The sequence below is a fragment of the Lissotriton helveticus genome, chromosome 4_1, assembly GCF_964261635.1.
Source record: "Lissotriton helveticus chromosome 4_1, aLisHel1.1, whole genome shotgun sequence".
Lineage (NCBI taxonomy): Eukaryota > Metazoa > Chordata > Amphibia > Caudata > Salamandridae > Lissotriton > Lissotriton helveticus.
In genome coordinates this window covers 983,568,873-984,722,305 of record NC_136063.1, presented here as the reverse complement: position 1 = coordinate 984,722,305, position 1,153,433 = coordinate 983,568,873, and the positions used below count along the sequence as shown (strand labels likewise).

Here is a 1,153,433-nt window from a genome sequence, read left to right as displayed (position 1 = left end):
CTTTAAATTTTAACTTAAAATAATGGCTGTATTTTTCACTTATAACTATGGCACTGTTTTGAGAAAATTAAACTGAAGAGTTAACTTTGCTTAAATGAATTCCATAAATCGTATCATTTACATTTTCTCCCATTTCCAATTGTCACATTTATAACACTAAGAATCTTGCTCCCAGTGGCCTGTAGACATGTGCAATATTTACAACGGAAAAATAAATTTGTTTAATTGGGAGGAATTTAAAGTCATAAAACATTGAGGGCCTAATTAGGACGTTGGTTAGAAAGCCTCTGGCTGCAGGTCGGAGGCATTCTGACCGATATCTTTGGTTTCAATTCCGACGGTCGTATTAGGATTACGGTGTTTGGAATTTAAAGTGGCCGGTCATTCCGCCTGGCATCTGACGGGCTTATGGAGCCCGTCGGCCAGTTGGAAACCACACATAATCCCGTGCGGATGACATTTCCGCTGTTGGGATTATGATGTCGGTTTCCGACAGGCTTTCCATGTCAAGCTTTCCAACATGGAAAGCCTGTTGGAAAGCAATTTTGGGGGCCCCTAAAAGGGCCCCTCTTTCTCCTCGGCCCTTGGTTAGGGAAGAGGGGGCATCTATGGTGCCCTCCCTGTAAATCCCTGCACTATGTGGCAGGCACCATGAGGTGCCTATCACACGGTGCATGAATTTGCAGTGATTCCCATTTCTCTATGGGAGCTTATGCTGCGGCTGTTTTCCGACCGCCTCACAAGCTCCCATAGGGAAATGTGCTGTGTGCAGTCACATTGTAATTGCAGATTTGGACCACCGGCCCAAGGTCAGTCAGTCTCAAAACCGCTGGGATGTCGGTCGAAGGAAACTCCAACGGACATCCTAATTAGACCCTAAGACATAATTGGTTTCATTAAAAGTGGAGGAAGACATTAATACTTAATGTTTTACTTAATGTTTCATTGAAAAGGTTTTCTTGAATTTAAATTTCTCCCATTTGAAAAATCTATTTTTGTGTTATAACTATGGTACAGTGTCTACTAGCCACTGGGAGCAAAAGGCCTGTTGCTTGAAATGGGAGAAACTTAAAATGAAGAGTTAATCATTTAAGTAAATTTTCATTTTCATTTTCTCCCATTTAAAAGCATTCAGAAACATAATTTTGTTCTTAAGCTCCAATATTTAGCCAGCAAGGACTTTTTTTAAGAGTTGAGGCGTGGCTTGGTGCGCGGCAAGATGGTCGCACTGTAGTGCAGCTCTGCCGGCCGCTGAAAATACCCTGAAGTTATCCTGCTCCTGTAGGTGCTATCTGCGCCTTATTCTACATAGTAGCAAGTTGCTGTGCACAGTGCGACTGAGGAGCTCCTGCTGCGTACGTGGGGCGGCCTCCGCCGTGTGGGCCTGGAGGCGACATGGCGGCTGTGTGAGCCTGGCACCTGCGTTTGGGGCTTTTCGAGTGTCCTGTGCTGATCCAGTGCCCCAGCTGCTCAACACGTCATTGCCTGTGACTGGAGGTACCGGGATTTATGGGGGCATTCTGATACCCTTGTTGCCGAGAGATGCTCCGGTCTGCTGTGATCGCTGAGGGACCCTGCGGTGGACGGGGGCGCGCGGCGCTGGGTTCGGCTTACCCATCTGTCGGCTTTGAGGCCCGGACTGTGTGTGGCCCCTGTCTGCGTGGCGCTGCTGGTGCCAGACCTCGGAAGGACATCGCTGCTGGTCAGAAGTGGGTCAGGGGTGCACTGCAAGGCCGGGGCCTGCTGTTCTCTCCCTGACTGCTGCTGTCGGTTCTGTGGGTCTGCCCTTCTGCCATGGATGGGCTGCGCTGGAGCCGCATATGCGGGGGACTACATAAAGTGCCTAGCTAACGTGACGCTGGCGCGGACAGCGGTGAGTACCTGGGGTGTGCTTACCTATGCGGACTAAAACTGGCCTTGAACCACAAGATAGTTGCTGAACCTGGAGGCCTAGCTACTGATCTTGATAGCCTCTGCTTGCTTCTGGTTCCCCCGCCTGACTTGATTGTCTGGGGTCTCTTGTGCGGAGCATAAATCGCTGGCGTACATTGTGTGCTGGGGCCTTACCGGGTCTACAGCCACTACTTGGCCAGCTCTGGCGTTGCCGACGTGGAGTGTGTGGGCAGGCTTTCGAGGAGTTGTGGTGCTCAGCTGCAAGCCTTGGGAGGTGGGAATCCGGATGCGCCTGCCATCTACACACTTTCCTCTCCTGGGCACAGGAAAGGTAATGCACAGACTGCATTATATAATGTGCTGTGGTACTAATTGATAAGGTACAGTGCTCCTTTTGGGTTGGCAAGGTGAGGAGAAATTTTATAATGTGAGCATCTTCCTAGTGGACACTCCTGATACTCAGTGCGAGGGGGGCCTGCAGCTGACCGGACAAGTGTTTTTGGGACAGGAGATCGAAGGGTCAATACATGAAAGCTGGACACTGGTGCTATCATAATTCTGCTAACATGGGCTAACCAGATTAAAATCAACTGCGCCTCAATTTTGATGTACGCAAGTCAGGTAAATCTTCGCATACTGCCGGTTCTGACTCCAAGCTGGACTCCGCCTCTCCGCCCGAGTGCTTTGGAACAGACCCTGACCGCCATCCAGTCCAGCTTGCAGTCCATAGATGGTAAGATGGAGGCCCTCAATTGTTGCATGGACCACATATCCGCTAAGCTGGATAAACACACGGTGAGACTTGGAGAGGCGGAACAACGCATTTCGAATACTAAGGATGGGTTGCAACAAATCACCACAAAGACCACCAACATTGAGAACATTCTTGCAGTTATTCAGGCCAAGAACGGGGACCTTGAGGCATGCTCATGGCGTAATAACGTGCACATTTTGGGCCGGCCAGAACCCCCCAAATGTAGGCCGGCTGGAAGCATATGTGGAAACGTGCTTCGTGACATATGTGGTGCCAAAAACCTGTCTGCTCTGCTTACTGTTGAACGGGCTCATCGCTCTCTGGCGACCCGCCATCCTCCGGGCGCCCCTCCTAGGCCCATTATTGCAAGGTTACTCAACTTTAGGGATCGAGATGCAGTCCTTTGCATCACTCGGCAGAAAGGCACCATCACCTACCAAGGGAATACTTTATCCTTTTACCCTGATTTCACGTCCAATGTTCAATGCGCACAGAAGGAATTTCAGACTGTGAAAAAATGCTGCTTCACGAAAATATCCCTTACGTCATGCTGTATCCAGCACACCTACGGATTAGTACAGACAACAAGGCTAAGATTTTTACCAGCCCTAAGCTAGCGATGGACTGCCGTAAAAAATAGCCTCCACCTGATACATCAGATAATGAAGATTGATACACTGGATCCATGCCCCAAACTTATCACTGCTTTATTATTGATAGAGACCTGATGTTACTAGGGACACTGTTGTAATATTATAGATTCACTGAGACTCAGTCGCTGAATGTCATGATGGGCACAGGTGGTGGGCTGTAAATGTGATTTTGTAGAATAGTTTGCCCGCTGACATGGGGCTCCTTTATATATAGTGCACCCTTAGATGTATGGGAATCAGGACATAACTGTTTCTCCTTTGCAGGGGGGGCTGGCTCTGAGGAGCACCAAGTAATTGATTGCAGTTGCACTGGTTGTGTGCCATATCTGATGTATGCTTAGATACATGCCACTATAAGTTGTCCTTTTACTAAGATGGATGTGGACTTGCAGGAGTCTGAATTTGCCTTTGGCGGCCACCTCCTGGTCTCATCTGGAAGTTAGACATGCCGCTGCGGCCCCCAATGGGTATACCCCATATTGAGTTACACAGTTTTCTAACATGTTGGGGAAAGCTGGGTGTTTGAGAGATGGCTTTGGCACGTTGCGAATGCTAAAGTAGGTGAGGGATGGGAGGCTCTATGTTTTACATGGGAGATTGTTCAATGTGATTGTACCATTATGCTGGTTAACATGTCATTATATCACTGCACCTGAGTACACCTTGCCGTGCACCTTGTTTGCTCTTAGATTCCTCATACCTAACCATGGGTGATAGATACACCTGCCTAACCTGGAATATCCGCGGGTTAAACACACCCAAAATGATTCCCCATGTGATTGCCTACTTAGACAGGCACAGGGTTCAACTGGCTCTCCTGCAGGAGACACACTTGACTAAAACGACTAAAATAGCGCTTAAATGGGCAGGATATAAACTGACCTCATCATACTCCTTTTATGCTAGGGGGGTACTCATGTTACTAAAAAGAGGTATACCATTCACAACAATCATAACCCATACTGACAACGAGGGGCGTTGGGCTATGGTGCATGGTAAGCTGGGGGCATCAATGGTTACAGTAGTCAATATGTAAGCGGCTGTAGTAGATGAGCCACAAGTATTTATACATTATTGCGCGCCGGGCCGGAGGCAGCCATCTTGTGGGGCAGTAATCTAAACGCACAATTGGACCCTAATATAGACAAATTTAACTCGATGAGCGCACGCACTGTTAAAGTTGCCCAATGCAAAAGAGACGCCATGGCGGAATTGGGGCTTGTAGATACATGATGTTTACAAAATGCCACTATCAAGGGGGGCACACATGCCACGCCAGCACATAACAGCTGGTCCCGCCTGGATTACTGGTTACTAAGTGAGGGGGCGAATGAGTGGGTCACAGACATCTCACATCTCCCGCGCACTCTGTCTGATCATAACATGCGACTAGACCTCAATATTCCCACGATAACGCACCGCCCCTTCAACTGGCATTTCCGTGCTGAAGCCTTACTAGATCCCATATACAAGGACACTGTTAGGAAGGCAATAACAGATTACTTCGAAATAAACATGGGTACGGTCGATAGTGCCGCCACATAATGGGAAGCTGTTAAGGCCACTGTGAGGGGGGTCTGTATTAGCACCACAGCAGGCACATTGCGTGACATCAGGCGTCAGCTTTCGAAGACGGAGGCAGCTTTGGGGGAGTTGGAACAGCAATACACGGCCACATCGGAAGCCTCCATTCTATCCCACATACATGAGCTGTTACTGGAACAAAACACGTTAGCTGAATCTGAAACATGCTATATTTCACGTCGGCATGTCGCCAAAGCATATGGCGAGGGGGGGGGGTTGGGGGGGGGTCAGACAGACAGTTAGCAATGAGATTGAAATTCTGGGCCGAACACCACCATATCACCATGATACTGGATGGCAATGGAGTGGAACATTTCACACCTCAAGCAATCATAGATCAGTTTAAGGAGTGTTATGCAGATATGTACACCTCACGAGGAGGTATGGATGATGATGATTTGAACGATTACCTATCTGATATCGCCTGTGCATTGTTATCGGACGGGCATCGCGAGTATCTCAGCTAACCCATTGATGATGCTGATATTAAAGCAGCGATACTCTCCCTCCCCAATAACAAAGCACCGGAGCCAGACGGCCTCACAGCCGAATTTTATGAAGCATATGTTCACCTAATAGCGCCCTATTTATTGGAGATGTATGCGGAGGCACACGTGTCGGGCATAATACCGCCTTCCCTTCAACAGGCCCTAATATTCACGCTTTTAAAAAAAGATAAGCCTCTGTCCCAGTGTGAATCATATCGTCATCTATCATTAATCAACCTGGACGTGAAAATCCTCGCTAAAATTCTAGCCAACAAACTTCAACCACTGATGTCCTGTTTGATGCTACCGGACCAATCCTGGTTTATAACGGGACGCTCCAGCTCCCATAATTAGAGGACTATTTTCACCATGTTCCTTGTCTTAGACCCTGTGCTACCCACCGCAGCTGTCATGTTGGATGCTGCTAAAGCATTTGACTCCATTGAATAGAGATACATGTTGCTTATCTTGAGCAGAATAGGGCTACCTGGCGTCTTTTTAGGATGGATACGATTGCTACATGCGGATTCATCCGTGCGTGTTCGAGTGGGGGGCTCACGTCCACACCATTCCGAATAGAACGAGGCACCCCGTCAGGGATGCCCCTTATCACCACTTCTATTTGCTCTCATGCTCGAGCCACTGGCATGCGTGATCCGGCAACGGTAGCACTAAATTTCATGCATCGCCCTATCGGAATATTTATCCGTGAACCGCAGAAGTATTTGTCCCCAGTCCTACAGGAATATATTCGTTTTGGTTTATTCTCCGGCCTTACCATCAACTGGGACAAATCTGTAATAATCCCATTGACTACAAACACGGCACCTCCTCAGATGGAATACCCACTGGTCTGGTCAACCGAGCTTGTGAAATATCTGGGACTATGGGTGCATTGCAACCCAGAGATTGTGGTGCGTAAGAATTATGGTCAGGCCTACGCCGCCCTGGAGTCTCAGGGGGATAGATGATCACCTCTCCCACTATCACTAGCTGACCGCATTGCTGTCATTTAAATGGTTATATTGCCTCGCTTTGTAACAGTGAGAACACAGTTACGTAGACATATAGGGGGGGGGCAAACATGCTAGAGTAGGGTGGAATATTTTAACACTGGACTATGCGAAGGGAGGCTTTTGTGCACCAGTCTTCTACACATCCTATCTCTGTGCACAAGCACAATATGCTTATTATTGGTATTGTCTGCATGCATATACTCCTCATTTTTAAAAAAAATCTGTTTTATTGAGTTTTAAGTTATGGTACAGCATTAGGTATACAGGATCAAACACTGATTGGGGGGACATCTAGCATATATGGTTCAGTGCATACATACATTAGAGTAACAGTTTATGTATAGAGCAGTAGGGAAAAACGCATGCATATACACCTCATGTTGCAGTGGAAGATGAGGATGTACACCCTATGCCCCTTGCTGGTATAATAATGCTCACTCGCAGAGGCACACCGAAATCGGAGATAAATACCTTACATATCACAATTGCAGCTTGGCAGAACATAGGCAAACTCACTGATAAACGTCCTCTATATGCTCTGGCCATGCCGTTGGCCTTTCATGCGGCACTATCAGTGACACAGGAGATTGGGCCAATGCGTTCTCTCAAAGAGGCTGGTTTAGACCGCATGCCGGATCTTTATCTTTATTACATCGGAAGAACTTACATACATCACAACCCAAACCCCGCTCTTTCAATTCCCATTCCACCGTCTGAAACTCGCAGTGAAAACACACTACTCGACTTTTCCCGTTGAGCCGCCTCCTCTACACTCCCCGCAGTTCTTATTAGTGGCTCCCACTAGACGTCAGCTGATTGCTAAACTGTATAAAGCAGTGAGGGGCGAGTCAGTTAGAAGTGCGGATAGAAGTGTAGCTCGTTGGATTGCTAAATTGCCAACCCCACTAACGATGTCTGAATGGGAACACATCTGTACGCTGCCTGGACGGCTCACGCCTAATGGTAATCTGAGGATCATTCATTTTACATACATTCATCAAATATATCACACCCCTCTTAAACTCTATAAAATTGGTCTCTGGGAAATGAGTAATTGTAAACGCTGTGGTAGACCGGACGCTGACTTCTGGCACCTGGCGTGGAGTTGTTGAATGGTATTAGAATACTGGGAAGAGGTGGTAAAATGTATGCATGCCATGACTAGCGTTTCTTTGCCGTGTACGCCACTGATATGTTTGCTTTACTATGTACCTTAGATAAAGGGTACGGTTGGGAAATTTGTGAGAATCGCTCTCTTATTAGCGAAAAAGCGGATATCGCTCACAAGGGAGAGTACTTTGGCGCCTCACACCAACAATTGGATTAGAGAAATGGTGTATTGCAGGGAAAACCTTGAACTTTATGCGGAAGAGCTACCCTCCTCTTCAAAGCCCAAAGACATCTGGGAGCCGTTGCGGCAATACCTATTGTCGCAGGCCTCTACTGACGCCATGCAGGATTGTTGAGATACATTCATAGGCAAGGAAAGTTCTCTCCACAGCATAAAAGGGGATGTGTAATGTCAGGATACATGTGCAGATGTGATATGAACTGGTCAATCACACTTGTGTTTTGTTACTTCTGGATTATAAACTCTTTTTATTGTATTGCTTTGCAGGACAGTAATGATGATTGTTAATTTCGAAAACCCAATAAAAAGAAATAGAAAAAACAATTTAAAAAGAGTTAGGTACTTTAGTGCTTCAGTTCTTCACCTCTGTGCCCCAGCCTGGCCCATTTCTCTGACGTAACACTGTTCATTATCAGGCTCTGCTATCTGGAGCTTGATGGTAATAATGTAAGATAAATACAGCCTTCCCTTAACTTAAAAGAACAATTTCATCCTGTGCTTATCTAAAAATGAACTCAAGGCTTCAAGCTACTCTGAAGGTGTCTGGGAGCTAATGGTAGCGCATGATCGACTGGTTGGAGGCACCTAGTCCAGACAGTGAATTATTGAGAGTGGACTGGAGGTGACTGGCCCTTTAGGAGTAAAGCGGAATTCACAGGATTGGGTCTTCAGGAAAACATAGTGAAGGCTTCAGGAATTTGTAAACATTTAGGCCCAAATGCATTAATGCGTTGTGCTATCTCTCAAGTCACACAAAGTGATGCAAACAGCACTTTTAATCAACTTCCTGTGCTACAGGTTATTAGCGCTAAGAGTTGCCCCTAGCAAAACCTCAAACTCAATATGCATTGTGCCAATAACTTATGCAATGAGGCAGGTCAGGAGAGGACACCAGTGGAAGCATACCTTTTATTTGACACAAAGCCAGATGAACTAATATAGCCTGACCGGATTGGGTCAAATTCTTATGCCAGGTAAAGCCAGGTGTAAATTAGGGGGCAAGCATTATGTGGCATGATTTACTAATGGGCAATGTGTGATTTATGTCAAATCACATATACTTATGTGGGTGTCCATGCATGGAGATTTCTGGAGACTGTACCTCAAGCGCAAATCCCACAATAAACACCCCAGGTTATTTATCTGCTGCTGCACCCTTTTCTATCGTTTGCACTAAGCAGCCAGGGCCGGCTTTAGGGCAGTGCAACTGGTGCAGCCACACCAGGCGCTGACCTCAGGAGGCGCTGTGTGTAGAAAGAAGGTGGGCTTTTAACAGCACCTCCTGAAGAGTTCCTTGTGTGTTGAGCAGTTTTCAGGCAACAGCAAAAATGTCAAGATGACTCTAGTGAATAATGTTGCTGCAGGATAGAGTTCGGAGTTTTGTCTGGCGGCAGTTTTGACTTATCATAAAGTAGAGCAGAGGGTTAATATGCCTTCTGCAAAGAACATGAACCATTCAGATCACAGAACTGTCTTTTATGTGTATTGCATGGTGGGTTACTGAATTTGTCACAGACATTCTTTTGTTACTCGCAGTTCTTAAGTTAGAATCCCTATATAGCACAGTGACCTATGAACTGTCATTAAAAAAAATCATGCAAACTGCATGGTATAGGTTAGAACGTTATGGTTTTTTCCTCTTTCTTTCATTATCCTAATGTTGATAAAAAAAGGTTGTTCTGGGTATAAATACACTCTTATTAGTAAAGCCAACCCTAAACAATGTAGTACATTTTAAATCCTGAGATTGCTCTTCTCAAGACCAAACACTTAAAAAAAAATACTGCCTATTATAATTAATGTCATTTCTGCACCTTGTAATCCTTAATGTCTTATATAACATTTTCTTTAGACTGATTTATCCATGTATGAATCTTTGTGTCTGTATAATGTGTGCGTGATGTAGAGTGCTCAGACACCCTACACTGGTATGTGTAGCCCTATAAAACAAATGAAATGCATGTGAAAGAGGGGCTATGGAGCAATGCGTAATTTGAGCCAGTGCTTTCCGGTGCTCGGCACCAGCACTTAATTGTCAGCACTGGCCCTTGTGGCAGCCTGCCCCAAGGTGGCACTGTCTGACTAATTTAGCGATGACCACTACAACAGTTAATTATTAATTCTATATATATTAAAAGTGACTATTACCTACTGCCCAAGCCATTCTTACAGCTTTGTGAGCCTGAAATAGGCTGAATTGTCACACTTGTAGATGTGTGGAGGTTAGTAGTTGGTTTGTTACTATCGTTGGCAGCATGGCATGGGCAATGGGTGGTACAAGCTGCAGTGGCCTCCTGACGGGAGCCCTGGCACTTATCTTTTTTACAAATTAAGCACTGATATGGAGAGATGAGGAGGACTATTGGAGGGTGAAAGTGGGGGGATCTGTGGAGAGGGAGGTAATTGGAGTGTGCCAAAAAGATTCTTGCACCGGGCATCACCAGAGCTAACACCTCCCCTAAATTCTTTACACAGCACTCAATTGCATGAAGGCTAGGTAAATCTATGTCTTACTTTCATGCCAATCAAATCACTATAAAACATGTAATCAAGCAATATTCATGCAAAGGCACTTATATCACTACACTCACATATGAGGGTGACATAATCCAAAATGGCAGAGAAGTACCTTGACCTATGTGACCTGTACAAGGTGGTAGGAATGTTAGCTGGGTCACATAGGTTGCACATAGCTCGAGTCGCGCTCCAGGACTCACTGCAGACATGCGCAGCAGAACTCCTCGTGGAATGTTGCGAGTCTTGCTCTAGACTGAGGCTCACGCTGGGGTCGCGTGCAAGATCAACGGCCACACACAAATCCAGAAGAAATCGGCAATACAACAAACCATACCTCGTCCCATGCCACAAGAGATGCAATAAGTGTTACTGCTTGCCTGGAGGACACCATTTCTCCCAGATAAACGCAGTAATCCGCCGTTGGAGGCAAGGATACATGCAAGCTATTATCATGACTGTGCAGGCATGTGATCCTAATGTTACTAGCTGTTCAGCAAGGTCTTCGTCACCAAAAGCGAGTAGTAACCATACTACACCTAAGTAGGGTAACTTCTTTAATTGTTACAGACTTAACCAGAACAGTCTCCTCACTGTTCTCTTTTATCGCTCTTTATCTGCTCTCACTAACCGTCTATCCCCAGATCCCACGTTCCATGCCCCACTATGTACTTTCTACTTACCCAATACATGTGGCTCATGTTACTCAGATGCCTCAAAATACACTATAACTTCAAGTACACGTTAGCGTAAATAAAAAAGCTTGTCTTTGAATTAAAATGGTCAACCAATATCTAGTTTAATTCCTCTTACCTGAGAATTATTTACGTCACTATAGTTAAAAGACAGAGGCCAGAAATTTTTCATAAACAAACATTTCATTTCATATTAATCTGTTTCCTCCTAAAATCTTTTCGAAAGCAAACTCTCCAAAAAATAACAGTCTAAAATTTGCAAGATAACAAATGGAAAATCAAAACATTCTCTATAAAAGTAAATACAAAAATTGCATCGGCAAAGCCAATAGGATTGGTGTGGCTGCCAGCTTTTTGGCTTTGTCAATGCTGGTTTTTTCATGGTTTTGGTAAAAAGTTGGGGGAGTTGCCAGGCTTTGGTTAATATAAAAAAATGGCTAAAATCAAAACAACTTTTTAGTCTGAAAAGGCACAGATTGTTAATAGTAGTCCACGGTACTGATGTGTGCAAATGTACTCTATGTGAAAGGGAAAGAAATGCCATCACTCACAGAATAGTTAGTCAGTGGCTGTGGAAACCCAAACCATTGCCCCAAGCTGTATGATGTGGGTGAAAGAAAAATGTGAGTGACAGAACAACAGATCAATGGATGAAGAGGGACGGCTTAAAACGCCTCTATATTTTATGTATTATCATGTTCATAAAATCAGAAAGTCTTGGCTATCACCAGACCTAATGAAGTGCTGTTAAACAGGCACATTGTTAAAGCAACGTGAATACTTAGTGATAATAATGGCTTTATCAGGGAGAGTGGTGTCGTACTAATGAGAGCCCCTATCGGCAAGTCAGGCCCTTATCCATAGGAAGCAAACCAGTAATGTCCAGTTAGAGGAGTCAAGTTTCAGGGGTCACCGTGGCCAACAATATGTGGGCAACTTCTTCAGTATCCCACATTGTAAGACCACTCTTTCCATCACAAGGGAATGTTTCAAGAATAATGCCACAAAGTGCTGGATTCGTAAGCCTGCATTCATGGTACATGATTGTGTAGGTCATCCTCTTAAATCAAACTCTTCTGTATTACGTAAAACTATGCCGGTCCACCAGCATGCCTTGCTGGTTTAAGGAAGAGGTAAATGTCAATAATTATGTCAGCTTAGGCTCTCTTGCTTTTTTGAGGTTTATGTGCATGAATTTCACATAGCTCACAACATGGGAATCCCTTGAGTAGTTGTCCAATCCCAACTACTTGTTTCTACGTGTACACTTGTCAGACCACTTGTTTGGAAATGTCCAGATGTCTGCATTTTTTTACATTGAAATGTATTTTCACACAATCCTTCATGTAGAAATGTGTGTCACAGACCTTTTAAAAATGAGTAGGAGTTTTTTTTTACTGTTTTTAGTCTACCTACTAGAGACATAACAATTATTGTTAGTAATTAATCCAACTCTTCAGACATTTTTCTTCCATTTATACCCATCACATTAACCCGAGGGGAGGAAAGCTTTGTATGATTTTTCTTAGTTTGCAGAATGCCTTGTCCTCATGAGTTATCCTTTAAAGTGTTAATCACTAATCCTAATTCTTGGAATTTACAGATATTACATCCCACGTTCCCTTGTGCAGTCACACTTCTTTACATATAATATATATATATATATATATATATAACCCAGTGTCGGATGCCATTGGATACTTATAGTTAGGTCAGCTATTCCATGGGAAAATAGTTTTTTTGTGTTGCTAATACCTTTGCCACTGTTTGATGAATATCCACAACACTTTCCAAAAGGTGCTACTTTTGACTAGTTTGTGCATGGACAGTTTCAGGGTGATTTGTCAAGCAGAGGCCAAGAAATAAGGGGTTCCCAAAATACAAAATCCCCATGCTTTGTCCATAGACTTTATAAGAAGAGCTACAGCAGAAACTGCTGAACAGAACAACACCAAATTTGGCAGGGAGCTAGCTCTTGATCCACAGATTGTGCTTTTTGTGATTTGGTGTAAATTCGTTCAATAGGTTTTTTTTTTAGAAAATTAAGGGTAAAAAAATATTTGTATATCTGGACAGTTAGGTCTGCAAGAAATGGAGTGTTGTGATTGGCCCGGGGAGCTACTTTTCCTGTGGGCCGATTTGCTCTTGTGGAAGTCAGACTCCAGCAGGAAGAAGCATTCTGATTGGCTGGCAAGAATATCAGAAAAATGTTGTGGCAGCCATTACAGGACCAAATTACTTATTCCCCTGTCCTGAAGTACTAAATAAAAAAAATATAAGGAGGCAGGGTTAGGATACCCTGATCTCCCAGACCCCATGATGGGGACTCAAAGGGACCTCACCTCTCCAGAACCGGGATTTATAAGTAGATAAATATGCCTATCAAGTGTAAGTCAATTTTACCATGTTTTAAGGAGTGAGCTCAACACTGTATCACTGGTTAGCAGTGGCAAAGTGCACAAAGTCCCAAGGCCAACAAAAAACAAAGTCAGCCAAACAGGATACGGTTAGGCAAAATGTTTAAGGCCACCCTAAGGGCTGACAGGTCTAACAATCGACAAAGCACACTGCAAATTACTGTGCTGGTGGACAATAAAACTCACACTCCACTTACAGATGGGTGAAATATGGTAGTTTCCTATCTACTTGACGCAACAGTTCTGAAGGATTATACAACTTCATAGAGGGACAACAAGGATTACAGTTACAATTGTGCAAAGTTTGCTGAACCCTGTAGATACCATATGTGGAAAAGTACGCACCTGCAGTTAAATATTGGTTAATCGGACATGCCTGAATTAAATGGGTTAAATAAGGCCTGGTAAACATCTCAAATGTAGAGTGAAAAGCATTAACAGCTGCACTGTAAATTCCCTTTTAGTGGCAAACTCATGATTGGTGCTATTTATGTAAATTCTGAAACCCTGGACTGTGGAAATTTACCAGGAGCAATACATATCACACCATGTTTGCAATCAAATTGACATTATGAGTTCAAATACAAATCCCCTCAGGTTGGGAATTTTCCCCACACACATTTCTCTAGGTATAACCTGGAAGGATATGCTTGGAAAAAACATGTCAAACATTTGGGAAGCCTCCTGTTTTACCATTCTGTCAATCAGAAACCATAAATCAGACTCAATATGACATGTGGAATAGACCATTGAAACATCCCTGTGGCTAAACTACCATATGTGGTCATAATATTTGTCCCAGGTGGTTTTGCCAAGTTCAGTACCTGGCTCACTCAGAAGGAGGGGCTATTTCAACTGGGGTAGTTGCTCTTTCTGACTCACCATTTTTGGCATCCAGTGTAATATCAATCAGGGATGCTGCTAGGATTTTTGGGGCCCTGCGCAGAAAGGGAATGTGTGAGGCCCCACTAATTTGCATGTAGCATGGCAATCAGAGCTTTTTGCATCTCATTAGATTACCTGGCTCCTGAATCCTGGGTTGAATTGGGATAAAAAAGAAGCCCAGGTACCTTAAAAAAAGTGCTCACATTTGCGGAGTGCACCTTTTCGCAAAACAGTGCTTCGGTGTTTTAAGTATAATTAAAAGAAGGACTGTGGGGGTGTTCTCTAAAAGAGGCATGTTTTCTTAATTTCACTGAGATAAAAAAGGCAAATGTTGCCAGGACTAATTGTGCACGGATTACTTCTCAATGGTGACCACACCTGTAAGGCCACTTCTGCTCAGGCCCCCTGCCCTTCTCAATATGCATACATTAATGGGCAGGTCCAGTGCGAGTGTGGGAATGACACCTAAAGCCCATTGGTAAAAGAGAGGTAATAAAAGTCCATCTGCCTCCAGAAAGGCCAATCAGGCCCCCATTTGGCCGCTGGTGGCATCTGAGCAACACAGACACAGCCCAAATCGGCCACACTGGCCAAATAAGCAGCCCACAGCTGCAACTCAGATACCGGCCCATTGCCCCAGTGCCCGACTTTCCAATCTGACCCTGGGGAGACCCCTCCTGTGCTACAGCCCCTCCCTCTCGGACACCCACAAGAACCTATTTAACAGCTCATAAAAAGGCAGAAGGTGCGAGAGTTGCTTACCATCAGAGAGGGTTAACATTGATGGGGAACTAAACCGTGGACTATTCGGTGTCCTAGTGCCTCTGTATGGGCAGCAGGTCAGGAGGCCTGATTGCATGACAAGCCTGCAGAATGTGTCTTCTTGCAACTGGGCTCATAGGAGGCACGCCCCACCCCACTCCCCTACATCCCGTTGCGTTACACCATAGCTCTAGGGCCCAGGTGAGGGGTATTCCTCCCATGGCACAATTGCAACACAACACAGTTTTCTCAATTGGATGGGTATGGGTCACAAAACATCCGGTGTGCCTTGACCTGGCTGTGTCGCACTGGTGTGGTCCCCATGTTGGTGGGCAGAGTGTGGGGCCCTGGGCAGCTGCCCACACTGCCCATGCCTAGCGCATGTCCTAATACCGACAATGAACAATTATGTCATCGTTTGCCTGTGGTTAAGGCTTAAATGTTTTGTTCCTCCCTCTAAAATGGTTCTTTCAAAGACTGATTACGTTGATAGTGTTCTGAACTCTATGTGCCCAAGGCTGACAAAATAGTTTCTATTCCTAAGCCTGGTGGGTGAGAGGGAGGAACTCTTCTGGCGTGTGTAGGAAGCACAGTACTTGCGTAAACATAGTCGTTGGCATTGCGCAGGCCTGGTCATGGCTAACAAGCACGAAACACATGTATCTAATCCCCATTTAATAAGCGCATTCCAAGGCCTCAGATTTTTTGTTATTGTGTTTTCCTGCGCATTAATGAAAGCCAGCCTCCATCAACTCTTGCTAAATTGAATTAAAAGCCCTCTTTTTTCAAATCCTCATTGTCCCAGTAAGAGCAACCCCTACAGCCCTGGCAAGCAGAGGGATTGCTTTCTGTTCATTTATTTCCAATTTGTACAGACGTGTTCAGCATGAATAGCAAAACACATCAGGTGCCCTATTAAAAGCCAGAGGTGAGCGCCCGCCTCCGGCCGTCCCTTCCGCGGTCGCGGAGCGGGAACGTCGGCCATGCTGCTAAACTGATTAGCACATCATTCAGGTACTAAGAGGGGTTATTGATTCTATCACAGCACGCGGGGACACGCATTGTGTGTCGGTGCTACCACTAGAAGTAGCCCAATCCCCAGAAGCATAATGCCCTGATATGGCCATTATATTTAGAAAGAGTCTTCAATTACCGCAAATGGTGTATCATTCAGCATTACTCCCAAAAGGCAACAACTCTCCATATTTAGTTTTCATGCAAATGGACCTCATACACCATGCGGGGAAATAGTAATTTAGGAGGGAATTGTAATCACCTCCTCAGTCAGCCAAATACATTTATTCAGAAAATAAATGTTTCTATCAAGCATATGACACTCGATATATCAAAATCATCAGCTAGCTGATCAATGCAATTCAGCGAAACCTGAGTAAAATTCCAACACACTCCTGTGATTTTCAGATTGCCACACCTTTAATCCTCTATTGCAATGCATGTTCCTTCCACATTCTTCATCAACCAATCCCTGATTGCCCAATCACCAACCTTTGCAGTGTGTACTCGTATAAATGTATGTCAGGTAAACGCGTATAAAATAATCATTATCATATTTTATATTATTAACTGGTCTTTCTGAGCTCTTTTCCTGTTAATGCTTCTAATATGTAAATTACTCTGTCCTCTCTCTCTGGGAACGAAATCCTTGTATCTTTCAGGGCCCCCCAACACTGCCTCAATTATGTAAGAGCTGAATAGATACATACCTCTCTAAAGCACACATATCAGTACCAGTAACATATTTGCTCTCAGAACTCAACATCCACACCCCCCGGCTGGGTTTATTCTAACAAACACCAGATACATCCATACATTAAGCCAGAGCATTGTTACTGTTTCTAATTCCCTAATCTGACTTAGTCAATGGTATCCTTTTTTCAGCAATCAACTCTTAGAAAGCATGAAAAGTGGAGGCACATTGAATCTTCAAATTGGGATAGAGACCGTTCAGGTAGATCGATATACCTGCTTCCTATTCAACAGCAGTCCGACAGAGCGGCATGGTTGTCGGGCAAAGTCTTAGTTAGAGAGATCTCATGCATGGTGATTCTACTAGAGTCGCATACATGTCTCAGAAGACTTGGTTGTGAATCACAAGAACGCTGACCCCAACTAACTATCAAGGGTAGAGTCAGACTACACAGTTCTTGTCTTTTCCCAGTATCTGTTTTTAATCAGTCCTAGTAAAGCCTTATAGCTTGAAGACTAATGTAGGATCTGTTCACATAAAGGTTTGTATTGCAGAAGGAAACTCGATTGAGACTTGTAGCATATCTTAGACGAAGTTGATAAACTACAACTGCCTCGTTAGACCAAACCCAAGGTCACGTGTGTAGGCTTGATGGCTCTGCCAACTGCTATCTATTTTGTGCCCAACTCAATCCTTGAATTTTAATGAAGTAACTCACTTTATAGACACGCTCTGACGAAATATGGTTCGTAACAGACGTATCAAGTCAACACTATGGTATGAGATCAATATATTGCCCCAAAGAGCACCTGGAAAATTACCTCAAAAACGGACCAGGAGGCTATCACAAGGTGCAAATGAACAAATGTAACATTTGGTCAATTTCCAAGGGCTGTCTAAGAAGCTACAATGTGGATATCCTCAACTCACCTCAAGCAGTCTTTTAACTCAGTTTCTAAATCTTCTACTCACACGCATCACTCACATGCAGCCCTAGCTGAGATAGTTTGACACGTTCTCATTAGTATTCTTCATCCAACCATTCATGTAGGAGCCCTTTTGTAATATTACTCATTGCTAATAATACTTCCACAACATTTTCCCTTTTACTCAAATGATATCCCACCCCTCTGCAACAACGGTAGGCAATCTTGCCTAATTGCATTCTACAATTTCAGTTGTAGCCTCTATCCTAGGTGTGAAACTCCATTCTGCCTATTAAAATCTGTTGTATCTTTCGCTTATCTACATCTCTGTTCCAGTATTCAGACTTCTCCCTACACAAGATGCTCTACCAGTGCCTTTGCATCAGCCGCTCTTGCTCTGTCTTACATTTACTTCTTAAATCTTATCTCTACAGAAATCCATTTAAGGTATAAAAGTACAGCATGTACAGGTATAAAAGTACAACAACGTACTGCTGCTTGGGACATTTGTGGAAAGAAACCTAGCTATGAGGGCCAGAGAAATTCATGCATTCTCTACAATTTAATGAGTTGTGTTGCACAACTAAAGAAATTGTAGTACTACCTGGAATTGGTAGGGTTGGCAGGAGTGGTGCTAGAACAATTCGGTGACAGTGACGCTGGCGAGGGTGTCCTATCAGCTCACTAAAATGAAAGAGGTTTTAAAACATCCTAGTGTTACCGAACGAGCACGTTCAGCAAATGAGTGGGGATCATGTGTTTGGGGTTGGATGTGATGTTAGTCCCAAGATATGGCAACGTGGGCCAATAGTGCATTCCTCATGCAATATTCTCAAATTTGTGGAAAAAATATCACAATTTGTATTTTAAAAAAGGAGTTGAGTAGAAAAGATCTAATTGATCAAAGTGATTTAACCATGCACGCACACCCAGTAAAATAAGTGTATTTGTTTGTTTTCTCACCTTACCTTGAAACTTGAAGCCTTCGCATTCCACCAGTAAAAGGCCCAAATGAGACTCATTTTTAGGTTTTGCTGAGACAGGACATGCACTATCTGTGCAAACCTTTTGTTTACATACAGTGGGCTTACAGCCCGCCCATAACTAACCATTTATTAGCTTCAGCATCGCTTACATTTGCTTCGCTCCTGTTTGTCACAGAATGCAGTCGTCATGTCTTCTTCTTGTGTTTGGCCCTCCTCTGGAGCATGGACCAAGTGCTTGTGTCCATCCATTGATCCCATTTTAGGAGCAACATTTTGTTTTATGCCCAAGCACTCCATATGAGTGCTTGTATTTTCAGCCCATCTCCCACATCCCTGTCCATGTAGCTTCTATTCCCTCCCACCAGCCCCCTTTCAATGGTGCTTCTTTTCCCTCCTACCCCCGCCCTGCACTCTGCGCCAATGCACTCTATGCCACAGCACTCTACTCTATGCCACTGCAGTCTATGCTATTGCACTCTACACTACTGTACTGTACTCTCCACTACTCTATTCTATCCCACTGCATTCTACTGTGCATTCAACTCTACTCTACACCACTGTGCTTTACACCACTCCACTCTACTCTGCACCACTATACTCTTTGCCACTGCTGTCTATGCCACTCTACTCTGCACCACTCTACTCTACGCCACTGCACTCTACACCACTGTACTCTACATCACTGCACGCTATTCTGCTCTACTCTACTCTATCCCATTGCACTCTAAGCCACTGCACTCTACAGCACACTATTCTGCACCACTCTACTCCACCCCGCTGCCTTATATATACTATAGTAAGTAAGTAAGTATTATGCTTGTAGAGCGCACGAATGCCGAGGCGTCTTGCGCTGAGGGAGGACACCGGTTTAGCACAGGAGAGATACCATTACTTCTGCCTAGTAAATAGACATGTCTTCAGCAGCTTCCTGAATTGTGGTCTGGACGGTTGGAGTCTGATATTGTCAGGTAACTTATTCCATAGTTTGACGCATGGTATGTCAGGCACCTACCACCCCATCTAGCTCTATATATTCTGGGAATCTGGACTAGGCCTTTGTTTGCTGATCTAAGATTGCGCTGATGAGTGTACTGCTGAAATAGTTTCTGTAAATCCGCAGCTCCTCCCAAAACTGAGTTTTATGTACCAAGCACAAAGCCTTAAACTCAATTTGCTGTTGCACCTGCAGCTGGTGAAGAATTTGAATGTTCCCAGTTATACGGTGCAACTTAGGAATAGTCAACTGCATTCTAGCGGCAGCATTTTGAATAGACTGCAGTTTGGACAGTTGGCGCTTGTTGAAGCCCATAAAAAGGGCATTACAATAGTCAATCCTTGAAAGGATCAAAGCAACATCAACTGATATCCGTAATACCGGGGGGATAAAAGGTAAAAAAAACTCGTAGGACTTTCAACTGGTAGAAGCAAGCTGATGTAAGCTGGTTAATTTGGCCTAGGAAACTCAGTTGATCGTCTGACAAGATTCCCAAGTTCCTGACCTTTCCTGCGGGTACAGGGCAGTTTCCTGCCTCTGCCTGCCACCCTTCTTGGTTCCAGAGCGGTGCATCAGACCCAAACTCCATCACTTCAGTCTTTCCCGTATTTAGCTTGAGATAGTTCTGGTGCATAACGTCCATGATATGTTTTAGACAGCCATGGAATTTCCCCGCAATGGTGTCTGCGTTTGAAGAGATGGAAATAACCAGTTGGGTGTCATCAGCGTATGACACTAGCGAGAAGCCATGTCCTCTGGTTAGCTCAGCCAGAGGTGTCATATAAATGTTGAAGAGGGTTGGGGACAGTGCTGGCCCCTGGGCAGCTCCACAGGGGAGGAAGAACCTCTCTGATTGATGATTGCCCCAACATACCCTTTTTTCCCTTTCCACAAGGAATGAGGCCAGAAGACTAAGAGCCATCTCATTAACACCTATTGCCTTCAACCTTTGAATCAATACCTGATGGTTGACAGTATCGAAAGCGGATGAGAGGTCTAGGAGGTTTAGGATGGCCTTACCTCCACTGTCCAGTTGCCTACGTATCTCCTCCGTGGCCATAATCAGGGCTGATTGGGTGGAATGGTGTTGTCTAAAGCTGTGTTGAGAATGGTCTAAGGCTTACCCCAAAACTATCAATGATGTCTTCGAAGATTGGTAAGTTCAAGTATTCTGTGGAGCAGAGCATTCCAGGCTTTGTAGTCCACAAGTAAATAGTAGACCCACATTAGAACCAGTGCTTCGGGAAAAACCCAAATTGGGGAAAAAACAGATAACTAATATCAATATAAAATGCCAGGGAACCCTTCCATGGATAAACAAAAAACTACACCACCAAAAGAAAGAAAGGAGCGGAAAAACCTCCCCTTGGACACTTGTTGCGTATCCAAAAAATCAGCTCTTGAGTAAAGAAAAAGTACTACCTCTGAGTACTCGACTAGCGATTTCTCGAGCTTAGTAGCTACTGCCAAATACCCCCTTTTTGGGGTCCAGTACTGAATCCAGACAGATGTTTAGAGAAACTAATTCCAGTCTCATAAGAATGCAAACAATGCACTCGAAACTCCAACACATCCCACAGCGAGGATCAGCACTTCCCAACGAAGCTGTCAGCCAAGTACTTCCAGGGTCCAAGGACCGGAAACGAAACTAAGCACCGAAGTGCAGGCGAGCTCAGATTAAATGCAGAGCGAGCCGCCGCACGTCTGTAAATGACCCTCCCACCGCCACAGAGAAGCGGCTGAAACTTCAGCATAGAAAGAGGACAGGAGGAAAAACTAAGCATCTCCTAGGCTACTGCTGCGTCAACGTAACACCCGCACCTAATATTTATGGCTTTACGGTCTGGATTATACCAGGGGGCAGAGGCCCCTTTTCGCCATTGTTTATTTGATCTAAGCAGAGCTAATTGATCAATTGCTGCTTGGTTCCATCCATCCGTATTATGAGCTGCCTCATTAACATTCGTCCCTGGAGACGGTGGACTAGTGTCCAACAACTCAATTAGCTCTTTTTTCCTGGTTTTATGCCAAGGCCTGGATTTAACCTGGGGCAAGATCTTAGGCTGGAAAACGTTGCTCTCCTTGTAGGAAGGTTTGAAGGTGATGACATTGTGATCCAATCAAGTTAGTGAAAATATTTTTTCAACTGAGATATTAGGGTTATTGGTGAAGATACCATCAAGAGAGTGTTTGGCCCTATGTGTAGGTTCTGAGACTAGTTGTGTAAGCCCAAAACCTTCTAAGTTATCAACCAGTATGGCTGTATCTATGTGTTTGTCTGCTTCCAGGTGGAGATTAAAATCCCCCAGTATAGTAAATGTTGGGAAGTCCAGACATGATTTCATGAAAGTCTGTAAACCCTGTAGGAAGAGCATTTTTTGGCCAGGGGGCTGGTGTAGGAGCAAGCCAGGAAAGGAGACAGTATTGGAGAATTTGATATTAAAATCCATGGCTTCTGCTCCTGGTAACTGGCAAGACGCAAACGTGGCCTTGAAAGTGCATCAATAGATAATTGCAATGCCACTCCATTTTTTTCCGGATCTTTCAACACTGACCAGGGAGTAACTTGCTGGTGTAACAATAGCCCAGACAGGCTCCTAGCTATCTGTAGCCCAGGTTTCAGTAAGGAAAACCAAGTCCGGGTCTAGGGTCTGCAGTAAGAGTTCTAGTTCATATTTATGCTTAATAGCCAATCTTGTGTTCAGCAATATAGCATTTAGACCTCTCACCTCTAATTCGCGATTAGTATTGTTGTTTTTTGCTAACTTGTGTGGGGAGTGCTGACCTAAGGTGGTTTTAGTAGTAGTATCCTTCCCAGGGTTTGGTAAGTTCTTGTCTTTTATCAACCAGCAGGGTTTTGGGGTGGAAGTATGCACAATGGGGTCCTGAAATGAAAAATATTATTCCACTCTATGTCTCTCTACTCTACTCTACACTACTCTAGGCCATTGCACTTTATGCCACTCTACTCTGCACCAGTGCACTCTACACCACTGCACTCTATGCCACTAAGCTCTGCAGCACATTAATCTACATCACTGCACTCTATGGAACTACACTCTAATTCTGGGCCACCCTACTCAGTGCAACTGCACTCTACACTGCTCTACTCTACTCTGCACCACTCTACTATACACCACTGCACTCTACAGCAATACACTCTACTCTACAAAACTCAATGCCACTGCACTCTACGCCACTCTACTCTGTACCTTTTCACTCTACATCACTGCACTTTGTGTCACTCTAATCTACTCTGCAACACTGTTCTCTATGCCACTGCACTCTATTCCACTCTACTCTACTCTGCACCACTCTGCTTTACATCATTGCACTCTACACCACTATACTCTATACCACTTTAATCTGCACCACTGCACTCTACTCTGCATCAACCTACTCAGAGCCGCTGCACTCTATGTCGATACACTCTACTTTAGAGCACTCAGTGCCACTGCACTCTATGCCACTCTACTCTACACCTTTGCACGCTACACCACTGCACTCTACACCACTCTAATCTACTCTGCACCACTCTACTCTACATCACTGCACATTATGCTACTGCACTCTATGCCATTCTACTCTACTCTGAATCTCTCAATTCTGTGCCACAGCACTCTACACCACTACAGTCTATGCCACTGCACTCTACTCTGAACCACTCTACCTAATGCCACTGCACTCTACACCACTCTAGTCTGTGCCACTGCACTCTACTCTACTCTTCTTTGCACCACACTCCTCTGCCCCCAAAAATGTTTTAAGACATGGGCAAAACCATGGAACATTCATAAAAAAGCTTGCTTTAGATTAAAACAGGACCTCACATGTGAGAAATAGGAAGGTGATAACTGAGAATATTTGCAATAATATTAGTAGGCTGCTACTGTATTATAATATGGAAAAAAGTCACTATCCTGTCACTATCCCTGAATATTAGATGTAAACAGATTTAAAATTTGGACCAGTCTGCCTGTGCGCTGTCATTGACCTGGCCAAAAAGGACATGGAAGCCCTGATACTGGATCATGAATTCAAAGCTGTTCTAAACAAGGGCCCCCAAAATACATTTGGCCAGAGCCCCGATAATCCTTAAAATGTCCCTGTATGCCCCACTCAGCTCTATGCCACTACACTCTACACCACTGCACTTTACAACACTGTATTATGCCTTACTCTAGTCTACGGTCTACACTCAGAGATTGTGAGCCAGACGCCGGGTTGCAGCGTGACCAAGGGAAAAGATTGGAAGTATTGAGGACTTGAAAAGTGGTGCCCGTAGTGTTGAAGAGCGCTTGCCGCCACATACATAGGATACACGAACAGCCCAAACAAAGAGCTACACATAGCAGGCTGTACGTTAGACACCGGGATGAAAATGAATCTTAACTAACGAAAACGAAGGATCACAGAAAAGATCCAGTCAGATTGAAAATTGAAACTCAGTCAGGACCAATATTCCACCCCCGAACCGGTGATGGCTGGTAGAACAGATACATCGTAAAAAGGAAGAGCCCTGATGAGAATCCATTGAGTTGACATACCGGATTCGAAACGCGTTGGCGTAAAAAAGATTAAACATTAATTTGTTGAATAGACTGAATGAATTAATTTGGAGTCTATTTTTTCTATTCTTTTTTTAGCTAACTACATCAAGTTGTAGTTCATTGTGATTAATTGTTTATTTTCACGGAACTGTTAATGACTCTTGTCTTTACATAATTAGTAACAATTCAGTGTGTATATATCAGAGCAAATGATCTTGTATATATGTTTAAGTGATGTGTATGTTTTTGTGTTGTAAATAATTAAGAATTGTACATAAGTGTTTGTTGACCAAAATATAAATACGATAAGGTGTCTTTTTTATACATCAAACAAAAAAGAGAAAAAATAAATAATAAAAAGGGTTGAGTGATAAACCCAGATCGACCAGGGAGTGTTGACTTGGTCTTTTCCCTCAAAAATAGAGGACTCAAGTAATTGTGTGGTTAGCATTTTGTATTTTTGGAAATTTACTCTACTCTACGGCACTCTACTCAGCTGCACTCTGCTCTGCACCACTCTACTCTATGCCACTGCAGTCTGCAACATCATTGCACTCTACTCTGCACTCTTAGACTCTACACCACTCTATTCTCCTCTGCACCACTGCACTCTAATCTGCTCCACTCTACTCTATACCACAGCACTCTATTCCACACTACTCTACACCAATGCACTCTACACCACTGTATTCTACTCTGTACCACTGTACCCTACTGCACTCTATGCCACTGTACTCTACCCTGCACCACTCTACTCTATGCCACTGCACTGTACGCCACTGCACTCTACTCTGCATCACTCAACACTATGCTACTGTACTCTCCAATGCACTCTGTACCACTGCACTCTATCCCACTGCACTCTATTCTGTCCCACTATAATCTACACTATGGCATTCTATGCCGCTTCCTTCCTGCATATAAACAATCAATAATGGTGATTAGCTCCTTCTATGTCTGCTGCAGAATACAGTATACATAGAAAGAGCAAAAAACTAGGAGAATCTCATATCACTATTCTAAGACCAAGTATTACCTGCCCTTAGTTTTTGGTACCGCCTCAGCCTTGTAAATCTAGAGCAGCATCAAAAAACAATGGGTTTTGCGGTGGAACGCCCACCACAACACCCATATCCCACTCCTTTGCCACAGTACATTGCAGTGGAAGGAGGCATATTTACAAGGTGGTGTTAAGCCACTTTAAATGGTTTAGCACCACCTTGTAAATATGGGAATTACGCATTGCCACCGGAGGGTCAGAAAAAGTGACGCTCCGGTGGCATTAGGGACTTGTAAATATGCCCCTTTGTGTTCTTATTACTCTTTGAAATCTGACACCTTTTACATTCTAATCATGTTCAAGATTCTGATCTCAATGGAAAGGTGGGAAAAAGACCTGTCATTTCAGGTGCTCACTATGACCTGCACTGCTTAATTAGAATTTTCAGATTCCGTTTCTCGCTCATGGAATTTTATACTGAAGCACCTTTTCCACCACCTTAATTGCCTTTCGAGCTATCAGCGTCATTGAACGTCCATGCTCTTTTGACTCAGGAATGTGAACTACTCAGTTGTAGTCCAGTAATGAGACACTCTTTTCTTCTGAATCTCTTTTTTTACAAAGAGACCTTCAGGATTGTGCCTGTGTGAATCTCTTCATCTTTGCTGCAAATCCATTTATATTTAAAGTATAGATGTCTCTCTCTTGAAAAAATAACTGGAATAGAAATGCAACTGCATGGAGGAAAAGCAGCAAAAACTGATTATTGCGTTCTTACTGTTCACCAAGGATCTTGGCCAGGGTTGGATTTGGATAAAAAATCGGCCTGGGCACACCCAAAAAAAGTGGCCCATATTTGCATAATGCCTTTCTGCAAAACAATGCTTCAGCGAAGTTTTATGAAAAGAAGGGGGGGCATGTCGTATTAACTTCACTTAGATAAAAAGAAAATGCAGAGATTAGTTCACACTGCTGAGCCACACATGAATGCAAGTGAGACCACGTCTGCTCAGGCCCCCTGCCCTCGCTCAATCAGCATACATTAATGGGCCGGTGAGAGAAAGGGAGTGATACCTCCGCCCATCTGCCTCTAGAAAGGCCACTCAGGCACCCACTGGGCTGCTAGGGGCATCCTAACAGCACAGACAGGTCCCCAGGCTGACCAAAAAAGCAGCCCACAACTCGAACTCGGCTACCGGCCCTTCGGCCATTTCCCGAGTGCCCGCGTTACCAATCTGACTCTGATCATGAAATCCCCTTAGTATGTTGGCCAGATTTTTTATATTTTGTTTTTTTTGGAGTTTTGTATAGCGAGAACAAGACACAAATGGGTGTCAGAGCACCTTACTTAATAACAGTTAATTCTGCAAAGAAGTGGGTACATAACCAGAGTTTCATAAATTTTATTGCATTTAACAGTTTTAACAAAAACATTTTTTCATCACAAGTCTTACAAAACAATTGATTCATACAGGTTAATAAATACATTTCATAAGGTTAGCTCTAGAAAGTAAGTTCACAAAGCTAGAAGACCATCCAAAAGACTATTTCTTTGTGTGTCTAGATCGGTGATTACTTCTATGCGGAAAATGTGTTCCTCATCAAAGATGGCCACCAAAGCACTTACTAGGATATGCGTGGAATCCAGCAGACTAGTCAAGAAGATTTCTGATATAAAACATAGAAAAAGGAGTACGCTTGAGATTAAGACAACAAAATGTGATCCTCCTTTATGAGTAAACACTATAGCCGAAAAAGTGCTACAGCCAGCCCACTTTTCACTACTAACTGGATCATAGTTTTCCAATGAAGCTATTTATGTAAGTGTGCGTGGTAAACAATGCAAATGGACTAAGGTGCCCATAAAGTAAGATGTGCTGCAAACCCCTTGCCTCTCACTGCATTCATTTCCTGTGAAACTAAGAGTGGTGCAACAAAGTTGTGAATACTGAAATCATATGCTAATGCAGCACCATCAGGAAAGTGTCTGAGAAGGAGACTGATGGGAACTGGAATAAATGCGCATTCCTTGGGTTCATCCATGTTTTGTGCTTTTTAATGTTATGTGGTGTGCACATGTGTATGTCAATGTGTGTGTGTGTGTGTGTGTGTGTGTGTGTGTGGCAGGTGGCATATGTGTGGGCATGTAAATGCTTGTGTGTCTGTATTTATGTGTGTGTGTGTTCACATATTTCCTTGAGGCCTAGGGAATTCTGACTAGCTGAGAAAGAAACTGTAGTTTGGCTCTCCTTGCGCCATCTTATGAAAGTGCAGAGTGCCACAGAGCATAGTTGATAAAGATTTTAGCAGAAGACTAAAGCGCCTAATGCCAATTAATTAACTATGCTCCCAAACTTCTCAGCCACAGGTGGTCCAGAGATATTCTCCATGAGTCTTACACTTCCAAATCTCCAACTGAATAAAGCAACAAGGATTGGCAAAACCAATAGGTGTGGCATTGGCTGCTAACCTTTTGCCTTTTCCAACAGTTATTTAGTTTGTGGCTAGTTTTTGTATGTGGGTCCCGGGCTCGATGTGCCACTGGACTGAAGCTAGCCTGGCAGATGTGGGGTGATACAGTGAAACCGGTCCCAGGATACTTGTTTCTGTTCCAGGAAAGACCTGGCCTGGCAGTTCGGACTGGACTGTTCCCATGAGGAGCAGGGTCTAGACTGATTTGCATATGGCTAGTTTTAAACTGTGGTGGCATGCTGAGCACAAGAATGATGGATTTAACCCAGATCTCTTAACTGGGGGTGAATGTTTGATTTCTTCTGCATTCCGTCCATCATTTGTGTGTCTTTTGCTAATTTTTGCATGAAGGCGTGCATTGCATGAGAACAAGCATTATCTAAAAGCCAAAATGTACATTTATTTTTATGTAAGAGCTCACATTGCACTGGTAGGCTTGGCACTGAAAGGGACACTTATTGTGCAGAATGCTGTCTCCCACAGATAGGTAAGACAGTGGCTGAGGAGGTCTGACTCTGAGCCCACCCTGTATGTTGTGATGAACAGAATCAAAATGTGTATGACAATGGTGGATGATGAGGGCAGACTGAAAGCCTCTGTAAGTAAATATGTATTCTATAATCATGCATATTGTTTTATATAAACAAAAGGTCTTGACTACCACTACACCTAAAAACTGGGTTATATTTTAGGGGCTGGGAGTATCTAATCTTTTGTAGCAAATGCATGTCGTTCATGAGGAGTCTAAGACTATAGTTTATCACAAAATGCAAGTATTATCTATACATAACCGATAAGCTAAGGTCCATTCATTTATAATTCAAATGCATCCTCACCATGTCAAAAATAGAAAAAAGACTCAACCTTTCTAGTTCACGGATTTCTATGGTAAAAGACTTCCACCACTGGCATGCAGATTTGACATTCTGGTATGAGGTGGAAACAATATTAAACACGTCTAAAGAAAACTGTATCTCACTGTAATAGCAGCATCTTTGCCTCACTTTGAAGCATAAATGCTACCCCTGAAAGGGTACCATTTAAACGAACATCCATCCATTTGTGCATAGCATGGTACAAGAATGCCCGATTCATAGTCCAATCGATTCAGGCGCCTTTCACTTTCTTTAACTCATTCAGTGTATCCAGCTGTTATTCATACCCTTTGAAAAAGGACATAAACAGTTAAGCACAAGACCATTTTTCCCAGGTTGACGATGGAGGTCGGACACCACAGTGGTAGAGCAAAAGAGGTGATGATTGGTGGATGGATGAATTAATGAAGGTATGAATGCATGGCCCGTGGCTAGATAAATGTTCATATTTGCTGCCCACGGCCGACATTGTTTTCAGAAAATAGCAAACTACAAATACTCACCCAACAATATGACTGCTGGGGAGAAATTAGATAAATGTTAGGCACGGAAATTGCCATTTCTTTTCTGTCAGGTAGGGAATTACCAGCCTAGAAATCTCATTATCGTGTCACATTAAAGAACTTAAAATGCCCACAGAAACTCAGTAATATTCAACAGACACAAAATATCCACCACAAAAAGCATTTTCTTCATTAGATAGTCTGAACTGAATAAAATGTATCAAAATATATCAGTGCACACACAGCATCGTGGCCAATTTAATTTAGTTTTTGTGCAAATTTACAAATTACCCTAACTTTGTGACTTGGGAAGTCACTCATACTTTTTATGGCTCATGACATATTGTGATGTACCTTATCTCCAGTAAAGAAAAGCACACCTGGTGATGTCACTACTTTAATTTGTATCATGCGTTACCAATCCAGATTCATCAGGATGACATATAAACCACAGCTAATATAAATATAGACAGAAAGCGTATTTTCATGTTCAGCAATATAACATGATTTATCACTACTTTTTGCAGTTGTATATAGCTCTAACTCGGACCAAAGGGCACATTCATTTTTAGGTCTGGTGTTAGGCAAGACCTTTTGAGTTTACTAAAATTATATTTGTAATGTACTTAAAGGGGGTATCAGCCACACCTCTTCATCCATTGGTCTGTTGCTCTGTCATTCACATTTTACTTCCGCCCACTATAGCATATAGCATGAGCCAATGGGTTGCCTTCTTCAATCACTGGTTAACTTCACTTTAAGTGACTGCATTGTGCTCTCTAACAATGAGCACATCCAAACACAAAGTCAATTCCTTATGTGTCAATGTTTTTGTTTTACTTTATAATTACTTTAATGTTGTCTTTGTGTGTAGTGTCTGAGGTGAAGCAGGATGTTTTATACCAGATGTGAGCACAGGCCAATTCCACACTTTATCAGTTCCTGTCTTCTACCAATGCTGTTATAAATTCCTATGCGAGTGTCTGACTGCTGCTATTTCACAGCATGAAATAGTGTGCCGCTTTGAAACTGTTCTGTATTAAGATGTCCTCTTTTCACTCAGTATATAAACTGAAACCTTCAATATTTTTCATGTGAAATTATAAGCAGACATTTTTTCAGAGCATATTCATTTTGGTGTCACTTTCATCAATGGTTCTTTAATAAGCTTTGCCATCTTTGTTTCTTTCCTTCTTTCTTTCTATCTTTCTTTCTTGCCTTCTTTTTTCTTTCATTCTTTTTCCCTTCCACCTCTCATTCCTTCGTTTCTTCTTTCTTGCATTCCTTCTTTCTATCATACTTTCTTTCCTTCCCTCTGTCTTTTTACTTTCTTAACTTTCTTTTATATTTCCTTCTGTCTTTCATTCCTTTTTTAGGTCTCGCCTGTCGATGCGCATGCGCATCGAGCTTGCGAGACTATTGGGGCTTAACCACTCTTTAACTAACTTGCAAGGAATCGTGGCGATTCCTTGCAGTGCCCGTGACTTTTAAGCTCAATGCGCATGTGCATTGAGCTTAAAAGCGCGTGCACATCAGTTCCCTCAGCCACACTCCAGGCCCCTGCTGTTTTCACACCCTCTCCCCGCTCCGCCCCCTCCCCTGCCCGCCGTGTCGCATTTCTCCTCCCCCCTCCCCTTATCTGCCTTTCCCTCCGTCTTACAGCGCTTTCACTTTTACAGCTGCTTACAGTTTGGCAAATTGCGGGGTTTCATTTTGCGTGTGTGCTACTACATCTTACAACGCTTTTGCTTTTCCAACACCGCACATTATATCAGTGTGTTACGGCGCTTCCGCTTTTCCAACACCAGGCATTGTATCAGTGTGTTATGGCGCTTTTTCTTTTCCCCACACCAGACCTCATGTTGCTTGTATTTTTTACCATGTCGCCTACGGCTCTTTCGCTTTCTCCACCCCCTCCCCTGCCCGCCGTGTCGCATTTCTCCTCCCCCCTCCCCTTATCTGCCTTTCCCTCCGTCTTACAGCGCTTTCGCTTTTACAGCTGCTTACAGTTTGGCAAATTGCGGGGTTTCATTTTGCGTGTGTGCTACTACATCTTACAACGCTTTTGCTTTTCCACACCGCACATTATATCAGTGTGTTACGGCGCTTCCGCTTTTCCAACACCAGGCATTGTATCAGTGTGTTATGGCGCTTTTTCTTTTCCCCACACCAGACCTCATGTTGCTTGTATTTTTTACCATGTCGCCTACGGCTCTTTCGCTTTTTCAACACCAGACCTCGTGTTGCTTTTTTCCTCCGCCTACACTGCGTTGCGTATGCATGCGGTCACAGCAGCGGGTGGTTTTGCCATGCAGCGGGGGGGCTCCTTCAATAAAGCTAACATGCTCCATGCTGACCGAGTGATATGCCACCAGCGGGGGTTTTACCCTGCCGCAGGGGGCCTCCCTCAATAAAGCCATCATGCTCCGTGCTGACCGAATGATTTGCCCACACTCCCAGGTTGTTGAGCCTATGCCGGGTCTCAAACCTTCATGCCTGCAGCCTCACTTTGTTTTGTTTTTTATCTCCCACCTAACCCTCATTGCGCTGTTTGTTCACTTCACAGGCTTACAAGCACTTCACATAAGTGCCTCGGCTTCATCTTTCAGCCTTGCATCCATTTTGGGCTGAATTATTACCACGTTACAAAAATCCAAACATTTATTTGCCACCCTTTTATTTCACTTAACTTACCTGATCCTACTTTAGTTTGCAAGTGCTTGTTTTTTCAGCTGATCCTCGTTAGTTGCTTTGCAAACTAAACGTGGATCGGCTGAAAACACAAGTGATTGCAGCTTGTGTTTTCAGCTTATCCTTACCCCTCCCCCCCAGCCGTCCCCTAACATTTTTGTTTTTCAGAAAGCACACATGCTTACAGCCGATCCTCGCCTCCTCCGACCCCTTTCTCCTGATGATAGGCATCCCTGTAAACACATGTGCTAAGAAACACTTACTTCAGAGCCGAGGACACTGCCAACCGTCTGCTCCCCCTCCCCTTATCTGCCTTTCCCTCCGTCTTGTTTTTTTTTTACCCGCTCCGCCCCCTCCCCTGCCCGCCGTGTCGCATTTCTTTTCTCCTCTTTGCTCCTCCAGCAGTTCTCTGTCACCTTTCCTTCTCTCCTCCCTTGTCCACCTTTTCATTGTTTTTGCCCACCTCTCCTCCAGTTGAACTCTGTCACTAGCTCCTTTCAGCCCCTTCTCATTCCAGTGTTTTCGGGTCCCATCTCATGCTTGTTATAAAGGGGCTGCCAAAATGCGGACACTCCTCAAGCCTCTGCTTCACATGAGACTCTGCGGCTCTCCTGGGACAATAAACCACTCCAGAACAAACATGGAGTTGTCATACGCGGCCATCTATCTCAATTAAAGGCCACATAGCTTCTCTAACCTCTAGGAAAATCTAGCCCTGCTATTTAATTTTGGTACGGCATTACTGTGTAAAGAAGATTTGCATAACGTCTCATCTGACTAACTAGTGCTTTAGTTTAGCATTGTATGTGTTTTCATAGGCTTGTGTGTATGTCCTTTAATGCATGTGCATGCTTGTCTTTTTCTGTTCAGTTCCCGTGTCATTGTGTGCTTACCTGGTTTTCCGTTTGTCTAATTTATGTGGCCTTTGTCAACGAGGCAATCCGCTACTCTGTCCAACGTTTATGAAGACGAGACACTCAACCACGCAATGCCACTCACACACACAATGCCACTCACACACACAACGCCACTCACACACGCAACGCCACTCACACACGCAACGCCACTCACCCACGCAACGCCACTCACCCACGCAACGCCACTCACCCACGCAACGCCACTCAACCACGCAACGCCACTCAACGCCACTCACACAAACAACGCCACTCACACAAACAACGCCACTCATCCATGCAACGCCACTCATCCACGCAACGCCACTCATCCACGCAACGCCACTCATCCATTTGCAAAACGAAAAATGTTAAACTCTTCTATTGCGAGACCTATTGCATTTTCAATGCTTGTACTTTATTTCCTTCTGTCTTAAAATCCTTTTTACTTTTTTTCTTTCTTTCTTTCTGAAAGGCAAGAGACTGGCAGCAGTGGGAGAACGGTTGGCTTTTTTTATGTCCGTATTAGCCAGCACCTTTTCATTCTACTAAAATGATCTTAATGGCATAGTCACTTATAGGGGTCATCAACTACACTTCATCCATTTGTCTGTGGTTGTGTTGTTCACATTTTTCTACAACCCATTCGGGCATTCATCAAGGGGCAATGTGTCATCCCACTTCATCCATTGGCTGACTTCACTATAAGTTACAGCATGCTTCCCTTTTACAAGGAGCACATCCACACTCCCAGTAGTTCCTTTCAGTGCCAGGGAGAACTATGGTAAAGTGATCTTTTTTGAGACCAAAAACATTTGTGCCTATCGTCAAGTTTGACAATATCCTGGCAGCTTCCCAAACAATAAGGTTTTGCAAAAACCATGACAAAACAAAACAAGAATTGCCATAAGACTGTTGGACCACGTCAAACTTACTGGCTTTGCCAATGCTTGTTTATATTTTTAGGCATGATGAGATTAAGTGATTTTCCCAGGATCACAGGATGTTGAGCCAATGCAAGACTCAAACCTCGTTCCCCAATTCCAAAGTCAGCAGCTCTGGCCATAGTGCCACATCCTCTTCCCACTTACTAATGTAAACACAAAATTATATGACGGTTCTGATGTGATACCAACAGCACACACTTTCTGTGAGGTTTTACAGAGACTGACAAAAACCTGTGCATCAATGATGTAGCACAATGTAACACAGTCATTTCTTGTTAGACTATATTTGCCATTCAGTTAAAGACTGTTAAATTATGCAGAATGAAAAAAACAGAATTAGATGTGATTAATAACCTCCACTCCTAAAGCCCTTTGGTATAAACACAAGGGGAAAACAGCACCTTTTTTATTGCAGTGTTAAATAGTTATGTTAAATGGGATTGTAGTGAGAAATATTAAAGTGGATGAAACACATTTAGCAAACTGCGAGCTTGATTCCAGAGAGAGAGGCTGTTTGCAATGTAAAGTTGATTAATCCGGGCTGCTTATGATGCATGCAATTAACAGCTAAGAGGATGAAAAATAAATTATCTTTATGTTTTCTGTTAGTATAAATGAAGACAACGACTCTTAGAACTAACTTGCAATCTAAAAGAATTACACTGCCCTCTAATTTTGCATTTCTTTGTGAGACATGTATGGTGTTTAGCTGACTAGATTTAGGTGATGGGATTTTATGGGGAAAGAAAGAGAGAGGGAGTAATACAGAGAGAGAGAGAGCGCGCAAGAAGCTAAAAAGAGCAAAAGAGTGACAAAGAAGAGGAGCAGGAGACAGCGGCGGGAAGAGCAGGAGCGGGGGAGGGAGAAAGCGTAAAAGAGAAAGAGTAAGAGGGAGGAAGCACAAGGAATATCTTGCACACGAGCAAGGGGAAAAGTGCCTGTCTTTTGGGGTACCTTTTGGGGTACCTGAAGAGTTTGCCCTTGTGATTAATAGGCTAACGCCAAGACTATTCAATGACTACAAAGAATCATAAAACATGTTTAGGACGGCAGAGACAAGCCAATTGGAAGAAAGTTACCTGGTACTGCCATCTCCCAGCATGCCTGTAGAAGCAGCTCACACCATGATAATGGTCCAGTCTATGTAGACAGGGTTTTACCAATTCTGCCATGTCACCAGAGTCACATCAGAGCCCCAGAAGCTCATGTCCAGTCAAAACAAGTAAAATATTCTTTAAAAGTATTTCTTCAAATGTGCCCCCAGATCTGGACGTTTCTAGCTGGACGCGGCTCAGACCAGTTCTGTTTTCAAGAATTTCTCTTAAAGGTAGTTTTCTTCGGCTCAAAGCAGCATTCCACAGTGTCAGGTTTGGACTCATAAGGATCTTCCATAGGCTTGGAAAGTAGGGGTGCTGGGATGCTGTAGCACCCCCAAAATCATGCTGGAGTTCCAAAGAGAATGAGCATTAACAATACCTATACATTTTGTTTCCCATTGTCGCATAATTGCTGTGTGTTCAAAGACAGAGGTCAAATGTCAGGCTGTCTTCTGACAAATGGTTGCTTTTCCTTTTTTCGTTGAGATGGGTGTTCATTTTTATCTCTCTGATTGCAAAGTTAGAGGATTTCATAAAGTTAACTATGTGGCATTCGTGCTGGTGTGAAAGGGAAGGTTGCAGTTTGTCATTTGTTTATATCACAAAAATATTTAAATACTTTAAAAAGTACTGTACAAATATTTAAAAATACATCAGCAGTTAGGAAAGCATACATGAAGCTGTTTTAAAAAAAATAATTCTAAAGGGTGATGAAACAAAGATTTTAATACACCAAAGCAAATCAAGACACTTTACTTGGTGATCCACAAATGTCATATTATCGCTTCAGCCATTGTTCGTGCGCTATATGGTTGTATAAGTAAAGCTGTGTTAAGTTGATGGCCATTTCAATGAAAAGCATGCTGCCTTTAAAAGACAATGTGCTACCACACCATACTATAGTAATACATTTGCAACAGTGTGCTAAAAAATTCACCACCAGCCACATACTACACCCTTACCACTCTGTTGCTGAATGGGTTTGGCGCATTCACTACACTGGTTCTTTGTGCAATGCTTGGATTTTTCACAATCCCTGTGAGTTCAGTGATGTAACATTGATGGCAGCACCCCCACTCTGAACATTGTTCCAGCACCACGGGGATCTTCTGCTGTGTTTAAGGGGCGTTGTTGAATCAAAGGGAGGAAGATGACCACAACTTTTTGATTGTACAAAATGCTGAGCCAGGTTTTGTAAATAGGTACATCCTTGTCCAAGAATGTTTGATGAATAATGCAGACTGTTGTACATTTTCTTCTGGTTTCCATTGGGACCACTGGAGTATTTTCTGGGTTGGTTTGATGTGGTTGTGTCTATGTAAATTTAGTCTCATTCTAGCTGTCTGGTTATGCACTATTTGAGGTCTAGTAATTTTGTGGTGTAGGTCAGTAAGGCTACATTGGAATGAGCCACGTGCACCAACGCCAAGGCTCAAGATAGCTCCACCTCGTGGTGATTCTGCAGAAGTATTGTCTGCAGGAGAGACAGCTGAAAAGCCACTCACTCGATGACTGCATTTACCTGAGTGATGAAGTTAAGGTCAGAATAAAAAATGACTGCCAGATTATTTAGGTGCCAGGGCAGGAGTGCCACACGAATTGAGGTAACTCAATGCCAAAGCTGCATCATTCAGGCTGAGGAAACGCTCCCCCTTCCACGAATTAATATGATTTTGGCATCTCCAATCTGCACTAGCTGCTCTGTATTATAATAACATAAGGCACCAGTTGAATTTAATTTGGAACAAAAATATTTTATTCACAATTAGAAATCGCTATGCACTTCTGTTCTGAAAAGTTGCATTGGGATGACCATAACCTGTTACAACTCACACTAGTTTGTACAATTGTGTGAGTTTTATGATTCCTGGCTCCTGCATATTTTCACAACTAATCAAGTAATCCAAATACCAATTAATATATGGTTACTCAGGATGGAAACCTTCGACAGCTCCTATTGTGTCTTCATCTCCGAAGCATCATTTAGCTGAAATATAAATAATTAAATGATCACAAATATTTCCCTTGGTAGCGACAGTTTTAGTTTACTGAAGAAATTACCCTTGTCTGACTCCATTAAAATCTATTCACTTCTTTTTTTTTATGTGTCTTTTTATTTAAAATATAAACAAGCAAGGCAAAAAACATGTTATACAAAGTACCAGTTCAAACAAGGAAGGAAAAGACATTACAACAAAATCAGCAATCGATATAAGGAAAGGGAGGGGGGACAGGGGCCGACTCAATAAACATACAATGTAGTAGTCAGAATGTGGGGTCATGGGGAGAGTGGGACATCAGTGTTATCTACTGCAGGCGGTGTACATATATCCCCTGGGCCAAATACATTGGTTTTTCCCTGAACATACACCAGTCCATGTTTTCCTTCATACTTCGACTGTAGGAGGCCTCTGGGACCCCCACAACTGAGCAATATCTCGCTTGGCAATCATGGCCCCCAGGGTCGCCCACTGAGTCTGGGCTACATTATAATCCATGGGTTCCCAGACATTTAACAAGCAGCGCCTGGCCTCCTGCAAGAGAGCAACACCCGTCACTTCCTTCATTACCTCATGCACCCCGCTCCAGAAAGCAGCAACTTCATGACATTCCCAAATATTATGTAGAAATGTCCCTACCTGCCCACACCCCCGCTTGCACAGACCCTCCTCAGAAAAGCCCATTCGAACCAAACGGGGTCACTAGAGTCAAGCGGTCTTTCCATCCCGTCGAACTAGTTGCGTCCTGCCACATACGTACTGCCGTCTTCGTAGGCCCCGACAAAGCCTTAACCACTGACTTTGAGTACAGCGCCCTATAGTAATTACCCCCAGGCAACAGCCATCTATCCATAGCAAAAGCGGGGTTCAATTCAGGACCATACATAACGTGATTAATGGCCCCCAATTGAGACGCCCAATAATAACGTTTGATGTCAGGGAGAGCAATACCCCCGTCATACCACGGGAGCGTCAGTTTGGCAAGTGCAATACGAGGTCTACCGTCCCATATCAACTTCCTTTGAAGACCTTCAACTGCAAGGAAATAGCTAGCAGGAACTATATCAAGAGTATTCTGGAGAGCATAAAGAAAACGAGGCAGAGACATAATTTTAAAGAGGGCCGCACGACCAAGTGGCGAAAGCGGAAGCTTACGCCAACCCGCGACGTCCTGCTTCAATCTAGTTAAGGGTGGGAGAAGATTCTGTTCATACCGAGTTGCAGGGTCCAATGAAACATAGATACCGAGGTATTTAAACCCCGTCTGTGTCAACTGAATGGGACAGTTACGTGGAAGAAGAGGGACGTCACCAGAAAGTACGTATAGGTAGGATTTCGTCCAATTAATAATCAGGCCCGAGTTCCTACCAAAAGAGGTCAAAACATCGCACAAAACTATCAATGACTTCCGGGGCGAGGTCAGATACAGTAAGATGTCATCTGCATAAAGCGAGATGCGATCTTCAAACTCAGAGGACCACTAAATACCCTTCATCGAGGGCTCCCACCGGATCCATGCAGCGAGGGGCTCGAGGGCTAGGGCAAACAGGAGCGGCGACAAGGGACAACCCTGACGAGTACCTCTCCCAAGACCAAACAGAATAGAGACACGACCATTCGAGGGTCGAGGGATGATGCATCGCGAACGCTTTGCTGCATTGACCGGAGTCCTTGGGGGCGGCACCGCCGGTGTGTGGGTGGTGTGCGACCCCACCCCCATTTGTAACTTTGAAGCTCCCTTGAGCAGCGGGCTGACGGGCCTGGGATCCCGCGCCTGCGTGCCTGGGTGGTGCTGTGCCTGGCAGATGTTGGCGGCCATCGGCGGCCCCGGTGCGCAGCCTGTCCCTGCTGATGAGGGGTGGTGCCCCGAGGCGCGTGTCCGGGGATGGCGAGGACGGCGGGGATGGCGGGGGATCGAGGGATGATGCATCGCGGACACTTTGCTGCATTGGCCGGAGTCCTTGGGGGCGACGCCGCCGGTGTGTGGGTGGTGTGAGACCCCACCCCCATTTGGTCGCATTTGATACCTAGACTTTAGTGGAGGGGAGGCAATCAGTGAGGGTGTTGAATCACTCGGTAAAGAGGGTCAACAACGAGATCGAGAATCTGTTTCAAACACCTCAACTGCAGAGTATCCCACATGGGTGCATCTGGGGGGATCAGTTCTACTTACGGGATGGCGTCCACTTGACTGGGTCAGGTAATGGCCTATTAGTAAGGAAGATACTGGCATGGTTGGAAGGTTTTGCGGGGTAGGTATGACCTTTCGGCGTAGGCAGTTTGGGGGGGCCAGATAGTCAGTCAACTATGCTGGCCTGTGGCAGTACGGTCATAATCGGTGTGGAAGGGTATGCTCAGACATGAGTCCCTTGCTCACTGCTCCATCAGGATTCAAGCAAGCCGGGCCGACGACGCCTGAAATGGCAGAAACCGGTCCCCGGAAGCTTGTCTCCTTTCTGGTGAAGAATTGGCTTGGTAGTTTGGTCTGCCCTGTTCCCATGATGCACTGGGCCAGGGACAGACTAATTTGCATATAGCCAGGTTCTGAGCTGGGATGGGGCAGTGAGCTAAATAACGGTGATGGATCAAGCCCTGATCCTTGGACTGGGTAAGAGTGGTCTGCTTAATTCAGACACTCTGTTCATCACCACCCCCTTTTCTGAATCATTTTGTCCACCATAAGCGTGGAAGGGTATACTCAGACATGAGTCCCTTGCTCACTGCTCCATCAGGATTCAAGCAAGCCGGGCCGACGACGCCTGAAATGGCAGAAATCGGTCCCCGGAAGCTTGTCTCCTTTCTGGTGAAGAATTGGCTTGGTAGTTTGGTCTGCCCTGTTCCCATGATGCACTGGGCCAGGGACAGACTAATTTGCATATAGCCAGGTTCTGAGCTGGGATGGGGCAGTGAGCTAAATAACGGTGATGGATCAAGCCCTGATCCTTGGACTGGGTAAGAGTGGTCTGCTTAATTCAGACACTCTGTTCATCACCACCCCCTTTTCTGAATCATTTTGTCCACCATAAGCGTGGAAGGGTATACTCAGACATGAGTCCCTTGCTCACTGCTCCATCAGGATTCAAGCAAGCTGGGCCGACGACGCCTGAAATGGCAGAAACCGGTCCCCGGAAGCTTGTCTCCTTTCTGGTGAAGAATTGGCTTGGTAGTTTGGTCTGCCCTGTTCCCATGATGCACTGGGCCAGGGACAGACTAATTTGCATATAGCCAGGTTCTGAGCTGGGATGGGGCAGTGAGCTAAATAACGGTGATGGATCAAGCCCTGATCCTTGGACTGGGTAAGAGTGGTCTGCTTAATTCAGACACTCTGTTCATCACCACCCCCTTTTCTGAATCATTTTGTCCACCATAAGCGTGGAAGGGTATACTCAGACATGAGTCCCTTGCTCACTGCTCCATCAGGATTCAAGCAAGCCGGGCCGACGACGCCTGAAATGGCAGAAACCGGTCCCCGGAAGCTTGTCTCCTTTCTGGTGAAGAATTGGCTTGGTAGTTTGGTCTGCCCTGTTCCCATGATGCACTGGGCCAGGGACAGACTAATTTGCATATAGCCAGGTTCTGAGCTGGGATGGGGCAGTGAGCTAAATAACGGTGATGGATCAAGCCCTGATCCTTGGACTGGGTAAGAGTGGTCTGCCTAATTCAGACACTCTGTTCATCACCACCCCCTTTTCTGAATCATTTTGTCCACCATAAGCGTGGAAGGGTATACTCAGACATGAGTCCCTTGCTCACTGCTCCATCAGGATTCAAGCAAGCCGGGCCGACGACGCCTGAAATGGCAGAAACCGGTCCCCGGAAGCTTGTCTCCTTTCTGGTGAAGAATTGGCTTGGTAGTTTGGTCTGCCCTGTTCCCATGATGCACTGGGCCAGGGACAGACTAATTTGCATATAGCCAGGTTCTGAGCTGGGATGGGGCAGTGAGCTAAATAACGGTGATGGATCAAGCCCTGATCCTTGGACTGGGTAAGAGTGGTCTGCTTAATTCAGACACTCTGTTCATCACCACCCCCTTTTCTGAATCATTTTGTCCACCATAAGCGTGGAAGGGTATACTCAGACATGAGTCCCTTGCTCACTGCTCCATCAGGATTCAAGCAAGCCGGGCCGACGACGCCTGAAATGGCAGAAACCGGTCCCCGGAAGCTTGTCTCCTTTCTGGTGAAGAATTGGCTTGGTAGTTTGGTCTGCCCTGTTCCCATGATGCACTGGGCCAGGGACAGACTAATTTGCATATAGCCAGGTTCTGAGCTGGGATGGGGCAGTGAGCTAAATAACGGTGATGGATCAAGCCCTGATCCTTGGACTGGGTAAGAGTGGTCTGCTTAATTCAGACACTCTGTTCATCACCACCCCCTTTTCTGAATCATTTTGTCCACCATAAGCGTGGAAGGGTATACTCAGACATGAGTCCCTTGCTCACTGCTCCATCAGGATTCAAGCAAGCCGGGCCGACGACGCCTGAAATGGCAGAAACCGGTCCCCGGAAGCTTGTCTCCTTTCTGGTGAAGAATTGGCTTGGTAGTTTGGTCTGCCCTGTTCCCATGATGCACTGGGCCAGGGACAGACTAATTTGCATATAGCCAGGTTCTGAGCTGGGATGGGGCAGTGAGCTAAATAACGGTGATGGATCAAGCCCTGATCCTTGGACTGGGTAAGAGTGATCTGCTTAATTCAGACACTCTGTTCATCACCACCCCCTTTTCTGAATCATTTTGTTCACCATAAGCGTGGAAGGGTATACTCAGACATGAGTCCCTTGCTCACTGCTCCATCAGGATTCAAGCAAGCCGGGCCGACGACGCCTGAAATGGCAGAAACCGGTCCCCGGAAGCTTGTCTCCTTTCTGGTGAAGAATTGGCTTGGTAGTTTGGTCTGCCCTGTTCCCATGATGCACTGGGCCAGGGACAGACTAATTTGCATATAGCCAGGTTCTGAGCTGGGATGGGGCAGTGAGCTAAATAACGGTGATGGATCAAGCCCTGATCCTTGGACTGGGTAAGAGTGGTCTGCTTAATTCAGACACTCTGTTCATCACCACCCCCTTTTCTGAATCATTTTGTCCACCATAAGCGTGGAAGGGTATACTCAGACATGAGTCCCTTGCTCACTGCTCCATCAGGATTCAAGCAAGCCGGGCCGACGACGCCTGAAATGGCAGAAACCGGTCCCCGGAAGCTTGTCTCCTTTCTGGTGAAGAATTGGCTTGGTAGTTTGGTCTGCCCTGTTCCCATGATGCACTGGGCCAGGGACAGACTAATTTGCATATAGCCAGGTTCTGAGCTGGGATGGGGCAGTGAGCTAAATAACGGTGATGGATCAAGCCCTGATCCTTGGACTGGGTAAGAGTGGTCTGCTTAATTCAGACACTCTGTTCATCACCACCCCCTTTTCTGAATCATTTTGTCCACCATAAGCGTGGCAGGGTATACTCAGACATGAGTCCCTTGCTCACTGCTCCATCAGGATTCAAGCAAGCCGGGCCGACGACGCCTGAAATGGCAGAAACCGGTCCCCGGAAGCTTGTCTCCTTTCTGGTGAAGAATTGGCTTGGTAGTTTGGTCTGCCCTGTTCCCATGATGCACTGGGCCAGGGACAGACTAATTTGCATATAGCCAGGTTCTGAGCTGGGATGGGGCAGTGAGCTAAATAACGGTGATGGATCAAGCCCTGATCCTTGGACTGGGTAAGAGTGATCTGCTTAATTCAGACACTCTGTTCATCACCACCCCCTTTTCTGAATCATTTTGTTCACCATAAGCGTGGCAGGGTATACTCAGACATGAGTCCCTTGCTCACTGCTCCATCAGGATTCAAGCAAGCCGGGCCGACGACGCCTGAAATGGCAGAAACCGGTCCCCGGAAGCTTGTCTCCTTTCTGGTGAAGAATTGGCTTGGTAGTTTGGTCTGCCCTGTTCCCATGATGCACTGGGCCAGGGACAGACTAATTTGCATATAGCCAGGTTCTGAGCTGGGATGGGGCAGTGAGCTAAATAACGGTGATGGATCAAGCCCTGATCCTTGGACTGGGTAAGAGTGATCTGCTTAATTCAGACACTCTGTTCATCACCACCCCCTTTTCTGAATCATTTTGTTCACCATAAGCGTGGAAGGGTATACTCAGACATGAGTCCCTTGCTCACTGCTCCATCAGGATTCAAGCAAGCCGGGCCGACGACGCCTGAAATGGCAGAAACCGGTCCCCGGAAGCTTGTCTCCTTTCTGGTGAAGAATTGGCTTGGTAGTTTGGTCTGCCCTGTTCCCATGATGCACTGGGCCAGGGACAGACTAATTTGCATATAGCCAGGTTCTGAGCTGGGATGGGGCAGTGAGCTAAATAACGGTGATGGATCAAGCCCTGATCCTTGGACTGGGTAAGAGTGGTCTGCTTAATTCAGACACTCTGTTCATCACCACCCCCTTTTCTGAATCATTTTGTCCACCATAAGCGTGGAAGGGTATACTCAGACATGAGTCCCTTGCTCACTGCTCCATCAGGATTCAAGCAAGCCGGGCCGACGACGCCTGAAATGGCAGAAACCGGTCCCCGGAAGCTTGTCTCCTTTCTGGTGAAGAATTGGCTTGGTAGTTTGGTCTGCCCTGTTCCCATGATGCACTGGGCCAGGGACAGACTAATTTGCATATAGCCAGGTTCTGAGCTGGGATGGGGCAGTGAGCTAAATAACGGTGATGGATCAAGCCCTGATCCTTGGACTGGGTAAGAGTGGTCTGCTTAATTCAGACACTCTGTTCATCACCACCCCCTTTTCTGAATCATTTTGTCCACCATAAGCGTGGCAGGGTATACTCAGACATGAGTCCCTTGCTCACTGCTCCATCAGGATTCAAGCAAGCCGGGCCGACGACGCCTGAAATGGCAGAAACCGGTCCCCGGAAGCTTGTCTCCTTTCTGGTGAAGAATTGGCTTGGTAGTTTGGTCTGCCCTGTTCCCATGATGCACTGGGCCAGGGACAGACTAATTTGCATATAGCCAGGTTCTGAGCTGGGATGGGGCAGTGAGCTAAATAACGGTGATGGATCAAGCCCTGATCCTTGGACTGGGTAAGAGTGGTCTGCTTAATTCAGACACTCTGTTCATCACCACCCCCTTTTCTGAATCATTTTGTCCACCATAAGCGTGGAAGGGTATACTCAGACATGAGTCCCTTGCTCACTGCTCCATCAGGATTCAAGCAAGCCGGGCCGACGACGCCTGAAATGGCAGAAACCGGTCCCCGGAAGCTTGTCTCCTTTCTGGTGAAGAATTGGCTTGGTAGTTTGGTCTGCCCTGTTCCCATGATGCACTGGGCCAGGGACAGACTAATTTGCATATAGCCAGGTTCTGAGCTGGGATGGGGCAGTGAGCTAAATAACGGTGATGGATCAAGCCCTGATCCTTGGACTGGGTAAGAGTGGTCTGCTTAATTCAGACACTCTGTTCATCACCACCCCCTTTTCTGAATCATTTTGTCCACCATAAGCATGGAAGGGTATACTCAGACATGAGTCCCTTGCTCACTGCTCCATCAGGATTCAAGCAAGCCGGGCCGACGACGCCTGAAATGGCAGAAACCGGTCCCCGGAAGCTTGTCTCCTTTCTGGTGAAGAATTGGCTTGGTAGTTTGGTCTGCCCTGTTCCCATGATGCACTGGGCCAGGGACAGACTAATTTGCATATAGCCAGGTTCTGAGCTGGGATGGGGCAGTGAGCTAAATAACGGTGATGGATCAAGCCCTGATCCTTGGACTGGGTAAGAGTGGTCTGCTTAATTCAGACACTCTGTTCATCACCACCCCCTTTTCTGAATCATTTTGTCCACCATAAGCGTGGAAGGGTATACTCAGACATGAGTCCCTTGCTCACTGCTCCATCAGGATTCAAGCAAGCCGGGCCGACGACGCCTGAAATGGCAGAAACCGGTCCCCGGAAGCTTGTCTCCTTTCTGGTGAAGAATTGGCTTGGTAGTTTGGTCTGCCCTGTTCCCATGATGCACTGGGCCAGGGACAGACTAATTTGCATATAGCCAGGTTCTGAGCTGGGATGGGGCAGTGAGCTAAATAACGGTGATGGATCAAGCCCTGATCCTTGGACTGGGTAAGAGTGGTCTGCTTAATTCAGACACTCTGTTCATCACCACCCCCTTTTCTGAATCATTTTGTCCACCATAAGCGTGGAAGGGTATACTCAGACATGAGTCCCTTGCTCACTGCTCCATCAGGATTCAAGCAAGCCGGGCCGACGACGCCTGAAATGGCAGAAACCGGTCCCCGGAAGCTTGTCTCCTTTCTGGTGAAGAATTGGCTTGGTAGTTTGGTCTGCCCTGTTCCCATGATGCACTGGGCCAGGGACAGACTAATTTGCATATAGCCAGGTTCTGAGCTGGGATGGGGCAGTGAGCTAAATAACGGTGATGGATCAAGCCCTGATCCTTGGACTGGGTAAGAGTGGTCTGCTTAATTCAGACACTCTGTTCATCACCACCCCCTTTTCTGAATCATTTTGTCCACCATAAGCGTGGAAGGGTATACTCAGACATGAGTCCCTTGCTCACTGCTCCATCAGGATTCAAGCAAGCCGGGCCGACGACGCCTGAAATGGCAGAAACCGGTCCCCGGAAGCTTGTCTCCTTTCTGGTGAAGAATTGGCTTGGTAGTTTGGTCTGCCCTGTTCCCATGATGCACTGGGCCAGGGACAGACTAATTTGCATATAGCCAGGTTCTGAGCTGGGATGGGGCAGTGAGCTAAATAACGGTGATGGATCTAGCCCTGATCCTTGGACTGGGTAAGAGTGGTCTGCTTAATTCAGACACTCTGTTCATCACCACCCCCTTTTCTGAATCGGTCATAATCGGTGAGCAGCAATTTAAGGTCCTTAGGGGGCGGCACCATTCATCGAATGGGGTCGCCCAGGGGGAGGGGCCATTGGTCTCTCCCAGAACTTCAGGGGCAGGATATCCACTTGCTTAGAAGGGTGCGGGGGAGGGAGTCACGCTTTCCTCAGGCTGGTAGCCAGCCCGCACATACACTATGACCTCATCAAATGGCGCGAGTGCAAGGGCCCTCCTGTTATGGTTAAATGGAGTTCACGGTGCGTACGAGGGTAACCAGGAGAGGTACGTACTCTCCTGGTAACCGGGCCCTTGTTGCGCATGCGCACTCGTACATGAGTGCGCAGCTGGAAAATGATCTGACACCGGTTAGTGACCTTGCCGTAGGCCTCCAAGGCGCTCGACTTCGGACCTGGGGATCTGGGTTCGAGTCTCGGTAACGACGCCAAAACCTCCTGTGATTCTGGGCAAATCACTTAATCTCCCCGTGCCTAAAAAAACATGAAAGTGTGTGTCCTCATGTAAAAAACGTAACTTGTGCAATGTAAAGCGCTCTGATAACTGATTCGGTTCGGTTCTAGTTCGCCCTATATAAAACTCAAAAAAAAAAAAAAAATCACAACAATTTGCGCAAGGGGGTCCTCATAGAGAAGCCGCACCCAGCCAATAAAACCGGGTCCAAACCCAAACTTAGCCAACGCGGCCCATAAATATGGCCATTCCACGGTATCAAAAGCCATCGTGGCATCTATTCACTTCTGAGGCATTCTTTTTTTTTTCTTTTTTTTTCTTTCTGTAATTTTTTATTGAGTAAAAAAAATATATATATATATTTACATGGAGCATGGGATATACATGAGTGGAAGACCAGAGAGAGAAGAGAGAAGGAAAAAAAGGAAGAAAAGAAAGAAAAGAGTTCGATTGTCCATGTTCTGTTGGTCGTTGTCTTATGCCTCCTCCTTTGCGACACTGCGTTGTTCGTTGGTATCTCTTTCCCCAGCCCCGGGCAAAAGTGAGAAAGGGGGAGGCATTCCATCAGGGCTGCCGCTTCTGAGTTTTAGCTGTTCGATTCCCTTAAAATCCAAATCCTACTTCCTCTTGGAAATGTGTATGGGCAGAGTCTAGAGAGGATACTTATTCATGCATTGCTTTTGATGTATTTCTTTTCAAGATCCTCCAATGGCAGCCAAACTGTCCCAATTCACATCTCTAAATTCACTAAGTCTCATAGCTAGAAACATTACTAGTTGTATATGTATCCTCGTTGTCATGACATTCACATAGTCATAAACTGGTACAAAAACCTCAGAGTTAAAAAGTATCCTTGTCCATCAAGTGTAAGCAGTGTTGGACTCTCACCTCGTAATTTGCACATCCTTGCAAGCATAATATTTACCCTTGGAAATGTAATATTAGCATTTGATGTCATGACATAGAGACCTGCATAGCACGCATTCTGCCCTTAATTTGGTCTGACTGTGTATTTGGTGTTCGGGTTCCTTCCGTCCCTCATCTCAAAGATTCTGTCATAGACTGGAGTCTGATCTGATTTTTGGTTGTTTGAGTTGGATCATTAGTAGTGTGGGTGTGGTTATTCGTTTGCTTTCATACAACATCCCACTCAACATCAGAACTACCGCACTGTTCTGCAGTTCTGAAAGAAAGTGACAATCCACCTCTTCAGAGAACCCTGAAGTTGTAGATGGAAAGAAAAGAAAGACGTTTGTTAATAAAAGTAATGTAGGACTCTGATTTGGCAATTCGAGAGCAAGGTCCAGTGGACCAAAACCCTTCAAGTGCATTTAGTGAGCTGACCCTGCTTGCCAAATAAAGAGAAATGTAAAAACCACTTGGGAGTGCGGCCTCAATTCTGTCAGTGAATGAGAGAGCTGTGTGGGCATTTACAGCGGCTAGCCTTGCTACAGAGGCTTGCACGACAGCAATAAAATTAAGTGCGCTTTACACGCCTGACAAGAGGACAATATATATATCCACTGCTGGAAAAAACAAAGGTTAGAGTGACATTATAGTTAGGTGTTGAAATGAAGTACAAAATAGCATTTGACGGCCAAAAAAACACTGAAATTTGCCAGTTATATCTTAATGAACTAACTATAACTTGTACACCACCATGCACTGCTTATGACTTCACATATTGCATCAATCATGGCACGTTAATCACGTCATTGATTATGTCACTGATGACATCTCAAATACATGCAGATACACAGAGTGTAATATGCTATGTATTACCATTGTTGAGTGTGGGGTGGAGCCATGACTCGCAAGAGGTAACGCCTCAAGAGGGTCAGGATGCAGAGGCTCCTGATTATTAGGAGACTTGTTTCCCTCTGTAAAGATATTGTCACATGCAAACTGTGTGACAGTAATTGATGTTTTTACTAATGTCAATTTTGCTGTACGGTCATAATAAACTCGAATTTGATGTTTGCAGTGCAGTGTGAATGTGTTCCCACCATATATAACCAGGGTCACACTGCACAATGAACGAAACAGGCAAACTCTTCATTCTTTATCATAGACTGAAATCCAAAAACATTTTTCAATGGATTGTACCATTTTGATTTAAATATTTATTATGACACAATATTTCTTTAACAAAACTCCTTTTGTTTTAAGAATACTCATTACAGTCTGCAAATTATTGTTTGGTGTTTAATGCGTACACCCTACAACCCTATGTTTAATATGCTGCATTCATCTGTGAATGAGTGAGTGAATGAGTCAGTCAGTCAATGAAAGAGAGAAAGGGAAATGAGTGAATGCAGAGATGTCTTTAGGAACACGAGTTATTATATTATTCTTAAATCTAAGAAACAGTAGGGGTGATTATTGTAAGGGTAACTATTTTTTTAAAGTATACTGGATAGAGGTTTTTGGCATACTTATAAAATGGGTGACATTATCCTGTTTATTGTTTATTTGCCACACAGGAAAGAGGAATAAAGAAGGGGAGAGGGGATGAATGGCAAGGTGGAGGGCAGGAAGCAAGGGAATGAGAGAACACAAGGCCTAAGGAAAGATGGAATGGGAAGGGAAGGGAAGGGAAGGGAATGTGAACAAAACGTAAAAGGTGAGGAATAACTGAACGGTATAAGCAGAAAAGGCAGAGGGAGATGTAGCCGGAGAGAAGGCAAGAGGTAAAAAAGAGGAGGGTGTCAGACAAGGAGTAAAGGTGCTTGAAACGCAGGTAGAATACCGAAAGCCTGTTGGGGATGGAGCAGGACCAGGTAACAGAGGTTGCCTCCTTATAAACACAAGTGAGGGGAGAGTAAAATTAAAAGAGCATGGAGGTTGTAGAGGTAATTCATATATCCTTTAAGAAGTCAAGGGATTTGGCCTCAAGTTGCAACCCAACATTTATTCTGTTTGCATTCGTCATGTTGGATACACCACAACGTTTATTCATAGAGATGCCATGCACCAGCATTAGACAGAAGCATTCTTGCATTACAACCCTTCCGACCTTCTCTTCTGAGCCAACGGTTTCTTCTCCCCTTTCAGTTCTCTCAGTTCTGTCTTTTCTGTCCTCCAAGCTTGAGTTCTGTTTGACCCTGTTCTGCCAGCAACAGCCTTGTAAGCATCAGATATGCCAGAATCCCTACCCAATTCTGCTATCCTTCTTCTGCTCTCTCCTAATAACCGTTTCAACATCTGCTCTGAAGTCTGAGTTTTGTTGACCTTTTCCTGCCATCAGGACCATAGTCAAAGAAGTGTTCTCTGGCTTCTCTTGTTTTCCATCTTATGTTCCTTGGTACTGCATTCCAGAGAACATTATTTTGTAACCCAGGCTACTATAGAGATGTAAACCGTATCTCCTGGAAGCCACAGGAGAACTCAGGGCCTCCAAAATTGATAGATAGAAAGGGTCTACTCCTTCACTTAGGCTTTTTCAACTGCTTTCTGATGGAAAACAAACCTCATTAGGCTTACATATTGAAAAACACTGTTCTCCTTTAAGGGCTACCTATCATATTATGTATCTAATATTTTTGATTATGAATCTTGTTTATCCACGCAGGCGTTATGTCTATGCAAAAACACATGTAGAATTAACCACTAGACCAACTAATGTCAGCATAAAGACTATTACAAAATAGACAAAATAAAACAGAAGATCGACTCTTATTGGAGAAATAATCCATAGAGTCTAGAACTTTAGTTATGGATTCAAATGTCTTGATTGTCAGATTTGAAACAAGAAGTGGGACCACTGTGGACGTTTCGGTCTCTGGTATACTGAATACTTAAGACCATCTTCAGGACTAAATTGTGTAGGAATTAATCAATAGACCCATAGTTTTTTCAGGCTCCTTTATAGGAAGCATGGAACAGACAATAGGGTGTGTTAGAGGTCATGCGCAAAAGTATTTGATCACTGACTGGTGGCTTTAAGGTTTAAATCAATTGTTCTAATTAAGGGGCCGATTAGGATGGCGGACGGACTTGCGTCCGTCCGCCATCCCAGAGGTGGAGGGACCGTCCGCATGGGCTGCGGCGGTCCCTCCGTGCAAATTAGGATGTGACCGCCACCTTGGCGGTCACATCCTGGATATTTAACATTGCGGCGGGTGCTGCTTCAAGCAGCACCCGCCGCAATGTTAAAAGTGCATGTTTAACATTTACATGCACAAAGCGGCAGGCACCGTGCAGTGCCTGCCGCTTTGTGCATGTAAATGCTGGGGGGTACCATAGGTACCCCCAATGTGCACCCCCCACCCGCCTACACTCTGAGGGCCGCAACGGGCCCCCAAAATCAAAAGTACACATGCTTTTCCACGGCGGAAAAACCGCAGCGGAAAAGCATGTTTACAAATGTTTCCTAATTTGGCTGGCGGTGTCTGATAGACACTGCCAGCCAAAAGAGAGCTTTTCCGCCGCGGTTGTAATCCGACCGCGGCGGAAAAGCAGCGGACAGAAACCAAGACCCACCAGCCATCGTAATGCGGCGGTGGCTCTTTAGTGACTCCGCAGAGGATTTTCCGCCTCCTCCGGGCCGGAGGTGGCTTCCGCCGGCCCGGAGGAGGCGGAAAATCCTCCATCCTAAGCGGCCCCTATATGTGCATTTTGTGGCCTTACATCCGAGCTCTCCTGCTGCGGCATTCTTTTTACTGATTCATTCAGTTTAAGGAACTAAATCAAAACACCAACAAATGTTTTTTTCATGCAGCAACGTGGATTATCATACAATTATCAAAGGCAACTCTGTATTTCTGTATATGCTTTCCTTCTATATACGATAAATGTATGCTTTTTGCTAGTCATTGTACCCCATGTTGATTTAATGAAATTTTGGTTTCAAACTAAGAGCTTAATGATTTAATTTCTTCATATTTTTATGGATTCTGTTTTATTCTATTTTATTTTTTATATTCTTTTTGTTGGCATTTGTGACTCTGGTGATTAATTCTATTTGTATTTTTGTATAGACATATGAATAACCTGCAAATAATCTTTAAACAAACTTGTAAATGATCACCCAGTAAGCCATTTACTTCAGTAAATACAGACAGCCAGACTCACAGGGTGTTATTGGGTTGCCCTTCCTCTCTTTATTCCACCTATAAAGATACTACAAATGTGTGAAAATAAAAACAAAATTTAAAGGCATCTTTATTGTTCATTCATCTTCTGAACTTCATCATGGTTATTTTGGGGGTACTGCAGCCCCCCCCCCACACTTCTACCTTCAGTGCCTATGAGACATGGATGAGCACCTTCACAACAAAATAATACATTTTATTTAGTTAGCCCTAGGGGCATATTTACTAGGGGATATTGTCACCAGAACGTTACTTTTAGTCACGTTCTGGTGGCAATATTCCCTTCTCCTTATTACCGAGGCAGTGTTAAGCCACGTGAAGTGCCTTAATGCCGCCTTGTAAATAAGGCCCCTTTTCATGCTTCACTTAGCGTGAAAGGGGCTTGCAATGGGTGTTGCAGCGGGTGTTCCGCCGCAACACCCATTGCTTTTATATGCTGCCCCATTGTTACAAGGATGGGGCACCGGCAAAAACTAAGGCTAGGGAATACCTGGTCTTAGACTGGCGATAGAAGGAGCAATTATTAATTTCTCCTCGTATTTTGCTCTTTCTATGTGTGCTTCATTCTGCAGCACACATAGAAACAGAAAATCGCCTTTAAAGATTGTTTATGTGCAGGAAGATGTCCCTCCTGCTCATGAACAATTACCTCTGCTGTGTATGGCACCCTAGTAACAAGGCGCAAGGGAGCCTGCGGTGGCACTAGGCAGCTTTTTCAGTAATTTTTGTAAATATGGTGCATCATTGCATTTAAAAAATGTTAGAGCAGTTTTGGAGTAACACCGTACTGTGACATCTCATTGTAAAATATCCCCCCCATATGCCTCCAGCTAATTTTACGGTGCTTGGCGATTTTAATATTCATTTAGACGATCCTTCTAACCACGTAGCCAGTGAACTATTATCGAGTCTTTTGGCGATCCAACTCAAACAAAAAGGATTTGCCTCTATACATTTCAAGGGCCATCTTCATGACCATGTGCTTAGCAACCTACACAATGTTGTCGTAGACACTCCTACGCCACTACCCTGGATGGATCCCTCTAAGTTGGGAGACTTTCGTGCCTTCTCAACCCCCCCCCCCGCCCCCCCACCCCCCGAGAACAGCACCGATACTAGAAAGAAAATGGTCTAGGCTCTCCCCCAATCGTTGGACCATAGCTCTTGAAGACACAAGGCCACTCAGCGATCCTAATCCCAATCTGGCCAGCAGCAAATTTAATTTGTGGATCCAAAGCTCAATTAACCTAGTTCTGCCCAAGGAACCCACTTATAAAAAAAACAGACAGAAAAAAGCTCTGTGGTTTTCTCCCAAGTTGAGGGATTTAAAGCTATCTTGTCGAAGACTATAAAGAAGTTGGAGAGAGAATTTCTCAGAGACTAGGAAGGTGGAATATAGGACAGCAATAAGGCTGTATAAATCAGAAATTAAAATTGCCCAAACCACATTCTATGAAGAGAAAATAAGCACTGCCGCATACTCTCCCAAGGAGATTTTCCGTATTGCAAAATCACTTATCACCTCACCCCAAAAACTCTCCATAACAGAAGGACCAATTACACGATGTAATAATTTGGCCACTTTTTTCCATCAAAAAATCCAAAATATTTATACGTCCTTCCCTACCACAACACTCGAGCCGGTGCTGACTGGAATAAGAAGCTCTAATTCTATCCCCAAATACTCATTAGAGCAATTTCCCCTCTTCGATGGTGATTCACTGGACCTGATCATCTCCAGAGTAACTCAGGTTGTCCGTCGGACCCTGCTCCCCCTCAGCACCTCACCTTAGTCACTAATTCAATTCGCCCAGTTATCCTTAATATTCTGAATTCTTCCATCACTTCTGGTATGGTACCCACCGCATGGAAATGTGCAATGGTTAGGGCCCTTTTGAAGAAACCCAATCTGGACCAATCCAATCTGGCCAACTATCGCCCAATTTCCCTCCTCCCTTGGCTGAGTAAGCTGATCGAGAAACACATCAACATCATACTGGTTGACTATGTGGAATCCAACAACTTGTTGCATGATTGTCAAACAGGCTTTCATCCCCAGCATGGGACGGAAACGGCCCTATTAGCGGTAATGGAGGAGGCAAGGAGGTTACTGGACCAGGGAGGATCAGCGGCACTCATCCTCCTGGACCTCAGTGCCGCATTTGACACTGTTAATCATAACATCTTGGCCCATCGACTTAAAAGCATGGGAGTGTCAGGCACGGCTCTAACCTGGTTTCAGTCTTTCCTCAGTAACCGCTTCTTCCAAGTCTTTGAAGGAGATGTGGTGTCCTCCCGGTTGCCTCTTAACTGTGGGGTTCCACAGGGCTCTGCCCTGAGCCCCACGCTTTATAATATCTACATGAGTCCCCTGGTGGAGATTGTCCATCCATTTGGCATTAAAATCATCACCTACGCAGACGACACTCAGTTAATGGTAGCATTAAATTACTCTGAGGGGTGGTCTAGCAACCTAGGTCCTTGCCTAGAGGCGGTGGCCGAGTGGATGGAACTCTCCTGCCTCAAGCTCAACAGGGACAAAACTGAGATTATGTTCCTGGGCAACCCCCCATCTTCCACCCCCGCTCGCCTGTGGCCGGTATGCCTTGGCCCTGGTCCACCTCCAAAGGCACAGATAAAGAACCTTGGCATGTGGCTTGACAGCTTCCTCAATTTTAACCACCAGGCCACCAAACTCTCAGCCACCTGTTACGGACTAATGAGAATGCTGCTTAAAATCATCCCCCTCCTCCCCTTCCAGGCAAGAAGAATTATGGTACAGGCCCTTATACTCTTCCCGCCTGGATTGGATGGGAATGCCCTATATCTTGGAGTTCTTCATTTCACCATCCACAAATTGCAACTAATTCAGAATTGTGCAGCTCGCCAGCTTCTCCAGATTCTGCTGTGGCAATCTGCAAAACCAGCACTGGGGAGTCTTCATTGGCACCCTATTCCAGCCAGGATACAGTTTAAAGCCATGTGCCTGGCTCCCAGACGCATCTGGAAGACTGGTCCGGCTCTTACCCATGCCCTGGTCACCCCCTATCTCCCCCTTAGAACTCTTTGCTCCAGCTCTTTGTGCCTGGCCACCCCTCAGAAAATACGAAGATATAGATGGGGTGGACGCTCTTTCTCGTTTAATGCTGCAAAGATCTGGAACACTCTTCCCCCTACTTTACGGAAGGAAAACAACCTCTTGGCCTTCCGGAAGCTCCTAAAAACTCACCTCTTTAAGTCATCGCTTTAACATCTCAGTTTTTCTGCTGCTTCTGCTTTTCTATCACACAGCACTGGGAGGACTCAGGGTAGCCATGCACTATATAAGTACAATTTCATTCAATTTCATTCATTAATGTGAAACCAAAGGATTAGATCACAGAACCAGCCAATTATTGAATTAATTTAAGTTCTCAAATTGTAAATAATCTCCAAATAAATTAATTTTGTTTACCATTTTCCAAAACATAGTCATTGTTAGTGCACTAAGAAACTGATCGTATTTTTTTCTATTCTTCGATTCGGTGGGTCATCTTGTTTTCTCTAAATTTAGTAACATCAACCACACTGGAATTAATACTTTTCATTGGGCTACAAAACATACATTTGGCTATTAACATGTAGTCCCTAAGAGTATGAAGCCCAGAAGACTTATTCGAGAGACAATGTCACACCACAGTGAGTACGTACAGTATTCCGTGAATGCTCAATGAATGTCCCGTTTCAGTACCTAGGAAAGTATTAAATTGCATTTTTATAAATGGGGGAAAGTAATGACTTGTGGGATTAAACCAAACTGTATTCGACGAGCTCAATTAATCTTTTTTAATTTATATTTTTACTTTAAAACACCTTTTAGTATTTAATAGGACACATTTGTGATCGAAGGTCATGTTTGGACTGGTTATTGTACAGTAAACATTTTTCAAGTAAATCTTTACAGTGTTTGGCCTTATTATGATTGGTCCGAAAATTCTGTTGGCTCTGGAAACAGAGTTACCAGACCCACTGGGGATCATAAATTGTGGTGTTTCACAATATCTCCTGAAGCAGCATGGGAAAACATGTAGGAATCCTGCACAATATTCGCCACAAACGAGTAATACCTGTTATTTCTCCACCCCTGAATATACGGGAGCCCTGGTAGTGAGGGAATGACCTGGATTGCTCCGGGCAAGTCAAAATGAGGGTCTTGGATGTTGGTCACCATATGTTATAGGAAACTATTATTTTTCATAATTTCATCACATAGGCTGACATTGCCTAACATGCTAAATTGAACCATTTAGAAATTTTGAATAGATAACCTTTTTAATGTTAAAGTGTATCATAATTTTACTTGCCATCTGCTGGGTAATTTATATGCCAGATATTACTGTAGTACGGTGGATGGGCACATGCTTACACGCATTGACTCATGGGGTCAAGCCAGATCCTGACTTGACTTCTATGACTTTGCTTGCTTACCCACTTCTAGTTTGTGACACTGTGGGCCATTTCACACAAAGGGCCTGATTATGATGTCTGCCACTATTGCCCCCGACAGACCATCAGTGGTGGTCCATTCGATATCTGAGGCTGCGGTCCAACCACCGCATAATGATGCGGTCGACTCTTCTGACACGCTCAAGGAGCCCGGCAAGTCAGAGCGCAATCCATACGATGGGGGCGGTGCCTCCTGAGGCACCGCTGTGGGGATTACAATGACCCTTTTCCCTCTGCCTTTACATGGTGGTCCGACTGCCATGTAAAGGGAGACGGAATGGAACTTTTGGGGCTCCCAGCAGAGTCCCACACATGGGCCTCCGCTATGTGCCCCCCAAGCATCCATACACTCGGTGCATGGCTGTTTGACAACTGCCTTTTTCCACTACACCTGCCTTTTTCCACTACAGCTTGTGCTTCTGCCCTTTTCTAGGGCCGCAACGCAAGCTGCAATGAAAAAGGGCAGTTTTCCGACAACCTGCACAGCGGTCCCATTGTAATTGGTCAAGTGGTACCACCAATATATAATCAGTCGAACACCTACCCGAGGCATTGGCAGTCAGGCGCTCATCTGACCGCCATTGTAATGAGGCCCAAAGTGAGCACTTAGGCCCAGATTCTCAAAGGTTTAGCATCAGACTAGCGTTACTTTTTCAACGCAAACCTGACGCTAAACCTGTTATGGTATTTACAATCAAGTCTAATTGGTATTAGCATTGGTTTGTATGTAACAGTAACGCAAAGCAGCGCAAAATTCTGCTTTGCTTTACTTTGCGTCAAGGGGGTGTTATATGGGTGGTACATGGCATGGGTGATCCCATGCAACTACCCATGCTTTTTTATGCTAACCCCCATTCACTAACATTAGTAGAAACAGTTTAGTGGCAAAAATTAACGCAGCTGAAAAGCAGGCATTAAACGGAGAAATGTTTTCACTTCTCAATGCTTTTCCAACTTTGCAGGCGTGCTGCACAGTACAGCACACATACATAGGAAGAACAGCTTTTAAACTTGTCTAGGCATAGTATTTTGTACACGACGGTTACCCTTCCTGTACAAAACCTATGCTAGACTCAGGCACGCACCCTCGCGCTATGTCGCTAAGGTGTGTACCTGGAGCATGGCAGCTGTTATCAACGCTGGCACTAGGGAGAGGGGAAGAGAGTACCATATCTCTATGAATATGGCACTCTCCTGCTCGCTCCTTGTCACACAACGCTGCACAGCATCTGCTTGAAACCTTTCATAATCTCAATTTTAATGTGCTTTTTTAAGAATGGTCTCAAGATGTTTGCACCAAGCAATGCCTTACTTACCACATAGGGCATGCTTTAGCACCAGTCAATCTTGCACATGGTCCCATCACAAAATGGGAGCCCAGTGACAGACGCGTGCACCCTTCTGTCACACCTGGTATATCAGATGCATTGCAGCAGGAGTGGCACGAGCAGCATATGCTTGATTCTGGAGGAAGGCTCTCACAGGGGAAAGAATTTCAATTAATGTCTCTTAGCACTGCCTTCAATTAGTGGCGCAACAGCTGCTCTGTGGCACTGCAAGGGATTGCATAGTAAGAAATAATAATTGTTCATGAGGACAGAGAGCAGTGTGTTGGCATCTCATCTGCAGCAGCTGGAAAGCCGGTGATTCTGGTTTATAAATGCCATTTCCCCATTCTGGCCCTCATGACAAGTTGGGTAAAATAGAGTGGGTTATTTAACACATGTGGCAAATACTATTACTTCAGGGTGAAATGTTTACCTTGTAAGGAAAATCTCTCCTTGTCTGAGTTTTTAGCTTGGAAATTAGCATAACACACAGAATCTCTTTTTAATGCACCACATTCTGCATGTTTTGCCTTTTTTACTGTCCTTTTCGCCTTATAACGTTCAGCAAGTTTGACCTGCCATAATCTATCTCAGAAAACTGTGGGGGGCTGAAAATTATCATACAACTCATAATTCCAATCCCCGTTAAAAAAACTTCTGTTTACAGAGGGATCAGAATGTAGCCTTATAAGGAAAGGTCCATGCATCTAGGTCAAAAACAGATCCAAGTGTGATTCAAGCAATGATTATTACACACTAAACCTGCTGCCCCTGCTATTTCAAAAACCTGATAAAACTATGTCAATGTGTTTTTCGAGAGAAAGAAGCACATACAGAGGAATATCAAATTTCATGAGCAGAGTGTACAGAATAGGAGTATATTTATTTTTTTAATCACATTCGCTGTGGTCCAACACAGCGGGCTCTATTCAAAAAGATTTTGCCATATCTTGTTTTTGTAGCAGTCATGGTTAAATCTTTGTGTTGCAGGACTAAATGTTCCAGGCTTACATATAGAATTCAGGAGTAATTCACAAGTACTACACAGACGTATGTTTATGAATCCGGTCAAACATTAGGTCCTCCTTAGGAGAGCTGAGGGAGTTTCCATCCAAATCAGGATTACAGGAAATGCAGTACTTCTGCACCCTTTTTGATTTCTGCTGAGAATATTACCAGAAGTAGGACTCCAGTGACATATGTAGTGAGAGGGTTCTTTGCCTTCGCAAAGGCTGTGATTTGGGTTTCATTATTCCTCTTGCATCATCAGTATTATTGAGACAGGAGGTTTTGTGGCCTCCTACAAATATAGATTTTTGAATGCAACCGATTAGTGCATTAGTTGCAATGTAAAATACAGTGCAAGTTGCAACCAGTTGAAGTGCAAAAACACCCACTAACTTGCAACAGACACAATCGTACATCAGGATTAAATTTTCTCACCGTTTTTCAGTTTGAAGACAGTACATGTATTTAACAATATCAGTTGTTAAGATATACACATCTAAAAACGTAACATGGACCTTGAAAATTGTAATTTCTATAACACCTCCACTGTGGGTTATTATGTAATAGAGACATTTTTGATTTCACATGTGCCAGTCACAGCTCATGTTGAAGTTACGCCACTTCACTACGATGCTGTTCGGACCAACAACACACTTGGCAAGCCTTCTCTTCTTCAGGGAATACTGTACCCTACATCAGGGTGTTTTACTGTCGCACATCAAAGTTTGCCACTGATTCTTATGAATTTCACTTCTCCGCTGCATTCGAAAGTGTTGAAAAAACAAAACACCGCTAACCAGTTTCTACCCCACAAAATGTAACTAGGTGCACACTTACAAATGTACTTACAAAATGACAGGCTATCTCTAAACATTGAAACATTTTTCTTAACCTTAAACATCAAAAATGGACACTTAATGAATCCGCGTTTATATTGCATGGAATGACATAGCCCACCAAGTTCTTTTTTATGAGTATTATCTCACTTCAACAGTAATTAATTTGTGACCCAGAGCTGGGCCAACCTCATACCATTGGTTATCTGATGGGTCTTTTCTTTGTCTACTGAGAGGTGAAGGGAGTTAGCATTTGTAAAACACATCTAATTAACAGTGTAACCCATTTGGCTACACAATAAGAACTAGGAATCTGAGAATAAAGCTAAAAGGGTTAATTACAAGTTAAAAGTCAAGTTAATGTGAATGAATCTCAAAACCATGCTGGGAAGATTCAGAATAACAATGAGATAGCCAAACCTCCTAAAGAAGTTCAGGCGCATCAGTATGAGACAAACAAGAAGTTCAATCACAGCAATACAAAAAATTAACAGTAGAATCTGGTGCTCAGAGAAGAGTCTCCGATCCTCTCTTATAAACATGAGTAATATCTAAAGTCATTTAATTTAGAGTCTAAACCATTAAAGGTGATTAAATCTAAATAGTCTAAAAAGTTGGAGAAAAAAAAACATTTGAGAAGGTGTCAGCATTTCAAAAGCTAAGTCAAGAGTCTTCTAGTGAAAGGAAAATAAGTGTCAGCCTAAGCCACACTCAGCAAAGAATCAAAGGGGAAAGTATAGAGGTCTGTACCTCTCAAAGGTCAAAGGTAAAGTGGTATACATCAACATGTGAGAACACCAGTTAATACCACACAAATCGTCTGGGTAACACCCTTTGTGCACACCATCAGGAGCTTCATTGTCCTTTCAAATCCACGTTGTGAGCTTTAACATTAGCGGATTCTCCCAGACCAGTCCTGTGAACGAAATCGACTAAGGTTACCTGCATTTGCTTAATACATTACTGAATAGAGACTGTCAATTAATGCTCTGGTTCCTCATGTTCTTTGTCAAGGTCCTCTTCTCAGGCTCTCTATCACTAGTACAGCGTTACATCTATTCTCAAACTAACAAACCATGCAAACACATCTGAAAGGAAAAGACACACAAGCAGAATCAAAATAAATGCATAATTCAATGGTGCACATTAATACGTGTCATTTGTGCACCTATAACTACAAATACATGAAATATGTCAGTACACAAATTCAGAACTAGATTCATGTCACAATTTTAAGTAAATATAATTTCATTTTGAATAAATGTGACTAAGAACTACTTTATAAATTTTAATATGAAAACAGCGCACACGTTTACATAAATCGTTGTCATTTCTGAAGTAAATACATTTCAATAGTGTGAGGATGGGTTTATCCAATAACAAAAAACTTCATTTCTTTTAATAAGGTTAAGCATGTGTATTTTTTTTATTTCTACAGTGAAAACATTAATGACGTTAGGTTACACAAAGTATGTAGTGCTAAATGCATGGATATATTGCATATTTGCGATGTGTAAAGTTGGAGCCAAAATTACACTTCTCCATTTGTGACATTGTTGACGGTGGCCACTACCAGCCCTTATTTCTGCCCACCAGAACTGTTCAAGATGACTGACTGGTGGAGATCTGGTGAGAAAATAGAGAAAAGCTTGAGCTCCATTGACCCCGACATTCCTGTGCCTTTTCGGCCCGCTAATAAAGAGAATTCATATAACTGGGGGTAGGAGTGTCTGGCCCCTTCATGGATGTTCAGCGGTGCCCCGGGCTGATGCACTGATGTTCTGATGAGCTGATTGACGGGCATACTAGGGCTGCACACTCAATAAAACTGTATTTGATTTTGATAAAAATCATACAAGTATAAATGTCATAGAATAGCAGCAATTAGACAGGATAAACATACATCAGCTGTTAATTTAAATGAAAAAGAAAAAGCAGGCAGGAAAAAATGGAACAGGCAGTTACCAGCTTAGGCAGTAAATTTGCGTATCATCATGATCCTCATGAGAATGAAACCTGGAGAACACCAGACAAAACATGAGAAACAGCACAGTTTGGGAGTAGCTAAAAGCTGAAGATAAAGGTATGCAGGTCTAAACGGCATAAATTGTTAGGAATCAAAAGTGGCCTTAGGAATTTGTGGTGAAGAGTAGGAAACTTCGGGCAAATGAGTACCATATGCATAGTATCACAAGTTGAGGTGTTATCGCAGTTGCAAAAAGACAGGCTAGATGATTTAATCCAGACCCCTCTCTGGAACATGAGCTGATGAAATATATCCAACCTCAGATATGTCAAGAGGTGACGGCACCGATTAGGCATGTCCAGGAGGAGGTAAGGCTCAATCCTACTGACCAATTTAACCATGACATATCTGTACATAGACTGATTTGGTAAAGCAGAATTCTCTCGTGTGGCTCCACGTTCTGGGAGAAAGCCTGCTTGATCCAAGAAAGATAATTTTTCACTATGCTCCTAGGAATGGCAAATAAACGTGGATGCCCTAATTCAATAAACAATTTCTTAATCTATGGCAACCACAAGATCTGAGCTGCATGGTCTAAGGACAGACAGTCCTGAAGCATGAGCCTATTTAAATAAAGGTCCTCCTTTTACCATACAGAGCACTAAAGGAAAAGCGGGCAAATATGAATAAAATCAGAAATTAAAGACATGGTCAATTATTCATGGATAATTTCAGCAGGAATTCCACGCCCCACAGCCAATACATTTCTCAGTAACTTATTTTCAGTCACTTGAATATGATCAGTAGTTGCATACCACCAGGTTTCAAGACAAAAGTGGTCGTTGGGATACGTTTGGCCTTGTATATATCTAACAAAGGTTTTGGAGGCGTGTGCCCAATACGGCTGCCAAAATCATGTAGCCCAGAGACGGCCCTTTGTAAAATCCCCTCATATTTCTTGATTAAAGGTTTCCAACTAAGAAATGAATTTAGTAGCAATCCCAAATAAGTGAACTTTTCTACTGTCTTAAAAACTCTCCCTGTTCTGAGAGACTACAGGATTCTGTGCTCTTAGGTTCTGCTACCATAAAAAATAATTTTAAACAAAATTGTCAATAAATCCAAACTATTCATAAAATCAATAAATTAATCTGAGAGTTGTTGAAGGTTCCTAGCTGCACGGGCAATTAGAACCGCATCATCGCATATAGGAGCACTGGAATCGCTCTCCCACCAAAACTAGGGACATCAGGGGTGATGTTTTATAGCACCCCCTCTAACCAATTTATGTACATAATAATCTTTTTTTTAAAGGGCAAGGAGGCAGCCCTGGCGGACACCTCTTTTAAGATTAAAAGACTAAGTACATTCACCATTAGGTCGGTATCTGATCACCCCAGTCAGGCCATTATGGAAGTTTCTCGTAAGATAAACAAATGCCTGATCCACCCCCATGGACACCAGATCAGCCCAGAGTTGATCTCTGTTGACTTTATCAAAGGCTGATGTAAGATCCATAAAGGGCAGATGGTAGAACCCCCTCTTGCCTGAGTGTATGTAGACACAAAGAGACGTACATGTAGGTTCTGATCGACCATGCCCCTACCGGGCCTCAACCTATATTGTACATCAGAAAGAATTTAGGGCCATATTACCAAGGTGAAGTATCGCCGCTTTTTCGGCGAATTGTGCCGAGAAAGCGGCGATACTTCTAGCGCCCTATTAACAAGGGCGTGCTAACGCCTGCCTCAAGCCCACTTTGCATGTCAGCGAGAAACATCGCTAATGACTTGCAAAGTGGACGTTCCCATGTCCAACCACATGTAAAATGTGTTTGGATGTGGTAACACCCTATTACCAAGGCAGGCGTTGGGAGAAGGAGACCTGCGATAAACTTGTTTATCGCAGGTCTCCCAACGCCTGCTCTGATCAGGTGTTAGGCATTGATAACATGGGGGTGTGGATCATAAAGCTGAATCCACCCCCCCATATTATCAAAGCACACATTAGCGCGTGACAACAACGCTTGTTTTCACGCGCTAATGTTCCCTATCGCCGGCTATCGCCGAATTTAATGTCGCCTACGTCATTGATAATGACGCACTAACGCGGCGATAAAATCCGGCGATAGGGAAATGTGCGATGTGCGTTTTTTAACACACATCTTGGTAATATGGCCCTATCTTCTCCTTTTCCCAGGTAGTTAATCTCTCCAGAATCACACTCCCAATAATCTTTACTCTGACATCAAGTACAGAGAGTGCCCTGTAACAGGCGGGTTCTGCTCTGTCTCCTTTTTTGTATGTAGGCAGTATTACTGATTGTCTCCAGACCACTGGAAGCAGGCCTCTAATGGTCACATTTATGTGGATAGTTAAGACAGGAGCCCAGAGTTCCACTAATGACTTTAACAAGTTTCTGTATTTCTCTTAATTCATTTCACCATTGCAATACCGGTGTTTAGCAGCCCATCTGCCGTGCCTTTAATAGATGGAGCCGACGGACACTTTTAAGGTGGTCCCAGGGCAGTGGGTGTGCTCGGTTTCATCAGAGGCATAATTCTGGAAGAGCAGAGCCAGGATTGGTCTGAACAGCCTGCTCTGCTGCTCAGACACTGCCTGTGGGCCTGCTGCATTTCCCCAACCCAGCTGTGAACACAGCTGGGTTGGAGAAATAGAAGTACGCATGTATGTTTGGCTGGGCTAGGTGGCTGGCCAAACATGCATGCGCACTTCTAAGTGCCACCATCTGCCTTTCATGGCCAGGCCAGACCACACCCTGCCTGCAAGTCAGAATCAATCAAAAAAAATTCTATTGTTTCATTGTCATTTTATTTTTCTCTGACGAGTGGGGCAATGCTCCTCCCCATTACTGGGGAGCCGCCCTGCAGGCCTCACCGTCATAAACCCTTTACAATCACACAAGTATGAATCCTCAAATTCCTTTCCCTATGTACACATCAAGTCCACTTGTACACGTTCCAATGCCATCCACAAATGGTGTGGCAGATGGAGGAGCACTGCATTACACAGGGTCAGAAAATAAGGGTCGCTCCACTTGTGGGTCATGGTTGGCACTGCATAGAGAGAGGGCATCATTGGTAAATTTTTCTACATTTATTTTAGAAACCGTGCTGCCAATGTACAATTTTACCTCATTTTTTTATGTTTCTCAGGGAGTGGTGGAGGCCCAAGTGCATGTTGGTACAGACGTGCCATTGGTTCAGGAATTGTTCTTAACCCCTGCCACTTTCAAAGTTCACCAGTCGCCAGTGTGCCACTGTTTGATCTTCAGTTTCCACTTCAAAACCTGAGGGGAATATTGGGCCCTGTGTTCCATCCCACTCTAAAGTCTGTGAAGGCGAGGGTGGGTAAATCCCCACCTGTCCACCACATTTTCCACCCCATGGGTCCCTTTCTAGAGCCGATGAATCCGTGTTTGCCAGTACTTGGGCTAGTGCACTCATCCGAGACCAGGTACAACAGGGTTTCATGCATCTTCTCCTCTGCTCATTGTTGCTAAACGCCTGCCACTGCTAGAGGTTTCAGTTCTGAGCTAAGGTGGAGCATCTGTTGACCAGGTACCTATCCCAGACTTGCAGAAGATGCAAGCTGACAAAGCATGCCTCATTGGCCCGAGACTAGAACATCTTGCTCCGAGGCTGCCACCCCACCTTTTATACTCCAGCGATGCGTGGAACATGGTGATCCATGAAGGAAAGGGAAGGAGCTAAGAGCAGCTACAGCGCATCTGCCATTAAATGCAGACTTTATTTATGCATTTATTTTTCGTTCTTTACGTCGTTATTTATTTTGGGTGTTTTTTAGTGCCACATGCTTCTTTAAGGTATGACAGAACAATGTCTGGTGCCTGTTTAAAACCTGTTTGCGATGGAAAGGCACTGGTTACAGGTGTGTTGTTGTCTGTTAGTCCACAGATGACCATCGTCTACTCGTGGAGCAACCACTTCGACATTGGACAGTGTTCGACTGTCCTTTTGGGCTGCCTGACACCTCCAGATGAACCAGCTTGAAAGGGGCAGCATGGGCCGTTTTTGGTTTCATCACAGCCCACGGGACCAGAAAATGGACCCCACACTGGCGCTTTCAAGCTGTTCCATCTGGCAGTACCAGACTGCCCTTAAGGCCAGTCAAACACTGGAGTGGCAATCGCTGATGCCGCCCAGTCTCAGGACAGCGGCCACGTAAGGGACGGCACAGAGTTTGAGCTGCACGAATGAGGAGGGATTCCCTGGCAAACCTGATGATCTCTGGTCCTGGGTCTGGTGGCTCAGTGGACTAAAGCAGCCACTGCAGGGGCCTGTGTTTGATCTCATGGTCACAGGTTCAAATCCTGGTGGGTTCACTCAGCCTTTCATCCATTTGAGGTTGATGAAATGAGTACCATTGAGTTGGGTAACAATAAACATCTGTTATTCAGCGCCAAGTCACCTTCGGGTAATCATGCGCTTTACAAATACAATTGTTATGTTATGCAGACACCTAAACACACAGCTACCAAGAGTCCCTGTGTCAAAACATATGTGACACTTTAAGCGAACTCTTGGCCTTTTAACCAATAGCCTTGTGCTTGCTGAGATTTTTGAGTCCATGTTGTTAAAATCACAAATACATGCCTTAGAAACAATGCAACGTGATGTTGGATAAAAAGTCAGGGCTGGCTGTCAGTGTCACACATGGAACCAAAACGCGTTGCTCACACCTTTAATAATGATAAGAGATCTGCGTGAAGTCACCAAATTCCCAAAAATGTGTTAGCAGATCTTATTATCCAGTTCAATGGAGCCTGCTTTATCAACTCAGAATTGTGAACAGCTAAGTCTTGTCCAGTGGCGTGGCTAACCTTATGGCCACCCGTGGCAGTCCGTGCTTATGCCACCCCACGGAAGCGCCACTGAAGAGCGTGGAGGGGGGGTGCTCAGCAGCAATTGCGGGGGGGAGATTGCCCCCCTCCTTGCTACGCCACCGGTCTTGTCATGTGGGATACAAGCAGTGGCCTAACATAAGTCCCCGCAGCCACCCCTGGTGCACCTATCTCCAGGGGGGCCCTTCAGCAAAAGTGGTAAGTGGTGAGCTGGGGAAAGGGAGGCCCCTCCATGTATTTTGCAGGGGATGGGGGGACTCAAGTTTTGTAATATCACTGAATACAAGCCTGGGGTCGAAAGACTGCACACACTGCAGCAGGTGATGGAAATGAATGCACTGCTTTTTGGGGTTGTGAGCCAGTGAGTAGATCTGTGCAGTGCAAACTAAAAGTAATTAATAACCATGAGTCTGAAGCTGAACAGACTCCTCTGGCATGTTTTTATATACCTGTTGATGCTTTTTATTGTTCCGAGTGCCTCCACTTGTGGCTGCAGATTGTTTAGAACCGGATCAAAGGTTGTTTAGTCATTTGGGAATGTTGGATTTTAGAGGCCATGTCTATACCCTATCACCTTCAGTCGACCATTAAAAATGTTAAAGGGTAGGCTTTAAGAGCAGTTGCCTTGGCACGTATAATGATGTGTGATGCGAGTTTAATTCATCAAATATTTATATTACGCCACAGGTTTGACTCTCCTGGGGTGTCTTTTATACCCAGCCTGTTACACAGTTTTGATTGAGGGAAAACAGGCTGATGTCATCTTAATTTTATGAGCCATATGTCTCATATATTTTCTTTGTCTATTTTCTAGGGAACAAAATGGTGGCCCTTGCTAGGCTTATAGTACGCTATATTACTCCTCCTTGGTTTGCAAACAAATCAGTATTCAAAGATAAACCATCATTATGACATAACTCAATACGTCTTGAGTCTCGCTGTCGTGATCATTGTAAACTTCTCTTTGTCTTGTGCTATGAGTACTTGATTTCCAAACTACCAACATACCATCCTCCCCCCACCCCAACTCCCCAATCTGAGCCATGAAAGTGCTGGAGTATTTCATGAGTGCTCTTCTCCAAGTGCCCTTTGAAAGCTTTAAGCTTTTATCAAAAATTAAAAAGAAAATGTGTTGTAGAGTTCCTCATTTTACTTAATTATTTGGAAAATGTTCTCAGTGGATTTATAGTGGAAGACCCCCATATGCTCCCTCGATCCCCCATGCCTTCCAAAGGATCTGCTTCGGTGTCTTCCCATTCTTGCTACCCTCTGACTTTGGCTGTGTCCTTGCAAGCATGGGGGAGTGTCAGTGATAGGAGTGAGCAGCAGCAGACTTCGAAGTGGAACATGCTAATGACAGAATTGGGTAATGACGTTTTAAGACAAAAAGTGGGTACCTCACCTGTATTCTTTTTTACAAACTAAGTACCGCAACTCAAGGTTTCGTTTCTGTTACGGACCTCGAGTTTCAGAACAGTTGCTTTATACAAGTCACTTAGGCTTGACATGGCACCTAACTCCTTCTAACTTAAAACATCCTCGCAATCTACAATTTTGGGAACGTGATTGCCTATTTAGTGAGGCACCTAATTTTACTATTTGGCTAGCAATTAATTTCCCCTTCCATCTGAAGTAAAATGATCTTGCCCGTGCGATGCGGTAGTGTTACATATTCTCACCACCAGGTGTCACTGCTACAACACTAACCGACTTATCCTTTGCCGATGGAAACTTCTCATCAATTTTTAAAATAAAACTATTGTGGAGATTCTGGGGCCTGTATAAAAAGTACATAATTAGACCGGCAGCCTATTGAATTTAGTTATGCTTAGGTTTCTGGAAATGTCTTTCTTGACATACAACAGTGAGCCATTCCTCCTCTAACAGATTTAGCAACGACATTGACTTAAAATAAAATGAACCAGTTACTTAGGGGAACTTTTTGTAAAACTGAGTAAAACTCTTCCTCCTCATACACTTTATTAATCTAGTGAGGATAACCCACCGTTGGAGACAAGCACCTGTTGGTTTTTATAAAATGAGCTTTGCCTAGTCGGCTCCTTATGGAAAACGTGCAGGTAGACAACAAGTAAAGGCGATGTCCCAATTTGTGGGCCCTCCAGGGTGGGTGGAAAGCAGGACTGTAATAAGAAAGAGTAGCAATCAGTGTACTAAGGACTACCTGTAAGTAATTAGGTAATTACTGTCTCTTCATGGCTGTATTTTCTGATAACCAACCGTGATAAACTTTTGTTACGTAACAAACTAAGTTAACCTTCGTAATGCGTATATATTTATTCAGCACTTAAGTTGAAAATAATCACGCAGGAAAGGCCAGCCTTCCCATACCGCTCACATTTAGTTAACAGTGTTAGATACATGTGTTGAGTGAGGCTCTTTGGCCAGCCTGTGAATTTTCAGATATGTCAAGCTGCAGGCAGTGGTAATGCCATTCGAGGTCATGAAAGTGTTGCGTCTAGACATAAACGCCCTTTACTACATCATGAGACTGTAAGTCTCAGTCCAACAGTTACTTGCATCCCACAAAGGCTGGACGAAGGTGAAATCATTCAGTGTGGTCTTTCAAAGGATCAGTATAGCATTTTTGTGGCTGCCAAAGACTAACCAATTCTTATTTGTCCCACAGTATAACGTAGACATGCCTTTGAGAGTTTGCTATAGGTTGGAGAGTTTGCTCTTCCTCCTTAAGACGACGAATGCATTACTATTATTTTATTTCCACCCTGTGCAAATGGACTTCAAATCATCAAAATGCCAGGGATAGCGGAAGTCACATTACACACCCTTTGACCTTCATTTTCCGTCGTACACACACAGTGGCGGCTCCTCCGCTAAGGGGGAGGAGCGTCGTCCCAGGGCCGGCGCTAGCATGGGCAGTGTGGGCAGCTGCCCAGGGCCTCGCACTCAGACCACCAGCATGGGGCTCAGCACTGGTGATGTGTCCTGTTGTTTCCCTGGCGAAGGTGTCGCCTTGCATTTAGGGTTCACGGGAGGGGCCCTCTCCCTGGGCCTCTCAGGGATGGTGTCTGGAGGCCTAGGGGAGGGAGACGCTTTCTCTTGTCCCAATTGCAAGGAGATCATTCAGAGACACTGCGGGAGGCACATTGTCCAGCATTTTAGGGCCCCCACAGTTATAGCTTTTAGTCAATAATCAATTCTCACACCTATCGGACTGAAGGTGTGAGAATTGCTTGTGGGCTAAAAAGTAAAACTGTGGGGACGCAAAAATGCTGGACAATGGGTGTCCTGCAGTGTCTGTCTCCTTGCAAGGGGCCCCTTATCTAAATTAGAGAGACCTCACGCATTCCCTTTTAGCCCAGGGCCTTGCAAATCCTAGAACCGGCCCTGCGTCAACCCACTGCTATTTGAGCAGTGTGAAAAATAAAATTAAAATGATAATAGCAAGCTGTTTCTTATTTTTCTGCGAGGGATGGAAGCCAGGTCGGGGTGGGGATGAGCACAGTGAGGAGTGGTTTTTGCACTCCCAAAGTGCGCATGATTGTTTGGCCGGCCCTCTTTGCACTAAAACTGGCACTGGGAAATGGAGGCTCCAGTACTGTGACAAGGAGACACTGAATCTGTGCTGGGGTGGAAGTGATGGTGAGGCTAGAAGGCACTGATGCTGGTTCTGGAGACAAGTGACGCCTAGCAGAAAGACAGCAATGCTACTAGAGTGAGACACTGAGGCTGTGGCAAGGACCTTGACACGTAGAGGAAACCCACTGTGACAGGGAAAACACAGACTACGAGGCAGAGATCATACTGACCCGGGAAAAGTGCTAATCTCAGAAATGTACTTTGGAGAAGTGAGATATTGGGCCACAGCGAGATAGGCACTGAGAAGAAAATCTAGTAGCATGGCTGGCATGGCAGAAGATTTAGTGTAGCAGGGGTGAGAAAATTCATGCAAGATCCCACATAACATGAACACCTGTTTCTAAGTATGGAAAAATATCCTCCACGGAAAGCATAAAAACGGCAGCTCCAGTATTTGGCATCGTCTAGTCATATAGCCGAGTTACTTAACTGCATCATCATTAATAATTTTACAGCGCAAATGCCAGAACCTGAAAAAGTGCAAGGCAAGGCGTGTGGAATAATGCCCCTCCTGCCCCCTTCTGAGGCCTCTGGCAGTGCTGGCACTGTTAAATGGACTACACAAACGCCATGAGTCATCTGAAGGGGAACATGCTGGCTGAGATAGGAAGACATGCACCGACATTGGTGCAGGGAGGCAGTGCTGCATCTTGGGACAGGCAGAAACCAGCACATAGAATGAATGGTACAAGGAGTGTGAAAACTCCCAGTGCGCGACGCAGATGCCTAATGAGAAACGATGCACAGCTATTGTATAGGGAGACCCCCCCAGACACTCATTGGGACAGTCTGTCAGGGGCATGCACAACGAGAGTGACTGGCAGCGCCTTAAAAACACAAGAGTACCGGTGTGCAGTCAGTGGAATGAGCCCAGCTCTGGGGTAACGCAGCTGTCTCAATCAGAGGCTTCTAGTAAAATGCCCGTGGGGTCACACGCTGATACATTTAGGGCATGACTCAGCTCTGTGAAACGGTTTCACTTCGAAATGTTGGTTTTCTTTTGTTGCCGTCTCGAGACGATCTTTTGTTTTGATTCGCTCGCGCCCGGCGGCGGCGCGTGCTGCTGGCCTTTCACTGCAGTTCCGGTCTCGAGACGACGCAGCTTCCTCTCAGCTGCATTTCATCAAGGCTGCGTGCCAGGCGTCTTCAAATGAACGGGTAACTGTTGGATAGCATTTGTTTCTTGTAACTTGGGCTGCCTGAAATAAATGTCAGGGGATGAACGCGTGCGTGTCTTTTTAGGTCTGGCTTGATAGCGCTTTATCTTTTGCGCTCAACAGAAAAAGAGCTTTAAGACGCAGGGTTGGATTGAGATCAAATTGGCCAGCGCACCCTAAAAAAAAAGAAGCCCACATTTGCGAATTGCGTATTTTTTCAAAACACTGCTTCAAGTGTTTTAAGTTTTATAAAAAGAAGGAGGTAGGTCTCTGTCTATAAAAGAGGCATGTTTTCTAAACTACACTAAGATAACAAAAACAAGCATTTACAATGCAATAAGTCTCACATTTACGCGCGTTTAAGCTGTTGGCATTGTAAATGAGAATGCCTTTTATTTGTGTTTCAAAAACGAAAAAAATAAAAGGCGCTGTCATTTACAATGTCAGTAGCTCAAAGTCTCGTAAATCCGCGTCCTATTGCATTGCAAATGCTTGTTTAAGTAAAAGTGCCTGCCTTTCACCACAACAGAACCAAGCCTCGCGCAAGAATTCACTGTCCACACCTCTTTTAGGAGCAAGAAAGGCCACTTTATTTTAAGACAGGTGCATCATAAATTTCGTAAACACATTCATTATTTATTTATTTACCATAATTCAACTCTACAGTGAGCCTACGAAACCTAAATCCCAAAACCCCGAACTAACTCTTGCCTACTACCCCTAGTACTACCCAAAGAGCTACCCTTCAGGATGGCCAACCCGCTCCAGGCTGCCCACCCCACTAGCAAAAACCCGCCTCTTAAAAGAACAAAGACACCTGCCCTAACAGTGGCAAACCTACAAAACAAAGCAGCACCCAAAGCGCCGCAAAAATAAAAACCCAGAAAATAAAATAAAAAAGATAAAACAATAAAAAAGAGGGAGGGTGGGTGGGGCAAAACAAAACCTCCCTTCTAGCTTCCCGCCACGCAATTCCCAACCGCCAGCCTGCCTCCCTTATATCTCCTCCCCTAATCAGTCCCCACCTGTTGTCCTGCCTCTCGCGCGAACATACCCAGGAAGAGACCGGCTCGCGCCTAGCTCTCCCTGGGTCCCCCCTCGCGCAAGAATTCACTGTCCACACCTCTTTTAGGAGCAAGAAAGGCCACTTTATTTTAAGACAGGTGCATCATAAATTTCGTAAACACATTCATTATTTATTTATTTACCATAATTCAACTCTACAGTGAGCCTACGAAACCTAAATCCCAAAACCCCGAACTAACTCTTGCCTACTACCCCTAGTACTACCCAAAGAGCTACCCTTCAGGATGGCCAACCCGCTCCAGGCTGCCCACCCCACTAGCAAAAACCCGCCACCCAGGAAAACCTTTAGCGTTTTCCTGCCCCACCTAAAATTGGAAAGGAAGGAGCACACCACAACTGCACCTGAAGAACTTTGCTAATCAACTCCCTGAGCTCCAAAAGGTAAAAAGAAATGCCCAATGAAGACAGATGTACACCATCCTCACAGAATAAATGCTGTTCAGAGACTTTTAAATGGTAATGATCCAAACTGTAGATACCCAAATAGTGACAAAAAAGTCGCATTGTTCTATTAACTTTCCGTCGAGCCTTTTCCAGGGCGGAATGGTTCCTCGCCCCACGCCATTGCAAACGAGGCACAAACTCAGTCCATATCAGCATGGTGCTCACCCATGTGGTCTTGATGATTTCCAGGTCTTGCTTCATTAATTTCAACAAAGTCAAGCCCGAGAGTGAAACTAAGTCATTTTCGCCCAAATGCAGCACCAGGAGATCCGGAGGGCCCCCCAAACACTGTGAAACCAAAGCAGCCAAGGCGGGAAAAAGCCCACCCCAGCGCATACCCCCCGTTCCATGCCAGGAAACTTCGTGCGTCATGCTGTTTAAACCAAGTGATCTCCCACAAAGCTGACTGGCAGCGGCTAAAGCTGCCCGTTTAACAAAAGAGTGCCCCAATATCCACACCCGTCTCTTGGATCCGGCGACTGAGGGCCAAGGACCTAGGAGAAAAAGAAATGTTAGGCAAGCAAAAATGTACTATTTTCTCACATATTTTTCACAGCACTTGGAACGCCACCGTCCAATACGACGAATTTGTGACCAATCCCACCCCAACCTAGCGGCCTCCGTCGCCGCACCGATTCTAAATGAATGGGTACCAAATTGAACAGGATCCCTCCCCAGGCGCAACAAAACCTTGCGTAATACAGCCAACAATTGAGATGCAACTATGGGACTACCATCAGCATGACAGAAAATGGGCCCCTGGAAAAAATGCTGGGAGGACACAAAAACTACCCATTCTCCTACCGGGCAACATGCAGAGACACCACTCCTGCCCAGGAACACCCACTTACCCCTCCCCATCTGGTCGGTTTTGGACGCCCGCAGCCACAGCCGCACTCTGTCACTTTCCAACACCACCTCACTGCTGGTCATACCCACCCTACCCCGCAGCCCCAACAACTCTGATGCCCGAAATGCCCCAAAGAACAACCAAACAAAACATAAACGAAATTTGGCACACTCAAAAGCATCATGGCAACACACCTCCAATTCCGTCAACATCAACTGGAGCAAATCAAAAGTCACCGGCTGCCGGAGCTGTTGACCACCAGCCCGAAGCCTAGACAAACCTTTCAACACTTTACGAACCAACACCCCCCCAACAGGATCCCTCCCCCACCAAAGCTGCCCATAAAAAGAAACCCCAGCCAACTTGCCAGAAATGGTTGTGGGCGATAGGCCCTTGTCCGCCAAATGTAAAACAAACTGTAAGATGCATTGTTCATCTGATAACCCGGCCCTGATTGGCCCCGTCAAATCCTTACCAAACTGCAGAAACTCATGCCAGGCCTTCACATAACCCCGCCTTGTGGAGTCAGCCACTGAATGTTCGACCAATTGGTGTACCCTCAATCCCCCAGGTCCCATACGTACTGTGGGATCGCCGTTGGTTCCAGGTCCGCCCCAGGAGCCAATTTGCGGAATTCGGACCACTGAAAGCGAGACAAAGAGTCAGCGATGCAATTAGAAGTGCCAGGAACATGCCGTGCTTTAAAGACAATATTCAATTGCAGACACCGCAGCATGAATGCGCGCAGGAGCCGCAAAACACGCAAGTCACGAGCCTTCTGGTGATTGACAAGGTGGACTACTGCCATATTGTCCACATGAAACAAGACGGAGCGATTCTGAAACTCCTCCCCCCAGAGATACAAAGCAACCAGCAGCGGGAAAAGCTCCAGAAACGCTATGCTGCGACCTTGTTCCTTCCAATGCACCGGCCAGCCGGCCGCGCACCATCGACCTTCCCAAAATACACCGAATCCGTGAGCTCCCGACGCATCCGTGAACAACTGGACTTGCCACACCATGTCCTCATCCGCAAAAAACAAGGACACGCCATTGAAATCCTGCAGGAAACGAAGCCATACAGTCAAATCGGCACGCACAGCGGTGGTAATGCGCACCCGATGATGGGGAAGGCTTGCGCCGGACATTGAAAGACCCAGACGTCTACAGAATGTCCTGCCCGCCCGAACAACCCGGCAAGCAAAATTGAGGTACCCCAAAAGCTTCTGGACGGTCCTCAAAACAACTTTCCGCTCCCCCAACACCAAATGTATGAAGGCAGACATTTCCCGCACTTTAGCCGCAGGCAATCTCGCCACCATAGACAAGGTATCAATTTCAATCCCTAAGAAAGTCCGGGATGTACAGGGACCTTCTGTCTTATCCGGCGCCAATGGAACGCCCAATTCCTCCGCCAGAGCCTGAAAGATGGTCAAAGCCGACTGACACTGCCCAGAGTGACCCTCACCAATGAAAAGAAAATCATCAAGGTAATGACAGACCAGGACGTGGCCACTGACAAAAGTGAAGCGCCACTGCAGAAATGTACTGAATGTCTCGAAAAGGGAGCATGACACTGAACAGCCCATGGGCAACACCCTATCAACGTAGAAACTACCATCAAAATGCATGCCCAGAAGACTGAAATCCCAAGGATGGATGGGCAATAGCCGGAAAGCCGACTGAATGTCGCTCTTTGCCAGCAAAGCCCCAACACCAGCCGTGCGCACGAGCCGTAAGGCATCGTCCACTGAAGCATAATTGACAGTTGAGTCAGCCGGATCAATAAAATCGTTAATGGATGCACCCTCGGGCCATGACAGGTGATGGATAAGGCGAAACTCCCCCTCCGCCTTCTTGGGGACCACACCCAGAGGCGAGACGATCAAGTCAGGAAGAGGACAAGTCAAAAAAGGACCAGCAATCCGACCCGCTGCAAGCTCGGCATCCAGCTTTTTCCGTACAACATGGGGACTCTCTTTCGCAGACTTCAAATTGTCAGACCACCTACCCACCCTGGGTCCCTGATACCCAATCCGAAACCCAATTCTGAAACCCCAAGACAAAATCTTAGCCGCCTCAAAATCAGGATACTCCACCAACCAGAGATCCAGAACATCTTGCTTAATAGGAGTAGGAGCCCTTGTAAACAGCGTGCTGAGGCTGTCCCCTACCCCCTGAACCCCGTCCTTGATCACCAAAGCGCTGGCCGGGAAAACACTGGGTGAGCGCATGCTTTCCCCCACACTGTGAACACTCATGCTTATACCTGCAAGCTGGTCGGTTACAGGAACCCCTGTTAAAATGCCAGCATGTGCCAGAGGAGGATGATTGACCTCTGCCCCAAACCCCCGCCCCAGACTGAGCGGGGCGAGCTGGAAAGGGCCGATAATACACTGGCTGCCCGCTAGCCGTGTGGGTCGTAGCAGGCGGGTGAGCCGATGCCATCCACTGTAGCCACAATTCGGAATCAACCTCACCCCACGAACGCTCAGGAAAAGCACTCATGCGCGCCCTGAATTCGTCATCATAGGACAACCAGGCAAAGCCTCCAAAATAACTGTGAGCTTTGCGAATGACATCGGCATATTTAAACATGTCTATCGCCTTGCCCGGATGACGTTGGCAATAAACGCTGGCATAGATAAGGAAGGCCGAAGTCCAATTCTCTATCGACTTCGGAACACGAGGCCTCCGAGCCAATTCTAATTCCTCCTCCTTTGACCCTTCTTTAGCTTGGACATCTCTATGTAGAAGCCGAAAAACATCCACAAATGCACCAGACCATATGAGATTCTTTGTTTTTTCGGACAAATGAGACCCCAAAGGCATCCCCACCCCAGAATAAGGCAGTTTCTTAGGTAGGATACTATCCTCCGTAACATGAGTGGCAGCCGCCCCCCCAGTCCCTGCTGTAGAAACATCCCTTGCAATTTGCACATTAGAAACATTCGAAATCACCGGCCGCTCAAGCCTCGGTGCCAGAGCGACTCGCTCAACAACAACCCCATCACCCGTACCAACAGATCTTGTACTCTTAACAGGGAGACTCTCCCTGGGTTGCCACACAGACCACCACCCATCCTTACCTCTTGGCAACTGCTCCGACTGTGAGTGAACAGCCACACGATCCCCTTGATAAGGTCCAGACCTCACCGCCCCTCTTACTGTTGCACGGTCCGCACGAGACGCCTGCAAAACACGAGAAACAGTGGGTTGCCCCAACCCACCCCCCAGGGCCCGTGCTGCCAAAAGCCCAACATCATTGTCCCTCAATTCCCCTTCTTCCCAATCATCACCATGAAAATTCCCACCGAAAGCTTCGTCAGAAAATGCAACTTGCGCACTGCCACTGGGCATAGCCCCATCACCAATACCCCCATCATAAAACTGCCAGTCAATATTCTGAAAGCTGTGTGCACTGAAAGCTGTAGAAGAGAAATCCGCTCCAGATAACTCCCCTGTAAGCCCACCACTGGAAACAGCCGTGTGGACAGTTCCCGGGCCCGCAGAAACAGCCAACAGCCGCCCAGCCGGAGGCGCAGATTGAAAACTGCGGCCGCTCAAGCCAGACAAGGAAGAGGTCGCAAAACCATCCTCCCTCGGAGCGGACTCGCCATCTCCCCCGATGGATGACACACCGACGCCAGACCATTGGCACCACCCGACCCAGTCGCAGGACCTCCCTGAAGGCCACCTGGCCGACCCCTAGGGACCGGGAACAGAGCTTGCCCAGGAACCTGAGGCGCCCCCCTGGGTACCAAACCCATCCCACCAGGGGCCAAGGGCGGGGGGGGGGCAGAATGGGGGCCAGGCGCACCGGGGGCCAAAGACGTGGTGGCCGGGGGGGGCAGTGTGCGAGGTGCAGCACCCGCTGGGACTAAAACAGAAGCATGGGTAGGAGCCTCAGTGGGGGAGTATGTAGGCAGCGCGGCAGTATGGGGCCCAAAATCCGCACCGCCCAGTGGTGGGGGGCCAACAGTGTGGGGGGGGGCAGGACCAGGCACCGGCGTGGCGGGGGAGAGCAGGAAACATTGCCCATTCAGCCATAAGTACGGGGAAACCCCCTCCGGCAGGGGGGGCACTGGAGTGAGAGAGTCTACATGCTCTGCAGCAGAGAGAGGGGGCAGCGTGTGCCCGTGCAAATCCAGGCTCCGCCCCCGCTTAGGTTTGGGACCCGCCTGTGACTTCCCAGGCTTCCCCGGGGCGAGGCCGCCTGAGCGCGGAGCCAGCCGGCCCACAGAACGCCCCCGCCTCCCCCCGGGCGCCCCACGTGGACCAGCACTGAATAACGGTAAAGCACATACCTGCTGGAGGGCGCCCGGGGCACACGGCGGGGGCTCCACAGCTGCGGGGGGCAGGACAGGCATAGGCCCTTCCGCCGGCATGGCCGCCTCGCCGTCTTCCTCCTCCGCCGGGCCTGGGGACAGACACGCCATCACCGCCCTGGACACACCCTCCGCAGCCCTGCGAGGGGGGCGGGCCATTCCGACCCACGCCTCCGCCGGGACACCCGGCCGCAGCAGGTCCTCACGCCCTGCCTCGCAGAGTATCTGCACGGCCCGCCGAACCTCCGCTGCTTCCTCCATGGAGCCAGGGAAAAGGAAACACACGCGCGCCGCAAAACAAAACCTCCCTTCTAGCTTCCCGCCACGCAATTCCCAACCGCCAGCCTGCCTCCCTTATATCTCCTCCCCTAATCAGTCCCCACCTGTTGTCCTGCCTCTCGCGCGAACATACCCAGGAAGAGACCGGCTCGCGCCTAGCTCTCCCTGGGTCCCCCCTTGCGTGAGATACTTCTCTCCAGCCCCTCCTGTGCCCCTCATCTGAACTTTCTGATGCTGGGGGGGGGGTGTTTGGGTTGTGGAAGCTGCCGAGGCGGAGCTTGTGCAGTGTTGCTGTTTGGGACCCCAAGTGCCAAGTGAACTTAATTCGGGGGCAAATGAAGGCTCAAGCGCATAGTTGGGGAACTGCAAATTAGTTACATTTCAAATCATTTCAAAAAGACTTTATTTCGGTCAACATGACCTCAAAAGTACAATCACAAAATATAACAAATGCATTTAAAATTTACAACAATGACGATAATAAACACGTTTGATAAAAAAGTTTCTATACAACACATCTTAGAAAGAGAAAAACACATCAAATTAATTTATCATGGGAGAGTGCAAAAAGCAGAAGTTAGTTCATGGCAGTCTATAATGCTCCATACTCGGGAAGTGCAAATTGCTTAACCCCTTCGATGCTTGTGACGGAACCATTCCGTCATGCCTCACGGTTGAGCTGTGCGGATGACGGAATGGTTCCGTCACGACCACACCCAGTTATGGAATGTCCAGCACCGGGGGGAAATCGGCGCCGCACGCAAGGTGTTAATAAGTAAATAAATACATTACCTAAAAACATTTACCTAACGGGTATACTAAAAAGGATGACCTATGCTTTATCATTCTACATGCATGTAACCTGGGATTCAAAATTCTCTATACTAGAGGCTAAGGCCAACGACATACTTAGATTATTCTAATAGAAAGCAAGGCCTGGTTTTAAAACTGGCATGCTTGGGTACTATAGTTGTTGTCCAGCTACTAATTAATTAATGTAATGGAGTAATTCATATCCGGCAAGGAAAAGACCCTATGGCTCCTAACTTAACGCTTTCACGTATGTCCGGCGCATGCACCACATAGAAAATAGGAACCCAGCGACTGAGTACACTATTGGGATACTAGTATCATACTTCAGTATCCTGAAAGCCTCAGAACAACATGTAGTTCCTAGGTTCTGTGGAAAAGTAAATTTTGCCTTGCCATATGTGCCTACGTGTTCCCCATCCTATGCTATATGTGCATGATCGATATGCATGTATCCCCCTATGATCGATTAAAGACGCAATTATAGTTGTGTCCAACTCTAGTATGCCAGTTTCCAGTTCTCGTGAAAACAACGAGTATTAGACCTATGTTGCCACGTTTACAGTGTGCACGTTAATTCACCGCATTGTCCCCGTTTCTAGGCCTCAAAAGGGGCCCGGACACCAGATTCAAGCTCCAGTCTCCTGAACCCACTCCGAGGAGCGATACAGCCCCCACCTGCATCCCTGACCCTTCACTCACTTCCTTTCGCGCAGCGCGGTGCCCAGCCTGGCTCTGCCTGCCTGTCTGCCAAGAGTATGTTATGCTTCTAGTTATCAGTCCAGCCCTCCTTCTTTGCATTCCTAAGCTACTGAACCGCATCAACAGTTCCAGCTATGGTCTAGTCTTTCTGTCTCCATGTAAGAGAAATACTGTATTAATATTCATAGAATATTCCTAGTTCACGCAATACATGTAGAATAATGCATGCACCAGTCTTAGTGTCAAGTAGCCTTTGCCCCGATAACTTTTGGATTCTATCAACATGTACTCCAAACACCAGATACCAGATATGCCATAGGTACATGTCGTCCTGACACCGCAGACTTTAGTCTCCTCTTCTAGCGCAGAAGTCATAGCCCCCAGTTTTCCCTGGTAACACGTCATTGCCCGTTTTGCGCGCACCACTAGGTTAAAGGTCCCAGCTGCTCAGGTAGCCCCCTCCATGTTTCCGCCCCATTCATGACACTTCTGTGACGTTCATACCACATGTCTCAATGCACGCCCTGTACACGCCTTCTTTTTCCACCCATGCCTTCTTGTCTTACGTTTGTCATAAGTTACGCCTACTGTATGTAATGTAATGTAATGTTTTACTATATATATGCTGCACTGTCGATGAAATGGTGCAGCTGCCTTCCTTCCTTTTTCATTTTATTTCAGGCTGTCCCGTTCCAGTCCCTTCCCTTTTGCCTGAATAAATCCTTCTGACTCGGACACATCGGATCCTGCCTCTTATTTATTGAGCTATCTGTTATTGTTAATATAGTCAAAAATAGTCCCGGTATTATTTATTTATATACCACATAATGGCGCCCGAATAGGGACGAGCCCCTTCCTCACGCGCTGGCGATGCCACGCAGGCCCCCTGACCCTCTGCAGCCGTGACGGAACTCTACTGCGCACCGGCAGATATTTCTGCTTCAAGTCTCCCTCAGGCCCACGGAGGAGACGGAAACTGCGGTCCGACATCCAGACGAAGCGGTGTGGAATGCGGTTCGTCCCGACCAGAGCCCGAGCCGAGAGAGCAAGGTCCGAAGTATCCGGAGGCCCACCTGTAACCGAAGTTTCCGAAGTTCGTAGTCCGACATCGTAGCAGTCCAGTCCAGTCCGAGGCCTTCCAGTTTCTGCTTCCCGGTGAGTACCGTCGCGGGGGAAGTATCTAGACAGGATCATTAGTTGATCCTGGTCCGATGGGTTTGGGTACGCAGATCCAGTCCGAAGTATTCATCTAGGTGGATACGGGTCCGACGTGTCTCTTTATGGGACCGGTATGTTCTGTACTGTTTTAGCAGTGCATCCAGTAATTCTAGTAAGTTTCGTTCTCGAGAAATTCATGTGTTCTGTTTTCAGTGTATCAGGTAGTATTCTGTTCGAACTGTTATTTATGTATTTTTATGTCGTGGTATGAGTGCTTTGTTCGCTGTTTTTTACTGTGATTATCGTGTATTGTGTTTCAAGTGTATTCCGGAAATGCCTCTATTCTCGAAATTACGTCAGTTAAAGACCAGAAAAGGGTTACTCGAAGAAGCAGTTCCTGTCCCTCCTAGGGACAGTCCAGGACATTTTATGTATCACAAGCATGGCTTAGATGCCATAATATATCTAGACTTATGGGCGGACTATACTAAGGAACTAGAAGAGAAATATAGATGACCCGTATCAGGTACATGGGATGCCGAGTGCATCATGCGAGTAGAAGAAGCATTATGGAAAAAGAAAGCCAGACAGTCCCAGAAAGATGCCATCGAGTTATGGCGCAAAGAATCTCATAAAAGAACCGAAAAAGAATTCAGAAAAACAGAATTAAGTAGGGAATCCGCAGAAAAAGCCCAAGAAAGGGAATTAATCGAAGAAGGTGAACGAGTTAGAGTAGAACAGTCAGACAGACAGAGAAATGCCCTTATTAAAGGTATGTATCCTCTTCTTGCCGAGGGGTTGCCAAAAGCAACCCCGGAAGCACCCTGTAATTTCCCGCCGCCATTGATCCCGACTAAGCTACGTCATAAACCGACCGCAGCTGATATTTTTCTTTCGTCCTATTTGGACGACACAGTCCCAGAATATGCAAATCCTATTCCGCCTGCTCCCGTTAATAATGTAATTCCTGCTCCTCCAGCCGCTGGTCCCGTGGGTCCAGTTAATGTTACAGCACCTGTTACAGCACCCCCGGCCCAGCCCACAGTACATGTACCCGCTTTGCCAGTCACACTACCAGCACGTACAATATTCACCGACGATTCTAGTTTAGGAGCCGCGGGGGGAGGTTCTCCTCGTACCCCGCCTCAACCCAGACGGCTGACGCTACATGAACTAGCGTTACAGCGTACGCCAAAAGTGACTACATACGGAGATATCAAGCTAGCACTTACTGAATGTCGTTATGATCCAGTTCCAGGCGATGATCACATGGTCATATATTCATTACGTTTAAGACGGGTTGCCGGCTATTTGGACACCCTGCCCGATATGGGAGAACATCTAGACAGAATATATCGTTTTATCCGTACAGGAGTGAATCCAGAAAGTATTCACGAAGCCATGGTTCAAAGAAAAGTCGAGACTCAGCTCATGATTTTAAAGTTTTTGATTAACTGTTTAATAAGAGAGCAGGATTATCCAGAAAAAGATCAAGAAGAAATGAAAGTCCTGACTAGGTGGAGTGACAATATAGCCGAGGGAAAACACAAGACACAAAATTGTATAGAGAGTATGTACAAGAAAATTCGGAGGGAAATCATAACTATACACGAGAAACGAGAAGCAAAACAAGTAACCGAGAAAGAGTATGACTCTTCTACTGAAGAGGTAGACAACGAGAATCCCGACAGAATAGCGTATGTAGGTAGAACTAGACTTTCTGACCGACATCCACGCCTAGATTACAAGAAAACTTTTCCTCTTCCAGTACCAGAACAGTGTTCTCTTGAGCAAGTATTCCAAGCTACCGATCACATTCTGAAATCACGAATAGGGTATAGTGAGCTTAGTACCATGCATGAACAAGAACTAGCCCGATCAGCAGTCCGGTGGACTACTGATTCTACCACTTTTCCAGACGAAATAGTGGCCCAAACGTTTCTGAAACTGCCCCCAGCCGAACAGCGACTGGTGGGTATGTATATGATCCAGCACCTCATTACACTGTATGAGGAACAACATTCTGATCCAGGTCCTCTACATGATGTATTAAACGAGTTACTCCAGTACAGATGGAAAGGTCTAGGTACCGATTTAATTAGTGTCATTCTAGAACAGCGCCACAAATACCGAACGTTTCTGAATCCACATTTTGTTCACGTCTCACCCCCAGAAAGTAAATCGTTCTACATAGACAGACAGAACCCGTTACGAGAAGTGCATCCAGTCAAGAAAGAGGGTGGTGGTCTAGAACGAGTATTTGTTTACACCCCTATCACAAAAATAGAACTTTTAGAGATGAAAAAGTTAATTCCCTGTCATGATAAAGATCCAGCAGGGTTTCACCGTGAATTAAAGGACATGCTCCGTATGGGAGAATACACGTATCCTGATATCATTAAAATGTTAAAGGTCCTGTTGCCTGCGGGCATATATGAAAAACTCAAGGAAAAAGAATGGGAGGTGGGAGAGAAAAAGATAGATTGGACAGCATTAGAAGCTGAAGATAATTCACGAGTACCAGGTACCGGTCTTGGGGATAAAGCTAAAGAATTGCCCGAGTTATTAATACAAGTTTTGCCAAGATTACTAGCCACGAAAAAGGAAGATTGGGATGCCATCTCAGCCTGTAAACAGAAACAAGACGAAGATACTAGTGATTTTTATTCTAGATTTGAAAAATGTTTTATTATTAATAGTGGTCTGAAAACAAGTAGTGAATCGTACCCTCATCTTTTTGTTACCAAACTAGTCGAGAATTCCAGTCCACAAGTTAAAAATCGAGTCCTGAAAGTCGAAAGTACCTGGCAAGCTAATACCCCGTCACAGATGCTCCAGATGCTCCAGTACCACCAGAACAGAATCAGGGAAGAGCAGGAACACGAAAGGAGACGTATGAAAGACACGAAAATGAAAGTACTAGTTGCGCAATCTGTTCCGCAAGACAGTCAGAAGAGGGGTCCGAATCAAGCCAGTCATCCTGCAGCTCCCGTTAAAGGGACATGCAATTACTGTAAACAGCCAGGTCATTTTATAAACGAATGTGCAGTTCTGAAACACAACATAGCTACTGGTAAAACTAAAGAGAGACCACGTCCGCCTAGACAAGAACAAGTTTCACAGACTTCCCAGCCACCACAGAATGCACAACAGACAGTTACAGCACCGCAGCCTATAGCTGCAACACAGCATGTTACACAGCAAATGTACCAGTATGCACAGTCAGAGTACCCAGATTATCAGCCGTATTCATGAAACAGCCTAGAGAGGGAGGTAGGCTTGCCTCTCATCGAGATACCTGTAGATCAAGAGGGTCCCTATGTACATAGTCAAGTATTAGGGAAAGACAGAAAGTTTCTGATTGATACAGGGGCAAGTAGGACTACCATCAGTCATGACGAGGTTCCAGGGGCTCCGCTCTCAGGCTCTAGAAATGTTTCCCTTGGATTTTCAGGAAAGCCTATTGTTAATCAAATATCGAAACCAGTTACTCTAGAAGTTGGTCCATTGTCCCGAACTACAGATCTGTTACTCACGAAATCTTGCCCAGAAAATGTGTTAGGCATTAAGACTTTAAAAGAATTAGGAGCAGTCATATGCTGCTCCCCAGAAGGGGTCCGTCTGTTTTTGCGTGATTTTAAAGGTCATTATGTATTACGTGATTTTGATCCAAGATTATTGAATGTACCACAGCATTTATGGGCGCAAGGTCCAACTGATGTAGGTTGTATGCATATCACACCCCATCGTGTGACTCTGAAGCAAGGTGTTGTTCTACCACGAATCAGACAGTACAAATTGCCACCTGAGGCTGGAGCAGCCTTATCCAAAATTATTGACGAACTTATTGTTCAAGGAGTGGTTGTAGAAACTGACTCCAATGTATGTAATTCTCCTATCATTCCAATCCTGAAACGTACTGATCCAAATGCACCTCCAGTTTATCGATTAGTGATTGACCTTCGAGAACTTAATAAATGTATTTCACCACAGTACCCAGTAGTCCCAGATATTTCCTCACTATTGACAGCCATTGATTCTGAAGCCACGTTCTTTACAGTTATCGATCTCAAGAACGCATTTTTCAGTGTCCCCATTCATCCAGACAGCCAGTTCCTTTTCGGTTTCTGTTTAAATGGAAGAAGCTATAAATTCACACGAGCACCTCAAGGTTTCACAGAAAGTCCTAGCATTTACAGTCAAGCACTTAGGAGACAACTAGACAATATTCACATGCCAACTGACACTGCCCTGCTCCAGTATGTCGATGATCTACTGATCACAGCCCGTTCTGAACGTGACTGCGAGCGTGCGTCACTTACAGTTCTGTATTTTCTGGCCGAGATGGGGCACAAGGTGTCCCCTTCCAAATTGCAATTCTGTGTCTAGCAAGTGGTCTACTTAGGACACTTACTGTCCAAGAGGGGTAGGCAGTTGACACCTGACCGTATCCAGTTAATAGCACGTCTTCCACAGCCCAAGACACAGAAGGAGGTACGAGCTTTTATCGGCCTCACTTCTTACTGCAGACAATGGATTCCTCAGTATGCATTTCTAGCCAAGCCACTGATACAGTTAACGACACAGGAGGCAGCCGTATCGTCTGTCCTCCCTTGGACCCAGGAACATACACTTGTTTTTAATGAGTTAAAGAAAGCTTTATGTAATGCACCTGTTCTAGCAACACCGAACTACAGTAAGCCTTTTACACTTTTTGTTACAGAACGTGACGGTACTGCATTATCTGTTCTCACACAAGATCAAGCAGGACAATACAAGCCCTGTGCTTATTTTTCTAGCACATTAGATCCAGTGGCCCAGGCGCTGCCTGCGTGCCTCAAGTCAGTTGCAGCCACAGCTCTAGCTATCAGACAAAGTGATTCCATAGTGTTAGGACACTCCCTGACAGTACAAGTTCCACACTCCGTGGAAGTTCTTTTAAACCGAACACAGACTCAGCACTTGACAATTGCACGTTTAACAGGTTATGAACTGACATTGTTCCAGCCACACATAGAAATCAGACGCTGCAACATTTTAAATCCAGCTACACTGTTACCGTCAGTTACTTCAAATCCTGCCACACATGACTGTGTGGAGGTTGTTAACACCATGACAAAGCCAAGACAAGACTTGACAGACATTGCATTACCTGATCCCGACCTGACACTTTATGTGGATGGTTCATGTATGAGAACAAGTACAGGAGAACTAGTAGCCGCGTATGCAGTGACTACTGAAACCGAAGTTATAGAAACACATCGTATTGACACCCTGTCTGCTCAAGCAGCAGAGCTTGTCGCTCTGACCCAAGCCTGCATACGTGCCAAGAACCTGAAAGTTAACATAGACACAGATTCACGTTATGCATTCGGAGTCGTACACGACTTTAGAGTGCTCTGGCAGGAGAGAGGTTTCATGACTTCTCATGGAACCAAGATTCAGCACGGTCTCCTCATTCAAGCTCTGTTAGATGCAATACATTTGCCGACAGCTATCGCCATCATGAAGTGCAAGGCACATACGAAAGTCACTGATATCATTTCCAAGGGTAACGATCTGGCAGATCGAACAGCCAAGCTTACAGCTCAGACTCCAGACATTCCAGTTAACACGACACATACACACACTCCAGATCAGACTACTTGTATGACAGTTAAGGACCCAACACAAGATATCATAGGTATACAGTTACATGCTACTCCCGATGAAATCAAGAAATGGTCCGAACAAGGAGGGGTCCAGACAGATCAAGGATGGTTGACGAAGGGAAAAGCCACATGGTTTCTCCCCGACTCTATGGTTCAAGTCATTATTAACACCGCACATAGTCCAGCACATCTAGGAGAAAAAGCCATGTTAGACAGTATCCAGAACCTTTGGTTCAACAAGCATTTACGAGCAGCCGCCAAACAGAAAGTATGTACCTGTATGATATGTTGTCAGTTCAATCCAGGTAAAAGTGTCCCGGTGGAACAAGGTGGATTCCATCCTCCTGACCACCCTTTTGAAGTCCTCCAGATGGATTATATTCAGATGGAGCGATGTCGAGGTTTCAAGTATGTCCTCGTAGTTGTATCCGCTTTGTCCAGGTGGACAGAAGCATATCCAGTTCCAGATTACACAGCTGCGACCACTGCCAGGCAGTTGGTTCGTGAGTATTTTCCCCGCTATGGATTACCTAGGGTCGTGTATTCAGATAACGGCCAGCCATTCTCATCCGAGCTCATGAAACAAGTTTCCCTTCTGTTAGAGTACCAGTGGAAGTTCCATTGTGTACGCCATCCTGAAGCAGCCGGTCTCGTAGAGAGACATAACCAGACCCTGAAAATCCGCATCGCCAAAGTATGTGCAGAGAAAGGTGTAGATTGGATAATAGCACTGCCAGTTGCCCTTTTCTATATGAGAATGGTCGCTCACTCCCGCTCAGGTCTATCTCCCTACGAGATAGTGTTTGGACGTCCCCCTAACATGTGGGGTACACCTAGACCCCGTACCATTATCGATATTGACAGTAATATGTTGACAGATTACCTTGCCTCCTTGATGTCTGCACTACAATCTTGTCGTTCACAGGTTGCTGCTGCATTTCCAGACAACACCGAGGTGAAACCGCATGACGTCGTTCCGGGTGATATGGTCCTTATAAGGAACTTTGATCGTTCAAGTCCGCTGGAGCCCCGCTGGAAGCAGCCCCGTCTCGTCCTCCTCACCACCCGGACAGCAGTGAAGATTGAAAACCGAAAAGGCTGGCTACACGCGAGCCACGTCAAGAAATTTCACGGACTGAAACCTAAAACTTTTCTCAAGGACTGCCCCGCTCTCAAGGACTGCCCAGAAACGGAATCTAAAATTCCCCTGTTAGAGAAAACTCCGCAGCAGGAGTATAAATCAAAGTTGCGGTCTAGTAAGTCAGCCAGTTTAATTGTCTAAGTCCCTCTCGGGTGAAACGGTTAGACAGGTTCCTGACATGTATGAGATAGACCCACACAGTGAGAGAGTTAGTCAAAACTCTAAGAGATGTATTATCGTTCTATTCTTTTTATTGTTCCTGAGCCTTATGGTTACATGCATAAGTTATGCTTTACATTTATGTTTTCCTATTTCACATGTACATATGTTTTCTAATATTACAGTAGAGCACACATTTAGTGATCTGCCTCCTCACGAGTTATCCTATCGTCTTGCTATGCGAAATAATACTTTTATCCGAATGTTGCATTATTCACACCAGACCAGCAATGCCACTAATTGTTGGGTGTGTGGTCGACTACCCCCTTTCCAGACACCGAAGGGAGTTCTGCCACTCTTTCCCTATCCGTTTTCACATAATGGTTCGTGTGGAGCATGGTCCACGTTAACGTCATCCTCAACTGATATGTCCCTTCTGAACCGAACATGTTTCCCGGACAAGCAAGGTCTTTCCCATAGAACAGGGTTAGATCTAGAAAATGAAGTATATGATTTAGGTAATTATTCCTCGAATTTCATGGTTTTGAATGTTCAGTCCGATACTACTCCAGATTTGCCTGCCATTTCAGTACTACCAGTCAAAGGCGAATTATGTGTCAGAAAGAATGGTTCCGCACATGTAGGACATAGTGATTGTACTACTGTATTCGAGTATAGTTACAGTGGGAAATCTATTTTCAAAGCCTCACGTCATTCTTATTTTGTTTGTGGTCAGACCGCATATGTTCGTCTGCCCCTCGAGTGGGATGGAACATGTTACATTGCCTTCCTACTGCCACCAGTTTTTCTAGCCCCGTCTGATTATCACAGAAACACACATCTAGTACACGTTAGACATAGAAGGGAGACTGAGTCCCCAATTGTCGATCAAACTGAAACTGCTCTAGAACAGTATCAGGACTTCAATAAAGGTTTCTTTTTCTTTATAGGACCTGTCCAGAATAGTAAGTTAATACGTAGGCTAACCAGAACCCTTGAAGCAGTAGTGAATGAGACTACTTCCGCTCTAGGTAACTTAACTGAAGAACAATCTGCTATGCGTTTTGTTGTGCTCCAAAATCGTCTAGTTCTTGACGTCATACTGGCCGATAGAGGAGGAGCATGTAGAGTCATCGGATCTAGTTGCTGCATTTTCATTCCTAATAACGCGCCGTCTGTTTATTCAGCTATAACCAGACTTCATAAAATTGCCCATCAGTTACACCAGAATCCAGGCACCTGGACATGGTCCGGTTGGCTCTGGAGTATTATATCTGCCTGGGGATGGAAAGTATTGTCATTCCTAGGTATAGCAGTAATGATCATATTCAGTTGCTGCCTCTGTTTACAATGTGGCCCTGCGATTTGCGGCATGTGTGCTACCTCTTGTATTCCTAGTCCTAAATCCCGTTCCAAGACAATTCGAGACGAGCAAATGATGCTATATGAACAGATAGATGGTATCATGAATATTGATGTTTCCTGATGGAAACGTAGGGCACAAGGAGGGAATGTGGAAAAGTAAATTTTGCCTTGCCATATGTGCCTACGTGTTCCCCATCCTATGCTATATGTGCATGATCGATATGCATGTATCCCCCTATGATCGATTAAAGACGCAATTATAGTTGTGTCCAACTCTAGTATGCCAGTTTCCAGTTCTCGTGAAAACAACGAGTATTAGACTTATGTTGCCACGTTTACAGTGTGCACGTAAATTCACCGCATTGTCCCCGTTTCTAGGCCTCAAAAGGGGCCCGGACACCAGATTCAAGCTCCAGTCTCCTGAACCCACTCCGAGGAGCGATACAGCCCTCACCTGCATCCCTGACCCTTCACTCACTTCCTTTCGCGCAGCGCGGTGCCCAGCCTGGCTCTGCCTGCCTGTCTGCCAAGAGTATGTTATGCTTCTAGTTATCAGTCCAGCCCTCCTTCTTTGCATTCCTAAGCTACTGAACCGCATCAACAGTTCCAGCTATGGTCTAGTCTTTCTGTCTCCATGTAAGAGAAATACTGTATTAATATTCATAGAATATTCCTAGTTCACGCAATACATGTAGAATAATGCATGCACCAGTCTTAGTGTCAAGTAGCCTTTGCCCCGATAACTTTTGGATTCTATCAACATGTACTCCAAACACCAGATACCAGATGTGCCATAGGTACATGTCGTCCTGACACCGCAGACTTTAGTCTCCTCTTCTAGCGCAGAAGTCATAGCCCCCAGTTTTCCCTGGTAACACGTCATTGCCCGTTTTGCGCGCACCACTAGGTTAAAGGTCCCAGCTGCTCAGGTAGCCCCCTCCATGTTTCCGCCCCATTCATGACACTTCTGTGACGTTCATACCACATGTCTCAATGCACGCCCTGTACACGCCTTCTTTTTCCACCCATGCCTTCTTATCTTACGTTTGTCATAAGTTACGCCTACTGTATGTAATGTAATGTAATGTTTTACTATATATATGCTGCACTGTCGATGAAATGGTGCAGCTGCCTTCCTTCCTTTTTCATTTTATTTCAGGCTGTCCCGTTCCAGTCCCTTCCCTTTTGCCTGAATAAATCCTTCTGACTCGGACACATCGGATCCTGCCTCTTATTTATTGAGCTATCTGTTATTGTTAATATAGTCAAAAATAGTCCCGGTATTATTTATTTATATACCACAGTTCCTGCAAATCTGGACCAGCCATCGTTTCCTTGCCTATTGGTAGCCAGGGCAGATAAACAAAGCATGCAGTATTGTCTCTTCAGCACAATCACACGCCGGGCAGTTTGCACTTTGCGTATCCCCCCATTTGTGGGTAAAACATCGAAGAGGGAGGGTCTCATACCTAAACTGGAGATATAGTTTTTTAGCCGCTTCCGGATTGATTTCGTCTAGAACCGGCTCAAAGCTAAACCTATCTTTAATTTCTAGAAAAGCTATAGTTAATCTACCTGTTCGGAGGCAGTTATGAAGTTTAGATAGTTTGTACTCCTCATAGTAATCCTTCAATAATTTCCTGGGCTGGATGGCACAAGCGGTCTCTGGATGGTCCCAAAGCTCGTCCATCCCTAGACGAACTAACCAATGTTTAATATGGGCAAACCACAGGAGTTTGGCAGCCCCTCGCAGATTCAATATTTCCGTTAATTCCTCCCTGTATGGTAAAAGTTCAGGGGTAACCCAGAGGCGACACCAGTAGAGCAAAGGTTTCAAATTTGTTACATCCGCAATTGCCATAAGGCCCAAATCTAATCTATTTATTTATTTATTTTAAAAATTTGTAAAGCGCCACTTCTACCCGTGGGTGTCTTGGCGCTATGGCTCAACTTATTGTCTCAGTGGGAACAATATCGAAATCCAAAAGTGATAAAGTAGAGAGGAAAATCATTGGTCAAACAACCAGGTCATCAACAGTTTTCTGAATTGAAACAGTGAAGGGGTAGATCTAATCGCCAGCGGAAGAGTATTCCAAAGTCTGGCTGCAGTGTTCGTAAAACATCTGTCTCCCCAGGTAACAGTCCTAGTCCGTGGCACCATTAATTGGTGCGAATATACGGATCTAAGTAGTCTAGTAGGGCGATAGAGAATGAGCTTCTGTTTGAGAAACTCCGGCCCAAGACGATGTAGCGCTTTAAAGGTCAGGCATAATGTTTTAAATCTGATCCGATTTTTGACCGTTAGCCAGTGATAGTTCCTGATTACTTGCTTAATCGGTTTGAATTTGGGAGTGCCCGACAGCAGTCTTGCCGCTGCATTTTGAATTAGTTGTAATTTGGCAACCACCCGAGATTGAGCATTTGCGAATAAGCCATTGCAGTAATCCAGGGATGAAAGTACCAGAGAGCTCACCACCGTTTTCCCAGCATTCTCTGGAAGAAATGGTATGATTTTCCTTAAAAGTCTGAGTTTATGGAATGCTGAGGATGCTATCTGATTAGCATGATTAACAAAGTTCAGTTTTTCATCAAAGATTATCCCTAGATTCCTGACCTTCTGAACGGGGGTTGGTAAGGCTCCAAGTGATGGAGGCCACCAAACTGAAGACCAGAGAGGAGATAACTTTCCAAAAATAATCACCTCGGTCTTCTCTGAATTGAGCCTTAAGCAATTCCTGTTATTCAGACAACAATGGTCCCATCTCTAAGAAATGCATTAAGAATAAATATAGACACAATCGTAACTATATTGAATTGTGGACTTGTCCAGCCGGACAGTGGTCCAATATTTTACTTCTGAGGAATAGAGAGAATTATTACACAACAGTACACAATATAGGGCACAAGCCTGTACCAAATTTGCAATTGTGCAACTGACACACACTAATGACGAAGGAACAAAAGGGCTTGTAGGCACAAGTGTGAGGTTCGAGGTACTAGAATTTACACAATGTCATAGTACATCACAACATAGTTTACACCTTTACATCAATTTGGAACAGACGCCACGATTGAGACGCTGTAATCGCCCTGTATTTGGCTATCACGCTGACGGGCGGTCCGCCTAGTGCCATTACGCACTAATGATTGACTCTGAGCCACAATTCATCGGTTCTCGGCATCAGAGGCTTCTGATTATTAGGCATAAGAATTATGTCCTGATGATGATCTGTGTATCTAGTTAACAGATCGAAACGCCGTCGACCTAAATGACACCTTATACAAAACTGCACTGCTATAAAATTGATGTAAAGGTGTAAACTATGTTGTGATGTACTATGACATTGTGTAAATTCTAGTACCTCGAACTTCACGCTTGTGCCTACAAGCCCTTTTGTTCCTTCGTCATTACTGTGTGTTAGTTGCACAATTGCAAATTTGGTACAGGCTTGTGCCCTATATTGTGTACTGTTGTGTAATAATTCTCTCTATTCCTCAGAAGTAAAATATTGGACCACTGTCCAGCTGGACAAGTCCACAATTCAATATAGTTACGATTGTGTCTATATTTATTCTTCACGCATTTCTTAGAGCTGGGACCATTGTTGTCTGAATAACGTTACCCCAAAGGTCCCCTCTGATCCATTTGGGCCCCTTGTTGTTTCTAAATATAATTAAGCAATTCCTGGCCATCCACTCCTTAATTGCCAACATGCCTTCTTGAAACCGAGCCGCCACCTCTTCTCCATCATTATTGATGGCAAGCACCAACTGGGTATCGTCGGCATATGTGGTAAGGCTCATCCGATAGTTTTTAATAACCCTAATCATGAAGGAATAAGCGGAGTGCTCCGTGGGAGATTTACTAGCTGTCTGAGGAAACTATTCTCTACTTGGATAAGATTCTCTTGGCTTACATGCCCCAGAGTTCTTGCTGTTGCTATTCGGGAGGGGGGGGGGGCGTTTTAACAATTCAACTTCACGGGTTCGGCTCTGTTGCTCCTTTCCACGTCTCGCCTGCTTCGTCAGTTTCCAAAAAAAAAAAAAATATTAAACACAATAGTGATCAATGCCAAGATAAGGTAGACCGTGTAATATGAAGAGTAAAAGGTCCAGTCCTTATGGGCGGTAACAAATGGAGACAAGCCGGTATGAAGGAGGGGCTAACAAGCCTATTTACCAACCAGAAGCCAGCATTTAAGAAGGACAATGACACAAAGCCAATGACAAATATGGGCGGAGAGTGGGTGGGGCTTCTAGTGAATACCCTAATACAGCATGCCTCGCAGAGCGAGCAGCGCATGCGCCTGCCGCTAGGCTCGACCTAAAAATGCAATGGTGAACCACACCTGAATATAAGTGAAGTCATTTCTACTCATTCACCCCTCCCCCTGGCTCAATCTGCATACATTAATTGGCCAGCCCAGTGCAAGTCTAGGAATGATACCTCTACCCAGTTAGTAAAAGGGTGGTAATAGAGGCCCATCTGCCTCTGGAAAGGGCGATCAGGCCCCCACTGGGCTGCTGGCGGCATCTGAACAGCACAGACACCCAAATCGGCCACCATGCTGGCCAAAAAAGCAAGCCACAGCTGGAACTCAGATACCGGCCCATTGCCTGAGTGCCCACCTTCCCAATCTGACCCTGTTTAAGAGTGTTCATAATCTTGAGTACCAATTTTTATTGAGCGCGGGTAGTGTACCTGGAGTATAAAAGAGTGCTTGTGGTACACTTTTTACCTTGTGGGAAAGCTTATGATCAACACAGCAGTAATGAGTTTGTTTTGCTGACAAGTCAGGGATCAAGGTTATAGGCCTAACATTTTATGATGAACAGTTACAACAAAGGCACTTGGCCTGCCTTATTTGTTGCGAAAAGCATAGGTAAAAGTCAATGTGTTACTAAGGATGGATTGTCATTGCATCCAATTAAAGCTTATAGACAGGTATTTTTTTAGAGGGAAAAATGCAGATTACTAATGTATGTAAAGAGTTTGGTGTTGTCTACCCCATGACAAACTCTCATGGTACAAGATTTGCAGCTTGAGATTCCTTGCTGTGCCACTTTAGAAAGGGTTGCATATTGTTCTGTTAACTGTAATTTGGTACATATTTCTAATTTTCTGACTACCGAGACCGGAGACCTTGGCTCAGTCCAAATGATGATTCCTTTGAGTACAGATTTTGACCAGACTGAAGTTGTGTATTTCTGCATGAGACAGAATGCGTGTATTACAGTTTTTTGTGTAAAAGCTTGTTCTCAGTACAGTAGAACTAAGCTAGTGTTGGTGATAAGCCATTGATCAAGACTATGGGCCTGATCTGCTCATTATGATCATTTAAAACAAAGGCTGCATATCTGACTTGTTTATGTGAAACCCATGTGAGTCAACAGGCTTTTAAGGACGGATTGTCGGTACACTGTGTTAACATTTTTAAATAGTTTTGATAGAGTGGAAAACATAGCTCACCATAGTGGGCAGGCGTCTTGGTGTTGGTTACAAGTAGGATAATTACTTGAGCCATTCAAATAATGCGCCTATAAAATATATGTTGAGGGCACTTTGATAAGTTCCTGTACGTGATCCTTGGCATGTCCATTATTAGCTACAAGTATCAACTGATACACACATGAATGGGGAAGATTGAAAGAGAGAAATAGTGAGTGGGATAGAATGAGACAGAGAAGAGATAGGCAGGCTGACAAAAGATGGATGGATGGATGGATGGATGGATGGATGGATGGATGGAAGGATGAATGGATGGATCTTTTTGTAACATTTGTTGAGGGCAAACTTAGCCACAAGGCAATTGAGGTCAGCACAAGGTCGAAGGTAAAGATACAGTCATTCAGTGATTGGAGAAGTAGCTGTGTTCTGACAGCACACATAGATTTATACTTTATTGTGATGTAAAGAGGCGAGTCTTCAGCTCTTTCCTAAACTGGAACATGCTTGTCAACTTCCTGATAGATTTAAGGATGCCTATCCAAATTCTGAGTGCAAAAATGTATAAAGAATATTGCATTGTTTTTTCTTGTTTGCACTGCTTCATCTCCAGTCTATTGGTGTGATGGCTGTGCATGTGCTGCGAGCCTTTGCAGGTGGTGAGCTTGTGAGCCAGAGAGGCTTCCAGTTGTGATGACTTTGTAAATGATTCAACTGTCTTTAAAGATTGTATGGGCTGGCAAGGCAGTCCTGTCAAGGTCCATCATGGTCGGGGTGATGTTGCCATATTTCCTCAGGCCCTTAATGAGGTGTACTGAGGCATGTTGGATGCCCTTAACATGGTGAAAGGTGGAGTTGGAATCTGTCCAAGTCCATGTTGTCAAGCCAGGTTTGGGCTAGTTGCTGTTTATGTTCTATGTGAATATTAGGAACTTCGTCTCAGTGGGGTTGAGTTTCATGTAGATGCCAGACATCAGGTCCGGGTGAGGTGCATGTATGCATTGAGCATAGTTTGAGGTGTTGAATGTCTGGAGCAAGGGAGATAAGTAAGTAGATTACTCAGGGGCTCCATGTGCATATTGAAGATGACAGGGACAAGATGGAGTCCTGAAAGACTCTACACGTAGCAGGGATCTTTCAGGGACTTGGGCGTGCACATGTGAATGAAATGGTGATCGATATATAGATCGCTAGATAGATAGATAGATAGCTAGATAGATAGATAGATAGATAGATAGATAGATAGATAGATAGATAGATAGATAGATAGATAGATAGATAATGTTGAAAGAGCATGCAGGAGACAGAGAAACAGGAAGGAGGAGAAAAAGAGAGGAGAGAGGGAAAGGGGTGAGCAAGAATGAAGAAGACAGCCAGAGAGTAGGAGATAGAGATAGATAGAAAAACAGAAAGGGAGACTTTTTCTGCAAGAGGCCCCAGGTGAACTCAAGGTTAAAACTTGAATCTCTTAAGAGCAATCCCTGGTATACGGCAAATTGTAGGAAAAAAAGAAAAGCCATTACTCTAGCGATAAAAAGTAAGGACTCTGCAGCAGTCCGAATGGTTAGAAAGGAGTACTGCAGCAGCATAACATTAGCTAAGAAAGATTGGGAGGAGGAGCACTGGCAGCAGCTTAAGGCCGCAGCCCGTGGGAAAAACTCTATTATTTTTTGGAAATTGATTAATGCTCTTGATAGAAGGGGGGTAGAGCCAATTTTAAATCATATAACCGAACAGCAATGGTATTCCCATTTTTTAAATTTATATTGTGAGGACAGTCTTAAAGGCTTAACAATATCCCCAGTCATTGAACCTCAAAGCAAGCTTTGTATGAAGTTAGGCTCCAAGGGAGACCCATTTTCCCAGCGAGAAGTACAGGATGCCATCTCAAAAATATTACCAGGGAAGGCGGCTGGCCCAGATGGCCTCCCGGGGGATTTGTTACTGCATGATCCTAAACTATGGGCAGATTTTATAGCATGTTTAATGAATTTAATCCAGCATGGTCACCCTGTCCCAGAATCCTGGAAGGGTGCAGAGGTCATCACCATATACAAGAAAGGCGATAGAGAGGACCCTGCCAACTACAGACCAATTTGCCTAATAGATACCATCCAAAAGGTAGTTGGCAGGGTCATCATAAATCGAACAGAATCTTGGCTAATGGATAAGGACATTCTGTCCCACTTCCAGGCTGGATTTAGGCATAATGTCGGTGCAATGGACCAGGTCTTTCGATTCTGTGCAGTCTATTGGAAGTCAGTAACAATCGCCAAGGGTAGTTTATACCTGGCTTTCATAGACTTGAAAACAGCATTCGATGTTATTCCACGCGCCAAACTCTGGACAGTCCTATTTGACATGGGTTTCCCCGGCTATCTGCTGCAGCTTATCATTAAACTTCACGAAGGAAATTATGCAAGGATTTGCTGGGGAAGTCAGGGCCAATTGACAGAGAGGGTACCGGCCAACAGAGGAGTGAGGCAGGGATGTGTGATGGCTCCGACCCTGTTCTCCCTCTTTATAAATGGGTTGGTGGACCATTTAAGGGAGGACCCTGCGGATGCCCCCGTCCTTGCCGGCGAGAAAACACCTACACTCCTCTTCGCAGACGATACCCTCCTGATGTCCAAAACCCCAATGGGTTTGCAAAAACTGCTCGATCGTTTTAGTATTTTCTGTAAAGATCGTGGGTTAACGGTAAATACCACAAAAACAAAGTTGATGGTATTATCCGCTAATAAAAAGCACAGGAAGGCTAATCTCTTCCTGAGTGGCACCCCTCTTGAGGTAGTGGATGAATTCGATTACCTCGGAGTGAGGCTTTGCAATAATATGAGATGGAATTCCCATGTATCTAAAATGGTTTTAAATCTTAAAAGGGCTTCTGGAGCGATATTAAAGAACCTGCGCCTCTCTATTAGTAAACCTATAGCCCCTGCCTTGGCAGTCTATGAGGGGAAAGCCCTAGCATCTGCAGTATATGGCTCTGAACTTTGGGGCGCGGAGAATACTAAAGCATTGGCAGTGGCTAAAAACAAGTTTATAAGAGACATAGTCTCGCTGCCCTCTTCGACCCCCTTGAAACCATTATTCTTTGGCATGGGCAAAAGAAGGATCTCTGACTCAGTCCAAATTCGCCCCTTGTTATTTTGGGTGCGCCTTAGAAGGACCCCCGAACTAGTTAATTATGCTTTAGTGTTGGATGAGCTAATTAGTCTGAATGTAGCCAATAAAATAAAATGGCTTAACGATTTAAAGAAGTTGGTGGTATCTATAGGTCTGGGTGAATCTTGGACCTCCCAAACCCCCCTTCGAAACAAATCGTTAAAAAACTTTATTGGGATTGGGTTGAGGCAAAGGAACTAAAGAACCCAAATTGGGGTCCCCTGACGAATAACTTCCTTGAACATAAGCCCTTTAGGAAGCTAGAGTCATTTTTGGACTTTATTCAGACTCCCCGTGATAGAACCTTGTTTCTGAAATTAAGATACGGCACCCTCCCCCTCAATTCATTTAAGGAAGGGTGGAAGGACAGGAGGGAAACTGGCCTAAAATGCCCAGGTTGTTCATGTCCGAAAGAATCTCTTGGCCATTTTTTGTTTGCATGTACTGCATATAAACAGGCTAGAGCAAAATGGTTGAAACCTGTTTGTAGGGAGCTAGGAGTTAGGGACCACAGATCAGCCTTGCGAATTATTTTAACCAACACTTCTTCTATGTATATTGTTTGTGGGGTCGCCAAATATTTGGCAAGCGCTTGGTATACCAAGTCCAAACTGCTACCCAATGCTTGATCAGTATCATTAGGAAAAGATCCTTTTACTAATGTTCCCCTTTTTTATTTTCTTATTTTGCTTTTAGTAAATGACATCATAAATGTAATGGAATTGTAATACTTGTAATATTGTTTCATGTATCTTTGTATGTTTGAATGTTTGTACTTTTATGGAATACTTTTTCGAATAAAGTATTACAACACAACAACACAGAAAGTGAACAGAAAAAGTAGAGTGAAAAAGAGGGTGAGGTGAAGACTAAAAAAGAGAGGGAGACCAGAAAATAGTAAGAGAGGGCAAAGGGAGAAAAAAAAAAGGTTGGCGAGATGGACAGTGAGATAAGAGAGACAAAGGAAGAGAGAGAGACAGAGGGGGTGGGAAAAGGAACAAGAGAGGGAAAGTGTTTCCTGACAGCCAAAATGCCGAATGTACCAGTAAGTGTTTGCCAGTGCTGTCTTGAATAATCAGAGTGTATTCTTGAAAAATGAAAAGTACATGTTCTTCACACACGGGGATTTCCCCCCTGCAACATGGGAGTAATAGACCAATTTTCCTGCCCACCATCTTTCATGGCGGTCTCAGCCAGAAAAACTACAGATGGTCACCCCACCATCGGTAAAACTGCAGTTCTTTCAACTCTAATTGTGGTGGGGATATCAAAAGTTTGGTTTGGGCATTTCTTATTTACAGTGGTGCCCCGTTTAACAACAGCACTGCAGATTTTGATCTCTACATCAAAAGTAGGCGTAGCAAATCCTCTTTTTAGGAAACTGATACCGTTTTTCCAGTTTTTAAATTGCATTACTCTTTCAGATGTTAAAAAGTAAAGAATCTACTTGGGCAATCAATGAGCAGTCCCACACACACATAGTATCCTGCCATCAAACCGCAGATAGATTCTTACACCAAAAAGGACAGCTGAGTGTTAAACAGAGGGACAAGGAATAAACTGATGTGAGCCCGTCACTCAATGATGGAGCGTGGATCATACAGAGACAGCTGGAACTGTACAACCTCAGAAGTACAAATAGAAACTATTTGAAAGGCAAATGCAATCTGAAACCATTCAGAAACCTAGAAATAGAGCCTTTTGAGGTACAAAGTACCAAGATGAGGTACGTGATGCTTGCATAGTCATACCACACTTTGAAATTACATTCGGTAGAAAATTCAAACTAAAAATTACCATAGATATTCAAAATTGAATAGTAGCTGGCTTCTGCAGGTAGTCACAATTGGTTTCCCATGCTTCCTGCATTTCATCTTTTTTACAGGAGTCAGCAAACGAAAAATAATGGAGGAAAATATGAAATTTTATAGAAATAGTGCTTTCCTTTGCGCTGTCCTAATCCTGCTGGAAGCAATGTTTTGTGTTATGTTATGTTAGGTCATGTCATGTCATGCCATGTTATGTTCAGGGACACCTTTAAACATTTAGGGGCCATACACCAAATATATTTTGGGGGCCCCCGTTTGGAACAGCTTTGAACTTTAGATCCATTTTCAGCTCTTTCATGCTCTTTTTGGCCAGGTCACTGACGTTGTACATTCCTCTAAATGCTTAATGTAATTACATCTAATTTTCTTGGATAGCGACCTGTGTTTTCAATATTGTGACACAGAAGCAGCTCACTAATATTACTGCAAATAATCTCTGTGATGTATGAAAAAGTGAGGTCCTGTTTTGATCTTAAAGAAACTTTTTTATGGATGCTGCATGAAACACAAACACAACATTTCTCTGATAAATGTCTGTAGTGGACTCACACATCACCCACAAACTTTATTTAAAACATTATTTTTAGGCACTATTCAAGGTCATCTGGGCTAGACTCTCTGCAGAGCAGAGCTGGCTCTATCAGCCCCCCTGAAAGGCAGTGGCCCTGGGCCAGAGTCCACTGTGCCCTTGTCTTTAAACATCTTTGGCTATGTTATATTATGTTATGTTAAAATGATTTGTAAAGTACTCGAATACTCTGAGGTGTCATTGCGCTGCTTCAACAAAACTGATATCTTTTTTTTATAACCAATTTTATTTATTTTCCAAAGAGAGCATACAACACAAACAAGTATACACAGTCGGTTCAATAAGCGGTGCACCTGAGAACTTTGTACTCCATAACACTGCGCATCAATATCTAGTGAGTAAAGGGGTTGAGCCTGGCACCCACCGCAATCCACAATGGCCAAACAGAGTGTTAGTCATCTATCACCCCTACCCATTTACCCCACACCTTGCGGTGTTTCTTACGACAACCCCTGGCCTCATATACAGAGCGCTCCTGCGTGGCGCACTAGTCCACTACTCTGCGCCATCGTGACAGGGCATGGGGCCGCCCGGTTCAGCCAGCATTGTGCAATGTCTTTCTTTGCCACCACTAGAGCCGTGCTTAGGAAGAGCTTATCTGCGCAAGAGCCGTCCAGTCCCTCTGTAATGCCTAGGAGTATGCGGTTGGTATTAAAAGGCACCTCCCAACCCAGGCCCTCATTGAGTTCCCCCAGCACTGATTCCCAAAAATGTGTGATGGGTGAGCATGACCATACCATGTGGAAGAAATCCTTTTGAGGATGTGAACAACGCGGGCATGATGCCTCTGAACAAAGACCTGCTCGGTGGAGGCGCAGCATCGTGAGATAGGCTGCATGTAAATAGTAGAGCTGTACCAATCGGAGACTTGCTGAGACGGTGATTAACTTAGGGGTCATTAGGACGTTGCACCAGTCGGAGTCGTCTAAGGATTCGACCCAGCCCTCCCACCGAACTCTGAGCTGTGAGAGTGTGTTGGGGGTATGGTTGGTGAGAGAGCGAAAGATACGGGAGATCCCCCCTTTCCCCAAGTTGCCAGTCAGAACCTGGGCCTCCGGTGGGCTGTAGTCAGGCAAGGCCGTGCCCTCTGGGACATGTGATTGGATGGCGCGTCGCAGCTGTAAATAGCGATAGTATTGTGAGGGATGTAAAGAGAAAGTATGTTGTAGGTCCTCAAAGGTGCAGATGTGTCCCCCCTTCCAGACATCCCCCAACTGTGGGATTCCAATTAAATCCCATGCCCTGAAGCCAGATAATCCCACCCTGCCAGAGCGGAGTGCATTGGATCAATTTCCCGGACCAATGAGTGTGGCTTAGGGAGGCCAGCCAGGCTAGGAGGACCCCGCGCGTGATCTCTGGCAGCGCTCCGGGGATGGTGTTACCCTATAGCATCCCCTGAATAGTGGGGTGACCCAGAGTATGAAGCTCCAGCCGGTAGGCCGGATCCGACCATCCCCCGTTGAACCAGTCATGCACTACGAGAAGGCGGGTCACCAGATGATAAAGATAAAGTTCGTCTTCCCCAGGCCGCCATCATAAGGTGGGATCAGACACTGTGTGAGGGCCAGACGAGGTCGTCAAACCCCCCCAGAGAAATTTGACAGCTACGCTATCCATTTCTCTGAACCATGCACGGAAGAAGAAAAGGGGTGTAATCTGGATCATATGGAGAAACCTGGGCAATATCATCATCTTAAATAAAGCTATTTTATCCATAGGGTTCAGGGGCAACGATTGCCACCGGAGATCGGCCTGTGCCTTATTCACTGGTATAGAGTCAAAATATCGAGTTTTTATTATCGACTAGACATAATATTGAGTGAAAAATATAGAATAGACATAATATCGAATCAAACATATAGAATGGACATAATATCGACTAGACAGAATATAGACAACAAAAATATCGAATTTAACCTCTTCCATGCTCATGACAAGGTCAGCTCGTCATGCAGTACACTGGAGCTGTGCTTATGACGAGCTGACCTTGTCATGAACAATGGGACTTCAAGATGTTCAGCACCCAGCGGGAATTGCCTTAGCATTGAAGGTGTTAAGGTAAGTTAATATTAATTTTGAATTTTTGTGTAATAAAATTCTGTAGCGGGTTGTGGGTTTATAGGGGAATAGGGTGGGAAGTAATTTAATAATAATTTATTAAATATGTTATTTTATGTATTGTATATTTTTAAAATTAATTGTCAATTAATTATTAATTGGTAATTAATTAAAATATAATTGGTAATTAATTTTAACGGATTAATTGATAAATATGTTAATTTTAGTAATTTATTTTCCGTAGCGGGTTGTGGGTTTATAGGGGAATAGGGTGGGAAGTAATTTAATTATAAATAATTAAATATGTTATTTTATTTATTGTTTTTTTGAATTAATTGTCGATTAATTATTAATTGGTAATTAATTAAAATATAATTGGTAATTAATTTTAATTGATTAATTGTTAAATATGTTAATTTTAGTAATTTATTTTCTGTAGCGGGTTGTGGGTTTATAGGGGAATAGGGTGGGAAGTAATTTAATTATAATTAATTAAATATGTTATTTTATTTATTGGTATATTTTTGGAAATAATTGTGAAATAATTATTACTTTGTAAATAATTAAAATATAATTTGTAATTTAATGTAATTGATTAATTGATAAATATGTTACTTTTATTACTTTATTTTCTGTAGTGGGTTGTGTGTTTTTAGGGGAATAGCTTGGGAAGTAATTTAATTGTAAGTCATTACATTTTTTAAATATTTTTATTTGGAGTAGGAATAGTAATTATTACCCCTACACTATCCAACGCTTTCCCTACTGTTGCACTCACTGGAGTGGGAATAGTAATTTTTACCCCTACGCTATCCAACGCTTTTCCTACTGTTGCACTCTATGGAGTTGGAATAGTAAGTTGTATCCCTACGCTATCCAACGCTTTCCCTACTGTTGTGCTCTCTGGAGTTGGAATAGTAATTTTTACCCCTACGCTATCCAACGCTTTCCCTACTGTTGCACTCACTGGAGTGGGAATAGTAATTTTTATCCCTACGTTATCCAACGCTTTCCCTACTGTTGCACTCTCTGGAGTAGGAATAGTAATTTTTATCCTTACGCTATCCAATGCTTTCCCTACTGTTGCACTCACTGGAGTGGGAATAGTAATTTTTACCCCTACGCTATCCAACTCTTTCTTTACTGTTGCACTCTCTGGAGTGGGAATAGTTATTTTTACCCCTACACTATCCAATGCTTTCCCTACTGTTGTGCTCTCTGGAGTGGGAATAGTAATTTTTACCCCTACGCTATCCAACGCTTTCCCTACTGTTGCTCTCTCTGGAGTGGTACTAGTAATGTTTACCCTCCCACTATCCAACGCTTGCCCTACTGTTGCACTCTCTGGAGTTGGAATAGTAATTTTAACCCTACGCTATCCAACGCTTTCCCTACTGTTGCACTCACTGGAGTGGGAATAGTAATTTTTACCCCTACGCTATCCAACGCTTTCCCTACTGTTGCCCTCTCTGGAGTGGGAATAGTAAATTTAACCCTCTCGCTATCCAACGGAAAAAATATTGTATATGTTTTGTTAATAATATGTATATATATATATATATATATATATATATATATATATATATATATATATATATATATATATGTGTGTGTTTTAAATTTTTTATTTTTTATTTTTTTTAAGTTACATTAATTATTTATTAATTTTAAGTTTATTTAAGTATTTTAAGTATGTTTAAATTAATTATATTTATTATTATATTAGTTTTAAATTACTTTCAAGATATTTAAAAAATTCGATATTTTGACTGTCTATATTGTTTCCTATCGATATTTTGGAGTCGATATTTTTGTACTTACCTGTTTGTAGATAGGAAGTCGATATTCTGGCATTCAATACTTTTACCTCGATATTTTTGCAAGTCGATATTTTGCCTGTCGATATTCTGTCAGTGATCCTTATTCACCACTGGGGTGACATTCAGCGCCCAGGTTAGGTCAGGGAGGAGGGCTACCCAGATCCTGAGATACTTAAATGACTGCCGCTGGAGGGGTATTGTGGACTGCCAGTCAAAGCACTGTAAAGATGAAGGGGGACCAGGACGGATTTCGCAGAGTTCACCCGGAGGCCAGAGATTTGCTCAAAAAGAGTCAGCACTCGGAGGCATCAGGGTCCCGACCGCGCGGGTTCAGCCAGGTACAGAAGGACATCATCAGCATAGAGGGCAATTTTGTCCTTGCCGAGTCCAGGCCATCTTCACCCCTGGATGAGCTCATCTGAGCGCACCAGGCACGCCAGGGGTTCCATTGCGAAGGCGAAGAGGTGGTGCGACAGGGGGCACCCCTGCCTGGTACCCCTGTGGATAGGGAGGGGCTGGGACAGGGCACCATTGACCAGCACTCGGGCCCTCGGCCGGTAGTGTAGCGGTTTCACAAGCTCGCGGAAGTGCTCTCCAAAGCCCATTTCTGCCAAGACCGCCTCCAAATATCACCAGTCCACCGAATCAAATGCTTTTTCAAAGTCTATAAGAAGGAGGGAGAGGTGATGATTCGCTAGGGCGAGGTGAAGGGGCCGGAGGCAGTGACGGGTACTCCGCGCCCGCATAAAGCTACACTGGTCATGGTGAACCAACTTGGCCGCATCCAGTTGGCTAGAACAGTAGCAAAGATCTTGAGCTCCGTATTAATAAAAGAGATGGGCAGGTAATCGGCACAGTGCTTCGAGGGCAGCTGAGACTTAGGGATCACCATGATGGTGGCCATGTCAGTCTCAGAGCGAAATGAGCCCTTATCAACCACCTCATCATACAGCTCCAGCAGATTGGGCCCCAGCAAGTCGCGGTAGCTCCCGTAGAACTCTTGAGGAAAGCCATCCGGACCCGGTGTCTTACCAGACGCCATGTGGGAGATCGCTTTATTGATCTCCTCTGGAGCAATCGGGAGGTCCAGCACCTAGGCCTCAGTCTCACTAAGGCATGAAAGGGAAAGTCGCTCATGGCGGAGCAAGTCAGGGAGCGAACGCCGTGGAGGCTGCGCAGCATAGAGGGCGGCATAGTAGGTGGCGAAACACTGAGCTACCGCCGTTGGAGATCGTTGGGTCCTGCCCCTCGAGTCCTGCACCTCTGTGATAATACGATAAAACTGAAATCTTACAATTAACTGATAGGTCCTTTTTATTGGTTAAAAAGCCATGTTTTCAGAGCCTTCCTGGAAAGGCCAAAGGTCTAAAATCGGTTTAATGTTAGTAGGGAGGACATTCCACAATGTGGATGCATTCTGAATAAAGCTTCTTCAGGCCCAAGAAGCACATCTAAAATACTTTAATTTTGCTTTTAATTTCAAGACTGTTTGATATCATGTCCGTTATGGTTTTATATCAGAATATTATACTTGGATATATTGTATTGCATAAATATTGTGTCCAAAATATTGTGCAATATTCTATCACTACCTCCAATTGAATTATTAAATAACCCTCGAATTAGTAATGAATGTAATTACTAAAATGGAGATGTCCTTTGATCCTCTTTTTTCTTCTGTTTTTTTTTTCTCTCCTTATCCTTTGGTTTTGCGTAGCCTTATTTAATATTATCTCATTTGTGACAATACCAAGATGTTGCTTTTGCAAGTATAGAATGTTGCCTGTATCGGGGGGGCCCTTAGGGGTGGGGAGGGTGGGTCAATATAACCTCTGTAAAAACTCAATAAAGAATTGTTTAAAAAAAAAAAGGAATTATATTTTGTAAACAACCTCTATGTCAAAAAATATTCGGACAACTATATTAGGTTTCAATTTCTTCACATCAGGACCTTTGTAAGATCCACAGTTTCTAGTTCAGTAAACTCTCAACACCATAGGGCACAATTCAAAATATGTTCTTGTGGCTTACTCACATAGTACTCCTTGTTTACTCCTGAATTTCAGGATTAAACCAGGAGTAAACCGAGAGTACTTTTGACTTATTGAGGGAATTCAGTAGTAAGCTGACCCACTGACTCACACCAAATATTTGTGAATCTGATTCATAGTTTACAAAATGAAAGATGTATATGTGCGCCGGTCAACTCGGTTTGGACAGCCAAAGGCACAGAGGGGCTACTGAGCCCCAACTGTGGTGGTTGAGGTTGTTTCCCTCTGGCTTCCTGAATTCCAGCCAACTATTGCTCTGCAAATTGGCCTAAGAACACCCTTTCCTCGCTCAGGGTAACAGGGACAACAGGGGAAAGCAGTCAAAGTCTTCTATGTGCATGGCCAGGCACCCCCCTCCCTTTCTCATCAAGCAGGCAGGCATCTTCACTCTAAGCAGACCCCCAGCTCATCCAGTAGAAAGTGCTGACTTGCAGTGTTTTCCTCCTCAATTCTGGGAGACTTGTTGTTCTGCAGTCACTGGCCCTGGTCTCAGAGCAGGCCTTCCAGCACTCCAAAAGAGCACCCCCTTCCTCGGTCATAAAGAGGTTGGAACTAGAACAACGTGGGGTGGTTTGGTACTGTGGAAAGTCTGGAAGATAAGCCTGATGGATTAGCAATGTTCGCCATGGATGTTGATGGATGATGCTGAGTTTTCTAGAGAACCACATGTTGATTCTTCCTCCTTTGCAGAGGTAAATGGGTTTGCTGAACATGGTATGGATGCAAGGGAGGGAGATGGGTCCTGTGATGTATCACGTGTATTGAGGGGAGCTGGTGAAAGAAGACTTCCAGCGTATTTGAGTGATTATGTTTCTTGAAGTCATTATGTATTTTACTTTATGAGACATTCCAGGCAGCATCTTAAAAAAATATAACAAGTACCCACTATAATGCATATTTTCGAGTCAGGGGATGTAGCTCAGGAACAGTTTGGGTTGGTTTTCTTTCAAATGTCATTTTCTGGCTGCTCCTCAGATTCAGCCTGGGTGCAAGGTTATGATGATCACAGCAGGTAGTAATGGTGCTTGCTGCAAGCAGGGGTGTCCCCAACTAGGGCACAATGAAGTGTGAGAGCACTGCAGCTGGCTGTCTTCACCCTTCCTGAAGCAGTAATCAGTAACAGACAAAAGGATAGGTCTTTCCTAGAAACTTCGAACAACAGGAACTGGAGTCACAACCCTCACCCCTGCAGCTATCAAAGGGCAGTGCTCAGAAAAAACTGGGGCAACTTTATCCACCCTCTATCATGTGTCATGCAAAGCCAGGGGCCATCCAAAATAGATCCCACTAGTCCTGCTACCTAGACTCTCACCAAACACTGAGTCCTACTCAGCCTCTACTCTTCCGTTAAGGTGCTGGGGCACAGACCCACCGCTTTCTCAATAGTGAAAAACAGACAAATAAAATCAAGGTAATTGTGGTTGACACTGTGGGAGGAGGAGTGATGAGCACTGCTACAATTGCACATGTTGGTTTGGTCGGCCATCTTAGGACTGCCAAACAGACATGGTAACTTAGGTTTCTCCAACCCAGCTGTGTGTTCACAGCCGGGTGGAGAAACTACTAGGGGTGGGCGTAATTCGCGTAATTGCGTTACGCAAATCTCCGCAAAACGGTAAAAAATCTCCGTGAACATGCAGAAATTCTGCAAACACGCGGAATTGCATGTTTGCGATGCTTTTTTACTGTTCTCAACTGCTTTTTCCGTGCTCGGGGGGAAATGTCTCGCGAAAACATGCATTTGAGAACGCAAACAAGCAAAAAATTTCACAAAGTGGCGGAACGCACAATTTTGGGCAATTTCGCGTTCTCCGCAGGACGCAAAATTACCCATATTCCGCAAACGGAACGGAATTTACCGCCCAGGCCTAGAAACTACACAGAATCCCTGTGCCTGAGTGAGAATCAAATCAGCCCGCTCAAGCCAATTCCAGTGCTGCTCTAATGCTTGGTAATACCAAGAGAAAAAGCAACTGGATTGGATGGGGAGTATGGGAACCTGTGTATGGAGTCATGAGGAGCAGATGAACATCAAGGTGGCGGCCGTATGTAAGCGCTATTTTTCATTATTATTTTTCTCCCCCGCGCTGCCCTCTGCGCTGCTCCCCCCCACTTCTCTTGCCCAGCAGCCACCACTGGCCCTACTACCATAGATGTTCTAACACACTAAGTGCACACATACACCATAGATGTTTTAACACACTAACTGCACACATACACACTCAACATGCATGTGGAATGTCTCCGCAAGGATCTGGGATTTACCTAGCAGATAACATTAAACTGAGAGGTGTCAATACAGAATACTCCTCATGACTCAGAGAAAAAGGCCTTGTCACTCTAATGACCCGCAAAAAGGTGGTGCACTATCAATACCACTTTATGTGATTAACTCAAGATATGGACAGTAGTACTAAAATCTGTATCAGGGTATACTTGGCGGGTCCCTCCAGGTCACAAAACAGGTTCTGAATCTTGTAGTACCAGAGACTGACCTAGGTCTCTGCGCACATGCCCTCTCGCCTTGCAGGGGACATTCCTGTCCCAATAATACGCAAAAACGTTTTCCTAAATCGATAAAACACAACATGTACCAACAATAGTGTCTCAAATTTTCTGACATGTGCATAGTAACCAGGGAGGCCAGAACTACTGTTTCACAAGATGCATGTTTTCAACTACTGTCATCACAAAAAATGTGTCAATTACTCCTGACTTAGCAGAAAGGGCCACACCGCATATTGCTTTGTAGTCGGCAACGTTACGCCACAATGACTATGACATGGTTATCAATCAGAGTAATTCTTCAAGGGATTTAATGCTGGTTTTCACATCTGTTTACCACAGATGCATCTTGATGGTTTTATATATATATTGTGATAAACTCTAGTTTCCCCAGGTGAATTTCAGCAGATCAGACACGGAGTTTACTAGAAGAGAAACATGAGACGTAATCCAATAAAGACAGCATTTTGTGCCGATTGCACCAATTTTGCATGTAATTTATTACTTTCCAAAGGAAAACTCAGAGTAGGAGAAGTTTACTGCACCTAATCAACACAGCACCCGTCAGTAGTGGTACTTAGCGAGTGCAGCATATATTTCTCCCTTTTTGAGCAATTGTATTCAGGGTCATAAAAACGAATATTGCTCATTTTGATTGTTGCAAAGCAGAATTTTCTGCCTCGTTATTGCTGCTGTATATTCCTCGAAATATTACGAATACATTACATCCTGGCACAGTGCTACAAGATAAAGCCTTATAAATCAATTCCAGCATGCCTAAGTTAGCAATATGTTCAATAGTCTCTATGATGCAGACACGGAATTCTCCTGGCTTCGTTTTTTAAGAGAGAAAGTTTTTTTTTTTTAAATTGTAGCGTCTGGATAACCAACGTAGGCTCTAGAGGGCAAGATCCATACTACATTTTCGCTATACCCGCTGAAGAGGCAGATTAGTGGCATTTAGATCCATTGGTTGTAATTTTTTTTAATTGATGTTTTAAAAATCTGTCATAGATCTGGCCTTCCAGGAGTAATACTGAACACATCGATCCTGAGGGGTATATTTACAATGAAATGGCCCAGCGCCTCAAGCAAATCAGCTGCGCCGAGCTGTGTAGTTTCAAAAATGTAGGGACGCGCCATATTAACAAGAATGCAGTGCACCCCTGTGCTCACCTCGGTGCCAGTGCTAAAACAAGATGCCTTAGTGCCAATGCAGGCACCCTTTTGCCATGGTGCAAGGGTGCCTGCATTGCAGGGGTGATTGTTTATGTTCAGGAAGAGACACCTTCCTGCACATAAACAATCATTAATGGCAGTTTGGTCCTTCTATGTGTGCATCAGAATGCATGACACATAGAAAGAGCAAAAAACGAGGAGAAAAAGAAGTATTTATCCTCATTGCGCCACTCTGACGCATCCTTTTGAATGGCGTTAGTTCTTTAGCGCCGGCTCGGATTTACACATCCTTGTAAATCTGTGGCAGTGTCAAAAAGCAATGGATGTTTCATTGGTACGCCCACAGCAACACCCATTGCCTGCCCCTTTGATGCGGAAAACGGTGTCAAAGGGTACGATAGTTACAATACGGCATTAAGCCACGCAAAATGGCTTAGCGCCACATTCTAAATATGGAGCAGGGCATTGCGCAACCAGAGCAACATAAAAAGTGAGTCTCCAGTGGCGCAATGCCCTTGTAAATATGACCCTCTGTCTCATGAATTTCTCTTGTGTCAAAACATATTTCCTTTAAGCCGCAGGGTGGGCACATCTATAAGGGGAGGCAACCCAATAACCATAGATAGCCACCTAGTGGTGTCACTAAATTACTGAAGAATACCCCTTTTCAGTTTGCCAGCAGCATTACAATATTCAAAAGGCTATTTTGCATAGGGTGCTCTAAATGTTCCCACCATTTCTGATAAGGTGGCAATGGGTATGGCCCATATTTCCTTTGTTTAAGATGTAAGCAATGGAAGACACGTAGGGTCTAATATTTAAGATGCATTCTACTGATATCTGTGCAGTTCTGACAAGTGCAGAAAGTAAGAGAAATACGAACTTGGCTTAAGCATCAAATGACTGCATGTATGTGAGGAGGTGAATGTAAGCCCCCGAGAACCAAGATCCGGAGGAGAAGTGTCTGAGACATGGACCTCTGTGGTTGGGATGGGGACCATATGGAGAGGTTAGGAGGTCACCATTAACAAGAGAACACACTAAGCTGTACCACGCCAAAACAGAATAGCTATGTTTATTTTTCACCAGACTGCCTGTTCCCGAATGGGAGAGCAAACTCAATTACCTGGGACGGGAGAATGGGCAGGTTTACAGGGAGCAGGAATAATACCCACAGTAGGGAAATATCAGAATGCTAAAAAAGCCATGGAGTGTTAGTGAGAAATGCTGTAGGGGTCAGAGTCACATGGGAGGAGGACCAATAGTGGAAGAAAAAAGAGGGGCACAAATGTTCCAGAATATTCCTCACCCAATGAGAATCTAAGTGGAGAGACAGAGAAAGTAAGAAGTATAAAAGCCAGTTTTCTATAAGAAAAGAGGGATGCTGGCTAGAGCCTTCCACGAATCAGTAGAAATTCCAGGAGTGAGAAGCTAGGAGAGAGAGTCCAATTCCTGTGGATTAAGGGAGGATGGGTTGCAATGTAAGCACAGGATAAAAGTTAACCCCAAAAAAGCCCAAGCTCAGCGAATGAGAGCTATGACCTGGGACTCATATACAAGGCTACAGTGACAACCCCAATTCTGGAGATTAACACCGCCAGACTCATGACCAGGGAAAAGGGCATGAAGAGGGATAAATCTGTATATGAGCATTAATAACCCTGTTTGTCATGACACACAGCCTGTCTCTGGATTTGTCTTTGGCCAGTCAACAGTATGCATATTAGTGATCCACGCAGTATAGGCAATTTCCTTTTAAATAATTCATGTTATGTTATGTTATGTTATTTATATTTTTATAGCGCACAGCTGCCCCAGCAAAGGGGCGTCCTGGCGCTTTGACAGACGCTGTAACATAACACACAATAAAAGAAAAGAAATTAGCTAGACACTGGAAACAGGAAAGTTTTAATCGCTTGCCTGAATGCGAGCAAATCCTCAAGAGCTCGGATGTGTACCGGGAGCGAATTCCATAGGCCTGCCGCTAACACCCTAAAGGAACGGCCACCCATTCTGCTCAACTTAAAGCGTGGACAGACAGCCAAATGAAGCCCCTCAGATCTCAAGGATCTCAAAGGTACATAGGGCGTGAGTAGATTGGCGAGTGCCGGCGGCGAAGAAGATTTCAAAATTTTGAAGGCCAGACACAGCGCCTTGAACTTAATTCGCTGTCTGACCGGGAGCCAATGCAAGGCCGTGATGGTACCAGACACTGAGCAGTGTCTGGGAAGGCCCACAATGGCTCGTGCCGCGGCATTTTGTACTCTTTGGAGCCTAGAGGCCTCCGTTTGATTCACCCCTAACAACAGTGAACTGCCGTAGTCCAGCCGAGATAGTATCGAGGCCTGGACTACCAGCTGTCTGGTAGGGGGATCAAAGTACCTTAAGACCGGCCTAATACCACGCAATATTCCATAACACGTGGCCGCCACCTTCTTGGTGTGGTCCCTGAAGGTGAGCGCAGAGTCCACCCAGACTCCTAGATTTCTCACTCCAGCAGCTGGAATAGGAGTGACACCAAGCTCTGATGGCCACCACTGGTTACCCCATAGCTCAGCGTGCTTCCCTAGAACCAACACCTCCGTTTTGGTGGCATTCAACTGGAGGCAGTTGGTGCGAAGCCAGCTAGCTACTGCCAAGAGACCCGCACGGAATCTGGGGGCCGCAACCTCAGGGTCTCCACTAAGTGTCACCGCTAGCTGTGTGTCGTCCGCATATGAGGCCATCGTAAGACCCCACTGTTTGACGACACCAGCCAACGGTTTCACATAGAGGTTGAACATTGTAGGGCTCAACGAGGATCCCTGTGGTACCCCCAGCTCCAGGGGATGAGTGGCGGATTGGCCAGGTGGTATGGCCACTTTAAAAGAACGGTCTGCCAGAAAGGACCGAAACCACTGGAGAGCGACATCCGTCACTCCCACCTCCTGTAAACGTTGGATAAGTATTTGGTGGGACACAGTATCGAAGGCAGCGCTAAGATCTAATAGTATAAGCGCTGCAGTATGACCTGAGTCAAGTACCTGGCGAAGATGTTCCATGATGTAGAGTAATGCCGTCTCGGTACTGTGTCCTGACCGGAAGCCGTTCTGACTGGGGTCCAGAATCTGGTTACGAACCAGATGCTCAGACAGAACAGAGTTGACGTGGGCTTCTGTTACTTTAGCGATCCAGGGCAACAGGGAAATGGGTCGGTAGTTTTCTGGCAGTCGGGGGTCAGAGTTGGCTTTTTTTAATATAGGAGTGACCACTGCCTGTTTCCAAGCCGCGGGTACCGTTCCACAAGACAGAGACATATTGATGAGATCCAATATGGGGTTACGGCACAGCGGGGAAAGTGTGTTAATGAAGGCTGGTTTTAACGGGTCCGCAGGAGAGCCTGACTTGACCCTAAGGCTGAACCTGTCGAAGGCCTCAACCGACAGTTCAGGTAAAATAGCCAGGGGCTCATGATCTGACGTATCAGAGACAGTAGCTTCTCGATCCCGGTGGAGTGTGTCGAACCCATGATATATTTTTTCCACTTTCTCCACAAAAAAGGAGGCCAATTTATCACAGTGAGAATCTGTGCAAATCACCTCTGATGAGGATCTGTTTTTCATAAGGTCCTTCAGTACCTTGAAAACCAGTTTTGAAGGGTTGGGGCTGGTAGCAAATTCATGAGCATAAAATGCAGCTCTAGCTCTGCAGATAGCTCTATGGTAGAGTTTCAGCTCAGTGAAATACCGGGTTTTCAGCTCAGGGTCATATGATCGTCTCCATTCCCTCTCTGTTTTTCGGCAAGATTTTTTCAATTCTGCGAGAGACTCATTATACCAGGGACTAGGTGTTTTTGTCCGGCCTTTCGCCCATCGTAGAGGTATAAGAGAATCCAGGGCGTCGGTGATCCAAGCGCAGAACTGTTGGTAACCTTGTTCCACATTCGTGAAGTTACTCAAAGGTTTCCGCTCTAATGTACCGTAGAACTCTTCCAGCGTAAGCTTGTGCCACGGCCTTTTAAGGATTGGCCTGTCCATGGATATAAAAGGCTTATCGTGGACCGGACAGAAAGCTTCTACTAGCAGATGATCAGTCCACCCTATCAACCTCGGATCTGACAACCTTAACCCGTCAAGTGTGGAAAAGAAGGGGTCAAGGATATGGCCTCCAGCATGGGTTGGAAGGGTGACGAGCTGAGTAAGTTGGAGAGCTTCCAAATCCGCCAACAGGGAGCTCACGGTAGTGGATGACCCATTATCGAAATGGATGTTGAGGTCACCCAGGATGTTAAAATTGGCGCAGCCAAGCGCTATAGGACTGACCATGTCGGCCAGTGCGGATCTAAAGACAGAATCGTTGCCGGGGGGGCGGTAGACCAGCAGCCCACTGAAGGTGAACTGATGGGAAAAGGCGACTTTAAAGATAGCACTTTCACATGCGGGTAGTCCTGACGGTTTCCATTCAGCCGGAAAGCAGGATTTGACTGCCATAGCGATGCCACCACCTCTTGTGGTCCTATTAGAGGTGAAGATGGTATAATTCTGGGGGAATGCAAGGTTCAATATGGCAGAGTCAGAGTCCTGAAACCAGGTTTCTGTCATTAAGAAAACATCGGGATCCTCTTTGTCTATCAGATCATAAATGGACAGGTGATGCTTTACAAGAGATCTCACATTAAGGCACCAGATACGAAGATCTCGCGATACAGCACATGGCCGTGTGACAGGAGCGGCATTTTCAAAGGAGCGTATTTTGGTAGGGCTCTTAAGAGACCAGCCTTTGCAGGCGCAGCTATATGGGCCAATTAAAGGGTCCACAGGCTTACACGCACAACCTTTGGACAAATGACCTATGGCCAGCAGCTCTGGCCGTGTGTAAGACAACATACCTGGCAGGAGCAGCAATACAATGCTGAGGAAAGATTAAAATAGACTCTCTATATGGAAATTTTGAAATGTTATTATGCTGAATTACATTATTATTTCATTTTTAAAACAGATGATAACTTCTGTAGCAGTATGACAACGTTCTGAAAATATACTAGTCTTAAATATTCTACTCAGGAGTCCCCAGATCTCAGACAAGATCCATTAATTTTCCAAGCTGAAAATGCCTATCCTCATTTACCTTGCAAAAATCCAAGTTATCTGTAATGCAATGACCATTAGCGTAAATGGTTTTAGAATTATATGTCAATGGAAAAAAAATTCCACAAGGTAGTCCACAATGTTTTTAGCCTGTATCATCAGAATTTATGTGAAGAATGGTTTCAAGGAGCTTTTGGCATCTCTTAATTTACATTTGAATCTAGCTCGTCTTCCTCATTCATTTGTTTCTTTTACCATATTGATTAGCAAGTCCTTCAAATTCTGATCTCATTCCACGTTTAATGAGAATCGCAAGAAATGCATATTCTTTGGTGGGAATGTTTTTAACTGTGATGCACTCCGATCAACTTTGTCATTGAGTATTAACCCCTCCCATGCGCCCGCGATTTTGCGGAAGTGCGGCACTTCCGCAAAACGGGCGGGGCCGCGTCGGCCATTGGCCGACGGCAGCACCAGCGAGGTAGCGTTGCCGTCGGCCAATGGCCCACGGCAGCATGGAAGGGGTTAATCTACACTTGGTGTGAATGTAAAGAAAATATAGTGGTAATGAGGTAGTGGTTAATTAAATCTTACACAAGCCTCATTGGTGTAATGGCGGATCACTGGTATGCGAATGCAGTGGTAGTAAATGTAGTAACAGACACAGAAGCTATGGAGTTCTTGATTGATAATCCTTCCACCACTAAAGAAAAAAATGTGCGCTGGTACTGATGTCGAAGATTTTTCTGGACCGGCAGACTGGGAACGTGTGTTTTTTTCATGCAGAAACAATGGGACATAAATATTATAGATCAATAACATTGTTTTTCAAAAACATTCTAAGACGCAATCTACTGATAAAGGTAAATGGTAACCAAAGTGCACAGACATGTCAGGAGATGTCTTTGTTTGTGAAAGTTATTTGAAGAGCCTTATCGAGGGATATGGTTCATGACCCTCCTTCTATGTGTGATTTTCAATTTGGAATTAATAATTTCTGGCAACCTCTTGTGCTATACACCAGACTGGCATCACTGATAGAAAGCAACCCAGCCTAGACAGATATATAGATGAGAACCAAAGTGTATGTGGCCAATGCCAGAGTATCAGTGCACAGTGAATGCAGAATGCAGCACACATAGAAAAAGCAAAAACAAGGAGAAATCAAAGTATTTCTCCTTGTTTAGCCAATCTAATGCCTACTTGTGCAAGGCATTAGTTTTTAGCGCTGCCCCAGATTTACAGATCCTTGCAAATCTGGGGCAGTGTCAAAAAGTAATGGGTGTTGCAGTGGAAAGCCCAAGGCAACACCCATTGCACCCCCATTTCACACAGAAAACTGTGTGCAAGGCTACCACATATACAAAGCGGTCTTAAGCCATGCAAAGTGGCTTAACAACACTTTGTAAATATGGTGCAGGGCATTACGCCACCGGAACGTCACAGAAAGTGATGTTCCAGTGGCGCAATTGACATGTAAATATACCACTTATAGTTTGACAAGATTGGAGAATCGCCAATATACAATGGTCCGCCCACTGCATGAAACTCCAAACCAGGCCCTTTTTGCCTCGTTCATAAAGATCAAAAGTTTGTATGAAAGCAGCTTATGGAATACACTAGAAACAGTAGGGTAGCAAGGATCCCATGGGCCTTGGTGCAAGCAAAGAAAATACAGAAATTATCAGGGCTCAACGGACCTCTCTGGGGTCTGGACCCCAGGGCCACTGCACCTGCTGCACCAAAGGCAGCTACGTCCGACTTTAAATACTGACAGATTTCAACAGTTGAATGATTAACTTTCATCTCCTGATTTCTCTCAGAAAGCGATAGTAAATGTATTATACTTTTTTGTCTTGACGGTTTGGAGGATGTGTATTTGTTGTTTCCAGTAGGAAAAATTCTTAGATATTGAAATTTCAAACTCAAACTGAGGAAACGATCCTCCATTAATATACCGATGTTTTAGTTTAGTGTTGTTATACATTATAACCTTAGAGCCCGCCATAGCGGGCTGTACCATTCATTAGAGTCCTGCTCCAGCATTAAAGGTGAGGGCCTTTAACCAGGGAGAGGACCTTAAATGGCCGGTAGAGCCCGCTACAGAGGGCTCTAAGGATATTAGAACATTCCGCCCCTAGAGGGCAGAAGGTTTTAATTTGTAAAACAAAGGCCTCGTGGAGCCAAAGGAGGTTGAAATCCCCTCTGACTCCATGAGGCCTTTGTTAAACATTGGAATTTTGATCCTACAGACTTCTACCAGCCATTGTTGTCAATGGAGCGCTCAACATTCCAATGTTCTAATCGTGCTTTCATTGCTACGTTGTTAAAATAATACTTATCGTAACAGTCAGTGCTTAATTAAATTAAAACATTTTGCATTTCTTTGAAGCGCACAGGGCTTCTCACCATCCTGCCACAAATGTTATAGGCATAGTCTCGAAAGATTATCCCTCCAGCATGGTCTTCTTCACATCAAAGCCAGCAGGGTAGCTGGCAGGACCTCCTATAAATTAGAAGTCCTAATGTATTGAAAAGTGCCCTTCTCATGACCAGGCATTAATGCAAAGCCAGAGGTGATGGTACAAAGGGATACAGTGTCCAGCGCCAAGCCCAGCACCCGGTGCGCTCAAAAAACACCAGTCACCTTCCTTGGTGTACTATAAAGTATACAAATTCAATGTTTTGGAGACAACAATATCCACACATAAAAGTATGAAATAGTCCATATATTATATTGATCAGGCAATTTTTTTTTTATTAGAGTTCATCACATATACAGTTAATGTTTCATTCAGCGCTGTATGACACGTTACATTCAAAACAGCTAATGTGTGCTTTGGGGCACAAGGCCGATTTTTAAAGACATGAAAATAAAGAGAAAATATTTGAAGTAAAACTTGTTATGAAACTAGGAGATGTAGATAGGCAGAGTAAAACAGAAATATGAGTTATAACTGGATGTGGCTCAATTTGGGTAACAATATTATAATCAGAAGAAATGAAAGTATGATGATTTTCACTGGGAGCCCAGGATATGGTTCCTTTTGAGTATGTGGTAAAACAGACCAGCAGAGTGCCCTCCACCAATGACCAATCAAAGTAGGCCTCAGATGGAGTATACATCCGATATTTACCTCTGCCTTCAGCTGTACTAATCTAAGCTCTGTATGCACATGCAGGGCCGGCTTCAGGCAGCAATATAAATGTCATGATAACTCTTACCATTAATGTTACTGCTAGAGAGAGAGATCAATGTTTTGTCTAGTGTCGGTTTTGACTCACCGTGAAGTAGCTCAGGGGGTTAAAATGCCTGCTGCAAAGAACGTATATGTGCAGATCAGAGATCTGTATTTTCTGTGGATAGCTGAGTGGATTACTGCTTTAGCCATCGAGATCCTTTTGTTACTGCAGTTCCTAAAATACAACCCTAATATAGAACAGTGACTGTTACAATCTATGTTACAAGGAGCTGCCTTTAAACTGCATAATATATAAAAGGACGTTCTGTTTTTTTCCCCAGTCTTTCATTATCTATTCCTAATGTTGCTGAAAAGAGTATGTTTGGTTAAATATACCTTCTTATTAGTAAAGTCAGCCTATACCAGTGCTTTAAAACAAATGAAAGGTATGCAGGAGAAGGGCTATGGAGAGATGAGGGGCACTTTTGCGCGGTGGTCGTGAGGGAATCCGAGGAGGTGGTCATGGAGGGGGGGAGGGGGATGCCAAAAATGTATGTTGCGCCGGGCTCCAACAGCTCTAAAGCCGGCCCTCCTTGCCACTGGAGTCAAGCTATCCTGGCTGATGAGGGGTGAAACCCTGGAACTGGTCCTAGGATGCTTGTTTCCAGTCCAGGGAGGACCTGGCCTGGAAGTTCAGGCTGAACTGTTCCCATTGGGCACAAGGTCAAGACTGATTTGCATATGGCTGGGTTCAAACTATAATGGCATGGTGAGCAAAAAAAATGATGGATTTAGGCCCAGATCTCTGTACTGGGGTAAATGTATCACATTGTTCTGGATTCTGTCCCTCAATAGTTGTTTTTGCATTTTTCACTCCGAGTGGGACGGGTATGCCCAGACATGGGTCCCGTGCTCTCCATGCCACTGGACTCAAGCTATCCTGGCTGTTGAGGGGTGAACCCCTCAACAGGACCTGGCCTGGCGATTCGGCCTGGACTGTTCCCATTGGGCACTTGGTCAAGACTGATTTGCATATGGCTGGGTTCAAACTGGAATGGCATGGTGAGCAAAAAAACTATGGATTGATGCCCAGATCTCTGTACTGGGGTGAATGTATGACATTCTTCTGCATTCTGTCCATAAATAGTTGTTTTTGCACTGTGCACATGCCAGCATCCCTAACATCCGTATGAATGTGGGCCTTTCTCCCTCATTCTCCCCAGAAAGTTAGATAGAGAGGGTCCTCCTCCATGTCCCTCTCCACTAAATGAATGCAAATATCCACGTGAACTGGTAAGACAATTCACTCTACCATTTTCTGTCTGCCCTGACAGAGAGTGGTTATTTTATTTGTTAACCCTCCGTCTGTGTATTAACCTACCACCTGCATTTTTGCCCCCTGTCTATCACAGGTAATAAATGTAACATAATGAATTCTAAAACGCTCTAGGGTGAAGCAGAATAAATATTGTATGTCTGTATTGTTTCACAGAGCTATTTCTTGTCGGAAGTGCTTGCTCTCAGAAGCCCCATGTTGTGAACACAGAGTAAACCCCACAGTGGTCTGCAGTAGATAGGTTTTTAAACATACCTCACACGCAAAGAATAAAATAGACACACCATTAATTTCAAGTCACGTGCACCTCTTTGGTCTGGCCAAAAGACAGCTTTAGCTCTCTCGCCAGCCCCTGTAAGCCAAAACAATCATAATAAAAATGCATACATATTTATACATAGTGGGGCGTTCAGTTGGCCCTCTTCATCCGTAGGTCTTTTCAAATTACTTTTGCATTTTGTTTCATCCCACCACAGACTACCAGCACGTTTCAATTGGTCAACCCATTTCAACCACTGTGGGTGACTGCATTTTGCTCATGCACTTATGCCCCTATGCCTAAAAAGTAGTTCACTTCCGTTCCGGGGCCAATCTTTGCTTTCACTTCCGCTTTTGTTGCATGTTTTTTATTTGTGATGGGTAATGTTTTCGCATACTTTATTGCAAGCTTTTACATTTCATATGTAGAAAGCAGAGTTTCCACTTTTTATTAATTTTTCAACTTTCAAATGTCTATTGGGTTTGCAGGGAAAAAAACAAAAAGTAAATGGACAGATCCATTGGCTTTACATATGCTTGTTTAAAAAGTAGTGTTGTCTGCTGTGTGCAACACTGTCTAGATTTTACTCAAACCGCATAACGCTGAGAGACAGAGAGGACAGTATCAATCGAACAGTGCTCATATCACTTCACAGTACGAAAAATCATTACATTTTCGTTAATAACATTACAAACAGCTTCTGCCAGTTATACATGTTTTCTTAAGACAACTTTATTTCCTAAAACACCTTTTGTGGGTGTTAGAGTGTCGAGAGGGGACAAGGTAGGACATGGGCATGCAGTAGGAACAGATGTGGAGAAGAGGCAGAGGAGTGTCGCCCCACTGCTTTTTTAGTAGTGTAAGGAAAAATAAAATGATAACTCTGTTATTATCATTTTATTTTTTTTGCTATTTTTTGCTGACAGGGCAGGGGAGGAGTGGTTTTCACTTTCTATGTGCACATGAATGTTTGGCCGGCCTTCTCAGGCCACCCAAACGTTCATGCGAGCTTAGCATGTTCTCCACCCAGGCTGCATTACAGCCTAGGTGGAGAACATGCCCAGGCCCCCAGTTCCTGCCTGAGCGCTGAACCAGGGCTCTCAGACCAATCACATTGCTGCATTGCAGCGTTGTGGTTGGCTCAGGGGAGCCTGGGTGCTTCCTGTTCTGGGTGGAGGGACAAGGAGGAGAGAAGCGACAAGGAGGACGTAGTGAGTAGGATGCAACGAGGAGGTAAGTTTAATTTAATTATTTATTTACCCATCCCAGCCCTACCACCCTCAATCTGTGCTAGCCACCTCTGTTCCACAGTGCAATTAACTTTGTAAAAGGCAAGAGACAGACCAAAATGTTTGTCTCTAGGAGTAGTGCGAAGGGAAAAGAGTAAAAAATCTGAATAGCAGAATACTTTCACCCTTCTATGTGTACCCCATAGTATAAAAAACTAAATATTTTAGAGGCAACAATATCCATACATAAGGATTATCACAGTAGTCCCTCTTATCATGTAATTTATTTACTTATTTGAGTTCATTTCATAAATAGTTAATGTTTCATTGTGTGCTAGCTAACATATTACATTCAGTACAGCCAAACGTTTTTGGAGCACAGGTATGTTATGAAACTAATAGATGGAGCTAGGCAGACTCAAATAGCAATATCATGAGCTATGACTTGAAAATATGTAAATTTAGGAAACAATATTTATAATCAGACGAAGATAAAGTAGGACAGTTTTCAACGGAAACCCATGATACGATTCCTTTTAACTTGCACCATTATTAATTGCCCTGTTGTACTGGTGCACAGCCTAATTTGATTTATCCATCAATAACTGGACACTGGCAATCCCTAGGAGGGGTACCTGTGTCCTCAATCTTGCCCTAGCATAACTGATATCATGCTCATTTTTTCAGAAATAATATTTATTTTGCCATTTAGCATTAACGATATCCCAAGAGACTATACACCATCGTGTGGGTAAGTAAGTTACCTTCAGGAAACATGTAGGAGCTTATTTACAAGCACCTTGCGCCGCCAGTGCGCCACTTTTTCCCATATTAAAAGTGACACACAGGCAGCACAAGGGGCTTGTTGATAAGCCCCTTAATATGCACCTCCACCGTAAGTACTTTATGTACTGCGCAATTAAAAATAAAAGAGTCAACCATATCAAAGGGAAGTTCTAAACATTCTTGACTTGAGCTTAAAGATGTCTGGGTATCCAGTGCTTAATTTGGGCCAGTGGTTGTTCATGGTCGCCACTGGCATTTATTGTTTGAAAGCGGGAATCTTTGATGCACATATCCATTTGGGTGGGTTAACTAATGATCACACCTATCACCGATTAATTTAATCTACCAGAAGAAACTAGAGCAAATCCATGGAATGGTACCTTTTTGCACAATATTAACCCAATAACCAACAATACGGAATAACTAATAAAAAACAATAATCATTTGATTAACTACTTAATCTTGTGTTCCGGAGTACCATGACACTCATTGAAAATTGTTTTAATGCCTTATCAGGGGCAGTAAGCTCTATTTAATTGCAATTACAATACAATTACGGTGACACACATGTAAGGTGCTGTGTGCCCCCACTTCAGGAGAGGAAATGTGCTTCTTCTAGCACCAGCCTGTCCGCATGTTCTCACCATCTCCCATGCTTAGATTTGAGGGGGGCTGGCTCAGCCGGGGGGGGGGGGGTATGGACCCCAGTCTTGTATGTGTCACTTTTTCGCTCTCTCCATTTGGCAGCTCGCAATTGCCATGGTCACCACCTGTCTGAGCCTGTTTGACTGTGCCAATGTATTGCAGCAGAGTGGGAAATATCACAGCACGATAAACCTTACAACGAATCCTTCACTCCGCATGCAATTACAATGCAGTCATTAAAACGACCGGGTTGTAACAATGCATACCATTCCCCGCAAGTTGTAACAACGACTTGCGGAGTGGGGAGAATGGGTTGGATTTAAAATCCAAATAATCAAGAGAGAAACACTCTAAAGGAAAGAGGAGGAAGGGAAAGAAATTGTATTGCCACAAAAAGGAGAAACTACTTGTCTATCAGTGCAACATCATATGAACAAGAAAGTGTCTGTGGTAAATTCTTTTCTTTTTCATAAAACCCTCACCCACCTGGGTTTCCCCTTGGTGGCATGCTTCATCATAGGGTCCATCCCTGCCCTCTACGGACAGGGGCATGCTACGACCTACGAATACATGGAATAACTAACTTGTAAAATACAGGGGTGTCCTTATACACCTAACTGCTTATGGTGAATCAGAAGGGAGTGTTTTGTTTTGCAAAAGTAGAAAAAGAAGTTAAAAATACCAGTTTAGTGGGTCCAAGAAACGATTTTACCATAAAGGTATGCTAAAATCTGGGGACCAGTGGAAAATTCTAGGCATAATGAACTAATGTTTCCCTTAGTGGCCAACTAGTTTCATGCCTATGCCCAAGGCATTTCATCAGGACCTAGAAATGAGAAAATGATGTTCCCACTCCAAATGTTATTTTAAACACAGTAATAATAAAAATACAAAATAAACATACAGCACCTAATTGGTCTGTGTTAAATCAAAAAGACTTAAAATGCGACCATCATTGGGCCTCATGAGTCCATAGAGGAGTTAAAAGGAGGGACGCCTGTAGTCAAACCTCCATCAAGGCTACTCCCTCACCGTAGGCCTGTCCGCACTTTCCCAAGGCGTTGATTTAAAATCCAACACCTTCCCTACTGTTGCACAGACTGGAGTTGGAATAGTAAATTATACTATTCCAACATCCAGCACCCCCCTCCGCAAGTCATGGATACGACTTGCGGGGTAATGGTATGCTTTGTTACAATGCAGTCGTAATGACCGCATTGTAATTGCATGCGGAGTGAAGGCATGCATAATAAGGAGGCATATTCCACAGCACATAACATAACAAAACTGAGGTGAATTATTTGCACTGCTTTAGCAAACCTTACCTTCTATCAAGGTGTCTGAGATCTTCAGGGTCCTTGTTGGCAAAGATTCCCACCTTCAAGAAAGTCTGACTTGGGGAAGTTCCTTTAGTTTCCTTTCTTCCAAGATATATAACTACCTCCCGTTGGATCTCTGACAGGCCAAGCCAGAGCTCTTCTTTCGGAAAAATCTTAAAACCTGTTTTTTTAGGTAGTTTCTTCTCCTAGTCTCTGCTTAGCTTGGTAGCTAGACCTGATTAGCTTCTTAAACTTTATTCGACAATTAAGTCATAAAAGTATACATAAAATACACAATTTTAGATTAAAAATCCATTAAAACTTATACATAAATATTAAAAGGTATTAAACTACGTTAGACTATTGCCGAATATCTTCTTACATTATTTCATAAATCCTAAACACAACTCATCAATATACATTTGGTCCAGGGGAGTATTGCACAAAAAGCTCATAAAAACAACCCCCAAAAATGTACAAGTATAAAACAGCTTATTATTCACATGCCTGCCGCTATTTGTTTTATACGAATTACCCAGGCCCATTTAAAAAATGTAGCCACAGCAACAGCAATTAGTGGCGTCGGATCAGTACATAGGATTCTTAAAGCCTCTTGATGTCTATGGATACCAAACAATTTACATATAGGCTTAATCCACATCGATCTAGGGGCCGAATACAAAGGACAGAAGAAGAGTAAGTGACTTAGTGACTCTTGTTCCTCCCCACACTTAGGACATCTGTCATTACCATTTTCTCCTGCCCATTTAGCTGTAAAAGACCTTACTGGAAGGGAACCTACTCTCAGTTGGAAATAGAGCTTACGGTCCTGCTGTTTCCCGATAGTGTCCCAATATAAATCCACCTTCGGTCGGGCTTTAATTTCCATGAATCGGCCTGTTAAGTGCGAGGAGAGTCCTTTTGTCCTCGCTTCTGTAATCACCATCTCCCAATACTTTTCTTTTACAATTTTTTGGGAGGGGAATATGGCGTTTTCCGGGTCATCCCAGAGTGCCCTCATTCCCATTTTGAAAAGTAAAGACCGAATGGCCTTCAGACAATGAATTTTCTGGGATGAATCCATAATCATTATCTCCCTCAGCCCTTGGGCATAATGTCGTAATTCTTCAGTGGACCATAAACAGCGCCAGTACAATAATGGCCGTAAAAAGGCAAGATCTTGCACCGTCTTTTTTCCAAGATCCCACATTAGTGGTATTAACGGGGTACTTATGGGAACGCTTGTAGCTTTGCGCAGAAATTCATTTTCTGCCAGCGTCAGCTTTCTTAAATCCTAGAATCCCCAAAGTTCAGCACCATAAAGTGCCGAACTTAACACCTTCTTCCCGTATACTTCCAAAAGTGGGCTGATGGGCTTTGTTATCGAAGAGGTAATTTTTTTTAAAAGAATGCCTGCCTGCTGGCGGTGTTTTAGCACTACAATATCTAATTGGCTAGACCACCCCAGATCTCTCTGGAGGGTAACCCCCAGATATGTGAAGGCATCTACCCTCTCCAGTGGGGAACCATTCATATATAATGACCCTCTAAAAGGTCTGGCAGACCCATGAGTTTTACGGCCAGTAAGAACCATAAACTTGGTTTTTGCCGTGTTTATTTCTAAACCCCTATCTAGGCAAAAGTCTTCGAATCGTTTCAGTGCAAGCTGGAGTCCACTTGGTGTTTTTGAAATGATGAGTGTGTCGTCCGCAAACATGAGGATCGGGACCCGCTCTCCAGACATCGCAGGGGCATCGGTAGGGACCAGGGAGAGGAAGGCCGCAACCCCATTCACAAAGAGCGAGAACAAGGTCGGCGCCATGAAACAACCTTGCCTCACTCCCTGCTCCACCGGGAACGGCTCCGTAACCTCTTCCTGGCAACCCCACCGAACCCGAGCGAACGTACCCTCATGCAAGCGGACGATCAAACTCAGCAGTTCAGGTGCCATCCCCAACCCGGCAAGGACTTTCCATAATATATTGCGTGGGACCAAGTCAAAAGCCGCCCTTAAGTCGACAAAGACAGCATACAGGGTACCTTTTTCCAGGACTACGGTGCGCCAATATAACATAATAAACCGGAAAACCTGGTGTTTGGTACTTGTTTTTGGGTGAAATCCAGCCTGGAGGTGACTCAAGATATTATCATCATCCATCCAGGTCTGGATTCTACCTAGAACCAGCCGCCCCATGATCTTTTGTATACAGTCGATCAGACTTATTGGCCTAAAATTTCCCGCTAATGCCTTGTCCCCTTTTTTGTACACTGGCAACATTTCTGCCCCTTTCCATGATTTAGGGACTTCCATCCCTTGGGCTATGGCGTTTGCCACATATAAAATATAAAACCGCCATCGCCCTCTATTGTTTAAGAATAGATCTGCGGGAACACAATCCATGCCGGTAGCACGTCCCTCAGTGACTAGGTCCAATGCCCTGTCCCACACTGATGCCAATCGCCCTGTTGGCAAATTGGGGCTTAAAATAATCAACCCATAAATTTCGGTCGACGTTGTTTTGGGGGCTCTCGCGGTGCCCTCCCCTGTCCCATTTAAAAATATCCCAGAAAAGTTTAGGATTCTTTGCATTACACGCCACTTTAAGATCCTGCCACATGCCCTCTTCCCAATCCCTTTTAGCTATATGTTGCTTAAGCCTATAATTCGTACGGGCCAACCTTATTGTGCCCATTTCTTTAGTCTTTAAGGCTTGGCCCAATTCTCTCCTAGCTTGGCGGCAGGAGCCGTCATACCAGGTCTCCACTTTTTTAATTTGAACTCTTCTGTTTCCTGAACTCGGTTTACAAAAGTATGTTTTTAATTTAGTGAAGAGCTTATTATGTGCCTCTAACAAAAGATTGAGGGGAGACCCATTCAAGGTGCCTTCCTCTATAGCCTCGAATGCCCCTTCCAAATCTCCTTCAATGTTACCAATAATTTCCTGATGGTCTACCACTTGACGCCACTTAAGGTGGCGCTCGTCATTTGCCAAAGCTAAATCTGGAAGAATTGATCCCCCAAAGTCCTCATCCCCTTTATGTAGACCCAGGTTGAACATTGCAGTCAGGGGATTATGGTCACTCTCAATACGAGTCACCACCTCCATGTCCAGAAGGGTGGACCACATCCGAAGGGGGACAAGTAAATAGTCAATGTTACTTGCCCTGGCACCATTGTCGAAAGTTTCCTTTCCCATTTTATCAGACAATGTGCGCCCGTTGGCAGCCCTCAACTGGTTTCCCATGCAGAGGCCCTTTAACTGGATTGCAGCCTCGGTCCATTTTCTTATGGGTTTAGTACTGAGTTGAGGAACTCCCCACCTAACATCCTCATCCTCTGTTAAATGTGTATCATCCAAGCCAAGGGGTTCAAAGGTGGTGTTAAAGTACCCTGCGATCAATGGCAATGTGTTAGGAGGGGTAGCCTGCAGTAGTATATCCAACTCTGCTACAACATCAGATTTCTTGCCACCTTGGAGCCCCCTAGCGTATACATTGTAAATATCCATTTCTAAATTAGCAGGGAAACTAAACCTAACCCATAGAATATCATTGCTTACAACAGGGAGGAGCTTGGTGTAACATTTTAACCCCTTCGACGCTCATGACGAGCTCAGCTCGTCATGGAGTTTCCATTGACTTCAATGGAAATTACATGGAAGAACATCAGGGAGCTTAGCATCCAAGTGGTTAAGCACTGCCTAACCCATATCACTAATCCCCCCATAGGTCGCCCCTGACATTTTTTAACAGCAGGAACAAAAAAATTCAAATAGCCTACTCTAAACATTTGTTCAACCGACCAAACCTCTTGAAACAGGCAAATGTCAAAGCGATCAATAAATTGTACCCAAGCCTGCGAGTTAAACTTTGACCCCAGCCCCGCCACGTTCCATGAGATAAGAGATGTCTGACTTAATGGTCCATCAGGTACTGCGGCCGGTTCGTCCCATAGGGAGAGATCCCCTGGGCCTTGTTGTACATGAATCTGCCTTCCCAGTGGCCGATCTAGCTTAGAGACCTCGATATTGCCATCGCACATGACACTTGGGCCTCCCTCATCCTTCCCTTCTTTCCCACTATTCTGGGGGGTCACTTGCCCTCTCCAAGTCTCTACCCCTTCCCTTGTGCCCCCAGTTCTACTACCCGAGATAGGCCTTTGGGGTTCAAATTGTCAGTCGCAATCCCCCAGCCCCGACAAGGGCTGGAATCTATTGAACAACCTTATGTTCCCCAATGGGCAGAAATTTGGTACAACCCCATGTGAGAACATATCCCTCTCAGAGGAAACCGGAGTTGGGGGTCCATAGAAATAGGGTAGAGCTTGTATCCCATTAGACTGATCATTAAGAGGCCAGTTGCAAATGTAATTAACACATGCCTGGTCTCTAAAATAAATGATGATACAGTCCCCTGCCACGTCTTACAACCCCCTACCTATCCAGTTGACTCTCCTAGTACCCAGGATATTAGCTTGCATATTTGCTGGCAATGGACGGTGTTTATTAAGCCAGAAAATACACTTATGCTTGAGGTCTAGGAATGATTCTCGTTTCCCCTGAGCTACTGGTGGAACCCCTGCTAAAACTACCACAAAAGGGGCTGATTGGGGAGGGAGGTCAATGTAGGGTAAGGGAGCCTCACTGTGAGCCCTGGGTAAAACGGTGTGATTTTGCTTTCTGGCATCCGTCTTAGTGCCGTCTCCCTGATTACTCCCTTTGCTCAATAGTGGCACTCCAACCCCTGCTTGATTATGAGACGGGGGTGCAACTGTCGAGGCCAAAGTAATTTGGGGCACCCCATTTGGCTGTGCTGTATTTCCCACCCCTGTCTGTGCTGGCGAATGGGGATTAGCAATGTGCACCTTATCAGCAGCTAAGATAGATCTACCACCCTGCCCTATCCCGGCACCACTACTAGGGCAAGTGGAACCCTGGGCTACGGGGGTTTTAGCCCGACCAATATGGGCACTGTGCCTTGATCCTGCATGTTTCTGAGATGTTGCCAGCGAAAGTTCAAGGCACACCAATCTATTTTCAATAGAGTCCAATCGCTCATGTAATGGTTGACTTATCTTCTTAAGAGTGCCTTCCAATCTTTTCCAAAAAGAAGGGCCCAAGTCCAGGTGTGGTTCCTCCCCCATATTATCCGGGTGGCGTCCCTGCCCGTTTTTATCCAACAATCCGAGTTGTGTGGGGCAAGATGCTGGCGTCACTACTGGATCATAAGCAGGAGCAATATTTTTACCGGACTGTGCTTTTTTCCCCCCAGCAAGTGTTTGAGGCCCAGGGTGCTTCCTTTTTACTTGCACCCCCCCTTCTGCTGGACCAGACCTGCTTTTACTTGGCCAGCTGAACGAGTTTTAATGTTAGGGAATGGGGCTCTACCTATATCACTGGCAGGAACTCCAACTGTTGAAGAGGTATCACTTATATTTAAGATGGTTACTAGCTGAGGCGACAAAGTAGTTGCCTCCACTCCAGACGGAGGAAGCGTACCCTGTAAGTCAGTTGATATGTATATCGGTGATCTGGCTCCTGCCAGGGGGCCCAGGGAAGATCTTTTATCAAAGGGTATGTCCAAGGATAGTCTTTTCTCAGTAAGTTCTATATCATTAGCAAGTACAGTTGATACCCTAATAAGGAAATTGTCTAGAGTTCCCAATAATGAACCTCCCATTGATTTCCTGCTACTTTGGCCAGGATCCGTAGAGGTAGACATCCTCACTATATTCTAGATGTTTAATCACGTATTGTGGTGAATATTAAATCACATCCAATTTCTTAATAGGCACAACTGACCTTTTTGTCCAAGTGTAGATGTTAGATGGGTGGCCCGTCCCGTCCTTGGCTGGTCTTGAACGGGCTTAAACGGGCCCGCCCTTGGCCCGGGCTTCGCCCGGCTCGTCCCGCGAGACGGGACTAGCAGACCGATTAAAAACACTTGGGCAGGGCGTGTTGCGGGAGGGCGTCTCTCTGCCCCGCTGGATTATGGGTGGCGTAGTTCTCACCCTAATCGTGGCCCCCACAGCTGCTGGTCACAGGCACTTCTACGAGCGTTTCCCGCAAAGCGGGAAACGCGAGAAGTAATGTCAAAAGTCCAGGGATGAGGAGCGTGGTTCTCCTCCCTCATAGCCCCCACTGCTGCTGCTGCTGAAAGTCACCAAAAAAGAAAGAAAGTGCTCCAAGTGTCCAAGTGCTGATTAGCACTTTGACACTTCTGTGTAAGTAGCCATGCGCTTACTAAATTGCTTTATTGTTATTATTATTGACAGCAGCTCTAGCCCTGCTCCCCCCCAGCTTGTGCCCAGGACAGCACGCATCGTCATGGGTTGGTTCACATACTTTATCCCTCGTTAGTTACAGAGAGAACTTTCTGACTCCAACCTAGCACCAGGGCACCCTATTTGGGCATTTGCAGTGCTTCAATAAAACCTCATGCATTCATTCATTCATCAGCCATAGGTCTGCCGGGGCAGAGGGACTTATCTGCAACAAAGGGGGAGATGGTGCATTCACATATCTGAAGATTAATTTTAATGTAGAAAATGTAAAAATGCGATGAACTCTCTCATCAAGCATTGGCTGCTCATAAGGAGCATTTAAAGAAACAGTATAGCTTGTCACATCTGCAACAATAGTTTTCTACACAGTGCAAGCCAGAAGATGGCTTCTGTGCACAGGGGCTCTATTCTAATACAAAATCAAATTGAATACATTTTTTTGTCATACAAAAAAGAAAAAGATTGAAGTGCCGGGAGAAACAGTGAGCCAATTATACAGAGAGAGCCAGGTGAGGCTTGGAATGCAGAGATTTAGGAACCAGAGAAATACAGAGAAGGTGAGGATGGTGGGGATACAGGCAGTGGAAGAATATTTGGAGAGAGAATGTCAGGAAGGCAGTAAAGAAAGAGAGGTTGTGATAAGAGCGTGATGACGCATACTGGGCGGCCCAAGGGCTGACAGTTGTAGTGGGCTGAGCTCTCTATGAAAATTTGTGGACACAAATTAAGCACTGCGTCTTCGACTCTTCAATGTGGTTAATGGAGAGGTAAGGATGAGGGGTCCAAATCCAATCTCCATTTCAGTCTGCACAAGACTCAATCAAACAATCAATCAGGGTTTGTAAAGCGCAATTACTCAAGATCTCAAGGCGCTGGTGGATGTGGCAGCTCAGGGGACATGCTTGTATCATCCCACCCTGATGTGTTGTAGGGCTCAAATCGCTTTATAGAGGACATTGCCTTCCTTTTTGTATGTATGTTTATACTTTATGGCACCATGCTCTCATAAAACAGCCTCATTGTACAAGTGACAGTGATTATACGTTTATACTGTTTTTTGTGACTGTAGTTTGCTACCAATCTTTAGCAATACAACAGACTAGATCACAGATTTACATCGATAGATCAGTACCAAAGACCTAGTCCTGGAAGCTATCGCAATCCTGGAATTACGTATCACTCTGACAGATTCCTAGCAGTTCGATTAAACCCCAGATTTGCAAATGGTCACGGATGCTATTGCAGTCCTGGAATTTGTCTTGGTCTCACTGATAGATTCTAGTCAATTTGACTGAACCTCCGATTAGCAAATGGTCTTGGATACTATAGAGATTCTGCAATATGTTATGCTGTGACTTATTTTGACCAGTTCAATTAGACTTCAGATTAGCGAATGGCTCCAGGTGCTACAGCAATCCTGGAATATGTCTCATTATGAAGGATTCTGACCAATCAGATTTAACCTCAGCTTAACGAATGGCCTTTGGCTGAGGATGTACTCATCAGTAAGGTCAGAACTGATGACAAGCTAGAGGATGGCTTGTAGGAATTAAAGGAAGTAGTAGAGAGTCTAGTCTGGACCAACACAGCGAGGAGAATAGTTACAATGTTCCCCTGAGAATACTTAATATCATGATGTTGATCGGAGGCCTGATATAGTGGCAAATTTGTGAATGCACCACGGGCCATATTTATGACCCTGTTTGCGTCGCTTTTGCACCAAGCAACGTGGTGCAAGAGTGAAGCAAACCTTAAGGCATATTTTTGAAATCACGCAAAGCCAGTCTGCGTGGCTCTGGGTGGCTTAAAAAATCTGGAGTAAGGCAATGCAGCGCATTGCGTTACTCTGCCCTGGGAAGGCATTCCATGGGCATTTCCTGCGTGTTCCCACACAGCTCCAATGGGTTTTGACGCACTCCGAGATTTTACAAAACATTTAAAAGATACGCCTCCCCAGGAGAGGTGTAACGAGGAGAAATACCTTTAGTTCTCCTTGTTACTTCCTGTGTGCTGCATTCTAGCACACATAGAAAGAGTAATATGTCTCCCAGGATTGTTCTTTTGTAGGAAGGCGAGCCTTCCTGAATGAAAACAGTCCTACATGCAACACAGGCAGCCTTGCACCATGGTACAAGAGTGTCTGTGTTGAGGCTAGGCAGCCCATTGTGTGCCAGTGCAGGGGGAAGAGTCAGGAATGTGCTGTATGCCTTAAATATGTTTATGCTGTATGCCTTAAATACGGCACATTCCTGCCCTTTTCCACTAGCAAAGCACGGCAAAGTGACTTGCTGAGCTGCACTGCAGCAAATATGCCCCAAGTTCGGTGGAGCTTGAATGGTGATTTCCATATTTATTGTATTCTAATTTGCTTTTTTGTCATTTTTTGACAGTTTGTTCGATATGCCTTCTCCTATTCTGAATGCTGCTCTTCCTAACTTTTTAGTGCAAAAAATTGATTTTTTTTGTAAGTGTAATTTTTTTAAAGTAATAATAACCATTTAAAAAAAATCTCAGTTTAGGCTAACTCCTGTAAGAATTGAGTACCAGGAATTTTAACAGGAAAATTGCATCAAAGGGCCCTTTCATATTCAGCTAAACAAAAAATGGGAGCCTTTATTGGGCAACAAAAATACCTAATTATTGAGAAATTCTACAGATTTCTTAGGGGGCCCTTCAAAGTATGGCAGGCAGCCCAATTAAAGAACACCTACCCTATCATATAAGACACTGTGGGTGAGTATCATTTGACTGAAAGTGCTTCTGCCAAACGCAGCAGCAACACTTTCACTTTAATTGAAATGACCCCAATGCTAGATCTTGGTATCTGGCCAGCATTATTTGTTTTCTGGTGCAGGGAAGTTGTGGTCTAACAGCCTGAGCTGCTGACGTTGGAATTGAGGAACCAGGCTCAAGTGCTAGTATTAGCTCAACATCCTGTGATACTGAGCAAATCACTTAATCTCCTTGTGCATGTGCATACAGAAATGATTCCAACCTCGTTTAATGTCATTGTGTGCTCATGAAAATCATGCTACAACCCCTGGGCTACTTTTACACTATGTAAAACTACAAAAAAGAGGAAAACCCCTAAGTGGGGCTTTATTCCTGCAAAAACAAAAAATATATTGACACAGACGCACAAGCACATTGTGCAGCACTTTAATTGGGTCGGGTCCCTCCCGGTAGTATTTAAAAAGCGATATTGACATGTCCTTAACTTAAATGGCAAAAACACTGATACATTTCTAAACAATTAATGTAAAAAACGTTAAGGGTATTCATGCCAGGAATTTTGGGCCATAATATCAAGCAGGGGCGATACATTATCGCCGCTTTTATCGTGAATTACCATAGAAGCTCAGGTTCTGGTGTTAACCTGGGCTTCTATGGGTATTCACAAGGGCATATTATCAAGCCTATTATCCCCACTTTAGCGGCAGTTTCCTGCCGATAAAAGCGGCGATAATGTATCGCCCTTGCTTGATAATATAGCCCTTAGTTCCTGTTTATATTTCACACGTTTTACTTAATTTTGCTTACCCTAAGAGTATTTACTGTTTCCAGGATGTTGTGCTTCTGTATTTTTTGTGTAGCATATTACTCTTGTATTGTGCATAAATTGAACTGAGTAGAAGAAAATGATTGTATACAGGCGAGTGGGTGTGTTGTGTGTTTGGAAGATGGTGAAATAAAGGAGATGCGAGGAAGTGCATTTAGGAGAGAGTTAAACGAGGGTGCTGAGGAAGAAACAGATGAGGTGCAAGGTATGCTGTTGGACAAGATGTGGAGAGAAAAAGGGCGTATATGTCTAAGATGGAGTGAACGTAATGGGAGTGATTGACACACTCTGAAACCCACTTCTCTTGCAACATTCTTTAGAAATATTTCATTTACAGTCGAATAATTTCAGAATCTAAACATATTCAATATTCACTAATTACAACAAATTCATTCTTGCTACTTATTTAGCTTAAACAGTGAACAACCATTGACAAAGTAGAGGAGTTGGCCTAACAGCTAGGGCGGTCAACCTCGGATCTGGGGAACCGCATTCGAGTCTCACAATGATGTGGAACATCCTGTGATTCTGGGCAAATTGCTTAATTTCCCTGTGCCTAACAAAAATGAATGTGTCCGCACGTAACGCAACTGGTGTTATGTAAAGCGCTCTGATACCTGATACATTCGGGTCAAGTTTGTGCTATATAAAACTCTGTCAAAAAAATGTCAATAGTCCTGGGTGGTTTTAGGTGCATGTTAGTTGTTCTGTTATATATCTGGCAGCAATAACGGAAAGCTTAGAGTTGAACTAAAACCTTATTACCTATTGGATTTTTAAGGTTTTTGACCAAAAGGGTTTGCAGGAAGAGTGTGACTTTATTGGATGGAGGTAACAAAGCCAATGAGACTGGCTGAGAGTGACAGTGCTCCAATGTGTGAAACTCGCCCCCAGTGAGAGGCTCCGAGCACGAGCAGATTTTCACACCTGGGCAGGTCAGGTTGACCACCTCTCACTGCCTTCGGTAGCATGCCGCCTGAAATGCAGAATTCACGCAGTGTAAACGTAGAATATTTAAAAAAAGCTTCTCGTCAGCTCACTGGATTTCACCATCTGTATGAAAACTGACGATACAGACCAATGATTCAAGTCTTTGTCTGATTAAGCACATTTGGGAGCCCTTGCCTAAATCAAATTCCCCCTTTACTGTGTATCTCCACTCTGAACAGCTCTAAAATATATTATTTTCAGAATATTTACAGCTAAACCGAATGAACTCCTCCCAAGGACTGTGGCAGCTATTTTCCTCGCGATCACTTTACAAGCAGCCAGTGCTTACAATAGGCCTGTACTGTAAAAGGACAGTTTGGTCTGACTGGAGCATCGCCAGGGCAAGCGATTGGAATTATGACCAGCACATCTTGTATGTCCATGTTATAGTCCCCTAGGGCACAGACGGATTGATTTGTTTGCATTAGCCTATGGTTAATTAAATATTCTCTATGTCGGACTGATGTCACGCCAGTCCACCTCAGCCCTCCTCCAAGCAGAAAATGCTGTTCTGAATCAGCAGTCTGGCTTGGCCTCAGAAGCGTTTATCGTCAGAGGGAGAAAACGCAGCCCTGGGAACACGAGCTCGCTGCGCGGAGCTTGTAATCTCTGATTTTTAATCAGTCCTCCGTTCCCCCCCTTGCTTTCATTGTTGCGGTTCCAAATCAAACCCGAAAACCCCCTTAGCACCGTCTAAATTATATAATTGTGCTCCGCTCAGTCACGTGACCGGCTGACTAATTCCCGGCTGCAGGAGATAAACTGTACATTTGAAAAAACGTAACCAATGGGATCTCGGTGAAGAATCAGCAAATATAACATAAAAAATGACGACTTCTTAGGCACTCGTCGCCAGAACATCTGTCTTGAGGTTTTAGATTTTAGTGTTTGTTAAAAGGGGAGGAGGGCGGTTTTTAGGTTTCGACCTGGCGATCTGCGCAAGCAGTTCGCGCAGGTGAAATCTTTTGTTTACCATATTGGCTATCGGAACGTCCCCCACCTCCCATTAGCTAGCTCCATAAATGGAGGCTAGCCATTGGGAGCCGGATCTGTCCGTCAAGGCCGGACCAGATTCGGGGGCGTTCCCGCGATTTTTTCCCTCTCCGCCTCTGCGATGTCGTCATCGCGGCGGTGGGCGGAGTTTCGTTTTTTTTCCTTCTGTGTTTGTTTTGGTCATTCCATGCGAGGAAGCCCAGGTGAGTGCTTGTTTTTTAGTGGTGGAGCACGTGAATTCAGTGTACGTTGGTTAAAAATACATGATGAAGACACAGGCCACGATCTGGCTGTTCATCAAGTGCATGGGCGCTAAAAGTAGTTTTTGCCCCTTTATTTGTAGTGAGGACTCCGCAGTGGTTTGTCTGATGTGAAATTGCTCGGCTGATCCCCTTTGTTGCAGCATGCATAACTTTTCATTCTTTCAGTTCGACTTTACAGTCCGTTTTAATAATGTCCTTAAAACTGCGGGTGTCCAGTACCCAAACGGCCTAAATAGACTCGTATGGGCTAAGCATCTCGTGCCCCTCGTGAGACACTTGTAAAACTGCTCATAAGATTTGCAACAGGGAGTTTTTTCATAGTTTGGCATTTTTCGTAATGCATTACAGTTGAATTTATATAGCGCTTCATATCCTAACCGCACTGCAAAGCGCTGAAGAGCATCAGAGGCCATAAAGTACGTGCTGCAAAGGTGATTAACAGCAAATGGGTAGGGAGTGCAGAGTGTATAGGGAGTGCAGAGTGTATAGGGAGTGCAGAGTGTATAGGGAGTGCAGAGTGTATAGGGAGTGCAGAGTGGATAGGGAGTGCAGGGTGGATAGGGAGTGCAGGGTGGATAGGGAGTGCAGGGTGGGTAGGGAGTGCAGAGTGGATAGGGAGTGGAGTGGAGAGTGCATAGGGAGTGGAGAGTGGAGAGTGCATAGGGAGTGGAGAGTGGAGAGTGCATAGGGAGTGGAGAGTGCATAGGGAGTGGAGAGTGCATAGGGAGTGGAGAGTGCATAGGGAGTGGAGAGTGCATAGGGAGTGGAGAGTGCATAGGGAGTGCAGAGTGCATGGAGAGTGCCTAGAGAGTGCAGAGTGGAGAGTGCATAGGGAGTGGAGAGTGCATAGGGAGTGGAGAGTGCAGAGTGCATAGGGAGTGGAGAGTGCATAGGGAGTGGAGAGTGCAGAGTGCATAGGGAGTGCATAGGGAGTGGAGAGTGCATAGGGAGTGGAGAGTGCATAGGGAGTGGAGAGTGAAGAGTGCATAGGGAGTGGAGAGTGCATAGGGAGTGGAGAGTGAAGAGTGCATAGGGAGTGCAGAGTGCATAGGGAGTGGAGTGGAGAGTGCATAGGGAGTGGAGAGTGCATAGGGAGTGGAGAGTGCATAGGGAGTGGAGAGTGCATAGGGAGTGGAGAGTGCATAGGGAGTGGAGAGTGGAGAGTGCAGAGTGCATAGGGAGTGGAGAGTGCAGAGTGCATAGGGAGTGGAGAGTGCAGAGTGCATAGGGAGTGGAGAGTGCAGAGTGCATAGGGAGTGGAGAGTGCAGAGTGCATAGGGAGTGGAGAGTGCATAGGGAGTGGAGAGTGCATAGGGAGTGGAGAGTGCATAGGGAGTGGAGAGTGCATAGGGAGTGGAGAGTGCATAGGGAGTGGAGTGCATAGGGAGTGCAGAGTGGGGAGTGGAGAGTGCATAGGGAGTGGAGAGTGCATAGGGAGTGCAGAGTGGAGAGTGCATAGGGAGTGGAGAGTGCATAGGGAGTGCAGAGTGGAGAGTGCATAGGGAGTGGAGAGTGGAGAGTGCATAGGGAGTGGAGAGTGCATAGGGAGTGGAGAGTGCATAGGGAGTGGAGAGTGCATAGGGAGTGGAGAGTGGAGAGTGCATAGGGAGTGGAGAGTGGAGAGTGCATAGGGAGTGGAGAGTGGAGAGTGCATAGGGAGTGGAGAGTGCATAGGGAGTGGAGAGTGGAGAGTGCATAGGGAGTGGAGAGTGCATAGGGAGTGGAGAGTGCATAGGGAGTGGAGAGTGCGTGCATAGGGAGTGGAGAGTGCATAGGGAGTGGAGAGTGCATAGGGAGTGGAGAGTGCATAGGGAGTGGAGAGTGCATAGGGAGTGGAGAGTGCATAGGGAGTGGAGAGTGCATAGGGAGTGGAGAGTGCATAGGGAGTGCAGAGTGCATGGAGAGTGCCTAGAGAGTGCAGAGTGGAGAGTGCATAGGGAGTGGAGAGTGGAGAGTGCATAGGGAGTGGAGAGTGGAGAGTGCATAGGGAGTGGAGAGTGGAGAGTGCATAGGGAGTGGAGAGTGCATAGGGAGTGGAGAGTGGAGAGTGCATAGGGAGTGGAGAGTGGAGAGTGCATAGGGAGTGGAGAGTGCATAGGGAGTGGAGAGTGGAGAGTGCATAGGGAGTGGAGAGTGCATAGGGAGTGGAGAGTGCATAGGGAGTGGAGAGTGCATGCATAGGGAGTGGAGAGTGCATAGGGAGTGGAGAGTGCATAGGGAGTGGAGAGTGCATAGGGAGTGGAGAGTGCATAGGGAGTGGAGAGTGCATAGGGAGTGGAGAGTGCATAGGGAGTGCAGAGTGCATGGAGAGTGCCTAGAGAGTGCAGAGTGGAGAGTGCATAGGGAGTGGAGAGTGGAGAGTGCATAGGGAGTGGAGAGTGCAGAGTGCATAGGGAGTGGAGAGTGCATAGGGAGTGGAGAGTGCAGAGTGCATAGGGAGTGCATAGGGAGTGGAGAGTGCATAGGGAGTGGAGAGTGCATAGGGAGTGGAGAGTGAAGAGTGCATAGGGAGTGGAGAGTGCATAGGGAGTGGAGAGTGAAGAGTGCATAGGGAGTGCAGAGTGCATAGGGAGTGGAGTGGAGAGTGCATAGGGAGTGGAGAGTGCATAGGGAGTGGAGAGTGCATAGGGAGTGGAGAGTGCATAGGGAGTGGAGAGTGCATAGGGAGTGGAGAGTGGAGAGTGCAGAGTGCATAGGGAGTGGAGAGTGCAGAGTGCATAGGGAGTGGAGAGTGCAGAGTGCATAGGGAGTGGAGAGTGCAGAGTGCATAGGGAGTGGAGAGTGCATAGGGAGTGGAGAGTGCATAGGGAGTGGAGAGTGCATAGGGAGTGGAGAGTGCACAGGGAGTGGAGTGCATAGGGAGTGCAGAGTGGGGAGTGGAGAGTGCATAGGGAGTGGAGAGTGCATAGGGAGTGCAGAGTGGAGAGTGCATAGGGAGTGGAGAGTGCATAGGGAGTGCAGAGTGGAGAGTGCATAGGGAGTGGAGAGTGGAGAGTGCATAGGGAGTGGAGAGTGCATAGGGAGTGGAGAGTGCATAGGGAGTGGAGAGTGCATAGGGAGTGGAGAGTGCATAGGGAGTGGAGAGTGCATAGGGAGTGGAGAGTGGAGAGTGCATAGGGAGTGGAGAGTGGAGAGTGCATAGGGAGTGGAGAGTGGAGAGTGCATAGGGAGTGGAGAGTGCATAGGGAGTGGAGAGTGGAGAGTGCATAGGGAGTGGAGAGTGCATAGGGAGTGGAGAGTGCATAGGGAGTGGAGAGTGCGTGCATAGGGAGTGGAGAGTGCATAGGGAGTGGAGAGTGCATAGGGAGTGGAGAGTGCATAGGGAGTGGAGAGTGCATAGGGAGTGCAGAGTGCATATGGAGTGCAGAGTGCATAGGGAGTGGAGAGTGCAAAGGGAGTGGAGTGCATAGGGAGTGCAGAGTGGGGAGTGGAGAGTGCATAGGGAGTGGAGAGTGCATAGGGAGTGCAGAGTGGAGAGTGCATAGGGAGTGGAGAGTGCATAGGGAGTGCAGAGTGGAGAATGCATAGGGAGTGGAGAGTGGAGAGTGCATAGGGAGTGGAGAGTGCATAGGGAGTGGAGAGTGCATAGGGAGTGGAGAGTGCATAGGGAGTGGAGAGTGGAGAGTGCATAGGGAGTGGAGAGTGCATAGGGAGTGGAGAGTGCATAGGGAGTGGAGAGGGCATAGGGAGTGGAGAGTGCATAGGGAGTGCAGAGTGGAGAGTGCATAGGGAGTGGAGAGTGGAGAGTGCATAGGGAGTGGAGAGTGCATAGGGAGTGGAGAGTGGAGAGTGCATAGGGAGTGGAGAGTGGAGAGTGCATAGGGAGTGGAGAGTGGAGAGTGCATAGGGAGTGGAGAGTGCATAGGGAGTGGAGAGTGGAGAGTGCATAGGGAGTGGAGAGTGGAGAGTGCATAGGGAGTGGAGAGTGCATAGGGAGTGGAGAGTGCATAGGGAGTGGAGAGTGCATAGGGAGTGGAGAGTGCATAGGGAGTGCAGAGTGCATGGAGAGTGCCTAGAGAGTGCAGAGTGGAGAGTGCATAGGGAGTGGAGAGTGGAGAGTGCATAGGGAGTGGAGAGTGCAGAGTGCATAGGGAGTGGAGAGTGCATAGGGAGTGGAGAGTGCAGAGTGCATAGGGAGTGCATAGGGAGTGGAGAGTGCATAGGGAGTGGAGAGTGCATAGGGAGTGGAGAGTGCATAGGGAGTGGAGAGTGAAGAGTGCATAGGGAGTGCAGAGTGCATAGGGAGTGGAGTGGAGAGTGCATAGGGAGTGGAGAGTGCATAGGGAGTGGAGAGTGCATAGGGAGTGGAGAGTGGAGAGTGCAGAGTGCATAGGGAGTGGAGAGTGCAGAGTGCATAGGGAGTGGAGAGTGCAGAGTGCATAGGGAGTGGAGAGTGCAGAGTGCATAGGGAGTGGAGAGTGCAGAGTGCATAGGGAGTGGAGAGTGCATAGGGAGTGGAGAGTGCATAGGGAGTGGAGAGTGCATAGGGAGTGGAGAGTGCATAGGGAGTGGAGTGCATAGGGAGTGCAGAGTGGGGAGTGGAGAGTGCATAGGGAGTGGAGAGTGCATAGGGAGTGCAGAGTGGAGAGTGCATAGGGAGTGGAGAGTGCATAGGGAGTGCAGAGTGGAGAGTGCATAGGGAGTGGAGAGTGGAGATTGCATAGGGAGTGGAGAGTGCATAGGGAGTGGAGAGTGCATAGGGAGTGGAGAGTGCATAGGGAGTGGAGAGTGCATAGGGAGTGGAGAGTGGAGAGTGCATAGGGAGTGGAGAGTGGAGAGTGCATAGGGAGTGGAGAGTGGAGAGTGCATAGGGAGTGGAGAGTGCATAGGGAGTGGAGAGTGGAGAGTGCATAGGGAGTGGAGAGTGGAGAGTGCATAGGGAGTGGAGAGTGCATAGGGAGTGGAGAGTGGAGAGTGCATAGGGAGTGGAGAGTGCATAGGGAGTGGAGAGTGCATAGGGAGTGGAGAGTGCGTGCATAGGGAGTGGAGAGTGCATAGGGAGTGGAGAGTGCATAGGGAGTGGAGAGTGCATAGGGAGTGGAGAGTGCATAGGGAGTGGAGAGTGCATAGGGAGTGCAGAGTGCATAGGGAGTGCAGAGTGCATAGGGAGTGGAGAGTGCAAAGGGAGTGGAGTGCATAGGGAGTGCAGAGTGGGGAGTGGAGAGTGCATAGGGAGTGGAGAGTGCATAGGGAGTGCAGAGTGGAGAGTGCATAGGGAGTGGAGAGTGCATAGGGAGTGCAGAGTGGAGAGTGCATAGGGAGTGGAGAGTGGAGAGTGCATAGGGAGTGGAGAGTGCATAGGGAATGGAGAGTGCATAGGGAGTGGAGAGTGGAGAGTGCATAGGGAGTGGAGAGTGGAGAGTGCATAGGGAGTGGAGAGTGCATAGGGAGTGGAGAGTGCATAGGGAGTGGAGAGTGCATAGGGAGTGGAGAGTGCATAGGGAGTGCAGAGTGGAGAGTGCATAGGGAGTGGAGAGTGGAGAGTGCATAGGGAGTGGAGAGTGCATAGGGAGTGGAGAGTGGAGAGTGCATAGGGAGTGGAGAGTGGAGAGTGCATAGGGAGTGGAGAGTGGAGAGTGCATAGGGAGTGGAGAGTGCATAGGGAGTGGAGAGTGGAGAGTGCATAGGGAGTGGAGAGTGGAGAGTGCATAGGGAGTGGAGAGTGCATAGGGAGTGGAGAGTGCATAGGGAGTGGAGAGTGCATAGGGAGTGGAGAGTGCATAGGGAGTGGAGAGTGCATAGTGCATAGGGAGTGGAGAGTGCATAGGGAGTGGAGAGTGCATAGGGAGTGGAGAGTGCATAGAGAGTGGAGAGTGCATAGAGAGTGGAGAGTGCATAGAGAGTGGAGAGTGCATAGGGAGTGGAGAGTGCATAGGGAGTGGAGAGTGCATAGGGAGTGGAGAGTGCATAGGGAGTGGAGAGTGCATAGGGAGTGGAGAGTGGAGAGTGCATAGGGAGTGGAGAGTGCATAGGGAGTGCAGAGTGGAGAGTGCATAGGGAGTGGAGAGTGCATAGGGAGTGGAGAGTGCATAGGGAGTGGAGAGTGCATAGGGAGTGGAGAGTGGAGAGTGCATAGGGAGTGGAGAGTGCATAGGGAGTGGAGAGTGCATAGGGAGTGGAGAGTGGAGAGTGCATAGGGAGTGGAGAGTGCATAGGGAGTGGAGAGTGCATAGGGAGTGGAGAGTGCATAGGGAGTGGAGAGTGCATAGGGAGTGGAGAGTGCATAGGGAGTGGAGAGTGCATAGGGAGTGGAGAGTGCATAGGGAGTGCAGCTCGAGGGAGTGGAGAGTGCATAGGGAGTGGAGAGTGGAGAGTGCATAGGGAGTGGAGAGTGCATAGGGAGTGGAGAGTGGAGAGTGCATAGGGAGTGGAGAGTGCATAGGGAGTGCAGAGTGGAGAGTGCATAGGGAGTGGAGAGTGCATAGGGAGTGGAGAGTGCATAGGGAGTGGAGAGTGGAGAGTGCATAGGGAGTGGAGAGTGCATAGGGAGTGGAGAGTGCATAGGGAGTGGAGAGTGCATAGGGAGTGGAGAGTGCATAGGGAGTGGAGAGTGGAGAGTGCATAGGGAGTGGAGAGTGGAGAGTGCATAGGGAGTGGAGAGTGCATAGGGAGTGGAGAGTGGAGAGTGCATAGGGAGTGGAGAGTGCATAGGGAGTGCAGAGTGGAGAGTGCATAGGGAGTGGAGAGTGCATAGGGAGTGGAGAGTGCATAGGGAGTGGAGAGTGCATAGGGAGTGGAGAGTGGAGAGTGCATAGGGAGTGGAGAGTGCATAGGGAGTGGAGAGTGCATAGGGAGTGGAGAGTGCATAGGGAGTGGAGAGTGCATAGGGAGTGGAGAGTGCATAGGGAGTGGAGAGTGCATAGAGAGTGGAGAGTGCATAGGGAGTGGAGAGTGGAGAGTGCATAGGGAGTGGAGAGTGGAGAGTGCATAGGGAGTGGAGAGTGCATAGGGAGTGGAGAGTGGAGAGTGCATAGGGAGTGGAGAGTGCATAGGGAGTGGAGAGTGGAGAGTGCATAGTGCATAGGGAGTGGAGAGTGCATAGGGAGTGGAGAGTGCATAGGGAGTGGAGAGTGCATAGGGAGTGGAGAGTGCATAGGGAGTGGAGAGTGCATAGAGAGTGGAGAGTGCATAGAGAGTGGAGAGTGCATAGAGAGTGGAGAGTGCATAGGGAGTGGAGAGTGCATAGGGAGTGGAGAGTGCATAGGGAGTGGAGAGTGCATAGGGAGTGCAGCTCGAGGGAGTGGAGAGTGCATAGGGAGTGGAGAGTGCATAGGGAGTGGAGAGTGCATAGGGAGTGGAGAGTGGAGAGTGCATAGGGAGTGGAGAGTGCATAGGGAGTGCAGAGTGGGGAGTGGAGAGTGCATAGGGAGTGGAGAGTGCATAGGGAGTGGAGAGTGCATAGGGAGTGGAGAGTGCATAGGGAGTGCAGAGTGCATAGGGAGTGCAGAGTGCATAGAGAGTGGAGAGTGCATAGAGAGTGGAGAGTGCATAGGGAGTGGAGAGTGCATAGGGAGTGCAGAGTGCGTGGAGAGTGCATAGGGAGTGCATAGGGAGTGCATAGGGAGTGGAGAGTGCAGAGTGCATAGGGAGTGGAGAGTGCAGAGTGCATAGGGAGTGGAGAGTGCATAGGGAGTGGAGAGTGCATAGGGAGTGGAGAGTGCATAGGGAGTGGAGAGTGCATAGGGAGTGGAGAGTGGAGAGTACATAGGGAGTGCAGAGTGCATAGAGAGTGCAGAGTGGAGAGTGCATAGGGAGTGCAGAGTGCATGGAGAGTGGAGAGTGCATAGGGAGTGGAGAGTGGAGAGTGCATAGGGAGTGCAGAGTGCATAGAGAGTGCAGAGTGCATAGAGAGTGCAGAGTGGAGAGTGCATAGGGAGTGCAGAGTGCATGGAGAGTGGAGAGTGCATAGGGAGTGGAGAGTGCATAGGGAGTGGAGAGTGCATAGGGAGTGGAGAGTGGAGAGTGCATAGGGAGTGCAGAGTGCATAGGGAGTGCAGAGTGCATAGGGAGTGGAGAGTGCAGAGTGCATAGGGAGTGGAGAGTGCAGAGTGCATAGGGAGTGGAGAGTGCAGAGTGCATAGGGAGTGGAGAGTGCATAGGGAGTGGAGAGTGCATAGGGAGTGCAGAGTGCATAGGGAGTGCAGAGTGGAGAGTGCATAGTGCATAGGGAGTGGAGAGTGCATAGAGAGTGGAGAGTGTATAGGGAGTGGAGAGTGCATAGGGAGTGGAGAGTGGAGAGTGCATAGGGAGTGGAGAGTGCATAGGGAGTGCAGAGTGGAGAGTGCATAGTGCATAGGGAGTGGAGAGTGCATAGGGAGTGGAGAGTGCATAGTGCATAGGGAGTGGAGAGTGCATAGGGAGTGGAGAGTGCATAGGGAGTGGAGAGTGCATAGAGAGTGGAGAGTGCATAGAGAGTGGAGAGTGCATAGAGAGTGGAGAGTGCATAGGGAGTGGAGAGTGCATAGGGAGTGGAGAGTGCATAGGGAGTGGAGAGTGCATAGGGAGTGGAGAGTGCATAGGGAGTGCAGCTCGAGGGAGTGGAGAGTGCATAGGGAGTGGAGAGTGCATAGGGAGTGGAGAGTGCATAGGGAGTGGAGAGTGGAGAGTGCATAGGGAGTGGAGAGTGCATAGGGAGTGCAGAGTGGGGAGTGGAGAGTGCATAGGGAGTGGAGAGTGCATAGGGAGTGGAGAGTGCATAGGGAGTGGAGAGTGCAGAGTGCATAGGGAGTGGAGAGTGCAGAGTGCATAGGGAGTGGAGAGTGCAGAGTGCATAGGGAGTGGAGAGTGCAGAGTGCATAGGGAGTGGAGAGTGCAGAGTGCATAGGGAGTGGAGAGTGCATAGGGAGTGGAGAGTGCATATGGAGTGGAGAGTGCAGAGTGCATAGGGAGTGGAGAGTGCAGAGTGCATAGGGAGTGGAGAGTGCAGAGTGCATAGGGAGTGCAGAGTGCATAGGGAGTGCAGAGTGCATAGGGAGTGCAGAGTGCATAGGGAGTGGAGAGTGCATAGGGAGTGGAGAGTGCATAGGGAGTGGAGAGTGCAGAGTGCATAGGGAGTGGAGAGTGCAGAGTGCATAGGGAGTGGAGAGTGCACAGTGCATAGGGAGTGGAGAGTGCACAGTGCATAGGGAGTGGAGAGTGCAGAGTGCATAGGGAGTGGAGAGTGCAGAGTGCATAGGGAGTGCAGAGTGCATGGAGAGTGGAGAGTGCAGAGTGCATAGGGAGTGGAGAGTGCAGAGTGCATAGGGAGTGGAGAGTGCAGAGTGCATAGGGAGTGGAGAGTGCAGAGTGCATAGGGAGTGCAGAGTGCATAGGGAGTGGAGAGTGCAGAGTGCATAGGGAGTGGAGAGTGCAGAGTGCATAGGGAGTGGAGAGTGCAGAGTGCATAGGGAGTGGAGAGTGCAGAGTGCATAGGGAGTGGAGAGTGCAGAGTGCATAGGGAGTGGAGAGTGCAGAGTGCATAGGGAGTGGAGAGTGCATAGGGAGTGGAGAGTGCAGAGTGCATAGGGAGTGGAGAGTGCAGAGTGCATAGGGAGTGGAGAGTGCAGAGTGCATAGGGAGTGGAGAGTGCAGAGTGCATAGGGAGTGGAGAGTGCAGAGTGCATAGGGAGTGGAGAGTGCAGAGTGCATAGGGAGTGGAGAGTGCAGAGTGCATAGGGAGTGGAGAGTGCATAGGGAGTGCATAGGGAGTGGAGAGTGCATAGGGAGTGGAGAGTGCATAGGGAGTGCATAGGGAGTGGAGAGTGCATAGGGAGTGGAGAGTGCATAGGGAGTGGAGAGTGCATAGGGAGTGGAGAGTGCATAGGGAGTGGAGAGTGGAGAGTGCATAGGGAGTGGAGAGTGGAGAGTGGAGAGTGCATAGGGAGTGGAGAGTGGAGAGTGGAGAGTGCATAGGGAGTGGAGAGTGTAGAGTGCATAGGGAGTGGAGAGGAGAGTGCATAGGGAGTGGAGAGTGCATAGGGAGTGGAGAGTGCATAGGGAGTGGAGAGTGCAGAGTGCATAGGGAGTGGAGAGTGCAGAGTGCATAGGGAGTGGAGAGTGCAGAGTGCATAGGGAGTGGAGAGTGCAGAGTGCATAGGGAGTGGAGAGTGCAGAGTGCATAGGGAGTGGAGAGTGGAGAGTGCATAGGGAGTGGAGAGTGCATAGGGAGTGGAGAGTGGAGAGTGCATAGGGAGTGAAGAGTGGAGAGTGCATAGGGAGTGGAGAGTGGAGAGTGCATAGGGAGTGGAGAGTGGAGAGTGCATAGGGAGTGGAGAGTGGAGAGTGCATAGGGAGTGGAGAGTGGAGAGTGCATAGGGAGTGGAGAGTGGAGAGTGCATAGGGAGTGGAGAGTGCATAGGGAGTGGAGAGTGCATAGGGAGTGCAGAGTGGAGAGTGCATAGGGAGTGGAGAGTGCATAGGGAGTGCAGAGTGGAGAGTGCATAGGGAGTGGAGAGTGCATAGGGAGTGGAGAGTGGAGAGTGCATAGGGAGTGGAGAGTGGAGAGTGCATAGGGAGTGGAGAGTGCATAGGGAGTGGAGAGTGGAGAGTGCATAGGGAGTGGAGAGTGGAGAGTGCATAGGGAGTGGAGAGTGGAGAGTGCATAGGGAGTGGAGAGTGGAGAGTGCATAGAGAGTGGAGAGTGGAGAGTGCATAGGGAGTGGAGAGTGGAGAGTGCATAGGGAGTGGAGAGTGGAGAGTGCATAGGGAGTGGAGAGTGCATAGGGAGTGGAGAGTGCATAGGGAGTGGAGAGTGCATACGGAGTGGAGAGTGGAGAGTGCATAGGGAGTGGAGAGTGGAGAGTGCATAGGGAGTGGAGAGTGCATAGGGAGTGGAGAGTGGAGAGTGCATAGAGAGTGGAGAGTGCATAGGGAGTGGAGAGTGCATAGGGAGTGGAGAGTGCATAGGGAGTGGAGAGTGCATAGGGAGTGGAGAGTGCATAGGGAGTGGAGAGTGGAGAGTGCATAGGGAGTGGAGAGTGGAGAGTGCATAGGGAGTGGAGAGTGCATAGGGAGTGCAGAGTGTAGAGTGCATAGGGAGTGCAGAGTGTAGAGTGCATAGGGAGTGCAGAGTGGATAGAGAGTGGAGAGTGCGTAGGGAGTGGAGAGTGGAGAGTGCATAGGGAGTGGATAGTGCATAGGGAGTGGATAGTGCATACGGAGTGGAGAGTGGAGAGTGCATAGGGAGTGGAGAGTGCATAGGGAATGGAGAGTGCATCCCCTCTACTTCTCTTCTATGGACACTTGTACTTCTTCTACTTCTCCACCAGCACAGTGTGTGTTTCCACTCGCCCGTGGCACTGGAGACTGAAGCACATCCTTCTTAGGGTCTTGCTGGTCATTATGGACACTCTTTCCAGTTCTGTACTTTTATGTGATCACACTATGCATTATGGGGGGTGTAGTGTTGCTTTGATTCCATTAGAACACAGCTGAAAACAATGATTTGTAGATAAAAACTCTAGTCCCACTAAATCTTGGAAGTGCTTATTCACACACACACATGCATGCACGCACATATGCAAACACACTCTCTCTCCCTCAACAGGTGCACTACCTCCTCACAAGCACGGACACATGTTTGTAAAACAGGTTCTTTAACCCACCATGCCATCCCATAATGCAGTTCGGTTGGCTAGCACATCGTGGCTGACTGAAGATGCGCACTAGGATGGCGCCGGCACTTGACAGCCAGGCACAGAGAGGCGCGTGATTGACAATGGGCGACAAGACGAGCGTGACTGAGAGCAGACGCCAACTGAAATGTCCAACCCTTAAAAAGGAAAGATTTAATGATGGTATTTTTTGTGGAACTGGTGGCGAGCTTCCTGTTTCAAGATGAGTGAGTGGACCATGTCCAAAAAGACTGACACTCCAGTAGGGTAGTGTAGTGCTTTCAGCAAGTGTTGCCTTAATGTGCCACCCCAGCACGATTTAACCCCCTCAGCTGTCAATTGGGCATCTGTCACGTGACACCTGCAGACCAGACTCTGAATTTCTTCAGTGAAATCCAGTAGGGTACAATAGGTCTTACATTTGCAAGAGATTAAGCTGTTGGCAATGTAAATGACAATGCCATTTACTTATCTGTTTTCAAAACCAACACATAAATAAAAATATTGTCATTTACAATGCCAATAGCTCTAACTTTGGCAAAGGCGAAACCGTTGCATTGTAAATGCTTGTTCTGTCTTGTACTCGCTGGCTCTTTGTGCTCTCCCTTCCTTCACCTCTAATGCTGACCGTCTGCTTTCTGAGGTCTACTCCTATACAGAACCGACTGGAGCCCCACACCAGCATTTTGGATAAATGTTTTTTTTTTTTTAAAGCCGTCTTTTTTCCCTTTCTTTTTCTGTCTCTATGTCTTTCCCACTCACCCTCTCTCCCTTTAGTGTTGGACAGGCCACATGAAGGGCTCGCTCCCTCCCCGCAGGACAGGGCCCGGGCCACCGTCAGCACCATTGCCCGGCCCAGCCGCCATCTTGGACACGGCACCACGCGGCCGTGCGGCCTCAGCCCGACCCCAACCCTGGGCCTGGCCAGGCCCCGACATCCCGGCACCACCCTCCACCCAGGAGGTGAACGGCCCACTTGGCAGGTCAATGGGAGTACGAAGTGTCGATGGCTCTCCCCCGCCAGGTGCAGAGCACCCCCAGCCTCCTCGGGCGCTGGCTCCACCCCCCTGCTGGGTGTCTGGACTCCCTCATCCCAGACCTCCCGACCTCCAAGAGCGAGGGTCCGGACATCAAAGGGCGCCAGACCTATAACTGAGGCAGCCCCAGGACAGGAAGGCAGTTGTATCCTGGAGTCGAGAGACACCGCGACGAACTCATCCTTGACGGACTGCTGGCGCTGCCACAGCCCTGCCTTGTGAACTATTGTCCTGCCTGCTGGCGCTGCCGCGGCCCTCTGCAACCTTCATCCTCGTTGGGACCTGCTGGCGCTGCCGCGGCCCTCTGCAACCTTCATCCTCGTTGGGACCTGCTGGCGCTGCCGCGGCCCTCTGTAACCTTCATCCTCGTGGGACCTGCTGGCGCTGCCGCGGCCCGTTGCAACCTGCATTCTCGTGGGACCTGCTGGCGCTGCCGCGGCCCGTTGTAACCTTCATCCTCGTTGGGACCTGCTGGCGCTGCCGCGGCCCGTTGCAACCTGCATTCTCGTGGGACCTGCTGGCGCTGCCGCGGCCCGTTGTAACCTTCATCCTCGTTGGGACCTGCTGGCGCTGCCGCGGCCCGTTGCCACCTACGACCTCTCCGGGACCTGCCGGCGCTGCCGCGGTCTGACCCCTCCGAACACCGAGCTCGAGGATTGTGAGCCATCACCGTTACACCCCCGTACCCGTGGGTACCCAGACTGTCCCGCTACCCCCTTCCCCTACTAGAGACTAGAATTGAGAGGATCATCGTGTCCTGATTGCCTTGTATCGTACCACTCTACTCCCAGAAGCGCCTATAAAAGGTGTTACCCTGAACTTTGTGTGGTGTCCATCTGTGGGGGGGAAGTTACCTGTCTGTGCGATCACTGTGCTCGGCCGACCCTCCAGGTCCCCGTCTAACATTGGTGGCTAGCGGGGCGATCCGAACCAACGCGTACCGTACAGACAGTAACTCACCCTACGACTAAAACCACAATGACGACCAAAGAGAGCGGATCGGCGGAGAAGTTCCAGATGGAAAAGCTGGAAGAATACAACCACCGAGAGCTCAAACAATTTTGCATGGACTTAGGCATTGCTACCACCGGGCTAAGCACAAAAGAAGACTTCAAAAACGCCCTAGAGGCCTGGACAGAGACAAATACCGCAACCCCCCGGGACCCCGCAGCCCCGGAAGTCAACACCACCCGGACGGAGGAACGGAGAACAGGCCCCTCCCATGAAGAGATCCAAGAGCGGGAAAAAAATAGATTACACGAGTTAGACTTGGCACGACTCAGATTAGACGGAGAATTGAAACTGGCGGAACAAAAAATAAACTTAGAACACTTACGGCTCAGAGAAGAGCGAGAGGAAAAGCAGAGACAGAGAGACCTCGTAGAAAAAAGACTGGCATACGAGCACGAGTGCAAACTAGCGGAGATAGAAATGCGCAAACTGAACAAAAACCTAGGGGTGCCCGAGCAACCGCACTCCCCGGGTCCTACCGAGCAGAAGGTCCACATCCCCAAGGATGTGGTCCGAGAATATCACCGGAACGACGACATACAGCAGTGGTTCAAGGCCTATGAGATTGCCATGACCGCCCACCGGGTCGCTCGAAGTGACTGGGGAGCCGGTCTATGGGGGAGATTCGTCAACGAGGGTCGTGATGCCCTGCTGCAGCTTCCGGACCATCAAATGACGTCCTATGACCACATGAAGGCCGCCCTCCTCAGTCGATATGGACTTACACCCGAAATGTACCGCCAGAGGTTCCGCAACTGCACCAGGATCCCAGGTACGACGTGGTTGGAATACGTGAACTATTTCAGCCGAGCCTTCGAGGGGTGGATCAAGGGTAACAACGTAACCACTTACGAACAACTCTTCAATCTCATTGTGTGGGAGCACCTCTCCAACAACTGCTTTGTCGAGCTCAGGCAGCACCTCCTCGACAGTAAATTGACTGAACCCCGGCAGCTCGCCACCGAGGCTGACCGGTGGGAGAGCACCCGAGTGGCCCGGAGTGGGCCGAATGAGCAGAACAGAACCAACCAAGGTCACCATCGTCCCCGAGGAGGAGGAGGAGGCCCGGGCCGGGGCAGAGACGCCGCCCCGGCCGCACCCACTAACGCCACCCCGGCCCCAGCAGGCCGGGGAAACCCCCCGATGCGCCCGGGGTTCCGAGCTAACGTGACGTGTCATCGATGCCAGCGAGTCGGCCACTATGCCAGTGACCCGACCTGCCCGAAGAACCAGGCCCCCGGGCCCCGCCAGATGGCGGCCGCCGCCCTGGGAGAAGAACAAGTCTCCGAAGACACGGAGACCTATGAGTCGGAGCAGTTCGAGTGGGAACCCGCCGCCATGACCCTGGCATGCCTAGGAGGAAGAGACATGGTCCCGCGGACTCCCCTGCCCGCCAACACTCGGAAGTACAGCCAATGGGTGAGCATCAATGGGCGCAAGGCCGAGGCCCTGCGTGACACCGGGGCCAGTGTGACGGCTGTCCGCTGTCACCTGGTGACCCCAGAACAAATCCTACCAAACGTACTCTGCCCCGTCCGATCGGCAGATAACTCGGAGAGCCTGTGTCGGATGGCCTGCGTCCCCTTCGAATGGGGAGGAGTGTCCGGCATGCTGAAAGTAACTGTCCGTGACGATGCCCCCGTAGACTGCCTCCTGGGGAACGATCTCGAGAGCTCCCCGTGGGCCGCTGTGGAAAGAAGAGAGCATCTGGGGATGTTGGGTCTCCCGGACTGGGCGTGCGTAACCACCCGGTCCATGGCCACCCGCACCATCCCTAGACCAGAAGAACCAGAATGGGCAGCACCTCCGCCCTCGATCACTCCAGAAGAAGACTTCCTCCAGACCAACCACCCGGACCCCACCCCAGAGGGGTCCACACAGCCCCCCAAGCTTCCCGACCTGGCTCAGTGGCGTCAAGAAGGGGGGCCCACCCAGGAACAATTCCGGCAGGAGCAAAAGACCTGCCCCTCCCTCGAGGGATTGCGACAGCAAGCGCTCGCCCAGAGCCAAGGAGACACCACCGGGGCCCACTGGGTTTATTGGGACAATGATCTATTGTACAGCGAACAGAAAATCGCAGAACTGGGGGCCGGGCGAGTGCTGGTGGTGCCCCTCCACTTCAGAGACTTCCTGTTGAACCTAGCCCATGATGCCCCCCTGGCCGGGCACCTGGGCCAAGACAAGACCTACCACCGCCTGGTGACTCACTTTTTTTGGCCCAAAATGAGAAATGACGTATCCAACCATTGCCGGTCCTGCCCGACCTGCCAGGCCAGTGGGAAGAGCGGCCGCAAACTCAAGGCACCCCTACAACCATTCCCCGTGGTGACCACCCCGTTCGAAAGGGTGGGAATAGACATTGTGGGGCCCCTGGACCCCCGAACAGCACAGGGACATCGCTTCATCCTGGTCCTGGTGGATCACGCTACCCGCTATCCTGAGGCGGTCCCCCTTCGTACGATAACAGCCCCAGTAGTGGGTCGAGCCTTGATGGGGATCTTCTCTCGAGTGGGCTTCCCCCGGGAGGTCGTCAGCGACAGGGGTACGAACTTTATCTCAAAATACATGAAGTCCCTCTGGCAACAGTGTGGGGTCACCTACCGATTCACGACCCCCTATCACCCTCAAGGGAACGGACTGGTTGAGCGGTTCAACCGCACGCTCAAAGGGATGATTGGGGGGTTGGAAGAGCCCCTCCGTCGCCAGTGGGATGTGCTACTACCGTGCCTTCTCTTTGCCTACCGAGAAGTCCCCCAGAAGTCCCTCGGCTTCAGCCCTTTTGAACTCTTGTATGGACACCCGGTGCGAGGCCCGCTCAGCCTAGTCAAAGAAGGCTGGGAAATGCCCCCTCTAAAGAACCCTCCAGATGTTTTCAAGTACCTCCTAACCCTCCGCAACCAGACCAGAAGGTTCAGAGAGATGGCAAAAACAAACCTGGAGGCCAGTCAGGAGGACATGAAAAGGTGGTACGATCAAAATGCATCCTCCATCGAATTTGAACCCGGCCAACAAGTGTGGGTAATGTCTCCCACCGAACCATGCGCCCTGCAAGACAAATGGACGGGGCCCTTCAAAGTAATCGAGCGCAAGAGCCCTGTCACCTATCTCATCGATATGGAATCTTCCCGAAACCCTCTCCGGGTCCTCCACGCTAATAGACTGAAACCCCACTTTGTACGCTCCGAACTCAGTCTCCTGATGGCAACCGACAATGGAACCGAGGAGGACTCCGAACCCCTTCCTGACCTCCTACGGTCACGGGAGAAGGACGGCTCCGTGGACGGGGTCTGACTCTCGGAGGCCCTCACCCTGGAACAGCGCCAAGACTGCCGAGTCCTCCTGCTCCAGTTCTCCACCCTGTTCTCCCTCACCCCAGGGGTCACCCCCTGGTGCTTACACGACGTGGACACTGGAGACAGTCCCCCTATTCGCCATCGGGCCTACCGCATACCAGATCGGGTACGGGCCTGCATCCAAGAGGAGGTGGCCAAGATGCTCACACTCGGGATCATCGAGCCCTCAGACAGCCCCTGGGCCAGCCCGGTGGTACTGGTCCCCAAAGCGGCCGCCCCCGGCGCCACGCCGGAGCTCCGGTTCTGCGTCGACTACCGGGGCTTGAATGCGGTCACCAGAACAGACGCACACCCCATCCCCCGAGCAGATGAACTAATCGACCGCATGGGAGCTGCCCGCTACCTCAGCATCTTCGACCTGACAGCGGGCTACTGGCAGATCGGTCTCACACCCCGGGCCCAAGAACGATCGGCATTCTCTACCCCTGATGGCCACTATCACTTCAAGGTCATGCCATTCGGCATGAAGAATGCGCCAGCAACATTTCAGCGGCTAGTAAACCAGGTCCTGGCAGGACTCGAAGGATTCAGCGCCGCCTACCTGGACGATATCGCTGTGTACAGCCACCACTGGTCCGACCACCGCCACCACCTCCGAGAGGTGCTACAGGCCCTCCAACGAGCTGGCCTCACAATCAAGGCCAGCAAATGCCAAATTGGCCAGGGGTCCGTGACCTATCTCGGGCACCAGGTGGGAAGCGGTCTGGTGGCCCCTCTGCAACTCAAGATCGCTGCCATCCAGTCGTGGCAGTCCCCCATCACCCAGACCGAGGTCCGCGCCTTCTTGGGACTCACAGGCTACTACCGACGGTTCGTGAGGGACTATGGCAGCATCGTAGGGCCCCTCACGGAACTTACCTCCAAAAACCAACCAAAGAAGGTCAACTGGACCCCAGACTGTCAAGCGGCCTTCGAGAAGCTGAAGGCCGCCATGTGCTCCGCCCCGGTGCTCCAGGCCCCCGACTACAGCCGGGAATTTATCGTCCAAACAGATGCCTCCGACCATGGCGTTGGGGCAGTCCTTTCCCAGCTGAACCCCGAAGGGCTTGACCAGCCAGTGGCTTTCATCAGCAGACGGCTCCTGGCCCGAGAACGACGCTGGAGCACCATCAAGAGGGAGGCCTTCGCCGTGGTGTGGGCCCTCAAAAAGCTCCGGCCTTATCTCTTCGGCACCCACTTCCGGGTCCAGACCGATCATCGACCCCTGCAATGGCTCATGCAGATGCGGGGGGAAAACCCGAAACTACTACGTTGGTCCATCTCCCTGCAGGGGATGGACTTCACTGTGGAACATCGACCCGGCCAAGACCACGCCAACGCGGATGGCCTGTCCCGCTTTTTCCGCCTCGACGAGGAAAGTCCCCAAGAAGATGGGTGACTCTCCCCGCCTTCAGCTGGGGGGGACGCATGTTGGACAGGCCACATGAAGGGCTCGCTCCCTCCCCGCAGGACAGGGCCCGGGCCACCGTCAGCACCATTGCCCGGCCCAGCCGCCATCTTGGACACGGCACCACGCGGCCGTGCGGCCTCAGCCCGACCCCAACCCTGGGCCTGGCCAGGCCCCGACATCCCGGCACCACCCTCCACCCAGGAGGTGAACGGCCCACTTGGCAGGTCAATGGGAGTACGAAGTGTCGATGGCTCTCCCCCGCCAGGTGCCGAGCACCCCCAGCCTCCTCGGGCGCTGGCTCCACCCCCCTGCTGGGTGTCTGGACTCCCTCATCCCAGACCTCCCGACCTCCAAGAGCGAGGGTCCGGACATCAAAGGGCGCCAGACCTATAACTGAGGCAGCCCCAGGACAGGAAGGCAGTTGTATCCTGGAGTCGAGAGACACCGCGACGAACTCATCCTTGACGGACTGCTGGCGCTGCCACAGCCCTGCCTTGTGAACTATTGTCCTGCCTGCTGGCGCTGCCGCGGCCCTCTGCAACCTTCATCCTCGTTGGGACCTGCTGGCGCTGCCGCGGCCCTCTGCAACCTTCATCCTCGTTGGGACCTGCTGGCGCTGCCGCGGCCCTCTGTAACCTTCATCCTCGTGGGACCTGCTGGCGCTGCCGCGGCCCGTTGCAACCTGCATTCTCGTGGGACCTGCTGGCGCTGCCGCGGCCCGTTGTAACCTTCATCCTCGTTGGGACCTGCTGGCGCTGCCGCGGCCCGTTGCAACCTGCATTCTCGTGGGACCTGCTGGCGCTGCCGCGGCCCGTTGTAACCTTCATCCTCGTTGGGACCTGCTGGCGCTGCCGCGGCCCGTTGCCACCTACGACCTCTCCGGGACCTGCCGGCGCTGCCGCGGTCTGACCCCTCCGAACACCGAGCTCGAGGATTGTGAGCCATCACCGTTACACCCCCGTACCCGTGGGTACCCAGACTGTCCCGCTACCCCCTTCCCCTACTAGAGACTAGAATTGAGAGGATCATCGTGTCCTGATTGCCTTGTATCGTACCACTCTACTCCCAGAAGCGCCTATAAAAGGTGTTACCCTGAACTTTGTGTGGTGTCCATCTGTGGGGGGGAAGTTACCTGTCTGTGCGATCACTGTGCTCGGCCGACCCTCCAGGTCCCCGTCTAACATTTAGGATGACCACATTTTGAGAAGCAAAAACCGCATACATATAGAGGCACACACAGTGTGTGTGTCAGTAACTTTGAAATACTGAAAGCCTGAAAACCGTTCTAACATTCTTGTACTTTTAAGCTGATTAACAGGTCTACATATATACAGGGCCACTGGAAATATGTGATTCTGCGGCCACTCCTTTTTTTCACATAATTATGTGTTTGCCAAACTATGTCCATGGCCAAACTAAGGGAGGTTATGGATATTTGTAAAATCGAAATCAGTTATTGTCTAAAAAACGATATTGATCCAGATTTTTTGTTGACACAATTTATCAGGCTTAATACCATTATTAGTGCTATTTTTACTAGGAAACTTCCAGCTAAAAGAGTTGAAAAATTAGGTTGGTTTGACAAATCCTGTACAGTAGCTTTACGGGAATTGAAGAAAACCCTAGGTATTAAACCCCGAGACAACAACAGAATAAAACAACTAAGGGCTAATTATAAGTTGGCAATCTCTAACAGAAAAAAGGGTTTACAAAGTGAAGCATGGGACAAGCTGAGGGAAACAGCAGAGACTAAAAACTGCAAGCTTTACTGGGAAATAATCAACAGTCCATTTCTGAATACTGAAGGAATCCCGGAAATAACTTCTTATGTTGCCTGTGAGGAGTGGATTATCCACTTTACTAACATTTTTAACCCTGAAGGGATACCCCTAACATCACCAGCTAATGAGCCCTCCCCCTGGATACCCCTACCCCTGGAAATATCTCTGGAAGAGGGATATGAAGGGCTCCTTAACAGTAAGGGAGGGAAGGCCCCGGGCCCTGACGGGGTCCCTATTGATCTACTAAAAGCCGAACCAAATTTGTGGGTTCCTATACTGGTGAGGACTTTTAACTGTGCAGTAGAAGGTAATATTCCTTCCTCCTGGGGCCAATCAGTTATTATCCCCCTATTTAAAAAAGGGAGCAAATCTGAGGCTTCAAACTACCGTCCGATTTCTTTGTTGGACGCCTCAGTAAAAGTCATGAGCAGAATTATGCTCAAAAGATTAGAAACCTGGACTACAGATATGGATATTTTAACAAAAGTGCAATATGGTTTCAGGAAAGGTATGGGCACCCTGGAGCAATGTGTAAATTTGGACCTTATTATAAAGAAATATACTGTAGCAAAGGACGGCAACCTCTTTTTATGTTTCGCTGATTTGAGCAGCGCGTTCGATCTAGTTGATCATGCCATTCTTTGGAAGGTTTTACTTGAGTTAGGGGCACCAAAGGAAATAGTACATTTTTTGGCCAGGTTCTACGAAAGACTTTCTTGTAAAATTCGTTATGGCACCCTAGGCGAATGTACGCCATTTCTTAAAGTTTCACGAGGCATTCGCCAGGGATGCGTGTTGGCCCCCCTTTTATTTTCTCTTTTTATTAATCATATTGATTGTACCTTGGTTAATACCCCAGCAGATGCCCCCCTGATTGGAGGAAAACCCGTTCCAATATTATTATATGCGGATGGCGCTGTCCTTTTATCCCGTACCCCAATTGGTTTACAGCGATTAATTGATAGATTTATGCTGTTTATCCAAAATAGAAGGCTTCGCGTGAATAAATCCAAGACGTATGTAATGCAGTGTGGGCAGTCTACTAATAAACTGAAGTCCAGTTTTTTCTTAGATAGTGACAAGATGATACAGGTAAAAACATTTTGTTATCTGGGAATCACCTACGCTAATGATAGGTCATGGATACCCGAGTTTGATAATATCCGGATGAAAATGCTGCGAACCACTAGCAGCATTTTTCGCTTTGCATCCAAGCTCGGATCTAGAAGTATTTTAGATATGATTAATATATACAACATACGTTGTGTTTCCTCCGCATTGTACGGGGCGGGTGTGTGGGGCCACACCGAGGGCCTATCGCTCCAAAAGGACGAAAATAAGTTTTTAAAAAGATTGTTATGCCTTCCCCCCTCCGCCTCTGTCCAACTAACTCATGATGAGGTGGGAATCGAGTTTATTTCTGACTTAGCAGCCGTTCGGCCACTTTTATTGTGGCGTTCTATTTGGGCCAAGTCAGAAACTCGTTTCACTCAAGAAATTATTCTTGATTGTATAGGCTTGGACTATTCACCTCGCATTGCGTGGCTGAAATACATTCAATTTTGGTATAAAACCCTTTTCGAAATTGATGTTCTTCTGGACCCCAAACTGGCGGTTGCAATTCCCAAAAGAGAAATTAAACAAACATTTCTAAACTTTAAAAAGAAAGGGCGAGATAAGGTGTACGGCAAGTTAGCCACCGTGAAGTTTTATAAAGAACTAAATTTAACTCCGGGGTTTCAAGCCTACCTTTTGAATGTTTCTCGACCATCCCATCAGTTTGTACTAACTCGTGTTAGGTTGGGCATTGCACATCATCTTGTCGCCTTCCCAGTACAGAAATTAAGGTCTGAGACTCTCTGCCCTTGTGACAACTTTTCACGCCAAAGCTGCTGTCATTTTTTACTCTTTTGTAAATTTTATCACTTTTTAAGAATAAGGTATCTCAAACCCATTTTTATCAAATACAATATTCGATCTTATAAGAGTGCTCTAGAGTTATTATCTTCCCTAGAGAATGTGGATATTTGTTTTTTCGTTGCCACTTTTATACTGAAGTGTACAGCTGCCAGGAAATGTATAGTGTTGCCATAATTATATACACTCCTGTCTGTACACATTTTCTTTCCTTTTTTAACAGTATGTCGTATTCAATTTTATATTATGCCCATTGCTTGAAAATGTATGGTCCAACTACCTCTCCTTTTGTATTGTACTTTGTTTTACCTCGTGTTAAATACTATAACGTACAGCTGCCAGGAATAGTTTTTGGCGTGTTAATTATTACCATTCCTGTCTGTACTTATTATTTCTGAGTTTGTTTGAGGTTCTTGTTTTTAGATCATTTTTTAGATTATTTAGATTATTTGTGTATGTAATGAACTATTTTATGTCTATGCTTGTGTGATTTGTATTTTCAAATCGAATAAAAGCTTATGACTTGACTTGACTTGTGTTTGCCACATATTCAATCATCTGTTGCGTTATCGGATCTTGAGTTACTACAAACGTGGCTCCATGTATATGCACGCTTTGGAAGTCTATTCACAAAAGTGAACTGTTCATCCTTTAGTTGCTTATTTCTGTATTTGGTTCTTCAGCTGGTACTAATGAGGTGAAATATTTGCCCAGACAGTATTACTATGGGTAAAAGTTACAAAATAATGAAGTACTACTATAAAATAATTTGCTGCATTATGCCGCATAATTTGGCTTTTCTTGCTGCATAATTTAGTCAACCCTGATGCATAATTTGGTGCTCCCCTACTGCATAATTCCAGTGGCCCTGCAGATATATCGCATTAGCTAAAGCAGGACCTTCACCCTTTGCTCGTTTGTCCCCTTGTCCCCTTTCCCTCATCCCTACCCCACTCTGTCTCCCCCTCTACTGAGAGCATGCAGCTGACCCACTCCTGTGCTAAGTCAAGGAAAAATATAAATTGCCTAAGTTGTTTCAGACTTTAGAGACACATTTGGAAACGAGAGCATACATTACAATTCTGCTTTTTAGGATAACTTGACCATTTTCCAATAAACTGGGACATGTTTTTAAAATTGAGAAAAGTGTTGGGGACACAGGGACAGTCCTCTAAAAACTGGGACTGTCTAAGGATATACAGGATGTCTGGTCCCCATATAACCAAAGCGATCCCTGTGGCTGTTGCAAAAAGCTATGTGGAGATGGAGAGGCTTTTTGTAAGGCCACCAGCAGCCTCAGGCCTTCAAAAACAGGGCTTGAATGGCTCCAGCCCAACCGCATAGGGAAACACCTTATATCATAATCTGCATTTGTAAAGTGCACATTCACCCAAATGTATGTTGGTGCTGAATAACAGATGCCTATTGTTACCCAACTCAATGTGTCACCTATAGCTCAGAGCGCAGACAGACCTGAGCCACCTATAACTCAGAATGCAGACTGAACGGAGTCACCTATAACTCAGGACCAGACAGAATTGAGTCACCTATGACTCAGGACACAGACAGACCAGTGCCTCCTATAACTCAGGACGCAGACAGAACGGAGTCACCTATAATTCTGTTAGGATCCGGCCCCCTTGGACCCCGATCCCACGGAAGAGGCTCAACCTCAGTGGGCCCCACCCTTTTCTCCCTTTCAGCCTCCCGGGTCTTTGGATGTACAATGCATTGGAGAAGATCCTGAGATGCAGTACTATAGGCCCTTTAAGGGTCAGGAATACGAAGAGATGGCACACACCACCTGGAGGTGGGGTTAAAGCGCGTCAGAAAGAGAAAAGAGACCAGAAGGCGAGGATAGCGCTGGGGGAGTACACGGAGGAGGAAGTTTGCGGAGCCACATGGGAAGAGACCCTGAGGCGAGTACGAAAGCAGAGCGGGACCGGAGAGGAACCTGAAACGCCGAGAGGTGGTGACCAGCCCTGCAGAGGAGAGCCAGGAGGCCACCGATACCATGAAGCGCCCTGCCACGTTCCTGGAGGAACGTGGCTCACACAGGTATGTGCAAGGTTCGTGGGAGCCGGGCGGCGGGCGGGAATAACGTCCCTGGGAGGGAAGGAAGGAAACAAGTAGATCTCCCCGCTCTTGGAGAATCTACGAGTGTTGTTTTCTTTTCTGCCTCACTTCTTCCAAACCCACAGTGGCGGTCTTCAGACAAAATACATCCTGTAGCCTGTTCTGATTGGGTGTTACTTCCCTCGCTCCCTCTCCCATGTTGCTGATATTCAGTGCACTGCACTGATGTGTTCTCTTTTCCTTATTTTTTGGTACTGCCCGGTGTTGACAAGCCGCAAGGAAGCTATGGCCATGGACTATGAGAAAAAACGTTAAGGAGAAGACGTTAATTCCTCTGAAGAGAACGCATTGACTCTTGTTGTCATTTGTTTACCAAATCACTTGTTAATAAACCCACTTTACTCAGCCCTCCGTGTCAGTGGATATCTGCGCCTCATGACATATGGTGGAGAATGCAGGCAGCGTGACCTCCATTGGTAAACCAAAATGGAAGCACTATCCAACATATTGTAGAAGGACGGAAAAGGCTGAAATGGGCAATCGAACACCAAATGACTTCCGCACAGGCAGACCGGGATACCTTTATGGACATAGGGAAATCCCAGATGGACCCCCTACAGAGAGTAGTGGAAGACCAACCGCAGACGGCAGGGGGACAAAGAATCCCTTGTGGAAATACCTCTACACCCCCAAACATGTCCCTGCAAAAGTACATACCCGGGAAGACCCAGACGCCTTCCTGCTTAATTTTGAGAGGGCGCCCGAGCCTCAGGCTGGCCAGTTGGGAAGTGGCTGTTTTTCCTTGCTCCTCTTCTGTCCGGGGAGGCCCAGATGGCGTACCAGGTTGCCAATGTAGGGGGCGTTACCCCTTATGAGGAGTTGAAAGCCATTATACTGGATCATCTCGGGATGGATTCTGAGTCATATATGCTCCGATTCAGGAAGGAAAAAGGGGCCCCCGGGGACAACCCAAAGATTCTCTTTTTCAAGTTGAAACTTGCGGCTGATAAATAGCTAAAACCCACAGAGCGTCCCAAGGAGGAAATCATGAACCTCATATATTTGGAATAACATCTTGATGCCTTACTATTTTCCACGTAACCATGGCTCCGGCAACATTCCAACCTTACCGTAGAGCAGGCAGTGGAAATGGCATCAACTTTTTCACGAGCGCAGCCAGCCACGCATTCCCTCATGGGAAACGGAAAAAGCCTCACGAGGAATGCCTATTCCCAAGAAAACCCTTAGACCTATTAGGGAGCCAGAAAAACCCTGATACACCAAGCTGGAGGTTCCTGTGCACCGCGGCCCACAGTGCTTCGACTGCTGGGAGTTGGGCCATATAGCCAGGACCTGTCCCCACAAAAAAGGACAGAGGAATCCATGGACGTCACCTACCCACCAAGGAGCCTCGTGTATACAGAGGAAATGAGCACCTGCTTTTACGTGAGTCTGACTGTCAATCAAATGCCAGTTACAGCTCTCCTAGATTTAGGATGTCGTTAGTCCGTGGTGAGGAGGGAATTGGTTAGGACTAGCCAGATGCTCCCAGGAAGACAGGTACAAATTTGCTGTGTCCATGGAGATATCCGGTCTTACCCAATAGCCCGAGTACCCCTATAATATCCGGGCGAACCCCAGGCCATGGTGACGGTATTGTCCTTTCATCTTTACCTGAGGAGTTGATACTAGGGACCGAAAATCCGAACTTTCTCTCACTGTTCCTGGGCAAATTACACAGAAAAGGGGACCCTGTTACTGGTCCTAAAACCAGGGTTTCTCAAGCTGTTCTCTCCCAAGCACCCTGCAGTCGGACAAGAACTTTCATTTGGCCTAAAGCAATGACGCAACCTTGTACCATGCCTGGCAAGAGGCACGCGTATCCCAAAGCAGGGCTACCCCAACCTACCCCTGTTTCCAGGTGACCAATGGGCATCTTTATGGGGTGGGTGGACGTAATGAATCCCCATAGTTGTTGGTACCCGGAGACTTCTGTGAGCAAATATTATTCTTTGCCCACTCCCACTTGTTGGCAGGTCACTCAGGGGATTTAAAGACCGCACAAAACCTCCTACGATACTTTTACTGGCCTGGCATTTATGCCAACATCAAAAAGTATTGCCAGGAATGCCTGGTCTGTCAGAGAAAAAAAAAACATAGACCTCCTCCCGTACCACTCCAGCCTCTGCCTATTGTAGGTAAACTGCTTGAGCGGGTAGGCATGGACTTGATCAGCCCTCTGCCCAAGTCTATAAAAGGGTTTCAATTGGTCCTTGCATTAGTAGATTACACCACTCGGTTTCCCGAGGCCTTTCCTCTCCGAGTCTCTAACACCTCCAACATTGCAGACAAGCTAATAGAGTACTTTGCCCGGGTGGGCTTTCCACACCAATTCTTAACTGACCAGGGTACACCCTTTGTGCCCAAGCTCGTGTCCCAGGTCTGTAGAATGCTGGACGTGAAACACCTCAAGACCCCTGTCTATCATCCCCAGACCGACGGGCTGGTCGAAAGATACAAGACCCTTCAGTTAACCCTAAAGAAGATGCTTATGGGTGAAGGGAAGAACTGGGACCGGCTTTTCCCCCTCACTCTCTGTCATATGGGGACAGATCCAGAGCAGTCTCGGTTCCTCGTCATTTGAGCTGTTATAGAGCCGCCAACCAAGGACCCTATTGGAGCTGATGAGGGAAGCGTGGGAGAAGGGGAACAAAAAATACCAGTGACCTCCTTGAGTACGCCTGACATCTCCAGTCTCGGATTGGCAAGTTGCGTGATTTGGCCCATACAAACCTAGAGAAAAGCAAAAAAGCCTCAGAAGACCTTCTAAGACAAAGAAAAGAAATGGAGGACCCTACAGATGAATGACTGGGTACTCGTTCTTCAACCCACCTCCCCTGCTAAAGTCAAGGCAGGATGGAGGGGCCCATTCAAAGTGGTGGCTACGCGCGGTAAAACCTCATATAGGATATAACTCACCCCAAAGAAACAACGAACGTATCACGTTAATATGCTAAAGAAGTTGTTAGGTCCCACACCCCAGATTAACCAGCTGGCCCTAACCCCTATGGTTGGTTCTTGTACCTTGGAACCCCTGGTGGTTAATGAGTCACTAACAAATGAACAACGGACTGGTCTGTTAGACCTTCTAGATGTGGAACAGGTGTGGTGTAGCGGCCAGGGTGCCTGACTCCGGACTACGGGGTTCATGGTTTAATCCCTGTTGCCGGCGGCAGGTTAGCCCAGCACCATGTGACTTTGGGCAATAGCTCGCCTATTCTTCCTGATGGCCCCCAGCACCAGGACACCACTTCGGAGGTAGCTGTGCGCTTTACAAATACTGGTATTTCATTTAATTTCTCTTCTCTCTTTTCTGACCTACCTGGAAGGACTTCCTTGGTAGAACACCACATTGAAACAACTCTGGGGAGGGTACTCAAGCTACGGCCCTACCGAATACCAGCTGCCCTTAGGGAGGCCGTGTCATAGGTGGTTAAAAAAATGTTACAAATGGTCACAGTGGCGGTCTCCCGACTCAATACACTGATAAAGATCAATTCAAAATGGTCAGGCGATTTCAGTAGATGTTTCCTAAGTTAAATTTGCCCGGCGTAAAACGCCTCTAATACCATACGAAGTTATTCAATAAAGAGGCAGGCGCTGGAGACAGGAAGACAGGAAACAAGTTTATTCCGTCGGAGTAGAACACATCAGATCAGACAACAAGGTATCGTCTCGAGGTGCTCTCTCAACCTCTCTGAGACCTGGTCTTTTTATACACTGGTCTAAGACATGTGAACGTTCTTTATTACAGCAAGGACATTGTGAAGTATGAGAACGACATCCCCGGCTCCCCCCAGTTCCGGCCCATTCCAACACATGACAACAGTAGAGGCCCTTTCCCCTCATATGATTGGGAGGGGCCATCACGCAGCTGAGTGTTCTGCCGATTCCTTTGGAATGTGTGCGCCTGATCGAATCTCAGGGGGTGGGGACGTCATGATCAATAGTGGTCTCTTTCAGGAGAGGCGAGTGCATGCAGTAGTGGGCAATAAACTGTATCCTCGGGCTAAGGGATGACCAGCGGTTCGTACAGGCAGTCGGGCTCAGAGGAAGGGGTCATCAAAGGAGGGGTATTCATGGGCGGAAAGGAGGTGTTGGTCAGGCGCGGGGTGTGATTCCCTGAGACAGAGTCATGGGGGGGTTTCATGGCTTGTGCATGTGAGCGCGGGGGCAGCCAGGAGGCGCGGGGAAGGCTTGCAAGGTTCAGGGAAGTGTGCTGATGGGCGATCGTGAACAGGGAGACCATGGTACCTAAAATGGCTGTCGTGTATGTTCATACGTGAATCGGCAAGATGGTGTAGATGATGTTTAGTACATGAACTAAAATTCCACAGTCCTCCCTTTAACATGTCTCGCCAGCTTGTCAGTTCGGATCGATCCCCATGAGACCACGCACCTCTATCTCGTATAGGGGACTCATGTGCTCAGGTTTAAAGTTCAAAGTCTTTGGGCACATACAGTTGGAAATGAGTGCACATAAAGGTGGTAAACATTGAATACCTAGGCAACACCCACACAGTATCATGATTGGTATCAATAAAAACGTGAACAATCTCCATCCCCAGTTCTTCAAAGTGTCCCAGAACCAGCCTCCAAGCGACCATCCTTCCTGCTCCTGGTGAACCTCTGAGGACAGTCTGTGGAGGTGTTCGATTGCTTTGTAGACTGAAGGTGAGTTATCTGGCACGTAGTTGCAACAGCTGGAGCCGATGATGCGGCATGCTCCTCCGCGGTCGGCCAGAACCACATCTAGAACAAGACGGTTTTGAAGAGCCACCAGGCGGACGGCCTGAAGCTCAGCCGTGTTGTTGGCGAGGATGCCAGCGGTGATGTTAATGGTTGTTTCTAATGCCTGAGTCAGGTGTCGGATAGCGCGGCTATTTGCCATTGGTCCCCACAGAGGAACAAGTCCCTTTGCTGCATCCAGGAACTGTGCTCCGGTGGAGTCGGCTTGTTCAACATCTCCGGCGCGCTTTTGCCGGTGGTGGTTGGCTGAAGCCACATACGTGGGAGGAAGAATGAAGGCGATGTAGCACGTACCCCTCCAGCCTCTTGGGAGCCAAGTGTAAGCTTTGGTGCCACAAACAAAGTACATATTCGGGGAAGCAACAAAGGTGGGGGGGTCAGCTGAGACCAATGTTTTGGTGATGCGACAAGAACTGTGACCCACCAGCTGCGTTCCTTGTCCTTCGAGGCATACGAGTCCTGTGACATTGATGACAGACAGGGCCACGGTCAGGGTGGCAGCCGTTTGTTTCCGCAGGTGGGAGAAGGTGGGTCTGGCTGGATTGTGGAGCACTTGCATTTCGACCCTTTCTTTGGCAGGGATGTTCGTAAGGAAGGTTGAACCTGAAATTTCAGGACAAAAGGGCTTTCCTGTCTTGTTCAGCCAGAACCCATAGTAGAAGTGTGACACGGTTTGACCAGAAGTGGCGTTGTCCTTGTGGCTTTCCTGCATGAGGATCAACCAAGCGAGGCAGGAGCCGTGAACTGAGAAAGGAGAAGGGATGAAGGGGATGGAGTGTCCGGTAGCATGTGGGAGCAACCCACAGATCCAGCAGTTCGTGGCATTTGCAGCAAGGTTGTGCTGGTGCAACAGTTGTACGAAGGAATTGTTCCAGAACTCCCTACGCCTTTCTCGGAGCTGAGGTGAAAGGGTGATCAGGTGGTGCTCTTTCATGGTGGTTGGCTGGACAGTGGTTGGCAACATCTGGTGAGCGGGTGTGCTTTCCTCCAAGATCCAGAAGGAAGTCATGAGGAGGAGGCAAAAGAGGAAGACAATGAAGAGAGCGATTGTCTTTGATTTGTGCAAATTGTCAGTCTTTGGGTTCCTGTAGTGGGTATTTCCTGTTGCTTCCGACGTCTTCTTATCTGGCGCTTCCATCATCTTCTTATCTGGCGCTTCCATCATCTTCATCTTCAAGGTGCTCGGTAGTGGGCAGAACCACAGACTTTGTTTAGCTTCTCTCCGGGTAACCCTTGGTTGCTTTGGGTCACCGTTCTGAGATTTTTAACTTAGTCAGTGGCCTACTTAGCCGAAGCTCCCTCCTTTCGACGCAGGAAATACCCTTCTCGGGATGGCACAGTGGGATCAGAGTGTTTTGCAAGTTCAAGTGCCTCGGTATCAGGATAGCAGTTCAGTGATGGTCGGTCTTTGTTCAGGAGCACTTCTTGGGTGCTGACGTTGTCTGTCGTGGCCAGGGTCGAGGAAACCTTTTTGCAGTGGTGGGCGTGCAGCCAGTGCTTCTTCCCCTCCACTCGAAGAGCCGTCCGAGTGGTGATCAGTACTTGCCAGGGGCCCGTCCACCGGGGTTCCAGACTCTTCGCTCGTTGAAAGTTCCGGATTAGGATGTAGTCACCCGGTTGGATATCGTGACCGGGACCCCTGGAAGCATCGGGGATGGCCTGCTGCACCTGTTGATGAATGACAGACAATGTTTTAGTTAACTTGTATAAATAATCTGACAGCAGGACGTCGGGGACGTCGTGAATGGAGGTCGGTTTGGGGGCAGTCCAGAGGTTCATAGGTCGCCCAAACACAACTTCGTAGGGGGTCAAGTGGTGCTTAGTGGGAGTGGAGCGCATCGATAGTAATGCCAGTGGAAGGGCATCTGGCCACTTAAGTCCTGTGGTGGCCACTATTTTTGACAGTTTCAGTTTCAGTGTAGCGTTGTGTCGTTCAACCAGGCCAGCGGATTGGGGGTGGAAGACCGCATGGAACCTTTGTTTTACCCCCAACCCCTTCAGGATTAGTTGGATAACTTCGGCTATGAAGTGGGGGCCATTGTCGCTCCATAAAATTCGACAAAGGCCGTAGCGGGGGAAAAACTCTTTCAGTAGTACTTTGGCAGTAGTCATGGCAGTGTTATCACGGGTCGGATAGGCTTCCACCCATTTGCTGAAGGCACATACAATGACTAAAACGTACTTCAGGCCTTGGCACCTCTCTAGCTGGATGTAATCCGTCTGAAGGACCTCAAAGGGGCGGTCGGGGATCCCAAATCCTCCCCGGGGTACCACAGTTCCTTTCCCGGGGTTGTGTTGTAAGCAGATAAGGCACTGCTGAACTAGGCGTTTGGCCGAGTCGGGGATCTTGTTGTTGTGCCAAACTTTGGAAATGAGTTCAATCATGGGAGCAGAGCCTATGTGTGCAGGGGAGTGTGCCATTGTCAGTATGGGGATCAAATATGCATCAGGCAGCAACCATTTGTTCGTGTCTTTTGTCCGCCAGCAGCCTTCATCGTCCCTTAGACCCACCCGCGCCCACTCAGTCAGTTCGTGTGGTGTGCTGGCCGATTGGATGTCCCTGATTGTTTCCCTAGCGTCGGTCCATTTTTCTGCTTGTGACCTGGTCACATACATGCGTGTCGTTGTCCTATTCTCAGCTGTGGTTCGGGCAGTGGTGTCGGCTAGTGCGTTTCCCTGTCCAACTAAATCTGTCACCTTCTTGTGTGCCTGGCATTTGATCACTGCTAATTGTCTGGGGAGAAGAACTGCTTTAATCAGGGCGGAGACTAAATCTCCGTGAAGGATGGGTGTACCGTGGGACGTCAGGAATCCCCTTTCCCTCCACAGGAGCCCAAAATGATGAACCACCCCGAAGGCGTACTGGCTGTCCGTGTAAATGTTTGCCGTGGTTCCTGCTGCTATGATACATGCTCGTGTGAGGGCAATTAGTTCTGCTGCCTGTGCGGATCGTTGTGTGATGCGAGCGGTTTCAACTACTGTTCGAGCTGTCGTCACCGCATAGGCAGCAGAAGTGGTGCCGTCTGGGAGTTTGATACAAGAGCCATCTACCCATAGTTCTCCATCAGGATCTGTGAAAGCAATGTCTCGGAGGTCAATTCTACTCCTGGTCTGTTCGTCCGTGAGGGTCACACAGTCGTGTATAGGGGGCACATCTGGGTCATTTTCGGGCAAGGGTAACAGTGTAGCAGGGTTCAATGTCGTGCATCTCTTCAGGGTGATGTGGGGTGCAAGTAGAGTCAATTCGTACCCTGTTAGTCATGCGCTAGTCAGGTGTTGAGTCTTAGTCTGGTTCAAAAGGGTGTCAACTGCATGGGGCACTAATACCGTGAGGGACTTTGAAAGCACAATTCCCTCACTCTGGCGGATAGAGACAGCAGCAGCGGCTACTGCTCGAAGGCAGGCAGGTAGAGCTCTGGCGGCTGGATCAAGAGTGGCAGAGAAGTAGGCACAAGGGCGTTGTTTGGCGCCAATGGGCTGAGTTAGAACAGACAATGCGCATCCCTCCCTTTCGTGAGTGAAGAGGGAGAAGGGCTTGGAGTAATCTGGTGTGCCTAGAACGGGTGCCGAGCAAAGGGCATCCCGCAACTCCTTAAAGGATGCTTGGCATTCGGGAGTCCACGGGAGTGGGAACGGAACATCTTTGGCCAACAGGGAGAGTAGGGGTTTTATAATGAGACTGAAATTTGGTAACCATTGTCGGCAGAAAGAAGTAAGGCCCACTAATGAACGGACTTGCTTCTGTGTTTTTGGAATGGGGGTGTCTAGGATGGTTTGGATTCGGTCGGGTGTAAGTTTCCTCCCTTCTTTGGACAGGAGATGGCCTAGGTATGTTACTTGGGACTGGCAGAACTGCAGTTTCTTTTTGGAGACTTTGTGGCCATTCTCCGCAAGAAAGTGCAAGAGTTGGATAGTGGCTGTGATTGCAAGTGGAGTGGTGTCGGCCGCCAGAAGGATATCATCAACATATTGGATCAACACCACTCCATCTGGTAGCTGGACGGCGTCCAGCTGTCTTTTGAGGGCCTGGCTGTAGATGCTGGGACTTTCAGTGTAGCCCTGGGGAGCTCTACAAAATCGGTACGAACGTTTTTTTTAAAGTGAAGCCGAAGAGATAACGGCTGTCTGGATGGATGGGGATAGAGAAGAATGCATTTTTAAGATCAATAACGGTGAAGGTGGTGGCAGTGGACGGGATGAGAGTCAGAATGGTGGCGATGTCTGAGACTACGGGGTACTGTGGTACCACCACTTTGTTGACTTCTCGCAGGTCGATGATGAAGCGGTACGCTTTCTCATCTCCCTCACCTTGCTTCTTAACAATGGGTAGGATAGGGCTATTGCAGACATTACTAACCACTTCCTCTACCACTCCTGCATCTACCAAGGACTGAATAATTGCTACCAATGCCTTCTCGCCTTCGGGCGATATCCGGTACTGTGGGAGTTTCGGGAGTATTGCATCTGGTCGAACAGTTATGTGTACAGGATCGATCATCATTCGTCCTACATCCGAGTCGTTTCTGGCCCATAGGTACAGGGGTAGGGTATCGAGCAAGGATAGGTCAGCATCTGTTATGGCGTACATATGTCGTGCGGGGTGGGGTCTGGACATGCTCGGGTTGTCGTACAGGATGACTCGGACTCCATCCGGGGAACACCTAATAGTAGCTCGGAAATGTTTCAGTAAATCAATACCCATAATGGCGTCAGGGGAGTTGGAGGAGAGCAGAAATGTTGTGTCAGTGGGATTGTTTCCTAGGTCAAAGGAGATAGGTACAGACAGGGGATTAGTGGAGGGCGTTCCATCGAAACCTATCGAGGTAATGTGTGAGCCAGACAAGGGTGCCCTTGGAATCAGTCGTTTTGATAATACACTACGTGTCGCTCCAGTGTCTACCAAAAATGGAGACTTTGTACCCAGGACCTTAGCAGTGACGTAAGGACCTTGCTGGTCAACACAGAGCTCGACTGGATCCCTCCCTTGCCCCTGGCAGTCCTATGCAAAGTCGTGAGCATTGTTGCAGTCGGACTGTTGGCACTGATTCTGTCGGGGGCGGTCAAATGTGTTTGGTCTGTCAGATCGGTCATTGGTGGTGTCGCGGGTCTGCCCTCGTCCTTGCCCTCCAGTTTTGGAGCCATTTGTCATGTCCCTTGTTTCTTTACTTTTAATCATTTCCCGAAGGGCCAGGCATTGAGACTTCCAATGCCCAAATTCTTTGCAAAATGCACACTGGTTCTCATCGAGGTCGGTACGTGGAGCGCCAGGTGTGGGGTTGCGATCTCTAGGGGCCGAATTCCTAGGGGCATTCGACTGGTAGTTTCCCCTATACCGTTCCCTTCCTGTAGTCACTCCCTGCAATTGAGCAATCATTACTCGTTCCTTTAAGTCCTTTTTCTTTTTCTCAGTTGCCCTTTCGTTCTCGTTCTTTTGGTGTTCGTAGTACTGAGCCATCTGAAGGATAGCTGCAGGTTTAGAGGCTCCCCAACTACTCTCGCTAGTCTGTAACTTTTGGGAGACCTCTTGCGATAGCCCCTTTACGTAGTTTTGCACGAATAGGTGTTGTCCGGTTGCGGTGGTCATATCTTGGCCACTGTAGTCGGAGAACACTGTTTCAAATCGTGAGAAGTATTCTGATACATCTTCCTGAGGTTTCTGGCGACAAGCCGTGACTACCGACCAGTCTACCTTCTTTTCTGGGATCAACATCTTTAGCTTCTGCACTATTTTGTCGGGGAGTTCCAGTATGTCTTTTACAGGTTTCTTTCCGGGCTCTCGCTGCCTATCTAGGTCATCGAGTTGTTTCCAGGTGTGTCCGAACAGGTCTGTGTGGTCGGCTTTCCGGATTTGCTTCTATACATCAGCCGGCAGACACAACCCGAAAAACAAATCAATGTCCGCTAGAGTCATTATGGTTGAGCCCAAGGCTGTGCCTAGTTCTGTATAAAATGCTGTAGGGTTTTTTCGTAAATCGGGCAGGGTTTGCCTAAAAGTTAAAATATCTTGCCGATCCCATGGTTGGTAAACCCAGTTGTACACAACCCTCCCTTTTGCATCTGCGTGGTTGATATCATCGTTTGTTCCCTGACCTCTTGGGGGAACCAAATAGGGGGCGGCTTCTAATGAGGGCTCAATCGTCTCAGGGACTGTGATCTTGACCTCTGGTTTCTGTTCCGCGAGGTGGCGGAAGACCTCAAGCGTTTGCATGAAGAGGTCCGTCACATCGCTCTCAGTTCCATCTCCAACATCGACCCTTCTATATAGAGCCGTCAATTTAGCAGGACCTTTATTCTGGTACCTATCCTCATACGCGTTCAGGGTGTGGTAGCTGAACCGTAAGATGAAATGCTGTCTGTGACTACCATGAACAAGAAACAATTGCCTATGCCTCCGGGCTAATTACAGTACACACTGATTTATGTACAAGTAAACCACAATTTATTAGTTTACCCAAAAACAATTTATGTTTTCAATTTTTTGCTCAATTTACAAAAAAGGGGATATTCGAAAAGACAGAAATAAGGCCACTATCAACCTCATGTCTTAGCCATGTACAATTTCAGACAAACAGTTTATGCATATGTACAGTGAAAAAAAACATATATTGGACATTATAACAACAAGAAAACTTTTACCAACATGTATTGGACATTATGACGAAAAAAAGATACTTTTACCATAAGAGAAAATCACTATAAATACATTTACAGAGCATGGACCATAAGACCTTACACATTTGAAAATGATTTAACCAACCATTATTAATGGGAAGGAAAAGCGTATTTTCAATGAAAAACGTGTTTTCAAAAACTAATTCAACTACCATAACCTGAACAAGAAACAATCAATTAAATGTCAGGAGCAGTGCCCATTTCAGCATTACTAACAACGTGACAATAAAGGGGGAGGTTGCCGACGCGTTTCGAATCCTGATTTACGACTTTCAGGATTCTCGTCAGGGCAGTGTGAATCTAGTCCATGGGAACTGTTTGAAAAGAAAAAAACAGGAAGTTTACTAAAAAGTGGGTCCTCAAGCCACTACTCTCTGACCAATGCAAGTTACGGAATAATGTGTACCTTGTGTAAATCCTGCCCACAGTTACTCCTGTATTACATAGGAATGTCGTCTAGGTTGTGAGGTTTACGCTGCAACAGAGTAAAGAATAAGTCAAATCCAGCACGGTGGAAGGGGAGACCCTATTAATGCGTCGTGATTGGACTGGTATTGGTTACCTGCGTTCTTCGTGGAATCGTTGCCAACCTGTGCGGTGTATTAAAACACTCGAAATTCTGTTCATTTAGTTTCTGAAAATGAGTGGACAAAGGGTGATTTAGTGAATTGATCAAATGGTGACACACTTGTGCCCTGTTGCTGGTCATCCCAAGAAGTGATTAACTTACTTGGACACCGATCCGCGGTGGCCGCAAAGGGGGGGTCTGACTCCTAACCCAAGTGTTGCCGCCTATGCGGTATCTGTGGACGCTTGATATTCAGCTCATTAGATTTCCTGAAACAAATAGACAGAGCGCAATGGCATAAGCTTCTAATTTGGTTATACTTTAGTGCGCCGCTAGTGGTGAAACCCACAAAAACTTCACTTACTTGGACGCTAGTCCGCGGTGGCCACAAAAGGGGGTTCTGTCTCAGGGGCCAAGTTTTCCGCACAGTAAGGCGTTGAGTTAATCTATGGAAAAGCGGAACAATAGCGCGTTAATGCGCTGTCATGAAAACTTTCAGTTTGCACTGGTTGTAGTTCCAAATGCAGGCGGATTCCAATCTTACCGCAAGTTTGTCAAAAATCCTCCACACAATCTGCTTACTCCAGACAGACAGCCACAGTGATGTGAATGACCCTGGCAGTCGCCGGTTTGGGTCATGTGATTCTAAACGGCCAATCAGAATTGCAAACAGGTTATACTGCTTTCTGGGACCTGTATTTCCGAAAACGAGGTGTTTGTTTTTGAGAAAAATCATGATGCATTCTGGGGCATGGAGTTTTAGAAAAAAACAGGGAGAATATTTAAGCCCTGTTTATTTCACTCAGACTATTTAGGCCCTTGTTGACGCTATCAAACTTAAGGATTAAATATGCCTCCTTGCGCAACAGCATTGCGTCTACATCTTGATAGTGCTTGGGGTCAATCCATGCCAATGTGGTCCATTTAAAGTCATTCTCTGAGTGGCCATTACTGATAAAATGTTCCACCATGGGGGCGGTCAAGACTTTTTTCTTGAGACGGGATCGGTGCTGGGTGATCCGAACATTGATAGGCTGGTTTGTTTTGCCTATATATACTCTGTTGCAGGGGCAAACCACCGCATAGACGACATTACGAGTTTTGCAATTCGTAAAGCATTCATGCTTCCATCTGATGCCATTATTTGTAAATGTGTCGCCTTCTAGCGTACTTGAACACGACACACAGTTGCCACATTTGTGGTGCCCGCATATTGGTTTCAGCTTCCACTGTGCAACAAGGTCACTCTTGGGTACTGGGATATGACTGTCCGCTTTGATCAGTTGTTGCCCTATGCTTCTGTTCTTGCGCATAGCGAAGATGGGTTTAGAGAGAGGGTGCTCCAAAGTCTCAAGTAAATGCCAATTCTTCCGAATTATATTCTTGAATTGGTTCGTATGTTGGCCAAATGTTGTGACACAAACCAATTGTTCCAAATCTTTCTTTTCTTTCTTTTTGAATAATGTCTCTCTTGGAGTGAATTTGGCCCTGTTTCTCGAGTGTTTCAACAGTTTCTTTGGGTAGCCTCTCTCTGCCATCTCACTGCAGAATCTTGCGGCGTGGCAGTCAAAATCGCATAAATTAGTGCAATTTCTCCTGATCCTCAATAGTTGCCCATAGGGCAAGTTATTTTTTAATGATTGGGGATGCGAACTAGTGTAGTGCAGAATTGTATTCCGGTCAGTTTCTTTCTTATGCAAGGAGGTTGTCAACCTAGCTTCACTGGTGCCTACAGTGACGTCAAGGAAAGTCATTTCTTTTGGACTGTGGTTCAGCGTGAATTGGATGTCTAGGTGCCTAGAGTTCAACCATAAATGGAACTGCTCGAGTTCCGCCTGGCTCCCCTGCCACAGGAGCCAGACGTCATCGATATATCTCAGCCACTGAATGATATGGCCTGAGAAGGGGTTGCCATTCAAGACAAATCTCTCCTCGTATTGTGCCATTTAGAGCACTGCCAGCTCCGGCGCATAGGGACAACCCATGGCTGTCCCTTTGATTTGAATAAAGAAATTGTTCTCAAATTTAAAATAGTTGCTACGAAGAGTAATATCGGCCAATGCCACAATGAAGTTTGTTGGCACCCGATGGGGCCTCTCCCTTTGTTCCAGATAGAGTTCAATGACCTCTAAGGCTTCATCCTGTGGTATTTGAGTATAGAGCGAGGCGACATCCAATGTCACCTCGCTCTATACTATTTTAAATTTGAGAACAATTTCTTTATTCAAATCAAAGGGACAGCCATGGGTTGTCCCTATGCGCCGGAGCTGGCAGTGCTCTATATGGCACAATACGAGGAGAGATTTGTCTTGAATGGCAACCCCTTCTCAGGCCATATCATTCAGTGGCTGAGATATATCGATGACGTCTGGCTCCTGTGGCAGGGGAGCCAGGCGGAACTCGAGCAGTTCCATTTATGGTTGAACTCTAGGCACCTAGACATCCAATTCACGCTGAACCACAGTCCAAAAGAAATGACTTTCCTTGACGTCACTGTAGGCACCAGTGAAGCTAGGTTGACAACCTCCTTGCATAAGAAAGAAACTGACCGGAATACAATTCTGCACTACACTAGTTCGCATCCCCAATCATTAAAAAATAACTTGCCCTATGGGCAACTATTGAGGATCAGGAGAAATTGCACTAATTTATGCGATTTTGACTGCCACGCCGCAAGATTCTGCAGTGAGATGGCAGAGAGAGGCTACCCAAAGAAACTGTTGAAACACTCGAGAAACAGGGCCAAATTCACTCCAAGAGAGACATTATTCAAAAAGAAAGAAAAGAAAGATTTGGAACAATTGGTTTGTGTCACAACATTTGGCCAACATACGAACCAATTCAAGAATATAATTCGGAAGAATTGGCATTTACTTGAGACTTTGGAGCGCCCTCTCTCTAAACCCATCTTCGCTATGCGCAAGAACAGAAGCATAGGGCAACAACTGATCAAAGCGGACAGTCATATCCCAGTACCCAAGAGTGACCTTGTTGCACAGTGGAAGCTGAAACCAATATGCGGGCACCACAAATGTGGCAACTGTGTGTCGTGTTCAAGTACGCTAGAAGGCGACACATTTACAAATAATGGCATCAGATGGAAGCATGAATGCTTTACGAATTGCAAAACTCGTAATGTCGTCTATGCGGTGGTTTGCCCCTGCAACAGAGTATATATAGGCAAAACAAACCAGCCTATCAATGTTCGGATCACCCAGCACCGATCCCGTCTCAAGAAAAAAGTCTTGACCGCCCCCATGGTGGAACATTTTATCAGTACTGGCCACTCAGAGAATGACTTTAAATGGACCACATTGGCATGGATTGACCCCAAGCACTATCAAGATGTAGACGCAATGCTGTTGCGCAAGGAGGCATATTTAATCCTTAAGTTTGATAGCGTCAACAAGGGCCTAAATAGTCTGAGTGAAATAAACAGGGCTTAAATATTCTCCCTGTTTTTTTCTAAAACTCCATGCCCCAGAATGCATCATGATTTTTCTCAAAAACAAACCCCTCGTTTTCGGAAATACAGGTCCCAGAAAGCAGTATAACCTGTTTGCAATTCTGATTGGCCGTTTAGAATCACATGACCCAAACCGGCGACTGCCAGGGTCATTCACATCACTGTGGCTGTCTGTCTGGAGTAAGCAGATTGTGTGGAGGATTTTTGACAAACTTGCGGTAAGATTGGAATCCGCCTGCATTTGGAACTACAACCAGTGCAAACTGAAAGTTTTCATGACAGCGCATTAACGCGCTATTGTTCCGCTTTTCCATAGATTAACTCAACGCCTTACTGTGCGGAAAACTTGGCCCCTGAGACAGAACCCCCTTTTGTGGCCACCGCGGACTAGCGTCCAAGTAAGTGAAGTTTTTGTGGGTTTCACCACTAGCGGCGCACTAAAGTATAACCAAATTAGAAGCTTATGCCATTGCGCTCTGTCTATTTGTTTCAGGAAATCTAATGAGCTGAATATCAAGCGTCCACAGATACCGCATAGGCGGCAACACTTGGGTTAGGAGTCAGACCCCCCCTTTGCGGCCACCGCGGATCGGTGTCCAAGTAAGTTAATCACTTCTTGGGATGACCAGCAACAGGGCACAAGTGTGTCACCATTTGATCAATTCACTAAATCACCCTTTGTCCACTCATTTTCAGAAACTAAATGAACAGAATTTCGAGTGTTTTAATACACCGCACAGGTTGGCAACGATTCCACGAAGAACGCAGGTAACCAATACCAGTCCAATCACGACGCATTAATAGGGTCTCCCCTTCCACCGTGCTGGATTTGACTTATTCTTTACTCTGTTGCAGCGTAAACCTCACAACCTAGACGACATTCCTATGTAATACAGGAGTAACTGTGGGCAGGATTTACACAAGGTACACATTATTTCGTAACTTGCATTGGTCAGAGAGTAGTGGCTTGAGGACCCACTTTTTAGTAAACTTCCTGTTTTTTTCTTTTCAAACAGTTCCCATGGACTAGATTCACACTGCCCTGACGAGAATCCTGAAAGTCGTAAATCAGGATTCAAAACGCGTCGGCAACCCCCCCCCCTTTATTGTCACGTTGTTAGTAATGCTGAAATGGGCACTGCTCCTGACATTTAATTGATTGTTTCTTGTTCAGGTTATGGTAGTTGAATTAGTTTTTGAAAACACGTTTTTCATTGAAAATACGCTTTTCCTTCCCATTAATAATGGTTGGTTAAATCATTTTCAAATGTGTAAGGTCTTATGGTCCATGCTCTGTAAATGTATTTATAGTGATTTTCTCTTATGGTAAAAGTATCTTTTTTTCGTCATAATGTCCAATACATGTTGGTAAAAGTTTTCTTGTTGTTATAAAGTCCAATATATGTTTTTTTTCACTGTACATATGCATAAACTGTTTGTCTGAAATTGTACATGGCTAAGACATGAGGTTGATAGTGGCCTTATTTCTGTCTTTTCGAATATCCCCTTTTTTGTAAATTGAGCAAAAAATTGAAAACATAAATTGTTTTTGGGTAAACTAATAAATTGTGGTTTACTTGTACATAAATCAGTGTGTACTGTAATTAGCCCGGAGGCATAGGCAATTGTTTCTTTTTCATATTGGTGTGGCCCTGCCTACCCTCCTTCCCGTTTGGGCCCAGCCACCCTTGTCTTTTTTGTCTGTGACTACCGGCATGTGAATTATGCATATTCATCGTATATTCTTCGCTCTCCTTCCGTTCTACCAATGTTTTTGCTATCTTGTCGATTCCTTCCCGCTCATCTTTGCTCAACCTATGTGGTCTGGCTGTTAGGTGCCTGCTAGTCTCATGTTCATCTGCTGTTGTTACCAATGCGGCTGGTGCGAAGGCCGTAAGAGCCGGGGCACTAGCGCTAGAGTCACCCACGCCTGCACTTTGAACTGGTGAGTGTTGTGCTAGAGGCTGGCTGGGAGCATAAGGAGGAGGCATGTAGATAATTGGAGGACCGAGTAGTAGCTCGTCATTTGCCCGCTGTTTGGAGGGCATCTCCGGGTAGAGCGCAGAGGTGGTCCTGACAGGGCATTGGCCTGCCAGTCCTGATTCTTGCGTTTGTTTAACTTCCTCTCTTCTTCTTATTTCTTCATCTAGTTCTTTTGCGGCCAGATGGGCGGTTTTTCGTAACTCTTTCACTATTTTCGCTTCCTCTCTTTTCCTGCGGTGTTCTGCTTCTTTGCGCCACATGCCAATACTATCAAGCATAGTGGGCGTTGCTTTGTTTATTTTTACAGCTGCTTCTAGTGTTTTTATTTTATTTTTATCAAAAGAACCTATCAGTGGCCACTGATTTTTAGGATCCTTTTTTGTATATTTATGCCATAACTTACTATAAGCTATAGCGACTAGTCCTTGCTTAGTAAACATGTCCTTATTAGGGGTGCCTTCCAGTGGAGCTGGATGGTTCATCTCTAATAAGCGGTCCGGGTTGACCCAACTATGAACCAATGGGGAGAAGATAGGCATGACGGATTACAATGGGGGGCAAAAGCCTGCACTACCTATCTTTTCACTACTTGCAAAGACTGGACAGAATATTCTATTCTACGCTATTTGCAAATAGAGAATACCTCCAAAAAGAACCAATTCCCAAAACAGTCAATGTTCGGGCAAACAATCAATCAATGAGGAACGGAATAGGCACGACGTGTTAAAGGTTTGCGTTACCTACCCTTCACTATCGGCAAAGGGAGAGAGAATATTCCTATTCTTCCCCGTTTGCAGGCAGAGAAGATCCTTAAGAGAACCAACTTCGAACAATTCAATGCTCGATTCAATCAATCAATAAACGAGGAGAAAAAAATAGGCACGACGTGTTAAAGGCTTGCGTTGCCTACCCTTCACTATCTGCAAAGACTAAACAGAGTATGGCGATTCTGTGCTTGTTTGCAAATAGAGAATTCCTCAGAAACAGTCAATAAGTAATACTAGTATTTTCAAACAATCAATCAATCAATTTCGCAATTTGTCGTGTGTCACAACCTTACCCGGACCGCATGGACAGTTTCTCGTCTTCCGCTTCCAGCGCCCGATCGTCCTCTACTCTCTGTTGCTATCGCGGCACTCCTGGTGGTTCCCAGTCAGGACCGTAGATCACTCGGGAGAGGTCAGCTCGGAATCAGTGAAGTTCAGATGATCGGCTGTCAGACGAGGGTCTATCGGACAGGAGCTCTTTCTGATCGTTGCAGTTGTTCACTCTGTCGTCGGGACCTCTCCCACTGGATCCACGTGTCGCTGATGGGCCCCGCGTTTGGGACGCCAATTGATAAAGATCAATTCAAAATGGTCAGGCGATTTCAGTAGATGTTTCCTAAGTTAAATTTGCCCGGCGTAAAACGCCTCTAATACCATGCAAAGTTATTCAATAAAGAGGCAGGTGCTGGAGACAGGAAGACAGGAAACAAGTTTATTCCATCGGAGTAGAACACATCAGATCAGACAACAAGGTATCGTCTCGAGGTGCTCTCTCAACCTCTCTGAGACCTGGTCTTTTTATACACTGGTCTAAGACATGTGAACGTTCTTTATTACAGCAAGGACATTGTGAAGTATGAGAACGACATCCCCGGCTCCCCCCAGTTCCGGCCCATTCCAACACATGACAACAGTAGAGGCCCTTTCCCCTCATATGATTGGGAGGAGCCATCACGCAGCTGAGTGTTCTGCCGATTCCTTTGGAATGTGTGCGCCTGATCGAATCTCAGGGGGTGGGGACGTCATGATCAATAGTGGTCTCTTTCAGGAGAGGCGAGTGCATGCAGTAGTGGGCAATAAACTGTATCCTCGGGCTAAGGGAAGACCAGCGGTTCGTACAGGCAGTCGGGCTCAGAGGAAGGGGTCATCAAAGGAGGGGTATTCATGGGCGGAAAGGAGGTGTTGGTCAGGCGCGGGGTGTGATTCCATGAGACAGAGTCATGGGGGGGTTTCATGGCTTGTGCATGTGAGCGCGGGGGCAGCCAGGAGGCGCGGGGAAGGCTTGCAAGGTTCAGGGAAGTGTGCTGATGGGCGATCGTGAACAGGGAGACCATGGTACCTAAAATGGCTGTCGTGTATGTTCATACGTGAATCGGCAAGATGGCGTAGATGATGTTTAGTACATGAACTAAAATTCCACAACACCCTGTAGCCTGTTCTGATTGGGTGTTACCTCCCTCACTCCCGTTCTACCATGTTGCTTATATTCAGTGTTCTGCACCGGCATATTCCTTTTTCCTTATTTTTTGGTACTGCCCCGTGTTGACAAGCCACAAGGAAGTGATGGCCGTGGACTACGAGAGAAGACATTAAGGAGAAGACGTTAATTCCCCTGAAGAGAACGCATAGAATCTTGTTGTCATTTGTTTACCGAATCACTTGTTAATAAACCCACTTTACTCAGCCCTACGTGTCACGTGGATACCTGTACCTCATGACAAACTCAGGACGCAGACAGACCTGAATCACCTATCGTTCAGAGCGCAGACAGACCTGAGTCACCTATAGCTCGGAGCACAGACAGACCTGAGTCACCTATTCCTCAGGACACAGACAAAAGTATTCACAGGAAAATCTTTGTAAATTGGGCCCTATGTTCATTCCAGTGAATACATGCACAATATGGTATGCAAAGGCTTGCTCTCGAAATATATTTGACTGATTAAGGTCTAACTATTGATGCCTTGCAGAGGCAGGCAACAACTAAAGGCTCTCATCCTCCTTAAATGATGCAAGAATGTTAAAAAATGCAGACAAATAGCATGTTTGTGCTAGTATCTTCTTCCTTCGTGGTAACAAGGCAGTATTTACTGCCTCTCTCTTGGGATTTTACACCGCTTGGTGGTAGCACCCTTGGCTGGTGCCTTACATCACCTTATGAATGTGCCCGGTAGTCACTTTCTGAGATCAAACCACAAGTCGTAGAAAACAATATGACACATGCATTTACGGACAAGAGGATATTGTTTCAGATAATTGGGAAAGAGTGAGTGTGTGGACACTGTAGCTGCCTACCAGTCCTGGGTACAAACTAGAGATATTGTTTTATGACACATATGGCTCTGTGCAGAAAAGGCAATATGAAATTGATAGCTGATAATCAGTATTTGCCACTAAAGTGGCCACTCTTACATCCTGGTTTAAAATATGGATAATTACTGCCCTAAGTCAAAAGGCAAGGGGCTGTGCAGTACCAACTTTGGGAGTAAAAATAACAATTAGTCAACGAGTCCAAGGCTGAGATAGGCCCTTGAGAATTTTCGTGGGCTCAATGTATGAACCTCTGACAGTTGCAAACCACAGGGGAATTGATGTGACCACCACTGGAAGAGAAGGGCGACCACATAGTGTTGAAAGGTGAGTTTAGCACTGAGGTTAGCATCAGTTCATTTACAAAACTGTGCTTGTCGCCTGAACTTGCAAACAACTTCCAAATCTGTGATGAAGCTAAGCTTTCTGCAGCCTCCGGAACAAACAGTCCTATGGAACCTACTTTTTTATATTCTTGCAATCAATTTCTAAAAAGGGAACATTGCAGCCTCTGCATTAGAACCTTTGTGTAATTGCCTTTGGCTATCTAATTCTTATTCCACTACTCACCTGTAACAAGAAAATAACTTCACTGCTCTACTGCAATAGTTGGTGACAGTTGAGTAGTGTTGGCACCAAACTATTTGCTAGAATACAGTGTGAATAGGAGCTCTAAGTTAGGGCATTAAGTATAACTTTAGCAAGTGAGGAGACGGCTACGGCTTCAACTCATCGTTTCACGAAATTACTCTCCTGAGTATCAATAGGAAGTGACTGATAGTTTTTTTTAGTCAAGCTATTTATTTGTTTCGCTGCGGGAGCTCAGTACATTAGAGCTGGAGTTTGCCGGCACACTGCCACGTTATATAGCACTAAACTGGGGGGAAAAGTTACGAGAAAATGCTGGAGCGTGGTGTTACGCCAAATTTGCCAAAAATACTGCGCACTCCTGTGTTTCCGCTAGTGCTGGCCCTAAAAAAGCTGCCTTGCGCCAGCGCAGGCACCCTGCCACCATGTGGCAGGGGTGCCTGCGGTGCAGGGGCAAATGTTTATGTGCAGTAAGGGACACCTTCCTGCACATAAAAATCAATAACGGCGATTTGCTCTTTCTATGCAACACACATAGGAAGACATTAATAGCTTCTTCTCGTATCACCATCCTAAGACCAGGTATTACCTGGCCTTAGTTTTGGTACAGCCCCAGCCTTGTAAATCTGGGGCAGCGTCAAAAAGCAATGGGTGTTGTAGTGGAACACCCATTGCATGCCCCTTTGCTGCAGCAGACTGAGGCGGAAAGGGGCATATTTACAAGTTGGGTCGTTAAGTGGCTAAGCGCCACCTTGTAAATATAGGGAATGGTGCAACGCCACTGGAGTGTCGAAAATGTGATGCACTAGGGGCGTTAAGGGCTTGTAAATATTCCCCCTGGTTTCCTAGCGCATAAAATTAATCATAGTTTGAAGGAAATTGCAACCTATTCCCAAGCATGTTTTTTCACAGTACAGAATTGATATATGTTCTACATTGACAGCCACCAGAAGATCTCTTTCAACGAAAGGAGCAAGAGGCACAGGATGAAAAAAATGTTTTTGGTGATCAACATGGCCAGACTGGAAACCAAGCACAAACGCTGCCAAATTTTGTCAGACCAGTCTTCATACTGCACAAAGGGGGTGAAGGAAGCAAGCCTGGGCACCGTAACAGGACTGGGGGGAGTATTCCCCTCAAGAAAGTTTAAAAAACATATACAAATAAGGTGTATTTTACAACGCGATTTTCCTAATAGAACCTTGTCCGATCATTGAATGGATGAATGGAGACTGGAGACATGGCTTCCTGGCTCAATGATAGAACGATAGCTGGATGGGCGAAAAGTGGATGCATTAATTCATTCCAATTAATGGATGACTATGAATAAAAACATTTAGCCGCATGGAACACACAGTCTCAATGCACTCACCAAGGGTGTGCGCTCTGATTTCCATTTTCTCTGCTGAATGACAACATCACCCTCTCGAAATACGACCACCACCGACCCTTGTGAAACAGGCATGGCTTGGGTGTGCTTAACATATTGCATTGAGTTATCGCTAGAAAGAAATAAGCATAAAGCTTTATGCTTTGGTCTAAAATAGAAGACAGAAAGATATAACCATGTAATGATTCAATTGTACATGGATCCATGAAACTGTGTCTTAATACCGGCTTCCATTTGACCATGTTGTGTGATCCTACACAATTTATTTTTTTACAGTGCCTTCTTTTCCTTCATCATCACATGAGAGTACCATAAAATACATCAGTTTACCCCCTAGTGCACTGCGCAAAAGAAGATACAAATATGAATCCATCTACAGTAACTCACTAGGCCTCATTCTTGTATAAGCGCATTTTCAGGTTAGTGAGGGGCCGTTCCTCTCATCCAGGCATCAGCTGTATTGTGGTGTCACGCAGGGCTTGTCTTTGAGCCCTACGCTTTTTAATATTTATGTCCGGACTTTATCAGATATATTCTGTTCCTTCGGTTTCAAAATGATATCCTATGTGGACAATACCCAGCTGTTCGTTGTGCTGTCACCAAATATGGACTCTGTCTCCATGAGACTCAAGAGCTGCCCAGTAAAGGTGTCGGAGTGAATTACAGCTAGTTCTGAGAAATTGAATGGTGGAAAAAACTAGGATCTGGTTTTGGGAAACAATCCATCTCTCTGGGATGAGATCATTTGACCATACCCCCAGGCGAACGCCATGCTCTAAGCCAGAAGTAAAGAGCCTAGGGATGTCACTGGACAACCAATTAACCATGGCCTCCCAAGCAAGAAAGGTGGCCAGCAGCTGTTTCAGCCTTTTGAGAGCCCTGAGAAAGGTCCTTAAATGGCTCCCAGTAGAATTACGGAGAACCGTGATTTAAGGTCTAATTTGATCTCGCCCTGATTAAACAAGTCACTGGATCTACGCAGTCCAACATTTGTAATTAAAAAAAACTCCACATTATTCAAAATGCCACCGCCCGGATACTTTTAGGCATTCAAAAACCCAGTCAGCTGGTACTGCGCTTAAGCATCTTCATTGGCTGCCTCTAAGCTCCAGAATACAATGTAAGGCACTATGCATTTTACATCGGGCAAGGCACAACACAGGCCCTTTTGTCCTACAGCAACTGACTACCACCTATCATGCCAATAGGGACCTGAGATCAAACAATCTTGAATTGCTTTTTGTCCCCATAATCAAGAAAGCTAGAGGTGGGGTAGGTCTTTTACATATCTAGCACCAAAGCTTTGGAACTCCCTGCCTATGAGCATTAGAATTGTGTTTTTTGCAATTTTCACCCCGAGTGGGCTGGGTATGCTCAGACGTGAGTCCCAGGCTCTCCACACCACTGAAGTCAAGCCATCCAGGCTGATGAAGGCTGATAGCCAGAAACCGGTCCTTGGATGCTTGATTCCGATCTGGGAAAGACATGGCTTGGTAGTTCGGACTGGACTGTTCCCATGAGGCACAGGGTCAGAGCTGATTTGCATATAGCCAGTGTCTAACCGAGGGTGGTGTGGAGTGCAAAAAAATGATGGATTTAGGCCCAGATCTTTGTACTGGGGTGAATGTATAACATTGTTCTACATTCTGTCCATCAACTGTGTTTTTTGCAATTTTCACCCCGAGTGGGCTGGGTATGCTCAGACGTGAGTCCCAGGCTCTCCACACCACTGGAGTCAAGCTAGCCAAGCTGATGAAGGCAGATAGCCAGAAACCGGTCCTTGGATGCTTGATTCCGGTCTGGGAAAGGCATGGCTTGGTAGTTCGGACTGGACTGTTCCCATGAGGCACAGGGTCAGAGCTGATTTGCATATAGCCAGTGTCTAACCCAGGGTGGTGTGGAGTGCAAAAAAATGATGGATTTAGGCCCAGATCTTTGTACTGGGGTGAATGTATGACATTGTTCTACATTCTGTCCATCAACTGTGTTTTTTGCAACTGTCTTATATCTTGCTGCATCAAATGCCTCCAAACCAAATGCATGTCATGGTAAATGTTTTATGGTAAGGCATGTTTTGATTGCACAATCCTAGGACCACTTAGGAATTTTCCTCTTGTATCTGCACAGCCTGGAACTGGAACTGTCCGCCTTTGGAGTTAATAGCAGCTCCATTTTTATTGCAGTTCAGGAAAGATTTAAAAACCTGGCTTTTCAAGCACAATTCGTGTTTTCTATTTCCCCCCTATCATTCTACTCATTCTGAGTAGTGCCTCGAAACCCCCTGGTATTTGTTTCCGCTCTTTATATAATAAATCAAATCAAATCTGGCATAAAATAAATGACAAGTTTTCAGGTGATTATGATCGAACCACCATTCTTCTAGGCTTAGTGGATTGACACTGGCTTTCTCAATTGTACTGTGGCAGAACAGGTTCACTGCCAAGCCCCCCCATGGCTCTTTGTTCATATGGGGAGCAGAATACCTTCAAAGCTTACCCTTCTCTTAGAGAAATATCCTGGGTTATCTATCACAGTTCTTTAGACTTCTGTTCATTTAGGCATTCTGATGTAACCTTTGTTCTTCCCATTTTAGATTATAGTCTAGTCTCTTGACATTGAACAACCACACAAAAGATGTTGCACTATTTGGGGAGTTGAATATGAAAGTTCTGTGAATCTAGTCTTCCAAATTACAATTTAAATATCAGACAGCACTTCAGAGAACTGCTAATACCTACAAACCTAACCTGTGTGTTCTAGTCTCTGAGAGGAAGTAAAAGTCTAGGGGGGCTGTTTACACGCTTTACACCTTGCTGTATGTATAATGCAATTTTTCACCCCTGCAGTGCTGAAGGATACTGTGGAGCATGAACTAGATGAGAGAACAATGGGCTGACATTTTGGCTCTGGGATCTGATTCAGATGTCAAAGCCTCTTCCTGGTTTCCACATCATGTGGAAAGTGATATGCAACTCTATAGGAGTGAATACCTGTTGTCTGTTTGCAATTGCTAAAGCAACTGTGATGCAGATGTGATGTCTTCTTCCGCGCACTGTCGGATCCTATCAGTGCTAGGAGTGTTCTTTGAGTGAAACCTAGCTGTTTCGAGGCTATGAGCACCACACCTCAGCTGCATCTAAGTTTTCATTGCCTATCTAAACCAGGATTCAACTCATAACTAAAAAAGTGCACCCCACTATCTTAAATGTACTACACGGGGGGCATTCACTCAAATAACAATGAAGTAAACGTATTACTAGAGGCAGTCCTAGTCTTTGAAAAACCATGGAAAAGTCCATGTAAATGTTCAGAAATTTCGATGAGGAAAATAGTCATATCAGTGGGAAAAATCTAAGAAAACCAAGAAAAGGAGAATGAAAATGCACACCAATGTGTACGTAATGAAAAAAAATAACGAAAGAAATTACTTTAAACAGCTCTCATATTTATGTTTATTTTCCACACCTGATTGTTTCGATAGCAACTTAATAGAAATGTGGCCTTTTGACAACCAGCACTGCACTCCTCTTTCTATGTTCTATCATCTACTTTTTCATGACACAAGTCCCCTATTATGGAACAGGTGCACTGTACCTATTTCTCTGACGCACACCTTTAAACAGGTGTGTGGGTGCAAACAGGAATAGTGCGTCTTATTACAAATAGAAAAGGACAGGCAGATTAGGCGAGAGGCAAGATGGCCGCCGTGGCTCTGTAGAGAGAAGTCGCATCTTATACTCTCTCCTACCCTAGGATGATGGAGTATTGGTGATCCCAGGGATGTGGGTTCTGACCGACCGGATTTCCCTTGTCACAGTGGATATATTCAGCCCAGACTGGCTGAGGGGTTCCCCAGCAGAAAAAGTGAAAAAGAAGCTGATAGACTGGCTGAACTGTTGGAGAAATCTGCTCAACGTGAAAGTGCCTCCGAAGATGTCCCAGAAGCGTAAGGCGGATAAAATCAAAGTAACAGCGGCAGGGTCGGCTAAGCCCTCAGGAGCTGCTGTGAGAGGGGGGGCTATCCCAAAAACAGCCTCTCTGAGAAAAGCGCCAGAAACCTCGGGTCAAAGCTCGAAGGGCGCAGCAGCAAAGAAGCAAGGGAAGAAACTGGAAGCAGGGCTGGAGACCCGCTCAGCAACGCCTAAAGCAACGAGGGATATTCCGCCAGACGGGAAGCCCCAGCAAGCGCATGCAGCCCAATCAATCGGTAAGGATCAAAAGAGACAAGCGACCTTACCGGAGTCGTTTTCCACAAGGGCTCCTCTGATGATTCCTCGTATAGAGATCCTGGCAGACGCTCAGCAGCAAAAGGAGCAGCATTCGATGGCTACCGGCACCCAGGGGATCAGCGGAGAGACAAACGCGGAAGCAGCCTCAACGGACCGCGAGGACGCAAGCAGCGGAGACTTGGTTGCTAGGCAACAGAGATGCAACGCAGGAGCTGGCATGGTGAATGCAGAGCGGCGAGCAGAAGCTCCAGAAGCCGCGGGAGGAGAGGAGGCAGAGGTGGCGGTCGGTAAGGTGTCTGGCTGTGACCCTGTCAATGTTAATGCCCCTAAGCAGCCAGGAAATACAAATAATGCGCAGATGTTAGACGCTCTCCTGTCAGTAGAGGCAGAACTGTTTAATAAGCACTCGAAGGTTACTGAGGCAAGCTGGGGCAGCACGCAGAGTCTAACAGACCGGCATGGGCTACAACTGGATCAGGACTTGGGGAGAAATAATAAAAGCTTAGACAGAAGTGCGAGGGGAGGCTCGCCGGAGTTTTTTTCGGTTAATGAGGGCACGGATTCAACAGAATTAAGCGAGTTGGAATCTGAGGAAGAGGAAAGTGGGACTGAACGTACTCCTGACTCAGACATTAGTAATGGCTCCAGCGAGTTAGGCACAAAAAAGAAAAAGGCTGCTGTGGGAGCAAAAACAAGAAGCGGAAGAGGATCAAGAAGCAGTATGACTAAGAAATTATCATGGGACTATTCCGCTACCTCAGAGACCTACAAAGAAAGTGAGCAAGAAGGAGGGGGAAAGGAGGGGACGCAAAATGTAACCCTCGAAATGCTGTTTGGGACCCTGAAACAGATGCAAAAGGAGGCAAGAACTGAGAGCAGAAGGGCGAAAAGAGATACAAAAAAATTGCAATTATCATTAAGAAAAGTAAGTAGAAAACAGGAAGAGGTTGAGGAAAGAGTTTTACAAGTAGAGGAAAGGACAAGCAGGGTGGAAGACGAAGTGACAGACTGGCAGACTTTTAAGACGGATCAAGAGAAGGTGGTTGAAGACCTTCAGTGGAAGCTTGAAAGCTTTGAAAATCGCCAAAGAAGGAATAATGTGAGACTTTTGGGTTTGGAGGAGGGAAAAGAGGGACAGGATCCCAGAGGGTATGTGGTCAGGATCCTGGAAGAGGCCTTTCCTGATTCAAAATGGCAATGGGATGTGGAAGTGCAAAGAGCACATAGGTACCCACTGTTCAAAAAGAAAAACCGGGGAGGGCAGGAGAAGGAGCTACCAAGAGCAATGTTGGTCTTCTTGGGTAATTTCCTAGCAAGACAGGAGATAATTGATAAAGCAAGACCTGACTCAAGAATCACAGTTGATGGGAACACTTTCTTCTCAAGGCCAGATTTCTGCCACGTCACCGTGGAAAGAAGGTGGAAACTAAGGCAGATGATTGGGTCTTTTCAGAAGCAAGGGGCAGAAGCATATCTCTTGTTTCCGTCTAGGTTGAAAGTTATCAGGAAAGGTTATGTCAAAATGTTTACATCCGAGATAAAAGCAGCAGAATATCTAGCAGAAATCTCAGAAACCAATAAAGGGAAGGAGAGGGGAGCAAAAACCAGAACCCCGCCACAGTCTCCCCGGAGAATTCCACCAAAAACTCCGTAAGTCGGTTAGATGGTAATGCCAAATAGATCATTTGGCAATATCGGACAGAGGAGCAAAAAGGATGGGAGAGAGTAGCGACGCTGCAGAGTACGGTCGGCTACACATAGGCCAGGATTGGCCTATTTGCCTGTAGAGAGGGGGGGGGGGCTCCCAACGAGCGGGGGGCAAGGGGGGGGAGGGGGGAGGGGGGGGGAGGTACACATGTTGGATATGGGCACAATTATGGTGTGGTAGAAAGAGGTAAAAAAGACTTAAAAAAAAAAGTTGTATGGATCGAGGTACACAAACAAACTAGAAGGGGGGAAAAATTGTGCTGGAGGGATCAAAGCCTACAGGTATCTATCAATTCTTGTTGGTTAAATTGGGAAAATGGAAACGCTAAGAAATTTAAATGACCTGTAGAATTGTGTCGATTAATATTTGTGGACTTAATGAGATAAATAAGAGGTTAAAAGCGGCTTCACTGTTAAAATCTTTTAAACCTGATTTAGTGTGCCTTCAGGAAACACACATTGAGGGTACTAAGGCCTATTTACTTGATCAACTAGGGTTTAACGTTCTGGCGAAAACCAATCAGAACACGAAGACAAGAGGAGTGGCGATATTGGGCAGGAAACAGGATATAATAGTTAAAAGAAAGGGGGAGGACAATTGGGGGAGATGGGCTATAGTTGAATTATTGTTTAGGGGGGAGACCTTCACGCTTGTCTCAGTCTATGGCTCTACTGGGGACGACCCAGATGTTCTACAATTCCTAGATGCAGAACTCGCTCAATGGCCTGAGCCTATTATACTATGCGGCGATCTGAATATTCACGATCTAGATAGTAGCTTTTTAGACCCTAAAAGGAAGTATGCGGGGAGGAAAAAAAAAACCTATAGGGCCCTAGTAGACTTAGTAAAGAATAACTCTCTAGAGGATCCTTGGGTATATTGTCATCCGAATCTCGACGGGAGCACTTTCTTTTCAGCGCCCCACCAGATTTTAGTCAGGCTGGATTATTTTTTAATAACAAGAGGGCTGATAGAAGGTGCAAGGATAGTAAAAGAACCAAGGATCATATCAGATCATAGTCCGCTAGTTTTAGATGTAAATATTGGGCAAAGGAGAAATAAGGAGCCATCGCAGTGGACATTCGACAGAGCACTCCTTCAGGATAGTGAATACAGGGAAAGGATGGCGGAATGGATTAAGGAATTTTGGGCAATCAATAGAGGTACCTCATCACCTGGGATTGTGTGGGACGCTTTTAAAGCTGGTATAAGAGGAGAAACCCTAAGCTATGTTATCAGAACGCAAAGAAGAGAAAGGGAGGAACTAGAAAGAAATAATGATTTAATCAGGGAGGCAGAGGAGGAACTCATGCTGGCTATACAAGCGCACACCCCAGTGGAGCAGATCTTGTTAAAACTAATTGCTCTTAAAGCAAAGGTCATGGAAGGGATGGCAAAAAAGACGGTGGAGAAATATTTAGCCAATAAAGAAAAGGCATATGAACTCAGTGAAAGAGTGGGGCATATTTTAGCGGTGCGAGCTAGACAGAGAGATGGGATGGCCGATATTAAGGAGATGAAAAATAGTCATGGAACTAAAGTTAAGGGTACAGAGCAGATTAGAGAGGTCTTTAGGCAGTTTTATATGGAACTATATCAGGCAGATGGGCACGGAAGTGAGGAGGATATGAGGGCTTATCTGAGGGATATCGAGCCATCATACCTGGAGGAGTCAGACAGAATAGAGCTGGAAGAGAAGTTTAAGGTGGAGGAACTTGTAGAAGCGTTGAGGGAACTCCCATCTGGGAAGGCTGCTGGCCCGGACCAGATTCCAGTTGAATTTTATAAGGTTTTCCAGACCCCTCTGTTAGCGGATATGTTTAAAATAATGGAGTTAGCACAATTGGGTGAAACTGTTCCATGTTCCTGGGGGGGTGCAGACATCATTGTTATCCCTAAAAAAGGTAAACCCCCCGATGACCCAGGTTCCTACCGCCCCATCACCTTGATGAACGCCGATGTCAAGGTGTTTTCAAAAATATTGGCAAAAAGATTATCTAAGATAATCGAATTCTTGGTTATACCCTCTCAGCATGGATTTATACCAGGGAAAGGGACAACCCATCACACCAGGCAGGTAATTACGGCATTTGATGCTGCAGACATCCGGGAAGATCCAATGGCAGCGGTGTTTCTCGACGCTGAAAAAGCTTTTGATAGGGTCTCATGGGGTTACTTATGGGAAGCGTTAAGGTGGCACGGTATAGGACCAGGATTTATAAAGGCTCTGCAATCATTATATATAGCCCCGACGGCCAAGATAAGAGTCAGTAGAGGTTACTCAGCCGCAGTTAATATCCAGAGAGGTACAAGGCAGGGTTGTCCCTCTTCCCCCTTACTGTTTGCTCTGTATCTTGACCCTTTTATTCGCAAATTGGAAATGAATCAGCAAATATTACCATTAGTACTAAACGGTTGCAGACTTAAATCACTAGCCTACGCGGACGACGTAGCCATCTTGACTCCAGATCCTGTAGCCGCCATTAGGGCAATTGAATCGGAAGCAGAGAGGTTTGGCCAGTTCTCTGGGTATAGCTTGAACACAACTAAGACGCAGATAGTTAAAAACCAGTGGGTAAGGTGTAATGATGGAAGAGTGACAAATATGGCAACTTATCTAGGGGTGCAAATGACGGCAGAAATAAGTAAAATTGTGGAAAACAATATGGATCCCTTGATAACTCAAATGAAAAAAGATTTAGACAGAATGAATAATTTGCACCTGTCGTTAGTTGGCTGTACAAATATCATCAAAATGATGATTTTACCAAAATTTTTGTATGTATTTAGGGCTGTACCATTGTTGATTGAGGCCAGTTGGTTTAATTGCATAGAGGCTATATGTAATAGGTTCATTTGGGCCCAAGGTAAAACCCGGAGAGCGTATAGGTACATGACACTCCCTAGAGAAAATGGGGGGTGGGGGGCACCAGATTTTCGTTTATATTATATGGCCTCTGTGCTGCAATATATCCAAGGTCTCATTGGTGGAAGCCCTGACGATGATAGAATGCAGAAAATGTCTACAGATGTATATGCTGTCACCCTAGGGGTAAATGCAGAGAACTGTTTTTTAAAGTGTGTTGACTACAGCTATTTCAAGAGGACTAAGTTTAAAACTGTTAAAGCAGCTGTCACGACATGGAATGCATTTTTGAAGAGGGTAAAACTTGGGAGATATAACAGATATGTCTTATTAAACAACAATAGGTCACTCCCCAAGGAAATTTTTTGGAGACTATACTATGGCAGAATGGGCACTAAAGGGGGTTATACAAATTGGAGACCTTTATGCACAAGATGGCTTTATGCAATTTTCAGAGCTGAGAGGAAAATACGGTTTAGATAATAGGGGATTCTTCAAATATTTGCAGGTCAGAAGCTTTCTCAATAATAAAGTTGGGGGTCCGGCAGGCTTTAACAAAGTCGATATAATGGAGAAAATAAAGCTGTCGGGAGATTGCACTATTAAATCCCTTTATGCAGCACTGGTGAAAGACAAGCAGGATGATTTAGTTAAATTTAGTAAAAAATGGGAAGATAAACTGGGTATTGATCCTAGACTTTTCTATGATTCTTTGAAATTCGGATCTACGTTATTATGCGCTGCCCCGCTGCAATCGCAGCACTATAAAACTTTGTATTTTTTGTATTTTACTCCGGCAAAGATTGCACAATGGGGTGGGAATCAAGGAATCAATTGTCCCAGATGTAATGAACTGGAAGCAGACAGTGTACACATTTTTGCTTCATGCCCACAGCTAAGAACTTTGATTAGGGAAATTGAGGGGTTTTTGTCGAACTCATTGGATATTGCGATAACTCTCACACCAGCTTTGATTATGTTAGGGGTGAGTGAAGACGAGCAGACACAATATGCTGAATTTCTTTTTGTAGTAATGGCTGTCTATAGATTAACAATAGCTAGGGCATGGCTAGAAAAAAGCCCTCCGAAAATGCAATGCTGGCTGGCAAACACCCTATATGCATATAATATAGAGGAAAAAATCTTTGCGCGGAAGGGGAGGAGTGGAAGACGGTTGGGGAGAAGAATCTGGGAGCCATTATGTAAATGGAAAGAGAGCCAAAGAAGGAATTCCTAGGGGCAAGCTTGGCTTTTTTTTTCTTTTTTTTTTCCCGTTGATCTCAGACTCTGTTCTTAACTTTAGCCGATTTATATAATTGTGTACTCCGTGTTTGGCCAAAAAGTTATTGTATGATTTATTTGTCAGTATTTAAGGCTTGTGTTATAGGTAATGCTCATAATCAATTGTTGTAATGAAGAAAAATTTAAAATAAATAAAAAAGGAAAAAAAAAAAAAAAACAAATAGAAAAGGACAGGCAGGTTATTTGAAGCAGCCGGCCCATCTATCTCTGGGCAGGCGGCATCAGACTGCAAAGAGGAAGAGGTGTGGCGTCGCGGCCAGGGCGACTGACTCTGGAATCTGGGGATCACGGTTCGATCCCCGGCACCGGCGGCAGGTTAGCCCAGCACCATGTGACTCTGGGCAATAGCTTGCTTAATCTTCCCGACGGCCCCCAGCGCCTAGAGACCCTAACGGGTGATTGTGCGCTTTACAAATGTGGATATTATTATTATTATTACTTTAAATGAGGGACCGACATCCCCCTACAGGCACGTGCAGTGCATGACTGCATCTGCCTGGGGGGGAGGTTGAGTGCCACGGGACCCACTTTCCACATGCCAGACGGCTGCCCACCAGTAGCGGTCGGCAGTAGGTTTTTCTGTAGGACGGTGACGTGGGCAGGGGGAGGGGCAGGGTGGGGGGTAGTAATGTGTGGATTACAGAGCTTTACAGGTAAGTAAACATTCAAAAAAAAAAAACGAATTTCGTTGCGCGCACTGCATCACATTTGATGATGCAGTGCACGCAACGAAATTCGCTTTATTTATTTAAATGTTTACTTACCTGTAAAACTCCGAAAATCCATACATTACTACCCCCCCACACCGCCCTCCCCCTGCCCACGTCACCGCCCTACAGAAACACCTACTGCCAACCGCTACTGCTGCCCTCATGGGGCCGCTGACAGTGTGCCACCTTTTTGCGCCGCACAATCAGTGTGCCTCCTGATGACCTCTTTGCCTCTGCACCTCTATACATAGATCTGTGGAAACAGATGCAGAGTGTTTCCTTCATTTGTGTGGGGCCAAGCCCCTATGCAAATGAGGGAAGGTGCTTCAAGGCTTGTAGGAGTAATGGATCCTGATTTTAACCCAACCTGCTTATTGAGAATAATTATTTTGACGGTTTATTACAAATACATCCACTTGTCCTGGCACATTTTTGCACATACTAAATTAATGAGGAAAGGCCCTCGCAATATACAGCAGGCACTACAGTTGCTCTAGCGCTAAACATTTATTACAGAGGAGACAAGTGTCTGCAATCCCTTCTGTAAAACTACCCTGGGGGTTCGAAAATGGGCGCACATGCCTGCTGCGCCCCCTGGGCCACGGTATGTAATATGGTGCCATCATTTCTCTCTTCCTTCATACAACTTGTCTCAGTTTACCGTTGTGTGCTTGTGCCCTCTAATGAGCACAAACATTGTTTCCATATTCTGTCATAGGTCATGTTTCGAGCAGTTCAAAAAAGAGTTAGGTATTTACCATATTCGATCAATATAATTATCCCTCTGTGAGATATTGCCTGGATGCAGAAAATACTCCCTGTTTCAGTGTTTTTACTTAAGTTGGATATGAGACATAACATGCAGAATTGGTATTCGCCGTAAAAAATTATGAGCCAGAAAGACTACGTTATTGCATCAAGGATGCATTCTATTTACGATGCAGTCTCAATGCACAATCCTTTTTGGCATTTACTAAGCCATGCAAAACCATTTTGGCATGCTGCAGCACACATAGAAAAAAGGAAATTGCTTCTAATGATTGTTTTTGTGCGTGAAGATACCCTTGCTGCGTAAAAGTAATCCTGCTGTTGCACAGAGATCCTTGCACCATGGTGCAAGGGTGCCTGCATTGACGCTAGACAGCACACAGTGTGCCAGCTCAAGGAGAGAACAGAAATGCTCCATATCTTTGTAAACATGGAGCTTTTCTGCTCTCTTTCTGTCATGCCATGCTATGCATCAAGTTCCCTTGCTGCTCTGCAGTGTGTGAAATAATAGTGAATGTGCCCCTATGATTCTTTTGTCTTTTTCCAGGTAATCATCACTCCAATAAATAGCAACACCTTTGACTTGCCAAGCTTTCTCAGGGAAAACAGTGGAGATGATATTCACTTCTGTAGAATTCAGAATGCCAATCCTTGTGAATTTAAGAGTACAAAACGTCACTAGTGAATCGAGTTTGCTATCTCCCTTACAATTCTTGATTCACCTTGGCTCACTACTGTGCTTGGCCTAAACTGAGCTAATTAGCCACTGCAATAAATGAATACCTCAGTCAGTGCCAGCAGTATCATTAGCCTGTGATGATACCGCTGTCTTCAGTCCTGCTTCTTGGCCCCCTACATTCCTCCTTACAGTCTGATGGTTGTGTACACTTTCCTCATTGCCTGAAAATAAAGGCAAGGATAAGAATTTCGCAAGAAGTTTCCAAAATATCCAAAATCTTTAAAAATGTTCTAGAATGTCCCAGTTCTGCAAGGGAATGATAAATCAGACACATGTTTGGTGGGGGATTCGGATGCACCTACTCATCTATCGTACTTACCTCCACATGGAGGCATTGAGTTGCTACATGCGGTATGCTGAATCCTATAATGTGGGAGAGGTGTGGCGCCGCGGCCAGGGCGACTGACGCTGGAATCTGGGGATCAGGGTTTGATCCCCGGCTCCGGCGGCAGGTTAGCCCAGCACCATGCGACTCTGGGCAATAGCTTGCTTAATCTTCCCGACGGCCCCCAGCGCCTAGAGACCCTTACGGGTGATTGTGCGCTTTACAAATGTGGATTATTATTATTTATTATTATTATAATGGATCTGTAGCTCAGCAGCATACAGAATCCTCAGTACTCACACAAGATGGTGTTGTAGGACAAAGAATGCTTGTCTCCTCACTCAAAAGACAACAACTGTTTAATTCCAAGATAGCCTCATTTCCTACTTGGGATCAATGCAGGAATGCACACATAGCTATAGTGTGCACATGTATCCTAGCAAACGCATCCCAGCCTTGCCACCCAGGAAGTGCCATGGTTTAACAAGTATTGGCAAAGCTAATAAGTCTAGGTTTAATGTGCTAACAAATGCATACAGAAGGGAGCCAGCAGAAGCCGACATGAAGGGGATTTGTTGTAAAGGAATCCCTCTGGCAGTTTAATGCAAGCACTCGAGTGGAGGCGAAAGGATAACTGAAACAGCCAATAGCCATTGGGTGAGAAATAACTACTTCTGTGGACTGAGTCAGAAGTAACTGGCAAAGGGTCTGATTTAGATCTTGGCGGACGGGCTACTACGTCACAACGCTGACAGATTTCCCATTGCGATGGAGTAACATGTCCGCAAATATCTAAATCAGGCCCAAAGTCTTGGGTCAACAGTGGAAAGAGGCTGGTTGAAGAAATCCTGTGGTTGAAAGGGACAGAAGCAAAGCATACTCTATGTACATTGAACGCAATGGGTCACTTTGACAGGTGTGTTTTCTACCAAACCTAAAAAGAGAAATGTCCTGACGAAGTCACAATATTTAGACTTCCCAGACACACCTGGGGCCCTATTACAGATAGGGCGCACTTTTCCGGTTTGCGCCATGGCACACCTTTAAGCAGGTGCGGCGGGTGCAAAGAGGAAAAGTGCGCCCTGTTATGTAGAATTCGCTGCCCTCAGGGAAGCCGCAAACTCATACTGCCCCCAGGGCACCGCATTAAAGAAAAATAGGGAGCAGCTGTTTAAAAATTGCTCCATGTTTCTCTGTGCAGGCAGCAACCCGCCCGTACATTTAAGAGGGATTAGAGATCTCCTTACAGGCAGGTGCAGTGAGCGACTGCACCCTCCTGCAAGGGTATGTCGGGGGGTTTCATGGGACCCCCCTTTCATACCTCTAGAGAGCTGCCTTTAGGAGTGCACCTTCTAACTGCACGTTTGCCTCTGCGCCCTTGTCAGTAATATGGGGAGGGCACAGAGGCAAAGAAATTCCCTCAATTGCATGGGGCCATGTCCCTATGAAAATAAGGGAATGCCCTCTAATGATAGCACTGGCCTTACATTTGTACCAGCTGCACAAGGGTTTGCTGCCCCTTCTGTAATATCAATGTGCCCCAAGGGCACACAAAGCGGGCGCACACGCCCATTGTGGTGGCGCAGTAATGCACTGCACATATACACAGATGAAAAAGGTAGTCATTAAGAATGGGCACAGACCACCACAGAGACCCCTAGGAAGACATGAACCCCCAGAACCAACTAGTCTGGCAGAAATCTCCACACCAAGGCACACTCGTTGGAAAATCACACCCAGAAGCCTTGTGTCTGGCCCTATGCTCTTGAATCACATCAGCTGCACCTGTCATGATTTCCACGTTTTTTCATTGATGCGCGTCGGGTCCAGATCAAATGAGGGCTCGTTAATATTTTTACCTTATGAGTCTCATCTGCTGTCAGCATCTGTGACCCCCCAATTATCGCTAATGTCCAGAGAAGCTCTCGTAGTTAGCTCCTCATTATTCAAACCCAAAAGCCCATCTCGCAGAGATGACATTTTCAGATTATTAGAAGTGCTCATTACCTTAAAGAGTGGAGCGGATTGTTGTATAGCTTCATTTATAATGCCAATCTGGTATTTCAGAGTGTCTGAATCATAGACAGTCTGCCAATGTTAGGAGCTAAAGGCATCTCATTAAACTGTTTGCCAACAACACTTTTCAGAAGGTTGAATGCAAAATACATTAAAAAAACATCTGTGATTTAAGTACTGTTTTCTAGGTAATAACTTATGGTACAATTCAGTGATGCTATTGCAGAATGATATAAAGATTACTAATGTTCTGCACATTCATCTTTTTGATGCCTGACCGGTATTTTGCTGTGTTTTCTTTCATGCTTGGTTTTCCACCAACAGAAATTGAGTAGTTTGTCTTTCTCTCTTTACAGAGTGTTCTCTTCTCTAATTGATTCACAAATTGGCTTTATGCTCTTTAGCATTAGGTCTAACATTCTACAGTCTATTCTGAGGGTTTATTTTCACGTATGGTCTTCTCTTTTGCATGGTGAGAAAGACATGTATTATAAGAGAAGTATCTGCATTACAGATTAGCACAGTGCGTCAGAAGGAATTTGAGGCTGTTAGGGTGGCAATGTTCATTATATGGTATATGGGCCTGTACCCCTGAACTGAGCACAAGACAGCATGTGAAACTGGTATCCAGACTTTTTTCTGGCCCAGAGTCATGCTAATTTAGTGTAAATGCAGAAACCTCGGCCTGTCTTTGGCCTTGTGAGGTCCAGTGTCTGGCCTGAGGTTGGGAGGGGTACACAAAGCATGCCCTCAAAGTAGACAGTGAGCTACTGTCCCTATCTTGGCTACCTCACATAATGCAGTGGTGATTTGTAGTGTGACTAGATCTCATTTTCTGCGACAATACGTATGGTGTACTGACGCCTCTCATAGAAAGTTCCTCAGTTATGTGAAACACAGAAACTAACACTGACATATTGTGCGCATGTCGAGTGTGTGCTGGTACAGTGAGTGCATGATACGCGTATAAACGAGGGACTCCATGTGTGTTTGAGTCTGAGTGTTGAACATAGCAGTGGCCATTTTGTATGCCCCTGATTGTAGCATGGCACAATAGGGTGGGTGGAGGATAGCTTCCTTAGACAGTGAAAGTGTATTGCCTACATTCCTCTATCTCAAGGATGGAGAACTAGATACCGATGGGAAAAGGATGGAGAAGGGAGCGCTGTGAGAAGTTAGGGTATTAGTTGAGGGAGGTGGGAACCCATCTCAAATTATAACCACAATCCTTGTCAGGGTGAACCACAAAAGTGAATAAATAAACCTATGGTCACCCCTCTGGTAGCTTAGCATAAAGCTATCACGCTTAATTTAGAGGCAATTTGTATAGTATTTATGCAGTACTCAAACAGTAATAAAGTGAAAACACAACATAAGAAAAATCCCAAACCTATTTCGAAAAACAGAGTACATTTTATTAAGTAAAAGGATACCAACATGACAAAAATCCAATTAGAAAATCTAAAGATATGAATTCTTAAATTGTGAATTTCAAATGTGCCAGAAAGCACAAAGCACCTATCATGGTTATCTGGTCACACTAGACCAGTTCAAAGTCAAAAGTTAAGAGCCCCAACGATAGAGTGCGGGTCAGATACAGGGACCAGGTTCATCCCTTGGAAAGTTTAGATTCTGATTTGGAAGTTTTTCTGGAGAAAAAGTGTTCATTGATGGGTCATCAGCAGGGCAAGCTCCAAGCTACATCTAAAATCGGCTTGATGCTGGTGGGCTGCTGAAGAGTGGAGTCCTGGTGCAGTTGTTGCCAAAGTGTATGCCAAGTAAGACCTCGACATTCGCAGGTTCCTGCTCACAGTCAGTCCTGATGAGTCTTTCTACTTTCGGACTTAGAAACTTTTCTGAAAGTCAGATCTCCTTCATCAAGTCAAACCAGCAAGTTGAATCATACATCATACAGACATTTTGTCGTCTGCTGCTTCAGTTCCCGGAGGTCCCGGTCTCCTACCAGTACTCCTCCTACCAGTACTCTGGCCAAAAACATAGCAAAACATTTTAACTCCCAGCTTTTGAAGTTTGGTCAGGAGAAGTACACTCTAACACCAACCAAGGGTCCAGGACCTAAGGTGCCCCACTTGAGATTTAGGACTCAGGCCAACAGAAGCCAGCAGCAGGGTCAATGACAGGACTTGTTAGAGCTGGTTAACTAGCAGTTGCAGTAAGAGAGGCCTCTGGAAGCTTGTTGCGTCCCTGTAGCTCAGCCTTCTGACCCTTGGAATCACTTCTAGGCCCTGAATTCAAGGCAAGCAGATCCACTTTTTCTTCAGGTTCAGTAGGGCAGTATTTCTTCTGATCTGATTCTTGACAGGTCCAGGAGTGTTCTGATGAGGGTAATGGGGTTGCCACATTTATACCCAGTGCCAGCCTGTGGGTGGCGGAATAGCCTGGCCACACCTTACCTTTGGAGTACGAGTTCCCAGGGGTGAACCTACCCATTGTTGAAGCACTTCCTGTGTGTTTTATTGTAAGCTAACCCACAGTACTCATCTTTTTGAAAAACCACAGTTATGGAACTTGGGCAAACCCTCCCTTGTGGTCACTTCAAACCAGCTCTGGGGCAGCTCCTCCTCTCACTGGGTTTTGAAGTCAATCTGACTAGGAAGACAAAGGAGGGCAAGCCTAAGTGTGAGTTCCATCTGCCAGTGACAGGATAGGCAGCATTGAAGCTTAAGAAAGGGCTGGGCACAGCCCCACAGCCCGTCCTGCTCAAAGAGAAAAAACACCACTCCCCACCCAAGCCTTTTGTCCACTGTCTGAGAGCAATCCACATCTCACCACAAAACCTGGTGAAAGGTTTATTTTTCCAGGTCGGAATGGCAGTTTAAAACTGTATACACAGGCTGCATGGGCATGTCCAGAGACACGTTTTATAGTGATACTTTAGTGGGTGGCACAATGAGGGCTGTCGTCCACTAGTTGCATTTTACTTTCAGGCCTTGGATACATGTAGTACCATGTACTAGGGACTTGTAAGCAAATTAAACGTGCCAATTTAGAATATTTAAATTCACCACTGGTTAGCAGGAGTAAAGTGCTCCGAGTTCTATTGCCAACATAAACGTCAAATGTCAAAATATAACTGAATTCAACAAAAGATGAAGAGAAGAATAGGAAGAAAACATAGAAGCAAGAAAATGATCCAAATGTGTATATAACACTTCTAAATTTTTATCATAAAATCTCAGAATGAGTGGCTTAAATCATAATAGATTTCGATGAAATTGAATCTCGACGCGTGTATCAGCAACCCACGTGCCTTCATCAGGAAAAGCCACCAATGTATTAGGTTGATACTTTAAGAAAAAGGTTAAACACTGTGTGGAAGTGACATCATCAAATGTTCTAGGCAGAATACAAAAATCTCTTCTTTGATTGAAGATGATTAACACCAAAGATTTGCTGTTAAAGCTTGTGGGGAAATGTATTGAATGCAGGGATAGCATTCGAGGATTGCCTTCAAGATAAGGAGCGAATTGAGGTTCCCCAAGCTGTGTTGCCCACCAAAGTAGATTTGCAAGAGAAATAGTCCCAATTACTACACACAATGTAGCTGCATAGTTCAGCCAGGGAGTGTTATACTGATGACAAAAGGATAGAATATGTTCCAGGTATGCGTTGCTTGAAATGATGAACAGCAAACGCACACCCGGAATATGGTCTATACTTTTGGCATTGATGAATGATGACAATTCCCCACGAGCTTTACCAGTAAATCTTTGGTTTGGATAATTTTCTTGTTTCTATTTCTCCCTCCTATTCTTCTCTTTATCTTTTCTTGAATTCAGTTATATTTTGACATTTACATGATGAAACAGATTTATATATATTCCGTTAGAGATTACACATAGGATAGGTTCCCCTTTTTACATTTATTGTATTTATTAATTTAATTTTTGGGATTAAACTGCGATTTTTCTTATCAATCTCATGTGTAGCTTGGCCGTTATGTTTAGATATTTTTAACATTTATTGAGATATAATATTTAGATCGCCAATTGCTGTTTTCTACATAGTCTAGACAGTGCCGTCCCTTTTGTCTATCGCAGTCCCTGACCTCTTGGGTCCCCCATAGGAGGGTGCAGTTGGTTAACAGGTATCTTTGAAATCTTCCCTTCTGGGAAGAGCAGGCTGGTGTCATCGGCGGCTCCTCCACTATGCGAGAGGAGGTTTTAAACCCATTTTCATTATTGTTTTATTTTTCTTTAAGTGTACCAACTCGAATCTTGGGGGCGGGGCCAGGGGATGACAGGCACTAGGGGGAGTGGTAGGTGCACTGCCTTCAGTACACATATGGGTTTTTGCTCAGGACTGATGGCCAAACTAGCATGAGCACTTAAGCTGTCTTCAACCCAAGCTGCATTGCTGGGTTGGAGAGAGCAGACATATACTCCCAGTGTCTCTGGGAGTGCAAATCAAGGGCACAAAGGCCGATCTGATGCTGCTCTCATGCTGTGAAACCAGCGTCAGGATTGGCGCAGGGGATTTTGGGAGCCTTTCTGCAGAGGAGCAGAAGAGCGCTATGTAGATGAAAGGTAAGTGCTGGTGAGTGCAGTGTTTAACTTCACCTGTGGGGAATACCTTAAGAGGTCCAAGGGACGCCCATACCAACTTTTAAAAGGCATCTTCAGCAGGGGCTCAAACAGTACCCCATTTCTTTGGGGGTGCAAAACGATTCTGCTTTCCGGCAGTCAGTTTACCCCTGCACCTAACTGATATACAGCAATAGTGCAAGTCCAAATGCATTCAAGTAGTTGAATCATTAAAATTAATCATGATCTATGTTTTAATTTATTCATTTAGTGTTTATTTGTTGATTCATTTATTATCATCGCCAGGGCTGGACTGGGAATCCAAACCGGCCCTGGCAAAGTGTTCGGCTGGCTCCCCGGAGGGTTCGGGGTGCGGCTGAGCTGATTGCGAGGGCCGGTTTCTGCCTATTTTATTACAGAGGCCGATATTGCAGCTATGCTGCAAAAACGGCCCTGTAACGAAAACGGCCCCCACCCTGGTGGCCCACCGGGGAAATGCCCGGTGCCTGCTATGCCCAGTCCAGCCCTGATCACCGCGAATCACAATGAATATTGTTATTACTATGATTAGAAGTAATTGTCGGGCCCCACTGCTTTCAGAGCAGGAAAAATTCATTAGAATAACGTTGTTATCATCATTTTATTTTTCGTAGTTTGGGCTAGGTTAGGGTGGGGTGAGGCGGTAGGCACAGGGGGAGGAGTGGTTTGCATACTCACTCCAAGTGCACATGATGGTTTGGCCGGCCGCGTTGGGCACAGCCTGGTGAGGAACATGCCAGGTTCCCACTGCCTGTCTGAGCGTCGAACCATGGAGGAGAGACACGGCGAGGAGGTAAGTGGTTTTTATTTTTGTTTTGTATTTTGTACCCCCCTCCCCTGCCATTCAACCTGCCCCATCACCCTTGTTTCCTGGTAGGCGCTACTGGTAATAGTATCATTATTATTGTAAATATTCTAGGCATATAAGTACTATTAGTGACAGAAGAGGCAGTAGTATTGTTATTGTAACTATAGCTAATGTTGTTATTAACAGTAAAAATGGTAGTAGACACAGTAGTTGAAGTTAATGTAATAATGGTAGCAAATGTTATTAGCAGTAGTTGTCACAGAGGTCGAAGTACTTTTATTAGTATCACTTTTATAGCTAATATTTCAAGCATTAGTAGTGATAGGCACAGCTTAGATGTATTGATTTTATTATTATAATTATAGCTAATGTTATTAGCAGTAGTAGTGGTAGTAGCAGACACAGCAATAGAATTACCTTATTATTATTATAATAGCTAATGTTGTTAGCTGTAATATTGGTATTAGAGGGCACCTCAGTAGAAGTATTTCTGTTGTTATTGTAGCTAGCGTTATTAGCAGTATTAGTGGATGTAGTCGACACAGCAGCAGAAGTATTGCTATTGTAGGTAGGTAAATAAAAATATAGAAAAGATAAAAGAAACGTGCCTGCTCGTCGCACAGGTCGCCAGCCGCTGCCTTTCCTCCAAACAGGAACTAGAAAGCAAGCACCCAGGCTCCCAGCCAATCACAACAATGCAATGAGGAAGGTGAGCTGCGAGTTTGGACTACCAAGTGAACCATCAGTGTATGGTAGTTCACCCTCACCACCATATTCTAAGTAAACCCTACGTGATATGCCCAGCATAACCAGCTTTAGCATGAGCATGATGCTTCTGCCTTTGTGCACTATGGCACATATGACAATTGCTGCTTGAGGAATACGGATGGTAGCACAAACCACTGACACCGAGTTTGTGTGAAAAAGGTTGCATATTGAAACAGGTGCACATCACCCTGGGCCTTTCGCCTTGCAAAACAAAATCTCATGATACAACTGATTTACCTATATTAAACTACCCTCCACCCCTAAACAGTCCCCTTCTCCCGCACAAACTTAAACCTGCAAAGTTCTACCTCCACCTGGGCTTAACTTACTCACTTGAGGTATTCAGCCTGCTGATCAGTTTTAATGTATTTATTAACCTCTAACTAAGTTAACTTGTTAATAAACCTTAAACTTTTCTGCCTCATCAGGCATGTGCTTGTCTGGATGTATGACATTACAACGCATGCTTTTACATCGCATGCCTTTACAACGCGGTTTTCACAACGCAAACCTTTACAACGCATAGCGCTTCGGGGTGCTGGATAGTGAATGGTTTAATTTACTATTCCAACTCCAGTCCCCGTGGACACTAGGGAAGGTGTTGGATAGTAAATTAAACTTATTCCCTATCCTAGAGCGCCCCACAGCGCAATGCGTTGTAATGGTTTGCGTTGTAAAAGTTGCGTCGTAAAGGCACTGCGTGGTAAAAGTTGCGTTGTAAAGGATGTTTCCCGCTTGTCTACCCGTTCCCTATCAACCTAGATTGCAGCTGTCAACAACAATATATATAAACCAATTCGAATATTTGTGCAAACAAATGGCAAAACAGATTGGCCTAGGAAATATCAAGGTCTACGCGTTTTGAATCTCCCTCACTGCGGAGATTCTCCTCAGGACCAAAGATTTTTCTGTCTAATCTGGAAAAGAATTTTCCAAGTCAAAAAATTTGATTCAGGTTAAGCGGTGGTCACACTTCAAAAATGGTGCTGTGTAAATTTTCTTTTCATACTTGTCTTTTTGTTTTATTGTTTTATCTTGTTCAAATCTTGTGGTCTTTTTATTGTCTGTCTTCGAAAACAAATTCGAATAGACTGGCAACAATCCGGACCTTGTTTGTCACACAGGGCTCCCAAACTAGGCAACACGGGTGAAACACGGGTGAAAAATCGACGTTTGCTTACTCAATAAGCGATTGTGTGCCGCGGTTCAACGGCGAAGTTATTTAGACGTCACCTCTCAGAGGTTTATATTGTTAGATGGCCTTGCTGTTGTAAATCCCTTTGCTCTATATATCCAAACTGTAGTGCTGCACCATAAATAGGGTCTAATAAAATATTCCCAGGGCGTGCATTTTTGTGTATGTATGATGTGAGAATGTATGGACAGATGGGTGAAATAGGACAATAGGTGTATGATTCTGACAGGGTGTATATGTTGTACATATAGTGGTTTTTAGAGTATGATTGTGAATTCTAATTCTAAAAGGGGCTCCATAATAAAAAATAATAAAGAATTGAGTCGATCACATATATTTGTTTGAGATTTTGTAAATTGTAAAAAAGGTTAAAAAAGGCTTAAAAAGAGAAAAAAATTGTTTGATAAACACAAATAAAATTCATCTTGATTTATTCCAAACTGAAAGATTGGTTTCTGAAAGGACAATTGTTTTATTCATTGTTTCTTCTAATAATGATCAAATAACAGTGCAGTACTGGCATTTTGTTCTGTTTACTTTGTCTTTATAGTCCAGCAGACAAAAGGAGCATAAATGCAGCCCACAGAACCCAAAAACTCGCCAAATGGCCGGGCTGCACCATCTCCCAAATATACCCGGGGGTCAGACCTCCCAGTTGTCGGCTGCTCCCCAAGACCCCCTTTTACATTAAAGTGAAAGCTTGCCACTCTTTTCCATAGCTTGCCTTTACAAATGGAGCGCCTTCACTTCCATTGTTATAATATTATACGACTCCGAAGGACATCTCCATAATGCACCCATGTTACTCTGCACCCTGTCGGAAGATATATATTTTATGAATTAATCTCCCTGATGGATGTTATATGTGTGGCAGCCGCACAGTGTGGCGCACAGATACATGCAAATGAATTTAAAAAATCCTATATTTCCGGAAGCCAAGATCAACATACAGCTGCCGTCGAACTGATTATCCACTGTTTCATAACATGTTTTTTGTTTTATATCATATGATGCGTCAGACGCGCTCACAATCTGACAGTAGGCTGCCATATTATCGCAGGGCTCATCTGTCGCCAGTATTTATTGTAGTGCATGCAGGCACGCAGCACTTGGGAGGCACTGTCATGAAATGCAAATGTTATCTCACTTAATTTGCGAGCCTCCGCGCCAAGAAGGCAGTATTGTTGTCATGGGCCTTGTCAGAGACTGGAATCTGTGTTACCCTCAGATAAGAACTGCCAGAGTCGGATGTTGTTAGGATGTCTCTGCCGCAGCCGGATTAAGTCGTCCTCACTTTAAAGAATCGTAATATTATTTTGGGTGTTTTCATATGCTCATGGAAATAATGCAATGATTTAAAAAAAAATAAAAAAAGGCTAAAGAAATGTACTTCGTGTACCTGGTTTACTACAGTATATATTAATTACACATTAAAATGCCTACTCTTGTTAGACGATGTTCCCTTCTATCCCAAAGATTAAGTGCAGATTTGATTCTGTGGAGATGCAATTGTGGTTTAATCATGCATTGCTTTATTATTAATTATCATTACATTTACTTATGCTGCGTTTCATAAGCTGGAGTGAATTCTTGAGTGCTTCGATCAGCAGCCTGTGCGATAAGTGCTCATTAATATCCGCCTCAGCAACAGGAAGCCTTGGCTACAGTCTCCTGGACTCTGACCTTATGGTACTTTAATATATTTTGCCTGCTAAAGCAGTTTCCTTCCATTGCTCTATGTATGTTCTATTTTAGTTGAAGGTGTTAGCTGTTTTTTTTCTCACAATTTAAGCTATAACTTCCGGTTTCTGTTCGCAGTCCCTATATTTTTGTCCCACTTACATCTTAATGTATAGATTTCACAGTGGATGGCCGGTCGTTAGACAGCATTATGCCGTCAGTTACCACCAGATCCAGCAACAGGAGGAGGATTTTCACTGACCATGCAAACTGCTGTTTTGCCTCTGAATCACCCAAAAACAGGAAAAATGTTTTGGGGGCCTTTTGATGTTATTTCACGTCATGTCACCTGCCTTGCCTTGCTTTGCGCTATGGAAGTGCCTGCCTTAACAATCTCCCAATGGTCAACTTGAGCAACGACCCCCAGAAGCTCAGTAAGAATAAGTCAACTTTATTTCACGTCCAATTAGAGCCAGGATTTACTTCTTCTATTTAACTGAGAACTCAAAAGGCAGATTCAATCAATGTTGGGTGTGCAGAAAATGTTGGTCTGTATTTTGGTTCTGTGCTAATGTACGAGGAAAAACCCAATGACAGTTTAGGGAGTGCAATAGCTTTTAAATTCTCAATCAGCATTTTGTGGGGGAAATGCCGACTAACATGTGGTAACTTTATTAATTGTCCCATCATTTAGTTTTTCCCATGCAGTATCACCATCATTTTGCTGGTGATTATGTTCCAGAAATGTGTTGATGTGAGGGGAGTAAGGCTGAGTTTTCCGTTCAGTTAATTAAAACCATTACAATAAGGGGCAACATCAACACAATATCAACGAAGAAGCATGCCGAATCTGGCCCTGAAAACCAAAGCAAAAAAATGTTCATCACAGATTTGGAGTGATTAAGTTTAAGACACTTAGGGAGTAGACGTGATATCCTGACTTAAATGTGTCTCTACATCTAATAAAATTACCAACTAGCTGTGGATGGAATCGCCACTATTTAAGTATCTCAGAACTGCCCTTCAGCCTGTGTCAACCAGGGCTTAATTTGAGACAGTGGCTTCCACTGCTCGGCATCCGCACTTAATTGTCAACACTGACAATTATGACAGTCTGCCACATGGGGGTGCTGTTTGTCTAGAGATAAACACAACAACAGTTGTTTATTAATTCAATATACATTAGAAATGACTAATATCAGACACCCAAGCCATTCTTATAGGTTCGGGGGCCTGGAATAGCCTGAATTATTACACTTGAAAGTGTGTGATGGTTAGTAGTTTTGCTGACACTGTCATTGGTGGCACCGGTAAGGGCAATGACTGGTGCAAGCTGCACTGGTTCTTCATTTTTATTTTACACACTAAGCACTGGCACTTTAAATAATGTACAACAGTCTTAACAAGGCTTTCCATTCTTTGGAGAAAGCTGGGCAGCAACATAAAATATTCATCGGAGCTGGGCTTTACGTGGATTCTCAAATCAGGCAGTGATTAAAACCAATTTTAAAACGCATCTATCAGGTTCTATATTCCTTAACTTTACTGGCATAAACACTCACCAAATGCTCAACAATGACTCTGCAAACCTTTAAGGTATTCTTTGCCAGAGATGCAATCCCTGTTAACGAATAAGCACATTTGCTTTTTAGTTCTGGCGTCAAGCCAAGACCTTTTGATTTTACTAAAATGATATGTATAATATGTTTACAGGGCTTTCTGCAAATCCATTCACTGGTCTATTATTGTTAGTCGCATTTTCCTCCACTCCCTACAGCATAAGGCATGGGGCAAAGGGTCAGCCCCCACCAGTCAATGCATTAAAACGTAGTGAGAGTCGTATAACTTCAGTATAGTCTTTATTTTACACCCACCAGACGGCGCAGAACTTCACAGGCGGACATCCCAACTGACACTGCTTGATACGAACCCTCCGTTCTATAGCTAACATCATAACATTCTTGACAGAAGAACATTGAAATAAAAGGGCAAGTTACAACACATCTTCCCTTTATAATACAAAAGAAAGAAGAAAAAGGAATGAAAAGGATAGGATAGGGAAACAGGAGAAAACAGAAAACAAAGTGAAAAGGGGAAGAACAAATACCAAATCAAAGAATACTACTTAAGTTCATAATCCAAAACATTTTCTTCGTGGAAAAAGTGTCTAAAATATATCGCTCTTTTCCTAGTACTAGTCTGACAATGGAGGATCAGAGCTTCAGTCCTAGTGCTAACCTGGCCCTATCCACACTCCCTGATCTATCGGAGGAGGAGTTTGACAAGCTGGTCGTCAAAGTTAAATCTGGGTCACCTGCTGATCCTCTTAGACCAGCACAATTTAAAGAACTAGCCTCACTATGCCTACCTCCTATACCCCAACTCATAAACCTATCTTTTTCTTCGGGCATAATTCCTCCCAAATGGAAACAAGCGTATGTCACTCCCATCCTGAAAAAAACTGCACTGGACCCTCTCAAACTGGAGAACTATCGACCCATCTCCTTTCTCCCTTGGATTGCGAAGGTAGCAGAAGCCCATGTTAATGGCATTCTGTCTAACCATCTTCAGTCTGCTAACATCTTGGACCCTTCGCAGAATGGTTTTCGTGCTGGTCACAGTACCGAGACCGCATTTCTCTCCATAACAGAACACCTGCTTTCTGTGTTGGACTCGTGTCAAACGGCGGCACTGGTATTACTCGACCTCAGTGCCGCGTTCGACACTGTATCGCACGCAATACTTCTGCAGCGTCTGGGAGAAGCAGGTGTCAATGGGGTGGCACTTGATTGGTTCCGGTCGTTTCTTACTGACCGCACCTTTAGGGTCACTACTCCACAATTCGAGTCGAAACCCTATTCCATCGAGCAGGGAGTCCCGCAGGGGTCGGCACTTAGCCCCACGCTGTTTAATCTTTATGTGCAGCCGCTGGCTGCTGTCGCCAAGCGTTGGGACCTGACTTTGGTCTCCTACGCTGACGACACGCAGCTGGCGGTCGCACTTAGTGGGGATTCAGATCTTGAAGCCACCAGATTTCGTGAGGGTCTTAGTGCAGTGGCCGGATGGATGACGGCCAATTGCCTACAGCTCAACGCTAAAAAGACCAAGGTCTTGATTGTGGGCAAGCAGAGCAATCTTTGGGGTGACAAATGGTGGCCGTCAGAACTGGGCCCTATCCCCACCCCGGCAGTTGAGGTGGAAAATCTGGGGGTTTGGTTTGATTCCTCCCTCAGCTTCTCCATCCACACAAAAAAAGTAGCGGCCTCCTGCTTTGGGATCTTACGCGGTTTACGGCCGATTCTGAAATTCTTCGACGCCCCTACCCGACAGCTAATAATTCAGGCTGCCATATTATCCAGACTCGACTATGCGAGCTCACTTTTGCTCGGAGCTAACCTGATTGAAATTACTAGATTGCAGCACCAGAGGCTGCCAAAATTGACAACGACGAGAGTGAGTGGGCTGCTGAAGGCTCAAGCACCTATGAATATAATAACCAGCCTGGCCAGCCAAAACCCCCGGTATCTCACAATACGGCTAATAATGTCCGGCCTGACCAACCCACTAATCTGAAATCAGTCAAAAAGCCCATCCATATTAATCTTCCCCCTGAATCTCACCCCTTCACCATAGTAATGATAGGCGTCCCGAAACTTGGTGAAGGGAAAATGGAAACTTACGGGGAACTAAAAAACAAAGTAAGTCATTGGCTTACTAGCCACAGACCGATCCCCTCACACCTTAATGGTCAAATATCCCACGTCAGAAGGGTAGATTGGGTGGGATATAGATTTAAGTCTACAGAGGGAGAGTGCATCATCATAAACTTTAAAGACAATCGTGTGGCAAGTTACATCAGCAATTGGAGGGATGGTCCCACAAACAGTTTGATTCGTACCGTGGGCCTCAGTTATTTTTATCCCCCAAACGACTCAGGGCTTAGCAATATGTACCAACACCACCCGTTGGAACAGTGAACATTGAATGCCCATGTTAATCAGCATCCATCCTGGGACAATTCAGGGGATTACAGGCACTATATCCCTAATGACTCACAGTATCTAACTTGGGCCATACCTAGGGACTATAGAATTATAAATCCCTTTGTCACACAACTAGAGAGGAGGGAAAACCCATACCAAACATACCAACATGAGTATCCTCACTCTAACTATCTAAACAACCAGTATAGGGTTCCCATTTCCAATAGGTTTAATGCCTTCCTTGGACAGGGTGGCTTGGAGGGGGTAGACTGACTACATGAATTACCAACTGCCCACAATACTACTGACCATACTAATCTGGATAGAGGCCCAACAAACGAGGTTAATACCAATGCATCGCATGATACAATAGCTGTAGAAAACACTAAGCTAAGTTTCTTTACAACACAAGAAATGAGATCTCCATTGGAGGCCCTGCCACCTCAAGCCTGGCTAAGCTCAGGCAGTGTTTCACTAAACGATCACAGCCTTGTCACCCTCCATATAGACCAAACTTGTAACACCACGGGAGAACAGGTTATCACCTATATAGAGGCACTCGGCTCAAATCCAGCTGACAGGGAGTACACAAACATAGCTACTAAAACCTCATGTTCTTCGACACCTTGTAGCTCAAGCTTAATCTCCTGGAACATTGCAGGGTTAGCAGATAAAGTCTGCGATCCCACCTGGCTGACTTTTATAAAACAACATGCTGTGATATGCCTCCAAGAAACCTGGCTGGTAGAAAAAAACGTGTTCATCGAGGGGTATCAAAGTTTCTTTACACCAGCTGAACCATCGCGTAGCGGAAGAGCAAAGGGGGGCTTGGCAATTTATGTCAACCAGGCACTCCCATGTCAAATAACCAAGCACCTTCCTGGTAACAGTAACATCCAAGTCTTAGTGTTGAAGAAGGGTAAAAACTTTTTAACTCTGATTAACTTTTACAACACAGTAAACCAGAATGGAGAATGTAGTTTAGTGTCCCTGAATGACTTTTTGAGAGATAATGTGGGTATTTTGCCACGTCAAATACTCATTGCAGGTGACTTCAACACACACCCCTGTGGGAATCCAGGAGTGACTTCTATGGGTCAAATGGGGTGCAACAGCCTGAGAGGTTTTCATTTCGATCATTCTCGGCGAGGAATCCAACTGAACAACCTGATGAACGAAAATAATTTAACTGCTGCTATGTCCACGGTGGCTGATCACACCCTTCACCCCAATCCCACGTATAAAGGACACACAGTTGGCTCATATATAGATCATATATTATTATCTGGTGAACTTGCCAATTTCGTGTTGGATTTTTCTATCCAAGTAAACATACATAGCGACCATAATCCTCTTTGTATTAAATTGGGTGGAGGAATCTTTGATCTGCACAAGCCACGTGAAGCCCATGGGACCTTGAAGAGTACTGACGGAAAACGTCGTCTAAAATGGACAATGGTGAACTCAAACGATTTGTACACTTCAAACAATAACTTGTGTAACTCTGAACTTTCGCTTTGTGTGTCGCCAGCATCGTCACCACAACTAACCTTGTCTGCATTTGAGGGCGTTGTATTAACAGTAGGGACATTGTTAACCGTGCCATCCACAGGGCATGCAGGTAGTGGCCCAAAATGGTTTGACCACTCTTGTTCTAAGGCCAGCCGAGATCTTAAGATGGCCTTAAAGACAAAACCTAGAGACCCGGTCCGTATAAAGGCTCTGCGCACTAACTATAACAAATCTCTTGCTAAGCGAAAGAAAGAGGTGAAGGCAAGTGTTTGGGAGACGCTCTTAGACCCCAAAATCTTGGGAAACAGTGCTAAGTTCTGGGAAATTATAAATAAGCCTCTGTTTGATCAACTCAGTAATTCTGTCCATGGCACAAACATCCCAGATGAGGAGTGGGTTTCCCATTTTAGTTCCATTTTTAAAAGTATCATGCCACAAGCAGAATACAGATTTGATGCCCCGGAGGAGAACTATTTTCTCTTCTCAATTAATGAGGTCGAAAAAGGAATCCTTGGACTGACAAGTAACAAGGCCCCGGGGCCAGATGGCCTTCCCCCGGACCTCTTTAAATCATGTACATCCTTATGGGCGCCTGTCCTCACCGCCGTACTTAATGCAGCGGTGGTCTCCGGCTGCCCAAGGTCATGGGGGTCTCTACTATAGTACCCGTGTTCAAGAAAGGAGACCGAAATAGCCCCCTTTGCTACAGACCCATATCTTTAATTAACTCAGTGGTCAAAGTAGTGGGGGGAGTAGTTCTAAACAGACTAGTAACATGGGCAGACGAAAACAAAATATTGTCCCCAATCCAATACGGCTTTAGGCCTGGTCACTCTACAGTTAGCCAGTGTCTTAACCTGTATATGGTTCTAGGGAAATACACCATGGCCCGGGAAGGCACAATTCACATGGCATTCATGGACCTATCGTCGGCATTCGATTGCGTAAACCGTGGTAGGCTCTGGGATGCCATGGCCCAAATGGGTGTGGAGCAGAATCTGATCAACCTGCTAGCAGATATGCACTCGGATACGAGAGCCAATGTCCGGTACACACAAGATCTAAAAGTAACGAGGGAATTTGGAGTCCACCGGGGTGTCCGGCAGGGATGTATCTTAGCCCCGTTCCTCTTCAATCTATACATAAATGATCTGAAGGAGTACCTCCTAAAAACGGGAGCAGATTATCCCTACGTCGGACGGAAAGGTCTGCCGGTTCTACTCTATGCGGACGACGCAGTCCTGCTGGCCAGGACTGCGATCGGCCTCCAAACGCTGTTAAATTCTTTCTTTGCTTTTATGAAGTCCCGAGACCTGAGCATTAACAACTCCAAATCCTTCGTAATGAAGGTAGGCCTAGGAAGCAAAAAGCCCAACTCTCTTAATGTTAACGGGGAAAAAATCCCAGTAACTAAGACCTTCTCCTACCTCGGTGTCCTCTTCGACCACCAACTGAATTGGGGACCCGCGGTACAGAAGAAAAAGGGGGAGGTAACCCGGGCAAATGCAGCAATACTTGATTTCTCAAGAAAAATGGGCAACAGCCCTGTGGCCGCGTTGCTTCAACTCTACCAGGCGAAGAGCGTTGCCATTGGCTGTTACGGAAGCGAGCTCTGGGGGTATACTTCACTGGGCGATTTGGAGGTAACGGAAAATAATTTTCTGAAGCAGGTACTGAGGGTCCCAAGGGGAACAGCAAACTTCACCGTGCACGAAGAGTTGGGTATGTCATATTTATGTGACAAGATAGCCTTAAATCCCTTACTTTGCTGGCTAAACTGCTGGCTAAATAGTGATCTATCCCTCACACAGCAAATTTTGAGGGAAGCCCTAACATGGGATAACAGGCTTAAAGTCCCCTGGATTAAGTATTTAAAAGATTGTTTCACTGAATTAGGGCGCCCTGATCTCCTTTTAACGCCAGAATCCATCAGTAAATCGGATGTTATTTATGTGAAGAAAACCTTTATCACATCCAGGTATCTGGCCCGGGAGGAGGGCGAACTAAAGAAAGGCAGCGTACGGAAACATGTGCTATTAAAAACTTCACCACATATGGAACCATATTTGTCCTGGCCCATGCAAGGTTATGATCGATTCCTGTTGACGAGGTTTCGCCTGGACCTATTTCATTTATTACTGGACGTACCTAAGGGGTCTCATCGTGGTCAAGTGTTGCCGGCTTGCGGCTGCGACGAAAAGTCTCCGCAAGACCTGGCACCCTTTTTATTTATCTGCCTTTACTATGCTATACCCCGGAGGCTCTATTTAAAACCATGTCTTAAAAAACTGAACTTTACACAAATTATACCTGCACTTTTTTACCTTCAGCTGCTAAGTTATGATTGCACTTTATATGTAAGCAGTTTTTAAAATTAGCACTAATATTTAGGAACAGTATGGAGGGGCAATAGTGCTATAGATATTGTTTTTAATGTTGACAATTTTTATACTTTTTACTGAATATTCTGCTTGTGACCTCCCTGTTCTATACTGTCTTTTTAACTTTGTTTTCATATGTTACTGTTTGTTTAATGAACTGTGCTTTTATGGTTGTTTACATGAATAACCGAATAAAGTTGTTTGACTTGACTTGACTACTAGATTGCAGCGCGTTCAGAACGCGGCCGCCAGGGCTCTGGTCGGCCTTCCTAGATTTTGCTCGGCCAAAGAAACTATCCGTAAGCTCCACTGGCTACCCCTGATTCAGAGGATTGAATTCAAGACTTTATGTCTATCTTTTAAAATTCTGAAACAATCTTCGCCTCAGATATTGGAGCATCTTATTACTCCTTATGTTCCTCTTCGGCAGCTGAGGTCACTTGGGCAAAATCTAGCCGTCGTTCCACATTTCAAGAGAAGCAGAGCAGGTGGCCGCTCTTTTAGAGTGTTGGCACCCAAGCTGTGGAATTCTCTTCCTGCCCATATTCGCGCAGTGGATGAGTTATTGGCATTCAGGAGAGCTGTTAAGACTTTTATCTTTCCCAGTGGTTCTTAGGGTTCCTCCGTTTAGTTTCTTTTCTCGCTCTGACTGAGTTATGTTCCTTTTACAGATACAGCGCCGGGACGCCCCTTTGCTGGGGCAGATGTGCGCTATAAAAATGGAAATAACATAACATAACATGTGATGGTGGCCTTCTGAATCTAACAGGGCGAGTCACACATTCAGAAGGAACAGTTTGGGTCTCACCACCATGAGGAACAATTTGAGTCTCGCCACCATGCTTTCCCCAAGACCCATCCCCATTTCTACATTTAGAAAGTCAAGACATATTCCAAATGTCTCCACCCTCCAGCTTGACAACATTTTTCATAACTTTGATGATGCGTTTGGGACCGAAAAACTTGGTCTCACCTTTGGGAGACCAAACAGCCTTTTTTACAAACACAAGATCACCCACCTTCCACTCACACTTACACACACACATTTGGGTAACAAACCTCTTTTTGTAACTTCTTGAATTTCCTAATTCTGCAATCATCAACAAAAGTATTCCTGTCTCTAACACTCAACCACACAGGATTGAGCTTGGAACCAGCTGCCCTGCCCCTAAGCTTCCTAAAAGGGGAACAATCAGTAACACTATTGTGTCACAGTGCGATGGGAGTAATGGAGAGATCTTTCAAGAAATCAGACATCATTTGAGAGGTAAATTGTACCCCATTATCAGAAACCAAAACTTCTGGTATCCCTTCAGAAACAAAAGCATCCTTCCTAAATTCAATAATGTTTTTGGTAACAGCAGAACTCATACAACATGCAGAAATCCATTTGGAGGTGTAATCAACCAGGACCACAACAAATCTTTCTGTGGGAACTAACACATCAAAAGGTCCCACAATGTCGATGGCTAATTTTGACCAAGGTCGTTCAGGAAGAGGAACAGGGGAAAGTGGTGCTGCACAAACTTTCCTTGATTTATCATTGGCAGCACAAATGGAGCAGTCCCTGACAGTCTCTTCAACACTCTTGTCAACCTCTGGCCACCAGTAGGACTCCCTGACTCTTGCCTTGGTCAAACTGCAACCCAAATGACCTTCATGTGCTAAATTAACAATCTTTTCTCTGAGGGAAAGAGGAGGAATTAATCTATTACCCCTAAAAAAACTCACCATCAAAAATGTTTAGTTCATCACGAACATTCCAAAAAGGTTTAGCAAGAGTGGGAAGATAAGAAAGAGCAGGCCATCCATTAACAACAAATTCCATTAGAAGTCTCCTAGAGTCATCGCTCACAGCATCAGCATCCCATTCCTGCTTATTGAGAGCACACTCTCTCACCCAAAAAACAGCATGGTCTGAGGGAATGGGTAAATTTTTCTCAATTGGCATCCTAGAGAGAAAATCTGCAGGGATGTTTCTGAGGCCAGGAAAGTACTCAATTGTAAAGTTATACTCCCAGAGTCCTTCTATCCATCTTTAGTTCCTGGGAGTTGTACTTTCACAATTCGTGCATGCAAACATATGTACAAGGGGTTTATGGTCAGTGCGGACCAAAAATGGCAATCTCCACAGGTAGAATCTGAAACCACCCTTTGGAAATACCAAACACCCAGGGGTGTTGTTCTAGAATGCATCTCTATAGCACTCACAAAAACCTTTTTTGAGTACAACACAACACTTTACCTCCAAAGCCACGGGACCAGTATGGGCAGCACATTTGCTCCGAGCCTGGCCGGCCTGTATGTCCATCACCTGGAAACAAATAAAATCCTACATGCAGGCAACCCTTTCAGAAGCAACATCCTTGTCTGGAAAAGGTATATAGATAAAATTTTTGTCATCTGGCAGGGAGACTTACAATCAGTGACGGAATTTATGACATGGCTCAACATCCAAAACGCCTTCTTGAAATTCACCAGCTCGGTCTCAAAAGAGCCCTTAGTGTTTCTAGACTTGAATATCTATCCTGAAGGCGGAACATTAAAAACCACCACTCACTTCAAGCCCGCTGCCAGAAACTGCCTCTTGAGATTCGACAGTTTCCATCTGCGGCACCTTCGGGAGAATCTCCCGTATGGCCAATTCCTGAGCCTACGGAGGAATTGTACAGATGTGGGCAAATACAAAGCCTAGGCGACAGACCTAACAATCAAATTGCAACAGAGACAATACCCAGACCGAGTAATCAACACAGCAATGAAGCGAGCCAGGAACAACAATAGAGAGGCCCTTCTGGAAGACAAGGTTCACAAAGAAACTGACCAGAAGAGAGCAATCTGTGTGACAACATACAGTACTCACTCGAACGAGGTTTCTAAAATCATCAACAAGCACTGGCACATATTGGTCTGTGGAGAACTGGATTTTGAGAAACCTCTTTTTGCACACGGGCGAGGGAAGAACCTGAAGGACATTTTAGTCCATACCCGTCCCCAAAGCAAACAACCAGAACAACCAACATTACATGGCATACAAGGGCATTACCCCTGTGGTAATTGCAGTAGCTGTCACCTGACCATGAAAAGCAAGCAGCTAACCTTCAGAAATGGGACGACATGGGACCAAAGGAAATTTACAAACTGTAACAGCAAAAACGTGGTCTATTTGATCACTTGTCCCTGCGGCCTTGAGTACGTCGGGATGACCACAAAAGCAGTTAAAATCAGAATTAATGAGCATAAAAGCAATGTGAGGTGCAAAAAAGTACTACCAAAATGGCCACCCACTTTTTGAATGAACAACATTGTGTAAACGATTTAAACTGGACTGTAATAGAACAGCTACAGTCAGATAATGGTCTGTTTGAAAAGGAACGGCAGTGGGTGTTCCGTCTGGGTACCCACATCAGTGGCCCCAATGATGATATCCCTTGAGGGCAACTGAACTAACAACAAGTGGGAACCCACCCATATGAATTTATTTACACAAGAAATAGTATGGGGGCTTCTTCACAATCAACTCCTTTCTCTCACACCCATAGTGAACTTACTAGGAATCCAGGGAGACCTACTGATTCCTTGGACACTTAGCATCAGCACCAGCACCCAATTAGTCACCACATGCCACTCTGGCCCCCCTAAATCTACAGTACTCACAATGGGGGCAGCACCATCAACCTTGGGATATTAATGATCGGCCCCTTATCCCGAGGGCATTAGCATTCGACTGATGTTTGGTTAAATTTATGATCCCTTTAAAATGTAAAATATATTTGCCCCACATAATTGAGGAGCATGCCCTCCAGGGCATTTAATCTCCCCCATTGAGCATAAGCCTTTAACTGACTCGCAAATATCCGGGACATTTATTTATTTAATTATCATGGCTCAGTAAACCATAGAGCCAAACACAGACGTGGCCATCCGACCGATGCGCATGTGCAGGAGGAGAGACACGTGGCCCTCGCTTCAGTACAAGCGCGTTGACGAAAGACGCTACATGATGGGTTTTGCGCATGCGCAATGACAACGCGCTCCCTAAACACTACCGGAAGTGAGCTGGGAACGGCGCCTTCAAAGATCAGGTGGGCCGGAATAACCATACATGGGCATGATATCCCTTCCAGTTTTTGCAGACAATTAAAGCTTAATTGGCCTGTAAATCGGATATAAAAAGCGCGTAACTCAGCAAAGCCCGCATACACAGCGGAGCCGCGTTGGGGCAGCAAGGCGAAATTTTCCCTGGCAATCGTGAATACTATTACGGGCAACAAGCAGCATATACTCCAACTCTGTAAGTAAGCAAATCTGAGTTGTCTCTTACCTTACAGGATGCAGATTGGCATGATAGTCCCCCAACGTTAGGAGGCTCATGAGGCACACCATATTGTGACAACAAGTATGCCTTTAAATAATTTTATTATCTTCCTCACAGTATTAGGCCCCAGAGCCACAGAGGTTAAAATAAATAGAGCGTGTGTTTTATGTTTTGTATGTCTTGTCTTCGTTCCTTTTTTTACAGGGCGCACCTTCACTATTAGGATGACAATATTTTTCTAGTATTTGCTGCCCACACACTTTTTTCTTAGGTTACTGAACCTGGAGTAGTACAAGTAGTGAATGGCTAAAAAAAATGAAATATTACTGTTTCTTTCCTGTTTTCCCTAGGTTCACTATTCGCAGAAACCTTCGTGACAATTGCTTTAGGTACATATTAGCCGTTATTTAAATTTTCACTTTTCTGTAAATTACAGACTTTGTGTAGAAAAACGTGAGCAAAGTGGGGATTTGTACACCCAGACCTGAAGAAGGAGTTCCACTCCAAAACATGTTGACGCACACATTAGGTGATGTACATTGCATTACATAAGAACCTCTATACTCACCCTTTTTAATAGTACCAGCCCGGGGTCCCATTAACATTTTTTCTGACTCCACCTCACGAGCCAGGTACTTTTTAACCATCACTAAAGTCACTTTGCATATCAGTGGGTTGTAAAGGTGTGCAGACTAAATGCACATACAGTCCTTTGCTGTCTGTAGAGCACGTTTATGCCAGTTGTGAATGTGGGAAAGCGTGACATATGAAGATGGAGGATTTCAGAAAGATATGGGGGAAAGAAAGGGTCTAAGTGTATAAGAGAGTGAGAGACTGAAGAAGAAAGTGATTTCCATGGGAGAATGGGAGTGTCTCTCCAAAGACCACTGCCTGTTCCACAGAGCTCAGTGATATTAAGCCACAGTCCCCTATAGTCAGGATTAAAACATTTTTAGTTGTGAGAAAGTGGATTTTTAGTTGCGGTGGATGGTAGTCCACCACAAATAATAATGGCACTATTCTTGTCCAGTAAAGGTTTCAGTAACTTAAACTTGAGCTCATCTCCTGGCAGCTATAGCACAGAGCAGACATACTTAACTTAAGAAAATGTTAAAGCATTTTAGAAGTGCCAAAAACAGTTAAAAAGCCAAACACACTAAAAATCCCACTCCAATTTGTAACAGTAGCGATATGTTAATGAACAAAAAGGATCAAAAACGTCAAAATTCTTATAAGGGGAAACACAGATATGAATTTTCAAAGTTGGAATACATTTTACCACCACAAATTACAAAGAGCCAACAATGGGCAACTAATCGCACTATCGCAGGACAAGGGTAAGGTTTAAGGCCGCCCCGCGGTGATGCAAGGCCCAGGTAGGTCCCAGTGACAGAGTTACCTTCGGACATAGAATTGTTTCTGGAGGAAAGGTGGCCGTTGATGAGTTGTTAGTGGGGCAAGCTGCAAATTAAATCGAATCAGAGTTTGACAATGGCAGGTTGTTGAAGAGTGAGGTCCTGGTGCTGTCACCGACAAAGGCAGGAAAACTTCAAGCAGGTGTTATTCAAAGTGCGTGTCCAGGAAATTCTTGACTTTGATCAGTTTCGGCTCCGCGTCGCTCTCAGTGAAGCCTTTTTATTTTACTTAGAAACTTTTTGGAAAGTCAGATCTCTAGCTGGACAGACTAGCAAGTTGAATCCAACCAACGATTCGGCAGCTAGTGAATCGGCTCAGCAGTGGTCCCAGTCTCCTGCCAGTTCCTCAGAGGAAAAGTTGGCAAAAGGTTTCTGAGTCCCAGCTTTTACAGTTTGGACAGGAGGAATACAATCCCCAGGACCTTAGCAACACCACTTAGGGGTACGGGCTCACTCCAGTAGACTCGCCATCAGGGTCCAAGTCAGGTCCAGTTGGAACTGTTAGCTTGACTGCTCAGGAAAGTTGGCATTTTGCAGCTATTGTGTCCCTGTAAGTTACCAGCAGGCCAGCCATTTGACCCTTGGAGTACACTTCTTGGCCTTGGGTATAAGTGGTAGCAGGGTCACATTTTAGTTTTCTCCGCGAAGGTCACAACAGCAAGTGCTCTCCTTCTTCTGTCTTCCTGAGGTCTAGAGGTGTTCTAAAGAGAAAACTGGTAGTCCCACATTTATGTCCTATGCCACCTTGCGGGTCGGGATACTCCTGGTCACTCCCTAACCAATGAAGTAAAAGTTCCCAAGGGTGACCCTACCCATGTTTGCTGCTCTTCCTGTGTTTTTACTGAACACTGTCCCACAGTAACCCTCTCTACCTAAACCCAACATGCCAGAAACCTTTTAGCCCTTTGAAAAGCTCCCTGTGCCCGCCCAGAAGTATGGCTATCACAATAGGCAAACACTCCTATGTGGTCACTTAAAATCAGTTCTGGGGTCATCTCCTGTCCCAGTGTGAGTGGTGCCTGGCTGGCTAGCACGACAATAGAGGGGGGCAGGCCCAAGCGTGAGCCATCTGTCAGTGACAGAGCATGCATCAAGTGAAGTTAATATCCCGGGTACAGCATAGATTAACATCCTGTCAGGTGATTCCAGGGCCCTATGGGCATTTAGGGCCTACCTTAATATTTATATATATATATATTTATTTATTTGCAGAGCTTTATATAGCGCTTGCTAGACCCGGAGGTATCAGAGCGCTTTACTTGAGGATCAGCGATTTATAGGTTACAAAAAGACATCAGTTACAGGAGCCAAGTATAAACATAGCAGAAAAACAGTGATTACACAATAACATGAGTTATTAGCGCATAGCATAGCCATGACACACGTCTAATGGGGAATGGAAGGTAGAGGGGGAAAGGTAAAAAGGGGGTAAGGAATGTAGATAGTGTCAGGCAGACCGGTAAGGGGGAAAGTACTTAAATGGGACGCCCCTGGGACAAAGAAATCAAAGTGAAGGACAGACAAACCAGCTGGGGACCAACGATCCAAAAGATCCTGTGTATCGGTGGAAGTATACAATGGGAGGGGTGTTGGAGACCTAAGGGGGGGTAGACTAGAGGAAAAGGTCAATTAGGCGAATAAGGAGCAGTCCAGCAGCAATGAGGATCGGACGAAACCGCAAGGTGGAGGACCCACGGGAGCCGATAGCATTATCCCAAAATGGCAGGATATACAAAAATCAATCCAAAAACCTTAAAGGTAGCTGAATCCCCTGCTCCATGCAGGGCTGAAAAGGGGATGCAGCCACAGGATCACGGAGGAAGGAGGCGGAGGAGGGAAGGAAACATAACGGGAAACGAGGAAAAACTATGTCCAATGTCCGACTGGGTAGATGACGGCCGAGGGGGTGAACCAGAACCAAACTGCTCTATAGCTTCCTCAACAGCTCCACTGGGCATCGGTCAGGTTGTTTGGGCTCAGTGGTAAGTACAACATTCATGGTTTCAGCCCGGGGGGGGGGGACATCGTCATAGTTCCATCGGTAGCACCAGTACCGGTGTTACTGGGAGGCGCCGTCCGCCTCACCCTCCAGCTCGCCCTCACCTCATTTCGTCCCTGTGCCGGTGCATCAGCCCATTTCCTCATGACCGTGACCTTTGTTAGGTGGTATTGCAGCAGGGCACTCCTGAGTGCGTAATGTAGGCATTCAGTAGAGGAACTCTGACATCATGCAGTCCAGCCCGCCAGCGCTGACACTGCGAGTCAATGGGGGCCGCATACCTACACAAGCGGTACAGGCAGGGACTGGCCGTGCACTGGTGAACAAAGCCCTCAGTCCGCAGCTTCAAGGCATTACAGGCTCCAGACCCCCGGCAGCTGCAGTAGCCCGCCAGGCAGTTCGAATGGACGTCGGGCCTGGCCGCTCACTCACTGCTCCCGGCCGGGGCTCAAGGCTCAGCTACATGTCCGCAAGTCCTGTCGGCCACCACGTGCCGCTCCTGGCTCTGCCGTCAAGGCGCCCCCCACTCTCACCTCGTCTTTGGGGGAGGACACACCACCGCAGATCGCGAGAGCAGCGAAGCGGCAGGCAAGGCTCTTGCTTCAGCGGTAACACTCCAAGCTGCGGTAGAATTTCTTAGGCTGCCCATCTTGCACCATATTAGGGGTCTCCGCAGAGCATCCACCCTACTTCCCTTCTGCAAATCTCTCGCACCTCAACACAAGGCTAGTTCGAGTGCCGGCTGTCTCTTGCGCCAATATCTTCGCCCATTATGTGTTTGTAAAGCCTTGTATTCAGTGGTCGAAGTGGTGGAAAAAAAGTAGGGGAACTGTGGGTGGGGAATCGGGGGGCGGGTATACCCAAAGATTGGATCAGTGGGCGGAGTCAGGGGCGTGGTTGGAAATAGCAAAACATACATATTTTTAGTATGTTTAGCATTTCACTGACCAGTTACAGCTTATAACATTATTTAATTCAAACAATGGATCAACATGTTTATTTGAGGTTTAATTCAGAAAAAAGCAAACACTCATAGGGAATACAGCGTGCAAAATATAAGCAGGAACAACATGTTACCTTAATGCTTTTACTCTCATTGTTCAGAAATCCATGAGTATTTTTTATCTCAAACATTGAGGACTTGAATACAGGGCTCCTTCTGTACACATGTGTTAAGCAGGGCGTAGAAGAGAAAAGGACACTTCGGGAGAATCTAGACTCACGGGAACCCACAAAGGCTCCTTCATATTTATGTCAGCCAACTAGCTGCTCAATCATAATATAGCAAAAATAATAACTGGTGGACAGAATGCAGAACAATGTCATACATTCACCCCAGTACAGAGATCTGGGCCTAAATCAATCGTGTTTTTGCTCACCATGTCATTCCAGTTTGTACCCAGCCATATGCAAATCAGTCTTGATCCTGCGCCCAATGGGAACAGTCCAGCCCGAACTGCCAAGCCAGGTCCTCCCTGGACTGGAAACAAGCATCCTAGGACAGGTTATGGGGCTTCACCCTTCATCAGCCAGGATAGCTTGATTTCAGTGGCATGGAGAGCACGGGACCCACGTCTGGGCATACCCGTCCCACTCGGGGTGACAAAAGCAAAAAGAAATACTGATGGACAGAATGCAAAACAATGTCATACATTCACCCCAGTACAGAGATCTGGCCCTAAATCCATCGTTTTTTGTTCACCGCTCCTGTCCGTTTACCGCTCCTTTCCGTTCACGGCTCCTGTCGGTCTACCGCTCTTGCCCGGTCAATGCTCCTGCCTAATCACTGCTTCTGCCCTGTCACCTCTCCTGCCCGTCACTTCTCCTGCCCCGTGACTTCTCCTGCCCCGTGACTTCTCCTGCCTGGTCACTTCTCCTGCCCGGTCACCACTCCTGCCCGGTCACCACTCCTGCCCAGTCACCTCTCCTGCCCAGTCACCTCTCCTGCCCAGTCACCTCTCCTTTCCTGTTGCCTCTCCTGCCTCGTCACTGCTCCTGCCCCGCCCCATCACTTTTCCTGCCCCGTCTCTTTTCCTGCCCCATCACATCTCCTGCCTGTTATTTCTCTTGCCCAGTCACCTCTCCAGCCCCATCACCTCTCCTTTCCTGTGGACTCTTCTGCCCCGTCACTGCTCCTGTCCCGTCATTGCTCCTGCCTGTCACTTCTCCTGCCCGGTCACTTCTCCTGCCCCATCACTTCTCCTTTCCTGTCCTGTCGCCTCTTCTGTCCCGTCACCTCTCCTGCCCTATCACTTCTCCTGCCCCATCACTTCTCCAGCCTGTTACTTCTCCTGCCCGTTCACCTTTCCTGCCCCATCACCTCTCCTTTCCTGTCGCCTCTTTTGTCCCCTCACTGCTCCTGCCCTGTTCACTCTGTGTACAACATTGACAAATTACACAAGCGAGCAAGGTCCCCACAGTACTCTGGTTAGGGCAGAGGTACTCACAAACTTTCTCTCGGGCCAAATTGCAGCGGACGCCTTCGTCCACTGAGCCACCAGACACACGTCTATCTCTCTCTCTCTCTCTCTCTCTATCTCTATCTCTCTCTCGGTCTCCCTCTCGCTCTCTAGCTATCTCTCTCCCCCTCCCTCCCTCCCTGTCTCACTCACTCTGACTGTCTCACTCCCTCTCTCTCCCACTCTCTCCCTCTCTGTCTCCCTTTGTCTCACTCACACTGACTGTCTCACTCCCTCTCCCTCTCTCTGTCTCCCTCTCTCCCTCCCTCCGTCTACCTCCCTCTGACTCCCTCCCTCTGTCTCCGTCCCTCTCCCTCTCTCTCCCCCCTCCCTTCCTCTGTCACCCCCTGACTCCTTCTGTCTCCCTCTCTCTGTCTCCCTCTCTCTGTCCCCCCTCCCTTCCTCTGTCCCCCCTCCCTTCCTCTGTTTCCCCCTCCCTTCATCTGTCTCCCCCTGTCTCCCTCTCTCCCGCTGTCTCCCTCCTCCCTCTGTCTATCTCCCTTCTCCCTCTCTCTGTCTCCCTCCCTCCGCCTCCCTCCATCTATCTCCAGCTGTCTGTCTCCCCCTGTCTGTCACCCTCTGTCTGTCACCCTCTGTCTGTCACTCTCTGTCTCCCTCTGTCTGTCACCCTCTGCCCACTCGTCTAACATTACGTGTTTTTATTATTTGCACTTTTGCATTCGAGAAATGTGAGGGCCACAGAGGGACCATGCACCTGTCAACTCACCCGCTTTTTAATTATGTTCATCCACTTGGCAAGCAAAGGGGCCTCTGTAAACATTAATGCAATCCCCAACTTTTCAAACCCATATCACCCTCCACAAAAGTGTTGAATTCCCTGTGAAACTTAATCGGATCACCTCTTAAACCTCATTTTGAGCCAAGCGGCTGGCAGGTACAGAGATATTTTTTAAGTAATATAGTGAACAAGAGTTTTTTGTGCTGTGTGAAGTAGTATTGTTAATGCAGGAAGAGGCAGCAATTCAACTTGTTGAAAAGGCTTATAAAGTTGTTCATCTGCCCACGCTGCAGACTGTCGAGCCAGGAGACTTGGACTCGAAGCCCTTGTCCCCAAATTCAGATCCTGGAAACTCACTCCTTTTCACCTGCCGCTACTCCTTTATTTAAACCGGGGGCACACAGAGGCGTTTGTTTTCCCAATGTTTTATTGGGGGAAAACAAAAAAAATAGTTTTTTACTAAAACTAGATTTGTTGCAGAGTGAAGCAATATACTACATACAAAGTTACAAGCAAGGCTGTCTCCTCAGCTACCAGTAGTAAAAGTTTTGAAGATCCTCACCTCCTCCCAAAAAATCGAATATAGGAAAAGCTTCTCGGAAATCACTATGATCTCACTTGCACATGATATGCTAAAGGCAGGGCGGGCGCATTGTCATTCAAAAGGGGGTAATCAGCCTCAATCGGAATGACAATGGGCCAGCCCACAGCCTGTGCGAGCTCAGGGAGGGGCTGCTGCAGCCTCTGGAATTCAAGAGAAGTGCGAGCCGCAGCAGAAAGCTAAATGAAAAAGTTATTGTTTTAAAGTAGAACTATTCTTGCCATCCCGGGATGCTTTTTTGAAAGACAGAAGTAGGGGAACGGACTGGAATATTTTTTTTAAGTAGGGGCACGCCGTGCCCTTCCGATCCCCCCCCCCCCCCTTCTACCACTGCTTGTATTGCAGGATTGTGCCAGATGTTACTCCCAGGCTAATGGAGCCTCCCTAGGGACCTATAAGTATTAAAAATGAAGGTTTAGGCATGGTAACAGGTTTATTTTGCAAGGCTGGATTGGCAGTTTTGAAACTGCATACCAAGGCTACAGGGGCAAGCCTGTAGACATGCTTTGCAGTTTCAATTTAGTGGCGGCACAATTTGCCAACAGCAGCAATCCAGAAAAAATGGGGGTGAGAATACAAAAAGAGTCATTTTCCTATAAAATTATTCACTACAAATTCTATAATCATTTTCTTATGCATATCTGGCACAGCTAACTTGCTTTGGCAACCCAATAGTTCTTACTTGTATTAGGTATATGTGATGGCTCTTGTGTGTCTAGATGCAGTAACAGAAAACTCACAGAGGCAACCTAATGCTGGGATTAGCTTTCATTTGAACACTCATAATTGATGACAACCAAGGGCCAGTGAGTTTCTTCACAAGGTTGAAGAAGTGCACGGGTGACTAAAAACATTCGTTTTCATGGCGGGGAGATTGTGATGGTGCCCTCCCGTGACATGATACCAAAATCACAAATACTTGTCGGGGGCACACTCTCCAACCATTGCCCCCTCGGTGACTGTGTTTTTTTAACTTACATGAAAATGTAATTATTTTTTGGGTGTTTTCAGTGTACTTTTCTTGTTTGTTAAGTCTCCAATAAGTCGCAAGTGTCTGGAGCCATCTTTAGAGGCCTACAAATAATGTGCTAATTTTATACTATCGTCGGCATGCTTAACTTTTGGAGTCCCTCTGTCCCCCAACTTGCCAAATGCAAATATCTGCCTCATGCAGATTGAGCAACAGGTGTTTTTACAGTCAACGCACACAGGGCCGTTTGCCTGCTGAACTTTAAATAAGAAAAAGCACAAAACAAATGATCGGTGGAATGCTAGATTTAATCTCAGTCGCTGGTGATTACTCTTGGCTGCATTCCAGTTCATCATTTATTGCTCACTCTGCTGCTACAGATAAGGACCAATATTATACAAATCAGACTTAGTCCTGATGCGATAGGAACAGTCCAGTGTGAACTCTCATCAACAGGAACACATGCAACCACTTTATAATAACTAATATAGTTCCATGTCCCCTGACCTTTTAACACCAACGTAGTCACCTGGCTATCACTTCCTGTACGTGTGGTGTCACTTCCTCATACCATCATTAACGTACTGCATTATTTTGCTAATTTCTCTTTCTCAGCATAAACTTCAGTTTGCTTTTTGTTTTCATGACCTACCTACATCGGAGTGTGTTCTCTGAAGATGTCCAACCCAAAACTCTCTTCAAAAACATGTTTAAACTATGAAAACCCTGACCAGTCTTCAGCAATCTTCACAGGCTGAAGCACATGTTCTTTGGAGGAGTCTGTTCACGGAATGTGAGGATCTTAAGTACATGATGAATAACTGCTCAAATCTTTAAATCTGGATAAACCTCCATAGATTCCAATTTTGGAACTAGGGAACCAAGCTAGGATATATATATATACCATGTGACCAAGAGCTGGATAGCTTAACACGCGTCTTCTCAAAGGCGAATGACTGTTCTTAATGGGACTAAAAGCACCATGATTCACTAGAATGAATGCACTCAGCAGTATAATTAAAATGTGCTTGCAGAACTTCCGGTGTCCGAAATGTCCGAAATGTGAATTCCGGCACTCGTGAGCAAGGGAGCAAGTCCCGAAACGCGTTGAGTGTTGCAGGTTTGCCATTTAAACCTGTAAAGCATTAAATTTGGCTTCTTGAATAGTCCTTCGTTGTGTCCGCGGCTGCTGTGTTTTGTGAAGAAACGTTAACAGCATTTTGGATTGATATATATATATATATATATATTCACCAAGGTTTCCCAGTTAGATGTTCTCGAGGACAACAGATGACTCGCACTCCAGGGTCCGTGTTTAACAACGTATGTTTATTGGCGACGCGTTTCGACCGGACAGTCTTTTTCACTATATATATATATATATATATATATATATATATACATATATAATCCCCATTAACAAATGATGTTTCATATAGCAGGGTGATGTTCTAATTACTAAGTTCACCATCTGGTTGAAATGCGTAATTCACGGGCAATGTTATGTTAACTAAATAAAAAAAATAGTTCTTAGGTATGACATGAATCCATAATGACAGCAAAGCCCTTGATACTTATACGAAATCTAAACATATATTCCAAATGGCAACCCCTCATGCACACGGAGATTACTCCGGCAGCCAAATAACAAATCGAGACCCTACTCTGGTCTCTTTTCTTCCAACCACATTAGCCAGGCAATATTGTTCTGTAGCTCACCCACTTTTTTGAACAAACCTCTTCATTTAAATACTTATTCTTCCCATTTTGATGACTACTTCTCCTTTTTGTGATGACCACTCTCTACTCACTCTCCCTTGGAAATATTCCCCAGTATGATGATCTAATTCCCGTTAACGACCCTTCACAGTCCACACAGGTCCCCACTCCCCATCTCACTTGTGTTCACCGGTGTAAGTCAGTAATAACATACCTTCACTTTCTGTTGTTTTCCAGTGTATAGTATTTAAAGACATCCAGGCACCTACTCTTTCCATGGCCAGTGCAAGGGCCACTGCCCCCTTACCTGAAATTACCTTTTATGTTGCCCTCTCCCCAGCTAATCTGATCAAATGTGCTGCTGTTTTAGTCTGACTCCACCAGCTGGAGGGACCAAGGTGGCCCTCCAGTTTTCCTTGCCTCAGAAAATGTTATGCTTTTCTACTTGTCTTCTGCCTCCAAATGTATCGTCTTGTCACTTGGGCACTCCAAATGTTTTTTTTCAAGTGTTTTTAAAAGGGCATACTATTACTGTTTATCAAGACTACTAGCCATCCATCTGATGGCAATGTGGATCACCGTAATCTCTGGCAGGTGTCAATGGAATAGATTGAAGCTGTGGGTGCAGCATCAGCATGGTATTGTCTGCACAAAGCCCTGCTGTGATTATTGCAATGGACTCAGTGGCAAAAGACAGACGACTTCCTATGTGCCTGTTACCCTCAGGGAGAGGGTGGGGGTGTTTGGCACTCTGGTGGCCATCTTAGTTTTGGAAGCTCGGAGGGAAGAACGCATGCACAAGGACCATGTCACATGACAGCAATATAAAAGCTCCTGAGAAATGCAGCTTTTCAATGGTTCTAATATGCCAACACTAGTTGTCTAATAGCTCTGCCTTAAATTACTCAAACATGACCAGTTCCTCACTTGCATTCATGTGGGATTGGAGCTATATTCCAAGGTACCACATTTTTAGACTACTTTCTGACTTGTATCAGCCTCTTCCTCCAAGTTCAATCTATTAGCAGTAGTCACTGAGCCATTGGCGGAGGGGCATGAGATCAAGATATCACCTAGATCTAATTTTTTTAATTATTGGGGGGGTACCACTATGTTCTTCGCCTGCGCAAGACTTTCATCTTATCTTCAAGGAAAGAACTTAAGGGCCCCCTTTTCTCCACCCACACACCCTTCTTCTAAAATCCTTCTCTCGTATCAACTGACCCTGACTCTATGGACTAATAGCTTTCCTGACTATGGATTGACCACCATGGCGGTGTGATTGCATGCTTCCAATGTTGATAATCCAACCATGGTTAAGAAGGGAAAGTAGGGCAAAAACGGAAATGTATGGAGAAGATAGTATCCTTTGCAATTAAGTAAAGTGCTGTAGCTAAAGATGAAAAACTGTACTGATTTGTCTCTTGCTACTCGATGCATCTCCATATGGAAACTGAATGCAGGCTTCTGTGCAACTGGAACTACAGCAGCAGTTACCTATTTGTGGGAAGCATCATTTACCCTGCATGCGAAGGAACGTGGTCATTACAACGACCACGTTGTTACATCACATGCCGTTACAACACAAGCTGTTACAAAATTTGCTGTAGGGGGCATAAGGTGTTGGAATTTAAATCCAACACCTTCCCTACTGTTGCACAGACTGGAGTTGGAATAGTAAATTATACTATTCCAACATCCAGTGCCCACAAAAACAAGTCGTTGTAATGACTTGCGGTGTAATGCTAAGCGATGTAACAACGCAGTTGTTGTAATGACCGTGTTGTAATGACATGCGTTCTAAACCCTTGTGCTATAACGTGGCCTATTACTATTTGCTGACGGGAAAGTGAATAGTAATTACATTTAACCCAGGTAAGTCTGGCGGAGTATCCACTCCATTCCCCGCCCTACACAGACTTTCCCAATACGACGTAGTGTATCTAGAAGTTTTTGGGGGGAGGAGCACACAATTGGCAACAAATATAACTGAGTAGGTCATCTACAACCCAACAACAGGCAACCATGAACAGTGTTCTCATGCATGTGTAAATATTTGTGTGCACATACATACAAAGTAATAGTAATACCAGAAACAAAGCACTATCAAATATAGGCTCTTGTGTTTCCTCTAACAATCACTGATCCGCAGTGGAAGATACTTGGATATTATGTGCAGTAAATATGTCAAAGCAGATATTTAAAATCTTTAGCGTCACCTTTCCCCCTAATGCAAGGTAAACAAAGCTGATTCACCTTGCAAACTTTGCAAACAGCAGTAAGTTGGAAGTTTACCCGTCTCACTCAGCATATAGTGAAGTTTGAAAAGATAATTAGTGTCTATTGAGCTAAGCAGGTTTCATCGACTATTCCACAGAACAATCTGAACTCTCAAATCACCGAGGAGTGAGAGTTTAAAACTGTCAGAAAAGCCAGTCTGTGAGTTGTAATGAACAATTAAACTTCTTTAGACTTTACCGTTTCTAGACCACAGCATACCAGACAGTGTAGCTGTCTGGTTTGCTAAAGACATTTTTGGGGACTTTCAGAAAGTTGACCTAGGAATGCATTCCATCCATTGCTGATCATTGCCTTTGTAGTTTGTAACCTACATTTTCTGGCTTTCTATTTGCTGGCTTTATTTGTTTTAGGCTGTCCAGTTTGAGTTTGTCCCTCCCATTGCTAAAACCATGTTTACTGTATTCTTCCACAAACTCACCCTTTTTAAACAGACCTATAAATCTTGTTTTTATCTTATCACATTTGCTGTACATTCAAAGACTGAGGTCAAATGTCAGGGACTCTCCCATCTTTCTGAGTGCTCCCTTTCTGGAACTGGAAACAGGCCTGTAAATCTTGTTCTTATCTTGTCACTTTCCTGTACATTAAAAGACTTAGATCAATTGTCAGGCGTTGTCTTCCTGAGGGCGTTTGTTTACTTTTCTTTTTCTGACTGCAAAGTGAGAGGATTTATGTGAAAATCTTGCTGAATATTGGGGATAGGTTTTCTAGCAAACAACATTTCAATGAACTGTGTAGGTATTTCATAATATATCAGTATTAGGATCACAAATGAAGCACATTTTTTTATATTTCTGAAGTGTGTTGGAAACAAATACTCTAATATGAGAAAAACCCATCATTACACCGAGGTGATGCAATTTCCACAGATTTTCATCTGTGCACTGTATAGTTTTATTAGTAAAACCATATGTATGTGCAAATGTAATGGTCATTTCAATTGAAAATGTGGTATCTGTAATGGCAGTGTGATTTTTTTTAATTTATTTATTGCATTTATATGGCGCAACAGCTACCCTGAGGGTTTCCCAGCGCCTTGGATCTGCTTTACCCATTTACCACATCATCCATGCTCCACTCTGCACCACTCCACTTTACACTACACCAGTACAATCTGCACCACTGCACTCCACACCACTGCATCTCAATGCCACTGCACTCTATACCACTGCACTCTATGCCACTTCACACTACACCTTTCTACTCTATCCTGTACCACTCTACTCTGTGCCAATGCACTCTTTGCCAATCTACTCTGCACAACTCCACTCTACGCCACTGTACTCTACGCCACTCTGCAATTCTGCACTCTACGCCCCAGCACTCTGTCAGTACACTCTACGCACCTGCACTCTACCCTGCACCACTCCACTCTATGCCACTTCACTCTACTCCGAAACATTCCACTCTAGACCACTGCACTCTACGCCACTCTCCTCCTCACTGTCCCACTCCATGCCACTGCACTCCTTGCCACTCTACTCTTAACCACTGTATTTTGCGCCACTGCACTCTACCCAACTGCACTCTATGTCACTGCATTCTACGCCAATACAATCTACTCTGCATCACTGTACTCTCCTCCACTGCTCTCTACGCCACTCTCCTCCACTCTACACCACTGCACTCTGGCATTCAATTCTGCAACACTGCACTCTCCTCCACTGAACTCTACTCCACGCTACGCTACTCTACACTATGCCATTGCACTCTATGACACTACACCCTACTCTGCAGCACTCTGTGCTACTCTACTCTGCACCATTCTATTCCACTGCACTCTATGCCAGTCGACTCTACTCTGCACCACTGCCCTCTGCATCACTCCTCTCTAAGTCCTCTGCACCACTCTAAGCCACTGCACTCTGCAACACTCTACTCTGCACTACTCTTCTCTGCGCCACTATACCCTCTGTACCAGGCCACTCTGTACCACTCTACTCTATGCCACTCTACTCTGTACCACTCCACTCTGCACCACTCCAATCTGTGCCACCGCACTCTACTATGCACCACTCTAATTTTCATCACTGCATTCTATGATGCTGCATTCTATGATGCAGTATTGTACGCCACTGAATTCAATGCCACTGCACTCAATGCTACTTAATTCCAAGCACCATGCTCTCTAACACTCTATGCCAATGCACTGTACACCAGTCCACTCTAAGCCACGCCACTGTACATCACTCTTCGCGACTCCACCCTATGTCACTCCAATGTACATAACTTTCTGCCACTCCACTCTACAACACTTTACTCCACTCTTCACCATTCAACTCTACCACACTCCACTCTCCTCTATGTCACTAACTTTTAGCCATACTGAACAGCAGCCATGCTAGTGTACAACAAGGCTAAAACACATTGACAAAGCCAATAGCTCTCGCATAGGTGAAACCTATTGGCTTTGTCAATGCTTGCTTACCAACTCGCAAAGGGGGGGCTTTTCTTTTGGGAATTGTATCACTTGTCTCCAGAAGACACTGTTTCAATGGAGCAGTGCCTGCTAAACCCAAAGTGTTCCCAGAAGAGAAACAATAGTACCTGTCTTTTTAGTGGACATGGACTGCATTTAAAAACAAGCATTTGCAATGCAATAGGCCTCACATTTACGAGAGTTTGAGCTGTTGGCATTGTAAATGACAATGCCTTTTATTTATGAGCTGTTTTTAAAACAGATAAATAAAAGGCATTGTCATTTACAATGCCAAAAGCTTAAATTCTCGCAAATGTGAGACCTTTTGCATTGCAAATGCGTTTGTGCTATACATTTCTTTTTAAAAGCGTTAGGAGAGGGCGTGTCCTGCAGGAGGCAGGACAAAGCTATTTGAGAAAATAGTGCTCGGAGGCTGTAATTAAAGCCTACCGAGTAACAACACACGTAACAAGGGGTGTTGCCATGGGAGGTTACAAAATGTGACAAGGCGGTACTAAGGAGGGACTTCTAAGCCTGTTGACCAATGAACAGTCACAGTTTACAGTGGACATTGACACAAGCCAATGAAAAATATGGGCGGAGAGTGGACGGAGCTTCAAGTCCCTAACCGGATACAGTATGCCTCGCGGAGCAGAACATTCGCTGCCCAGGCTTGACCTAAAAAATATTTCCCATTTTGGAATGCAAATGCTGGGCTGGCTATGTCGCTTGCAGACCTCCCTTCCTGCATTTGCAGCCAGTCACAGTGGGTCACAAATTTTGACCTGCTAAATTTAAGCTTATAAGGCCACTTGTTTTGTGAACCCCCTAGCCTCTCATTAATAAACAGCATTGGTGTAAAGGACACATCACAAATTACGTTCCCACTTGCAAACCCAATGCTGTGCAAATTGTATATCACTGGTTTGCTAACAGGCAAAGGGGATTGGGCTCTTGGTTATCACAATCTGGTTTGAACAGAAGCACACTTGATCCAGTTTAATGTACAGCACCTTGAAACTTTTCTGCTGCAAACATATTTTTCTCTGTAAAGCTCTATACTACTCCATAAATCTAGAGCTGTGCTATGTCTGTCACCTAAAAACAGAGTTGGAAAATATATATTGTTCTTGTCTTTGTAGTAGTAAGACTGCAGAACCTTTCTAAACAAGCTTTGCAGACACTCTGGCATATTTACAATGGGGTGTCACCTCGAGAATGTCACTTTTAAGTGACTTTCTGGTGGCGATATCTCCTTCACATTATTTACAAGGCGACATTAAGCCACTTATCGTGCCTTAACGCCGCCTTGTAAATAAGGCCCCTTTTCACACTTCACAGTGTGAAAGAGGCGTGCAATGGGTGTTGAAGTGGGTGTTACACCACAACACCCATCGCTTTTTGACGGTGCTCCATATTCACAAGGATGGGGCAGCGCCAACAACTAAAGCCAAGTAAAACCTGCTCTTAGGATGGAAATACGAAGAGAAGTTAATAATTTCTCCTCATATTTTGCTCTTTCTATGTGTGCTGTATTCTGCAGCACACATAGAAACAGCAAATAGGCTTTAAAGATTGTTTGTGTGCAGGAAGGTGTCTCTTCCTGCACATAAACAATCACCCCTGCAGCTCAGGCACCCTTGAAACATGGCACAAGGGTGCCTGTGCTGGTGCCACGTAAAATTGACAGGAGGGGACCCATAAACCAGGTTGGGATGGGTGTATAATGTACGTAGAAACAGTTCCCAACAGGTGTTATTTAGAAGACAATTTACAAAGTGTATGCAATTAGCATTACGAGAAATAACCAACAAGGAGTCACTTGAGTTCTTCGAAAAAGGTATTATTCACCATTGGTAGGGTTTTTTTTTCAAGGTAATACAGTTTGAACAGCACTGTACAGAAGGAATCATGTGACAACCCAGTGGCACTTGATAATTGGTGATATATACAGTAAGTGACTGTGAAGGTGCAAGTGCTAAAGTGAGCAGCGTGATCGGCGCATAGTGACAAATAATAAGGTAAAACAATGATGGCTCCAAATTAGAATCAAGTTGTAGTCACTTAAAACATGATTTAAAACAGTTTGACAGGAGCACCAAGCTTAATATGCGTCTTATGATTATGCTGTAAGGTCGACGGCGTTTCGATCCCTGTCAGTTGGGATCATCTTCAGGACGGGGGTTGTCGGTGTGAACAGTGCTGTGGGGGGAGAGAGAAAGGGGGGGGAACAGTTGAGGAGGGCACCGGCTAGGCAGGGAGAAGGAGGGTGCTGGAGGGTTAAACGCTGCCAGTATCGACGTGGTGCTACTATGGGTTAAATCAAAGCAACAAGCCAACTCAGGAGAGACGGGCGTATGGTGTTGCTAGGTGTGCCGGTGTTCAGTCATGCAGCAGGCGAATAGAGACTAGGGTTGGTCATTAAAAGGGGGTGACAAGGGACTTAACCAGGATTCGATTACAGTGTCGCGTGGCTAGGTGGCGATTGCTAAACAAACATGGTGGTGCAATTTGGAGGGGGGGTTTTGGTGATAGTGAGAGAGCGCGGGGTTGTGGAAACTTACAGCGTCAGCCTGGTGGAGATCCTGTGGGCTGGGCGTCCTGGCCGTGGCTAAGGGGAGGATGGCTGCAAGGAGATACCAGGGGGCAAGGTTACAATGGAAACATAGGTGTGGCGGGATGATTCCCCACCACCAGGGTGCAGATCGAATGGAGTGCCTACCTGATCGTGCAGGGGATAGAGTCAGATCAGCAAGGGAGCGTTGGGGCGCCTGTAGGGAGAGAAGCGAAAATGACACAACGGTACTGGCGGGAAGGAAGCACAGAAAGGATCGGGTTGAGCTCGCACGGGTGATGGCGGAGCTCCGGCGTACCTGTATGAATCAGGACGTCTCAGGGCGATGAGGGCTCTGCAAAGTTGCTTGAAGCGGGCAGAAAATGCCGTAGCTGTGTGGGGCTCGGCGTCCTCCGTAGGAGATATGAGCACCAATGGCACGAGGGGCGGGGCTTAGAGCGGGGAGGGGGCGGGGAAAAGGCGTGCCGGGCCGGTTGCGCGGCAACAGGGACAAACAGGAAGTTGCCTGAGAGAAGTGTTCGGTGGTGAGGCCGGAGGGACAGAGAGACCATCCAGAGCGAGTGGGGGACTGTAAGGCCACAACACATTGTACGTGGATGCATATGAATACAGTATGACACACAATAAGGATTTCTCAAGTTACAGGAGGTTAGAACCCAGTCATTCAATATTGAGGACGATTATGGACGGACAATTCACTATTAATATCAGCATTATAATTCATGCAGAATGGCAAACATTAGGTTTTGGCTGATTGACTAGCTATACAGACGAATGCATGGGATAAACGCCCAGCTAGGGGTGTGGTATAAAACCGGTGAGTTAAATAACATCAAATTACGGGGATGGGATAACTCCTATGCAGTAATGAAGGTAACATCAGGTACAGTCAGGTGAACCCCAACTGGGCATCTAGTCTGAAGTCTGAAGCTGGTGCCAGGCAGCTTTATCAGTGCCAGTGCTAGGGGAAACACATGGGTGCGCTGTATTTTTGCAAATACGGTGCATCCTTGCTTTAAAAAATGTCGGAGTGCGTAGTTACCAATTTTGGAGTAACACTGCACTCTGACATTTTATTGTACATATCCCCCACTGTTTTGTGCAATCTGTTTTCATGTAACTGCTGTGGGCTGCTGGGACACTGATGGTCAGCCGGAACAGTGTGACGTTTTTCATCAACTAAGCCAAAATGAAACGTATTTTATTAGCATTTTATGATTTGGTGCCTCCCCACCACCCACCTCATAAAAGTCTCTTTTTTTGCAATTCCCCATTGCACTCTGACTCTCCTGCTGGTGGTGCCTTGAGGTTGCGCCTAACCTCCCCAAGGGACAGAGAAGCAATGCTAATGAAACTTGGGCTGTTACCCAAGGGTTTCTACGCAATGTGCAGTAGACCAAATGAGAACAGCAGAGCAATGGCTGATCTGAGGCCTGCGGAGGAGTTTCATGCGAGAAGTTCCTGTCGCTGGTGCTCACTTGCAGAACTATGTATATTCTTGACACTCATAATTGTATTTTTTACTGAAAATCTGAAACAGAAATGATGCATATTACATAGCAACCTAGCAGTGGATGGGAACAAACTCTTTGGAGGAGAGAGCTGTGTGTGAAGCAAAGAAGCAGGATTACAGTGATTAGGTCGAAAGCCATACATTAGTCCCCAAGCCATGGTCATGATGCTATTAAAAAATCTTAGCGTCTGTTGTCCTACTAAATGGGAAACGGTTATATTGTTTCAGCCGAAAATGAACTGAACCTTGCTGTAAAGCTCCAGGTAACCATGCTCTGAAAGAACCCAATTTAATGGGTTTGGCTAGGTTTTCCATATTGTTATAAGACAGGCCATTTGTTAGTGCTACAATCAACATCATAAGAGAAACATTTAGTTTTACACTTCTCTCTTTTCTAACATCGAATAGTGGGAAACATGTAGTCATCTATGATATGTTGTCATGTGCAAGAATAGAATGCTTTGATGCATTGAGGGTCTTTTATACTGAAGTGGACACTCCAGGTTTTCTTCAGGAATCGACATGTTTTGAAAACCTTCACTAATCCTTTTCTAAACAAAAACACTCCTGCATAGCTGGCTGTTGGCCATTGATGAAAAAAGGAGGCGACCCTTATACAAAATAAATCTGCTGTCGCTGTGGACACGTTTATGTACGTCAAGTACAGGGATTAAGAAAGGGTACCAAGAGCCTGTTGTTGAAAAGACAGAAGTAAGCTACTAGGTAAAGGTCACCTGTGTAGAACCGTTATGCCATGTGGATGGGACAAAATGTATGTAACTGGTATGTACATGATGGGACTATCCTAAAGGACATGACAGTATAGAGGGCACAGGCACATGTACACTCACTTTGCTCCTGCTCACTCCTATTCCATACAAACATGTTTAGATGGCCTATAGGGCAATCAGACTGGATTCCTATGGGCTGGTTTGACAGATCAGTCTGTTGGCTGTTTTTTTAGCAGTTGTGGTCCGGCTTTGTGGCCAGGTGGTTTTTACTGTTGCTTTCCTTGAAATTAACACTTTTTTAGCTATCTGCTCTGCTAATTGTGACCACTTTTTTTGGTGACCTGGACTATCCCAGTATATGTGAACCATCAGCAACAAGAGGCACAAACAACTCACCCTCAAAATGTCTATGGTCTGCTAGGGGACAATTGGTGAGCCATATATTTGAACAAGAATTCAAACTTTTTAGCCTGATATTTTTTAATATTATTCAGGGCATCCAGAGTAATTAGTTGTAGGGAAACATGCTTTTGTAAATGCTTAAATCTGTGCATCGAATTGTGCTATTCACTCAATTTTTTTATTTTTATTTATTGAATTTCTGTATAGCGCTAGCTGGACCCGAGGGTATCAGAGCGCTTCACATCATGTACAGTTATGAACAAGAAATTTTGGGCAGGAAACAAGAAAACAAGAACAAAAAGAGAAATAATAGTCTGCAGATCACCAACTTAAGAGCAATTTGGAACAAAGTTCGAGAGCGCCTCTTCAGGCTATGGGGTTTCGAGAAGGGGAAATAGCTGTCCTTCCCCAGTCACAAGTGGAATTCTCGTTACGGATGAGAGCGTTCTAGGAAGAGGGCTTTAAGTAGTGTCTTGAATTTCGGGAAGGAGGTGGTCATTCTGATATGCGGGGGGGGTGGAGTTCCAAATCTTGGGAGCATTTCCCGCAAAGGATTTATTTGAGGTTTTGTGTTTCCGTGATTTCAGTGGGATAAGAAGAAGCGTTTTGGAACTTCTGAGGTTCCTGGACTGACCGGCCCTTTTGAGTTTGGCGGCCAGATATTCTGGTTTGCCTGTGTGCAGGGCTTTGTGCGTGAGGCAAGCTGTACAGAAGCTGGCTCGTTGGTTGATAGGGAGCCACTTCAGTTCCTTGAGTGCCGGAAAAATGTGCTCGTATTTCTTCGTTCCTGTGACCATTCTTGCTGCGGCGTTGAGGGTAGTGGTAAGAGGACCTAGGTGAGATGTTGCTGTCCCGGTCAGTGCTGCGATACCATAGTCAATTCTGGAGAGCACCAATGCCTGAGTGGCCTGTTTAAGATCTTTCGGGGGGAGGAAGGGTTTTATTTTGTAGAGCAGATTTAGGAACGCACTTTTGGCGGTTTTTGAGATGTGTTTTTTCATGTCCAATTTGGGGTCGAGGGTAATCCCTAGGGATTTCACCGAGTCCGTTGGCGTGAGGGCACCATTGAGGGTATCTATATCTTTGAGCCATTCTACGATTTGGGGGTTTTCGTCTCTATTAGAGATGAGGAGCACTTCAATTTTCTCTTGGTTGAGTTTGACGTGGTTGGTTGAGAGCCAATGTTGGACCTCAATGAGCGTGATATTAAGTCTGTGAATGTCTGCGATCGAGGTGGATTCCAGATAAAGTTGTGTGTCGTCCGCATAGAGGTGGAAGGGGATGTTGGAGTTCCTTAGAAGTGTGGTGAGGGGTTCCATGTAGATGTTGAAAAGTTGTGGGGAGAGTACTGATCCTTGTGGCACTCCTCTGCTAACGGGAAGAAGGTCCGACTCAAAGTTATTGATTTTTATCTTTTGTGTGCGGTTGTGGAAAAGGGAGGAGAACCATTTTAGAACCGTCTTTTCAATACCCGCTCTCTCCTGGAGGACTTTGAGGAGCCGGGTGTGGTCAATGTAGCCTTCTCATCTAGAAGGATGAGAAGGCTACATTGGTCAGAGTCAAGTGACATGTGAAGATCGTCTAAGACATTTAAGATTGCGGTTTCGGTGCTGCAGCCCTTTCTGAATCCTGATTGGTGTGAGTCTAGTAGTTTGATGTTCTCTAGGTGTTGGGTTAACAATGGCATGCCTCTCTTTTCTCAATGTCATGACATTGGGATGGAAATGCTTGTAAACAATATTTAGAACACAATATTTCTGTCAGACGATATTTTTGATAGTGATATTCTGGCATACAGCCATAATATATGATTTATTTTCCATATGCTTCTTTTTTCTGTTTTTATCATACAATAGTACACAAAAGTCCCAAATAGTTTTTTTTTTCGTTAGTTTTTCTATCCCAATCGTGTCAGTATTATCCCTTATTATTTGTTGTCTTACCGCCTTCAGAGTGTTTGCTCGTGCAGCCTTCCGTCGTCCCAGCAAGTACGCTTTGACTTACTGGGACACGATTGGGAGAGAAAAACTAATGAAGACAAGTAACTATTTGGGGAAACCAGGAAAGAATTACAACAATTTAAAAGGGAACACTAACCATACCAATGAAACAGCCCTGAGTAAGTTGCAGCCACCTGCCATGGGCGACGGAACACGTGTTGGCTAAAAAGAGGCTAAAAAAGAACATATGAAAATAAACCTAACAAATACAAAGAAAGACAAGAATTGTTAATATCTGTTATTTATGTGATACATGTTGACATTAGCGTGTGCTGGGGAAAAAAGAAATTGTAGGGTCGAAGGAGGGTTTTTTCACCAAAGGAAGGACTGAAGCTCTTTTCCAAATAAATGGGTATTGCCCAGAACTAAGAATTTCATTTAGTAAATCCATGAATGGTCCAGCCACCATGCTGGCAGCCACATTAATGACCAGAGGAGGACAAGGGTCTGAAGGAGCCCCAAATTTAATGGAGCTCATGAGATAAATTGTTTTTTCCCGGGTAAGAGGTGAGAACCTTTTGAATCTGGGTGTTTCCAAAGGCCCATAGGCTAGTCCGAAGGTCAAAACCTCAGCCTGATCTGAAACTGCATCTTCCTTTTGTATATTCGAGGAGAAAGAGAAGGCCTAAAATATAGAATTGACTTTAAGCTGGAAAAAATCAACCAACTGATTGCAAAAGAATTCATCAGGAATAAAGATGTTGCTGTTATTCCATTTGGACAGAGATTTTACTGTTTTGAAAAGTTCCCTGGTAGAGTTTGTCGCTAATCTAATTTTACCAAAGAAATGTTTGGTCTTCTCTGCTTTAATTAACTCATTATACTCAGAGAGTAGTTTTTTATACTTTATTTTTTCTTCAAGATAATATTCTTTCCTCCATTTGCGCTCCTAAAATCTGGACTTCAGTTGTGCAGCTTTTAATTCTTGTGAGAACCATGGGGCTGATGGATTTTTCCTATACCTGCTAAATATTTTTGCCGGTATCACTCTTAGGCATGCCGCATCTAACCAGTGTGTATTAGTGATTGCTGCGTTATTGACATTGTTGTCTGGAGTGGGAACTGATTTGGAGAGTGTGCCTTGCAGTGCCTCCACATTAAGGTTTTTCCATGGCCTGTATTTAACAGTTCTAACTGTATTGTTCAGTGATACTCTTTTAAAGGGAGTTGTTATTGAGAAGAAAACTGCCTTGTGATGTGACCAATAAAGTGGCTGAATTTGATCTATTTTCAGTTCTTGAATATTTGTGAAAACTCCATCCAGCATGTGATTGGCCAGGTGGGTGGGTGCTTCAATTAACTGATGCAGGTTGAAGCATTTAAGAGTATCAATGAAGTGATCCGTATCCGCATTTGAAAAATGCGGAAGATAGAAATGAAAGTCCCCTACTATAGTAAAACTCGAATAATCTATACAGGATTCCATAAAGGACTGAATTTTATAAATAAAACTGGCCCTTGGGCCAAGTGTTTGATAGACTAATAGTCCATGAAACGTGTATGCCTTGTTCATTTTTATACTACAGCTAAGTCTAGATGGGGAATTGGTTGAAAGCTTGCCTCAATTGAGCTTCAATACACAATCGCTATCCCCTCACCTCTCTTGTCTGTTCTATCCAGCCTTTCAATGTTAAAGCAATCAGGGATGGTGATCTTAATATCCGGATCAGAGGAACTGTCAGCCCAAGTCTCAGTGAGAAAGGTGATGTCTGGATCATGTTGTAGAGGTGGGCCTCAGCCAGGCCTACCAGCGCTAGGGGTTCGCCCTTCTCTGTGCACACAAATCCTCAGACCAGTAAATAAAAGTTGGCACGGAAACTGAAATGTCAAAAGAGATATTTATTAAACCTCATGAGGTGGAATTACATTCAGACAACACCCTTCGGTGGAGTATAAAGTAGCACAAGCAGTAGAAGAACCATGGGTCTTTTATACCCACACAGGGGCTCAAATGAAGGCGGTACTAGCACACATAGGAGAGTTACATACATAAATGGTCATACAGAAATGCACAGTCAACAAAGAAGGAGGGGCCAACAGTTACTGACTTTAGTAGAAACATTCTGTTAGTAAGAAACCTAAACAGGTGCATGGGCAGCTACAGACTTCTCTGCCCATGTGCAGAGTAGCAGAGGCTAAGTATAGCCAGTTCTTTGAGCAAGGCACAAGGACAAATGATAGAGAAGAAGGAAAGAGCACATGGCGAGACACATGGCAGACAAAATGGCTGCCGGGAACAAGATGGCTTCAGCTAAAGGCTAACATCGATCTCTGCCAAATTTCCACAATGTTGGGACATAAAGTCTGCAAATTTGCATTTATTTTTAATAAGAGACCTTGAATTAATCAGCTTACAAATATACATAACCAGCACCACTTGCCTGTCTGTCGCTTTATGGTGAAAGTTGTACAGGCGACAGGTCTCTCCTTTTCATTGTTATCTATCTTAAAGGTGGAATTACACATCTGACATTCTCATCTGTCAGTACTGCAGCCCCAATCCTGAGGGTGGCTGTAACTGTTTTTTTACACTATGATGTAGGTCCACAAGCTTTCTCCTTGAATACCTGGGTACGGGAGCAGGGGTTCTGGTGCCTGGTGCCGTCCAGGTGCGGATGGGCGTAGACGGACTTGCCTTTGGCGTGCCCGTGGCGAACTGGCTGCACATCCGCTGCGTGTGTCTGCTGCACGGCCGGTCCTTCTTTGCCATTTGATGGCTGGGAGTACGAAAAATGGGACGCTAAGCCCCGAAAATGGCGGCCGGCCCGGAAGTGAGTCGGCACTGGTATAGGGAACTGCCCCTTGGCTCTCTCCAACCAAACTGAAGAATTCTGGAGGTGGACCAGAAAGTCAAGGAAGCCCCCGCAAGGTAGGGGGCACTTGCTGATTTTAAAAAACAGACGGTAGCAAAAAATGGGGGAAAATAAATGGCTAGTAGTTAAAAGGATGTAAGATTTAAAAAGCCAAAGCGTTAAAAGCCAATGTTGGAGTAGCTTACCGACGCTTAAGAATATCTGCCCTCTCCTGTGTTTTTCTTAATGAGGAGTGATTCGAAATTGTGTTCAATTGTAGATGAGAGGCAGCTTTCCTGTTACACTTTGTTATTTAGGATTTCCAAAGGTAAACGTCCTACCTTGCAATTAAACATACCTTCAAATTGTCCCTCCCCTGTTTCCAATAAAACAATTTTGATAATTCTGAAATGCAAAGACAATGTTTAAGGTTTCACTTAATGTGCATCAGTTTCTCTTTTTAGGTCTCGCCTAGTGACAGCTTTAGCTGTCTTGCCAGCCCTCTGTGTTCCAAAAATATCATAAGATAAATAAATACTTTTTGGGGACTTTCAGATAGGCCTCTTCATCAATTGGTCTGTTCAAGCCCCATTCACAGTTCTTTCTGCCCACTACCGCATACAACATGGGGCAATGGTAAGTACACTTAATTCATTGACTTACTTACACTCTGAGTGACAGAATTTTACCAGACCACATCTGCACAGTTGTCTGAACTTTAAGGCAAGCCAAATCCGGTGCAGGTGCTGGGCACGAAAGGCTATGCAGATGTGTACCAACATAGATATTTAACGAGGTTGCAACTTGGGCAGGCTGCATTTGTGTTCTGTGGGCTGGCTGGTGAGTTTGACAGGGGGAAGAGCATTAGCAAGGCAGGGAAGCAAAGCTTCAGCAGGAGCTTCTCTTGGTCCTAGTAAGGAGGAAATGGACACCAGGCAGGCTCCTAGCAATAGATGAAATTCTGTCACAAGTGGTCCATTCAGTTCAAACTTCAAAAAGCTCCCCATCTCACCCTAAAACACACTTGCCACCCAGTACTCTTATCCACCCCTAAACTTAAAATCACCCATACCACCCTATAACCTTACCCACCTCTAAACCCTTGGAATGCCCTTACCCTAATTCCTAATATATATATATATGTATTGTGTAATTGTATTTATATAGCACTTACTACCTATGACCAGGCATCAAATTACTTTCCGACGAGTAGCCGCTACTCCAGAACACAAAAGGATTAGTGGTGTGTTAGTATAGGGAAATATGAGTTAATGTGTGCGGTGGACATGTACGTTGGAATGAATAGGACAATGAAGGGATAGAAGAGGGAAGAGTCTAGAGAGTATTATTTGGGAGATCATAGTAGTAAGATGAGGTTTGGAATGAGTAAAAAAGAGATGTAGGAGGAAAGAGTCTCTAAAAGGTATTAAAGAGATCATAGTAATAAAATTAGGTTTGTGGTGAGCTGAGGAAGGAAGAGTCTAGAAGGGTTATTTTGGAAATAATAGTAGTAGAGTGAGGTTTGGGATGAGTCAGAGTGGAGGATGAGGATAATATATATAGGTGGTTGTCCCCGGGCCAAAACTGGCCCAAGAGAAGGGTCCGTGATACCTCCCCTCCCCTGTGATAGTTTGGCCTTGCACTGGGGAGGGATGGTCCCCGAATCCAAAATCAGTCATGGGAGGAGTGCCGCATGCCCCCCTCCTCAAAATTAATAATCAAATTTGCCCGCTGGATCTGGCCAATCTGAGGGTTCATCTATAAACAAGCTTGGAAGACTGCACATGTTTTTAGAAAAATATTCCCAAGATCCATGGATCCTGTGCACTTTTCATAGGAAAAATAAAAAGGAAATGTTTTTTGTTCCTGGCAGCATCCATGGTGGACCACTCCATCAGGCATATGTGGTTGTGGTATTCCTACACTACCACATTTGCTTTTTTTAAAAACTTTTTGGGGGGGCCTTGGCTGTGTCTGAGTCCCAAAATAGCTGACACCACTTTCACACAGTGTGACTTCTCCTTAGGACTTATCAGGGTCCCGGTCGTCGTTCTCATGATATTGCTTCAAGTTCACCACAAATACTATTAAGGAGGATATAGATAAACTTTACATTTCTTCAATCACGATTGCGCAAATCTCACCGTATTCAAAACCGGTGGTGAAAATAATATAAAATTTGCGGTGAATGCTATGGCAGTGATATGCAAATATCGGACTGCCTTAAAGGACGTACTTTTTGTTTATGAATCAGTCCACCATTTGCCTTGACAAAGTCTAAGGGAAGACGAAATGCGTGTTGACTGTTGTTGCTTTTGGATGTATCATCAAAGAAAAATAAAGGAATTACGTATTTGAAGAATCCCAATGATGTGGACTCTGTCTTCGGAGTAGAATATGGGAATTTGGACAGCTCTTTTTTTTTGTCCTATAATTAACAAATGATCATTGTCTTGATTAAGATATGACTATAACTTTGACAGAAACATAGTCTCTAATTGTTTTAATGAAATATAAGGGTGTGCTGAGCATTTCTTTCCAATTTTTCAAATATATATATTACACAGCCTATTGATTATTCAAATCAAATCAAATATAACTTTATTCGATTCCACAAAGAAATCATAAAAGTATACATCAATATATAAAAAAATACAAGCTGCAATAAAAACCATGGTACATATTTACATGATACTGATTTCCAAAAACATTTACTACCGGTTTCTCATAACTAGAGCTGATCTAATAGGGGTAGGAGAGTTGGTAATTGATAGAATCCCTTCCTAACAGATAATTGCGTGGAGCTGTTGATCTTGGTGAGGAGATGGGTGGGGTACTCGGATAAAAATCATAAAGATCCCAAACGGAAATGGAGCCATCTTTTTCATGGGGCTTGCAGGATCGTAAATAGGGGACTGTGTGCCTGTCCAAAAGTATACATCAATATAAAAATACAAGCTGCAATAAAAACCACGGTACATATTTACATGATACTGATTTCCAAAAACATTTACTACCGGTTTCTCATAACTAGAGCTGATCTAATAGGGGTAGGAGAGTTGGTAATTGATAGAATCCCTTCCTAACAGATAATTGCGTGGAGCTGTTGATCTTGGTGAGGAGATGGGTGGGGTACTCGGATAAAAATCATAAAGATCCCAAACGGAAATGGAGCCATCTTTTTCATGGGGCTTGCAGGATCGTAAATAGGGGACTGTGTGCCTGTCCCTAAATTTAACTAGAATTAGGTCCCCGGGAATTTCTTTAGCTGATGACCCCAGCCAGCCCACCCTTCTGACGCTCAGGATGCCACCGTTTTTATTAGGTGGGAGGAGTCTATTTTTTGATAGCCAAAAACGGACTTTATGATATAGGTCCTGATGGCTTTCAGGTTTCCCGTGGGTAGGTGGAGGTACTCCTGCAAGAACAAGCACAAAGGGTGCTGCTTCTGGAGGCAAATTTATACAAGCTGCTCTGTTAAGTTCTGCTCTAGTAGCAGAAGAATTAGATAACACTGGTTTACGAGGAATTTTGGTGGCAATTGGAGATTTTCTCTTAGGAGGTCGTACAGATGTATGGGCGGTTTTAGTACTTACAGTTGGGACAGTTTTTATAATGAGAGGCACTTTGGGGACAGTAGGAGAAGTGGAACAGTTAGGTATAGCAGGTGGGAAAGAATTGGCTTTAATAATAGCCTCTAGGCTTGTCAACCTATCCCCTAAGATGTTGATTTGATCAAGCAGGGGTGATAGTACAGATCTTAACATCAATTCGAAGTGGGGCAATAGTTGTAGGTGGGAGGATGCTGCTTCATCCTCCAACGTTCCAGTGTGCGCCTTGGATGGGATAGGATTAGTGGTAAGCGATGAGGAATCAGTACAGTCTGTTTCGTCGTGCTTCCTTATTGCACAATGGCCCTGTGTAAGTCCAATAATTTGGCTGCTATCCTCCTTGGGTGATGGGGGTGACTCACAATGTTTATCAGCGCGAGGGTCGATAGTAGAGCCTTTTACGGGGGAACGGGCTATAACTGGAGTAAAATTTGTCCCACACAAAGCATTTAATTCCTCCCAATAAGAATTTTTTTCTGTCCTGACAGAGGATTGTGGGAGGGTTTGAATTGGATCTAAAAGTTGACGGCAGTCATCAGAATCTGTATCACTAATAGTGATGAGGGTCAGATGGGTCTGAGTGAACGTTTCCAATTCCTAGCCCGGGCGACCTTTTTGGAGAAAGATTGGATAGGCCCCCTTGGAAGTCATACTTTATGTAGTGTGACTAAGTTGATAAAACAGGATGTCCTTGAATCTTCTGCAAACGAAAATGGGCACTGTACCTTCTTTAGCAGGAATGCCAAGGGGTCTGGCCCGTCCCCGTCCTTCTCGTGCCGCTGAGGGCCGTAGAGGGCCCGCCCTTTGCCCGGGCTTAGCCCCGGGCGCCGACCCGCGCGCGATCCCGCGACGCGGGGGCTCGCGCTGGCCTTAAGCGCACCTCCGGGGCGGGACAGGAAGCGCGCCTTCCTGGGCGCAAGCGCTGCTGGGAACGTAGTTCCCGATCTCCTGCCTCGCCGCGATGGTCGTGAAGCGGCAGGCAGAAGGAAGGCAGAGAGTCCTGGTGGCGGCAGGAAAGCAGCGCTCGTGCTGCGGCAGTCCCAGGGCCCAGGTGGTGACCTCCCCAGGTCAGTGGCAATGGTGAGTCCCCCTATTGATTATTAAAAAGTCGACTGAGAGGAAGAAGACAGAAAATTAAAATATGACAAGACAATATAACTTGGTCCAATGGATTATAAAAATGTATGCAATTCAGAGTCAGTGTTGAGACCCCATGGGATCGCGGTCCAGATTGTTATAATCCATTTGGATTCTGCCTTTCTTAACATCAATTCATGATCTCCTCCTCTAATTTTCAAGAGAATATGTTGGATGCTGTAGAGTGAGAAGTTGCTCAGATCCCCACCATGTTCCTTCCAAATGTGTTTTGACGTGGCATACATAAAATCACTGTTAGTAATTGCTCTTATATGTTGTAGAATGCGCAATTTTAGCTTGTTGACAGTGCTGCCAATATATTGTTTCCCATAGCTGCATTCTGGCACGTACACCGCATGTTTTTATCTCCCAGAGTATCCTTTCTCTAATTCTTTTTTCCCCATTGAGTGTGACAATGCCCTTTAGATATTGTCCATACTGGCATGCTTTACATTTTTGACACTTAATGCAACCTTTCATTCTGAGTTAATCCGTTCTCTTTCCTCCTTGACTTACCTTATCGAAATAGCTCTGTGTCAATAGATCGCCCAAAGATGGTGCCTTTCTGTATGTTATACTCAGATGTCCTGTGGTGCTTTCCCTGAGATCTTCATCTTTCCTGAGTACATTCCAGTTGTTTTGTAAGGCATCCTTGATGGCCCCACTTGATGTATTGTAGTGGGTTATATATCTGAGGTCAACCTGGTCTCTATTCATTGTCTAATCTAAATTCTTAGGATGTACAGATGTTCCCTCTTCTGTTTCACAGCTCTTGACTTGGCATTGTCTAATACGGCCACTGGGTGTCCTCGTCTCAAAAACCTTACATACATTTGGTCAAGTTGTGTTAATAATTCCATGTCCTCTGAGCAATTTTTGCAAAGACTTATTACCGCCTTTGACGACTACTCCCAACAGAATGGCCTTGAATTGAACGTCAAAAAACCTAAAGTGATGAAAGTTGGTGTAGCAAAACAGAAATGTAATTCCTGGAAGGCAAGAGCCGGTATAATTGATACTGTTAAGACATACAGATACCTAGGGATGGTGTTTGACAATCGTGTGACTTTTAAATGTCATCTTAAGAATCTAAGGGCTAAGGTGGTGACGCTGATCCACGCTTTTAAATGTCTGAAAAAGTCATTAAACTGCCAATCATATGATTTTATTCTTAAAGTAATTAAAGCCAAATTACAACCAACTCTCTTATATGGTTCTCCTATTATTAGAGGCAAAGATTTGAAAATGCTTGACCTATTGGTTGTTAAGGTTTTCAAAGCAACCTTTGGGATTGCTAAATCAGTGTGTCAAGCAGGAATAAGAATGGAGTTTGGTCTCCAGAGACAGAGCCTGGTATCAAAAGGAGCATTTTTAAAATGCATGGCCGCATTGTCTACATCAGACCCATCCTCCTTAGGGAACATTTGTTGGTAAGAAATAGACAAGTCTGTCTATGTGGCTCAATGGAGATCTTATATTTTAACTTCCCTAAGAGACATCGGCCTATAAATTGCACTACAAGATCTGAAAATGCTCAATTATAAGTTAATTTTAAAAAAGCTTATTAAAACTGAATCACTTAAATTAGACAAAATTGAATTAGCAAAGAAAAATTATGCATGGTATGTGATTAACTCATACCAATCACTACGTTTTCAGCCGTATTTGAATGTTTTTTTCTCAGCGAAGTTCAAAAATACGTTTTTAAAGCTACGTATGGAATTAAAACCAACTAATGAGGGCACGCAATTGTGGAATAAGCAGTGGCCAGACTCTAATTGTAGACTTTGTGGTTGGCCACAGGAAACTCTAGTCCATATAGTGGGTGTGTACCCCAAGTTGATTAAGCTTCGACGTACAGTTTTGAGACCTCATTTCTTGGAGAGCGGGGTTAGATCTGCTCATCAGTCATTAATCATGTCTTTATCTGGTGAATCGATTCCGTTATTGTGTCATTTGGTAAAATGTTTATTGGCAGTGGAAAACATGTTTGATACAATAAGGTAGATCTCCTGTATTATCTGGCATATAAGTTTTAACACTTAATAATAATGTTATAAGGGTGATAACGTGACATCTTAAAAACAGGCGTGCCATTACTATTGTAAATTGACGCACTTTATAATTGACTTAATGTGATGGTTAGTGCAATAATTGCATATTAGCACTTTATAGTAAAATGACACACTTTATTATTGCTTTGATATGATGGTTGCGGCAGTGAATGCACATTAGTACTTTGAAATGTAACTTGTGCATGAAATATACATTAGAATTTTTTTGGCTTCAGGTATGTTTACATTTGTATAAGGAAATAGTATTCTGTGCACGACATCACCTTTAAAATATAAAATGTGCAATAATATTCTGTAATTATTGATGTTATGGGAATGGATTCTATTATTTTGATAAGTTTTTAAAATTGTATATATCGGATAATATTTATATAATGTGCTGGGAAGATGTTTTTGTAAATGAACTTTTAATGATTAATCTAGTTATTATGATTGTGATGTGAAGTTGTTGTGATTGCAGTGATTTTAAGTAATTAAGCAATAAAGATTTATACACCTGAATTTCTGCAAGCCATCAGAAATTCGCCATAAGGCACACTCCATTTGAAGGACTTCGGATGAGCACTGTTCGCAGCAAGGATACTTTTACACACTGTTGGTTTGCGGAACAGGGTAGTACAGATTTTTTTCTTTTCTAAATACACATGTATGTCTGAGTGATCTATTTCTCGTTTGCTCATGGTGTAGGTGAATTTTTAATGGGGAGAACATTATGGTTAAGAGATTTCAAATATTCATTCACTTCTTCCAGCGCACCTTCCCAGATTATAAATAGGTCATTGATGAAACGCACCCAGATCACCACTTTATCCATTGTTTCTTTATTTTCTTCTGTCCACACGTGTTCAGCCTCCCAAAAGCCCATGGTGAGATTGCCATATGTCGGTGCAAAGTAAGTTTCCATGGCAGTTTGCTCATACAACTTTTTATCAAAAATAAACACATTGTTTGTCAAGCAAAATGTCATCATATCCAACATCATTTTCGTATGATTCAGCAAACTCAGGGATCGTGTTGTCAAGAAGAACTCACTTGCTTTTATGACGTGTTTGTGTTTAATGGAAGTATAAAGTGATACCACATCTATAGTGGCCATCACATACTCCTCCTTCCACGGTATACCTCCAATTCAATTTTAAAAATCCATTGAATCACAAATATAGGAAGGTAGATTCTCAATTCGTGTAAACAAAAAGATGTCCCTGAACAGGTTTGTCCGGAAGATACCCTTCAAGATGAAGACCCTGCAGCGTGTGATCCTGGTGATTCAGGGTGGCTGGGTAATGTCTACCTTGGATCTTCAAGATGCATATCTTCATGTGCAGGTGGCTTTGGGGTCCGAGAGGTTTCTGAGGTTTTGCCTGAGGGGTCATCATTGGCAGTTTTGTGTGCTCCCATTTGGCCTGCAATCCTCTGCCAGGGTCTTTACCAAAGTGGTGGCTCCCCTTGTGGCTCACTTTCGCCTCCTGTGGGGTGTCTGTGTTTCCCTACTTGGACAACTGGCTTATGCAAGCCCCCTCTGCACTGGTAATGTTTCATCTTCTAGATTGGACCATTTGCACACTAGAGAGCCACGTACTCTGCTGAATTTTCTGAAATGCCATCTTCATCCTGCCACCAGGCAGTCTTTTATAGGGGTTGATTTTGACACTGTTCTGGGCCAAGTGTTCCTCCCTACTTCCAAGATCCTGCTTCTGTAGTCGTTTTTGCGGGCGGTATTGCCTCAGACTTCGGCCTTCCTTCTTCATTGGATGGAGGTACAGGGGCACATGGCTGCCTCTGTGTTCATGCTCCGTGGGTATGTGGTTGCATCCTTCTCCGCCAGTATTTCTGCATTCCTGTTGAAAGCTGAGAGGGTGGGGGCTCAGGTGGTGGCTGTGTGCCCAACTGGCCCCGGAGGTCCTGGTTCCCGAGGTGAGAGGCTTGATCGCTCCTCTGATCGACTTGGAATCTGGCGGTGGATCCGCCTATGATCTTGTTGAGATGCCCATCTCCTCTGAGGTCTTCCAATTTTCTTCTGCTGGTACCTCTCACCTTAGCGGTCTGGAGGTTGAACGGCAGTCAATAGGTGGCCGGGATTTGCCTGACCACATTATTTCTGTGATGCAGGCCTCACGTAGGAGGTCCACTTTGTATTCTTATACTAAACATTAGTCTTCTTTCAACACCTGGTGTTCTGGTCATAGTTTGTCCTCTACTTCTTGTTCTGTCTCAGAGATTCTGCAGTTCTTTTTGGACAGGTTCCATAAGGGGTTTGCTCTGTCTACCCTGAAGGGCCAGTGGGCGGCTGTCTGGGTTTTCTGGCATGTGGCTTCTTTGTCATCTTGGCATGGACTGTTGGTGTCCCAGTTGTTCCCAAGCTTTTATCTCTCCTCTCCTATTGTCCGCTCTTCGGTGCCTGCCTGGGATCTTTTTCTATTCCTGCATGCCCTGCTTTCCTCTCCTTTTGAGCCTTTGTTGTCTGTTGATGTCAAGTTCTTGCCTTTTAAGGTGGCTCTCCTGGTAGTTGGGGGAGATTTCTGCTTTGCGCTGTTCTCCACCTTTTTTGAGGTGTGTGGAGGATGCTGTAATGTTGTGTTTAGATCCTGGTTTTCTGCCTAAAATACGTTCTATGTTTCATGCATCTCAGAAGTTAGTGTTGCCTTCTTTCTACCCTTCCCCTTCTTCTCCTGATGATCACTTGTTGCACACTCTTGATGTGAAGCGTGTTTTGACCGTGTATGTGGACAAGTCAGCTGCTTTTCACTTATCTGACAGTTTGATTGTCACTTTTGACCTGGCTGGCCATAGGAAGGCTGCCTCTTGCCTTACCCTGGGTCATTGGATCAAGTCAGCTATTTCCTTGGCTTAGCAGGGCTCTGGTTTGCCGTGTCCTTCAGGTGTGCAGGCTCGGTCCATGAGGTGTGTCTCAGCTTCCTGGGCTGCCTTCCTTGGGGTGTCTTTGGATGAGATCTGTCATGCAGGGACTTGGGCTTCCGAGTCTGCCTTTATTAAGCATTACAGGTTGAATTGCGCTCTGAATGACCGTTTGAATTTTGAGTAGTATTTTGCATGCCGGGGAGCCTGATGCTCCTCGTTTATTCTTTCATGCCATTGAAGATTTCATTGTGGTGCGCTTCTCTCCTGTGTGCTGTCTGGTTTGTTTCTGCCAGTGCTCCAATGGCCTTCGCTTTGTGGTGGTTGCTTTGGTGTGCCTCATGTGTAATGACTGGGTTGAAGACGAGGGACGTAGAGTTAATATCCAGATCTTACCTGTAATCATAATTACTCTTGATCCTACTCGTCCTCTACCCAGTCATATTTCCCACCCACCCTCTCTGTGTCAGGCCTTTGTTGTGCTTGGTAAGTCAGTAAGTGCTTTGTGCTGGCTATGGTATAGCCCCTGACAGGAGGGTGGGTGGAGCCATCAAGCGTTATCTGTTTTGTTTCCTGTCAGTGGAATATACCTCATGTGTAATGACTGGTTCGAGGATGAGTAGGACTAAGAGTAATGAGGATTACTGATAAGTAATCTGGACATTATCCCATCGGGAAGTACTAAAAACCAGGGTGTATATACTTCTGACTCCGGAAATATTGAAGCAAAAGTTGTGGGAAAGCCTGAAAGAGGGCCTTAAGGAAAGGTTAGAGCCAAGAAGGTGGACACAAGCAGGTTTCAAATATTTTCAGAGTAGCGGGATTGGCCACCCACAAGCATGCATTATACTTTTGACCACCTTTACTTTATACTTACTCAAATGAGCAAAATGTAATATTATCAAATTAAACTAACATTTCTAAATGCCGGTGTAGCACATGTGCTAGCACGGTAAAGAATTCTCATTGCTTTTCACGATCCCTGTAAATGCCTCTTCTAATAATCCCATCTATCAGTAGGAGTCACTGTGTGTGTCAGAATTCTGCATTGCTGTAAAACAGTAGTCTATTTCTTCAATTCCCTGACATAAGGCAGGCGAACGGCAAAGTACCTGACATTTTAATGCAGCACTGCAGGAAGATAAGATTTTTCATTAGCATGCCACCATCACACAGTAACCGGGGTTTTGCTCTGAGGCAGGATCCCTGAGCCTGCCTTCTGGCATGCTCACAAGTTTTAATCTTGCATTACTCTTTGGGCGGAGGAGGGTGATGGCATGCGGGATTACCAGCTCAGTTTACCATACTCACCTGGGCCCATAAACGTTAACACCTAGAACTGGTAATCCAGCTTAACTACTTGCCTATCAGAATTTTAATTCTCTTTACAAGGACATACCACACAGATTGTATTTACCTAGAATGGTGTGAGGACCAACCCTGGCCAAGGGCTGAGACAAGAAAAAGGGCTCCCGAATACTCAGGTGCCTACGGGACAGGACAGGTGCAGGTCAGGACAGGTATCCTCAGCTAAGTGCAACACCAGCATCACACCCCTCTCTGCGGCTAACACTCGGACCCCGACTGGGTCATCGAATCTTTTCCCTTAGCAAACTCCTGATTCTTCTGACGGAGTGCTCCACTAGCACTCTGCTCTCGATTCTCCTTCAGCATATGTTGGGTCAGTGACAGGTCTGTGACAAGTAGGACAATCTAACGGACTAGGCCTACCTTAGTTATACCATTTTCCAGAGCAATGTACCACCCCCAGTGTTGCAAATTTGTGTATTCCCTTCATGTGACTGGTCAGAAAGGCGAGGAGAGGTCATCACACTATACCAGTATGAAATCATTCTTGTTCAATAACGTTTGATCAATGTTCCCGGCCATCATTTATTTTCCCATGATTTTTATTCCACCCAGCAATATTGGTTTCAAATCATATACAATGTAGTTTGATATAGTTAATTTTTCTTCCTCTCTTGAGGTCAAACGGTCAGGTTCCCAGGAACATCATGTATAACATGGGTCTTGGCTGCTGTTCAATGACAATGACTTCAGAGATTTCTGGGATCATCTGAGCAGACGCAGCCTTTTCAAAATGGAGTTGTGGTACCGTCCAGGCCCACATACGAGCTATTTAATAAAGTCAAAGAGAGACACGTTAGAATGCGAAAATAAATGAATGCACTGTATACCACTTATTTCTGCTCTAACCCCATTACTTTATTTTAACTATAGCATTAATAGTTAAGCAGGACACACAAGTTTTAGTTCAAGCAGGAGCATGTGCATCAGTATGTTAAAGCATGAAGTGGCCATTTTGGCACTAGTGTGCAGCTGCAAAGATTTCCCACCAAGCGAAAGATACGTCACACCACGTAGATGTGACAGACGCATGCGCAGAAGAGTTCCCGCGTCTTCGGTGGCCATTTTAATGCACTCGGGATATTGTTAGTAAAAGCACATAAGCAAGCTTCCCCTAGATACTAGAAATGTCATGAAATGCAAGTTTTAGTAAAGACAGACATGTTGGTAAATACGTTACAGGTTATTTCGAGAGGGCTGAATATAAGCAAGTTTCTTTACGTATGAAACCTTGCTCCATCAAGGGGTGTGCACGTACATGTGTGGCAGGCATGTCTGTTTGTGTGCAGACGTGTGTGTGGCATGAGTGCAGGCAGGGCTGGACTTTAGCATGGGCAAGCTGGGCCCAGGCCAAGGCCGTCAATTTTCTGAGGTGCACTTGGAGCTGTTTGCATTAAGGTTATGCCAACAGCAGCGCCCTTCTCATCTTGCTCCAGCCTTGACTTTGTCCCTGCCTGTTCGTTACTGTCTGATTTGGCAGTTTAGAGTGGTTTTAGTCCTTCATTATCATATGGCAGGTGAAGTATTTAACACCTCTTTGGCCCCTTTCCTTGCCCTCTCTTCATCCAGTGAACCCTGCTGCCACACAACAACAAAACCATCATCAGTTAAGCTAGAGGTGATTTAGATGACCTGTGCCAGTCCCTTTTCTTCCAGGGGCTGACCAGTGAACACTAAAGGGACACCCATGCAGGTACGGAGAGTCCTGTTACTTAACACCACACAAAAGAAGCGCTGAAACTCTACTTAGGAATCAATGACTTTTAATAGGCATCAGAAGGGGTGGTAACATCTGATGCGTTTTGGCTCCCCTGAGCCTTAGTCATAGATATGCAAATACGAAGATGCAAATGGTCATTTTGTATTCGCATAGTATTCGTATTCCCAAGTAGAGTTTCAGCCCTTCTTTTGTGTGGTGTTAAGTAACAGGACTCTCCGTACCTGCTAGCTGAAACCTCCCTGCAAGGTCTGGGGCTCACATAAGTCGGAGGATCGTGTGTTGTTTGAATTTGTGAGCCTGACCCGCTCGTGCCTACTTCACTGAGCAAAGGATTATCTTGAGTTCAACTGAAGAATAGATGGTGACGAGAAAGGGAGGTGAGAGGAGTGATCTCTCCTCTGATCGACTTGGGGCCTGGGCGTTTGAAGTGATGTTAAAAAATGTGGTAGTTACCGGCAATTGAAAGTGAAGTGCCTGAAAATGTGGATGCTGTCATCTTTGGCTGCACTGCTGGACATATTGAACGGTAAATATCTATATGCATTGCAGTCCATTTTTTTGGGGGAATATATTTTATTGGTTTATTTGTTCATAGAATCAATACACAGATATGCAATGTCAATGAGAAAATAACACACATAGGTTGCATGGTAACAGTGCAGCAATACATTGCAATGATATCGCAAAGCAATACAACCATTTTGCATACCAGGTCGTGCATTAGAAATGTTAGGACAGTATATACAGTTGGTAGGGCTGCGGCGGGTGTGACGACACCATGTATCCAGAGCGATGCAGCCTTAGAGTGTTGTGAGGTGAGAGTCAGTGGGAGGTGGCTCGTCCCAGGGGCTCCGTGTATTTCCCAACAGGAAGTGCATGATGTAGCACCAGAGGTGGTGTGTAAACAGGAGTGTCGAACGTCAGATGTATGCCATCCACCAATACAATATACCCAGTGTTTCAACAAGTGTGTCGGTGGAGACAGCAACCGTAACATCTTAACAAAACCGTTGGGGTCAAACAGCTAAACGGGACAAAACAGGAAAAAGGGATAGGGTCTCTAACACCATGGGGTGATGTCTGAGGATAATGGAAAGAAAATGGGGAAATGTGTGAGGGGAAAAAAAAAGGAAAAATTAAAAAAGGGAAATAGGTCGTGTCAATAGGACTGTAGTGTCATGAGGTGAGTCAGTGTGCAGCCGCAATGGCAAGCGCCCGGGCCCGAGGTAAGATGATGGGTGTCAGGTGCACTACAGGATGGAAGCCCTGCTCAACGGGATGGGGGGAGGTCTATCGGTATCCAGCAGGCGCCTAGGTGTTAACGCAGGGGGCATGCAAGTGTCAGGGATATAGCATAACATAGCTGCGCAGCAGTGTCTCATGGTTGAGGCATACGCCGCTTCTGGTACGCTACCTCCAGTGAGGCAGCGACGGGGTGGGAACGGGTCACTCCGCTGCGTCCGCCAGCCAGGGCCAGCCTAGAGACGGCCGCATCTAAGTGATTCCCTGATCCAAACTTGCCTGTTGGAAAGATCTCAGGGTATTGTGCCAAAGTTGCGCAATTGGGAACTTCCTCAAACCTGCTGTCTCCTCTCGGTGTAGCGTAATGCTTTCCGCTCTCGCCCAGTTAGTGAAGGAAGTGCACCAGTACTTAGCGAGTGGGGGTTCACTCTTTTTCCAGCGTTTGGTGAGCATGCGTTTAGCAGTGATAAGTCCTAGGTCCCAGAATCTGGCCGTCACTTTGTTCAATTTAGTTCTCTTATACAACCCTAGGATGCAGGCTTCCCACGTGTGCGGTAGACCATCGCCAGCGCTTTGTGTTAGTATGGTCATTACCGTATTCCAGTATGTTAGGAGGGTGGGGCAGTATGCATTGCAGTCCATATCACAGCACAATACTCTTTATTTCTGCATTCTGGGCATTGTAGGGCTCAAAGACAACGAAACTACAAGAGTCAATCAGGAATGGCTGCAGTCACTTCGTATTCGCATACCTATGACTAAGGCTTATGGGAGCCGAAATGCATCAGATGTTACCCCCTTCTGGTGCCTATCAAAATGCCTTGATTCCCAAGCAGCCCTTCTTTTGTGTGGTGTTAAATAAGAGGACTCTCCGTACCTGCTAGCTGAAACCGCCCTGTAGGGTCTGGGGCTCACATAAGTTGGAGAATTGTGTGTTGTTTGAATTTGTGAGCCTGACCCGCTTGTGCCTACTTCACTGAGAAAAGGATTATCCTGAGTTCAACTGATGAATGGATGACAACGAGAACGGGGGGTGAGAGGAGTGATCTCTCCTCTGATCGACTTGGGGCCTGGGCATTTGAAGTGCTGCAGTGTTGGACATATTGAATGGTAAATATATGCACTGCAGTCCATATCACGCCACAATACAAGTTATTGGTCCTTTCCGAGCATTGTAGGACTCAAAGACAACGAAACTACAAGAGTCCATCAGGAACAGCTGTGGTGACTTCGTATTTGCATATATATGACTTAGGCTCATGAGAGCAAAAACGCATCAGATGTTACCGCCCCTTCTGATGCTTATTAAAACCTCATGATTCCTAAGTAGGGTTTCAACCCTTCTTTTGTGTGGTGTGAAGTACCAGGACTCTCCGTACCTGCTAGCTGAAACTACCCTGTAGGGTCTGCGGCTCACATAAGTCGGAGGGTCGTGTGTTGTTTGAATTTGTGAGCCTGACACGCTTGCGCCTACTTCACTGAGCAAAGGATTATCCTGAGTTCAATTGATGAATGGATGGTGACGAGAAAGGGGGGTGAGAGGAGTGATCTCTCCTCTGATCGACTTGGGGCTTGGGCGTTTTAAGTGATATTCAGAAATGTGGTAGTTACATGCAATTGAAAGTGAAGGACCTGGAAATGTGGAGGCTGTCATCTTTGGCTGCAGTGCTGGACATATTGCACAGTAAATATCTATATGCACTACAGTCCATATCACACCACAATACTCTTTATTGGTGCATTCTGGGCATTAGTGGACTGAAAGACAAGGAAATTAGAAGATTCCATCAGGAACAGTTGTGGTCACTTCGTATTTGCATATCTATGACTAAGGCTCATGGGAGTCGAAACGCATCTGGTGTTACTGCCCCTTCTAATACCTATTAAAACGGCTTGATTCCCAAGTAGAGTTTCATCACTTCTTTTGTGTGATATATATATATATCGGAAAAGGCACACCTGAAGCCTATAATCACTGCAATGCAAATAACTGTGGCAAATCCAAGAACTGCGGTGCTTTGAAATAACTGCCTCTGATGAAAGAGCACGTCTGCTCTGAAACGCGTAAGGCGGATGGATAGGAGTAACTGGAGTTGTAACTTTGTTCTGTACAAATAAAGCGTTGTTACTCACCGGCTGCAGGAGTGTGCCTCTAAATGCATGGACAAAATCTGGGAGATGTGTAAGCGACATGTCCAAGCCGCTGGTGATCGCACCACCCCTGAGGAAAAAGTGAAAGGGGGATCGTGGTTCCGAAAATTCGGGAATAGACGGCGCAGCTGGTTTTTCATTTCGGAACAAAGTTCCAATTCTGGGGCCCAGTGGAGGGAGAGAATTGGTCCATGCAAAAGGTTTTAAAGCACACAACCACCGAAGGTAATAAGCAGGATAGCAAACCACAAGTCCCAGCATGCACACAATGTAATTACCGGACTGACCGGAAAAGGCACACCTGAAGTCTATAAATCAGTGCAATGCAAATAACTGTGGCAAATCCAAGACCTGCGGTGCTTTGAAATAACTGCCTCTGATGAAAGAGCACGTCTGCTCTGAAACGCGTAAGGCAGGTGGATAAGAGTAACTGAAGTTGTAACTCTGTTCTGTACAAATAAAGCGTTGTTACTCACTGGCTGGGGGAGTGCACCTCTAAATGCATGGGCAAAATCTGGGAGATATATCCATATGTGTATCAATAAGAATGAATACTTATTTTTGAAAAATGACCACCCCATAACCCCCATATTATATCTACTCCCTAAAGTTCATAAGGGAGTTCCCCTATACCGGGGCGTCCCATTATGTCAGCCTAAAATGGTCTACTTGAACCAATTTCTAAATATGTTGATTTTTTCCTTCACGGTCATATGGAATCTCTGCCATCATATATTAGAGATACAGGCCATTTTTTAACTAAATTGAAGGAGGTTATTTGGAATCCAGATTACCACTTCATTGTAATGGACATCTGTTCTCTGTATACTTCTATTAATCATGAAGGTGGGTTACATGCTATTCAAAATTTTTTATCAAGTAGGGTCATCAAATTCTATGAACACAGTAAGATGCTAGTAAAGATGATTGAGCTCTGCTTTCATAACAATTTTTTCCTTTTTAATAATGAAGTTTACCAGCAGGTGCGGGGCGTGGCCATGGGTGCATGCTTCTCCCCCAGCTATGTATGTTTACACTTAGGCTGGTGGGAGGACCATGTCCTCGGTCACACCTCGGACTGCGTAGGAGACAAAGGAACTGGAATCATCCACCTATGGCGTTTCATAGATGATGTGTTTTTAATCTGGCAAGGGACAAGAAAAAGTGCTGAACAATTTGTGCTCAGTATTAATAACAATATGCTCAATTTAGAATTTACAGCTACCATCAGCAATGAGAGAGTTGAATTTTTAGATGTTGAAGTATATGTTTTAAACAACACCATTCAGACTAGGCTTCACAGGAAGAGCACAGCCGGATATTCAACTCTCCATGCTTCTAGTGCCCATCCCTGCCATTTGATTAAGAGCATCCCCTGTGGGGAGTTTTTGAGAATTCATCGCATTTGCAGCAATGAAAGTGATTTGGAAGCATGTCTTAATGAATCATTTCAAAGATTTCCGATTCGTGGTTACAATGAGATTGATTTAAATAATGCGCTGAAAAAAATTATTTTAAATACTAAAGCACCTACTCAGGTGACCGATACTGACAATGTTCATCCTACTGTTGAAGTGATACCTGAAAAAGAAGAAATGAAGGTTAGATTAATTACTACACCACACTATGTTGCTAATGGCGTTGTACTTTTAATTCTTTTGAATTGGAACCGTAAGTTGTAGCTATACACTCTGGTAAAGATCTTGTGAAGAACTAGCCTCAAAATTATACTTCAAATTATAAATATAATTTCTAATGTGGACTGCTACCCCAACAAAAAAAGACGTATGTACTTTTTTAATTAACTTTGATTAAAACAATAAATAACTGGAAGTATAACTAAATGATAACAATACAATAAATAACTAGAACCATAACTTTAACAAACAATATAACAAAGAACATATAATATGGACTCCAATAGAAGTAGTGTAGTTAATCTGCAAAACAAAAAATGGAATTAGTGTTTAAAATTAGATCTATGTGACTAAATGAGGTCACACATTACAAGTCAAAGTAACACTTGACGATATTTTCTATTTTTTTTAATGTGTGCAGTGTACCTGATAGATTTCACTTATCTTCTAGGCTTGAATTCAAACGCTGTCTGTATAAAAGTGCCTAGTACGTCATATTTATATTACAAATGAACAGGTCTTTAAAATGATTCACAGATGAGACAGAATTAGGTGAGAGATGAAGTCATTATGCAGGACAATATTTTTTAGGGCTTATTTACAAAACTCTTGTGCCACTTTTGTGTTACTTTTCTCATGTTGAAAGTGACGCAAAAGTGGCGCAAGGAGTTTGTAAATAAGCTCCTTTATTTCTAATGCATTTAATTGGAAGTATTGAATATCTAGGCCGCTCTGCTTACCTTGTGTAAACACTGTGGCCAACAGAGTTCACAACTTGAACTCCGCTTTGGTTTGTTAGTTGCCGGATATGCAAGACTGCTTTCAAGAGGAGACCCCAATAAAGAGTACTGGTGTGGAACTGCAAGTATGCGGAAGGACTTGCAGACTAAGAATCCGGTCAACTTTGGAAGGGAAGAGTTAAGGATATTGAGAGAGGCTCATTCTGCTTCATGAGAAGGCCCAAGTACCGGTGGAGCAACACCGGCAACCTCTACTGCACAGCCTAATATTTGTCCCCAATTTGGAACCTTTTAAGAGAAAAAGTAAGAAGGGTGGGAGTTTTTTATGCCATCCTAATACCTAATCATCCATTAGTTATACAGAGATCCACCCTATCTCAGACTCATCCATACAAGTGTGAATTGGACATTATCTGATACCAAAAACCCTTCAAGTACTTATATCTGTTACTTTTTAACTTCGTCAACTACTCATATTGAGAGTATTTACCTTAACGTTATCCGTTAAAAATGTGTGAATCTCCATGGTTCATATAACTACTAAATGCCATATTTGAGACAGCGGTGTAATCAGCTGGAAGAGGAGGATATACTTTTTTTCAACCTCAGCAATTTACGGCTGATTTATATAACATTCTGCAAACTGAAAAAAGAGTTAAAAATGTATATTTTGTACATATTTCCAAGATTAATTTTAATGTACATAAAAACATTTGTTCTCAATAGGATTGGGGTTGAAAAGCAATCATCAGAGGTTATATTTGGCAAGCAAAATAGGAAATAGCATTGCATTATACAAATGTTAGGCGAGGTTGGTCACTCACTTCATCTACAAACTCTTGGCCTTGATCTGATAGCATATGGAGAGCAGTCAGTGGATCTGGTATGTTGAGTGGTTGACCACCATCTGGTATAGTGTATGGGCAGGAATAAACAGCTTGTGGTGACCAGTACGTCTCATGGTTGAGATATCTGTATAATGAGATAGAACAGGGGACAAATCAAGTTTAAGGTTATTAAAAAACTTGGAGAGCGTTGTAAAATACAACATTGGTCAATCGATTACATGTGAACTGCATGGGGAGGAAGTAGCACGTGGTGCACTACTCACAAAATTAAAGGCGGCAGGATTAAGTGATTTGCCTAGAAACATCGCCTACCAAGGTAAGTTATTGGAGGTACAAGAGCTGGAAACCGTGCTAAAATACACTATTGCCGAAAACATTACTTTTGCAATACACGGGGCACGTGACGCACTACTTACACGAGAAACAATACATCGCATTAAGTTGAAGAGCTCTTGGCGCACTGCCGCGGGAACGGCCACGTGGCGCTTGGCAAATTAAAGAAACGTGGCAGGATTAAGTGATTTGCCCAAAACTAAGGATAGCAAATCAAGTTTAACGTTATTAAAAAACATGAAGAGCGTGCTAAAATTCAACATTGGTCAATTGATTACATGTGCATTGCATAAGGAGGAAGCAGCACGTGGCGCACTACTTACAAAATTAAAGCGGCAAGATTAAGTGATTTGCCTAGAATGTACCGAGGTAGGATATTTGAGGTATAACAGCTGGAAATCGTGCTAAAATACACTATTGCCGAAAACATTACTTTTGCAATGCATGGGGCACGTAACGCACTACTTACACGAGAAAAACTACATCGCATTAACTTGAACAGTATGTAGCACACTGATGCGGGAAAGGCCACGTGGCACTTAGCAGATTAAAGAAATGTGGCAGGATCAACTCATTTGCACAGAACAAAGGATAAGAAATCAAGTTTAACGTTATTAAAAAACATGGATAGCGTGCTAAAATGCAACATTGGCCAATCGATTACATGTGCACTGCATGGGGAAGAAGCAGCACGTGGCGCACTACTTACAAAATTGAAGGCGGCAGGATTAAGTGATTTGCTCAGAAACAAAAGTTACGAAGTCAACTTTAACGATATAAAAAAGTAGGAAAGCGTGCTTAAAAACAACATTGTCAAATCAAACAAAAATTTGCATTTACGCGGTATTTAAAGATCATTCAGATTAATTAATTTAATTATTCTTTTTTAAAAAGTGCTCTCCTACGAAGAAGTGGATACGAACACTATCAATGGCTGTGACTGCGGAATAGGAAAAGTTTGAAAAGGTTGGGAGGTTATAAATGCTTTGCAGAAGGATGATTGGTTGAGCATGATGTCAATGGGTGTCAGAGCTGTGATTGGGCTCGTTGTAATTGAGTATGCGCAAATAAAATTAAATACGTTAGGGGTACATAGCCAGAGGGTGGGACGTATTGTGCGCATATGTCATATTAACACGGCTGCGCTACCACAAACATGCATGCCCAAAGTGAAGGCAACTCCTAGGTGGTACATACACAGATGGACTTCGGATGTCGATAGAACACCGGCTCCCGCAGGAGGCGGGGAGCCGGTGGGACAGTGGGGGAATTGAAGACCCTCGCACGGTCCCCAACGGTGACGGCCACAATACATTTTTTTTAAAAGGCCGTCCCCGGGGAATGGGGTCCCCGGGGCCTTGAAGTGGCTTCAGTAGGGGGGCTATGCAACCCTCCTCCATAAAATTATATATATATATATATATATATATATATATATATTCACTGAAAAAACCATAGGTTTCAGGAGTTATATAGTTAGGAATTAGCTTTTAAAAAACCTTTGAAATTCACTCAAAAAACTATAAGTTTTAGTGGTGTTATAGTTAGCTGGACATTTTACTCATACAAAACCATTGAAATTGCTCCTATATAGTTAGTTGTACTAACTATATTTCGCGCACCCGCAATCCACTGCTGATGATGTCACATATTAGATCATTCATGACATGGTCAGTGACATCACTGATGACATCTCAAATGACATCACTGATGACATCATCCAGTGAATGTGGTTTGCTTCGTTATTTAAATATGCATTATATATATAGCAATTTGCATTGAAGAATAAGTGGATATATATAAATAAATATTTGGATGGAGGATTTAGTAGCAGTGTAATTGACTGTTTACTTGACCAATTTATAATGTCTCACTAAATATAGTGGATAGTGACTAAACTGTGTGAATATCTGTATCACTTTGTCAGTTGTTGTGTAAACTGATTCTACAGTTGGTTACTAGCTATGTGAAAGTCTATATTAGTTATTGATTAGTTAACTGAGTATTTGTATGGGAGTGTGAAAGTGTGTGTGGTTCGGTGGGGGGTGTGTGACTGTCCAAAGATGTGTGAATAGTTGATTCAGTAGATATATGAAGTTAAAACTACATGTTCTAACAGTTGTTTGGGTGAGTGAATATCTTTATGGGTGTGGTGATGAGCAAATATATTTCTCAATGGTACAGGTCCAACAAACTAGAAAAATAAAAGGCAGTGTATGTGTCAGTTGTTGTATATAAATAAGTATACATAAGACACAATGATTGTGTGAGTGACTGTATGGATAACTGTATACTTGTAATAATGATTTTATAATTCACTAAGTATGACTTACTATCTAAATGAATAGAAGTGGTGTTTGTATAAGTGTTTTGCTAAGTAAATATGTAAGTATGATCCATTGTTTGCATAAGTGAGTAGGATGACTTCATATGTGAATAGGATGCGTGCTGTTGTTTAATGTCGATATAGATGTATAAGTATTTTTGATAGTGTTCTATTGTTCATTGACAGCATGTATGAGTGAATCCATAGGTAAGTGATTAGATGTGTGTATACATCTATGAATCACTGAGTGGATTTTTAGATACTTGTATTGCTGTGACAATGGATTTAAATATGATACTCTGTATTTTACAAAGAGTGATGAAAAATTGTAATAGTGTATGAAAAGGTAAAGTAAAGTAAAGTAAAGTCCACATTTGTAAAGCGCACAATCACCCGTAAGGGTCTCTAGGCGCTGGGGGGCCGTCGGGAAGATTAAGCGAGCTATTGCCCAGAGTCACATGGTGCTGGGCTAACCTGCCGCCGGAGCCGGGGATCGAACTGTGGTCCCCAGATTCCAGCGTCAGTCGCCCTGGCCGCGGCGCCACACCTCTCCCTTGGTGTATGTGATTGTCACGTGGATGATGTCATCAGTGATGTCATCAGTGATGTCATTTGAGATGTCATCAGTGATGTCACTGACCATGTCATGAATGATTTAATATGTGACATCATCAGCAGTGGATTGCGGGTGCGCGAAATATAGTTAGTACAACTAACTATAAAGGAGCAATTTCAATAGTTTTGTATGAGTAAAATGTCCAGCTAACTATAACACCACTAAAACTTATAGTTTTTGAGTGAATTTCAAAGGTTTTTTAAAAGCGAATTCCTAACTATATAACTCCTGAAACCTATGGTTTTTTTCAGTGAATTTCAAAGGTTTTTTAAATGCTAATTCCTAACTATATAAGGCCTGAAACCTATGGTTTTGTCAGTGAATTTGCAAGGATTTTTAAATGCTAATTCCTAACTATATAAGGCCTGAAACCTATGTTTTTTTCAGTGAATTTCAAAGTTTTTTTAAATGCTAATTCCTAACTATATAAGGCCTGAAACCTATGGTTTTTTCAGTGAATTTCAAAGGTTTTTTTAAATGCTAATTCCTAACTATATAAGGCCTGAAACCTATGGTTTTTTCAGTGAATTTCAAAGGTTTTTTAAATGCTAATTCCTAACTATATAAGGCCTGAAACCTATGGTTTTTTCAGTGAATTCGCAAGGTTTTTTAAATGCTAATTCCTAACTATATAAGGCCTGAAACCTCTGGTTTTTTCATTGAATTCGCAAGGTTTTTTAAATGCTAATTCTATTAGCGGATAACGTTTTTTAAATCTCAAATGCCTGCTTTGCTAACAGAGTTTTTAAGCACAGGCTCTTTTGTCTCTGGTGGCCATCTTGGGAGACTGCCTATCAGAATTTTTTTAATGAAATATAAGAGGATTTGAGAAGTCACTCAAAATGTGCCCTAATTTTTCTTTCTTCAGCACTAATCATAATTTCTATGGCAAAATGAACCCCCTCATTTTGTTCCTTTGCAAATTAAATGTTTTAAGTGTTAACACTTTATTCCAATCAAGATGACTTCAGGTGTGCCATACTTTTGTCATAAGTAAGACTGTTAGCGCTCTAGTTGTTCTTTAGAACACTCTGGGACATTCTGTCATTGGGCTATAGTTGGGCTACATCTGGCTGATATTTGGGCTACATTTGTTTTTTTTTGTCTCTGGTGGCCATCTTTGGGCTACATTGGGCTACATTGGGCTACATTTGGGCTCTAACATATATATAGCCCAATGTAGCCAAATATATATTTTTTCAAAGTTAATTTTCGTAAAAACCACTGGAGCACATATCTTGAGACATAGCAAAGGCACATCGGGCTACCAGTCCCTACAATTTTGCCAAGTTTGGTGAAAACCATTCAGCCGTTCGGGCTAAAAGTGAGTCCAACCGCCCTATGGAAATTAACATGGGGAAAACACGTTTTGGGACTCCCCTTTTATCTCGGCACCCGCTTGACGAATCCCCCCCAAACTTTCAGGGAAGGACCGGAGCACCGCGAGGCAAAGTTAAGGAAAATTGCAGGAAGATTCCTCAACCGGCGCCAAAGTTATTCCCAATAGAATGTTGCGATTTCCCTATGGAAAACAATCCTAACTATATATACCTACTGGCCTAATTTTTCTTTCTTCAGCACTAATCATAATTTCTATGGCAAAATGAACCCCCTCATTTTGTTCCTTTGCAAATTAAATGTTTTAAGTGTTAACACTTTATTCCAATCAAGATGACTTCAGGTGTGCCATACTTTTGTCATAAGTAAGACTGTTAGCGCTCTAGTTGTTCTTTAGTGCACTCTGGGACATTCTGTCATTGGGCTATAGTTGGGCTACATCTGGCTGATATTTGGGCTACATTTGTTTTTTTTTTGTCTCTGGTGGCCATCTTTGGGCTACATTGGGCTACATTTGGGCTCTAACTATATATAGCCCAATGTAGCCCAATATATATTTTTTCAAAGTTAATTTTCGTAAAAACCACTGGAGCACATATCTTGAGACATAGCAAAGGCACATCGGGCTACCAGTCCCTACAATTTCGCCAAGTTTGGTGGAAAACCATTCAGCCGTTCGGGCTAAAAGTGAGTCCAACCGCCCTATGGAAATTAACATGGGTAAAACACGTTTTGGGACCCCCCTTTTATCTCGGCCCCCGCTTGACGAATCCCCCCCCCAAACTTTCAGGGAAGGACCGGAGCGCCGCGAGGCAAAGTTAAGGAAAATTTCAGGAAGATTCCTCAACCGGCGCCAAAGTTATTCCCAATAGAATGTTGCGATTTCCCTATGGAAAACAATCCTAACTATATATACCTACTGGCTATCGCCAGTAGGTGATATATATATATATATATATATATCCACCGCTTGGCTCCCTTCCTCCTCGCTAGGCGCTGCTTTCCCTTGGTCGCGTTACTCCTGCGGTTGAGCCTACCGCTAACAATTCACAACAGGTTTCCCCGGTCCCGGGAATAGGTGGAGTCGCAGACAAAAACGGCAATCAATCGCTTGTTTCAGTTGAGTTTCTGTGTTTATTTCACAAATCCATTGGGGGGTCAAACAAAAAACAACCAACGCGTTTCGACAGCGTCCGCTGTCTTGGTCACGGTCCATATATATATATATATTACCTACTGGCGGTCACCAGTAGGTAGTTATAGTTAGGATCGTTTTCCATAGGAAATCCGCAACATTCTATTGGGAATAACTTTGGCGCAGATTGAGGATCTGCCTGTAATTTCCCTTACATTTGCCTCGCTGCGCTCCGCTCCTTCCCTGAAAGTTTCGGGGGGATTCGTCAAGCGGGGGCCGAGATAAAAGGGGGGTCCCAAAACGTATTTTCCCCATAGGGCGGTTGGACTCACTTTTAGCCCGAACGGCTGAATGGATTTCCACCAAACTTGGCAAAATTGTAGGGACTGGTAGCCCGATGTGCCTTTGCTATGTCTCAAGATATGTGCTCCAGTGGATTTTGAGTAATTTAGGTTAAAAAAATATATATATATCTCTAAGCGCGCCCCGGTACGCGCACCGGGGCGCGCAACGCGAGTTCGCGAGCGGAAAGCTGATTGGCTCTCGGGTGTCTGTCAACATTCCAAACAGTCCGGAGCGGCCGCCATCTTGTGTCTCGGTAGGATCGAGACACAAGAGGTGGCAAAAACAAAGGGGGAAATGACCAAAAGGGGGCAGGGTAGACCCCCCTGACACCCTAGGTTTGATGTGGGGGCCATAAAAAAGGGCCCCACAGGGCAAAACTATTTTTTTTTTTCAATTTTCGCGGGGGGGAGCGCCCGGTACGCGCACCGGGGAGCGTACCCTGGAAAAAAAAGAATGACGGAGTTTTTTAAAAATGTAGCATTTTTTTATAAATTGGAGGTAGTTCTAAAAAGAACTTTTTTTATTCTTTTTGTTGTTTTATATTTGTTTATTGTTTTTTTGAACATTTTTTACTTTTTTTGGCTTTTATGAACAATTTTATACTTTTTTAGTAATTTTTATGGGGACAAACAAAAAACAGGGAATTGTAAACGGCTCAACTGGAGCAAAAAAAAATTGGAAAAAATTAAGGTTTCTTTTTGCAGTTGTGGTTGTCTCCAGCACGGTTGATCAATTTGATACTTTTCTCTCCATAGGAAATTGTAGTCCTGCAAAATATACAAACTATTTTAAAATCTCCAAACTGGGGTTGGATATTTGGGACCATCTCCCTTGTCTCTGGACCCGATGGAGTGGGTTGTTTGCTTTTGGAGGTGCTGGGAGAAGATTGGGGAGGGTTTCTTGTCAGTTCCCTGACCTCTGCCGCAGCATAGTTGTTTGGGTGCCTGCGTTGCATATGGCGAATCATGGTATTGATGCCAAATGAATATTTTTTTGCAGGGTTCCCCCTGGAAAGTACAGTGCCACAGATCAGACATGTCACTTTTGGCGCATTTACTTTTTTTAGTCCCCTTGGGATTTTAAAAAACTCCCACACAATGTGCTCCTTCGGTTTATAGGGGGTGTTATCTTGAGGCAGGAACTGCCTCTCCTCCTCCTCCTCGTCCTCCTCCTCCTCCTTCTCCTCTTCTTCTTCACCACCACTGTGGTGTTGTGGTGGTCCTTGTGGTGGTGGTGGTGGTGGTGGTGGTTGAGATGCTCCTGCTGCTGCTGCTACTGTAGCCATTTCTCACTTACTAGAAACAGGTCTTCCTCAGTCAAAGTACAAAGTGAGAATGAGGAAAAAAGGTGGGGGCTTTCATCATTTGGAAAAAAAACTGTTCTGAACCAATGAAAAGTGTTATTTTCAGGTCACATGACCCGACGCTTACGTTGCACGATCGTATGCGCTCGGGCGCTTCCGGGTGCGCTTACGCCGTGCGTCATAAGACGCATCACGCGGCTACGCGATACGTCACGATGATGTTTTCGTTCGCGCCAATAGCGCTAACGGGACGCTCACCGGTATGCGCACTGGGGCGCGCCGCAACACTGCGCTCACCGGTACGCGCACCGGGAGGGCTCCAAGGCAAAAAAATTAAATAAAAAGGAAAAATATACATAAAAAAATAGTATTACATAAATATACAATATAAAATTCATTATAAAAAATATTATATTTCATAGCTATAGAGATTTGCTATTAAAAAACCTTTGAAATTCACTGAAAAAAACATACGTTTGAGGCCCTATATATAGTTAGGAATTAGCATTTACAAAACCTATGAAATTCACTGAAAAAACCATAGGTTTCACACCAGTTATAGTTAGGAATTAGCATTTAAAAACCTATTAAGTTCACTGAAAAAACCATAGGTTTGACACCAGTTATAGTTAGCTGGAAATTTTACTGACATAAAACCATTGAAATTCCCACGTTATAGTTAGTTGGACTCACTATAACTTGCGGGCCTGCAATGCACTGCTGATGACGTCACATATTACATCACTCATGACATGGTCAGTGACATCACTCATGACATCACTGATGACACCATCCTTGTGACAGAGTGACAGACCTCCTTTCAGTGTAATGTAACCCTTGAAACACATATTCAAAAATAGAAACTAAAATTTTCAAAAAAATGGAGATACCCATACCAGGTACAACAACCAATTCAGTAATTCCACCATCTATATACACATCCACTCATTCACCAACAGTTCTATATAGTCACTCATACATATACTCACTCATCATATGTAGTGATACACCTATACATCCTGTTACACACCGACAGTCATCCAAAAGTTACTCACACACATACTCACACGTGCAAATAAACTATTGAACATCCATTTATTTGCATATACAGCTATACACACACTACCACCTTACTTCTAAGGAAACTTACACATACTTACTCTCTTAAACAATCACTTATAGAACACATAATTATTTAAACAGGAACTCTTACAATCTCTCACTCTCACATATACTCACTTATATACATCAATACTCATATATACTAGATTAAAACATATGTAGTTACTGATAAAGACACTAGTGAGACAGTCATTCACTCACTAACACACACATATACGCACTCATCCACCCATACAGTCCTGCACATATGCTGTCTTCAAAACACATACAAACAGTGAGTCAGTCATTGATGCATCTATGTGTTAAGTAATACCCCCACCAAACCATACAGACCTTTACATATACATATATAAAACATATTTATTTTTCAGAAAGACACACATTCACTGGATGGTGTCATTAGTGATGTCATGAGTGATGTCACTGACCATGTCATGAGTGATGTAATATGTGACGTCATCAGCAGTGCATTGCAGGCGTGCAAGTTATAGTGAGTCCAACTAACTATAACGTGGGAATTTCAATGGTTTTATGTCAGTAAAATTTCCAGCTAACTATACCTGGTGTCAAACCTATGTTTTTTTCAGTGAATACATATATATATATATATATATATATATATATATATATATATATATATATATATATATATATATATATATATATATATATATATATATATATATATATATATATATATATGTATATATATATATATGTATGTATGTATATATATATTTATATATATATATATATATATATATATATATATATATATATATATATATATATAAACTTTATTCGGTTATTACAACCATCTAAGTTTCAACCAACAGCCCAAACATTAAAATAACAATAAGACAATAAAAATACACAGATATATATACAATAGTAGCAGCAATACGTCCATGTTTAAAATGCAGAATGCTTCAGAATCAGATACAATAATAGCAGCAATGTATAATATCTACTCTCATCAGTGAAAAGACCCTGATGTAAAGTGCTGAGTGCTTTAAAACTGTATAAAAAACTAGGCTGCAAACAATAACATGAAATCACACCAAATAGAACAGTACAAGAAGAAAAAACAGTTCATTGATATAGGTAAACGGTAAAGTGCAACCCTTTACACTGGTCTAATTTTTTAGAATTACATTCTGCTTGTACCAAACTGCCGCTACAAATGTACTAACAGCTACAACAGTTCTAGTGGAGAGGTCAGTTTTTAGAATCCTTAGTGCTATTTGATATTGTAATGTAAATGTAAATGTGGGATACTTGTAAAGAGCACTGTTACTCTACCCGAGTGTCCTGGCGCTGTAGACCGCTGGGGAACCCGTCCTGGTTTTCCCTGTGAGATGGTCCCTTTCTGGGTATCTCCAGGGTGAAACCAGGCATCCCCGGCGTCTGTGGGGGGCCGTTGTAGAGATGAGGCAAGCTTAATGCCCAGAGTTACCGAGTGTGTTCCCTGGTTAGAGTAGGCACTGAGGCGAGAATTATCAAGTCCGTTGACCCTGGTCCAAGACCCTGCCGCGTCGGGAATTGAACCCTGGTCCCGGGCTGTTCTCTGCTTACAGGTCTGCCGCCTCTAACCAGTGAGCCACACCACTCCACAGTGCAATCCCCAGTTCACGACAAATCGGAATAATCCACCTCCTACGAGGGGAGGAATACTCCAGACAGAAAAATAGCAAATGTGATTAATTTTCGGCACACTGATTACACATCGGGCAGGTCAGTACTGGCTGTGCTTGATTCCATTTGTGGGTAAATGATCTTATAGGTAATATCCCCAAATGAAACCGTATGAAGAGGCTTTTAGGGAAAGCAAAAGGTATAAAATCCATGTAATCCTCTAGTAATGGAGTGATTTAAAATCAAGAAATGTAGTGGTCAAAGATGCTACAGAACTTTTTCTTAGTATACATTCATTAATAAAGTTCCAATAGGTAGTTTTGAGAAGGTGTATATCAATGTTCTTTAATTTAGTAGGATCAGCCCAAAATCTGTAAAGACCTAACTTTCCCAACCATGTGGACACATGTTTAATCCATGGAGTGATATAGCACCTGGTTTATTTAGAACTTCACACAGGGAATCCCTATAATCAGCAAGCTTCCATGTACACCAGAGACAAACCCAATAAGTCAATACTTTCAGGGCCACTAGATCTGTTACTCTTTTTTATCCCAGTTCTAAATACAATGGAATAAGGGGTGTACTACGGGGGAGGCATAACATTTTCCGAACAAAACTATTTTCTACCAGTTCCAGGGGCTGTACATCAACATGAACCCAGATAATTATATATAATTAGCCATGCCCCGGGGGTGGGGAACTCAGTGCCCGGAATTGACCACGGAGGGGGGCCACGTGGCCCCATTCCCATAAAAAAAGTTGAATACAGATACTCTGCTTATTGCCATCATACCATAAGCGCAGCCTTCCAATCATGCGCTGAATGCTAATTGGCTGTCAAGTGCTTGTCAACATTCAAAACTTGAAACTGCTGGCAGCCATTTTATACCTTGGTAGAAGGGAGGCTGAAGAAGCGTGTGAAATGTGAGTTTAAAACGTGAAAAGGGGGAGGGTAGACACACCCTGACCCTCTAGGTCTGCTCAGGTGGTTCCACAAGGACCCCCTTGGCCCCTTTTTTTGGGGGGGGGGAAATGGCAGGGTGTGCGTATGATCCACGCATTCTAGCGATATTTTAAAAAAAAGACGTGGGCTTCCGCGCGTCTTTGGTAATTTGCATTCTTTCAACTGTTTAGAGGTGATGCAGCAGTGCTGGATTCAGGATCCACTCCTGAGTAAAAAAAAGTAATAATAACACTATTTACCTGCTAAGTGAATTTCCTTTCATAGGCTGACATTGACTGGTTTCAGTTGCAAATTCTTCTAAGTGTGCAGTTTTTGAACTTTAAAATATTCACCTTAAGTCATCCGAAGAACGAATTCCGATTTATTCATTTGTTATCAGGAGAGAAACCAGTGCTGCATCTTTTAACCCAGCACTGACCCTGAAAAGTAGTTCCAAGCATACTTACAAGTAACTTGTATTTCCTTCCATAGGAATCCCATTCTTATAAAAAAAATGAATACATTTAGATTTGCGGGTCAGGCTCTAGGGGATGGGGTCCAGGGCCCAAAAAAAATAAAAAGAAGGGGGGCCACACAATGTAATCTAATTTAAAAAATAAAATATCTAAAAATAAATAGTTTACAAAAAAATAGTAAATCAGTATCAATAAAATAAATATAAGAATAAATATATTTTAAAATTGTCATTTACAAAACCTTTAAAATTCACTGAAAAAAACATAGGTTTCAGACATGTTATAGTTAGGAATTAGCATTTAAAAATCCTTTGAAATTCACTGAAAAAACATAGGTTTCAGGGGTGTTATAGTTAGTTGGACATTTCACTCTTACAAAACCATTGAAATTCCCCCGTTATAGTTAGTTGTACTAACTATAACTCACACGCACGCAATCCACTGCTGATGATGTCACATATTACATAATTCATGACATGGTCAGTGACATCACTGATGACATCTCAAATACATCACTGATGACATCACTGTTGACATCATCCATGTGACAAACTGATACATCTCATCATACAGTCGGATAACCTTTCAACACTCATTATAAAATAAGAAGTACCATATTTGAAACCATTGACACACCAGTACAAGTTTCTAAAAACCCACTCAGTGATTCCTAGATCTACACACACATCTTAATACTTACCTATAGATTCACTCATACATGTTAACAAAGATCAATAGAACACTATTAAATATACTTATACACCTACATCAACATTACACACCAGCACATATCCTATTCACTTATGCAGACATCCTACTCACTTATGCAAATAATTGATCATACTTATAGTTACTAAACTACTCACTTACACAAACACCACTTTATTTATTCATATAGATAGTAACTCATACTTAGTGTGTTATAAAATCACTATTACAACTATACAGTTATCCATATCTCACACATACAATCACTGAGTCTTATGCATACTTATTTATATACAACAATTGTCAACATACACTGCCTTTTATATGTTTAGTTTGTTGGACATATATCATTGAGAAATATATTTACTCATCACCACACCCATAAAGAGATTCACTCACCCAAACGACTGTTTCCACATACAGTCTTAACCTCATATACCTACTAAATCAACTATTTACACATCTTTCGACAGTCACACACGTCCCACCCAACCACACACACATTCATTCACTATCCCATACAAATACTCACTTAACTAATTAATAACTAATGTAGCCTTTCACATACCTAGTAACCAACTTATGTAGTAGTTTACACAACAAGAGATAGATTGATACAGGTATTCACAAAGTTTAATCACTATCCCATATATTTAGTGAGACACTTTAAATTTGTCAATTAAACACTCGATCACTTTGCTACTAAATCCTCCATTCAGACACTTATACATCCACTCAGTGTTCAAGGCAGATTCCTATATATTTATAATACTTATTTAAATATCGAAGCAAATCACATTCACTGGATGATGTGATCTGTGATGTCATCAGTGATGTAATTTGAGATGTCATCAGTGAAGTCATCAGTGATGTCACTGACCATGTCATGAATGATGTAATATGTGACATCATCAACAGTGGATTGCGTGCGCGTGAGTTATAGTTAGTACAACTAACTATAACGGGGGAATTTCAATGATTTTGTAAGAGTGAAATGTCCAACTAACTATAACACCCCTGAAACCTGTGTTTTTTTCAGTGAATATATGTATATATATATATGTGTATATATATATATATATATTACCTACTGGCGGTCGCCAGTAGGTAGTTATAGTTAGGACCTATTATCCATAGGAAATCCGCAACATTCTATTCCCAATAACTTTGGCACCGATTGATGAATCTTTGCGAACTTTTCGAAACTTTTGGCCAGCTCTGGTCCGCTCCTATCCTGAAAGTTTCACAGTGATTTGTCAAGTGGGGGCCGAGAAAAAAGGGGGGTCCCAAAACGTGTTTTCCTCATGCAATTTCCCATAGGACCTTTAGCCACAGCTACAGCCCGAACGGCTGAACGGAATTATGCCAAATTTGGCAAAGAGGTAGTCCTCAGTTCAGACTTTACATTTTGCTTAAATGGTGTCAATCTGTTCAGTAGTTCCTGAGAAAATCACAGTTAAAATTATTTATATATGTATGGGCGCAGTGGATCCGCGGAGTCTGCGCGCATTGTCATCGCACCATAAGCGCACCCTTCCAATCACGCGCTGAATGCTAATTGGCTGTCAAGTGATTGTCAACATTCTAAATCAGGAACTGTTGGCAGCCATTTTGTGCCTCGGTAGAAGCGAGGCTCAGGAAGTCAGTGGAATATGTGTGCAAAACGTAGAAAGGGGGCGGGGTAGAAATAATGTTACCCTCTAGACCTGCTTAGGTGGTCCCAGAAGGACCCCCAGGGCCCACAATTCTTTTTTTTTTTAAAGACCTGGCAGATGCGTGTAGGGTGCGCAGACTCTGCCATAAATAAATAAAATAAAACGGAGCTTTTTTTATAATTAGCCCCCGAGGGCGCTAAATACTGGGGCAAAATTATAAAATGTTATGGGGGGCACAGTTGGGCCCACTAGCCCCGGGTATTGTCACCCCCCGGGCAAAAAATGGTGGGGGAGGAGTCCAAGGTCCCCAAAGCCGCACGGGACCACCACCCCCCGGGGCTTTATGTATTGTGTGAGGGGGACTGCGTGGCCCTCCCTTGTGGAGTACTTGAGGGCCCGTTACCCTCCGGGGCTATATAAAATGGTTGGGGCGGCTGCAAGGCCTCCAAAGCCTCTGGCACCACCACTCCCCAGGGCTTTATGTATTGTGGGAGGGCCGGCTCCTGCAGTGTCCCAGGGTGTCCATCCCAACCATCCATAGCAAGGAAATCTGTTCTCTCTTTCAAAATCTAAATCAGATTGCTTTTCCACATGGAGAGCTGCAAGTTAGTAGTTGCCCATGTGGAAAAGCAATGCCGGCTGCCAAACGTGTAGACGTTGTACACCAAATGCACTGGAGTTGCGCACCCTACAGATTATGAGTCGTGCATCCAGCGCGTGCACACCAGGGGGCCACACTGAGCTCTGCGCTGGGTGCGCGACTTCTAATTTTACCGTAAAAAAATAGCCCCTATCAGTAATTTCTAATATCCCCGGGGACCCTATCCCCCGGGTCTTATAAAAAATGTTGGGGACCGTGGGGGGAGCCACAATGCCCCCACGGTTCCGCCGGCTACCCGCGTCCTTGGGAGCCGGCATTTCTTTTCCACATGGGGAGATGCTAACTTGCATGTGGAAAAGCAATCTGATTTGGATTTTGAAAGTGAGAACAGATTTCACTGCTCTGTGTTTCAAAATGCAAACCAAGTCTGCTATGGGAGGGCGGGAGCCGCGAGACTCCCGCCCTCTCATAGCAAACAGCAGTGTCCTGGGGGTAGGCACCCCGGGACACTGGATGAGCCGGCCCTGGGGGGTGGAGGTCCCCAGGGCCCTCGAGGGCCCCAGGCCCACTCGAACCATTTATTTTATAGCTCTGGGGGGTGGCTCTCACTGTTGCATAGCAAACAGCAATGTTGAGAAAATCTTCCGGTAAGATAACAAAGGATTTTGAAGTCCAATTTTGCCGTTTTTATTGTAGGTTGCAGACGTTAAAGCGGTTACAATTTTAACTCCGTCTTTGTAAATATGCCACTAAGTTTTGTAATGTCGACAATCTCGTCTTCCATTTAAATAGGCAAGATGTATTTATTGAAGTTCATTGTGAATCGTGAAGCAACACTATCTAATTGTGATCGATAACGAATTGAAAGAGTTGTGTACTTCTTTTGCTCGTAATGTGCATAGGGGCAGATTTACAAGTTCATTGCGTTACTGTTGCATCATTTCTAAGATGGGAAAAGTGACGCGAAAGTGGCTCAAGGGGCTTGTAAATCTGTTACACAGTGTTGTGTCTTACTTTGCTTTCCTTTCTGTCATGTAGAGGATCTTGGGTAAATATAACGGTTTCTGTACCGCCAGTACCTTTCAACCCTACCCCCAAAATGCTTACTGCCTGTTACCATAGTAACAGTCCATGGAACACTTAAGTGAGCACAGAGGTTAGAAGTTCACCACACTATGGTGCTAATCAAAACAGTTACTGTGCTGGAGTTTTAAAAGTTTTTCATAGGAACTGTTAGTAGTAGAAGAAGTCAGTGGAAAATATAATAAAAATAATAGAGGGGTTTCGCTGGGGCCCCCACAGTCCCAGGGCTTCACTCATGTTGGGAGGGGGGTGCAGTAGGCTGTGTAAATTATATATGGAAAACAACAATGCAGCTTATTGCGGCTTTTCTTTAATATAATGTGGAATAATGTTTATTTATTAGGCAGTGTTTACTTTTGTTACGGATAGAGTCACTTTGTTACAGGAAATGTATTAATATGTAGGACGACGTGTACTGTATGTGTGTGTGCCTAGTTTAGGACACCCCCGCGCCGCACGGCCACCAGCTGTTGCGAGTGCCTCCCCGCCTGCCTGCCTCTCTGCTCGGGCTGCCGCCGCGTGACCACGCCCCCTGCCTTCGATCGGCGTGGTCTGGGCTCGCTTTCCTGCCTTTGCCACTGTTTGTTTGTTTTTGGTGTGCATTACAACTGTTGTCATTTTTATTTTTAACTTTGTCCCCCTCTTTTGACTGTTTGCCTGGTTGCCCCCGTCTCATCCCTCCCCGCTCCCCGCTTCCCGCCACCGCCGCTAACCCCGCCCCTTTTTTTCATTCTGTACCCTCCCCGCTCCCGCCTCCCAGCTGCTCCGCCCTCCCTCGCACTTGGCCATATATGGCGACCGTGCGACGCAGGTGAGTGTGACCTAGTTTAGGACACCCCCGCGCCGCACGGCCACCAGCTGTTGCGAGTGCCTCCCCGCCTGCCTGCCTCTCTGCTCGGGCTGCCGCCGCGTGCCCACGCCCCCTGCCTTCGAGCGGCGTGGTCTGGGCTCGCTTTCCTGCCTTTGCCACTGTTTGTTTGTTTTTGGTGTGCATTACAACTGTTGTCATTTTTATTTTTAACTTTGTCCCCCTCTTTTGCCTGTTTGCCTGGTTGCCCCCGTCTCATCCCTCCCCGCTTCCCGCCACCGCCGCTAACCCCGCCCCTTTTTTTCATTCTGTACCCTCCCCGCTCCCGCCTCCCAGCTGCTCCGCCCTCCCTCGCACTTGGCCATATATGGCGACCGTGCGACGCAGGTGAGTGTGACCTAGTTTAGGACACCCCCGCGCCGCACGGCCACCAGCTGTTGCGAGTGCCTCCCCGCCTGCCTGCCTCTCTGCTCGGGCTGCCGCCGCGTGCCCACGCCCCCTGCCTTCGAGCGGCGTGGTCTGGGCTCGCTTTCCTGCCTTTGCCACTGTTTGTTTGTTTTTGGTGTGCATTACAACTGTTGTCATTTTTATTTTTAACTTTGTCCCCCTCTTTTGCCTGTTTGCCTGGTTGCCCCCGTCTCATCCCTCCCCGCTTCCCGCCACCGCCGCTAACCCCGCCCCTTTTTTTCATTCTGTACCCTCCCCGCTCCCGCCTCCCAGCTGCTCCGCCCTCCCTCGCACTTGGCCATATATGGCGACCGTGCGACGCAGGTGAGTGTGACCTAGTTTAGGACACCCCCGCGCCGCACGGCCACCAGCTGTTGCGAGTGCCTCCCCGCCTGCCTGCCTCTCTGCTCGGGCTGCCGCCGCGTGACCACGCCCCCTGCCTTCGAGCGGCGTGGTCTGGGCTCGCTTTCCTGCCTTTGCCACTGTTTGTTTGTTTTTGGTGTGCATTACAACTGTTGTCATTTTTATTTTTAACTTTGTCCCCCTCTTTTGCCTGTTTGCCTGGTTGCCCCCGTCTCATCCCTCCCCGCTCCCCGCTTCCCGCCACCGCCGCTAACCCCGCCCCTTTTTTTCATTCTGTACCCTCCCCGCTCCCGCCTCCCAGCTGCTCCGCCCTCCCTCGCACTTGGCCATATATGGCGACCGTGCGACGCAGGTGAGTGTGACCTAGTTTAGGACACCCCCGCGCCGCACGGCCACCAGCTGTTGCGAGTGCCTCCCCGCCTGCCTGCCTCTCTGCTCGGGCTGCCGCCGCGTGACCACGCCCCCTGCCTTCGAGCGGCGTGGTCTGGGCTCGCTTTCCTGCCTTTGCCACTGTTTGTTTGTTTTTGGTGTGCATTACAACTGTTGTCATTTTTATTTTTAACTTTGTCCCCCTCTTTTGCCTGTTTGCCTGGTTGCCCCCGTCTCATCCCTCCCCGCTCCCCGCTTCCCGCCACCGCCGCTAACCCCGCCCCTTTTTTTCATTCTGTACCCTCCCCGCTCCCGCCTCCCAGCTGCTCCGCCCTCCCTCGCACTTGGCCATATATGGCGACCGTGCGACGCAGGTGAGTGTGACCTAGTTTAGGACACCCCCGCGCCGCACGGCCACCAGCTGTTGCGAGTGCCTCCCCGCCTGCCTGCCTCTCAGCTCGGGCTGCCGCCGCGTGACCACGCCCCCTGCCTTCGAGCGGCGTGGTCTGGGCTCGCTTTCCTGCCTTTGCCACTGTTTGTTTGTTTTTGGTGTGCATTACAACTGTTGTCATTTTTATTTTTAACTTTGTCCCCCTCTTTTGCCTGTTTGCCTGGTTGCCCCCGTCTCATCCCTCCCCGCTCCCCGCTTCCCGCCACTGCCGCTAACCCCGCCCCTTTTTTTCATTCTGTACCCTCCCCGCTCCCGCCTCCCAGCTGCTCCGCCCTCCCTCGCACTTCGCCATATATGGCGGCCGTGCGAACGCGCAGCGGTGACGCGCAGCGGGCGCGCCGATTGTGCGCCGAAGGCGCGCCAAAGGTAAGCCCGTCTGCGCCCGTCCGTGCCTGGACCGCGTCCAGTGCCGGAACCCCTGGCCCCCGCAGACCCCAGCCCTCCCGCCGGACGTACGACGCCGCCACCCTCAACGCACTCAACGCCGGCCGAACCCCTGGATGCTACCAAGCCACCCCGAGACGCACCCACGGACCCTTCAGCTGCCGCTCCTGCAAGTTCACCTGCATCCGGACCTGCACCACACCCTCACCCACCAAGACCAAGACGAGCAACAACAGCAGCCACCTGAAGTGCATCCTGCTCAACACCCGCTCCGTCCACAGACACGCCGTCGAGCTCTGGAACCTGCTCGACACCACAGACCCAGACGTCGCCTTCCTCACGGAAACCTGGATGAACGCCTCCTCAGCGCCCGACATCGCCATCGCCGTCCCGGACGGCTACAAGATCATCCGGAGAGACCGCGTCAACCAGACAGGAGGAGGCATCGCCATCATTCACAGGAACACCATCCGCATCACGACCAACACCGACGACACCATCGCACCCGCCGAACACCTGCACTTCCAGATCCACGTCAACCCCAAGACCACCCTCAGAGGCACCCTCATCTACAGACCCCCGGGACCACGCACACAATTCAGCGAGGACATCGCCGACTTCATCAGCCCGCTCGCCCTCCCCTCAGCCGACTACATCCTCCTCGGGGACCTCAACTTCCACCTGGAGAACAACGACGACCGCAACACCACCACCCTGCTGGAAAACCTCGCAAACCTGGGACTCAAGTAGCTGGTGACCACCCCCACCCACCTCGCCGGACACACACTCGACGCCGTCTTCTCATCCAGCAAAGACATCGCCTTCAGCCACGCCACAGGACTCCACTGGACGGACCACAGCTGCGTCCACTTCACCTTCAGAAGAACGACGATCCACCACCACCAGCAACAGGTTGCCCGAAGAAGCTGGAACAAGATCACAGCTGACCAGCTCGCCGCTTCCCTGAGTCAGCACCCTCCCGCCAGCTCAGCGAACCCCAGCCAAGCCGCCGACAACCTCACGAAGTGGATCAGCAACTGCGCGGACGAACTCGCCCCTTTGAGGACCCCGCCCAGCAGACCCGGCAGCAAGAAAGCCCCATGGTTCACCGACGAACTCAAGAGCTCCAAGAAGGACTGCCGAGCCCTCGAGAAAGTCTGGAGAAGGGAACCAACACCGGACAACATGACCACCCTCAAGCTCGCCACCCGGAAGCACCACCAACTGATCCGCGCCACCAAGAGAACTGCATTCCAGGACCGGCTGGACAACAACGCACACAACTGCAAGGAACTCTTCAACATCGTGAAAGAGCTCTCCAACCCCAGCGCCGGAAACAACGACATCACCCCATCGCAAGACCTCTGCAACTCCCTCGCCTCCTACTTCCTCAACAAGATCACGGACATTCACAACAGCTTCAGCATTCAACCATCGCACACAACGACCGCAGCAACGCCGCCCACCACCACCCTCCGCGCCTGGACTCCGATCAGCACCGATGACACCGTCCGCATGATGAACTCCATCCACTCCGGATCTCCGACCGACCCCTGCCCTCACCACGTCTTCAACAAGGCCGACGCTGTCATCGCACCCCACCTGCGGGACATCATCAACACCTCCTTCGACACCGCCACCTTCCCGGAGGGCTGGAAGCACGCCGAGCTCAGCGCTCTACTAGAGAAACCCACTGCGGACCCCACCGAACTCAAGAATTACCGCCCTATCTCGCTCCTCCCGTTCCCAGCCAAAGTCATCGAGAAGACCGTCAACAAACAGCTGGCCGCCCTCCTCGAGATGAATGGATCCCTCGACCCCTCACAGTCTGGCTTCCGTGCCAACCACAGCACCGAGACCGCCCTCATCGCTGCCACCGATGACATCCGAGCCCTGATGGACAACGGAGAAACAGCGGCCCTCATCCTCCTAGACCTCTCCGCGGCTTTCGACACTGTCTGCCACCGCACCCTAGTGCAGCGCCTCAGCAACATCGTAATTCAGGAGAAGGCACTGGAATGGATCGTCTCCTTCCTCGACGGAAGAACACAGAGAGTCCGTCTACCACCGTACAAGTCAGAGGCCACCGGAGTCATCTGCGGCGTCCCTCAAGGATCCTCCCTGAGCCCCACCCTCTTCAATGTCTACATGAGCCCCCTCGCGACCATCGCACGCCAACACAACCTGAACATCATCTCCTACGCCGATGACACCCAGCTGATCCTCTCCCTGACCAACGACCCCGCCGCTGCCAGAGCCAACCTTCACGAAGGGATGAAAGATGTAGCCGAGTGGATGACGACCAGCCGCCTGAAACTGAACTCAGACAAGACGGAAGTCCTCATCCTGGGTTCCTCGCCCTCCGCCTGGGACGACTCCTGGTGGCCCCCCGCCCTGGGCACCGCACCCACACCGACAGACCACGCACGCAACCTGGGCTTCATCCTGGACTCCTCCCTCTCCATGACCAGACAAGTCAACGCCGTCTCCTCGTCGTGCTTCAACATCCTGCGCATGCTACGGAAGATCTTCCGGTGGATCCCCACCGAAACCAGGAAGACGGTCACCCAGGCCCTCGTCACCAGCCGACTGGACTACGGCAACGCCCTCTACGCCGGAACCACCGCCAAGCTCCAGAAGAGACTCCAGCGGATCCAGAACGCCTCAGCCAGACTCATCCTCGACATCCCCCGACGCAGCCACATCTCCGGACATCTGAGAGACCTGCACTGGCTCCCCGTCAACAAGAGAATCACCTTCCGTCTCCTCACCCACACACACAAAGCCCTGCACGATCAAGGCCCGAGCTACCTCAACAACCGCATCAACTTCTACGCTCCCAAGCGCCACCTCCGATCAGTCAGTCACGCCCTCGCCGCCGTCCCCCGCATCCGAAGAACGACAACAGGAGGAAGGTCCTTCTCCTACCTGGCCGCCAAGACCTGGAACTCCCTCCCGACCGACCTGCTCCTGACCCAAGACCACCTCTCCTTCAGGAAGAAGCTCAAGACCTGGCTGTTCGAGCAGTAGCAGCACCCCCCCCTCCCAAGCGCCTTGAGACCCTCCGGGTGAGTAGTGCGCTCTACAAATGTCCTTGATTGATTGATTGATTGATTGTGGAACAAATTTAACGTTTAATTGGCTAAGGTGTTCCAACAACAAGCTCAATGTTCATTGGGTGCGAACTATTAAAAATAGAAGTGTTTTCTGCAATTTACTTCTGCCCCGGAGAGTAGCAAGGACATCTAATTGGCTTACATGTTGTAAGGAGGACTTTCCTGAGCTTTATGTTGGTTTGCTGTGAACTATTGAAGGTAGAAGTGTTGCCAGCCATTCACTTCCGCTCTGCGGAGTAGGAGGGACATCTGATTTGCTGACGTGCTCCAAGGAGGACTTTCCCAAGCTTAATGTTGATTGGCTATAAACTGTTGAAAGTAGAAGTGTTGTCAGCAATTTCTTCCCTCTTCGCTGAGTATTAGGGACATTTCATTGGGTAACGTGTTCCAAGCGGGACCTTACAAAGCTTAATGTTCAATGGCTATGAAGCATTAAAAGTAGAAGTTTTGGCAGTCATTCCTTCCTACTCTGCGGAACAACATGGACATTTTATTGGCTAAAGTGTTTTAAGCACAAGTTTGCTCCTTATTGGGTGGGAACGGTTCACTGTTGTCAGTGATTTTGTGACGCACTTCCAGAGGAGTAGGGGAAAAGAAAGTAGTAGAGGGGAGGACAGGAACACTATTAACTCTGTACAGAGGTGGACAGGGATTATGAAGGTAAAAATTGTTTTTATATGTTTAAGGGCCATTTATATAATTGCCGTGTGGTGTACAAATCATGGCAAAAAAATGACAGTGTCTGCGGTGTTTTTTTTATCAAGTTTGCGGGTGGGATACTTCCCAGGAGCACTATTCACTTATAATGTGGTGTTTACTTTTCTGATAGGGAGGTGTAGTTACGCAGCAAAAATTTAAGTCTAGGTTTGAAACAGTTTTTATTTAGCAAATACAAATAAACTTTCTTCAGAAACTGACGCTGTATATATGAAAGGGGTGACAATTAAAAATGCAATTTCAGAAAATATCAGTTAAGCGTGGTCATACTCTCCATTTTTCTGCTATAGTTTGTAAAAGTGTTGCCCCATATTCTTGATATTCTTGGTAATGTTCAGTTACTTTTAGATAAAGTAGAATAGAAGTGCTACAACAAACACTCTCGCACCACATTATCTGAGGTCAGGAGAGCAAGTAAAAAACAGTTAAATTCAAGTGACTTCATATTACATAGAAATGTATGCATTATTATGTTTCACATTTGTATTCTGTAGAATTCAGGAACGTTCTGCCGTAGTGCTTAGAGGTCGCACACTGTTCCGCTAACAAATCACATACTCACTTAAGAATATATAGGCTGGTACTATTATAATATACAGAACTGGTTCTATATATTCTTTAGGGGGAAGGTGAATAGGAACCGCAAATGAGATGAATAGAAATTAGAAGATAACATTCAGAAATGTAGGGTTTATCAAATATTTAAAGTAACAAAGTATGTATGAAAGCTATCATTTTTATTCTGCAATTTCGTAAAATATGGTCCTTGAAAAAAATATCAGATCAACTACGTTCTAATGTTTCCTAATCTGTATTACAGATGGAGCAGAAAAATCTCCTATTCCTCTTCTGTAACAATAGGACAATATATTACAATATAACGATTGATATAATTGTTACAGTAAAAAGAAAAGGAAAATAAAGTTATCTATTTAACAGAACATCCATAACGAAATACTTTCGAGTGGTAATTATTTTCTGAGCTTCTTTTCTCCAGGAGGTCAAAAAGTTTGATCTTTGTGGCGACGGGTCATAAACTCCTCTGAGATCATGACTGTGAAAATTATAATATATATGTTCACAGTATATGATCAAAAGGGGGGAACAGACTAAAAACTAGAAGCTGGTGACGTTGCTTATATATCTTTACTCTGTGTGAAGACGGGTCATGAACTCCACTGAGATTAGCATAACTGTTAATATTTTAATATACATATTAACAGTATATAATCCCTAGGGGAAAACACACTAACAACTGGAAGGTGGTGACGTTGATTGTAAATGTTTCGGGTCTGCGCCGACGGGTCACAAACACCTCTGAAGCGAAGTACAGTGTCAATATTATAATATGGAAAGTCACAATATATAGGCTGAAAGGAGCCATTAAAGGTGATGTCATTTGAGATGTCATCAGTGATGTCATCAATGATGTCACTGACCATGTCATGAATGATGTAATATGTGACATCATCAGCAGTGGATTGCCAGCGCACAAGTTATAATTAGTACAACTAACTATAATGGAGGAATTTCAATAGCTTTGTACGAGTGAAATGTCCAGCTAACTTTAACACCCCTAAAACCTATGTTTTTTTCAGTGAATTTCTAAGGTTTTTTAAATGCTAATTTCTAACTATGACATGTCTAAAACCTTTGTTTTTTTTAGTGAAAATATGTATGTATGGCGACGAAGCTGCTGAAAATAAAATAATTTGCACTTTAATTTATTTGGTCTGTGTCCGTACTTGTGGAGAAAAGGAGGCGAGATACAAGCCACGGCTCACCTGCGGAATAACTAAAAATATATATGGTTTCCCCTACTGTGGCCTCCGCTTTCTTTTTTGTGAAGAAGGTAACTTTGGACATTTATCACGTCGGCCAGAGACGTGTTACAGAGGCCCCTGCTCCACTAAGCAGCCCGGACTTTACTGGCATATTTATATATATTACCTACTGGCGATAGCCAGTAGGTATATATAGTTAGGATTTTTTTCCTATGGGATTTTTGAAAATTCTATGTCGAATAACTTTGGCGTTTGAGGACAGAATTGGCTGAAATTGTCAGGAAAATGGAACATTTTGTTTCTGAGCAGCCCCTGAAAATTTGGGGGGGTTTCGTCAAGGTGGGGCCGAGAAAAAAGGGGGGTCCCAAAACGTGTTTTTCCCATGCAATTTTCCATAGGGCGGTTGGCCTCACTTTTAGCCTGGACGGCTGAATGGATTTACACCAAACTTGGCAAAATTGTAGGGACTGGTAGCCCGATGTGCCTTTGCTATGTCTCAAGATATAGGCTCCAGTGGTTTTTACGAAAATTAACTTTGAAAAATATATATTGGGCTACATTGGGCTATATATATGTTGGAGCCCAAATGTAGCCCAATGTAGCCCAATGTAGCCCAATGTAGCCCAAAGATGGCCACCAGAGACAAAAAAAACTAATGTAGCCCAAATATCAGCCAGATGTAGCCCAACTATAGCCCAATGACAGAATGTCCCAGAGTGTTCTAAAGAACAACTAGAGTGCTAACAGTCCTACTTATTACAAAGGTATGGCACACCTGAAGCCATCTTGATTGGAATAAAGTGGTAACTCTTAAAACATTTAATTTAAAAAGGAACAAAATGAGGGGGTTCATTTTGCCATAGAAAGCATGATTAGCGAATATATGACGAAATCCCGCATACCATCAGTCCGCAAAAAAAATCCCGCATGTACTATTAGGCCTCAAATTAAAATAACGAAAACTTTTAGAACGAATATGCCTTTAGCATACACTAAACAACTAAACTACCCTAAACCCTAATACACTACCCCCAGCATGACCCTACACTACACAAACAGTACAACACTACCCTAAACCCTAAAACACTACCCCCAGCATGACCCTACACTACACAAACACTACAACACTACCCTAAACCCTAAAACACTACCCCCAGCATGACCCTACACTACGCAAACACTACAACACCACCCAAAACCCTAAAACACTACACCCCAGCATGACCCTACACTACGCAAACACTACAACACTACCCTAAACCCTAAAACACTACCCCCAGCATGACCCTACACTACACAAACACTACAACACAACCCTAAACCCTAAAACACTACCCCCAGCATGACCCTACACTACGCAAACACTACAACACAACCCTAAACCCTAAAACACTACCTCCAGCATGACCCTACACTACGCAAACACTACAACACTACCCTAAACCCTAAAACACTACCCCCAGCATGACCCTACACTACGCAAACACTACAACACTACCCAAAACCCTAAAACACTACACCCCAGCATGACCCTACACTACGCAAACACTACAACACTACCCTAAACCCTAAAACACTACCCCCAGCATGACCCTACACTACGCAAACACTACAACACTACCCAAAACCCTAAAACACTACACCCCAGCATGACCCTACACTACGCAAACACTACAACACTACCCTAAACCCTAAAACACTACCCCCAGCATGACCCTACACTACGCAAACACTACAACACTACCCTAAACCCTAAAACACTACCCCCAGCATGACCCTACACTACACAAACACTACAACACTACCCTAAACCCTAAAACACTACCCCAGCATGACCCTACACTACGCAAACACTACAACACTACCCTAAACCCTAAAACACTACCCCCAGCATGACCCTACACTACGCAAACACTACAACACTACCCTAAACCCTAAAACACTACCCCCAGCATGACCCTACACTACGCAAACACTACAACACTACCCAAAACCCTAAAACACTACCCCCAGCATGACCCTACACTACGCAAACACTACAACACTACCCAAAACCCTAAAACACTACCCCCAGCATGACCCTACACTACGCAAACACTACAACACTACCCAAAACCCTAAAACACTACCCCCAGCATGACCCTACACTACGCAAACACTACAACACTACCCAAAACCCTAAAACACTACCCCCAGCATGACCCTACACTACGCAAACACTACAACACTACCCAAAACCCTTAAACACTACACCCCAGCATGACCCTACACTACGCAAACACTACAACACTACCCAAAACCCTAAAACACTACACCCCAGCATGACCCTACAATACGCAAACACTACAACACTACCCAAAACCCTAAAACACTACCCCCAGCATGACCCTACACTACGCAAACACTACAACACTACCCAAAACCCTAAAACACTACCCCCAGCATGACCCTACACTACGCAAACACTACAACACTACCCTAAACCCTAAAATACTACACCCCAGCATGACCCTGTAGTGTTTGCGTAGTGTAGGGTCATGCTGGGGCTAGTGTTTTAGGGTTTAGGGTAGTGTTGTAGTGTTTGCGTAGTGTAGGGTCATGCTGGGCGTAGTGTTTTAGGGTTTAGGATAGTGTTGTAGTGTTTGCGTAGTGTAGGGTCATGCTGGGGGTAGTGTTTTAGGGTTTTGGGTAGTGTTGTAGTGTTTGCGTAGTGTAGGGTCATGCTCCGGCACGCTTACGTTACGGGTTTTGTTTGCGCTGCAGAGCCGATACGTCACGGTTATGCGACGCGTCATGAGGCGTCTCACGTGGCTACGTGATACGTCACGTAATAAAGAATATATTTTACAGCTATAGATATTAGCTTTTAAAAAACCAATGAAATTCACTGAAAAAACCATAGGTTATAGACCATATATAGTTAGGCATTTGCATTTACAAAACCTTGAAAATTCACTGAAAAAACCATAGGTTAGAGACCATATATAGTTAGCTGGACATTTTATTGACATAAAACCAATGAAATTCCATATATAGTTAGTTGCACTAACTATATATCGCGCACCCGCAATCCACTGCTGATGATGTCACATATTACATCATTCATGACATGGTCAGTGACATCACTGATGACATCACTGATGACATCTCAAATGACATCACTGATGACATCACTGATGACATCTCAAATGACATCACTGATGACATCATGACACACCAATACCAGTTACTACATACGCACTCACTGATTCCTACGTCTACACACACATTCACTCATTCACCCATACAATCACTCATACATACAGTCACTCATTATTACAACACTATCATATGCACTCATACACCTATGCAGACACTCACACACTGCCACTCATCCATGGAGTTACTCACACACCTAGTCAGTCCTGTAAAGAATCAATCATACTTCCATTTCCTCATCTATACAGTTAAACACAGAACACCATACTTCAGTGACATCACTGATGACATCACTGATGACATCTCAAATGACATCACTGATGACATCTCAAATGACATCACTGATGACATCATGACACACCAATACCAGTTACTACATACGCACTCACTGATTCCTACGTCTACACACACATTCACTCATTCACCCATACAATCACTCATACATACATTCACTCATTATTACAACACTATCATATGCACTCATACACCTAGTCAGTCCTGTGAAGAATCAATCAAACTTCGATTTCCTCATCTATACAGTTAAACACAGAACACCATACTTTTCACACATATACTAACACATACTTACTCTCTTATACAATCACTGATACAAGTACACATTGATATGCACAGAGTCACACACCTCCCAGCCAGCCACACACACACTCAGTCTTCCATACATCCACTCATTCTTCAATATGTAAAACATATTTAAACTTTACAAAAACACACAGACACTAGATGATGTCATCAGTGATGTCATTTGAGATGTCATCAGTGATGTCATCAGTGATGTCATTTGAGATGTCATCAGTGATGTCATCAGTGATGTCACTGACCATGTCATGAATGAAGTAATATGTGACATCATCAGCAGTGGATTGCGGGTGCGCGATATATAGTTAGTGCAACTAACTATATATGGAATTTCATTGGTTTTATGTCAATAAAATGTCCAGCTAACTATATATGGTCTCTAACCTATGGTTTTTTCAGTGAATTTTCAAGGTTTTGTAAATGCAAATGCCTAACTATATATGGTCTATAACCTATGGTTTTTTCAGTGAATATATATATATATATATATATATGAAGTGGCTTGAGCACGCCGAACCCAGTGTGTCTTATATATATACATATATATATATATATATGCAACGCTCTGTTTCCCTGCCGTTTGAAAGACGGGTCACTCGCGAGTGGGTGCAGTCTGCGGCGGCGGGGCCCCGCACTAGTATCACGCTCAATTTCCTCAAAGATTGTTCGAAAATCAGCACTCGTAGACAGAAGGGTCAGTGATGTCAACGCGCGCCTGGCAGCCAAGGCGCGCGTTGACAACACTGACGAAGGCTTGTAGCTGAAACGCGTCTGTTGACACTGTAAAATAAACCCATGGAAAGGCATTACCCTTCTGTCTACGAGTGCTGATTTTCGAACAATCTTTGAGGAAATTGAGCGTGATATATATATATATATATATAAATATATATATATATATATATATATATATATATATATATATATATATATATATACGAAAACCTCCCAACAGCAAGAAGAGAGCAGAGCCCCAAGGGGGAGTTCAGGAAACATCTTTATTCGAAGCAATTTCTCTTTGGATGGCGGATGCATTTCGGCATGGGTTTTGCCTTCTTCAGCGCCTGGAGAAATGTGTGGGGATGGGGGTGGGAGCCGTAGTAATGAAGTGCCCAGCCGCACACCGATAGGGTGACATCCGACTCCGCCCCCGCAGCTCACCTGACGACTGGAGGCCTGCCATGTGGACTACAGGAGCCAGCATGCCGTGTAGTGGCGCGGTGAGTGCTGCGGGAACAGATGGATGTTGGTGCGGCCTCGTGAATTTTAAGCTATATGTATATATATAAGACACACTGGGTTTGGCGTGCTCAAGCCACTTCACGCAGCAGGCTCCCGGTGGGATCGCCACCCCCTCCAAATACCACACTCCTGGTTCACAAAATCTGTGCTGTAGAAAAAACCAGAGCCGGGGCCCAAATAATGTTCAGTGCAGTATTTAATAGGCACACGGAAAAACAACCCTACGCGTTTCGAAGCCTAAACTTCTTGCTCACGGGTGAAATTGTTTTGGCGGCCATTCTATTTAAAGTGATAAGTTCAAAACAGACTTCCGTACACGAGATCAAAGTGACATAGACAAGTTACTACAATTGCACAACAAGTCCATTTTTACAAAGTAACAGATGAAGATGTAAAGCATTTTTAGCAGACACTTGAATCAACAATGAAACTATCTAAAATATACTGATCGAAACTTGTCCCAAATATTTTATGCCGCCCAAGTGGGCAAATTTCATGTTGCTGATACAGTCTCAGAAACAATATTTAAATTTGATGGTGTGTAGCCCAAGTGGGCACAAGCGATCCAGCTGCTCAATACATCTTCAATATGATCTGTAAATTATAGGGACAAAATATGCACAGTATTTACTATTTAAGGTCCATGGATCACAGTGTTATTAAAAAACTTTAATATATATATGAGAATTCTAGAGTGTAAAAGTTTCAGTGAGGTTGCACGCCACAGTTTAGATTTCAAAAATGATTTATTGGCAACGCATTTCACCCTCACTCGAGCTTCGTCACTGGCATGTATAGAGTGCCAATCTATCATTTCTGTTGTTTATTAAAAAAAGAAGAAAATTGTTTATGTCCCCAGGTCCCAAAAATTGTCCCATATAATTTGCTTATTTAAACCTATGCTATCGACTTTCTCCTTGGTTGATCAAAGTGATAATACATGATTCCCTATTAGATTATAGCTAATGTTTCTTATATTCTGACCTAAACAGTTTAATTGGAAAAAGTAATCATTTTATTTTTTAACTGTAAAAAATAGTGATAAAATTCTCTTTGAAAAGCTAGAAAAGTAAAATTCTCTCTCAAATCTATGGACCACCCCTAGATAATTTCCTCACTTTTTTCAAAAGTACAGTATATAACAGTTGTAATTTCTCTTCAATACTATGTTTCTCATTCAGTATGGACACTCAGTTCTTCATCCTCGTTTGGATATGAGGGAAACTCACTTTCCCTAAAATAATAAGTTTAGGTTCCAGTTTCTGTAATTTGAGCTGACATTCACTGCCTCTGTTTTAGGTTTTACTGTGGCTATACTGTTGTACTGTAAATGTGTGGAAGGTTGAAATAACTTGCACAGTTTTCCCAAAAATATGGATATGTCATGTCTTTGAAAGTGCAAGTCTGTGTTCTAAGATCTTCCTTTTCTTTTTTTAAAATTTTTATTAACAAATTGATGAGGAGAACATACCGTACAATACAAAAAGCCAAGATTTTACAAAATGAGAGTCAATAAATTCCATAACACATTTTTTTCCCTATTCCACTTAGTACACAGGTAAAGAAAAAGATTAATCAGATTTGATACAAAGTTGAAGTAAAACAAACCAACGGAAATGTTGCGAGTATTGTTATTAATTGATAACCCATTACAGAGAAAGAATTCATAAAATAAAGTTACCCCAAATGTTTCTAAATTTTCTTATTGACCGAACCCCTCTAAGTTTAGCCAAAGCAAACTCCAAGGAATGAATTTCGTTTACTAACGACCACCAGTCTCCGATGTTGGGGGGCATGGGAGAAATCCAGGCTCTAGCTAGAGTTAGTTTTGCACAGGAAAAGAGAATTGTAACTAGTGGTGCCCGGGACACAAGATCAGGATGTATATCCAGTAGTACTGTTAAAGCAGTAATAGGTGGTAAAGAAATTGCCTTAATTTCAAAAACTTTCTGTAATCCAACCCAAAATTGCATTAGAGCTGGGCAAGAAAACAACATGTGAGACAAATCTGCTGCAAAAAGTTGACACTTAGGGCATTTAGTACGTTCACCAAAAATGTTGTTGAGGGACCATTTGGAAATTCTTTCCGGTGTATAGTACAGCATACAAGTAGTTCTAAACTGTTGCAGCCTTAAGCTTGAAGATCGCACAGCATTATTAACTTTAGTGAAAGAATTAGCTATCTGACTAGATGTTATATTTAAACCCAATGTATTACTCCATTTTTCTGCTAATTTAGAGCAGTCGTCCATTTTAAAAGTGCAAAGACATCTATAAGCTCCGCTTATAATGGACTTGCTATTAGATGCATATAAACAATTCCAAATATCACAATCAGAAATAATAAGGATTTTTTTTTTCCGTATCAGAAAATCATATACTTGTAGGTATTTCAATCACATTGTTTCTGGTAAGTCATACAATACTTTTAATGTGTGGAAGTCCAAGAACCCTACTGCGCCGTAAAGATCCCCCAGCACATTGATGCCCTGAGCAGACCATCTGGAGGCCATGCCGTCATTAAAAATTCCGGGTAGACCCGGATTTCCCAAAAGTTGTAATTTTGGGTGGTAAAAAGTAGTCTTGCAAAAGGCTAATATATTAAAACCTATTTTGATTGTGTCTCTGGCAGTCTTGAATTTCACCTGCTTAAAATAATTGGGGTCACTAGCTCGTAGAATAAACATGTTTGATTCAAATTTTAACATAAATAGATGGAAAAAAATGGGTCATTGCTATTAAGTAAAGACCGAAGTCGCTTAATAAACGAGGCCCAGAAATATAATTTAACGTCTGGGAAGTTAAGGCCGCCCTTGTCCAAGTTATTTTTTAATAGTGCCAAAGATCTACGAGCTTTTCGAAATCCCCATATAAAACTGCTGAAGATTTCGTCTAATTGTTTGAAAAAAGAATTATTCAGTGCTAAAGGGATTGAGCGAAAAAGATAGAGAAATTTGGGCATAACCTTCATTTTAATTAAGTTGATTCTGCCGATTAAATTCAAGGGGAGTTTATGCCATTTTTTTAGTAACAAGGAAGTGGATTTGATTAATTCGTTATAGTTGATATGGTTAATTTCTCGTATTTTAGAGGTAATTTTTACCCCAAGATAAGTGGCAGTTTTGCAAATCTCTGAAACCGCCGTCGAAGGTACCTAATTAGCTACAATTTGCGTTGATTTATATTGAGCTTGTAGCCAGAAATTTTTCCGAATTTACAAGCCTCCTGAGTAATCCCTTGTAGTGCTTCTATAACATCGGGGGAATAAATGGCAATATCATCGGCATACGCCGTAATTTTTAGTGCATATGAACCAGATATAAAAGGTGCGATTCGGAGTTGTGCCTGAAGAGCCTGTAAAAATGGTTCCAAAGAAAGGGCAAATAATAAAGGCGATAGGGGGCAACCTTGACGGGTTCCACACCAGATATTAAAATCTGAGGAAGTTAACCCCCCATAGCCAATACAAGCTGAAGGGTTATCGTAAAGTGCACGTATCCCCTTTACAAATTGACCCCGAAGTCCCATCTTTGTCATGACGCACCAAAGATAGTCCCACCCCACTCGGTCAAAAGCCTTTTCGGCATCAAGCAAAATCATACCGAGTGGGGTGGATTCCGTCTCAGTTACGTCAAACGCCGTTATGGCCATGTTAACGTGAATGGTAGTGTCCCTCCCAATCACGAACCCGTGCTGTTGCGGGTTAACTATTTTAGGCATGAGGGGGGCCAATCTGGTTGCTAAAATTTTCGCAAATATTTTTGTGTAGGTGTTAATCAAAGAGATGGGTCGATATGACCCCCTTTCCTCTCTTGGTTTGCCCTTTTTAAGGAAAAAATATATTTTGGCCCTGTTCCAAGAATTGGGAGCTTTTCCAGTTGCCCCAATTGATTGCATAACTTGTAATAATAAAGGTGATAATTCCTCTAAGCAAGTTTTATAGATCTCAACAGGGATAGTGTCTTCCCCTGCAGCCTTCCCAGCAGGTAAAGAAGCAATGGCTTGGCTAAGCTAAGATCTTCCTTTTCATGTGAAAGCTAGTGATTCTTATATATTTAAGGTTACATTGGCACTCAATAATATATCTGATATAATCCATAGTGCTTACACCACATAACTGGTTCCATTATTAAACCTTGCTTTGTTGCAAATTCCAAAATCAGTCCAAATGTGTCCATGCTGGTCTTTATTTTCTTTCTCGTCCATAAAGTGAATTTGTAGCAACATATCTTTGAAAGTTCTCGCTCTGGCATTAATTATTAATTATCTTTGTTTCTTTTGCTGCTTATGTATCTTCATTTCTTAATAAAAAGTCCAATGTTTTTGTAAGATTGTTCTTACATTCCATCTGTCTGTATTAAATCTTGGTATGAATCTGAACTTTTCTTTTTTTTAAATATTTTTTATCTTGGTTAGATGTCACTATTTCATATCCATTACTGTATGTGTTCCTTGCCTTGCTTTATTTAATATATGGAATTGATATTCCCGTTATGTGAATCTTTCTATGCTTCCATCTATTTTGGTTTAGTCTGAACAGTTTTCCATATGGCATGTTCCACTTTTAGGAAAGATGGTGGAAACATTTCGCATGGAGAACATTGTTTGTGTTACTGCACCAATTATTTTTTTTAATGGTTTGCTCTGCAGTAATATCGGTCAAATTGTGCATCGTGTCGATTGACATTTATTCAAAATGATAATTTCTAAATCAAAATTCAGAAAATTTCCTAAAGACTTATGGACTTTGAAAAAGTACACACTTTCAGTACCTAAATTGGTAGTAAGGTCAAGATAAATATGTGCAGAGACCCAATGATTACTTTTCAAAGCAAAGGCCTGCTGAGTGGATGCCACGGACAGGGGCACTTTCGGACGAGGAGCTTTAGGCCATTCTTAGTAGGCTGTTAGAACTGGGGGACTGGGTGCAGGGCATGGCAGAAGGCCATACTTTCTGCTCAGAGGGCACTAAGCACTGCCTTGGGCCACGCCCAGTAGCAGTGTCAGACTGACGTATGGTAAAATACACACAAATTATGTCGGACTGGACTATAGGGTATTAGGCAATGCCCAATGGGCTGGTCAGACAGGTCGGGGTGTGGGACGGTTTTCTGGCTGTTTATCGGCCGGTTTTATTGTCTGGTGGTCCATTTTTCTGATGACATCCCTGATATTAAAATAAACAGTGTCTGCAGCCTACTATACAGTGTATCTGTACAAGTTACAAAGGGGGCAACTTTTCAGTTATTCGATTAAAAAATGGTGGCCACTTTTATTTTGATGCCCGGGCCTATTTTCTCTCCCAGACAGACCCTGCCCAGTAGATAATTTGGGCAAGGATCAAAGTATACATGATAAAAGCACAAAAGGTCCCTAAAAAATGTTTGTTAAAGGGAAGTTTTGGCTTTTTTTTCCGAAAACAATAATGTTTTGCAAAACACATTAATTCCCATGAGACTTCAGTTGAGTGTAGTTTATTGAAACACTCTGAAACACGCACCTCTCCTAAAAGTTTACATTTTTGGATAACCATACATGCATAACTCTCTCTCCCCAGAACTGAAGGCCAGTCTCTATGACTCGAGGCCGTAGAGTATTGCCAAAGCCCGTGTGCACTAATTTCTGAACAACTTGAAATGTATGGGTGTAATATAGTAGGGTCACACCCCGTGCCCAGGATGAAACATGCAGGGGTAAATGGCTTGTACTGTCGAATTTAGTGGCATACGGCTTTTTGAATGGGATCTCATTCTATACATTGAATTTAGAAAGCTATGATGCAGATAGGGGTAAGTATGTCTCTTGTTCGGATGTGTGTGTGTACATATGTCGGGGGGGGGGGTTGCCACGAGCAGCAGTGAGGTCGATCATGCGAACCTGCCTTAGAAAGGCCCGAGGCTGACAGGCTTGGCTGGACGAAACACCTGCCTGTGGAACATCTGCTCAGATGCGGTAGGAGCCAGAAAAATACGCAATTTTAATGTGGAAAGCCTAGTGGTGGGAGAGGGATTTTGTGAAGTATTTCATTTTCTCACTTGCTTGTGAAGAAGCTGTTTGGAATCAACATGATATAGCCCAGCACACGTCAGAGGGTATCATTTCCCTTGACCAACCTGAAAACTCTGCTTGCTTCCTGTCGGTTCTGTGCTTGCCCGTGGGGTTATCTCTGCAGCAATAAAACGAGGGTCTGTCTCTCGTGCAGCCACGGGGAGGGTCGCGGCTGTCACAGGTGTAGCGTAGCATCGGTGCCATTCATTTGCTGGCAGCATCGCTTTGCTCAGATTGGTTCTCGCCGCAGGTTCGTGGAGGTCACTGAGACTTGGGGTGGGCTCCTCCCCCGCCCCCCCCCCTGTATGTGTGTGTGTGTGTGTTTTTCTCCTAATCCCGTGTATGTGTGAGCGCGTGGATGCGTGCGCGCGCGCCGGTGTGTCAGATCGGCGCTGAGGCTGCAGGAGTGCACGGATGGCGGATCTCACACAAGCCAGGCAGCCCGGGATGTTTTCCTTCTCCTCCGCCACCACCGCCGCCGCCGCCTCCCCCTCGCCGCCGGGCGGCAGGGAGGGCTGCGCCCCAGACACGGGCGGCCAGGGGAAGGCGCGGAAGAAAGCCTTCTATCTGGTGAGGATGAAACCGCTGAAGGAGCCCAGCACCAACAACAACAACGTGTCCTTTGTCATCCACTGTCACATCGGCAAGGAGATCAAGCACATTTGCAGCAACTGCAGCCGCGGAGAGGAGGCCCGGGACGGTGAGCGCTGCGGGCGGGTTGATGATGCTCCGTGCAGGGGTTGTGTTTATCTGCCTGGCGCGTGTGTGTGCGTGTGTTTGTGTGAATCCATACGTACAATGAATATAAACAACCCTCATTACAGTGCGAAGCGACGGGTCTGTGAATGTGTTTCTGATCTGTGGGTATGAAAGCCAGTGCTTGCCTGTGTAGTTTACGAGTATTTTTACTTTGTGTGCGTGGAGTGTATATATGTGTAAATGGACCTCGCGTATGTGTGCCCGTGTACATGTTTGTGGGTAAATGTGTGTGCTTGTGGTCAGTACGTGCTTTTGCAGTATATGTGTGTGCTCGTGCATGTGTGTTGTGTGCAGGGTCAGTTATGTCTGGAGTCAACGGGTGTCGTTATATAGGTGCGTGTTTCTGTGCATGTGTGTTGTGTACAGGGTCAGTTATGTCTGGAGTCTTCGGGTGCAGTTTATATGTGCGTGTTTCTATATGTTTTAGGTCAGTGTGCGTTAATATGTGCAGCCCGCTTATCAGTGTGTGTTGTGTGGAGGGACGTGTCTGAGTGCGTGTGTCTATATGGAGCCAGCTTGCCAACGTGTGTCATGTGGGTGGATAGGGCTCGTGCGTGTTTTTGTGTGGAGTTTAAATATTGAATGGATGTGTGTTTTGAGCCTGCGCTTGTCAATTGTGGTGCGGTTGGGGTGGGGGGAGGAGGGGGGAGTCGTGTTTGTTTTTTACAGAGTGCGTGTGTTGAGTTGCTCTGTCTGTATTAAGCTTGTGCGTGCCTGTGTTGTGTGGAAGGGGAGGAGTTGTCCGTGTTTTTTGTGTAGAGTTTTCTGTTGTGTGGCTGAGTAGCTGTCTGTGTGAACCTGTACTTGGCCGAGCGCGCTGCCTGGAGGGGGTACAATCGTGTGTGTCTGTCCGGCGGGTCTGTGTCTGTCAGTCTCTGACAGAGGGTGTATTTACATCCTTCTAGTTCAATGCATAATGCATGCGCCCGTCAGTCGCTGGGGTCTTGCGGGTTCTTTCACCGGTCAGTTCTTAATGAGCGAGGACTGGGGACGTGAAGATGACCACGGGGTGCAGGTGTTGTGCACGGACGGCTCTGGTCAGCCGGAAGCCCGTCTCTGACATTCACTTTAATTGGAAAACGGCCCCTGCAGCTTTTCTCTTCATTATTTGCCAACCTATTTTGGCTGTTTTTCCAATCTCTGTGTTGTTGATGCATTAACTTTTTTTTTCCTGCACCTACTGCGGTACAATGTTCCCGGCCTCGGAGTATTGATGTTTGGGACAGCGGTTTTACACTGGGGTGAATCCTGAGGGGACGCTGCCGTGCAGTCAGCACAACACTGGGCCGCGGTGGTATCGATCCGCGGTTTTTATTGGATCGTGGCGTGAGCTTTTCGATCAGCTCTCTCTGTATCACGTGGCAAACATGCTTATTCTCTTTTTTAGAAGAGATTTTAAAGACCAGGCTTTTTTACCCACAAGGCCACGGCAGTTCTGGGAACGTGAAATGGGGGAAACCGGTTGTGCGAAAGAAAATAGCACTGCTTCTAAATCGCTGCTGTCAGCATTTGCAGAAAGCAGAAATGGAGAGCGAGGCCTTGGACGCGCTCGTGCAGAGTACCAGGCCAGACGTCATTGCTACGTTCCTGGCTATATTGTTTTATATTGTGTACACTATCTTAGTTGTTATGGGTATTTTGCTACATATTCGTGCCCCCCCAGTGCTTGGTGTCCTGGTCTGAGGGGCCGCCTCATTTCTTGAAGGTCAGCAAGATGGCCCCCTTGGGAAATGCTATTGTTTACTGACGGACCTTTCAGCTGTTGTGGGTGGATATGTGTTTGCCCTCTCCAGCTCTTTCGTTTTTGAGTTGACTTGGTGCTTTTAACAACCGCCCCTTGGCCCGCGTCGCTGGCAGGGCCAGCCAGAGGCCCTGGTTGAAACTCCAGCTTTCCCAGCTGCACGGAGGCCGACGAGGAACCTCCAAATTCTGGAAACCTGCAACTATCTGTGAATTTGTTGTCTACAGCGAGCTCGCCTCGCCTCTGTCTCTCGACATACACCCGGGTCCTGTCCAGTTAAGCGAAGGAGCATAGCTGTAATAGTGAAGCAGGTGCAGTGCACCGGGGCCTGGAGAAGTGGTTGACCCAATCCACCCCAATCAGTATCTGGTTTTTTAACCACCAAACTGGTGGATTGAGGACCAATTTTCTCGCTTGCATTGGGCCCACTGCTCTTTTGTCACAGCACATTTAATAAAAGGGGGGGCTCCCTGATGGCTTTTGCACTGTGCTGTCCTGCTAATGTGGTTTTACTGGAGCTGCGGTTTATTAATCTGTGGAGGAGTTGTTTTAAGATAATTCCAGTAAAAATGGGAGTGCTTGGCGGAAATGCTTGGAATGCATGACAATTAATGGCATTGTGTGTTTTTCGTAATCTCTTGTTAATGTGGTGAGCTAATGATAAGCACAGCTGGGCTGCCTAATCTGCTGACACTGACCTTGCTAATATTCTTCAGAGATAGTGTTTTTTTGGATCAGGGACACCATGTTAAATGGAGTAACAGGCTCCACATAGGACAAACTACATGATTGGTAATTTTGATCAGGAAACACTGGGTAACCTCAGAATGTCATCTCGCGCAGACTGATAAGGCTCAGTCTCCAGCCGCCCTGACATTTATATCCTCAGTCCTACTGTGAGTCTCATGTTGCTCCCTGCTCCGCTACCATCATTCTACTCTAAGTAGCAAATTACAAGACACAGCGGTTTGGCCATAAAAAGGCTACGTTTTTCGTACCTAACACATTAGCTTATGTACAAACAAACTAGACTAACTGTAGTATGTTGGAGTTCCAAGTCAAGGCCGTGTTCCGTTGATGTCAACGTAATAAACCACAACCAAAAATCAGTGTTGAATATTGAACAGTTGTCCAATATGGCCTTGTTCAAGATGGCGGACTAACTTACAGTGTGCTGTGGAATACCCGTCCCAGTAGGAGTTACTAGTGAGCAAAGGTGGGATAGGCGTACATTATTCCGTCATCTTCTCCCAAGAGCCCTTGCGGGCCACCACCCATGTAGTCCTCTACATTGTCACCCACTGTACAGTGTTATATGGCACTTAAAAAAAGGGTTCAGTAAGATTCACACATTGACCCAGTGGTTCCAAAACTGTGTGCCGTGGCACCCTGGTGCGCCATCAAAACTAGCCAGGGGTGCCATGCACAGAGTTTGGGAACCACCAGTAGCCAATTAGGGTGCCAACTGTTAGGCTCGTTTTGCTCTGGCCTACTACAGCTGTTACCAGCGTTAGATGATACATCTGAGGATATAGGGAACCAGCTAAGCCTTTTACCCAGGCTGGAAAACTATGAAACCACCACATGAGACTACCACATCGTGGCTTTTTACAGTGTTTAAAGAGTGTTGCTACTAATACTGGGAAGAGTTTCATGACTGACAATTTCTAAGAAGCCTTTAATTCTACACAAACAATATCACTATTCTTGAAAGCAGAAGAGAAAATTGAGCATTTTGTTCCGTGCCGTTTGTTTCCCAAAGCAAAAGATAAAGTTGCATTGGGGAATCCGATATCTTTTGCTGTTCGCTATATTTGCACATTGCTCCAGTTGTCCAGTTCCTGTGTCTAACTTCTGCAGTGAAGTTTTTTAAAGGCAGCAAATGAAGTATATGCAAGGCTCCATTAATTGTCACAGATCAGCTGGGCTTCTCCCAGATCGGTGGGGCCATCCTGCTGTGAGTGCAAGCAGCTGAAAACGGTGTACAGCAGACATGATTATTGAATCAGCTGCTGGATCTAAAATACCTTTTTCTAGAAATCTGTTTCTTGTAGTGGGGACAAAGGCTACCTGCTCTATTTACTGGAACAACAGACAACAACCACTAAGGAAGACAGAAACAATGGAAATGGTTTTAACATTCAAAATAAATATTAAAAGAAAATAAACCTACAATATGTGTGTTAATCTGCCTCGGGGCCTTTAAAAAATGATTGACACACAAGTTCCCAATTTCAGTCATACATGTAATAGGAATTCAATGATAATAGTAATTCTAAAAACACTTGCCTTTATTTGGATTGAACAGAAAGCTCCAAAAGGCAAACGGTATGTATCCTGAACATATCATTGGCTTTCTTGGAAGTCATATCTTCTTTATATTTGATACTTGCCATTCCTAAAACTGATGTGATCGAAGATGGAGAAATTATTCCCAGGGCTACGTTGATGAGCATCACAATGTGACCAGCATGATATGGACGATAGGCCAGATGTTGAATGAATGCATATATTTATTCAGGGCTTTGGCAGACTAAAGAGAAAATGACCATGGCTACTTTGGTTGCAGTAAAATCTGTGCATGTTAAACTGCATGCACCTACCTCCTTCCAGCAATTCTAGATGTACAGGTTCTCCCACAGAAATACTTCTGGCATGCTTGGTCATAGAAATGCAGGCAACACAAACAAATCTAGAACACTCCATGACTTTGAGAAGACGGCACGTTTAAGAGGAGGTGTGTCTATGTGGATGGCTATCCGAAAAGCCATGGAATGGGGCACTGTTGGCTTCTATTTCTTTGGCATGAGGGCTAGACCTGCAAAAAACTGGACGCTAGTTCCCTGTGGGCGTGGTCTTCAGTTTGTGAGCGTAATTCTGGGGATGGGCGTGTTTCCATGCTTTCAGGCCATATATGATTATAATTCCTTTATCTGCTTCATCCCAATTATTTTCAGGGAGAAAAATGGAAGTACCCCCGAGGCCGATCTTCCTACCCAACAAAATAAAGTAACAGCCAGCAACCAGTAGGTCAAGGGAGCCATGGGTTGAAACAGTTTGGCAACCCCTGCATTGACCCATTAGTTACCGTCGGCGTGCCATGAGCAGAACGAGAGGCTTCCAGGGGCTAAAGGTATTGAAGTGATTTAGCTCTTATTGAAGAGCAGTTTGTGGGAGGGGATTAGCAGTCAAACTCCTGCACCTATTAACTCGACAGTCAGTCGGAGCACCCTACTGTCGGCCCTTCCCCCATTGTATTACTTTTTGTACTGCACATTGTTGTGCATTCTCTTCCTGTATCGACAGCAGGCCTGTGCCCGAGGTAGCAGAGTAGGCACCCGCTTTCCTTTATTTACCAAGCATATTTACCAACAGTTCTAGGAGGAGGGCGACTCAGCAGCTCTCAAACTTGTGGATGATTTGAGTTTGCCCAAATGAATTCCATAACATAACAGTGGAATTCCCTTAATTTTTTTGAATTTAATGCTTGATGGAAATTGTTTCTCCACATCACTGCTCCACTTATGCTGAATGAGTTGCAGCAAAACTACTTTCTAGCTGTTGGTGCATAAAGGCGATTGTACTATGAAAAGTTTTCTGCCTCAGGCATTTGTTTGGCAGAGTGTCCGGCACTGATAGGTATAAAAAACATCCATTTTGATTTATTGAGCAAATGGAGGATTAACTTGGTGGTTCCTTTTGGATTCTTTCAAACTCTGTTATTGCTGCCTGGTATGTTATTCTGTTGTTTATTTGTTGAGTTATTTAGTTCTTCTAGTATCTGCCATTATGGGGGCGGGGGGAGGAGGAATGTACTTCACTTGTCATTCAGGCTGACTCCATGACTGATGTGTGTATTTTCCACGTGAGTGGACATCCCATTTTAGTTTCTGAACCGAATAACATGGTAACTGACAGTATTTGAAATCGTGAACACATTTAATAAAATGCATACCTACATCTGCTGTTGGAACAGCCTGTGAGCACAGTTGCCCCTGATGGAGCGAGATAGAAAACAAAATTTTGTTTAATCTCGTGAAGTCATATTTCCATAACATGAATAATAATATTAATGATTTGTGATATGTCGTGCTAATACAACTTAGATTAAACTTTACACATGGGGGGACTAACATGTGTGCTCATAAACGTGCATAAATGTTGCATCTTTTTGTTCGTGCAAAATAATAAAATAATTTATTGTTTTCGTTTTTGTCATTACTAACTGCTGCAAACTTAAAAGAAGCATGTGCTTGTTTTGCTTTTCCTTGTCTGTGTGATGTCATTTCTACTATTCTAGGTGCATATGAGTCTCATGGAATAACGGAGACTGGTAGATATAAACGCTGCTTTATTTGTTTGCATTGGCTAGGTAACATTTTGATTAATCGGGTGGGTTAATTAATTAGTGAACCATGGGGTGGATACAGAATCTACATTATTTCTTACATTAATACTTTTCTTGTGTTTGTTTTATACTAGAAAGCTTAAGTTGCCTGCCTTTGGGCCTAGTCACTTGAGTCGCAGAAAAGAGCTGACTTGTAATTCTGCAAAAGCACGAGACGCCCATTCTGAAATAAATTAATCGTCAAAAGCTGCGTTCACAAAGCAAAAACTAATGTGCTGTCATCATTCTGTCGGACATGGCCAAGGTCGAAAAAGAACATTTTGTCAGTCCTTAACTTGGCATCCGCGGAAGTCAATTGAAAGTCAATGGACGCTGCGAGAATGACTTTATACATTTGTTGCAAACTCAGGAAGCTTCTGGTTTCACGTGGAAGAGACAATGGTCTCTAAGAAATGTGATTTAATGGAACTTTTTGAAAAGTGGGTGACATGTCACTTGTCACTCTCAGCCAATGGGACGTCGAAGATTTCTGAAAACTTTCCTTTGCGTAGTTTAGTTAGCATAGAAAGGTATAAAAAGTCATGCCCTTAGGGATGGGCTGGCTGCTGCTTTCTGACTTTCCGATGAGGGTGAAGTGCTGACGGACTTTGCGTGGAGCACGTAAGAATCCTCAAAGAACTTTTCTTTAATTTCTATCTATTTAGCTCAGTTAGGGAATTAGGTTTTAGAAATGCTAAACTTTAAATATTCACTTTGATTTTGATTTACTTGCTTAAATCGTATTTTCTCTTATTTCTTTACAATCATGCTTGTCTTATTGCTAATAAAATTCATTTATAAAACTATCAACTTATATACCATAATTTAGTAAATAAAATCTTACTTTTGACAAACAAGCTGGTCTTGGTTATTCAGGAGTGTAGGTTACTATTAGCTAGATCACGTCGCCAATGGTGGTCGTTTAAATGGTCAAGTTTTATTCTAATGATAATATTCTTTCCGCAGATGTATAAATATGTATATAGTTTGTAGATAATGTGTATATAGATTTAATCTGACCACCTGATTCAGTAGGCCCAAAAATATGTCAGGTTTATAAATGGGTCCATATTTAGTATAGAATTTTGTTTATAGGTTATGAAGTTGGGTAGCGTTGTTTATGATATATTTTCTATAGGCCGCTGGATCAATTCTCTGGTAGCAGAAATTGATGGTTGCTAAGGGTAACCAAGGTAATATGTCGGTTGCTAAGGGTTACTAAAGTGTTATGGTATGGAAATAGGATCGATGTTTTAACACATGTTAAGTTCGTTTTTCGTGCTATCTGTAAGCTATACCGGTATAGATTGTGTGGCGAGAAATTAGTCACGCAAGCCATCTGTTCTGTTTGTAGTGATATCGCCGAGTATCACAAGAGGTATCGCCGTGTACCATAGTGTTGTCGCCGAGCAGCACAGTTTTAGGGCTAGGTCTGAATCTTGTAAAGTGAGGGTTTGCTAAGAAATTAAAGCAGCATGAGAATAGGGACAAAGCGCCTTCCATAAAACTCACTGTGATAAGAATATTAGTTATATCCGAGCTTGAGTGAAGGGTAAATTAGCGTCGGTGCATGATTATCTATAAACAGGTTAGAGTCCTGTACGGGTACATGTTTCATATCTATAAACAGGTGAGAGCCCTGTACGGATAACGTCGTTATTTTGCTAACGGTGCATGATCTCTATAAACAGGTGAGAGTCCTGTACGGATTTCATGTGTGTTTGAAATTAGGGAAATTTCAGTGTGAAAGTGCGAGTTTGATTTGTATTTTATGTTCAAGTGGAACTCTTAGAACTTTCACTTCGCGGTGGGTTCAGAGCAAAGCGAGTTCATAATTATACGTGTTAGAAGGGTGGGGTAAGGTTACTCTACTGACAATTGAATATTATCCTTAGTGTGAATAGCGCCGTCTATTCCGAAGTGTGGATACTTGAATGTATGTAAACTATCCTAAATAGTGAAACGAACAGATGTTGTCCTTATAGTCATCGTTAAGAATTAATTTACACTGAAAAGTGTTCTTAAAATGGCGCTGTGAAAAGATTTTGTGAAGGAGGGGTAAGCACCAGGAGTGAGAAACGAGAAACCGCAGCTGCTGTGTACGTCACAGAGCCGCGCTGGGATTGGGTGACCTACGTCACAAACTATATTCTGATTGGCTCTTGAGTCTCTGACGGCCTGTGAGCTGATTGGTCCTTCAGAAAAACTCCAATCTTATTGGTTGAGCAGAAAAGTGACGTAGCTCAACTGTCATTGGCTTGTTGGTGTGTTTCGCGCACGGATTGGTTGTTGTACGGAACATCCCGGAAATATTTTACGAACGATTTTGTGAATTAGATTTAACTCTTAAAAATGAGTTATCATTTTAAACATGTTGAGAAAAAGCCAACATTATTTCAGAAGTTTAAGAATTTATTTTCACCTGACAAGAAAATCGAAACGCGAGGTGGTAAACTACTTCATAAGTATAAAACACCTGCAGCGTATATGGAAGGTGAATATGGATATCATACTGTCTTATGGTTCGATAGTTGGAAACGCTATACTAAAAACGACGGTGTTTTAACTTGGCCTGATGATGGTTCATTTAATGTAAAAGTCTTAAGAAATTTACGAGAGAAAATGAATGCTCTTGTCCCAAAACCGAGACCAACTCAATTTGAAGCTTTAGTTGAGTGGGAAGACGAGATGTATCAGTTACAAAGAGAAGCTAGTGGAATTAAAAGACCTTCTAAAAATCCATCTTGGAAAAGAGAAACTCATGAAGATAGATTGCGAATGTGGAGACAGGGAAACATGAGTGATGGATTGTATTTGATTCATGAAATGGTAATGGGTACTCCTACAGGGAAATCTATGGAAAGTGAATCTGAGGATGCAGTTATGGAAGAAATATATACAACTGCTAGAAAGAATCAGCCTTTGAGACCTCCTAGATCATGGTCTACTCCGGTGGTTTCTACTGAAACTTCACCGAGTGCACCTCCAATTAATGAAGCTCCTAAACTTTATCCAAATAATTGCGAAATCATTGAAACTCCTAGAAGACCAGAATTCGAGAATGCTCGAAATGAAGGTAGACATTTTACAATGGCTCCAAGAGCAAGAGAACCTCCAAAAGAATATATAAGAGAGGCAAGAAATGTTGAAGATGTTGATTATAATGAATATTTAAGATCAAAAGAAGAATTAATAAAAAGAATGACAAAAGGCATGGAAGCTGTGACAGTTCCAGTAACAATTGGTCCTGTTCAGCCCGTATTTGACCAAAAGGAAACAAACAAAACTGGATTAACTATTCCTTTAAATACAGAAATTCAAAAGGCTGCTGAAAAATTTTATTCAGATTTATCTGAAATAAACACTTCTAAATCGAGAATGCCTGATTTAACCTTTAATGAGGATTTATCTCCAAAAACACCAATGGGTGCTATATCAGATATAGGGAGTCCTGAAGTCAGGGTAACCACACCAAAACTTGATGTGGCCAAATTAAAAGCGAATATCGAAGAATTAATAATTGGAACAATTGGTCCAGATAGTTTAAATTACTATCGAGATGATGAACTACTGTTCATTTGCAAAAGCATTCAGTGGAAAACGAAAAACAAATATGATCAACTAGAGGATCTAGCAGCTGAACTTGAAATCGATGTGAGTAAACAAAAGAATTTTGCTAAGCATTACAGATTAGACTTTTCAGAAAGTGACATTGAGAGTTTAAACTCAATGGGAAGAATAGTTCATATTAAAGATTTGATTGTCTATATCAAAAAGCTAGGAGAACTGAACAAATGGAGAGTAAAATGGACGAAAAAGAAGGAAGATGAAAGATTGGAAAAATTGTCAAAACAATTTCCAATGAGAGAAATTGCAGGTGGAGGATATGTTCATGTCCCTTGGTCGAGACAGGACATTCTGTTATTCACAAATGACTTTCCAAAATTAAGGGAAAAACCAGTTGAGTGGTACAGGCAAGTCGATAGATTCATCAAAGTGTCAAAAGTTCTGTGGATTGATTTAGATGGATTTTTTGATATTGTTGTTCCATCAGATCTTTGGACAGAATGTAAAATATCGATTAGTTGGCCAAAAACAGAACCTGAGAGAATCAAAGAAACAGGTGCTCCAAATCCACTTGTAATGGATTTCTATGAAAAAGTAATTGTTTGGATGAAAAACAAAATTCCACCCAAAGAAGTCGATTGGGTTAAAATAGAAAGGACAGAACAGGAAACAAAAGAATCAGTTCATTCTTTTTATGAAAGACTACTGTTAATCTTTAAACAATACAGTGGTTATGAAAAATTAGATGAAAAAGACATGAGCCATTTTGTCTATAGATTTGTTTATGGACTAAAACCTGAAATTGGAGAAATGATCAGAAATAGTATTGTCGGATGGCAATCACTATCTGTAGATGATATTCTAAGAAAAGCAAAGTATTGTAGCGATGAAATAGAAGTAAAACAGAAGAAGCTGAAGGAGAAAGCCATGTGGGCTCAGGTAAAGGTGGCTGAGCAACAGATTGCCAGCATGGGTAATAAGAACACTAATTTCGTTCAAACTGGAAATACAAACCAGATACAAGGAAAGTTTAAAAATAATAATTTCCCAAAGAAATTTAGCCCAAAGATTGAGGAGTTGAAGCAAAGATTACCTTGTTTTAATTGTGGCGAAATTGGACATTGGAGAGACGAGTGTCCTCATCCTCCTAAAAACTTAAAGAATCCCTTATTGAATCCACAGATGCAGAATGGTGTTGACCTGCAGCGACAGCTACAGATACAACAGGGGTTAAACGAATTTAATATTCAGCGACAGTTACAGCAACAGCAACAACAACAGGTGAATAATCGTCAAGACCAATTGCCACAACCACCTTTTCCGAATTGTGGGGGAGTTCAAAAATATAATCCAAACGTGGGATTTCAGGGAAGTGAACAGGTAATAAAACCACAAAAACAGCAAAAGCAGCAAAGGGTTCAAATGCAAAATGCTTCACAACAATTTTTATTAACAGAAAGTCAAGACAGCGATTCTGATGATTATTGTTGACGGTGCCCGAGAGAGGAGGAAGAGTGTGTTGTTGGAGCCACTCTTGAGGTTGACCAGTCTGGTCCTTTTGTAAACGGGAAAGTTAATGATGTAGACATCACTTTTCTAGTGGACACTGGTGCTACCCGTTCTACTGTTAGATCAGTGGAAATTGAAAACCTACCTCTCTCTGGGGATACCATCCAAGTTGTCGGAGTAAGTAATCAACAAATTAAAACTGACTTAACTGATCCAGTACCAGTTGAAATTGGAAATTACAGAGACAAACACAGATTTGTGGTTTGTAATAGTAGTCCAGTAAATCTATTAGGCAGAGACATCCTATGTAAAATGAATTGTAGAATATATTGTTCTCCTGATGGAGTTGAGTTACAAACAATGGAGGAAGATGGTCTATACAGAATGACAATGATGATGATGGAAGCAGAAGAAACAAAATTGTTTCCTGCCTTTGAAGAAAAAGATTTACCTGAAGAACTCAAAGAAACAGTGAAATCTGAAATATGGGATTTTACTGGAAATGAGATGGGTCTAATGAAAAACGTAGATCCAGTAAAAATTACATTGAAACAGGGAATAGAATTTCCAAACACTCCACAATATAAAATGAAAACAGAAACAATTGAGGGTATTACACCTATAATTGAAAAATTAATCAAGCAAGGTGTATTAAAAGAAATGGAAAGTAGCTCTTGTAATTCACCAATTATGGGAGTTAAAAAGTCTAATGGAACCTTTAGAATCGTACAAGATTTGAGAAAGGTTAATCAAATTGTCGTTCCATGTTGTCCTGTGGTTCCAAATCCAGCAGTAATTCTATTTCAGATTCCACATGATGCTGAATGGTATACAGTCATTGACCTTTGTAATGCATTCTTTACTGTTCCCTTACATCCAGACAGTTATGAAATTTTTGCTTTCAGATTCCAAGGTAAGACCCTTGGATGGTCAAGAATCCCTCAGGGCTATACAGAAAGTCCTTCAATCTTTAACGAATTGTTAAAAAGATCATTAGAAGACCTAGATTTACCTGGCAGGTCTACGCTAGTGCAGTATATTGATGATTTGTTAATAGCTGCAAAGACAAGAGAAAATTGTGTAACAGACACAATAATTCTGTTAAATCGCCTTGCAGAAGAAGGACATAAAGTGTCCCCAGCAAAACTACAGTTTTGCAAACAAGAAGTAAAATATCTTGGTCACAGAATTGCAAAGGGAAAAAGACAAGTAACAATAGAGAGAATAAAAATGATTCAAGCAATGTTACCACCAAGAACACAAAGACAGGTCAGAATGTTCTTGGGAATGGTTGGTTACTGTCGACAATGGATAAGTGGATTTTCAGTAATTGCAAAACCACTACAAAGACTGACAAAGTCAGATGTAAAGGATCCAATTATTCTCAATGATGCTGAGATGGACTCTTTTGAGAACCTGAAAAAGAGCTTATGCCAAGCTCCTGCTTTAGGTATGCCAAATTATGAGAAAGATTTTGAACTGTATTGCAGTGAGAGAGAAGGATGTGCATTATCTGTGTTAATTCAGAGACACGGAAATTTAAAGAAACCTATTGCATACTTCTCTGCAGTTCTTGATCCAATTGCTAAAGCATTACCAGGTTGTTTGAAAGCAGTTGCAGCTACAAGTATCAGCCTCGAACAAAGTGAGGGGATCATTATGGGATTTCCTGTGAAAGTTTTTGTGCCTCATTCAGTTGAAATATTACTGACAAGAGGTAAGACTCAACATTTAACAAGTAGCAGATTGACAAAGTATGAGAAAATCATATTAGGAGCAGATAATGTTTCGATTTCAAGATGTTTAAATCTGAATCCTTCTACATTACTGCCTGATTCTGAAATTGTTGATGACATTGAAACAGAACATGAATGTTTAGATGTCATGGAATTCTGCACAAAACCAAGAAAAGACATCAAAGACAGACCTTTGTCTGAATCGGATTTTGTCTACTTTGTAGATGGGTCATGCTTAAGATCCGAAGGAGGTGTCTTAAAAGCTTCATATTCAGTTTGTACAGTCGTAGATATTGAAGAAGCATCATGTCTTGAAGGAGTTCGTTCAGCACAAGTGGCTGAATTGATTGCTTTAATTCGTGCATGTGAAATATCAAAGGATATAAGAGTTACCATCATTACTGATAGTCAGTATGGGTACGGAGTTGTGCATGATTATGGACAACTCTGGTCACAGAGAGGATACATGACATCAGCAGGATCACCAATTAAAAATGCAGTTTTCATTAGGAGATTAATTGAAGCAATACAATTGCCAAAAGAAATCGCCATTGTTAAATGTGCAGCGCACACTAGAGGAACTGATTATATTTCCAAGGGAAATGCCTTCGCAGATGAAACAGCTAAATACTGCGCAAGGAAAAATTATTCATACAATCGGGAGAGGAGTAAAGAAACTGATTCAAATTCATTAATGCTAACAACTGTTGTAGAAACATGGCATGAGATTAGAGATTTACAAAATGAAGCAGAAGATGAAGAAAAAGACCTATGGTTAAGATCAGATTGTAGACCACGTGAAGAAGATGGAGTGTGGGTTTACAAAGATGGCAGAGTAGTCTTACCAAATTGTTTGATTGCTGACATGGCCAGATTATATCATGGTCCAGCACATCTCGGAAGAGATTCTATGGTTAGACTTTTCAGAGAAACATGGTTCAATACCAAGTTTAGAACTATTGCTGAATCTTTTTGTCAAAGGTGTTTGTCATGCCAACAAATGAATCCAAACAGAAAATCAGTGGTGGGGACAGGAATAATTGGTCGAGAAGGTGGTCCCTTTACCAGATTACAAATGGATTTCATTGAAATGCCCTTACACAATTGTTTGAAATATGTGCTTGTAATTGTATGCTTATTTTCAAGATGGGTAGAGGCTTTCCCTACACGACATTGTGATTCAATTACAGTGGCAAAACTAATGCTCAGAGAAATCATCCCAAGGTACGGTTTTCCAGTCACTATTGAGAGTGATGGAGGAAGCCATTTTGATAACAAACTGATGAAGTTAATTTGCGAAGCTTTAAGCATTGAGCAGAAAATACACTGTGCATACAGACCAGAGGCATCAGGAGTAGTTGAACAAATAAATGGAACAATTAAAAACAGAATTGGAAAAATGTGTCTTGAAACAGGTATAAAATGGACTGATGCTCTTCCACTTGTTTTGATGTCATTAAGAAGTACACCAGATAAAAAGACAGGTTTGAGTCCTCATGAAATTTTAATGGGAAGAGTTATGAGGCAAGCTTTTGTACCTATAGGTAAACTGTTGAGCATAAATGACAGTGCAATTTTGGATTACTGTAAAAGGTTATCTGATATGGTAACTTCTGTGTCTAATCAGGTGGGAACTGAAGCTCAATCAAATGAAAAGGTTTTGACACATGATCTGAGACCTGGCGATTGGGTCAGAACGAAAGTACATCGGAGAAGGAATTGTCTAGCTCCTAGATGGCAGAAACCTAGGCAGATAATTTTGATCACTACTAATGCTGTAAAGTGCAGAGGATTGAAACGTTGGATACATCCTAGTCATACTATTCCAGTACCAACTCCTGAGAGTTCTGATGTTGAAAGTGATACTACAGACGATTCTGATTCTGAAGCAGAAGGCAAAACAGAAGGTGAAATAATTCCAGATTCTGAAGATCGACAAGAAAGTCGACATCTGGAAACTGTGCCAGTGAATGGAAATTTGACAAGAAAAGACTTGGAAATAATTGAAATAGATTCTGAAGGTGAAGAGAATCTGTTAAAAGGAAAGATAACTGAAGATTCGGTTGTCTCCATTGAAGACAAAGAAGCAGAACAAAAAGAAGTTTCAGACCAGGAGAGTATCGAAAGGCAGAGAACAAACTCTGAAGTAAGGAACCAAAATCCGAAATCTGGGAAGTTGGAGGTAATTGAGGAAGAAGAGGAAAACGAATTACCAAGTACCAGTGATGGAAGACAAAGTGAAGTTCCTGAAGGAGTGAAATTGCCGAATAGAGAAGTTCCTGAGTCAATTGAGATTTCAGACTACGAAACTGAAGAAAGTGACGTGGAAGGTGAAAGTGAAAACAGAAAGAAAAGGACTTGGAAGTCAGAATCAAATAATTCTGAACCAAAGAAGAAGTACGTGAGAAAAGCAGACTACTGGCCAGGTGGAAGATTGAGAGTCAGATTGATCAAAAAGCCAAAAGAACAAGTTGAAGAAATCAGTAGTCAAAAGAGTCCTGGAAAAGAAGTTGGAGTTGGAAGAAAAATTGAAGTGATATCGAGAAAAGGGAAGAGAATAATAAGACCAAATCAAAAATACAAGTCTCCTGAGTGGACTTACTTAGTAATTCCACCTGTTATTGACATATATGATAGTAGTGAAGAAGAAAACGAAATCCAAGAAATTAGTGACAATGATTGAAGTACAGAAATATTAAATTGGCAAAAGGCTGAAGAAAATTTGTTAGTTGACACAAGGTCGAAGAAAAACTGTTTAGTTGAAGAAAACTTATGTATGACATAAGGTCGAAGAAATCTTGTTTAGGGTTTTAAAAAAAAAAATAATAATTTTTAAAAGGGGGGTGTATATAAATTTAGAATTTTAAAATTTATTTTTAATTTTTTGAGGCTAAAATTAACCAAGAATGCCTTATGTTAAGGAGAGCACTTCAAAGTGTTCTGTTTTTAAAAGATGCTGTAAGATGACTCTGGTGTGTCTGCTCATTTTAGTTCTGCTCTGGTTGGTTCTAGCTGTGATTATCCCTTTAGAAATGAATAGAGAATTACACAAAGTTAACATAACAAGCAAAGCTCTGGTTAGCCAAACTAAACATAGTGCGTCTGCAAAAGTTATTGATCATCAGCCTAACATTCATCAAGATAAATCAATTGGTGATTTTTCAAGTAATACATTCACAAAGCTATTGAGTGAATATGTTAAGGTAATGGATGCAAAAGACTGCTATGTCTGCGTTAAGTTACCTGCTTCTGTTTCTGAGGGAGTAACATATAATATGCTTCCTCTCACTTATGCTGTAACATGTAGTGTATTAACTAGTTTATTTTATCAAACTGGACGTTTAGAATATTACTATTCAAATTATGATGAAATTTTTGCAAATATTAAGATTGATAATGCTTTAAATAAGCATAAGAAAGCAAAACAAATGAGAGAATTTTTCCTTGTTACTAATGAACTCACTTACGAGTATGCTTACAAGAATAATCTAACATGTAAATTAAGTGCTGAAGGAAAGAAATTTTTGAATATGGTTGAGGAGAGAAGAGCAATTTATAAGAGGAATGAATTAGTCAAGCAGACTAAGTCAGCTTTCTGGCAAAAAGAGGATGAGAAATTAAATGGCAAAATGCTTGAAAATATTGCAATTCACATAGACAAACCAGTTAGTGGAAAACTTTGCATTAGAAGAGATAATACACTTTTTGATAATTATTTTGTAGGTGCAAGTAACTGTGAAGATACTTATCAGATTTTGGGAGGTTGGGGATTTAAAGGTGGAAAAGATCCTATCTTTCCTGGGATTTATTTTGTTTGTGGTGACAAAGCCTACTACAACCTTCCAGACCACTGGTATGGAACTTGTTATGTGGGAATTGTTTTTCCTAAAGTGTTTCATGTTGACAGAGATTCAGAAGGATTGTTTAAAATTCATAATTATGTAAATAGAGCTAAAAGAGAAACTTTTACTGAAGTTCTGGGAGATATTTTTCAAGCTGTAATACCTTTTGTTGGTATAACCCTAAATGCAGGGAGAATCAGAAAATTGTCCACTATAGTTGATAGATTGTCAACTGACACAGCTGATGGATTTCAATTAGTAAATGTTGAAGTTATTGCAATTAGATCTATGGTAATACAAGACCGCCTTGCTTTAGACATACTCCTAGCAAAAGAGGGAGGAGTCTGTGGCATTTTACATGTGCAACATTGTTGTACATATATACCTGATGAAAGTAAGAATATTGAAATGTATATTAAGAATATTACACAAATGCATTCAGAGATAATTCCTTTAGAAGAAGATGATTTTACAGGGAAACTTTCAAAAAGATTTCAAGCAATTAAAAACTGGTTTCATAATATCGGAAGTTCAATTCTTGGCAAGATTCTGGCACCTTTGATTATAATAGTATTCATTTTTATTTTGACCAAAATAGGTTGTTTGTTACATAAAAGAAAGAAACAGTTGAAAGAAAAGAAAAGAATATATAAACTCAGAAAAGAAGAAGAAAGAGAAATCGAATTACAGGAGTTACATAGAGAGCGTTATGCTAATTCCAAAGATTATGCAGAAACAGACTTTTAGGTTTACTGATACAAATGAATTTGAATCGATTTCTTAGAAATTTAAATTATCAAAATTTTGAGTGCTGGTGTGGTGATTTGTTAATCACCAGATGAGGGAGTTGATGGAGCGAGATAGAAAACAAAATTTTGTTTAATCTCGTGAAGTCATATTTCCATAACATGAATAATAATATTAATGATTTGTGATATGTCGTGCTAATACAACTTAGATTAAACTTTACACATGGGGGGACTAACATGTGTGCTCATAAACGTGCATAAATGTTGCATCTTTTTGTTCGTGCAAAATAATAAAATAATTTATTGTTTTCGTTTTTGTCATTACTAACTGCTGCAAACTTAAAAGAAGCATGTGCTTGTTTTGCTTTTCCTTGTCTGTGTGATGTCATTTCTACTATTCTAGGTGCATATGAGTCTCATGGAATAACGGAGACTGGTAGATATAAACGCTGCTTTATTTGTTTGCATTGGCTAGGTAACATTTTGATTAATCGGGTGGGTTAATTAATTAGTGAACCATGGGGTGGATACAGAATCTACATTATTTCTTACATTAATACTTTTCTTGTGTTTGTTTTATACTAGAAAGCTTAAGTTGCCTGCCTTTGGGCCTAGTCACTTGAGTCGCAGAAAAGAGCTGACTTGTAATTCTGCAAAAGCACGAGACGCCCATTCTGAAATAAATTAATCGTCAAAAGCTGCGTTCACAAAGCAAAAACTAATGTGCTGTCATCATTCTGTCGGACATGGCCAAGGTCGAAAAAGAACATTTTGTCAGTCCTTAACTTGGCATCCGCGGAAGTCAATTGAAAGTCAATGGACGCTGCGAGAATGACTTTATACATTTGTTGCAAACTCAGGAAGCTTCTGGTTTCACGTGGAAGAGACAATGGTCTCTAAGAAATGTGATTTAATGGAACTTTTTGAAAAGTGGGTGACATGTCACTTGTCACTCTCAGCCAATGGGACGTCGAAGATTTCTGAAAACTTTCCTTTGCGTAGTTTAGTTAGCATAGAAAGGTATAAAAAGTCATGCCCTTAGGGATGGGCTGGCTGCTGCTTTCTGACTTTCCGATGAGGGTGAAGTGCTGACGGACTTTGCGTGGAGCACGTAAGAATCCTCAAAGAACTTTTCTTTAATTTCTATCTATTTAGCTCAGTTAGGGAATTAGGTTTTAGAAATGCTAAACTTTAAATATTCACTTTGATTTTGATTTACTTGCTTAAATCGTATTTTCTCTTATTTCTTTACAATCATGCTTGTCTTATTGCTAATAAAATTCATTTATAAAACTATCAACTTATATACCATAATTTAGTAAATAAAATCTTACTTTTGACAAACAAGCTGGTCTTGGTTATTCAGGAGTGTAGGTTACTATTAGCTAGATCACGTCGCCAATGGTGGTCGTTTAAATGGTCAAGTTTTATTCTAATGATAATATTCTTTCCGCAGATGTATAAATATGTATATAGTTTGTAGATAATGTGTATATAGATTTAATCTGACCACCTGATTCAGTAGGCCCAAAAATATGTCAGGTTTATAAATGGGTCCATATTTAGTATAGAATTTTGTTTATAGGTTATGAAGTTGGGTAGCGTTGTTTATGATATATTTTCTATAGGCCGCTGGATCACCCCTCTACTGTTTCAGTCAGAATGAAAAAGTGTTGGACTGTGGGCATGACTTTTTAACAACTTCTATATCTCACCGGTTTAAAACTCATATGATGCCTACCCTTCATGCAGGTTCCTTTATGCTCCATTTCTTCTAACTGAATATCTCCATTTGCCAGTCTTTTCTGAAGAAGTTTCCACATTTTCCTTCTACCTCAACTCCTTCATTTGAGCAACTTACGTTTCTCATGTACTCAAAGCTTCCCTCAAACTCATTCTCTTCCCTCTGCCAGCTTTCACTTACCTGGGTACTTCTATCTCCCTCTGCCTATTCCTACAACCAAACAACTCCAGTCTTCAAGGGCGATATGTATCAAGCCTTTTGTGATTCGCAAAGGCCTTTTTGCATGTTTTGGGATGTATGAAACATTCCCAAAATAAGGAATTGCAAACTTGTGCGATTCCTTATTTTGCCATAGCATTTAGGGAATCGCAATTTTACGATTCCTTAAATGCTATGTATGTAGCATTTTTGGCTAGCGAATTTAGGTTACGAATTCGCAAATTACCACCAACTTGTAGTTGATGGTAACTTGCGAATTCTTCCAAAAATGCACAATTTGGCATTTTTAAAGGCGGCATGTGATGCACACACATGCCCATAGGGCATGTATGTGCGCCATATGCACACACATGTAGATTTCAGGGGTGCAGCAGAGTGTCTTTGAGACACCCCTGAACCTTGAAATAATTCTCAAATTGCGATTAGCAAATTGCGAAATCGCAATTGGAGAATTATTTTGCAATCATTCTTATGGGCCTCCTGGCCCATAGGAATGCATTGGAAAATATTCCTTAATTGCGAATTCGCAAATAAGGAAGAGTAAGGAATCACTAAAAAAAAGCGATTTTTTTCATACATACCATTTTGCAATTCCTAAATAGTGATTCCTTAAAAATCGCTATTTGGGAATCGCAAAATACTTTCTTGATACATATCGCCCCAAGTCTCTTAAGTTCCAATAATTGTTCTGTGTTTCAATTTCTTCCCACGTGTCCTCTAATCACTGCCACCACTCTAACCTGCCCATCATCTCCCTGCCAAGTTCAGTTGTATTTTCACCCACTTTTCCATGCTTTCCTTTTCCCTATAACTTACGTAACCCACTATTTACAATCCCTGTTGACCACTCAATTACTACCTCCATTTTGACTCTCTCATGTAGGCTGTTACCTGTGGAAGGCTACCTTCAGTCCATACAAGCTCTCTCAAAACAACCTCCTCCAATCCACGTACACTAGTACCTGACCCTCATCCAAAGGCATAGCATTTGCTGCCTTTCCCCCTCCTTTACTGCCCCTGTTCACCTCTCACTCAGTTCATACGGATTAGCTTCCTTAGACTCTCACCCCAAATCCCCTTAGCTTTTTGTCCTCCGCGCTAGTCCAATTCTTTATACATATAGTAAGGAAAGGGTATCTACAGCTTCAACAGTGATGGCTTTGGATGACTTTCGATCTAGCAATGACATTGGGTTCCCAAATGTTAGTCACATATTTCTTCCGAAGGCGCGCATAAGGCAAGCTCGTCTGCGCTCGTCCGCGCCGAGTCTGGGCCAGGGGCCACCTCTCCTACATCTTATGCCAAACATCCCATAGCCTACAGTGCGGACGTACTCCATGGCATGAGGTCCTCGGATCCGGTCTGTGAGCTGCATCGCTATGAGGTAACGTCCCTTCCAGCCATTTGTCCACATTTCAACGTCCTTCTTAACCGGTGGCAGACCAAAACACCAAAGCAGGAATACCGTATGTTTCACTGAACTGCAGATCTCTGCCAAAACATAAGGTGGAAATTTTGTTTCTACTAGAAGAGCGTTCGCCGGACGCAGTATTCCTATCTGAAACATGGCTGACACCCGATTCTGACCCGGCTGTTGTAACCTCCCTCCCCTCAGGCTATCAAATCATCCGACAAGATCGTTCGGAGGGTAGAGGTGGAGGGCTAGCAATCATATTCAAAGAACAATACCACTGCAGACTCATCCCTGAAACCATTCCAGACTGTGAGAGCCTTGCTTTCTCGCTGGAGTTTTCCCCTAACCATTGCTTCTCGGGCACATTGATATACCGCCCACCCGGCCCCCCTAAACAATTTCACAATCTCTTACCAGCAATTATGGCGCCACTCGTTAGCGCCTCCGCCAACTATACCGTGTTAGGCGACCTCAATTTTCATTTTGATTCACCGCTGGATTCTACGGCTATCACGTTAGCCGAGGACCTGGCTGCGTTGCAACTTGGCCAACGAGTAAAAGCATCGACCCATGTGAAGGGTCACCTGTTAGATCCAGTGTTCAGTAACTGCTAGGACCTTGTGGTTGGGTTTCCGCTCCCCCTCCCATGGACTGACCACTCTCTGGTGCCCTTTACTTGGTCTACTCAGAAATCCGGTCCGGTAAAACCATCGATAAGACTTGCCAGATCTTGGGCACGGATACCTACAGAGGAATGGAAAAACTTACTTACGAAAGAACTTCCCCCTAACAACGAGGATCCATGTCTGGCTAACCAGGCCTATGAAAACTGGATCCTGCACTCTCTCGAATCCATCCTCCCCCTCAAGAAATCAACGGTAAAACGCCTCCATAAAACAGCACCGTGGTTTTCAGAGGCACTTAGGAACAAAAAGCGCCAATGCCGGAAAATGGAAAGAAAATGGCGCATAGACTACTCCATGGAGGAAAAGATTCGATATCGAGAGGAGATAAAAGCCTATAAAAAGGAACTAAAAGCCACCCAAGCAGGGTACTTCTCTGACAAGATTTTAGCTGCAAAATCCAGACCCAGAGAAATTTTCCAAACCTTTCAAAAACTCACAAAACTCCCGTCTCCAATTGTTTTGAGGGAAAAGTCTGTTTCCCAGTGCAATGACTTGGCTGAATTTTTTTCAGCGAAAGTAAATAAAATATATGCCTCCTTCCCCTGCACTCTCACTCCCACCCCTCCGTTAATTCAGGATAAAACCAAGACCGTAGACTCCGCTCCAGCCCCTCCACCTCTGCTCAGTCACTTTCCTTGCATGGATCTCGAAGTATTGGAGTCCATGGCTCGGAAAGTAAAATCTGGATCTCCATCTGATCCGGCACCCCCTGAAGCTATGATGCTGGTCTCTCAGACTGTCCTACCAATCATTAGGAACCTGCTAAATGCCTCCATTGCCTCGGGGCATTGTCCCTTCTGCTTGGAAACGGGCGATGGTCCGAGCGCTGATAAAGAAGCCCAATCTGGAACCATCGGACTTTGGAAACTATCGTCCGATTTCCCTGCTTCCCTGGGTGAGTAAGATCGTGGAGAGGTATGTCAATCTCCAGCTGGTCAGCTTCCTTGAAGATAACCAGCTGCTAGACACCACCCAGACAGGGTTCAGGCCTAAGCATGGAACAGAATCCGCCCTCCTAATGGTCATCGAGGAGTCCAGGAAAATCCTTGATCAGGGAGGATCAGTGGCAGTGATCCTCCTTGATCTCAGTGCGGCGTTCAACATGGTCAGTCATGCCACCCTACTGAACCGTCTTGCGAAGGTCGGCATTGTGGACAAGGCTTGGCTCTGGTTAAAATCTTTTCTGAGCAACAGGTCATTCCAAGTGTTTGATGGACAGACAGTGTCTTCTAGCATTCCCCTGAAGTGCGGAGTCCCGCAGGGCTCCTCTTTAAGCCCCGCGCTGTTCAACGTCTATATGAGGCCACTGGCTGAGGTAGTTCGTCCGTATGGAGTCAAGATCATATCCTATGCGGACGATACCCAGCTGGTGGTCTCATTAGCGCAGGAGGCTCTCCAACCACGATCAGGGGGACTAACTGAATGTCTGGAGGAGGTGAAGTCCTGGATGACTCGGTCATCATTAAAACTTAATGGTGACAAAACGGAGCTCATGCTCCTGGGCCCTGCCCACCCCACATTCTTCAACTCACTGTGGCCCCCCTGTCTAGGTCCCCCTCCGACCCGAAGGATAACATCAAAAGCCTAGGGGTATGGCTGGACAGGAGTCTCTCACTCAACACTCAGGTCACAAAGCTCTCAGCCACATGCTTTGGAATACTCAGGACACTGAAGAAAGTTCTTCCTTTGCTCCCAATGGAGGCAAAGCAGATAGCCATACAGGGCCTGATACAATCACGGCTGGACTCCAACAACGTCCTATATCTGGGTGCACCAGAGTACACCTTAAAGAGATTACAGCTGGTACAAAACTGTGCCGCGCGTACTCTGCTGCAGATTCCTCGTAGATTGTCAGTAAAGGCGGCTCTGACTAATCTTCACTGGCTCCCAGTGCGTAAGAGAGTCATTTTTAAAGCAATGTGTATTGCTCACCAGGCTTTCTGGGATTCGGGTCCCCTAATCACCCGTAATCTAGTAAGCCAGTATCACCCAGGTAGAAATCTGCGCTCTAGTCAGGCCTTCTTGGCAGCAGTCCCCAGAGTTAAAAGGACTAGATCTGGCGGAAGGACGTTTGCCTTCAATGCCGCCAAGATCTGGAACTCCCTCCCGCTTCACTTGAGATCCAATCCTGATCTCGTTTCCTTTTGTAAACAGTTAAAAACACACCTATTCAATTCCGTTTAATTTAACTCAGTTTTTCCCTCCTTTTCTGGTTCTTAACCTCTTTTACCCTTCACCTGGTTCCTTTTTTTAGCGCTTGGACGCCTCAGGGCAGCAATCGCGCTGTTATAAATTCACTTTCATTCATTCATTCATTCTTCTCTCAATACCTGTCATAGCGATTTCCCTTCTCCAGAACACCCGTTTGCACTTTAGCATATTTTCTAGTGTATGTAAACAGCTGCTAAAACAATATTCTGTTACTGAACAAAATGAACATTAAACAGGTCTGGATCTTTACACTTGTTCAGTGGTTGCTAGCTTTTTAGAAGTTGCTGTTAACTTGAGATCCTCTTTTAAGTTTTTAGCACATTTTTTAATGTGTAATTTTCTTGACCAAACTGTTTTATCATTGATATTTTCCATGCTGTTGTGAATTTGACCTCTCAGCTTTCTTTTTTTTGATACATTCTTTTTGTTGACGTTTAGCACAATAAGACACGAGAGGGTACATACAAGGTAAAGCGCAGAGCGGATGTACAAAGTACCATAGGGCGAATACCAGATAGGAGACATGGTCATAAAGTACAGTGAGGTCTGAGGCTCATTCCAATTGAACCAGCCACTTCCCCCATATGCAATCATGCCTTGAGGGACATCCTCGGCCTCATACTCTGGTCTCTCTTGTTGCACACACCAGTCCACTCCCCGCCACCACTGCATTAACACAGGGATAGCAGGGTTTTTCAATCTGGGTGATTGGTCTCGCTTAGACACCATGGTAGCCATTCCCAGGCACGTCTTGTCTGCTCTCGTACCACCGGAGCCCCCCAGGACCCCAAACAGGAGCATCAAAGGTGAGGGTTGCAACTCCCAGCACATCTGCCAGTTCTCTTACCACAGCAGTCCAGTTTCCTTGAATCACCAGACACAGCCATACCATGTGGTAGAAGGAAGTGGGGGTGTACCAACAGCAAGGATAGTTAGGATCAGAAAGAAGGCCTGCTTGGTGTAACCTGGCTGGAGTGAGGTAGATAGCAGAGACAGTAGGTATCAACCAGGCGCAGCCTGGAGGAAATCGTTATGACTTGAGGTGCCATCATAGCGTCCCGCCAGTCATCATTGTCAAGAGGACCCAACCATCCCTCTCAACGTGTCCTAAGATGGTACAGTGTGCCGGGGCATTGATGATTAGGGTATGGTAAATCTGAGAAATGCCTCCCCTGCCCAACGTGCCCATGAGGAATTTGGCCTCCAGAGGGTAATTCAGTGAGATAGGTTTCACCTGGTATGTGGTTGTGAAGTGTGTGTTTTAGTTGCTGATCTTTGTAAAGTTACAAAGAGGTGTGTGCGTGGGGTCTTGGAGCTCCTGAAAGGAACGCATATGTTCCCGGACCACACGTCACCTAGCTGTGCTATTTGGATGAGGTCCCATCTCCCAAACTCCTGCAGCGCTGCCTCCTCATTAAGCCATGAGCCGTACCATAAGGGGGTTTGGAGTGTGAGTTTGGTGACCCATTTAGTATGTCGGAGCGCAGCCCTCTAGGCCAGGAAAACCACCCGGGTCACTACAGGGATATTGGCAGGGACTGTGGATCCATATACCATGGCATAATCCAAGGGAACCCCAGGGAAGCCAGCTCAAACTGGTAGGCGGCGTGGGACCAATCTCTGCTTTTTCATGTTCAATATTATGATTTCATCTTTTATGGTTTTATGCTACAAAAACCAAATAAAGATTCAATGAATGGCTATACATCCTACTCCTCTCTGATCCCTCGGTTATCATGGGATCATAAAAGGTTTTTGAATTGTAGGAGTTGCCCCAGATCTGTGACAAGCACATCTGGCCCTGCTATTCCAAAACTGTAGGCAAGGTACTCCAGATATAAGAAGTGTCTTGTGCTACAATATTTCATGTTATAGTTAAAGTAGCTATAGGAAGAAATGCTGACACATGACTTTTCTCAGTATTTTGTTAGTTCGATATTAAAACCATAATGTTGTGGTCTAACACTACGAGCAGTTCAGTGGTATGATGGATCGAATCATTGTGGATCGAGATAGATCCTACTTGGCGTTTGGCTTCACAAAGTCCCCAATTAATCGATCTGTTTTCCAGCAATCTACTAGGTGCACTAATGATCACTAATGATTCTGGATGATTTTCGTCCGATGCGCGTATTGGGTATTTCCTTCACCCTCATCTTCTGCTCTCCGTAGTATCAAGAGGGAGCATCGACTCAGAAATCTAGGCTGTGATGGACTACAAAAGTGTAAGCAAGACGTGGCTGCCTGAAGTGGTATTGCCTGTGTGTGATGAATTTAGGATCACATTTACTATTGTACCAAGGTTATAAACGAGTACATCTAATATTGCAATTTATTGTTGTACTGACTTTTGATTTTTCTTTGAATAACTGGAGAAAAGGCCTTGCTGAAGAAAGCCATTGTGATAATTGCCTGCCAAACACAACTTTACATTCCTCGCTCCCTCTCTTTTTTCACTTTCTCCTCCTTTGATTTTTGTTCACTCCATAGTCTCTCATTGTTTCGCATGAAGGTCTCTCAATGCTCTTGAAGCAGAGGAAAAAAATTAATTGTGGCACAATACAGTACACTGTTAAAGAATAAAATATGCATCTTTACTTCTGGTCTTCAATCCTTGCTGTTTTTTCCAATGCCTTTTCTTCCATCCCTACCCCAGTTTGCCCCTTTACTCTTCGTATATTTTATGTCCTTTCTCCATCATCCTCCTGCTCTTCCAGCCTTTGTGTTTATTTTTGTACCAGTGCTCTGCCCTCCTTTGCTCCCCTTCTTTCTTTACTTTCTCTATATAACCCTCTCCCAGCTTTCCTGTGCTGCTTTACTTGCATTTCTCTCAGGAGCCCATTCCCATCTCTCCCCAAATTTACTTCCATTCTTCCCTGTGTCTCTGTTGACACCGTCTTTCATTTTCACCGCCATTCCTGCCACCCGGGGCCCCTTCTGTTCTCTTCATTTTTATTCCCGTTCAACCCCTGCTGCCAGTCTCCAAGTCTCTCTAGGTTTGCATCCATTCTTTCCTTATTTCCTCATCGTTTCTCTGTCTTCTTGCAGTCACTCCATCTTAACTTTCACTCGACTTTCTGTGCTTCCACACAACTTCCTATTTTCCCTTCGATTCTTCCTCCTCTGTTCCCTGTCCAGCTCTCGGCATCTTTACACCTATTCCTTTCCTTTTAACTCTCTGCTGTCCTGTTCTCCCAAGCTTTACGATGGTTCCTGCATTTTACATCTTCTGCCACTCTCCTGATTTCTACTTCCCTTACTCAAGCGCTCCATCTTCAGCTCTTCCCTTCTTTACTTTCATCTCTTTAGTACCCCCATTTGTCTTATCTCTTAAGTTCTTTTTCATTCCTGCGTTTTCCATTTGTCACCCTTTCTCTTCCTCCTTCTTTCTCCCTTTCTCTCTCTTGCTTCTTAAAATAAGAACTGAGTGTTGTTGCCTACACCTCTATACACCGTCACAAATTAAGTACCGGGCCTTATTCCAATATCCTACAGCCCCTCCTAGCTGCCAGTCTTTTCTTTCTTTCTTTTCTTCCCTCGTCTGTTCCACTCTTGGCTGCCATCTCTTATTCACTTCCGCTCTCTCCAGGTCTCAAAGCACAATGAACATCAGAAATAGATCAGTATAACCGTAGTGTAATATGCATTCAGGGTCGAGGTAGATACCATTATAAGACAGAAACCATATGGAGCATAAAGACGTGTCTGGCTATGATTAACACGGAGACATCTGTTAACAGCATCAGATCTGTGGGAGCATCTTATAATTTATTTTTCATTTTTATGACTCAGTGGTATGTTTTGTTTTGCCAAAAATGTTTAGTTTTTTTAGGGGGATACATTACTCATTGGTTTCTGTTAATGTTAATTGTTTTCTTCATTAGTGGGATGTATTTATGAGGCCGCAGCAGTTTAATCATATTTCATCAGTAAATATTGCTATAGTGTCATAATAGTAATTGGAGAATGCATAGTTATTGACTTAGTGCCAATGGCAAGTACTTAATCTGTGTGTGCAGTTTAGAGCGGACCAGAGCCATGAAGAAAGAACAGTAAAAGGAACAACCGAAAGTTACACCTGCAAAGTTCTGGTGGTATACACCTATACAAAATATATCGTTCTAAATGTAAACTTTTTTCGGTCAAAGTTTACAAGTTTAGGAAAGGATAAATAAGCAAGGGACATACATTATTTTTAAATCAGTCAGTTATTCGGGTAAGAACATTTAAGGCAATAAGGCCCTAAAACCACTGAGCACTTAATGTAAAGAAAGGTGTATACCCACAGTTCCGTGGCTTAAGTCTTGTATAGGCTATTGGAACATTGGAATGGCGAGTGCTCCATTGAAGACAATGGAGTGCTCCGAGCTTCTCTTGCCTTGTAGAAGCCCTGAGCATCAACATTCTAAACAAAGGCCTTACAGAGCCCGAGGGGATTTCAAACCCCTCGGGCTCAGTAAGGCCTTTATTTTACATAATAGAACGTCTGCCCTCCAGAGGCGTAATGTTCTAATAGCCTTACAACCCTCAGTAGTGAGCTCTCCCGGCCATTAAACGCCCACTCCTATGTTAAAGGCCCTCGCCTTCGACTTTGTGCTTTAATGCTGCAGCTGGCCTTTAATGGCCAGGGGTGCCTGATACGTCAGGCTCTAAGGCTATATCATAATGACCATCTCACTTATACAAAAGTTTTTTACCTAAAAATCCCTCACTTAATCCTCCTTCAAACCAAACATTCCCAAAAATCCAAACACATATTGTCAATTTCTTAAATCTTTAAGACCTCATGATATCTTTTCCCTTTTCCCTGACCGTCCCAACATGTCACCTATCCCATCTTTAAACTACTTACCCATCGGTCTGTAGCTCTCTGCACTATCCCTGCACAACCGAATCTTCCGTATCGTCGTACTCAATCCTATGGTTTCCATAGTGCCTACCAGGAAAACCCTGGAAAATGCATTTTCCTGCCACTTCCGACAACTCAATACCAACTTACCCTTTACTACTATCAGAGCTCCATTTTAAATATCAACCTCATAATATTTCTCCCAGTGCTTCGGCTATTCTGTTTCTCAATTTTAACGATTTATACTTTTTCAAGGGTGTGGAGATTAAACAAAAATCTACTCGTTAAGGGGACTAGATGCTTCAGGAATCCACTTGTTCGGTACAAAAAATATCAACTTCGCATTTTGGTGCCTTCCAGTGAAGTGTTAAATGATGGCACCTTTCTCATTATGTCAGATATTTTATATCAGGCTCGCTGATTATGCCACAGCTCATATGATATAAAGCTTTGGATTCTACCAAGGCTCTAATTTTGGTACAAAGAGGGAAGTAGGAGAGAAACGGTAGTGTAAGGGTTGGAATGACCCTTGAGAGAATGCACGCCCACACACTTTCCTGCATAAAGGTATTCACTAATACCATGATACCAATTGACATGCTTGGGCTTTGACAGCGTCCACAGCGTCCTTCGCTTGTTATGTAGCCACTACTGCCATAGCTCTTCCTTATTGTTGTATGTATTGTGCCATGCAAGAGTTTGACATGGTGTTGTATTCTTTTGTGGAAACTCAATAAAACACAGGGCAGGGTCCTTGATCACAGAGGGCAACTGCCATATTGCACACGACAAATTACTGATATTGACATTTAGTTTACGTTTTACGAAGAACAAATTATATAACACATAATAACACATACGTTTTGAACCCAAGTTATTTGCACTGCTCCACCTCTTCTGACCCAACGTCGCTCTCCGCAACATTTGAATCCCAAACAAACCATGTATTCCCTCCCCCACCCGGCGAACCCCGTTGATTTTACACATTTAATCTTTTTTAGGTTTTGCATTTGCTAAGACCTAGGAACGTAATAAAATTATATATATATCTATATATATATTTATATAATACACTTACCTAGATGGGGTTAGTCTGTTATTGTGCCATCCTGATTTTTCTTCCTCCCTCTACATCACGCAACATAGGGCAGTCAGTCAGCCTACTCCAGCCATTGGCTAACTTATCAATGAGTGAAGGCATTCTGCTGTTTTACAGGAACATATCTGCCCACAAAGAAGTTCCCTTCAGTGCTATGGACTACTATGGCAATTTGTGCTTTTTGAGACCAAAAATTACTTTTACTTTTATTCTGTGTGTTTTTTTTATATATATTGGCAATGGCCTAGCAGCTCACCCTACAATTAAATTTTGCAAAATCATGTCAATCAAAACAAGGATTGATGGAGCCAAAATGCTGGCAGCCAGTTCCAGACTTATTGGCTTTACCAATGATTGTTGTAAATATTGTCATGCACCAAACACGTTTTACTAAACAGTGCCTCAAAGAAATGATTCGTACATCTAAAGTTGCACACTAGTTTATCGAAATGTTTCTCAAGTTGCAATTGTTTGTGTGTACATTTTATATTAAAAGCAGTCCTGGATCTTTATTTCGGGCTTCTGTATTTTCTATTCTATTAAATCAGGGAACATTATAAGTAGTCTTAAATTGTAATATTTTGCAAACCTTTATATAGTGGAATCAATATCAGTAACACAAACTGAGTGCATAACTCACTGCATTTTCTTTAGAGAGCTGGCCTTCATAATAAAGACTTTGCATCAAAAAAATATGCGTACAAGCTCGAACAATTTATACATATGGATACAAATCTTGGTTTGATTGCAGAGACTCTTCTTTCACAGATCCATTCTGTGGTACCGTAAACTGTTGGCCAAACTGTTTGTGGTGCAGGTGGTTCAGTCTACTTGTCTGTGGACAAAATAAACATGAAAACGTGTTATCCTTTGCCCCAAACGATGTGGCCAGTTCACACACAAACTGCATTTTGTAGTACATAAAGTATACTTCAGTAGCACTACTTACCTCCTTTTTAATACAATCCCCAAACCTAGGACGAGAGACCTCTCTCTGCTTCTCCTATATTATCTTTGCGACAATATCTGCCATGGTGATGGACATGTTGGCACACATAGGTAAACAATTAAGTACTAAATGTGGGAGGGTCCAGAGGAAGTGGTGGGAAAATAGGTAATAATTACTAAAAGGGATGAGTTTAGGGAAATTTAAGAACGAGTTTGGAAGGGTTATGTTAATACAAAAAACACACTCCTAAACTAGTAAAACAATCGCGATTATGTGAATACACTTCTTTAATTTACTACAGCCCTAAAGTCAGGGCCTCTCCAATTATGCAGCAGGTGAGGGCCAAATTATGCAGCAAGGTTGACTAAATTGCAAAAAAAAGCAAATTATGCAACAATATGCACCACATTTTGTGCTACTATTACTTCATTATTTTGTCATTTTTGCACTTCTTAACATTGTCTGGGCATTGATTAGAACCAGCTTACCACTTCCAAATATAGCTAAATTCAATAGAAGGGTGACATGTGAACCGTTGCAAAGGGCCTCCCACTGAGCAAAAAATACGCTGCTGTGTTTTTAATGACTTTTGAAATCTTTAAGCTAGAAACGCATTTTTTAAAACTCTACAGATTATGCATCAGTGACAGATTATGTGCAAAATGTGTCAAATCTATAATTATGGGCAAAACTCTGCAATTGCACACTCGCTAAATCCAGTGGCCGGCCTAAAGGTGTTAAAGCAGCTGTAAATAGACTCTTGCAAAGCTTTGGAGGAGGTCAATCACCACACATGGCCAACCACTGGTATTGCAACGCTCTTCCATAGAAATCATTGGCGACAGGGAATTCATATAATAATTTATATATATAAATATATATATTTATTCACTGAAAAAACAAAGGTTGAAGGGACATTATAGTTTGGATTTGTAATAATATCTTACTTTACAATAAAAAAATCTTTAGAAAATCACGGAAAAAAGGTCAAGGGGACGTTATACTAAGGTGAAAATGTCAGTTAAAAATACCATCTTAAATGAACAATACCATTGAAATTCACCATTTATAGTTATCTGAAGTAACTCTAACTCCTGCCCAGTAATAGAAGTGCATTAAAAAAGAATGAGAACTGTGATGCTGCCTGCAATAGCAGTGTGGTTTAGTAGTGTGGGGGAGGGTCAGCAGTTTGGCTAAAAAACGATATATATAGTGTGCTTTTTTTGGTCTTTCATCTATTGGCAACTACATATAAAACAATGCACAGATTAAATAAAAAATAAATGCAAGTTAAGGTAATCAGTGGGAAATGCACTATAGTACATTATAAAACCTCTTTAATTAATGCACTGCAGAAATCTCGTGTGTATAACCAGAGAGTCACAGAATTGATTCTTGGTTGGTGCAGTGGTGAATAGTGACTTCGGTACTTTTAGCGCTACGAGGTCTCAGCCTGTGACAGAACGCATTGTGAATATGTAAGTCCTTATTTTAAACTTGCATTACACTCAGTGTAAGATAGGCTACTACAAAATAAGCAAAAAGGTTTAAGATAAAATGGTGTTCCAAAATAGACATTTTAGTAGTACCCAGACAGTACCTAGTGTAATTTAAAAAAAAATCTAACCGTCCCTTAAAAGCATTCATTTTGCAGCTCAACTGGTAGCTTCCTTGCACTATCACTCAAAAAGAATAAATATGTGTCATCAGGAAGCTTCAAGTGAGTCCATCAATTATAGTCAAAACCAGCTACCAAGCACCCTTTACATTTGCAGATTAACCAGTTGTGCACATTTACATTTCTTTCAGGCAAGAAGGCCTATTTCATGTTTAGCTGTCTGCCCCTTCCACGATATCACACAACAGAAGACTCCTGCCTTACACTTTAACTGAAGCATGTAAACTGTTGTAATTAACCACCCGGTACGGGTTTTTATTCAAAAAAAGTAGGGTAACTGTTTTTCATAAATGAAAGAATGTAAGGGCACGTCGTGCCCCTCCGATCTCACCCTCTTCGACCTCTGCTTGTGCTCTTAAGTAACTTTAACTCGCGCAGCCACCATGCAGTGTTGTCATCAATGATGTAATTTCAAATTTTGCAATGATGTTATCAATGATGTCATAGAATCGGTCATAAGTGATGTAGAATGGGAGGCAATGCTATTACAGTTCATCTTGTTTTGTAGTGTGTCTCAATCATTGCACTTTGTTGTTCTTCTAAATCTATCTGCCTTTTGTCGTCTCCTGGTTTCTCTGCTTCCAGCCACAGTAAATCTTTAATTTGGAATAATTAGGTTTCGATTTATCTTGCTCTCAAATGAGCACTTACATGTTTTTTAACTGTAGAAGAAGCTGCAGAAATCCACGGTCGAGAGAATCCTTCCCTACCTGCCCTATATCTGGAGAAATGAAACTCGTCTTCCCACCTTAATTTAACGATTTGCGCTGCCAGCTTGCCAGAGCTTTAATGGCAGGGGCACTGATATGTCAGAACACACTTTACGATAAAACGCACTACAGTTAATGGGATGCCCCAATTATAAGATAATATCAAGAAAACAACGGTTCTTATGAGAAATGCAATTGGATACATGATGCAAGGATAAACTAAATTTTAAGATACAATGGACTTTTCAAGGATGTAATAGGGAAACTAAAAGAAGTAGTCAGACATTGATTGTTGTAAGATTTATCTGTATTTTTCTTAATTGCAAATGTGTGATTTGCAACTGTATGAACCACGTGTAAATTCGATCTTAGCACTGTGGGGAGTTATTAGGTAAAATATGAACTTAATATGGCAGGCTGTTACCTGGTGTTCACAAGGAGTAACATTGGTTCAGTATATTCAGATCATTTCTTACTCCTTGACTTAGATTGGTTCAATTAACACACTAGATCTGGTACACTCAGTCTTTTTTTGTTTTGTTCACACCCAAAAAACCAAAGTGAACTGTAATTGTAATGATTAAAGTATCTAAGCAGGTGATTTTAAAAGCACAGGTGGTTGAGAACAAATGAATATTCCAACAGGTGTCAGTGAGTAATACCATCTCTTGCACTTTTTATTTATTTTTTGGTATAGTTCGAATACAACTCGAAAACAACTATCATTTTCATACCATGGAATAGTAATATAATTTCACTAGGAATTTAAAGTGTCCTATGTATTGCATTTTGCTGATATAAATTGTAGGAAAATGTGGTTAATGTGGTTTTTACCATTCTAATATGGCTGCCCAGATAACTTTTGTCAGTGGCTCCAAACTGCAGTCCTATGTTGATTTTGTTGTCACTATGGTATGGTATATGTTCACTAAAGATTGGCTCACCCTATGACATGTGAGAAAGGCTTTGGCTGAAACTCATCGAGGGTTACAGATAAAGTAAATAAGTCTCTGTTGCTGCAAAATCCTGGTGTACATGTTTATTTACTGTGAAGAGTGGGAAGAGAGTGTGGAGATTATTGACCGGCGTTCCTCACCTGACCGCATATTGTAGTCACTTTGGACTGAAAGGAACTAAAGGAAGCAACTTGTTAAATATATTCACATATACATATACACATATATATATATATATATATATATATATATATTATTATATATTTTTTTTTTCCCAATGAAAAACCTTACAAATTCACTGAAAAAAAACAAAGGTTAAAGTAACGTTATAGTTATGTAAATTTGTCAGTGACAACATTCATGTTTTGAACAAAAAAACACAGATATTCCCAGTTATAGGTAGCAGCACTAGCTATAACTTGTCCCCCGCCATGTATTGCTTATGACCTTACATATGACATCACTCATGACATGCTCTAGGACAAAACCCATGACATCTCAATTGACATCATTGATTAAATAACTGGTGACACATCCAGACTTCTTTTATACACATTGCTCTGTAAATGGATATACCATTGAACCTATGAAAGTAAATGCAAAATAGCTAAGAATAATATTTATTTATTTATTTATTTCGCATACTTTTCTAGCGCAGACCTGTCACCCAGAGGGCATCCTGGCGCTTTGATCAGAGAACCCATCGCACAAGACTAGAGCAGACGCGCAGCCATTATTTAGGAAAGAGATGAGTTTTTAAGGCTTTCCTGAATGGAAGATAGTCCTTGCAGCTCCTGAGAGTGAGTGGGAGAGAATTCCACAATTTGGCTGCCGCCACTCTAAATGAGCGGCCGCCCATCCTCACTCTTTGAAACCTGGGCACCACCAGAAGGTGAGCCGATGACGACCGCAGAAGCCGTGGGGCAGAATACCATGCAAACATGTTTTGTAGTGGAAGGGGGCCTAAGAGGTGAACCGCTCTAAATACCAGACAGGCCGCTTTGAATTGGACCCGTAGTTCTACCGGGAGCCAGTGCAAGTCACGAAGCGCCAGAGTAGAGGAGCTGGATCTGGGACGTGAAAGGGCCAGTTTAGCAGCCATATTCTGCACCCTCTGCAGTTTCCCAATCAGATTTTCTGGGGCCCCCAAAAGGAGGCCGTTACAGTAATCCAGCCGACTTAAAATAGTCCCACAGACTACCTCCGGCCTGGATCGAGCAGGAAGCAGAGGCAAGACTCTGCGAAGCATACGGAGCAGCATCATACATGTTCCCGTGGTTTTGTTAACATGTAGGTCAAGTTGTAAATTAGGGCCGAACATGACCCCTAAATTACGGGCTGACTCCGATGCCGACACCGGTTCGGAAAAAGTGCTGGGCCAAAAGTCGGTGGGTAAAGCCCGCGGGATCCGATCAGTGGAACAGTGGAGCACCTCCGTCTTCGAGCTATTAAATTGCAAAGAATTTGCTTGAAGCCAATCCGCTGTAGCTGCCATGCAGCGATGGAAGGTGTTCAGCGAGATTGCATTGCTTCCTTCCAAGGAAAACACCAGCTGAGTGTCGTCGGCATAATTAAATGCCGAGACCCCAAAAGATTTTATTAGCTGGACAAGTGGACGGAGGTACAGGTTAAACAATAGCGGGCTGATGGCCGAGCCCTGTGGCACCCCCTGTCCGATTTTCCTTGGCTCCGAGCTGAAAGGTGGAAGTGACACCAGCTGTTGCCTGCCCTCGAGATATGACATCAGCCAGTCTCTGGCCCCCTCGCAAATCCCGCACTCTTCCAGCCTCTGAGCCAAGGTCCGATGGCAGACCGTGTCGAACGCGGCCGACATGTCGAGCAGCACCAAAAAGGCTGCCCGACCACTGTCGACACGCGAACGCAGGTTATCCAACACGGTCACAAGTGCGGTCTCCGTCCCGTGACCAGGTCGGAAGCCAAACTGGGCCTCATCGAACCACCCAATATGTTCCAGGTAGCCGGAGAGAGAGCGAGTTACCCATTTCTCCAAGATCTTGATTGGAAAGGGAAGCAAGGAAATCGGCCTGTAGTTGGAAAGGACAGCTGGATCCAGGGTTGGCTTTTTTAGCAGAGGCGACACCACTGCTAGTTTCCAGCAGCCCGGGACAGAAGCCGATTCCAGAGATTGGCGACAGATTGAAAACAGAGGCGGGAACAGTTCTTCCTGAAAAGTTTTCCAAAATTTGGGGGGCAGTGGATCGAGCGGAGATCCAGATGACACCGAACAAGCCGTTTTACAAAATTCTTCAAAGGACGGGAGAGGGAAGGAATCCAACCGCGGTGGTGAGATGATCAGATCGCCCGCCCCAGAGGCCGCCGCGGCCGGCTGGGGTCGACTGGGGGAGCAGCCCGGAGCTCCCACGCCGGCTGGCTGGGGTCGACTGGGCTGCCCCACCGGAGCTCCCACACCGACTGGCTGGGGTCGACTGGATAAGCATCATTACTGCTACCATACATACAACCCCCCAGAAGTACAGCAAACCTGTGTTATTTGTAATATTGACCGTATATCTACACTTCATTGGTAGCCAAGTTAATGTTGACTATGAACCACAGATGAAAGGTTAACCTACTAAGCACAGTGTACACTCTAATAAAAACTTGTCCACACAGAGATTACTCACTTAAAATAACCAAGGTCTGAAGGTTCTGAAGATTATTCTACCTGCAGCCTAAAAGTTACAGATAGCCCATCTTCTGAAGCAAAATAAGCCCATGTACATAGTTTAGTACCTGGTGCATATGGTCTTCTATGTTTAGTAGAAATTGTCACACTGTGACGATTCTGTCTAATACCTCAAAGCTGCTTATAATACTTAGTGTGTAATATGTAGAATGTAGAATCTTTGCCCTATTGGAAACTTTTCTGCACTGCCAAAAAACCTTATGTGGAACATGCTGTCACCTGCAGAGAGTTACTCTTCAATACAAAGATTTATAACATGTTCAATAAATCTACACACCTATAATGCATTAGGAGAACCTTGTTTTGTAAACACACTCTTAACTGGACCCTTTCTGTGCAAAATTAGGTAGACCATTAATACGCTATTTACCCACCACTATGTAAACTATAAAATAAACTAGCACACTCATTGGATAATGTAATCAGCGATGTCATTTCAGATGTCATCAGTGATGTAATTTGAGAAGTCATAAGTGATGTCATAGAGCATGGCATGAGTGATGTCACATGTGAGGTCATAAGCAGTGCATGGCAGGGACCCAAGTTATAGCTGGTGAAGTTCTGTTTTTTTGTTTAAAACGTTAATGTTGTTGTCACTGACAAATTCACCTATCATGTTACATTCACCTTACTGTTTTTCAGTGAATTTTTATAAAAAAAATTCAAACATATCTTTTTATCACACCTAGCTATAATGTTGCTTTAGCCTTTTATTTTTTTCAGTGAATTTCAGTTTTTTTTTAACATAAAGTAATATATATATATATTAAAATATGTTTATTAAGTTTTCCAGAAGCATGGTATATTACATGGAAATACAATTGAAGTGGCAATAACTGAAAAAAACAAACCAGACCCCCCAACCCCACACCACGGCAAATCTAATGACATTACATAGTTCAGTTGGTGGATCCTAAGCATCACAGACACATTTGTGTAGTACATAATGAACAATAGCAAGGGATAAAGTCCCAATGTCAGGTTATCCACGTCCAAGCACAGAACAGCATATAATCAACCACATTGTTACAGGTCAGGATGGCTTAATAAATATACAGTGAGCGGGGCTCAAAAATCTTTAGTCCCTGCAATACAGTAAATCACAAAACCATTTATTGACAGTGGGAGTGGTTTTTGCCCCCCAGTTCTGCGCCACCGCCCTTTTGGCCAACAGGGTCGATACTGCAACAATGCGCCAGCTCCAGGGCTTTAAACTCTTAACGCTGCCTAGGAGACAAACTTCCGGGACACAGTGCACAGGTTCCAGCACAATACCAGTAAGCACCTTCACCCCCCTGGACTAAAATTTAAATATACCGGCACACATCCATACCAGATGCAGAAAATTGGCATCTGCCTGCCCACACCTCAGACAATTAGCATTTTCCCGCAGACCAAATCTACGAAGTTGCAGTGGGGTATAATATAATTGGTGCAAAAACTTAAAGTGGATCATGCGCAAGGTTACAATAGGATGTGAGGCACCCAGTTAGTGCACAACAGGCCCGCCTCTGTTCAATCGTTAATGTGGACCCCAGCGCTGCACTCCATCAAAGATAAGAGGGGTGCTCACCTGGCTCATTTTCCCTCTGCAAGGCATTATAGAGTCAGGTGATTAGGCCCTTTCTCTGTGTTCCTGCCAGCACCGCGTGCAACACCAGCAAAGTTCTAGGTTCAAGTAATTTCATAACGAGAATAAAGAGTTTGGACATGTTCATGAATAAGTAGCGTATTTTCAATTGGTCACCAGTTCGACGGGCTTATAATGGGGAATGTGGAAAGCCAAACCTGTCGAGAGAAGTAGAAGCCTATTGGCTCTTGTAGTAAATAGGGAACAGTGATAGGCCAGGTAAAAATGACTTTTGATTGGCCCGATGTAATGTCGTACCAGAAAGGAAACAGTAGCTTTGGAAGACGGAATATTAAGAGAAAGCTTCTCATTGATCAACATATATATCTAACAACTAATCTAATTGGAGAATTGTCGTTCATAAGGCCAGGGATAAGTTGAAGCCCATTCGCTCTTGTAGTAAATAGGGAACAGTGCTAGGCCAGGTAAAAATGACTTTTGATTGGCCCGATGTAATGTTGGACCAGAAAGGAAACAGTAGCTTTGGAAGACGGAATAGTAAGAGAAAGCTTATCATTGGTTAATACATACATCTAACAACTAATCTAGTTGGAGAATTGTCGTTCATAAGGCCAGGGAGAAGTCGAAGCCTATTGGCTCTTGTAGTAAATAGGGAACAGTGATAGGCCAGGCAAAAATGACTTTTTATTGGCCCAATGAAATGGTGGACCAGAAAGGAAACAGTAGACCGAATATTAAGAGAAAGCTTATCATTGGTTAACACATACATATAACAACTAATTTGATTGGAGAATTACCGTTCATAAGACCAGGGAGCAAGAATACCTTCACCACAGCAGGATTTATCGGGCCAGGCCGGAGGAGAAGAAAGCACTATAATAATAATACAGTGAGTGTAGGATAGACTTAGGCTTACAGGGTAAAGGAGTCTCTTTAAATAGGATGAAAGGGGATATCCGGAATTGCACATTTATTAGGATATTTATTTGCCCACTTCTCCCATAGAATAAGAATGGAGATAAAAAGCGACCTCAGAAGTGAAAAGTAAAACATGGACTGGGACTAAGCTTAATAAATATTAGGTGAGTTAGAGTTGCTTAAAGTAATTTTCAGAGTATGGATGTTTAAAAATGGGACTTTTGCAGATGTTTTTGCTAATATATTTCAAATGAGGAAATAAGGGTAACTACTTCATTAAGATAGGTGCTCCATATAAGGATTATAAGGAAGGGAAAACTAATCTTTATTGACACGCCTTCCTTCATTATTCTTTCTTGCACAATCTTGTCACATAGAGATTATTATCATGAGGTATTCGGCTCTACAATTTTTTTTTCGAAAGTAGTGAACATAAAAATGAAGGTGAGCTTCATTTTGTTTTAATGTTGATCAGAAGGCTACATTGGTCAGACAACTTTGGCAATTATATGATTGATGTTTTATTGTTTTAGGTCTACCGATGTCTGTACACCAAACTTAGAATTAACCTATTGGCATCATAGGAATACTGAAAGTAATGTTACAGTGGATTAAGAACACAGTATTAGATATCAAATACTGGAGGTATGTGAACACGGATATTGAAAGGGATAAAAAATGTTTATGCTTTTGTCCTCTATCTTCATGATAAAGGGTTGGTTCATCTCTTTCTAGAAGGGATATAGGCAGGTAAAATTAGAATGTGGGAATTTGCAAGATAATATTGAACCTTTAAAGGGGGATCTTAAATGTTCAATGAATACATTGTTGTGGATCGGTTTTCTTTGAACTTTGTCAATCTGGCAAAAAGACGGCAATTGGTTGATATAGTTTGTCTTATTATTTATTTAAGCCCTCATGATGTCCGCATAGGACGAAACGCGTCGAACGGATTTGAATTTGTGAATGTGCTGGTCTAAAATATATGTGGAAATAAACTGTGACCTTTAAAGTAAAAGAAGAAAAGGACTTGTTGAACAAGAACTTGTTGAAAAGAAGTGTGATTTTGTTGAATTAAAGAAGAACATTTATTTTGGAATAACAATTTTCTGCCTATGGACTGGTTATTGAAAAGATTCCAAATATTGGCAACATTTGTTTTCAGAGATTGTTGGGCGTTCCTCTTGAGTGTAATTGTTTATTTCATTGCAAGGTGGCCCGAGGGTGGTGGACCACCAGGGCTGTAGCGTCTGTTCTCCAGTTGAAAGTTTACAAAGTGTTTAGAATAATTAACTGGATTGTATATAAAAACTCCTAGTTTAATGTATATTTAGTTTAGAAAAAAACTATGGTGGTGGAAAGGCAGGATAGGAAAATATCAAGATTCCTTGATTGCACAAACACAAAAGATTACACTGGAAGAGAATCCTGAGGCCTCTGAAAAGTGCCAACTAATGAGTTTTGCTTTTGTTTGTTTCCAAAAAGTGGCAAAAGTGAGGGTCTGTGGGCATTCGGAGAGAAAGAAGTTCCAAACGTCATAGGCACAGCCAGGGAATCTAGGCCATGTTAGGTACAGATAATGCAAACTTTAATATCTGCTCTAAGAAATTGCAAAAATAGAAACACTAGAGTTTGAACCCTTGAAGTATGGGCTTCCAAGCTCATTAGAGCACTGATTAATTGCCTACGGCTACAACCTGTGAAAATTTAGATTTTCAAATAAGCATATGCCAGAGGTCAGACGAAGTGGCTGATAAATACTGGATGGCCAGACTCTTGACTGTTCGCAGCCATCTGTTTACAACGATAAGCATGATTAGCCAAGGGCATAATGGAGGCCGCCGCAGACCCCGCAATGTTGGCCGCCTCCCACACCGTTCATCTCAAAGGGGGCCCCCTTAGGCTGGCCAGCAGCAAACAAATATAACACTCTGAAGCAGCCAGCAAGGAAGTTAGGGAATGGGTGATGGGGTCCTCCCTGAGGTTTTTTACGCCACTGCCATTAGCCCCAGTTGTTCCCCAATACAAAGAAATGCTCCCCTGAAAATGTCCAAGACTAGTATGTGTGGATTCACTAGCAGCACCGGGAGCTAGAGATTTTACCTTAGCATCATAAAGACCACATGATACTGTGGATCCCACTGTAGATGTCAACACTTGAGTGAACAATTGTATAATGCATTGTTCTGAAGAGCCGCAAAATAGCCCCCGAGGCCCTGCAGAAAACACCTCCAGCAAAAAAACACAAACTGTGAACATCAACACAAAGATTATGTTGGAATGCATTTTCTCCAACAGAAATAACGAAAATATATGGCATAGTCTTTCTCTTTTCTGATCAGAATGCATAAACCTTTTACCACAGTCAATGATTGCATTGATGTAGATGACAGCTAATTTCATCAAATTCAACTGTTTATTTGGTATACATTTTTCCTGCTGGCTGTCCCAGTATCCGAGAGTTTGCCACAGTATTCATGAGTCATTCACTTTTTTTTTGCTCTTTCTTGTCAAAACATTTGATAATGTTTTCCCGGAACTCATGTCACTGTTTTTGTTTCGCAATGATAGTAATCTTTAGTGCTTTCAGAGACAACATAGTTTCAACTCCTGGATATTGTTTTTGGGCCATTCACAGCCTAGAGCTCAATAATTAAGAGGCAGGCTATTCTTAGAACACAGTCAGAAAACAATCTGAAGATATCCTGCTCAATTCTCAAAGGTTATCCCAGAAAGTGGCATTCGCCTCATGAAAAGAGGAAATCCCCCTGGCTTATCATAGCGCCCGCTCTTAAATTACAGGTTACAACATCTATTCCATGCTGCCTTCATTTCCTTCTTCCTTGAGGTCTGCCCTGGTGCTCTACAGCCATGGCCAGTACCGTAATCTAGCTGCACTGGTGGAGGATGACACTTGCCTGATGGCACATTATTATATACAACTTGCATCATAGCGTAACGGTGGTTGTTGTCTGGAACACTGTGTGGGGAGTATTGTTGTATCTTAATATCATTACCAAAATATCATGGACAAAAATGTTGAAAGGTAAGTGCATATGGGGGCGTATAGATTTGTTATTCTTAACTCCACAAATACCACCTTGAAGATTTATGCCCAGCCCCCACACCACTAATTCTGTGATGGACTGTGTTTTCTGGGTTAAAAATACACTATTTCCCCAATGCCCATAAAGTGCAGATAAGGTGCAGATTCTCAAACGTCCAATCTTATAAATGGAAGGTCTTCAGGGGTGAGGTCGATGCTGGACTCTGACATTTATCTTTCTTTCTGCTTAATCTCTTCGGCGGTACTTGGGAGTGTCCATGGACCTATTTTGAAGCAGCAGCCTGGAAGCAACTGGCTATCCGGCTCCTAGGATGCTTCTGAAAGGGGAAGGGCTTGATATCTCTTTTTTTCTTTTCTTTGGAGTCTGTGCGCTCATGTATGCACACTGCAGACAGAAGCTGTGTGGTGGGCTGCTTCATGCATGTGCACATTTTTTTCTTGTACCACCATGCAGCACATCTTTTAGTAGAGGTATTGTGCAGTTAAGTATTTTGCCAACGCCGAGTGAATGCATGGATATACTCCTTTAAGCACTTTTGGGAAGCACTCTTGAAGATAATGACAAGTGGAATCAGCAGATTCTTCCTTTACTCTGTGGCCTCTCCGATGTCACCTGGAAAATTTGGGTGACGCTTCAAGTTCAGAGGCCAAGATACTCTAATTCCATCCCAATTGAGATAAAAACGCTACCCTCAATTGACCTGTTCAAAAAGGAACTTAAAACCTGGTTCTTCAGGAGGGCCTACCTATGATAGAATGCTACAATGGACTAGAATGGACACTCGGAACGCCGAAGTACTTGCCGTGAGGGAAACGGCCATCTCGCTACCTCTTGCTTCAGCCCACAGCCCGAAACCCGGATAAATCGCGCCGTGAGGGAAACGGCCAGAAGCGCAGCGCCCAGACCGCCATCCTCCGCTATCCACCCGGTGCAGCAGCAGCTGGGGAACTACATCACCCAGCTGCCCCGGGGGTGGACGCGGCGGGGGTGACGACGCCTACGCGCCAGGAGGCGCCTTATCAGCAGGGAGCGCCGAAGCGCTCCTGGGACACTCGGAACGCCGAAGTACTTGCCGTGAGGGAAACGGCCATCTCGCTACCTCTTGCTTCAGCCCACAGCCCGAAACCCGGATAAATCGCGCCGTGAGGGAAACGGCCAGAAGCGCAGCGCCCAGACCGCCATCCTCCGCTATCCACCCGGTGCAGCAGCAGCTGGGGAACTACATCACCCAGCTGCCCCGGGGGTGGACGCGGCGGGGGTGACGACGCCTACGCGCCAGGAGGCGCCTTATCAGCAGGGAGCGCCGAAGCGCTCCTGGGACACTCGGAACGCCGAAGTACTTGCCGTGAGGGAAACGGCCATCTCGCTACCTCTTGCTTCAGCCCACAGCCCGAAACCCGGATAAATCGCGCCGTGAGGGAAACGGCCAGAAGCGCAGCGCCCAGACCGCCATCCTCCGCTATCCACCCGGTGCAGCAGCAGCTGGGGAACTACATCACCCAGCTGCCCCGGGGGTGGACGCGGCGGGGGTGACGACGCCTACGCGCCAGGAAGCGCCTTATCAGCAGGGAGCGCCGAAGCGCTCCTGGGACACTCGGAACGCCGAAGTACTTGCCGTGAGGGAAACGGCCATCTCGCTACCTCTTGCTTCAGCCCACAGCCCGAAACCCGGATAAATCGCGCCGTGAGGGAAACGGCCAGAAGCGCAGCGCCCAGACCGCCATCCTCCGCTATCCACCCGGTGCAGCAGCAGCTGGGGAACTACATCACCCAGCTGCCCCGGGGGTGGACGCGGCGGGGGTGACGACGCCTACGCGCCAGGAGGCGCCTTATCAGCAGGGAACGCCTCTCGCACACGCGAGTCGCGCGCGGGAGAAGCCCGGGACAAGGGCGGGACAGTCTTAGACAGTCCTAGACTGGCCGGGACTGGACTGGGCAACCCCTCTAACGTCTGCAACCCAAGCAAGTAAGCAAATCTTTTTCTTTACTGACTTTCCTACATAGTGTCATCACGTAAGGCTTTATTCAAGTACCCGGTGTGTATTGGTAAAGCTTATATAATCCCTGGTCAATTGACTACATATTCTTAATATGTCTAAAAAGAATTCTAAAAAACAGCCTCCTGCTAGCTCTAAGCCTACAGTCAACTCTAAGCCCATTGAAAACTACATGCTTCAAGTCATAACCAAAATAAATAAAGACAGAAGAGAATCATTGGGACTAAGTCAGTCGCCTGACTTACAGTTACTAAGCCCAATTCAAAGTCCTCAACATTCAGGTTCTCTAGTACTGGATGATACCCCAAACCTAATAGACATCACGGTTCATCCTACTCCAAACTTGGATGATCAGATTAGTCTTAATCTGGATGATGCCGCTAATGCCTTACAACTAGACCAAGGAGTAAACACTGATCATGACCATGAGATTCTGGTGCACAATGCTGATGATTTACCTTCTCCTGAACAGGAAACTCGACCTACGAGGAAAAACAGGAGAACTTACCAAAAACGGATGGGGTTACGTTCCAGTAATAGGAGGAAAAATGTTTCTCCAACAGGTCAAAACAAGTCAAAAACTTTAGATGATGGTGATATTAATGTCCTTGATAAAAGCAATCATGAAAAAAGCTATAACGAAGATGATTTGCTCCAGAAAATAGCAGACATTATTGATTCCAAAATCCAAACTATCATAAAGCCTTTGATCGCTAAGATCGATAAATTGAATGCGGAGGTAAAAAAGATGACTACTCTTCAAGTCAAAGCTGTGGAAGGGGCTGAGACGGTCAATACTTTAGTGACACAAATGGTAAAATCAATTGAATCCAAGGCAAAGAGCTCTATAGAAAAGGAGATAAGTCCTATGCTCCCAGAAAGTACAGTCGGGAATGAAACTCATCCTATCACTCGACCTCCAAACATTGCCGGGGTAACAGGACCGAAAAACTTGCCATTAAACTGTCAGGAAACAGATCCCCTCCAATTTATTGAGGAAGCGTCTCCTGTGGTCCTGGTTCTGGCAAATGTTCCCTCGCCAGCAGATGCACAACCCGAAACATCGGAATCTTTGTCCAGCAAAGCCCTCCATTGGTTAACAAACAATATGCAAATGGCACCAGGAGGTAAACATCAACTTGCGTCTGAGATTAAATCCACTAAGAGGGTGGCGTGGATTGGAAATCGACCGAAAGTATTCAAGGGAGATTGTGTTTTAGTGACTTTTTTCCATCCAGGTGTTCTGCCTAATCTTCTAAAACATATCAATCCCCCCCAAAGAAGAGCAGGATCTGTTGTTCCCCTTACGTTAAAATTCTTTTACGGAGAGCAAGAGAATGTGACTTTTCCTAGGACCCCCGGACCTATGTGGAACACTGTGAGAAACAACAGAGGCCAAGGTGTTCCCCAAAAAGACTGGGGTATGGTTCTAGGTAATAGATATGATGCCTTATCAGGGCTAAATGACTGTGATTGACTGGGTAATAGTCTTGAAAATTTTCTAATTCCTGCTGTCACTTATGAGGCTAGGGAAATGGGCATCCGTTTAAACACTGGATTAGCTGATGTTCTGAGTAATGAAAGTAGCACTCAGGTCGAATCTGGCAATGTGATTAATGTTGAACAGTGTACTGAATGTCCCAAACTCACTACAAATAATGATATACTTGAGTCATATGAGATTCTCTCCCCTGAACTGGGTACTATAGAAGGTAATGCATGTGAATATATTTTTACTCAGCGACATGGTAAAGGTTTAACCAATAGTACAAAACCTATCAGTGACAATGTTGATACACAAAGTACCTTGTTGTCCTGGAATGTGGCAGGGTTAAAAAACAAGATTTTATCACAGGATCTGCTAAATTTCCTGGATTCTAAGGATATAATCCTTTTGCAGGAGACTTGGCAGATAGAACCGGATCCAATTCAGGGATATCTACATTATTTTACTCCAGCCACCCCGAGTTCAAGGGGAAGGGCAAAAGGTGGCTTGGTTACATGGATTAAGCAGAGGAATGACTACACAGTGTTACAAATAGATACCAATAGTCCTGATATATTACTGGTCAAACTACAGCGACCGCCAAGTAGGGACATCTTTATTTTTAATATCTACTCAAGGGGCCTACCGGGTGGCAAATCCACCAAGGCGGTTGAGATATTGGATATACTATTAAATCAACACTGTTTGAATGCTGATATTATTATTGGTGGTGATTTTAATTGTTGTTTTGAACCACTTGACAACCAGGATGTTGACCTCACTACCGAAGAGGACTTCATTTGGGAAATCCCACAGCTTTCCCTGATACCCATCAAAAGATGGACTGAGGCTGCATTACAGTTAAAAGTATTATGTGTCGAGTCTGGGTTGAGGGCCACTAATGGAAGAACGCCATCGGACAAGCAGGGCGCCCCTACTTTCTCTAATGGAACTACGCAAAGCCGTATTGATTACATATTAACTAATAAAGAGAATTGGGGGAAAGTTTTTGATATGAGGGTCGAGACTAGGGTGGAAAGCGACCATGACCCACTGATTCTAACCTTTAAATTGTTCGATCTGATGGCAAATGAAGAGGAGAGGGAAACTGTCCAGATAAACCTCTCTAACGATCAAAGACACATTAGATGGGCAACTTGTGCAGCTAATGAGGAAAGCATGGTAGCCATAAGGGATTTAACAATTTTGGCCATTCAAGAAGTCCAGGATACACTTGAAAATAATACCCCGATAGCTGAAATTAGCAGGATCCACGATAAATTTTTTAACAATTTAAAATCATTTTTTGTAAAGAAAGCTAAGAAAAAGCCACGTAGACCAATTAGAAAGGAGGATCAGTGGTATGACAAGTCCTGCAGGACTGCCTATAGACTATTGTCAGATGCGGTAAAATCTCGAGACAAAACTAAAATAAGGGAGGCCCGAGTTATGTACAAAAAAGTGCAACTTAGTGCAAAAAGGGATTGGGAGGAAGGCTACTGGAGGGACCTACTTGATGCCAGTAGGGAAAGATCCATGACACCCTTCTGGAATATCGTCAAATGGGGAAGGGGCTCTAGTAGAGGAGAACCCATTAACCATGTGCTACCAGAAGCCTGGGTATCCCATTTTTCTACCCACTTTTCTGCTGAGGATGAAGTCGAAGAGGAATGTCTAGCTTCTGAAGATATCCTCGAGAGCCCTTTAGTCTTTTCAAAAGATGATATCTTAAAGACTCTGAGCTGTATACCTAAAGCCAGAGCTCCGGGCCTAGATTTTATCCCTGCAGATTTGTTTATGCATGACAAGGATCTATGGGCCACCTACATTCAGCTGTTAGCCAATGCTATTGCAAAGGGCTCGCCTATCCCTGAGACCTGGAAGGGAGCCGAGATTATCCCCATCTTTAAAAAGGGGGCATGCTCGGATCCAGGCAATTACAGGCCTATTAGCCTGATTGCATGTATGCAAAAAGTTGTGGCAAGACTATTATTACAGCGAATTCATGGGTGGATAGATGACAATGATATATTATCTCCCCTGCAGGCTGGTTTTCGTAGTCATACCAGCACTATTGATCAAATTTTTAGATTTGTTTTATTATATTGGCGCACAGTTTTATTAGAAGGCGGGATGCTTTTTGCAGCTTTTGTTGATTTAAAATCAGCTTTTGATTTAGTTCCCCGCCACAAACTGTGGAATATCCTACACGATCAGGGCATTCCAATAGAAATCCTGTCTTTATTGATTAGGATGCATGAAAATAGTTTTGCACAAGTCCGGTGGAATCAGCGGGGTAGTATTACTGAGAAGTTCCCTATAGCGAGGGGGGTACGTCAAGGGTGCGTGTTGGCACCAACTCTCTTCTCGCTATACATCAACAGGGTGATCGGCTATTTTGAACAAAAGCCCACGGATGCCCCTAGGTTGGCAGGAAGGCCGATCCCCCTGTTGATGTTTGCGGACGACACCTTGCTGATATCAAAGACGCAGCAGGGGCTACAAAAGGCCATTAGGGTGTTTGAAGGTTTCTGCAAGGATCATGGCCTTGTAATTAACACCAGCAAAACCAAGTTTATGGTTATGCACAAACGAAAACACATTAGAGGCAGAGTTATTATGGATGGGGTTCAGCTTGAGCAGACCCAGGTCTTTAAGTATCTTGGCATCAATCTGACTTACAATCTAGATTGGAAACACCATACTAACGAACTAGACACAAAGCATGCTCAACTTGCAGGAGCTCTCACAAAGGAGCTTTTTTCATCTCACACTAAACCAATTAGACCTGTCTTAAAAATCTACAATGCTAAGGTGGGAGCAGCTGTTCTTTATGGAGCAGAATTATGGGGGTCCAGTAATCTGAATAAGTTGACGGTTGCACAGAATAAATTTCTCCGCAACATTACTGGGCTACCAATGTCAACCCCATTGATACCTTTAAAGTATGATCTGGGAATCTATAGCTTTAGTGACATAGCCAAGTATAGAATTGTGGCCTACTGGAGAAGGTTATGGACAACTCCGGAGCTCTCTCAGTATGCCCAAGGCTTCATGGAGGTGAGATCCCTAGATACTGCTAATAAGATAGTCTGGTTGAAAGAGGCTAAGCTTCTATATAGGGCATTGGGTCTATCCCAAATGTGGGATGATCCACTAAATAGTGTTTTTCCACCAAAAAAGATACTTCGTGAACTCTACTGGAGTATGGTGGAGATTAAGTGCTTTAGGAATCATATTGACCGTTCTTTTACATATGATTATTTGGAGCTCAAGCACTCACCGGCCCTAGAATTATACTGGGACTGGATTACGGTCCCAGGGGACCGGAAGAGGTACCACCAGATGAGGGTGGGGACACTCCCACTGAATGCCCTAACAGTGAAATGGTATAAAGCACAAACTCCAAGGTGCCCTTTCTGTCCGGACCATAATGAAAACATTGGTCATGTGTTATTTGCCTGCCCTGAATATAGAATACCGAGACAATCATGGCTCAAACCAATTTGCATCCAGCTAGGTATAAAGACGTCAAATGAGGCTGTCAGGATTTTAAGAACAGATTCCTCCCAGCCTGTTGTTATAGCTATGGCAAAGTTCCTTCACTGGATGTGGATAATTCGGGCACGCAAAATCTGTTTGGAATAAGTTAGGATTTCTACTCAATGCCGCACAGTTTGCATTTATTTAAGTTTCTTTTAAGTCACATTTTACGTGATAAAATATGTAATTTCCAACATATAGTTGTTGTTTTCTATCCTTGTTTGATTGGATTCTAATGAACTTAGCTGGATATTTTAAGATTAGGTAAAAATGTAAATAGGATGTTGTAAGATTGTGTAAAGATGAAAGTAGTATATATAGTAGTAGTGTAAATAGTATGAGATAGGAAGATTTTTATTATTTTGCTTTTTTCTGCTTATTTATTGTATTAACTGATGTGGATTCTGTATTTCTGTGGGGTGGGGGGATGGGGTGGGATAAAAAACAACGTATTTTATTTTTATTTTGGAAAATGTCTTTTATGATTGAAATATATCGAATAAAGACTAATTAAAGTGAAAGTGATAGAATGCTACACGTAGTGACGAGCTGTTATTTTATATAGGCGCCTTGACGCCCATTGGGCAAAGTCTGCGCACAACAAGAATCCTTTCATTCATTCATTCATTCACTCTGGCTAGCTGCTGAAAGGCAGGCCTCTTTTTTCTCAGAAGGAATGCCTTCTTAAAATGTTGATCCATCCAGCCACTGACACAATGGGTGATTCAAGTGAAGACAACTTGTTGGAAGTCCCTTCACAATATCAGGGCAAATATGTAGGCAAGGAGTTGCTTCCTTCTTTGCTTTTCAGGGTTAAGACACAATATTCGTTTTCCTACTCATTTCCTGCTGCTTTGTAGCACATCTTTCTATTCTATGTTAAGACAGTTCCAACACAGACCGCAACTAGGACTTTCCATTGACTTCTGTACTAAGCATATTGTAATGCTTAAATGATGCGTCATGGCTGAGATTTAACTTCCTCGTTTCATGGCTCATCATTATCCTGTAATTGAAGGAGATGTGATTTTATGTTGTCTGATCCGGTACCAGTGGGCTCCCCGTGACAAGCTTGATGGGAAGATCCTCCATGGCTGATGCATTTCTTAAAGGTCTGACATTCAGGAATTTAGACTCTGTCTACAGTAGGTGTGTTCTGGGAGCAACTTGCCATTCAGAGCAGCTGCATATGAAGCTTATACTTCACGATTACTCTTCAGATTTAAATAAGATATTTGGGACTGTACAAGAAAGATCCAAACTCTCCTCGAAGGGATAGAAAGACAAGTGGAATTTCTTTCAGATACAATAGTATATGATGGAATCATGTCAGACACTTTGACTGGAGGCGCATGGATTGACGCTTGTCACAATTGCCTTGTTTGAGATTGGTACATATATGTCATTTAAAAACCTACAGCCCTTATTAAGTGTTTATTTATTTGGTTCTTACTTAGAAAAACAGATTTTTACAATTTTAAACAGAGGGAACATACTTCATCCTCCAGGAAGCAATATTCAAAATCATTTGTCTCCGGCACTGGTCATCACCAGTCTTTCTGACAACGGTGTCACATGAGATTCTTCTCGGTCGTCTGAGGGCGGTGGGCATAGGAGGTGCAGCTCTGTCCTGGTTGGAGAGCTTTCTCTCAGGCCGCTCGCAAGGAGTCAGATTGGGCTCCCTCCATTCCATCTCAAGGGAGCTCACCAAGGGAGTGCCACAAGGCTCATGTCTAAGCCCTACACTTTTTAACGTATATGTGGCCCCCTTGGCTGACATTGTGAGAACATATGGGTTCACCCCGGTGTCGTACGCTGACGACACCCAGCTTTTGTTCCCTTTTCAGTCCCTCACACCTGCAATAAAAAAATCTTTTGCAGATGGTATGAGGGCAGTATCAGATTGGATGGCCTCAAATTGCCTCCAATGCAATGTAGGCAAAACAGAGGTTATGCTGTTCGGGGAGGCCCCTCTCCTATGGTCTCCAGAATGGTGGCCTCTGGACTTAGGGCCAGTACCAAGCCCTAAACAGACTGTAAAGAATCTTGGTGTGCGATTAGATCAGGCACTATTGCTTAAAGAACATGTTAGTCAGGTTACTGGATCCTGTTTTCATGTCATTGGACTTTTAAGGCGTGTGTTTCCATTCCTGCCCGACAGCCACAGAAAGACACTTGTCCAGACTCTTGTAGTCAGCAGGCTGGACTATTGTAATGGCCTTCTCATCTCGGCCAATGAGGAACAACTCAATAGACTACAAGTGGCCGAGAACACCGCGGCTAGACTGGTTATCAACGCTTTGCCTAGGACTCCCTCACGTCCCCTTTTGAACAAACTCCACTGGCTGCCTGTCCGGCAACGTGTTAAGTTTAAAATCTGTTGCACAATACATAAAAGTCTCTTTGGCTCTGGCCCTAAATATTTGACTGAAAAACTCAACCTCTATTGTCCTGGACGTTCCCTGCGTTCTAGCAATCAATTACTACTTCAGGTCCCCAGGATTAAGAGGATTAGGCAGGGAGGTTGAGCTTTTTCCCATAAAGGCCCCACTCTTTGGAACTCACTCCCTTTTACTTTGAAACAAAATACTAATTTCCAGTCTTTTAGAAAGTCTCTCAAAACATATTTATTTTCGACTTCCTAATTACTTTACAGATTACAAAACCTGATTGGGCATATCTAGCAATAGCGTAAGCGCGGATATACCCCTTCGGGGGTCGAATCCTGCGCTATATAAGAATATAAATAAATAAATAAATAAATAAAACCATCACAACGTTAACAGCCATCTCAGAATTCAAGGGCTGTGATAATGAATCAATAACCTGCTTCCACATGAGTGTTGCCGAGATTCTAATCCACAAAATCATCATTTCTGACTGTCACATCTGGCTTCCAGTAACTTGTGTGAGGCAGGATTTGCACATTTTGACAATACGGGGATGCATCTATTTCAGATGTTTGGGCAATCACGCTAAACTAGTCAGGTTATAGCATCATGCTTTCTGCTCCCCAGGACCCTACTGAGTGAATACAATACCTTTGACTCACAATCCGCAAAAGAGACTGGCCATAAATCACCATTTACAGGGCTCTGTGGACAAGAATGCCCGTATGCAATTTCCCTACCCTTAAAGGAGTGAGGGAATTTATTCAAACGTGTTTCTTGATCCCAAGATGAACCAAAGAGGGTGAATTAGTGGGTTGCTATCATCCATTCAAAATAGAGACATTACAGTATATCCCTCCCATGTTAGCTCTGGCAGGCTTTGTGATGTCATTCGACTCAATGTATGCCTACCTGCACATTCCATGGGCTTCTCGGATTGACAACTTGTTTGCTGTACAGGATCTTCTCTTTCAGTTAATTGGGGTTCCCTGCGAACTCAGTCCTGCTGCAAATATTTGCAAAAGGCTTAGCTCCCTTGGTGGCCCTACATCATCTGGATTATTGGACTCTTTCCTTCTGTGGGAATCTGTTTATTCTGAGGTCCACCATTAGACTCTGTGAAGGGAAATCTAGGGATATAGATGATTACTCAATCTTTCCAAATCTTACCCCATTCCATTCCAAGACAGCACATTAATTGGAGCTCATTGAGGAAAGACATGTGGTTGGTTTTTCTGCCAATAAACAGAGCAGATACATTTACATCATTACTCACACAACTTCTGTTTAAGATTCAGCTCTAGTCGCGATTTGGCTGAGGGTACAAGGGTAGATGGAAGTAACTGTCCTCATGGTTCCCTAGCATGTCTTCATATGCCTCCTGTCCTATTAGATCTGCTCTTACTTTGGGACTCCGTATTTGAAGCATATAGCTTTCAGAGGCTTATTATCAGAACAGGCTTTGAAGTTAGCCCACCAAATCAATTATTTGAAATTTTTCAAAGCCCCAAAAAATTGCAAACGCATCTTCTTCGATAACGGTGTAATTGATTTCTGAACGCTGCAAACACCTGGAGGCGCTTGTTCTAAAACACTCTACCCCTCCCTTTTTTGCAATAATACCACATCAAGTCCTTTAGAACAGGTGCTTGTGGCAATCATAGTCTCATCACCAGGAACATATGCCTGTAAACATGGTGATTTCCTCAACCCAATTTTCAAAGCCTCAAATTCTCCCTATCATGCTTGATGCCACTTAAATTCTACTCGTGGGTGAAGATCCTACTAATATATCCATGTGATGCAAGTGTTGCACCAATTCACCTGGGTCCAGACCCCTTTGCACTTTGATATATATTGAGACCAGTTAATTAATACAGTTAACCATAATTGCCTGGATTCAAGGTGCCGCATTAGAGCTGCTGATGTCTTTTCTGACAGGCCCTATGCAATCAGTTGCCTTTAAGGGCTTTACATCTGATTCTTACTCACTACCTTGTGGGTACCTCATGGCTCATCTTCGAGCCCAACTCTTTTCAATCTTTATGTAAACCCTTTGGCTGCCCTAATCAAGTCCTTTGGGTGATCGCTGGTGTCATACGCCGACAATGCCCAAATTGTGGTATCATTATCAGAAAAAGGCCCGGATATGAGTAGGATTTTAAAAAACTGTATGGTGGCAGTTGGTCGTTGCATGGACCATAACTGTTTAAAATAGAATTCAATAAAGGCAGAGGTAATTTTGTTTGGAAATTGTCTCTCCTTCTGGTCACCTAGATAGTGGCTCGAAGAAATGGGTTCTCTCCCGAAGTCAGTGCAGAAGGTTACAAATCTGGGGGTTTAGATTGATGACCAGCTTTGTTATAGGGAGTGAGTAAGCAAAGTTGTTTCAACTGCTTTTTTCTCTCTGTGCATTATTAGGAAAATTGCCCAATTTTTACCATCTGACATGCTCAAGACAGTGGTCATAACATTACTTCTTTCAATAATAGACTACTGCAATGGACTCTATTCTGATCTATCTAAGAAATACTTGAAAAGGTAGCAGATTTTTCAAAATGCAGCAGCTCGACTCGTCACAAAGATTCCTAGATTTGGATCAGTCTCTCAAGCCATCAGCGGTCGTCATTGGCTGCCAGTGAGGAAACGTATCATTTTTAAGGGATTCTGCACAGCCTATAACCTTGCAAGGCAAAGGTCTGATGTACCTTAGAGTCAGGATTAGATGGTATTTACCAAATTGGACTCTCCGTTCAAGCTCGTCTCGAGATCTCTGTGTTCCTCTATCCAGACAAACTACCTGGGGTGGCAGGAGCCGTATACGGTGTACGGCTTTGCCCTGGAATCACCTCCCTTGGGAACTGAAAAATGCTACTTCTCTGCTTAGGTTCAGGAAGGAACTAAAGACCTGGCTGTTCTTCCAGGATCTTTGACTGTTGTGTCCTTTCTGGGAAATTTGATGGTCTGGGATTTGGGTCCTATCTGCCATGGGTAGCGCCAAGACGCCTCTGGACAATTGCTTGCGCTTTATAAACATTACATTAAATGAAATCAAATTTGACCTCTTAAAATGTTTGGAGTTCATCAGTTGTGAGGATTTCCCTCTTTTGTGTACTGATTGCCACTTCGATGTACCCTTTTTTCCTAATAGGGATCTCAAATGTAGTGATGTGTCTGCATAACTCTTAATACACTTCCCATATTTTACAACCATGCCAAAGAGTGAAATCACCTCTTTGTTTGAATAGTGCTCCTTCAGAAGCTAGAAGATCTCGAGAAGAATGGACCTGAATTTTGGCGGTGTTAGCTCATTATTTGTCTGTGTCTGGTTTCCGATATTGCTTCAAATGTATGGGGTGTAGCATAATCAGTCTTTCACATAATTAGTTAAGATAGGCAGATAGCTTGGTTGTTGCTTGGTAATCCTAAAATATTTATGACACTGCAATAACCAAGAACAGGGGATAATGCCTGATTATTTACTTGTAATCCTTATCACTCCTAGCCCTACTCTTCTTTGCCCCAGTCGTTCAACCCTTCTACGTTCCCTAAGTATCTAGCTAGCACTTGGCTTGGTTTACAGGAAGAATCTGCATATGACAGCTATCTTAAGTACTCAGGAGGTGACAGTTAAATGTTCAAATTGGCAATATAACAATGGTTTGGGATTGGAATTAAGGAGTCAATTCACTTGTTTCGTTCTGCATGTCTGCATTGGTTTCCAGCTGGCTGGTGCTTTTCTATAGCACCTGTACAGATATTTCAACACCGTAACCTGTGCAAATGTTATTTCCAGCTAGGGTTCAACCGCCATCATATTCAGCTCAATGTCATCCTCCTTTTTGTGGAGCATGTCCAGGGACTCCATCAATTCCTGCTCCCTTTTGAAGAGTGCAGATGAATCACAGCATTCAACGCTTCCATGCGCTATTATGCAAACAGTAGGTTGAAGTTCAAGGTCAAAGAAGCTCTCCATTGGCATTGATGTTTTTAAGTTTTGGTTCCTGGAGATTTGGTGGCATTTTTTCGATGAGCTCCTTTTGCGTTTCCCTATGATCTACACTGTAGGCTGTGAAGAGTGTATTTGTGTTACTATCACCATTTTCCCAGATTAATGTGCAATATGCCTGTGTGATTTAGACACAAGCCCCATCCGCACTAAATTAAGCCTAACAGGCTTATTATTCCTAATGTCAGTTTAGGATTTAGTGGAAGCATCCCTGGACATGGTTGACACAGCTCACCATTATGCACCCTTAGACACTATTACTGTACTCACTAGATCCAGTGCAGACATAGGGTTGTTGGGATGAGTCCACCCTTTCACCTTGCTAGGGCTCCTCGTCCATCTACTGAAAGATGTCTGATGTCATCTTGGATTCTTACAGGGTAAGGTAGGGGGTAGTCACCTCACCAGTGGCTTTCCTCCTGGCTGAACAGAACCACAGGATGTCTGCCCCTCTCACTCCGAACAGCACTAATTGAGTGGACAAGAATCTGTGCAAGGACTGAAAAGACTCTACAAGGACAATGTATCCACAAGAGGCCTGTATCAAATGAGGTTCACATCATGTTTTGCTATTTATTTCATGCTCATCAAATTCTATTTTGTAAGACATGCTGTAATGTCCCTTTCCAGAGTTGCTGCAGTGTAGTCAACTACAACTTTTGTCATCGACATGTGTACTGTGATGAATAATACATGTTTATATGTTTATTCAGTGAAGAGTAACGGCATTCCCCCATTTACCCAGACAGTGAATAGAACATTAATGAGAAACGTACTACATCATTGAAAAGTTTTGTTTTATTATGTAAAAAAAATAATCATTTAAAAAGGTCTCAAAAACATTTAGGGTTAGTGTTAGAAATATGGTTAAAGATCAGGTTAAAGGTCTGGGTTATGGTACAGTTACAATTAGGGTAATGTTAACAATAAGAGCTAGTTGTAGGGGTAGGGATAGGATTGGGGTTGTGACTGGGAGTTGGAATTCGGGTTGAGCCTAGGGTTAATGATAAGCTTAGTCGCCGGAGAGTAGCTGAAATATTTTCTTATGGGAAAGTAATTTGTTATATAAGGTATAATACTGGGGACCGCCTAATGATAATTGTATTTTTGTTACATTTGGCTACTTAAGTCTAAATCCGTTTATTAGCAGAAGAAAACACAGAATTGACTGAGACAAATCAACAATTGCAACCACAAATACAAGCAAAATAAAACAAGCATTTGCAATGCAATAGGTCTCGCATTAGGAAAGTTTGAGCTATTGGTATTGTAAATGACACATTTTTTATTTATGTTTTGTTTTTGAAAATAGCTAAATTAATAGCTTTGTCATTTACAATGCCAATAGTTATAATTTTCGCAAATGTGACACCTATAGCATTTTTAATGCCATATGTGTTGTATTTACGTGACTTACATGTATTGATATTACAAATAACAATGGATTTTAATTTTTTTCCAATAATTAATACTTAAATAAAAGTTTTTGTAATTTATAATGGCAATAGCATTAACTTTTGTAAATAACGTTTGTGAATATTATGTTCCGTGTATTTTATTGTGACGAAAATCCAAGAACAGAAGTGAAATATTAACATCTTCTTGTTACATTTGTAATAAAGCTTGAAACATTGAGAAAACATATTTGAACCAGTTGTTGTTGAATGGTTGCACAGATTGATGCTGTGGTGGCGCTGAGAGATGTTTTGGTGGCGAACGAGTGATGCTGTGGCGTCCAGTGATGCTGTGGTAGCGCATAGTGATGTTGTGGTGCTCCTGAGTGATGTTGTGGTGGTGCTGACTGATGCTGTATGCCATGCTAGGTTTTGTTTTGCAATCCTATGTTTTGTTTTGCTATGCTATGTTTTGCTATCCTATGCTTTAATTTGTTATGCTATGTTGTGTTTTGTTATGCTATGCTATGTTTTGCTATGCTTTGTTATGCTATGCTATGTTTTGTTATGCTATGCTATGTTTTGTTGTGTTTTATTATGCTATGCTTTGTTTTGCTATGCTATGTTTTGTTATGCTATGCTATGTTTTGTTGTGTTTGGTATGCTGTGCTATGTTTTGCTATGCTATTACATGTTTTGTTTTGCTATGCTATGTTGTGTTGTATTTTGTTAAGCTATGTTATGTTTTGGTGTGTTTTGCTATGTTTTGTTATGCTATGTGTTGTTTTTTGTTATGCTATGTTTTGTTATGTTATGCTATGTTTTGTTATGCTATGCTATGTTTTGTTATGCTATGCTATGTTTTGCTGTCCTATGCTTTGTTTTGTTATGTTATGCTATGCTATGTTTTGTTGTGTTTTGTTATGCTATGTTTTGTTTTGCTATCCTATGCTTTGTTTTGGTATGCTATGCTATGCTTTGTTGTTTTGTTATGCTATGCTATGTTTTGTTGTGTTATGCTATGCTATGTTTTGTTGTGTTTTGCTATGCTATGTTATGCTATGCTATGTTTTGTTATGCTATGCTTTGTTATGCTATGCTATGTTGTTATGCTATGCTATGCTATGTTTTGTTATGCTATGCTATGTTTTGTTGTGTTTTATTATGCTATGCTATGTTTTGGTGTGTTTTATTTTATTATGCTATGCTTTGTTGTGCTTTGCTATGTTTTGGTGTGTTTTATTATGCTATGCTTTGTTTTGCTATGCTATGTTTTGTTATGCTATGTTTTGTTATGCTATGCTATGTTTTGTTATGCTTTGCTATGCTAAGCTTTGTTTTGTTATGCTATACTATGTTGTGTTTTGTTATGCTATGCTGTGTTTTGTTATGCTATGCTATGTTTTATGCTATGCTGGTGAGGGTGTGTGAGGGTGAGGGGTGTGAGGGGGTGTGAGGGTGAGGGGGTGTGTGTGGGTGAGGGTGTGTGTGTGGGTGAGGGTGTGTGTGAGGGTGAGGGGGTGTGAGAGGGTGGTGAGGGGGTGTGAGGGTGAGGGAGGGTGTGTGAGGAGGTGTGAGGGGGTGTGAGGGTGAGGGTTAGGGGGTGTAAAGATGAGGGGGTGAGGGGGTGTGAGGGTGAGGGGGTGTGAGGGTGAGGGGGTGAGGGTGAGAGGACCTTATAAGTGTGTAGCGTTGCAGCTTTCCAATGATGGTGCTAAATACAAGATGTGACTGACGTGCGACAGGAGGTTCGTCAACAGCAGAGAGGGAGCAGTGGCAAGATAAAACACTCTTTTTTGGGGAGATACTGTTTTGGTATCACTCATTGGTATTGTATGGGCTAGCTAGCACTAGGAAACTTGCTTTAAGATGGCCATAGGCGCTTTAGACATCTTTAATAAAATAAAATGCAATCTTAATAAGCGGAGGAATATTAACAAAATGGATGGATAAGAAGGATTGGCCCGTTTTAAAACGGTGGGGGCTTGGAAGGGTAAGAAATTACATTGAGCCGTTCTCAGGTCATTTTACAGCTGGAATTGCTTTTCATTTAATTCCAGCAGCAAGCGATAGCTCGTAAAACACTTTGGATGAAATGAAAGAGAAATCTTCGTGTGTTAGGAGAGGCACTTATATCTGCTTTGTTTTCTGCTCGTATGTTATTTATTTTAAGGCGCCACTTCTTGAAGGAAGAAAGCATGCTAGGCAGATTTTAGCGAGAATCAGTAAAAAACTCACCACCGCAGCCCGGCTTGTACAGGAAGCCAGGCAACCTGTGTTGGGACGGGGGCGGGGCCGCAAAAAGACAGGGAGCAGACGGGAGCCTACCCCGCGCTCCTGTGCCCGTCAGCCGGAAGATTGCCGGAAGATTTGCGTGTCAGCTAGCGGGGCTCCCATGCTCGTGGAGAGCCCCGCCTGCTGCTGAGGATGACCCGCTGCCTGCCGAAGGAGAGAGGGACACACGAAAAGAACTCGGTGAGTGGGGTGTGAGGGGGGGGAGGGGACATGTGCGCGCGCGCGCGAGTGCGGGGGCGGGCGCGGGCGGGCTGTGTATGTGTGTGCGTGTGTCTTGGAGTGCATGTGTGTGACTGTGGGGAGGGGGGTGTGTGTGAGCGAGTGTCTGTGCCGTGTGCCTGTATGTTTGCCGTGTGCCTGTATGTGTGTGCCTGCGTGTGCATGCGCTCGCCTGTGTGTGCGTGCGTGCATGCAGAGGGGTGGGGGCTGCCTATATGTAAAGCGCTCTGATACCTGATTCGGTTCGGGTCTACTTCGCGCTATATGAAAGTCTAAAAAAAAAATAAAAAAAAAAGAAATGGCTGTGAGTTACTTTGCGCATGCGCGGGGCAGACGCGCGCTCCCGCGGTGAAAACTGCGAGGGAAACGCTCGTGTCAGATGGTGTCCACATTCCTAAAAAGCGGCAACAATAGTTGTCGAGCAGACACTCTCAATGCTCACGCATTGAGAGTACGTCTGCTCGACCTAAAAAACAGCCATGATAGACATCAATTATGGTCAGAAGTACTAAACCAAATCATTACATCTGCTATGAATTTCAGTTATGTACTTCCCTAATAGGGATAAGAGTGCAATACAAGCATGGCAATATTTCAGTAACTGCAGACTAAGATTTCCCCCCCCCCCCCCAGAATCATGCTCATAGCCAATATTGCATCAAGTGGTGAACAAACATTTATTTTGACCCCCAGAAATGCTTATGTACGCCTCCATTCCACCTTCTCAAACAGTCAATCTGAATCACAACTAAGATTCTCCAGAAAAAGCAATCTCCAAATTGACCGTACCTATATGCTCTGGTAGCCCACAGACACCAGACATCATCAGAGCCCTCTTCCTGGCTAAAGCATTGTGGTTTAAATGCGGGAAAAGTAGGCACACCTTCCCGTCACCATATTGTTCTTCTGCACAACAGCATGTAAAATTGGGCCCCTGATCTCTGTGGAGTGAAACACCATGATCACTGTGCCATTGAGTCTATCTTCAGGTTTTGATACTTTTGGGAAAGCCTCAATGCTCTTGTTACTGCAACACATTCTAGGCCCTGGTGCAGGCTAGAAGCTTAAGCAGTACCTCTGTAATGCACTCACTGAGAGCATTTGGTGATATATTTGCTGGGAGACCCAACACCCTGCGGTCGTTGTTCCATCATAAATTGTCAACTGTCTCAAATCTGTCCTTTAATGTCCACAGAGTTGATTTTGAAGAGCTCCAACTCCATCATTCCAACAGGAGCATCCACCACTTGCCACCCTAAACCCTTGATATTGTTCACAGTCTTCTCTTTCTCCACAGCCAACAGCCTTCTTGCGATGCTCTTGAGTTTGTGTCTGATGCCACCTATAACAACCTAAAATGTCCCTTTCTCTCATCTAGATCTGGAAGGAGGGTGATTAAAGACTTCATCAATGTTTTCTCACCCTGGGATAGCTCTTCTTCATCTGAAAGCTCTGCCATAAAGCTCTTCTGGAGGCCTTTGAACACTTCTCCCATCCCTGTGGTAAAAAAGAAAATCATACTTTCCTTTCTTCCTCCCTATCCAAGTGATTTACAGTGAGCACTGATAGAGGAACAATCCCCCAATTAGACTCTTCTTTTCAACAAGAAGAGCAGCTCACCCAAAGGGCAGTGAGACCTGTGATGCTCTCCCGACACCTTGGAATTCATGCTAGAGTGTGCTGAACAAATCAAATTTATGATGTACAGAAAACCACAAAGTTAACAGTTGCATCTGTAAGGCCACTCTTTCATGCCCAGACTGGCCTTTCTGCCACTCTGGCATTTCCCCGGTAGGCTACAGGCTTAGGGGCTGCTTTCAAAGCAGGTTGTGCTGCCAAGACCCAACCACTACCCTGTGGCCTCTTTCTAGTCATGGCCTCCCTCAGTGTAGAGCTGGTTTCAAAATGTTTGCCAGGGCTGATTTTGGTTTCTGGTCTAGTCCTGCTCTCTTTCACTGCCCCATGTAACACTCCAGGCTTAACCCGCTGTAAATCGACTGAGGTGTTTCAGATATTGTTCAGCAGCACAAACGGTTTAGGGACATCTTGGAGCTCAGTCAGACCTGCTCCACCCCGGTACTTCATTGTTTGTTCATAATGGCCTTTCTTCATATCATTGGGCTTTACTACAACAGAAAACTCCTTGAACATTAATGAAAATAAGCCTACTCTTCTTTGGTGCCCTTTGGTGGTACTCGTCAGCTGAGCCCACTTTGACCACTGGCATTTGAATAAGATCCATGCAGAATGCTTCTCTTCTAAAACATCCACTTATCCTTATGACATCGGGGCTCCACCATTACTAATAACAACTTCTTCTATTGTTTGGAATGACACTGAATATTCACCTGAAATGTTTGGTTTGTTGTGGGGCACTAAAATATGGTGTTTTGTATGTTTGTTTTATGTCTTTGCATGCATTCACATTTGTGGCAGAGTAGGTAATTAACATACGGGGAGAAATGGTACATTTTAGGTTGCTGTGGGTAGCATCCCACACGTTATTGGTGTACCTAGGAATTTCTGCTTTTCTGGTTCAGCAGTCATTCACATAGCAACAAGAGACCATTAACTTGTGCTCCAGTGGTATGTGCCTTCCTACTGTGTGAGTCTCTGAAGGCATCTAGTGTAAATGCTAGTTTATTGAAAATAAGCAGCATTCTAATTCCCTGCTATTTGAACAAAATTGGGGAAATTAGATGTGCTTTGGCGTTGTTTGTGAAACAATAGAAAAGCAAAAACTAAGCAACCACATTGGAGGATACCAAAGCATGGACAGCCAATTTTAAGCTAAGATCATTTAAGGAAATGGAACTAAACCAAAAATTTAAGAAAACATTTTAAAGGAAAAATAATTTTAAGGAAAAATTCAAAATTACATTCATGTTGTAGTTTAAGGTTAGTGAGGGGTTTTAGGTTCAAGGATGGACGAGGTTTAGAGGTGATGAGGATTTTGTATGGATCAGGAATGGGTTGAGTTGAAGGCATAGAAACAAGTTTTATGTTTCAGGGATGGGTGGAGTTTAGATGTAGTGAGGGTGTTTTAGGGATCTGAAGTGGGCGGAGCTAAGGGGTGATGGTAGATTGTTATGGTTTATGGATTAATGGAATATAGTAGTGGTGAAGGGTTTAGGGTTCAGTGATGGATGGAGTGCAGGGGTGTTGAGGGGGGGTTAGGGCTCATGGATTGACAGAATTAGGGCTGGTGAGGGGTTTTTAGGTTCAGTGATGGTTAGAGTTTAGAAATGTTAAAGTTCAGGAATGGGTGTAGTTTAGGGTGGTGGGGTGTTTCGGGGTCAGAATTGGATGGAGTTTAGAGGCACAAAGAGTTTTAGGGTTCATGAATGGGTGGAGTTTAGGTGTAGAAAGGTCTTTGGAGTTGAGGGATGGGTGGTCTGTAGGGGTAGCAAGGGTTTTTGGGGTTTAAGAATGGGTGGAATTTAGGGGTCAGGGATGGGAGGAGTTCAGGTGGGGCGAGGTACTTTTAGGGGAAGAGATGGATGGTGTTGAGGAGTTGTGAGTGGTCAGGGATGGACAGTGTTTGAGGGTGGTGGGGAGTCACTGAATTAAAAGCATTCATAACAATTATTTGACAATGTAAAAGAAATACATGTTGAAAAATGTCCCCAGAAGAAAAGCACTAAAACAAATACCTCCAACAAAAATGTTTCTGAAAGTATGATCTGCAACCATTGTATTTAAACTTAAAAAATAAGCATGGAACAGTCAATTGTTTTTTTGAAAAAGAAATTCTATGAATTGGTTGCTAAAAACTAAACTTTTAGGTGTAATAGTTTCTCAGTAATGGTATTCCAATAAATCGTTTTTCTATTAAATCACGTGCATTTTTGTCTTGGTTTCCAGTTTGCTAGTCAAAGTAAAGTCACTCTACTAACTGAGATTAGGAGAATGTGAGAAATATGATGTGACTACCGCACACAAATGTTTGAGGATTTCATAAGATATTGACTGTGTTTGAAGTTTTGTGGTCTTGCCATGTCATGGATACATCTTTTTACTAATCCAGTGTTGGTCATTTCCACTGACAGTAAGCTTAGATTGAGCACAGTTTCTATAGCCCAAATACTTTCTTTTCACTTAAAAAGCATTTGGCACTTTATTTGGCATACGTAGACAAGGTTAGAAAACTGGGCCTGTGAAGTACTCATCAAGTCTTCTCATATACTTTAAGGATCCGTAGGTTTCACTAGTTTGAAACCTTTAACTGATTTGTTACCTACCGTGGTGATGATGGGGATCTGGTGAGCTTTTACTGTTTTAATACTGTGATCTACCTGCCTCAGTCGTGAATTGGGAAGTTAGTTTGTCCCAGAGAATCCTGGAGCTACATTTGTGGCAATCAACTCTTCCCTTACTAAGGGTTAGAGTGGCCTCAGCTCTTTAAGGAAGGAGTGGTAGTCTCCATTTAAAGAGAGTAGAACTAGACCACATTGCCCAGAAAATTACCACCTTGCCTGGGACTATCCGCAGCAGACAAAATAATTGAACTACTCCCGACAAAGCAATTCTGTTTCATTCTGGAAATTAACTCATTACTTGAAAATATCCTAGCCAGTTACTGCCCTGGTCACAGCAAAGATGTCATATTTGTTACTGCCGTAAACACACTTCTTTCTCCAAACAACAATCAGGGGTGTGGAATTTAATAAAATATCTACTTGTCCTGCAGGTTGTTTCATAAATCTACTTGTCCTGTAACAAAATCCACTTGTCCCTTTGGTGCCATGTAGTGCGGCGACAAATTATGGCAGCAATCTAATTTAAAAAATATATTTTTTTATTTGCATTTTCGTTATTTGCAGTTGTTACAGTGTTTCTACAACTTTCCCACGATATATGGCTTAAGAAAATACAATGGGATCAAACATGTTGTCACAATACATTCGATACGTTGAATATAAACAAATTACAGTTAGAAAGAGAATATTACAATTGTTACTACCGGTATGACCTGTAGAGAAAATTTGTGATTAACTTAAGTCAGGCAAATGCCATGTTCCGATATATATCTGATCCGACCTCCCCAATGTAGTAGAATGTGGTCTGTGTAATATGTAATATATCTCTTAATACCATGTATATCAACTTGAAAAATATACTTAATAAAACAAACTAACTCATAAATTATGGCAGCAATCTCATTATATAAGAGCTCTGATATAGCCTCTCTGATTTTGCCTGGGCTTCTACCATAGTAGTGTTTGAATACTTGCAATCCCCTTTATGTTGCCACGTTTCCGCAGAACTACATACTGGGGCTGAAGATAGTGGTAAGCAATAGTTCCAGGGTTAGAACGCCCTTTTGAGTAAGTGCAAACATACTAACTTGCATGTTTTAAAGGGTTTTCAACAACTCTTCTCTGATCTTTTCTCATACTGAGAAATGTTGGAAATTTACTCCTGACAATGGCAGACGTAAACCTTCTTCCAGAGTTGGAAAAAGAGTGGTTGGAGGGAAAGTGAACTTGCAAACCCTCAGATTTTTGCATGAGTAAATCTACACAGGCATATTTGCTCATGCTAAAATGCAGTTCAAAAATATTTGCTAGGAGTACTATTTCTTGTCCTACTTCTGTAAATTCTTGGGAATTCATGAAAGCTGTATAGCTGCACTTAATGCAAGGACATATACTACGGGTGCACTTTTGAGACTTTCATTAATAATTAGGCCTCTAATTTGGTCTGGCGTTGACCATAACCTTTTGCGTTTATTAAAATTCTGTCTCTCTCTCTCTCTCTCTCTCTCTGTATCGGCTGGCTTCACTGTTAGTGACAGCATTCTGCTGTTTCACAAGGAGCATATCGGCACGCAAAGTTGTTTTGTTCAGTGCCAGTAACTACTTTGGCAGTGTGTGCTTTTTGAGACCCAAAACAACTTTTGCTTTTGCCAATAATAGTTATAATGGTGAACATCCAGCAACTCCCATACTAATAAGGTTTTACAAAAACCATGCCAAAACAAGTAACACATTGACAAAACTAAAAAGCTGACCACCAATTTTAGACCTATTGGCTTTGCCAATGCTTGTTTATTATTGTTTCCCATAATCTTATTGAAACTGGTTACACTGATTTTCCATTATGAATATTTTTTGGGAAATACTAGCATGCATCAACACGTGTTACTAAATGGTGCTGCAAAGAAATGTTACCTGAAATGTTACTGTTGTTTAGCTAAATGTTTTTCTTCCTGCTTTAATTTTTTAATGAACATTTTATTTTGAAAGCAAAGAATCATCAATCTTGCTTTCAAGCTTCTGCAAATATTTGCTTCAAATCATTGAGCATTCTGGGAGCATTATACAAAGCTTCCTATTGCTAAACTTTGAAAACGTGTGTACACATTTTTATGCTGGAACCACTGTCAGTGGTGAAGTCAGAATTAGTCTGATACAATTAATTTCCTTAGGTCACCTTTGGATTAAATCACTATGGTCAATACAAAACAATGCATGAAAGATACACTAGCCCAAACATTTATCAATTGATACAAGAGAAACACACCTGAAACCAATAAGTCTGTCCGTGAGACTTTCTTATTTAATATACAATTTAACAATCACAATTTATAAAATACAATTATATACAAAAAGGTTTCAATATCAATATCGTGCACAGAAAAGAGTGAGAATAAGTGCTCATGTGATTGATCAAAGGGATCAATGAAGAAGAGTGAAAAATGATTTATATACAGAATTTTGAGCCTGCCCTAACTCAGAAGCTTGCAAAAAATGTAACTCTTTCTCGCTCACACATAAATGGAACGTCCTTCCGTATTTCTTAATTTGCACCAATTGGCAAGGGAAAAAGGGAAGGGGGGAGGGGAAATTGCAGGTGCAGGCTCCAAGGGAAAGATGTCGACGTTTCGACCCAGAACAAAATTGATGGGTAATTGGATTCCTCAAATAAGGGTCTTCATCAGGACGGGGCGGGGAGTGGGGGCTGAGGGTTTTTCAATGTGCACGACAACAATTAAACCCCTAGGTCGGTGGGCACCCTTGTATGGTGTGCCACCCGTGCGTCGTTAGTCCGCACCCAATGGATATCTCACTGTGCTGGCTCTATCACCATGAGTCGTCCCACGTTAAACTTCAATGGTTTTATTTTGTTTGCTTAAGTCGATAAAAAGACTCCGGAGGAACAATTCTTATCTCCTTCCCATGCAGTCGATTTCACCGTACTGCCTCGATGAGCATTGCATTGCTCATGAGCATTGCATTGCTCATCGAGGCAGTACGGTGATATCGACTGCACGGGAAGGAGATAAGAATTGTTCCTCCGGAGTCTTTTTATCGACTTAAGCAAACAAAATAAATCCATTGAAGTTTAACGTGGGACGACTCATGGTGATAGAGCCAGCACAGTGAGATATCAATTGGGTGCGGACTAACGACGCACCGGTGGCACACCATACAAGGGTGCCCACCGACCTTGGGGTTTAATTGTTGTCGTGCACATTGAAAAACCCTCAGCCCCCACTCCCCGCCCCGTTCTGATGAAGACCCTTATTTGAGGAATCCAATTACCCATCAATTTTGTTCTGGGTCGAAACGTCGACATCTTTCCCTTGGAGCCTGCACCTGCAATTTCCCCTCCCCCCTTCCCTTTTTCCCTTGCCAATTGGTGCAAATTAAGAAATACGGAAGGACGTTCCATTTATGTGCTAGCGAGAAAGAGTTACATTTTTTGCAAGCTTCTGAGTTAGGGCAGGCTCAAAATTCTGTATATAAATCATTTTTCACCCTTCTTCATTGATCCCTTTGATCAATCACATGAGCACTTATTCTCACTCTTTTCTGTGCACGATATTGATATTGAAACCTTTTTGTATATAATTGTAATTAATAAATTGTGATTGTTAAATTGTATTTTAAATAAGAAAGTCTCACGGACAGACTTATTGGTTTCAGGTGTGTTTCTCTTGTATCAATTGATAAATGTTGGGGCTAGTATATCTTTCATGCATTGTTTTGTATTGACCATAGTGATTTAATCCAAAGGTGACCTAAGGAAATTAATTGTATCAGACTAATTTCGAATTTATATGTAGGGTCAATTATTGTCTAGGACCAACTGTTGACTATAACATTTGATACCTAGGTCCTTTGACTGCAATTGGGTTTACCCCTGTTTTATAACAGTGGTGAAGTCAGAGCATACAACATTTACTTAAAGGGCTCCCCCTAATAATAAAGGCTTTCAATGAATGAACCATAAATACAAGTTTGAACAGCATTAACATATGAACAAAAATATTACCTTAACTGCAGACAGTGCCCTTCCCTGATCCATAATGTGGTACTGCACACTGGCAGCCAAAGGGTTTGTGCTGCAGGTGTTTGGGCCTACTTGGCCCAACAAATGTCCTGGACGTCAGGCTATAGGAATTCAACATCTCTGAACAATGACAGTGTCATTACCCTGATTTAGATGGATCTGCTAGGCTATTTGACACTCTCACCCACAGCCTCCTGCTGAACTGACTTGAAAAAATCCATCTGGGCTGAGTTGGTTTTCATCTGTCTTATCAAACGCACGTGGAAATTTGACTTGACACCTATCAGGTCCTTCACCTCCAACAATGGGTGTTGGGTTTCAAAGGGATCAGTACTCTTGTCTTATTTATTCAAGATCTATGTCACCCTTTTCTTGGGCTATATCAGCTGCAGGAGATTTTTTTTTACGGAACTAAGCTGCTTTTCCGGTTAGGTGGCTGTGACATAGAGGACCACCAGCTCCGCCAATGAAATTTGAGCACTGGGGTGTGAATGAAAAGGCATTAGTTAGAACCAAATTCAGAATTAAAAATAAGTTTTGTGGCAACACGCACTTTGGCCACTGGCACTTGGATCTTCGTCCTTCTCCTTCCTGCCCTTTCAAACGTGTGGGTCTGAAAATTGAAACAGCAGTGCAAATGTCTGCCCAGGGCACTGCAGTGTTTTTGTCTTAATGCTGTTTAACTAGAAAAATGCTCTCCTTTGGCTCACAATTAGATTATTTAAATGCACTCTATTTTAGTATTACAAAGTCCCATGTGCATCAACTTCATATCCTTCAGAGCCACGTGTAAAGAATTGGTAATTCAAGCACCCAGGTCCAGCAGAGAAACTCATATTCTTACCTTTCTTCGTCGGTCGACCTCGAATCTGGGGAACCGGGTTCGAGTCTCGTCAATGACACTGAACATCCTGTGATTCCAGGCAAATCACTTAATCTCCCCGTGCCTATCAACATTGATTGCGTCCTCATGTAACGCAACTGGTGCTATGTAAAGCAGTTTGATATCCGATACCTTTGGGTCAAGTTTGCGGTATATAAAACTCCGTAAAATAAAAAAAACATTTTAAAAAAATAAGGCATGACGTAACAGTGAATTCAACCTGCTTCAAATTAATTTATGGGTTTTATAGAGACTTTACCTTGTGCTGTACCTACGAAAGTCCCCCGGTCACATCTCATTGGGTAAACTCCCACCAGACCTTTGTAGTATGTGCAATGGTCACCCTCAACGTTCCATGATTCAGGAAGACTACACTAGGATGTAACCCCTTTTCGGTACTGTTCCCTGGGCACTAAAACACTCTTCCATTGGAGATAGGAAAAGCATAATCTTTATTTCCAGTGGGAAAAGACTTAACGCCTTTCTTTTCAACTATCTGGCCTACGTTTAGTAGCTCCATTCACTGTACTTTTAGCAACAACAGTACAGATAGGTGAAAGAATGCTTTATGCACCGCCAATAATAAAAAAGATCCTAGAATCTTTTTCATAAAACATGCAGTGGGGCCTGACACAAACAAAAAGTGGGTGGAAGGGGTGCAGGAGGAAGGCCGGGGCGTGGGAGTAATAATAAATAAATAAAACGTACCTGATACTGCCGGCAGCCTCGCACCTCAGTGCTCCTCTGCTACTTGCTCCCAGCAATACCCTAGATAGCAGCAGAGACTCCTCATCAAATCTCTATGCTGTTCTCATGCTATTACCAAGCGTGAGAGCAGCGCAGGGATTGACCTGAGAGGCTAGTTTAATACACTCTCGGGCACAGGTACGCTGTGCTCTTTCTGGAACCTGGCTGTCCAATACAGCTGAATTGGAGAAACCTAGCAGCGCATGTCTGTTTGACCGGCCTGAAACGGCCGGCCGAATTGACACGCGCACTTAGCAATGCACATCACTCTGCCCCATCTGCCGTGGCCCAGCCTGCCCCTCGACACACGCAGCTGAAAAAGAAAATGATAATAATATAATTTTATTTTTTAGCTGTTGGCTCTGAGCAAGTGGGGTGACGCTGATCCGCCATTGCAGAGGAGTTTCTCTGAAAACATGCACACTTCAGTAAAACTAACTCTGTGGCATGTATCTTTGCACATAAACAAACAGAGACTCTAATACAAAGATGTCAGTACAACTAATATCTTTGTGCCGCAACCAAAAAAAACATTTACCAATTGACACAAACAGCTTTTTACATAATATATGAGGAAAGCTTTGTTGGTTTATAGCTAGTTCTAAGCACAAATACTTTACCAACACACAAAAGTTGGCTATATCTAATGAGATTGTGTTCAACTTCTACAAAGGGGTGGCTCCTCATTTAGAGGCCTAAAATTCTAGTGAAACGAACAATGGCGGTACACAGTCAAATGTTACTCATATCAGAGTGCACATTTGAAACTTCATGCCGTTTGGGTGTGCTAATAATGTGTTGTAGGCACAGTCATCAGAGTATAATGTGTAATACACTTGCTTATATTGGCTTTCAGACAGATCTCTTTATCCATTGATTTGTTATTGTGACATTCACATTTTTCTTTCGCCCACCACAACATAGCATTTGTCAATGGATCAGCCCAATTCAGCTATTGGCTAACTCCTCTGTGAGTGGTGAAATATTGCCCTTTCACAAGATTCATATCAACACTCAAAGTAGTGCCCTTCAGTGCTAAGAACTACGGTACAATGTGCGCTTTTTAGAGACCTAACAGTATTTTTGCTTTTAGCTAATGTGGTTTTTTATTTTAGAATAATGAGGGCCCATCAGCCTCCACAACAATAAAGTTTTGCAAAAAACATGAAAAAACAAAACAAGCATTGACAAACCCAGAAGGCTACTAGTTAGTGCCAGACCCTTTGGCTTTGGCAGTGTTTGTTTGCCTTGGAGCCAGTCAATATTACTGTTATGTAATGTTATCAGCATTTTCATACCCACTTCCACTACTAGCCTTGATAGAAGCCCTTTCCTAATATTGATGGCATTTCCCTACAGTTCTGGCAATTTCATTGAGCCATTGTTTTTAGGTCGAGCCTAGCGGCAGCGCGCATGCACTACTCACTCTGCGAGGCATGCTGTAGTAGAGTATGCTGTGGGAGCCTCGTCCACTCTCCGCCCATATTTGTCATTGGCTTTGGGTCATTGTCCTTCTTAAATGCTGGCTTCTGATTGGTAAATAGTCTTTTTAGTCCCTCCTTGGTACCTCCTTGTCTCCATTTGTTACCGCCCATAATGACTGAACCTTTTACTGGTCATGCTACATGGTTTGCTTTTTCATATTTCATTTTTTTTATTTGCAGCGCAGTCCTCTTTTACTTTAGTGGCCGAGCTTATTTATTTAATTAATTTGCAGCACGGACGGCTTTCACTTTTACAGCCACACTTGTTTATTTAATTAATTTGCAGCGCAGTCTGCTCACTTTAGCGGCCACACTTGGTTATTTAATTAATTTGCTGTTTTCTTCTGCATGAGGGGCACAGGTGGGGCTAGAGCCAGGCACAGCATGCAAGGCTGAGTTCTGTTGTGGTGAAAGAAAGGCACCTTTACCTAAACAAGCATTTGCAATGCAATATGTCTCATGTTTACACGAGTTTGAGCTATTGTCATTGAAAATGACAATGGCTTTTATTTTTATGTTTTCATTTTTAAAACATAAATAAAAACCAGTGTCCATTACAATGCCAATAGCTTAAACTTGCGTAAATGTGAGACACATTGCATTGTAAATGCTTTTTTTCTATGCTTTCAAGGGCGAGGCAGAGCGAACCATTGGGGTGTGTATATCAACTTCTATTTTTATAACGACCAGCGTGGAGTTCCAAATAGATGTGTTAATGTAAAGTATTTTATTGTTTGTCACGATGTAATGAAGTCACGTCGTTATACTGACTAAGCTGTGTGCCATTTTTGTGTGTAAGTGTGATGCTGCGCGAAAGAGAAGTCTCACTGATAGATTTTATCATTCAGTACATACTGTGACGCTCTGTATGGTGTTGTGTTAAAGCAGAGTGCGGACGACCTTCTTCTGTGCAATGACGACTCAGGGTCCTGCCTTCGGAGAGCTGCAGCCCTCAGACTCGAAGAGTGGAGAGAAGATAATTTAACCTATCACTGCGCACAATGCTGCCCCTTCTCGACCCCTGAGGAGTCGGACTGACCTTTAACTCCATCTGGCTAATGCAGGTCAGAGCCGGTTACCTTCTGGTTTAGAGATGCCCCTGCCACTTTAGGGCCACTTCGCTGCGGCGTTCCCTTAACTTCTGTTTAGCATTTCTATCAATACACGGGCGTGAAGCTGCGTTGCTCGTGGCACCTTCCGTGCTACATGTCCATCTCAACTTGGTCTTCTAAGCAGATGCTAACCATTCACACGCACTTCAGCTAAGCTCATCTTCACCGTGTACAGGGCTGCAGAATGAACGTCCTGCCCAGGCTGATCCTGCCTTCTCAGCCCCCCCAGGTGCCAACTCAGCACCACGGGAATTCTCGGGTTTTGAAGGCAGGATGATGAAAGATCAAGGTCACTCGTGGTCGAACAGCGCGTCGCGTGAAAGCCCACGAGCTGACTGTGGATGTGAAATCTCAAAACGACTGTGGCGCCAGACTGTGACCAGATGCTTTCACCACGAGTAAAGCATTCATCCCACGAGCTGCTGTTTTCAGACCTGCGTAGATACCACTCCTGGCTCTGCCCAGCCGTACGCTGCTAACAGCTGACTGTGTCACTGAGTGCAGTTCACACTCACCTGTAAAGAGCCACCGGATTGGTGACAGTGGTGTTAGCATGCTCCACAGCGGTTCACGCAAACGAGTCTTGTTGATCATGTAGCGCTTCTTGCTACTCTGATGTAGTCTAAGCGCTGCACAATTTAGAAGGTACGGGACCTGGCTCTGAGAAACGAAGTTATCCAAGACCACACAATGTATCCAAATGAGGAGCCCAAGATTAGAACCATGGTGGAACGGACAGATAGTAAGCAGTTTGGACAGTAGACCATTTGGAGTGACCTTGTACATTCGGCTGTGGGAGGTGTACCCCCACATCTTGTGGCATTGTCTCTGCGCCCATGGGAGTCACATGGAAACAGCCACCGCAACGCCCATGGAACTCCTACCCAGGGCAGAGTAGTGCAATGCAGTGATTTGCACTGCGTTGCGCTACTCCAGATCTATGAGGCTGTTCGGAGTGACGCAAAGTGGCTGTGCCTGGCTTCATAAATCTGACTTAGAGCTTTGCGTCACACATGTACCACAGTGCGTGGTGCAAATGCAACGTAAGCCTCCCATAAATATGCTCCTCAGTGTTTAAGTCATCAAGAAATGTGCAACTAGATATATTGACTTTCTCAGCAGCCAATAAAGATAAACTTAATCAAGCTCAATATTTCTTCATCATTGACACACTAAAAGTTAAGAAAGCCCATCAATGATTCATGCCTGTGTTCTACAGATTCCGCAAACACTTCTGCCACACACCCACTGAACTATGTCACCAGCTCTTAATTTCTAGGCAGCATCATACTATACCAGAGGTTCTTAACCTTTTCAATTCTGTTTACCCCTTTGAATCACTACTGGAAGCTGGAGACCTCGCCTGAAGAATTTCTATTATTTTAACTCAATGCAGAAAGAAGGATATAAGAAGCAGATACACAAAATATAAAATGTTTGGTTTAATTAACAAACAAAAATCAAAACGTTAATTTTATTGGGAAGGTAGGAGCATTTCACAATTATTTATAACACCTAGAATAATATTGTTAGGTTCTAGCATGTTACTTTGTCTTTTTTTGCTCCTAATACATGCTTTCTTTTTGTCAGCTATACCACTGCTCCATAGAGGCCACTAATCATTCAGATTAGATTCTGTTTGCTGTACTTGCCCTACTGGCACAAATCAACGTCATTTTAGCATCCAATTTTAAGACCCTTTACATTTACAGAATGTTTTATTTTTTGAAAATGTTGATTTTTTTTCATCTATGTATACTTTATTAATCTGCTAATATTATTTAAGGGTCTTAACAATCGTGGACCCCCGGAGTGAGTCCCATGGATCTCGAGGAGTCCTCAGACCCAAGGTTAAGAACCGCTACACTAAATAATATACTTGTACGTCTTTGTGTGCTTGATACTTATTTCTCTCGAGGGACTATATTTTAAGATACTAGGAATATTTCGGCCCCTCTCTCCTTCCCAACCTCCGAAGGGTTGGCAGGAAAGGATACAGTTGCGTAAAGACGTATTTGAAAAATAACGGCCTATCAGCATCAGATGGAATGAGGCTCAGCACGAGACGGGATTATTTTACTATCGCCTTCCGCGCAGAAACATATGCCGCCTCGTGCGTGTTTCCCTTCACCGCGGTTCACAGGGCTTTGAGCCGCGAAAGCTTAATCACTCTTTCTTGCTACTTTAAATTGCAGTTGGCAGCCACCGGGGAATAAAGCTATTTATGATTCCACCTACTCGAAACAACAGCAGCAATCTGAGTTAAATTTGTTTTGGAAAAAAAAAATGTCCGTTCTGTTGGGATAGGCGCACCTGCATAGGTTGTTTATATTTTGTAATGGGAGTCTCAACAGCAATGTTCCAGCGCTGGTTGGAAAAAAAACTGCTTTGGTGTCAGGAGTGTTAGTTCTTAGCGCAGCCACCATTTTGCTTTGATCTCCACTCCACTGGATGTTTTCCTAGCAGAGAGTCTTTAGTTCACTGAAGGACCGAAACTCAGTTGTTTTGAAGGTTCGGAATCATGAATAGTTCCTCTGTTTGAATGGCTGAATGGCTAATTGCAGGGGCGGCTGGTGACATTTTACAGTGGTGGGGCGCAAACTGATTTGCGAGTGCGGGCCCCAGGCCACTCAGGCCGGCGGCGACTCCCCACCCTCCCGACCCACATACACAACACTCAAAGAAATGTATTCACACACGCATACACACAAACACATCCATTCACAACACTCTCCACCAAACATTCATGCATACACGCACGCTCGCACCAAACACTTTAAAATAAAACAAAAACACACACTCTTACCTTGCTGCCGGTCCCAGTCCGCGCCACCTCTGGGCTCTGCTCCCCACACGTCACAGGCTCACAGCGCCCCTGGCCATTCCTGGCGCCAGGGGCACAGGTACCTTCTCGCCCGCAGCACGCCCGTTAGGGCTCCTAATGGGCATGCGCAACGCCGCAAAAACACAAGTGCGCATGCGTGGGCACGGGTAAACATTCACCCTCCGTCACCACGCATGCGCACTTGCGTTGCCGCCTGTACAATCATGTCAATCAATCAACATGACGCCCGCCCGGCGGTCTGACGTCATGTTGATTCATTGACATGATTGTCACAGTCTTAACTCAAAAACGCCGAGGGAGCTGCGGGTGGCTTCGGGCAGGGGGGCTACGCCCCAATGGACGAACCGCGCCTGGCTAATTGAGTTTACCTCTCTCTGCTGAGACATGTGGTAATGTGCTGGTCATGAGTTGGAATTGGCAAAACTATTCATCCTTCTGTTGCTGTCAGACTGAGCATTGTTGATTTTCATAATAATAGCACTTTTTTATTTACAGCGCCAGAAAACTCAGGAACCAGTGTTATATAAAAAAGTTATTTACAGCACAGGGGTTGTCCTGGTGTGATCACTGGTTCAGCAAAAGGGATGTGTTCTTATTTCCTTTGACTGTATTTAAATGATGTGGTATTTCGCCTGGTTCAAGTTTTATGACGACTCTCTTTTCAGTGACGTTGGTGTGGTTGCCAGCGGGGTTGCTTTGGTTGCCAGTTGGGTTCCTTTGGGTTCTACCAAGGTTGGGTTGCTTCGATAGACAGTTTGGCCTCACGTATCTGCAGTGGGATACACGTGTTCACAGTTGTCCATTAAGCCTGGTATCCAACGTCGCATGTCAGAGTTTGCTCCTGCAGAAAGGGAGATCTTGCAGTTTAATTGTTTTCTGTGCTTGGTTTGTTTTTCGGACTATCCCGAGATTGATTGTCCTTCGTTTGCATCCCTGTCCTTATTCCAGTTTTGAAGGCACCCATGTGTGCTTCTTGGAAAGCAAGCTGATTGAATCTTAAGAGGAGACCATGGACCCTGTTAGATCATACAGGGCAGGATTTGAAATTAAAGCGATGGGACGCTGTGGTGACCTCAGGAAACATTGTCAATTGACCCATTTTAAGGTCCAGGGTGCAGGCCACCATTCATCGATGTGCGATATGATAGCAAAAGTGAAATTACTGGGATTTTGCCTCCTTGGAGCTTGAGGGCACCAGGATGTAGTTTGCAATGTGGGAAGGGTCCTCAGCTTTGTGCCCAGAATGAACTGGGGTGGGTTGGCGAGCAAAATAACGATGGATTAAACCCAGATCTGTGACTGGGGGTGAATGTTTTGCCATTGTGCAACATTCAGTCCATCATCTTGCGTGTTTTGCAGAATGAATCACCAGCACTGCAGGTGAGGCTTTTGGTATGCCTACAGTCATAGGCGCGAAGTATGGGTGTGGAGCAGGGGGCTACAGCAGCCCCAAAACAACCATGTTCAAAAGGTGAAAAAGCAAGAAAGATGTCTTTAAATTTTGTTTTTATTTTGACACATTTGCTTTAAAGATGGAGGTCTAATGTCAGACTATGTCTTCTGATAAAGTGTTGCTTATTGTTGTAACATGGAGATTGGTGTTTACTTTTCTTTCTCTGACTGCAGTGTTGGAGGACTTTGTAAAGTGAACTATCTGACAATCTTGCTTGGGTTCAGGGAGTGTGAAAGGAAAGGCTGTGGGATGTGAAGGTTTTTCTAATGCACAACAACAGTATAAATATTTCAAAATATATTAGCAGTTAGGAAAGCACAGATAAAGCACATTGTAATTCTGAAATGGGATATAAACCAATATTTTACCAGGATCATAACGAATCAAGACACTGTATTTGGTGGTGTGAAAATGGTAAATATTTGCTGAAAACCAATTTCCACACATTATTATATTTGCTGTACATAGTTTTGTCAGTAAAGCTGCATGTCAGTATAAATACTGTTGAAATTCCAATGGGAAATGTGCTGTCTTTAATGACTGTGTGGTACCACACCATGTTTTAGTAACATATTTGTGACAGTGTGTTGAAAAAATGCACTACTGGTTACATACCACTTTACCACTCTCCTGCTGAATGGGTGTGGCCCATTTGCTATATTTGATCTTTGTGTGATGCTTGGATTGTTCACAACCACTATGACTTCAGTGATATAACATTGATGTCAGCACCCCAACTCTGAAAATTGTTCCAGCACCACTGCCTTGTCTCAGAGTGTAAGTTAAGGCTGTCTTTGCAAGTGGTGGGCAATGGCACTAATTTTTGAGGCTCTAGGCATAAGTTTTACCTTCAGACTTTGCCCCAGGCAGAAGCACGACAAGCAGAAAAGTGAGAAATAAGAAGGAAGGGAAAGATAAGAAAATAGTGCCACAGAGAGAAAGCTGAAATAAACAAAATAAGACTGAGCAAAAAAAAACAGGAAGTGTAAAGTGTGGAAGAAAGAGGCATGAGGTGGATCAATACTTTGTCTTGCTATTCAACAACCTTGACATTCAGCGCCAGATGCAACACACACACACCCAATGTGTTTGGGATGCTACTTATTGTCACTACTAGACACCCCTAGGACAGACTCTGTCAATAGAGAGGAGGTGTAGAGAGGGACTCCAGAGGCAGACCTGGGATAGCCCTTGGAGGAGTAGCTGACAAGCCTACGAAAATCAAGGTCTAGCAGCCCATCTGTTCTGGTCTTTTAACCCATAAACACCCCCCTGGACGCAGCAGTCTGCTACGGCCCACTAATTGCTTGACCCTGTACCTTCCAATCTGACATAAACAGGCTGCACCATGGGACAGAGTGCAAGATAGCGTCTAGCTGAGTTCCGGAGCCTAGCCCATGTTGGGCAACTCAAAACAATGGGAAGGAGAAAAACAGGCACCAGAGCAGAATTATGACACCATGATCTGTATGGAAAGTAGAGGAGCCAAGAAGCAAGTAGATATGTGGGCTATCATTCTGTGTACATGAGTGTGTGTGTCAAGCAAGTGCGCATGTGTATGTATGCCGGTGAGGGAGAGAGATAATGTCTCCCTAGGCAAATGAAATTATTATGCCTACTATTGGGTATAACATGACAATCTCTGGTGGTGGGCATATGGCGGTGATTCATGGCATACAACAGTCATCAATGCCACTAGTTGACAAACCATTGGCATTTGAATACCATCTGTGGTAAATGGTGGCCACTCTGGCATTTGATGGACATTCCAAAATTATGGTGTACCTCCCTTGTTTTTTCCTGTAATTCATGGTCTAAAATGCACTCCATGCCTGTGACCATCCTTTGGGCACTCCATGCCTGTGGCTATCATGCACGGCATATGGTAGTCATCCCTGGCATCTGGTGGCTATCCCTAGCAAATGATGAATGCCCCTTGCGTCCCATGCATCCTGTTACCTCAACACTTTGAGGAGGGAGCCTGTTCAGTAAGAGGTATCCTTGCTGGGCGATACCATATCAATTGGGACTGACTTCCTAGTTTCTGATGGCCCTAGGTATGTTGAACAGATTTGGCCAACAGCCGCTTCCCTTGATGGAAGAATCCATGACAGAGCAATGTGTTGCCGAAATGCCCTTAAAGGCAATAAGATCAGCAGGACCGGCTGGTTCCTTGAACTTTTCTTAAATTGTATAGAAAGTGACTTTCAAAAAGAGTAGACTGTGACACACATCACATTTCTGATGGGGATACTCCTTCAAAGCCAGACACCCATGTCTTTGCTTTATTCAAGTGGGTAACAACTTCAAATTTCAGGAATTACTGAAATGAAAATATAGACCTTTTATCCGCATGGTTCCTCACAGAGGCGAAAAGTATATAAAAAGTGTCTCACAAATCTAGAAAGTTAGGTCCATAAGAACATGCTCCATGACGAAAGGGGGCTCTCCTGCAGTTGGACTGCATGTGTAACAAACTCTTTTTTTATTGCATATGTTTTCACAAAGAGGTATGTGCTGATCAAACATGCACCGACACCAGTCTTAGTAACATAACTTAATATTTGCTATGAACACAGTGGCAGATAGCATGTGGACTGTTCTGAGGAATACTGGAAAAAAAGCCTTTTAAGCAACATAACTATAGGGGTCTTCATCTTACTCATTCAGTCTTTTGACCTTTGAGCAGTTGTCTGATTATTCATTTATGAAGGTTTTTCGCCTGTACCCTTATGAGGTTGCACCAATTTCCCCTTTCCTTTTGGTTTCCTGTTTGTTCTCTTTTAAAGAACCATAGACAATTGTGGTCAACGGAGATAGACTGGTGTTTATGATTATGGTTCACAATGTAGAACAGGGAGTTTCATGACTTAATACTGAACTATTTCATATCTTCTCCATATATTTGTCTTTTCTTAACTTGTACATGTAGTTATGTAGTTTCTTTTAATCTAATCAAGCCCCTTGAGGCGCCATCACACTGCGCATCAACATGTGGTGGGTGGAGCAGATCATGTAACTAAACATGGTCTAGTTATCTCCTGTATAGGAGGACACTTTATTGGCTGATACTTGAGGCTTTTTTTCAGTATTAAGTAATACTACAACCTGTATGAGTCAACTTTAACATTTGTGCCGGCAAGCAAAGGACTGCATGGCATATGGACAGGCTGGTTATTTAGGTCCCTGGCATCAAACCTCTTCTAGGTCCCTTTAGAAACATTCCACTCTCCCAAAGATGTGGGCTTTGAAAAAGAAATGCAGTATGTTACATACTGTTTTTCTGTTTTTCTTCCTCACATGTCAGCACTGACCCCAAAGTAGCCTTTCTACTTGCAACAACGTATGAAATACGTATTTCGGGAAATTTACAATGTCCTGTGTTTATTTTGTATAAATTGTACTTACTCTAAAATATATAACGACTGCAATGCATGGTTTACAATTTACACAGTAATTTGAATATAGCTGGCGCATAGTATCAGCCATTAGCGCCGTCCTCCTTGTCACTGTTAATAAAATTGGGGCTGTGTATGTTTTGAATGCCCTTAACTCGATTTGGAGGATAAAACATCTTGTGGCTTTACAAAATGTTAATTTTCAGAGTTAGTTACCTACAGTGCCTAGAAAGCAACAAAGGCCTTTGTACCCCTGCAGTCTCATTAATCCATCCATCATCTATTTTTATAATGGGCTTAAATTGGCATCCACGCGCTCACGAGTCACTTTTTTTTTGCTGTAAGTGCTCGCTGTTGAAATGTCCTCCCCTCTGTTGAGGATCAGACCTAGCAAGCAGGCTTAAGTACAACACCTTTTTCTCTGATTGATAAAGCCTTGTACATTGCTAAAGGATCCTTATATCGTGATACAGTTATAAATCGTGTGCTTTTTACACGCCTCCCCACTACCCAACATCCGTGGTAGTCATTCTGCTTTGATGCATGCAATATTTTCAGTTCTAATCAAATAGCATACAAGTATACATTTTTGCACAAGAAGAAATTACTTTTCTCAGGGGGCAAAATTTGCACCACCGGCTAATAGATCATTTGAATCCCAGGTCCATATTTTGTGTAGGTTTGCTTCTTGGTGGAAGCAGCAGCTTAGCATCTGCGAGGCATCGGCATAAAGTAGTACCTTTTTTCCACCCACAGACGTTTGGTGCCTGGTGGCTATAGGGGATTATCCAGAGGATTTGTTTGGATATTTTTCCATCGCCTTCTTACTGTTCGCCACAACTTGTAGTTATTTCAGGACTTATCTTTTATCAAATCCTGTGTGTGGATTAGTTGACCTTTGATTAAGATCCATAGTTAATCAGCTTTTGTTAAGGTTAGTTTTTGTGTGGATCTGGGGTAAAAGGAAATTGTTTCCGTCAGCTCTTCATGAAGCTCACAGGGTCGTACTGGCCTATAGGACAGTTAGTCAGTGCTAGAAGAGCTGGTCTGACTGGTCAGTGTGGGCTGTTTTTTGATTTTTCTACACCTGTTTTATGATCTGATGGGCTTGGTTTTAGGTCGGAGCCTACCAGACAGCATAGCTGTCGGATTTACTAATGACAGCTTGGAGACATTTGGAAAGCTTTCCTGGGAAAGCATTCTGCCCTTTGCTTACAATTGGCTTTGTAGTTTGCGACTCACAGTGCGAGCTGCGGAACACGCACTGTGGGCACTGTGGGAACTCGCACTAGCCATACCTTGAATTACATTTCATAGCGCACATTAGATTCTTTAGGCTTGAATGATTACTATTCTTGCTGCTTGCAATCTATTGTGATGTTTGGCTGCTGCTTTTCAATTGAGGAACTGCTTTTAAAATTTCACTCATCTTTCTTAGGGCACATTAGATTCTTTAGGCATGAATGATTACGATTCTTGCTGCACTCCATCTATTGTGATTTTTGGCTGCTGCTTTTTTAATCAAAGAACTGCTTTTAAAATTTTACTCACCTTCCACTGTGGGCGCCGTTTTTCTACCCGTTCCACCACAGCTTGTGCTGATTGAGTGGAGGGAGGCTCCAAACGCGACCTGCTCACTAGAAACCCTCACTTCTGGTGGGACACTAGGAGAAGCCACCTTGGACACGGAGACGGTCTAGTCTCCGGACAGGCTTGCTGACACTCCACTATTTAGCAGAGGATGGTGCTGAAGCGCAGCGGGCGTGCCGGCGGCGCGCCGTAGGCACACCAAAGGCAAGCCCTTCCGCGCCTGGACCGGGCCTAGGTCCAGAAACACTGCCCCTCCGCCTCTAATTCCGCAACTTACTAGGGATTTTATACTATCCGTAAATAGTGAGTCCCCGACCTGCCACCAGTTTTTAGACGCTGCCAATCGGGAGGGACCTATTTGCTGTAATAACTGCAAAAAAACCTTTAATCCGACAATGACACCTACAGTTAAAGAGAAGGCCAAAAATAGAGACCTACACTGTGGCCTTATAAATGCAAGGTCAATGTGCAAACATGCCCTGCATATCTATGATTTAATAATCAATGAGAATCTCGATTGCCTTTTTGTGACCGAAACCTGGCTAAAGGCTTGGTGAAATCCGGACATTGCAAATGCCCCCCCCCCCCCGGATATCCCATTCAGAGATATCCCCTTTTGTATCGCTATGTTCGCCCTAAGTGTGGCAGGGTATGCCCAGACGTGAGTCCCTTGCTCACTTGGCCACTGGATTCAAGATAGCCTGGCTGATGAGGATTATGAATCCGAAACCGGTCCCAGGATGCTTGTTTCCGGTCCAGGGAAGACATGGCTTGGCAGTTCGGGCTGGACTGTTCCCATGAGGCACAGGGTCAGACTGATTTGCATATAGCCATGTCTGAACTGGGGTGGCAGAGTGGGCTAAAGAATGGTAATGGATTAAACCCAGATCAGATGACTGGGGGTGAGTGTTTGATTGGTTCTGATGCTCCGTCCATCACCACCCCCTTTTGTACCACTTTTGGCCGCCATAAGTGTGTCAGGGTATGCTCAGACGTGAGTCCCTTGCTCACTTTGCCACTGGATTCAAGCAAGCCGGGCTGAAGACGGCTGGAATGCCAGAAACCGGTCCTCGGAAGCTTGTTTCCGGTCCAGGGAAGGCATGGCTTGGCAGTTCGGGCTGGACTGTTCCCATGAGGCACAGGGTCAGACTGATTTGCATATAGCCATGTCTGAACTGGGGTGGCAGAGTGGGCTAAAGAACGGTGATGGATCAAACCCAGATCTTTTGACTGGGTGTGAGTGTTTGATTGGTTCTGATGCTCCGTCCATCACCACCCCCTTTTGTTCCACATCATAAAAAGCCTTAAGAAATTCTTTGATCTAATTCCCATCTCGGCAAGGCAAATGGTCGCCTTTTCCCTTGTCAACTCCAGGTTAGATTACTGCAATAGTCTATATGCAGGAACTAATAGAGCAGTACTGCACAAGCTGCAGATGGTTCAGCATGCAGCTGCACGGCTGGTACTGAAATGGCCCAGGAGATCATCCGCAACAGCGGCACTTGATTTCCTACACTGGTTACCAATCCACAAACGCATTTTGTTTAAAGTCCTTATCATTACTTTCAGGGCTTTCCATTCTCGGGCCCCCAATACCTCCAACTGGGTTTCAAGCGCTATGTCCCCTCCCGTAGCTTGAGATCAACAAACGCAAATCTGCAAAAATTCCTTCCTTCAGATTGGTATCAAAGGGAGGAAAATCGCTGATGGTTTTAGGCTCAAAGGCCTGGAACAAACTCCCCCCAAAATGACGCCAAATTACATCAGAGTCCCTGTTTAGGAAGGCACTAAAAACTTGGATCTACAGTACTCCCGACACTCTATGCAAAACGCTGATTTGATCCCCTGCCATACCATCTTGCAGTAACCACCTCCCTTCCAGCGGGAGCCCATTCCTAAGCGCCAAGATGCTCTTCGGAGTGATAGCCGCGCCATATAAAAACACCATCACATTACATTTACTAGGTTTCTATTTGCTGCCTCTATTTGTTTTAGGCTGTCCAGCTTGAGCTTGTCCCTTCCATGGCCCATGCATTATTTACAGTATTCTTCCATGACTCACTTTCTGTGAACAGCCCAATAAATCATGTTGTTCTCTTCTCACATTTGCTGTGCATTCAAGGACAGAGGTCAAATGTCAGGCTTTGTCTTCAGAGAGGGCCCAGGGTTTACTTTTGTTTCTCTGACTTCAAAGTGAGCAGATTTATGTGACAATGATATTGGCTACTGTGGGTGTACTGGAGGAATGCTGTACAATGTTATTTTTTTCTAGCATACAATAAAACGTAAATGTCTGTAAATGAACTGTCCAGAAATTTTAGAATGTACCAGAATTAGAAAAGCACAAAGAGGCACATTTTTGGGTCTTTCCGAAGAGTGGTGGAAACAAATATTTAAAAATGATCAGAACAAATCACTACAGTAGGTGATAAAATTTCCACACCATATGTTTTGTGAGCTGTATACTTTTATCACTAAAACAATGTCTGTGAAAATGTAATGGGCATTCCAATTGAAGATGTGTTGTCTGTATTGGTAGTGCACTACCACACCATGCATGGTCCACTTTCCCCAGCTTCACTTGACTCTGCACCACTCCACGCCACTGCAATCTACTCTGCACCTCTCCACTATAAGCCACTCCACACTGTGTCTTCTCGACACCACTCAACTCTACGCCACTTCACTCTATGCCACTTCACTCAACTGTTCTCGACTCTACTCTGCACCATTCAACTGTATGTCCATGCACTCTACCCCACTCTACTCTACTAGGCACCACTGCACTCTCCGCCTCTGCACTCTACACTACTCCAGTCTAGGCCACTCAACTGTACTACCCACCACTCTACTCTATGCCACTCTAATCTGCAACATTGCACTCTATGCCAATTTACTCTACTCTGTGCCACTCCACTCTATGCCAGTGTACTCTATGCCAGTCTACTCTACGCTACTTTAATCTACTCTGCACCACTCTATTGCACTCTATGCCAATGCACTGTACACCACTACACTCTATGCCAGTCCACTCTAAGCACTGTACTCTACTCTGCACCATTGCACTCTTTGACACTGCACTCTATGAAACTCTACTGTGCAACTGAACTCTACGCCCCTTCACTGTGCTTTGAAGCAATCAAATCTATGCCACTGTGATGTACCACACTTTATTTCACTCTGCGCCATTCCACTCTACACCACCCCACCTTACCCTATGACACTTCATTCTACTCTGCACCATCCTACTCTATGCCACTGCACTCTAAGCCTCTACTATACAACACTCTACTCTATTCTACACAACACGCTCAACACTTTCCACAACACTCTATGCCACTCCACAACACTCTGCTCCACTCAGAGAGTCTACTTCACTTTATGACACTCAACTCTGCTCCACTCTACAACACTCTACTCCCTTCCCACCAATCCACATCACTCTATGCCACTCTACATCATTGCATAACACTTCAGTTCACTCCACTCCATGCCAAACAACACTGCTCTACACCATTCTACACTCCACACTACTCTCCATTACCTCACTAACCTTTAGCCATTATGGTACAGCAGGCACACTGGAGTACAACATGGCTAAAACATATTGGCAAAGCCAATAGCCCTTACCTAGGTGAGACCTATTGGCATGACCAATGCTTGTTACTGATGATATCCTTGATAACAAAAACAAGCATTCCCTGCAACAAGGCCAATCCATGCAGTCTTCCATACCTTGCAGAAACACTTTACAAGTTCAAAACTGCCCCGTTTTGCAAACATCAACCACGTTTTCAGCTATCAAATTCACTAATGGGGGGACACTTTTATTTTGGTGCCTGGACCTGTTTTCTGTCCCACTCTGACCCTGTAACTATCATTAATGCATAGAATGAATTCCAACTGTGTCCTGTTGAACTCACCCTTTGGTGGCGCCCAAACTGTGTCATGGTTCTTGATGATGCTCAGACACATTTTGGTGCCTTGTTATTGCAAAGACTCACTTAGCAAACACAATAATGATATGACAGCTTTAGCCCTTGACTGTATCCAGGCTTCAGCAGCCCCTGTTAATGCTGAGATCCACCAGGCATCTTGCCCAGAACTACTTTCATTAATTTCCTTCAAGTTGCACAGATTCTCTTGGCGTTATCCAGCCTTGATGCGCCTTAATGAGTGCATGAAGTGGCATGTGCCAGCGGAATAGAATTAAAGTCTGTTTTTAATTTGCTGCATATGACTCCACTAAGTGGAACTGCCAACACACAAAAGTAGTTAAACTAAAAAGTACTAAAACAAAGATTGTTGAAGGCATTTCACACAAATCCAACTATCAGCTCTGCACGGTTTCTCCAACACTGAGCACACATTAGCTCGTTTCTCGCTAATTAACCAGTAAGCATTCCCATCAAATAAGTTTGGTGTAATTTTCCCCGCAATGTGTCGATTGTAAAGGGCCCACAAAGGTAAATCATGAATTGTGTACAGGGGCTTTATCAAGTTATCCGAGCAAATGTTTTCATTGCGAATTCTCACAAATATCCTCACAGTTAACTCCCGGAGATCACCATAAATACATTCAAATCGCTCACAATGAATTACTGACAAAAGTGCTCACATTCAAGTCCCCAAAAAGTGCCCAGGAAGAATTAATTTCCAGTGAGTATTCTCTGTTTAAATTTGCGTTGCATGAATCAGCCGTACGTAGCATGTCGTTCCCACAAATGTGGGAAGCGCAAATGATCCACAAATGTATTTAGCACAAGTTGCTACCTGTCGCATCAGCATGAATTCTCCTTAGGTATGTTCACATTGAATTACTGCATACATAAATGTACTGCCTTTAAATGTATTTCCCGCAAATCAGTTGCATTGAATACAAATATGTACCACCTGATATCCCTTTAAATTGAATCAACAATATTTAAAAAAAATACCGGCTTAAAAATAAACAAAGATCATTAACCTTCATTTATGCAAATAGATTGTCTGTGAAATCTACAACTTGTTTCTTGGTGGTGTACTACCAACGGAGTTCCTCTTCATCTTATCTGAACTGGGCACAAAAGTTATACTTCGGTGTGTTTCTTAGTTGGTCAACCACCTCAGTCTATGTCATCAAGGACATTGTGTCCAGTCCAGAGCTTTAAAAAACCCACAAATCATTTGTATTATGTGCGTTAGTCTAATTTACTTAATGGAGACACACTTACACTACAAGATCCGGAATGCATTTTGCTACTATAATAAAACCCTGGACTGTAAATGGTGTCCGTGATGACATAGCGTGAGGTGGCCATCCTATTGTTCAGTCAAAATGCCACTTCTGATCCAGTTGGAAGTTGCAAATGACCAGAAATATGTAGCTGCACATGGTCTTAATTTCTTTTGAATGGGTAGCTACAAATACCACTTTTAATTTACAACAGGTGTAGTTATAATAGAGGCTTTGGGTCAACTACTGTTAAGGTTCGATAAGCATTATTGCAACAATGAGGATGGCTGCCATCGGCAAAAACAGACAGGAGGCATAGGCATACAGGATCTATCATGGATACTGAATACTTGTTGGTCAGAGAACAAGAAAAGTAACGAGATGATGGGTGGAATGCATGCAGAAGTCTAAGATACTGACAGTCGCTTGGACTGCATTCTAGTCTATTGTTTTTTGCCACTACAGGCAGCGAGCAACCGTATGCAAATCAGACGTCGTCCAGCTGTAATAGAAATAGTCCAGAATGAACAGCTGGCCACATCCCCACAGAACAGGAACACAAGCAACTCCAGACCAGTTTCAGCCTTTTGGAACACATCATTGAGAGTTCACAGAAGAAATAAATACACTAACTTTGGAATGTAGTTTTTTTTACGAGTACTCTGCCTCTAAAAGTGCTGGAACCGTTTAACAATGGTTCTTTCTTATATGTGTTCCAGAACAAAGCAAGGCGGAAAGTTGTTGGGACAAATAGGTAGATTACATTTAAAACATCAATGATAAAAATAATTATCACTGGATGATCGTAATATTTCAGACACTCAATTATTTATATAAGTATATAATACAGTGCCTTTATTCCTGCAACCATCAAACATTCAAGTACTGAAAATTCTGACCTAATGAAGAGAATTGAAAACTAAACATAATAGATTCGTTGAATGTTCCATCAGTTCCTTGTTGCTTGTTCTGTTTTTTGTGCATAGTGATTGTTCAAATTGTTCCAGTGTCCAATTCACCTGAAAGTAGTCTTGTACCAAAGGAGATGCAGGCCCAAATGCCGATGAAACCTTCTATTGCTAATCGAATCTATCAACTTCCTGCTTTGTGGGACTCCTTCGATAAAAGTCAATGCGTTTCGGCCTACATACTTAAAGGCCTCCTCACGACCAAGGAAGGCAAGGAAACATAATGTCTCTGTCCACCCAAATGGATTTCCTCAGCATAAGTAAAAAAACTTTGGGCCGATGGTAGAGACAAAAAGCATGAGAAACACCAGGATACTGGGCGTTATCACCACCGAAGCCTCTCGAAGTTATGCTTGCAGGGTCAAACACAGTGTTAGCCTTACTGCTCCAAAACAAGTGTCCTGTGTTAAAGGTAAAATCTCTAAGTTGCTGACACACGGGTGTCTGCATCAGGGAATCCGCCCAGTGTATGCCTAGCGTCCTCCTGGTCACGAGAGTGTGCTAGCCACAGGCCACAAATTCTGGAGTTTGCTAGCATGTTACAATGTTAAAGAGCATGGCAAAAAGCCATAACACGTGATACAGCACAGGCTATGTTCACTTTGCAAAGACAAAACATTTTTGCTTCAGAGTTAGGTGTAGGCCAGTTACATATAGGGTTCGTATAACAATATTTCATAGTTCTCAGGGGATTAGTTGAAGCAGGTTTTAGTGGTAAACTGAAGATGGGAGGGTTTTTAGAGGAAAGATGAGTGATTGGCATGTTTCAGATGGCAGAGGTATCTGCCATTGGGGTTGTAGTCTGTGACTCAGCTAAGTACACAAGCATCGGCATAGCCAATAGGTCTCGCTTTTGGGACCTTGTAAGCGTTTAGCCATACAGTTTATACATACATGGAGTGGCCAATCAAATAGCAACACGCACTTCTGTAGGCCAACACTAAGGAATGTAGAATTGGGTAGAAAAGGCACCAAGAGTGACTGCTGTGTTTAAATAGATAAGTCGTCAGTGGGAGCATTGTACAACTCATGCAGCACTTAGGCTGGCACTAGTCAGGCTGCCTCCGTCTCTGTAAACTCACCAGTCATACAGTAGTGAATAAAAAAACCTATCTAGCAATAAAAATCGAGAAAGCATTACAGAAGTACAACAGCAGGGGCAAACACAGACATAACATCCATGCCATGGCTTATAAACACACACATGCAAGGATGTTAGCGCTGAATTGGTTTTCTGTAAATAGTAAAAAAAGTTATATATTTTTTAAGTGATTTTATGCACACTTTATAAAAGGCCGTCAACTTCAAGCAAACAGTAGTCGTGCACAGAACAGGATTCAGACCTATGACCTACTCCTTACACACAGTAGGAAACATGCTGAACACCAGAGGTATTTTCGTACTGTATTAAGCACATGCTTTCTGAATAAACACATCTCAGTTGTAGGTACTTTGCACTGAGCTTTCTTATCAGCTGATACACTTGGCTAGCAAATATGGTCTTTCATTCTCAAGGTTCATTTCCTACTGCAAAAATCTGTAAGCTTACAGGTCAAACGTTAAAAGCTCATTGTGGTTAACAGCCTTTTTAAAACGTTCAGACTTTGGTATGACATGCATCACTGAGATGGTGCTAATACCTACTATTTACAGTGCTGAGTAACAACAAGACTGGAGTGGAATGATAGGTGCCATGGAAGAATAATCACAAACGTGCCGCAAATACCTTTACATTTGTATGTGTGTATTATAGGAGTGCGCAAATTAGTGCTGAGGGAATTAAATTTTTCACATTAAGTGCACATGCTCAAGGTGTAAACCAAAGAGTAAATGTTCTTAAATTCACTGCACTGCTTGCACGTACCATGTTATAGGTATTGTTGCAAATGGCCCAGGATTACGGCTCTTTATACACTGTCATAGTGTTACTACTGATGTGTTACTCTTGTTGAGGAAGACTGTATTTATGAGTTTTTCAAGCACGGGTTTCTGTTCCAGGAGTATTAAAAACAGGAAAAACGATGGAGTAAAATGCTATGTGTACGTATTATTTACAGCATGTAACAAGAATAAAGGAGGTATAAAATAACTATATCCAAAAAGGTATTTTTATGGCTGTGTCACAGGAGAGGTCTGCTTTTCTCGAAGCATAAATACAATGAACGCATAGAGCATGGCATTCGTGGAAAAATGTGAACTGAATGAGGGGGCTGTCGGTAGTCGCACAGGAACAGACGATGTGGTCAGTCATTTTACCAAAGCTGAAGGAAGACAAGAGAAGCAATTCCACTGGTGAAAATAAGACAGTAGAGACTGTAGAGGCTCGAACAAGATGGCAACAGTTCGGTAGGTGCAGTCAGTGGTTCTCAAGATGCAAGTATGATGTCAAAGGATTCAAAGGTTCAATTGTCAAATGTTATACAAGCGCAGCACTGTCCCATGAGGTTTATGGGTGTTGCAGCCAAACCCCTGCTTACATGAGACCCTGATTCTCCCCCGGCTCATGGCCACTTCCCCCGGATGGGCGATCATACAGAGCAGCACCAGGCAGAGCAGCAAATATCCCCGTGATGGACACATGTCCCAGCTCATGGCAGTGGAGGGGATTAGGCCTTCGGTGCAGGGCAAGAGCAGCACATCCTACCAGTGCGTCTGTGCCGCTGCTCAGCAGACTCTACACCAACCGCTCCACTGAGTCTGCTCCAGTGTAGTCCACAAAGAGCGCATGTGCAAGGCCCAGCCCGAGGGGGTGGGAGGTTGATTTAGTTGGCAGACAGAAATGACTAGTATAGCCTGATTCACGGTTGCAGCAATCTTGTACTATTCAAATGTATGTATATAATCTATAAGCATAAGCATCACTAAACACAGTCAACAATTTTTTATAAAACAAAAATATCAATGTTGACAAGCATGCATTATGTTTTCAACAAAGATACAGATATATTTTACCCTATTAATTGCAGACCTGATGCAATATGTAAAACAAGCCACGCTTGTGAAACTGCAATATTGATTAATACGTAAAAATAATATTTATTAATTAAATATTTATTTTTGCCTAAGCTCCAACTATTTCAATTTAGGTTAACCAACGGAAAACCAGTTCCCTTCCACCGTGAACTAAGTGGCCATGTTTGCAGCAGTGACTGTGAGACCACGGACAAGTGATTCATTAGACACTATGTAGGAGAACAACACAAATGATCTCCATTGTCTACAATTCTCACTGAGAAGGGAACTAATGTATTCCTGCTGCACAACGAGCATGTGTACACACCAGTAAGGAGGGCAGGGGCTACCAAGAGGGTGCGAGAGAGAGGAAGGGCTCGAACACAATCATGGGGCAAAGAGCTGAGGAAAAACGAGGGGAGTGGAAAGAATAGTGGGATAGTGGGTGGAATGGGGAGAAGGGGGTAGGAGACTTGACAGAATGCAAATATACAGACTGGAAAAGGAAGAAGTAGAGGCAGGGGGGAATCAGTAGTGTTACGCTGGCTGCAGGGGACAAAAGAGCCTGACAAGGAGGGAGGAGGAGAAGGCAGCCACAGCCCGAAGAGAGGGAGTGAGCATTACGCTGAATTACGACGCGCACTCTTGTGGAGGTGGGGTGGAGGGGATGAGCATGAGAACCAGACACACACCATTTCCCTTGCATGAGCGAGCAGCGGCACCATATGTTTTGAAGATAATTACTAACAGATGGCGCCGCTGCTCGCTCCCGCAAGGGAAACGCCAAACCTGCACACGTTGCAATACAAAGCAATGCAAAACGTGCACGCTTTTAGGCAAAGTACTGATTAATTGCAAAAGGTCCCCTCCTATAGCAGCGCATGCGCGCTGCGTAGGCGAGATCTAAATAGGCACCATTATTATGCCAGGTTGTTTGACAGTTAGCTTTACTACTTGGGAAGAGCCAAAGGAGTGTCAAGGGTTAGATGGGGAGGTAAAAGAATCCTAGGCTAAACTTTTCCATTGACCCCAGTATTGCACTCAGTGTAGCAAAGAAGTTGGTCTGTTTCAGGGAGCAGTTTACGCATTCCTCCCCAAGAGATTTTTATTTGTGTAATCAAAATTTACAGCACATCTTCAGTGATATTTTCTACTCATGACAGAAACAAATAATGCAATAATCCCCTCATACGGAGAGTGGCTCACTACCATGAGCATTTTACTTGTGCAGCAGAAAATAATGTATGTCCCCAAAGAAAACACTGGCTCCTCTCTCGTTGCTTTCACAGCTAGATGTGTTGTGCATCCCTCAGTCTGTTCACACTTATACCCAGCCCTCTCTTTCTTAAGCCTCGTGGCCAGTAGTTCATTTGAGCCAGTTGTTTCACGTGGGGCCCACTGGCACTCATTTTTGGGGACCAGGACTTTTTTTTCCTCCCCAGACTTTGAAGCAGAGCAGGAGAGAGAAAAACTCAAGTGGAAAGAAGGAGGAAGAAAAGGAGGAACCCCAGGAGAAAGTGGGTAAGAAAAAGAACTTGCAAGAGTGAGATAACGGTGTGAGGAGTGTCTGGTAGTCAAGCTTGGATTGGGAAGGCAGGTAATCGGGCATTGGTCAATGGACCGGTGCCACAGAGTCAACTGTGGGCTGTTTTTTTGGGGCCTCTTTAAACTGGCCCAAGAGACTGACCTTCTTTCCAGTCTCCGCCAGGCTCCTTTAATGTGGCGCCGGTATCTTGGTCATTCCCCCTGCTGTCCTGTAAATTGAGGCTGGGGTCCAGGTGTTGCTTTAGCCCTTGGGACATTCTTACCATGACACCCTGCCTCCGGGGCCCTTCCAGGAGCAGTGTTATCCCTCGCTGGGCCAGCACTTTTAGGCCATGGCGGGAGCAGGAAGGGTTGGTTGTGTGCAGGGGCCTTACAGCGGGGCAGGATTAATTGGGCCATTCTCACCTGCTCCCTCCCACCCCCCTTGAGCAGCAGCACTGTGCTTTTTGACACCTCCCTTGCCAGGTAAATGCCCTGAGGCTATAATGGGATGGGGAGGGTGAGTAAGAGAAGTGGCCTGCAGAGCAACCATGTGCTGTGACCTCATCCCCAGCGTCTTTTAGGACTTGTGGGGGAGAGGAGAGGCCTGCATAAAATTGCGCTATTTTCAGAGTTGCAGACATTGAAACTCCTGTGATTCTGGGCAAATCGCTTAATCTCTATACCGAAAATTAATTTAATCTTGTGTAGTGTAACTGGTGTCATTGTACATTGCCCCAATGACTTTAGGCCAAGTTCACGCTATACAAAACTATAACAAAAACTAACTTGGCAGATTCCAGTGCGACTACACAGATGGTGATCTATGAAAGGGATGCTCAAGGAATGTCTAATTGTTATCCCAATCTGACCCTGACATTCAATAGCGCTGGCCATGAGCTTCTGAGCAAAACTTTGGGCCCAGCACTTATTCAATTACTAATTAAACACAACACCGGCGTCGGGTGTCTTGTATGGCCTGTGTACCCCTTGACTTCCAAGAAAGCCTCGCTCCCCCCACTCGCCCAGTCTCCGGGCAGGACAGGGGGCGTGAACACAGACACGGCCCCTACATTACCGTCTCCTAATTACAAGTGATAATTTGCTCGGCTGACTTGCTGGGTCTATTTTCAGCACAAAGGGCATATTTGTTAATTACTTTCCCAGGCCGGCAAAGATTAGGTTACACACAAAAGAAGGCATGCAGAAACCACCGAGCAGCTGCTGCAGACACACAGCAGGGGCCAATCATTCCAGCAGAGAAGCTCAAACGCATGGGAGGACTCGAACTCACATGATCCCCACGCGCGGAGGCAACGTAAGTAAAGATCCCTTCCTTTGTTTTCCGCACCTGCCCCGGAAGCACTAAGAATTGCGTGTGTACCTCGTGTACCGCGCCCGTGGCATTTGTGCTTCAGTTGCCACTTCATACATTGTGTGTGACACATTGTTTCCTTCGTCGGCGCACGCAGCCTCATCGAAGACAGGTTTAGTGTCTGCGTGGGGCCATTCTGTCTATCTGCCTGCCATTTCCTTGGCAGCCCTGCATTTTATCAGAAAAGTGTTACCACTGGTTACTTCTCAGTTCCCCTGACAGTGGCAACAATGCAACGGCGTAGAGAAACTATTCATGCGAGGCGGAAGTGATGGAGTTGACATTCGGTCAAACTTCTTCGTTCAGATTCCAACAACTAATCCGCTTCCGGTCATACCCGCCAGTGGCAAGGGTTACCATGCTACATTCTCCTTCCAAATCTTGCATACACATTTTAATTGCAGTTTTATATAGCGCGAGTTTGGTCCAAGGGCTTCGGAGCACTTTACACGAGCACCAGATTACATTCTTTTTTAACCCTCTTTTGAAGTGACGCAGGAGCTGCACTTCGGTCCCTGTTGCGTAGCTTGGGTGGGGAGTGGGGGTTTGGTGGAGTTCCCAGGGGTTTTCGCAGCCGACCCTTTGCCGACTTGAACTGCTCCTCAGTCCTCACCCATAGGTTGCCACCTGTCTACCCTCTCTGATGTCACCTACAACAGAGTGCATGTACGGCGTCTCCTCAGACACTCTTTATTGCTGTGTTTTCTGTATATTTGCTTCTCCTAACTCCTTCCTAACTGCTGTTTTCTTCCTTTGTTCTTGTGGAGTCTTTGCTGACCTCATTAGTCGTACTAAGAGCTTTTTCTTGGAAGAAAAGCATTTTGTTCCAAGAACTGCTTCCAGTATGTGGATTGCTACAAAGCATAATTTTGTCCTCACAAAGCGAACAGTCCCAGGCATAGAACTACCACAGTTTTGGTTCCCCTGCCAAACAGAGCTTTCACCTAGGGCACTGGGGGTGGGAAAGAATTACAATACCGTAATAATAGATGGAAAGGAGTGGATTTGGTTACTATTACTATAAGATCTTGTTTTCCCAGAAGGTTTACATCATGAAGTTGGCCTCTTGACACAATGGGATTGTCCAAACCACCCACATTCCAGTCAGCATGCTCATACTGGAGAGGGTAGAGGGGGTGGCCTTTTGGTTGTCTTTCTGTGTCCAACCATAGCGATGCAAGCAAGGAAAATGGCCCATTTCACAATTGTTGGGTTCGTAAGATACAGAAGTTATCAAGGCTCAATGGACCACTCAGGGCTCTAGGCCCGGTTCACTGCACCTGTAGCAGCCACCGTAGCAATGCCTGTGCATCCTCTGTCACTCAGAGACTCTAAAACGTTGTGTTATGTGTATTTGTATTGCACACATGTGACCCGGGAGGGTATCCTGGCACCTTGAGAAGGGGGAGGAGGTGCTGGTCTATAAGAATGATTACGTTTTTAGGAGATTGCGGAATTCTAGGACTGAGCTTATGGCTCCGATGTACAGGGGTAGGTCCTTTCAGGCTTTAGAAGAAGTTACAAGAAGCACTGACCCTTCAGATTGGTGGAACGTCAGAGAGCAGGAGGCTGACATACAGTTGGTGTGATGGTTAACATGTACTCAGTGTAGATAATGCAGTACGAGACGGGTGAGGGGAAATGTAAAAAAAACACAAAAAACCATACTTACCTTGAGACGTGACATCCTCCTCCAACGGTTGTCTCTAATCCACGGGACCCAGCCAACTCCCCTAAACAATCCTGGCACTGCTCTCACCAGCATGGCCGGCCCCTATTGAAGTGCACAGCTCCCAGTAGCTGCTCTGCAGCGCTGGCCCACCCTGTCTAGTCACTCAGTTCAGGTCGGGTCGGTTGCTGAAAAATAAAATGATAATAAATAAACTTTATCACCATTTTATTTCTCAGCTCTGGCATGGGGCTTTTCCATGTGGGGCGACGCTCAAACAGATAAGCGGTCACTGAACAGATGGTATCAAATGGGCAATATGGTTGATCTGCATTATTTGATAGATGCTAAAGGTGATGAAAATCGATAAAAAGTCAAGCAGAAGTTGTCGGAAGAAACACTGAGATATACATTGTATGTAGATTTGTACCCGTTGCAGCTCAGAATCTGGTGGGGCTGCAACCACCCCCCCTGGGAGTACTACCTCACCCAACATGTGATCAGGGCACAGATGCCTCCCCACTCCATTTGTCTCCTGCACAACCCTGAGCATGGGATAGATTAGTAATCAAGCAGCAAGAGACGTTCAGTTGTTTCACGCCGTTTGGGGATGAAAAAAGCAGATGTGAAAGTAAGTTTAATATACAGAATAGTAAAATATTTAAAGTGTTTGTATGATGTTGCTCTGTTGTTGTTTTCAGCTATACTTTTAGGTTGAGCCTGGGCAGCGCATGCGCTGCTTTGCGAGGCATGCTGTATTGAGGTAAGGACTTGAAACCCCACTCAATCTCCGGCCACATTTTTGATTGGCTTCTATCGTTGTCCACTATCAACTGTGGCTGTTCATTGGTCAAAAGGCTTAGTAGTCCCTCCTTAGAACCGCCTTGTCTCATTTTGTAACCTCCCATGCGACACCCCCTGTGTTGTTTCCCAGTAGGCTTTAATTGTATCCTCTGAGCACTATTTTCTCAAATAGCGTTGTCCTTCCTGCTGTTGCAGGCAGGAAATGCTCTCTCCTAATATTTATTTATTTATTTTTATAGCACACATTTGCAATGCAATAGGTCTCGTATTTGCGAGAGTTTAAGCTATGGGCATTGTAAATGACAATGCCTTTTATTTATCTGTTTTAAAAACAACACATAAATAAAAGGCTTTGTCATTTACAAAGCCAATAGCTCAAACTCTCATAAATCTGAAACCTATTGCATCTCAAAAGCTTGTTCCTGATTTGCATCATTGAAAGTCAATTTCCTGGTTCAGGAATGAGCAAAAGGCATTGCCCTCGGTCAAAGAAAACTGTCTCACATTTTGGATCATTCTGAAAAAATGTATCCTAAAAGTTAATACCCAAAGAGATCCCCCATACATCCGCGAAGGAGCACGGCACATCAGTAGAAGGCAGCGCTAACATATTAGTCCTACTGCACAATTGGTTTTAGTATCCATCACATAACTAAACTCTCACCCAGAGAACAAGCACACTGAGGTTATGAGAATTTTTAGACACTCTTCACGAGTTACAAAAATGTCAACAGTTTTGGCTGAGTTTTCAATCTTTTGGGTCTCGCGCACCAGGACGAAGCACCTCTGAGGCGAAACACAGGCACATTTGATGAGCTAATTTAGCATGATGAAGAAAAATATGGCACCGGCAGGTTACAGTTAAGTTATGACAGGCACATCTATTTAAATTCTTCTACACACATGTACAAGTGGCATCATCAACTAAGGTCTGTTCCCCAGTATCACTCCTCCTGGCCCATCTTGTGGCCCATCACCACGGCTGCTAGGCAAAGCAAAGACAACTTAAAGAGAAAGCAGGACTCAAGCTTTTTAGCTGCAAGAGTAAGCAGGGAAATATGGGCTCCCTACAATGTTCTGTATCGTTGAACAGGGTACGTTATTTCCCCCACCCCCTAAAGGGATGGGAGTGAAGTCCACTAGAAGTCCATACAAGGAGTGTGAATTTCAGGGCTCTGTGTCAACAGCAGTGTATTGCACTTTCATTGCTGCTTTCATTCACATGTCCCTGCATGGCCTAGGCCTGAAGACTGGAGAGTGGAAAAAGCCAGTGGGTGAAAGGAGGTTTCTGTGTAGGCTGTGTACCCCAGACTGCAAGCACAGCAAGACAGCAATGCCTTAGTGACTACTCAAAACAACATCTTCCCTGATCTAACCAAGAGAGGTTTTACATGCCATTTATTTAAAGAACCTACATTTGTCAACTTAGTATTTCCAATTAGCAGTCAATATATAGATTTCTGGGGCAGGTTATCATTATGAATGCTTGACCTCTTCTTAAACATAATGGACTTAGTCCAAAGGTGTGCTGACTTCTCAAATAATACAGCAAAACCAAAGGGAATGATGGATGGAGTGTTGAACATTGCAAGCACTCACCCCCGGTCAACTGATCTGGGTTTAATCCATCATCATTCTTTAGCTCACTCAGCCACCCCAGTTCAGACATGGCCATATGCAAATCAGTCTGACCCTGTGCCTCATGGGTACAGTCCAGCCCGAACTGCCACGCCATGTCTTCTCTGGACCGGAAACAAGCATCCTGGGACCGGTTTCTGGCTAATCAGCCGCCATCAGCCAGGCTAGCTTGAATCCAGTGGCAAAGTGAGCAAGGGACCCACGTCTGGGCATACCCTGCCAACCTAGGACGAACGAAGCAAAACTTTGCCACAAGGCTAAGTAAATCATGGGCCTATGTTTTTATTATCATAAAAGAAATCTAAATAGGTATAATTGTATTAATGATAGATAAGTAATTTTATTTATAGACTACAGAAAACAAAGTTGTCTTAAATACCTGATCAAACATTAAGAAAGGAAACTTTAAATAAATAAAGAATATGCAAGGTATAACATTTGTCTCAGTAGGCTATGCATGGTGGGCACAACACTTAAGGGTGCAGCACAGTTGCAAGATGATTGGTGACATCAGTAACGTTTAGTTCATTTTTGCCAATTGACATTACAGAGATTATGCAATGCTGCTGGTTTAAGTTGCTCAGTGGGTGGATTTAGAGGGTTTGGGTACTTCATTGGTTGGGAAGCTGAGAGAAAGCCAGGGCCTGTTCTCTCGAAGGAAGGTGGGTTTATCTTTTTGCTGTATCACTAGCAGTTGAATGATTGTTTGGCGTTCTCCTTTCATGCTTTTTTTCTTTTGAGCATCCTGATATTGACAGAGTAGCAATGTCTAAAGCGTTAGTTCATTGTGTTTCTGGGCCCCACCTCAGAAAGACTTGTGTATTGTGCGAAACTCATAAATAATGTTTCTTTTCTGGGAACAACTGTTGTGATCTTAAGACTGGGCTAATGTCTTTACACTTCCACTTTTAAATAGTGTTTTGAAATTTCTTTGAATGAGACCTAGAGAATTTGACCTTTAATGTAGAGTTTGCCGGACAGGTCCTCTGTGACAAAGGTTACAGATATCCCTTTCACAGTAATACAACCTTGTGCTGAGAACGTGCACAGCAGGGGGTTGAGTGGTAGTGGAGGGTTATGGGAGGGTCCTGGCCCAAAATTTCCCACACACAGTACAGTGGGGGGTTGAATACTAGCAGGAGGTAAGGCAAAGAGCCCAATTGCAGGCCAGACTCTGTGCTCAGTCCCACGCGATGCACGGTCAGAGGCTGTGCACCGTGGGGGTTTGTGCACCTGTGGGGAGTTGGATGCAGAGCCTGGTCTGCAGGCCCAACCCTACTTTTGAGCTTGTGCAACAGGGTTGGATGCCAGCTGGGTGTTGTGCATGGGGCCTGGCCGGCAGCCAACCCCACGTTGTCCAAGGCGCAGTGGGGTTTGAGCACCAGCAGGGGCTTCAGAAGCAGAGTCTGCGCTGCAGGTCAGGCTCTGTGCCTGACACCACCCCATGTTCACCCATGTGCAGCGGGTGGTTGGGCGCCAGTCTAACCCCTGGCAATCGTTCGGGAAGCATTCCAAACCATCATTCTTTTGCCCACATGTAAGATCAGTCTTGGCCCAGCCCCAATGGGAACAGTTATACAAGCAATCCTACACTGGTTTTGCCCTGATTTAGGGCTCTTCAGTCAAGTGTAGCTTGGTTCCAGCTGCACAGTGAGCAAGGGAACCCTATCTGGGCATACCTTTGACCACGTAGGGCATAAAATCATACCCACAAAAGGTGATGAAGGATGCTTGCAATAAGTGTAACCAATGGGAATCGCTCATGGTAGTATTCCAACCCATTGTTCTTTTACCCACCATGGAACCTCTGATTACACCCAGCCATATGCAAATCAGTCTTGACTTTGCCAGTGGTTAGGCTTATTGCAAGCATCCTCCCATCACATTTTCTGTGCCTTATACAATATCTTTTCTTTGCTTGATTGTCTGATATATTACTGTCCTGGCTCATTAACATCACCTCTATTACCAGTCTTTGTCATCCAATGATGAGTATGTTCCATACGCTCTTAAATGTTCTTCTGCTTCCCCAATCCAGTTCCATTTTCGGAAATATGGGTGCTTCATCTGCATATACAAAGAACTCTAGATAATGTGGTTAAAGGGAGAACCAGAGTGTATGTTAAAACACTGAACAAAAATCCGGGCAGGTAAGATACTCATGTAACGTCCCAGATGTTGCTTGAGGTCTCAAAGATTGCTAGCCTGATGGATACTGGTGTGCTTCAGTGCACAAGATAGGATCTGACCCATTCCATGACTGTTCCAGATATACCTAACTAGTCAGAGCAGTAGGACTTATTCTACATTATGGTCTCTGTAGGATAATGGCTTTTGATTCTGCCATAAATATTAAGAGGTGGGTGGGCGTGTACGTAACCCGACACAGACAGATTTTATCCACATATCAGCGGCACTCAAGAGTTTGTCTAGACTAGACTACATATTGCTGCCGGCAGCTATGGCGGCCACTATCCAGGAGGTAGGGTACCTAGGTAGAGGTATATCCGATCACACTCCACTATGGTTATGTCTTGCGTTTGGGCAGACTGCGGTGGGCAAGGTGGCCCCTATTAGTGCATGGCAACTAAAAGATCCGACTACCAAAAAGGTGGTTATCCAGATGTCAGTTCGCAATTTTGGGAAAGTTAGGGTACTGTTGTATCGGCTCAGACCCTTTGGGAAGCATACAAAGTAGTGGCAAGGGAGAGGTCTTATTCTTGGTAGCGGGGAAGAAGAGGAAACGTCAGGCTGAGGTGGCTAGGATGGAAGCTGAAGTTCTGAGATTAGAGAAGAGGGTAGCTAGAACGTCGGCACCAGAAGATATCCATCATATGAAGTTACGTCAGGACGAATACAGAAGCCTAGCCAGAGATAGAGCTATTGCTCAAAATGAAGCAATACAGAGCAGAATATATGAGCATGGAGATAAAGCCGGTAAATTGATTGCGTGGCTTGAGCATGAGGAGCGGGCATCAAGGTTAGTACCCGAGATAGAGGGAACCGATTCAGAAATAGTGATGGGCCCACAAGCGGTTGCCTACACCTTCTTAGAGTATTATAGGGTTAGATATACAGCCGGCACTGGATTTACAGAGGCTGATAACAGTGAAATGATCAAAGATATTGTCATGCCAGGGTTATCAGCAGATAAGGACTATTTAGACTCCCCCCTCAGAGACGATGAAGTGGCACAGGCAATCAGGGGGATAAAATCCGGTAAAGCGACTGGTCCTAACGGGATACCGATAGAGTTGTATAAGTTAAATGCTCAGAAACTTGCCCCATACGTCCGTGCTATGTTCTTGGAGAGTAAAGAGAAGGGCCAGCTCCCTTACGACCTTAGCGGGTAGCAAATATAGTAGTTATTTATAAAACGGGTAGGCCCAGGAAGCAGTGCTCTTCTTATATGCCCATCTCACTCCTTAATGCAGAGCCAAACATTTTGGCAAAACTGTTGGCTACTAGACTGGTCAAAGTGGTCACAACCCTCATACACCCAGATCAATCCGGCTTTATGCTGCGCCGAAACACGGCACTGAACCTGCGGAGGTTGCATGGAATTCTTGGGGGTGCTTCGAAAATACTGGAGCCGGCGGTCCTGGTGTCTTTAGATGCCACTATGGCGTTTGACTGGGTTGAATGGGACTATCTTTTTGCGGTTCTGGCGAAGCTGGGTTTTGGAGAAGAGTTCATTGGGTGGGTGCGGCTGCTATACTCTAATCCCCTGGCCAGAGTGGTAGTTAATAATTGCAGATCAAGTGATTTTTCACTTGAGAGGGGCACGAGACAGGGATGCCCACTGTCCCGGCTACTTTTTGCCCTGGCATTGGAGCTGCTGGCGGCATGGGTCAGATGGGATCGAACGATACGAGGCTTGAGGTGGACGCCAGGCTGGGAAGATAAAAGTTCGCTATATGCCGATGATATCTTGTTATACCTTACCAACCCCGGAGCGTCTTTGTTTTGTTTCCTGGATGTACTTGCCATTTTTGGCAGATACTCTGGGTTTGCTATCAACTGGTCGAAGTCGGTGCTTTTTGTCCTTGCGGTCAAGCCCCCGGTGATTCCGCAGTCATGCCCAATTCAGATAGAGTCGATAGGGTTTAAATATCTAGGTATCTATATAACGCTTGACCCGAAGCTTAGATATACCAATAATTTGGTCTCCCCCTTGGGTAGGATTAGGAAAGATGTGGAGCGCTGGAGAGCCCTTCCGCTTTCATTACTTGGAAGGGCGACGTTGTTCAAGATGATGGCCTTGCCTAGATTTTTATACGCATTACAGAACTCAATGAACCCTGTGCCAGTCTCCTATTTCAAGGAGATTGAAACGCTCCAGAGACAACTTCTCTGGGACGGCAGACCCCGAATAGCGTTTGTGAAATTAACTCTCTTGTGGTATGACGGGGGAATTGGACTCCCGGATTTACGGAAGTATTATTGGGCGTCGCAATTAGCAGCGGTGAACCATGAGGTCTGTGGTCCCCCTGGAGACCCGGGATCCGCGATGGATCGTGGGCTGGTGCCGGGTGGATATATTAACAGAGCGTTGTACGCCAAGCCAGGGCGATTTGATTTGACAGGCCCAACGGCACATGCAGTACAGGTGTGGCACGCCGCTAATAGGTGTTTCGGTTGGGAGGGTAAACTGACCTTGGCAACCCCTCTGTTTAGTTCGGAGAAACTTGGGAGCCTGTGGAAAACCAAGGTGTTTGACAAGTGGGAACTTATAGTGATTGCCCAGATAATGGATATTTGGGTAGGAGGGGAGATACATACGTTTGACTTTCTTAAGCAACAGTACAGTATGCATGATAATGAACATTATCGATACCGACAGGTGAGACATGCTCTCCTGGCCCATGTACCTAGGGGTGCCACGATTCCGGAGACTTCCCCTCTTGAAGATCGGATACTTGACGGACACCTTCCCAAGAAGACTATCTCCTTAATATATAAGAAGCTAGTCAATAATATGGAGGACCCGTTGGGACGTATTAGAGAGCAGAGGAATGCATATGGGCTGGAATTGGATGATGAGGATTGGGTGGCTGCAGTCTCCTCCCCAAATGTAGTGGTGATTCAGATGAGGCTTGGCTTGGTGCAGCTAAAGATCTTGCACAGATCATATATCACAGGACCCCGGTTGGTGCGTATGGGGCGAGTGGAGAGTGGAGATTGTAGGAGGGAATGCGGAGAGCCTGGCACCTTCATACATATTCTTTGGCATTGTGGGGTGATTCAGGCATAATAGATGAAAGTTCATGACGAGATGAAAAAGGTGCTGGGTGTGGCCATGCGTCCGGAGGCTCGGAGGTGTCTGCTGAACGTGTGGGAACCTACGGTTCTGAATGTAAGCCAGAGGCAATGGGCTACACTCACATACATGGTGGCGAAACGAAATATAGCTCAGCTGTGGGGTGCGGGTCAACCTCCTCGGGTTTCCAGATGGCCGAAGACTTGGACTGGTGTATGTTCAGGGAAAAGTCTGTGTATGTGGCCAGGGGGTGCCCGGGGAAATGGGGAAAGGTCTGGGGGGCATGGAATAACCACGTGGAGATATCTGTGAACCACCAGCGCCACAAGCGGTTTCGGAGGCGCAAGAATCCCCATGATCCCATATTATGTAAATAATTGTAAGTAATTCTGTACTTGTGATACACGGACTAACACGATAGGAAAATGTGGCTCACCTGATGCTTGTTTTAAGTTCTTTTGTATTATGTTTTTTTTCATTTTGTCGATGAAAAGAATAAAAAAAAATAAGAGGTGGGTACCAGATTATAACAAATTGCCTCAGTAAAGGATTTGTTGATAGGTAGAAGGGAGAACCTAAACATCAAAATACCATGTTGCCCGGGCTACAAAATGTCGTACACCAGAGCTGAATAGAGGGTTTCCCTGAGGATTCAGGGTTCACTGTTTCTTAGCTGCCTGATAGATTGATTCTAGCTAGTATTCAATTGTGGTCTTCATCCAAGGCAGTCGGCAGTTCTGTGACCCAAACCAGCTTTTAACTCTTGATATAAATTTATTAAATCACTGCATTCTCCCATAATATTAGGACAGATCTGGGCGAGAATATCTGTGAAAGACATGCTCATTAGATTCCCTCTCCTCATACACCATCCTTTCTGTTCCCTTTTCCTGGAGTTCCCAGAGAGGAAAGACTTATCTAGGGAGGTCATGTGATCATCCACCTGGGCAGCTCCACACATTCTTGGGTGAATTGGTCATGCAGCCCAGTGGGTTTTGAATTGTCATGTCCTGAAGACTAACCTCAGCATGTTGGAGGTGCCGTGAGGGCAGTGGAAAAGGGCCACTCTAAAGGATCTTCTAAGACTTGTTCTTCTGACTGGAGGCCTTAGGTAGACTCCTGCATAGGAATCCTCATTGAGCAAAAACAAAACCAGTGGCTTCTGCTTTATAGATAAGAGAGAAAGGGAAGTAAGGGTGGGCTCTGAAAGTGCAACATGGGTTAAGTGAAAACAGAAAGTTCCAAAATGGGAACTATGTACACAGTGTCAAGTATTTAAAAGGTTTCAGTTTGATATTTTATGAGATGCTGCCAATAGAATACCGAACACTGGAGTGAACCTAGTGGCATTAGCAAAAAGTGGCATAGGCAACACCAATAAGATTAAACTATGCATAAGCTATTGGCTTTGTCAATGTATTTTAGCCTAGTTGTACAGCAGACTGGAGTGGAGTAGAGTGGAGTGGAGTAGCATCACATAGAGTGGTGTAGAATTTAGTGGAGTAGAGTGGCATTGAGTGGCGTAGAGTGAAGTGGCGAAAAGTAAAGTGGCATAGAGTGAAGTGGCATGGTGGGAAGAGTAGACTGACATTGTGTGGAACGGAGATGGGTAGAGTGGGATAAAGTGGGACTGTGTGGAGGCGCGCAGAGTAGTGGAGAGTGGCATATCATGAAGTGGCATAGTGGAGTGAGATAGACTGGAGTGGATTGGATTGGCGTGTAGTGGAGTGGCATGGCACACAGTGGTGTGGAGTAGAGTGGCAAAGAGTGGAGTGAAGTGGCGTAGAGTGGAGTGGAGTTGTTCAGAGTGGCATAGAGTACAGTGGCGTAGAGTGAAGAGGCAAGAATAGACTGGCATTGAGTAGAATGGAGAGGGGTAGAATGGTGTAAAGTGGCACTATGTGGAGGGGCGTAGATTAGAGTGGCAATTAGTGAAGTGGCATACAGTGTGGTGGACTGGAGTAGAGTACAGTAGATTGGCATAGAGTGCAGTAGTATAGTGTAGAGTGGCATAGAGTGCAGTGGGGCAAAGTGCAGTGGTGCAGGGAATAGTGGGGTAGAGTGCAGTGGCATGGAGTAGAGTGGGGCAGAGTAGAGTGATGCAGAGTGGAGTGCCATAGAGAAGAGTGATGCAGGTTAGATTGGCATAGAGTGCATTGGCATGAACTAGAGTGATGTAAAGTAGAGTGCAATGGTGTGGAGTGCTGCAGAATAGAGTGGCATAGAGTAGTGGTGCAGAGTAGAGTAGAGTGGCGTAGAGTGCAGTGGCATTGAGGGGATTTGGTGTAAATTGGTGTAGAATGCAGTGGTTTAGAGTAGAGTGCCAAAGAGTGCAGTAGTGTAGAGAAGGGTGGCATAGAGTGCAGTAGTGTAGAGTAGAGTGGCATACGGTTCAGTGGTGTAAAGTAGAGTGGTGTGGAGTAGAGTAGAGTGTTGTAAAGTGCAGTAGCATAGTTTAGAGTGGTGCAAAGAAGAATAGAGAGGCGTAGGATGCAGTGGTGCAGAGTAGAGTACAGTGGCACATAGTGTAGCGGAGTAGGGTGGTGTAGAGTGCAGTGGTGTGGAGTGTAGTGGCATTGAGTACAAACAGGAAGAAAGGAAATGAAATTGACGCTAAAGCTAAAAAGTGGTAAGCTATGGGTGGGCCACTGCACTCTAGGCTAATCTACTCCTCACCACTGTACCTTATGCCACTTCAGTCTAGGCCTCTCTATGACACTCCACTAATAAATGAGAGTGACGCTAAAGCTAACAAATGGTAAATAATGGGCAGGGTGTAAGTCCACTGTATGTAAACAAAATGTTTGCAGAAACAGTGCGAGTATAGCTGTCTAGGTGAAACCTGAGAACACCAGGGGCACAGATCATGGTGAGAGGATACATCCATTCTCATTCTTCACAGAGACATTTACATAACCACATCGTTACATTACATTCAATATACATAACATAAATATATATATAATAAAAAAATACTTATCACTAACCTTGAAAACTATGCAACCTAAACATTGAAATATCGTTACTCCCCCTCAATACTACCCTTCCCTAAACAGAAAAACCCTTTACTACCCCTCAGTACTACCTAGCCCTGATCCCCAAAACTCCCTACTACCCCTTTTCACCATCCTCCCTGTGTCCTAAAAATGCCTTACTTCCCCTATGCATCACCCATTCCGAAGCCCTAAAAACTCCCCACAACCCCTATGCTCCACCCATAGCTGCACCTTAAAAACGCCTTGCTATCACTATCCACCACTCATCCGTGATCCCCCATTAACTCTTATGGACCTTAACAAATCCATACTATCCTTATGCACCACCTATCCCTAACAACTCATTACTACCCTAATACACTACCAGTCACTAAAATCAAATATTACCCTGAACAGTACTCATACAGTACACTTACTGCCCCTAGTGCTTATATAATAAGTGATGGGCCCAAACCTTTGCCCACAAGCTGCCGCCGGTGCTGATGAAGTTCATAGTCCTGAATACCAAGGCTGCATAGTCTTAATTCCACCTCATGCATCTTTAATCCCTCTCCAAACTTTCCCTAACCCCCATCTAACTCCTACACTTCCTTTCTTATTCCATTATCTGTTTGTCACTGTTTTCCATCTTTCTCTCCCTTCTTTGTTTCCCCCTTTTTTGTGTTTTGCCCTCTCTTGATGACATTCTGATAAGGAAAGATACGTGCTGGTGCCGAAAAAAAGTTCTGGTTGGTCCCACCTGCAACCACCGGCTCAAATTAAGCACTAACTGCCCCTACAACCTATTCATCAGCGAACCCTACACTAACCATCCCTAAACTTCCCTCCCCAAATAATTTGTTGCAATTGTAAGAAGTTTTAATTGACCAAGTTAAATCTTAATTAGCTGTGATGTTTAAAACTCTTTGGTAACAGAAATATAAAGTTGACTCTAGAGAAGAGGAAATTGTAGTTCTTACGATTTAGGATTTTTGTTGATTTTTGCAGTGTTGCTAGCTGGTAACAAGCTTCCCCATGGAAATAATTAAAGGATTGGTCCTCCGAGAAATGATACTTGGAAAGAGCAGGCTGAATTTGCTAGCACCAGCACAAGTTCAGCAGCTCTGTGATAGGTTTTTGGGATCCTGACCCCACTTGTTTATTCACGGGCTATAGAGCTCCAGAGATGAGTCTGATACTGTGCTTTGCAAACATCGAAGCTGCCTGCTGCAGGAGAGTCCACTTTACCCAGTGAACCCTCCCGATGACTGTTCTCATCATGCCTGCTTCACTGGCAAATTGACTTTTGACAGTGCTGCTTATTCCTTTAAATATTGAGGTTTTTTTCAATTGTAATATGTTTATAAAAATAGTGAAACTGAGGTACAAAGATACAAGTTGATAAGTTGACCTTTGTAGGTCTGAATGAATGAATGAATGACTACGCACTTATATAGCGCATGGCTACCCGTAGGCATCCCAGCGCTTTAGGCAACCAAGTCATTTCCCAGCGGCTCAGGAAAACAGTAAGGGCTTTAGAAGTTTCCTGAACCTGAGGTGGTTGGCTTCCAATCGGATGGTATCGGGAAGCTGGTTCCAGAACTTTGCTGCTTGCAAAGAGAAGCGTCTACCGCCCAACTAGCAGAACTGAACTGCAGGTCGCTCCCCATGCACGCCCTGCTTATCAATCACCTGCTTGTGGACCACGAGCTAGACATCCTGTTCCTCACGGAAACGTGGCTCACTACACACTCGGACTCGGATGTGGTCTTAGCCCTGCCCCCGGGTTTTCTCATCCAGTCCCAATTACGTCCCTCTGGCAGAGGAGGCGGACTAGCCATCCTGCACAGAGATCACTTCTCCTGCAGAATCAGCGATGCACACATCATGGACTCAGAGAGCTGCCACTTTACCATCCAGCTGGCCCCGACATCCTCACTGACAGGCCTCTTGGTGTATCGCCCCCTCCCCCCGGGCACTCTGGCCCCTTTGCTAGCGCCCTACTAGAATCTATAGCAGCACTGGCCCATTCCACACCCAACTTCACTGTGCTAGGGGACCTTAATATCCACTTTGATGATCCCCTAGACACAGGGGCTGCCAACCTGATTCTAGACCTGGCTGCCTATGGTCTCCAACTGGCCAATTCTGGAGCCACCCACATCAAGGGCCACCTGCTAGACCCAGTTTTTACTAATGTTTACACCCTCCAGGCCAAAGCTTCTTGCCCCCTCCCCTGGACGGACCACTTTTGGGTCCCTCTTTTTTGGCCAGGAGAATTTAGGAAGCCCCACAAGCCGGTCACGTATACCCGAGACAGGGCATGGTCCAGACTCTCAACAGAGGACTGGGCCAGAGCCCTGGAATCAACGACCCCCGCTCCCTCAGAGGATCCCGTCATAGCAGACAGCAACTTCAGGAAGTGGATCTCCAACTCTCTCGATTCCATCCTCCCTATAAAAACCCGCGAAGATAAAAGCGGAAAGACAGGGTCAGCCCCCTGGTTCAGCCCAGAACTCAGAACCCTCCGCAAGGAATGTAAAAAAGCGGAGCGACTGTGGAGGAAGGACTGGCTCCATTCTAGTAAGGAAGCCTACTGAGGGTCGGTGAGAGCATATAAATCTGCTCTGAAACTTACTAAAGCCTCTTACTACGATGAGAGGATAAAAAATGCCACCAACTCGGCGAGGGAATCCTATCTCATTGCCAAAGAGCTCCTAAAAATACCACAACCCCCCTCATCTAACAGGACCCTTCCGGACAGGAGCAATGAACTTGCAAACTACTTTACGTCCAAAATCTCCCACATCCTAGCCTCACTCCCGCAGCCTAGCCAGCTAACCTACAGGGACAACGCTGCGCCTGCCACCCGTCCAGGAGACACCTCTCACCCACAGCTGACCGCTTTTAGGGCGGTTTCGCTGGACGAGGTTGGAAAGACTCTGGCCAAGGTGAAAAGCGGCTCCCCGTGTGACCCTGCTCCCATGAGAATCCTGCAAGCAGTTGCCCCTGCGATCGTGTCCCCTATCATGGAGCTGATCAACACCTCGCTGTCCCAAGGCTTCGTCCCTCCTAGCTGTAAGGGGGCGGTAGTTAAAGCTCTTCTAAAAAAAAAAAACAATTGGACCCCACCGTTCTGGCCAACTACAGACCGATCTCGCTCCTCCCGGGCATCAGCAAAATGGCCGAGAAACTGGTCAACGCCCAGCTGTCCCAGTTCCTGGAACTCAATAACCTGTTGCGTCGGTCCCAAACTGGGTTTCGTCCTGGCCAAGGCACGGACACCGCCCTCCTGGCAGTCATCGAGGAGGCAAGGTGCATTCTAGACTCAGGGGGGTCAGTGGCAGTGATCCTCCTGGACCTGAGTGCAGCCTTTGACACGGTGAACCACCGTGTCTTGCTCCACCGGCTGGCCAGGGCGGGACTCGGGGGCACCGCGTTGGCCTGGATAGAGTCATTTCTGTCGGGCCGTTCGTTCCTGGTCTGGGATGGCAACTCCCGCTCTGATTCCCTGCCTCTGACTAGTGGGGTGCCCCAGGGGTCCTCACTCAGTCCCACCCTGTTTAACGCCTATATGGCCCCTTTAGAGGACATAGTTGCCCCCTTCGGCATCAAGATTGTGAGTTATGCGGACGACACGCAACTGGTCGTCTCGCTCTCACACCTTGACCACTGCCCAGGCAATCTCTCGCATTGCCTCCAGGAAATCCACCTCTGGATGTGCGAGTCCTCACTCAAACTCAACGAGTCTAAAACTGAAGTCATGCTGATGGGCAAGAAATGGTCAGCAATTCCATCATCTGTTTGGCCCGATGCTATGGGTGAGGTGCCCGCCCCGAAGAAGGAAATCAAGAGTCTGGGGGTCTGGCTCGAACCAGACCTGTCTATGAAAACCCAGGCAACCAAAACAGCGGGAACCTGCTTCGGACTCATGCGATCAGTCCGTAAGATCCTTCCGATGCTTCCTCCCCCATCTAGGAAACTCCTGGTTCAAGGACTGATCCTTGCACGATTGGACTACAGCAATGCCGTCTATTTAGGAGCCCCTGAAACTACTCTGGCCAAGCTACAACGTACCCAAAATGCGGCTGCCCGTCTGCTGATGAGTCTTCCCTCTAGAGCCTCTGCCAGACCAGCGCTTAAGGCTCTCCACTGGCTGCCAGTGCGAGAGAGGATCGAGTTTAAGGCAATGTGCATCGCCCACAAACTCCTCAATGGTCAAGGCCCTTCCATTCTTAGAGACATGGTCACCCCGTACAAAGCCTCGAGACCTCTGCGCTCGGACATTGAGCACCTGGCTAATGTCCCTAAATTCAGGAGGGTACGCACTGGCGGTCGGCGTTTCTCAGTAAAAGCTTCCTCCCGCTGGAACTCGCTCCCCCGCTGTCTGCGGTTGGAACCCTGCTACTTACGCTTCCGCAAACAGCTTAAAACCCTTCTCTTTCCCTAATAAGCCCACTTCCTCCTTTGGCCAACTCAAGTTCTCACAGCGCGGGGATGCCTCCGGGTCACCAGGCGCTCTACAAATCGTTAAATAAATAAATAAATAAATAAATAAAATACGTGTTCTCTTGATCCTAGGGATCATCAGTAATTTCTTATTGCTGGACCTTAAGGTCCGCGGGGTCTGGTGGAGTTGAAACATAGGTTGGATCAGGGCTGGTCCGATATCGGACATTGCTGATATCGGACAGGTCTGGCAATAGCCAATACATTTTGGTATTTATCTCTCACCTAATGCTATTTGCTGCTTGAGTGTATCATTATGCTTCCACATCAGAAATATAAAGTGCTGACAGTCGAGCCTCAGATCTTCACCTTACAGCTCTTAAAACACTTAACTGACTGCGCCATTTTATAATTCAAAGGGGCTCCAAGCACACTAAACTAAACAAGCATTGTCAAAGCCAAGAGGTAGGGAGGTTTAATTTGTTGATGCATGCAGCGTTATTACGTTATAGGGAAACATATTGGAGAAATTCAGAAGAAGCGGATAGAGAGGAATACAGTTGTAATGTAGTCCCTCATGCATTTCAGTGCAGGCACTGGAGTGGAACTGGAAGGATATATATCCAAAGAGCCAATAATATTAACACTATTTCCCAGAGTGTTTTTCTTTTAGTATGTCTCAGTGTTCTATTAACACATTTATTTACTGTACATCAGTTATTAAATGAATATACATGGAATCTGTATGTACTGTGCTTTTAAATATACCTTGGTTATACACGTTAAACAGTTTTAAGAGAATTAGAATTCGCTCCATTTCTTTGTCTTACAAATGGTTTTTGATCTGCTCCATTTCGGTAACAATTTCAAGAAGAATATACTTTTTATTTTAAAAAAAAATCAGTAAGCCTGGACGGAGTTTGTAGAGTTCTGCGAAGTGACTGAAAATCTCTGCCACGCTACGCAGATTTACACAAGCGTAGGAGTGCATTCGGTCACGCTGTTCGTTCTGATTTTTATTGCCAGGTGCTTGTCCTGTGATGCAAAATCAGCACCAATGGGACCATGAACAGCGCACTTCTTTCTGCCGCTCGAGTAGACATTCTACTCAAGCGGCAGCTTCCTCAATGCGAAAGGAAGGTTTCTCAACGCGAGCAAATGTGCCTGTCTGCTTTGAGAAATCTCACTGTGAAGTGGTCTAGCATTGGATTTTCCTTGATCGCGCTCACCAACTTAATGTTGGCGAGTAAGAAAAAACTCTGCACCACAAAAACTCTGTCTGCTCCTCAGAGTGCAGAAAACTGCGTGAATGGAGCGAAGTTCACTGCTAAGGCCTAAAAATCACATCAATGCTTGCAGCCCCACCACAGAGCATCCAGTTTAAGAAACATTTGCATTGTGCTCAGGCATGTTTGAATATATTTTTGCTTATGGAGAGCTATCCGTCATTTAATATACTGAATATAAGTAGTGTACAGGGATTGGTTATTTTATCTTGCCCCAATTCTATGCCAAGACATTTAGCAGACAAATGAACACAAAACTTCCACCATACTGCAAATAGGCAAAATATAGGTGAATTTGTCAAATGGGCAGTGACAGGTTGGGGCAGACTAACATTTGTCAGGGCGCATACTTTTCCATTTATGAAAACAAACAGCCATGACAATGGGAGAGGTTGTCTTTCTGTACTTTTTTTTCATTACTGATTCTTTCGTATTTTCTCTTTTTTCCCCCTTTCTTCTGGAAATTGTAGCTGAGGAAGTGGAAAGGCTGGCCTCAATGCGCTCTGATTCCCTAGTGCCGGGAACCCACACGCCTCCAATCAGAAGAAGAAGCAAGTTTGCTACGCTAGGGAGGATTTTCAAGCCGTGGAAATGGAGGAAGAAGAAAAGCGAAAAGTTCAAACAGACATCTGCAGGTAAGGACCATCTTTGAGTGAAGTATGGAGTATTATAATCGGCTGTAACACTGGCAGATGTGTTTGTCATCAAGCTGTAAAAGACTGCTCCCTAGTGGTCAGAGGATTGTCCAGCAAACAGGAAATGAAAATATTGTGTCAGAGTCCAGTTATACTGAAATCAAATCAAATAACAGTACCCAAAATGCTGTAAGTTTCTGAAAAATTGTGACTCAACAGTGAGTACGTTTTTTGTAGATTCTTGGCTACCATGGAATTTTTATGACATGCTATATCGCTGTCCAATGTACATGATTGCGATCATCAGAAAGATTTTTAAAAAGTCTGTAAAAATGTCCATAGTCCGTCATCTTGCTGGTTCTTGCATAGGTTTGATTCATCATTTTAAGCATAGAGTTATTTCAGATGGCAAAAACAGGGGATGGCCTGTGACTCCCTCACTTGTAGACATCGGTGGAAACAAATAAAACTCTGTCATTGTATCTTTCACTATATAAATAATGGTTTGGAAGGTATCATCGCTGTGTTGAATTAGAGATGATAATGGTTTTTGGAAATTTATTATGAATGATATTATGAATTGCTGACCCCAATTTATTTACATCTACTGAATGGTAGACGAATCACTGTTATTGAACTGTTCTCTATATCAATGATTATGATAAAAGTTCTAGAGCCATTTTGAATCAATGATCGTAATCACATAGGTACATTTCTGCCGAAGACTAGAAACAGGCAATGGCCTGTGCTGCTCCCTACTTCTGTACACCTACTCATTGCAATTAAAGATCTAATATTGATGTGCTAGGAATATATAGGAATGTGATAATTGTGTTGCCTCCAATTTGAAAGGTTTACATTGAACACTTAATGTGGCTTAAAAATATCACTATGATCTCTGTATTGTTGCATTTTACTACCGTTTTTGAAAAGCAGCATTTATTTGGCTAAAAAAGGCTTTATAGATTGTGGGTTGGTACATCATCACAGTACCCTTAAGGTACTCTGAAAACCTCTAGTCAGGGTTTTCAGGATAGTAGTTGGGTGACGTGGTCAGAGTGTTTATGGTATCAAATTTAGTAAGCACCAGCGATTTGCTAGTAACCTTATACACACCGTTTTAATTCCTGCACCCTCACCCACTGTATGTGACCTCACAAATGAGTGACATGATCAATAGAATTAGTGATGTTGACACTAATTTCTAAGTAAAAATAATGTCTTACCCTCTGTTAGCACTCAACACAGCCATTTTCCATAAACTGACTTTTATAGGGAAATTTGGTGGAATAAGAACATTCAGCATAAAACTGAATCTCTGTCAGTGCCAGGTATGGATAATATAGACAGCCTGCTAAATTAAGATAGGAGTATACATCTTCAGCATATCAAGTAGGATATGCCTCACATACTCAATTACACGTGGTTTAACTTACTAACAAAACCTACATTGACATCAATTTCTCAGTTAATGTTCACTTAATCTTTGACTCATTGAACCTTTTCGCTCAATTATTCAGTGTGTCATGCACTCCACCAACAAGTAATCTTTCACACTATATGGCAGAGGTGGGAATTAAGTATCCATCGGCACCTTATCGAATTTCACGTGTTTTTAGGTTTTGTGTCAGATACCATGCCGACCAAAATAAATCATCACCCCGCTCCTACTAACAACGTTAACTAAGGTTTTCTCTGAGGATTTCTGAACATATCTATCTATCTATCTATCTATCTATCTATCTATCTATCTATCTATCTATCTATCTATCTATCTACAAACACACAAATAATCTCAGTGACCTCTGCAAGAGAGAGAGGGAGTGTGTTTTAATATGAAAGTCTGAGTTGAAGATTATTCAGCAGTGGGTAGTGGAAGACGCAGGTTGGGCATTTCTTTAACTAACATTGTGTATTGTTTGCCAATTGCAAGAAATCCTACATCAACAGCAAAACCATCATACACTTGTTTATTTGTGCCTGAGCTCCAACTACATAGTTATGTTAGGGGTTAGGCTGTTTTCACAGATAGTTAGAAGGACATCCACTCCACTTACAGATGAATATAGGCACCTATGTTACATAAAGGTTGGATCACTGCGAAAAAAGAAGCACATGATTTTGTACCATTTTTGCTGTTTTGCTTAAATGTTTTCGAACTAAGGCAAAAAGGAGCAATGAGGTTCTGCGTCATATTTGCTACTTACGTAATAAGGATTCGTGAATTGAGTTCACCTTAAAATGATCAATAGATCAAATTTTGGAAACGTTAAACAACATTGATTGACTCCATTCCTTATGTAACCAGCAAACATATTATAAAGATATTTGGCTCAAGGGATACTGCTGCACCATTTTATTTAATGTGGGCTTAGTTTCAAGCAAACCTTATTTGCTCTGCTGCCGATCACCTACACCGCAGGAAAAAGTGTTACGCCCCATTGCACCATTGTTGCCAAATACAAAATAATTATATACTGACTGATGCTGTACAACTTGTTGCTTCTGTGCCCTTTAAAACATATTCTTTCTCTCTCACTTTTCCTGGCTTTAAATCGACCTACTCACAGCTGGGAGGGGGTGGAGGTGTGAGAGCTGTCATTTCCCTGACAGTATTTACCGCAGTCATCTAGGATTGTAAACTGCCCTGAGTCAAGCATCCGCGAAACAGATTTAATCTGAGTATTTAACATTTTTTGCAAACTTACATTTCTTTTAAAAATAAGTGGGTAGTGCTTGGCAAAAGTTGGCTTTGGGGGTCACTTTACCATGAAGAGAATCATGAAAATGAAGGAAAAGCTTATGAAGCAGGCTTTTAATAAGAACAGAGACAACAGGAGAGAGCAGCAGTGGGTGTGCCATGGTTGAATGTAAACAAACGTGAGGATAAGGAGAAGAAAAGGTGGTTCTTATCATAAAGGTCAACAAGAAAGATGTCAATCTTCCGTAGAATAGAGTGGAGGTGGATACATAAGACAAAAGTGAGACAGTAAGTGAATGGTATGAGTTTAAATTGATATGGGATCACAGAGCCCAAAAGCACAACCCTCAGTAGGCGTGTTACTGAATATAAAACTGATTTTCCTCAGGGCACCACCTAGCGAGTCACCAGCGGGGTTACCAAATTTATCCTACACGTAGCTATTTATACCCATTGTCATGGCAAGCAGCACATATTTTGGTTAGGACATGTAGATTCCAGGTGCATGTACACCTCTACTTGTTGCCTCCTTGCCTTCGGTATGAAAAATCACTGTTCAGAAACTTAAGGGACATGAACAGTTTTATATTTAGACAAAATAATGATCACCTGAGTCGGGTGTAACCAACATGTCCCAGAAAGGTTGTAGTACACTCTGGAGAACCTACCATAGCATTTACCATTAACATACCAATTTGATAAAAACAAAACTTTCAAAGTGTATCCAAGTCTTCATTTTTCATGTTTCTTTTGACATATGACAGCATAAAGCTAATAAAGTCATAAACTCCATTGGAGCTGGCCCTTGACTGCTTTTTCAAAGCATTAGAGGGAACTGTTTTTCAGCCTGTCACAGATAATCAACAGAAGATATTAAACTTTCCTCTAATTTGGCAAACTTTGATCTTGTGGGGTCTTTTAATATTTTAAACACAAATATGTGTCTTTACATGATATTTATAAACAGCAAATGCTATGAACTTCTATGGATTATTGACTACCTTACCTGACACTTTCCTCTCAGGATTTTGTGTGTTTTTTGGGTATAAGCCATTAGTCTCATTAAAGTTTCTAGTGGCATGAAAAGCTACATATATTTGTGTGCAGTGGTGACTTGTTTAATCTCTAGGGCATATTTCTCAATTATCGATAACTTCTAATAGGGTTTCAAATCAGTGTTAAACACAAAGGTATAATCTTTATCTATACACCTGAATAGTGATGAGAGGAACTGAATTCTTATTTAAGGTTTTTGGCAAAGTAAGTTTAAAAATGTGTTACTGACATCTGCTGTGACCTGTCAAGGTCAACTCAACTTTCCATGATTCTCAGATAGGTATATTGAATCACTCACATGTGTAAGCACGAAGTGTTTTCAGCACTGGTAACCTCTGTGATATAAAAGACTATCTAAAGAATAACTCATTATTATTACCTTACCTCAAGCCATAACGGAGCCCTCAACAGACACAACATGTTATTGCAACAGGAGCATTCCAGAGAGAGAATTTTACATTAATAAATGTCACCCAAAAATGACACATATTGCAACATATATGGATCAATTATAAAAACAAAAATTTGTTTTAAAAAAGGTTTGCGAAATTGTTAATTCAGGTCTTGAAATATGTATTCACCCTTGAAAAAAAACTAGTTTTGACAAAAAAAATAATTTGTAAGCAAAACTCAATTTCAGCTTTAGTGTCAATTTTTCTTGGATTTATTCTGTTAATAACAATCCTAGAGATAAAGTCTTCTTACATTGTTGTAAACTAGCAACATTTTTGCCCAATTTAAAATGTAGCTGAAGACACTGTCCTAAGTTATTTTGTATTGGTAAGAAAAGGGGTTATTTGTTAGGAAGGATGTCAGTCCTTCCCAAGTAATAAGTTCAAGTCTTGTCAGGTCCACAAAGGTGAAAAAAATAAACTAGCGCTCATCCCCATGTAGCTATGGCACATAGCTATGCAAAGACTTTAGTAGTACCAGAACATTCAAAAAGTCAAAGCACAACACAATAAAAATCCTGCAATCAATATACAACAATAGAAGAAAATAGCAAGCCAAATTACATCCAAGGCACTAAAATCCAAAAGGGGAACAAAAATATGAATTTAAAAAATGTGAAAGCAAAAAGCAAGAAAATGTAATCACCAATGAGAAGTTACTGGGACCTAGGTTTGATTTCAGGCCAACTGTGATGAGGGAAGATTGAATACCCCAAGTGGGTCATCTAAATAAAATAATTCTTCTTCTTACTTAATGTCAGAAATGGAAGTCAAAATCATCCAGTGTGGCAAAGTTGCATGCTTTTTCCAGTGAGGTTGTTTCAAAGTTGGATAGCCACTGGATGACCCCACTAATGGTTTTGGCCAAAAAAGCTCCAAGTGCAAAATACAAATGTCATGCCTGTCGAAGTCCTCATGTCACTCTGATACTTTTTGCACATTGACCAAGTCAAGATTTTTACTTTTCAATTGAACTCCTATCCTTATCCAATATTTAACCAAGAATTAGCATTACTCACCCTGGTCCCTTTCAAGTTATTGAAATTCCTGAACCTTCCCAGTTACCCCTACCGAGCTGCAAGGGGTCACATATCTCACACCCAGGTCATTCTGCCAAAAGGCCTAAACCATTGTTTTTACTCTTAGAGCAGTTGCCATACCTCCAAGTAGAATGGCTAACAGGAGCCAGCTGATGGCAGGTTAATGCTAATTAGCCTACTGGAGGTTCAGGTAGACAAAGTTTAACATTTTTCAAAGCTGCTTTTCCTAATTATTTATTAAAAATCTAACTTAACCAATGAATCAGATTTTTATTAAATGTTATAAATAGTGCCTAAACTGTCTCTGTAGCTTAGCCCATCCTAAAGATAACAGAATTATTATTGTTTTAGTACACACCGATTTTGGATGTGGAATAACATACCGTGCAAGCCCCAACTTTTGAATGTGATATAACATACTTTGAAAACTATTGATATCAAATGATGATTAAAATACTTGTGAGTAGGTATGGGCCAAGCACATGGATATGCACTATTTGAAGCTGTGTGCCTAAAGAGACAGTAGACATTCTAGAAAGGAGTCTACATTTTACACCCCACTTTCCATGTGTACTCTTTAGAGGGTTCAAAGAAAGTTTTTGAGTACCACAAGCGAGGCAGTTACACACACAAAATAAAACATATCAAAAAATTATTCATAATTATAATACCTGCATATGTGAAGAAACTGTGAGCATTCTTACATTTAGAAGTTGTACACAAAAATAACGATTATCTTTAATGGACTGAATAAACAGGGTGTTGGAAGGAAAACGTTGGTGATCCATAGAACATAGCGTTATGTAGGGGAATGGTAGGGCTGAAGAGAGCAGTCCAAATATTATTTAAAAAAGTGTATAAGATCTTGCATGACACAACACAATGCAAAATATAGTGACTACTTACCTACCTGTGAAAAGGCCCGCATGTGCAGCGCTAAATTGTTCTGCGTGGCACAAGCTCCCTTGCAATCTAGTAAATGTGGCTATGATATGTTTAGAATGTATATCATTTGCAGTTTGCAAGAATAGGCAATTCATTGTGAGAATAGAACATCCCACTACATGGCCATATATACTGAGAACATGTATCTTTTCAACGTGGAATCGAGGTGCAGGATGTTGGAAAATTAATTCAATGTATAAACAGTGACTACTTAGCAAATTATCTGTAATTAAGTAATTAAGCTGATGATTTTACATCTGCTCAACTTGAATGTGCTTTAATGCAATCAGGTTCCAATAACGTGATGTTAATGAACTAATGATAATTTACAAGCATAAATGAATTCAGCAACATACAACCCTTACAAATTCTTTTGCACTGAGGTAACGTGTTCACTTGTACTGTGTAACTGCTTGTATTCTGGTATATTTTGATTTGACATTTGTAATCTGAGAATTGTAACTGTACGGGTTTTGGAAATTCCATCTCTTGCCTGAAAGCTTGGCTTTGCATCGTTGCTCTTTTGCGGCTTTCCTGGCCCGGAATCCTGCTGATGCTAGGTCTGAGGTTTTAAGCACCACCTGAAAGCAATATTGAATTTGTATGTATTTAAATGTTTAGCACTGAAGATTTAATAAAGTTCTCAATGGCCTATCAGGTGATCAGCCATGCTTTATAAATCCTGATTGATTCAATGCCACTTGCAGCAGAGTAACAGAAACACAGACACTGCATGCTCCCTGCAAACAAGGACAGTACTTTAATTCTGAGTGGATAAGGTACGATGCGGCTCCTACTGTACATTAGACTGCACATACAATGCACCTTGGTATAATATGCTCCGCCTTAGGGTCATGGCACTTGGACAAAAAGACCTGTTAGAGGATGTGGATGTGTGTACAAATCAACTCATCAGAGATTGAGGGGTTTTCAGGAGGCCTACAATGTATACATATGAGGACAATTGACCCATTATGTAGAATGGTCTTATAAAACAGCTTGGATTTATTTGTATTTTATTTTTACTGAATATTTTAATACCGTTTTTTAATTATTTTGCTCTGAATACATAGCTTTTTCGTCATATGCACTGTTTTGCTTTCTATTTTTTTTAAATACCTAGCTCATTGCCTTTTTCTATGTGATAATTTTAACAGACACTGTTATCCTTTGTATAGATCTGTTTAGGCTTATGCTGTTAACAAAAAAGTAAATAAATGCAAACTATTCAAAATATGTTCCATAAAAAACAAAATTTTAAAACACAAACATATGTAATGTCACCTCTTGAGTTTACTAGTTCCAACCCATGCAACCCAGATATAAGTGGCCCTAGCTTGTTAGATATATTCTTTGTCAGTGCTAAGGCATAGGAAGAGAGCACCCTCATAGTTTGCAACATTATACAAGTTAATTGCAGAGCAGAACATTTTCCTTCGGAGTATTAGCATTAAAGGGGAGGAAACATAAAATGTATAATAAATAGACTCAGTATCCCCAGTATTGCAGTAAGAATACTCATTGTTAGCTTCCTTTCCCCCCATTTTATAGTATAATCTTTACTAGTCAAAATTTATATTGAACTTACTACCCCTATGTGTGGTGCTCAAGGGCTTACCTACATCAGTATCTCACTACACCTTGTAGGGTGTGTGGCTGGAGTGATGGCTTTGTTTTGATCTTGTGTGACAAGTGTTTCCATGTTGTGTGTGATGACCACCGAGGTGCAGTTATTGTGCTATGGGACTCAGAGCGTAGCAGTGTATTGGATGTGGATGAGATACAGAAGCTCAATTTTATGGTTTTCAATATACTGGTGGGCAACTTTGTCGGTCCCATTATGGTGTTTCATATGATATAGTCTGCTTAGCTGGTCACTGTACTACGTTGTCCAATCTGAGAATTTGTATATAGTTGTAGTCTTGGGCTGGCATGGTTGGAGAAAGAGAGAGAAATGGAGATATCTCGGGATGGATATTTTTACAATCATCCCATATCTGAGTGTCTTTGTGAGATGCAAAGAAGTGGTCAGATTGTATAGATTTTGGGACCTGCAGTGGTGACCTATATTCCACCCATGTTCAGCAATGTGTGACAGATCGCTTCATGTATTCCATGACTGCTCATTTGGGGATGTAGCACGCTCAATCTGACTCAATACCACTGTCACTTTCAGCATGCAACGTACATCAGGATACATCTCACTGAAGTATCATTCAAAACCAGCATGAGTTTTATTCAAGACAATGGTAAATACCAGAGAGATCTTCTTTGAGTATAATAAGTTTCTTGTGTGTGTCTTTTATTCTCCTGGGCGTATATGAATTAATTCTAGAGGGATTCTCCCATACATCATTAAGTTCGAGCAGGTTCAGTGTGCCAACATCCCACGCCCTGTTACCACCAAATTAATATTTTATTTAAGTAACAGGATTTATTTTTATCCCCACATAACTGGGTGTATTTTTCACCTTTTGAAAGATGGTGTGTGAGATAACTTGGAGACATTTATCCTGTAACTGCTAAATAGTTCTTAAAAGCAGTTATTAAACATCAATGAGAAATTACATTTGCGAGTATATATGAGTCTATCGTTTACACTGACGTAATTTGTAACTCCTTCCAATCTCTCACAAAGACACAGCCACTGTTTCCAAAACAAACACTAACAACCATTCTATTTACTCCAAGCTCATAAATCAACATCTCATGAGGACTGCTACCATAAATGAAATGTCATTCTGAGGTTGAAGCCTGTCCCTCTTCTCATGTTCCCCCCTCTTTAATTCGTGCATGGGGCGGAACACATAGAGTCACCAAACAGTAACATCCTGCTAAGTTTAAGAATGACTACAGAAAATTGAAAGCAGGTGCCAGTGGTTGAAAATAATACCACCAGAATATTATTTGCATTTCAAAACACAGTTTAATCACACTGCAATCCTTGTTGCGTATTGCACGTGTTTTCTATTAGAAGGAATATAAAAAAAATCATCATGTTTCCATTCTCACTTATATGTCAGCTACTTTGAACAAGCATATGCAATGCAATAGGTCTCACATTTATTGTAAATGACAATGCCTTTTATTTATGTTTTGGTTTTTAAAACATAAATAAAAGGTGTTGTCATTTACAATGCTAATAGCTTACACTCGCAAATGCTAGACCTATTGCATTGCAAATGCTTGTTAAATTACTCTGGCTGCTTCTAGAAAAGACCTCCTTTTTTTCTCCCCGTTTTGTTTCCAAGCAAAGCAGCACCATTGCAGGAAAGCCTATCGTGCCTGCAGAAGGAGAAACTCATTGAAGAAAATAGTGCTCACAGACTAAAAAAGACCTACTGTGTAACAACCGAAGTAATCGGTCTAGTCGTTATGGGAGGTAACACATGCAGGCAAGGCGGTACCAAGGAGGGGCTAACAAGCCAAATAATTACTTGGAAGCCAGAGTTTACGAAGGATAATGACACAAGCCAATTAAAAATATGGGCGGAGTGTGGGCGGGGCTTCAAAGTCATACTCCAGTACTGCATGCCTCGCAGCAGCGCATGCATTCCCCAGGCGCGACCTAAAACGGTCTAAACACCAGTATAAAGTGCTGTGTATCATTTAAAAAATCAAATATAGGATCCCTGTTTGAACTATGGAGTATGTTTTTACAGCAGCTTTAAACAGGTATTTACAAAGCAGATCTGTCTGTTGTTCGCTGCCATCCATCAGGCTTTGCAAGTGCTTATTTTGCTTTGCAATGCTTTTTGCCAGATTTAAAAACAAAATGCAAAAAGCCCCAATATTTTTAGGTCTAAAAAAGCACACATTACCAAATTAGTCCCTGGCACTGAAGGTACGTACTTTGTGTGCAAATGTATTCCTTGTGGAAGTTTAGAATGCAGTCACACACAGTCAAGTTAACCACTAGCTGATGTGGGTTGGCTCACTGCCCCTTGCTGTTGTGCGTGGAAGAAAAAATTTGAGTGAAGCAAGACCAGACCAGTTGGTGAAGATGGCTGACTGAAAGCCTTTCTAAGTAAGTGTATTATATATATATATAATTATACTACCCTCAAAAAATCTTTGCTTACACCAGACCGAAAAAGTTTGATCTGTAGTTTTGCCATAGAACCCTTCCTATTGTTGTGGTTCTCTGATATCTATGAACACTCTAGCAATTCACATTTTTCATAATGGTGCAGACAGGGCCGGACTGGGAACCACAACCGGCCCTGGCAAAGTGCTCGGCCGGCCCTCCCCTCCCCACTCGGGGGTGTTGGAGGTGTCGCCGAGCTCTTTGCCAGGGCTGGTTTTCGGCCGATTTTGCTACAGGGCTGATTTTGCAGCTATGATGCAAAAATGGACCTGTAACAAAAACGGCCCCCAGGGGCCCAAAACCAACCCCCACCCGTGCGGTGCACCAGGGGATTACCCGGTGCCCGCTATGGTAAGTCCGGCCCTGGGTGCAGAATTTCAGGAGACTAATAAGAATGTATATAGGGTGCCACATTCTTCTGACTAAAAGGGCATGAGCAAATATATTTCTCAATGGTACATGTCCAATAAACTAGAAAAATAAAAGGCAGTGTATGTGTCAGTTGTATATAAATAAGTATACATAAGACTCAATGATTGTGTGAGTGACTGTATGGATAACTTTATACTTGTAATAATGGTTTTATAATTCACTAAGTATGACTTACTTTCTAAATGAATAGATGAAGTTGTGTTTGTATAAGTGTGTAGCTAAGTAAATATGTAAGTATGATCCATTGTTTGCATAAGTAAGTAGGATGACTTCATATGTGAATAGGATGTGTGCTGGTGTGTAATGTCGATTTAGGTGTATAAGTATTTTTGATAGTGTTCTATTGTTCATTGACAGCATGTATGAGTGAATCTACAGGTACGTGATTAGATGTGTGTATACATCTATGAATCACTGAGTGGGTTTTTAGATACTTGTATTGCTGTAACAATGGATTCAAATATGATACTCTGTATTTTACAAAGAGTGATGAAAGATTTTACTAGTGTATGAAAAGGTGAATGTGATTGTCACATGGATGATGTCATCAGTGATGCCATCAGTGATGTCATTTGAGATGTCATCAGTGATGTCACTGACCATGTCATGAATGATGTAATATGTGACATCATCAGCAGTGGATTGCGGGTGCGCGAAATATAGTTAGTACAACTAACTATATAGGAGCAATTTCAATGGTTTTGTATGAGTGAAATGTCCAGCTAACTATTACACCCCTAAACCTTATAGTTTTTTGAGTGAATTTTAAAGATTTTTTAAATGCTAATTCCTAACTATATAAGGCCTGAAACGTATGGTTTTTTCAGTGAATTTCAAAGGTTTTTTAAATGCTAATTCCTTACTATATAAGGCCTGAAACCTATGGTTTTTTCAGTGAATTTGCAAGGTTTTTTTAATGCTAATTCCTAACTATATAAGACCTGAAAGCCCACCAGGAATCTCCAGTATGCGCCAGGGGACTGCATTGCAGAGAGGTGTAATGAAGCCACACCCCTTTTTATACCTCTCTGCAACGCAGCCCCCGTGCATGTTTGAAGAGGGGGAACTAATCCCCTTGCATCCTGGGGGCCCCTGGGGGCCAACTAGCCCACCTGGAACCTCCAGTATGCGCCAGGGGGCTGCATTGCAGAGGTGTAATGAGGCTATGCCCCTTGTTACACCTCTCTGCAACGCAGCCCCCTGCCGCATTTGCAGAGGGGGAACTAATTCCCCTTGCATACTGGGGGTCCCTGGGGGGCAACTAGCCCACCAGGAGCCTCCAGTATGCGCCAGGGGGCTGCATTGCAGTGAGGTGTAATGAGGCCACACCCTTTTTTACACCTCTCTGCAACGCAGCCCCCGTGCATGTTTGAAGAGGGGGAACTAATTCCCCTTGTATACTAGGGGTCCCTGGGGGCCAACTAGCCCACCTGGAACCTCCAGTATGCGCCAGGGGGCTGCATTGCACAGAGGTGTAATGAGGCTATGTCCCTTTTTACACCTCTCTGCAACGCAGGCCACTGGCGCGTTTGCAGAGGGGGGACTAATTCCCCTTGCATACTGGGGGTCCCTGGGTCACATCTGCCCAAACGCCGATATTCCGAACGATTGAAAATGACTTTTCTTGAGAAACATTTGGGTTTGGATTATCACGTCCTATTCTTTGGAAGTTTTGAAAGACTGACTTTGAGGATGCTATAAATTACTCAAGTCTGCCCGAATTGTGTGGGTAAAATTGATACCTAGTCACTTTGAATAAGAATGTACTTACGTCTCGTCTAACATTTGGAAGAAATATCTAGTTATATGACAACAGGATACTGACATAACTTGAAGGAAATAAAAACCCCCTGAAGAAGTTCTGTTGTATAGAACGAAACGTGTCGGCTGGCTGTGGTACATAAACTTAAGGAAAATAAAAGCATTTGAATATACACCAAGATTCAGCGCTTCAATAAGGACTCTAAGTAATATGATTTGATTGGACTTATTGTGCAAGTGGTGCTGTGCCAAACTTTGGAATATTCTCCATTAATCTCTACTACTTACTCTCTCCTACTCCACTACTCTCTAATACTCACTCTCTACTACTCATTCTCTACTACTCTACTACTCTCTACTACTCTCTCTCTCTACTACTCACTCCCTACTACTCACTATCTACTACTCTCTACTACTCACTCTCTACTACTCTCTACTCTCTACTACTCACTCTCTACTACTCTCTCTCTACTACTCACTCTTTACTACTCACTCTCTACTACTCTCTACTACTCACTCTCTACTTCTCACTCTCTACTACTCTCTACTACTCACTCTCTACTACTCTCTACTACTCCCTCTCTACTACTCACTCTACTACTCACTCTCTAGTACTCTCTACTACTCACTCTCTACTACTCTCTCTCTACCAGTCTCTACTACTCACTCTACTACTCACTCTCTACTATTCTCTCTCTCTGCTACTCACTCTCTACTACTCTCTACTACTCACTCTCTACTACTCACTCTTTACTACTCTCTACTACTCACTCTCTACTCTCTATTACTCACTCTACTACTTACTCTCTACTACTCTCTACTACTCACTTTCTACTACTCTCAACTACTGACTCTACTATTCACTCTACTACTCTCTACTACTTGCTCTCTGCTACTCTCTCTACTGCTCTCTACTACTCTCTACTACTCACTCTCTACTCTCTATTATTCACTCTCTACTCTCTACCTCTCTACCTCTCTCTACTTCTCTCTCTACTAGTCTCTATCTCTCTACCTCTACCTCTCTACCTCTTCACCTCTACCTCTCTACCTCTCTCTACACGCACACATATACACATATATATGCATATGCATTTATATATATGTATATGTATATAAACATATATAATCTGTATATCTATATATATATACAAATATAAATGCATGCATACATATACATATATGCATACATATGCATGTTATTTACATGAAAGTTTAAAAAACACTAATAAAAGCAAAGCTAAAAAGCCACCTCATTACAAACAGAATGGCTTTAACTTAACCACTTGGGAGCTAGTAAACAAACCTCCCCAGTGCTGCGCTGTCCATTATCCGGTGCTGAACTGGACGTCCAGCGGTCGCACGCAGCACTGGGGAGGTAGTGCCCGTGACGACCGTTGGCCGACGGCAGCACTTAAGGGGTTAAACGAGGGCGAGATCTATTGCATTTTCAATGTTTGTTTACTTTGGTTCCATCAAGAAGGCATTCAGATGTGTCACACATTTGCCATAAATTCTGAATGTTAGCACTCTAGTTTCTCATTAGAACACTGTAGTAAAGCTACTGCTCACCAGGGAAGTCTGCTGCTGGTATTCAAAGTGCATGTTTCAGTCTGCATGTCAGAATTTTTTTAATGAAATTGAAGAGGATTTGAGAAGTCACTCAAAATGCGCCCTAATTTTTCTTTCTGAAGCACTAATCATACTTTCTATTGCAAAATGAACCCCCTCATTTTGTTCCTTTTTAAATTAAATGTTTTCAGACTTACCACTTTATTCCAATCAAGATGGCTTCTGGTGTGCAATACTTTAATCATAAGTAAGACTGTTAGCGCTCTAGTTGTTCTTTAGAACACTCTGGGACATTCTGTCATTGGGCTATACTTGGGCTACATCTGGTGATATTTGGGCTACATTTGGGCTCTTTTGTCTCTGGTGGCCATCTCGGGAGACTGCATGTCAGAATGTTTTAATGAAATTGAAGAGGATTTGAGAAGTCACTCAAAATGTGCCCTAATTTTTCTTTCTGAAGCACTAATCATACTTTCTATTGCAAAATGAACCCCCTCATTTTGTTCCTTTTTAAATTAAATGTTTTCAGACTTACCACTTTATTCCAATCAAGATGGCTTCTGGTGTGCAATACTTTTGTCATAAGTAAGACTGTTAGCGCTCTAGTTGTTCTTTAGAACACTCTGGGACATTCTGTCATTGGGCTATACTTGGGCTACATCTGGTGATATTTGGGCTACATTTGGGCTCTTTTGTCTCTGGTGGCCATCTTGGGAGACTGCATGTCAGAATTTTTTAATGAAATTGAAGAGGATTTGAGAAGTCACTCAAAATGTGCCCTAATTTTTCTTTCTGCAGCACTAATCATACTTTGTATGGCAAAATATACCCCCTCATTTTGCTCCTTTTTAAATTAAATGTTTTAAGAGTTACCACTTTATTCCAATCAAGATGGCTTTAGGTGTGCCATACCTTTGTAATAAGTAGGACTGTTAGCGCTCTAGTTGTTCTTTAGAACACTCTGGGACATTCTGTCACTGGGCTATACTTGGCCTACATCTGGTGATATTTGGGCTACATTTGGGCTCTTTTGTCTCTGGTGGCCATCTTGGGAGACTGCATGTCAGATTTTTTTAATGAAATTGAAGAGGATTTGAGAAGTCACTCAAAATGTGCCCTAATTTTTCTTTCTGCAGCACTAATCATACTTTCTATGGCAAAATATACCCCCTCATTTTGCTCCTTTTTAAATTAAATGTTTTAAGAGTTACCACTTTATTCCAATCAAGATTGCTTCAGGTGTGCCATACCTTTGTAATAAGTAGGACTGTTAGCGCTCTAGTTGTTCTTTAGAACACTCTAGTAGGCTGCAGTAGAACACAAAGGAATCAACTGACAGTCTCTATCCTTGTTGGATGTACATGTTTTACTGAGAATGTCAGACTTCATTCTCACATGACTGAGAAAGATAATGTGAATTTACAGAAAATGTGCTTTCAGTTTAGCTTATAGATCCCCTTCCAAACCACTGTGGGAAAAGCATGAGATAATAGTTTTCTTTCAAACATGATTCATGATATCCCAGCAGAAGGCTTTTTCACATGGTAAAATCACCTTAGAACACACCACAATTCCTAAAATGAGTATGGTACCATCAACAAATGATTTATAATGTAACTAAAGTCCTAAAACCCTCTATTAACTACAATGCTTTTTAATGAGGTGCTATCATGTATATTGGTCCCAAGATGGCTGCCAACACTTCTTGGAGGAAGTGCTGACAGCCAATCAGATCAGATGTGTGGTTAGGCTCCGCCCAGATATATATGTGTTTTTGAAGTTAATTTTCATAAAAACCACTGGAGCAATTTTCACCAAATATAGCAAAGGCAATTCTGCGTACCAGTCCCTACAATTTTGCCAAGTTTGGTGTAATTCCGTTCAGCGGTTCGGGCTGTAGACTTGTCAGAACGTCCTATGGAAATTACCATGGGGAAAACACGTTTTGGGACCCCCCTTTTTTCTCAGCCCCCACTTCACGAATCCCCCCGAAACTTTCAGGGAAGGAGCGCAGCGGAGCTGGCCAAAATGTTTGAAAATTACACGCAAATTCCTCAACCGGCGCCAAAGTTATTCCCAATAGAATGTTGCGGATTTCCTATGGTAGCCAATCCTAACTATATATACCTACTGGCTATCGCCAGTAGGTAATATATATATATTTTTTTTTTTTTACAATCTTTTTATTTAAAAAAGAAGAAAAGAACAATAAATTAAAAACAAAGAAATAGCTGCAGAACATCATAGAACATTTCTGTATGCCATTTTAAGAGGTGGGTGCATCCAAGTAACACAAGCTGAACATTATTATTTAATATTCCTATATAGAGAGCTGTTTCGCCAGTGGGTTTCATCCATTGAGCTGTTAAATTGTAACTCTAACTTTGCTTCTGCCCACCACAGTGTAGAGCACAGGGCAAGGCAAAGCTGTGGGTACTCTGTAGAGCACACCTTTCCTAGTCAGAGAGAACTTTGAACTGGAACAAAAAGTGGGTCACCAGCTCCCACTTGTATACAGGCACACAAGACTGGGTTGGGTCGGTTCTCCTTTCACATTCTTTCTCAGGCCAACTTCCAGATGCAGGCTTTATGTAGAGTGTTGCTCTTCACAACAGGGTTGTCTCCAGCTGGAGAATCCAGAAGAGAGCCACAAAGAAGTGTGATTATTCTGCACCTACCTATCAACAACCAAACAAACAGTGGTCAGGAGGAGAGACAAAAGGTGGGGCTCCTCTAAAGGGCCATTCACATTCTGAACAACAGAGCCTGTAGTCCCTCCCTTAACCCCACCATCTACCAAATGACTGTGCTCAGGAATACTAATCAGCAGCCCTCTGTTGCAAAAGGACCTAGTCAAATTTCCAAGGGCAAAGCTGTTTTTACTTCTCCCATTTCAGTGTCTAGATCCCCCTTCCTCCAGTATCCGTAATGGCAGCCATACACATCCACTGTCTGGGAACATTATCTAACCTCCATCTTGTGCACATGAATAGGCCGGGTTTTTAAATGAAATCCATCTTCCTCTTTCACTCTGGCTCACTCTGACACACACTATGCATGTATCACACTGACAACAAACATACATACAGCCACACACATGTTGGGATGTTAGTGCAAGGTTCCAAGTTAGCTTGTAACAGTGGAACTATACACCAGTGGGCCAGCAGGCCACCACACTTGTGGCACAGATCAAGAGGTCTGGTCACTATTAAAACATGGTATGCTGCCCGCATCACATTACAGGTTAGAACCTGTGCAGGGATGGTGGCCTATTGCCACTAAGGAGGGGATGCTTGGTGCATCCCTTTAGCCCCAGGGCTGGTCTAGGACCACACTCAAATCAAAGTTCAGGCTTACGCCTTCGCAAACAGACTAGATTAGCATGAGGCTAGGGACCACAAATCCAAAAACCAGGATACCAGATACTAGCAGTTAGGCGCTCAGGGCAGCGAACAATGACTGTACAAGAATAAGGGGACATTCCCATCCCAAGAATTGGTCAGTGGAGGAACCCGCATCTCACTACAAATGCCTTTTTTAGCTGAAGACTGGGGAAGGAACTTGGGGGGTAAGCAAGCAAACTGCTTTTATAATTGAGACTGTGTGCATGTGTAAAAATATATGTGTGTGTCTGCATATATGTACATATATATTGTTGTGGTTGGAGAAAATGTGTATATGACGGCAGGTATTATCATCACATGACCAGGTACTTGTAAATTATTGGGAATACGATAGCAAATCATGCCATGTGGTTGCATGGCAGTGTGTGCTTAAACAAAGCAATGTGATACTGTAATGACAATTTTGGAAATTGCTTTGTGATTTTTCAGGAGCTTGTACGGCAATTCAGTAACTGCATGGCATTCATATTGAAAACCAGCCATGTCCGACTTGAACCACTTTCATAACTGAACGGAGGCTCTCAAGGAGACGGCTGCACCTTTCTTAAACATGGATGTTTGGGCTGTATAGAATGTCATAGTCTGAAATATCATCTGACATAAATATTGTGCCCTAAATATCATTTACAGAAATATCATCTCATTGGGTGTAGGTTTTCTCCCATTAACTCCAATCGGATGATAGTTTTATAAAAAAAATATTCAGAGGACAATATTTATGTTAGATAATAGTCTGACTATGATATTCTGCTATGTACCAGATATTCAAATGAAGTGAGAAAAAGCCTACTATATTTGTGACAGTTCAAGATCATAACATATAGCCCAATGCAGCTAGTGATGAATGCCAACAATACATTGATAACATCTAGATCTTCTAGTATAACTGTGTCTAAGGGTATGCCTCATTCTCAAAAAAATACCTATTACCAACACTGACCTACTCATGATTGCTGGCTCTTCTGGAACCAAAAGAATCGCTATAGTTCTGTAGATTGCAGTTTCAGTGGCTCTGCATTTGTAGTCAGGGAGTGATTCAGTTGTAATATTTGGTAGCTCCGTTGTATATAGTGTTATAGTAGTCGTCCAGTGTTTGTAGCTGTGCAGTTCTGCAGCTTTAGCTGAAGTGTTGTAGTTGCACAGTTCTAGGATTCCAGTATTGGTTTGTTGCATTTGTGCACGTGGTACAGTTGTTGAGGTATTCGTCTGTAGTTATAGGTATTGATTGTAATATCACAGTATTGTTGTGGTTACTAGTTGCCGCATTTTCGAGTCGCTACCATTGCGTCGCGGTTGCACAGAGCTAACACAAAGCAAGGATCTCCACAGGTCTAGAACATTAGATGGCCTATGCAGGCCCCATGTAGACAACACTACAGCAGCCTGGACCTGACTGACGCAAAAGCTACAGTAAGTTCAAACTAGAAATGTACAATTATCAAGCGAGTGGCGTGTTTGTTCCAGGTTCATTGAGCAGCAGCTGTAAATGGACATGCACACTGCAGGCAAAAAACAAGAGTAGCCACACACAGAAGATGCCCAACAAATCAGTCTTCGAGTCTGTAGCCATTCTCTCCTTTTGAAAGTTGAACATAATTATCTTACTTGGAAAATGCCTCCAGCCTTTCTCTTTTAATCAGTTTTTTTTCTAGTTTCAATATATTCAGTTCCTTTATCCATAATATTTAATCTATTAATGCCAGGTCCCATGTACGCCTACTTGAAGGAAGTATGATAATATTCATCTATGTGGTTATTTAGTGAATTGTTTGAAGTCTGGTTATCTTAATTCATGAATGTAACTTTTTAATTGAAATGCCACTCATTTTAAAAAAGAAGCCTCCACTTGCAAAGATGCCCCACTTTCCTTCCATCCATATGTCCAAGCCAGTCTTAAGATAAGGTGCAACCAGGTACATCTTCTGCACCGATCCCCTTCTGCGCGCTCCAAGTGTTAAGGGCTCCCCCTCTTTCATAGATAGCTCATTCTGCCAGGCCACCACCGCATGTGCTAACCTTGCATGAGGTTGGCTACATGTGACAGTCACCATGAGACTTTGGCGAGATGATAGCACTATACAACTACTATAATTAGCAAGGTGTTTTGGAGAGGCAAGATCAGTCTTTCAAATTAGAGTGCATGTCCAGGGAATCTGCACTGATATTTAGGATAGATTTACACTTTCATATTTCTCTTTAAAAGGTACCATGCCCTGCAAATTTGGTAGTTACGCTTTGGGTAGAAGTGATAAACAAGCATTGGCAATGTCAATAGGTCTGGCTTAAAAAGCATGTGGTATGGTACTGTGAAGCATTGCAAGTAAAAAGCATGGGCATGAATATGTTCTCCCTCTGCTCTGAGGTCCTTACTTCGCGTAAGGCCGGACTACCCCTAGCTAAGCTAGAGAGACCTTGTTCCCGAATCCTTAAAACCTCTCCATTACCGAACATCTTAGGTAAGGATTTTAAACTCGGCAACACAGCCGAAGAGAGCTATACCCTCTTCTGCCAGTCCATCTCGAGCTCGCTGGATCAGTTGGCACCCCTTCGGAAGTCACGAGGAAGGGTGAACCGAGCCAGTCCTTGGTACACGAGTGAACTACGCCAGCTTAAACTTGACTGTAAACGTGCAGAAAGGGTCTGGAGGAAACAGTATTTGGACTCTGAGAAGATGGTGTTTAGGTCTGCTATGCAAAAATACAAGGCTCAAATCAAGATGGCTAAGGCGACCTTTCTTGAGTCCACCTTGAATCAGGCCCCAAATAAGGCCCAGGCCCTCTTTAAAATCGTTAGAGACCTTGCCCACCCTATGTGTGTGGCTAGTGCAGTCCCGGCATCGCAAACTCTCTGTGACTCACTTGCGGATGCCTTTGAGGAGAAAATCTGTAAAATCTTAGCGGGTCTGCAGGATCCAGTTAATCCCACCACTGAGGCGGGAGCTCCGGAGGAGATGGCCAGTCGACCCCCGCAGAGGGTTGCTCACCTCTGTGTGGAAGCTCCGGCCACGCCCTCCAGTCGACCCCGTCCAGCGGATCAGCCCTCCAGCTTGGGAGCATTGGCGTTGGAAGCCAGTCGACCCCAGCGGAGTAGCTCTCCTTCCCCTCTTCCGGATTCGGCCCTCAGCTTGGGAGCTCTGGCAACGGAGGCCAGTCGACCCCAGCTGAGTGGCTCTCCCCCCCAGCTTTGGAGTTAGCCCTCAGTCTGGGTGCTCCGGCCAGCGAGGCCAGTCGACCCCAGCTGAGTAGCTTTCCCTCTCCCTCTTTGGATTCGGCTCTCTGCTTGGGAGCTCCGGCGATTGTGGCCAGTCGACCCCAGCTGAGTAGCTTCTCTCCTTCCTCTCTGGAGCTGGCTATCAACTTGGGAGCTCCGGCGTCTGTGGCCAGTCGACCCCAGCCGAGTAGCCTCTCTCGTCCCTCTCTGGATCCGGCTATCAGCTTGGGAGCTCCGGCGACTGTGGCCAGTCGACCCCAGCTGAGTAGTTTTCCCCTCCCTTCTCTGGAGGAGTTTGGCAGTTTAGCCCTCACGATCTCATCTGTCTCGCCTCTGGATCCTCTTCCTCCAAAACTATGGAAGGTGTTCCAAGAGGATCTCTTCCAGCCCTTGCATGCCATCTGTTGCCAGTCATTTGAAACAGGGATTGTACCAGGCTGTTGGAAGAAGGCAGTGGTTTCTCCGCTCTTAAAAAAACCTACGCTCGACCCCGGGTGCCTCTCTAACTACCGGCCAATTTCCCTGCTCCCTTTTCCGGTTAAAATCATGGAAAAGTTGGTTACCCGCACTCTGTCCGGCTTCTTAGAAGGGAACACCTGGTTGGATGAGACACAATTCGGTTTTCGCCCTGCTCACGGGACGGAATCCGCGTTGGTGACCGTATTAGACAATCTGCGGGCGCGTGTCGACAGTGGTCGGGCAGCATTTCTGGTGTTGCTCGATATGTCGGCCGCGTTCGACACGGTAAGTCATCCTACCTTGATTTCGAGGTTGGAAGAATGCGGGGTCAAAGACAAGGCCAGGGACTGGTTAGTCTCCTATCTAGACAGCCGTCAGCAACGGGTTTCGCTACCTCCCTTCAGCTCAGAGGAGCGGAGAGTGGGACAAGGAGTACCTCAGGGCTCAGCCATCAGCCCTATACTCTTTAATATCTACCTCCACCCTCTAGTCCAGCTCATTAAATCATTTGGTATCTCCGCATTTAATTATGCGGATGATACCCAGTTGGTCTTTTCCCTGGAGGGACAGGATGCAGTCCCACTGGAGACTTTTCACCGGTGCATGCAGGCTACAGCGGAATGGCTCCGTTTGAATTCGTTACAGTTCAACGGAACCAAGACAGAGGTCTTGTACTGCTCCACTGACCGAGTTCCCCGAGATCTCCCTGCTGATTTTTGGCCCCCGTCCTTTTTAGAGACGGTGTCAGCCGCACAATCGGCGCGCAATCTGGGCGTCATTTTTGGGCCCAACCTGCAGCTGGATCTGCACGTGAATAAGACCACCTCAACGTGTATGATGCTGATCCGCATGCTGCGTAAGGTTTTACCCCTTCTCCCTGAGCAAGCCAGACCAGAAGTAGTGCGAAGTACCATCTTAAGTCGACTTGACTATTGCAACGCACTGCTTCTGGAAGCCCCGCTAACACTTATGGGCAAGCTTCAAAGGGTGCAAAATATGGCTGCCAAACTCGCCCTTTCTCGCCCCTACCACAGCTCTTCCACGGCAGCACTGCAGGAACTCCATTGGCTGCCGGTCCATTTACGCGTACGCTATAAAGCAGCGTGTATTGTGTTCAGGGCTATCCATGGCCTGGGCCCAATTCCTCTGCGGCGAATGTTTGCCTGGTATCTCCCATCTCGAGCTCTACGTTCCTCGTCGTCCAGGCTACTTGTTGTTCCGCGCTTCCAGAGAGTGAGGATGGGTGGTCGTTCGTTCAGAGTAGCGGCGGCCAAACTTTGGAACTCCCTGCCTCTATCCCTGAGAGGTCTTGAGGATTTTTCAGCCTTTAGAAAGGATTTGAAAACTTACCTTTTCCCTAGGGCGGGTTGAGCTATTGCTTCTGCTTGGATCATGGGTCAAAAGCGCCAGGATGCCCTTGGTGGTGACAGGTTGCGCTATATAAGTATACCACAATACAATACAATACAATGAATATGCATTTGCGTGGAAGCAAAGAGCGGTAGAATAATATTGCTGTGGTTAAAAGGTCAGGTGACAGTTCTAGCACTATCAAGCAAGACCTAACATCCACATATGTTAATGACTGCCCTCCTCCCTTGTGTGCTCCTGCCAGAGAAACACAACATGAATTATCTAGTTATCTGAAACACTTCAATAGCATTACAATGTCATATCTGTGCCCCTGAAAATTCAAGCTCAGACAGCTGGATAAGTAACATGACCACAGCTGTGTGGAGAGAATGCCCTTTTTTATGGAAGCACACAGCTTCTGCTCAATTATGACGTACCTCTGGCTCCCAAAATGTGCGGGGGGAGCCAAAGACCCTCTCTAGTAATGCTCACATAATTGTCTGATGACAACTGCGCTATCAAGCCAGACCATAGCAATGATTCACCCCTACCAAGTTCACCACACTATGTTATAAAGAAACACTGAAATCCAAGAAGGATATCAGGGGAAATATTGTATGATGGTTTACATCATATTTAACAGGTCACTCCCACCTAGCCTTCCAAATTATACACCCTCTCATTGCATTCCATATCCCTTTTGGCATTCCATAAGGATTTATACCAGCACCCATCCTATTGAAACCTGTACCTTAAACCATTAGTGGTCCTCATAGAGTTAATGGTAATTGCATATCTTCAATATATGGGTAATACTTCGATCTACCTATGTATTGATTCTAAGAGTTCTGCCACATATCTTAAAACAAACAGCATGATAGCACCCTGTGTGGTTCATAGGAAACTCATACAGAAGTCTCAGAAAACAAAATTCCCTACACCTCACAACAAATGCCTTGTCCAATTAATGGCTTAGACACCCTGCGGGGAGAAGGAATTAACCCTACAATCATAAATATAACATCTTTTGCCATCACACAGGAAAATGTGCTGCTCTTGAACTTTCCACACAATGACTTAGGTGCCTATTTACAAATGAGAATTCTCAAGTCGATAACAACGTTCTCAATTGTAAATAACACATCCCAAGGAAATGAATCTTCTAATTTGAATTATATGGCATAATTGCAACATGATGCTGAAAAAGACTAAGTGGTCACTTGAAGAACAAAGTAAAAAAGACTTTTATTAGTACAAATTATCTGAGCACATATGATGCATCCAGCCTGTAATTTCACTTGGCAAAAGTTAAAAAGACAAGGAAAGAAACAATCTTGTCTCTCTTAATTGATATTTGTTAAGCATGTAAACATTTAGATTTCTATGGTTTTCGCTGTGATTACTGTTTACTTTCAATTTAATTCATTCTGTATCATTATTTCCATATTTATCTCATTTCCGAAATAATACATATGAAATTATTGTTTAATTACTATTGTTTGTTGAGAGAGATATTGACAATGACGTATATGTCCTGTTTCTTTCCTTGTGTTTTTAACTTTTGCCAGCTTCTCCCCAATGCATCGTCATTGTCTATACAACATTGCCAGTGCTTTTGGTGGCAAAATGTATCACGAGGAGCACTGGAAAACCTCTGGTACTTCACAGTGGTACCTACCTTATGTCCTCTTATTATCTACCTAGACACTGTACACGTGTGTTTTGGGCAGGTCAGAATGGGACACCTACTACGTGCCATTTCTTAATTCTGTCCAAGGAATATGTGGTAGAATCCTCAACTTTTTGTGAAGCAATCAGTCAACATAAAGCTAAAATATTCGGTGGTGGCATGTCCTGCCCATCTAAGTGCACCAGTCACCACGTGAACATGAAATTGGTCAGATGGGATTTCTAGTATGGGAAGTGAGATCATTAATAGCAGATCAATGCACGAAGAAATTGTAAACAAAGATAGAGAAACAAAAAGTTAATTCTGAAATGTCAGCAGTGTCTCTTCTGCTGCAGTGTTCACAGCCTGAAAGGGGCATGATTGTAATTTTTATAAACTAGTTATTCTGGAGAGGACAGTGTCTTGAGAAGGAGAGCACTGATGAATGTGGTGTTCTGAAATAAGGTCAGAATGACAAGTGACTAAAATGTAATGAGAATCATCTTGAAAGCGGGCAAAGCTGAACTAGCTGATACAGTTTCAGAGCGCAGTCCTCACAGGATTGGTGTCGTATATTTCACCTTTTGAAATGGCAGGGAAGGCATATAACACCTTTTTAGTCAGGGAAGAAGATTGGTTTGTGACATAGAAAGGGAGGGGGAGAAGAACAGAGAAGCATAAATAAAAGGCAAACACAACAAAATTATAAACTTGGAGCTCAAGAGGACGTGGAAAAAGCTTTATAAACTAAATAAGACAAGCCAGTAAACCTGCCCAAAGTACAAGTTCAGCCAAAACTTGGCAAACATTTTACACTGGTTATCATCAGATGTCAGTTTGTATGCATAATGGGGCGTAGCCAGTGGCATAACACAGGCCCCCGCAGACCCCGCGGAGCAGGGGGGGAGGTCCTCAGCACAGTACTCTGGTCGGGAACTCCTGATTGAGTCCAGAGGGGGCCCCTCCACGTACCTTGCAGGGGGGCCAGTCAAGTTTTGTTACGCCAGTGGACATAGCTCAAAGGCATATAGTTCGATCTAAATCCTAGGGAATGAAAGCAATATCACATATCTTTGGGTACCTGATGACATCACAGGAAACAGCAACCTTTGACCCTTTAACCCTGAGGAAATCACAATGAATTAAAACCCCACAATTAAAAAAAATGCTTGAAATCTTACAGAAGCAGATATAATGCAGGCACAGGTGTTAGAATAGAGGTTGCCGGTTGGGTCCTGCGAGGCAAATTTGTGTATTTTCACTCTTGGTGTTAAAATACTGACAAAGTAATTCATCTTACAGTTTAAGATGCCAAGAGCATAGCTGGAGAATCATTGGAACTGCAGATATGACACCTTGGACATCAATATGTTAAATCCATATTGCATTCTATGTGAAATATTGGGTCTGATATACTAATATGGGTTTGCATTCCTGATGCAACTTTTGTGCAGCATCTTAAATGTGAGTTAAGATTATTTTACACTATGACGTTATGTCCTGCATTTGTTGCCTGGGCTTGGGTTGAATTATAGAGTGGAATGTTATTCTGTGATAAGGAGTGGGGGTTTGAGGGAGTTGGCTGAAGCAAGGATGAGTGTTTAGACCAAATGCTCTCTCTGTCATAGTTGTCCTTACCGGAGTATCTTCTAATTGAACTCTGTATTAACACACTTACCTGGCTGTGAAACTTACCCACATCAAACAATCCTATGCTGTGTACTTTCTGGCTGGAGATTGTGGTTGAGTGTTTGGTAGCTAGAGTCAGGTTTGTTCGTGGTTGGAGTGATGGTGAAGAGAAATGGAGAAACGTGTTTGAAGTAGATGTTGTTTTGATGAAGTTGATGGAGTACACGAGTCGGTGGGATTGTCACAACATTTCCCCCTGTGAGTTACAGTCATACAGTAAAGTTCAGGTTGAACTGTCTGTTGAAGATGGATTTTACTTTAGACAGGAGAAATAGTTTAGACAGGAGAAATTGGTTCCACCTTGTGCTGTCAGGACAAATTTGGTTGAATTAAGTCATGAAGATCATTTGTAATTGACTGCTAGGAAGAAAAGATTGAGGGAACTCTACTGGTGGCCCGCCATGGACAATGACATAGAGTGACACAGAGTTATGGATTTGTAAGTGTGCCACATACATCCAGAACAACAAAGTACTTAGATGTATGACTGCTCCCATGGCTTTGATTAATATTCCAGAGAAAGTTTGTGAGAGGTTAGTACCAAATTGTTGAGGATCATGGAATGTACGCTAGTTGCCTGCAGTTTCATCATTGTCTTAGTTCATTATATCTCCAAATGGGTTGAGGTGAAATGTTTGTGAGAGCCAGAAATGAAAAATATGTTCACTTTTCTTATGGACATTTTTGCCAGAGAGTGCTACTCCTTAGAACTTTATTTCAGACAATGGAGTTCAATTTACTTCTGTTTCAATAGGAGAATTTTTAAAGGTAGCTGGAATTAAATATAAGAAGTACATTTTCTATTACCCCCAGAGTAACGGCTTACCTGAGAGGATGAATCGCATGATTGGTGACTTTGTTAGAGGTGCTGTTGCCAGTGATGTGGGAGATGCACTCCATGCAATGTTATGGGATTACAGTAATACTCCTCAGACTGTTATGGGTGTCACTCCATTTAGTATACTCAAAGTAAAAGTTGCAGTCACTTTGGTGTGTCCAGGATGACTGGTCAGTTTGAAAAAGGGAGCAGGAGACTTGGAGAAGGGATGAACGGAATAATCAGTGAAATGGGTATGTGCCAGAAAGTCATGTCAAGAGTAAATATACTTTTGACCATCTTGGTTTTGTATGTCAATTTTGGTGTGAGAGATTTGGTGCCTGTGAAACCAACCTCCTAGGGCAAAAGTCAAGAAAGAGAGTTTGAGGTATGACCCTGTTCGGAAGATTGTTGCTGTCAATGGAAGTGGTAGTGCAGTCAAGCTGACTACTGTGGAGTAGTGGAACTGTAATATGATAGTTAAAGTTGGTAAATCAGAGGTTTGTCATCCACCCTTTTACCAGTTGAGTGGTATTGCGTCTGGTGTGGTGGCATTTTTTGGTGATAAGAGATACAGGAAATTCCCAGCCAAGTTCCGAGATTATATTTTAAAATAATGGTTTAGTATTATTACCTTCTTTTTGCTACAAAACGTATGTATTTTTAGGTCTCGCCTAGCGTCGCAGTGCATGCACTGCTCTCTCTGAGAGATCTATTGTCGTCGGGTTGCTTTCCGAAGTGGGGTGGAAGCTCTGCCTCTGCTTTTCACTGGCGTGCGTCACACTTTATGCTAAACGCGCGCTTTTGATTTGCAGTGAGGCTGTTTGGTTCCCTCACTGTCTCCTTTCCGGATCGTCCACCCGGACTGGATATTTTTCTCACGCATGGCTTCTCTTCTACTCACGCACGGCTTCTGTTCTGCCTTTTTTTTACGAGTGGTGCTTTTCTATTCCGCGCAGCGTATGTCCTTTCGGGTACTTCAGGCAGCTAGATGCAATACAAATACGAAAGATGGACCCTTAAAAGTGGTCAACTCCATTTTTTCACCAAATAAACATTATCAAACGTGGAAAAATTGTTAATTTTAGGCATCTATAGTCAGTATTTTGACTTGCACGCACCTGTCGTGGCACTAGCATGACACACATGTCCCGAGGGTTTGGTGTTTCTCAAAGTGTTACATTGTTTCTCACGCAGCCCTGAATAAGTCGTAATAATGACAGGAGTGTGTTATTTATTACACAGCGTCACTGTCCTCGCATAGAGTGGAAGCCCCGGCAGCACCCGCCTTAAGCGAAACAGTTTTGTTTTTTGTCTGTAGTGTTACATTTGTGACTTTCGCGACTTTCTGAATTACCGCAAAGAACAACATATGAGTTGTTTTGTGGTTGAATAACGGCCAGGGTAAGGGCATTGGTGAGTTGTATAAACAATGAACCTAGGTGGAGAGCAACACAGCGCTTTACGTTCAACATGCTCTATGCATATTTGAGTTACATTTTTTTTTGTCATATCTGCATTTGTAGGCAATGGCTGGTTAAGTGATTGCCCAAGAATCGCATGATTTCCAGTCAAATGCGAAAATTGGTTAACAAAAATCACGTCAGCAACAATGCCCTTAGAACACATTTCAGGCCAATCCACGCAACATATGTATGGGTACACAGAATCACTTGAGGTACCATAGTTCGCTAGGTTGGCAGTACACCACGTGTCCACCACCAGCTTTTATAGTACAATCCGATATAAGCTGTAATGTAGTCCAGTTATAGCAAACAAGGACGAATTATCCCAGAATGCACAGCATCTTAAATGAATGCCACATGACTGTAGCAGGTTGGAACATAAACTTGTGAAGGTATTCTTGCTATTAGTCAAAGACGCCTCATCTCCTTTACAATATAGGAGGGCGAACAAGCGTGAGAGTCATTTCATGACCATGGTTCACCTGTGACTAGTTATTCAGCCCCATTTTTTTTCTTAGAATTCTGTGACACGCAGCCTTACTGTTTTATACTAGGCTAAATAAGACTACAAGTTCCAGAATTCAAAGAAAAAACAGGACCGGCTCAACTAGTCACGCTTGAAACTTGGCATCAGTAGAAAGTGCGACTTGCTTTAGCGGTATGCGGAATTTACTTTGGATAGTATTCTGTGTGTGAAGGGGGAGGGGTGGAGGGGGGGTATTTTGGCCTTTATTAGCCGGTCTCTAGACAGTGCACCCTACTGCTACCTACTCCTCTCGCCACCACCAGTAATTCTTACATACCAGTTGTAAATCCACATACTTAGTCCACTACAAAGTGCTGCAGCTATGTCTCTTTACATAAATTCACTACAGTATAAATAAAAACATATTAAGAAGATATTGTAATTACAATGCCAATAGCTCTAACTCTAACAAATGCGAGACCTGTTGCATTGCAAATGCTTGTTTCTACTTGTTTCTGTATATTTTTTAGATTTTGGGGGTGTGGAGTGTTGAGAACATTTAATGTTGTGGGAGGGGGATGTTGTGTTTTCTCCTGCATTTGTTGTGTTGATTTATAGAATATTATTCTGTGATGAAGAGTGGGGATTTGATTGGAATTGGAGAAAGGAGGGAAGAGCACTTGAGAGCAGATGTTCTCCCTATCATGTGTGTCCAACCTGTCTAGCTTCTGTAGAAACTCTGAATTCACATACTTACCTGCTCTCCCTCTCCTTCTGTGATTCACTAGATGTATGAAATGATCAGTCATAACACAAATATATCATTATGTTTTACTGTTTTTACATTTTTTTATGTCAATTGTATTTATGTGAACTTTTATGGTAGCATTTGCCGAATAAAGAATAAAGATATTTTGTAGGGTTTTCTGATTCCCTACTATAGTAACATTAATGAGTCTGGGAGACCTTTTGCGAATCTCATCGAATGCCTTAGTATGCAAGGATGGAGGCATGCAAGAGACCTGAGACCTCTATTGCTGCCTAGACATTCACAGAATGACAATTTGGCAGCCACTAAAGGGCTACACACCACGCTCCGTGTTCTCTTCTGTGCTTATTGAAATCCTGTTCGGTACATCTGTCATCTAATCTTGTCTATATCATTGTACTTTGCCTTATTTGCTTCAGGTTACAAGCTTTTCTCTTCATGTTGAAAAGCTTCTTAATATAACATTTGTTGGATGTTTGGATCCTTTATTCTTGTTAAGGGGAGCCAATTTCTTCGCGTCTTGGAAATAAGGGAACAGAACCTTGCTAAGTTGTTCAAATGTTTTATTTACACCTTTTGGGCACTTTTTCACATGGTGGTATGTAGCCTGGAAATCCGATTCATTAACTTAAATAAGTTATCTAAAGCAGATTTGAGGATGTTGACAATTTACTGTGGATGTTTGAGCATGTGACCTTGATTGATTAGTGGAAATTAATTTAGGGTGCTAATTCCTGTGTTGCCAACTTCAGGTTTATGTGTGAGAATTCGGTCTAAGATACACCTACGTGTATGTGGGTGGCTGGACGATGCAGATTGCATGTTCTTTACATGGTCAGTGGATTGTTTATTTATGACAGTCAACCCCACCAATCACTGTTTCTCTGTTCTTCTGGATTACGTTTTGCCCTGCAAGAGCAATTTATCCTCAATGTCTATTGATTTGTCCCTGAATCAGTTTGCTGCCATGATTACAGAATTAATTTTGAATTCTAAATTCAGGAGTGCCCAGTAAATGGTTCTTTGCTGAGAGGTATTCTATCTGGCTGATGTTAATATGCAGAGTTAGTTTGGATATGGAGAATGGCAGTTGTGATTTTTGTCATTGTCCACTTTAGATGCCCTAACCTGATGGTCTGGTAGTAGGGGTTCATCTCTTGATTGTTCCGTTGAGATTTCAGCCCCTCTGTGGCCCCGCTTTAGGTCTGGTTAATGTGGCTTTTCTGTCCCTCTTCTTACTACTGGATTTTAAATTGGGTCCCAATTACTACAGGATTTCCCCTTTTTTATTGGGCCCATCAGTGTCTGTGGTTGTATGTGTGTCCCTAAGGTTGGGACTGATAAAAGGCTCTCTTTTGGGGAGCAGATTTTGTGTTAGACACACTTTTTGGGTTTTTGCTGTTACACATTCTCACCTTGAACAGACCAGGGCCATAATTCCAGTTAGTACATTTTATGTGTCTCCCAAGAGCTTTTTTCGCCCATGGGCCAACATCTGTCATATGGCTACAGCACTTTAGCAAAGGCTGTTGCTTATTCACATGGGACATTTACCTCCAGAAATGAGGAAATGCCCCTTCTCATTGAACAGGCCAAATATGTTTGTGCGCAGTGTGCCCTAAAGCTCAACCTGACAAGAATGAATTCCTCCAAAAAACAGCAATTCAAGGCTGGCTCTCTCACATGAAATTTGACTGATTTACTCGCTAGATGCTAAATTAAGCAGTATCACCCTTTTTCACCCTTGAAACAGACCTTACATTCATAGAACACTTCACCAGGAAACTCTCCGAAATGAGGCGGATCCCTTTCTTTATAAAAGTTGATTTTAGAGCAGCAGTGTAAGCCCTCTTCCTCTCCCACCTTGGGTGGAGGTAATGCTTTGCTTAACAGCTTAACAGACAACCATTTAAGCATCAGCACACTGCGGCATGTCTCCTAAAGAAGAACAGCCACATCATATTGCTCCTGTAGGAGCGTCATTGGTTCTCGCTATTAGCCCCTGCCACCAACAAATCCAGCTACCACATCTAAAATCCATCAACAACAATACTCAAAAATGCCTGGTCAGGAAACAACCTTAGTCAAACATCGCCATACCAAGAGCTATAACCATGGTAGACTGGAGACAAAGAAGCGCCCGAAGGCAAAGGTCAGAAGGCAGGTCTTGTACTTATGTGCACCTATGATCAGCAACAACATATCTATCAACATTGGAACTGCTCCAACCCTCCCACAATTCTGAAAGAAACTGGACACTAGGCACATCTGTTCAATGGAAATATAACAAAAGGGGGGAGAGAGAGAAAAGTGGATCCAGTCTCCCTAGGTATCATGAATAAACAAAGTAGAATCCACTTGGAGGGTGGCAGTGGTCCCTAACGTGATGGGGAGCACACAGTGTTGTTTAAATGCCCCTCACACACCAACAGGCCCCTTGGTGTCATGCTTCATCATCGGGGCCTTCGCACCCCTCTACGGGATGCGGCGTGCTACGACAAACGACTACATAGGAGCACTTGGTAGTGAACTATGTGAGGGTGTGTGTATATTAAAGGGTGTGAGTGAAGTGAGGTGAAAAAAGGTGAGTAAAAAATACCTGGCACACAGGAAACAATTATTTATTCTGTCCTTGGCTGGTATTAATAAAAGGTGCAGAATCTGGTTGAAAAAATACGTACTAGGGTATATCAACCATTAACAGTGTCAACATGTTTCGGAGCACAAGGCTCCTTCTTCAGGACGAGGATATGCACTTTATCCTCACCTTACTCACATGAAATGTGAAAGTGTTTGAAAAAGATTTTATAAAAATTAAATGTGTAATATACCTATCAATGTTTAATATGAAAAGGTATGTTCGTTGCGCCCAATTGGCGTTTGAAAAAAACCTGTGAAAGAAAGACATAATAAATATACTAGTCGGACGTCCAGGAACATAATATACATGCTAGTCGGATGTCCAGGAACTGAGGAAAAAGTATTTCTTTCCTAATCAAATAAGGGTAAGTTACAGAACACAAATGGGGCTCTGGTACCCTGTGAAAAGAAGACACTTAAAGAGGGACATATAAAACATACATAAACACACATACATGTAATCTCCCTGATATGAATGGAGGGAAAATTCTTTTTTTTGCAATGGTGAAGGCTTACTTATGTTCAAAAACTCGGATGGCCTCATGAGCCTATGCGTGGTATTGGGGGTACCTCTCTTCGTTGCCCATTAAACAACCTAAAAGATAGTAAAAACTGCATTGTAGGTAGTGAAGCAGAGATCAATAAAAAGATGATAAGGCTACTGATGCGTGAGTCGCTATTTCGTTCTCTGGTCTCCCTACTCATGGTAACTGCATGGATCAATCGCCTGCCTTCCCCTCAACGCTGCTCCGGTGAAGTGAGCCGTTGGTGGAGAGGCTCGCTATTTATACTCTATGGTTTGGTAATTAGTTGAGGCAGATTGGATAATGAATAACGGAAGGATGCCCAAATAAGGCCAAGAAACCCTTATCGTATCCGGTATTCACGAGGTCCCCGAGTGATTGTACTGGACATGATTGCGCTGGCTCGGGGATTGTGCATCGTGAGATGCGCATGCGTCAAGCCAGATCAGTGCGTGGTGCGATGCGCATGCGTCAAACAGAATCGGCCAGCGCATGCGCGAAAGAGTAGTGCTGTGCTAGCGAGCAATTGCCGAGTCTGCTGATCGTTCTTTCTCAGCCGGTAGTTTTATATCACAATGTTCAAATTAGGAAAAACTAAGCAATGGTAGATTGAATCAGAAAAAAACAATGGTAGATTGAATCAGAATAGAATTTTTCTGGGGGAGTATAGCGTTTGGAGTGGCCCAACAGAGATTGTAAGGTGGCAACAAAATTTATCAATTAATTAGGGGAGATATCCATAATGAAAAATTACGACAATAATCCTTAAGTGTATTAAATGTACAAACATACTCATCGGACAAAATGATCATGTGAGTAATCTGGTAGATCGAGGCAGGTTGCCGAGATCAGCAGACTCGGCAATTGCTCGCTAGCACAGCACTACTCTTTCGCGCATGCGCTGGCCGATTCTGTTTGACGCATGCGCATCGCACCACGCACTGATCTGGCTTGACGCATGCGCATCTCACGATGCACAATCCCCGAGCCAGCGCAATCATGTCCAGCACAATCACTCGGGGACCTCGTGAATACCGGATACGATAAGGGTTTCTTGGCCTTATTTGGGCATCCTTCCGTTATTCATTATCCAATCTGCCTCAACTAATTACCAAACCATAGAGTATAAATAGCGAGCCTCTCCACCAACGGCTCACTTCACCGGAGCAGCGTTGAGGGGAAGGCAGGCGATTGATCCATGCAGTTACCGTGAGTAGGGAGACCAGAGAACGAAATAGCAACTCACGCATCAGTAGCCTTATCATCTTTTTATTGATCTCTGCTTCACTACCTACAATGCAGTTTTTACTATCTTTTAGGTTGTTTAATGGGCAACGAAGAGAGGTACCCCCAATACCACGCATAGGCTCATGAGGCCATCCGAGTTTTTGAACATAAGTAAGCCTTCACCATTGCAAAAAAATATTTTTCCCTCCATTCATATCAGGGAGATTACATGTATGTGTGTTTATGTATGTTTTATATGTCCCTCTTTAAGTGTCTTCTTTTCACAGGGTACCAGAGCCCCATTTGTGTTCTGTAACTTACCCTTATTTGATTAGGAAAGAAATACTTTTTCCTCAGTTCCTGGACATCCGACTAGCATGTATATTATGTTCCTGGACGTCCGACTAGTATATTTATTATGTCTTTCTTTCACAGGTTTTTTTCAAACGCTAATTGGGCGCAACGAACATACCTTTTCATATTAAACATTGATAGGTATATTACACATTTAATTTTTATAAAATCTTTTTCAAACACTTTTACATTTCATGTGAGTAAGGTGAGGATAAAGTGCATATCCTCGTCCTGAAGAAGGAGCCTTGTGCTCCGAAACATGTTGACACTGTTAATGGTTGATATACCCTAGTACGTATTTTTTCAACCAGATTCTGCACCTTTTATTAATACCAGCCAAGGACAGAATAAATAATTGTTTCCTGTGTGCCAGGTATTTTTTACTCACCTTTTTTCACCTCACCTCACTCACACCCTTTAATATACACACACCCTCACATAGTTCACTACCAAGTGCTCCTACGTAGTCGTTTGTCGTAGCACGCCGCATCCCGTAGAGGGGTGCGAAGGCCCCGATGATGAAGCATGACACCAAGGGGCCTGTTGGTGTGTGAGGGGCATTTAAACAACACTGTGTGCTCCCCATCACGTTAGGGACCACTGCCACCCTCCAAGTGGATTCTACTTTGTTTATTCACATCTGTTCAATGAACATGCCCTTATACAGCTAATTGTACATGTGATCTACCTCACTGTCAACAATCTGATTTACATCAATGGACGTTGGTCCATTGTACAGCATTTCATTGCTTCTCTGCTGGGTTCGCTCTGTACAAGTACTGATGAATACACACTTTTATACTTATCAGTGTGGCATAGATTTAGAGTAGGCTTCTTTCCAAATCTCATACCCTTCAAAGCACAGAAAGAACAGATGTTACTTCAAAAGGGAAGCTTCATGAATCTTTCATCCTAAGGTAAATTGGATCGGCAATCACTAACACACGTTTCAGCTCCTTCCTTTTTATCCAGCTTCTGTATCTTGTATTCTTGAATGCCCACCATGCGTAATCCAGCTTCTGCTAAATGGAAACTTGACAATACTGCTCGGGCAACTTAGAGTTAATTAGAAGAATTTAGCCAGAGATATTGTTGTTAATATTCTTTTGTGAACTTGTAAAGAATTGAACCACTTCTTTCTGGAATCCTGTTGTGTGCTTTACCCTGCGGACTTTCTCCTATTGAGACCAACTCATGCTATCCTAAGGTGATGTATTATTCTAAAGAATAACTTATGCAAGTGAAGCTATCTTTTACTCTCGAAAACAGGAGTTTCTCCCTTGGTAAACGAGGTGTACATTCCTAGAGGGGTTTGAAACTAGCCGAATTAAGCCATTGTCTACTATTTCTACAGGTCTTCTAAGAGAACCTGGCAGGGGTCTCCAACCTTTTCTGTAATAAGAGCTACGTATTAATGAAAATTCTCCTGAGCTAATAATATTATTTGAGATGTAATAGTTACCACATCAGACTATATTACATTAGGGGCCACCATATGCAAATATTGCCAACAGTAATTACTTCCGTGCATCAGGACCGGTTGCTAGCAATAACGTAAAAATACTTTATCAATATGGAATGCCTCTACATGGGTAATACATAACAACCACAGGTGTAATGCCCGTGCCACCACGTTAATAATATTAGTTAAAAAAATCCCAACACTGTTTGATTTTTCACACTCAAATATCAGCTTTAAATATATTTTGAAAATTCAACCATTTTTCTCCACGCATCAGCTTATGAGTTCTGAAAATGCACACATTTTCATTTCAAATACATGCTTTTCAATTTTGGTAAACATATATGAATTCAACCAAGCACAAGCTTCTAATTTAGTTGACTGGGCTATACACTGGAGATCTACTTGCAGGTAGCTGGCGAGCTACCAGTAGCTCACAAGCTACTCGTTGGAGAACTCTGTGAGTTTATTCGGAACATATCACTCAGGTACTGCATACTCTTTTTTTAGGTTTTAAATGTATCCCTGTTGGATGATGTTAATTCACTGATAATTAGTTCCTCTGTCTCATGTTGCAGGTACCATAAGAATGATTTTACTCAATCCATCTGTAATCTTTTCCAAAGTCACTTACCTTTGTGTTGTCATTGGTTAGCTGCAGTGTTATCCTTAGAGGAAACTCATTGATGGATTGCAGGGTCCATGCTATATCGAAGAGAACTGGCTCTCTTTCAAGACTCCTCCTGCATTAACCTTCCACTATGCATCTATGTCAGCCTCTTTAACAACTTTGCCCCAGAATCTCTCCTAAATTGGTTTCTTGACATAATTTTGGCCAAGTTAAAGGTCCTTTTGACATAATGTTTCTGGAGCCTATTACTTCAGTGCTACAAAAACACACTAATCTGCACTCTTTTTCTTTTCTGTAATTCCAATGATACATTTTCTGTATATCTAATTTTTTCTGGTTCTACGTGTTTAGTGACCACTCATTCGTGGTTATTATGACAAGATTGTTGATTACAATTTTTTGTAGCTCATGCTGCTGACACACCTAACTAATCTAGCTAATTATTAAAATTTAAACTTTTATAGTGAGTTTTAGATTCTCTACTGAGATTAAATATTATGTTATACATCAATCAATGGACAGCATTTTCACTGTCAATGTTTCACTGTTTTAAGCGTTTCTATCCATACAGGGCGTGAGTCACACATGCCAGGGCAGAGAATATTATATAACAATAAAAGATAAAAGAGAATGTTCTAGTGTGTAAACTGTCTTCCAGAGAAAAGAGAAATTAATTTAGCTCAGCTTAATAACTCATATCAATATCAACAAACTGAGTGTGATGTTTCTCTTGAGCTGTCTGATCAAGCATTTAACCATTAATGTTTAAAATAGATTTCCATATGTAGTAACCTCCTCAAGGATCAAAATAAAGGTCGATTAGAGAATCACTGGTACTGCGAAACGTTAGCACTAAGTTTTGATTGCAAACCATGTCATGATACCTGTTCTCCTAAAATCACTTCTCTATGGGTAATCTAGCAAGATTGTCATTTTAATAGGCAATCTGAAAAAAGATTCCAGATCATGGGCGTCTAATAAAGTGAAGACGAGGGAGTCGACCAAAGAGAAATATCAGACATCTTTATTGTCCTTTCCCTAGTGTATTGCCAAGAGAGAGATGCATTTAACAGTTAACCACAATAGAGACCTTCCTCTTCCTACCCTGTAAAATGATGCCATCAGCAGTGAGCTGACTCACTCTCATCCATGCAGGTTATTACTGTCCCTAGGGACAGATGTGACAAAGACAGGTCTCACCTCTGTATTACAAAAGATGGCTCCCAGAGCGGGATGCCTGAGAAAGGCAGAGGAAAGAATCCCCAAATGTGCAGTCACTGAAGGATTCCAGTAATTTCCTTCTATCCGTGGTACAGAGAGGAATTTTGGGGCTATCTATGAAGCCACAATAATGTCAATAGCTACTCCTACAGTCAGACATCGGTACACTCTGTCCAAAATAAAAACCATGTGGTTTTGTGTCCAACTGGCCTCCGAATAAGATAGTTCTCATCTTTCCTCAGAGTTCTACAACTGTTCTTTCTGTAGCTTTGACAAGTGACCTTTCACAAGCTAGAAGACTCTATGTGCTATAAAGAACTGTTTAATCCATCCCTTCATTCTCATTCTGCTCATGCATTGGAGAATGCTGATGTCAGCTATGTTCTTGAATCCCAAAATATGGGGGTGGGTCATTGTATTGCATGTAATATAGTGCATGGCAATAGTGTTGCATCCTGTAGATGGACAAACCACTACATTGCAAGGTTAGTATGTTTACATTCCAAGGTAAGCATGGGCGGAGTTAACAGTAGTAAATATATACTTTTATGCTTACAAGTATTGGCTGTTTGCTGTTGCGGATGCCATATTATTGTAAATTGATATTAACAACCTTGGTTTAGTGTTCGGCACCCTAAAATATAACCGTTGTCGAATGAATCTCTTACAAACTTAGGGAAAAGATTGAAGGGAATACAAACAATCGACTGTATGTTCAGACACAAAATTGGACATGTCATTTGGCATCCTTTTTTCATCACATTTGTACAACTCCTCTAAAATACCAATCCAATGCATCATGTGTGGGATTGAACATTCAAACACTTCAAGCATAAATTACTGCATAATCCCAGAGATGTCAATATGTTATAATGTCTGTTTATGTCTATGATGGGAACTAAAACATCGTGGACCATCCACCTATGTCTTTCTGTGAACCCAAATCTGTTGGGACAGAGAGTGTCTGGGGATCTGGGACTTCGAAACAAATTGTGGGAAGTCCAGATTAGAAGAAACTTGTATGCTCATGTTTACATATGGTGCATGTGACTACGGCCTCGAGTGTTCCTCTTCGGGAGCATTACAAGCCCTATCCTTATAGCAGGCATCAGCCCAAACTCACCGCACAAGTTCTCAGCGAATTCAGATTTCACTTAAGGAGCTGAATCACAATAACAAGCATTTACAATGCAACGGTTTCGCCTTTGGAGAAGTTAGAGCTATTGGCATTGTAAATGACAAAATTTATATTTATGTGCTGGTTTTGAAAACAGATAAATAAATGGCATTGTCATTTACATTGCCAATAGCTCAATATCTCGCAAATGTGAGAACTATTGTACCCTACGGACGGAGCGGAGAGCAAGCACAACCAGGGGGGGCAGGAAAGCAAGCACAACCAGGGGGGCAGGAAAGCAAGCACAACCAGGGGGGGCAGGAAAGCAAGCACAACGAGGGGGGCAGGAAGGCAAGCACAACGAGGGGGAGTATCAAACACTACAAACAGTTTCAGTGTAAGAGCCCAGGCAAATTTACATTTTGCTGTTTGGGTGCTGCGTGTCCATCAGCGAGAGGTACATTTTTAAGACCATTTACAGCACTCTATGGATATTTGCGGAGAGACCATAAGGCAGCCGTCTCCAATTGCTTAAAAGTAGCACCAGCCTTGAGTACAAATGAATAAGTAGTCAATACTTAAAGACAAAAATTACACAGTACAAAATAAACACCATAACCTTCCAAACATCCTCAAACCTAAAAATGGACGACCAACTGATCTCACCTGTTTGGCATTTAAGGGAAATGCTAATTGTCTCTCAGGAAACGCACTAAAATGTTGATTAGCCCTACCATTACACACATTGGAAGAACTAATAAATCAACATACAAACACGAATCACCAACGTCATGCTGAATAATATGGACTTTTTATATAGCGCTTCAAACTACACCTCTGCCTTCTCTTAGCACGGTAAATAACAGATGCTGTTAACAGCTCATTTAACAGTACTCCGTTTATCGACCTCAGAAGAAAGGAACAGCGAGCTGCCTTTTATTGAGACCTCTACATTACAGCGATGAGGTCATGGTACAAACCATCTTGCCAGAGTGACAACCACTTTAATGGCAGAAAGGATGAAAACCTGTTGGTGCTCTCTCTCTCCTTGTGCCATGTATATACTTGTAAGGTTCACCAGCAGCAATGTGTTCAGTTTTCTAGCAGACACCCTTCTTCTCCTTTATATTCTACTCCCAGGGTCCAGGTACATGATTTTTCCTCGTCATTTGTCTAGTGGGCATATAGTGCTTAGAAGCGATGGGGAGCTGCTCGAGCAGTGTTTAGGGGGAGCCTGACCCGGCGGTCTTGGAAGCTTGGTCTCAGGGCAGGCTTCTGGGGGCCAGGGTGACGGGATCTCGGGGTCAGTTATCCCTCCCCCTACAGATGCCACTCAACCCCTCCACCCCCCAGCCAGAGGCTCCACCCCATCTCACCTAAAGCTTGTCCCCTCCTGGTTTTCCACTGTGCCGCTGGCTGCAGTCCCAGCAGGCAGGGGGGCTCCGGTTCTCCCCGGTCCTGGGGTCTCAGCTCCCGGTTTCTCCCCCCGTCGTGAGGCCGCTGTAGGTCTGGGTCCTCCCCGCACTGGTTAAGACCCTGCCCCTTCTCTCCCGGCCCCCTTCACGCTTGTTATTCCTGGCGCACCCTAGATTCGAGTCAGCACCCCGATACCGCCGGACCCACAGATCATATGGCCACTGTGTCTGCCCCCTCCCCTGGCTTCTGAGACGGGGGAGAAAAGTGCAAGGCGTAAGCGCATAGGACGAAGCAAAGGGTCAGGGGGGGAAAAACGAGGCAGTACAAACAAACATACCTCAAGGAAAAGGAAAGGTGCAGGAAAGAGAAAAAAGAAACACCGAAAGAGAGAACAGAGAAACAGAAAATAACAAGCACCTACGAGGACACAGGGGGTGGGAGAGGACACGGACGGCGGGAGGGGGCGGGAGAGGACACGAACGGCGGGAGGGGGCGGGAGAGGACACGGACGGCGGGAGGGGGCGGGAGAGGACACGGACGGCGGGAGGGGGCGGGAGAGGACACGGACGGCGGGAAACGTGCACAGGACAGCGAGGGGGGGGCGGAAAGGCACACGGAGGGGGCGGGAATGGACAGACTTTCAGTGAAAGGGGAGGGAACGGGAAAAAACGTAACTCCGCCCTGGGAAAAAATCTCGGGAACGCCCCCGAATCTGGTCCGGCCTTGACGGACAGATCCGGCACTCAATGGCTAGCCTCCATTTATGGAGCTAGCCAATGAGAGCCTGGGGACGTTCCCGAAGTCCTTATGGTCAACATAGGATTTCACCTGCGCCGAAAAGCTGCGCAGAGCGCAGCCTTCGGCAGGCGAAACCCAAAAACTTGCCCTTACCTCCATCTCTTTTCCAAGAACAGGCCTTTTCCTCAGTTCTCCTCAACTAATCTTTTAGTCTCAGAGATAATTTTCCTCTTCTTCTTCAGCACATGTCTCTTCTTCCTTTGTTCTCTTCAAACCTTGAAATTAGTGGCGGTCGCCCTATTCTCTTTATCTGCCAGTTAACTCTGCTTAAGTGTGAGGGTTTCTTTTCTTCTTTCTCTCCTTCTCTCTCTTGTATTTTCCCTCACCTCTGCAGTGTCAACAAACTTTCACTTCAAATCTTCTACATCCATATCAGCTATTGCATTTGTCTTTGTCTTCTCTTTTAGTGCTAAGGGAGGAGCTGCCACTACCTGCAGTGGTGGAGGCATGTGTGCTGAACGGGTAGTGCATCATGCATTTCCGTCACTGTTCTATTCCAGATCCCGTTTGCATTGTAGGTGCTACAATTAAGATGGCCCTGACCTCTAGAGGGCTGCTAAAAAGCTAAAGAAAAGAGCAGGTCTGTGACGCCAAATCTGAGACAGGAGGCAACTTTTGGATTGTGCCAATAGGAAGACTCTTAAAGAAATGTCATTATGAAGATATCACTTTAACATTACGAAAAAAACAAGTGGTTATAACAAATGTTATTTTAGGCTACTATAAAGAAAATAAATGCAGAAATGAAACTCTATGTTTTTATTTCCAGAGAAAAAAAGCAAGCATTGGCATAGCCAATAAGTCTCGCCTTTGGGACCTTATAAGTGTTTAGCCACAGCTAGTGGCTTTGTCAATGTCTTTAAGCTCTCTTGTAGAGGAACTGTTTGGGAACTTATAAGTGTTTAGCCAGAGATATTAACTTTGCGTATGTTTTTAAGCTATGCTGTACAGAAGTCTGCAGCATGCTTAAAAGTTATAATAAAGAAGTGTGAGAAGCATTTTTGTTACTTTAGATATGACTAAGAAAGTATTATGTACAACTGAACGACCATATTAAAAGCCATGAGTGACGGGATGAGATAGCCGGTGTGCGCAATGATGCACCAGCTGTGGGTAATCACAACCATGTTAGAGAACCATCAGACTAGCCCAACAGTCAATAAGGTAAAGGGTCCAGTTGCTCGAGTGATAGAAAGAAACCCATCCAAGGATAGTCAATTACTTAAAAAGGGACTTTGGTAGGATTTGAAGGGTAAGTAGGCCCATGATGGCAGTGAAAGCACTCATCAGCTGGGCCTATCTAGTTTAACCATAGTGATATGAAAAAATGATCCACCCTCTGGTTCAAATCTAAAATTGAAAATGAGAAAGGTAGGTCTGGCCCAAAATCGTATATAATTTGAAAAAGACACAAGGGAGGAAGGTGTCCTTCTTACCTTGCGTAACAGGAATGGTATTCATGATTCAATGCCCTTGTCGGGGGAGTCTTAAGAGGAGAAATAAAGATGCATCATCTGGTTGTGATCTTGTGAGGAACAGAACTACCATCAGATTGATTCTGCATAAAAAAGTTGAAGGTCCAGTTGAAATAAAATGCTATGCCTCTAGTTAAAGCTGATATTCTATAGTCTCAACATAAGGAATCAGGCTCCATGGCGCACAAGCAGCCTCTCACCTCAATAGGAGAGATGAAGATCCACTATCCAGTTGTGATCTTGTTAGGAACAGAATTCCCATCAGTTACGTTCAGTAATGGGAGGGGGGGATCAGTCTAAATGAGATCACTGTTAAAGTTGTGTGGAGAAAACGAGCGCAGCAGCGTGAGGTTGCCTCTCACCTTAACTTTGGCCTTGGAAGTCCTGTCAGTTACGGGCACGGTGTAAAAATGTCGCTCTGATAAAGGAACTGAAGTGGGAATAATGCTGACTCACCAGGCGCCTACATGCACGCTGGTGTGCAGCCGCTACGTGCTGTCGGGGCTGGCGTGCCGGTACAGCGCAACTGACAGATCATATGGGAAAGTGTGGGACGATGATTTCAACAGAACTGATGTGGATGCTACAACATTCGGACATGAATGAAGATCAAAAAGAGCTGAATTAGTTCGTAATAATGGTAGCGCTAAACATGATATACAGGGTGACATTGGGTGTCTGCTCAATTTAAATCATTAAGGAATTTTCATGATTTAGACCATCAAAACGTTTGGATACGAATGACGAGCGCACAAGGCTCAAATGTGGAGGAGAGGTCTATGAAGCATGAAAGCAACTGCTCCTAAACAAAGAGATCGGCTGAGGGGAAAGAGGAATGGAGGAGGGGTGCTATGTCTGGCTTCTATCAGAGTGGCGGCGAAAGTAACCTGATACTGGAATGCAGCCTGCCTTGCAGCTGGCACACTGCACGCCGCTAATTACTGCGCTCGCTCCCAAGACACATAGGCTATGGGAGGGCACATTTACAGATAAGGCGGGACATACCCGAGCCTTTGGCCATTTGCGTGCTTTCTTTTGTGGAAGCATTACGCAATGGCCAATCAAATGCGTGGCTGTAAAAGAAAACAAACACAATCAAAGCTCTGGGAGTTGGAAGTCCTATTGGAAGACCTTACAATAAGCTTCGCAGAACAGCGCATGCGCGCTGGCTCAGACGAGACTTAAACAGGGGGTAAGGGTAAAAAAGGTTACACAAAGGGTCAGTGGTTAGCAAAAGGACGGGGTTTAAGGTATGGTTCAGAATTAGTGTTAGAAATGGGATACTGTAATGGTCCATTCGTGTGGTAATTCGGAAAACTCCTTTTCCAACTCCAAAACGCCAGACAATAGAGTTAAAGACCAACTTATTTATTAAAGGAACAACTCCAGTACTTCCTGGGGCAGGGAAAGGTATATGGCCATGGCAAGAAGATAAGGAACAAAAGCTGGAGACGTTAAGTCCTTGTGCTTGGGTTTTTTTTTATTTTGGCTATTCACTCTTCGGTAGGAGGTCTGATGAAATGGCAGCTTCTTCCCGTCTCTTGTTTCTCTACCGTCCAGGCCGTCTCCTCTGGAAGGGAACTGGGAAAACAAAAACAATATACAGGGTCAGGATATGGCCCTAAGGTGTCTTAACCAAAAAAAGGAGGGGGTTATGTGCACCCTTCACCAGGTGTGGGGTAAAACAGTGCAATTGTGATTTTGCAGTATGCAAAAACCCGTCCACCAGCCCTTAAGGGAAAAAATAGATGAGCGGGTCACTTGCCTGAGCCCACGATCCTCCAGGGCTGTGGGTGTTAGAGTCACAGGCTCCGCTTCCCTCGGGGAAGTACTGGACTCGAGCGTTTTGCTCCCTGAGCGGATCTCGTCAGTGCTGGCTTCTACGTCTTTGCGGCAGTTGTTTCCGCCGTCCCTTCGCTCCGTGGCTCCTTCCTGTTGGCGCTCTTCCTCCCTGTCTTCTCCGGTGTAGAGTCACATTGCCGTCACCCCCTCTGTTTCATCCGTGTCCGACGACCTTTGTTCCGTCACTCCATCTTTTGAATCTGTGATTGTCAGAGGCAAGATTCCGGTCCAGTTCCATGGAACGTGAATCTCGCTTCCTGGTTGGGACAGCCTGGCGGCCATGTTGGAATTGGCGGGATAGTTACCTATACCGTTCCTGGATCTATCACACTGCCTCCCCTCTAGGAATGGATGTGATGGTCATTCAGTAGCAGGGTAACGAGAAAGGAAGTCGGCATTAGCTTGCAGTTTGTCTGGAACATGCAGAGTTTGGAAGGTGAAGGGCTTCATATTTAGGGGAGAAGCACATGCATTTTAGCACTGGTTAACCATGATAAAGTGCTCAGAGTCCTAAGCCCAACAAAAAGAATCAGCTGGAGGCTAAAGGCAAAACGTCTAGGGAAAGACCACCCAAAGGATGCTATGTCTAACAATTAGCTTTAGTATTAGATTTAGGGTTATATTTGGGGTTAAGATTGGGATTAGTGCAAAACTAAAGACTAAAATTGGGCTTAAAGTTAGAGAAATGTTTATAGTCAAACTAAGAATTATCTTTAGGATGGTGGAAGAGTGTAGGGATTAGGGTTAGTCTGAGTGACAGTGGCTGTTTCACATTATCTTCATAAAATAATTAAATGTAGAAGAGGTTTCTACATAAGTGTAGAAACACATGGAAGATGGCAGTCCTTAGTGTTCATTATGTTATTTCCCGTTTGGAACAAAAAATAACATTTTCTATTAAAAAACATACCTTTTTACCATAACACATGGTTCCCACGCTTGTTGAAGTCCCATGGCACATATACTTCTAACGTTGTGCATAAAGGTTTGCCAATGTGCTCTTTGCCTCTATTTGTTCAAGCGTGGTTACCATGGGGTATGCAAGACCTATCTGATGCCATCACTGGAGAAGTGCCTTCGCCAGAGATTAATCAATTCTTTCATTTATTATTTTACACACACACTAGTAGAATTGGTCTGAAAAGCACGACATGCAAGACCCTTCTGATGCCATCGCTAGAGAGGTTCCTTTGCGAGAGATCAATCGTTTGGTGCATTATTTCACACATATACTTTAGAGTTTGTCTATATGAGGAACGAAAAGGTACAGGATCCGAGGTGAATAAGTGAATTGCTGGCCTGGGTGTTGTCTTATGTATGAAAAGTAAAAAATCTCATTCTGTGATGTTCTTACTCTGTAAAATACTAATTAAGGATGTGCCATTATTATGAAATATAGAGATGATTTTAGCATTTTCTCTTGGCGAAATGCATGTCATGTTAATGATTTTGCAGGGACATGACAACACAAATTGTCTGTGGGGTCAGTCTTGTCCTCTCTCTTGTCGGGTATCTTGAAAATGAAGCTAAGGGATGCATTTCAGAGTCAAACGGAACAGTATCCCCTACCAGGGTGACTGTTAGAATGCAGCCAGTAAAACTCCACGTACCTAGAATCAGGACCCACATGTGGTATGGAACCCTATAATTTCAGATGTAGCATGTTATTCCTGTTCCACAAAACAAAAACACAGAATGGCAGATAATGGAGTGTTGGTTTCTGTCATAATTGGTAAATTGGTATCTTCAGCCATAATGTTTCCACCATCAGTTTCCATTTCACTCAGTATGGGGGCCTAAGTCGCTTTCCTAACAGCATCCTCACAAACGTCCTCTATATATATGTGTTTGTGGTTTATAAATCATGTCTCCTCCTGTGAAATATTAATGTTAATTATCTATTTATTATTCATTAGTTTGTTCCCCTCTCATACATTTTTACTTAATGTAAGCTGATGGCTACCACGGTGCAGAGCAAATAACTACATGCTCTTGTACAAAATAAGGAAGAATTTATCATAAGAATGTACTACCAGTCTGAAATAATCACTGTGGACCACACACTGAATTTAAGGAAATCATGCACTATAAATATGGAAGCACTAAAGTAAACTATACAGCGTCTGCAGTTGAACAAATCTAATTTCTCATTTAAGAATTCCCTTGTAGCATTAGACTGGAAGGGCTCTACCAATGATCATTAAGCCCAAGGCTCTACGGTCATAAGGGCCAGAATTGAAGGTCAGATATTTAAGTCTCACCACTGGACACATTTAGCTGTATTTTGTCGAAGACCTATTGTAAGCGATACAATACATAGAGTAGGACTTAGGTTAGCTCCCTACTAATGGCGGGATGGCTAATGGAAAGAGAATAATGCATGCAGGACTTATGACTTTATACATTATTAGTCATCTGCTTTTAAAGACGGTTTTGAGAATCAGACCCATAGTAGTAAAAAGCAGTAGAAGGAAAGAAATGTTTTGTTAAACGGATTGCAATGATCAGGTAATAATCTATTTAATTTTTATAAATCTTCCACAATGAAAGAGAAAAAAAAGGATCATTTTATCTTTAACTATCAGTAGACCAGCATACTCCATATGTACTTGTACAAGTCTTGAGCAACTTTTTCTTGATCATGTGATGATTAATCCGATCGCCAGTAGGTAGTTATAGGTAGGATCATGTTTACATAGGAGAAGCGTTTTTTGACTTGCCTATATCTTTGGCTCTGTTAGATAAATCTTCACGAAATTTACAAAACAATTGTCCTCCTGATTCTAGCTGTGTATGGAAAGTTTCGGGGGGGGGGGGGTCCATCAAGTGGTTGCTGAGAAAAAGGGGGAGTAAAAAAAATGGTATTTCCTGTGTTAATTCCCATAGGGATTTTGAACACGGTTATTGACCGAGCTGGTGGATGGAATTACACCAGATTTGTAAGAAAGCTAGCTCTGTGACACTAGCTGATTGAGGGGGTATCCCTGTGTGTTTCTTTTTAAATTGAGTGCAAAGTTTGTGATTTTAGCTATCTTTTTTTTTAATTTACCGAGCTCTGACATTTTTTGGGGAACGTTGGCTCCCTGAGAGGGTGTTCTCAGTCCTCTAAAGCCTGCGGACACCTCACTAGATTCTACTTAGGCTTATTCTAACTCGACATTTCCAATGCCAATATTTTTTCTCTTATTTATACTGCTGAGAAATGTTTTTTTATTATTTACTTATTTTATCTTTTTATATTGATATATTGTTTTTAATTTGATGTTTCATTATGCACCTTTAGGGCTCTCTGAGCTGAAATAAAGTTAGTTGACTGATTTGCCTTTATCTTTGGCATTGTTGGAAAAATCTTCATGAAATTTCACCAAAAAAATGTCCACCTGATTCTAGTTGTGCATGGAATGTTTCAGGGTGGTCCGCCAAGCAGGAGCAGAGAAAAAGGGAGGGTAAAAAAAATGTGTTTCACATGTTACTTACTATTCTCATTGGGATTTTCAACACGACTCCTGGACGAACCGCTGGATGCAATTCCACTAAATTTGGCAGAAAGCTAGCTCGTGGTCCAGAAAGAGTGCTTTTGTTATTTGGTGTAAATCTGTTCAGTAGTTTCAGCAGTGGCGTAGCTAAGCCTTCTGCTGCACGTGGCGGCCTGTACCTTTGCCAAATATAAGAGTGGGAGGTGGTGCTGGGGGATTCCTGCAGCCACCCCGCGTAATGGTGAGGGCGGGAGGCCGCCGCCCCAAAACTCGTGCGGCCGGGGTGGACCCCCTCCCCTTACTACGCCACTGACTTTTAGACTTATAAAAAGAAATTCAAGCTTGGATATTTAGGGATGTGGATCCTCTGAGGATCCAACAGTCTCAATGCTGATATCTGATTGGCTGCCAACACTTCAAATGAGTCCCAAAAATTATTTAAAAAAAGAAAAGACCTGTGGAAGGGGACGTCTTCTCTGACGATAGGTGGGTGGAGAAAGGGCATGGATCGATGTATGGGTGCAGAGATTGTGGAGTTCCAGGCCTGAGGTTACTGCCAGAAACACAGGAAAATATTATCCCCCTGGGTGACATATTGGGGCATAGTCTTACCTCCCATTCAGTCTCAAGACCGATGATAAGAATTACCCCCGTACATCAATGATTATTGTACAACCCACACTAGAACATGCCATTGTTTGGGCCAGCATTCAGGCACATTCTTGGTACTTCTGGGATCTGCAAGTTTGGCAGGAGTTGCAAATATATGCATATTATGGTACTTTTGATTTATCTCATCTCCAAAATGTAACATTTGGGCCACGGCCTGGATTGTACCAGGAAAACCCAATAAAATATGTTATTAAAAAAAAAGGGGGGCAGGGTAGGAATACCCTGAGCCCCATAATCTGGTCCTGGTCCTAACCCTGGTACATCTTTAACTCCTCTAGGGCAAAAAAGCATTTTTTAGCAACAAAAATGTGACGGAGTCGCCAATCACAGGCAAAAAAAGCAAACATGTGCAGTCTTCTGCGCTTGTTTACACTATAGCCCCCAAGGGGGCCAGGTCCTGGGGCATGTGGCCATTAAAAAAGAAAAGAAGGCAGGCGCATGGGACTAGCCTCCAAGGGCTGCTTTTAGCCCCAGGGACCACCACCTTACCGGGGCTCTTTTTAAATAATGGAGGGGGCAGTGCAGGTCCCTCTTCATTGGACTCATGGAAGCCCCAGGGGTCACCACCTCCCGAGGGCTTTTTTTAAAATAAAAAACGAAGGTCCCACACCACCACCACCTCCCAGGGACAAATGCAATAAAGAAATTAGATGGGCCATGCAGCCATATACAGCCCCAGAGACCACCATCTCCCCGGGGCCATGCAGCCCTGCTCCCGGAGCTGAAAATGGCTTTGGGAACCACTACCCCCCAGCTCCAGCTATCTTCTGAGGTGCCCATCCTCGGGACACAGCAGCTTTCTTTTGCTTGGTGGTGACAGCCCCAGCCAAGTGAAAGCAAACACAAACTACACTCTCAACAAGCGGGAACTGTCCGCAGAGTTTTCGTCTGTTTCCCTGCTCACTGTCACGCGGGCAGGGACACAGACACAAGAATTGCTCCTGCATTCAAGAAGCTGCATATTTAGCAGCTTCCCATGTGTGGGACCAATGCCAGCTCCTGCAGGGGCATTTAGGCTCCCGTGCTGTCCCCAACGGTGCAGACTGGGTGCCCTGGTTAGGCTCCAGGATACCCAAAATGACAAGGCCTGGCCCTGATGCTCATTTCACAGAAATTAAACCTCAGCATGAAGCACTTACAAATATAAACAAGACAGTCTGAAATGTTTTGTGGACGTGAATGCATCGTTGATATATTGGAGTGCAATTTGTAGTGACTGTGAGGAATGGGTCCTTTCTTGTCTTTACCTGGTAAGAGCAGAGTCCATGGTGCTCCCCTTAAATTGATACGAGTATTCAAATATACAAATCACTTGGAAAGCTTCGTCGTTTAGCCCCGCTCACCTTAGTAGTATGCAAATGTCATCCTGCCTTTTGCAAGGATGATGGGCAACTTAACAAACATCCATCAGCGCTTTTCCCAACGATTTTGGTGATCCATTCTTGATGCTGAGGAATATTGGGACATCTTCACCAAATGAAGAAGCACTTACTCCATATAGTTAAAAAGAAGGACCCTAGTTTGGTGGAGATTTACCTCTTTGTAGGCTTGTTGTCTTCTCTATAGGAGGATTCATGTTATCACATATTTCTGGATAAAGTTGCTTCAGGAACAATCACTTTGCCAAAACTCACACAAGGTGACTGCTGACATTTCCTCATGCGCCATTGCACAGCTGTAGTGTGGAATACCTACTGGAACCATACCCTCGGAGGTAGGACTTAGTACTTAACCAGTAGTAGGTACTCTCCTTGGTTAGATATTTTGTGCAAAACTGTAGACTCTTAGATAAAAGGGCAGGAGTGGTTCCTTTATGGTTGAGTCACTCACACAGCTATTAACACACCCACACACACACTTAGACACCCTCTCCCAGACCCATTCAGACACTGATATACCCACTCACAGATCCACTCAGACACACACACCCTCTCCCAGACACACTCATGCATCCACTCCCACAGCCACTCACAGACCCATTCAGATAGTCATGCACCCACTTACAGACCCACTCAGACACGTAAACCCAGTCACAGACCCACTATGACACTCATGCACCCACTTACAGAACCACTCATACTCTCTCACATCCACTCAAAGACCTACTCAGAAGCTCATGGACTGACTCACAGACCCACTCAGAGACTCGCACATCCACTCACAGACCCACTGAGAGACTCGCGCACCCACTCAGAGACTCACCCACCCACTCACAGACTCATTCAGACACTCATGCACTGACTCATACACTGACTCACACACTCATGGAGGCACTCACAAACCCACTCAGACACTCTTACACCCACTCCCAGACCCATACAGTCTTTCACACACCCACTCACAGACCCATACAGCTACTCACACCCACAAAACCCCTCATACACCCAGTCACAGACCCATAGAGCCACTCACCAACTTATGCAGCCACTCACACACACACTGTCAAAGGTTACAGGGTACAGTTAAGAAATACAATTAAAAAAACCTTTACAATTCGCTCAAAAAACAAAGGTTACAGGGATGTTATAGTTAGGAATTAACATTACAAACCTTAGAAATTCACTGAGAATGACAAAGGTTACAGGAACGATATAGTTAGGAAATAATAAAAAGACCTTAGAAATTCAATTTAAAAAAACAAAGGTTACAAGGACGTTAAAATTAGGCTCAGATTTCACTCATACAAAACCAGTGAAATTTAGCAGTTATAGTTAGGTGATCCAACTATAGCTTACACCTCTGCAATGCACTGCTTATGACCTCACATATTGCGTCACTCATGACTTGGTCAGTGACCTCACTGATTACATGACTGTTGACATCATCCCCCATAATAACTCAAACCCCACACAACCTCTCATACACCCACTGACCCACCAATACAACCAATCACACACACACACACTTACTCATACACAGAGCCTCTCACACAGCCACTCACTCACCCATGCAGACACTCACACACCCAGTTACTCACCAATGTTGCTACTCACATACCCAGTTAATCATCCGTACAGCCTCTCAACAGAGCCATTCACCTAACCACAAAACCACTTACATACCCATTCACACATCCATACAAGCACTCATAAGTCTACTCACTCAACTATACAGCCACTTGTACAGTCACTCCAATACAGCCACTCCCACTCAGTTAACCGAACATCCACTCACTCACTCACCCAGCCATACAGCCACTCACTCACCCATACAGCTTCTCACACACCAACGTATTTACCCATACAGCTACTCACATAACCACTTATTAACCCATACAAACACTCACAAAACAATTCACACACCTAGTTACTCACACACCCACTCACACACTGATACATGCAGTCACACAGCCACTCACATAATATGTTAGAAATAGTATCACTCATTAGTTTTACACAAAGTATACACATGTAACTTTTGCAGTACCTTAGTATATATGTTTAACACTCATAAACTTTTAGAAAACACTCACAATTACTGGATGATGTCATCAGTGATGTCATTTAAGATGTAATCAGTGACGTCACTGACCCTGTCATGAGTGATGTAATATGTGAGGTCATAAGCATTGCATTGCGGGGGCGTAATGTATATTAGCTCAGCTAAATATAACTGCTGAATTTCACTGTTTGTGTACGAGTAAAATCAGAGCCTAACTATAACGTCCCTCTAACCTTTATATTTTTTAGTGAACTCCTAAGGTTTTTTTTATACTACTTCCTTACTAGAATGTCAAAATATTATGGGAGAAGGAGCTGGCATTAGTGATCTATTTTGAGGTCAAGCCTGAAAAAGCGCATGCACTGCATGCACTCCCGCTTGTCAGATGTATTGTTTTTACAAAGGGGATTGGAGCCCTCCCATTGCTTACCATCCATTGGCTTAATTTTCACTGTTCTTTGCTGACTGATAATTGGCCAACACATTCCAAGCATCACTTCCTTTCCTTTCTGTGGAGCATAGACCAGGCACAGATTGATTCAACTTAATTTGTGCCCGTCCCTTCACGCTGTGATTAGCCACTATTTATTTTTCCCCCTAATACTCCCCCTTGTGCATGGTTCTTCTTTGCTCCCCCACCCACCCCTTCTCCGTGCTGCTGCGCCCCCTCTGGTGTTCCCTCCATCCTCCTCTGCACCTCTCTCCTTTTGCTTTCCCATACCCTCTCCTCCTATTGTCTGTTACTGCTGCTCCATCCCTCTCCCCTGCATCTCACTCATGTTGCTTTACCCCTGATGTTGCTGCTTCCAACTTCCTCCCTCTGGGCTCCCTTGTGTTGCTTTCACCCTCCAGCTGATCGTTGTTGCTGCTCCCTCTCTTCTCTCCAGCATCTTCCTCTTGTGGCACACCTACTTGCTCTCTTTTTTTAAACATATTGCACAGCAGCATGGCTGCTGTGCAACATGGCCTTAAAAAATGGTATGACGCAGCAACGTTGGCGGTATCATAACGCTTTTTTTCCTTCACTTTGCCATGTTGCACAGCAGCCGCCCTACTATGTAACATGTCTAAAAAACATTGACAAAGCCAATAGATCTCAAATAGGGGAGACCGATTGGCCTTTGCCAAGGCTTGTTGGATATGGCATTATCCGATATCTCATGATTGTACTAAACCTGTTTCTCTTCCCCTGACTACAGCAAACAGCATGGAGCAATGGGTTAACTGTTGGCTAACTTCACTCTAATTGATGGCGTTCTGATCTTTCATCCCCACACATTTTAGGTCCCTTCAATGCCAAGTACTGTTAAAGCAATATGAGTTTTTTAAGATCACGAAAACATTGTTACTTTTAGCCAGTATTTTGTTTTTGAGATTGACATGAGCCCCAACAATGAAGGTTTTCCTATAATGAGGTTTTGCAAAAACCATGACTAAAGAAAATGTACCATTAACATGGCAAAAATGCTAGCAGCAAGTGCCACAATTGTCTTTGCTAATGCATGTTTTATATGTGTGTGGGTTACATTATTTCATTCATTTAAATTAAACAAAAGAATCGAGAATGTGTACATGGACTAAATCCAGTTAAACAAATGCAAACATTTGAATTCCACTTAGGAAAGATTGATCCTTGGTCAAGTGGTCTATTTCCAATCCATTTATTAGAAAAGGCGCATTGCCACACACTCCGTGCGCAGCTGTATCGGAGGGATTTCACTCCAGAAACATGGCCTTGGCAGACGCTGGGCATGCGCTCTCTCACATATGTAGTAAGCATCAAGGATAACAAGCACGAGCTCAGATCATGGCAGTTATCTAACTAACTTCAAAATTCAGGAAACATCTACTCATTAGCCCTACCTGGCCCTCATCAGTGTGGTGCAATTGCCTTCAATCAACAGCAATGAACTTATGGGATGACTGCTACCTTGAGTCCCAGCATGGTGGACTTAAACAGCCCTTTATCCTGGACCTCAGACTCAAGAGTGGGTCCTAGTTGGTCTTTGCTATGATTTAAAGCTGAAAATGCTGGGAGAGGACTCATAAGTTGGAAGTGGCCATGGTTTCACTGCATCTTTGATTAGACCTGGCTACTCTTTCAAGGTATATACACCTCTCTGGTTGTTACCTTTCCACGACTTTATTATTCATGAATTTCATTCATGCGCTTGGGTCTTCCAAGGTATTCATATTACCGATTCAGACAGAAAACAGAGTTCTATCAGAATAGTGTATTCCATATAACGTGGTAATTTTCATGCTTTAATACAGCATGAGGCATTACCACAAGTATTTTCGGGAATACGTGTCAGTTGAAACCTGGCACGTTTGGATTTCATGCTAATTGCATTTCCATCTGTTGCACGGATTATTGGAAGCGACCCAAGACCACGATTCTGCAGTAGGGTCTCGGGCTCTGCCAGAGGTTTTACACAGCAGGGTTGACTGTCGCTATGCAACTCGCAAAACGAAATACGTATTTTTTGGAACAGTAAAATGTCACCGGTCACGCGTCGTCGTCTCCTTTGTCAAATTGACGGAGGGAAAGAAATCACAAATTAAACTGAGTTTCCATGTAGGCAAGTCAAGGAGGTTTGAAACCCACTCGAGTCTTCTGACATGTTTTCCAAGTGCTTCTGGTTGAAGAGTCGCGCTGACAGCTTGAAACAATACATTTGACCATCCTATTTTCCCCCATACACTGTCACGTGTGTATGGCATTGTGGAACATTTGTGACCCGCAAGTAGCTAATTTCCCGCCTGGCTCACATATGTTTTGTTGCTTCTGGTATTTGTCCTTGGAAAAAGGCCCAGAATTTGACTAGTATCTGCAGGAATCATTAAGGACCCGATTCTCAAATGCAACTTACACTTTTGAGTAAGTTACACTTTTGAATAAGTTTCATACTTTTTGGCTATGCACAAAATCCAAGTTTACATATACTCCAAAAGTGTAACTTGCATGTCTCCACCAAATTGAAGGGCCTGACGGTTGTTCAGAAACTGCAATTTACACATGTAATGCACTCAAATGTTGTGAATAGTCAAAAGTAGTAAAGTCACTCAGAAGTATGAGTAAATTATGTGTATATTACTCAAAAGTGTAAGTCCGGCCCATATATGCATCCATACCAGAGGGGACTGATTGGTAGTATATTGGTAAATTAGCAAATCCTATGATATTGGTAATTTCGGGTGCAAAATGAACACTTTGGATTAACCAATGTACTTGAAATGAGAGCGACTCTGCTCTTGACTTGCTTATAAATTGGAGGCAAACTGCCCCTTGCTTCTGCTTACATACAAAGACTTAACCAAGCACAGAACAGCAAGCACACTGCCTGCTTTTATTCACGATTTCAATGCAAGACCCAGAATTATTTTGATTTATTATGCCCTCCGTGCACTCTTCATGTCAACCACAAAACACATCTCCAGCTGGTACAGCCAGACTGGAAATAAAGGAAAAGGCTTTGAATGAGCAAAATGAGCCCCCTTGCTGGCAATGCATTTTCAAAAATAGTTCATTTGTGAATAAAGGTCTGCAACTGTTTCCAGGCATTCGGGGAAGAAGTAATGGTTAATGAGGCAGCTTGGTTTTCATGCTAATTGCATTTCCATCTGTTGCACGGATTGTCGGAAGCAACCCAAGACCGCGATTCTGCAGTAGGCTCACGGGCTCTGCTAGAGGCTTCACACAGCAGGGCTCTGACTGCTGCCATGGAACTCGCTAACCCAAATGCGCATTTTTTGGAAATATAAACATGGTCAGCGACTAGCTGCCGCCTCCCCCCCAATCCGGCACCCAACACCCAGGAACGTGGACACGAGACGTGTTTTACTTTTTGGAAGGCGGGCGCTAGTCGCCCGGCCGTATTTATTAAAGTATGAAATTAAAAAAGGTTTTAATTGCATAATCAACAATGAATACAAAAATCAGCAGGACATTCAGTTATACAATTGTTATCAACAAGTTTGAGAGCCTGACCTTAACAAAACTCTAATACATGTTGTTCCTAGCTTAAACTAAACATCCTACACTTGATTTTTGTACATTTCTGGCCATATGGCAGGGTCACTACCGGTGTCAGGTCCTACAAGCTGCGCCTCCCCCCTAGAAGTGCGCATGCGCAGTGTTACCCCGGGAGTTGCCCGGTCTACGCCCTAAACTCCATTTACCCACTAAAGGAGGGCCCTTACTCTGCGCCGGTGGCGTCATGAGTCCACGCGCGCGGGGTGGCTACCAGCCTAAGGAAAGCGTGAACTACTCCTACCCGCGCTCCTTTGCATATTACCTTGCCCCTGGAGTACTGGGAGTGGCCCGCAGGCCCTCCCCCCGGGCGGGAACCTCCATAGGATGATGCCCGCCCCCTCAGACCTCAAATATGTGCTCACCGATAATGACCTTACCGCATGCCCCATACCTAATAAATACGACGACCTATGGAAAAAATTCTAAAGGACAACTACACTGGCTAATAAATAACAGTATCCACGCATAGCTAAAAGGGAAAAAAGGCCTAACGACACATGGCATAAAATTACAATTCGGTTCACTCATGTTACTCAAAATCACAATATCAACGTATAGCTATAAAGGGAAAAAAGGCCTAAAGACACATATCTTCAAATACAGTTCACTTCACACATCACTTTTCTACAAAGGGGAAAAAATTCCTAAACTACAGATCACAAAATACACCAACAGCCTACTCTCTCCCGTGGTCCATACCTTTGAAACTTATCATTAAACCGGACATAGCGCTGCTTAAACTTTGTACCAAGGGATGGTGGGTGGGAAACAAAGAAGCCCCGAACGCGGGGCACAACGTTCAGCGAGGGAGCGTCCAGGGACAAGGGGGTCTCCTGGGCGCTCCCTACCTCTTATTCCCGAGGGGCCGGGTGGCCCCTCCTATCGCCCGCCCCCCCCGACCCGGAACCACTCCATTGCATCCGGGTCAGGAGGGGCGCCGGCCAATCGGCGGTGGGCCGTGCCCCCAGGGCACGCCCCCACCGTCGAATGACACGAGGGGAAAGGGGGGGAGACGGTCGCCGCGCCGCCATGCGTGCGGGGGGGCCGAGGGCCCCCCCTTTTCAATGTCACCTGTCACGCGTCGTTGTCTCCTTTGTCAAATTGGCGCGGGTGGGAAGAGGGGGGAGGGGTCAGGTCACACATTAAACTGAGTGTCCATGTATACAAGCAAGTCAAAGAGGTTATAATGCCACTTGAGTCTTGTCAGCAGGGCTCGAGTCGGGGTACCACGCGGGTGGACGGCGTCCCCCCACTTATTTTACCAGGAGTTCGATAACTGGAGCAAATGGAGCCACACATTCACTCTTAGGCCTCTCTGGGGCGAGATCGGAGTCCATTTAGAGCGCTGCTCACGCGCTGGCTCCTCTGATGCAATCGCATCTAAGGGGTGAGCGAGGGGAGGCAATGAGTATGATGGTTAAAGCCACCTTTCGTGACTGCACTTCCTGCCGTGACGTCAGCGTCCCCCCCCTTCTTTTTTTAGGACTTGTGCCCTGCTTGTAAGATAATTTTCCACGTACTTCCGGTTGAAGGATCACGCTTGAGAGACATTGAATTTGGCCTTCCTAACTTCCCCCATACATTGGCAAGTGTGTATGGCTTTGTGAATCATGTGTGACATAGAAGGAGATGTTTGCCACCTGGCTTTACACATGTTTTGCTGCTTGTGGAATTCCTATAAAGAGTACCTGTGCACTGGTGCAGCTCGCAGAACGTGTGTCCTGTTTTAGGCAAATTTGTGCCGGTGGTTTCAAGGTGAGCACTGGAATTCATTTTTCGGGACCAGGACCTCATTTTCAGCATCAGACTCTGTGAGAAGGGCCGAAAGGGGAGAAAGTCAGAGGAAGAAACCAGTGATTATAAGAGAAAGCATAGATGGAAAACTGAGTGGTGGAAGGAGATATGACCGAAAATCAGGGTGCAAAGCAGGCTTAGTTTTCTACAGCCCGTCTTTGGCAGCACCAGTCTTAGGCTCCTAAGAAAAACTTCGAGCCAGAGTCCAAAGTTTTTATTTATTTACAAATTAAGCACTGCTAGAAGTTTAGAAGTGTGGCTCACTGGTTAGAGGAGGCAGACCTGGAAGCAGAGGTCAGCCCGGGACCAGGGTTCAATTCCCGGCTCGGCGGGGTCTTGAGTCCTAAAATGTCCATGGACTCGACAATTCTCGCTCCGGTGCCTACTCGATTCACGGGTTCACACTCTGCGACTCTGGGCAATAGCTTGCTTAATCTCCACAACGGCCCCTCGCGGCGGGATGCCTGGCTTTCACCTTGCGGATACCCTGCCGGGGTTATCTCACAGGGGAATACCAGGACGGGTTCCCTAAGCAAGCGCTTAGAAACCGCTCGGTGATTTGCGCTATATAAATTCCTGTACATTTACATTTACATTTATCTGTTATTTGAATATCCTGTGCATTTTCATAACTTAATTTGACCTTTACGTCATTCCTCAAGCATTCTCACAAATATAGACAATGTTTAACAAGAAGCTGTTCACAGTCTGGCTAACATGAAATGACCTCTTATGTCATATTACTAGTATTTGTATAGTTATGTTATGTTATGTTATGTTAGGCAGACTTTTAAAGAGCATAGCTGCCCCAGCAACGGGGCGTCCCAGCGCTAATGGACAAGAGGCCATAAGGAAGGAATAACTAGAGGTTAGAAAAGAGCCAGGTTTTAATCAGTTTCCTAAATGCCCAGTGATCTTGTGGTCCCGGGCAGGAAGGGGGACAGAGTTCCATAGGGCGGGGGCCAACGCCCTAAAGGAGCGCCCCTCTGCTCTTTGCCTACGCACTCAGGGGGTACAGGTTAGGTACATATCGGCGGAGCGCAGGGCTCGAGTCGGAACATATGGTGAACAGAGCCCTTGAAGAATTTGGGGGCCTTGGCCATATACGTTTTTGTGCGTATTGCAGAGACTCTTTAACTGGACTCTCTGTTCAATCGGCAGCCAGTGGAGACGGCGAAGAAGATTAGAGGCATGGTAATGCTTGGGAAGGGCAAAGAGGATACGTTCTGTCGCATTTTGTGCCCTTTGGAGTCTTTTGGTTACGGACTTGTTCACGCCGAGTAAGAGCTGTTGCGATAATCTAATCGAGACTGCACTGCAGATTGGACGATCATTTGGCGGATGGGTGCATTGAAGAGTCCCAAAATGGGTTTCAGGCCACGTAAGCAACCAAAGCAGGTGCCTGCCATCTTTTTTTGTGTGACTCTCAAATGAGAGGGCGTTGTACAACAGAACTCCTAAGTTCTTAACTACAGTTTTCGGTTGGGGAGGGGTACCCAAGGCCAAAGGCCACCATTGGTTGTCCCATTGACAAGTATCACAGCCCACCAAGAAGCACCTCAGGCTTGGTAGAGTTAAGTTGTAGGTCATTATCTGCCACCCAGTCCGAGCTAGCCAGAAGATCCTCTTGGAATTTCATTGGTCCTGTTTAAGGTTATTGGTGAAGATAAATACCAATTGGGTATCATCAGAATATGATACCATATTGATGTTCCGTGCTTTAGCCAGGAGATCCAGTAGGCAGACACATACTTTAAACAACGTGGGGCTCAAGGCTGAGCCCTAGGGTACACCACAGCTGAGAAGGTAGATCCTGGACCAGAAAGGAGGGGCAGAGACCTGAAAGGAGTGATCAGTCAGGAAAGACGCAAACCAGGCTAGGACCTTGTCCTTGACCCCGATCTCATTCTAACCTCCTCTAGTGTACATAGCCCGCTGTTGTGGCTTTCTAGTTTTTTGTGTTATGCTGTGCATTGTCTTACGTTCTGGGTTATATTGGGTGTGTGTGAGTGTCTGACTGTGGCAACCTGAATCTGAAATGCTCAGGAGCCGGAAGTGGTGAGGCATACTAGGTCTGGCTCAATTTTTGTTACACAGACATAATCTCACATAATTCCTGAATTTCACATCGGGCAATATGTGCAAATTACATTTTCCTGTGGGTGACCGGTTCAAATAGAAAATGTCTCCTTGAACCAGTGTCCTGCCGCTTTTTCTCATTACTTTTCAGTGCATGGTATACCCTCACCAACAAAACGTACTGAAAATATTGAGTGTGTTTTGTGAAATAATTTGTTTGCAAATTTTAAACGTGTTTTAAGGATAAGTGGTTTGCATGGGTGCCGTTAGGCATGCAAGTCATGCCATTGCACGAGTCGTTCACTTCCTGACATGCTAAATTTAGTAGGGAGGAGAAGGCAGGCGTAGGGTAGTGAGGATGGAAGAGGTAGATATTTGGTAGAGTGCACAGAGCAGCACAGCTAATTACAGCTCAATCTTATTTTACACACCGCTTGCAGCATAGCTACTAGCAATGAAGTCTTAAATTTTCACTATCAGAAGTGTCTATTCCTATTTGTAATCCGCAAACATATCACCCCTTAAGGGTTTCAAGGCGCTGGGGACCGTCAGGGAGATTAAGTGAGCTACAGCCGCGGTCGGTAGGGGAGTTCCTGCCGGGGCGGTGACGTGGGGAGGGTGAGGGGCAGGGTGGGGGTTAGTAATGTATGGATAATGGAGGTTTGCAGGTAAGTAAACATTTAAATAAATCAAATGCATTTCGTTGGGCGCACTGCATCCCCAAATGCGATGCAGTGCGTGCAACGAAATTCGTTTGATGTATTTAAATGTTTACTTACCTGCAAACCTCCATTATCCATACATTACTAACCCCCACCCTGCCCCTCCCCCTCCCCGCATCACCGTCCCGGCAGGAACTCCCCTACCGACCACGGCTGGTTAGCTATTGACCAGAGTCACATGATGCTGAGCTGAGCTGCCACCGAGCATCAAACTGTGAACCCCGCGCACCGGAGTCAGCCACTCTGGCCGCTGTGCGACACCTCTCCCTCCCATACTGTATGAGCAAAAGGAATGCACATAATATATATTTTCTTAGAAAAGGTACATCATGAGCCGAAGCAGTGCACGCTTCACTCAAACATGTTCAGCACGAGTAACAACAGTGCAAGCTTTCTTCACACTCCCAGAATTGGCATAGCATAGGCAAGAACAGCGCTTGTTTCCTTTCAGACTCAGAACTTGTACAGAGCAGGTAGCTATGCAAAAATCTGCCACACTGAGAGTCCAAGCTTCCTTCCCACCCACAAATCGTTTATAAAACAGACTGCAGCAGGGTAGGCATCCCTTACAATGACCAAATAAGTAAAACTGAGGCAATTTAAGATGTGTCCCTAAGCACTCTTGCTCTTGAGCTGGTTCAGCAGGAGAACCCACCAAGACTTATCAATTCATGTCCATCACATATTAATAGAGACCACATCCATCCAGAGTCTTCTAGTGTAAACATGTTGTTGCTGTACGTTCTCTTTTGTACTATTGTACAAGTAATTTTCTTGGGTTTTTGACTGCTAAAAAGTTTATGGACCAGATGTACAATTATAATGGTTGATTAAACTCTTCGCAATTTACAACCAGTATTTTTGCGACCAGTGTACCATTTTGCGAACAGACCAGTGCACTAACAGGCCAGTTCCTAAAATTCTGAATAAAGGTGGATCCCAATCCGACTTACCTCGATAACATTCATGAGATAGGCCGCAAATAAGACTCATTCTGATTGGCCAAAGTCACAGGGATGCCGCTTGCAGCAGTCAGCAGGCCATCATTTTTTTGTGACTGTGTTTCAGCAAAGTATTTTTCAAAGCAGCTTATGTCCCTTAGTGGAAAAAAGCTGCTTTTAAAAATTAAAAATACTTTAAGAAAAAGTTTCACTGAAACCAAGTAATGGCACCCAAGACCACTCCCTACTTCCTGTAAACTTTTTTTTCACAAAGGGGAGGGGTCTAAGAGGTACCTTGTCACCCTTTGCTAATGGATATAAACTAGAGCTTGGGTTTCTGTCACTTTTGAAAGATTTACAAACGCAATTGCAATTACAAACCATTGCTCAACCCATTCAGTATTTTGAATGGACACCCACATTGTGCCTCTTTCAAACAATTAATTGGTACCCATTTGCAGACTCATTTTAGGAATCTGTAAAATATTACTGTCTCCTAAAATAGGATATGTACTAAGAAAAAATATATTTTGCAGTCACAAATTTCCTATTTTGCAAATTGGAGCCATCGCTATTGCAAAATAGGTTAGGACATGTAGTCCTACGTTCTTTAAAAACGGTACCTGGCTACCTACTCCAATTCTGATCAGTCCCGTGTTGCTTAGAGGACCCTTGAAATCCTATTTTCATTGTAGGATCATAATTAGGGCTACCAGTTTTCCGTTTTTACAGATTTTTACAGATAAATACAGACAGAAAACTGTTTCTTTTCCTGTCTGTATTTATTTTTAAATACAGAAAATAGGTTTTCATCGGATGATTTTTTTCCACTTCACATCATGAGGGCCAGGACAGTAGGTGTACAGATTGAGAGGTAGGGAAGATGAAAAAAGACAATACATTTCCTAATTAACCTAAATGAAGTGCAGATCTACAGTTATTTTGGCTATTCTACAGTGCAAATGTGTTCAGATAACTCTATTGTTCTGTATGGCACTGAAAACCTTTTGGACATTCAAATGTGAGTATAAATTTGTCAGTCAAATAAATGTGGAAAAATACGCCTTACACCTTCATTTATACAGAAAACACAAAATAAAAATGGATAAATACAGAAAAAATGAGCAAAAAATAAATACAGATGAATACAGACGGTAATGTCAAAAAAATAAATACCATAAAACCGGGAGCCCTAATCATAATTATATCACTTGGACGGTTAGCATATATAGTCTGGCAGTGGAAAAATGCTTCTATGGTGTGTAAATTTGTCTAACTTCACATTTTGTTTCGTCTGTATCTTCTCTACCTTTGGCTGCATTGCCAGTATTGTATTCTAAGCCTTCTATTCTGACAGACAGGCATTTGTTTGTCCAGTTCCCATCCTCTATGGCTTGCTAGGGAAAACATGCATCCTCTAAGAAGGCGTTTAGCTTCTCTTAGAGTTGCCAGATTTGTGTGTGATTTTTCATGTTTACAAAACTTTTCTTCGTAGGCTAATGTGTGCTTTGTGGGCGTTTCATACAGATGAGGTCGGGCCCAGTAAATACAAAACATCAGTCCCCAGCAAACCAGCCTACTGTAGCGTTATAGCACGCTACTCAGAGCTATATCTGTTGTTAAAGGCCCGAGCTATCAGCCTATCACCAAACTTGAGGGTCTACAGTGAGGGAGAGGGCAATAAGGCTGTTAGAGCATTCCGCCCAGTGAGGTTGCATGTTCTAAATTTATAGAGGGGAGACAGAAAGAAAAACATTGTAATGTTGTTGCAGAGGGCCTTCACCAACAATTATTGGCCCTGAGCCACTTCATTGTCTTGAATGGAGCTGTCACCGTTCCAGTGAAAACGTCACAACTGTATGTTTTTCTGCTCAACGAGAAACAGCCTTGGAATGCATCATTTACTTGCGACACAGCATGGTGAGTTTGTAGCACACTCTAGGTTCATGTCTGTCCAACTGTCACCTGGGCAACTAGGGGAGAACAGGAATAAGCATCGTATTCTTCCTGAGGTTAGCCTTACACATTTACATTGTGCTTCATGCTGCAAAAATGGTGAATTCCAATACAGATCTGTGCTTAAATGAAGCACTGCATCGAGAAAATTTGCAATATGTTTCAAATAGAGTGATTACAAACAGTAAGATCTTGTCATTTTAAGACAGCGATGATGCATTAGTGTCTGTGTTATTATGCAGTATTTTGTTCTAATAGTCTGAACGTTCTCCATATTGGGGCAGTGGTAGTAAGTGTATTGAAAACCGGGATGTGCTGTAACAGATGTGCTTGAAACTTCATCAAAGCATAAAACTAAGCACCCCTGCACCATTTGCTGTTGATTAGCATGCAGCTGTGCAAGTGCTCAACTCCGCACATGTTCTTAGAATAGTAACCACTATCAGCACCACAGCAGATGTAGGATGCTGTAGAAATAAAAAGCAAAATGTGCTTTAGCCCACTTTTTTCTAGAATGCTAAGGCCTGATTCACAAATGGCTTCCAGGCTCGTGGCAGATGCAGAGAAGTTGCGGGGGCAGGGGGGTCTTCGTTCTGCGGTTAACCATTGCGGGTCCCTGTGACTACTGTGGGGCATCTGCCATGAGTGCGGAAGCCCTTTGTAAATCGGCCCCTTAGTAATTCTAGGGTTACGTTTTAGGTGTGCTCAGGGCCGGACTGGCTGTACCGGCATCAGGCGTTTCCCCAGGAGGCTGTAGGGGTGAGGGCCGGTTTTGGTACCGGGAGCCAGTTTAGCAACATTGCTGCAATATTGACCCCAGTAACAAAAGCAGCAAGTAAGCGTTTCCAGCATCCCGAGGCCAGGCGGTGCTTCCCCAGGGGCTGGTCTGAGAAAATTGCCTGGACTGCTTTGGGTTCCAGTCCAGCCCTGAATGTGCTAGAGTTCCATTTTATATCTTCCACTCCATGTGTGCCTATTTTTTCCTTTGACGTAACCATGCACTAAAAGTTTTTTTTGACTGCATTTGTTTATTTCTTTTTTTAACGAATGTTGCTTTGAGCCGTCATAGAGAACCCTGACAGAAGCATTGTCAAAGCACCCTGCTTGAGCAAGTACATTACTTAATTTAAAATAGTGTTATGTTTATTAACTTTTTCATCTATGAATATATTAAGTATATCTATAAGCACATTTCATTTCTCAGCAAGATTTTCTTATGGTTAAATATTTTTTGTAGATTTCCACTGGAAAAGCCTGATTTAGGTTAGATTGGAGCACGTTTTAGGAACATAAAAGGAGTTTTTGAGATAGAAAGATAAAAAGAAATATGTACGTTTGGTGAAAAAGTCGTAATTTCAAATGGCGCATTTCTCTTCAAGCAACCTCCTGCTTTTTGGGGGGAAAAACTAGCGATCCCTTATTTAATAGAAGGTGACATTTTTATGCTTTGGCACTATTAGGGTAGGACTATTGGAGCTGGGTGTTTCATAGCTGCCAAGGTTTCAGATTGCATTTGTGTGACATTTTCATAATTTCACTGTAATTATGAGTGACATTCAAGAACTATGAGTGACACTTTCTCGCGAAAAAAAAATCAAGTAGTGAAGACAAGTGTAACATGTATTACAGAAATTACACCCATTTGAGGAACGACAGAACCCTAATACGATCTTAAAACTACTTTAAACCATCAAAAACCGAGGCTCCAAGCGCTTTCTCCTGCACCACTACATTTACAAATATGTTTGCGGCAGTTGCTTCTCCACAACTGTGGAGAAACATGAAAATGGAAAGCTAGCAGCAACAGAGAAGAGGATAGACAGGGCACGAGTCGGGGTACCACGCGGGTGGACGGCATCCCCCCACTTATTTTCGAGGGTTTTCCAGGGTGGACGCCGTCCACCCTGCTCAATCAAAACGCCGTCCACCATTTACAATCAAAACCGCGTCCACCCTTACAAAATAGGAGCGCGCGGGTGGATGGCTGAAATCGGAAGTTTCTCGGACTGCCGCAGGACACCATGCCGGTCACCACGCCCCTTCACCTACCAGGTTCGCCGTTGCCAGGGTACCCAATAGACGCCGAGATCTTCAACCAATGGATGGACGCCATCCCCCCTGCGCAAAAGCGCTACACCAACTATTAAACACATACCTATTTTAACAGGTCGTTTCCTTTTCGTGACGTCACTTCCGGTCGTGCCGTCACTTCACGTATATGAGCGTCCCCCCACTTCTAGGTTTTTGCCTTTCATGATGTCACTTCCGGTCGTGACGTCACTTCCTGTCTGTGAGCGTCCCCCCACTTCTTTATTTAGGACTTGTGCCCTGAGGATAGAAGTACACCTCAAGAATCCAAGATGAGTTGTAGCTCACAAACTCGCCTGGAAACATGTTTACATATTTATAGTTTTTGTAAGATCATTGTGGGCACATTATGCAAATGGGGAAATGATTATTCTCCCCTGCATTGCATATACATTCTGGGATACTGAGGGGGCTGAGTGTATCGGGCAGGTCGATGTCAGGAGAGAGGAGGGGCTAATGGCTCGGTCAGTGTACTGAGGGCTGGGGATAGGAGCAGTGACAGAAGAGGGGTTTAGCGAGGGACAGCAGGCCGAGTCAGGGTCACCGCTCATCCATGAGCTACCGAGCCTTTCTAGTGCAGTTCTCCTGACGGACAAGATAGCCACGGGGCCATGTGGCAGTGCACACAGCACACTAAGTTCTTCCGGAGCAAGGCAGCCCGAAAGGGACTGGGGCAGCCTGTGCCAGTGTGGGCGGAGGAGTCCCTTGCAGGGCATGAATAAAAGGCCTCTTATTTCACAACCAGGTCTGTCTGTCACTATATTTGCGGTCTTCCGTACAGGACAGAATGCTACGCAGAAGTATTTCCCTGGGACATACGTGGTTCCAGTCATAATTCATGAAAATCATTCAGAAAAGGAAAGGCATGTTTAGGAACTACTGTTCACCATCACCAATCTTTTTAAAACGAAATTGGCAGTACATTTGCAAAGTAGTTCAGATTATGCTCAAAGTGCACTGAAGAGAGTGCGATCAGTAAACAATGTGGCGGCCATCGTCACATTAACAAATTAACATACACATGCGAACTGGCTGTAGCACTTACTGTCCAACTTGCGAGGCCGGAGCCACGGCAATGAGTTTACCGTGGTGGTGGGCCGGCCGCTTCCTCGGTCGTCCTGGCACTCCCTCGACAATTCATGGTGGGGTGATGGTCTTGATTTAAAATGTACAGCAACCATCAGGTGCAAGTTAGCGCTGCCTTAGGCAGCTTCCCAGTCTCACAAACCATACTGCAGCATCGGCGGCAGCACCAGCAAAAGGTGACGTCCTCGTTGCGCGCCTAAAGACCCCTGACCCGGCAACCGACTGCACTAATTTGTCACTGCCGGCTCCGAAATTGCAACTGCTGCTGCGGCCTTGATTATGATGGCCTACAGCAGAGTGTGGCTCCGGCCGGGCCATCACGTGCAATATAATCAACGGCGCTGCCCCATAATAATTGCGGGCGACTTGCAGAAGAATAAACTCCCCGCTCTCGGAGTCAGCAGGATGTGACTGCGGAGCGCTAGCTGGGAACGGTAAGGCAGGCTGACGCAATGCTGCGCGGCAGCGCGGCCGGGGAGATACACTGTAGCAAAGAGGCAGAGCCTGGGACTGGCAGGCGCTTAGCTGGGATTACTGCTTCAAGAAGACCACGGAAGCAGCGCACCGGCGCAGGCAGACCACAGACAGTCCCTGTAGCCAGCTACACCTGAGACTGCCACTATGCATTATGCGTGACAATGCATTTCAGTGCGGTGATGCGGAGCACCGCACTGAAATGCGTTAGTGTCACGAGTGATGCGTGATGCTTGACAGGACTGGTGTTTCTTGGCATGGATTGCATAACAGGAAGGAGCTGGGTCAAATACATAGCCTAACATGACAAAGCAGTACTGCATTGCTCAGCATTTGGGGTCAGGATGGCACAGTCATTATATTTATAAAAGGATGGTTCTCCATGGTGACCTATATTAAGTATGAGCCAATAAGGCTGCGATCGCAAAGTTTTAAATCTAGTTGATCAGGCATTGAAAGAACATTTTTCAATGCATACACAAATGACTATTCACAATTCAATGAGAAAAAGATGCTAAGAGACTGGGCTTGTCTATGACATTGGACATGAATTTGCTGTCACAATAAAGGGTAAATGCCGCTGTTCATATGCAATTGTTTAACTTAAGGCTAAAGCAAAAAAAGACACCTTAGGAGAGCTCCACCTCGATGACAATGCAGGCTGGTTTTGATCTATCACAAAACGCCCAACAATACCTTGGCTGCATTGGCGAGGGGTGGCTGCCTTCTACTAAACGCCACTAAGAATAGAAAAAACCCCATGGATTCTGACAAATGCCTGTGTGGCGAGAGGGAGGACCTGAAATGCTTTATACTGTCCTGAAAAATGTACAATGTGGTCAGATTCACTTCAATAGCAAAGATTCTATGCATAGAGCAGCTCGAAAATCCTGTGGATCAAATATTTTTCCCGGTAAGTGACCTTGTAGGCTACATGACAAAAGTAACTGGTTTCTATTTGAGGAAAAGCTGGGAAATCCACACAAAACTCAAGGCCGCTTTGCAGCCTTCTAGGCTATAGGACAAATTTTTAAATATATTTTAGGAGTAAAAATGTATGGGGATGCAAGCACTTTAATAATAAATCATAAATCTCCATGGTGGATCTGTAGCTTCTCTAAAGGTTAAAACGTGCAATGCATGGTCAGCCACCATGCTCTGTTCTACAGAAGTATGCGATTAGCTAAAGAAGAAAAAGAAGACTTCTGCCATATTGGTTAGCGACAGGCCTGATGCACTTTCTGGTGTTGGCCTTTTTTAGCCATTTATCACTGGAGACGAGCTGAAAAACGTAATTGTGGGTGTGTTTTGCGCAGTCTCGCTGGCGAGATCTAATGATTTAGAGGGCTTTCAGTATCGGGCTTTAAGCCCCGCCCCTCTTTCCCATTGGCCTGCGTCACCGTTTATGCTAAACGGTGGCCAGCCATTGGGAAAGAGCTTTTCCTGAAGTAGACTTTTCTCTCTTTCAGACGGCCCACTTGGACGGGCTCGTCTGATTTCCGTTCGTCGCAAAAGCTTTCTTATCTTTATGGGGCGATGTGTTTAAACACATGGCCCATAAAGAAAAGAAACCTTTTACTTCAGAAGGAAAGCAGGCAAGCCCACCCAAGTGGGCCGTCTGTAAAAGAGAAAAGTATACGTCATAATCAAAGCAAATATGACAGTAGGTTATTTGTGAGCCCCTGTGTACTTGGTGCACAAACGAGCACCTGATGACTTACGGAGCAGGTTCCAGCTGTGAAGAGAGAGTGTGAGCTCTGCACCATTCCTTGTGCGTGGGGCCCGACCGAACTCCCCGCCGGCTGCACCTCTTCAAACCAGCCAGTCGCCACACACAGAACCGCTCAGGGGTAAGTCCTGCTCGCGATGCCCCGTGAGCAGCGTGTGTCTAAGTTGCAGTAAGGGAAGGCTGGAGGCAGGTCGCACTGCTAAACCACGCATAGCTACTACCGCTCGCAGCGAGCGTATCAGGAGGAGGTGGGGTGGGCTGGGACCTGTGGGCGGGAAGGATGCTGACAGGAGCCTCACAGCAGCGCAGAAGCCCGAGCGGCGCGGCTTGGATAGGGAGTCAAGCCCCCTCCAGTTGTGGAACTTCATCAAAACTCCTCCCAGACAGAATAGCAATCTCTGCCCAAATGCCGTCCCATTAAAGTTGCCCCATTAGACGATGGATACGTTTGTGTCCGCTTCAAAGTATTGTTTTCGCCGTTTTTCTTAAAAGCCAATTTAAATTACCAAAAAATTTCAAAATGCAGACAAACCTGCCTCTTTCTGAGCCGCTCTGCCCCTCTTTCCACACTTCGAGCGCAGACGCAACCCCTCCTCCTGAGGCTAGGCACTCACTTTTTTGTCTGTTGCTTTCCCCCTGATTTTTTCCATCTTAAAAATCCCCGGTGTCTCACTGCATTCATTTAAGAAGAAAGTTGATGGGTCGACACTGCCAACAGGGAGCAGCGTAAATCAAGATGTGTTGCTCTTAAAGCGCAGGAGTGTATGGACAGGAATCATCTGTTTCTCCTATTACTACCAAATTAATGCCACCCAATGCAGGGAAAATGTACCTGCTTATTCTAAGTGCCTTCATAGAAGGTTGCCACGCCGCTGCTTGAGCAAGGTCACCGTAGACCAACTGACTACCACCCTCGCCCTGAGACCACCCTCCGACCCCACCGACCCTGACACCGCCGCCCTAAACCTCAAACAGTGGATCAACGACTGCGCCGACACCCTCGCCCCACTCAGAACCCCGGCCGCCAACCACTCCAGCAAGAAAGCTACATGGTTCACTGAAGACCTCCAGGTCTCCAAGCGCACCTGTCGGAAACTGGAGAAGAACTGGCTCCGCAAACAAACACCAGACAGCTACACAGCCCACAAGAACGCCACCCGCAGACACCACCAACTCATCAGGACTGCCAAGAGGACCGCTTTCAAGGACTGCCTGGACAACAACGCACACAACAGCAAAGAGCTCTTCAGCATCGTGAAAGAACTCTCCAACCCCAGCTCCAACACTAACGACATCCCCCTTCTCAAGACCTGTGCGACTCGCTGGTCACCTTCTTCCACCGTAAGATCGCCAACATCCACAACAGCTTCAATGCCACGACCCCCACGTCCACCGCCAAGCCCACCACCCCTGCATTTACCATCCACACCAGCCGCCTGACCGCCTGGTCCAACGTCAGCGACGAAGACACCATCAAGAACATGAACTGCATCCACTCCGGATCCCCGTCCGACCCTTGCCCACACCACATCTTCAACAAAGCCAGCACAGCCATCGCCCCCATCTCCGGAAAGCAATCAACATCTCCCTCGAGACAACAACCTTCCCGGAGAGCTGGAAGCACGCCGAGATCAACGCCTTCCTGAAGAAACCCAAGGCAGACCCCAAGGACCTCAAGAATTTCCGGCCCATCTCCCTGCTCCCGTTCCCGGCAAAAGTCATAGAGAAAATCGTCAACAGACAACTGACCCGATACCTCGAAGACAACAACATCCGGGACCCATCCCAGACCGGGTTCTGCAGCAACTATAGCACCGAAACCGCCCTCATCGCCGCCACCGACGACATCAGGACCCTAATGGACAAAGGAGAAACAGGTGCCCTCGTCCTTCTGGACCTTTCAGCCGCCTCTACACGGTCTGCCACCGCACCCAAAAAGCCCACCTCCACGACGCTGGAATCCAAGAGGACGCTCTGGCCTGGACCACTTCTTTCCTCTCCCGCAGAACCCAGAGCATCCGCCTCCCACCCTTCCGCTCCAAGACCACCGAGATCATCTGCAGCGTACCACAAGGATCCTCTCTCAGCCTGACACTGTTCAATATCTACATGGCTCCACTCGCCCACGTCGCCCAACAGCACAACCTCAACATCATCTCCTATGCCGACGACACCCAGCTGATCATCTCCCTCACCGAAAACCCTCTCACCGCCAAAGCCAACCTCCACAGGGGAATGAAGGCCATCGCCGAATGGATGAAGGAGAGCAGGCTGAAGCTGAATTCTGATAAGACGGAGGTCCTCATCCTCGGCTCCACCCCCTCAGCCTGGGATGACTCCTGGTGGCCTACTTCTCTGGGAACAGCCCCAGCCCCCACAGACCACGCTCGCAACCGGGGGGGTCATCCTCGAATCCACCCTCTCCATGACCAGTCAGGTCAACGCCGTCTCCGCATCCTGCTTCAACACCCTCCGAATGCTCCGCAGGATCTTCAAGTGGATCCCCTCCGAAACGAGAAAAACCGTCACCCAGGCCCTCGTCACCAGCAAGCTGGACTACGGAAACGCCCTCTATGCAGGAACAACAACCAAACTCCTAAGACGGCTGCAACGCATCCAGAACGCCGCGTCATGACTGGTCCTGGACATCCCCCGACACAGCCACATCTCCACCCACCTGAGAGACCTACACTGGCTCCCCGTCAACAAGAGGATAACCTTCAAACTACTCATCCACCCACACAAAGCCCTACACAACTCGGACCAGCATACCTCAACGGACGACTCAGCTTCTACACCCCCACCCGCAGTCTCCGCTCAGCGAGCCTCGCCCTCGCACGGTCCCACGCATCCGGAAAACGACCGCCGGTGGCAGATCCTTCTCCCACCTCGCCGTCAAGGCCTGGATCACCCTCCCCACCAACCTACGACAGACCCAAGACCTGCTGGCCTTCAGAAGACTACTCAAGACCTGGCTTTTCGATCAGTAGCAGCTCCCCCCTCCTCCCCCAGCAACCCCCCCCTCCCAGCGCCTTGAGACCCTCACGGGTATGTAATGCGCTTTACAAATTCCTTGATTGATTGATTAATTGAAGATTACCGTCCATGACCAGTCAAGTGGCAGGCTAAGGCTAACATACAATGTCTTTATTCTCTGTTCCTTCAGCCCCCTTCATAGAACCAGACGCACTTTCTGCTTGACGATAATTTCGTAATGAGACTTGAGCACCGAAGCTAAATACTCAAGGAAGTAAAAAAGTCATAAGATTTCTGGAATAGGCCCTGGTGTAAGCATACCAACCCAACAAGGGTCAATTTGCTGGAGTTTAACAATTAGACTTTGGAGTTAACAATTGTTAGAGGAGTTCACCCCCTGTGTTTTCACAGGGGCAAAGTTCTTCTTGCGAAGAGTTTATTCAGAGTTTCCAATATTTCGGGTTTCTTATATAATCCTTAAATCATAAAAGCTTAATTTAATTTATATACCTAGCGCTTCTAACGTTTATAGTGACATTAGGGAATTTATAGATTGCAAGACATATAGCAATACTTTAGTCCAACTGGTAAACTAGCGTTACCACAATGTAAGTCGGGCCAGCCAACATTTTTGTTTTCTTACCCCCACTTAATTTTACAGGCATGGTAGGGTGATATTTTAATTGAATTGCGCTGTACCTGTTAATGCTTCATTTATGCCGAAACAAGCTCATCTTGAAAACCTAAAGTGAAAGAAATGTTCTGCATGATATCATAAAAGCGAATTTAATTTATATACGTAGCGCTTCTAAAGACATTAGGGAATTTATAGATCGCAAGACATATGGCAATACTTTAGTCCAACTCAACTGGTAAGCTAGCATTACCACAATGTAATTTTACTTCGTTTTTCCCATTCAACATGTTTGCCAGGGTGGGTGGGGGGGGGGTTGTCCGATAGTCGGGCCAGCCAATATTTTTTTTCTCACACCTACCTAATTGTACAGGCATGGCAGGGTGATATTTTAATTGAATTGCGATGCTTCATTTATGTCGAAACAAGCTCATCTTGAAACCTAAAGTGAAAGAAATGTTCTGCATTTTTAAATAAACATTTAAAGGGGGTCAACCCATGTTCTCTCCCTTGGGCTAAAATCACCATATTTGTATAATCCCCGATATTTTATCAAAATATTAGGTATTTAAATGTAAGCATTGCAAAATAAGTTGAAGTTGAAAAATATGCAACAATTTAACGTTTGGGATCTAAGGGCCTGGACGTGTAGTTAAAAGTAAATGTTAGGTTAGTAGCTCCTCCAGTCAATCGAGCATGGTGTGTGTCTGATTTTCCCTTTGGGGACGTTCTGCATCTTGAAACTGTCATCAACAGTTAAGTTTACTGACCATTTTCCTGGCACAATGGCTAAACAAGCATTGAAAATGCTATAGGTTTCGCCTTTGGTAAAGTTAAAGCCATTTGTTTTTCTAATGGTATTGTATAGCAAAGCAAATGGCGTTAACTTAATGAAAGGCGAGACCTATTGCATTTTTAATGCTTGTTTTGGTTTTTAAGGCCTGCGTTAATTCATGCTTCTCTGTTGTGTTCCTTCACAGCCCCAAAACAACCACTCCTTCACGCTCTGGTTGCTTGAGAGTCCACCTTCGCTGCATTCGTAACACATTGGTTAGTCTCCTTCCTGAAGGAAAGAAAAGGGGTAACCTCCTTGGGCCTATGACTTTTAGTTTTGGCTATGAGCTTGGTGGTGAGTGAGTTCCCCTAGTTATGTGAAGAAACCCTAATCCCAACTGTATATAATTGTTATACAAAGGAAAGGGGAAATTTGACTCAAGAAAGGGTGTGTGTTTCCAATTTTCTCAAATTATCTAGTTATAAACAATTTCAGAGTTTCTACAGTGACAATTTATTGCATTGTTACATGGTTCAATTTAAAGTCGCTAAACCAAAAAACTATAAATAGATAAGTTATAAGGGAACCAGCCAACACGTATTTCTCCCCTTTTTTGGTGCTCAGGACTATGGGGGTTTCAAGGCTGTGCATATTTAGAAGAAATTAATGGTATTAAAATAAATATTAAATGAATTAATTATAATAAATTACATACAAACAACATAGAAATAAAAATAAAGACCTAGGGAAGAAATATGGGTGCAACGGAAAACAAAAAAAACGTTGTTAGTTAATAATATATCCGATGCAATGCAGTGTTCCTAAGAATACTATAATGGTGAATCCAGATGTACACTGCAATGTGTGCAGAGCACCCTTCATGCATAAATCCTGCTGTGAGAACAAGGTCAGGCAAATTGCGTCTCCCGATGGTGGAGAAGTGTTCGTGATTGTGCTCATACTATGACAGAAAATAAGGTAAGGAGGTATTTTCTATACAAGGTAAGTACAAGCCTGATTCAGATTGGATGGCTTGGAGTCATGAATGATAGAGGCCCCGTATGATCGGGTCCTAATGTATGTCGGAATGGGGTCAAGGTTTGTGAGTGACATTACAATAAAAGAGTACATGGGAGAGAGCAGACTTGTAGACTTGGAGGTAGTCAGAGTTCAGATCTGAGGCCTACCTAAAGTGTCTAATTGGTATTCTCAATTATATCTGTGGCAGCTAACCATATGAGAGCAGAGCGTGGTGGACAGGAGGCCCAGGAAAAATGAGCATCCTTACTGTCACTGGGACAAGTGCAGGGCCGGACTGGGAACAGAAACCGGCCCTGGCAAACCGCTCAGCCGGGCACCCCTGGGGTGAGGGGGAGTGCAGCCGAGCAGTTTGCAAGGGCCGGTTTATGCTGATTTTGTTACAGGGGCCGATATTGCCGACCTCCAGTAACAAAACCGGCTCCCACCCTAGCGGCCCACCGGGGAAACGCCCGGTGCCCGCTATGGCCAGCACGGCCCTGGACAAGTGATATTGTATTAGAATAGTATCTCTTTGGTGTGAATTATCTATAAAAGGTGTGAGCTGCAAAGGTAAGTTTATCTGGTTGAAATCAGGTGCGCATGTCTCCCTATTGAGGTTGCTCATCTTTAGAAGGGAGACCTTCCAGAGCTAAATTGGTACTGTGTGCAAAACATTTGTGGGAGTAGAAACAAGTCTAAAAGTATATACCCGTTTAGAGTGAGTTGGGGCAAAACAGCATCAACATATCTCAAGAGCTATCAGATTGTAGGGTGGGTACAATTTCAGTCTGCTACATGAGTGTAATATATGGGAAAAACCCATGGTCAAGATTTCACTGAAAAAAAGTCCAATCAAGGATCATGCAGGTTAGCATCAAGCAATGCTTACGTCCGTGCGTAGACACTGCGGCAGTCTCTGCAGTCTAAAAAGTATGGGTCCGTCAGGAGCGAGTCAGTCATTAATTATAGTCTCAACACTCTAGAGTGGTGTGTTTTAACCCCTTGGCTGTGCCGCCGATTTTGCGGAAGTGCGGCACTTCCGCAAAACGGGCGGGCCGCGTCGGCCATTGGCCGACGGCAGCACCAGCAACGTAGTGCAGCCGTCAGCCAATGGCCGACGGCAGCATGGAAGGGGTTACAGCTGGAAGGTGGTGTTCCTGAATCCATCCGAAAGCCAAAGGTAAATATTATGAAGCAGGTATCTAGTGTTCTATGAGCGCACCACCTTAAAAAAGTGTCATATTTTGATTATCAGTCACCCAAGAGGGCAGGACCGAGGTGAAATGGTATCTGAGTGAAATGGCGTCTGACTGAGAAGTAGATATTGGTTTGGAGGGATGGAAGCCCACATAGTAAATGGGGAAAGTTAATGGATATTTACAGATTGTGGAAAAAAAAACAAGGAGAATGTGTTTAAGGATGGTCATCTTCGATCTGTATACATAAACTTATATTGGTATTACAGTGTGAATATAAGACAGAATTTCTCCATGCATCTAATGTCTTGTTGAAATTTGATTTATTATCAGTGCAATTATAATTCCTTGTTGTAGTTGAAGTCCTGTCTTCTTTGTTTGGAGAATGCGTCTACACCCTTTTAATGTCATTGATGTTGGTGACACAATCGAAAAGAAAGGTAAGAAAATGGAAAACTGATATTTCGATCCATCATTGTACTTGTTGAATACATATTGAAACATACATTGTGTTATAGTCATTGATAGCACCACTGTACGCTATATTCCCATAGCTTTTTATATGTTAGTGTAAGGTTCTTAGTGCAGTAATCCTGGTTGTGGAGGGTGCTGTGAGGAAGGGAATATTTGGTTCTTATTGTGAAATTCTTGGTATAAGACGAGTTAAAGGGCTCTTCCTGGACCAAGAGCTGGCTTTCTGCCAAATGTGGTGTAATTCTGTCAAGCAGTCCATCAGTTTGCCTAATAGAAGTGTACAAGCTCATCACATCACTAGTCACTAGAATATAGTCTCCTCCCACGTGATGTTATCTAATTTGTTCAGAATGTCGTTGGTGTCCTGGTTGTGGGATGGAAGGTCCTTCATGAAGAGCTACAAGTATTAGTCAGTGTACTGTCCTAGGCGTGAACATATTGATGTCGGAAATGATAGGCTGTCCAGGTGGTGGAAATACCTACTTATGTATTTTGAGAAGTAGGTAAACTGTTGCTATTGTAGGGTGGTTGATATGTAGGTGGTTATTTTCTTTATGTGTTTTGAGAGTATCATTCTTCAAGTTTTAATTTAAGATTAAACTGAATGTCCTTGGTGGGTTTGGTGTCCAGTTTCTTATAGCATCTGGCATCTGATAGTTTTGTGGCTTCTCTGGTGTAGTTTTCTATGTGTAGGAGATCCGCATTCCCACCTTTGTGAGCCTCCTTGATTGTTAGTTCAGTATTGTTTTTGAGGCTCTTAATTGCTGCTTTCTCCTTTTGATTCATGTTTTTAGGAAGAAACGTTATTCTTTTTTTAATATTTTTTGAATTTGTTATCCAAGTCCTGCGAGACCGCTGAGTGAAATGTCAATACTGTTACCAGAAGGTAATTGGGGGCAAGAAAACTTGATTTGGTTTTAATGGCGTCAGATGAGGTGTAAATGGTATCAGTTCCTAATTCATTGGCCAGCATGAGGGGGGAGAAGGTTGTTACTGCAGTTGTTTCAGACAAAGTGAAGATCAGATTCGTATTATATATATCTCGTCCATGAGTGTGCTGGAAATTATTTGTTGATCCGTATATTGTTTAGGTTTGCCACTGAAAAATTAGATACGTTTGAGTTTTTGGTGAACTTGAAGCTGTCAATTTGTTTTCTGAATCGGTTCTAGTAAGTCATCGAGCAGAAGTATATAATAATGATGTAAGTCTTGTGTTCTTTGAGGTCCGTGTTTGAGAGACTAAATATTCAATGGCTGCCATTGTGTTTCTTTTTCTTGTTCCTTCCTTCTGGCTCTTGTCGTGATGCCTGAGGTGGTTGGTTGATTTGTTTTGTTCGGGGGAATTTCAGGTCCGATTTTTACATTTGAGGTGTTTGAATTCCTTATTTATATCAGACTTGTATGTAATTTGACCTTGTCTAAGTAATTCACACTCAGGCCCGACACCCACAGAAGTCCGGCTGCAGTCCAACCACCCACTTAGAATGGCCTTTTCTTTTTTACTTATCAATTTCATTTGGTTTATCAACTATAAATTGAATAATGTAATAACAATATAAGAAATTGTTACTGGACAAATTCTGAACCTGTTTATACAGAAATAATTTGAGAAACTCAGAGAAACGCCCTTTCTTGAACCTGATTTCCCAAAGTCTCTCTCCTGAGCTGCCTGTTCTTGTCTGTGGCTTGCCAATGCCATGTATCCTTCCTTTGCTGCACCTATTATTGTACTTTCTTTGCTGTTCTTATCACCTTCCATGCTTGATCTCCTCCATTTGCATTATACTGTGGACCACCCTCTCACATCTGGCTGTGTAGTAAAAGAGAAGGTGGAACTCGTAGGAAGGAAGTGTCTTCAACTGGGAGTCGTAGCTATGAACGAATGGAAGTGGGGCTAGTCACCTATATCCCCCCTTCCTTCCACACATGCGGCATACATTGCTGGGGCCTCTTTCTCCTTCATTATTGGTGTGTTCTAGTTTTTACCCTCTTTGGGCCCCATTTCCGCCATGCCTATGCTGTTCTTCCACTTCTTTCATCTTAGTCAGTGTCCCCAGCATTGCATATTGCCAGCATGCACTCTCCTTGCTCACTCTCAACCGAGTTTGGCTACCAAGACCTCTCCAACCAGTGGGAGAATTGATCTTGGTTTTGTATTTTCACTGCCACCTTTTTAACCCTGTCCCTGATGGGCCTGGTCGACATTCCCCTGCTCCAATCCCTTTAGTCATGCCAATGTGGATGCTCCCTTGGCCAACTGCATGAGGTACTCTAAAAGGCCTGTATGTTTGAAGTACATCAGTGTGGGTGATTTTTCCCCCCAACCATATCACTCTTTAATAGGTACCTGATGTTGTATATTGCCCAAATCTGCCGGTGGCTATAAGTGACAGATTCCTACATGTTCTTGGAGGGAGGAAAACCTGTTTTGCTGCTGCAGTGCTGTACCTAGGCTGTATTGCGTGCTGGAGAAGTTTGAAAAACACTTCCCTCTATACAGAAGTTGACATTGTGAATGCTTGATTGTTTTGAAAAACTGCTTCAAATAAAAAATGAAAATCTAGAAACCATGAAGCAGCAGAAAAGATGGACAGTCGGGACAAAGCTGTAGAAAAGGAATTTTGAACATGAGAGATTTCACCCATCAATAATATTTATAGTTTTAAAGTTGTGGGACACCAAAAGTAGCTTAAAACACATCCTCCTCCGCATTTTCAAATATGCATAAACCAAACAAAATGTTCCAAGAAACATTGTTTCTTCAAATCTTGTAGTCTGCTCCCTATGACATATATTGAGTCCTACTGCTTCTGAACTAGCAACATTGCATCAATGGCTGCCTGCCTACCTCACCTTTTTCTATCATCTAAATTACCTCTGTGCCGGGCAATGGTTGTGTGTAACTATTCTTTAGCGCCGACAATTATGCAATGGTATTTGTACCGACAATCAATACAAAAATTATAATTGCACCAATTGGTCAGTGCACAAAACATTTTATACCAGTCAGTTGGCACAAACGGCTTTATAGATCTGGTGCAAAGTTGCCTGGCACCAGTGCCAAAATGCCCATCATCCGTTCTTTCTTTAATTTATTTTGACTTTGTATTATAAAACAATCATACAACTGTGAGACAGACAGACTAGGTGGAGAAGCGTGGCACAGTGGTTAGAGGCGGCAGACGCGGAAGCTGAGATTGGCCGTGGACCAGGGTTCGATTTCCCGCCTCGGCGGGTCTCGGGCTCAAAAATTCCACGGACTCGACAATTCTCGCTCCGGTGCCTACTCGACACACGGGGGCACACTCTGCGACTCTGGGCAATAGCTTGCTTAATCTCCACTACGGCCCCTTGCGGCGGGATGCCTGGCTTTCACCTTGTGGATACCCTGCCGGGGTATCTCACAGGGGAATACCAGGACGGGTTCCCTAAGCAAGCGCTTAGATACTGTGTGAAATCAGTGATTTGCGCTATATAAATACATGTACATTTACATTTATATAAATACATGTACATTTACAAAACATTACTCTTAGATAGATATCTCAGCTTTGACATCTTACCTCAATATGTCAGGGAAATGTCCGTATTATAAGAATCAAAAGCAGTGGGTACACAACTAAGTGCCAGCCCAATTTAATCGTTTTAAATAGCATACAGTCCTAGTTCAATCAGGTCTAGAGAACAATTTACACATCAGAGTCCAATTCTTGTCGCAACAGATTTTGCCCAAGCATCAAGGTGAGCAGTAGCACTGTATTTATTCATTCATTCATCAAAATACAATAAATATTTAAGTCTCATTTCACAAGAAGGGGGCTTAGAGCTAATTCAAAACATTTTAGGTATGCCTTCTATATGTCCCTGAAGAGCAACAACAGGCGATGGGACAATAACACTCTAGGTCATCACTCCCAATTAATCGAATATGTTATACCAAAACTCGAGCACAGAAGAGCATAGGCACGCAATTTAAAAGAAAGCCACATTAGTAGATCTATTTCTTTTTACACTAAGCTATCTACCCCTGGGGAAAATGTTGCTATACCCTCTGGAGTGAAACATAGGTGATGAACAAACTTAAACTGTATAAATGTATGTCTTTAATGGAAAAGAACATCTTTAACCTAAACACAACAGCACTTCCAACAGGTATCTGACAGCGCGTATCCCAGTTCATTTTCCATTGCCCTTCTCGCTACGTACTCGTGGATCCTCTCACACCCTACCATTTCAGTATACACAAAGGAAATGGTCCTATCCAAGTCCCTTCTCTTCATCATCTTGGTAAGTATGGTCAATTCTATGGACAGCTGTGGGAAACCGGAACACACCGGTTTCTTGGCCAACCTCAGCCTGTACTTTAGCATAATTGCCAATGGCAACTCGCCACCCTTCGATTTGTACTCTTGCAATTCCATAAAAACACTATTTAGAAAGAGATCACTTAAAATATTTCCAGAAACTTGTCAAGTGTGGGTAGAAACAGAGGGATACATACTATGGTAATCAGAGGAGAGTGAGTTACTTCAGCGCCAGCCATTTTGGCTAGATTTCACCAGGCCCATCTGGTCAATCCTACCATATCTACAGCATTCCTCTAAAAAATAGACGTCTTACATATGCCCATCACCAGTTCATTAGGGCACCTTACGAGAGCTGGCCCAACATGTTAGCTCCTTATGTCTAGTTGTCTGCAGGCCCACAATTCCTCTGCTTGTGCTCTAATATCATTATGGTTTTACTGGCGATTTCCAGGAACCAACAAAGGAAAATTCTAGTGCGTTGCAGGGGAAGCTGGGGTTCAAGGGTTATAAGTAAAGTCAGCGGGCGTTCATTGCAAAGGCAGATTTGCTAAATGTCAGCAGACGTGTCCCATTTTGAAAGGCTTGTAACCACAGGATTTACAAATGATAACACCCAAGACCCAATTGAAAACAAAACTAGAATTCCTCAAATGTTACGGTTTTTCTGTTTTTAGAAAGAGTCTAATACACAAGAATCGGTTACTGTGTCTGTTTCAAAGATTTGGGAATGTAAATGTGACCTTCACACATAATTAAATTATACGTTTGGATTACTTTTCAGAATAGTTATTATTTAATGTGGTGAAATGATTAGAAAGGGAAGTAATCCTATTGCAAATATCGAACGGTTATAAGTAATTACTTTAACGGAGCTATGTGCAAACACAAGCAAACATACACCTGAGAACAGTATGATTTGAACTGTTATGACATGTAATTTAACTGAAAAGAGGAAAGGGCACAGCATAAAGGTACAGGCATTTTGAAGGAAAATAAACTGTCAGCCTGTCTTTAGAAATGTGTCACAAGGTTATGAAACATTTCTTTTGTATAGCCCTGACGTATTGTGTTGTGAGTAGTGGGAGCTGTGCAAAGTATGTCTCACTGTTTTGATTACTTATTGAAACTCCACAGGTGGCACTGTCCACTAATCTCATGTTTGTATTTAAGAAATAGAAATACCTCGTTGCTATTGTCACTATTCCAGCTTTTATTCTCAACCTTTAGTTATTCATCTTTTTTTTCAAATATGATTGCATTTCATATAAAATTAATGTATTTTCCTATTTGTGGATTTTGCACAATTTTATTACTCTGATCATATCCTAGTCCTTCTTCAGTGTCTTATTGAAGGCATTTGGGCATATGACCGACACATTCCAGCACTGTTTCTCAGCAGGGAAGTTCCTATCAGCCTTGTGGAGCATTTTGTTTTTCCCAAGAGTGGATATAGCGAATATGTTTTAAAAAAAAGACAATATAACAACTCAATATTCAATACATTTACTGGGCAAGATTTCGCTCCATGGTTTCTGAAGGGTGGTGTAAGTTAAAGGAGGAGAGTAGATACCCACAAGTGTGAATAAAATAACAATGAAGATCTGCTAAAAATAAATCCTAAATAAACAGAGGTTCTGCAGACAAACCCATTGAACTGGTTCCTTTGTCTCTGGCAAATTTAGGTAAACTGGATTAAAGTTAAAAAATAATTATGGTTTGGTAAGAACCTTGTCTTTTTGGCCACACATTTGAGAAATAACACATCTTCAATGCATCTATCACTTTCATTTAGAAAATTGTGTTATGGAAACGCTATAATGATGACATTTTCATCATTTGTTGAGGAAAAAGCTGGAGCCTTTTCCGGTCTGATAAACAAAAGGGATCAGTACTTCAAGTTTACTAAGAGCCAAAGTTGAACTGAAATTTGCTCTTTGGATTTAAAACTAGAACCCACACAAAACCCCCTTAAGTGTGAAATGCTCTATAAGCCTATGGACCGTAACAACCTCTTACGATATGATAGTTTTCATCCACAATCTCTACACGATAACCTATCAGTAGGACAGTTTCTGAGGGAACCACAAAATTGTACAGAGAAACACGATTATGCTCATCACACAACTCTATTAACTAAGAAGCTACAGGCAAAAGAGTACCCTACCACGTTAATAAAAAAAAGGCATCTAAAAAGGCCAAGGTAATTGCTGCTGCAAATGTTTCATAAGCCAACTACAGACCACTCATCTGTGAGACAATTTATGGTATCCATTCCAGTGTAATGCTGAAAATTGTCAACAAATACTGGAGAAACCTAACGTCAGGCACATTGACCTTTACAAAACCTGTGTTCTCTTTCAGACAAGAAAAATGCCTTAAAGATGATTGGTCCATTCACGACTAAGAAAACCTGTTAGCAACAACAGGTTAATCACAATATGGACTTTACCATCAGTTGTAGGACAGTTTCCCCGTGGTCACTGTAATGCTTGTAGATATTCTTGGAAAACCAAGCAAATTGATCTTGTGATGCATACACATTGGATCCTCAAACATTTCACCAACTGTGATTCAGCTAACATTAGCTACATGATTACATGTTCTTGTGGCCTCAGATGACAACACACAAAGTAAAGATTAGAAACAACGAACACAGAAGCACAATATGGGGTAAGAAGACAGTTACCAAGCTGATGAGACACCTTTTGGAAATAGACCATTCTGAAAATGATCTTGAATGGACTGTCATTGAGCAGCTAGGACCTTATACAGCAAACATTGAAAAAAGATCCTTTATATCGAACAAAGATGGATCTATCACTTGGGTACATCAAATACAGACCTCAATGATGAAGTGCCGTGGACACAACTCTGATGTGTTTTTTCCTGATTGTTCCCCTTTTCTGTTGGCTAAGCGATAGTGTCATTCTGAATCTCTATTTTCTCCTATTGTCAGTGTAGGTATCAGGGCTGGCTCTAGGGCGGTGCGATCGGTGTGACCGCACCGGGCGTTGACTTGGGGGTGGGGGTGCCATTTTTCAAAATGTGTATTAACATTTTTAAAGCACCTGCTGCCTCGTTCTTGGCCTCCAGCAACTTTCAGACATGAGTTAAAATGTCAAGTGAAGTCCGGTGATTAATCGTCTTCCTAGAAAGAGACCGAAGGTTTGTCTAGTGGAAATTTTGACTCATCCTAAGGTAGAGCAGAGTGTTGAAATGCCTGCTGCTGAGCAAGTGTACCATGCAGATAAAGAAGTGCATATAATGTAAATAGGTCAGTGGGTTAATGCTTCGTAAGAGAGCTCCTTTTGTTACTTGTCGTTTATAACTTAAAGTCCTAATATAGAACATTGAGCTATTAACTGTTACCCTAGAGCTGCTGCAAACTGCAAGGTATATGTGAGAGCTATATGTTCTTTTGCCCAGTTTTTCATTATCCTAATTTTATGATAAGGGTTCAGTTGGGTAGAAAGCAATTCTTATTATGAAAGAGAACCCCTAACAATGATGTTACATTTTAAATTCTGAATTAGTGACTTTCCAGAATAAGAACTTTCATAATACTGCCTACCAGTATCAATGACATGTCACTCCTACACTACACCTTGTAGTACTGTCTGATGTAACATTTCCTATACACTGATTTACACATATATGGTTGTCTCTGTGCAGTGTGTGTGTGGTGTAAAGTGCTCTGACACCTTACACTGGTATGAGTGGTGCTATAAAACTAAATGAATCTGAGATACAGTGGTTATGGAACCTTGAGAGGCACTGTTAAAGGGTGCTAGTGAGGGAATCCGTGGCAGAGGTGGTCATTGGGGCGTGGCCAACAGACATTGTCGCACTGGTAGGTATCACCCTTTAGGTAGATGCAAAAGCGAGTTATGACACTGCTCGCCCTTCTGATTTGCGCCATTGCCAATTATTATTTTTTCTTTCATTAAGATGGAACTTCTTCTCCCAGGGGCAAGCTATTTTATGGGTATGTGCAGCCTCTATAGTTGCTCAACTTAAGGTTAGGATGTTCCGCTTCCCGATGTATCTCTTTCCCCATTAGAAAATACTTTGCACACGTCACAACATGTACATTCCTTATAACTTTCATGGCCGCATGGCTACTGCGTCCATTATAAGGCAGTGGGGAGATATGTAGTAACTACCACATCTAAGTTTTGGCAAAGTAAGTGTTTTTTGACAAAATTACACTGTAAGAATTAGGGGGCTTCGGATTACCCTTTTGGCTACACCTCAAAAAATCTGTGAGGGGTCCACTGGTCCCCCAGTTGCCATGACAGAATTATCAACTGTTTAAGTTTGTGGTGTACGCTTATATGTTTGCCACTCTGTTTTTCTTCAGTGGTTTCACACAAACCATAGTCTTGATATCACTATAGGAGTATATGTGTCATATAAAGCTGTTGTTTGGGTACTACACAGGTAGTTTAGTAAAAATAGCTTATTCCTTCAAAGTCGACTACTTCCTTGTACATAGAATATTTCAGTCTAATGCACTCTTAACTTTTATTCCGTCAGCCATTTTCAGACAAGGTGTTAATATTACTGTTGGCTTATATTCAGGACTATTCGAAGATTTTCTTATTACCAGTTTTAATCCTGGGTATCTGATTTTTTTTCTCATACCATCTTAAGTCCAGGGGGTCTATTATAAACTTCCTGGTTGTTTTTTATGTTATCTAAGAAATTTCTGTGTGATCGCTAGTCGGTGTTCTAGAATATTGACTTATTAGTCAATATTTTCCCACCTTATGTGAACCAGCTATCGGAAATGATCATTGGGTCTTGATGCAAGAACTGAAACTAGGGGATGGTACATACTTTACAGTTAGCTGGAGGAATTGTATCAATTAATTGAAATATCAGTTGAAATACATCCCTATAGGAAAATGTAAACTTTTCTTGAGAATAGGAAAAGCTGATGAGAGGGGCATGTTGTCTACAATTACGAGAATTATGAGCTATTGCTCAATGCACAGATTATCACTTCCATTTGTTTGATAGCAAACTTTGATGTGCTCAAGCAGTGGTGTTGATTTAGAAGTCATACTTTTCAGGAGTAATATAAGATGTATTTAATGTCTTAATAGACCACTTGCCAAGGCCAATGAAATTCCTTTGTCAGCCTCCTCTAAAAATTATGTGGAAGTGTTCTCTCTTGGGCAGGAGTTAACTCTAGGTCTGTCTAATATTTCCAGCTTCAGCCAGTTTTTAAATAAAGTTGCATTTTTATTAACATTTATAACTCAGAGCTGAATTGTTGACACCTGGAAAGCCAGATATGAAACTTTTAACAATTTTGCTTCTGAATATACCTATTCTCTTGAAGGAAAATAAGAAACTTGGGGTTGTATGCTGTTTGGTTTATTAACCCCCCCTTTCTATTAATACAATCATAGTAAATCAATTTGGAAACTTCCATTACCATCTGCAGTTAAAAGATAATTCATGTAATCAGAGTCTTCTTTTAGGCATAAATATACTCTTATTCTACTGTATTTGTTTGAAAAGGATGCCTTGTTTTTTCTATATTCACGAACAATCCATGGTTATGTGGGTTTTGTACCTGATCAGCGATGGGTGACTGTGGCATCAATGTCTTCTTGACTGTGTAATTAACAGTGAAGGGGACAGGCAAGAACTCTATCAGTTACTCTTTCACATTCCCCACACTTCACCCACTCTGAAAATCATCCTCTAAGACTATCAATTAAGCATGCCACTTAACTTTTCATTTAGACTGAGTCTACCACAAATGGCATCATTCAGAATCTGGAGCGATATGAAAATCATTCAGTTTCTGAAGTAAAGACTAAACATGGAGTGAAATTCTGCAGCTGATGTTCCTCGTTCACAGGGATTGTATTGTGGAGGATATTCAGCTGATGGCTGTGTTTTGAGCTTTTTTCATAAGCGAAGATTTTCCCTTCCCTCCAAACTCTAAATAAGCCCATCAGTTTTAGGTCGAGCCTAGGCTGCGCACATGTGCTATCTTCGAGACATGCTGTATTCACTGTATGAAATTCAACCCCGCCCCTTGCTTTTCATTGGTAAGTGTCAGTGTCCTTAAAAATTCCTTCCTTATAAGTTGTGAATCTTGTCTCTTTGTCCCACCTTCTAGTCAATTGTTTACTCCCACGGAACTGGCCTCCCGGACCTCCACTCTTCTATTTGTCCTATTTTATTTCCAGGCTAAGGGACTATGTTTTTAAATTTTCAATGAGTGCCTGTTTTGTTTCTCTTCCTATGCATGGTGCCCGCTTCACAGCCGCCAGCTTCCTCTGCTCTCTGTGCATGTTTCCTTGCTCTTGCTAGTCACCAGGGCGCCTGTTTACTTTTCATAACTTCAAAGTGAGAGGATTTCATTAAAAATCTATTAGCCGCATTCCATTTGTGCTTCCTATCAACTTCCCCCTCTCTGTTAATTAACACACTCCCTTTGTTTACAACCCCCCTGCCGTTGTTCGTTCTTTTTTATTTGGGGTGTTTGACATAGGCGAACTCCACTCCAAGGATTTGGGGCACTCTACACGAACACATGTTTTATTGTAAAGGGACACATAGAGATTAAGTGAATTACCCCAAAACATAGCATTTCGAGCCTCTCGCCGAGGCTTGAACCCTGTTCACCTACTTTAAGGGTGGCTGATCTGACCCTTTCTCCGCATCTACTTCCCTCGAGAGAAGCTTAGAAGATGGTTGGCACTCCTTTGAGATGCACAATTATAATAAATTCCCATTATGCGTTCCAAAGCAGCGCCGGCCATCTTGTTATCTACGGCTGCAGCCAAATTCAATAGTCTGTGTGTGTGTTTGTTTGAATAACCCGTAATATCTTTGCACATGTACCGGGGGCTTGCTGAGCATTCTGTAAATAATCTGGGGTGACCCGTGCCTATTCAGATAAATCTTCACAGTCAATGGCAAGTTTTTCTTTTCTACGCAAGTCATGACGGCAACGGAGCAACACTTTAAAAACTTCTTATGAGATATAGAGTGCGGGATTAGGATGACTGCTACTTTAGTGAGTGTTATTAAGGATCGAATGTGTATTACTCTGAAGCGGTCCTAGACTTAGTGTTTTTTTCCATCTTTGTCACTTCTTGCCCTCGCATACCTATTTTTCTTTTCCCTCAAAACTGCCCTCTAGTCCCTGTTTCCCAACCCCATCCCACTGTTTCAAATTTTCACCCATTGTAGGGGGGCATGACTCGTCATGCTGTTGATGCATGCACTGTACTACTTGGGTGGAAAGTGTCCTACCTGACAGCAGTTATCTTTGGTCCTTGACGTTGCTCACTATATGATACAGATAATATACTGTTCAATAAGAGTCCAAACCCCATCAATGCTACTGTGGTGATGTGCCAAAATACATTCTTGTTTGTGTTTTCTAGCCGCCCTGCCCCCCTTGTGGAGAAGTGTGGCTTAATGGTTAGAGCGGCAGACCCTGATTCAGAGGTCTGGCCCGTGACCAGGGTTCAAATCCCGCCTCGGAAGGACTTGGGCTCAATTTCCTTGGACCTGACAATTTGCGCTTCAGTGCCTATTCTAATCATGGGTCCCACTCTGCAACTCTGGGCAATAGCTTGCTTAATCGCCCCAACAGCGCTGGGATGCCTGGCTTCACCTTGGGGGTGCCCAGGAGTGGACATTTCACAGGGAAAAGCCAGGAAGGGTTCCACAGCGGTATGAGTGCAGCACCGGGATGCCCCGTTGCTGAGGCAGCCGTGCGCTTTACAAGTACAACATTTACATTTACACGTCGACTAGCTGCACTACAGTGGCTTCCTTTATTCAAGAGCTGTGCGTGAGCGGTCACCTTTTACTTTATGCTAGAAGTTTGAAAAGAAACAATGTATGCCCTCGCATTTAAATTTGCTTTTGCATTGCATCAGGCTTGCAGAGCAAAGTGACTTCATTTCCCGTGGGCATGGGTCAGATGCCTTATTAATGTCTTGCTGTTTTTTTTCTCTGGTTTATGGCTAGTTCCGTTTCTCTACCTGGAGCATATCCCCCAATCTTCCTCCTCTCGGGAGCCCATCACCTCCGACTGGCAGCGAGCTTACTGCCGTGAAGCCTCTTCCTGCAGCCCTGTGCCCTGTCAGCCCGTTTTTCTTTCGCCCTATGAAATGATTCGTACTTGTAAAGCGCACTTATACTCATGAGTGTCTTGGCGCTATACGCATACCGCTGTGGAACCCTTCCTGGCTTTTCCCTGTGAAATGCCCACTCCTGGGCACCCCCAAGGTGAAGCCAGGCATCCCAGCGCTGTTGGGGCCGTTGTGGAGATTAAGCAAGCTATTGCCCGGAGTCGCAGCGTGGGACCCATGGTTAGAATAGGCACCGAGACGAGAATGATCAGGTCCGAGGAAATTGAGCCCGAGACCCGCCGAGGCGGGAATTGAACCCTGGTCCCGGGCCAGACCTCTGCATCAGGGTCTGCCACTCTAACCATTGAGCCACACTTCTCCACATGTTTGCATTGCAAGCCCTCACCAACCCTTTCAGGACCACTGCTGCTCTTGCTATTTCTGACATCAGATGGGACCCTGTCTTTGTGAAGGCCGGTCAGGATTGTGAATCCCTCACCTCAGTGTGTGTTTTGGCGACTCCTACTTACAGCTTGCTCTGGCTGCCAGTACTTTGATCACCTCTCTCCTCTCGACCTGCTGCTGCTGGGTATCCGAGCCACTCTCCTCAGTCCTCATGCCCTTTTACCCCAAAAAAGCAACTGTAATCTCCACAATTTGCAGATACTGCAGTACTGTGAAAAGAATTTAATTGATTTTGAAATTAGCAACCAAAATCATCCAAGTCAGCCTGCTTCTCTATAAAATATCCTGAATCCTAGCCCAGAGCTGCTGTCAATGGTTCAGCGCTCCAGCGCGTTCTACAAACACATACGAATGCATATATGCATGCACACATACAAGATGGTGGATACCTGAGAGCCACCGCGGAGCACTCCTGTGCTCATACACTCACATCCAGATCTCACATTAGTGAATGTAACACACAAGGTTGTGTTGAGGTTACGTTGGCTTTAAGTCACCAGTGTTGACCTTGAATTTATAATGTCATCATTTTCAAATGTCAAAATAAGAACAAATATATGCTGGCATAGCCCGATGCCAGTTTATACTGTGCCTGAGCAGAGTAGATAAGAGTAAACAATGCAGACTATTGACATCTCACTCTGATTCAAATGTTCAGTCAATACCCTGATGTCAAAACCATGGCATACCCACTACTCTCTTGCCTTTTATTTTTTTTATTGCCCTTGGCGCACGGGTTTGGTACTAAGATTTATAACTGTTTTGACAATCACATTTTACTGCCTTCCTCTCGCATTAAGGCAACATTTCATACGTTTAGGGGCAATCACGATAGAGAATGGTGTGTGTCCTAAGCGGCTGACTGGTGCCGCATTTCCCTAGTACCTGAGCTCACGGACATGCCAAGTTGTCTAGGGACAGAGGCTGGGTGTGTCAGTATCTCGCTTAGAAGCTTGGGGCTCTCACATGGGGCTCTGAATGACGCCTACAACCTTTCATCATTTACAGTATCCGGGTTTGAAACATGACACACATACTATGTTCTTGCTTTTCTAGATTTTACACAGGGGCGGCTCTAGGCTCATGGTGGCCCTGGGCAGGGAGCGTAGGTAGGGGGCTCCGGAAGAGGGGGTCCGGACGGGGCAGAGCACGGAGGCCAGTGAAGAGGGGGGGATCAGGGTGTTTGGAAGTGGAACAGAGCCGGAGGTCGCCAAATCCCTGCCAGGGGCCGCCACGCAAATATGTATCTATCCTCAGAGGATTATTATATTAAGGAAATATATTGGCGTGGTGGCCCCTGGGGTTTGGTGGCCCTGTGCAGGTGCACAGCTTGCACATGCCTAAGGCCGCTCCTGTTTTACATTTCAAACCGCACACTCTTCCAGCCTCTCTCATGTGACTTCAGGTCTTCGAGCACAGTTTCTTTCCTCTGCCTTTTTAAGGATTCCGTCCCTCAATCCAACGCTCTTCTCTTCTTGGGGTGTTTTCTGCATACACACTCTGTATGCATCTGTCGCCGACTCTTCCATTCCATATCTCTTTCTCACACTCTGTTTCTGCTCATCTGTCTTGAGTTAATTCACCACTTAGTACACAAACTACCTATCTCTGTGTTCCTTTCCATCTATTCTGTGCAGGTCTCACCTCTCTATCCACCATGCCACATAATTCTACTACACATATCCCACTTCGCACCACACAATTCCACCACATACAATTCCACAAGAAACAATTCCAATCCAGCCCACATAAAATTCCACTCCACACCGCATACATCCACTCCAAACCAAAACACATGGGTGGAGAGAAATTGTCATTTACATTGCCACTAGATCTAACTCTCGCGATTGCAAGCGCTATTGGCATTGCCAATGCTTGTTTAGGTATGGCATTAGCCAATACATTATGATTTTACTAAACTTATGTGTTTAATATACTTATAGGAGCCTTCAGCAAGATCTTTTAATCCATTGGTTAGTTATTCTGTCATTTACAGTTTTCATTCACCTGCGACAGCATGCTGCAGGGTCAGCCCGCCTCAGCCATTGGCTAGTTTCACTGTAAGTGTTGACATTCTGCCATTTCACAAGTAGCACATCTACACAAAAGTAGCTCCCATCAGTGCCACTGACAGCTAGAAGAATATGTTTTTGAGCAAAAGATTGCCTTTTGCGAATGTTCTTTTTTGATTTAGATTTACAAGAGCCCGACAGCTTCCCCAGCAATAATGTTTTCCCAAAAACATGATAAAACAAAACAAGCATTGACAAAGCCAAAAGACTGGCAACCAACACTAGACTTAGGAGCTTTGGCAGAGCTTGTTTTGAATTCCAGACGGACCGTCACACAAACACACAGCCAAGGTCAATTAGGCTTCATTTAGACTTTCATATATTTTCATTTTCAGGGCAACAACAATATATTTTCTTAATTCACATGCTACAGTTTCTCAGAACCAAAATGTATTCACTAAACAGCAGCAAAGGGTAACTTTTTTTAGCCTGGCCGTTCTATCAATTACAATCTTGTGAGTTACCAGACAGTTGCATGTGTTGTCGGCCGATCTAAGCCCAGTATGTTGTTTTTGGCGTGATTTCCGACACCTTGAAGCTGATTTAAAGTTGAACATTGAGCAATACATAAACCCCCCTTTACACCGCGTAATATTTGGAAGACACGAAGCCAATCAAAGCTTTTTTAGAGTGCTCCATTTGGCGGGCTATATTAAGAGCTGGTGGGCAGCATTGATCTATAAATGTAACTGGCACATTATCAGCAGAATACTCGGAAACGGACTATCGGGCAGTGCTCCGTGACCACAGGGAGTGAGTGTGTTTTGAAGCTCGCAGCAGAATAAGCTTTATTTACTGCACAGCACTGATTAGGGGAGAGAGCTCCGAGATCGCTGGCACAGCATCTGCTTTTGTGAAACTGAACAATAAATGAAAATGACGGGTAAAGTTCTCCACCGCTCACTGTGCAGCTAAGCCTTGCAGTCGTTTCCAAGAGGACCAGCAGAATTTCCTTTTTATGCGCGGGCAAAAAGCGAAATAATGCAATCTCCCAAAACCCTGCATTTGAGTATTATGGGCCCTCTTTGTACTTTTACATATTCAAAGGTATATGAGATTGGAGCGCCAGATGTAGTGTTAGTTGTTAGAAATAAAATGTGGCTGGTTGCCTTGATCAGGCTAAGATTTTTTATGCCATTGTTTTTATGATCACGTGTTTCTCGAGAACAATGAAGCAACTGACAGGTTGTGAGCCACAAAATCAGGTGGCAAAGTTTCGTTCTTAAAAAAATCAAGTGCGCAATATATATATATATACTTCCAAGGAACGTACACGTGTAGTTAAGCCCAGTAAACCTAAACTCACCTCTATAAACATGCCTTGATGGTGTTGCTGTAGTTATTCTGGAGCTGATCATTTTGTAGGGTGATTTCCTGCAGTCGATATTGTAGCAAAAAAATAATTGAAAACAATGTTTACCCTGCTCATCTTTATAAATGCCTCTACAATGTGAATTGCAATGGCTCTTAATAGAGGGACCAGCAATCCGTTTCAATTTTTCTGATGATAAAATGATGTTAAGGTAGTAGTTCTGCATTAAAACATGAATCGTGCCCCGGCCTCTTCGAACTGGAAGTCCGAGGACATACGGCAGCCATGTTGCATTTAGACTATGAATACTCTTGCATGCCTTGTGGCAACCTGTAACATTGAAACATCACATTTTTAAAATGGATCGAACATGCGCATGAAAATAGCGTTCTGTATTGCTTCATCTCTCAAAACCACAGCATTTGGCACAGGGAGCTGAGCTTCTACTTCTAGGGTGATGTGGTTGATGAGAGTTTTATGTGGTAAATACTGCCTTGAACATGTATGGAACTGTGAGGAGAGGTAAGACACACGAGGACAGCAGGAAATTAATAATAGTTCCAGTGATGGTCGCATGACAATGAGCGTGTGAACAGAAAGGGAAGGAGGCTGGGTATAGGAATTCTTGGAGAGAAAAACAACGGGATAGAATAACAGGGCAATAAAATGTATCACAGACACAAACCGTGAGGATAATGGAATAAAAGCGAAGTTCAATGAGATATCCAGCAAAGACTAGTTAGCATTGACATAGTAGAGAGAAATGTCCAAAGGCCAGATAGAGTCTTTAGTGTAAGGCAACTTGGTAATATGATACGTTCCGTTAGACACACATCGGAGGTCGATCTCAAGAGTAGGCCATGACACCCGGTAGGTGAAAATGTGTGGATACGAACGGAATGTGTCCTACCAAAGAGCAGGGTCCAGGAGATTAGTTAAACGAAAGACTGGGCTCCCTGAGAAGATTTCAGTTTAGACACAGGAAGAAGTTCATGAATAAATGTGTATACAAAATGTCGATTGAAAGAGATGTCAGAACTTCAGGGATTCTCAGAAGAGAGAAGACACGTGCAGCCAATCTGTAGATTCAGATAAGGAATGACTCAACAGCCTTTTATTTGACACTGCCCTCAGAGAGAATGGAACTCCAGTAAAAGACTAACATTGCTGTGCGTACCTGAGGGAAATAGTCCATTGACCACCAACTTACACATAACTCACCACAAATATGCATTGATGGGTACGTGCTTATCCACATATGGTTTCTCAAGCAGAGGCTAGACTGAAACTCAGGGAGATAAAAACAAAGCACGCCCAGTTGACAGTGAGTCTTCTATAGAGCTTATATGATGCTGTATGTGCCACAAGAAGAGGCACACTGCTGCGTTCAAGGTCTTGGAGGAATTAAGAGAAGAAAACACTGAAGATGAATAGTCAAAAGCTAACATGAATCGATGAATAAAGGATGCAGTGACAATTGAACTCTATTTCCAGGAGACAGTAAAACCCCAACAAAATGGGTTGAAAGCCAAATATAATGGCCCATAATACCATAGTTTAGACTGCTTCATACATACAGCGGAGGGGACGGAGTTAAATACACAAGAATAACCGCGAAAGCTGCACATTTGAAAACCAAAATACTGAGTACTTCAATAAGAATCACGAGATACGAATAAGGTCCCCAAACAGAACCCCTTGAGGGTTGGAATTATCACCTCAACTACTAAACAACAATATAAGGAAGAATAGCCTTGAGAAAGTCGTGGGTTACATTCCCCTAACGACGAAACACGTGTTGGCGGTGACGTCTCCTGAAATTAAACAACACCAAAGAATACCTTGACTAATAAGGATCTAATTATTTAATAATGCATTTTTGTTGTATGGTGAAACACATGTATATCATTTGAATTATCAAACGTGTGCTAAGGAGTTTACAACTTTGTGTGGCCCTAGCCTAATCTAGAAGAGGGAGTGTGGTTCTCTTCTCCTTATAGCACCGTCCTAAGAATTATCCATTGAGAATAACATAGGTGGATTTTCCTTTGTGGCACCAGTACCTAGAACCAATACCACCAATTGCGACCAAACAAATAGTTTAGATACCAGTTGCAGAACCAAGAGGATCTCCCCATTAACATTCAAGATCTGTGCACCTGGGCAATATTACTGATACATTATTCATTGACTGATCCTGCCGCAGTATGGTGCATGCTATATTGGGTCTCTTTCCTGGCATACCTTTTGTATGACAGCCACATTTATTTAACATCTGAGCTATCCATCCATGAGGAGTATGATCTTGGGAAAAATGGGATGAATAAGAAGCTGTGCAAAGAAGCATACTGCAATTGTAGTGTCAAGAATAACAACTTGCATACTGATTGCAGGTCCCCATATAAGACATAGAAATATAGAGAAAAATTGGCAGAGGACATTTTGGGAGCTAGTTTTGAAGCTTTATGTGGATTATTAAGCTATCAGGACCCACTTTATTGTCTCTTCCGTTGGTGTTTCTCAATCTGTGATCTCCTGGCTCTATTGATAATGGAGCAAAGTATTTTCACTTCTTGATTTCTTTCCTTTACTCATGTTGACTCACTCACTTTGATATTTTCTATTGTTTTAGGACCCCAATCTTGGATGCCAGGGTACTCCCATTCCATTAACCGTCCTTTGCCATTGAATATAATTTCTCCTTACAACCTACTCTATCCGTTTCCTTTTTGCCTCTCACCCACCTTACATAGACGTCCATCACTCTAATTCTTCATTCACATTGTTGTCCTTTGCTCACTCTTGTTGTTTCAATCTGTCACTGTCCACTATTTTATTTTTCCTAAATTCAACAAAATTTCAGATCACTCTCCTATTTCCTTACAGGGATTGCCAGTTTATCCATCGTTTTTGTTTCCAACAAAGCTGCTGTTCATTTTTAGGTTCAATCTATTTTTCTTTTCTCACACTCCCTTTTTTAAATATCCACTGATTTTCCATTTCCAAATCATTTTCAGATTTCTCTCTGTTATGTTTATATTTATCCTGGTTCTTGATTTTTCAGAATCCCTCTTCTCTAGAAATGTGCACACTCCTCTTTCAAAGCATGAACTGTCCTCCAGGGGCCAAATTGGTGACTACAGAACCACTAGAATGGAGTGCCAAAGCCACCCTCTTCTCCAAATGATTAGATCTTTGGCAATCACTCACCTCCTGGTGCCTCTGTTCACGTCTTCTTCCCCTGTTCACTTCATGGTGAAAATATAGAAGTTCTTAGAAGGAGCTTTAAAGTCTGTTTAGAGAGCTGGACATGATTATAGATATATCCAGTTCTCGTCTTTCTTTCATTCGCCCTCCTTGTGCTTTCTATTGGTATATCCTTAACCCATTTGCACCCTTTCTCGTAAATGTGCATCCAATGGTTACTTCTCCTAACCCTATCCTCTGTCTTCCCACGCAAAACTTTCACCATTTATTTATTTATTTAAACAGTTTTATATAGCGCTGGCTAGACCCGAAGGTATCAGAGCGCTTTACATGAGAATCAACAATGTACACATTACATCAAAAAAAAAATAGGCAATACATTAGGAGAGGAGAGAAAGGAGAAAGAAAAGTAGTGGAGGGGGCAGGTGAAGTGAGAAAGGGTGGATAAGGGAAGAGACAACTAGGAGAGACGAAAGGAAGTCTGTCTAAAGATCGACTGGGTAGGTGACGACCAAGGAGGGAATCCACGGCCCATCTCCCCTATAGCTAAACCAGGTAACTCCATCGGGCATCAGACAAAATAGTTCAGTCTCAAGTGGCGAGGGAAGAAGTTTCCAAAAAAACAAACAAGGTGGGGACAAAGGGCAAGGGCAGGTAAGGGCAAAGGACAGAAGTTGGAAGGAGTAGGAGTGAAAGGGGACAAGACCGGGGGAAGCAGGAATGAGAGACGGGGAGGGGGGGGAGACAGCCCAGAAACCGAGTAGGTAGGCGACAGCACAATCTACCTTAAATTCAAAATGTGCACCTATTTTTAGGAAACATTTCCACATTTACATGTAGTCCCGTTGTTTATTTTTGTAAGTTTGTATTAATTTTTGAGGTTTTGCTGAGGCCTGTACAAGTAGTGGCACACCATGTAGATTTATGGGATTAGGTCACAGGTCTTGCCTATTGATCCCACTTGGGTAAGGCAACTTCCCATGCATATTAATAGTTAATCCCATGGTTAGTATTTTATGGCATTTCCAACATATTAGGTCTGAACAGCACGGTAGGACTGTGACAAACATAAAGGCCTGTCAACCAAAATAAAGGTAGGTGGCCCCCATTAGTGAGGCAGATGGCTAAAAAAAGGGATAAGATCAGTGAAATAAACAGTAAAAAAAAGGCCACACTGCCATACAAGCGGCCCACAATTGCTAAAAAAAACAGGCCCACACACTGATCTGTCAGACCAAACGATTGGGCACTGCCTGATTGCCCTACAGGCCAGTCAGGCCCGGGTCAAACTAATGTTATGACAGTACTGGCAGGGATGCCTCATTATTGGTGTAGGTCAGTGTAAGGAGCGAGAACAGCTAAACAGGAGTAATTGGGGATCAGTTGAAAGGAAAAGTATCAGTGCCAGTAAGTAGGCGTCACAGAAATAGGTTAGGGTAGTATGATGGCCCTGGGAAGGAGTGAATTAGGGAAATGTTTCTGGTCCAGCATTGGCTCAGAAGAAGGTGGTGGATGTGGCATGGCTCAGGGAGTGTTATGAGACAAAGATCAGGGTAATGTGAGGTGTCAGAGTATAGCTCATGGGAAGTAGATGTTGTAGAGTCGGGCGCTAGGCCCGCATGCTGGAGAAATAACACGGACACAGTGAGGTTCTGGGTGCAACTGGCCTAGAGCACGTGCGCTTGGCCACTTTTATTTAGGCAGCGTCACCTGACTGGTGACGTCTGTAGTGTGTGGGTGTGCAGTGTAAGATCACACTTAGAAACACTGGTGTGCTGACTGCACATCATTACATCCCTCCCAAACTTGGTGAAAAATCAAAACCCCGGAAAAAGTCCGAAAACCTGTGGGAGGAAAATGAAACACAAAATACAATCACTGAAACTTCCGCTAAGTCCCTTCGGCTGCTTGCAGAATAGCCATGCTGGCAAACAGCAGCTTGGACTACCAGTTTACGTTGGCGCAGTTCAGGAGAGCTTGGCAGGTCCGGCTTCCACTTGGCTCTGTAACTGAACGTTGCTCTACAATCATGCTCCGCCTCGCTTTGTGGTGACAACCATCAGCTGGAGAGATGGTGGATGGCTGGGTGTTGCTCTTCTGCCGGTCAGTCCTGGTTCTTGCGGTGTCTCCGGGCAGGCTTCAAACAGGCCCGGACTGGCCGTTGCGGACACCGGGCAATCCGTCGGTGCGCCGCTAGGGTGGGGGCCGGTTTTGGGCCCTGGGGGCCGTTTTTGCTACAGGGCCGTTTTTGCAGCATAGGTGCAAAATCGGCCCTGTAACAAAATCGGCCGAAAACCGGCCCCGGGAAAGCCTCGGTCGCACCCCCAGGGGGCCGGCTGAGCACTTTGCCAGGGCCGTTTTGGTTCTCAGTCCGGCCCTGGCTTCAAAGTGTCTCTTTGCAAATGAAAAGAGTAGGTCCAAACATCCCTCTCACTAGGATGCCCCTCTCGCCAGTGTTTCTCTCTCACAGGGTTTTCCGGGATGCCCTCTTTACCAGGCTTCCACGGGACTGGTGCTTTCTGTCGTGTTGCTCCTCCATAGCCTTCGGGCTGGGCTCCGCGTTGGTCACTTCACAATGGGGCACTTTGATGCGGCCGATGCGGGTGGGCTCTGCTCGGCCTCTTCACGGTGAGGGTCACTCTCTCGCGACCGACGCGGGTGGGCTCCGGTCGGTCCGCTCTTCACCCAGGGCACTCCCACGCAGGGATCAGCTCACGCTGTGCTCGTGAGGTGGGGGGTAGGCTCCCGGACACTTCCTCATTTGCATGCAGGCCCGGGGCTCAACACACGCCCCGTGGGCCTCTCAGCGCGTCGTACCCTCTCACAGGGGTGCCCTCTCGGCGGGCAACTTACTTCCCCCTTTCTCCACGATGTTTTTAGCAGCTGTGGCACGCATGGCACAGCTTCTGCCTCGTCGCCAGTGTAGAGTCAGGCGCTAGGCCCGCATGCTGGAGAAATAACCCTGACACGGACACAGTGAGGTTCTGGGTGCAACTGGCCTAGAGCACGTGCGCTCGGCCACTTTCATTTAGGCAGCGTCACCTGACTGGTGACGTCTGTAGTGGGTGGGTGAGCAGTGTAAGCTCACACTTAGAAACACTGGTGTGCTGACTGCACATCATTACAGATGTCTAAGGGAAAGTGTTTAGGTCATGAGATAGGTCAAGCAAAGGGAAGACCATATTTTAGAGCAAGGGGTATGACAGGGAATAGCTAAGGGGAATGGAGTGGGTAAGAGGCATGTTTTGGGAAGTACATGGCTCATGGGGAGCATGCAGATTGGAAGATGATTCTGAGGAAGTAAACAGATTGAAGAATGAATTTTGAACAGTGGTATGTGGCTCAAGGAATGTGTTGGGGTTGTAACTGATTAAGGGAAGTGTGCAGAAAAAGTATGGGACTATACAAGAGTTTGTAATTTAAATAATAGCAGTGATTATTTAAAGAATTTCATATTTTGAAGACCCTCATAAATGCTTATGTTCGACGGTATGAGCATTGGTGTGGCTTACGTTTATTAATGATATGTTTCCATCCATGTGTATGTCCTTGCCGTTTTTCTCAATTGTTGGAAATTCATGGGAGATGATACGAAGGGACCAGATACTCTATTTTAAGAGATATGTTTTGTCTTTACCAGCTCATGCACCCATTTTGTTATTCAGGATGCTGCATATCTGAATATGTGCTAGACGTCTATGTTTCCTGGAGGGTCCCTAGTATATATTCTCTAAGAATATGTAACATATCTGCGCCACTCATGAAACTCCCATGGCATGATTGATGTTCTGCTTTGGGTGTCATTATTCATATCTAGTCTTGATTGAGGTTGTCCCTTGGAGTGTTCCATTCTGGTCATATTGGTGTTGTAGTTTTAGTTAGTTTCAAATATAACAATTGGGTTTTGTTTTTCACATTCACTCTCTGTTATAATTCAGGGATTTCTTTTATTTCTAGTAGAGCATTAATTTATTTTTGCCCTGAGTCAAGGTCTTCGGAGGGCCCTCTTATTTGAAATAGGGGTTGGAAGGGTTTGTTTTCCCTTGGTCATTATTTTGTTATCTTTTCTTATGGCTCGTATGTGTAATATTCTGCTGTGTGAGCCTCATTGTTCTTTATTTACCCCTTCTGTCATAGCTTTTGGTAGATACTCTTTTGCTCTTCTTCTCCTTGGCATTCGTATTGGCTCAATTTTTGGCATCATGTTCACTATTTGGATCATGCTTTCATCCTTTTTTGATCTACCAACATAGGGTGCAATTGCAGTTGGTTTTGTTAAAGCAAACATTTGTAACTTTATGGACACCTGCTGTTCGCTTTTGTGCTATTGTCATCTTTTTTATTCCTTGGTAGGTTGGGATTTTCGTCCAACTTGTCCGATGACCTCACATCGGAGGTCACTGTCGAGATTCTGTAGTTTTCATTCCTTCGAAGTTTTTTCACGTATATGGAATTTGGCTTGATTTGCCACTACCAATATTTAGATCGCTTTCAGTGACAGATGATGGAGAGTCATCTTTTGTTGTTGAAATAAAGTATTGTGATTAATTTGCATCTTCTACCTACCCCCCTTACTTAGTCCTTTGTTTAATCAATGCCAGGCTTTGTTTTTGAGACATTGATAACCTTGAATTCGATGTACATTTTGAGTGTTAGTGTTCATCTTTGGTCACTCAATATTCTTCAGTCTTCTGAGACCACTCTACGAAGTGGCAATCAGGGTAAGGATTAAGGATCTTGCAGCTACCCTTTCTGATTCGTGCATCAGGGGATGCAACCAGAGTGGCACCTTTTTTTCACAACCTGTGGTTATGTCCGTAAATGAAGTCCTTTTGGAGAGGGGAGGGAGATAGCCTGCGGCGAGTGACAGGAGAAAAGGTACCCCATGCTGGAGCAACAATCCTGATTACTATGTGGGATGATGGTTACCGGCCGAAATATGGTAAGCTAGTTTTGTTTTGGGGATTTATGGTGGTAAAGAGAAATATTGCTGGAAAGTGTGATGTTCCCTCCCCCCCCAGATGTGTGCAGCTGGAAGAAAGACATGGGCTGTTGCATGTTTGCAGAGAAACAGGTATATTAGAGTAGAGGGTGCCCAAAGATTTGGGCTAAAATATGGCAAGCATTGTAGTCATATTGAGTGATGTTGTCCTGCATGTAAGAACTGGAGAAGTGAAAGACACCTAGACATAGAGACTGGAAGCCATGGACATAAAACACATCAAGGTAAAAAGATGGCATCGCATTAATATAGGAAAACTGAGATTCTTCAATGTGGTGGAGCGCGCTTGGATCTTCACCCTGTCATTCTGTCTTGTGTCAACACTAAGCCTAAAAGATATCTAGGGGTATAGTTTTCTGAAAATGTCAGGGACCTACATCACCTGAATTTTGTACCGCTCCTTCGAAGAACTCAGGACTTGTTTTCACGCTGGAACTCTCTCCTTTTATCCATCTTGGGACGGGTGGCCTTGATTAAAATGTCTGTTCTTCCTCTGTTTAACTTTTTGTTTTCGACCATCCCTTGTAGTTTATCAGGGTCCTTTTTTCACCCAAATAGAGTCTATGTTTACAAACTTTCTTTGGGCAAAAAAAATCAGCACGTATTGCACTTAGCACTTTATTTGAAGAATTAGAACAGGGAGGCTTAGCTCTTCCGAATCTCAGGGACTACTATTATGCTTATTTTACAAAAATGTTATCCAGATTCAAGTTTCATTCACAATCACATCTCTTTATTAATAGTTTTATAAACTTAATGTGTAGGGAAAGTCAGACCCACTCCCCTTTGACAATCTTTAAATCTTAAATTAAAATTGGTCCGCTATGAGTGCCTTCAATGTTTTTTTAAAAAACAACAGGCCTTTTATAAAAGATATTCCATCCCTGTAATTAACTCAGCCACTTTATTATCTGGCATTTTACCATTGTTCACTCCTCAGAACGTATTGCAAAGTGGGCCTCGGTTGGTTTTTGTAAGGTCTCCGATTTCTGAGGAATGGAAGGTGGTTGACTATGATCGAAATGTCGCTATTGATTGTTAATGATTTTATTCCTTTGGGGTCATATAACGTTTTTCATAAATTCCTTGCTGAACTAGATGTATCGCAAATTGCCGAACACCACCAGCTAGTCCATGATCTGTTTGAGGATGCGCCAGGCAGAAAACCCGGGGCTTGGAAAAAGAATGTAGCCTTAGTTAGGGCCCCAGATCTTGGACAGAAGGCAATTAAAAAGTGGTCGGATTATGAAGACTTAGAAATCTCTGCCAATATGTGGTCAGTTATTAATAAACTTAATTTTAATACATTAAGGGGTGCTAATTGACGTAGGATGTTGTTTTTTAGTACATGGCAACTTTACCGAACCCCTCTTTCCCTCTCGAAAATGTATGCCAATCAACCAGAACACTGTTTTCGCTGTATTAACCACTCTACAGCTAATTGGTCACACATTATGTTGCAATGTCCCAAGATTCAAAGGTTTTGGGAGGATATTTTTTGTTATCTAGAAACAGAATGTAGTATTCGATTAGTGGTGAATGATAAGTTAATCATTATTGGTTTTGATCCAGACCTTTTCCTTCCTGATCAATTGGTTACATTTCTGTACACTGCAATGGCCATAGACCAGATCACTTCTGTTGCAAAGGTGGTGCACCGATCTGATTCCCTCCGTACTAGATTGGATTCATAAGATGAAAGTGGTTAGGAGAAGTGAACATATTTATGCACTATGTGTTGGGGGCTTAAGAAGTTCGAAAAAATCTGGACTACATATTTGGATTAAATTTATGGGGGGTCACTGCCTTACGCATGAGTAAAATCTTTTAGTACTGTCTGTTTTTTGTATTTGTCTCTGATTTTTTACTGCTTTGTATAGTACTTAGTCAATCTTGCAATTCCAATTTTATGCCTAAAGATAATCTTTTTTTATGGATGTATGATGCTAATTATGGATCACTGAAAATATATCGACCACATAAATATCGAGATACAAAAATATCGATGATAAAATATCGACGGACAAAATATCGACTGGCTATCTTCAAACAGGTAAGTACTAAAATATCGACTCAAAAATATCGAGTAACAAAAATATAGACTGTCAAAATATCGTTTTTTTTAAATGTCTTTAAATTAAGTTAAAACTAATATAATATTAAATATATTTATTATAAACTTACTTAAAATTATTAAATACATGTAATAAAAATAAATAATTAATGTAAATTAAAATAAAATATAACAAAATTAATACATATATATATATAAACATATTATTAAATAAACATATATAATATTTTTACCGTAGCATAGCAAAATGGTTAAAAATTATTGTAACAACTCTAGTGAGTTCAACAGTAGCAAAAGCGTTGGATAGCGTAGGGGTAAAATTTACTATTCCCTCCCAAGTGGGTGCAACAGTAGGGAAAGCGTTGGATAGTGTAGGGGTAAAAATTACTATTCCCACTCCAGTGGGTGCAACAGTAGGGAAAGCGCTGGATAGCGTAGGGGTTAAAATTACTATTCCCACTCCAGTGGGTGCAACAGTAGGGAAAGTGCTGGATAGCGTAGGGGTTACAATTACTATTCCCACTCCAGTGGGTGCAACAGTAGGGAAAGCGCTGGATAGCGTAGGGGTTAAAATTACTATTCCCACTCCAGTGGGTGCAACAGTAGGGAAAGCGCTGGATAGCGTAGGGGTTAAAATTACTATTCCCACTCCAGTAGGTGCAACAGTAGGGAAAGCGCTGGATAGCGTAGGGGTAAAAATTACTATTGCCACTCCAGTGAGTGCAACAGTAGGGAAAGCGTTGGATAGCGTAGGGGTTTAAATTACTATTCCCACTCCAGTGGGTGCAATAGTAGGGAAAGCGTTGGATAGCGTAGGGGCAAAAATTACTATTCCCACTCCAAAGAGTGCAACAGTAGGGAAAGCGCTGGGTAGCGTAGGGGTTAAGATTACTATTCCCACCCCAGTGGGTGCAACAGTAGGGAAAGGGCTGGATAGCGTAGGGGTTAAAATTACTATTCCCACTCCAGTGGGTGCAACAGTAGGGAAAGTGCTGGATAGCGTAGGGGTTAAAATTACTATAGCCACTCCAGTGGGTGCAACAGTAGGGAAAGCGCTGGATAGCGTAGGGGTTAAAATTACTATTCCCACTCCAGTGGGTGCAACAGTAGAGAAAGCGTTGGATAGCGTAGGGGTTAAAATTACTATTCCCACTCCAGTGGGCGCAACAGTAGGGAAAGCGTTGCATAGCGTAGGGGTAAAAATTACTATTCCCACTCCAAAGAGTGCAACAGTAGGGAAAGTGCTGGATAGCGTAGGGGTTAAAATTACTATTCCCACTCCAGTGGGTGCCACAGTAGGGAAAGCACTGGATAGCGTAGTAGTTAAAATTACTATTCCCACTCCAGTGGGTGCAACAGTAGGGAAAGCGCTGGATAGCGTAGGGGTTAAAATTACTATTCCCACTCCAGTGGGTGCAACAGTAGGGAACGCGCTGGATAGCGTAGGGGTAAAGATTACTATTCCCACTCCAGTGGGTGCAACAGTAGGGAAAGCGTTGGATAGCGTAGGGGTTAAAATTACTATTCCCACTCCAGTGGGTGCAACAGTAGGGAAAGCGTTGGATAGCGTAGAGGTAAAAATTACTATTCCCACTCCAGTGAGTGCAACAGTAGAAAAAGTAAAAACTTCATAAATAAATCTAATTAATATAAATATTATTACCAAGTACATTTAATTTCCTATACCAATTACCTTTATTTACCAATTAAAATTTAATTAATGGACAATTATTAATTATTTAACAATTATTATTAAGTTACATCATTAATTAATTATAATTAAATTACTTCCCACCCTATTCCCCTAGAAACCCACAACCCACTACAAAAAATTAATTATTCATCAATTAATCAATTATTATTAATTACCAATTATATTTTAATTAATTACCAATTCATTATTATTAAAAAAGTATTATTAATTTACATAATTAATTAATTATAATTAAATAACTTCCCACCCTATTCCCCTATAAACCCACAACCCGCTACAGAAAATAATTTACAAAAAATTAATTATTTATCAATTAATCAATTATTATTAATTACCAATTATATTTTAATTAATTACCAATTAATAATTAATTAACAGTGCTTATTAATTTACATAATTAATTAATTTTATTTAAATTACTTCCCACCCTATTCCCCTATAAACCCGCAACCCGCTACAGAAAATAATTTACAAAAAATGTATTATCTATCAATTAATCAATTATTATTAATTACCAATTATATTTTAATTATTTACCAATAAAAAATTAATCAACCATTATTATTAATTTACATAATTAATTAATTATATTTAAATTACTTCCCACCCTATTCCCCTATAAACCCACAACCTGCTACAGATTTATATTACACAATTATTACAAATTATTAAAAACTTACCTTATTTTCGATTTTTTTTTGGTCTATATTCTATCTAGTCGATATTATGTCTAGTCTATATTTTTGATTCGATATTTTGGCTATTAATATTGATATAACTCGATATTTTTGTAGTCTATATTATTTCTGGTCGATATTTTGTCTAGTCTATATTTTTTACTCGATATTATGTCCAGTCGATATTTTGGAGTCGATATTATCTCTGTGCACCGCTAATTATATTGTATTTTTTGGACTTCAATAAAAAAACAATAGATAAAAAGAGGGCGATCCAACTCTGTTCTTCTTTCCAATAGTCGAAGATATATGATCCAATCAGTGTATGTGTAATATGACTAGGAAAATTCAACTTGTTAATGAAAAATGCGAATAGAATGTTTTAAAATATTTTTTAGCCTTTTTCTGATAGCAAGGTTAGATATGTTTTCTTTACCCACAGTTAGTTAGTGTTTTCTGCTTCTTCCTCTACCTTTCCATTTACTTCTGCATATTTGGAAGTTAGGGTTGTTGATTCCATCCCTTTTACATCTTTGCCTCATCTCCCCCTTCCATAGTATGACTTCAGGGTCCTTTTAGCATATTTGATAGATTCCCTGGATATCAGGTCATGTGTCCCTTTAGTGGTCTCTCCATTTCGGACTACATTCCTAGAGCCCTTTTTACATCCTTTTTCTGCACTGTTTTCTCCTATTTGTTACTTTTTGATAGGTGAGAGAGGACGGCCTTTGGTTCAAGCAGCTTTCTGTGCATGTTGCATACCATTTCTTTCATTAGCTTGATTAAGGACTACTGATTTCTGTTGGGTTATGCTTTTTTGTTTTTTCTGTTGTAGCTATTATTGTGTTGCCTGTTTCTGGTTGTTGCCTCTTGTCGTGTGTGAGGGAGGTGATGTCTATTACTGTGTCCTTTTGCTAAATGTTGCCTTAATAATCTTCTCATCAGTTTGGTGTGTGGTAGGGTATTCCTTTTGGTGTTCTTTTCCCGTAGGAGGTTGCCTGCTCCATCTATTTCCAGGCATTCAAGCTTTGCACTGTTTTCCGGATTGACTTCTCCTAATTACTTTGGGTGCTAACCCTAATGGTAGGTGGAGTGGCAATGTTACTTTTTCCAACATAGTCCACCATCTTCCTCTGCTCAGCCACTTCACTGAAGTGGCCTTGATTGTCTTGGTTGCTTTTTTCTTTATCTCTCATTGTCTCTTTCCTTTTGTATTGCTCTAGTCTCCTTAGTATTTGGGACAACCCTTCTGCATCCCTGGTATTGGTAATGGATGCGATGACAGTAGGGAATGGTGTTAAATGATATAGGCCTAGTACTGTGCTGTATTAGACACGATTTAGTGTTGTAGAAATCTGAGAAATTACATGTTGTATAATGTGGTACATGGTCCACACTTCTCAAAATAGACAATATGTGGGGCTGAAGGGCACCTGTTCCTGGTGACTGCCATTTTAGGTTAGTGTCTCTAATGGTCTTGTCATTCGCCAAGGGGCACAGGCAGTCGTGAGGCACAGGCTGTAAATTGCTTTAAGAGGCACTTTAAGAGTCCTTGGAAAGCCTCTTTTTGCCTCTGAAGACCATACAAATAGGAGGTGGCTTACTTTGAACTCATTTTTATACTGCTGAGCAAGAGTTGATATAGGACATTACACTTGTGGTTGTTTGAACTAAATGTGATATCCCCAACACGTGGGGAACGTCCCCAGTCTGCCCTCTGGTGTGATTCAAATATTCAAAAAAGTAATCAGTTTAATTCCAAAGAATGTCTTCTTTATTTTCTTTTAATTTCAGTTTGAAATATCCAACATCTGCTGTTTTAAAATGTAACAATGTTTCATAACACAAATATGCCCAATGCATTTCGGGCTGTGCCCTTCATCAGAGGCTAGGTCCTCTTCGGTATTAGAGTATACCAAATAAACCTCCTTGCTGTGTAGATATCACGGTGTGTTAAAAACTGCAAGAAAGAAAGAGCAAGACACACATTTATCTAAAGCTAGCTACATCTATCTATCTATCTATCTATCTATCTATCTATCTATCTATCTATCTATCTATTGATCTCTATATGTAGAGATAGATATATAGATAGATATATAGATAGATAGGTAGATAGATAGATAGACAGATAGATAGATAGATAGATAGATAGATAGATAGATAGATAGATAAATAGATAGATAGATAGATAGATAGATAGATAGATAGATAGATAGATAGATAGATAGATAGATAGATAGATAGATAGATAGATAGATAGATAGATAGATAGATAGATAGATAGATAGATAGATAGATAGATAGAGGTACCTAGCTATAGCTAAGTGTGTCTTTCTCTTTCTTTCTTGCTCTCTCTCTTTTTCTGGCGATATAGCTGAACAGACTGTGCATTAACTCATCACAGTGGGAAGAGAGTGATGGTAATCGAGGGCAGGCCTGGCCCAATCAATATTCTTCAGCCTAGATACAGCACTGGGAAAAGTAAATTGTATCACATAATGCAATATTGTTAAAAGATGTTTACTTTTATTTTTATCTAGGAAGCACTGTTTGTAGTATTAGTAAAACAAGTGTCTGTCTCTCTGGAACGTCTTCTAACTTTAATTACATTATTGTTTTTTATAATTAGATTCGTTCTGTACGGTTTCATATTAGACACTCTATTGTCTGCTCTCTCCACGTTGAACCAAAAGCATATGGTGGAAAACAAAATTGTCAAGTATAAAAACCTACCAGAAAACATGTTTTGTTTATTTGAGTGTGAAAATGCTATGTATTTCAATTTCAATGTCTTTTTAGAGGTTTCTTTAGCGAATACATTGTTGTTGCAGGCTGTTGTGCTTTGTGCAGCACAGTGAGGTATATTCCACTGGTAGGCTGGAATACAGAGACTAACATAGTGTTCCAGTCAGTTAACAAAGGGAACACACACAGTACATAAAGAATTAAAAAAAATACATAGTTGGATAGAGGACCATTGTTGGATGTTAGTGGGAGTTCGGAGAGGGGGAGGGTCTATTGTAATTGTGGTAAATCTAGTGCTTAGTTTGTAAAAGAATAAATACAGGTGCCCAAGGTTTTCTCAGAAGCCCTACCCGCCCCCACACACCGTGCCGCAAAAATGTCAGGAAACACACCTGTTTACCACCGATTCCACCTCATGCCTCCTTCACCCTCTACCATCATAAACTCCCGGAACCTTTACCTCACTCTGGCGGGTTCTTTTTCATCCCTGTTTTCTCCTTTTTTTATCACTGTTTTTCCCATATTTTTATTCTTCTTTCTTTCCCTCCTCTGCTTGCTTTCTTGCTCTTCTTCTGGGTGAAAGACTAATGATTAGAAAGTCTAGGTCCCAAAAAAGAGCGCTGTTGACCCCACCTCCAACCAACCACCCGCTCAAATAAAGCACTGGATAAATCAGAAAAGTAATAATACCCCACTATTGAAGCAGCGAGTGTCACCTCAAGTGTTATATCGACTGGGTTAGGTTAGTGTGGTAATTAAGTGGGAGTCGTTTTATGGGTCTAGGTAAGGACTGACAGTAGCACACATAATATTATATTTTCTCATACCCATGTGTGGTAATCAGGGAGATGTAGGATATTCCCATGGCTTGGAGATGATTCATATTTTTATTTATTTTATTTTCAAGAGTTTTATATAGCGCTGGCTAGACCCGGAGGTATCAGAGCGCTTTACATGTGCATCAGATCATAGTTACAGAACTAGGTGGCTGTTAGCACTGGATACATGTGGAGACTTTTTTGATAACTTCTGGAATCACTGACTACTTTGGAAATTCTCCAACACTATAATCCAGTTTCGCCAACAGCAAGTGTTTTGGCACCACATCCATGAAGAGCCTCGTGCTTCTTCTCCCTGCCTATTGAGACAGTTCAAGCAAAGTGTTTAACTTCAACACCTGGCTCCCTGAGACATCACTCCAGGTTTCTGTCACAGATACTGGCCTTTTCAAATGTTCTTTCTCACACTTGCCTCTGCTATTCCCACTGGGAAAGCATAAAAAAACAACACAACTAAAATACAGATCACAACTCACACAGTCTATTCAATCATTCTGAAGGCTGCCCTGTCATGGCACTCTCATTAAGGTCCTTATACCAGTGGCTCTAGCAGTAGCTAATATAAGCCTGTACATGTTATTGTTCATGTTGGTACAGTGCCCAGGCATGTGGAGGAGTGTGGCTCAATGGTTAGAGCAGCAGACCCTGATGCAGAGTTCTGACCAGGGTTCGATTCCCGCCTCGGCGGGTCTCGGGCTCAATTTCCTCAGACCTGTTAATTCTCGCCTCGGTGCCTATTCTAATCACAGGCCCCACGCTGCAGCTCTGGGCAATAGCTTGCTTAGCCTCCACACCGGCCCCTACAGCGCTGGGAGGCCTGGCTTCACCCTGGGGGTGCGCAGGAGTGGACACTTCACAGGGAAAGCCAGGAGGGGTTCCACAGCGGTATGAGTATCAGTGCCAGGAAGCCGAATAGGCGACACCGCAAGGTGACCGTCTGGTGACAGTGCGCTCTATAAGTACCATGACATTTACATTTACATTTACTCCTCCACCAGCACAGAGCACCAGCGTGCCTGAGCTTTTTACTCCTTCAAATATGAATGGAGAATGACCTTCCTCCCCACCATTCCTTGCAGTCATATGGATGTATGACGTTACAACGCAGGCTATTACAACGCCTGCCTTTACAACGCGGTTTTTACATCGCATACCATTACAACGCATAGCGCTTTTGGGTGTTGGATAGTGAATAGTTTAATTTACTATTCCAACTCCAGTCCCCGTGGACACTAGAGAAGGTTATTGGATAGTAAATTAACCTATTCCCTATCCTAGAGCGCCCCCCAGCGCAATGCGTTGTAATAGTTTGCGTTGTAATGACCGCGTTGTAATGGTAGTGTGTTGTAAAAGTTTCGTTGTAAGTGATGTTTCCCAGTCATATCCTTCAGCCTTCCATTCCAGAGAGAGATGGTACTTTATTCCTTCTTTACCAAGTAAGATAATTTCTGATAGGAAAGATCTATTGTAGTCTAACGTATCACATGAATAAATAAATAAATACATACATTCTAGATCAGGCTTCTCCAACAAGTAGCTCGTGAGCTACTGATAGCTCTCCAGCTATCTACAAGTAGCTCTCCTGATTTCAGCCCACTCTACTAAATTGGACGTTATAGCTTTACTGAATTAGTTATATGTATGCCAGAATTGAAAGGCTTATTTCTGAGACATGAAGTGCATATTTTCAGGAGTCATAAGCTGATATTTGGAGAATTATGATTGGATTTCCAAAATATATTGAAAGCTTAATGTTTGAGTGCTATATTATGCGGTGTTGGAGAGACATATTGCTAATATTACCTTGGTGCCAGGGGGTTTGCAACTATGGCGGTCATGTATTTTTCACATTGATAAAGTTTTTTTGTTATATTACTGCTGACAACCCTGCCTGATGCACAGAGGTGATCACTGCTAGTAATTTTGCATGGGGTGGCCAATAATATAATCTTGTCTCATACGCTCACTATTCCAACACCAATAATATTAGTAGCTCAAAAGGATTTTCATTGAACTAAGTAGCTCTTATCACTGAAAAAGTTGGACTCTTGTTCTAGACACTACCAAATATAGGTATGGATATGATTGATAAAGTTGAAAACGTTTACGCAGATTCTACTACACAATAATATTGAAACACTTTAAATAATATGCATAATAATTTCAATGTCAGAAAATGTGCCTTTACTTTAACGTGCAAATGTTTATATTCTGCGTAAAGCTTTTATTTCTATTGTTCTCTGCTTGCTAGTCTGAACTGCTATTTAACACTGTCATTTAAGAAAAATAATGGTTTTATTAAAATAGTGATTTAACGTTAGAATCAAACTCTAGGGCTTGACTTTTTTGTGAAATGTGCTGTGTCTCGAGAAAATGTATTATTTCTTTCCTCATACCGTATGAATTCACTGTACTTAGATTGTTTTCTTTGCCACATATGTATAATGAACAAGTATTTATTAAAGAAAATGCTTGCTGTAGCTTATATTTTATGATCTAACCAGGACATACTTGAATTTGAATGTTTCAGTTTATAGAACAGCTCATTGTTAAACGACGGGAAACAAGACAGCTACCACCGTAGGCTTGTAAAAGGTTCTCATGAGAACCTTCATAAATGTAACTTCTTGTAATATGTTGCAGCCATTTCTAACTGACTTCATGCTGGCATGAAAGTTTGCCATGGGAGTTGAGGGTGAAAAAGATGGACCACTGGAACACATTTTACCATTGGACGGTGATGATGAAATGCACATGTTTTTGCAACATGTTTAGCTGCTTTTTTTATAGTACGTGTTCCTAGCGGTAAACATCGTTTACCACGATGTTTTCACAACGCAGTACCTTTAGCACGCATCCCTTACAACGCAAGTCGTTACCACGACTTGCGCTGGAGGGCGCTAAAGGATTAAAAATAGTTAATTTACTATCCCAGCACCTTCCCTAGGGTCCACGGGGACTGGTGTTAGAATAGTAAATTAAACTATTCGAAATCCGCACCCCCAACGCAAGTCGTGGTAACGACTTGCGTTGTAAGGGATGCGTGGTAAAGGGATGCGTTGTGACGGTACGCGTTGTACCGTCATACATCCGTTCCTAGCTAGAGAGCTCGGAGACTCATTCCATGCATCCCTACCATGCCCCTGGGCACTTTGCTAGCCCGACTTGCCATGAGCCACTGCTTACTGTGATTCCTTTTGTTTTTCCTTACAAATTGTGAGGAGAATTTCTGTTTTATGCTGATCATGACTACTGCGGTGATCCCTTCCTACTCTCTCTCTGTATAGATGGTTGCTACTTCACTTGTGAGGAGAACTCGGCTAAGTCCCCAGAACAACCCTTTATGGGGAGTTCGTTATTCCATTTGGCTATTTGAATCTGGTCCAAAGTCTACTTGTTATTTTCCAGAGCGAAGTCTTTATGGGTTCTTGTTAGAGTAGAATAGGTCTTTTAGTTAAGTATAGGGACATTACTCTGAATGGAACATGCTGTTTTATTTTATTTTTCTATGCTTGTTCTTATCAATCTTATCTCCTGCTATTTCTGTAATCGACTTGCAACTAATTTGAATAAAAGAACAACAACATCGACTAAGCTACTAGATGGGAGAATAAAACTTTTAAAACTTGACCACCTCTTTCTTTATTGACTGAACATCCAATGTAAATATTGATGTCTTTTGATGTGTAGTTCTCCATTCAAAACGGTGGCAAAGAGCCATTGTCTGAGAAAGGAGCGGAACTTCCAGGTTCTCTAAGTTAGTTTAAGGTAACATTATTTGTGGAAATTTATGTGAGATTTCTGCAGTGGCATGATCAGCAAATTTCGGAGCAAATTCTCCTTAAACTGCTACAAAAATGCCATCTTCCTGTCTAGAGGGTCAGAGCCATGCCAGATTTAGGGGTTGTTCCATGAATTAACTTTCCGTAAAATAATATAAATGATAACCATGTACATAGTGATACTCTTAAAATGTGGCCGGCACCTGGTCCTCATTTACTCATATTGGACAACTCTTAAAGTGGGGAAGGCACAGAGATCAAAAGACTGCTTGAGCAAGAGGAGCCATGCCCCAGCTACACATTTTGCGAGATTTTCAGGCAAACGTCCACCTTAGCAACTTTGCACTCTCCAGCTGCAGAGCTAATAAGAATGAGATGCACCAACTTATCCGCTGCACAGTAAGCATAAAAAACAAGCATTTACAATGCAACGGTTTTGCCTTTGGAAAAGTTAGAGCTATTGGCATTGTAAATGACAATTTTTTTTATTTATGTTTTCTTTTTGAAAACGATAAATAAATTGCATTGTCATTTACAATGCCAATAGCTTAATCTCTCGCAAATGCCACACACACCCACACCCACAGAGCCCCCCACACACACACCCACACAGAGCCCCCCCACACACCCACACAGAGCCCTCACACACACTGCGAGCCTCCCCACACACCCAGACAGAGCCCTCCACACACCCACACAGAGCCCCCCCCCACACAGAGCCCCCCCACACAGAGTCCCCCCACACACCCACACAGAGCCCTCCAAACACCCACACAGAGCCCTCCACACACCCACACAGAGCCCTCCACACACCCACACAGAGCCCCCCACACACCCACACAGAGCCCCCCACACACCCACACAGAGCCCTCCACACACCCACACAGAGCCACCCACACAGAGCCCCCCACACACCCACACAGAGCCCTCCACACACTACGAGCCCCCTGTGCAAGTTATACACTGTTGTTAGAGATGAACCGACCGCATAGGTAACCAACAGGTGTAAAAAGGACTTCAAAGGTGACCGACTGGGGAGAGAGATGATGATGTAGGAGTGAGAGAGAGAGGGATTGTGCAGATAAAAGAGGAGTGTGAAAAGGGTTGTACACAGCAAGAAGTCTGAGAGGGAGTGTGTAGATAATGGGTAGGTTTGGGTTTGCAAGAGATTAAGCTATTGGCAATGTAAATGACAATGCCATTTATTTATCTGTTTTCAAAACCAACACATAAATAAAAATTTTGTCATTTACAATGCCAATAGCTCTAACTTTTGCAAAGGCGAAACCGTTGCATTGTAAATGCTTGTTAAAGTAGGTTGCATCTGTGTCACAAGTTTTGGCAGTCAAAAATCGTACCTGCCAACAGACCCGAGTCAAAGTCACATGACTTTGATTTAATAGTTTCCCAGCGGTGAACTTCTGAGGCTCACTCCTGAGACCGTGATGTTAAACCCTCTGGATCTTTGCACAGGATTATTTTAGACCACTTAAGCATGTGACATAGATCCATACCCCCGAGTTTGGTATGGAAACGTGAGGTCACATCACATGAAAAATGTAATCCAGCACTCTGTATTGTTGCTGCTTTGTATAGTTCATTTCTGCGCGCAACATTCACTCCAGAGATGTGTTAGTTTTGTTTATCCGAAAACAAATGATTTGCGTAGGAACAATTGCAGCCTTGCGAATGAACATGCACATTTTTTTTAAACAAAAGAATTGCAAGAGCAGATAATGGTATAGACATGCTTCGCATGTACCTCGTTTGGAACGCCCTCTCCTGCAAGGTTGCTTTTGACAAGTAAAAGATGAGTCGTGCATTTGTTGTAGGAAGGCAGCGCGCCTCCCCGGGCTCCTGCGTAGCGTGCGTTTGACTGTCCCTTCTGAGTGACGCTCTCGCGCACCTATTTTTGTTCGCTGCTCTCCACTTAGCCACATCTCACGCGCCTGCATGTTGTACATGCTGAACCAGGTCTCTGTAAATTGGCACTTTGTGTCCTTTCTCACACACGTCTGCATAGCGAACAGGCATACTTTGCAGATGACTCACACGGCCGCCTGCCTTCAAACCGCAAGTGCGGCGTTTGGACTGAAAAGCAGCGGGCGTCGCATTCACTAGAGGGCGCGTCTGACATCCAATCACCCCCTCGACAGCTGAGTCGCGTGAATCCCGCCCCTTGCTTCACTACATCCATGTGACACGTTCTGCGTTCTGCCCACAGCCAGTGCTCGAAGGAGGCAAAATAAGTACATGCATTGCACGAGTTAGAATTATTCCCACGTTAGCTTTAATCGGAGACGATGTGGTCTGACTGCCGACTCTGGAGCTGGGAAACCAAGGTTCGAGCCTCGGGGTCGCGTCCTCATCCTGTGATTCTGGGCAAATCACTTAATCTTCACATGACTACAAAAACAAGCAGCAACGCATGGATATCTCAGACCACTACACAGAGGCTTCCCAAGCAGGCAGGAATACACGGAGGCATCCCAGCCGCGGAAGCAAAACCAAAAGTGCACGCGGGAGCGGTTCAAAAGCGCAAAATAGGGACAGCTTCCAAGACACGCGGACGGCAACCTGCACTGGAGTCTTCTCTGACCCTCAACGGGAACAGGGAAGTGTGCAGCCCCCGAATGTACACAAGCCCCCTCTCCACCGGGGTAGCTCCCTTCGTTTGAACATTTCAGCGCGGGGGAGGCTCAGCCGCTCGCCTGCTGTACCTTTAAACGGGCATGGGTCTCCCGCACACCTCGGCTCCCAGCACTCTCCCTCCCGCACTGCTCCTGGGTGCAGCGGGCGCGCGGGCCCCGGGCTCTCACCTCCGTCCCTCCGCTGCTGCAGTAACAGGTGTCGCCGGGGACAGCGGAATGGCGGCCGGGAGGACCGAGCTGTGCGTGCGCTCTCCCAGACTCACTGGCCCCGCACTCCGCCTCTTCCAACGGCAGCAGGCAGGGGAGGGGCGCTCTGCGCAGACTGCGCTCAATTTGGGGGGAGGGGAAACGGGAGCCAAAGTGCCTGCGCTGGAGACCTGCGAAGTCGCCCCCTTGTGTGTTTTTTCACCAAACAGGACACCAGGTGTAAACGGGCGATCACGTGCGGGCTGCTAAAAACACGGGTAGTGCTCAGGCGTTACTGCAGTGCCTGCCCGCTAACCCGGATTACTCCTAGGTGCCACTTCCTTGAAAAATATGTTTCTAGGGAGAAGCGAAGATTCACATCGGATTCCCACATTTGGCAACATGACTTTTATGGATTAGGCGAGTGGAGTCTACAAATCAGGAACAACAAGTCAGGTCCCGGGCCGGCCAGCCAATCACAGCGCGGCCCGGGAATGACGTCACGGGGGTGTCCCGGGCCGGCAGCCAATCGCAGCGCGGCCCGGGACAAAGGGGCGGGGCTTAAAAAAAGCACCAGAAACGCCCCCGAATCGCGTTTTCGAGAGAAAGCGCGATTGACAGCCTCTGCCTCCCAATGGCTAGCCTCCATTTATGGAGCTAGCCAATGATAGGCAGAGGCGGGTCATCACCCCAGATAGAAATCAAGAGGTTTTGCTAGCGCATGCGTACTTCGTACGCATCGCTAAGGCAAAACCTAAAAAATGTTGGACAAGAGAACGGAATGTGCTTGGAGTACAAGTGCAAACAGGTGAACAATAAGGCAATTTTCTGAGAGATAGTTGACAGACAAAGGTTCAAATCAAAACAGAAAACCCAGCATTCTTTGTGCAGATTTTGATTGAAAGCTTATATGGCTTTTCTAAGACGGCCTCCCCTCTTCAGGGGTAAAAGCACTTCTTTTTGCCATGCTTGTATAGGGGATTTCGATGTTCCCTAAACTTCAAATGTAATGGGAAGCTTTTATTTGTGAGTATAACAACGTTGTAATAGTTTTGTGAAAGCCCCTCAAAATGTTTTCTTCTTCGTGACTTTCCCTGACATTTAATTCATTTTGTGCCAAGGCTATTTTCAGATTAGTACTTGTGGTTGACATCTGTTTTTCTGTTTCATAATTCGTTTTTTCTAATTTTCTTGTCTCTCTACAAGAAGTGATCTGGAGTCTTTTACACAAGTGCTTCTGTTAGCGACGGTCTGCACACTTAGGGCTTTCATTGAGCATAGGAATTGCTTACGAGGACTTGTAGATAATAAGTAGTTAATGCATATTACAAAAGAATAGGTTATCTATCCTTCACAGATTATGCATTGCATCAAAAAGACTACGTTTTAAAACAAGGTCTTCATCAACTGAGAATTATCTCTGGAACATGCCTTCTGCAGTGCAATTTATATCCTCAATAAGGGTCAGTGGCGGCTGGTGATCTTTGAAACTGGTGGAATGTAACCCTTGCCCTGAATTTCAACAAGAGAGTGAGGAAAGCATGCTTAACTTCTTCTGTGAGGATTAGGGGCATTGGGGATCACCAATGAGAACATTTTGAAAACAATGGGGATAAATAGTGCATTTTGCAGGCAGCACAATTGCCCTCAACATGCCAATGGCAAAGTTTTGCTTTTGATACCGTCTGTAGCCCAGAGGTAAAGCTTATTTTAAAAGTTGCTTCAGATTTGTCAGGGTTAGCATTTTGCCACGGTTGCTCCCACCCCCTCATGTCATGGTTGTCTTCCCTTATGCTACAAATTATCTCTTGTATGCCAGCACCAGTATTTTACGAGGCTGCCCGTTATGCCAAGAATTACCTCCTGTATTCCATTGACCAGCTTTTTGCCATGGGTGCCTTTATAAGCCAAGAATTACCACTAATATGCCAGGGCCAATGGGTGACTTGCAAACTTTAACACACAGAGATACAGATTCTTTCTCACTCATGTTCACTTACATTCGCTCACTCACACTTTTTAATTCACTCACTCAGTCTCATTCACACTCTTCAAAAGTGCTCATTCTTACTTGTTTCACTCATTTATTTCTCTCACAGTCGTTTTACTGTCAGTCACACATTCACACTCAGACTATTACTCATTTTCACTTGTTCATTCACTCACTTTCACTTTTACTGTCACTCATTCTTTCTCATTTACTAGTAGCCCCTCTTATTATTCCTTCCTTGTTATCACTCAGCCACACTTATTTTCACTCATACATACACACATTCTTAAACTTACTCTCACACTCCCTCACCCTCACTCGCTCACACTCTCACACTCTTATCAGTCTCCAATAACCTTGTGTGCAGGATTCAACTCAGGAAATCCTCTTTTCATTCTCTCAACACCTCCCTCCCTCCTCAATGACAGAAAAAAGATGGATTGTGGTGTAAGTGATAAAAAGGAGATGAGACAAATAGATAAAACAGAGACTCGGTATTCGACCACTGTTGCCTCATCGCTTGGCTGCTCATTAAGGTCTGCAAAATATAGTGGAACCCCTACTAGGCTACAAATATCTTAAGTGTCTTGGTGTTCAAATTACTAAGCATAACTGCAATTGTGAATGGATGTACCTGTGTATCAAACTCTCTGTACTTCGATATGCGATGGGTAATTTCTGAAAACTAAATAGCCAAAAGTAAGTATCTCAAGTAGACGTGAATTAGTACTTGTCCTTGCATTTAATACAACTAACTCAAGCTTCCTCACTACACACTCTTTTAGTTGAACAATGAGTTATAGTTTCTACTTGAGTTCTTTAGAATGGCAAGTTAACCATTGCTATTATTAACCCTTTGTGCCCTAATCTTGGCAATAGTATAAACCTAATGAAATTCTTTTTTTGATTTCAAAAGATTTATTATGTTTAAGGAGCACATAAGGAAATAAGGTACAAACAATAGTGATACCAGTGAAATCAGAGAACTACGATCAACATAGGAGGATCAAAAAACAATAAATTCGAACCAAATATCAATATACTAAGTCCACTAAAATCAGATAAAAAGTCAAGTAAAGGATAGAAATTAAAAATTCAGCAGACCTACTTAACGATGGTAACACTATCAGATTATATTCGTGGGGAAACCTAATGAAATTCTAACAGCATATACAGGCACATTGTTAGTACATATGCAATAATCCACTTCAAGAGTCCTCCCTGTTTCATTACAGGGAAACATAGTAAATAACTCCAGTCTTATTAGTTCAAATAAGGATTCAAAAGCTCTCATTTTAGGTCTGGCTTTATGGTACAGCTGTCTGAACATTTATTGTTACTGGTTCATTAACACACACATAGAGTGTGCTTTAACTACAACTAGCGAAGTATTTTCTCTCTCACCACATATAACTATTTTTTGGTGTACCATTTAGCCTCCTATGGAGTACTTGTATTGCAATACATGTGGGATTATTTTACATCTTAAAAGTACTCAGAATCATCTTACATTAAACTCTTTATCTCATTAATGCATTTTATACAGAAAGCACTAATGGTTTGTTTTAGTTTATTCACACCAGCAGTCTTTTTTGAGTTTCAAGCATGATTCCAAATGCAAGCCAGGCCTGTTGGCTTTGTAAATGCTTGTTTATTTTGCCAAGCTAGGGGACATCATCCCTTTGAAGGACTCGAGAAAACAGGGCATCCCATGTTGACCATGCGCATCATTCTACGTGGCTGACCTCTAACATGCATGGTGGCGGCAAAAAGAGGCCTTGATAAGAAGTGTTGAGGTTGTCCTGGATTAAACATTAGAATTGAGGAGTTGATTATCCTGTGTCATTGGTAACGCTGCCCACATATCTTGAGCCAGATCACCAAATACTTGTATTCAAAATACTCCTTTGCAGAATTGGGATCTGAATCCGGCGCTGCTACCTGTTCCAGGCTCTCCCACCCACGCCTCGCGGTACCCGCTACGCGGGTCCCGCTTCGTAACTGACCTGCCTGACTCTCCGGTGTTCCCTGCACCCAGCTGCTCTTGTGGGGTCCTGTGAGGCGGTGAGGCGGCAGGGCTGCGAGCGCGACCCGGGACTCGCTTTCCCAGGAGTCCCGGTGTCTCTAGGCCGAGTCACCTGGCCCCGCTCTCCCTGACCGCCCCGCCCCAGCTGCTCCAGGTGAAAAGTAGGGAAGGAACTCTTTGCTGTGGGACACTCCTTTGCAGAATTGGGATCTGAATCCGGCGCTGCTACCTGTTCCAGGCTCTCCCACCCACGCCTCGCGGTACCCGCTACGCGGGTCCCGCTTCGTAACTGACCTGCCTGACTCTCCGGTGTTCCCTGCACCCAGCTGCTCTTGTGGAGTCCTGTGAGGCGGTGAGGCGGCAGGGCTGCGAGCGCGACCCGGGACTCGCTTTCCCAGGAGTCCCGGTGTCTCTAGGCCGAGTCACCTGGCCCCGCTCTCCCTGACCGCCCCGCCCCACCCCGCCCTATTGGGTCAGGACTATATATTTGTAAGCTCCTCGCTGCGCGGGAGCGCCCGGGGCTAAGCCCGGGCAAAGGGCGGGCCCTCTGTGGCCCTCCGTGGCCTGTAGTGTCTGGTCTGGGCGCACCTTTATTTCTCCCCTGTAGTATAGCATCGTATTTAATGTATAATTACCTTTCTGATTGAAGCTTTCGGGGTTACTTTTTCTTTGGGTTGCCTACCTGTTTGCTCTGTGTTCACTGTTATCTGTGGGTCATTTGTTGTGCTATTTCATTATCCCTTGTTTTTTGTTTTTTTCTAACCCTGTCAGAGATGTCCACTCGTAAAACTAGGAGCCAGAGAGCTGGAAACGATAAAACTAAAAAAGTTATTGGTACCCTAGATAATTTTATTTCTCGAACAAACTCTCTGATAGACCAGGGTATTTCTTTAATGGAAAGGAGGGTCTCATTGGACCTTGCTCACGCAAAAAGGTCTTCATTGGGCAACATTGCTATGATACATTCTCCGCCGCAAAGTTTGACTAATCTTGTTGTTACTTCTGTTGGGGTGCCCATTAATGACCCCACTCCTCCTAGTTACCAATCACTAACTCCCATCAATGCCCCCGTTACGAGCATATCACCCTCTAATATCCCCCAAGCACCCGTGATAATTAATCATGATGTTATAGTTCCTTCCAAGACGGGTGGGTCAGACACTGTTATGTCAACTTTAAATGTCTTGAACCCAATAAATTTTCCAAGAGACAATCCCGCTATAATTTTACAAGGGTCCATGGGTTCTAACTCCGGGGGGGATAATACAGGTGTGGCGATAGTAAATGATGGGACTCTTCAGGCCCCCATTGATCATACTGAGTCTGACCCTTTAGATTCCACTCCCCATTTATTATCTTTAGGGGTTCCAGACGATATAACTCATGATAGCAGCCTGGCCAGCATTTTGGACATTAGCGGATGCAATGACTCACTAACAAATTCAGGGGACGGGCTTGACTCTTTAATGGAGTCTATGTCTACTTTGTTAAAATCCTTGCTTTCGCCTCTGGAGAATAGGCTTTGCAACATAGAACATCAACTAGCTACTATTCTTGCGCTTCAAGACCCTAGGCTGACTACCCCTGGCCCCTCTATTTTGGTTGTTCCACCACCTGTTGCTAACACTGGGATTATTAACATAAATCCACCCACGGGGAGTATTCCGGTTCCCACAATTACCCCTTCTATTTCTCCTCTACCGGCATCTAGCATAGTGAATAATATTAAACCCTCCACTTCTACATGTCCGAGTGCAGCGAATAGAAATGCCCCTAGTGCAGTGAGTAGAAAGACTCCTAACAACTCAGCTCTTAATATTCCCCAGTCACAGCCCAGAAAAACCACATCGCGACGTAACATCAATTTACCACCTGATGCATGTCCGTATGTGGTCGTTCTGACGGGGATTCCTGAGCTGCCAATGTCCACCTCTGAGCCCTTATGGGCGATTAAAAACAAAATATGCCACTGGCTTGACAAAAATTACCCTCCACCACCTAGCCTAAATAAGAATATACTTATGGTAGAACGGGCACCTTGGGTAGGTGGGAAGAAGAAAAGCATAAAGGGCGATTGTGTCGTTATCACGTTTGAGGACCCACGACTTGTAGAATTTATCTGTTCCTCTCCTCCCTGTGATAGCAAGTCAGTGGTATCAGCTAAACCTCTGTCTTTTTTTTATGTGCAAGAGGGCCATGAGGATGTTAGATGGAGTTGGATGAGGCCGGCTATGAAAGGCTTAGGTAGAGGCGGCACATACCAGAATCAGCAACAGTGGGGAATGCCTGTAGAGGAAGGATGGAATCTAGTTCATAGGAGGAGGGGGAATCAGTGGAAGGGAGTTACACAGTCTAATGGAGAAGGTTGGGGCCCACAGCTCAACTATCCTTTATTCCCTTGTTATAATCGTTTTAGCGGGCTGGAAGAAGTGGACTGACCACCACCCCAGAGTATTGAAGATGCCAAGGGCAGTGGGGTACCTACTCCCGTAGATAGTGGTTTTATTGTTACTACTAGGGAGGAACTACCCAATCAGGATAGCACTATTCCAGACCCCTTGTCAGTGGATGTTGTTACTCAGGCCGCCCTGGATATACCTATGCTGTCCCCTTCCATTGTCAAAATTTTGTCCTGGAACATAGCGGGCTTAAAGAAAAACGTGCCCGATCCGGAATGGAACACTTTCTTAGAAGATTTCCATATCTGTATGTTCCAGGAAACCTGGTGTGTAGAGCCAGAACATAAGCAGGGTTATTCTACATTCTTTGTCCCTGCAACACAGCTTGGGAGGGGGCGCCCATCGGGTGGTCTACTCATTTGGATTAGGATAGATTTGAATTGTGAGGTTACTGTTAATTACGTCCCCTGTAATGACATTCTCCATTTAACTGTTAAAAGGCTGTCTGCCAGGAATGTTTCTGAACTTTTCTGTATCTATGCCAGGGGGCTCCCAGGGGGCCAATCATCTCCAATACTGGAGTTGTTAGATAACAGGCTTTCAGCCCTCCCTGCTAAATCCTCAGTATTAGTGGGAGGTGATTTTAATTGTACATTTGAGCCTCTCGATGAGGATGAATTCTTGGGCTCTTTTAAGAAACCAGAAAACCAGTTAATTCCATCCCTATCTCTGGCCCCAATTAAGAAGTGGTCGGCTCGAGCTATTCAGTTAAATGCCCTGGTGTCTGCCTATGACCTATGGGCCTTAAACGGCCGTACCACATCCGATCGTATGGGCGCTATGACCTTCAATCGAATAGGCTGCCCGTCACGGATTGACTACATCCTTCTGGATGTATGGTCATGGGCCAATCTTGTTGATATGGAGGTCAGCCAGAGGATTGATAGTGACCATAATCCCCTCTGCATGGGTATGTTTTGGGGAGATAATATTGGTGAGGAGGTTCAAAATGAGCTGACTACTAAAGAACTAGTCCCCTCTAACTGTAATCGCAGGATTAAATGGAATGTGGTTAGGTGTAATGAAGGGACACTTGAGAATATTAGGGTTCTAGTTTCGGCTGCTTCATCTGCCCTGGTACCAGTGAATCAAATCTCACTCCAGCTTCAGGGGCCGGTGTTGGCAACCAAGTATAAAGACCTGATAGGGGAGATCAGTATGTTTTTTTCTAAAAAAAACAAGGGTGGCCAACTGACTAAATGCACGCAAAAAAAGGGGAACCCTTGGTATACTACCTCCTGTAGAGGAAAAAGAAAAGCAATTTCATTAGCTATTAAAAATAAGGATCCCTTAGCTGCTAGATTAGCTAGAAATGAGTATCGCATTAGTATTGCGAAAGCCAAAAAAGATTGGGAAGAGGAACATTGGCAGGCTCTAAAGGAAGCGGCTCATGGGAAAAATGCTACTGCATTTTGGAAATTGATTAACGTCATTGATAGACGAGGCGCTGAGCCTATTCCAAATCATATAACTGAGTCCCAGTGGCATTCCCACTTCTCGAAATTATATGGCGTAGGCTCCTTGGAAGTTGAACTAGCATCTACTATAATAGGTACCGACTGTTCGGTCCATCGAAATGATGGCTTTACAGATGTATTCTTTACGCCCCGTGAGGTACAGGAGGCCATTCTTAAAATAAAACTGGGTAAGGCACCTGGCCCGGACGGAATCCCGGGTGATTTATTGTTGTTTAACCCACTGGTTTGGGCTGATTTTATTGTAAATGTTTTAAACCTCATTCAGTTGGGCCAGCAAGTACCGGACTCATGGAAGGGTGCTGCAGTTGTTACCGTTTTTAAAAAGGGTGAGAGAGAGGACCCTGCCAACTACAGACCAATTAGTTTAATTGATGTTATTCAAAAAGTAGTTGGTAGGGTAATTGTAAATAGGATTGAGGGCTGGCTTATGGAAGAAAATATTTTGTCCCATTTTCAGGCTGGATTCAGAAGTAATGTAGGGGCCATTGACCAAGTTTTCAGATTTTGCGCAGTTTTTTGGAAAACAGTGTCAATAGCCAGAGGGAGCCTTTATCTGGCTTTTATTGATCTTAAAACTGCTTTTGACGTAATACCCCGTGTTAAACTTTGGAATGTCCTATTGGATATGGGTTTCCCACCCTATCTGCTAAATCTTATTATCAAACTCCATGAGGGTACTTATGCGAAGATACGCTGGGGGACGCAGGGGCAACTCACCAAGAGTATACCTGTTAACAGAGGGGTGCGGCAGGGGTGCGTGATGGCCCCTACTTTATTCTCCCTCTTTATAAATGGGGTGGTGAAACATCTGCAAGAGATACCAGCCGACGCCCCAGTTGTGGCTGGGGAGAAAACGCCATCGCTCCTCTTTGCCGACGACACCCTCCTTTTATCAAAAACCCCCACAGGTCTTCAAACCCTTCTTGATCAGTTTAGTATTTTTTGTCAGGAACGGGGTCTCACAATAAACACAACTAAAACTAAACTAATGGTTATGACCGCCAAGAGGAAATATAGGAATATCCACTTGACCTTGAATGGATCTCCTTTGGAGGTGGTCGAAGAGTTTGATTACCTTGGTGTTAGGATTAATAATCATTTGAAATGGGAACCCCATATATATAAAATGCTTTTAAATCTTAAAAGGGTTTCCGGCACTATTTTAAAAAACCAACGTCTCTCTGTGAGTAGGCCAGTTGCCCCTGCCTTATCTGTTTATGAGGGTAAAGCAATTGCCTCAGCTGTATATGGCTCGGAACTGTGGGGCAATGAAAATACCAACGACCACGTTCGATCAGAGAACAAGTTTATGAGGGACTTGGTATCACTTCCATCCTCTACACCACTCAAACCGCTATTCTTAGACCTGGGTAGAAAGTCTATTCGGGATATCCTCCAGCTCCGTCCCCTCTTATATTGGGTCCGTTTGAGGAGGACCCCAGAGTTAGCTAACTATGCCTTAGTGTTAGATGAAATGCTAAAATTAAATACTTCAGGCAAAATTAAGTGGCTAAATGCTTTAAAACATCTTGTAGCAAGTGTGGGTTTAAAAGACGCTTGGGTATCCCAATCACCTCCACCAAAACAAGTGGTGAAAAAATTATATTGGGATTGGATAGAGGCCAAGGCACTACAAAACCCAAACTGGGGTCATTTGACCGAGACTTTTTTGACCCATAAATGCACCTTAAAATTGGAATTGTTTCTGGACTTTATTCAGATTCCTCGGGAAAGGACTTTATATCTTAAATTTAGATATGGAACATTGCCCCTCAAAATTTTTACATCTAGATGGAATAATAGGAGGGAAGAGGATATAAAGTGTCCAGGTTGTATAAATCCCGAAGAATCATTGGGCCACTTTTTCTTTGCCTGTAAGGCATACATCTTACCTAGGAAGAAATGGTTAAAACCAGTACTAAAGAATCTTGGTGTTAGAGATTATAAATCAGCTTTGCGTATTTTTATTTCCAACACCTCTCCCATGGTTATTATTTGTGGGGTTGCAAAGTTTTTATCTTGTGCATGGATTATTAGGAGTAAGATTTTAAAAAATGTTCATCAAGTCAATTCTTCCACATAACTCTTATATGTATTTTTGTAAATAATGAACTGTTTTTTTATAATTGTGTGTACTAAATGTTTGTACTTTTTATGATACATGTGTCGAATAAAAGTATAATGACTTGACTTGTATTCAAAATAGTTTTTCGCTTCTTTATCTTGCTGGTCTTAGAACGTTTTTGGTTTCTAGGAACTGTAAATGGCTTGAAGGGGAGAGAAATAAGTCTCAAAATCCTACAGGTTTGACTCTGCCAACTGTTATTTAATAAATATGTAGACTTGCCTGTGATTATGTTGAATATTTGCCTGACACAAGATACCAAAATGAAGGGTGTATTTTTAAACAATAGGACATCTGTCTTTTGTGTGTTTTGATTTCATTCGACTTTATTCCATTTTAGTACTCAAAAGACAGCAGGGGATATTGTTACACCCAGAGGAAATCTGTCTGCAATTATTTTGCTTTGTTCATCTCTCTGGTTTCCAAATCTAATCACATATTTCAATATCTGCCATCATGAACTACGGCGTTTGCTGTTTTGAGGCAATTAGGAGCCCATTCAACATTTTTGTGCTTATTAAGAAAATATGCTGGGGGATGGGAATGAATACTCTCTGTTTCAGAATTAGTGTCTCTTTTCGATTAAACATTTTCTCCAGACTTCATTTACCAAAGATCTCTGATTCATTATTTTCTTTCTTTCTTTGGGGGGGATTTTTATATAACGCCAGTCGCAGCTGGCATGACTGACAGGCGGGGTTGCGGGGGTCGCACGGGGAGGGGGGTTAGTTTCATTAAAAAAGAAAGTAACTTACCTTTGCCTCTAGTCCCGCGTCGCGTCTCGTCTCTCTGCTCCTCACAGGAAGCAGGCAGCCTGCCCCTCCTCCCCTAAGGCAATCGCAACGTGTGATTGGCTGGGACGCAGACCACACAGGCGTCTATCGGGAGGCCGTTTTCTCCATGCAGCCTACATGGAGAAAACGGCAGAGTGCCTATGACTGGTTTGGTCAGCCCAGGGGCCGACCAAACAGTCAGCGCCCACAACAGTGGGCAAGCCAATCCTCCCCTGCCTGGAGCAGGACCGCCCACCCCCAACCAAACCCTTCTGCTTTCTTGCAGTGCGAGAAGCAGAAACATTAAATGGCACTCATTATACCATTTATGTTTCTGTTTCTTGCACTGCGAGAAAGCAGTGGGGCGACGCTCCTCCACCCACGTTGAGGAGCCACCCCTGTATAGCACAAACTCAAATCGAAGGTATCAGAGCGCTTTACATGAGCATCAGTTACGTTACAGGTGGATACATTCATTTTGTTAGGCATAGGGTGATTTCGTGATTTGCCCAGAATCACGGCCATGAGAGGACAGTCAAGCCAATTGCATTTGTGGAACCCACAAAAAACTGATGTATTCAGATAATCTTATGTGATATCTGAACCTCCTATCAATAGTGCTTTAACTACAATAATATGATGGCAACCACAACGTCAAGCTACTACATTTTCCACCTAATTCTTTTAATATGTTTATTGACTAGAAATACTAGTTTCCTCTGATGATCTTGATCCCTCTCAGATAGACCTGATGTCCTGACAAACTTTGATGAATGTTTAATCAGCTGCTGTTCGTGGCTGGATGGATGTGAAAGTTATATTGATTGAGTCAGCATAGGAGAGTGAGCTGGGGTAGATTGACTGGGAATGAAAGTAGAGCCCACGGTGAGAATAGGAGAAAGGAAACTCTCTTACTGTCCGTTCTGTCTTTCAACAGAAGACTGGGCAATCGGGGTGTAGGGTTCATGGGATTGTGGGCATCTGACAAAACATCAAATTAAGGCCCCCATTAGGATGGCGGGCGGATCGCCCCTTCAGGCCGGCTGTAGCCACCGCCGGCCTGGCGGGGGCATTCCGCCGCCATCCGTGCCGGAATGACCCCCCGCCATATTACTATGGCTGGGGGGTCCGAGGCGGATGGAAAGACCGTCCGCCGCTTTTTTGCCCTGGTCGCCTTGCGCCCGGGCGGAAAAGGGTTCTCTATGGTGGCGGTGTCTATCAGAGACCGCCAGCCATATTAGTATGGGCATTTTCCAATGCCTTTCCGTGGCGGCATTGCCGCCACATAAAGGCATGCAGTCTGCTTTGGGGGCCCGTTGCGGGCCCCCAGGGACTCCAGGGGATGGGTGGGGGTGCACATGGGGGGTACCTATGGTTCCCCCCAGCATTTCAAAGAACAACGTGGCAGGCACCGCGCGGTACCTGTCACGTTGTGCTTTGAAATGCACTCCATGTATTTTTACCATTGCGGCGGGCGGTGCTTTCCGCCACAATGTTAAAAATACAGGATGCGCCCACCACTGTGGCGGGCGCATCCTAATTTCCCCCACGGGACCTCCGGCCACATGGTGGGTGGTCCCTTTCCACGATGGGATGGCGGGCGGGCAAAGTCCGCCCGCCATCCTAATGGAGGCCTAAATTTGGAACAGGATTTGTAAATGATTAAAGAAGGGGATTGGATGGGAATGGTTCGAGTGAGAGCTCATGTTTTTTGTTGTCTGGAGATGGACTCGTCCATCTGGCTGTCACCATGAGAGGCCCAGGCCCTTTACAGCTTTCAGCTACCAGCATCAAGCCAAATCAGAGTATCCACAACAATTCTATTGCAGCTCAGGTCGTTATCCTGCTCTGCCTCTAACTCACAATAGTTCTACTTTCTTATTTCCACGATACAAGGTTTTTGTACCCAGGGGATCAGAAATAGCTCTGTATTATTTCCCTACTTGGCTTTTATCTCGGGTGTGATTTTGTAATCCAGGCTGCTCCTCTCCTATTTTCCCATCAACCCCTCGACCTTGCCTTTTGACTACATTTTTGTGACTACATTTTAGCTTTAATTGCGTTTTGCAATTGGTGCTCTATTGCCAAGCTTTTTATTTTAACCCTTCTCCACATCCTACATCCCAGCTCCTTTCGACCCCTTCTCCTATTGTAATTCAGTTGGTGTTTTGCTAGATGTTTTTTTGGATTATAATCCAGAATGATGTGGTTTTGTGGCTGTGACGCTTTCTGCATAATTATTTGCCATATTTACCACATTATCTATCATCTGCTGCATAACCGGCAGATTTTAACAAAAAAGCTCAAACAGTTCAAAATTTAGCTTTTCTTGCCACATAATTTAGTTAACATTGCCGTATAACGACAGTGGCCCTGTTCATAATGTTTATTGAGAAGTGGAAGGTAACAGAATTAGAATGATGCATATGTGGAAAATGTAATCAATTGGTACTACCATCTCTCCAGTTAAAAATATTTTTGAATAAAGCACTCCATGCACAACCAAATACTTTTAGAATCAATAAATTGTTTGAAGCTACAGCAATAGTAAATATGGGATAAGAAATCAACATGGCTGGCTAGATACAGAGATCAACTTGGCAGGGGCGTTGTCAAACACTTACAAAAATGCAAGGTAATTTGGCACAGTTGCCTTAGTTGCCCTGTAATCCATGGGTTTATTGTGCCGTGGAAGTCATAGAACAACTACCATATGGCAAACAGAAGTGTTTGATACTACAATATTTCTATTGCAATTGAAATGAATTACAATCAGTGAATTAAAATGACTTTCCTATATGGGAAAGAAAGCGCAGGATCACGCCAAAGTACATAGCTGCCTTTCAAACCATCCCACATATCAAAAATACCTCATTGGGAAGAGGAGGCAATCAAATCAGTTACAAAAATAACACAAATCTGTGGACTACAAAGCTGTATGTTTTTAGTTCAAATGTTAGGAAGGGAAACATTACAACCGGTGTTCAGTGTTTCAGTTTCATTGTTATGTGTATCAGATAAAGCCATTGCCTGACCTCTTGGGTTCAATGAACACAGAGAGAGGTTTTGGGTCAGCCCCCTTCAAAACACTGACCTAGTACTGTGACTGCATCCCCCCTCCGACCCCACTTAATGGAACTCCTTTGTACTCTCTACCATTCCTATGTGTCTCTTAGAGTATATCCATTCGTATCCCTTCCCTATGTATATAGAGATAACTCTAATCATTAGTATATGCAGTAGACCTTTGTACTCTCTACCATTCCTATGTGACTCTTAGAGTATATCCATTCGTGTCCCTTCCCTATGTATATAGAGATAACTCTAATCACTAGTATATGCAGTGGACCTTTGTATTCTCTACCATTCATGTCTGACTCTTAGAGTATATCCATTCATATCCCTTCCCTATGTATATAGAGATAACTCTAATCACTAGTATATCCAGTAGACCTTTGTACTCTCTACCATTCCTATGTGACTCTTAGAGTATATCCATTCGTGTCCCTTCCCTATGTATATAGAGATAACTCTAATCACTAGTATATGCAGTAGACCTTTGTACTCGCTACCATTCCTATGTGACTCTTAGAGTATATCCATTCGTATCCCTTCCCTATGTATATAGAGATAACTCTAATCACTAGTATATGCAGTAGACCTTTGTACTCGCTACCATTCCTATGTGACTCTTAGAGTATATCCATTTGTATCCCTTCTCTATGTATATAGAGATAACTCTAATCACTAGTATATGCAGTAGACCAGTGGTTCCCAAACTTTTGACTCCTGAGGACCCCCACTGAATCACCACTGGAAGCCGGGGACCCCCAAGCAATTTGTACAATTTAAATTTCAAAAATGTAAAGTTATTCGCAAAAAATACACATGCTAACGCTAATCAGATGATGTCATTTGCACCACCTCGGGAATAAGACTCAATACCCAGCTGCCACTCTTGATGAAAAGTAATCAAGAGGGGAAGGAAGGAACAAGAGTTTCACGATTGCTTGTAGCAAATCCACAGCAAGCACAGCAACGTGTTTGAATCCTTTCAATTGAGCAGAAAGGACAAGCAGGTTTGCACACAGAAATAAAAAAAAGGAAAAGCCTTTGTTTTTACTGTGCATTTCTTTAAAAGTGTCCTGCTCAATTGAAATGTAAAGAAAGGAAGTGTCACATTTTCTTTGAAATCTTGCTGTGGCTCGGGCAGACTCTAAACACAAAGACAAAACATGCCTCCTTTCTCAGGTGCTTCTATGCCTCCTCCTATGCTTTTCTTATTTATACCAACCCTTCCGTCTGATTTTTGGACATTGGTATATCTGTGTCGGAGTGCTCTGTGTTGTGCTGCTGGGGGAGAGGGGCTTGAGCTGCAGCCTGGTGCTCAAAAGGCACACAGGGACACGTTATAAAGGCACAGGCTCTCAGAAGGCATTTGAGCTCTCCCTGCAGAGTCCACTTGACTGTGTGCACTGGAGAAGGCATGGCCCGAGGCTGGAACCCAGCGCCAGGAACACCCACTGTTGCAGATTAAAGTAGGTAAGTGCTTATGATAGTCTATTAATGCTTGATTTTTGCTCACAAATAAATGACACTCATAGTATTTGAATGTCACTCAAAATTACACTGAAATTCGGCCGCGCTTGTTTGTCATTATCTTCTTCTGTTCACCCCCTGTCCCTTTCTGCCCTCGTTTCCTTTCTCCCCAGACACTATTCGGCCACCTTTCCGTCTCTTGACAAAGTCGACCTTTTTTCATAATACCTACTTACCTCTCAGGTTTCTCCCCCCCCCCTTTTTCTTGCAGTCCTTCATTCCTTCTAGGTCTCGCGTTTGCAAAGATTTTGGCATAGATTTTGGTTTTAGTAATACTTTGTTGGACGGTTACGCCATTCACAAGTCAGTGTGCCAGCCCACTTTAGCTAATCTCACACTGTAATTTGCACATAATACCTATTTCCAGGGACTGTAATAAATGTGTATTTTCTTGCCACATAAGCTTCCAACCAGACATTTCTTTTAATATCGAATTGTCTCCCGGTAGCCTCCTAACAAAATTTTACAGAGAACAAAATAAGTATTGACAAAGTCAAGACTCGCAGAAAGGGCCGGGCCTACTGACTATAATGCTTGAATCTTCTAGCTTCCTCTTCACTATATCTGGGGGGAAACACCGTTTACAACGCAACTTTTACCACGCAGTGCCTTTACGACGCAACTTTTAAAATGCAAACCATTACAACGCCTTGCGCTGGGGGGCGCTCTAGGATAGGGAATACGTTTAATTTACTGTCCAACACCTTCCCTAGTGTCCACGGGGACTGGAGTTGGAATAGTAAATTAAACTATTCACTATCCAGCACCCCAAAGCACTATGCGTTGTAAAGGTATGCGATGTAAAAACTGCGTTGTAAAGGCATGCGATGTAAAAGTATGCGTTGTAATGTCGTACATCCCATCTGGGGGCCCACTTTAAATGTTTTATGTCCCTTTTCTTTGAAGTCCGTGTCTATTAGGCGGTCCTGATAAGGGCCTCAAAACGGCTTCAGCTTGTCTCCTTGACACTCCCCCACCCACCCACCCACTCTTGTGTGTGTCAGCCTGGGCAGAGACAGCTTCCTGGGCTGGCGACTGTCTTATTGCAGCCGCACCCGAGTACTTCACAAGGTCTTTAAAAGACCATTTACTTGTTAATGAGGCTTTTTGTGTTTTCACCCCTTCTTGTAGCCCCTGCATCTCCACTCTGTCTATTGCTTGAAGAATTAGATGGCCAATCACTATCTTACAGACTTTGTTTTATCCCGAAATGTTGGCAGGAATGGCAGCCATGGAAAATTAATGAAACAATATTGGATGATGTGCTAAAATCTCGACGAGGGACAAGCGGCAATGACTACTCAGTGTTCAGGGTTCAGTCAGAGAGCAGAGTGTGAGAATCCATGGACATTTATGTAAGTGTGCTGACAGCAGGATGTCAGAGCAAAGAGTTTATCAGAGTCCCGGCGCCATAAACGAGAAATAAAATAAAAATCCAATGAACAGAACTTTCAAGTGGTTGCAGTGAATGCTGTTATCCCATTAAATAGGAGAAGGAAGGGTTTTAAACCCTTGGGAAATATTTACTTTTACTAAAGGCAGCGGCGTCATTACCTGAGGTCTGCCCACCGCGCCCACCTCTCCTGCCCCCTGTGTATTCCGTGGCGCGCGCATTCAGATCACTATCAGGTCATTCAAATGAGCTGCTGATTAGGGCAGGGGACTCAACAAAGCAATCTCTCTGAATTTACATCAAACACCAGTAACAGTCAAGACCTGCGGACCCCCTGGGAATGTGTCACGGACCCCTGGGGCTCCGCAGACCACAGTTTGGGAAACGCCGCAGTGGACCTTTGATGCCCCTAATTTCCAGACCGCCCTCAAGGAGGTGGCAAGTTGGATGACGGAGAACTGTCTCCAACTTAATGCGGCGAAGACAGAGGTCTTAGTTTTGGGCAAGCAGGCTCATCTCTGGGGAGACCGCTGGTGGCCACCGGAGCTAGGTCAAGCCCCTATCCCTGTGACAGAAGTAAAGAACCTCGGGGTTTGGCTCGATTCCAACCTGACCTTCATCCCCCACACAAAAAAAGTGGCCGGCACCTGTTTTGGTGTCCTTCAGAGCCTTAGGCCCATTTTTAAATTTTTTGATGCTCCTACAAGGCAACTCATTGTCCAAGCTATAGTGCTCTCTAGATTGGACTACGCCAGCTCGCTTCTTCTGGGCGTTAACCAAGCTGAACTGACACGCCTCCAGCGCGTGCAAAACGCGGCTGCCAGAATGTTGGTAGGCTTGCCTAAATTCTGTTCTGCCAGACGTACCATCTATGACCTACATTGGCTGCCCGTCGGACAGAGGATTAAGTTCAAAGCCCTGTGCCTGGTTTTTAAGATCTTAAAGGCTTCTCCCCCCCAATTCTCGCACAGGCAATCTCCTGCTATACTCCTTCTAGAGTTCTACGTTCAACGGGTCAATTCCTGGCCTGTGTCCCCCGCTTCAGGAAAACCAGAATTGGTGGACGCTCCTTTGGCGTCCTGGCAGCGAGTCTCTGGAACACTCTGCCCGTTGACATTTGTGCCTTACCGGATCTATTGTCTTTTAGAAGAGCTATTAGGACCTTTTTGTTCCCATCACTTTAATTCTGTCCCCTCGCTCATCTGGTCTTTCTATCTGGTTGTGTTATTTTCCTACATAGCGCCGGGACGCCACTTCGCTGTGGCAGCTGAGCGCTCTACAAAATTTATAACATAACATAACCTTTGTATTCTCTACCATTCCTGTGTGACTCTTAGAGTATATCCATTCATATCCCTTCCCTATGTATATAGAGATAACTCTAATCACTAGTATATGCAGTAGACCTTTGTACTCTACCATTCCTATGTGACTCTTAGAGTATCAAGCTCCAAGATTGCCCCACGCAATAAGCTTCACTCCACACAGGCAAAAAGGTATGCAAACCTTTATTTCGGGTGTGAGCAGTTTTGTGGCTGTTGTAAAGTAAACAGGCATTTCCAGAGTGCTTGCCTGACGCGTTTCGAAAGTTGCCTTTCTTCTTCAGAGGCTGCGGCAGGAAATGCAACGAGCATTACCCGGGGTTGATTTACCTCAAATATGGCATAGTTCCACGCCCCCAAATGGGCCGGTCAGATGACTGCTGTGGAGCCTTCTGGGAAACAGAGTCCCGGTAATTAAACCTCCAATGGTTGCTCTAATTGATGCTGCTCCCAGCCCAGATGGGCCTCAATAGTCACAAACCGCTCTCGTTCCCATGTCTTGACTGTGTTCCACAGGTGTATCTGGGTGCATCCCAAGACACGTGGCCCCCGTGCTTCCCAGGGTATTGCAAGCTCGGCGGCTGGGCTGCCGCCATAACATCAAGCTCCAAGATTGCCCCACGCAATAAGCTTCACTCCACACAGGCAAAAAGGTATGCAAACCTTTATTTCGGGTATGAGCAGTTTTGTGGCTGTTGTAAAGTAAAGTAAACAGGCGTTTCCAGAGTGCTTGCCTGACGCGTTTCGAAAGTTGCCTTTCTTCTTCAGAGACCTTTGTATTCTCTACCATTCCTATGTGACTCTTAGAGTATATCCACTAGTATATGCAGTAGACCTTTGTACTCTCTACCTTTCCTATGTGACGCTTGAGTATATCCACTCGTATCTCTTCCTTGAGTGACTTTACTATTTGTACATTTGCAATTTTTCTTTCTGTCTGTATCTCTTCCTTGTGTGACTTTACATCTTGTACATTTGCAATTGTTTTCTGTTTGTATCTTATATGTAACACATGTTATCCTTAGTCCTTATGTTCTGCAACTGGTTCTTATGTAAAGCGCTCTGACACCTTCGGGTAAAGTTAGCGCTATATAAAATCGCATTAAATAAAATGAATAAATAAATTAGCTAGAGTCACTGGTAATCTCGTGATGTTTAATTATTTTTGTGTCACTGTCAAGGTATTTGGTGTTTAAGAGTATCCGTCCTCGTCCAGTGCTTCCATTTGAATGCATTAGGGACTATTTTACATCACAAAAGTACACTTAATCATCTCACTTTTTGTTTCTTTCAATCCTTTTTCTCGTATATGTGTATTTTATATATAAAGCAATACTATTTTTCTTTTGAGTTCTTACCTACAGACAGCTTTTAGCTATATGCTGTCAAAGAATTCATGTTACGCTAATATGTAAACATAGTGTGGGTTATCGTTGATTGTTTTTCTGTCACTCATTTGCTTGGTTCTTATTTGATGACTTTCCTTTCTCTTCTTGTGGATGTCTCATTACTATAGGATAGTTTCTTTACCATCCTTTTGAATGGATTTCCTTCCACTGCTCACAATTAGGGAACTCTTTTTTTCTTTCAGCACACCATGGGAGTGTGTGTGTTTTCTTGCTCTCTCCCAGGTACTGCTTCCCCCTTAAATTAACAGGTGATCTGTGTTGTTCTTTTGTCACCGCTCACCTGTTATTTTTCTTACCAGTAACTGCCTGTCTTTCTTTTTTTTTTTTTACCATCCTCCTTGCTTCGAACTTGTCTGTTGGGCCGCCGGCCTCCCTTCCCTACTTCTCATGAATCCCTCCCCTCTTATCGACTTTCCCCTCTCCACCCACACCTCAATTGCTGTCCCACCACTGTTTGGAGGACCTGTCAGTGTGAGCAACATTTTGCTGCTAGGGTGCTCCTTTTCTAAAATGCTCTTTCGCACAAGTTTTATTAATTTCTTTCTGTTTACTGGTCAAAGACATGCATCCGTCATCCTGTAACGATAAATAAAAAACACTAAATTTGGGCTGCATCATGCCATCTACATGTAAGCACGGTGAGGCTATGGCACTGGACTGCCATAGCATCATGGTAGATATGTGCACTTGTCTGCAGAAACTTGTGAACAAGTCATTGCGGTTTCTTTTCCTTTCGTTTCATAAACAGCGCCATGAAACCCCTGGGTGTACGTGCGCTTTATAGGCAACTTGTAACATAACATAACATAACATAAACGATTGTGGACTGTATGTGACAGTGAAAAACACCAAACCATGTCTGCATGCAATGCTGAAACTCTAATATGAAAAAATACCAGAAAGAGGAAGGCAGCTGTATTGAAAAATGATTTTGAATTGTGGAACCAATCAGTGATTTTCTTTGTTCCCCAAAGTTGTGAAACCTGATTTTGTTATTTGTAAAGCATTCACAGGCCATATTACGAATACAGCACACTTTCCTTGTTTGTGCATTGGCGTACTCTTCAAACGGTGTGGCAGGTGCAAAAAAGGAAAGTGTGCCTTATTTGAATGAATATGCTGACCCTAGGGCAGCCGTGAACTTGCACTGCCCCCAGGGCAGCGCTTTCAAGGGAAATGCAGGGCTGCTGCTTAAAAGCTGCTCCATGTTTCATTGTGCGGGCAGAAATGTGTCTGCACTTTTAAGGGAGATTAGAGATCCCCTTGCAGCCCGGTGCAGTGAGTGACTGCACCCGCCTGCAAATGAATGTCTGGGGGTTCATGGGACCTCCTTTCTTCACCCCGATTGATGCCTTTTTGTGGTGCACTTACAGTGTGCCTCTTAAAGGCACGTTTGCCTCTGTGCCCACATCAATAATATGGTGCAGAGGCAAAGCGATTCTCTCATTTGCATGGGGCCTCGCTCCCACGAAAAGGAGGGAACACCCTCTCATGTGCGCCATCGCTATCTGTACTACAGAAGGGGATGAACAAGTGTCTGCAGTCCCTTCTGTAATGCCATTGTGCCCCGGGGGTGCTCAAAGCGGGTGAACACACCCGTTGCGCCACCGGGCACAATGTATTAATACAGGCCCAGGAGGGTAATAGAATTAGGCCAGCTGAATTTTATGATCTACAATTTCTATGTTGTCCCAGCAAATTAATAAAGCCATCTTAGTCCACACCACATATGCCCACTTTAAACATACACCGGTCGCTGCAGGAGAGCAAGTGAATTGTTGTGTCTGGCCTTGCATATTGTCGCTCCAGCTGTGCACGCCTAAATGGGGCTTCAAGTGTCACTGTTCGCTGCGTTGTGTCAACAGCTCTGACCAAGTGAGTGGTTGGCAGAGTCATAAGCATGGCGTGTTGACACCTGCCTGCGGCTTGGATGTTATTTTCACTTCTGTGTGCTCATGAACTCCAGTGCCCTTTGTGTCATTCTCCCTCACACCCTCCTTTGGATGACTAGATGCCACCATTGCCCAGATGTTCCTTCCCATCACGTTTTGTGCTCCCACGCGCTTCCCTTTCCCTCTGCAGACATGCATGTGGAACTTCATACACTGCGTCAGTCGTCTGAACTTTCTAGCATTAGAGCATCCTGTCACAGGCGCTGAAAGTAGGGATGCGACGATGCTGCGCCCCAAAATAAGAATGCTGGAGTTCTGAAGTTGAATGAGAAATAAAGATGAGTTTACATTTTGTTTTTATCTTGCCCATTTGCTGTGATTCAAAGACAGAGGGCAAATGCGAGTCTATGTCTTCTGACAAATTGCGGCTTACTTTTTTAACCTGAAGATTGGTGTTTACTTTTCTTTCTCTGACTGCAGAGTAAGAGGACTTTGTAAAGTGATCTATCTGGCAGTCTTGCTGGGGTACAGGGAATAGGAATGGCTAAGGGCTGTAGGATGTGATCCTTTTCTAACACACAACTTAATTTAAAATTCTGTGAATGTACTGCAGAAAGATTTCAAATTATATCAGAAGTTAGGAAAGCACAGATGAAACACCTATTTTTTATAATTCTGAAATGTGATAGAAGCAAAGATTTTAATAGGATCAAAGCAAATTAAGACGCTTTACTTGGTGATGTGCAAATTATAAATATTTGCTGAAACCCGAATCTCACACATTAATTATGCACTATTTATTTATTTATTTGAATTAGCCATGTCAGTATGAATTTTGTGGCCAATTTAATAGAAAATGTGATATCTGTAATTTACAGTTTTCTACCTCACCATGCTTCAGTAATATATTTGCAATAGTGTGCTCTAAAATTCTCCTGCGGTTACATACCACACCAATACCACTCTCCTGATGAATGGGCGTGACTGATCTGCTATGCTTGTTTTATGTGTGAAGCTTGAATTTTTCACAATCCCTACTCTTCAGTGGTGTATTATTGATGGCAGGTGGTTCCGGCACCACTGTCTTGCACACTGTGTGCGTACCTGAAAAGAACAATGCATCCCAGCAATACTGTAGGAGGCCTGCCGCTGCTTCCACAGAGAAGTTTACACAACCCCATGGCATTCATCACTGACCCTATTCTGCTGCTAGTGTTATACCCTGGCTCTTCCAAACATTTACCTGGGGTGGCAGGGGCTCAGGGGTGGTCAAATCCAGTGCCTAATTTGAGCCAGTGGTTTCCAGTGATCGGCACCAGCACTTAATTGCCAACACTGGGTCTTATGACAGTCTGCCACATGGTGGCGCTGTTTTGCTTTTTAGATATGAGCACAACAACGATTGTTTATTGATTCAATATACATTTAAATGACTAATACCGACCACCCAAGCCATTGTTTTAGCTTTGGGGGCCTTGAATAGTCTGAAGTGCCACACTTAAAGGAGGGTGATGTTCATAGGTGTGTTTGTACTGTCACCGGCAGCGCTATCCAGGGCAATGGGTGGTGCAAGCTGCAGAGGACTCTAGACGACAACCCTGGTGCCTATTGTTTTTACAAATTAAGCACTGGCCAAAACCTTCCATCAAAGAAACGATTTAAACTGAACTTTATCAAAGAACACACAAAGCAATCTGCACGCTATAACACATATATGTAGCTTAATAGCATTCTTCAGGTAATGCCTCCAGTTGAATATTTCCCTTTTCAAATGACTGTAGCCCCCGCCCCCCACCCCGCCTCCCCCGGGAGACCCTTAAAGAGGGACCTTGGACCCTGTAGCTCCAGCTAGAAGTCAGCTGCTCGGCGCTCAGGGTATGCTTTGCCCGGCACACAGTTCCTCCAAGCATTCTTGTAATTAAGAGAGTTTTATCAGATCTTTTGCAGGCCTCATTTATTCATTTATTTATGTTATGGTGCATTGTGGAATTAGTATTTGAACAGCGCATATCTGCGGTCCCAGGTATTGGCTGGAATTGGTCCCTCCTTATCTTCAGTCTTCAGTCGCCCTTGCTTCAGCGTTATTTCACTTTGTAAATATAATGCACTGCTTTTGTTTTATGTAGAGGGCTAATTGTATTGTATTTTAAATATGCTAACCAAGCTAACTTTCCATTTCACTTTTGAGTGAGTTTTACGTTTAAATATTCCTTCAAGGACATCATTCTACCCACTGTCTTTAATTTTGATTCTGGTGCAAGCTCTTCTTTGCACCTGGGCAGTATTATGCAGGTGTAAATTTCCCACCCACATGCAGTTGTTTTCTGGCAAGATTTTCACCATGTAAAAGCTAGCACAACCATTGCAGGGGGTTTTGCACACCTCAGAAAGGGGGGGGGCGGTGGGGGGGGGGGCATGCAGTTTGCATATTATTCACCAGTTCGAGGTTTGAAACTCAAAGAGTGGGTTGGTTGTGCATAAGGTAATTACCACATCCAGCACTATTAAAAACTGTAGGTGGACAGCTGCACCACAAAATGTGCCCAGTGTTAACATACGAGGTTGAAAGAGGACACAAGTGTAAAAGAGATCGATTCATGATTATCAGTAACTGAGAATGGCATTGGACTTGCAAGTGTGTGCATGAGGGTTAGTGTAGATGCCAGGCAGGGGTATAGCCTGATAGGTAAGATGGGGGGGGGGGGGGTGGGGGGGGAGGGGTACGAGCTGCCGATTTCTTGACAATCACATTGGCATATAATGTTAAAATACATAATACGGACAAGCAGGGTGCATGGGAGGGGATTCGCAGGCAGTGAAAAGGGAGAGAAATGCAGATTGGTAGGAGTACTAGGCGAGGGAAACACAATATTTTGTAAAATCAACATTAAAAGCATCTGGACCCAACTATTTACCTGAAAATACATTTGATGCCAGGAAGGAGAGGAGTGAAGAGGCAAAAAAACTACAGGGCCAGACATGTTTACAGGCTTACATTCATGCCAAAATGTCACACCCATAGCACAAATCTGTCCAATGTCTGTGACTTCTGTTCCCCCGATTCGTCAGATTTCCACTGGTTGTGAGTGTCGCCTCTACAGTCATACATACTCTCAATAGAAGAGGTCCAAGCTGCCCACTTTTGAACCTGTAACAGCATTAATAATAAGGGTGACCTTAACTGCTCAGTTATGAAGGGACCACCCTCAGTGAGTTGTATTGTGCCGCTTTGTGTTCATACACCTGGAAACCAACTCCGTTGGTTTAACATGTGTAACAAGGAAAACGTGGACCTCACCAATGACTGTGCTACCACCTTTCACACACATTATTTTGCTACGTTTTGACCTGCTTACCATGACTGATGGCAATGTCTTGCTAATATTATTTGTGTATGGCGTGGACGCTTTTACTAGTGATGGTTGTGGCTGTTCCACTCCAAGGCTGACCTGGTGTGTATGTTTCGCGTGAAATCTGATGCCATTTGTTGTCTGGAGGTGCACGTTGCAGCATCTCTATGTGATTGTCACCATATTTGTGCCTGTGATCTCTTTCTTCCTGCAGGGGTGCAATTTAGTAGCTGTAGTGTGATCTTCTGCCCACCGTTGTAGAGAGGAAGAAGAGGAAAGGGGTATGAAAGAGATGTAGAAAAGGGGTCCAGTCCTGCGTCGAGATGGTTGTTTGTGGTTCAGTGGGGGCTAATGCTTGGCGATACCCAATAAGGCATAACAAATGGCCTTATTTAGAGTTTGTCGGACAGGGTTACCATGTCACAAACGTGGCCAATGCCCCATCCATCATATTATAAGTGCCTTATTGTCGATGGACTTGTAATACAGCAAATGGGATTTCTGCCACATTTTAACAGAATATTCCCTCCACCAGACTCTAAATAAGACTCTATGTTTTGGATGCTTTGGCTTGGGTAATGAAGAGCTGGTGCAATCACTGTTGATTTTAGTGTTGGTTTTTCCTTTTAGGTTGTAGGCTGCAAACATCTAACGACAGTAAGCACTTTGCTATTATTGGCAATAATGGTTTCTCCACGCAACTAAAACACAAGAGTGCCGGCATCCAATATATTGTGGTCTTTCGTACCATGGTTTGAATTCTGTTTTTTTGTGTGTTTCTACATATCCTTGTCTGTTAGGTCTTGTGTCTCTGCTAGATGTTATTTAAATACATGCAGTTGCTGTCCTTATCTGCATAGGGGATGACGTGTTTTCATCATGCTGTTGGCGAATAAATAAAGTATGTAAGACATTGGTGTTAACTGAAATGTGTTCTTCCACAGAGGCTACCAAGTGTGAGCAGTCAGGTAGGCTTGGGTGAAGCGGAGGGATACTTAGTTCAACGAGAAATGTATATGTAATACTGATTGTGATACGTTGTCAGTGGTTGATTGTTTGCGCTATGATGGTTGTGGTTGATGCTAGGAGTTAGGGAATGCAGGTTTAAGGACCGGGGTTCCTAAGAATTTGAATGCACGTGGTTCATCTGGTAAAGAGAATGTTTATGGAAACTGCCTTTACAACAGGGGCTTAGTCACGCGTGCTATTTCCCTGCAAGCGGAACCACACTTGCCTTAACTGCGCATATGGGTTGTTAAAGCAGTGCGCTGTATAGGTGCGCGGATGGGTTGGCACAGGAAAAAGAAGGATGGGGAGAGTACTGGTTTGGTGTGGTTTAGCCTTGTGTGCTTCTGTCATACAATCAAATGTTTATGTTGAGCATTGTTTTGGAAACATCTAATTGCTAGTGATCCTTTCTGCTAGGCCACTCAGGTCACACTCTGTGAGAGACAAGTGAGACGGTCTATAGGGAAGGAAATTGCGGACAGAAAAGTGTTCAGAAAAGTGAACAGGGGAGCTGGGCTTTATGGCCACTTCAAGATGTCCACTAAGGGTCCAATACCATGAATAGGCTGCTGCCAAGCACTGTAAGAGGCAGCATGGGGGTAGGGTGCAGAATGCATAATAGTGCGGGTCAACAAAACGGAAAGCCACACCTGCGAGTCAGTGTAAGGAGGGTACACAAATTATGGAAGAAAGAACAGTGTTCAAGCCTTCTAGGAGGAGTGAAGAGTCTGAGGTACAGATCCAGGATGGAGACATGGGAGCAATGTGTGACCTTCAGCTAGAGAGTGCAGGCCCATATATAGTTCATCTCTCACCGTATGTTGTCTCGTGCTGCCCATGTTCATGCTCTTTTGGATCTGTGCTACGATTTCCATTGACTTGACTGCATACATGATCTTTCTGAAGTTTTTATAATGTTGTGAGATTTTAGATGTATTTTTAATGTATTTGTGAAAATGTTTGAGGATCTTTGGTCCAAATAAACATGAATAAAACTTGATTACTTGACTGGTGGAAGGAGCTACTGTGCCCGCAGATCAAACTGAGTGTGATTGCTCCTTTATATTTCTCTGGACACACCTTAGCTATATGGCGTTACTCGTCAGTCCCCCTCGCCCCCCCCCCCAAAAAAAAGTTTACCTGCACCTTAGAGACCTTGCGGGTTGCATTTTCGACATGGAAGTTGGCTTCTTGATAACTGTCAACCGGATTTTGTTCCTGCCTCCTAATCGCCTGAGCTCTGCCCTCCGCTGCCATGCCACTGAGATGTCTGCCAGCTGTATGCCTAAGGCAGCCATTTTACCTCAAAAACAGAAGCCCTTCATACCCTGCCCGCCCCCAAACAAAATTGTTGCTATAGCAACCATGAATTTGCTGTTTCCCCGCAAAATTCACCGATGCAATGGAGGACTTCCCAACACAAATTAGCTGGTTGAGGTATGTTTCCGTGTTTTTGTACACACCCTGCTGTAAATAATGCCCACCCGATTTTTTTTTCTTAATTGTCTTTAAAAGCACTTTCACTACACAAATAAGGAGGATTGTCAGTCAAACAGGTAAAGTATAAGGCCGCCGCATTGACTTTCACCTGTTTATTGAAGGGGAAAAATATTGATAGTTTTGAATTTCTAAAACGCCTCACAAAAATACTTGCATACTAGAAGAGAACTAAAACAAATGAATTGGACAATAATATGTTTGTATTTCACATTTGGCAAGAATTCTGGTGTTCTTGACTTCGTCAGAATGAAAGTTCTACTCTCCTCGTAAGTCTATAGTCCGGGGCTCCCTCCTGTCTGTACTGATCAGTTGCTAACTGGGCCATTACAGAAAGCCAGTCATTATGCGTCATCGTGAGTTGTAGAGTATTTTAAGGTCTAGCTTGATAGGGCAGTTTTCACCACACAATTATAGGAGTAACACCATGAAAGGGGCTTTGGCTTCTCCAACATGTTTGTAGTCAGGAGTACATGTTTTGATTGGGCAGGAGTTGTGTGCTTCCACAAAAAAGTGCTTGCCCTTCACACAGTTGTGAACATTGTGTTTATTTGTTTATCCAGCTCCCTGAACTTGTTACATTGTACCTACTGCAGGTGCCTGTGGTATTTATCACGAGTCTTCTCAGGAGAGATAAGAAATTTAGGCCTAGATTAACAAACATTATGCACTGAGTTTGCATCACAAAACTGACGCAAACCTGCGCAAAATGTTTGGGCTGGGAAGTTGACTGAAAGTAGCTCAAACCGCTGCTTTCCTTGACTCTGCATCATGGGGACGTTACTTGGGTGGTACATGGGAGTTTCCATGCAACTACCCATGTTTTTTTGTTGCAAAAACCTATCTACTAACAATAGTAGACAGGGTGTTGTGCCAAAAGATAACACCACTTTTAAGCAGGTGTTAGAAAGGAGAAATGCTTGTATTTCTCCTAACATTTCCCATTTTGCATGTGTGCTGCACTTTACAGCACACATCGTTTTCAACTTTGTCTAGGCATAGCATTTTGTACTGGAAGGGCACCCTTTCAATACAAACCCTATGTTAGACTCACACAGACACCGTTGTACTATGGCACAAAGGTGCATGCGAGCCGTGTCACTGCAGACGCAGAAGAAATCTAAAGGGAGCTCGTCTTGTAGTCACTGCTCCCGCTCCAGAGAGAGGTTGTGCAGTCCGCACTTCTAAGGCCAGCCCTGCTCAAGTGGCACCAGCTCCTGACTCCACACTTGTTTCGATGTCAGGTCCGGCACTGATTTTGGTGCATTCTCAGCCTATATATCAGGATGGGATTACGAAGACCCAGCCAATTGCATTTCAAGAAACCCCACTGATTTCATCGTCACAGGGTTGATATTACAAGAGGTTGGAGGCCATTTTCGGCTTTGATTCAGACACCGGCCAGGGCCTTGAACAGATCCCCCCCAAAGACCAGGACAATGATGACGAGGTGGATCATCTTCTCGCTTAGTTTACAGGTGAAGCCTTCCTTGGTTCCGATGACGCACTAATTGCCTTAGTGTGGATCCGTCCACGTCTTGTTCTGGGTCTCCATTGAGCTGCCCAATTACTCACTCGCACTTTTTTCATCCTGCACTTCCACAGGCGCCTCTGGTGGTTCATGGTTCAGGATAGAGCATTAAAAATGCACTGCTCTGCCGATTGGCCTATCCTAGGTCCACCGTGTGTTCACAAAGGTGATGTGAGTGGTCGCAGCTTATCGTTACAGGTCAGGTGTACATGTATTACTGTACCATGACTACTGGCTTCTGAAGGCATGGTGTCTGCAGCTAGCCTTGCACCACCTACAGGCAGCAGTTTTGCTGCTGTCCACTCTGGGCTTTTCCATCAACTAACCAAAATCCCACATCCAGCCTGTCCAGGGGTCAACCTGGAGATCGTGGTTTAGAGGGCCGTTCCACTCCCTTCACGTCCAGGACATTTGGATCATTATCTCAATGTTTCAAGCCCTTGTCCTTGTTATGATCCGGATGGTTCTGCTGCTTAATGGTCTTCTGAGCTTGTGCAGCATTTAGGCGCATCATGTTCAATGGTACATGTGGGCTTGCAGTGGGACCTTTGGCTGCAGTGGGCCAATCCTGGAGGTGCTTGACGGACGTTGATAAAATTTCTGCTAATCCGAGTATTGGGCATTGCCTCCACTTTGCAGTTACAGGCAGGATAGTAAACGGGCCTGATCCTTGTACCGCTTCATTGACAAATGAATGCCAGATACTGGCATATTTTACCTCTCCTGAGCATTTTGCAGCGCCCCCATATATTGTTCTGAGAACAGCGCCTCTTATAGACTCTCCTGCAACAATACATTTATACTCTCTGAATCGCTTGGTTGCTCCAGGGGCTAGTTCCACTCTTTACCAAACCACTAACATAATCAAGCATCGACAAAGTCAGTATCCCTGGCCTTTCCAACTTGTGGTCTACATTTTAATAGCAAACAAAGTAAAAACGCCACGGGGGGGCGGTCTAGGACCTCTAAAAAAAATATTGACAAAGCTAAAAAAGAAATGAAAGGACAGTTTCAGCCACCAGCCCTGATGCTGAAGTGCACTACATTTTAGGTGGATGTGCACGTGTAATTAGTACAACTGTGATCGAAGTGCAAGGGACCCATAATCTGACATGGTCTGGTCACTGCTGCATTCTGTCCTCTGGTGGAAGGAAGCAAAATGACAGTTTAAAAGACCAATGGATGAAGAGGGCAGACTCAAAGTCCATTGATGTAGTCCTCGATGTATTAATTAATATTTTCATTATTCATTAGTTTGAAAAGAAAAAAAATACATGAGGCTGGTGAAACAGCTAAAGCTGTGTCTAGCTGAGAACTAAAAAAGCAGTTACTTATGATGATGTAAGTGCTCCATATCCTTTAGTTTGATTAATGCACACTGTGCACCAATGCCCCGTTGGAACTGTGTTGCATTTGTCAATACTCTGAAATAAATACATAAATAAGTCAGTCCTGCCAAGCGTCACGCAACACGCGTGACGCCCACGCATTTCAGTGCGGTGATCCTCATCACCGCACTGAAATGAAATGTCACGCATTTGGCACCTGCCAGGCGAGCCAACGGCGCCTGTCACTGTGCCCGTCACTCACTGTGGCTCTCTGCTCGAGGTGCCGCCTGTGTCCCAAACAGTAAGTAGCATCCTGCGCAGCTCTCTGAGAGTCGGCGGCGGGCGCTACAAATGTATCGAGTTGCACTTGTCTGCCAGGAGAGCTGCCCGTTGCCCTGGAAACAGCTCAAACAGAATGCGGGCACATGATGACACCGCAGGGGTCGGGCTGCCTGCATAGTGCAGCCAATCATGATCACCGACGTGTCACCAGGGGGCCGGGTCCTAAATCCGGATGTGCGGTACTCCCGCGTCACGTCGTCCGGCCGCCAACAGGAAGTTAGTACAGTCGGCGGGGGAATCTGAGAGTGAGCGTGCGGGCTTCCTCAGTTGCTCACTCACAGCCTCGCTGCTTGAGCCTGCGCATACAAAATGTAATATTATTATTTACCGCCCGGCCGCCTCAGATGTTGGGTGGGACGAGACCCTAACGGAAACATCATCATCCATTGAGTAACCTACAGTGATTCACTGTCACTACAGTCTCAGCAAATGGGCCCGCACATCAAGCATCGTAATCCTCCTGATGATTGCGGGAGAGTCTGGAGACCTGGGCCGTGCGGCACCGCCGGCAGTGTGACTGAGAAAGAGAGATAAAACAAGTAGGTAATAAATGCCACTGTAAGTTGTAGTCATGTGTTGTGAAGTTCAAGTTGTAGTCTTACTTCTGTGAAGAGCTGGCAGGGTCAGAGGCAGCCTGATGCTGTCGGCCAGACATCAGAGAGAGGGGAGCAGGCCGGCGTCGCGTGAAATCATTAAATGCAGCTGTTCTCGAGCTGTCCTCCCCCGAATTAATTTCAAGTAAGAGTTTGCCTAGCCCTGGAGTCAGTGAGGGGCATAAAAGAAGAGTTATTGTGGTAATAAACAACTTGCAAAGCTGTGCTCGGCTTCCCTTCCGACCTCCTACAAGTTCCACGCACACAAGAGTCACACCCACACTTGCAGCCACACACAGACTTGCACATAGCGTGGCCAGTCAGTGACACGCAGACACACACAACATTTACGGCACAGCAGTTTTCTCAGACCGGTGGGCTGATGTAACATGATTTCGCTATGCTGGCTAAATGTTCACTTGACAGTTTTACTAATGCCACTATACATGATGATCTATCATTAACCTTCTGCACAGCGCCACCGTTGAATAGTTTTCTCTTGAAACTGGCAAACGCGTGTATTCTTAAAATAAACTTTCAGATTTCGTTTTCCATATTAATCATTACCATTTTAAAATACGTATGTTGTAACCTGGTACAGTTTATCCGTGGTGATGGACCAGTTGTTGCTTTCATGAATGTGGCACAGGGATTGCGAGTTTTTTTGGTGGCTGCTCTCTGAGATTACCACGCATTGTCATTGATTAACTGTTATGGCTTAAACCATTTGTTTTAACTGAAATGTATACTAGACATAACATTCAACTTTATTAAACTATAGTCATGCTCCCAAACATGTATTTTATTGTTTATTATGATGCCAAGTATATCTGCCTCATTACCCTTTTGGAAAAGAAAGCAGGTTGGTGATCTTGTGTAGGCACTTTAGGTACATTAGGCAGTTTTGAGGCAGTTTTCATACCATAACATGGGCTAATTTGTGGAAACTATCTTATTGCATAGGCAGAACTGTTGATTCAGTTTTTGGTTCATTAACATGCATCACTAAAACTGCTACACCTAAGACATTTATATGTTACACATCAGAAGACTGAATATATGGCTATGTCACACATATGCAGTCTCAAAATTTGACAGCTATGTATTAGGTTAGGGCAATTAATCCAGATAGTTTACACACCCGAGGCATGTTACTCTTCCAAAATGCCAGGGGTTAACTTGTTTCACAGTTAGAATGAATATTATGTATGTGTGTGAATGATGTGTGGTGATTTCTGTCTGCGCCAGAGTCCAAAAGCCAAGCTGTCAATATACAATAAAATATGATATGGCGCTGCTCAATTTTAATGCAATCGCTGCAAATGTTTTGTGCCTAACCAGATAGAAACATACTACAGTACTGGTTGGCACAGTGGCAACTGTGTTATAGTGCTATAGGGTCCCAGTCTGCTACAGAAAGCACTGTGAATATGCTATGCTATAAACTTTGCTTTTTAGGCTATTGCACAGTCATGAATGATCAGATCTATAAGATCCTCTTCTGAGCAGCTACTGTGCCTGCCTGCCCCCGTTACTGAGAACTGCAGTCACGCAGTCTATTTCTGGTTATTGTGCTTCCATTTCTGGTGCTTTGGAGCGGTTTTAAGATCTTCTTTGAGTTTCTCATTGCTCAAATGGCTGTCATTTCTGATATTTAGGAGTTGTCCTCGTCTTCATTGCTTGATTTTGCTCGCGAGAAAGTGTCACTCATAGTCATTGAAATGTCACTCATAATTACACTGAAATTGTGAAAGTGTCACTCATAGCAATCTGAAACCTTGGCAGCTATGAATAAGTGCACAGGAGAAAATAAGTCAGCGTGTTATCGAAATTGTGTCCTGTTTTGTGATCTGAATGGTCCCTAACTACACTGTCACCAATGTGCGACATGTAGAAAGATGTAGGATTTGCCTAATGCTCTTTTGCCACTTTTATGGCAAGGGGTGACTGAATTTGCTAGATTTGCGTTCACAATAGTTTCCTGTTCGCAAACCTTCTGTTTCGGCGTTCAGCTAGAGAAGAAACGCCTGCCATGTCTAATAGTTTGATCTGAAAGCAGAAAAGACCACGGTGTAAACAAATGTCCACGTCACGATGGCGTCGCATCTGGTTTGCTGTAACATTTCCGACGTAAACAAGTATACCACAAGGGCTTCATCAGAGTAATTAGATGTGTACAGCCAAGGAGCATACAGCATGCATGCATTAATTATGACCTTTATTAATTTGCCAGTTATTTATAAAGGCTAACAATGCATCGCATGGCACACAGACATTCTCTGTGAAAGGTACCACTCTGCTTGTAATTCGTACTTTCAGCATGCACACATTTGGGTTCGTAGTACGGCTGCTAGCTGTTTTGGTCTCACTTGATTATTTCTGGTCTTAGCTGATCTGTTTGGGAATACCTAGTGTCAGTGCTTAATTGGTAACTGGGGCTCTCATCAGGAGGCCACTACATCCTAGGGGGAACATCCTTTACAACGCAACTGTTACAACGAAGTACCTTTACGACGCAACCATTACAACACAACTTTTACAATGAATTGCGCTGAGGAGCGCTCTAGGATAGGGAATAGTTTCGAACACCTTCCCTACTATCCACGGGGACTGGAGTTGGAATAGTAAATTAAACTATTCACTATCCAGCGCCCCCCAACGCAAGTCGTTGTAACCACTTGCGTTGTAAAACTTGCGTCATAAAGGCATGCGTTGTAATAGCATGCGTTGTAACGTCATACATCCCATCCTACACTCCCCATTGTGCCTGCTAGTGCAGCCAATGACAATACTAAACCAGCTACTAACCATCATACTCCTACAAGTGTGACAGTTCAGACTATTCCAGGCCCCCAAACCTATATGATTAGCAAGGGCGGCAAGTATTAGTCATTTTTATCGTATATTGAATTAGTAAACAACTGTTGTTGTGCTTACTCTAAATCAGGCAAGCAGCCCACCATGTAACAGACTGTCATAATTGCCTGTGCTGCCAATTAAGTGCCAGTGCTGAGCACTGGAAACCACCGGCTCAAATTAAGCACTGACTAGTGTGCATTTATATTAATAATAAATTACCATGTTTATTATAGCACTGCCAGGCTTCATGGGCGTTTGATCCAAGTAGATAGTTTTGCTATGCTAAACTTTGATAAGGTAAGTAATATGTAGTGTGATGCTTCATAAACCAAGAGCATTGGGGAAAAATGCAGTGATTCTGCAGCGTGTAAGGAGACTGAAAATTCCCCAAAAACATTCTGGATTTTTGAATCACAAAAGTCACTAACTTAACCCATACTTATTCATCAGGTAGATTGGCTCAAGAGCAGTCAAGCTTAACATACAGGCACTATGTTTAGCATTCATGCAGCACACAAACAGTAATAAATTAAAAACACAACTAATAAAAACACAAAACCTGTGTAACCAAATAGTTTAACATTTAGTAAATAAAATGAGACCACAAGGTGTGAGCTAGATCTAGGGACCTGGTTATCCCCTCTGAAATCGTTATCTTCTCAAAGTCTGTTGTGCAGAGTTGGAAACTTCAGGATTTCACAGGAAGAGCTCAACTGATGCATGCCAAGGGCACAGGACCTGGGGAGGCAACTCCTAGGGCTCAGAACTCACTCCAGAAGAGGTCAGCAGCGCTCAACCAGGACCAGTTGCAGGTCCAGACAGGGCCGGTTGCAGCAGGTCAGCTGGGCAGTTGCAGGGAGGCCTCTGCATCTTTTCGTGTCCCCTTAGCTCAGGAGATCTGCCAGCTGATCCTTGGAGTCACTTGGCTTAGCCTGGAATGAAGAGAGCAGGTCAAGTCTTCCTTCTCAAAGAGCAGAGCAGGCCTCAAAAAGCAGGGCAGCCCTCTGAAGAACAAAGCAGGCGTCAAGCTGCAGGGCAGTCCTCTGGGGAACAAGGCAGTCCTTCTGTAATGTCCACAGGTCCAGGAGCTTACTAATGAATGGCTGAGAAGGTCCAGAGTTTATGACTGGTGCTAACCTTTGAAATGCAGGAGACTTTTCCAACCCCATATCTGGTTCTGTTCCTTCCTTCCCTTGCCCAGGCTCCAAAAGGTCTAGGGTGACAAAAGGCTGGTGTCAAGTTAGTCTGTGAGTGTGCTGGAGGCAATCCTTAAAAATGTAAACGTGGCAAGGAACAGCTCTGCCCCTCCTATACTGGCAGGATGGCCCTCTCCCAGCTACACCCATGTCATGTTATTCACTGTATGGGCCCAATATGCATTGTTGATGGGGAGCAATTCAAAAGTCCTAGAAGGCCCCAGGAAGTTTAGGGCAGGAAAGTGTCATATTTCTAAAAGTCAAAAAGTAGAAGGGTGCGCACCCTGTAGATAAGGCTCAACTTGTGAGGTTGTTGCGTGCTCCTGGGGTATCACCCCCTGACTGGGGTGTCCAAAGGGAACTGTCAAAATAATCCAAAGTCTAATGATAGCGGGTTAATACGTGCAAAGAGTCAAACACCTAATCATGGTAAAAGAGGCCAATAGTGTAGAGAGTATATCGCTTATTAGACTTTGGATTGTGTGAGTCCACCCTCAGGCATCATTCGTATTTTATTATTTTCAGATTGTTCCCCTGATGAAGGGCCCCCAGCCCAAAATGCATTGGGATTTTGAATGATTGACATCATCATGATGGGCTATTAACATCGTAATCTATTGGAACAATTTATTTTACACCAGAATTAATTGAACGAACATCACCAATAAAGAACATGAAAGTTTATTGATTGATGTTTTTTCAGACAATATTGGTCACGCATTTTTTTGAATCGTGATTTAATACACACACGATGCGTACACTGCTGTGCCTAGGGGCAGACACGTAATCAAGTGTTGCTGCTCTTTTGATCTTTCTAAAAGTGGCATTTTCAAAATTGTAATCCAAAATCTAACTTTAGTATTAAAGATGATTTTAAATTTAAATTAATTTGAGTCTAGACATGACATTTGTACCTACTTGGAATAAAAAGTTAGCAATTATTAAAATGTAATAAGGTAATCCAATGTTGTCCTAATTTAGGAGTTTTTCACAACCAGGACATGTAAAACATAAAAAACAGATCTCCTATTTTTTAAATACAATGCAACCTACCCTGTGAACTGTGTAGGGCTACCTTAAGGCAGTGGTTTATATGTATTTTAAAGGAAGGTCTAGGCCTGGCAAAAGGTTTATTTTGCCATGTCGAATTGGGAGTTTAAAACTGCAATACAGGCTGCAATGGCAGGCTAGAGACATGTTTAAAAGGCTACTTTTATTGGGAGGCACAATGAGTTTTGTTGCTCACTAGTAGCATTTAATTTATAGGCCCTGTGTACCCTTGGTACCTCATACAAGGGACTTACAAGTACATTAAATGTGCCAATCAGGAATAAGTCAATTGTACCATGTTTTAGAGGGACAGCACAAGCCATTCAGTACTGGTTAGCAACAGTGGAGCGCAGAGAGGTCTCAAAGCCAACATAAACTGGTTCAGAATACAGAAGGGGTGAAGGGAAAAAGTTAGGGGAGACCCTACAGAGAGGGTCAAGTCCAACAGAGTAAGTGTAATATAATTTATTGTAGTGTATTGTAGCATTTGTAGACACTTATGTCAGGTGCTGAGGGGCATTCCCACATGGGTAGCAGGTTTCACAATGTAGGATGTGTTGTGGAAGGATATTGTTTTTGTTTTGAGTCTATAAGGGAAGTGTTTTCATGTCATGTATGAAGACCACCAAGGTGCAGTTATCATGTTATAGGACACATTGCCTAGCAATGTGATGGGTGAAGGTATGTAAGAGCCAGATGTGCTAATTATAAATATAATAATACTAAAACATATAGGCAGCTACACAGTACAGGATCAGTATTCTGTTCAGACTTTGTCTTGAAAGACTGACTTACAAAATAAGGCTTTGCATTTTAGCTGCAAGAACCTACTTTCCTAAAAAAGTGTGGAAAGAATTTCCATAGTTTAAGAACAACTCACACTGTTTCCTAGCTTTCACTATTTCCAGATGTAACCCGCTCTTGTTTCTGAAAAGTGAGGGCTCCTCCTGAAAAGCAACGGTGACACCCTTGATCTGCGGAAGACATTTTCTGTAGTCAGTTCTGTAAATGACTATGGTTTGCTTCAATTGTTTAAGTCTTGCTTAGGGAGGAAAGGGCACCTTTTATAGTAGTCTTATTTGATACTGGGCCCAATCGTTTATACAAATTAAGATAGAGCCTGGTTTCCAGGATGAGGCCAAAATATTTCACATTTTTATCTAGAGAAGCTTATAATACATGTGAAGGTAGGAACGTAAGCCAGGTTTGAGTTCGGTAGTTGTCTTCAGCTGGAGCTGTCATGAGAAATTAAGGATTGGCAAGGATATAGGCTCAGTTTCTGTAAGTAACATTAGGCTTTTGGTATGTTCTAGACAATTTGCAAGAACTATTACATCCTTAGTTGAGTTTATTCTAAGATATAGCTACGTGTCATTAGCTTATTGGTGGTGATCAATGACTCAAGCATTGATGAGATCACATATGGGTTTCAGGTAGAGATTGCACAGCAGAGGAACAAGAAAGTACCCTTGGAGTACTTTGTGTGACATGCAGCAAGGAGAACAACTGTGGCTGTCTATATGTATATCAATTTGTCTCTTGTTAAGATGTAATGAGAATCGATTCAACACAGAATCTTCAATACCACCTCTTATTTGCAAGAAATCAAGGAAAATAGTGTGGTTCTTTGTGTTATAGGCCCCAGAAAAATCTAGTAGGACAAAAAGAGGTGACTCTCCATGCTCTATCCAGTTCAAGGCATCATCGCTTAGCAAGACGTTGGCAGTTGCAGTGCTGTGGTATAGAGTTTAGCAGTTTCAGTGCTGTGACCTGGTCTAGGCTCTAATTGTAGATTTCCCAACAGTTTATTTGCTGGTAAAGTATTTTTCAATTGGCTTGCCAAATAGTTTTCAATTAATTTGACTAGCAGTGGAGACCAGTGATGGGTCTGTTGATGTAAGGATCCACTGGTTTGCAATCAGGTTTTTTCAAGTAAAGGTTTATGTGAGGAATGTCATTTGTGATGCCCTGTGTAAGAGAAGCATTTGTAATTCTGAACCAGGTGGCAGAAGACCTGTGGTATACATTTAAGAGCTAGGAATCCAGGGACTGACTTGGTCATAAATGTAGGATGAAGGTTTAGTATTTACAGTTGCCTAGAAACAGAAAGGCTGTCAATGGGTTTAAAATGAGACCAGCAAACTTTACGCTTTATTTCAGCAGATGATGCTGCGGCAAGTTTTTATTTAGTTCCCAATATAAGAAGCCTTTTTAGTTTACAATTCCATCATTTTGGTGCAGCTGTCAGTCGATTCTATGAAGCTTTCTGAGAGATGGAAAATTTCCTTTTGTGATGGTTGAAAACTTTGTAGATCTCTTTTTTGTTTGATTGATTTGGATACAGGTGAAAGTGGTTCTCGCCTTATAGATGTTATTTTGGTATGATCTGTTTGAGAGAAGGGAGATTAATTGCTGAGGGACATATTTTCCACTTCCTTTCTAGCAATCTTAATTCTATTCCCTGGTCATTTAACTCCTCAGAATAATGGACTACTTTGCATTGTGCTCTTTCCTCTTGAGGGAACAATAGAGTCAGCAGCCAAGGTTAAAATCATGGGATATTGAGACACTAATGCTGAATCATCTAACATGATTGAAGGAGTTGTGTTGAAGACGATCCAAGAGCCGCGCTTCTCCTGGACACTGATTGTGATCCGTGGGGCAAAGGAATTTCCTCATGTATAGGTTGACTGCAGCTCTAGTGTAATTCATTGAGTTTTAGGAATCAAACCAGTTTTTGACCCGATCAATACATTTCAAGTGGCTTTCAGACACTATCCAATCTTTTATCTGCGATGATTGGGTCCAGGGTCCACTTTACTCGTGCCACAGACGTAGGTACCATAGACGTAGGTACGTGTTTTCACCCCTGGTTGAAGATGGCTCAACCTAGGTATACCACATATACCACAATAATTGACCAGTGAGGTTCACCCTGCAGTGGAGATAGATGTTGGTAGTAGGTTATAAACACCTACCCAAGTTAGTGAAACTCACTGTACCCACCTTCAAGGGATAAAAGGGCAACTTGCCCCCAACAGGATTTGGATAGTTGCCCTTCAGAATGTACACATAGGGCATGTTTTAACCTTGTGAGACCGTTTTTCTAAGCTGTAGTAATGTGGACATTGATTTCAACCAGTTGTTAAATTTTATATATATATATATATATATATATATATATATATACTATATATATATATATATATATATACATATATATATATAGTATATAGTATATATATATATATATATATATATATATATATATATATATATATATCTTTTTTTATGTATGTGTTAATTTATTTATCTATGTATTTATTTATATTAAACAATTTATATGCTAACTTATCTTATATTTTAGGGTAGGAGGTGCGACTTAGTGGCTAGAGCTGCCGCCCATGGAACCTAGGAACCTAAGTTCAAATCCTGGCCTTGGGACTTAACATTGTGGGATTCTGAGCAAATTCTTTATCCTCACAGTGCCTAAAATATTTGAAATGTAAAATGAGTAAAATGTATTTGTGTAATCCCCACTTGATGTGTACGATCTTGTATATTGCCTCCTATACCGTCATGTAATGAACAATGCTTCTTGGCTAGTTTGCGCTATATAGATACCAGTACATACATATATTCCAATTTACTCACTGGAAAAATATGATATTTAAGTGGCACAGAGGACATACTAAACTTATCACACCCCATTGTTTCAAGGCAGAACTGAATGATTTCATTGTGTGCAGGCAACATTAAAGGAAATGTTGTAGCTGTCATAACAGGACATCAGGGCTCACTCAAAATAAAAATGGTAGGAGACAGAGAAGGGATAATCTGATCACTTACCCCTTTTTTTGACCCCCTGGGGCTAAAATATATTCATTTTTTTCACCAATCCTATGGTACTCTCACAAGAGAATTTGCTTGCTGCAGCATGAGTGCTGTATGACCCAGTGCGGCCCCCCTGTTTGGACCCATGGGCATCCCGGTGAAGCTAGCACGACCTGTATGCTTCTATGGAAATCCCGCAGGACTGAAAAACAAAAATGTAAAAAAATAAAAAGATTATAGAGTGGGAGTCTATGGGTCCGCATCAAGGATGCGTTGCACAGCTGAAGCAATGCTTCTGTTTTCGAGATACATCAATGCTATGTGGCGAGGTCCTGCATCATTATCTAGAATCCCGTCTACATGGCTTGCGATGTAAAGGCCAGTGTCGAGGATGTGGCACGCAGTCAGGGCAATGCATCGCTTCCAAAGAGATGTGAGGCTGCGATGCAGTGTCCGGCGGCTCCCATTGTGTGTGGATGTCTAGGAGGAATACACCAAGCCCACCTTCCAGCTACATCTAGTCATGTGACCAGAGATAGGCTGCAGGCACCATTTGACTGAGGCAAGAAAATGACAACTTCCTGAAAGTGTCATTTTCAGAATTCTAATTTAAAATCCAATTTTACCATAAGTTAGGATTTTAAATTTAAATTCCAGGGACACCAACCATGAATCAGGTATCCCTTCCAATTTGGAAATAACACTTATAAAATGTAATAGGGCAACTACAATGTTATCCTACGGGAGAGATAGGCACTTTAGTAGTGAAAAACGAATGTAAGAGTTTTTCCACCACCAGGACATGCAAACCTTAAAATTAAATGTCCTACTTTGTAAATACATTGCACCCTACCCTCTGGGCTGTCCAGGGCCTACCATAGAGGTGGCTTAGATGTATTAAAAAGGAAGATTTGCGCCTTGTAAAAGTTTTTTTTGCCAGGTCAACATGGCAGGTTAAAATTGCACAAACAAACTCTGCAATGGTAGGCCTGAGGCATGTTTCAAGGGCTACTTAAGGGGGTGGCACAATCAGTGCTGCAGGCCCACTTTAATTCACAGGCCCTAGGTACATGTAGTGCACTTTACGAGGGACTTATAGATAAATTAAATATTCCAATGGAGTATAAGACAGCATTACCATGTTTTATAGCAGAGAGCACAAGCACTCTAGCACTGGTTAGCAGTGGTAAAGTGTGCAGAATTCTTAGACCAACAAAAAAGAGGACGTCAAAAACAGGAGTTCAAAAGGCAAAAAGTTAGGGGGAACCACACCAAGGGTGCCAGATCTAACACCCACATACTATCTATGAGCTAGATATTTCAATCGAGCATTATAGACTGCTTTATGTACGATGACTGCAAAAGCCAAGCAAAGCTTCCTCAGGGTGCTCTCTGACCCTCTGAGGTAGGGTGGTACCAGGAGTAACAGTTTTAACCACATGGGCTTCTGCCACCAATCAGTTGCGTTTATGATGGCATCAGACTGATAATATGTGGCTTCCTGAATAAAGAAAAACAACGTTAAAGTAGGGTCCTAGGGCTAGATTAACGACCCAACAGACACATGCCCTGTTAACACTTATACAAACGAAAGAAGTATCTGGGGGTCAGAGAGAAACTACAAACCTACTGTCAAAACATCAAATGGAGTGCTATGAGATGAACAATTTAATGTGACTATGTGTCATGCTGCACTCAAATTCTCATATTTGAAAAAAGTGCCCATCAGCTCCCGCCCGGTACCGCCCTACATCATTTGGGCTCTCCTTGCCCAGGAGAAGGTGCAGTATGTCTATCAGTGTAGTATTGATAGAAAAACAACTTCAGAAAAATCCAAAGTTGTAGACCGGAGAAGTATTTGTTGTGGGTAGCTGATTTACAGTGCCAAAAATAAATTCGTGAAAAAGGTGCAATGTTAAAATTAGGTAATTATTGAGTGGAAAAAAAGTTTTTTTATTGGGTTCCCTCAATACTTCTAATATTAAAATCCGAGAAAACAAGCAGATTTAACATAATATCTGCCAGTCAGTAGGGTCAACATGTTTCAGCAATTGTGACTCTAAATATGTCACTGCTTTCTTCAGGACCTGGGTGTTAATGGCTACTGTACAAAAAAAGAGGAAAAATATCACCTGTATATTTTTCTCAAGTTTGTTCAATTTTCTCCCCTGTGATTAGTGAAAGGGAAATAAACACACACAAATACAAATGAGAACACAGTAGAATCGTAGAAAGGCATACACACTTTGTTTAGCCATGCATTTTAGACACTCAGTTATGTCGAGATGGTCAAGATATCACCATTTTCTCAAAACTAAATTTCTAGCCACCTTACCTAATTAGTAGGAGGAATAGCATCACCCCACCTGGCTGCTGCTCAGGTATGAGGAGCACCGCTCTAGTAAAAACACAAAACAAGACACTTAAACTCACACCAGCAGGCCACGCATCTTTCACACATTCAGTTCAGTTTCGATATTTTGTTCACTTTAGATGTATTTCAGTGAAAAAAGAAAGATCAATCGGCTCCTAATTAGCCTCTTAAGTTGTTGGTTCATTTTTAGAAATATGTCATGGCGACGCTTTTAGTATGGTACAAATTGGCATCAACTCTTTGAACCAATCGATGAAGTATAATCACCAAACACATATTTCTCGCACAATGAAGCATAATTTTGTGTATATTCATATCCGGGTTCAGCTCCGTAAAATTAAGATGCACGGGACATTGAAAATCATTCTAGCGCATATATACGAATACCAAGCCGGAGCTCGACTTTAGTAAAATACGCGCCCGAATTTGATTTTGTTTAGCAAACAAACATTTCGCCTTCGAAGTTTCTAATTGCACATTCATTCTGGTTCCCAGTCGGACAACCAAAATTTGTTGTTGCATTGCGCACCACTTGGTCAACAACCATCACCCGGCTCCTACCTTCCCGTCGGTACACCGAGCGTCCCTCTGGGCAATCTGGGGTGACGCCGGTGTACTGCCAGAGCACCATTTTGAACTTCGCAAAGTCACATGACGTTACGAACACGTGACTTGGGAGACCACAAACCGAACCCAGCATCATGGGAATTGTAGTTTTACAAGTAACAAAGGTAGATCTTGTAAAAATCATGTGACCATGCGGTCACATGGCCTCAAGAACTACAACTCGAACTTAAAGATATGGGAATTGTAGTTTTGTCTAAGTTTAAGTCACGCTCCATTTTAGAACGGTAGTTTCTTTTAAGATGTAAACTTAGTAGTGATTCTTCGTTCTATTTTACCGATATGCGTATTTGATGAAATTCAAACGCATTATTGGTACCCAGTATTATTATCCTAATAAGATTCAATACATCATGCAAAACATCTTTTATTACAACCAATTCGTCTAACACAAAGATTAAATCTCCCGGATAAATAATTTATGGAGAGAATCAATCTTGGTTAAGAGCTGAAATTACCAAGTCTATAGGCCAAGTTCTGTTTAACTACCTTGTGTTGGGCGTGTCACCTAGAGGTTCATAGTGACATCCATGGAATGTCTTCATTTAGACCCATTTTGTCACCGTTCAAAAGATAGACCCACTTTTGTTCCCGTCTAAAGAGGTAATTTGATACATCAACAACATGTTCTGGTATCATTGGTTGTTCTAAAACAGTCCATTGGAAATCATTAGGACCATGGCCTTTTTCTAAAAAATGTGCCGTTAGTCTTGTTGCTTGTCTCCGGCAACATATGGTGCTTTTATGCTCTGATATTCTTACTTTAATACGCCTGGTCGTCATGCCGACGTAGCATAGTTGGCACGGGCAGGTAATCAGGTATATAAGGTTTTCGCTATTACAATTGGTAAACCTGCGTTGCTCCCATGCTCTGCTAGTACCAATATCAATAGAAGTAGATTTACAGGTCGGGGGACGAGCAGCACAGGTGGCGCAGGGATGATTACCTACTACTGCAGGTAGATCCCAAAGTGCCCCTATCTGACGAGGTGTTTTGCTTTTAGATCTTGTATGGACTAGTTTATCTTTGAGATTCGGTCCTCTTTTAATAGCAAAGAGAGGTCGTGCTACTTGATCTCCTCCCGTGTTGAGAATGGACCAATGCTTATATACAATTTTTTGAAGTTCATTGGATCTTATATTGAAGGTATTAACTAAAGTTAATCGGTCCATTTTCTCTTTTTCTTGTTGTTGTTCCAACAAAGCCTCACGGTTGTTGTTAGAAGACCGTTTTTTTGATTGACGAATCACCTTTTTGGGATAGCCCCTATCCAGTAGTTGTTCTTCTAGATTGGCGGCATGTTTTTCAAAACTAGTTTTATCAGAGCAATTTCGTTGGACTCTTAAAAATTGCTAACAAAAGCGACTAGGCCGTTCCTAAGGAAACAGGAAGAAGGGCAAGAGAGCGGTCACGAGGGGGGTAGGAATAGTGCTCAGTGGAGGACTATCCTGGGTGTCCAATTTGTTGGATATAATGGCCTCACACACCCTTGCGAGTGTCATGCTTCATCATCGGCAGTGCTCCTCGTTGGACAGGCAGTGCAATGTCCAACGGGCTCACCTCAAAGAGGGGCTCTTTGGCGGAGATCTTTTATCCAACTGCCTATGGGTGAAGTGTGGGTGAGGGGCCAGGAGAAGGAGGATAGTGTGAGTGAGGTTAAAATGTGGCACAAGGTACCGGAGATCAATTTATTCTGGTGGTCCCTTGCCACAAGTAAAATTAAGAGATAGCCTGTAATCGCAGGAAATTTAGGATTCCACGTCGCGGTACAGGACTAAAGTGCATTCAGTGTGGTCAACATGTTTCTCGCCTAAGCACATTGGCTGCGATTCTTCAGGACCTATGGTACTCCTCTCGCCTAATGGTCAAGGTGCGTAGGTGTATCCATCCGGACCCGGTGGATATGGGTAGGCACAACGGGCGCTGACAGAGGCAGACTGAACCTTAAACCCCTATGGTTCCCCCTTGATGTCAGATCTACCGGGTACTGTTGACACCTACGCACCTTGACCATTAGGCGAGAGAAGTACCATACAGGTAGTACAACTGATGATATAACAAAACTGATACTTTATTAGGTCATGTTTTTTGTGATAGTAGTTAAAGAATAGGTCCTGAAGAATCGCAGCCAATGTGCTTAGGCGAGAAAAATGTTGACCACACTGAATGCACTTTAGTCCTGTACCGCGACGTGGAATCCTAAATTTCCTGCGATTACAGGCTATCTCTTGATTTTACTTGTGGCAAGGGACCACCAGAATAAATTGATCTCCGGTACCTTGTGCCACATTTTAACCTCACTCACACTATCCTCCTTCTCCTAGCCCCTCACCCACACTTCACCCATAGGCAGTTGGATAAAAGATCTCCGCCAAAGAGCCCCTCTTTGAGGTGAGCCCGTTGGACATTGCACCGCCTGTCCAACGAGGAGCACTGCCGATGATGAAGCATGACACTCGCAAGGGTGTGTGAGGCCATTATATCCAACAAATTGGACACCCAGGATAGTCCTCCACTGAGCACTATTCCTACCCCCCTCGTGACCGCTCTCTTGCCCTTCTTCCTGTTTCCTTTAGGAACGGCCTAGTCCCTTTTGTTAGTTATTGCCTTTGGGGCTTTGACTGTGGCTGGACCTTCCATTCTCACTTTTCCGTGAATGGTAATCTGAGCCCCAGGTTCAGATCTTGATCCTTTACCTCCCCTCCTTTTGGATATATTCTCTTAAAAATTGCCCAAATGGCAAATTATTCCTCAGTGATCTTGGATGACAGCTGTCATAGGTGAGAAGGGAATTACGAGCCATCGGTTTTTTGTACAACTCTGAGTGGAGCCCATCTGGTTTCACAGTGATCAGGAGATCCAGAAAAGGCAATTCAAATTTATTGTGTTCAACTGTGAATCTCAAATACGGATTCTGAACATTGGGCCACTGGTGAAAAAGCAAGAGACCATCCAATGTTCCATGCCAGATTACTAGAATACCATCAATATATCGCTTCCATGTGCGAAGCGACTGATGAAATGGATTGTTAGATGTTAAGACAATACTCTGTTCGAAGCTGTGAACATATAAATTCGCCATGCTTGGCGCGAAAACGCTGCCCATGCTGGTTCCAGCAATTTGGAGGTACAATAAATCTTCGAATTTGAAATAGTTCTCTTTCATGGCTATCTCTGCCAAAGACATAATGAAGGAAACGGGAGTGATAGTTGGTGGTTCACTTTCTTCAAGTCATTTTCTCACCACTTCCAAAGTTTCTGTTTGTGGGATCGAAGTGTATAGTGATTCCACATCAAAGGAAACTAAGATGTCTGTGGATGGGTCAAATTCAATTTCTGGTAAGAGTTTCAATACATCTTTCGTATTTTTCAGGTACGTTGGCATCTTCCTGACCATATGATTGAGAAAATGGTCTACGAAAGTTGATAAAGGTTCAAGGAGTGAACCAATCCCTTAACCCCTTCGACGCTCATGACGAGCCCAGCTCGTCATGGAGTTTCCATTGGTTTCAATGGAAATTACATGGGAATCAACAAATAGGCTTAGCATCCAAGTGGTTAAATTATTGGTCGTCCCGGTGGTGGACGTTGTGGCTTGTGTACCTTTGGTAAGGTATAAAAATAAGGTACCGTAGGATTGCTGTTTCTCAAATATGCAGCCTCATTCGGAGTGATCCAGCCTTCGCTGACACCTTCCTCTACTAGGTTACTTATGATGTTTTTTAGCCGTTCTGTAGGATCAATAGATAATAGAGCGTAAGAACTGGTGTCTGGTAGTTAGCACAGACACTCATCGCTGTATGTGGTGCTATCTTGTAAAACGATAGCACCACCCTTATCGGCTGATTTTATCGTGATCTTATCATTCGATGTCAGTGAGCGTAATGCATCTTGTTCTTTCTTTGGTAGGTTCACAAAGGAATTTTTCTTAGATTGGAAGAGTAAGCTTAAATCATTTTCAATAGCTTTCTCAAAGGCAATGACTTTAGCCGGTATACCAGCGAGTGGAGGGATGAACGTGGACGGTTTCTTTACACCAGTGTTAGTATTGGTTGGGTCTAGAGATTCCTCACTCTTCTTAGCGAAAAAGAAATGTAGCCTAATTTTTCTGAAAAATTTGGCCATTTCCATTCTGGCCAAGAAAGGATCACCTTGTTGTGTTGTGACAAAACCTAATCCTCTATTTAAGAGAGATTCTTCAGTTTCTGATAAATTGTAAGAGCTTAGATTTATCACGAGGCTGTCTCGTTGCTTGTCCCTGCCGCTTCCTGCGGGATTTTCTTGCCATTCCTCAGATTCATTGTGGTTGGTTGAGGAGGATTCGCCCATTGAACCCGTCGATTGAATCCGGGTATTTTGCGACCTGTCGCTCCTCTTTGGCCACGCCCTAAAAAAGGCTGCATATTGGGATCATATTGAAATTGTGGAGGGCCAAACTGTCCCATAGGTGGTTGAAAGGGAGGGGCTCCAAACATCCAAGGGTTCGGCTGAAACCACGCAGGGATTTGACTTTGATAATTATTCCCCCAAAATCTTCTGTTTCCTCCTCCTCTGCTTCTATTGGGCTGCGTCCCTGCAGGTGAACTGTCTGATCCTCTGAGCTGGAAGTCGCATAGGTTGATCCACCTTTCCGTCCATTTCTATTGAATGGAGTCGGTACATAAGAATCGCTGGTATAAGGATAGACCTTCTCAGTTGAAAACCTAGCGAGATCTTTCTTACATTTCTCCAATTTGGCAAAAAGGGTTGATTCCTTGAACTCTTTATTTTGTTTATTGCTATCATCTAGATTGGTCTTGAAACTGGTACCTTTGAGAGTAGTTCTGATCTGACCTTCCAGGACTTGAATCTCGATAAGTATCTTGTCGGCTACCCTTTTGGCAGCTTTTATAATTAGGACTAGCCAGTCCCGTGTACACTTCCAGGCTACCATGGACCAATCTTTTAAAAATTCTTTGTCCTCTAAGAAGAGCCTGGGGGCGTTGGTAACTATTAAGCCAGTTGGTGCGCAATTGCCACGGAGGTACTCAGCCATAGTTATTCCGTGGACTATGGTTCTTGAATGACTTTTTTTAAGCATTAAGACCTTAGCCCAACCGTCTATATTGGTGCTGACTGCTACCGGTAGGTGTTCAAGGAGGCTAGGATTCTCATTGAGAATGGACTGAATTTCCTCCTCCTCAAAAGCAAGACCTAAGTTTGTGGCCATAATTGAAATGAACTGAGAAAGTGATTGACGACGTGACACACAACAGGGGTGAACTCAAAGCCAAGTTCGTGATAAACAATCTAGGCGTAGTGTAAGTAGTAAACCTTACTTACATTTAGTTCATCCGGACCCGCAGCCGCAGCTGCACACCACTAAGAAAAACAACGTTAAAGTAGGGTCCTAGGGCTAGATTAACGACCCAACAGACACATGCCCTGTTAACACTTATACAAACGAAAGAAGTATCTGGGGGTCAGAGAGAAACTACAAACCTACTGTGAAAACATCAAATGGAGTGCTATGAGATGAACAATTTAATGTGACTATGTGTCATGCTGCACTCAAATTCTCATATTTGAAAAAAGTGCCCATCAGCTCCCGCCCGGTACCGCCCTACATCATTTGGGCTCTCCTTGCCCAGGAGAAGGTGCAGTATGTCTATCAGTGTAGTATTGATAGAAAAACAACTTCAGAAAAATCCAAAATTGTAGACCGGAGAATTATTTGTTGTGGGTAGCTGATTTACAGTGCCAAAAATAAATTCGTGAAAAAGGTGCAACGTTAAAATTAGGTAATTATTGAGTGGAAAAAAAGTTTTTTTATTGGGTTCCCTCAATACTCCTAATATTAAAATGTGAGAAAACAAGCAGATTTAACATAATATCTGCCAGTCAGTAGGGTCAACATGTTTCAGCAATTGTGACTCTAAATATGTCACTGCTTTCTTCAGGACCCGGGTGTTAATGGCTACTGTACAAAAAAAGAGGAAAAATATCACCTGTATATTTTTCTCAAGTTTGTTCAATCTTCTCCCCTGTGATTAGTGAAAGGGAAATAAACACACACAAATACAAATGAGAACACAGTAGAATCGTAGAAAGGCATACACACTTTGTTTAGCCATGCATTTTAGACACTCAGTTATGTCGAGATGGTCAAGATATCACCATTTTCTCAAAACTAAATTTCTAGCCACCTTACCTAATTAGTAGGAGGAATAGCATCACCCCACCTGGCTGCTGCTCAGGTATGAGGAGCACCGCTCTAGTAAAAACACAAAACAAGACACTTAAACTCACACCAGCAGGCCACGCATCTTTCACACATTCAGTTCAGTTTCGATATTTTGTTCACTTAGATGTATTTCAGTGAAAAAAGAAAGATCAATCGGCTCATAATTAGCCTCTTAAGTTGTTGGTTAATTTTTAGAAATATGTCATGGCGACGTTTTTAGTATGGTACAAATTGGCATCAACTCTTTGAACCAATCGATGAAGTATAATCACCAAACACATATTTCTCACACAATGAAGCATAATTTCGTGTATATTCATATCCGCGTTCAGCTCCGTAAAATTAAGATGCACGGGACATTGAAAATCATTCTAGCGCATATATACGAATACCAAGCCGGAGCTCGACTTTAGTAAAATACGCGCCCGAATTTGATTTTGTTTAGCAAACAAACATTTCACCTTCGAAGATTCTAATTGCACATTCATTCTGGTTCCCAGCCGGACAACCAAAATTTGTTGTTGCATTGCGCACCACTTGGTCAACAACCATCACCCGGCTCCTACCTTCCCGTCGGTACACCGAGCGTCCCTCTGGGCAATCTGGGGGGGCGCCGGTGTACTGCCAGAGCACCATTTTGAACTTCGCAAAGTCACATGACGTTACGAACACGTGACTTGGGAGACCACAAACCGAACCCAGCATCATGGGAATTGTAGGTTTACAAGTAACAAAAGTAGATCTTGTAAAAATCATGTAACCATGCGGTCACATGGCCTCAAGAACTACAACTCGAACTTAAAGATATGGGAATTGTAGTTTTGTCTAAGTTTAAGTCACGCTCCATTTTAGAACGGTAGTTTCTTTTAAGATGTAAACTTAGAAGTGATTCTTCGTTCTAGTTTACCGATATGCGTGTTTGATGAAATTCAAACGCATTATTGGTACCCAGTATTATTATCCTAATAAGATTCAATACATCAAGCAAAACATCTTTTATTACAACCAATTCATCCAACACAAAGATTAAATCTCCCGGATAAATAATGTTATGAAGAGAATCAATCTTGGTTAAGAGCTGAAATGACCAAGTCTATATGCCAAGTTCTGTTTAACTACCTTGTGTTGGGCGTGTCACCTAGAGGTTCATAGTGACATCCATGGAATGTCTTCATTTAGACCCATTTTGTCACAGTTCAAACGATAGACCCACTTTTGTTCCCGTCTAAAGAGGTAATTTGATACATCAACAACATGTTCTGGTATCATTGGCTGTTCTAAAACAGTCCATTGGAAATCATTAGGACCATGGCCTTTTTCTAAAAAATTTGCCGTTAGTCTTGTTGCTTGTCTCCGGCAACGTATGGTGCTTTTATGCTCTGATATTCTTACTTTAAGCCGAGCCGCCCTCTGAAAGCGCCGGGACACTCTTGTTGAGTAGCCGTGCGCTATATAAATAAAATCATAACATAACATAACATAACATAACTTTAATACGCCTGGTCGTCATGCCGACGTAGCGTAGTTGGCACGGGCAGGTAATGATGTATATAAGGTTTTCGCTATTACAATTGGTAAACCTGCGTTGCTCCCATGCTCTGCTAGTACCAATATCAATAGAAGTAGATTTACAGGTCTGGGGACAAGCAGCACAGGTCCTGCAGGGATGATTACCTACTACTGCAGGTAGATCCCAAAATGTCCCTATCTGACGAGGTGTTTTGCTTTTAGGTCTTGTATGGACTAGTTTATCATTGAGATTCGGTCCTCTTTTAAAAGCAAAGAGAGGTCATGCTACTTGATCTCCTCCCGTATTGAGAATGGACCAATGCTTATATACAATTTTTTGAAGTTCATTGGATCTTATATTGAAGGTATTAACAAAAGTTAATCAGTCCATTTTCTCTTTTTCTTGTTGTTGTTCCAACAAAGCCTCACGGTTGTTGTTAGAAGCCCGTTTTTTTGATTGACGAATCACCTTTTTGGGATAGCCCCTATCCAGTAGTTGGTCTTCTAGATTGGCGGCATGTTTTTCAAAACTAGTTTTATCAGAGCAATTTCGTTGGACTTTTAAAAATTGCCTAAATGGCAAATTATTCCTCAGTGATCTTGGATGACAGCTGTCATAGCTGAGAAGGGAATTACGAGCCATCGGTTTTTTGTACAACTCTGAGTGGAGCCCATCTGGTTTCACAGTGATCAGGAGATCCAGAAAAGGCAATTCAAATTTATTGTGTTCAACTGTGAATCTCAAATACGGATTCTGAACATTGAGCCACTGGTGAAAAAGCAAGAGACCATCCAATGTTCCATGCCAGATTACTAGAATATCATCAATATATCGCTTCCATGTGCGAAGCGACTGATGAAATGGATTGTTAGATGTTAAGACAATACTCTGTTCGAAGCTGTGAACATATAAATTCGCCAGGCTTGGCGCGAAAACGCTGCCCATGCTGGTTCCAGCAATTTGGAGGTACAATAAATCTTCGAATTTGAAATAGTTCTCTTTCATGGCTATCTCTGCCAGAGTCATAATGAAGGAAACGGGAGTGATAGTTGGTGGTTCACTTTCTTCAAGTAATTTTCTCACCACTTCCAAAGTTTCTGTTTGTGGGATCGAAGTGTATAGTGATTCCACATCAAAGGAAACTAAGATGTCTGTGGATGGGTCAAATTCAATTTCTGGTAAGAGTTTCAATATATCTTTCGTTTCTTTCAGGTACGTTGGCATCTTCCTGACCATAGGATTGAGAAAATGGTCTACGAAAGTTGATAAAGGTTCAAGGAGTGAACCAATCCCTGAAATTATTGGTCGTCCTGGTGGTGGACGTTGTGGCTTGTGTACCTTTGGTAAGGTATAAAAATAAGGTACCGTAGTATTGCTGTTTCTCAAATATGCAGCCTCATTCGGAGTGATCCAGCCTTCGCTGACACCTTCCTCTACTAGGTTACTTATGATGTTTTTTAGCCGTTCTGTAGGATCAATAGATAATAGAGCGTAAGACCTGGTGTCTTGTAGTTGGCGCAGACACTCATCTCTGTATGTGGTGCTATCTTGTAAAACGATAGCACCACCCTTATCGGCTGATTTTATCGTGATCTTATCATTCCATGTCAGTGAGCGTAATGCATCTTGTTCTTTCTTTGGTAGGTTCACAAAGGAATTTTTCTTAGATTGGAAGAGTAAGCTTAAATCATTTTCAATAGCTTTCTCAAAGGCAATGACTTTAGCCGGTATACCAGCGAGTGGAGGGATGAACGTGGACGGTTTCTTTAAACCAGTGTTAGTATTGGTTGGGTCTAGAGATTCCTCACTCTTCTTAGCGAAAAAGAAATGTAGCCTAATTTTTCTGAAAAATTTGGCCATTTCCATTCTGGCCAAGAAAGGATCACCTTGTTGTGTTGTGACAAAACCTAATCCTCTATTTAAGAGAGCTTCTTCAGTTTCTGATAAATTGTAAGAGCTTAGATTTATCACGTGGCTGTCTCGTTGCTTGTCCCTGCCGCTTCCTGCGGGATTTTCTTGCTATTCCTCAGATCCATTGTGGTTGATTGAGGAGGATTCGCCCATTGAACCCGTCGATTGAATCCGGGTCTTTTGCGACCTGTCGCTCCTCTTTGGCCACGCACTAAAAAAGGCTGCATATTGGGATCATAATGAAATTGTGGAGGGCCAAACTGTCCCATAGGTGGTTGAAAGGGAGGGGCTACAAACATCCAAGGGTTCGGCTGAAACCACGGAGGGATTTGATTTTGATAATTATTCCCCCAAAATCTTCTGTTTCCTCTTCCTCTGCTTCTATTGGGCTGCGTCCCTGCAGGTGAACTGTCTGAGTCACTAGACAGATCCTCTGAGCTGGAAGTCGCATAGGTTGATCCACCTTTCCGTCCATTTCTATTGAATGGAGTCGGTATATAAGAATCGCTGGTATAAGGATAGACCTTTTCAGTTGAAAACCTAGCGAGATCTTTCTTACATTTCTCCAATTTGGCAAAAAGGATTGATTCCTTGAACTCTTTATTTTGTTTATTGCTATCATCTAGATTGGTCGTGAAACTGGTACCTTTGAGAGTCGTTCTGATCTGACCTTCTAGGACTTGAATCTCGATAAGTATCTTGTCGGCTACCCTTTTGGCAGTTTTTATAATTAGGACTAGCCAGTCCCGTGTACACTTCCAGTCTACCATTGACCAATCTTTTAAAAATTCTTTGTCCTCTAAGAAGAGCCTGGGGCGTTGGTAACTATTAAGCCAGTTGGTGCACAATTGCCACGGAGGTACTCAGCCATAGTTATTCCGTGGACTATGGTTCTTGAATGACTTTTTTTAAGCATTAAGACCTTAGCCCAACCTTCTATATTGGTGCTGACTGCTACCGGTAGGTGTTCAAGGAGGCTAGGATTCTCATTGAGAATGGACTGAATTTCCTCCTCCTCAAAAGCTAGACCTAAGTTTGTGGCCATAATTGAAATGAACTGAGCAGCAGCCAGGTGGGGTGATGCTATTCCTCCTACTAATTAGGTAAGGTGGCTAGAAATTTAGTTTTGAGAAAATGGTGATATCTTGACCATCTCGACATAACTGAGTGTCTAAAATGCATGGCTAAACAAAGTGTGTATGCCTTTCTACGATTCTACTGTGTTCTCATTTGTATTTGTGTGTGTTTATTTCCCTTTCACTAATCACAGGGGAGAAGATTGAACAAACTTGAGAAAAATATACAGGTGATATTTTTCCTCTTTTTTTGTACAGTAGCCATTAACACCCGGGTCCTGAAGAAAGCAGTGACATATTTAGAGTCACAATTGCTGAAACATGTTGACCCTACTGACTGGCAGATATTATGTTAAATCTGCTTGTTTTCTCACATTTTAATATTAGGAGTATTGAGGGAACCCAATAAAAAAACTTTTTTTCCACTCAATAATTACCTAATTTTAACGTTGCACCTTTTTCACGAATTTATTTTTGGCACTGTAAATCAGCTACCCACAACAAATAATTCTCCGGTCTACAATTTTGGATTTTTCTGAAGTTGTTTTTCTATCAATACTACACTGATAGACATACTGCACCTTCTCCTGGGCAAGGAGAGCCCAAATGATGTAGGGCGGTACCGGGCGGGAGCTGATGGGCACTTTTTTCAAATATGAGAATTTGAGTGCAGCATGACACATAGTCATATTAAATTGTTCATCTCATAGCACTCCATTTGATGTTTTCACAGTAGGTTTGTAGTTTTTCTCTGACCCCCAGATACTTCTTTCGTTTGTATAAGCTTCCTGAATAAAACCTAAAACTAGTGCTTATTTTGAAGGAAAATAAGTGAAAGGCCCAAAAGCTTGCCTGCTGGGGATGCTGCAAACTGCCAGGTCTTCTGACTTTCATGGTTGTTTAGTTTGGACTCCACCTCATTCATCTTTCTTCCATTGCCCTACGCTTCCCTCCTCCCTATATCACTCATGCAACTTTTATTCAGTTCTGCTCTCTTCCTTTGTGACTGTCTTTCTACCTTTCACGTCTTCCTTCTTTCTCCTTTTTCTGCCTTTTTAGGTTTTGCCTATGACAGCGCATGCTTGTTTCGCAAAACCTTTTCTTAAAAACATGCTTAAAACAGGCTTAGAGCCCCCATTACTTACAATTACTTGCCATTGGTTGGCTTTGACACAACTCTGGTGTCCTTGCTTTGTCATTGTTCACTGCCTCCTACTTCTTCCTTGGGCTTCAGTGTGTGTCGTGGACCATAGACCAGGTATAGAGTGCATGTGTCTCCAGTCCCTCTCACCTCCCATTATCTGTGTACCTGACCCACGTCCCCCTCCTTCTACTCTCAGTGGCCTAACAAACCTTGAGGGGGCCCCCCTGCAGGGTAAGTGAAGGGGCCCCCTCCGGACTCAATCTAGAGCTCCCCAGCAGAAGTGCGTTGCTGACGGGGCCCCCTAGGGGGTGAGGGCCCCCCGCACCGCAGGGGCTGCAGGGGCCTGTGTTACGCCCCTGTCTACTCTCCATGTATTGGTGCTCCCTCCCTCCTCTTCAACACCTTCTTTGTGTTGCTTGCCCCCGCATTCCCCTTGCCCTCCATTGTGTTGCTGCTCCTACCCTCCTCCCGGATGTATGTCGTTACTACGCATGCATTTACAACGCATGCCTTTACCACGCAGGTTTTACAACGCAAGTCGTTACAACGACTTACGTTGGGAGGCGCTGGATAGTGAATAGTTTAATTTACTATTCCAACTCCAGTCCCCGTGGATAGTAGGGAAGGTTTTCGATAGTAAATTAAACTATTCCCTATCCTACAGCGCCCCCCAGCGCAAGTCGTTGTAACGACTTGCATTGTAAAAGTTGCATGGTAAAGGTACTGCGTGGTAAAAGTTGCGTTGTAAACGCTGTTCACCCTCCTCCCGCACACCTCCCTTGTGTTGCTTTTCCCGCACCCTCTTCCCGATGTCTGTTGTGTTACTGCCCCTCCCACAGTCCCCTTGTCCCATCCCTCTTGTCATTAAACAAAGCTAAATAGCTTGTGCATATGTGAGTGCTATCTGGCTTTGTTTAACACATTTTCAACATGTTGCACAGCAGCACGGGCTGGTGTGCAACATGGCATGAATAAAATAAAAAGCCTATGGCGTGTTCAATGCTGGCCACATCATGACATATGTTTTTCTTTACTTTAAACCATGCATAGTTATTGATGTGGTGGACATACTTAATTTCAGACTGTGCTTAATTTGTGCCGGTGGTTGCAAGTGGTTGTCATCGGGGCTCAGTTTTAGGTTCTGGGAGTTACTTTTACCCATCAGAATTTGACTCAGAGCAAGAGAGAACAAGCATTGGCAAATCCAATAGGTTTCACCAATGCTTGTTCTCTCATGCTCTTGAGTCCTTACGCATTACATGAATAAAAACTAATAATGTTGCAGCACACTCTTTTCACCAGACACCACGTCCCCCGTGTTACCCTCATAGTCCTCTGCAGATTAAATAAAAAGTGAGATGCCGGCAGGATACCCAGACTTCTTCAGTGAAACTCCTGAGCCTGCTAAGAAGCGGCCATTAACAGCGAATGTCCTCAAATTGCCCACAGAGACCCAAGAAGATTGATCTCCAACAAGCGAGCTAATCACAGAACTTTCAAGAAGGCTAAATCAGAGCCACTGATTAGAGAAATGACTGGGCCCAAATTATGGAGTATGCACTTAATTTCAGATTCATGGCTGTGACCAGCCCTGCAATCACTCATGAATGTAAAGCCATGTAGCCATCTTATTTTCTGGTTGCTGATTTTGCATGTTTCAAAGTTTTATGCTGTTAGTTGACTTAGCATTAATTCAGAGGTGGCTCCTTGAAGGCGTTATGGAAGTTGCGGCCTTTGGTTAACTTGTGCATTTTTAAACAGAGAAGAAGGAAAGTAGGAGGGGTGCTTGAAAATAGTTTTATTGTCCTCTCACGGCTTCTTCTTGACAGGTAATTAGCTGCAGTGCAGCAAAGCACACCAATCAGTCACTGCGCTTTTGAGTGTGGGGTTCCTGAGTATTTGCCCACAACTCTCACATCTGTGTGCTAGCGTGCACGAGTGTGTGTGCGCGCACGCACGCACTTAAAGGGGTGTGGCAACACCTGCAAAGCACCTGCAAAACTGACCAGTTTTACAGTACATGGGTTCGTGATGTTGCCAGCTACAAAGACTGGTTGTGAGGTTGGCACTGAACTCAAATATGATCCAGCAATGCAAAAAACATGAGGGGGGCAGCAGAAAGTGGGCAATCAGTCACTGTCAATCTATGGTCTCTCAGCACATGTGCATTTTTTTTCAAACTCTGCCCCTATAGAAGCTAACAGCAAGGAATAATACCATAGTAGAGGCTTTCTGGTTTACGTTATTGATTCCAAACAAGCTGCATTTTAAGATAGTTTATGGTGCTGAGTCTGAGAGTTTAAATACAAGTAAATTAACTCAGATATTTAATGCACTTGTTGCAGAAATCTGTGTGTCTCCTGCTTACATGTTTGAATTGCAGTGGACGCTCCTCGTGAGAGTGCTGTGGGGCGGCGGGGTGGGGGAGGGGCAGGGTGGTGGGGTAGTAAACTCCGGCTACCGGCCGAACTGAGTTAAGTAAATAAAAATGAACAAATAAAACGAATTACATTGCGCGTGCTGCAACTCCAATCGGCGATGCAGCGCGCAATGTAATTCGTTTTATTTATTTACTAAACTCCGTTCGGCTGTAAGCTGGATTTTATTACCCCACACCCTGACCATCCCCCGCCCGCCCCGACTCACCGCCCCGCTGCACTTCCGCGAGGCGCTGCCACTGTTGAATTGTCCTAAAATAGAATATGGTGTCAATGTGCCTAATACAGAGTAGGACGTTTAACATCCAGGTCACAGATTTGTATGTTAGTAGGACAGAACAACAGGTTAAAGCATTTGTTGCAGACATAATTATGTACACTAGAAATCACAAATTCCATCTTTGCAGCTTTAAACTTTTGGTTCTCCAGTCTCAAAGGGCCGGACTCAAGAACCTAAATCAGCCCTGGCAGAAAATGCTCAAACCAGCACCACTTCCTTCGGCTCCTTGTACTAGCTCATTCCATCCATTGATTCTCTCTCTCCTTCTCTCTTCTCCCTCTCTGAACACTTTCTCTCTACCCCCCTCTCTTTCCCTCTCGAAGCCTCGCCTGCTTGCTGCATTAACTTCGAGAGCTAGGGGTAAGTGACAGAGGCACCATGACCGTCCCCTGCTTTCAAACCCGACCTCCGAGGGCTCCAGCCCACTGGAGAAATACCCATTGGAATAAAAGACCTGTCCGGCCCTGCCCTGCTGGGATGTGTACTTGCTGTGAATAAGCGGCACATTTTTATACTGTTGATAAAATGGGTACAATTGACTTGGTAAATAATTAATGCCTATCATTAAGCAACAAAAAGCAATTCCTTTTTTATGTGCTATTTCGAGTGTTATTGTGAATGCAATTAAGCGCTCAGACCAACACACTTTTATAGAACTTGTGAAGGTATCAATTAATCCCTTACATGCTTCTGAAATGACAAGGGCGGTGCAAATTTGTGTCCCCTGATGGGAATGTCTCGTCACATAGCTGCCATGGTTTCAGATTGCTATTTGTGACATTTTCATAATTCCAGTGTAATAATGAGTGACATTTCAATGACTAACAATACAAAAAAAATATTTTTATTGTTGAATTAATAAAAATCCTTACAATAAGAAAGGTAAGATTAACCAGTGTTTACAACGCAGGTTACATTATAAAAAACAAGAAGATAACAATTTAAAAATGAGTTAAAACTAGAGCTCTACTCGAAACCCGCCCCCTCTTACAAGATAAGGATTTATAGAGTGGGCTGGGGGTCACTAGCAAAGAGGGTAGGGGCAAGGCAATATGTAAAATGATCATTGGGAGGCCTGTAGCTGCTTTCAAATTTCCATCATAAATTTGAGACCCCGACAGATCAGGATTGGAGAGGAACCTCCCAGACAGAAAATAACGGCCTGGCGACATGTTCTTATTTTCAGGATGTTCAATATGTCCCGTATAAAGCGTCTTCTAGATACCATAAGGGATGGACATACACAAAACAAATGAACTAGAGATTCAGTATGATATCCACAGAGTCGACATTTCAATGACTATGAGTGACACTTTCTCACAAGCAAAATCAAGCAATGAAGACCAGAAAACATATAACTATAAGCAATGACACCCATTTGAGCAACAAGGCACTCTACGAAGATGTTAAAACTGCTGGAATCACCAGAAACTGAAGCACCTAGAGCCCTTCTAAGCTGATCAGACTGTAAAACAAAAAGAGGACTTAGATCTGCATCACTCTCATTGACAGTGCGCTTCACACCACTGCAAACAAAAGAACGTTTCTGTAAATTTCAGCAAAGTCAGTTATTGTAAAAGGGTCAGATCATCTTATCATCTTTTGCAAAACCGTCACAGTGTGCCTGCCACTTGCTCACCTCAAGTACAGAGATTAGAGAATAACAAAAGGACTGCTATAAGCGGGGGGAGAGAAGGAGGTGATGAGGACTGTTTTCCAGATTGGGTGTCCTCACTTTAAAGCATACATCATCGTTCGCTGGGGTACTGAGTGTAGCCAAGGCGCAGACTCCACTACCGAAATTTTGAGCTGGTGTTCCTCTTTAATTTCTTCTGCTCAGACAAAGGTAAAATGAAAAGCTTTACCTAATTGCTTTCATGACCGCTTGGACGCTATTAATCTGGCCAATCAAATGAGCAAAGTGACATAAATTTTATTAAGAGCACATATAGTTTTATGAGTTCAGAGGTTATAAGTAATGTTTAATCTTGCACTTACTTCTATTCGAGGCAGACGCAGGGGCAATAGGCCTCCCCCCGCGGCCTGGTACATGCTGTCACAGCTGCATAGAGCAGTCCTTAGTCCACGGGATCATGATTATACCACTTTGCACAGTGTATAGATCACACAGCGGGCCGAAAGTGGCGAGCAGCAGCTATCTCTGCTACAGGGCGGCAGCAGGCTCACAACGGCAGGTCAGCAATGGCTAATGCTGGTGGGGCTGGGCGAGCTTCAGAGAGGCCAAGGCAAGCTTGCTGTGGCCTGCTCATCATCTCAGCTGCCCCAGACCTTTTATAATAATAATCTGTTCCTGTCTCTGTCATGATGGTGTGCATAGTTGAGGGGCACCAAATTAATTATTGCGGCATGGCAGGCAGGGGCAAACTAAAGAAATAAAACTTCTGCTCGCCCTGCCGTGCACTCAACAAGAGTTATGATACAGTATTTGTTGCAATCACGTGACCTCACCATTGCATGTTAATTCCGTAGCCCCGGCCGACCGCTTCCGCTGGGCTAATAATGAATGGTCATTACCACCAGGTCGGCATGACGCTCATGACCTGCCATTCGCGAATTGACTTTGCACACTACTATAATCACACACTCTGCCAGAGCAGCATGCTGTCCGCACTGCTTGCTCATCAGAAGTGTTTGGCCAGGGTATCAACTTCCTATGCACTAGCGGTGGTGTCAAGGAAGGAATACAAATGCGTAACTTTGCATCGTGCGGTGATGCAGACCGCCGCACAAAAAAGCGTTAGTATTACGCCTGATGCTTGGTACTTGGCAGGACTGCAATCAGGTGTGGAAGTAAGCAAACACGGCAGTGTGAAACCTTGCCCACTTTTGACCTCGACACCTACTTCTGGTTAGAAAATCACTTGGAGAGAAGGCAAACTAAGCTTGCAGAGAGCCATTCTGGAACAGTATGCGAAAAGAGCACCCAAACTTTCCCCTTCCTAGGTCTCCTGCAGGCTGCCGCTCAACGAAGTGCACATTGAATTTGCTGGGTTGTCAGCTGCCGCTGCTAGCACACTGCCAAGGAACCTGCCTCAAGCAGAAAACAAGCTGCCCTACCGAAACCTGGTTTCTCCTGTTTCAGTGTCAGCGCGGTTTGTTTGCAGTTCACATCATGCGTCCCCTTGCAGGGGCGGCCTTAGGCATTTGCAAGCTATGCACCTGCACAGGGCGGCCAAACCCCAGGGGCCGTCATGCCAATATATTTCCTTAATATAACAATCCTCTGAGGATGGATACATATTTGCGTGGCGGCCCCTGGGAGGGATTTGGCGGCCTCCGGCTCCATTCCACTTCCAAACACCCTGACCCCCCCCCCCCCCCCCCCTCTTCACTGGCCTCCGCGCCTGCGTTCCTCCTGGTTCCTGATTGGCTTCTTTTTTTCTCTACCCACTACTGGCCCGCTGGTACAGGTGTATATAAGCCATGGCCACTGCCATTCTTTCATTCCCTGTTACTGTGGGTCCGGGGCCCCTGTCATGGCCTTGGCACTGCAGCCATCTGTGCCAGTCCCTCACGTCGTGTGTCACAATACCCTCCTCCTCCTAAATGTTATCGTTCTGAGACGAATTCGGAAGGGTAGGAGCAGCCGCAGGTATTGGTCATCTAACTCCTTTTCTGGAGGTTTTATTAAAACACCTTCCTGAGCTCTGGGGGCTCCGCCCCACCTGGACCCCCTCTTCCGGGGCCCCCTACTTATGCTCCCTGCCCAGCGCCGCCATGAGCCTAGAGCCGCCCCTGCCCCTTGCCAATATAGGCAATCAGTTAAAAGTCTACCTGTTTGACCAATAATTTCCCTTGAAGTAGTCAATCTTTCTTACTCTGTTGTAGTACCCTATATATCATGGCCTCCTCACATTGGCCGGGAAAGAAATGCAAAGCTAACGTTTGTAGTTTGTCTTTTGGCAGCTAAGTACGTTCTAATAACTGCCAATTGTTCATATGTTATTTGTGATATTTTCAGCCAATCGAGCGTTAAAGCTTGCAATTTAAGGGGGGCGGAGCTTGTCGGCAGCAATGGCGGAAGCCTGAAGTGAGAGCTCCGCGCCGTCACTCCCAAAAATCCTGAATTAATCCTGATCCAGCCGAGCACCGGAGGCAGCGACGTTGTTGTCTAGCCCCTGGGACCGCCTGACTGTTGGAGCGGAGCCGCAGCACAATTCCGGGCCGCCGAAGTGGAGAACGAACGCAGGCAGAGACTCCGGTGAACTGGGCCGCCAAGCCGGGCCCTCGCCTAGTATCCACCCCGGAGTGCGTCGCCCAACATGGGGCCTGCTGGACGGCCTGTGCCGCGGAGGGTCCGGACCTTTAGCTAGGACCAAGTGAGAGAAGCGGAACATAGTAGGTGCTGCTAACCCTACACCCCCCCCACGAGTGAGGTGGGGGCTGCCGACGCCTGCGTGCCCCCGTTGCGTTGCACCAGATCGCGGGGAGAAGCGACTGACTGCGGCGCGGCGCCATTTCATCCTTCACTTGGAAGATATTACACTGAGGATACCGGATGATCGGAGGGGCGCGGCGGCAGCCTCAGCGGGCATACGGAAGGCTGACGCCTAAGCCCATCTGAGCATTTCTCGGACTTCAGAGCGTGGGAGAGCGCTGCGTAGCGCCGGAATATCGGACAAGGCCTGGAGCGCTGGGGTGATCTGGTGACATACACGCACGTGGTAAAGGGTACAGCAGCGTGTCCTACACACCGGTGGCCTGAACCCGACGGTAGGTGAGGCTGAGCCACAACTGAGAACAAGCTTTGAGCTCATCTGCGGGACATACCTGGCGAGATAGGGTGAGCCCGGGGACCACTGGGGAGCGTCACTGTGCAGGTTGTCCGCCGGTGCGGGGGTCATTGCAGCCTGGAGAGATAGCTCCGGTACCCTGGATCGGGAGCCCTAGGTTGCAGGAGACTGTGGTCACTGGCCAAGGACCCGTGGGACGAGTGAGTGACTTGGATGGTTGGGCAGTGAAGGAGCACAGTGGGTGAAGGAGCAGTGTGCGAACGGGAGTTCTGCTGCGCAAAACCTGGGCTGGCCAAAGCAACTAAAAAGCCTGCGGCGAAAACCCGTATTGTAGCTACATAAAAAGACAACATGGGCAAAGGAGATAAGACGCAGTCCAAACTTGCGTTCGAGCAGCGCAGAGCGAGGCCCCCGGAAACACAGGATGCCTCGCCCACACAGCAGGGCAAAGGCCCAGAGAGCTCGTTTTATGCGGACATCAAGGGGCTACTAGTCACCATGGAGAAGGGCCTTCAGGACAGTATGGCGGCGATAGGAACGAAAATTGACGCCCTTACTTACCGCATGGACCGGATGTCTGAGAGAGTGGACAAACATGCGGAGAGACTAGACATGTCCGAGAGGCGCCTGACTGAAGTGGAAGAGGCCCAAATGGACCTAGATAAAGATCGTAAACAGATTGGGAAGCTCCTCCAGGTTATACAAGATAAATCAGAAGATTTGGAGGCCCGCTCTCGGCGCTCTAATATACGTATTACGGGTGTATCGGAAACGACGCAAGTTGGAAAAATGGAGCTGTTCGTAGGGAAACTACTCATCACGCTACTAGGAGATGATGTTTTTTCGCCCATGTGTATAGTGGAAAGGGCACACCGCTCGCTGGGCCCCCCCGAGACCAATCATTGCAAAGCTCCTGAATTACAGGGACAGGGACACTGCTCTACGACTGGCCAGAGAAAAGGGGACATTGCAGTATGAGGGATCATCAATCTCATTATACCCGGACTTCACGGCGAAGGTACAGGAGGAACGTCGTCATTTTGCCCCATACAAACAGCAAATCCGAGACCTAGGGTTGGACTACGCTATGCTGTATCCGGCAAAGCTACGCATCAACCGACAGGGGCATTCTCATTTTTTCACCGATCCAAAGGTACTGTAGAAGGCTCTGAAAACATGGTCTAAGGAATGGAGGAACAGTCCTAGAAGCCAGGATGGAGAACAAGAACCAACCAGCGGTTTGGAAGATCAGGAATAGAGCCTTTGAAACGCTGCTATAGCCAAGCTGACTCCTGAAATCAGCCGAGAGCGGGCTCCCGAGGGAGAACAGTACAGTGTCGGATATGGCCCCCGGCTTGTTGGAATCCAGATGGAGCCTGCTCCCTGCACGACTATGAGAGCTGCGATCCCGCCGGGTCCTGGTGAGATCATTCCAAGTTATTTTTCTGTCCTAATGCAAATACACTCTGAAATGTTTGGACAATGTGACTACTTGCGGCCTCTGGTTGTGAGCGGCAAAAACGTATTGACCCTGGGGCAGGGGGGGGCGCATTGATGTTGTTGGGGATTTCCCGGGCGGTGGGCGATGGCTTGTGATCCGGGGCTCGAGCACAAAGACACTGAAGGGGTGACGGTGCTAAGAGGCTCTCAGTGCTGAGATGGAGTATGCAATTGCTACCTGTACTGATTTTGGCAACCTCTGCCCTCGCGCTGTTCGCACAAATATATCCCGCATGGGATTATTTGGGTCATGGGGGAGAAAGGAGGGGGGACATTTTTCTCATGCTAGGCCGTGTTGGGGCTGGTCTGCTGTGGGTGGGGGGAGGGGGATCCAAGGGTAACGGGGAATGTTATTGTTTGAATGTTGATTCACGGTGTACTTTTCCTCAGAGGTCTCAAAGTGCTCGCTATAAACTACCGCATGCCCAGGCTGCACCCAACTTGCGGATGTGCCACGCTGACACAGCTAGCCTTTGTAAACCTGGCCACACTCCCACACTGCACGACACGCCCTCATGGCTGACGTAACTAGACACAGTCTGGTTACCACAGCCTACCTCGCTCAGCGCCCTTACATGGAACCTCAGAGGGTTGAACGACTACAGAAAGCTTAGGAAGGTGTTAGGCTACCTCAAACGTCACAGTATAGATATAGCACTCTTGCAGGAAACGCACTTACCACTCACAAGTAGAATGCTACACAATAGAGGACTAGAAGGACATATAGCAGTAGCTGGGTTCACCACTCATGCAAGGGGAGTTATTACATGGGTAAACCCAAAAACGAACATTCAAATACAGACGCTTAGTGCGGACACAGAAGGCAGGTATGTTATAGCGACCTGTAGGGGTTTGGGTATGGACTTGCTAGTTGTCAATACATATGGCCCTAATTATGACTCCCCTGAATTCTATGACACACTGGCTAGTGAGATCGGTAGACATGGTAACCCTCACATACTATGGGGAGGGGACTTCAATTTAACGCTTAACCCGGACAAGGATAGGTCCTCGGGCCCCCCTCGAAGGCCCTCGGCGGCCGCACAGTCGCTCACAGCAAAGCTAATAGTGTTGGATATGGATGATGTGTGGAGGAGTGGGAATGCTGGACGGGACGGTTTTACACACTACTCTGCCTATCACGAGATACACACCAGAATTGACTACTGCTTTGCCACTGCGGGGATCAATCGAACTATTAAGAAATGCAAAATACTTCCACGCACCCTGTCGGACCATTCCCCCATACTAATAGTCATAGAGACCCCGGCGAGAAGGATCACTCCTTTTACATGGCGCTTCCCACCATACTCGTTCCTAGACCCGATCTTCTGCGGGGAATTAGCGGAGTCGATCGACGTATTCTTTGAAAAGAATGTAGGCTCGGTGGAGGACTTCCAGACTGTATGGGAGGCATTCAAAGTCTACATATGAGGCATTGCGATGTCTAAGCACTCCAGTGTCCTGAAGGCGACAAGGAGTAAACTAGCTGAGCTGGAAAATCAGCTACAAGCTCTTGAGGAGCAGAGACACACTAGGCCAGACGGTGCCACTGAGGAGGAGATCAAGCGCCTCTTGGTGGAGTTCCATGAAGAAGCAGACAGAGAGGTTCAGCACCTGGGCAAAAATGCCACGGCCCGAACATACGTCGAGGGGTAGAGACCTGGCTCGGCATTGGCTAACATCCTCAAGGGCCGACGGGGGAAGCTGCTGGTCTCAGAGCTGAGAAATGCAGACGGTGACAGAGTCACAGACGAGGGAGATATTGCCTCTGTCTTTAGAGACTACTATTCGGAGCTTTACTCTTCCAAAAGTGGAGACATGACAGCTGAAATACTAGACTACCTGGAACACATAAAGCTTCCGTTCCTTCCAAACTCTCAAAGGGAATTCCTCATGTGCCCTATACAGCTGGACAAAATCAGAGATGCCCTAGCCTCAATGCGATCGGGCAGTGCGCCTGGTATAGACGGACTGACAGTTGACTTCTACAAAACCTTTCAAGAACAGCTACTGCCGCACATACACACACTTTTGAAGGACATCTGCGTCCAAGGCAGCATGCCTAGCTCTATGAGAGAAGCTATGATTGTTACCATTCTAAAGCCGGGTAAAACACACGACGACTGCGGATCATACCGACCACTGTCGCTGCTAAACGTTGACACTAAGTTATATGCTAAAGTCCTGGCAACTAGACTGGCACTGCTGGCCCCTGACTTAGTGGCCCCAGAACAAGCGGGGTTCATACCAACCAGAAATCTGACATAAAATATCAGAACGGTGTTAGGAACCATCCAGCATGTCAAGCAGGATGTACCGGCTGTGGTGCTTTTCCTGGATATGGAGAAGGTGTTCGACTCTGTGGAGTGGCCGTTCCTCCTGCAGGTGCTGCGACGTATGGGACTTGGTGAGCCCTTCCTACAAATGGTGGGTGCTCTATACGAGGGGCCTTCGGCTAGAGTGCGAGTGGGCAATGCAATCTCGAATCCCCTTTACATAGGCAGGGGTACCCGCCAGGGATGCCCATTATCCCCCCTGCTATATGCACTGGCTGCGGAGCCCCTGGCCTGTGCGCTGAGAGAATATCACAGCCACGAGGGTATACGCTTCCCGACGTACAAAATAGTGGTATCAATGTATGCGGATGATACGCTGTTGTATGCGCATGACCCTGCTACAACGCTTCCCCCACTTCTGAGAGAGGTGGTGCGATTTGGCGTGCTATCCGGGCTCAAAGTTAACTGGTCAAAATCGGTGGTGCTGCCCCTGACCCGGTGACCAAACAGATAGAGACTGAGTTCCCTCTACAGTGGACCGAAGACCCGATCAGGTACTTGGGGATACAAATCCACGTGAACCCGGACCTGCTCATCAGCCAGAACTACGGCAGAGCGGGCAGCAAGCTGGAAGACGACATAGAGATCTGGAGTAAACTGCCTCTTACACTCATGGGCCGCATAGCCGTTATGAAGATGGTAGTACTACCGAGGTTCTTGTTCCTTTTCAACGCTCTACCTATAGTGCTCACTAGGGCCTTCTTTCAACGACTGACGAGCCTCATGATACACCTGGCGTGGGCGGGAAAACAGCCGAGAGTCAAATGGACGACGCTCACTCTGCCTTATAGTATGGGGGGATTGGCGGCTCCGGACCTTTAACTGTACTACAGGGCGGCTCAGGCATCGCACATCCACACCTGGACACATGGTGACAGACTGACACCACATGTCCGCATGGAGTGACTATTTGCACATCCACAAGATCGTCAAACAGGAATTTTGGACTCTGTCACCTCTACCAACCACGCTTGGCACTCCCTCCTGCTCCGGCAGGGAGGGGCGTTACTGTATTCGCCGGAGATGCCGCTGGAATGGATGCTTTGGCTCCCACCCATGGCTGAAAGGGCGGTCACAAGTGAACTTGCGAGGATTGGGCTAAGCAAAGCGGGCGACCTATTTCAGGATGGAGTAGTCAAGACCTGGGAACAGGTGCGAGGGGATAGTAGTCAACCCCCACTTCTTCAACGCTTTCACTTTCATAGGGTCCGGGGTGCTCTTATGGAGATACTGGCCCGGACATGGCAGAGCCCCCGCACGTCCCTGAATTGACATATGTTATTAAACGTAAGGAGCCCCAGAAGCTCCTCACAAACCTCTACAGAGTGGCCAGGTCACACGGTGAGCACCAACTCATGAAAGCTAGATTAGCTTGGCAGAGAGACCTAAACGCTACGTTAGATGACGCGACATGGCGGTATTGCTGTGAGAACACGAAGCGAATCTCCCTCAATGGAAAACATCGGCTAATCCACTACAAGTTCCTGCAAAGGGTGTACTACACCCCGGAGAGGCTTCATAGATACGGTCTGCACCCAACGGCGAATTGTGAACGCTGCCACGCGGCTGATGCTGACTTCCTGCACTTAGCTTGGGATTGCCCGGGCATACAGGCATTCTGGAGCAAAGTCTTTGCGGAAATGAGCAGAATTCTGGAGGTGGACATATCCCCGGACTCGGCGTAGCACTCATTGGCAACTCCAGGGGGCTCCCAGTCGCGCTTTGCAGGCTCACGGACATGGGGATGCTAATGGCCAGGAGAGTAGTAGCCCAATGTTGGATGAGAGGTCCGTTACCAACTAAAACTAGATGGGCGCGAGACATGCTGTATTGTAGTACACAGGCGGAAACGTACAGCGAATTGTTACCCCCTAAAAGCCGCCCAAAGAATTTCTGGGCTCTATACCAATCTTACTTACTGGGGCAGCAGCGCGAGAACCCTAGCGACTCAGACAATGAATCTCAGGGACAGGGGGCAGATGGAAAATCGACTCTACACCATACTGACACGATGAAATGACTGTGCGAATGCAGGAGTGAGGGTGTCGCTATTGAAGAGGGAGGTAAAGGGGAGCGAACTGAGTGAGGAGCAGAACAGTGGGATTACACCATCGGGAACATAGTACACGCACAGCTAGGTTGAGACACTACCTTGGGCACAGAGATGTAGGTGGGCTGAACACAGGAGGGATACGTACCCTAATGAGGGGCTCACGAGTAGCTGAAGCGGCAATGAGATAGGCCAGGTTAACACAACTTCGGACTCAACGGCGTAGCACAGGATGACCAACTGAGGGAAGGGGATGGGGGAGGGGGGGGTTGGGATATTGACTGCACTAAGGGTTGATGTACGTTTGCTTACACATGAGCTTTCAGGCCTAGCGGTTTGACTGATACGATATGGAGTAGGGAAATGGTGAGAAGTACAAAGGGCGAAATATTAGAAAATGCACAGGAAAAATGCATCCGACATTACTGGGGAATACTTCTGGATGTGGATTAACTGCCACTTTGAAAACGGCGCCGGACCCCCGGTTTGTCGGCCGACGGGCTGTGTAACGCAATGTCTCAGACTTGTATGGTAAGCATAAGACGCGGCCGGCCCGTGAGGTTGTGGCCTGAAGCTGTGTGATTTGAGTTTGTGCAATAAAAAAATAAAAATAAAAAAAAAGCTTGCAATTTAATTGTTAGGTCTGACCATAACGGCTTTAGCTGCCAGGAAGAGCCTCTGTCATCAATTCTTCCAAAAAGTAAAATAGTCCGAGAGACAGAGAGGGAGGGCATGTGGTCAGCCCCCGTCAGACATTTGTTTTATATCGTTTTCACTGTTTTCCTTTGCTTAGATAGGCAGTCTGTCACGGTCATGACTTTTCATGAATGGTCCATTTGCTTCTAGTGAGGGGGTCAAGTAGTCATCTGTAAGACAATAGCCAGTGTGTGCCCTTTTATATATTTACTTGGCTGGCGCATTATATTTTCAGTTTTATCTTTTTTTGTTTCTTTATGGAGAGCCCCAGCTTGAGTGTCTGGTGTAAAGAGACAATGACATTCACTAATCGTCCTTTTGCATATGCTTTCGTTTTCTACCACAATAAAATGTTCCATTCACCGCAAGCATGGAATATGACTCGTTATTTCGCATGCAATTAGTTCGCATGCCCTTACTACGCTGTTTTGTCTTAGCATTAACCGTTACTACGCAAGTTTTTAGTTCGCATCCCATTACAGTGAAAGTGTTAATGTATGCGAACTAAAAACTTGCCCAGTAAAAAAAACAACACTACATACAAATACACTACACTACACATTCAAAAGTTAAAAACACTACCCAAACCCTCAAAAAGTACACTACCCTACACTACTAAAACACCACCACTACACTACCCTAAACCCTAAATAACTACCCCCTGCACGACATTTCCCCCAGCCCCAGTCCTGTCCCTACTCCCAAACACCACCCAGCAAGACCCCCCAACACTACTCTAATCCCTAAAACACTACCCTACACTACACAGACTCTACAACACTACCCTAAACCCTACAACACTAGCCCCAGTCCTGTCCCTACTCCCAAACACTACCCTGCAGGACCGCCTGACACAACCATAAACCTTAAAACACTACCTTACACTACACTAACACCACAACACTACCCTAAACCCTAAAACACTACTCCCAGCACGACCCTGCCTCTAGCCCCAGTCCTTTCCCTACTCCCAAACACTACCCTGCATGACCCCCGACACTACCCTAAACCCTAAAACACTACCCTACACTACACAGACTCCACAACACTACCCTAAACCCTAAAACATTACCCCGAGCACGACCCTGGCCCTAGCCCTAGTCCTGTCCCTACTCCGAAACACTACCCTGCATGACACCTCAACACTACCCTAAACCCTAAAACACTACCCTATACTACACTAACACGAGAACACTACCCTAAATCCTAAAAGACTACCCCCAGCACGCCACACTGCCACTAGCCCCAGTCCTGTCCCTACTCCCAAACACTACCCTGGACAACACCCCGACACTACCCTAAACCCTAAAACAGTAACCTACACTACACTAAAATCAGAACACTACCCTAAACCCTAAAAGACTACCCCCAGCACAACAATGCCCCTATGTCAGTCCTGTCCCTACTCCCAAGCACTACCCTGCACGACCCCAACACTACTGTACACTACACAAACACAAGTACACTACCCTGCACGACCCCAAGACTACTCTGCACTAAACAAACACAAGTACACAAACCTGCACGACCCTACACAGCCCCTACACAACCCTACACAGCCCCTCTTACCTCTCTCTCCTCATGGTTCCTCTCTTCACCTCCACGCTTGGTTCCAATCTTCTCCCCCCTTCCTGCTTCCTTCAGCTTCCCTATGTCGTGAACAGGCAGAATAATGAGTCCCGAGGGCAGGCGCGCACCCCCCCCCGACTTGCGCACGCAGCTGACCCTCTTCCTGAAAATCGAAACCCCCTCACCGACTACGCATGCGTTGTAACAATGCATGCGATGTAACAACTTGCATACTAAAGGCTACGCGTTGTTACATCGCTTGCGTTGTAATGGTACGCGGACTAATGTCCATGTACTAATGGGTGCTAACGACAGGCATGCACACATAGGCTTTTCTTATAGGTACAACTAAACAAAAGGGTTTGCCCTTTGTTAAATGAATCTACTGTGCAATATTTTGCTACGTATGTCTTTTAAGTTGACCACCTACAACGTAGAATTCATCTTCTGCCTCCTTTTCACTGGACTCTTCTCAGAGGGTAACTTAGTTCCACTATGGTGGTCTGTTCTCGAAAGAGGCACAAGTCCACGTCTCCATATTATTCAACCTAAAATGCTGTTTCAATATGGGATTTTCCTTCCTTAAACAGCTCGGGCTACCAACACAACTTCGACCCATTATTTTCACACACCAATATGAACCTCCCTCCAATAAGTACTTAAGGATGGGATAAAAGTATTTGTTTATTTTATATAGGTAGAGATACGCTCTATGTACTATGTAGGTTTGTATGAGCCTAAATCTGGAGTTCCGAGGGATACATGTAGGGGTGGCCAAAATCCTGGCCCATTCCCGGTCCTCCCGTGGACTGCCTCTATCTGCTTCCCACTTGGTGTGGAGGGGCGTTAGGAGCTGCATGGTGTGCATAAGGAGTGCCTCTGCCAACCAGTGAATGATTTGAGACCCGTGACCCAGGACATGCAAATATTGCAATAGGAGATGTGTTTCGGTTTGGTGGTACTATCGCCCCATGCTGCTGTAAGCGAGCGCTTTATAGAGTTATGGAATAAGAACTGACCCGTGGGCAAAGCACAATCCTCTGCTAGTTCCTCGAAAGGTATTAGAGCGCCCTCAGAGTTGAGGTCACGCAGAGCATGCAGGTTCGCATCATACCAGCTCTCCAGTGCTTTATTAGTAATGCTCTCTCTGCCTCTGGGCATTCCCAACAGTGGCAGCGACGGAGCATAAGGGGTCGTATTCCTGGTAAGGTATAGGCTTCTCCTGTTACAACGGTGGGCCAGAGCAAGATAGGTCTGCGAAGGGCGTGAGGGCCGAGCAATGGGATGGAACAGTGGTATATCTGACGTTGGCACCATGGACGTTGTGTGGTGGCCGTTTCATCCAGTCCGAAGCCCGCTAATCCACTTAGTCACCCATTGCAGCTCTGCTGCCAAGTAATAAAGCTCCAAATTCGAGACTGCTTAGCCACCCCTACTGGTAGGGGCATGAAGCTTCCAAAGTGCCATTCCAGTTCTGCCCGTAGTCCAAATGAGGTCACGGATCAAGCGATCCAATTCACGGAAAATGGTGGCTCGGCATAGACAGGAGGTTAGTAAAGTAGTATAATAGTGTCAGTAAAATAACCATCTTAGATAAAGCAATTCTACCCATCACGTTCAGCGGGAGCGTCTTCCAAAACTGAGCCTGTGCCCTGATAGCTGATATTGCTCTGGTCAGGTTACCCTCCAAGATGTCATTGGGGTCCCGATACATAAAAATGCCCAGGTAGTGAAAAGTGTGGGGGTACCAGCGTAGAAGGGAGGCACGCATGTGAACGTTAGGATTAGGGATGCCCTCCCGAAAGGGGTATAGACCCGACTTCGTCCAGTTTACCCTGAGGCCCGAGATCTCTGCAAACTGTTGGACAGTGTCCACAATGGTGGCAAGGATATCATGCAAGTCCCTCAAGTATAGCAGCAAGTCATCAGCATACAGGGAGACCGTGTGTAAAATGTCCCCTAACTGGATGCCCCAGTCTACCCCTTCCCCACGCAGGCCTCCATGGCGAGGGAAAAAAGGAGTGGCGATAAAGGGCATTCCTGCCGAGTGCCTCTATTTATCTGGATACTGTCCGAAATCAGAGGGCCAGTCCGAACCCTAACAGAAGGCTGCATGTATAGTAGCTGGACCATGTGTAAAAAAAGAGTCACCTAGTCCATATCTCAGTAACACCTCAAAAAGATACGGCCATTCAAGGGAGTGAAAGGCTTTTTCTAAGTCTAAGACCAGGCAGCCGGGTCAGGGCCACACTTCCGCTGCGTAGTGTTGTACCCGTAAGAGTCGCCGAATGTTGAGAGCTGTGCTTCTAGTGGGAACAAACCCATTCTGATCGACATGTACTAAGGTTAGACCCAAAGGGGCCAGTCGTATCGCTATAATGGGCACTAGGATTTTATAGTTCGTATTAAGCTAGGCTAGCGGCCTATAAAAGCCCAACATTTCGGGGTCTCTGCCGGGCTTAGGAAGAGAGATCAACAACGCCTCATTTTGTGAATCCGAAAGGTTAGAATCCGTGATTGCGGCATCATATATCTTTTGTAATTGGGGTGCTAGACTGTCCGCATAAGCTTCATAAAATTCTGCCGGTAGTCCGTCCGGGCCCGGGGACTTACCCAACGCCATTGAGCGCATGCCTGCCAAGATCTCCTCCAACACAGTAGGACCATTTAATTCAGTTCTTTGCTCGTGCATGATCTGTGGTAGCTTAGCAGCCACCAGATATCTGTGGATATCTTCTGTGGTAGGCAAGATATGTGACTTATATAAAGTAGTGTGTGGGCCGTAAACTCTCGGTGTTTGGCCCGCTGGGAATACAACATGACACCATGTGCAGAGCGAAGCAAAGTAATAGGAGAAGCTTTGTCTTCTTGGCGGATTAGCCAAGCTAAAAGCCTGCCCGCCTTATCGCCCGAGTGGTGTGTGTGTGCCGAGTGTGCCGCATAATTCAAACAGTTAAGTCTTTCCAACAAAATTGTCTATGTGAGTCCGCAGTCGCCCTCCTCTCGTATGATGCCAACTTTCTCTCCAGGGCGGTGAGGTCCATCTCCAACTCTTTCCGCATACCGGCCTGCATACCTAAACAATGTCCCCGGGTCACTGTCTTGAAAGCGTCCCAATCTACCATTTGCGACGAGGCCCTACCTGTATTATCTTCAAAATATTGTGCTATGGCCTCACCCAGCGCATTCCGGAACTCCCCGTCCAGCAGAGTGTCTGGTGGCAGGCGTCACCTTGGTATCAGGGGCGTGCCGCAGTTGTAACATATGACACTATGATGCTTACACAAACACTCTGCTTGTAAATACTGTTGGCAAGCATGGTGCTTACAATTCAGCAAAGTGTCTTTCACCCACTGCCTGGTACAACACAGAAAATAGGAGCTGTTTCTTCCTTTTAAGCTCTGAGAGACTCATCCTGTAGTCTACACAGCTTAAGAAACAATGAAGACTCACACAGTGGTTCTCATGTTTGTTTCTTAAAACCTGGAACTCAGACCTGCACTTCAGAGAGGAACCTCCCATCCTGTTATATAAATATATATATAAAGCACTATAATGGGCATATATTATTTTCTTGCTCTCTATTGCTTTGCATAATCTTGTCACCCAACACATTTGTTGTAATTGAGAGACAAAACCTGTGCACACACAATAAATATTAACAGTTGATATCTTTTTAGTGTTCTCAGAGACAATGAGGAAGGGCAGTCGATATATATTGCACTTGTGTTTTTTGCGCCAGCCGACACGTGTTTCATTGGAGTGGAGTACACTCCAAATATTCAGGGCTAGATCCTAATGGAAAAGGTGGATAATCCCCCACGACTGGTGATAATTCTGACCCAGTCAGGGTGTCGGTGGATATTTCTATGAAACGGCCAGGGAATTCCAGACACGCTGTGGAAAAAGTCCAAGGCGACTAAGTGCCCTTGTCATGGTAGAAAGACATTTGTTGTAATGTAAACATTGGTTTATTGTCAGTGATAGTAATCCAGAATATGTATAAAGTATGTGAAAGTGAAGAGACACATAATGTTGGGATGGAGTTGTTGCCTGCATGGCTCCAGAGAGTGTGTTCTCCTCCTCTGTGCTAGACTGTTGGTAAAGTCTCTTGATATCCTGCAGCTATTCAGATTTTTGCCTCAGTGAACATGATAATCACATGTTTTCGGAGGCCTTCCAAATAAATAGACTGAGACTGTGGCTGTGTGGTCAGAAGGGGGCTCAAAATACACCCATCCTACGAAGATCAACGAGCGCGAGCAATACCTCTGATCTCTGGTCTTAGATCTGCTCTTCCACAGCAGGTCCGCTGCGCTGTGCCTCGCCACTGTACCGAACACCTCCACCTGGTAGGTGATCGAGGCCGTGCTCTGTGCCATTCGTAGTGTGCTCCCCATTGTTGCCTGGTTTTGGTTTAGTTCTGTCTGTCTTTTTGCCGTTTTTTTGACTGTCGCTCGTGATTCTTGTTTTTTTCTGCTGTCTGCCTGTTTTCGCCTCTGGTTCAGTGCCTGTTCACCGTGCCCGCCGCTGCTGCCTCTGCGGCCCCTCCCCCCTCCCAGCTGCACGCCACTCCCTATTTATTGGAGCCCCCTGCGCAGTCACGCAGCGGTCGTGCGGAGCGGGCGTATGGCTGGGGTGCCAAAGGCAAGCCTATCCGCGACCAGTTCCATGGACCCTGGATCTCCTACCATCCATCGCTATGACTCAGCCGCCCTCCTCGCTCTCTACCCTAGAAGAGATAACAACTGTCAGCAAGCCACACCAAACTCATCCCACAGCTAATTCTCCTGCTGCCACTGCCACCAGACACTCATGACAACTCCTTCCACCAACCCCACCAACACCCTTAGATGTATCATTCTCAGCGTGCGCTCCTAGCACAGACATGCCATGGAGAACTGGAACCTCCTGGACACCCTCTCACCCAACGTCACCTTCTTTACAGAAACTTGGACCAACGACTCCTCCGCCCCGGACATCGTCATCGCCATCCCTGACTGATACAAGATCCAGATACAAGATCCAGGGGAAGGCCCACCCCAACCACCCGGGAGGAGGCCTCACCATCGCTCACAAGAACTCCCTCGGCCTCTCCACCTCCAGTGACACCTTCCCCGCCTCCGAACACCTGCACTTCCAGGTCCAGACGAGCCCACCCTCCACCCTCGCCTACAGACCCCCCCACCCCCGGGCCCTCTTCATCAACTCCATCACCGACCTCATCGCACCCCACGCCATCGCCTCCATGGACTACTTACTCATTGGTGACCTAAACTCTCACCTCTACAAACCCAGTGACCACAACTCCATCACCCTACAAGACAACCTCTACAACATCAGACTGAAACAACTCGTCACCACACCGGCTCACAAAACAGGACACACCCTCGACCCCATCTTCGCAGGAGGAAACAGCGTCCACTTCAGCCGCACCACACAGCCCCCATGGACCAACCACCACTGCGTACACTTCAGCATCAACAAACCCAAGCCACCCAAACCCGCTCCACACGCCCCGCAAAGGAACTGGAGCAGAGTCACTGAGGAACAGCTCAACTCAACCCTCAACCACAACAACCCCACCCCTGCAACTGACACCAACCGTACAGCCAAGGAATTCCACACATGGATCACCAATGACGCAGACAGACTCGCCCCTCTACGCAACGATGACAGACAACGCCCCAGGAAAATCGCCTGGTTCACCACAGACCTACAAGAAGACAGGCGCACATGCAGATGCCTGGAGAAGAACTGGAGAAACATCAAGACACCCAAAAACTACACCACCTACAAGAACGCCATGATGGAATACCACCAACATATCAGAACCACCAAAAGGACCTTCATCCACAACAAAATCCTTGCCAATGCCAGCAGCTCTAAAGAACTATTCAGCGTCATCCAGGATTTCCCCAAACCCCCCAGTGAAGCAACAGACATCACTCCTTCCCAGGACCTCTGCAACAAGCTTGGATCCTACTTCCACCTAAAAGATCAAAAACCTCTATGACAACTTCAACAACCACACACCTGACTCCACAACCAGCCCGCCATCCGGCAACACCAGCCAGCCCACCATCGCCTCCTGGTCACTAGTCACTACAGAAGACACCACCTCGACCATGAAAGGCATCCACTTGGAAGCCCCTACAGACCCCTGCCCACACATTTACCACAGAGCCGCCACCACCGTAGCACCAGAACTACAAGACATCATCAACACCACCTTTTAAACCGGCATCTTCCCCGATGACAGGAAATGCAGAGAAGTCAGTGCCCTGCTCAAGAAGCCTTCAGAAGATCCGACAGACCTCAAGAACTACCACCCCATCTCGCTCCTCCCATTCTCTGCGAAAGTCGCAGAGAAAACCGTCAACGTAGAACTGACAAAGTTCATCAAGGATAACGCCATCCTCGACCCTTTGCAATCCGGATTTCGCAGCAACCACAGCACCGAGGCCGCCCTACTTGCCGCCACAGACGACATCCGCACCCTCCTTGATCAAGGTCACACGGCAGCCCTGATCCTATTCGACCTATCAGCAGCTTTCAACACCGTCTCCCACTGCACACTAACCGCCAGACTTCACGACGCCAGCATTCAAGGAGCTGCCCTTGACTGGATCCGATCGTTCCTCAACTGCAAAAGCCAAAGGATCAGACTGCCACCCTTCCTCTCCAAACCCACGGAAATCAACTGCGGAGTGCCCCCGGGATCATCGCTCAGCTCAACCCTCTTCAACATCTACAGAGCCCCCCTCACTCCCATCGTTCGACAGCACGGCCTCAGCATAGTATCCTATGCCGACGACACCCAGCTCATCCTCTCCCTCATCAAGGACCCCACCACCACCAGACTCAACTTCCAGGAAGGAATGTAGAACATCGCAGCCTGGATGAGCAAAAGCTGCCTGCAGCTCAACTCAGAGAAGACAGAAGTCCTCATCCTCTGGACCACCCCATCAGCATGGAACAACCCCTGGTGACCCACCACCCTCGGCAGCCCCCCAGTCCCCACGGACCATGCCAGGAATCTCGGCATCATTCTCGACTCCTCATCTCCATGAACTGACAGGTCAACAACTTCGCCTCAAGCTGCTTCAACACCTTCTGCATCCTCCGTAACTCCTTCAAATGGATCCCCACCGAGTCAAGGAAGACAGTTACCCATGCACTCATTACCTTCAGACTGGACTTCGGAAATGCCTTCTACGCCGACGTGAACAAGTCTCTAACCTGCAAGCTCCAGACAAAACAGAACACCGCTGCCAGACTCGTCCTGGGGATCCCTTGACACGAGCACATCAGCAAACACCTACGGAATCTTCGCTGGCTCTCCGTCGAGAAGAGAATCTCTTTCAAGGTACTCACCCACGCCTACAAATGCCTACACAACACAGGACCCCAATACCTCAATGACAGAATCAACTTCCACGTACCCAAAAAGAACCTCCGATCCGCCAACCTCGTCCTCACTGAAGTCCGACACATCCACAGAGTCAAATCAGGGGGAAGAGCCTTCTCCCACATCGTGGCCAAGACCTGGAACGAGCCCAATCGACATCAGACGCGCCCCCTCCCTGAACACCTTTAGGAAGACACTCAAGACCTGGGTTTTCGGCTAAACAGAACTGCTAACCCATCCCCCTCCCCCCTCCACCTTGGGACTCTCACGGGTGAGTAGCGCGCTTAACAATACCCTGATTGATTGATTGAACTACTCTCCTCCTATCTTTGTTTTAGTAGGGACTAGCAGCGGTGAAGGCTTTGATTTCTTTTGGACGAAGGGTCCTTTCATCTGTACTTTTGAGTCTCACCTATAAACATTTCAGCCTTACTCTGCTGTGTCCTACACCCCATCCGTGTGGGACATTGATATGTATGCGTGTGTGTGCCCACTTTCCATGTGTGAGGTAGGGTGTGTTTGGAGTGTGTGTGTGTTTGTGTGTGCGGGTGCACACTTGACTGTCTGGACATGGGGCCTTGTCCTGGATTCCCTCTTTTTGTAGCTGACAACTGAAGCTAAGGTTTAACCTGAGAACAGGTCCTGGAAATTTCTAGATCGTCCTCCAAAGATGCCACTGTAGCTGCACTCCAGGGTCCATACGGTGGAGCGTGGCATATCCTCTCCATTGTTATTTAGTGCCAGCATTTACCATTCAGTGTATAAGATGTGAGGGAAAACCACATGTGTTAATGTCTTTAACAGAATTTCTTTATCCCTGCCAAGTGTTTTGGCCATCTGTGGGTTTGGGTCACACTAAACAAAACCACTAAATACATTGAAACACATGTAAATACATCAGTTTGTCACCATCGGCAATCGAGTATGATTTTGTGTTAATATTCTTCTCTAAATTGTATATCTCCCCACCCTCCTATTACAGTGTTCTTACAATATGTCACTCCCAGTATCTAAGGATTCTCAATGTATTTGTGTTTCTTGGTTGCTCTGTGGATATTATAATAGATGAGGGAAACATTAAAAAGGACAGCATAGACAGATATTAAGTAAAGTCATTCAAAATGAGCGTAGTTCACTCTTCAATTTCTAAAAGCCAGATATTCATTGACCGCCTCCTGCTTCCCAAGATTTTTTTATTGATAAATGTGTGATCACAATGATCACGATAAATTGTGTTACCAACCTAAAGACGGGCAAAATCTGGATAAAGTGCCCTACCTTGTTGTGTCTGTTGACCTTTCAGCATATTCATGCATTAAGAGGAAAATTGTTGCTGACTGTTTTTGTGGCTCCTCCACAGCCGAGGCCTTCGAAAGACATCAGCGAGCACTGCTGACCTAGTTCTGCCTTTTGTTGATCGATGCTCAGTCCTGAATGACAAGGAACATTGCATCTTAATATGACGTCTGCCAGCAGGGAAGAGAAAAATATCAAGACGCATGACCTAGACAGTTGCTTTGAAAAAAATAGACACTCTTCTTCTGCTACAGATGGGCTCTGTGGTTGGTTAATCGTCGTTTTGAATGATGCGGATAATAATGCATTTGTCGTTATCCTGGACTTATGTACTTCCGCACACACATACACAAGTATAAATTATGTCTCTGAAAAGGCTCCATATAAATGAATGCTTAAGACATTGACTGCTGCCATTGAAAGAGAGGTTCAGAAAAATGATGCTTGCATTACTTTATAAAGGCGACAGTAGGGCTCGGAAATCTCTTTCATAAATTGGTGATTCTGATGGATAGAATGAAGTATTCACAATATGCTGTTCTGTAAATCTAATCCCTTGTTTCTTGACAATCATTTTAGTATGGCATTCCCCTCATGTTGATTTCTTCCTCTTAAGCTGTTCTTTGGTGCTATCGCTTGGCATCTCTGCCTCTTTTGAAGACTATGGCCCTCATTTAGCAGAGGGTGCAGTCAAGACACCCACCAAGAGAATGGGACTGTCCCTCCAGCCCTCCTCTTAATTTCCCCACTTCATTTAGATGGTGAAGATAGGCGCTGCTGCTCACAGCAGATTTTCCAGCTGCTCTGCCCTAAGGAACACACTACCTGGGTGTTTACAGAGTTGACTTCGGCTGAGCCATCTGATGCAATTTCCACTGGTGTCCTGTCTTGGCAAGACCAGAATGGAAGCCATGGTATAATTCTAAAGAATACTGCAAAATTCCTGATGCAGTGTGAAAAATGACTAGCTGTATCCAAGAAACTTTGGTTTGGGGCCTGGAAATGTAACCTGACTTATGAGGTAACCAATGCTTAATTTGAGCTACTGGTTTCCGGTGCTTGGCACACGCACTTGGCACCCGCACTTATTCGTCAACATCGGCGCTTATAGCACAAACCCGGCCAAAGGTATTGGACCGCTTTTCATGAGCACGAATTAAGGACATATTCATTTTTTGTAGGCACTGAGAGATTAAGTGTTTAACCCAGAATCACAGGATGTTGAACCTAGGCTGAGACTTGAACCTGGTTCCCCAGCTCCAAATTCGGCAGATATGGCTGTTATGCCACAGCCGTACCGCCCCCCCAATTATAGGGTTTCATGGTTAGTATTAATTTTGTTATTGTCGGTGCTAATAGGAACAATGAGCTGGTGCAAGCTGCTTCCTGACGAGAGCCCCGGCACTCATTTTTCACAAATTAACAACTGGAGGTAACCTGAGGTATGTTTCAAGGACCCACACAGTCTTTGGTGCTGTCCAATTTGGAAAATCGAGGGGGTAAAGTAGCGAAATCTAGTGGGGGTGTGGTGGGAAAGTGGCAGCAGTTGGATGAGAAGGAAAAATATACCAAATACGAGACACAGCTCCTGCTGTAGAGGAGAGAAATACTTCAGGTGAAAAATACCTGCAATGCAGCAGCAAGCCATAGATATGGCAATCAGCCACCTCCAGACTGGGAGCAGAGGTTTCTCCACAACACAGGTGGTTTGGTGACTCGTCTGATAAACACTAAATCATACAATGTGCAAAAGGTTTTTTGACATAAATTCAATCCAATAGCCTTTTAGCTACTTTCTTAGCTTTCTGTGAATTATCTCTAATTGCCTTTTCTTGCGTTGTTCAGTCCAATACTTAACACAATGTCCTAAATATGGTCTTATGAATCCATTACCAGTAGGAATAGTCCCTTCCTCTTCCTCTCTGCTATACCTATTTTCCTGCAATCAAGCATGCACTTGCCTTTTTCCCAATGAAACAAACTGGCAATTTCTGTATCTGTTGCTGTCCTCTAATACCCCAATTTCCTGTCATAGATATTACAATCCAGTCCAGCCGCGGTCAATCCATTAGGACTGCAGGGCCAACCTACCACCCCCCCCCCCACGCTCGGTGCATTGGGGCTGAGGGGCCACACACCCTCATGTTTTCCCCTCACGAACAGTGTATGTAAGGCTACACAAAGGGCACTTTAGGTCAAGCGGCCAGGAGCCAGACATGCGCTACATGTGCAGGATCCTGCCTGCCTGAGCTGAAATTTGCTGGGTTGAGGAAGTCACAGCTTTTGTGGTCCTGACCTCAGCTCAGCAAAGGTCCCTGAGGCCCTCCCCTCAGTGACGAGGGGTAGCGTCACTGATTGCCTTGCACCTGGGTGCTTCAGTTTTAAGCCCTGAAGCGCCCAGAGCCACTGCAACTCATCCCTTTCGGCATTCCAGTTTCATGCTTCTGTGAAAAAATATAGCCTACACAAGGGAGTGGACAGGAAAATAAAATGGCCCAAAATTAAACCATATTTAAAGATGGCAGTGGGTGAGCACGTGAGGCAAGTGAGCCAACTAGTCATTTAGGGGGTTGCTCACCCCCAGGAAATTTGGAAATCAAGGTGGCCTCATGGTGAATTGTACACCTCAATTCTCAAAGAATTTTGACTAAAAGGGAAGAGACGTGCAAGGGCTGCCTACTGTGTTTTTGAAGGGGTCATTTCTAATTAATAACATTTTGAAACAATTGGGCAACATGGTGCATTTTCAGAACACTTTTCCTATAAATCGTCTGAAATATCTCTAGGTTTTACAGACAATTGGAAGGTTCACTCTTGCCTAAGACAAGACTTAGGGTCTGATTTAGATTTCGACAGACAGGTTATGGGATAACCCTTCTGCTGCAATATAAATCCCATAATATCCTATCTGCCGAAATCTAAATCATGCTCTTAGCTTTCCCCATCTATGTTCCCTATGTTTTCTCAACCTTCTTTCACCACATGTTGTACCTTCTTCCTATTTTATTTACTTCTTTTCTTTCTTGTTTGATAGTCATTCTATGTGTTTGTTTCCACCGTTCTTTACATCTTCTTTTCCTTCTTTCATGTTGCATCTTTCTTCTCGTTTTTTCCTTTTTTCTTTGTTTTCTGTAACTCCCTTTCTATCTTTCAATACTTCTTTGAATCATAAATTCTCTTTACTTTTTATTCTTCTTTACTCATTACTTCTTTCATTTCTTTTTCCTTTCTATTTTCTTACCACTGTTCTTTCTTTCATTCTTACTTTCTTTTCTCCTTTAATTTATTTCCCTCTGTTTACACCTTTTCTCCATTCTTTACTCCACTTCTTTATTTCTTTGTCTCCTTCCACCCTTCTTGTTTTCCACTCAACTTTTTTCTACTCTTTTTTCATTCTTCTTTCCTCCTTTCTTTCATTTCTTCTTTCCATTTTTCTTTCATCCATTTTCATTTTTCTTTTCTTCTCTCTATTCTTCTTCCTAAAATTTTCCATTTGTCTTTAATTCCTTCCGTGCACCCCTCGTTCTGTCCTTTTTTCGATGCAGCCATCCTTTCAGCTATGCTAGTGGAAGAGGTGTGGCGCTCTGGAACCCGGGGAGCTCACAGTTCGAACACCGGCAACAGATCAGTCCAGCACCATCACTCTGGGCAAAAGCTTGCTTAATCTTCCCGACAACCCCCAGCTCCTTCACGCCCTCGGATAATTATTTGCGTTTTACAAATACTTGACATTTACTGGACATGCAGTCAATGTCCCCATCCATAATCCTTCTTTCTTTCTTTTAACCATACATCCATACTTCTTCTCATCATTATTTTTGCCTTTTCCTTTCTTCCTTTCTTCTCCATCTATTCATCCATTCTTTCTTCTCTGCATTAGGTCACCCCACTCTCTCTCCATTAGTCAATTCTTCCTTCACTTTTACTCTACATCTGTGTATCCACCTTTGCTTTCCTTCCTTCTCCCCAACTATTCATCATCCACTCACTGATCTCTCCATCCATCCTCATCTCCATCCAGCTATTCATCTCACACGTTAACAAGTCAACACAACATGGAAAGCATCATTTTTTCTTCCTCAAGACCCTACTGAATATAAACCTTACATATGTTTTTCAGGATTAAGATCTTCACATATTACCCAGCATAGTGACAGAAATAGAAGAATCCAGTGGACTGTGTGTAGACCTTGCTATGTTACTCAAGTGCAAAGCTCAGCGTGTACAAAAGGCAGCAGTAAGGCTTCTTCAACATCTTACAGCCACAGACCATAGTAACGCTGTATGTCACACCTCCAATGGCCCCCAGTTTCTCAGAGGATTTCCTTCGAAGGGCTTGGCATAGTCCACGAAATCACCTACTGAGCTTACATGACACGTGAATGTCCCTGACCAAAACCTAGGGTCAGTCTCTAGACACCTCCCCTTTCCACAAGAGGGGAAATGACTGAACATCCTTCTCACTCCAAGCAGCTAATACATGAGACATTTTTCCTAGATTCATTTACAACATTTTAGAATACCTATCATTTAACGATCTAAAATAAGGCACTTTCCCACATCTACTTCACATTACGCAAATATTAGTGCAATGCCATCTCACCATTTATGGCTGTTTACTACGTTCCCACTCCTGTCCACCTAGGGACTTTAGATTCCATCAACCAGCCTACAATCACCTAGTACCCCTATGCATCATATATCAAAGTTCAACAACAAATCATGATTGAATCACCATATCCCTCTATCTTCTTTTACTTATTTTGCTATCTTTTATTTCTTTCCCTCTTCCCTATATTGTGTTATGAGGCTGAGCTCGTGCTTTTGCTTATTTTATGCTCCTATCGAACCCGTATATCATTACCGGTTCCAAAGTATGTTGCTTACTTACTTATTTCCCATGCAATTGGCTACTCCAGCATCTTGAAGTTTCCTCTTTTTGGTCCTATTTTGATTAGAAAAAAATCTCAATAAAAATCCTGGAATAAAAAATAGCCTTTGCTGAGCAATAGACTGCCATTAGTGAATGGAATAAACACCTCTGATTCCACCCACATTCTGCTCACTGCACAATGTACACCAGTGGATTAACCATCATAGACTACAAACAACTCTCACTTGCCTCCTATAGAGACTTTTTTAATCCTTACACAGCTCACATCACACACAACCTCAACTACATACATCTTCTTTTTCAACAAAGACCAGACAGGTCTTTTCCTGAATAACGCAGACACACCCACTACTTCACATGGCTTTCAGACCTATTGGTCTGTCTCAAAACCAAAACCGTCAATGACTGCAAGTACACACTGGTAAAAAAACACGAATAAGACCACAGTTTGACTCACACGTTACACACCAACTCCAACTTTCTTTTACAAACGTCCTAGAACTACCCAAGTTTGATATCTGAAGGGCAAAAGCCAGGTTCAAGTAATCTCTTGTAAGTGACATGCTTACCGTGTTATATCCAGGCAGAAATACATCTGTGATCTTTTGAAACTTGTTTTTGCTACTTCATGAAATCAACTTTTAAACAAAGAATTCGAAATACTCTACCAAAATGACCGTTAGTGAGAGTAACATTGACAAAAATCACATCTGACAAAATATTGTGTCCTAAGACCGTCCTATTGGGTGTAGATTTATGGGGCGACATTTCTGTAAATATTATCTAAGAAATTCTATTTCTGTCAGATGCTATTTCGGTTATGATATTCTCATGATATACCTCCGAGGTTGTGCCAACCTCACACACTACCAATCTACCACTGATATGGAAAGTTCAGCGGTTGCCTGAATCTGTTTATTTAGGCCTACTGGTAACACAACACTGTATTAGTCTGGTTCCAAAACTTGGGTGTGGGTGGCGCACTTCAGGGTCACTAAGTAAATATAAAGCTTGCTTTAGAGAAGCAAAAGCATATGCTGGGAGCAATCTATGTCTGGAAGCCAAGCAAAGAGGGCTCATTCAGAAACACTGCCAAAGTAGGCTGAATGATAGCAGTAAAAAACGGCCATAAGCAACAAGAGGCACATGCTGAGTACCAGAAGCAGTTTTTGGATGTGAAGGAAATATTGCCTCCAGCACAGGAAAATATCTGTCAACAAAGTTAAACCCCAACTAATAAAACTGAAAAAAATCTAAAATACATATAGCTGACTCCATAGGTCCGAGACGTGACTGAGCAAATCTACCCAAATGTGTTATGAAGGGCAGGCACAACCAGTTGCGGCCCGTGCAGGTAAGAGCGGTGGGGCCAGATGAGGTTGATTTCGACGGACGATAACGAGAGGAAATTAAATAAATAATTAATTTTCCCTCGTCGTCGTCTGTCGTAATCCCCCCCCACCTCCCCCAGCCCCATCGATCCACCGCTATTACCTGCACGTGCCGCGGCTGTGCCCAACTAATGTGTGCAAAGCTTACAATTGCAGCAGCTAAGCACTCTGTGTCTGTTATCCACCCACACACACACAGATGTAATCCATTGCCCTCACTATTAGCAGAAAACCAACATCCATGAACCATTTGACCACAGTTTATCGTCGACAGTCAGGACTTGTGTAATCTGCTTGCAGCAGGGGTTTGTTTTCTGTCCTGTCAAAGCAAATGGAAGCAGCAAGACACCAGGATATTTCCTCATGCAGTTCTCTAAAATGTCAACCTCAGATCAGAAATTGGAGTATGATGTGTGATCTTCCTAGCAATTTGCCTTACACCGCTGGCAGCATAATGGCTTGGATAACACCTAGTTATTTATTTCTGGAGGCGAAATCAAAAGACAAATCAAAGTGCCTGTGTCTTTTCAATGTGGCCTGCAAAGTAGCTTAGATATCTGTGGTGTGTGCTGTATACATGTATGTGAACAATAGTGTGTCTTCTTGTCTAGGTTTGGCCTTATCTAGGGCTTGTAGATATAGGTATAGAACAACGTGTTCTGAATATTGTGTTACAAGAATATTGTGACCAAAATAGCATCGACAAAAATATCGACATGTAAGTATATGTAGGCATAGATTTTAATACATTTAATGTGACAATTAATATATATCTTTAAGGTTTGTAGATGGGAATAAAAAAAAATCTATACTTAACTTTATTCTCTTACATCGTTTATATCTGGATCACGATATTCAGTGCACAGTATTCCAGACTCCTGCCAGGTTCACTATTGCAATGTATTATAAATATCTGCGTGAATTGCCATGAGGGTACTAAATCTTCTTTATTTGTTCCTAAAAAAAGTATTTGTTTATCAGTGTTCTGTGAACCTTTATTTAGTGGCCTGTTGCATATTTCAGACAGCAGAATCTGTATATATTACATTATTATTCTTTTTTTTTGCATGAAATCCCATTTAGGTAAATCTTCAATGAAGCATTTTTCATCATCAACTGGGAGCTCCTAGTAATCTACTTCTTGCACGTGTTGGCTCACGTGCAAGAAGTAGATGCCATAGATGTATGCGACACATGCCTCTGAGAGCAGGTTGGCAGCCCCTAGTCTCAATACGCGCAGCTAATCCAAAAGGAGACGGCGTATCAGTGTAGGTGGGAGCACCTTTCGACAAAAGGATTGACAGATTACTCATACGAAAACCAGTGTCCCCCATCATTTTGGAAGCAAGAATATATTTACGACTCGGTCAGATCTACCATTAAATAGCAGAGAGCAATAAAGTGATAAGCATTCCTATTTGCACGGTACTCATCATATTACAGCATAAACATTGAACATATGTCAAGCCAGCTTGGCCTCTGGAGATTGAAAAATACACCTACTTGGCGGGTATCAAGCCTAGTAGGACCCCCACAGAATATCAAGAATTCCCTTTGATCCTCTCCTTCATCCAGCCCGCAGTTTATTCGTTGAAGCTATAGGTCCTGAAGAAGGTGGCAAAGAAATAGAATCAAGCCACCGAAACGCGCGTTGACCAGTTTGTGTGTCACACCCCATTTCTCATCACAGCATCGGAGGGTCGAGTTCCTCACCCCTATGGTTTCATCTGTGTATGTAGTGTGGTATTGGGTTGTGTAGTATGTTTGTAGTGAGTGCAAGTGATGCGATTGTAGAAGATTAAGAGGTATGTATGCATGAAGGTGTTTGTGGGCCTGGATGTGTTTATATAATTGTTTTCTGGAAATAATGTACAAATTGTGTTGGTCTATGAGATTAGTATATATTGTACCTTGTTTACTTTTTCCCGGTCTTTGGGTAAAACATGTATCATGAAATTGTGGATTGATTTATCAATGTGTAAAAATATAAACAAAAATATTTTTCTATGAAAATACAAATTTGGAAAATAAAATATGTACAAATGAAACCTTTGTTCTATGTGTAGCAGAGCATCTTTTGGTGTGCCCCGTATGTGAGCTAAATTAGCCACTTGCAAAAGAAATGTAGTTCTAGAGGGTTACTATCTCAGGATAGTTCTTATTGCGGTGGACTTGTTGCTGCAGACCTATACACACTAGAGTTTCTGAGCGGCATTAGATGTGTAGAAGCATATGTCTCTCACGTCCCTCTGTAGAAGCTTATAAAATGTGGGTAGAAAAAACATCAAAGGGGATTGATCTATAAGGAACAGATAGAATAAAGTCCAATATTTATTAGGGTCTGGTGGGGAAACAGTGGGCAGGAAAATCTGAGGCCTGGTGGCCTCTATTTGCCATCACTTTCTAAAAATGTTAACTTGCTCACTTCCCCACTTCGGGGCAGGAGGCACACTGCTTGCTGTGACATTTTGTGAAGTCTTCTGAATTCTTCCATTCCTTTTTAGGTCGGAGCCTACCGACAGTATACCTGTATGGTTTGCTAAAGACATCTTGGGGACATTCAGAAAGTTGAGCTAGGAATTCATTCCGCTCTATAATTACCATTGGCTTTGTGGGTTGTAACTCACACCTTCTCGCTTTCTATTTGCTGACTTTATTTGCTTTTGGCTCTCCAAGTTCGCCCCTCGATTGCCTAACCCGTGTTTACTGTATTTTTCCACAAACTTGCTTTATGTAAACAGCCTTTTAAATATTGTTCTTATCTTGTCGAATTTGTTGTGCATTCAAAGGCAAAGGACAAATGTCAGGCTGTCTCTTCCAGGGAGCTTGGTGTTTATTTTTCTTTCTCTTACTTCAAAGTGAGAGAATTTATGTAAGAATCCTGTTGAGTACCAATGTAAGATGAGAAAGGATGCTCCTTTTTTTGTAGCACGCAACAAAAGAAACACTGTGCTGATGTTCCAGAATATATCAGAATTAGTACAAATGAAGCACATTTTCTTTGCAATTCTGAAGTCTGGTGGAAACAAATATTTCAATAAGATTAAAACACATCAATACATTATACACTGGGTGATGACATTTGCACACATTATCATTTATGTGCAATAAAACCATATTTCGGTGCAAATGTAATTGTCATTTCGATTGAAATGTGTTTCTGTAATGATGGTGCGCTACCACACCATGCATACACCACACTATGCCACTCTGCTCAATCAAACCCAATCAACCACTCCCCACTCCACCCATATCTACTGCACTCCACTCAAATCTACCCTACTCTGCGCCTACCTACCCCACTTCACTCCAATCTAGAAGTCTACCACACTCCATTCTACCCCAATCAACCCAATCTAATGTACCTCAGTCCAACCCACTCCATTCCCATCTATCTGAATCCACTCCAATTTACCCCACTCCAATCTACTCCAATCCACTCGATCCCACTCTAATTTACTCCACTCATTCCAATTCACCCCATTCCGAAGTCCACTTCAATCTGTCCAACTCCTCTCCACTCTAATCGACCCCACTCCCCCACAATCTACCCCACTCCAATCTGTCACACTCCAATCTACCACAATCTACCCCACTTCAATCAACCCCAGTCCACTCTGCCACACTCCACTCCACTGTACCCAAATCTACCCCACTCCACTCGATTCTGCCCCACTCCAGTCTACCACAATCCTTTCAAATCTACCCCACTCCAATCTAATCTACTCCACCCCAAGCCACCCCACTCCAATCATCCCTCTTCAGCCTACCCCACTGCAGCCTACAGATCTCCATTCCAATTTGCCCTACTCTAATCCACCCAATCTACCCCACTGTACTCATACTAATGTACCCCACTCCAGTCCACCCCATGTCACTCCACTCTTCCCCAATTTACCCAGCTCCACTCCGCCCCCCTCTACCCCAATCAAACACATTCTACTCTACGCAGTCTAACTCTCTCACTCCACCCCAATCTACCCCAATTCAATCTACCCCTCCCCAATCTACCCCACTCCAGTCTACCCAATCTACTCCAATCTATCCCACTCTACCCCTCTTTACCACACTCCATTCTACCCCTTACTACTCCAATCTACCCCACCCCCTACTTAGTCTATACCATTCCACTCTACTAAACTACACTCTACTCACATCTAACCCACTCCACTTCACTCCAATCTACCACACTCCAAGCTACCACACTGTACTCAAATTACCCCACTCCACTTCAATCTAACCCACTCTACCCCATCCCATCACACTCCACTCCAATCTACTCTACTCCAATCTGCCCCACCACAATCTACCCCATCCCAATCTATTCTACCCCATTCTACCCCACTTCACCCCCACCCCACCAGACCCGTCTGCAATCTACCCCACTCCAATCTACCCCACTCCCATCATCCCTTTGCAATCCACCCAACTCCATTCCATTCTAACCTACACTAATACACCTAGTCTAGCCTTCTCCAACCTCATCTACCCCACTACACTACACTCTTCCCCAGTCTATCTCACTCCACTCCAGTTTATCCAACTTCACTGCACTCCACCCCAATCTACCCCACTCCAGTCCAATCGAACCTGCTTCACCCAAATCCACCCCACTCAAGTCTACCCTACTCCACTGCTCCTCAAACTACCTTACTCCAGTCTACCACCATCCAATCCGCCCCACTCCAATCTACCCCAATCAACTCCACTCTACTTCACTCCACTCCACTCTACTTCACCCCACTCCAATCTACCCAACTCTAACCCAATCTACCCCACCACATTCAAATCTACCCCTCACCACTCTATCCAACTCCACTCCAACCTACCCCACTCCATTCCAATCCATGCTATTCCAATCTACAGCAATCTACCCCACTCCTATCTATCTCAACCCAATCTACCACACTTCAACATAATCTAGCCTAATCCACTCCAATCTACCCCACTGCACTCCAGTACACCCACTGTAGTCTACCCCACTCCACTCTAATGTACCCCTACCCACTCTAATCTACCCCACTCTAAATTACCCCACTGCAATCTACCCTAATCCACCGTTCACCACTTTTTCCCAATCTACCCCACTTCACTCCCAAATAGTCCAATATATTCCAGTCCGATTCACGCCTGTCCACTTCAGTCTACCCCACTCCACCCCAATCTACACCACTCCACCCCAATTCAATCTACCCACTCCACTGTACCACGGTAATCTACCCACCTATAGTACTCCATTCTACCCCAATCCATCCTACTCCATTCTACCCCACTCCACACCCACTCCAGTCTACACCAACCTACCCCACTCCACTCTACCCACAATCTACTGTATTTCACTCTACCCCAGTCTACTCACATCCACCCCACCCCATCAACTTTTTGCCATGCTGAACAGGAGCCACACTGGGGTACATGTCTGAAATACAATCACATAGGCCAGACCTATATGCTTTGCCAATGTTTGTTCATTTCTTCAAGTGACACTTTCTTAGAAAAGGTGAAAATGGCCAAACACAACATGATGGCACTGTTCAAATTACCCAAGACCACCTATCCACATTATTAAGGTCATGTGGACTTTCTCTGTTTGCAAGGCATTGCCATTGTGTTGGGGTCATATTTGACAACACACATTTTACGACACGCTTCTTCTCAGCTCTACTGATTTTTCTGTATCTAACACTGCAAGTTGACTCAGTTAAGATAAGATAAGATAGTATTTGTAGAGTGCACTGAAACCGTAGGTGTCAAGGCGCTAAGCAGACACAGTAGAGAAGAGGAACGCAGCAGCAGATTAAGAAGGGAATAACCAGGTTTTAAGGAGTTTCCTGAAAACAGGAAGGGAGCTAGCATTGGCGACGGTAGGGAGGAGAGAATTCCAAAGCTTGGCAGCAGCCACCGAGAAGGCGCGGCCACCCCATCTGGATTTACAAAGTCTGGGCACAACAAGTGTAGATTGTGTGGGTGACCTCAGGTCCTCCCTGGGATATATCGATGGAACAAAGATTTGAGTTGGGACGGACCCTTGCAATACACTGCCTTATATCTTAGGGCCTTGAATAAGATGATTTCCTTAATAGGGAGCCAGTGTAACAACCGGATTCCTTCACTGGCAGATTGATGTTTAGGAATATTAAAAATCAGTCTTGCTGCTGCGTTCTGAACCATGTGAAGTCTGTTCAGAGATGCAGCGGTGATATTGAGGTAAAGGGCGTTGCAATAATCCAGCTGAGAGGTAAACAAAGCGATGATAGAGGGTCGGTGCAGTTCTGATTCAATGAGTGGAAGGGCCATTCTGCGGGTCTTTAAGATATAAAAGCATGTGCTGATTTAAAATGACCCCCAGATGTTTGGCTGTTTTTACCGGGGCAGGAATAGGTCTGCATTCTGTTGGCCACCAGGCCTTAGACCAGATGGACTTCTGTGGCCCAAAAATCTGTACCTCGGTCTTGTCTGTGTTAATCTTTAAAGAATTGCCCTTCACCCAGCCCATGATGTTTCACATGCAAGCGTTAAACTTTTCTGCAACTAGTTGCAGGTTGTTGGAGACAGAGACAATGATTGGACTGTCATCCGCGTAGGAGAGCACCTGAAATCCATAGGGTCTCACCAGTTCGGCCAGAGGAATCACATAAGGATTAAGAAGGGTAGGACTGAGTGAGGAGCCCTCAGGTACCCCAAATGGGAGAGCGAAAGCTTTAGATTTAAAGCCTCCACAACTAACTGTGTACCCTTTGTCAGTAAGAAAGGACTGGAGGATTTGCAGAGCTTTTCCTGTGACCCCCACTTCCAAGCAGGCGTTGGATCATTCGCACTGGAGAGACGGTGTGGAATGCTGCTGATAAATTGAGCAAAATCAACACCGCGGAGCCCCCTTGATCTTCCTGCATCCGAGTATGGTCAGAGGCTGTCATGAGGGCAGATTCCGTACTGTGACCGGCGTGGAATCCATTCTGGGAGCAATCTAAGATTTCCTGTGCATCTAAATACTTCATCAGCTCAGTATTAACCGCATGCGCGCTAGCGGTTTTCCCGCTGCGCGCTGCGATTTCAAAAATCCCGCGTTACGTGACAAGGTCAGCTCGTCATCCGCGTAGCGCAGGTTACGCCCATGACGAGCTGACCTTGTCATGAGCGCCGAAGGGGTTAATGGATTTTTCCAGGATTTTTGCAGGAGGGAGGGAGATAGGGTGGAAGTTGTTTAGTTCCAGGGGGTCGGCATTGGGTTTCTTAAGGAGCGGAAGGACAATTGCTTCCTTCCAGATAGCTGGATAGCAGCCGGACGTGAGTATTCCATTGTATACCTTGCATAGAAAATTGGCTGCTAAATCTGGTGCCTTTTTGAGAATAATGGGCATACAGGGATCAGAGAGCGCTCCGGATTTAAGGTGGAGCAAGAGATCTTTAATTAGTTGACTTGAGATGGGGGAGAAGGAAGACAAAACATTCTTCCTGGTGGTCTGAGAGTGCTCCACCGTACTCATTTTGGACCTGGCATCCGTGACTTCCTCAATGGCGGGTACCTTGTCAACGGAAGGAGCAAACTCCTGGTAAATCTGCAGAACTTTCTCTTGAAAATAGGTTGCTATCTTATCACAGAAATCTTTGAAGGGGTTCATGGGCAGTTGCTAGGGAGGTTCAGAGATTTCCTTGATTACTTTAAACAGCATACTGGATGAGTTATCAGCTTTCATAATCTTTCCAGTGAGAAAACGGTATTTAGCCTGGAAGATAGCCTCCTTGTAATTCCGCAGAGAGCGCTGCTTGTTTTTCTTCTGAGGGCAAGGATTAATGCGCTATTTGCGCTCTTGTCTGCGGCATTCACGCCTCCATTATATATACGCCTGTCCCGACACACGAAAGATGATTGGAGGAATGCTTGGAAATAGTGTAAACCTCTGGCAATCGCTTTGGGTAGCATTCCAACCCATCTTTCTGAAGGTGTTGCAAGGTGGTTAGAAACGCTTTGCAAAAACCCCAAATTAAAATTAAAAAAATGAAAGATGTGAAGACACCCTCTTCAATTACAGTATCAAGTGTCACTTCCCTAATAGTTACTAGAGGTCTACGAAATTTGCATAAGTTGCTTTTGCGTAATTATGTAAAATTTCGAGAAAATAATATGAAATTATGCATAATAATGCAAAAAGAAAATCTGTAGTTTAGTTCTATTTTTTAGCACAAAATTTACCCTCACATCAGTTATTGATGCATGGATGAATTTTGCGCTAAAAAAATAACGAGAAACACACAGGTGCCGCAAACAACAGCCACACGTGTTGTTCCCGATAGCTTGGGGTAAAAATTAACTGTGAACGGTGTGTAATTAACGCAGCGTGGCATAATGGTGTAATTTTGGGAGTTTATTGCAAAATGCATAATGCAAAATTCCCTAAATTGCACCAGTTACACTACCTTAATTTCAATTTCTCCATGGGTTAATTGCTAAAATATGGAAAAGTGTCTTCCTGTCTGTCACATCTGAACAGTTTTTAGATGCCTTTATACGATTGCTGCTTGTGCAACATGCACCTGCATTGTGGAGAGGACAACACACACATTAACCCAAGCTTGCGACGGCAAGAAGGCAGGACATTAACAAAAACATGCTAGGTTGTATTCATCCATCACATTAACAGGAGGCCGCGGAGCGAGGGGTAGGAAGTTGATAAAGCACTCTGCTGTGCTTTTTCCATCCATCTCCCCATTGCTTTCTCACTGCATTAATATCACATAAATCAACGTCACTGAAGATGGGGGGCGAGGAGCAGGTGATGGCTGAGAGGCAGCACATAGGTGGGCGGCGAAGCCCCACAGGATCCCCCAGTGCTTAATTTGCGCTGGTGGCTGCAGGTGGTGGGCAGCGGCACCCGTTCTTCAAAAGCAGGGCTTATTTTTCATTGTCAGATATTGACACAGAGTAAGAGAGAAAAGGAGGGAAAGAAGGACAAAGGGAAAGATAAGAAAAAACACAAACAGAGTAAGTAGGGAAGGAAAGAAAACGCTTTTGGAAGAATGGGATAAAGAGACAGTAAGTGGAAGTTCATGGTAGAAAGAGGCATGAGTCAGAAATAAGATGGTGGGCCTTGGTATATGGCAGTCCCATAATGCTGCAGGGTCCTTTGAAAACTGCCTGTGGGATGGGATGTTTTTTTCAGTAGCGGCTGCTACTGCTTTCAGTGGTGAGGCAGGTCTGCGGGAGTGGTTTAAAAAAAAAAACTGAGAAAATAAAAAATGATATACTTATCTTGCTGGCGACCACCTCTCCTCCATTCTTCTTCCAGGAAGGCAGGAAGAGGAGGCAGATAGCAGTGTTGTGATTGGTCTGAGTGCCGTGGATCGGCACTCAGATTTGGACTAAGGGCCTGGGCATGTTCCTCACCAGGCTATGCTTTGCAGCCCAAGACAGCCGTGAGGAATGCCTACCACTCCTCCCCTGCTCTTTGTACAACACGGCGCAACCCCGCCCGCACCTAGTAATCCACTAGGGAAAAATAAAATGATAATAACCTGGCGTTAGTATCATTTTGTTTTTCTTATGGGGCTACGCTCCTCCGCCTTAGCGGAGAAGCCGCTACCATTTTTTTCAAATTAAATAAGCTGTTAGGGTGCTAACTGCTGGGTCTCCTTTAATCTTTTTTTCTCATCTTTATAAAATAAATGTGTGCGCACTACAGGATCTTAAGGTCTCTATTACACTGATGTATGATAGGAATGAGAGAGATGTAGTACGGTGCCCATGACTCTAAACGACCTTGGTTCGAAACCTTAGGATGATGCTTGCTACCCCCTCGCCAGTTCTGGCAACGGGGGTAGCATTCAACCCTTTTAGAGGGAGAAGACATGTTGTTCCTAATAATCCCGGTTAAAGTTAACCAGAGCCTCAGCATCACAAAATGGATGCTGCTGCCACAGACACAAGTCTGACCTCCTGCTGCTGGGAGTCCTTCCTGCGAGGGAGGCTTGGACAATAGGTTTCCTGTCTTGGGAGGTACGAGCACCACCCCAGACAGGCCATAGTGTATTGGGGCAGGGAAGGCTGAATGAAATGAGACACTGCCTGGGGCACACAAGGTGTCCCATGCATAGTCCAGTTCAAACCGGTGCTGGGGCACTCCAGCCCCAGCTCTGGCGCGAAACTGGACAAAGGGAAAGGGGTGTAACCACCCCCTTCCTGGGTCCCACCCATAGGAGGGACCTAGCAGGTAATCCAGCCCCTAAATTTGGTATATAGGTAGGAGCCGAGTCCCAAGACTTTAGATTGTATCCTGACTGAAACTTGAAACGAAACTCTGGACCACCCTGCACAAGCAGGCATCATCAAGCGATCAACAGTTTGCTTTGTCGACGCTCCTGCCGGAGCCCGAGCACAGAGCCTGACAAGACCTGGACTTCCAGACTTCCAACAGCCCGATCCACAGTCACAGCAAAGTTGAGACCCGTGGAGGTGACGAGAGACGTGGGACTGGCCATCTTGAAAAGCCAGCGAATTGCTTTCCGTGCAACTTTAGAGGCACCCTCGAAGTGGTGCATTGGGGATTGAGAAGCCCCAGCCCCGAGCACCAACTGCACCGAAGATCAGCCCTCCACACTCCACGAGTTCTGCATGGGGCCCTTCTGCATTTTCCTGCTTGACGCGTCTGTCCGGTCACTTGCCCGTTGGCTAGTGGCCTCTGTGTCGATGAAACCTTGAATCTACACTGCTGGTCTGGTTGCTCCAGACTGGCCCTTGCTTCCCTGAAAAAGAGAAGCCCATCAGACCTTGCTGGTCTGATCAAGAAGCCATATTCGATTCCTGCGTGGGTTACCTTTGCCAAGGCTTGTTGACTCCAATCCGGAAGCCGACACCGACGACAGCGAGAGCCTTTGTGGGACATCCGTATCCAGTGCCTGGTCATCGTCGACACCTCCTGGTCCACGTGGCTGCAGAGACAAGCTTCACGACATCACCTGATTGCTTCGCGACGTCGCCTGGTTCCTTCCTGGTTGCATCCTGGTTACTGGCTAGTGACCCAGACTCTGTCCCCTCTGCTTTCAGGTACTCTTCATCCTCGATCCGCCCTTGGATCCAACCGGACACTTCTCTCATGGTCGCCTGCAGCATCTTTCTCCAAGGCTCCATAGGAATCAGCGACGAAACCTGACACACTTTGACACCTATGCACCCGCTTCCTGTGGGTGAGGTAACGCGAGTATTTCGGTACTCTTGTGGGTATTGACTATCCTAGTGTCCTAGTTTCAAGTAGCTTTTCCCTAGTCCATCCGGAAGTGTCCTAAAATAACTAGTTTCCATTTCTTTCGTTCCCATTATAACTCCATGGTAACTCGTGTGCGTGTAAAGACACTGCACGCGCATCCCGTGGGCCTCCTGCTCCCTATCCTTTAGCAGTACAGTGTAGCCCCAGCGATTCTCCAGGCCCTAGGCCTATCCTTTGTTCGTGACGTGGTCCTTATACCACTATTTTAGTATATGGTTCAAAGTGCCCCTAGGGCATTACTGTATTTTGTGCAACTTATTGTATGTTGATTAAGTATCTTGTTATGTGATTGTGCCTCTGATCTCATAAAGAGTTCAGAGGATTAATTTAGTAATAAATACATATATATTTTATATATATCCTGTGTGATGTCCTTTCATTTGGTATTAAAGGGATTGCATATGGTAAAACAGCTGGCTTCACATGCCCTCTTGAGTTTAGCCTGACTGCTTGGTCCATGCTACGACTAGGATAGCTGGTCTATAAGGTTGACTTTACAACCATCACCATAAGGGTTGTTTGGACTGGTGCAAGGTGCTCACTAGAATAGTGAACATCATATACCAGGCCAACTTCTCACTGTACATACTCCAATAAAAAAATATAAAAATCACCATTGCACCATCTTACCAAAGCCAGACCTATTGGCTTTGATAATTATTGGTAGGATTAGGCATGAGCATGGAAATCTATAATTTGTGGTCATTTCTGTGTGCAGGTTTGGGATTTTGTGGCAACATTACTGAGAATACATTATTTTTATTGGTTAAGAGGAGGGGTGAGTACAAGACAGACTTAGATTCAAGGTGGTTCCTTCATGCACCTATAAATGTACCTATACTTTTAATAAATTGGGTCCACAAGCTATATGACTATTTGTGCTTGTAAACTGGACATGCGGTTCATATCCCCCAACCCTTTCAGTACATTTGGGCCCATTAATGAGAACTCAGTGGGGTGAACGTGAACTTTGATTCCCTGCCCCAGTTGTATAAAAACATGGGGGCTGATTTACAAGTCCCTTGCGCGTCTCTTTTTTGACGCACGGGCGGTGCAGTGTGTTGGCCGTTAGTAACAAGTTCATGCAAAGCCACCCTGTGTGACTTTTCATGGTCTTGTAAATACAGCCCCTTTTCATGCATGAATGAGGTGTGCCATGGGTGTTGCTATGGGTATTCCCGCGCACCTTCCATGAAACCTGACACATTCCCAGATTTACAACGCTTTGTAAACCTGGGAGTGGATCAGAATCCTATGCCTCCCCAGGGGAGGCATACAGAGGTGTAATGAGGAGAAATACTTTTATTTCTCCTTTTTTTTCCTCTTTCTTTGCGCATAGAAAGAGGAAAACGCCATCAATGATTGTTTTTGTGCAGGAAGGGTGTCTCTTCCTGCACAACAATCATCCCCACAACGCAGCCACACTACTGTGGTGCAAGGGTGACTGTGTCAGTGCATGGCAGGCAAATTGTGGGCCAGTGCAGTGGAAAGAATAGGGATGTGTCGCATTCTTGTAAATACGAGTCATCCTTGCTCTTTTAAAATGATGCAGCTCGCGCAGCAAAATGGTTTGCAGCACTGCTTTGCGTCATTTTGTTGTAAATGAGGCCCCTGGTGCTGCACAGTGGCATGGCCAGGGTGCCATGGGTCCTGGTGCAAGTATGGAAAATTAACCCTGACTGCTGTTTGCCTACTAAAGTAGAGCAATAATGAGGGTTCGGCGCCCCCCAGGCCTCTGGGCCCCAATGCTACTGCACCTGCTGAGGCAATTACAGCTCCGACCATGTTGATGCGGGCACCTCGCCCCAGTGACGTTCTCAGAAAATCATTGTGTTGGCAGAGGGGTGAATTAGTTGCCGTCAGCAGGTCACAGTCGCCCTGCCCCACCCCGGAGTATGTTGGAGGACTTTTAGTACTCACTGGCGATAAATAAACCAACGCATAGCAAAACAAACCGGCTCGTGCAATGGCACGCGGAGGCCGTGGAGCGAGGACTTTAAAGCCGCCTTTTCTATGACTCATTAATTATAACGATTCTAAACAGTTGCTCAAAATTATTCTTAATTAGGACTGCGCAGTCTCTCCACAAAACCATCCATAACGCGAGCTATCGAAGACATTCAGCCTCCCTCCCTCCAATCCAACTGCCCATCCCGGGTAATTAAACACTCAGCGCGCGGCAGTCTCGCGCTCCGACGGATGGCGGGCTGCCACCGCAAGGTCGCGAGAAACAACAAGCATTGCAAATGCAATAGGTCTCGCATTAGAAAAGTTGGAGTTATTGGTCTTGTAAATGACATATTTTATTTATTTGTTGGTTTTTAAAATTGCTAAATTGATGGCTTTGTCATTTACAATGCCAATAGTTATAACTTTCGCGAATGTGACACCTATAGCATTTGGAATGCAACATGTTTTGTATTTACGTGACTTAGATGGCAGCTCTGGTCGTTAGGCCACATCTCTAGAGAGCAGGAGAGTGCAGCAGGGGAGAGAAGCACAGCAATGCAATAGGTCTCGCATTAGGAAAGTTTGAGCTATTGGTATTGTAAAGGACACATTTTTTATTTATGTGCTTGTTTTGAAAATAGCGAAATTAATAGCTTTGTTATTTACAATGCCAATAGTTTTATCTTTCGCAAATGTGACACCTATTGTAACACAATATGTGTTGTGAGGGTGAGTGAGGGTGAGGGGTTGAGGGTGAGTGAGGGTGAGGGGTTGAGGGTGAGTGAGGGTGAGTGAGGGTGAGGGTGAGTGAGGGTGACGGGTTGAGGGTGAGGGGTTGAGGGTGAGTGAGGGTGAGGGTGAGTGAGGGTGAGGGGTTGAGGGTGAGGGGTTGAGGGTGAGTGAGGGTGAGGGTGAGTGAGGGTGAGGGGTTGAGGGTGAGTGAGGGTGAGGGGTTGAGGGTGAGGGGTTGAGGGTGAGTGAGGGTGAGGGTGAGTGAGGGTGAGGGGTTGAGGGTGAGTGAGGGTGAGGGGTTGAGGGTGAGTGAGGGTGAGGGTGAGTGAGGGTGAGGGGTTGAGGGTGAGTGAGGGTGAGGGTGAGGGGTTGAGGGTGAGTGAGGGTGAGGGTAAGTGAGGGTGAGGGTGAGGGGTTGAGGGTGAGTGAGAGTGAGGGTGAGTGAGGGGTTGAGGGTGAGGGGTTGAGGGTGAGTGAGGGTGAGGGGTTGAGGGTGAGTGAGGGTGAGTGAGGGTGAGGGTGAGTGAGGGTGAGGGGTTGAGGGTGAGGGTGGGTGAGGGTGAGTGAGGGTGAGTGAGGGTGAGTGAGGGTGAGTGAGGGTGAGTGAGGGTGAGGGTGAGTGAGGGTGAGGGAGGGTGAGTGAGGGTGAGGGTGAGGAGTTGAGGGTGAGTGAGGGTGAGTGAGAGTGAGGGTGAGTGAGGGGTTGAGGGTGAGGGGTTGAGGGTGAGGGTGAGAGTGGAGGGTGAGTGAGTGAGGGTGAGGGGTTGAGGGTGAGTGATGGTGAGGGTGGGTGAGGGTGAGTGAGGGTGAGGGGTTGAGGGTGAGAGAGGGTGAGTGAGGGTGAGGGGTTGAGGGTGAGTGAGGGTGAGGGTGAGGGTGAGTGAGGGTGAGAGGGTGAGTGAGGGTGAGAGGGTGAGTGAGGGTGAGTGAGGGTGAGGGTGAGTGAGGGTGAGTGATGGTGAGTGAGGGTGAGTGAGGGTGAGGGTGAGTGAGGGTGAGGGTGAGTGAGGGTGAGGGGTTGAGGGTGAGTGAGGGTGAGGGGTAGGGTGAGTGAGGGTGAGGGTGAGGGGTTGAGGGTGAGTGAGGGTGAGTGAGGGTGAGTGAGGGTGAGGGGTTGAGGGTGAGTGAGGGTGAGTGAGGGTGAGGGTGAGTGAGGGTGAGGGTGGGTGAGGGTGAGTGAGGGTGAGGGTGAGTGAGGGTGAGGGGTTGAGGGTGAGTGAGGGTGAGTGAGAGTGAGGGTGAGTGAGGGGTTGAGGGTGAGGGGTTAAGGGTGAGTGAGGGTGAGGGTGGATGTGGTGGTGGATGTGGTGGTGGATGCGGTGGTGGTGGATGTGGAGGTGGTGGTGGATGTGGTGGTGGATGTGGGGTGATTGCGGCTTGCAAGCTTATTCCGCTCACGTTATGCAGTTTCAAACATGATTGCCACTATTACTCTCAAATTCACTTGGCAGCAAACTGGTGAACTAATTAAAAGAAAGTCGTATTCAGCGTTATGGCCGGTACTTTATTCCAGCAAAGTGGCAAGCCAGTTCACACCAATGAGCTAGTAAAGCTAAAAACACACCACATGGCACAATTGCTGGCTGAGCGAGCAGAAGTAAGCCAAACAGCTTTCCCGTAGCTAAGGAGAGCTGAGCTCTTTTTGTAGCAGCACGCATAAGAAAAGTCTCGTATTTTCACCAAAACACTCTCTGATAATGATCAGCCGAATTCAGAAGGCTTCCTGCCCTCATATATTCCCAAGAGAGCAGTAATCTTATAAGGAAATGCTGTCATCACACCTAAAGCTACGGATGAGGAGAGCTTGCTGGAAGACATTCAATTAATGAAAAAAAAAAAAAGAAAAGGAGACACGGCCGGCCGGCCGTGAACTGAAAGCACGGCCGGCCGGCCGTCAAAAAGCCTTTGATGCCGCAGGGGGTAATTAGGGGAGGAGAATGGCTGGGCTGAGGCACAGCGCCAAGCCTTTGATGCAGCAGGGCGCGGAGCGGGAAGAGCTGCTGGCGGCACTAAGCTGACGATTTGATGCTGTGCACGCGCATTTTAACTAATTGCGCTTGCGCATTGAGTTAAAAGTGCACATGCACTTCATCAAATCGCCAGTGAATCGCCAGTGTAGGTAAGCTTTGTTTAAGCCCCCATAGTCTCGCTCTGCTCAATGCGCATGCGCATTGACAGGCGAGACCTAAAAATAGAACTAGAAATGGAGCGAGGTCATTTTGAAATAAATTTTGCAAAGGTCTCATAGAATTTGTATGCTTATTTATTTATTCATCACAGTGTTTTTTATATGAAATGTCAAATCATTTTAGCATTCTGGCGCGTTGGGATAATTGTTCAGCTTCCTCGACGTTCCATTCCTTCCTTTTTATGCCATCACATTTCATCCGAATATTCTTTAAAACAACATATATGCTACGTGTGTCCGCAGTGTAGGTAGACATAACGGGTGCAATTATGAAGGGTTGTTTTCCCGAATGTCTCTTAGCACACGCGTGATGGCTGTGATGTAAACAGTGGCACTCTTTTTATCTGCATCAGAATGATGACTGAGTAGGGATATCAAGATTCGGCGCTCTGTGGAGTGGGGGGCCTGTAGTGAAGGCATTAGTTCACTTCGGCACCAGACCCACTGAACTAAATATAGTCTGGTCTTTAATGTTTAATCAAATCGTTCCTAAAAAAAACAACAAAAAAACTGTTCTCGTGGCTCTATGGTTCCACTCCCAGCCTTCATGTTATTTATTTATGATATTTTCTATAGCGTGGACTTGGCGCAAAGTAATTAGAGCGTTTGCAAGAGAGCGCATAGTAAGTTCTGGTTAGCTAGCCATCATAGGGAAGCAGCAGTAAGCAGGGCCTTAAGTGGAGTGCAAAATGGGGGGGGGTCTCTCTTAAAGGGGCGTGGCCGATGCAATTAAGGGCGTGGCTTAAAAAACACTTAAGCTAAAAACCTGTGCTTAGCATAGTGTGCTGACTGGTATTTTGCTGCAATTCAATTCAATTTTTTATTTGTTCCGTAACAAATTGAATTGCTGCTTCTGTCATTGCATCCAGATATATAATACAACAAGTAACATTACACCTACTACAAGCCAGGGTATTGGCTTTGTCAATGGCTGTTAGTTGCATAAGATAAAAAAGCAACAACTATGGCTTCGTTGTATATAATATTGAAAATGCTTCACTTCTGAAATGATTAAACTGTGAAAGAACTCTACGGAATCTCTTTGAAGTTACATCAGATGCAGTAAAGGGTGGTGCTGCTGCAGAGTTAAGATTTATCTTTCATGAGAGTGAGGGCAGAAATGGAGAGCCTGATAGGGACCCGTTTCAACACCTGCTGTTTAGAACTGCTGGTGCTGAACACCGGCAGGACCTGGCCCACTTAAAGCCCTGGCAGTAAGTATCCACAAGAGCAGAGAGAACAAGTATTTCGTAACAGGAGAGACAGGTCAAGACAACATTGGAAATGTTCAGGAATCCCCATTTTAACTAACGTATTTCTCAAACAGGAGCAGACAAGAAGTTGTGTGAAGGGCTGGTGAGAGGGAAGTTCAAAGCCTTGTTGCACTACCAGACAATTTCTGTCTTATGCAGTATTCTTGCCTAAAAGTCGGAGGTTTGACCAGTATGGACCCAGTTTCTTGATTTTCTTTGAGCTCCAGAGACTTCCAGTTTTCCAATATTAAATCATCACCTTCTTTGCAGGGAGGCAGTTTCTATGAGAATAGATGAGGCCGGGGCTAGACTCAGCAGAAGAACAACTATGTGAAGACTATTAAACAGCTCACACCGCTCTCCAGCATCAGCATAACTGAAAACACATAGAAAGGCAGCAACCAGCCTGTTCGCTATTGGGTCCAGCGAGATTCTAAGCAGCGACCTGAATTTCCCAAAATTACGTTGGTTAGGCCGTAGGTCACAAGATCTGCACTCCCGCTGTGCCTCATCCTGCCGAGACAATCCAACGAGACACCAGCTGAACACATATTTGGACAGTAGGTCAAAAGACTCGCTCCTTTTACAGACCCCTTCCGTGTGAAAACCCAGTGTTTGTTGCACCCCACTCTTACTCATGGATGTATGGGTTGGGGCCCAAGTCCCCCATGCAGTTAGAAGATTCTCGCAGACACAGTGGCATACATTCTGGAACTTGCCCAGAACATGTGCACCCGGCCCCTTTCATTAGCAGGGCCACCTGACCAGTGACACCTGTGATGGATCACTAAGCCACTAGAGTCAAGCTATCCTGGCTGAAAACGACTGATAGCCAGAAACCGGTCCTAGGATGCTTGATTCCGGTCCAGGGAAGACATGGCTTGGCAGTTCGGGCTGGACTGTTCCCATGAGGCACGGGGTCAAGACTGATTTGCACATGGCCATGTCTGAACTGGGGTGGCTTGGTGAGCAAAATAACGATGGATTAAACCCAGATCTGTGACTGGGGGTGAATGTTTTGCCATTGTGCAACATTCCGTCCATCATCTTGTGTGTGTTGGGGTGAGTGTGGAAGCCAGCCCTCTAGGAGTGGCTGGTGGAAACACGTTACATAGAAACACTAGAACGTGACCAGCCAGTCACTACAATGGGGCCATGGCCTGTCCATGAACATTACTCAATGCAGCCCTGCCATCAGTAAACTCACAACTGCAGTCAAGAACGGCATCAAATTGCAAAGATTCATGGCAGAGGGGTTGATCTATTTCATTATGATTTGTAATTGTCTCTGGTTTTTATTGTTTATTGTTTCCCCAGCACACATAAACAAGTCACACAGACACCTTCACCTATAAATCGTGACACTTGATGCGGTGTTGTGGCTAGTAAAATCGGACTATTTAAATATCTTCTTCAGGGCCTACCTGCGTAGCTGTCCTCTGCATACAAGTCCACTTCAGCTTGTATCTGACTTTATGTGTAAGGAAGCTTATAAAGCATGAATGTAGCTGAAAAACAACAGAGTAGAGTACAGAATGTTAAATGCAATGAGATACTTTAAGAGTAATGAGACTCCTTATAAGCCTCCTGAAACCTGACTGTGTTTGCTTCAAATAAACTACATTCAAGGCGTGTTGGAGAACGTTATTCTGTCCCCGATTCATTTTTCTGTGTAAGAAGCACAGCGACTGGTGAGGGGCCTGCAAAAAACAACCCTGCTGGGGGCGGTTACAAGAGTGAGCACCAGCTGAGCCCGGGAAACACAGGCAGCCGATTGGTCAGCTAGGTTAGGAGCAACCAATCGTCAGGGAGCGCTACCCCCAAGAGTCATGTGCCTTCACTGTTGGCCCACCCATCCACACCGGTAACAGGGGCATCGCAGCTGCGGACTGTGGATGGGCTCGGGCATGGTGGGCACATCCAGGTCTCGAGTCGGGGTACCACGCGGGTGGACGGCATCCCCCCACTTATTTTACCGGACGCTCGATAACTGGAGCAAATGGAGCCACAATTCACTCTTTGACCTCTCCGGGGCGAGATCGGAGCTCATTCAGAACGCTGCTCACGCGCTGGCTTCTCTGACGCAATCGCATCTAAGGGGTGAGCGAGGGGAGGCAATGAGTCTGATGGTGGAAGCCACTTTTCGTGACGTCACTTCCTGTCGTTATGTCAGCATCCCCCCACTTCTTTTTTTAGGACTTATACCTTGGGCACATCACAGAGGGACAGCATACGGAACGCATTAGCCAAAGGTGGAGCTGCTCAGGCACATGCCCTTGGGATGCCTTAAGGCAGAGGCACAGGGAGCAGGCTATGGGTCAGCATGGGTGGACACGACACCTGTAGATCGTGTCAGGCAAGAGGGCTGCACACATTTGGTAGCAAGGTGTAGCCTAGAAGCCATAGGAGAGGTGCTAGACCCTGGCTGGGAGAGGGCATCCGCTAAGGGTGCTGTCACAAGGATCTGTTCCGGATTAAGTACTACTGGACATGAGCTACAGACAATTTGGGGCAATGATGACGTTATGCATGTTTAATGTTGAACTGTGTCTTTTTTTAAGTCAATATGTGAATAAAGAGAAGCTGCGGCTGCTTTGCCCCATCAGAAGCTTGATTCATGTTACAACAAGGAATGGTGGGGTGCCTGTATCAGCCGGGGAACTCGAGGGCATCTCCCGTCTGTAAAGGGTAATGAATTTGTTGCATTAAAACATTATCCAGTACCTGCCACTTGATTTCAGATTTTAACAAAAAAAATGTTTCTGTCTCATTAAAATAAAAACAATTTGCTCAGATTGTGTAAACACCCCCAGTGGAAGGACTCTGGAAAAAGCTTGTGTCTTCAGTAGGACCGTAAATACGTACAAGTTATTCAAACATGACAGAAAGAATAATTCCTCCTTTTGATATTTTTTATCTCCATTGACCGAAGTGCATGTGCACATCACAGGCACTGTTTCAGAGCAGTCATTATTTCAAAAGGCCTGCAAGTTTAGAAGAATACCAGACTTGTTCTGTATGAATGAATGAATGAATGAATGAATACAATTTATTTGTGGTTACTCAAAACCATACAAATAGTACAACAAAATAGAGAGGAACATTCCGTTATTTTCAAAACTTAAATAACTAAAAAAACGTAAGGATTGTTAAAATGTAAAGTTCATTAGTTCATTTGTGTTCACTTGTGTATGTTTTTAAGGTCAGATGTACTGCGACGTGAGGACAAGGCATAGTGGTGCACCCGGGTCTTCCACAATCCCAAATATATTCATGTTCCTGCTGATGGTGTGTTGTGGTGAAGACTCATACCTAGGAGAATGCAATGCTTGAATGTTCCACAGGAATCTAGTGTAATGTATGTAATTTGAACATGACACTGGCCACACAGTGAAATGCTCATTATAAACCCCTGGCAGAATAAAGTGTCTACAATGGTTATCTATTTTTCTTTCATGTTAAAAAAAACCTCAATAAAAAGGGTGGGATGACTTATTTTCTAAAGATTCACCTGGTAAAACACATATGCCATCAAGTATCATACTATTCTGCAGGACGTTTGTATTATGATCACAAGACAAGCCTTAAAAGGACAACACGTTTTAGAACATAACTAAGATGCAGCAAATGGATGAATCACCCCTTTTATTACAAAAAGCTTGCATGCTTCTGACTGCAACATCTTTTATAATTTATAAAGTCTATTTTACGCTGGTAAATACAACAGACATTGTTAGTACTACTGTGTGGTGCATCCATGTAACACATTACTTTTGTCGTTGGTGAAAAATATTTTCAATAGAATCGGCTGAAACTGTTCACTTTTCTTTTGTAAGAAACCTGTGTGTTTTAGGATTGATTCCTTTTGAATGAAAGTGTGTTAAAATGTCAAAACCAAGAAATAATTCCACAGAATATTCCACACAGTTTGTCTTTATTCACATACTATGGCAAATGGCTGCATAATTTTATTTTTCTTGTTCTTGTTACACAGTTAAGTTAGCCTTGCTGTTTACTTTGGTCCTCTATTGCCACCTGATTGTGACGGTACTGGTTGAAAATTGGGTGAATGGCTTGATCTAGCATAGGGGTCTCCAACCAGTAGCTCGTGAGCTACTGTAGCACTTGAGCTAACTCTGAGTAGCTCACCTGGGTGCATCCCAGCATATTAAATTAGAAAGATTTTGCTTGCTTGAATTAATATACATATAAAGAAATTAAAATTATACTGCACTAATAATCTAGCGCCTTGAGACCCTCACGGGTTAGTAGTGCGCTCTATAAACCCCCTGATTGATAGCTAGAGGGGTCTGGACGTGTGCACGTACTGCCATTCTATGTGTTTCTGCTGCACGGATGGGACAGTGATTGCAAACTTTACCTAAAAGTAGAACTTAAAAACATGTGACCAACTACGGTCCTCAAAAGCCCAATCCCACCGGTTTTGAATGCTGTTTACGTTCATATGCTTAATATTGCGGTACGCGCCCCATGGATGGAATGTAAGATATAATGTATGCGGACACTTCAGTATTCGCACTCTTAATGTGATTTGCTATCTGGTTTAGTTTGTTTGATACTGGTTTTATTCCATATTGGACCATGTACTCCTGTCATAGACTGATGTTCACTGCATCGCCCGTATTGAACTAGGGTATTTCTTTAATTGTATTTCATGATGTGCATATTGTGGCCAAAAAATCAATACAAATTGGTTAAAGTAAAAGTCCAATCCCATCTGGAGGTTTGGTTAATCCCCTGCTATGTATATAATTCCCATTTAAATTCTGTGAAACATCCAGAAGGCCTGGCATGCATTTGCTCTGCAAGGGCCAGAAGTACACAACTTCACACACACTGTGATCCTTTAATTTACTAATCTCATGCATTTCTTCCGCTTAATTGGTGTGTTTGTTAAAATCACAGTTGGCTGTTAGATAAAAGGTCAGAATATGTTGCTTATGAAATAACATTGGTCAGTTTACTCGCTTTTATATTTAACAATATTATTGTGATGTGTTTTTCGCGTATACCTTTTGTTGGAGTGTTTCAACTTTGCAGGCTGGAAATAGGCAGACCTAGTACCTAGCTCAGTGGTGCTTGGTATATCAACCTCTGACAGATAACACGGTAATGCAACCCGTCCAGAATCCCAACCTGATACCTATAGATTCCACACAGATTTCTGGAGTGGGTACATCAGCCTCCTAAGCTATCTCTACAAGAACTACATTTCATCTGAGGCATATAAATACAAGTTTACACGCCAATCATCCTTCATTGTAATTGTTGGCAGGAAAACAGTAGTCAATGCCTTAATTACGTCCCGCCTTGACTACGGAAATGTCCTCTATGTGGGATCAAATAAAGCAAATCTCCACCAATTACAGATGGCCCAAAACGCGGCTATTAGACTATTATGTAAGGTACCAAAAAGAGAATCGGTTTCTGCATTCCGACGCAAACTACATTGGCTAAACGTAGAAAATCGAGTGAAATTTAAAACACTCACATACATGCACAAAATAAAAACTAACACAGCCCCCAAGTACCTCTGCACTTTGGCCAAAACATACAATCCATCTAGAAATCAAAGATCTGCTTCTCATGGTCGTTTCATGGTCCCTAAATTCAAGCTAGCCCGTATTGGAGGCAAATCCTTTGCCTACCTAGGCCCCCTATACTGGAACTCTCTCCCTATCTCACTGAGAAATGAAACAAACTACCCCAGTTTCCGCAAGTTGCTAAAAACCTGGCTGTTTGATAAATAAGATACATGCATTCCACCCCTCAATTGGCTACTCTGCGCCGGGAAACCCTTTTTGGGTAGCTGTCGCGCAATACAAATGCAAAAAATAAATAAATAAATAAAATAGACAGTGATGCTGTTAAAGTGTCTCACATCGGTCGGTAGCGAAGGGTTGGTCTTAGTTTGAGCCAAGGAGTCTGAGCCACCATCACAGAAAATATATTGGAGGAGGGAGAGTCTCTTCCTGCCCAAGAGATTCGCTTCGCTCCTATTGCATGGTTCCTTTGTTGTAAGGTGACTCCCCATTTGGACATACCCATGGAAAGGGTTCTAGATGAGGTTTGGGGTTATTGTAGCGAATAAGAGCCCTGTTATCCATCTGGAGCTCGCCTCGGCGCCGGCCTTCAAGACCCCGTGCGCAGCACCAAATTACAACTGGCCCAGTTCCCTTATGTAGTGGTCGTAGTGGGTAAGTTCGCAGGAAAGACTGAACATCAAAGATGATGAGCCAACATATGACACCCGTGGGTTTAAAATTCCCTTAAAATCTTCTGTGATGTGGGTTTGGGGCTGGCTGGAGTTGAAGTTTGGCCCACTGACAGCCTCTATGTTCTGTTTCTACCCACGGGGTGGCTAACATCCTGGTGCCTTTGTTTGCGGGGAGGATCCTGATCAGGCTCGACCACGGGTAGAACTCGTGATATTTGAACAGAGCGTGTGAAATCCTGGCTATGCCACAGAATAAAGAATTGCTAACATACTGTACATAATTAGTTCCCATTCCTCGTGCCATGTGCCCCTCTGTCAAGCTGTATGTACCCACGCTTGTCATGGTCGACTCATTGATGTGCGAAAGAATTTCCTGATTTTCCTCAGGTTCAGTTTTGTGCAATAAACTGAGCTAAGGCCATTTTATAACCCAAATGTCGGTCTTGTCTTCATCCTTGCGACGTTAATCACCTGTGTGCGACTATGTAACATGTACAGAACATTGGGGCATATTACCAAGCTATAGCCATAATTATCGCTAAGCTTGGTTAGCGGGCATTTAAATATCGCCGCGCTCCGACGATTTTTATCGCTTAGGAGCCTTGATATTATCAAGGTTTATCTCCTAAGCGATAAAAATCGGCCGAAATGCATGAATATCGCTGAAAAGTCAGCGATATTCATGCATTAGCGAGCAAATGCTCTTAGCCATGTTATCCACCTACCATTGGAGAACATGGCTAAGAACTGCTCTGGGCAGGCGTTAGCTTTTGGAGATAATCGCGCTTAGCGCGATTATTTCCAAAAGTTGGTAATAGGGTATAGCGATGTTAGCGACTGTTTCCAGTCGCTAACATCATGGCACGCCCACTCTGCATGTCATTAGCGATAATCATCGCTGACATTCAGAGTGGGCCCCTAAATGCCCGCTATCGCCTATTAGCTGTCGCTAACTGGTGTTAGCAACAGCTAGGGAATAGGGCGATAAAATTATCACCGCTTTAGCGGGAATTTTTCCCACTAAAGCGGCGATATTGCCCTTGGTAATATGCCCTATTGTGTTTTCTATGGTTGCAGTTTGGAATATCGAGTAGTGAATATATATCGTCATTCCTGAATATTGTTGCCAAACTATCGAAGACCAACATATCGAAAGGTAAGTGCTCATAGGGAAGTGTAGGTTTACTATTCTTAACTCCACCTTTACATACTTTGAAGATGTGCATTTAATCAAGCTACACATATGTGGAGTTAGGTATGGAAAATTTAAACATATCTGTCAATATTTTGGCTACAATATTAAGGTATAACTGTATTCCCTACTCGATAACAAAGGCCCACCCCGTGCCCTAGCACTCAGATTCTTAGGCCATCATTTACTCAAGTTCGCGTAGGTGCAATGCAATTTAGTGCTGCGCGTGGGCCATAAAGTGGTAAGCAAATCGATTTTTTTTTTGCATGACACTGCGTCACCCGAGCACCCACTCAACACTTTAGTAAATATGGGCACTAGTGCGCTTTATTAGCGCTTTGAAAATGGGGACTACTTTTAAAAAAAAACTGCATTGTTTGGCAACTGTTGCACGAGTGTCTTCTCTGCAATGGAAATTCGTCGAGGCCTGCCCCGAAATCAGCATCTAGGCATTCCTGAGTCACAAGCTCCGTGTAACAGGCTTTTGATGGTAAAAAAATAAAAATAAATATCCGGCTCCGTAAAATGGCATGTCTCCCAAGACCCAAGGGGTTAACTTCAGATCAAAGACTTTCATTTCCTTAATTTCGAACTGCTCCTCTACCCAAAGATCGGAGATGTTTTTGTTCTTTGTTTTCTAATGCAAAAAAATCATATTTGATGAATAGGCCACTCTTCTCCCGCGTGCCCCAGAGTTCCAAAGCCCTGTATTGTGCCAGTGTCTACTTAATAGTGTTACACAGTGCATTTCACAGAGCTACAGATGTCAATTCCCACCCACCCCACTGCCAGTACATCGCACACATCAGCGGGCTTCTTTAAAGATAACAGCTTTGGTTCTAGCTCTTATACTGAGGACTGCTCTGTGGCTTCTGCTTGCCAGCAGTTGGCCCTGTCACGCATCCCGTCTTTAAATTTAAGATGACATTTTTAGTTGTTGTTCTTTTGGTTTTCCCTGTGCCCCACTATGACCTTGTTGTTGTTAAGGTATCTCATTTGTTCCATTTTGTTGTTGTACTCATTCTCTTTCCTCTCCTTTCTACAGCGCTCTGATACCCGTATAGGTCATGCTCACGCTTTATAAAACTTATCAAATAAATAAATAAAATCTGCAAGTTTCTATAGTGAAGCTTGCATATAAAATAAACCGAGTACGCAAGGGACTGATTAATTACTTCTGCAGCTGACGGACGTTACTGTAATGGACAGTGAGTGGTAGGCTTTGAATACAACAGGAGCGGCCTCTGTGGATGACCCAGATACCTCTAGGATCCCGGGGACGTGTCTCGCTGTGATGCCCGTCAGTCTGCACTGCCTAACATACCCTTTGCATAAGTATCTATTCACTTATTCAGAAAAGAGCTTTGTAAAACACTGTTTGTGGCATTTTTATTACTTCAGAATGTTTGACAGGAGGAAAAGACATCTTGCTGAAAAGGGACGAGAGGGTAGAATCTGGTTAGATCAGGTAAGTAAATAAGTCTAAGTTTCTTTGCTCGCATGTGTAGTTGGGCTCAAATCCCACGAGCCATCCAAGCGCATCCTGTGTCTAAGTCCTTGCACTTTCTCCACGTTTCAAACTTTAAAATAATTGTTGTTGGATAATCAGGCTCCCATGATATGTTATCTATGCTATCTATCTATCTATCTATCTATCTATCTATCTATCTATCTATCTATCTATCTATCCATCTTCCAATATATATATATATATATATATATATATATATATATATATATATATATATATATATATATATATATATATATATATATATATATATATATATATATATATATGTATATATATGTATATATATGTATATATATGTATATATATATATATATATATATATATATATATATATATATATATATATATATATATATATATATATATATATATATATATATATACACATTAATTTCGAGCAGGAGTGGAATAAGTTCAAGTACATTTCCAATAGGGACAGTAGCACTTTTGAGTTTTTAAGTTTGCACATTAAGAAGTACAGCAGGGAAGCTATACTTCGAACACATTTTGCACTTTAGTATTTTTCCACTGGGGTATTATATGGGTTCCATATTATCACTTCCAATTGTTTACATTAGCATGGATGAGAACAACCAGGGGCATCAAAGATTAACTATGCTTTTGAGCCAGAAATTGTCAAAATGAATTGGTATATAGACAATAGATATACACATTGTGTGGAAATTACAACGGCACAAAGTATCATTTTAAGATTTTTCCTTTTAAAAAATTGTATTTATACTTAATATTTGAACTTTGTGGTGTTGACAGAAAAAAACATTTGAGCCCTTACTACATTTCTAGTATGTTTTCCATGTCTATGAATGCACTGTCACTTTAAAAATGGAGGTGGTACACATCAATGTTGTCATGTGATCATGGCAGGGATCTGCCGAATCGCGTTGTGATGGCGACTGGAGGTGTTTCAGAATAAATCAAATTAGCACCAAATCTGGGTCTACTCTTGTCTTTTCGTGGTTCTCAAGCAACTGTGCGAGGTTTGTGGCATATCTATATATATATATATATATATATATATATATATATATATATATATATATCACTCGTACAAAGCCAGTGAGATTCAGCAGTTATAGTTATCTGTGCTAACTATAACTTATGTCCCCGTAATGCAATGCTCATGACCTGTTATGTTATGTTATGTTATGTTATCAGAGCTTATATAGCGCACAGCTGCCCCAGCAAAGGGGCGTCCCGGTGCTTATATTCCTCACATATTATATCACACCTCACATATTATATATCACATATTATATCACAAATGAGATGGTCAGTAACAACTGATGTCATCAATGATGACATCTCAAATGACATCACTGATGACATCATCAAGTGAATGTGTTTTTAAGAGTTTATGGGTGGTAAACATATATACTGACCTACTACAAAGTTAGATTAGTATACTAGTTGTGCTACTACAGAGTGATACTACTTTAAACATATATTATGTGAGTGGCTGTGTGACTGTATCCATGTGTGTATGGGTGTGTAAGTGGCTGTATGAGTGTTTAAGTGTATAAGCTGGGGGTGAGTATGCTGTGTGAGTGGCCATATTGGTGAGTGACAGGGTGTGTCAGTGGCTGTATGGATGATTGAGAGGTGTTTGAGTGACTATGGGTGAGAAAATGGGTGTGTACTGACTGTATGGGTGAGTGAGTGTCTGAATGGCTGTATGAGGAAGTGACTTGGTGTGTAAGTGGTTGTATGGGTGAGTGAGAGGCTGTTTGAGTGGGTGTTTGGTTAAATGAGTTGGTTTGTGAGTGACTGTATTGGAGAATAGTTGTCTGTGTGGATGGCTGTTTGGGTGAGTGAGCTTATGTGTGAGTGCTTACATGGATGTGTGAAAGGGTATGTAAGTGGTTGTGTGGGTGTGGGTGAGTGTGTTAGTTCTTGTATGGGTGAGTGAGTGGCTGTGTTGAGAGGCTGTGTGAGTGAGTGGGTACTTGTGTGACTGTGTTGGTAAATAAGTGAGTGTGTGAGTAGCTGTATGGGTGAGTGTATGGCTATGTGAGTGGCTGTATGGCTGAGCGACTGGTTGTAGTAGTGTCTATATGGGTGAGTGGACGGTTTTGGCTCTGTGAGTGAGTACTGGTACTGGTATGGGCCTGTGAATGGGTATGTGAGTGGTTGTGTGGATGTGTGAGTGGGTGTACGAGAGGTTGTTTGGGGTGTGAGTGGTTCTGTGGATGATGTCATCAGTGATGTCCCTGAACATGTAATGAGTGATGTAATATGTGAGGTCATAAGCAGTGCATTTCTGGGGCATCAGTAATAGTTAGCTCAGGTAACTATAACTGCTGAATTTCACTGGTTTTATACGAGTGAAATCTTTGCCGAACTAAAACGTCCCTGTAACCTTTGATTCTTCTAGTGAATTTATGAGTTTTTTTAGGTCGAGCCTAGATCCAGTGTGCATGCGCTGTTCTGTCAGGCGTGATGTAATTCCTATGTGGACTTTGAACACGCTCACTCATTTTCTGTTGGTTGCTTGGTCCATTGTTTTCATTGTTGTATACTGAACTTTGGTCCCATCTAGAGGCTGTTTACTTTCAGTCCTGGTGACTGACCCTGCCACTTGAATCATTACACTATTGTGCCAGTTGTTTTGTTTCGTGCACTCCTTTTTCTTTCTGCCCTCTCCTTGCTGGTGCACGGCGCTCCTTTGCTCTCATAGTATAACTTTTCAGAGGGCAACTCTGTGCGTGTTGGATGCTCATTTCCCTGGCAAGGGCGTTGCTGTCCTCTGTGTGTTGAAATGCTTTGCTGTGCAGAGCAACATCAAGCTTTACAGCCAGGCCATGAAAGGGCACTGACGTGAAACTGATCCAAAGCCTCCACCCCTCCCCTCCTGGGGCAGGATGAGCAAGGGAACTTCACATAAAGCTGCTGAAGTGAGTCACCGATACACGATGCATACAACTGAATACCTGTAAAGAGTGTGCTTTCACTCCCAGCTTCACGTTGCTGTCCCTCATTTGCTTTTCTCCCCCTGCCCTCCATGTTGCTCTCTCTATTATTTACTTCTTCATTTCCTCTGTGTGCTACCACCCATGCCATCTGTACCCCGTCCCCACACCCATGCAGCGACGTCTGTGTTCCTTCTGCTACCTCCTGTCCCCCCCGCTTTTTTAGGTCGAGCCAGGGCAGCACATGGCTCTGCGAGGCATGTTGTATTAGAGTATGGACTTGTAGCTCTGCCCACATTTTTAATTGACATGTGTCATTGTCCTTTGTAAATGCTGGCTGCTGATTTTTTTGTTAATATGCTTGTTAGTCCCTCCTTAGTACCACTTTGTCTTCATTTGTAACCTCATATGAGGACTGGCCCTTTTACTTCTGTTGTTATACGGTATGTCTTATTTATTCTGTAAGCACTATATTCTTTAATGAGTTTCTCCTACTGCAGGCACAACAAGCTTTCCTGCAACAATCAGCACACCATGCGCGTTTTCACTTTACAAGCAGCCCAGGACAATGGAGGCCTCTTCTTTGAAGTGAAATAGGTCTTGCATTTACATGAGTTTGAGCTATTGACATTGTAAATGACAATGCCTTTTATTTATATGTTAATTATCAAAACAGATAAATAAAAGGCATTGTTATTTACAAAGCTAATAGCTTAAACTCTCACAAATGTGAGACCTATTGCATTGCAATTGCTTGTTTCTTTTTATTTCAGGTTCCAAATGTTTCTTTTTGCTTAAGCTCTTCTTCAGGCTGCTTTGGTTTTCCAAGGCTTTCCGCTTGTGTGGTTGTTCCACCCCTTACCAATTCCCAACCCCAGCACTGCCTGTTCCAGTCTCGTCAGTGTTGCAGACTCCCTCTCATGTGCTTCTCCCCACCAAACTCCCTCCTGTGCTGTGTTGCTTCCTCGCTTGTTTGCTTCTCTTTCACCCAGCTTCTTGCTCTCCCTCTTGTACTGCTTTCTTCTGACTCTAACCACCCCCGACCAACTCCCCCATTGACCAAACCAACTTCACTGTATGAGTGCACATGTATAATGACACATGTGCCCCCGTACAAAAAGACGTAGCTGTGTAATTGTTCTCCCGCTCCCTTTTAGCTATGCTGCACAGCGTCTTGTGGGTGTTGTACAGCATCACCAAAATGCATCGCCATAAGCCATTGGCAAAGCTAAGAGATCCAAATGCGGGCCCTATTTGCTTCGAAAATGCTTGTATAAATTCTATTTCCTCACTATAATGACCCTGTAACCTTTGTTTTTGTAAGTGAATTTCTAAGGTTTGTCAGATTCTATTTCCTAAGTATAACGTCCCTGCAACCTTTGAATTTTTATTCAATTGCTATGTTTTTTTAACTAGTAGATGCGTTTGCAGAGTAGTGGAGAAAGGGGGTGTGGTCTTTGATCAGCTCTTAGAAATCTCTCCGTATGGAACTTACTGAAGGTAAAAGGACGGATTCTTGGCCCCCAAAGTCCCTCAGCTTCCAAGAGAACTCCATCCCCTAACCGCTAATGTGCCAGGAGGCGTGTTTGCAAAGTGATGGTGAAAAGAAACAGGGGTGTGGTATCTGAAGACTCATCAACAATCCTGCTGGGTGGAACTTACTGGAAATAACAGGAGGAGGAGTTGGCCCCAAGGACCCTCAGAAGCCTAGGCGCCTTCATCCCCAACCAGTTGTGCGCTAAGAGGCTCATTTGCAGAGTGCTGGAGAAAGGGAGCGTGGCTTCCGCTAATCTCTCAGAAATCCAGCTGTGTGGGACTTAGTAGAGGTTACAGGACTGGTAGTTGTCCCCAAGGGCTATCGAGAGCCAAGGAGATTTAATTCCACAACTAGTGGTGTACCAGGAGGTGCATTTGCTGAGTGATGGAGAAAGGGGGCGTGGCCGCCAACAACTTCACAGCAATCCCCCTGTGTGGGATTTACTGAAAGTAACAGGATGGATTGTTGGCCTCCAAGGAGCCTCTGCAGCTAAGTTGCGCTCCAGGTGGGGCGTTTGCAGAGTGGTGCATATTTTAAATGTAATTTTTCATTTATTAAGAGAGGGGCCCACACTGCCCTCTTCCCTGGGCTAATTTCGTTCCCGGGAACCCTATCCCCCGGGCCGGCCTTTTTTGAATGGGTAGGGGGCCCATGAAGTACCCCTTCCCGTGCCAATTTCGGCCCCAGGGATTCCATCCCCAGGGGCCACACTGTTTAAAGAAAAAAAATGAAAGTGAGGGGGCAGGGCGGCACATCTCCCCGTCCAATTTCAGCCCTGGGGATCCCATCTCCCAGGGCCTGGCCTCTATTGTGGTGTCCTGGACCCACCCATATGTTGGTGACCGGGGGGAAGCCTGAAGGCCCCCACTGTCCCTACAGGCTCGCCGTCTCCTGCGGGAGCCAGCATTGCTTTTACCGAGAGGAGCTGCTGAACATGCAGCTCCCTCTCTGTGAAAGCAATTTTGCTCCGCTTCTAGGAAGCGACAGCATTTTTTATGCTCTCACTTGCTGAAGCGGAGCATTTGCTATGGCTTGGAAGGAGCATAAAGCTCCAAGCAAACATCTATGTCATGGTGGTGGACGCCCTGGGACATAACAGGAGCTGGTCCTGGGGGGTGAGGGTGGTGCCCAGGCTATCTATGTCTCCAGGAGGGGGGCCGCATGGACCCCTCCATTATTTAAAATTAAAGCTATGGGGAGGTGGTGGCCCCCGGGGTTGTGGGAGAGGGGTCTGCGTGCCACCTGCATTTTTTCAGTTAAAGCCCCAGGGAGGTGGCGGTTCCCGGGGTAGCAAGTGAGCCTTACGTTCCTCCCCCGCATTCATTCATTAAGAAGCCCTGGGGAGGTGGTGGTCCCCATGACAATATTAAGCCCCAGGAGGGGGGCCTGTTTGCCCTCCCGGACCTGGTCTACCCGGGGGCCGATAATTAATGAAGCGTGGGAGTTCACACTTTTTTTTTTTTCATCGGGATCGGCGGATTTCACCAAAATTAAGAAAAATTATGTATCCCGGGGGGGTGGGGTGGGGGGGGGGGGGTCAGGGTATTTCTCCACTGTCCCCTTTTCTTTTTTAAACTATTTTTCTGGGACTCTGCTCAAGCCGAGTTCCAAGATCGCTGCCAACATTTCCTGGTTTGAAGTGATGGCAGCCAATCCGATCTCTAACACAAAACAAGAGCATTGGTATTCAAGCAGAAACAATGTTTACAAGGAACTCATTTAAACTTAACTGATAAACTTTTGTGCAAATGTTAGATTTTTTGAATGATTTAAGCAAAGACAGCATATATTAAAATATCACACCATATATCACTTTGGTAGTATCACTTTAAAGACACTCCACAGAAAACACTATTTTTGCTGTACCCACTTCAGCCGAAGTGAGTGGTATTTATTTTGCATAAACAGTATCATAGAAGTAAAAAAGACATATAAATACATTCTGATGTGTATTTACACTATATACATTTTCCTATTTGGACTTGGCTTTGTGACCCCAGGGAAGTGACCATAACCAAAACAGTGGAATATTTGTTGTGCCACTAAATAAGGAAACAATTGGTTATTGGAATTTTAAAGGGGGGCCCTTTAGATATCTGATACAATCATTTGTTCCTAGAAAACATTTCTAGTTTGCTGGGGCTCTCCCTTTGTAGTCACTGACGAAGTTTCGACCATCTCGTGGAATGGGATCCACTACAAATATTGCACTGTATGATTAGCACTGTGCCATACACGCCAAGCTGAAAAATGACAAAGGCCTTTTACCATTCCAGGCTCTGAATTTTGGGGTTGTATGATGGTACAATGCATGCCTGAACAACACATGAAAGTACCACACGGTCTCTACTACGACCTCGTTTTTACCACACATGCCTTACAAAGCATGCCTGCACCATGCAATTTCGTGGTAAAGACATGATGGGTAAAGGGAAATGTATCCTAAATATCATACTGCTACTCTCTACCCTGTAAACTGTCCTTTTTCCGCCTGCCTTGAGCCCTAAAAATTAACCCTACTACCCAAAAACTATTCGACCCCAGCCCCCCCCCGCCCCCTAAAAATGTCACCTACATCCCTAAAGTACCCCGACCCCGCCCGCCCGCCCTGAGGCCTAAAATTGCCTCTGGCCTGTAAACTGTCCCTTCCCCCGCCCCACCCTTAGGCCTAAAAACTTCCCCTGCCATAAGCTTACCCCAACTCCAGCCCCCCAACTCTAAGCCCTAAAAAATTTCCCCTACACCTCCTAAGTACCGTGACCCAGCCCCCCTTACCCTGAGCCCTAAAACTGCTTCTTGACCTACAAACAGCCCCCAATTCCCTCCTGAGTCCTAAAACCTACCCCCCCCACCCCCAAGACCCGGTCCCAACATCACTTACCACGCCGTTCCTTCTATCAAATCCCAATTGTCCTTACTCTTCCTGTCTTCCTCTCCCGCCCATTCACTCGGCATCTAGACCACACATTGCCTTAACCATGCATATGCGTCCTTAGGGCATATGCGTGGTTAAGGCAAGTGTGGGTTGGCGTGCAGGGAAATGGCACACAAGGCTAAGCCCGCGTTGTTAAGGCCGTTTCCCCAATTTTGGATTGGTAAAATACCATCCAAGCCAACCTGGAATAAATAGAAGCAATGTTTGCATATATATGTAGATATAATTTACATTTAAGGAGCACTTAGAAACAAGATTAGATGCTGAAAAAATTATATGTAAATGATCTCTTTGATTATTTCCTGGCCTATATGGCAAATATCTGTATTGTTCTGTGTTACCTCTTCTGTCCTTTGATATCTATTAAAATAGCTGAGCCTCAATGCCAAACAATGTTCTTGGTCACACACGTCCAATGGAGGCCAAATCCAAGGCTGAGTTTCAAGCTATCCACATTTAATGCGAGTTCAATTTCACCCCGTGTGTAGAGGGGTTACTTTAGAAATATCACATCAAATAGTTGCCCCTGATTTACACCGGACATCTCCTTTCTAGTCCATGCATTGGCGGTGCCTCCTTTCTATGCACTTCCAGCCTCTCTGGCTGTGATTGACAATAGAAGGTGCGATGCTTGACACTTCCCGCTATCCAAAGATTTTCTCTGCAGTGCTTGGTTTTAGCATGCTGCTTCACTGCCGTTATCGGCTTTCCGGTTGATCCTGCCAAGTGGTCGCAATCGTGATGGGAGATTTTCAATTATCTTTCAGTCCGCTGCTCGGTGAGATGGCCTGTGCTGTGAAAAACAGTATGCTCGCTTATGCAAGCCACGCTGTAGTACACGAATTCCTTGTGCACCTCCTTTTCATCTTCACTTACTAGTTTACCTGTGAAATACCAGCAGTCTGTAAAAGCTTTCATGTACTGCCGGCCTAGAGTTCTAATGGTTGAAACTCCCCGTCTTTCCTTGCTTCCCAGAATTCATTGTATTTCTATGATTCCCTCAAAACGGCAGGAGTGGCATTGAAATTCCCCATAATATTCTAACTCCAGTCCCTGAATACTTGAGAAAAGTGTGAACTTTGCCATAATCTCAGCAAGCATAAAGAGCTAAAAATGTAATGTAAGTGCACAGGTGTGGTAAGCCTCAGCATGCGCCCCAGTGACTGTGGGGTATTGAGAAGCTTTACAAGAAGGCACACTAGCATATAATGTCGTAGCCCTTTAAGAAAAGCCACACTGACATTCATACACATGTAGAGGAACCTGTGACATAAGGCTGGAGACTTTAGCCTTGATTGCAGTACTCTTGTGTATCTGTCTGCAAGCATCCTCTACAAACAGATTCTGAGGAGCACCACCATGCTACCACAGAACACAAAGCAAGAAGAAGCACCCACTGAACAAAACCAGGCAGCATTACCGCACGAGGAAGAAAAATACAGAGAAAGACACAATTGGCAAGAATAAGATCCTGTCTAATGTACTTACTCAAAAGGACCTCTGGAGGAAAAGGACACATGGCCCTCCCAATGCATGGCGGCATGCTGCATCATGGATGAACCTAAAAATTAAACCCCATCTACCATCTTGCCACCAATTTGGTGGAAAATCCCTTGCTGGATGCAATATCTATTCTGTAATGAGAGGAAAAAAATCAGAAATAGGGTGCAGCCATAAGTTGCAATAAAACCTTCCAAGTGACTACCACTTACGTTAGTGACAATCACCATAAAGGGAATCTCTCGTGATAATTATATAAAATATATAAAATAGTAGAAAGTATCACTTTGCCAAACACTAATCATGTCTATGAAGCCAACAGAAGACTTTGTGCAAACCTGGCGATTAAACTAGTAAACAAAATCAACTGGAAGTACTTAGTGGACCATCGCATGCACTGTTCAATGTGTTGTGCAATGTTTATGGAAATTCGCCATTACAATGCCTAATATACTCTGAAATCTCGTTTCCTGTCCTACTGTTGCAGGGATTCTGCTGGCAAGCAGAACTGTGCCTTTGGATGTCAGGACGGCTGGTTGTAGGGACTGTGTCTCTCAACCACGTCAGTACCTCACAGCCCAAATCCGAGCTAGCTCAAAGTGCCTCACCTGAGCTGCTAACCTTCCCAGAGTAGTAGGTGATTTTGGCAAACCTAGAACATGAATCTGTCATCTGTTAGGGAACATTGGAAGCAGATGACCACCTTTCGTATCTCACTCATGCATGCTCTTAGTAAACAAAAGAAAGACACAATAAAAGTTTAAAATACATTTATTGAAACTATCTTAGTCTACTATGATGCAGGTGTGCTGCAATTAGTAGACAAATACAACTAAGCAAAATTATCAACATTACTAGAAGACTGTATACATTGAAAAACCCAACCATGGTAAATTATCTATCTGTCTAGTCCTATTATTAATATGCAAGCAAAGGGATATATTAGTCATCTCTGGTTTTAGCAACGGACCCCATACCTGGCATGCATTCGTTCCAGGACAGGTCTCTCTGCCAGAATTCTCCTCCCTGCCCACAAAGGGACAAAACACAGTTTATATGATTAAACTATTGTGTTGGAAAGCCGCAGCTGTGCTACTGTGTTATGTCTAGAACATTTGAGCTGTTGCTAACTGAGCAGAAAACAGTACAACATGATGTTATGTGTTCTAAACATCCTTGTACGAAATGTGCAGAAAATCTAAAGAAAAGTCACTAAATAACAAAACAACATGTGCAGCGTATTTCTGAAATAATGTGCAGCTGTGCAAGCAGATGCAGCCTAAAATATCTAATACGCTAAACTTAGGGAAAACCAAAGTTGGCCCAAAATGGACATCACTTCACTACTTGTACATGAGCCTCTGTGAGTTGGGAGCAACATGCCTCCTTAAAAAGCCCACCTGGACTCTCTGAGATAATGGTATCAACTATTTTAGTAACCAGGGCCTAAGTCCTACTGAAAGATGATACTCCGCCGGGTCAAAGAGAATCTTCTCATGCGCCAATCAAAGTGTGAAAGGGTTTATTGACAAAAGAAAAGTTTGTAGTCTGAGTTACAGAGTCAACCAGCAAAGGGTTCTCCCTATGAAGAGCAGTGGAGACCAGCTTCATAGAGAGAAGAGAACACTCAAATGTATACCTCATGCAGACAGTTTTATAGTAATAGTCACATGATTCAGTCTTACAACAAACCGAAGCAGATGCCCAGCTGAGCTTATAAGAATGAGAACCAGTGGCCTTTAGATTGTAACAAAATGTAAAGTTTTAGCTGTGTAAGCTCATCTTCATTTTTTTGCCTTGGAAGCCAAAATACATAGAGGGTGCATGTCAGAGCCAGCTTAAATCAATGGAGTAATGTATGGCCACTATATTGGACATTGGTATGTCAGAATAAATGCCAATAGACGAATACAGATTGAAGTGTGTGAAATACATGAGTCAATATTTTGTTCAAGTTGCTAAAAAGATGGGAATTGCTAAATTTGTACCCCCTATTTATAAGAGTGGCTGGAGCCACACTTAACAAAAACCATAGCGCAGCAGAGCTAGAGCTGTGGCTTGTTGGCTCCTAGTCACATAACCAAACAGTGCTTGCCCGGGAAATTGACAGGAGAGTGCTGTGTATGGTGTGGGTGCAATCTTGGGTGTCAGTATGTCAGTTTTCACAATTATAGGACGTTACTGGAATGTTGTATATGTATCAAGAGGTGCATGTAGTACATGTATGTAGTCTGTGAACCCAATTAGTCAAGTGTGTCAATCACATTGTTAAGATTGGCAGAAGTTGGAGAACAATAAGCTATCCAGATTAGAGACTTTAGGAATTTCTACCGAGTGTGGATTTTAGAAGTTGTGCTGGACATCAGGAAGGAGTATTGAGAAAAATATGAAGAAAGCTATTGCAAGGTGGGGTCAGTCAAGCTAAATAATAAGGAAATAATGATGACCAAAAAATCATGAAATTCAAAAAAGACCACAGAAAGCCATCTCGGGGGAGTGGAAAACACAAAAGCCATGCTCAATAGAGGTCAGTAAATTGTGTGAGGAAAGGTACTGCATTAGCCACTTGTAGACCAATCATTCTAGAGTTTCTTAAAGACATAACTTAATCAGAAAAGGAGTCTGCAGTTGGTTTTTCTAGAACTGGTGATACTGCAACTTACTTTACCTTATAGGTTCCCATAATTTCGATGGATCTGTGACCAATAGTTTCTGGCCCTATCAGAATCAAAAAACCCACTGTAAAGCTGGGAGCCTTGTGCATTACGGCCAGAGTTTGTGGCTGCTGAAGACAACTACACTTTCTGTTTGGTATCTGTGAGAAGTTTAGAATAACTTGGGAAATCTGAACTGTAATTACCAGTTTTCAAAGTAATTTCTTATTACTAAGGTGACCCCCAAAGTTCTACTTGTAATCCCTGATAACTCCATCCCCACACCACGCCGCCACTGGAGCTAAACGTATCCTCAGTATGAGTAAATCAGGGTTTGGACCAAAATAGAATGATACATGGGCACTCATTATTTATCCCATAGAGGTATATATTGTGTGTTTATGAAGATATTAAGCAGTTTGGAGAGAAATATGTGAACATTAGTGAAAGGAGCTTACATAATAACTGGATCGCTGAAAGATCGGAAAAGCCACAAGGTTTAGAACATTATAGGATGGGAAAAGTTTTACTCAAGGCTTTGAGGTGAATTTATCTTGTTGTACCGATGGAGAGGGTGAAAAAAGGTGGAGAAGGGGATATGTAGAGAACAGCGAGAGTATCAGTTATGTTGTTTATCATCACCTGCATGAAGTTTGTAAAGTTGTTGGTCAAGTGGTTTAATCCAGTTCTAGTGATTTTAGGGGGGATAAAAGTGAGTTAATCATATATGACAGATGTTTTGGGTGCAGCCAAAGTGGTTCGGCTTGAGTCGGTAAGAACTGGTGCTTTGCCTCATCTGCAGCACCAGTATGGCTATTTAGTTTCCGTCTGTTGTGTATAATTACCACCACATCCGTAGACAGTTGCCCATCTTGGTTTTTATTAGGGTTAGGATACTGGGAGAGACCAAAGGTTGATGTCGGGCACGTGCTGGGATAAAAGTGCAGATGGGGGTGTTGGGCATTTGACGCAGAGTATAATGTGGTAGTTGTTGCTTTGAAAGAATTGGAGTTGGTGGGTTGAACAAGGTCAGTGTGGATCTGATCAAAGACTGCATGGGCAAGACTGAGTGTGAAATGTCTTTTGTGATGCAAGACTTAGTATTGGGAGTAAAGGTGCAAGCAGTATGATTGGCAACTAATATGTGAGTTTGGGTGAAATCAGAGGGTTGCGGTTGAAATGTGGGTTTGAAGTGAGTTAGGGTGGAGATTAAATTGTGCAGATTGACACAGCAATGTGTGGGAGACCTGTGTGCAGAGCACAACTCATAAAAATGAATTAAGGGGGCTAACCAAGTTAGGCAGTATGCAAATGACACCTCAATGTGTGACTTCACTGTGCTTAACACTGGGTGTGGCATCACAGGAAGTGGCATCATGAGAAGTGACACCAGGACCTATGACCGCACAGGAAGTGAAATCACAGAAAATTGTATCATAATACGTGACCTCACAGGAAGTGACATCACTAGAAGTGACATCAGGTCCTAAGACCTGACGCATATGTTTAGCAGTCTGTCATGAGTACATTTGAGAGCATTATGAGATTTAACAAATGAAGGCTGAACAGCACTTAAGCCTGTGACTTGAATTCCCAGTCTAAAGGAATTATCAGCCCAAATGTGCATGATGTTTGGTGACTGACTAACTACAGTAGACAATCCACTATGTTCTACAAACTAGACATGCTAAACATGGCACCAAGAACAAACCACAGTTCATGCATTGCATTATAAATGCTAGAAACTACAAGTGTGAATATCAAAACTGTAACTTATTAACCTACCAAACATACCACCATTCCCTGCTCTGACAATTTGGAACACTCTGCCCATTATTTAAAAAAAAAGTTGCACACCTCATTTTGTATTCAAAGCATGGTCAATGATATTCCCTATGCAAGATACAGTTATAACTCATATCCTGCACATATGTTAATTCAAATATTAAGGGCCATACTATATTGCCACAGGATGTTTAACAGTAAGAAATGAGTAATTAGGGAAACCTTTTATATCATTGAATCCCGAATATGTGGGTAACAAAATCACTTTTAAAAATCATATTCATCTGGTATCTTTTATTGTGATGAGCATTAGGGTCTACTTTCCTACACTGAGTATCATCCCCATGGTGATGGCAGACATTCATCTGTAAATATATGGCAATTCATTCCAAAGTGTCAGAAGGGGAACCATGAGATCTATAAACATTAGTGAAGAAATGCCATGACAGTTTGGTATGGGTGACATTATCAAGTTCAGGGTGATGAAACCCCTTTTGCAGTCGCTTGAAGTCAATGGTACTGTATTTATTACTCTCAAAGCAAGTTGCAGTTCTGTTATGTCATTCCCACCATTGTCAATATAGTCTCTGAAACCTTCTCATATGAGTTTGTAACTAAGAGACAATCTTTTGCACAGGACTATACACTAACACAAACTACACACCCTCAAAATTACTCTGTTGTGCATTATTTTCAGGAGCCTTCTAAGAGGGTGTTTAAAGTAGTAAAAGAATATAGGGAGAACATGTTTGCATTGAAACATGAAGTGGTCAACATTAGTAAAGAAAAACTATAAAACATCAGAGCGATTTTTAAATCCCTAAAAGGCGTAATTATGCAGAGTAAAATATTGACTAGTTGTGAACTGATCATTTAGCTGTTTGTGTTAAAAAGCTACTACTGCAAAGACCAATGTGTAGCTTGCATATATGTTTACTCATAGAAACGCCACCTCAAACTTTCACCATTGTCGGAAACTGATGTAATTCGAACCGCATAGTAGCATCAGGAATATCTAAAGTTACGAAGGCAACTCATTGACGGGAGACCCTAGTAACTGAAGGAGAATGTGCTAAAACATGTCAGGCATATCAGTGGCCAAGGCACGGGACACAAAGTGAACGGCATCCTAGCCATTTTTGGAAACCATCCAGCATGCCTTCAGAGATTGTGAAGTGGATTCTTGAAGTAACCGGAGAAGAACCACCAGGGCCGGCCTTAGGCATGTGCAAGCTGTGCACCTGCACAGGGCCTCCAAACCCCAGGGGCCACCACGCCAATATATATCCTTAATAATCCTCTGAGGATGGATACATATTTGCGTGGTGGCCCCTGGCAGGGATTCAGCAGCCTCCGGCTCTGTCCCACTTCCAAACACCCTGACCCCCCCTCTTCACTGGCCTCCACGCCTCTTCCGGGGCCCTCTTCCGGGGCCCCCTACCTACGCTATCTGCCCAGGGCCATCATGAACCTAGAGCCGCCCCTGGAACCACACACACCATCACTCCTGATTTAGGCAGAAAACGACTCACGTTATTGTAAGCTACACTTAAAACAATGTTAACATTTGTCAGTTTAAAACTTTTTACCAAAGGATTTATCAAACTGACTCTGCAGCCAGCTCACTCCATCTATTCTGTTTGCCACACACCCATGTGATGTGATTGCTTTAGCTGCATGCACTCTCCCGAAGTGAGCCCACCCTTCTATGTGAGGTATGCTTACTCAGCCGTGCCCACCACTTCATGTGTCTGTGGTGGGCACCTGAACTCATGTTAGGAGATTAAGGCTTATTTGTCACCAACAGACCATTACCCAGGGCAAGGAAGAAAGACAGATAGGGAAGAAAGATGGTGAAAGAGAAATACAAAAGCCATGATGACGGAATAATTATTTAATTAATATTCATGAACAACGAATTTTTTATTAATTAATTAATCACAAATTACTTCACACCCTTTACCCCTATAAACCCCACAACCCACACCTAAAATTAATTACAAAAATTCCATATTTAATTTTCAATTAATTAATATTAAGTAACAACTAATTATTAATTAAACATAAATTACTTCCCACCCTTTACCCCATACACCCCACAACCCACACCTAAAAATATCACACAATTACCAGAATTAATTATCAATTAATTAATAATAAATACATTAATATAAATTGACAACTAATTCATAATTAATTAAACATAAATTACTTCCCACCCTTTACCCCTATAAACCCCACAACCGCACCTAACATTAATACAATTTCCATAATTAATGTTCAATCAATATTAAATAAATACATAAAATCACACAATTACCATAATTAATTATCAATTAATTAGTTAATATAAATTAACAACTAATTAAGAATTAGTAAAAAATAAATTATTTCCCTCCCTTTATCCCTATAAACCCCGAAACCCGCACCTAAAACAAAGTATGCAATTACCATAATTATCAATTAATTAATTAATATTAATTAACAACCAATTAATAATGAATTACAAATAAATTACTTTCCACAATTAACACTATAAAATCTAAATTAAAAAAATACAAATAATCATTGATTTACTATAATTAAATTACTTCACACACTATTCCCCTATAAACCCACAACCCGCTACGGAACAAAAAAATGCAAAATTTAATTAAAAAAAATCATACCTACTAAAAATTTAACAAATATATTAAAAAACATAAACAATACTCATACAAAAAAATATACCTCACATACATTTAAAGTATAAAATAAAATACATAACACTAATTAAAAAATCGATATTTTAAACATCTTATTTTTTTGCAAAAAATATTATTGACTTCTATATTTTAAAAAAACGATGTTTCTTACCTTACATTCGATATTCTCGACCTCAATATTCTTGCTGTCGATATTTCTGAATTACGATATTTCAAACAAAATATTTGTGTAAGTCGACATTTTCAACTCGATATTCTGTCTCAACACCAACTTTAATACAGCCATACCAATGCTTTTAAGTGTCCAGAGCTATAAATAAGCAACTTGTCTTTCTTTCAAGGAAAACAGCTCTTTAACATTTAGGGCCCGATTCCAATTTCGGACGGAAGGACTCCGAACGACGGTCGGAGCCCTACCGCCCGCATGGGAACATGCCGGCCGGATTCCTTTCCAACCGAGCCATTCCGATGTGCTCGGTCGGAAAAGAATCTGGCTCAAATTTCCGGATGGCTTACAACGGGCTCAGAGAGCCTGTCCGCCGTCCAGAAAACCTTCAGTACTCCCCCGGCCACCTCTTTACGACTGAGGGAGTACGATGGCAGTTTGCCACTGCCTTTTTGTGCCGGTGTTTCCGGCACGAAAAGGCAGTCGGAAACTGTCTTTGGGGGCCCCTGTACCCGGTGGCAGGCCCCCTGGGGTGCCAGCCACAGGGTGCAGGGATGAACTGCCCCCCCTCCATTTCACAATGCGGGCATGCAATCCGATCGGAATGCATGCTCCCATTGTGAAACATACCTCGGTCGCATCGTACTTGCAGGGCCGTAACCGACAACAGTAGGTCGGTTGGTCACGGTTCCTGACCGACATCGAAATCGGCCCCTGAGTGGTTGACATTGGTAAATAAAAGACATCATTTCAAATGTGTGGAAATCATTGTCATGGTGTGAAGAAATCAGATACTTTTGCACAATCCTGAAATGTTTGGGTAACGGAGAAGCAAGCAGGATTATGAGTCAGCCCTTATTTGAAGGGCAAAATGCAATTGCTGTATGGATGAGAGAAGAAACAAGCACACAAATTCAACAAGTATGCAAATATGTATGCATCAGTCTGTGGTACTGACCAAACGTGAAACGATCAGTTCAAGTTGACTAGCGTAACATACATATATAGGTCTATACACCTTCACAGACATACAGCCATAAATGGAAACAAAACTGGGGCTTAGCTATGATCAGTAGGCATATAACTCTTTTGATGCTTTAATAACTATAATGTTTCTCCTTTTATAATAATAATCTGAGCCATATATAGGATGCATATGACAATTGACTTGCATGTGGCTTCTGTCTGCCGTCCACAATCCAACCACAAGTGCCATGAATTAAAAACAATGCATTAACCTTTGATGAAAAATTGGACAAATAAAGAGATGTCCTTCATGTGGTTTAATTGAGCAATGTGAAAGCAGAAAACCTGGAATCAATCCCAACTTCAACACTTTGACCAAATTGAGTGATCCTAGTCAAATCTCTCTCTTGTGTTTAACTTTGTGAACTATAATTTTTCATGTATAATAAGAATCTAGGCCACATATAAGATGTGGCCTGCATGTAGCTTTTGCCCGCTTGCCAAACTCTAACCTCATCTAATGGCAGAATTAAACAACTCGGAAGCAGAAAACCTGGGATCAATCCCTGCTTTACCACTTGTCCAAACTCTGTGATCCTAGATAAACCTTTTTCTTGTGTTTGATTTATAGACTATAATGTTGGTGTATGTGCAATAAGAATCTAGGACACAAATTGGCTGCTCATAACAATTGGCTTGTCTCTTAGTCCATTAATAGCATTGCTGCCAGGGCATGGATGGGCATGAATGTTTCTAGCTTCACACTAAATTGAAGCTATGACCTTTAGTAATGCCTCACAATACAGTGACGTAATCTGAAATACTATGGTGAAACATTTCTGCATTTGAACAAAATGATTTGTGATTGTAATGTACCCCTGGGGGCAGTCATTGGAGTCCAAAACGTCTATTGAAATTGAGCCGCCTGCCAAGCAGATGCTGCATCACCAGGTTAACATTTTGTCCAAAGATAAGACACAGTATTTCTTTTGCAGTGGGATAGTATTAAGTCAGGCTGGGGCAGTGGTACTTACCAAGAGTTGGAATGACAAACTGGATACAGCCGACTCCACTAGAAATCTTTATTTGTCATCTTTGTTTCTATTTTCAGCGTGTGCGACAGCTCCAATGGAGGGAAAAGCTCATAGGAGCTAAGACAGGTGCAGGGGCTCAGGAACAAAAAAATCAACATTCTGGCTTCTCACATTTTTAAATGGTCATCAACAAATGTTGGTCATCTGGCTACTCGGCACGCTGGTTCTGGGAGAATCGCAGGGTGGAAATGTTTCTAAGTTCCCCCTGATGATAACAGCAGGGCTTCTGGTGCAGGGCATTTTTTAGGAAAAAATCACAAAGCAGACTTGAGGCTGGCTTGAAATGGTTTTCCAGTCTGGCTACTGCCCTTTGTGTGATCCTTACAACAGTGCTGGAATTGAAACACCTGTACTCTGGGAACTCATAAATTTAGGGTCTAGGTATTGCAATGAAAAGAGAGTGGAGTAATGAGGGGTGGATTCATGCAAAGCAATCTGACAGTCAAAATATACGTTTATGATTTTTTTTAAACTCTGCCTCAAAAAAATTGGCAACAAGGAGAAACGTGACAGTAAATTTCTTTTTGACTTAATTGGTTGCAAAGGGTGCATTTTAAAGTATCTTATAGGGTTGAGGCACCTATTGCAGAGATCTTTTTGTGCCCAGTAACTCTCAAGTAATAACAATCATGCTAAGAAAATTATGGTGGTTAATTAATCTGCCCGAGAGATCTGTGATCACAGTTTCAGCTCGAAGTAGCAGAGAGGGATAATGTGTCTACGGCAAAGCACTTTGTTTAACATGCAGGTGAAAGATGTTTATTTTTATTGGATAGGTAAGTGAGCTACTGCTTTTAAGACAGAGATCCTTTGTTACTTGCAATTCATAAATTGCAATCCTTATAATCTAGCACAGTGTTCAATGAAGGAAGATGTGTGACTCCACACCTTGTAACCCTCATTGTCTTATGTAACACTTAGGGGTCAATTCCGATTCAGGAAAAAATGCCTTCCTAATGCTATTCGGAGGTTTACCAAATGACCGAATCGTATCCGGAGCTTTTTTCTCCTAACGTGCAAGTACGATGCGAATTCCAGTCAAATTCTGACCAAATCGTCGGGTCCGATTTGTGCTCTATGTCAGTACCTAACAGGCTCAGGAAACACGGTGTACGCGTCGTACCGAGGCTCCAACCAACACATTTCCGGTATCGCAAGTACAATGCGTATTGAAAACGCATCGTACAGGGCTCCGCTTCCCGCAAGTCTCAGCATTCGGACGAGGCGTATTGATGCTCCGAATCGCACCAGAACATGAAAAACAGGCACGAGACGGTGCAGCGTAAGTGTCTAATGTGCTGTTTTAATACTGGACTAAGTGGCATAGTTCGCGGACCAGTCTGTCATGTCTGTTGCCTCGGGTTGTCACTTGGCTATCTTGATGCTTCCACGTACGACTCTGGCACAACAGGCTCCTTTCCTACCGAATCGTACGTAGAGTTCATTACCCGACCGAATTGTTAGGAACTTTTACACTTTGCATCGTACTTGCGCATTCAGAAGGAATGTGTACGATTCGGTCGGAGAAAATAATGGGTCTGTGTCGGGTACAACGGTTTCCTTCCCGAATCGGAATCGACCCCTTATTATACACTGGTTTACACACTTGTATGATTTGTCAACGTATAACCTGTGTATAATGTAAAGCGATTTAACACCCTACATTAGGATGAGTAGTGGTACAAAATAATTAAATAGAAAAACTGTGGTATTTAAATAGTTTTTTGTGTTAATACTGGTACAGACCGATGCATCTGATATTCTTACAGTGCATGCATATCTCTTTTATATAGGGACTGAAAAGTTTGCTTCCAAAACCATTTTTGCTTAAGTACTTCGGAAGTAATAGCAATCTGTGTGTCTTTGTTTACCTTCATTGCTGTGGCATCAAGGTGTGTGGCTCTTAACTAGCTCCCAACCAGTATGCTACTCAAACAAAAGGAGGGCTGATGGCCCTTTAAATCAGAGATTTTTCTTGGGCCCATATCGGGATGAGAATAAAAAGGCCCCTCGATGCCCGCATGCTGCTGTTCGGAACAGAAAGCAGACAATGTGCAGCCGCTGCTGAATGTGTCAGAAAAATACACCAGGACAAGTTCTGCATATTTAACTGGGGCCCAACTTCTTGACAGGGAGGGCGCCCTCCCACCTGTGAAAATAGTGGGTAAACGCTGTCCACCTGCATGTACCCCGACTTGTGTCCTGCCTTTGTGTGTTTACCACGGCTAGCACGGAGGGCCTTAGAAAGAGAGGAAAAGAGCTTCAGAAGAGACAGCCGATCGAGACTACCAGTTCCTCTGAGGATTTTGTGCAGTGATTGCATCTAGTGAAATACGATAACCAGGGGCTCGGAATTCATCTGGTGTGATACATTTCTCAAGCTACAAGCTTTGCCTTACAAAAAGGGGCATACCATGCACATTACCTCCTCGTCAGTCAGTCACAAACGTTAGTCATGTGACGAGGAAGACTAACTCGGAGTAATGAAGATTACCGGTAAGTAATCGGGGCATTTATGCACGTCCACGTATTTCCTGGACCTTTTGAGCCTATTAAATGTTGGTAGTTTTCACATGCATAAATTTAAAAGGGGAGAAAATCAGTAGGACCCGAAGCTTATCATAGCACCTGTAAATGTGACCCTGTGCAAATGTGACCCTGTGCTCAGGTGCTGCAATTTAATGAAGGCTGAAGTCAACTACTTTATATGGAGCAGCAGCTTGAAGGTGGCAGTGGTGTTGAAGTGTACACAGTTGCCGCACATAATAAATACTGTGTATTCTCTTTCTAGCTATGTAACACAGTTACACTGCCAGTGGGGGGCATCATTGAGTTGCCCATTCATGTATCAAGGATTCGTCAACGTGGGTCCCAACATGGCAGAAGCAGCAAACCCAAACCTTTGATTGCTTGATCTCTGATTTCAAAATGGATGACATTTCCCCCTTGTATTGACATGAATCTCACTTTCGTTTTCAGCGCTGGAAAGAAAGATTTCGATGAGACAGAGCAGAGAAGAGCTTATAAAGCGAGGAGTGCTGAAGGAAATTTATGAAAAAGGTCAGCTTTAATACATTTATTTATGCCAAGATGTATGGAGTTGCTGCATGTGTTTCTACTGTTGGCGTAATTTGTAGTAGGACACAGACTGCTCACAGCAGAGTGCAATCTTAAACTACAACGTGCAGTGCTTATCTATTCATTAAAAAAGGTGTAGGGAATCACAGGTTTCTAAGGAGCGCGTGGACAGCATGTCCAAATACTAAGGCTGGCAAGTCTTGATCCCACCTCATTCAGAGTTCTTCATCCACCCTACACTGGTTGTCTTGTTATCTCACTCATGCAGGCTCTTTTTCTTCTCCGCTTTCTACCTTTTCACTGCTCTACTACATTTCTCTTCCTTCGTTTTGCCTTTTCTGCCTCTCTCTTTGCGCCTTAAGAATGGCAACTTTCAGGTGCTGCTGAAGTAAATGTAGTTATATCACTAGTTTCTCACCCTTTCACAGATCCAAATTTGTGCCGAGGTTGTATGATTGCTACAGGTCATTCGTAAGGTATTAAAATACTTTACATTTTTTGCATCCCTCCTCCCTTTTTATTAGCACCCATGTAGCTAAAACTCTGTTCAGTGGGTGAGTCTGGTGATAGCCCGGTGGTGCCAAAGTCAAAGTAAGGGGTTCTGTTAGTACGGCCAAACAGACTACAGCAGGAAAAGCAATGCAGAAGCTGGAAGAATGTGCCCCCTCCCTTTGCCTATAATGAGTAAAAATAACATGAAACTGATCAGTGCTATAATTTAAAGAATGCCAATTTAAAACCACTTTTCAATCAAATTATATTTTTACAAGCAGAAAGCTTTTCTCACTTTTATTTTTAGGTCTTGTGTAGGAACAGCCTTAGCAGTTTGCCATTCTCAAATTCCCATATTGAAGATAATCATACATTATCATAACAGACACTTATACGTATATGTGTATTCACCAAATGTCTCAGGACATTATAGTTAGGCTCACATTTCACTGGTACAAAAACATAGAAATTCACCAGTTATTTTTTACCTGAGCTCACTATAATTTATGAGCCCGAAATGTACTGCTTATGACCTAACATATTACCTCACTCATTTTTTTTAGATGTATACAGTAGGGGAAAGAAAGAAAATAAAACATAATACATGAGGGATACCAGCGAGACAGTTACTGCAAAGATAATAGACATGTGTTTGTGTGTTTAGCTATGTATATCAGATGCAGAACTCCATGCCGATCTCGCCCCTTAAACCATTATGCATTCATATGTAGCTGGTACGCATACTTGCGGAGACATATCGTATATGGGCTGTAACCGGATATACATCGAGTTTTCCATAATGTACGCTGCCCTATCCCCAAGAGGGTTGTTTCAATTGATCTTTCAATATGTATATGCAATCCTATATCATACTTGTCTACACAATGATACAATTTAATGCAAATGTGGTACATTTATTTCTTTAAACCAATTAATCAAATAAAGGTGATAAAGAAAAGCCATCTTCAGTCGGCTGCGGCTGGATCATAATGTTTTGGAAAGGTAGTCATATATGTTCTTTTAATCCACAGTTTGAACTTCTCTTCCCTTTTTCAGTATCTTGTGAGATGACCAGCTAGTTCTCTTACGTCTTTAGTACTTTGTGCTCACAATTTAATCTTTCATGGGCATGACAGAATTTGGTTCATTGTGAGGCCGAGGTACTGGGTGCCTGACGATCAGCATCTAAATATCGCTCCTCCACCGCATGCCGAAAGTTAGTCCCATCTTCCCTGTCTATGTACTCTACTTCCACCAGCATGATATCCCAATGCTGCGCAATGGGGTATTTGCGCAATCCTGCTATTTCCTCCCAGTGTAACGCCGTGCTCTCTGCCTGAGCCCATACTACAAGTGAGTTTCTCCAGCTATTTAGGACGGGAGATTCTGCCCGTTTCCATTGTTTTGTTATAAACCTTTTGGCCACTATAAGGCCTAGATCAGTGAACCTTGCTGTTACTTTGTGATTTTTTGATCTGGGGTAAAAGCCTAGTAAGCACGCTTCCCATGATACATATTACCTCAATCATGACACGGTCAGTGACATCACTGATGACATCATCCAGTTATTGTGATTCTTTTCTAAACATTTATGAGTGTTAAACATATATACTAAGGAACTACAAAAGTTAAATTAGTATACCTTGTGTACTACTACTATACTATTTCCAACATATATTATGTTAGTGGATGTGTGACTGTGTGTGAGTGGCTGAATGGGTGTGTGAGAGTAACTGTATGGGTGAATAAGTGGGTGTGTGAGTAGCTGCATGGGTGAGTGAGTGGCCAGGTGAATGGCTGTATTTGTGAGTGATTGGTTATGTGCGTGCCTGTATGGGTGAGTGAGTGGCTGTGTGGGTGGGTGATTGGCTGCATGGGTGAGTGGATGTGCAAGTGGCTGTATGGGTGAGTGAGTGGCTGTTTGGGTGGGTGTTTGGTTAAGTGAGTGGGTGTGAGAGTGCCAGTATTGGAGAATAAGTGGCTGTATGAGTGAGTGAGTAAAGGTGTGAGTGCTTGTATGGCTGTGTGAATGGGTATTTAAGTGGTTGTAGTGGTATGTGAATGGCTCTGTTGAGAGGCTGTATGAGTGAGTAGGTGGGTGTGTGAGTTGTTGCATGGGTGAATAAGTGGGTCTGTGATAAGTTGTATTAGTAAATCTTTGGCTTTGTGAGTGCTTGTATGGCTGAGTGGTTGTATGAGTAGCAGTATCAGTGAGTGAGTGGTTGAGTGAGTGAGTGGAAGTATGAGTGGCTCTATGGATGAGTGAGTGGGTGTGTGAGTGTGAGAATGAGTGTGAGTGGTTGTATGGATGTGTGAGTGGGTGTATGTATGAGAGGTTGTATGGGTGTGTGAGTCCGTGTGTGAGTGAGTCTGTGTATGATGTTATCAGTGATGTAATTTGAGATGTCATCAGTGATGTCACTGACCATGTCATGAGTAATGTAATATGTGAGGTCATAAGCAGTGCATTGTGGGTACATCCGTTATAGTTAGCACAGCTAACTATAGCTAGTGAATTTCAGTGGTTTCATATGAGTGAAATGTAAGCCTAACTACAACGTTCCTGTAACCTTTGGGTTTTTTTCAGTGAATTTCTATGGTTTTTTTCAATTCTATTTTCTAACGATAACGTCCATGTAAACTTTGTTTTTTCAGTGAATATATATATATATATATATATATATATATATATATATATATATATATATATATATTGCCCAAGACGTCTCCTCCAACAGAAAGAAACAGGCAGCACACGGGGCTTGTGGAACATCCGCCTTTTATTTTCTCATCAGACCATGGGCATGACGCGTTTCGGGGGTTTTTCCTTTCTCAAATGCCCCCCTGGTCGAGTTGTGTCTCTGCTTGCAGTTCCCAATTGTCAATTATTTATTGTCCATCCCACCTTCTAAAGTAGTGTGGGTTGCCTGACAAACACGGCATGGAATCGCCTCTGCCTTTGATAGTAAACTGCATTTCCCAGCATGCAGCATTTGTAAGCATGCCGGCGGCGAAATCAATTACCGGCTCAATTTCTTGTGTTGTCCGCAGCCGGTGTGTCATGTCGTCTGGCGGGAGCTGTGGCGCTTGTTTGGGGTTCAGGTAATGACATCCACACTCCTCTCCCCCTTCCTCGCACTTCAGACTGTTCTGGAGAAGGAAACGCCTATGAAGTAGGGGCGTAGCTCCATGCAGGTATGGACTGTATTTACAGCATTCTCCATTGCAGGCTTGATATCATAAACAACGATTCCTCTTCAAGGAAAACTTGGAGTCGCTCGCACAAAGTCGCCAATCCACACCAGATAAAGTTCTTATTTCTTTATTTCTTTCTCCATGGGGGATCAAAACAAAAGTAACCAACGCGTTTCGACAGCCTCCGCTGTCTTGATCACGGTTAGTTTGTGAAATTCAAGTTCATATTTTATAGACATCAAGGAAGGTTTCAAAAGACATACAAGAGTCACTCCCCCTAGTGGGTGTTTGAGAAAACCAGGAATTCAATCTTCCATTACTTTCCACAATTTTCGAGGATTGTGGGAGATGTAGTTTTAATTTCTTCACCCGGCGTGTTTTCTATTGTTTTATTCAGTCTTTTCGCCTATTTAGGATCTGAGACTGTCACTTTTTTCCTGTTTGCGTTTTGGTCACGCCCTCCAGTGGGCTTGTGATTTAGGGGCAATGCATTTTCATCAAGGATTTAATTAAAAAAAACAGAAATTCCAGTTCTCGTTACATCCGCTCGTTTGCAGGAATTGTGGGTGATGTAGTTGTAATTCCATTCTCGGGCGTTCTGTCTTCATTTTCACATGTTTTCTTGAGTCTGTTTCACTCATTTTGTCTTTTGGATATTACTTTTCTCCTGTTTAGCGTGTTTGGGTTCGGCCCTCCAGTGGGAATCTGGATTTCAGAAAGACACCTTACGAGGCTCTGTTTCGATTGGTAGTTCTAGCCCTTTGTGGGTAAGGGTTGTCCATGGCAAATCAATCCTTTGCAGAGTGTTTTGTGTTTCAAGGTATGAACCAAGGTTTATAAAGTGAGGACTTGAAATTATATGTGCAAAAAGGGAGTTATAGTGAAAATTGGGTTAAAATCGAAGATTTATATTTTTTTACAGGATGGCTTTTAGGAAATCCATGATGAAGCAACCAGGAGACCTACTAGTCTGCCCTTGTATACATGTATGTTAGGAATGTGCTAGATTTGACCCTCTTGCTTCATATATATATATATATATATTTAGACAGAGGTGTAAAAAAAATACAGTCACTTTGCATTAAAAATGTTTTTGTTATTACTCCAAATAAGCTTGTGTTGTTGAATTTTGTAAACAGAGCTTGGCAGTGATTTTAAGAACACAGCTTCATGTCATTTGCATACATGTGAAGTGCTTTGCCTAAACAGATGAATGAATCAAGCAGTGGCTTGGCATCAATGTTGCATAATGAGTGGAATAATACTAATCCCTGTGGAACCCCACATATCACGGGGGATTGGAGATGCAGTAAAACTCTTGCATTAAATTAATTAATAATCTGAACCAGGTTCGGTCAATTTTATGTTTGGTTAACCAACAGAGCTTTTCTCTTATTTGTCATTACCTATTTAAATGCCCTTTTAAGTAAGCCATTTAGACCATATATATAAGAGGAACTGTTAAGATGCTCACATTACAGCTAACACGTAAGGGCAGAAAAAGTGTGGTTCTTGCTAAGTGGCATCCTACAGTTTTTCATTCTTAAGGCAACCAGTGATGACGGTGAGTGAGTGTACATGTATGACAAATAGCCTGATGCCCTGAAGGTGAATGCTTGTTAGGAATGTATATACACTGTAATGTTCACTATGGTATCTTGTCACCAGGTGACTACCTTAAGAACTTAACAAGAGAGCTGTGGGAACAGCAGAGTCTGACTTTGAACCAGCAATAGCCTCCAAGACTAAAGTCCCATTCTTATAATGGAAAAGCTGGAACTATGAATACGAACACTTACTGTTATAGTCTGAAAACAGTGGAAAGTCACCCTCATTACATGGGGGCAGTTAACAGCTCTGAGTACCTGACCTTAGTGTTTGTGGGTGTCCTGGGTGACCCTGGAGTCCTGGGGGGCCACTGTTAAACTTAATTCCTGCTAATTTCTGGGTGCTCCAGGATGAAAGTGGTGGCAGAGCCATAAGCGGTTCTCCACAACCCTTCTGCCCAAAGGAATACGTGTTCTGAGCATGCTAAGAACAAATGTTTCTTTCAATTATGCAACTACTACACTAAGTAATAGTTTCTGCTTGTAGCACAATTTAAAATAAGTCGTTTAAGTTTCATTTTGTGGCTCTGGGTGCTAGTGAATAAGCCTGGCAGTATATTTCCAAACTGCGCAAAACAATGGCACACTGTGCATTTGCAGCTGTCTGAGAGGAGCTGAATAGAGGTCCACTAATGATGCACTAAAGATTGGCTACTTCTTTGGGTTCAAGAAAAAAATGAAAAAGTGGCTATTCAAGGAGGCTCTTTGCAGTGTTCCACGAACCTCCCTGGATTACCACTTTCTCGAGAACAGAAATAGAGCTACTTTGAATGGGAAACAACCTTTACAACTCAGGTATTACAACATAATGCCTGATAAGCGTGGCCAAAATACCACCTGAGTGACTTACCTCACTCACCTATAGTTACCCAAAATAAGTCAGCCGGACAGTGGAGAAGAATAAACAAAGCAAGTTTATTAGGCCACAAACTCCCATATGAGAGGGCCCTATATCGACCTCACCCCTAAGAGTGTGCCGAGAAGGACTGACTCACTTCATCATGGTGATACATTATATTACGAAAAGGCAGAGTAAAACACGCCCATAATGGAAAAGTACTGGTCCACCAGGGGTGTAGACAATAGCCTCATACAAGAGGCATCTGCACCTGCAATAGCAACACTTGTTATCATCTCCCAAGGACATAGAGCCAGGCCGCTACATCCCCAGCGCATGAGAACGGCCTGATAAAGAGTTTCGCTAGCAGGAGTTTCAGCTACAGTAAACCAAGAAATGCATATATGCTGACACGAGGAATTACTCCTATTCCTACGGGAGGGGGAATGAGCAAGTACAGTTTGCACACAGAGAGAATAATTCAAAATGGTGGCACACATGCTAAGCTAAGAACACTGCAAACAATATCACACGCATAAGTGAATAACTGCAAAATAAGGATATAAACGTAAATGCGTAAATGCAGGTAATCAGTTAGACACATTCCGCTAACTCATAAGCATGATGTACGAAGGGGGCGGGGCTTGGGATTGACGCCTATCAGACCCTCCTTTTAGCGGACTGTGGCTAACACGCTTGTTTCCATTTATTAACCAAAAGGAGGGCCTTTACAGCAAAATTTACGGGCTTGGAAAAACTGGAATGTCATACTTAAACCAAAACATCATCATGAATGAGTATTAACCAATTAGCATCAGTAAGCTCAACAGCATCGGAGGCAGGGTATTGTTTCAATCTTTTCGTAGATTTTCTCATATTGCTGGCACACATGGAGCAACAAGGGGGAATACAATAAACGCAGAGGCAGCATGACAGTAGGAAGCCTATAACACCTATAATGACCATGAATATTTTCCAACCCCAGGAAGAGAAAAGACCCCACAACCATGTCTGTAGGGACCAGGTACCATTATCTTGATGAAGTTCTGCAGCCAACCTATGAAGCTTCTGCACAGCCAAGTTAACTGTCGGGGCGGAGTCAGGAATATACACACAGCAAGACGTCCCGATGACGCGGCAAGCTCCACCCCTATCTGCCAGGATGACGTCAAGAACCATTCTATTCTGGATCGTAAATAATCTCATAGCCTGCATCTCTAGTGACATGTTAGCTGCAATATCAGCTTCAGTGTTCACCACCTTTTCCATAACCCGTGAAAGACGTCTGATGGACCTACTATTAAAAATAGGACCCCAGAATGGCAACAGGCCTTTAGAAAAATCATTAAACTGCTGTCCAGCGGTGTCCGTCTGATCAACGTCATCAACCTGAAGGTCCCTCCTTTTTCGCTGTCCTTGCACCATGTCAAACCTCCTATGTGTCTTATGATAATCTGAAGGTGCTACATAAACAGGAGGGAGTAAGTACGCCAAGTAACATGTCCCACCCCAACCCTCAGGCAACCACAGGTACCCGTTATCACCACATACAAAGTAAACATTAGGGGGAGTGACAAGCGAAGGGCTAAGGGTCAACCTAATCGAAGTGGTCACATTACAAATGCTGTCACCCACCTTTATCGGACCTCTACCCTGTATACAGAAATAAGGCGAGGGTCCCACTACCGCTAGGGGCACCAGAGAATGACCACTACTGTTTGTAGCAGGAGGGCGTCGGTATGCTAGAGAAGAGTTTAACTGTAGAAAACTCTCTCGTACCTTATCAGTGTCATTAGGTATCAAAAATTTGTCCAATTTTGTCGAGCAAGTCTCTAAAAATGTTTGGTCAAAACGTCCATCAGTAAATAATCGTCCCAGAGATGAGGGAGGCAAAGGGCGTACTCGCATCGTCAGTGTAGACTTACTGTCGGGGAGTCGTGGGGTGAGAGAGTCAGGCTGCTGAAAAAACTTCACCCTACCTGTCAAGGTATACCAGCCCACACAGCTATTCACAGGGGTTAATTGCAGTGCCAATAACCTGTCCTTCTTATATGCTGCAGAAGGAAGCAATCCACATACCCAACAATCTGTCACATTGTATACAGCGTGTGCATGATGTAACGTTTTTATGAAGACATTATCACGGTAACCTTTTCTCATACATTGTTCACCATAATCGACAGTAACCATATTATGTTCGGGTAAGGGAGAAGGGGTAGGAACCATTTCGTGGACTGGGTAAGCTTTATCTAGAAAGAACAGTATTCCAAGCATAATCAGAAAAACGATAATGAGCACCACAATAACCACAATTTTACTTTTTCGTGATAGGGCACGCCATGGTGAATCTGGTTCTGGTCTGCGGGGAGCAGCAAAAGGCTGTTCCTCATCGGGTATTGGACGACCAAAAGGGTACATTTCTCTAGAGAACGGGGCAAGGGATATCCTAAAAGTTCAAAAACTAGGGACACTACTAAAAGTCCAGACACTCCAAAACCGGCCAGAGGGGTTCTTCACCCTTCGATGGGCTGTTCTCCCTATGTCCGTTAAAGCCTCATAGGCAGGCTTTCAGCTTCGCAAACCCTATTCCCTCGACGGAGTCACACAACTGTAGTGACTCAGGAGCACTAAACTTGGGCCCACGTTCGACTCTAATGTTCCATCCAACAATGTCTCAGAAGTGCACCAGGGCTCCTTTCAGCAGTCCATCCCTATTGCTACACTAACCTATCGACTATAGTCCACTCCTATCCCTATCTCAGCCCTTCTTCCAGTGCTCAATGCGTTTGCCTCTCTTTCCTGGGCCGCAAGTTATAGCGAGTGCTCCCTCGCACTTCGTGGTCTGAAAACAGAATTGGTGGATCGTTCGGACAAGAGGTGGCTTCGGTCACCGGAGCACCGTGACCGATAGAAGCCTCGCTACTCGTACTCAGGGCTGGCTTCCGTGCTTTGTCGTCGTGCTCCTCCCCAATCAACACAGCATCAGAGAAAGGGAGATACTTAGGCAACGATTCTGTTTCGTGATCTGCAATGCCACCTCTTACCCAGGCATCATAGGGTAAAGGCAGTGGAACTTTCTTCCCATGAGAGGCATGCGTCCACGCCTTACGGCCTTCCACTCGAAGTGCGGTGCGGGTGGTGAGCAGCACCAACCTCGGCTCAGACCACCTGGGCTCCAAACAGGACTTCCGCTGGTACTTCTTAACGACGACCCAGTCCCCTGGGTTGATGCCGTGACCGGGCCCCTCAGGCAGCGGCTTCAGTGTGTCTGCTACCTGCTGGTGAACAGAATGGAGATCTTTAGTCAAGGCATACAAGTAGTCTGTCAGCATAGGATATTCTATCTCTGAAAAACATTTGGGTCTAGGAACTCCCCACACATTTGCTGGCCTGCCGGTTACAACTTCATGGGGAGAAACACCTGTTTTGGAATTCACTGTAACTCGTGTGGAAAGTAGAGCAAGGGGGAGAGCGTCTGGCCAGCGTAGCCCAGTACTTTCTTGTATCTTGGCCATTTTCAGTTTCAACGTACCATTAAATCTTTCAACTAAACCCGCCGCCTGTGGGTGTAAGGCTGCGTGGAATTTTTGAGAGATTTGTAATCCCTTACATATATTTTTCATCAGTTCTGCATTGAAGGATGTACCGTTATCACTCCAGATCACCCTAGGTAACCCGAACCTGCTGAAGTATTCCTTAATCAACATTTTAGCTGTCGACATGGCTGTACAGTCTTTTGTTGGAAAGGCCTCCACCCACCTACTGAATGCGCACACCACCACAAGTACATACTTAAGATTGTTCACTCTTTCCATTTCAATGTAATCCATCTGTATTACTTCAAAGGGGTATGTTGGGGGTGCAAAGTTACCCACAGGGACAGGTGTTCCCTTCCCAGGATTGTGTCGTAAACAAATCATGCACTGTTGTACCGTGCGTGTGGCCACCCTGGAAATGTTCTTATTACTCCATACGGGGTCTAATAATTTACATATTCCTTTAGCACTTATGTGAGCTGGTCCATGGGCCATCGTCACCACTGGAAGGACATATGCATTTGGGAGCAACCATCGTCTTTTGTCTGTCACATCCGTCCAACACTCATCCGAGTCCAGCTGTCCCTTTCCATTCTTCCATTCCCTCAGCTCCTCCTCAGTCACTTTCTCCTGTATGTTCCGCACACTCTGTACAGTATCTGAAAACATATTAATGTCTGGTACACATCTAGCCGGTCCAGCCACAAACATTCGCGGGAGTCTGTTCCTGGCAGTTTCTTTGGCTGTCTGATCTGCAAACGCGTTTCCCCGTCCCACATCATCAACCACTGCTTTGTGTGCGCTACACTTTATGACTGCCAGCCTTCTGGGAAGCGTTAGAGCCGTCAACAGGCGCAATATCAATGGGCCGTGTTGAATGCGTTGTCCGTGTGATGTCAAAAATCCCCTCTCTGCCCACAGTCTTCCATAGCTATGAGCCACGCCAAAGGCGTATTGGCTGTCAGTATAAATGTTCACATCCAATCCTTCACTCAGTTCACATGCACGCATCAACGCTATTATCTCTGCAGCCTGGGCTGAGTTATACGGGACTCTAGAAGTCTCCACCACTGTGTGTAATGTCGTCACTGCATATGCTGCTGTTGTGGTGCTGTCCGCTAGTTTAAAACAAGACCCATCAACATACAATTCTCCGTCAGGGTTATCTAGGGGCTTATCCGTCAAATCTACTCTCCCTTTTGTTTCCTCCTCTGTTCGGAACAGGCAGTCATGTACTTCACTAGTTTCCTCATCTGAAGGGAGGGGCAACAGTGTGGCTGGATTCAGGGTAGCACATCTTTTTATCGTCACATGTGGGGCAAATAATGTCATCTCATAACCTGTCAGACGAGCGCTAGTTAAATGCTGCGTCTGTGTTCTGTTTAGTAAAATGTCCACTGCATGTGGTACCATTACCGTAAGAGCTGAACCCAGTACGAGCCCTGCCGATTGTCTTATCGAGACTGCAGCAGCCGCTGTAGCCCTTAGACAGCTCGGAAGCGCTCTTGCCACATTGTCGAGCATTGCAGAGAAGTAAGCACACGGTCTCTGTTTCCCTCCAAAATCTTGTGTTAAGACAGACAACGCGCAACCTTCCGCCTCGTGCACATAGAGTACAAAAGGCTTCTGGTAATTGGGTGTTCCCAAAACGGGTGCAGAACATAAAGCAGTCTTCAGCAACTCAAACGCTTCTTGGCATGCAGGTGTCCAAGGTAGGGGCTCACACACTTCTTTCGTGGTCAGATACAGCAGGGGTTTCGTTAGTAAAGCATAATTAGGAATCCACTGACGACAGTACGATGTTATTCCCAAGAATGCGCGCACCTCTCGCTGTGTGTTAGGGACTGTCATGTTAGTTATTGCCCTGATGCGCTCTGGTGTCAGCCTTCTCCCGTCCTTCGATAGGAGGTGACCGAGATAAGTGACCTCCTGTCGACAATATTGGAATTTAGGGAGAGACACCTTGTGTCCCTTCTGAGCCAAATGATATAACAATTTAACTGTTGACTCTCGGCATCCCTCCTCATTGTCGGAGGCGATGAGAATATCATCCACATATTGCAACAAGACATTTCCCTGTGGGAGCTCCAAATCATCTAATTGTGCTTTTAATGCTTGACTGTAAATACTGGGACTTTCTGTATAACCCTGAGGAATTCTCGTAAATCTAAAACTGCGGCCGGCCAATGAGAATCCGAAGAGGTACCTGCTATCTGGGTGTACGGGTATACTGAAGAACGCATTCTTAAGGTCCAATACTGAAAAGTATTTTGCTGACGGAGGTATCATAGTCAAAATGGTAGTAATGTCAGAAACCACTGGGTACTGGGGCTCAACCACCTTGTTAACATGGCGTAAATCAATCACAAAACGATAGACATCAGGTGTATTCTCACCCTCGGCACCTGAGGACCTTTTAAGTATCGGAAGTATCGGGCTATTACAAATGTTAGAGTCCGTCTCCTCGACCACCCCTGATCCGATCAAATCCTGTATAATCTGCAACAGAGCCCTCTCTCCATCTCTAGAAATCTTATATTGAGGTATGCGAGGCAGCTTCGCTCCCACCGTAACATTTATGGACACCGGTGCAATGTCCATTTTCCCCACATCAGTATCGCTACTGGCCCACAGACTCGTAGGTACATCCCTGAACTCAGCTGGGAGGGGCTCATCCTTTGAAAAACATTGCTGCGCACGCGCGACAGAAGGACCCATCGTGAGGTACACACCATCCGGGGAACAGTAAATCGTAGCATGCAACCTTTTTAGCAAATCCAAACCTAGTAAATTTTCACCACAATTCGAAGTCAAGAGAAAAGGGGAGTCAACAGTAAAGGGGCCAATCGTAAGTGTCAATGGCTTAGAGATGGGGCTAACCACCGGGGTACCAGAAAACCCCACTGAAACATTAGTCTTGCCAGACAGAGCCGCCCCTGGAACCTGAGAACGTGCTACAGAACTTTTCGTAGCACCTGTATCCAATAAAAATTTCTGATGGGATCCCGACAAGCCTGCCGTTACATAAGGCCCACGTTGATCAACATCCACAGAAACAGGTCCCTCACTCTGCCCTACGCTGTCCTAGTTATAGGAAAATCCTGTGAAATCATCCATGGCGTACGCATCATTGTAGAACTGTCTATCCCTGCCATCATCACCCTCTCTCTGAGAATGTTGTCTATCCTTTCCTCCATCAAAGTAATTTCCTCCCGGTCTCCTGCCCTCCTCGGATTGTCTAGTGTCTCTATTCGCATCTCCCCGACCTCGACCCCTACCGGGTCCAGTCTGGGACCGTAGTAGTGGACAATCTTTCCACCAGTGCCCTTCCTGCTTACAGTTAGCGCACTGGTTGGGTCCCAAACGCTCTCTTCTCTCTCCCCTCCCGAAGCTACTTCCTCGACCACCTGACGCGGGCGGGGCTCCCCGTCCTCTGCCCTTCGCTACTTGCTGCAACAAAACCTTCGTCTTCAAATCTTTCGCCTTCTTTTCCTGCCTGTCTTTATTCTCATTCTCTCTATGTTCATAATACTGGGCCATGCTCAAAATGCCTGAGGGGGTAGATGTTGTCCATGTACTTTCAGACGCTTGCAGTCGGGCCGATATTTCTGGCAGTAAATTCGTAACAAATCTATTGACAAAGAGACGCAGCCCACCATCTTGAGAGATATCCTGCCCGCTAAAATCCATAAACGTTTCCTCAAAGCGGGTGAAGAAATCTGAAACTGCCTCATCCTTTTTCTGTTTGCAAGCCGTTAACTTATCCCAATCTACCTTTTTAGGAGGAATGAGTGAATGCATATATTTAATTATGCGCCCGGGTAATGCTAGTATCTCAGGTTTCGGTTTTTCGCCTGGCTTACGTTCCTTATCCCAATCTGTAAATTCTGCCCAAGTTCCGCCTAACTCCTCTCTATGTTCCGAACCCTTCACCTGTCTCCACACATCCACGGGGACTAATAATCCGAAAAACAGTTCAATATCTGCTAACGTCATTACTGTTGAGGATGCTGCCTCTGTTAATTCCTTGTAATAAGCCGTTGGGTTTTTTCTAGAGTCGGGTAACTGCGCCTTCAGAGCTAATACCTCGCTCCTTTTCCAGGGCGTATACACCCATTGTTCTTGGAAATGAGCATCTACACGTGGTCTAGTTACTGCCAAGGTGGTCGGGTCTATTATTTCAGATACCTCAGGGTGAAATATAGGGTGTACCTCACGCATTGGATGTATCCCCGGGAAGTGAGTCTCACCTGTTGCTGTTAGCTCATTCCTGTACTCCAACAAATACCTCAGACTACGGAGCACTTCCCCCGCTCCAGTATTAGCCCTGTAAGCATGAGCCTTAATATCGCGAAGAATCGCCGGCGCCTCACCACCATATCCCTGCTCCCATAACGCTATTAGGGTCGTTGACATGTGCCACAAAGCGTGCTGCTGCATTAAAGGCTCATAATCCTTCATAGTAGACCAAATATCCTCTAATGAATAAATGTTATTCCTGGCCCATTGACAAGCTTGATTAGCTACCATTGTTTTCTCGTCTAGGGGTACAGTAGCGCGTGTGAGTAACTTTCGTACCTGATGGAGTAGTCCTCCCTCCGCTCCTCTAGCGGGTGTTCGCAACGCGCTCTGAGGGGTGGCGCTAGCAGAAACAGTGGGGATAGCTGGGCTAGCAGAGAACACCGGGGATAGCGCAGCAGACGCAGGGCTCGCCGCCGAGAAAGAGAGCAAGGGTGCCGTGGTAGAAGGGGAAGTAGGCCCCCCTGCAGAGGAAGCAGGTGTACCGGACAAGGGAGGGGCACCGACTTGGGGAACTGAAACCACCACCTGTGGGGCGGAATCTCCGAGCACGGGGTACAGCGGCTGTGGAGCATATGGGGGAGGAGGTCGGGCGCTCAAAATATCTTCCATCTCGTCTACGTCCTCTTCCTTTACCACATAGCACTTATTTTCCAATAACCTAAAACGCCTATCTGCGCGCTCAATCCGCAGCTCATTCTCTTTCTTAGTGTGTTCCCTCGCCTTCTGCGCCATAGTCTGAGCCGATCTTTTCTGAGCAACCTTCTCTTCCCTTATCTGCCGTTCCCGTGCCTCCTTCTGCCACATTCGCAAAGAATCAAACATACTCTGGCGGCTGCGCCTAGCAAATAATTTGTCTTGTAAATAGTCTAATTTTTCTGCATCGAAAGAGCCTAGTAGGGGCCACTGCAAATCCACATTATCCATTGTATACTTATGCCATAAAGAGGAAAACAAAATAGGAGGCAAGCCGTGTTTGACGTACATGTAGAAATTTGGAGAGCCTTCCTGAGGGGCAGGTTGGCTCTTAGCCAATCTCACATCTGAAACCTCATCACAACACCCGAAACACCGCAATTTACTAAAGCACGGCATTTTGTATTCTTACAACACACAATAATACAGTAAAAATTCACAATATCATATACATATATCAATCAACAGAATCCATACCAAAACACGTGTTACCAAAATGGGACAAGGCCCGTCGACCAAGTCCTGGGAAACCTGGACACTACGGCAGACTGAACAGCCTACACCCGCTGTCCCGAGACTGGGAAACCAATCCGTTCCCCGGGCAGCACTACAAATCGGCAGGTGCCACACCACGCGGGACCCGGCACTCTCCCTGAAATCACCACATTAGGTGTTCGGGCGAGCCCAAAAATCCTCGCGCAGCAAGCCGCTCACCAACCCGCAGTACTATCCAGTCGGATTTTCACAAACCCTCGTTCCCCAATCTCCATCAAGTCTGTCAGAGCGCTATCCACGCCCTGAGTTTCCCGGAGCACACTAGCCCCAGAAGCACGCCGGCTTCTCCAATCACCAGAGACACACCGGTCTCACGGAGCACTCCGGCCCCCCTCAATCACCGGTCGGACCACTTACCTTCCGTGCGCGGTCCCGACCTCTACCGTTCTCCACTTCCGGCTGGCTGGACCAACACGGTCAGCTCCAAGGTTCCGCCTTCCGGACTCCGGCGTAGGATCATGGACCGAGACCTCCTCCGATCAGCAAGGTGGGGCAGCGCTGCGAGAACCAAGCTCGGCATCAAAGTGGGTACCCGGACCCACCGTGCCGACCAGGGGGTCTCCGGCCTTCTGCTACCCACTTACGGGTGAGAAAGGTCCTAATCGCAGAGTCCCTATTCGGGCGCCATCTGATAAGCGTGGACAAAATACCACCTGAGTGACTTACCTCACTCACCTATAGTTACCCAAAATAAGTCAGCCGGACAGTGGAGAAGAATAAACAAAGCAAGTTTATTAGGCCACAAACTCCCATATGAGAGGGCCCTATATCGACCTCACCCCTAAGAGTGTGCCGAGAAGGACTGACTCACATCATCATGGTGATACATTATATTACGAAAAGGCAGAGTAAAACACGCCCATAATGGAAAAGTACTGGTCCACCAGGGGTGTAGACAATAGCCTCATACAAGAGGCATCTGCACCTGCAATAGCAACACTTGTTATCATCTCCCAAGGACATAGAGCCAGGCCGCTACATCCCCAGCGCATGAGAACGGCCTGATAAGGAGTTTCGCTAGCAGGAGTTTCAGCTACAGTAAACCAAGAAATGCATATATGCTGACACGAGGAATTACTCCTATTCCTACGGGAGGGGGAATAAGCAAGTACAGTTTGCACACAGAGAGAATAATTCAAAATGGTGGCACACATGCTAAGCTAAGAACACTGCAAACAATATCACACGCATAAGTGAATAACTGCAAAATAAGGATATAAACGTAAATGCGTAAATGCAGGTAATCAGTTAGACACATTCCGCTAACTCATAAGCATGATGTATGAAGGGGGCGGGGCTTGGGATTGACGCCTATCAATGCCTTTACCAAGTATCCATTACCATGCAATGCCTCTACCTCCCATTGCCTTTGCAATGACAGGCCATTACCATAAATATGCCTTTATAATGCATGCCTTTACATCCAAAGGTAAGTATATATAAGGTAAGTGTGGGTGTGTGTTTGTATATATACATTTAGGTGTACTTTAACTCCACGGTGTGTGTGATGAAAGGCTGTGTGCAGAAGGGGGTTGGCTGCCTGCAAGGATGTTGGTTGCTTCCGGGTGGGGTGGGTGCAGGGTCTGGCCTGTTGCAACCCCCTACTGTGTAGGACAAAATGCGTGCACAGTGTGGGATTGGCTGCCTGTAGGGGGTTTGCCGCAGTCCCCGCCACTCACTGCCAAAGTCCAGGGGGTTTGGCTTCGTATGGTAATACGATATTAATTTACATTAAAACAAAAACTAAACTTACACAGAAAAAAACAAAGGTTCAAATAACATTATAGTTAGGTGTGGCAAAAAGATCTGTTTTTGTATTTTTTTTAAAAAATTATGAATTCTCTTAAAAAACAATGGTTAAAGTAACATTACAGTTAGGTGAACATGTCAGTGACAGCATTAACATTTTGAACTCAAAAACAACACATTCACCAGTTATAGTTAGAGCTAACATAATACATTACTCATGACGTGTTCTATGACATAATTTATGTCATCACTGATGACCTCTCAAATGATATCAGTGATGACATCACTGACAGCATCATCCAAGCTTCTTTTGTACACATATCTCTGTAAACTAATATGGTATTAGATGCCTGAAAGTAAGTACAAAATAGCTCAGACTAATATGAAGTGTCATTAATGCTGTCACAGATACAACTCCTTAGGTGTAGCAAATTTGTTATGTGCAACATTGCCCTTATACCATACACTTCACGGGTAGCTTAGTTCACATTAACAATCAACCACAAATATATGGGAAATCCTCATTGCACACGGTGTTCAGTATGTATACAGCTATTCAGAGACAGTCAAAATACTCAACATCTATTCCAACATTAATGCCCTACTACGGACATCTTTTATCTGTATCAAACTCCTCACAGTCACCGAGCACACATTGAGAAATTAAGTTGATATGAGTAGAAAAGTGGGTACTGTAAACAGTGTTTACTCCATGGAGAGAGTTTACCCTGTACCACACTGTTGGCTGATAGTGAGTCTCTCATATGAAATACACCACAGAGTATTAAAAAGTGTCTACTAATAACAGTTCACACTCTATGTAGCACTTGGCAAAGAATACACCATACATTTAAAATAACCAAGGTCTGAAGGTGCCAAAGATCATACCGAAATTTTTTTTTGCAGAAAAAAGTTTAGGTGTTCCCTGGGTTTTGATTTCTCTGGGGAAATCAATCATTCACTCTTCACAACATACTATCTCATACCCTTCAGCCTATTTGTGTTGTATGCTATAGTGAAACCACAAAACATAAGGTATTCAGTGTACAAAACATCAACATTTTATTATAAAAAGTCTTTAAAAAATTTTTGGGGATACATTGTGAAACATGAATTTATTACAATTTGTTAAAAACCAATTTCTGTCAATCAAGTGGTACCTAGGTCCTAGTGTTTGTCAGTTTTTATAGACACAGAAATCAAGGGATCAACACACTTTCAAAGTCATCAATTCCAACAACAATATTCATAAAATTATACTAATAAAATTATACAATCAATACATCCCCAACGGGGTAGTCGACGCGTTTCGGTGGTTGTGGCGCTATGCCCCACCTTCCTCAGGACAATTTTGATGTACACAATTATCTGTGAATAAAAGATACCAATGTCAAAGTTCATTCACAGTACATTTACAGTTTTTTTCTTCTTTTTCACCCTTGTGTCTTACACAGTTTGTGGTCCCACTATGCATTAAAACCAGTATCGTAACCCTTGGGACCGCCATCCCCCTTAATGTTAAATATGGGCTTGGGCGTACTGACTCACTTGACCATGCATTCACACATTTCCCTCCTCATTGTCTTCATACATTATAGAGATAGCATACCTTTCAAAATATCCTTTTTCTAATTTGGATATAGGTTCAAAGTAAAACTGTGTAGCGGCTCACTGTAGTCACGCTCTGTAGCCAAAGATATTCATCATATTAGCTCCATGGTTGTATCCAATATTTACTTTGGATACCAAATTGAGCATAATTTAATCAGGGACTGCCCTACCTTGAGTTTATGCGCAAGATACTTGATTTTGCTTGCGATGTTCTGTCTTATTCGTTTTCCTGGCAGCTATGTTCAGAGTTGCCCTGTTAGGATGCATTTAGTCGCATATTTAATTCCCCATTCTCTATTAATAGTGAGTTATTATCTAAATTGGTATATGTAACTACACACCTTAGTCAAGATAATCAGGTGTTTTCGAGCCCCGGCCCCCCCCCACCTGCCTACCCCGCGAGACACGACTGACACGCTGATTCAGATTTTAACCTCTTCGACACTATGGCGAACTCTGCATGCACCACTCCCTACCTACCTCCTGTGAAACCCACGTCCCTGTTTTGTAGTTAATTGTTGATTCGGTTACATATTCAACTAGACCATGTCCGTGCACATACAACTTCACGCTTTACACTATTTCATGCCATAGGGCACCCACGGATGGGACAGCCGAGGCTTGGACACCCCGTCTAGACACTGCGATGCAGAACGACTCTTTCCATTGCAACGGATACATCTGGAGGTTGCACGCCCCATCTGCACTCGGTCGCTGAACACCCTCTAAGCTCCCTCACACGGCGCCGTACCCGTCTCAATGTCACCCCACACAGACATGTTCGCAGATACAGCATATTGGTAGTGATGGGCACGGCCGTCACCGCAGCTATAGATGAGGGTAGTTTCAGCGCAACCACCTCGAAACACTGAACACATATCGAAAAACAAAACCCACAGACCACGCAATTACTAGCTACCAAGTGTACACGTGTCATGATGTACTGTGAAATGCTGATTTACGCTGCCGGACCCCAGGGTTGCCGGAATTACAGCTGTGTACATTCAATCTGTATACAACAAAGTTCATCACCTGCAGCTGGCCCGGCTGGGTTGTAAGCTATGGAGCTGTGTACACTGTACGCTGGACAATAAAGGTCTTTTTTAAAATAAAAAATAAATTAAAAAAAAGATAATCAGGTGTTTTCATCGGCGAAAACTTCTTTACGCCTTTACTGCTGGTATCGGTTTGTGTAATTTCTAGAAACCAGAATAATTTATTTTAATCACTCATTTTCATCAATTAATCTGACCAGATTGCTCTCTAGGGCCTCGCTCACCTCCTTTCTTAAAAGTTTTTCTGGCGTGGTTATTCCCGGTTCAACCGTTGCTTTTCTTTCGGTTTGTTTCCTGCTTCCCAAGTCTTTTAAAGAGAGGGATATTCACATTAGTCAGCTACCCTCTTTTGCAGATTTTTTATATGAATTTTTTCTCCAAGTCTCACCTTGTGATGTTAGTTTCAAGGTCCCCCGCTCGGTTAAACCCTCGTTGATTCTCTTGTTGTAAGGACTTTCTTCAATTGTCCTTCTTGAGTATGCCTCTGTAAAAAAAAAAATATATATATATATATATGTCAAGATGTTACCTTCCTATCATATTCAGCCTAAGCGCTCATTCACATATTCAGAGTTATACCTTCGCTTTAGAGTCGAATGGGGAGGGAGTCTCATCTTTTAAAAGTCTTCTGCTTCCACGACTATCGATACTATCCCCGTATTCTTAAGCGTCTCAGTGTATGTTGCTCATTAGGCGCTTCCTCTTGGATATTGCAAAAACGCGCACTGTTGAGCGTGGGATTTTTTTACGCCCACATAATGCAACCTTTTTAAAATATAGTCGGGTGAGTCTCTCTGTGTTAAACCCTGTGACTCATTTCCCCTCGTGTGTTTAAAATATTAATTTTACGCTTTTCCCAAGCCTGTTTCCATACTGGGCTTAAGCGTCTCTCCACACGTTCCCGCATTAGCGTTGGCTGTTCATGTTACCACGCGGGTTGGCAAATAGGCGCTTACTCATCGTTTTAAATGCGCTTATTCTTTTTTGTTACATTATTTTCACTCTATTTTTACTACATTCTTTTTACATCCGCTCCAAGTTTTCTTTACCCCCTCAGCGGGCGGCTACCTCTGTGTTTACTTGCAGCTTCTTTATGTCGTCTGCATGCTATGCCTATTAAATTACGAGTGTCCAACCACTACACGCCATTCAAACAGTTTGCTGCTCACCTTTTCGCTAGTTCGATGGCTCACCCCCGATGCATTCCTTCTTCTGATTATCAAGAGGTCGGAACCCTTTTCCGAGCTCTTTTTAAAGGGAGTTGCCGGTTTGCCGTCTGCTTGACAGCATCCACGTGGCTTCCGCGTTTTGTAAACATGAACGAGGGTTTTACTTCAAGAGTGACTGCCTACGGTCATGGGCGCCATCTTTTAGTGGTGTCTATGCTAACAATGCGCTATGTGTAGGGTAAATCAAGCACATAGTTACAATGAAACCCATCTTTTCTTCCTTCCATTTCACATTTATATCTATGCTATTTATTATAGTGGAATCTTACCCACCACCGCAGTCTGTTATGGCAAATAACAAACAGATGTGCTAAGCTTCTCGTTTTTTTTCCCCCTTTTTTTATTATTTATTTCAGCGGGATTAAGAAATGGTGGATGTCATTTATTTTATTTACACCGTCAAGCCTGTTTGATTTACCCATCATTGGTCGACAGGTCCTATCAGGGAAAGTTATTAGTACTTGAGGTGTATTTATCGGTACAATCTTTCCCATTCCTCCCGGTTATTTAGGCCCTCAGTGTGGGTTCTGAATTTACACATGAAAAATTGTTCTCTCATTTTTCGTTTTTTCTCCCAGTTCCCACCTCTTCTGGACATAGTTATTTTTTCAACAACACACCACCTAAGGTCCTCAATCTTATGTTTCTTTTGGGCCCAATGATCTGTTAGTGGGGCATTACACTTATTGGTCCTGATCGCTGAGCGATGTTCATTCAGCCGGACCCTTATTTCTCTTCCGGTTTCACCAATGTAACCTAAGCCACATGGGCATGTAATAAGATAGATTACATTTCTGCTTTTACAATTATACATGTCTTTAGGGGTATGCGTTTCCTCATTCCGAGTGATTTTCTGACCTGGCATTATTAGTTTACAATTTACACAGGAGCTACAGGGATATGTCCCAATGATTTTAGTACCTGTAGTAATGTTCACTTGTTTATTTTCAGGTTTAGCTCTATATGTTTCCACCAGCATATTTCTAATTGTTCTGTTCCTTCTGTATGAATATAGGGGTTTTTCCATGGTCCCTACGCTAGAGTTTTGTAAGTAGCTCCAGTTTCTGTTAATTATATTCTTAATTTTGTTACTGATCATAGAGTAGTTTGAGACAAACACTATCTTATCCATTTCTCCTTTCTTTTGATTATTACTTTCAAAGAGTGAGTCCCTATTATAAAATTTGGCTCTTTTATATGCTTTTTTGATGATACCATTGGGGTAACCTCTATTTCACAGCTTAATCTTAAGTTTGTCCGCATGGATCTCAAAATCTTTTCTATCAGTACAGTTCCTGCGGAGTCGCAGGAACTGTCCGAAAGGAATATTGTCCTTTTGACATCTTGGATGGTCACTATTATAGTGGAGCATGGTGTTGCGGTCTGTAGGTTTTACATACAGATCCACAGCAAGTACATCCCCTTTACTTTTAACAGTGATGTCCAAAAATGCCCATTCCTCTTGGCTCATAGTTGAAGTGAACCTGAGATTGGGATCCCCACAGTTCAACCATTCAATGAATTAGATTAGTTCACTTTTTCCTCCATTCCAGATAAAAAATATGTCATCTATGAATCTTGAATAGTTTTCTACATTCTCATAGAATGGGCATGCCTCATTGTATATATGCTTGTCCTCAAAGGTACCAACATAGAGGCAGGCCAGACTTGGAGCACAGGTAGCCCCCATGCTGGTACATTTGATCTGACAGTCCAAATCTTCCTCAAACAGAAAGATGTTATTTTTTAGGATTATCTCTGTCAGTTCTACCAAGAAGGCTGAGTGTTCTGACACATCTCCATTTTCATCCCTAAGTAGTTCTCTGATTGTCTCTACTGTGGCTGATTGGGGTATGTTTGTGTATAATGATTCGATATCGAGCGATACCAACCATTGTCTTTGATTATCAAATCTTATACCTTCTATCTTCTTGATCATTTCAGTGGTATCTTTGATATATGATCTTTGTTTCGATACCAGTGGTCTAAGAAATGTATCCACATAGATATTTAGTGGTTCTGTCATGGAGTTTAAACTATAAACATTCGGTCTCATGGGGGGTTCTCTAGGCTCTTGTGCACTTTCGGCAAACCATAGATCGCCGGTATGACTGGATTGAGATTTAATAAGAATCTCAGAATCCATCATTCATCAACTTAGATTCTTCTCCCTCCTCCTCTCTCAATTCTTCTCTCAGACTGCTCGATTAGCCCTCTGACCTCCGTGGTATCCGCCTTCTTCTGCTGCAGTGTTGGCTCAGTGACAGGTCTGTGACAACTCGGGCAACCTAACTGACTGAGCCTACCCTAGTTATACTATTCTCAGTATATGTAGCACCCCTCAATGTTTCAAAATTCATGTATTCCCTTTGTTTGACTAGTTAATGGGATGGGGAGAGGTCATCACACCATACTAATGTGAAGTCATCTTCTTTGGTTTCATTGTTCTATGTTCCCACCCTTAACTTTACTTTCCCATGTTTTATTCCTCGCAGTCACATTCATTTTTCTTCATGTACAATGCATATAAAAATTGTCAATTTTTTTCTTCCCCTGTCCGGGTCACTAGGTGAAGTTCTCAGGCGCATTGCTGGTAAAATGGGATTTTGGCAGGGCTTCAATGTCACCGCTCGAAATTTGACTGTGTCCCAGGCGCATCCGTACAATCATTTAAGATGGAGATTTCAGTCACCCTCCAGGCCTAATTATGAACTAATAATAAAGTCAAAGAAATACACGTTAGAATATGAAAATAAATGAATGCACTGTATACCACTTATTCCTATTCTAATCCCTTTAATTTATTTTAACTATTGCAGTAGCAGTTTAGCAAGAATGGTGAAGTTTAGTTCCAGCATAGCCATGTGCATTACCATGTGAAGTTCAAAGTGGCCATTTTAATGCTACTGCGCAGCTGCAAAGAATTCCCACCAAAAGCAAAGGACGTCACACTACGTAGATGCAGTAGACGCACGCGCAAAAGAGTTCCCGCGTTTCCGGCAGCCATATTAAGACAGTCAGATTACTTGTTAGTAAAACACATAGATAAGCTTCCCCTAGATGAAGAAAATAGTGTGTGGTGCAATTATTAGTAATCACAAAACATGTTGGTTAATTTATTACATGTTATTTCGAGAGGATTGAATCCAAGCAAGTTTCTTTACGTACGAAATTTTGCTCCATCAGGAAGAAAGAAGTGGAGAGATCCGTTGTGAAGGGAATTTTTATTACCATACCTTATCCAAGTGTTTTTGTGAGATGTAACGAAGCAGGTAAATTGTATAGATATTTGGGACCTGCAGTGGTGGACTCAGGGCCAGCTTTTACTTTGGTGATGCGCTATGCGACGATCTTTGTTGGCCTCCCACAACTTCCTTTGCCACGGATCCCCTCACTACCACCCTCCATCAGAGCCTGCCATCTCTTCCTTGCCTCTTCTCACATTTATTTAATTTATAGTGCTACTCATCCCAATGTAGGGTGTCATGGCACGTTACATCACACACACAGCTGTTATACAGAAACAATGATTCATACAAATGTGTAAATCAATGTAGAGTGAATGTTACATAGGGTTACAGGTCACAGCAGTTACATTCCATCCATTTTTGTAGACATTACATGCTGAGTGCTTGGTCTGGTGTAACACAAACTCTGGATTTAAAAGGTAATGCAATGATTTTGGTTGCCTATACTAATATGAATGTATTACTACCAAAGGAACCCTTTAACCTACTTTAAAGTAATGGAAGTTTGAGAAAAAAAATGGTAACCTGAACATATGTTTGTAGTTTGCTTGCAGCACGTTTATGCCAGTTCATAGCTCAGTGTGCCATTGTAAAAGAATTGTAACTATGAACTACAAAAAACGAAATCATATCAGTGCTTTCTTAACTATCGACATAAAATAGACATTTGTGATGAGCGTGTTACATATTGTGCTTTTCATCTAATGATTCGAAACAGTGACTACACAAAACACCAATTTCTCCAGCAAGTACAACAGTATTAATTCCACAAAGCCAATTATCGTTTGGAAACTGCAATATTGTTTGGCCTGGTATATCAGTTCAGCAGAAACTATGCAATTCAACACAGATGCGTACAATTAAAAGATAAAATTTCAAAGCCATGTGCAGAATGTGAAAGGGAATGTAAACTGGCCAAGGCCTCTCGCAGGTGCCTCTGAGGTTGATGGGGACATAGGATTCTCAGTACTGCATTGAATATTTTCCATGACATGAAAAATAAAAAATAAGAGTACAGAATTTCCAATGTCACTCAGCAGTGTGTTTTAAGGTGGTGCAGGCGGTGTGTTTACTCCAGCTGGGTGATGCTTAGTCACTGATGCTTTTCTATGCCGATGCACTGGGAAATGCAGCCCATGTAGAGAAGATCAGGCATATATAGGCACTGACAAAGTACATAAATTGCATTTCAAACATGCAGCCTATTCCCTTCTTCGGAATGATCCATCCTGGGTCAGCCTGCAGAGAGGGCAGTGCTTCAGACGGCATGATTTTAGGGCTCACTGCTGAGTGACAAATTTACATTAGAAAGGCTGTTCCCTTGTTCTACTAACTTAAACACCAGCACACAGTCTGATATTGGGGGCTCTTCCTCGGTCATCCACCGTCTCCACTATCATATTCCTTCCTCACCAGAGATAGTTCTTACCTCCTTGTATGCTGATGTAACAAGTTTTGCTCTCTACCCAAGGGGCCCTTACTCCTGCCACGTCGCTCACTGCCAATCCTGGAGCTTATGTTTATGGGATTTATAAAGCGCATGGCTGCCCAAGGGCTTCCCTGCACTACCGAGAGAAGGAAAAGCGTGTAAGAGGGATCTTAAGGAAATAGCCACATTTTGAGTTTTTTTCCTGAAACTTCTTTCCTGTCTGGTCAGTCTCAGTTCCTTGGTCATAGAGTTCCAGAGCTTTGGCGAAAGGTGTGAGAAGGATCTCTTTATCCTTAAGGTGTTCATGAGGTAGTCGGATGAGGACCTCAGAGCTCTATTAAGAACATATGGTGTGACCATGGTTTTTAACAGAGCTGGACCCCTATTACACGTAGCTCTGTGGGATAGACTTTGGGCTTTGAAATAGACCCTGGGTTGGATGAGGAGCCAGTGCAGTTTTTTTCAGCGAGGAGCTAGCTGAATCTTAAATTGCCATGTTTGGCTCCCATGGGTCTTAATGATTAAAATAGGTGAAATTGAGTCGAGAGGGTGTGGTGGCCAGGCCTGAGACAGGGAAACAATCAGAATCACGTGGTTCACAGGCCTTGCTGCCTCCCTTCAGCACCGGCCGATCTGGCCAGCGGCGGCTCCTCTTCCAAGGTGGAGGAGCATCGCCTCACAGGAAAAATAAAATTATAATAACACCATGTTATTATCATTTTAATTTTCTGAAGGCTCCGAAGGAGTGGTGAGCACTTTCTAAGTGCACATGACGGTTTGGTCAGCCAAACAGCCATGGTCACTTAGAATGCTCTTCACCGAACTGTAATGCACAACTTGGGTGGAGAACATGCACAGGCTCCCACTGTTCATCTGCGCAGCGAACCACAGTGCTCAGACCAATCTCGACAATGCTGTAATGCTGGTGGCAGCGTAGTGATTAGCTTGGGAAGTCTGCTTCCTGCCCAACATAAGAGGATGGAGGAGAAACAGTGGCTAAATGATAAGTGAATTTTTCTTTTAACTAAACCAGAAAAGTATAGTAAACTACATGTATAGTGTAATAACTTGTAGACCCCATAAAAATTGTACCAATGTCACAGACAAGGTGCAATAAAATACAAATCAATGAATATGTGCTGTGTACCAAGTTGAAAAAACACATAAAGTGAACAGGTGACAGGATCTCCTTGGTGATGAGGGACCGTAAAAAAAAGCCATCCTACTGTCCACTCGGTATAGAGCGGATGGTCCGATGGCTTACCTCCAGTAGTGCCTAGGCCATTGGGCCATCGGAGAAAGTTTTACTTAGGCGGCATAACTATTGTGGTTCGTCTAACTCAAAATCAGGTAGGCAGAATGTGAGTATGGCAGACAGGGTGCTCTATCAACGTTGCAATGGAATACCTGTCCACCAGACTCTAAATCATCCCCAGAGGCCCACCTCATGCTAATCAGTACCAACCCTGCTCCTCATGGCAACAGTTTATCCTGAACTCTCACATTCAGCCTGCAGCCCACTGCTTTTTTAGTTGGGAGATTTGAGATTCACACCCCCTGAATCTCACTGAATATGCTATGGCCATGCCCAAAACCAGCAATCTGCCATACAAGATTGTGATGTGTAGACCCATAATGGGAAAGTGAAACTAAGAGTCCCAGCATATTTTGTGTGGAAAGCTGAAAAGCAAGGACTGACAGAAAGCCATACTCATGATGTGGGGCTAGTTAGCAGCTATAATGCAACAAAAAGACAAAGGGCCTGATTTAGATGTCGGCGGACGGGTCAGTCCGTCACAATGGTGATGGATATCTCATCTGACAAAATATAAATTCCATAGGATATAATGGGATTCATATTTCAGCAGAGGGGATATCCGTCATCATTGTGATGGAGGAACCCGTCCGCCAATATCTAAATCAGGCCCAAATTCTTTTAGCACCTTTCAATTGATATTTGTCACAACACTTCACTGCCTTATGAAAAACAGTTAAAAAGAATTTGTTCAGGGTATAAATGTTTAAATACGTGCATGTCTGCATTTAGCTATCAAATGCCATGCGTGACTTCTCCCACTCACCGCATTTAGCATTTTGCCACTTTAAGTGTCAGCAATAAAATTCTAAACGCTGCTTCAAAAATCTCAGTATGCAATGAATGCAGTGTTGGCTAAAAAGAAGGTCTGGTTAGAGAGAGCCTCTTCTTGGCAGATTTATATAAATAGGCATAAATGTAGAAAATAAATGCATGCAGTGCAAGTATTCAGTTTGAGGGTGACACTGCCAGAGCTAGCTGGCTACCCAGGAAGACATTTTTCCCTGGTGATTCGAAGTGACTCCTGCACCAAGGAAGGTCATGGACATGGTGGCCTTGAGAGGCACCCTGATGTGTGGGGTGGTCTGACCCCAATGAGTAGCCAGGGCCTTTGAGTTGTGTCCACCTAAGTTGATTCAACTGTGGATTAAAGCCAACTGGGAAGTAGCTGTGGAACCCTCAGGCATACAAATCCGCCTAACCAGCGGATAGAATGATGAACCCAGCTGAAGCTGAAAGGTATCCAGAGACCTTGAGAGGAACACGCGCTCTGGATTTTTGCCTTTGACATTGTGCTCAACGTGGCACTGACATATTCCAGAAGAGCTTAAGCATATGTTGGACCAGGTTGGGGATTGGGCTGGGAGACCGCTCCAAATCATTCTCGGTATGATTGTTACTAAGGCACTGTGCTGCAATTATAAGCTTCCATCCAATTGGCTATTTGTGCAGTGAAACCTGTATGAGATTTGTAGCACTCTCACTCCATACCTTGCAGGTTAATTGGGTTGCCTAAAGAGTCAAGAGCTAAAGGCTACCAAAAGAAAAATTAGTTTTCCCTTCCTAGGAGGCATCCATGTCCCTGACCCTTTCAAGAACCTATCTGGTGAAATCCTGCCAAAATGCCATTTTGACACAGAGTCTCTTCTTGATTTATTATTTGATCTGATGGCCGTGAATCAAAATATCAACCTTAGCCTTCCTGCTTTGGAATTCAGTCTTGATAAACGGCATTCAAAGGTTCCGCCATTTTGAGAAACAAATAGGTTGCTAGGGGCAGAGAGCTTTAGTCATGAACACACAGCTTGGTGATCATAAGGAGTTACATTCAAACACTGTGCAGTCACCAGTACAGTTCAGCTGAAGCTTGAGATCAAGCTCTTGGGCAATGTAGCCCGGCCAGCCTAACTGAGGGCTTGGAAATCCCGAGAGTGCTTGAGGCAGAAGACATGCAAGACTCTCATTGCAAGGTGAAGTGTTGTGAGATGATAGTGAAATCATGTTGGTGATGCAACGTAAAAGCTGATCTTGCCTTTACATGACACACACCAAATTATGAGTATGAGAACAAATGTGTACGTTGCACCTGTTTAAAAAAACTACACAAAAACGTAGTAAAAGTTGATGAACTAGCAGCGTAAAGGCGTGCTTGACCAGGTAGAAACAGTAGGTGTAATCAATTAGTGAACTTAAGATATTTAAGTAACCAACTACCTTATATCATAAAAAAAAGAGATGTTATAGAATTTGGTGATAAGTTAGCATTGCTATTTGACTTCATTGCAGAGTGTCCTAACAAACTCGACTTTGCTGCCATTCCTAAATCAAACTTAGTAGATGTCTGAAATGTTCAGTGTAAGTGCTTAACAGTGTAAAGATCAATTGCGTTCAAGATCGATTTTATTTTAATGACTTTTAGAATTCATTTACATGTTGCTACTTTTCTGAAATAGTGGTAATACGCCATACTGGATGTTGAACATTTCCGTGTAACAATTACTGACAACACTACAACATGCATGTATTTAATGTTTGTGATTTATTTCATTATACCTAAACTTAGGGGCATATTAGGATGGCGGACGGACCTGCGGCCGTCCGCCACCCCTGAGGTAGAGGGACCGTCCGCAGGGGAGGCGGCGATCCCTCCGGTGCAATTAGGATGTGACCGCCACCCTGGCGGTCACATCCCGTATCTTTAACCTTGCGGCGGGTGCTGCTGGAAGCAGCACCCGCCGCAAGGTTAAAAATGCACGCTTTGCATTTACATGCACAAAGCGGCAGGCAAAGCGGTGCCTGCCGCTTTGTGCATGTAAATGCTGGGGGGTACCATAGGTACCCCCCATGTGCACCCCGACACCCTAGGGGCCCGCAACGGGCCCACAAACATCAAAGACCACATGCTTTTCCACGGCAGAAAAGCATGTTTCCTGCCCCATCCTAATATGGCTGGCGGTGTCTGATAGACACCGCCACCATATTTGAGCTTTTCCGCCACGGTCGGAAGGCAACCGCGGTGGACGGTCTTCCCGTCCGCAGCTGACCCCCCAGCCATCCTAATCTGGCGGGAGTCTTTGTAGGCACCGCAGCGGTGAATCTGCATCCTCTGGGCCGGCGGTGGCTTCCGCCGGCCCGGAGGATGCGGATTCACCACAATCCTAATCGGCCCCTAAATTAGGAGTTGAAATACTAAAATATAAAATGTTGAATTAAAATATGATGAGATGTATTTTTCTCCTTAGGCTGCATTATTTCAAAGGAAACTTACAAAAAATACGTCCCTATTAGTAACAAGGGTCATGTGTGAAGAAAGTAAGCTGCAGAGAAAGTGATCCTTTTTCAGGACGAGAACCCTCACTCACCCAAGGGTAACGTTCTTCATCATTAGGTTCCCTCCTCACATCGGGACCGCAAGTTCCCTGATGTGGACTACAACTCCTCACCAGAAAAATGCAGGTGGAGAGGAGCTGAGGTGTTTTAGGTAGGGAGTGCCAATGAGCACAAAGATGAGTGAGGGGAAGAGTGCAAAAACCCCAAATAGTGGATAATTAAAATTATCTGGCCCAATAACTTTATTCGGTGGTGCCCTTGGACAGGATTAAAAAAACAAGGGAACTGGGGGTTCAAAACAAATATACCCCCTCGGTGGCCAACATGTTTTTGCCTCTATTGAGACTCAAACCGAGTTCATTAGGCATTTATCAGGACCAAAAAATAATTCAAGTCACTCTGCAACAATAAGTAAAACCAAAAAATAGTCAGATGGCTATACTGGCCATGTTCAATTGTTGTCACGGAAATGATGAATAATTAATACTCCATCTCTAACTATAGCCACAAGGTACCCCTCAGCCAAACTCGGCTACCAGTAGCAGTAGTCGTACTAGATGTCTGTGTAGGCGGGGGTCTGGCCCCCTTCTACGCAGACGTGTAGTACAACTACTGCGTACTGGTAGCTGAGTTTGGCTGAGGGTTACCTCGTGGCTGGAAGCAGAGTGAAAATATAAATTTTATAGACTGATGTCACAAGAGAGCTGACCTAAAGCTCATCTATGTATGTATGTCCATTTTAGATAAGCATTCATTTACTTTTCATATTTTTTAATTACAAGATCCTGGCAGACAATTAATCCTGTCAGAGCTTCCATAGAGGTTCTAGCAGTTATGATTGCTGTGCTAATCTTCTACCACTAGGGTGTGTCAAGGGAGGTAATTGACACCAAATTCCTATAACAAAATACATGTATGAAGCATTTAACATGGTGAAATAATAATCAACCTTTAGAGGACTATTGGCTTTAACATTTGTGTTTTGCTTTACATAAAGCATGCTTACTGCCTTTGTTATAAATTTTCATACCAAAAAGATTTGTTACTTACCTCTGAAATAACTCTTCTCAGTGAACCAATCAGGTCTCTTGCCTTTATCGTTGGCTTGTCACTATAAGCAACTCAGACCTACTGTATTGAGGGTAAGCTTCCCAGTTGCGAAAACAGTATAAAATCTCTTCAAAAAGAAATTATCGTAAGGCAAAACATCTAAAACCTTTGGTTTGTTTAAGTGGGTCACCAGCACCAAAGGGCTTGACTAGTACAGTAGTCTATGAGATTCCATGTAACAACATGTGTGCTTTGAGGTTTTTCCATAGTGTAATTTACCCTTGAAAGCCTACTGCATTTAACACATGCTTTTTCACAATAAGTCTAGACTACTGCCTTTGTTATTGTTATTCATAATAAACAGATCTACTTTTCTAAGTTAACCAATAGGCCATATTGCCTCTTGAATTGACTTGACACTGTAACTAATACAGGCCTTGTGGAGTGCACATAATCTGGCAACTATTATGCAAATGTTATAAAGATTACATGTATGTTATTATGCTACACAGTTCACTGCAGTCAAGCAGGCTTCCGTCGCAGGGTCTCAACTATTGACCAGGTCTTCGCTTCATGTTAATTTATTGGAGAACTGTTTTGATTTGCGGAGGCAGCCTCCATGTCTCTTTTGTTGACCTAAAATTGGCATTTGATTTGATTCCCCGATCCGGACTTTGGAGTGCTTTGGCTAACCTGGCAATCCCTCCTGAGATTTTATCACGCTTAATCAATTTGCACAAAGATAATTATGTGTGTATTCGCTTGGTGGGTGGCGGGGGTAGGTCAGGTTCAGTTGACGGAAAGGATACCAGTTTGTAAAGGTAAACCATCCCATTAGGGGCCCGTTAGGTTGTAGGGCTGATCGCCACCGCCCACATGGCGGTGGCGATCCGCACTACATTCTTCCCCGCCCGCCACCCATTTCCCCCCCACCATATTAGTATGGCGGGGGTACCGCGGTGGACAGGAAGACGTCCGCCGCTTTTCCGCCCAGTCGACAAGTCGACCGGGCGGAAAAGGGTTTATTATGGTGGCAGTGTCTGCTAGACTCCACCATACTATCAGGATGCAGGCGGGAGAAACGCTGCCACGGAAAGGCATGCAGATTTTGAAGTTGGGGGCCTGTTGCGGGCCCCCAGGATGTTGGGAGGCACATGGGAGTACCTATGGTACGCCCCTGCATGTGCCTGCATGTGCATGCACAACATGGCAGGTACCGCGTGGTGCCTGCCACGTTGTGCATGCATATGCACAACATGCATTTTTGGCATTGCCGCGGGTGATGCTGAATGCGCCGCCCGCCACAATGTTAAAAATGCAGCAGTGCGGCGGGCGCATCCTAATCACCCCCACGGGACCGCTGCACTTATAGTGGGCGGTCCCTTTTTACGTCAGGATGCCCCAAGTGTGCACCACATTCAACACATTCATAATCAATTTCAAAGAATAGCCATTAGCCATGATGGTTTTCGTAAATCCAAATAGTGGCAATCTTGATCGAGTTGCATAGTATTTTAACATCGTTGTTAATGCGTGTCATCCAAAAGATTTGGACTTCTTCAGGGCATGAATTTGGTTGAGCAACCCAAACATCCTTTAATTCTGTTTTAAAGAATGTAAGCAATTCAACTGTATTATATAGAGGTTGGAAAATGTCCACAATAATTCATCCAAAAAGCAAGTAACTAAGGGCCAGATGTAGGAGCCAAAATACCGGTCGGTAACGGCCGATTTCGGCCGTTACCGACCGGTATTTAAGTATTTGCATGTAGGGGCATATTTTTACAGAATCGGTAAATTTACCGATTCGGTAAATTTACCGATTCTGTAAAATAACGAATCGGTATTTTTACCGATTCGGTAAATCTCAGATGTAGGTGGGACTCTTCTGAGTCCCAAAGGCCCTACAAATTCGGTATTTTACCACCCAATCCAATTGGGTGTTAAAATACCGAATTCAGGTGTGCATGCACATGTGTGCATGCACACCTAGCCATGTGACAGACAGACATGCCCTTAGGGCATGTCTGTGTGCCACATGGCGCACATGCCTATTTGTGGGGTGCCAGAGGGTGTCAAAGTGACACCCCCTGCACCCTTGCAGAATTCGGTATTTACCGATTCGGTAATTACCGAATCAGTATTTCCCATTGATTCCTATGGGCTTCACAGCCCATAGGAATCAATAGGGAATACCGATTTGGTATTTACAGAATCGATAAATACCGAATTTTAACGATTCGGTATTTCCACATCTGGAAATACCTACATCTCCTCCCTTCATATTTACCGATTCATAAATACCGAATCGGTAAAATTCGGTATTTATGAATCGGTAAATATCATTTACCTACATCTAGCCCTAAATTTCAAAGACGTAAAATTAAATTCCACCCAATTATGGGTTTTATATGTCAAGTTTCATGTAATCCAGGCATCATTACACAGAAGGCATGGTCGCCGTGTGAGAAGCACTTCGATTGGTGCGATGGGATGGAGAAAAGTCCTTCCCGGTCTCTAAACATAGTCAGAGTGGACCTTTTTTGGAGGTGGATGGATACTCAGCATATTCATTTATAAGGGCTCATGTTGTATCTCTTATTTCTCTTTCCACCAGATGAATTATTGTGGAAATTTTCCAGCCTTTATATAATACAGTTGAATTGCTTACATTCTTAAAAACAGAATTGGAGGATGTTTGAGGTTGAATAACCAAATTAATGGTAGGTATCTTTGGTCATGTTCTGGTCTTACCCTCACTTTCTCTCCTTTTCCACTTTTCCTTTCACATATGGGGTTCTCTTATCCACTCAGGACAGGAATTAGACTATTACGCCCTACATAGATTGGAATAAAAAATGTATTCTTATGTGATTGTCTCATAGCATTAGATGTTTGAGACAATTACTACCATTACCAACATTGTAATTCCTTCCGTTATGTACAGTTTGTCCATCCTTGCACATGAATTGCATGGTGTTTGGAGCCTAAGTTATGTCTTTAACTGTACATTTCCTATGCTCATTACTTTTCTTTGAGCAGTTGTGTAAATAGGTTGTGTTGTTGTGCATTTATGGCTGCCCATTGATTTCATTTGCTGTACATGTGTTTATACATGTTGTATATTTATTAAATTACAGCCCTGAAGAAGTCCAAATCTTTTAGACGAAACGCCTTGGCTGGCTTTTACAGTACTAAAAAGAAGCAGGAGGAATACTCTTTGATTTAAGAAAATCATCATGGCTAAATCTATTCTTTGGAATGATTATGAGTTTGTTGAATGTGGTGCACACTTGGTTGTGATGGTTTAAATTATTTCACTTTATGAGGGTAGCACCCTTTGAACAGAGGGTGCATACAGGTTAGTGCACACCATGTGATATATATATTGTTCTAATGTACTTCCTCTGGACAGATAAGGGTGTGGGTGCGGCACTCTGTTGAGGTCCACTGTCCGTTCGTTGTTTTGGTTTTCTCAGTTTGTAAAGGTGTTCGCCAGGGCTGGATCCTGGTTCCCATCCTGTTTTCACTTTTTATTAATTACATTGTTCCCTTCCTGTCTCAAGTGGTAGTGGATGCCTCATCTCTGGCTGGTTTCAAAATTCAGATTCTTCTATTCCTGGATGACACCTTGTTGATCTCCAAGTCTCCGCGTGGTCTTCAGAAACGTTTTATCCATTTTAATGAGTTCTGTGCCGCACGGGTTTGGGGATCAATACTGTCAAAACCAAAGTGATGTTTTTTAATCAGCATAGATCCTTTTAAGATCAGCTTAAGCACTGGGGGAGTTCCCCTTGAGAAGGTTGATTCTTTTGCATACCTAGGGGGTACATTTGCAGAGGGCCTGTCCTGGCATCATCATATCAATAAGACAACCACTAAGCTTAAGGAGATTTCAGGTGTAATACTCAAGGAATTTTCTACATCCCACACTAAACCAATTTGACCTCCACTCTAGATCTAAGAGGCCAAGGGCTAGGGTTCAGCCCTAAACAGGACTGAATTATGGAGGTTTTCCAAACATGATAACCTCACAAGAACTTGTTATAGCCACTGTTTAGTGACTTGGGAGTCGCTGGGGTATCGGGTAAAATCCGCTTGCGGCACCTATTGTACTGGAGACACCGGTGGATCACTCCTGAACTTGCCCACTATGTAGAAAGCCTAAAGGATGTCATGAATGCTGGCCAATTTAATAACATTTCATGGCTCCAATATGAAGTCAGCCCTGCACTTGTTAGGGCTCCATGATCCGTGGCACCATCCGGCATCAACTGTTATTCCATTAATTGCCGTGTGGAAAAAAAAATGTTGGTCACTTTTGGTGTCTCGGAGAGCAGTCACTACTTTTTTTTAAGGTTCAGAAAACATGTTTATTGAAAAAAACATTCAATATTAGCAGCAAACAGTGTGGCATAATAGCATTCATGCAAAAGTATGTGGTTATGCCTCTGCCTAGTGCATAAGCTTTGTACGGAGGAGGAGCTGCGGATATTCAACTCCTATGTCCCCGGTATGTGCCACTAGGTTGTCTCAGGTCCACCAACGCTGGACTGGTATGTACCCCTAAGATAATGAGCGCCGGATGGGGAGGAGAGGAGCCAAACTGTGGAACTCCCTCCCCGTACAGATCCAACTACAGTCCAATAGGACTCTTTTCAGGTAAATGATAAAAACATTACTCTTCGCCAAGCTCTAGATCTGTCAGCGTTTGCCTGGTTTTCACTCACCTTAGCGCCAAGATGCCTCGGCAATAGTGCGCTTTATAAATATATCAGTCAGTCAGTTATAATATCCAGGAAGAGGGATAAGGAAGTTTATAGGGCTACTTGAAAACTAGTATCTTATGCAAATATATAATATTATATAACAATTAAATAAGCTTAAGTATTCATAAGTAGAGAGTATGTAATGTAAAGAGGGTTTCAGAACTTCTTGTTCCACAGGAGTACGGGTAAAGGAATATTTCGCACTATCATTGGTAAACTTTGTAACAGGTTACCAGAGCAGTGAGCGTTTCATAGCAAGAGAAATAGGGTGTACACAGGCTGTATCTAGTCGATTGTAGCTGACTGCATACCACGGAGTTTGAAAGAATAATTTGGAGAAATCTTTCCAATTTTTAGTAATTTGTTGGAATGCCACTGCTATCAGCAATTCCAGAATTTGCGTAGTTGAAGAACAATTGTCCCAATCATTTGATATAGTACCTAAAAAAATATTATCAAGGGAAAAAGGAGCTGCACAATCAAATAGAGAGCAGCCACTTCTAAGCTGACTAGTCACTTTATTGATTTGAAGTTCACACGGGGGGCTCAAGTCAATCTGGAATTTAATGTCTGTTCCATTTCATAGGAAACTATATGTTCAGTTCTGAATAGATACCCTACCCTTAGAGTGTTCACTTCAGGATGGGCTGGCAATGGAGGCACCGGGAAACATCCTTTACAACGCAACTTTTACCACGCAGTGCCTTTACGACGCAACTTTTACAACGCAAACCATTACAACGCATTGCGCTGGGGGGCGCTCTAGGATAGGGAATACGTTTAATTTACTGTCCGACACCTTTCCTAGTGTCCACGGGGACTGGAGTTTGAATAGTAAATTAAACTATTCACTATCCAGCCCCCCAAAGCGCTATGCGTTGTATAGGTATGCGATGTAAAAACCGCGTTGTAAAGGCATGCGATGTAAAAGCATGCGTTGTAATTTCATACATCCGAGGCACCTGCTGGCTTGTCCTGTAACTCCTCAAGAGAAAGCTTCTCCCATGTTTTATTTGACTGTCCATGCTATTCATCTTCTTGACATACTTAGCTTGCACCCATATGCTGGTTATTAGGTGTACATGGCTATCAGGAAGCTCTCTGTGTTCTTAGATCGGATCCCTGCCAGTAATAGACATTTCCATCGCTAAATTTCTGTGTGCTATCTGGGTGGTCCACAGTAAAGCTCTTTGTCGCCGTGTTAAATGATTTTATTTAAGTGTATTGTACTTTGTACGGGTTTAATATCCCGATATAATGATGCCTTACCATAACACAAACATCTGTGCACATATTTATATGCTTTTAGATAATTAATTAACATAATTGTTAATTAATGTATTATTTTATCATTCATAATACCATATGCACTTTCATCTGTGATGTGTTTTATGGTTGAATTTTTAAGTGTGTTTCATTTCAAATTGTTTGTACTTTTATGGTCCTGGAGGTCGAAATAAAGTGATTCGAACTGAACTGATAGGAAAACAGTGACAAAAGCAGAGATGAAAAGGAGCCTGCTTGGTTGAGATAAAGAGGCTGGAAGTGTAGGGTGGTGGAACAGAAAGGCATGAGGTCGAATCAAGACTAGACAGCCCTGGGATTCGGCAGCCCCATCATTCGGCAGTGAACGTGGCATGCTCAAAGGAAAACTTTGTCCCTTGAGCTTATGTAATTTCCCAATTTAAGCACTGATCTATCGGGCACATGCATCAACCTATTTAGGAAGTGCAAACGGTGCGAATCGGTAAATTCGGCCGTTTGCGCTTCCTAAATACGTTTTTGGGATGCATTAAACTATTTTTCAAAATTCGCTTTTTTTTGCATTTCTTAAAAATGTGAATGCATTTAAGGAATCGCATTTGTGCGATTCCTTAAATGCAATGCATCAATTTTTAAACAAAAAATGCGAATTTTGAAATAGGAAGTGCAAATTAACACGAGGTTGACCCTCGTGTTAATTTACGAAAATCTTTAAAAAAGCACAAAAATGCATTTTTGAAAGTGTCATGTTACACACACACATGTCCTTAGGACATGTGTGTGTGAAACATGCACTTTAAAATACATTTCAGGGGTGCAGGGGGGGTCCTTTGGACCCCCCTCTGCACCCTTGCAATGCATCAAACAAATGGGATTCGCAAAATAAAAAAGTGCAAAACGGCATTGATTCCTATGGGCCTCTAGGCCCATAGGAATCAATGTAATGCCATTCCTTAATTGCGATTCGCAATTAAGGAATCGCAATTTCCGAAAATTAAGAAATCCTAAAAACTTTTAGGATTTCTTGATGCATAGGATTTTGCATTTCCTAAATTGCGATTCCTTAATTTTCGCAATTTAGGAAATGCAAAATCCTACATTGATGCATGTGCCCATTTATCCTTTCCAAGAATGACCCTCTTCACTGGGCATTAGCCTTCTGCCTCAACTACGATGCTGGGACGCACAGCTGAATCACTCACTGTCTAATTTCTTTGATCACCTGAGCTTAATTTGCTGATAATTATTATTTTCCTTCTCCAGTCTATTTTTAATTAACTGCAAGGCTCGTGCATTGATCACTGCTGATTAGCAGTATTTGAGATGCATATTGCCATGGTATCCCTCTCCAATTTCCTCAAAGACTGTCACTGCTCTGTGCATTGCTTTTATTTGTATTCATAATCGCTAGTAAAAAAAATGTGAGTGAATCCTGGCTGGACTGGAATGTCGCAAAGTTTGCATTTTGAAGTTTGAAATTTATGTTTAATGTACTGTGCTGCAGAAATCCTATACTAAATTGCACATTAGGACCAAACGCATATTGTTGATGAGCAAAAAATCATGAACATTTTGGCATAGCATTCAAATATTTTATATCTTCTGCAACCAGTCTTTTGGAAGCAGTTACCCTTATATATTCGTATGTGGTATTATTTTCATTTGCAGTTTCCATATTGACAAATAATGGTACCTTTTAATAGAGGATTTTTACACCATAAACATATGCTTGTGAGTGAAATTAGCTTAATTTAGGCATACTGAGGGGTCTCTAAAGGATTCCTGGTAAATGTAAGTAGATTTACAAATGAGTGCAGATTTCTCTGTGACATATGCGGAGAAATCTGCAGTCATAAATCCCAGTGAAGGAGAGGGTAGTGAATAATCGAAGGTGTGATTTGCCAAAGAAGTTCGTAAGCACCCACAAACGTAAATTTCATTCCCAGACTCCGATCCGATCACTTCCTACCCAAGAAATGGTCGTAAAGTTACTTTAGCTAAGTGCTATAATAACTCACTTTTCAGGATTGGTGTATGAAATCAGAAAAGTTGAACAGTGAAGGTGTTCTTTAATGAAGGTTTGGTAGTATTAAAAAAATATTACTTGTTTCTTAGAGATTATTTGCATGTTAAATAATTTGAGAATACTATACATGTGAGTTCAATTGCGCGATTTCCATTTCAGACCCTTTGTTCTCTTTTAAATTTTGGAGGTAAATTTTGTTTCTGTTTGTATAAATATGCATCATAAATATCAATAATGCAAAAAATAACTTGGAACACTTAAAATGGGAATAGATGTTTAGTTCCATTCAATATAAAGACTATCGCTCCTTTTAGCATATTGTCGCAAATAAGGACTCAGGCATTCTTGCCCCTCTAGATAGTAACATCTCCACAGCTACATGGACTGTGCTCTTCTCTCAGTTATATTCAGAGGTTGTCAAACTCAAACATGGATTGCCGCAGGTCGACTTGAAGACTCAGGATGGTGAGTACTAACTTCCCCACTGACCTTGGGGCTGAACATTCCACTGAGCCGTTGACGCTCATAGACCCTATTATTTCGGGCATTGATATCTCTAATACCTTGGACAGGAGTATACCAAACCAAGCCCCAGGATTAGATAAGGTGCCATGTGATCTTTTTAGGTCTCACACAGATATATGGAGCCCCTAGTTTTCACTGTACTTCGGTGACATAATGAATGAGATATAGGTAAGTCACCCCTACTGCAAATGTAAATGTAAATGTAAATGTAAATGTACAGGAATTTATATAGCGCAAATCACCAAGCGGTTTCTAAGCGCTTGCTTAGGGAACCCGTCCTGGTATTCCCCTGTGAGATAACCCCAGCAGGGTATCCGCAAGGTGAAAGCCAGGCATCCCGCCGCGAGGGGCCGTTGTGGAGATTAAGCAAGCTATTGCCCAGAGTCGCAGAGTGTGAACCCGTGAATCGAGTAGGCACCGGAGCGAGAATTGTCGAGTCCATGGACATTTTAGGACTCAAGACCCCGCCGAGCCGGGAATTGAACCCTGGTCCCGGGCTGACCTCTGCTTCCAGGTCTGCCTCCTCTAACCAGTGAGCCACACTTCTCCACTGCAGGCCTTACAGCCCTAGGACAGGGTGCACTATAACCCATGTGTGGACATATCTGCATGAGCAGATATGACCCTGCAATATCTGAGAAATTCTTGGATATAGTAAGTGCACAGGGAAGCCACAAAGTGTGCAAACTGGATAGTTGTCATATGAGTTACCTAACTCCATGATGGCTTCACTGTACCCTAAAATAATTGGTACAAAACATCTTGTCTTAATAAAGCCTTACTGATGCTAGTGGGAGATTTAGTAATAAATGCACACAGGAGATCCTTTAGAGGCTCCCCTGAAAACAAGCACTGGTGTGGTCTCTGACTAGTCATAGCCAGTCTGCCAGCAAAAGACATGTTTCTGACTTCCTGGGGTGAAAGCCTCCGCTCTCAGATGCCAGAAACAAAGCCTGCTCGGGGCAGAGGAGCTTCACTCCTCCTCCAAGCCAGAATGGCCATCCAGAGCAGGAAGCTTCAAAGGTGTTGCTGCCTTTGAATTTCAGCCCAGGCTTCCCCAGATAGTGTATGCCAACCCCCAACCCTCCACATTTGGCGGGAGGACAGGTGATAATATTAGTTAGATGAGGGGGAATGTCTGCATTCAGCCAGCATCCCCCCTAAGGTGAGGCAGGCGATGTGAACCCCTCTCCTGAAAATCCACCATCTTGGGGTGGTGGAGAAACAACCTATCAGGGCTAGGGTATGCCTCTTCCCACCGGAAGTGGTCACTTAGAGGGTGTAGCCCATTGGTTACTACCTGTCTCCCACTGTAACGCCCTAAATTCATTATTTATGTGGCATATCTAGACCATGAACCCAGATTCGACCGACAAGAAGAAAACGAGGACAGAGAAGACAAAATGCCCGAGCACTGATGCCCTGCTGCAGAAGAAAATTGGCACCAAACTCTGCCTGCTGCTTCTAGAACTTTAACAATCATGGTGTGCTGTGTTGTCTTGAACCTGTAAAGAGTCCAAGAACTCTGTATTTCCTCCAGCTTTCATAAAAACACCAAGAACCTCCCTTGGAGTGAAGGTATCACTCCCCTGCACACCGCAGGCACCGATCCCACTGAGTCGGGTTTGTCATCGTGCTGCTTCCCAACGACTTCGACGCATCATCCACACCAAAATTGGTACATCTACTCCAGAGGCTCAGATCTGTCTCCTCACCACATTTGGAGACACCAGGATCTCCTGGAGCTGCACCACACCAATACCAGCGGTACCGGACCCCCAACAGCGAGATGAAGAGTCGGTGCTGGACTTCAATGATAACAGAAGCAAGCATCCTTTGAGGGAATTTTGAGACCCCTGATACCCACATCCTGAGTGGCCCAGCTGTTACGAAATCACCTCTCCAAGTTGCCTGCTCATGACTGTAAGGACTTCTTGATGCATGACGCCTGGCCGACCTATCTGCTCTGCATCTGGCCACGGTAACGACAAACCAGCCATACTGCAACCCTTGCGATCTCCTCCTTCCAGTGGGACCCACAGGACTTACCTCTCAGCCCTCCTAAGCAGTGCCTTTCCAGCGCGCGTCCGTTCATCGTAGCGCGCCAGCTACCAACACCTTCAGCACCCTTCTACCGGCCAAAACTAGGATGCTCCCGATCTTCTCCTGCTGGAACTTTGAATCTGGTCCTGCTATCGACCTAAAATGGGAAGGAGAACTTTGTGAAAGCCTTGCCTGATTTTATATTCATTTCTGCTTTTCTCCATTAATTTAATGGTGCATAATTGGGCACAAAAGTGATATATTTTCCGAACTCTTAAAAATCGTAAGTTCTAAAGTACTTACTGCAGGTCAAAGGTCTTGGTCTCAAAATATACATAAAAATCTACACTATTTTTGGTCTTGGACTTATGCTTAGCAGTACCCTCTGATAAGTCTAACTGCTCCCCCACACTACCACAAGAAGAGCATTAGTATTATCTACTTTAACCTTTGTGTACCAGTAAGCGATCCACTGGAGCCTCTTGACAATGCACTTAATTTTAGGACAGTATATAAAGAGCCAGCTTCCTACACAGAGTGATTTGATTGGTTATCTCATATTAGGGTTTGTGGACTCAAGCTAGAGCATCTCTATGGGGTTTCTTGAGAGCCAACTGTTGCTCCTTTTTTGCCCGATGACCCCAGCCACAGAAATCTATAAAAGTCGGTCTTTAGGATCCACCTTGTATGGTGAGGAACTTTGGGGCTTTCAAGACTCTAGGTCCCTGTAATTTATAGAAAATTGTTTAGCTAGGAATCTATGCAGTCTACCTGTTAGTACCCCGCTACTCCCCCTTTCTCTAGATTACAGCCTTAGACGCATTAACAAAATAGCTTGGATAAGACACCTTCTGTATTGGCTTAAACTTTGGATAACTCCAAAGCTCATGCCGTTTCTTATGGTATCAGAGAACATACCGGGGCAGTCTGGGGCCTGTAAGATTGCATGACTTTAGTCAATGAAAGATCGGCTAGGTCAGATTGGGTTCAAGAGTTTGTGGCTTTCCCCAGCAGGTGCTGGTCTGCTTTGTATAACAGAGCTAAACAGTGCTTATTGGAGATATATTGGCAACTTAACCTTGTGTTCTCTTAAGGCTGGCTCTCTCACTGATTCCTTCCTAGAGTTCAGAGTGGATTATTCCTAGCAAGCATATCTGGATGAGATTGAACCTCCCCATGCTAAGTCTTTATATAGTAAATTCCGCTTGGGGATTTTGCCCATTTACACTTTTGCCGCTAAATGGAATTGTTTCCGTAGCGATAGTAACAGGTTCGGCCCGTTCTGTCCAAAGGTGGCTGAAACGGTGGAGCACATCTTTTTTTTTCTGCCCAAAATATCAAGGTATTAGAAGGGAGAGGATTTTACCAGTTTGTCGTAATCTGGGAACGAAGAATCTAAGGACTGCTCCCTGTCTCTCAATTTTTAATTTGAATGTGGAAGCTTAGACAGAACATTATTTCAAGTTAATGGTCTACGTTTTATCCAGAACTGCTCCTTTATAACCTACTTTTTAGCCGATGCTGTTTTTAATGTTATTAACATGGTTTTGTATGTAATGTTCCGTGCCTGATCGGTGTTATAGTTTTTATGTATAGAAGAATGTAAAGCTCTATGTCAAGTTTGGCTCGACTGCTCTATGTAACAGAGTTTTTGTATCAATGGTTTAATTGGTACATTGTTTTTAAATATATTTATATTATAGTGTTCTTAATCTGTTCTTTTATGGCCTTTGAGCCAAAATAAAGATTTAGTCTCGTATTATTTGGAATTTGCTAAATTGATATCTAAAAACATCATTACCCAGCTTTACATCTTTTTTAGGTCTCCTGGCGTTTAACAGCGCGTCAGCGCTGTGTCCGCCAGGAGATCTATTGTTGCTGACTCTGCTTCCCAGGAGACAGCACCTGGCCGCGCGCATTTCGCAAAAGGCGAACAGCGCAGGCCACGCTCGCGCGAACGCGCTCGCAGTGGCTGTCTCCTGGGAAGCGCAAACACACAGGCACACCTCCCACTGCACGCATGCGCACACACATTCACAAGCACATCCACACGCACGGAGAGACCCCCCCCACCCCCCTGCCGTCGCATACACACACGCGCGCACCCGCACACACACACACACGTGCACTGAGCGCCCCCACCTACTTACCGCCACTCCGGACTTCAGCCGCCACCGCGGGGCTCTCCCTGGGCATGGGAGCCCCGCGTCTCCAGCACTGCTTCTCTCCGTGGAACTCTGTGGGCGCGTGCGTACTAGGCTTCCGAAGACGGAAGTCCCGCCCCACGGAAAGTTTCGGTTTCGCTCACAGGCAGCAGTAACACGGTTACAGCTCCTTTCCCTGCACTGCTGTCTGTTCTATTCGTGTCAACAGGGGTCCCGGAGCGAGTTTTTGCTGAGCAACAGGCATTGTAAGTACGTTTTATTACAATCCGGCTCGTGTCTATTAATCAGTGTACTTTAAATGGCTTTTATGTCTAGAAACTTTATTTTGTAGTGTCAAATTCAAAGTTCAAAATGAAATGCAAATCATTATTTCCAAATAACTGTTGTTGGGCAAACTGTATCGTTTGCTTTTGTGATGGATCCTTTTTACCACAGATTCCTCACTTATTTGAATTGTGCTAGGCGCCAGACTGAATTGGGAAATTATTCCTGCATTAGCTCCTTTATTCCGATAAGTGGCACCCTCTGACTTATCGGTTGCTTTGTCCTGCCTCTAGAGGTGATAACGCAGAGCCGTATGTGGGCACAAACCCTACACGCTGATGTTCGTTCTTTTTATTCCCATTGTCCTTTGAAGCAGATCCGGAGCTCTGCTGCTCATACGTTGCATCTGTTCACAGATTCCTGAAAATCTACTAATGACCCTGTTATTAGAGATAATGTCCCCTCTAAATATTACTATGTTTAAACTTTTCCACACCTATCGAAACAGATATTTGTCACAAATCCCCTTCTTCTTTTTGGCCTCTTAGCCTTTTTGGGCGCAACTGACCTTTGTTGTTCTGTTTTTTGGGTGATGACATATTGTTCTTCCACTCCTATGGCATTTACAGTTCCTTGTTCATGGATGGTTTTGTTGTTTATTGTTGTGACCGTACACGTCCCATTCCTTCATCTCGTTGTTCTACTCACTGGCCCTAATTGCAGGACATGCAGCAGTACTCCTCTAGGCCTTTTTTCACTATACACGATGCACTATCATACTTACTTGCAAGGAATGCACACCTCCTCGCATTGCTGCTCAGTTTATTCATACCTGAAGCGTCGCTGCACACACTACACAAACATTGCACTATTACAGGAAATGTATTTAAATATCTGTGCAACCATTCAACAACAACTGGTTCAAATATGTTATCTCAATGTTTCAAGCTTTATTACAAATGTAACAAAAAGATGTTAATATTTGACATATGTTCTTGGATTTTCGTCACAATAAAATACACTGAACATAATGTTCACACATGTTATTTACAAAAGTTTAAGCTATTGCCATTATAAATTACAATAACTTTTATTTAAGTATTCATTATTAAAAAAAATTAAAAACCATTGTTATTTGTAATATCAATACATGTAAGTCACGTAAATACAACACATATTGCATTACAAATGCTATAGGTGTCACATTTGCGAAAGTTATAACTATTGGCATGGTAAATGACAAAGCTATTAATTTCGCTATTTTCAAAAACAAAACCTAAATTAAAAATGTGTCATTTACAATACCAATAGCTCAAACTTTCCTAATAGGAGACCTGTTGCATTGCAAATGCTTGTTATAATCGGGGTTTGAGATCTTTCGACTGATTAACTAACAGTTAGTTGGTCGAAAGTGCTACTTCGTCAGTGTGATGTATGGGCTCTGTAATGATAGTGTACAACCGAGAAACCCTGGAGAACACAGGCAGCATTAGAAATATGTTGTGTTGATGGGTTGTCCATGTGATCAAAGGCATTGTGATCATTTCTTCTGATGGCAATTAGAGAATAATCTGAACGAGAAAATTGACTTAATTTATGGGTTCAGAATCATTTTGTGCTGTCCTTAAAGAAAACTATAGATATTTGTGCGAGCTGATGTAAGTTCATACAGTTTGTGGAGGGAGACTCCCACGCCTGGGATTGGAAGGGGGACAGATTAACCCCTTGATTTGTTGAGTGTGTAGGTAAAGGGATTTCTCCAGCGGCAATGTTTTTCACTCTGTAGAAAAAAAAAATGCATTTGTGCAGGAGGGTCCATCCCTCCTGTGCGAATTTTTACGCTGTCCAGTATTCCACACCTAGGCAATAGGGCCCCACAGGATAGGGCACGGCTTTTCAGGCGTTCTTCTGGGAAATGTTTGTGGACAGACGAAATTATGTAAACATACGCTTGAAGATATAAATGTCTAACTGATCCGTGGGTGTTTTTTCCTGTCGTAGGGCTCTAAAAATTTACTTCAGAACATTAATGGATTAGTAATCTTTATATTCCTTTTCTATATGCACTGATCGTTGCTGCCGACGGTCAACGGCCGTCGCGAGCACTACCTTGGTAGTGTTGCGCACGTCCATTGGCCGACGCAGCCCCGCTCACACAATAGAACCCCCGCACTGCGACAAAATTATCACCGCGGTAAAGGGGTTAAATCCACATTTTTTTAAATTAAACATCTCTATTTCCTTACACACATTGGAAACAGTGTTAACCCAACAATAAAACAGTACATAAACCACCATATTTTCTGGCATTCATAGCAGTCCAGACAAGCTTATAGACGACGCTCTTGTTTGATTTTTTTGGCCACTCACTTTATGAGCAACTATCATTATTCAATGTTAGATGGAAAAATTTCTCCCTGTCTCCCTAATCTTTGGAACGTGTGCCACTTTTTAAAAAACCTTTCAGTGAAGCTATGAAAACATTTGAGTTGTTATACAGGGTGTTGGGCATCTGTGAGGTCAGGGACTCTGTTTTTGACCCACGATTTATAGTAACACATGAATACTTAACTGCTCCTCTAAGATGTTGTCTACCCAATTATTTTGATGACTCCCTGACCACTCTCAGACCAAAATATTCTACATTACCTACTCTAGGACTGGACATATGTGCAAAATGAGACTTTCCAATGACTATTTTCAAGGGGGCATTACCACCCTGACCCCCTAGTCTGTTACATGATCTATTCAATTTCTCCAATTTGTATGCATGAGGTTTGCATCTCAAACATGTATTCTTCAGATATGCCATCTCGTTAGGATTGTTTTGGTACATATTTCGGTGCGTAAGTAATGCAATGTCAACAAGTTCCTTTCAGATGCCAGAGGAATGTTGGCATGGGGATTTCCGCATGACAGGTTAACTATTTTAATTAGACTTGGTTAAATTCCAAGATAGATAATCAAAATGCGAAGATCGTTATGAGTTTAAAACGTACAGACAAGATGTAGGATAAGGTGCCAAAAAATGTTGGTTATGTCCAGATAGTATGACGCTAAATTCCAAGATTTGTCCAGTTCAGGCATCAAGGCAGTGCATTCCGGGCTGGTACAATGAGATAAGCTGAGATACATTCTTGTCAGTTTCTCTATATAAGACTGGTCAGAATATAAGGTAAGGGAGAGAGAACTCTGTCAATCCAAGCAGAGGTGTGAGAGTGAGAAACGGGCGTAGACGATTTGTGTGAACAGGCTTCAAGGCTGAGAGTAGCTAAGCCATCCCTTTACAGACCAATGTGTCTACCAATTGCGCTTAAATAAATCCATTGTGTTTGTAAAATACAAACGGTGTCTTATTTGGTATAAGAGTCTTGTCTTGGATGTAAGCATTTCCGTACCAATAAAAGGAGTCCTTCCCATCACCACATTTATACCCTGGGTCTAGGAGACAACAAGGAAACTGTCAGCATATCTAAAACATCATATCTCTGTGGTTTTGGGAGATAAGGTAGGCTGCAAAGTTCACCTCGAACCACTCCACCGTATAAATAGAGATTAGGTCTCAGTCTTAAATCTCTAACAAGTTTGGAGTTTCAGACACTTGTACAAATTATGCCAAGCTTACTTTTGGATACGTGACAAGTCCTTTGTAGGTTACTTCATGTGTAGGATGAACACAGTATAGTCAGGGTAATTATGTGGCTAAGGAGGACCAAATTTTGTAGCAGGGTTGACTCGATTCTGCAGCAAAAAAGACAAATTATGCTGTGTGATGTGCCACGTTCTATTGCAGTATTATTTCCTTTTTTTGTAATTTCAAAGCATAGTAATACTAACTAGGCTAACGTTTCACCTAATTAGTGCCAGGGCAAAATACAGCAATCAGTAAGTAAAAGGTGGTCAGTTAACCTTGTTTCCTGTGTGCAGCATCACATATGGCATTTTAATTTAGTAGCATCTGATCCGTTTAAATTTAAAAAAAATGTTGTTGGGAAAGCTGGCACAAATGTTGGATTATTTGGAAAGTGCTGTAAATCCATAATTATGTGGAACATGCAGTGGCTACTGTATCATGTAAATCAAGTGGCTTGAGTGTAGGCTACTGAGTAAGTGTGGCCTCTGTAGCTGGCATATAACAGTTCTACATAGACTTGATATAAACACCCCCAACAACTAATGTCAACAATTAGTGAATGCAACAATACTTGTACATATCCTCTCCATTTAGACCCTCTTCACGTAATAAATGTTTTTTGAATGAACATGTGGCTCTGTGCTTTAATATACCAAAAGATGGGGTTCATGTTATATTTATTTTACTCATAATTTCTGTGATCTTAGTTTGGACTTTTCCTGGGTTATGTCACAATGTGTCAAATCACGTGGACAAGTGACAGTCTACATCTGTAACTCTGAAACACACATGCTGAAGTCTTTGGTATAACATCTTATGCCACTGTTTAAACCTTTAAAAGTATTACTGGCCACTGGCCCTTAATAATTATAGTAATACAATTGCAAAAGCCTGCTTGATGTTGATTTATCTGCTGCAAAGAGGCAGTATATGTCCTTGCACCCCTGTAGCTGCTCTCCCTTATGCTATTAAGGCACCAAGACTGTTATGCAATAGATGAAAAGCTCACCAAATCTATATCTTCTACTTGTGTTATGTTGGAGTAGGAGTTAACTAGAAATAAAGATATTTATCATGAAATATTGAAACAATGACTTGACATTTTCATAAATTGTATTTAACAGTACCTTGTGTGTAAATTAAATGATCCGGGACACCACACGTTCAGACGTCACTTGTAATAATGACATGAGACTGGGCGTGGAGAAAATGTCTCTCAAGACACTTCTCGCCCGAGGTAGGTGTTAAACACTCGCAGTGAAGATGCGGTGTTGGACCACTTAACCATTGTCTTCAGCACACATACACTTGTGGATTTTGGAGCACAGCAGTGCTGAACGTTAAGTATTAGCATTAACCCTGGGCGTAGTTTGCAAAGTAGCGCTACATCAAGCTACGTGAAGTGCACTTCGCGAGGTACGCGTAGCTACGCAAACTGAGTAGTGCACTGTGCAAAATGCTGTTCGCACTGATTGCACAGTGCCGGATGCTTGCCCGCACTGTGCAATCAGTGCAAACTGCAGCTTGCACAGTGCAAGCGGTCGTTTTCTGCCGCTCTAGTAGTTTTGTTCTCGAGCGGCAGCTTTCTCAACGCGGACTGGTAGTTTCTCATTGCGAGCGGTCGCGAGCATATGCGAATACTCGCAATGAGAAACCTGACCACCCCGCGCTGAGAAGCTCGCCAGGAGGTTTATTTTCCACGCTCGCGATCGGCAACTTGATGTTGCTGATCGCGAACGAGGAAAAAGTCTCGCCGGGATGTCATTTTGCTTGCTCGCGGTCACCAACTTGACTTTGAGGACCGCGAGCAAGCACAAAATAACCGCTGTACTATGTTACGCTACGCGTGTTTGCACTGTGCTACGTGCAATTTGCGTAGTGCGAAGTAGCGCAAACTTCGCAAACTACGCGAGCGTAGCGCTTTGCCCAGGCTTAATTAGCATGGCCAATCTATCTGAATCGCTTTTAAAAGGTGAGACTAATTGTCTTTGTGAGTTCTTGTTCTTGAATTATCTGAGGTGGAGCAGCTTTGTATCCCACAATCACGAGAGCCTGAGAACCTTGCCTCTTCATGTGGTAAGGAGCCACTTTGGTCTGTCTCGGAACTGAGTATTACTATAATATAGTCAGTCAGTTATCTTTATTCCACAGTATTTCTACTGCATATAAAGTGCACAGAGTAAGAAGAAAGTCATTAAAAACAATCTAGAATCCATTACATTAATAAAACAATATTACAATAAGTTTAAAATACATTAAAACCAATTACCATGTCCTTTAAAATTCCAAATAAATCTTGTAATATTTCACCCCTAAGAACCTGGAAAGATAGGTGTTATAAAGTGTTGAGTGGTGAATTATATAAATATGTTCACATCTTAAGTGGAGTCAGGGTTCCCAAGCAAGGCAAGCTCTCCTCCATTTCATACAAGACCAAAGGAATGAAGCTATCGTAAAACATGTGAGTGGGTCATTAAGTTTTTAAAAGAAATGAAGTGCTGGCCGGCATTGGCTAAAATTATATCTGCGCAAAAGAGGCCGGATGTACCTTGACCTTTGTTCCTTGTAAAAACAACAAAAAAAGATTAAATGAAGATCAGACTGCACAGAACTACCAGTACAAGTGTGTGCTGTTAAATCACTAAGCGAATACCTCTTTGGTGGGAAACCCATCATCAGGAGGATGAAATTAAGTTGCAACCTCACCAAGTTGAATCGAAGTAGTAAATTCCCCACCCTATCTATATAGCAATAGTCCCCCTCCCTAATGGGCGGGGTCATTTGACAAAACCTTACAAATGATTTAAAATTGTTTTCCTCTTTTCTCTCGCATTCTGCTTTTAATGCAAAAATTGCCTTTAATCTCATTAGTGGGAATTTCAAGCAACTCCCAGGGTTTGTATACATAGTTGCAGAAAACCAGATCTCTTTGAAGCAATACCTTCTTCCCAATAATCCTTTGCACAGTTGGGTTGATACACTGAATTTGTGATGAGGTTCTTACTGCAATGATTAAATCACACAGCCAATCCTTGTGTGACCCTGACATTAATTTTCTTCAATGGGAGTTTTTCAGACATTAACTTCTGCTCACTAATAGATATAATGCATTTCCCAGGGCCTTCGTAGTTTAAAGAAGTTCATCTACAAGCTATTAGGCACATTCTATTAAAAAAACTTATGAGTATTTAATTCGGCTTTAACTGCTGCAATATCGAGGCAGTCCATACATTTCAGTTTTTTCTTGCCATATGACCTGCCTAGCTGGACGCGAAAATATTTTTTAGATTTAGGAAAGTTGTGAAAATGCTTACGACATCAAGACCTTTTCTCATTGGAAGAGGTGTGGCGCAGCGGCCAGGGCGACTGACACTCAAATCTGGGGCACACGATTCGATCACCGGCGGCAGGTCAGCCCAGCACCATGTGACTGTGTGCAATAGCTCGCTTAATCTTCCTGAGGGCCCCCAACGCCTGGACACCACTTCGGAGGTAGCTGTGCGCTGTACAAATACTGGTATTTCATTTAATTAATGTACCTTTTAGGCACAGCCACCGTAGAAACATGAACAAAAGCGATTAATAATTCGCAAATCTGTTTTTTTTTTGTTTTAAAAAAGTCCCTTTTCATCCTTTTTTGCGTTGCATCTGGTGAGGATAAATATTTGAAGTATAAAAAATAAATTTGATCTCTAGACTTGTATTACATATTTTGACCAAAATAAAGCAGTGTGTTTGCTTTGCTTTTCAGCTGTAGGCTTTGGAAGCACACTCTATAATAGGTCATGCAGGAGGCACCTCAGAGCGTGAGCATGGCAGTGTTTCGAGAGGAGTTGTCTGCAATACGTGCACCTGTCTTGTCAGGGAAATTTGCATTTTTACCTACTGGTCTCTTCTTTCCACACACACTGAAGCCTTTTCTCCGGGGACCTTACAGTGTTTACTTTTTTCCATTTACTCCAGCAGAAGCAGCCATGTTTGATTGACTGGTACTCCCGACACCTTATTTACAGTATGCTGAATGGTGGCCACAGGAATGTAACCCCTCCACACAATCTTAAATCATGCTCATGACACAGTCACTAAAGTCCGAGGATAGTGGAGTTGACCTCACGTGGCCTTTGAACCACAATGACCGTGCATGGTTGACCTTCAAGCTCTTTACCCCCTACCAGATTCTCAAAAGGTTTTTTCTTGGAGCTAAGTGACTGCTGGAAGGCCTTTGAGTGGATACTACAGAAAGTAAACATGACTCCTACACAGCCAGGTTACTTTTCCGTGACTTTCTTGGTTCATGAGAACTGAGGTAGCAAGGTCCTAGAACACCAAATATATTACAAGGGATGAGAAGCAGCTGCTACCCCTGCCAGCCCATGAGTGGCATCTGTGAGCATTCTGCAGTCAGTTGCAGGCCACTCTGTGAAGGGCTTGAACCTTCATGTGAAAAACATCGTCTTGCACCTATTTGTAAATGCCTCATTGCAGACAGTGGACAAAGGGAGGGCTCTATATTGAGGCATTGGATGGCAGGCAAGACATCACATCGAGGCTAGTGGTAGCAGACCAAGCCAGCATGAATAACAGTTAACGATTTAACAGAAAATAAGAATAACATTTGTACACTTTATCTCTTCACGCTGCAGAGTAGTTTAAGTCAAGGGAGAACTTATATATGCAGCCTCATTAACGGCCATGATGCCCATTTCAGCTACAAATAAAACACTCTTTTATCACTCTTTGTCCATCTAATTCCGCAGGTTGTGATGCACTTAAGAAAGTCAAAGAAAGACTACTGGTCAATTGAGCTATTCCCGTGGAAGCAGCAAACAGGGAAAACATTTAGGGATAAGTTTACAAGCCCCTTACGCCAGATTTGCAGCGCCATGCTGTGGGCTATTTACAAACTGACGCATCTGGGAGAATCGCCACATTGTAAAGCCCTGCGGAACATGTGGGCGTTCCTGCGCAGGGGGGGCGTTCCGGCGCAGGAAAGCATCCTAAAAGTGGCTGAGTGAAATCGACAAGATTTCACTCAGTCACTTTTAAGGCCATGCTGCGTCAAAACCCTGCTCCTGCTTGAAGCAGGCGTAAGGATTGACACAGCATGTCAGGGATAGGGGCACCCCGAGCCTTGCTGGAGCTGCGTCGCGCTTGCGACGCAACTCCAGCAATGCGCCGCCTTTCCGCTGGGGGATGCGACACGCATCTGCCCATCCGTGCGCCACGGTGCGCTGCATTCTAAAAGCAGCGCATCAGTGGTGGCGCACAGGTGGGCAGATGCGACGCAACTCTTCTGGCGCATCCCTGCTGATTAGCAGAGATGCGCCAGAAGTAGTAAATCTGCCCCTGGATTTGAGACATAGTAGTGCCTGTTTTCAATACCACACATCAGCAAGGCATAATTATACCATTTCCCTAATTTTATCATTTAACTAGCAGCCCGTCCCGACGTTGCCCGGGAGCAATTAGGCTTTTAGGCCCCCTCCCGCCCCGCTTTTGTAACCTGCAGATGTCACTTTTTCCTCCTGTAATTTACTTTGCTTCAGGGCCCCCGCCCGCCCCACTTTTGTAACCTGCACACGTCACTTTTTCCTCGTGCACACGTCATCCACCCCCTTCCCTCCACTCCACCCAAGGGACGCAGGTATTCGTGAAGGAAATATTACTATATAAATATAATCTCCTATAGTGAAGCAAACGCATCTAAACAATAACATATTCACTGCTGACAGTTATGTGAGCAAACTCTCCCCTTTTTGACAGAAGGTGGCCTCGTTCGAAGGGGTACCGTTTTTCTCCTGACCGTGTGTAGGCCTTCGTTGCACACTTTGTTAACGGCGGAGCACAGAGTCCCATTGAGAAGAGCATGGGATTATCCTACGGAAGCCGAGGTGGCTCAAACGTTTACAGCATCTAAAACCCCTCTGGCTACACGTCACTTTTTCCTCCTTTTCCTCCTGTAATGCACCGTTTGTCTGACATTTGTAGTGCACCGTTTGCCTCCTCTCTCTTGTCCTCAGCCTTCCCCGACCGCCGCCCGCCCGTCCCGTCCCCCGCCCGGCCCATCCCATCCCCCGCCTGCCCCGACCCCCGCCTGCCCCCACATGAGTGCCATTACCTCCGCCGGCGCTGTTCCTGCCTGTCCGCTCGCACCACCGCTCCTCCCCTGTGCCATGTCCGCCGCTCCTCCTCCGCCGCCGGTCCTCTGCTCCTGACGTCAATGCTCCTCCCCCGCACCATGTCCGCCGCTTCTCGGACGCCGCTCCTCCCTGTGCTCCTAACGTGAACACGCACGTCGCAGCCGGTGCTACTTTTGAGGGACTACTTTTTTTTAATCTAAAATTTTAAATAACGTTTATTTTTTTAATTTATGTAGCCTATAACCATCTACACACCCTGCCGATTTCAACGGTGTATCGGGTGTGTAGATTGGCGCAGTGGTTCCCGAGTTTACCCGCCTCAAAGCCTGAAAGTTTCTGCTTTATTATAGTAGTATAGATACCGTAGATCTTCAATGTATCATTTTGCTTTAGCCAAGAGATGCAAATGTCAAATGATTGTATTATTTGAAAAAAAGCGTGAAGAGGGTAGCATAAATTAGCACATTTGTGCTGCAAACATATTTCTGCTCTTCTTCAAGGCAGAGAAGACGGTGTCTGGGTAGAGCTTACCTTTCACCATAAAGATAGCCATTGGAAATCTTAAACAGCAACTACAATAGAGAAGGGCCGCCAGGTCAAGGTGGACTGGGTGTGGGAGCAGTGTTTTCAGTCACAAAGCAAACAACATGTGAAATGATATTGAGGCTTTGCAGATGAATTATGAATTCGCCCACGGGTGCAAACATGTGCTCAGGCACGGATGCAAATAAATCATGAGGTGATCGAACAAGACGAGGTGCATAGTGTTCAGAAGGAAGGTGCCACAGCACTTTCATTAACACTAACAGATGGATTTGCACTTGAGGACAGTCAACGCCCTAAGAGGTGGACTCGTCTTTACTCCAGCAGGATGTCCACTGGTAGAATGAACTGTAGCGACTGTGCAGGAGGGGCGTAAGGTGACCTTTATGCTTGAGGTACAGGAACAATTCATGTTCTAAAAAACTCAGGGTTCACCGTGCTGCCATGAAACCGTTAGTAGAGGCACAGCGTATTATGACAGCATTGATCCATTAGCACAAGCTGTGCTTGCTGCTCTGCCATTCCACTGTTAGTGGAAGCAGGGCTCCTAATACCATTAGTGGCGAATTTGAGGTGGATGGCAGAGAATCTGCTATTACAGCTAGCTTGAGAAACTTTCTACTATACTTTAGAAGTGGAATCTGAATGCAGAGATTGCCAACTGATTTTTTTATTGTTATCTTGCATACACACAGTGAGTAAATCAAACAGCTCTAGAGTTTACCAAAAAATGCATTGCTACAACAATGTTCTGTTATGTTGAATTAGTTTTAGAAGGCACACAGCTACCCAAAAAGGGTTTCCCAGCGCCAGCCTGAAGAATGGAAAAAAACAGCGGTATTATTGGTTGAACACCCATGTCTTTAGACCTTTGCGAAAATTAGCAAAACTTGTTTCATTGCGAAGGTATGCAGGAAGAGTGTTCTACAGAGTAGGGCAAAGGAGCGGTCGCCCATCTCTGAGAGCTTAACCCTGGGAACCAAAAAATTTCCCTGAGTCGTGGAACGCAGCAGGCGTGTAGGTTTAGAAGGCTGGGCTAAGGCTTGCAGGTATTGGGGAGCAGTGCCGGCCTTGATCTTAAACAAAAAGCTCAAGCTTTAAACTTGACACAGCTCTCAACCCTGGAGGTCACATAAATAGCTGGAAATAGAAGTGGTTTTAGGAATCTGACACAGTAGTCTAGTCACGGTGTTCTGTACGACCTGCAGCCTCTGTAGCACCTCCTTGTTAGCTCCTAGATAGAGGATGTTACCGTAGTCCAGTCTTGAGGTCACAAGTACCTGGACTATGGTTCTTTGGGTGGCACATGGGAGCAACCACACAATTATTTTTAACCACTTCAGCAAAGCAAAGCAGGTAGCCACCACTGTTACTGCTTGCTGTCTCATTAACAGCTGATTGTCAATAATAAAGCCTAGATTACGGACTTGATGGGTGGGCTGCGGTAGGGCTCCCATTTAGGTAGGCCAGTGCTGGGGGCCCCATAGGTCTTTATTTTCCCCAAAATTAGGACCTCTGTCTTGTTGCCATTAAGTTTAAGCAGATTAGTTTCCATCCTTGCAGCAATTTTTCTCAGGCCATCCTGAAGAACTGATGGGCCAGACATCTTCTCTGTAGAAAGCGAGAAGATAATCTGGGTATCATCCGCATATGAGAAGAGGGACAACCCGGCCTCCTCTGCAATGGTCGCCGGAGGTTTGACGTAGATATTAAATACCAACGGGCTGGGAATAGAGCCCTGAGGTACCCCATAGGGAGAAAAATAAGTTTTGGAAGTAGCAGTGGAAGAATAGATTTGAAATGTACGATTAGTAAGAAAATATGTCAACCAGTCTAGTGCTAAGCCAGAAACACTGAGGGATTGAAGGGATTTTATTAGCGTGAAGTGAGACACTGAGTCAAATGCGGTGCTTAAATCAAGTAATATGAGGGCCGTTGTGTCCCCCATATCCAAATGATGTCTCGGCATTTCCGTAACGCCTAATGGGGTTGTCTCTTTTGAAAACCGGCTCTAAATCCGGAATGGGAGCCATGTAAGAAATCAGAGGTTTCAACAAACTGGGTGAGTTGAGAATGTATATGCTTTTCCAAAATTTTGGAGTATATCGGAAGTAAGGAGATAGGCCTAAAGTTGGATGGCTGGGCAGGATCAGCTTTGCCCTTCTTCAAAAGCGGAAGAATCGTAGCGTGCTTTCAGTCAGGCGGAACAATTGCTTCCTTTAGGGAGGCATTAAGAAGGTCCATAATTAATTCGAAAGAAGATGTTTCAAGTTGCTGCAACGCCATGGTAGGTAAAAGGTCACGAGGGGAACCTGATTTGATGCTACCTAGAATTTTTTAAAGTAAATTCATATCTAGGAACGACCAGAATTGCAGTTCGGCAGTGGCAATAGACTCGGGACTGAATTTTTCCTGTGAAGGCATGACTGTCTGAGAGCTGCTAAGCATCGAATGAATATGCTTTACTTTGTTCACAAAAGTATTAGCGAGATCATGGCACTGTGATCTGTCTAGGGCGGGGGTTGTGGGCTGAGTGTCTGAGCCCGATCATTTTTTTAACCATTCTGAACAGAGTACGGGGGCAGTTCTGTGCATTGGAAATGGTGGATACAACATAACTTATACTAGCTGATTTACAGAGGGCATGGTATTATTTTAAGGCCTTTTAATTTAGAATCAGTTGCATAGTTTCTCCTCCAGTGCCTTTCCAAGGTTTTGCATTTAGTTTTTTGTATCTTTAATTGCTCCGTAAACCAAGGGGCAGGGGAGCGATGATTGTATGTCTTTTTTATTGGGGTAGGAAGGCAGTCATCGACTGCTTTAAGAATCCAATTATGGATTGTGTCTAAGGAAGAGGTTGAGGCATGATGAATAGTAGGGGCACTATTGGAGAGGAGCTTATTGAAAAATTCTGCATCCAATTTGCTCCAATTCCTAGTTCACTGTTATGTTCCAGAAGTAGCTGTGGTCAAATGCGCTGGAGCTGTGCACTGGAATTTAATTGCATAGTGATCTGACCAGTGTATAGGGAGAGATGGCAGACAGTGAATATCAGACAGGTTGGAAAAAATGGGATCCAGTAGATGACCTGCTGTGTGAGTAGGGCCTGTGTTAAAGAGCAGCAGATTCATTTCTGCAAGGTCAGAGATCAGTGTACTACTGGTGGAGCATGCAGGGTTATCAAGATGGATATTAAGGTCACCTAAAATAGTGATGTTGGCGGCTTTAAGAAGATGAGGGGAGATTAACTCTGGAAAAGAAGCCGCACCAAGGGGCAGCCGGTCCTGGGGGGGCGTTAGACAAGAAAACCGGATAAGGTGAAGTGAGGGGTCAACACAAGTTTAAATAAGCCTGCCTCGCATCCAGTGAAAGGGAATGTTTCTAATTTGCATAAATGGGATTTTTTAAATATTATGGCAATGCCAACCCCCTAGCTTAAGTTCTCTATCTTTCCTAACTATGGCGTAGTTGGAGGGTAAAGCAGAAACCACATCCCGGCCCGAGCTTGTATGCAGCCATGTTTCGGTTAAAAAAATGACATCAGGCTTTTCGCTACTTAGCCGATCAAAGATGTCTTGGGAAGGGATCAACAATTAATACTCCAAAAGGTAAAAGTAATATTGGAAGACTTGCTGCGTTGTGAGGATCAGTTGTGCTGTAGGGGAGAGGCGATAGCCGTAAATGAGCTACTCAACTCTCTTGGAAGTAATTTGCAAAATTTGAAACTTCAACAAGAGCACTTGGTAACCTCATCCGATGGATCGAGTTGATCACACTCAGACTGGGGCATACTGCGATAATTCAGCAGCTGTGCGAAAGAATAGCTTATTGGGGCAGTTGATTTTGACCAGGGGTTATAGGCCCCTGGTCCCGTCCGGCCGCAGTCGGGGGCAGACGGGCTTGCCTTTGGCACACCACCAGCACGCCCGCTGCACGTGTCCGCTGTGTGTTCTGCAAGACATTCGGTTTTATTGAGGGAGGTAGGGGCCTCTGTAACGCCAACCTCCCACGCAACCGGAAGTAGCCTAAAATCCCTCCACAACAAACAGGAGAAACCCGCGGTGGACCGGGGAAAAGGCGGTAAGTGTAAGTGGCAAATTTAAAAGTGAAATTAAAACCAAAATGGGCGATAGCACAATTTAAAAAACAAGTCAGTCAGAGTTTCAGCTCAAAAGTGTAAAAGGCAAATTCAAACCGGGCTAGGCTGTCAGCCACCAGGTGTAGCAAGTGTTTAGCTTGCTCGCCCGCATCTAACCATTTTTCCTTATTTTCTTCATATACCTTACAAGTGAGACCATTCTGATTCCCTCTATCACTGATTTTAGAAATTATTTCAATGAAGTTTGGCAAAGGAAATCTCATTGGTGAATTATCTGGTATGTAACGTTTACAACGAAATTTTTACAACGCACTACCATTATAACGCAGGTATTACCACGCATACCATTACAACGCATTGCGCTGGGGGGCGCTCTAGGATAGGGAATAAGTTTAATTTTCTATCCAACACCTTCCCTAGTGTCCACGGGGACTGGAGTTGGAATAGAAAATTATACTTACCACTATTCAGCACCTCTAAGCGCTATGCGTTGTAATGGTATGCGTGGTAAAAACCGCGTTGTAAAGGTATATGTGGTAAAAGTATGCGTTGTAACGTCATACATCCGAATTATCTTCCTATAATTTTACGTTTTGCTCTCAAAATAAAACTAGAATTTCCATTGATGCATTTCTCTAATCCCTTCAGCCTTAATGTAACACACAAATTATTTTTTCATCGCATGTGTTTCCCAGAGTGAACCTAACAAATAGTCTGTCTGCACCTTCAAAGAAATAAGGCCCAACTGGAGCTGAAATATTTGGGCCATGTCCAGTGGCCGTTCATCCAAATGAGCGGAGTAGCGTCCCCCCCTACACTCATGCAGAAAGAGTGGAAAATAAAATGACAATAAATAATTTTATTATCAATTTAGATTTACCTCTGCTGAACGGAGTGTGGGAGCAAGGCCAGTGAGTCATTGGAGTGGCCCCTTCAGTGTGAATTGCGCATGTGGGTTTTTCCGGCTACCTTTCTACGGTCAAATCGGCATGCGCAATTCAAACTCTCCAACCCAACATGGCGGAATATCACATACAACCAGTGGGTGTTGGATATTATCCAACATGGTTATTGCCTGGAGCTCACTTCAACACTTCCAAACATTCCACCTTGCACCCACAAACTGTCAAAAGCGCATCAACAACTGGTCGAAGAAGAAGTTCAAGCTCTTCTACAAAAGGGAACAATAGAACTAGTGCCATTAAAACAACAAGGCACTGTAGTCTATTCACTTTACTTCCTTATCCCCAAAAAGGACAGGTCTCTAAGAACAATCCTCGACTTTAGATCCCTAAACAGGTACATTCTCTCAGAGCACTCCCACATGATCACACTTCAAGATGTCATGCCGCTACTACAACAAGGCGACTTCATAACTGCACTGGACCAAAAGGATGCCTGCTTCCACATTACAATTCACCAAAAACATTGTCAATACCACTGATTTGTGCTAAATGGACAACATTTTCATTTCAAAGTGTTTCCATTCGGGGTCACCACAGGCCCTAGGGTGTTTACCAAGTGCCATAGCAGTAGTAGCAATGCACTTACACGGACAAACCATTAATGTTTTCCCTTACCTGAACGATTGGCTTATCAAGAGTAATACTAGTCAGTCAGAATATCTTTATTCGACTTATTACAAGTCATACAAAGAAACAAAACAATAAAACCCTGAGAAGGGATATATACATAAATGGCCCTTCAATGACCTAAAAACATCAATCTAAATACATATTATAAGTACTATATACAAGAATAAATAAAAAATACATTTTACAGTTCATATCAAAGAAAAACATAGCAACTTTAAAAAGTTTTTTAAGGCGAAATTTGTCCCCCCATTTTTACCCTCGCAGCGGCCACTAAGAAGTTAGCAATACAAAAAGTTGTACGGGGATTTGTCAGGAGTTGTAAATAAAGCAACGCCGGACGCACCTGAGTAAAGCCCGCTTCTTTCAGAATAGGGAGCAAATATTTTTTTCTCTGCTCATGATATAGGCTACAAAACATAATAAAATGCATTGTGTCCTGCACAGAAAAATGGTCACAACTGCATGGGGGGGCTAGGTCTGGCTTCTGCCAAGACGTGAAAGAACCTAAATAAAAATGTAACAGGTTAAACCTAAATTTAGTTAGTAAAAACCTGTGGTAAGGGACTGTAACAAAAGTGAGATAAGGTGCAAGGGAGGATTCGCTCACCAACAGATTGTGAGCCCTAACTGCTGGCTTCTGCATATCAGCTTCCTCTCGGCGCATTTCCTTCATATCACTGAATGACTTTTTTATAAGGTCTATGTCCAGAGCTCTAATTTTATCTGGGCTTAAAAAGAGTTCTGGGCGGCCCAAGTCAGTGAATGATTTAATTAGGTAGGCCAGCCATGGGATGCTACTATGTTTATCAAGTGATAAGACATCCTTCAATATTATGTGGTTCAAAGGAAGATCTTCATTCAACCACATTTTCAGCCACAGGGTTAAGGGTGCTAAACTCAATGAGTCTGACAGGTAGGATAAACCCACCTCTTTATGTATGGAATAAGTCGGAGTTGACTGGGGGATAGAGAGAAGAGATCTTATGAATCTATTTTCTGCCCTTTGAATGGGGTCAAGATTTACATACCCCCACAAAGGGGATCCATATAGTGCAATAGCAACAGGCTTGCACTTATAGATTTTTAAGAGGGCTTCCATGGGCCTGGCTCCCAGCTTTCCAGCAAAGCCCAAGTGCGCTGAGGAAGATCTAATAACCGCCAGCCTCTTTGCTCTAATCTGTGGCCCCCACGTTCCATTCTGGTCAAACAATACACCCAAGTAGGGAAATGTGGTTACCTTGGCCACCGGGGCCCCTCTGCAGAAGAATGATTTATGTCTTTTTTTGAAACGCTCACGGCCCATGACCATAGTATGTGATTTAGAAACATTGACCCTAAGGTCTAGGTTCTCCATGAAGGAGCCAAAAGCGTCCAAGAGGCGCTGCAGACCTACACCAGTGCGGGCAATCAATACGGCGTCATCCGCGTACAGGAGTGCCGGAATGTGGGCATCTCCTGCACGTGGCACATCCGCGTCCTGGTCTCGCAGATATTCCCCCAGGCCATTAATATAGATGGTAAAAAGCGTGGGGGCTAAGATGCAGCCTTGCCGAACCCCTTTTAAAGATTTAAAAAGTGGGGTGCATCTGCCATTGTTTGACACTCGGACAGCTGCGAAAAGCTCCTGATGCATGGTAGCCATGAACGTTACCAAAGCTTCATCAATACCCATCTCCAAAAGAATTGACCAAAGTTTTGCCCTATTAACGAGGTCAAAGGCCGAGGAGAGGTCCATAAATGCCAAAAACACAGAACCCTCCTTGGCCACCGTATACTTAGAGATGAGTAAATGCAGATTAATACATTGTTCGATGGTCCCTTTTCTCTCCCTAAAACCGTATTGCAGGTCAGACAACCCACCACAGCCCTCGACATTCTCCCTCAATCTAGATAAAAGGACTCTGCCCAGAATTTTTATCGTTGAGTCCAAGAGGGATATGGGCCTATAGAACGCGGGGTCGTCCCGCTGACCTTTGTTTTTAAAAATGGGGACGATGGTGGATCTGGCCCACGAGGCGGGAGCTGGATTACCGTTAACTGCATTAAACACATTAGACATAACCTCAGCCCACAGTTTAGGAGAGTACATAAAAAAGTCAGCAGGGACTCCATCGGGGCCAGGTGCCTTGTGTTTGGTGGTTGCCAAGAGAGCTTTCTCCACTTCTTGGGGATTAAAGATGATGGGATGAACAACCACATTGGGTAATGGACCATTTTTACAACCGTCTTCATCACCCCCATAAACATTTTTGAAGAAAGCCAACCATTTCTCATCTGTGATCACGCAGTCCAAAGGTGCATTACTGTCATCAGAGAATATGGGCTGTTTGATAATCTCCCAAAATTTCCTGCTATCCTTCAGCACTGCCGCTGAGAGAAGATTATCCCATGTTTCGCTTTTAATGGTGTCTTTACGATTCTTAATGGCTGACTTATAGTTTTTCCTTAAACTCGAGATTACATCTTTATCCCTTGGGGCATTTTTTAAGGCTGCCAACAGTTCTCTATGGGCTTTCGAGCATGCCGAATCGAACCATCGCTTATGTCCTTGTACTCCCTGGATTGGTTTCGCTAAAAGATCCTTGGATACCTGGTTACAGATTGCCTCATAAGCAGCTACTATGTGTATTCCTTGTGTGCCCGGATTTTTACAAAGCTCCACATGGTCTTTGATTTTAGGGAAGCATTTTTCATAAAAAATTTCCGGAATCACTTTTGCCCACTTCACTCGTCGGTCTTGATCAGTGGTCCTCAGGGGATGTGCCGGTTTTGCTGTCTTTGGTGGCGCCCCCGTCTGGGCGCCCCAGGCCACTTCGAGTAAAACTGGGTTATGGTCACTATAGTGTGTTGCAACTGTGCGATAAGCCATGGTCCGATTTAAGATCCCTGGTGTGACAAAAATGTAATCGATCACTGTGCCATTTTGGGCGCCGGTAAAAGTTGGCAATCTCAGGCCGCAATCAGGTTCGTATAAGTCATAGTTAGCCAACAGATCTTCAAGCTCCTGACCCTCTGCAGAGTGTTCAATATGAGGTCCCTGTAAGGCCGCATCATCAAACTCGTTTGTACTTTTTCCCTTACATGCTAAATTACATAAATGAATATTAAAATCGCCTAATAAAATGAACTCAAAAGCTAACTCGATATTCTGTACTGCTGAGTTTAAAATATTATCCAAACTGGAGATATTGCGACCACTGTAATCACTGGTCCCTGAATTGTAGAAATTTACATATAAAATCCTACATGTTTTATTAATCACCCTTTCAACCATTAGGATATTGTCAGAATCAGTACTGATCTGCCTGTAGCTTCCCACTAAGTCTAACGCGAACAAAATCACCAATCCACCTTTTGCTCTGCCCGCCCTGCAAGCCACTGCGGGTTTGGTAAAGCAAGTGAACCCATCCCACCAAAGATTGTTGGATGTGTCCCATGTTTCTTGCAAGGCGATGATATGATGCTTAGTGACAAAGCTCAGCCAGGCATTATCCTGACGTTTTGCAGCTAAGCCTGCTACATTCCAACTAATGATCTTACAGGAATCAGTGGATAGCCTTAGTTCATTTACATCCTCTAAATCACCCTCAACTGCTAATTGCAATAATGGGCCTTCGCTGATGTCAGCTTGACACTGGCTCTGTATGCCCTCTCCCCACGTACTCGTATTTACAACAGCCACAGTCCAAGATGGAAGCAGCTGCTGTGCAGGATTCATTAACACTTGAGACTCTGATGCTACATTGGGGACAGAATTATTCAAGTGCTCAAAAATGTTTAAAGCTCTACATTTTACTATTGAGTTGTTCAACACCTCCCTATCCAGGTCAATTCCTGGTTCGAGTCAATCACAAGTATTCAGGTCAGATAAAGGGCCAAACCTGTTTCCTGTGGCAAAGCCCCACTCAAAAGGAGTAGCCACCTGACCCTGTCCATATGGGGCTGGGTTCCACATAGGTTGTGGGGTATTTGGGCGTGTGAGAAAATGGTCTTTCTCAGCCAAAATGTAGGCCTATTTTCCCGCGCACTATGTTCGTTACCCATATGGCCAGAACCCCAACCATTAAACCTTGGTTCATGTACAAGGACAGGCCTGTTATTTAACTCTTTCTGGTAATTGAATCTTCCTGGCTCCCGATGTACTGTGGGCTGAAACCAGTCATTAAAATGTCGAGATCTGATGCCCCCTCCCCAGCTACTAGGATTAATATTTCTTCTGTAACTGGGGATACTAGGTATGGTAGCAAGCTGAGTCTCATCATAAAAGAACTTTAGAGTAAGAGGGACTATAGAGCCACTACGACGTTGGGGTGGGAAAACATTATTCAAGATTTCTGGAAGAACCTCGGCGTTGGCAAAGTTTAGGATGACACAGTCCCCCTGGAACTTTTGTAGCTTACTACCAATCCAAGAAACCCTCCTAGTCATAACTATATCCCCTGCCAGTTTATCGAGTCCTTGTTGGGCCATATACATATTGTTAGAGAGCCAGTGTAACGCTTTATCTTTTAGATCCTGATTGGACTCTTTTTTCCCTTGTGATAGAACAGGGACATTCGCCAGCACCAGCACTACTGGCGAGGCTTCCACTATAAATTGAGCTGAAACGTCCTCTTGTTGCGCAACCACTGTAGGACCAGTGGTGCTGTTTCGGGCGTCTCCATCATCTACTACAGCATCCTGACCAGGAATAGGTACTGACGGCAACGCTGGCAAGAGCAGCGGCCCTTGTTGAATGGGCTGTAAATTACTTACGATTGGGGTAACCTCCACGTCCGTGGGTGTTAGATTTGTGACGAGGGAGGATAAATTCTCTACCTCATCTACTAGTTTAATATGTACCCCACCCAGTTTTTTGACCTCAGATGTTAGTTTATCTAGTTTCCCGATCAGGGGTTTGATTATAGTCCTGATCTTAATGTCTATCATTTCTTGAATCCTATTAAAAAGATCATCATCGACAATGCGTTTAGACTCTACATCAATGTCGGGCTCTACATATTTCCCCCCTAGCCTAGTGGGTGGTGTGGCGGGTTTTTTCCTTCCTAGTTGTTTCCCCCCCCTCTTTACTGGGAGTCTTCTACAGGCTCTAACAGCCTGTGTCGAAGGCTGCAGAGGTAGTGGGTCTTCTTCCGTAACAGCTGGCTGTTGGTTCACATCAATAAAAACACTATCTGATAGATCTATTAAATCAGTTCTATCTATTGGAAAGTCAACGTCGGCAGCAGCAGCTACCTCAATGCTATTGTTTTGAGGGTTAGAGTCTGCAAAAACTGACGGCGGTTTTTCTATGAGTGAATCCGATATCGCTGTACTTAAAATACTTGTAGAGGGGCTATCTGTGGGCAAAATAGGTGATTGACTTAGGCCAAGAGATTGCCTTCTCTTATTGTTAATGTTACTGACCACTTGTACCAGATATGAATCAATAGTATTCACTGTCTCAACTGGGGGAGGGACCGGCTTTTTCCCCATAATTGAAATGGTAAATTTAGACGACCTTCAGGGCTCAATTCAGATGGATACAGTCAATGTTGGCAACAATGTACCATGCAAGTCAATCATAAAATCCAGTAATGGAATGGGAGGCCAATGCCTCTATAAAAATTTAGTCAAATAGAACTAGCAGGAGACAATACCTTATAGTCCGTGTGAGAGGTGTAAGGGGGTTGGCCTAGCCTGGCCGGTCGTGCCGATGAGGGCCGTAGAGGGCCTGCCCTTTGCCCGGGCTTCGCCCCGGGCGTCCCGCTCGCGTCCGGCGAGGCGGGTATCTGAGGCGCTTTTGTGCGCCTCCTGGCGCCCTCGCGTCGTTGGAAGCGCGCCGCCGCGTAGGCTGCCGGGAGTTGAAGTCCCGGAGCGGCGGCGCGAGTGGTCTGATGGCAAATGACTCTCGGCGGTGGCGGCTTGGTTCCAGGTGCCTGTGTGCCCCCAGAGGAAAGCTCCTGGCTGTAGCGGCGTTGCGGCGTCAAGCAGGTGAGTTTAGGTGTGTCTCCCCCGCTCCGCCGGTGTCTGTGGCGCTTTTGTGCGCCTCCTGGCGCCCTCGCGTCGTTGGAAGCGCGCCGCCGCGTAGGCTGCCGGGAGTTGAAGTCCCGGAGCGGCGGCGCGAGTGGTCTGATGGCAAATGACTCTTGGCGGTGGCGGCTTGGTTCCAGGTGCCTGTGTGCCCCCAGAGGAAAGCTCCTGGCTGTAGCGGCGTTGCGGCGTCAAGCAGGTGAGTTTAGGTGTGTCTCCCCCGCTGCGCCGGTGTCTGAGGCGCTTTTGTGCGCCTCCTGGCGCCCTCGCGTTGTTGGAAGCGCGCCGCCGCGTAGGCTGCCGGGAGTTGAAGTCCCGGAGCGGCGGCACGAGTGGTCTGATGGCAAATGACTCTCGGCGGTGGCGGCTTGGTTCCAGGTGCCTGTGTGCCCCCAGAGGAAAGCTCCTGGCTGTAGCGGCGTTGCAGCGTCAAGCAGGTGAGTTTATGTGTGTCTCCCCCGCTCCGCCGGTGTCTGAGGCGCTTTTGTGCGCCTCCTGGCGCCCTGGCGTCGTTGGAAGCGCGCCGCCGCGTAGGCTGCCAGGAGTTGAAGTCCCGGAGCGGCGGCGCGAGTGGTCTGATGGCAAATGACTCTCGGCGGTGCCGGCTTGGTTCCAGGTGCCTGTGTGCCCCCAGAGGAAAGCTCCTGGCTGTAGCGGCGTTGCGGCGTCAAGCAGGTGAGTTTAGGTGTGTGAGTAATACTAATTAAAACTGTTTGTGGCACACTCAAACTCCCATAAAACCTACTTCACCAACTAGGTTTCATGGTATATGCAGTTAAATCTCACTTGCAGCTCCTTCAGATACAACCTCATCTTGGAACCGTCCTCACCTCACACATACCCAAACTCTGCAAGGATTTAACCCTTCAAAACAATTATTCCACAATTTCAGCCCCATCGGCAGATAACAGTGAGACCAGTCATGTTCCACCTAGGTACCATGGCATAAAACTTAGCCATAGTACCTCATGCCCGACTCAATATGTGCCAGTTGCAAGAATGCTTAACACAGAAATGGACTCACACAGAAATTCAACTACAAGATCTAGGGTTGATCAGCCATCAAGCTTACCATTCTCTGCAGTAGTGCAATTCCAACAATCTTCTAAAGGGATGCCCTTTTTCTATACCCAGTTCTGCAGAGAACCATGACAATGGATGCATCACTCATTGGATAGGGAGCACACTCACTGGAATTGACTGTACAGGCCCACTGGACACACAGTCAAACTCACCTCCATATCAATCACCTAGAGCTGCTGTTCATCTAGCGTTGGGTCAATTTTTTCTCCACCTCAGTGGCAAAGTGGTTCTCATCATAACAGACAACATGACTCCCATGTATTATCTGCAAAATCAGGGAGGGCAAGACACCTCAGCTATATCATCTAGCCCAGACCATCCGGATGTATGCTATACAACACAACATTTACCTCTTAGCGGAGTACCTACCAGGGGTGGAGAGCACCTTTGCAGATCTCCTTAGTAGGAGACAACCACAAATCCACAAGTGGGAACTTAACCAAACAGTCCTCCACTCAGCCTTCCAGCAATGGGGTCACCCAGACATAGACCTATTCTCCACAGCAGAATCCTCCAAATGTCCAAACTTCGCATCCAGGTTCCCACAATCCAGGGGCAACGAACTATAGATTAGTTGGTCTGGAATGTTTGTTCATGCTTTTCCACCTCTCCCACTGCTTCCCTTTGTGTTTCACAAACTTTGGCAGACATTTCTGTTACTTATCCTCGTGGCTCCAACATGGGACAGACACCCATGGTTCCCCACACTATTTGAACTCTCAGTAGTTCCACATCAGGTACTTCCCAGCTGGTAAGACCTTCTAACCCAAAATCAGTGAGTAGTAAGACATCCAAACTCCAGATCTCTCAATCGTGCAATCTGGCTCCTGAGGTCTTAGAATTCAGATGCTTAAATCTACCTCAACTATGTATGAATATTCTCAAAGAAAGCAACATGATCCAATACTAGAGCCAGCCTGCTATTCAGCAAAGTGGAAATGATGTATTCACTATTTTCATTCAAAGTATAGTAACCCCTTAACAGCAAAGCCTCAATACATTGTTACCTTCTCCATTTACATACCTATGGGTTAGCCTTAACTTCCAGAACACGACACCTAGCAGCGGTCGCCACATTTCTCCAAAACAGGGAACAAACATCTATATTCAGGATTTCTGTCAGTAAAGCTTTTCTAGAGGGCCTCAAAAGAATTATCCCACCTAGGTTTCCTCCAACACCAGCTTGGAACCTTAATGTTGTGTTAACAAGGTTAATTGGTCCCCCATTTGAACCTTTACATTCATGCCCTCTCCAGTTTCTATCCTAGAAAGTTACTTTTCTCATGGCAATTACTTCACTCAGACATGTCAGTGAGCTTCAGGCAATACCTCTAGAAGAACCATTCTTCCAACTTAATCGGGATAAAGTGGTATACTGTGAATGTAACTAGAACAGCTTCAATATATAAACTGTAATGTGTTGCAAATGTAAGAACTGTTGTGGTAAAAAAATACAAAAAATATGGATAAAGTGGTACTACGTACCAACCCTAACTTCCTTCTAAAAGTGGCATTACAGTTGTACTTGAATCAATCAATTTAGTTGTCACTATTCTGTCCACTATCCGATTCCGGTACAGAAAGAGCTTTACATACACTGTATGTAAATCAGCTCTCATGTATTATATTAACAGAACTCAATCATTTAGAAAGACACAACAACTATTTGTTGCATTCTCAAAACCAGATAAAGGAAGGGCCATCTCTAAAGCAAGCATTTCATGTGGATTGTAAAATGCATCCAAACGTGTTATACTCTACTTGCAAAAAGGGAACCTCCGTAGCCTTTTTTGGCAATATACCCAAGGCTGACATATGTAAACAGCTACATGAACTGCACCCCATACATTTAAAAAACATTACTGTGTAGATGTCATGACCCTTCAACAAGCCAGTGTGGGCCAAGCAGTTCTATGTACATTATTTCAAACAAATGCAACCCACACAGGTTAGCCACAACTTTGGGTGGAAAACTCCTGTACAGTGTATGCTAAGCATGTGTATCTACAGCCTCACATTCCATCAAATTGAAAATGTAATTCCGCCATCTAGTGTTGGGCTTGAAGGTGTGCAAGTTGTTTTTCTTCCAAGAAGACTTTCTAGTCACGAGGTGTAGGGACTCCTTCTCTTGCTTGCAATGTGCATGGTACTAGACTCCATTGTTAGATTGTTTTCCGCTTGGCAGGTGAGGATGAAGTGTGATGGATGATACATCCTAGTGAGATGATCATGACAAAATAGTCTAAAGTTTAATGTAGATAACCCCACGCAACACAGGTGTCCGGGGAGGAGGGTGGACACATGTGAATCTATAGTACTACATGCCACATACAGATGCTTACTGGCTAGGTAACAATTTCCTTTACGCTGGTTCCTTTATTACGATGACCTTTGACACAGGATGAATTTCCAATGAAGCCCCACCTCTCAATGTTGCCTCCTTAGAGACCGGCGTTGATCTCTTCCTGATTTTGGATTTCCAGAAAGCTGCACCTAACATTTAAATGGCCTGGCGGTGTCTTCAGTGCCGGACTGGCCATAGCGGGCACCAGGCAATCTCCGGGTGCGTCGCATGGGTGGGGGCCGGTTTTGGGCCCTTGGGGGCCGGTTTTTGTTTCCAGTCTGGCCCTGGGTGTCTTTCGATGTATGTTACATCAGTTGGCTGTAAAAGTGGGAAAAACTTTGTGTACACACTGCTAGTGCCAGCGAATCTTGGTAGCCAGTCTAGGACCTCAATATATTTCCTGATTTCTGCACAGCTTCACATTTCAGATTAATAGAGTACATCACTTAGCACACAGTGGCTACTGTGCCTTTTTCATTCTGAACGCTCACTGCTTTGAGTATGAAGTCTGGACAATTTCATTCTGAACGCTCACTGCTTTGAGTATGAAGTCTGGACAATTTCACGCTCAGCACGCAGCTTTTATACAGAAATGTTTTTTTTTTTAATTTAATGCTTTCTAAGTATTTCGAGTTTGTTTTCCTTTTCATTTGTACAGTTTGGCCTGGCTGATCTGCAGTTGTGGCACATTATTTTGGATATGACTCACTGCTGTGAAATGAAATTCTGAACTCAGAGCTCAGATCTGTTTGTGGCTAGAACCATTCTCCAGGCCATCTTGTCCTCTGTGTGCTTTGATTTCGATTGCCTCTCATTAATACTCTTCCCCCACTTGTTCTCTCGGGTTCATTTCGTCAATTTGTTCCGCACGTCGCTCGCTTAGCCCTATTATCCTCATCTCTGACTTTTAGTTTCTGTCTGTGTGCCATTTCCTTTCTTCTTGCATGACCCCCATTCTTGACCTTTTCTTTTCATTGATATACCCATATCACAATTATAAAAAAAATAATTTGCACTGATTTCTGACACTGTTTCACAAATTACAATATTGTATCCAGCCAGTCAGTGACTCACTCTCAACTCTTTCTCTGTCTGTCTCAGCTGCCAACCTCTGCAACACTCTCTGCTCCCAACCTCAGTCCCATTTCTACACTCTCCTTACATCAACACACATCCCTATGCAGTTACCGACATGACTTGTTAACACATGCAACACACACTCAAGCACAGTCGCATACATACACATCCCGTGAAGCTTCCACTGCTGCTGCACATGATATACCTTGTCTGCGGGGAGGTGGGGGGGTTGTTGGATAAAGCATGCACTGCTACCGCATGTACAATAATGGTTATGTGTATGTGGGGGAAGCTTGCACCGCAGATCTACTTGCTATATCTTAAGAGCCCCTCACTGTGTGTGTGAGAAATTGTGCCTTTTGCTACCTACACACTACCACTGTGTTTGGAAGATAACCTTGTGTTGCACTGCTACACCGGCTGTGCAACTAGTCTTTGCGTTAATGGAAGCCCACACTCTTCCTCCCCATTCTGTAATAGTGCTGTGTTTTAGTGACACTTGGCAAAAACTTTTTCCCAAACAAAAACAAAAAAATGACATTGTTAGTGCTTTTTTTTTTAAAATGCAAAGTTTTCATGGTTAGGTTATTTTTTCCCAACAACGCATTCAATGTTTGTGTGTGTGACATCTCATCTTAAACGTTCATAAGTGCTTAAAACTATTTCTTCCAGTTGTCGAAATCACAACATCTTCTTTGAACTGGATTTCAGCCATAAAATGATCACTGGAGAAATCAATCCATTGCACTCCTGCTATTTAAATCTGTGTAAACTGCTTATCCTTACATTCTCTTTCCTGGCTGCCAAGATAGCCAGTGAGAAAATGGTAATGTTCTTATCTCCCTCCTCACAGCACCTTCCGTCGAGCTAAAGTAGTCTAAGACTAAGTTTGAAGCTTCAAGACCGGATTATTGTAGCCATGCTGTTGTAAATGAAGCCATGCACAGACGAGTTATATAGTGCGTCATCATTTGAAAGGGATATTTATAACTACCGAACCTTGAAGGAGTCCAAACTCATTCTGCCTCGCTCTGTACACTTTCCTCCTTCAGGCCTCCCCTTCTAGTTGCAGTTTTTCTACCCCATACTACCCTGCTTCTACTTCTGTTTCAGAAGGATCAGTCGCAGGACTGTCTCATCAAACTGTCCATAATCATTTTGCTTTGTTGAGTTCTTAGCATTGTGGAAAAGTAAATTTTGCCATGTTATATGTGCCTACGTGTTCACCATGTTATGCTATATGTGCATGATTAATATGCATATGTATTCCCCTCTGATCGATTAAAGACGCAATTACAGTTGTGTCCATCTCTAGTATGCCAGTTTCCAGTCTTCGTGAAGGCAACGAATATTAGGCCTATGTAAAACCTACGTTGCCACGTTTTACAGTGTGCACGTTAATTCATTGAATTGTCCCCGTTTCTAGGCCTCAAAAGGGCCCGGACTCAGATTCAGCTCCTGTTTCCTGAACCCTCTCCGAGGAGCGATACAGCCCCCACCTGCATCCCTGACCCTTCACTTACTTTCATGCCTCGCAGTGCCCGGCCCGGCCTGGCTCTGCCTCCCAGTCTGCCAAGAGTATGTTATGTTTCTAGTTATCAGTCCAGCCCTCCTTCTCTGCATTCCTAAGCTACTGCATCGCATCAATAGTTTCCGTCATGGTCTAGCCTTTATGTCTCCATGTAAGAGAAATACTGTATTAATATTCATAGAATATTCCTCGCACACGCACTACATTTAGAATAATGCATGCACCAGTCTTAATGTCTGTTAGCCTTTACCCTGATAACTTTTGGATTCTATCAACATGTACTCTAAACACCAGATACTAGATATGCCTGGGTACATGTCGCTCTGACACTCCAGACTTTAGTCTCCTCTTCTAGCGCAGAAGTCATAGCCCCCAGTTTTCCGTGGTAATACGTCATTGCCAGTTTGCGCGCACCACTAGGTTAGAGGTCCCAGCTGCTCAGGTAGCCCCCTCCATGTTTCCGCCCCGTTTATGACATATTCTGTTACGTTTACATCACATGTCTATGTATACGCCCTGTACACGCCTTCTTGTTACATCATTTTGCCCTTATCTTTCGCGACTGCTACAAACCACGCCTACTGCTACGCCTACTGTATTGAATGTAATATATTTTGTTTAACTATATATATTGTGCACGGTTATTAAAAAGTTAGTCCATTCCCTTATGCCTTATTCCTGCCCCCGGCAGCTGCCATCCTATTCCCGTACAGGCTGTCCTGTTCCTGTCCTTTATGCCTGATTAAAGCCTGTAAACTTCAGCTACCTCGAATCTTGACTCTTATTTATTGAGCTACCTGTTTATTGATTAATTCCGAAAAATAGATCCGGTAATAATTTATTTATTTACCACATAATGGCGCCCGAGTAGGGACTTGCCCTTTCCCCACGCGCCGGAGAAGCCACGCAGGCCCCCTGATCCTCTGCAGCCGTGGCGGAACCATACCGTGCACGTGCAGATATTTCTGCTTCAAGTATCCCTCAGGCCCACGGAGGAGACGGAGGTTGCGGTCCAGCGTCCAGACGAGGCGGTGGAGGAACGCGGCGAGTCCCGACCAGAGCCCAAGCTGAGAGTCCAAGGTCCGAGGTATCCGGAAGCCCACCTGTAACTGAAGTCCGAAGTTCGTCCGTCCGTCGTCGTAGCAGTCCAGTCTAGTCCGAGGCCTTCCGTTCTTGCTGCCCGGTGAGTACCGTTGCTGGGGTAGTATCTAGACAGGGTCAATTAATTTGTCTCTGGTCCGTGGGTTTGGGTACGCAAATCCAACACGAAGTGTCCACCTAGGTGGATGCGGGTCCTGACGTGTCTCTTTATGAGACCGGTAAGTTTCGTGCTGTTTTAGCAGTACATCTAGTCATTCTAGTAAGTTCTGTTCTCGAGAAATTCATGTGTTTCTGTTCTCAGTATTCCAGGTAGTATTTTGTCTGAACTGTTATTTTAAAAATGTCATTTCAATGTGGTTTCAATGTCGTGGTATGAGTGATTTGTTTTCTTAGTTATTATTGTGTTTATCGTGTATTGTATTGTGTCCAGACTCCAGCCTAAGTTATGCCTCTGTTCTCGAAATTACGTCAGTTAAGAACTAGAAAAGGTCTGCTAGAGGTAGCAGTTCCTGTCCCGCCTAGGGACAGTCCAGGTCATTTTATGTATCATAAGCATGGCATAAGTGCCATATTATATCTAGACTTATGGGTGGAGTACACCAAGGAATTAGAAGAAAAGTATAGATGGCCCGTATCAGGTACGTGGGATGCCGAGTGCATCATGCGAGTAGAAGAAGTATTATGGAAAAAGAAAGCCAGACAGTCCCAGAAAGATGCCATCGAGTTATGGCGCAAAGAATCTCATAAAAGAACCGAAAAAGGAATCAGAAAAACAGAATTAAGTAGGGAATCCTTGGAAAGAGCCCAAGAAAGGGAATTAATCGAAATAGGTGAACGAGTTAAAGCCGAACAGTCAGATAGACAGAGAAATGCCCTTATTAAGGGTATGTATCCTCTTCTTGCCGAGGGCTTGCCGAAAGCAACCCCGGAAGTACCATGTAATTTTCCGCCGCCATTAGTTCCGATTAAGCTACGTCACAAACCGACCGCAGCTGATATTTTTCTCTCGTCCTACTTGGACGACACAGTCCCAGAATATGCAAATCCTGCTCCGCCAGCTCCTGTAAATAATGTAATTCCTGTTCCTCCAGTCACCGGGGCACCTGTTACAGCACCTGTTACGGTACCCCCGGTCCAGCCCACAATACAAGTACCCGCTACATCAGTCACTCTGCCAGCCCGTACAGTACCCGTCGACGATTCTAGTTTAGGAGCCGCGGGGGGAGGTCCTCCTCGTACCCCGCCCCAACACAAACGTGTAACGTTACTTGAGTTACATGAACGTGCGTTACAGCGTACGCCCAAACAGCAGTCCGTTGCAGATATCAGACGAGCTCTCACCGAATGCCGTTATGATACAGTCCCAGGCGATGATAATATGGTCATATATTCATTGCGTGTAAGACGGGTGACCGAGTATTTGGACACCCTACCGAATATGAAAGAAGATCTAGACAGAATATATCGTTTCATCCGTACAGGAGTAGATCCAGAAAGTATTGGCGAAGCCATGTCTCAAAGGAAAGCTGAGACTCAGCTCATGCTATTAAAGTTTCTAATTAATTGTTTAATAAGGGAACAAGATTATCCGACTAAGGATCCGACCGAAATGAGAGTTCTGACAAAGTGGAGTGATCATATAGCCGAGGGAAGACACAGGACACTAAGTTGTATAGAGAGTATGTACAAGAAAATTCGTAAGGAAATAATAAGGTTACACGAGAAACGTAAAGCAGCACAAGTAAGCGAGAAAGAAGACGACTCTGATACTGAAGAAGTAGACGACGAGAATCCCACCAGAATAGCGTATGTAGGTAAAACTAGACTTCCCGACCGACATTTACGTCTAGAACACAAGAAAGTTTTTCCTCCTCCAGTACCGGAACAAGGTTCTCTTGAACAAGTATTTCAAGTTACTGATCACATTCTGAAATCACGAATCGGTTATAGTGAACTTAGTACCATGCATGAACAAGAACTAGTCCGATCAGCGGTCCGATGGACTACTGATTCTACCACTTTTCCAGACGAAATAGTGGCACAAATGTTTCTGAAACTGCCCCCAGCCGAGCAGCGACTGGTGGGTATGTATATGATCCAGCACCTCATTACACTGTATGAGGGACAACATTCTGACCCAGGTCCGTTACATGATGTTCTGAACGAGTTACTCCAGTATAGATGGAGAGGTTTAGGTACCGATTTAATTAGTATCATTCTAGAACAGCGCCACAAATATAGAACGTTTCTGAATCCGCATTTTGTTCACGTCACACCTCCAGAAAGTAAACCATTCTACATAGATAGACAGCATCCGTTACGAGAAGTACATCCAGTTAGAGGTACGGGTGGTGGACTAGAACGAGTATTTGTTTACACCCCTATCACAAAGATGGAACTCTTAGAGATGAAGAAATTAATTCCCTGTCACGACAAAGATCCAGCAGGGTTCCATCGAGAATTAAAAGACATGCTCCGTATGGGAGAATACACGTATCCAGATATCATTAAAATGCTAAAGGTCCTGTTGCCCGCAGGGGTATATGAAAAACTCAAGGAAAAAGAATGGGAGGTGGGAGAGAAAAAGATTGATTGGACAGCTCTAGAAGCTGAAGATAAAATACGAGTACCAGGTACCGGTCTTGGGGACAAATGTAAAGAATTGCCCGAGTTATTGATACAAGTTTTGCCAAGGTTACTAGCCACGAAAAAGGAAGATTGGGATGCAATTTCAGCATGTAAACAGAAACAGGATGAAGACACTAGTGATTTTTATTCTAGATTTGAAATTTTTTTATTATTAACAGTGGTTTGAAGACGAGTAGCGAGTCATACCCTCATCTTTTTGTTACTAAACTAGTCGAGAATTCAAGTCCACAAGTTAAAAATCGAGTTTTGAAAGTCGAAAGTACCTGGCAAGCTAGTACCCCGTCACAAATGCTCCAAATGCTCCAGTATCACCAGAACAGAATCAGGGAAGAGCAAGAACACGAAAGAAGACGTATGAAAGACACGAAAATGAAAGTACTAGTTGCACAATCTGTTCCACAAGACAGTCAGAAGAGGGGTCCGAATCAAGCCAGTCATCCTGCAGCTCCCGTTAAAGGGACATGCAATTACTGTAAACAGCCAGGTCATTTTATAAACGAGTGTGCAGTTCTGAAACACAATATAGCCACTGGTAAGACTAAAGAAAGACCACGTCCGCCTAGACAAGAACAAGTTTCACAGACTTCACAGTCACCACAGAATGCACAACAGACAGTTCCAGCACCGCAGCCTATCGCTGCAACACAGCATGTTACACAGCAGATGTACCAGTATGCCCAGTCAGAGTATCCAGAGTATCAACAGTATTCATGAAACAGCCTAGAGAGGGAGGTAGGCTTGCCTCTCATCGAGATACCTGTAGATCAAGAGGGTCCCTATGTACACAGTCAAGTATTAGGGAAAGACAGAAAGTTTTTGATTGATACAGGGGCAAGTAGGACTACTATCAGTCATGACGAGGTTCCAGGGGCTCCGCTCTCAGGCTCTAGAAATGTTTCCCTTGGATTTTCAGGAAAGCCTATTGTGAACGAGATTTCAAAACCAGTTACTCTAGAAGTTGGTCCATTGTCCCGAACTACTGATTTGTTACTCACGAAATCGTGTCCCGAAAATTTGTTAGGCATTAAGACGTTAAAAGAATTAGGAGCAGTTATATGCTGTTCCCCAGAAGGAGTCCGTTTGTTTTTGCGTGACTTTAAAGGTCACTATGTATTACGTGACTTTGATCCAAGATTACTGAATGTACCGCAGCATTTATGGGCGCAAGGTCCAACTGATGTAGGTTTTATGCAAATCACACCCCATCGTGTGACTCTCAAGCAAGGTATAGTTTTGCCATGAATCAGACAGTACAGATTGCCACCTGAGGCTGTAGCAGCCTTATCCAAAATTATTGACGAGCTTATTGCTCAAGGAGTGGTTGTAGAAACTGACTCCAATGTATGTAATTCTCCTATCATTCCAGTCATGAAACGTACTGATCCAAATGCACCTCCAGTATATCGATTAGTGATTGACCTTCGAGAACTTAATAAATGTATCATACCCCAGTACCCAGTAGTCCCAGATATTTCATCCCTATTGACAGCCATTGATTCTGAAGCTACATTTTTCACTGTTATTGACCTCAAGAACGCATTTTTCAGTGTCCCGATTCATCCAGACAGCCAGTACCTTTTCGGTTTTTGTTTAAATGGAAGGAGCTATAAATTCACACGAGCTCCTCAAGGTTTCACAGAAAGTCCTAGTATTTATAGTCAAGCACTCAAGAGACAACTAGACAATATTCATATGCCAACTGACACTGCCCTGCTCCAGTATGTCGATGATCTACTGATCACAGCCCGTTCTGAACGTGACTGCGAGCGTGCGTCACTTACAGTTCTGTATTTCCTAGCCGAGCAGGGGCACAAGGTGTCCCCTTCGAAGCTTCAATTCTGTGTCCAGCAAGTGATCTACTTAGGCCACTTACTGTCCAAGTGGGGTAGGCAGATGACACCAGACCGTATCCAGTTAATAGCGAGTCTTACACAGCCCAAGACACAGAAGGAGGTACGAGCTTTTATTGGCCTCACTTCTTACTGCAGACAATGGATTCCTCAGTATGCATTTCTAGCTAAGCCATTGATCCAGTTAACGACGCAGGAGGCAGCCGTATCGACTGTCCTCCCTTGGACCCAGGAACATACACTTGTTTTTAATGAATTAAAGAAAGCCTTATGTCAAGCTCCTGTTCTAGCAACACCGAACTACAGTAAGCCTTTTACACTTTTTGTCACAGAACGTGATGGTACTGCATTATCTGTTCTCACACAAGATCAAGCAGGACAGTACAAGCCCTGTGCTTATTTTTCAAGCACATTAGATCCAGTAGCCCAGGCTTTGCCTGCGTGCCTTAAGTCAGTTGCAGCCACAGCTCTAGCTATCAGACAAAGTGATTCCATAGTGTTAGGACACTCCCTGACAGTACAAGTTTCACATTCCGTGGAAGTTCTTTTAAACCGAACACAGACTCAGCACTTGACAATTGCACGTTTAACAGGTTATGAACTGACACTGTTCCAGCCACACATAGAAATCAGACGCTGCAACGTTCTAAATCCTGCTACACTGTTACCGTCAGTTACTTCAAATCCTGCCACACATGACTGTGTGGAAGTTGTTAACACTATGACAAAGCCAAGACATGACCTGACAGACATTGCATTACCTAATCCCGACCTGACACTTTATGTGGACGGTTCATGTATGAGAACTAGTACAGGAGAACTAGTAGCCGCGTATGCAGTGACTACTGAAACCGAGGTTATTGAAACACGCCGTATTGACACCCTGTCTGCTCAAGCAGCAGAGCTAGTTGCTCTGACCCAAGCCTGCATACGTGCCAAAAACCTGAAAGTAAACATATATACAGATTCACGTTACGCATTCAGAGTTGTACACGACTTCGGAGTGCTCTGGCAGGAGAGAGGTTTCATGACTTCTCATAGAACCAAGATTCAGCATGGTCTCCTCATTCAAGCTCTGTTAGATGCAATACATTTACCGACAGCTATCGCTATCATGAAGTGCAAAGCACATACGAAAGTTACTGACATAATTTCCCAAGGTAACGATCTAGCAGATCGAACAGCCAAGCTTACAGCTCAGACACCAGACATTCCAGTTAACACGACACAGACATTCACTTCAGATCCGACTACTTGTATGACAGTTAAGGACCCTACACAAGATGTCATAGACATACAGTTACATGCCACTTCCGAAGAAATCAAGAAATGGTCCGAACAAGGAGGGGTCCAGACAGATCAGGGATGGGTGACGAAGGGAAAAGCCACATGGTTTCTCCCCGACTCTATGGTTCAAGTCATTATCAATACCGCACATAGTCCAGCACATCTAGGAGAAAAAGCTATGTTAGACAGTATACAGAACCTTTGGTTCAACAAGCATTTACGAGGTGCAGCCAAGCAGAAAGTTCGTACTTGTATGATATGTTGTCAGTTCAATCCAGGTAAAAGTGTCCCGGTGGAACAAGGTGGATTCCAACCTCCTGACCACCCTTTTGAAGTCCTCCAGATGGATTATATTCAGATGGAGCGATGTCGAGGTTTCAAGTATGTCCTCGTAGTTGTATGCGCTTTGTCCAGGTGGACAGAAGCATATCCAGTTCCAGATTACACAGCCGCGACCACTGCCAGACAGTTGGTTCGTGAATTCTTTCCCCGCTATGGACTCCCTAGGGTCGTGTATTCTGATAACGGCCAGCCATTCTCATCTGAGCTCATGAAACATGTTTCCCTTCTGTTAGGGTACCAATGGAAGTTCCATTGTGTGCGCCATCCTGAAGCAGCCGGTCTCGTAGAGAGACATAATCAGACCCTGAAAATCCGTATTGCCAAGACATGTAAAGAGAAAGGTGTAGACTGGCTAGTTGCCCTGCCAGTTGCATTATTTTATATGCGAATGGTTGCACATTCCAGATCAGGTCTGTCCCCTTATGAGGTCGTATTCGGCCGCCCCCCAAACATGTGGGGTACATCTAGACCCCGCAGTATTACAGATGTTTCCAGTAATATGTTGACAGATTACCTAGCTTCCTTGATGTCTGCCCTACACTCTTGTCGTTCACAGGTTGCCGCTGCATTTCCAGACAATACTGAAGTGAAACCGCATGAGGTCATTCCAGGTGACCTTGTCCTGGTCAGGAACTTTGATCGTTCAAGTCCACTGGAGCCCCGTTGGAAGGAGCCACGACTAGTCCTTCTGACCACCCGCACGGCCGTGAAGTTGGAGGGCCGCAAGGGGTGGGTCCATCTGTCCCATATAAAGAAGTTCCATGGAGTTCGTGAAAAAACATTTGCAAAGGACTGCCAAAATTCTAAAGACTGCCTGAAACCAGACTCTGAACTTGATTCTGAACGTAAAGTTCCTCTGTTAGAGAAAACTCCGCAGCAGGAGTATAAATTGAAACTCCGGTCTAGTAAAATAAGTCAGCCAGTTTAATTGTCTAAGTCCCTCTCGGGTGAAACGGTTAGACAGGTCCCTGACATGTATGAAATAGACCCCCACAGTGAGAGAGTTAGTCAAAACTCTATAAGATGTATCGTTATTCTAATTTTCTTATTGTTTCTAAGTTTAATGGTTACCTGCACAAGTTATGCATTACATTTATGTTTTCCAGTTTCTCATGTAAATAAGTTTTCTAATGCTACAGTAGAGCACACATTTAGTGATCTGCCTCCTCACGAGCTATCCTATCGTCTTGCTATGCGAAACAATACATTTATTAGAATGTTACACTATTCACACCAGACCAGCAATGCCACTAATTGTTGGGTGTGTGGTCGACTCCCCCCTTTCCAGACACCGAAGGGAGTTCTGCCACTCTTTCCTTATCCGTTTTCACATAATGGTTCGTGTGGAGCATGGTCCACTTTAACGTCATCTTCAAATGATATGTCCCTTCTGAATAGAACATGTTTTCCAGACAAGCAAGGTCTCTCCCATAGAACAGGGTTAGATCTAGAAAATGAAGTATATGATTTAGGTAATTATTCTTCGAATTTTATGGTCCTGAATGTTCAGTCTGATACTACTCCAGATTTGCCTGCTATTTCAGTATTACCAGTCAAAGGCGAATTATGTGTCAGAAAGAATGGTTCCGCACATGTAGGACATAGTGATTGTACTACTACTGTCAAGTATAGTGACAGTGGGAAATCTATTTTCAAAGCCTCACGTCATTCTTATTTTGTTTGTGGTCAGACCGCATATGTTCGTCTGCCCCTCGATTGGGATGGAACCTGTTACATTGCCTTCCTACTGCCACCAGTTTTTCTAGCCCCATCTGATTATCACAGAAACACACATCTACTACACGTCAGACATAGAAGGGAGATCGAGTCCCCAATTGTCGATCAAACTGAAACTACTCTAGAACAATATCAAGACTTCAATAAAGGTTTCTTCTTCTTTATAGGACCTATCCAGAATAGTAAGTTAATCCGTAGGCTAACCAGAACCCTTGAAGCAGTAGTGAATGAGACTACTTCTGCTCTAGGTAACTTGACCGAAGAGCAATCTGCTATGAGATTTGTCGTGCTCCAAAATCGTCTCGTTCTTGACGTCATACTGGCCGATAGAGGAGGAGCATGTAGAGTCATCGGATCTAGTTGCTGCATTTTCATTCCTAATAACGCACCGTCTGTTTATTCAGCTATAACCAGACTTCATAAAATTGCCCATCAGTTACACCAGAATCCAGGCACCTGGACATGGTCCGGTTGGCTCTGGAGTATTATATCTGCCTGGGGATGGAAAGTATTGTCATTCCTAGGTATTGCAGTAATGATCATATTCAGTTGCTGCCTCTGTATACAATGTGGCCCTGCGATTTGCGGCATATGTGCTACCTCTTGTATTCCTAGTCCTAAATCCCGTTCCAAGACAATTCGAGACGAGCAAATGATGCTATATGAAATGATAGATGGTATCATGAATATTGATGTTTCCTGATGGAAACGTAGGGCACAAGGAGGGAATGTGGAAAAGTAAATTTTGCCATGTTATATGTGCCTACGTGTTCACCATGTTATGCTATATGTGCATGATTAATATGCATATGTATTCCCCTCTGATCGATTAAAGACGCAATTACAGTTGTGTCCATCTCTAGTATGCCAGTTTCCAGTCTTCGTGAAGGCAACGAATACTAGGCCTATGTAAAACCTACGTTGCCACGTTTTACAGTGTGCACGTTAATTCATTGAATTGTCCCCGTTTCTAGGCCTCAAAAGGGCCCGGACTCAGATTCAGCTCCTGTTTCCTGAACCCTCTCCGAGGAGCGATACAGCCCCCACCTGCATCCCTGACCCTTCACTTACTTTCATGCCTCGCAGTGCCCGGCCCGGCCTGGCTCTGCCTCCCAGTCTGCCAAGAGTATGTTATGTTTCTAGTTATCAGTCCAGCCCTCCTTCTCTGCATTCCTAAGCTACTGCATCGCATCAATAGTTTCCGTCATGGTCTAGCCTTTATGTCTCCATGTAAGAGAAATACTGTATTAATATTCATAGAATATTCCTCGCACACGCACTACATGTAGAATAATGCATGCACCAGTCTTAATGTCTGTTAGCCTTTACCCTGATAACTTTTGGATTCTATCAACATGTACTCTAAACACCAGATACTAGATATGCCTGGGTACATGTCGCTCTGACACTCCAGACTTTAGTCTCCTCTTCTAGCGCAGAAGTCATAGCCCCCAGTTTTCCCTGGTAATACGTCATTGCCAGTTTGCGCGCACCACTAGGTTAGAGGTCCCAGCTGCTCAGGTAGCCCCCTCCATGTTTCCGCCCCGTTTATGACATATTCTGTTACGTTTACATCACATGTCTATGTATACGCCCTGTACACGCCTTCTTGTTACATCATTTTGCCCTTATCTTTCGCGACTGCTACAAACCACGCCTACTGCTACGCCTACTGTATTGAATGTAATATATTTTGTTTAACTATATATATTGTGCACGGTTATTAAAAAGTTAGTCCATTCCCTTATGCCTTATTCCTGCCCCCGGCAGCTGCCATCCTATTCCCGTACAGGCTGTCCTGTTCCTGTCCTTTATGCCTGATTAAAGCCTGTAAACTTCAGCTACCTCGAATCTTGACTCTTATTTATTGAGCTACCTGTTTATTGATTAATTCCGAAAAATAGATCCGGTAATAATTTATTTATTTACCACAGCATCAAAAGAGAGCTTGCTTTGCCTTTGACCACCTGACCCTTGTTGACCTCATGTTCACTGACTGTAGCTGAATGTTTCACTTCAATCAATGCGAACGCTGAATAACATTAAGATGGATGAACCCAATTTTATTACTTCAGGTAGTTGGGGGCAGGAGGGCAAGAGCCATCAAGAACTGTGGCAAGATTGAGCAATATCAAATGAAGGACACTTCCGGCTCACATGGGTTAGCAGAAGAACTGGAACTAGAGAGCACAGGATAGTGCCTGTGATGTGATCATTCAAGCAGGAATTAAGGCATTAGACATCCATCTCAGTTTCGACCAAAGCAGGCATTGCATTGTTGGTTGCGAATTTGCATCCAACATTCAAGAGTGCTGTAAATGAAAAACATTTTAAATTCAAGCACCTGACCAGCTAAAGCCACAGGAGCATGGGGGTAGCAGCTCCACTCCAAAATCCCAGCAATATGGTCCTAATTTCCGCAGAACCGACAAGAACTGAAACACAACAGAGTGGCCAGATCACCGTCGGCCTTAGGGTGAGTAACACCGGTAGCACAAGGGACAGTCTGAGTAGGCTCCCTCTGGGAACAGAATCTGTAGCAGTGACGGAGAGTGGTCTGCTATGGCCTCCAGGAAATCGTCAAAGATAGCACAGTGGGCTTCCTTAGTCACCAAGTCCAGACACCCCACCTCAGAACTAAACCACTTCGCAGGCTAAGCACAAAAGCAGGGACAGTGCACCAGTAATTCAAGGTCACCAGGTCTGAGGAGTAGGGCAGCCCGGTCTTACCAGAAATATAAAGAACCAGTTTGTAGAATAGAATATGGCTCCTGAACAACTCAAAGTCCAGCTTCAAGGCCATCGGCGCCTCAGGCACACAGCACAACACAACACACCATATCTGAAAAAGTAGACTTTAGTGTCAACAAACTCTCAGCTTGTTGGTGAGCTCTAATCATCGGAGAGGTGGTTGGTCCGCCACACAGCACAGGCTCTGCTGTCTCCCAACTCAAGGAGTCAGCCATAGCAACAGCACACTTCTGAGCCTTTAGTCTCACTCAGCAATTTTCCAGTGGGAAGTTAGAAAGGCCATGCAGGCCACACAAAGGTCAGAGAAAGCAACCCAAGCAGTGGTCCAAGTAAAAATACAAGAATCGGGGACAAGAAACCTGCACCAGCAATTTGCTGTGCCGCCTAGCATTTACTAACCCTGCTTCTGACTGCAGATATTAAATGAATAGGTGGTTGGGCTTCCAGAGTCACTGAAAAAGTGGCCTCCCCTTATGGATGTACAGAATGCCCCTAGCAAAAGAAAACTGCATTGTTAGACCTGGCACCATTGGCGTGGGTCTCCCTTCCATTTTTTGCTGTTGCCTCCTGTGTTTTTGCTATGTTTTTGCTGGTCTAGATGCTTTGGGCACTTTGCCACTGCTATTCAGTGCCAAAGTGCAAGAACTCCCTATTGTAAATTGTTGGAATGGATTAGTGACTCCATGATTTGCTATTTGATTTGCTTGTCAGACCCTAGTACGGTGCACCATGGGTGCCCAGGGCCTGTAAATCAAATGCTGCTGGTGGGCTTGCAGCACTGGTTGTGCCACCCACAGATGCAGCTTGTAAAATGTGGCTCAGCCCTGCCATTGCAGAGCCTGTGTGCAGCCTGGGACTGCCATGTCGACTTGGCAAATGCACACACTTGCCAGTCCTAAACCTTCCCTTTTCTGCATGTTAGTCACCCCTAAGGTCGGTCCAGGGTACCCCTGTGGGGAGGGTGCATTGTATGTGAAAGGTAGGACATGCCCTGGTGCGTGTGTCATGTCCTGATAGTGAATTGCAGCCAATTTCGTTTTTTCACTATTGCAGGGATATCTGTTCCCACAGGCCAATATGGGCTGGTTGATTATAACATCTTATAAAAATAACTGACTCAGGGAACAAGATAGGAAAATAAAATGTAGTATGCCTGAACTCAGAATGTTAAAGTGCATCTTTTAGTGATTTTAACATTCTGTGTTTGAAAATACCACTTTTAGAAAGTAGGTATGTTCTTGCTTAACCATCCAGTATGCCTCTGCTAGGTTTGTGTATTGCATGTCTGGTTTCTGAGTGACAGGGGGCTGGAAAGGGCTGTAGCTCCAGCGGTCTGATGGGTCAGGGCTGGGCTGAATAGAACTGGGTTGAATAGAGAGAAAGGGGTGGAGATTTCCTTTCACTTGCCTGATCCTACATAGAATAGAGAGTAGGGGGATGAGATTTTTTTTCAGCTACATGGGCCAGGTCTGTTTTCAACAATGCTGTATTGACCTCCTGCCAGAAAGCTGCACCAGGGAGGACAGAACTGGTTTTGACTAGGTACAGACACTCTCTGCCTTCAGAGAACAAAGGATTTTAGTAGTATAAATATTGGGGCCCAGACCCCAGAACTTTAGATCACTTCTGAGAATTAAGACGAACCTTTGCCAAGGAAAGAAACCAAGAAAGCTAAAGAAGGAGACTTCCCCTGTGCTGTTTGCTGTTTGGAGTTGGCCTGCAGTGGTTACTTATTGCCAAGGAAAGGAGAAGAGGAACTTTGTGTGTACTTTATCATCTTGAGGAAGATCTCCAAGGGCTTGAAGCTGAGCTTGCCTCCTGTTCTGAAGTCTCAGGGAGACAAAGACTTCACCACCAGCTCCCCTGAATTTCCTTGCCGGGAATTCTACCTGCATAGAGGTGCCTGCTTCTGTTTTTGGGACCTCTAGAGACTGCGTGTTCCTGGGAGCTGGAAGCGCAACTCAACGAGGAAGAAGTGTGTCGCCGTCGTAGCTGTTGCCATTGCATTGCCGAAGAAGCATGCCGCCGCCACAGCTGGTTGCCAACGCATCACCGAAAAAACATGTCCCATCCCTGGAGAAGCGTGTAGCCGCCGCAGAGGTTGCCGTTGCATCACCGAAAAAGCATGTCGCAGGGCCTGTCGCCGCTCCAAAGTCCACTGAGTTCGCCGTCAGGCGTGCACGCATCGCATCCAAGTTTTTGCATCGCATCAAAGACGTCATTTTGTCGCATCGCACCGGATTGTCGCATCGTAACCGGAACGCAGTAAGAAACCGACTCATCACCCCTCTGGTAAGGAACCGACGCATCACCTTCCCTGCGCTGCAGTAAGGAACCGACGCATCACCTCCCCCGAAGCAAGGAACTGACGCATCACCTTCCCTGTGACCCTTTTGTTTGTTTTGCGTTACGCATCCAAGGTACTTTGACAGTAATGTGTCGCATTTACCATCTACATTGAACTAAGTTATTTCTACCATTTTAAAGTCATATTTTTGAATACTGTATTGTGGATTTTTGTTGTTTGGTCTTGTGTTTAGTCTAGATAAAGATTACTTATTTTACTAAACTGGTGTGGTGTCCATTTGGAGTGTTTTCACTGTATTACTCTATGTGTTCGCAAATGCTTTACACACTGCCTCTGAGATAAGCCTGTCTGCTCGTGCCAAGCTACCAAGGGGGTGAGCAGGGGTTATTTTAGGAGTGTATCCCCCTTTCCCTGACTAGAAGCAAGGGTCCCTATTTGGACAAGGGTGCAAGCCATTGCCAACTAGAGACCCCCATTTCTAACATGCGTGATTAAGAATCATCGAGGGGGTAAGTTGGAAGCAGAAGGAGGTGGGAAGATAAGGGTAATGGCAGAGCAGTTTGAATCAGAGGCTGGCCCATGGACAAGAAGATGAGAAGGATTAGTAGTAGAAGTGAGAATCCGATGAAAGTAAGGATTAGTGGAAGGAGTTAGAACCCGATGAAAGTAAGGACCAGATATGTGCACAAGAGGACAACAAAAAGAAAGATGGCATAAGAGGACTTGATCCCACAAACAACTAAAGGAAGAGAAGGTCTAAGTGATTTCTAACAAAAACAGAGTTAAGGAAACCTGTTCAATATATAAAGCATTCTTTAGGTTGGGTTTGCCAACCTGATGAAATCTGTTCATTTTTACAAATTTCAGGCACTACAATACATCAAAAGAAATTAATGAGAATACATTTTGTTAAGAATAGTCAAGATCATATAGAATCGAAAAGCTACTTATATTCAAATGAGGGGCACTTTTTTTGAGCATTGCTAACTTTTTATTATGAGTTAGCTATTTCTATTAAGTAAGGGATATATACTCTTAATTAACCCAGTACCTTGTGTTTTCTCTTTGGGTTATACATCTCTATCTATCTATCTATCTATCTATCTATCTATCTATCTATCTATCTATCTATCTATCTATCTATCTATCTAGATAGAAGCAGGTGATCCAAAAGCAGTATCCAGACATCTGGCAGGGCAACATCATGCATTGGAGCAGGTTTATCGATGACCTTTTCATTGTATGGAAGGGTCCGGAAATACACTTGGTAAATTTTATAAAAATGATTTAAATTAACAATCTGAATTTAAAATTCACTAGTAACATCAGCAGGAGAGAGGTGCATTTTTGGGATTTGACAGTCTATATTAAAAATGGCAAACTTGAGACTGCACTCTATCGTAAACCAACGGCTGACAACACGTTGTTGCACCCACTCCAATGGCGTACGTCTATATCAGTGACCCAAGGGGGGGGGGGTCAAAAAAGTCCTGCTCCCCACTACTCTCTTATCCACTTTATAAGGAGAAAAATGCACTGTCCTCCGCCAACGTTAAAACCTGTTCTCCCGGGCCGCACCCAAGAACACCCACTAACAGTGCACCAGACTATAATTGGTCACACACAAGTCCACACCCAACGTTGGGCCCTGCTCTTAATAGAGCAAAAAATGTGAGAGAAGCAAATGACACCTCACGGAAGTACCACCATCGGGGTAACTGGTATGCAATTTCCAGACAGGCCCCTGTCTCATCATCGGTGGTCATTTGCGTCTCAAAGAAAAATAAGTGGAAAGGAAAGAAGTGTCCAAAACAAACAACATGTAAAGTGACAAGTGGTGAACTGCAGAAATATCTGCTAGTGACAAACACACACAGAAAATAATAATAACAGAGTGCTTAAAAACACACACAGGAATCACCCGTCCCTTACCCAATTTTATTCATAGGGCGGTGATTGTGTGCAGTAATTATTAAAAAGGCTGGTAGCTATTCTTGCCTACCACAACCTGCTGCCAGTGCCTGTTGGTGTTCTTGGGTGCGGCCAGGGAGAACAGGTTTTAACGTTGGCGGAGGACAGTGCATTTTTCTCCTTATAAAGTGGATAAGAGAGTAGTGGGGAGCAGGACTTTTTTGAACCCCCCCCCCCCCTTGGGTCACTGATATAGACGTACGCCATTGGAGTGGGTCTTCATTTTGCATTGCAGATTTTGAGTGGAGGGCGACCCTCTCCGTTATCCCTCTATGCTCCTATATTGTTTGAACACGTTGTTGCACGCCAAAAGCTTTCATCCACAAAAACTTATCATGAGTATCCCTTATGGGAAGAGTTTGAGGACCATTCGCAATTGTAGAAACAATGAGACCTGTGAGGATGCTTTGCGAACATTAAAAACACGTTTCAAAGCTAGAGGATACACTGACACTTGTATTAACTCTGTTATTGTCAAAGCTAAGAAACAAACTAGAGAAGAAGTTCTCTTTAGTAAGAGCAATAGTACAAAAAGAAAGGAATGTGATGGCAAAAATGATTGCAGAATGATTACTACTTTTAACACTCAACACAGTCGGGTCAGAAGCATCTTAACCAAACACTGGCATTTAATACGAAGTGATCCAGATTTGGGTAAAATAGTAGCCAGGAGACCTCAACTGACATTCAGAAAAGCAAGATGCTTCAAACAGATGCTAGTGAGCAATACATTGAAAGCCCCGCCAATGAGGAGACCAGTTTCTATGTGGCTCAACAAGAAGGAAGGTTTCATTAGGTGCACAAAGTGCAAAGCATGTATTCATGGAAAAAATACCTCAGTCTATACTTCTATTCTTACAGACAAAGAATTTAAGATCAAAGGCCATTTTACATGTTAAACGGATCATGCAACCTTTGTGCTTCAGTGCCCTTGTGGCCTGAAGTACGTAGGCGGCACGATCCTTCCGGTACACATGCGTATTTTGCAGCACTTAGGAGCCATCAAAAAAGGAGACAAGACGTACCCTGTGGCACAGCACTTTGATAAACAGCATAAAAAAGACATATCTGGTTTGGTTTATTATGTAATTGATGCGGTCAAACCAAATGAACGGGGTGGGAATCGTGAGAAGAAATTGAGAAAATTAGAGTCAATTTATATAATCAAGCTCAATAGTAAAACCCCGGGAGGCTTAAATATGGACGAAGATTTACATACTCATTTGTAAATATTGCTTATAAGAAATCCTCCGTGCCTGTTTGCTTTACGTTTTTAACTATTTGACATTGCACTTTGTTTTTATATGGGATTGGAATATTACAATGACACCTAGGAAGACAAAATAATATTCAATAGATTGGAATTGCCCACTTGGGCTGTATTTGCAATTTCCTGGAGTGCTAAATTTGGGCTGCAACAAGATTACCTACATGCGATATTTGTGGAAAGCCAACGCTGGCTTTATTGTTTTATTATTTGTATAAATCTAGGCACTTGCCTTTAATGTGAGTAATGTAGCTTTAAAAGATCCGTGACACAGTCTTGAAGTGAGATTTAATTGCTAGCATTTATAAACCACTAATAGCAGTTTTATGCAAAATCAATGAATGCGTTGCAAAAGCCAAGGTGGAAATTAATATGTTTAATAAAGTTGAAATTAAATGCAGACTATGAGGAAATGATTTTGTGATGCATTTTAAGCAGGCATGCACAGAAAACTACAAGTCTGTTGTCCATTTCATTTATTGTGTAGTTCCGATCATGTGACCGCGTACTTTGAAAGTTTTAAATGGTGGTAAACTTTATTCACACTGTGGTGAACAAACCTGCGAGTCAGGCGAAATGCGTCCAGCAGCCATTTTGTAAATACATTTCTTCTTGATGCAAGACACGGCGTCGTCTCCCTGTACTTGGATATAGGATTTGGAAATAAATTACGGACTTTGCCTGGTCAGCCCGTGAAAGACGACACACCCTTTGATTTGGTGATGCAGCAGTTTTGACTTGGCGTGAGGAGCTTTGATATATATATATATATATATATATATATATATATATATATATATATATATTACCTACTGGCGGTCGCCAGTAGGTATATATAGTTAGGATTTTTTCTCTATGGGTTTTTTGAAAATTCTATGTCTAATAACTTTGGCGTTTGTGGACGGAATTGGCTGAAATTTTCAGGAAAATGGCACATTTTGTTTCTGAGCAGCCCCTGAAAATTTTGGGGGGGTTCGTCAAGGGGGGGCCGAGAAAAAAGGGGGGTCCCAAAACGCGTTTTTCCCATGTTAATTTCCATAGGGCGGTTGGCCTCACTTTTAGCCCGAACGGCTGAATGGATTTGCACGAAACTTGGCAAAATTGTAGGGACTGGTAGCCCGATGTGCCTTTTGTAGGTCTCAATATATGTGCTGCAGTGGATTTTGAGAAATTAACGTTTAAAAAAGATATATATCTGTAACAGCGGACTGGGCAGCGGCCCAGGACGCGGACTTTTCGCGCAACGGAGCTTTGTGAAGCGAAGCTGATTGGTTCTCCGGCGTCTGTCAACATTCCAAATAGTCCGTAGCGGCCGCCATCTTGTCTCTCGGTAGGATCGAGAGACAAGAGGAGGCGAAAGCGAAGGGGCAAATGACCATAAGGGGGAATAGTAGATCCTCGCTGACCCCCTAGGTTTGATGTGGAGGTTTTAAAAGGGCCCCGCGGGGCAAAAAAAAAAAATTAATAATAATCGAACGGCTGAATGGATTTGCACGAAACTTGGTAAAATATTAGGGACTGGTAGCCCGATGTGCCTTTGCTAGGTCTCAATATATGTGCTCCAGTGGATTTTGAGAAATTAACGTTCAAAAAAAGATATATATCTGTAACAGCGCTCCGCTTCGCGTACTTTTCGCGTTACGGAGCTTTGCGAAGCTGATTGGTTCTCCGGCGTCTGTCAACATTCCAAACAGTCCGTAGCGGCCGCCATCTTGTCTCTCGGTAGGATTGAGAGACAAGAGGAGGCCAAAGCGAAGGGGGAAATGACCATAAGGGGGCATAGTAGATCCTTCCTGACCTCTTAGGTTTGATGTACCATTTTGCCAAGTTTGGTGTAATTCCGTTCAGCCATTCAGGCTGTAGACGTATGTAAATGTCCTATGGAAAATTGCATGGGGAAAACACATTTGAAAGTGTTGAAATTTAGAACCAATTAAAATGTTACTTTGGTTTTGTATTTGTGTGTGATGAAAGTTAATTGGTTATGTATATATGTCAAATGAGAGGAAACCACAGCCATTTTGTGATACTACTGTCTGAGGTACATTTGTGAGGAATTTTTGGTGGTGAATTTCTGGTGTTTGATTTACACAGTACTAACACTTTTCCTACTTTTGAAAAGGTGAGTTGTTAATTTGTAAGGGGAACTATGTTGTACACTTGAAGATAATTTGAAAAATGTTTTCTGTTATTTATTTGCAGTCCTTCTGTTATACTAAATACTTGATCAAGTTAGTTTTATATTATGTATTACTAAAAACGATAAATGAAAGTGATTATTTTTTTCTGCAATTTACAGCAAGCAATTTCAAAATAAAATGGCTCACAATGAAGAGACCGTGGCAATTTCTTTTGAATTGTCCACTACATTGATTGAAATTGAGAGCACCAATAATGAAACATTGTCACAAGGAGGACATGACTTGTATGATTCCATTAGATTGATTGAAATGGACAGCACCAAGAATGAAATATTGTCACAAGGAGATGACTTGAATGATTCCACTACGTTGATTGAAATTGAGAGCAGCAATAATGAAATATTGTCACAAGGAGGAGATGACTTGTATGATTCCATTAGATTGATTGAAATGGACAGCACCAATAATGAAATATTGTCACAAGGAGGAGATGACTTGAATGATTCCACTACATTGATTGAAATTGAGAGCACCAATAATGAAATATTGTCACGAGGAGATGACTTGAATGATTCCACTACATTGATTGAAATTGACAGCACCAATAATGAAATATTGTCAGAAGGAGGAGATGACTTGAATGATTTTTTTGATCAATCTCTTGATGGCGAATTTATCGAGTGTTTGGAGACGATAGAGTTACAAGAATCATTATTGCAGACTTTTCATGAGGACATTGCTGATGAGGACATGTTACTAGTTCTTTCAAATTTAGAAAATTCTGAAGAATAAATTTATATTTAGAAATCAAAAATTGTTTGAGACATTATTCATTTTTATTTTTAATTTATGAGGTTGTAGCGAAGTGATTGTAGTATAAAATAAGACTTATAGTATAGAGTGCAACATTTTTATGTTACATGGTAAGTTTACTCATATTTACTTCCCTTCTGCCACTATATTATCTCCAATGTGTATTTGACATCTCTTCTTCATCTCCGGCCTCCTTTCTCTCACTGTGTGTCTCCGATGCATCTTATCGGTGCTATTTTGTGTAATTACAGAAGAGAGTAAAATAAAATAGTTCGGAACGTGAAAAGGGGGCAAAGTAGAGTACTCCTCACCCCCTAGGCCTTTTTAGGCGGTCCCAAAAGGATCAGTTTCTGCTTTCCTGAGAGATTATGGTATGAGTTCCATATACCACAATAACTTGCATTACAACATGCAAGATATCTATCTCCTATTACCAACTTTTGGAGATATTCGCGCTAAGCGCGAATATCTCCAAAAAGTAACACCTGCCCTGAGCAGTTCTTAGCCATGTTATCCAATGGGAGGTGGATAACATGGCTAAGAGCATTAGCTCGGTAATGTATGAATATCGCTGAGTTTTTAGCGATATTCATGCATTGCGGCCGTTTATTATCGCATTTGTGATAAACCTTGATAATAGCAAGGTTTATCTTTGATAATTTCCGACGATGCTTAGCGGTAAAAAATTCGTTGGTAAGCATCGTTAGCGATAAATATCGCTTAACTTTGGTAATATGCCCCAACGTCTGTTAACGTTCGATTCGAAGGAAATGAGGAAGTGTTGAAAAACATTGTCTGCGCCATCTTGCCTTTTTTGAAATGCCACACTTTTGTCGTGCACGGCAGCCATTTTAGATGTCTTGACCAGACCCACTCTCTGCACGCTGTCGATTCGTAGCATGGCTCCTCACCCTCGCAAGCATCTTCCCCAGGCACTGGTCACCCCCGCTCTCTGTCTTATGCATGGGCAATAAACCTCCCCCCATCTGCGCTGCTCTTCCCTGAGAATCACACTCTGTGCCCGCCCGACACCTCCCTTTCGCCCTATTCACTACCGCACCCTCTGACACTCCTCTTCCTCTGTGTCCGATTGTCCAGGCTATCAGCTAGCCCTGCAGATGTAGTTTATGGCCTCAGCTGTAAAGAATCACCCCTCTTCAAAGGAGTTATAGTAGATCAAGGCCCACACCCGATGAGATCCGTCACACCACACGTGTTCCTACTATCTGAAAACTATCCTGTATTGTGATTGGGGAGGGGATCGAGCCTGAAGCGGAAGATTCCAGGAATGACTCTTTGTACATCAAAGTTTTTACAATTATGTCTCACATTAAAAATATATAGCACTCCAACAAAGTAGTAGGAATATAAAACTTTAATAACATATAAATATATACAACAAAACAAAAACAGTAAAAACATTTAAACAACGAAGAGACCGTGGCAATTTCTTTTGAATTATCCAATAGATTTATTGAAATTGACAGCACCAATAATGAAATATTCTTGTCAGTAGCGGTCTGTTGTGCGAATAGTTCCAAGGCAGCAGAACGCGCTGAAATCTAGATGGCACTAAAGTGATGTCTAGCAAGTTGCCGCCCAGCACATAACGGCGTGGGGCGCCGCGAGGGTGAGTGAGTCCAGTAGGCACCACAGCTATTCTTACCGGCATTGCAGAATTACTGCTGGGGACAATGCCTGTGCTGTAGCAGGGTCACAGCAGAAACAAAAAGGATTCTGTTGAAGATGTTGTTGGTTTTCAATTTGAAAACAGTTCTGGTGTCAACTGCTATGCTAATGTAGTGGTTAATGTTTTGTTTTCTCTAGAAAATGTAAAAGAGGGGGAGGCAGTCCAAAGTTCCGTTAAAAGGGCAAAGGAAAGGATCGGTGGTTTGAACTATCAGTCAAAAAGGGGAGGGGGTGCAACAATTTTTCCTACCGGGTCACACTGTGCTTTTACCGGAAGTGAGGTCTGCAGGATTCTAGTAATTCAAAGTGAGGCTGGCGCCGACGTCCCGCGAATACAGTTTCGTCACTCCACGGGTGATCATGGCAGTCATTCCCCATCGGGGGTCGGAGACTCCCGCGGCTCCTCTAGAATCTTCAAGGTCATGGAGGACTACGGTGGTGGAGTCAACCAGTGACCGGGCCATTTCTTTATGCTGGGCCCGCTCTTGCCAGGTCGACCGCCATTTTGAGAGTTCGGTAGCTACTGGCGATCGCGGGGTCAAATGAGCGGACGGGCTCCACCCTGCCGGGCGAGACGTTGCAGCATGGCCACAGTGGAAGAACTCTTTTCCGGGCGCCTGGAGCGCTGAGGGTGCAGCTGGGAAGCCTCCACTGGGGAGGCGGGAGAGGCCTGTTCGCACCGTCTCTCCCTCCCAGTGCACCCCACGGCGTCTCGCTTGATATTTGTTATGGCCGGACCAGGCGATGAGGACGAGGGGGGGGGGTCGGAGGCATGTGCAAGACATCCCCCCCCAGGGTTGTTGCAGCAATTATACAAGAAAGAAGAAGTGTCCCGTCCGTCTTCGGGCCGGGCTTCCGGTAGATGTCGGCCGGACGCCCCTGGCTCTGGCCCCATGAACGGGTTTCTTGGTTTATCGGCTGCAGCCGGATCCCGTCGGCCTCGGCCCCCCGACCGTTGGTGGCCGGACCGGAAGAGCATGTGGCGGGACTACCTGCAACTCTCAAGGGCCACCGCGGCCGGACTGGGAGAGAGAGGGGAGGGTCGAGGAGACATTCCCCCCCCCCTGCAACTGTTCAGCGTTGTAAAGGCAATCCCCTGGCCGGGTCCCGCTGGTCTCGGCCTCTCCTCCGGCTACACCCTACGTTAGGATCTCCTGGCCGAGGCGTGGCAGCAGGACCTGCCTTATATGGGCTGCTCCCGGCTGGGCGTAGCCGGAACCCTGCTCCACCTTGGAAGTTTCCAGAGTGGGGGCGGATGTTCTACTGACTTGCATTTTCCCTAGTCTATCGATTTTTTTGGCGTGGCAGGCGGTGGGACAGCGAGGGGTGATTTGGTTTCTCTTACTGTTTTTCTGGTCTCTCACCAATGGCATATTTTAACGTTTTCTTGTTTCTAGGACATTAACAGGTTTTATCATTACGTTATGTTATCGTTTCTTTGTTCGTTGTTTAATAAAAGTTCATGTTCATCAGTGGCCTACTGATTTTCGTTTTCCTATTCTTTTCTTTCCAGGTTGTTTCATGCTAAAGTTTCTGTTAACAGGATACAGTGATCACTTCGTTATTATTGCATATGTCCTTTTCACTAGGGGTGCTCTCTGGTCGGGCCAGATGACGTATGTCTAGTAAATGGTCCGGGTGAAACAGGTGCATCAATCAGTGGGGAGTAGATAGGCATGACAGATTACAACGGGGGAGAAAGGTCCGCATTACGTACCCTTTCACTACTTGCAAAGATTTTCCTACGTTTATTTGCAAACAGGGAATACCTCCAAAAAGAACTAATTCCCAAACAGTCAATGTTCGGACAATCAATCAATCAATGAGGAATGAAATAGGTACGACGTGTTAAAGGCTTGCGTTACCTACCCTTCACTATCTGCAAAGGGAGAGAGAATATTCCTATTCTTCCTCGTTTGCAGGCAGAGAAGATCCTTAAGAGAACCAACTTCGAACAATTCAATGCTCGATTCAAACAATCAACAAGGGGTACTGTGAACACAAATGAACGCCGCTTATGTACATACGCATTGCTATTTTCAACAGGTTGTTCCTAATGTTTCTATTTTAGCGAGGTCAAAAAGAGATCCCATTAGTGGCCTACTGATTTTGCTCGATTCCTTTTGTTTTTTTACACGGTTTTTCGCTATCTGCAAAGACTAAACAGAGTATTGCGACTCTGTGCTTGTTTGTAAATAGAGAATGAACCAAAGAGAACAATCAATCAAATGGAGAGAGAAGCAGGCACGACGGATTACAAAGGGGGCAAAGGGCTGCGTTAACTACCCTTCACTATCTGCAAAGAGAGAGTACTCCTACTAGAAATGAGGGGTGGGGGGCAGCATTCAAAGCAGATCAGTGTGCATAAACACGAAAATGTTTTTACTTACCACGTACTTGACATTCGACAGCTTATGATATTTGCTATTAAAAAACCATTGAAATTCACTGAAAAAACCATAGGTTATAGACCATATATAGTTAGGAATTAGCATTTACAAAACCTTGAAAATTCACTGAAAAAACCATAGGTTATAGACCATATATAGTTAGGAATTAGCATTTACAAAACCTTGAAAATTCACTGAAAAAACCATAGGTTAGAGACCATATATAGTTAGCTGGACATTTTATTGACATAAAACCAATGAAATTCCATATATAGTTAGTTGCACTAACTATATATCGCGCGCCCGCAATCCACTGCTGATGATGTCACATATTACATCATTCATGACATGGTCAGTGACATCACTGATGACATCACTGATGACATCTCAAATGACATCACTGATGACATCTCATTTGACATCAATGACCACATCACTGATGATATCATTCATGTGACAATACAATGCATCTCCTCACATTTTAATATAACCTCTGTTTCACCCAGTGTTAAAAAGAGTATAATTTTTGAAACCATTGACACACCAATACTAGTTACTACATACGCACTCACTGATTGCTACGTCTACACACACCTTCACTCATTCACCCATACAATCATTCATACATACAATCACTCATCTTTACAACACTATCATATGCACTCATACACCTATACAGACACTCACAGTCTGCCACTCATCCATGGAGTTACTTACACACCTAGTCAGTCCTGTAAAGAATCAATGAGACTTCCATTTTCTTGTCTATACAGTTAAACATAGAGCACCTTACATTTTCAAACATGTACTAACACATACTTAGTTTCTTATACAATCATTGATACAAGTACAGATTGATCTGCACAGAGTCACACACCTCCCAGCTAGCCACACACACACTCAGTTTCCCATACAAATACTTGGGCAATCAATCAATAACCCATATAGTTACTCATATAGCTACTGATCAACACATGCAGCAGTTTACAGAACAACAGACATAATGATGCACAAATTAAGACAGTTTAGTCACTAACCCATGCACTCAGTGAGACACATTTAATCACTCACTCATACATTCAGTCATGCACCTACTAAATCCTTCGTCCAGACACTTATACATCCACTAATTCTTCAATATGTAAGACATATTTTAACTTTACAGACTTATACAGTCACTGGATGTAGTCATCAGTGATGTCATTTGAGATGTCATCAGTGATGTCATTTGAGATGTCATCAGTGATGTCATCAGTGATGTCACTGACCATGTCATGAATGATGTAATATGTGACATCATCAGCAGTGGATTGCGGGTGCGCGATATATAGTTAGTGCAACTAACTATATATGGAATTTCATTGGTTTTATGTCAATAAAATGTCCAGCTAACTATATATGGTCTCTAACCTATGTTTTTTTCAGTGAATTTTCAAGGTTTTGTAAATGCTAATTCCTAACTATATATGGTCTATAACCTATGGTTTTTTCAGTGAATATATATATATATATATATATATATATATATATATATATATATACATATATATATATATATATATATATATATATATATGTATATATATATATGAAAGCTCCTGAATCTCCCTCCCGTCTCGGAAAGAGGATATAAGCACTCCAGGTTTGGCACTCACACACCCACTGGCAGATGCAAACAGCTGCTCACATACCCACTCACACACCCAAACAGCCACTCAGACACCCACTCACACCAATACAGTCCAAAGCCACTCAGATGACATATGTTAGAAACAGTATCACTGTATTTTGAATGGGTATTTGAGTAGGTGTCTGAATAGCTCTGTGAGGGGGTGTTTGAGTGGTTGTATGAGTGGGTTTTTGAGTGGTTGTATAGGTGTGTGTGTGTTGGCGTGGGAGTGGAAGTGGGTGTTTGAGTGCTTGTATGGGTCTGGGATTGGTTTTGTGATTGTGGAAGTGGGTGTGTGAATGGTTGTGCGGGTGTGTGTGGTTGTAGGGTCTGTAAGTGGGTGTGTGAGTGGTTGTATGGGTGTGTGTGTGGGTGTGTAAGTAGTTGAATGGGTGTGTAAGAGGGTGAATGAGTGGTTCTCTGGATGATATCAGTGATGTCATCAGTGATTTCATCAGAGATGTCATCAGTGATGTCACTGACCATGTCATGAGTGATGTAATATAGGAGGTCATAAGCAGTGCATTGCGGAGTACATAAGTTATAGTTAGCTATAACTGTTGAATTTCACTGGTTTTTTACAAGTGAAATCTGAGCCTCAGAATGACGTCCCTGTAGCCTTTGGTTTTTTTCCAGTGAATTTCTAAGGTTTTTTTATTACTATTTCCTAACTATAATGTCCCTGTAACCTTTGTTTTTTTCAGTAATTTTCTAAGGTTTTTTAAAATCCTTTTTCATAACTATGACAGCCCTGTAACCTTTGGTCTTTTCAGTAAATTTCTAGGATTTTTTAGTGTTAGTTTCTAATTATAACGTCCCTGTGACCTTTGTTTTTTTTCCAGTGAATTTCTATGTTTTTAATGCTATTTCCTGACTATAACATCCCTGTAATCTTAATTTTTTTGTGAGAATGTTAACGTTTAAAAAAATGTATATTTCCTAACTGTAACCTTTGAGAGTGAGTGTGTGAGTGGCTGTATTGAACAGTGAGTGGGTGTGCGTGGCTGTATCGGTCTGTGAGTGGGTGTGTGAGTGGTTTTATAGATGTGTGAGTGGCTGTATGGGTCAGTGAGTAGCTGTATGTGTCAAAGAGTGGGTGTTGGGGTCAGTGAGTTGGTGTGTGGGTGGCTGTGTGGGTCAGTGAGTGAGTCGCTGTGTGGGTGTGTAACCGGTTTTGTGAGTGGCTGTATGGGTCTGTGAATGGGTATGTAAGTGGCTCTATGGATGTGTGAGTGGCTCTATGCATCTGTAAGTAGGTTTGTGAGTGGCTGTATGTGTCTGTGAGTGTGTGAGTAGTTTTCTGGATGTGTGGGTGGGTGTGTCTGGCTGTATGGGTCTGTGAGTTGGTGTGTGAGTGGTGCTAAGGATTTTGGGCATTTTCATACTAAGGGGTATTTAAAAGGGAGAGCCATGGACTTTGCTATCACCAGGAAACGACAAGAAAGAAACTACTCATCACAGTCACTAGAGATCTGATTGCGCTCTAATAGACCAACAATACATTCACCACCATTAAAGATCTCATATATTTTTTCAGCATGGAATAGGAGAGGAAATACACTTGCTTTGCCTTTGAGTAGCTCATTAGGTTAGAACTGGGGCACCTGGTTTATATTTGTTAGTGCTTCTCATTGGGGTTTAATTTCTTTGAAATGAGCATCAAACCTCATTTTTACCAAGAAGAGTCCACAGTTTTGCTGAAAATGTGTACCCGGGGACCCCATCCCCTAGGGAGTGGTCTCCCTATGCTGGCTGCCCTGGAGCCCAACCAGAGCACCCAGTGTGCAATGCTCGGGACATCTGTGGGGAGCATCAAATGCCCCACGGTCCATGCCAGCTCTCTGTCTCCAGCTGGAGCCGGCATTGCTGCCGCCCATAGAGACCAGCCAAAAATGCTGCTCCCTGCATGTGGGAGTAATTTCTTAATCTGTTTTCATGCCGGCTTGGCAGCGGGCAGCAAAACAGATGAAACGTCCACTCTCAGTGAGCAGTAGCAGTTTTCCTGCTCCTGCCTGCTGGGAGTGGCCCCCCTCCTATTAACTATTAAAGCCAAGGGAAGGTGGTGGTCCCCGGGACTATTAAGAGCCTTAGGAGGGGGGGTCCTCTTGGCCCTCCTCCAATATACTACCTAAGCCCACAGATGAAAAGTCCGCTTCAAGGGAGCAGGAGCAGTTTTCCTGCTCCTGCCTGCTAGAAGTGACTCCCCTCCAATTACAAAGCCATGGGAAGCTAGTGTCCCCTGGGCTCTTAAGAGCCTTAGGAGGGAGGACTGCATGGCCCTCCTCCACTATACTACTAAAGCCCCGGGAGGTGGTGGTCACCCGGACTCTTTAGAGCCTCAGGAGGAGGTCTGCGCGGCCCCCTTCCATTATTTACTTAAAGTCCCGGGAAGGTGGTTGACCCCGTGGCTCAAAAGAGCCTCCAGAGGGGAGGCCACATGCGCCCCACTCAACTTTATATAAGAGACAATGCCCCTGGGATTTGGGCCACCAAGGGGCTGATCTTGAAACAAACACAGGAGATTTGTTTTAAAAAAATGTTTTTAAATGTCTGCAGATTTGCTGTTTTTCCCGAGATTACACAGGAAACGTTTTAAAAAAAAATTTAATTCCTTGTCGGGATCCCTATGGGACCCCAGCACCAGGGCTTGAGAGTCAGGGCATTTCTACCCTGTCCCATTCTCTTTACTTGTATGTTTTCTTTGGGACTCGGCTGGGTCAGAGCGCCAAGATTGCTGGCAACACTTCCTGGTTGAAGTGTTGGCCGCCAATCAGATCTCAAATGAGATTGCTAGGATTCGCGGAGTGTTGCTTCCCTTGATATACAAAGTTCTTTGTCCTTTAATTACACAACAACTGCTGATCGGATATACACCAAAATCACAAAAAGCACGCTTTCTGGACCTAGAGCTAGCTTTCTCCCAAATTTGGTGTAATTCGTCAAGCAGTTCAGGCTGCAGTCTTGTTCAAAATCCCTATGGAAAATTGCATGGGTAGAACGTGTTCTGGGACCCCCCTTTTTCTCGGCCCCCGCTTGATGGATCACCCTAAAATTTTCAAGATAGCAGCTGAACTGAGTGACTTACTAATTTTGAACATGTTGTGAAGATTTGTCAAATGGTGCCAAAGCTATTGGCAAAACAAAAAACGCTTTACCTATGGAAACCAGATGCTAAGTATAACTACCTACACAGCCCCCTCCCCTTTAATAAAAAAAAACTCTCTGAGGGATGGAGTCCCCAGGGCCTAATAAGGCTTGGGCAGGGGGCTGCATGGTCCCCCTGACCCTTTTATGTACGTTTTGGCTCCGAGGTGAGCTCTTTGGGGCCTAGAATGGCTTGAGGATGGCAGCCTGTGGCAACCCTTTTAAAAAAAACAAAAAGGCCCCAGGAGATCAGGTCCACAGGACTTAATAAGGCTTGTGGACAGGATCCACTTGGCACCCTTCCCCTTTTAAAAAATAAAAAGGACCTGGGGCTGGGGTCCCCAGGGCTTGATAAAGGTCTTGAGAGGGCCCACGTGGTTTCCCTCCCCTTAAAAACCTTTAACGTTTGAGACGAGGGATTGGCTTTGCGTATGATGATAAACTTTACGTTAAAGAAACCCTAGAAATTCACTGAAAAAAACAAAGGTTAAAGTAACATTAAAGTTTGGTGTGATTAAAAAAAATCTGTTTTTGTTCTAAAAAAGCCCCTAAAAATTCACTGAAGAAATCAAAGATTAAATAAACGTTATAGTGACAACAGTTACGTTTTGATAAAAAAAGACAGAAATTTACCAGTTATAGTTAGCAGAGCAAGCAATAACTTGCGCCCCCGCCATGCACTGCTCATGACTGCACATATTACATCACTCATGACATGTTCTATGACATAATTGTGACATCACTGAGAACATCTCAAATGATATCACAGATTACATCATCCCAGATTTTTTTGTACATATTGCTCTATAAACGGGTATAGCATTAGAGCTATGAGGGTAAGTGCAAAATAGTTCAGAATATTATGAAGCATTATTACTACTATCATACATTCAACCCCCATAGGTAAAGCAAGCTTGTGTTATGGTCAACATTGACCCTATATCATTCACTTCATAAGTAGCCTAGTGCATATTAACAGTCAAACAGATAAAAGGGAATAGATCAAGCAGTGCTCCTATCTGTACCTATGTCCCAGTCACCCAGCTGTAGTACAGGTTCCAAGGTCTAGCACCCCTTCACACTTTGGTGGTTTATAATCTGGGGGGAGGTAGTGTCTGCTTTATTATTCCAGCTCAAAATGAGAAGAAAGGAAGGCCCTCGATGGGGCCTCAGCTTCCTCTAAAGCCAAAAAACCTTAATCTTTGGCAGCAGGCAACTGTCTTATGGACAGGATTGACAACCTACTATCTGAATATGAAGAGATCATCAACCCCAATCCCCCCCTCTAGTACTAAAGCTACTCCATCTCCCTATATCCACTGTATAAAAAAAAAAAACTCTAAACTTATTCCACAAATGTACAGGCTTGTGCTATTGTTGACCTTCCGATTGAAACTAGCCAGCCCACTTCTGTTTGTGAATCTGAGGGGCTCTCAGGTGTTCAGGGTAATGCAAAAATTGAGTGTCAAAATCGTTATTCTGTTCTATACCCCGGCAAAGACCCATTTGGGGGGACCTGTAAAAATTTGATGAGTGTAGCTAGCCCAGGGGTTCACTCCATGTTGCAAAACATGATGGGTATAATTGGAGGGCTGAGGAATGAAGTTGTAACCCTGAAAAATGACGTGGAAGGATTGGAAGGGAGGGTTGGCAGAGTACAGGCTCCATGCCTAGACTGCTGTTTATTGTTGTCCATGGTAGAGGAATATACGAGAACATAGTCAGCTTGAATCCCAGTGTTTATGTCCAACTTCCACTCCCCACCAGTCCCAAGTGGAGTGCACTCCCCTCATGTGCCCCTCCAGCTCCATATGATCCTCCTAATTGTATGTTTATTGCTGCAGGCTTTGTGGGACATCACCCCAGCAATGCTTGGGTGGGTTTTCCAAAAAGGAGCCCGGCCTGTGGGATGGAGAATGGGCTTATGCCTTTCTATGAGAGATCCCGCTTGGCCGGGGGGTGGTTCACAATGATTTTTATATTTGCAAACTAGAGGAAAGTAAACAGGCTGTAGTTTTTCTTAAGCAGGTCCCCAAATTGACTGATGGGGTAAAAGAGAATGAGGACCCACTAATTAATAAAGTCACTCTTTTGGTTCAGTGAGTTTAGGCACTGTTATTCTACCATTAGAAGTTACATAGCCAGAGTAGAAAGGATATCTTCACCTAGGGAAGTGTCAGAAGGGGTGAAGGTAGAACTCTCTCACAGAGACCTTGTTGATGGCTTAATGGCTATTGACTCACTGACAATTTCCAATGCAAATACTTGAATACTGATTAAATACAAAGCCCAGATTGATTAACCTAGTCAGGCCAAAAGCGTAGCTGGTACTGCTCTAGGCTAATCTGACAGAGGGTGAACTAGTGAAATACCTTGACTGAGCATAGAGAATCTAATATGTTGTGATGAGAACGTGAGACAGGATGAGGTGGATCTGAGATGTTTAGCGACTATGACTAAGATTTTGCCCAAGGTCCCCTACAGTGATGAATTGGGCCCTCTTAATGACTGTTGTGGTTCTACCTTCATAAACTTGTCTGACCAGGAGGTGAGGTACTGGGGAACCAAAGAGGTGTTTTTTTGTAGTGAAGCCCAGGATCCCCGCTTACCATATAATTAACCCAGAATAGCCAGTCCCAGATCAAAATTGTGTCCTGGAATGTAGCAGGGGTGTCCAAGCTGCTTTCAGAGTCAGACTCGGCCCAGTTTAAAGATACTTATGACATCTGTCTTCTCCAGGAGATATGGTGCCCTTCTCCCATCTTCAGGTGTTGGTTCATATCTTTTTTTTTTACAATCGGTTGAAGCGGGGAAGGGAAGGCCCCCGGGGGGACTAGCTATCTAAGTCAAAGACTGCACTTCAATACCAAATTAGACCGGTTCACAATGACTCCCCGGATATATTGGCAATTCATTTGATGCTCCAGTCAGGGCTATCCATAAAAATGTTTAACGTGTATAATTGAGTACTGGCACAAAATGCAGAGATCAGGGTATTAGACGTGCTGGAATCCACTCTCTCTCAGCAAACGGGGAACAGCCCATTATTAGTGGATTGGGATTTTAATTCCACATTCGAACTGTCAAAACCTACCACCCTTTATCGCATGGGTGAGCAGGATAGTCTGTGGAAAATCCTGCAGATTCGCCTTCAGATGTCAAATGGTCTCACAAAGCAGCCCAGATGTTGGCATCGACGGTAAATGTTGACCTCAGAGCCACCAATGGAAGAACACCTTCAGACAGGCATGGTAAAATTACCTATAATAGACCAGGGTACATGAGCAGGATTAACTGTTTTTTAGTTGATTTAAGGCTCTGGCACTTTACTAGATATGGTAGTGGTGGACAGGACTGGTAGGGATCATGATGCTTTGAGCCTGACATTACTGGCCAGCTCATTAGTGTAACCTGTACTTCTAGGCAGTCTGGATTTGGGTGACCTGTCCCATATTAATAATCGTAAGGCTATTCATTGGGTGGAGTTGGGTGGGTAATAACCCCCTAATTTGGGGTACTGTTGTGACGAAGGTAGAGAAGGAGGATTAATTTTGACATGCCCTTCCACAGGAGTATAGGAACGCGGCAATGAAAGACACTCTGGAAACATTGTACCCCCAGATCAGGGACTTCTTAGGTCAGTGGAAACAATCTGAAAAGAAAAATCCTAGCTCCGTGGCATGGTACAACAACGTTTGTAGTATAGCCAAAACACTACTCCTAGATGCAGCCAACTCCAACTCTAGGCCAGAATTGGTGAGGTGTAGGACGTGGTATAAGAAGAAACTGGTTCAAGCAAAAAGGGATTGAGAAAACTCGTTGTGGGTCTTCCTTTATAAAGCTTTTTTGGAGACTAGTCGTGTAGGTACTATTGACCCAAATACAGACTTGGAATACTGTGCACAACCTCAAGAGTGGGAAGCCCGTTTTAGTAGCCTATAATTATGTAACAGTAATATGGGGCAAGATGATGTAGTCTTGTCAACCGAACGTGAATCTGGTAACCAAAATGTCCTTCAATTTGGCATTAGCACAAACTTAGCTGCCATCAACTCCTGCCTAGCCACCTAAAGATTTATATAAGGTGAATCCAGAGGTGTGGAGTTCATACATTACCCTCTTATCAAATGCACTACTTATTGGCATGTACATCCCCGCATTGTGGAAGCTAGTTGAGATCATCCCCATTTTCAACAAGGAGCATCAGAGTTTCCCTGAGAATTTTAGGCCCATTAGCCGACTCCTTTCAAAATATTTTTTACAAACCAGTTCTTGTACATCACCAGGCATGTTTCAAGGAAAAATCTATTTTGTCCGATCTGAGGCAGGCTTTAGAAATAATAATAGTACCATTGCCCAGGTCTTTTCGATTGATTTGAATATTCTGGAAGGCGATAGTATTCAACAAGGGCAAACTCTTTGTTGTTGATTTACGGACCGCCTTTGACTTGGTCCCTAGGGATAAACCCTGGAGGGTTTTGGAAGCAATGGGCATCCCTGCACAATTATTGGACATCCTGGTCCGATTACCATGGATAATTGTTCCCAGGTAAAATCACATTTCGATTACGTAAGGATAAGACAGTCCCCTAATTTGAATTGGGAACTACAACATGAAAAGACACATATTTCTTTAGTCCAAGAGGCTTCAGATATAGCTAAGATTTTCAGACATACACCATCTAGAAGGGTGTCTCCAGCTATAGAGAGCTATAACATCAAGGTCCTGGAGGCTGTGTTAAATGGGGCTGAATGTTGTGGATTGTGGTAAGAGAAAGGAAACAACACCACTTTGATTCCGTAAGGAAGACTGACTTTATTCGCCAATAACTTCACCCATGGCATGGAGCGACTCCCAGGACAGAAGGTCGAACCGCAACTGACACTGCGCATCGAACCTTCTCTCCAGCGTTACCTCCATTCACGTGAAAGCACCACATTATGCATATATTGGGGTTGGCGAACTATTGGACATTGCCAGAGGAGATGTGTTTTATCCCAAGAGCCAGGGTAAAAGACTGGGTGAGTGTTTGAATGGTTCAGATGCTCCGTCCATCACCACCTCCTTTTGTACCGCTTTGTTCGTCATAAATTGGCAGGGTATGCTCAGATGTGAGTCCCTTGCTCACTTTGCCATTGGATTCAAGCAAGCCGGGCTGAAGACGGCTGGAATGCCAGAAACCGGTCCTCAGAAGCTTGTTTCTGGTCCAGGGAAGACATGGCTTGGCAGTTCGGGCTGGACTGTTCCCATGAGGCACAGGGTCAGACTGATTTGCATATAGCCATGTCTGAACTGGGGTGGCAGAGTGGGTTAAAGAACGGTGATGGATTAAACCCAGATCTTTTGACTGGGTGTGAGTGTTTGATTGATTCAGATGCTCCGTCCATCACCACCCCCTTTTGTACTGCTTTTGGCCGCCATAAGTGTGGCAGGGTATGCTCAGACGTGAGTCCCTTGCTCACTTTGCCACTGGATTCAAGCAAGCCGGGCTGAAGACGGCTGGGATGCCAGAAACTGGTCCTCAGAAGCTTATTTCCGGTCCAGGGAAGACATGGCTTGGCAGTTCGGGCTGGACTGTTCCCATGAGGCACAGGGTCAGACTGATTTGCATATAGCCATGTCTGAACTGGGGTGGCAGGGTGGGCTAAAGAACGGTGATGGATTAAACCCAGATCTTTTGACTGGGTTTGAGTGTTTGATTGATTCAGATGCTCCGTCCATCACCACCCCCTTTTGTACTGAATAACTTCACCCATGGCATGGAGCGACTCCCAGGACAGAAGGTCGAACCGCAACTGACACTGCGCATCGAATCTTCTCTCCAACGTTACCTCCATTCACGTGAAAGCACCACATTATGCATATATTGGGGTTGGCGAACTATTGGACATTGCCAGAGGAGATGTGTTTTATCCCAAGAGCCAGGGTAAAAGACTGGGTGAGTGTTTGAATGGTTCAGATGCTCCGTCCATCACCACCTCCTTTTGTACCGCTTTGTTCGTCATAAATTGGCAGGGTATGCTCAGATGTGAATCCCTTACTCACTTTGCCACTGGATTCAAGCAAGCCGGGCTGAAGACGGCTGGAATGCCAGAAACCGGTCCTCGGAAGCTTGTTTCCGATCCAGGGAAGACATGGCTTGGCAGTTCGGGCTGGACTGTTCCCATGAGGCACAGGGTCAGACTGATTTGCATATAGCCATGTCTGAACTGGGGTGGCAGAGTGGGCTAAAGAACGGTGATGGATTAAACCCAGATCTTTTGACTGGGTGTGAGTGTTTGATTGATTCAGATGCTCCGTCCATCACCACCCCCTTTTGTACTGCTTTTGGCCGCCATAAGTGTGGCAGGGTATGCTCAGACGTGAGTCCCTTGCTCACTTTGCCACTGGATTCAAGCAAGCTGGGCTGAAGACGGCTGGAATGCCAGAAACTGGTCCTCGGAAGCTTATTTCCGGTCCAGGGAAGACATGGCTTGGCAGTTCGGGCTGGACTGTTCCCATGAGGCACAGGGTCAGACTGATTTGCATATAGCCATGTCTGAACTGGGGTGGCAGAGTGGGCTAAAGAACGGTGATGGATTAAACCCAGATCTTTTGACTGGGTTTGAGTGTTTGATTGATTCAGATGCTCCGTCCATCACCACCCCCTTTTGTACTGAATAACTTCACCCATGGCATGGAGCGACTCCCAGGACAGAAGGTCGAACCGCAACTGACACTGCGCATCGAACCTTCTCTCCAGCGTTACCTCCATTCACGTGAAAGCACCACATTATGCATATATTGGGGTTGGCGAACTATTGGACATTGCCAGAGGAGATGTGTTTTATCCCAAGAGCCAGGGTAAAATAAATCTGATCTGTTGGGGGTTCATAGCTGTGAAATTTGTGACTAGGTGCAAGGGCATGCCCTCATTATTTATATTTATAGATACCAAACTTTGCCCACGGTATGAACTAACATTTGACGAAATTACTCCTCCTTTTGCACGAAAACTGTATATTCAATTTAGATATAGAACATTTCCCACTAAAAGGTTTTGTAGCAATTGCCAAGTGAGTGACATTGCTGACTACCTCTGCCCTGTATGTCTTATGGGGCCTGAAACACTGACCCACATTATATTTTTATGGCCAGGTTATTTGAACCTACAGGTAAAGTGGATAGTCCCCCTTTGCAGGAACATACGTTTAGGCAGCACTTAGAAGCCTTTAGAAAATTTAGTACAGACACAGGTAGAGTAGTGGACTCTGCTATGGCCACATTTTTTATGGCCATTTTGGATTAGGCGATCTAAGTGTACTTAAAGAAAGTGATCAATTGATGTACATGTTTAACAGCTATGTCCCAGTATCACATGCTCGTTAGTGGGCGGAATGAAGTGGGATAATGGCCTGGGGCCTTTGAAATCGATAGTTATCCCCCACATGCATTGGTGTAACTAAACTTTAGGGGCACTCCTGCAAAGTGCATGGAGGGCCCCACGCTCCCGACCCAGTCAGGAGCTATGAGGCCTGACTGTGCACTTTGCCGGAGGGCCCCCCGGAGCTCCTGGGGCTCCTCCGCACTGCGGGGGATGCGGGGGGTGCTATTGTTACACCACTCTCCCAGGTCATAAATTAATCTATGTTAAAATTATATGGGCTACCTTACTTAGATTGAAAGTCAAGGGTCCTTCTAACTAATGTTGGAGATATAAAGTGTTTTGCTCTGGACCTGAGCTATCTTATTATCTCTTTTCCTGTGGTCTTGGACATATTTATGATGCAATTATACAGGGACCGTACACTGAGATAATTTTATTGCATGTTCTTATTGTTTTTAGTGTCTGAAACGTAATGGAACAGTGACTCATGTTTATCGTTTTATATGTACTTTATGGGTAATATTTATTTGTGATGTTCTTTCATGATCTTGTGGATCGGAATAAAGTTTATAATGATGATGATGATACCTCATGAGGTCTGTTCTCCTAATTGAAACACAATGGCTCTGCTCCTGCGCCTACCCAGACATTGCTGGTACAGCAATAGTCGTGAGTCTGTTCATGGCTTCACTCCAGGTACCCCAGTAGGAGAGAAGAGCACACTTCTCATAGGATGCACGTTGTTACAACGCATGCTTTTACTACGCATGCCTTTACAACGAAGGTTTTTCAACGCAAGTCGTTACAACGACTTGCATTGGGGGGTGCTGGATAGTGAATAGTTTAATTTACTATTCCAACTCCAGTCCCCGTGGATAGTAGGGATGGTGTTGGATAGTAAATTAAACTATTACCTATCCTAGAGCGCCCCCCAGCGCAATTCGTTGTAATGACTTGCGTTGAAAAACCTGCGTTGTAAAGGCACTGCGTGGTAAAAGTTGCGTCGTAAAGGATGTTTCCCCTTCTCATATACTTATAGGCAGGGATGGCTCTCAGTAGAAATATACAGCTCCAGAGAAAGGCATGTTTCGTAAAACTGCAGTCAATGGAGTACGTTTCTGGGATTCCATTCTTATTGGGAGGCAGGAGGCGGCATTCACAGCCCCACTCTCTCTCCTGAGCCCAAGTACAGAGACTCTGCAGTCTAGCTTTCCCAGAGACATACTGTCCATAGATGCCTCTGGGAAGGCAGTCCACTTATGGGCCTCTAAGCCTCTCTTTCAAAGCCCTGAGCAACTGATCCTAATGAAAAAAGGGTCTGCAATCCTCTTGTTAATTTGAGGTACCACCTTTATGATCCCTCTGTTAGTTTGTCGACAGCCCCAATTGCAACCTTATGAAGGTAGTAATGGAAAGCACAGAAGAGCTTAGTCTCTCAGAGAAAATCTAATAGTATTTTTTTATGTGATTACGTTGTTTGTAAATGACCTGTGATGTTTAACAATGGTGACGAAAGAGTGATGCTCCCTACCACCTCGTGGTAGGGAAAGTATCTAAATGCTGTGCTTCATCTGATGTCTTGAAAATGTATAGATGATTCATATATCATTAGTTCTAATAGAATATTTTACTGATTGTGCAATATGTATATATTTATGAAGCGTCAATTTCATAATCGGCCCATTTGGTTATTTTTGGTTCATCCTTTTGACTAAGGAAGGATTCTGGAGGCCTTCTTGAAAAAAAGCTCCTGCCCTTATAAAGGAGTGGATAGGCTACCCAATCAACACGGTTGGGGAGAATTTCTGAGCTATGTATGGTAACGGCAAAGCCGATTGTGGATATGAATGGTCCAGCTAGCAAGCATTGTCTTTTCTCATATAAGGGCATTATATGAGCCCCAAAAGTTAGTCGCACCATAATCACGAGCTTTTCGATATTGGTTTTCGACACAATTGAGCTATAGATTTGCAGGCTGGACAGGATAAAATGTGTGCAACGCAGAATACTCTGAAGATAATATGGCGCAATGAATGTGTGTCACACACACACCCACCCCACCTTTTCAAGTGGCCGACCAACAGTCTCTCTTTCTCCTGTTACCAATATTTGGTTGTCAGTCAGACCCCATACTGTGGAGCGTGTTTGTGCATGATGTAGACGCATGTTAAAGTCACTTCCACATGTGCCCAGCACTGTGTTGACACATGGGCTTGTAATTGCCTATTTTACTGTTTAAAACATGCATATCAATTGTGAGTAACGTGGAATAATTCCAAATTCAAATGCTCAGTTTAGTTTAAGTATGAACCTATATAAGTCTGTTTCCATGACCTTCACTTCTACAGGAAGTTAACAAATGGAAAAAGCAGAAGGCCAGTGCACAAAAAAGTAGCACATTTGCGGCTGAAAGTTTATTCCTAGAAACAAGAGCAGATTTGGGGCCATATTTATCAAGTGGTTGTGTCTCTTTTACACCACGCAATGTGGTGCAAAATCAATGCAAAGCCTAAGATGTGATTTGTCAAGCCATGCAAGCCCTCCGCACTCAAGGCACCCTCCCCCCCATGGGTTGGGCATGGGTGTTCCTATGCAAAACCCAAGTATTTTGATACATTCCCAGATTTTCATTACTGGTAGACCAGGGAATGTGCCAAAATGCTACACCTTCCCAGGTGAATCGTAACAAGGAGAAATATCTTTATTTCTGCTAGTTACTTCCCCCTTTGATGTGTGCTGCATTCTGCAGCATACACAGAAAGAGAAAAAGGCCACTGGAGAGTGTTTTTGTACAGAAAGGTGACCCTTCCTGCACAAGAACAATCTTGCTTGATGAGGTTTAACCCGTTGGCTGCTTCCGCTTTTTTGCGGCAGTGCGGCCGTTTTAAAAAAAGGGCGCGGTCGCGTCGGCCATTGGCCGACGGCAACACCAGCGAGGTAGTGCGACGGCAGCAGCCAACTGGTTAACACAAGATCTTTGCATAAGCAAATCCAGCGCAGGGCTGTGGCAGAGAACAGTTTATGAATGGCGCCAGCTCATGGATTTGTGGGGCGTTAACAAACTGTCATGGCGCATTCTCCTTACTGTTTGTGTGAAGTTTACTACTGTGTAATTATGCCCTCGTGGCAGAGAAGTACTCTGCAATAAATGCATTTTCGCCTGCTAGATATCATTTTATGGATAGCTGACAGGCACAAATCAAACCATTTATTGACGCTAAACACAGGTGATTGGGCCTTTTATCATTCAGATATTTTATTCCATGCTTATTTTATTCTTCGGCATTGGCTTAGTAAATGGTACACTTGTGTGTTTGTTAGATAACACTTACTTTGTTTTCACCTATCACATTTCCATTTGCATGCAGGCCCTGGCCCCATTTTAAGTGCTGGCTTTTAGAAAGCTTTAGCTATATCATCAAACACATATTTTACAAAGCATTCGGAATAAAAATGCAACAATTTTGTCTACAGACAAAGCTTTCGTACCCAAGGCATTACGAGTATGGGTTGTAGTACTACATGAGTACTTTCACTTACAAGTACCTTTGTGAACCGCCCCCAAACTGTCTAATTCCCTATTATCAAAATGAAAAGAGGGCACAGTTCTTTCTATTTGTACTAATTATATATGAATATTCCCTGACAACCCTAATTTTTCTTTATGTAGGCCTTGGTAAATCAGCCCCTGAATTGTTAAATCTAAAAAATGAACACGAGGTTCTCTAGATTTAAAACACACCAATTAATGATCGTTCCTTCTTTTGGCTAAATAGATTTCCTGACACTGTTTTTATTTCTTATATTTTCCAAACCTGATCATAATTTGCAATGTTAAAAAGCTTGATGCGGCAAGGGATTTTAGAGCGAGCTGGCTCATGCAGTAATGTTTCTGCAGGTTCTGACATTTTAACAGTAGGCTGTCTCAAACCCAAGTAGACATTGTTTCCACTCCTCTGGGGAGGGAGGCCTGCTGATGTGTGTCTGTGTGAGATAGGGTTGTGCTGCTGCTGTCCATGCTGTTCCTATTCTGTGTGTGAATGAAGCGTACACTGCTTCTCTCTGTGCTGTGCCTGTTCTGTGTGTGAATGAAGCGTACACTGCTGCTCCCTGTGCTGTGCCTGTTCTGCTTCTGAGAGAAGCTTGTTGCTGCTTACACATTGTCACTTATTTTGTGAATTAGAAAAGCTTGCACTGTTCCTGTCATTGCGGTAATGGTTCCCTTTGAGATCAGCCTGCAGTATCCACGTCCGTACTGTTTCTGTAATATACGATGTGCTTTTGAGGGTTCCATTGATGGTGCCCACACCTCATTCATTGGTCTGTTGGATGGAAGCTAGCCATGTCCTGTCGTTTTTTTTATTTCCTGTGTTTGGAGGAAGTTCACACTGCTGCAGTCATGTCTGTTTCATGTGGATAAGGACGAGTGCATTGCTGCTGGCTTTCCTCTACCTGATTTATTTATGTTTGTGATGGAAGCCATTATTCCGACTGCTGATTGGTTGTATGTGTCCCAGATCTGAAAGGGGGACTTGCAAATCCAATAACCAGGATAGAGCGAGATTGTGTGAGTGAGTGTGTGTGTGTGTGTGTGTGTGTGTGTGTGCGTGTGTGTGTGTGTGTGTGTGTGTGTGAGTGTGTGTGTGTGTGAGTGTGAGTGTGTGTGTGTGTGTGTGTGTGCACACATTGTAGGATAGGCCTTTTCTGAATGGGGGAAGCATACAATTCTGCTGTCACATATGGTTATTTGAATACAATTGAAAACAAATGAAAGCCTCTATTTAATTGAGAGGCAGCAGAGAACTTAGACCAACAACCATGTGTTTCACCCCTCAATGGTCTGCAGGCCTATGGCTTTTTCAAGGCTGTTTAAGTATTATTTGTTACAGGATTGCAGGAATTCCATTCATGTACATATATATATTGCATAAAGAAATAAATAAAAGTAGAAGCAAACAATGAATGCAGATAAACATTACATACAAGCAAAAAGGGAAGTTTAAAAATTGAGAGAAACAAGCCTAATTATAATTATGTATGAAGAAATACTATATTCATTTGCATGTGTTTCATGTGCTACAATTCGTGCTTAAAACTACTCCATGCTTTTAATGTGAGATTTGTGTCGAAAAAAGATTTGCAAACTACTATTCAGTGGCTTTGTGGTCGTGTTATAAGTCGCCGAATTAGGTTTTTAGGGCGGGAACATTCAGGCCGGGGGTCCTATATAGTGAGTCAAAAAGGTGTTGGATAGGGGCATGCAGCCCAGTTAGGAGAGGGGTGGGTTTCAGAAGTTGCTCAAATGGTTTAGAGGCAGCATTGTTGATATAAGTGCGGTCTTACCTAAGATGATTTGTACCTCAAAAATAGCATTGTTGTTCTCACATGAATTGTAGGTAAGCCATCTTAGTCTGAAAGATTCAACATTTTAAGAAAAGGTTTATGAGCAAGCTCATCATTTGGGTTTCAAAGATTTATAGTTGCTCCTTAACACCCTTGTATTTTATCTTCACAGATGGGGAGCTTCCCGTAACAAGTGAAGAAGGGTCACTGGAAAATGGACAGGCCCTTGGCTCTGGTCAGTCATCGTTAGCGAACAAATCAGAACATGATTCTGCCTCAGGGGAGCACTGTGCCTACGACATGCACATCACTTCAGAATCCATGGAGGGTGCAGGTACATTTATTTTTTTATTATTATATTTGTGTAAGTATGACTTTGCAGCTTGGGCTTCCGCAGCCAAACTCCCCATTAGCTAATGTGAAAAAAGCCTCATGTCAGCTCAAACGTGTTTAAAGTTTGACGCATATTTTAGAAATGTTTGATGTACAGGACCAATGTCGTTATGAAATTGTGCGGAGGTTTGTGCATATTTAGGGATTTGCCACATTTGCCACTTAACTCATCATTTTATACATAATTTGCAAATTTTACCCCAAAAAGTGTTTTTTAGCTCTAGTGGATCAAAAGTCACTTAAAGGCTTTCACACCTATTTCAGCGAAGTGGCAGGCACCTATGATGTTCAACCTCTGTCCAAACAGTGTTAACATTGAACAAATGACAAGACAATGAAGTAATACTGCCACAAAACATCTCATTATACCATATAATTTGTATTTTCTTGGCCCTTCATTTTGTTATCCCTTTCACATAATTTGTTTCTCCCCTGCACCTTAATTCCAGTGGCTCTAATCATATGTTTCCAAGTCCATAGTGAGGGATCCATGGATCTCCACACCAAGAAATGTATATTCTGTGTGCACAATTTAGTTGGTCAAGGCGCTTGACTGTTCCTCATTTTCCTGAGAGTCAGTCTGGTAAATACACATTTTATGTCCGTATTTAGCCTTAACTCTTTCATATTGTTTTAGTTGCTGTGGATATGCAGGATTAGAAATTCCTACATAGAATACAAGACTTGCATAATTGAATATTTAATTTGTTTTTCAAGTTCGGATGGGCCTGGGATGAATCAAGGAAGTTAGGTTTTTAAGGTCTCTTTTACAATACCCCTTCAACCCACTTTTCTTTCCGGTGGCAACTGTATTCCTCTTACAGCGATCTCTGTGCCCCAGGTTTGGACGTGTTACCAGTGAGGTACTACTGTCTTATCATAAAATTATTTTTGTAGGAATGCTCTAATGGAAATAATTTACAAGCTCATATGAAACAGAATGGACTCTTTATAACAGATCCACAAAGTATTTTAATTTTGAAATACAGGTATATTACTTCTTATACCAGAAGAAGTCCATATTACAAACAAGCAGTGGAACTACCAATAGGTCTGGCTTATATCTGAACATGCCTCTTAAGTTGCTGATGAGTTTAGGTGTTGAATACCTCATCATAGGTGTACTTTGATTCTCATCCTTGCACTCATGCATCCCACACATTAATCTATCAAGAAATAATTAAGGCTTACCTCCTTTGTGGTAACATTTCAAAATAACCGATAAGATCTTATCGGTGGCATTTTCACCAAAATCAATTCATGTCTGTTTAATTGAGCAAGCTTTCTAGCAAGGTATAAAGCTTGATACAAACATTATTTTTCAGTGGAAGCACACACCTTCTGCCCAATGAAATGTAGTAGTGAATGCAATCAACATATAGGAGGCGCCAAAGCTCCTCTCCAGTATTATCTCTTAAACCTCTTTTCATGTTGAACGCAAAAGGTCTGGAAGCAGCTGCGCTATCAAGCCAGATCTAAAAAAAGGGACTTGTATGTCTTCTCAGAATTCCTCCACAGTTTATTGAAAAAGGTTTATGACTTCATTCATTATTATAAGTTGCTTTGCAATTGAGAATAGGCAACACATTCACTGGCCCAGTCGCAGAGTAAGACCCTGATTCAAAAAGTATTTTCACTGGAGTGAGATTCCTGTGAAGGCAATATACATTTAAACTGAAATGTACGTGCCCTTTTATGACTTTTGTATCACGAAGATGAGATAGAGGAGTGAGTTTCCTACGCTTGGTGGTAAAATATTCAGTTGTGGCACAAAGCAGTTTTGGAACTGGGTTGAAAAAATCAAAATAGGGTTTAATGATAGATGATTTCTGTCAGCTCAGGACACCTGCTTTAAAGATTATTTAATACTGAAAAATAGCAGACAATGGAATCAGAATTCACTAGAATTCTTCAAGACATGAGGAGATATGCTATTCTGTGGTTTTCAGATGCTGTTTACAACATTACTTCACCAAGAAGGTGTTGAGTCTCCCACAAACACATGATCTTGGCATTCAGGATAAATGTATCTGGGTGCAGACGTGCAAGGGCATTCAGTTAAAAAACATGCCTCAGGGAATAGACGGATTTAATTTCGGGATAGTTTATCAAGTGTGCTAATGTTTTGTGACTGAGGGGTGTCATATCAATTGTGAGTATAGCTGCCTCACTGGGCAGACACAGTATACTAATACATTCCCTCTTCTATCCCTCCACTATCCCTCTCAAGCCAAATAACTGACTAACATATCCACCACTCAAGTTACTTTCATATGTTCACTATACTAATTCACCACTATTCCTTCATGGGTTCCGAAGTAGCGTGCTACTCACCGAAAAAGTGCTTCAAAACCCCATCAAGGGTAGCAAGCGCTATATAAAGGAAAACCTTTTTCCCTCTCTATCCCTCCACTTTCCTTCTCAATCCAAATAACTGACTAACATATACACCGCTCAAATTACTTTCATCTTTTCACTATACTAACTCACCACTAATCCTTTATGGGTTCTGGAGTAGTGTGCCACTCGCTGAAAAAGCACTTCGACACCTCGTCCGGGGTAGTAAGCGCTATATAAACGAAACTGCAATACAATACAATTACAATAAGATTGGTCATCCAATTGATGCAGTTCACATACACATCGCTTGATAAAAATAGTTGTATTCTCTTTAAACTATCGGCACAAGAAAATACCAGTACAATTTAAAGAAATTCAAAACAAAAATATAGATAAAGGGCACATTCACAAAGCGATTTTTGGACATTTTAAGAATATTTCCTAATCTTTCTCCCTGCAATTCTGTCCACATTTTAGGCAATTTACAAAAAAATCTGCAGTCGTAGCATAGAAATCTACAAACAAAGGGGCCGATTATGATGGCGGATTTCCCGCATCCACCGGGCCGGCGGAAGCCACCGCCGGCCCGGAGGATGCGGGAAATCCGCCGGGGAGCCTTGCAAGACCCACCGCCATATTAGGATGGCTGGTGGGTCTTCCTATCTGTCCGCCGCCTTTCCGCCGCGGGCGGATTCCGCCCGCGGCAGAAAAGCATTAACATGGCTGGCGGTGTCTATCAGACACCGCCAGCCATATTAGGATGACAGCGGAAAGATGCCTTTACACGGCGGCATTTCCACCGTGTAAAGGCATACGGATTTGTGTTTGGGGGCCCGTTGCGGGCCCCCAGGGGTGAAGGGGTTGGGGGGTGCACATGGGGGGTACCTATGGTACCCCCATGCATTTGCCTGCACAAAGCGGCAGGCACCGCGAGGTGCCTGCCGCTTTGTGCAGGCAAATGCACAACTTACATTTTTATCATTGCGGCGGGTGCTGCTTCAAGCAGCACCCGCCGCAATGATAAAAATACAGGATGTGACCGCCAGGGTGGCGGTCACATCCTAATTTGCACGGAGGGACCGCCGCAGCCCATGCGGACGGTCCCTCCACCTCTGGGATGGCGGACGGACGCAAGTCCGTCCGCCATCCTAATCGGCCCCATAGTGTACTAACAAATTCCAGCAGACTTTCAACCAGCAGAAAGCCTGCCAATGTATAGTGATAGCTGAGGTGCACCTCCACTTTTTTCTCTCTTTTATCCTCTGTCAATGGTTTTTGAGATGGAGAAATCCCTTACACTTTAACCCCATAAAATATGGGTGTTTAGAGGTGTATTTAAAAGCCAGTTTGCAGACATGTGCCTACAGTTTTGGTCCTACATTTAAATGTACAAATTGGGTTTGCAAACAATTAGAATGTTTGTAAAACCCGATATAGTTATTCCCTTGTAGTGTTCTCCAAATTGGCAGTGGCCATACTTCTTCACGGGACCCACCTGTTCTGTCCAAAACCTTCCACCCACTATTGCTGGAAAGTAACCATACTTGTGAGCTGTCCATAGCAATTATTTTCATTTGGGGACCTAAATTCTGAGAATTGTAATCTGGCATTGCACCCCCAAATGCATTGTTTTTACGTCATGTGATGTTACATTATCTTATGTTTCATTCAAGTATGGTACTTTATGTTACATTAATATGGTATGTTACCTTATATTTGCTATTTTTGGTGTTTTATTGCTTTCTACTGTCTTTGCAGTTGATAACACCAAATGGTATGCTTTCTAATGCTTTTAATGCAATTTCTTGCCATGTTATGGTATGGCATGTTATGTTATGTTAGCTCTTTTCCATGCTTCATGCATCTTCTGCCTAATGGTGGTGAGAAATGGTTTATGTTTTGGTGCATTATTTCATCACAATATGTATGCTATTTTGTGTTTCATCTTATGCATCGTAATGCAATGTGATATTATCTAAAGTCATCGAAAAAGTGGTAGGCGGTGCACTGCGATGGTTTAAATAGGATCAAAGTTCAGTTAAACCATGTGGTGGGTGCGCCAGTGGGTAGTGTCTCCGACTGAAACACTATTGAAAATAACGAAGTGGTGTATGCATAAGTCTATGCAAATACATCCCCACTATGGCACTCCGATGAGACATAAAGATGTCTTTCAAAGATGAATAATTCCGAAGTTTTTGAACAATTTATTGAAACAACTTGTTTGTTCATATGGTTAATATTTCACTTCATATCAATCCAATGTTATTCAATTGTTTTCAAGATGTGGGACATGCAAAGTATATAACTCCACTCCGATGCATTTCGGGCGGTGCCCTTTCTCAAGGAGTGCTAGGAAGAAGACAAGATGGTGTAAGAAAGTAGGAAGGGTGACAAGCGCTTTGGTGGGCTATATCAGTTTAAAGTGCCTATCAATAAGTGAGGAAATTCAGGCTTGTAGTAAAAACGGAGGGCAAGTGATGGAAGGTGTCAGCTAATAACTCAAAACGGGATGTGAATTAGCAATAACGGGGTGTGAATGGTAGACGTCATGGTGTGGTTGGTTGATAAGCGGTGAATGACTTACTTGGGATTTCTCATAACGCGCGGCGTTGCTGGCGGGTACAGGAACGGGTGAAAAGCGCTGAGCGCGAAAGATTCATGATAAAGGAAGTGGCCCATGGGGCATAAAAATAGAAAGAGGACTAGAAAGCGGTACGGGGTGGGATAGAAGAAGGACTGGTGATGAAAGGAAGTTAATGCGCCATCTTGGAATGGTGAAAATGCGAGGGGAAACCGGTAAAGTGATGATGTAGGAAGGGTGGACAGTGTAAAGCAAAAAGTATGAAATAAAATAAATGAAATAGAACTCTGGCAAAAAGAGACAATGAACTATAACACATTATAGGTAACAGCTGTATTCAAAGCGATCATTGAGGCCGAAAGGCTTCTGAGTCTGAAGGCGGAACATCCATTCAAGTTCTCTTTTTAATAAAAGTTTGTTGTTGTCGGTTCCTTCTTTTTTATTGACAATTTCAAGGATGATAAATCGCAGTTGGGCAATGGTGTGGCAGGCTTCCAAAAAATGCATAGCTATGTTGGATTTGGTGTTTTTGAGTTGAATGTTTGATTTATGTTCATTCAGACGTGTTTTGATTTTTCTTTCTGTTTTGCCAACGTACAGTTTACCACATGGACATTTCAAGGCATATATGAGGTTACAAGAGTCACAAGTCCCATTAACTTTCAATTTGATGATATTGCCCTTCATGGGGTGGTGGATGTTGTTGCCTTTAATGACGCAGTTGCAATGGCTGCAATTCAGACAAGGTTGGGTGCCTTTGTAATTTGAAGATGTATCGGTAGGTTTAGATAATATCTCTTTGATATTTTTACTCCTTGTGTGTGCAAACAAAGGTAAAGGTTTAAACATGTCGCCAAAGTCTGGCTCGACTTGAAGGATGGACCAATGTTTAAGAATGATTCTTTTGTAGATGTTGCTGACTGTTGAGTACTTAGATACCAAAACCATACGTTGTTGTGCCTTGGTGGGTTGTTTGGTGAGGGCCTCTTGTCGTGGTATTAGTGCCACACGAGTTTGTGCGTCAGATAAAACTTGTACGGGGTAACCTCTGTCCAGGAAACGGTTGTGCATTTCTTGCATGCGTGTTTTCATGGTGTCTTCATCCGATACTATACGTTTGACACGTAATAGTTGAGAGAAAGGCAGGTGCTTTTTAAGGGACTCTTGATGGTAGCTCTGATAATGCAGTGTATTGTTGCGGTCAGTGCTTTTTCTATGAAGGTCTGTGATGATGCCAGTTGGGGAGATTTTAATATTGACATCCAAAAATGTAATTTCTGAATTACTAATCTGCCAAGTTAACTTGATGCGTTCATCCTTGGAATTGAGGTGATGAAGACATAGTTCAAGAGATTCTTTGGAGTCCGTCCTGACGAAAAATAAATCGTCGATGTATCTGACGTAAAGTTTAAGGTGTTCTTGAAAGTTGATGTCGCCATAGATGTGTGTTTTCTCAAAGTTTTCCATATATATATTGGCATATGTGGGGGCAGCACAATTTCCCATCGCCATTCCAGATAGCTGTAGAAACCATTCGTTGTTGACTTGAAAATAGCTGTGGTATAATGTATATACCATTAACTCCATCAGAAATGATTGCATGGGGCTTTCAATGTTGCTCTGTAATAAGGCTTGCTCAATGGCTTCAATGCCGCCCTCATGTGGGATAGATGTATATAGAGAGCTGACGTCAGCTGTACACAGGATGTATGAATTGTTGTCATCAATTTGAATGGTGGCCAATTTGAGTAGAAATTCAGTCGTGTCCTTAATGTAGCTGGTGGCTTTCGTGACGATTGGTTGCAAGTAGCGGTCTATGAATTTGCCTGTGGGCTCGTGAATCGAACCCTTGGTGGATACTATCGGGTGGAACGGGGGATTTTGGAGATCCTTATGTATCTTGGGGCTCATGTGTATAGTAGGACTCCTTGGATGTTCGACCAGCAAGAAATTCTTGGTGCGTTCTTGGATGATGTCGTTTTGCAGAGCTCGCATGACGATGTCTTTAAGAGTGATTTGGAACTCTCTGGTGGGGTTATTTTCTAGCCGCATGTACAGCGAAGTGTCTTGTATGTGTTCTTGAAGTCGTTGTGTGTATAAAGAAGTGTCCAGGATGACTAAGGCTCCTCCCTTGTCCGCTTTAATGCATTTTATGTCTGTTTTGTTGGCTAAAGATTTAAGGGTGTCACGATCCTTGGTGGTAAGATTCTGATTTCTGGTACTCCTGTTAAAGTTGATTTTCGCTACGTCGTTGTGAACCAGTTTTTCAAATAAGTCAATGGTCTTATGGCTACTGGGAGCCTGGTATGAGCTTGAAGGTCGGAGGCCTTTGAGTTGATCAGGTTGTGCACCTGCGGTTGGAGGCAAGATATTTTCAAAAAAGTGGCGCAATCTCAGTTTTCTGACGAATTTAAAGGTACTCACTTCGAGTTCCAGTTGGTTGGTATGTGCAGTGGGAACGAAGGATGTGCCTCTTTCAAGTAAATTCATTTGATGTGAAGTGATGGTGGTGCTAGAAATGTTAATTACTAAATGTTCTTTTTTGGTTTCGGCTCCTTTGTTATCGCTTTGCTCCTGGTGGTAGGGGCGGTTGATTCTTTTTCTTTTGTTTTTGCTCCTCCTAAGTCTTCGGCGTTCTCCGTGTCTGACTCTAAAAAATGAACCGCAGAGGTTGAAATGTGTGAAGTGGTGGAAGTACTTGCTTGTTCTTGAGATGATCTAGAGGTGATGTTTTGACGGGGTAAACGAGTTGAAGTATCACTGCCAGAAGATGATGTATCGGTCTGCATGTTTGTTGGCCGATTGCGTCGTCGTTGGGCGTAGATATCCGCCCAGGAGTAGACCTCGTCAAGCTTGTAATCAAGCGTGTCCCTGCGAAATTTTCTGATTTTTCGCTCGTTGATTTCTTTCTGGTGTTTATCGAGGGTAATTTTCAGGTCTTCCAATGTGCTAGTGAGTTCTTCTGGAGTCAACATTTCTCTGAGTTCCTTGTCGATGTCTTTGATTTCGTTTTCAAGTTCTTTCAGAATGCCGGAAAGTTCTTCAACATGAGGAGAATAAGATCCAAACTACATTTATTTAATATTCCATTCCATTTGTCTTTAAAGGTTTTAGAATTTTTACACAAGGAGGGTTTCAACGCGATCCTTAAACCGCGAGGGATTCTGAGTGCCCGGTGGTATTTAAGTAGTGTGCTCGCGTGGAGCTTTTGATTAATATGTCTCTTGGAAAGGTATAGTAATTGTCGTATGCATTGCTCTTTATTGCGAGAAGAGGAGGCTGGAGTGATGTCTTCTTCAATTAATGCGTAAATGCGTTGACGTTCCTCATCATCGTACGCAAGGGTATGTGCTCCAGCTTCAGTGCTTCGGCTGATATCTTCATACTGCATTGTGGTGCGTGCAAACCGCCGTTGGCGGATCAAGGAATAATCAAAAAAGTGGTAGGCGGTGCACTGCGATGGTTTAAATAGGATCAAAGTTCAGTTAAACCATGTGGTGGGTGCGCCAGTGGGTAGTGTCTCCGACTGAAACACTATTGAAAATAACGAAGTGGTGTATGCATAAGTCTATGCAAATACATCCCCACTATGGCACTCCGATGAGACATAAAGATGTCTTTCAAAGATGAATAATTCCGAAGTTTTTGAACAATTTATTGAAACAACTTGTTTGTTCATATGGTTAATATTTCACTTCATATCAATCCAATGTTATTCAATTGTTTTCAAGATGAGGGACATGCAAAGTATATAACTCCACTCCGATGCATTTCGGGCGGTGCCCTTTCTCAAGGAGTGCTAGGAAGAAGACAAGATGGTGTAAGAAAGTAGGAAGGGTGACAAGCGCTTTGGTGGGCTATATCAGTTTAAAGTGCCTATCAATAAGTGAGGAAATTCAGGCTTGTAGTAAAAACGGAGGGCAAGTGATGGAAGGTGTCAGCTAATAACTCAAAACGTGACGTGAATTAGCAATAACGGGGTGTGAATGGTAGACGTCATGGTGTGGTTGGTTGATAAGCGGTGAATGACTTACTTGGGATTTCTCATAACGCGCGGCGTTGCTGGCGGGTACAGGAACGGGTGAAAAGCGCGTCACCTCAACATCACCTCTAGATCATCTCAAGAACAAGCAAGTACTTCCACCACTTCACACATTTCAACCTCTGCGGTTCATTTTTTAGAGTCAGACACGGAGAACGCCGAAGACTTAGGAGGAGCAAAAACAAAAGAAAAAGAATCAACCGCCCCTACCACCAGGAGCAAAGCGATAACAAAGGATCCGAAACCAAAAAAGAACATTTAGTAATTAACATTTCTAGCACCACCATCACTTCACATCAAATGAATTTACTTGAAAGAGGCACATCCTTCGTTCCCACTGCACATACCAACCAACTGGAACTCGAAGTGAGTACCTTTAAATTCGTCAGAAAACTGAGATTGCGCCACTTTTTTGAAAATATCTTGCCTCCAACCGCAGGTGCACAACCTGATCAACTCAAAGGCCTGCGACCTTCAAGCTCATACCAGGCTCCCAGTAGCCATAAGACCATTGACTTATTTGAAAAACTGGTTCACAACGACGTAGCGAAAATCAACTTTAACAGGAGTACCAGAAATCAGAATCTTACCACCAAGGATCGTGACACCCTTAAATCTTTAGCCAACAAAACAGACATAAAATGCATTAAAGCGGACAAGGGAGGAGCCTTAGTCATCCTGGACACTTCTTTATACACACAACGACTTCAAGAACACATACAAGACACTTCGCTGTACATGCGGCTAGAAAATAACCCCACCAGAGAGTTCCAAATCACTCTTAAAGACATCGTCATGCGAGCTCTGCAAAACGACATCATCCAAGAACGCACCAAGAATTTCTTGCTGGTCGAACATCCAAGGAGTCCTACTATACACATGAGCCCCAAGATACATAAGGATCTCCAAAATCCCCCGTTCCGCCCGATAGTATCCACCAAGGGTTCGATTCACGAGCCCACAGGCAAATTCATAGACCGCTACTTGCAACCAATCGTCACGAAAGCCACCAGCTACATTAAGGACACGACTGAATTTCTACTCAAATTGGCCACCATTCAAATTGATGACAACAATTCATACATCCTGTGTACAGCTGACGTCAGCTCTCTATATACATCTATCCCACATGAGGGCGGCATTGAAGCCATTGAGCAAGCCTTATTACAGAGCAACATTGAAAGCCCCATGCAATCATTTCTGATGGAGTTAATGGTATATACATTATACCACAGCTATTTTCAAGTCAACAACGAATGGTTTCTACAGCTATCTGGAATGGCGATGGGAAATTGTGCTGCCCCCACATATGCCAATATATATATGGAAAACTTTGAGAAAACACACATCTATGGCGACATCAACTTTCAAGAACACCTTAAACTTTACGTCAGATACATCGACGATTTATTTTTCGTCTGGACGGACTCCAAAGAATCTCTTGAACTATGTCTTCATCACCTCAATTCCAAGGATGAACGCATCAAGTTAACTTGGCAGATTAGTAATTCAGAAATTACATTTTTGGATGTCAATATTAAAATCTCCCCAACTGGCATCATCACAGACCTTCATAGAAAAAGCACTGACCGCAACAATACACTGCATTATCAGAGCTACCATCAAGAGTCCCTTAAAAAGCACCTGCCTTTCTCTCAACTATTACGTGTCAAACGTATAGTATCGGATGAAGACACCATGAAAACACGCATGCAAGAAATGCACAACCGTTTCCTGGACAGAGGTTACCCCGTACAAGTTTTATCTGACGCACAAACTCGTGTGGCACTAATACCACGACAAGAGGCCCTCACCAAACAACCCACCAAGGCACAACAACGTATGGTTTTGGTATCTAAGTACTCAACAGTCAGCAACATCTACAAAAGAATCATTCTTAAACATTGGTCCATCCTTCAAGTCGAGCCAGACTTTGGCGACATGTTTAAACCTTTACCTTTGTTTGCACACACAAGGAGTAAAAATATCAAAGAGATATTATCTAAACCTACCGATACATCTTCAAATTACAAAGGCACCCAACCTTGTCTGAATTGCAGCCATTGCAACTGCGTCATTAAAGGCAACAACATCCACCACCCCATGAAGGGCAATATCATCAAATTGAAAGTTAATGGGACTTGTGACTCTTGTAACCTCATATATGCCTTGAAATGTCCATGTGGTAAACTGAACGTTGGCAAAACAGAAAGAAAAATCAAAACACGTCTGAATGAACATAAATCAAACATTCAACTCAAAAACACCAAATCCAACATAGCTATGCATTTTTTGGAAGCCTGCCACACCATTGCCCAACTGCGATTTATCATCCTTGAAATTGTCAATAAAAAAGAAGGAACCGACAACAACAAACTTTTATTAAAAAGAGAACTTGAATGGATGTTCCGCCTTCAGACTCAGAAGCCTTTCGGCCTCAATGATCGCTTTGAATACAGCTGTTACCTATAATGTGTTATAGTTCATTGTCTCTTTTTGCCAGAGTTCTATTTCATTTATTTTATTTCATACTTTTTGCTTTACACTGTCCACCCTTCCTACATCATCACTTTACCGGTTTCCCCTCGCATTTTCACCATTCCAAGATGGCGCATTAACTTCCTTTCATCACCAGTCCTTCTTCTATCCCACCCCGTACCGCTTTCTAGTCCTCTTTCTATTTTTATGCCCCATGGGCCACTTCCTTTATCATGAATCTTTCGCGCTCAGCGCTTTTCACCCGTTCCTGTACCCGCCAGCAACGCCGCGCGTTATGAGAAATCCCAAGTAAGTCATTCACCGCTTATCAACCAACCACACCATGACGTCTACCATTCACACCCCGTTATTGCTAATTCACGTCCCGTTTTGAGTTATTAGCTGACACCTTCCATCACTTGCCCTCCGTTTTTACTACAAGCCTGAATTTCCTCACTTATTGATAGGCACTTTAAACTGATATAGCCCACCAAAGCGCTTGTCACCCTTCCTACTTTCTTACACCATCTTGTCTTCTTCCTAGCACTCCTTGAGAAAGGGCACCGCCCGAAATGCATCGGAGTGGAGTTATATACTTTGCATGTCCCTCATCTTGAAAACAATTGAATAACATTGGATTGATATGAAGTGAAATATTAACCATATGAACAAACAAGTTGTTTCAATAAATTGTTCAAAAACTTCGGAATTATTCATCCTTGAAAGACATCTTTATGTCTCATCGGAGTGCCATAGTGGGGATGTATTTGCATAGACTTATGCATACACCACTTCGTTATTTTCAATAGTGTTTCAGTCGGAGACACTACCCACTGGCGCACCCACCACATGGTTTAACTGAACTTTGATCCTATTTAAACCATCGCAGTGCACCGCCTACCACTTTTTCGATTATTCCTTGATCCGCCAACCGCGGTTTGCACGCACCACAATGCAGTATGAAGATATCAGCCGAAGCACTGAAGCTCGAGCACATACCCTTGCGTACGATGATGAGGAACGTCAACGCATTTACGCATTAATTGAAGAAGACATCACTCCAGCCTCCTCTTCTCGCAATAAAGAGCAATGCATACGACAATTACTATACCTTTCCAAGAGACATATTAATCAAAAGCTCCACGCGAGCACACTACTTAAATACCACCGGGCACTCAGAATCCCTCGCGGTTTAAGGATCGCGTTGAAACCCTCCTTGTGTAAAAATTCTAAAACCTTTAAAGACAAATGGAATGGAATATTAAATAAATGTAGTTTGGATCTTATTCTCCTCATTGTTGAAGAACTTTCCGGCATTCTGAAAGAACTTGAAAACGAAATCAAAGACATCGACAAGGAACTCAGAGAAATGTTGACTCCAGAAGAACTCACTAGCACATTGGAAGACCTGAAAATTACCCTCGATAAACACCAGAAAGAAATCAACGAGCGAAAAATCAGAAAATTTCGCAGGGACACGCTTGATTACAAGCTTGACGAGGTCTACTCCTGGGCGGATATCTACGCCCAACGACGACGCAATCGGCCAACAAACATGCAGACCGATACATCATCTTCTGGCAGTGATACTTCAACTCGTTTACCCCGTCAAAACATCACCTCTAGATCATCTCAAGAACAAGCAAGTACTTCCACCACTTCACACATTTCAACCTCTGCGGTTCATTTTTTAGAGTCAGACACGGAGAACGCCGAAGACTTAGGAGGAGCAAAAACAAAAGAAAAAGAATCAACCGCCCCTACCACAAGGAGCAAAGCGATAACAAAGGATCCGAAACCAAAAGAACATTTAGTAATTAACATTTCTAGCACCACCATCACTTCACATCAAATGAATTTACTTGAAAGAGGCACATCCTTCGTTCCCACTGCACATACCAACCAACTGGAACTCGAAGTGAGTACCTTTAAATTCGTTAGAAAACTGAGATTGCGCCACTTTTTTGAAAATATCTTGCCTTCAACCGCAGGTGCACAACCTGATCAACTCAAAGGCCTCCGACCTTCAAGCTCATACCAGGCTCCCAGTAGCCATAAGACCATTGACTTATTTGAAAAACTGGTTCACAACGACGTAGCGAACATCAACTTTAACAGGAGTACCAGAAATCAGAATCTTACCACCAAGGATCGTGACACCCTTAAATCTTTAGCCAACAAAACAGACATAAAATGCATTAAAGCGGACAAGGGAGGAGCCTTAGTCATCCTGGACACTTCTTTATACACACAACGACTTCAAGAACACATACAAGACACTTCGCTGTACATGCGGCTAGAAAATAACCCCACCAGAGAGTTCCAAATCACTCTTAAAGACATCGTCATGCGAGCTCTGCAAAACGACATCATCCAAGAACGCACCAAAAATTTCTTGCTGGTCGAACATCCAAGGAGTCCTACTATACACATGAGCCCCAAGATACATAAGGATCTCCAAAATCCCCCGTTCCGCCCGATAGTATCCACCAAGGGTTCGATTCACGAGCCCACAGGCAAATTCATAGACCGCTACTTGCAACCAATCGTCACGAAAGCCACCAGCTACATTAAGGACACGACTGAATTTCTACTCAAATTGGCCACCATTCAAATTGATGACAACAATTCATACATCCTGTGTACAGCTGACGTCAGCTCTCTATATACATCTATCCCACATGAGGGCGGCATTGAAGCCATTGAGCAAGCCTTATTACAGAGCAACATTGAAAGCCCCATGCAATCATTTCTGATGGAGTTAATGGTATATACATTATACCACAGCTATTTTCAAGTCAACAACGAATGGTTTCTACAGCTATCTGGAATGGCGATGGGAAATTGTGCTGCCCCCACATATGCCAATATATATATGGAAAACTTTGAGAAAACACACATCTATGGCGACATCAACTTTCAAGAACACCTTAAACTTTACGTCAGATACATCGACGATTTATTTTTCGTCTGGACGGACTCCAAAGAATCTCTTGAACTATGTCTTCATCACCTCAATTCCAAGGATGAACGCATCAAGTTAACTTGGCAGATTAGTAATTCAGAAATTACATTTTTGGATGTCAATATTAAAATCTCCCCAACTGGCATCATCACAGACCTTCATAGAAAAAGCACTGACCGCAACAATACACTGCATTATCAGAGCTACCATCAAGAGTCCCTTAAAAAGCACCTGCCTTTCTCTCAACTATTACGTGTCAAACGTATAGTATCGGATGAAGACACCATGAAAACACGCATGCAAGAAATGCACAACCGTTTCCTGGACAGAGGTTACCCCGTACAAGTTTTATCTGACGCACAAACTCGTGTGGCACTAATACCACGACAAGAGGCCCTCACCAAACAACCCACCAAGGCACAACAACGTATGGTTTTGGTATCCAAGTACTCAACAGTCAGCAACATCTACAAAAGAATCATTCTTAAACATTGGTCCATCCTTCAAGTCGAGCCAGACTTTGGCGACATGTTTAAACCTTTACCTTTGTTTGCACACACAAGGAGTAGAAATATCAAAGAGATATTATCTAAACCTACCGATACATCTTCAAATTACAAAGGCACCCAACCTTGTCTGAATTGCAGCCATTGCAACTGCGTCATTAAAGGCAACAACATCCACCACCCCATGAAGGGCAATATCATCAAATTGAAAGTTAATGGGACTTGTGACTCTTGTAACCTCATATATGCCTTGAAATGTCCATGTGGTAAACTGTACGTTGGCAAAACAGAAAGAAAAATCAAAACACGTCTGAATGAACATAAATCAAACATTCGACTCAAAAACACCAAATCCAACATAGCAATGCATTTTTTGGAAGCCTGCCACACCATTGCCCAACTGCGATTTATCATCCTTGAAATTGTCAATAAAAAAGAAGGAACCGACAACAACAAACTTTTATTAAAAAGAGAACTTGAATGGATGTTCCGCCTTCAGACTCAGAAGCCTTTCGGCCTCAATGATCGCTTTGAATACAGCTGTTACCTATAATGTGTTATAGTTCATTGTCTCTTTTTGCCAGAGTTCTATTTCATTTATTTTATTTCATACTTTTTGCTTTACACTGTCCACCCTTCCTACATCATCACTTTACCGGTTTCCCCTCGCATTTTCACCATTCCAAGATGGCGCATTAACTTCCTTTCATCACCAGTCCTTCTTCTATCCCACCCCGTACCGCTTTCTAGTCCTCTTTCTATTTTTATGCCCCATGGGCCACTTCCTTTATCATGAATCTTTCGCGCTTTTCACCCGTTCCCGTACCCGCCAGCAACGCCGCGCGTTATGAGAAATCCCAAGTAAGTCATTCACCGCTTATCAACCAACCACACCATGACGTCTACCATTCACACCCCGTTATTGCTAATTCACGTCCCGTTTTGAGTTATTAGCTGACACCTTCCATCACTTGCCCTCCGTTTTTACTACAAGCCTGAATTTCCTCACTTATTGATAGGCACTTTAAACTGATATAGCCCACCAAAGCGCTTGTCACCCTTCCTACTTTCTTACACCATCTTGTCTTCTTCCTAGCACTCCTTGAGAAAGGGCACCGCCCGAAATGCATCGGAGTGGAGTTATATACTTTGCATGTCCCTCATCTTGAAAACAATTGAATAACATTGGATTGATATGAAGTGAAATATTAACCATATGAACAAACAAGTTGTTTCAATAAATTGTTCAAAAACTTCGGAATTATTCATCTTTGAAAGACATCTTTATGTCTCATCGGAGTGCCATAGTGGGGATGTATTTGCATAGACTTATGCATACACCACTTCGTTATTATCTAAAGTCATGCCATGTACGATATGTTCTACTTTGTTACGTTATGATATGTCTTATATGTAATTTTTCCCAGGACATGTTTGCTGTGGTCGTAGAACAAAACAAGTCTGTTGGGGAAAAGAAGTCCTAAAACAAGCAGTCCCTGAAAAAGAAACTTTTGTAGCCATAGCCAGAATTTCAAGTGACCATCCTTTTCATGCACGGCAATGGTCACAAAATTCATAAATAGGCACACATATGTGATATTAATTGTGACACCATTAGTAATGCAATCGTCAATTTTATCAGCTTTAAAATTAAAAAATTCTATGTTGGTATTTTGATTAGAAGGAAAAACAAAATGATAGAACAGAACATTACACATACATCAGAACGAAGATAGCAGGTTCATGACAACACTCCTGTCTCTATATTAGAGTTATATATATAGGGATTAAAATAATTAAAGTGAAATTAAGGCATGATCTTCAGTTATACCATGTAATGGATTAATTTATAGTATCCCACCCCTCCAACTAATGGGTAATCTATTTCCGTGAAGAACGCAAGAAGAACCATCGCCATTCCAATTAATTTTGTGTCAAGTTGGTGGATACGCTTGTGGAAGTTGTTGACATGTTTTGGCCCTATATTAATTTCTGGGCCTTCTCAGGACTGTCTCAAGGGCTGTGATTACTTATTATATATACAAGATGTATAGGTTACAAATGTCCATAACAGGTAGCCCCACACAGAAAAAAACTGTTGAAAACAAATATGCCAAACATGCATTTTGAAAAAAATAGATTTTTACACCAGGCATAGAAGCAAGGAATCCTTCATGCTGAATGCCTTATTTGGAAAAACTTTGCGCCCGTGATGAGTGTTTTTAAAAATATATACAAGTGAATAAATAAAGTGCAAAATGACATTCCATTGTCTCACCAATTGTGTCATGTTGATTATTAGTGCAGGGCATGCTTTACCTCAGTAGTCTAACCTTTATTGGCAGGATTCACAGTGTGTTTCCATGTAAAAAGCTCTTGTCTGAATCGTATCATTAACCTCTTTGACGCGGCGCAAATTCTGCCGCGGTGCGGAGGAATATGACACGTGCACAGTTTGGACGGCCCCCGGCCATCCGACGCATCAAAGAGGTTAAGGAAAACATTGTTAAGCCCACTGTAACAAGCCATTATTCATATAACATACCATGAATGGCATTGGGTGAATGACACTGGCAAACACAATAAAGTTAGCAAGTGTAATTTTACCTCGGAATAAATCTGCGTCCAGTCAAGGATTACAGCAATGTTGCTAAAAGTCTATCAACTCCGGTGTGCGGGTAGAAAATACGTTTTCCAGGATGCTGGATGGCTGTCTGTGTTAATCGAAGCCGGTAGGGATACTGGAACCAAGAGCTCCCCGAGCATTAGCTTAATACCCTGTGTGCTCGAGGAGGAGCCTCACTGTGCTCGCCATATCTGCCAATGCGTATACCGGAAGTTGGTGTTGTGGGCATATAATAGACATCAGTGGTGTGCTTACAAATAGACGTTAGTTCAAATCCATTCAAAAAGTAAGAATAAAGGCTTTTAATATTTCATTTAACAAGTTCAAAATATTGATTGCCTAGGTTGTTTTATGCCAATTGTAGAATAAAGGTGCTGCCATGTTAAAAGGGTGTCAAAAGGATGTAATATTAAATAAATGTGATATAAGACCACTGCCTATCTCAAACTGTGAATTAATTTAATTAATTTAATAACACCATGTATTTCTCTTTACCAAAACATAATTACAACCTACACAAAATAGAACATTTTATCACATATATTACAAATACATCCAGAGTTCATGAATCATATGAAGAATATCATTGAGGAAAAAATCCTTCTAAGCATAGGCATTACAATCTGGACCAATCTTTTAATGCAATCGAGAATTATATTCCATGATTTACAAAACACTATAGGGAGCATATAGATTCACCAATTGATTATATTGAAAAGCTCATGATACACATTTAATGCATTCTTACCTGTGTCAAATGTCTGAATAAATCTAGCCTCTAAATTGTGCAATAGAGTTTTCAGATCACTTCTCCTCTGATCATTGTTGATTTTAGCAATGATCGGTCAGTGTAATTCATTGGGTGAATGACCCATTTCACTGTAATGGTGGACTAAGGGAGCTATCAAATTGTTGCAGTTCATACATGATCTATGTTGGCAGATACATTTACTTAACTGTTGTGTAGTTATGTCAATATATGGCTTAGGACACAGACATCTTATTGCATAAATTACATGGTCACTCCAAAGGTTACCTAAAAGCTTCTGTATGTGTTTTATTCCATTGAGCCACATCTCCTTGGTATCCTTGCTGAACTGACAAACCGAAAAAGTCCCACATCAAAAGTGACCCATAACTTTGGAAAGATCCCATAATGTGCCCTGTGGGTGTGTCCTAGTATTGAAAATTGCCTTGGAAACAGATTGTGTCAGATTTGGGGGAAATTTCCTTACGGAAGGTTCTCCTTCGAGGATAGAAACTGTTGAAATGTATAAGAGTATTACGATCAGTTGGTTTCACAAAGAGATTAGTTATGATTTTTGTATCTTCTATACATGATAGAAGATTCCCCAAAAATATTTGTTTATGGCTGCTTGCTTGGGTAAAATGGAAATCCTGTAATCTTTGATTAAGCCAGATGCCGAAGGCATCTATATTGTCTTATAACATAACATAACATATTCCCCTGCATATCAAAAATATATCATCCAGGTATCTGTAGCAAACTGGGATATTTACATATATACATATATAACACTTGGGAAACAACCTTTACAACGCAACTTTTACAACGAACTACCATTACAACGAAACTTTTACAACGCAAAAACATTTACAACGCATACCATTACAACGCAGGATTTTACAACGCAAGTACTTTTACAACGCATACCATTACAACGTAAGTATTGGTAAGTATATAATTATTTTTAAAATATTATATGTTTGGGTTTTTGGGTAAAGGGGTATTTTTAGGGTTCAGGGTCAGTTTTCAGTTTTTGGGTAAAGGGGTATTTTTTAGGGTTCAGGGTCAGTTTTCAGTTTTTGGGTAAAGGGGTATTTTTAGGGTTCAGGGTCAGGGGGTATTTTTAGGGTTCAGGGTCAGTTTTCAGTTTTTGGGTAAAGGGGTATTTTTAGGGTTCAGGGTCAGTTTTCAGTTTTTGGGTAAAGGGATATTTTTAGGGTTCGGGGTAAGTTTTCAGTTTTTGGGTAAAGGGGTATTTTTAGTGTTCAGGGTCAGTTTTCAGTTTTTGGGTAAAGGGGTATTTTTAGGGTTCAGGGTCAGTTTTCAGTTTTTGGGTAAAGGGGTATTTTTAGGGTTCAGGGTCAGTTTTCAGTTTTTGGGTAAAGGGGTATTTTTAGGGTTCAGGGTCAGTTTTCAGTTTTTGGGTAAAGGGGTATTTTTAGGGTTCAGGGTCAGTTTTCAGTTTTTGGGTAAAGGGGTATTTTTAGGGTTAAGGGTCAGTTTTCAGTTTTTGGGTAAAGGGGTATTTTTAGGGTTCATGGTCAGTTTTCAGTTTTTGGGTAAAGGGGTATTTTTAGGGTTCAGGGTCAGTTTTGGGTTTTTGGGTAAAGGGGTATTTTTAGGGTTCAGGGACAGTTTTGGGTTTTTGGGGTACAGGGTTAATTTGTAAAAATAAAATAAAATTATATTTAAATTAAATTAATTAAATGTAATTAAATAAAAATTAATTATATTTTAATAATTTAAATTAATTTAAATTAAAAAAAATATTTTTAGGGTTCAGGGTCAGTTTTGGGTTTTTGGGGTACAGGGTTAATTTGTAAAAATAAATTAAAATTATATTTAAATTAAATTAATTAAATAAAATTAAATACAATTTAATTATATTTTAATAATTTAAAATAATTTATATTAAAAAAAATATTATATACTTACCAATATTTACGTTGTAATGGTATGCGTTGTAAAGGTACTTGCGTTGTAAAATCTTGCGTTGCAATGGTATGCGTTGTAAAAGTTTTTGCGTTGTAAAAAATTCGTTGTAATGGTAGTCGTTGTAAAAGTATGCGTTGTAACGTCATACATCCATAACACTTGCTCCTTTTTTATTAAGGAAATCATATTCATTCTGTGAATTCCAACCTGACCTGAGACCTCGATTGGTCAATCCTTTCCTGATTTCTAAACTCAAATCTCCTTATAATTCCCTGTAATGATCCGGACAGTTCAATTGTCTTAGGATTCCTCTTTATCGTCTATGGTATGCATACCCACTATCCGTCCCCCCTTATCTGTACATTGTAGGATAATAGACTAATTGCTGGCAAGTTAATTCATTGCCCCAAATTAATTACTTGTTACAATAGAATCAGTGTGATTTTTCTTCTTCTTTATGGTCTCCCTATCTTTCAATTAAACTTCTGGGACTTCTGCCTGCAGGTGGTCAAATATTATGCCCCGACCCTCAATCTTCCTCCAACGGAGGTAAAATCTAAATCCATCTTCCGCTGCCTCTGGGGCCTCTTTGTCCCCTTCCTAACAAAGGTTGAGATTGGTTCTGAAAATTAAACCTTGATCTATCTTCCTTTGAATCAGATGAGATCTCTGAGAAGTGATAAATCACTTGCTAGATCTGCTCTGGTATCGTTTGCTTATAGTTGAAGGATCAGTAGTGTTGAAATATTTCTCTTTCTGATAGGGGAACCTATTTTAATTATTATAGTTCTTGATGTCCTTTTGAATGTCGAGGTTTTATGGTTAACTGTGATAGTTCACTCAATCAATCAAGGTCATCTTTATTTGGATACAAAAGTATCGCAAAACAAGTCCATTCAAACACAGTAAAAACACATAAAATATGCAATAAGAGATCTAAAAACAGTTCATAAAATTAATGAATAAAACATCATAGCATATTAACTGTGAGTGGGGCAGAACTACAAGATTATATATTCAAATGTAGTCAGTATTCATTGAAGCGCTTGCTTGGATAGCAGTTCTCAGGAAAACACCTGTATATACACTTGGGTCATCATCATTAAGTTGAAGCAAAATATTAAATGCTGCCCTGAAATCAGTGATATTACGCTTCTTGATTAAAGGGAGCAAGACACGCTTTCGGCACAGAGAGTAAAAAACCTCAAAAAATAGAAAAAGGTCAATGTGGATTAGCCTGAACTCCCATTTCATCAGCAGGGGATAATGTCAAGCTTTGCTTGAACACCTGAGGGGAAACATAACAAATATTTGATAGTGCCAGCTCTAAAATGAAGCCATAAGCTGCTCTCCCAACAACCCAAAGGTTTCATCAAATACTCTGTAATTAAGCTCTCTACTCTAATGCGTCATTAGACAGCAATGCTTGTCTTACTAAGCTCTGAGGCCAATCTTCTATCCGGGATAGTTGTGAATTGTTTGTTCACTTGCTTAATTAAGGATCTTGCATCCTTAATGTTGGCATTTCCCAAAATGTCCTTTTCTAATTACTCTATCTCTTTGAGTTCAGCTTCACTTCCCCGTAGGGCAGTCCACCCAGCCTACATATTTAGTTGAGGCCCTCCAAGCGCAGAGGACCACTCAAGTTACGGGAAGCAGTCCTGGGTGTGGTTTCCCCCTGTATAGGAAGTATCCCAGTGGGTTCTCTTCCATAGCCCAGAACTCCACCACATATGCTAAACCGATATGGGGCCCAACGTTTGTTGAGTGGATCCAGGCATTAACTACAATGAAGTGTGATGCACAATAGTAGAATTTGTGGTCGACCATTGCCAGGCCTCCATCATAAGTTGATATACAACATTTCAGAATATCATCAGTTTTGAACATGCACAACCTTATTCGTCTTGGAAATCATTTTCCTATGACATAAACCACTAGTTTGTTTTGCTTACTTCATTTTCCTGTATCTTTCTTTCTTTTTATATTCCAATGATTTACATGTTTTCTTTCTTGGAGGCCATATAACATACAGTGCTGAGCAGAACTTTGTCCCAAGCAAATGCATTAAAAATGGCGTTCTTTTATCCATTTCCAGTACATTTCATATAAAACAAATGTCATAATCTAAATTGCAAACAGATAAATGAAAACCAAATCATAGAGGTATATTTTATAAAAACTTAGGATAAACATGTGAATCCTAGGTCCAGTATTTAGGACAGCTAATGGTTCTTTAGATTTAAAGTTAGGGTAAAGTCTAGGGTTCCAGCGGGAGTCATTCAGAAATCTTTCCATGAAAAGATTTTTCTGAAATGTATTTTCTCTGAAATGTACTGAGAGGATGTTACTGACTAGACCCATTAGAGGTGATTGCATTTTCTGATCACATCAATACGAAATAGTCTAGTCAAATGGTCTGCAACAAAAGTGAATACGAACACCCCAGTTATGGCTGTTAGAGGCGAAAGTAACTGTCAGCCACCTGACACCATATCATCATGTGTTCCCTTACAGCAAACAATGCGAAAAACAAGAATACGAAGCGAAAATATTCCTGGCATATTGTGATGATCAGTGGCAGGCACAAAGGTAATTGTCGAACACGATGGAAAGGTGTAATCAAACTCTGTCAAACAGTCACAATAAAGGCTGCAGATTGGATTGCAGCAAGACTCGAGAAAACGTTTTCGTAAACAGACGATAGTGCAAATGCATAAAATAGTCAATTTCTTTTGATCGTTATATAGGCATCTGTTAGGAGAACCGCTGTCAAGAGTGTAGAAAAAAAGAGGTACAACGTGAACGTTCTGTAGAGATGTCTCCGTTTGGCGGAGAAGGGCAACAATTCTAGAAGTGTGATAAATCAGCAGTGCTCTCAGTTATTTTGCAGTTTCTGACACACCTACCTTTGTATCTACTCTCACCTGCCCCAGTTCAGTTGCCTTTTTACTATTTCCTCTCTTCTCTCTCTTTTACGTAGCAACCGTGTCATGATGTTCTCTGCATGCACCGTAGCCTTCCATTCATCTGACTCTTTAAATTGGCGGTTAAATGGGTTCATGTGATTTTTCCTTCGTTTTCTGATATATTTTGTCATGCTAGTATTTAATGGACCACCTATCTGGAAATATGCATTGCCCCTTCTTATGTTTATCATATACCATTATAGAAACTCCATGAGATCTTACGTGACCCAACCCAAGTATATTTAGAGCAATTTTTGTAGGAGCCTGTGGATTTTTTTAAATATATCTTCATTGTTTGCTTTTCAATATTCCACCACATTGGAAACTCGTTACACAGAAGAAATAGAAAAGTTTAAAAGCAAATAAGGGTCAATGTACATTTAGAATGATAATTATGTTCCACAGTGATTGATAATTAAACACATTTAAAGTTGCTCCTGGTACCATGCTTACTTAATTACTGTGATATAACTCTACTTTTACCATGCCAGTTTTTCAAGGCCCGTGTATGCCCACACTCGTTTCCACTTTTCGTTCTGGTGTGACTGGTACTCAGACTGCGTCTTTCTTCTACTACACCGTATTTTGTTACATACAGTGTAACTTCTCCTGAGTCGTATTTACTCACACTCCGTTGATAAATGTCTTTTTAGATGAAGGAGGGTGTTCATCTGATTTCTTTAAGATTGTAAGAAGCAACTATCACTGTCTATCAATCTTGGGTGTTTCTCTAAGCAGCTTTGACAGATGACCATTACTGCCTGTTCTGCCTATGCCCATTTCTTCAAGTCATTTGGCCAATTACCCATTGCGGTAATTACCTTGAATGTTCATTTTATCACTATTCATTTTTTGGCTACAGTAAGACCGTGCAACTCTTTGAAACTATGGGCCCGATTATTATGATTATCATTACGATGAAGTCGGTCAGAAAGGAATCCAGTTGGCCATTCCGACTGGCTTCCGACAGGCTTGGAATGCGGCCAGTAATCCCTAGGGTGGATCTTTCCGCCCTAGGGATTATGATGTCGGGTTTTGACACTTTCTGTGCCGGCCTTTCCGACACAGAAAGGCTGTTGGAACTCGACTTTGGAGGCCCTCAGCAAGGCCCCCTTGGGTGCACAGCCTTCAGTTGGAGGCCGAGGGGGCACCTATGGAGGTGTTGATCCCTGCACCCTTCTGCCACGAATGCAGGGATGAACTGCACCTCCTATTTTACAATGGGAGCATGTATTCCAGCTGGAATACATGCTCCCATATATATATATATATATATATATATATGGTTCAATTGTCGCAACTTATAGGTCTGCTTAATGTTTAGTCTTTTCCTGATTGTTTGAAACAGGTTTATAAAATATTGGTCTGTCTTTTTATTAATATGCATCGATCAGATTTAGAATTTAATTACACTGCGTTTTATCCGCTTTTATGGCCTATGTTGGCCGAATAAAGGTTCTATTGACTCAACTTGGCTCTACTCTGTAGCCCACAGCCAGTGCAATTAAATGTTGGTGTACCAAATACCAATGTTGTGTAGTTTTTATTACACCTTGTGCCTCATTAATCCACTACCAGACACTCCCTGCCCAATTATATCACTCTTGCAGGTTCCTGTTTTCTCTCTTCTTCTCTATGGTTTATCTGTCTTGCTCTTCCTCTGTCTTTCCGTTTTGTTAGTTTTTCTCTCTCTTCCTCTTTGTAAATGTCTGATGTAGAAAAATAAAGCCGGTCCCCAAAAATGAGTGCAGGTGACCCCCACCAGCAATCAGTGGTTCAAATTAACATCTTACCTCAGTTAAATCACAGGAATTATAAATAAGCATTCTCACAAATGGAGAAAAGCTTATTCTAGGTGATCTATATATTCCTCAAGGTACTTAAGTATACCTACTTGCCTGTAGTCTCTTGCAGGACATGTCCTGCAGCAGCCCCCTAGTTAGGTTCTGTATTAGACCTAGAGAAGGTGCCACCTTGACAACTGCATCCAAGATGGAGCCCGGAATGTGGAGTTGCCTGCTGCTGCCTGTCCTGTCTGTCGCATGTAACTTCTCTGCAATAAATACTTACAGTTTCTCCAACTTACTGGCTTCATGGACTTTTTATTGGCGACAACTGGACAAGAACCCAGTGACCGGCAGGACAGGCGATTATTTGTGCACAGCCACATAATTATTTGATGTGAGGACCATGTTAGACTTCTCTTTTCCGCCTATCGCTCGCTGGCTGCCTGTCGAGCTTAACATCTACCATGCTGAGAGAATATTTTCCCGTAGATAAGTACTCTATTGCCTTTTCTTTGCCAGTGCAGGTGCTCTGCGAGGTGGGGGCTTTTATGCTCTCTACCTGGACTTTTCGAGGGATACAGAGGTTGCATAGCAACGCCTTTTGCTGAGTTCAGATTTCGGCCCGGCCTTTTTAAGAGACGCAGAGTTTGTCTGTCACCGCCTTCTGCTCCATTTGAAGTCCACATTCAGTGGTTCATGTGTTTCCCTGGCAACTCCTTTTTGGTTCAGAGACGTGTTCCCTGTGGTGCGCATATTCTCTACAACGTCAGCAACATCACAGAAGTTGTATATGTGAAACTTTGTTTAGTTATGCGTTTCGCATGTGTGGCGACCATTTTACCTTGTGCGGTTTGTTAGTCCCCAATCCAGATATGAGGTGACTGTTGCTGTAGACATCTCTGCAGTTGTCTCTTTTCAGCATATTCATTTAATGCCCTGCACCAACGGTTACAGGCATACCTAAGTACTATTGTTATCAGTGAGTAGTCTATATTTTAAACCAAGCGTGTTCGGTTTTACTTGCCTATTCTTGCGGCGATAGGCACACAATTGATACGTTACTTGTTTCAATTGTTATTTTTCTGTGTGCCTAATTTCTTTGAGGCATTCTTCAGTGATACGCATACTACCCAATAAGTACATTTGGAACAGTGCGCATTCACAAGGACTGACGTGATATGCACACCTCACTGTGACACCCACACCTCAGTGATTGTTTTGCATCATTATACACAATCTATTGATTTAATTGGGGTGCGCTACTATTGGTGCTCTTCCCTGCTATTATAGGTGAATTGTCTACAGATCTCGTTTTCTTTGTATGTGTGTACATCCATTGCTTTGGGACTTAACTTACACATAGGTATTCTCATCTCTTCATTGCAAGAGCTTCATCATGCAACAAGCGGCGGTACCTCCGCTCCCATTTTTATCCTGTCCAAGAATTCCTCCTGTAGAATGGACACTATGGTTGAAGGGGTTTGAAGCTTATATGGAAGCCATTGATGGGAAGAATTTTACTCAAAAGAAAAAAAATGTGCGTAGTTACAGAACTCTTTCGGTACGGAAGGCAGGAAAGTCTTTAAGTAAATACTGGTGGTTGTTGTGTGTGATGAGGTTGATGAATATGCCTCAGTCATCAGAATGCTGGATATCAGATTCAAGAAAAAATTGAATGTTATAATGGAAAAGCATACATTTTATATGAAGAAACAATTTCTTGGGGAATCAGTAGAACATTTGTGAGTGACTTAAGAGTTTTGTCTGTACCGTGTGAGTATAAGGCCTTTGAGGATAAAATGTTGAGGGATGAACTAGTGTTGAAAATTAATAACAAGAAAATTCAAGAAAGTTTCTTGATTAATGAAAGTGTAACTCAAGGCTCTTGAGATAGCCAAGAGTGTTGAAACTCTGGCTGTGTATATGGAGCAAATGGCTGTAGAATCACTGGTCCAATCAGTGGGTTTGGATATTAGAGCCAAGGAAAAGGAAAGGAGAGGATTCTAAACCAAAGGTGTTAGAATGTTACAGCTGGGGCAGTAGCAATCATTTAGGTAATGCCACTACGTGTCCTGTTGTAGACAAAAGCTGTGCCAAATGTAAAAAGAAGGGGCATTTTGCGAAAGTTTGTTAATGCATTAATTTTTTTGTTAAGATGAAACCTAAGAAGATTCTTTCTGTTGACTGTGTGCTCAAAACTGATTCTAACTAAGACAGTGAGGATAAGAAATTTGTCATGAGGATCTCTGACTCATTAGTGGAAGGTGTAGAGAATAGTAAAGTTCTGAAGATCGACTAAAGTATGCTCAAAAGACCAGTTTGTCAAGTGGACATCGGTAGAATTTCTGTACCAATGATGGCTGATTCTGGTTTATTTTTTACCTTTATTGGTCCAGATGAATGACTGAAGTTTGAAAATAACGAGGATAAAGAAGTCTCTTATCAGACCTGTAGTGTATTGGAGTAAACCTGTACAAGTGCTGGGTGAATTTGAGTGCACCTTGAGCTTTAAAGGACGCAAAACCCCTGTCACAGCCTATGTAGCGAAGGATGGGTCATGCCTTTTAACGTGGTTGGGACAGAAGAATCTAGGGATCTTTTTAGATTTTAATAGCCAGGAACAAGTTTTGCTAAAGTAGGAATGCAAGTCGGTAAGGACGGTTGAGGAGTGAGTGTGGGAAAGAGCATTTCCTGAAGTTTTTAGTGAGAAGCTGGGTAAGATTCAAAGTTTCTCCCATTGAATAATTTTAAAAACTGTTGTGAACCTGGTTGTTAATAAGGCGACATGGGTGCTTATGGCCATGAGGGAAGAAACAGAGCTGGAATTGAAATCCCTTAGTGAACAATGCATAATTCAACCTATTGAGAGTTCTGGGTGGTTGTCACTTGTGGTTCTCGCTAGAAAAGGGAATAGTAGTCCAAGGATGTGCATAGACTTGCGCAATTTTAATGAAAGAATATGTGTGGATAGACATCCATTGCCCAGTATCACAGAAATGTTAGGTTACCAAAAAAGAGCAATATTGTTCACTACCCTTGATATGTCTTCTGTATATCAGCAGACAGCTTTGCACAAAGGTAGTCACCATCTTACTTGTTACTCTGGTTGATGCATTTAGGTTCAAAAGAATGCCTTTTGGCTGGACTCAGCTGTCTTTCAGAGAGTGCTAGAAGCTATGGGTTGCCAACGTGAAATGCTTCCAGGATGATATTTTAGTGTACGGGAAGAATAGAAAATCACAACAAAACTTTATGAAAGGTTTTAGCTATTTAAGCTGAAAATGGGGTTACACTGAAAGTGGCCAAATGTAAGTTTGCTGTAGATTCAGTGGATTATTTGGGTTGCAAGTTGTCTTCCCAAGGGGTCGAACCAAAGGAAAGTCTGATTAGAGCTATCGGGGCCACAGAGTAAGGATCAGCTTAGTTCATTCTTTAGTTTGTTAGATTTTATGTCTGCTTTATTCCTAACCATATTGAGAAAATGTATCACATGAGAACCCTCATGAAAAAAATCAGCAATTTGTGTGGACTGAGAATCAAGGTCAGGAGTTTGAGATCATTAAGAACAAATTAGCCAATACTATTCCTTTACAACAGTTTGTCAGCTAGTCAGCATGGTTTGGGTACAGTTCTTTTAACAGAAAAGGGATGGTAGAGAAGTAATGTTGGCATTTGCCTCAAGGGCACTGCAAGGTGATGAATCCAACGATTCTGTCATCGAACGCGAAGCCCTAACATGTTGGTGGGGTGTTGACCATTAAAGTCATTATTTGTAGGGCGCTGAGTTTGTCATTCGTGTGGATCACAAACCCTTGATGGATGTGTTTACCACATTCGGAGCTGGTAAGGCCACACCTCGTATAGCCAAATGGCATTAAAGGATTTTGGAATTTCAGTTCCATTTGGACCACATTCGAGGTGCCAAAAACGTCTTTATGGTCAACTTAGCCAGGCTGCCACTTAAAAAGGAAGGAACTGAGAATAGATTGGAAAAAGATTTTTGTGTGGTAGCTGCATTGCAGGGTTCTGATTATGAGTGTATTTTGCAGGAGGAGTGGAAGAATGCTGTAGAAAGCGATGAAATCATTCAATAAGTGGCATGTATGTTAAGTAAAACATTGTCTGATGTAGGTGTTGAAGAAAAGGTGAAAGGCTTTAAACATGTTTTTTTCCAGAACTAAGCATGAAGGATTGTTTGATGAGGAGAATGGAGTTACTCGTGGTTCCACGTGCAATGCAGAACAAAGTGCTGGCCTTAGCCCATGAGGGACACGTGGGTATGAGAGCAATGAAAAGAAAAATCAGGGAAATGTTTTGGTGGCTGGATATGAACCGATCAGTGGAACACTTTGTGAGGGAGTGCATGGCGTGTGCTGTAAGTGATACAAGTCAGGTGATTTTTTCCAGTCCTGTGGAGGTTATACCTAATCTGGTATTGGTGGATTGTGGAACTAGATGGTAGGAGGGCAAAGCATTTTCTTGTGAGAGGGTACCCCTACTGAGTTGTTCAGTGATAATGCAGTGCAATTCATATCGAGAAAATTTCAAGAATTTCTGTCTCAATGGGGATTTAAGCATATCACAACTTATTTGTATCGTCCCCCAAGCAATGGCCTAGTTGAGCACTGGAATAGAATAATAAAGGATAGCATACAGTTGTCTGTGGTGAGTGGTTTGGATTGGAAAACAGAGCTAAGGAATTTTTGTGAACCTTACGAACCACCCCCAATGCCACCACCAATATTTCACCAGTTGCATTATTGAAAGGCAGTCTGGCTAGCTGGCTAACTCCAAATTGGTCAGACCATAGATGGGTAATTTAAAAGTGACGTGCAGCATGATCAAGTCAAGCTTAGTGGGGAGAAAGCTCAACGAAAGTATGTAAGCGAGGAAAAAATCAAAGGGAGCTGCCAAGGTAGTTTCAGAGTGGGGAACTGAGTGAGAGTGAAACTACCTGGTATAACCTCTAAGGGAAAATCCAAGTTTTCTGATCCGATATGAATCAAGGTCATGTTACTTTATTTGTTTAGTAACTTTCTATTTTATTTCCTGCAACCTCATTTGGGGGTATAGTTGTTTGTTTCATTGCCTTTTGCACAGTGTTAGTTGTAATGGGGTGGGCAAGTTTCTTGTCAACGTGCGGGAGAAGATTTGTTAGGTTCTAAGTTAGAACCTAGTGCAGGTGCCACCTTGACAACTGCGTCTAAGGTGGAACCTGGATTGTGAAGGATCTGACAGTTGCCGGTTGCTGCCTGTCCTATCAGTCACATGTAACTTCTCAGCAATAAATACTTATAGTTGCTCCAACTTCCTGGCTTCGTGGACTTTTTACACCTTCTAGAGGAAGCCCTAGCACCCACCCCACTCCCATCCAACACAGGCGTCACTGGTCAGGTGACCATTATAATAAAAGTAGTCCGGCGTATGTGCCCGAAACCTGGTGTATGCCATCCTTGAATGCACCATGCCGGCACAGGGCCTACAACACCATACTGCCTACCCATGTTCCAGCGATGTTCTATACACTTACCTGTATAAAATCCAGGGAGTAAACTAACATCACACCTCAGCCAAAAACATCCAATTTGTTTATAGGTGAGACAGGACTTTCTCAATAGCAAACATTCACTGCTGGCACTCTCTTAGTATGCATTGCAAGAGCATCAAAAACGTGTTGCCTCGTTCATGAACCTGCAATCTCACCTATTCACCCACTGCATTACATAGATTAGGCCATCTGTTTCCCATGTGCTGAAAGCCAGACCCCTCTGATCCCTACTTCCCCAATATGCTCTGTCATAATAAAAAAATAAGCCCCTGACATCTTATGGATGGAAAAGTAATAACAGAAAAAAAAACGTTTACTTAGTGTATCTCAGCCTAAAGTGCACCAGAACTGCCTTATTCGATAGAGTCACATTTTCTGCCAGGGAAGCTTGGTTCAGAGTGTCTCAAATCCAATGGGTAGAGTCAATGCAACAAAGTGACTGGGCAGAGCTATTCAACCAAATAAACTGGTGCTTTGCGTTGAAAAGAGGGGACCATGAATTCGACTTCCCTTAAGAATGAATAATCAAAACATAAATGAACCTATGGAATATTCAGGCAAATAATTTAAAATAAAAACAATTTGCCTGAACTACATTGAAATGAAGGAAAACTTAAATGATTTGCAATGGAAAATATGTCCAATAATATATAATTCTCAAGAATTTCATTTTTATCTTAGTAAACCTCTTTGTATCCTTGCCCGTTTTCCTTAATCAGTTGAGAGAATTTCTCTGGCTCTCAGCTTGACTTCGTGTGCAAAATGTTCAATTTTTGTCTTTAAATTCCACGTCCTGATTGGCAGAAATGTATGTGCACAACGTTCATTTGTGATTGCAGAAATCCTGTGTTAGTGGTGGAATTTCTGAATTTACAAATGCATTAGTAGGATACATTTGCGGGTGTTCCTGGTTGGTGCTAGCAGTAAATGTAGGTGAATTCATACCAATTTCGGTGGTCAGCAGTATACACGACTAAATTGTGTAAAGCAAGGGTGCTGCGAGCCCTAATGGGAGCAAGGGAAAAGAGCCCCTGTGCAATTACATTCACAAAAAGACAGACATAATTAGGGTGGTCTAGGCACTTCACACTTCTGAACCCTGCTGCCATTACAACTGTTGCCTTTTTATGGCTGTTCTCCTACTAAGCCGAAACCGGTCCTTGGATGCTTGTTTCCAGTCCAGGGAGGACCTGGCTTGGCAGTTCGGGCTGGACTGTTCCCATGGGGCACAGGGTCAAGACTGATTTGCATATGGCTGGGTTCAAACTGGAATGGCATGGTGAGCAAAAAAACTATGGATTTAGGCCCAGATCTCTGTACTGGGGTGAATGTATGACATTGTTCTGCATTCTGTCCATCAACTGTTGTTTGTGTTCTCCTACTAAGGACACATACATAAATTAGGGAGCTCTCTGTGATGTTTTGATGTAGATGTCTTACCTTCACCAGCCATCCATTGACGTGTGATGTAAGGAGGTGGTAATGTCCTTTGATGGAGTCTTCAGCACTTATGGTGCTTGGTAATCCGAAACATTGTTTCTCACTTTACAATGTCAATCATGCTGCATTCCTTTGATGGCTTCATTGTTGTGCTGCTCTGTGTATTACTGCTGCCTTGTTGTAACACTGTTGCGTCTATGATGTGGTTGTTGTGTTCTCCAGTGTCTGAAGATAGCCCCACGTCCAATCAGCCGGGAGCCTTATCCCACCAAGATCCTTCAGTTAAATCAACCCTGCTACTACCCCCCAAAAAATCTACTGCTTTTTCTGCAGACCATGAGGACACCCCCGTGAAACAACTGTGCCTCCACAAGCAGCCCCCTGCCCTGCCTCCTAAACCCCTTTCCAGGGTCGCCAACCATTTAACGGGTGAGTATGCAGTGAAGCCTCAAGTGCCTCCCTTTTCCCCATAGAGTTAGTATACTAAAGTATGTATTTATTGTTTGTCTGTTGTAAACCTGTAGCCTGCCTAGATGTTATCTGTAAATGTATAAACATCTTAAACTGTGTTTATGGAATACGTGCACTTGTAAATGTTATGTACTTGTTAACTGCTGACAGGATGTAATGATGGTGTTGTTTAATATGGATAATTTAGTAAAATTAGTATTGCTGTATAAACTGACATGGGAAACAGTTCATTTTGCTTCTACCATCTGTACCTGGTCAGCTTTTCTGAACATCTAATTTTCCAAGTATTCACAACACTTTTAAGCAATGTTAGCTGAATTTAATAAAAGTTCAAATGATAAGCCCCTAGAGCTAATGGAGCACAAGACATTGAGGGTGAATCTGAAGTATCAAAGGATGGCTCTGGGACGGTGTGAGTGGTGTTTCCCTTCATAGCGCTCTATCACTCGCATTGCATTGTTCGACTTTAAAAATTGTTTGTGCTTTAAAATTATTCATAGCGTTCTATTGCTCGCATTGTAATTAGTGCCTGATTGAGTCGGTGCCACTGCCCATTGCGACGTTACACATTGTGCCCCAATCTCACCCTGTTTCGCTTTGTTGTTGTTGCTGCCATTTTGTTGTTGTGCCGTCCCAGCCCGTCTCTCCACCCCGCTCCCGCCTCCCAGCTGCTCCTCCCTCCCACTGATAGTATAGGATAGTCCCGTTCTTGTGAAGCGCTGTGACCGTCCTGACCCGTGCAGAAGCGGTCGCTCCTCTCACTCCCTGATCTTCTGGGTATCGTAGCGCTATATCGCTGACTGCTGCCAAAGAACCAATTGCACATTGCACGCATTGCGTTTCAAACTGTTTGTGCCTCTTTAACATCGCAGTGCTCTATCACTCGCATTGCATTGCTCGACTTTAAAAATTGTTTGTGCTTTAAAATTATTCATAGCGCTCTATCACTCGCATTGCATTGTTCGACTTTAAAAATGGTTTGTGCTTTAAAATTATTCATAGCGTTCTATTGCTCGCATTGTAATTAGTGCCTGATTGTGTCGGTGCCACTGCCCATTGCGACGTTACACATTGTGCCCCAATCTCACCCTGTTTCGCTTTGTTGTTGTTGCTGCCATTTTGTTGTTGTGCCGTCCCAGCCCATCTCTCCACCCCGCTCCGGCCTCCCAGCTGCTCCTCCCTCGCTCCGCCCCCCTCCACTATCTACATATGTCAGAGCAACACACGCCCAGCGTTCACGCGCAGCGATCGCGCCCTATACGCGCCGAAGGCGCGCCAAAGGTAAGCCCGTCTACGCCCGTCCGCGCCTGGACCGCGCCCAGCGCCAGACCCCCTGGCCCCCGCAAAACCCACTCCACCCGCATAACGTATGACGCCGCAACCCTTTCTGCACTCAACCCCGGCCGTCTCCCACTCTGCCACCAAGCCGCCCCAGGACACACTCATGGACCCTTCACCTGCCACTCCTGCAAGTTCGACTGCATCATGACCCACACCAAATCCACAAACTCCAAACAGAACTCCGACACTAACCACCTGAAGTGCATCATGCTCAACACCCGCTCGGTCCACAGACACGCCATTGAACTTTGGAACCTACTCGACACCACATCGCCGGACGTCGCCTTTCTTACAGAAACCTGGATGAACGCCTCATCAACGCCCGACATCGCCATAGCCATCCCGGACGGCTACAAGATCATCCAAAAGGATCGCATCAACTAAACAGGAGGAGGCATCGCCATCATCCATAAGAACACCATCTGCATCACGACCAGTTCCGACGATAACCTCGCAGCCGCCGAACACCTTCACTTCCAGATCCACACCGACCCCAAGACCACACTCAGAGGCACCCTCATCTACAGGCCACCAGGACCCCGCTCACAATTCAGCGAAGACATCACTGACTTCATCAGCCCACACGCCCTCCCCTCCGAGGACTACATTCTACTGGGAGACCTCAACTTCCACCTGGAAAAGAACAACAACAGCAACACCACCACCCTTCTGGACAACCTCGCCAATCTCGGACTCAAACAACTTGTTGACACCCCCACCCACTATGCCGGGCACACGCTCGACCCAATCTTCACCTCCAGCAAACACATCTCCTTCAATCACACCACAGCTCTCCATTGGACGGACCACAGCTGCGATTACTTCAACTACAAAAAAACTACGACCCACAACCACTCACAACCAATTCCTCGCAGAAACTGGAACAAAATCACCACCGACCAGCTCTTCACATCGCTCCACCAAAACCCTCCTGCCAAATCATCGGACCCAAACCTAGCAGCCACCAACCTCACACAATGGATCACCCACAGCGCTGACGAATTAGCACCCTTGAAAAACCATAAAATCAAGCAAAGTAGCAAAAAAGCCCCCTGGTTCAATGATGACCTTAAGAAATCCAAGAAGATCTGTCGCACCCTCGAGAAAGCCTGGCGAAAAAACACAACCACTGACAACCTAGCTACCTTCAAGAACACCACCCGCAAACACCACCAACTGATCCGATCCACCAAGAAATCAGCATTCAAGGATCGACTCGACAACAACGCCCACAACAGCAAGGAACTATTCAACATCGTCAAAGAACTCACCAACCCCACCGCCGGCACCAACGACATCACTCCCTCCCAAGACCTCTGCGACTCTCTAGCCTCGTTCTTCCACAACAAAATCGCTGACATACATAACAGCTTTGGAGACCAGTCCGGAGACCAGTCCACCCCACCCACCTCCGAACTAAAACCCCCCTCCAACTACCTTTGCGCCTGGAACCCAATCACCACTGAAGATACCATCCACCTGATGAACTCCATCCACTCAGGATCGCCAACCGACCCATGTCCCCACCACATTTTCAACAAAGCAGACTCCATTATCGCACCCCATCTCCGAGACGCCATCAACTGCTCCCTCAACTCCGCTACCTTCCCGGATAGCTGGAAACATGCCGAACTCAGCGCCCTCCTGAAGAAACCCACAGCGGACCCCAATGAACTTAATAATTACCGCCCCATTTTGCTCCTCCCATTCCCTGCCAAAGTCATTGAGAAAGCCGTCAACAGTCAGCTCGCCGCCTTCCTCGAATCCAACAAATCCCTCGACCCTTCACAGTCCGGCTTCCGAGCCAAACACAGCACCGAGACCGCCCTCATCGCAGCAACAGACGACATTCAAACTCTACTAGACAACGGAGAAACAGCTGCCCTCATCCTACTTGACCTCTCTCTGTCATAGCACCCTCATACAACGCCTCAGCAACGTCGGAATACAAGGAAAAGCATTGGACTGGATCATCTCGTTCCTCACCGGGAGAACCCAGAGAGTCCGCCTCCCCCCTTTCAAATCGGAAGTCACTGAAGTCATCTGCGGCGTTCCACAAGGATCATCACTCAGTCCCACCCTCTTCAACGTATACATGAGTCCCCTCGCATCCATCGCGCGCCAACACAACCTCAACATCATCTCCTACGCAGACGACACCCAGCTGATCCTCTCCCTCACCAAAGACCCACACACCGCCAAAACTAATCTACACGAAGGAATGAAAGAAGTAGCCGAGTGGATGAAGAACAGCCGTCTAAAACTGAACTCGGACAAAACGGAGGTCCTCATCTTGGGATCATCCCCCTCCGCCTGGGACGACTCATGGTGGCCACCAGCCCTGGGAACCGCACCCATACCAACAGACCACACACGTAACCTGGGCTTCATCCTGGACTCCTCCCTTTCGATGACCAGACAAGTCAACGCCGTCTCATCATCATGCTTCAACATCCTACGTATGCTAAAAAAAATCTTTCATTGGATCCCCACCGAAACAAGAAAGACGGTCACCCATGCACTGGTCACAAGCCGACTGGACTATGGAAACACCCTTTACGCCGGAACCACAGCCAAAATACAGAAAAAACTCCCAACGCATCCAAAATGCATCAGCCAGACTCATCCTAGACATCCCCCACCAAGCTCACATTTCCGGCCACCTGAAAGATCTCCACTGGCTCCCCGTCAACAAGAGAATAACGTTCCGTCTCCTCACCCACGCACACAAAGCCCTCTACGACCTAGGACCCGAATACCTCAACACGCGCCTGTCCTTTTACACTCCCACCCGCCAACTACGATCGTCCAATCAAGCCCTCGCCGCAATTCCTCGCATCCAAAGATCCACCATGGGGGGAAGATCCTTCTCCTACTTAGCGGCCAAGACCTGGAATTCTCTCCCCATCCACCTCCGCCTTACACAGAACCACCTCTCCTTCAGAAAACAACTAAAAACTTGGATATTCGATAAGTAAAGTACCTCCCCTCCCTCAAGCGCCTTGAGACCCTCTGGGTGAGTAGTGCGCTATACAAATTCTAAACTTGAAACTTGAACTTATTTGTTCAGGGAGAATGAACAGAAGAAGAATCTATGGGTGAAGGTTACTCTGCTAGTATACCCAAGGACATTGGACTACTGGGGATCCTTATATTTAGATATTGCATTTGAAGTGGGCAGCTCATTGGTATCTTTTATGTCCAGGGATAAGATGAAGGGGTTACCATATTGGGTATGTTTTTGCTGGATTGCATAATAGTTGTAGGGTCATGATAATATTACACTTGCTAATATTATGTTGTCGATTTTTCCAGTAAATATTCAAAACTCAATTAGGTTTTAAAAATATATATATATATTTAAGTTTGTATAAATTGATGTCCTGTCTTCCAAGTGCATATAAATGTGTTTTGTCTCTACGCAAACATACTGTTGTAGGACATATGTGGTTCTCCTCATCTTTGCTTACCTGAGCTTCCCTGCACTTTTGCTGGGGTGGTAGTACAGTCATATACCTACAATAATGATTACTCGCATGATTATTTCTTTCAGCAATCACAAATCATCCTCAGTAGGCTGCTGTAGACTTGGGCTTTAATCAGAAGGACTTGAAAACTAGGAGCTACCTCATTCGTTGGGTCACCTGCACTATAAGGCATCAACATGTAGCGTGTTCCATTAAAAACATTATTTTTCAACAAATGTGAAATACAGGTTCTAGAGTGATTTTCTTGCCAGTTCTCCCCCAACCAAATGACATGACCCATCACCGAACCACCAGTCAACCGTGTAGTAAATAGTTACGCACATGATTATTTTTTCGGCAATCACAAATCATCCTCAGTAGGCTGCTGTAGACTTGGGCTTTAATCAGATGGACTTGAAAACTAGGAGCTACCTCATTCGTTGGGCTACATGCACTATGTTAATGTAAATGTAGACGTATTTGTAAAGCGCACTAATACTACGGAGTGTCCTGGTGCTGTGCTCATACCGCTAGGGAACCCTTCCTGGTTTTTTCCCGTGAAATGTCCACTCCTGGGCATCCCCAGGGTGCAACCAGGCATCCCCAGCGCTGTAGGGGGCCGTTGTGGAGACTAAGCAAGCTATTGCCCAGAGTTGCAGCGTGGGACCCATGCTTAGAGTAGGCACCGAGGCGAGAAATCAGGTCCGGGGAATTATGAGCCCAAGATCCGCCGAGACCAGCCGAGGCAGGAATTGAACCCTGGTCCCGGGCCTGACCTCTGCATCAGGGTCTGCCGCTCTAACCATTGAGCCACACTTCTCCACACTATAAGGCATCAACATGCGGTGTGTCCCATTAAAAACATTATTTTTCAACAAATGTGAAATATAGGTTCTAGAATGATTTTCTTGCCAGTTCTCTGCCAACTTCATGACCCAACTGCCAGTCAACCGTGTAGTCCACTCATGCACAACACCAAGATCTTAAAGTGGAGGGTGACAACAAACTTGCCCTCCTCATGTTCTTACCATTTGTTACCTTTAACACATAAACAGAGAGGTGAGGGTAGTCCACCGTACATCTCCCCAGAACAATATAATCACAAAAATTAGTATGCCAGCACCAGAAACAAAGAAAGGAGAGAATTAAGTCCAAAGGTTTGGACATTACAGGAGGTCTGCCAAGTATATGTCGAAAGTCATCCTTTATTGAAGAGCAAACCTCACACACATAATAGTGCTGAATCCATGGTGGAGGTGCGGTGGCGTTCGGGAACCGCCGCACCAGTTGTCCAACCGCCATATTACTACTACGGCGGTCAGACCTCCAGTACTCCACCACAACCGTCAGGGAATCACGTTCCTAGTGGTGGCTCGGCAGTCAGAGGCACGCAATATGCTGCCAGTGCCGATGCAGAACCACTGAGCATATTACGAGTTTTCCTTAGTGTCAGGATTCATGGTGGTGTTTACATGATGAATTTCTGGGGATGAGGCAACAAAGGGAGCCCTACAGGCCTCCCTGTTGCCTCTGGGCACTTGGGTGCATGCAGGGGGGCACATGGTGTGCCCCCTGTGATCATGCACCCTCTTTCCTGCATGGCATGAACTTAACAGTCCATGTTGTGCAGGAAAGGGATCCCATTGGGTAAACAACCTTTACAACGCAACTTTTACCACGCAGTGCCTTTACAACGCAACTTTTACAATGCAAACCATTACAACGCATTGCACTGGGGGGCGCTCTAGGATAGGGAATAGGTTTAATGTACTATCCAACACCTTCCCTACTATCCACGGGGACTGGAGTTGGCATAGTAAATTAAACAATTCACTATCCAGCACCTAAAAGCACTATGCGTTGTAATGGTATGCGTTGTAAAAACCACGTTGTAAAAGCATGCGATGTAAAAGCATGCGTTGTAATGTCATACATCCATCCCATTGCAGTGCCTTTTTCAAAGGCACTGCCATGGGAATGCCAAAGGACTGCCTTCCAGACAACGAGAAAACTCATAATCTGTCGGGCAGCCAGCGGTCAAGTTTGGCGGTGTGGGGCGGTGGCGTGCCGCCATACTTCCGCACAGCCAAATTTGTAATCAGGCTCTTAGTCATTACTGGAAGACCAAAATAAACAGGCAACTATCTCTTGGTTCACACTAGGCGTGTAGTATACTGTACATCATGAAAACTCAATTGCACCCTATGTGATGGGTGCTTTGATGTTTTTAAGACTGTATAAAAAGAACAAGCCAGGTTGAATAAATGTGTTTCTACACTATTAGGATGCCCAGAGAAGAATTAAAAAAACTGAGAACTGTTAAAAAAGAAAATAGGCCTATTAACATGAAAGGGAGATCCTGCTTCTCTGGTGACAAAAAAGGTAGTAGATGTTTCTAGAAACTACTTGCGTAGGCACAAATACATTATACCATGTGCAGCCTATAATATGTATGCTTGGAATATACATTTTGAAGCATTGTATATACATGATTCCGAGGGTATGAGGAATATATAGAAGGAGAATAACTTCCAGGAATAATCCTTGACCAATCTCTTGGTACCTATTTCTAACAAGAGGTAATCAGGGCATCAGTGAAGACAAGTTCTCACGAAGACCAGAGCCCAGAATAAACTCAGATATCCACTACTCTCCTTTTTAGGTCTCGGCCTGCATAGGCTGTGCTTGCGCAGTCTCGCCGGCGAGATCTTATGTTTTCCAGAGTGGGGCTTGAACCCGCCCTCTTCTCCATTGGCTGGCTTCCTAAACTGAGGCCAGCCATTGGAGAAGAGGGGCGTCTGTCCATTTAAGCCCCGTCTTTTTCAGATTGAGGGGCGTGTTTTTTTAGGTTCTATCTCTCCTCTTCCCATTGGCTGGAATTTTACATTCCAGCCAATGGGAAGAGGAGAGAAAGAAAAACACGCCCCCCCAGTCCGAAAATGACTGGGCGTTTCTCCAAGGGATTTCTGCTTGACCTCGGAGAAACATGGTGGTGTTCGACTGCCCTCCTGACGGCTTGTTTTTCAAAGCCCTCCTCGTTCTGTTGAAGACGCCGTAGCAGTTATTTGGAATAACAAGTACGTAAAGTCCAGGATAACGTAACACTGTTGTCTAGGGGCAAATTAGATCTGCGATATTTGTTTGTACTACTGTAATTGAGCAGTCAGCCGTGCATTTGGGTTGGTGTTCCATTGGTGGCGCTCTCACGCTTGTTTTGGCTTGACGGCGCTCTTGCCAGCTTCTCGCTCTATCGCCCGTCCACCTTCTATTGCTTTCTGTGACCGCCTCTCATTCCATTAGCCGTGCGGGAAGGCGAGTTACGAACAACCGCCGAGCCTCAATCCCTGAGCAGTATACAACACACTCCCACCTTTCAGGCGGAGCCACAGCGGGACGGACCGCATCAAAAAGCATTCCATTTTAACATTGACCGTGCACATCACTTGCCCAGCACATGCTGCACATGCAGTTTGGAAAGCTGAGACCCCATGCAAAATATGTTCGCTCGCTATGGTGCACTATGAAATTAATTTTCTTCCGCACCACTTCCAAATGTCACCAGCCGCCACTGGTGCTGGCATACTCTGTCAGTAATCACTGCGTGGGTATCGCGGGAGGCATGAACATGCCTCAGAAATGGGCTGAGCAAGCACTTCTCTGCTGTTTTTACGATTAGCATTTGTGCGATTAGCCAGGCAAACAATGTTTACATTTTTTGGAGCATGGAATGCTGGTGTTCTCGGGCCAAGGCCGCTGTCTGTGGGATCTGGCACTCCATGGCGCCTCAAGCCTACCGGGGGCCAATTGGAATCTGGGGTTGACAGGGGGAATAAAGCAAAGTTCAGCTGGTCAACTTATTTCTGCCTTATGCAAACTGAGTTTTATCCAGGGCCGCACGTTCCCACAAGCGCTTACTATGTACAACACGGACTCTCTTGGCCTGGGAAATATTGCACTAATGGACACACGCGCGCGCCCTTTACCACGGGATTTCATCCAGGAATCTGCTCATTTAAAGGCTGTAAAACTAGCAAGGGGCTGTTTGTTGATAGCAACGCATCTAAAGTTGCTCAACTCCTAATCTCGTGGGGACAAAGCTTCGAAAAAGGTTCTAAAAGATGGGGGGGTGGGGAGCTCATGAAGGAATACTTCCTTTATTCATCTACTGGTTTGCTATATTTCTACAAAGCGTTGCTTTAGTGTTGCCGCTGCCTTTTGTTTCTCTACGCCTTTATGGTACAATTAAGCTACACAGGTCACAGACCCTGGAAGTCTGGTTCCTGCCCTATGATCAGTTAGTCCAGTTTTGATAGGCGAGGGAACCAGTGCACGAGGTGATGAAAAAGAGTTGCCCAGAAACCAGGGCTGGACAGGACTTATTCCACTGCTCATTTCCTCAATGAGGCAGAGCCAATGGAGGCCAGTTTTGAAAGCCCAGTTCCGGAATACCAAACAGACAAAGTGCGCACAGGTCTATAGGCCCCAGTCCTTTTAGGGGTCCTGTGACTGTGTGTGACTGTGTGTGTGTGTGTGTCTGGGTGTGTGTGGCTGTGTGTGTGTGGCTCTGTGTGTGTGTGTGGGTGTGTGGCTCTGTGTGTGTGTGTGGCTCTGTGTGTGTGCAAATGCAATAGGTCTCACATTTTCAAGAGCTAAAGCTATTGGCATTGTAAATGACAATGCCATTTTGTATCTGTTTTCAAAACCAACACATTAATAAAAAGTGTGTCATTTACAATGCCAATAGCTCTAACTTTTGCGAAGGCAAGACCGTTGCATTGTAAATGCTTGTTTCATAATGAAGGTGTTTTTTTCCACCAACAAGTTTAATATGTCATGGAAAGTAGCAAAGAGGATCCCTAATTATAATAAGAGAACTGGAATTCTACAAAAAATAGCTGACCTATCATTAATTGAAAGGCTAGTTCAATTCTTTGGAAACGTAATCCCTCCCTTAATTTAAACATTGACACTGAATCAAAGGACTCTTTTCACCAAGGCAAGTGGCTGTCTGTGAACCAGGGCCAGTGCCTTTCTGTCACTAAGTAGAAAAATGGTATGCTTCCAACTCTTTTTGTTCACTAAAAAAGCAAAGGTTCCGGGGACGTTATAGTTAGATTCAGATTTTACACACACAAAACCATGGAAATTCACCAGTTATAGTTAGAGTTGTCTCAAGTAACCATAACTGGTACCCTAAGGTAACTATAACTCTCACTTTCGCCATGCACAGTTTTCTTTTTTAAACCAAATGTTGCAGTGATTTTATCAATGATGTCATAGATGTTATGAGTGATTTCATATGTGGGGTAATTAGCCATGCATTGCGAAGATTCGAGTTATAGTTACCTTAGGGCACAAGTTATAGTTACTTGAGATAACTCTAACTGCTGAATTTGTACGGTTTTGTATGTGTCAAACCTCAATCTTTAGCGTCCCTGTAGCCTTTGGTTTTGTGGTAAATTTCTAAGGTTTTTTTCAATTTTATTTCCTAACCATAATGTCCATGTAACCTTTGGTTTGTTCATTGAATTTCTATGTTTTTAATGCTACTTCCAGCTATTACGTCCCTGTAAGCTTTGGTTTTTTCAGTGAATTTCTAGTTTTTCTTTACTGTAAAGTAATATTAAATTACTGTATGCTAATCCAACTGCCAACTGACATGGCCTTCACTCCACATGCAGCCAACCCCATGCCGTGGCCGGGCGCTGCAGTCAAACCCATGCTGCGCACGGCCGGGCCCTGTGGCCAACTCCCCAAAGGCAGTCAGCCAAGGAGGAGGACACACAGTCTGCTTTCTGGGCTGATTTCGGTCCCTGGGACCCCATCCCCTAGGGCCTGGTACATTTTGTGGGGAAGAAGGGCACATGTCTCCTTCCCTGGTCCGATTTGGCCCCGGCCCCATCTCCCAGGCTGCAGTGCATTTTTTTTATTGGGGTACATGGCCCCTCTCACTGGGCCATGTTTGTCCCCCGGGTCCCCATTCCCCGGGCCAACCACAGTATTTATGGGGGAGGTGGGTATGCAGCTTCTCCCTGGGGCCGATTTCTGCCCTAGGGTGTCCCTCACCCACTTATGTATAGGATCGGGATGCATGGGTCTCCTGGGCTAAAATCGGCTTGGGCGGGGGCAGCATGCACCACCTGAATCTATGTATTTCCCACTCTCCCTGGAACTTGGCCCACCCGGATCTCATTTTCAGATCTGTTGGATCCGCTGACCCTCCACATCGCTATATATACATGAATCTTTTTTCTTTATCAACTCCCAAACTACTGAACTGATTTACACAAAATTACAAAAGAGATCTTTCTGGACCAAGTCTAGCCTTCTTCCAAATTTGGTATAATTCTGTTCAGCGGTTCGGGTATGGGAATTTGCATGGGGAAAATGCATTTTGGAAACACCTCCTTTTTCTCAGCCCTTACTTGATGAATCAGCCCCAAACCTTCCAGATAGCAGCTGAAGTGAGTGGCAAACTAATTTTGAGAATTTTGTTAAGATTTGTCAAACAGCACCAAAGTTATTAGCGAAACAACAAGTGCTTTTCCTGGGGAAAATAGTCCTAACTATGACTACCTACTGTCCACTGCCAGAGGGTAATAATTATATATATATATATATATACACACACACACACACACACACACAGAGGGCGCCTGAGGCACCAGCTTCGACATAGTCGCCAGCCATTCCGACTGTTGGAGACCCGGATATTTACCGACTCCTCCGCCGATTGCTACAGAGCCTGGTGGTTGACGAAGGGTTCCTCAACTAAGGTCATGAAAACAATGTGATGAGGTACCGTGTATGGAATTGACAGCGGTGAAGGGAGGAGAAGTGCATTTTGGATGAACTGTATACTTTGGGAGTACAACCCCATTTTGGGACAATATGCAAAATCTGTAGCAATCATTGATGCTTTTAACTTTAATTGAATGCTCCCGAAGTATGGATTGTAGATTTCCCGTAATAACAACGGAGGGGCTAAAGACATTGGCACGGATTGACCAATCCCTCTCTCCCTTCCATCCACCGCGTCCAATAAAAATTGAATGGCTTCGTAAAAGGCACAGATTAGGCATAGCAATGGGAGGGGCTTCAGAGTCTGCTTTCCTTGAAATGTACTTATTGCAGAGTCTGAAATTAGGTTGAGATGTTTTTAAACAAACGCATTGAGTTTCCCAGACCCCAAGCTGTCACCACGTGAGAAGTAATGCTTTGAAGTATAACCAAGATCCTATTTATCTTACCACCAGTTATAAATAGTTATTTTTGTAAATTACTTTAAAGTATGGTAGAGGTATTACAGAAATTATCCATGTTTGCTCAATTAAATTTGGTAATGCTGATAGTGGCTAATTTTATATTAACATCAAAAAGTTGACAACCACATTTTTTGGCTTTAAAACACTCTTGCTTTTGTCAGTGTTTATTTCGTGTGACAAAAGAAGGCCAACCTTACGTGTGAGACTTAAAGTGAATCTGCTGCATTGCTGTCTGTTAGAGATTAATGATGTGTGTTGTACCTTTGTTCTAGACTCCGGCGCACCTGGGAAACTGCCTTGTATGCCAGGGAAAATGTCTCCTCCACTACCTCCAAAGAAAGTCATGATTTGTGTGCCATTAGGGGGGACAGACCATGGCCTCTCGTCGTATTCCAACCAGAAGAACTCTCAGCACCACCACAGCGTTCTGCCATCACAGCTGGCGGCCCATCAGCACCAGTTCCAGTATGGGAGCCAGCATCTGTCGGTGGGCTCCAACTCGATACCCATCCATCAGTCACTGCCCCCGGGATGCCGGGTGATTGAGGAGTTGAATAAGACTCTTGCCATGACCATGCAGAGGCTGGAAAGGTATCCCATTCCTCCCATAATTGTTTCACTCTTTGAGCTTTGTATGTATTGTATGTATGGCATGTAACCATGCCTGGGAAATGCTGATATGTGCACAGGATTGGAGGGTGTCTTTTGAGCCTTTCATTCTTGCTGTCCTCGCTGTCAGTAACATGTGTTTGACTGTGATCTAGAGAGCCTGGCAGCAGTAGCATGAAGAAGTAGCCCACACACACTGTGCATGAGAAAGTGGGCACCACAGGTTTAGCCAAAAACACTCATTCATTATTTCTGTATGTGAGTCAGAGGTAAGAGCAGGCACCCACTGCCAAGCTATGCAGTTTTGCCATTTCTCAGAGGTATGATAACACCAGAACATCATCACCCCATTAGATTTAATAAAAGGATATCAACACCTCGATTGGAGTCAATAATAGAATATCTTCACCAACCACCAAAGGGACAGTATTTTTGTAATTATTATTTAGGCCACACTATTTCTGTCAGACGTTGTATTTACTAACGATATTCTGCAACGCAAAATGAGAAAAAACTCACCAGGAGCTTTGACAGAAGCAAAGTCCATATCGTCCTCCTATTGACTGAACCTTACTGAAGCTGAGCGAGATCCTGGATATGAAAGTGAGCATGCAGCAGCCATTGCTGCTTGAGCCTTTCCCTGGCCAGGTTATTGCCTGCCCCTGAAGGTGGACCATAACTCAGCCCGCTCCCTCCCCTACTCCCTGCACTTTGTGATACCTGCCAAAGCTTACCTTTGTGCTGTTGCCCAGATCTCTCCAGGGCTGAGGAGACAAGAGGGATTGATGGGTCAGTGGGTGAAGAATGTATCTATGAGATTGAGCACCAGCAATTCCATTTAGCCTTAAATCCTTCTGATCTCAGTAAAGTGAGCACTATTACATTTGATAACTGACAATAGAAACACCTGTGTGTAACAGTGGTTAACAACTGCATACATTCTGGCATGATATGCAAAGTAAAAACATGTTATTATTCATGCCAATTTAGTATTTGTTTTCTGAGCTGTGCATTGGACTACTATCATGACACATGGCTTGGGATCTTCAAGCCCTAAAACTCCATGTCCTCTGCGGGCTCAGATACAAATGATTCTTGGTGGGCATGAATGCTTCCATTTCAAGTGTAAGAACCTTAAAGCAGGGTTAGCGGGCACCAGTTGCATGGAAGGGTTATAGGGCCCAGAGTATTATGTATGCATATTTGCTTTTGAGTAAGTGAATCTGTACTTGTGTGTCTGTGAGTATGTGTGTGCATGGAAAAGGAAATATGGGTAAATCTGTGTGTGTGAGCGCACTCACATTGCAACCGTGACTGTGGGCGGATTTTGCGGATTGGCAATCCGCGGATTTGCGGATTTGCGTATTTGCGTATTTCAAAAATACGCAAAATCCGCGGATCCTAGCGTATATTTTTTTTTTGTGTTCGCACGGTGTAGTAAGGAATGTCCACACGTGGAATTATTTCAGGAACTTTATTCGGTATCAATCATTACAAGATGCTCCCAGCTTGACAGGACCAAAACTCCCAACATTCTAGAGCTGCCTTCAGAGACAGCTACGGGTCACACCAAGTGGGCATGAGAGGGGAGGGGGGAATGAAGGAGAGTGGAAGATACCAAGTGCCAAGTTGCAACACATCATCCCCCCTAGGGAGACAAAGGGAGTGGAAACGGGACAGCAGAGAGAGCGGGTCGGATGAAGAGGGGAGAAGGGAGAAAGGTGAGGCCGGGATGAAAGTAAAGAGGAAGACGGAAGGGAGGGAAAAGGTTTCAAGGGAGGAACAGCAGAAGAGAAGAATACGAGGAGTGCGAAGTGGGGAGAGGGGAGGCACCTCAAACCCAGAGCCAGCGAGGCTGTACCAATGGGGTAGAACTGTGTGAAGATAACTGTAAAGGCGGTAATTTAACAACCTCTAAAAAGAACTTGCGGAGGAGAGGGGGCCAGGTCGGGGCAGGGGACCCTGTACCGCTAGGTCCCACGCGGTATACTGGCTTGTGACGCAATGGGTGAGCAGGAAGATGTCACAGGGGGTTATGCAGGAACTTCCCCACCCTATGGCGCGTCCTCAGTCACCTCCCCCTCTGCTCTATGCATAATAATGGGTGGAAATCAACGAAATGGAGTTCTGAACTACTCCCACCAGTCCTTCCATCTCCCACTGGAGAGATGCTCCAGGAGATGCCGCTCATATCACTTCTTTAAGCAGAAACTTGAACCCTGGCAGTGCCCGGCAACTCCTTATGGCACCCTATGTCTCTATTGCAGTAACATCAACGAATACTGGCCTCGGCGCTCTTTTGTCCTTCCTTCCTTGGCCACTACCAGCAACCAATACTCTCTTGACTTCCTTTTCAAATAGCTCGCGCTGAACAACCTGATTCTCCACTGCCCTAGTTCCGTTCTCCTGGTTCATCCTGCATCTTCCCTCAGAGAACTCAGAAGTGTTTTCTTGATCCAGTAACTTATGCTTGCTTCTATCATCATAGTGTGGACCCTTCAGTCCTGGCTGGACATTTGGCTGGAAATCTTTTAGTATGGATCTATTGCATTACCTTGCTCTCTCTCTCCACCGTCCCACTGTAGGGCCTTTGAGGGTATTCTCCTTTCTTCTCCCTCTTCAAACTTGAGACCACTTCTCTTTCCTTTAGACTATTGACCTCATACTCCTCCCTCACTTTAGACTCGAGTTCAGATGGCGAGGTCATTTGCCTCATCTCTTTGCTATTGAATGGATTACCGTTACCTTTATTCTTTTTGCGCTCATTAACTATAGCCCTAGTGTGTTTTCCCTTCATTTCGAATACTTCTTCTTCTCCTCCTAAACCTTCTCCACATTTGCCTTCTAGTTTCTTACGTATTTCTCTCTCATCCACTATACATTGATAAGATTCTCGTTTTCCTTGCAAGTTGCTTATGGTGGTAATTTCCCTTAGTACTTTAATACAGGCAGCCTCATCCAAAACTTCAGCACCCTCGGAGTGCGGCGTAGAGTTCTTCGACGCACCTCCCTTTGTTACCCTCATGCTTAGCTTCTGTGCCTGCTCCTTCATTTGTTCTCTTCTTCTTCCTTTGTGTGATATTCTCAGTTTCATTTGATCCTTCCACCCCAGTACGGTGGGTCCGCTTTCTGTTATGTAAATGGTGCTCCTAGACTGATGTCCCCTGTACATTAAATCCATGACTTGGTATCCTATTACTTTAATGTCATCTCCTGTATTAGACTTTGGGGAAATGTTTGCCTCTTTCAATACGCTTCCATATTTTTTGACTAATTTACGGTTCCATTCCCTCTTGCTCATCATACTATGGCGGGAACCTGAATCTGTTATCACGTCTGTCATCACTCCGCCTATACCTATGGTACATCCCATGCTTATTTTACTTAGATTGACTTCCTCGTGGCCACCTCTCCTTTCCTTCTTTACTTCTTCGCTTTGTATTTTTTTCAACGAGTCATGTTCATAGTATTTATCCAATACACTCAAAATGTCCTCATAGATGTTCCTGATAGTACCTATCATGAATGCCTTTTCCATTTCTCGGTACTTTTCCCGTCCCCCAGTTCCTAAGCTGTACAGCAATATTTCAGCCTTTTCCTTGGGTACAAAGGATACTACCTCTTCCTCAAAAATTGACATGTAATTCTCGAAGTACTTTTTCCACACACTCCAATCAGCGACATTTTGCTCATCCTCCTCCATGAACGGCACGGGTGTCGGAAAATTGTACTTCTGGCCCCACTCCATGTTACCCGTGCTGTTGTCTCTATGATAGCTCATGGAGGTGCAATGTTCCCCTCCCGTCAGCAGATGTCGGGACGAGAGTGCCTCGTTGTGTGCTCCTTTGCCCCGGATAGTTAAAAGGAAAGTGCTGATGGGGAAAGTCCTGCTCGGTGCGATCACCCTTTCAGTCCTGCGAGTAGCGGGTTCCTCCTCCTCCTTTGTTCCCCATGAAACAAAAACACAGTCTTCCCTGATGAGCTCTACTGCCCACCCTTCAGCCTTGCCGAATTTTCTCTTAGAATACTACTCTTCACAAACGTGCTCATGTGATTATAAGTAAACCCCTTGGTTTATTTATTTATTTATTTTCTCCTTGACGTCTTTTAAAGTCTTTGATCTTGTTCCTTGTTCCCCACTGCAGGTTTGTTAATGTGCGTGCATTGGGCAGAATAGCCCACTGGGTGGCAGTACAAGGTGGCGTCTGTACCATTTACCATCTGTGGGGGTGACACTGGCGACTGTAAATCTTCACGGCTTAACTTTTCCTGAGAAAGAGGGTAGTTATTACAAAAACCCACTCTAGGATGATCCTCACGCTCAATTTCCTAGGAGCACCCCTCTGTGAGTCAGGGAACAGTCTCAATGACCAGTTGTGCGATCTTTCTATCACCCGCTTCACCCCCCGAGAACTCCCCTGGTTCCTCAGTGAATCTCGTAACCCGCAACGTTATTTTACACTTCAGGGACGTTTGTAAATATTTAACTTAAACATCACTTTACAACTCTTCTTTTCTTAACTCATATCTTCCTCTTATGCAAGCCTAATGTCTAACGATATCGTACCTTCACTTCAACGGGGGAAATAGTACCGCCAAAAACAGCTAAACTTGGGACATTTTCTGCTTGGAAATGTCTCTGGGTGAAACGCCGAACAAACTGTCTCTACAGTGCAGCTCCCGGCTGGAGACGTGTGACAGCTTGCCTTTGGCCCCTCTTTACTTGTTATCTCTCACCTCTTCATGACGCTTCCTCCCGCGATGACGAATCTCCACTTCTTTGATTTTCCTTTTCACACCCCCCGGAATTCCCCGCACCAACGCCTGCTCTGGCTCCGCCAGAGGCACCCTCCGGGGTGTTTACCAAAGTCGCTTCTTCTTCATCAACTCAGATCAGCTTCCCGCTGCGTTGTGGTGACGCCTTGACAGGGAGAATGGCAACGTGCTGACAGGCAGAGATTAACTCCTCAGGTAGGATCTTTCACTTATACCGGGGTTAAATTACCTTCCTTAACCTCCAATGCTTCTGAGGTTAACTTCCCAATCCTCACGCAGCTACTTGACGCTGTTTCAAAGCGCTACCTCCGTTCCTTTTCACGCGTTGCAACGGGGATTGACAGCCTTCCCTGAAGTTCTGAGGGGAAGATTATGCTTCCTGCTCCGCCTCCTGCTTCCCTTCTCGGCTTACAGAGTTTACTCAAAAATGCTTTGCGCCGATACTCGTGTGAGCTGACTACAGGTGCTCGCATTTAGATTCATCACACTGTTTTTTCATGTATTCCCTAGAAAGAGGCTATCATGTACTTCATGACGCTTGTAAAATCAACATCCTTTTCAACCATTGGTTACAGTTCTTGAAGAAATGCGCATCACCTCACGGCTCGCTGCCTCAGCTCAATTTCATACGCTGCACCAGGGGTTTGCTGGACACCCTGTTCTCAATTTCTTCACGAGATGATTATCACCTCACGGCGCATTGCCTCAGTTCACTTTTATACGCTGCACCAGGGGTTTGCTGGACACCCTGTTATTCTTAATTTCTTCACGAGATGCTTATCCCCTCACAACGCGTTGCCTCAGTTCACTTTTATACGCTGCACCAGGGGTTTGCTGGACACCCTGTTATTCTTAATTTCTTCACGAGATGCTTATCACCTCGCAGCGCGCCGCCTCAGTTCACTTTCATACGCTGCACCAGGGGTTTGCTGGACACCCTGTTGATACCCAAAGGCTTTACTTTGAGTAGGTGATGGGAATGCACGGTGCCCGACCCGACACCCGATTATCGTTCTCCACCTCACCTGGGAGATCTATCAGGGGCTAATGCGCAGGAAAGTGGTGACTATACAACCTCTTACTTGAAGATCACTTGGGGTCAGCTCCCTTGTCACCTCACCGCTTCGCTTTCCTACGCTTCAAACCGTCTTATTTTCTTTTCCCCTTCTTCAACTGCTTCATGTTACTTCGTCAGTTACAACTGCTCACCACACGAGCCTTCGTCTCTATCACAGCTCTTCAACTCGGGTCTTATTTATCCTCACAAACTCACTTTTCATAAGAACGCCCGATGCAAATCATCTCTCAAATTGCTTATTCCGCTAATTTCACAAGTGCTCTCCTACAGAGCCGATTTCTCGACCTCTTGACCGAGGCTTTCAATGTAACTTCACAACGCGGTGGGAACAGCTAACTGCAAATTCGTCTCCCGCTCCGCTCAGCCTTCTTCATTGGCTTCAGCTGCTCACCTGATGATCTTTTTTCAAAATGCATCCACTCGGGACTTACTCCTCTCCTGTTTCTTTATCACATCAGGACGCCCGACGCAGCTCAATAAATCAATTCTTCACACGTTGTCTCTGTCCAAGCTTAACTTACTCCAGGGGAGAGCACCCCACTGACCCTGGCTCAGCTCCGTAGTCCTCGTCGCCACAAATGTAGTAAGGAATGTCCACACGTGGAATTATTTCAGGAACTTTATTCGGTATCAATCATTACAAGATGCTCCCAGCTTGACAGGACCAAAACTCCCAACATTCTAGAGCTGCCTTCAGAGACAGCTACGGGTCACACCAAGTGGGCATGAGAGGGGAGGGGGGAATGAAGGAGAGTGGAAGATACCAAGTGCCAAGTTGCAACACACGGGTTTCTGCAAGTTCGCGAGGGTTTTATTGTGCAAAACGCTCGCGAACGTGCAGAAACCCGTGCGAACACAATGTGCCTACTCATGGCCAAACGGACGGGGTTTCCATGCGAGTGCACATGCCTCTTGTGTGTATAAAAGGTCAGAGGCCGATCAGAGCAGCAGATGAAGATACAGAGACTCCTGGTCACAGGAACAGCACAGGGATTGTGCTCGTGAAAGTCAAGGATGCAAAGGCCTCTATCCAGCATCACAGCTGACTTTCGACGGTAGATTTGGTAAAGAAGGCACATTGCCCAGCCTCGACGACGCTCTCGATTGTTTCTGGGCTGATGAATGAATCACTGCATTTGAGCTTCAACTAGTTCCAGCGACCATGTGTGTGTTACTATGCAATCGCGCCGAAGGGCGCAGGGGTCTCTTGAGTGTATTTTACAATGGCGCCAACAAGCTGCCAGCGCCGTTGTAAAATAGTTACAAAGTTAGCTTGCACAGGAAGCACTTAGATAAAATAAAGCAGCACCTGCTTCGTTTTATCTAGTGGTTCCTGTGCAAGCTAACTTTGTAACTATTTTACAACGGCGCTGGCAGCTTGCTGGCGCCATTGTAAAATAGTTACATGAGTGGGGGTTCAACTTTTGAACCCGTTACATCCGCGGATTTTTTTCTTCGGATTTTGTGAAAAATACGTAAAATACGCGGATTGCGGATTCACTAAAAATCCGAAAAATCCGCGGACGTAACGGATTTTCCGCTCGTGCTTACACATGTTAATGCATGCTTCTCTGTCAGTGTTTGGGAATGTATACCTTGATTCTATTGGAACTGGTGGTATAATGGTTACCATCCCGGGCATAATTTGTGCCTTGGCATATTGTGGAAGAGCATTCTTGGTATTACGGTGGCCGCCCTTGGCATACTGCAGACCTTTCTGGTGACCATCCGTGGCATTATAAATGCCTTACCATACTGCGGTCAACCTTGGGATAGTGTGCCTTCTTTGGCTTTATATTGGCCACCACTGACATTGTGAATTTTCTGGCAAATTGGAGGTATCCTTTGTTATAGTTGCTATCTAATCACAGCACATAGTTACCCAGACCAGCAATATATTTAACAATCTGTGGCATAATTGAGGCTGGTAGTATTATGCCCTTTCATATTATGGACATCCTTGGCATAGTAGTGGCCATCCAAAGCATAGTGGTGGTCATCCCTATCATAATGGTGCTATAGCATATTGTGGTCAGTCGAAACATTCTGTGTACATCCTTGGCACAATGGTGGCATTCCCTAGCACAGTAACTGGTATTATTTTTATAATGATTGACTTGGCATAATGGTGACCACACCAGGCATATGGCGGCTGTCCTTGGCTACTGAGAGGCACATTAAAAAAAATTATAGGAGGTTACGTCAACTTGCATACCCTGAAACTTCGAACAGCATTTAACACCTATGACTAACCCCCACATAACCCAATGGAGGGTCAAACTTACTGGGCATTCCAGGAAGAAATGAAAACTTGCGCGAGTGCCCATTGAGAACAACTTTTAACTCCTGCGACTTTTTAGCAAATATGTATGCAAATTACTGTTTCTTTGCAAGTGAACACTGGGGTTAAGGGTTTATGATCAGTCTTTAGAGTGAAAGGTAAGCCCAAAGGAATAACTTAAAATGGTGCATAGCCTACATGCACGCAAGAGCCTACCCTTTCAATAACTGAATATCTGTCCTCTGCTCCACTGAGAGAACGCAAGGAGAATGCTTTCACACTCTCTTCACCATATACCATTTATGCCAGAACAGCTCCCAACTCTTTGAGACTGGCATCTGTGGTCAAAATTGTCTTTTTGGTAATGTCAATGTAGGAAGGTGAAATATTATATGGTGATGCAGGTTTGGCTTCACCATACAATAGTCTCACAATACTCCAAAGATGGTCCTTAGATTCATAGTAATAAATCCTTAGCTCAGTCCTGGTAGAGTGGCAAGGAGCAGTAAGCTTTACTAGAGGAACATGTGTTAAGCATTTCAGAGTACCAACATGGACGATAAGTGCTTAACACTACTCAAAAGAAATCTGACACCAATTTATAAAGATAAAGCAGATTTGTATATAAATTTAGATCCCAAAATGAAGTCAATTGGATAAGTATACTTGGAGTTGTGGATTTTAGAAGCAAAATTAAATCAGTGCAAAACAGTTCTGCAGAGCTTTATCATTGCAGTCAATGGTAAAAAGCACTAGTGACAATTAGTCACTTGCAGGTCGAGTTGTGTGGAACCCAAGGAGAGTAAAGGTAGTGAGGGTCTCAGGACCAAGCCACAACAGTCAGTTCGATTTTACCTGGCTTGAGAAGCCCGGGTGCAGAGTTGTCCTGGCTGTCCATGGTGCTGAAATGGAAGCAATAGGGGAGCTGGTTTTACAGCTTACACTGTGCTGGTGAGGAACCGGGTGTAAAGAGTCAACAATGAAGCCACTGCTGATGTTGGATGAATATTTTGCAGAGTTTCTTTGAGGTGCAGCTTCAAGTAAAAGGAGGGTTGCCCGACTAGCGACCAACAAGACTTGACAGCGATAAGCTCAGTAGAAAGTTAAATCAACATCTGGAGGTCAGGGGGAACACTGTAGCCGCCTGAAACTTACTGGTGGTCAGAATAACGTTTCCCACAATGCATTGGACCATCTACTTTTAGGTGATACCTCATAGGGCCTGACGGCCAGCGATTCTTTGGTTAAAGTATGTTGTTTTTATTTGCGATGTGCAGCGGAATAGTGCCACTAGTCCAGGGTAGCCTAGATTTGCCTTTGGCTCTCAAAGGGGTCCATATGTCTGTGAAAACTGAGCTGTGGTCCAAGACAAGTTGCTGTGTCGCAGTTTCAGGAAGGTTGACACAGGTGCAGAGTATCACGCCTTTGCTTTGTGCAGATCCTGTTGACGCAGACACGGGTCTCCTCTTATCCTTTTTTGCACATCAGATCAGAACTGAGGTTCTGGCGTCAAGGGTAGCCGTTAAATACTAGATTTAGGGTCTTTAGGGGTGTGGGTGCATGTGGCCTATGGTGGGTCACATTTTCTCCCCAGAACCCTTTATTCTACCACTTTTAAAACTGGCATAAGTCTTCCGTAGCCGTACAGACCAGCAGGCCCACCCTAGAGGTGTTGCTGGCCTTCTGGAGGTGTACACCTCCCGAATATCTAATTTCCCTGCCTGTTCGGGTGCAAATGTGCCTCGGGCGGGGGGAGGCTGTTTCCTCCTTTGGCAAGCGACCTGGTTGCATGTCATTGGCAGTGAAGGTTTTGAAGGTCACCTCCTTGATGTGCCACTTCAGGGAGTAAGGTGTGACATCCTTCCTGTTCAGGCCATTGACTTCAAGGAGAGTTCACACTTCCTGGCACAGGGTCACATTCATGTCTTGGCTGCAGCAGCTGCAGGCTGGCCAGAGCACAGGAAAGGCTGGGGTACCCAGGTGAGCAACCTCTAAGGTAGCCACCTGGGTGACTGCCACATCGTCCTCAACATAAGATTTGTGTTAGGGATAATAAGGCACGCTCTTTGACGCCAAACATGACCTATTTTGGTATACCTTAATGGAGCTGCCAACCTAGGGTTTGCCTGGGTGCTAGCTTGTGCTATCCCTTGGACTGCATATCCCTTTTAGAAGCCTTTAATGGTAAAGGTCACTATAGAAACAGTTGTACCTGCTGCACGTCACGGCACTTGGAGAGACCGATTAGGTGGCAGCTGACCACCCTTGATGAAAGTTTGACTACAGGGGGTCACCTTCTACTCCCGGGCCGGTTGTAGCGCTCATCTTAATAAACTCGTTACCATCTGAGGAGTAATGTACTTGAATGCTCCAGACTTACAGGTGGATTAATACCTAGTACAGTGTTTATGCTTTAGTTTTTTTTTAATATATTGGAGAAGTAGCATAGGGATCCTGTTTGTCCTGACGAATGCCGGTTAAAGAATCAGAACCCGGCAGAAATATGTTGACCTCTATGCAGAACGGAGGGGTGGTGAGTACATAATTTACTCACACCACCACCATCCAAGGGTTTCTATTACCCATTTTTAGATCTGATCAGGGAATCTAGGAAGAACATTATTATGATGATATCTCTGAGTCAGTTTGAACCATCTTCTGTCTGCACTTATGTAGGATCCTGTTCTTTTCCTGTTTTTGAGTGTTTGTATTGTCTACCCCTCCCTATTGCTCCGCCTCTAGCGTGGGTATGCACAGAGGCGTTCAGTAGCAGCCCTATTATGAAGCATGCCACAACTTGTTGTGGGTGAGGGCAGTTTTACGAAAGTGTTTGTGCTCCCTTCACAACTGCATATATGCGTAAAAATTATTTGCGACTAATTTTCACCTTACCTCCTTTTGTGTATACATACCTGCTGCTCAGCCAGTGTGACTGTGGTGGTGGAATGATGGTGTGTGAGGTGGCTGCGGAATGTTAATGAGTGAGAGAGTCAGTTGGAGGATGGGCTGAGCAGCAGGAAGGCTGCTCCTGGTGGGGCTCTACATTATAACATCTATCTTGAATAAACCAATGTATAACTTACATGGACTACCTGGCGTCATTCTTCTACAACATATTTTGGCGATAATTTCAAAAAGAAGAACCTAGGTGCACACATGGATTGGAAGAAGAAATAAATCTGCTAGAAACCAACTTGATAAAACCAGAGAAAGAAGAATTTAACAAGAACTTAAGCTAAATATTATTTACAGAGTGTCAGAATGCCTTGTGGCCCCACCAGTGTCCTGTTTCATTGGACAGCCTTTCAGCACGGGCATCTCTGTCTGCAGCTTTTATGCTGTTCACATTTGGTGAGTGAGAGAGTCAGTTGGAGGATCGGCTGAGCAGGAGGAAAGCTGCTCCTGGTGGGGCTCTACATTATAGCTAGATCAGTCCCCAGCCATGAGTCCGCTCCTTGGTTTACTCCTGCATTACGGAAAATGCGCCAAGATTGTAAAAAGGCGGAAAGACTGTGGCGGCGCAAATACGAGCCAGAGGAGAAAATAAAATATCGTGATGCCATAAAACTTTACCATAAATATATCTCCGAAGGCAAAAAAGAATATCTTGAGTGGAGAATAGATCAAGCGGATATTATGAGTAGGGAACTTTTTAGAATAGTAAAGGAGTTTGCTGATCCTGCCGCATGCGCCCCCTCTCACTCCCACACTGAAGAGTGGATTAGGCAGCTTGCTGACTTTTTTGTATCAAAAATTAAAGCTATTCAGGAATCCTTCCCCTCTGCTGATGCTGATGCGTTGGCATGCAAGCGGAGGTCTGTACCATCATTAGGGGCAGAGACAGGGCCTATACTATCGGTCTTTCCACTGATGTCCTGTGCCACATCTCACGATTTGATGTCCCGGCTTCAATCTGGCTCACCCCTGGACGTATGTCCAGCAAAATGTTTGGGTAGAGTGGCTTCGGCAGTGAACATCTTGCTGAACACCCTGCTCAATCTTTCCCTGAGTTCGGGAGTGGTGCCACAGGAATGGAAACACGCATTGATTCTGCCGCTGCTCAAAAAACCTCTATTAGATCCCCTGATGCAGGCTAACTATAGACCTATCTCCCTGCTTCCTGCTCTGGCAAAGGTGGTTGAGAAACATGTACAGCACACACTTACCAACTTTATTGAGAGTAACAACATCCTCCATGATTCTCAATCTGGTTTCCGTGCAAATTATAGCACGGAGACAGCCCTCTTGGAGGTTACCGAAGCCATCAGAGAAACCCTCGATCTCGGGGGGAAGGCTATGTTAGTCATGCTTGACCTGTCGGCGGCTTTCGACACCGTCCCACATGACGGTCTCCTTTTAAGACTCTGGGAGATCGGGCTGCGTGGGACAGTGCTGGATTGGTTTCAATCCTTTCTATCGGGCCGTCGACAGGTTATCTGGGCACCACCGTTCTCCGCCGAAATGCCACCGCTAGAGGTGGGGGTTCCTCAAGGGTCCATTCTGAGCCCCACCCTTTTTAATATCTACATGGCCCCTCTGGCGGAGGTAGTGGAGGCTTTTGGTGCCCAGATCATATCTTACGCTGATGACACCCAGCTCCTGTTCACTTGCAGGAAGGGAGAGGTTTTTGACGGCGACAGGTTCAAAGGCTGTCTGAGTGCGGTCTTTGCGTGGTTTCAGCGGCACAGCCTGAAATGCAACTCAGATAAGTCTGAGCTGCTTTTCTTTGGTTGTGCCCCTGACCCCTGCTGGAAATCGTGGTGGCCTCAGGACATGTTCCCTCCGGAGAAGGCGTCTTCCCAAGTCAAGAACCTTGGGGTAGTGTGTGACGACGACCTCTCTTTTAGACCCCATATTATGGGGTTATCAGGGAAATGTTTCGGCATCCTGAAGATGCTTAGAAAATTTCTCCCACTGCTCTCCCTGCAATATAAATAAATTATCGTCCAGGCGTTAGTAGGGTCTCGACTCGACTACGCCAACGCGTTATATACAGGACTGCCCAAATATTTGTTGGCTAGACTGCAAATAGTGCAGAACTCAGCGGCAAGAGCCATATTTGGCCTGCCACGGAGAGCAAGAGCCTCAGAGCTGCTAAATAGGCTGCACTGGCTACCTATCTCTAAAAGAATTGTTTTTAAAATCCTCACGTTGGCTTTTAAAGCCCTTCACTCAGTGGGTCCGAATTACATCAGGAAGCGCATGGCTTTTTATGTGCCGCGGAGGATGTTGCGGTCAGCTGAGTTGGCTAAAGTGGTTGTACCGTCTATTAGACGTGCCCGGATGGGAGGACGGTCCTTCCAATATGTGGCGGCATGCCGTTGGAATGAGCTCCCTTTCACTCTCCGTAAAGCCAATAGTCTCCTCTCTTTTAGGAAGGAGCTAAAGACTATGCTTTTTTCTGCTTAAGCTCTAGGATCGTAGTGATTTGTTGCCTTTGTGTTTCTTTGGTTTTCAGGCCTCTTTGTCAAAGCGCCGGGACACCCCCTGGGGTAGCCGTGCGCTCTAAAAGAGTGGTTTAACATAACATAACATAACATAACATCTATAATGAATAAATCAACTTATAAGGTACATGGACTATCAGGTGTCATTCTTCTACAACAGGGACATATAAGCTTGCACTTACATGTCTACACCTTCAATATAATGCACCCTGGCTCCTAGACTTAGGAGGCCTTCCTTAGGGGCGACTGGCATATATTAAAAAGAAGTGCATTGACTTTGCCACACATGGTGAGGGCAAAGTCGAGTTCGAATTTGCACTGCTCCTGCAGTCTGCAGTGGCAGGCCTGTTGTCAGTAGTTTAATTGGGTCACTCAGGGTGGCAGAAACAGTGCTTCAGGCCCTGGTGGCTCTTTAACACACATGCCCCGGGTACCACTGGTATACTAGGGACTTATAATGGGGTTAAAATCCTTGCCATTAGGGGTTACCAATTCACACCTATCAGTTTTAGGGCAGGAGCAATGGGACCTGGTTAACAGGCTTCCGTACACGGTCAGAGTCGAAAACCAGCAGTAGTCCCATTTGGGGCAAACAGTGGCATGACATCTACAAAAAGGCCTGTTTTCTTACAATCAAAATGTCCCAAATTTGGCATTTTTTAATTTCCATCTTGATTTTTTAAATGCTTCCTCGCACTCATTCGACCACTCAAACTTGACTCCCTAAAAACCCCCAAAGACATAAAAACACTGGCAAATCATTGTACATATTTGGAATAGTAATCGGCCAGTCCCAGAAATGACCTAAGGTCATCCTTGTCAACAGGAACAGATTTCACTATAGATTCCATCATATTTACTTTAGGTTGCATACCCTCTCCTGAAATATTGTGCCCCACATATGACACAGTGCCAACTCTGACATTGCACTTTTCTCTCTTAAGAGCAAGGCCATTCATCTTCAGTCTTCCCAATACCTGTCTCAGGGTGATATTGTGAGTTTCTCTGCCTGTGCCAAAAACCAAAATGCCATCCTGAAAGAACAACACATTGATAACACCTTCTAGAACACCCTTCATTAACCTCTGAAAACACGCGGCTGCTGAGACTAAACCAAAAGGCATCCTTTTGAATCTGGATACTCCTAGCGTTGTGACAAAGGATGTAGGATGACGGAAATCTCATGCAAAAACACTTGGTGGTTCACTGCAGAAAGATCCATAACACTGAACAAATTTGGACCCCTCAACATCGACAGTGACTCAGCTATAGTCGGAATTGATTGGCGATTCACCCAAATACATTGGTTCAAACCTCTGAGGCCCACACACCTTCTCAATATAGTTCAATGGTCTTTGGATGCAATCACCACTGGAGCCAACCACTCTGAAGCCCCAATCTCTTACATTACTTCCAGTTGCACAAGTCTGTCCAATTCTTGCTTCAAGGCTCCCATCATTAGGTTAGAAACTTTCCTGACTTTATGCACAACAGGTTTAGCATTCTGTTGTAATATAATATGATGGTTGAAACCCTTCAACATGCCAAAGCCAACTTTGAACAACTCTGGAAACTGATTTACCACACCTTCATCATCACTAAGATTAGCTATTAGAATATCTCAATCCAGAGCATAGGGATTGAGTATAATACCTAGGTCTTTTTAATGGCACCAACTCAATAAATTATCACTGTGTCTTGCTTCATACACTTTACCAATAGTTTCCCGTCCTGCGAAGTTGATATTCATACCTGTGTGCCCACAAGATCAATTTTCATAGCTCCAAAGCCCTCAGGATTTATTTCAAGAGCGCATAACTGTATATTCTCCTAGCCAAAACATTTCCCACTTCTTGTCACCTATTAATGTAAAGGGAGATCCAGAATCAGCTAAAACCATGACCTCCGTACTACCCACCAAGATTTTATATTCAGCCATTTTAATATGGCTCCCTCTGCTACCCCCTCCACTTGATTCACCTGGGACAGCAATGAATGGGATATACACTAAACAGATTGTTGGTTCACTTCTTTAGTCAATTACAATATGCATAATTCTTATACACAGATGCCAGTGTCATTTTTCCCCACAATTCCTGCAGGTTAAAATTCTGGCAAAACAAACTGGAGATGATTCGGGTTGCCTCATCAACAACACTTAAGTTTGATATCTTTGGCTACATTCTTCTTTCCTCTGCTATTGGTACTGCGATCTGTATGCTCATCAATTTTAGCCTCTTCACATATGTCCTCATTTATCACCTTGACCCACCCTGATGTGTGTTCCATTCCTTCAAATAAATATATGGCTTATCTTAAAGTTGGATTATTTGCCAGTGACCTCTTCTGCACTTAGGGGTCAATCATACAACGTACTAATTGATCTTTTATTAAGAGATCAGTTAGATCTCCAAAATCACTTGTACATGCAAAGGCACTTAATAGAGGCTACTAAGTTTCCTACTTTTTCATCCTTGCTTTGAGCTCAGGTGAAAAACTTGTGGCTTTCCATTACCATGCTGACCCTTGGCCCCAAATATCTTTCCATTACTGTCATAGACATTTAAAATATATCCTTTGGTTCATCTTCACCTTTACCAACTACTAGTTCATCTAAGCTCTCATTGATGTTGCAACTTTCTATGGCCAAATTGTGCAACAATACTCCTTGTTTTCTTGCAGGAGAAAGCTTCTCTCCACATATCGCAATCAAATATGAGTGAAAAGGTTTTCTCTGTTTTTTCCATGGCAAAATAGGATCCCCTGTTTCTAAGAGAATTTGCGGGGGGACCCATTATAGCAGCTGCCATGATCGTGTTGAAGATATAACTGCAACCAATCAAACTAACTAACTAAAACAACCAACTAATATAATTAGTTAAAATAATAATTTTACACAACAAGGTAAAATAGCAATCTTCAGAACAGGATTGTCTGGGCAAGATTTGTATCCTATATTTTTTGTTCATTTGTGTTGCTTTTTTAATGATGTATTCACTCTATCCGTGATAGTGAGTGAGAGAACAGCCAACACGTGTTTCACCCCTTTACATGGCCATCCGGGCTAGGGCTTCCCCAGGGCGATTGAAGAAGTATTTTTTCTGGGTCAGCACGTCTTTTGGGGTAAGTCCTTGGATTCTCTATATCTCGGCGTAATGCCGGCTCGGGTCGCTGCATTCAGTCGGTGCAGGGTGGAGCCATACTAGCAGCTGCCATTATCGTGTTGAAGATATAATTGCAACCAATCAAACTAACTAACCAACTAATATAATTAGTTAAAATAATATTTATACACAACAAGGTAAAATAGCAATCTTCCACACTACTGGAAGCAATAGCTTCTGAGCCTCCCCAAATTTGAAGGTACTTAATGAAAGCCAAATCTTCTAATCATGAATAAACAGGTTCCTTTTCTTTCCTTTGCCTGTTCATAATTACAGCTCCTTTGGCTCTCATTAGCTACAATGTATACTAGTTGGCTCCACCTCGTCCCTGAACGTTCTGGAGAGAGAGGAGGAAGAAAAAAAAAAGAATATAATTTTCTCGAGTACCTGGATGCTTATGTTGATGCCACTTTGTTGTTAGTGATTCAATTCAGTGACACCTCTACCGTTAATATGCCCTAACGTCTGACCCAAACATTGCTCCATTACACGATAAGTCAGCATAAGGAGACACATGCAAAGAGGCAAATCCACAACGTTTGGCTGTAGCTATTTACAATCTGCTCTGGAATGCACTATTTCAGCGTCAGAATAAAGAGACTCACATTGAGAGACTATATGCACCATAGAGAGGCGCACTGAAGAGCGCAAGCAGGGAATGTCAATCCTGTGTAAGACTCTTAACAGCTTGCTTTTCCGTGGTTGAATAGTAAGTTACCAATTGACTCACTGTCAATTAATTTTAATTAGCACCATCATGAACTAGACAAATTCATGTCTACCAAAAATGTTTCTCACCTCCACACTGTATAACGAGGGAGCTCATCGAGCGTCAAGAAAGGCGTAGGTTCTTGTAATCCTCAAAAGTTGTTGGAGTAGCCTCTTACACAATCAACCTCGTTGTCCATATTAAGATCCATAAATTAACTTAAATTCCTGTTCTATTAGTAAGTTGTATTTATTTCTCCAACAACAGGCAAGGAAATACGTCCATTTCATCACATCAGCTCCTGTTTTCCAACTGTCCTTGTTTCGTGGAATCCTCAAATCACCAGATTTCACATGATGACATAGACAGTGATCCTCTACCATAAATAAGACCATATCTACAAATAGAGAAGGAGAATAGATTGCAACAGGTACCAGCAAAGATGGCATTGCCATAATCAATTTTAGATACTGCTAATTCCTGTACTACTTGTCTGAAGTTGTTGGAAGAAAGAAAATGGTTGGGTTTCTGGATGACGAAAAGTGATACTTTGGCTTTGAATACAATAGCCCCTACCTGTGTTGACATGAATAAATGTGAATCCAGCCATCGACCAAGTGATTTGACATCACTGGATAGAGAAGGAGGGGGCCCAACATTCTGCGCTTAGATATGCCGAACAGGGTTGAATCTCACGTCATGTCGACAGAAAATCAAGATGAACTCATTTTGTTCAGGACAGAGTTTTCAGAGCTTATTTGACCTACAATTCTGGAGCCTTGAAAGGCAGTTTGTCAGTGAGATAATGTCTAGGAATGATGAATCATGCTGGTGAAGCTGTGTATCATCAGCAGACCGATGAATCTCCTCACCTGCCCCTCGCTTTAAGGTTTAGAGTGATTCCATATACGTGTTGAACAGTAAAGCAGCAAGTACCAAACCCTGGGGAACACCACAAGTGGCAGGAGAGGGTTTCAAAGTGAAACTGCATAACATGACCCACTGTTTGTGATGTTAAGAAGGATTCTGCATTCATCAGTCCATCAACAGCAGCTTGCAACAGACGTAATCTGCATGCAATGCTATTCAACCTGGAGTATTATTGCACACCTTAAAGAAGAAATACTGGCAAAAATATTCGCACCAAGAATGCTTTAAACCTTCATATTTTGTTTATCCTTTTTACACAGAACGCAGTTGTAGCACAAACATCTCAATAACCAATATGATCCTGAAGTAAGAAAATAGGAATGACTCAGATGAGGTCCCCCATCTACCTCTCTCTCACACACACACACACACACACGCACTATTTGCCCCTCTCTCTCTACTTCCCTCTCAGCAGTAATAGAAAATTTAATAATAATGTAGTGGGTGCTTTAATAGAGTTATTAAATAACAGAATATCAGAAAGACTGGCTGGCCTGTGTGTTTCAATTAATAAAAAAATACTGACAAAGAGCACTCCCTCGATACACACGAACAAGAGGTTGAGCTTATGGTCTACTCCATTTAGACTACTGCAATATGTTAGACCTTGGCTCCTAGAGTTATTAGTCTCCAAGCTTTAGTGCCTCCGAAACCTGTTGATAAGATTGGTCAGTAGTCTATGGAAGTTTGACTATGTTGTTCAAGCCCATCACAACTTGTACCAGCTGCCAGTAAAACAAGAAAGTCAATTAATAGTCCTCTTTATGATACATAGACCCTTCTACAACCTGGATTTCCATCACACTAGGTGATACCCTACAGTCCAGCTAGACATGCAGATCCCAACTCCTCCCCGCTTATTAAAATCCCTGCTTTAACTTCTCCCTTCCGAGTTTTGGGACCAAAGCTTTGGAAATATCGCTGCTGGGATGTCATAAAATTAATAATTTTAATCTGTTTAAAGGTTTTATCAAAACATAGCTCCTAATTTAGAGCTTGGCTGATGGATACAACTTTCGCCAATATGACGAATATCCCGTAAGCCTTAATACAAGTGCCTTATATCTGAAATCGATAAAGCGGACAGGATAGCTGACATGTTGTGACAGAGTAACCCGTCCTCCAAACTCTAAATCAGGCCCATACGTTTTTGAATATTTACTGTTTAATTTTTCAGTTTCTACTGCTGAGATGCTTCAGGGAATGTGCACTCAATAAATAATCATAATTTAAAGGTTTAAATTAATTTAATTTAATCTGTTTAAATGTTTTATCAAAACATAGCTCCTGATTTAGAGCCTGGCTGAAGGATACCCCTTCGCCAATATGACGAATATCCCGTAAACCTTAATACAAGTGCCTTATATCTTAAATCGATAAAGCGGACAGGATAGCTGACATGTTGTGACAGAGTAACCCGTCCTCCAAACTCTAAATCATGCCCATACGTTTTTGAATATTTACTGTTTTATTTTTCAGTTTCTACTGCTGAGATGCTTCAGGGAATGTGCACTCAATAAATAATCATAATTAAAATAATGATAAATATGGTATTTAGGCATTGTCTCATTACATGTGATGGATCCATTTTGGGTGCAAGTAAGTCTTCTCTACCATGCAGGAAACTTTGAGCACTGCTCAAACCTTAACAAGGGGCCTGCAATGATGTACATGAAGCCAGAGTGGTTATCCTGCCTTCAATCTCACGGTGAACTACAATGTCATCTAATTAGACTAATGTTCATGTATTTCAATTCACCAGAGTACCAGTTGTTGCAGTATTAACGTCACACACTCATTGACTTTCTGTGACGTCACAGGTCACACTTAGTTCCACACATATCACTTCAGCTGTCTTCGTTTTGATGCTGAGGGGCTACCATCCATAATGGGGGCGATACAATCATACTTACTTTTTTTAAAAAAAAGGATTATATCGGAAGATTTTTCATCCATTTATAAATGGAGGGATTACTTTAAAAAGTGTGGGGCATATTTACAGCAAGCCTTCTAGCTGTGTTGCCCTACGTCATAAGAAAAGGACAGGAATGCGCCGTATCCTGTAGGTACGGCACATTCCTATCCTTTCTGCCAGCACCCGCGCACAAACTGCAGTTGAGCACCAATGCAACCACCCTTGCACCATGCAATGGTGTCTGTGTTGTTGGCATGATTGTTTTTGTGCAGGAAGGGACATGTTCCTGCAAAAAACAATCAAAGGAGGTGTTTTCCTTGTTTTATGTGTCCTGCAGAATGCAGCACACGTGAAAAGAAGAAAAAATGAGGCAAAATGTAAACATTTCTCCTTTTTACACCTGCTTTGGGAAGGCGTTAGATTTGGCGCTGCTCCAGATTTACACTATGTTGGAAATCTGGTGCAGTGTCAAATATCATAGGTGTTGCATGGGAACACCCATGGAACGCCCCTTCCATACAGACTAAGGCATTGCCTTTCTCTATATTTATGAGGCCATGAAAAGCCACGCAGGGTGGCTTTGCGTGGTCTTGTAAATATGGCCAGCTCACTTTGCCTCTGGAGCATCACTAAAGTAACTCTCCGGCGGTGTAAAAGTGCTGCTGTGGCATTGTAAAGTGTCCCCTGAGTTTAGAAAGGTGGCATAATGTTTCCTAAAGAATGGATCTACAACTATGTGGAAATATGAGCGAATACCTTGAGCAGCATCAATGCTCTGTGGGATATTTTATTTATATTAACAGTTTTTGGAAATTAGTATTGCCAAATCTAAATTGGTGCTGGACTTTGTATGTTCTTGCAAATCCCCGTCATTGGCACAGAGAGTTTTAAAAAAAAAAAATCATATTTTATGACTGGCGATGAATCGTTGATTGTCTAGAAATCAGATGCTACATAATTAACAAATTTGTATTTTTGCTCGCATTAGAAAACCATTATATCAAAATGAAATAAACAAGTTTGCATAAATTATTAACGCACTTCCTCCTCTCTGCTGTACTGGTGCAAGAGTGGCTTGGTTAATGTAAAGTATATAGACTCTGATGCACATAGGGGCTAAAAAAATTCAACAGAACTAGGATAATTAAAGCTTATTTTTACAGGAAACCGCCTTTACAACGCATTCGGAACCACGCATGCTTGTCATCTTCGGCTCCGATGTGACAGGTGACAGCCACTTGCTTCAGTAAACTCCGAAACCTCCGCAAATTTCTACATTTGCTGCCAGAAACATGCCGCAAAATCACGTCCATGCAATGGTAACTTCCAGGCTGGATTATGCCAACAGCCTTAAGGGTTTAGGGTTTGGGGGTTTGTAAAGTAATATTTATATTTAAATATATATATTTGTATTTATATAGGTATATATAGATATACACACTTACATATATATGTATATATATATATATATATATATATATATATATATATATATATATATATATATATATATATATATAGCTTTATACTTGCAATATATTTACTTTTTCGTTGCAAAGGTATGCATGGTAGACATATATCAGTGGTAAAATTGTTCATGGTAAAGACATGCATGGTAAAGGCATGTGTGGGTCTGACATACAAGCGGCATGCATACATTTTATTCTGTAAATGTGGTACATGCAATGTGCTGTGTTGTTGCGAGAGACAATACTTTCTCATGCATCTGTGTGTATGTAATTGTTGTTGTGTCCTTAGTGATGTTAGTGGTGTGCGCGGCCAGGGGGTTAGAGGTGTGCTGTAAAAATTCGAGTTGGGGGTATGAGATCTAGGAGCTGGGGATGGCTGTGGACTGTTGAAGTGGGTCCGTTGGGAGTGATTGAGTGTGAATGTGTGTTTTTGGACTGTGGAGAGTTGGTGGTGCCGGTGAGGGGAGATAATATTCATGTTACTGCCTAGCTGCTTCCTTTCCTCCAACTCTAGGCATATGTAAAGGTCCAGCATTGTTCTGCTCTACTGTATCCTGCCTGCCCCGCTTTGTTAGCACCACATAAAGTTGGTGGCCATTTTGTATTGTGCCTCTTGAACTTCTTCTGCCTCATCTTGCTCCTGATAGCCTCTCCCACTACCTACATGTTTTAGTAATGCTCCCCTTGGACCTGTAGTTTGAGAGCCCTCGTGCCACTTATGCAAACGGGGAGCATCCTTTTCAACGCAACTTTTACAACGAAGTACCTTTAGGACGCAACCATTACAACGCAACTTTTACAACGACTTGCGCTGGGGGGCGCTCTAGGATAGGGAATAGTTTCCAACACCTTCCCTACTATCCACGGTTACTGGAGTTGGAATAGTAAATTAAACTATTCACTATCCAGCGCCCCCCGTTGTAAAACTTGCGTCGTAAAGGCATGCGTTGTAAAAGCATGCGTTGAAACGTCATACATCCATGCAAACAGCATCTTTATATTGTCCACCAGGGAGAAATACCTTGAAATTAAAGGCCCGCACCACCTGTACCACTGCATTCACCTGTGTTGGAAAGGGGTCAGTATCCATATTTCTGCACACTAGTGTGTAGTCTCAACCTAGGATCAAGGAATAGGAAAAGGTACTCCTTCCTGGTCTGTTTTGTACTCAGTATTGAAGATCAGTAAGGTGCACATTTTCATAAAGGTATTTAAACAATCTAAAATACAAGTGTTAAAGCCCGGGCTGTAAAGTGATGTGCCTGTTAACAAGAACTCATTTCCTGAATTGTCCATATTTGTGTTTGTTACATTTTTACGATGCTTCCCTTGTACTTCCTCTTGTATACGTAACGTTAAAACTCTGAAACTCGCTGCTACTGACAAATAACTGGCATGCCCATTACAGTCCTTGTTTTCATCGGCTTATAATTTGACGACTCTTGAATTTCCCATAAAATCGAGAGACTGATTTATTTTGTGAAACTTGAACTCTCTGTTGCGGTTCGGTGGTTTTAAATGACAGCAAATTAAAAAAGAGGGCACATTTTCAATTTGATTTGCTTCAGTATTAGCTTTTTTCACTACTAGCACTCTCTTTATAGACCACACAAAAAAGAGGTATTTCATTTTTTCAGAAAATTAGCGTGGATCGTCTACGATCTGAGGGCAGAGTTTCAAGCTTTGCTGGTGCCACACTAGCAAAGCACGCCCCTTTCATTGTCATCACCAATGCAAAGTAACTGGGACTCGAGGGAAAGGGTTAAAGCCCTCTGTGGATGAGGGGGTCGTCGGTCGATTTTGAAGTATCTTGAGGCGACATGACCTATTTTGTTTTAATTCGATTTTTTAACATAATATATAAAATACACAAACATGCTGCATCTTTAAGGCATCATAGTAATACATTGTTTGCTGATAAACCATGAATTCAAACAATAATACACAGCAACTTGCGTGAACTCTTAAAATCACTGGATAACTGAATATACATTAACTAGCCTTCCTGTTGGCATGCTTATTGTCTTTTACAGTTAATAAGCCGACCTTTTACTTTCATTGCCAGCAGTTTAAAAATTGTGGGATTTAAATTATTTTGAAAGGCTTGGATCTCCTTTTATTTTGAGTTAAATGTGCAGTAGCATTTGATTATATGCCAGACAAGACACTTCTAAAACAACATTTAATGTTTTGTGAAAATAAAAATTGATTTGTTTTCTGCAAAATTCTGCAGAATTCATTTTGTGATATTTTGCTCGAAGGCATACTTCAAGTTAAACAGTCACACAAGCTATTACTCAGCAGGGGGACTGGCTTGAAAAGAATGTCTCTCACAAGACACTGTCTACTCAGATCGACCTCCTGTGTGACAATTTCTGCTCGAGCTTGCTCTCCAGTGAAACAAAGTGTGCAAAATTGCGCCCCTACAATAATTGTGAATTTCACCGGCATGATTAAAATTTTGCACATCCCTACAATTTGGTAGAAGTTAGAGGACTACACATTAAGAAATTGTATATGAACACTCACAAAAATCTATCTCAAATCTGGCAATAGAATACCATGAATTTTTTTTAAAAGCTACCTTGGAACTAAATGTACTGCACTTATAGCTACTAGAATACAATAACTACAATACAAAACTAGTTGGTTAATAGAAAGAGAGGTAGCAGGATAAAACTCGATTACAGATTTTAAAATAGCTTAATTAAAAACATGCAAACAAAAATTATTTTAAAAAACAAATATGCGTAAACTATTAATAAGCAGCTTTATATCTAAAGTATATATTTTCTGTTGTCACCAAATGTTACAAAAAGTGTCTTCTGGTGTTGCTCATTCAAGAATATTTTTTCAACCTTTAGAGTCTGTACTACCTATACTCTTCTGATCAGCTATTGTTTCGTATTATGAAGATTAACATTAAAAACAATTAACGACTTCCAGTATGCAGATTAAAGTCTGAAATCAAAATAGTTCTGCATGATCTGTCCTCCCAAAAGGCTTCTACTAGAGGATAGTTCGAGAAAATGTGATTTAAATTGCCCTTTTTTTATGACCTCCCGAACAAGAACTGTTGTTCAGAAGCTATCTTAAAATATTTTGATCCATCAATCTTACTAAATCTGATTCCACATTTTAATATGTGTCCTGTAAACAGTTAAGCGTCTCTACTGACTTTTGGTTCATTTTTATTCTCAATTTTTTTGTGTGGGTATTTTCACTGGGGTTTTTGTTATTCTGGCCATAAACAGCTTTTTCTGATAGGCCTTCATTACATAATTTTTTTTCACGGTTGGAAGTCTCTGACCATCACTGTTGTTGGGTGGAACTTAATTTGAATGGGGCAAGCACCATGCATATTTAGTACAGTATTCATTTGAATGGGACTGTGCCCCGTGCAAATTTAGTTCTGGCCTCACACTGCTGGCTTCCTAGCATTATGGATCTGGTGGTGGATGGCTGCACACTGCTAAAAATTAGACCATCAGTTCGGTGGCCTGCCTTGGAACTGCTAGTATATGAGACACTGCCATGTCTCCCTGAAACAATCAGTAGTATGAGGGCATCCTGCGGAGACCCATCTACTTCAAGAAGGGGCTGAACAAACCCCCTCTCCGGAGGGCCCCACAAGGCCTCTTCTGCCCACCAGAATCATTTCTGTATTGTTATCCCGTGGAGAGCCACGTGGAAATATCCAGGGATCTAGGGTTCGGAAAATGGACCGCAATATTCTTTTTGGCACCATGGTTAAGAGCAGATGTATCATGCTTTAGATGCCACTAGATATACATAATCAGTCTGTGGGGAAGGCCATAGGCTTTTCTCTTTATCTCTCGATGGCATATAGTAAATTGAAAGTCTTAGTACAGTAAAAATACTTTGTACACTCAGTGTCATCCAATATATAATACAACTTGATTGATAAAAAAGGAATCACCAAATATCACCTAAAACATACAAACAGTCCTCAAGCTGTCTTGGTCACAGAATGTCAGAATCATACTATGTGTATACAGTAGTGGCTTCAATTCCAACAACATTGGCTTGATCCCTTAAGCCCCCATCATGGCATGGTTAAGCTACAGGCTCTAAAGTCAATGAAAACTGAGCTGTTGTGAGTGGACAGTCCTGTTTCGTATCTATTAAAACATTAATAGACTCTCAAAATGTACAACCAATGCAGAAATCTGACAGAACTTTCAAAACAGAATGCCATTAGCACTCCCAAAAGTACTCTTCTAAAGAATGTTTTGTACAGTGATGCATAGATTGACAAATACTGTTGCCACATGGGTTTTCTTTGTGTATACTTAGTAGAAAATGAACAGCATACTTTTCATTGATGATGCTGTCTTGTTCTGCCTGTCAGATAATACAGAATCTCCCACACGGTGGCTCAAACACGGCATAGCAAAATGTAAAACACAACAACTCCTATAAAAGGGTTTTATTTTACAAAATGCAAAGACTCTCTTTTTAGGATAAGGCTTGCGGTTTTATTTCATGCAATGCTCTCTAACAGAAAGGTTTTCCCAGATGCCACATGCACCACATTCAAATACACATAGAGATATATTTTTATATGCAAGCAATAATAATACACTTGGTAAATGCAAGCTGCTCTATATATTTACTGCCTCCAACTTGGAACTAATAAAGGAACTTACAAAACTCTTTCTGGCTACCTGTCATAGGATACAACAAACAGTTACATGCATGGATACGATATACAGCAGCAAACAATATGAGATAAAACTCAAGCAAATATACTGGACGTCCTGCAAGAGATAAGAAAGATATATACACTGAATTCTTCAAACGATTACTTTGGATGTGCACTCTGACTCATTTACACATCACAAAGAAAACACCCCAAATCATCAAATCCACTGGCCACACATCACAGTGGCATTAATCAAAACTCAACACTTTACCTGGTGCAAACACTGCATCTTAGACCACTCCTGACCGGGGGATTCAACAGCCGGAGATAAGAGCCTCAGCAACCAGGGTTCTGCTGTAGTGAAGTAGACGAGTCCGTCCCCATTCGGATTCCAAAATCCTGGTTTCTAAGTCAACAACCCTCAGCTTTAAAGTCTCGAAATGCACACTAGCGGATCAAGAGTCTTCCTCCCCGCACAGGGAAACTTACTGGAATTGGCCAGCATCCAGGCAAGCATCGCATGGCCGGAAGGAGTTCCTACGCTCCCTCTACATTCTTGCATGTTCCAGCCTTTATCTTGACGAAGCTCACGAAAGCCTTCCAGGGTACTGTTGCGGGGGTGATGGGGGAGAATGAAGGGCACGGAGACTGGACCGAGGTATATAGGGTCTTATTTTTATAAATGTCCTCTTTTTCCTTTGTGAAGTTCGTTCTCTTGATAATATGGCCGGATTGACTCCCCCTCCTCCTGTTTTCGTCTGGGGTTTACTGCTCTCTTTTTCGGGGTCCAGCGCTTCCTCGGTTGCTCCACCGAAGTACATGCGTGAAAATAAAAATGAGGACTAACATTAGGAAGGGTTCTTTAAGGAAGGATACCCATGGGGGAACCCGGGGTGTGTAAGGGTCACCGTGTTTCGTGCATCTAAGGCCGACTAGTGCTCCGTCAACTTCAGACACAAGGACCTTCTGCTATTTACTCTAGGGGCAGCAAGCAGAACAACAGGCAGGCTCTCCGGGTATTACGCAGTGTCTCCCCTCTTCCCAAACCACTCAGTAACGCGCTGCCGTACCTGGTGGAGCCACACTCCCTGGTGAGTGTGGCTGGGCGACTCGCGTTGGCGGTGGCCTCCTAGCTTTTCCTTTTCCTCTGGCTGGGCCTCCTCTCCTTCTACCGCCTCTGCTCTTCGGGATGACACTTCTCCGTCCTCAGGTGCTTCTCTCCGCTTCCTCACGACCTGCTCGAACTCCTCGGGTCTTGGCTCGGTGATGTCACATGCCGTTCTCTCCACTTCCTTGCTTTTTACCAATCCGGCAGTGTAGACGTCAGTCAGGGGTGTGGTTTCGTCCTGGCAACTCTCCCAGTTAAAGGAACCTTCACCTTCCTCGTCGATGTTGTCTGTCCAGCTTGTCATAGAGTCGGGTTGCCAGTTGTCCTGATGTGGGGAAAAAGAGGGAGGGGCAGCCACGTCAGAGACCCACCGTTCCACCACAGGGGTCCCTTCTTCCGAAGGTAAGCTCTCCCCGCTACAGGTACATTAATCAATCTCTCACAAAACAATACTTGAACGTGATTAACTCAAACAACTTGCAATGGTGTCTGTGCGCGCAGATAAAGCTCAAGCAAGGCAGAGTCAGAATTCAGGATGACTTGAGGCCATGTCAAAGCCAATAGTAATAAATTAATAATACTTCCCAGTGTACAACGCAGTGCACATTTGTGCACCACTGCCTACAGCATCACATACTTCATCTCTCAATGTACAATACAGTGTACATTTGTGCACCACTGCACATAACACTGCAATTTAAGACCAAAAAGTACATTCCACACCTCTCTCTCTCTCATGCTTTCAAATGCACATCCCACACGTTCTGTTCTTGGCAAGGCTGTTCTACGGTGTCAGCTCCCACTGTAAGATTGCAAGATTACAATAAAGAAACCTTTAAAAGAAACAAGGCATATGCAGGACGTCGTACATTCAGGCTAGGATAAAATAACACACCAAAGTCAATTAAAATAATGGTAGTCAAAAGTCATCACTGGGTGTCAGACCACAAGAGTGCCTCTAGCACTACAGATTCTTGCTGCATCAATGACTGGTCTGATTTAAGTTCTACAAAAGGGGATGATGGACGGAGCGTTTGAACAAATCAAACACTCACCCCCAGTCAACTGATCTGGGTTTAATCCATCACCATTCTTTAGTTCACTCAGCCACCCCAGTTCAGACATGGCTATATGCAAATCAGTCTGACCCTGTGCCTCGTGGGAACAGTCCAGCCCGAACTGCCAAGCCATGTCTTCCCTGGACCGGAAACAAGCATCCTGGGACCGGTTTCGGATTCATAATCCTCATCAGCCAGGCTATCTTGAATCCAGTGGCCAAGTGAACAAGGGACTCACGTCTGAGCATACCCTGCCACACTTAGGGCGAACAAAGCGATACAAAAGGGGATGATGGACGGAGCGCTTGAACAAATCAAACACTCACCCCCAGTCAACTGATCTGGGTTTAATCCATCACCATTCTTTAGTTCACTCAGCCACCCCAGTTCAGACATGGCTATATGCAAATCAGTCTGACCCTGTGCCTCATGGGAACAGTCCAGCCCGAACTGCCAAGCCATGTCTTCCCTGGACCGGAAACAAGCATCCTGGGACCGGTTTCGGATTCATAATCCTCATCAGCCAGGCTATCTTGAATCCAGTGGCCAAGTGAACAAGGGACTCACGTCTGAGCATACCCTGCCACACTTAGGGGGAACAAAGCGATACAAAAGGGGATGATGAACGGAGCGCTTGAACAAATCAAACACTCACCCCCAGTCAACTGATCTGAGTTTAATCCATCACCATTCTTTAGTTCACTCAGCCACCCCAGTTCAGACATGGCTATATGCAAATCAGTCTGCCCCTGTGCCTCGTGGGAACAGTCCAGCCCGAACTGCCAAGCCATGTCTTTTCTGGACTGGAAACAAGCATCCTGGGACCGGTTTCGGATTCATAATCCTCATCAGCCAGGCTATCTTGAATTCAGTGGCCAAGTGAACAAGAGACTCACGTCTGAGCATACCCTGCCACACTTAGGGCGAACAAAGCGATACAAAAGGGGATGATGGACGGAGCGTTTGAACAAATCAAACACTCACCCCCAGTTAACTGATCTGGGTTTAATCCATCACCATTCTTTAGTTCACTCAGCCACCCCAGTTCAGCCCGAACTGCCAAGCCATGTCTTCCCTGGACCGGAAACAAGCATCCTGGGACCGCCCATCATCCCCATTTGTATCGCTTTGTTCGCCCTAAGTGTGGCAGGGTATGCTCAGACGTGAGTCCCTTGTTCACTTGGCCACTGGATTCAAGATAGCCTGGCTGATGAGGATTATGAATCCGAAACCGGTCCCAGGATGCTTGTTTTCGGTCCAGGGAAGACATGGCATGGCAGTTCGGGCTGGACTGTTCCCACGAGGCACAGGGTCAGACTGATTTGCATATAGCCATGTCTGAACTGGGGTGGCTGAGTGAGCTAAAGAATGGTGATGGATTAAACCCAGATCAGTTGACTGGGGGTGAGTGATTTGTTCAAGCGCTCCGTCCATCATCCCCTTTTGTATTGCTTTGTTCGCCCTAAGTGTGGCAGGGTATGCTCAGACGTGAGTCCCTTGTTCACTTGGCCACTGGATTCAAGATAGCCTGGCTGATGAGGATTATGAATCCGAAACCGGTCCCAGGATGCTTGTTTCCGGTCCAGGGAAGACATGGCTTGGCAGTTCGGGCTGGACTGTTCCCACGAGGCACAGGGTCAGACTGATTTGCATATAGCCATGTCTGAACTGGGGTGGCTGAGTGAACTAAAGAATGGTGATGGATTAAACCCAGGTCAGTTGACTGGGGGTGAGTGTTTGATTTGTTCAAGCGCTCCGTCCATCATCCCCTTTTGTACTGATTTAAGTTCTGTCAGGCCTTGTCAAGAAAAAAGCGTATTGCTTTATTCTTTTTAATATCTTATTTATAACCATATACTCAAATGTTGTTATGATATTATATTCAACTTTATTGTGAAAATGGAGCTGTAACTAGAGTTGTATGACACGAGAGTAGCTAGAGTTGTATGTCAAAAAATCGACAACAAAAATATCGAACTACCAAAAATCATGGTTAAAATATCAAGGAGAAAAAATTGAGAAGGTAAGTGCATAAAGGTAAGTATAGATTTACTATTCTTAATTCTACAGCTACTTGCCTTGAAGATATATATATTTTCAAGGTACGTAGATGTGGAGTTTAGTAAAACTTCACAATATTTTGCCTCTTGATATTTTTGCCACAATATTTTTGTAGCATAGTATTCTGCAATCTATATTAAGGTGGAATACCTATGAAGATCCTTACCTGATTTCGAAATTAATATGGCACCAGAATATCCTTGTCAGAATATTTCCTGATATACATATTTTATCATAGATATAATTTCCAAAAATATAGCCCCACAATATTTTTGTTTTTAATGTCCTGACTACTTTCATATGATCTTGAAATTTGTTTTCTATAGTATTTATATTATATATTTCGAAAAGGTTTTGGAATAAAAAGTTTAGCAAATCAATCAAGACCCAGTGGCGTATGAATTGAGAATCTATGGAAGACATATTTTCTTGTTATTGAATTGATGCATTTAGAAATGTTGTACCTTCTTCTGAAAGTTCAGGGATCGTTACCTTTTCCAAAAATCTTTTGCTTTAGCCCGGTTTCCTTCTTTTTAGTTATACACTTCTTTTCATGTCCTTGAATCTCTAATTAGTTGTATGTTTTTTGTAGTCTGGAAAAGACCTTTGACATTCCAAATCAATGTATAAACTTCATGTATAAAGTTACTCCCTCTCAATTATCTCACTGTGTAGGCTAATAGACAGTCACATTCATAATCAGTTTTTACCAGAAGGATTGCTTTCTCCTAAAAAGATTATTTCTGCCTGCTTTGTGATACCAATATGCACCTTTCATTGGGACCTGAGCACTTGTTTCTTGACCATTTGTATTGCGTTAGTGTCAATATTCCCATTTTTTTAAAAAGCTTTCTCCTTCCTACATTTAGTTAGTGAAAAACTATTGTCCTATGAAATAAAATACATCCGCTTTTTAGTACTCTTCAACTTTTGGACACATTCATGAAGGTCACTAACATTGAAATTGCGATTCTCATATTTACATGACTAGAGAATCTGGATTTCATTAAAGACTCGGAGGCTGACATTATGCATAAATCTTTAATGCAGATCCCAGCAGCCGCATCACAATATAACAGTTCCAAAATAGAACAAAGGCAACAGCTAAGAGCCATGAGCCAACAACACACAGCCTCTTTTAAATGAGGAAAAAGTAGAAAAGTTCAGGAAGAAATCAAAGGCTTGAGTAGAAATTCCACAACGATGGAAGGCAGAACATCACGAAACTTGACTGTAGAAGGTAGAAGGAAGAAATCCAGGAAGGATGTCCCAGGAAGTTCTCTTGAGAGACGAATACAGGATCAGGCAACATCTGAAAGGACAACGGAATTAGTCCAAGAAGTCCAAACGAAACCAATCCAAACATGTCACAAGAGGGAAAACAAAGGCAGTAAGCATTGCAATACATTACAATAAATTGTACATGGTAAAATGCATAAATTGACATTCCTCCGGTGGAGGGAGGGGGGGATAATGTCAGCCTCCGAGTCTTTAATGAAATCCAGATTCTCTAGTCATGTAAATATGAGAATCGCAATTTCATTACAAGACCGGAGGCTACATTATGCATGTTGGAAGCTTCCTAAAACAGCATCAGACATGTGTTGGATAGGTTTACAATAATGACGCGCAAAGGTGCCGGCATTGGACCAGTCAGCAGCTTTCAAGATGTCATCCAACCTACCTCCAGACCAGAGTGATTTGCTAGCCATAGCACCTCTAAGGGAGTGAGCTTGAAATTTGGTCAAATCCACTCCAGCTAAGCTCATAATGGATTTAATCCACCTAGCAATAGTGGGGGAGCTAATAGCTCTATGAGGTCTAACGAAGGAAATAAGTAATTGATTAACGCCGACTGGACGAAGTCCAGACATTCTAAGGTCATACTCTTTCATGCAGTTGACAACGCAGAGTTTAGGATGAAGGTCAAAACGAGGATAGAAAATGGAGTCAGACATAGTTTTTGTCCTCCTGTAGACGTCAAACTTAACGCCAAACGGGTTATAAGAGCGATAAGTAATATCCAGGGAACGAATGTCTGAAGACCTTCTGCACGAAACAAGGCATAGAAGGGTAGCCAGTTTAAAAGAAAGATTTCTCCTGTTAAGGAGAGAATTAGAGGGCCAGTCCGAAAAGAGACGAAGAATCAAATCAACGTCCCAAAGGACGTCATATTTGGGTCTAGGAGGCCTTTTGATACGAATAGCCTTCATGACCCTGCAAACAATGACATTTTTACCAATGGACCTACCATTAACAAGGGAATGGCCTGCAGAAATTGCAGATCTAAAACAATTAATAGACCTGTAACTAAGGCCCTTCTCGAATTGTTCAACTAGAAAATTAGTCACATCAACAATAGGGGCCTCCAAGGGATCCAGGTTCCTCTCCAGGCACCAACAAACCCAGAGTTTCCATATTCTATTGTATCTATAATGGGTGCCTGGTGCCCAAGACTCCCTGAGGAGGATTGAAGCTGAGTTCGAAAGGCCTGAGATCTCGTTAGATCTCCTGACACCCTCCAGGCAAGAAGGGATAAACTCCGATTGAGGATCAGAGGATGGACGCGATTGTCCGAGTCTACGAGGAGATCCTCCAGTGAAGGGATCAGGAAGGGAATGCTGCAAGTCAATTCCAGAACAGTGGGAAACCAGGCCTGGGAGGGCCAGAAGGGGGTTATTAGGAGGAGGAGACATTTGTCGTGCCTCACCTTCTGAAGTACTCGCTGAATCATTGAAAAAGGAGGGAAGGCATAACCCCGGAGATTGCCCCAATGTTGGAGGAAGGAGTTGAATGCCCGAGCACCCGGGTCGGGCATCCAGCTGAAATAATCCGGAAGTTGGGAGGTGAGTCTGCTTGCAAAGAGATCCACCTCTAGGGGACCCCAGATCTGATTCAGGGTCCGGAAGACACAGGGATTCAGCTTCCAGTCGCTGAAATCCACGAGGAAGCGTGAGTTCCAGTCCGCGGAGGAATTGGCGGCACCTGGAAGGTATTCTGCTCTCAGAGCAATCTTGTGCTCCAGGCAGAACATCCAAAGCTTCTTGGCTAGGTCTGAGAGGTCTGCCGACTTGGTGCCTCCGAGGCGATTGACATAGGCCACAGCAGACATGTTGTCCATCTTCAACAGGACGGACCTGCCCTGAAGAGAATTCCTGAAGCTCATGAGAGCATAAAGACCGGCGGTCAATTCCAGGAAATTTATGTGGCGGAGAGATTCCTCCTGAGACCAAAGACCTCCTGTGTTTTGATTCGAGAGGCAAGCACCCCAGCCGTGCAGGCTGGCATCTGATTCCAGGACGAAATCCGGGGATGAGCCAAAGATGGCTTTCCCGTTCCATGCCTCCAGGTTGTTCAGCCACCAAAGCAACTCTGAACGAGAATCCGAATCCAGAGTAACAAGGTCCCCATACCAGAGACCTGACCTCAGAGCTCTCGCTTTGAGCCTCTGAAGAGCCCGATAGTTGAGCGGGCCTGGAAATATAGCTTGAATTGAAGATGAAAGGAGGCCTAGAAGTCTGGCCAAGTCTCTGAGGGAGAGATTCTGACGGCCCAAAGCATGCTTTATTTGCTTCTTTATTTTTGAGATCTTCTTGGAAGGAAGGAGGAGGAGGCAACGAGAGGTGTCGACCGTGAAACCCAGGAACTCCAACGATGTTGAGGGAGTCAGGGAGGACTTCTCCTTGTTTATAATGAAACCTAGGCTTTCTATGAGTTTCATAGAAAAATCTAGGTCCCGAATCAACTGCGCCCTTTCTTGCGCCATAATGAGAATATCGTCCAGATAGATAATGAGACGAACACCCCTTGATCTTAGGTGAGACACAACGGCCCTCATGACCTTGGTGAAGCACCATGGTGCGGAAGAGAGGCCAAAGGGCAGAGCTTGAAACTGGTACAAGCGGTCTTTCCATAAAAACTGGAGAAAGCGCTGATGAGCCTTGGCCATGGGGATGGTAAAGTAGGCGTCTTTGAGGTCTAATTTGACTAACCAGTCCCCTTCTAGAAGAAGGTCCCTCAGGAGGTGAATGCCCTCCATCTTGAAATGTCTGTAAGAAATGAACCTGTTTACTTGGCGGAGGTTTATAACCGGCCTCCAACCCTTGTCCTTCTTTTCGACTAAAAAGAGGTTGCTTACGAACCCCAAGAGGTCCAAGGGGACCTCCAGTACAGCACCTTTTTGAATCATTGAGGAGATTTCCTCCTCGATGATGTCTTGTTGAGCTTGGCACATGGGAATACACATTGGGAGCGAAGTCTGGACGGGTTCGGACTCGAAATCTATGGCAAAGCCTCTCACAGTGCTCAGAACCCAAGCATCTTGAGTGATGCATTCCCAATTTTCCAAGAAATATTTCAGTCTGCCCCCTACCTTTAAGGGGAAAGAAAGGGAAGGGAGGGGGGGAGCGCTCACCTGAGGGATTATTCTGGACGCTTGATCCACGAGATCTGAAGCCTCTGCCGCGCTGTCCTCTACCTCTCTGGGGGTAGAACTGCGGGGTTGGATATTGCTGGTACTGTTGAAATTGCTGGTATCCTCTGCCAGTTCCACGTGATCTGAAGTTGGGCCTCTGGAAGTAGCGGCCGGAAGATTGGCCTCGTCTTCCGGCCCTTCCGAAAAGGTTATTGCCTGAATTAAAAACTTTTCGCATATTTTGCTGTGCCCTGTCCAGGGCCGTAAAGGTCGAGACATATTTCCCAAGGGATTTAATCAGATCTTCACCAAACAGGAGACCTTTCTGGTTTTTAGTAGGTTCTTTATCGGCAAGATCACTGAGCTTAGGGTTAATCCGTGTGAGGACCACTCTACGCCTTTCGGCGTTGATGCCTGCGTTTGCATTTCCCAAAAGGATAATGGCCCTTTGGCTCCAGCCCCTAATCAATTCGGCATCGAGGCGAGTACCTTCAATGTGGCTCTGTTCTGCAGAGTCGAGAATCCTCGTGAGGGGGCCAAGAACGTCGAGAAGGCGATCCTGGCAAACCTTCAGGGATTTCTCCATACCTTTCCTGGGGTCACGCCCCAGCTTGAAAAGGAATTTAATTAGATCCGGGTCGAGATTAGGGGTGTAACAGGACTTATCACCCACGGAAGGCCTAGCGCATTCTGCTCGTAGAATGTTGCGAGTCTCGTTCTCCAAGGGGAACCTGATCCACTTTTTGACGAACTTCGCAACGTGTTCCTGAGGGAACCATTCGGAGCTTCGGGGGTGTTTCAAGTTTTGAGGAGAGAGCATCTCCTCGCCCAAGGGGTTACAGATTACATCTCTTGAGGAGGATGTACCCTCTTCAGTAGGGTCTCCGAAGTCGTGCTCCTCATCATTAAGGTCGAGGACATACTCGTCGAGGAATTCGGAGTCATCCGAACCAATATCGTCATAGCTGTCATGAGCATCGGTTGAGCGTGTGTCGCTTTGGACACCTTGTTTCTTTGTGCCGCTAAGGACACCCATACTGCTTGAGGTGCGAAGACCTCCTTCATTCCTTGAGGTGCTAAGACCTCCTTTATCCGATGAGGTGCAAGGACCCCCCATGCTCAACTCATTATGGTTATTCTTCTTTAGTCTCTTACCCCGGGCTGTGCCGTCTTCTTGAGGGGGGCGCTTGGAACTAATGATCTGAGCGAGCCCCTCCCTCAGGCAGCTTTTCATCTCCTTCTGGAGTATTTTATTAAACTGGATACTGGCCAGGTCTTGGGAAGGGGCCGAAGCCTCCTCAGAGCTTGAGCTAGACATGGGCCTGAAATGCTTTGAAGGGAAATAGGGTGGAAAAGACCAGCTGATATTTAGATATGGCAGAAAACGCCAATAATGTGCCAGCTGAGGCACAACAACGTGTTCCAGAGAGAAAGGGACTCGGATAGAGAGGTCCCCGCAATTTAAAATTAATTTGTAAGTAATTCTGTAGTTATCCGTAGTTATGGGCGCGTTAGTCTCTAAACTGCCGCTTGCGCTAGGGGGACAGCGCGAGTGAGGCAGGGGTTGCCATGGGCACGCTGTCAGAAGCTTGCCGGCGCGTGCGAGGGAGAGGAAAGGACCTTAGCAGCACGACGACGCCGCGTCATTGCCGCTCAGGGCCGTTCCTCTAATGCGCCACAGCCTCGCGCTGCCAAGCGCGAGGGGAAGATGCCACAACCTCGGGCTGCCGAGCGCGGTGAAACCGGCTGCCGAGCGCGAGGAGGAAATGAAACCGCCAAGGGGGGTCAGTAAGAAGGTGAGGGTAACTACCCTCGCCCGAAAATAACGATGGTTATCGCCAGGGGAGGACGCGCTAAGCGCGGAGAAAGTCAGGAAGGCCGGATAGTTCTAATTAAAATGACAGACAAAGTAAGGTCATTGGGGGAAACCGCATAGGCGCGCGGGGGGGGGGGGGGGGTTTGCGAAGAGGGAATTTCCATATATTGGAAATTGGTAGAGGGAGGGCGTGTAGGTTATGGGGGAGGGAAACTATCACACCATAAATACACACCCATACTAGGCCAAACCCCACAAGGTCATATAATAACCCATTAAAAACGCTATAAGCAATATACTAAACCAATAAGGCTAGAAAAACATAATTAATCAGAAGAGTATAAGAGTAGACTTATCTGCTTGGGAGCCGCATTTAAAAGAGGCTGTGTGTTGTTGGCTCATGGCTCTTAGCTGTTGCCTTTGTTCTATTTTGGAACTGTTATATTGTGATGCGGCTGCTGGGATCTGCATTAAAGATTTATGCATAATGTAGCCTCCGGTCTTGTAATGAAATTTGAAAGAAGAAACACAAATACCAAGAAATCAGTCACACCCAATTGTATTTTGTTTAACTTTCACTCATCTAAGTGCTCTTCTAAAATGCAGTATTTTAACTTATCAATGGCTAGACATAAAGGAAAAATGCAAAGAGGTAACCAGATTAAGGAAGTGCTCTGGTGACATATTAATAATACAAGGTACTATGCAAATAATCATAAAACAAAATAACAAATATGTATCTCTTGGTATACTGCCCACATGTTACCTCTTTGCTCAATCCTGGGATTCTTCAATTTAGAAGCCTGTAAGACTTACAGATACATTTCTTATAACAGCATACTGAAAAACTCCCTCTATTCATATTCCTGACTTTGATTTTTAGAGTCCCCATTTGTGCAATATTTCGGAATATTCATCTATTTAGTCATATGATCATGGGTTCAGTTTTCGCTTCTACTTCTGCTTTCTATCATTTGAATTCTACCAGTCAACCCTTCACTTTTTTCAAATAGGTAGAGAAATAGACCTGTTGGAAGCGGCTATTTTTCCTTATCAATTTTTATCAGTTATTTTTACAAACCACTAACATACCAACGCATTTAAGCTTGACGGATAGCAATAAAAGTCCTTATTCTATTTCTGTGGTACTTCTGTTAAACTGGTGAAGTGTCAGGAAACATTGGGGAGCAGTTCCAAATGATATGCCATAGCAGCCAACACAATGCTTATATTTACAGCATGTAACAGACGTTAAAACTTTTAGGATCAAATATTAAAATTTGTCAAAATAATATGGAAGGCGAACAATTCAATTTAACCCACTATAATAATATCATGGGCCTTGGACAATTTCAGGATGACTGTTTCAAGCAATTATTTTTGTCGTTTAAGTAATTGCTGGAAAGAACGGGATATAGTACACACCTTTTACTGAAATGAAATGATGGATTTTGTTTTTCAGAAAAGAGAGTGCTAGCCCAGAACTATGCCTGGAATTGTGGCTTTACAGGTGAAAATCGGTGTGTCAACTCGCATTATGACATGCTATTTTTTGTCTAATATTCCATATTCAAAATGGCCAAATTGGCTTTTTGGTGATCAGCTTCTCGTCCCATGGTAATATTGGAACCCATAATAACTGGTATCCCACCATCGGTTACACTGGGTGGAGTATTATTGCTGATAAACTCCAAGCAACTCGTAATGAGAGCCCAACTATGTAATATAGATATTAGGAAATATTGAGTTGTTTTTTAGCTTAAAATCAATATAATAATTTAAATGAAAATTGGGAAGAAGCGTGCAAAATATAGTCATATGGCAGAAGAACATTTTCAGCTGATCGGTTCCAAAAGCATTTCTTGGACTAGTATACTTTTATGTGAAATCTGTTGAAGTATGATAAGCCAAAATCAGCTCATTTCTAACTCTTTTCTGCACTGGCATTGTTTTAAATGTTACAACATCACTCATATGATAGTGATAGGCCATCAGGGTGTAAAGCATTTCTGTAAAAGCCATCCTTTGTATCTCCTATAGACCTTGTTTGCACCTATGTAATTGAAGTCACTGAATCTTTCTCTCTTTGATGAGTGTACAGGATGCATAGAGATTCATCTCCAAATACGTGTGGTATCCACAGCATTGATAGACCTATTCTGCTAAATGTTGTCCAGTGCATTGTGTGGAGGGAAAAGATGATGGGTGCCATGTGCCTCTCAACCATTTGATCTCAATCCACCCTACCTGAAGTTCTTTTTAAAGCCCTGTCACAAAAGCCACCATATAACCCATTCGTCCAAATTCAAATAACCTACATAACGATGAAAAATACTATCCTATGTCCTGCATTCATCCAAGTAAGACTGGAATCCTATCTCCCAATGTGGTGCTCCAGTCTCATTTCTGAAAGATGCAGAGTCTTAGAATATATATTTGATTCACCCCAACGAACTTTCATTCTTGTATGCTTCTTCTTCAGTGTTGCCTTAATCCTCTAGTTCTGTCCAGGTTTATTTCAATAGGAAGATCACTCTCCTGTGACCTGCACTCAGGAATTATTATTATAGAGCTTGATTGCAACTCTATAATCACACAGTTCAATTGACCAACCCCACCTCTTTCTCATCTTTTAGAACAACAGTAACCTTGCTTCTGTTTCATGTGCACTTTATGGCTATAGTTAACTGGAAGATAGATAAATGGGCTTCTGACAAAACTCTTTAATTATTTGTACTAATGTACATTTTTGCATATACATATAAAATAGATGTGAATGAGTGTGGATTTATTGATCTATTGATATAGTGGATATAATGATGAGAACGCATTGTGTTGGGCTCTGTTGCAGGGTGAGGAGGAGGCTCCAGTCGAAGCTGTTGTGGGGGGGGGGGGATGAACTGGACCGAGTAAAACAGCAAGTGCATGTCAACATCTCCCGACCTTGAGCGGAGATACCTGCCTGCGACATGTTGAGGAGGTGAGGGGCCAGTAAACAAAAATACACTCTTAGGTCATACTGCCAGCTACTCCACAGGGAAGGTGACCCCTCCGGCTGCCCTTTGGCCTGGCTCCTTAGACAGGAAACTCTTCATTTGCCGGTGCTTTTTCTTCGTGATTCGACTAGTAGTATGTACGCACTGAGAGGGACATTGTCAGACCATTAGGACTTTATTGGAGAGCGTTTATTCCATTCTTCACCTGCTGCCCAGGATTGCATTGTCGCAATGGATCCTTGTTTAAACTGTGTGGTACTCATACACCTAGACGCTGATCTCACCTTGGAAGAGATCTGTGTGGTGCTCTGACAGCTACCCCAGGACAAGTTGCTGGGTGGCGATGGCCTTCTGGTGGAGTTTTACCAAGATTTCTCTCCATCCCTTAACCAATGACTTCTGTAAGTATTCCTAGGGGCGCACTGTGATGGGATCTTACCTGCTTCTATGCTGGAGTGCTATATATCCATGATGCTAAAACCAGGGTCTGATACCTCTGATCTCTCCACTTACAGACCTTTGCCCATGATCAACACAGACACTAAAATCCTTTGTAAGGCTCTGACTTGCTGATTGGGTCCCTTCATGCACCACTTGGTCCATGAAGATCAGTGTGGACTTATTCCTGGGCGCAACACCACTATGAACATACAGTGGTTGACCCATGTCTTGCATGTGGTGGATGAGCTTGCAATTGTTTCCATTGATATCGCAAATGCCTTTGACATGGTGGAGTGGCCATATCTAATGCGGGTCCTCAGCGCTATGAGGATCAGTCCCCTTTTCCGCTCCTGGATTCAGCTGTTGTATACGTGTCCTGTTGCGAGGGTGCATGTGGGTAACTTATGCTCAGATGCTTGGTCTATTAGTAGGGTTATGCGACAGGGGTGCCTCATGTCCCTGCTTCTTTTTTCTCTGGCCATGGAGAATATGGTCATTTTGGTTCGACAGGAGGTGGCACCATGGGGGATTACTGTGGGGGCTACTAACCCCCTTGTATCTCTGTACGCAGATTACACACTCTTATCTGTCCATACCGAACGGTGTCACTCCCCCGATTGCTAGACCTTTGAGATAGGTTTGGAGAGGTGTTGGTCCTTTGGTTTAATCATCAGAAGTCCTTGATTTTCCCACTGGAAGCAATGTGGCCTCTGGACCCTATGAACTTATGGTTTAACCCCTGTCTTGGGAGACCAACCACTTTCGGTACCTAGGCATGATGGTAGCACCCACCCCTCAAAAATGGTTGCAATGTAACATTATTAGAATTCATGGAGACCTTCAGACCCCCGTTCCATTTGGAACACCTTTCCATTCTCCCTTACGGGGAGGTTGCATCTCTAAAATTCTTCTGCTCCCCTGCTGCCTCTACTGTCTCCAACATTGATTTGACTGCCTCCCCTTGTCCATTTCCCGGCAGTTGAGCACCTTGATTGCCTCTCTGGTTTGATGGGGGGTGGTCGCTCTTGGTAGGCCAGACCCATCCTGTATCGCCCTCTGGAGGAGGGCATGGTTAGCGCTACCTACCTTGGAAAGGTATTATTGGGTTTCGCAGATTCAGCATGCAGCGCACTGGCTTGTGGATGGGGAGAATTGGGAGCGCAAGTTGCTGTGGGATGATTCTTGTTCTCTCCCACTTCCTCAACTTTTGATGACGGTGGATAGAGGGCATGGTCCGATAAATCCTTGGTGTGCCACACTGCACAGTTACGGGAATGTACAGTCATGTTGGTGAAAAGAAGGGCCCCTTTTGCCGGGAAATATTGTTTTTGTGATCTGCCTGCATTCTGGGCACTTGCTAACTCTGTGGACATGACCCTATGGCAAGAGGGTGGCTGTGATACCCTAGGTGATCTCTTCCCGAGTGAGGAGTTCATTTCCTTTGAGGCAGCCCAGGATAATTTTACTCTAGGCCTGGGGCAATTCCTTCAACATACCAGCCTTTTGGCAATTACTAAGGACATTTGTACTTCCTTACCTGCAACTCCACCCACGTCTTCTACTTTTCGGGCCTAGTTGGAGTTGGATGAGGCGTCACCTGGTCACACATTTTTATAAGTCTCTTTCTGCGGACGGGTGGCAGGATCTCCTCCTCACTAGGGTAGCCTGAAATTGAGATATGGCATTGGAGATTGAGGACTTGCAGTGGTTACGTATGAGTGGGTTGGTACACTACATATTGAACAATGTAGGTTTAAGCTTACACACCTTCACAACCTTTATTGCACATATATGACACCATGCAGGTTACACAGTATAGATCCCTCCAGGTCCCAGACTTGCCTCCAGTGTGGATACTTCACGGCATCCTTCTTGCATCTCACTTGACACTGTCCACCGGTGCTTGTCTTTTGGGACCGGGTGGTTGAGAGGGTGACATCAGTGGTGCCGATTTCCTGTCCAGCAAACCCAGTCACTTGCCTCCTGGGTGATATTAGTTGCTGTAGGGGCCAGAAAATGGTCTTTAAGTTTCAACATTTACTTCTTTTTATGGCCATGCAGCGCGTGGCGATCACCTGGATGGGTATAGCTGGTCCTGATCTAGGGCATTGGGAATGTGAGTGAAGGCGTGGACCATGGCAGAGGAGATGAGAATGAAAAAATGTAGAACCGATCCTTACCTGGGTGAGGACCTTGACACTTGGGGCAGACTGCGGTCTGCATTTTTGCACCCCTCTGGTTCGGCTCGGACACGGAGGTAAGACTAGTGCATCCTTCTTGATGTCTTCTGATGTGGGTGATCAGGGCACTCTCACGTACATGCTTTATATTTTCCTGGCTATTTGTGGGCTTATGGGACTGGATGTTATCTGATGCTAAATGTATAATTCCGAATTAGGGTGAGAAACTGAAACTGTACCCTCCTGTCGCCAGGTTTTCTCAATGGCATATGTTTATGACTGCTTGTTTTCATTTGTATCTTCTATTGTTCTCAATAACCAATAAAGAATGTTCTAAAAAATATGGTATGTGGTAGTCCAGGTAGGGTGGCAGGTGAAATACCTCTGCCACAATGACAGATGGTAGACTGACTGACAAACTTTAGATAATGCCCTTAATGTTGTGCAACACAAACTTCAATGACTTCCCACCATCTAGCGAAAGTGGACAAGATTGAGATAACAACATTGTGGAAAAGTGGAAAAGATGAGAAATAGTAACATTTTCACAGCTTATGGAATCAGTTGTCACTGTTCTTTCTTGGTTCTGGGGGAACATTTCAATGAAAGTCCTTAAAGGTCCTGCTATTTCCAACCTGTGTTTTTTCACTTTTACTTCTTTGAGTCACATCAAAGACTTGCTGCATCCTTATGCTGAATCCCTATTCTCTGACGGTGACAGGAAAAGTATTCTGTCTGTACATAACATTACCAGGCTGTTGCCCTGGGTTTGAGCTGATATAACACTTCCTAATGAGGTAACTCTTCTCTATCTCTTCTGCCCACAGCTCTGGTTTACATTCATCGGACAACATCATGAAACCAGAAATGAGACAAGTGCCAACTGTTGTCATTGAATGTGCAGACGACAAAGAAAATGTGCCTCATGAATCTGGCTACGAAGACTCGTCATGCCTCTACACGAGAGATGATGATGATGACGATGATGAAGATGATGATAACTCATTGTATGGAAGTATGTAGCACTAAAAGTTTCATCCATTGGATTGTAAATTAGCATTTATGGTCAGGGTTTTTATACACGGGGTTCGGTTTATTGGTGTCAGGTTTTTATCCACAATAACACAAAAATATTTGTTCCCACATAAACCTCCTGAGTTGTGTATCCTCTTAACGAAACAGTGAAAAATCTATACGGTTGTACTTTCAACTCCAGCAATGTCTTATTAGGTGTTCTTACATTTACATACTCTTTGGTGTTTGCGTGCAGTAGATCAGTGCAGCTGGTTAACTTGGCCATCACTTTCCTTGATTTACAGGTTCCCTGGCACTGAAGGTTCTCAGGAAGGACTCCTTGGCCATCAAGCTGAGCAACAGGCCTTCCAAGCGAGAGCTGGAGGAGAAGAACATCCTGCCAGTGCAGTCCGATGAGGAGAGGCTAGAACTGAGGCATCAGATCGGAACCAAACTCACCAGGTAGGTCACAAGCCTTTCGTACCTCAAGCGCCAGGAAGCAGAGCAGGAATACATATCAGACTGGAGGAGGTGGCGGGCAGGAAATGAGGTCAACAATCGATTAGATTTAATGAAACGCGAAGAATAAGGGAAAACCGCTGAGCTTGAGTGTATCAAACTAGAAAGCAGTTGACCAGAGTAGGCACTTAAAAAGATATTGCTGTCTCATAAATCCCTGCAAGCTGAGGCATGCAGGAAAGCTTTAGATATATTAGAAGGCATTTATAGCTGTTTTATCCCTATTTCTTTAGGCTACTGCGGCCTTCTGTGGGATGGGATTTCACTGTAGTGGTTTATGAAGCTGACAGTGCAATATAGATGCCAACAGGAACCCATCTGTAGTAGACAGTAAAATCAAGAATTAATAACAGTAGAAACTTTTTGTAACGGATGCCATCTGACAGCAACAGATGCTGAATCATGACTGCCTTCAGTTAAATAAAATACTTTTTAGAAATACAGCCAACAGCTTGAAGAAGTGTCCAGTGATGAATGCGTGCTTCAAGCATGATTGATGTCTACTATGTCAAAAAGACAACTGTTTATATGTATGCTACAATGCTGCACTGTTATGTCTCTTAAAAGGTGCTGCTGTCAAACATGGCTGACATTCAGTCAAGGTTCCTTCGCTATCACAAACACATCTTTCGTTCTATGCTCACCCTCTCATTTACATCGATTAATATTAAAAACATAATATTGTGACATATCAACCTGCCCATGATATTAACTACTCATATATCAACAGGGTGAGTATATATCAGGAGGTATAGTTTTCCTATTGTTAACTTCACATCTAATAGGGTGACAATTTGTTGGTAGTTAATATTATAAATGCAGTATTTTGGTATATCAATATTAAAGCCACAATATTGTGGTATTAAACCACATGGAAATGGTCAATCATGCAATCTTCCTCACATAATAAAGTTGTGTGGCAGGCTATATCATTATTTCTGTCTTTTATAATGCTATTTTCAAGGGAAAGGCCAATGAGAAACATTAGATAAAATCTGCTTTGTTTATCATCCAGAAACCTTTATCTCATGCAAGTTAATTGAACGTTGAAGTGAGCAAGTGTCACTGAGAGCCATTCCTCCAACCTTCTGTTTTGCATTCAAAATTGTTAAAAGCTACAGTTCATGCCAGATCAAGGGCAGCTCCTCCACTACGGCAGAGGAGCGTCGCCCCTCTGCTTTCTCTCAGTGTGAGAAGCAGAAACATAAAAAGGTAATAACTACCATTTTATGGTTCTGCTTCTCGCACTGTGAGAAAGCAGAAGGGTTTGGTTGCAGGCGGGCGGGTCTGCTCTGCAAGCAGAGTTGGGTAGCTGAGGAGTGGTGTGCCCACTCACGAGGTTGCATGACTGGTTTGGTCGGCCCTCTAGATCCGACCAAACCAGTCATGCGCACTCTTGCCTTCTCGATTCAGGCTGCAATACAGCCTACATGGAAAACATGGCTGGAACATTAGCACCTGGCTGGGCGGTGTCCCGACCAATTACAATGCTCCTTGCAGCATTGTGATTGGATTAGGGGTGGGTGCTACCTTTTTCCTGCTAGAGGCAGGAGAGCAGTTGAGGAGCAGAGACGACGCGGGACCCAGCCAGCGAGAAGATACGTTTAATGTTTTTTTATTAATAAATTAAACACCACCACCACCACCCCCGCGCGACCTCCCACCGGCTAGTTATGACTGCCGCTACTGTGCCAGATCATATATTAAGTATGATATTGTCAATATTTTTTACGTTTGCTAATTTTATCTCTGATTTTTCAGGAAATTCTTGTAGATAGCATTTTATTATTACTAAGTTTCCATATTCTAACTGCTCTGTACAGTGTTTACTTTGTACTGTGGTTCCCAGTGCTTGACATAAGTACTCAGTTTTGGGGACCTTGACTTATTTTTCATCACCAGGCTTTGACCCAGACCAAGAAAGAGAGAGATAGAAAAGGGAGAAAAAAGAGGAAGAGAAAGATGGTAAAAAGAGAGATAGCAGGAATGAAGTAGAACCTACAAGCATGAGATAAAAAGATAAGAAGTGTAGGGGGATGAAATGAAGTGTCATGGAGTGGAAGCCATGGTATCCAGCAACCCTGGCATTTGGCAGTTGCAGTGGTGGGTTTCTAAGAAATACTTTGGACTCGGCATTTATATTTTTTATGAACTAATCACTGAGTCTGTGTCTATATAAGCAATTATTAATTTACTTTATTGTATTTAACAAGTGCCATTTTGTTTATTTTTGGATTCAAAGCAATAATGAAAAAAACTCTTATGTTCAAAGTCTGTAATTTCCAAATAAATCGTGAAGGATGTATCACATAACTCAAGACCAGACAATTTGTGAACATGTTCATATTTGATCTCCTTGAACTCAGGAGAAAATATGTTTAATTTGAGCCTGAAGACACAGTTGTTCCACTCGACTGTCTTGGTAGTTTTCAAGTGTAGAGATATAACAAATCCAAACAAAGTAAATGTAAGAAGCTGAAGAGGGACGTGTCTCCAAATTACAATGTTGTGGCAGGAGCCTTTCAATTACAAAAGGGGAGGGGGAATTAGAGGTTGAGAGTAGAAAAGATGTAGAAAACAGGTGTCGCTTCAGAATCATGCAATGCTGAATTTACATGTAACAAACATTTAATTTTATGATAGGGCTATATGTTGTGGAGGGTATGAAAGTAGACCTGGTGGGGAACACTGTATTGAGAATTAATTTCAGGAGAAGAGAAACAGTGGGAAAGCTCTGTGTGGCCAAGCATGGTGACAATTTGTTGTGGGTGGAGACATTAACGGGATCTAGGGATTCTCCTGAAAACCAACGCACCCAACCGGTTAATGAAGGTAACCATCTTAGGTGAGGATTTGGCTCAGTTACAAAATTCCCTGAGATGTTCAAAGACCAGCTTGGTCTCCTGGAAAGGTTTGAACATAAACTTGTCTTGAACAAAAGGTGTCAAAGCTGTTGTTCACAATGTGAGGAAAGTGCCAACCTTATGCTAAAGCCTTTGCAAGAGACGCTAGATAAGCTGATGCACTTGGGGGTCATTGAGGAAATACAGTCTTAATAGTGGTTGGCTCCAGTGGTTCTGGCCCCTAAAGATAATGAAACCAAATTGAGGATGGATGTAGACCTCAGAGACCTCAATCAATTTCTCTGGGTTGATCGTCAGCCACTCCCTAACATCACAGAAGCGCTAGGCATGCTTAAGGGTGCATGAGTCTTTAGCGTAATAGACCTGGCTGCTGCATACCACCAGGTTATGCTACATGAAGATTGAAAAGCTTTGACTTCCTTTGTGACACCATTAGGAGCTTACAGGTTTAGAAGGTTACCTTTTCGTTTGGTTTTTCAAAGTACCATGAAGCTGGTGTTGTAGGGTATTGATTCAGTGATGTACTTGCAGGGTGATATTCTTGTATATGGCTGGGACAAGCAGCAACATTATGATACATTGAGACAGGTACTGATGAGGCTGAGGGTAAAAGGGCTCACACTTAAAAAAGAAAAGTTTAAATTTGGTGTGGGTTCGGTGTCATACCAAGGGCATACCATTTTGGGCAAAGGCATCAGTCCCAAGTTAAACATAGCGAAGTCCATCATGGAAGCACCGTCCCCATTCAATAAAGATCAAATTAGGTCATTCCTAGGGCTGGCGGAAGTGCGGAGAAGCTTTTAAGTTTATAAAAAGCGAAATTGCCAAGAAGCCAAGCCTTGGACACTTTGATGTCACAAGAAAAACGATGCTGACAACCAATGCCAGTTTGAGAGGTTTGAGTGCTGTATTGTCCCAGATGCATAAGGGTGAAGAAAGGGTTGTGGCTTGTGCCTCACGCTCTTTGAGGAGTGCCGAGAACAGGTACTCAGTGATTGAGCATGAAGCTCTAGCATGCACATGGACTATGCACCATTTCCGTTTTTTCTTGTGGGGGCTGCTGTGTGTACTCAGGACTGACCGTAGATCTCTAGTACAGTTGCTGGGATGCAGGAATGTTGAAAACACTACTACTTGCATAAAAAGATCGGTGGAAAGGCTGTTAGAATACAGCTACCAAGTTCAATATCTATCAGGAGTCAAGAATGTTCCGACTGATTGCTTGTCCAGATAGCAGATTGTCAGTTCTGGAGGGGTGGAGACTGAAGGGTGTCTCCCTGTCATGTGGGTCAAGGAAAAAGCTATTAGCACATCAGAATGCCTCGGATGATGAAAGGAAGATCATTATGAATTTTGCAATGTCATGTTGGCTGCTCCTAAAGGAGGTAGGAGTTGAGGTCAAGGCATTTATGAACGTTAGAGAGGAGTTATGTATTGATTAAGGGGAGCTTTTCCCTGGTGATCGGGCAGGGTTATCGGCCAAAATAGAGAACCTGGCACATGAGGGACACCTGGTACGAAATCTTACAAAAGCAAAGTTGAGAGAATGATATTGGTGGCCAGTGTTAGACAGACAGGTGGAAGGTTGAGTGAAGTATTGAATTGAATGTGCAGGAAATGACAAATATAGAACATTAAGGAGTGTCCCACTTTCATATGTTGAAATTCCAGAAGAACCCTGGGTCAAGCTGGTATTAGACCTTGCTGGCCCTTTCAACGTGTTGTCACAAGCAGAAAGGTTTGTTTGCTAGCAGTAGATTACACTTCTAAGTCTGTCCCTGCTTGCTGTGTAAGGAATGTGACCAACTGAGAGTGCGTTATTATTTCTCATAGATATTTTTGTTTTTGAAGGAATGCCCCACCAGTGTTAAGATTCAAGAAAACTGAACGCTGGTTTTCTCCTAACTTTTTTATTCCACCAACATAATACAGCTCAGCTGTCATCTTCCTGCTTCTTCCTCCAGTTGAATCCCAACTGCGTAACCTTTCAAATAGTTGCCATAGCCACCCTCATGAGTCACTGAGTGGATTGTACAGGTTCAGTGACTCCTTAAATGGAAGATTAATGATGAAAGAGCTAAGGGGGAAATGGCGGTGGCTAGCTCTGATTATGGCGATGCTACAGCCTCTGTCTGCTGGTCGGTCTGCATGGATATCAACAGACCACGCCGACAACCTCAGCATCATCTTGGACAGCAAACTATCTATAAAGAAACAGGTAAACGCAGTCTAATCCATCTGCTTCCACACCCTAGGCATGCTCCGCAAGATCTTCAGGTGGCTCACAGGCCCTCCTCACCAGCAAGCTGGATTACGGGAACACACTCTACGCAGGAATCTCCACAAGCCTCCCGAAGAAACTACAACAATAAAAAGTTCAGCTGCAAGACTCATCCTCGACCTCCGCAGATGCAACCACATCACATCCCACCTCAAGAAGCTACACTCATCCCTGACCCAGGAGAGATACCAGTTCAAGATGCTAACCCATGCATACAAAGCCCTGCACAACGAAGGACTAGCATACATCAACAAACGCATAATCTTCCACCAACCGGCCAGACACCTACGATCTGCCTCCCCCTTCCTCACAGACACCCCCTGAATCTGTTGAAGCAACAGCAGAGGATGCTCCTTCTCACATCTGGCGGCCAAAGTTTGGAGCTGCCTTCCCTTGCACCTCTGGACCGCCTCATCGCTCCGGCAATTCAGCAAAGGACCCAAAGACCTGGCTGTTTGAGTGAACAGCTGATCACGAGGCGGCTAGAAACTTCAGCGCCTTTAGACTCTCATGGATGATTTGCTGCACTTTACAGATCCTTGATTGATTGATTGATGGTTTAGCATGGCGCCAGAGGTTGGCATGTGAGGTCCACACAGTGATTTCTGGTTCAGTGTGGATTATCAACCTAGAATAGGGTCTGTAATATAACATGAATGAACAAACCAAGGAGGGTAGCTGTGGGTGAATTCAAAATACTCTGAACTGGTTTGTGACCCAGGATGGATTGAAGGTATATATTGAAGGAATGTGGGGATGCGAATAAAAAAAATGCAAAGATGCAACACTTGATGATGGCTGAGGAGTTAAAAGTAGTAGGTATTCCTTTTGATTTGGGAGGGGGATGATGTACATTGCAAACTATAGCATCCATTCCTAAGTGGTAATCTCCTGTTACAGGAAATGTGGGATTCATGTGCATATTCCTTATCCATTCTTTGTTGCTTACAACAACTACACAGCTGTATATTACTATAATCTGTCTCATAAGCTTTCTCATAATCCATATATTTGAATCTGTCTTACACTGTGCCCCAGTATCCTCCCCCACCAACACCTCCAATTCTGACTGTGCCAATATATGCATTCATAGATATATTCCACCTGGGAGGTCCCATATTTAAGAACTCATTCACTGAGGGCACCTAACTCCTTCTAAACATTCCTTGAAAATGTCAGTGATCTTGCACCACTCCACCGCCCTAAAAATGGCCAGTTACCATCAGAAATTAGCATTCAGCTCCCAATACCCTTAACTTCTTTACTACAGAGGGCCCTTCTCTTTAGCCTTGAATTTTCTCATAAATAATTTCCTAAGGGCCCATTGGCACAATGTGGCACAAATTTACTATCTAACATAGGAAGTATACTTTTATACCATTGATAGTGTCCTAGTGGGAAGGAAGCCAACTAGTCGGATCAAGACACTTCTGGAGAGTGGCCGATTCATTTTCCACTTAAAATGCCCCTCTGCAAATGTCCATTACTGCCAAGTAGACTTTGCATTAGCATTGGAGACCTTAAAATATAGGTGGACATACAAGACAAAAAGCAGACACTGAATTGATCCACAAAATGAACACCTTGGGTTTCATGTAGTCGGACCTGGCCCTCCTCACACAGCTGGTCAGGCCTTGGACCTCTTGTTCACACATCATTGTAAGCAATGGGCTAACTGTGCAGCCCTGGTCATAGTTTGATCATTTCTTGACCACCCTCCTGCTCATGAATCCCATCTATTAGTGTTGCCATTGTGCCAAACCTGCAGAGACTCCGCTCAAAAGCAGGTCACTGGAAAATATTAAGTAGGGATAAATCAACCCTTTTTACAAAGCAACAGCTTAGAGATTGCCTATGCCTTTGGAACACAAGATCGTGCTACATTCCTTCTGTGACAAAATTACAGTCACATCAGAGAGGTATGGCGCTGTGTTGTAAGAGACAACAAAAGCCAAAATTAAATCCAAAACCAATGGCTACAACAATAATTTTGCTTCAGTGAAAGAAAAATGCTGGAACTTGAAACGTAAATGTCCTATAGCACCGTCAGTAATCGGCAAACCATGTGCATAAGTCAGTAGTGGGGATAACACAAGGCAGTATTGCGAGCAACAAATGGTTTATGTCTCCAAATGCATCAACGATACCCCAAACCAGAAAAAGGAAATTACTAATATTTTCTAAACAATGTTAAGCATTGAAGTGCTTAGAAACATTCCATGCACATTTTAGCTGAAATGTGTATTGTTGTCATTTGAGGGGCTAAAATCTCAAACATTGATGATTCCTTGACTAACAAGGCTGAACAATTACCTTATCGTTGCATTATTTTCACACATGTGCACTCATCGACTTTCAAACCCGGGTCCAAGAAGGCAGAATCAATACTAGCCACAGAAATCAAAGCATCTAACCTGCCAGTGGAACATGTCCAGGAGCTTGTGCGAAACAATTGGTACCAGTCCATGAAAGGAAGCACCTTTATCTGTACAGTACAGGTTGCAGGAGCTCGCCTGTGATATCTGCAAATCCAGGGAATGATTGCCTGGGTTGTGACTGATTTGGCAGGATCCGGGAAAGGACTCATGGTTTGTGACCAGATGATTTTCTCCCAGATTGCAGGGCCATCTGGCATGAGGAGCAGCTCTATTTTTGTGAAATTAAGTTTAATAAATGTTTAGACATCCAAATACAATCAGGGTGAGGCAGTTGTTTTTTTTTGTTTTTTTTTTTAAAACCTTTATTTGTTATCATAAGCATACAGATACGGGCCCACAGCCACTCCGGCCGGCCTCGAAATCGATTAATAGCACAAAACACAGGATTGAAACAGTCCAGCAGGCACAGAGACGGAAAACCGCAACCAGAGCACGACATATGGGAAAAGGGACCGCTGAATACAGGACAAAATAGGTTAATTTTAAAAGTTTTTAAAATGAGAAGGATCAGGCGCAGTCAATCCGTTGAAGGCACATAGCGGGCAATGATCACAGCCAATAGTCGACAAAACGAATAGTGGTAACCAAAAAATCAGTATTAAAAGACAGGTATCAGGATAATAACATACATTCACAGCACCCACTGGACATTGCCCGCCCCATGGACGTGGAACATCGCAACCCATGTTAGAATAAAACCAACAGGAACAATACGCAGCGCTACACCTAGCCATCATGCTGACCCCAGAAAAGAAAAGAAAAAGTACCAAGAAAGAAAGGAGAGAAATAAGGCCCATAGGAACGTAAACAAAACAAAAAACCCCTCCCCCCAACCCACCACCCTACACGCATGCTGAGGCTACGGCCTACCCCCCCCCTAGCAGTGTGTCTGTCGCCCAAGAAAACGAAACCCGAAATTTAGAGTCAGAAAGAAGAAAAATAGAAAAGAAAAGAAGGTAATATAATACCGGAGGAGGGCTAACCCAACAGGCTCCCGGACTCCCCTACCATGAGCGTAAGCGCCACCCCAGAGGAAACAATAAACTACCACAATATCTTAGCACCATAAAAAACCGGGGGCGAAATATCACGTAGCGCGCCATAAAGCATATCGCAGGAGCTTGCCAATCCGTATCTCCCCCAGCCCCACAGACCTCAAACACTAGCGGAAATCACTCAGCCCTGGCCCTTTTTCGTAAGTCCCCCGTGCCATGTCCACAAAGGAGACGCCGTTTCCGTAGACAAAGGAAGACAAAATGTCCACACCTGGCCTGGGCACAACTCGCAAGCACAAAATGGATGCCGCCGGCCACGGATAGAATCTCCTCCAGCATAGATGATCACTCCCAGTTCCAGGTCCGAAAAAACATACCACCGCTCAGACACAAGGGTGAGGAAGGAGGTGGCCGACACACGAGGCAATAATAGTTGAACCAGTTCCTGGGGCATCGGTGGTGTTATAGCGGGCGGGGACCAAGGCAAATGATGGGAAAGGCGACCCTCATAACAAGTGAAAAATGGAGGCAGTCCGTCCCAGACACCCACAATGTCCCGGATCATGCAGTCCCCTCCGCATCCAGGCAAAACCACAGTATCCTCCTCAAACGTAGATGGGGGCAAACCCATGCAAAACTTGTGTACTTCCGAATGCAGTTTTCCCAGTGAGACCCCAAAATCGTCTAGCCTTTCACCAAGCGCCCGGCAGCCATCACTCCAAGCAGACTGAGTATCATTCAGGGCGGCAAGGATGTCGCTGTTAGATAGCACAGGTCGGAGCCCCCACCTCGACGAGTCACTCGGTGCCGCACACTGGACCTCACTTAGCACCTCAGTGGACAAGGGGTGATACCCCATCCCGTGCAGGCACCCGTCCGGCGCTCCCCGCTGGAAAGGAGAACAAAGGCTGGGTGGGGAGAAGACCGGCCCGGGCAGACCGTTGCTGGAATATCGAGGGCTTCCAAAATGTGGAACCGGACAGCAATCAGCGGCAATGGCCATCTCTGCCCCGAAGCAACCACAGGCTCAAACACGGGAGCGTCCCATGATAACCGGGCAGGGCAGTAAACAAAGCCAAAAGGCTCACCTCCTGGATTCCACAGCCAAGAACAATTCCAACGAGCCACCAAGCCGAGAGCGCACTCAAGCCGCACCATACGACCGCCGGGGCACTCTTAGGGAGAATCGCTCTGGAGCCGCTGTGTCCCGGCGGGCCAACTCCGCCCAGGTTCTGCCGGCTGCTGCCGAAGAGTCAGCGCCCGGCCATGTTCGGCAGGCTAGGGCTGGGCACAGGGTCGTGAAAGGCAGTCGGGAAACTCCACCAATATATCCGTCTGCGAGGCCGGGCGAGACACCGGAATCACGCCGCCGGCATCAGCGCGTCTTCACCTCCGCCCCGCTACCATGTAATATCAAAATCGTGTGCAGGATCGTCATGCGGGGCACAAAGGCATACGGAGCCGGGAGCTTACACGTCTGTGTCGATCGCCATCTTGGCTCCTCCTCCGGTGAGGCAGTTGTTGATGATGGATTGATGTTTGGGACTGAAAGAACCAGCCGGTTTTGTGGACAACCCACCTCTGTTTTATTGGCACACATATAAAATTGAGCCAAGGTGCCATTTTGTAGGCGCACTCATGTTCTATAATATTTAGTTACTAATCCGAGATGGATAGGTCATTAAAAAATTACAGTAGAGTAGCAAGGAAACACTTGTTTAAGGGAAACGGGCTGGCAGCAATTTGTTGCCTGGCTTTTTTTCAAATACATTTTTTGAAGTTTTACATAGCGCAAACTTGACCCAAAGGTATCAGGTATTTGAGCCCTTTACATGAGCACCAGTTGTGTTACATTCATTTATGTTAGGCACGGGGAGATTAAGTGATTTGCCCAGAATCACAGGATAATGAGCGCCGGTGCAGAGACTCGAACCGGGTTCCCCAGATTTGAGGTCGACCGCCCTAGCCGTTAGGCTACATTCTCTACCCAAAAAAAGGAAAATATAAGGAAAAGGGCCACAGAGTTGAGGGGACAATCAAGGATCGTGTGGGGGAAATAAAATACAATTAAATTCTTTGAGGGAGGATGGGAAAATCAGCATCCAAGGGAGAGAGCATGGAGGGACTGATGCACACTACAAGGAGAACAACATGGGGAAGGGGAAAAGCACACAAGGGATAGAGCAATATGAAGTATATATGGGCGGGGTGTTTGGGGGAGAAGCCCACAAGAGAGAGAATAGCATACAAAGGAGATCAACATGGACTGCAGGGGGAAGCACACGAGATAGAGAGCTGGAAAACACATGCACTCTCATAGAAGAAAAAAGTAGTTCAATTAAAGGAAACAGTGAAAGGATAGGAGACAGCCAATCGAAAAGATTGTAAGAAGGCTATGCTCCAAGGTAGAGCCAAAAGATGGGCAATCTGTGACAAGGAAAACCACTGAGTAAGAAGCAAGCAAATCAGAGTGAGAACAGAGCCAGCAAATGGTAAACAATGGACAGGCTGTAAATCGACTTAGTGGTCAATTGTGTTTGTCTGCAGATCCTAAGGTTGAGCTAGAACAGCTTTTTCAGTCACTTGGTCCAAATAGGGTAAGAGTGAGTTTGAGCGATAGTTACTTAGCTGCTCTGGGTCAGCAAGGGTCCTCACCAAAGCGGTTTCCAGAGTGCGGGGATGCTTATCTCAGTAAGAAAGCCATTGAATAAACACTTATTCATGCTTAAGGGAAAGACATTGCAATTTCATGTTTCTTGCATAAGTGACTTGAAGCAGTGTGAAAAGGTTGAGCGGGCCCTGGTGACACTGGGAGGGATTTACTTAGATTTTACGATGTGTTTGCATCACAAACATGACACAAATCAACATAAAACCTTTTTTTTTACTTTCCAGCTCTAAACTTGTTTACCGCTGGAAATAATGTGAAAGTAACGCAAAGCAGAGCGATGCTCTTATTTCTCTTTCCTTTTGCAACTTTGTTCCTGTGCTGCACTGTACAGCACACTTACAAAGAGGGAAAATGGTTTATTTATTTATTTATTTTTTATTTATTTATTTAAGCTTGTATCGCGCACAGCTACCCACAGTGGGTTTCCCGGCGCAAGGGATAGACTAAAGAAGAAAAGGCAGCTTCACCTGAATTGAGCCACAGCAGACTATTAGGCACGTTGAGTGAAAAGTAGTGTCTTTAAGGCCTTACGGAAGCGGAACAAATTGGTCTCTAATTTTAGAGCCAATGGGAGTGAGTTCCAATATTTGGGTCCCAGGGTGGAGAAGGAGCGACCGCCCATTTTTGTCAGCTTCCATCTTGGCATGGTAAAATTTCCCATGTCCGATGACCTTAGTGGCCGTAGGGTTTTATAAGGTGTTATCAGCTTTTGGAGGTAGGCTGGGGCACTGCCTTGCTTAACCTTGAACATATAGCACAGTGCCTTGAATTTGACACGTTCAGGGATACTCAACCAGTGGAGGTCATGTAAGGCGGCCTTAGCTGAGGAGCGTCTGGGAATATTTTTAAGAAGGCGTGCAGCTGCATTTTGCACTACCTGTAACACCTGTAAGGTGGCTTTGTCTGCACCCAGATAAAGGATATTGCCATAGTCCAGGCGAGATGTTACAAGCGCCTGGACTACGGTTCTGCGGGAAGAGAGAGGAAGCATCCACAAAATCTTGTGGAGCCACCGCAGCGTTGAAAAGCAGATGGCCGCAACCTTAGTGGCCTGTTGTCGCATAGATAAACTATCATCTATGATAACACCCAGGTTGCGAACAGCGGTGGAGGGTGTTGGCGCAGTACCTAATTCAGTGGGCCAATGGCAGGGACCCCAGAGGTGTTTATTCCGGCCCAGAATGACCACCTCGGTCTTCTCCCCATTCAGTTTGAGACAATTTCAGCCAGTCTATGCATAGTACGCGTAGCCAAGGTGTCTCTGTGGTGCACGACAGCTGATTTCAACACTTGCGCTAGGCAAAGGGGAGGAGAGTGCCATATTTCAGTAAATTTGGTGCTCTCCTTCTCTCTCCTTATCATGCAATGCAGCATTTGCAGCTGTTGCACTGCTCTGTGTGAAAAAGTGGTAAATCTCAGGGGCGTAACAAAGGCCCCCGCAGCCCCCGTGGTGCGGGGGAGCCCGAGCTCCAACGGGGCCACTTCAGCCCAATACTCTGTCAGCAGAGCTCCTGAGTGTGATCGTCGGGGGGCCCCTTCATGCACTTTGCATGAGGGCCCCCTCAATTTTCGTTACGCCACTGGTAAATCTGCCCCATAATCTGTTATCTGTAAATCTGCTATGATGTGGGATACCTTTTGGAAACGTTTATGATGTTTTTGATTCTGTCAGTAAAGTACTGTGTTTTGACTTCTCTGCTTTGATTATCATAAGTAGCAGTAAGGGCAATATAAACCTTTTCAAATCATGAGCATAACGTGCTGTCCATGTTCTCTCAGACTGCCCTATTTTTTGTCAATTCACTTGTAAACGTTGGGCTGTTCGGCTGTTCTTGACACTGGATTTGATGGATTTTCTGCAGCCATTAAGTGGTAACATGATTGAGTGCATGAGTTATGTTTATGTTAAAGACATCTAATATTGTTTGTGATCAGGGATTTAGCAGAGAACAAACTACTTCCAATTTCTCTAGTTATGACATAGTCTCTGGAACTGAACATATAAGAAACTTGGACAAAAAAGTAAATCCCAAAATGGTTTGTCCAAATGAATGGAAGTGGTTCATGAGGGGCGGTCTACTTATTTGTGGACAAGATAATTTCCAAAAGATAGTCTGCTCATCTGTAGCTTTATTGTTGAAATGTTTGGATCAATTGCTTCTGAAATTGACAAACACATTTTTTGAATGCCGCTGGGGCATGTAACTATGGGCTTAGATCACCTTAAAAGGTGACAGATTTTCTTTTTAATACATGGCACCCCATTTCTTTATATGTAACAACAGGGGTAACCCTTAATAAATCAGGGTGAATAACCATGTGTAGATAAACTATTTAGGAAATGAATAAAAAGTGGACCTGGAGAATTACAGAGCTGATATAGGACCAGAAGGAAAAAGAAAAAGGAGAAATTGTTTTTGAAAAATATATATATATTTATAGTTTACATTTTAAATAGAGAAATGCATATTTTCATAAAAATTGTAAGAGAAAATAAATCACATGCAATATTAGTCACAGTAAGGGTAGATCTGTAATTCCATGTACGGCCTATGCATGATATACAGAAGATTAAAGAACTAATCATACATACTTATCCATTCATACATGGCCTAATTAAATGATTAAACATATATCAATCATGATGTTGTTGATATAAAAATTGGATATGTGTACCAAAGATGACTTGTTAACAGAAAAAAACACAATTTATTTATCACAAGTGGAGTAAAAAGACATGGTCATGACTATCATAGTTCATGTCTACGCGCATTTCAGGTAGCCATGATGGTCTAGAAAAATCTGAAAAGGAAATGTGAATGTGAGAATTGATACTGGTCACTAGAGGTCAAGGCCTACTAAAGATCAATTGCTTTGTTTGTTAAAAATTATTTTCTTTCAAAGTGTTAAAATTGTCACTGACAAAGGAACTACTACAAATTAACAAAGTTTATAACCTAGCATAAGCAAGAAAGGAAAAAGGGGGGGCTCAAGTGGAAAACAGGAAATATTTGTTCTGATACTAAACACATCATACTCAAGATTTATTTTAATACCTCATTATAAGGATGCATAGTTGTTAAAATAGATGCCCAGTGCAGTAGAAGGCAAGGCGCTTGGAGAACAGATTTAGTGAGCTATAAATCTTGATAAACTCTAACATTCAAGTAATCGCTTTTCTTAAACAACACCAATGCACAGCCGATCCTTCTTGAAAGTCTCCATTTAAAAATGACATATGAAAACATAATCTCACTGTAAGAAATAAATATTGCGCTACCGCGCCAATAGTTAATAAGCATAGAGTAATTTTAGATACCATGAAAAAACATCCCCCTCCCTCCAAGCACCCCTTTACTAGGTGTGCACGCGAATATGCATTTGCAGCGGGTATGTGCTGTAGCCACCAAGTGGACCCATGTGGCACATTTAGACAGTTCTGGTTTTTTTGCCACTGCCCCTGCATTCTGGAAAGTGTAGTTCCACGTTTAACAATTTTGTGATAACGCTATAAAAACAAAGTATGAAAAGAGATGCTGGTTTAAAAGCCTGTACTCACTGAGTCACGCCTGACATGGGGCCATCTGGCAGCTAGTGTTGTGATAACACCGGATTCTTATCACAATTTTTAACCTTATCTTACCAATCTTGAGAATCCTCTTTTCATAGGACCTTTCTTGTCAGCTAAGAAGTGTAAAGGGGAAAAACTCTTTTCATTTTTAATTTACCATTGACCAAATCAATCCAATTCAAGAACTGCTGACTACAGAAATACACTTTTAAGGTTTATTACAAAGGCAAAAACAGTTCGACGTACAAGCACCTCAGCAAGAGGTTAATAAGGTAAACGGGCACTAATCTCAGGCGAAATGATGATTAAAGTAATCTCCAAAATCATCAGGCAAACAATTACAGTCCCTACTTGACGAGTTGACTGCACTAACCTAAAAAGAAAAGAAAGATTATTAATCTGTCCCTACACTAACACTAAAGTGGCATCCCTACTTAGCATCATTCCTAGGCAAGAGATTAAGGTGTCAGAAGTGAAGACTTCCTCAGAAGTACACTCACTTTGCAAAGGTAAGTAGCCAATGCTACAGAGCTTGTTCTAAGATGCTCCTTCTCGCTTCCCTTCTAGCCCTCCTCTGCTCCACCCTCGGGGTACTGTCCCTAATACAAAATCCCAAAAACAGTAAACACGCCCATGGCACACTCCTTCGGGCAGGTCTTCTTTCGGTAGTTTTCCATTGGAACTCTGACTTCATCCAAAAACCGTTGGGTCGACCTTGAGTTCCAGACACCATCTTCGCTTCAAACATCTATCTCCATTCCGTTCCACTCCTGTGGTGCCTGGTCCTACCCTCCTTACTCCTAAAACAAAAGGGGTATTCCGCCTAATGAGACATGTGTCCTTGCACCTGCAACTGGAAACTTGTAAACAACTCGACCTTGCACGCACACAAGTTTCACTGTCTACATTCAACTAAAGAAAAGGAGCCTTCCCACGGAAAATACATTTCGGGCCTACATCATTTAGCTAACATAAGAAATCACAAATAGGCCTCTTCTTGTACCCATAGGCGATCGGGCCTTTATACATTTGAACACACATTTTCTAATGTCACGTTATTAGCATTACTTTCTACGATCATCTAATGCATTATATTTCATTACATGAATAAGCAAACCTACATGTGCAAACTTTAATATAGTGCACGTTTAATCCAGATGCATCACCTTATACGTAACTTAATACATTTTTCAGTACCTAACCACCTTCATGATTAAATACTACATTAGTCTTCAAAATGATGTGAATACATTTCTAAGCATTCTAATATAAGCTGATTTAACACTACATTTCTAACGGTCACACACACGTTAATACAGTCCTTTAACACCTTGAATGCTATAGCAAATCTTGCTGGGTGCTGGTCTCCCTTAAATCCCATTGTTCATGACGAGCTGAGCTCGTCATGAGCACACGAGCAGTGTACTGCATGATGAGCTGAGCTCGTCATGAGCATGGAAGGGGTGGTTACCAACTACCCATGATTATGATGCACCACTACAAATTTCAGAATAACATGGCACCCTATCAGTTGTATTCATCCTATGACATGGTTTAGATCCGTGCTAAGACCAAATCAGTAAATCTACCAGTCTCCATCGGGTCTATGGAGATCAAAGGCACATGAGATTTGTGTATAAGAATTAACACACACCTAGAGTTTAAAAAAAAAGATGCTAAATAGCTCGTACATTCAGACGGGCTCCTCGGCTGCAGTCGCCGCACTCACACACAGCAGAAGAGCTCGTGGAAAATGACAAGCACTTTCACCTAAATAAAAGGCGCCTCTGCCTGTGCTCAGTTCACATGGGTGTGTACTCATGCTGCAGAAACACTGGACTGAAGTGCGGCTCCTGCACGAAGCAATAAACGTAAAGCACCCAGTGTCCTGCCAGTTGGCACCGGTCCGTCTGCTCAATAATGTTTACCTTCTCTCTCCCCCCACCCCCTCCTTCAAAGTAAAGCCCCTACATGTTCTCTGCGCACGTGGTCCAGGACAGACCTTAACGCCATTCAGTGCTCAGGCAGAAAACTCCAGCAACGCCAGTAAACTCCCCACGGATTGAAAATACAGTCACGAAATGCCCGAAAGCCGCTCTACTTCACAACGTTGTTTTGTGCAACAAAACGCTACTGGACCCCGCACAAATACAGACGATAACGGGGAAAAAACGACAGAGCAGAGCAAAACCTGAGAATTATGACCCAAAATAAAGTGGCATTTGAAAGGGTGGCGAAAGCTAATACGTCCCTTTGTCCAAGAATGCCCTGGAATGTTTTTTGTCCAGAGGACGGCTCCGGCCACGGTGCAATTGTACACACAAGCAGGAGGGGATGGGGGGCAGGGGGCTCTCATCTGCGGAGAGTGAGCCCTGTCCACAAAGTACGCCTTATTTACCTACAGGTGTCTTCCCAGTGAACTCCTCAACATTGGAAGAGTCAAGACACCAAGTGAGAAGAATTGAGTGATACGGCCAAAAAAAAATAATTACCTCGGACATTACACATAATATATTAGGTGGGTTAAATGCAAACTGTAAACAAGGTAACAGAAAACGGAAGGATCTACTGAATAGCACTGACATACATTAGACAACCTTCGCAGGCCATCATCAAACAGCTACAAGGTGTAACATCATCGTGCAAACGGCACAAAATTAAAAAGCAATGGAAGAAACTACAAATAATATCAACGTTTGTGAAAGTTATTAAAAGTGCAAATGCAAAAAAAAAATATTTAGTGCGTAGGGTGGAAAGTGAACAAAAAGAAAAGCAACAGACAACTGCAATGTCCTAAACAGGCGCGGCTGCGCAGCTGCGAATGTGGAAGCGACCGGAAACATGATCCAGAAGTGGCGGTGGGGTGTGTCGCCTTCTAATGAAAGCGGCAAGCAAACCTGACCCAAAACAGATAGACCCTGCGCGCCGCTGCTGGCTCCCGTGAGCAAAAGGCTCTGGGAGTAAACATTTCACGAAAAGCTGGGGCATCCACACGCCTTGGCCAATTGCGTGCTGAAGCCAGACGCAAAGGCCAATAGCGTGTGAGCACCACACGCACAAGCTTGTAGAAAAGCTAAAGTGATTCCAAGAGGCCGATTTCCTAGACAGCGCATGCAAGCTGCACTAGGCTCGACCTAAAAATCAACTGCTAAGAGAATCGTGGGGGCAGAGTCACATTGATGGACACATAAGAGAGGTGATGAGAAAATAGGAGAACGAAGCATCCAAAATTAGGAGAGCAAATCCATAGCAAATACTATTTTATACATTAGTTCTTCTTTTCCCAAGTAGTCTGTAAACCATTCCTCAGACAGCACAAAGACACTATTTTTATACACATGAGCACTTTTTATGCATGAGACATATGTGAGACTAGATAAATCCCACACTTATGTGGCAACAAGGACACTGTTGTGTCCCTGTATGGATTCTCTGTATAGAACAAATGTCTGTCCAGTCTAAGTAAAGACTGAAAATGCTATTATCCGATCTGGCTAAAACAAAAAGATAGCCAAATCATTTCTCTGACGTAATATAGGAAACCCTGCTTTGAAACCACTCCTCGCCTGACCGTTTCACAGAGTAAGATTTGACGCAAAGTGTGTGGCAAAAACAGAAAGGGACAAGTCAATGTGTGAAGCAGGGAGAAGCTTCAGTATTGTTGCTCATGACCACCTCATGCCCTGGAGTCAGTCTCAGACCTGAAAAAGAGGCTACTCCATCACCCTGATGCGCACTCATCCTGAACCATGATGAGTTCTGGAACTGGTGTAGCTTGTGCACACCAGGCCAAGCCAAGCCAAGGTTTTATTTCTTGCAGTGTTTCAAACAGCACTGGATTACAAACAAGAGAAATCATTTAGCTCCATTGCTTAACAGCTGTAAATGATATTCTCCTATTCTCTCAAGTAAAGGCTAAACAACGCGGGCCTGCGCAGCTTTTCTAGTTTTATTAGGGATGAGATGTCTTCCATTTTGTTTATAGACTTACTATGGCGCCTGCTTGACGGTGACCTGGAAGATGGTGTTAAACAAGAAACTAGTCATTAGCTGTGTAGCCAGTCCTTTGATTGATGCATTCTAAGGACCTAAATACAATTGGCACGATATTCCTGTTTTCAGGCGAAACTGCCCCACTATTTCTGGGCACATGACATGGCCACCAGTGTAAAGGAGGGCAGAATTTGAGCCTCTGGTTCCCTTCTGTCCTTCCCCCTTCCATATGTTGCAACTCTGAATCGGCCAGTGCACGTTACCCATCCTACCTCGGATTTTCTTTAAGATGGGAATTGAGTGAGTGATTATTATCCAGAATAGTCTAAAGGATTCTAATGTTAAGTTCCTCACCAGCAATATTTGTGGTCGCCCGGTAGAGATCATTATAGTTATGGTGTTTGGTGCAGGGGGCATATTCTGTATAATCTGCCTGTAATAGTAGTGTGCCGCTGTGCAGTATAACAGGCGGTGTGATAATACTGGTTGCAAGCATTTCACACCGTTTACAGTGTTACAGCCACGTGAATTCTTAGTTTTTAAGTTGGATTTAGAAACGCAAATTTGCTGTGGGTGTAAGGAATCTGTCAACAGGCTGATTAAGGATACAGGTGTCTACCCCCGCCTCTTCTACTGTCTTCCAATAACTGTGGCATGGCAGGGTGCTTTAATAGCAGGTTCAGGGCAGGTGGTGTACCACGCACGGTGCGTGAGACTCAGGGAACTGTTACTCAAAGAGATAGATCTCTGAAAGTGAGATCACAACAGAGGCTTCAGAGATAGAAATGATTCACGGAAGAGAAGGTGGGAGGGGTGATCTGATAAAGACTGTGATTACTCTTTGCCGCATACTCCGCCTTTGGTGGCGCATGAACAGCAGCTCCACTCGCTGCTGCAACAACAACAAAGTGATGGATGGAATGCTTGAATTCATCTTTGCCACTGACAGTAACTCAGATCGCCTTCTTTTTTGCCCACCATGCTATTCTAGACAAAGGCCCACCTTATGCCAATCAGTACAGACCCAGCTCCTCATGAGAACAGTCCATCCCAAACTGCCATGAGGCCTCCTCCATAAGGGTTATCCTAGTTACAAGTGTTCATATGGAACTCATTTTAGAATTGTTTCTAAAGTATCACACATCTTTCTGTGTAGAGTAAATCTTTCTAACAGCAACCTTGTTCTTAAATAACAAAGGAATACAGAAAGGCCAGTATTTGTGAGTAACCGCAGTTCAGCGGAACCGAGTTTGATTTAACAAAAGATTATTTAGATAACACTTTATAGGTGTATCTCAAAGACATCTGAGGAATTTTGAAAAAAAGGAATGAGTGGACCCCGTGTGTAAAGACAAACTGAAACTGAAATCAAAGTACAAAGGTGAAGTAAAATGTCAGCATAAGTGGTGTATTGGTTGCTTTATATCAAAGGACAGAAATTTAAATTCAATGCAATTCAAGGCACAGGAAATTAACCCCTTACGTGCTCATGACGAGCTGAGCTCGTCATGAGTTGCGCCGCTCGCACGCTCATGACGAGCTCAGCTCGTCATGTAACGCAGTATTTCAAAAAAGTCAGCGCACAGCGGGAAAACCGCTAGCGCTGATGCGGTTAATCAATGTATCACAGAAAATGATAAACAGTCTAACTTTGTACATATGTCGACGGCGTTTCAGCCCTGAAGGGGATAAGAGGGTCTCATCAGGACTGAAATTGCCTGGGGTTGGCTGCAATTGTAGAGGAGAGCGATCCACAAGATAGGGACCATTAGGGAGTGGAAACTGTCATCAAAGTATGGACTTGTAGGGAAATGTCCCTTTATGTATATTGGCTCCTTGAAGGGATAGAAGAAGCTGTGGTAGGCTAACTTCAAATTACACAAGAATCTGTTGAGGTCGATTTGTGATAGCTGAGGGGGATGAGCTATCTTGAATCCAGTGTGCATGTTAATCGTATTGATGTGTGTAGCCTGCATGGTCCATGCATGGTGTGAGTGAGCCAGAGTAAGGTTACCCTGGCTGGCCTTTGCACAGGATGGAGGAGTTCCTAGAATGTGGCAGGATATTGTTCACATTCCTGAAGCTGGAGGGTGGAGACCAAGAAACTGAATTGAGGAGAGAGAAGACAGCAGGGCACATTTAGATATTTAATTAGACTTTTTTATCAGCATGGAACTGCTGATTTGTCTTCCTGAACGCTTCCATTTGGTGAATGGTAGGGTGTAGGGTATGACTGCAGACTCTGTTGTGCAAGGTGAGGAAACCTTTAGGTGAGGCCTGCCCTTTTGTCTTTCCCTGATTACTACTTTGTGTTGATGACAGCCAACCTCACACCTCTTTGTGACTCTGTTGTGGGTGCTCTAAGTAAATGACTATTCTGCTGTGACAAGCATCAATCTTCACAAAAACTGTGCATGGAGAACTGCCTGGAAAGGCCACATGAAATGAGAGCTACTCTAAACTGGTTCTAAAGGTACTGACAGTGGATCCACATCCCCTGTCTGCTATTTGCACAGAGAGGTCTGACATGCAGCCAGGGCTAGTGTCGAGCTGAAGTCAATCTTGCAGAGGTGAGGGGTCATCTCTTGCTGGAGGAGATGTATACATGTCCTGAAGTACTTACAAGCCTGCATGCCTGCTGAGACAGCAAAGAGCCTGCCAACACCATAGAGGGAGTGTCTATCCAGAAAGGAGTGTGGGGCAGTGCATCCCTGGTGTCTGTGGGGTACCCAGAAGAGAGAACTCATGCAGACATCTGTATTGCCTGAAGACAGTGGGCCTGCTATCTTTCCGTGCCAGTTCCTGGTGGGCAATGCAACTCTGTGGCTGCAATTGCCGCGGACAATTTGGGCTGTGACTGCGTGCTGTTATCAGCCTAAATGGAACATTGGCCTGTGTGTTGCCTGGCCTGCTCAAGTTGTGACTTGCCTGTCCACGGCCGCAACTGACAAATCAAGGATCTGTCTGTGCATGACCACGACTACATAAATGGGGACCGGCTTTTGTGGGGTGTATGACGGAAGAAGTTGTACATGGCCCAGTACAGGCTGCATTAACCAAAGTAATGACCAGGCGGGGTGCTGAATCTGCCCAGAGTGTTGTTGGGCCCAATCAGGGCTCCAGCATGGCAAACCAGTCCCAGCATGGCCCAGCGCCACGCCCCTGAAGCCAGAGACCTCTTCTTTTGACTCAGTTAGGACCACACCATACCAGAAATTCTCTATCCTGCCCTTTCCACTGAAAGCCCCAGTGTGGGCACACTGCCCAGTGCGGCCACAGTTCACAGTGGCCTAGGCGGGAGGGAGGAAGATCCTCCAGCCAGTACGCAACCTAAACGGGGTGTGTGATGTGCTTGATTGCCCAGGCAGTCAAGGCTGACCTTCGAGAGCTGATCCTACTCGAGTGGGTAAACTCTGAATGGAGACTGTGCACACATAAAATTGGTGGGGATTAATCTGCCCATGAGCTAAATTCATGCTACTGCTGCATTCCCTATAGAGAGGAGGGCTAGCCCTAACTGGGAGAGAGCCTGGGTTGTGGGGGGCAGCAAGGAGGAAGTGGGAGGCGGGCCAACACCAACCCAAATACCATTAGGGGATACTAAATTGTTTCTGTTACAGATAGTGTGTAGTTGTATGTTTTGGTGTGTAAAAAGTATTTTCTTCGTTGTAAACATAAGCACAGGGTTGGCTGGGCGTTCACTTACTGAATTGTCTATTGGTTGTTCAGCTCTGAGTTTAAACACCCCTATATATTCCTCCCTGAGAAGCCTGTGGCTGCTCGCACTCAGTATTACTCAGAGTCAAGTGCAGAAATGGTTGTACCTAGCCCAGTTTCCAGAGCTATCCTATGATGCACCCCAGGACTTCAGAGGCTAACAACCATAACATCCATGGTTGATGCCCAAAAGCCCCTACTTGTCCCGTGGCCCTCTGAAAGTGATCCTGTTCATTACCAGTGCTGGTATACATTCATATCATGTTTTTATTTGTTTTATATAGCCACTGCTTCACCTGCCTGACCAGGAGAAAAGGCGCGTGTTCTCTTCACCCTGCGGGACCCACCTGAAAGTTGTGGAGGTTGCCGTTTGACCCTGTGTTCTCGGGTCTGACTCTTCTTGGGCTGTCCTGTGTTGCCGCTGCCTCTCGCCGCACCCGCTCCGCGGGTGCCGCTTCGCGACTTGGAAGGAGGGAGAGGCGAGGTACAAGCGCTGGTCACTGGGAGGCGCCTGGAAGGACCAGCACGTCGGCGCTAAGCAGGGACTCGGAAGACCAGGAGTCCCTGCTTCCCCAGCTGCACAGGCGGACGCGCCCACCTACAGACACGCCCCTGCCTGCAACGCCCCCTACTTTACGAACAGCTCGACGCTCAGCGGGACGCGAGCGGGACGCCGAGCGAAGCCCGAGCAAAGGGCGGGCAGTCTGTGGCAGTCAGGGGCTGTCAAGGCTGGGCTGGGCTGGGCCACGTCCCCTTCCTCCACATCAGCAGTGTGTACATACGACCTGTGTGAGGCCCCGTGGTGTTTCTTGAAATCATGTCTACCCGCTCTGGCAAACTCCTTAGGAGTGAAGGTGAAAGGGGGTCCATTGCTGGGAGCCCTGTTATTGGAACAATAGACCGTTTCATTACCCGGGTGGCGGCGGTGATAGAAAAGGAGATTGCTATGTCTGAGCGGCGTCTATCTGAGGTCTACCTCCCTTCAAGACGTTCATCCTTGGGGGTTGCTGCCCAGTCGCTTACACCGGCCAGTGAGCAGGTTCATTCCGCTCCCCTACCTGGTGTCTCTGGCGACTCTATAGACCCGCCCCAGTTGGCTGAAATAGGGCAAAACATAGATAGGCTGGAAAATCTGGCCACGCTTCTCCCTACTGCTACTGTAGAAGATGGCAGGCTTAGTAATTTGTTTCCACCCGTAACATCTAAATCCCTAAGCGAACCCATTAGTGTCCCTCTATCTCCAAAATCGCCCACCCCCTTAATAGTTACACCAGATGGGGTCCCAGATGGGGCGTCCCCTAACATTCAAACTCCCGAAACCAGGCAGGATAATAGGTTTATAAGTAAAAAGGCAAGAAAACGTAAAAAGGGTAGGCTAGTTAGGCAGGCCGCTCTTTACCAAAGAGTAAGAAAGCACTCTGGACTTGGTATGAGAAATACAAGGGGCCGGTCTTCAGAGAATGAAGTCGACATAGAAGGGGTTGTTGTGGTCTCCCCCAAGGGGCCACGCACAGATGATAACACCACAAATGTTCCTAAGCCCACTGACTCTGTAATCATTGAAAACATCCTCGAGAAGGTAAATAGTCTCTTGAGGCCCCTACTAATACAGGTTAAGGGTCTGGGGGCGAGGATAGACAAATTAGAGCAATCAACCCTTGACGGGTTCCACTCACTCAAAACTACATTTAAACAACTAGCCAGAGTGAGTGAAAACCAGGATATGGGTGCAAAGGGGAATGAACTACTACCCCAGAGAGACCCTAAGCCCTCAAATTGTTTAAAGAAGGTTGACTCTAATAGTGCATTAACTCCAGCTCCTAAACCTTCTCCCCCTCCCAAAGAAGGGTCAAAACGCAAGGGGTCACCGGCACGCTTAGAGCCTGCTATAAATAAGCCCAAGCCTATCCCACAAAAGCAGCCACAGATAGCTAGTGGTAAAGCGAAAGACATCCAAACGTCTGGCACACGCGACAAATCCCAAGGATTAGTGATAGGGAAAACCTCTAGACCTATGTCCCAACCTACAGCCCCAGCTACCATTTTATTGGTCCCTAGAAATCCAGTACGTCGGATCCCTCCAGTAAACCTCCCGCCAGACTGCCAACCCTTTGTTGCTGTCATGGTAAATGTTCCCCCTCTAAAGGAAGGCCAGATGGAAAACCACCAATCACTCAAGAACAAGTGCATCCATTGGCTGAAGGCAAACAAGCCAATTCCGTTGGATGTAGATGGGATCATTCTAAGTGTCCGTAGAGTTGGGTGGGTAGGGCAGGGAAAAAAAACTCAGGAAGGGGATTGCATAATTATAAATTTCCAAGACCCTAGAGTAGTGCCCTCTATCTGTACTCCTATTAAAAACATGGGGGCACCAGGGGTTAAAGTGGTAGATCTATCCTATTTCTACCCCAGGCAAATTGTTAGCTTAACTGGAGAAAGCCTAACCTCCCCTGATTTCTGTCAAAATTGGGAGACACATTGGACAGGGGCAACGGGGGGCACAAGGGTGAATCATTTGTGGGCACCAAGGCCCCACTGACTGGAAATTGGGAGTAGAGTAGATCCAATTGGAGAATCACCCACCCAAATCCTCTCGACTAGTGGGATGTTAGCCCCTAAAGTTATTCTCCAAGGTCCTTGCTCCCCCCAGACATCATTGATGAGGACCACAGACGGGGATATTCTTGCGCCCAGAGACATTTCAGCTGTGACGGACCTAGTATTTAAGGTTTTCAGCTGGAATGTCGCAGGGATTGCAAGAAAGCTGGCTCTACCAGACTTTACTGCTTGGGTTGATGAGCACTCTGTGTGTATTTTTCAAGAGACATGGAGCTTGGTGCCGGTCCATAGGGTGGGATACTCTTCCTATTCTTTCCCCGCTCAAGCCTCGGAAACAGGGAGAGGGCGTCCCTCGGGCGGCCTTCTCATTTGGGTTGCAGCCTCTCTAGACTGCAGAGTAGAGGAGTTTCCCACAGGCTGCCCGGATATCCAAAATATTATCCTAATAGATCAAAGGGGAAGACTGGTTTTAAATATCTATAACGTTTATGCCCGTGGGACTAGGGGCGGGAGAAAGTCTCCTGTAATATCTCTCCTTGAGACCATCCTAAAGAATACCCCACACAAGATGCGCATATTGGTTGCAGGCGACATGAATTGTACGTTCGAGCCTTTGGGCTCGGACGTTGCCCTTGACCAAGACGAGGAGGATGCCAGGTTGGGGATCCCTGCATTGGAAATCCCACCGATCAGGAGGTGGTCAGAAGTGGCGCTCCAGTTATATTCCCTGAGTCTTGAATTTAATTTAAGGGCAGCCAATGGGAGGACAACCTCGGACAGGGGGGGGGCCCATAAGTATAACAGACCAGGACACACCTCTAGGATAGATTATTTGTTGCTGGGACGCCCCTGGGTAGCCAACGCGCTTTACAAATCATCAATACAATACAATTAATAGATGTATACCTATGGACCTATGTAAGGGACATGCTGGTGGTCCCTACGATTGAAAGCGACCACAATTCACTCTCCTTAAGCATGGACCAGTGGTGGCGTCCCGTAAGGAAGGAAAACATTAACCCGGTAGCTGCACCCCCCGATGAGTCTGAAGTCTCGCTCTGCGGTAGACGAATAAAATGGGCGAAATTGGTCCTCTCTGAGGCAAGGGTAGGGGAAATTTCATCTCTCTTAAAGCATGCGGTGACAACCCTTGGGTCCCCTCTAGAAGGGGTGGGTAGAGTGAGTGGGCTCTTTGTCTCCTTGGTAGAGGCCTTGACTAATGTGTTCACCTCACACTCTAGTAAGTCGGGTAACAAAAGATCTAAAAAACTACATGATGGTTGGTATACCCAATCATGTAGGGTTCACAAGGCAAAGCTAGTTGAGGCAGTAAAGCATAAACCCCACAGTGACATACAGGAAGCAAGGAAGGCCTACAATAAATCCCTCAAAACTGCTAGGAGGGAGTGGGAAGACAAGTTCTGGGAAGACCTGCTCCAAGCTAGTAAAAGTAGGGACTCAAGGGCTTTTTGGAATCTTATAGGTACACGGAATAAACCCGATGCAGCTATGAGACCCTGCAACATCCCGCCCCAAAACTGGGTAAAACATTTTGGGGCTTTATACCTCCCTCCAGACGGGGAACTGAATGTTGGGTTGAACCTTACACTAGTAATTGAACCTCACGCTTATGATCTCTTCACTCCCTTAGAGATTGAAAGGGTTATTGGGTGGGTAGCACCCCGCAAGGCAGCAGGCCCAGACGGCCTCCCGGGGGATCTTATGAGGGCATACCCAGTGGAATGGGGAAGGGTGATTGCCGCTCTCCTCAACGACATCATGATTGGAGGGGCAGTGCCAGAATCCTGGAAAGGGGCGGTGGTGGTCCCGATTTATAAAAAAGGGTGTAGGGAGACCCCGGGGAACTACCGCCCCATAAGTCTGATAGACTCCACCCAAAAGATAGCTGGTAAAGCTATACTCGGAAGGATCCTCCATTGGGTGGAGGAGAATAAAATCCTATCGGACTTTCAGGCAGGTTTTCGGGCAGGAATGGGGACAATAGAACAGGTGTTTAGGTTGGCACTTCTGGGGTGGAAGGTGGTGGAACTAGGCAAGGGTAGTCTTTATTTGGCCTTTATAGACCTGAAGACTGCCTTTGACCTAGTCCCCCGGGAAGAATTATGGAGGGTGCTTTATGAGTTGGGATTACCCCCTTACATCTTGTCCCTCCTCATTAGCCTCCATGTCCACACCTTTGCACAGGTCCGTTGGGGTAAAAACGGAGAGCTCACTGAGAAAATACCGGTGTCTAGGGGTGTAAGACAGGGCTGCGTCCTGGCGCCCACCCTATTTTCACTATATGTAAATGGGGTGGTAGAACATCTCCAACAAGAACCAGCCGACGCCCCCTGTCTCGGAGGAGTCCGGATCCCCACCCTGCTTTTTGCGGATGACACGCTTTTGATCTCGAAGACTCCCCAAGGCCTACAGAAATTGTTAACGCGTTTCCAGGAGTTTTGTGCTGCAAAAGGTCTAATAATAAACGTGGACAAAACTAAATATTTAGTCTTAAATCCGCCAAGGAAACTGGGCCGCCCACCTACGCTTAACTCTGTTGCCCTAGAGAAAGTATCCGAATTCGATTATCTCGGAATTCGGATAACGGATAGAATGTCCTGGGCAAACCACATAGACAAAATGGTCCTTAACCACAAGAGAGTAGGAGGAGCTCTCATGAGGGAGTTCCGGGCTTCACCTAGGAGATCACTCACCCCAGTAATCGAAATTTACAAGGCCAAGGTAGTGACATCAGCCTTGTATGGGGCAGAACTGTGGGGCCACTGCCGATTGGACGCTCTGGCGACAGCGGAGAGTAAGCTACTAAAATCAATTATTGCCATCCCCCTGAGCACACCATCTGTACCAGTGTTGTTGGATACAGGCTGTAAAAGCATCAAAGATCAAGCTCTGCTTCGCCCTCTCCTTTTATGGACACGAATTTGGAGGGGTGAAGAGTTAAAATCCTACGCTGACGGCCTGGGGGAAATAATGAGCCTGGGGGGCTGGGCAAAAATAAGATGGTTAAGAGACACTAAAAAGCTTATGGAGAAAATCGGATTGGGGGACTGTTGGTCATCACGTTCAGCCCCCCCCGAAAGAGGTTGTTAAGGCCCTTTTCTGGAAATGGGCTGCGGAGCACCTAATTACAAACTCGAACCATTGCAAGTCTACTGCCGCCTTTTTACTAGTTATAGATATTGTGGTATTTGAGCCCTACTTGGATCTAATTACCCTCCCCTTTGACCGAGCCCTTTATTTTAAATTTAGAGTTGGTTCCCTTCCACTTGGTGCTGTGGTATCAAACTGGAATTCAGCGGCCCGTATGTCCCCCAATTGTGCTTGTTGCCCTAGTAAGATAGAGTCCGTTGCACATGTACTGTTTGAATGCCCGGACTATGCAAGGCCCAGGAATTTCTGGCTGAAACCTCCTTGTCGAAACATGGGTACACGTAGCCATTTAGCAGCTTTACGCATCCTAACTACGGACACATCCCCCCCAGTTGTATGTGGAATAGCAACATTTTTAAAACAGTTTTGGCTTATTCGTTGTAAGAGATTGTCAGTAGCGATTTAATTCTTTTTTTAGTTAAATTATTACCGGACATTTTATGTCCTTTTATCCTTTTTAAATGAGTTTTTACACTGACTTCTTAAAGTGATGCTTTTTGTAAATTGTAAATGACTGTATTGCAAGTGTGCTTATAAGACATATATACATATCGAATAAAAGCTTATGACTGACTGACTGGCTTCACTTGTGTAAATAAAATGTATGCAATGTTAAGTACAGATGCCAATAATGATTAAACTGATCTGAGGCACTATTTTTTTGGTATATGAATATATGGATGTTGATTTATTTTGCTGACGTTTTGGATGGCTAAAACTGAAATAAAGGTTTTAAAAAATAAAGTCGTCCTGAAAAATGGGTATTAGATGTGAGACTTTAGGTGCAAGTCATTGGTAGATCACTGAGATCTCTGAGGCCAACAAACACCATATAAGAGCCTTGACTAGATGAAGAGAAGAAGCGTAGACAGTCTGCAAATAAAGAGGGACTGGAATACTTTCCATCCGCACAGCAATATTGCATAATGACACTTAATTAGCAATGGGTATTAGTAGGCCCTAAATATTTTAGTACTAAGTAGGGCGTCATGCCTTCTGCATGTAATATTAGCTCTGGGACCTTAAGTCAAGGAAAAAAAACATTTTTGTTGTTGTTATTGATGATGAAAAATAATGCCCACCCTGCTAGTCACCTGTTTTGAAACAGCTCTTCAAACAGCTTCGGATCTTTGTTGTCTCTAGGTAGAATAAATAAGATCTTACTAGGGCCCAGATCAATCTACCACTCAATATACTGATCTGTGGAGGTTGGAAGGCTGATTTGGCTTTGCTGAGCTGTAGGTCAATAGTTGCATTTAGTGAGCGTTTATTTTGTGAGCCATAAAAGAGGCCAAACCAATGTCCATCTCAGAGAAAAAGATATTTTACCAATAGCCATCGATTAGGGCTTCATTCTATTCCTGCTAAGGATAAATGAGAGTTGAAGCTTTCTGCAAATGCCTCTGCAATATTCAGAATCCCTTTGGCATGGTAAAAGGGACAGTGGACCCAGTTTTAACAAGAGGAAAAAAATGTCCCTTTAGTTTCACTGTGGAAAAGAGTTAGAGTGCGAGTCTTGACTCTGGTCGCTACCAACACTCAAGCTTACCTAAAAAATGCAGCAGTAAATGGGATGCTATAAACTGCACATAGGAACACAGAGCTAAGAAGACCCTGGTAGAGCAAAGGTTGGTGAAGCCTAGACAGGACCTAGAGAGGCAGAGGGCCATATGTAGGTTAACCAGGGAGTTGGACTTATCTATCGATTATCAGATAATGCCTTAGAGCGAAGAGGGGTCATTACTCAGAGCCTAGTCGCAGTGGGTACATGGTTGAGGGCCTCTTGGGGAATGAGCAGCCTAACTCTGAGTTGGCATTCATGGCTTACAACGTCCGGCTCCTGTTAAGGAGAAGTCTTAGGGCTCGCTTGTGTTCTGGTGGACCGGCTTTCTCACGGCGGAACTGGCTGACTCACTGCCAGGATAAACCCAGTGTTTACGCTTTCTAAATGTGAGGGGAATCACACGTTTGGTAGAGTGAGACATTCTGCAGCATAGACAAACAGTTTTCACACTCATACGGTCCCCAGTACCCTAAGTCAGAGAAATAAGAAGGGTGGAAGCTGCCTAAGCAGTGCAATGGACAGGCTTAGTGCAGTGCCCTGATGGTTACCTGAACTTACAGTGGAGGAATCCAAGCTGGAGCCTGAGTGACCCTGAGATGGGTGATTTGGGGTTCGCAGAAGGCCCACCCCGACCGGCTTCAGCAAGTTAGCCGTGTTACCCTTGAAGGCCTTTGCAGAGAGGCGGCACTCTACACAGAGATCAGGCTCAAAACAGTACAGCCAGTCCTGGGAACCAGAAGTATACAGAAAAGTGATGGATGGAATGCTTGAATTAATCTCAAACGCTGGTAACCACTCGGGCTGCATCCCTGTCCATCGTTATTTGCGCATCATTTTTTGATATACTGCATTGTCCTGGGAACCAGTCCATTCTGGTAGGCTTGTGTGACTTTTAAGTAACAATGCATCGAAATTAACTATTCATTCATTTAATGGTTTTATCAACAAACTAAGGTGTCGATTAGGATGGCGGACGGACTTGCGTCCGTCCGCCACCCCCGAGGTGGAGAGACTGTCCGCAAGGGCAGCGGCGTTCTCTCCATGCCAATTAGGATGTGACCGCCACCCTGGCGGTCACATCCTGTATCTTTAACATTGCGGCGGGTGCTGCTTCAAGCAGCACCCGCCGAAATGTTAAAAATGCATGCATTGCATTTGCATGCACAAAGTGGCAGGCACCGCGCGGTGCCTGCCGCTTTGTGTATGCACATGCAGGGGGGTACCATAGGTACCCCCCATGTGCACCCCCAACCTCCCTTCACCCTGGGGGCCCGCAAGGGCCCCCCAGAAGCAAAGGTCCACATGCTTTTCCACGGCAGAAAAACCGCCGCGGAAAAGCATGTTTACACACGCTTCCTAATTTGGCTGGCGGTGTCTTGCGGACACCGCCACCAAATAACGGTCTACACCCCGCGGATCAGCGGCGGACGGACCTGCCGTCCGTCGCTGATCCCACCGCCATCCTAATCTGGCGGGTGGTGTTGTCAGGGACCGCGGCGGTGAATCCGCATCCTCCGGGCCGGCGGTGGCTTCCACCGGCCCGGAGGATGCGGATTCACCGCCATCATAATCGACCCCTAAGTACACACTGCTGAGATTTGTATGTAACCTGCAAGTGATAGGAATGGATCCCACTTTCATGTTTCTGCAACCAACAAATTAAGAAATATTGCATTGAATAAACTCCACTCCTGTAATTTAAAGTCCAAGCAACCCCAAAATAGTGCTTTACAAAAACAGGTTACGCTTAAAGTCTATGAATCTCAAGTGCGTGCAGTTTGTGAGGTGCCCTCTGGTAGATATGGTGCTCTGATCATCCAGTCCAGAAAGAAATATACCTATTGTAAAATGATGCACATAGATTGTACAGATAGTGATGTTATGGAACTCACTTACATCTTAACTACCTGATGATTCATTAACCACTTCTGAAAATAGATTAGATAGTAGTGATCTCACCATTAAGGTCATGTTGTTAGATGTCTGAAACTGTTAGATTTCTGTGGCAACAGATCAATCCAATGGTAAGGCGAAAAACATAATACATTGCCGGATTTTCTGAGATAAGATGCCTCGTCAATCACAATATACATTTTCTTTAGCTGTAGAGTGGGGGCAGCACCCTGCAGTGTCATTGTTCAACATTTTCTTTATAAACCCTGAGAACATTTATAAATTGATTGCTTATTAAATGTGTATTATTTTGAATGGGAATGTATGGCTACTGAATTTCTGCAATCATTTTTCTAATCCTGCAACTGTGTCGAAGATCATCAATTTGCATAAATGTATTAGCATTTCAAGAAGCACAGGAATGACTATAATGTTTTGACATGATTTAACTTTGTAATATAAAACCATGAGTAAAGAAAGTCAGTGTAAGAAACTGTAATACATTTCAGACCAGTCTAATCTAAAATTGACACTCGCCAGATGTAAAACCTAATTAGTTTAACAGGATCTGTCATCTTGAGGGGAGAGGAGCACTTGTAATCTAGATGAGCTGCCAGGCTATTTGGACAAGAGAGACATTCAAAACCCTATATTACCAAATGACCCAAACATGTCAGGTCATAGAGGAATATGGTATTAAACATGAAAACATGAACTATTTGTGCCTAATGAAACTATGTATTTTACATTTAGAGTACCCATTAGTTCCTTCAATGCCTTTGTCAAGCAGCGAGCAAGAAGTGCCGCAAAAAACCACAGCGACTCATTGAAATACAAAGGGAGGATAATGGAGAGGAGCATATGAAATACGCCGCATATAGAGGAGGAGAGAGGAGGAGGATGCCTCGAGGGTCTGAGGTTACCATGGCTCACACAGGATTAAAATAGATGAGGCCCAATGCTTTAGTAGTCTAATATGGGTCCAGGACATCAGGCTTCGAATACCAACTTACACATTTGACCACAATTGTTTGTCCATGGGTGTATTACTTAGGGCCCAGTTAATAAAGCTATTGTGCATCTCTGTGATCGCTAGGTGCTCAAACATCTGTGTGTGCATGTACACATTCAATGTTGTGATTCACAAAACCTGAATTGTCACTCTTATTTGTATTCACCCACACATTAAGGTACCCCTCTATTGGTCCAAACAGTCATGTTGTTGCTAAATCAGATTTACAAGATGCAGGAAAACTGGTCATAATTTTACCATGCTAAAAACTCTCAGTATAATTGCATGTGGATCCAGTCGCGGGCTGCAGACATCAGCACAGCATAGACACTAATCGACTCATGCAAATACACATGAGGAGCATGGAGTATGGATCCTTATGTGGTGTTTGACCCGGTAAACCACCATGGCATGCTATTTCCCATTGTGGGCAAAATAACTTGTACCAACCAGATTTTGGTCTGAGGGTATACAGGCCAGAAATGGTATTTCCAGCTATCTGGTGTCCCTGTACTTAAACAGAACAGTGTTGTAATTAAGCCTGGGCAAAGCACTATGCGAAGTTTGCGCTACTTCGCACTACGCAAATTGCACATAGCACAGTGCAAACACTCGTAGCGTAGTGCAGCGGTCATTTTTTGCTTGCTCGCGGTCCTTAACGTCAAGTTGGCGACCGCGAGCAAGCAAAATAACATCCCGGCGGGACTTTTTCCTCTTTCGCGATCAGCAACATCAAGTTGCCGATCGCGAGCGTGGAAAATAAACCTCCCGGCGAGCTTCTCAAAGCGGGGAGATCAGGTTTCTCATTGCGAGTGATCACGTATGCTCGCGACCGCTCGCGATGAGAAACTACCAGTCCGTGTTGAGAAAGCTGCCGCTCGAGTAGAAATCTACTCGAGCGGCAGAAAACGACTGCTTGCACTGTGCAAGATGCAGTTTGCACTGATTGCACAGTGCGGACAAGCATCCGGCACTGTGCAATCAGTGCGAACAGCATTTTGCACAGTGCACTACGCAGTTCGCGTAGCTCGCGTAGTGCGAAGTGCACTTCACATAGCTACGCGTAGCGCTACTTCGCAAAATACACCCAGGGTTAGTTGTAATCGGGTCCAATAGTATAAGTGCATGTGTCAGTAAATTTCCTCACAGAAGTGAGTTATGGGAGTTGAAAGTTTGGGACACATGCTAAAGGCGGTGTAACCATGGACTCGCATGTTTCTGTTACTCACAAACCTTTGCAGGTATTTTTCCAGACAGAAAAATGTTGGAGATTTAATGCACCGAAAGGCCAACTATCTCCTTTTTTAGGTGGAAAGAGTGGGGGCACACCGTTAAAACAGGTGGAGGTAAAGGGTTTTCTCTAAATTTGGAAAAAGAAATGTTAGCAAATGATAATGTATTCACGCATGATATTTGGTACACATCTGCATGTGTATGTGCTTGCCCATGTGAGCACTTCAGCTTCCTGGAAGTCTACATGGACATGCATATGAGAGTTAGAAATTGCCTTCAAAAGCAGTAGTAACCCTTTAGAAGCAAATTTCCAACTTTGTTTGTGAATTGGGCCACATATATCCAGGTGTCTTGGTCCTCACTTTGACAAAATTAAGTGACCTTAGAAACCTAGTAACGGCTGATATGGCTCAGAGCTGAAGAACCGGGATATGCTTTGCCTGCTGCCCCAAGGTAGTCCTTTCCCATGGAGCAATTCAGAAAAATGACCTTAGATAGCACCAAGAACAGGAGAGCCTTTTATTTTTCGGAATTCTTAACAGCCAAGGCAGGCCTGCAGTTGGAGAGATGTGAATAAAATGTCCACTGAGGGCTTTTTCGGTAAACGGTTTACTGTTGCTTTTTTAGGTGGATAAAACTAGACGTGGGGATATTTACCCGCAGACTCTTCTTGTCACAACAGTGCTATCAGTAACCTGCAATGATGGCAAGATGTCTTGTAAATTAAAAGTAAGCACACGTGTGAGAGGAAGCCTTGTTTACACATCTCTCGAAGTACAAAGTTTGAGGGCGGGGAAATGGCTGTACCCAGGTCTCTCTCTAAAGGGTATTGTCAAGATAGTTAAGGAGTAAAAACTGATGAATAACATGTATTTTAGTGCACGAAAACATAATAGAATAATCTACCACATCTTGATATAAAGCAGGTCCCATTACAGTGTTCTAGGGCAAAGAAACATTTGTAATGCCTGAAACAATTCCTTAGGTTTATTAGTATAGCCTTAGAGCCCCCCGTAGCGGTCTCTACCAACCATTAGAGCCTCGCTGCAGCGTTAAAAGCCCGCTACGGAGGGTTCGAAGGCTAGAGGCCAAAATGTTCTAATTTGTAAAACGAAGGCCCCACGGAGAGTGAGGATGTTGAAACCCCCTCGGGCCCTGTGAGGCCTTTGTTCACAGCAACAGCTTTGAACAAACATTGGAATGTTGGAATGCCATATGAAGCCCAGAGCACTCCATTGTTTTCAATGGAGCTCCCAACATTCCAATGTTCTAATAACTCCTAGAGTCGTGCTAGACAGGCAGACAGGTGGCTCTTTTCACCTCTTAAATTGTCTTGATACAGTTTGTTGCACCTAATTTGTACTTAAAGTCAGTAGACTGGTTGTTAGAGGTCTTGCAAATGGTCTTTAGAAGGTAACGCTCTTTCCTCATGATTGCAAGTTCAGTACTGAACTGTGGGCCGCCGGTGAGGTGCGTTCTTACAAGCCCTTTTCCATTTGGTGACCACATCACACAAATCGATTTCCAGAGTCAGCTTGAGCATCACTTTTTGAATGTCTCATGTTGTTCCCAGGGTGAGGAAGACAACCCCCTAGGGAGCAAACCAAGGTAACACCTACTTAGAGTATCTTCCACAGCTTTGAAAATAATGTTCTCCTGATTCAGAGAACAAGAAAAATCCCCTCCAGGCAATCCAAACATGTGGTACGACCTGAAGGCCACTCTTAGCATGGTCAGGGTCAATATTTGCAATTGACGGGGTGGCCAGCTGTTTGTAAATATACAACATAAGCAATCACTCTGGCTCTTCCCCTCAGAAGCCTCCTCGGTGCTTGGAATATCTTTCAGTCTCCACCCTCCACACTCGCCCATCTCAGTACTAATTAGCAAGTGAGACTCTGTAAGTCATGCTTATCAAAGGATAAACTCAGTTCTAGCCTCTTTTCCAAGTCCTCCAGGTGGCTTACTAAGCACTGCAGCTGCTCCTTCAGCTCGTCCCACACCATTAAATCTAGAGCAAGACTGCAGCCACCTTGCTGCCTACCACCTTGGCTACTGCCTTTATTGCTTGACAGTGGACATAACAAAGTTGCTGGGGCACAGACAGAATGACATATTGGGGTGGAGAGGCAAGCCACAATGTGGCCAAGAGCTAAATGTATTAAATGTATTCCACTAGCAAAACTCAGAGCTTGTTCTCACTTACACCCTGCCGAAATCCTACACACACACAGTCTCTCTCTCTCTCTCTCTCTCTCTCTCTCTCTCTCTCTCTCTCTCTCTCTCTCTCTCTCTTCTGTCCTTCTGAGTAGAGGTGTCTGGTAACTTTGTGTTAGTTTATTTGATTGTTGAGGTATGTGGGGCCACTGTTGTGTAAGGCTTTGCATGTGTGCATGAGGAGCTTGAAGAGTGTTCATTTGTGCATTGGGAGGTAGTGGAGGTGTGGGGTGATTTGAGTGTGGGGTGGGAGGTTGAGTGTGAGCCTGGCAGCTGAGTTTTGTAGGGTCTGGAGTCTTCTGGTCATTTGAGTGTTGACTCAGGCATAAGGTGCTCGGCTGTAGTCCAGCTTGTGGGTGATGAAGGCTTGGATAACAGTTCTGCAAGTTTTGGTGGGGAGCCATTTGAAGATGTTCTTGAGCATCTTCAGTGTGTGAAAGCAGGAGATGGAGAATGCTTCCACTTGGCCGGTCACAGTGAGTTTTTTGCATGGGTTGGACGGGAGAGGTGTGGGTCTGAGTTTGGAAAGTGAACAGGAGTCCCAGAGCGAGGTGTCTATACCAAAGATTACAAAGTCTATGTTGAGCTTGAGGCAGTTAGTTTTCATCCATCAGGCAAATTCAGGCATGCAGACAGAGAAACTGGTCTGAGTGTTTTTCCAGTCTTGTCGGATAGGGAAAGTCTGAGCTGGGTGTGTTCATCATAGGATATGATGTTGAACCCTAGGCGTGGATGATGCTGATGATTGGAGACATGTAGACATTGAACAGGGAGGGTCTGAGTATACATAGTTGTGGAATTCCGCACATCCGGTTGATGGCGTCCAATGTGAAGTGGGCCAGGCTGACCTTCTGGGTGAGGCATGTCAGGATGGAACAAATCCAGTGCAGGCGCTTGGATGCCGGGTTCATGCAGTTGTTGAATTAAAATTGGGTGAGAGGCAGTGTTGAAGCTACAGAAAGGTCCAGTACGATGAAGACGGCGGTGTCACCTTTGTCCACAATCAAATGCTTGGAGTCCTAGTCAGGGTTGTGAAGCGCTATACAAATGTACCTACAGTTCTTTCACAGCATGATCAAATTACTTATATCCAGCACTACATCCTCCTGATAGCAACACCTGAGGGTAGATGTAGTAGCGTTTGCGGGGGCACAGAGCAGAACAATTTTGCACTGCACTCACAGACCTTTACATTGTTTCGCAAACAGGCAATATGTTTTGTATATGCTTAGGTGCGGTCAACCGTGAATACTTGGTCCTTGCATATTCAATACCAACAAACCGCGCTTTTTCCTTGAACGTAAAGTCAATTATGCCTTTCTGCGTTGCAGCACCAGGCCTGATGGAGAACAATATTTCTTTATAGAGTAAATCTAATCAGAAAATAACCTTGATAAGAAAGCAACGTGATCCCAAATGTAATTAAGTTTTGATTAGTGTAATAAAACGCGGTTTAAATGGTGACAATGCGACTTTCAGGCTTCAAAATGGAGGTTTATAAAGAAGCAAGAAGAGAGTTTTGTTTTGTCATTCTTTGTGTATTGCTAAGTCGATCGTTCCATTGAATGCAGAGATAGTTGCTTCAAACAAGGATTGTGTGGTGGTGGGAAATTCAAGGCTCCACTGGCTTTCACTTGGTGATAAAATAGAAAAGTAAACCACATTATTTTATATAAAGCTTCCAAATGCATGGACGTCGATTTACCAAAGAAGCAGGGGGCAGTGACTTTGACTGCCGATGACGTCACACAGTAAGTGTCTTGTTCAACACAGCAGCCTCCTGTTTGGTACTGAAGAGGCTGTATTAGGGGCATAGAGTCCTCTTAAGGTCTCTTAAGGTTATGTGAGACATCTTTGGTCACTTGAAATCAAAGCGGGCTCATAGGAAAGAAGAAGTGAGGAACGGGAATCTCTGTAAAGTGCATTTGTACAAAGCACCATTGCCCACAACATCAGTTGCGACATTCACAGTAGATCGCTATTCTGTGGACTGTACAAATGACAGGAACAGTGCGACAATTATGTCTTTTTTTTATTCATTTTTGTTTTACCTTTGTGGGGTAGAAAGAATTGAGTTTCACCGCATAATCTCTCATTCCTCTACTCAAGGACGAGTCACCAGAGTGACAATTCCAGTTTACCATTAAGTGGGTAATTTGGTGACATTCAGCTACTGCTCCGAGAAGGTAGACTCACTTTATTCAAAACTTCCTAGAGAAGACACCAAGGACATAATACTGCTGCCTGCTCCAGGCTGCATAAGGGTCATTTGGCATATGTAGAGCAAATCCCAGACTAATACAGTGATTTATTATCTCAGCATTTAGGATGTGATGTGCAAATTCCATCCTGTATTTCCTTACACCTGTCTAATGATAGCTCTGGAAGGACCCAACCCAAGAGTCTGTTAGTAGGGTGTAAGAGAGGGACAGCTTTACTTGGAAGATCACAGTATTGTGCAAGAACATTAATAGTGAAAGCCATTCTTGGAAAACCGCTCCATGTACACACAAGCCCCTGTGTTCTGGTGCAAGTTAAAGAAAGGTTCTGCATTAACCTCAATGCTTTCTCCTGTCTATACCTATCTGTGACACAACATCTGGCGATGAGAAGGCCATAAGTCCTGGGCTGTTGCCTTTGATGCATGGTTTCTATCTGGCACAAAACATGGAACAACAATAAGGATGACAGTGAGGGCTTCATACCTTCCTAAATTTACATATTAAACACCAAAGGCTACCAATAAGGCACTGAGGGCTGGACATCTAACTCAGAGGATTGAAGCAGCAGTAGTAAGGAATCCAAAAACATCATACTTTACTCCTGATCCTTACCTCACCTGTATTTTCATCCCTCAACACAATACAGGCACAACCCACTAATTAACTTTTCTGCTATATCTGTTATCTTTGGACCACACGTTCTCTGTATGAGGTGCCTTCAAACCTTTGCTTCAGTAATGTGGGCCTATCTAGTTGGAAGGCATTTTGTGTTGTGACATCCACAAGGTGCCATGGTAGCTGTTCACTCTCAACCAAGCTCTAGTTTGAAATACTCACTTAAGAAGAAATAGTGCTGGTTTTATGAGACGACTTGCTGCTTACATTTGACCTCCAACCTTCTAAAATATGGCAGTTTCTGCTAGTGAGAGTTGTTGTTAGGTTACTGTGGGTACTAGGCGTCAGCCTCTGGACCCCTCTCTATGAAGTGTATGGCAGAGGCCACCAGCTCAAATTCTGAAAGCAATTTTAGGCCTGGTTTTCGGCAACTGATCCTTTCCCTTTCATAGCAGATGTACTTTATAAGAGACCCTGCATGTCTGCAACACCAAGAGACCCACATGTGTATGTTACACTGTACACAAATAATACTTCACAATATACAGGGAAGTGGTTGCTGCTTAGTTTCTCAGTTTTAGTGCCCCCAAAAATTGGTGGTATTTACCTACTCACTCCTCTGAGAGTTTCCTACACCAGGGTATTTGGTCACCCAAGTGCGACAAAATGCTGGTCGATTATGAGTTGGAACCTGAAGCTCATTTTAGGAATGAGGAATTATCAGAGGAAACAGTAATTCAGGCACTCTATGCTCCCAAACCCCTGCTTTAAAGAGACGGATCTCCAGTGAAAAGCACTGATGGCATGGTTATGTTTTGTTATGGGTAAATATATAACTCTTTCCATACATCTTGCAAGTCCTGAAGTGCCTTTCTAGGTGGCTAGGCAGTATTATTTATGTAGTGCTTCATATCCTTGGCAAAGTCACAACCCACTGGGTTCATCAGGTTCCAGCGTGTTACTGTGGGACTCATAATTTTGATGGAGCCTATCTTACGAGAGCTCTTGTGATTAAGCCTCCAGACGTTAGAGGCTTACAAAGGTCTAAAGCAAAATGAATAATAATAATAAATAATCCACATTTGTATAGCGCACAATCACCCGTTAGGGGCTCTAGGCGCTGGGGGCCGTCGGGAAGATTAAGCAAGCTATTGCCCAGAGTCGCATGGTGCTGGGCTAACCTGCCGCCGGAGCCGGGGATCGAACCCTGATCCCTAGATTCCAGCGTCAGTCGCCCTGGCCGCGGCGCCACACCTCTCCCACCCAAATGAAGAGTTCCCCCCTCCACCAGTACCCACTGTTAAATGAGTTAAGATGCCCTTAAACTTTATTTGAGCTGTACCTCTCGGTGCCCTACAAGGCCTCAAGCTGAATTGGGCTCCCGCTGAGGAGAAGCCTGGTCATCAGAGGCAAAATCAACCCTCGTTATAGGCCTTTGATTTCAAACTCATGAGCGCAACTTATATTCATGCAAAGGGTATTCCTAAAATTGATCTTTTATAAAAAATCTGGGCAAGGCATTGCACTGAAGAGCAAACAGAGCAGAAACTTCTGTATTTTTCAATAGATTTATTGTAGAAATATGTTTCTGTATCATTTAAGCAAACAATTGCTCGTGCAATCAGTTCATTATTAAGTATACCTTCCTTGTTAAAACTACTCCGTGGCCCTATAATTATCCTTTGTTTCCTCTTGTTTGTTATGATTTAGAGCAATTGTTATGCTGTAAACCTTATATTGTGGTTTTAGGGGAGGCGCATCGTCATCTCCCTGTCTATTTTTTCTCTTTTTTTTACCTTTGAGACCAAAGTACGTCTTTCCCTGAGCTCCTGACAGTGGTGGAAGAGACTGGCCTATGGTTTGGCAAAATTGTAGTCCAATCGATTCTCACTACAAATCTAACAGATTACGCATGCCTTGATTTAGACCGAAGACTGGGACAAGCTCTCCAACTTTAAGAAACTACTACCACGGACTGCTTTACACAGAGCCATTATGACAGGTACCTCTGTGGCAATGTGGCTTCCCAATACCTCTTTGTGAATAATGAACTCAGGATTTTCCTGGAGGATAAATCCTTTTAGAAGGACTGATCTCTGAGTTCTTCATGCTGTACACTTGATTTGGTGATCCTGAACATCAGTACAGCCAAGCTCCTTTTGTATACCTTACTAACTGAGATGCAACCTCTGGAGCCGGAGTCCCCAACCTTTTCTATAGTGAGAGCTACATATGATCAGTGAAAATCATCGTGAGCTACTGAAGGCTAAGCAATTCATGCATTATTAGCAGACACTCCCAAGCACAGCTTCATTGACTTTAAGCATAATGTGTATAGAGCCAGGTGCTATGGTTTGAACAAAATACTTTGGCTAGGAGTACTATGGCAGGGCTGCCAGGTGTGTCAGTGAGAGCGTGGTCTTTGGGCATATATGAACATGTCTGCGTATGAATGGGATATATGTGTATGGGTGACTGAGAACATGTGTCTCATGTACTTGTGGCACAGGGCATACCTTTCCTCAACTATGTCAACTATTCTTTCTCGCTTGGATTATGCCAGCTCCCTGCTTTTGGGGGCCAATCAAGCTGAGATCATCCGGATGCAGCGTATTCAAAATGCGGTGGCCAGAGCCTTAGTAGGTCTTCCTCGGTTCTGTTCCACGGCCGATACCATCCGGAGGCTTCATTGGCTCCCTATGGCAGAGCGGATTCAGTTTAAGACGTTATGTCTTTCTTTTTAAATTCTGAAATTCGCTACACCTAATCTGCTCTGCAACCTATTGACCCCGTATGTCCCTTCCCGTGCATTACATTCTCTGGGACAGCACCTGGTCACGGTTCCCCAGGTGAAACGCTGTCGAGCTGGAGGTCGCTCTTTCCGCTACCTGGCAGACAAACTGTGGAACTCGCTACCGGTCCATATACGAGAACTGGAATGCCTGTTGGATTTCAGGAAGGCAGTTAAAACTCTCCTTTTCCCCCTAAAATAGTCTATTTTGGTCACTGTTATGTCGGGTTCCGCCGTAGTAATCTGTTCTTTCAGCTGCTGGAAGCGCCGGGACGCCCCTTTGCTGGGGCAGCTGAGCGCTATACAAGTTGTTATAACATAACATAACATAACATAACATGTAGCTCTGTTACATGTATAACAGAAACGTATAACCATTTTTTCAAATGGTAGAAAGTTATGGGGCAGAAAAAGGTTCTGCAAAAATGTCCGTAATATGGAATTTTTTTCTTCAATTTAAATTTCTCCCACCAAGAATAATGGTTGTATTTTTTAGTTATAAATATGACAGTGTCTACCAGCCTCTAGGAGCAAGAGACCTGCTGTTTAGTAAATGCAACACTTTGAAATGGGAGAAAATCAAAATGAAGATTTCTCAATCATAAAGGTAACTTTTCATTTAAATGTTCTCCCATTCAAAAGCTTGTGACTTGTTTGTTAGTACAATCTGGACCCTTATTCATTGGATCAGGAGCTGTCAATTGCCAATGCATTGTAAGCATTTTACTCACCTACGTTGCATTTAGATGCACAAAAATATTTGTAACCCCCATATAGTACATCATGACAGGATAACTGTTTTATGGTCCAAACACAACGAAATTACACAACATGTACTACCAAAGAATCACACATTTTCAAATGACACCCTTTTAGTTGTGTCACTCAGAAATCTTTCACTACATGCTCACACTTTGGCCACCTTCGTTTCACTTGCCACCCTGTCAGCTGAGATTTTCTTACATCTGTACAACACTTGTGTTTTGTTTCATGTCTTTTGTTCTAATTATTTAACCACATGAGCAGAGAGAAGTTTGTGATTTGTGAGTTTGCTCAGCAGGAGAGCCGTGGCTATCAATGGACAGGTGCAGTTGCACCAGGGCCCTGAGGTTGAAGGATCCACTACACTCCCAGTAAAGCTAATTTTCTGGCATTAAGCCTGGGTATGTGGTCCCATTTTCTTTCCTTGCTTTAGGGTCCATGGCACCCTTACTACAGCACTGCCCTTCTAAGTGTCTTTGTGGAGCAGGACAGCGGGAAAACTGAACCATCCCCCTCGTCAAGTAAGAGTAGATGATATGAATTATAGTGGAAAAGTTTTCCTATTGGTATGTCAATGGTAAGCACCAAAGTCAGACAGTGGAGAGCAGATTTACTATGCTTTTGCGTCAGGATTGCATCACTTTTGTGGCGTAGCCCAGAGACACAATATCAGTTCAGTTTGATAACTTTATTTCGGTCAAAAGACCATAAAAGTGCAATAAGATATATACAGGCATGACAATAAAACCATAAATACAGTCAAGTTAAAAAGTTATTAAACGTTGAGTTATCAAAGGGTGAAAGTAAAATGGATAGTTATGGGCCATTATTTCATACTGATGAAAAGAGTTCTTCTCCGCCACATGCCGTGTAAAAAACGGGAAACAGCAAAAACAATGGGAGGGGCAGTATCATAGGTTAAAACTCTGGAAGCTTGTGCACATTGTCTAAAACCCAGATTTTTACACAGTGGAAGGATCCAGCATTTCCGAATTCCACTGTATTGCGGACTGAAAAAGAAGATATGTGCAATGTCTTCCCTCCAGTAGTTGCAAGCAGGGTAATTGGCCTCCGTTGAATTTGCCCATCTGGATGTTATTGCCCCTATCGGTATGGAGCCATGCCTCAGTTGAATGTATAATTTTCTTGCAAGTGGAGGCTGCACCAGGTCCAAAAACACCTCCGTCCTGGAATCAACTTTCAACAATAAAAACTCTATGGACAACCAGCCCAGGGAGGTCGAGCAATGTAAAGTTTTAAGGTTATATGACCTTACAGCCGCCACTATTTGAGACCTTTGCATCCTCACGCAGCTGTCTTCAGGTGCATCCCAAAGTTGGGGCATACCAATTTGATAGAAGAAAGCCTTAACATGAGCCAACCAGGGTATATTCTTATTCTTTAGCTGTCCCCAAATTGCAATGAACTCTGCTCTAAAAGATACAAGCTCCGGCACAGATCAGAGCCTTCTCCAATAGAGCAGAGGTCGTGCAGCTGCCAATTTGTCAATCGGTTCCAAGCCTAGGTCTAGGCGTAGTGGTATGAGGGGAGTACTTTGGGGAAAGGCAACTAGGTATCGCATGAAGGCCTGTTCAACCTTCAATAAGTTATATACTTTCATGTGTCCCCAGAGTTCTGCAGCATACAAAGCTGCTGACCTGACCTGTGTTTTGTATATCTCAAGGGCAGGAGTGACAGGTTTAAAAGTTGAAGCTCTATGAAATCTGCCTATGCCTCCCATAATCTGGGCCAGTCTCAGGGAAGATTTAGAGATTTGGTGATCCCATGTGAAATGCTCAGTCAATGTGACCCCCAAGTATACAAAAGTCTTGACTCGCTCTAGGGGAGTTCCGTTCAGTGTGGGGTTTGGGCGGGTGTGCCTCGGGAGATTGAAGATCATGAACTTGGTTTTCTCCAAGTTGACCTCCAACCCCCGTGAGGCACAGAAGGACACAAACCCGTCCAGGACCCGCTGGATGCCCGTTGATGTTCGCGATAACAACAGAGTGTCGTCCGTGAACATCAGAGCGGGCACCCTACCAGTGGCCAGGCGAGGAGCATCGTTATCCCTAACACCGTTGAGTACATCTATCAGACCATTGACATACAGGCTAAAGAGGGTGGGGGCCAGTACGCAACCCTGTCGTACACCCCGGGTAACGGGGAAGCGAGCTGATAATTCCCTGTTCCTACCACACCTCACCTGTGCATAATTCCCTGTGTGGAGTCTGATAAGGGCATCTAGTAAATAGGGAGGGAGACCAAGCTCCTCCAAGACCGTCCAGAGCCTCTCCCTGGGAACCAGATCAAATGCGGCCCGCAGGTCCACAAAGACAAGGTAGAGGCTGCCACCCTCTACTCTTGCAGTTTTCCAATATAGGACCTGGAGTCGGAAGATCTGGTCCATGGTCGAGACCCCTGATCTAAATCCGGCTTGGAGGGTGGTCAAGATTTTATTCTCCTCCATCCAGCCCAATAATCTATCAAGTAGGATTCGCCCCATCAGCTTCTGGGTAGTGTCGATTAAGCTGATTGGTCTGTAGGTAGATGGGGCGAGCGGGCAACCCTTTTTAAAAATTGGAACAATCTCGGCTCCAAGCCAGGTCTCAGGCAATGCGGAACCCTGTAGGACCGCATTGAACAAGACCATCAGGTATGGAGCCCAGATTTTTGGTTGAGAACGGAAAAGATCTCCTGGAAGCCTGTCAAGGCTGGGAGCTTTATTCGGGAGCAATCTCTCGATTGACGATTCAACTTCCTTAAGGGAGATAGAATCGAGATTAATGGTGGTGATCCTATCATGGGCACCCAATTGCCCCATCCGGTCTCCAGGGCCCAAGGCCCCCGGCAGTCTATGCTCGTGCGGGGGGTCTGGGGCCGAGGAAACCCCAGGAACTAGCAGGGTGTCCTGATTTCTACAAAAGGAAACCCCGGGCCCCCAGACCCCCAGCAGTCGATGCTCGTGCGGGGGGTCTGGGGCCGTGGGAGTCCCAGGAGCAAGCATAGTGTCCTGATTTTTACGGGGGGGGGACCCCCGGACCCCCGGCAGTCTATGCTCGTGCTGGGGGTCTGGGGCCGTGGAGACCCCAGGGACTGGCATAGTATCCTGACTTTTACAAAAGGAAACCCCGGGCCCCCAGACCCCTGGCAGTCGATGCTCGTGCGGGGGGTCTGGGACTGTGGGAGTCCCAGGAGCTAGCATAGTGTCCTGATTTTTACGGGAGGAAGTCCCGGGCCCCCGGACCCCCGGCAGTCGATGCTTGTGCCGGAGATCCCGGGCTATACAGATCCGAGGGGGCGAAATCACTCTAGACAAGTTGTCCTGACCTTGGCACACAAGTGTCCCCAACTCAGGACTAGTGTAAAGTGACTTAAAATGCGTCTCCCACACTATGCGGGCGATGTTCGAGACTCCACCATCTCGCTCACCACCCGCCGAGGAGGTAGCAATGGCCTAGAAGGATTTAGAATGTTTTAGGAGGAGTGCCTGTCTCATCTCATACCATCTGGATTCCTCCCACTCACTCTTGGCCCTGATGAGTTCCTTCTTATAGAGCAATCTTGTGGCTTGGATTTTTAGGGTGTCCTTAGATTTAATTGCTGTAAGAAGATCTTTCTTGGATTTCTTACAGGCATGGTCATGCCAAGGGTGTCTTTTAATCCTACACAGCTTCGTCCCACTAGCTGGATAAAATACATCCCCTAGACTCACAACTAACTTTCTGTGGGACTCAATAATCTGCCCATGGGAAGTAGAGCTCCCCATGTCACTTATAAGTGGGGTAGCAATCTGGTAGATTTCTGCAAGACGGCTTGGGGAGTCCACACATGAAGGCCATTTAACCCTTCTCCTATTGTTAGATATAATATAGGATGGCACTACCATATTATGGCTAGGGTCAGGGTTAGTTAGTCCAAATGATCCAGGCTTAAGCGTCAGGACCAGCGCGTTGTGGTCGCTGTCATGCCTCAGAATGACCCTAAAACCTTTGAACCTGTCCCAATGTTTGGCTTCCAACATGAGATAGTCAATGGTGGAAGTACGATTAGTCCGATTATATGTAGGTAGGCCGGAACTGTCGTTATTAGCCCTTCCGTTACATGCCCGCAGGGACATTGCAAGGGTCAGGGATTTGATTTGTAGTACTAGCGAGGTCCAAGCCCTTACCGGGGCAATCCTTGGGGCAGGAATATGCCAGAGCAGATCAACCTCATCCTCATCGCACAACTCGGATCCACCCAGGGACTCAAACTGGCAATTAAAATCGCCACCAAGGATTCTCGAAGTTGTCGGGTCAAGTGTTTGGAGAAAAAGAGCGAGCGCTTTAATAGTGCTCGATTCCTTTCCATTCGCAGTGGGCCTTGAGTAAATATTTATAATATGTGGATAGAGTGTGGTCTCTTGAACACAAAGGACGCGCACTTTCAACTTCAACCTTATTGGTTTTTTCAAATTCAGCTGTTTTGATAACGTATTCAAAAGAAGAAGATTCCACTAAGTTTTTGTAAACATGGCAATTATTTTAATTCATAAAGCATGTCTTTAGAAATTGTCATCATTTCCAACAGAGAGTTCATTTGAAATCAATAGAATTTCACGTCGTTACATTATGCCCAATGCATTTCGGGTTGTCAAGGAAACCCTTCGTCAGGGGCCTGTGGCAAACGAAAAACATACAAGACCTTAGCATTCAAAGTGAAAGTCGTGGCATTCAGGCAGAAATTGCAATTCATGATTTACATCCTAATCGTGCTCAATGCAGGTTCTATATAATCACATCAAATAACAATCCGATACAAAAACATGAGTAAACGTATTTAAACAATATCGGTCTGTGTGTGACGAGGGAGAAGGGAGAGGTTTAGCGCATGAGTGCAAAGCAAAAACGGGTTACTGGTCAAAGGATTAGAGGATTAACATGCAGCGCAGTAACTTACGGTTTGTACACGGTCGCGGAGCTCTCAGTCGTCAATTCCAAACGCGGAAGTGCACGGATACAGGGTTAGCCTATCAGGTGGGGTTTTGTAGTATAGTGACGAGGTCACGTGATCGCGAGCGCACAGAGGTAAACAGTGCGTTCGATATATGTGCCGACAAACGTATTCAGGACAGAATGAAGTGAACGTTTCAAAAAGCGGACGTGGTGGCATAGTACAATAAATGAAAGCGTCCTTTGTGTTCAAGAGACCACACTCTATCCACATACTATCAAGGCACTTACAGACACAGTGTAACAAGGACTGCGCCAACACAAATTAATCACTATTGTTTCATAAAGAAATGGGCGCACGAAGATACTAATAATCACTAAATATTTATAATAGCCACACGGGATTTATCAATGGTCTTTAATAAGACACATTGTATATCGAGTGATTTTGTATCCACATGGGTAGCCTGTGCACCTAGGTGTGCGCCTACCCATATGGATAGGCCGCCTGAAGGACGGCCCTTCCCCCCAGAAACTGCATAAATGTCATAGGTGGCAAAACCGGGACTAACACTCTCCTCTAGGGACCAAGTTTCTTGCATCAGGCAAATATCATGTGTGGCCATAAAAGAAGACCACCCTGGAACAAGTAGCTTACTCTTTAGCCCGGCTACATACCTTGCTCGTCCCCTTGTTCTAAAGGGAGTCCCTGGCCCAATCTCTGCTCTGCACTAGACCCCACCCTTGTCACTGCATTGGGAAAGGAATTCTTACCAGTAACCATGGGTAAAGTCTTCTCCTTGGTTCCAATCGCCTCCACTAGGTTACCGTTGTTAAGTTGTAGTGGGGGAGTGCCTTTCGGGGTGAGTCAATCAACCTCCTCGAGGACACTAAACCTATTCCAATGGGCTTGCAGTGGGTAGGTAGGAATAGTTGGAAAGATACCCTCCCCAAATGACTGCCAGTGGTGAATCCTATTAGGAGGTGAGTAGCGATTTCTAGTAAGTTGGGGTCTCCTATGGGAAGTCAATTTGTGAGTAGGGGTAGGATAGAAATAGGATAAGTGCAGAGGAAAGATTTGGGAATCTCTGTGGGAAGGGGCTTTACAGATGTGATCCACAGCGGAGGAGTCCCTGAAATTAATAGTAACAACATCCCCTGCCACTGTTTTAGGGCCCCTTCCAATCCAATCTATTCTTCTCACTGCCAGTATTTCCCCCGAGATGTTTAGAGGCAAAGATCTATTTAGGTTCAACCACTGTACACACTTATTATATAAGTCTGCCTCGTGTTCTCTTTTCCCCTCACTAAGGGCCGGGACACCCACTAAGGCAACCACGTATGGTTAAGCTTCCGGTGGCAGGTTTATTGACGGCAATTGGCTAGAGACTGCCTTGGGCACAGGAGGTCTTGGTAATGGTGCTGTGTTATTAGTTCCCACATTTTTACCCTCTTTGTGATGTCGTCTAGATTTGCCAGTAGGGTCCCCTACGGGAGGAATGGTGTGTCCTGATATGATGGTAGTTGATGTGGGGGGGAGGTACAGGGTTTAAAGGCTTAGCGGTGGATGATGCTGACCCTAAATTTTGGTTCAATACTACTGGGACAGTGGACTTTACTACTACAGAACATGGTGTCTTTGTAGAGGCACCTGCAGGTGTAGGGGGTGGCAATTTGCCTTGGGGATTTAATAACTTTGTTGTCCCTAGAGTTCTGTTATTTAAGATGGAGGTTAGTCTGTCCAGTTTTGACACCAGAGGCTTAATATGTGAGGCAATAGTTTGCTCCAGACTTGCCTGAAGATCGGCCACCATGTTGGTGACCCAACTAGGTATCCCTGTGGATGGATGGAGGGTGTTATCAGACGGGGTCACCAAGTTATGATTGGCCTGCTTCTTTTTACCCGAATTTTTAGGGAAATTATCCTTTTTTGTCTTGGGACCTACTCTGCCAGATTTTAAAATTACCGCAGGGGGAGGGGAAGACAGGGTGCAGAGTTGTTCATCGTTATTAGTAGGGGACCCTGCTAGGACCTGTACTAATTCAACGTCTACTGAGGTCTCAGCTGGCAACTGCGCACAGGGGGCAGCTCAGCGTAGGTAGATGTTAGATAAGAGTCCAAGATCGTGGGATCGTTCGCAATAACTGAGCAATCCTCACCACGGTCTTTGGAGCATGCTGTGGGTGGGAAGGATAATCTTCTTTCAGTGTGTTCAATTGCATTGGCCACCACCCCTATAGTTTGTTGTAACATTTTATCAATGGCCGTCAATGTGGGCAGGGGCTGTGGTAATGTGGCCTGAAGTCTAGTGTTTGGGCGAGATGCAGGTAATCTAGCTTTCCTGCCCAAAGTGCTCATTTTGCTAAGGAATGGTGGCTCAGCTAACAACTATAAAGTAACAAGTCCCGCAAAAATCAGGGTGTGTGCTCTCAATCCAGTGATAGCCCAGTGGGTCAGTGGGCGATAGCTAGAAAGCAAACATGCTTCAAATAACAGTACCTTTGTAGTAGATGCCGAGACCATGTAGACTGGGATATCACTGATAAGGGGGATGGCCCGTCCCGTCCCTCGTCGTCCCCGGACGGCCACAGACGGCCCGCCCTCTGCCCGGGCTCCGCCCAGCCTCGCCCGCGTGCGTCCCGCGACGCGGGAGGAGCGTCGCCTCTTTATGCGCCTCCGGGCGCGGTACAATGACGCTGCACGCGGCGTCCTCGAGACCCAGCAGAGGACCCTGGGCAATGTAGGCAGGCTTGATTTCAGCGGATGCCCCCCCCCACTCGGCGGCCGCGATATTCGGTGCGGCGGCGGGGGAGAGCAAGGGAAGAGGCAGGAGAGCGTGGTGTCCAGGTGAGGCTTCAGTGCCCCCGTGTGATGTTGAGCCCCGCTCCCCAGCAGGAGCGTCGCCTCTTTATGCGCCTCCGGGCGCGGTACAATGATGCTGCACGCGGCGTCCTCGAGACCCAGCAGAGGACCCTGGGCAATGTAGGCAGGCTTGATTTCAGCGGATGCCCCCCCCCACTCGGCGGCCGCGATATTCGGTGTGGCGGTGGGGGAGAGCAAGGGAAGAGGCAGGAGAGCGTGGTGTCCAGGTGAGGCTTCAGTGCCCCCGTGTGATGTTGAGCCCCCCTCAATACACAATATCATTATTGGTATTTACTAAGCCATGCATGGCCACTTTGCGTAGCTTTGTGTGGTTTAGTAAACATAAAATAATGCAACGTGCCCCACAACGCTGCTACGTTATCTTGTGTTGGGAAGGCGTTTCATGGGTGTGGCCTTGCAGCTCCTACGCATCCCCCCATGGATTTTGGCACATTCCCAGATGTACTAAAACTAATAAACTTGGGAATGCATCAAAATGCTGCAACTTCTGAAGTGAGGCATAACGAGGAGAAATATCTTTACTTCTCGATATTTCCTCTTTCCACTTGTGCTGCATGCTGCATTCTGCAGCACGCATAGAAGGCGGAATACGCCTCGAAGGATTATTTTTCTGCGGGAAGGTGTCACTTCCGGCACTAAAACAAACCTGCTCGTAACGCAGGCAGCGAGTGCTGGCGCGAGGCAGCCTCAAGCGTGCCGGTGCAGGGAGAGATAGGGCACTCTGCCGCTCACTCCCATTCAAGCAAAGCAGTGCAGCAACTAACCTTGCTGCACTGTGGTGTAAGAATTCTAAGTAAGTGTTCCCCCTTATCTTTAACCAGTGCAAGGCCAAGATTGCATTGAAGTTTCTGGGTTACATATAGTAGTTCCAGAGCATTTTTGCAGCACCATTTTCAGCTCATGACAAGATCGGGAATGACATTTGCATGTACGAACCATTGCAAAAAAATACATTTTGCAATGGCCCAAAAGTCCTTGCAATATTGCGCAGAGGTGCGGGCACTGCATAATTTGAAGGAAAAAAGTGTAAGGTTCTCTGTTACCCCTACCTTCTTTTTACCTTTATTATTATTTCCCTTCCTTACTCTTCCTCCTCCCTTCTCCCGTTTCTGCCCTTTTGTCTCCTGCTGAAAAATATAAATCCTAGTCAGCGGTCCCCAAAAAATTGTCATTGCCCTCCACCTGCAACCAAAGGTAAGGTGTGATGCTTCCTGAACAAGATGGCTTAAACAGGTGGCGGAAGGGGAAAACAAGAGGGAAGAGAAGAAGGTGGAAACATGCCGTCTCGTCGTCTGTCTGTACTGCTGTCGAGTATAATGTTCTTTACGGTCAAGGGCCGTTAAGGCCGGATGACAAGTACTAAGCAGCACAGTGGCTCGGTTGCATAAATCAGGAAATATGAAATACAGGAAGGAAATGACGAAACTGTCGTGGCCTTGTCGTCTCAGTTCACGTCTGTGTGGACAGCGCGGACCAGTAGTGACGCGATGGGTGTACTTTCTCGTCGAGGTGACAGAACGTTTCTGCCAGGACGGTTCCCAGTTTTATGTCACTCAGGTGTACTCTGCGGATGCGCGCGCATAGGCCGGCAGTCTCCTCGAGCTGCCTTGGGGTTCTGTCCAAGAAAGATAAGGGCGTAATATGAAATATGGTGCAAAAACTGATCCTTCTCTTCTTTCGCAGGCGACTGAGCCAGAGGCCAACAGCTGAGGAGTTGGAACAAAGGAACATCTTAAAACGTGAGTAGCTTGGGTGTCACGCATCGTTGTTTTTGATGTTTATTTTCTGTGCATGTTCCCGCGAGCTCTGTGAAAAAAATTAAATCTCCCACTAAAGCGTTTTCAAAATCTGCACAGGGAGACTCTTCTTCAGAAAACGAACCAAGCACATTTGTGTGCTTCAGAAAAGCAATCAGGAAAAATAAGGCAGCTAAGTAGATCCCAAGGACCTGCTGCAGAAATCTGTGCCTAACCTGGTTTGGCTCCTGGGAGGTCTGGGTCAATATGTCAGCTTTCCCGAGTAGATAAAATGAGTGACATTTGAAATGGGCAGTGGTAGAGTAGCACTGCAGGTTATTAAAACATTTCCTGTCGACCTTAACGTTGTTCACTGTGAAACAGTCACTACTATTATTGAAATTTCGAACTTGTCAATGAAAAATATACCACACAATATGAGCACTGGTTCTCAACATTATTGAAGCATTATAAAGTAAACAAATCAGCGTAAGGCCATTGGTCCATTTGTGAAATCACTTAGAAGCTTAATAGTTTCGCCCAACATAATTAATAGTTCACAAAGAACATCCTGTCATAATCCTTCTGGAAAGTCCAATGATAGGACATCTGTATGCTGCTCCTCTGCCCTCGACACCACAGATATGTCAGCCATATCCACCAGGGAGGCCAGTGTATTGCAATCCTTTCTCTAATCAGCATTAGATGACAGTACCACCTGTACTGAAAGTGGCTGCACTGGCACGGGGCATGTCCTGCTCACATAGTATCCCTTTCGACCCATCTGCACAAAAGTCTGATGTGCTTAGTACTTTCAAAGCCACATAAACATAGGATTCCTTGACTAGCAGTTCTGAAACAATTGGCAAACTCCTAGTGAACATGCTTAGCCCCCTCTCTCCACTCTTGATAGGATTGGCTGACAGTACCACCACTCCCAGATGTCTTGCTGTAATCCTATTTGCCCACTTCCACCTGTATTGTGGTTAACAACCTTGGGCCTTTGGTCAATAAAACAGTCCATTGAACTACGAAGTGGCGACTGGTAGACCACAGGCGAGAGATTGCTTTCCATCTATTAATAAAGCAACAACCTGATTTGTAGTGGGTTCATGCACTATCAATTCCCGAAATCTTTTAAGTACGGAATAGGAATCTTGTATACACTTGTTATACGATTCAGTGTTTTCCAATCTCATATCATCAGACAGGGTAATTCCAAGTCTTGAAGCTGAAAATTGTCATCTTTAGTGAGCCCACAGCAGGATTACAAGCTGCAGTGCCGGCCTCATGGAACTGAAATGCAGCACAGATTCCTGCAATAAAGGAAATTAAGGCCTATTACCACATATCCGTAACAGGTATTGAAAACAACCTGTTGCCCTAATAGGGTGAGCGAATCCACTCACCTTACATACCACATACACAGCCCCTCAACATTTGAGACGGCTTGATCCTTTGGTCCTGAAGAAAGCCATCCGACCCATATGGGTGACACAGGCTGAAACATATCGACCGACCACTCACCAGGTGCTTTGGAATTATAATTCTCCAACTAAGCACCGCTCACTTTTTTAACCTTTTCCCTGCCCTTTAAAAATAAAAACAAACTACACAGGAGAGAAGATATTTTTAATAATTTTGTATTATTCCAAGACTCTTCCCACTCACGACTGTCGCACACCAGACAGTCTCCCTCTTGGTGGAGGATGATGAACACCTGGAGAACGGGACACTCAGGTGCCAAGACCCTTTGATGGTTCATTTCACTTAATCATCAGCGGAGAACCAATATATACCGCTGCCGTGATATTTGTACATGATATTCTGACATGCAACCTTTCTGGTTTGTGGTACTCAGTAGTGGGGGCTTGGATTTATATTTCAAGCCAGTGGGAGGATGAGAAGGAGGGTCTGGTGCCCAATAAAATCAAATCACCTCGGATTCTCCTACCCTGTCTTGATACCTAATTGTAGGTGCAACAGTTAGGCTGGGAAGCTTTTGTCTATGCAGGGATCCATTCACCAAAAATGAGGACATCTAGGAAAATGCCTACGACTTGCATAAAGTTCCCAATTTGTCCCCATTTTCAAAGCACCAGTTCTCAATTGAAGAGTTTGTGCTGGGTAGTTTCACTTGCGTATGCTGTACACATATGCTGTTAATGTGGAAAATGTAGTCCAAATCCACAAACTTGTGACTGTGGGGAGATGATTCCCATTTGCAACAGATTAGGGATCATTTTAGGCTTAAGGTTAACAGTAGTTTCATATTTAGGATTGCTTTTGGGCTCAATGTTGTTTCACTTTAATTTTTAGAATTATAGTCAAAACTATTATATTTTTAAACTAACTGTTTTGAGGCATTGCATTTTAGGTATCATGGCCTATAATAGCCAGCCACACCAGACGTTCTTTACTATATATTTCCTTTTTCTTTTATGATTAAATATTGAATATCTGTAATCTATCACAGAGAGGTGAAAACATGCTTCTCAGGGTTTGTAGGTGATGTGTGTGTTGCATCGCACGGGCACAGGCACTACATTTAATACTGTATATTTATATATTTCTTGTTGCCAACTTTAATATCCTTACCTTTATATATTTCTGAGTTTAGAAGTATTCTCAATAACTAAACGAATGCTTCTTGGCATTATGATGCCTGTTTTTATTTAGTTTTTGTGTTTTTGAAAGAGTAAGTAGGCTTTTTGTTTCTCCTATGAGTCTACATTCAACAATGGGGGGGTTTCTTAGAGAAAGAATTGTGTGCCCATTAGGCATTTCCTCTTCAGTGGTCATTTAAAGATGCTGATATGTCGGTCTGTCTCTTCCAGCCCGCAATGAGCAAGAAGAACAAGAGGAAAAGCGAGAGATCAAAAGAAGATTGACACGCAAGGTAAGTGCTCCGCATGCCGCAGAGTGATGCTCCTATCCCCAAGCTCAGGGTGCATTTTCTGGTCTCAGTTGTAGGTATCTGACAAAGTTCAGCATTATACTCCGACCCGATTAAAGTGTTGTCGTAAAACACGGTTGCAACTGATTCAGTGACAAGAGCTTTTTATGATTCATTCTTAGGTATGAAAACAGAGCATACACACTATTTGCTATTGTAATTTGCAGCAGCTGCTTTAAACTGCATGATAAAACACCAGCGATTTACACAGAAATTGTAATCCCATTTGGGCATAAATGGGAGATTGCACCCATGATGGCATTACAGCCCCATCGTGATCGTGGCTGTGGATATATAAATCCTTGCTTATGTGATTATGGCTATTAAATCACAGACCCAGGATTATAGACTGTTCTGTACGGAAAGTGGACAGGATCACAAATATTTCTGACTGTTTCCAATGGGCAAAAACGTGCATCTGACCTAATCCACCCAAGCATTTGTGACCTAGTTTACAAAGTTGATTGGCTGATTTCGAAACTATTGGCTCTGGTGTGCACTGCTGCATAGCTTGTTGCTAAAAAATATGAACAGGCCAGGTTGTCCTCCCAGGTACTACATATTCATTGGCCTCTGTGGTGGCCTCATGCAGGAGGAACAGCGGGAGGCTGGAGACATGATACATTTTAAGAGGGTTATTTAATAATGTATTGTGTGGGTGCTCCCATGGCAGAAAGATTTGCAGAGCATTGTATCAGCTTGCTTAACATTTGTTGGACCTGGCCCTCTCTGCAGGGTCACTCCCGAACCATTGCCTATGCCCCTGCTGTCTTCTGAAGCTGTTTTATTGGCTTTTGGGACTTTGTGCACTTTACCACTGTTATCCAGTGCTACAGTGATTGTGCTCTCTCCTTTAACTATGGTGAAATTGGATTCCAAATATCTCACTCTCCCTTTTCCAGCTGTCATCTGTTTTAAAAGAGACCTATTAAACATCCATCAATTATCTTGAGATATTTATATGAATATATTCATACAAGAAAAAAGTTAAAAATGAGTTGCAAGGCAATAAACTTTCGCCTTTAAACACAATGTCATGTTTAGACCATATTAGGTTGAATGGCTGTTCAACGTAATATACTATGAGTGCGGGCATTTGATAATTAAAGATGAAAGCTTATTGCCTTGCAACTAATTTCTTTACTTTTTTCTTGTGGGGAAGAAGCTTCTCCTCCCTCTGCGCGGACCTCCGGGGATGGGGGGGGGGGGGTGTTGAGATGAGGTGTTCACACAATAAAAGTAGACAAGTTACAACACATACACACATTCTTCTACACTTGTTGGAATGTTCCTTGGTAGTTGCTTATGTGAAGAACTCCCTATGATTTTTCTTTTAAGGTTGTTTTATAGCTGCAATCCATACTTCCCTCAGCACTGGACTCATTTTGTTTTTACAGTACTCACACTCAGGGTTGTCTCTTTAGATGTACACCAGAAATAGCATTACCTTATATTAAGATGCAGTCAACCCCGAAAACCTGTATTAAAAGGATTTGATGTGTGTGCCATACCAAGGGCTTTTGTCTATAATGCCCCAAAAGTTAGTGCCAATGTCTCATTTAGATATTTGTACAGCAAGCATCATCGTCACCCTCCTCCCAAAATTAAGAATATTTAAATAACTTGGATGTGAGCTGTGTAGCAAGAGGCTGACTTCACTTCCAGGTCGTGACCTGCCTCCAGTGAATCCACTCTGTCCTAGGATATAGAAACATGTTCAGGAGCATTGTTGAACAATACAAAACAAGTACATATATGGCGAGGGGAGCCTTACAAATAGACAGCACAATCTCACAAAGGGCAGTCACTGGTAGAATGCATGCGTTTGTGGCTTTCCCCTGGTTAGAAGTCCTAGAATCATCTAAAACCTCTGTAAGAAGTTCTTGTGAAACATCTCCAGATCTGCCTGTATGTGCATTTAGAGCAGAGTTCCTCAATCTGTGGGGCGCGCCCCCCTGGGGGGGCGCAACACCATCCCAGGGGGGGGCGCGAACTCCACTCCAGTCGTCTCTTTGTTTCCTGTGTCCGTCCCAAGCCTTCCTAGCGTTTACTCCGGGATGGTTGGAGGGGGGAGGGAGGGGAAATCGACCTATTCTTGTGTCTTGATAACTCTCCCAGGAGGGGGTTAATAAGTCGCTGACATGCTCGAGCTGCAGTGGGAGGCAAGGGGTCTCCTCTGCTAAAACCTGAAAGAAAACAAACAGACACGCTTTCAGTTTTAGCAGAGGAGACCCCTTGCCTCCCACTGCAGCTGAAGCATTTCCGCTGTAGGAATTAACCCCCTCCTGGGAGAGTTAGCTCTTCCCAGAAAGGAGATAGTTTCCATAGAAGTTTTAAGCATGGGCAAAGCGGGCTCTGGGCCAGGGCCCCAGCCTTTCAAAGGGGGTGGGGGGATTGAAAGAGCCAGCTCTTGCAGAGTCTTGCCCTCATTACCTTGAATAATTTTCGAACACAATGTTGTAAATAGCGTTTTACTATCATTCATTTTTAATGTGTAAGAGTCTATTACAGACATTTTGCAGACAAAATGTGTTTGTGTCATGCAACATCCATTAAAAAAGTGTATTATAGCTCAATACAGGACCTCACATATGAGAAATGGGAGGGTGTGACCGAGATTATTTGCAGTAATATTAGTGAACTGCTGTTGTGTTACATACTAAAAACACACATCACTATCCCTGAATATTAGATGTATACACATTTAGTATTTGACCAAAGAAGGCATGAAAGAGCTGAGACTGGATCATAAAATCAAAGCTGGTCCGAACAGGGGCCCCTAAAATACATTTCGCCCAGAGCCCCCAAAATCCCTAAAACGTCCCTGAAAGTTTCTTTTAAAATTAAACTGACAGGCGAGCAAAATGCCAGCCAACCATGTGTTGTTTAAACAGCCTGCAAATTGCTAAATATGGTTATAAATAAGAAGTATGTATTCATTTTTAATGTTACTTTTCTGTCTTTATTCCCTTTTATTATCAGTCATGGATCATTCAGGCAGCTCTAGAAAACAATTAAAAGTTCTTTCAATTTATATTTGCTGTTCAAAGTCTGCACAGACAAGTGCTGAAAATACAATTTTAGGTGACTGCTTATTTTTATACCATCTGTGACATCAAAATAATAAGCTGGCAAGCCTAATCATGAGACTGGAAGTTTGTTGAGAGATCAGCACATTATTTATTTCCTCCACCCTGATCCCTGGTTACTGCCATAATAGCAATAGTTTAACAAATCTGAAACCCTTCGCTGCCGCCAATAACATGCTGAGTTACTTCAAGTGTCTGGTAATGCACCCTGCATTCAGACCACTCACTCCTCATTCTCGTCCTTCACTTTCACGTTCACCCTGCACTCCCAGCGATCACCATGCACTCACACCATTCACCCACTTACCCTCCACTCACAGTGATCACTCTGCACTCACAGTGATCACTCTGCACTCACAGCGATCACAATGCGCTCACACTGATCACCATGCGCTCACAACATTCACCCACTTACCCTCCACTCACAGTGATCACTCTGCACTCACAGTGATCACTCTGCACTCACAGCAATCACAATGCTCTCACACTGATCACCATGCACGCACACCATTCACCCGCTCTCACCCTGCAATCACACTGATCACCATGCACTCACACCATTCACCCGCTCACCCTGCACTCACAGTGATCACCATGCACTCACGGGAAACATCCTTTACAACGCAACTTTTACAACGCACTACCATTACGACGCAACTTTTACAACGCAAGTCATTACAACGAATTGCGCTGGAGGGCGCTCTAGGATAGGGAATAGTTTAATTACTATCCAACACCTTCCCTACTATCCACAGGGACTGGAGTTGGAATAGTAAATTAAACTATTCACTATCCAGCGCCCCCCAACGCAAGTCGTTGTAATGACTTGCGTTGTAAAACCTGCGTCGTAATGGCATGTGTTGTAAAAGCATGCGTTGTAACGTCATACATCCTGCACTCACACCATTCACCCACTTACCTTCCACTCACAGTGATCACTCTTCACTCACAATGCACTAGCGCTGTTCACTCTGTACCTCACCCCGCAGTCGCACGAGCACACTACTCAACCTCCAGTCATGACACTTTACTCACCTGTCCTCCTCACTGCTCAATCTGCAATCTCACTCCAATAAGCTCACCACTAACCATACATTAATTCGTCCCACTCTGCACTAACATGCGCACCCAAATTCATACGGTCACCTCACTCACCCATGTACACAAGTATGGGCATGTTGTGCCCCATTAAGGTTTTCGTCCTAAATTACAAAAGGAAACATCTATGAACAATTTATGAACATTTTATCTTGGAAAGTGGTGTTTTAGGCTGCGTAATAAGCTTCTGTCATTTCACCACACTCACTCACAAACCTGCAGTTTACTAAACACTCTTATTGTATTGAACATTATTTGCTGGATATGCCCGGAATGTGCGCATGGCGGTCGATTCCGGAAATTTCTGTCAGGTGCTGGGGGGGGCCCAACATCTAAAAAAAATCTGCTGGGGGGGGCTCAACCTTCAAAAGTTTGAAGACCTCTGATTTAGAGGAATATCAAAACCACCACCTAAAGCACTGAAAATGTCTCTATCCTATGTTGAGGTAAAGTACATTTATTTTGGTGACATTGAATGTGGAGCCAGGTTATCCTAGAATTAGGCACACTCTCCTAATTTTACATTAAGTGTTCCTCTTTTTTGCATTTGTATGTTGTTTTGGTGCCTTTGCCCTATTGAAGCTTGCTTGTCACCTTCTTTTTTTCCTTAAAAAAATAAATATTTTGGAGCTCATTTGTTTGCCGAATCTGGCCGTTTGTACATAAACAATGTTTTCCTCTTTCGTTGTCATATTAAGGTAAATTTATTCAATGGTTTTAGAGATGCATTTTAATTTCTCCTTCCTGTTGGCTTCATATTAGGCCCGATTTTGGATTTTTTCCAGGCCTGGCTCCTGAGGCTTCTCAATGACTGAGCAGTTGTTAGCTTTTCACGCTGAATATATTTTTTTATTCCTTAGGACTAATGCATCCTCCATTGCTCCAGGTCAATCACTTTATTCTCAGTAGTAGGATCATTGCTCTAATGAAGTAATCAGTTATATTAGATTCATATCACAAAAACATATGCCGCTTAATGCATTTGCTCTTACTGCAGTGTGATTGCTGAAGCGTAAAGAATTTCCATTTACAATAGGAAGCTGCATTTTCACCGCGGAGCCTGTCGGTGCTGAAATTGGATTGTAAATTAAATAAATCACAAACAAGCGCAGTTGTTGGAACTTAAACTATCAGCAGTGACATTTAGACACAATCAAAGCATGTTCTGAAAGGACGTTTGATGACCGTCTTTAGGCCTACTCATTTGATGCGGGATGGAAACAAAATGGCCGCAGCTTCTTGGAAACTGAATGAGTTGATTGCTCCCAGCAGGGGGTTGGTGAAGATTTCTGGAATTAATCACGTCTTCCAGAAAATCATTATATGGATTAAAAAAAAGTTCCTTCAAACAGAATACAGCACACAGCATTTGTGTCTTAAACCAATTCCTCTCTGAACTCTTTTGTGTGCAGCACTGACACTAAGTCATAATAAGCAGTTTGGTCAGGGTCCTCGATCAGCTGCAGCTGTTAAGCATGGACATGAGCTTGACAGCAGTGTTGCTATTTTCTTGTTTTTTGGTGTGGAAGATAGCATAGCAATAACTTTATCCTTCAGTGGTGCTTAATTTGTACCATAAAAACATACAGTGACTCTTATGGAGCCTGCTGCAGGTGTTGTCAAATGGCAGGGTTGCTGAAGGGCAAAGCTAGTTAGTTTCAAACCCAACTTGAGTCTCTTTCTTCTACCACGCTACCTTTCTTGTCCCTATCTCACAAGTTCTTTTTCATCCCTACTTTCTCTTGACCACTGTTTTGCTATCTTTCTTTTCTTACTGCTTTTTCACTTTTCTGCCTTTCGCTCTTGCGTCGATCGAAATGTGACAATGAAAAATAAGTTAGGCTAGGCCCCGGATACCTAACTAAGAAACTAGAATGGTAAGTACCAGCTCACCAGTTCAGATCTAGTGGCCATAAGCTTCTTTGCACACGGAGAATCAGGAAAGTTAAGATGGGTGGCCGTGCTTTTTCCTATCTAGCCGCCAGGTACTGGAACAGTCTGCCCGGGGATCTTCGGGCATGTCCACTCTGGCTCTCTTTAAGAAACATCTTAAAACATGGCTGTTTTAATGAGCATTTCCCACACTAGGGGGCATATTACCAAGCAATAGCGATAATTATCGCTATTGCTTGGTTAGAGACAAAAATTTACCGCTGAGCTGCGGCGATTTTTATCGCAAATAAACCTTGGTATTACCAAGGTTTATCGCAAATGCGATAAAAATCGGCCGCAATGCATGAATATCGCTGAAAAGTCAGCGATATTCATGCATTACCGAGCTAATGCTCTTAGCCATGTTATCCACCTCCCATTGGATCACATGGCTAAGAACTACTCAGGGCAGGTGTTAGCTTTTGGAGATATTCGCGCTTAGCGCGAATATCTCCATAAGTTGGTAATAGGAGATAGCGATGTTAGCGACTGTTTCCAGTCGCTAACATCTTGGCACGCCCACTTTGCATGTCATTAGTGATAAATATCACTGACATGCAAAGTGGGGCCCAAGATGGTCGCTATCTCCTACTAGCTGGCGCTAACTGGTGTTAGCGACAGCTAGGTAATAGGGAGATAATTTTATCTCCGCTTTCTTGGCTTTTAAAGCCAAAAAAGCGGAGATAAACCCCCTTGATAATATGCCCCTAGGTTGTCTGTTACCCAGGCGCCCAGAGATCCCCTTGGGGATGATTTGTGTCCCCTACAAATAATAATACGTTCTGGCCACCAAAATGAGCCACCACCTGTTGGTTTGTGTCTCCAAATCAGCTGCCAGATTAACCGCAGACAGATCACAACCAACACACTCACTCAGGTCCTTTGATTTCTCAGGTTTATCTATTTAGAAGTTAACACATTAGCAAGAACGACCAAAGATAAAATGAGAGTAAAGCTAGCCCTCTGATTGTAGCTTTAAGACGTGGTAGAACCATTCCCGATTGCCCTCCAAACTTTGAACAGTACACAACAGTATTTTTGCTAACAATGAGGTTACAAGACTTGTGGTTTCCAATGTGTACCATAAGGCAATACGCAGAGGTTATTTTTTGAGCCGCTGATTCCAGTCACCACTAAAGACACCTTTTATTTCCCATTGGCTTCAGGTTCCCATTACGGTGGAGAACTGGTTCCTCCTTCCACCCCAGTAAATCATTTACTGTGCATGAATCGTATATTTGCTGCATTTGCTATGCTATGTTGCATCCTTCGAAATCTATACAGGTTATTTGAGTTAAGCAGTTAATTTATGGGTCCATGTGCAACAGAGGGAATAGATTCTTAGCTGTACCAATCTAATGAAGGTAAAAAAAGGCTTAAACCCTATAAAAGCTAATCAGTTGCATGTATGCTCCCATAAAACATCTATTATAAAACAGCAGGATGACATCTCCTCAGGGATGCAAGACACAACTCAAAATTCTAGAACATGAATCCCAGAAGGAAAAATGAGTATTTTCTTTTTCCAGTCAATAGGCACTCATCACCCAAGAACAATTGCAGCTTGAAAATCATCACCAGGGGCTATTTTGTAATCTTTCCTCTAGTTCCTCTTTCAAATCTTCCAAGATGGTAGGCAACTTCTCCAGTTCTTTTGAAGAACATTCACTTTGCTACATGGGGTCATCAAACACGTTGTGGAACAGTCTGTGATTTTATTAATTCAGATTCTTGATCTTTAAGATCTGGAACATTTTCTCACAGAGGCACCCTCCCAGCTGGTGACATTAGCTCAAATCTTGTTGCAGGCAGGAGATGAAATGACATCTGTCGGTCAGGAAGATGGTTGCTTCCAAATAGAGTCAATAGTGTGCATGACCAGTATTCGAAGTTCGCCATCATAAATTACAAGTGCATGTCGACCATTCAGATAGATCTCAGCTCTGGGTTTTTGCAAAGGCTGTCTCAATGTGTAGCAGCCCATTTGTGACTATTGGAATATATTAAGTTACTTGCCAAGACAACTGGCTTATTTCCAGAAAACACTGAGGGAATATTTCCCTTGTTTTTAAATCACATCCCAATCTTTGTTTTTCAATCAAAAGAAATGTCATCTGATGCAATCACATACCCTTCAGTGATAGAAGCAGCAGTAGTAGGTTCTTCAGTAGGGCTTTCATTTCCATCTTGAGAGAATTCTAGCCATGAGACAGCAGTTTAGCATGTCTACACTCACTGTACAACATCAACCCTATTCATGTTGATAAGTCATGTAGGCCTTTATAGCCTTAGGCATGGTTTACGTCCGGTTGGACACTCTAAATGAAATTTATTGAAAATCATCTGCCTCTAAAGTAGCATTCATGTCACAGTCAAAATTAGGAGCCCACCTCGCATCCTACAGTCGCTTCCTTGGTCGACTCGAAAAGTGAATCACCTAACCAATTCCCAGTTTTAGCCTCCAATAATCTAATCAAATCATTATTAATTCATCATAGTGTAGCTGTGGGTGCATGGTCGAGACAATCAAAATCATAGGTCAGTTTGTAGATGAACTCTTTGTTAATGTGCCTCCAACCAAAAAAAGTTAGAAAAAACTACACAAGCAACATGTACAATTAGATGGTGATGTTAAAAAACATACATAAACAGTAAGAAATATCAACATAGCACAATCAAGGAAGCTCAACGTATGGGCAATTCCGATTATGACATGGACATGTGGAAAGAATCATAGTCTGACAGGATCAGGAAAAGCCACCAAATAATGAAAAGTGCTAAATCTCAATCTGCTTAACAAGACCTGCTGGTAGTTGTTACCAACCCATATAAGGAACGGTTCAATGATGGGTATAGAATTCAAAGGGCTGTACAAAATTACTGTACGTTTGTCTGATTCAGTGCAAGTTCTAGTATGCCTGGTCTACTTCCAATAATAATTTTTGATGGTCTGTCGCTGTCGAAAGAGCCTCAGGACAATTATAAAAATCCGGAATGCGCAGAGTATTAATCATATTTTTAATGTACATAAGCCCGAGGATATGGGTAGCCTTATCTAAGTGCCTACAATCCCTAATCACACTACTACTAAAGTTGGATTTGGTCTTTGTCCAGATTGCTAACCACAAAAGAAGTGGGAGGGTTATAATAGGATCAATGTCATAGTCAAGGCCGAGTTCTGCGTGACTTAAATAGTATTAATGCTACTGTATGCAACCTCCAGCAACCTTTTCAGGCAACTATTCTCAATGCTCTGAATGCTTTAAAACCTTCTGTCTTCCAAACTCCAGAGCCATAGAGAGCAACTGACAGACATTAAGCTTTGTAAACTGTCAGAAACTCATTTGGATGTTTGGGGTCTAGCTTTTTAGTAAATTTGAACAGGCCTTCCACAGGACAAGAAAACTTGGCAGCGATAACAGTGCCTAATTGATTCCAAGTACATTAATCGTCGAAGAGTATACTCAGGCAGGGAAAATGAGAAACTGGTTCAATTTTGGAAGCATTAATAAAAAAGAGGTATTGCACTTGTTAGTTTTCAGACCATAGTATAGGTTTTGGAGTGATTTACAGTCAACTTCAGTTCATTCGTGAACCTCACATAGCTATCTGAAACCTTCTGCAGGCCAAGTTGAAGGCTGGAAATTAAAACTGTAAAGTTCGCATAGACTAGTACAGGAACCAAATGAGTACCTATATGCAGCACGTCAAAATTTAGATTGACAAGGTGGTGTTCAAGGCCGTTAGTATAAAGCGTAAATAAAAAGAGCGCCAACACACAGTCCCGCTGTACACCCCTAGAAAGTAAAAAGCGATTGGTAGTTTCCCCCACAGAAACAAACCTTACAGAAGCAGAGACTTCACTGTGTAGTTCTCTAAGAAAATTAACAATATTGATCTCAACTCCCATTTCTAGCATGATGCTCCAGTGCTTGACACGACTCACATGATCAAAGGCGGACTTTAAGTCCATGATGGCTAGGTAAATTTGCCATGCCTTGGCCAAAGTGTATTTATTGATCATTAATGGAAGGTTTAGGCACTGTCCCACAGTGCCTAATCATGCCCTGAATCCAATATTGTAGGTGAGACACAATATTGTTATCCTGGGCCCAGACCTCAAGCCTGTCTAGAATGATTCTACTCATGATCTTCGCTATAAAGTTGATCAGAAAGATGGACCTGTTAACATTTGGGGCTACCTCTGTCCCCTTTTTTAAAATGGGTACTATAACAGAGTGTGACCAAGATTTCGGTAGGCCAACCATGGATACACCATTTAGGACGATTGTTAAGAGAGGAGCCTAAAAATCGATGTTGTCTTTATAGAGATCGGTGGTGCCCCGTCAGAGCCAGGTGCCTTGCCTGCGGGCCATCTGTTAATGGCTGCTATAACTTCGTCCATCTTAATGGCCCATCCAACATCTGATACCTTTGAGTCATCCATCGTAGTACGCTCATGAGGGGAGATAAATGGACAGAGCCGGAAAGTTCTTTATAATGCTGAACCCAACTGGTAGGGCTGATGACCAAAGCAGTCTCAGCTTTGGGGAAGTCTTCGAGGAAGGGATTATTAATCACTTCCCAGAATTGGCAAGAAACCCTGCTATTACTGGCAACTATCAGGGATTATTTTACTTAATCCTTGGTCCGAGAACACCAGACACTCTATATGAGAACCAGGCATTTCACATTTTTGTTTTTAGCAGAGCTAGCGCACCTGGCGGAGTCTCTGTGCTGCCCTGTGACCTCCCTGCCCCCTCTCTAAAAAGGAAAATTGGCATTTTCAACAGCGGAAAAAGGATAGTGGAGAGATTAGGATCTATGTTTAAGGAAAGGCAAATATGCCATGGTGACAGTGAAGTGGCAGCCTCAGAATACTTCATGAGCAGGCATTTGCAGGTAGTTTTTTACCTCAAATTAAGCATTCTGATTTCCTGTTCCACTGCCTCTGTTCCATATCCGCGTGATAATCATTCTTAATTCCATTAATGCAGATTCTCAAGGAGCAGTGAGATTGTCTGAGAGCTTTATTTTTTCTGCAACCTCATAAACCATTCATGTCCTTCACGAAACTAGATATGGAGGAGGAAGCCGCCCATATCTTCTGTGAAAAGGGGACCCTAAAACCAGAGATGATAATCTGGTGCTGGAAGAGGTCTGGGTTACGGACTTGAATAAGTGATCTTCATTTACGAAGCAAGTTAGATACTGAATGGGAAGCCATGCCTTGCCTAAAAGTGGTATCAGACATGGGTGAGCTTCTCCATTAGTCCCTGGGAATTACCACTAAGAAGCTGAGATTGAGTAGAGGTTTTGGAGTGCGCAAGTGAATCTATTAACTGGAAAGGCCCAGTGGACATGATGGGGTTTGACACAGTGTGTTGGGTGCCTTGAAGCAGGTATGATATCAGTGAGAAGCAGTACTGTTCGAAAAAGTTATTCTGTTCTTTCTTTAAATCCTGCAGCTAAGTCAGAGGCCGACTGTTGAAGAGCTCCGCGAGAAGAAGATTCTCATACGCTTCAGTGACTATGTGGAACTGGCGGATGCACAGGACTATGACAGGCGGGCAGACAAGCCTTGGACACGACTCACAGCAGCTGATAAGGTAGGCATTACATGGACAAGTTAAAAATTGTCATCCCCAAAAAACTGGAGAGATGTTTCCCCTAAATGTTCTTTCTTCTATTTCTTGGAGTGATACCCCTGTTTAGGCAACGCTTCGCTATCTGTTCCTTTACAGGAGGTTCTGCATATTGCGTAACATGTTTAGACCTATCTGCTGTGCAATACATTTCACCACTCTGCTTTTATTTGTTAACCTGTTCATGCTGCCTGTTAACCTTGCTAGACCATCAGAAAAGCAGGAGTAAAGGGTTCAGCTGCACTTACGATTGACTTCTAAATGTGATCATTGAATAAAAAGGTTGTGCTGAAGGAGAATATAGAATGTACTACAAATATTTATCTCTGGTGACTAATGTATTCAATCACCAGCGACAACCATCTGACATACACTTAAATAGTTGGTTGTATCTGTCACGCTCTCCACTATCAAATTTTCACACACATCGACCTCCGTCGCTGGTGGATATATCCTGAACTTAATCCTGACCTCCCGCCAGACTCCCGTGTGTCCGAATCGTCACTGAGTCCAGGAACGCAATCCCGGAGTCTTTATCACCTTTTTTGACGAAGTTACACCGTCTGTCATTTTCGGGCCTTCTCCAGACTGTAAGCCGGGGCCTCGAGTACTGACCCAGCCGGGTTTCAGTTGAACAACATCGGCCGCGGGTACCTGGCAGGGTCCGGTCTCATTGGAGTGACACAAATTCTCGATCCTGGTGGTTGTCTCGAGTCCCTGCGTATATTCGCTAGACAGCGACGAGACGTGGATGCCGTGGTGAGTGGGGGTCCGGTTCCTGGGACCCTGCTGCAGCCCTGGGGGTCCGCGGGGGGGCCCCCCGCTCTCGGCAGCGGTGTACAGAGCGCACAGCCTGACAGTCGCCAGTCGACTTCGCCCACCCCACTCGGTTTCCCCGGAGTAGCCGGCCTCCGGGGTTGATGACCTGCTTTGTCATCGATTAAGCGGAGATGGATCGGACGGCGTGTGGACCGACACTGGGGACCGTCATGGCCGCCATCGGGGCTCTTCACTGGCAAATGGAGGCTGCTCTCCACAACCTAACCGTACGCATCGAGACTGGACCCTAGCCCAGAGTCAGACCCGCACCATATGGTGACCCCCGCAAAGTTTGATTTTATCCGGGAGGAGAACCCCGAGCATCGTTCTAATCTGACGCCTATTATATGTGCGCAACTACAGCGGCCCGCGACTGGAGCCCCTGACCAGCCAGCAAACTCGGCAAAGTCATCGCCCTCACAGGACTCATTTCTTTCTTCGTTTCTGGGGACCTCCATCGATATTCCTTGGATTGACTTTCGTATCCCTGATAGACTTCGAGACTTGACTCTTCTGACCCTTTCATGCTATATTGATCTTCTCCCCTTTCTACAGCGTTCTGACTCCTTTGCTATTGTGCTGGTCCTATCGGAGAGGGTTTGTGTGATGGATCGTAGAGGCCAGGGTTGAACTTGACTGTTTTAATTCTGTACAGGGACTTCCTTTGACACTGCTGGGTGGTATCGGTGGGAGTGAGGGCCATATGGGATTCTGCTTTTTTGGCTTTGGTGTACTGACTGTGTTCGACAATGGGATTTGCTGCCTCTGTTATGTCTGGGGCTGGGCGGGATGGTATTTTCTCTCCTGGTGATTTCTCCATCAGTTTGCTTATAAGTCTGCTTTACCTCTCTTAGTACCATGGTGGGGAACATCTGTTCGCGGCGGGGGGGAGGGTAGTCCGGGAGCCCGCATTGGGTCGTAAGATATTCCTCCTCCGTCTTTTCCCTTCCTTGGGGTGTAGTTTAGGGGGCGACAGGCACACTGCTAGTGGGGTTAGGTCGTAGCCATCCGCAGGGGTGCAGGGTGGGGGGTTGTGATTTTTTTTTTTTTTAATTTTTCCTTTCTTTTGTTCTATGACCTATCTTTTCCCTTTTCCCCTCTCCACAAGAGATGTGGCATATTCTCCTGAGCCTGTTGTTATGCATATTCGGGTGTCGAGTGTCTAATTTTATATCCTGTATCCTTGGTGGGCAGATTCTGATAATGTTTGCTTATGATTATTTGTCTTGTATTGTTTTGACCCAGCTCCGGCTGGTATTGATACTTTCCAGAGGCCTACAATTGGATTGTATTTCTTCATTTCATCTGCCCGTTCGCCACTGTAATATGTTATACCAATGATACCCGAAATGTACATTTCTACTCTTGTGTTATAATTAATAAAAAAAAAATGTAAAAAAAAAAAATTTCACACACACCTTGTAAATTAGGGTGCAGTATCTCCTGGCTAGATGAAATTAAAGGGCTGTAAGGTAGATGCGGACCCACTTTCTGTTGCCTAGAGGAGGTTTTTATTCTACCTATGTCCCCATGTTCTTGCCAGAAAAATATCTCTCATTTTACAGGAAAGTCCTAGGATTTAGAGTGCGAACCATGTAATCACTGAACACATTACATGTTTGGAGGGTCGAACATATGTGCAATGGAAGGTTTTGTACATGAGAAAAATGCTAATTAGAGAAGAGGGAAAGCGGGAATGCCTGCATTCACAAATATGGAATATTGGAGGGATTTTTTTTTACCAAGCGTCACCCAATATTTGACTCATATATAAGGTCATGGTTCTGTTCAGTTAAATTTTCAACTCCAATTTGGTTCACCATTTGTAATTCAGAGACTGAGAGAAAGAGGCTAACCCTGGGGACATTAGAATTGTGTAAATAATGTATCCTGACAAACGGCTTATAACAACAATACATTACACCCTTGCCGTTCTGCATGCGGTTTTTAACCTCAACGACAAAAACATCAACACAGGTAGGTCATTTTGATGGCTTCCGGCACACACATAGTCACTGTGTAAGAGCTAAGGCCTGGAAATGCTCCCAAGTCCACTTGCCCTTTGCGAACCACCATCTGATCAATTGCAACACAAGGTAAATGTTTCAGCTCATACTCGGGTAGGACACATCCCACTTGGATCATGCTAGTTGGGTGCTCGAGCTCAAGATGGGTGAGTGTACTGTGCTTTTTTAGCTGTTAGTCTGGTGCATAAGGTGGCCCCTTTTGCTAAACACCTCACATGGGTGTTTGAATATCACCATAATATTTTGGTAGTGAAAACTGAGGTTCTAGTTTGACTACCTGGAAGTTCCCGAACACCCTCACTATCTTATACATCTTCACATACATACTGCAGTTAGTGGTCAGTAGGTCAGGTTGTGCAAAGGTGAAGGAATATACATGCTGTGTGCGTACATTGCTAAATAGCAAAACTGTATAACACATCTCTTGAAGGAAGCTTCACCACTTTCTGTAGGAAGGAAGTTCAGAGTTCTATACATGTGCAAGTGGTACGTCTTTGTAGGTACAGCATATAGGTCAACTGAACCAACATTAGTTCCTAATTTACTTGTGTGTGCCTGGCTTAACAGACAGAAGGCACTCTCATATTCCACTACTTCCAGGCCCACGACCATTTTCAGGCACACAGTACTATACAGGTTCAGCAGATACACTACTTTATCTTTACGAATCTGCCGCTTAATTATAATTTAATATTTATCTGTCTTGTCCATGTGATTACAGATGCAAAAAAGCTTAGTGGAGCATGAGCCTGGATGTTTGGTTTATGCAGTTTCATAAACGTGTATTTTTTTTTATATTACAGGCAGCCATTCGAAAAGAGCTGAACGAGTTTAAAAGTACAGAAATGGAAGTTCATGAACTCAGTAGGCATTTAACAAGGTGGGGCTTTGTACTTTCTTTTTTAAGATTTGTGCTATAACTCCTTACAGCATATACAGGATGTGCTCACATTGCACTAAGAAAGAGCATTACAATCCTCTATAACACTCGATAGGTGCATGATTGGTTGTACTATATACAATACCACCTCTTTGGGGACTCCTAAGTTCCGAATAACTGCACATATGTATTTAATGGTAGAGATCCTGCTCCACTGCCTTAAATCCTATGTTATTCCTCTCACTTGGTGTGATTTTAATTATATTTGACTCAGGTAATCTGCATCAACAATATGCATCATTCCACCTAAGTTCAAACTATTAGTGTTAACTAGCCAATCTTACTACACAGATAAAGTGCGGGGTCACTTGCCGGCCAAAAAGGATATCTCAACCCACTGTACGCCAGTGACAGCGAACTGTACCATAAGGCCTCATCAGATATGGCATCCATAATATGACTTTCTGCTTTAGCCTTGTCCAGTTAGGGGTGTAGGCAGTTTTCCTCAAATTAAATGAAGAGATTTAATAATGAATTCTCCCACATTGTGTAACCCACAATAATTAGACACAGTTGTGGCTCTAAACTTTGTACCACTCGAGCATTCTAGTGGCTGCTCCTCTGCTAAGGCGGAGGAGTGTCGCCCCATTGCCTCTGAGCAGGAAAAGAAAGGAAACAATAAAATGATAACTAATAGTATTATCATTGTACTTTGTCCTCCTGCTGCGGCAGCTTGCGTTAGGGGCAGGGTGGGACTGAAGAGCAGAGGAGGAGTGGTGCAACCCTCCTAAGTGCTCTACGACTGTCTGGTCTGCCCTCTCGGGCCACCCAAACCAGTCATGGCACTTTCCCCTTCTCAATGCAGGCTGCATTACAGCCTGTATGGAGAAAATGTCATGGCACTCAGACCAATCACAACGCTGCATTTAAGCGTTGTGATTGGCTGGGGGAGCCCTGGTGCTTCCTGCTTCATGTGTCTCACGAAGCCAGGAAGAGGACGCAGGAACGGCAGCGGCGGCCAACCAGCCGGCCGGGAGGTAAGTGTTAAAAAATATATATATATATTGTGACCTGGCGCCCCATGCCCACCCCGCCCCCCTGCTCCTTTCAGGCAGCAGCCGTGACTGCAAGAAGATAAAACCTTTCCTCTTTTACACAAACATTCACTTCACTCTGCCAGCCTCTGTAATCTCCCATATAGACTGAGAAATGCATAGCCACCAAGGAATGTAACACTTCTCACTTGTTTTAGTGACTCCAGCCGAGCAGCTTTGCAGTCAGTCTTCCACGCTGCTCTCCCCTAACATCAATCTTACAACATTCAACCACACCATTGAATCCTATAATATCAGCACTGTCTCCCTCATCAGTCCACATTATGTTGAAGTCCTACTGCACCATCAGCAATGCCATACACTAACGCAAGCCAGATTGCCTTACTGGAAAGCTATCTTAGTAGGACAGTGAGCAACACATGCCAATTCCTTCTCCCTGCAACCCATCTAGAGAGCCTGTGAAGGAAGATCATGAATAGATACATCCTACTTGTGCCTCCTTATACACTAGAAATACTTGTCATTCTAAGACTTTCCTCATCACTCCTGTTCAGGACCAAACTGAACATATTCATGTCCTGTGATGCCTGACTACATGCACAACTGATGCTCGGCCAGGGCCGGCTCTAGGCTCACGGAGGCCCTGAGCAGGGAGTGTAGGTAGGGGGCCCGAGACCGCAAAATCCCTGCCAGGGGCCGCCACGCAAATATGTATCTAAGGATATATATTGGCGTGGGGTTTGGCGGCCCTGTGCAGGTGCACAGCTTGCACATGTGTTAGGCCGGCCCTGTCTCGGCCAACCACACCTAGATCCCCTAGGTCTTCTCCGCCATGTATCTGGTGCTATTGCTCTTACGTATACTTTTCAAGGCTCTGTACCTTGCACCTGGACAACCTTTCTACACCTATACTTCATACTCACAGAACTCAAGCAATATATAATTAGTATGTACAATCGATTGAATGGTTGAATGTATTATGGATTCAAACAAACCTTTGTATGTGTTGGGGTTACGTTGTTATGTGATTGGATGCGCTTTAAATGTATAATCTTGTGAGGGATTTCCAGGCTTTGGCAGTTGCCGCTAGGTTGGCGTTGCCTGTGCACCGATGTCATTGAGCTTGGTCTACAAGAACATTCTCCCTATTTCCAGTATACCTTCCTTCTATGAGCAGAACCCCTCCTCCTCGGACTAGTTTGAATCCTTTAAAGTAAATACAAATAAAAGTAAAAATAGCTAGATAAACCTTGGGTTGCTTACAGTTCGGTTACAAATTAATTGCCAGACATTATGTGACCTGTTAATTTGAGGCGAAAGCCCCTTCAACAAATTCTGCCTGGGTTCTCCAGAGGACATGTAGCTGCTGTAATTCATTTAACTGCTTTGTTTACAGCTGATATTTTATTTCATAGTAACTTAACACTTTGGGGGGGGGTCCAACACTATTATATACCCAAAATGGAAGTTGCATCCCCACCTATGCCCTGCCCTTTACTTCCACTCCATATTTGTTTTGTAATCTTAATCATGAAAAGGTTGTACAGTGACATGAGGACATACTTGTGGCTGGTGAGAAATAAAGACATTGTCCAAATGTAGAAAATAATAGTGACCCATTCTGGCTAAAACCTAGTGTTATTTAAAGAACATTTAGTTGGTGAGAATTACTGTAGCTACTGATGGATATGATTGAGAGCCTTAACACAAAGGTCCGTTTAAATGTTTACCTTGTTTACTACACACTCCACGTCCTCTTGAATGCCAAGTTTCTCTAACAGAAAACATATGACATTACAAGGGTAATCAGGTAAGGTTGAAAAGATGGAGGAGTGCATCTTCTTTTATTTTATGCAGTTTTATGTAGCATGAACTTGTCCCAAGGGCCTTAGAGCACCAAATAGTATTAATGGCCAGCACATTGTCAGTTGGGGGCTATAGGATTCTGCTGCCACAGTTGTGAATTTGTATTGTGTTGACATGGGTTTCGAATAATTGAGAAAATAACTTGACAAATATCCACGAAGAGTCTTTGGAGCATATTTAATAGGAACGTGTCAGAGTGTGGCGTTAAGCCAAGAAGGTTAACAACTCGCTCTGACAGTCTGCAAACGCACGGATGTGCTTTATTCACAAGAATACGGTGCACCCCTGCTTTTTCCTTAGTGTTTGCGCTAACTGCAGCTGCCTAGCTCCAATGCAGGCACTCTTGCACCATTGTGCAAGGGTGCCTGCGTTGCAGGGGAAAGATTGTTTATGCGCAGGAAGGTGTCCCTTCCTGCCCATAAACAATCAGTAAAGGCGTTTGTAACTTCTATGTGTGCTGCAGACTGCAGCACACATAGAAGTTGTAACTCGTCAATGTTTTAATGATTGTTTATGTGCAAGAAGGGACACCTTCCTGCACATAAGCAATCAATGGTGTTTTTTGTTTCCATGTGTGCTGCACAATGCAGCACACATTAAAAACATAAAAAGAGGAGAAATAAAGCATTTCTCTTTGTTTCGCCATGTTAAGACCAGGTTTTCCCAGGCCTTAATTTTGACGCTGCCCCCCCAGCCCCATATTTACGCCACCCTTGTAAATATGGGACAGCATCAAAATCAGTGGGTGTTGCCGCGGAACACCCATTGCCCACCTCTTTCAGGCTAAGTGTAGCATCAAAGAGGGCCTTATTCACAAGGCGGCGATAAGCCACATTAATTGGCATAACGCCCCCTTGTGAATAAGGCAAAGCCTCTATCGTCACAGGAACAATGGAAACATTTGCGTTTTTGTGGTGATAGGGGCTTGTAAATGTGCCCCTTTGTGTCTAGAATTCTGTTAGGTGTTAGGCCAGATGTTGGAGCACTTTACATGTGAACCTATTACATTACACAAGGACATTCATTTTTGTAGGCACAGTTTTTAAGTGATTTGCACATAATCACAGGACATTGAGCCCGTCCAGCGACTCAAACCTGGTTCTCCAGCGCCAAAGTCTGCAGCTTTGGCCGTTGCGCCACATCTTCTCCCACCCTTCCTTTCCTTTCTTTGATATGCTTAATGGAAAGGGTATGTTTCACACATAGCCACAACAAAGTGTAACTTTATAGACAGAAGATGAACTCAACCTTTGAGTAAGAGCTCTAAGGTTTGTTAGCCTTGAAAGCACATTTACGCTATGTTGTGAACAACATTTATAGGACATGTTTGAAAGTGTTCATGCCGTGAGCATGAGTATCTATTCTTTCCATTAATGCATTTTTTTGTCTTTCTTTTGTTAGGTTCCATAGACCCTAGCAGTTGTACTGGAAGACAATGTCTTCAAAGAAAACCGAAAAGGAACCATAAGTGCTGGAATTATTCAGTTCTGCATTATTTAACGTGTACATCTTCTAAACTGCCTTTTTTTAAAGAAAAAATATTATTGTATTTATGTACATTTGATAGGTACTGCCATTATCACAACCACTGTCTGTCGCCAGCCAAGGATTCTCATCGAGGGTAACATACATCTTGCTGGCCGCCATGTTTTCCCGGCATGTGGATCTGTCCTGTTTGTCGTACGGCTGCTGGTTGTGTGCGCATATCTCCCTCACTGACCCAATTCTTGCCGACATCTGCCACTGAGGGCACAAAGCTGTGTTTTGTGTTCTGCAAGTCAATATGGGAAAACGTTGATGAGAATGAGGTGGGGAAGCTGGTGCTGCACGACACTTACTTGAAGACCACTTTATTAGCAGCACCTAAAAGACTCAAATGAGCGAAAAATGGCCGACTTACCTTCGTGTACTCGTGCTTAGCCCACGGTAGATGGCCTTCACTGGTGATCCAACAACACGTTTTATCCAGGAAGATAAGATGGAATTGTGAAGAGGAATTTTCTACCACTTGATAAATTGGACCAGCACCCATGGCGGTGGCAAAAGGAATCCTCAGCAGCAGTAGCAGCATTCTTGAATGATTATCAATTCAGGGTAGCAGACAGTTTACTGTTATTTATTTGCTTATGTATTTCGAAATGCAAAATTAATGGTAATTGGAGGATCAGATGATAGAAAGTCATAAAAATTGGTTTCTCAATCCAAGAGCACTTGAAGGCGTGTCTGTAGGTGACATTAGTGTATGCGTAGTACCAATGTAATGTGCTGACCAGCGGCCTCAAAAGGGCGATCTGTCGCCTCACTATAGCACTTTTGTTCTTCTGTCCTAAACTCTGGTCACTTTCAAAGTTCATTGTCAGCCAAAACGTAGATTGAGCTCATGTACCATAATATTAATACCAAAAGTAATGGTAATAATAAAAATATTCATAATAATATTAGTAATAAGTATTAATATTTAGCTGAGTCTACACATAAAATTGACGCTTATTCTAGCTTTGATCCATACTCTCAGATACTTGCTTATCTGTTGAGTCTCTACATGCTGTGTGTTTTTACTGTTTGGATACATCCAGCTATCTTCAAGAGTAGACATACAGATAGATTTATTTTTTAAGAGCAGAATTTCCCTGAAAAGGAATGCACCCAGGCTTTGCTTCTTCTTTGTATTTCTATTTGATTCTTTAGTTACTGTTTCCATGTTACAGAACCTTTTGGAAACAAAGATGGCAGCAGTGAGATTTCTCAAAATAAATTCCACTGCACTCCCAGTGCATTAACCCTCACTAGGCTCCCTGGCCCAGAATGCCTAGTGACAACAATTGCAAACGATTACCCTTTGTAGAAATCTCATGCAAAAACTATTGCAGAGCAGCTTATAGTGAGAAGTATTGTAAAATGTCGGCACAATGAAGCAAGTCAATTGTGCTGACCCTTACCCTGAAGAACCGAAACAGGTGGTCCACTATATATGAACCACTGACGAAATTGTGCATGGGGTATTATTATCATAATCTGTCAACACTGAAATGTTGATAGTCCCCACAGTAGCGGAAATAATAATTAAAAGAAAATTAAGCTTGCACTAATGAAATCTAGCAGTAATAATTCAGATAGTTGACTCAGTAGTCCTACTGCAATTTGAGACTGAGTTATTGATGGGGTGAATAATCAGATTTCTTTTGGCATTTTGTACCTGCATGGCATTTGAGGCAAGTGCTTGGCTTGTAATTTTGGCTGATTGACCATACTTCCAGGTGGTCTTTCACGTTCAGATGTCACTTTTACACATTCTTGTGCAGTGGCTCCCAAGCAATTAGTGTTCATTTGTAGTTCCTATCTGCAGTAGTGAGGCCAAGCACTTACCTGAAGTTGGTTGTGTCTTTAGCCTTACCATAAAAAATTTGAGCCAAATTTAGGGAGTTATTACCACAGATTCTAGCTTCTGATCCTGGCGTGTTTTGATGCGAGGAATTGTCTATCAACCTTACGCTGAAAAGTAAAAATGTAGCTAAGTTCCAGAGTACAGAGTTATTTGTGGCAAAATAGCCATTGTTATAACACTTTTTCCAAATGCAAGTAGCACATTGGGAACACTAGATTGTACCATATGGATTGAATGTCAAGATGTTCCATTTTAGCTCTGAGTGTCTGAATCACACTTATTCATCTCTGCAGTCACACTGTCAATGTTACACGTTTTCGTTGACTTTGTGCGGCCAACCCAGAATTTTATTGCTTAGAACTCACCTAAAAGTGGGCGATATTTGATACGGAGAAGAAAATGAACTCTGTGCTAGTGAGTCATCTTCACAGAGCAGCAGGATCAATGCCCCATATCAGAAGCTATTTAGAGGCATTGGTGGCAATACTTAGCTATTTCATCACTCGCTCTAGACTTAAGTTCTTCAAACTTGTGCTCCGAAAATCGTGACATAAGAGGTAGCGTAGCCGCAGGTTTAACTCTTAAAGAAGAAAATATAAGTAAATAGCGAACACAATTTGTCTACTCTTTCCCTAAAGGAAACGGAAATTAATTTCTACTTTTTACATGTGTATACTCAGTAATTAGGGCCGTTGATCTTCTAAGAGTGGTGATCCCACAAATTATGATTTTTGCTTTATTTTGACCATGATTGGGCAACCAGGTCTGAGCAGCTGTTTATCCTCACAGTAGTGTGGTTTCCTCAACTTTCGAAAATCTCAAAGCCTCCTTGATTTTTAGCCAGTTTTAGTCCAGTCCCAAATCCAGCAGGTGCCATATCAAGTTTTGAATTCATGTAACATCAAATATTGAATACTTCTTTGTTGTATCACTCTCTTCACACTGGAAAACATAACTGTGTTAGCTGGTATATTAACACATATTAGATGGGTCTCTAACGTTGAAAATAAGAAAGAGATGATTGTGGCCGTCTAAAAATAAATCCCAGGACAACACAAACACCAAAAAGGTAGATCAGCCTAGAAACAATGCGCCTCACTTGCAAGGCGTTAAAATTGATGCAATAATAATGGAGCTAACTTCGAGAAGACAATTTTAAAGGGACTCTACAATTATGTAAAATCAATTGAGAAGCAGCAATGGGTCAAAGTCACGAAATTTAGCAACAATATAAAGTGGGCCATGCAAAACGTAATAAATGTTGTGCTGCACAAAACGTGACTAAAACTATCAAAACCCTTTGGAGGCTTTCAAAGGTTTTAATTTTATAATTGGATATGTCCAGTTTGTGGGGATGGTAGCCAACATTGGATTGATTTTAATGTCAGCAGTTTGAAAAGGTTTAGAGGGATAGGATTTCAAAATCACAAAGATTTCTCTTCTCAATAGAGCTGGCCTTCATAAGTTGTAATATGGATATGACACATGTTGGAGGGCTTTCCTATTGAATAAGTTGGTTGTCAGGTCAAAAATTTACCCCCTAAGATATCTGTCCTTACAGCCTTGTGATGGCACTCACTCTATTGTTGTGTATGTCTCTTTTAGAGATAGAAGTCTTGGTGCTCCTGAGCATGTCACCTTGAAATTTATGATTGAGGTATTTTGTCCACTTCCTGCCACCATCATCAATAAATGTCCAGCTCAGTGCTGTGCTTCTTGACTGTTGAATATTGAGACTATCCCATGGTATTGCGTTGCACATGCTAGAGATGCAATACAGATGTATCAGGTGTGTTGCACTGACAGAGGTACAATGCACCTCAACGTTTAATGCTAGGCATGTAAGAAATGATTCACCACTTGTGAGATGGCAAAAATTTATGGTTATAAAATTATCAGATCTATTTGATTTGGCCAGAGAAAATGATCTACTTTCTTTTGAAGAACATTAGTAGATTCTCCATTTCGAGCGGATGAAGAAAACATTGGTGGGCTCACTATATATCCCTGAGGTGACTTGCAAACCTCTTTCTGGTGGGTTAACTTACCTGTGTGAAGACCAGCAACATCATTACTTTCACTTGCACCAGTAAAAGGACATTTTCATTGAAATTTTCACTGAAAGGCAAATCTAAAAATTATGTTTGCATCAACCAATTCAACTATTTGGACCATCCAACCAATGCAAAACTGCATTTTTCCACCAGTCGCTGGATGTAAATTATATTTTTGTACTGGGCTTTCGTGTTAAATGCTTGTACAAAAATTGCCCTGCTCTAGTGAAGATTTGTGTCATCTGGCTCCAGGATTGTAGAATAAATAATATGTGGTGGAAAAGTACACTGTGAACTCTAAAAACACACTAACAAAATTAAAAGTTTTGCTGTTGAAACACGCTCCAATTATTTAAAATCTTGTCGTGCTCCAAAAAGACACTGCTCCTGCAGTTGTGTGGAGGAATCTGATGCGATAACTTCTAATGATAGATGCCAATAAAAAACTAGAGTTCCATGTATTTTACATTATGTTTATGTTCATGGAATTTGAGAAGACATTCGGCAAACAACCAGTATTGAATGCTTGGAGTATTTCTCCTGGCAAATACATCTAACGAGCTCGCCAGACTTCTGTACTTGATGAGCGACATCTGTTTATATCGATGTCTGAGGGCTGCACATGCCTAGAAAACTGAGCAGAGAAGTGTATTTTAATCTGCTAGTGTCCCACAGGCACAGTGTGCTATCACATCTGTGCCAGATGGCAATCTTCTAGCATAAAAAAAGAGAAACGCTACACCGTGTAGTGTTTAAAATGGCTGCCTTGAACGCATGCAGTTGTTCCACCCTGAGAAGCAATATGGCCGCCAGCAGTTAAAGTTGCTACATGCATAACTAAAACGTGTTTCAATGCCCAGGCATGTTTGCCAGTCTCCATTGACAAAATACCACTTACCTACATCAGGGCCTCTAAGAGTTGCATGATAAAACATAGTTCATTTACATTCAAAGCTAAGGTTACCCTCCTAACATTTGTTTTTTTCTCGATTTCCTGTGGGAGGGAGGCCCAGCCATTTAAAAAATTAAAAAGACATGACTAGAGTGGTACCGGGTACACTCTAAATACACTTAAGAAATTATGTAAGAAAAATAGTTCATAAGATTTGGCTTCTGTGTACTAGAAACAAACCGCTTTATCGAAAGACTCCTCCATTCTCCGTGTCACAAAAAAACGGTTTGAGCACATCCGCTCAAGAGTGTGCTTTTAAGTGCTGCAGCTTGGCATCAAATTTGAGATGACGATTGAAAGTGTTTTGGTGCTATGCCCATAAAAGGGAAACCATATTGCCCAAAGTGTAGGATATATCATGGGGGACTTATCCACAGGAACAACTTAAAATTTAACTGACCTGCTCACTGTAAGACCTGACCTCAAATCAGGAGTGTGCCATGAAGCCAAAACGGTTTTATGTACTGTTGACAAATTCCAAAATCTGCTCTACTTCTTCGTGAATGGTCAGATATTGAAACCTGCCAGACACTGGATGCAATAAACTAATATATTATCAATCACCTCTTGTATCTTAAAAAAGGTGTATTATTGAGAAGAGTCTGGTCTGTAGTTTGTCTCTATTCCACATATGATCCATTTGGTTTCTCCACTGAAAGTGACCAGGCTAATCTGATGAGGGCTGACACTTGTAACTACTCAAAGCACCACCAGAGGGCTAGGAAGGCCTTGGTGCAGCTAGATCTCTGTCCTGTGTATCCAAGGAAATCCAGGAATCCGCGAGAAGAGTGAGTCTCACTCAGGCAGCCTGTGTGACGCTTACATCTTCTTGCTCGTCTTAGTTTGACGCGACACAGTGTGAGGAAATCAGTTCTGAAGGCACTGCATGGCAAAAACTCTGTTGCCCCATTGTTTTCTTTAGGGCAATTCTGTCACCATTTGTGGGACCAAACACAAAAGGCATAATGTTCCAGTTTTAACACTGACTACGCCTCATTTATCGCAACGCTCCATTTTTAGTAGTCTCAGTCGAAATTTTGTGTTATGCTTGTTATGCAAAATTCCAGAAATTATGACATTATACCAGACTACAATTTTAGCGTCAGAGCACAGAAACAATGCAGAGGACCAGTGGCCATTGTTCATGGCTTTTTGTGCTTTTTGAAGTCTTTTAGCACAAAATGTGTCCTTACGTCTAAAAGGGATGCGAGTACGAATTTCATGCTAAAATATAGCGTTAAATGCCAGTTTTGTATTTTGTGCAATGTTAGGTTATTTTGGGGAAATTTCGTATAATTATTTCACACACCCCTAATTTTTTGTTTTTTAAGTTCCACATATGTTGAGAAACAATCAGTGTCAAAATCATCTCATTTTTTATTTTTAATCTAAAGACTTGAGGGCAAGTGACGGGGAACACAATGCATTATTTGTGAAGCCCTGTGCTTTTTTGTAAACTTTGTAATGCAAAATGCCTAGTGTGCATTCCTTGCTTCAATTAAACGGAATACATGAAGATCTATCCAGACCTACAATTTATATTTAATATTTCAGTTGCACATACTTGGATTTTGTCAATTATATTATGCTTAACGCTACCTTAGATAAACAAACCTAGAGCAGAGTATATATCACTATAGTTAACTATATTTCAGTACAGAGTTCAGACGCCCTTCAGGGCTTCGATCGCTCTTTAGGTATGAAAAGAAATTAATAAATAAAAAAATTAGTCTACCATATATTGATATCTATCCGATATACTTAAATTGTATTATCTTTTTGATACACAGAAACGTATTAGCAATAACCTATCAGATTCTCTATCAGCATTTACCCTGGAAAGGTGCAATAATACTATAAAAAGAGATTTCGAGGAAGATATGAAGAAAATAAAATGGTTGAGGCCTGGAAAAATGGTGTGCTGGATGCTGTGCCCAATGAATTCCAGTGTTGGAAAGATGAGGTTAACAAATTCCAGAGGGAGAGAAATCAGCAGCCGTGTATGTCATCACCAATTTCATCCTCCCGACCATGGAATGCATTGGGGTGGGTTAAGGACTGGAGGGACAATGCGGAAAAAGTTATCTTTTTTCTTGAGTGAGGGAGAGTTTGGTAGGGGCACCAGAGGAAGGACAGGGATGAACAGACGGCGCATTTCTTGCTTTTCCATGGGTCTCTGCCCTGCCTGAGCCAGCTGTGGTCCATTCCCAGTTAATATTATTCCAGTGTATGTACATAGTATGTCTTTGTATAGGAGTGAATGTGGTGGCTGTCAATCACGTGCTCTTCCATTATTGTAATTTAAAAAAGTAATGGCTGTATGGAGGGAAGCGTGTGTGTGTGTGTAAATAACTAGAACAAAAAAAACAAATAAACTGGATCTCTATGTCCTAGGTTTCGCTATTTTGTACATACTGAAACTGCATGGTACCTAAATTATTGTATGTCTCTAATGATGTATGCAGTTTCTTACAAACAGAAGAAAAGAAGAAACATTTTAAAAACTCTGTTGTGTTGTGTGTTTCATTATATACCTGTTCGTGAACATTCTGAAGAGGTGAAGTATTACTGTAAGGTTACCAAGAAGATGGCCAGCCCTGTTCTTCTGGCAGAGCGTCTGTAAGGCTGGATCACAGCTTTGTCATTGATCCAAGGGCACACCTTAGGAGCGTGACATTTGGCAGGTGGAAGAGAACTTCACCGTCTGATTGGTCGGATGCATAGAACTCTAAATGTCACCCACATGGAAAACGTTGTAACCCAGGCACGTATTCTTACAGAGGTAATATTAGACCATAACACACCTGGTGCTTTTTATGCATTTTTGATATTACATGTTTTAGAATGTTTCAACTTGTTCTACCTTTCTTAAATAACTTGTAAATTAAACAATGGGCAGGGGTGATAGTCAGTGGATTTAGGCAAGTCTACGGCTGCAACATTTATGGCATGATCATGGACTTACTAAATTGCCACTTAGTTTACCACATAATTTGCAAAATATGCAGATTTAAAAAAATAAATAGTGTTTCTGTCTCAAATGGACAGTTCTTCAGAGTGGTTAGAAGTCACTATGATGATAAAATCTGTAGTTTGCTGTGAAATATGGGTTTTTATACCATTGCATTATGAGCAATAAATGCACAAAACCATGGAACATATATAATATTTATCATAAGTATAAACAACCTGCGATGTAATCACTCTTGTGATGTAATTGTATTCCTACTTTAGTGACTCTTGATGCAGTGATCGCAGTGTAGTGACTCCAGATGTTGTGAGTAGTAACATACAAACCTTATGTGGTGTCATCTGGCTCTAAATGCCTCTACATTGTGCTCGTGTATGATACCATGTGCCTGTAATGGAATCAAAAAGGACTGAGAATCATTTTTAGTCTAGCCATCAGTGACGGTAGCACAGCTTGGTGAGTAAGATATTAGTTTGAAAGTACTTACAGATAGCACTGATTGTGTAGGAAGAATGTGGTCAAAAGTAGACAATACCTGAAAAGTCACACTACAAACATGTATAATTTCATTCAATAGGGTAATAGTTTCAATTGTACTCAACGAAGGATGAGAATAAGTGAGTCCTTGAAGTTTAAAGTGAATATCAAGATAGGTTGAAGAAACAAATCTGAAACTTAACACTGGTGAGGACCTTCTGTAAAGCTCTTTCTTATAGAAACTATCAAACTGCAGATTCCTTACCTTTTGAATATTCCCCAGGCATCAGACTGGATCTGGAAAGTTTTGAGCAGTACCTCTGCACACTGAAGGGGTGGCGACGTGTTGCTCCACACTAACCCTGTTCACTGACACAGAGCCCCAACAGCAAATTGGCTTTGAACAGTGTGCATATTCCCAGACATGGGATTATATTAATGAAGAGAGTCTAATTCTGAAAATGGGGAGGCTGTGAGGGCCGGTGAGTAATCTATGGTTAGGTAGAGTCTCTACCAGACAGAGCGTTACTGAAGGTAAGTAACTTTTTGCTTCTGATAGAGACTTACTCATCTTTTGAATTGATACCAGACCAGTACCAATTAGGAGGTGGCTCTGTGAATTGGCTCAAACAAAAAAGTCCTGAAGGACCGAGCTGGTGAAATACCCTTCCCGGTGAACCTGGCTGTCCAGACAGTAGTGCTTTGTGAACATAAGAAGTGATGCCCATTTAGCTGCCTGGCAGATGTCTAAAACAATAACTTTGCATGCCAAAGCAGTGGTAGCAGCTTTGGCCCTCATGGGATGAGTTTGCAGTCTTTCTGGAGGCTGCTTTTTTGGCCACTGTGTAGTAGATCTTGATGCAGAGCACAATTCAAGGGGAGATGGTCCTTTTATTTAAAGGCTTGCCTTTTTGCATTCTAGCAAACCCCAAAAAGAGCTGCTTGTCCACCCGGTGTTCTCTGGTATGATCAATGTAAAAGCTCAGTGTTTCTTTGGTGTCCAAGCTGTGGAGTCTCTTCTCCTCTTTAGAGGGGTGAGGTGGAGCATTGATCGCCAACAGAGTGATGGTTTGACTGATGTGGATCAGCATCACAACTTTCCGCAAGAAGGATGCCCACATCCACAGAACCAGCTTGTCTGTGAAGAATTTGGTGTACGGCGGGAACACAGAGAGCCTGAAGCATCTCATGCGACACAGCAATGTGATTGCGATGAGGAACACCATCTTGAGGGTGAAAAGCCACAAAGGAAAGCTGAAAAGCATCTCAAAGGGAGTGCACATCAAATATGAGAAGACCAAGATCCCACTGTGGCATGACAAAAGGAGGGGGGAATGTGTTGAAGGCCTTTATTAAAACACATCAAACCAGTGATTTAAATAACAAGGGCTGGTCCGGTAACCATAAAAAGGCTGAAAAAGCCGAAAGTTACACTTTAAATGTGCCCAGAGGAATGCCTTGCCAGGTGAGGGAGAAAACAAAAAGCAAAATGGCAGATAACTTGGCCTGGATGGTGTTAATCTGGCATATACAGTTTTTGTCAAGGCACTTCTGGTTGCCAAGATGACATTAACAACCTCCAGAGGAAGGTAAAATGTATTCAGCAGTCACTGCTCAATCTCCAAGACTGAAGATGGAGATTTCAAAGGCCGGGTGCAGAACCCAGCCTGTTGCTGCAACAACAAGTCCTCCCGGTGGGGCAGCGTGATTGCAGGGCAGATACTCAAGCTCAGGATACCATACGCTCCATACCCAAAAAAAGGGACACAAGGATGACTTGGACCTGGTCGGTCCCGATCTTCAGAACTCGAGGCAGAAGAGCATAGGCGGGAAAGTGTACAGGTGTCCCGTGTTCCACCCTAGGTGGAACGCTTCTCCTAGCCAAAGAGGCTTTGGAAATTCCAACATCCAGAACTGCTGATATGGCGCATTCTCAGTGGTAGAGAATAGATGGAGCAAGGTATTCCCCATGTGCAGAAGAGACTTTTTGCCACCTCTGGTTGCAACGGCTACTCATGATCTGCTAAGTGAGAGAAGTGTTGTGAGCAGGTGTTCCTCCTTTCCAAGAAATAATATTATTAAAGGGTAATTCCTTGTTAAAATAATACTCATTAATCCAGATTGATTTGAGTGAAAATAGGTCTTTTTATTCACCATCGTTTTTTGGGTTTTTGTAAGGCAAGTTATTAGGGAAAGTGTACAGCCGACACGTGTTTCGCACTATACGGCTGGTGGAGCCCGGACTCTCTCAAGGCTAGATCATACATTCAAACATCATGGTTTCAGCGATGAATCTGTACATTTCCAAATTAGTAATGCAACATTGTGATTAAAATCCAAATTCTCTAGCTCAGAACATAAATAAGTGATTCATCAGTCCGGTTGGTGTAACATGCAGTAACTCTGGAGACACTGAAGGTCTCACAGGGCGTCGGTCGGGCTCGGAGGAAATTCTTGAAAAAAGTGGTTCTCCAGCCACGATGCTCGCTCATCCTGCCCTGTGAGACCCTCAGTGTTTCCAGAGTTACTGCCTGGGACACCAACCGGACTGATGGATCACTTATTTACGTTCTGAGCTAGAGAATTTGGATTTTTTTATTTATTTATTTTTATTTTAGGAGTTTTATATAGCGCTAGCTGGACCCTAGGGTATCAGAACGCTGCACAACATGTACAGTTATGTGCAGATATACAATACAGATATTATGATAGACCATGCAGGATCGAGCCGGATATAGATCAGATACGGGAGCGAGCTAGCATGGTGCGGGTAGAGTGTCGATCATTCAGGATGAGCGTCTAATCAGATTCTATGTTTAACCAGGACGGGAGGCCAAGAGGTTTTCTGGGTCCAAGTCAGAGTCCACAGTCAAGAGAATACATTAAGATGGAGAACCAAGAAAGGAGCTTCCTTGGATCTTATAGTTTCGCTCGAGAACGGTCTAGGAAGAGGTTCTTGAATTTAGGGAATGAGGGGATCGTTCTGATGTGGGGGGGTGGAGTTTCAGATTTTTGGGGCGTTTCCAGCGAAAGATTTAGCTGCGGTATTTTGCTTGCAAGTTTTCAGAGGGATGAGTAATAGAGCGTTGGAGCTCCTGAGGTTCCTGGACTGGCCGGCTCTTTTGAGTTTGGCGGCTAAGTATTCCGGTTTGCCTGTGAGTAGGGCTTTATGCGTGAGGCAGGCTGTTCTAAAGCTTGCTCGCAGTTCAATTGGGAGCCATTTAAGTTCCCTGAGTGCAGGAGAGATGTGGTCGAATTTCTTAGTTCCTGTGACCATTCTTGCTGCAGCATTGAAGGTTGTTTGTAAGAGTGCTAGGTGAGATTTTGCTGTTCCAGTCAGGGCTGCGATCCCATAGTCAATTCTGGAGAGCACCAGTGCTTGTGTGGCTTGTTGGAGATCTTTAGGGGGAAGGAAAGGTTTTTTTTTATACAGTAATTTTAGGTTGAGAAAAGCACTTTTGGCAGATCTTGCGATGTGTTTTTTCAAGTGCAGTTTCGGGTCTAGGGTAATACCTAGAGATTTTACTGAGCCTGCTGGGGTGAGGGTACCATTGAGGGCGTCAATGGCTTTCAGCCATTCTTCAATTTGTTTTTTTTTGTCTCTGTTGGAGATGAGGAGTACATCCATTTTCTCTTGATTGAGTTTTAGGTGGTTGATTGTGAGCCAGTGTTGAACCTCTTTGAGCGTGTCATTTAATCTCCGGATGTCGTTGATGGAGGTGGTGTCCAGATATAGTTGTGTATCATCCGCATATAGGTGGAAAGGGATGTTAGAATTCCTGAGTAGTGTGGTAAGGGGTTCCATGTAGATGTTGAAAAGCTGAGGGGAGAGCACTGACCCTTGGGGAACACCTCTATTGACTGGTTGGAGGTCGGACTCAAAGTTTTTGAGTTTTATTCTTTGTGCGCGGTTGTGAAGAAAGGAGGAGAACCAGTGGAGAACGGTCTCTTCAAGACCAGCCCTTTCTTGGAGGACCTTGATGAGCAGAGAGTGATCAACTGTCTCGAACATGGCCGATAAGTCTAGGAGGATGAGAAGGCAGCATTGATCCGAATCCAGTTACTTGTGTTGATCGTCTAGGACATTAATGATTGCGGTTACTGTGCTGCAGCCGTTTCTGAAGCCCGATTGATGGGGATCTAGTAGATTGATGTTATCCAGGTGTTGGGTCAGCTGAGGGAGTACACATCTTTCCAGGATTTTGGACAGAAGGGGTAAGTCTAAAGTTGTTCATATCCACTGTGTCAAGTCCTGTTTTTTTCAGTAGTGGCATGACTTGGCCTACTTTGAGGTAGTCTGGTACAATTCCAGAGATCAGTGAGCGGTTAAAGATCTTGCACCATATCGGGCCTAGGGTGAGCTTCAGGCCCTTGGCCAGACGCGGGGGCAGCTGGTTTAGAGCATGGGATGAGGGTTTAGCAGTGGACATTAAATTGAATACCTCTGCTTCCTGAATAGGGATGAAGGAGGACCAATGTTTTGGGGGGTTCACGGAGGCACTATCCTTAGTTCTGACGCCTTGATCTCGGTGGCGGGGGAGAGATTTGAGTCAAGCGAGAGGTTGATCGTGGCGATTTTGTCATTGAAAAAGATGGCGAAGTTGTTGCATTGTTCTTTGGATGCCAATATTGAAGAAGCCGTAGGCTTGGATGTTTGATTCCTGATGATATTGAAGAGTTCTTTGGGACGTTTTTTGCGGTGTTTAGAGCAGAACAGAAGAAAGCTGTCTTTTTATTTTTAATGTGCTTTTTATAATTCCTGCGGGCTACATTAAGTTGATCATGATGGAGGGTGGAGGGATTGTTCCTCCAGATTCTGTCTGAGGCTCTGAGCTGTCTTCTTTCTTCATTAATGTCAGTGGTGAACCATGATCTGGTAGGGATGATCTTGTGTTTTTTTAATTTCAGGGGGGCAAGGTGGTCCAGGGTGAGCATCAGATTGACGTTGTAGAGTTAGGTAAATTCAGTAGTTGAGAGGTGATCAGTTGAGCTGGGGAGGAGCAAGCTTATTCTTTCTTCTGAGTCAGACGGAGGGATCTGAGCTGTGTTCCTTGTCCATTTAGGGTGGTCCTGCTTGGAGGTTCAGTTTGGACCATTTGGTTGATGTGGAAGGGAATGATGTGGTGGTCTGACCAGTCTACGGTAATGTATGTGGTCAATGGAGATTGTGTTGTTTTCTGTAATGATTACGTCCATGATTGCTCCTCTATGGTGTGTTTCTTCTGAGCAATGTTGGGTCAGATTATTTTCCAGCAGGAGGCTATTTAAAGATTGAATGAGCGAGTTTTGTGTTTTATTCCATCTTAGATTGAGGTCGCCAAGAATTATGTTGTTAGAGTTGCTGAGTGCCCAGTGGGCAATCAGGTCGGAAAGGTGTTCCTCGAATTGGTTGGAGTTGCCTGGAGGGTGGTATAGGAGATGATAGAGTAATGGCCTGTTAGCGCATGTCTTGATGTTGACTGAGAGACATTTAAAGGAGCTATACAAGCAAGAGGTAATTTCCGTGATGGAGATGTTACTTATGTGAATAATTGCTATGCTACCGCCCCTATGAACTTGTCTATCTTTGTTGATCAGAGTGAATCTGGGGGGCACCAGCATGTCCATAATAGGGTAAGAGAGATTCTTTAGCCAGGTCTCCGTGATGAAAGCTATGTCTAAGTCATGGGAGAGGATGGCTTCTGCTAGTTCTGATGCATGCTTAGAGGCAGATCTACAGTTTATGAGCATGCATTTAGTGGGGGGACCTTCTTCGTTCTTGATCTTGGAAGGTTGGGCTCTAGGTAGGGAGGTTAGGTGATCTGGGGCTCTGGGGACGCTTGGAGGGGGATGTTCCCCTCCGACTCCCGTAAATACTTGGATATTAGCTTTGGGGGAGGAGTTCCAAGGGGGGTCATAGGTTAAGACAGGAAGTGCCGCTTCCTGGGAGGAAAGTGTGGATTTGGGGGAGAAGTTCCCCGGGGGTCGTAGGATGAGCCAAGAAGTGTCGCTTCCTGAGGGGAAAGTGTGGATTTTGCTCTTCTGGGTCTATCTGAGCGGATCTCATTCCCTGATTTGTTGGTCGAGGGTCGAGAACTGAGGGGGGCATGAGGTCCACAGGCGGGTGTTATCTTACTCCTTCTGGGTTGGGAGGTAGTTGGCAGAGCGGCAGAGTGTTGAGTGGGCTTTCGGATTGTGGCCAGGGTGGAAAGGGTTTCGTTTAAGCCTCTTATTAAGATTTCGAGCTAGGATTCGAGTAGGTTGAGGCGTTGCGTCAAGCTATCCATGGAGGGAGGGAGGGAGGCAGGAGTACCAATGCCCGAGGGGGTGAGGAGTGGGGTCCGGGCAGGTTGGTTAATTGGGGAGGAGCTGCCCGGATTAATTCTGGGAGGGCTCCTGGGTAGGAGGAGTATTGGCTCGGGTTGATAGTCGCATCTCGGTTGGGCAGGGGGTGGGAGGGTGTGAGGAGGCTGAGCTTGTGGGTACTAATTTGGAAATGTACGGATTCATCCCTGAAACCATGATGTTTGAATGTATGATCTAGCCTTGAGAAAGCCCTGGCTCCACTAGCCATATAGGGTGAAACACGTGTCGGCTGTTCACTTTCCCTAATAATTTGCCTTACGAAAAACCAAAAAATTACGGTGAATAAAAAGACCTATTTTCCCTCAAATCAATCTGGATAAATGAGTATTATTTGAACAAGGAATTACCCTTTAACAATATTATTTCTTGGAAAAGAGGAACACCTGCTCACAACCCTTCTCTCACTTGTTTATTCAAGGCTGTAAAGAAACATGAGCCTTGAGCAAAAGTTCCTCCTACAACACTAAGGATTCATATCCAGTATCAGGATCTCTGGACCGTTTACTCTTTTCTCAAACTCATGATCTGCTAAGTGTAAATGGTTGAGCTCATTTGTCCTGGTATTCAAAGATCCTGTCAGGTGGTTTACCACCAGGAATATCCCTTTATGATCCAGCCATTTCCAGTGACGCAGTGCCCCCTGGCAGAAGGCACCGGACCCCATTCCGCTCTGCTTGTTGCTGTCGTGTTGTCCATAAGCACATATACAGTCTACCCTTGCTAGATGGGAAGAAGGCTTTCAATGCCAAGTGGACAGCCCTCTTCTCCAAGAGGTAGATACGGAGCCAGGTATCTGCCGGAGACCAGACACTACTGATCTTCACCTATCTCAATTGCCCACCCAACCCAGAAGAGACACATCAGTCACCACTGTCAGCTCTGGGCACTGTAGGATAAAGCATCCCTGATTTCTGCATATTGGTAGTGGAGCCCAAAAATAAGAAGAAGTTTCCATAGTCTGGAGTTGGTTGACTAGTGGCTGGGGTGAACCTGCCTTCAACAGCCAGTCATCAAGGTAGGGAAAGACTGGGACACCTGAATTCACACGATGTGCTCTCACCACTGCCATCATTTTCGTGATCACCTGAGGGGCACTGGTGAGACCAAACAGAAGCACAGTGAGTGAGCTGAAACTGCTCCTGTCCCACCAGGAACTGCAGACCATGCTGGTGGGTCTGCGGGTCAGGTTCATGGAAGTAGGCATCCTGTAAATCAAATGCCCTTCTATCCATTATCCCGGGCTGAGGGCAGACGAGACTTGAGCCAGGGTGAGTATCTTGACTTTGTCCTTCCAGGGGAAGGTGTTGAGAGGCGCAGGTCTAAAATAAGATGAAGGCCTTCATCGTTCATGGGCACCAGGAAGTAGTGGGAGTAACAAACAGGACCCACTTCCGATTTTGCCACGTTCGCTGCAATCTTTTTGGCATGCACGTCCTAACCTAAAACAGACAGAAAGTCCTCTTTCAGTCATTCCAGGGATGGTGAAAGGTGCTGGGGAGAGGGCACAATGGGTAGGAGATACCTCTTCTGTACATTTTGCAGGACCCACCTCTCTGACTTGAAAGCCTGCCAACCTAGTAAGAACTGTTGGTTCCTGCCACCAACCATAGGGGATACCAGATCTGGTCAACTTGAAGAACCCACCTGTCTGAGCTTTTAGCCTTCTAACCAGGTAAGAACTGTTGGATCCTGCTGCCAACTGGGTGGCAGTAGAAAAACAGTCGCAAAGAGACCAGAGATAGCTCTGGTTCTGCGTCTGGTGGCAAGGAAAGAAAGGAACTGATGGCAGAGCATGGGAGTGGTGCTTATATGGGTCCGCACGTCTATTCCAGAGCGGAACGGTGTCAGTGCGGCTCCATGCGGTCTTAGGCACCTGCACATAGACACACCGCTAGAGGTACTTGCCTTAACTGGAAAACATGATTTATTCTTTTGATGTAGAATTGAGCCTGCTTTGTTCCAAGTATTATATAAAATACTACAGGGCTGTGTTTTCAAAGATGAGATCTACTAGTACAACCGTTGCAGATGGTAAAGAAGGAAATAATCTGAAAAACCCCATGAATCCTTACTCAAGAGTAGCTAGCTACATATCCAGGTGAATGTGGCTTCTTATCTCAAAGGTTATGTCTTGTAACTATGGCTGCAGCACTGGGCCAACCCTCTAACCATTCTTATGCGGGGGACCTTTATCACCTACTGAGAGGTAAAGGAGGTTAGCATTTAATCAAACAATCTCAATTAACAGTGCAATCCATTTTTCTACACAATAAAGACCAGGAATCAATGAATATAGTTAAGAAGGTTTATTACAAGTTAGCAGTCAGGTTAATGTATATAATTTGCAATACCATGCAGTAGAGATACATAACAACTGGGCAACACAACCTCCTAAAGAAGTTCAGGTGTCATACCAGAATAAGGCAGACAAGAAGTTCAGTCACAGCAATACAAAAGATCAATATTAAAATTGGATGCTCAGAGAAGAGTTTCTGGTTCTCTCTTCTATATATGGATGTAGCCTAAAATCATCTAGATTAAGTAAAAACTAAGAGGATGGTTTAAAACCCTAAAAAGGTCTAAAAATTCATGGATCGTGTGAGAAGGTGTCAGCATTCAGAAGCTCGGTCAAGAGTCTTCTTGAGACATGAAAATGAGTGTTAGTCTAAGCCACACTCGGCAAGAGTCAAAGGGGATACGCATAGAGGTCTAAACCTCTCAAAGTACAAAGGAAAGTGGTGTAACCTCGGACAGTGTGACCTGCAGTTATTTCCCCAGAACCTGCAAAATGAACACCCCTCTGTTCACATCATCAGGGGCTCCATTGTCCTTTCCATTCTCACGTTATGAGCTGAAGCATTAAGGATTTCTCCCGGGCCAGATATGGGAAAGGTATGGCTCTTGGTCACCTGTGAGCCTTTGCAATAGCGCTGAATAGAGACTTCCAGTTAATGTTCTGACTCTCCATGTTCCTTGTTAAAGTATTCTTCTCAGGTTCTATCTATCGCTAGTACAGTTATACATCTCTTTTCAAACTAACAAACCATGAGAAAGTACCTGCAGTGAAAAGACACACAAACAGAAAATGGGAATCCGCAATTCATGCAGAAAGAAATACGTGTCTAGTTATGACCAGTTAATGTATTACTTCAATGGTGCACATTTAATATACGTGTGCACATTCAACCACAAATGAATGAAAACTGTCAGTACATTAGACTCATGTTAAGACTTCATAAAGGTAAAATAACTTTGAGTATGCGTCTCTAAATGTGACTAAGAACTGCATTTAAAAGCAAATGTGAACCATTAGTACACTCATTATATAAGTGTTCCACGTATCTAAAGTAAATACATTTTACTAGTGTATTGATAAGTTTTTCATTCGATTTCTAAGAAGTTTTTATCATTTAGTACGGTTAAATCACACAGTGTATATATGAGTTTCTGATCCTACAGCTAAAGCACTTCAATAGGAATGTCAAGTCAACTCTTTACATTAATAATGTTAGGAAACACAAGTGCTGTTTGAACATATATGTTGCGTATTTGTGATTTGTAAGAATGGAGCCAAGATTACGCTACTCCAATCCCCCCTCTGATGGTGACTCAAGCCATAAGCATCTCTTGTCAGATGGACAAATCACAGTCTAGTTGTTTTCATCATCTTTTTTCTTGATTCCTCCAAATACTTCATGGCATCATAGTATTTTCTCTATTTATTAATTCTGTGTCTGCTCTTTCTCTTCAATCCCCTTTTCACTTGTGCACATTTGTAAACTTTGCAAATCACAAACAGAGTTAATCCACAAAGCTCAATTATCACCAAGGGTCTCATAAGGCTTCCAACAATTCCACTCCTTAAGTTTCCAAACCATCCACCTACAGCAAAAAATCCATTCCTTGTTGCTTTCCAAGCACTTATAGCTTCCAACCTTTTTCAAGTCTACCTTCAGGTCAATAATATTCTTAATATATCTTTACAAGTGATTACTCTTGTCAGGAATGTAAGTTCAGCATTACCGATTTTTTTAAAAATCCGCCCTCGTTTGCGAGGAAAACATACAACACAAGTCTATTCTACAAAACCATGGATCTGATAGCAAACATCCCAGTGTCTATAACAAAAAATCCTCCAGCTGTACTAGTAGACAACTTACAAACTACCATGGAAAGCTTTCTAATCTTATGCAAATTCAGAATCACTCCTACAGATGTTATTATGGCACCAAAGATGACCCAATATTTCACAAGCACTGGCACTTTTCTTAGTTCTCACATGTTCTTCCCCTAATGGGTCATCAAGATGTCCCATATGACATATTATTGGAAAAACTATCCCCGTGTAACATCTCTCATACCATCTTCTGGGTAACCTATAATAAGCATTCTTTCCACAAACATAGTAGACTCCTGGAATACCAGGATCTGCTCCATCTAAATATAGTCCCTAAATCCCACAGGTTTCAAAAGTGAGTTCACATTCACTCCTACCTACAAAATATGTATCTAAATCAGATTTTCTGGTATATATAAATACCGTTTCCCATGATGTTGCCAATTTAATGGTAATATGGCTAGGTTTCCAGCTACCTTATGTTCAAGCTCTTCTTTAGTCCATGTTGGTGCATTCATGTGATCAGCTGGTCCAGCCATAATCATTCTTCTCCTATCAGAGTTTATAATTTTCTTTTTAGCATCTGTCAGTATACATGTCAAATTGTGTCTATGAGCATAAGCTGTATATAATGTTACAGTGGGTTTAAAGAATTATCCAACTATATCCAATGTTCTAGCATCAGGCTGACAGTTCAAATATTTTAGCAAGGGAATTTCTGAAAAGATTAGGTCATAATTTTAATAATAATATTGGAGATGTCCCTGAAGACTCATCAATAAAATACAAGACACATCAGAAGTCAGGCAATTGCATGCACATATAACAGTCCCTAGCATTCATAGATCCAATGTATTCAGAATGCAATTTAGAATAAACATTACATGAAAAGTCTCCTCTAGATACACCTATATGTAAGACTTTCTCATCTATTAAAGGTAAACTACTGTCAGTAGGAAATGGAATTTAAGGGGCACATGTAGACCTAATCTCTTAAATGTGAAATGTTAGGTAAGCTCAACATTACAAGCAAAGCAATCAATACTAATGTCACAACAACAAATACTCCTACACACAAGCATCTACTTCATGTCGACCAGTATTCATACTCGCTTCCATGATTTCTCTGAGTTCAGACAGTTTAAGTGGAAGATAGCAATACAGTCCTCTCATCGTTTTTCACCTATGTAGACAGCAAAGTAAAGTTCAAGTATGTTTTCAGAAAAATATGTATAAAATATCTTCGTCAGACTTCCTTAGCCCTACCATGTGTTCTCAATGACAACCATATGTTCCTTCAGCAGACTCAAGCCTTGTAACTGTTCTTAGTAGTTTGGGCAAACTCTGTTAAGTCCTTTCTAATAAATGTGCAGTTCTAATCCAATAATAACACACCTAGCATAAGTCTGTTCAGTGGCAGTGCAATTTCAAAGTTCAGTTCAAGGAAGCTCAATTGAATGTGAATTGTTATAGCAAAATGTCCAAAATCATATATATATATATATATATATATATATATATATATATATATATATATATATATATCTCCTAATCATCAGCAGCAAGATACGTCCATTCAGGTGATGAATACCTTTTACAGTGTACTCTTCCTCTCTTTGATCTCCTCACTGCTGGCCCTTCCTCATCATTGTCACTTAGGCCAGATCATTCAGTATCTTCTGGGATACTGTGTGGATACAGCTCACGTTACTGCTGCTCTAGGCCCTTCGCCAGGGTCTGGATGTGGCACAATCAACACTACAAGATGAGCCCCTCCAATACCAACATCATATGTTGACTCTCTCTGACACCCCCCAGGCCGAACAAGTGCCATCCCAGCTTCTTGCTGGTCCCCAAAAGCTTGACTAAATTGCCCCCTTTGTCTCACTGTAACCAATGGCACTTCAGGGACAAGTGCGGTTATATCATCAAGGGTACAAGGGACTCTGCAAGTATGGGCAGCATTCAACCAGTTGGGGAGACTGCATTTCTCAGCTTTTGTAGTGACCTGGTAGGGACTTTGCCACCGAGATTCCAGGCACGACGTGCGCACATGCTTCTTCACCATAACCCAGTCACTGAGACTGAGGTCATGGCACTGCACCCTTTGAGGCAGGGCTGTGGCCTCTCCAACCTGATGGGGGCCACTATCGATTAAGAATGATATGGGGTGGCCATTCACCTCACCATCAACGAATGGACCTCTCTGGTCCACATCTAAGGTTGCACCAAGCATGCAATCCTCCTCCCCTCTCAGGCACCATCATTGCGATGGGTCTAAGCTGTAAACCTCATCTGCTTGTAACATGTGGTACAGTTAAGAAGTACCCTGATTCATGAAAGGATTGGTGTTTATTTATTTATTTTGCAAAGTTTTATATAGCGCTGGCTAGACCCGGAGGTATCAGAGCGCTTTACATGAGGATCAGCGAATTACAGGTTACATAATTACATCAATTACAGGAGCCAAGTATAGACATAGGAGAAAAACATGAGATTACACAAAATATGAGTTGTTGGCGCTTAGCACAGCCAAGACACACATCTTATGGGGAATGAAAGGTAGAGGGGAATGGTAAACGGGTTAGGAGTGCATATAGGGTCAGGCAGATCAGCAAGGGGGAAAAGGACTTCAGGAGTAACAAAGCAGTCAAAGTTAAAGACAGATAGCATTAACCCAAGATGGCGGGATAAACAATCTCAAACAAAAAAACAATAAAGGTAGCAGACTCCACGGTTCCACGCAGGGCTGGAAAAGGGTTTACATTGCTATCCTGATTTGGAATAAATCTAAGAGCATTTGCATTCAAATGTGGCTGAGGGGCTTGTGGGCTTGCAATCCAAGAGCTTGGGGCACTTTGTAATTTTGTACTCTCTACCTCTGTACTTGCTGTGTCTGAACCGTATTATTACATTAAGATTGAACAAATCCACCATTCTGAACCTGAGTCCCATTCGCCATGTTACCAGCATTGAGACTACATTCCTGCTTCCAGTGCCCTAACTTGCCTCAGATGTGGCAAGGATAAGTCTTCTCCAATGTAGGGACATCCATCCCTGTGCTCAAAACAATTGGGACACCACAACCGCTACCTTGTGGTTGAAATCCATTTCCTCCTTGCATCACAGGAACTCCCTGCTGATACAGTCCCTGCATGGGACCAGCATTCCCAACGAACTGCTCATTCTGACCTTTTTGTGCTGCTTTCATCTTTACCTCCAACTTCTCTTTCAATTTCCTGTGCTGCGGCTCCAATTCATCACTGCACTATTTCACATACCACAAGATCTCATCAATCGACTTATTGTGCCAACAAATTAGATGATATTGAATCATCAAACTAATCTCAGATTTCAATCCCTTCACAAACATGAACACACCTTTTTTCCATGTCGTTGGCTTCAAAAGTCATTGTACTGTTTAATGCCTTGCAGCAGTCTCTCTTAGTAAGAAAGATTTCTTTGGAATATTGTGTCGCCCGGTCAATCTTGAGCCAATCAATATCCTTAGAGGATACCTTAGATTTAATAAATTTAATCACCTGATGATACTGTTTCATCACCACTAACAATGAACCTTTTATTAATGGATGTCTCATCAGTTCCTTCTCGGGCGACTTTACAGCTATTTTGCCCGCAAGTCACCTGGAACCACAATTTCAAACAAGGTATTCAAATCTATCCAGAAAACCTATGAGATCTTCACAAACCGGTCAGCCTGTTGGTACCATTCCACAGGGTTTTCTCTCAATTTTGGAAAATCATTTGTGAGTGATGCAAGATTACTTCTGCTCCAAAGTACATGGACATAACCTCCACCAGGCACTTCTCTCATTGGAAAGATGTGTATATCATAATCCTCCTCCTCTGCTCCAGATGGAGGCAGCTCTAATCTGACTTTCTTCGGTTCTTTTTTCTTTGCCCACCTGCCTTCCCATCTGTCCAGCTCTCTCCATTTTCAAACATAGCCAATTCATTCCCTGATCTGTAATTTCATCCCAGATGGTTTCTTTTTTTTAAAAAATTCTCTTTATTGAAAAAAAGAAACTTTAAAAAAAATATTTACACCCCCCTCTTGCCCAACCCCCACCCTCAGCTCAGACCGACCCTGTATAGACAAATACACACAAAATACAATTTCATAAGATATTGGACCTTAGATATCACAAAGGAAAGGGGAAGGAACATAGAGGAAATTTCAGTTGATACACAAAATATCAAAATAAAGGTCTATAAAATAAGGGATTACACCTGTATAGTTTAAGTAAATCCTAGCTATCTTTGTAACCATTGCAAAAGAGGATCCCAAATTGCCAACCCTTTTTTACGTTTGCCATGGCCCTTTCTTTTGTATATGGCTACTTCTAAGCTACAGGTAGCTAACAGTTGAGATCTCCATTGTTGAAACACCGGTGCATTGGTGTCTAGCCATGCTGACGCAATACATATTCTAAGGACAGCCATTGCAACGAATATCAACCCTTGCATATATTTAGGTCATTCAGTATTAGCTATGCCTAACATAACCTCCTCGTTGGAGATTTCCATTCTTGTTATAAACACTTCCGAGAGAAAGGCTGAAATATCATTCATTACCTTCCTCAACACCATACAAGAAGCACAAATATGTATGCTGTCAGCTTCGGCTAAGGCATATCTGGGGCATGTAGTTCCTTTCCCTGACCCCCATTTAGCAATCTTATAGGGAGTATAGTATAAAAAAGAAAAAGGTTTTATGAAATCGAGCTTGCAACTTAGTAGACATCAAACTAGAATGATAAAATGTATAGGATTGGTGGACGGTTTCAGCCGAAACCCCGAGTTTGATCTGCCATTTAATTATATATTTATCCAGATCATCTGGGTAGCAAGAATTCAATAGTTCAAAAATGTCTCCAATTTTAAGATTGGACTTGTTAGACAAGTTCTCCATCAACTGAACTGTTTGGAATTTTTATCCACCCCCCTCTCTCTTCAAAAGAAAATCTCGAATTTGCAAGAATTTGAAGAAGTCCTGATGATCAAGATTACATTCGTTCCGTAGTTTCCCAAAAGATTGAATTCCTAATATCGTATAAAAGCATCCAAGTTGTGTGATCCCTTTCATTGCCCACCTTTCCATAAATGTGTCATTAAAGATCCCAGGAAGACTACTATTTTTATGAATTGGGATGTAATAAGATAATCGTCCAATACCAACTAATTTCCGCACAAAATTCCAGGTCTTATAAATACCAAATATAGACTTAAATCTCACTTTTCTGAATTAACTATCATTCACATGGCACCATAAGCAGCCTCTAGACTCATTTCCTAATAAAAGATCTTGTGATGTTGGAATATCCCCTTCACTATTGGTGACGATAGAAAATAGTAAACTAATACAATATTTTAAGGTAGTAGCCCAATAATATAATTTAAAATTAGGCAGTGCCAATCCTCCTCTATCTTTAGGCAAGGTAATGGTTCGTAGAGCCCTTTGTGGTTTCCTATACCCCAATAGAAACCTATTAAACATACTATCCATATTCTTAAATAATTGCGGTGGGAATTCCAAACAGATTGATCTAAAAAATATAAAAACTTGGGCAGAAAAAGCATTATCATCAAGTTACATCGGCCCACGATGGATAAATGTAATTTGTTGCAGCAGATTATATCCTTTTTCGTACGTTGCATTAGTGGAGCAATATTATCATCATCTAGGTTCTCTATTTTGGCAGTTATACTCACACCATGATATATAGCTTTCTCTGTCACCCGTGTATCTGCCAACTCTATTTTACTATAGGGGACCATTTGAGTTTTGGCTTGATTTAGTGTATAGCCAGATATCTCACCAAAGATCTTAGCTTCATCTTCAATCACCCTAATTGAATTCACTGGGTCGCTGGTAACTAACGCGATATCATCAGCGTATGCTAGAGGTTTTGTAGCCTGGTCTCTTACCCAAACAGGTGGGATCATAGCAATGCTCTCTAATATGCGAATAAATGGGTCGATATATATAGCGAATAAGAGAGGCGAGCATGGACACCCTTGCCTTTTCTCTCTGGTGATGGGCAGCGATTCAGATATCAACCCATTCACCATGACAACAGCAGACGGCTCCTTATACAACATCTGTACCGCTTTTTTAAAGGCTTCCCCTATAACACTTCTTGCCATGACTCTCCAGAGATATTTCCAGGTGACCCTATCGAAAGCCTTTTCGGCGTCTAATAATGTCAATGCCATAGGGTCTCCTGACACCTCACACCAGTCAAACAATGAGATTACTCTCTGTATATGATCAGTAGTATCCTGACCAGGGATAAACCCATGCTGTTGTACAGATACAATTTTATGTATATTTGGGGCTAATCGTGTGGCCAATAGCTTGGCGTAAATTTTGGAGTCACTAGTTATTAACGTTATGGGGCGGTACAACCCTAACTCTGTAGAATCCTGGTGCTTTTTTTTTTAAAACTACAATTATGGCCATAGACCAAGACCCCGGAGGTCATCCCCCTTGGAATATATGTGCAACCAGCTCTGACAGTATATTTTTCACTTGAGGGGAGAATTTAAGATACAATTCAGTGGGGATCCCAATCATGCCAGCCGCTTTACCTGTGGCAAGGCTATTCAGTGCAAGAAAAATATCCTCCCATTGCGGGATATCATCCATGCTTTCCGCATTACTGCTCTCTAACCTCATACAATCGTCTTGCTTGATATATTCATTAATTGCAACCTGTTGTATATCATGTTGTGTGTCAGTTTCTCTGCACAACGCCTGATAATATTTTTGAAACGCGGTCCTAATTGCATCAGGATCCGTCATTAATTTGGAAATATCCAGATTTCCAAGTATCTTTTTGTCTAATTCTAGTTTCAGTTTGGCCACATCTATTTTCAGTTTATAAACTTTATTTCGATTTTAAAAATAAATCACAAAAGTCATCACAGAACGAATACAGGGACTAGTTAATTAATAGCATTACACTGACACACGAAGTATGACGTGAGTATCACGATCAATCACAACTGTGTTAAAACAATAAATAATTTAGTACAACTATAAAAACCATGCCAAAGTGGCAACCAAGAGAGCAATATCTTGTTCAAAAGAGCTTCATCATACAAATATAAAAATAGAAATCCACATTCTAGACCTTAAAAAAATATTAAAAAGATCAAGGGGGTTTATCTGTTCCTCCCTGCGGACCAACGAATCACCCACGCCCAGCCCAGAAACTTGGCTACAGTGACCACAAGTGGGCCATCTACTGCTGTTTTGAATAATCTATAGGCCTCACTGTAGTCCCTTGTTCCCAGGGTTAAGCACACTGGTTTCAGCCAGCGTCTTCTCGGGTTGTAGTACGCTGGACATGCAAATAGCATGTGATTCACAGTTTCAAGCCGGCCCAAGCAGAAGGGGCAATCTCTAAAATTAGAGTACAAATTAGACCACTTAAAAGTAAAATCCTTTTTAGGTAAAGTCCCTACTCTAAACTGATGGAAGAGTTTTCTATCACGAGATGAGGTGATTAGATCCCAATACGGTTCGTATTTAGGTTCAGATTTAAATTGGAGAAAAATACTAGACCGAGTTGGACTGCTGGAAGATGCAAATTGCTTAGAGTATATCAGATGCCAGTATGCAGCTTTAAACTCAGTTTTACTCGGGAATGGGCTGCCAGCCGGGCAAATCCACAATTGAGTCATACCCAATTCACAGAGAACATTTTTAATACACCTGAACCACCCAATTTTATTATTCGCATCCATGTCTCGGATTTCTAAAACAGCCGAAGCATAGATGGCAAGTTCCAGAGTCACCCAAAGCCTTCTCCAGTATAATAATAGCCTATAACGGACTATATCTCTAATAAAGTGGCTCCCCAAGTCCAAATACAGGGGGATCAAGGGGGTAGATTGAAGCAACCCCATCAATGATCGTAAAAATGTGTTTTGTGCAGCCACCACCAAAGACTCAAAGTTTGCATGGGCCCATTGCTCTAAGCCATATAAAATTGAAGCACTAATTTTAGAATTATAGATGTGCAATACTGGAGATATGGGTTTGGTGAGGGAGCGACTATGCTCCCTAAGCAGCACACCTGAAATTTGGGCATGTCTAACCGAGAGACAATCTATTTGCGGCTTCCAGCTTATCCGTTTGTCTAAACTTACTCCCAAATACGAGAAAATCTCTGTTCTAAAGACCCACCATCCATCCTAACTTCACCGATGGGTTTGCTAGAGTTCTGAAGAATCATAAATGTAGTTTTATCCACATTGACAGCCAAGTCATGATCTACACAGAACTCTTCAAATCTATATAGAGCACGTTGGAGCCATTGACGTGTCTTAGAAAGTATAAGCGTATCATTGGCGAACATTAGGAGTGAGATCTTTTTACCACATAAAGTGGGAGCATCAGTCGGGTAGTTTTCAAAATATTTTAGTACCCCATTCATATAGATAGAAAAGAGGGTGAGTGTGAGAACGCATCCCTGCCTTACCCCCTTTTCCACCAAGAATTTTTCGGTGGTATGACCTGCATTGTCCCATCTGACCTGGGCGAAGTTGTCCATGTGCAATTTAACCACAAAGGCTAGGATTTCCTGTGGCATACCCAGCTTTGTAAGATTTTGCCACAGTTTGGAGCACGGTACTAGGTTAAAAGCAGACCTACGGTCCACAAAAGCTGCGTAGATAGACCCTTTCCCCAAGGTAACAGTGCGCCAATAGATGAGGATGAACCTTAACACCAGGTCCACCGTGCTAATCCCTCGTCGAAAACCTGCTTGTAAATCTGAAAGAATATGGAAATCGTCCATCCACATGCATTCTATATAGAATCACTCTTGCCATGACCTTCTGAATGCAGTCAATCAGGCTTATAGACCTATAGTTTCCTGGTTGTGAAGGATCCCCCTTTTTATAAATTGGAAGGATAACCGCTCCTGCCCACGTACCAGGAATCACTGCTCCATCGTCAATGGCATTCATCATAATTTGGATGTACTTTGCCCAAGAAGTCTGGTCTTGAACAAAAAGATCTGCAGGTATGCAATCAAGGACTGGAGCCCTGCCTTTTGGAACTTGGAGAAGAGCTTGTTCTACTTCCATTATAGTAATGTTAAGTGGAACAGAGGGCGACGGCACAACAAGAGTATCCTGGGCCCCCAAAGTGTTAGCAAACTGGCCACTGTAGTGGCAAATCCACTGATCCGGTTCCACGTGATTAACGGGAACATTGCTGGGAGTGCCACTCCCCCATTTCACCAGGTGCCAGAATCGAGACATATCTCTCCCTGAACAAGCGCTTCATGGAGTTCCGCCCGGTGTTCCTCATCCCATTCGTGTTTTGCTTGATATTTTGCAACCTTGTAAGCCTGCCTCCTTTCTCTGATAAGTGCATGTTCCTTGCTCCTAATTGCAACTGCCAGGGATTTATAGGCTGAACGACAATTAGAATTATACCATGGTGCCCCCTTTGTGGTGGATGAAGCTGGCCCTTTTTTTTAGTAATAAAATAACTTTTCTATTGATTAAAAAGATGCTCATGAATCTGGGTAAATCTACCCCAAAGTACCCCCAATTCAGCCTCTGTCTGAATAGTTCCAATAGTATTAGCTACTAAATTTCTCATGGCTAGCAGCTTTTCACCATTTAAGACGTCTGGTGTCGTTTGATAAATTGCCTTCTACAAAGTCTGGACAGTCCAACATACCTTCTCCACAATTAGGGCCAAGAGCCCGCATTAGAACTAAGAGTGGATTATGACATTATCTGGGGGGGACTTCAATATCAGAACTTGTCTCTACTCATATACTAATGTATGTGGGTATGATGGGGACAATGGGGAGAACCGGGCTCATTTCACCCATACTATTTATGGCGACTTCCTTAACCCCATGGCTGCTCAGCATATTCCCCTGCTGTGCTGAGAAATCTGAAATCCCACACAAGATGACGAGCTGGGCTCGTCATGAGCGTGTGAGGAGGCTACTTCATGACGAGCCCAGCTCGTCATGAGTGTGGAAGGGGTTAATACCCTCTTGTTAAAATTTGATCAGGTTATCCATCAACCTGCTCTGGATAATGAGTGTAATATTGTTTCGACTTTTACAGGGAGAAATTCTGCATCTGTTATTGACCACTTGTTGATATCAACACAGATGGTCCCCCTTTGTACGGTCCCCATTATCGTGGATTTTGGAATTAGTGACCACAATGCCATTACTCTGTCAATTCTCATCTGGGGTCCTAAGACCCGTCGTGACGGTAGGATTGTTGATGAGATTATACCATGTAGGCAAAATGGCATCCGGATTAAATGGTGTGGAAATAATTCCGATAAATTACTAAGGAAAATTGTGGGCGCAGGTCACGAAGTGTTACTTCGTTGTCTTGAAGTTGATGCCGCCCCAAGTTGTATTATAGCCGACTTCGAAGAACTCGGTGACATAATTAAAAAGTCTCTCACCATTACCAAGGGTATAACCAAGTGCGCCACGCTAGGCTGGTTTGATAAAGCCTGTACTTCTGCGCTAAAAGACCTTAAAAGGGCTCTATCTAATCTTCCGAGAGATAGGGATGTTGTAATACTTTTGAGGGCTACTTATAAACACGAGCTGAAGCGTAGGAAACAGGAACTAAGAGGACAAGCCTGGGAGGATCTGACCAAGGCGGCAGCGCTACGGGATTGTAAGCTATTCTGGAGCACTGTCAATAGCCCTTTCCTCCAGAAGGAGGAGTTCCCAGTTTTAACCGCCGAAGTTAGCGAGGATAGCTGGGTCCAATATTTTACCGGGATCTTTGACCCAACTTGTAAGGCCCAGGATAGCTCTAGAGTTAACTTCACCATATCCAATCAATCATTGGGGATTACCCTTCAAGAAGTCGACATGGCAATTCGAAATAGTAAAGGAGGGAAAGCCCCAGGACCGGATGGGGTGCCGGTCGATCTATACAAAACAGATCTGGCCCTGTGGAGCCCCCTACTGACCCAAGTGTTTAATGCCGCAGTTAACGCTACCACCCCTCCTACCTGGAGCGAATCCATAATCCTGCCAATTTATAAGAAGGGAGATAGAGGAGAGGCTAAGAACTACCGCCCTATCTCCCTCCTGGATTCCTTGTTAAAGATCATGAGCAGGGTCTTATTGCTACGCTTGGAGGAGTGGGCTGAAACCAATAATATCCTTGCAGTTTCCCAATATGGTTTTAGGAAGGGCCTCGGCACTATTGAGCAGTGTATCAACCTAGACCTTATAATAGGAAAATACACCAGAGCAAAACAGGGTTCTTTGTTCCTCTGTTTTGCGGATCTCTCTAGTGCCTTCGATCTGGTTGACCACACTTTGCTGTGGACAACCTTACTCGAAATGGGTGCTCCGGCAGCGATAATCCATTTTTTGGCAAGACTTTATAATAATCTATCAGCCCAGATTCGCTATGGTCAAGAGGGTGAGTGCACGAGGAAGATCAGGGTAAAATCCGGCATTAGAGAGGGTTGTGTCCTGGCTCCGCTACTTTTTTCCTTGTTTATAAACTCGATGGAGTATGAACTGAAAAACGTGCAAGCTGATGCCCCGCAAGTCGAGGGACAACCAATCCCGGTGCTGCTTTACGCAGACGATACCGTCTTACTCTGGAGAACCCCCATAGGCCTCCAGAAACTTATGAATAGTTTTTATGATTTTATACAGGGGAAGAAATTAAAAATTAACAATCCTAAAACCTACATCATGGCATGTGGAAAAAAGGTGAATAATCTTAAGTCATTTTATTTTAAGGAAAACCGTATTGAGGTTGTGAATAACTTTTGTTATTTGGGCATTACTTTTAATAATGGCGGATCTTGGGCCCCAGAACAACATAATGTTAAAGCTAGGATGGGCAAGGCTTCCCTAAGTGTATTTTGTTTTGCTGCCAAATTAGGAAGCCGCCGCATACCAGATATGTTGAATGTTTATCGACATAGGTGTGCATCTATTGCCCTTTACGGCTCAGGGGTTTGGGGACACAGGCCTCAAAGGGATTTGCAAATATTGGAAAATTTATTTCTTAAGAGACTCCTCTGCCTTCCATCTTCGGCATCCATTGAACTGACCCATAAAGAACTAGGGTTGGATTATATAACTGACTTAACCGGATTGAGGCCCTTAATGGCCTGGAGGTCTATCTGGTCAAAGGATGAAACTGGCTTCACCAGGGGAATAATTCAAGACTGTTTACGCCTGGACAATGTCCATCGGATTCCGTGGCTAAAATATGTCATTTCATCTTTTAAGGTACTTTTTGATCTGAATGTTCATGATGACCCCAGGTGTGCTACTGTTTTACCGAAGCTTGAGGTTAAAGGAGTTTTTCTGAGGCATAAAAATAACAGACGTAAAGAACAATCTAGTGATTATTCTACCCATGTGTTCTATTTTTCCAACAAGGAAGAAGGGACTGGGATTCCTATGTACCTAAAAATTATCACTAGACAGCCTCACCAATATGTATTAACGAGGCTGAGATTAGGTATTGTGCATAATTTGGTGGCATTTCCGAAGATGAAAATATACTCTGCCACCCCTTGTCCGTGTGACGGAATTACTAAACAAAGCACGTTGCACTTCATGTTAATATGCCCCTTGTATAAATCTTTGCGTATTTTCTACCTCAAACCATTGTTTAAGAAATATTCTGTGTCCACAACTGCTAATGCTATGAGATTTTTATTTGCACTTGCCACCCCGGATATCTGTTTTTTTATCGCAACCTTTATTTTAAAATCAGTATGGGCCAGAAAAAGCATGGTTTTTTAGTGTTGGTCCAAATCCTTGCTACTAGTCCATGTTCTTACTTATCTGAGTACTATTATGTATTGTATCCCTCGATTTTGTACTAACTCATAAGTGCCTCTTTTTATTCTGTATACTTTTATGATGTTTTTATGAACAATCAAATAAAGTTTATAACTTGAGTGGATTATGGTCACTCTCAGGCCGGGCTTCCACCTTCATATCTAGCAATTCTGGCCACATTTCCTTATTTAAAATAAAATAGTCTATGCGACTAGAACGAAGACCATTGCTAAAAGTAGGTATCCCTAATTTGTCAGACTTTGTACGGCCATTTGCTGCTCTTAACCCATGTTCCAGGCAGAAAGCTTTTAATTGGAGTGCTGCTCTCATCCACTTTTTTATTGGAGGAAGTTCCAGTGGTGGGATCAACCACTTGTCATTCTCCTCAAAACTAACATTCATGTCCTCACAATCAAGCGGTTCATAGGTACAGTTGAAGTCCCCTGCAATTATAATGTTACTTTTGTCTCTGTGATGTGTTAAAAAAGTATCTAAAAGATCTATTGTAACTGATGCCCTCCCACCTTGCTGCCCCCTAGAGTAAACATTAATGAGTATAATGTCCAAGGAGTTGCCATGTGATAGTTTCACTATAAGAATATCCTGGCTGTTAATGACAATCTCCTGAAGTTTGTAGGAATGGAGCTGTCTAACCCAGATTAATATACCCCCCTTGGGACTACCCATGTCACCCCGTACAGCTGGTTTGGAAAAATTAAAGTACCTAGTCCACTGCCCAGGTTTTTTGTAAAAATATGATGTCTTGTTCCTTAACAAATGAGGTCCATTCAGTAGTAACAAGTTTAGATGCAAGCCCCGCTATATTCCACGAAACAATTTTGAGTACAGCACAAGACTCCACTGGTACATTAATTAAGTGGCCTGATTCTGAATTTATCAACGGGTCGGTAATACTTGATCATAAATCATACATGATGGACCTTCATCATTGGCACAAGCCCTGGTGTTACTGGGCGACCCAAACTGCTTACGTGTGGCACAGGGTTCCCTCCACTGCTTAGAGGAAGAGCTCCACTGCCACTACCTTCTTGAACCTGACCTTGGTGAAGTAAGCATGGCTGGGTCATCTATTTTCACTCTCGGGACTTGAACACTTCTTCCACTTGGCCAGGGAATCCCACTACCAGTTGTGGTGGCTATACTTTTGAACCAATCATTGAGTTCTCGAGCAGTGAGACCAGCTTGTTTCACTGGGGTATTAAGAATTATCTCTCTGATAAAAGGACCACAGTTTGCTTAAGGTGCTGAGTTCAAAAGAGACTTGTTAGAACTTGGTGAACTCATAAGCATTTCCATCTTGGAGGTACTGTAACTAACACTTGATGTTGGGCATGACAAATGGTGGCTATCTTTGGGAAAACTTCCTATTGTGTCAAACCCTGTCCGATTTAATGTAGGGTCTGCACTTGCAGCACCTGGAGTATTCCTTTGTGTCCGAACAAAAGAAATTTGAGGAATTGGTCTTGTCAAGCTCACAGGATTGCTATCTGAGGTGCCCATCCCAGTACGAACAAAGTATGTGTAGTATTTCCTACCAATCCAGGTTTATACAAAAGAACTACAGGAATTGTAACTGGAACAGTCACTGCATCTGTGGCATGTAGGAAAAGTAAACTTTGAGAGGCTGTCATTCCTGAACCCGCTCCCATTGAATTGGATCGTACATCCACTGGTGCCATAGGCACATCAAAATTCCCACATGTATGTGCATTAATCGCTCCTCTAGCTTGGGTGACATTGTATGGAGGTGGTCGATTTAAAAATAACTTGTTTAGAAATTCTTCACTTGAATCAGTATCTGTATCATCTGTGTCTTTCTTCTTTTTCTTATCACTTTGTTTACCTTATCCTTCTTCCTCACTCGTTAACGTAGGGTACAGCCTAGCTCCCTCGATCATGTCAGTTCCCCATGTTTTCTGTTCTGAATTACATCTAGCCTCCGCACAACGGTGTATGGCTTTCTTGATCCTTCCTTGAATTCTCTCTGTCTAAGGTGGGCTGTATGTTCCCAAGCATTAAGTGCTTCATATTGCACAGGTCTACGAGGTGGTATCATGTCATACAACATCCTCCTCAAATGTTCAATGATCCTCAAATAAAATGTGCCATAACATGAAAACATTAAGGGACTAGGGCCAGATGTATCAAGCGTTTTCCCGTTTTCAAACGGGACGATTCACAGAATCGGCCCATTTGTGAACGGGAAAAAGCCTTATGGGATGTATCATCCCAAAAGGCATTCGCAAATAGCTAATCGAAATTTTTGCAATTACCTATTTTGCAAATGCATTTAGGGAATCGCATTTTGCGATTCCTTAAATGCAATGTAGGAAGCAAAAACAATTGCGACCTGGCTCTAAGGAATTACAAATTACCACCAACTTCTAGTTGGTGGTAATTTGCAACTTCCATTAAAAATGCACTTTTTAGCATTTTTCTAAGTGGCATGTGGCACACATACATGCCCTTAGGGAATTTATGTGCGCCACATGTGCACACATGCATATTTCAGGGGAGCAACAGAGTGTCCTTTTGGCACCCTTGAAATTGCATGCGCAATTTGCGAGTACCTATGTGGTACTCGCGAACGCAATCCTATTCATTCCTATAGGCCTCTAGGCCCATAGGAATGAATGGGAAGGTATTCCTTAATAGCGAACTGCAACTTGCAATTTGCTATTAAGGAATATGTAGGATTCGCAATTTTTGGGGCAAATCCTACATACATTGCATTTTGCGAATCAGTAAAATTCACTATTTAAGAATCGCAAAAGCAATTCTTGAAACATCTGGCCCTATATTTCTCAGTGAACTTATGTCATTGATCGAGCCAAATACACGAATGAAGACCCACATTTATTGCAATATGATTACCTGGCGTACCTTTGTGTGGTCCCTCTTTCCCCGTTTCAACAGGACAGTCACACTTCCCCTCATTAAATTTTGTAGTGCTTTAAAGAATTTAATTTTTGATCAAAACATGCAAAATTCACAAATGACTTTTCTTTTAAACCAGGAAATGGTTTTTCACCCACAATTCTCTTTTCAGCCGTCACAACCAATACCAGCGTTGCTCTCTGTGAAGTATCCAACCAATATCAGGGCAGCTCTACACCAACCAATACAAGGGCGGCACACTGTGACGTCAATCTCACTCCTTGCAGCAGCTCACCCTCCTTCACAATTTCCACAAGCTCGTTCTCTCAGAAATGTACGCTCAAAACAAATGCAAGCAAGTTAACAACTAACTTTGTCTTCTCCGCTAAAGAAAATGAAGGTACTCAATTACGCAAGAAACGGTCTGGAGTAGCACTTTCCGACTTACCCTGACATTGACTTCAAATGAAACCTTAACCAGCAGGGTCTTACCCGCATTGATACAGTTCCTCTCTGTGCACTGAGATTCGCAATACCTACCATGCTTCACAATCGCCTAAAAATAAAGTCCCTATCTCAATAGCACTGTCGACAATGTCTCACGACTGGCACCACAACACAGCAGAAAACTACACCCAGGATCTTCTACACAGATAACTTATTTGTTTATCCCAGGATCTTAGGCCACGTCGGACCAGATAACCACTTCAACTTGTCTGCATTAAGCACCACATTCACACAACAACTAAAAATATCTTAACAGAACACCACACAATCATTTCAACACACAAGTTAAGCATAAGCAATTGAAATGCGCAACCTTATTAATACTCACACCTCCGCTTCTACAGCTCATTTCCAATCTGCTGGATCTCTATCAATCCCGCAAGCGAACCACGGGCTTAGTGATTTGGACTGAGCTTGCACAATTTCTGAATGGAAGACCTTAACTCACTAACTTCAGTCACAAACCATCCACCAATGCTACCAGTTGATGCATTGCTGGGCCAACCATCTTACTATTCTTATGCGTGAAAGCAGCGATGCGCCACTTCTTATTGCACCCTCCTTGCGACACCAATGATGCGTCATATTTACAATATGACGTATCAAGTCGCAAGGAAGGACAGATACGTCAGTATAACTGACATATCTGTCAGGGCAAAAAGTGGCGCAATGCTGGAGCTGTGTCGGATGCCTGACGCAACTCCAGCAATGTTCCTTTCACATGGGGCAAGCCATGAGGCAGGCATAAGGTTTTGACGCATTGGCGTCCTAGAAGTGGCACAGCAAAATCTCATAGATTTCACTACGCCACTCCTATGCCCCTTTATTGCGGGGGTACGCCCACCCCGCCTACATTATACCTGGCGCAAGTATAATGTAGCGCATGGGTTTACAAAGTGAAGCATCTACCTAGATGCATCACTTCATAAATATGGCGCATTTTTAACGCTACTGGTGCGTCACAAAAAGTGACGCAGGGGCTCATAAATAAGCCCCAAAAGGTATTGGCTAACACCAGACCTAAAAAAGCCAATCAATCTGGTGTTGGCTTCCCAAATTGGAGAAAAATCAGAAAAGTAGCCGATCTTTAATAATCGTTTCAGTGCAGATTTTAGGACTTTTAGCCTACCTTTTAAAAAAAGATTTTGGGCTCCAAATTTGTATAGGAATGCCTTTGGACTCAATTCTTTAACCATTTCTCTAAGAATTAACCCCCATGTACTACTCGTGGGCTCCCCTACCAACATGCGGATGTTTTTGAATTGGAAGGCCATGCAGTAAAGTTTAAGGTCTGGCAGTGCTAACCCACCCTGTATATAAGACGCTTTGAGTTTGCCACTAAAACAGGCAGGGTTAACAAATTGGGGGGATCTTATATTAGCAGAGGGATTTATGCTGTGGGAGGCACCAAACAATAGGACAGGCAATAAGCTATCCAGGTTTAAGTACTTGCAGCTCACCTTATGGTCTTCCATCTCAGCAGAGGAGGTTGGGGGGTAGTTGGGATTTTGAAGCCTCACTACAGGATATAAACCCAGTCACTAAAGAAGTGACAAAATGGTATGAACAGTACTTGGAGGCGGAAGAAGATAAAATGAAGGCCCCCGCTGATAACTGGACAAGTACACTACAGGAAGGCTGTTTACAATCTTTGTGGACGGAATCCTTGAAAACCTTATATGCCATTGTATCTCCGGCTAATTTTAAACGTCATAATTTTTTCGTCATCCACAGGCTATATTGGACCCCCCAAAGATTAGCTAAGTTCGTATAGCAACCGGTCCCCAGTTGTAAGAGATGTAGGGCCAGATGTAGGTAAATGTAATTTACCGATTCGTAAATACCGAATTTTACCGATTCGGTATTTACAAATCGGTAAATGCTATGTAGGTAATTTTACCGATTTTTTTACCGAATCTGTGTGATTGGGTAATTACCGAATCGGTATTTACCGATTCGGTAATTGCCATTGATTCCTATGGGCCTTGAGGCCCATAAGAATCAATGTCAATTACCGAATCGGTAAATACCGATTCGGTAAAATTACCGATTTTGCAAGGGGGACAGGGTGTCACTTTGACACCCTGTTGCATCCCTGATACTGGCTTGTGTGCCATGTGACACACATACATGCCCTTAGGGCATGTATGTGTGCCACATGGCAGAGGTGTACATGCACAGATGTGCATGTACACAGGAATTCGTTATTTACCATGACATAGTATCTCATGGTAAATAACGAATTCTTAAGGGCCTATGGCACTGTTTCCAGTGCCACCTACATATAGATTTACCGAATCGGTAAATTTACCGAATCGGTATTTTACAGAATCGGTAAATTTACCGATTCTGTAAAATATAGGCCCCCTACATCTCAATCACCAAATACCGGTCGGTAACGGCCGAAATCGGCCGTTACCGACCGGTATTTGGTGACCTACATCTGGCCCGTAATCTCTTAAGGGCCAATGATATTCATGTCTTCTTCACTTGCCCAGGTATTCAAGAATACTGGAAGAATGTTGAAATCATTATAAGGGCAATTTTAACCAAGAACATTGTTTTGACCGAAATGCTGGTGCTTTTTGGGGTGGATAGTGTTTCTCAACAGGTTTTGAGCAACAAGCAAAGGAGCTTATTATTTTACCTGTTGCTTTCGGCAAGAAGAGAGATTTGTATAAGGTGGCTAGACCCCTTGCCTCCCCATCCGGTAGCCTGGTTAAATATAGTAAATTGGACATGTAAATTAGATATTAAATGTCACCCACACAGGCCACGAGAGTTTTGGACGGACTACTTGAAGTGGTTAGAATAGGGTTTTAATCTAAAAGTTTTCTGGTTGGTCATGAATTCGGATACTTGGTCCAATGATTACATCATGCCATGGATTTAGTGGTGGTGGTGGTGTAACCCGCTGGCTCCTTATAAGACCAGTGCCGGGGAGGCCAAGAGTCTGAATCTGCATGGACTACAGATGGATTGAGGGTGCTCGTATACAGCCCAGAATGCAGTAGCCATGGTGAAATGAGGACTACAAAAAGAAGAAAACAATCTGGTGTTGGCTGCCAGTCTCTTGCATTTACTAAACATTTTTATTTTTTTGTAAATCTTTATTGCAAATAGAGGGTTGACAAGATAGATAAGTAGAAAGGCTTGCAAAGTCAGACAGACAGGGAGTGAAGTATAGATAGGCAGTGTTGCATAGCTAATTAGCAAGATAGCGAGATACATAGATAGACACACACAGACAGACATATATGATTGCAAAATTAGATAGCTAGATAGAGAGGGTTGCATACATAGAGAAGGTTGGACCGACAGACAGACAGACAGACAGACAGACAGACAGACAGATAGATAGATAGATAGATAGATAGGATTGTTGGTTGCTCAAGCAGCAACCAGAACCCTTGTTAGGGTAGGACACAAGCAAACCCCAAATGAACATGTGCTCCCACCCTTGGTAGTTTGAAACAGAGCAGTCAGGCTAGACTTATAGGCAATGTATAAAGTATTTGTGCAACCATTCACACAGTAAAACAGTAAAGACACCACACAAAAAGAATCTCACAACGTTAGAAAAATAGAGCTTAATTTAATAAATCAACCAAGAACACAACAAAAATCCTAACAGTCAAACCAAAGATATTGAAATTTAAAGATTTTGGATAAAATGGCACCAAAAAGCACAACGCGTCAACTGTGGGTATCTGGTCATGCCGGACCGGGACAAAGTCATAAGTTCAGGCTGACCCCGATGGAGAGTGGTTCGGCTACAGGGACTCAGTAAAGTCAGTTGAACAAAGTTCCTTAAGTCCTGCTGTGTGGAGCTTTGCATAGATCTGCATCAAAAATGACTTGTGTAGCCAAAGCGATGCGCCGGTTCAGAGATGCTATGAGGTTATGGTCTGCAGAGTCATTGAGGATCCCGTCAACAGTGCTTGCGATGTGAAGTCCGGTATCGAGGATGCGGCGGGCAGTTGGGGCAATGCGGCGGTTCTGAAGAGTAGTGGGGCTACGATGCGGAGTCTGGCTTCCTCATCGAGCCTGCTGTCACTGAGGGATGCGAGGACCTGTGCCGAGGACGCACTGTGAAGTGGCAGTTCAGCGTTGCAGTGGCGATACATGTCTTTGCAATGGGCCCAATCCACGCAGCAGTGGAGATGCGTAGGTTCAGAGTTGTGCTGCGCAACCGAGGAGAGGTGTTGGTTCCGCTGGGTCCACAGAGGCTGGTAAAGCATCTTAAGCCCACTTCCAAGGGTTCAGGGCTAGGGTGGCACCACTTGGCAGGGTAGACTCATACATGGCAGGGTAGACTCATACATAGCAGAGTCTATGTGCATAAGCAAGGTTGTTTGAAACTTGTTATGTGCCTGAGGCTTCAGATCAGAAGTCCCGTCAACTAGCCCTTGGAGTCACACTGGGTCATCTCTTGTAGCAGCACAGCAGTCCTTCTTCCTGGCAGATTATCCACAGGTCCAGAACTGTACTGAAGTGGTGGTGTCTGAGGTCCAGTATTTATACCCACTCAGTGGCGTCACTAGGGTTGGTGTCACCCGGTGCGGGTAACTCATGGTGTCACCCCCTCACGACTTACCGCATGGGCCATCTCACCCTCTGCCTGCACCATCTCCCCTCTGCCTGCACCATCTCTCCCTCTGTTCATAATATCTCCCCTCTGCCTGCACCATCTCTCACTCCGCCTGCACCATCTCTCACTCCGCCTGCACCATCTCTCCCTCCGCCTGCACCATCTCTCCCTCCGCCTGCACCATCTCTCCCTCCGCCTGCACCATCTCTCCCTCTGCCTGCACCATCTCTCCCTCTGCCTGCACCATCTCCCCCCCGCCTGCACCAGCTCTCCCTCCGCCTCCACCAGCTCTCCCTCCGCCTGCACCATCTCTCACTCCGCCTGCACCATCTCTCCCTCCGCCTGCACCATCTCTCCCTCTGCCTGCACCATCTCCCCCTCTGCCTGCACCATTTCCCCTCTGCGTGCACCATTTCCCCTCTGCCTGCACCATTTTCCCTCTGCCTGCACCATTTCCCCTCTGCCTGCACCATTTCCCCTCCGCATGCACCATCTCTCCCTCTGTCCGCACCATCTCTCCCTCTGTCCGCACCATCTCTCCCTCCGCCTGCACCATTTCCCCTCCGCCTGCACCATTTCCCCTCCGCCTGCACCGTCTCTCCCTCCGCCTGCACCGTCTCTCCCTCTGCCTGCACCATTTCCCCTCTGCCTGCACCATTTCCCCTCTGCCTGCACCATTTCCCCTCCGCCTGCACCATCTCTCTGTCTGCACCATCTCCCCTCCGCCTGCACCATCCCCCCCTGCCTGCACCATCTCCCCCCTGCCTGCACCATCTCCCCTCCGCCTGCACCATCTCCCCCCTTCCTGCACCATCTCCCCTCCGCTTGCAGCATCTCCCCTCCTGGCTGCACCATCTCACCCTCTTCCTGCACCATCTCACCCTATGCCTGCACCATCTCGCCCCCTGCCTGCACCATCTCTCCCTCTGCCTGCACCATCTCTCCCTCTGCCTGCACCATTTCCCCTCCGCCTGCACCATATCCCCTCCGCCTGCACCATCTCCCCTCTGCCTGCACCGTCCCCTCTCCGCCGGCACCGTCTCACCCCCTGCCTGCACCATCTCACCCCCTGCCTGCACCATCTCATCCCCTGCCTGCACCATCTCTCCCTCTGCCTGCACCATCTCTCCCTCTGCCTCCACCATCTCTCCCTCTGCCTGCACCATCTCTCTCTCTGCCTGCAACATCTCCCTCTCTGCCTGCACCATCCACCCCCTCTGCCTGCACCTCCTCCCCCGCCTGCTGCACTTTTAACCCTTTCCTCGTCGCCTTCTCCCCCCCCCACCCCCGATGGTTTCTCCCTCACAGTTTTTGGCTCTTCTCAAAGTGACTGAAATAAACTCATGAAATGCACTTTGAATTCGTGCACGCAACACTGAGTGGAAAAGTTTAAATAGACACAGAAGACACACTCGCCCTCACCTTTGAGCACAGCAGGGATGGGGGGGGGGGGGCTGGCCAGGATGGGGGCAGAAAGCGTCTAAAATGGGGGTGTTTTATGGAAAACACGTGAACAAAAAACATAGTGCGCCTTTCAGTGGATATAAACACAAGAGAAGCTTATTAACTAAAAATCAAACTTAGTTCGCATAATAATTCCGAGTAAGGCATTTGCCTTGCTGCTCACTCGGCTCTCAGAGTCTCACCTCAGGAACGACCAGCTTGTTCTGCGCATTAGTCGTCTGTCAAGCATGCTAGAGGGGTTCCGAGTCCCTTGCTCATTGCACCATCAGGATTCAAGCAAGCCGGGCCGAAGACGGCTGTAATGCCAGAAACCGGTCCCCGGAAGCTTGTTTCCTTCCCAGTGTAAGAATTGGCTTTTGTAGTCTGGTCTGCCCTGTTCCCATGATGCACTGGGCCAGGGACAGACTAATTTGCATACAGCCAGGTTCTGAAACTGGGATGGTGCAATGAGCTAAAAAACGGTGTTGGATCTAGCCCTGATCTCTTGACTGGGTGAGAGTACTCTGCTTAATTCAGAGACTCTGTCCATCACCACCCCTTGTTGTAAATAATTTTGTCCACCCTAAGCGTGGAAGGGTATACTCAGATGTGAGTCCCTTGCTCATTGCACCATCAGGATTCAAGCAAGCCGGGCCGAAGACGGCTGTAATGCCAGAAACCGGTCCCCGGAAGCTTGTTTCCTTCCCAGTGTAAGAATTGGCTTTTGTAGTCTGGTCTGCCCTGTTCCCATGATGCACTGGGCCAGGGACAGACTAATTTGCATACAGCCAGGTTCTGAAACTGGGATGGTGCAATGAGCTAAAAAATGGTGTTGGATCTAGCCCTGATCTCTTGACTGGGTGAGAGTACTCTGCTTAATTCAGAGACTCTGTCCATCACCACCCCTTGTTGTAAATAATTTTGTCCACCCTAAGCGTGGAAGGGTATACTCAGATGTGAGTCCCTTGCTCATTGCACCATTAGGATTCAAGCAAGCCGGGCCGAAGACGGCTGTAATGCCAGAAACCGGTCCCCGGAAGCTTGTTTCCTTCCCAGTGTAAGAATTGGCTTTTGTAGTCTGGTCTGCCCTGTTCCCATGATGCACTGGGCCAGGGACAGACTAATTTGCATACAGCCAGGTTCTGAAACTGGGATGGTGCAATGAGCTAAAAAACAGTGTTGGATCTAGCCCTGATCTCTTGACTGGGTGAGAGTACTCTGCTTAATTCAGAGACTCTGTCCATCACCACCCCTTGTTGTAAATAATTTTGTCCACCCTAAGCGTGGAAGGGTATACTCAGATGTGAGTCCCTTGCTCATTGCACCATCAGGATTCAAGCAAGCCGGGCCGAAGACGGCTGTAATACCAGAAACCGGTCCCCGGAAGCTTGTTTCCTTCCCAGTGTAAGAATTGGCTTTTGTAGTCTGGTCTGCCCTGTTCCCATGATGCACTGGGCCAGGGACAGACTAATTTGCATACAGCCAGGTTCTGAAACTGGGATGGTGCAATGAGCTAAAAAACGGTGTTGGATCTAGCCCTGATCTCTTGACTGGGTGAGAGTACTCTGCTTAATTCAGAGACTCTGTCCATCACCACCCCTTGTTGTAAATAATTTTGTCCACCCTAAGCGTGGAAGGGTATACTCAGATGGGAGTCCCTTGCTCATTGCACCATCAGGATTCAAGCAAGCCGGGCCGAAGACGGCTGTAATGCCAGAAACCGGTCCCCGGAAGCTTGTTTCCTTCCCAGTGTAAGAATTGGCTTTTGTAGTCTGGTCTGCCCTGTTCCCATGATGCACTGGGCCAGGGACAGACTAATTTGCATACAGCCAGGTTCTGAAACTGGGATGGTGCAATGAGCTAAAAAACGGTGTTGGATCTAGCCCTGATCTCTTGACTGGGTGAGAGTACTCTGCTTAATTCAGAGACTCTGTCCATCACCACCCCTTGTTGTAAATAATTTTGTCCACCCTAAGCGTGGAAGGGTATACTCAGATGTGAGTCCCTTGCTCATTGCACCATCAGGATTCAAGCAAGCCGGGCCGAAGACGGCTGTAATGCCAGAAACCGGTCCCCGGAAGCTTGTTTCCTTCCCAGTGTAAGAATTGGCTTTTGTAGTCTGGTCTGCCCTGTTCCCATGATGCACTGGGCCAGGGACAGACTAATTTGCATACAGCCAGGTTCTGAAACTGGGATGGTGCAATGAGCTAAAAAACGGTGTTGGATCTAGCCCTGATCTCTTGACTGGGTGAGAGTACTCTGCTTAATTCAGAGACTCTGTCCATCACCACCCCTTGTTGTAAATAATTTTGTCCACCCTAAGCGTGGAAGGGTATACTCAGATGTGAGTCCCTTGCTCATTGCACCATCAGGATTCAAGCAAGCCGGGCCGAAGACGGCTGTAATGCCAGAAACCGGTCCCCGGAAGCTTGTTTCCTTCCCAGTGTAAGAATTGGCTTTTGTAGTCTGGTCTGCCCTGTTCCCATGATGCACTGGGCCAGGGACAGACTAATTTGCATACAGCCAGGTTCTGAAACTGGGATGGTGCAATGAGCTAAAAAACGGTGTTGGATCTAGCCCTGATCTCTTGACTGGGTGAGAGTACTCTGCTTAATTCAGTCACTAATGACGTCAAGGAGCCTGGGAGAGCAGCCTCTGCGCTTCTCACAGAGGCACAACGTTTCATTAGGCTCAGGCCCAGGGTTCCTCCTGATTATAAAGCAAAGCAGAGCCGAGGTGAGGTGAGGTGAGGCTGCAGAGCTGTGTTACACAGCGTAACGGTGTCACCCCGTGCGATGGTGTCACCCGGTGCGGTCCGCACCCCCCTAGTGACGCCACTGTACCCACTTGTATCATTGAAGTGTGGGAGAAGCTTCTAGATACATGCCTTTGAAGTGCCCAGATGCCCTGCCTTCCCTACCCTGGATCCAGACGAATTACAGGGGGTATGCAGCCCTTTTTGTGGTGACAGAACCCAACTTATTTAGTTGTAAGTGAGGCTGGGTAAAGCCTTTCCTTCCCCTCCGGTCAGTGATCGACTATCCCATCACACCTAAGCTCCTATTGGGAGTGTCTGTCTAGGAGGAATACACAATGCCCAACTGCCTACTACACCCAGTCATGTGAACAGGGACAGGCTGCAAGCACCAAAAGGCTAAGGCCAGAAAAAGTAAACTTTCTAAAAGTGCCATCTTAAGAACTGTAATTTAAAATCCACTTTACCATAAGTTAGGATTTTAAATGAGGATTCCGGAGATGGCAAAAATGAACAAGTGATCTCTTGCCATTGAAAAATTCACTTATAAATTGTATTAGGGCCACACCAATGTTATCCTACCTTAGTCTTGAATCTGTGGTACGAACTTAGTCTCTATCTCATTACACCCTGTTCTAGTTCAGATAGTCTGTCCGAACATTGTTGAACGTTTGGAAAATAAACAAAAAGCAGTATAGATCTTCTAACCTTTCACTTTTTATTCTGTGAATCCTTGTTAATTTGTTTGGAAATAATAAGTGAGACGTTGTGTTATCCATTTCCCTGAAGCCTTGTTCATTGTTTAATAACAATCACAGGAAGAGAGCATTGAAACCATACAAAAAGCATGAACATATTCAAGTGACTGAATTATCATGTTAAAAAGAATAACAAGGTTACTAAATGTGTATTTATGTTTCAAACTTATGTCTAAATAAACAAGCACTTATAATTTGAAAGGGGGAAACCTAGTGGAGAAGATATATGACGACATAGCACATCAGGTTATGGGCTGGCCGCAGAGACCCTGGGCGTAGTTCGCGTAGTAGCGCTACGTGTAGCTACGCGAAGTGCACTTCGCACTACGCACGCTACGCGTAGCTATGCGAACTGCATAGTGCAGTAGGGAAAATGCTGTTCGCACTGATTGCACAGTGCCGGATCCTTGTCCGCACTGTGCAATTATTGCAAACGCCATCTTGATCAGTGGAAGCGGTCGTTTTCTGCAGCTCGAGTAGATTTGTACTCGAGTAGCAGCTTTCTCAACGCGGACAGATTGATAATGCTGACCAGGCAGACAGAATATATATGGGAAAAGATCGCCATGCCCTAAGGATTTCAAAGTAAGAATGATTGAGGCTCTTATTGGCAGATAGGACTCCAGCCATAAAATAGCCAGGAAGTTAAATTTAATTCACCCAGGTTCCCTGGAACCACCGAACATTCTAATAAGAACAATAATCTTTTGAGGGATGCCCCTTCAAAGACATCCTAGGAATACCTATAGTCTAAGCAAAAAATCTCTGCCACATACAGGGCTAAAGGAGGAATTTTGCCACTATAAGCTTTCATTAAGGGGGCCACACGAGAATCCACCACAGATGAAATTGAATTTTACAAGTGAGCGTGTCAGTAGCAAGATCTTGGTCTTTGAATAATCCATATAGGACTCCAATCTATCTCAGATTACTTGAGAATGTGAGGCCCAAATATTTATATTGGAGAACAATCTCGATCTGATTGGCATCCAAGTACCATTTAAAATGCTTTACTTTTTTCCCCCAAAGACCGGATTCTTTGTTTTCTCCAAGTTTCTTGATAATCGATTTCCCATACAATGAGGATCCTAAAGCGACTAATCTCCTCTGAAGATTCATGGCAGAATAGTTAGGCAAAACCATTATGTCTGCATATAATAAACGGGGGATGGGGGAAGAACCAATTTTTGAGAACAATTTAGTTCCTCTTAATGCAGCAATCTGCCACATTAATACTAATCCGAGTTTCCCTGCTTTATCCAGTTCTACCTAAATCAAGTTACAGGTATTAAGCTCCTGAATTGCAGAAAGCAAATCCATGGCGAACCTCAAGGCCCTCAACTTTGCCCTCTATCACCCTATATCCACTGTATCAAAGGCTATGTGGAAATCAATAAAGCAACAGCACAGCCTTTGATTAATAGGTATGGATTTCCTGACAATCACATGCCCATAACGCGAAGCAGTAGTCTGTTTTAGAGTGCCCTTCTAGGAATACCTCTTGTTTAACCCCTTGGCGGAATTACCGCCGCGGCACTAGGGGGAGGAGGGCCGCGCGGCGCCGCCATGCACGTGACGGAACCACTCCGTCACGAGCCACGGTGGCGCTGTGTTTGTGACGGAATGGTTCCGTCACGGCCCCGCCCGCTCAATAGAACGTGCCGCGCAGGCGCGAAATCACTGCAGCGCAGGCGCGGCGGCCGGGCCGTGACGGAACCATTCCATCACCAGCACAGCACCACCTTGGCTCGTGACGGAATGGTTCCGTCACGAGCATGCAAGGGGTTAAAGGGAAGAAAGTCATTAGCTCTGACCCATTCCTTCAGTTGGATCAAAAACATTTTGGGAAAACCTTCTCTAAGCTATCGCTAAAAGACTAATTCATCTGTAATTAGAGGAGCAGCTTACTTCACCTTTCTTCAAAATAGGCTTTATTATTGACCCTTTCCAGAATTCTGTGTATTTCCCAGTCGAGGCTATCCCTTTAAAAACACTAGGAAAGACAAGGACTCACCAGTCAATGTTGGTGTTCATTACCAATTGCTACTGATGGAATATTATCCGGCCCTGCTGCAAAACTCAACTTCTGGAATGCTATAACTGACCTAATATCCTTTACTGAAAACCTATTGGTCAGCTGACTGTCTACCTGATTTGGGTAGGACTCCCTATGGTTCGCCAGAGGCGAACTAGTGATGCAGGAAGATACAGGCTGAGTGCCTGCCGGCTCATCTGGTTGGCCATATTGATTCTCCAGATGTGCTACCCAGGAGTCTTCATCAAATGTAATGGCTGCTGGGTAGCAATTATTTAGCTGATACACTAATTTTCAAAATTGTTTTGGTCCCCAGACATAATAACCTCTGTCATTTACTAGCATCAATTCTAATAAAATTGTCTTTTCTTTTCCCAGATGAGCTGCCAATTCTGTTTTTTGAGACAGTCTACCGCTTGTTTAGACACCTAACCATCCAAGACGATAATTCTTAACAGCCTTTCTAAGCTGACTTTTATGTTTGATGTAAGATCAAACTATGAATTGATTGCTCATTGTAAGGATACTGTTGCCTTTCCCAATCTAAGATGTAGATTACCACTTAAACAAGAAAGAACATTATCCATCAATTCCTTTTTACAACCTTCTTGGTCCTCTCCCCTTTCCGGGACACAAGTTATACTCCTTATTACCTGTAAATTAGATAAGTACCACAGGTGTTCTGGATCTAGTCGAGTTGTTCAGTGACGTTGAAAGCTCAGGGTTGTAGGTTAAACATTTTCAGAATGTGGTTCTTCCCCATAGTTTAAAACAAAAAAAAAAAAAACTTTATTTTGATTTATGCAACAAAGAAAAACAATCCCCCCCTACAATTGCCAACAATTAAATAAGACGTGTATACAGTTCGATAACCTCATTATGGCACTATTGGGTACAGAAATCACAGTTCAGGCTGCGTTCATGAGCGACGTAAAAATCACATTAATAACATGAAATACGGCTGAGGAACAAGCAGTGCACTATACCAGAGCGGATCCAACCTCCTCACTCCCCTCTCCCTCCCCTTCAGACCCTGACCCCTCCGAAGAAAAAAGTTCAGCACTCGTGACATCTGAATCGCTGTGAGACAACCCCGTGGCACACATGACTCGCCATGCGAGCAGATCTTCCTGCAGTTTCTCGTCCCTGCGTGTACGCTGAATATGCGTCTCCTCGGCCAGAGACCACTCCCTGACATCTCTAAGCCAGGCTGACATCTCAGGAGGTTCTTCCCCATAGTTAAAAGTAGCAGCAAGTGCTTAAAGGTCACTCCCCTCTCATCGCAATACAGTAAAAGAACCAATCACTCCAAACTGCCAGACCAATATTAAAACATAGTCAATCAGAAAACCCTGACTAAATCTGCAAAAAGTCTGTACGCAGGCATGTCCTTGACCTGATGCCCATTTAGGCAAATCAGGCCCATTTTGGCCAACCAATTACCCAGCAAGATACCCCTCTTTGAAGGGGACTCCACGGGGAATATAGCTACAAGCACATTTTATTGATCAAGCAAATCTTGTAGTAAAATATCAGTACATGAGGGGAGAGCCTTGCGTTAAAGTCTTTGCCACTGGATTCAAGCTAGCCTGGCTGATGAGGGGTGTTACCCCGAAACCGGTCCCTGGATGCTTGTTTCCAGTCAAGGGAGGACCTGGCCTGACAGTTCGGGCTGGACTGTTCCCATGTGGCACAGGGTCTAGACTGATTTGGATATGGCTGGGTCCAAACTGGGGAGGCAAAGTGAGCTAAAGAACAATGATGGATTCAACCCAGATCTGTGACTGGGGGTGAGTGTCTAAAAACTTTCATCACTACGTCCATCATCTCCTTGTGTTTACTTGCGTTAAAGTCACCAGCTATTATCAGAATCGCGTCTGGCTACTTTAACAAAGCCTTATTTACAACGTTTTCCAGTTCAGCAATCCAAATACCCCAAGTATTAAACACCTGTTTCTGAATATACAAGTTCACTAACAAAAAAACTTTCCTTTCTTTATTCTTTAGACAAACTTCCACTATTATTAACTGTGTACCCTGATGTGATTTCAGCTATTCTATAACTTTGATTGCTCTTCGAGTGGAGATAAGGGTAATTAGCTCACCTAATAATCTACCTCGCTCATACCCCAGGCTAGTAATGGTGAGGAAACCCTTGACATAAGAGTCATAAGAGGTCTTGCAAAAGCACAATTTGATGATTGTAAATTTCATCCCGAAAAGCACATTTGTATAGGGGTGTAAAGCAATGTGTGTTCGAACTTATGAAAGAGAGGTAGCGGGAGAATGTATCTATGCTTTGTAACCCCCACTTGCCCAAATCATGGCTACCATGATGGCTCATCCTTGTCCCCAACCTCCACAATGGAGAGAAAGATAATTTAAAATAAGAATCCTTAAATTATTATTGAAACGTTGGGGTAAATTTACAGACACCTGGGGTGAAAGTAGAGTAGCCTGCATTAGTTGCTAAGTGGGATGTAATGAAGTCTCTCTTTCTAGCAGATAGGCTTTTACAGTGATTCTACACCCATGTTACCTTTACTAGCAAATCCTTTGCAGACACTTCTGTTTGAGTTGCTATCCGCAGACCTAGGCCTAAAAGATCTGCCTCGGCCCTGCACACAAAACCGACTATCAGGGGAGACATAAAGTCCATCTTTGTTAGCTCTCAACCCCCTTTGCCCATCAGGAAGCCTACATGTTCAAGGGCTGCGGGTGCTATTTCTTGGAGTAAAAGCATCTGCTTAAAACTGTGGAGCCGTTTTCTTCTCCTTAGGTTTATGTCAAAAAGAAGAAAATGACCTAAGAGAGGAGGGTTAATAATCTCAGAAGGTGGACTGGCATCTGGGGTTGGGAGGGGTTTGAGGAGAATGGGGGATGTTCATGCTTGGTTATTATTTGGCAGTCAGTTCCATGGTTTGGTGTTCTTCTTTGCTCCTGCTGGGGCTGTGCTGTGCATGCCCACCTCTTCTAAATTTGGCTGCATTCAAATCTGCCTTCATCAGTGGGGCGCACAGCTGTGGTGTGTCAGCAGTGAAGTGCAAAGCAGTGGTGTGTGTCAGCAGCAGCGGTGTGTCAGCAGTGGTGTGCCTGCAGTGAAGTGCACAGCAGTGGTGTGTCAGCAGTGAGGCCACAGCAGTGGCAAGTCAGCAGTGAAGTGCACAGCAGTGGTGTATCAGCAGTGAGGTGCACAGAAGGGGTCAGCAGCAGCGTCCGCAGCGATGTGTCAGCAGTGGCGTTTCAGCAGCGTCCTGTCGGTAGTGGTGTGTCGGTAGTGGTGTGTCAGCAGCGGCGTGTCAGCAGCAGCGGCTTGTCAGCAGTGGTGTGTCAGCAGCGGCATGTAAGCAGTGGTGTGTCAGCAGTGGCGTGTCAGCAGCGGCGTGTCAGCAGCGGCGTGTCAGAAGTGGTGTCAGCAGCGGCGTGTCAGTAGTGGTGTGTCAGTAGCAGTGGTTTGTCAGCAGTGGTGTCAGCCGCTGTGTCAGCAGTGGTGTCAGCAGCTGTGTGTCAGCAGCGATGTGTCAGCAGCGATGTGTCAGCAGTGGTCTGTCAGCAGCGGTGTGTCAGCAGTGTTGTGTCAGCAGCGGCGTGTCAGCAGTAGTGTCTACAGCGGCGTGTCAGAAGCGGGGTATCAGCAGTGGCGTGTCAGCAGTGGCATATCAGCAGCAGCGTGTCAGCAGCAGTGGTGTGTCAGCAGCAGTGGTGTGTCAGCAGCAGTGGTGTGTCAGCAGCAGTGGTGTGTCAGCAGCAGTGGTGTGTCAGCAGCAGTGGTGTGTCAGCAGCAGTGGTGTGTCAGCAGTGGTGTGTCAGCAGTGGTGTGTCAGCAGCGGCGTGTCAGCTGCGGCGTGTCAGCAGTGGCGTGTCAGCATCGGCGTGTCAGCAGTGGCGTGTCAGCAGTGATGTGTAGCAGCGGCGTCAGCAATGCTATGTCAGCAGTGGTGTGTCAGCAGCGATGTGTCAGCAGCTGTGTCAGCAGCGGTGAGTCAGTAGTGATGTGTCAGCAGCGATGTGTCACTAGTTGTGTGCCAGCAGTGATGTGTACGCTGCGGTGTGTCTGCAGTGGCGTGTTAGCAGCGGCGTGTCAGCAGCGGCGAGGCAGCTGCGGCGTGTCAGCGGCGGTGGGTCAGTAGTGGTGTGTCAGCATTGGTGTGTCAGCATTGGTGTGTCAGCAGCAGTGTGTCAGCAGCGATATGTCAGCAGTGGTGTCAGCAGCGGTGCCAGCAGCTGCGTTTCAGCAGTGGCGTATCAGCAGTGGTGCGTCAGCAGCGATGTGTCAGCAGCGGTGTGTCAGCAGCAGTGTGTCAGCAGCAGTGTGTCAGCAGCAGTGTGTCAGCAGCAGTGTGTCAGCAGCAGTGTGTCAGCAGCGATATGTCAGCAGTGGTGTCAGCAGCGGTGTTTCAGTAGTGGTGTGTGAGCAGTGATATCTGCAGCGGTGTGTCAGCAGTGGTGTGTCAGCAGTGGCGTGTCAGCAGTGGCATGTCAGCAGTGGCGTGTCAGCAGTGGTGTATCAGCAGTGGTGTATCAGCAGTGGTGTGTCAGCAGTGGTGTGTCAGCAGTGGTGTGTCAGCAGTGGTGTGTCAGCAGTGGTGTGTCAGCAGTGGTGTGTCAGCAGCAATGTGTCAGCAGCAATGTGTCAGCAGTGGCGTGTCAGCAGTGGCGTGTCAGCAGTGGCGTGTCAGCAGTGGTGCGTCAGCAGCGTCCTGTCAGCAGTGGTGTATCAGCAGTGGTGTATCAGCAGTGGTGTGTCAAAAGGGGGTGGTAATGGACGGAGCATCTGAACCAATCAAACACTCACACCCAGTCAAAAGATCTGGGTTTAATCCATCACCGTTCTTTAGCCCACTCTGCCACCCCAGTTCAGACATGGCCATATGCAAATCAGTCTGACCCTGTGCCTCATGGGAACAGTCCAGCCCGAACTGCCGAACCATGCCTTCCCTGGACCGGAAACAAGCTTCCGAGGACCAGTTTCTGGCATTGCAGCCGTCTTCAGCCCGGCTTGCTTGAATCCAGTGACAAAGTGAGCAAGGGACTCACGTCTGAGCATACCCTGCCACACTTAAGGTGGCCAAAAGCGGTACAAAAGGGGGTGGTAATGGACGGAGCATCTGAACCAATCAAACACTCACACCCAGTCAAAAGATCTGGGTTTAATCCATCACCGTTCTTTAGCCCACTCTGCCACCCCAGTTCAGACATGGCCATATGCAAATCAGTCTGACCCTATGCCTCATGGGAACAGTCCAGCCCAAAAGCGGTACAAAAGGGGGTGGTAATGGACGGAGCATCTGAACCAATCAAACACTCACACCCAGTCAAAAGATCTGGGTTTAATCCATCACCGTTCTTTAGCCCACTCTGCCACCCCAGTTCAGACATGGCCATATGCAAATCAGTCTGACCCTATGCCTCATGGGAACAGTCCAGCCCGAACTGCCAAGCCATGCCTTCCCTGGACCGGAAACAAGCTTCCGAAGACCGGTTTCTGGCATGACAGCCGTCTTCAGCCCGGCTTGCTTGAATCCAGTGTCAGCAGAGCGGTGTGTCAGCAGAGCGGTGTGTCAGCAGAGCGGTGTGTCAGCAGCGGCATGAGGGGGCGATTGTGGCTGATGCCATTTGAGCCCCATGGGCATTGCTTGCCTGCTGGGTGTGCATTCAGGGGCTTCAACTAACAAGACCTTGTCGAGCCATTCAAGTCAGAAAAGGCATGTTACTGCTTCAGAGAACCGCAGCTGACTAACCTAGTTTAAAACCTTCAGCCGCCGCCAGCGGCGACAGCCTGACGCACCGGTCCTTCAATTGCCTTTACAATGAATTGAGAAATACCTCACCACGTTACTTGCGCCACATTGCCTTGAACATTAATGGCCACCCCACCCTCTGCGGTGATTCCTATATTAACGGCGTTAGCGGAAGAAGGCGCCTGTCCTGCCACCACACGCTGCAAATGACCTTTCGCCAAGAAGAGAAGGAAAAGAGAGAAAAGGGGCCTGAGAAGGTGACAAAATGTTAATTTAGGACAAACAGACATCACAGAACATGTTAGTACGAGTGTATGAAGTGTATTATCTAGCTGTGTGTTTCCTACCCCTAACAAAATTACAAGGTATTCTTGTCTGATTTCTGAAAAAACAAATACACATAAATAGCAATGGAATTACAAAGTGAAAGCCCGTTGTGCTTGCCTCCTTTTGGGACGGCCCATCCGACTGGATCACGGCTTGTTTATACAACACGCCTCGTGAAGATAAGAAAATGCTTCAAGTCAGCCGTAAACCAAGCCATCCAGTCCAGAGGGGCCGTCCCGAAATGCAAAAGGGCAGCAACCAAAAAAGCTAATTTCCAATGGAAGGTCACCGTTTAGCATAAACGGTGACCTTCCATTGGAAATTAGCTTGGAAATGAGGGGCGGGGCTTCAAGCCCACTTCTCAAATCTACTCTCCTACAAATCTCTCGCCCAGCGAGCAGCACTTTGCGCTGCAATGCCAGGCAAGACCTAAAAAAGGGAAAAAGGGAGAAAAAAAAGTGCAAGTAATAATTCGAACGTTTCCGCCTCCACAGTGAAAGGTTATAGAATGACTACCTAACTGCAAACATTTAAGGGTACGTGCATTTTTTAAAAAAATATCTGCTATTTTTTTTTCTTAAATGATTTTTTTGCTGAAAGAAAGGAACTGTGCTAAGGGGAGACACTAGTTTGATGTAATTTTAACCTGCAGACAACTGATTGCTGTTTCAAAAGCTTTTGATTTTGCGTTCAAGAAGTGGTACCTCTAGCAGCCCAGCTACTGGGTCCATGTGAAGATCCACTGGCAAAAAAAATTATTGCTTCAATAATTGCTGTGATCCCTACCAAGTACTGCTCATCATCAACACTGCTAGAAGATATCAAGGACCGCCCAGCTTGAGCGACACATTGCACTGCAAGCAGACTACAAAAAAAGAAGAGGAAGAGCCCACCAATAGGGGGCTCCTGAAACTGCAGCTGCACCACAGAGAGGCAAGAACGATGCATTCCCTCTAACTGGCCCTGACATGGGCCTTCGACCACATTTGTGGGAAAGGTCCCGGATTTCTTATCCCTTGATTGGTATTCTTCACAGTAAGCCTGTTTCATTGTGTGGCTGTGTCAGCAGGGAAAGTGCAGACGGGTTGTCAGTAGAATGGAAAAGAGGCCAGAACCCTTACCAAAGGTAGATGATTAGTTTACAAAGACAACACTTTCCTGAAGGTTTTGGAGTAGTATACTTGAACCTTTCCTTTTGCTGGTTGTGTTCCTCTGGGCCCACTGACTCGAATGAGTTTCTCCGAAGGATACCAATTCAATTTGAATTGGAGGAGCAGTGTATGAACATCTGCATGGGTACTTCATTTCAAAATGTATAGAAAACAAAACAAATGTTACCCTTCCTAATTTGACTGTTTTGCTGCTCGATCAAGATGTACTGCCCTCGGCATTCCACTAGTAGCTGCTACTAAGGAACCAGGTTGTGAAGATGTAAATGTCAGCATATACGGCAAACATAATGTAACTGCTACAACTTCAAACTTCAGCATTGGTTTTTTTAGGGAAGATTTTCTAGTCTATTTGTACAGTCAATTTATAATCAGTTTGGTAAGAGGGAGACCAGGGTGGCAAAGAAGGAGTAGTTTCTGTCCTGTAACTCCAGTTCTGTAGTAGGGGTGTCTCTGTTATAGTCATAATCTAGTGAATAGTCCCGCCCATGTGCATGGACCCCGGCTGTTGCATGATTTGTATTGTTTGTTGAATTTTGAAAACACTGCTAGCACCTAGACTGTTTGCTTGCAACTTCATTTTGGACCCAGACAGTTCTGGTACACAACTACACTGCCTACCATTCTGTCAAGAAATTGTTGACGGTACGGAACTTCCTATGCCATCAGGCAGCCTTTTTAAGGACTAATTCAGAGAATGCATAAGTGCTTAATTACAACTACTTATGTTCACCCACCAGTGGTGCTTTAGAGGCCCATCTTCTCCATACAGTGGCAACAGGCAGAGGCAACTGTGTCAATATCTCTCTCATCCAGCTACACCTCATCTTCATTAACTTGTGTCCTCGTGGCCACCTTGAATACTGCATCTGATACCATTCACAAGGATGCCAAAGAAACTTTAGATGCAGTCATAGTGCGTTTATTTAGCAGGAATTCTTTTTCATCAAATATCTTTATAATGGAAGAGTTACTTACCTTCGGTAACGATATATCTGGTAGAGACACAGTCTAGCCGCAGGTTCCTTAACTCAGAATATCCCCCGAGGCGCCAGACTGGATCGGGAAAATCCTTTTTTCCCAGCAATGCCTCTGCAGGCCGGGAGGTGGCGTCGCCCGGCTCCGTCCTTGACATCGTCCACGGAAGTGACGTCAATGGAGCCATATAAGCCCCTCCCGGCGGGCAGACGTCAGTTTTCTACAGGAAACTTTCCCGCACCACAACGTGGAGCCTTGCAAAAAACTGCGATAGCACAGGAACAGTATGTGTTAAAAAAGAATACAATAATTGAAAAAGCACCCAGTACCCGGAGGGGCTGAAGGGAGTCCACAGAGTACTTGCTGCGAGCAAGGGCCCAACAAATTGCCAAGTTGTGCCCCCCCTCGAGGGGGCAACGACAGCAGCACAAAAGATGACAAGCCAGGCACAGCTTGTCACCACAGAAGGGAAATTAAAAGAACCACAATATTGAAGCAACATGTTGCAAACAAGGGACTAGAAGTGACCGACCACTAGAAAGTGCACTTCACACACACTCCAGAGATTGAAGAACTGTAGCACCAAGAGAACCCAACCCAACCGACTGCCAGAGAAAGATAGGAGGCATAGGTGTGGGCGTTGGGAGGGAATTAAAAACAGAATAACTTTATGCATGAGTAGCACAGGAGGAAAACATGAGAAGGTAGTAAAAAGTATAGACCTGAACCACCTTAAAACGTGAACAGAGTGGAGAGCCAAAGGGCTCGAAAGCTACCAAAGGAAGGTACGAGAGCACGCCACCAACCAAACACAAGGATGGAGGGGAGTACGAAGGGCCCCCGGTAGAACAACACACCCAACCCCAGAGTGAAGTGCGAGAGCACACCTTCGGAAGACCAAAGCCTCCATCCTAAAAATGTCTGCGGCCCTGCAAACAGCCCTGACGAACGTCCACTAGCCTCCGTGGCCCCGCGAGGCGGTAAAAACAAGTCATCAGTAGGTGATGGACGCAAGCTAAACTGGCACCTTAATAGAGGCTCAGGAGCAGGATGAGTAGGCCAATGCTCCACTGGCGCCTGCTCTGGAGGGCAGTGAAACGACTCAGGGGGTGGTGAACCCACCGGGACCATATCCTCCACCACTAAAGCCGGAGACGGTACTGGCGTCTATCGGCGTCGAGCCGGCATAGGAGACCTTAGAAAAGGCCCCGACTGGGGGAGTGGAGCAAGCGTCGTCGACCTCGGAAAAGGCCTCGACCGCCCGAGTCGAGCCGGCGGCCTCTGAAAAGTTCTCGACCCCTCGAGTGGAGACGGTGTTGGCGACCTCGGAAAAGGTCTCGACTGATCAAGTCGAGCCGGCGACCTCCGAAGAGGCATTGACCCTTCCAGTCGAGCCGGCATAGGCGACCTCCGAAAAGGCCTTGAGTCGAGCCGGCGACCTCTGAAGGCCTCGACTCCTCGAGTCGAGTCGGTGTCTGTGACCTCCGAAAAGGTCCCGACCGTCCGAGTCGAGCTGGCCTCGGTAACCTCCGAAAAGGCCTCGATCGCTCGAGTCGGACTGGCGTAGACTCAACATTCCACGGGGCGGAAACCTGCAGGAGAGTACGCCGAAGGGGGTTCGTGCACCGTGATACCGCAGGGAGCCCCGGAAGGCTGTGCCGCAGCGCTATGAAAGGCTAAATGTCGTGGGATGCCTCTCCGGGCCGTGTCCCGATGTTGCGGCCCCTATGGGGCCCGGAGGCGCGCCAGGGAGGGGGGGAAAAGCTTACCTGCGCCGACTCTAGTGTCAGAGTCAGGGCACTCGGTTGAAGCCAAGGGTAAACCCTCCGGCGGTGTCCCAACCGGAGTCCCGACCACCCCCTGTGGGGCCCGGAGGCACACCAGGGAGGGGGGGAATGCTTACCTGAGGTAGGCGAATGACGGCGCTGGTGCTGGGACTGGCCCCGCCACATGGACGACTCCGCTGGAGAAGGAGACCTGCGTCCTGAGGGGTCCGTTCGGGACATCCAGGCAGACAGCAGCTTCATGCAGCAACGTCTCACTCCACGGCGTTATGGTGCTCTCCCAAGCACCATATAGAGAGTTTCTGAGGGTCCGTCGCTGACATCTGTCGCGAGCAGGACCGGCACGGTTTGAAGCCCACAAGGGGCATCGAACAAACTGTTCCTGGCCGAAAAGGGCATTGAAAAAGCCTGTAATAAACAATAACAGGCCCAAGGTATTACTTTCCCCGATCCACGTTAGGACGGGGAAAAGAAGAAAACTGATGTCAGCATGTCGGGAGGGGCTTATATGGCTCCATTGACATCACTTCTTTGGACGATGTCAGGACGGAGCTGGGCGACGCCACCTCCCGGCGTGCAGACGTATAGCTGAGAAAAAAGGATTTTCGGGATCCAGTCTGGCGCCTGGGGGGATATTCTAAGTTAAGGAATCTGCAGCTAGATGTCTCTATCACATACAAAATTGACAAATAAACAACAAATCAGTGAATACAAACTTCACTCAAAAATACTCAATTGTAACAAGCAGGAAAGATATAATGAACTGTGTACCACAAGGCATGAATATCATTTTTAGGTCTCGCACCTGCGAACCGGATCGCGAAAGCGATCCGTCGCTGCGAGACTTATTGTGATCATTTCAGTTTTCAAGGGCTCAAGGGGAACAGACAAGAGACAAGAGATGTGAACGCGCAGATCTTCGACTTGGATTAGGTCGCGCGCGCGTCAACTGTGAAGAGCATGTCAGTTTCAGTTTTACACGAGCAGTTCTACATTTTGTTACTTTGTTGCAGGCTGGTTTGTGAAGAACATGTCAGTTTCAGTTTCCCCTTGCCGACTGTGTGCAAACAGCTTCTGCATACAATTTTTTTTAATGGTTTTTTTAATATAATGTGCGTGTTTTAATACAAGTGTGTTGAAAAGTGGGTGTTTTCGATAATTAGTCCGTAAAAAAGTGTTTGTGTTTAACTACAATAATAATGTGTGTGTTTTCAATACAATGAGCATGTTAGGAACTGTTTGTGCTGTACAGTGGAGTGCTGCGTTGTAGAGTGCAGCGCTGTATAGTGGGGTGGTGTGTTGTAGAGTGGAGCACTGCGCTGTAGAGTAGAGCGCTGCGCTGTAGAGTGGAGCGCTGCGCTGTAGAGTGGAGCGCTGCGCTGTAGAGTGGAGCGCTGCGCTGTAGAGCAGAATGCTGCGTTCTGTAGTGTTGCGCTGTAGAGTGGAGTGCTGCGCTGTAGAGTGGAGTGTTGCGCTGTAGAGGGGAGTGTTGCGCTGGAGAGTGGCGCGCTGCGCTGTAGAGTGGCGCGCTGCACTGCAGACTGGACCGCTGCGCTGTAGAGTGAGTGCTGCTTTGTAGAGTGGAATGCTGCGCTGTACAGTGGTGTGCTAAATTGGGAAGGTCTGCGCTGTAAAGTGGAGTGTTGTGTTGTGCTGCGCTGTAGAGTGGAGTGTTGCGCTGTAGAGTGGAGTGTTGCGCTGTAGAGTGGAGTGTTGCGCTGTAGAGTGGAGTGTTGCGCTGTAGAGTGGAGTGTTGCGCTGTAGAGTGGAGTGTTGCGCTGTAGAGTGGCGTGTTGCGCTGTAGAGTGGCGTGTTGCGCTGTAGAGTGGCGTGCTGCGCTGTAGAGTGGCGTGCTGCGCTGTAGAGTGGAGCGCTGCGCTGTAGAGTGGAGCACTGCGCTGTGGAGTGGAGCGCTGTAGAGTGGAGCACTGCACTGTAGAATGGAGCGCTGCGCTGTGAAGTGGAGCGCTGCGCTGTAGAGTGGAGCGCTGCGCTGTAGAGTGGAGCGCTGCGCTGTAGAGTGGAGCGCTGCGATGTAGAGTGGAGCGCTGCGATGTAGAGTGGAGCGCTGCGATGTAGAGTGGAGCGCTGCGATGTAGAGTGGAGCGCTGCGCTGTAGAGTGGAGCGCTGCGCTGTAGAGTGGAGCGCTGCGCTGTAGAGTGGAGCGCTGCGCTGTAGAGTGGAGCGCTGCGCTGTAGAGTGGAGCGCTGCGCTGTAGAGTGGAGCGCTGTGCTGTAGAGTGGAGCGCTGTACAGTGGAGCCCTGCACTGTAGAGTGGAGCGCTGCGCTGTAGAGTGAATGCTGCACTGTAGAGTGAATGCTGCACTGTAGAGTGGAGCGCTGCGCTGTACAGCAGAATGCTGCGTTGTCTAGCGCTGCGCTGTAGAGTGGAGCGCTGCGCTGTAGAGTGGAGCGCTGCGCTGTAGAGTGGAGTGTTGCGCTGTAGAGTGGAGCGCTGCTTTGTAGAGTGGAGTGCTGCGCTGTAGAGTGGAATGCTATACTGGGGAGTTCTGTGCTGTAGAGTGGAGTGCTGCATTGTGTAGTGCTGCACTGTAGAGTGGAGCGCTGCGCTATAGAGTGCTGCGCTGTAGAGTGGAGCGCTGCGCTGTAGAGTGGAGCGCTGCGCTGTAGAGTGGAGCGCTGCGCTGTAGAGTGGAGCGCTGCGCTGTAGAGTGGAGCGCTGCGCTGTAGAGTGGAGCGCTGCGCTGTAGAGTGGAGCGCTGCGCTGTAGAGTGGAGTGTTATACTGGGAAGTTCTGTGCTGTAGAGTGGACTGCTGCGTTGTAGAGTGGAGTGTTGCGCTGTAGAGTGGAGTGTTGCGCTGTAGAGTGGAGCGCTGTGCTGTAGAGTAGAGCGCTGTAGAGTGGAGCGCAGCGCTGTAGAGTGGAGCGCTGCGCTGTAGAGTGAATGCTGCGCTGTAGAGTGGAGCGCTGCGCTGTAGAGCAGAATGCTGCTTTGTGTAGTGTTGTGCTGTAGAGTGGAGCGCTGCGCTGTAGAGTGGAGCGCTGCGCTGTAGAGTGAAGCGCTGCGCTGTAGAGTGGAGCGTTGCGCTGTAGAGTGGAGCGTTGCGCTGTAGAGTGGAGCGTTGCGCTGTAGAGTGGAGCGTTGCGCTGTAGAGTGGAGCATTGCGCTGTAGAGTGGAGCATTGCGCTGTAGAGTGAGTGCTGCTCTGTAGAGTGGAATGCTGCGCTGTACAGTGGTGTGCTAAATTGGGAAGGTCTGCGCTGTAAAGTGGAGTGTTGTGTTGTGTAGTGCTGCGCTGTAGAGTGGAGCACTGCGCTGTGGCGCGCTGCGCTGTAGAGTGGCGCGCTGTGCTGCAGACTGGAACGCTGCGCTGTAGAGTGGAGTGTTGCGCTGTAGAGTGGAGTGTTGTGCTACGCTGTAGAGTGGAGTGTTGCGCTGTAGAGCGGCGTGCTGCGCTGTAGAGGAGCGCTGCGCTGTGGAGTGGAGCGCTATACAGTGGAGCACTGCGCTGTAGAGTGGAGCGCTGCGCTGTAGAGTGGAGCGCTGCGCTGTAGAGTGGAGCGCTGCGCTGTAGAGTGGAGCGCTGCGCTGTAGAGTGGAGCGCTGCGCTGTAGAGTGGAGCGCTGCGCTGTAGAGTGGAGCGCTGCGCTGTAGAGTGAATGCTGCACTGTAGAGTGAATGCTGCGCTGTAGAGTGGAGCGCTGCGCTGTAAAGCAGAATGCTGCGTTGTCTAGTGTTGCGCTGTAGAGTGGAGCGCTGCGCTGTGGAGCGCTGCGCTGTAGAGTGGAGCGTTGCGCTGTAGAGTGGAGCGCTGCTTTGTAGAGTGGAGTGCTGCGCTGTAGAGTGGAATGCTATACTGGGGAGTTCTGTGCTGTAGAGTGGAGTGCTGCGTTGTGTAGTGCTGCACTGTAGAGTGGAGCGCTGCGCTGTAGAGTGGAGCGCTGCGCTGTAGAGTGGAGCGCTGCGCTGTAGAGTGGAGCGCTGCGCTGTAGAGTGGAGTGCTGCGCTGTAGAGTGGAATGCTATACTGGGGAGTTCTGTGCTGTAGAGTGGAGTGCTGCGTTGTGGAGCGCTGCGCTGTAGAGTGGAGCGCTGCGCTGTAGAGTGAATGCTGCACTGTAGAGTGAATGCTGCGCTGTAGAGTGGAGCGCTGCGCTGTAAAGCAGAATGCTGCGTTGTGTAGTGTTGCGCTGTAGAATGGAGCGCTGCGCTGTAGAGTGGAGCGCTGCGCTGTAGAGTGGAGCGCTGCGCTGTAGAGTGGAGCGCTGCGCTGTAGAGTGGAGCGCTGCGCTGTAGAGTGGAGCGCTGCACTGTAGAGTGGAGCGCTGCGCTGTAGAGTGGAGCGCTGCGCTGTAGAGTGGAGCGTTGCGCTGTAGAGTGGAGTGCTGCTCTGTAGAGTGGAATGCTGCGCTGTACAGTGGTGGGCTAAATTGGGAAGGTCTGCGCTGTAAAGTGGAGTGTTGTGTAGTGCTGCGCTGTAGAGTGGAGCATGGCGCTGTGGCGCACTGCGCTGTAGAGTGGCGCGCTGTGCTGCAGACTGGAACGTTGCGCTGTAGAGTGGAGTGTTGCGCTGTAGAGTGGAGTGTTGCGCTGTAGAGTGGAGTGTTGCGCTGTAAAGTGGAGTGTTGCGCTGTAGAGCGGCGTGCTGCGCTGTAGAGTGGAGCGCTGCGCTGTGGAGTGGAGCGCTGCGCTGTAGAGTGGAGCGCTGCGCTGCAGAGTGGAGCGCTGCGCTGCAGAGTGGAGTGCTGCGCTGTAGAGTGGAGTGCTGTAGAGTGGAGCGCTGCGCTGTAGAGTGAATGCTGCACTGTAGAGTGAATGCTGCACTGTAGAGTGGAGCGCTGCGCTGTACAGCAGAATGCTGCGTTGTCTAGTGTTGCGCTGTAGAGTGGAGCGCTGCGCTGTAGAGTGGAGCGCTGCGCTGTAGAGTGGAGCGCTGCGCTGTAGAGTGGAGTGCTGCGCTGTAGAGTGGAGTGCTATACTGGGGAGTTCTGTGCTGTAAAGTGGAGTGCTGCGTTGTGTAGTGCTGCGTTGTAGCGTGGAGCGCTGCGCTGTAGAGTGGAGCGCTGCGCTGTAGAGTGGAGCGCTGCGCTGTAGAGTGGAGCGCTGCGCTATAGAGTGGTGCGCTGCGCTGTAGAGTGGAGCTCTGCGCTGTAGAGTGGAGTGCTGCATTGTATAGTGCTGCGCTGTAGAGTGGAGTGCTGGGCTATGAAGTGCTACACTGTAGACTGGGTTCTGCGTTTTGTAATGCTGCGCTGTAGAGTGGAGCGTTGCGCTGTAGAGTGAATGCTGCACTGTAGAGTGAATGCTGCGCTGTAGAGTGGAGCGCTGCGCTGTAGAGTGAATGCTGCACTGTAGAGTGAATGCTGCGCTGTAGAGTGGAGTGCTGCGCTGTACAGCAGAATGCTGCGTTGTGTAGTGTTGCGTTGTAGAGTGGAGCGCTGCGCTGTAGAGTGGTGCGCTGCTCTGTAGAGTGGAGCGTTGCGCTGTAGAGTGGAGTGCTATACTGGGAAATTCTGCGCTGTAGAGTGGACTGCTGCGTTGTAGAATGGAGCGCTGCGCTGTGAAGTGGAGTGCTGTAGAGTGGAGCACTGTACTGTAGAGTGGAGCGCTGCGCTGTAAAGTGGAGCGCTGCGCTGTAAAGTGGAGTGCTGCGCTGTAGAGTGGAGCGCTGCACTGTAGAGTGAATGCTGCACTGTAGAGTGAATGCAGCTCTGTAGAGTGGAGCGCTGCGCTGTAGAGCAGAATGCTGCGTTGTGTAGTGTTGCGCTGTAGAGTGGAGCGCTGCGCTGTAGAGTGGAGCACTGCGCTGTAGAGTGGAGCGTTGCGCTGTAGCACTCTGCACTCAGCAACAATCTGCACTTTGTGTTCAGTGGCAATTTGCACCTTGCATTCAGTAACAATCTGCTGTCTGCGCTTAACAACAATATGCACTGTGCATTTAACATTGTACACTTAATAGCGATCTGCACCCTGCACTCATTAACAATTTGCACTTTGCACTCAGAAACAATCTGTGCCCTGCACTTAGCAGCAAACTGCTCTCTGCACTTAACAATAGGCACTCTGCACTTAACAACAATGTGCATTTTGCATTCAATACCAGTCTGCAGTTTACACTACTATGTACTTTGCCCTTAACAATACATATCGCTCTATTACATACAACTCAACAGCAGACATCCACTACAACACATACCATCTATTACAGCATACACCACACTACAAGCTAATTCTTGAGACAATAAAAAAGCTTTCTAAAACAACAATACGTTTGTTAAGTAAGGCACATATAGCTTCAATGAAGGGCAAATGCTTAAACAATTGTAAGGCATACAGCTATTTACATCGAGATGGCACTTCCCTGTTGTTGCAAAATATGTTTTTGCTTAGACATTTAGTTTCGTTCTTAGCCGTGCTTACACATTTAGTTTCATTTTCAGTCATGCATGGACAGCTGGCTTCAATTTGGACACACGAAACTGTTTCAAACGACAACATTTGCCCATTTAGATGCTATATATTCGTAGAAACTTTCTTATAACATAAAAGCCATTTTAGCACAAACAAAGCGTTTTTAAACTGCGTACATGTAACTCAGACATTAATTTTTCTTTAAAAGGACTTAGAACATTAGGTGTGTTTTAAATAGCCTTTAAAAATAACTACAATTCTTCTGAACAAAAAATGTTAAGATATCATTCTCTTTATGTGTTGCAGTTTACGCTTTCACGGCTGCAAAATACATAAAGAAACACAAAATAAAAGCTCAAACAACTGAAAGGTATATTAGCAATTCCATCCTATTCATTAAGTGCTTTTGCAATCTCACTTAAACAAAATAACTTCACATTCTCATTATTATTCTGTATTGCAGTCTATGACCACGCAGTTTTTAAATCACAAACAGTCTTACAAACCAACTAATGCTCAAATTAATATGCCATATTGTTAGAAAAGTACAATTCATTTACACGTTATTAATACTTATTACGTATACACTGTTCTATAACTAATCTACATTGCACATTCCTTTACAGTGTGCGCGCATCTTACTACAGCATGCGCCCTCACAGCGTGCACCTCTAGACAGTGTGCACCACTTTATAGTGGAAATTTCCTACAATACCCACCCCTCTACAATGCGCACCTTACTACAATACTTATTCCTCTACAGCGTACATCCTGTTACAGTGCGCAACATTATAGCACGTACCCCTTTGCAGTGTACACCTCTCTACAGCTTAGGCGCTTCTACCGCATGCACTACTCTACAGCGCATGCCCTTCTACACTGCATGCCTTTTGAAGCGTATGGTGTTTTACAGCGTGTACTACTGTACAGTGCACAACGCCTGCAACACCTACTCCTCTACAGCAGGCACCTTACTACATTGCGCATCTCTCTACACCATACATCCCATTACAGCGCACATCCCGGTACAATGCACATTCCTGTACAGCGTGTAACACTATAGCGTGCATCACTGTACAGCGCGCAGCCCTTTACAGCACAGACGCCTCTACCACCACTGTAAAATGCACACTCCTGTACAGCATGACACACTTCAGCGCGCACCCCTCTATAGCACAGACGTCTCTACAGGGCGCATTTCTTTACAGCATGCACCCTTCTACAGGGTGCACTTGGGTACTGCATGCATCTTTATACTGCATGCGCCTCTATACTGCGTGCGCCCCTTTACAGTGTACATTGCTCTAAAGCACACGCCATTGTACAGTGCACACCACTCTACAACGCATAGTATTGTACATCGCACATTTTCTACAATGCACAGCATTCTACAATGGACACCACTCTACAAAATGCGCACCTGTAGAATGCATAGCACTCGACAACGCACAGCACTCTACAATGCACACTTTAAAGCGCACATTGTTCTACGACGCACCTAATTGTACAATGAGCACTACTCTACAACATACACTACTCTACAACACACACCTATTTACAGCGCACACCACTCTAGCACGCACACTAATCTACAGCACATATCACTTTACAATGCATACCAATCTAAAGCACATATTAATTTACAGCGCATATCGCTCTGCAACATGCAGTCCTCTACAACACATAGCCCTTTACAGCGCACAATGCTGTACAGTGCACATCCCTGTATAGTGCATAAACTTCTACAGCATATAGCCTTTTACAGCGCATACCATTGTACAATGCATGTTGTACTACAGTACACGTCATTTTACAGCGCACGCTCCTCTACAATGCATGCTCCTTTACAGCGCATGCCCCTTGACAGCGCATGCCTAATTACAGCATATGCCCGTTTACAAAACATGCCCTTCTACAGCACACATTGTTTTGCAGTGCATACTACTATACAGTACATACAATTCAATAGCACATACTGCTCTACAGTATGCAACACTACAGTGCAAAACATTCTACAGTGTGCAACATTTTACGCACATATCAATCTACAAAGCACTACTCTACAACGTACACCGCTCTACAGCACATTCTACTGTACAGCATACATCACTCTATAATACACATCACTCTATAACATACAGTACTTTACAGTACATATTACTGTACAATGCACCACAGCTCATGGTACAAAGAGCCAAAGGTTTGGGTGCCCATCAGGTATTGCAGCGCCGACCTGACAAGGGGAAGGCTCATATGATGAAGCATGACACCTAGCTTTGGGTGTGTAAGAGCCCTAGTTACGATAAGGGAATCCCCCCTCCCTTGTCCCTGCAAACACGAAGTGGTCCAGTTGGACTCACTATGCTTTGGCCCCTCTTGGTCCTCTACCAACCACACACAGAGGAACTTCTTACTCTCTTTGCTTACTAGTCATTTTGGGGCTTGTACATGGACGTCGTTAAACACGCCCCCCCAGTCCCTCCTTTTGTTGAATAAATTATTAAAGAGATATCCCTCAACAACATAGGTAGCTGCTTATTCAGTATACCCAAAGACATGCCGCGCACTGCTCCAAGCATACGTGCCCGTGTTTCTAAAACTAAAATGCTGTAAAATATGTGTGTGACGTGCAGCCTCACATACAGACAGTTGCACACTGTACTATCTATGTAATGTGCTTAGTGCAGCAATATAGAAATAAATAAGGAAGTCAGCCACACAGACTGAAAATCGTTCCCTTATTAGTTATATGTATCATGTGTTTGGGGTATGCAAGATTCAGAGCTAACAGTGCACTATTAATGCATTTTTTTTAACATAACTGTCCCTTCCATACCTGGTATGGGGTAGTAACGGCTATATATATATATATATATACACTTACAATTAAAAGCACACACTTACTTTACAGCTCAGTTGTCAACTCTTTGCACTGATGCTCAAAAACAATAAATATTTGCCACAAACCTTGGAGTGATTTGATCAATAAATGCCAATTTCCCAATACCCAGCTCCCAACCACCCTTTACACTTGCAGATTAGCCTTAACAATTGCAGATTAACTTGTTGTAGTACATTTGAATTTCTTTCAGTGTTCCCATACAACAGCACTCAACCTCTACACAGCACATTCAAAGCACGGCAGCGAGAACATTACTTAAGTTGCAAAAGTGTATAAGTGTTAGGAGTTGCAGTTCGCCTCCGTTCTGCAATAAAACCGGTTAGCTGAGCTCGAATCTGGAATTATTCTCAGGGTCTGAAGATATCATGGAGGTGATTTATCTCAGCCTTTCATCATTTTGTGTTCCATACATTCCGCTCAGTATAGTGTCAGAAAAAGGGGTTCATTTCAGATCCCTGTGTGCAAGCAGCTGTTAGGAGCGCACTTGTGCGTGCTCGGAGTTCACTAGTCTATGCTGAACAATCTGCATCTGTTCACGCCAGAAGTGCGTGCGTGTTTTCGGTATTACCCCCTGGCTGATAACTGAATCCATGTGAGTCTGTCATGACTAGGAAAAGTGGACGGCAGTCAGACATGTTTGAACTGGAAACAAACCACCAGTCTCTGTGCCCTTTCATCATTCAGAACTCTTGTTCCGCACACCCTTTGTTCCATTGTCCTTACCCTTCTGCCCTCTTTCGTACTGTTTCCTCCCTGTGCTTTTCTCTGCGCTATTCGCTTCTCTTCGCCCTTTATGCTTCAGTTCTCTGTGCCCCTCTACACCCTCGGATTCTCCTGACCTCTGTAACCTTCTATTCTCAGCGTCCTTGTACCTCTTCCTGCACCATGCGATGCTCTGGGTCTCTGGGCCCTTCAGTTCTCCTAGCCCCTGCGCCTTCCTTCTTGGGACCCTTTGGGCCTCTCTCCCTGGGGCCTCCAGTTCGGTCTCCCTCCTGTACTCTCTATTTCTCTGTGCCCACGACCCATTCGTCTCACTCTCTCTCTTTCCTTGCATCCTCTGGTACGCTAGGCCCCTCCTCCACCCTTGGCCTTGGGTTCTCTCACCCCCTCCCTCTGGTTCCTCTGCATCTTGCAGTTCTCTTACTTGAGCCTTCGGATCTTCAGTCCCTTTCTTTCTCTGTGGCCCCACTCCCTTCAGTACAGTGGGCCTATGCAGCTTTCGCCCCCCCCACCCCTACAACTTTTGGTTCCATTTGCTCTCTTTGAAGTTTTCTAAACACCTCCACCCTTCGGTTCTCTGCTCCTTGCACCCTTCGGTTCTCTGGCCCCTCCACCCTTCGGTTCTCTGGCCCCTCCTCCCTTCGGTTCTCTGCTCCTTGCACCCTTCGGTTCTCTGGCCCCTCCACCCTTCGGTTCTCTGGGCCCCTCCACCCTTCGGTTCTCTGCTCCTTGCACCCTTCGGTTCTCTGGCCCCTCCACCCTTCGGTTCTCTGCTCCTTGCACCCTTCGGTTCTCTGGCCCCTCCACCCTTCGGTTCTCTGCTCCTTGCACCCTTCGGTTCTCTGGCCCCTCCACCCTTCGGTTCTCTGGCCCCTCCACCCTTCGGTTCTCTGGGCCCCTCCACCCTTCGGTTCTCTGCTCCTTGCACCCTTCGGTTCTCTGGCCCCTCCACCCTTCGGTTCTCTGCTCCTTGCACCCTTCGGTTCTCTGGCCCCTCCACCCTTCGGTTCTCTGCTCCTTGCACCCTTCGGTTCTCTGGCCCCTCCACCCTTCGGTTCTCTGGCCCCTCCACCCTTCGGTTCTCTGGCCCCTCCACCCTTCGGTTCTCTGCTCCTTGCACCCTTCGGTTCTCTGGCCCCTCCACCCTTCGGTTCTCTGCTCCTTGCACCCTTCGGTTCTCTGGCCCCTCCACCCTTCGGTTCTCTGCTCCTTGCACCCTTCGGTTCTCTGGCCCCTCCACCCTTCGGTTCTCTGGCCCCTCCACCCTTCGGTTCTCTGGGCCCCTCCACCCTTCGGTTCTCTGCTCCTTGCACCCTTCGGTTCTCTGGCCCCTCCACCCTTCGGTTCTCTGCTCCTTGCACCCTTCGGTTCTCTGGCCCCTCCACCCTTCGGTTCTCTGGCCCCTCCACCCTTCGGTTCTCTGGGCCCCTCCACCCTTCGGTTCTCTGCTCCTTGCACCCTTCGGTTCTCTGGCCCCTCCACCCTTCGGTTCTCTGCTCCTTGCACCCTTCGGTTCTCTGGCCCCTCCACCCTTCGGTTCTCTGGCCCCTCCACCCTTCGGTTCTCTGGCCCCTCCACCCTTCGGTTCTCTGCTCCTTGCACCCTTCGGTTCTCTGGCCCCTCCACCCTTCGGTTCTCTGCTCCTTGCACCCTTCGGTTCTCTGGCCCCTCCACCCTTCGGTTCTCTGCTCCTTGCACCCTTCGGTTCTCTGGCCCCTCCACCCTTCGGTTCTCTGGCCCCTCCACCCTTCGGTTCTCTGGGCCCCTCCACCCTTCGGTTCTCTGCTCCTTGCACCCTTCGGTTCTCTGGCCCCTCCACCCTTCGGTTCTCTGCTCCTTGCACCCTTCGGTTCTCTGGCCCCTCCACCCTTCGGTTCTCTGGCCCCTCCACCCTTCGGTTCTCTGGGCCCCTCCACCCTTCGGTTCTCTGCTCCTTGCACCCTTCGGTTCTCTGGCCCCTCCACCCTTCGGTTCTCTGCTCCTTGCACCCTTCGGTTCTCTGGCCCCTCCACCCTTCGGTTCTCTGGCCCCTCCACCCTTCGGTTCTCTGGGCCCCTCCACCCTTCGGTTCTCTGCTCCTTGCACCCTTCGGTTCTCTGGCCCCTCCACCCTTCGGTTCTCTGCTCCTTGCACCCTTCGGTTCTCTGGGCCCCTCCACCCTTCGGTTCTCTGCTCCTTGCACCCTTCGGTTCTCTGGCCCCTCCACCCTTCGGTTCTCTGGGCCCCTCCACCCTTCGGTTCTCTGCTCCTTGCACCCTTCGGTTCTCTGGCCCCTCCACCCTTCGGTTCTCTGCTCCTTGCACCCTTCGGTTCTCTGGGCCCCTCCACCCTTCGGTTCTCTGCTCCTTGCACCCTTCGGTTCTCTGGCCCCTCCACCCTTCGGTTCTCTGGCCCCTCCACCCTTCGGTTTTCCTCACCACTGGGCCCTTCAGTTCTCTTGGCCCCTGCACTCTTTGGATCTCGGGGCCCTTGCGGCTTTCGGTTCTCTCTCTCCCAGCGCCATGCGCTTCTTTGGGCCTCTGAACCTTTCAGCTCTCTTCTCCTGCACCCATCGGTCCTGGGACCTGTTATGGCTGTCTGTCTATCTCTGCTCCCGCCGGCCCTGGGTCCCTTCTTGCACCCTATGGTTCGATGGCCCTCCTGTACCCTACGGTTCACTCTCTCTTCGCCTCTCTCAGCGCATCCACTCTTCCGTTCTCTTGCTCTCCTTGCAACCTTTGGTTCTCCCCCCTGCATCTTTCGTTTATCTTGCTACATATTTCGGTTCTCACGTCCGTTTGGGTCTATAATAATAAGAAATAAATGGGGTCTCTCTTTTTCTCTCCTTACATCCTTCGGTTCTCTGGGCCTCGGAGTTCTTCCGTTCCAGGAGTCCCGTCGCGGCCGGCAAGAGGGGGTAAAGGGGGGGGGGGGAGGGAGCTCGGCGCGAGTGTGGGGGGAGCGACAGAGTAATGTAAATACAATTTCAACTAAACTTACCTTAACACCTTCCTCCAACTGCGTCCTTCGGATCACGTGCCACCGCTCCTGCTGCTCCTAGGCAGCCTCCCTCCCGCTCCCCTAAGCCACACTCACTGCATGTGGGGGCGTGGGGCCCCTCAAGAGATTCATTCCCGGTCTGATCTGGGCGGCGCGAAGAGGGGCCCAGTCCTGAGTTAGAAATGGCATCTGTTACGCCAGGGCCCGGGCGTGCGCATGCGCACCAACCATTTCATTAATGAAGAGGCCATGGCATGCGCGCACTGAAGAGGCTTGGTTGCTACCTTTGCTGAGTGAGGGGCCCCCTGAAGCGCGAGGCCCCCGGGGCCCCCCCACACTGCGGGGGCCTGTGTTACGCCCCTGTGGAGAAGGGGCAAAGTCAGCCACTGTCCGATGGCAGAACACAGAGGGACATATTCAGAAAGGCATATTGGAATATATGAAGCAGGTAATTACTTTTACATGCCATTATGAACTGTCTCCAAAAGATTAAAAAAAATAATAATGATACACACTTGGTGCACATAAAAAGCTCTGCACTCTGTGTGTGCACTTTCACTAATATGGAATTGGACGTTTGGGGCCGTTTCACAAAAGTGCAATAGCATGTGAAAGAGCATTCGTGCATTACTACTTCCTGGCCTCATAAATGCCTTTGTAAACAGACCTCTCTATCCTGTAGTATGTGCCTCCCAACAGCCTACACCGAAAATCAATTGGTGCTGGGGTGCGTGCAGGGCGGCTGGGGCCTCTCAAAGTATAAAGTCCACTCTGTCGAGCAACTGTTGGATGAAAAGTCCCATGCACAACCAGAAAGAAGCATCTCTTATTAGGGCTCCAAAAGTTAACGTTAAAAATCTTTATTCATGCCATTTTCACTTCATTCTTTTTCTTGAAATTATCAATATCAGGATTTCCGTCCTTTTACAGCATTCTTTCCATTTAACAATAATTTCAGCTCTAGCTCCTCCCCAGACTCTTGACAGGCATCCCTTCCACAGAAGTTTAAGTGAGTCATGCATTAAACTGAGGCAACGCCCTCCACAGACTTTTAAATCACTCATATTAAAGAAGCATTTGCAATGCAATAGATCTCGCGTTTACGCAAGTTTAAGCCATTGGCATTGTAAATGACAATGCCTTTTATGTTTTAAAACCAAAACATAAATAAAAAGCATTGTCATTTATAATGCCAATAGCATAAACTAGTGTAAATATGAGACCTATCCTCTCCATCCATCCATCCCCTCCACTCCACTCCATCCATCCATCCCCTCCACTCCATCCATCCATCCATCCATCCATCCCCCCACTCCATCCATCCATCCATCCCCTCCACTCCATCCATCCATCCATCCCTCACTCCATCCATCCATCCCCCACTCCATCCATCCATCAATCCATCCATCCATCCCCACTCCATCGCTATCATCTTGCAAATCATCTTTATACACCAATACAGACTTTGTTAAAAATGTAATGCAACACATTGTCATATACAATGCCAATAACTCAAACTTTAATGCTGCGAGACCTATTGCATTGCAAATGCTTGTTTTTTAAAGAAGGCATTACATTTGCCATAAGTACCACATCATCTGCCAAGCTAATACAAATGATTCAATACAGTATAAATAACTTTCTAAACCACCATCTAGCTGAACATTTCATCCCAACATTTGTAAAAATCAGTGCAGTCTAGACTACTCCCCTGCCTCATAATAAATGCAGGAAAAGGCCAAGCATGTGGGCCCAGTTATTATAGGCATAGGTTTCACACAGTCCTGATCAATGTTTATTACTTCGATATTGCACTGGGGTCAAATAACACTAGCACCTACTAAAGGACTGTGTCCTTTGCAATCTAGCTGGAATCAATATCTGACTAGTCCAATCACTGGTGTCATGTCAATGATAGTGGCTGAGGCTAGCATTCAATTCAATCATCTACCAATCGTCGCGACGGTCATTTCACCTACAACTGACTTATTTAATAGACATACCAAGTACTGTGACAGTTTTTGAAGCATAACTGCCAGCTAGATCCATTCAATCAAATGAACATTTTACAGAATGATAACAGATAGACTGAGTAGCCGACAATAGCATAATTGAAAGCATTTCCAGAATTTGAGAATGCCTAAAGCCACAAAGACATAAAATTTCAGGGGGAGGTTTCTATGCAACCTGAGTCTTTAGACTGTTGGCTAATGTAGCATGGCTTCTATCCCAACAGAAAGCCAAGCAACTCAACACAAGACGGGATCTATGGATTATCCCGCATTGGTGAAATTAAACCTACTTTATTAGAACAAATGGCACAGAAATATAAGCCGACTCATGAAAATAAAAAGAACTGATAAACAGATTTTTGTTTATCGCTGTCCTAGTTTAAAGGACACATACACTGGCTGAGTGATACTAGTCTACAGGCTAATATGTGACATAGGGATCCAGAACACTGCCGAAGAAATGCACATGATATGCTTTAGGACTGACAAAATTAAATTCAGATCTGGAAAAATGAGATGAGATGTTGGGTGCCTTTTTCTCACCTGACACACTGCCTCCTTGAATTACATTTGAAAGTGCAACTGTAAATGCCAATGTATATAATGCCACAGAATGTGAAGCAAGTGGATGTCTTCATGACTGCTGCTAAACTGCAAAGTGTGTGTATGTTAGGAAAACTAATAAAACATTTTTAAAATAAGAATCCACAAAGAAAGGGACATATTTAAATAAGTATATTTAGGTGGGTAATTATGTAGATACTCCAAGACTGTGCCAACATCAACAGATACAAGCTCTAAATCCAATTCTCTTCAACATAAAAATTATAGATTTGCATTATGACAAAAGGACTGCATTTTTCATAGAAAGTACCTCCTTATTATCGAACAACGGGATAACCGAGTGCCACCTCTTTGTACAAACAACTATTTACAATGGTTTGCCTTATTAACAAATGTTTTCTTCAGAATCCATTATTTACAAGAATTAAGGCAATCATAAATAATACATAAACTCAAAATAGCAACAAGAATGTAGGGCAATCAATCCAGGCCATTAAATAGTAAGTAGTTTCGAACGTTTTATGCAGAATTCACAGGTGTCCCACAGTGTTTGTGCCACAAGTCGATAGCTTTGCTAACAATGGCATCAGTGTGGTCTTGAGGAATCTGAAAAACATACAAAATATTAGAAACATATATACCAGGTTTCAATTTTCATATTTTCTTTTTCAACTTTTTACATCAACTAATTAAAAAAATGGAAACGCATTTAAAGGACTAGATCTTCTTAAAGTCTGTCCTACACTTTTCCCAAGAAAAAACATTAAAAAAACACCAACATGCAAAGAACATTATCTTAGCTAGTCAAATCATTTGTGTGAACTTTTGCCATTCAGCTATGTGAATCACAGCAGGTGAAATGAATAAGGAGAATAAACATAATTTGAGAATTGCTCTACACCCTTCTCAGTGTGAGTTCCTTTTAGTCCAAAGAAAACAAAAAAAAATTCCTCAGGCAATGCACCTCGGTTCTACTGGTATTAATGATGAATATATTTTATAATTTCCATAAACTTATTCATACTGTTGCTAGTAGCAAACAGGTTTTGTTCATCAGTAACTTTTTCAGGGCACATCCATTATGGATGTGAGTGTTCGTAATGTCCTGATTGGGCAGATCCCATTTGTTTTGCCCACGACAGTCTGCATTCAATTCTCATGCTCTTTGTAAATGAACCATTCAGCCTGTTTTGCCACTCTAATGATCTCTGGGGTTGGCCGTACTCCTCATGGCCCTTAAACCACGGTTCTACAGGATACCTATTTGTGTGTGAGTCTCAGTGTGGTGGAACATAAATATGCCAAATTGTACATAAGAATGTAATAGAACTTGGGTGTAAAAGAATGTCCACATCAGAGAATTTTCTTAACAAGGCAAAGTAAACCCAGTAAGGTCAGTGGGTGTAGATACCATTAAGAAATGTCTGCCTGATAAAAGAGGACTAGCACAGAGTATTTTTTAAGCTGGGCCTCTACTTCGGAGCCAGCACAGCCACAATTTCATTCTCGGTCAAACTTCTATATGTTTTTTGCCATGGGCCTTTGCACTTTACTTAAATTGCAGCCTCACGCTCACTTGAGAGCATTGGTCAGATGTACAAGTGACTGCTTTTGGATTCCAGCAGCTGTACTAAATGTGACACCCGACTGCAGTGACCAAGCGTGGGAGACAGAAAAAGACTGGTCAACTTGTGGCCATCATCTATAGAGGTAGGGAGAGCTCTCTGGATATGGTTCAGATTCACTCTGGAGGTCTAGAAGTAGAGGTCACTCTACTGGTGCTAGATGCCAAAGAGTCATTTACCATTTAAGAACAGCTTTCACGTCTTTTTGGAGAGTTTATAGCAAATGTGCAGATTCATATCCAAAAGCTTCACAATGAATATAAATAGAAACTATTAGGTATTAAAACCATAAGAGAGCTAATAGCATCCTGTAGTATTTTCAGCAAATTTACTGACGCACAAAAACTTTCAGTAATCAGAAAATCTAGCAGGGTATACAATTAATGAGCTGAAATGATCTTGTAATCAAGCCAGAAATTGGAAAGAATCAGGAGTCCTATGCAACCCACATTAAGGGGCTGATTACGATGCAGCCCAGACAGCCTGGGCCGCATCTCAGTTTACTTTCCGCATTACAATGCTGGCGGCTGGAAACTAAACTGGCCGGTCATTCTGGCTGGCTTCCGACAGGCTCATGGAGCCCATCGGCCAGTCGGAGGCCGGCCCATAATCTTAAAGGGCGGTCTTTCCGCACTTGGGATTAAGATGCATGGTTTCAATGCTGGCCTTTCTGACATGAAAACCCTGTCAGACAGTGTGTTTGGAGGCCCCTAGCAGGGGTCCCTTGTGTGTGCGGCCTCTGGTTGGGGGCTAGTGCCCCCTGTTAATCCCTGTACCCCGTGGCAGGCACCTTGAGGTGCCTGCCACGGGGTGCAGGTATTAACACCACCTCCCATTTCCCTATGAGAGAATGTACTAAGGACGGTTTATGGTCTTAATACATTCTCCCATAGGGAAATGTCAGAATGTGACCGAACAGTGTTCAGTCGCATCCTAATCAGGAGGTTGGACCGCCAACCGAAGGTCGGTCTGTCTCAGTTCTGAGACATGTCAGGCAAACGCAAATCAGCCCGACATCATAATAGGCCCCCAAGTGTTATTAATATTTTGATTGGGAAGTAAAAAACCCATACCAACAAAAATGTTCATTTCCATGTCTGTATTGTGCTACTTCATGGCTGAAAATAATCATTGTGCCATATCACCAGATTTTAAACTCCGGTTTCAACTTCTGTCAAAGAATAGAAGATTCTTCATACTTAAAAAGTAATTCCACCTGGCTTCCAGTTGTTCTAGTTACATTTTTATGTGTACTCCTCAAGGCTACAGTCTCACCTCCCACAAGGAACTGAACTTGGAACTGTGATACATCATGAGTATTTTGAAAGAACAGCCTTACAACAATCAATATTAAATGTTTGCATCTAGTGTGTAAGCTATATTCACTAATATGAATTCTATTTTTTGTCGTTGTTTGATCAATAAACAATTTGCCACAGGCGAGCTTTAGGACATGTTTCATGTCTTGGAAAGCCTCCATCAAGACCTTTCTTTCAGGTTGTGGATGCATTAACTCTGGACCTTTTATAACATTACCACAACAGGTACAAGCCAACTATGCGTATGTTCCGTAATATTTCACAGACATGTACTTTTTCTTCTTCATATTATCTCTTACCAAGAAAAATTGAAGTTTTTTTGGTCTTGAAAATACCACCATCGGTCTGTGATGTGTAAACCATGCAAAGCATAAGCACTCTCAATTATATCCCAATGTTTCAATATAAGCCTTTTTATCATATATGCGTGGCAATTTTCTCCTTTGCTACTTTGATGCAGCCTTGATTAAACGAGTTATCATTTAAATTATATATTTTTTTTATTACATTTCTTTATTGATTTTCAGGTTAAATCACAAAATGAGAAACAATAAAAAAGAACACATTGCCACTTAAAGTGCCTGACTAGGTATATTATACCTATATATAGTGACAGTCCATTATTAGCTCCATACAATATCTTGCATTGTTCGTGATAGTAGCAATAGTGGGAAACCATCCATTACAATTTTAAGAAACATTAAGAAGATTCAAACCGCAGCTCATTGATGAATCAAACTACCCTTCCGGTTGTGCTGCAGCGTCAATATCATTGGTAGTGGCTTGCGCTGTGGAGAGCAGCTTTCAGGCTTAGTCTTGAAGGAATGTTAAGCAGCTTGTTTTACCAGAATGCAACCTTATAGTATTGGTTAAATGAAAGGAGAACAACACAGTAGTTATAAAAATATGTATTTATTAATATAACACTATCTAGTACGACACAGTATCTCCTTCCAGGGAGATAATCACAAGGCACACAATACTTTAGCACAGAAATGATAGTAAACAGCACTAATACACAGTGGGCCCCAGGGGGACCAACCTGTATACTAAAATAGTGGTATAAGAACCACGAATCGAGTCAAGACAGTGCCGAGAGGTTGTAGACTTGCTGGGACCCCAAAGAACCACCAAAGGTGAGTAAGTAGGGACCCCAAGGAGGACGGGTGCAATGTGGGAACACAACTGCGTGCTCTGTAGAATTCTATGGGAAAGTCGTGGTTGAAGTTTTAGAGTTTATGGACCCTTCCCAGTGGACTGCAAAGAAACCCTGTTGAAGTTAGGAGGTTGGAGAGCCACCCCACCAGTGGATACTGAGGTCCCGAGTTACCTATCCCAGGGAAGCCGGGTGCGAGGACGACCAGGAGCCACATGCGAGCTGTCCCACGAAAGATGCGGAGTACTGAGGGGGTCGGTGTCCGGAGGGAGCACCAACAAGCCTTGGCAACGGCAACCGACACAGAAGGTCAAGGATGGGTACGGTTCGGACCAGCAAGGTCCAGGAGGCTCACCACAGCAAGGGGAGTCAGGGCAGGCCTCGAGCAACGAGGGGAGCCCAAGAAAACCAAAGTTGACCCTCAAGTGGACTTGCAGGCCGGAGGCACAGGAGTTGCGAGAGAACCTCGAGCAATTTCACCAAACCACAGCCCACGGAGCACTCTCTGCGAGGAGGCTGGAATTCTTGGTAGGACATGGAGCCAGAGGTTGGGGCTACTTGGAGCCTAATGCGCTTGTTCGGGAAACGCCAACAAGCATATGCACCTGCAAATATATGCGGTTCACAGGAGTTTGGGTGTTGCAGAAGCCTTCGGAGTACGTAGGAGATCAGGGTCAGCAGACCAGACAGCAGTGTTGCGGTGCCTCCGAATGCAGGGTAGCGACTCCTTAACTCCAAGGGAGAGATCTTCAGATGTCCTTGATGCTCCACAGGTCCTGCATAGATCCTGTATGGTGCACGGGCACAGACGATGCCCAAATGAAGTCCAGCGAAGTCCAGAGTGTTCAGACGGGCGCAGTTCAATGGTTTCTGGTTCAGAATCTTGTCCACGTCAAATCTAAGGTCATACAGCAAGGTAAGCCCTTTTGTACCCATGGGAGAGGGTTAAACAGATTCAGGGGACTCTCCCAGGGGACGGTCTGGACAGTGGGGCGGTTACTCCCATGTCCTTAGTCCAGTTTCGCACCAGAGCAGGAGCCAACGGCTCCCAGGGCTGGTTTGAACTGGACTATGCACAAGGACACCCAATGTACCCCTCATGCAGACTTTCTGTCGCTGGCAAGGGCACCCACCCAGCCCTAATACAATAATACTGTCTGGTAGGTGGTCACACCTCCCTGTGACAGAATGCCTATTGTTCTACCTTCCCATGCTCGAGCTTGGCTCAGCAGCAGGAGGGCAGAAATGTGTCTCTGGTCGGCAGCAACCATTTTGTGCTGCCCGGGACTAGAAGGCTGGTACTGGGAACCCCAGAGATCCAACAAAGCTCGCTTCTGAGTGGTGGAATCATACCTCCCACACCGGTTACTGGTGTGGGGGTATGATACCAACATATTTGACACCAAACACAATGGGGTTTGTTGTAGCCGTTTTAGAGTTGATCATGCGGTCGCATAATGCCACTCTATATGTCGTAAATGGCTGTCTCACTGACAACCCGGGAGAATGGACGCCGTAGGCTTCAGGGGTATTCTGCTCATGCAGTGGCACCCTCTCACTTAGAACCAAGCACCCTGTCTTCAGGATTGTTATGGTCTGCTATATGGGTGACTTATAGGTTTTAAGTGCAGTGCCCCCCAGATATAGTAAACCTATATCTTAAGTAAGTGGTGCATGCACCAACGTACACAGGCTGCAATGGCAGGCCTGTAGTTCCATTTTGCATGGCTTCTCATGGGTGGCATAATACATGCTTCAGCCCATGGGAGGCCTCTGGGGTACCTATGCAATGGGTGCATGGGTACCATAAACTAGGGACTGACAAGGGTACCCCAGTATCCAATCTGGAGTGTATCTAAGTATATAACATAAGAGTTTAGGGAGAAAGCAGATCGACTGGGGTCCTGATTAGCAGGATCTCAGTCAGACTAGTGAAAAACAGTATCCAATTTAGCAAAACTTTGGGGTAACCATATGAAGCAGATCCTACTTTCCTACACTCACCATGAAATCACAAATCAATGCTGTCTCATCCGCATGCTTCCTCACTCTGCGCATGCTACGTAAGATCTTCAAGTGACTACCCCTACATACAAGACACACTGTGACACAAGCCCTCATCTCCATCTGAGTCCCTTGCTCACTTGGCCACTGGATTCAAGATAGCCTGGCTGATGAGGATTATGAATCCGAAACCGGTCCCAGGATGCTTGTTTCCGGTCCAGGGAAGACATGGCTTGGCAGTTCGGGCTGGACTGTTCCCAAGAGGCACAGGGTCAGACTGATTTGCATATGGCCATGTCTGAACTGGGGTGGCTGAGTGAGCTAAAGAATGGTGATGGATTAAACCCAGATCAGTTGACTGGGGGTGAGTGTTTGATTTGCTCAAACGCTCCGTCCATCATCCCCTTTGTATCACAAGCCCTCATCTCCATCTGAGTAGACTATGGCAATGCCCTCTACATAGGAATCGCCACACACCTTCTACAGAGACTTCAGACCATACAGAACACTGCAGTCTGATTCATCTTCGGCCTTTCCCGACAAACCCACATCATACCCTACCTCAGAAAACTCCAATGGTTCCCCGTACAGAAGAGATGCCAATTCAAGCTGTTGACTCACTCACACACCGCTCTTCACAATCAAGGGCCTGCCTACATTAACTACCGGCTGAACTTCCACCATCCATCGAGAAGACTAGGCTCTGCCTCCCTTTCACATGCCCCCACTCCCCACATCTACTGAAGCAGAGGTGGAGAACGCTCCTTCTTCCACATCGCAGCAAAGACCTGGAACAGGCGCCTCCCCATGCACCTCTGGGCCATCACCTCACTTCCAGAATTTCGAATGGCCCTCAAGACAAGGCTGTTTGAATAAGCGCCTGGATACCCTATTGGGTGATTACTCGCGCTTTATAAATCCTGATTGATTGATTGATACACTCTTACGTGGAGCAAAGGCTATGAGATGTTCAGATTATGCATGCCATAAATGCACAATAAATAATGGGTAGGTGTTTTTTGCTTCATTTATAAAGAATAACATGATAGTAAAATGTAACAAAATTGTACTGAATTTCAAAAATATCAGTATCACATTAGCAAGACACATGTTACTTTGTACCTATTGAAACCACTCTTTTAGAACGTGCACCATCACATAAACTTGCTGGTGAAGAACACAACATTTTTATTACATTCACTCCCGGTGTAATTTTAGTTCATTACCGAGACACACAGTACACACTCAAGTACTTACAGTTTGTAGAAATTGAGCAATAGATTCAGCAGTAGTGAGAACTAGTAGTTTCATTTTGAAGTTCACTAAAATTTCTATAGCAACGAACACCAGGATCTTGCAAGAGCCACTTATTACTTTGTCCCACACCCTAGAAAATGAAATTTAAAGAATGTAAAACACTCAAAAGCACTGCTGCTAATTACATTGAGGGGTTTCTGAAACACAGACAAATTGTTGGCACAAAACAATCTCTCAATTCTCTGCCACAACATAGGTCATAATTTAGCAGAGCTCTGTCATGGTGAGAAAACCATTAAGCAACCTGCACAGTTTTGCCATGGCACAAGATCAAACTGCTTTTAAACAAGGCATATTATACAACAGAGGTAATTTCATACCCTCTTCATTTAAAAGGACTGAATTCCACTTGCTCAGAGCAAGTGGTAAGCAATCTATCCAGAAGTAGTACACATCAAAGAATTAATGAATACTTACAAATAGGGTGATTAGGCCAGGTTCACAAAACCAGTATGTGTAAGTACACATGGGTCTGCGCATAAAACTGTACAGAGCTATTTATGGTTTTCAAATCACACACAAGTGATCCATGTACTAAAGGGGTCATAAGGACTTGTATTTTAAGTCTGTCAGCCCTAGCCATACAGCTGATGGTAGATATTGGAATTGAAATTTCTTAAGTTTCAACTTTTTTTAAATGAAATTCTTTACTTTGGGATTTTTTTTAAAATGCTGACAGTTATCTTCAGAACAATTGATGACACCTTGCATTAGTCTACAAATTCTACCCCCCAAAAAAATCACCAATGTGTGTTTAAATACCTCAACCCCATCTGGTTCCGTAGTTATGTTACCATATGAAATTGAAAATGGTCCCAACATGTCCCGCATATTTTCTTGTACTTCTTTGAACATCTTCTAGATCAGGACTGGTCGCGAGCTGATTTTTGGTGGGTTAGGAAAGTACGAGCAATAAAAAAAGATGGCTTTAAATTATGTGATTATCTTGTCGCATTTGCTGGTGCTTCAACAACAGAGGCCAATTGTCAGGATATGCCTTCTGACAAATTCTGCTTATTCTTTTAACATGGGGATTTGGTATTTACTTTTTTTTCTCTGACTGCAAAGTGAGAGGAGTTTTTAAAGTGAATTATGTGGCAATCTTGCAGGAGTACAGGGAGTGTGAAGGGATAGGTTGTAGGATGTCATTTTTTGCAACACACACCAAATTGTAAATACCTGTAAATTAACTTTATGCATTCAGCAGCCAGGAAAGAAAAAATTAAACACTTTTTTTTGTATTTCTGAAGTGTGCTGGAAGCAGATTTTAATAGGATCAAAATACATCAAGACGCTTTACTAGGTGATGCAAACATTATAAATATTCACAGAAACCTGATTTGCACACATTAGCATGTGGGTGCTTAAAATTTGTATCAATAAAACGGTCAATGCAAATTTAGTGGCCTACAGTTTTGGTACCATTTGGCTTTAGGGAAACTTTCAGAGTTTAGTAAACACTGCGGCTCTTCAAAGTGAATTGCTCAACTCGCATGAGTCACACTTTTTTTATTTCTCAGGATTGGCACAAAATATATGGCCCCCATGTTAAGAAATTGTAAGCATGTCACCTTAAAATAAAACTAGTCTGGCTTAGTGAAGTTCCAGTTCACAGAGTCTGGTGAATTGTAAAGATTCAGGTCCCTAAGAAAGCTGGTAAGTTCTGTGGATCGGTAGTAAAGGGTTTGCAACTTTCCCTGTCACTGAATTGAGCTAAGGAAGAGTTCATGAAGGCGAAGGTAGTGCCAACATTAGCACACAGATTTCTTATGATCTTGTTAATGCTGGCAGGATGTTGCAGTTGGACAGTGATCCATGCCAGGCATTGGACCTCAATCTACATAGTAAAATGATGATTTACTCAACTGTAAAATAATGGGAGAACTACAGACTCAAGACTAATAGGGCTGCCAACTGCTGAGGCATGGCTCAGAAAAGCTCTACAAAAGTTGTAAGGTACGTGAGCTCCCGTTCGTCTGTGAAAGTGTCAAAATTGTGCGCGAGGCGAGAGATCAGTTTTTTGTTCATGGTGAATAGGAATTTGGTACAGAATCAGAGTGACCTGGTTGGATCACACCATCCTCTTGCCTGGAGCAGCTGTCTGGATGTGACTTAGTAAACATCTGGGGATGGGCAGCTTAAAACAGTGGCAGCATTCCACTGACTTCCCTGATGGTGGTGCATGGATGTGATCTGTTGGCATGGGAGAGGGATTTTGACTGTTTGGGACTGACTGAGTTAGTACACCTGTGACGTATTACCCCACCACTTTGAAGATGTTGCAATGACAAATGCAGAAAGAAGAGTTGCCTCTCTTTTGAAGTGGCTGCAGGCTCCTGTGGTGGGACATTACACTGGTGAGGCTGTTGCTCGACTCTGTAGATCATGTCAGCACTCCTCCTCTTTCCATTTCTTGAGCGGTGGGGTTGTTGTCAGCGGTGCTTCTTGCTGAGTAATAATTCAGGGTGTATATTCATGACTTATCCTACTCTGCATGCTGGACAAAGGCCCTGAGCGGGAGAGGTGGAGACCCTTGGAGACATTCGAGCTGGGGCAGCATCCTGGGCTCCATTCATCGTTTGCCCAGATGCTATAAAGAACCGAGATGAAGGAGGAGCCTTGTGAAGCAAAACACAGTATTACTGATGCACGCATACCTGTATTGGTGGAAGAGTGGATTCCCATGTCGCTGCATGATGGACCACTTCATGTTGGTTGCTGAGGGATGGCTCCCCTTCCCTACCCATTTTGTTGTTAGGCAGAAAATCCCTTTTCTCCTTATGTATCTCGTTCAACAGTCCCATGTGAAAGGTCATTGATGAATTGTGCATTCTTGGAAAGAGGCTGCACGAACTGGAACCAATACAGCTTTGGTTGGATGTATTCCCTCCTTCTCCTGACTCTTCACCCCCTTCAACTGCAGCCCATTAAAAGGACAAACAAGTACACCACTCTACATTAGTGAACTCTAGCACATACCCGAATAGGCGGTCAAGTGGGCAAGATGCTCTAACAGAAAAACAGCTTCAATAATAAAGATCTATTCTTATCAAACGCAAGCTCAATTAGTCCCAAAATTTTTTTTTCTTTATTCTGGTAATCTTTACCATGAACGACACACAGCCAACGCGTTTCGTTCCCCGTAGGAACTTCGTCAGGCTCCGAATACGAATAAGCCAAATCGGCGTTTGAAACTTGATCAAAAGTCAGTTCAGACGATAAAATGCAGAAAGCCACCATATGCTGGTTTGATTCAATATTAAATGATCTATTGTGTTGATACAAAGCGATGACCACAAGGCAGTAATAATATCCACACTAAACCACGTTTCTCCACGAGCAAAATCAAAAGCAGATAAATTCCTAATTCATACGAAACCTCGCAGTATCAGGAAAAAATGACTGATATGATGTGGATTTATTGCGACTAGAATAGCTTGTACAAGGTATATTATAATATCTTGCAGAAATATTGAGGGTGGACATGTAGACAAAAAGAAGCACTTGCAATATCCCAATGGTAATATACACAAGGGCGGCCCAGCGGATGGTGGCTAGCAGATGTTAACCTACGTTAAGAACAGTGATTCCCAGCATGATAACAGGAAAACCTCGTTCAAGTGTATATTACCATCGGGAGCTCACAAGTGCTTCTTTTTGTCTACATATCCACTCCCAATATTTCTGCAAGATATTATAGGATACCTTGTACAAGCTATTCTAGTCGCAATAAATCTGCATCATATCAGTAATTTTTTCCTGATACTGTGAGGTTTCGTATGAATTAGGAATTTATCTGCTTTTGGTTTTGCTCGTGGAGAAACGTGGTTTTGTGTGGATATTATTACTGCCTTGTGGTCATCGCTTTGTATCAACACAATAGATCATTTAATATTGAATCAAACCAGCATATGGTGCCTTTCTGCATTTTATCGTCTGAATTGACTTTTGATCAAGTTTCAAACGCCGATTTGGCTTATTCATATTCGGAGCCCTGACGAAGTTCCTACGGGGAACGAAACGTGTTGGCTGTATGTCATTCATGGTAAAGATTACCAGAATAAAGAAAAAAAATGTTTTTGGAGTAATTGAGCTCACGTTTGATTTCAACGAGTGCACCTTCCACCCTTTGATGAACATTTTGACCTGATTTGCACCTTGGGACGACGGGTGCTGGAAGTGTTTTGCACCAAATTTAGGATTATTTATGGTACATGTGTTCTGGTTGTGCTGGACACTGGTCGGTTGTTCTGTTCTTTATTTTTTCAAAAGGTCTATTCCTACCCTGATTTTCCGGACTGCACGCCTTCAATGAAGGACATGCCACAATGGTGTATGAACGTAAAATTTAGATAGTGAATTTGGAGACGAGTCTTCCAAGGGCTGATTTCGAGAAAGAGAAAATGTATGAGGGTAGGAACAGCAAAAGGAACTCCCTGAGAATGAAGGAGTCTTGAAAGTGCTTAAGAAAGCCTTGGAGGGACATTTACGCCCTAGACTGTGAGGTCCGCCAGCTCCCTGACTTGCTACTGGAGGTTGAGGGTCACTGATGTGGCTGGTGTCGGACACGAGAGGGCAGAACTGACAACTGTATCTCTAGAAGACGAAATATAGCATAACGAAGGCTGTGATTGGTGTTGTTGCTGTGGGAACGAACTGCCACTGCCGTACTCCACTGTGGGGAATGTATCAAGACTTGCATATCATTCAAGTACAATTAAAAGTGGTATGTTATGTTTTGTTCTGTAAAACAATAAAAAATATGTTAAAAAAAAAAAGAAAGCTGAGAAACAAATGGACGCAAGGAGAGGTTCGGCACCAGGGTCGGACTAGGACAGAAAATAGGCCTAGGCAACAAAATAAAAGTGGACCCATTAGTGAATTTGGTGGGGAAATTTTGAACTTGTAATCATACGCACAACAAGTGTTTCGCAAAGTATGGAAGACTGCATGAATTTGAGCTTGCGGCAGGCAATGTTTGCTTTAATATCAGGGAAACCAACAGCAAAAACTGCCAAGCAGACCATAAAACAGGCCCACAAATGCCAACAAAAATGACCCGCACACTAATCTGTCAGAGCAGCCCATTGAGCACTGCCTGATTGCCCTATAGGCAAATGACAGCAACACCACCACCCTCCTGGACAACCTGGCCAATCTCAGACTCAAACAACTTGTTGACACCCCCACCCACCTTGCCGGACACACGCTCGACCCTATCTTCACCTCCAGCAAACACATCTCCTTCAACCATACCACAGCTCTCCATTGGACGGACCACAGCTGTGTTCACTTCAGCTACAAAACGACCACAACTCACAACCCCCCACAACCCATTCCTCGAAGAAAATGGAACAAAATCACCACTGACCAACTCCTCACATCGCTCAACCAAAATCCTCCAGCCCTCTCATCGGATCCAAACGAAGCTGCCTCCAAACTCAAACAATGGATCACTCACAGCGCTGACGAATTAGCACCCCTAAAAAACCACCAGATCAAACAAGGCAGCAAAAAGGCACCCTGGTTCAACGATGACCTTAAGAAGTCAAAGAAACTTTGCCGTACTCTCGAAAAAACATGGAGAAAAAACCCAACCACTGACAACCTGACCACCTTCAAGACAGCCACCCGCAAACACCACCAATTGATCCGATCCACCAAGAAATCAGCATTCAAGGATCGACTCGACAACAACGCCCATAACAGCAAGGAACTATTCAACATCGTCAAAGAATTTACCAACCCCACTGCAGCCTTAAACGACATCACTCCCTCCCAAGACCTCTGCGATTCGCTATCCTCCTTCTTCTACAACAAAATAGCCGACATACATAACAGCTTTAACAACAGTTCGAAAGAACAGCCCACCCCACCCACTTCCAAAACCGAAACGCTTTCTAACAACCTTCGCGCCTGGAACCCAATCACCACTGAAGACACCATCCGCCTAATGAACTCCATCCATTCAGGTTCGCCAACGGACCCCTGTCCCCACCACATCTTCAACAAAGCAGACTCCATCATCGCACCCCATCTCCGTGATGTCATCAACTGCTCCTTCAACTCCGCCACCTTCCCGGAGAGCTGGAAACACGCCGAACTCAGTGCACTCCTGAAGAAACCCACAGCTGACCCCTCTGAACTTAAAAACTACCGCCGCATTTCCCTCCTCCCATTCCCTGCCAAGGTCATTGAGAAAGCCGTCAATAGCCAGCTCGCCGCCTTCCTTGAATCCAACAACTCCCTCGACTCTTCACAGTCTGGCTTTCGAGCCAAACACAGCACTGAAACCGCCCTCATTGCAGCAACAGATGACACCCGAACGCTGCTGGACAACGGAGAAACAGTTGCCCTAATCCTACTCGACCTCTCCGCCGCCTTCGACACAGTCTGCCATAGCACCCTCATACAACGACTCAGCAACATCGGAATACAGGGAAAAGCCTTGGACTGGATCATCTCGTTCCTCGCCGGGAGAACCCAGAGAGTCCGACTCCCTCCATTCAAATCTGAGGCCACCGAAGTCATCTGTGGAGTCCCACAAGGATCATCACTCAGTCCCACCCTCTTCAATGTTTACATGAGTCCCCGCGCTCTCATCGCGCGACAACACAACCTCATCTCCTACGCGGACGACACCCAGCTGATCCTTTCCCTCACCAAGGACCCTAACACCGCCAAAACTAATCTCCATGAAGGCATGAAAGAAGTAGCCGAATGGATGAAAAACAGCCGCCTTAAACTTAACTCAGACAAAACGGAAGTTCTCATCCTAGAATCTTCCCCCTCTGCCTGGGACGACTCATGGTGGCCATCAGCCCTGGGCATAGCACCCATACCCACAGACCACGCACGCAACCTGGGCTTCATCCTAGACTCCTCCCTCTCGATGACCAGACAAGTTAACGCCGTCTCATCCTCCTGCTTCAGCGTACTCCGCATGCTCAAAAAAATCTTCCGTTGGATCCCCACCGAAACAAGAAAGACTGTCACCCACGCACTGGTCACTAGCCGACTGGACTATGGAAATACCCTCTACGCCGGAACCACAGCCAAATTACAGAAAAAACTCCAACGCATCCAAAATGCATCTGCCAGACTCATATTGGACATCCCTCGCCAAGCTCACATTACCGGCCACCTGAAAGACCTCCACTGGCTTCCCGTCAACAAGAGAATAACGTTCCGCCTCCTCACCCACGCTCACAAGGCCCTCTACAAACTAGGTCCCGAATGCCTCAACACACGACTGACCTTCTACACACCCTCCCGCCAACTAAGATCCTCCAACCAAGCACTTGCGGCAGTTCCGCGCATCCACAGATCCACCATGGGAGGAAGATCCTTCTCCTACCTGGCGGCCAAGACCTGGAACTCTCTCCCCACCCACCTCCGCCTCACACAGAACCACATCTCCTTCAGAAAGGAACTTAAAACCTGGCTTTTCGATAAATAATGCACCCCCTCCCACAAGCGCCTTGAGACCCTATGGGTGAGTAGTGCGCTATACAAATACCTGAACTTGAACTATAGGCCAGTATGACCCTGTTTGGCATGACAACCTTCATTTTGTTGGGGTGCTGAAGAGGTCAAGGGGTCCAAATGTGAAGATGTTTGCTGAGTGATGAGTATCAAATGTTCTACTAAAAGTGGCGTGCACCCATAGGTTCCCACCCTGCTCCCCGATGCCCCCCTCAGTGGCAATAATTGTGCATTTTCTAAGCTTTTGTGACGTAAATGACATTCTGAAGGCTGCAAGAAGTAAAGAGCATCACTTTCCTGACTTTATTCAGGCTGTGTAGGGGCAGAGCTTTTATGCAGCTAAAGCAAAGCCTCAGGGAGGTGGCCCGAAGTGTATGATGTTGTTCCTTGAACTGTAGTGTGTTATTTTTGAGGTAAAGATGAAACTTTTCCAGTCTCTAGAAGAAGTGTGGGGCTGGCAGCCAAGCTTACACCCTGCTGGATCAGGAAATCATAGCTATAGATATCCCTCTAGAGACAACTTTGTTACAGAAATTCCCCCGCCCCTCCCCCCCGGGCGCACACCAACACTGTGACCGCTGGAAACAATCCTCTGTGACTAAATGGTGAGAAGCAAGGGTCATGACAGATGCAGCTGCTACAGAGGGCTGGAGATATCCTAGGTATGTCCTCAAAAGAAGTAGATAATGGAGGAAGCGTGAAGCCTTGAGCAAGGCTTCTTCATGGCTGGGATGGGGTGTGAATAATAATCTAGACGGTACGAAATTCGACTGATTCTCGGATATGTGCTGTTAATGTTGCCTCATTTGTGGTAGCTAAACCTAAGACTTTATATCTTGCTTAAGAAGACAATGTTGAAGGGAACTGCTGTATGCATTTACCTCCTCTGAGATTCCTTAATTTTGGGATTTTATAACTGAAGTATTTACTGTTTGGGCACCCAGCACTTCTTGTGGTGCTAGGCAGTTTTATGTGCAGGTTATGGAAGTGTGGGCTGAGTTACAGGATGGGGCTGCACTGTCAGAATGAGTGCCTACGACTTAATGCCATAGTATGGTCTATGGTCAAAAACTGTCAGAAAATAGCCCGGCTAGAGATTACCCGAGAAGAGAATTAATGGAGTTATGACTTGGACCAAGACAAAATTAAATGGGATGTTGTCACTCAATTACTCCAGAATACTTGATTTAGCATTATTTCAGTAAAAAGATTTTCAGAGCATTTAGAACCAATTTACAGGTAAAGAAATATATTTGCTACTGGCCCCAGAAAATAATTGTCAATTCGTAGTGGAGCCATTTCCAGGAAGCCCCAAACAAATTAAGGGGAGTGAAGAGGTGCTGTAGAGCATGGCATAGAACTTTACACAAACTATAGAATGCAACTCGGTTGGATCAATCTAAGCACTCTAGACTCCAAGGCACGGAAATAGGTATTTTAGGCAGGCAGGCTAGGTGGGGACCTTGGAGTATGTGTGACAACAGGCAACACCAATCCTCCATGTACCCATGAAGCACTATTTAGGGCCTTAATATATATATACATCCATTTACAGAAACCAAGTAGGTGCTTTAGTGTGCTTACTATATGAATGGTAAATTCACCAGTTACTTCAGCAATATGGGTATGGATTGTGGTAGTATAATCGGTCCTGATGAAAGCCACAAGCATTGTGGGAACATAAGTGACAGAAACTTGTTGACCCTAAGAGGAAGTAGAGGTAACTGGAGCCCCTGGACTTCAAAACTTTTCCCATTTTTAATCATACCGGCTGGCGCCCAAAATATAATGTTAGGGCTATGAGGCGGGTATTTTTAAAGAGTAACCCTATTCCTTTTGCAACAGAGTGCTCCCGTTCATCTCACAGGTTGAAGCGCGCCCCATTGCATAATGGAACAGGAAGGAACTCTGATAAAGCAGGCCATCCAGGGGTACCCCTGGATGGTGAGAGTTCATTAAAGCAAAATAATTACTTTCTCCTTAAGTCGACGGGAGGGTTCTTAAATTAATCCAATCAAGTTGGACTCTATATTTTGTTTTAAATTTCCCGGACTCACCACATTAGAGGAGCCTCCAGACTAGATATTTTTATAAATTTTTAGAATGGGAAAGCACACGTTCACATGCAATTTTAATTCTATTAATCTGTGGAGATCAGATATGGGGCATTTTTTAAGGATTCCTTAACCTCAGGTAAAATTAAGGTTGCTCCTGGTATTCTGTGGGTTTGTAGAGGGTTATGGGACGAGGAAACACTGACTGTTAGCATAGGCATGCTCCTCGTGGCTGAACTAAAAATTCTCTGGTGCCAATGGCACCCTTGCTTAGGGACTGTGACCATGTCCCCAAGCAAGGGTGTTAAAGAAATGTGGCGGCAGTGACTAGTAAACATTTCTCTTTGGTTATGGAGGGAATGGAGAAAGTTATTTGGCAGCAGTTCAGGGATCCCGGCATCCTGAGACATCCAATTCACCACCACAATCTGCCAACAGCCCATTAACAAGGGAGGGCTGGCAGCAACAAATGCAGTTAGCACTCAGAATCTGTATTACCCTGCTTTAGGGATTCAACACAATAGACTAACCCAAAAATGATGATCATCAGATATGAGGCAGGCAAATCAAGGAATCTATACAAATCACACAAGTCTTACCTTTGTAGACTGGACTCCGGCAAACAACCTGCAAAACACTTTTTAAACCACAGGTCATATGGAAGTTTGTTCATAGTAGAGCAGGCTTTCAGATGGGCCAGGAGTCGGCTATCTTCCAGGGTTAAGAAATGTTCAAATGTCTTTGGCTAGAGTGACACAGATAAACAAGAAAAGTTTTTCATTACTACAATCTCATTATTTTGTTTGAAATAAAGCACAACAATAAAAACAAGCATTTACAATGCAATAGGTCTCGCAGCATTAAAGTTTGAGTTATTGGCATTGTGTATGACAATGCGTTGCATAAAACTTTAAGCAAACTTTGAATTGGTGAGCAGTGAGAGTGTGTGCAAGAGTATGCTGTTGCTTACAGCTGTTATTGGCAGACTGTGAACAGACAGACAGTTCTGAAGACTGCTTGACACTTTTTGTCAAACAGAATGAGTGGTTCTTTAAGGAACTACTGTCAGATCTCAGCAGACAGAGAGGTCGGGAGGTAATGGGAGAAAGAAAGATCACGACTGTGGGAGCTGAAGCATAGACCAGTGTTGGAGTGTGAGGTGCAAAGCAAAAAATAATAAATAGAGGAGAGGACAGCATGGTGGATAGAGCAAGGAAGAAGGCATGACTGAGGAGGAAATGGTGAATGAGGGCGGGAGCAAGAAGTGATAAGCGAAACAGAAGTAGAAACGGGGTAAAACAGAAGGAAAAGTGTGTGTGCCCCAATCAAGCGGTTGTGGTGCACTAACACCAGGTGAGAGCAGTGAGACGAGAATCCATGGGAGATAATATATGGACACCTTGTCTACACCGAGGAACTAGTGGCACGCTTAAAACAGGTGCTACCTAACCCAACCCACCCTTGCAAAGAACACGCGAGCAGTGCGCTCAAACCCCACCTCAGACCCCCACATCATCCTCACCTACAACCACGCGAGAGGCCTGGCTCGAGCCGACTCCTCGCCAGACGGTGTGTCAATTATTTACCTCCTGCCTCTGCAGAGCTGCTTGCTATGCAGCGCCAGTGCCCCCGCCGACGAGGGCCTGGGCTATTTTTAACCAGGCCGCTCATTCATCCTCGCGGCGCGCCTGATTCACGGGATTGTCTTCCTGTCTAACGATCACACTCTCGGCGCGTTAGTTCTTTGGGTAGGTGGCCGCCCACACTGCGCCTTTGGAGGATTATATGGTAATATGGACACTCGCCCCCTGCCTCCCTCAGCCTGAATGCTGGCGTGGCTCCCCTTTCACATAGGGACGGAAAGGGCTCCGAGCACAGGTGGCGCCCGCCCCAGGCTCTTCGGGGTTTACTTTCACAGGCACCTATCGATCTCCATATCAAACAGTACTATTTCAGATTTTTCGATTAACATGATGTGCAGCAAGCACAGTTCACCATTAGGAAACCACCGTGGCTGGCAGTGCCCGCTCCCAGAAGAGAAGCTGCAGAACGCAGCAGCGGATTATGACCATTGGAAAGGAGCACACCAGGGAAAAAATGTTTTCTCTCATTTTAGGGAAACTGGCGCGCAGACGACGAGGAGGACCTCCAACGGCTCTGCGCAAAAACAACCAAATGCGCAAAGACCTGAAAAAAATGCTACTTGTTGGAAGTAAGACCACCTACAGGGTTTCAGCTATTGTATTTTTTTTTCTAAAAGATATCAGACATGCTGAGGGTGCTTGCTATTCAAGTTACCGTTTCCCAGCCGATTAAATTCGGTTCTACCCATGCTCTTGGGTTTCTGATACTCAATAAATGTCAGCAAACATATCCCAATAAAAACAGATGTGTTAATTGGTAAGCAACTCAACAACAAGCAAACTCACCGCCGCAGCCCGGCTTCAACAGGAAGCCAGGCAACCTTTGTTGGGACGGGGGCGGGGCCGGACAAATACAGGAAGCAGATGGGAGCCAAATACAGGAAGCAGACGGCGGGCCCCGCCGCGCTCCTGTGCCCGCCGGAAGATTTGCGTGTCAGCTAGCGGGGCTCCCGTGCTCGTGGAGAGCCCCGCGGCCTTTTGTCCAGAATGACCCGCTGGCTGCCGAGGGACACGCGAGAAGAACCTGGTGAGTGGGGTGTGAGGGGGATATGTGCGCGCGTGTGGCTGTGTGTGCGCGTGTGTGTGTATGTGTGTGGGGGTGGGAGCTGTCTGTGTGTGTGTGTGTGTTGTGTTTGCCTGCGTGTGTGCCTGCCTGCGTGTGCATGTGTTGTGAACAGCCTGCCGGAATCGGAGCGCGTGCTCATGCGCGCGACCTGATCTGATTCCGGCAGGCTGCGTGCGCGTGCCAGACTCTTGTCCCAAGTCTTGTTAGTCCTTGAAAGCTAAACTGATTACAATAGGGCTCCACAGCGACAATCGCTTTGCGATTGCGTCGCAGTGCGAGCCCTAAAGCAAACTCACCGCCGCAGCCCGGCTTCAACAGGAAGCCAGGCAACCTTTGTTGGGACGGGGGCGGGGCCGGACAAATACAGGAAGCAGACGGGAGCCAAATACAGGAAGCAGACTGGGGGCCCCGCCGCGCTCCTGTGCCCGCCGGAAGATTTGCGTGTCAGCTAGCGGGGCTCCCGTGCTCGTAGAGACCCGCGGCCTGTTGCCCAGAATGACCCGCTGGCTGCCGAGGGACACACGAGAAGAACCTGGTGAGTGGGGTTTGAGGGGGATGTGTGCGCACGTGTGTCTGTGTGTGCGCGTGTGTGTGTGTGCGGGGGTGGAAGCTGTCTGTGTGTGCCTGCGTGTGTGCCTGCCTGCGTGTGCATGTGTTGTGAACAGCCTGCCGGAATCGGAGCACGTGCTCACGCACGCGACCTGATCCGATTCCGGCAGGCTGCGTGTCCCAAGTCTTGTTAGTCCTTGAAAGCTAAACTGATTACAATAGGGCTCCACAGCGACAATCGCTTCACGATTGCGTCGCAGTGCGAGCCCTAACAAGGCTGAAGCCTCAGAAGTCAAAAAGAACAATACAATACATTGAGTGTTTTTTGGACTGGGAACAGAGACATTATCACAGTAGGCATCCAAACATTTCTTAATAGTATACTCAGGAAATGTTAACCTACTTCAATGACATATCCATTTTGATATAAAGATCTTAACTCATTCTTGGCTCTCAGTGCCATACCTGAAAGACCGTATATAACAAAGGGTTTGGGGGATCCACGATTACATATACAGCTTTCTTAGAGGTCATATACCTATGACTTTTTAATGTCAGATGTAGGGATCATGTTGCACCAACTTCTACTCTAGTTGATGGAGCCAATAAGTGCCTGAATAAATCTGCATTCAAAGCAGTAAAAGCTATTTATATTTTTAAATACTGCAATAAGTTTAACATGAAACCTCTCCCATAAGTCTAGCACCTATCCCCCCCCAACAAAATAAAACAGCCCCTGATGTTGTACAGAAAGGCTCCTTCCTTTTTCCTTTCGCTGATACATTCAGGGGGCTACACAAGATTGGCATCCAAGGACTTTCTCTTCACTGGATCTGCTCCTTAACAAATAGAACACAAGCTATCTGCCTGGCACCTTACTCCTTGGAAGCTTCTGAAGGTTTAACTCTCAGCCCCACCCTCTTCAACGCATACACAATCCCTCTGGCCAATATCATCCGCGCACACAACATCCTCTTCTACGCAGACAACACACAACTCAAACTCTCCCTCTCGGAAAAGACCCCAAACACAAGAAACAAGCTCACTACCTGCATGACCGAAGTCGCTAATTGGATGAAAGCCAACTGTCTCATGCTAACCACGGACAAGACAGAAGTAGTGATCTTCGGCAAGAACACATCACCATGGGACTACTACTGGTGGCCGGCCAAACTCAGACCCACACAGAGAAGCCACGTCAGCAACCTTGTCGTAAAATCAACAGCAAACTGGACATGACTGCTCAAGTCAATGTTGTCACTGCATCCTACTTCCACACTCTAAAGATGCTTATGAAGATCTTCAAATGACTCCAAGGAACACAAGAAAATTTTTTACTCACACCTTAATTACTGGCAAGTAGGACTATGGGAACACCATCTACGCCGGAATCACCATGCAACTCACTTAAAGACTACAGAGCATCCAGAACTGGGCAGCGAGACTCATCCTTAACCTCCCACACAGGATTCAAATTACACTACACCTCAGAGAACTACACTGGTTTCCAGCACACAAATGTTCTCAATTCCAACTGCCCACACACACACACATTCAAGGCACTCCACAACTCGGGCCCCACCAACCTAAACAATCATATCTCCAACCATCCAGACACCTTGGTTAAAGGCAGGACTGCCACTAACCAACATCACACACATACACAGAACCAGATCAGGAGACAAGCGTTCCCTCAAAGCCTCCTACATTCTTCTTGAATTCAACAAGAAGCTGAAGACCTGGCATTTCCATGAACAAACCTACCGTAGGTAGGGCTAGCCACACACACCTGCTCAGTGTCAGGATACCCTCGAGGGTGATAATGCGTTTTAAAAATACACATAAGATGTCACTGAGCACATCATCCTCAGACTAGATTCTAAGATCACTTCTCAGAAAATGTGCAAGTGCATCCTTGTCTACATGCTCCAGTTTGTCCACAAAAGGTTGCAATTGTTTACTAAGCTTGACTAATATGCCAGGCAAGTTGTATGGTTTTATAAATTCAGGAGACAGACGCTAAGGAAAGTGTATCAATCAGTACCATGGGGTTCACCTTACTGCTAGCCCAAACTAACTGACAAGGTTTATCATCAAAGCATATCACAGCATATCAATGGATGCATTCCGCTCTCTCCATATTGAATTCAGCCTTGAGGGCACAAACCCTTAGTATTGCATTTGCCTGCCATGCTCCACAATTTGGTTATGCTTATGGGGTTTCATTTTTGAAAACCTTCAAGCTTGGAAACCTTTTCTCTTCTGTTTACCTTTCCACCCAGCCAAGGCCACAGCATCCCTCCTTGCTTTCATGAGACTATATGTGGGAGCTATCAGGTTCTCCTTTTCTCAATTCCAAATTGAAAATGCAGGAAGGATCAACCATCCTTTAGCCATTCTTTCTAGGAAGTGTGCCCACATATTAATCTATTCATAGAGACACCAAGTTGTAATTCTTGATATGTGATGGAGAAAGGTCTCCCTAGTTAAAACCTATCCAACATGGGAAGCAAAATCTTGGCTGCTTCAACTCCCCAGCGCAGGGTCCGAAGCACCTAGACAATAAATGGAAAGTATTCTGTGGGCATCTAATATGGAGTATTTCATAGGGTGAACAACACTTACAACGGAACTTTTACATCGCAGAGCCTTTACAACGCAACCATTACAACGCAAACTATTACAACGCATTGCTCTGGGGGGCGCTCTAGGATAGGGAATAGGTTAATTTACTATCCAATAACCTTCCCTAGTGTCCACGGGGACTGGAGTTGGAATAGTAAATTAAACTATTCACTATCCAGCGCCCCAGAGCACTATGCGTTGTAATGGACTGCGTTGTAATACTTGCGTTGTAAAGGCATGCGATGTAAATGCATGCGTTGTAATGTCATACATCCTTTCATAGGAGGTGCAGCAACCATGGTAAGGAAATCATTAGAACAATGCAAGGGAATGGGAGTAGATGGGCTCCGGGCCAGTGTTGAGCCACTTGCAAGAACAGGGATGGAGCCAGCCTCATCAGCACATTGCCACACAAGCGATGCTGCTGTACATGCTGCACTACTGGGCCTGGGATGTGCAGCCTACAGGAGACAATTTCAGTAAATTGTTCTTGAGATAGCCATGTCTTTTTTATGTCAATGTGGTCATGCTTCCTTCAACCACTACTGGGAACCTCTTGCAACAGGTAAGGAGGGTTACTGCTGGATTACGGAAGGAACAAAAACCAGGGAATGCAGAGCTCCTCGGTGAGCCATACCACCTAGTACTCATCCAGGGCACACCAAGAAAAAAAGTTTTCAAGCAATATGTTTGACGAATGATTACAGGCTGAAATACGAATATATGCAAAGTTTAATAAAATTCTCGGCCCTATGTAAACACCACTACACCAATGCCACAACCCACTTTCTTTGAATAATAATCGACAAACACATGACACACTTTGGAGTCAATCTTATGAAATTCGTTTGCCACAAGGCAGTTTATTAAACTCCAGGTCAAATCAATATAGCATCCATGGCAGGCTGTGGCATCGCAACTACATGCATGAACATATTTTTATTATTTTATTCTATGCTATTTTCATCCCAAAGACAAGATCAGATCTGCCCTGGAAATTAACCAGACTTTTTTACGTGACAAGGATGTTATTTCCTGTAAAATATCTGAAAAAATACTTTACGCAAATAGGGAGGGGCGATAAAACAACTGCAACTAACCAGAGCATACGCAAACAGTGTGACAAATTAAGAAACTAAAAGGGCATGTACAGAATAGGGGAGGCACAGTTTCACACTGCAGTGAACTTCTTAAAAATCTTAGCATCATCAGTGTCATTTTTGAGTAAGACTTTTTCTCAAATGGAGGTGGAGATTAAAAAAAAAAAATACTATTTAATTTAAGATTTTTTATTTCAGATAGAGTAAAACCATGAGTCGCCAATTCTGCGCATGAGCCCTATCGCTTAGTTTGTGCATTTACTCAGGGTAATTAGAATAGATACAAGAAGTTTGTTGCCCCAGTTTGCGTTTATAGTGTCCTAAATACTTTCTTATTTTGTATTTCTGGTTGATATAGAAAACTAGTTTTTAATCAGAAGTACTTGGTGGTAAATAGTAAATACATGATGAAACAACTTACCTTCAGGATGATTCAGGAACTTTTATCCAATGATATCCGTCTTAAGAAAACACGAATAGGTGCAGGAGGCTAAAGAGCGCATCCCCAGATATCTTGCTCCCTCACCTATTCCATTGTCACTAAGGCCATTAACCAGATCCAAGAGGATTTTCTGTGCAGTCATAAAAATTGTACCTTCAGCATATGTCAGTGCTGGTAGCCGGATAGGAGTCAGGAAGGAAGTAGATAAAACACGTAGTACCCGAGTTACTAATCCATATTTCTCTCAGTTTTTTTGTTGTCCATGCATTCCTTCAATCCCAACTTGTTGAAATACATTGCAATAAAGTATAAAGAGAAGGACACAACACATTTATGTCCAGGATTAAGCAGACATCTTTCATGATAAAACCTCCCTAACAAAGAGGAAACTGCCTAAGATGAAGTATCGAAAGAATAACAGAACTATTGTGACTGACAAAAAAAGTGAACGTATGTAGTTCTTCGTAAATCACCAGAAATGGAGGGTAGGCACAGAGGTCTTCTGTGTCCAATTCATGTGAAACGCACATCGTAGCATATAAGGGCCTCTTGAGAGCTACAAAATTCCCAAAGCATAGCGGTGACACCTAGCTCTGCTGAAATGATCGCTTCTTAAATTACAAAGAAGGTTAACATGTTTTTTTTTTTTAAGAGAATTTTATATAGCGGGAACTTGAACCGAACCGAATCAGTTATCAGAGCGCTTTACATAGCACCAGTTACGTTACATGAGGACACACTTTCATTTTTTTTTTTTTTTAGGCACGGGGAGATTAAGTGATTTGCCCAGAATCACAGGTTTGTTTTTTTTTTGCGTCGTTACCGAGACTCGAACCAAGTTCCCCAGGTCCGAGGTCGAGCGCCTTAGCCGTTAGGCCAACCCCTCTCCCCAAATGTTTATTTTTATATTTATTTTATTTCTAAAGTGCAACACTTATCCCCAAGGGGATATCACAGTACTCAGTAGTTGCCTCAAATAACCACTAAGAGAATACACCGAAGAAGGGGCCTCATATTTATTTATTTATTTGTCGGATTTATATTGCGCATGGCTGCCCCAGCAATGGGGCATTCCAGCACCACCAAAGACAATGAGAGTGACCAGGGAGGAAAGAGACTTAGATATTGACCGGAAAAAGCAAGGTCTTTATGGCTTTACAAAAAGCAAGGTGGTTCTGGATCCCTCGGATCGATACCGGAAGCAAATTCCAAAGTTTCGCCGCAAGACAGCGGAAAGAGCAGCCTCCGGCTCTGGCTCTCAACACGGGAGATGCTAACCAAGGCTTGGTCAGCAGGCCTTAGGGAACGCTGCGGCACATAGAACTGTAACAAGCTGGATAGCCCCAGAGGAGCCTGTTGAGTCAGGATCCTATGCGACACACAAAGGGTCTTAAAATGGATTCGCTTTTCAACAGGCAACCAATGTAGTTTAGGCAAAACCTGAGAAACAGATCAAGATTTCGGAAGTGCCACTAAAATGCGTGTGGCAGCATTCTGAATTCTCTGCAGGCGCCTAATGCTGGACTTATTGGCCCCAAGATAAAGAGAATTACCATAATCCAGCCTTGATAAAATTGTCGCCTGGATAATGGTTTGACGCACTTTGGGGGGAAAAAACCTAGAAGAGGTTTCAGGCCTCGCAAAAGCCCAAAACAGGTCCCTGCCACAGCCTTTGATTGTGTATCGAAAGTAAGACCACTATCAATCCACACGCCCAAATTCTTAACTACCTCTTTGGGCAAGGGAGCCGGTTTAAGACTATCCGGCCAACACTGCCCAGACCACATATCCCGATCCTTCCCGAATAGCAGAACCTCAGACTTACTGGCATTGAACTGTAAGCAGTTTGCAGCCATCCAGTCCGGAACCTCTGGCAGGTCCTCCTTGAACTTTCGCAGGTTGACACTACTTCTCTTAGAGAAAGCAATCACCAATTGGGTGTTGTCAGCATACGACACCAATGACATCCCTTTTCCCTTAGCCACAAGCGGTTGCATATAAATATTGAACAGAAGGGGGCTCAGTATAGAGCCCTGAGGCACCCCCTGTTTCAAGGCAAACTCCTGCGACTGAAAAGGTGGCACCAGGACCTGGAAAAATCTACCCTCCAAGAAGGACCGTCACCAGGCCAAAGCCAAGCCCCTAAGTCCAATATCCTGTAAACGCTTTAACAGTATCTCATGGGAGACAGTGTCAAAAGCGGCACTTCGATCCAAAAGAACTAAGGCCACCGAATCACCCGCATCAAGACTCCCACGGATTTCTTCTGTCGCAGCCAACAGAGCAGACTCTGTACTGTGGCGATCTCGGAAGCCGTTCTGCGAGGGATCAAGAATGGCATTATACTCAATGAACTCAGTGAGAGTAGTATTCACGTGAGATTCAACCAACTTAGCCAAAAAAGGCAGATGGGAGATAGGGCGATAGTTGCCCAGCTCACCAGGATCCAAAGACGATTTTAAGAGAGGGATGACTTTCGCGTGTTTCCACGCCACTGGTACCGAAGCTGAAGACAGGGAGATGTTAACCAAGTCTAAACTCACTGGAGAAATCACGGCAAGAAACTGCCGGAAGTGAGTGGGTGTCAAAGGATCGACCGGCGAACCCAATTTGATTTTCACTCAGAGGGTCTCAAAGTCAGCGGGGGACAACAGAGGAAAAGATGACATGCTGTTGCCCACCCAGGGTCCAGAATCTCATGGCCCATCCCTAATGCCCGACCAGACTGACGTAGGAAGGCTTTGATATATCTTCTCAACCTTGTTCACAAAATATCTGACCAGGTCATTACACTAACCATTCGAGGAACTAGGCGAGGCCCCTGAAGCACCAGCTTTCTTCATGCTCTTGAGCAGAGAGAAGATTGTCTTAGAAGGGTTGGTGCTATCCGCAATTTTTTTAGCAATAAACTCAGCACGTGCTCTCCGAATTAATTTATGATAATGCTTGATAGACGCTCGATATTTTTTTTTTTCTACCAGATCATACGAGCGCCTCCAAGCTTGCTCAAGCTGTTTAGAATATTTTTCAGCTTTGGTCAGTGAATCATTGTACCAGGGTTTGGACTGTCCACGATTATTCCCACCCAATTTAGCCGGGATGCAGCTATCCAAGCCCAGCGTCAACCAGTCGAGAAAATGCTAATTTGCAACCTCAATGTCAGGTGGCAGCTGCGGCCTGTGGCTAGACCAAAAAGCTGATAGATGGCTGATATCCAGCTTATGCCAGGGATGTTTTAAAACAGGAGCAGACTGGTAACAGCCCGGCTTTCCCTGCCACCGCAGGGAGAACGAAACCAAAAAGTGATCTGTCCAACTCTGCAGAGCAGGAGGCTGAACCTTCAACAAAACAAGGTTAGAGAATAAAGGGTCCAGTAAGTGCCCGGCGGCATGCGTGCACTCGCGCACACACTGAGTCAGTTGGTAAGCCTCTAGATCAGCCAGAAAACTGTCAATCTCCGCCTTCCCGACATTCTCAAGGTGAAGATTTAAGTCACCTAAGATGACAAAATTCGCAGATCGACTAGTGTATGACATGATTTTGTTCAGTATATCTTCCCTAAAACACACCAGATGGACCAGGAGGGCGATAGATGAGAAAGCCGGTAACAGTGAGGTTATGATTCAGCATGATTTTAAATAGGGCACTCTTACAATCCGCCATATTCTCCCTAGTGAAACTACATGAGTATATGTCTTTCACGAGGACTGCAATCCCGCCCCCCCCTTTGACCCACTCTGTGTACACTCGTCATTTCAAAACAATGTGGAAGAGCCAACAAGTGTTCTGCAATGGAGTCATGTGTGAACCATGTCTCTGTTTAAAAAAAGAACATCAGGGGATTCGTCCACCAAAAGATCAAAAACCTCGGCGTGATGTTTTGCCAACGACCGGCAATTCAGACTTAGAAACTTAAAATCTGTATAGTCCGAGGGGCATAACACCAACTCCTCCCCATGGAGTTGAAACGAACATACCTTACATTTAACCAGGCCATCCAGGGGAGCCCAAGATGAAGAAGGGCATTTAATCTCCAACTTCAAGAGCTCGGTCCGCGAATACCTAAGAGGATCAGCCGGAACTAAGGCAGGGGTTCAGGAGACAGGCGACGGCCCAGCACAGACGGGCTCGCCTTTGCTCGCCAATTATCCTGGAATAACCCAGCTTTTCCACTTCTTTCCAAATCTAATATGATTCTAAATCAGACGAATCTCCAAAAGATGAGGAATTCCACTGAACAGCGGCTAAGTATAAGAAAGATCGGCCACCCAATCAAACTTTCCTTATACACTTGGTTTTCGCTAGGGCCATTGTACAAGATCTCAAGTCACAACAGGGTTTATACAATTCCACCCTGGCCTGTAGAATCTCGGGGCCTTCATTGTGAAGAGTTTTATAAGCATAGCATAAACGCATGAAGTTAGGTCGCTTATGCATAGGCAGCCAATGCACGTAGGCTATGCACGCTGCAGCAGAACCACACCTGTCCGTCTTACATATGAGCTTGGCTTCTGCGTTTTGGATAATCTGTAATTCAGTAAAAAGATAGTCAGCCATGCCTACATATAATGCACTGCCATAGTCCAGACTACTTGTTATGAGGTCCTGGACTATGGTTTTTCACCAGGCTGTAGGAATATACTTGAACCTTCTTCTCAACAGCTTAGGAATTCTGAACCATTTACCAGATGTAGCCCTGACATACTCTTGCATGGAAAGTTGGCCATCAATAATGACGCCAAGGCTTTTTGTCTATTTCTTGGGCAACGACATCTCCCCTAATGGGCCACCAGGAGGCATCCCAAATTAGATGTGCGCCGCTGAACAGCAGGATCTCAGTCTTCTCTGCATTGAGTTTTAAGCAGTGCTTCGTCATCCATCCTGCAACATCGGTGAGGCACCCTGATACGGGCCTCATTGTGATCCTACCCTAGTGATAACATTAACTGGGTATCATCTACATAGGAAGGAACCATAAGGTCCCAATTCCTAATGATTTTTGCCAATGACGCTTGCATAAATGTTAAAAATTAGAAATAAAAAAAAGGGGATCTGTAGGCACCCAACTGCACTTTCTGTGTTCTATTCAATAAAATGGACCTCATCCGCCTGAGGGTGTGAGAATGTAAATCAATCTTGTGAACACTGTCTATCAGAAGCCTATGAGAGATTGTGCCAAAGCTGCAGACAGGTCAAGTAGGATCAAGGCTGCCCTGATGTCATCCAACACAGCTAAAAGAATGGACTCAGTGCTGTTATTAGCTAAAAAACACGCCTGGGAGGGATCCAGCAGATTGTTGGCTTCCAGAAAATTAGTCTGTTGTTTGTTCACTAACCTTTTGATAATTAGATGTAATGGACACATCAATGGCCACTGTTTTTGCTAAAGGTAATAGTATTGCTTCCTTCCAGCTCTCTGCATATGTCCCTTCTGTCCAGCATGGATTAAAGATTTGAGTACAATGGAGCCCTAAAGCCTTAGCTAATTGGAAGTAAATTAAGTTAGGGCAAGGGTTAAATGGCAAACCAGATTTAACTTCCCTCATCAACTGTACTAACTGTGTTTCTGATAGTAGTTAAAAAGGCTCTCAAGTGGGCCTTAATATCTCAGTAAGGATCACAAAAGGCCTGTGCCACATCAGAAAGAGGGGTTTGGTTCTCAAAAGATGTATAGATTTTTGCAATGTTGGCCATAAAAAAGTTCCCAATTTCTTCACAGTAGGCCTCTGTGTGGGGAATTGACTAAGACAGGCACTTGGGCTGAGCAGGTACCTTCACAATTTTAAATAATTATTTTGAGGAACAACTATTCTCCTTGATACGGTGAATGAAGTGGTCATTTGTCGCTCTTTTCAAGGCGTTAAAATGCAGTTTTTGCTCTAATTTAAATTGGGGACACTCCAGACGCCGCCTTACCTGCCGTGAGGGGAACGGCCAACTTGCTTTGCTCTCTGCCCCTGCTCACCGCCTGCTCTCTGCCCGAACCGCGCCGTGAGGGAAACGGCCAGCGCTTGAAATCTTCAGCGCCCATACCGCCATCCACCGCCATCCACCCGGTGCAGCAGCAGCTGGGGAACTACATCACCCAGCTGCCCCGGGGGTGGACGCGGCGGGTGCGACGGCGGCCACGCGCCAGGAGGCGCCTTATTAGCAGGGAGCGCCGAAGCGCTCTTGGGACACTCCAGACGCCGCCTTACCTGCCGTGAGGGGAACGGCCAACTTGCTTTGCTCTCTGCCCCTGCTCACCGCCTGCTCTCTGCCCGAACCTCGCCGTGAGGGAAACGGCCAGCGCTTGAAATCTTCAGCGCCCATACCGCCATCCACCGCCATCCACCCGGTGCAGCAGCAGCTGGGGAACTACATCACCCAGCTGCCCCGGGGGTGGACGCGGCGGGTGTGACGGCGGCCACGCGCCAGGAGGCGCCTTATTAGCAGGGAACGCCTCTCGCACACGCGAGTCGCGCGCGGGAGAAGCCCGGGACAAGGGCGGGACCGTCTGTGGCCGTCAGTGGTCTACAGTGGTCGGGCGGGCCACGTCCCTAAGTCTTTCTCTTTTAAGGTGAGCACCGTACTTGGACACGAAAATGGGCGACAATACGCCCGCTGCCATTAGCAATGAAGTCTCCACCCAGGGTGTTGATACCTCCGTCTCTCTCATCACATCTTTTGAGACACTGATAGACACGGCTTTTAACAAGATTGTGGAGACTGAGAGGAGGTTTTCTATGGGTCCATTTTCTACCAACTTTAACTCGAGTGTAATAACAAACAGTACAAGTAGTACTTATGGGAATATGGAACATAACCCCCGCAGTAACTATTGTTAAGCCGTCACATCCTCCTGTCGATGTTCCCATTGTCTTAGATGACGAAGATACTATCACCTATATAGCACAGGACTCTGCCTTTTCTTCCCCGGCAGTTGTCGCCTTAAAACCGGCACATATATCTTCACCTACTGTACCTACTGTAGCTTCGCTAAATGAAAACGTTCCAACAACAATCACAATAGCTTCATTCGATGAGGCTCATACCTTGGACAATTTAGAACTTAGTAGCAACAAACAGGGAGGTGAAAAACGCAAAAGAGGCATCACTAAGCAAAGTGCCAATAAAAGGAAACAACCGCCAACCCATAAGAATCAGCCCACACCCCAAAGTCTGTGGAATAAACAGAAATCCACAGGGATGCAAATTGCTACTATGGAGGAAGATGATCAAGCAGATATGGGCTGTACTATCGTGCCATCTACCATTCACTCCAGTGAGAGCTCTAATACTGTTTGGACCCAAACAACACTAATGGGAGATAATTACAATCTTTCAAGACAGAATGTGAACCTTATAGAAACTATAGTGGATACTATTTTTAATCGGATAGAAAAGCAAATGATCTGTCAGTTTAATAATGTTTTTAAAAGACTTGACAATTTGGTCAAAAACGGAGAAACAAAAAAGAAGGGGTCTGTTGTCTTGGACCAAATTAGGGCCGATCGTCTTATAAAAGAACTGGAATCTGTAAATAACACTCTGTCTGCAAAGAAACAGGAAACTTCTACTCTCCTGGGCGGAGTTTTGAGTAACCCCGGAACTTTGCCGCTGTCTGCTGTGCTACCTACAGCTCCATTAAGACCTACTGATGGAGGGACACTTTTAACAAAATCAGATTTGACTACTAGGCCTACCCCTACACCTGCCCCTAGGAAAACTACAACCTCCCTCATCACTAACTGCACCAACACTGCTTCGAACTGTGAGAATGGTTCTACCCAACCAGCGACAGCGTTGAGATCAACTGTTGTAAGTAATACTGAGGACATTCGTAAACAAGGGCCAAATAAATCAATTAAGCATCAAGGGCCGGCATTACACTTGCCTCCAGATGCTTGTCCCTATGTTTTAGTTCTTGCAGGCGTACCACAGTTGAGGGAGAGCCAGGGGGAGTCTTGGGTGCAATTAAGAAACAAATGCATAGATTGGCTGACTAACCATAAAGGCGTTGGTTATGATATCTCTAGAGAGATTTTATCGGCACGTAGGGTGTCGTGGATTGGACCTTTAACTAAAGATAAGGAAGGCGACTGCATAGTTCTTAATATCCAGAACCCAGGGACTGTGAGAAACCTTCTTAATAGAAACAGTAACTGCTCTGCCATTTCTACTGTTGTAACCATGCTACCTTTGAGTTATTTCTACAGACAAATGGCAAGACACCCACGGCCTCCTCCAGTGCAATTTTTATCACAACCACTACCTCAACCAATGCACTTTCACCCTTCGTCTATGTACTTTCAGCCACCGCCTATGCAATTCCAACCGGCCCCATTTCCTCTTAATATGTTCAATAGATTTGCACCTTTGTCGGACTTAGATTTGCAGGATTGACCTTCTCTGCCTAATTCTGTTGTACCATCTATGTCACCAATTTCTGAATCCCAGGTTGTTCCCCAATACTTGCCTCAACTTTTGACTCGACCGGTTACGAGTCAAAAAATTTTGATTCCAAAACGAAAGAACCTGGATTCCGAATTATTGGTTGTAAGTTGGAATATAGCAGGTCTAAAATCGAAATTAAAAATTCCAGAATGGCTAACTTGGGTTGACAATAATTGTGATATATTGATGTTGCAAGAAACTTGGTGTATAATGTCACCATCGATGGAGGGCTTCTGTTGTTACAATTTAAAAGCCACCCCCTCCCATATGGGCAGGCCCAGTGGGGGCTTATCCATCTGGTCCAAAATAAAACCTGGGGTCCAAACTACATTGATCCCTACTTTAGGTAACTGTTTTATGGCCATTAAGTATTTTTATAGAATGAAATTGTGCATTATTAACTTTTATAATAATGATTTCGTAACTCATCCTAATGATAATTTTATTTCTTTGTTTGCATTTATTGATGATATTATGGAAGGGCATAAGTATGGGCCTTTTGACGGTATCTGCATTGGAGGGGATTTCAATGCCCATATATATCGCAGCAGCCCACCATGTAAAAACGGTGAAGAGTTGAAAAATCTTTTAGCCTCCCGTGATTTATTAAATGCAATGGAAATCGTGGGTTCAAGTGTTGATAGCATAACAACCCCAACTTTCGTGGGTCATGGTTGTGCATCCACAATAGATTACATATTTATATGCCCATTATTAAGTGACATCATTTTAAAAGCAGAAGTCATCTGTTCCGCTTATAGCGACCACTATCCAATTAGAATATATTTACATAATCCTCAGACCTGGAAGGTTGCAGCAAAAGTAGAGAGTGGGCCAAAAAATCTGTCTTTATCGACCGATAGATTAAGACTAGTGTGGAAAGGGGTAGACAATAAAGACATTTTAGCTAGAGTAATTAGAAAACATCTTGTGGTAGTAGAGACTTGCTTATCATACTCGAGCCCCTGTGTTGTTGTGGTTGAGGCCTTTGGCAATTTATGCAGAGCCATTAAAAAAGAATCTTCTAAACCAGCTAGGCAGAATATAGCTCAAGGTCCACGCTGGTTTGACTCTGCCTGCTCCAAGGCCAATAGGGAATTGAGGGCTGCCCTAAAAACTAACCCTAGGGATGTGCCATTGGTACGAGATTTAAGATCAAAATATAAAATTGCCCTACACACCAGATCTGAGGCTCTGGTAATTAACCATTGGGAATCTCTCACACGCACTGCCATGCTAAAGGATACAGCCGGCTTCTGGAGAGAAGTGAAGTCCCTAAGATCCTTTGGCTCTAGTCTCAACCCAATTAACTGCAACATAACCGGTGAGGCTTGGGTTGAGCACTTTTCTCAAATTTATGCCATATCAGCCACCTCTCTAGTTATTGCCCCCCTATCCAATAGCGCTGAACCTTTGACCTTTTCATTAATAGAGGTCGAGGAAGCTATAATTGATAGTGCAAGTAACAAAGCACCTGGCCCCGATGGTCTCTCTATCGATCAGATTAAATCAGAAATTAATTTCTGGGCCCCTCTCCTATGCAACCTATTTAATAACCTGTGCGAAAACTCAATTCCTGAATCCTGGTCGAACAGTGTTATCGTACCAATCTTCAAAAAAGGTGACAGGTCGGATCCTGCCTGCTACCGTCCGATCTCACTGATCGACAATACGTTAAAGGTCCTTGGTAGGGTAATCTTTAAACGGATAAGGAACTGGGCTGAGGACAACAATGTTCTTCATTGTAGTCAACTGGGATTTAGAAGCCACGTAGGCACAGTTGAACAGTGTCTAAATTTAAACCTGATTATGGCTAAATACATTATTGTTAAAAAATCCCCCCTTTATTTAGGTTTCATGGATCTGAGTTCCGCATTCGATTTTGTTAATCGTTCTAGGTTGTGGTCTCTTTTGCTTGATTATGGTTTGGATGACTCTCTGGTGTATTTTTTGTCTGAGTTACATAGGGACTTAAAAGCAAGAGTACGGATAAATAATGATGGCGATCTGTCCAATGATGTTCTTATTAGCAGAGGAGTTAGACAGGGCTGCGTACTCGCCCCCCTGCTTTTTATTTTATATATCAATGGGTTGAGCAGCAGTTTAAATAAAATTACTAAGGACGTTCCAATTATAAATGGCGTCCCCATTACTACTCTACTTTATGCGGATGACGCAGTACTAATGGGGCGAACCCCGAATGCTCTACGCATCTTAATTTCGGGGTTTGTTGCGTTTATGTCTGATCTTGGTTTAAATACCAATTTTAAAAAATCCTTTATCATGAACTGCGGACCTAAAAAGTACAATATTACATCAATTAAATCCGGCAACAATATTTTAAAATGCACTAGCACTTTTCCCTATTTAGGGTTACTTTTTTCCAACTCTGGCTCTTGGCAGCCGCATGCCGCTTATGCGAGAAATAAAATTGGCAAGTCAATTAAATCAATCTTATCCCTCCGACAACTAAAACTGGCAGATGTGGTAACACCCCTACTTAATATATACCGCACCCAATGTCGACCAACTGGGACATATGGAGCTGAAGTGTGGGGATACTGCAAAAGCACGGGTCTTCAGTCAGAGGAAAATAGATTTTGTAGGAGGGTGCTGGGAGGAGTCCCTTGCGCCTCTACACTTATCTGTCATAACGAACTGAGATTGTCCTATATTGATGACTTCATTAGGTCTAGGCCTGCTCTCTTTTGGATCAAGGTATGGCTAAATCCAGCAGCGTCCTTAACGCGCAGTATAATATCTGACTGTTTGTTAAGTGATAGTTTTCATCACATACCTTGGTTTAATGCAGTCAAGGATAGCCTGCAGAGCGTGGGTCAGGGTTCTTTGTTTAGTTCCCCGAACTCTATTGTCCCCGCCCATAAGCACAGTATTAAACGGGCTTTACTTGACCTATACAAAGAGGATCGCTTGAGGTCTGAGTCTATTAAACCTGGTGTCATTAGATATCAGCTCATTATTGACCTAAGTTGTGATAATTTGATTAATTTGGAAAATATTTATAGATACTTGTCAATACCCATAGGAAAGTGGAATAGGAGCCTTTTGTTCAGGTTTCGGGATGGAAGCATAGTAAATTTGCTCAGCTTCCCCCTTGGCTACAACAAAAAACTGGAAGAATTGGACTGCCCCTGTTCTCAGGGCGGGAAACAAAGTCTATTGCACTATTTCTTCTTCTGCGGCTTCTATAAATTATATACCTGTCAATACTTAAGGCCGACCCTTTGTAAATATAACCTCAGAGATTTTAATCTTGCTTTAAAATTTCTCCAAATGCTACATACTGATGAAGTTATATACACTGTAAACTGCTTTATAAAAAGATGTGTCAAATCGAGGTCATGCATGGAGTTTGGATAATTGCTAATAGCACTATGGTATTGTTGCACTTCTTGCACCTAATTATTTATTTTAATTGCCCGTTGATTTAGTTGTATATGTATTCTGTTGTAAAGGATAATTTTTTGGGAGTACATAACTTGAATTTTATGTGTATGTTGCTAGTAGTATAATGTTTCTCCCTTTACTATCTTCTTTGCACTTTATACTATGCTTACCGCACTTTATGATATATGCTGCTTAAATGCTATCTTGATAAATCTGTTTATTTATATATGTTTTAAACTGTTCTTAATGCATTTTTATGTACTTTTATGGATCTATTGACAATCCGAATAAAGATCATTTGACTTGACTCTAATTTAAATTTTATATGGACAGTTTTATCTTTAGAGAACCTCCATTTTGGTTAGAGGTTTTTGCACTTTCTTTTCATTTCTCTCAATTCCCTTGAATACCATTTATCTGATGGGAAGCTCTTAATCAAGTTATTCATCTTCAACGGAGCACAAACATCCAAATAATTGACAATAGCAGTGTTAAATGATTCAACCTGTTTAGAGAGGGGCAAGGCAGTATCCTTCAAAGAAAAACTAAAATGATCAGCAAATGTTTGCTCTGTTAAAATCCTCCATGAGCTTGTGGGGCTTAAAGGACTGTCTGCTAAAATTAAATTGGCACTAGGGAATGTAACGGAGTAGATAATCAGGTAGTGATCTGTCCATGTAAGGGGAGTCACATCCATAATTTTGAGGGTTTTAATAATGGAAAACAGTAGATCTAATGTAAGACCAGCCATATGGGCAGGGCCTGACATCCATTGTTTCAACCCGGCATACTCATGTCATTCTCGAGTTGCCTACATAATATGTCCTCTTCATTTTCAAAGGGCATATTGAAATCGCCAATATTGAGATATTGCTCATGTTTGATACTCAACTCCATTAAGTGAGTAAGTAACTTGTTTGTCCGTACCGAGTCATTGCCTGGAGGTCTATGAAAGCCATACCTCCCAGTAACTTTCGTGTTTTATATGTAAGCTGGAAAGCTAAGATCTCACAGTCATTTGACTTAGCCTCAAATTCAACAGAGCAATTCAAACTGTCTTTAAATATAATAGACGTGCCCCCTCCAGAGCGATCATCTCTGTTACAGTTTAACATTTTATAGCCAGCAGGTATGGCTACGGAGATTTCTGGCAGTGTAGAAACTTTAAGCCAAGTTTCTGAGATGTAACCAGATCTGGTTTCTTTTCCTTAATCATGACCCAGATCTCAAAACAGTGTTTTGACATTGAGATGCAAGCAACTTAATATAAGGCAAGATCCATTTGTTGGCGTTGTCTGGCTTTGTTAATCAATGGCCCAAAGATCCTCTTGTGCCACCCTATATTAAAAAAAAACAACTTAAAAATGTAAGGATAGCAGTATCTTTCAGGTCCCAGCCTCCCTTTGCTTCCAATGATCTTAAAATGGGTTCACTAAAACAGCGGCAAGTTTTCGTGTATCATCAGAAGGCCCTTCTAAAACTTTATTCTGGCTTCTTGACTGAGCATGGGACTGGACTTCCTTCAAAGCTATGCCTGTGTTCTTGTTGACAAGCATGAGCTGTCCTTTCTCTTTTAATAGTATGTCCCTAATACAGTGTACCAGATGTGCCCAGGCCAGGGCCTGTAAGTCAAATGCTATAATAGGCCTGCAGCACTCTCTGTGCCACCCACATGAGTAGCCCTTCAAACCTGTCACATGCCCGCCAGTGTAGCATCTTTGCGTGCTGTTTTAGAATTTCCATCTCGACTTGGCAAGTGCACCCACTTGCTAGGCCCAAACCTTCCCTTTTATTACATGAAAAGCACCCTTAAGGTAGTTCCTGGGTCCATGGGCAAGGTGCAGTGTATGTAAGAGGTAAGACATGCACTGGTGAGTTTTACATGTTCTGGTAGTGAAAAACTGCAAAATGTGTTTTTCACTTCAACAAGGACTATCTCTCACATAGGTAAGCATTGGAGCTGCCTTGTAACATCTTACAATTGGGAACAAATAGAAAATTGGAGTTTGTGTCTCTGGATTCACAATTTAAAAATACATCTTTTAGTAAAGGTGTTTTTTAAATTGCAGGTCTGAAAATGCCACATTAAGAAAGTGAGCATTTTCTTACTTAAACCATTCTGTGCCTCTCTGCCTTCTCTGAATACATGTCTGGGTCAGGGGGACAGTTGGGCTCTTGTGCATTCACTCTAGATAGTCACACAAAGGGAGATGAGGTGTGCCCTGCTTATCATGATGGCCCATCACCCGGCTGATTGGCCTTCCTGAGCTAGAGTGGTGGGAGGCGTTGACACGGACATCTGAATAGGGATGTGCCTGTGCCAGCACAAATAAGTCTCTGTCCCCTGTAGCGTGTCTGGAGCCGGGGCAAGGAAGGGCAGGGTCTAGTTACTCGGAGTGTTTCTGGACTGAGGATATTTTATCAGGAAGACACTAGGTCCGCAAAGGACCTAGTAACACCTGACTGACGAAGATGTAGTCTATCCTGGAGTAAGACTGGTGGACGTGAGAGAAGTAGGTTTAATCCTTGGGAGTAGCATGTAGTGTATGCCATGCATTGCATAGGCCTAACGTGTGTATCTTCCGTTTAACCCCTTTGGAGAAGCCATTGATAGCTGCCCCCCAATTGGGAGCGGTCTAAATCTTCGTTCCTTGTCAGGTTAAAATCTCCTAGGAAAACCACGGGGCCCTACTGCAAACTCGCTGATCAAGTCCAATGTGGAGGACATGAAAATTGCTTGCTTCGTATTGGGGGCGTATATAGAAATAAAAGTACAGAGGTTTCCCCTTAGCCTCCCCATTAGCATATTTACTCTCCCCTCCTGCTCGGCCTTTATAGCTTCGGGTTGGAACTTTGCAGGGCTACGGAAGAGGAGAGCAACTCCTTTTTGTTTGGTGTTAGCGGACGATTTGTAGATTAAGGGATGGTTTCTGTGACGAAGCCAAAGCTCTTTGGACTTTTTGAGGTGCGTTTCTTGCAGTGCCACTACCGCAAACTGGTGGTCATTAAGATATTTCCATATTGTTTGCATCTAGTATGGCGATTTCAGGCCTTTAACATTCCATGAAGCTATGGAAACCTTCGGGAAAAGTGGCCCCTTACCCCATCCCTTCTGACCTCCCCTCGTGAGCTGAGCTCATGCCCTCAAGCCTCCCCCACCAGTTTTCACGTGTCTTGAATGGTCCCAAAGCCACCAACTGCCTGCCCCCTGAGTGAACTTTAGCCAACTGCACCCTCCCACCACCACCAGGAACCCTCCCGCCCAAAAAATAACCACCCCAACCACCCCGGAAATTCTGTGCTGAAGAGCCAACTGGCTCCCAGCTCGGTTCTTCTCAAAGAAGAGTAGAGTAATTCTGGGTGGTACAGACAGGGCCCGGACCCCCTACTGTGGTATATTAAGAACATAGAGAACATTTGCATCTGGACTATCGCCAAAATCAGTCTGTTGCAGCCTGTTGTTACCCAAGCATGGACACTCGTCCTTTCTGCTGTGCCATGACCCAAATATCAAGTGTCCTGATGTAGTGCCGCTGCAGTGATTGTCCGTGGTCATATGCGTGTATGGATCACCCACAACTTTAGTGTCCTCATTTTTGCTTTGTCTTGCTTTTCAAGACGGTGTGCCAAGGCGGGCTTCTCTCCATGTCATGCCTGTTCCTTTTGGAGAGCCAGTGCCACTTTCATCGTCAGGGAGCAGAAGCCCCAAAATGCGCAGTCCTTCTGTCAGGTCTGAAATGTGGTGGGCTTTGTTCTTATATTCGAAAGCAAGACCTAAGGGAAAGGTCCAGCGGTAGCGCACATTATCTTCTCGTAGTTTGGCGGTGATTGGACGAAGCAGTTGCCTGCGTGTCAGGGTGGAGGGCGCCAGGTCCTGAAAGAGTGCACACTTGTAGCCCTGAAATGAGGACTCTCCCTTTTTCCTCGCGGCGCTCAAGATGGCTTCTTTTGTTTTGAAGGAGTGCATCTTGACAAGGACATCCCGGGTACACTTGCGCTCCCCTGCCTATGGGGTCCCCACTCGATGAACTAGTTCTATCATGAGTTTCATCTGACGAGGACTCAGAATCTCGGCGAAGAGGCCCTCTATGAAGGCTTCGAGGTCCGGTCCCTCCGCTCTTTCTTCTAGGTCCCGGATTCGAATGTTCTCTCTCTGCAACCTGTTTTCTAGGTCTACTGCCTTCAGAAGCACTTGGTGAAGCTGAATCTGGAGAGTCTGTTGCGTTTCCTGTATTTTAGAGGAGCGAGCGTCCAGCTCCTGTGTCTGTTCCTGCACTTCAAGTACTCTGGAACCTACTGCATCTACGGCGTGTTGAAGTGTCATCATCTTCTCAGTGAGATCGGCCTTCAGTTGGTCTATGGAAGTCAAAAGATCCTCCTTAATTTCTAGGCAGAATTCTGATTTAAAGCCCCGAAGGGAAGCCACCAGATCTTCCCTGGTGAGCGCCATTTTGCACGTCTGGTCCTCCTCGGTGGGAGAAAGGCCCTTGTCTGTTGCTGCGAAATAGCTGGAGACCTTATTTGTCACTTTTTTGGTAGCATAAGGGCAGTGACTTGTGTCGTCTCAGACCAGGCCTAATCTCGCCCCTCTGCATAAAGGCCTCTTGAGTGTTACCTTGGCATGTGTGTTGAGAGTCCGATTGTAGTCAGGCCCTTGATATAGATTACACTGTGGGGGCCATTTCAGTATCAGGCACTGTGGATCCTGCTGCTTCCTCCCACCCGGGGCGGCAAGGCCGCATCTCCTCCCTCCAGTATAATTGCTGTTGGGGCTGTAGCTTCACTTGTGTATCGCCGTCAAACACAGATGTGCAGTCGATGTGGTCGCACTAGGAGGCCGCCGCTATTCGGGCACCATCTTAAAGTCAGGCAAGACTACCCTATACCGTCCTCCCGAAGGCCTGTCTATTGCAGCCCCATTGAAGTTGCTCCAACACCCGGAGGACCTCCCAGTTCCGCCTGTTCTTCTCCCGCTGTCACTGCTACTGGGCCCCGCTCACCTCTGGTCCAAGTCGGTGCTGCCGGCTTGCTGCGTTCTCCCGCCGAAACTCAATGTGCCCCGCAGCTCCGCTCTAACTCCTTGCATTGTGGGCGCGTGGTGCTGAGCCTCGACCAGCTCCTTCTGTGTTTCTGCGGGACAGGGTAGGCAGACATAGCTCTCTCTGCATGGGACAAGGGGACTGGAAGGTCTGTGGTCGATTAGGCTGCCTGTGGGATCCCGCCGATCGCGCTCATCTGCCCCATCTTAGGTCCGCCTCTCTCGCTCGGCCCCACTGCAAATCCGTCCTTATGGAGCCTCCGGTCAACACGGAGTCCAGTGTTTATTTATTTATTTATTTAACTTGTTAAGCGCTACAGCTACCCAACAGGGTTTCCCGGCGCTGATAGAAAAAGTAGTGCAGAGGGACATGATGACTAGAGTGAGACAGGCCGTGGCTTACAGGTCAAACAGCCAGGTTTTCAAGGATCTACGAAAAGTGACAAAATTGGCTTCAGTACGGATTGCCAAAGGGAGTGAATTCCAGTACTTGGGACCTAGATATGAGAACGATCTACCTTCCATTCTAGTTAGACGGACTTTAGGCACATTAAAAAGGCCTTGGGAAGAGGATCTAAGGTTACGGGTAGGTAAATAGATATGCACCAGATTTTTAAGGTAATTCGGGGCAGATCCAAATTTAATCCTATGCATAAAGCAGAGCGTTTTAAATTTTATTCTGCTCTCAACTTTCAACCAATGCAGAGCTTTCAAATCTCCTGTCATGCGTTCTCTTCTATGGCATTTGCGTAGAAGACGGGCCGCAGCATATTGTACCCGCTGAAGTTGGTTCAGAACAGCTTGGGTTGTCCCAAGGTACAGAACGTTGCCATAGTCAAGCCTTGAGGTGATTAAGGCATTGACTACGGACTTCTTGGTGTCTTCCGGGAGCATCCAAATAATCTTGCGCAGCCATCTCAAGACAGTAAAACATGTGGCTGTAAGTTTACTGACTTGAGGCTGCATTGTGAGTCCTTTGTCAATGATGATGCTAAGATTGCGAGCTTGGACACATGGGGTAGGAAGAGGGCCCATGATGGAGGGCCAGTGGGAGCTATTCCAGAGATCAGGACTGGGACCAAGGATAAGCACCTCGGTTTTTTCCCCGTTAAGTTTTAGCAAATGAGCCTGCATCCAGGTTGCAATCCTAGCAAGGCCTGATTTCAGAGGTGAAGGTGAAGATTTATCCGCACTGGTCAATGAGAAGATTATTTGGGAATCGTCGGCGTAGCTAAACATGGTTAAGCCTTCGTCCTCCGCTATACGAGCAAGAGGAGCCACGTATAGGTTGAAAAGCAAAGGGCTGAGCACTGAGCCCTGTGGGACACCATGGGGAGAGCGATGGACGCCACAGGTGCCAATATTGGACTTTATTTGAAAAGACCGCTCGCTAAGGAAAGAACTAATCCATGCTAAGGCAGTTCCCCTTATGCCCACTTCAAAGAGGGAGTCCAGTAAAATACTGTGGGAGATGGTATCAAATGCTGCACTGAGATCAAGCAATATCAGTGCAGCAGAGAAACCCCTATCAACCAGGCTCCTCAGATGTTCTACGACCCCCAAAAGGGTGGTCTCAGTAGAGTAGCCTGGTCTGAAACCCGACTGAGAGGGATGAAAGATGTTATTAGTCTCCAAGTAGTGGGCCGGGTGGATGTGAATATGCTTTTCTAGGAGTTTGGAGAAAGCAGGTAGCAGGGAGATTGGGCGAAAGTTACCCAAAACTTTGGGGTCAGCCGATGTTTTTTTTAGCAGTGGTGTGACCTTAGCATGTTTCAATGCAGTAGGAACAATGGCGGAGCCCAAAGATTGGTTTAAAATTCTGCAGATTACGGATATGTGCCTAGTATCAAGTTTTTTTCAGGATTGATACAGGCAAAGGATCTGCAGGGGAACCTGATTTTAATTTCTCAATACTATCCTGAAGATTTTGGGTTGTGATCTCAGGCCACTCGTTAAGGGGGAGATAAGTCAATTGCCCTTGAGTATGAAGAGAATGAAGATGGTTAGTGGTGGACTTATAGTCAGTTTCACCTGGTTGTTGTTCAAAAATGTCCTTATGGATATCAATTTTATTTGTGAAAAACTGAGCTAGCTCTTCACATTGCACATTATTCAAGGAAGGGGGATGAGCAGTGGTTTTGGATCCTGCAAGTTCTTTCACTATGTTGAACAAAGTCCTGGAATTATTGGAAGCCGCTGTGACAGTATGGCTAATATAGGCTGCACGAGTAGCGGTGCACTCCCTATGATATTGTTTGAGTTCTTGTTTATAAGTTTCTCCTGAAAGCTGAGAGTAGTCCTTTCTCCAGAGACGTTCAAGACGTTTACATTTGGACTTAGCCTTCTTGAGTATCTCATTGAACCATGGTGCCGGGATATTATGAGGTTTGATTTTCTTGCTAGTAATTGGCAGACAGACATCAATGGCTCCCCTGAGCCATTTGTCCATAGAGGCGGCTAAAGCCTCCATGTTACTTTCTTCCTTCATCAGCTCCTGTGACCGGTGCTCCCGGTCAACACTGGACTCCGCTGGTTCTGATCATATGCTTTGCGGTCCTCTATGTGTGCTTTTAGCAGCTTGTGGCAATAGTAGGTCTCCGGAGCTGATGCGGCTCACGTCCGCTCAGCCATCTTGCTTGGCCATGCCCCCCCATGCACCTTTAATATACCTGAGGTACTTGCTGTTGACCCTTCCTGTGACTGGGATCAGTTGGAAGGGGCAGTTCTTAGAAGGCTTCTGTCGCTGTCACAAGGCACAATAGTCCAGGGTATAAGGAGGGAATTGAATCTGACCTGCTGCAACCTGTTGGCATATTCCCAGGCTTTAAGATTTTTCCATAAGGATTAAGTGGGGGCCACAGAGGTCAAAAAGTTAAGAACCACTGGACTATAAGGTTGATCAATCTATAATAAGAATAAAGGCCACATCATTATGTGACTATGTACAGAGCAATCAGATGTGAGATTGATGCTGACTACCGTGGTTGGATATGCTAGTGTGATAAGGTACTGATACAGCCTTGCCTTGCCATCTTGCATGGTTATGTTTCAATCATGAATATACTGAGGTGTTTGGAAACCACAATATAAACAGAATTTAAAAATAAAAAAGAATCTAGGCCACATACACAGTAAACATGACAAGTGACTTGCCGCTTAGTTTACAAAAGCACTGTGCCCAGGAAGGGAGCATGGGCAAGAATGTTTCTAAATTCATGTTTAAATCCAATCAGATTTATACAAGTACTTCTCTGTAAAACGATATAATGTGATGCTTGAAGGTGAAACACTCCTGCATTTAAAAGAAATAGAATTTTTAAGAGACTTCATTATATTTTACATGATATTTCTTGCATGGGCAAGCACTTTAAGGTCTCGGCTCGTGCAGATTGGCTTGGAGCCAAGCCACACCCTTGCTTGTTAATTTATTGGCTCCCCAGTGGTTTATACTTCATGTTTTACTTAATCCTGCATTCCTTGAGAGGGTTAACTATATCCAGGATGATGTGTTTCTGCATTTGTTTTCGTGTCGCATATTAGCCTTGTATAGTGCATACTTTGAACTGAGTCGAATTCAGGTTTTATAACAAGCCACCGTTGAGAACTAAGGAGTTGAGGCTGAAGGTAGTACGATTTTCTCAAAGTACCTGTTATTGGGTCAAAAGGGAGTTGGGAATACATGGTTATCCAATCCTTGGCCTATCTGCAGAGAGCACAGAGTAATAGTTACACACGTCAGGTGAGATTGTGATTGTGTGCAAATGTGTGTGAAGGCGATACAACGTTGTCAAAATATTGACACGGTGAATGGAAAAGAATATGTAGAGCTTGCAGGCAAGTGGTTGCTTTGTGTGTTTGGGGGGTGGTGAAGTGAAGGAGACGAAAAGAAGTTCATTCAGGAGAGAGGGAAAAGAACGTGCTGAAGAGGAAAGAGATGAAGTTTTCAGATACACAGATGGATGAGATGTGGATAGGAAAAGGGAGTACTTGTCCAGCGTAGAGTGAAAAAAACAGGAGTAATTGAGACACTCTGAAGACCCTTACCTCTTCTACAGGACTTAGTAACGTTTTTTTTATTCTTGTTTTTATTCAGAATTGCACACAATTTTACATCGCATGTTGTCTCACAAGGAGCAATGAAAAAGGTAAAGAGCATCATACAATACGGAATACTACCAAAGCAGTCTCTACATTGAATCTGATCCGATGCCGGCACGCCCAGCCCAGGAGCAACACACAAAACACACACATTCATATTAGCATATTAAAAATTACAGTACAACTCGTTTACAAATGAACCATCCAGTGAAAAACATAACAAATAAACAACAATTGTGGTAGTGACAGAACGGATACGAGTGCTATTGCAATCAGGGGCCCGGCATAAGAAAAAGAAGTGGGATACACAGGAGCTGGGACCCCGGGGCTTTCTGGGGAAGACAACTGTCCCTCCTGATCAAGGGGTTGGCTAGAGGGTAGGTACAAGGTATCAGGCAATGGGCGTCACAGCCCATCGATACAGCATCACAGGGTCTCAGTATTGTTTAATACTCAGCCTCAAAATTTCAGAATTAAAACATTTTCAATAATATTTACAACAAAATCATTGTTGTTATTCATTTATCTTAAAGGGCTAACCACTGGCAAAGCCAATAGTCCTGGCTGGTTTGGGGTGCAAGTCAGCTGTTGTGTTATACATCTGGATGCAATAACAGAAAGCTCAGAGAGGAAACAAAATACCAATCAGGCAGCACACTAGCAGAGTCCCAGAAATGTAGTTTAGGTCATGTTAAGCCACATCGTCAAGTACAAGGCCAGGACCATTTTAGGTCCCCCCCCACCCCACTTTTTGCATCCCAGTTGGCGCCCATAGGCTCGCCCACCTCTTGTAAGAAGGTGAGAAAAACTGCAAAACATGCCCTGGCCTGCTTAAGGAGAGTCAGAACAGCACAGGATCGGATTCAACTTCACACACACGTAATCCGGAGAATAAAACGTGAACAGAGGAGGGGGTGAGAGGGTGTGTATGACGTAAGCATCACAGGGCGTTACCGGTGCAGAAACATTGGTATGAACAGCTACAGCGGTAGCTATCAGTCCTGCGGTTAGGGGGCAGTATAACAAAAGGTAGATTATGAGAAAGGAACTACTCGGGACGCAGGAGTAACATGAATTAGCCTATCTAGAACAGCGCAGGCAGATTAGTGAATATTTGTGAGTACCTAATATAAGGAAGACTACCAAACAACGAAAAATAAGTAAATCTTCCCAGATACGATCACAGCTTAAGAGAATTATGCACAGTAACCCACACAAGTATAGCAATATGGGGATGCTCTCGTGACGGCATTAAGTGGAACAAAAACACACAAACATAAAAGCGTGTACATTTATTCATCTAAATACTACGGCTAACTGTTTTAGGTAAACGCCTGTAACTAACATATACTGCCATCTAGTGGTATATCAGAATGCTGACGGGATGACTGAGCTGCAGTTAGAAACCTTCCTTATTATTATCTCTGCATATATTTTTTTATCCAAAATGGTATTTTTCATTCTCTACTTATCCTCCCATCTCGCCAGCAGGTAACGTTTAATTAAATATACCCGCTTCACAGCTAAACTGTTGTTCTGGTACTTCAAATGCTTATGCCACTGTACATTCGACACTCCATATATCAAGTTCCAACAGCATTAATTGCATTGTCCAATTCATACATGCCAACAAACCCGATTCAGGTGGGAGACTCTCGACATTTAAAGCATAACATGGCTTAATTTTACCTGTTTCCCACCTCAGTTTCAAAGATAGTCAATTGGGAAAATGAATTCCCATTTTTTTAAATTATCTCCTTGTTTTGAAATAGTGGCACGTATGCACATATTATGTGTATTTGTAAAGTGCACTATAATTTGTGAGGGTATCCTGGCGCTGAGCAGGTGTATGTGCCTAGCCTTGCTAGGTTAGGGTGGTTAATTGAAAAGCCAGGTCTTCAGCCTCTTTCGGAATTCAATAAGAGAGTAGGAGGCTCGGATGTCGAGTGGGAGGTCGTTCCATGCTTTAGGAGCAATGTAAAGGAACGCCCATACTCCTAATCTGGTTCTGTGTATGCATGGGGTGTGTGCGAGTAGGAGTCCTGTGGAAAAGAGCTGTCTGGGTTATTGGTGGGAGGTGATGCAACTGTTCAGGTATGAGGGGCCCAATTTATGTAGGGCCTTGAATGTGTGAGGAGTTGGAAATGAGAACGTTTGTGTATCGGGAGCCAGTGGAGCTCCCTGAGGTGTAGTGTTATGTGAGTTGTGTATGGGAGGTTGAGTAGGAATCTGGCTGCTGATTTCTGGGTGGTCTGTAGTCTTCTGGTGAGTTGCTTGGTGATCCTGGCATAGAGGGTGTTCCAACATTCAAACTTGCTGGTGACTAGGGCATGAATGACTGTTTTTCTAGAGTTGCTTCAGAGCCATTTTGAAGATTTTCCTCAGTATCTTCAAGGGTGAAAAACTAAAGCCTGTCACCGAAGTAAGTGTTGTCATGCACTGCATTTACTAAGATGCATCGGGGCAAACTGAGTGCTGGGATGTGTGGCAGTGTGCGCTCACCCTCCTCCGGTTTGAAAAGCCTCCCTTGAGCTAATCAGCCAACGAGCTCTGGTTGATGTAACTGCGCCCAGTGAGTGGTACAGACACCTGAGAAGACTTTGGGCAGCATTTTCAGCACCCCCAAAAAGAATGTGTAGCTCTCTACTGAAGAAGGATAACTACCCTGAAACACGTGTCTAGAGATACACTGCACTGGCTGCACCAACAAGGGTGAAAAACTGAAGCCTGTCACCGAAGTAAAAGTTATCATGCACTGCATTTACTATGATGCATCAGGCGGCTGGGATGTGAGGCAGTGCGTGCCCACCCTCCTCCTGTTTGAAAAAGCAATAATCATGCCAGGGATAGACCTCATTGGCTATGATACTGCCACTGCACAACTGCGCTAACAGAGGTGCCCAGCAAAAGGTCCACTAACAGATGCGTTCTTGCAAATTAAAGACCAGTACATCCTAGAATCTGCCTTGGATGACATACAGCCAGCGTTAGCGAGGAAATTGTAAATTCAATTTAGGCATGGGGTTCTCCCGCTGCGCGTCTTCTCCAACAAATGGGCAGGGACACCCTCTCTAGGCTGTCTGGCCTGTAGCAATGAAGAAAAGACAGAGCATTATATATTTTCCTTGTGTCCAGGTTTCAGAAAACCAAGGCATCATTGGTTAATCCAACTATGTAGAAATCTGGGTACCAAACATTGTGTAGAGGCTTTTACGCTGTTGAAATATAGTACTCAATCGTCAACTGTATTAGCAGTATCACGCTTTTTATTTTCCATGTGGTGTGTGCGCAAGTCACTCTTAAAAAATAATGTTCAGGACTAAGTTGATAAAACTCTTTTATATTTTTAAAAGGGCATGCTCTATTTTCAATCAATTTTATATTTGTGATTTTATAGAGTGTTTATTTAGCGTTTTATCAACATGAAATTTATTGTCTTCTCTTTTACAAATTATTGAATAGTTTAGCAATAGGGCAGTTCGTCGTATTGTCATGTATTTTTATTTATCGGGGTGTTGGACCTTAGTTAGCAATTGTAATATGGGACCCTGGAGGATTATTTTAATGTATTGTAAACTTATTACAGCTGGACCTTTATGGTCTAATGACCGCAATAAAGTATTGGGTTGATTGATTATTATTTACTCCACATCCAAATACATTTGAAATAGTTTGATTCATACCAAGATGCATCCTGAACTCTCTTCTGGCATATGAGAAAAATCACCACATCTCATGAAAGAGGCATTTATTTACGCAAAGGAATTCCTCAAAAGCTTCACGCACCAGAATCATTTAAACGTTGATAATATGTAATGAATATTCCCACCAAAACACAAAAGCACTTGGAACTCCTTTGTGCCTAATAGGAACCATCAACAAACAGTTCAAATCACAAATGTATTTCCTCAGTCCTATCCTGGTGAATGTAATTTAAAGGCACGATGTGGAATTCGCCATACGCTGAAGGCATATTGCTTAAGGTCAAGGACAACATGTTTCCATGTTTATTTTCTCCACTGGACATGTAGGCCCAACCCTCACAGCACAAACCCTTTAGCCGCCAGTTTACAATACCACAGTAAGGATCTATGAAATAGGATTGCAACTAAAGGCACGATTTGAATCCAAGTTAATAAGTATATATATATATATATATATATATATATATATATATATATATATATATATATATATATATATATATATATATATATATATATATATATATATATATATATATATATATATATATATATATTTCATTAATACTAAAGGCAATACTATTAGAGCAAGCGCTCTGAGGAAATGCAGTGATCCTTGAGCTCAAGCGTGTATTACTGACAGTCGTTCCAGCATAAAAAAAGGTAAAGATCATTTAGACATGTTTGAAAAACATAACTAATGAGGCTATTTATAATGCTCCCTATTTATATGCAAAATATATGTATAAGCATGAACGCCAGATTGTTATTTCTTTTCAAAGTAAAATGTACATGAAAATTTGCAACATGAAAAAGAATATTTTGATCAACTATTGTGTAATTTTTAAAACAATTTCTCTGAAGCATCATTTAGTAAAACAAGTTCGATGCATGCCAGTATTCAAAAAATAAAGACGAACAATGGAAAAATAAGTGTAAAACCATGGTAGGTAACATGAGAATAAACTAGGGGTCACATTCCAAATTCTTAAAAAACAAAGTTACAAAAGTGAACCGGTAGGCAAACGGATTTATTACCTTTAGGAATCCAGAAGAGTTCACAAATTCAGCCTTGGAAACAGTACTCCTGACAAACTTTTGGGAATTCCATGTTAGAATGAGCAAATGTACATGCTAATATCGGCTGATGTAAATATCTGCAACGTGAATGCAAATTCACTTTCCCTAAACACCCTTTTATTCCTTCCCTGGAAAAAGTTTAATCCTGCTCTCGTCACAAGTAAGTTGATATCCTTTTCCTGTTTGGGAAGAGATTGGCTAGGAGTTGGTAAATGCCCTTAAAATGTTAGTTTGTGGGTGTGAACAGACTCAAAAGGTATTCTAACCCTCAATTACAGCTTTCAAACCTGTATGTAAATGTGTAAAACGTGGCAAAATCTGAGCCTAGTTAGAATCTAAACCCTCATATGAGCACTAACATAATTATAGAGGTTACTATCAGAGCTATGATATCATACGAACGCTGCCACAATTTGTCATCTTACTACATGGCACTAAAAGGAACAATTGGATTCTTTTGCAGGACAAGTGGATTTATGAAGCATCCAGTCCCTTGAACAAGTATACATGTTCCACAATTCCACTCCCCTGCAGAAGACTGACCGAATTACATTCACTACAAAATCTAACCCTGGCTCAAGTCAGTTATCACATTTTTAATCTGTTCCAAAACGAAAGTGGCAGTGAAAGTCTTAGAAAAAGCCACTGACAACCAATTAAATGCAGCAATCATCACCAACGAACATCTTCTGGTAAAATATCAATACAGATACATGAAGGCTCTGGTATTGGAACTACCATTATAAAGGTACAGGATGGCATGCATCTTGAATAGGACAAAGGGGATCCTTGCTTACTTGCTGTACTAGATTGATCAATGTTCTTTGATAAGGTCAACCAAGGAAGAATAAATCAAATGCTGGAACATCAGATGGACTTTCTAGAGCAGGTTCTGCGATGGCTTACGTGCTTCTTTATTAGCAGATCACAAGTTGCGGAGACTGTGGACCACACCTCAGTCAAAGCCAAAGTATTAGGTGGTGATCTTCATGGCTCGATTCTGGCTCCTGCCTTTTCTATTTGTATATGGAGCCTCTAGGGATAATCCTCGATGATTCAGTTGTCTCTATGCACAAATATGCTGATGACACTCACATCTCAAAATATCGAACATCACCTTGCAAACCTACTTAGCGCGAGTCGAGGAATTGATGACGGAGGACTTCCTTATGATAAATCCCATGATTTGAATTCCTCTTTTTTTATCAATATCATAGGAGAAAAACTGATAGCTTCATCACCCACACAAGTTAGAACTTTATGGATTCTCTCATTCTGAGATATAAAATTACTATTAAAAAACACAATATATCAATCCATTATGGCATAATGACAACGGAAAGGTTCCCACACTCACAATTTCGCCATACTTTTTTTTTTATTACAATACATTGTTAAAGAAACCTAACCACAGAAATACAAATAATAGGTGTTGACAATTCTTGCAATTATAAGAAAAGAAAAGAGGGTTTGTGCCATCTAAATTTTGTAGGGGCAGAAATTGTAATAAAACGCTTTTTCGGTTTGTGGTAAAAATAACAAAATGAAATAAAGTGCACAGTACATTGAGTAGAAAAGTATCACAAGGATAAGGAGGTAAGGATTTTTCCCAAAAGACCTTCAGCGGAAAACACACCAGGATATGTACTAAATTCAATCTAAATCCAGTGAAGAGGAATCTATGATGTACATTTGTCACAAAGACTAAGTACAGTTCAATGAAATAAGTGGTAGAGATTGACACATAGGAGCGCACTAAAGGCTAATCACCACTACATAATTTTTTTTCTCTCTGCGATTCCCCCAAAATATATCATAACGTATATTTTGTACACAGATCACTATTGCCCGGCATGAGAAGGATCTCCAGTTTCCCAATGAAGTCAAAGCCTTCCTTGATATATTCGAACCAGGGTAATTGTAATGCATGCTTCACGGCCAAACAGTCCACTATAATCAAGCGGTTAAGTTCAGTTGCTTCCTTGTTCCAGATGAAAAGCCAGTGAGCAAGTTGGCACAACTTAAATCAATCTTCTAAATAGGAAAATCTTAGTTCATTATGCAAATAAAATTACACGTTTTTTTCAGGACAGAGAAAAGGCTGCGTAAAATGGCATTCTCATGCAGCTGTAAACCATTCCACTCCTTGAATGCCCACAATAATACCACAACTTGTTCCATTTGACTCAATTAAAATGCACTTGACAAACCCATAAAGGCCAAGTGTAAGTGCCTTTTTAGCGACTGTATAGTCCCATGTCAACATGGACAACTGGAGAAACCGATCAATGGTGCCTAATCTCTCGCCAAAGTCATACTGCACATCTGAATCTATTGAGTTATGAACGGTCCTTTGCTTCAATTTTTCTAATAAGACTCCCTGCCACTTTAGTCACTGAATCTATTAGCAAGATTGGTCTATAGCATGCCTGGCCAGCCTTATGTCCTTCTTGTAAATGGAGATGATAAGTGAGTGAGAAGAAGACCTTGGGGGAGATGCTTTAGCAGCCGCACTCAATATGTTCAAGGTCAATGGATCCCAAAAGTCAGGCTTGTCTTTATAAAGATCATACCCGGGAGACAGGATTGTGATTCACGTCGGAAAACGACCTTACTGCGAGTGATCCCCTCCGGTGTACGGTTGACATTACCTACTCCCGGTCATCTAATATTGAAGATCGCCGCACGAGCACGACCCCTACCAGTACCGCTCGTCTCAGCAACAATACTTGAAGACACCTTCCAGTGGTTATAACCGCTCCAATTCATACATACTGTGCGACCTTTACCAGAGTCGCCTGTTTTGAGTTGAAGAAGAGTTTTCTTCAGCCTGTTCTGGTCTCGTGCCCTGCCGGGGCGGAATTATCACCATTGGAGAGACCTTGTATTCTTCGCGACACACATCGCAGCCCTGAGGAGGCGCGTGGGATTTGTACCAACGCGACGAAACACGTGTTGGCTGGTTGTGGAACCATTAAACATTCTGAAAATTTATCAACAATTGCTTCATACTTCTGATTACTTTTGTTGTCTTGGACATTGTATTTACATGTTTATATAATATCTTCACTACTGTAGATTATACTACTGGTGTGTGCATGAACAATGATGATCATGCTTCATCTCACATTACAGCTTTCATTTCTTCCTGAGTCTTCTTGTAAAGTTGCCTCCCCATTTAAATCTCTTTTGGGATGTGTTTTTTCAATGCAGATCTAAGCTGTCTATGGGTAGTTGAAAATATACACCATCAAACAATCTGTGCGCCCTTTCCTTCGATCTTCCAACCCTACCAGTAATTATCTTTTTTGACTTTGATACAAATACCTTCGAGTGCCTGTAGAATTATTGAGGGATCATTTTGGGCAGGGTCACACCTCAATCACATCAGTAAATGCATTGAGGGTGTTTAATTTGAATGACTTGAGAAGTAGCCCCTTACTTTGATCCAAGTTCACATTTGTAATTCAGACCCGAGGGTGTGTCAACCATGGATTAGAGCGTAAAATCAAAATTAATGGGTTATGATAAGTAGTACACTGTGACATCACAATGAGTGACAAGAGATTGGCAGCACTGGAGTGGTTTCTCAAGCGGTGGAGGTAAAGACGATGTGCACACAGGATGGGGTCACGGAGGTGAAACCTGCACGGAGAAGCACCGGGGCAAGTGGTGTGGATCATGTGCTGTGAAGCAGCCTCGGAAGATAAAGCAACAGCAGTTAAAGCTGCAAAGGGACAGCACTTGCATGGCGGGACCACTGCTTGAAAACACCAGGTATTGGCGGACAATGAGGGCGCAGATGGAACATAAAACGTGCACCGTGGAGTCAATGCACAGCTAGACCAGTGCGTCCGGTGTGGGCCCAGTCAGGGCTGGCCCTAGTCCATCATGCTTTTAAAATGGTGCCATTGTTCCAGGTGGCAGCCCCCTCCATTGGGTGGAAAGGGTGCAAGGGGATGGCCGAGAAGGGTGCAAGGCAGAGAGGAGAATGGTGCAAGGCGGAGAGGAGAAGGGTGCAAGGCGGAGAGGAGAAGGGTGCAAGGCAGAGAGGAGAAGGGTGCAAGGCAGAGAGGAGAAGGGTGCAAGGCAGAGAGGAGAAGGGTGCAAGGCAGAGAGGAGAAGGGTGCAAGGCAGAGAGGAGAAGGGTGCAAGGCAGAGAGGAGAAGGGTGCAAGGCAGAGAGGAGAAGGGTGCAAGGCAGAGAGGAGAAGGGTGCAAGGCAGAGAGGAGAAGGGTGCAAGGTAATATGTTGGTCTTGGGGGTGGGTTGAGGGTTGTGAAGGGGGCGGGGGCGTAGGTTCTTCCTAGAGTCAACCACATCAGGTACCCACTGAGAGAGTTCCTTGGGGCTAAACTGGGAAGAGATAGAAATAGACTCTCCAAGGTGACTCGGGAATCACTGCTGATACTTGATATGTAAGGTCAATGTTTTTTTGTTGTTATTTTTCAGGGGGCGCTTATTTGTTTTTCTACCCACGGGACTACACCCCCCACAATAAAATACACACCATTATGCTTGTGATTATGGTTATGAACCCAGACAATCCAATATTAGAAAAGCGATTCCACATCTCAATACAATGAGATTCACATTACTTAATGTTAAAATGGCTGCATGCACCCAATAAGAGATGCAACATCTGGTCGTACCTACATGCTCAAAGCCAGATGTGATAAGCCTACAAGAAACACACTTAAATGATTTAGACCAGGGCAGAATGAGAAAAAGGTTATACTGTATTGCCTGTTATGCTTTAACAAATTCTAAACACAATGGGGTAGCCATTTTCATGAAGAAAGATCTTTCCTTTGTTTGTGAAGAACAGAAAAGGGATATGATGGGCAGATACTTATTACTTAGATATTAACCTAAAGACAATTGCTACTATATATCACCCTAACGTAGCACAGGATGCCTTCTTGGTAAATTTCCTTGACATTCTGTCAGCTTTTGCAAGAGGAAAAATCATTCTTTTGGGTGACTTTAACGCAGATTGGGACCTGCAAAGGGATAAAACACGTAGAGGGCAGCAGGTAGGAAGAACAGTCTCCTTAAGTATAAAGAAAAAAATTGGATGAAATGGGCTTGCATGATGTTTGGAGAGAACATCACCTGGCTGATAATGCATATGCATTTCACCTGCACATATATCAATCACATTTGTATATTGACTATGCCTTAGTCTGTAACGCCCTGGCTTCTGAGATAATTGTAGCAGAGATCGGATCAATATCAGTCTCAGATCCCTCCCACCCCCATCCGCATACATTTAGACTTCTAAATCCATAGAAAGGTCCACTATCCTACAAGGAGAATGCACCCAGCCGTCCTTCGAGGTAGACTCTTTTTAAAAGAGCGCACACAATACATTGAATATTACCTTTCTAGAAAATAAAAATAATGAAGTCAGCTAAGATACAATACCGGACAACTTTAAGGCAGTAATAAGAGCGAAATGTATCTCATTTAATTGCTTATGGAAAGCAATTTAGGAAGAGCAAGGTCTCTGAATTAGAAAAAGAACCAAGATTAGTGGAAGTGGAATACACAGCGTCCACGTCACTGGCGACAAAGTGATGAATTCTAGCAATATGAGGACACCTACCCATGGTTTACACTAATACAACAGAAATAACTGATCTACACTTAAAAAGGCAGATGCACACACTGGGGATAAAGTGGGAACTCCTCTGGACCAGCTATTACACATTAAGAGAGAGAAGGAATTTGTGAAGGAAATTTTCTCCAACCAGGGGAAATTTCTAATAAGAAACAAAGATAGCTGGCAGATTTTCATACATTTTATGAGACATAATATAAAACAGAAGAACAGTCAGCTATACGTGACAAAAGACTTACACTGACAATGCTCACTTAGCTAAGATTACCTCCCTACAGGAGGAAATCCTGGAGGCCCCAATCAGTGTAAAGGAAGTTAAAAAGACAATAGGCACTTTGAAGGATAATAAGGCACCAGGCCCACACGGGTCATTGGGAACATTTTATAAAACACTTGATTCTAAATTTGCCTCCAAACAACAATTTTGTTTAATTTCTGCACCAAGAAAGTGGATATTATCATAAAGTAAGCGATTATTACTGCTATCCCCAAACTGGATAAAGATAAACAATACTGTGCTTCCAATAGATCAATCATGTTGCTCAATATTGATACTAAACTTTTGCTCCAAAATATTGGCCAATACACTGGAGCAGATCCTGCCAGAATTAAAAGGTGTGGATAAGAGTGAGTTTGTGGTGGGCAGACAACCTCATGATACCACCAGGAGGGCGGTCCATCTGGTTGAAAAAGGTGGAGAAAAAACAAATACACCCAATTGCTTCATCCTTAGAGGCAGAAAAAGCATTTAACTAGCTTGATTGGTCATTTTTAACATAAGTACTCAGGCAGGTCGGAATGGGGTTCCCAAAATATGATTCTGGCAAATTATAATAGGCTGACTGCCAAAATAACACAGAATGGAGCTATATCCTAAGAGATTAAACTTGAACGGGGTACGAGATAGGGATGCAGTCTGTCTGTCTCCCCTACTCTTACTACTAAGCATTTAGCCATTTGCCTGCCAGTTTCAGGGGATGCAGTGTATTGAGGGGATTTTCTTTGGGCTGGAAAAACATAATATTCTACTGCTCGCGGATGTTATGCTTTTGGCCCTTGGTACCCCAGAGTGGTCTCTGCCTGCTCACATTCACAAATTACACTAATCCGAAGAGCCTTCCTGTGCCTTTACCTGGGATCGCTGTAGCAGCGGAGCGTGACATTTCGTCTCTTCCGGCCACTTCGCCAGGCCTCGCGGCTCCCGCTTCGCGGGCGCCGCTCGTGGCTGTTGAACTTTGCCGTGGGCATTGCCTTTGGGACCCGCCTGGCCGTCTGAGGACCTGTGGACTTTCCGGTGACCATCTGCCCCACACACACACGGACAGAGGCGGGACTGCGAGGACCAGCTTGCACAGCGGCGCTGATCGGCCGCAGCTGGTCCTCTTCCCGCCCCCCTCCGGCAGATAAGAGCTTGCTGAGTGTGTGTCGAGTGGGAGCCTTTCTGTGCCTTTACCTGGGATCGCTGTAGCAGCGGAGCGTGACATTGCGTCTCTTCCGGCCACTTCGCCACGCATCGCGGCACCCGCTTCGCGGGCGCCGCTCGTGGCTGTTGAACTTTGCCGTGGGCATTGCCTTTGGGACCCGCCTGGCCATCTGAGGACCTGTGGACTTTCCGGTGACCATCTGCCCCACACACACATGGAAAGAGGCGGGACTGCGAGGACCAGCTTGCACAGCGGCGCTGATCGGCCGCAGCTGGTCCTCTTCCCGCCCGCTCCGGCAGATAAGAGCTTGCTGAGTGTGTGTCGAGTGGGAGCCTTTCTGTGCCTTTACCTGGGATCGCTGTAGCAGCGGAGCGTGACATTTCGTCTCTTCCGGCCACTTCGCGGGCGCCGCTCGTGGCTGATGAACTTTGCCGTGGGCATTGCCTTTGGGACCCGCCTGGCCGTCTGAGGACCTGTGGACTTTCCGGTGACCATCTGCCCCACACACACAACGGACAGAGGCGGGACTGCGAGGACCAGCTTGCACAGCGGCGCTGATCGGCCGCAGCTGGTCCTCTTCCCGCCCCCTCCAGCACCTCCCCCTTTTTAGAGAGCAACTGCCACGCGGGTCGCGCGCGGGACTAAGGCCGGGGCGAAGCCCGGGCAAAGGGCGGGCCCTCTGTGGCCCTCCGAGGCCTGTAGAGTCTGGTCTGGGCCACAGCTCCTGGTTTTGCATATCGTCCTGAAACTTGCTTTCTGTTAGTTGACTTGGGTTCATATAGTGTGAGTAACTTTGTCTATTTTCTTTTTTTTTTTACTACTGTGGTTGCTTAGATGTGGTAATTGCTGTTGTATATTGTATCAGCTAGTCTGTGACCCTTGGGTATACGGATGTGTACACGGGAAACTCGAAGCAAGGCTGCGGCTAGTGCTTCTAAGTTGACGGGCACATTGGACAATTTTATTGTGCGCACAAACACTCTTATCGATGAGGGGATCGCCCTCATGGAAAGAAGAGTGTCTCAGGATCTCGCTTCAGCGAGAAGATCATCTTTAGGCCTTATAGCCTCTGTGCGCACACCAGGTAGAGCTCAATGCATTCCACTATTAGATCCTATCCAGCCTACACCCGTAAGCCACCCTATTTCTACCAGTCAATCTGTACCCATGGATTCTGCTCCTTTGATGCCCCCTGAAGCAGCCCCCCTTACCTCTTTAATGGCTCTTCCGATAGCCATAAACGATCATGAGACAACACTTGTACAAAGAGGTTTGAGGGAGGGCGCTATTCCTAAGTGCTCTCAAACTTCAAGCAAAGATAGTGCTGATCCAATAGTCATACTTGACGGGGCAGGAATTCCCAGTGATCCAATTAGTACTTCTTGTGGGCCAGAGATGGGGAGGGATATTGTGGTTACTTTAGAAAATAGTGAAGGTATAGCTGAGGGGTGTCGTGTTTCACACCCCTTACCATTGGGCATCCCTGATGATACAGCTTCAACCCCAAGCTTAGCAAATTTTCTTGAAGAGAGTAGCCTGGATGAATCCTTTGATGGGGCTGAAGATAGGAACGGTATCTTTATGAGCTCTATAGCTGAGCTGATTAAATCCTTACTGTTTCCCTTGGAGTCTAGACTACAAGGCATCGAAGATCAATTGCAGGCCCTTAAATCTGGAGTTAAAAGCCAGACCAAAAGTTCCTGCCAAAAAGGCAATCGGTGGACCAGCATTGGCTGGCGCTAAACCACCTCTGTCTAAAACACAAGTAGTAGGGAAAAACCTTACCCCTCAAGTGTGTACGTCCAAAATACCTCCAACCAAGGTTAATATAAATAGTAGTAATAAACTGCCCTCTACTGTGCCTAGTATACCTCAGAAAGTAAATGGCTCCATTACTGCTGCCCCCAAACCTCCCATAACCCTTGATCCCAAACCCCCTTTACCCCATCCAGCGAATATTAAAACTCGTCGGAATATTAATTTGCCCCCTGATGCCCATTCCTATGTAATTGTTCTAACAGGTGTCCTGAGCTTCCCTCCTCATCAACAGAATCGTACTGGGCTCTTAAAAACAAAGTCTGCCACTGGTTAGATAGAAACTACCCACTTCCGCCCAACATTCGTAGTAATCTACTTATGCTGGAGAGAGCACCATGGGTGGGTGAGAATCCAAAAAATCTCCAGGGTGACTGTATTGTTGTGACATTTGAGGACCCGCGTACGGTGGAGTATATCCGTGCTAGACCCCCATGTGACAACAACTCCTCCATTCTAGTTAAATCTCTCTCCTATTTCTATATGCTCGCCGACCATCGCAGTAATAGGTGGAGCTGGTTAAGGGCTCCAACCTGTATAAGAAGGGGGTTGAGAGAAGAGCCTTTTCAGAATTATGATGTAAATCAATGGGATGGGGGCGAAGATGGAGGGTGGAGCACAGTACAAAGAAGAGTAGGTAGGCCCCCTTTTGGGTTTAATCAGTTTCAGGGGGAATGGCAAGGTTATCAGCATATTCCCCCTCCATTACCCTGTTTTAATCGTTTCAGGGCCCTGGAAGCAGTCGATTGACATTCGACTAATGTCTCTGGACAAAAGGTTTTGAAGGAGGAGGCAGGGTCACCACAGGCTATATCTATATCTGGAGAAAAGATTGAAGTGTCTGCGGATAATGTGGCCAATAGAATGATTGATTTGGACTGTACCCCATTACCTATAACTATCGTAACAACTGCAGCTCTTTCTTTAATTAACATCATTTCTTGGAATATAGCAGGATTAAGGAAAAATCTTGAAAATCCGGATTGGAATGACTTTATTGATCCCTTCCATATTTGTATGTTTCAGGAAACTTGGTGTTTGACCCCACAATATAAAAACGGGTACTCCACATATTTTGTTCCAGCAGTTTCTATAGGAAAAGGCCGCCCCTCAGGTGGTCTGCACATCTGGGTAAAGGTGAATTTGAATTGTACTGTTACTACACACAACACTCAGTCCAATGACATCCTGCATATCTCTTTGAAAAGCTCAAATGGGTGCATTGTCCATTTGTTCTGTGTTCACGCAAGAGGGGTACAGGGTGGTTTAATATCACAAACGATCGAGCTGTTAGATGTAAAATTGTCTGAGCTTCCACCTAGGTCTAAAATCCTGCTGGGGGCGATTTTAATTGTACATTTGAACCCCTAGATGATGAGGACGCTTTGGGTTTGAATTCTGAAGATTGGAGACAGGCCATACAACATTTAGTGTTGGCCCCTATTAAGAAGTGGACTGCCAGAGCTATACAGCTGAATACTTTAGCTTTGGAGCATAATTTACGGGCACTAAACGGCCGGACTACTTCTGATCGTAATGGGGCAATGACCTATAACAGGATAAGCTGCCCGTCGCGAATTGATTACATCTTTTTAGATGTTCATTCTTGGGCTAGTTTAAAAGATATGGAAGTCAGGCAATCCTCAGATAGTGATCCTTAGACCTGTCTGCTCTTTGGGTAGTCCCTCCTAATTATTTATTTATGATGTCCCCTTTTTGCCCCTCATAACCTTTTAATCTTTTTTTTCACTGGATTTTTTGTGGAGTTGTCCTAGGGGTTAGGTGTTCTCTTTGCCCTTATAGTCCTTTACCTGAGGCCTAGGTCCATGTCCCTGACTGGAAAGTAAGGGTCACATAAAATGGTGGTCATCAACTGCCATAACTGTCTCCCCTGAGGCCTGACCCATAGAATAGAATAGGGCATTCCAGAACCTTCTGGTCTCTTCTGGACCTCCTAAGGTCAGCCTAAAAAAGGCGGAATGTTGGGCAACCGTTTTGAGATGGTGTGGCATGAAGAGGAGAGTTGGAGGACAGGAGTATAGGCGGCTGAAGGAGGAGACTGGTGCACTGTGGGGATTGATAGACCTGCTGGGTCGCGGTCCCTGTTGTTGTGAAACTATCCCTCATCTTCTGATCTGACCCTGTCAAGACGTGGACTCGGGAAAATCCCTACGGCAGAGGTTTCCGGTGGGATTCCTATGTGGAGTCTGAAGGCGAGGACAGTAAGGCACCGCCAGGTGAGGGTGATCGGGACTGCCCCCTAGATCAGGGCAGGGCCTGAGTGGTAGGGAAGGAAGGAAATCCATGCTCTTGCCAATCACCGGTGTCCGGTTTGACTGAACTCGTGGCTCAGAAGAAGTGTCCCGCCTAAATCCGGCACTTCGGATTAGAGTTTATCAAGAGGTTACTTGCCCCAGAATTGGATCATCTGCCAGCGAGGCGCCGCAGCTCCCTGCCGGGAGTGGTGTCTCGAGCGCTGCGCAGGCCCAGTGTGGTGTAGAGCAGTACCATTAAGGAGGAGCGCCGTCGCGAGGCCGCGCATGCTTGATGCCGGCTTGGGTGGCTCCTGAGGCGCGGAAGTGTCCTGTATGCCGCGCAGGTGCAGAGGAGTGCTGAAAGACCTCTCGGCTTGGTAGAGGAGCGGAGCTGAGTAGGTCGGCGGCCGGGCAGGCCGTGTGAGAGGAACGGGCGAAAAGGGAGGAGCGCCGAAGTTCCAGTGTGCCTACCAAGAGGTCCGATCGCTAACTAAGTAAGCGTCCCGCTTTGGTGAAGCCCCAAAGCTGGACGAATTTCCTTAACACCGGCAGGGTTCTTGGGAAGTGGTGAAGCAGAGACCCTGAAGCTCGAACTAGGCAATGAGGTGAATTCTAGACTTCCTGTCTCCTGACTGGGACAAGACGAGTCTTGATTGTAGTAAAAGAGTCCTGAATTCCCGTTTCATTAACCCTGTAGGGATCCTGCCTGCGTTTAATGCCTGTGTGTTCTCTTATATGACCGGAACAGTTGGGAAAAGGTTACTGGCACTGTCCATGCGGCAGATCCGGCCTATGAGTTAATGTTAGCAGGAATTCATCAACTGACAGAGGGAGTAGGTAATACGTTGATACAGGTTCTCCAGAGTGAAAAGCGAATTGTGGTGATATCTTTAAAGCTAAAGCAGTCATAGTATGAGATAGCCACTGGTATGAGTTAGGTTTAGCCTGCCTGTCTTCAGTTTTCTTCCATTGAACTGTGTGAGGTTTCATAATCAAAGGAATCAACTGTAGAAACTCTGGTTATCACCTTCAAACTGTCTGTTTAAAATGCCTATGTTTTACTGAGGGAACTGAATAGGCTGGTTTCCTCAAACCACTGCCCACTCTTCATTATCTGTGTATAACTGTTAGAAATCTGGTGGGTAAAGTTTAGTGCTGAACTCGTATGTAATTGATAAAGGGAATATGATATGACTTTGAAATGAACTTCGTGGTGGCTAATAGACCCCCGAAGGCGAACCCGTGGTATACAGCAGAATGTAGAGCCAAGAGGAAAGCCATTGGTTCAGCGGTAAAATTAAAGGATCTGATGGCAGTAACATTAGCTAGAAAGGAGTACCGTGGTTCAATTGCCTCAGCAAAGAAAAACTGGGAGGAAGAGCATTGGCAGCAGCTTAAAATTGCTGCCAGCGGGAAGAACTCTACCATTTTCTGGAAATTGATTAACGCGTTAGACCGGAGGGGTGTTGATCCTATTTTAAATCACATTACTGAACAGCAATGGCACGCTCATTTTTTAAAATTGTATTGTGATGTTGCCGATCAAACTCCCCTGCTTCCGCCAGGAGAGTGTAGTAACAGCAACCCCAGTTTGGAGTTGACTGGTAATGAAATGATATTCTCCCAGCAAGAAGTTAAGGCCGCTATTTTAAACTTACTTCCAGGCAAAGCGGCCGGCCCAGATGGTCTGCCCGGTGATCTTTTATTACATGATCCTTTAATCTGGGCAGAGTATATAGCAAGCTTAATGACTCTTATCCAGTTAGGCCACCCCGTCCCGGAATCATGGAAAGGGGCGGAGGTGATTACGATTTTCAAGAAAGGTAACAGAGAGGACCCTGCCAACTACAGACCGATTCGTTTAATTGATACTATTCAAAAAGGTAGTTGGCAGGGTCATTATAAATCGAGTTGAGACATGGCTAACGGATGATATTCTTACCCATTTTCAAGCTGGTTTTAGGCGGAATGTTGGTGCAATGGATCAAGTCTTCCGGTTTTGCGCGGTCTATTGGAAGTCAGTATCAATTACTAAGGGCTGCTTGTATCTGGCTTTCATAGATCTGAAAACCGCGTTCGATGTTATCCCTCGCGCCAAGCTATGGGAGATTTTACAAGCCATGGGGTTTCCTAGTTCCTTGCTGCAACTGGTTATTAAATTGCATGAGGACAACTATGCAAGGATACGATGGGGGCGCCAGGGTCAAATGACAGAGAGGGTACCAGTCAGCAGGGGGGTACGGCAGGGATGCATGATGGCGCGGACATTGTTCTCCCTCTTTATAAATGGGGTGGTGGACCATTTGAGGGAGGACCCGGCAGATGCCCCCGTCCTTGCCGAGGAGAAAACCCCGACACTTCTTTTTGCGGACGACACCCTCCTGATGTCCAAGACCCCTAAGGGCCTCCAAAAATTGCTTGACCGCTTTTCCCTTTTCTGTAATGATCGTGGGTTAACGGTCAATACTTCAAAGACAAAGCTAATGGTCCTATCTCCAAATAGAAAGTTTAGGAAGGTTCATCTTACCTTGTATGGATCCCCTTTAGAGGTGGTGAACGAATTTGACTATCTTGGGGTGAGGCTGTCCAACAACATGAGCTGGGATTCCCATATTTCAAAAATGGTACTAAATCTTAAAAGGGTGTCTGGTGCAATATTAAAAAACCAGCGCCTCTCTATCAGTAGACCGGTCGCCCCTGCTTTGGTAGTCTATGAAGGGAAGGCTTTAGCCTCTGCAGTCTATGGCTCCGAATTATGGGGTGCTGAAAATACTAAGGCACTGGTAACTGCGGAAAATAAGTTTATCAGAGATTTAGTCTCACTTCCAGTTTCTACCCCTTTGCTACCTTTATTTTTTGATATGGGTAAAAAAATCGATCTCGGACAAAGTTCAACTAAGGCCGCTGCTATTCTGGGTGCGCCTTAGAAGAACCCAGGAACTAGCCGGGTACGCCAGAGTGTTGGACGAGTTAATAACCCTAAATGTTTCTCACCAAATAAAGTGGCTTAACAACCTTAAGAAATTAGTAATATCAATAGGCCTGGGGGAGTCCTGGGCGTCACAAGCCCCTCCTACAAAGCAAATTGTAAAAAAATTATATTGGGACTGGGTTGAGGCCAAGATTAATAACAACTCTAATCTGGGGACTTTAACGACGAACTTTCTTATCCACAAACCTTCTATGAAGTTGGAACCTTTTTTGGATTTTATCCAAGTAGCTAGAGATAGAACTTTGTTCTTGAAATTAAGATATGGCACCCTGCCCCTTAAAAAAATTCTTGGAAAGGTGGAAAACCAAGGGGGGGATTGAACTAAAATGCCCAGGTTGCCAATGCCCAGAGGAAAACCTTGGCCATTTTTTATTTGCCTGTTCAGCCGACAAATCCGTTAGGGCTAAATGGTTAAAACCTGTATGCAGGGAGTTGGGTGTAAAAGACCACAGGTCAGCCCTCCGTATTATTTGAACCAATACTGTTTCCATGTATATCATCTGTGGGGTGGCAAAATATCTCGGGGGTGCTTGGATAATACGTTCTAGACTGTTGGGTAACGCATAAAAACTTCTTAATAAGTAAACATTGTTTAAAAACATTGTTTTTATTCTGTTGTTTTTAAATTGCTATTTGTTGTTCTGGATGTAACTGTAGTACTTTGGATGGATTGTTTTTATGTATTTGTATGCTTGTACTTTTATGATAAATATCTATCGAATAAAGTATTACAACAACTAATCCGAAGAGCTAATAGGCTATAAAGTAAATCTGGTATGTCTGAGATTGTAAATCTTTCATTAGACGCAGAGAAAAAGAGGGAGACTTTGATAAGAAATTTCCCATTCAGATGAACTCAGAGACAGATTAAATATTTGGGTATAAACAACCCCCCTAGACAAAAAGATATATTTAAAGCAAATTACCCACTCTTATTGGAGGTGATTAGTAGAGATCTTGGGTGATGGCCAACACTGTTTTTTGTCTTGGACAGATAGGAATAACACAGTTAGGATTAACATTCTCTTGAGGTTTCTTTATCTTGTCCAATCACAACAAACATTAGGATTCTCCAACAAGTACAAATCATATCACCAAATTTCTATTGACTGCTAAAAGACCATTATTTGCGCTGAGGTTATTACAACATACTGAGGCACGTGGGGGAATGGCACTTCCAGACTTTAAAAACTATTAAGAAGCCTCCAAATTCCATTTGATAATGCAATTTTCAAAACCAGAGGTTGATATCCCTTGGGGTCAATGGGCACAACGATTATTGATTGATCCATGTAGTCATAATATGATTGTTGAGAAAACAAAGACTTGCAAATGTGTACCCGAGTACACGAACGGCAACGACCTAAACATTTGGGATAAAGTTGCCTGGAGACCAGGACTAACATCTTTTCCCTGGCCATACATCTGGATATATTCCAACCCGTCTTTTACGGGTAGCTATGGGAGATAAAGAGTTTTGCAGATTGAGAAAGGGCAGCTATCGCATTTTGGCAGACATGTTCCATAAAGAGGAACTAAGGGTCAGAAGTACTAACATTAGGAATACTGATGTCCTAATTGCGATTCTCTCAGAATCACAATTAGGGAATCAGTATTCATAATGTATGAAGCTCTTTTGAGTTTCTTTAACAATTCCTAGTGGGTCGCAAATAGACGTACCTCATGCATATTAGTGAGGTAGGTCGCAATTTGCGAACCATTAGGAATTGCAGCCATCACAGGGATGGCGGCCTGCTGAAGTCAGCAGACCACCATGTCTGTGATTGCTTTTTAATCAAATAATCTTTTTAATTTTTTTTAATGCATCCCGTTTTCCTTGAAGGAAAACCGGATGCATTTAAATAGAAAAAATGAAATGCTGTAATTTCATTTTTTTTAAGAGGAGGAAGTGGTCCGTGCGACTCCTGCCTGCTCTTAAAAAATATTTGTTTTCCATTCTCAAGGGAAATAGGTCTTTTGAAAACCTCTTTCCATTTGCGAATGGGTTACCACCACCTTCAAGGAGTTGGTAAATTATGAATGTTTTGCAACCGTAATTTGGTTTTTAACTGTGATTTTGGCCTTTAAAATAATATACTAGGATGGATTCATATAAAGACACCCAGGAGGACTATAGCAATGAACGGTCCTCATTGTGGTCACTTTTAGCGACTTATGAGGTACTATGAGGGTGTGATAATAGCACACTTTTGGAGGACATCAGTAATTTGTGGCCCTCTTATGAAGTAGAGAATTGTGGGATAATGTTATGGTTTCTGTCACTTCGGCCAGAAAAAATCTTGCATTTAGAACCGCTGGTGCGAGCACAGAATCATTTGTGGTTTTTTTTCCTAATATAAAGACGTTATTTTATGTATAACAAATGAGGGTGCGCAGCTCACAAAGTCCAACAAACCAAAAGTAAGTAGAAAAGTCACTTCTTTATTTGAAATTAATCGTCTTAGAAAACATTCAATTCAAATCATCAGCAAACACGTTTCGCTCCCACATAGGGAGCTTCCTCAGGGCGAAAACAATATTAATTGGCAATGTCCCAGTCACAGCTTATGCCTATCCAATATGCAAGAGCTCATTGTCCAGGAGGGCACCAGTCGCCATACTCAAGACGCATGTAGTATTCACATATGCTCCTGTTTAGGGATACAAGAATATCCAATCCAATCCGCAACCAAGCGCAAGAAATATATTCAATAGTGATCCGATGTGAATATCTGCTGAGATCAGAAGTCCGTAAGCTGTACTCAAACTCGAGTCGCTACAGGATAGGAACACCCAAGTCACTTGAGGATTGTCAAAAGTGTCCGATCAGTATAGCAACGATAAGAGCAGCTCAATTCCGCCAGTATCTGTAGTAATAACCCAATCACTCCAGAGTGGGAAGGCGAAGAAATCCGTAATAGCAATAATAAATAGGGAGAACAGAAAAAGGAGAGTATCTATAGCCGATTCATCGGAGCGTAACTCCCACACGACATCTGTAAATCACTCAAACCATGTGTATTGCAACGTGGCTCAAGAATTGGGATAGCTGTCAGTACAGTTTTCCTCAAACTCCAGAAACACGCAGCATACCGTTCTCCTATGCAACCTTATTTTATGATTGGAGTCATAGTCGGATGTATTTACAGCTTCCTTTTTTTAACCATGCATATTTGGGGTTCTTTACGATATGATCCCTCAAACTTTAGACAACAGCATACATACACTGCTGGTCTGTCTGTTTAGCCGAGTGCACTTTCTGACATTTCGACCAATTTAATTTATTTGACTTTCAGAAACACCACAACTGAGGAAAATGAAATTGGTGTGGTGATTAACATCCGGTGACAATTGGAGGGCTGGTCAGTCCCCAACATTACATCCAGGGATCGGACCTTTGAATTTTAAACATAGGTATGTGGTTTAGGATAGCTTGGACCATTGCGTGGTAGTTTAAGGAACCTTATAAAACCAGGTTGACAGAAATGTACTTCTTTCTTCCAGGATTTTTTTAATGCGTCTCAGCCATCATATTGGTATACCTACCGGAAGTATGCCTTAGAGGTGGGTTTTATTGCCTTTTAATGACAGCGTTTAGGCCTTCTCTATCGTGATTCCCGCTCCTGTGATTTCTTACATTTGATTTTTCTATTCACAGCATAGAAGGACGGTGTATTTATGAATTATCCCCATTATAATCACGTATGATCCTAACTGGCATCAGAACGCTAGGCCTCAAGTACCCATGTGAGCACCAAAATAAAACACAAAAGAGGCAGGCTTCCTCTATTTTTGTTCCATTTGGAACCGCTTACAATATCTGGAAGAATAATGTCAACTAGAGAGTAATACTTATCCATTCCTTTACCCCTAGTTTCATGTTCACAATGACCTGGCTGTTTTATAATCAATAGTGTACCTCACTCAAACTACAATAACAAAAAACTGGTGAGTGTACCAATTTTTCATTTCCATTTGAAATGTGAATGTGAAAGTATGATTGGAAGTGAGTGAATGTCTGGATCTCATTCTTTACTTTGGGCGTTTTTTAAAATTTTCAATCTGATTTATAAACGTTTTAAGAAGAAAAGATTTTCAGGTTATAAATAAACACATTATAGGTTGTTTTTGAAGTGTTAATAATAAAATACTATTTTCATAATTAACCGTGCAAAAAACTTGTATAAAAATACGTATTGATTATTTTAGCTTATGTCTATGATACATCTATGAGACAAAATATTCCTCTTTTTTTTAAAGTAAAAAATATTATGATTTTGTGATATATGTTTTGTTCCTTACACAGGTGACTATTACACACCTAATTAGAGAGATAAAAATTGTTGTTTTCCTGAAGAAAGTGGTTAGTCACTGGTTATTCACCAAAATGCGTCGACGGACCCCTGTTGTGGTTAAATTTGAGGAATGACAAACTGTTTTACAAAAAATAGTTTTCAGATATTTCAAACAGTTGATTCCTTCAAATTAACTAGCATTTGTATGACACATATGTATGTCTTGCTTGTGATGTCTCTCTTTAAATAAGATTTTAATAATATTTGTGAAATGCATTTTTATTACATATTTGGATTGATGATGTTTACTACTGTATAATTGGTTTTACCATATGTTTTATCAAATCAGATTTTGTATAATTGCTTCTTGGGTCCTTTTAAGACGGATAGTGAGAAGTATTTGGTTGTGAAGACAGGGGAGTGTGACTTGTTTGATTGTTAATTACTCCAAGAAATTTCTTCTTATTGATCCAATTCAGTACAGCCAGATGAGGGCTCAATAACAATTTATCTTTCTGAACGGTTTGCTCCACTTTCCTATAATTTTCTTAAGATGCTTGTCAAACAGCTTTTCAGAAAAAAAATACTTCAGCCACAGCAACTAGCCTTGCTGTACTTTAATGAGTAGAAGAAGATTTGGCTTTGGCTTGAAATACCTTCCTGGATACCAGAGTGCCAGAACTTTCAAGAAAAGATGAAGTAAAACCACTTCCATCATAGGAAGTAGCAGACCAGGGACCTACACATTCGTGTATACCAAAGCAACAAAAAGTCTCAGGAGGGACTGAGCAAGAAACATATCTAGTCTGAAAAGTGCTTCAAAGATTTGGAGTCTCAAATCCACGGACTCACCCACTATTGTTTTTATTATTTCCTGACCACATACAGTCTCCAAAGTTGGAGGCTTCAGAACTGCTTCATTAGTAGAAAGATGTCAACATAAACCATTGCCTTAGGGTAACTAACTGCTGTAACCATATTTATGTCGCTCATGCTAACTGTGCTTAAAGGAAATGCCTGTGCTTGTCACTTAGAGCCTCTCTTTCACAAGTTGACTCTCAAGATGAGAAAGTGTTGATTAGCTTGCTCAGCGGAAGAACGTTTACATTCTTGTTACAACTGAAGGTCGTCTCCTGATCTCATTTCGCAGCATCTGTGTTCTCACTTTGTATCACAAAATGATGTGGTTACCATTGCCAGTCTTTTTGTAATGTACTATATATTGGTTTCTTGCCTTTGCTTAGAGGCTCACACTATATTTCAGTTGCTGGTGTACCCCATTGTCTAAAAATTCTCAAATTCACAGATAGTTTCTTCTGTTAATAAAACGTTTACAGCTACAGTTGGCGTGAGCACAGAGGTTTTTTTTACACCAATCTGAGAAGCTGATGTTGAATACTACACTGCATCCACTAACAAGTCTAATTTGGCTTGGTTTAGAACTATCACACTACTTTTTCTGCTTAGTGACTTCTTTCCGAGACCATGAGAGTGAAAACCACCAACTAATGAACAATACCAGAAACTGTACTAAATATATACTAGTCATGAGGCTAAGGCACATGTCAAGTCCTCGAATACACAACCACCCTCCAGGTCTCTGTAACCTCAGCAGCACAACCTCAACTAAAGTGAGGTCCTGGAATTAGATGGGTTGAGTGTTGTGAATGGAATATTCACAGGGCTAAGGGTATAGCAATTTCTACATACGGTGAAAATACTCATAGCCAGTCCCACCATTGACAACATGACGACCCTTTGTAGTCTAAATCTGACATACAGGGCAGATACAAAGTTTTATTTCAGCAGTGCTTTACTGTCAGCAAAATACACAGCATAAGACATTGTCTGCATAATTCATTCCAACACAATAAATGCCCAAAGGTGCTCACCAGCTGTGGCAGAGAATCTTTATACTTTGTGTTTAGTAGGTTTACAAAACTTCGGACAAGCCAATAGCAGTCCACATCATCATCGACCATCTCCTCCATAGACTTGGCGATGTCCAGAAACTGCTCATCTTTTGGATCCTGAAACATCAACACTGTTCATCAACACATTTGAGCAGTCTGAAACACTATTCATAAAAGCTACATTCAATAGCGTGCAGCTTTCCAAATATGAGCTTTGGGACAGATAATGAAGAACACAGTCTATCTCAGGTTCAAATTTGGCTACAAGTAAATGAAAGGGATGTATGCCATGACACTGCTTCCATTGCAGTGATGACCACTAGACCGACTATGGGCCGAAGCTCAACTTGCCATTGTGTTGACTGGGCAGATATAGTATTCTAAGCCAAAGGCAATACAATTTGGGCTCGAGTGCCAAGTTGAGAGAAAGGTCTTGACTGATCTACTAATCAATCAATGTAATGGAGTTGAGATAACACAGACGCACAATTCTGGGGCCCGTTTTGTGTAGGATATGCAAGTTCACCCTGTGCCAATCAAGTTCCTGCTTTGTGACCTCCCTAAGGTGTTCAGGGCTTATGGGGACACAGTTGCACTGATTAGGTCCTTAAGTGAACTTATGTTTTGACAATTATTCAATTTGTGTTTTTTCTGTTAGGAGGAATAAAAATTTTACACAAAAATAATTACAGAATCATAGGAATTTTACATGTCAGCAAGCAATGTGACAACATTCTAAATACAAGTATAAGTGGTACCGCACATATATGTTCACATAAGTCACTAGATAAAAGAAAGGTAGAACTGCAAAGGTGTCAAGTTTATTCAGTGTTGTAGCGGTCATTGGCGCAGCTGCCCGGGCCCAAGTAGTGTAAGGGACCTGTTATACTTATAGTGTCATTTCCTACACAACAATGGGACTGGGGTCAGTTTTCCTTGTAGGCATTGTGGCGCGGGGCATCCTTGCTAAACCACGAAGTGTACTTTACAAAAAGAAAGTAACTGTTATATTCCACGTTAGATATTGCTGCAGTTCAAGATTTCCCTGATGCTGTGACTTAGGTGGACCTACCCGTGTGGTATTATTTTTCTGGCAACAAATGTGATAATGCAGGTTGGTGTATTGGTCACTGTTGTATTCTATGTATGACAAATATGTGTGACAAAAGTAGTAGGAAATGTAAAGTCAATCTCAGACCACTTAGCCACATGCAGGCACCTAAAAGACATTTCCACACAAGTACAAAAACACTGGATGAGTTACTTGATACCTAGTGAGGCAAAAAGACGCAGCCCTGAAACAATCTGCAGTAGATCCCAGTCACCACCCGACTGGACCATCTGCCAGCAACTCTCTTTAGGCTACAAAACAACATGGAACATAGCAAAAAAGAACCGATATGAGATGCAGTTTTAATGAATTTCATCACAGAATATTAATGTATCTACAGGAACTTAACCAAGCACTGTACCAACTTTGGGCCTGATCTAGATCTTGGTAGACCGGTTACTCCATCCCAACGGTGATGGATATTCCGTCTTCCGAAACATAAATCCCATAGGATATAATGGGATTCATATTTTTCCATCAAGGTTGCGAAGGAGTAACCCATCCGCCGAGTTCAAAATCAGGCCCTTTATCTTCTACGCTCTAAATAAAATCACATTAGTCAGTGCAAACGGTTTGTCATCAACCAATTCACCACCTGGCACTCTAGCTACTGAGTCAAAGCAACAGGCACTGCAGCTTCAGTTTATCCCAGAACAACCTCAGGACATCACCAATATCTTAGCCCATTCAGATAAACTGGCCTTACTCTACACACTGGTAATGCTACGTTTTTAAAGAGTGATATATCAGCACTTGTCAACTTCTCAAAACTCATACGCACTCTAATTCAGATATTATTAGGCTCCTCCCATTAGTTCATGAAAGCAGCCCGGTCAACCTGTCCAATTATAGCCTCTTTTATATCAGCAAGAAAACCTGCAACCAACTATCTGGATACCAGGAGACCAGTAAACTGCTAAGTGATTTTTAATCCAAATTTCAAACTGCCAGGGGAACAGACATTGCACTGTTCAACACATGAACAGCTTATGCGGAAGGACAAGAATAGATTCTGTATTACTGAACACACCTCTGTTGCATTTAATACCGCTGTCATGGTCTGATTTATTTCTATTGCAATCAGTGTGATATATGCAGGGTAAATTGGGTTCATTGTGTCTGCAGAGTTCTGAACTCTTGCTTAGCCTCCGTAAAATCCACATAATCCACTGACTGTATGTATGTATATCACACATCATATAAATCAACATGTAAAAGATAAACTGTGTCAGAAATAGCAAAGCAATACAGAGGAGCAGGCTGTTGCTCAACAGTGATAATACAAAGACACTGCTCAGGGGTACCACAGATTAAACAAGGGTCAATCTGGCTGAAATACACAACTGCCAATGAAGAGTGCACAAAATGCAAGCATTGGATGGATGCGCACGCAGGTAACTCAGTGGCTTGGGATGCAGATTGAACAGTGTGAGTGCTAAGATAGAACCCTGATATACCCCACAAGGCATCAAAAAAAAAAGAGGCTGAAGAATGGCATTCAAACTTTGCCAATTCAGATCAACTGCTTAGAAAAGAGGAGAACAAGCTCAGGACAGAACCACACAAGTATATGCACTGTGCCGGGATAGAGATTAATCGAACATGATCAACTTTGTCAAGTCACTATGAGACAGAGAAGGCAAGAGTTACCTGCATCCAATAGCCATTAAACATTCCCAAGATATTTAGTTTGTCCATCTCGATGCTACAGCCACATCTGAAGACAAAATGATGCTCTATAAGGAAGTGCTCACTTTGAATGTAAGCCAAGTGGCAGTTAGACACCTGTCTTGATAGTTTTGCCAAGCTAGGTAAAGGCACAGATCGATAGTTTGGAAGAATACCGAGGTAAATGTTAGATTTCTTCAGAATGATATTGATGTTACCACATTTCAGCAGATCACTTAAAACTCCCTGGCAGAGTGATCCTAGGATCACATTACACCATGCTGAAGCAAAAAGATGAACACTGCCTTTGAGAATGTCCATTGGTAAAAAGTCACAGCGATAGCTGGTAGGATTGAGGCATCTAATGATCAGAATACGTTCCTCAAGGGGTGAAATAGCATTTTTTTTTAGAGTAACCTTACCACTGCTTTTCACATACATACAATAAACTACAAGACATGCAATCAGTTCTCTCTCCCTGGAAACTCTCCAGCAAAATCACACCGTGCTTGCCATATTTAACTGAAGGCTGAATTAAAACAACTCCTTCACAACAGGGCTGCAGACAAAATGATCATGTCAAGAACCAGAAAGACCAGGCTCATGCCCCTGGCTCATTTTGTGCTGCCATAAGCATGGTAACTGCAAACACAACAATGATGGACAGAATGTGGATCAATGTCACACATTCACCCCAGTCCAAAGATCTGGGCCCAAATCCATCGTTTTTCCACTCCACACCACCCTGGGTTAGACAATGGCGATATGCAAATCAGCGCTGACCCTGTGCCCCATGGGAACAGTCCAGTCCGAACTACATTCTGTCCATCAACTGTGTTTTTTGCAATTTTCGCCCCGAGTGGGCTGGGTTTGCTCAGACGTGAGTCCCAGGCTCTCCACACCACTGGAGTCAAGCTATCCAGGCTGATGAAGGCTGATAGCCAGAAACCGGTCCTTGGATGCTTGATTCCGGTCTGGGAAAGACATGGCTTGGTAGTTCGGACTGGACTGTTCCCATGAGGCACAGGGTCAGAGCTGATTTGCATATAGCCAGTGTCTAACCCAGGGTGGTGTGGAGTGCAAAAAAACGATGGATTTAGGCCCAGATCCTTGTACTGGGGTGAATGTATGACATTGTTCTACATTCTGTCCATCAACTGTGTTTTTTGCAATTTTCGCCCCGAGTGGGCTGGGTATGCTCAGACGTGAGTCCCAGGCTCTCCACACCACTGGAGTCAAGCTATCCAGGCTGATGAAGGCTGATAGCCAGAAACCGGTCCTTGGATGCTTGATTCCGGTCTGGGAAAGACATGGCTTGGTAGTTCGGACTGGACTGTTCCCATGAGGCACAGGGTCAGAGCTGATTTGCATATAGCCAGTGTCTAACCCAGGGTGGTGTGGAGTGCAAAAAAACGATGGATTTAGGCCCAGATCCTTGTACTGGGGTGAATGTATGACATTGTTCTACATTCTGTCCATCAACTGTGTTTTTTGCAATTTTCGCCCCGAGTGGGCTGGGTATGCTCAGACGTGAGTCCCAGGCTCTCCACACCACTGGAGTCAAGCTATCCAGGCTGATGAAGGCTGATAGCCAGAAACCGGTCCTTGGATGCTTGATTCCGTACTGGGAAAGACATGGCTTGGTAGTTCGGACTGGACTGTTCCCATGAGGCACAGGGTCAGAGCTGATTTGCATATAGCCAGTGTCTACCCCAGGGTGGTGTGGAGTGCAAAAAACGATGGATTTAGGCCCAGATCCTTGTACTGGGGTGAATGTATGACATTGTTCTACATTCTGTCCATCAACTGTGTTTTTTGCAATTTTCGCCCGAGTGGGCTGGGTATGCTCAGACGTGAGTCCCAGGCTCTCCACACCACTGGAGTCAAGCTATCCAGGCTGATGAAGGCTGATAGCCAGAAACCGGTCCTTGGATGCTTGATTCCGGTCTGGGAAAGACATGGCTTGGTAGTTCGGACTGGACTGTTCCCATGAGGCACAGGGTCAGAGCTGATTTGCATATAGCCAGTGTCTAACCCAGGGTGGTGTGGAGTGCAAAAAAACGATGGATTTAGGCCCAGATCCTTGTACGGGGGTGAATGTATGACATTGTTCTACATTCTGTCCATCAACTGTGTTTTTTGCCATAAGCATGACATCACATCACCTTTAAATAATCTACATTGGCCTACGGTGAAAAAGAGCTCAATTAAATACAGTGAGTCAAACGAATTAGCTTTAAATCTTGAATGAACAGTGAAAAATTAAAATAAATATGATATAGGAGAAAAGTAAGTGAGAAACGTATACAGCAGGAAAGGCGAGAAGTGAAAACACAAAATAGAATTCTAATTTTACCACAAACATATTGTGGTATGAAGAAGAACAGACACTTGGAGGAATACGTGAGTAAAGGGGAGAGGGTTAGGGGGGGTCTTCTCATTTTGTAAGAAACATAATGGGGATGCAACAAGAGGTAGATGGGGAAGAAAACCACCACTAAACACAAACTCTGAAAGCCAACCAGGTATTTAAGGTTAACACCCCATAACCTACTGGGCTAATAACTAGTCAGTAAGAAAGGTGTGGTGTACTGGTGTAACGTTCCTTTATGTACAAGGTTTGATGCTCTGGACTTCTTTCCTTGACTTGAACACCACCAACTCAAATTTAGAAGAGGATGAACGCCTTGCTTCCTCTGCTCCACTTAGGTTTAGAAAAGTTTACTGACTTTTTACTTAAAGTAGTCGCATTGTCCCATGACTTCCTAACTTCTTGTCCTTCCATCATGATTCTAGATTATGAATGGTCACTGATATATTAAAAGGAACGCACAGAAGAAGCTTCAATGCACACTCATTCCTAAAGAAATACACCAAGTTGACTTAAATAGGGCAAGGACACATCCAACTCTTTGTAAACCCCTATGCCTGTCACTTGTATACAACTCTGTTGATCTCCGCTTGTGATTAAAGTGACTTTGTAGCAGCGTGCAGTGTTTTATTTAAAAAAATTTAATCGAAAAAACACTGTACTAACCATGAGTGGTGGCTATTGTTTCCAAATCTGGTACCTTCCCACAATCTTAGCCCATGTTTTATATTGTGGTGAATTGGTTTAAGCTGGAGTGCTTTTTCAAATGGAGGGTTGAGTTGGAGTAGAGCAAATCCAATGTCAGCGTTATTCCTGTAAGGATGTCAGATCAATGGAAAAAATCAGTCACATGCCAGGGTCACCAGAGAAATTCAGGTTGGCTGGGTAATGTTTACTCAAGGACACCTTTGTTTCTAAAAGGCTGGTATTGCTGGTTCTGATTCAGTAACCTTGTCAGACCAGTGACTAAAAGATATTTAGTATTCAGGACAGTCAGTCACTCGTCAAAATTATTTGTAGCAGGCCGACTGGGTTGGGATAAAATCAGTTATATATTGGCCTTGCTTATGAATGAGATAAATAGGCGCGGGGTCAGTGAAGACCCGAGCAACCTCATATCTGACTGACTTGGTTACAGCACTGCAGAAGAAAAATTAAGTGTGCAGTAATTTGAACAATTAAAAAAATGTACCTCAAATATAAATTTCACACCTACTTAATAAAATAGGGTCCTGTGGGGAATTTCTAGGTTGTGTACCTTTATCAAGTTAATCAACTTGTGGTTTTAGTGACAATTTGCTCATTCAACAACTCTCTGGGGACGACGTCTGCTTTCCATCAATTCATCTATTTCCTGACTCTCAAAAACCAGTGTGCGACTACTCATCTTGACTAATGTCCTCTGGTGTATTAGTCCAGCGTACTGTGGCATGATTATGTGAGCAAGTCACTATTGCCACCATCATGCTGCGAGAGGCAAAGACCAATGAGCCAGGGCTAGTGATACTGCATTTGGTCTGGAAAGACCTTCCTCCATTTCAGACTCCTCTATAGATTTCTCTGACTGAACAGTGGACAACCGGTACCAAGACAGGGTCTGGGCTCACTGGCAATAAGGACAAGCCTCAAATATAATCACTAAACCAAAATAAGCACCAATATTGCCGCAATACTTGTATAATGGATCTTGCTTGATCGCTCGAATTACTGACCTAAACAGTAACTCTCAGGAGATATATTTATCCGGAATCAATCCAACAATTTTTATTAATTATGCATCAGTAATCTCATGTAAATGAACAATTTTTTCTTTTTGAAAACGAACAACACAAATATCAGCTCCACATCATGTAATAAAGTACAATTATTTACAATACAAAAAGACGATTTGGAACAAGCTACAAACTTTCAATCTAACACTCATACATCACAAGACATTGATAAACATACAAATACTAGTTTACAATTATACAATAATATTTACAAATTCCTGAATTGTAGAGAAAAGCATTGGAAGCAACAAATAAACAATTATTGAGCTTTTTGTTAAATCAACACGATCTTCCTAATGCTGGGTAGAGGGGTCTACGCGTTTCGATAACCCCTTATTGTGGGGAAATCTCGTCAGGACCAAATGCCTGTAAATGGAGAACAAGAATAAATCAACTAAAGGGTAGAAAAACCAAGTCTCCGACACTTCAGTGAGGGGCGGGGGGCTAGTCCTACCTTTTAAGTGCACGGGTATTCTCTTGCTTGGAGAAACTGAAAACAGAAATAGACCATCTTTTAGACTCTCATTAGGGGGAGCTATTACACTCTGCACATACTCACACTCTTACGTGAGATACTCACAAAATGCTTGAGTATGAGTTTTTCAAAAATCAAAATGCCGTTCCTTGATGTAGAAGTTTATCCAACAGACGAAGGGCTGGTGACGACATTATTTAAAAAACAGACAGACAGAAATAAGGCTTTACATTTCAACAGCAACCACCCGCGGAATTTAAAAGAGAACCTCCCATTTAGGCAAAACTTGCGGATTAAAAGAAACTGCCATTTTAAGGATGAATATATGTTCCACGCTACCAATCTGACAGACAATCTAGCTTTAAGAGGCTATCCCAGGAAATTATTGAGAAGAACAATGAAGAGAGTGTGGTGGATTCCTCGTGATACACTCTTAGTGAAAAAAGAGAAACCAACACTCAATAGGATAGTATGCGTCTCCACATTCTGCCCTAACTCCAACCTTTCAAAAAAAAACATCCTACAAAATTGGCATTTGGTTGAGAATATCGATGCATCATTGAAAGAGAAGCCACTGTTTGCATTCAAGAAAGACCAGAGCATTGCCAACCATTTGGTGCGCGCAGCAATAAAGAAGACTGTACCAACAATAGGTACGATGCTAGGCCTACCACCGATCCAGGGACACCATAAATGTGGATCCTGCATCTGCTGCTCTAGCACTGAAGAAGGGAGCTTGTTTCAACACAAGCAACAATTTTGGAAACATGTAAAATTTACAAATTGTAAGTCACGATATGTCATTTATGGCATAAAGTGCCCCTGTGATATGCTGTATATCGGCAAAACAAGCCAGGAGGTCAGATGCCGCATCACACAGCACAAATCCCGGATAAAGAAGAAGATCACAACTGCCCCTCTAGTGAATCACTGGACAAATCACGACCACACGTTAGACGACCTGAAATGGACAGTCATTTCTAAAGTTGATAAAGACTCCAGAGGAGGAGACATCGAAGAAAAGCTATCACGTAATGAGGCCATGCTGATTGTGAAATTCAACACCGCTATATGCGGTCTGAATGAACTTTCAGAGATTTATCGCTTATAAACACCCTGCTATGAATAGATATAGAGCCAAAAGCGGCCCGCTGGACATAACGTGGTCGTAAGCGTGCCGGCCCGTTACCACTCCACCCCGTCCCCGGGACGATGTTGTAGAAATACTGATCGCTTGTAAATACCTCCTGAGGAGGTTACAGAGAGCCCGAAGAGGTCCGCTGCCTCTGCTGTTAACTATGAGGTCGGCTGCGCGCCGGCTTGATTCAACTGCACCCCGTCTCCATGACAACGACTAACAAACCACAATCCCCACAATCCTCGGAACCAGGAAGTAGGTACATCTAACACACACGAGACCAGCACTATCGACTGGATGGGACCGGCCCTTGCATTTGTTGCTAGAGACCGAAGAGCGTGAACCCCCGGATGAATTTGCTTCATTCCACACATTCAGGTATTTTCCATCCGCACTGCGCGTTATTAGATTCAAACTACGAGCCCCTCAGGCAGAGTTGTGACTGAGAATCCCCCTCTGTTTCAGAACAATATTAAAAGAAGACAGTCCCGAGAAGCAGAAGCTGACCGACGCACACGCTGACAACAAGTAAGACACCCCTCCCCAGCATTAGTCTTTAGAGCAAGCGTACACACGCCCGTGCCTTTTCAAAAATACCTCTAATCTTATAGATCACCACCTCCACCACTTCCGAATTAACTTGGATCCCGCCTGAACACGCGGCAAGCATTTTGTGAGTATCTCACGTAAGAGTGTGAGTATGTGCAGAGTGTAATAGCTCCCCCTAATGAGAGTCTAAAAGATGGTCTATTTCTGTTTTCAGTTTCTCCAAGCAAGAGAATACCCGTGCACTTAAAAGGTAGGACTAGCCCCCCGCCCCTCACTGAAGTGTCGGAGACTTGGTTTTTCTACCCTTTAGTTGATTTATTCTTGTTCTCCATTTACAGGCATTTGGTCCTGACGAGATTTCCCCACAATAAGGGGTTATCGAAACACGTAGACCCCTCTACCCAGCATTAGGAAGATCGTGTTGATTTAACAAAAAGCTCAATAATTGTTTATTTGTTGCTTCCAATGCTTTTCTCTACAATTCAGGAATTTGTAAATATTATTGTATAATTGTAAACTAGTATTTGTATGTTTATCAATGTCTTGTGATGTATGAGTGTTAGATTGAAAGTTTGTAGCTTGTTCCAAATCGTCTTTTTGTATTGTAAATAATTGTACTTTATTACATGATGTGGAGCTGATATTTGTGTTGTTCGTTTTCAAAAAGAAAAAATTGTTCATTTACATGAGATTACTGATGCATAATTAATAAAAATTGTTGGATTGATTCCGGATAAATATATCTCCTGAGAGTTACTGTTTAGGTCAATAATTCGAGCGATCAAGCAAGATCCATTATACAAGTATTGCGGCAATATTGGTGCTTATTTTGGTTTAGTGAACAGTGGACAACAGCATCAATTTACAAATGCATTTTATTGATTATTGGTGAAGGATATGTCTTTCAAATATTATATAGCAGAACGCAACGTGAAAGCCTTAAGACATTTTGAATAACTGCCTATATGTTTCACCAATGTTCTTTCTCAGGGTTAGCATGCGCTTTGATTTCGGTCCACCCCACAAAGACATTCTACTCACCAGTGGATATGTCAGAGTACGAGAGAGCCTGCCGGACTCGAGATGATGCATGTGGAGGTAAACCTCAACCTTCGGGGTGGAATCCTGAATAAAGCGCATCACTTGAAGGGCATGGTGTATATCCTGGTATTGCTCCTTTCGATGCATCATCACCACAGCATGAGATTCACGATGGGGTGGGATTATTCCTAGAACACAAGATAACACTATGACAGATGGAAGGCTCTATTCAACAAAGTAGCACAATTCATTTTACTACCCACAACACAAAGCGTGTCTGACACTGTAGAATTACACAAACAAATGTTACTGATGTTTAAAAAACTAGTAAAATATAGAGGAGACCTCCGTTTCTCAACAGAAATTGAAAATGTGAAATTTCAAGCTTTCTTATAAAACAATTTTTGTGCTAGTCAAATGGCATGGCAAACAGTTGAGAAGAAGCCAAACGTAAATTTCTGCATTTTAATAGCTCCCGTCTTGGTGAAATGGAAATATTTTGTGATTAAGGAAAATCCATTCTTCTGTAATCTGCCTATAATATCAACTGTCAACAAAAATTCAATAGTGAAACAAGCATTGAGTTGCTGCAGCAACATCATGGTTTGTTTCATATGGTCCCCCGAAGAAAAAACATTGTACTCACTGTGCAGCAGTACATTCTGGAAGATTTCTCCAATGCAGAAGTACTATTGCAATTTAAAGTACTGAAGGGGACATCTGACAAGCATAAAGCTACTTAAAGCCTTGATGTTGTGGCACAGTTCGTGAACATTACGAATACAGTGTATTCCACGCAGAGCTTCATGTAGATAGTTGGTATCCAAGTCTGAATGAGTTTGGAAAGGATGTAAGTAAATGTAGGTTACTAATTGAAGCAGAGGTGAGAGTCAATTGATGTGGTCTACGAGTCGGGATCCAAGGGGTTCCATACAAAAGTTGGACATTATATGCAGAGAATGGATGCCTAAGGAACTCTGCTGGCGACGAGAAGTGTTGGGGATCTTGTGGTTCCTATGTGAACTTACTGGCTGCAGGTGGCAACACAGTAGATCAATAATGTTTAAATATATTGAAGGTTGCAGAAATACCGGGGATTAGGAGGCAGGGCTTGTTTTTGTTGCTAAAGAACAAGACATTGTCAGCTACTTGAAGAGTGGCCATCTCTGCGCAGCCAGAGTGCCAGTCCTATTGAAAATTATTCTTGCTAGTGGTTTCCTGTAGAGTAAAACTGACTGTGACGTATCAGTACTTCAAGGATTTATTTTTTTCCTTTTTATTCTTTTAATTTTGAAAGACATGTACAACATATGTAAAGTTGGTAGTTCTTTACGAATGAAATATTATTTGAATAGAAAGCCGGAGGAATGTGTCTCTTGTACTTCTTTGGTGGAGTGCTCAGGCTTCCACTTGCAGACATCATTTGGCACGAGTGCCACCCTGCCACCATCCTTACTGACCATCAACATCTCCAGTGCCTAAACTAAGCCAGTATTATGTGTGTATATAATTCATAATCTAGTGTTTTGTTCTTTTCCAACAAAGATATTAACATGAGACAATAAACATTAGGGTCAACCATCATTTCCACTGTGAGAAGTTAGCCTGGCATATGATGTCCACTAGTTCTAGTGGGCACCTTGCACCAGTCTAATCGACCCTTATTGATGGTGGTTGTAAAGTCATCCTTATAGAAAGCTATCCTAGGGGTAGCAGTGACAAGCAGACTTCAGGCTAAGACTTCAGAGAGCGAATTAAGCTAGTTGTTTTACCAATTATAATCCCTTGAGTACCAAATGAAAGCACATCACACAAGGTATATATCAAATATATATGTATTTATTCTAAACACAACCCCTCTGCACACTTTATGAGGTCAGAGGTAAAATTACAATAAAAGTTACTTAATCAGCATACGATAAGTTGCACAGTATACGATTTGCCCTAGGGGCCTCACAAACCATATACTAAAATAGTGGTATAAGAACCACGTGAGAATTAGAAAGCAGGCCTGGGGCATCGCTGTGGCTACTCTAAACAACCAAAGGTTAGGTAGTAGGAGGCCCACGGGAGACGCGTGCAGTGTCTAAACACAGCCGCGGGTTACCATTGACTTTCTATGGGAAACAAACAAGTTACAAATTTAACAATTTAAGGACACTTCTAAATGTACTACGATGGAACGCTTTTATACTTAGACACTTGGAGGGCCAATACCCTCGAGACTACCAGTACTCGTGTTACCTCACCCACAGAAGCCGGGTGCATAGGTGTCTTTTTGATGTCGGGTTTCGTCGTCGATTTCAATGGAGAGCTGCAAAGAAGTGCTGCATGCATCCAGAGGAAAAGTGTCCGGGTGGATCCAAGGGTGGATCGAAGATCTGAAGAACCTGAAAGCAGAAGGGACAGAGTCTGGGTCACTTGCCAGTGACCAGGATGGCGATGGAAAGCTGCCAGCCAATGTCTGGTGATTTCAGGAGAAAAGGTGAAGTTTGTCTCTTCAGCCACGTGGTCCAGGAGGCGTCGACGATGACCAGGAGCTGGATTTGAGCTGTCCCACGAAGGATCTAGTTGACTGAGGTGTCCGTATCCGGATTGGACCCAACAAGCCTTGGCAACCGCAATCCACGCAGGATGTCAAAATGCAGACCAGCAAGGTCTGTGGAATTTCTCCTTTGCAGGGAAGTTGGAGCAAGCCTGGAGCAACCAGGAAAGCAAAGTTAGATTCAAAGGAAAGTCTTTGGGGGGCTCACTAGGCAACGGGCAAGGAACCGCGAAGACGCGTCGAGCTGAAATACAAAAGCAGGGCCCACGGGACACTCTTGGAGTGGGGGCCTCTGAGCTTAGGTGCAAATGGTGCTCGGGTCTGGGGTTCAAGCACCCCAATGCACAACTTTGACATACCTCGTGAAGTAGGTGCAGCTTGCAAAATGCAGGATGTCCAGGAGTTCCGGTCCCAAATCTCTTGTGTCCACCACGGGTCTCAGCTTTGCTGTGAGCGAAGGTCGGGTCAGAGATGTGTTGTACCTTAATTACCTTAAGTGCATCCTCTCCTTAGCTACTCAGCCAAGATGAATGTGGTGTTTGCGTGGAATGTTGGAATGCCTGATGAGAGAGAGAGTGGAATGTTGTTGTGCCTGCTTGTGTGGAGAATGACAGTTGGAGAGAGTGGGCTGAGTAGCAAAGATGCTGCTCCTGGTGGGAACTCTTTGAAACCTGTAACAACTAATCCATAAACCTTCTACTTGAAATATACCTCCTGGCTACCTCTGGTCATCTGTACAATTTACCTTACAACATTTTGGCGACAGTCTTGAAGAAACCCTGTGTGTTTTGGCCACAAGAATATAGGAGGTGAGGAAACTTACAATTTTACAGAACTTTATTTATACAAGGAACAAGGCAAAGCAACTTTAGAAATAAAAACAAGGAAAAGAACGCCCTCCAGAGTCCCACCAGTGTCCTCCACCATCTGGACAGCCTGCCCAGGGTGTTTCACATTCCTTTTATGAGTCTAAGTTTTCCTGCTTGTTGTGAAAATTGATCTACCTGTTTGGTCCCAACCCAGCTTTGATTATTACAATGAGGACTGGCTAACTACTGATCTATCTGGACGTGGAATTCGCCTCATCAAAGAATAACTGAATTCACTATGCAGCTAGCACCAATTGTATTTGTATTGGAGGTAGTGCTTTAACCAGAGCCAGTCACCAAACTACGTTGTTATCACGAGTACCACAAGTTACCACGAGTATTTTTTGTGACTCGCCTATTTCCTTATGGAAGTACAGTATGGAGAGTGCAACTTGCTGAGTACGTTGGTCCTGCAGAAAGAAAAGGGGTCTGCAGGGTCTACCTCCTACAGTGTGTTTTAATTGGATATGGCTGGCTGTCTGTGCCTGGTACCGAAGGGCAGGTGAGACATGTTTTTTTTTTATATATTCAAGATTGGACTTAGTCTTAGTCCTGTTGCGTGCATCTGTTGGTAACTGTCGGTTTTGAATTTTGAAAAATGTGCCTCGAGCTCAAGCACACTCTTACCTTCATCTTGAGGATGCGGGCGTGGCCTCCTTAGTGACGTTGTGAACGCTGCTGATGAGACGTCTTGCTGCCCTGGCGTGCAATGAACCACCCGGCATGCCGTCAACAAGCGTGCCGCCATCTTGGATTTGTACTAGGATCCTGCACTAAGCCATGCTATCCTATTGTGTGTTTGTACAGTTCTTGCCACACCAAGGTACAGTTTGCTGCCAACTGCCTAGTTTCCTGCATGGTCTCTCTGTTGGACCTTTACCTGTGTTAGCCATCCACACGCATTGGATCGGAGCAATTTACCTGTGTTAGCGATCCACACGCATCGGATCGGAGCAACGACCCGACTTCTGGTATTGTTTCCTTTTGGGGAAATTGTGGTTTTCACCAACTTTGGACTGTGTCTCAAATCTTCTTTGGAAATTCCCTCTGTCTCTATTTCAGATCGGGTGAGACACCGCTCACCAGGACCACCTAGCGTCTGTGTGGAACTGTGTTTCTGATGACTTCAACATTTAGTTATTTTGCTGTCGGAATACAATATGTACCTATTTCTCATTTACTGTACCATGTAAGATGCAAATATGCCTTTATTTACTGTATAATTGTGTTACCTTCCTAAACAATGTGTAATGGATTGCATACAGCTTGCTTACTGTTTTGTTGTTTGGCACCTTAGTTAGTCCTTATTTGACTTTGCAGTCTTGGGTGTCATGCATTGTTCTTTAAGCTTATTGCCTCGTGGTCATTTCATTGGGTAAATTGTGTGTTAGGTCAAACGTACTGTGTTAGTACATACATGTGCTAAGCATCTTCCCATGCTGTGGTGCCTTAGTGAGAGCTTATTATGGGTTTGTTTCTATGGCAGGTATTTTCTTGGCGCTAGGACTTCTCTTTAGGGGATTTGTTGTATAGGAGCTGGTCTCCATATAATTATTATAATCTTTCAGTGTGGGTAGTGCACACCCTCTCCACTGATTTTATTTCCCTAGTGTGTCTAGCAGCTTAGGCCTTACATCTTTTTCACTTTCGCATTACACTTTACATGAGTTTATGATGCAGGAGGAATGTTGTTGTGTTTCTTTTTACAGTTTTTTTTTAGTTCACACATCAGATTGTTGTGCTCAATGGGCAGTGAACCTAGTATGTTGTGCAATGGGCAGTGTACCCATCTTTAGTTATGTTGCGCAATGGGCTGTGTACCCATCATTAGTTATGATGCACAATGGGCAGTGTACCCATCTTTAGTTATGAAGCGCTATAGGCAGTGTACCCATCCTTAGTTATGATGCGCTATGGGCAGTGTACCCATCTTTAGTTATGATGCGCTATGGGCAGTGTACCCATTTCTAGTTATGATGCGCTATGGGCAGTGTACCCATTTCTAGTTATGATGCGCTATGGGCAGTGTACCCATCTTTAGTTATGATGCGCTAGGGGCAGTGTACCTATCTTCAGGTATTATGCGCAATTGCATCAAATCCATACTTTATTTTGGAAATGTAATGTGCAATGGGCAACTTTATATGTACATGCACGATGGGCACTGCACCGTACACATGTTTGGGCAGTGTACCCCATAAATTCAAGAATTTGTAGTGTTTACGTTACTGTCTTGCATCTTTCTCTTCATCAATTTTTCCTCCTCATGTATTACACTTATTATGCTTTTTATTTCTCTTTTCTCTGTATTTTTATGATGCTTTACTCGAATGTTGTACTCGCTATGTTTTACATGCAACGTTTTACATGCGAAGTTTTAATTATTTCTATTGATTGTTTTTCCCAGGGGAAGGGGTTGTGCTATCTTGAAGCTTTTTGCACTGTTTCACCCTCCCTTCATTCCAGTCTCTTTCTATTACTTCTTGCTGCAAGGTTGCAAATTATTATTGTGTATTGTTGTCCAAGGAAAGGGGATATGTTGTACCTTAATTACCTTAAGTGCATCCTCTCCTTAGCTACTCAGCCAAGATGAATGTGGTGTCTGCGTGGAATGTTGGAATGCCTGATGAGAGAGAGAGAGTGGAATGTTGTTGTGCCTGCTTGTGTGGAGAATGACAGTTGGAGAGAGTGGGCTGAGTAGCAAAGATGCTGCTCCTGGTGGGACCTCTTTGAAACTAGTAACAATTAATCAATAAACCTTCTACTTGAAATATACCTCCTGGCTACCTCTGGTCATCTGTACAATTTACCTTACAACAAGATGTCTGGAAGTCTGTGTCCTGTGTCGCAGATTCTTCGGGATCTGTCAGGAGCCTCGAAAATGCAGACGGCAAAGTTTCTGTTGGTGCCTGTTTAAACAGGGTGATCACTCCTTGACCACAAGGGAGATGTCTTCCGTCCTACAGTCGAAATGGAATGTCAAAGGTCCAGAATATATGTTTCAGAGTTTCGTCCAGGGTGATCTAAAGTCCTAGGGACTGGGTTCCTATACTTATACTAAGTTTAGGGGCTGGACTACCTTTAAGGTTCCTCCTACAGGTGGACCGGGGAAGGGGGAGGTTACACCCCTTTCCCTTTGTCCAGTTTCGCGCCAGAGGTGGGGCAGAGTGCCCCAGCAACCGGTTTGAACTGGGAAATGCATGGAGCACCTTGTGTGCCCCAGGCAGTGTCTGGAAAGCATTCAATGAATGCAGCCCTCCCTGCCCCAATACACTAAAGGCTGTCTGGAGAGGTGCCAGCACCTCCCTGGACAGGAAACCTATTGTACAGGCCTCCCCAGCCGGAGTTTCATCCAGCAGCAGGAGGGCAGACTCGTGTCTGTGGCAGCAGCATCCATTTTGTGATGCTGAGGCTCTGTTTAACTTTAACCGGGTAAATCAGTAACTACATGTCTTCTCCCTCTAGAAGGGTGGATGCTACCCCCGCTGCCAGGACTGGCGGGGGGGGGGTAGTATTCCAAAGTGTTTGACAACTTACACAACATGTTTTGATAAAGCCAAACCAAAGTTAGCAGTGACTGCGAGGATAATAATGCACTTAAGAGTATATGCTATGGCTATATCATAGAACAGCTATAAGGAGATGGTTCCGAAAGCTGCAGAGGGGCTCAGCTCATTCTAGGGCACCCTCTCACATACAACCAAGCACTCTACCTCCAGGATTGTCGAGGTCTGCCTTAGGAGTGGCTTATAGGTGTATATGTGTCTATATAGGTATTTAGGTATAGGTACACTATATCTAAGTAAGGGATGCTTACACCACCTGACCCAGGCTGTGTGAACAGACCTGTGGTGTCCATTTGGAAGGCAAACCTAAAGTACATGGTATCAATTTAGAGAGAGAACAGCTGGGCTGTGGGCCTGATTAGCAAGACCACAGCCAGACTAAAGTCGAAAACCCAGAGAATCACAGCAACAAGTGGGGGTGACCATAGGAAGCAGACCCTACTCTCCTACACCCAACACCTAGAACTTGAATATCAGGTCATGGATCGCGAACCAGTACTCTAAGTATTTAACTCTGCCAGAAGATATGCTCTCTAAAGTATACTCAGATAACATCGACAATGTGCAAATAGATTTGCAGGGTGAATTTTCGGAACAAAAGAGCACCTGAAGGTGCCATGTTTTGGAATATGCTCTTCTGTACAACAAAAGAACTGCAATATAGTGCCACAATCTCCAGTCAAGACTTTTTACTTTTGGCAGACATGACTAGCACTCCAATACACAAACTAGCATAACTCAATACACACAGACTTTTGGTGGCGTCATGGTCCTAGATGTGATCACCTATATTTATATGTATGCCCTCTCTAAAACTAAAACATCCAAAACGGGTACCATAGGATTACTACAACCTTTCCAATGCCTCCTTATTCTTGGCACACTAAATTGCTTGTTTTCATGGTAGAACTGTCTAAGGACCAAGCAATTAGTTACATCTCAGTAGCAGTGAATGTGTATAGTAAGATGCCACACTTAATGCCCTGCATGAGGTAACCAAGACTTCTGACTTAGATAATTTATCCTTGGCACATTTTGTATGTCTACATAGACTAATTTACATGATTAGCTCGGATTGAGACCTATACTTCACCCCTCATTTTCAGAACTCCCCATCCTCCTCCCCAAGAATGGCCACATTGTAACCTAGTAATTTTCATGATTCTAAATCTTCCACACCACTGTCCCTACTCTATGTGACTAAGCCTCACTCCCAAGATATGCATCAATTGTGCTAGTCCAGAAAAATAAGTGCTCTCCCCGTAGCATCTTTTAAGAAATCATTTTTAAAAACTACACATCCTGTTCAATACGAAACCACTTAACGCACAGGAAAAAGGCAACTGAGTGGATCGAACCAGGCATTGTGCAACAGACATCTTGAAAGACATTACCGAGAAGGACTGGAGCAATGAAGATTACTGGTAAACAATAGGGTAATTCCCTCCCTGTGCTCCGTGTCAATTTCCTTACTCTATAAAGATGTAGCCACCCTCAAAGGCACCCACTATGCCCCCATGGTCTCCAACATAAGCCACATAAGGGCAACTATCTCGGTCCATAAACCCAACGACAAGGAGGGAAGGACCCCCATGGGGCCAGACTCTAATCCATCACCAAGTGCAAAAAAAAGGAGCAAAGCAAGAGTCCTTTGTTAAAAGAAGATGACACAAGACCCTTTCAAATAAATATCCAGCAAAAGGCAAGTCAACACAAGTGTACCAGTTTTTATCCACCAGCCTGTGCACAGCATTAGGAACGGGAGGCAGTTGCAACAGGCTGCTAAAGACGCAGAAAAGATAGTAATGGAATGGATCGACTAATGGACAGAGAAGCAGCAAGAAACTAGAGGCCCAAACAGATAAGACAATAAGCCAACCTCAACCCAATGAAGCCCAGCCAACTGTTGCAGCCATAGTAGTATAGAAGAACCATAGTAGTAGACCCCACCCCACAGGAGATGCAACTGGGCAGCAGGAGGCTGGGTCACTGCCAATAACCCATGCAGGACAGAGAGAAAGACAAAACTCTCCTAATCACAGAAGTCAAAAGAGGGCCAGAACTACTGTGGAGGCCCAAAACCTGAGCTGATGAGCTCTCCACACTAATCAGTCAACTTAAAGCTGAGCATTGAGACACAACAGGCCAAGAGGCTTAACCAACCTAAATTGTGTGGGGACACAAGAACATGGCAAGGGACCAAGGGGACGAAATGCAAAGAAGCTGGTTAGGGACACAGAGTAAAGAATGGAAAACAAACTTAGAAGGAATAATAACAAGGAAACAACCAGCTGCCAACATATAACTAGGCACTCTTCCAGACAAGGCTAGCCTGCACATTCAATAATAAAAGTGGGGATGGGAGGGAGAGGCACCTTATCAATTCAATGGGACACTGATTATGACCCCTGCAAGGACAGAAGGGCAAGCAGCCTGAGCATGATCAGGAAGGACCAGTTATGCCAGAAGCGAGCAGCAATATGCATAGCCATCATGCCAACCCCCACTAAAAGCAGTAGTCACAAAAGCAGACACTCTCAGAAGCTGACTATGCAAAGTAGTCTGCACCACATAACCAGAAGCAACGCAGATGAACGAGTTGCATAAAGAATGTCTATATATGCAACAGCAGGCCTTGACCCTGCACTCCAGACCCAAAGAAAGATACCAAACTCATGAGCTCCCAAAGGGCTCACTGAGACCACATCAGGTTGAAAATAGCGACCACCCACCACAAAGTAGACAAGAGGCCCCATAAATGGGCAACCTCTTCAAGGAATCACTCCAGAACAAAAAGCAGGAAGCAGTAAAACGGAGGGCATGGGTACCAGCCATTGCGCAGAGTCAAGACAGCAGCAAAAGCAAGACAGGGACCCCAAACTATCAGAGATTGACTCCACAACTAGGAAGGCGCCACTACCAGAAAGCCACAATCAGCTCTACAAGTAACCACAATCAGCTCTACAAGTGCCCACAGGCCTGGGGCACACAGCAGCAGCGAACCAAGGACAGGAGTGACAGAAGGGCTACAGAACCCAAAATCCAATAGGTATAGATTGCAACTGATCAACTATAAAAGGTCCCTTGTAAAAAGAAGCACACGTAGAGCAGACCCCAGAGAAAAAGGAAACCAAAGAATAACAGGGGCTTCACAGGCCCATAGAACAGGGCATAAGAAAGAATGCCAAACAAGCAATGCTGGGATATGAAGTAGTGAACTGCAGAACACAGTACAGGGAGGAGGAAGGTGTAGAAGTTTGTGAGCCACCTAGCCTACTGCTTGCTCACAAACCCTTTGTTACCAAACCAAAATAACAAGAGATAGAACAGAGGGGATCCCAACAGATTAACAAAGAGGTGGCCACTGCGAAATGGACTCTCAAACTGCCATCCAACTGAAGGCATACTTAAATTACAAATAGGCACACTGAATTTACTGCCAGTTAAACAAACCAAGGCAACAGTAACATCCACAAACATCCACTATATAGCCAGAAAAAAATAACTCTCAAAGAGACAACAGTTCTTCAAGCTAACAAAGGCACAAGGGTACTGCTAGTCTTGAACACCCTTCCAACTGACACACAGACACAGACTAAAACCAGCAGGCAATGAGGACACCACAGTTCTAGGGCTGTACTAGTATGGAGAAGCACGTAAAAAGATAGCTAGATCACTGCACAAAAAACTCTGAAGAGCAATTACAGGCTCAACGATAAGCACCGCCAGAGGCAACAAAGCAACCCAAGACCACAAAGAAAATGAGGAGAGACAAAGATCAGAATCCAGCAAGCCACAAATGACTCCCAGGAAGAGACAAGCAGAGTGCCACAACTGCTGCTAAAGTAGCAGCGCCCTAAACACAACAGACCAGCCACAAAGAAAGCAAAATCCCAATGGAATCAGGTCACAATGGTGACAGTGGTTGTAACCTCTAACTTCGTGAAAAAAGCATGGACACACCCAAGGACTGAGCATCCCAAGTAATACACACCTTCAAAACTAAAACAGGCAGCATTTAGGACACAGGGGATGAAGACACAGACAACAGTTGTAGACTGCAAGTGTGTAGCAAACCAAGAGGCAATGTTAGAAAGCGTACTCCTATCCCTGCATGTGATACAGAAGCATGTAGGCACAGCTACAAACACGGACACATGAGGAAAGCTCCTACAACGCCATAAGGCACTTATTTACAGAACTCCTGAAGTCTGATCTATGCACATTTTAGGCCCAATATATTTCCCTATCTCCCTATCCCTCATCACATGATTACTTTTGGTTTATTTTTATAGATTTATGTGAAGCACTCTGCTGCATTTTTGGCTAGGTCTGTGTTATACGGGGTAAACAAATAAATAAATACTGTACCTAGCTGGACCTTCCACACCAGGATACGATACATAGATGGCAGGGGAAACCGCTGGCTGAACATGCACAGTTTTTCTGTGTCTGAAAATACAAAGGAACCCCATTCAGAACTTGTGGCATAAGCATAAATGTGCCTGCAATCAACACCAATGAACTCAGATGCTTTACATTGGAAAACAACAGCCTGCTTTGGAGATACTTCTAAAAACAACTTCCAATAATGCATTACAACACAGGTAACTGAAAATACATTTTACATAAATGCTTTGTAAAACATTAAAGACTTCACTAAAGACAAACATTTCCCAAATTGACTCAGACAATTCTTAAAATTTGGTTATACCACATTAAAAAGGGACCAAATTCAAAGGCTATTTCTCCCCCTTTAATTCTTTCACCCAGGCAAAAGTCACAGATATTAACAAAGAATGTCCCGCTGCTACATTCTATTGGCTTGCAGTATTCTTAGGAGAAGCAAGCTAAGTTTTGGCATCTATAAAGTAGTGCTTTCTCTTAAGTGAAGGAGGAATAGAGGCAGCCTTGCAAAGAAGCATTGTCTTTAGCATCTTCACCCCAGAACTTTCAGCACAGACAGCATGCAGGAGTAAAGCACAAACCACACGAAACTGTCACAAGTTTGCCATGCTAGTGATGCCTAAAACAGAGCAGTGTCAGAAGTCCGGAAGCCAGTCCATTCCTGGCAGCTGGTCTCATACTGAATTGGAATCGGTGTGGGATGAGAAGGCCCCTTGGAGGAAGTGCCAGCAGCAGACCTAAAGCTTGGCAGGTATGTTGGCTAACCAGCAGCTTTTGACATTTGACACACCTACTAAAAAAAGGGGGGGGGGGGGACAGCGACCAAGCTTTAGAGAACTAAAAGCAACTTGAAAATGCTTTAAACTAACTAGAGAAAATGAGTGCACTCATTAGGGTTGGAAGAGAAACATGCATCAAAGTAAGGCCTAGATGGCACCTAACATGATAAAAAAGGCAAACACTTCTTGGCCACCGGGCCTGTAAGAGCAAACAAGAATCATTAGTGAGGGTGGCCGTTATCCTGTGTGAAGTTCTCTCCGATAGCAGCACTGAATACAACTTAGTGTACCACCAATAGACTTTAAAGTATTAAATTGAATAGTTTTGACCCAAAGTATGGCTGAAAGTAACTCACACTTTGTCTATGTGACCAAATCCTCTTAATCTTATTCTTCTGGCAGACCAAGACGATGAGAGCAGTGTAACTAGACTGGATAATATTCTAATCCGGCCGGGGAATATAAATCCTACAAATAACTAGTGGTCACCCCCGTTTCCGTTATTTTTGGCGGCCACTGGTATTATTAAAATATGAATTAATTATTTGGGTGAATAAAGTTGAGGGTTACTACCCCTATACTTCATACTATGTCAACATGTTTCGGCACGTCTTCCCAGCCCATGCAGGGTCTCAGGCTTTTGTCAGGACTGATTGGTAACCCTTCAATTTGGTGGAAGAACTGTCACCTAACTTTCAGCATCATCTCATAATGATAGAATGCTTTATAATGGTGTTAATATTGCGCTTGGGGAGGCATGAAGTGAAAAGAGGGCTATATTCAGTATTTTGGAACACTGTGGTTCTACCAATGTCCTAAAAGGATGGTAGCACTAGTTGAAGTAAAAATGTGTTTGAGTGGTCACCACCTGCATACAACTTCAATTAAACATTCTGAAATGGCAAGCAATTGATCTCCTACAAGCAGCTTAAATAAACAGCGCCTACATTTTTTTCCCAAAAAATAAAATGTGATGTTTCTAACCATTGATGTTTTAAATCAATCAGGATTTACCAATAAAAATAACTTTTCTTATATGACCTTTTGTAAAAAAACATGTATATTCTTAAGACTGTTCTTTCTTTCTAGATTATACTACCCATTTGCAATGAAAAATGAAATACCAGCATTTGTGAAGCGCACAGCTACCTCCGGAGAGGTGTCCCGGTGTTGGGGGCCATCAGGAAGATTAAGCTAGCTATTGCCCAGAGTCACATGGTGGTGGGTTAACCTGCCGCCGGCAATCGAACCGTGAACCCGAGTCAGGCACCCTGGCCGCTGTGCCACACCTCTTCCACAATTTGAAACAGGCAATAACACCAGAAGCGAGCCAATGCAGCCATAAAGTTGTGAAATAATAATTTGCAGTTTCTTTTACTTTCCGCAATAAAATGAAACTATTATTTTGCATCTCTGTTGATGAAGATAAGTTTCAAACAACAATTTATATCCATTTCATATGTCACTTTCTGCTTCCATAGTGGAAAATAGTAGAAGGCCCAGGTAATAAACATACATATCAAATCGCTTACAAACACTATTAGTAAGGAACAACATATTTATTTGTGTTATGTTGTCGACGTCCTTTCTATGGAAAACATGTTTTTCTTCTGCATCTAATTTCACTGCAAACAGCTCGCGAACAGATGATTTATGTAAAAGAAAGTTACAAAAATGCACCTTACCCAGACGGTCATCTTTCAGTAAGATTTCCAAAGACTTTTTCTCTTCCACCCCACGAAATCCTACTTTTTCATAATAGATCGAGCGAAAGTTCCTCTGTGGGTCATCTGCCATCATTCTAAGTTTGAAAACAGAAATCTTGATGTTTAAAACAAAAGCATGTACAACATACTAGGAGCAATTTAACTCAATGTGTGCACTTCAAAAACTCTGAAGAAAATCAACTTGTTCGCAAGATTGTTGTGCCATTTCTTTATGGTTTTCCCTGCATATCATTATAAAACTAATGTTCAAAAGAGCCACGGAAGGAAAATCTGCAAACATTAGCCTGCTCCTTTTGATACCATTACTTTTCACCGAAGCATGACTGCCAGGAAAAGTAGGTAAGAAGATGTTCATTGAACAGTGCACTTTGCTTCAACAGCACATAGCACTATGTGCGATTTACGTTTATATTTTATTTAGATCTTTTTTCAGACAGTTACACACTGAGAAAATGTGACTCTGAACTTATATTTGTGGTTTGAGATTATTGAAGAAATTAATCTATATATCTTTTCTTTTTTCTGTTTGAAAGATGTGGAATACTTTTCTTAATTATAGTCTGAAGTCCAAATGAACGATGGTAACATAATACAGCTGTAATAGTTAGACTGATATAAAACCTTTGTGCCACCTCTCAGTAAGCTGAAAGTAACACTCACATACCACATAGGGTATGAAAAGGTGTACATCACCAACTCTGGCCCAGGGTTGGTATGTGGTTACTACAGTAGTACAAATTGTAATGCACTAGGTCTCGCATTATATACTTTTAGAGCTATTGGTGTTGCGAATTAGAATGTTTCTTAGAAAGAAAAGAAAAAAAAAATATATATATATATATATATATATATATATATATATATATATATATATATATATATATATATATATATGTCCGTTTAATTCTGTAAAACTTCTTTTGAAATTGTATCAGTCTACTATTGGTTACCTGCACTATAAATGCTGTTTTCTATCTCCTTGACATGACATGTGATCAAGCCTCGGCTGAGGTGAAACGCGTCATGGCAACTTGTGGGCTTACATCTATGCACAAATAAACGCACTGAAAAGATCAGCACGGAGTTGGTGGTTCTATTCAACTTTTCGTCTTTCCTTGGCTCGCCTAGGTTTTTCGAAACTCTTGGAATACAAATTATACCTGGTGGCCTCCGGGGTACGAGTAGAACCCCTCCTCATCAGTGGCGAGAAACGTCAGGAAGCAATAGGTTCCGTGACCCGGAGCCGGATATCGTACTCCGGTAGGAGGAAGCCGTGAGAAGCCCCTGCGAGTAAGCACACGCCCGACCGGGACTGAAGGAGCCGTGTATCTAAACGATATTGGGATACAGCAGCAACCGTGTCAAGGTAGGGTGGCGTACGCATAGCGCAGTGAGGAGAGTGCATGGGTTAGCGTCGGGACTGCTTGTAAACGCTGAGCCCAGGATCGATCAGTGCAGCATCAACTTAGCCGTATACAGCAATGTCTGCCGCCGTGTTAAGGAGTAGAGCACAGGCTGCCCAATCTGTGTTTGTCACCCCGGCTGGGGGGGCCACGGCACCGACCCCACATGGGCAAGATGAAGGCAATACGAGTCCCACAGCCAGGGATTTATTTCCGAAACTGGAAAAACTAACAAAAAAAGAAACAGCGAAATGGTGGGAACATGAATCGTTAACACGATATCTTGAAGTAGGGCGTGTTCCGAGAGGTCTCCGGAGCTCCCTTGCACCCAGCTATGAGGATCCTGATCCGTGTATGCTCGAAGACTGGGCCACGGCAAACCTAGAATACTCTGCGAGATTACTTACGATTCTGGTCCAATATGCGGAGGACAGGAATAAATTGCAAGCCGAAATCGAGAATGTAGAATCAGAATTACAGAATCTGGGGGCTGATGAAAACACGAAAAAGATGCGTGAGGAGATGGAAGCCCGCCTCAACAAAGAAGAGGAAATAATAAAAAAGCGGAAAGCTTTCAAATTCGAAAGGGACAGACTTGACTATTTAAACGGGCACATTTTCACTTTCGCCCGAAGATTTGATAATGTCAACACTCGGGTAAAGGCTGGGAAACAGGGACAAGGTGCCCAGGGAGGTCAGAGCTCGGCATCATCTGTAGAATTAAGTTCCACTGAGGGCAGTGACCTGGAAGGTGACACGAGAAACACGCCGGCATTGGGGTTTACCGCACTTACCCCCGCACAGGAAGTGAGCCGCCTGTGCGAGGCTCGCCGAGATACCCTGAGGCCAAGAGTCAAGTTCACAATAGCAAACAAAGGGCAAACCGTAAACGGCTCGAGCGGAGGAAACACCACAAAGCAAAGTGGCGACAAAAAGAACAACCAAAGGAAATGGAACACCAGGAAACGGGGACAACAACTGGGACCCCTTCAATAATTAACTTGACTACCACAGTCCTAACGGCGAAGGAAATGAACATCTTGGGCTTAGGACTGTCTTTTTGCCCTCCTAGAAATTTTGATTACAGCAGTACAAGGATGGACGTTTATCGTTTTGTCAGAAACCTCAAACTAACAAAATTCCATCGACTCCAACCACGTAGAAAGGACACAACAATGGAAACACAAAGTCCTTCCCTTTTGAATGCGGGGGATGGTCCATCTTTTGAAGGGATTTGGAATCTATGCAATGAAGGGCAAGATACTGTAACAAGGCCAACACAGATTAACACCTTGGGTGCTGGGATCAGCACCACACCCTTCAAACCAAAATCTACGTTCAACCCCATTTCGACACACGACAATTTGGACATTTATCAGGATCTAATTGTGGAAGACCTAAAGAAACTCTATGTTGCGACCAATAAGAGCAGCCAAGCGATTGCAAGACAAAATCAAAACTACAACAATTTGATCAAAAAACTAAAATCAAATGAAAAGGTGATAGTCAAACAGGCGGACAAGGGGGGGCAATATTGTCCTCTGGGAGCGGGATCTTTATATCAAAGAGGCAGAAAAGCAGCTGGGGGACACCGCGTGTTACCGCAAGACTAACATCTCTGTCATTAAGGAAGCTTGGAAAGATCAAAATTCTAAACTTATGGCCGGGCGCAGCAGTGGTCTGATTTCACAGGATGAATTTAAGTTCCTGAAAAAGGATTTTCCAGTCATTCCTACATTTTACCTTCTACCGAAGGTTCATAAGAATGCTTCATCTCCACCTGGCAGACCAATCATATCCGCTATTGACAGCTCAACCGAGAATGTCTCGAGGTATATTGATTACTTTCTCCAGGAGTGGGTAAAAGAACTAAACTCATATGTGAGGGACACTACGGACTTTTTATGCAAGCTGTCTGAAATAAATTGGAGTGAAGAGTATTTACTTATCACTCTAGACATTTGTTCTCTATACACATCCATTAGACACATTGACGGATTGAGAGCTGCAGAGTTCTATTTGAACAAACGCCCATTACACAATGTACATCACAACAAAATGATCATGGGGATGTTACGAATGTGCTTAGAACAACATTTCTTTACATTCAATGGGCAGGCTTACCAACAACTGAGAGGTGTTGCCATGGGGTCCTGCTTCTCCCCCAGCTTCGCGTGCTTACACATGGAGCTGTGGGAGGAGCGGGTCCTCAGGGGTCAACACAGGGAGATTGTGGAACAACATGTAATAATGTATTTACGATATATAGACGATCTCTTTTTTGTTTGGAGAGGCTCTGAGGAAAGTGCCATGAACTTTATTGAACAATTGAATGTGAATGATATGAATCTGCAGCTCACCTCTAACATCAGTAAAAACACAGTACATTTTCTGGATGTAGAAGTGCACACTAATGGAAACTGTATAGAGACCAAATTGCACAGGAAAAGCACTGCGGGTAACACACTATTGCATGCATCCAGTCATCACCCCCGCCATCTCATCCACAGCATCCCCTATGGGGAGATGTTGCGGTTGAAGCGCATCTGCAGCACTGCAATTGAATGTGCGCATGCTCAAGATCTATGTAAGAAGAGGTTTTTGGCGAGGGGATATAGCAACAAATTGATTGATGATGCTATAACAAAAACTGCTAAACTAACACGAAATCCAGCACTGGAGTCTTCCCAAAAATCTATTATGACTAGTAAGGTAGAGGAACAAGTGCAATGCAGAGCAATAGTGACCTACAGCCAACAGCATGCAGATATCCGTAAAATCTTCACCAAAAACTGGAACTTAGTGCAGGGAGATCCTATCATTGGCAAACTGGTAAAGGGTAGACCAGATATAACCTTTCGTAAATCTCCCTCTATGGCCAATGTATTGGTCAGTAACACCATGGACACCCCCAAAAAATGGTGGGATTGCATCACTGGTTTCAAGAAATGCCAAACATGCAAGGCTTGCAAACATGGCATCAATAAAACCCACTATAGTAGCCCATTCCAGGAGAAACCCATTATGATCAACAAACAACTGGGGTGCAAAACCGAATTTGCGGTTTACGTACTACAGTGCCCATGTGGATTGCAGTACGTGGGAAGTACTCGACTTCCCGCCCATAGACGTATTTTACAGCATTTACGGGCTATTACGGGGAAGGATCAGTCATACCCAGTTGCGAGACATTTCGAAAGCTGTCACAAAAGCGACCCAAGCTTGCTTCGATACTATCTAATAGACTCCATTTTACCACTGAGAAGGGGAGGAGACAGGGACGGAAAACTCCGTCTTCTGGAAACACGTTACATCCTTGAACTCAATAGTAAGCAGCCTGGGGGACTCAATGCCAGTGAGGACCTGTACACTTGCCTTTAACTATTAGAAATGTTCATGAATGATGGTAGCAAACAACCGAATACATCAATATACAAGAAAATAAGAAATGATGAACAACATAAAATAGAAATGATGCCTTTATGGCCTGATAAAACAGATTGGGCAGCTTGTAATAATAGATTTTAATATATATTTTTTTACATTATGTAATGTTTATCACTTGCACTTTAAATTTGGTACAAAACTTTTTTCCCATAGAGAGGCAATTGGGCAGAATGTTACCATAATGAGTTTGGTAGGCTGGTACTCAACTTCTGGATAACCCACTGGGGTGTCATTGAAGTCCAGATGTTTAACGGACAATTTTGGGAATTATGCAGGCCACAATAGGACTGTCAGAAATGTGCATGTAGTTGGGAACTATAATTCTTTTTATGTGTAAATATATGAATTGTTGTTGTTTTAATGACATTTTTATTATTTTTTACAACAAAAGCATTTAAATATTGAAGCAACATGAAATATTTATATTCCCCTTTTCTTCCCCTTCATGCCAGTATATTATCAGATACAACATGTCTTGTTCCCAATACTTAAAGAACACTATGTTCTATATTACTAAAACAATGTCCGTTTAATTCTGTAAAACTTCTTTTGAAATTGTATCAGTCTACTATTGGTTACCTGCACTATAAATGCCGTTTTCTATCTCCTTGACATGACATGTGATCAAGCCTCGGCTGAGGTGAAACGCGTCATGGCGACTTGTGGGCTTACATCTATGCACAAATAAACGCACAGAAAAGATCAGCACGGAGTTGGTGGTTCTATTCAACTTTTCGTCTTTCCTTGGCTCGCCTAGGTTTTTCGAAACTCTTGGAATATATATATATATATATATATATATATATATATATATATAAATATATAAATGTCCGAGCACTAGCATAATTAAAAGAAAATCCATAAAGTAAGGAAAGTGTGTGGGATATTTTCCTGTTACTAGGTGATCCTGTGGAGTTGTTAAATGGACCTTTATTTTCTATATAAGGTCCTGCACATTTAATGCAATAATAAAAAGCAAGATTGTATTAGAGTATACGCTTGTAACTGTTGTTATTGGAAGGGAGTTTTTTGTGTGTTTGTTTTGTAAAAAGCCACCATTGTTGTTTATTTAGTTGTATTTTACAAATAATATTAAATAAACAGCAACCTTGCAGCACGGCCTCGAATAGTTAGAATGGGGGGGGAATGAATTATGGGATTAAAGAAGCAGTTCACAGCATTGTGTAGAGCAGAGGTCTTCAAACTTTTGTAGGTTGAGCCCCCCCTGCTTAATTTTTTTAAATGTCGGGCCCCCCACCACCTGACAGAAATTTCTGCAATCTGGTACACTACATGATTGATCGCCACCCGCGTGTCGCGGCCCATATCCGGTAAATAATGTTCAACGCAATAAGAGTTTAGTTAACTGTAGGTTTGTGAGTGGGTGTGGTTAAATCACAGAGGCTTATTACACAGCTCAAAACAAAATTTTCCAAGATAAAATGTGCGTAAATTGTTTTTACTAGGATGCTTTGTTTTACAAATGACAGATTTATAATAACACCACGAACATTAATGTGATGGGTGTGCCTGTTTTCCACCACAGAGACGGTCAATCTGCGGATGGATTTTTGCCACTGCCATCCTCAGGTTGTGTTCCACATCAAGTCTTGAACGGTACTTGGTCTTTAGTACCGCAAGTGCTGAGAACCCAATCTCACATAAATAGGTTGAGCTGAAAGGCAAGAGAGTTTTGATGGCAGTTTCTTGCAAAGCTGAATATTCTGCATAAATTTTCAGCCAAAACTCTCCCAGTGAGACTTTGCTGAAATGCATCTGCAGGGTGCGGTCACTTTGGAGATCAATCAGTTCTTCCTGCATACGGATTGGGAGATGGCTTGTCACCTCTGCCAGAAATGGTTGAAAGACCCAGTCATTTAAGTGATCGTTGTCCTCCGGAAAATACTTTTACAAACTGTCCCTGAGAGAAGTCAGATGATATTTTAGTACCTCAGTAACAATTGGAAGTTCATATTCAGTCTCCACAAGAGCATCTACTAAACATTGAAACTGCTCAAACAGGCCTTCTTCAACTAGTCTTCTCCATAATTCAAGCTTGTTCTTGAATGCAGTTATCCTTTTATTCATGTTAAAGGAAGTCATGTCAGCTCCTTGCAGAGACAGATTCAGGGCATTTAATTTCTCAAAAATGTCAGCAAGGTATGCTAGAAGTACAAGCCAGCGGGGATTGCATAGTTGTTCTGCTTTGCCGGGGTCCAAACACAAAAGAAACTGCCGTACTTCATTCCTTAATTCAAAGATGCGAGACAGCACTTTGCCCCGGGATAGCCACCGCACTTCTGTATGAAACAGCAAGCCATCATGCTCAGCTCCCATTTCTGCACACAAAATTGCAAATAGACGAGCTCTTGTGGGATGGGTCTTTATAAAATTTACTATTTTGACGGCAGAATTCAGCACATCCTCTAGTTCGCTGTCCATGTTTCGAACAGCAAGGGCTTCCCGGTGTATCATACAGTGGGTCCAAAGAATATGTGGGGCCACTTTCAATACGTTAGCTTTTAGGCCAGCCCTAGCACCACACATTGAAGGAGCACCATCTGTGCAGATTCCAACACAGTTATCCCATTTTAAGCCATGGATATTCAGGAAGTCATTGATCATGGCAAACAAATCGGATCCTGTTGCCCGCCCCTTGATTGGCTTGCAAAATAAAAAATCTTCTAATACAAGTGTTTCATAACAGTAACGAACATATGCAATTAAGTGGGCATCCTTTGACACATCAGTTGCTTCATCCAGCTGTAAAGCAAACAAACTTGGATTTCAACCTGGCTATGAGCTGCCCCTGGATATTTTCTGACATGTCAGCGATGCGGCGGCAAACTGTTGTATCTGAGATTGGTATACTTTTGAACTTCTCTGCTGCTTTGTCACCAAGCATTGTCCTAGCTACGTCGAGCAATGCTGGGAGAATCACCTTTTCTCCATCTACAAAGGGCCTTTTGTTTTTGGCAATGTGGTATGCTACTTGGTATGAAGCTTTTAATGCATTTGCTGGAGTACTTGCCACATGTTTCACCGCTTCTTTCTGCTGGGTTATCTCCGTCAACTTCCTGGAAAAAAAATCTCTTCCTTTTCCTGCCAGAGACCCATGTTTCGTTTCAAAGTGCCGCCTTAGTTTGGTTGGCTTCAAGCTGTCGTTAGCTAAGATCACGCCACAAATCACACACTGCGGTCTACTTTCTCCACTAACAACAATGCAGGTGAAACCAATATCCAAATAGGAGGAATCATATTTCCTTGTTTTTGCAGCTTTTCTCTCCCCGTCGCTTTCTGTTTCAGCCTTTCGCTTGAGCACTCCACCATCTTTTCGGTGCATAAAATGATCCATATCAAATGTTTGCTTAACCTAAGATACAAAATTTGAAGCTGCATGTTAATGAATAGTAAATGGCTGCAATGTTACAGCTGCAGGAGGTACAGGAGGTCTTTAACTTTGTAGTTGCAAAAAAAAAAACCTTTAAAAAAATATCTTATGTTTTAAATAAAATAAATTTGGATAAAAGCATAATTCTGTGGTAAGTGGCAAAAAAGTAATTCCAGCTCATCCAGGCTTTCGGTAGGTGCTCCCAAAATTGCTGCTGTATGTATATACTGTATACCACCGATGAGGCTCTGGGAGTTACTTGTTCAAAGGTTAGTGAGGGCAAACTTCAGCCCTGCCTCTTCACCCATCACTCAAAGACAAATGCGTACCTTCTTATTCACTTCCTCAGATGTTTCTTCTGCTTGAATGGGAGTCCTCAGCCTAGCGACCAAGTATCTTTTTCCCTTGCAATGAAGAGAAAATGTTGAAGAAATATTACTTGCATGTTCTCAAGTTATTAGTTGACGTCCTGATGACTGGTAAGATGGCCATGATCTGCCAGTTAAAATTTGATTTCTGGCAGGACCACATTAGCTTTCCATTTTTTTTATTTGAGGCTCCTTCACTTCAATATCCCCCATACACAATACACCCACTCTCCTGTAAGCACACATTTTATTTTACTCGTGCCATGTTAATATTTCAACACCTGTGCAGTTCCTCCTTGGACCTTTGCACAGAATCACAACTGGCACACGTGACTAATGTAATGTGCACTCTGCAGAGAAGCGCAGGATTGGATAAGCATGCATTTTGGAACAACTTTAGGACCCAGTGACAGGCACTGTGAGACACTTGCACTGCCTTTGAATCTCAACTTCAGGTCTTAGTTGTGGTTTTTTGACTGTTCGCTATGGGTGCAATATTACAGACGGACGGCCAGGGCAAAAGAGCACTGGGAAAAAAAACACGTAATCTACAGCATCAAAAAGTGTTCATACAACATGTGCAGCTGAAAGGCATCTGGAACAGAACAAGGAGGGCTCCTGGGATACTCCGTACTGCCACTCTATACCTTTTTGAAATTTGTATTCAAAATATAAAGCTAAATATGCCAAAGCTATGACTCCATTGGTTAAGATACGGCCTTGATATATTGGGAAAAATCCCAGGCGGTTCAAAAAAAGCAGCCACTGAATTTTCAGCACGTATCTGTGCATACTTTGAATAGCAAATAGAAATAGAAAGCACTTTACATTGTGTTCTAGAGCTGCCTGAAAGATCTGTGACTGAAAGGAAACAATGACAGAAAAGTCACATTACAAATGAATACATACTTCGTTCTACATTCCCCAAATAATTACAAACAGGTTTGGAATGGTGTAATTTAGCTTCTTTGCCAGAACCAGGCAACTGGGCATGAATGTGTCAGTTGTCTGTTTAATTTTGCCACGCATCCATTCTCAGAGGTGGACTGGACAGTGATGGAACCCTTCTGTTTTCTCGAAAGGCGGCCACCAACATAATAAGTGCAGGTGCCCAAACTTTTGCTTAGAAGCCCATGGCCCACGCTATCGGAGGTAGGAACGCAGAATACCAGGGCTGCATAGTCTTGCATCCAACCCATGCCTCTTTAATCCGCCACCCATCACTTCTTCACTCTTATCAGGTTCCTTTTCCATTCCTGCTTTCTCACTGTTTTTCCGCCTTTCTCCACACAAAAAAAGGTCACATTCAGGCACAGGGGGATTAAGTGATTTGCCCATATTCACAGGATGTGGGTGCGACCCTGAGGCTCGAACCTTTGTTTCCAGCACCAAAGTCGGCAATCTAGCTGGCGAGACACATACTCACCTTCTTCTTTCTCCCTTGTGTGTTTTTGTCTCTTTCTCTGGGTAAAATTCTTTTGGGGGAAAATAAGTGCTGGTCCCTAAAAATAAGTGCTACTAGGCCTCACCTGCAAGCACCAGTTCAAATTAAGCACTGGGCAGGCACATTTTAAGGGCACCAATAATGTGAGGGAGACAGGCCACTGCCAGACATGTTTGACTTCAGCAGACCCTGCATCACTGACTTCACAGAGTGGACTGTTGTAGATCCAGGTACATGCCAGTCAAACACCACACTCCACATAGGATTCTGAAGGTGCCAGCCTTTCAGGAAACTACCCTGTACCTTGAGTACACCCAGACACACTAGCCTGGGCATTCGAAATAGACTGCATGTGTAAAACAGAGGGACGTAGAGCGCAAAGCCATTCCGATCACTTGGAACAGGCTGATGGCAAAACTGCTCTAAACATTCAGAGGGAGCAGCACATAGGAGGCATACGGCAGGAGGACAGCATTCACGTTCAATGCGACAAATGACTTAAAAAGGATGGCTTGCCTCTGCGTTTGTCCCCTGAATGCAGGGCCCAATTAGAGGAGAAATCCATTCTCAGACTGCTTGCTGCCACCAGCGTTCAAGTGCAAGGAAGCCTCGCTCGTGTACCCCCCCCCCGCCCCCTCTGACTTCGCGCTATGTACAGTACACACAAAAACGGCCGGAACACCTCCCCCCCCCCTTGACTTCGCGCTATGTACAGTACACCTCCTCCAGAGACACCTCCAAAAGTAATTCACGTCCTCTTGCTATTTGTGAGGAAGACTTCCAACCACTGATAATTTCTACTTTCCATGACCATAGAAGTGCCTTCCCAGTGTAGGCCTGTGGTTGGAGGGTCTGCCTTTTTGCAGTATTTTCCATGTACTTGTGTTCGGTGCCCTCTTGTAACATGCACACACCACTCTGCCCTTGTAACACACGGTTGCTTCCTCTCACATATTTTTAGCTTTTGATACTTGCACAAGTGCCACCTTGGCCACATAACGCTTGTTGTGCCTGAGTGTCTAGCACTTATTGCAGTACTATACCTCAAATTATACTCTGTTTTCTCTTATAATTGCACACTTGTCACTTTCCTCTTGTGCACTTTTGACTACCTCATTGTTAGACCTGGCACCTTGGCGTGAGTTTCCCTTCCACTTTTTGCTGTTGTGCCTCCAATGTTTTGATGGTGTCTGCTACTCAGGGCACTGCGCCACGGCCAACCCGTGCCGCAGTGCAAGTGCTCCCTACTGTAAAGTGTACATATGATTGATGTCCATGATTGGTTCATTGGATTTACTGTTAGTCCCTAGTAAAGTGCACCAGGAGTGCCAGGGCTTGTGAATGCCAATACTGCTAGTGGGCCTGCAGCGCTGGTTGCGCCACCCACAAAAGCAGCCTTAAAATGTGTCTAGGGTCTGCCATTGCAGAACCTGCGTGCAGTCTGGTACTGTCACCCTGGCTGGGCAAGTGCACACACTTGCCAGCCCCTGAACCTTCCCTTAAACTTCATATTAGTCACCCCTATGGTAGGCCTGAGGGCAGGGTGCATTGTAAGGATAAGGTAGAACATGCCCTGATGTGCGTGGCATGTTCTAATAGTGAATTACTGCCAAATTCGTTTTTCACTATTGTAAGGCTACCTGTTCCCTTCTAGGCCAGATGGGCTGCTGGAATTATTACACTCTATAATCCCAGCAGGCTCAGGGAACATGGTAGAAATTCGTGTTTAGTATGCCTGAACTCAGAATAATAAAATACTTCTTTTAGTAAAGTTTATTTTAATATCCTGTGTTTGCAAATGCTACTTTTAGAAAGTTAGCATTTGCTTGCCTAACCATTTCAGCCCGCCTCTGCTTGGATGTGGATCTGACTGTCTGGTGTGTGTGAGTGACAGGGCTGGGAGTTGACAGGTAGTGATTAGCAGGAGGACCCCTTAATGGGTGGTGGGAGTTTCCCCTGAATGATGCATCAGGCTGTGCTCTGCCTCCACAATGCTGGCTCCGCCCTCCTGGGGAGCGACTGATGACTCAGCCTGCACCTGGCCCAGGAAGGACCGAAGCTTGTCAACAAAGTACTCAGGCCACTCCTGCCCTCTCAATGCCGGCTCCGCCCCCCTGGGGAGCGGCTGATGTGCCTGCCCTCACACTGAATACAGAAGTCATAAGTACCCACAACAAGTACTCAGAGACTGAAGCAGTTATGCAGAGGCCCCCCTGGCCAGTGAGAACAAAAGAAACTGTGTATAAAAGTAGGAGCCCTGCTCCTTGTAAATTAGATCCAGTTTGCGCAAAGAAGAAGCTCTGCCTGAAGAGAAGGACCCTGGAAGCTGCGAGGAGAAGTACTGACTCTGACCCCAAGAGACTGGCCTGTAGTGGGTGCCTTGCTGCTGAAGGAGAGCAGGAGAAGAAAGACTGAAAGACTTTGCTTTTATCCACCTTGTGCTAAAACTTTTACCAAGATCTCCAAGGGCTTGCTGTGAACTTGCCCCCTGACCAGCGCCCCAGGAACAGTGGGCGCTACCCTGTCCCCCTGGAAGAAGGAGCTGCTGTGAGCCCGCAGCCTGATCGACACAGCTGCTGAAGGAAAGAGGAGCGCGCTGTGAGAGAATCCCTGCGCCCCTCCTACGAGGCCCTTGGCACCCCGTCCCGCCGAGCACCGCATCTGCTAACTGGCCGGCACCAGGTGACATCGAAAGGCCCAGCCTCGCTGGCCTAATCACCGTCCCTACCGCCTGCCTAACTGCGAAGCACCGCAAGAACGGACTTAGCCAAGTATCTGCTGTGACCTGAGAGGCTTGTGTGCGCCTCACGCTGCTACCCGGGGCTCTGCCCCCCTTTTCCAGGACCTGAGGTGTGTCGCCGTCTACCCGACCCGCGCCGCAACGCCAACCTCCGAGCCAGAGCCGAGCCGCCGCTCGCTCCAACCTCGGGAGGAAGACACCGCGACGTGAACCGCCGAGCCGGCCTACACCCGACCCCTGCAGAAAGACAAAGGTACTGTTTCCCGTCCCGCGGTGCGAGCCGCTGTCCCACCTCGCTCGCACCGCCATCTGCCTCAGCCGAGCCCCCGGAGCCGCGCAGTGAGCGCTCCCCGGGCCCCCGCCCTCTCCCCTGACAGCCGTGCAGCGCGCTCGTCAGGCTGCCAGTGACTCCCCGGCCGCCGATCCCGCTAGAAGCGTGAGATTGGGCAGACCGGGTCCGATCGTGGGCGCAGAGAGGCCCTGGCTGATTGAAATTCTTGCTGAAGGAACGTACCAGGACTAGGGAAGAGTCCGCAACCCTTTTTAAGCACCAGAACAATTCTTTTAACGCTGATACAAAGACCTGTGGCATAATCAGAGAGTAACTGGAACCGTTTTCTTAAACTACGCAAAGACTGTATTTACAAGCCTGATCTAAAGATATATATAAAGAAGATATTTTTACAGAAATCCAGTCTAGTGTCATTGTGTGGTGGGTTGATGGTCGTTGTGTGTGATGTTGCAAATGTTTAACCCTATGTACTCCAGAGTTTAGCCTAGACTGCTTGCGCCACACTACCTAAAGGGCGAGTAGGGGTTATTTCTGGGAGTAATCCTTTGCCCTGACTTAGAGGAGAGGGTCCCTGCTTGTCGCAAGTACAAACCTGCGCCAATCAGAGACCCCCAATTCTAACACTCATGTATTTTTGGTCGCTCACAATTTTTACTCAAGTATTTTGTTTGCTCACGATTGTCACTATTACCTTTACTACCTCATGTATTTTTGATTGCTCACAGTTTTTACTACCTCATGTATTTTGTTTGCTCACAATTGTCACTATTACCTTATGTAAGTAACGTATGTTTTTGCAATCTGTTCTTTTGTAATGTCTCTCATTATGTTTCATTTCTGTTCCTAATGTGAAGCGCTCTGACGCCTTCGGGTAAAGTCCGCGCTATATAAAAATGCATAAATAAATAAATAAATAAAAATACACACAAAAACGGCCGCACTTCCTTCATAGAGTATTTCCATAAACACATAGTTTAGTGGAATCCGATTGTTAGACTCTTTAAACAACTGCGGACAGACCTGCTCATGGCCCGAGGAATAGGTCTTGCAAAGGAAAACAAGCGTTGTCGTCATGGTGACTTCCGAATTCACTCCATCACAATACTAAAATACATTTTTAAAAAGCACAGTTGCCTCGAACACAATGCCAAAATCACCTACAGTAAACCATCAGTCTGCCGGCTGGTTGGGAGTGGGACTCGAACCGCGGATCCTCAGCTCTCTCACCTTTTCATATACCGGAAGCCGGTGGATTCCTCTAGCAAAAGCCTACGCACATCCGGGAGCGCCGGAAGTGACGTCATTGTTCTGCGGCAAGAACGAGGACTGCCGTGAGTGCAATGGCCATTAAAGGGACAGATGGATTCAGACGCAGCTCCCTGCATGTGTGTGCTTCGTACGTGTTATAATGAATGCCTGCGTTGCAATGTGTGTGTATTATGTGTTTTTGATGTTTGTCTGTATCAGCCTGCCTGCTTGTTTAATATGCACCTTTTGTGTTTGAGCATTTGTATTTTTGTGTATGTGTGACGTAGTGCGTGCCTGTGTAAGTTGTGGAAAATTGCAAAAAGCCTAAAAAATGTGTTTTACAGCAAGTTCTTCGCCGTAAGGAAAAATGCATTACTGCCCGTATATTGTAGGTCCCATGTTGGTTCCAAGTGCACCTGCGTGTATTCAAGATTCTCGACCAAATGGAACAGTTTTCCATCTACTGAAAAGTTGTCAATCAAAGAAGGCTAAACACATTTATGTGAATATTGTATATTGTTGAGCATTACTTGTGTCCTGCACTGCAAGCTTTGCTTCCTAACAAAATAGGTGAATCGTGCCAGTGGCAAAGTAAGCTCCCCTCTCTTAGAAGGTAGTAAGAGCAAATCTTCCATTCACTGCAGAACAGATTAAGAAGGGCACACTAGAAAAAGCTTTCATCAGTCGTGCAACATATAGAGTTAATGCGTTGGTGACAAGCATGTTACAGACAGATCTCTGTAGCAGGTGCTTTTAGGTAATATTCTATTTCAGCATCCTGAAAATCATGCGTCTGTCATTCAGAGAAAAACTCTTTGTTTTTCGACCTATTGAGACGTAGCCATAACATAGTATGTCGTTGTTATTTGAAGCTGCCCACTCCCTGACTAAATCTATGATCTACATGGGCAACGGGTGCCAGTCTAATTGAAAGGTTTTGAATGGGCGCACACCAGGCACTGAGCAATCTCAGCGCTTGTGCAGCACCTCTTTAAAATGTAAAGGACACCCACTGTACTGTAGGAAATCCGAGATACCTAAAATTCATTGTTTAGGAATGGTTCCAGTAGGATAACTAACCAAAGAAAATCCCATGACTACTAAACACCGATTGGCTCACAATCTATATACCTCGGCTGTGGATAATTTTCTCTTGCTGCAGTCAAAATAATATTTTTTTTACGTATGTGCAGTATTGCTTCTAATTTAATATCAAATGTGTGTATTTACATATTTTTTTGTGGAATATATAAATGCGGTGCTGGAATCAAAATATTAACTGCAGCATTTTCATACCCATTTTCTGCTCACCCGTTCGTCAGAAATTCAGGCGTATCGCAGAACAAGCGCTCGGGTACAGTGCCCAACTATTAAACTACCCAACATCAGTTATCACCAGTCATTGATCCCCTTTCAGTACTTCCGGGTTGCATGACAGCCAATCCCATGTATGATGACATGATGGGACTGGGCGTGATTTGTTACGTTTAAAGTCACCTACGATTGGATCGTTGTCAGCGCCTCGGCCAATCCTGTGCGCTGTACAGAAGGCCTAAAGGTGCTCATGGACTGCGACTGCGACTGTGCGGTCCATAAAAGGCTGCGCCGGCGAATGTACTGGCTGTTTTCTTCAGTGTTGTTCGCATCGTTGACTCTCAGGGCAAGTTGCGTGTTCACAGCGGGGTGCGCGTTAGTCTCTGAAACGCGTACCCAAGAGCATTACGGCTGTCCTACTGCCGGTTTAGTGCTGCTGTGTTAAGACAATAAGTTGTGGGACAGGACTATCCAGGGCAGTTGGGTTATTCAGGGTTTAGAGGCCATGTGTTAAAAGAACATCTATCGGGTTTAAACCCCCTTTACATGTCTGTTTATGCCTCCCGGAAGTGAGAGGGAAGCTTAGAAATACTGGCGCTTCCCGTATGGTGGAGCCTACGCGTCTTTCCATACCCCCGACAGCTGCTCGCATGGATTGTGTGGAGAGGCACAGAAATACTGTTTCTGGGAAAATGTTTAAATGTATGTTTGTGTTTCTCTGTTTATCAAAAACAACTTTGTGGTAGTGGAAGTTTGCACTTAAACATTCTGTTGTAAACTATATTTTGAACTCCACTGTACACATTTAAAACAAACCAGAGACATAGAAATGTAAGGGTATCTTTTTATTATGAACATGTGACATTTGCAGCAGTGAAAGAAAGCCGATGCTCTGAAGAGCTCCCATGGCTAAAGTATTATTTAAACTGGGTACACGAACCTTGTGTTTTTTCTGTGCATTATAACAATTTAGGCATTTCTGTCTGGATAACTGCACTTGACAAAGAAATACCCCTTAATCTGCTGACAAATTTGAATCCATCAGGGCACAATAAGTCTTTCACCCCTCCTATGTCGCTCAATTGAGTACCAGTAACCTGGGTAGTTAACTCCTCTTTTCAAAAGCGTTTAAAAACTGCATAAGCACATAATGAAGCGCTGTTTAATGATCAAAGGAGATGTGGCTTAATGGCAGAGCGGCTGACTTTGGAACTGTGGCACCAAGTTCAAAATCAGTTATGGAGCTGTTGCCAATCTAAATTACACCTGTGAGCAATTTAAATGTCTAAATTACTCTTCCACTTTTGAGAAACATTACCAGTTTTGGCTAATCACAAAACCTGAGTGTACAGTTACTCATAAGTGTAGAGTAACATGTCTACGCACCCTGGAAAAGAAAGTAGAGCCGCATTTATGAGTGTAAGTTATTACTGCGAAAAAAGAAAGAGCGGCAAGTCTAGCATCAAAATCATAGCGGTAGAGAAATAAAACCTCATAGGAAATAGTGTTAAATTAAATTACATAAACATAATTTCAACTAGCTAAAAATATAAATATAATCAAATTTTTTTAAATCTAAAATTAGCACATTTATTATTTAAATATAAAATATATATTTTTAACAACAAATTGTATTTGATCATTTTGCAATATATCGGGCGGAAGCACTACAGTGACACATATGATCATTCGGACAATATTTGCATCAATAACCATTTCCATGAGAATGAACAAACTCTGCCGAACATGCAAGTAAACCAAAAATAAAAACAATATGCAGACAGTGGTCGAATTCCGAGGTACAGCACATGATTCAGCAGATTCCCAATATTCATCACAGCGAAATGATAATTCAATCAAGCGATATAGTTTCGCCACAGTCGTGCCCTAGTGTAATAAACTCTATGCAAATATTTGAACTGGCCTGTTGCGTGTGGAGACAGCTGCGCCCCTAGGGCTGGCTATCTCTTCGGCCCAATCATCATCCGTCAATTCAGGAATATCTGCCTGCCAGGCCAGCCGGGTTCTGTCCAGAGTGGTGGGGGTGTGTGTTGTCAGTGTTTGATGTATTTGCCTGATTTTATGTAGTCCAAGGTCCCCCATTAGCAGGCGACCCTCCAAGGGCTGGAACTCGGGGAGAGCTTCCATATTACGGATCTGGGGGGAGAGTGCGTGTCAGAGCCATAAGAATTTATAAAATTGTGACTTGTGGAGGTCGAAATCAGTCTGTAATTGTTGAAACGATTTAAACATTGCCCCCCTCATAACATCTCCAAGGGTCGAAATCCCCACAGGTCCCATCCCCAAAACCCTCTCAGTGCGGTAGCAGTTCTAAGACATGTACCATGCCACAGGGGCGTTTGTTGAGTAAGTCGCTCTTTCCATCCCATTTGTCTGGTCTTAGCCCGCCATAACTGTATGACTTGTCTGCCAGCTGGCGGGAAATGATCTAGCTTTGTGTAGCTATATAATAAGTGGAGTAGGGGGACCTGTTCCTGATTTTATATATTGATTCTAAAAAAATGTATTAGGAGATATGACATGAATCACCATCCCCTCATGTCATAGATCCCATTTTCAATTTATCACCCCCCCATCCACCCCCCACCCCACACGGTTTGTCCCAGAGAAGAGATACAGAAAATTGATCAATCAGTTCTTAAAGAGGATACAGGGATACACGGATATACCGCCTATTTACAGATATATACAGATAAGTGGTAAGAGCTTCCCCCAAGCGGGCTCAGGCAAAAAAAATAAAAAAAGGAGAACAAAATTATCTCTGTTCTAGCCATTTGGTTAAAGGTTCCCATATCTGCTTCCCATCCCTCCGAGCCCTTACTCCTCATCTTTTAAATACAGAGATTTCCCATTTATAAGTACTAAGAAATTTACTCAACCAAACATGTACAGTCGGGGGGGCTGGGTCAAGCCAGACCGTTGCTAAACATAGCCTCAAAATAGGCATTGCAATGAATATCAACTTGTGTTCAGGTTCAGACATGTTTTGATCAGTGACCCCAAGCATAATTACCTGGGGTGTCAATACAACAGGAAAGCAAATCATTTGTCCCAAACGCTGTTCCACTTTTTGCAATAAATGAACGAGAAGGGGGCAGGACGCAAGCATATGGACACTGTCTGCCGCCAGTTCCCCACACCTTTGTCAGTTTATATCCGCCACCCCTCCCCATTTATGTATTCGAGAAGGAGTTATATACAGGTTAAACCAGGTTTTAAAACATTGCACTTGCAAGTTAGCAGAAAAAAAAACAGATTGACTATATAAAAGTGAATCTTCACAAACCCCTTGACCAGCTTGTACCGTAGCATCCCAGCGCGTAAAATGTTTACTCAAATCACCAGGTTTCCTAGCATTCAAAATTTTATAGATCGAGGATATAGATGTTTGACCCCCTTATATAGCTTCAATTACAGGATTAGGAACCCAGCTTGTTGTTCTTTTACTTAAAAAAATCCCTAATCTGTAGAAATTTAAAAGATTGTCTGTTGCCTAATCCATATTTTTGTTTTATAACTTCAAAACTCATTAATCCTGAGGTAGACATTATATCCCCGATCCTACTAACCCCATGGGAGGACCATTCCTTAAAATAAGCATCCCGAAAAATGTCTGGAAATAGCCCATTATTTGTAAATGGAGAGTATATAGGCAATCTGCCTATATCCAGCATTTTCCGAACCGATGTCCACACTTTATACGCACCCATGAGAACCTTAAACCTGACCCGCTTAAAATACGAGAAATCTATTTGTCTAAACAGAAGTCCTTGTGCTGTAGGTCCTAAAATTAGATGATAAATCGAAATATCAAAGCGATCTGGGGAGTCCACATCCAATAGATCAGAAATGTGTCTGAGTGTTATAGACCAATAATATACCTGAAAGTTTGGTACCGCCCAGCCCCCCCTGTCTCTAGGAAGAGTCATAAACGTAAGAGCCCTTCTTGGTCGCTTGCCAGCCCAAATAAACCATGATATTATCCGATCCAGTTTTTTTTAACCAAATTGGGTCAATCAGCAGGGGAATGGCTCTTAAACAATACAAAATCCTAGGTAAAAAATCATTTTTATTACATTACATCTGCCCATTAAAGTCAGATGTAAGTTATTAATTCGGCGCGCCTCAACTTCCAATTTTTGAATTAAAGGACCCAAGTTCAGTTCTACTATCTCATCGGGTTTAGAGCCAATCTCTATCCCCAGATATTTAGATTTACTTACTATATGAGGATCTATCCAGTTAATTTTATCATTACAAATGATTTGCGTCTTCACTTCATTTAGATGATAACCAGATATTGCCCCAAATTGTGAAGTTAAATTTTGGATCCCTCGAAAAGCTAACCGAGGGGAATCTGTTAAAATGGCAAGGTCATCAGCATAGCCAAGGATTTTGGTATCCCCCCCTTTAGCCTGTACTGGACGAATAGAAACTTCATTTAGAATTTTCCTTATTAAGGGGTCAATATAGATCGCGAATAATAGTGGGGAACAAGGGCACCCCTGCCTAGTTCCTCTCCCTATATTTGACGCCGACTGGATCCCCATTATTGAAACCTGGGCAGTAGGTTAAACATACATGCTTTTAATAGCACCAATAAACTTCTTTCCTACACCATAATGCTGTAGTGTGGCCCATAAAAAAGGCCAGGAGACCCTATCAAAAGCTTTCTCCGCATCACGCAGAATTAAAGCCATAGGGTCTCCTGTAACCTTGGTATAGTTAAAAAAAAAAGTGCAATTGTACGACGAATATGTTCAATCGTCTCTCTGCCTGGCACAAAGCCATGTTGTTGAGGGGAGACTCATTTTTTAATCACACGTGCGGTTAGCAAAGATTTTAGAATATATTTTAATATCACTGTTAATTATTGTAATGGGTCGATAAGAACCAGTGTCAGAGGGTATCTTCCCTTTTTTGTAAAAGGTCACTATCCTTGGCTTCCGCCAAGATTCCGGGGTTTTTCCATCCTTTAACACTTGTGAGAATACCTCTAACATTAAAGGAACAAGTTGTACCCTAAATGTCTTATAGAATTCTCCAGGTAGAAAGTCTGGTCCAACTGCTTTGGCACTCGGGATGGAATCTATACCCGACCCAAGTTCTTCTATTTTTATTTCGACATCCAACATTGCCACTTCATCAGATGTTAAAGCCCCCACCTCTACTTCATTAAGATAGTTTTGTATTTCTGTCTGTAGCTCGTCATTATCCCTAATATCATCCTCATATAATTCCTGATAGAATTTCTGAAACGTTACAGCTATGGCCGCTTCATCCGATACTAACCCAACATCAGGATCTAAAATCTCTTTAATGCGTGACGCAGCTTCTTTTTCTTTAGTTGTAACCGCTAACAATTGTCCCGCTCTCTCATTATTTTTATATACCTTCGATCGCCAAGCCACGAATTTAGCTGCAGCTTTCATCTGAGAGATTTCTGTTATTGCTGCTTTAATAATGATAATTTGTGTCTGTGCTATATCCCCGTTCCCGCCATCCGATAATATCTTGGCTAGGGTTATCTCCGCCCTTTCAAGCCCCCCGTACAGCTCCTGTAGCTTTAATTTCTACCGCCTCTGGCTCTCCCAACCATAACGTGTAGTCTCCCCCCTTATGCCCGCTTTCAGTGTATCCCAGACATTTTGTATATTGGTGCTCCCTAAATTCTCAGTTATAAACCTCGTAATCCAAATGGCCATACAATCTATATACCCGCTATCCCATAGCAAACCTCTATTAAAAGTCCAGGTGTCTGGTTTCTTGACCCTGTGATGAATTTCGACCTCGAGTACTAGCGGATTATTATCCGACATCACTCTCGGGTATCTAATTATATCGGATCCTAGTATCAAACTTGAAGAAATAAAAAAATAATCTAGTCGGGAGTGTGTTTTATGGGGTGCAGAAAAAAAAGTATAGCCGGGATAATTTTTTCTAAAATGAGCCCAGACATCAGTTAAGCCATGTAGCTCTAGCATTTGCATTAAAGACCTATACACTTTAGGTTTCCGACCACGATATTCCTTGTCTGTACAACCAAAAAGCTTGCATCCTATATTAATGTTAAAGTCCCCGCATATTATAAGCTGGGCAGACCAGCCTACTAGCTCTAAGCTGAGACAGTTATACAATTCAGGATCATCTAGTATTGGGCCATATACTGAACACAATGTGAAAAGTCTATTCTGGATATTACCCTGAATAATAACCCAACGACCAAATGCATCCACCAGAGAGCGAGTTACATTTATCAACCCCCGACCGGCAATATTGCCACCCCTTTAGTTTTAGCTTCCAATCTGGTCCATGCCACTAATTGAAATCCCTCAAACTCTAGAAGTTTATGACGGGTACCTTCAATATGGGTCTCTTGAAGACAAATGATATCTGGTCACAGATAACGAATGTCTTCTCTAAACTGACGGCGTTTGCAAGGATCATTAAGCCCACAAATATTTATTGAAGCAATCCTAATATTTGCCATCCCAAATTAACAATCTTGCTACCATTACCACTAACATCAATAGGAAAGAATAACCACTTAACAAAAACAAACCCGTTCCCTGCATCCAATTTCTTGTTACCCTCCTCCCCCTTCCCTGAAACGAACCGCCCACCCCCACCCCCCACCCTCTCTCCCCCAACAACCAGGCAAAAAAGGTCCACAGACCCTTGCGATGCCTCCCGCGATCCATGGTGCCACCTGGTCGCCCCCTGGTCTCCCAAAACCAACAAAAATAAGAGCGAGAGAATAAAGAAAGAAGGAAATATCCCCTTATTTCAAACCAAACAAGAAGATATTCTGGAAAGAGAACCCTCTACAGGCCAATATATAAACCACAACTCATCCACATCATTAATCAACTTCCTAACCCCACACAAAATTCCACATATAATGAAAAGGGTAGGATGAGAATTACTGGGTATGAACATTCTGACAGCCTAAAAGGGAGGAAAGCAAAAAACATTTTCAGACAAGCATTTTCAGCAACATGAATCTCAAACCGGGTCAATATCTTTTATCCGTCTACTAGTTCTTTTAAATAGCTCTCTGCTTGGATTTCCGATGTAAAAACCCGAGTTTTCCCTTGACAGATGACTTTTAGCCTGGCAGGATTCATCAAATAGACCTCACATCCCTTTTTTTGAAATGGGGAAATGAGTTGCCGCAGCCGCCATCTCCTCTCTACGGTGGTGTGGCAAAAATCCGGCCGCACAAAAAAGGTCCGGCCCTCGGCAGTCCTTCGGGCATCCGGTCTTGCTTTTTCAAAAATAGCTTGTCTTAAAAGAAAATTGCCAAAAAAATCAAAATGGCCCATGGTTTTGCATCCCCCCTCCCTGTCTTTTAAGCATCAATGGAAATCGGTGAACTCTTTGAATCTCTGTATCCCATGACCAATGAGCCAGCTCCGGGAATGCTGCTTTAAACAATTTCAAGACAAAACCTCTAATATCATCCCCTTCAACCTTTTCTTCAATCCCTAAAAGGTGTAAATTGTTCCTCCGGAGCCTATTCTCGGAATCCTCACGTTTCCACAGAATGTCTGTATACCTTTCATCATTAGTTGCAGTTTTAGTTTCTACCGTTTCTACACCCGCTTCAAGATCTACTATTCGCTCCTCCAGAGCAGCTGTCCTGGTAATTACTTCAGCACATGCTGAAGTATTTTTACGAATAGCCCCCTGTATTTTTTTCATTGCTAACTGCGCACTTTTATGCTCTTGTCGAGCCTCACTCTGTATTGACTTGAGCATCGCATAAATCAGAGTGTTTGAAGGGGGTATATTCGATTCTGTACCTGCCGACATTACTCCTGGTTCCTGCCCATGTGGTCCTTTTAAAGTTGGAAAACCCGTGTAAAAAAAGTTCATTCGGGTCGGGGACAATCGATATTTGCCCGGCGGTATTGCCTCTGTGACCCTCTAGTTATTTAAAATCAATGAAGAGGCAGGCGCTGGAGACTGGAAAGCAGGAAACAAGGTTTTTTTATTCTCTCCGGAGGAGAACACAACGAAACGGACAGAAGGTATCGTTCTGAGGTGCTCTAACTGTATTTCTGAGGCCTGGCCTCTTATATCCACATTTATGACTTTATTGCAGATTACACATACATGTTTAAAGCTTTGATGTATGGAAAAGACATTCTCGGAACTCCCCTTTGGGCCCGTTCCCACACACATTTACAGTTGAAGTCCCCACCCTAGTCACAACAGGTGATGAGCATCGCGCAGCTGGATAATCCGCCGATTCACGGAATGTGGGGAGTTTGATCGGATCTCATGGGGTGGGGGCTTTGATCAACCCGGGGATTCTTTGATGGGGGAAGCTTTCTATTGTACGGGGAGGGGCAAGGATGGTATCGGCAGAGCTGGGTGTCGGCTTGGGAACGGGGAGGACAAAACGGGCACACGGGGAAAAAGGGGTTTGCATCTAAGGGCCGGAGATCATGAAAGGAAAGCAGGGAGGCGTCGCGCTGGGAACAGGATGAGGGCCTGGGGCAGAGCAGCGCCGGAGAGGGGTTTATGACTCAAGGCAGGTGCAAGCAGGGGGTGGTCAGCGTGCGGGCTTAGCGAAGGCAAAGGGCTATGTCAGGGGCCAGCGGCATGCAAAAGGGTTTGTTCTGATCGGGGCATCTTAAAATGGCGGGCGCGCACGACAAAAGTGTGGCATCAGGGAAGAGGCAAGATGGCGCAGATAATGTTCACCAAAACGCACTAATTTTCCACAGTCCTCCCTTTAACATATTCAAGACATCTTGCTGGTTCATTTTCTATTCGGTTCTACTGTGGTGAGCATGAGAAAGAAAACGGTAGGAACCCTAGAGGAAAAGAGTTGTAAACAATACATTTTAACATTTCTAGTTTTTAGGAGGTGGGCCTATTTGATAAACTTTGATCAATTTGTTTAGCAGGAAAGTCATAGGAATGAAATACAAAAACGGCGAGCAGCAAGTACATATCATAACGTGAACTGGCAGGTTAATACATGTTTCAGATTCGGATTGGAGCAGGATCAATACAATGGCGGCTGGGAGAGAATTGAGGCGTAGCAAAACGGTGGTTGAGGATGTCGAATGTTCGAAGTTTTATGAGTTCTCATTGTTCTTTGTGGTCTTTCGTTGGCGCTGTTGAGCACCGGCGGTGGAGCTACAAGTCCAGCTCTGTTCTAAGTTCTGCGTTGCAGGGCACGACCCTTTCCTCGCGTTTCTGGTCGGAAAGGTCCTTTTCGCCCTGTGTCCTTTGAGGTGATTGTCAGAAAGTTCCGATGGAAGAAGAGCGTTCAAAACAGTCCATAGGGTAGGTCAGAGGAAAAAGGGGGATGGAGCAAGGCCAAATTGGGAACAAACTAGGGGAACGAGAGACTTCAAATGGGCGGGCGTGCGACGGAATTCAGAGAGCGGGGACTTGTCGAAAGGCACTGGACGTCGAGCAGGGGCATCAGGTCGACCCTTTCTTTTCATGCTGTCGAAAACAGTGCCTCGTCCTGCAGCTCCTTTCAGTCGTGGTCTCGCCTTGGCTAATGTCACAGGTGTCCCTTAGTCTGCAGTCGGGCCTCGTGCTCCCACATCCGGTCCTTCTCTCCTCCAACAGCAGTACCCTTAAACAAGTTTGAAAAGACAGTCTTTAGAAAATTTGCAGATGAAGATAATCAAAAAGTCTATTTCTCTCCCAGCTCCAGGCAAAGAATGAAAATGTCCGTTATATTTAACGTTCACAACTGGCATATGAATGACCGGTGGCGGACCTGTTGGATTTACTATGACTTTCCTTCATAATCATTTATTACAGGCATGACAGTTCATCTGATGGTAACCCACCTTCGGGAGACAAATCTGGCAAAGATATGCCGTTCTCTAGAGTTTCACATTTACAAAAGGGTACAGTGAGTCGTCAACATGGTACTACACAGGTATTTTGCTGAGAGACGAACATGGCTAAACATTTCCTTTCTATCGGTGCATCCTGTTTTTCAACTACTGCGGGGTTCATTTTGATGATTTCTTTACCTTGGTCTAGTCTGTTAACCTTGTAAAACATCATTCTGGGTCCTACGTAACCTTTTACAGCCCGGTTACTTAACTAGGAAGGACAGGGGTTTTATGGGAAACAACCAGGGACATAGACAGGGGAGGTAACGGGGGTGATCGTTTTTCTGGTTTGGGTATTGCGACGATTCGGGGAGGGGAGGGTCGCGTATTCTGAGGTCCTTGTTTTATACTATAGGAGCCGTTGACATGTAGTTCCCTTATTTCGGGCCAGATTAGGGAACCTCTGTCGTCTTACCTGTCCTTTCCCTTATGGCCCAACCTGGGTTCATTGACTTCTAGCGGAAAAGGAGAGGTAATGACGCGGCCTCAGGGTGATTGTATTAAAGACAAGCGTTTGTGCAAATACTGACGGTATTTGAAGCCAATTAGGTGGTGTGCTAGGGGTGGCAATCTGCCAATTTCGGGGCTAACCACTCGGAAGAGTGGTAGTGCAAAAATAGAGAGAGAGAGAGAGAGAGAGAGAGAGAGTGAGAGAGAGAGAGAGAGAGAGAGAGAGAGAGAGTGCAACGGCAGGCTAAATAGTACACGTGCAACAGAGAGGGCGGCAGTGCATTCAAGAAAGGCTATTTAGTGCATTACACAGTAAAGGGTATTCACGAGTCCGCGTTAGAATCTTGTAATCATGCAGTTTGAGCATTAGACAGGGTAGAGGGGACGTGCTTTGAGAAAAGGAAAGAAGAAAAAAAGGAGGTACCATTTTGTCGCACTTTCTCGCATTCTCGGTCCTTTGACCAGTTGGGTCAACGCCTCAGTCACACACACACACATTCCCTCACAGTTTCGCATCATACGTGACATGGGTTCATTCGTCCGGTCTGGTTTAAGGGTGATCACTTTTTATCAGGTTGTGCTAATTTTTCGGGTTTGTTCGATACGTGAGTAGTTTGCAGGCGTGCTTAGACACCACCCTGCGGCGCTAGTCCGTTTCGTGTATTTAGACATGGCAAGGTCTTAGATCTTCGCCACACCTTGGCTGTAATCTCTGATGTAACCTGCAGAGGGAGGAAAAAAAGGGGGGGGTGGGGGAGACAGCATTCGCGCGCATTCAAATACATGGATTCATAAGTCCTTTACTTACCTCTTACTCGTCTTTCCTCCTTGGGGCAGGGTCCCCGGGGATATAGTTTTCGGAGTCGAGGGGGGGTAGTGTGTTCATGTAGGGCGTGTGCGGGGAAACATAAAAAGGAAACCAGAGGTGCCTAGTGCGAGGTATCTAGTCAAAGGATATATCTCACTATCGGGATCCTTAAACCTCTTTCAACGCCGTGGCGTTCTAAAGTTCTTCGGTTCTTGGGTCCCTGCTACTTTGGAACGTTGTACTTTACAATATTTACATTATTTCATTTCACCCTCCTTTTACATTCCCTCATTTACACCATTCGTTTTACCCATCCTTGGAAGTCACGGTCTTTCTCTACGCGAGAGTTCATGAGTCAGTCGCGTACTTTTAAGACGGAGTGTCGTGTTGTCGATCCGATCCGTCCTCCAGGGCTGGGCAACCATCTTCCTTTAACCTTAAAGAGAGAGCAGAGTAGGGTGCACAGAAAAAGAACTTTCCTACCCATCCCATATTGTTTTAAAATAAAGCATGCAATACCCGTCCATAGTTTCAAAGACTTTATTTTGCAAATTCATTTCAGCATATGGATTAGGAGGGTGTGGTCGTATTTGGTCGGTCGTGGCAATGGCTAAAGTGCGTACAGTGGGGGGTGTCGTTTGCAACAATAAAAACATCGGAAAGTTTTACTCATTCATTTGTAAGAGACTAAAACGTCTATTAATTGGCTGGGGGTTCGGGGGCATATATTTTCATAATTTAGAAGCATAATCATAACAGTTGTAATCAGATTTCCTATATGCATACCGTACGTGTGCATCGTAAATGAGGTTTACATCAGTTATAAAAATATAATACATTGTACATTCGTAATCAACATTTGTAACGGGGATCTTTTCACACTATTCGTCGAGTGAGTTCTCTTCGTCTTTTCTAGCCAAGTGTACAAAGGATCATATAAAATCTCAGAACATCAAGTTTATATTAGTGCGAAGGAACACCACGAGGTGTTCGTAAGTTCCGATTGATACCAGCGCCATTTTGGGCGGGGCCGGCACAGTCCGGAAGCAGCATCAGGGGGAAATGTTTCCATTACTGGCAGTTTGGACCAGAGTCCTTTTCGGCAGTTCTAGAATTCACGCTAACAGAAGGTGTGGCAATGTCATGTTTGTTTCGTTGGCGATCAAGGCAGCCGTCCCTTACCGGAAACCTGCAAAGGCCGAAGGTTCCGCCGGGGACCTTTGTATGATCTTCAAGGCTGCGGAGATGCTGTCGGAGATGGGGGCTCGTGCTCCATGGGACAAATGTTCGAGTTGTATGGCTGGCCAAAGTTACTCTAGTGGCCGGGGCCCGCCTTCCAGCGGATCCAGACGCCATTTTGAGGCCCTACAGGGGCCACTCTCGTCGAGTTTGCAAGAATGGAAGAGACCCTTCGGAGTGAAAGGAAGAGGTCCCTGTTTTGTGAGAGCGGGACGTTCAGCTGGGGTGCAGCTGTGATGCCCCCACCTGGGGGGGGCGAGGGAGACTCGTTCACATCGTCTCCTTCTCCCGGTGCACTCCATGCCGCTTCTTTTCATCGCCCCGCATGAAGGCCTCTCCACATCCGGTGTTCCCCAAGTGCCACCATTGTACGTTCGGTGCTGCGCAAATACTGGGGTGCCACCATTGTACGTTCGGTGCTGCGCAAGTACTGGGGTGCCACCATGGTGTGTCCGGTGCTGTGGAAGTATGGGCACCATCGCCTGACTGGGGGTGTTCGACGTCGGGCTGGGGGCTGGGAAACCTCCTACCGGTGGAGGTGGGAGAGGCTCGTCCGCGTCGCCTCTCCCTCCCAGCCCAACTTGGACAAATTGTTGTGGAGGTACGTGCAGGACATCCCGCCGTCCAGGACTGCTGCGGCTGTGACGGAAGAGAAAAGGAAGAGGTGCCTCGTTCTCCTCTTGACATGTGGCGGGACTACCTTAGTCTTTCCAGGCCCGTTGCGGCCGGCCAAGGAGACATGTGGCGGGACTACCTGCAAATGCCCAGGCTGCGGGCTCCTGCCTCTCCTCCGGCTCCCCCATACGTTAAGATTTCCTGACCAAGAGTTGGCGGCGGGGCTCGCCTTATATGGGTTGCCGTTGGTTGGGCGTAGCCGTAACCCTGCCCTACTTTGGAAGGTTCCAGAATGGGGGGGGGGGCGAATGTTCTGTTTGACTTTCATTTTCTACAGTTTATCGTTATTATTCCTTGTTTGTTGTGTTAAATTAAAAGTTCAAGTTTATTAATGGTCTACGGATTTTGTTTTATCATTTCTTTCTTTCCAGGTTGCTTTTATGCTAAGTTTCTGCTAACAGGGGTCGAGTAACACGGAAACACGTGTAGAGGGATGACGCAGATTTGTACATTACATACACACGAACTCAGACGGGGGACAGTACAAGTACGACATACAAAGACCCAAGACAAATATAAAAACAGTTATTGGTCATAATTATCTCTTTCCGTCTGTGAATTTTAAACGAGGCTGGGTTCCCGTCTTGACATTGCCCGACCTAGGAGAACTTGATCATGCCGCTGAGATTTTCCTGGCGAAATCTGTGCCATCGGGCATAATCAAACGCGGTGGTTCTGTCTGGTCTGTCTATGTAAGTCGGGTTCTTCTCTGTCTCGCGCCTTTTCTCGTACTGTCGGTCTGTCGTTCTTGTCGGCCCTTTGCCTTTACTCACGCTCAGTAGAGTCGGGCATTGGGCTTTCCAGTGTCCGACATACCTACAAAAAGCGCATTGGTCTGACCCTAAGTCTGGTCGTCCTTTGCATAGTGTCGGGGGATAAGTTGTGGGTAGCGGTGTCCTGGGGTTGTCCTGTCTGTATATTTCCCTACTTGGTTTATCCTCGTCTTTTCTCTGTCGTTTCGTAGCCTCTCTGCGCCACATACCGAGACTGTCGAGCATAATTGGCGTCGTCTTATTATTTCGAAGGGCTATTTCTAACGTTTCTATTTTATCAAGGTCAAAGGATCCTGCCAGTGGCCACTGTTTGTCTTGGCTATCTTCGGTATACCTGTGCCATAATTTATTATAAGCTATGGTGACTAACCCATAGTTTATGAACATGTCCTTATTAGGGGTGCCTTCTAGTGGAGCTATATGGTCCACCTCTAACACCCGGTCCGGGCTAAACAGGCTATTTATCAGTGGGGAGAAGACAGACATGACGGCTCGTAACGAGGGACTAAAAAGTCAGCACTGCCTATCTTATCACTAGGTGCAAAGACTAGACAGAATATTTCTATTCTACGTTGTTTGCAGGTAGTGAATACCTCATGGATCAAAAAATCAATAGACCAACAAAATAACAATGGGGAGAATGAGTAGGACCGCAAAGATCTGCGTTACCTACCCTTTTCACTATCTGCAAAAAGGGTGGTCTCTTCCCTGCTTGCAGACAGGGAATCTCCAGGAAACAATAGTTTTGTGAACAACAGTTCAGTTTCAAGCAATTATTGAGTGGGGGAGAAAAAGAACAAGCACGGCTGCTACCCTACTTATCCTCCACTGCTTGCAAAGGGAGAGAGAGCCTGTTGCTTCTCCGTTTGCAGACAGTGAATCTCTAAATAAAAATAAACAAAGCAATACTAGTATTTTGAACAATCAAGCAATCAAAACAAAATTTTTTTTCGCAACTTGTCGTGGCAACACGACCTTACCCGGACCATGTGGACAGTTTCTTGTCTTCCGAATCCAGCGCCCGATCGTCCTCTTTTTCTCGTATTTCTCACGGCACTCCTGATGGTTCCCAGTCAGGACCGTAGATCACTCGAGAGAGGTCTGTTCGGAACTGGTGAAGTTCGGATGATCGGCTGCCAGACGAGGGTCTATTGGGCAAGAGCTCTCCCGATCGTTGCAGTCGTTCACTCTGTCGTCGGGACCTCTCCCACTGGATCCACGAGTCGCTGATGGGCCCCACGCTTGGGACGCCAATTGTAAAAAAAGTTCATTCGGGTCGGGGACAATCGATATTTGCCCGGCGGTATTGCCTCTGTGACCCTCTAGTTATTTAAAATCAATGAAGAGGCAGGCGCTGGAGACTGGAAAGCAGGAAACAAGGTTTTTTTATTCTCTCCGGAGGAGAACACAACGAAACGGACAGAAGGTATCGTTCTGAGGTGCTCTAACTGTATTTCTGAGGCCTGGCCTCTTATATCCACATTTATGACTTTATTGCAGATTACACATACATGTTTAAAGCTTTGATGTATGGAAAAGACATTCTCGGAACTCCCCTTTGGGCCCGTTCCCACACACATTTACAGTTGAAGTCCCCACCCTAGTCACAACAGGTGATGAGCATCGCGCAGCTGGATAATCCGCCGATTCACGGAATGTGGGGAGTTTGATCGGATCTCATGGGGTGGGGGCTTTGATCAACCCGGGGATTCTTTGATGGGGGAAGCTTTCTATTGTACGGGGAGGGGCAAGGATGGTATCGGCAGAGCTGGGTGTCGGCTTGGGAACGGGGAGGACAAAACGGGCACACGGGGAAAAAGGGGTTTGCATCTAAGGGCCGGAGATCATGAAAGGAAAGCAGGGAGGCGTCGCGCTGGGAACAGGATGAGGGCCTGGGGCAGAGCAGCGCCGGAGAGGGGTTTATGACTCAAGGCAGGTGCAAGCAGGGGGTGGTCAGCGTGCGGGCTTAGCGAAGGCAAAGGGCTATGTCAGGGGCCAGCGGCATGCAAAAGGGTTTGTTCTGATCGGGGCATCTTAAAATGGCGGGCGCGCACGACAAAAGTGTGGCATCAGGGAAGAGGCAAGATGGCGCAGATAATGTTCACCAAAACGCACTAATTTTCCACACCCGTTGTGACTCCCGAGTAATCCCACTGTAAATTATTACCAGCTTCAGAAAAGTCACTCTCTCGCCGTGCTATGCCAGTCTGTAAAGGCTTTTTATTTTTTTTATATCTGGGTACCCCCTTTAAAGTGTCTGCAGTGTTAGGGGGACTATCCTCGCTGGAGGTGCCTTCCAAGTGCTCAGAGTCTGTAGTGTCGTCAGACCCCTCCGCCGGGGAGAAAAAACTGTCTCCATCATGTGTATCTGGCATGCTATCGGTACCGACATCAGTATCTGACCAGCCCTCTTCCGGGGTTTGATAAATAAATACCACCTCAGGGGCAATGTCCGTATCATGCTCATGAGCTGCTGAGTCCTCAGCTATAGCCTTACCAACTACCTGGGGTGTTGTTAGGGACCCAACACCCTCTGTATCTTGAGCCGTTTTTCCCCCTTCCACAAAAGCTGGAGCGCCAGGAGTAGAATTGCCTACATTCTTAGGAACTGCCGGTTTACCCGAAAACATTCCCGGGACAGTAGGTGCTTTTACCAATCCAGTACTCATTTGGGAGGGTTGTTGTTTAGGACCAGGGGGTATTCCCTCCTTCTTACCCCCGTCTCCTGATTGACCGTCCCTGAGGGATGCATCTTATCTGAGGTTTTCCCTTTAATTGCCGGCCCCTTCTTAGCACTCACCGCGGCTGTCTTTTCCGATTTCGCCTGCCTTTCTTCCGTTACACGATACAGAAAAGGGGGTGGTGATGAACAGAGTGTCTGAATTAAGCAGACCACTCTTACCCAGTCCAAAGATCAGGGCTTGATCCATCACCGTTATTTATCTCACTGCCCCATCCCAGCTCAGAACCTGGCTATATGCAAATTGGTCTGTCCCTGGCCCAGTGCATCATGGGAACAGGGCAGACCAAACTACCAAGCCAATTCTTCACCAGAAAGGAGACAAGCTACCGGGGACCGGTTTCTGGCATTTCAGCCTCTTCGGCCCGGCTTGCTTGAATCCTGATGGAGCAGTGAGAAAGGGACTCATGTCTGAGTATACCCTGCCACACCTATAGTGGCCAAAAACGATACAGAAAAGGGGGTGGTGATGAACAGAGTGTCTGAATTAAGCAGACCACTCTTACCCAGTCCAAAGATCAGGGCTTGATCCATCACCGTTATTTATCTCACTGCCCCATCCCAGCTCAGAACCTGGCTATATGCAAATTGGTCTGTCCCTGGCCCAGTGCATCATGGGAACAGGGCAGACCAAACTACCAAGCCAATTCTTCACCAGAAAGGAGACAAGCTACCGGGGACCGGTTTCTGGCATTTCAGCCTCTTCGGCCCGGCTTGCTTGAATCCTGATGGAGCAGTGAGAAAGGGACTCATGTCTGAGTATACCCTGCCACACCTATAGTGGCCAAAAACGATACAGAAAAGGGGGTGGTGATGAACAGAGTGTCTGAATTAAGCAGACCACTCTTACCCAGTCCAAAGATCAGGGCTTGATCCATCACCGTTATTTATCTCACTGCCCCATCCCAGCTCAGAACCTGGCTATATGCAAATTGGTCTGTCCCTGGCCCAGTGCATCATGGGAACAGGGCAGACCAAACTACCAAGCCAATTCTTCACCAGAAAGGAGACAAGCTACCGGGGACCGGTTTCTGGCATTTCAGCCTCTTCGGCCCGGCTTGCTTGAAATGGCAGAAACCGGTCCCCGGAAGCTTGTTTCCTTCCCAGTGTAAGAATTGGCTTTTGTAGTCTGGTCTGCCCTGTTCCCATGATGCACTGGGCCAGGGACAGACTAATTTGCATACAGCCAGGTTCTGAAACTGGGATGGTGCAATGAGCTAAAAAACGGTGTTGGATCTAGCCCTGATCTCTTGACTGGGTGAGAGTACTCTGCTTAATTCAGAGACTCTGTCCATCACCACCCCTTGTTGTAATTCATTTTGTCCACCCTAAGCGTGGAAGGGTATACTCAGATGTGAGTCCCTTGCTCATTGCACCATCAGGATTCAAGCAAGCCGGGCCGAAGACGCCTGAAATGGCAGAAACCGGTCCCCGGAAGCTTGTTTCCTTCCCAGTGTAAGAATTGGCTTTTGTAGTCTGGTCTGCCCTGTTCCCATGATGCACTGGGCCAGGGACAGACTAATTTGCATACAGCCAGGTTCTGAAACTGGGATGGTGCAATGAGCTAAAAAACGGTGTTGGATCTAGCCCTGATCTCTTGACTGGGTGAGAGTACTCTGCTTAATTCAGAGACTCTGTCCATCACCACCCCTTGTTGTAATTCATTTTGTCCACCCTAAGCGTGGAAGGGTATACTCAGATGTGAGTCCCTTGCTCATTGCACCATCAGGATTCAAGCAAGCCGGGCCGAAGACGCCTGAAATGGCAGAAACCGGTCCCCGGAAGCTTGTTTCCTTCCCAGTGTAAGAATTGGCTTTTGTAGTCTGGTCTGCCCTGTTCCCATGATGCACTGGGCCAGGGACAGACTAATTTGCATACAGCCAGGTTCTGAAACTGGGATGGTGCAATGAGCTAAAAAACGGTGTTGGATCTAGCCCTGATCTCTTGACTGGGTGAGAGTACTCTGCTTAATTCAGAGACTCTGTCCATCACCACCCCTTGTTGTAATTCATTTTGTCCACCCTAAGCGTGGAAGGGTATACTCAGATGTGAGTCCCTTGCTCATTGCACCATCAGGATTCAAGCAAGCCGGGCCGAAGACGCCTGAAATGGCAGAAACCGGTCCCCGGAAGCTTGTTTCCTTCCCAGTGTAAGAATTGGCTTTTGTAGTCTGGTCTGCCCTGTTCCCATGATGCACTGGGCCAGGGACAGACTAATTTGCATACAGCCAGGTTCTGAAACTGGGATGGTGCAATGAGCTAAAAAACGGTGTTGGATCTAGCCCTGATCTCTTGACTGGGTGAGAGTACTCTGCTTAATTCAGAGACTCTGTCCATCACCACCCCTTGTTGTAATTCATTTTGTCCACCCTAAGCGTGGAAGGGTATACTCAGATGTGAGTCCCTTGCTCATTGCACCATCAGGATTCAAGCAAGCCGGGCCGAAGACGCCTGAAATGGCAGAAACCGGTCCCCGGAAGCTTGTTTCCTTCCCAGTGTAAGAATTGGCTTTTGTAGTCTGGTCTGCCCTGTTCCCATGATGCACTGGGCCAGGGACAGACTAATTTGCATACAGCCAGGTTCTGAAACTGGGATGGTGCAATGAGCTAAAAAACGGTGTTGGATCTAGCCCTGATCTCTTGACTGGGTGAGAGTACTCTGCTTAATTCAGAGACTCTGTCCATCACCACCCCTTGTTGTAATTCATTTCTTCCGTTACAAACGCTTTTTTCCCGAGTGCTGCAGACGCCTTCTGGACATACCCCGGGGGCTTTACCGCTACTACAGGTAGCGTTTCATTCTTGCGTGGCGGCATACTTCCCAGGCCACCGGCGCCGCCTCCTCCGGTTTTCGTATCCAGCCCCTGCTCCAGCTCCTGAGCCGGCTTTCGCCCAGACCACGCCCGCAGCAGCCTCAGGTGAGTGCAGGAACAGAGTTCCGCAAGGATCAGCTGCACAGTCCTCAGCCAGGGTTTTCGCTTTTCCCACTCAGCAAACATGTAGCACGGAAGGACACAACAGAACCACCGCGGTAGTACAAGCCTCCTTGCCAGAATCGCCTTCACTCCTTCCGACTTATCCCCTCATACAAGCCACATTACTGCAGAGCTCGACCAGGGAGCAACACCCGCACAATCACGCGGCCGCCATCTTGCCCCAAGCCAAGCCTCAGGGGGACCTGTTCCATAGCGGAGTGCTCCAGAGCATACGCCGGGTCAGTGGGAGAATTGTACCATAATTCATTGATTACAAGGATGTGAGATGCAACATAATATGAATAGATGTCACCTGCCGCGATCCCTCCACAATACGTGGACTGTGCACAGGTGCGGAGCGCCACCTGAACAGCTCCACCGCCCCATAGAACGTTGTTTTGTATTGCATTTACTTGTGCAAACCAAGCACGAGGGATAGGGTACAGGAAATTTTGGAGGCAATACAAGATCTGAGGCAAGGACACCATCTTAAAAATGGGCGAACGCCCATAGAGGGACAAAGGGAAAGCAGACCTTAGCGTCATTTCGTTCTTGAGGCTATCCAATAATGGGGTGATATTATGTGCCCATGAAATCTTGGGGCATGGGGAGATGTAAATCCCCAAATATTTGAACCCATCTGTGGCCCGGGTCAGCTGCGCAGCTCACGATTCACAGCCTTGATGTCCACACACTGGAAAGAGAATGGATTTAGCAGGATTGGCGTGGAGGCCGGTGGTGCCACCAAATACCCTAAGAATTTCTAATATACGGGGTCCAAAGTACCACGGGTCGGTCATAAAAAAGAGAATGTCTCCAGCGTATAAAGCTATGCAATCTGACAGTGAGCGGGACCAATCAAACCACCTGAGCACCGGGTCACTTCTGACCCAGGCAGCCAGAGGCTCAACTGCCAGGGCGAACAACAATGGAGATAGCGGGCAGCCCTGACGGGTGCCTCTCAGGATTGGAAAGGATTCGAACTGATGCCATCAAGTTTGTATACAAAAAGCGTATATATGCCAAAAAACAGGGTCCAAAGTTGACTGTCTCAATCAGCTGAGAAAGATAGACCCAGCTAAATGAGTCAAATGCCTTGTCAATATCGGCTAAAAACAGGGCAACTGGACGTCCTAAGGTCGGGCTGCAGCAATGGCATTATGGACTAGTTTGATGTTATTTCTCGTGGCCCTCTGCGGTGTGAAGCCCAACTGGTCGTGATGACTCAGATTAGTGATACACCTCCCAAGGCAGTCCGCCAAAACCTTCCCCAGTAATTTGGGTTCGAAATTAATAAGGGAGATGGGGCAATAAGAAGACGGGTCGTCGGGGGGTCGGCCAGGTTTAAGAAAAAGCACTATTTCCGCGTGTCGCCAGTCCCTTGGTAGATTTGCCAGGTCAGTTGCATCCGCAATAGTCGCCAACAAGTGAGGCCCCAATAGAGTCATGTGGGATCAGAGGAATTCCATGGGAAACCCGTTGGGATCCGGGGCACGACCCGGTTGGATTGCACTGAGGGCGCCAGTGAATTCTTCCAATGTAATTGGAGCCTCTAGGCTCTCCCGGGCGGAGTCGGGGAGCCAGCGAGGCGGGATGTCCGTAAGGAACTCCGCTATAAGTTCGGCAGAGATCTGCTCCTTCCGGGCATATAAGGATGTGAAGTGCCTCGCAAATTTATCCGCAACTTCTGCTGGCGATGTGTATAAGGACCCGTCTGAACCCCGAATAGTAGGTGTGACGGCCGGGGCGTTGTCTGCTTGCACAATCTATGGAGCATTTTACTGGACTTATACCCCCACTGATATATCCGATGTTGTGATGCCTCCCAGATCTCCTTGGCTTCACCCAGGAGATATTGACGCAGTTCTTGTTGTGCTAGGAGCAAATTGTGGCAAAGCATGGGGCAGGGATTGGCACTGAGTTGGGAAGATAGGGTCGCCTGGCTCGTTTCTAAGATTTCAAGCTGTTCACGGCGTGCACGTTTCTCCTGCGTGCGATAGCTAATTTCATAGCCCCGGACGGGCGGATTGAGGGCTTCCCAGAGGGTTGTGCTTGAGGGGGCGGAGCGGCCATTGTCTGCTAAATATGTAGTGATCGCTGTGTTGAGCATGTCCTGATAGGCCAGACTACATAAGTGCCATGGGGACATTCGCCAACGGAATGGGGTCCTACGTGAGCACGTGTGAAAGTGGACAGACCACAAGGTCGATATTGTACCTGCGAAAATCTGTGAAGAAATACCAGGTGAACAAAAATATAATCTAGTCGGGACTGTGACCCGTGGACCGTCGCGAGATATGTTTACTCACGTTCAGTAGGGTGGAATGCATGCCATATGTCTGCCCAGTCCAATGTAGATGCCAGGGTATACCGTTTGGTCGGACCCGGTGGTAGAGGGGAGTCTAAAGTGGGTTGTCCGTGGGGGGGGCGTGGCCGGACGAGCAGCGTGATGGCCGCCTGAAAGCGAGCTCCGCCGGCTACATCGACAAATCCTTGAAAATCCTGCTATTTCTAACATATAAGCGCTACTGGACGGTGCGGGTGGACGCGGTGAGAGCTGAGGCAGTCTCGACTCAAGTTTCGGGGAGTTCTAGCGCCCACCCTGCCAGATCAGCGGCCCTAGAGATCCTGCCGGGAGAGGCGACCTGTGCGACCCGCCGTCCTGGAGAGCTGTGCAGCGGCGGCGATCGACCTGCGGACGGGGCGCCGTGGGCATGCTCTGCCACGAGCCGCTCGATTGAAAATAACGGCCAAGTGACCCGCCTATCTGGGGTAAGGAGAGGAGGCGGCGGGGACTAGGTGGGGCGCAGCCCACTCACGGGACGCACTGGTTGTACCTCCGGGGTCCCGAACGACGGAGGCTCGGAGGTGACCGCCATCTTGGGCTGTGCGTGCGCACCTATCCCCGTGGCTGGAGCGGCTGCATGGGGCAAGGCGGAAACGGGAAAGGAACTCTACGCTCCATGCCCACTCTGCCTAAGTTGCTTGCAGAGGTCAGGGCCGAACAGGCGGCAATGCGGTGCATTCACCGGCACATTGACTGCGCACTCGACTAATAGCGCGGAACCGGGGAAATGGACACACCGGCATTGCAAAGATCTCAGAGCTGCTGAGCCGATCAATTACATGGACTCTGTGTAGGTGCTGCAGAGCACTACTATCAAACGCTGCCTATAAGCCAAGACATCGCACTGCCCTATTTCAGAACTCGAAAGCACGTGCTGCAGCTGTCATCTGGCGGGTCGTGTCCCGCAGTCAACGAGGTGAGCACGAGTTGTAGGAGTGGGCTAGTGGAATCCCATTGCCGGACCACCGGACAGGTCATTGTTTAATTGCACCTATCCCGATGCCTGTCCCGGTGCTCCGACCCACACATCACAACTGTGCTCTCACGGCTGGAATTGCACGTGGATCAAACAGCTGACCACACGCCTGACATGGGGAAGGGAGACCCGCACCAGCCGAGGCTCACGTTTGAACAAAAGAAAAACGCGAAATCGGCCGACCAAGACGCAGGAGCCGCAGGAGGGTCGATGGCGAGCACGGCTCCAGACATAGACGTGGCGACGCTACTCATGGAGGTGAGGACCAGCTTGAAAAGCATTGATGCAAAACTAGACGGCATGGCGGCCCAGCTGGATAATGTGCGGGAGCAGGTAGCAACGCACGAAACACGCATTGACGGCCTGGAAAACAGACACACGGAATGCTGCGAGTTTCAACAGGAGACGAAGACGCATATTGTCAGCCTGGAAAAGAAAATTGAGAGCCTCTGCGCTAAAGCGGATGATCTTGAAGCCCGCTCCCGAAGATGTAATGTCCGAATCACGGGAATCCCGGAGACAACGGCAATGGGGAAGATGGAAACCTTTGTGTCCGATTTGATGCACGAACTGTTTGACCCCAACCTGTTGGCAGTCTTCACCGTAGAAAGGGCCCACAGGACTCTAGGGAAAAAAACCACCGCTGGGAGCCCCGCCGAGACCAATACTGTCCAAATTGTTAAACTATCAGGATAGGGATCAGATCCTACGTTTGGCTAGAGAGAAAGGGAAGATCGTGCACAAGGGAAATACGATTTCCTTTTTCCCGGACTTCACTCCACTGGTACAAGCCGCACGCAAAGAGTTCATCCCTGCAAAAAAAATCCTGCTCCAGGCGCAGATCCCTTACTCTCTCATGTACCCAGCTAAACTACGAGTGGTGCACGAAGGCACAACCCACCATTTTCTTGATGCCAAATCTGCGTTAAAATTTGCTAAGCACATCAGTAAATCGCTGACTAGGAATAGGCCAGACGCTGAAGCGGAATCTGCGAACCTGATGAGTGACAATGACTGAACAGCTGGTCTCCACTAAGACTGCTCTATCACACCATGCGCTATGTAGTCGCTAGCCTAGAGGCTTACTGCCTAATGTTGCGCTAATTGCATAATTGGCAACTATGCTCTGCCATATGTGTCTTGCTGTGTAACTGCGCACTGTCTACTATTACAGGAGGTATTGGTAAGAAATAGCTTTACTGATGTAGCCACCCTGTGCAAACAGGGGTGTACGCTTGAGACGCCACGCCTCCCAGGGGTGTCTCCCACATATCTTGTGTTTTATTGGTTTGGCGCCATATGTTTAGTTTGTTCGGGCGCCGATGGGGGGGTCTGACACAACCTAATTGGGGGGTTGGTGTGGGAGGGGGGAGGTGTTGGGACGGGAGTTTGTTGGTGTACAGTCAAATATATGATGGTCAACATATGCAATTGCACACCTGCACGGCGGGTCGGATGGTGGAGGGACATGCAATAACTGCGAAATCTGAATGGAAGTGACACGATTCTTGACTTGGAACATTAGAGGGCTGAGCGATCACAGAAAGTCTAGACTTATGCATAATTACCTGTCACGGCACAATATAGACGTGTGCTTCCTACAGGAGACACACTTCAACTCAACAAACTCCCCCAGGTTGAGACACTCACGGTGGGGTTGCATGCATTCGGCAATATACTCTTAACTACGCTAGAGCGGTGACCATCCTTCTGCGACGAGGGGTGGAATGGAGAGAGCAGAATGTGATGCTGGATGGGACTGGAAGATATGTTATTTTGCATGGTGTTTTGAAAGGTACGGAAGTAGTACTGGTTGCCATTTATGGTCCGAATGTTGACGACCCGGACTTCTTTAGAGAAGTGTGGGCCAAAATAGATATCACCGGTTGCTCAAATGTCATTTGGGGAGGAGACTTTAACGTAGTGCCTGATGATGTGCTAGATAGAAAGGGGATGGCTAGACAAATGCACCCTAATGCGCGCCAAGCCCTCCTAGATATAGTGAATGAGGGCTCTCTGGTTGATGTGTGGAGAACCCGTAACCCGGACGCACGTTTAGGCACTTGCATTTCCGCTCATCATTCGGCCTGGTCCCGGCTGGACTTCTGGCTAGTGTCCACGGGGGTGGCGACATGGGTCACACGGGTAGATATACTGGCCAGGTCCTTATCAGATCACTCCCCATGTCTCTTAGAATTGACTGTCCCAGGCAGCCGGCGAGGGGCCTTTTCCTGGCGGCTTCCGCAGGACGCGTTCCAGGATGCTGCATTCACAGAGGAAATAAGGCAGGACATTGATGAATACTTCACTCTCAACGCGGGCTCAGTCAAAACGGAGGCGATCCTCTGGTGGTCATCCGGGGAAAGTGTATAGCACGCAGAGCGGGGGTATTACGTGCCATCAGAGACGCGATTGCTAAGCTAGAGAAAGAATTACACCTGCTAGAGCGCGCTTTTTGTGAATCCACGTCACCCACACTGGCAGGACAGATCAAGGACAAACTATTGAACTTTGCAGAGGAAGCGCAGAGGGAACTGAAGTTCCTTGGGAAGCAGGCTGAGGCGCGCAGGTATGGGGAGGGAGACAGACCAAGCCGAACGCTGGCCCGTATGATAAAGTCCACCCCGACACCCACGCAAGTCCACACTATCATTGACGATACAGGGCGGACATTGACGAACCAGACAGACATTCTGCGAGCCTTCACCACATACTATGACACGCTATACACGACCAAACATACCTTGTCTGAAGAGGCGCTGGGAGACTTTTTGGAATCCATAGCGCTGGTATGGTTCAATACTTCCCACAGACAATACATGGACCTGCCCATCACGGTACAGGATATCGCGAAGACTATCAAGGCCTTGCCCCTAAATAAAGCACCAGGCCCGGACGGGCTAACGGCAGCTTTCTACAAGACATATGCAGAGGAGCTGGCCCCGCGACTGCATGCTGTATTTGTTGAAGCGCAGGAATTGGGAGTGCTGCCTGACTCAATGAGAGAGGCCCTCATCGTCACATTACTAAAACCTGACAAGGACGAGAAACACATTGACTCTTACCGCCCCCTGTCTCTCATTAATGTAGATGTTAAAATATACGCCAAGATTATTGCGGATCGCATGCAACCCCTGCTCCCATATGTAGCCCTTCCGGATCAATCAGGATTCATCCCTGGGCGTTCCACGGCCCATAACCTTAGAACTGTCTTCTCTGCATTGCACTGCCTCCACCCTGACTCACAAGCGGCAGTGGTATTTCTAGATGCGACCAAAGCCTTTGACTCCCTGTAGTGGCCGTTTCTCTTCGCCATACTAACGCGAATCGGATTTAGTCCACTGTTCATCAACCTCATTCGCTTGCTGTACACAGCACCGAAGGCCAGAATAAGACTGAACGGGATGATCTCGGACTCGTTTTCCATCTCCAGGGGAACAAGACAGGGCTGCCCGTTATCCCCCCTCCTATTTGCCATTGCTATGGAACCGCTCGCGGCTCGCATTCGACAACACCACACGGCGAGGGGCATTGCATTCAGTTCTCGCAGTCTGCTTATATCACTGTATGCAGACGATGTGACACTATATGTTCGTAATCCAAACGGAAACCTAAACCCGCTGCTGCGCGAATTTGTTAGATTTGGCGGCCTCTCCGGGGTATCCATAAACTGGTCAAAATCTGTGGTGTTCCCGCTCACAGACAAGACCACAGAGGTACACTCGGACTATCCGCTTAGATGGGAAGCGGATGAAGTAAAGTATCTGGGAGTCTGGATCAGCCGGAGCATACAGGAACTCTGGAACCTGAATTTCGGCAGGGCGGTCGCATGGCTGGAAGGGAAGGTGGCGCTCTGGTCCAAACTACCTCTTTCGTTGGCAGGCAGAATTGTCTTGGCGAAGATGATTGTGCTCCCTAAATTCCTTTACTTATTCACTAATGTGCCAATCCCACTAACTCAACCCTTCTTTACGAGACTGCGATCGACTCTGCTGACATTGGTCTGGGCAGGTGGTCAGGCCAGAATATCTTGGGCACTACTGACACTGCCACTGAGACAGGGGGGGCTGGGAGCACCGGACATGCACTTATACGCACTCTGTGTACAGGTGCAGTACCTACACTTCTGGGCCTATCCCACGCCCTATCAGCCGCACGTGGCTGTGGAGACAGATATAGTATCACCACTGCCTCTCAAAGTTTCCCTATATCATAAGGCGCCGCGTCCTTCGCAAGATGTGAACACAGCTGATATGATCCGATGGTCCTGGAGAGAACTGTTGAGGAGATCCCCCATCCCTTTGCTATATGCGCCCGCGATACCCATCACACAGAACCCAATGTTCCCATGCCTAGAGTTCTTCTTCTTCTAGAGTCTAATAGCAGCGACGTGTCCGTAGCTGGTGTTACACTGCGCACGTTTGCAGACCTTTACCCCGAGGGCAAGTTCCTGGACCTGCCCGAAGATACGCCAGAGAGATCGTTGGCCTTTTCTGATAAATTCACATATCACAAACTTAAGGCTGCGTGCAGGGCAATGGGGGAACAATTCCCTGAGGAGCCACCACGACTGCTGGCATTGCAGGAGGTACTAGCCAGGGCGTCCCGCAAAAAACTTGTATCCAGGATTTACAATTCCATGCAAGAGCAAGCCCCACTGGTGGTGCCCAAATCACAGCAGCTGTGGGATGCGGAACTAGAGACGCCTCTGACGGCTGATCAATGGGCTTTCTGTTGTGGACAGCTGCTGGCATTGTCACCAAACTATAAACTCCGGCTTGTTCACTTCAAGTTCCTACATAGGTACTATCGCACCCCAGTCTCTCTTCATCGCATGGGACTTAGAGAGGACGACAGATGCTGGAAATGTGGGGAGGAGGGGGCTACCTTCTTGCATGTGGCCTGGCATTGCACGGCGCTCTTTGAGTATTGGACTGAGATCTTTGAGGCCACAAACCAGATCCTAGGCAGGAAGGATGACCCATCACCACTGCTGGGAATTCTTGGGTGGGTTGCGGGTACTGCACCTGCGAGCTGGAAACTCCATGCACTGCTGCTGCTGTATGCCAAAAGGAGGGTTGCTATCGCCTGGGGGCGTAAGACCAAGCCGAAATTCGATGACTGGTTGTCTGATGTGGCGTATGGGCATGCACAGCTTGGTTCTTATTGGGAATTGATGCCGACTGCGGCGCGCCCTAGAGACATTTGGGGGCCCTTCTTGCAATGGTCCCGAAATAGAACATCTCCCTTGGAGGCGTCTCCGGAGAGCCAGGCTGCGCCAGACTCGGCCTGTTAATGGGCCTTCATTGACGTTTAAGTGGGTGTAGCAGTCAAATCTGTGAGCTATGCCACATCAGAAATTGTCAGCTGCACTGCTATTTTACGCTCAATCTCCAGAAAAAACTGTGCATGTTCAGTCGCTGTCCGGTTCATGTTTGCGATCACTGACTCAGCAGAGATGTCTACTTGCCATCACAGACTCGCATTAGCGCACTGATATATGCATGTTTCTTTGTATGACCAATACCAAAACTGTTTTTATTACCGAATATGTTGACGTACACCCATGTTGTTGTTTGCGTTGTTATGTATAGCACAAAAGGAAAAAACTTGCATCCTTTGTTGTTTCACATCGGAAAACCTAATCGAAATTTCTTGTGCATATATTTAATCTCACTAAGATTCATGATGTGATTGTAAGATTTCATGATTTGCTAATGCTTAATAAAAAATAAAAAATTTTAAAAAAAAAGTGCGTTGTCCGTCAAGTGGCCCTATGGTGTCATTCCAGTCGCCCCCCATTAGGGTCAAACCAGTCGGGAGGGATCCCCAGACCCCCAATAACTTTTCAATAAAGGCAGCACCTAATGGAGGAGGGGCATAAATACCCCCGATGGTGATCTGCTCACCATGTATCCTGCCTGTGACGAAAAAGAATCTGCCCCTGGGATCTGCTCTGTGTGTTATGTATTGAAACTTGACTCTGCGATGAATAAGAACCACCACCCCCCTGGAGTACCTCGTGAACCCTGCATAGAAGATGTGATAGAAGCCGAAGCGAGCGAGGCATGGGGCTTTCATACCCAATAGATGTGTTTCTTGTAGAAGGAGGATGTCCGCCCCATATCTCTTTGCCTGTCGCAAGACAGCCCCACGTTTTACCTTATTCAGCAGTCCCCGAACATTCCAGGAGACCACCGTTAAGTCCCCGAAGGGGTATGCTTCAACGGATGTCATTAGGTTCTAGGTATAAGTTGTATATAGCAAGGAGATCTGCATAGAAGACAATATGAAAAGTAGCGCACCGTCTGCATGTGCTAAAAACATATAAACATATTAAACCACCATATCCGAAGGAATGACACCCCCACAAACAAGGAGCATCTGTCTCAGTGTATAGAGCAGTGGACCCCCAAGGGGGGGCCCTCCAATATCACACCAAAGGTTCCCACCCCGCCGTATTAATCTAACAAAAACGGGGAGTCGAAGACGTCCTTGTCCTAGCAGCCCATGGTCAAGGTCCCACGCCCTCCCGGAGAACAACATTACTGATATAGAGTCCAACATATACAATGTCTTACAAATCACCATTTGGCCAGTGGAGCAGTCCGGATCCATCAGGGCGGTCGCTCAGGGCTTGGTGACACCCTATCCGACCCCGGTCCTCGCCGCTTCTGGGACTTGTTGCACGTGGCCGCTGAATTCTTGAACTTCGAGAGGAGTCTGAGTCTATGGCCGATAAAGAGTTTGCGCAGAGCTGTGGGCGCTCATCAGACCATGCGACCACCTTGGGGGTGTCGAAGAAGTAGGACTTGAAATGATAGATTACTCGCATTCGGGCCGGATACAGCAGCAGGTACTGTACATTTAATTCCCTAAGTCTGCGCTTCGCAGCCATGAAGGATTGGCTTTGCTGCTGGAACAAGCGCATGTAGTCCGGGAAGAACAAGATAGAGCTAGCGTCATGTATGAAGCAGTCTTTATGTGACCTGGCGAATCGCAGAATAGCATCCCGTTCGGCGTAATTCATAATCTTTGCAATGACAGGCCATTGGGCCGCGCCCGGGGGGTGAGGCCTCTGTGTCAGGGCCCTGTGCGCCCGCTCAACTATGAAGGCAGAGGATAGGAGATCATTAGGCAGGATATCATTAAGCCACTTAGTGATGAAGTTCATCATGAATATTCCTTCACAGCCCTCAGCCAGGCCCACGAAGTGTAGATTGTTCCTCCGGTCGCGGCCCTCCGCGTCCTCCACTCTAGATGCCAGTTCCTGCGTGACAACAGTCAATTTAGTTACTTTCTTTTGAAGAGAGGTTACTGAATCTTCCACCGTTGAGACCCTTGTCTCAGCCTCGGTGATCCGGTCTACTGCTTTGCGAAGATCTTGGCGTAGAAAGGAAACTTTGGACCCCACCGCGCCAATTTTTGCATCCAAAATATCTCGGGCATTGTTAATTGCTGCCAGAAGGGCTGCGTTATCTGGAGCCAGGCTGCTCTCTTCTCCGCCTGCGGCACCCCCGGTTGCCGTAGTGTACTGGTCCAGGGTGCCCTGTTTAGGGCCGGTTCCGCCTGGCCCGCCCTTGCCCATCAGGCTGGTCAGCCACGGGCTGTACAGCAGACAGGAGACGAGCAGCCCACCTCACTTGCCAGGTGACCGCCTCTCAAGCTGGAACAAGGATTACTGAGGCCAGGGAAGTACAGTCACCGATTATGTGTGTGGCGCAAACAAAGGATCTGGTTGGGAGGATAGGGTCCGCAGATGGGGAGGCAGCCACCACAGTCCAGCATACCAAAACAAGCAACCCCGGCGCAGGGGGGGCCCTCACAAGAGGGCGTTAGCAGGGGCCGCGGCCACAACAGTACGTGCGCTCCCCGTAGCTCAAGCGCACACGTCTCCACTTCCTCAGGGCAGTATGCCAGTAGCAGCAGGCCAGATGGTGGAGGTCCGCGTGAGCTCACCCCACACAATCAGAAGGACCTCAGGGCCCACGTGTAGCAATCAAAGGCCGTCACCACCCTATGTGCCTCATAGGGCGGAAGTTTGTCCCCAAGGCGCTTAAGAGCGCTGATGTTCTTGCAGCCTGGGCCGGCCGATCCCACGCCGGTCGCAGGAGGAAGAAGGAACTTGGCGGGGTCACTCACCGTCCGGGGTCGCGGCCCGAGAACTCCAGTTGGCACCTCGTCGGTTTGCCCCACCAGGGCATCCGCTTGCCAGCCTCGAATAGGTGAGCCAGACTCCACCGCCTCAAGTGGCAGCAGAGCCTCCGCGACCCTCACAGCAGGAAATCAGGCGGCGCTGCAGGGCAGGCACCGCCGCAGCCCCCAGCAAGATGACGGAAGTGCAGCAAATGCAGAGAGGCCGGCGACGGACTCTTCACGCCGGCACGGTTCTTCCCGGCTACGCGGCCAGGTGGGGGTAGAGGGCGCCACTCCCCGAAGACCGTTCCCAGGGCACCGAGCAGTGCCCGCAAGGACCAGGATTGCACAGCAAGACAGGCGCCGCCGAACTCCGGACCTCACCAGCAAGATGGCGGCCGCGGGACAGAGTTGGATGGGCCGGCAGCAATCTCCACACGTCCGTGCACTTCTCCACAGCAAGGGCGGCTTGTGATAGGCACCGGGAACCTCCGCTCCGAGGTCTGTGTCCCAGAGCGCCGAGATCAGGCCCCCACCGCGATCCCGCCTTGCAGGCCTCGGGCAGGCCGCAGTGGCGAGAGCGGCGATCAGTGCTCAGGTGGAGGGATCTAAGGAGAGCTCCACAGCTGCTCAGCCGAGCGCCAAACCGATGAGATCTCTGCACTCCAGGGCAGCTAGGATGATCGGTGGAGCTAGGTGAGTTGTCTCCAGGTAGGATAATGCAGGATAATTATGGGATTATGGCGTGGGTGGACGGAGCTCAGCTAAGATGCGTCGGCCATGATGGCCTGTCAAGCCACACCCCTAAATATAAAATATTTTAATAACATTTAAATTAATTTAAATTCTATATTCCAGTTTTATTCACTATGAATGCATAATAAAAAAAGCATTTTTTAAGTAGAATTTGTTTAAGTTGAGAAAAATAATTTATGTTAAATTTAAATTCAAGATTTAATAAAAAAAAGTGAACAACGCTATAGCATGTTTCTTTTGTTTTACATTTAAAATGAACATATACAATATTTAGCATAAAATATTCTATTTTTTTGAGTTAAACTATTTTTTACTTTTCCCTAAACTTTAACTAATATAGAGATCTCTGCCCCAACTGTGGAGTCTCCCTATGGTTAAGTGTAGGGAAAAGTAAAAACAGTTTAATTAACTCAAAACAAAGTATGAACATATGTCAAATATTAATATTAATTAATTTTGCATGTTTATTTTAGATGGTGAAAAAAAGAAAAAGCTACAGCACTATTAACTTAATTTTGAATCTGGGAGAAAGCTACAGCACTATTAACTTAATTTTGAATCTGGGTGAAATTCACGCTATATAAAATGACAAAAAAAAATATTATTAGGAATGCAAAAGCTACAAAATACCATTCCATTAAACATTCACACATAGGAGCGTGGGATAGTAGGAATTTTTTGATCTCTGAAATTTGCTGAACTTTTCCTCAACGATTTATCAGGAAAATTTGTAATTTACCCAACTCTGACAGACCATATATCAAAAACTACGCAACAGCGAATTCAAATTCCCTCTCGCTTGCCATGGAGATTCTCTATGCCCAAAGAGGGAAGATAGAAATAATGTAGGGTCTTTATGGGTGTGGGTGCAGCCTGTACCATTCCATTTTAGAAAAATATTATTGCCATCCAGTGGGCTTTCTGCTTTTTGGGGATATTCAATAAATAATCAATCAGGATTTGTAAAGCGTGGCTAATCACCCGTGAATGTCTCCAGGCGCTGTGATCCCTGTGGGGGGTGGGGATCAGTCGAACAGCCAGGTCTTGAGTCCCTTCCTGAAATCCAGCAGTGAGGATGAGGAATGGAGGTGAAGGGGGAGGTTGTTTCATGACTTGGCAGCGAGGTAGAAAAAGGAGCGACCTCCACTGTTGCCTCAGCAGATAAGGGGTGGGGGGTGGGAGCGAGAAAGAGGGAGGCTTAGCGCTGGTGTTTGATTGGTTGGTGGAAGTTCAAGCGGTGGTTGATGTATGCTGGTCCTTGGTTCTGCAGGGCTTTGTAAGTGTGGATCAGCATCTTGAATTGACATCTCTTCTGAATGGGCAGCCAGCAAAGCTTCCTGAGGTGGGGCTGATGTGGGTTTGTCTGGGGATGGCGAGGATGTGTCTAGCAGGTTAATTCTGTATGTTCTTTTGTCTTTTCAGGAGGTGTGTGGTGATTCCTGTTTACAGTGCACTGCCATAGTCCACCCAGCTGGTGACTAGGGCTTGAGTGACGGTTCTTTTAGTTTTGACAGGGAGCCATTTGAAGAGCTTACGGTGCATGAGTATAGTGAGGAAGTAGGCAGAAGAGACTGGATTGATCTGGTTTTTCATGGTGAGCTTGCTGTCTAGGATGATGACTAGGTTGCGGGCATGGTCAGTTGGAGTAGGTGAGGGTCCAAATTTAGAAGGCCACCAGGAGTAGTTCCATGATGAGGTGTTGTTCCAGAAGATAAGCACTTCTGTTTTGTCTGTAGTGAGTTTTAGGCAGTTGTATCTCATCCAGTGGCGATGCTTGTCATGCATCTGCAGAAGTTAGCCATGTTGGTGGAGGTTTTTTTTGATAGCGACAAGATGATCTGGGTGTCATTGGCATAGGATATGATGTTTAGTTCGTGGATTCTGACGTTGCTTGCAAATGGGGTTATATAGATGTTGAACAGTGTAGGGAGGAGGGACGAGCTTTAAGGTACGCCTAAGATAATGTTCTTGGTTTCTTAGGTGAAAGAGGGTAGGCGACTCTGCGTCCTTCTGCTGAGGAAGAAAGTGAACCATTTGAGGGCGTTTCCTTGGATTCCAATATGGTGGAGTATCTTGATGAGTGTGCGGTGAAATACAGTGACGAACGCACCTGAGAGGTCAAAGAGGATCAGGGCCACTGTTTCTCTCCGGTCCAGGAGGGTTCTAATGTTGTCAGTTGCAGCAATTAGGGTGCTACCGGTGCTGTGGTTGATGTGGAACTCAGGATTAGGAGATGTCCAGGAGAGTGTTGTTCTCCAGGTGTTCCATGAGTTGGTGGTTGATGGCCTTTTCGATGCCGAATTCTGCAATCTTTCCTTGAGGGAAAACTGTTGGGGGCCAAGGAGTGGGAAATGTGGACTAAGGTGGGCTGACCTCCAACTTGTTAATTGTTTTAAAACATTCCTGGGTTTAGAGGGCTGTCTGACCTTCTCCCCTCCCAAAAGAGGCAGACTGATGGTAAAACCCTAAATCTGCCCCACAGGGTGAACAGTGAGACTGCAGGGGGTTGTTATGGAGTGGGGGCACGGTCCAATGCCTGGCAGACCACCCACAACATCCTTTAAAAAAAATAAAAGCCATTGTGTCCAGTGGGCATTTTGCCTTGGGGGCAGATTGGAGGGATTTACAAGAAGTCTGTTGGGCCATTTTGGTGTGGGGAAATGGCCTGATGCCTGGGCAGACCACCCTCATTTTGTCTACTTTTAAATGTATTTCGCTTTGGATCTAGTAGGCTGTGTGCCCTCACCCTGGGGAAGGGGATTCAGGGTAAATCCTCCAATTGCCCCCTCCAAGGCGAAGAAAGAATATTTTTCTTTATTTTGGGAACACTGGCCCATTCATGGGAGGATGCTCCCCCTAATGTGGCGTGGATGGATCCCTGCTTTGTGATCACCTCCCAGGGAGGCTTTCCCCATGTAGGGATCTGCTAGAGAGAGTTACAGCTGGAATTAGCACATTGCCCCCTTTCCAGTGACACTTCTTCCACACTGATTTGTGCTCTGGGAGATATGCTC

General features: G+C 44.3%; 2 protein-coding genes across 6 annotated transcripts; one reads left to right on the top strand and one right to left on the bottom strand.

The window, feature by feature from the left end:
* Nucleotides 1-297,046: 297,046 nt before the first annotated feature.
* On the top strand, nt 297,047-943,919 carry PHACTR1 (phosphatase and actin regulator 1). 4 transcript variants are annotated; one of them, XM_078687609.1, is made up of 13 exons: nt 297,047-297,339; nt 409,457-409,621; nt 657,524-657,604; nt 771,961-772,122; nt 804,372-804,578; nt 816,966-817,284; nt 860,639-860,826; nt 861,131-861,287; nt 913,412-913,467; nt 916,302-916,363; nt 928,008-928,148; nt 931,834-931,910; nt 936,233-943,919. In XM_078687609.1, exons 1-13 carry the CDS (start codon nt 297,054-297,056, stop codon nt 936,246-936,248), a joined length of 1,917 nt encoding a protein of 638 aa, XP_078543735.1. In that variant the 5' UTR covers nt 297,047-297,053; the 3' UTR covers nt 936,249-943,919. The 4 variants fall into 4 exon arrangements, with proteins under 4 accessions (XP_078543735.1, XP_078543736.1, XP_078543737.1 ...); XM_078687610.1 differs by having other exon boundaries at nt 297,049-297,339; nt 804,483-804,578; XM_078687612.1 differs by lacking the exon at nt 297,047-297,339 and adding an exon at nt 393,162-393,205.
* Nucleotides 943,920-1,008,676: 64,757 nt separating this feature from the next.
* On the bottom strand, nt 1,008,677-1,117,385 carry TBC1D7 (TBC1 domain family member 7). 2 transcript variants are annotated; one of them, XM_078687607.1, is made up of 8 exons: nt 1,117,316-1,117,385; nt 1,102,962-1,103,077; nt 1,100,462-1,100,542; nt 1,089,111-1,089,298; nt 1,078,965-1,079,102; nt 1,026,080-1,026,225; nt 1,015,882-1,016,011; nt 1,008,677-1,009,126 (listed from the first exon to the last, which is right to left on the bottom strand). In XM_078687607.1, the coding sequence occupies exons 1-8, from the start codon at nt 1,117,321-1,117,323 to the stop codon at nt 1,009,040-1,009,042; spliced, it is 894 nt and encodes a 297-aa protein (XP_078543733.1). In that variant the 5' UTR covers nt 1,117,324-1,117,385; the 3' UTR covers nt 1,008,677-1,009,039. The 2 variants fall into 2 exon arrangements, with proteins under 2 accessions (XP_078543733.1, XP_078543734.1); XM_078687608.1 differs by having other exon boundaries at nt 1,117,250-1,117,360.
* Nucleotides 1,117,386-1,153,433: the final 36,048 nt, after the last annotated feature.

What these genes read in the sequence shown, in the direction of transcription:
- TBC1D7 (XM_078687607.1), bottom strand. An exon ending in ACTGAAAGATGACCGTCTGG is followed by an intron (nt 1,100,543 to 1,102,961) that starts GTAAGGTGCATT and finishes TTGTATTTTCAG; the next exon opens with ACACAGAAAAACTGTGCATG. An exon ending in GTACTCTGACATATCCACTG is followed by an intron (nt 1,079,103 to 1,089,110) that starts GTGAGTAGAATG and finishes TTGATGTTTCAG; the next exon opens with GATCCAAAAGATGAGCAGTT.
- PHACTR1 (XM_078687609.1), top strand. Translation starts at nt 297,054, where the DNA reads ATGGCGGATCTCACACAAGCCAGGCAGCCCGGGATGTTTTCCTTCTCC. An exon ending in AGAATCCATGGAGGGTGCAG is followed by an intron (nt 772,123 to 804,371) that starts GTACATTTATTT and finishes TGTGTTCTCCAG; the next exon opens with TGTCTGAAGATAGCCCCACG. An exon ending in ACCATGCAGAGGCTGGAAAG is followed by an intron (nt 817,285 to 860,638) that starts GTATCCCATTCC and finishes TTCTGCCCACAG; the next exon opens with CTCTGGTTTACATTCATCGG.